Source organism: Taudactylus pleione, unplaced genomic scaffold, assembly GCF_031769625.1.
Source record: "Taudactylus pleione unplaced genomic scaffold, aTauple2 ptg000682l, whole genome shotgun sequence".
Classification (NCBI taxonomy): domain Eukaryota; kingdom Metazoa; phylum Chordata; class Amphibia; order Anura; family Myobatrachidae; genus Taudactylus; species Taudactylus pleione.
In genome coordinates this window covers 1,588,019-2,695,000 of record NW_028285084.1, presented here as the reverse complement: position 1 = coordinate 2,695,000, position 1,106,982 = coordinate 1,588,019, and the positions used below count along the sequence as shown (strand labels likewise).

The window sequence follows — 1,106,982 nt, the reverse complement described above, 5'->3', positions numbered from 1 at the left end:
ATCATTAATTTTCTGCAGCCAACACATCCCGGCAGGTTTGACAAGTAATCCTGCTGGCTCACCATACATAATGCACCGCCCCATGGTTCAGACACACTCTCTTTAATTATGCGATTTCTAATTTTGGCTACTGCCCAGATGTGTCTGTCTTTTGAAGCTGTAGGAGATCGTATGAGCCTACCAGCATTACCATCGTCCTTATTTTTTATTTTATTTTTTGCTTCAAGAATGTGTTTTTAAATTAAAAAAAAAATAAAATAAATAAAAAGCCTATTAATATAGTTAAAATGTAACATTATGCAGTGCTATAAAGTAAGCCATCTTAGACCAGTTACATATGACTGGTAAGGTTTTGAAAAGCTTTGCTCATAAAAGCGGACCGTATATGTTTACTTTTAACCCTTAGTTTACTTTTTAGCACTTAATTTACTTTTCTACTTCAGGATCCATAGAAGGTCCACAGGGTGACCTTGGGGTATAGGTGATGCAGATTCACCCGGGCATCTTACGCAATAAAATTCTCTCCCAGGATGTAACGGGTCTCCCCCTATACACCGCCCCTGGGCCAGAGGCTCCTCAGTTTCGTTGGGTGCCCGGCCGGAGTCGGGTCACTGAACACACAATGGGGCTGTTACAAACAGCCCCTGAAGTATGAAGATTAGAAGAATACTTTTCTACTAGTGCGGACAGTCCAGTGGAAATTCGCACTGCTGCGTCATCACCCCCCTGGCGCCGAGATGCCAGTACTGATCCTGGGATCTCGGCGGGCCTCTAGGGTCTTGGCTAGCAGGGACCCTGGAGGATCCCTAGATTGCGGCCGGACGCTGCGGGACAGCAGGTAAGCGACACGCACCGCAGTGGTGCGCACCGAATTGCAGTCTTTTTTTCCTCCAGGGCTGGGGACTCCCTGGGGTTGACACCATGTGGAGCTAGGCACTGAGTCCTGCGCTTCCGCAAAGCCGCGCGGGATCACTTTTGCGTCCTAGGGGTTAATCGCTGGCCAGGGGAGGCAGCCTTCCTTGTTTTACAGCCGGCTCCTCCCCGCTGCACAGCGCGCCTTTCCACCGCGGTCTTCCGGCTCCACCCCTGAGTTCTTCGTCCATCTCTCCTGGCTGCGTGTCGCAGATCTCGGCGGGCGGTGCAGAGTCCGGGTCCCCCTACATACCTCTCCTCCTGGCGGTGGTCAGTGTATGTAGCGCTTTGTCCTACTAGATGCTAAGTCTGTGTAGTTGACTAGTAAGTGCTGTTAACTGCAGGTATTGTTGTTCTGCATTGTCTGCGACTGTATGCTAGCACAGTCTGAGTTTCTTTCTGTACTGTCAGCCATTTTGCTATCCCTGTACCTATTCTGAGCCATAGCACTGGTATTGTGCAGGTGCAGCCTTGGTAAACAATGCAACACAACCTATGCGTTCCATGTCGTCCCTGAAGAATTCTACAGATGGGAAGGTAGAGGTCTGCCTTAAATCTGCTTATTCCATTCCGGGGGTGCGTGCAGACCAGCTATGGCCATTTGCTGGGTTGCTCGGGCCATGGAATGTTGGGCTAACAGCCTGGAAATATCCTTCGCCCCAAATGCTACCAAAGAACAGCTGTATCTTGTGGGAAACCTCCGAGATTCTGCTACCTACATAAATAAGGCAGCGTTGGATGTTAGCTTACTAAATGCCAGGATTTCCTTGGCGGCCATTGCGGCTCGCCGCTCTCTGTGGCTCCGTTCTTGGAGGACTGATGCGGAGTCCAAGAAGGGGTTGGAGTGTTTGCCTTATGACTGTAAAGTCTTGTTTGGCCCTAATTTGGACAAGATTAGGAATACCTTTTAGCAGCAGCTAAATCGGCTTGTCTGCCTTCTGCTCCAGCCGCTTCGGGGGCTTGAACTCCATCCTTTTGGACCTATCGGGCCCCAGGTAAGGCTAGAACTCAGCCCTTTCCCAGGCCATTCACTGCCAAGAAATCTGCCAGGCCTAAGAAGCCACCTTGGAGTACCAGACTTCCTGCTGCCAAGCATGATGACTAGCCCTCTGCTTGATTGGATGGGCCTCCTCCTGGGGGACCCCAGGGTGGGAGGCCGACTTCTTCAGTTCACCCAGTGCTGGTGTCAGACTAGCACGGATTCCTGGGTGAGGGAAGTGGTTTCTCTGGCCCCCCCCCCTCTTTCTGCAGAAGGCCTTTTGCACAGGACTTCTGAAAAGCACGGACAAGGCCTTGGCTATTCAAGAGGTGGTACAATCCATGCTGCAGGCAGAGGTCATTGTACCGGTCCCGATGTCCCAAAGGGGCATGGGTTATTATTCCAGCCTTTTTCTAGTCCAGAAACCAAACTGTTCTTACCGTCCTATCCTCAATCTCAAGTCCCTGAACAAATTCCTCAGGGTACCCAGGCTCAGGATGGAAACCCTACGCTCAATTATACTTGCTATGGAACTTGGGGATTTTATGGTGTCTCTGGATATTAAGGATGCATACCTGCATATTCTGATTGCTTCAACTCACCAACGTTTTCTCAGGTTTGCTGTGTCCCAACAACATTTCCAGTTTCGGACTCTGCCATTTGGTCTTTCAACTGCACCTCATGTGTTTACAAAGGTCATGGCGGTAATGGCAGCCTATCTGCGGCTGCAGGGGATCTGCCTGTTACCATACCTGGACGACCTCTTACTACTAGCAGGGTCCCCAGAGGTGCTTCACCACCACCTGCAGCTAACGATATCTGTACTCCAGGTACACGGGTGGTTGATCAATTGGAAGAAGTCCTTACTGATTCTGTCTCAAAGGTGGAGCTGTGTTGGATTCACAATGGCAAAGGATTTTTCTGACAGCAGAAAGGATCTCCACTTTGCAGACGCGTATACGCAGATGCCTTCGCAGTTGCCGAGTGTCAGTCCACTCAGCAATGCAGTTACTGGGATCTATGGTGTCGACGTTCGACATGATGGAGTATGCCTAGTTTCATTCCCGGCCTCTGCAGAAATCGACTCTCTCCAAGTGGGACGGATTACCCCATCATATACGGACTCAAACGATGGTGCTCTCTCGGGAGGTGCGTTTGTCTCTGGCTTGGTGGCTACAGACGGTCCACCTCGTCCCTTTTGGATCTCGGACTGGGTCCTTCTGACGACGGATGCGTGTCTTCGAGGTTGGGGCACAGTGACAGGTCCACACTCCTTTCAGGACTGGTGGACCGCAGAGGAATCTGCGCTACCAATCAACATATTGGAACTTTGGGCAGTTTTCAGGGCCCTGCAACACGCCAGGTTGCTACTTCACGGAAAGCCCATGCAAGTGCAGTCAGACAACGCTACGACGGTGGCTTACCTAAACCGTCAAGGAGGAACTCTGTCAGGCGGCAATGACAGAGGTGTCACGCATTCTGACATGGGCGGAAGGCCATCTACCAGCCATTCATGTTCATTCCAGGAGTGCTGAATTGGGAAGCGGACTTCCTCAGCCATCACGATGTACATCCCGGAGAATGGTCTCTTCACCAAGAAGTGTTTTCAACTCCTAGTGGACAAGTGGGGCCTTCCAGATGTGGACCTCTTGACTAAATCACAAGCTGCCACAGTACGGGTCCAGGATAAGAGAAGCCAGGGCTCTCTTGGTGGACGCTCTGTCAGTCAAGTGGATCTTCCAGTTTCTGTACCTGTTTCCTCCGTTCTCCCTTCGTCGCGTTCTTCAAAAGTTCAAGCAAGAGGGAGGCATGGTCCTGCTGGTGGCTCCAGCGTGGCCCCAACACCCCTGGTACTCAGATCTTCAGAGTCTCTCCATCGATACTCCATTGCTGTTGCCTCAACGTCCGGACCTATTGTCTCAAGGTCCTTGCCTCTACCCGGATCTGGATCGTCTGTCTTTGACGGCGTGGCTCTTGAGACATCCCTCTTAAGGGCCAAGGGTTTTTCCGGCTCTGTGGTTAACACCTTGCTCAAAGCACGAAAACCTGCTTCTGCTAGAATTTACCACAGGGTGTCTCATACCTATTTTGAATGGTGTCACCCAAGGGGTTTCGACCCCCAGGTGTTTAGACTATCCAGAGTTTTGGCTTTCCTGCAGGTGGGTTTGGACCTGGGTCCATTTTGCTTGCTTCACTGAAGGTCCATGTCGCAGAGCTTTCAGTGTGGTTCCAGTGAAGGATTGCTCCTCTTCCTGATATTCGCAATTTCTGTCAAGGGGTCCTTGGTATCCAGCCTCCCTTTGTCCCTCTTGTAGCGTCTTGGGATTTGGCTGTTGTCCTTAGGGCCCTCCATTTGAACCACTGGGCTCAGTGTACCTTAAATGACTTACTGCCAAGACTGTTTTCCTTCTGGCCATTGCTTCGGCCAGAAGGGTGACCGGTTTGGGGGCTCTCTCTCTCTCTTGTCGTTCCCCATTTCTAGTTTTTCATCAGGACAGGGCGGTGCTTCGGACTCATCCTGGTTTCCTTCCAAAGGTGGTCTCTAGTTTCCACATTAATGAGGAAATTATTGTGCCGGCCTTTAATTCTCCAGACCTCTCGGCAGGTGAGGCCTAGTTGGATGTGGTACGTGCCCTCAGGATTTATGTGGACCGTACTAGTTCCCTTCGGAAGTCACACTCCTTATTTGTACTTTGGCTAGATGGCTTCGTATGACGATCTCTGAGGCCTACACTCATGAGGGCCTTCCTGTGCCACCCTCGTCGTGGTGCCTCCGCTGTTCAGCTTTGTAAGGCGGACACATGGTCTTCTATCCAGACCTTTTTGAGGTATTACGTTTTTGATACCTTTGCCACTCAGGATGCTTCCTTCAGGCAACGGATTCTCCTTTCTGCACAGGAGCGTCCCCGCCCTTAAAGGTACTGCTTTGGGACATCCCCAAGGTCACCCTGTGGTCCTTCTATGGATCCTGAAGTAGAAAAGTAAATATATGGTAAGAACTTACCCTTGTTATCTTTTTGTGCGAGGTCCATACGGTCCACAAGGCACCCGCCCTGACTCACCTGTGCTTCAGTTGTTCTTCCCTCTGGTCACTGGTTTTCAGTCTCCTTCTGTGTGAGAGCGTGTGATTCCTGAGTATTCCGGACTTTCTTCTCTCTCTTTTATCCTCCTCTGGCCTTTGGCTTGCTACGTAACTGAGGAGCCTCTGGCCCAGGGGTGGGGTATAGGGGAGACCCATTGCATCCTGGGAGAGCATTTTACTGCGTAAGGTGCCCGGATGACTCTGCATCACCTATACTTCAAGGTCACCCTGTGGACCTTATGGAGCTCGTAGAAAAAGAGATAACTAACCATATCTCTACTTTTTAACCCTTACAGTAAAACATGCTGTACTTAAACGTTTTTCTTGCACTCACATACGTCATTGTATTTATACATAATGTGGCTCTCCCCCTTAATCCTTTATTAAATTGTTATATTTAGCATTTTTTGAGGCATTTACATTCATCATGATACTTACCTGTAAGTGACCCTTATTAATCTAAACAAAACCGTAAAGTGTTATTATTTGGTCTAGTTGAAAAAAATAGTAACTTAGGGCCCCATTTAATAGCAAATCTTAATACCAGCAGCATATTTCGTTTAGTATCACATGGATACTAACCTTTGGCCTCAATATTACTTAACTTGCCAGCGAGGTGCAGCAACATCTTCCCTCCTCGGCGGCATCCTCCGTCCAGCTGCTGGTAGTCTAACTGCCAGCGATGGGTTTTTGTGTCATGCACGATGGTCAAGTTTACTCATATGCATGACAGTTTCACCCGGCAGGGACTGGAAGGTTTTGCATAAGCCCGGCAGATGTAAGTATTTTAACTATCCCTATTCCGCTCCCCCTAACCCTCATCTAGTGGTCCCTAACCTAACCTTCCCGGGGGTTGCCTAACCCTAAGGTCCCGCCCTCAGCCGGGGCTGCCTAACCCTAACCTCAACCGGGGCTGCCTAGCCCCAACCAGACACACCCTCCCGCTGCTGTCTGCTCCCAACGCCCACCTTACCTTGGTTCGGTGTGCTGGGCGTCGGGATTTCGGCAGGTGGATAATGATAGGCATCGGGATTTCGACGCCTATCATTAGTCCCATGCTGGGATTTCACAGTTGGGAAGCCGGCGGTCGGCATTTCAACCACCAACTTCCTGACCGCATACCGTGACAAGCAGCGGTAAATTATGTTTACTACTACGTGTTGAATACTGAAAGGAGGACATAACCTCTTTTAGCGAGTGCTAAAGGGGGTTATATGTCGTTGTTATATGGGTCCCATAATTTTTAGTTTGGGATATTTTGTTCTCCACGTGTGTTGTTTTTTTTTTTTTGCAACTCTTTGTATTAAAAGTAATGTTGTAAACATTTTAGGATGGCAAGTATTTTTGTTTAACATAAACTGCTTACTTATATTTCTACTTCAGGTTCCATAGGGGGTCCACAGGGTTGCTCTTGGAGTATAGCTGGATCTGGATCCACGGGCACCATGCAGTTAAAGCTTTTGCTGCTCCCAGGATACACTGGGTCCATCCTCCTCTATACCCAGCCACAGGCACATCAGTTTTAGTTGGTGCCCGGCTGGAGTCGGGTCACCCTAGCGCAGCAGCCCCTAAGCTTATTTTTGGACATCCAAGCTGCTGCTCCTTCACCCCGCTGGCACCACGACGCCAGTACAGATCTGGGGATCGCGGCGGGACCCTAGAGTCTACTACCATGGGCTCTGGGCTCTCCCTCGACTGCTGCCGGAGCGCTTGGGATCAGGTAAGCCGCGGGTCACTGCTTGCGGTGACCCACGTGTACCAATGCAGTTGCATGCCTCCGGTCTCTGGGGACAGACTGGAGGCGCTAGCAAGTGGCGGCGGGCTCCCCCTCTCCGGAGGCATACCCCGTGGGACCACTGGACCACCAGGGTGTTATGCGGCAGCGGGAACCAGCAACCCTGGGGTTAATCGCTAGCCAGGGGAGGCAGCCTTCCCTATTTAGCGGCTCCTCCCCTCAGCTCAGCGCACCTTTCCGCTTAGGTCTGGCGACGCTGAGCTTTCTCCTGTGTCCACTCCTCCTCTGAGGTCTCCGGCGGCCATCTTTTCTCTGGTGGGCAGCGCAGATCTCGCAGGCAGTGTGCGGTCGGTCCCCCTGTGTACCTCTCCCCAGCTAAAGGTCAGTGTACACAGCGCTATAGCCCTCCCAGACACTGAATCTGGGCGGTTGATTGTAGTGAAAAGTTGCAGTGAGTATTGACTTTCTGCATTGTATGTGGCTTTTGCTAGTGCTGACTGTCTCTGCTTTTTCTCCTTACTGTCAGTCCATAAATATCCCTTTCCTTCTCCTACAGCCCTGGCAGGTGTGTGTGGGAAGGGCTTTTCAAGGATCTCACATATAAATTCATGTATTTGTGAGGAAGTCACATACTGTGGTGTGCTACACGGTGCCATATTTGTGGGCTTGTGTGCTGCATACTTGTGGGCGCGCCAGGAGTACTTTCTGGGCTTCCCTGTTGTATTGCTATATATATTTGGCTATATATATATTTTATCATGTCTGATGAGGAAGTTGAGCGCTCTACGATTCCCACTCTGCTTTCCTGCAGACGCTGCGCTGCAGGGGGGATTATGGAGGATTTATCACAGGATGGGGTGTGTATAAGGTGCCGTCAGTTACCTGGCCCCTCTAACCCCCCATCTTCGGGACAGGATCCCCCTTGGGCGGTGTTTTCTCAGGTGCTGGCGTCCATTGCGGACCGTCTGGCGGTCCAGACTGCTCTCCTCCATAGGGGGTTACCCCAACCAGCCATCCCCCCTTCTCTGGGTCTACCGCAATTATTCCAGTCTCCACTTAGGCCTCAGACTGTTCATCCATTTGTGGGGTTCTCTATGTATCTTCAGTCTCCTCAAATTAAGTAGCAGTCAGTCATTCCCTTCCAGGGTCTCCCACAAACTTGTCAACCACCTTGGGTGGATGTGTTCTCCAATTCAGTCCAAAGTTTGGCAGCCTCGTCTTCAGGTTTTCAAACCATGTTGCGTAGTGACAAGCCTCACAAGGCGTCAAAACGCATGGTTATGTCATCCCAGTCTGCGCAGCTATCAGACTCTGAGCTGTCCTCGGATGAGGGAGAATTGCATGAGGACTCTGATTCGGATTCCCCTGCCCTGGAAGTAGAGCCGTAATCTTCCATTAATGTGCCGGCATTGGTACGGGCGATGCGGTCCATTCTGGATATAGAGGATGATGCCCCGGCCCCTAAGTCCAAGTATCCAAATTTTAAACAGGCAAAAGTGACTTCGGCTGTTTTTCCTCTCTCTGCCCAGCTGACTGATCATATGGCGGAGGCCTATCAGTCGCCTAGTAAGAGGCCAGTCATTGGAAAAAGTGGGAAACCCTGCCTGCAGTGGATTCTCACATTACTCGTTTGATTAAAAGTGCCACCTTACCTATGCCGTCCATTTCATCCCTAAAGGATCCCACAGACAGGAAAGTGGAGATTTGTTTAAAATCCATTTACTCTCTCTCTGGGGCGGTGGCATGTCCGTCCATGCCCATCTCTTGGGTGGCTAAAGCCATTGAGAGCTGGGCCAATGTACTGGAGGATACTTTTCCTGACGACGCTCCGGAGGTTCACAAAGCGTTAGTTGGAGAGATGAGGGATGCCGCTTCCTATGTTGGGTAAGCGTCTTTGGATGCCAGTCTTCTGACTTCCCGGGTTTCTGCGGCAGCGGTCTCTGCTCGCCGGACTTTGTGGCATCGTTCTTGGAGAGCAGATGTGGATTCCAAGAAGGGCTTGGAGGCCTTACCCTTTAATGGGGAGATTTTGTTTGGTCCTGACCTGGACAAAATTGTTGATAACTTGGCAAAATCTAAGTCTGCGTTTCTGCTGTCAGCAGCTGCGCCTTCTAAGGCTAGGACCTCAGCCTTTCGGTCCTTTCTGACTCAGGGTAAGTCCAAGTGTCAGTCCTTCCCGAGGCAGTCATCAACCAAGGCTGCCCCTAAACCAAAGAAGCAGGCCTGGAGCAAAAGACGCCCTGCTTCCAAGCCAGACGATAAGCCGTCAACCTGATGGGACTGACCTCTCTCTGGGGGATCCCAGAGTGTGGGGGGCCGACTTCTTCAATTCGCCCAGGGTTGACCACTTCTCGTACCACCACGGATGCTTGGGTACGAGAAGTGGTCTCTCAGGGGTACACCCTGTCCTTCCGTCACAGACCCCCCCCCCCCCCCCCCCCCCAAAAAAAAAAGTTCTTCTGCACAAGTCTTTCTCAGGACAAGACCAAGGCCTTGCAGATTCAGGAAGCCATAGAGTCCTTGCTGAAAGCAGGGGTTGTTGTTCCCGTTCCGCTTTCCCAACGTGGGACGGGTTACTGCTCCTCTGTTTCTGGTTCCAAAACCCAATGGGTCTCATCAGCCTATTATCAACTGAAATCATTGAACAAGCTCCTCAGAGTGCCCACTTTTAGGATGGAAACTTTGCGTTCCATCATTCTGGCTATGGAACAGGGGGATTATATGGTCTCCCTGGACATCCAGGACGCCCTACCTCCATTTTCCTATAGCCCCTTCACATCAGCGGTATCTGAGGTTTGCTATACACCAGCTTCACTTTCAGTTTCAGGCTCTGCCCTTTGGTCTGTCCACGGCACCAAGGGTGTTCACCAAAGTTATGGCTGTCTTGGCTGCTCATCTGTGCAGCCAGGGAATATGGCTTCTGCCGTATCTAGACGACCTCCTTTTGCTGGCAGGCTCTCCGGAGGTACTTCTGCAACATCTGCGACTGACGATCACTTGTCTGCAAGCGCACGGGTGGCTAATAAACTGGAATAAGTCCTCCCTCATTCCGTCACAGAGGATGGTTAATTTGGGAGCCCTTCTGGATTCTCGTCAGCAAAGGATCTTTCCGACTGCGAAAAAGGTTTCCTTTCTACAACTACGAGTGAGCAGTTGTCTAAACAGTTCCCAGGTGTCGGTTCATGCGGCAGTGAGAGTTCTGGGGTCCATGGTGTAGACATTCGACATGGTGGAGTATGCCCAGTTTCATTGAAGGCCCCCTACAGGGGCAGATCTATCCAAATGGAACGGATTACCACACCGGATCAGGACTCAGATGCTGGTGTTGTCTCCGGAGGTGTGTCTGTCACGGGCTTGGTGGCTTCAGACATTTCATCTCGCCAAGGGCCGGCCCCTTTTGGATCCTGGACTGGGTTCTGCTCACGACAGATGCCAGTCTCCGGGGTTGGGAGGCAGTGTCGGGTCCACTTTCACTTCAGAGCCGTTGGACGGCGGAAGAAATGGTTCTTCCCATCAATATTCTGGAACTTTGGGCCTTGTACAGGGCCTTCCAGTTGTCCGGTCACGCTTTTCAAGGAAGGTCAGTGCAAGTTCAGTCCGACAACGCCACCATGGTGGCGTACATCAACCGTCAAGGGGGGGGACTCGCAGTCGAGCAGCAATGTCGGAAGTCTCACGCATTCTGTCTTGGGCGGAGTGCCATCTTCCGGCGATCTCGGCAGTCTTCATTCCAGGAGTCCTCAGTTGGGAGGCTGACTTCCTCAGCCATCACGACGTACATCCCGGGGAATGGTCCCTTCACCCAGAGGTATTTCAACTATTCGTGGACAGGTGGGGACTGCCGGTGGTGGACCTCATGGCCTCCCGTCACAATCACAAACTGCCTGTGTCCAGGACAAGAGACGCAGGTGCAAGCCTGGTGGACGCGCTGTCAGTGAAATGGACATTTCAGCTGGCGTATCTATTCCCTCTGATATCACTGCTGCCTCGGGTCCTTCGGAAATTCAAACAGGACGGCGGCACGCTTCTGCTGGTGGCTCCGGCTTGGCCCATGCGTCCCTGGTAGTCCGAACTTTGGGGCCTATCCATTGACGTTCCGTTTCTTCTGCCTCAACGTCGGGACTTGTTGTGTCAGGGGCGCTGCCTTTACCCGGATCTGGGTCGTCTGTCTTTGACTGCATGGCTCTTGAGACATCCGTCTTAAGGTCCCGGGGATTCTCCAGCTCAGTCATCAGCACAGTGCTACAGGCGCGGAAGCTTGCTTCCGCCAGAATTTACCACAGAGTGTGCATACTCATTTTCAAAGGTGTGAGTCCAGAAACTACGATCCTCAAGCGTTTTGTGTTTCTAGGATTTTGGTGTTCCTTCAGTCTGGATTGGACATAGGTTTACGCCTCGCTTCTTTGAAAGTTCATGTGTCTGCACTTTCTGTGTGGTTCCAGCGTAGGATCACTACTCTGCCTGATGTTCGCACCTTTTTCCATGGTGTTCTCAGGATTCAGCCTTCCGTTGTTCCACCAGTGGCTCCTTGGGATTTGGCAGTGGTGCTTCGGGCCCTGCAGGGTTCTCCATTTGAACCTCTTGAGTCAGTGTAACTCAAGTGGATGACAGTTAAGACTGTTTGTTTTTTTTCTCCTGGCGATTTCTTCCGGCAGAAGAGTGTCAGAATTGGGCGTGCTTTCTTGTCATTCTCCTTTTCTGATTTTTCACCAGGACAGGGCAGTGCATCGCACCCATCTGGGTTTTCTTCCTAAGGTGGTCTCTAAGGTCCACATTAATCAGGAAATAGTTGTGCCGGCATTTCAGTCACCTGATCTCTCAGCTGGTGGGGCTTCCTTAGATGTTGTCCGTGCTCTCAAAGTTTATGTGGACCGGACTAGTTCCATTCGCAAGTCTGATTCTTTGTTCGTCCTCTTTGGTTTTCACAAGAGGGCTGGCCTGCCAACAAACAAACTTTGGCCCGTTGGCTTCGTTTGGTTATTTGATTATTCACAGGAGGGTTTTCCTGTTCCGGCCTCTGTTAAGGCTCTTTCCACTCGGTCTGTGGGTCCCTCGTGGGTTGCTGGCTGTGGCACCTCGGCTGTTCAGCTGTGTAAGGCGGCCACCTGGTCTTCCATACAGACTTTTCTAAGGTTCTATGCGTTTGACACCTTCGCCTCTCCGGATGCATCCTTCCGGCGCCAGATTCTCCTTTCAGCGCAGGAGCGTCCACGCCCTTAGTTGTACTGCTTTGGGACATCCCCAAGGTCAACCCTGTGGACCCCCTATGGAACCTGAAGTAGAAAACAAAATATATGGTTAGAACTTACCTTTGCTATCTCTGTTTCTACGAGGTCCATAGGGTCCACAGGGCACACCTAGCCCTGACACACCTAGCTTCATATGGGCTATGTGGCTGGTCACCGGTTTTCCGTCTCCCTTTCTGTGAGTATGGTTCTTGTGTGTTCCAGTCTTCCTTCTCTCTGTTTTTTTTTCTTTTTTTCTCCTCCAGCCTTGGCTACTTACCAACTGATGTGCCTGTGGCTGGTAGAGGAGGAAGGACCCACTGCATCCTGGGAGCAGCAAAAGCTTCAACTGCATGGTGCCCGTGGATCCAGATCCAGCTATATACCCCAAGGTCAACCCTGTGGACCCTAAGTTCTTACCATATCTCTTGGTTTGTTTTTTTTTTGGTTTTTTTTAAATTGTAAAACAAAACAATCTGTAGGAAGTGATGATTTTGTTACGTTCTTCTTGCTGCATAACTGGGCACTCCAAATGAAGAACCCAATCACTCCAGAAAAATTTGGTGTTCTCTTTGCACTTTCTGAAAACAACTTTTTCTGCTCGCACACTCTGGCAGCTTTTGTAATGTGCTAAATAATGTTACCATTTGTGGAGAATTTTTTTTAACATCTTACAACACGGCAGTGTCTAAAGGGGTCCAGAGCAGGTGCCGACAATTTTTCCTTTAAAATATGAATCTTAGGAAATATTACACCTGCTCTGAAGGCGCTCATAAAAGAATCAAAACCCTGCACCCAATTGTATACCAAAAATGTCGCTCCTGTGGTATAAATCCACCAGGTGTGAGATTTTTGGTAATCTCGCACCTAATTGGATATGCCCCATTTCTACTTAAAAATACTGGTTATATGTTGTATGTTAAAAGTATGACATGTTTGATTTGGTGCTGCAGCTCCAGCTGAATAAAGTTGCTTTTCTGTGTTCTTTTCAGCCATTTGGGATCAACTTCTAGAGGGACGAATAAAACTTCAAAATATCTAATCAACTTCCACAGCATGACACCTTTGCATTGTTCAAGAAAGAAGGCGGTGAGGAGTTTATAATTCCCCTAATGAACAGTAAGTTTATTTACATTCTATGGTCACATACCACAAGTTTTTCAACCGATTATCTTTTCAAGAATAGTTTTGACCTACAAACTTACAAACTCGCCTAACTACCCCACAAACTGTTTCATAGAATCATGTATGACAATGTATTTACTTTGTAAGGGTGCTTAGTGTTTCCTTTTTTTTTTTTGCAGTCTCAATAGGCCCATACATTAGCGCTGCAATTCCTGATGTAGATTGAACTGCATGTTAAAATTTCCCGTTTACTTTTTGGTCAGGATTGGCAATTCAGGGAAATCCAACGTGTTTGATTTCCCAGATGACCCAAACCAGGCGTTGGCATCGGGAATTGCAGCAATCACACGCATATGTTATGGACCCCTTTAGTTCTAAAAGAATATTAAAGACCAACATAATTGATCAGCCTCAATTTAAAAATGTCCATTTTGGCTGGGTCCTTCAGCATGAGGTTATAAAATTATGTATTGCTTCAATTTATGGTGCAGTTGGATAACCTCCAAAGGAGTTGTTGGTGCTGGATTTCCATTGTTCAGCAAAAGAAATACAAAATTGTGCTCTATTTGTACATCGGTGACATAAGCTCATTTTTGGTATTTTCCATACATCTTATTTTGATGCTTATGAAGAGAGACTGAGCCTGTGATAAAGTATACCTGTTAGGGATACCTATGACAATTAGTGACTTTTTTTCATTCTATGTTGCTACTTGCCAGACGAATAATTTAATGTGCGTCCCTTTCTGCTGACGTTGTATTTGTTTTCTAATATGCTGACAAAATATGCTGTCCTGATAAACCTGTATAAAACATTACTTGGAAACACTAGAAAATGGATGGCTAAAGGAGATGTCGTAGCATAAAACTTATTTCTATATAAATAAAACCCTAATGGTGCATACACACGGTCAGATTTTTCTTCAGATCTGAACGATAACGATTTAAAAAATCGTTCATATCTGAAGGAAAATCTGACAAGTCTGAAAGATGCGCGTTCCCAATGGTCAGATAACGATATCTGACATCTGATGTGTTTGCAGTCAGACTTGGATGATTCCATTCATTTTAATGCAGTCAGAAATCGTTGATAAAATCTTTCAAATCCTTCATCTGACAAATCTGACCGTGTGTATGCACCATTAGACTTCTGGTTTATAATTGTCATATATCTTAAGCTGGCCATGCACTACCAACTTTTTCATCACATCAGACCAACTGAAAGACTGTCTGACCAAGCAAATGATCCTAAAGTTGGCTCCATATACTGACAGATTTATTATAAAATATGTCCAGTATTCTGTCTCCAGAGTGTATTTTTCAAAAAACTTTTTTGTCCCCAAATATTAATCAGATTATCATTTCAATCCTATCCAAATTTAAATAAGGGACTGGGTAGCAGGTGCCTGACAAATAGAAAGCTCCACCTCCTGTATGTAAAAACAAACAAAATAAAGAAAATAATTTAATAAAACATGTGGGGATCCCCTCCCCACTAATTCTTAACCAGCACTACCGATTTAGGCCAGGTTACCCCGAAATCAGTGGTCCTCACTTAATTTAGGTGTTGCCAGACTGGGTTGGTGGAACCATAGAGTGGAGTCCCACATGTAGGGGTTTCCCCACCATTGTGCAACTAGCCCCATTCCAGGTGGAACCCGGGGTGTGAGGCCAGCAAGAAAATTGTGTGTGCCCTTCACCCTCCTAGATGTATCTAGCTCTGGTGCAAATAACACCCGTTTAGCATTGGGTGCTAGATATTAATTGTAAAAAATTGGTTTAACACACTTTGAGGGGAATTCAATATGAAACGTAAACTTCGCTGTCGAAGTTTACATTTCATATCAGAGTTTTTACCTGCGTTAAAGTATCGCGCGCGCTTATACCCGTATTCAATATGAAATTAACGAAAATGGGAGCCTGCGAAGTTGGATTTGTGTAAAGTTACGAATTTTTCCTTAAAATAATTGTAGGACCCCCCTAAAGTTGTAAAAACATGGGGGATCACTATGGGTACCCCCGTTTTAGTCTTTAAATGAAAGTCGGGGTTTAAATAGCCGCAGCAGGTGTTTTTTCCCGACATTAAAGAAGTGATGCAGAAGAGCACTTGGGTTATTTTTTTTGTTTTTTTAAGTGGTCCCATCAAATTTGGGGTACATGAAAATGGGTACTAGCATATTTTTAAGTCCCTAAAGTAAGTTTTTAAAAATTCTGCAATTGTGCACCTGCCGCTATAAATCTATTCTAGAAAACATCTGCCGCATACTTGCAGAATAGCCCTGAACCTATTTCCCTATTTTTAAACAATTTCTTCCCATTTTTTTTTTTTTTTTTAATCCCAAATTTTAAATTAATTTTTTGGGGTGTCCCTATTTTTTTTTTAAAACTTTTTTTGACACAGTTCTTTTTTAAATGTCACTCCCAGGGGTATTTTTTTTTTAAGCCTGCACCCCTAAACCCCAATTCTGCACTTTTTTTCGACACCTGCGATAAGTCTTTGAAATTGAATACGGTGTAAAAGTCAAACCTGCGATAATGACGTCAAAAGTGCGATATTAACGCAAAAACGATGTTATCGCTCCCATATTGAATACCCCTATTTATCTTTGTTGCATGTGCCGAAACTTTATCTGCATGGCCAGGTTCCCAAAATGGTTGGCATGCCGGCACTTGGCTAACCCAGTCTGCCAGCTTGCATCTGTAGTGTGTCAGGAAAAATGTAAATAAAAGCAGACCGGTTTAAACAAAAATTTTAATAAAGCTTATCCGAGACTGCTCTTTTACCCTATTTTAATACAGTGCTCGCTTCCCAGGGATCCCTGGGAATAAATAATTATAAATTGTGACCCCCTTAAATATTGAAAATGGTAAAGACTGCAAACTACTGTCCTTTCCGTAATATGGGGCATTAACACAGTCACCTGAGGTCTGAATCATGGGAATATACCATAGTAAGTATAGGAAGATAGTTTTTTTTCACTTATTTTTATTATTTCGGAGGACTCTGGAGTCCAGTTGCGTGGGTTGTTTTTATTTATTTTTTTATTCCAATGCTGGATCAACCGATAAAGACATCTGGACCTGTGGAAATGTATTAAATAAAAAAAAACTGTTCCTTGAGTCTCCGCTTTCCCAATTTTAAGTGTATTTTTTGACTAAACTTGTCACTGTTTTTAATTGCATATTTCCCAGGCACACTACCTATCCCTATGCTTTTTATAACATAAACTATAAATGCCTATACTGCTGCTAGGTGGACATTTGACATGTCCAACTGCAATGGTGATATTTTTATAAGGTGAATAGTTTTTACAAAAATCTACATAGACTTGAACTATTGATATGATACATTCTGGTTAGAGGTTTGGCAAACGTTGGAAAACCAAACAACTGTTTTAGAGCTCTTGATCGATTATTGTTCGTCAATATGCAATAAACATTCAGAACAGTCTTTTGATCTGAAAGATTATCATTCAGTGTATGGACAGCTTTACATCTGCTTTCTTACCTTGCTTAGCTTTTCCTTATATAGTGCTGGGTAGATGCAGGCTTGCTTCAGCAGTATTTGACTGATCAGCAGCTGAATCTGCTTTACTCTGCATATAATGCACGATCCTACAAATAATGCACATATGTCACTGGCTGGGATTTGTGCCTATTTGTGTTGAACTACATCCTGATGAAGAATCTTATTAGCTAATTGCAGTGTTGTGTGCATTCGCAAAACTTTCCCCTTTTGTGACCTACTATTTATGCAATATAATACATTTTTTGGTTTTGGATCTGGATTAGTCTTCATGTTTTGGTTTTAAAAACCACCCTCATGTGTTTTGGATCTGTAAGAAATAAATACATTTTCAGAAAAAAAAAAACAGCTAAATTCCGTCATTTTGACCTGTTAGATTTAAAAAACAAACTCTGGTTTTGGAATGCATACTGAGTTCCGAACCGCAGGAAGATCCAAACCTGAACTCTGTTCGACTTTGTACCCAAAAGTGATTCCAAACTCTGACTTGGTTAGACTTGAAATCCCTAATTCGGTTGTTGTCTGTTCTCTGAGAACCGGACCCGCACCTCTCTAATGATCAATGGTTATCAGCTGGTTGCATCACTATTTTATGCATAACATTTCAATAACGCTTTACTAAAGAAGAAACCTATATCCACAGGATATTTATATTATTTTCTTAAGCTAGGTACACACTTATACTATGGTTGGGCAGTTCTTTCGATTCCTGACCTGTTCATGTGATATTTTAAGAATGTGTACTAACCTTTGAAAGTAAAATCGCATCGAAAGTGTGATCGTACAAGTGTGTACCTAGCTTAAGGTTCTAAGCTCGTTTTAGCAGAGCCATCTTATTGTCATTATCCTGTCATTGCATATATTGTGTATAAGATATGTAGTGTTTTGCAGAATGGAAGGCAGTCTCTTGATTAGGTTTGGCCTTGTCTTATCCTTGGCGCACACTTTGATTACGGATCGGTCAGTAGGCTGATAATTGTGTATAGCTGACCAATCGGTCGCTCCGATGTGTCTGGGCTGACATCACTGGGTGGGCATTTAAATTTGCCCGCCCAGTTGAAATGTCTGTGTCGACGGTCCCTGCAGCAAGTTTATCAGTGGTCAGTGGGTCGCCCCTACGCACAGCCAGATGCACCAATATATCTTTCAGATATGTCAGCATCAGCTGTGCTTCAGGGCCGACTTGATATCTGTGAACAACGTCGTTCAGACATATTGCGTGTACATATCCGCAGATGCGCTTGCAATACATTGCTTGTCGATACAACAAGTGATATATTGGCAAGTGTGGACCTAGCAGTAGATGACTGGAACTCTTGGTAAAAATCGATGTATACATATTTGTTTTTTTTTTTTCCGTAAAAGATCCTGGAATGCCATTCAGATCCAGCATTGTTTAGGTGTAGCCATAAAAGGTTTCCCCTGTCATGTTTCAAACTAGATATACCAAAGCAAGAATGTTTCCTAGTAAAATTTTCATAAAACGTGTTATTAAAATTAATTGGAAAAAATATATATATTTTAGGAAGATGGCTCATTTTGTTGCCATGACCTCCTTGCAGGAGAGGAGCTCTTGTTGTAGGCAGGTACGAAGTATTCAGATAAATGTCCCCCACTGCTATGGCAGAATTCTGCCAACCATCTCGAAGTTAAAAGTGGAAAATGCACTCCTAATCCTTATATTTTATCTGTAACTCATCAGGCATTTTATCCTTTTCTAAATCTTGTAACTTCCCTTCTGCTTTCACTTTTGGGCAACTGTTTTGTGTAACCTGATATCTTGCAGTTCATTGAATCGTGATTGGCTCTGAGAAATAGAAGATTAAACAAATTGATTCAAATTTCCTGTCAATTGTGAAGGCAGACATCACTTGAAAATCACACAAACAGCTGATGATTGGATTAACATGTTAACGAGGCTGGGATGGCAAACAACCCGAATGTCATCAATCATACTACAGAAGTGCCAGGGGGAGCGGCGGCACCTGATTAGCAGGTACCGTGGCTATGCAGGCAGTCTACTGACACAGCTGGGTTGACATGTTTTCAATTGCGGTACATTGGCTTGTGATATAGTAGCCCCAATATATGGGGGCTCCTCCACTTACACTTGCCCTCCCCTGTTACCTTAAATGCTGTGCAGGGATCAGTGATACACTCCATATAATATCATATAGGCCACTAATACTTTAGGTGAGCATAAAAGAGGGGATTTTTTTATTTTATTACTATTAACCGGTCTCATTTGTATGTTAGGTGTAAGGCATCAATATCTGTACTTCACATTATCACTTTCTTTCCAGTAGTAGAAACATTGGACAGATGGGATTTTTTTCTACAGTTCTGCTCTGTAATTGTTCTGAAAGAGGTGAGAGACACTGTGATGCAGGCACAGCATCACTGCTACTAGCGAGTGCTAATTATATATTAAGCAAGTAACTATGCTAGGACACTGCAAATTAACCCTAATTTGCGTTGGAGATATGAAAGGAAAGGTACACGCTGTGTCCATGCTGTGTTGAGTAATGAAAATGTGTATCCACTAATTATTACAAGACAGTGATCAGGTGGGCTAATATACGTTTTATATAATATTGGTGGGTGATAGTGGCTGTCATTGGTTATACAAATACGGCCTTTGACTGGTATGGATACTATTATAATGCTCAGAGTCTCATTATTTGTATTTCATGGACAAGTTTTTTAAGAAGTAAAAGCAGTTTTTATTTTTTTTTTTTTAGCTGCTAGTAATGATAAACAGGTGATAAGATCATGTGTACAAAGCACATTTAATGCATATCAGCAAAGCCTAGTAACCATGTTCTGATGCAATATTTACCGAAGGTAAGGCAAGCGAATGTGTCCATTCATACGTGCACAGCCTGCGATAAGTGCTCACTACAAATTTGACCTTTCACAACATGGAATTAATTGCTATGAGAGCGCGAATAATGGTATGCTATGCTGCTGGGAAACATGGCTGTCATGTGCAACTTTTATTTTGTTGTCTTGTAAAATTGTCCAAGAGTGGGTTCTAACTTGATGAAAGTGTATAGTGGGGTTTTTTTTTTTTTTTTTTATAAAGTAAACGTGTTTTATACGGTTGAGCAATAGCGAATATTCCCCCACAATAACTGAGTTTTTTACTCTTCTATTCTCTTTCCTATGTACTAATCCCCTCTGCCCTTACTGTCTACTCTCCATACATATGCTATAACCCCTCTGCCCCTACTGTCTGTTCTCCACCCATGTGCTACAACCCCTCTGCCCCTACTGTTTGCTCTCCAGCCATGTGCTATAACCCCTCTGCCCCTACTGTCCGCTCTCCACCCATGTGCTATATAATTAGGCTTACCATACCACACCAGCCACATAGCCTAAAACCTCGATGTTTAAACGTCAAAGCACCCTTAAGGCTGAATTCCTGCAATCGGATCAGCTCACTAGACCGTCTATGGCTGCGGCCTGGGTGGCTAAGGCTATCTAAGCATGGGCAGAGCCACTGGAAGAGAGCCTGCCATCATGCACTACCAGCTAACAACTGTCCTACATCTCCCACATTCAGGAACTGGCCTCTTATTTGGGAGAAGCTGTGTTGGATACTGGACACCTTGCCTCTAAGGCATCTATGACCTCGGTAGTAGCCCGCCGGGTCCTTTGGCTACAGTCCTGGAAGGCGGACATGGGATCCAAGAAGGCACTAGAATCCTTACCCTTCTCTGGAGACAAGCTGTTCGGCGCAGAGTTGGACAAAATTGTGGCAGCCTCAAAATTTGCCTTTCTGCCATCAGCAAGCTTAGGCTGTCCTCTTCTCAGTCCTTTCGCCTCCAGGGTAAGGCAAGAGGACAGTCCTTTCCCAGGCAGTCTAGTTCTCACAAAACCACCAAGCCACGATCCAAGTAGTCTTGGTCGGCCAGACGTCCAACTTCCAAGTTTGACAACAAACCCTCCGCCTGATGGGGTGGGCCTCTTCCTGGGAGATTCCAGAGTGGGAGGCCGACTTCTTAAATTTCCGACTCTTAGCGTCAAACAACAACAGATGCCTGGGTCCGAGAAGTGGTCTCTCAGGGGTACGCCATCACCTTCCTGAGGAGTCCTTCCCAGCTATTTTTTGTACAGGTCCCCCATCAGACCCTATCAAGGCCCTGGCCCTCCAGGAAGCCATTCACTCCCTGCTGCGTTCAGGTGTGATAATACCGGTTCCTTCCGGTCAGAGTGGAACTGGTTTTTATTCCACTCTCTCTTTGATTCGAATGTCTCATCGGCCTATTCTGAATCTCAAACTCCTCAAAAAATTTATTCGAGTGCCCAAGTTCCGCATGGAAACTCTACGATCAATTGTCCTGGCATTCGAGCCTGGGGATTTCATGGTTTCTTTGGACATTCAGGATGCATACCTGCTTGTGCCTATTACTCCAACCCACCAGCGGTTCTTACGGTTTGCTGTTCTGCAGCAGCATTACCAGTTTCAGGTGCGGCACTTTGGTCTGTCAACAGCCCCTCGGGTCTTTACCAAAATAATGGCAGTTATGGCGGCCCACCTTAGGCGCCAGGGAGTCAGAATACTTCCATGACCTCACCGGTTGTGTTGCAACGCCATCTCCAGCTGACAGTGGATTTCCTGCAAACACACAGCTGGCTCATCAATTGGAAAAATCCTCCCTATCTCCGACTCTCCTGGATTCTTCAATACAGAGGATCTTTCTGCCAGCAGACAAAATTTTGACACTACACTTGCGTGTGCGCAATTTGCTCCACAATCGGAGGGTAGTCATTCACTCAATGCAGGTCCTGGGGTCAATGGTATCCACCTTCGATATGGTGGAATACGCCCAGTTCCACTCCAGGCTCCTTCAACAACTGATTCTCTCCCGGTGGAACGGGCAGTATCATCTGAGCCAGTCCCAGACGATCCTCCTCTCTCTCCGGAGGTTCGGCTTTCCCTCTCATAGTGGTTACAGATGTCCCATCTGGACAAGGGTCATCCCTTCTTGATTCCAAATTGGGAACTTCTCTACAGATGCCAGCCTTTGTGGATGGGGCATGGTAATCTGTCGTCATACCTTTCTGGGGCCTTGGACAACCCAGGAAAGTTTCCTTCCCATAAACATTTTGCAGCTGTGAGCAGTGTACAAAGCGCTCACTCTGGCACAAGATCTCCGAGGTAGGCTGGTTAAAATTCAGTCCGACAACATCACTGTGGTATCCTACCTCAACCATCAGGGAGGCACGCAAAGTCGGGCAGCCATGTGGGAAGTAGCACACATCCTGGTCTGGGCCGAATATCTTCTCCCGGCAATCTCAGCAGTGTTCATCCCCGGTGTCCTTAACTGGGAAGCGGATTTCCTAAGCCATCAAGCCATACACGCCGGACAGTGGGCTCTCCACCTGGAAGGTTTTCAACTCCTGGTGGACAAATGGGGCCTACCAGACGATGGCCTTGAGTCACAACCACAAGGTCCCCCAGGTACGGGTCTAAGACCAGAGATCCCCAGCTGCCTTCGTGGTCACTTTGGCAGCGAGTTGGGACTGCAATCTCGCATAGCGTTTTCTTCTGATCTCCCTCCTCCCGAGGGTTCTCCAAAAGTTCAAGCAAGAGGGCGGCACAGTGATACTAATAGCCCCAGCCTGGCCCAGGAGACATTGGTTCACCGACCTACGGTGCCTCTCCATGGAAACTCCTTTTCCACTTCCTCTATGGCGGGATCTACTTGCACAGGGTCCTTGCCTGCACCTGGACCTATCTTATCTGTCTCTGACGGCATGGCTCTTGAGTCATCCCTCTTAAGAGCCAAGGGTTTCTCTCTCTCTGTGGTCCAGACGATGCTCAGGGCGCATAAGCCTTCCTCAGACCATATCTATTACAGAGTTTGGCACTCTTACTTTCAATGGTGCTCCTCCAGAGCCTATGACCCTACAGTTTTTAGGGTCTCCAGGGTGATTGCCTTTCTCCAGGCTGGGCTAGACCTCGGCCTCCGCCTGGCCTCCCTTACAGTTCAGGTTTCTGCTCTGTCAATCTGGTTCAAGTGAAGGATTCCTCCCCTGCCTGATGATAGAACATTCTTTCAAGGTGTTTTCCACCTTCAACCTGCTTTTTTCCCTGCCCCGGTGGCTCCGTGGGATTTGTCCTTGGTTCTTCGGGCACTACAGGCTCCTCCCTTTGAACCTCTGGATCAGTAGACCTCAAGTGGCTGACGGCGAAGACTTTTTCCTCACTATCTCCTCTGCCCGCAGAGTATCTGATTTGACAGCAGTCTCCTGTCGCTCCCCATTCTTGATCTTCATCCAGACAGAGCTGTCCTCCGTACCAGATTGTGGTTCTGGCCTTCCAGTCCTCAGATCTTTCTGCAGGTGAAGCCTCCTTGGATGTGGTTCGTACGCTTCGGATCTACGTGGATCGTACCAATTCCTTTAGGAAATCTGATTCTCTTTGTGTTGTACAGCTTTCACAAGCGAGGCTGGCCAGCTAACGCAGACTCTGGCTCGATGGCTACGCATGACACTCTCAGGCCTACACACAAGCTGATTTTTCTGTTCCAAACAGAGTTACAGCACATTCTACTGTCTGTGGGACCCTCGTGGTCTGTTCGACGCTGGGCTTCTGATGAACAATTGTGGCCACGTGGTCTTCCATCCACACCTTTCTCAGGTTCTAAGCCTTTGATACCTTTACCTCTCAGGATGTTTCCTTGGGGTGTCCGATTCTCCTTTCTGCTCAGGAGCATCCCCACATTTAGGGGAAACTGCTATGGGGACATCCCCCTGATATTCCTGTGGATCCACTATGGGCCCTGAAGAAGAAGAAGAGGAGTTATGGTTGACTTAGCTTTTGTTAACTTTTTTTTTTGAAGTCCATAGGATCCACAGGGCACCCGCCCTGACCCAGGTGCTGGCTTGGTATTTCCCTCTTGGTCACGGATTCCCTCATCTATTGTGAGCGTGTTTCTTCTGTACATTTTGTTCGTCTCCGCTCTCCTGCCTTGGGCTTATTTACAAAATTGGCTGGGGGCGGGATATATGTGGAGAAGGACAGGTGCATCCTGGGAGCTAAAGCTTTGAGTGTTTGATGCCCGGATCACTCCAACCACACACACACACACACACACACACCCCATGGTATCCCAGTGGATCCTATGGACTTCGGAGAAGTAGAGTTAACAAAGGTATGTCTACCATAACTTAATTACACCTGGTTTTAATCAGCCACAGAAACACTGTAAATCATAAGTGTCCAGGTTTAAAGGGAATAAACTGCCCCTACTGACTAGTCTCCATCCATGTGCTATATAACATCTCTGTCTGTATTGTCTGCTTTCACCCATGTGCTTGAACACACTGTCCGTACTGTGTGCTCTCCATCCATGTGCTTTAACCCTTCTGCCCCTACTGTCTGCTTTTCACCTAGGTGTTTTTGTGTTATCTCAGATTGGATATTTATCACAATATCATCACAATTAAATCCTTTAGCGAGGTCAGGCCAATGTCTTCCTCAGTAGCTTGATCCCAACTTCATTCTACAAAGTGCAGTAATTAATCCCCACCACAGTAGCCCATTAGTATGGGCACCGTAGACCATGTGTTTCACAGGCACTGAACCCAGCTCAAAAAAAGGCAATGTCCCATACCTTACCTTGTTTTGGAGTTCGGTGGAGGCATGTTGTCAAATGGCTGCCCTGGGTCTTCGCAGCCGCTTACACAGCTCCATGCAGAGGCAAGGCTATTGTGCAGAACACATGTGACCTACCATTCCTTCCTATTACTGCGGTAAATTTCAGTTGCTGCATCATGTAGTACAATGACTAGCCAAACACCTGGAGTCAATATTGGCTTTATGCCTTGATAGTAAACTACAAGAACTCTCTCTATTACTATGGGTAAAATATGTTTAAAGGGTCTAGCAGGGGTATTCAAAATGCATCCCTCCAGCTGCTGTGGAACTATACATCCCAGCATACTTTGAAACAGTTTTGCTATTAGGGCATTCTAAAACTGAAATTTACAATTAAGCTAGGACACCACTACCCAACACTAAGGGCCAAACGCAAACCACAAGTCCCGTAGCGGGATGTCGGGGGTTACATTCACACAGAATTTGAAGGTTATTTTTTACCTAACATGCTCCTGAGACCTGTGCAATTGATTTGTAAACGGCAATTCACGGGCACCGTAGCAATTTAGTGGTTAATTCTATAGTGCTTGACCTGGGCAAAGTATTGCATGAAAAAGTGGGGATATTGTCCTGAAGCCCAAAAAGTGTTAAAACCGTACAGAAGGCCATTAGTGGCCATATGCAAAGTAATGGAGACAGTTAAAGGGTGTCAAATGGTGTGTGTGTGTATGTATGTGTATATATATATATATATATATATATATATATTTATTATACACACTGCTCAAAAAAATACAGGGAACACTTAAACAACACAATGTAACTCCAGGTCATTCACACTTCTGTGAAATCAAACTGTCCACTCAGGAAGCAACATTGATTGACAATCAATTTCACATGCTGTTGTGCAAATGGAATAGACAACAGGTGGAAATTATAGGCAATTCGCATGACACCCCCAATAAAGGAGTGGTTCTGCAGGTGGTGACCACAGACCACTTCTCAGTTCCTATGCTTTTTGGCTGATGTTTTGGTCACTTGAATGCTGGCGGTGCTTTCATTCTAGTGGTAGCATGAGACGGAGTCTACAATCCACACAAGTGGCTCAGGTAGTGCAACTCATCCAGGATGGCACATCAATGGGAGCTGTGGCAAGAAGGTTTGCTGTGTCTGTCAGCGTAGTGTCCAGAGCATGGAGGCGCTACCAAGAGACAGGCCAGTACATCAGGAGACGTGGAGGAGGCAGTAGGAGGGCAACAACCCAGCAGCAGGACCGCTACCTCCGCCTTTGTGCAAGGAGTTCTGCCAGAGGAGCCAGGAGGAGCACTGCCAGATCCCTACAAAATGACCTCCAGCAGGCCACAAATGTGCATGTGTCTGCTCAAACAGTCAGAAACCGACTCCATGAGGGTGGTATGAGGGCCCGACGTCCACAGGTGGGCGTTGTGCTTACAGCCCAACACCGTGCAGGACGTTTGGCATTTGCCAGAGAACACCAAGATTGGCAAATTCGCCACTGGCGCCCTGTGCTCTTCACAGATGAAAGCAGGTTCACACTGAGCACATGTGACAGACGTGACAGAGTCTGGAGACGTCAAGGAGAACGTTCTGCTGCCTGCAACATCCTCCAGCATGACTGGTTTGGCAGTGGGTCAGTAATGGTGTGGGGTGGCATTTCTTTGGGGGGCCGCACAGCCCTCCATGTGCTCGCTAGAGGTACCCTGACTGCCATTAGGTACCGAGATGAGATCCTCAGACCCCTTGTGAGACCATATGCTGGTGCGGTTGGCCCTGGGTTCCTCCTACTGCAAGACAATGCTAGACCTCATGTGGCTCGAGTGTGTGAGCAGTTCCTGCAAGACGAAGGCATTGATGCTATGGACTGGCCCGCCTGTTCCCCAGACCTGAATCCAATTGAGCACATCTGGGACGTCATGTCTCGCTCCATCCACCAATGCCACGTTGCACCACAGACTGTCCAGGAGTTGGCAGATGCTTTAGTCCAGGTCTGTCAGGAGATCCCTCAGGAGTCCATCCACCACCTCATCAGGAGCATGCCCAGGCGTTGTAGGGAGGTCATACAGGCATGTGGAGGCCACACACACACTACTGAGCCTCAGTTTGACTTGTTTTATGGACATTACATCAAATTTGGAGCAGCCTGTAGTGTGTTTTTCCACTTTAATTTTGAGTGTGGCTCCAAAACCAGACCTCCATGGGTTAATAAATTTGATTTCCAATCATAATTTTTGTGTGATTTTATGTAAAGAACAAAGTATTTAATAAGAATATTTCATTCATTCAGATCTAGGATGTGTTATTTTAGTCTTCCCTTTATTTTTTTGAGCAGTGAATATTATATATTCAATCTCAAACAATGGAATCAAGTCAGGGCGCCCTAAAGTGCCATTTAGTGTAAAGTGATTATGTGCAAAAAGTTCAAAGTTCAAACTACGTCCTGTGTGGACAGTGTGTTGCTGGTGCCGGAAGTGCATATGCCGGAAGTCAGGCTGACGCAATTGCGGCTCACTCAGGGGAAGCATGGAGGTAAGCTTATTTAAATGTTTGGGTTTTGTTGTGTTGTTTATCCTGATGAAGGGGACTTGCTCCCCGAAACGTTGATGTCTCTACACTATGTTTGAATAAATCAATTTTCACGACTTTGGAAGTCTGAGTGCCGCCTGAAATTTTGCTATATATACATATATATATATATCACTCACTAGTCCTAGATTTGGGGTGCAACATGGTATGTGACAACAATGTTTAAATAGAAATTACAGGAGATCTGCACTCACCATAAACATATTAATCAGTGGGGTTTTGGTTCGTGAATTGATCAATGCATTTAAGCTTGCAGCCCTCATCATGGGACTGTCTCACATTTCAAAGCAAAGTTGCTGTGGGCTTTAAACCTTGATAGCATACCATGAGTTTACCACTAATGTGATAGCTATTCTGAGCAATAGAGTAGGGACTTGCAGTAAAGTGGGGTCCCGTGATGAGGGCTGCAAGCTTAAATGCATTGATCAAATCCAACCAAAAATCCCACTGTTTATTATGATCTAATATTGTTATTATGGTGAGTGCAGAGCTTGTGTGTGTATGTGTGTTTGTGTGTGTGTGTGTGTATATATATATGTATATATATATATATATATATATATATATTCTCCTTTTTCAATTACCAGAGTATGTATCTATCTGCACATGCATACATGCTGTGTGTGTGTGTGTGTGTATATATATATATATATATATATATATATATATATAATGTATTCCTGCACTGGCGTGTGTGTTATATATTACAATGCACTTGTAATAAGTGCAGGGGGCTAGAATGAACGTATGTATATATGTAAATATAATACACAATATAATGTAGAGAACATACATTAGTGTTCCAACCAGCAACATTAAAACATTAATATGGAAAGAATAGTGTGTATATATATATATATATATATATATATATATATATATAAATAAACTGTGCTAATTGTAATAAGACATAGTAGTATGTGAGATGGCAGAAAAAACTCACTAGAGCCAGTTAATATACACAATATTCAGGACTCGATCAAAGTTGCATAATAATATATAATTTGATCATATAGACACATGTACTAATAATGGTTATAAATAAGGCATACAAATTGATCACTTGAGAATTGCCTAAAAAAATATAAATTACAACACCAAGTTGAGTGATGGAATTAATTGTCTCTCAATTTGTTTAATAACAGTTTCCCTTTAATTTGAATGTCCTGGGGTATTCCATAAGTGTCGAAGGAATTAATCCAATATATGGTATACTTCACGATGTTAAATTCTGCTGATCAGCCAGGTAATTAACCTTCTCACAAATAGATGTTTGTTGTCTACACAGTTAAAGTTCCATTGGGGTACTTAGCAATGAACGGCCAGACATGTACCAGCAACTTGGAATATGCTCACCCCGCTGATGTGCTCAAAGTCCACAAGGCTTCCTGTCTCGCTCCGGCCGCAGGAGCTTTGGAAATAGTCACTGCACCAGTCTGCCAAAATTAAAGGGATACTGTTATTAAACAAATTGAGAGACAATTAATTCCATCACTCAACTTGGTGTTGCAATTTATATTTTTTTAGGCAATTCTCAAGTGATCAATTTTATATGTATATGATGTTTAACAATTATTAGTACATGTGTCTGTATGATTAAATTATATATTATTATGCAACTTTGATCGAGTCCTGAATAGTGTGTATATTAACTGGCTCTAGTGAGTCTTTCTACCATCTCACATACTGTGTCTTATTCCCATTAGCGCAGAGTTTTTATATATATATATATATATATATATATATCTATATATATATATATATCTATATATATATATAGATATCTATATATATATATATATAGATATCTATATATATATATATATAGATATCTAAAACATATACAGTCAGGTGCATAAATATTGGGACATTGACAGAATTTTCCTATTTTGGCCTATATTCACCACCACAATGGCTTTTAAATGAAACAAACAAGATGTACTTTAACTGCAAACTTTCAGATTTAATTTGAGGGTAATTACATCCAAATCAGGTGAACGGTGTAGGAATTACAACGGTTTCTATATGTGCCTCCCACTTTTTAAGGGGCCAAAAGTAATGGGACAAACTAAATCATCCTAAATCAAACTTTCACTTTTTAATACTTTGTGGCAAATCCTTTGCAGGCAATTACTGCCTGAAGTCTGGAACGCATAGACATCATCAGACACTGGGTTCATCCCTGGTGATGCTCTGCCAGGCCTCTACTGCAAATGTCTTCAGTTCCTGCTTGTTCTTGGGGCATTTTCCCTTCAGCTTTGTCTTCATCAAGTGAAATGCATGCTCAATCGGATTCAGGTCAGGATATTGACTTGCCCATTGCATAACATTCCACTTTTTAGCCTTAAAAAACTCTTTGGTTGCTTTTGCAGTATGCTTCGGGTCATTGTCCATCTGCACTGTGAAGCGCCGTCCAATGAGTTCTGAAGCATTTGACTGAATATGAGCATATAATATTGCCCGAAACACTTCAGAATTCATTCTGCTGCTTTTGTCAGCAGTCACATCATCAATAAATACAAGGGAACCAGTTCCATTGGCAGCCATACATGCCCACGCCATGACACTACCACCACCATGCTTCACTGATGAGGTGGTATGTTTTGGATCATGAGCAGTTCCTTTCCTTCTCCATACTCTTCTCTTCCCATCACTCTGGTACAAGTTGATCTTTGTCTCATCTGTCCATAGGATATTGTTCCAGAACTGTAATGGCTTTTTTAGATATTGTTTGGCAAACTCTAATCTGGTCTTCCTGTTTTTGAGGCTCACCAATGGTTTACATCTTGTGGTGAACTCTCTATATTCACTCTTGTGAAGTCTTCTCTTGATTGTTGACTTTGACACACATACACCTACCTCCTGGAGAGTGTTCTTGATTTGGTCAACTGTTGTGAAGGGGTTTTTCTTCACCAGGGAATTAATTCTTCTGTCATCCACCACAGTTGCTTTCCGTGGTCTTCCGGGTCTTTTGGTGTTGCTGAGCTCTCCGCCTAATGATGACTTGCTTCACTGATAGGGACAGCTCTTTGGATCTCATATTGAGAGTCGACAGCAACTGATTGCAAATGTCACACCTAGACTCAACTCCAGACCTTTTACCTGCTTAATTGATAATGAAATACCGAGGGAATAGCTCACACCTGTCCATGAAATAGCTTTCGAGTTGATAGTCCCATTACTTTTGGCCCCTTAAAAAGTGGGAGGCACATATAGAAACCGTTGTAATTCCTACACCGTTCACCTGATTTGGATGTAATTACCCTCAAATTAAATCTGAAAGTCTGCAGTTATAGCACATCTTGTTTGGTTCATTTCAAAGCCATTGTGGTGGTGAATAGAGGCCAAAATATGAAAATTCTGTAAATGTCCCAATATTTATGCACCTGACTATATATTATTTTCTTTTGTAGTTCTAAATAATTAGGGTGAGTTGTCACAGACTCATTCATTTCTCTGCAGCTGAGATTTTTATCAAATCTAACTAGATATCTATATAATTATTTCTGATAAGCGCCGGAGTAATTTTTCCTTGTTTAACATTAAAATGGAGCAAAGAAAAAAAACAAATAATCGTACAGGAAGTGGGAATAAAAATAGGCACGTGGGGTCACAAAACACGGGTAACTATTCTACACTCTAGCATTGAAAATACTGTAGTAGGTAATGCACTGTTGAAATTTAAGGCAGAATAATAACAATATAGAACCACAACAGCAGCAGTTCCAAAAGATATTAGAGTGGAGGGGACCCTCTTGTTAACGTAACTAAATTCTACCAGGTCGATACCTGACGGCTTGTCTAGTGAATTCCTAGGTGTGTTATGGTAAAGTGGCGAGATAAGGGAGTCATATAGCAAAGACCTTTTCCGCCCATGAGTCACTTAGTCAAGAGATAGGATTGCAGATGATCAGATGTTGTGTTCTAGAAATTAGCAGAGTATAAATAGGATGGGTGATGTGGGATTTGTAGTCCCAAATAAGTTATGCAACTTGCAGCGCACCTAAAGGGGAAATAAGTACTCCATCCCAGCTTGGCAGTATAATGAAGTGCTAGGGCTTCAGTTTTAGAGAGATGCATTTTTTAATAATGATGATAGCCAGCATGTGTATTTTAGCACATAATTGTCTAGAGCAGTGGCTCTCAAACTCTGTCCTCAGGACCCCACACAGGTCACATTTTCCAGGTCACCCAGCAGGTGCACAGGTTTATTCATTGCTCACTGACATTTAAAAGCTCCACTGGTCGATCTAATTATTTCACTTGTGAGTCTGTGAGAAGACCTGGAAAACATGCACTGTTTCAGGTCCTGAGGACCGAGTTTGAGAACCTGTGGTCTAGAGTATTTTGGGGCACATCTAAAATGTGTCACTAGTGATATTAAAGTGTGTGTGTATATACTGTACAAGTTTTCGGAATAACATTTATAACTCCTTTCTGCAAGTTAAAAAAACTATTTCCCATTCATACAACACCTGAACATATATGTCCTTCATATCATTTAACTCTTTTTTCTGCTTGTCAGAGGAAATGACTTAACTTGGAAAAACGACACATCTTTCTTGCCCATATTTTCCCATTAAATACATTATTATTCATTGGGAGGCGTGTCCTAGGGGGTACTGCAGTCCCTGAAATGTTTACCTTTAAAATAAGGATCTCTTCCTACTTTCAACTACCTTGGTGGTGGAATTAAAATCTGCGATTCCTTCAGTGATCCCCAAACTTTGCTCCATTCCTCCTTTTACCTTCCTTTCCATTTTCCTTCCCCATATTGCAAATGGCTTTCTTAATCATGCAGTTTGCACTTTAATAGTCTATGATGAGTATTTGTGCCTTTTTTTTTTTTTTTTTTTTTGTATTTTGCTGTAGTGATATTTTGCTTTTATTTAATTTTATTTTTCCTGCCCTTTCAGACTACCATACTTCTTGCCATGGTGTTTCTCTGTTTGCCTACACTCTGTCATGTACGAAAATTATAAATAAACTTTAAAATAAATAAAAAATAAATCTGCAGTTTCTCTCTCGAAATCAATGTTAACTTATTCCCCTTTCAGACAGAAATCCAAATTACCAGGTTAAACATTTCAACCCGGTAATTTGGTGATTTACACAGGACCTTTTTCTGTCTGAAAGGGTAATCCCGGGTCTAAATTCCCGGGACTTCGACCCAGGAATTTGCCAGGGTCAGAGACACGGGAATTAAGTCCCGGGTGGAGCCTTTCAGACAGAAGAAATACACGTGTAATGGTGCATACACACGGTCAGATTTTTCCTTCAGATATGAACGATAACGATTTAAAAATCGTTCAGTCGTTCATATCTGAAGGAAAATCGTTCATATCTGACATGCCTGAACGATGGACGATCAACGATGCGCGTTCCCGTTTGTCAGATAACGATATCTGACATCTGATGGGTTTGCAGTCAGACTTGGACGATTCCATTCATTTTAATGCAGTCAAAAATCGTTCAATCGTTCAAATCGTTCAAAACTTTGGTCAAATCGTTCAAATCGTTCAGTCGTTCATCTGACAAATCTGACCGTGTATGCTCCATAAATCAGCAAATTACCAGGTTTAATTTTTTGACCCAGTAATTTGCCCTACTGTCTGAACAGGGGTACAGACAGAATATAGCAAAACAACCCAGTACGCAAAAGTCTGGAAAAATCCGGGGGAGTTTTTGCCGTTTTCTGTCTGAAAGTGGTATAAGTGTGGATTTCTAATTGAATAGCAAAAGTTTCGTCAGCGAGTTTGTAACCCTCGTTAAGGAAATCTGCCCTCTCTCAGATATTTGAATTTGGCCCTAAATCTGTTAATTTGAAATCTGCCACACCTGTTTTGCTAAGTATCAAATTGGCTTGTTTTTCTCTTTACTCCCCAATATAGTCAATGCATTCTGCATCTTCACGCCACTTTAGTGGAGTTTTCTTTGACTGGAGTTTCAATAACCCAGCTCTTGCCCTGAAAGCCTGTACTGAAACTGTTTGCTGTGAGTGAGGCAAGCAATGCAGTAAGCAATTTACATGTACTTTAATAAGCATTCCAACCTTTTGTTTAACACTTTAACTGTGCGGCTTTTTCCTCTAGATTCCCCTTTCTATACACTGTAGAGGTATGTAGGGAAAAACAAATTGTCGCTCACCAAGGGTTGGCCCACAAACAGATCCTTTTGCTTCCATTATGTCCTCTCTGTTGCAATGGTTGCTTAGCAATAACAGTGTTGGGACTTTTGTGCTTGATTCAGCAAGTACCGCAATTGCAAAGCTGCAGACAGGCAGCTTTGCAATTGCGATCCTTGCAATTATGGTAATGCAGCAGGAGGCATCACGCCTCCTGCTGCATTTTGTATCCGAGCTGCATTGCCCAACGCAGTATCGGATACTCTGCGGTCCATCGGCCGGCTGAGTGACACATGGGGTCCCGAAGACTGCCGCCGCAGATTAGAGTAAGAGGCCAGAAAATCTGAGATTTTTTTTGTGCATCAAAAAAAGTTTGTGTACATACATGAAATTCATTTATGTTTCATATACACCTTATAAATACAGCCTGAAGTTTATTTTATACTTTATTTTTTATAATGTTGTGCCTTAAACAAAGTTTGTGTACATTGAACCATCAGAAAGCAAAGGTTTCACTATCTCAGTCATGCTAAAAATATTCCGTATTTTGGAATATTTGGATATGGGAGATTCAACCTGTATATAATTTGCCTTTTGATATGAAACTTTTTTCAATTTAATTGGGATATAACCAAAATGTTACATGACTTAGTACCTGGACATATTAGGTTTATTTGTAGGCATTTTAAAATATCAAAATCTTTTATAATTTTCCCATACAGAAAAACTGAGGAAAAGGTTGTTTGATGTCTTAAATCTACACTACTACCCTTACAAAATATCTTACTAATGTGACCCTTCCTCCCTATTGGAGTCCCCAAGGGCAGTAAAAAAAGAACTTATAAAAAAGTAGATAATTTGTGTTACCTGTCAGCGAGGGCCGAGTTAACTTGTTCGAAATGATTAACACACCACCAAAACAACTCCCATTAATAGGATGACCTTTTACCTTTGACTTAAGCTATTAATGTGTTTAATGGGTAAATACAGTAAATCACAACTAATTTTTGGATGCAGTGATTATTGCATATTCTAAAAGTGGTTGAAAATAATATTTGATATAAACAAAATATAGGTAAATATATGATTTTTTTCAGTCCTTCTCCCAGTTAATGTTAAGTATGCAATTATGTTTTTATTTTATTTTTTTTAGAGTAATTATTTGTATAATATATAAAGGAAATGTGATAGACTTTTAAAAAAAAATTTTTTTTTTTTTTCTAAATCTAGAACTAATTTTACAAATTTAGCCCATGGCATGAGCTGAATAAGCAGCCTCACTTAAACTCACAATAGGCTTCGTAATGTGGCCCTGAAAGAGGCATCTAGGAGCCTCCTAAATATTAATTTTCTCCTTGAGTGTGTCATTAATTGTTTCAATATCAAAATGCCAGCACAATACGCTCACAACCAGCCCGTGCATGTTTACTATAAAGCCTATTGTGTACACAGTACATTTGCATTACAACAGTTGCTAATATGCATATTTCATGTCCTACAGTTGTCATAGTTGCCCCCTCACAGATAGCAGTTTAGGCATATTTCACAACTGCCGGTTTTGCCCGGCCGGCAAAATACCAGGCAGAAGCTGGCCGTTTTTTTTCAGGCACTCTGTGCTTTACACATGGAATGGCTTTGAGCCGTTTTTAATGTGTTTTTTTTTTTTTTTTTACTTGCTGTACCAGCCGGCCAGTGTGTGTGAAAGGAAACATTGTTTCCTATACACCACTGGCTTGCAGGGATGGCACGGCAGCCGTCCTTCTCAGTGGATATGCCTGGCTGTAACACGGCGAACGTGCCCTGTGAAAGGATTCACCTGCTTCCATGTATAACTAAATTTCTCCTACATCAACTAGGGGACACTAGAGTCTCATAACAGTGGGGTATAGATGGGTGCTAACCGGGAGCTGGCACTTTAAATTTAGAGTGACTAGCTCCTCCTCCTCTATACCCCCCTACAAGCCAGTCTTGGGTAACTGTGCCCGAGGAGGTGAAGCAAGTACACAGAATGACAAACAAACATATAACATGTGTAAACAGGTTGCAACAAACAGTTGAACAAAGAAAACAACCAGTCATAACTTAAAATGACAATCAACCATGGAAGGAAGGAACAGCGCCAGGTGGGCGTCCAGTGTCCCCTGTGGAATTGGAGAAAGGGATTTATCGGTAAGTACCAAAATCCTGTATTCTCCTTCATCCACTAGGGGGCACTGAGTCTCATAACAGTGGGGATTTCCCAGAGCTCTCATCCCGGTCAGGAGAGCACTGAGAACCCTGCAGAACAGCACGGCCATACTGCGAAACAGAGGCCGCGAATGTATCAAAACTATAACATTTAACAAAGGTATGTCGGCCCGACCAAGTGGCCGCACGACAAAGTGGAGCCATGGAAACCCCGCGGGCAGCCGTCCACGAGGGACCCACCAAGCGTGTGGAAAGCGCCGTGATGGAAGCCGGAGGTTCCTTTTGAGGAGGCCACATAGGCTTGCCTGATGGTCAGACGGTTCCAGCGTGCAATAGTCTGCTTGGAAGCCACCCGCACTGTGCAGTCAGGGGTAACACCCATGCTCCGGAAGATGCAACCCCTCGTGCTGCTGCTCGCTCTGCTCCTACTGCTTGTGGATGCCATCCGAGTGGCAATGGAGTGCACAGCAACTGGGTGACTGCAGCACAGCATTCCCGAGCTTGTCAACGCAGCGTGACCGGGGTGCCACCAGCACCTGCGGCTCCTTCCTCCAGATGAGTACTGCGTGCAGACCAGGGTTACCTGCCCCACCTGCAGCATAACTCAGAGTACCTCACCTACTACAATAACCAGACGTACATCACCAGGTGAAAGAACCAGTCCATGCTGGCCGGGATTCAGTACCCGCACGTGGGTTAGTGCCAGCTCCTGTGCCCAGTGCACACACTCCCTCTCCTCTGCACTCTGGTGTGTGTTCATCAGGGTCTGCATTGCACTGTGTGGTTGCGGTGGTGCCTCAGGTCACTGGGGACACTTCCCTGTGCCTATACTGTGGGAATTATGATCTGCCCTTTGTATAGCATATGTTTGTGTGTCTCTGTTGTGATACCGCATAAAATATACACCTAGGGCCATATAGAAGTCAGTGTTTTCTGTTTTCCTTTTCATTAATTTACCTTGTAATTGTTGTATTACCTGTTATTCCCAGTAACAAATAATGGAAGTGGAAGGTGTATTTGCTCATGTAAGTGTTATGCACTGACTGTTATATTAATGGTAATAATAATGGAACATAGATTGTAGCCCAGTGTTATACAATCTGTGTACGGAGTGAATGCGATGATGTCTATGCCTGATGGCACTGGGCAACTCATTCTGTCCATGCTGTATGGCAGCTACTGTGATTCCTTCTGTGCTATATGGCAGCGACTGATCTGGTCTGTGCTGTGGGTGGTTACAGGAATTATGTTTGTGCTGTTTTACTGCTTCTCCAGCCAGTTCTGCTCCCCTCTGCACATGCATGACCTGGCTTTGCCGGCTCATTTATATGCACTGGGCTTCCAATTGCAGATTTAATGAAGAAGAAAAAAAATATTTTAATATATTCATTAAGGAAAACTGTGTTTTTGTTTTCATATTTTTTTTCTTACCCTGACCCCCGGCTAAGTGCAACCCCTTCTTTGGATGGACTGAATATGTAACCATATTTGCCCGTAGAGATTGTTTTCCAGACATTCTGGATAATTAATGTATTTGTATTTCATTTGCAATTTTTTATTTCTTCAGTTTGAGCCTTGCTTTGTATTTGCTAGACTCTTTTTTTTTTTTTTTTTAGTTTACATCCTCAGTAGACCCTAGAAATGTGTTGGTAAGGCTAAAACTATAAATACAATATGTTGTGCGGCTATTTGAATTGAAAATTTGTATTGAAAGGTACAGTGCACGAGGTGTAATTGGACGGTCACATTTTTTCACTTAACCTGTATTTATCCAGTGGGACTATTAGATTCGATATCCTATGTAGAAGATAGCCGCTGCATGGGAAAGCTATAGAAATTCTTTACCGCCAGCGATTAAACAAGCCCTGTTGCTGGAAAAACAATTTATCTAACAAAGGCTTTATCGATCTTTTATAAATCTGCACCTATATTCTTTCCTAAAACTACCTTTTAAGGATGTGCCAAGTGCTTGCCCAGCAGGGCTAACATTTGTCAGACAGCCCCTGGTCTTCATTCTCAGATGGAAGGGTGGGGGATGGGGGGTGTTATTTGTAATGTAGAGGTTTGGGGTTTGTCACAGCAGCTTAAAGGTGTGTGAGTGTTAGGACCACCAGACTACCAAGCATATTGAAACCAACAGCTTCCTCACAGGTCTAGTAGTAATGTTGTAATCCTACTTTGGGGTTAGTTCCAAACAGTTTATTTGGTGCTGCACACATGAGGCCACTTTTAGTTCTCAATGTGCCCGTGTGTGTGTGTGTATACCATTTCCAGCAATATGAAATATCCAGTAATTTATTAGTTGCATCCCACCAGTGTTATAAAATTGTCCGATGTCTCAGTCCCATTGTGGACCATTGTCAAGACTAGTAAGAACTCCCAACCACACAAGTGTACAGACTGTGTGTGTATGTATGTATGTGTGTGTGTGTGTGTGTGTGTGTGTGTATATATATATATATATATATATATATATATATATAATGTGTGTGTGTGTGTGTGTGTGTGTGTGTGTGTGTGTGTGTGTGTGTAGAAAGGGAAAGGCGGCACATGACTTTTATCAAGAGCACAATGAAAAAAACAAATACACATACCTTTATAGTGGAATGTCCAAGGTGATTGGTGCAGTGTAATGCTCCATGCTGCCGGGGGCCAGAGTCCGACATCATCACTGGCCCCCGGCAGCATGGAGCATTACACTGCACCAATCACCTTGGACATTCCACTATAAAGGTATGTGTATTTGTTTTTTTCATTGTGTTCTTGATAAAAGTCATGCGAGACTGAAACGTTGAACAGCAGACACAGTTGTTAAGTTTGATTCTTTCATTTCATCAGACCTGTGAGTGCCGCCTTTTCCTTTCTACATATGTAAGTGGGTGTTCAATTGAACTTCCAGGAAGGCACCAAGGCAAGCAATTTATTTTGCATTTATGTGGAGTGCCAGCCATTTGACTAATATATATATATATATATATATATATATATATATATATACACACACACACACACAGCGTCTTTATTAGCGCTTTTGTCAAGCCTATACACATGCACTTAACCCATTTATATATGCAACCACCATCATGACAGATGCCCGCCAGTTCCCGTGTCCGGCGCCCGCAGGCAGTCGCACTGGAGGTTGCGTCACCTGCTCCCTGGTAACCATAGTGATACATATAAACAAAGCAGCTAAAAACATTGACAATATAACAAGCTCAAAATTGCTTAAACCGTACATCAATCTATAGTAATAGCTAATAATGGCCTCTATCATCAGGGCAAAGGGAAAAAAAACATTCTAACAGTCATAGCCTTAGACATCAATTCAAAGGCTCTGTTACACGTCCTCCTGTTGTCATAATAACCAGATTAAAAACATAAAGAGCAGTGCTGCACAGTCCAACTAATACAATTAATAAATTGCACTTCAAAAGATAACACAATTTTGGGTACATGCAAGCAGAAGTTGTAACCCAATGGCAGATATTATTTGATGTAATGCCACCACAATAGATCTTTTGATTTTACACAATGAGTGGCAATAAACGTTACCAGATTAAATTGCATTATATACTATAAGAATCATATGGTCAGTACCTCTATCATGTACTTCATCGCTACTATAGCACAAATATCTTAGAATACCTCAAACATCACTTGTGGATAGCTATAGAATCATATAAAACCCTGAAGACCCAATGTCTCATTCAGACCACGTGGAGACAGTCTGTCTATTCTATTGATCCAGTTTGTGTCACACTGTAGTAATTTGCAAGCCCGATTTCCCATTTTATTTGCACATGTATCAAATCTTGTGCTGATTGACTAATCGTGATTAAATTACATCGGCCAGTTATTGATATTTTTATTTGTGACAGTGACATAAGTTGGAAAACCACAAGAGACTTCCAGGGTTTGTTCAGTGTTGACAAATGGTATTGCAGATATATTTGTACCATGTATTTGTGGCAGTAACCTACTGCAGATCAGACTCATTCCCCGGTCTCCATATAGTGAGGAGGCGTTCTCTATACTGGAACCTAATTTCATCAGAACTTTTGCCTTGCTCCATGTCAATTGACAACTTAGAAGACTATTTAGTCTGCTATACACAGAGATTCTGAAATACTGGCATTATAAAACTCGTAAATATTCTTGGTTCTGAAAAACCCGGGGACTCAGATGTTTAAAAATTGGATTTATCGTGACCTTTGAACGGGTTAATACGTTGTCTCTTTGTTGTGTTTTATCAATTTATTTGTGTCACATTGTATCACCTTATTCAGTCAACTATATTATGGGAATGTCGATACCATTGTTTCATAATGTTATTTTGGGCTTTTCATGTCTATCAGATATTAGGATCGAATGCTATATTATAACCATCTCATTAGCACACTGAAGTCATAGATTGGTTGTTTGGACATTATATATGTCACCTGTATTTCTGCTAGGATATTTTCATTATGTGTTTTAATTTTTATTACATACTGATTCATTTTTATAAACATTGAGACAGAGCTTCAGTGTTCTATGTCTTCTATACTGGTAGCCAGCTTTTTTTTTTTTTTAAAGATGGACCACCAGGTATCCACTCTGAGATGCATGTTGTTTGATTACATTCCTCATAAGAGGAAAGAGGAAGAGATAGACATCCGGTACTCTAAAAAGAGAGGCCACATGGATGCATGCACTGGACACAGCGGCCAGGGACACACTGATATGAATCATTTGGGAATGTGTTTGAGCTAGATCTGTGTAAAGATAACAACATATTCTTCAATGAATGTATTTTTAATATTTCCTACTTTGATGCTTGTGTAGTATGATGATGGCATCTAACTGAATGGTGGTGTTATGAATCTGGCACATTTGTGACTATTGAGTGTAATATGTGAGTAGAGTTGAGAGTAGGTATTTGTGTAGTAAATATGGCAACATTGACGTCATTATTGCAAGTATGCTTCAGGAGGTTGTAAGACTTGATTTTAATCTTTATAGTGTTTTCATGGAATCTTCTTGAACCTAATATTTTTATTTGCTATTATATATGTAATAAATATATTAATAACCTGCTATTCTATGGGTGATTCTGTTTAGTGCAAAGCGACTCCACAGGATATTGCAATACAGGTTGAGTCTCCCATATCCAAAATGCTTGGGACCAAGGGTATTTTGGATAACTGAATATTCCGTATTTTGGAATACTTGCATATCATAATGAAATATCTTGGGAATGGGACCCCAATATACACACAGAATGCTTTTATGTGTTATATACACCTTATACACACAGTCTGAAGGTAATTTTATACAATATTTTTAATAATTTGTGCCTTAGACAAAGTTTGTGTACATTGAACCATCAAAAATCAAGGTTTCATTAACTCCGTCATGCCAAAATTATTCCGTATTTCGGAATATTTGGATATGGCAGACTCAACCTGTACCTGGAAGTGGGCGTTTGCGGCTAACTGAATCTGTGCCATAAAGTCTGTTGCATTCCAGAGTACAGCACATCTATACATTGTGCTCCGATAACATGATTGGTTTAGCTCCACCATTTACATGTGTGTATATAAATGTGTTTGTTTTTTTTTTTATCCTAAATTAGTAGTTTTAAAAACCTACATGTTAAATACATTTAAAAAAAACGTAGCGTAACTGGGTAGAAATAAAAACTTTAAAAAAAAATATTGTTTTTTTTTTTAGAAGGTGTGGCATTCCTAATAAAACCCCTAATACACTTTAGCGTCTCTCTTAAATCAAAATGAACATGTAAAAAGTGATCTACAACTCTTGAAAGCTGACATTGCGTTAAAGGCACATCTCATTAATATTTTTTTTCCTCAACACCAGCCGTGACTTTACAAGGTTTGGCTGTCCTACGAAATCTGAGATCCCAAGTTCAGCTTGATGATTTACTGCAAAATTGCTTCTAAATTGAAGTAGAAAATGTTTTGCAGACCTGGCAGCTTTCAAGCCTTGCACCCATTTGTCACCCAGCATTTCCCTTTGTGTATGGAACAAGAATTAATTAGGCTGCTCGGCAGGAAAACTTTATGGCAATAATTTATATAGGAAAATATCTATTAAAGAGACAGTCTTGCTTTGTTTGAACCTTGACTTCACAAACACTAAGTATTACGTTATACATTTGTTTGCACATAAACACACTTACTGGATTTAAAACATTTAGGGGGAAATTCAGTCCTGCATGATGTGCCGCTGGACATCAGCGCAATGGCCGGTTATACACATTCTTGTCTATTATGGTACACAATCTTCACCATCATCAGTAATAGAAAATCTTTAATACTGATTGCCAAATGCCTTTATCTGACTGTTCCTCAGACACTTTGTGGCCATCACAATGAATGCATCTTTTCTGTAGTTTTTGTTTAATCAGAAAAGATTTTCAGTTAAACAAATCTGCAAGTCTCACAAACATCTCTAAGGGGTGACCTATTGCCATTGACCAGTTTCTTTTAGCCTTAAGAGAAAACAAGGAAATCGTTGCATAATATATTGTATACTTAAGAGCCCAAACACTGAGCTATTATAATACCACCTGTGTCCAACATATAATACCCTATAACCAATGCTTTACGAAATGATCACACCATTGTGACGTACAATTACTAATAAGCAGTCGGTTCCCTCATAAAAGATTTTTACACTGACCTGTGTCCCAAAAACAGTGTACAGCCACATATGCCCCATACTACGAACTAGCCTGCCCCAAAAAATTACACCAAAGAGATTTTATTTGCATAGTGCCTACACATGCCAACGCTTTTGTATTTTAAAGGACAATGGGTGCAGCATGGAAAAATCCATCCTTTGATTTGTCACACAGGCATTGTAGGAAGAAACAGGCCCAGTATGGGGAAGATGTGGGGGGCCATAAATTAGAATGACATAAAAAGTGAAAAAACATTGCTACATAGATCAATTGGTATAACATTTATTTTACATCTGCCCTTTCCTTTGTGTCACTGGATCCACTCCCCCATACCTCCTATGTCCCTGAATTAAAGTAAAAACAAGATAAACCACAAAATAAATACAGTTTGAATTTCAATTGTATGTTTTGTTTCAGAGGTACTTTGGGATTCTGTGGGGAAAAAAAACAACACAAGCCTATGTGCAGAACTGGACTAAGGGCCACATGGGCCTGGGGCCGAAAATGATTCTGAGCAGCAGAGGACTTGTAGCCAGTGCAAAGTGGGTGTGGCCAGTGCCATGTGGGCGTGTATACTCCCTACACTAGCAGCCCCAATGTCTCCCTAAATACGTGAAAGTATAATAGCAACATTTTGTGAGGAAAATAGAAATACAATTTTGATGTTTTTTTATGGTTCATCCTTTTTAGTGTCTGGACCCATGAACACATTTTTACTTGTTCATTACGATGCCTCCGTATGTGACACTTGACGCTTCAATAAAAATTTGTTTCAAAAAAATAATAATTTATGCCGACTGTTTGGCCAGCTTGTGGCTGGTCATGGTGATGGACCTATTTTTTATTTGGATAGAGAACAGGAGAGGTTTGTCAGGGTAGTTGCATAAATCAGTGGTTCCCAAACTTTCTTGAATCACGGTGCCCTAGAGAATCAGCATTTTTCTATGGCACCCATATATTTATAGGAAGACATTTTGAGAAATTCAGAAAAAATTATTAAATTAAGTAAATTGTGCTTACCTGTCATCCTAAGGTTCAGTTATGGAGTGGTGGACAGGGTTTTTCTTCTGTTTATACACACATTTTTTGATAGGCAAAACTAGTGCTTGTGGCTGCCATTCACACGGATCATAAATAAATTGATTTGGTCCCAGACCACCAACCCGAGGCACCCCTGCAAGTGCCCTGAGACACCCCAGGGTGCCATGGCACCCAGTTTGGAAACCACTGGCATAAATGACAAAGACAATATGATAACTGCAAATATCAGAATGCATTAACTGTCCAGGACCATTATACTGTAGGTGGTAGTCAGAACATGATCAAGCATTACATATAAGCAACAGCATGTCCATTAAGGGCTTGGTCAACAGACAGAGGAAGCAGGCTATCAACACAAGTAACTAATAACTCTTTTTAATTGGTCAATCATATTGTTTCTTTTTAATAGATTTCAGTAAAATTTAGCGATGCATTACCACCAAATTGATAGATTATTTAGTAGTACCTGACAAATGCAGAAATGTCGTATTTACATGCTGTTTTTGATCGCATCTTAGGAGATCTCCGTATGCCATGCACCTAACAGTCTCTGGATTAATAGTGAATAGTGTATAGGGCTACAATGTAAAGGTAGACACACTGATGGTTAACACATGATTTATTTCAACATTTTTAATCTTAGGGTTAGGTACTAGGGGGAGGGTTTGGCTTAGGTTTAAAATAAAAAAATTGTCAGCCATTTGTCCCCGTCACCCTTTTGTACCTGTCGATCTATTGCCTGTGGACCTTTTGGTGTCGACCTATGCATTGTCTACCTTTTTGTCCATCAATCAGGCAGTTTCCTTCTAGGGTGAACTATGGATTGCCACTGCAAGGGTTAAACAACGAAAGAATGTTTTCAAATCTGTTGACTTCTCTAATAACTTTCTCTTTGTGTAACTAAAATCTCAAACAATAAAGTGCAATATAAACCTCCTATTTCTCCACAAAGGCCAAATTATACCTTACCTTAGCAGCTCCAGCAACTGCTATGGTGCTCTGCAAGTAAATGGGCATTGTTTATCCAAGGTACAATATTTTGTCTGTTTTACATATTGGTTTTTCATTTTAAACTATTTAAATCACGTTACGAAGTGAAACGGCAATAAAGAAAGTAGAAGTAGAAAGTATATTTCCATTTTTCTTTTTATTTATTATGGGTTGACCATATTTAGTAGGTGTCTGAGATTTTCATTTTATCTGAAATGGTGAATGGCATCGATAGTCCTCTGTTTGGGAATCCGGCAAGTTGTTTAAGGCGAATAGCTGTCTGGTTGGTTCCTAATAAAATGTAATTCTTATTTCAGCCAAAATGGAATACTGTATTTTCATGTTGGAGTTATTCAACAAACATGGTATGCCCCTTAATCCTTTGCTGGAGTTGGCACATCAGTAGTATAACATAGGAGATATGTACACTACCGTTCAGAAGTTTGGGATCACCCAGACAATTTTGTGTTTTACATGAAAACTGACTTTTATTTATCAAATGAGTTGCAAAATGAATAGAACATATAGTCAAGACATTGGCAAGGTTAGAAGAAATAGTTTTTATTTGAAATAATTTTGTCCTTCAAACTTTGCTTTCATCAAAGAATGCGCCTTTTGCAGCAATTACAGCATTGCAGACCTTTGGCATCCTAGCTGTTAATTTGTTGAGGTAATCTGAAGAAATTTCACTCGACTCTTCCTGAAGCACCTCCCACAAGTTGGATTGGCTTGATGGGCATTTCTTGCGTACCATACGGTCAAGCTGCTCCCACAACAGCTCAATGGGGTTGAGATTTGGTGACTGCACTGGCCACTCCATTACAGACAGAATATCAGCTGCCTGGTTCTTCCCTAAATAGTTCTTGCATAATTTGGAGGTGTGCTTTGGGTCATTGTCCTGTTGGAGGTGGAAATCAGCTCCAATCAAGCGCTGTCCAAAGGGTATGGCATGGCGTTGCAAAATTTTTTACCTTGTACAAATCTCCCACTTTACCAGCACCAAAGCAGACCATCACATTACCTCCACCATGCTTGACAGATGGCGTCAGGCACTCTTCCAGCATCTTTTCACTTGTTCTGCGTCTCACAAATGTTGTTCTGTGTGATCCAAACACCGCAAACATCGATTCGTCTGTCCATAACACTTTTTTCCAATCTTCCTCTTTCCAATGTCTGTGTTCTTTTGCCCATATTAATCTTTTCCTTTTATTGGCCAGTCTCAGATATGGCTTTTTCTTTGCCACTCTGCCTAGAAGGCCAGCATCCCGGAGTCGCCTCTTCACTGTAGATGTTGACACTGGCGTTTTGCGGGTACCATTTAATGAAGCTGCCAGTTGAGGACTTGTGAGGTGTCTATTTCTCAAACTAGAGACTCTAATGTACTGGGGCCTGTTTGTGCTGTTCTCTGAAGGGAGTAGTACACGCCGTTGTAGGAAATGTTCAGTTTCTTGGCAATATCTCGAATGGAATAGTCTTCATTTCTAAGAACATGAATAGACTGTCGAGTTTCACATGAAAGTTCTCTTTTTCTGGCCATTTGGAGAGTCTAATCGAACCCACAAATGTGATGCTCCAGATACTCTAGCTCAAAAGAAGACCAGTTTTATAGCTTCTCTAATGAGCAAACCCGTTTTCAGCTGTGCTAACATAATTGCACAAGGGTTTTCAAGGGTTTTCTAATCATCCATTAGTCTTCTAACGCGCTTAGCAAACACAATGTACCATTAGAACACTAGAGTGATGGTTGCTGGAAATGGCCTCTATACACCTATGTAGATATTCCTTGAAAAACAGACGTTTGCAGCTAGTATAGTCATTTACCACATTAACAATGTATAGAATGTATTTCTGATTAATTTAATGTTATCTTCATTGAAAAAAACAGTGCTTTTATTTTCAAAAATAAGAATCTCTAAGTGACCCCAAACTTTTGAACGGTAGTGTAAGTAGAGGTGGTAAGTGTGAAATGCATTATAAATAGCGCTATATTGAATTTCTGCATGTATGAAAGCAGATAACAGATGTTTGCAGATACTGAAGAGAAAAGTGCTATGTTATCTGCTTTCATACATGCAGAAATTCAGTATTGCACTATTTATTTATAACCAGTTATTTTATATAGCGCAAAATATTCCGCAGTGCTTTACAGAAAATATTTGGTCATTCACATCAGTCCCTGCCCCAGTTGAGCCTACAATCTATGTTCCATACCACATGCTCACAAACATACATACTAGGGTTATATTTTGTTGGGAGCCAGTTAACCTACCAGTATATTTTTATAGTACTTTTCACACTTACCACCTCTACTTGCATAGAAAAATCATTCGGATATTAGTAATATGTTAGCGCACTCTTGTAGCGGTACGTGTTCTGTGCAGTGAGGACCCACCTGTGTGCGACATCTCGCACATGCATAGTGGTGCCAGCCAGGAGACCAGATGCAGCACATCCTCACTAGGCTGATGCTCTGAGTGCATAGATCGCTGGTTGGTTCTCTTGTCCATTTTATTGCATCCTGCATTGCCTCGATAAAAGGCAAAGCAGAAAGAGCTATAGTGGCACTATAAGTGCTACCGCTCAACATTGCTTATAGCCAATTCCAGTTATGGCTGACTTGGGTCCTCCCTTTATATAGCCTATGTGACATTAATCTTAGAGTTGGTAGCATGTCATTTAATGGTATTGTATTTGTAGGGGTTTTTTGTTATAAGCCTTGCAGTTAGGGTGCATATTTCCAAGTTCTTTTCTTTGTGCATTCTTTTCTAAAAATGAAGTTCCATCTTTGCTACCATAACAAGTTAATGTCAAGAATACTTTTTAACCTGTAGATGAACTATTTGCTACCCAGCATTTTTTTTTTTTTTTTAAACTCCTCTTAGTGAATGTAATGAGGGCAGGAAGGTGTAATAGTGCATACCTTTTGTGTACAGTTGCATGTAATGTTTTGTCCTGGAAGAAACATTTACAGACATTTTCCAGTAACATTTCTCCAGCTGTGGTGATTCATTTAAATTGAAGGAGGGTTTATTTGCTTTTTCTAACAATGGTCCAGAGATTACTTGCTTTCCGTTTTTCTTTTGTTTAGTGGTATAGGCAGTGCTTGTGTGTGTGTGTGTGTTTATAACGTGCATACTGTCTGAATATTGTTATCAAAATGTAGGTTAAGAGAATGAATTATAATTTAGATGTCCTTCAATGCACGCATGATTGAAGTCCCATGCTATTAGCAGCAAAAATTCTCCTTCCAATTGAAGCTTTGCTTCATTCACATTCAGCAGGAAATGTAAGGCATAGTTTGTGGTATAACCAGTGCTCGAAGTGTGCCGGTTTGAGATGGTGGGGAGATTTATTATAGCAGTACAGATGTAAGAACATCTTGTCTGCTGGAGTGGGGGGGTGAAAACTTCCCCCTCTGGAGATCCCTGCCAGAGCCCAAAGCGCATCCTAGTGCTGATGCGCTGTGTCTCACCTCCCGGCCGCCAGTAGAGCAGTGCTGTCACTGCTGTGGTGGGGCGACGACTGCTGCAGCTGTCGGAATGGTCAGTGCCACTGACTGTTCATACATGGCTTGCTGTCTTGTAGATAGCAATGCCGATAATGACAGGGGCACATAGTGACCCTTTCATTTAACACCCAAACCCACATTTATACATGGGAGAGAAGCGTTATCATGCACATAACATGCACAGATACCACTTAACCCCCATATCGCCCCTTCATACATCTCCCCCGGTATGACATGTCAGCACTGCTAAATTTGCACTGTCCCAGAAGTTACTCCCAGACAGGGCTTGACAAATTTTTCTAAAACCTAGGAGCCAGGATGAAAGTGTAGGAGCCAGACCCCCCCCCTTCCCCCGGGGCAGCATTACTGAGCACCTACGCCCCAGGTAACCAACCCCCATGGCCACACCACTAACTGGGTACCCCAGGTAAACCACCCTCCCACAGCAATATTATTGAGCAGCTAATCCGCCTCTCCAGGCAATCAACCCCCAGAAAGACCACCCTCCGCAGTCAAAAAACCCCTGGTAAGCAAAGCCACCACCGGCAGTGGCCGAATTAGAGAGTGGTGGGCCCAGATGCAAGAATATGCTTTGGGCACCCCTATGCAGTTCCCCCAGTAGTGGTCCCCCTATGCAATGCCCTCAGTAGTAGTCCTCCCCCCCCCCTCTGCAGTGCCACCAGTAGTAGTGCCCCCAGTAGTAGTCCCCACTATGCATTTCCCTTAGTAGCGCCCCCCTATACAGTGCCCTAGTAACAATCCCCCCGCTTACACAGTGCCCCAGTAGCGGCCACCCCCACTACGTAGTGGTCCCCCTATGTAGTGCCCCCAGTAGTAGTCCCCCATATACAGTGCCCCCAGTAGTGGCCCCCCATACAGTGCCCCCACGGTAGTGGCCACCCAAACTATACAGTGTCTCCAGTAGCGGCCACCCCCCCTATTCAGTGCCCCTTAAAGAAAAAAAAGATAACACAACTTACATGATCCACGCTCCTGCCAACGACCACCGCTGGCCGCTCTGCACTATGGGAGAGCCGTCATGATGTCTCTCCCAAGCTGCTGCGGGGTGAGCCGGAAGGCGGAGCTTATAAGTGAGCCCCAGCCGGCTCACTCCGTGGACGACGCAGCAGCCAATGAGAGTCTGACAGACTCTCATTGGCTGCTATAACAAACATACAGCCGCCAATGGCGGCTCTGTGTTTGTTACTCTGTAGTGTGGACCGCGCTTGCGGTCTGCAATACAGTGCCTGGGGGTTGCTGAAAATCTGGTCGCCATGGCGACCTGGCCCCCCGGGTTTTGTCGAGCCCTGCTCCCAGGTATGGATCCAGATCCCATCAAGGGGTTGATGAGCTGAGACCAGCCACAACATTACCTCTAGATTAACTGACTACAGGTTTACCCATTGACTGCAAGAAACTTACTAATAAACTAGCTTATTCATGAATCATAGCCGCCTTAAATAGCTTGTTATGTCATACACAATTAGGATTTGGGAGACAATACCATTTTTTTTAACTACAAAAATATTATTTTTTTGGTTTAGAATACTATACGCTAATCAACATTCAGTTAATCCTGTATGTCAACTAAACAGGCAGGTAGTAAAAACATTAGATAATTTATCAACATAATGGATAAGCGGCAAAATGATTTGCACGTATGCAAATGTGCACTACAGAGGGCCGTATTCAATTTGGCTGCGAAAAGTCGGAAGGCGTTCATTTTTGCATGTTTCAATTATCCGCGTATTCAATTACAAAGAGTTTTTGCCGGTGCAAAAAGTCTTTGAAAAAACGAGGATAACTTTTCACCATGTTTTACATGGCGAAAAAAAAGTGCAGAATTGGGGTTTAGGGGTGCAGGCTTAAAAAAAAATAGCCTGCACCCCTGGGAATGACCAATAAAAAAAGATCTGTGTAATTTTGGGGTGTAAAAAAAAATAAAATAGGGAACACATTCAAAATTGATTCCAGAGGGGTTCCCTTAAATGCGGCAGGTGTTTTCTTCATTGCAGGAGTAGCGGCAGGTGCATTTTTGCTGAATTTTTAAATATAATTTTAGGGACTTAAAAATATGCTTGCCCCCATTTTCATGAACCCCAAATTTGATATATATATATTTTTTTTTAAAATAACTATTCCTAAGTGCTATTCCTCACCACTTCTTCATATCCGCAAATATGCACCTGCCGCAGCAATTAGAAACCCTGACTTCCTTCAGCAGGTAAAAATGGGATTACCCGTAGTGATCCCCCATGTCTAGACATCTTTAGGGGGGGGTCCCTGGAATATTTCCCCCAAATTTCCGCTTTTGTGGCGATACCTTGTCGCTGGCTCCCGTTTTTGTTGATTTCTAATTGAATAAGGGGATAAAGTGGACATGCGCCCGATACTTTATCCCTGGAAAACCTCCGATGTGGAGTGAAAAGTCCAGCACGGACTTTTCGCTCCAAATTGAATATCCCCCCAGAGTGTTTGGACTGAAAATAAGAGGTGGCAGAACAACCATCTAATTAGTTTTAAGCACTCTTTTTCCATAGTAGTGCAATTTATAAGCTTGCTTGGATATTTATATATCTTTTTCTTCCTCTGGGATGTGCTGTGCTGTGGACAATCCCTGTCAACCTGTCAGGGATTGGCTGCGTACCCGGGAACTCTACCATTTTCTAAAAGTGAGTCCTCGGTCCTCAATATCTGGCAAAATACGCGCTATAGCATGTATTTGCGATTACTGCATAGGTCGAACCTATGCATATCTTACTATTAAGGTTTCTTTTATTTTCCATAAAGCAAAGTTAGAAATTTCTTTGTCTATATTGTAATGCACAGGGACATTGTAACAGTTAACAACATAGGTGGTTTCACATTTTATATAATCTAAGACATGGGTCGACCGATTTTTGTAAAATCTAGGAACCAGCTCAAAAATTTAGGAGAGAGGCCATCACCAATGACCAAAGTATATGAAACTTTGGATCAGCGCACATGTCCCTTCAGGGCCCCAGTGTCCGTCTTTGGTCTCCAGTTCATAGTTTGTCACATAGTAGCACCCCAAAATCTTATGCCTCACAGTTGTGCCCCCAATTCATATCATGCCACACGACTGATGGTGTGCCTTGGAGATTTTAGCAGGTTTCGCTGTCCCTAATGCTATGGTTATGTTAACGTTATTCATTCATAAGGTAGTCTTTTTCATGTGAGTCCACACCCCTTATTGTGAGACAATGCCCCCGTTCTGGGGCAAACTTGCTGTCTTAAGCTTTTTTGAGGGTGGGGGGCGCATTTTGGTTGTTCACATTGGGAGCTCCAGCCCTTAGAAACTGTCCTATATGGCACCGTAAAGCCACTGTAGAGCAGAGAGGCCAAAGGGGACAGTTCTGTAGATCCAGCGGAAGCACAATGTTAAACAGACAGTTCCAAGTCCTGAGAAAACACCATGACCATTATATGCCTTGGAAAGCAGGGTGAGGACTCGGACCAATGCACCAGAGCTCTGCAAGACACTGCACTGCAGCATGCACACCAGCCTCCACAGCCTACAAATGCCGGCGGCATACATCAGTGACCTCTGGGGCTACCCCAGGAACCGACTGCCCCTGCTCCATGGCAACAGGATTGGGTTTAGTAGAGCAGAGCTATGCAGTGTGAGATTTGAAATTGACAAGTATTAGCTGTTCAAGAGCACGCAAACCTCCTCCTCCACCAATCTCTAAATTGCGGTTGGTCTTCATTCAGCATGACTATTTCTACATTTCTACACTTGTTTGTTAAAATAAAAAAAGAAAGCAAAAACCTCATCACTGGATCAAACCCTAGACTTTCTCAGACGGTGATCACAGTGGTAAAATCTAGTTGTCATGGTGACCTTTCAACAGGTATCTTTAGGGCCCTGATCTAAAGTTTCTACATTTTTTCTTTGGGATGTGAAGATATCATGTCTTGTTTGCTATATATTTGCATATTGTACATCGTGATTTCTTACACCTAAATTCGGAGCCTAGTTCTGATTTGTACCAGTTTTTATGCATTGGTTTCAGAAAACTGTTTTTATATAGCTCTGTTGTCCTTGCCTCTTCTCCTCTCTATCAGAATCCTCCAAACCTCTTGTTACGGAAAAATGTTAAGACACGTGCTAGTTAGAAGTAATTTAATTCTGACCTTATTTATAGTGTTTATATTCTAAAACACTTTGTAAGACATCTCTGAAAATATTTTGACAGGTATTTTGAAAAGGGGGTGTTGCCTATGTCAGAAAATTTGTCATTGAAAATAAAAATCTTGCTTTATTTTGATAAATTTTATTAAATTGTTTTTCCATGTCTCATACATTCTACAGTGCATCCCCAACATTTTATATACAATTATATATTTTAAGTAATAAAGGGGTCTAAATGTTAAAAGCTTATTGTTATTCTGAGTTTATAATCTGTCGTGCTTTAATAATTTTTCCTTATGCCTGGGTAGGTCGCAAGTTGCACAATAATCACTCTCACAGCTTTGTAATCAATGCCCACAGTAATAGGATTCCTCTGGCCACTGGCAATTAATAAATTTGTGTCTTTTCTTTAAAAAAAAAAAGAAAAAAGGAAAAAAAACACTAGCAAGTCGGATCTGAAATACGACTGACTGGCTTTCCTCATTTGCATATTTATTGCAGTGGAAAAATTCTTACCGAATGATTGATGTCAGCCCTGCCTCTTGAATTCCAAGCAGCACATTATTATGAAATGAAAAATGCCGGCCCTAGAGTTGATTAAAGTTGAAGACGGTGGAATCTGTGTTTTTTAAGATTGTGGGAGAATTAAAGGCATATATTAATGGATGTTGACAAGAAGTGAGCCAACAAAAGCAAAGCAAAGGATTTGCTTGAAAAGATTTAATCAGATGTGTTTCTTGGGGGATTAATTGCTGGGGATGACCAATGCAGTTGGTAGTATTTGTGGATTTAAATGATAATTGTTCTTGAGGTAAGAAATGGAGGTAGGAACAGCAGCAAAATAGACACGTTTTATAACTGGTTTTGTTACATGTTGTGCCTGGAAGTGTTTCTCTCACTGCAATTGGGTTTTGTGTTTGGACTAGTTATTTTTTTTAATTTATTTTGTACTTTTGTTATCCTAACTAAATGTATTTTATTTGTTTTCACTACTGTAATTTGTGCTTTTTATTTTTCTAAAGTGTTTGTATTTAATTCATATTGTATGATTATTGCCCACAAGGTTGGCTTGTCAGATACCAAAACAAAATTTAATTGGTTTTTAATTTTACATTTGTGTTGAGTGTTTTAGAACAGTTTCACAGTTGTCTTAATTTATGTTGCTATGTTGAATTATTACTCATTTATAAAATTGATAACTTATTACACAGTGCTATACAATCAGGGCAAATTAAGTAGTGATATGACCCAGAACATAATGGTGGTCCTTCCCTAATGAGCTTACAACCTAAGAGACGTAGGATACGATTGACTAAAGGTAGTAAAATAACAGTTGTTACGGTTGGCAGGGACAGTGGGTAACTGTCAACTAGAAGCATTATCAACCACCAATATGTTTTACTGGAATGAGTGTTGAGGTTAAAGGCCTGAAATTGAATTGGACATTGTAAAAACCATAAGATAGTTGTTGGCGCTATGATTGTTCTTCATCATTTATGTTAGCCGACACCACGTATATGTACATCATATAACCAAGGTTATCCAACTTGGTATACAAGCTACCTGAAACACTTTTTTGTTCTGTTCTACTCGTTCTCTAGAGTAGTCACAGATGAGCATGGAAATCCACCTCCATTTATTGTTTTCCCGCATAGATCATATGCAATTGCATACATGGGTACATTCATTTTAAAGACCCCTGAGCTCAAACTACTTTATTTATATTTTTCCCTAGAGACCTGAATGCTGTGTTGGGGAGAACAATAACCCCAAAGTAAAAGGATAGTATGTTTTCCTCTTTCAGTCATGCAAACGGGGAAATTCAGTTAACTACGTGACTTACCACTGGGATTTAGCTCCTTGGTTAAGTGGCTGTAACTATATAATTACTGCCCGCTGTAAGCCAGTGACTAGCCCAACAGGTGCACTTAACGCAGACGACTTCTTACACCCTCCTGAGATATGAGCAAAAATCTACATTAACTAGTGCTTCTGGGGCTAGTCGTGGGCTTACCATGGGCGGTAATTGCTGAACTCTGGGCTGTTAACCCAAGAGCTATGGCTTGTAGCAGAAAATAATCAGATGGCTCCGGGCACTTAACCTGAGAGCTAAATCTCATCTGTAAGGTCCTGATTTTAATAATGAGTAATATGCTTGTTATCACTTGTAACAAATCTTAAATGGTGCTTCAACTAATTAGCTCCTAACTATCACTTTACAGGTTATGAGGGGTATTCAATATGAAACGTAAACTGCGCTGTCGAAGTTTACGTTTCATATCGGAGCTTTTACCTGCGTTAAAGTATCGGGTGCGCGCCCGCTTATCCCCGTATTCAATATGAAACTAACGAAAACGGGAGCCTGCGAAGTGGGATTTGCGTAAAGTTACAATATTTTCCTTAAAAAAATTGTAGGACCCCCTACAGTTGTAAAAACATGGGGGATCACTATGGGTACCCCCGTTTTAGCCTGTAATTGAAAGTCAGGGATTTAAATAGCCGCAGCAGGTGTTTTTTCCCGACATTGAAGAAGTGATGCAGAAGAGCACTTAGGTTATTTTTTTCGTGTTTTTAAGTGGTCCCATCAAATTTGGGGTACATGAAAATGGGTACTAGCATATTTTGATGTACCTAAAGTAAGTTTTTAAAAATTCTGCAATTGTGCACTGCCGCTATAAATCTATTCTAAAAAACATCTGCCGCATACTTGCAGAATAGCCCTGAACCTATTTCCCTACTGTTTAACAATTTTTTTCCCATTTTTTTTTTTTCACCCCAATTTTTAAATTCATTTTTTGGGGTGTCCCTATTTTTTTAAAAAACTTTTTTTGACACAGTTCTATTTTAAATGTCATTCCCAGGGGTGCAGGCTATTTTTTTAAGCCTGCACCCCTAAACCCCAATTCTGCACTTTTTTTCGACACCTATTCAATGGTGAAAAGTTATCCCCGTTTTTTATCAAAGACTTTTCGAACCTGCGAAAAGTCTTTGAAATTGAATACGGTGTAAAACTAAAACCTGCGATAATGACGTCATAGGTGCGATATTAACGCAAAAACGATGTTTTCGCTCCCATATTGAATACCCCTATATGTTTGAAAAATGACAGTTGTGAGCTGATTGGTTGAAGCATCATTTAAGATTAGCACTGACTGATAACAAGCATATCACTCATTATTAAATGGTACTCTGTCTCTACCTACAGTCGCTGTGAGAAACACTGCTAAAGCTCTTAATGAGGTGAGCAATGTTAAAGACAGTGGGATAGATATATTAAGCTTTGGAAAGTGATAAAGTGGAGAGTGATAAACGACCAGCCACTCATCTCCTAACTATCATGTTACAGGCTGTGTTTGAAAAATGACAGTTCGGAGCGAATTGGTTGGTCGTTTATCACTCTCCACTTTATCGCTTCCTAGTGACTGTGTACGTGTCTGATGTGTAGCCTATCCCATTCAAGTGAATGCAGGCCAAAGTGCCTCTCCACTGACCCCTTACCGGCCGTGCGCATGGTGCCACCCCTATCTCTTGCATTGATGAAGTCAATACATTTTGTTTGTTTCATCTCGATCCATCAAGTTAAAGCTCAGCAGTAACAAAGTGCAGGTTATTTCTAGGAGTTTCCACTTCAAAATTATGCAGTTTTCATGAAATTTGGTTCAGTAGTATTTTCACCAACTTAGAACAAACCGACAGACCGCATAAAACTGCTAAACCCATGTAATGTCCTGGTTAGGGCACCCAAACCACGGATTTATCACACAATTCTGCTTGCCACCTTAGGAGGGTGTGAGCAGAAATGTGTGCTCCCGTGGCTATAAAACCGTTTTATAGAAAGTGTGACTTTGTTTTAAATTCCTTATTTGAGTCTGTGTGTATGTATATATGTGTATGTATGTATGTATGTATGTATGTGTATGTATATATATATATATATATATATATATATTTATTTTGAAAGAAAGCAAAAAAGGAAAATGTACAACCAACGGCGCTGCAAAAGTAACAAGAATAAATTTGACCACACTGATAGAAGTGGCAATGGATGTCTCACGCTGCTGTCATGGGTCGCTAACCATAGAAAAAAAAGAAAGAAAACGACAGCGCTGTGAAACACCAAAACCCTGATTTGGTACAAGCAAATATCTGGTATGATAAAATTAAATAGAAATATATGTAGAAAATCAGCTATGTCAGTATTAATTCAACCCGTTTAATGGTATAAAAAATATGAATAAAACATATCAGACAAACAACATTGGCCAATGATAATATACATATAAATTACACATAAATATAATAGAAAATACAATGTAGCATGAAAATGACCAACTGTTGTCAATCACTAGATTTTAAATAAGAAACACCACATAAGAAAGGATAGCTAGCAGGTAATATCCTAATCTTCAAATCCCATATGTAGGGAAAAAGATGACACTGTGTTGCTATTGTGTCAATCGTAGTGAACGAAGTTCCACAGCAAAAATACACTTGTAGCAATTTAGAATAGGCTGATGATGGTATTCCTCACCCCTCTGAGGAAATTCCATACGGGAAGAAACACATCAGAGAAACTCTATGCTACAGGAATCACCACCAGAGAATACTTTAACCAGCTTTGCCACCACCAGCCCTGGGCATATCTACTTATCAGATCCAGTCCTCTCCTGTATATGAGAGACGGAGAGCTGCCCTACATCAGGTGAACCGGGTTGCCGCAGTTTGTCGCGGAGAGCGCCCGGGTTCTTGTGCCTGGACTGGGAGCTACACTGGTCAGCACGACGGGTCACCTCGCGGCAGGGCGGCTTCACCTCTGAGTGGGCGGCTCGTGGAGTCGGGTCCACGCGCCTTCCAGTTGCATAGGTTCCAGTGAGCTGGCCGCAGCATCACATTGCCCAGATTCTAAGGCTACTTTGGGCTATTTTTGGTTCAGCACGGCGGCAAGCCTTCAGTGATTGGATTACAATTCATGTGCCTGATATTAGGCTTTGACATTCTGGAGAACGCTGTTGAGTGATATATGATTACAATAACTTTTGGATTACTAGCAAGGCTTTTTGCCTATGTTTCCCTTATTGTGGGAGAATATACATACGAATAAGAATAAATCTGAGGAATACCATCATCAGCCTATTCTAAATTGCTACAAGTGTATTTTTGCTGTGGAACATGGTTCACTACGATTGACACAATAGCAACACAGTGTCATCTTTTTCCCTACATATGGGATTTGAAGATTAGGATATTACCTGCTAGCTATCCTTTCTTATATGATGTTTCTTATTTAAAATCTAGTGATTGACAACAGTTGGTCATTTTCATGCTACATTGTATTTTTTATTATTTATGTGTAATTTATATGTATATTATCATTGGCCAGTGTTGTTTGTCTGATATGTTATATTCATATTTTTTATACCATTAAATGGGTTGAATTAATACTGACATAGCTGATTTTCTACATATATTTATATTCATCACACAAGATATTTGTTTGCACCAAATCAGGGTTTTGGTGTTTCACAGCGCTGTCATTTTCTTTCTATTTTATGATTATATATATATATATATATATATATATATATATATATATATATAGATAGATATATAGAGATATAGATATAGATATATATATATATATATATATAGATATAGATATATATTTATTATGTTTGTCCAGGTACTCGGCACTAGTCCAAACTGAAGAAACCACTTATGTCTGTGCCCTCCTCCTCAATCAAATAGAACGCAGCAGTATGAGCGGCACTCAGACATTTGGTAAAAAAAAAAAAAAATGACACGGAGACCAGGCGGTCTAAGTCAACGTTTCAATTCCCTTACAGAACTTTCATCAGGATGTTGTTTCATTGTTGACTTAGACCGCCTGGTCTCCGTGTAATTTTTTTTTTTACCAAGTGTCTGAGTCCTGCTCATACTGCTGCGTTTTTTATATATATATATATATATATATTTATTTTATACACACAGCCATTATGGCCGGCACTCCAAAGAGCTAAAGATATGATGTGCACCTGGTGCCTTCCTAAATTACCTATCCCTGTGTTGGGAAGGAAAAAAAAAAATGCAGCAATGGACGACACTCCCGGCGACATCACAAAACACCCAAACGCTCGTGATATTAATATTAGTATGATACAAGCTATGGGGGTCATTCAGACCCGCTCGCGAGCGCAGGACGCTCGCAAGCGGGTCGATGGTGCCGAATTGCGCTTGCGTACGACGGAGAAAGCTCCGTCGTGCGCATGCGCGAGACCCGAATAACGACGGCCAAGCCCGATGGTCGCGATGGTCTTGACCATCGCGCCCATCATCATGGACGCTCGCATAAGCTGTGGGTGGTCACCCACAGCTATGCGAGCGTCCAGGAGGATGCTCCATTTTCATGTAGGAGGGCCCTGATTCAGAGCGAGCGCTCTGGTCAGAGCGTCCGGCTCTGAATCAGGCCCTATGTTTGGTGACTGTCTTGACTTTAAAAGCCATAAGTTAGTTGGCAGGTGAGCTTTAAACCAGTTAACATTTTTTCAGTTTAAACTCTGATAGCAGCTACCAGGTTTCCATAAGCTTGACAGATAGTGTAGGACCTGCAGAGAAATGGGGTCCCGTGATGTGGGCTGCAGGCTTAATTGCATTGATCAATCCATGATCCAAAACCCCATTATTTATTTACATATTATTGTGAGTGATTTAACAATGTTGAGTGCTGAGATTTCTGTTTTTATCTATGTAAGCAATGTGGTCACAAGCCACTTGCACCGCATGCCTGGGAATGGCGAGTGTAGGTGTGCACCCCAAATCTGGGAGTGGAGAGTGCAGTGGATTTTTGACATACATTATATATATATACATACATTATATATATATATATATATATGTGAGTGATGTTATTTCAACGGAGTGCCGCCATTGGAAGCTATATTTGTCAGTGATTTTTCAGATGTGGAAGGCACCCGGACCAGTTATAATTGGACTACCTCATGAGTGCCGGAACTTGGTGTATTTTTATATATATATATATATATATATATACATACATACACACACACACACACACACACACACACACACACACACACACACACACACACAGTCAGGTGCATAAATATTGGGACATTGACAGAGTTTTCATATTTTGGCCTCTATTCACCACCACAATGGCTTTGAAATGAAACAAACAAGATGTGCTTTAACTGCAGACTTTCAGATTTAATTTGAGGGTAATTACATCCAAATCAGGTGAACGGTGTAGGAATTACAATGGTTTCTATATGTGCCTCCCACTTTTTAAGGGGCCAAAAGTAATGGGACAAACTAAACAATCCTAAATCTAACTTTCACTTTTTAATACTTTGTTGCAAATCCTTTCCAGGCAATTACAGCCTGAAGTCTGAAATGCATAGACATCACCAGACACTGGGTTTCATCCCTGGTGATGCTCTGTCAGGCCTCTACTGCAAATGTCTTCAGTTCCTGTTTGTTCTTTGGGCATTTTCCCTTCAGTTTTGTCTTCATCAAGTGAAATGCATGCTCAATTGGATTCAGGTCAGGGGATTGACTTGGCCATTGCATAACATTCCACTTTTTAGCCTTAAAAAACTCTTTGGTTGCTTTTGCAGTATGTTTCGGGTCATTGTCCATCTGCACTGTGAAGCGCCGCCCAATGAGTCCTGAAGCATTTGACTGAATATGAGCATATAATATTGCCCAAAACACTTCAGAATTCATTCTGCTGCTTTTGTCAGCAGTCACATCATCAATAAATACAAGGGAACCCGTTCCATTGGCAGCCATACATGCCCACGCCATGCTTCACTGATGAGGTGGTATGTTTTGGATCATGAGCAGTTCCTTTCCTTCTCCATACTCTTCTCTTCCCATCACTCTGGTACAAGTTGATCTTTGTCTCATCTGTCCATAGGATGTTGTTCCAGAACTGTAATGGCTTTTTTAGATGTTTGGCAAACTCTAATTCTGGTCTTCCTGTTTTTGTGGCTCACCAATGGTTTACATCTTGTGGTGAACCCTCTATATTCACTCTTGTGAAGTCTTCTCTTGATTGTTGACTTTGACACATATACACCTACCTCCTGGAGAGTGTTCTTGATTTGGCCAACTGTTGTGAAGGAGTTTTTCTTCACCAGGGAAATAATTCTTCTGTCATCCACCACAGTTGTTTTCCGTGGTCTTCCGGGTCTTTTAGTGTTGCTGAGCTCTCTGGTGCGTTCTTTCTTTTTAAGAATGTTCCAAACAGTTGATTTGGCCACACCTAATGTTTTTACTATCTTTCTGATGGGTTTGTTTTGATTTTTCAGCCTAAAGATGGCTTGCTTCACTTATAGTGACAGCTCTTTGGATCTCATATTGAGAGTCGACAGCAACTGATTCCAAATGCAAATGTCACACCTAGGTCAACTCTAGACCTTTTACCTGCTTAATTGATAATGAAATAATGAGGGAATAGCCCACACCTGTCCATGAAATAGCTTTTGAGTTGATAGTCCCATTACTTTTGGCCCCTTAAAAAGTGGGAGGCACATATAGAAACCGTTGTAATTCCTTCACCGTTCACCTGATTTGGATGTAATACCCTCAAATTAAATCTGAAAGTCTGCAGTTAAAGCACATCTTGTTTCAATTCAAAGCCATTGTGGTGGTGAATAGAGGCCAAAATATGACAATTATGTCAATGTCCCAATATTTTTGCACCTGACTGTGTGTGTGTGTATGTATGTGTATATATATATATATATATATATATATATATATATATATATATATATATAGATATATAATCTCTGTAATGACTGAGTTTGTGAACCTCTGGGTTAATGGTTTATCTACCGACAATCAAAAACATATCCAATAATATATTTCTTAATCTCACCAATATTTTAATACTGTTCTGTCCAAAATTTGCTTTGTAGGCTATAAAGCTCTGAAGGAATTAATGAGGTCTCTTGTCCAGTTGCAAGACGAGCTACTATTCCAATTTCCAGAAACACAGCACCTAATAGATGGAAAGAAATGCAATGTAGACAGGTAAACATAACATATTTTTTCTGTCTCTATTGTAGCAAGCTTTCATTTGCTTCATTTTAAGATTTTGTAAAATAATATATGTTGAAAGCAATATAATGTTGCAAAGTAGGATTTTATATTATTTAAAAATTATTATTGGCAGTTGCATCACATTCATTATCACAGTTGATGGTCTTATTTGGAAGTTTTAAACACTAATAAATATAAAGAATATTCATGAAACAAAAATAAAACCTCAATCCAGTAGATTAGCCTGGATCATGTAAGTGATGAGACTAAATCATGTACTGCTAATTGGGATGGAACGAGAACATAGCTGGGCGCTGGATCCCTCAAGGTTAAAAGATTTTTTTTTTGTCCCCGAGGAATATCACACGTTCATCCTTGAAAAATGTTGGGAATTTCTCGTATCCTTACTTTGGTTGGGTATATTATTAATATTGGTACTCATTTTAGATATTATGACGGCTAATATGACAAGTTAATTTTAGGGTTGCAAAGCATTATGTTGAATGGGCCTGCCATTACTTGCTCCAGTGCTGGTTAGTTGACTGATCTAGAATTGCTACTAGCTACTATTAGAATTATACTTTTGTCATGTTCCTCAAAAAACGGCCGTCCAATGTCAAATATGGCAGACAGTGGGAATGCCCTGCTGTTTCTTCATATTTTCCGTGATACGTAGGGCATGATTCAGAATCACACGCAATGCGGCCACTTTCTATGAGACTCCGGTCCATAGAAAATAATTTCCATATTATGTCAGGCAGACCCTATTTACTAATATGAAGAAGAAATTGTAAATCTATATATATGTTTGTGTGTACACATAAGTATATAAAATGGTTTAGGTGTTCTTTCTGTGAACAGACCAAATCTCAGAGCTTAAACTACCAGTCTGCATTTTTATTATCCAAAACTTGGGTTCTGGATAAAAGAATAAATAAAAATAATTTGAATTTAGTGGTCCTTTAAGATAATTTGTCCAAAAGCCAGCAGTGAGCTTAAACAAAAAGACTGCTGGCATCTTAATTTTGAGAACCCTTTCTACTTTTATCAGTGGACCCACAATTTCTGTCTACTTTAACAAATCCTTATAGGTTTGACTGACTGGTTTCAGAATTCTAATTGATATTGTTAACCCATGAAGCAGGGCATATACAAGATGGATTTAAATATTTTGAATGAACAATCTCTCTAAAGGTGCGTACACACAGGACAATTAAAATGCACGATAACGATATCTATCATATCGTGCATTTTTTGATCCCCACCAACGGTGCGCGGGCATGTATGAACGATAACTATATCGTCCATCGCCCGTGCATGCAGGCCAACCTGGTCGAAAACGACCAGGTTACTATAGGGACCCGCCATCGTTGAGCGTGGGTCATTGGCTGTCGGTGGTGTGCTGGATGATCGATATCGATCATCCAGCGCTCCGGCTAGGTGCAGGGCGATCAGTAAGCGATATCGTATCGCTGACTGATCGTACCATGTGAATGCACCTTAAGCATTAATCAGTTAAGTGCTATAAAGCAACGGAATTGTCTCATGGATTGAATAAAAGTGTACATTTCCAGTACTACTATTAACTTATTTATAACTGAAATAAGGAGACCCATGTGCTTTGCATAAAACAAACTTGTACCGATAAGATTTAACTGGAATAACAAAATACATGCAAGACCTAAACAGAATAGCAGGACACTAGCTGCTGATGTGATAAGTAAACGCAGGGGCCGCATTAGAGCAAGAGACCCAAGTGTACTGAAATATAACATCATAAAGAATGTACTACATGGGTGCTTGCCACTGATAGGTTTGCCATTTACATCATATTCCTAACAACTGGACTAGGCACAGGAAATGCTAGTCACTTGAAATTTAAGCTTGAAAAAGACAACAGAGGTGGATGAAATATGTTGCTGCCCCAATAAACAGGCCATGATTGAAGCTAACAGCGCTGGAATAGTAAGCAAGGGTGCTGCGGGTCCATATACTAGAATACAGCCGTCTACTACCAAGCTACAGAATGGTTCACAGAGCTCCTGAATTTGAGAGCTCCCAGCATGCCCTGGAATATGCCTCAGCACTCTGCACTGCTGGTGTCCTATGGAAACTGATACATGTTGAAACCTCCTACTGCTTTAGGCACCGTTGGGGATATGGAGCTCTGATCTGCACCAGCTGCAGGAGTGCCAGTGTTGGCTGCACTCTGCAAAGTAAGCAGTTTTTAAAGTCTCACTTTAAAATGACTTGTGGTGGTGACGTAACAGTAACTAGTGCATAAAGTAGAATCATCACTCTACTTTTCTCAACGCAATTAATATACATGTGTTTTCGTAAACCGACTCAAAACTATAAATTAAGTTGCCCATACATGGTGGTTTTGATGGCCAATTTGGACATTTTATATCGAATTGGCCAGAAATTGCATCTTTTGTAGGCACAAAATGATCATGCAGTTGATCAACTAGGATTTTTATCAGGTCCACTGATATATCCTGTCCTCCCTTTATCCACTTGCATATGTGGTCATCTGAATGGCTGGATTTTTCAGTTTGCCCAATGGCTGGATCTTTCAGTTTGTCCATCCATATATGTGCTTACATTTACCATATACAATGTTGAGATGAATTGTGCATATTCCCATGTGCTCAGCCAAGTTTGCTGTTAGTGTTTCTCCAGTAACTGGTTACTTGATGGCACCCTCTTGTTTTGACGTGTATACCTACGGAATATGTTGTAGCATACGTGTTGTATGAGCATGCATACTGCATACGCACTGGGGAGGTTTCATTGTACTTCATTGTAGAATCAAGTGTCTTCGGTACTTCCCTTCTATACCCCAACTCTATTACAATTAGGGATGTGCAGGCTCGGATAGGTTCCTGGTCCAGGAATGATGATGTTCGTCCATGTAAGATGACGTTTTGCCTCTTTCTAAGTTCCGTTTTTTTGGAGGGAAAAATCCGAACTCAACGTGCAAACTCGAACCTATCCGAGCCTGCACATCCCTAATTACAATGTATCCCTGATGATTTTTTGGGAATACAGTTGCGGGAATTAGGGTGGTGAAGGCACTGCCGAGGTGGCTTTATTCAAATATCGGATTATGGCAGAAAGGATAATAAAGTGGCTTGAACCAGTTTTACAAATGCATAACCTAGTAGAATAGGGAAAGTCCTCCATGTATAGGATCTCTGTAACCAATTCATGAGATTTCCTGCTGTCTGTATAATCTTCCCTTTAAAGTCTCCCTAATGCTTCTTTACTCCTGCATTCCTCTGGCTCCATGTGTTACAGATACAGGTTGTGTCTCCCATAACCAAAATGCTGGGACCAGGGGTATTTTGGATATCTGAATATTCTGTATTTTGGAATAATTGCATACCATAATGAGATCTTGTGAATGGGACCCAAATCTAAGCACAGAATGCATTTGTGTTATATACACCTTATACACACAGCCTGCAGGTCATTTTATACAATATTTTCAATAATTTTCTGGCTCAAACAAAGTTTATGTACATACATGAAATGCATTTGTTTCATATACACAAAGCCTGAAGGTAATTTTCTATATTATTTTTAATTTTGCATTTTAAACAAAGTTTGTGCAAATTGAACCATCAAAAGCAAAGGTTTCACTCTGTCATACTCAAAAAATCCGTATTTCGGAAAATTCTGTGTTTTGGAATATTTGGATATGGGAGACACAATCTGTACATTCATCTTGCAGCCTACCATCATGCAGGGTAGATGATTTCAGGGATTGTGTAGAGATTAATGTATTGTTTGGTTGTAGTGTACAACTCAGGAAATAAATAAGTAATCCCTGCTAAATTAGAATGGACATTCCGCAAACCCTGTGTTGCACATTTCTCTTTTTCTCTCCTGGATATACACAAATGAAAGACAGAAAAACATCTGGATTCCTTTACTACTCCCCAACCACACACATTTTAATATATTTATGTTCTATGTGAAGATTCATTCGAAATTATATGTATATAAAATATATATCTGAGTTAAGGGGAGGGGGATTTTTATCGCATGATGAGCTTTACATAAAAGCACATGTCTATGATTGAAACTATTGTTTTTATACCATAGAGGATCACTGATATTTCACACACGTCATGCTCCTATTATTGCAGTGGTTGAGTTGCTCTCTAGCTGGCACTCTAAAATCTGTTGTACACAATTCTATTTTATATCCAGTGATGAAGAAATCCATAGTGATGATGAAATGGAGAAAGAAGAGGCTCAGATTCCAAAAAATAAAGGTTACCTTAAAAGGAAGTTACAAGTTAAAGAGTATCCAGACTTCATGGCAAAACGGTTTGCTGATATCAGATTATACAGAAATACCACTTTACAAAAGTGGCATGACAAGACCAAGCTTACTGGTAAAATAGGCAAGGTACTGTATGGGTTTTATCGCCCTGTCAAATTACAAGTGTAATTGAATAAATAGCCAGATCCTGTTCTCGTTAAATAGCTTATAATTGTAATATTTTAACATGTGTTTCTTCTTTTTCAGGGCCTTGGTAGCTCTGAGCACTCCATATTGCTACAAATAGAACAGATTATGAGTGACAAGGAGAGACTGCAGAGACGCACACAGACAAAACGGTCACTTTATAGCATCTTAGGAAAATCTCAGCACGAGTCTCCACCCATGTCAGTGCATACCACTGATGAGACAATGGTACTCATATTATTATAACTTTTGTAGCATAGTCCCTTTGTTTATTGCATGGCAGAGATGCGCTATTTAGTAATAGCACTCTAGTGTTATTGTAGGTTTTTGGATGAAAAAAAGCATAGGAGCGTGTAAATGCCTGGGAGGGAGAATACAGAAGCCCTTTTTTATGTGAAGACAAATACGTAAAATATTTGTTTAAGATATGTCTTTAATAATTGTGGATAGATATGTTGAATGTTGTATAATGGTTGTTGTATAAGCTGAACTGTTCATAAATGTATGGGTAAATATCCACTAAGTGCTCTGGTTGCTGATGACAAGTGCTACTCCAAAGCTCCTGTGATTCACTAGGTAAATGGGAAAGGGTGTTTCCACTTCACATTATTGCTCCATTCCTAAGCGCAATTTCCGTACTGTGCTTAATAATAAAGTGTTTTCACATATAGCTCATTATAGTGAAGCAGGGGAAGTCAGGGGCTCTGCCAATTCTTGGAATCTATTAAGTTTTTGCTATTGTAAGTCTGAAGCTGAGCTCTCTGCAGAGCATGCTACCTTTTAATGGTTAGTGCTGAAAAGTTCTATTAAATTGGGTATAAACGATCAAAACGCTATCCATATACTACAAGATGAAAAATATGCCAGATGTGGAAAAATCTATTAAATGATATCTAGATTGCACTTGCCTTCCAAGAGCTGGGTTTCTTATATACATTCCATACCTCCACTCATACCATAATAGCACTGAGAAGTCAGCTGCACTCATCAGCATCTATAATAGTGGTTATATTTGTATAAGAATGTTGAGATGTTCCAGTAGTAGAGGTTCTAGCCAGAAGAAGGGATTATTGAACGTTTTGTATTTTGTTTTTCTTCTATTTCTTTTAATGTAACTACACCATAAAACAGATGTGCACTATGTAACAAAATGGCATGTAACACAGAAAATGCTACAAAAATAGCATGTGCACAAACGTCATGTGGGTTATTTGCTGGATATTTACCCTATGATGAAGGCTTATCTCTGCTCATACTGACATTATATAATTTTTATATTTTGTTTAATATTTAACCGGGTAAGTCAGTCAGTTAGACGTGCCTGGAGAGTTTTCTCTCTGAACTCTTTTTTCATAGTGACATGCACAGGTGGTAAACACCAGCAAGTCCTGGAAAATCCGTCCTAGCAGCTCCATTACTGCAAGCTGTATATTGTCATTAAATAATAATAACAGTATCAATGCCATGAGTTTCAAGAATATGATCTACAGTTTACATTACACCCCACTGCTTGTTCTGTTTCTTTTTGCTAGTTTTGTCACTTTTTTTTTTTTTTTTTTTTTTTTTAACCTTTATGGCTGACATTAGAAATGAGCCCTTACAACCGGATAAGAGTGGACCTCATTTGTTCCTAACCTCTCTGGTGACTAAAATACAAAGCAGAGCCCATTCAGGTGACTAGTATGTAGAATGGCCACACGTGATGTCAGTGTGCATCAGAACTCACCTAGCCTTCCAAACAATATATATGTACTGTCTGCCAAGGTACTCTTCACCTTTATCTGAAACACTATTGCCAGGAGCAGTCACTAGCAGCTGGCTCCCAATTCTCCAATAATGCGTATAGTGATCATCTTGTACAGTTTCCTGCCTGACACTAGCTGACACTATTCACTAATCTTACCACAAGGAGGAATCTGACAGATGTTAATGATCGTTTCAGGAAGCTTTTTCCTCTAGCATTGCACTAGCCGCAGTGCAGGGGCCCAGAAATATAGCTCTTGGATGCGCATGTTTCCCAACACGGCTGCTCTTATACCCCCGAAGATGGCTTTGGTGATTCCGTTCATTTGGTGTTTTTGCAATGCCAATAATGGTCTTCTATGATTTACAGATAACTAAAACCTACAATTCATGCAGTAATTGGGGTTTTACAGTACAGAAAAGGGTAACATGTTAATTTATGAATTAATCTGATTTAACTGAACACTTGTTCACTCTTACAAAATCACATGACCTAACATTGCACTGCGATTTTTTTAGGAAGCCCAGACAGAAGGAAAATCGAACTCCCAGCTTAAAGAATTCGATGAAGAGACTTTTGATGATGATGATTTTTATCACCAGGTAAAGTTAAATCCTAAGCACTGTCTGTGTGTGTGTATGTATGTATGTATGTATGTGTATATATATATATATATATATATATATGTATGTGTGTGTATGTATGTATGTATATATATATATATATATATTTATAATATATAATATGTAATATCTGTGTGTGTGTTACCATCAGAACATGTATGTAAAGGCAAAAATATGCCTATGTGCAACTTGCAGTATTGAATAGTGTTTATGTGCAGTATATTATTTATAACATCACTGTACCAGGCTTGAAATGCAATTCCTAATACTGTATAACATTTTATTATTATTATACTTTATTTATATGGTGCCACAAGGGTTCCGCAGCGCCTTACAAAGTACAGAAACAAATGAGCACACAATACAACAGTTATTAACAGTACAGACAATGCAGGACAAGTACATGATTTATAAACAATGCTGCATAACACCTAAAAAGCAACAGGGTGTCAGTAACCAAATTTTAGGTGCCATTGTAAATGAAAGTAAAAGTAAGGCAAGAAGAAGCACATGAGGGAAGAGGGCCCTGCTCGCGCGAGCTTACATTCTAAAGGGGAGGGTCAGACAAACAGGGGTGACACAGATGGGCTAGATCGTGAGGAAGGAGCATAGAGTAGTGGGTTAGGATGAGTGCTGGAAAGCATTGAGGAGGAAATGGGTCTTGAGAGCCCATTTGAAGATTTAGAGCCAGGAAGCCAAGTGATGGAGGAATTTTGAACGAAGTCCAGGGGAACAAAAAAAAAAAAAAAGAGGGCAGCTACTTGTAGAATTTGGAAGAGGCAAATGTCATGAGTGTCGAATGGAAAGAATGAGATGGAGGGTTCAGAAGGTAAGACTTGGTAGGAGTGACCCAAGGATAGCATGACCCCAAGACCACCACTATGGAAACAGCCAGGCCAGGGTGTGTGAGAGAATGTGAGGCCCTCAAAGGAGATAGCTGCAGGAGCAGTGGTGTCAGATGGGTAAATCCAGGGTTTGGTGATGGCAAGGAGAATCAAGGCGTTGCAGGTGAAGTGCTCATGAACGGGGACCAGTTTATTATAGACAAAACTGGCTTTCCAGAGGGAACAGGAGAGAGGGACAGAGTTAAGAGGCGAGAGGAGAATGAGATTATTAGGGTTGATGTAGTGTGGAGGTGATATTGATCTAGAGCAGGAGGATAAGGAGTGTGGGGCTATGTGGCTGGCTTCTGAATGAGGAAGGGTGACAGCAGGTGGTGGGTAAGGTGGAGGTTTAGTGTGGTGGGGGGAAGAGGACAGGTAACTTGGAGAAAAGAGGGTACAGGGTTTAGTGGTAGTGCAGCAGGACCATGGTGGAAGAGAAGTGAATAATACTGGAGTTGTGGTAGATGCAGTGGAGAGACTTATATGTGATGAAGAGAGATAGAGGAGGGGAAGGAGGGGGAGAACATAGAGGGGACTATGGATGGAGAAAAGAGGTGAAAACTGGTGGTAGAGGAGAAAATAATGTAACAGCTGAGTGAGGGAGGAGTAGAAGAAAAGAGACATAGTGTAGATAGGGCAGTTGGGGAGGGGGGGGAGTCAGTAGTAGTAATGAGTGTGAGATGCAGGAGCAGTACAGTTCAAATGTCAAAATCAGAGAAAAGGAAGAACAGTACTGGAAGATGTAAAGGCACAACTACAAAAGTATATTATAAACAAAAAAAGGACTTTAGAGCTGTTTAAAGTTGCAAGACTTTAGAATTAGTATAAAGTATGATTATAAAAAAAAAAAAAGTATAGGTGTGAAACAATGGAAGATACTACAGTGGTATAAAGATAAATTGACAGTGGTACTGGAATGATTTAAACAGTGTAGAGAAGAAACGCAAACATACAAGAATTAAATGTTCAGCAAGCAGGTAGTTGCTTGCAATGCTGAAGCAGGGAGTTGGCAAAAGGTGTGTCCAGGTTATAATGAAAGCTGGTGGCTGAGTAGCAGGGTTTCCGGAAGCTTAGAAGATCCTTTGCAAATTTTTCCAAGTTCTAGAGAGTTCTTTTAAAATGTTGTCCTCCTGTCTTCCTCCTGTTTAATTCCTGACTAAGGAAGCATACACACACAATGATTTAGTAAATGAACGATTTTAGTAAACTATTTTTATTCATTTTTTCAAGGGAAAGTGAACGAAAATCGTTTACTAAAATCATTAATTTACTAAATGTAATGAACGATTTTTTTTTTTGAACTACAAACGATTTTTGATATTCCCTCAATGAAAATCGTTGAGTTGGTCAGTCTGACTAAACTACAAACGTGAACGCTCATGAACGATAATCGTTCATCGTTTTAACTCAGAAAGTGAATGATTTTTTCAACGATTGAACGATATCGTTAATTGTTCAAAAAATCGTGTGTATGCACCTTTACTCTTTAAGTTATGCTGTACATGTAGTCCCATTTAGAAAAAAAAAACACTTTGAAATAAAAAGCTATGCAGCCTTGTACAAGCCTTCAGCCTTGTAGCCTACTGAGTGTATAGTTAAGCATAACCTGTGTAGTCACTGATTGCACCCACCCCCAATAACCTCACCCACACCAGATACAAGTCATAAAATTATAATGCAAACAGACAGAGCCAAAACAGCATCCCATGAATCTAGGAGTTAATATTTAATTATATAATCATATCTAAAGTCGCTCTGGAGTTTACAGATATTAATTAAAGACAATATACCTAGAAAATCAGTGTATTCCAGACAGCATTGGTATTTCTATAATAGATGCCTGGTGCAAATAGATGTTTACCTGCAATGAAAGAATGGGAAAATCCGTCAAGTCATCATCCCTCACTGATCGCAGAGGATATAGCTAGTAAGAACTCCTGACTAACTCTTTAAGTTATGCTGTACATGTAGTCCCACTTAGAAAAAAAACCCACTTTGAAATTAAAAGCTATGCAGCCTTGAACAAGCCTGCAGCCTTGTAGCCTACTGTGTACAGTGTACAAAACTGAAGTGTCTGTGCACAGCAAATTAATAATAGACCTCAAAACATTTCGGATGGTCATAAATATATAAATACAATTTATTAAAAAGGCGGATTAAAAAAAAGTGACTAGGCATCCAAACACACAAAAAGGGTGTGGATTAACAGAAAGACAGTAAAAAGGTGGAGAGTGCCTAGATAGACACCAGATGTTAAACAGTCAATTGGTTGACTGGGACTAAAGGTCGACTGGGTCAAAAGGTTGACACAAAAATGGTCGACACAGGATTCTTTTTGTTTTTTAGCCTCAATCTTAACCCTAACCCTCACCTTGGTGCCTAACTGTCGGGGTAGGTGCCTGCCCCTAACCTTTCCCTCTAGTGCCTAACCCTCCCTCCTGGTGCATATCCCTAACCATCTGGTAACTTCCTAACCCTAAAAAAGAAAATGAAAATCACGTGTCGACCATTTTCGTGTCAGCTCTCTTACACGGCGAACTTTAGTGTGTCGACCTTTTGTCCTAGTCGACCTATTGACTGTCTAACATCTGGTGTCTATCTAGACATAGTGGACTTTTTTGCTGTCTGTCTATAGTCTGGAATCCCATAAAAAATTAACAGAGAATATAAAGACAATTTTTTCTTTTTTCATCCATTTTATGTGTTTGGATGCCTATACACAGTCTCCTGAGTGCCGCCTTGGAAATATATACGTGGGCTATACAAAATCCCAGGAGGGCACCGGAGCATTTGTCTGAAATATCACTAAGGAGTGCCGGATGATAGATGTCTATCTATCTATTCCAAAAGAAGGGGCACTCACCATGTTCACCATTCCACAAAAAACTATTTAATAGCCAACGATTGGGACACTTTCCAATATCCGCATCCAGACAATCATATCACAGTGGTATCTTGGTACAGGCATTTACGACAATAATAGCCATACTTATCAATTCCATCGACGTTTCGGTTCCATTACTAGCCATTATCAAGAAATTACATATCCATCTAGTTGTTACACCAGCCAAGAAAAAAGTGTATAAGTTGGGTTTAAGAAACGTTGAAGTAAACAACAGAATTGTCTTTAAATGTGCTTTTCTTGAGAGTGCCGCCGCCATTCTGTATATTTATTTATATACAGTGCCTTGCATAAAGTATTCACCCCCCCCCTTTGCATTTTTCATGTTTTGTTGCCTCACAACCTGGAATTAAAATGGATTGTTTGTAGGTGTGCATCATTTCATTCACAGAACATGCCTACAACTGTGAAGTTGTGTTTTGTTTTTTTTATATTGTGAATCAAACAACATTTAGGACAACATAACAGAAAACTTCAGCGTGCATAACTATTCACCCCACTAAAGTCAGTACTTTGTCAAGCCACCTTTTGCAGCATTTACAGCTGCAAGTCGCTTTGGATAAGTCTCTATGAGCTTGCCACATCTTGCCCCTGGGATTTTTGCCCCTTCCTCAAGGCAAAACTGCTCCAGCTCCTTCATGTTGGATGGTTTCCGCTTGTGAACAGCAATCTTCAAGTCTGATCACAGATTGTCAATTGGATTGAGATCTGGGCTTTGATTAGGCCATTCCAAGACATTTAAATGTTTCCCCTTAAACCACTCGAGTGTCCTTTAGCAGTATGCTTCGGGTCACTGTCCTGCTGGAAGGTGAACCTCTGTCCCATTCTCAAATCACAGGCAGACTGAAACAGGTTTTGTTCAAGAATATCTCTGTATTTAGCACCATCCATCTTTCCCTCGACTCAAATCAGTTTCCCAGTCCCTGCTGCTGAAAAACATCCCCACAGCATGATGCTACCACCAACATGTTTCACTGTGGAGATGGTGTTCTTGGGGTGATGGGATGTGCTGGGTTTGCGCCAGACATAACGTTTTCCTTGGTGCCCAGAAAGTTACATTTTAGTCTCATCTAACCAGAGCACCTTCCTCCATACATTTGGGGAGTCGCCCACATGTCTTTTGGCAAACTCAAATCATGTCGTCTTATTCTTATTTTTATCACTGAGTAATGGCTTTTTTTCTGGCCACTCTTCCATAAAGCCCAGCTCTATGGAGTGTATGGCTTATTGTGTTCACATGGACAGATACACCAGTCTCTGCTGTGGAACTCTGCAGCTCCTTCAGGGTTACCTTTGGTTTCTGTGCTGCCTCTCTGATTAATGCCCTCCTTGCCCGGTCTGTGAGTTTTGGTGGGCGGCCTTCTCTTGGCATGTTTGTTGTGGAACCATGTTCTTTCGATTTGATGATGATGGATTTGATGGTGCTCCGGGGGATCATTAAAGATTTGGATATTTTTTTTATAACCCAACCCAGAATTGTACTTCTCAACAAGTTTGTCCCTGACTTGTTTGTAGAGCTCCTTGGTCTTCATGGTGTGATGCCTCTTGCTTAGTGGTATTGCAGCATCTGGGGCCTTTCAGAAAAGGTGTGTTTATACTGACAGATCATGTGACACTTAGATTTCACACAGGTGGACCGCATTTCACAAATTATGTAACTTCTGAAGGTAATTGGTTGCACCAGAACTTTTGAGGGGCTTCATAGCAGGGGGTGATTACATATGCAGATGCCAATTTTCTGAATTTTATTTATAAAGATTCTTTTTTATATATATTTTTCTCATTTCACTTCACCAAATTAGACTATTTTGTGCAGATCCATCACATAAAATTCAGATAAAAAATAAAAATTACAGGTTGTAATGTAACAAAAAAGGTAAAAAGACAGGGGGGGTGAATACTTTTGCAAGGCACTGTGTATGTATGTGTGTATATATATATATGTATGTATAAATACGAAGTCTGTCAAAAACAGCAACAGGCAGCACTCCACGGACTTTATAAATGGAGAAAAATTACTTAATTTTTCTCCATTTATAAAGTCCGTGGAGCGCCGCCTGTTGCTGTTTTTGACAGACTTCGTACTTCTACATTACCTTAAGGAAGGCACCCCGGCATTATTGAATTGGAATTGCGAGTGCCCCTCTACATGTTCCGAACCCCTCCCGATCCGAGTCAGGCTCCACTCTCCCGCCTGACTCTGATCTGAAATCGAGGCAAAACGTCATCATCCCGCCTTCCGGATCTCGCGGGTTTTGGATTCTATAAAAGGTCCCCGCGTTGGCGCCATTTCTCACTCCGGCTGTGAAGAGGGAGGGTGGGAGCTAGGGCTGGCTGGGCTGTGTTGTGCTGCTGTTGTCCATAGGGGCTGTGACCACTCAGTCCATAAGGGCTGACTGGGCTGTGTTGTGCTGCTGTTTTCCATAGGGGCAGGCTGGGCTGTGTTGTGCTGCTGTCATAGGGGCTGGCTGGACTTTGTTGTGCAGTGTCCCATAAAGGCTATAGCCCTAGAGGGGTGCTGTAGTGTTGTCCAGGGGGTGATCTGTGCATCAGGGGTGCTCCCCCAAAGTGCACTCCAAAAAAATAATTTTTTTTTCCTGTGTTTGTGAATTGTGTACACTGTGGCTGCATGTGCATCAACAAAGGAGCAGCGCCAAGTGTGCGCCTGTGTCCCATAACTAAAGGGCCGGTTGGCTCGTCCGTTAAAGGGTGCTGTAACCCCCAAAGTGCACTCCAAAAAATATATTTTTTTTTTTCTGCGTTTGTGAATTGTCTGCACTGTACGTGCATCCTCAAAGCAGCAGCGCCAAGCGTGCGTCTCTGTTAAAGGGTGGTGCAACCCTCAAAGTGCGCTCCACAAAAAATAAAAAATTATTATTATTTTTTTTTCTTTGTGAATTGTGTGCACTGTAGCTGCACGTGCATCAACAAAGGAGCAGCGCCAAGCGTGCGCCTGTGTCCCATAAGTAAAGAGCCGGCTGGCTCATTTCTTAAAGGGTGGTGTAACCCACAAAGTGCACTAGTCTCCAACAAAAATAAAAATTTATTTTCTGTGTTTGTGTGTGCCTTAGCCGCATGTATATATCACTATAACAATAATATAACATTTATAACAATATAAATGGATGACCAAACTTTCTCCAATAAAAATAAAATAGGGAAAGATCAAGAACCACTTCCTCCTTGTGCTGAAGCTGCTGCCACTAGTCATGACATAGACGATAACATGCCATCAACTTCGTCTGTCATTTGGGATTGTATATGCCCTCTATGACATTGGGCATCGGCCTTGGCAAAGTTCAGGAAAATTATCTTAAAAAAAACATTTAAATCTTTTGAGGAGAAACGTCAACTTGCCAATATGCCATTTACGACACGGAGTGGCAAGGAAACGACTAAGGTCTTTCCTATGTTCATGACTAGTGGTGCAGCTTCACATGATGATGGAAGCCCTCATCCCGCTAAAAAATCAAACGAGTTAAGCTGGCAAAAGCACAGCGAAGAACTGTGCGTTCTAAGAAGATATCACAAATCCTCAAGGAGACTCCAAGTGTGGTGGCGGTTGCGATGCCTGACCTTCCCAGCACTGGATGGGAAGAGGTGGCTCTTTCCACCATTTGCATGCCCTCTGCAAGTGCTGAAAGGAGCACCCACAGTCCACTTGCTGATATGCAAATTGAAGATGTCACTGTTGAAGTACAACAGGATGAGGATACTGGTGTAGCTGGCGCTGAGGAGGATTCTGATGGTGATGTGGTTTGTTTAAATTAGGCTCCGAGGGAGACAGTTGTTGTCCGTGGGATGAAAAAGCCCATCACGGTCATGCCTGGGCAGAAGACCAAACATTCCACCTCTTTGGTCTGGCAATATTTCTATCCAAATCCGGACAACAACTGTCTTGCCATATGTACCATATGTAAAGGTGAAATAAGTAGGGGTAGGAACGTTAACCACCTAGGAACATCCTCCCTTATAAGTCACCTGCTGCGCGTTCATAAAAAGTTACTGTCAAGTTAAGATACTTTGGTTAAGACCGTAAGCAGTCCAGGGACACCTAAATCCCTTCGTCCTGTTGAATCCAAGCACCTGCAAACCACACTGTGAACTCCCTCCTCGTCAATTTCCTCCTTAGTCAGGATCGGAAGTAGTCCTGCAGGCCATGTCACTGGCATGACTGACTCTCCTATCCGGGATTCCTCCGGAGGATCCTGCATTGTTACACCTACTGCTGCTGCTGTTGCTGCTGGGAGTCATTCATCATCCCAGAGAGGAAGTAGGAACACCACTACTTTTACTAAACAACTGACCCTCCAACAGTCCTTAGCGAGGAGGTTGAAGTACGACAGCAGTCATCCTGAAGCAAAACTTATAACTGAGGCCTTGACTGCTATGTTGGTATTAGACGTGCGTCCGGTATCCGCCATTAGTGCAGTGGGATTTAGACAATTGATGGAGGTAGTGTGTCCCCGGTTCCAAATCCCATCTAGATTCCACTTCACTAGGCAGGCGATACCGAGACTGTACAGAAACGTCAGAAAAAGTGTCCTCAGAGTCCTTAAAAATGTGGTTGTACCCAATGTCCACTTAACCACGGACATGTGGACAAGTGGAACAGGGCAGACTAAGGACTATATGACTGTGACAGCCCACTGAGTAGATGTATCACCTTATGCAGCAACAACATCAGCGTCACCAGTAGCAGCATCTCAGAAACGCTAGCTCGTTCCAAGGCAGGCTACGCTGTGTATCACCGGTTTCAGTAAGAGGCACACCGCCGACAACCTATTAGAGAAACTGAGGGAAATCATCGCTCAGTGGCTTACCCCACTTAGACTCTCCTGGGGATTTGTGATATCTGACAACGCCACCAATATTGTGTGGGCATTACATCTGGGCAAATTCCAGCATGTCCCATGTTTTGCTCACAGAATAAATTTGATGGTGCAGAATTTTCTGAACAGCGACAGGGGCGTGCAGGAGACGCTTTGGGTGGCCCGAAAAATTTCTGGCCTCTTTCGCCATTCAGCGACTGCGTGCCGAAGACTGGAGCGACAGCAAACACTCTTGAACCTGCCCCGCCATCACCTGAAGCAAGAGGTTGTGACGCGGTGGAACTCAACCCTCTATATGTTTCAGAGGATGGAGGAGCAGCAAAAGGCCATTCAAGCCTATACATCCACCTATGACATAGGCAAAGGAGGGGGTATGCACCTGACTCAAGCGCAGTGGAGAATGATTTCCGTGTTGTGCAAGGTTCTCCAGCCCTTCGAACTTGCCACACGTGAAGTCAGTTCAGACACTGCCAGCTTGAGTCAGGTCATTCCCCTCATCAGGCTTTTGCAGAAGCAGCTGGAGAAAGTGAAGGAGGAGCTAAGACGGAGCGATTCCGCTCGGCATGTTGGACTTGTGGATGAAGCCCTTCATTCGCTTTGCCAGGATTCCAGGGTGGTCAATCTGTTGAAATCAGACCACTACATTTTGGCCACCATGCTCGATCCCAGGTTTAAAGCCTATGTGGTGTCTCTCTTTCCGGCCGACACAAGCCTGCAGAGGTGCAAAGACCTGCTGGTGAAAACACTGTCAGCTGAAGCAGAACGTGACATGTCAACAGCTCCTTCTTCATTTTCTCCCGCAACTGGGGCTGCCAGGATAAAACTTAGGTATCCTGAGCAACCCGCTGGCGGTGATGCAGGGCAGGCAGGACCAAGTTTGGACATCTGGTCCAGACTGAAGGACCTGGCAACAATTTCTGACATGTCTACTGTCACTGCATATGATACTGTCACCATTGACAGAATGGTGGTGGATTACATCGGTGACAGCATCCAAGTAGGCATGTCAGACAGTCCATACCTGTACTGGCAGGAAAAAGAGGCAATTTGGAGGCCCCTGTACAAACTGGTTCTATTTTACCTGAGTTGCCCCCCCTCCAGTGTGTACTCCGAAAGAGTGTTTAGTGCAGCCGGGAACCTTGTAAGCGAAAGGCGTAGGAGGTTGCTTCCACAAAATGTGAAGATGATGATGTTCATAAAAATGAATTATCAACTCTTCCAGGGAGACCAGCCTCCATAACATACAGAGGGACCTGTGGTGGTGGATTCCAGCGGGGACCAATTAATACTTTGTGTGGATGAGGATGTACACAACACTGAAGAGGGTGAGGAATCGGTGGATGAGGAGGATGAGGACGACATCTTGCCTCTGTAGAGCCAGTTTGTGCAGGGACAGATTAATTGCCAGCTTGTTTTGTGGGGGACCAAACGAACCAATAATTTCAGCCACAGTCGTGTGGCAGACACTGGCACTGAAATGATTGGTTTGTTAAAGTGAGCATGTCCTGTTTATACAACATAAGGGTGGGTGGGAGGGCCCAAGGACAATTCCATCTTGCACCTTTTTTTTTTCTTTGCATTATGTACTGTTTGCGGCCTAGTTTTTCAAACTGCCATCCTGTCTGCCACTGCAGTGTCACTCCTAGATGGGCCACGTGTTTGTGCCGCCCACTCGTGTCGCTTAGCATAGTCATCCAGCTACCTCGGTGCAACCTTTTTGACATAAAAACACTATTGTGAGGTGTTCAGAATAGACTGGAAATGAGTGGAAATTAAGGTTATTGAGGTTAATAACAGCATAAGAGCAGAAAAACCCACAAATTCTGTGATTTTAGCTGTTTTAATGATTTTTTTTTCAAAAAAATACAGATCCAAAACACAAAACCCATAACCCAAAACATGACAGGGTGGTTTTGGCAAAACCAATCCAGATCCAAAACACGAAGAAAGATCCAAAACATGAAAAGCGGCCAGTGCACACCCCTAATAAATATATATATATATGTATATATATATATATATATATATATATATGACACAATGTATAGACAATAGATTAAAATAAATACACACCCTTTCCTTATTGGCTGGCAATGGGCTGGAGAAGATGCATTTAATAATTTCTAACCTGTTACCGCTGTGAGTGATAACCAGTGAGCCCAGTGCCTCCGCTCCCAGCCTTAAACGCAGAAGCAAAACCATTCTCCCTGCCCTCTGCTGACACTCCTCCTGCACATTGCTTACATGCAGATGGAGGAAGGGGGAGTGGCTAAGGTGGCTTCTGTTACTCTTTTGGTTGTATATTGCTGCTTGTATTTGGTTACTGGTTGGTTAAGTAGTTTCTAGCAACAATATTCTAGCAGATTTCCTTATAAGAGAAAGTGGGCATAGCTACTAACTCCTCTGCACACTTATTACAGTGGTTCCCAAACTGGGTGCCGCGGGTTGGTGCTCCAGTTTCAAATTCAATTACTTGTGGTCAATGTGAAAATAAAATATGTGGACAAACAGAAGTACAACCCTTTCTGCCACCACATAACTGAAGCGAAGGATGATAGGTAAGCACAATCCACTTAATTTATTATTTTTTCTTCGTTTTCCCAATAAGAAGCTTTTGGCATAGGGGTGCCGTAGAAATCAAACCTGTTACTCTAGGGTGCCGTGACTCAAAAAAGGTTTGGGAACCACTGCCATATTATATAAATTATTATTAAAATGTCACAGATCACACACATCAAAAGTTGCCATTTATATTGGTTTAATAATTCAGTATGTTTCAATGTGATACCAAATGAAAAGTTTTTTTTGTCTAAGCCTAAACTGATATCATTATATTGACAAATATCTGTTAATCACAAGATTTTCTACACCTGGACAAAAACTCATGCACATTATGAGCAAAATTCTTGAAATTAGCACAGATGATCATTTGACATGTTTTTATGGGATATCGGAAAAATCCCGCTCATTAGTGGAACACAGTGTGCTCTGTTACACAGGCACACACGAGGCGCTCAGCATTACACTTGGCAACACCCCTAGAGCATGCTACAGTTTCTAAATTATCTGAGAAGCAGGCAATGACTCAACTCAGGCAATTGTCTGATTAAAAAAATGATAGCGCTAAAAATAAATCTTTTATTTGAAACATGCTAATTTTTTTTGTGTGTAATTTAATGTTACTCCACTGAAAGGATCACAATGTACACCCACTTTATTTTTCTGTATTTTCAATTTATAACTCTACACCACAGAGTTGGTATGGGGGAGGCATGGAGCGGACAAGCATGTGCTCAATACGGGCATGTACAGGCAACTGCCACATGGAGGCCTATCCTTTGCATTCAGATGCTGGGGTCTGGTGCAAAAATATGCAATGACGGAGCTTACTATTATCATTATCTAGCTACTTCTGATGGCCTGTGGATTATTCTCCAGCTCACAGTACTTAATTAGCATTGTGGCTATATTTTAATAATTAGTGGCCATGAATTTGCGTTACTGGTCATTTTCATTGGGGCTGCCACAGGAAAGACAGTTGTGCACAGAGTACTAATACATGCACCTATCATTTTTTTAGTAAATGCCGTTACACATATGAAAAGGTTTCTTTATATAGAATAATCCATATCCACAGATTCCAGGTCTCGCATGTACTTTGATTGAGAGCAACCATATTTAGATGAGAGGAAAACAGATTTTAGCATAAATTAAAAGGTAAAACAAAGCCTGGGTTGATTGTAAGAGAGATGATTGATTTATCAAGTATATTGGTTCATAATATTTATTTTTATAAAAAAGGCAATTCAGGCACAGTAGTTCCGTTGAACCTGGCATCTAGTGACGAAAGGAAAGAACTGATGGAGATGTTACTTCTATCAGTAACTGATTCAGCAGTAGACTGCAGCAGCAGTTTTCCAGTAGGGTTCTACTCTAGATAAATTATTTTACTAGATTTTGTAATCCTATAATTACAATAAGGATCAACTTGACAGAAAACATAAGGCCATTTATATATTTTGGTATGTGGAAGTTCTAAATATTATACTGATCTTTTTGCAAGTGGAATATTACTATACTCAGCTGTGGCGACATCTAAGTAGATTATATAAGTATCCATATACATCGCTCGAGTATTTGATGATCTATGATCCATGGTCCTAAAATCTCACTATTGGAACTTTCACCAGGTAACATTGATTTCTGTTTAATCAAAGTACATGGCATACTATTGGATTACATCTATATTATTCTAACAGTTTTTGTTGAACTATCTATTGTTTGAATTAACTGGTTGGGAGAGACAGAGGTTAGGGCTATTCCTAATAACATAATATGAGTCTTGTAATAAAATAAGAGTTATGTTATAACTCTCTTCGAGGTCCATAGGGTCCACAGGAATTACCTTGGGGTATGTGGTTGGAGTGATCCAGGCACCAAACAGTTACAATATTTAGCTCCCAGGATGCACTGGGTCCTCCTCCATGTATACTCCGCCCCTAGCTACGGGCAGAAGGAATGTACACCAGAAACACTCTAAGAAGAGGGAATCAGTGAAATACAAAGAAAAAAAAGATTACCCAATAACAACCAGGTGTATTAGGGTGGGTGCCCTGTGGACCCTTTGGACATCAAAGAAAAACTTAACAAAGGTATGTTATACCATTACTCTTATTTTTTTTTTTTTCTTCGGGTTCCATAGGGTCCACAGGAATTACCTTGGGGATGTCCCAAACCAGCTCCCTTAAGAGTGGGGTCGCTCCTTAGCAGAAAAGGAGAATCCGGTGCCCAAAGAAAGCATCCTGAGAGGCAAAAATATCCCAGGCGTAAAACCTGAGAAAAGTGTGGACGGAAGACCACGTGGCTGCCTTGCACAATTGTTCAGAAGAGGCACCACGTTGAAACGCCCACGATGGTCCCACAGACCGAGTAGAATGTGCTGTAACTGTGTTTGGAACAGTGAGATCAGTTTGTGTGTAAACCTGAGAAATCATCATACGAAGCCATCTAGCCAGAGTCTGTATGTTAGCTGGCCAGCCTTTCTTGTGAAAGCCATACAACGCAAAAAGAGCTCAATATCCTAAAAGAGTTTGTACTATCCACGTAGATATGTAAAGCACGTACAACATCCAGAGATGCTTCACCTACAGAGAGGTCTGGAACCACAATTTCTGAATTTACTTGAAAACTGATGCTACTTTAGGAAGGTAACCTAAAGCGCTTGGTACGAAGAATAGCTCTATCCTGGTGAAAAATCAAAAAGGGGGAGCGACAAGAAAGTGCTGCCAAATCAGAGATCCTGCGGAAAGAGGAGATAACAAGAAAAACTGCCTTTGCTGTCAACCACTTGAGGTCTACTGAGTTCAGGGGTTCAAATGGGGGAGTCTGTAGAGCCCTGAGAACAAAGACAAATCCCACAGAGCTACCGGAGGGACAAAGGAAGGATGAACCCTCAGAACACCCTGCAAAAATGTTCTAACATCCTGGCAGAGGGGCGATACTTTGCTGAAAACCAAACTGATAGTGGAGGTACCTGAACTCTGAGTGGCCAGACGAAGACCAAGGTCCAACCCAGCCTGGAGAAAAGCAAGCCCTCGGGAGACTCTAAAAACTGTAGGGCCATATTTTCTATGGGAATACCATTGAAAATAGGAGTGCCAAACTCTGTAATAGATGCGGGCAGAGGAAGGCTTTTGTGCCCTAAGCATCGTCTGAATTATAAAGCTAGTAAATTCCTTTGGCTCTTAAGATGGAAGACTCAAGAACCACGCCGTCCAAGACATATGAGGAAGGTCCGGATGCAGGCAGGGACCCTGAGCTAACGGGTCCGGCCCTAGAGGAAGAGGCCATGGAGTGTCTATGGAGAGATTCTGAAGGTTGGTGAACCAAAGGCGTCTGGGCCAAGCAGGAGCTACAGTATTACTGTGCCACCCTGTTGCTTGAATTTCCTGATGACCCTTAGGGGAAGGGAGATTAGAGGAAATAGATATGCCAGATTGAAGTCCCATCTTACTGCCAGAGCATCCATGAAGGTGGCTGAGGGGTCTCTGGTTCTTGATCCATACCTGGTGACCTTGTGATACTGATGGGAGACCATCAGGTTTAATTCTGGTAGTCCCCATTCGTAGACTAGGATCTGAAAGACATCCGGATGAAGAGCCTGACGATTTAGGAAGTCTGCTTCCCCGTTTAGGACTTAGGGGATGAATATTGCTGGGAGATAACTTTCTGCCCAAACCAGAATGTTTTCAACTTCCTTCATGGCTGACCGCCTTCGTGTGCCTCCCTGGTAATTGAGTTAGGCTACTGTGGTCGCATTGTTGGACTGGATTTGGACAGGCTATCCTGTGCTTGAGTGCTTTGTACACGGCTCGAAGTTCCAGGATGTTTATGTATAGTTGACTTTCCTGAGTAAGTCCATCTACCCTGAAAGGTATGATGGCATGTCACCGTGATCCAACCGCGAAGGCTGGCATCCGTGGTGAGGAGCCCCCACCTTGGAATCCAAAAGGGTGCGACCCTTGTTCAGATGAGACGTTTTCAGCCACCAGTATAGGGAAAACCGAACTTCCTGAAAAAGGAGGAACGTCTGGGACCATATCAGATGATACTGCCCGTTCCACCTGGAGAGAATCAGTCGTGGCAGAGGCCTGGAATGGACCTGGACATATTCACCATGTCAAAACTGGATACAACGGACCCCAGGACCTGCATTGCTGAGTGAATGGATACCCTCTGATTTTGGAGCAATTTGTGCACACGCAATTGTAGAGCCGAAATCTTGTCCACTGGTAGAAAAATCCTTTGTGCCAGGGAATCCAGTAGCACCCCCAGATGTACCATCTGCTGTATTGGAGAAAAGGAAGACTTTTTTTTTTATCCCCATTGATTATCCAACCCTGCTCCTGTAGACGGGCAAAAGTCAGCTGGAGAAGATGTTGTAAAACCTTCATTGACTGCCAATATCAGGAGGTCGTCCAAGTATGGCAGTATCCTGACTCCTGAGATGAGCAGTCATGACTGCCATTATCTTGGTAAACACCCGAGGAGCTGTGGATAGACCAAAGTGCAATGATAATGTTGCTGACAAACAGCAAAACTCAGAAAGCCTTGGTGGAATAGTGCAATAGGTACATGCAGATATGCATCCTGTATGTCCAGGGAGCCATGAAATCCCCAGGTTCCATTGCCAGCATAATTGACCGTAGGGTCTCCATATGAAACCTAGGCACATGAATGAACCTGTTAAGAGATTTCTGATTCAGAATAGATCTATGAGACCCATTTAGCTTCTGAATCAAAAGCCAATTTGAGTAATAACTCCTTCCTTGTTAGCTAAAGGAACCAGGATTTATTACCCCTCACCTTAGCAGGGCATGAATGGTCTACTAGAGGGCAAGGGCCTAGATTGAATCTGATGGGTAGTTGTGCAAACAACCTTCTGTGGAGTAACCCTTTAGGAAGGTGTCACATAAGAATCCCCAGTAGGGAAGTGGATTTCCCACCTAAATCACTCTCCCAGTGGAAGAGGGTAAAAAGACAAGTCTTTTTTTTTTTTTTTTTTGGAAACAGTTAGCTGGAGTGTTCCATGCTTTCCCAATAAGCTCAGTGAGCTGTTCATATTACGGTAAATGAGCCTAAATCACCTTCTGGTGACTGAACAACAGGTTTATTAGGCTTTAGGAGTAGGTACTTCATCTCCTATAATGAGGATTGAATTAACCGCACCTGCTAGAGAGGAACATCCACTGATAAATGACGCTCTTCCTCTCCCAGAGAGAGAAACCTGTGTATTCTCTGCCTCCTCAGATGATATATCAGAATATGAAAGCAGGGTGGACTGAGAGGATGGTGCAGTCCATTCATATGCTTAGATGGCTGATGCCTTATTCGCCTGTAACATCGCAGATGGGTAGATGTTCAAAGCCAGATTCTGAACTGAGTGGACATAACCCTCCATCCAGGAAGGATGTATGGGAAGAGAAAACTTAGCAGGCTGTAATCACTGAGGGAAACCCAAAGTGGGAGGCAGTGTTGGAGCTGATAAGAGGTCCCCTAACTCTGCCATAACCTGAAACCTAGGAGGACATTCAAGGCGACCCCTGAACAGGTGTTGGCGAGGTAGACAGTTGTGGTGTATAACAATCAACATATTTCATCCTGTATGAAATCCTTAGAGGCCTACCGCACAGGATTTACATGAAACCAGCACAGACACAACAGTCTCCGGGTTACCTTTGTCCTGAGACATGGGAAATATTTGCAAGTAACCTACAACAAGTGTAGGGTTAACAATGCAATTTGACCCCCTTCACAGATAAAAATAAACGTGAAGTACTCTCTAACCCCTATATAAAACTTATTTTTTTTAAACAGCAGAGATAGCATAAGTCACATAAAATGCATATAATATATTTGCAAAAGGGCATTAAAATCATTCACCTAAGCACATAAGTTTGGTAGGATCTACATGCATATAAATATATTTGCAAATAGGCACTAAATCACAGACACATTGGTAGGAAATAAGTGCAATGCATATAAATATACTTACAAATCGGCACTGAATCAACTTGTACAACAAACCAGTTGGTAGGATTCCAGTGCTATATACCTTGGTCCTAGGAGAAAGGTATACTCAGAGAGAGAGCCCCAATCTTCCCTCAGCAAAAAAACTCCATTGCAGTTGAGCGTCTGATTAATTAGGAGAGATGGGGATGGGCAATTCAGTCTTCACAAGCAAATGTGAAGTACAATTTAACCTGTACACACCTGTAGTTGAAGGTTAAATGAAGCAATAGCAGTGATGGTTATAACTGATAGTCATAAAACCTGCATGAACTCCTGCTTCCCTTTATGATTAGCATATATAAGTATAAAGGTAACAATGCAATGTGACCACCTTCACAAATATCTAGTAAATGTGAAGTACACAGAAAACCCCCATACTCTGTCAGAGAGATGACTAGAAATAGCAGTGATAGTTATAACTGACAGTCTCTCAGAAACAAAAAAAAAGGCAGTACAACCCACAGCAGAACTAGCGTAAGTCACATACAGTGCATTCCAGATATATATGTACAATAGGCTCTTAGTCAATTACAAACAGCACAAAGCTTAGTAGGATATTGAGCTCTCTATAACCTGGCCACCAAAGGAGAGGTATACAGGGAGACGCAGCTGCAGTAGAGCACTTGAAAGTGGTCTCTGGGTGTCTCATATACAAGGGAGGCATGGAGGAGCAACCCAGACACTCGAAAACCTCGACTTTGGATCAGCTGGTGGAGGGGCTGCCAGGGAGAGCTTACTTCGCCTAGGCTGTATCAATCCACCGGGTGCACTGGCCTTTACATGGCCGCCGCCATTGTCCCCAGCGCCAGATTTGTATGCCCCGGTTGCCTAGTGAGGCAAAGTTGTCCCCAGGTTTCCCACTACAGCAACCTCCGGCAGGTCTCCACTGCCGGAGGCACGGACTGCCATGTTGAACCACCTTACCTGCGTCCCCGTGTCTTCCGGTTGCAGTCCCGGGCCCAGCGTCATCACTAGCTGGCGCCCGTCGAAATCACCAGTTCCCTCACTGGTGTTGTGGTGCCGGCGGGGGTAGATGGAGCAGCAGCATTGGAGTCCATTAGGATGCCTAGCGCTGCATACTTGTCGAGAAAAAAAAACAACAAAGTACTGAGTGCCTGTAGCCAGGGGCGGGGTATATATGGAGGAGGACCCAGTGCATCCTGGGAGCTAAAGCTTGTAGCTGTTTTGGTACCTGGATCACTCCAACCACATACCCTAAGGTAATTCCTGTAGAACCCGAAGAAGAAAGACAGCTGCAATGTTTTGGAGATAAAGGGTAACTCTTATCTCAAGTCCGTGATATTTTTGAAGACCTAAAGCTGCATACACACGTAAAGATTTTCTGTCCAACCATCCAACTAGTTGATTGGTTGGAATGAAAATCTGGTAAGGTATGAAAGCAAATGACAATCAGCATTTTGCTCCCAAACGCTGGAAAATGGACAAAAACTGTTGTTTGTTAAATGTTTGATCTAAACAATTTGTTCAAACTTGTCTAACGGCCATTTTCATCTGTTTTCTGGCATGTAATAGCAAACTGCTGATCATAAGTTACTCCCATATGTTACCAGATTTTCATTCCAACCAATCAACTAGTGATTTTGGGTAATGACTTCTTTCATTCCAACCAATCTCCAGACTTTGGGTACAGATTCATCCATGTACCCAAATTCCGCATGGAAACTCTACGGCCAATTATACTGGCAATGGAGCCTGGAGATTTCATGGTTTCCCTAGACATACAGGATGCATATCTTCATGTACCTATTGCTCGATCTCACCAAAAGTTTGAAGTTTGCGGTGGGTCAGCAACATTACCAATTCCAGACTCTGCCCTTCAGTCTGTCTACAGCACCTTGGGTATTTACCAATATAATGGCAGTCATGGCGGCTCATCTCGGATGACAAGGAGGATACTACCATACTCGGACAACCTCCTAATATTGACACAAACTCCAGAAGTTTTACAGCACCATCTACAAATGACCATTGCCTGTCTGCAGGAGCACAGCTCAATTTGAAAAAAATCTTCTCTTTCTCCAGCTCAGCAGATGGTACATTTGGAGGTGCTGCTGGATTCGCTAAATCCAAAGGATTTTTTTACCAGTAGACAAGATTGCTGCCATACAAGTACGGGTACATAAACTGCTCCGCAAGCAGAAGGTATCTGTTCACTTACCAATGCAGGTACCTGGGGTCCATAGTATCCACCTTCGACATGGTGGCTTATGCCCAGTTCCATTCCAGGACCCTGCGACGATGAATTCTCTCATTGGGATGGTTGGTTCCATCTGATAGTCTCAAATGATCCGCATCTCGCCAGAAGTTCGCCTCTCCCTGGAGTGGTGGCTGCAGATGAGCCATTTAGACAAGGGGCGCCCATTATGGATTCCAGATTGGGTGCTCCTCACCACAGATGCAAGTCTGTGAGGATGGGGTGCGGTGACAGGTCATCACACCTTTCAGGGAAGTTGGACCGCTCAAGAAGGTACCCATAAATATTTAGGCGCTTCGTGCAGTGCACAGGGCGCTCGATCAGGCACAGGACCTTCTTCACGACAGGCCTGTCCAGATTCAGTCCAACAATGCAACTGCAGTGGCCTACCTCAATCATCAGTCCGGCAGCTATGAGGGAAGTGGTGAACATTCTAGTTTGGCGGTGAGGTGGGACGTCAGGTTGGCATAACTGTTTCCTCCGATCTCCCTCCTCCCGAGGGTTGTCAGAAAGGCGGCAGAATGATGCTAAAAGATCCTGCCTGGCCCAGGAGACATGGGTTCACCGATCTGCATGTCTATCCATAGACCATCCACTTCCACTCTCTACGGCTGGATTTGCTAGTGCAGGGTTAATTTTTCCGGATCTACCTCAGCTGGCTTTGATGGCATGGCTCTTGATTCTTTCGTCTGAAGTGCCAAAGGTTTTTCTACTTTTGTGATCCAGACGATGATTAGGGCAAGGAAGCCCGCATCTATCACAGGATTTGCCTTTCTTTTTTTCATTGGTGTTCCCACAGAAAATATGACCCTAAGGTTTTCAGGGTCTCCCGAGTTCTTACTATTCTTCAGGCTGGACTAGACTTAAGTCTTCGTCTGGCTACCTTGAGAGTTTAGGTTTCTACATTGTCAGTTTGGTTCCAGCACAGAATTGCCACTCTGCCAGATGTTAGAACATTTTTTCAGGGTGTTCTCCGTCTGCAACCTCGGTTTGTCCCTCAGGTGGCACCATGGAATTTATCTTTGGTGCTCAGGGCACTGCAGGCTCCCCCCTTTGAACCCTTAGATGCAGTGGACCTCAAATGGTTGACAGCTAAGATCCTTTTTCTCCTGTATGTCCTCAGCTCGCAGAGTTTCTGATTTGGCAGCACTTTTATGTCGCTCTCCATTTTTCATCAGAATAGAGCTGTCCTCCGTACAAGGGTGGGTTACCTTCCAAGGGTGGTATTCCGTTTGCATATAAATGAAGAAATTGTAGTCCCAGCCTTGGTCTTCTGGCCTTTCTGTAGGTGAAGCTTCACTGGATGTGTTTTTGAGCTCTTCATATCTACGTGGATCGTACCAGCTCCATCAGGAAATCAGATTAACGAGGCTGGCCAGCTACCAAGCAGACTCTGGCTCAGTGGCTGCGTATGACTATTTCTCATGTGTATACACAGGCTGATTTCCCTGTTAAAAACAAGGGGACAGCACATTCTACTCGATTTGTGGGACCATCGTGGGCGTTTAGACATGGTGCCTCTGCAGAACAACTGTGCAAGGTGGTAATTTGGTCTTCGGTACACACTTTCATCAAATTCTATGCATTTGATACTTTTGCCTCCCAGGATGCTTCCTTTGGACAGCGGATTCTCCTTTCTGCTCAGGAGCGTCCCCACACTTAAGGGAACTGCTTTAGGACATCCCCAAGGTAGTTCCTATGGACCCTGAAGATGAAAATAAGTGTTATGGTATAACATACCTTAATTAACTTTTTCTACGATGTCCATGGGGTCCACAGGTCACCCACCCTGACGCACCTGGCCTCAGTTGGGATCTGTTCTTTTCTATTTGTGTCACAGGTTCCCTCTTCGTTTTTAGAGTGTGTCTCTTGTGTACATTGTACTTCCTTCTCCACTTTCCGTCTCTTGCCGTTAGGCTTGTTTACAAACTGAATGCCTGTGGCTGGGAGCAGGGTATATAGGGAGGAGGCCCTATGCATGCTGGGAGCTTCAAAGCTGTAGCTGTTTGGTGCAATGGATTACTCCAACTACATACCCCAAGGTAGTTCCTGTGGACCCTATGGACTTCAAAGAAAAAGAGTTAACTACGTATGTTATAACATAACTCTTATTTTTTGCTACTAGGAAAACACTTGGTGTTCTAGGCTAATTTGCTTGTGCTGATTTTAAATCTGAAATTTAAATATATCACATCAGGATTTCATGTTATAGACGTTACCAACATTTAAATTGTACATGTTTTATATGGTATTTGCTTTTTACAGAAATAAAACTTAAGCAGCATTATTTTACTAAAACATTAAAAAATATCAAAAACACAGCTTGGGTTACATATGATATGTTTACTTATTAGATTAATATATTCAAAATGCTTTGGAGACTTAATCTTGTGCTTATGTGTTGTATTTGTTTCCCTGTACAGTAAAATTCACCTATCATATTGTGGTTAAAACGACCTTGGTATCTTGATTCCATTAAATAAATTTCTTGATTAAATCTTGTCTACTTGCTCAACATACGGATCAGGTCTGTTATTTCCAAGAAAGTTCTTCACCCCTAACACAAAGGCATCCCAAGCTGCCAACTCAAGTTAACTTTGATCTGAACTTTGTATCTTGAATCATTTCACAAATCTGTGGTCCAATAAATAATTCTGCTTTTATCGTGGCATCAGATAGCACTGCTCCAAATTTCTCCTTCAGATAAAGGAAAGCCACTTCCATTGTGATCCATAGCATTCACAAAGTTTTTCATCAATCCAAATTTTATGTGGAGTGGTGGAAGATAGACTCTGAGGATCTACTAGGGACTTGTGGAGAACATTGTGTATACCAATGATGTGTTCAGATCTTGCTGGCCAGTCTTTCACATCATAATGGTGTTTGTCATCACAACTGTCATTTGGTGTACCCTAACTACAGCCCTAAGAGGAAAGAAGTCACTGTAATAACTATTGTATGTTTCAAACCTAAAACAGTAGGATGCCCATAACTTTAATTCCTGACGTGATAGGCCAGTTCGGATTTGAAATCGGGACAGAAATTAGTCAAGAACACCTGGATTTTCCTCAGTAGCTGACCATAATAATTGTGGATTAGAGGTCCCAACTACATCTATATAAAATGGGTGTAAAACCAGAGAAAAACACTTGTGTAGTATTTAAGTGCATATATAGCTCAAAAGGGTAAATGACATACTTGGAATGCTTATCTGATTTAATGCTACAAATAGTGTTCCCCTGTTGGGTATATATTGTTTTGGTAAGTTTACTGGTCATCTACTAAGTGGTGTCCAGCTTTTTATAAAGAATCTAGAAATTAAATAATGTTAGAATAAACCATTAAAATGTAATAATACTTCTACTTTATTAATGCAAAGTGTTAAAAACTTGCACATGGATTTCAATAAAGAAAAGGTATCTGGATCTTATAGGTGAAGTGAGTACCTACCAAAAGTCGTCCAAGGAAGGATATCCGGTAAACCTGCAACTGGGTCATGGGCACCCAAGGCTCATTGATGTGCTTGGGGAGTGACAAAAGAGCTACTGTAGCACAAATTGCTGAAAATGTTAATGCTGTACTGTCAGAACACACAGTGCATCGCACTGGCTGCAGACCCCTGTCCACCGCCGAAATGGGCACGTGACATTCAGATCTGGACCATGGAGCAATGGAAGATGGTTGCCTGGTCTGATAAATCACGTCGTCTTTTACATCGTGTGGACGGATGCATGTGCATCGTTTACTTAGCGACACCAGGATGCACTATGGGAAGAAGGCAACATGGCAGAGGCAGTATGATGCTCTGAGCAATGTTCTGCTGGAAAATCGTTGGTCCTGGCATTCATGTGAATGTTAATATAAAATAGTGGCTGCTCAGATCAACTTAATGGTCTTTCACAGGTGCATGAAAAAGGAGAGGTTTAATCTAGACAAGAAAAAAAAAAAAAAAAAAGCTGTATACCCCAGCACACTGCGAAAAACCGGCAATAAGATTTGAATACTACATTATAATAGAAATCTAGAGAACTTTGTTTCATATATATGCAAAGATATGTTTAAGCCATCCAGGCTGCATTAAGGCATCTCTGTAACGGTGTTCCCGGACGTTGTATGATAGCACCCACTTTGGGTCATATAATTGCATACTGTTATGCCACATGATAATAGCACATACTTTAATATATCTAAGTTGAGTGCCAACTCATCTGGAGGTACCCCAAAATCCTCCAAATGGCACTACAGGAGCCAGCACACCCTCCAAATGATGATCCCATCCATGCCTCTCATGTGAATGTTACTTTGACACGTATCACCTGCTTAAGCATTGTTGTAGACCAAGTACACCCCTTTCTGGAAAATGTATTCCCTGATTGTAGTGGCCTCTTTCAGCAGGATAAAGCACCCTGTTACACTTCAAAAAATGTTCAGCACTGGTTTGTGGAACATGACAGAGTTCAAGGTGTTGACTTGGCCTCCAAATTCCCCAGATCGCAATCAGATTGAGATCTGTGGGATGTGCTGGAAAAATAAGTCCGGTGTTTGGAGGCCCCACCTCACAACTTACAGGACTTAAGCCGCGTATCCACATAGCAATTTAAACAAGCGATTGCATGATAACGACGTCGTTATCGTGCAATCGCTTGCAAATCGCGCATGCATCGGGCAGATTTTGATCAGAAACTGGCAGCGATGCACGCGCCCGCTGGTCGTTTCCGATATATCCATCATCGCCCGTACATGCTGGTCATCCTAACGATATCGTCAGGTTCAGCATGTATAGGGATGATGGATGTGCCTAAACTGATTGAGCATGATGGATGTGCCTAAACTGATTGAGAGAACGTTCAGTGTAGGCACATCAAAGACATGGAAACTACAGCACGATTACAATGTCATAATTGTGCTGTCGTTTCCATGTATTTTAGTGGGTACGCACCTTTAAAGGATCTGCTGTTAACCTCTTGATACTGGATACCACGGGACACCTTTACTGGTCTTGTGGAGTCCATACCTCAACAGGACATTGCTGTTTTGGAGGCACAAGGAGGACCTACACAATATTGGGCTGGTGGTTTTAATGTTATATATAATATATACATGTGTATGTATAAAATATATATATAAGCACACACACACACACACACACACACGTATCTTTGTGTCCGTTAGTGGTTGCACTCACGTTCAGTGTAGTTATATTGTAGGGGTGCTTCCAAAATCGCACAGCTTTCCAATACTGTGTGAACTTCATAAAATACAAAAGAAGGGGCACTCACCATGTTCACCTTTCCAAAAACCAATTTAATGGCCAACATTTAGAATATCCACATCCAGAAAATCATATCGCAGTGGTATCTCGGTAGAGACATTTACGGCAATAATAACTTTCAAATAGCTGTACTTATGAGGAATATATATATACAATGTGTGTGTGTATATATATATATATATATATATATATATATATATATATATATATATATATATATATTGATTGTGTGTGTTATATATATATATATATATATATATATATGTGTGTGTGTATATATGTATATATATATATATATATATATAGTGTGTATATGTAGATATCCATATTTTGCATAAAACACTTTAAGTTAATAACTGAAGAGCTTAGTCTGCTGTCACATATATATGGTTAATATATAACCTACTAAGAAGTAACTTGATTTTTTTTCTGCGTTTTTTTTTTTTTTTTTAACTTCTTCCTCCGTCATAGACAAATTTTATTTTTAATTCACCCTGAAGTGATCAGTTCAGAGACGGATAGCACCAAGTGACCAGTCTCTTATGCTGCTTCATAATTTTAACTCTGATAAATTCCAAATTCAGAGTTATGAGTAGTCACATCTTATCTTTTTTCCCAGTGACTGGTTAATTGGGGTGGCGGGGTTAATCTAAATTAAAACTTAAACTAATAGAGGTCAGTAAGGCAACAGAAACACCTGAGTAAAACAAATGAGGCTGCCAGCCGCAACTTTATCTTGGCTGGCTCCCAGGAGGCGATTGGCAGAGAATTAAAGTCGCTCTGGCGTTCTGTAAAGGTGAATAATAGGCGACACTTGTCAGCACACAGTGTCTCCACAAATGTTCCAGATTGCAGGACTTCCGTGCCAACTGCTGCCATCCGTGCAGAGTGTTTGAGAACAGAAGTAGTTGTCAACATCTGGCAGCACAGCAAGGAATGGGTGCAAGGCTGGGGAACCCTGCAGATTCTAAGTATGGTGCTTGAAGCTGTGGCGGCTTTAATCACTTACCGCTCCTTGGCAGCAGGCAACAACAGAATATCCCAGCCTCGTTCATCACATACAGACATCTGCTGAGCCGTAAGGCAGCTACACATTCATTTTCTATTCTTGCCTCCGATTCCCCCCCTCCCCCCACACACACACACTCACGACTTTCCCCTTTGACCAACTCCTCCCTCTGCTCCATTCCCCCACAACAGTATTTCTTGGGAGAGATGATCTGTAAAGATTACCACTTCAATGTGTGCTAGTAATTGTAGGGAGAAGGGGCCCCCTGACAGACACAGTATAGCACCTGTTCAGCTGACCGGGTTAATTTCTTCTGGTGAGTGGGATTAGGCAGAGATTCAAGTTGAAGCCAATTCAACAATAAGGATAAAGAAAATTGCTTTATGTTTTCTGTCACCACCTACATTAAATTGAATGCGTTTCCTTTCCTTTATTTGTCAAGACAGTAAACCTGAGATGAGCGTTACATTTAGATACATTCTACAGTATCACGGAGAAAAGCCTTGTTCTGGGAGACAAGAAGGATGGCTATCACTCGTCACATTATGTGAGAGGGGGGGGTTGTGGAAGCGGGGAACGGGTGTCATGTTTTTCAAGAGTGGGTTTTATTGTATTTTCTGTTTCTGTGCTCTTGACAGCTAAAGGAAGTGACAGGTATAATATACTCCATGCGTATGTGTTTTTCAAAATGCTAATTTTATTGTGATCATTTAGAAGCCGGAAGACCAAGGATTTGTTACACACTTATTAAATGATGCAAGTCTGTGTTCATTTAAAAAAAAGTCTTGAGAAGAGGAAGGTTATAACACACTAAGTATATGTAGTCAAGAGGAACTGCATAGTTTTTCAATCTGCACTGGCAATTCATGAGTTAAATCTGCTCCATTCATTGTTCGCGCATCAGAGCTTAATGCTCAGCATGATTTACTCACACTTCCTAGTTAATTATTAGACATAGGGAGACATCATATATCACTCTCAAAAGAATATATTGAGCTTTGACGAGAGAGATTTCTGTTTTGACTAATAAATTCAGAGCATAAAACAGGGTGATGAATGGAGAACTAGGTAAGAATAAAGGTGGTATTTTCCTTTTAATATTGGTTGTGCTACAATCCAATATAAGCCTCTTTTCAGATGCCTTCTTTGCATAAATATGCTTCATATTTGATTGTTTGGTACAAAGATTTGTAATATTGCAGTCTTGGAGAAATATGGCGGGTATAAGCACATAGTTTTTGTATTATTCCATAACTCATGATCATTCCCAGTTGCTGTTACCCGTTACCTAGCCCAACCCACTTCCTTGTTTCATGCTCATGTTGTTTATGCACTGTAGCATATAGAAGATTAGAATTGCAATCAGAGCGTTTACAATATATACCTACAGTTGCCCTGATATGTTGGCATACTTTTAACTATTTAGTCAAAAGCCATTTGCTGTTCATTTGTCACAAGCGATGGCCTAGAAATGAAATAACAATGAGGATCCTATGACACAGCAGTGTTTATGGATGTTTTTGTTTTTTCTTTCCCAATGCCATGTTGACATATCCTCAAATTTCTTCTTCAGGGTGCATAGGGATCCACAGGGATGCCATGGGGATAATGTGGTTGGAGTGATCCAAGCACCAAACAGTTAAGCTTTCAGCTCCCCAGATGCCTCTGGTCCTCCTCCATATATACCCCACCCCTGGACACAGGCATTCAGTTGTTCGTTTGGTGCGGCTGGATTCAGATGCACCTTTGTAGCAGGTGACTGCTTAGTACCAAGCTTTTATTTTAGGTTTTATTTCTATTTTCTATGTTTTTGAGTTAGCAGTGCTGAGCGTCTGTATTAAGATGCATGCACTGCGACTCAGTCTACCTCCGCCAGGCCGCAACACCAGTTACGTCCCTGGTGATTTCGGTGGGTCATAGCAGAGCTTGCTAGCAGCAATGCTCAGGACCAGACTGCAAATGGATGCACGGAGATGGCAGGTAAAGTGATTCCTGGCTTACGGGGAATCGTGCGCGCCAATCCTTCCTTCCGCTGCTGGAGACACATTGAGGGCCCGATGTGTCCGCTCCCTCACTAGACTTATCATATGACACCGGGGATCGGCAGCAGACGCTTCTGCCATAAGGCCATCATTCCCGGTCGGTTGATGCAGCTTAGGGGAGGTAGGATCTCCCCTGACCCAGACATGGGTCCATCAAAGGTTTTCGCGCATCGGGGTCGCTCCTCCTACCCTCCTCGTGTAAATGAGACGCTCACAGTCCACTATCTGTGCTTTGTTAAAGCGATTTGGTCTCCCAGGAGGTTTTTGGGTCAGTCTCCCTGTATGCCTTTCCCAGGGGAGAGGTATATGGTGCTCTATATCCTACCAAGCCTGGTGTTTGAGTAAGTTGATTCAGAGTCTATTGCAACTAAATTACATATGCATTGTATGCAACTGTTTGCTAGCTGCTGTGTTGATACTGCCTTTTATTTTTGACTGTCAGTTATAACTATCACTGTTTTCTCCTCATCCCTCTGGTACAGGTGGATGGGGATTTTTTTCTGTGTACTTCATATTTACTAGTATTTGTTAAAGCTGTCACATGACATTGCATTGTTACCTTTTATTATGGAATATGCAAAAGGCAACAGGAGGTTGAGGCCTCTGTGCTAGTTTCAGGTAAATCCTGTTTGGCAGGCTTGTCCCCTCAGGACTTTATACAGGATGGTTGGTGTGCGATCTGTTAAAAAGAACCACATCACCAGCCCAGTCTACCAGCCCCGGTATAGGAGTCATCTTGGGTGACTCCTTGTCCAAGGTGATGACTCAGCTAGTGGATCATTTGGCTACTCCTACACTGCCTCCTTTAATGGGATACTCACCGCATGCTATGTTTGTCCCTCCTATACATCCTTCCTGGTTGGATGTTTCTACCCACTCAGGTCAGAGTATGGCGACTGTTCTGCACAGACCGGTAAGCGCTTAAGCGGACGTTAGTTTTCTTTTATGTCTGCTCAGCATGTAGATACAGATTCATCATCGGAGGAATCAGATGATGCACCGGCTTCTTCTCCAGAGTCTAGCTCGGGAGAGGAGGACCATTTTTCTACAGTGGATGTCTTTTCTGGTGAGGGCGGTCAAAACCAATCCTAAGTATACAGGATGATGTGCCGGCTCCTAGAAAGAAGGCACCAGTGTTTAAACACCAGATGATGATAAAACCTGGTCTTCCTAAATCTGAGGGGTTGGGGGGGGGGGTGAGTGGGTGGGTCAGCTCCCTGAACTGATGGAAGAGGCATGGAGTAAAACGGAAAACGGAAAGATTAGCATATTTGTATCCTTTCCCAACTACTGAATGCAATAAGTGGGAAGTCCCTTCTACCGTGGATTCTCAGGTGGCACATGTAGTCAGGAACGCTACGTAGCTTATTCAGTCAGCATCTCCTCTAAAAGAACCTACAGATTAGGAAAATTGAAACATGTCTCAAAACAGTATTTTCATCATATAGAGCTGTTACGCGACCAGCTATGGCTTGGTTGCCCAAAGCTATTGAAGAATGGACGGGGGCATTGGAGGATACTCTACCAAATGCTACCAGAGAACAGCTGACGTATATCTCCCACATACGGGAATCGGCCCCTATTTGGGAGAAGCTGCAATAGATGCTGGGCTCCTAGCTTCTAAAGCATCGTCCACCTTGGTTGAGGCTCATAGAGCCTTTTTGATTAAGGTCCTGGAGAGCAGATACGGGGTGAAAGAAGACTCTGTAATCCTTACTTTGGAAATATACTTTTTGGAGCAGAATTACATAAGGTACTCTGGCAGCTTCAAATTCTGCAGGTCTGCCATTAAAAGCTACATTAAAGTCTAGGAATTCTTCGTAGGAATACCAAGCAATCTAAGAGGTCCAGCTTCTAAGACGGATGACCAACCCTCTGCCTGATGGGGCGGACCTCCTCCTGGGGGGGCCCAGGATGGGAGGCCTACTTCTTCAATTTGCGGACTACTGGCATCACATAACAGACGCCTGGGTCCGGGAAGTGGTTTTTCAGGGGTATGCTCACTTTTTGGAGACCTCCTCCCCAGAAGTTTTTTGCACTAATTCCTCCATCGGAGTCTATCATGAATTTGGCTTTACAGGAGACCATTTACTCCCTGCTAAAGGCAGAGGTGATAATCCCAGTTCCTGTGGTCAACAGGGAAATGATTATTATTCCAAGTTATCTTTGTTTCATACAGAATGGGACTCATTGCCCTATTCTAAATCTGAAAACCCTCAACAGGGTTATCCGTATACCCAAGTTCTGTACGGTAACTCTTCGATCAATGGAACTTGATGTTTTGTTTTTGTTGCCTCTCTGGACATTCAGGGTGCATAATCCATGTGCCGATTAAGCCGCCTCACCAGCAATTTCTATGGGTTGCTGTCCTGAAACAATATTACCAAGTTTAGGCACTGCACTTTGGGTTCTCGACGGTCCCGCGGGTCTTCTCTAGAATGGCAGCGATGGACTATTTTAGGCTTCACGGAATAGGAATACAGCCATACTTGGGCGGGTCTTCTGATAATGACATAGTCTCCAGCGATTCCTCAACACCATCTCCAACTGACATGGCCTGCCTACAGAAGCACATCTGGATAATCGATTGGAAGAAATCTTCTCTGTCTCCAATACAGCAGATTGTACATCTGGGGGCACTTCTGGATTCTCTGGCATAAAGGGTGTTTCTGCTAGAGGACAAGACTGTGGCCCTGTCATTGCGAGTACGCAAATTGCTCTGCAATCAAATGGTATCCATTCTATCAGTGATGAAGGTATTGGGGTAGATGGTATCCACCTTCGACATGGTGGAATATGCTCAATTCCACTCCAGGCCTTTGCAGTGATTCTCTCCAGATGGAACGGACAGTATAATCTAATACGGTACCAGAGGATCCTTCTCACTCCGGAGATTTGTCTCTCTTGTAGCTACATAAGGATCATCTGGATAAATGTCACCTATTCTGGATCCAAGATGAGGTGCTTTTCACAACGGACGCCAGTCTTCGTGGATGGGGAGAGGTGACAGGTCATCATACCTTTCAGGGAAAATGGACAAATCAGGAAAGTCATCGGCCCATAAACATTCTGGAGCTTCAAGCAGTATACAAAACACTCGTCATGGCACAGGACCTTCTCCAGGGCAGGTCGGTCCAGATCCAGTCGACAACACGACCACAGTAGTCTATTCCAATCGTCAGGGTGGCACGCAAAGTAATGCAGCCATGAGGGAAGTGAAAAACATTTATGATTTGGCCAGAACGTCATCTTCTGGCTATCTCTGCAACATTCATCCAGGGAGTCCTCAATTGGGAAGCGAACTTCCTAGGTCATCAGGACATACACGTAGGAGAGTTGGTTCTCCTGGGGGTTTTCCAACTCCTGGTGGACAAATGGGACCTACTAGATATAGACCTCATGGAATCACAAGACAACCACAAGGTCTCCAGGTATGGGTCCAGGACCAAAGACCCCTCAGCCGCCTTCAGGGATGCACTGGCAGTAAGATAGGACTTCAAGCTGGCATATCTCTTTCCTCCAATTTTCCCTCCCAAGGATTATCAGGAAATTCAAGCAGGAAGGTGGGACAGTAATAATGTGTTTTGTTTGGCCTAGGTTCACCAACATACGGAATCTATCCATAGATAGTCCGTTTTCTCTTCCTCTGTGGCCGGATCTGTTAGTGCAGGGTCCCTGCCTGCATCTGGACTTACCTAGTCTGTCCTTGACGGGGTGGCTCTTAAGGCTTCCATCTTAAGAGCCAAAGGTTTCACCAGCTCTGTGATTTAAACGATGCTTAGGGCACGAAAGCCTTCCTCTTCCCGCATCTATTACAGAGTTTGCCATTCTGTTGGGTGTTCCCACAAGAAAGTATGACCTTAAGGTTTTAGTTTTTACCGTGTGCTTATTTTTTCTAGGCTGGTTTAGACTTTGGTCTCTGCCTAGCCACCCTGGGAATGCAGGTTTCTGCTCTGTCTGGTTCCAGAAGAGAATTGCTTCTTTGCCGGATGTTAGAATTTTTCTTTTTCAGGGAGTTCTCAGAGTTGAGCCACCTTTTGTACCACTGTGGGATTTGTATTTGGTTCTCAAGGGGCTACAAGCTCCCCCAATAGAGCCTCTGGACTCTGACTTGGCAGCACTTTATTGTTGCTCCCCATTTTTTTTTTTTTTCACCAGGTTAGAGCTGTCCTCCATACAGGGGAGGGTTACCTTTCTAAGGTAGTGTTCTGTCTTCATATGAATGAAGAAATTGTGTTTCCGGCTTTTTCAGTCTTCAGATTTTTCTGTAGGTGAAATCTTTCTGGATATGGTTCGTGCTCTCTGTATCTATGTGGAGTGTACAAACTCTGTTAGAAAATCAGATGCTCTTTTTGTGTTATATGGTTTTCACAAACAAGGTTGGCCAGGAAACAAACAAACTCTGGCTTGATGGTTACGTATGACTATCTTCCAGGTGTACACTAAGGCTGATCTCCCTGTCCCAAACACGATGACAGCATATTCTACTGTGGAACCATCGTGGGCGTTTAATCGTGGTGCCTATGTTGAACATTTGTACAAAGCAACCATGTGGTCTTATGTCCACACTTTTCTTAGATTCTACGCCTTTGATATTTTGCCTCTCTGGATGCTTCCTTTTGGGCGATAAGTTTTCCTTTTTGCCCAGGAGAGTCCCCCCACCCTTAGGGGAACTGCTTTATTACATCCCCATGGTATCCCTGTGGATCCCTATAGACCCTGAAGAATGAAGAAAAAGTTATTAATGGTAAGTCTACCATAACTCTTATTTTAGAGTCCATAGGGTCCACAGGGCACCCACCCTGACGCAACTCCCTTCATTGGGTAATTTTTCTTTTTGGACACGGATTCCCTCATTTTCTGAGAGAGAGTCTGGTGTATGATTGTTCTTCCTTCTCCTGCCTTGGGCTTGTTTACAGACCTGAATGCCTGTGGCCAGGGGCGGGGTATATATGGAGGAGGATAAGAGGCGTCCTGGGAGCTGAAAGCTTAACTTGTGCCTGGTTTACTCCAACCACATTATCCCTGTGGACCCTATGAACTTCAAAGAAAGAGTTATCAATGGTAAGTCTACCATAACTCTTATTTTTACTTTTTTGTAGTAGCATTAAAAGGTTAGGGAACTCAATTAATACTGACTTGAATGACCTAATGATTTGCTTGAGACAATGTATAGTCCATCACAGGCTCATACTACTGTGGAACCTGCTCCTTTAATCTGTGGTATAATGCAATGCTTTTTGTGTACTGGGAATATGGAGGTTTGGTAGTGTACTTAAATATACAACAGTTTGGTCTGGAATACTTCTACCAGACATTGTGCAAAATGCTCTTTTTTATTACTGGATATATAAATGTAGATATTTTATGAAACTCGTATTTCCAAAAACAACATAAACAGTCCATTTTGCTTTTTATTATTATTTGTAGTTTACCTTATATACTATACATTCTGTACTATATCCATTAATTGATTTTTATATTTAAATTTTCATCCTAAAGATTAACTTACTTTTGCATCTAATGTATAGAGAGAGAATTGTACAATATTGGCTAGTGCTAAAAATGGGACAGGTGTAAATATTCGAACTCCTATGTTCACCTAGACTTGGAACAGCATAATAGAAGTCATTTATATTCATTCTTGGTCCCCGAGTTCCTACTGTTGTATAATGTACATTATGCTGACCGCCCCAGTATAACTTCATTTGTTTTGTATTAAAGATTTGCTTTCCCCTGCTCATTTCATGTATCCCATGTGACTGATCACAGGACTTTTATTAGTACAGGAGTAATATGGAATCCTCCCACCCTGACAGTATGTTGGCCGGCACTGTGTACATAATTGTCAGTATTCAAGCAATGTGGCATTCCTTTGTACTTGCTCCTGCCGCATCCAACCATGTCAGAGCGGACACGCAGTGTATGGAGTTTATTTTCATGATTTTTAAACATATTTTTAATACTAAAGTACAGATTTTGAATTCGCTACTTTCATATTTTTGGAAGACAAAGAGTTTGCTTAGCTTATGAAAGTCTACTTATGATAGCAAAAACAGTAAAAATAATATTGGAGACATTTTTTCCCCATCAAACTGTGACAATAAAACATTCCAACTTGAATGTTCAGTGCCAAAGCTGTGAATGTCCCGAGTTAGGACAGGTAAATGTGTTACATGTGTGACACATTTAAAAAGACCTTTTAGCAAAATTATTGGACTCTACGAAGAAATTCATAATCCCTATTTTTTATTTTTTTTTTGTCTTCCCCTTAACTTGTCTTTCGGACACTGTTTTCTATATAGCAGAACCCGAGCAGAGGCATTAACCTTTTGTGCGAATGTGCAATTTGCACTTGTCTAATTGACTGACTTCAACATGAAAGAGCATTCTGCATTAGTCATCACGTCATATAATCTACGGCACAGGTTCTCAAACTCTGTCCTCAGGACCCCAAACAGTGCATGTTTTCCAGGTCTCCTCTCAGAATCACAAGTGAAATAATTAGCTCCACCTGTGGATCTTTTAAAATGTGCTAGTGAGTAATTAATACACCTGTGTACCTGCTTGGGTGACCTGGAAAATGTGACCTGTGTGGGGTCCTGAGGACCGGGTTTGAGAACCACTGATCTATGGTATGGAAATGAGACTGGTGCCTTCTCGCATAAAGCTTGCACTGTTTCTGCAAACCATTGGTTGTAGTTTTCTTCTAATATTGATAACATTGATAACAAGAACATCTACATCTATCTTCATATTACATAGTTATTGAGGTTAGTATGTCACAAGTCATCAATTCACCGTCTTTTAAAATATTATGTTTATCAAGGGGAAAGAAAACAAAGGGAACTAGATGTCAATATATCCTCAGAAGGGAATTGTTAATTACCTAGATAATCATCCAAATTATTCTATTTTCTAATTACATCTGTAGTAATAAGGAAGGTATTCATCCCATTTGTAGCAGCAAAGGTTTGAGTTTGGCTAGTGCATGTTCTGCTGACCAGACTGGAATGCCCACCGATCTTCAGGCTCTTATACCAGAATGGCAGTAGGAAGCGCAGGCTCTCCCTCACTCCAGAATACCGTAAAGACAGCCAGACACTATGGTGTATATTTACTAAAGTGTGGAGATGTTGCCCATAACAACAATCAGATTCTAGCTATTATCTTCTAAAAGGTGCTAGATAAATGTTAAGTAGAATCTGATTGGTTGCTATGGGCAACAACTCCACTTGTAAAAACCTGCACTTTACTAAATTTACCTCTATGTTCAGATGTTTAACACATGACTGTAGAACTCCCATCAGTGTGTGCAAGAGCTGACTTGCTGATTGCAGTCCTTATGTTGCAATAGTGGAACACCATTTATCTGAAGCGGCTTTTCATAGAAGTGGAAAAGCAGAGTTGTCTATGATATTTGAGGGCTACAACTAGGGTTACTGGCTATTTAAATGTAATTAGAAATTTTTTAAGCACATTTATTTGTATTAAAAAATGGGGTCTAAACTTAAATTGTTTTATTTTCAAATAGTTTAAAATGTTTCAATCTGTTGCAGTTGCTGCGAGAATTAATAGAGAGGAAGACCACTTCTGTAGATCCTAATGACCAGGTGGCCATGGGCAGGTAAGTGTGATGCATTGACAATCTGTCCCTAAATATGTTGCCAGTAGCACTGTCTATTCACAGCATTGGAGAAAAAAAAAAAGCGAGAGCTCAGAGGTCAAGCACAATTATATGAGCCATAAAGACTGGATAAAACAATTCTTCTTGACATTAATCATAGCCAGTAATGTTTGCCGATGATGTCACAGCCATTACTTCTCAAGAGAAATTTAATTCGACCCCTATCTCAAGTCTACAATAACTTATTTCTGTGCCCCTCTTCACACCCTGTCACATGCTACATAAAACTCTTATTAACCATTTCATGACTTGTGGTAGTTTGCACTATAGTGACCATAACAATGTGCGTTATTGGCTTTGCCTATTATAATCATTTAAATATCGAAGTCATATATATATATAATATTTTTGTAACACGGGGTATAGAAATGAGGAAGCCACACAGGCAGGTACTTTGTAAAGCAGTGTCTTTTAATGGTAGCAGACACTGCACCTTGGCATATGTGAGCATAGGTCTGGATACACACGGGCACATAACAGAAAATAAGCAACTAAACATAAAAGTAAATGTCCTAGCACTCCTTGTGCACAAGTCAGCAGTCACAATATCTGTGGGCCTTCCAGGTCCTGGCACCCTAAAGCTAACCACCACCCCAGGCCTATCGCCTGGCCAATTGCTCCGGCATCAAGAGCAAGAAACATCAGGTGTGTGGGAGTTTTAAACCCTTCCTGTGCTCCAGTGATTATTCCAGCAGGGTCTGTGTACATGGAAAAACCTGGAATTCCACACCTCCACTGCTAATGCAGAACACACAGGTTTCATTCCAGCCTCCCCTGAAGGGAGCTGATCCCACAGGAATTTTTTTGCAGCATCTACGGGCATTCTATTTAGTGGTTACTTATATTCTTACTTCGGTGCCCTCCATGGGTAAAAACACTCACACAATGTCACAGGATGCAAAAATATCAAACTCTAATCCTGTTAACATGTTTTCAGTTTAAACTCTGTAACAGCAGTTACCAGGTTTTTAGAAGTACGACTGATATTGTAGGACCTGCAGAGAAATGGGGTCCCGTGATGTGGGCTGCAAGCTTAATTGCATGAACCAAAACCCCATTATTTCTGTACTATGGTGAGTGATTTTATGATGGCGGGTGCTGAGTTTTGTGTTTTTTAATTTTTTAAAGAAATGTGGTCACATGCCACTTTGCAGTGGATTTATGACTTTATATATATGTGTGTGTATGTATGTATATATATATATATATATATATATATACATATATATATATAGTGTTCACTCTAGCTCCGGCGTGAGGCAGGGCGCCGGAGCTATAGAGGGCATGTTCGTGCGAGCGCCCGAGAAGGGGGCGTGGTCATTGAAAAGGGGGGCGTGGCTATAAGACGCGCCCGGCGTCTATTCTCCGGCGGTGACCGGGTCACCGCATATTTCTTCATCCGCGGGACACTGCGACCCACGGGTGAAGACGGCTCCCGCAGGCTGTTAGGGAAGGGCGCTTTTTGCCCTCCTTCTGGAGGGCAGGGCGCTTTTTGCCTTCCAGAAGGAGGGCAGGGCGCCGCGCCCCGCTAAAACAGCCTAGCGGGAACGCTATATATATATGTATATGTATGTGTGTGTGTGTATATATATATATATATATATATATATATATATTATAATACGACAGTGGCTCAATAAGTAAGGTAACGTTCTCTATTTCAACGGAAATATGGTCAAACATTGAGGTACAAAGTGTTATCAGATTTCTGTATCTACAGGGCACATTAGCAGCTAAAATTTATCACCAACTTGTCCTAGGTTACTGCGTACAGGCATCGTATTGCTGCGAGATAACACCAGGCCACACTCAGCCAACCACATTCATGAGTTGTTACAGTGCTACCATTGGGAGGTTACTGGACCATCTTCTCTACAGCCCTGACCTGGCACCAAATGATTTCCATCTCTTTGAACAATTGAAGAAGCACCTAGGTGGAATCTGATTTGCAACAGGCCGGGTGTTGTTCAGCAAACAGTCATATCCTGGCTTCAGGCGCTTTACACTAATTTCTTCTATGCCGGCATAGATGCTGCCTTGGTGTACTGTTTAAACAAATGCTTAGACAAGTATGCGGACCATGCGAAAAAAATCTGTATCAAGGCCTGTCTTATATAAAATCAATTGGTCTGTTTGTCTGTCCGGTTATGCATTCTGACACCCCTGCACTGATTGGGATGAAACCAACCCCAGGTGGTCCACTTGGATCCTGGCAAGGTTTTAGGTTTCATGGTCGGACCTCTCGTTGGTTTGCACTGGGCAGAACTTTGACCTGGCAGCCTGTTCTGAGCATTCCACTGGGTGGATTTGGACAAAAACTTCACAGAGTGATAACATTGGATCCCAGAAAACACATATTAGGGATTGAGGTCCCGGTTGGACCACCTGTTTGTGTACGCCAGGCAGAACTTTGACTAGGGGACACTGGGCAGAACTTTGACCAAGGGAGCTTTTTCTGGGCCTTCCACTGGATGGATTTGGATGAAAACTTCACAGAGGCGTGGCAATTGGTCTGGGATGCCTAATGGAGTGGTTGGGGTCCCGGTCGGACCTCACTGCGGAGTGCGCCAGGCAGGACTTTGACCCAGGGAGCCTGTTCTGAGCCTTTCACTGGATGGATTTGGACGACATCACCACTTGGCACCCGAACCCAGCCGACTGCCATTAAGTAGGACTGCAGTCCATAAGAATCCAGACAATCACAGGGAGGTTCCTGCATGGACCCAGAGCTTCATATCACCTGTTAGTGTTGAAAATTCAAATGTGATTCCTAGGAGAATTTCTAGAACCTGGGACACATGAAATTAAAGGGATGATGACTGAAAGGTAACCTATAGAAGAACCCTTACAGAAAAGGTGATATCTGCTAGTAATAATTTCCAGGCTTTTGTGAAGGGGGACACATTTTTGTGTCAAATTAACTTTGTATAGTGTCTTTGTGTGTATTTCTTTATACATACTGAATAGAGCTCATTTGGTGATTCGTAAACGGAGCTAAAAAATTACTCAAATATAAACTTTACCTGCACTGTACTAGGGTGTACCCAACCTATTATAGCAAGACAAGGGCTTCCATTAACAAACTACAGTGGTTAATGCTATATAGTCCATGCACTAATAAATGTGCTATTTTCGGACATTAATCTTCTTAAAACGTGACATATTTAGGGATCAATCCAATTAGATGCAAGTTGTATCATCAGACTCGCATACACCCTGCGAACCTCGAGAAACGAGACATCCAGATAAAGGTAAATTTTGCTGAACTTACGGCAAAGTTACGCGACTTTACTGTAAAGCGCAACCTGGGAGAAGGGCATGAAAAAGTTAGTAAATCATTCTGTATCCCTAAAAAGTAGCAACTGAAGTAGCATGACCATATAGAATATATGGTCATGCTACTTCATTGACCATAAGGAAATTATTGACCATAAGCAAATTATTGCAGGTTCTATCAAATGGATGATTTTTACCTTTTTTAATGGTAGAAAAATTATTACAGCAAGTTTTTGTTTTTTTGTTTTTTTTACAGAAAATAATTTTTTTTTTTTATTTGTTCCCATCTACAAGTACAAAATCAAATTTCCCATAATTACAAGACCTCAACATACATTTTGTAGATCATTTAACCCAATTTTGAGATTTTTAGATACATTCACCTGAAAACTGAATTGTCTTTATTGGCCAAATTATACTATTTAAACTCCAAATGCATGATTATTAATTTTGAAGGGAAAACCAGAGGTTCTACACTGTCCTAACATTTTTACCTTTTAAGGTAAAGATTTTTTCTACCTTTTTCACCTGCAGAGGTAGGTACGCAAAAAGAAATGCAACTTTGCAGGGAAAATGGATTGTGGCTCGCACATGCCAGCTTGCACCTGATTGGATTGACCTTTTTAGTTTTATACTTTGTGTATGTTTTTCAATTCATAACTTAATTATTGCGTGATACTTTACTATTGTGAAAAAAAAAATTAACTGTACAGAATGGTGGGAAAAAAATAAAATATATTAAAATACTTTTATATTTTGATCCACTGTGCTAGAACGTTTAAAATATGTATTCGTAATAATGTTTGGTTCACATGTTGGAGTAGCTTTTAAAACCTCTTGCCCTCTCCAGGGCAGGTAGCAATACCCTTTATTGATTAAGCGTTGATCATCTCCGTAATTATTATTTAACTCTCTATCTTCAACTGTATAGCTGAATGTCCCTGGACGAATGTTAATTATTGCTGAAATAAAGATGGCATGATGATAGGAATCACACCACTTGTGTTTTTTAGAACTAGCTTTATTTTGTGTAATGCAATTTAGTGTATACATGATATATTCATGATATACATATATATATATATATATATATATTATAGTATAGTATACAAAGAAAACAGCGGCACTCCCAGGTTTTGCAAAAGTCAATGAGTCTCCCATATCCAAAATGCTTGGGACTGGGGGTATTTTGGATAACGGAATATTCCGTATTTTGGAATAATTGCATATCATAATGAAATATCTTGGGAATGGGACCCCAATATATACACAGAATGCATTTATGTGTTATATACAACTTATACACATAGCCTGCAGCTCTTTTTATACAATATTTTCAATACATGAAATAAATTTGTCTCATTTACACACTATACACACAGCCTGAAGGTAATTTTATACCGTATTTTTAATCATTTGTGCCTTAGACAAAGTTTGTGTACATTGAACCATCAAAAATCAAAGGTTTTATTATCTCAGTCATGCCAAAATTATTCCGGAATTCGGAATATTTGGATATGGGAGACTCAACCTGTGTGTGTGTGTGTCTATATATATATATATATATATATACATATATATATATATATATATATATATATATATATATATATATTTCTTATCTTATATACTAGAATATGTATGTGGAATAGCTTGCATGGTAATGCTCATTCACTGGCTGATTAACCTTAGGGTTTTTTGGGATGTTTTTTTTTTTTTTTTTTAAGGGAATGTGGTTATATATAGGTCTTGTGTAGGGAATAGTGAAATTATCTATATAAAATAAATTATTGTTATGCTGGTTGGAAATTTCTAACTGCACCTTTTTGTCTAGCTTCATGTTTCCTGAAGTTGAGACTGTGACTGACCAGTGTTTATTTACATATTGAGCTCAGGGTTTCATTGTAAAGACTAAAATCTTGCAAAAACACTGCTTTTTAAGAGGTTTTTTTTTTTTTTTTATTGGGAATTCTGATTTTATTCCAGGCAGTGGCTTGCAATTCAGAAGCTAAGGAGCAAAATCAAGAAGAAAGTGGATACCAAAGCAAGTAAAGGGAGAAAAGTGAGGTGAGTGCAGAATGTCATGGTTGAAGGTGGTTGTTCCCATTTATAAATGAGCTTTCCAAATAGTCATATTAGTAGATAAAATAGAGCAAACATTTTACTATACACAGCTCAAACACTGTACAATCAAAACATGACCATAGAGTATCCAAATATAAAGGATTTCCTATATATATTCCATGTATTGGGTTGTACTAAAACTGCCTGAAAAAGCGTAATGTATCCCTGTGGTGCCGTTACACTGTAAGGCTTGGTTTTACATACACAGCATGCTGCTTGCTCCGTGCTGATCAGCTTGGATTTCATTAATGTAATGTATGAGTACTCATATGTCCATAGGGAAAACACCTCTAAAAACAAAAACATTTTTCAAGTTAAACACAGAAAGTAGGAAAAAGCCCAAATATTACCACAACAGGGCAACAAATACGTGTTTAGTCTCCACAAATATTCCGATAGAATGAAGCCACCGGAATAACTCCCTGATATATTGCATTAGTAATTCTCTAGCACTCCTTTATTCAGATAATTGAAAGCATTCATTGTGTTTCCCTAAGTTACGAAGAACTCAAAAATAGGTTAGTTAGCAACACCTAGGGAAATGAGCGCCGGTACTGGGAAAGCTGTAAGATGCACAGATTTCATGCTCATGTGTTGTGCACTTTGTGCTAGATGACCATTTCCAGAACACACCACAAAAATGTGCCGCTAATTAAGACTTTCTAATACATTATATGGATTTTGTCTGCATTTTCTGCTTGCCAAGAGCTGGCATTCTAATGTTCTATATGTTTGTCTTATTAAGCACAGACAGTGTCTTAATATAATTAATAAAAGGGTTTATGGCACTGCTTTAACCGTGCCCCTTTTCATATAATGAAGAAAACACTGGTGCATCCACAGTGAAGAATGTACATTTCCTTTTTCTTTGTAAGTCTGTGTGCATGATATTTACTAGACACAGTGATCTCCCATTTGTATTTCCAAATTCAAACAAGCACAAAAATCATGGTCTACGTCCTCACTAAATATGTCCATTTTCTGTCATTTTAAGTTGAAATAAGTGAAAATTGATATTAGTCATCTCTCCACTAACATATTTGAACATCTTGTGTTGCTCCCAGACAGTCTTCAAGAACCACTAATCATGGAGATGTGTCTGTATGATAAAAATGATGGTAGGTAGTGTCAAAGTCTTTGCAGCTCATTCAAGCTGAGGCTTTTTAACAGCGCTTCATGGATAAGGTTTAGTCTGAGCAAGGATGGTTTTGACTCTTTTACGACGACGGCCACCATCACTAATAAATTCTCTCCGACATTGCCGCACTTCTATTGAACTCTGTGCAGTGCCACTGTTCTACTGCTTGACTCTGCTGTGTGTAACTAATGCACTGGTGTTCTGTAGTGACTAGTAGGTTTTGTGAATAAAGCACATGGTGTGCTTAACAAAGTATTTTCTATTAAAGGAAAAAGCTGTCCATTTATGCTCTGTTCATTTTCATATAACACATTTCCATGCCATTACTTATATGCTGTATAGTTCTGATTTGTAGTAAAAAGCCAGAATATGTACACGGCCATCCTTAGTTGCAAACACATCAGATCATGGAAGTCAGTCTGGGTCAGTTGTGGCATAGTAATTTTTAAGATTGATGTTCTAGGATAATTTATTAAAAGAGGAAAGAGCTGCTTTGTTGGCCTGAAAAGCCTGTAATTATTGGCTATCAATATTCTTTTCTGTCAGCATCACACATAATTGGATGTATTCATGATTCAGTCAAAAGCCACTGACAACATCACACAACTGAGTCACACTCTCAAAGCCTTTGAAATAATGCAGCCCATCTCTGTGTGTGCAAGACGGACTGTACTCGTTCACAGTGAGATCAAGGCCCGAGCATGGCAATCTTATTACCCAGCTCTAGATAACAATTGAACAGACCAGGCCAGATCGTCCGTAGCAGAGAGGCGAACAAAATGTTCAATTAGAATTTGAGCAAAACATCCATCCTCTGTGAAAAGTTTAAGCATGTTCTACTTTACATCCACAAAGATGAAAATAAATGATTTTATAAAGGGAACGTCATGGGTTTGCAGATTTAATTCAGTGGCCTTTTATACATGAAATTACTTTGTGCTGTTTATATCTGTGCACAATCACAAAATCTAAAATATACTTTGTTCCCCAAACATGACAACAACAAACATTACGAGTTGCTGTCTGCAAACTACAGGTGAATACGCCAAGGATTGCTCACTAGAACTTCGAGGTCATAACAGCATTAGTTAGCCAATTGCAGGCTGGGCATGGAACAGTGGTGTGGTGGCTGCTGTTTGGGAAATGGAGAGCTTCTTATTGTTAATCATGTAACCCCCCCCCCCTCCCTAACCTCTTTAAAGGGATACTAGTTTACAAATTAACTTGGTGTATATATGTACCCACCCTTATAGGGGTATTCAATATGAAACGTTAACTTCACTGCCGAGTTTTTTTTCTGCGTTAAGTCTGGTGCGCGCTCCCGCTTATCCCCGTATTCAATATAAAATTAACGAAAACGGGAAACTCCGAAGTTGAATTTGCGTAAAGTTATGAATTTTTCCTTAAAATAATTGTAAGACCCCCCTAAAGTTGTAAAAACATGGGGGATCACTATGGGTACCCCCGTTTTAGCCTTTAATTGAAAGTCGGGGATTTAAATAGCCGCAGCAGGTGCTTTTTTCCCGACATTGAAGAAGTGATGCAGAAGAGCACTTAGGTTATTTTTTTCGTTTTTTTAAGTGGTCCCATCAAATTTGGGGTACATGAAAATGGGTACTAGCCTATTTTGGTGTCCCTAAAGTAACTTTTTAAAAATTCTGCATTTGTGCACCTGCCGCTATAAATCTATTCTAGAAAACATCTGCCGCATACTTGCAGAATAGCCCTGAACCTATTTCCCCATTGTTTAACAATTTTTTCCCATTTTTTTTTTTTTTTTTGCACCCCAATTTTGAAATTAATTTTTTGGGGTGTCCCTATTTTTTTTTTAAACTCTTTTTGACAGTTCTTTTTTAAATGTCAATCTCAGGGGTGCAGGCTATTTTTTTTAAGCCTGCACCCCTAAACCCCAATTCTGCACTTTTTTTCGACACCTATTCAATGGTGAAAAGTTATCACCGTTTTTTATCAGACTTTTCAAAACTGCGAAAAGTCTTTGATATTGAATACAGTGTAAAACTAAAACAAGTGATATTAACGTAAAAACGATAAGTGCGATATTAACGCAAAAAACACCCATATTGAATACCCCTCTTAACCTCATGTTAAGTAGTGTATCTGTTTAGATCAGTGCCTCCACCCAAGTATTAGTGGTCAATCTGAGCCCATTTGGGAAAACCCAAAATATTAATAGGGATTAAGTAATATGGTGTAGACAACCCAGTATATAAAGTATAATAGTAGTCCTGTTCAAATCCTGTCCCTCTTAGGTTAGGTGTTCACCAATAAATCTCACCACTCCTCTAGGTAAGTAACACACTTAGATTGTAATATTGTTTTGTTATTTTTCTTTATATATGAATATATACTTGACAAATAACAGTAAGCATTTTACTACCTACAAAACTTTTCAGTATACAGTGGTGTACATACAATTGCACAGGTTAACTGAACATATCAATGTACTAAAAACTATGAAAGCAAAGCAGAAAATATCTGTCTAATTTTGATGATTCCTGACTACTGCTACAAACAATTAATATTTAATCCATTAAGAAGCATCACTGAATTTTATATACATGTTTCCACTTCTGCGACTGTTCAGTGTCAGTTCTCAGTAGTAGCTGTGTAGTTAAATTTGAGTTAGACAAGAGTCACATAAGCAATCTTCTTGCGCTTATAAGTTGTTTTTAGTCTCTGGTATAAATATAATCTCCCCCAGCTGTGGTCTCTAACAGAGATATATATGTATATATAAATATATACAGATAAGTTAATGTAAGCCATTTTTAGACCTACTGTATACTTTTTCAAACAGTAAGTCCTCCCAAGTTACTATTTCTCTTGCAGTTTGTTCCTCTGCCTGATGAGGGGGTCCCTTGCATTCCAAGGTTCACCTGCTGCTAGTTTCCTGACATAGAATCCCTGTACTCCAATTAATGGTTGTCTATTGTCTAAAGGTGTGTACACACTGGGCGATCAGGAAAGACAGTACGATTACGACATCGTAATCGTTTCGTCGTTCCTGATTACCTGTAGTGTCTGCACTGAACGATTAGTCGTTCAGTGCAGGCACAGTCCATCATTCCTGAACTTGCCAATCTGTCATCGGCAGATTACCAATCGCCTGAAATTGCATGCCAATGTCGGAAACGACCAGCGGGCGCGCACATCGCTGGTCGTTTCTGACATAAAAGTGCACGATTTGTACACGATTACGATGTCGTAATCATGCAATCACTCAGTAATATCACCCAGTGTGTACGCACCTTGACTATCAATGTGGGCTGCAGGTCAAATACTACGCCATTACTGGCCAATGCAGAGAAAGAGAAACCTGCTATGCAGTGGGCATACTGTATACTGTAGCCTGACTATTTCATAGTCTTTATAGTATTGCTGCCTGTATTTTCAGCGCCTCTTTCTTTAGCGCCTCTGTGAAGGTGTGATTGCTGAACTTCAGAGCTTCCTGCCGATCACCAAACTCCTGATCCCACTGCAGTTGCACAGCTAGGTGTGCTCCCCCGTCTCTCCTGTGAATATTGCCAATCACCACCTCTGATAGCACTCTAGGCCTTCTAGATCCCAGGTTGGGAGGGGGGGGGGATAGACCGCTGCTAACAGGTGGCATTACCGCTGATTGCTCCCACTACTTAAGCAGTCAAGCACACTTGTATAACACCTCTTTAGCGGTAACGTCCGGCCTCCTTAGCCAGAGGGATGCCTCCTGTCCACTTCCCTGTCTCCTTAGCGGGGACCTCCACTGGCAGCCAGCTCCACACTGTGACAGACTGCCCCTTCTGGGCACTTCCACCACCACCGCTGAACACTGCTGCTGCTGCAGGTAACCAGCTCTCTAGCAGAGTGAGTGCTGCTGTTCAGGCTCTCCAGCTTCACAGCTCCTGTTATGACAGCTTCCCTGTTCCCTTTCCAACTCCGCCTGACAGCCTGGCTGCTGCTCAGGACACGGGTGATCATTTAAGGAAGGTAATCTCCACACCAACTGTGTGTCTGCTGGCAGCACCTTTTTATACCTGTCTCTGTGCCTGCCCTTCTTTCCCTGACAGGAACCCAACCACTCCCAGCCATATCACTCCACCCATCCATCAAAAGTTCTGTTTGTTCATGCTTTCTTGCACCATAAAAGTCACATCTGCACTTGGGCCTTAATGCTTTGGGGCCCAGCTGTGATGGCTATAGATGGGCTATGCAGCTGTGGTCTTTTGCTTCTTTTTAGGCATAGCCTCCTTTTACCTAATGCTGTTTATTTTCAGCCTCCTTCTGTTACTTTTCTATTATCAGGTACAGTTTATTTCTATGACTTGGATATTATTGCAAATTTTGTTACATAACTAGATGTTGTGCCTGGCACTGCCTTTGTCTCTCTCATACATGTCACACCTAATGTGCATGTAGTACGCAGTGGGGCCTGCCTTCCACGTTAAGTGTGATGTGCGCTCATTCCACAGCCATGATTAGGTCATTATGCAAACATGATGGTCTACTTTTGGTTAGGGTCTGATGTTATAGTAATATATTATGTCCAATGCAGAGAGCGTTGCAGGCCTTGTTGTACCACATGGATATTAAATTAGAGTGCACTCTTTATTTTGTTCTACAGAGTTTGGGAACTTCAAATTACAGATGTGTTATCCTACACCTAGCCTCAATATGCCATGCAGCACGAGACTCCTAGTGCGAGTGAGCCACCAGGTCCCGGCTGACTCGGAACTTGGCGTGGAATAAAGTCCTGGCTGCTGCATAGTAGCACTTCATATACAGATTCAGGATTGGGCACACAAATGATATATATCAAGCATATCAAATAATCAGTGCCTTTTTGTGAAGCTGTTTGACGCATCCAACTGCAACAGATATTTGGGCGAAAAAACACGCTTGTTGCGCCCTGAGAAGGCCTGTTTAGCGCGACTGCAGCAATATGTTAAAAATAACAGTAGTAGTGTACAGTGGGTATAACCGAACGAGAACCACAGTAGTTCTAACTTTTGGAGCATATAACATCTTTTGGAAGAAATTTGGGCATATTTAATTGTTAGTAAATCTTTTATGAAATAGCACAATTAAAGTACGTTAGTTCAGTCCATGCAGGTCCCTTCACTTCTCTCCGGCCTTCATTTTCGCAATTGCTAATAACTATTCCGCTCATAGCACCCTTTTCTTCTTGATTCCAAACCCTTCATGGGCGTCTTCAAAATGTATTCGAAACAATTTAAAAAAAAATCGAGCTTATTTGCAAACTAAATTGATACATAGCATATTTTATATGCATTCCTTATTTTAAAAGGACAAAATAAAAGCAATCTAATGTGCAATGCCATCATCATAAAAAAAAACTGACATGGGAATACATTTAGATTAATACAATTGAATAGGTGACTATGATGCTTAATACAAAGAATGCAGCAGTGTTCATTTCACAGCAAATATCAGCATATTACCTCAAACTTGGTTCATCCTTGACAGTGAAGATTTATGCATGCTTCTAAACAGTAGGCATCACATTAATGTTCAGTGTGTTAAAGCTGCAAAGAACACCATGAAATTATGCATGCATCTTGCTAAGACTTGGAGCTAATAAAATTCTGCCCATATGCAAATCCATTATAAGGCTGCACAGAACTGTGCAAGTCCTACACCAGGTGGAGGATCGTTGCTGCCTCTCAACATGAAAATTCCTTTCTGAATAAACAGTTTTTCTTTTTTGCAGATGGAAAGCAATTGTATTTTATTAATTCTGGTTACGGATTAAATGGATGTTTACATTTTCTCACATGGTTCACCCTGCTGAAATAACCCGTGTTTGTGCACGGTGCTTGGGCATATCAATTTCTAGGTAATACCTACATATGGTAATTGGGTAGTAGGTACTATAGCAGGGTTCTGCTTATTCCCTAGTCTACAAGAAAGCAGCAATAGTTCTGCTTGCTGTAGATATCCACTTCTGTAATTTCAAATATCCATGTGTATAACCAAACCGTATAAGCAAGAGGTGGTCGTGATTTCATCTGGGAGGTTTGGATTTCTTTCTCCTCACAGCCTTTGTTTTGCTAGATCATTGAAATATACTCATTACTATAAATTAGGGGTTCTTAATGCCAACCCTCAAGTACCCTCAACAGGTCATGTTTTGTGGATTCCATTAATCATGCACAGGTGAGTTACTCTTGCTGGGTCAGTAATTATCCCACCTGCTTCCACAGACAGAAATCCTCAAAACATGATCTGTTGGGAGAACTTGAGAGCTGTGCTTGAGAACCACTGCTATAAATGAGGCAAAAAAGGAGTAGCCTCGAATTGCTAAATTTTTATTTTGCTCAGCCACATTAAACCTTCTCTGATTTACTAACTGACACCTACACCAAGTCTCCTCTTGCCTTTATCCTTGCCCTGGAGTGCGACCCAGCCATACTCTCTACATGTCTTTCCCCATTATCGTTCAGTTTTATCCCTGTGCATTAAATTTCCTCCCTCCTCCCCACAGTTCTTCGCTCTGCCCCACCCAAAGTAGAAGTGCATATTTCATGTTTTTACTTTATTCCTCTTCTCCATTACCTTGTATTGTATTACATATGCTTTTTATTGACATAACTGTAACTTTTGTATGTTCCAACTTACTGCGGTGTGACCTATTTTCTCCTTACTTGTCTCTCCTTGTTTGTAAACTTAAGCTTACCTTCTCATTTTCAGAATCCCGGACAGAGGGTGTGACATGGGCTCATCCTTTTATATGCCATTTGCTCCAAATGCACATTCTATGCCATCAGAGCACTTACATGTCCCTTTATATGTCCTTGAGCCCCTCTATATGTCTGATCCCTACTTTTAATATGACATCAGAGCCCTTTACATGCCAAAAGATCCACTATTGCCAGAGCCTCCTCATATGCCATTAATGCCTGAGACCCATCATGCCCCTTGTTATTTTTAAGAATAACAAATTAGCCCCTTTATATAAAATCCTCCTTATAGCATTACATAATATACAATTACAGTATATGTATATTCATATATACTGTATATTATATTATGTAATGTAATAGGAGGTATTTTAAACTAAAGGGGCTAATTAGTTAGCTTGTAACTGTCTGTTATGTTTTTAAACCTATGTTTAAAAATATAATTGGTTACCCTTACCTCCAGATTACTCATTTTATCCAGGCTCAATTTCAGTCTAGGTCTCTCCACCAACTAACTCAATTTGAACACCTTTGCTTATACTCTGTGGGGCGTAAAGGCACGATCTCTCTGTTATACCAATCAATTTTAGCCGCTGAACAACCCCCCAAGGAAAACTTTGAAGTAGCATGGAAACGCGATCTTGGGCTACAATTAGATGACGAGGGATGGGCCCGCATACGACTGCAAATCTCAAAAGCCTCTATTAGTGTTAGTATTAGAGAGAAAGCCTTCAAAGTTTATACTCGCTGGTACTTAACACCCGATAAACCACATCAAATGTACCCACACTCCACTAATCAATGTTGGCGTAACTGCGGTATGGAAGGTTTCCTATTTCCATATTTGGTGGGATTATCCCGTAATTCATCAGTTTTGGTCTATGGTGGTAACCTTAATGTCAGAAATAATCTCCTCCAATGTACCCTTGGATCCACTAATACTGTTGCTTCAGGTACACCTGCACTCGGTATCAAAGTCTGTGAATAAATTGATTGGGCATATTTGCAATGCCTCCAAACTTTTATTAGCCAAGCATTGGAAATCTCCTAATTCTCCTACCAAAACAGCTCTTATTAATAGGCTATGGTATATTTCTTTAATGGAATATATAACCTCCCTCCTACATAATTCAGTATCTACATACCAGCAGGTATGGAGCTCTTGGTTTACCTATCATAACCCCTCACTGCCAGGAACACCTTATTGTTAACTATGTCACAGAAAGGACCAGTATTACATCACTTTTCTCCTGTTTTTGTTACTTTTTTTTTTACCCTTATTTTCCCTTTCTTATAAATGTAATTGTACTGTACAGTATGTAAGAGTTATGCAAAGTAAAACGGTTACAGTATCAAGTTTGCGTTTCCTTCCTTTTCTTTATTCAGAATAAATAAAAATTATTACTTTTAAGTACATATAGCTCCTCGTTTAGTGACCAATTCGTTTAACAACCTAGTCGTAGGAACGGAACTCTGCTGTTAAGTGAGGAATGTCTGTATTTGTTTCTGATTTATTTCATATATGGAATTTTTTGAAGATTTGTAAAAAAAAAAAAAAAAAAAATTATAAAAAAAATTACACTACTTGTAATAACGTAGACAAACAGAATGTTACTTTAGTTTCTGTACCATTTTGTCTATTTTTGTTCCCTATATTTTGATAGTCATTTTTGATTATTTGTAATATATTTGTGTAATGTATTTAAAATAAAAGATTAAAATATATATTTATGTAATTGGTTAGGCAGCCACAAGTTGCCTATTTCTAAAGCTGCGTGCGTGCGTGCGTGCGTGCGTGCTCCCATGTTTCAGATTGTGCACTTAGACTTCCACAAATGGCAAGCAGAAACTACTGTTTATTTCTTCACTAGAACTGTATATTTAAATGGTGCTGGAAAGTTGGCACAGCAGCACCATACATACGTTTTATGTTCCTCTTGGCTACTCCTACTGGGCTGGAACGTGGGGAGAAAAGTAGTAGAAGTTCAGAGCAGGGCTGGTCACTGGTGTCGGAGGTGCTGCTGCTAGATGCAGAGCAGTGAGTACTCTGTTACAGTACTTTAAGTTTAGGTAACAGAAGAGGAGGGACTGAGGCACATAGGAGGTGGACAAGAGGCAGGTCAGAGCCACACAGGAGGTGGGCATGTGTAGCAGGGTAAGGCTCATTGCTTTCCGGAGACTGCTCTTCCAGGATTAGCCAGCCTCTGGACTCCAGACAAATTCCACAATTTCCGGACGTACCATGATACTGCCCTACACAATTTGCCTCAATGGTTGATTTTGTATGTTTAGGCCTTTCTTGCCCCATAGTATGTTTGAATAAGTATTGTATTACACACACACACTAAATTTCTATTTTCTGTTTAAATGATATCCCTCAGTTTGTAGTGTTCTGCAGTTGTACAGACTCCTAAAACCAAAATGTTCCTTAGCCGTGCACTGTTAGTGTTGGTTCTCTTCTGAATAAGCCTTGCAATGAGGACATACTGCGGCTTATGTAACAGGATGTAAGCTTGTGCCGCTGCGGTAATTCATGTGACTATTCTCGTATTTTTAAAGCTGCACTCATTTTAACCGCAAAACCAAGATGGTTTTGCTTTTAAAATGATTGGTGCTTTAAAAAGACGGGAATACTCGCATGAATTCCCACAGCGGCACAAGCTCACACCCTATTACATATGCCCCACTAACTTTTAAGAGACTTCAGTTATGGAAACAACAAATGTCTGGCGTTTTCACCATGAAATGAAACACGTTATAATTGTAATTTCCACAATTGTAAGTTGAAGCATAGATATGTAGGGTGTGTCGCTAATAAATACATTTGTTTTTTTGTTCTACGTTAGCTAGCTGGAACTATTTTCCAATCTTATATATAAAATTCATTGGTCTGTTTGTTTGTCTGTCCAGTTATGCATTCGGACACCCCTGCACCGATTGGGATGAAACCAATGCGAGGTGGTACACTTGGATCCTGGCCAGGTATTAGGGGGTTAGGGTCCCGGTCGGACCTCCTGTTGGTGTATGCTGGGAGCCTGTTCTGAGCCTTCCACTGGATGGATTTGGACAATAACTTCACAGAGTGGGAACATTGGATGCCAGAAGACATACTAGGGGATTGAGGTCCCGGTCGGACCTCCGATTAGTGTACGCTGGACAGAACTTTGAAAAGAAAACCTGTTCTGGGCGTTCCATGGGTACTTCAGCTAGTTTACTATGTATTTGATATGATTCGCAAATTTGATATTCTATGTGCAAACATATGGCTTGTTTAATTTTCTATATATAGTTTTGTGTGTTTGTATAAGTGTGTGTGTATGTATGTATGTATATATATATATATATATATATATATGTTTTAGGCAGGTGCGGAGAAAATGCTGCAAAGTAAGAATGCTTTAAAAATAGAAGTGTTACTACTTTATTTTTTTATCAAATCACAAAATGCAGAGTGAATGAACTTAAGTGAATTCTAAATCAAATCAATATTTGGTGTGACCACCCTTTGCCTTCAAAACAGCTTCAAGTCTTCTAGGTACACTTGCAGACAGTTTTTGAAGGAACTCCGTAGGGAGGGTATTCCAAACGTCTTGGAGAACTAACGACAGATCCTCTGTGGATGTAGGCTTGCTCAAATCCTTTCCTCTCTTCACGTAATCCCATACAGACTCGATGATGTTGAGATCAGGGCTCTGTGGGGGCCATATCATCACTTCCAGGACTCCTTGTTCTTCTTTATGCTGAAGATAGTTCTTAATGACATTGGCTGTCCTTCTTTTAAAACATGTTTCTGCATTTGCCAATGTAATTTTGGCATTGCTTAAAAATATTTCTTTGACCATGCAGAAACCTACAGCAGTTTTAAAATTTCAGCGAAAAAACAGGTGAAAAGATTGCTGCTGCTTAGTGAGAATATACACAGAGCGGGTAGTGGTGCGACTTCTCGTATGGTAACTGAGGAGGACAGCGAAACGATCTAATGGGGATTTGACTATATTGGAAATAATCTATTGCTTTGTATTGTCCTTTGTTATAAGTGTTTATAATGCCCATCAAATGGTTTATATGTTTCATATACAATATAGTACGTGATACTAGTTGGCATGATGATCACTAGTAACATAATTGTTTGTGTTTCCTTATGCAGGTATCATGTCCATAGCAAACTGGTCAGCTTCATGGCTCCTATAGGCAACAGCATAATGAATGATGAGGCCAGGTGAGTAATAGATTAATAATGTTTATCAAATGGCTCCATGACAGCATGATATCGACTTGTTCTTCAGCCTTTCGTCCTCTTTCTTATCAGTTAAGCATTTGTCACTACTGTCATGGGACATTCTCTGCACATCCAACCCTGGTAATCTAGCCCAATATACATTCTAAGTAATATTCACATGAGTCTGATAAACCTATAACCTGGAAGCATAAACAGGTAATACATTAATCCTACATATTAGCAATTATTCTTATATGTCCACAACATCTTCTATGCTGGAAGGTATGCTAGTGAGTAAATCAGTGTAATGGACCAGCACTAGCTGTGCTTCATACATCTGATCATCTGTATGAAAAGTCAACTTTTAGAAGAATATCCGATATACTCTGTAGTATGTACAAATTTAATATCTAAACCATACCATTTTACCTAGATATACGTATTTGTATGTGTGCAGGTATATACTTATGTTATATATTTATAATCTATCTATAATGCAATGATAGGATGGCACTCACATTTCCATGGTTTCCAACTCCTTGGGAGATACCACAGTGCTCCCCCACCAGGGAAATTAAGCAGCACATTTATAATAAAATAAAAATTGGAACACTCACCAGGTTTTCTGCCAAGACATAGAGGTCCATTTACTAAGCAATGTTAGGAGACACAGTGAAAAGTGATAAGGTGCCAGCCAATCGGCTCCCAATTGTCATTTTTCAAACACAGCCTGTGAGATGGCAGTTGGGAGCTGATTGGCTGGCACCATATCACTTTCTTATTACTTTTCACTCTGTCTCCTAACACTGCTTAGTAAATAGACCCCATAGACTTTATTACTTACATTGCAGATACAAACATGGTCGATGTTTCGGTCACACTAGGTGACCACCTTCAGGACCTAAAAACCCCAAACAGGACAAGACAACAACATATCCCTTAGTGCAATCCACCCTTCTTAAATACCCACACGGTCGGGTCACATGGGACGCCAACGGAAGTGATGTCACCGGGCAATCAAAAAACTTTAACCAGCTCTTAAAATGGTTATTGTAACCTATCCATCCCCCCTAAGACACTCAATTGCATATTAACATGTTAATATCTGCCACAGGGAAGCCTTCCAATATTAAATACCACCACTGCTTATTCTCAGTCAGCGCTTCAAAGAATACACAGACCGGTAGTGCCCATTGCCTAGCAACGAGTCCGGCCGTCACAACCCAGCTCCACAACTCTCCTACAGTGCCTGCTTACCTCCCCCAGTCATTCTGTGCCCTCAACAGGTCTATGGGGAGAGTAGGTGCCCCCTCCATTCTCCACTGCCAGAGAATGGAAAGCGGAAACCCCATTTTAATGATTTTAAGTTTATGAATGCAGTTTTGAAAACATGTTGCCACTGTGAAATCAGGACTGAAACAGCTATTATCAGATTCTTATTTTGTTTTTATTTTTTTTTATTAAATAGATAGTTTTCTTTAAATTAAGATGCAGCTTGGGTAGAAGAGTCTTGCCAATTTTACAATTCCTTTTCAAGTGCATATTTTCTGAGCCAAACTTTTCCTTTACTAGGATATCCTTTATTTTGAATGCTTAATTTCTCAAATATATGGTCTATTCACATGTTTTATAGCTGTTAGTTGGTTAGGCCAGCTCATGCTTTTGGATCTGTTTTTGCAATTTACCACAAATGGACGGATACGAATATATGCTTTGTCAGCATAACAGCCGAAATTCCACAGAACTGTAGAGAATAACTGGAGGTGCTAATGATCTCTGTTCTTTATAGCTGCATGCAGCCTTCTCACTCACCTGGAAGCTACAGTGATTATGCAATCAGTGAGACACGGCTCTCACTAGCGTGACAGTTCTCCGAAATGTATTGGAGATTGAAATTAAAAAAATAAAGATAAGGCTTACAAGAGGACATGTCATTTAGAAGGCTGACATTTAATATAGCCCTGTCTTGTGGCAGGTCTGCTTATTGCAGGAATAACAAGGCAGTAGGATATATATAGTAATTATAAAACAAACCATTCAATGCACTCACCTCTACTAGTACATATTATATACATGCTTTACTTTATCAAATGCTGGTTAATGATCATTGTAGATTAGTACATTAAATATTGTGATAAATATGTTAAAAATAAAAAAATAAAATGTCCCTATAGTTACAATATTCTTGCATACTTATTTTTAGTTATCTTGATTTGATCAGTGGTAGAGTATATTAATGTAATCACAAGTATTAGTCTATCTTTGTGTGAATAGGGTGTAAAAGAGTATGCGTTGTAGTGCTTTAGCATCACCCGTGGGGGATTTAAATACCCACTGGATTGGACATATCTTATAAAAAGTATCTGAAACCAAAATTAAGACTGGCAGGGTCTTAAAGAGCTTATATGAGTGCACTGCAATGCGACCGCCTAAATTTCTTTTCCTTCCTGTACGTGGGGTATCATTTGTGGGATGTAGACTGTGGCATCTCATGCAATAATTTAAAAAATATATAGAAAAGAGTAAAATTAAAATATTATATTTAGTTGCTAATATGTAACATTCACTATAGAGCTTTCTGGTGCAGATGGCATGTTGTTGCTCCTAAAGAGCTAGCCAGCTAAGAACATAATATATTAATTTCTCACATCATGAATGCGTAAACGTATTACATTTCATTGGCAGTATTTTTACACTTAAAAAAAAAAAAGTCAAGCGTTCAATTCCCAACCAATAGCCACCAGAGCCGTAACTAGACTTTTTGGTGCCCTGGGCCAAAAAACAGCATTAGCAACCCCACCCTATTTTTTTAAATAGGGACCAAAGATGCGTGCCCAAAAAAGGGGCATGGTCTCAATGGTAAGAGCCATGACAAATCTGATTTGCCTCACACAATGATGAAGGGGTACCGATCATTTTGGACCACTGTTATCCAGGTGTCACTGCCAAATACAGTGTGAATCCAATGGCTGCAGTGATGATGCACAATAATTACTGTATGCAGTATAACTCACCAGCTCTAGATGTAGGAGAGCACTGGTGAAGCTGCACTTGCTGCAGGATTTGTCCATTAGAACAACCATGCACAAGCCTGGAGCCAGTAGTGTAGATCCACAACTGAAGGTATAGATAGCGGGCTACTTGTAGTGTATGTGTATGCGTGTACGTACCCTGTGCCGGCAGCTGAACTCACCAGCGAGGCTACTCAAGGTGTGCTGTTAACACCTGGGTTGGGAATCGGTGGCTGTGTCCAAGGCTGCCATCAGAAAATTGTGGTGCAATTAGTTGTGTGTGTTAAATAAAAGAGGATGTGACTGAAGGTGCCTGGGGAGGTGGCCAGATGGACGGGGAGTCTGCCAGGGAGGAGATAGGGGCAGCCAGGAAATGCCAGGCATAAAAGAAGAGGAAGCTGCAAGTGAGAGTGTTTATAAACAAAAAATTGATAGGCTCAAACAGCGCCCCCTGCCCTGTGGTGCCCTGTACCGTGGCCCAGAACAAAACTATCTGTAAGGAGTTTCTTCCAGGTACTTCGGTTTCCTCCCACTCTCCGAAAACATACGTGTGTGTACATGTGATACGAAATATAGGTTGTACAAAATGTGTGCTTGTCCAACCATTAAATCAGTGTTTCAACTTTAAATATTGTCATGTTCCACCCATAGAATAATCATTGCAGCTCCCAATCACACAGGTCTGATATACAAGTGCTTTTATGGATGTATATTTTACATTATATTAGGTAGCTTTGGGCAGTAACCTCTTACAATTTAAAATGTTGCCATGGCAATATAGTTTTACACTATTGTACAGAATTTAGTGATTTCAAGACAACCTGTTAATAAACAAAAAACACCTCTAATGCTATGTTAAATATGTGCTATATATGGGCTATGTATTTTAATTGTAAAGGACACATTTGCTTAGATTTGTAAACATAAATGTTCATGATTGTGCTTTTATTTATTACAATATTTTAAAATAAATCCTGCGGCATCCCTGTTGGCAGATGTGTCACCACACCACAAACCTTGGGAACCACTGTCTATAGGTGTCCATGTGCTGCCTCTTTCTCCTTGTCAATACATTTAACTCTATTATACTGCAGTATGTCCTCCGCTCCCTCCATCAAGCCTCTAACTCCCTAAATGATTCCAATTTCCAGAGTCCTGTACGAATGCTTATTGCAGCTGTCAGCATTATCCAAGTTAATTTCTCTCTCTCTCCTTTGTTGTAATGTATTTGGATGCATCCCAAGTTGTATTTTTGGACCAAGATCAATACCTAAGGGAGCAGGAAGTTTTTATGAAATACCGTACAGCACTTTAGTCCAGTATTAAAGTAATTTATAACACAAGAACACCAGCCATGTGTAATTTTTTTATACTTTTGTTTTATGGTATTATTCTTCAGGCAGTATTTCTGGTGAGTGAGTTTTCTTTAAGTATTTGCTGAATTTAGTAGGGCTGCTTTTCATGAATTGTGTATACTTTGACAAGCTTCTAGATTATTTGCACTGATTTATTTGTATGATGATGCCTAACCTAAAACAATAATATACAAATTAATTAAAAAATAAAAGAAGTTCTTAAAATATAAGGCATGCAATTTTACTTAAACCGGAAATGTACCCGTGCTATATTAACGTTAATTAACTTTGCATACTGAATATGGGCTCTCAATCCATTTTATTTTTCTTCTCTAACTTTGCTTTTTAGACTTTCATTTATAATATTTTTTTATTTTAAGTCCGTTACCTTGTATGACTTCACAGAATGTTTATATTTACAAAAGATTGGCACAGGTTATCCACCAATTTTCTTACAATGGAGAAATCAGTGGAGAACATTGGGTCTGGTGCTGAGCTGAACTTAATCCAGTTTGCATAGCGTAAATTGCGCAAATTTGCATGTACGTATATGCAGCCTTAGGCATATCTCCCACTTGCATCTCCTTACGAATGTACAGGAATAACTGGAAGAGAAGGAGCATGCATACTTTAGATGAGCAATTATTCTACTTTTTATTTTGCATGCAGAATATATTTTGTATAATTGATTGACAATAATTGATTGACAATTTTCTCAAAATACTACACTCTGTGCCCTCTTGGGGTGTGTATGTTTGACACAGACATATTTATTCTGCTCTTATAAAATCTTGAAAATTGTATGAAATTAAAGCTCTTAGAAGTTTTAATATGTAAGGCAATTTGTAATTGAGGCATAGTGGTGCTTTAACTCCTTCCCCCCACTGCTCTTCTGGTATTAAATGGGTTCATTTGTTGAAGTTTAGTAGAGTGTTTATCTTTTCTGAAGTCACAGGTTGGTCTGACAGGTAGGACAAGACTGCAAATATGCAGCATTGATTTAATCGGTTAGAACAAGAGCCATATTTTAACTTGTGATACCTTTTAACAGCATCATTAAGGCTTCTCATTACTCTTTTATTAGAGACTTGCTCTGTTTCTTATCTGATTACAGACTGAACATAACTCATGGCACTGATTTTGATCTCTTGTTAAAGAGGATTACAGTCTTGCATTAACTGAAGCTGACATGGATTATAATCCGATTGTTGATACCCATCCTAGCAGTGTCACATGTTTGACCACCCTACACCTCCTCCCAGTTGAGCCACAGAAAAGGACAGCCATATATCATCATTAAAGATGCCATGTAGCACTCAGTCAGGAGGCATGAGAGGTTCTGTCTGCTGGAATTACAGAGGACAAAGACTGTCTTTTTTTTTTTTTTTTTTAAGATAGTGAAAAAAAACAAAGAAACGAATGCCAGGATCCCGTTCCCAACCCCTCTACCCCTATGTTACCGGGTCTGTTATTACCATCTCCGGATTTGGTAGCACCTTCATGTATAGTATGTAGAGGAAGACAGTAGATCTATTAGACATTCATTCATACATATTCAATTATACACAAGCAAAGGAAATGTTTACAAAATGTGTTAGAAACTATTTGTCCTTCACATAACTCATTTGTTGGTGGTTGTTCTCCCACATGCAACTTCAGCTAAATGCATTTTTTTCTTTCCCACCTAGTTCTTTGGTGGGGGCACTGCATAGGGGGGACCACTTCTGGGGCACTGCATAGGGGGGGACCACTCCTTGGGGCACTGCATAGGAGGAGACCACTCCTTGGGGCACTGCATAGTGGGGGCCACTACTGGGAGCACTGCATAGGGGGGACCACTACTGGGGGCGGTAGTTATTGGACATAATTGTTTGAGGATGGGGGTAACTGTCTGACCTAATTAATGGAGGAAGAGGGACAGTTATGGGGCATAATTATAACTGTGGGAGGAGGAGGGCTGTTCTGGGACCTCAGTGCTCAGCTGCATCTCACTCCAGAACTTACCCTAAATGGAGAAATTAAGTCTGCAAGTACATCTGAAGGTGGAAAGCATTATACAAGATTTTTTTGTAATGGTTAACTTCACGATGGGATTGATGCAGTGTTGAACAAAAGTTGTCTATAAATGCTCTTACTGTATGCTGGAACGAAGTTCATATATTTGTCCATATGCAGGCTCATACTGTAGCCTTCGTCATTATTTTTGTCCTATCCCTGGTGCAAGGGATCAGTCTGAAACTGGCATAATGGCACGTACACCCAACTCTGCATTGCTCACAATTCCGTCTACATCGCCCTCTCTGAACTCTGCCTTGGTGCTACACAGTTACGCCCCTTGAGGATACACAGTGCACAAACACTCAAGATACTATCGCAAACTGATTTACATTCAAGTTTGCATCAGCCCCTATGTGCTTTTTGCATAGGTAATGTTTTGATTATTTTAAGTATGGGATAGGGACGTTTATGCATTTTTTTTTCTAAACTGTCTGATTAAATGCATTTAATGTCAAGTAGCTAAAGCAAATTTACTGAAGGAGTTAAAAGCCACTTTGCAAGATGGCATTGTAAATTGTATAACAATCCCATTTATAGCCGTGGACAAGGATTACTACAAGAATGTTTGGATACGATTTCTACCATGATTAAAGCACATTTTTATTAATGAAATGGTGAAGGTAGTACAAGTTAGAGATGACTGGCAGGGGGAAATGTCCTCAGAGATTATAAATTCATCAGATAGCGATTGTGGCTACCCAGATGCATTGTTTTTTTTTTTTAAATAGTATTTGAATGTTTTGTTTTTGTCTGCAGCAAAGAAAACGGTTATTCCAGAAAAATGGCATTTAAGTGAGGTTGTGGTAAAGGATGATTAGCTCAAGCAGCATTTTTGTGGATCTGAAAATAGTCCAATGACATGCTGCAAGCAGATATCTTTACCAAGGCATTCAGTTCTTAAATATTTTTAGGCCAAAATGACAACACAGGTTTTACGAAAGACCGATCATTCCTAATCTGATTACTTTGTATGAAGAAGGATTTTGGTAGTGCAATAGGATATACAATCGGGAAACCGACTGCCTTAATACCGGCAGCCAGCTTCCCAACTGTCATATCCCGGCGAGGGTGAAATGCCGGTCATCTATATCTAGACGCCTGTCATTTCCCCGTCGCCGGGCGCCGCGAGCGAACAGCCGGGGGGGGGAGGGTTAGGTTTAGGGCACCCGGGCGGCACTTAGGGTTAGGCACCCCCCGGGGGACTTAGGTCTAGGCAGCGGGGAAGGGGAGGTTAGGGTTAGGCACCCCTATGGAGGGTTAGGGGTTAGGTTAGGTTAATTTATACTTACCTTAGGGATGATCGGGATTTCCAGCGCTGTCGAGCTTCCGCTGACGAGCTCTGCTGATCTGTCGGGCTGCCGCTGCTGGGAATCAAACTGCCGGCCATGCGGCAGCCGGGATTCCATACCGATTCCTGCAATAGATATGTTTGGATTTTACCAAATGTTCAATACCTTTTCCCTGAAATGTTTGTTACATAAGATGGGAGTACTACCTCTAGGAAAATAAAAGTATGTACATGGGTAAATACTGAAAGAATAATATGCGAAGGGTAATTCTAACCATAAATTGAGACTGAGTTGTTAGTGGTGTGCCACAGGGGTCAGTATTGGGTCTTGTTTTTTTTATTAATCTTGAGAGCAGTGATTCCCTACCAGGATTCTGTGAAACATTCTCAGAAGTTCCATCAAATGGGTTAGAATGATCTGCGGAAATTATGTGCCATGCACTGGGTGAGCTACAGGGAGGGCGTGCAAGCTGTGACTGCATCAAACCTATCCCCATACAACTCCTCAACTCTGATTTGGGGGGCTCTTTATTACTTTGTGTCACAGAGCCTGCATCCAGCTCAGCCAGATTGCTTGTGTTGCATTCTTGAGTCTATGGCTACTACCAGCACAGACTCATGAAGACATCCACAGTCGAACACTGAAGGATTTTTCCTGTCATGTTCCCAGCTGATCCGCCATTTGCTGCCCCCTATGGAGTTCTGGTATTCCAGAGACTGTCTGCCCACTCCCTGTAATCGGCACCTTCTGTACAGCTTCCTCTCAACAAGGTCTTCCTGGTTTATACCATCTGCGTGCCTTCCTAGAGCAGCTTGATACCAGGACCTTGTTTGTCTGGGCCATGGCCGAACCACTTCAGAGACTACATATCTACAACTGTACTCTCTGAGCCCCTGAATCTCACTCCCTTCAGTCTTCTGAATTATACATTACTGTGCCATGCTTATACCACCTATATGCCTCAATTATTCTCCACTTTCTGTCTTACCTTGTGGGAGCAATTTGCTACTGTGTAAATTCAGTATTGGAAACACTTCTGTAAGACCACACTCATTCCATGCATGCCAGTGCAACTACATTATTATTGACAAACTGGGGTATAAATTAGCAATGTAGTTTCATGTAGGTTTATGCACATAGGCAATACAGGGAAAACTGAAAAGGAAAAAGGACTTTGCAATGTTAGTGACAGAAAGCTGGTTAGCAGTTTGGTCCATTCAGCAGCTGCAAAGGTGCATTCTAGGATGCTGAACAGGGGGATAATTACCATTAACATTATACCAGTTCATAGTTAAATATGAGGTTATAGTGGTCACTTTGCAAGAATGTACTATTATTATTTTTATTATCAGGTGTTCATACCTGTCCGTTTCAAATAGCTATACAAGTGTTAGGGGCATTCAGCACATGAGAAAATGCAAATACAAATAAACAAATATTTCTGCTAACATACTAAACTAGACAAACTGACCCTGGAATAATCAAACTATACACCTGTTGCAGTTCAAATGGCGTTTGACTGAACTCATTGCAGTCAATAAAATAAAAAGGCAACTAGGCCACAAACATGTGCATCCTTGATTTAATATATTTTATTAAAGATTGTATTTCTGTCCTAAGGCAAGAGAAGTCTTCATTCAGATAGCCCTTGCATCCAAAACAAGTACCATTGCTGCGTAACATTTGGAAGCCTATTCTGTTGATGTCAGTGGATGCACATTTTCCCAGGCCTCTTAAAATATTCTACAGGCTTCTAGACTATACAGGCAAGACACATAATTATTTTATTAGTTATTTTGTTCACTCACAGAATATATATTGTGGTGTTTGTTTACAGTGTTGCATGTTTTGGAGATTGTTTTTTTTCCTTGTGTTTCATCCATGACAAAGAGCCACAAATTACGGTAGTGCCCTCCAGTCATGCATTTTAGTCATATGCAAATAGTCCCTTTGATCCTCTAAAAAAAACAACAACAACATTATTTTAATTAGGATTGATTTCTGGAATCATTTATTTTAAGTTTAGAGAAAAAAAAATCACTCCATGTTCCCCCCCCCTTTTTGCTAAGATATAGTAGTTATCAATTTTACTGAATAATGAATTTCTGTCATTCAAAGAATTAGTTAAAAAATAAAAAAGTCTTAATGGGACTCTTGTGAAGCGATTTAATTGTTTATTGGCTGGTTATAATGCTCAAAAGCATCGGGTTTAGCAGCGCAAAGCAGCTAAACCCATTTAAGGTACTGGTTTTGGTGACCAGAAACTTTTTGCACATTTCTGCTGGCCACCTCAGGAGACTGAGGAGAAAAGTTAGCACTGCGACACTCGCACCTGATCAGAGCAACAATTGAATCGCTCTGTAGGGTGCCCATGACTGAGCGATACGCAAAAAACAATTAAATCCCCCCCCCCCCCCCCACACACACTTCCTAAATAGTAGAAACAAGGAAACCTAAAAAAAAAGTACTACTTCCACTCCTCTTCATTTACACATCCTTTGATAGTAGTGGTATAGAATGAGCTGTACTCTGCTCACACTCTCCACTTCAGGTTTTCCGCTTTACATTTGCCCCATAAATAAAATACAGAAATGTTTCGGGAAATACTTCAGTTAAGCAAAAACTATAGTAGGTGTTTATTTTGTTTGTATATGTGGGTTTTGTTTTGTATTTTTAAATTACTGGATCTTTCTCATTAACTCGGTAGGGTTTCTACATGCAGTGCACATAGTGGAAACCCCATTGAATTCAAAGGCATATGAAACTCCTATTAAATGCTTATGGCACAGATGCAAATTTATAGGTGTTAGAAAAAATATATAATGCGGTTTGCTCATATTATGTTATGCAAACCTAACACCAGGGGTTAATACACCTTAGAGAATGTTATTTGAGCAGACCTTTGTACAACACGTTTTAGTAATGGGTTAACAAAAAAATACACTTAAATGGAATTTTATACACATTTTAGATTCTGAAGATTCCTCACTTGAGGACACAGCCTTGTCTGCTTAATAATACAGAAAACTAATTTTGTGCACATTTTTAAATCGTTCGGTTTATCCAACTAGTGCAATGAATATTTGGACATTGCTAAAATCTTAAGACTAGTGTTTCGCCATTGCTTTTTTTTTTAGCTGCCATCACTCTTTCAGCGTGTCCTGTTGTTTAGGCCAATACTGACCTCCTTAAATATTTATAAATCTTATAGCTGATCTCATGAGAGGCAAGGCACAGGTCACATGTCATCTTTTGTAATTTAAAGCCGCAGGGCTAAAAGCATTTGCACAGGCTTAAAGTACCCAATCCTGACCTGACCAAAAGAGAGGGAATTGAAACAGACCTTTCTGAATCTCTTCCAAGCGCTAGGATGATGGTGATGATGGCAGGCTTACTGTGTAATTTATGGCCTTTACTTGCAGACAGTTCTCTAACTCTGCTCGAAATGAATGTTAGAGTGCCACCTTGTGACCACCTGACTGAAAGAAATTGAGTTGTTTTTTTTCTTATTCTATACAGTGTACAGCTATTTGTTATCAAGTCTTCTGATATGGCAACATAATACTATTCAATTTAAAGTGAATATTTATCTAGTGCTTACTATTTATTTTTTTTGAAACGGGGGGGATAATTGGTGGTGGTGTATCATTGTGTGTAGGTTTGCATGAACCACTCTAACAAGATTGGATCAAGACTTTTATTCAAGATATGCTATGGATAACTTCTGAAGACTAATGCAGGTTACACACTTGGCTGGTGGATTGGCTGAAAGACCAATTTTGGTAAGCATACACACCAATTCGGCCGCGCGATGTGTCTGGCCAAAGGAACCTGCTGTGACCTCATTATCACTGGCCAGCTGGTCTGTCAGTCGGGTGTACACAGGAGCAGATGTGAACGACATATCTTCCAGATATCACATCTGCCATGCTGCACAGCTGGTGTAATATATTTGCGAAAGACATAGTTCAGAGACCTATTGTGTGCACACACGGCCAGATGCACTGAACAATAATATATTGTGCAGTGAGTACCAAGCATAAAGGACCTCATTCAGAGACGGTCATAAGCAGCCACTCAGTCATACGCATCCGATGTTTCCAAACCACGTATGTGCACGGTTAGTTGTGCGTACGAGGCTTTGCAATCCAAAATGCTGTCGATCGTACGGCTTACGAGCAGGAAGTGGCTTCCGAGAGTTGATTGACATGAAAGGCCGTTTGTGGGTGTTGATGGGGGTGGTGGTCTGAAAACGCAGGCATGCTTCAGCGTTTTGAGGGGCGTTTTAGGGGCGTACGTAAATTACTTGCTACGACCGACATAGAAGGCCAGAAGTAGTAAAACGTCACTCTTCGAGCAGGTTAGAGGGCTGGCTGATCGTACAGCTTAAGGTGTAGGGTAGGAGCTCCCGCAAGCCACACAGTACAATCAATAGTATCAAACGTAACTGATGTGAGGATTGATGTTTCTATTTTGAGTCACACAATGCAAGCAGCTAATAATCGATTGTTGAAGCTAATAACACTGCTAATTGGCTTGTAATTGATTCAGCTGCGTTTGCATTAGTGAATAATAAGAATAAATAAATTTCATGGTGATGGCTTTCTCTATGCGTTTTTTTTTTTTGTGGGCATCAACACAACACAAGCGGCCGCAACCATCAGAAGAAAATTAACATACAGCGACTGACAACGATTGACTAGATCACTAACTGCTATCACTTGTTGGCTAGAGGAGGTGCATTGTTCACGTATGGGCGTCACTTTGGTTGCGACCAACTGGCCATGCGATTGCTTCCTTTTTCAGTTTCTCGGTCGTTAGGCGTACGACCTCCTCTGAATGAGGTCCAAAGTGAGGGCTTTGACTATATAAAGACTGTGGGTCAGTAAGTATGTTTATGGCTAATAAAAAGGGCCTTCTATCCGTACTTCAGGGTGTTCTGCACACTCAACTGACATGAAGATCTATCAGCAAGGAGGGAATGGATTTATTAAACACTTGCCCCAAGCCACATTATGCAGAGTCTAATATAACTCCCTACACTCCAATAGGAGCAGGGGTTTAGCGTGGAGCCATGGTGCCCGGAGTATGCCTAAGCTACGGTGCCTTCCCCCATATTAAATTTTGCTAAATATTTTAATTACCTCAGGAAAGGGACCCAACAATATATGATGAAGATTCTGCAAGGCAGAATGACAGGCAGTAATTTCACTCAGTTTTGGCTGCCAGGTTCACCACGATGCATTGAGGGATGGCCATCAACCATTGATGTTTACAAAAAAAATCAGTGGTTAACAGTCGATGTCAGGTTGTTTTGCCATCGGTGGCAGAAAACCAATGGTTCTCCACCATTAATGGCAGGAAGCCCCCAATGTATTTTTTAACTTAATGCCACGACACTGAGCCTTGCTCTGCCTCCTGACACACACAAAGCCTCCTCTCTTGGTTCTGATTGACCGGCATCCCAGTATGTCATAGCGCAGGCAAGACCATCAATGGTTTCCCTTTGTATGGTTTTATACCATAGATCAGGGAGGGGAACCTGCAGCCCTCTAGCCGCTGTGGAACTGCACATCCCAGCATGCCCTGCCACAGTTTTCCTGTTAGGGAGGTAAAAACTGTGGCAGGCATGCTGGGATGTGTAGTTTCACAGCAGCTGGAGAGCCACAGGTTCCCCACCACTGCCATAGATATTTTCCACCGATGGCCCACCCCTAAGTCAGCGTATGTGGTCCCATCTAGCAGACAGCCTCTCTTCACTAGGACTCAACCCCGGCTCCACTAGTTGTGCATCACAGGCATAACGCTGGCAGAAGCAGTACCTCTGGAGCTACCAGTCTGTCAGCGATTAAGCAGCTGCCAATCTCCAGCCAGCGCCCTCTGACCTGTTTAGTGCCCTTCCTGCGCCCCTAAATAGGAGACACACATGGCCTCCAATCACTTGTAGCCCCTGCAGACAACTAATTGTACGGTTTATTCTACAGTAGAAAAGCAGCTAACTACTTAATCAGTTGTCTATCTTGCAATTAAGAAAAGTGTTGGAGTTTGTCATTAGTGTTTGTGTTTAATCAGTGGTAAGAACATCCATACAAATTTCACTATTCTGTGACCTAAGAAAATGAAAAAAAAAACCTGTGGGTACATGTATAACCATTGTTTTTCTCTTTCCCCTGAGTTTAGGCTGCTGCAGGGCCCTTTCCAGTTTAGCCCAATAGCTTTCTAAGTGGGTGATTAGAGGATTATTTGCAAAATGCAGTCACTACATTTTAGGTAGTTTTCTTGACTGTCATAAATTGTCACATTAGCTATGTGGGAATAATCAGTGTTCTTTATTGTCATGTTTTTGTTTCTGTCTCTAGTATTTTACATTTACAAAGTGACACTGGGCAGGGAATATGATGCTGTAAGAAAAATGGCAAAAATGTCTGCATTAATCACTTTTCGGGAACTACTAGATGATTTACATTAAAATGGGATTTGTTTCCATCTATACTCCATAAAGTGTCTCTATTCTTTGCAGGGGGGAATTTTGAACCACTGGCTCATACCATTACATGGAGGGGGAATGCCCAAAATTCTCTCAATATTGTCCAATATGATTGATCAGGTCACTACTATTTGCGTGCCTGTTGATTTAGCGTTACTCCTGAATAAGCCTGATGACGAATTTATTTGATAGAGTAAAGTAATGTAGCCTTATTTCAAATTGCTATATGGTACATATCTTCTGTGGGATATATGGCAAATATGCTATCAGACAATGCACCCTGTCCATAAAAGTTGACAGCTGTGGCATCACTACTGTTTTGCACCCCTTCCATGACAAAGTGAGACTGACAACCCACCTCTCCTGCCTTTCAACATGTCCCTGTTTACCTATGTAAGTTCCCACCCCCAGTTCTAGCCATTTACACCTTACAAAATAATCCATTTCAAAATATTTGCTTGTACTTAACCATCTATAACCTAGCAATGTGTCATAGTCATGCTTACTATTATATCTAGTGAGTAAGCACTTGATTCTCCCTCTTGTTTAGTATATTATTTTTTTATAAACAATATTTTATACTTTTTTTTTGCAGACTTACAGTAAAATGTGGTGACGTAAAATATGGGGTGAAACTTCTAAACTACTGGGCTCTGTTTAATATGACAAATTATGGAATTACAGTCCATCTATTGACTTTGGATGGACGTAATGCACATAGTAACAGATTAAAAAGATCATCTTGTTCACTCAAAAAACTAAACCTATAAAACAAGGACTTTTAACAGTTCTCTCCCCTCTTTGTTAATACTCTGATTGTATACAGCTGGTTGTCACTGAGTGCTGCAGGCAACCGCCTCCTGAAGGTTAACGCACTTCACCAAAATGTTCAATCAACTTTACGATTTATTACCCACTGGCCTAAATAACCCAAGTTGATGTCTCATCCTCTGAGCTGGTGTTGTACCAATACTACTATGAGTTTTTTGGGTTCCAGTTGCTGCATTTTATTACAAACACTGAATAATTTATATCTCATGCAACTTATTTTTCTTTGTAATATTTTCTAATCGTTTTTTTAGTCGCTTTCCCTTACTTAGAGCGAAATGAAAGTGTTCAAATGTAATTTTACAGTGGTGCATACTGTACATATGAAAATAAGTTTAAATATGTACTACCGCACTGAAATTGTGAAGCAGCTCGATGGGCTATAGTTGATAATCACAATAAAAAATGAGCGCTATATGTATAATATAGTGTGGCACCTGTAAAAAATATATAGGTTAATTTAGGGCATATGTTTATAGCTCCTTTATGACCATTTAGTATAAGGCTCCAAAACACAGTCACTGTGAGTCTGTGTTCCAGGTTTAGCGTTGTTTCAGGTGAAGAAGAAAAATGAATTGTCTGAGGCCGCACTGTGAAGCTCTGCGCTCTGTATTCTTTCAGTTCACAGTCCACTGACTTGGCACAATCACATTCTTTCCAAAGCACTTTGTCTGTCTTCCTAGAACAGACTGTTCCTGAAATTCAGAATCTATTGAGCTTGATATTTAGATAAACAGATTCTCACTTACAGGAGCAAACCGTGTTAGCAACATTAGGGTATTACATTTGAGCCATTTGGGTTGTGAAAATTAGTTTGGATCAAAATTCAGAAGCAAATAGGGTAAATATAGATCAGACTGTTGAATAAATGCATTAGCTGTTAATGTATATTGGGCAGATATAAAATAATTGAAAAACCATCCATTGTGTCGTATATATGGTGTGCAGTGTTACCGTAAGCAGAAAATGGCAGGTCTAATGGCAAAGAGCCCTGTTATACTGGTGCTGAGGAGTCCTAGTGCCCCTTGCGTATGATGGGTCAGGTGGTGGTTTTGTTTTTTTACAACAATGCTGGAGATTTATTTATCAAATATATTTTCATTCTGTTTTATAGATTTGATTACACACACAGTTTGCCATGCACTATAAGCACTGCTCCTCATACATGAGAACATGTCATTTAGGTATGTGGCTTTAGCCTATACCTCATAGTTATTGTATATAGCGGAGTAAGCAATATTGCTGGTTCAGCACAGCATTTACCTGTATCTTAATTGGTTTACCAGTAGCTTCTGTTTATTGCAGTATGATATTATGTGCAGTACTTTTTTTCTTGCACACCGATCCCCAAGGGAGATACAGGGGTCTGAATACAGCCAGCTTTTCAGGCTGGCTTGACATGAGAGAAACTGCATGTTCATCAGCATTGCCCACCTGTGTGTGAAATGATGCTCTGCGAAAACACTGGTTTCAGCCTTTCAGTGGCAGCTGCTGACATGTGAACCCTGCTGGGGACAGTAAGTGGTGCTTACTACCTAGAAATTATACCGGCATTGCCGTGCAAGGAGAACATTTGCTTGAAAGCAAGATTCACAGATTTCAAGTAGACATGGAAAATGGTCTGCCATATGAAATGACATGCCCCCTGACATCTAATTGTGTTTCTCTTTTCCATCATTTAATTACTGTTGAGGAGAAATGGGGAATTGGTGAAGCAATCTATCGGTTTATAGGAATATAGTAATATTATGCAGACTACCCCCCCTTCAAAAAAAAAATAAAACCCATAAGATACACTTCTATAAAAATCTGTGCCCGAACAGTCATTGACATGTAGCAGTTTTATTTAGAAACCCACTTCACTAAGATACAGTTTTGCCTGTCATTCTCTCCGATTGTCCCACGTTGCGTATTCATGTGGCTGAGAATCTCCCTTACAGCAGATGAGCCCAGGATGTGCTGTATATTCTCACTGCCCTTCAGTTTGACTTTTGTGTGTCACAGGATTTAAAGATAAATAACCGCTGGAATTTATAGGCAGAACAAGGAAATATATCACATTATACAAAAGGAGGTTATGGCTGTAATCAAATTCAGTATATGATATGCAGGTAATGAAATAAGCAAGTCAGTAAATGGCATTTTTAGGTGCATAAATATAAAATGAAAGAGTCAGTAGTGCTTTACTCCTATATGCATAATAAATTGAAAAATGAGGACTGATAGAAATGGTTAAATAGAGAAAAATAACACAACATAAATGGCTAGTATGAAATGCATTCATTTAATATTGGTATTAGCTATGTATATTACTAATTGCCAAACATTTAATATATTTTTGGTTTATAGAACACACCCAATTATGCAGTTCAGCATAGGGAATATTAACCAGACATTAACCTCTAGAGACTTGTTTTTTAAAATCACAAAACATTTCAATGTTTCTATCATACTGTCCTCTTGAGCTTTATCCCAATGTTGCTTTACTAGTGAATCACGGTAAACAATTTAATTTGTGTGATCTTGACCTTGTTGTAAATTGCGTACTGCTTGTACGCTATTTACAACTTCGTACTCAACATTACAGCTTTGTATTATTTTTGCCAAATTGCTCTATATTTAATTAACTTGCTTGATTGACAAGTTTGGTAAAATGTAAGGGTTTCTTTGGTATGTAATTATAATTTTTGGTATGCAGTTTAACTCTTTGAATGGATTTGATTGTGCTCATGGAATGTCTTATGTGCAGTAAGCATTCATAGCTATTTAGCCATATTTATCTCCAAATCTGCACACCTCATATCTAAGAAAATACGTATATATTTGTTACTATCCTCATTTCAGATGCCGTTTGGAAGTGTTAATATCGCCAAATTCGCAATGTGATATTTGAATACATCGCAATGATGTATCAAACGTCGCATGCAGGAACAGAGCTTCCAAGAAAGCTCTGTCCCTGCGAATCTTCCTCTCTCCACACTCCTCAGAGTATTTTTGCGAAAAATACCCTGAGGAATGTGATCGCACGTGCGCCACCTGCTACAAGCTCCCCACTCCCTCCTCAGCTAAACCTACCTACCCAGTGATCTGCTCCATGACTCCGGTCAGCTGAACGCCAGGCTCCTGCTCCGTGACCACAATCCGCTTCTCTGTGCTGTGAACCGGCATCTCAGTTTAAAGCACAGAGAAGCTGACTGGTGTCACGGACCAGAAGCCCAGTGATCAGCTGACCGGATTCACAGAGGAGCTCACCAATCATCAGCCCCTGGTACGGATAATATATATTTTTTTTCCTTCTATTTTTTTTTTTTTTGTAATTCGTCTGTTATCTATCAGACACACATGGCTGATCACAGAAGCCCACTCCAGGCTCTGTTGTCCCTGTCAGCAGGCAGGGCAGACTGAGCTAGAGTAGGGCAAACAAAGAAGAATCCTGCAAAACACCATCTCCAGATAGTAGTAGTAGTATTGCAGGGCTCCCTCCTGGTATGTATTTACAATTTATTTTAGTAAATTTGAAACAGATCGCATTTTCCATTACAAGTATGGGAAATGTAATCTGCTTACTAAAAGAATGCAAATATAGGGGCTTGGAGTAGTTTTTTACAAAAACTGTTCCAAAAGCCCTTTAATACATTTAAGTGATACTAAAATAATGTGAAAAGGATGTGATAACACTTCACATTATTTTAGTAAAAATAATATTGATAAATAAGCTCTCCCCCCACCCCCCTCCCCTCCCGGGTGCCTAAACCTCACTTCCCCGCACCCAGTACCTAACCCCACTGCTTACCTTTGAGATGCCGGCACCGGGTTTCTGACAGGTTTCGGGATTCCAACACTGGTATTCTAAGCACCGGCAGCCCATCTATAATACACAAGTGATGTTATGATATGTAATAACTATAAGTATATGTAATGACTATAAGTATAAATTATATCTGTAGAAATTATTAGTTCTGATGTAATCACCTTACTCTTCATTTGTGAAGTGATATCTTTACAGTAGTTTATATATGGATAATGTATTACTTCCAGAAGTCTATTATCCTAATTTACAGTAGGTAAAAAAAAAAAACTACCGGTCAAAAGGTTTAGAGCACCCCAATTCTTTTGTGAAATTTAAGCAAATCAAGTCCAGCTAATAACCTAAAATGGTACAAAAGTAAGCAGTAACCTGCTAGAGGTTAAAGAAAAAAAGTTAAGGTTAGCAAAAATTTCAGTAACAAATAACGGGTTAAATACATGTAGCTGTACTGCAGGAATAAAAACAAGGCTTGCCTGGGCCATGAAGCACTGCCAGTGAAGACTGGAAGAAGGTCCTATGGACCGATAAATACAAATATGAAATCTTTCCTAAACCGAAAGGCCTACCACAGCATTTTCCAGTGCCATGGAATACCCTCTGGTCTGCTCCTAGTTGGTCAAGATAATGACATGATATTGATCAATAATACCTCTAGGATATGTCAGAACTACCTTTTGAGGAAAAGAACAATATAGTAGGCTTCAAATCATGGAATGGCCACCATTCTCTAGACTTAAACCCAATTGACCTGGTTTGGGATTAACTGGAAATGCAACACATTTGTGGGAACTTCTACAACAGTGTTGGGAAAACTTCCTTGACAATATTTGATTTCCATTGTAGAAGCAATGCCACAAGTTTGTTTGGAGGTTATCTCTATATATAAAGTGGCAATTTTAGATAAAATTTTGTAAAACAAAATTATTCTATGATTTGGTTTTCCAATTGTTTATTGGAGATTAAAGTCTCAATTTAACTGTACATTTAAACAAAATTGGAAATTTTAGGTTTTTCAAACAAATGTATCTGATTTCATTGCTTCATATTTTTCGTAGGAATAATAACATCAGATGGTAAGCAAGAGAGTGATCAAATAAGTGTCACCCTCTTCTAGGCTTTAGGCATCTATGCATTCAGTCACAACATGTTCCCAAAATATACAGTGAATAATCATCCTCCATCCTGCTTACGCTCATCTAAGTTATTGAATACATATTTTTTTCCTTATGTATGCTTATGTGTTGATCAAATTATATTATTGTTTATTTATTGTAGTGACCCTATTATTAATTGTGCTTCTCTTTTTTTCCCCCCATAGAACTGAACTTTATCAGTCATTATTTGGAAATATGAACCCACTAGCAGCTGAAATCAAAATGTGATTACAGGATAAGGACAACTCTAAATTGGTTGTAGAAGCTGTCATTGGAAACCCTTCAGCACAAGCAGTGAACTTTTTATGCTTTTTATTTTGTTACAGTATTTTCAAGTCAATTAAAAAATAAGCTAAAATAAACCCTGGCATCATCATTTTGAGGGTCTTCTTTTCTATAGTTTCTACGTGTTCATATATTATATAGTGTCTTTTGTATGCCTACACAAATGTCTGTTTAGGGCTTCAAAGGCATCAAAAATTTGCAACCTGAGAAACTTTCTTGTTTAATTTTAATCATTTCCAGGATGTATGCATATTATTGTGTGTATGTGTATATATATGTATATAAAAAAAAATAAAAAAAAAAATTGAATTTCAGGTAAACTTAACTTCTCACTCAGAGAGATCAGAATGTATTGTTTCCACTTGCAAACAGCTATCCACGCTATTCCATAGTATGCAATATTGAACTAAAAGAAAGGAGGCTCCAAGTGAATTCCTTTGGTGAAAAGCTTTAGGGGTATATTTACTAAAGTTTTACAAAAGTGGAGATGATTCCCTTAGCAACCAATCAGATTCTAACTGTCATTTTCTAGAAGGTAATAGAAAAATTATAAGTTATTGTTATTAGTAAATATTCCCCTTGGTGTACTTTGATTACAATTACTGAAATAGGACTGGATACACACTGTTATTTCTGTAACCTAGTTTTCAGTTATACCTCAGAGCTAAAACCCGGGTTCTTGCAGGGTTAACCCAGGTAGCTCCGTGGTATAAAAGGGGGACAGGGTTGGTTTCCTGGGTCGAGTGACCCGGCAATCCAACCCAGGTAACTTGTAGGGTTTTACACGGGAATGACCCGCGAAACCCTGCAGTGTAAACTGCGTGATCCGGGACACTATGACCTGGAGCTCGCCGCATGCGGACCGATCGGCCGGCTTCGGTGGCGCTTGGAGATGTCATCTCCAAACATCCACTTCCACGCTGGAAGAGCCAGGTCACAGCAGACCTGGCTCCGATGTGAACGGCAACGACTCGGGAATATCCTGGGTCGACGCCGGCTAAATTCCGGGTCTGATCTGGTTTGGAACCCTGTTCCAACCTCTGGGTCAGACCCCCTCCGGGTTATGCCTACACTGAACGACTGCTCGTTCAGTGTAGGCACATCACAGACTGACAAACGACTGTACGATTACAATGTCGTAATGGTACAGTCTTTTGCCTGTCTTCCAGTGGATAGGCACCTTAAGTAATCCCCACTACGCAGTGGCAGAGAAGACAGAGATGCATACAGGTAAGAAATGCTTGTACTTATGAATGCAGTTTGCTAATATTCGCTAGGACTTCCGCATTCAAACTTGCATGTGACTGAGAATCAGGCCCTAGTGTTTAGAGTACATATGTTTTTCTACATATTTATTCAGTCTACATGTATAACTCTTTCTTTAGACTACATGGCTCTCGTTTCCCTATATTTCTCATGAATTTTGCCATCAACCACTTTTTGGCTACAAGTCTTTGAAGTTAGATCACACATCCACAAGTTTAAAAGCTGATCCCTTGCCAACTGATACATGGGGGCATATTCAATTGGGGGTGAGAAAAGCAAAAATCCTGTAACTGGGAGGTTTTCCTGCAGGTGTGGGATTTTTGCTATTCAAATGGGAGCAGATTTTTTCTTTTTTTGCTCGTCGGGAGGTTTTTATTCTCGCACCTACAGAGCAAGTGTGATGATTTTCTAAAATCGTTAACTTTAGGAAAAAATCGACAGGATTTGCTCTGGCACCCCAGCGGGACCCCCCTGAGGACTAATTAAGCAAATGGAAGTTTCCAATAAGCTTAATTAGCCTTTCATTACTTACCTTCTGCAGCGTTGTCTTCTGCATCCAGCGTCAGAAGCCGGCTATTCTGCAGCAGGGGGAGTATGTTAGTGTGTGTGTTAGTGTGTATGACTGAGTGTGTGTGTATGTGTGCCCCCCCGGAATGGGTGCTGGGAGAACTACATCTGCCCCTCCCACCAGCCCCTGGAGCCACGCAGCAGTCCCCTCGCCAGTGAGAAGATAGAGAGGAGGGTGCAGAGACCCCTGGGCAGGTAAGTGCAGAATATATATATTTTTTCTTTATGCGGCGCAGGGTTTTCAGAGCTGAAAACCCCGCAACCACTTTTTTTTTATATTGGATACTGGCGGTATAGGGAAAGCACATACCCGCGGTAATCCAAAATTGGGTACGAGGTTTTTTCCTTGCTAAACCTTGCTCCCAATTGAATATGCCCCATAAAGTGTAAGGATATTTTTGTCTCCAGCACACTGCAAAACAGCAAACTATACTTACATACAACTCTGAATCAGGTCCATAGACCTATTGGGGAAGGTCATTACCAGCACACCTAAGACTCAACTAATCACATAAACAGCTGGCTAGGAGACGCTATCATCAGAGCACTTCTACACATCTTTCAGTGGGGCCGTTTGTACGTACGTCTAGGAACACAGCTGATCCACACACACCTTAGATATCGTACCTCTAGGTCAGGGGTTCCCAACCACGGTCCTCAAAGCACACTAACAGTCTAGGTTTTAAGGCATGGAAAGCCAAGACACCAGCTGAAATTATCAGTAATTAGAAAGCAATCCTGTCCCTTGTCAGCGCAAATTAATATAAGATGGTTAAGTCCCAACTGATTAGCCAGGGGGTGGCTGCCCAAACGGAGGTGTTCCCGAGGGAACGCTTGCCGTTTGGGGGCGGCCACACTGACATCACGAGTGATGTCAGTGGAGAGCTTCTGGCTCTCTTAGAGCCAAAAGCTCTCTGGGACTTGCGATGAACGAGACCCTACCACAAGGGTCTCGTCGCAAGCCCGATGGTCTTGACCATCGCGACCATCATGGCCGCTCGCTATAGCTGTGGGTGGTCACCCACAGCTATGCGAGCTGCCAAGGGGCCGCTCCAAAAAAAAAAAAAAAAAGCCCGGCCCTGATTCAGAGCAAGCGGCTCTGAATCAGGCCCAGAGTTCAAAGAAGAGGCCCACGGAACCTTCAAGATTTGAAGACTGTGGAAGAATGGGCCAAAATCACATCTGAGCAATGCATGTGACTAGTTTCTCCATACAGGAGGCGTCTTGAAACTGCCATTAGTAACAAAGGTTTTTGTACGAAGTATTAATAACATTTCAGTAAGCCTGTTCAATACTTTTTCACTCATTACACACAACTTAATTTATGGACATCTATGGTTTGCTTTCTTTGCATGTGTGGATTGCGTGGGTTGTTGCTGACATTTGGTGAAAATTTCATTACAATAGCCCCATTACAAATATATTTACTTAAAACAATGTTGTGTTCAATACTTATTTTACCCACTGTATATTTGCAGATTGAGTGATCTGCAGATATCTGTAGATGATGGTTGTTCATATACACTGAACGACCATCATCTTCCAGTCAGCCGCGGGTCCCGCTGGCCAGGGGGTGGGTCCGTCCCCCTCCCCGCGGCTTCATGTGTACGGGCGATTGGCTGATCACCCGTATATACTTGCCGATGGACAGATATATCTGCCCTTCGGCATTGTAGCACAGCCGATGCAATATGTCTGTGAACAATGTCGCTCACAGACATATCGCTAGTACACACTGGCCAAGGGACACCAGATATATTGGACGATCAATTGATCGGCCAATATATCTTTCAGTGTGTACCCAGCTTTACAGGTGCTCAAGGTGTGGTGTAGTATGGGAGTTGTGGTATTGTGGGTGGGAGTGAGGTGGTGTACATAACAGACTGGGATTGGCTCAGTGAATAAATCTTTATTGGGGTGTACAATCTTGTTCTTGCACTGTGAAGAGGACCCACTGCAGGGTACATTCACTAGATAATGTTCCAAACGTGTATAAAAGTTCCACATGGTGTGGTTCAAGCAGTCTTTGGTATGCTTATGGGAGGAAGTCTCATGGAAGGGAGCACAGACTTGGTGGGGATGTAAGTAGACCCTTTTAGGGGGACCCTTTCCATGCAATTCCCAAGTTACCCCTTGCTGGATCTTTGCTCAACAGTCTTCGGGGCCAAGTAAATTGCAGGGATGTGCTTTGTGTTGTCCCCCTCTGTATTAGGGTGTGCTGTGGCATTCCACAGTAAATGTCAGTGTCCAGAGCCGACCTATCGGTAGGTGTGAGGTCCTTCGCCTCTTTAGTTGCAGTGCACTTAGTGAGGCGCTGGTGTGGTCCATGCAGCTGCCGGGGTGACTTGTGGATGTCTGCCAGGGTAAGCGTGACGACCGCGTGCTGCCTGTGTGTGCCGACCATGCGTGCTGGTGGGCACTGTGCGATGCCGCTTTTGTTTGGAGGCGCTGGTTTGGATACTTTCTGACCTGTCACCAGCATATGACTTTGTAGACTAATATAACCTAATGCAACAGAGTGTTCCCAGTTATTACCTACTTATCCTTTTCTTCCCAATCCCCTCCTTTTTATTTGATTTCTTTTTTTTGTTTTGTATGTATGGTTCTTTCCCCCGGTCATTCGTGATTTTGTACGTTAGACAGCTTTTAGGTTCACCTGCACTTTTATTTTCTCATGATCATGTTTCTTTAGAACTATCACTGTTAAGCCTTATGTTAACCGCTCATTGGCCCTCATTCAGAGCCGCTCGTTAGCGGCAGTACGCTCGTTCCGAGCGATGTTTGCACATCTGCGCATGCGTACGGTTTTTAGTACGCATGCGCGAACCAGTCAGTGCGGCCGAAAATCGTTGGTACGCAATATAGCGAGGGCCTGCTATTTTGAGTGACAGAATGAGGCGTATATGGGTGGTAACAGGGGAAGGAGCTTGAAAATGGGGAGTGGAGATCCGAACGCAGGCGTGCTTAAAGGTCAAAACGGGCGTTTTATGGGTGTGTATATTTAAAACAGCAGCGTCATTGACCACGTCACTGGGTTATTTTATAGCCAGAACTGCTCGCAAATTTGTGGTAGCAAACACCAACCACAAGAATAGCGAGCAGTTCATACGCTGGTCGATGTACTCGATTAATCTAATAAATAGCGGACATGACGTATGGTGCGAGCGGCCAGGGGGCGTTTTTAACAAATAAACGAGCGTATGTTTTGCTCGCTCGTTCAGACTTAGAGGTGTGAACAGACTGCAATGTGCGTACGGATCATTTGAATAGCCACCCCTTGTTTTCAAACGAACGACCACAAATAGCGAACGGATCTGAATCAGGCCCATTGTTCAAATATAGTGTATACCACTTCACTGACCTATTTAATTTTTTTAGGTTCAATAAATTGAGTGTTCACTATTTGTTCATTGCAGTCATCATTTCAGCACCTATTACCAATTTATAGGGACATTTAGCAGCATTTGACAGTTTCTATTTGCATTTACTTTGTTATGCACTGTGAATTCATATTAACGTGATTTGTCTCCACTAATTCATACTCTGTACGAGGTGTATCGCTGTGAAACCCGCCCTTTATACCTCTATTTTCCTGGATGGTTCTGATATCGCCTGATGTCATCTGCCAGCTTGTTGTCCTTTGCAGTTACAGGAAGTGCTTATATTGTTTATGATCTTTCTATCATGATGTCCTTGCTTTTGGTGCTCATTGTCTGTTTATGAATGCCATCCAGTTATTTGAAAAGGTCTTTAGATATTTTTGTTTTAGTTGAGATCCAAACGGTATGTATTACCCACCACACTGCTCTTCTTTCTGAAATATTCTCATGCAGTATATTTCTTTTTGCCTCTATACATAACATTGGTGTTCTGTTGAGCACAAATGTTTGGCTAAATCTGTCCTTAGCAGTCCATTCTGGTTCTCAAAGGGTAATCCCCTTTCTACTTCAGGGTCCATAGGGTATCCACAGGATACCTTGGGGTCTAGGTGTGACGTCAGTCGCAGGGCACCAAAGAGTTAAGCTTTCAGCCTCCCAGGATGCACTGGGTCCCCCTCCTATACCCCGCCCCCGAGCCAAGGCACCTCAGTCTAGGTTGGTGCCCGGCCGGAGTCGGGTGCACCTGTTGGAGTGGGGGCTAGAAGAGCCCCTGAAGCTTTTTCTTCATGCAGCTGTGGCTGCACATCTGGAGGAACAGCATGGACAGTCAGTCCTGACGTCCATGCTGTCTTCCCTACACCCCGCCGGTACCAGAACTCCGGTACTGATCCGGGGATGCTGGTGGGCATCTGGGGTCACAGCTAGCGGTGACCCCAGATGTTCCGGACCATGGCCGGATTCAAGGGGGACAGAGTTAGGCAGCGGGGTCCCGCGGTGGGTCCCCGCTGATCACATGGTCCTAAGTCCCCAGGCAGGGGGCTCCCTGGGGACTGGCTGCAGTGTGGAGCCAGGCGACCAACCTGCGCTTCCACTACCCCCTGGGACAGCGGACCGCAGCAGAGCGGTAGCGCTGCGGCGTCCCAGGGGTTAAATGCATGCAAGGGGAGCGCGCCTTCCCTGTCTCACAGCCGGCGCCTCCCCCGCTGCACACAGCCCTCTCTGCTCTGTGCTGACTGGCCCTGTGTCAGCGCTCCTCCCCCAGGCCAGCCTCCTCTCTGCTCCTCGGCGGCCATCTTCTCCAACGCATGGTGAACGCTGCTGGAAGCACTGGACGGAAGCATCGTGGTCTGGGTCCCCCCGCATACCTCTCCTCCGCTGTAGTCAGGTCTGTGTATGCAGCGCTGTGTCCTACCAGGCCCTGTGTCTGTGTAGTTGAGTGATCAGCGCTGTTAGTGCAGGAATTGATTTTCTTTGCATTGTATGTGACTGTGCTAGCGCTGCCTGTAACTTTTCTTCTCTAAACTGTCAGCTTTATTACTGTCCCTGTTCTTTCTGCTAAGCCCTTGCGGTGTGGTGCTGCAGGGTGGTCTCTCGCCTATTTAATATATAATTGGTGAGAGGGGTCACATACGTGGTGCCATCATGTCTGAAAGTGATTTTCCCCTCCGGCTACAGTGTACCACGTGTAAAGTACCGTTAGCGGAGGGGGAGGGTAGCGCGGAGGGCCTTTGCCGGCAGTGTTTGTCCATGGCGCGGCCTCTTACGGTTACAGCACCGGTACAGGAGCCGCCCTGGGCTTGTTTCGCTCAGGCGCTAACAGCTTTAGTGGGCCAGTTAGCTCCGCAGCCTGCGTTTACTCCGATGGGTTTGTCCCAGCAGTCTGTGGTGTCGTCACCCATGCAGAGTTTCCCACGACAATTGGTGGTACCCCACAGTCTCCCTATTTCCCCGCTCCCGGTATCTCAGGAGCCAGCGTGGGTTAACTCCCTGACGAGTTCTGTACAGCACTTGTCGGATGTATTGCAAGGGGAGTCTGTGATGCGGCCTCATAAACGGCCGGTGGCGTCTCTGTCCGCTCCTTATGAGGATGACGAAGGGACGTCTGATGATGGGGAGATTCTGGATCCTTACGATCAGGAACCTCTCCATACTAAGGACGCTGATGCTAAGTCCAAAGTATATATTCCTGGACTTATTCGGGCGGTCCGCACAGCCTTGGTGATTGAGGACGAAGTTCCCCCAGCGGCTAAGTCTAAATATGCCTTTTTCAAAGATGTGAAGGGCGATGCCACAGTCTTTCCTCTTTCGGGTCAGTTGGTGGACCATTTAGAGGAGGCGTGGAAACAGCCTGGCAAAAGATACCAGCCGCAGAGACGCCTGGCGGTGGCTTATCCGTTCGCGGATAATTATTTTGCTAAGTGGGAATCCCCTCCACAGGTGGATTCTCACGTGACCCGTCTTGTCCGTAGTGCCACATTGCCGATGCCATCCATGTCCTCCCTTAAGGATGCTACGGACGGCAAGGTGGAAATCTGCCTGAAGTCCGCTTATTCCCTTGCGGGGGGGGGCAGCACGGCCGGCTATGGGCATTTGCTGGGTTGCCAGAGCGATGGAGCGCTGGGCGGATTCATTAGAGGCTTCTTTTGATTCTGACTGTCCGGCTGAACAGGCGGAGTTGATTGGCAATCTCCGTGATTCGGCCACTTACATCAACGAGGCGGCTCTAGACATTAGTACTCTGGTGTCTAGAATTTCTTCAGCAGCGGTAGCTGTTCGTCGCACCTTGTGGCTGCGATCCTGGAAGGCGGACGCAGATTCCAAGAAGGGTCTGGAAGCCTTGCCGTTTACCGGAGAAGTTCTCTTCGGTCCGGATCTGGATAAGATTGTGGCGACGCTGGCGGCAACCAAATCGGCTTGTCTCCCGTCGGCCGCTGCTCCTTCTGGTTCTGGACCATCGTCCTTTCGGTCATCTAGGGCCCAGGGCAGGCCCAAACCACAGTCGTTTCCTCGTCAGGCTGGCCCTAGGAAATCGGTCAAGCCCCGGAAGCAGGCATGGAGTACCAGACGTCCGGCCCACAAGCAAGATGACAAGCCTGCGGCCTGATGGTCCGGGCCTCCCTTTGGGGGATCCCAGGGTGGGAGGCCGCCTGCTGCAGTTCGCCCAGTGTTGGTCGGTCACTACAACAGACACTTGGGTTCTGGAGGTGGTCTCCCACGGGTACGCCCTCTCCTTCCGGCACAGACCCCCGGCTCGATTCTTCACCACGGGTCTACCCTCAGACCGGAACAAGGCTACGGAGCTGCGGAAGGTATTGCACACTATGCTCCAGGCTGGAGTTATAGTGCCTGTTCCATTCTCCCAGAGGGGCCAGGGTTTCTATTCAAATCTTTTTTTTGGTACAGAAACCCAATGGGTCGTATCGTCCGATTCTCAACCTCAAAGCACTCAACAAGTCTTTGCGGGTACCGAAGTTTCAGATGGAGACCCTACGGTCCATCATTCTGGCGCTGGAACCGGGGGACTACATGGTGTCATTGGACATACAGGACGCTTACCTGCATGTCCCTATTCTTTTGCGCCATCAACAGTTCCTCAGGTTTGCAATCTGCAGCGACCACTTCCAGTTTCGGGCGTTACCTTTTGGCTTGGCGACAGCACCACGTGTCTTCACCAAGGTGATGGCGGTCATGGCGGCTTCTCTGCGGCTGCAGGGAGTCCGCATGTTGCCGTACTTGGACGACCTGTTATTGGTGGCGGGATCTCCAGAGCTCCTGTTACGCCACTTAGACCTGACCATTACCCTGCTGCAACGGCACGGCTGGCTAATCAACTGGCAGAAGTCCACTCTAATCCCGTCTCGGAGGATTCTGCATCTTGGAGCCTTATTGGACTCTGGACAGCAAAAGATCTTCGTGACGGAGGAAAAGATCTCTGCTTTGCAGTCAAAGGTGCGCAGTTGTCTGCACAGCTGCCAGGTGTCTCTACACTCGGCGATGAGGTTACTGGGCTCCATGGTGTCGGTGTTCGACATGGTGGAATATGCCCAGTTTCACTCCAGACCTCTGCAGCACCTGATCCTGTCAAAGTGGAACGGGCTGCCTCAGTCTCTGAAGTCCCAGACGATTGTGTTCACCCCGGAGGTTCGCCTGTCCCTTGCTTGGTGGTTACAGACGACCCACCTCAGCGAGGGACGTCCGTTCTGGATTCCAGATTGGGTCCTGTTGGCTACGGACGCCAGTCTTCGGGGCTGGGGAGCAGTTTCGGGTCCACATCTGTTCCAGGGCAGGTGGACTCCGACAGAAGCGGAGCTTCCAATCAATATCTTGGAACTCTGTGCGGTCTTCAATGCTCTCCAGCAGGCACATCGGTTTCTCCAGGGTCACCCGGTACAGGTCCAGTCGGACAACGCTACCACCGTGGCCTACATAAACAGGCAAGGAGGAACCCGAAGCCGGGCGGCTCTCGTAGAGGTGTCTCGGATCCTGGTTTGGGCGGAGCGCAATCTTCCGGCCATATCAGCGGTCTTCATCCCGGGAGTGCTCAATTGGGAGGCGGACTTTCTAAGTCGCCAGGACATTCATCCAGGGGAATGGTCCCTGCACCCGGACGTTTTTCAACTACTGGTGGACAGATGGGGTCTTCCAGAGATCGACCTCATGGCGTCCCGGCACAACAACAAGTTGCCGGTGTACGGGTCTCGCACAAGAGACACAGGGGCGTCTCTGGTGGATGCTCTGTCCGTCCGGTGGACGTTCCGGTTCGCATATCTGTTCCCTCCGGTCTCCCTTCTTCCACGGGTAATCCGGAAATTCAAACAGGAAGGAGGGACGCTCCTGTTGATAGCTCCCGCGTGGCCCAGACGGCACTGGTTCTCAGACCTTCAGGGTCTGTCCGTGGACAGTCCTCTGCGGTTGCCGCTACGACCGGACCTCTTGTCTCAGGGTCCTTGTCATCACCCGGACCTGACTCGGCTGTCTTTGACAGCGTGGCTGTTGAGACGGCCATGCTGAGGTCCCGGGGGTTTTCCAGCTCTGTGGTGCGTACCATGTTGCGAGCTCGGAAACCGTCTTCCGCGAGGATATACCATCGCGTGTGGCATACGTTCTTCCAGTGGTGTCGACCGAGAGGTTATGCACCGCGGGAGTTTCGTCTGTCTCGGATTCTCGCCTTCCTGCAAGCGGGACTAGATCATGGGCTTCGCCTTGCTTCTTTGAAGGTACAGGTTTCGGCCCTGTCTGTCTGGTTTCACCGTAGGATTGCTACAATCCCGGATGTGCGCACCTTTATGCAAGGTGTTGTCCGCATTCAGCCGCCCTTTGTTCCACCTGTGGCGCCTTGGGATTTAGCTGTGGTCCTGAGGGCTCTCCAAGGACCGCCGTTTGAACCACTGGGCTCAGTGGATCTTAAATGGCTAACAGCTAAGACTGTTTTCCTTCTGGCTATTGCTTCGGCCAGACGTGTTTCTGAGTTAGGGGCTCTTTCTTGTAGACCCCCTTTCTTGGTTTTTCATGGGAACAGGGCAGTGCTCCGCACTCGGCCCGAGTTTCTTCCCAAAGTTGTTTCCCAGTTTCATGTTAACGAGGAAATCGTTGTTCCGGCCTTTAACTCACCGGGTCTTTCCGTGGGTGAGGCCTCTTTGGATGTTGTGCGGGCCTTAAGGACTTATGTTGACCGCACTTCTTCGTTTAGGAAGTCGGACGCTTTGTTTGTCCTCTATGGCTTCCGTAAAAAGGGTTGGCCTGCTTCAAAGCAAACTTTGGCAGCCTGGATCCGTATGGCTATTTCTGAAGCTTATCTTCATGAAGGCCTGCTGGTTCCTCCTTCTGTGAAGGCTCATTCCACTAGGTCTGTGGGTCCTTCGTGGGCAGCTCGACGTGGTGCCTCTGCAGTCCAGATCTGCAAGGCTGCTACGTGGTCCTCTGTCCATACCTTCGTGAGGTATTACAGGTTTGACACCTTCGCCTCTCAGGATGCTTCCTTCGTGCGGCGGATTCTCCTTTCAGCACAGGAGCGTCCCCACCCTTAAAGGATACTGCTTTGGGACATCCCCAAGGTATCCTGTGGATACCCTATGGACCCTGAAGTAGAAAATATGAGATATGGTAAGAACTTACCCTTGTTATCTCTATTTCTACGAAGTCCATAGGGTTCCACAGGACTCCCGCCCGGTCGCACCTGTGCTGCAGATGGGCTTTGCTCTGGTCACCGGTTTTTCTGTCTCCCTCTGGTGAGAATGTGATTCTTGTGTGTGTCCAGATCTTTGTTCTCTCTCTTCCTTCTCCTCCTCCGGCCTATGGCTTGGTAACTAACTGAGGTGCCTTGGCTCGGGGGCGGGGTATAGGAGGGGGACCCAGTGCATCCTGGGAGGCTGAAAGCTTAACTCTTTGGTGCCCTGCGACTGACGTCACACCTATACCCCAAGGTATCCTGTGGAACCCTATGGACTTCGTAGAAATAGAGATAACAAGGGTAAGTTCTTACCATATCTCATATTTTCTCCTAATAACGGATATTGAGTCCAGTCAGTCTTAGAAGTTGTTAAAGAATTTCTGGATTGCAATCCCATTGTTTGAGTACTTCCAGTTGCAGTTGTATCATATGCCAACCTGACACAAATGTTTTCCTCTACTATAGGTATTCATCTAGTAAGAGTTTGAGACATTTATTTACTGATATCATCTGCCAAGACTGGATCTAATGAGTCCATTGTTGAATCTCTTAAAGTCTCTCTTGTCACACTGCTTTTGTCTGTTTTGGTGCTGTTGAAAAGGCATTTGACTTTTGCTGGAATTTATGATGTACCCATGTTCCTGGGAGAAAGGGGGGTACACTTTCTCTTTTCTTCTTCAGTTTCCATAGGGTCCACAGGAATTACAGTGGGATATATAGTTGGATGATGTCCATTGCACCAAACAGCAAAGCTTTGGAGCTCCCAGCATGCACTGGTCCTCCCTATATCCCCCGCTCCCAGCCACAGGCATTCAGTTTTTTTCATTTGGTGCGCGGCAAGACGCACCTGTTATACAGTGGGACTGCTAGGCAGTCCTAAGCTTTTTTTTTGTTTGTTTTCTTACCTTAAGTTATGAAACTTCATGAGTTTAGCTGTTCTGGCACCAGGAAAGATGCTCTACTGCGACTCCATCTCCCTCCTCCGACGGCCGATACACCAGATCGCTGTATTGCCCTGTGTGTTTTCAGTTGGCCTCAGCATGGCTTAGCTGGTGGCCGGAAGACACTGAGGTCCGGGACTGCAGTCGGGAAAACAGATGTCAGATAAGTATTCCCTTCGGGGAATCATGCGCGAGCAGACCCCAGCCTCGGTTGTTGAGCGACCGCTGCGTGTGAGAATTGTACTCATAAAACAGATGATTCCTCACTACGGCAGTGGGGGCCTTATTGTCTGTTGCCGGGGATGGGTGGCAGGACACACTAGTGCGCACCAGTCAGCGTTTTGCCACTTTGTAGTGCAGCGTCCCTGGCCGTCAATAGATGCAGTTTAGAGGAGATTGGCACTCTCCCGGCCACTCCTCACCCCAGAAAATAACTTCCAGCTAAAGGATTCCAGCGTCTGGTATAAATGACCTCTTGCATGGAAGCGCGCAGTTTAGAGTTTGCTCATCGGCTGCAGCAGAGTTCTCAGAGGTTTGGATCAGTCTCTCTGTATACCTCTCTTGGGTTTGGTATATAGAATACTCAATCAACTAAACCAACCCCCGGTGGGAGAAGGTAGGATATAGAGTACACATTGCGGACACAGTTGCGCATCTGTATGCATTGAATGTGACTGTGTGCTAGCTGCTCTATGTACACTGCCTATGTTTCACAAACTGTCAGGTACTACTATTCCTGTTTTTCCCCTTGTCCTTTTGAAGGTAGGGTGCATCACTGATAGTAAAAAGTCACATTACTTTGTTCTTTCAGTTTTGTCAGTTGATAAAGAACTATGCAATACAAAGTGCTCCAGTACTGGTGTTTTGTAAGTCCTGTGCTACAGGCTTATCAGAACAGGATGTGAATCTGGAAGGGTTCTGTAAAAATTGCAATTAACAGGTGCCTAGTGGGTCTGTTACTACTGCAAATCCTGTATCAACTACGGAACCTTCTTGAGTGGCTGTCACTCCAGAAGTACTGTCATTCCTAATAAGGTCGCAGAGGGTCGGACTCCAGCTATGGAGTTACCTCAGGCTGTGAGATTCCCACAGCGGGTTCTCGCTATGGGGATACCCCCTATGAATGTTGGTTGGCCTGGGATGGGCGGCCCCAGTCAAGGGGTTTGGTCCTCTCCTCAGGGGCCTAGGAAGAGTGGGCATAAGAGTCTTCATATGTCTCCTCCAGAGTCAGACCTAGTTGATTCATCAGAAGAGGAGTCTCAGATTTCTGAGTCAGGTTCATTAAACTGATGGACTGACTAAATGGACTGACTCCTCTACTCATCAGGAGGGCCACTGTCTTGATCTTGTATTCACCAGACTATGCTCAGTTTCTGATTTCACTAATGCTCCTTTCCCTCTCTCAGATCACAACCTTATCACCTGCACACTCTCCTCCATTACATCAACATCATAGAAATCAACCAAACCTAAACCTAAAACCCGTAGAAATATTAATGCCATTAACCTTCAACAACTATCTACCTCTCTACAACAACAACTTTCACCAATTTCTACATTCACTTCTCCTGAGACTGCTGCATCACACCTAAACCAAATTCTAGAAAAAGCCCTCGATGAAGTAGCTCCAGCTACCCATCACACATCACGTAGAGTTAGACGTCAACCGTGGCATTCTAGCGTAACATGGCATCTACAAAAACTCTCGCGTAAAGTTGAACGTCAGTGGCGAAAGTCTCATACTCAAAGTGACTTCCTCACATATAAGACTATCTACAACTCTTATCGTACTGCTCTGGACACTGCCAAACAAACACATTTCCAATCTCTGCTCAAGCTTCTAACCCCAAGCGACTTTTTAATACATTTAAACTGCTTCTTACCCCTCCATCACCCAAACCACCTGCTAATATCTGTGCACAAGATCTTGCTTCCTATTTTAGGGACAAGATTGATAAGATCCGAAATGAAATGGTAGACTCTTCCTCCGCTAGTGACCTGCTCAATTCCCTACCTGAACCCTCTGGCACATTCTCTTCATTTGATCTCACAAACGAAGATGAAGTATCTACACTCTTCTCATCCTCTAATTCTATTACCTCTCCTCTAGATCCTATACCCTCACAAATCAGTAAAGCTCTGTCTCCAGTGCTCATCCCAACCCTAACTAAAATCTCTCTCTACTGGCAACTTTCCATCACTGTTCAAGCACGCAGTGATTACTCCCATTCTGAAAAAACAAAATTCTGACCCTAATACTCTGTCAAATTACCATCCTATCTCCCAGCTCCCATGCCCCTCCAAGCTACTTGAGAGACTTGTCTACACCCACCTCACACACTTTCTTAACTCACACAACTTTTTGGACGCACTTCAATCCGGCTTACGTTCCCAACACTCCACAGAGACAGCACTGACTAAGGTAGTAAATGATCTTGTCACTGCCAAGGCTAAAGGCCATTACTCACTTCTTATTCTTCTAGATCCCTATGCTGCTTTTGACACTGTTGACCACTCTCTTCTCATACAAACACTGCAATCCCTAGGTCTTAAGGACACAGCTCTTTCTTCGTTTTCTTCCTACCTATCTGATCGCTCTTTTACTGTTAGTTTTTCTGATTCTGCCTCCTCTTCACTACCTCTATCAGTTGGAGTACCGCAAGGCTCTGTCTTAGGTCCTTTACTATTCTCAATCTATACCACCTCTCTTGACAAACTAATCCGCTCTTTTGGATTTCAGTACCATCTGTATGCGGATGATACTCAAATCTACCTATCCTCTCCAGATTTATCTCCATCTGTATTGGTCCGTGTCACTGAATGTCTTTCTGCCATTTCATCTTGGATGTCATCTCGCCACCTGAAACTTAATATTTCTAAAACAGAATTAATTATATTTCCACCGGCCAGTAACCGTTACCAACCTGATCTCTCTATCACTGTTGATACCTCAACCATCCACCCCGCCCCACAAGCTCGCTGCCTTGGTGTCATCCTTGACTCTGAACTGTCCTTTGTTCCCCATATTCAATCTGTCTCAAAATCATGTTACATACATTTCAAAAACATATCCAAAATTCGACCATATCTCACACAAGACACTGCAAAAACTCTAATCCATGCACTTATTATTTGCTGCATTGACTATTGCAATAGCCTCCTTACTGGTCTTCCCAAAAACAGGCGATCACCGTTACAATCCATTATGAATGCAGCTGCAAGGCTTATCTTCCTTGCGAAACGTTCTTCTGCTGCTGCCCCACTCTCAGTCCCTCCATTGGTTGCCGGTTTTCTACCATATTCAATACAAAATACTTTCACTTACACATAAGGCTATTAACCAAACCACACCAACATCCATCTCTTCACTCATCTCAAAATATCTCCCAACCCGACCTCTCCGCTCAGCACAAGATCTGCGTCTCTCGTCCCCATGCATTACTTGCTCCCATTCACGGTTACAGGACTTTCTTTGCGCTGCACCCACTCTATGGAATAACCTACCTCGCACAATAAGACTTTCCTCTAGTCTCCAATCCTTCAAGCATTCCCTGAAAACTCATCTCTTCAGGCAAGCTTATCAGATTCCAGAACCTCCCACATAACCTTCATAGCTTCCATATCTAATTACATCCCCTTTTACAGTCCACACACAATCTCACACATTGTCTTTCTCTCTCATCCTCATGACATTTGGTCAATATTCCTGTGTGACTGGATCATGCAGCCAACCAAGAAACTGTGCATTCTGGCTGGACCAAAATGTAATATATAGCACCTATCCTTGTGTATCAATGCCTATTTCCCTTAAGATTGTAAGCTTGCGAGCAGGGCCTTCCTACCTATATATCTGTTTGTTATTACCCAGTTTTGTTCTATTAATGTTCCAATTGTAAAGTGCAACGGAATTTGCTGCGCTATATAAGAAACTGTTAATAAATAATTAAACGCTAATTACCAATCCCTCGTGGATGTTCCTGCCTTGGTGAGGGCAGTGATGTCTGTCCTCCATATAGAGGAGGAGGAGGTAAACCGGCATCTAAAGAGGTGGTCTTTAGACATCACACTGTTGCGAAAGATTATTTTCCGCACTCAGGGCAGTTAACAAATCTTTTTTCTGAGGCATGGGAAACCCCTTGCAAATCTTTTTAGTCTACTAAAAAGATTGCTGCTAGGTATCCATTTGCGCCGGATGCGTGTAGCAAATTGAAGGTTTCCCCCACAATAGACTCTTATATTGCTAGAGTGGTAAGGAGTGCTACATTGCCTATCCCTACAGCATGATGGTGTGGATAGGAGGCTGGATAATTATCTGAAAACTATTTTTCCCTTGTCAGGGGCAATTACCAGACCAGCCACGGCGATAGCCTGGGTGGCTAAAGCAATGGAAGATTGGCTGCTAACTCAGTGGCAGCCCGTAGGACCATATGGTTGAAACCCTGGAGAGCGGATCCAGGGTTTAAGAAAGCGTTAGAATCCTTGCTATTTACAGGTAAGGTGCTCTTTGGTCCAGGATTAGATAAGATTATGACATCATTGGCTACACCAAGATCATTGTCCCGTGCCTTTTGGTCGCAAGAGACAAAGAAACAGTCCTCAGCTAAGAGACGGCAGTCTCAGAGAAAGAGACTGCCCAGAAAGTCCTGGGTAAGCAAGCGTCCAATGGGCTAAACCAGATGGTAAGCCTGCTGCTTGATTGGGTGGGCCTCCCACTGGAGGACGTCAGGGTTGGAGGCTGACTGCTACAGTTCTTCCAGGCCTGGCATTAGACGACCATGGATGCCTGGGCACGGGAGTTGGTAGTTCGCGGCTAAGCCATATTCAGAAGCCGCCCCCTCGGAGGTTCGTGGTTACAGATTTTCCAGGGGACCCAGTCAGAGTTCGGGCCTACCAGGATTTGGTGGAGGCCCTTCTGAAAGCAGGGGTAGTCCCAGTCCCTGTGACAGAACGGAATATTCAGGATGCATACCTGAATGGCCCAATCACAAAACCCCACCAGAGATTTCTCAGGTTTGCAGTAAACCAATGACATTATCAGTTCCTGGTTGGGCTGGCCACAGCTGAAAGGGTGTTTACGAAAGTAATGGCGGCCTGTCTCAGGTGTCAGGGAATCAGAATCCTGCCATACCTGGTTGACCTCATACTTGCTCAGTCGCAGGAGACATTACTGTGTCATCTACGGATGATGGTAGCTTGCCTACAGAAGCACGGGTGGGTGATCAACTGGAAGAAACCCTCTCTATCACCAACCCAGCGGATGATACACCTGGGGGCGATACTAGACTCTCAACAACAAAGGATCTTTCTGCTGGAGGACAAAATTGGGATGTTGCAGGCACAAGTACTCTGTCTATTGAGCAACCAGGTAGTATCTGTCTACCTGGCCATGAAGTTGCTGGGCTCTATAGTAGCCACGTTCTACATGGTGCCTTATGCGCAGCTCCACTGCAGAGTCCTACAACAGTGGATCTTGGCACAGTGGGATGGTCAGCATCATCAGATAAGACAACAGATGATTCTAATTGTGCCAGAGGTTAGTCTCTCCTTAGCCTGGTGGCTGGAGATGACTCATCTAAACAGGGGTCATCCGTTGTGGATCCCGAAATGGGTACTCCTCACCACAGATGCAAGTTTCAGAGGGTGGGGAGCAGTCATAGGTCAGCACACTTTCCAGGGAAGGTGGACAGACCTGGAAAGTCATCTGCCAATAAATGTATTAGAGCTCCGGGCAGTGCACAGGGCACTTCTTAAGGCGCAGAACCTTCTTCGGGGCAGACACGTCCAGATTCAGTCCGACAACGTGACGACAGTGGCCTATATAAACCATCAGGGAGGTACATGAAGCCCAGCGACGATGAGAGAGGTGGCAGGGATTCTGCGGTGGCCAGAGAGCCATCTTCCAGCAATAACAGTTGTGTTAATCCCAGGAGTGCTCAATTGGGGAGTAGACTTCCTAAGTCGCAGAATATACACGCCGGAGATTGGGCTCTTCATCCGGAGGTGTTTCACACCCTGGTGGACAAATGGGGTCTACTAGAGGTAAACCTGATGGTGTCACGTCACAGTTACAAGGTCCCCAGGTACAGGTCCAGGACAAGAGACCCCTCAGCAACCTTCGTGGATGCTCTATCAGTAAGATGGGACTTCAACCTGGCATACCTGTCTCCTCCGATCTCCCTCCTTGCAAGGGTGGTCAGGAAGTTCAAACAGGAAGGTGGCAGGGGGGTGCTAATATCTCCTGTCTGGCCCAGTAGGCATTGGTTTGCGGACCTGAAGCGGCTTGTCAGTAGACAGTCCATTTTCAAGACCTGCTAATCCAGGGTCCATGTCGTTACCAGAATTTACCCTGACTGGCTTTGACAGCTTGGCTTTTGAGTCTTCCGTGTTAAAAGCCAGGGGGTTTTCTTAGTCAGTGATGGAGACAATGCTCAGGGCACGGAAGCCGGCCTCTGCGTGCATATATCACAGGGTTTGGAGGTTGTTTTTCCTGTGGTGTCATAACAGGAAAAACGTCCCTAAAATATTTAAGGTGACTAGAGTGCTGGGGTCGGATTGGACTTGGGTCTCGGCCTGGCCACCTTGAGAGTTCAGGTGTCAACTTTGATGGTGTGGTTTCAGTGCAAAATTGCTTCTCTGCCGGATATCAGAACATTCATGCAGGGGGTACTGCAACTGCAACTTCCACCGGTAGCATCGTGGTATCGATGCCCATAAATCTATATACCCAAAATTTTGCTGTTTAGTGCTACAAATCGCATAAGAAATAATTGCTTTCCAGACTTAACAAAAGTTCTTATTACAATAAAAAGAAAGTTACACTCTTTGATCTAGCACAATTAGCGCAAAAGACAATTAAATACAAAGGTACAGCCGATACATACGCTGGCGCTCTGGATCCAGCTTTCCCGGCATCAAACGTGAAGCCTCCGTCACACAAAGAAAAAAGATGACCGGCTATGTGACCAAGAGCGCTAGTATATATATCATTCAAAGAGTAGACAATACAATAGAAATGAGATGACATAATTCCATTGGTTCTTGTTCTTGGTTCTTCTGGTACGATGCAGATCATAGGTCAGTTTGTACAGTGAAAGTTCAGCCCTCCACTGGCTCTTTGTGTATCTTTCCCGCCGAAGAACAGTTTTAAACTAGTATAGGACACTACATACAGATTTCACATTCTAACCACTAATTTCACACAATTCATAACTTGCAGACGTATGATGCAATCTCCTTGCTGATAGAACCAGAGATCTGCAAATAAACTGGTTCAGAATGGTAAAAAACATAACTTGTCTACCATGTACTAAATATTAGATATCCAAAACATTTACTTCACAACATAATTAATTACGGATAAAACCTCTTAATATTAAGCATAATGCATGGGAACCTTTTTATGAGAGATTGCATGTGTGAGAGTGAGATTATTGTGTAAAGTCGCTAGTAAGCATTGTGCGTTTGTGTTATGCTTATCTGTGCTTCGCTGTACAGCGCAACTGTGCGTTGTGCATCTTGTGTATTTATTATGTATGATTTAATGTGTGTATAGGTTATGGTAGGACTTTTAACTATATGCGGGATCAAAGCAGTCACACAACACTAATAATCTAATATAGCATCGTACTCAATGGCTTCGTGCTGATGATGCAAGATGGCATCGTCAGGGGCAACACAAGATGGCGTCGCCCAATATTAATTTAAGATCTGGTCTCAGCCAATCATCTGGCTTCGACAGTCCACCCTTTGATAGCAAACAATACACTATTACACTCTGATCTTAACCTTTTGTAGTCATACACCATAAAATATTATTCAATGTTATACTATGGGATGGCACAATTCGGTCTTTAAACCATCAATAATGCGCCCCTGTGAGGGATATAAAACTACCCTTATATACACACCGCGGATCTTGGAAGATCGTGAGATAGATGTGGGGATGCACCTAACCTATAAAGGAAGTCTTGAAGGGGATAGGGACTTGCATGAAATGTGTTATTAAATGTTACATTATTTAAGATGTTTTAAATATATGTCTAAATCTATTTATACATCATCTGATGGTACATTCTAGTTCAGTATTATAAAGCAGTTCTTCATTTACCTTGGTATTCATACTATTACTACTAACCACCATCATAATTTAATTCTCCTGGGTTACCTTAGCATTACTTTTTCCACACTTCAACACAGTAGGAACACATCTGACACACATGCCAATTACTAAGATGACAAACACTGAGGATCAAGAGCTTACCTACGTTAGCAATCATTTTCTGGACCCACTCTCCTAGACCGGAGATCCATTTTACAGGGTTCAACCATGTGAACCACTCTTCTACCATTTCCTCTACCTCAGTCAATGAGGCATTATGGTTCTTTCGAAATTCCCATTTCAGCTGCAGAATCTCATCCATCTTCCATTCTATCACCTCTTTTGGATCACTAGTAGTATTTGTGATGTAAGTGCAACACTTGACACCAATTTGGGTGGCTAGAGTCACACAGTATCCACCAGTGACAGCTGTTAAATAATTTAACACTAGTCTATGTTGCACAAGTTCTTTCTTATAGGCCTGTAGCTCTTTACCTTTACCTGTGTACCTGAACGTGTCATCATACATCTTGGTGATATTATCTATTAATTTAGCAAGGTCTTTAATATGTCTAAAATTTAAAGGACCCCGAGCGATCCTGGTGGGATCTAATGCTACCAAAATTTGGAAGCCAGTTGTTTCGCTAATCAACTGTGTGGCTGTATGTACATCACCAGGTATCATGTTTCTTTTGGCTCTGTGTAGGAAGATATAATGATGATATGTTTTTATGAATACCAAGCATTTCATCATGTGGTCATAACCTCTGGGAGTACCCTTCCCAGATAACATAAACCTTCAGAACTCGGAGTGAGCCACTTGTACGCTTTCCTTCCACATATAAAATACACATTGTCTGGGAGTACATAGGGTATAGAATGCATCATTACCATTAAACACATTTCTCTGACAAAGGGTTCTCCCATTTGGCTAAGACATGTCTCTGGTTGTATAATATCTGCACAGTACCCTACTGGTACTCTGCCAACCATCTCCTTGATGGGACTACATGTATACCTATACCAGAAATATCTCCCACTGTTAAAGTTGTACATGACATTACTATCATCTAGTGGTCCATTATCAGCTCTGAGTGAAAAGGTCATTGTCTGATTGTTCCCGGTCACATCCCAGTTTCCTGGGTTATTGGAATTGGTGATATTTAAACATAAGAGAGTTTTATCTACTTGGTACGGGTGAAGCTTAAAATTTGGAGGTTTGGACTTAATGAACTTCCCATCCAGCGTTTTCCCCTTATGTAATCCAAGAACCTCAGAGACATTTAACGGGAATGGTACTAAACCTACATTATGTTGTCCCTGAGGCACGAGTGCAAACCCAACACTCAGTCTGGTTTAAAACCTTACCCACTAAGAAATGGTAATCCTCTAAAGGATGCTCGCCGAAATACAGGTTACTCTTGGACTGGCATCGCTGGATGCATTTTTCATCAATCATGGATCCACAGTTTGCACACATACAGTATTCCTCAGACAATAGACCTTCACACTGACTCTGAGTTTCTAGGATGACAGATCTCTTAATTACTGTACTGAGTTTGGTCAGATACCGCCCTGATGAATGTATTGCTCCTTCTCCCGACTCCACTCCATCGGTATCACCATCAACCTCTCCATCATCTATCCACCGTTACAGAAACAAGACATCCCGAACCAAACAAGGATGATGAGAACTCTGGAAGAAAATAGGAATGCAACCCCAGCCTGCCACTCCATTGCTGGAATAGTGGGCTGCAAATTTTCCTAGCTCAGGTATCTCACTGCCGTCTTTAACTCTCCCGGAACAAGCTCGCAATTGACAGGTCTATGTTATCTGCCTCGACTCCGCCTTGTATCTCCACCGGTTGCCACTTTCAAGGATGTCGTAATTGTCAGCAACACCTGATACGGACCTTACCACTGATCTGTCAGACAACCTGAACGTAAAAAGTTCTGATCATAACAAATTCTCCAGGTTCAACATCATGACAGTTTGTTTCTGGCATATCAGGTGACAACAATTTCAGTTTCTGCTGCTGCTGTTTTCAACTGTTTACTCATTGTTATAAGATACTTCACACTACAGTAACCTCGTTGTTACTCTTCAAATCTTTCTGTGAACTTACAATCAGATGAGGTTGTCACCCAAACAGTATCTCGAAAGGGGACAAATTAAGAGGGGGTCTAGGAGTTGTCCTGATACTATGAAGGACTAGAAGTAAGGCTTCTGGCCATCCTAGTCCAGTTTCCACCATGATCTTACTCCGTTTATTCTTAATAGTACTGTTCACTCTCTCCACCTTCGCACTGGCCTGTGGTCGATATGGGGTGTGAAGTCTACTATTAATACCCATTAACTTACACATGTTCTGGAAGACGTCACCAGTGAAATGAGTACCCCTATCGCTTTCTATGATTCTAGGGATACCGTACCTGCATACAAATTCCTGAACAATCTTTTTAGCAGTAAACGCAGCAGTATTAGTGGCAGCTGGATATGCCTCAACCCAATTAGAAAACACATCTGTACAAACTAATACATACTTTAGATTCCTGCAGGGTGGTAATTGGATTAAATCAATTTGTATTACCTGAAAAGGTCCATCTGTCAGAGGGATGTGGGATGGCTCAGTCGGTATTGTCTTCCCGACATTCTTCCTCAAGCAGGTCAGGCAGGACATTGCCCTTATCTCAGCTTGAGAAGAAAAGCCTGGTGCACACCAATATGCTCTGACTAACCTGCACATACCTTGTTTATCTAGGTGAGTCAAACCATGCGCTGCCTCAGCCAAGCTTGGGTAGTATGCCTTGGGTGCCACCGGCTTACCTTGTCCATCTCTCCAGAGGACTATTGCCCACATCCCTTTGATCTCCAGACTGCCTTTTCCTGAATGGAACACAAATTTTGCATCTCAATTAATTTCTGCTTATCAATTGTCTGAAAAACCATAATTTCATTAACTGGTATGTTAACTCTTAACCCTGCTGCCCATTTGGCAGCTTCATCTGCCCTGCTATTGCCCAGTGACATCGGGTCATCTTCACATGTGTGGAATTTACATTTGATGAAGGCTACTTCTTTTGGTAGCCGAATTGCTGTCAACAGTCCGCTTATGTGGTGTGAGTGTGCAACTGGTGTGCCTGCTGCTGTCAGTAAATTTCTAAGATGCCATAGAGCCCCAAAATCATGTACTCCCCCGAACGCGTACCTAGAGTCAATGTAGATGTTAGCTGACTTACCTTCCGCCAGTTCACATGCTCTCCTTAGTGGCACCAGTTCAGCCACTTGTAGATGATGAGGATGTTGTAGAAGCTGAACCACTTGGTCCACCTCACTCAGCACAACAGCATAACCTGTGCATAATTCTCCTGTGTCAGTTTGTCTGACAACTCCCACCCTTGTAAAATGTCACATCTACATTTTCTAATGGTGTATCACGTATGTCAGGTCTTGTAGTAAAGGTCTGATTCAAATATTCCATACAATCATGTGCATCAATATAAAAGCAGAACTCACCTTCAACCAACGACTCACCTCTCTCCACCCTTTGTGCATGCTGAGGCACATATGGTAAATACGTTGCTGGGTTTAGCGTACTGCACTGCTTAATGGTGATATTTGCAGGTGTCATTAGAGCTAGTTCCCATTTCATGAACCTAGCTGAGGAAACATGTCTGGTTTTGGCAGAATTCAGCAAAGCAGATACAGCATGGGTTGTATAAACAATCATATCATAGCCTAATACTACATCCTCACTCTTACTAACCAAAAGAGCAGTTGCTGCCACACTTCTTAAGCACATTGGGAGTGATCTTGCCACAGTCCAATTGTGCACTGTAGTATGCTACAGGTCTACTAGCAACACCATGTTTTTGTGTGAGGACACCTGCTGTGCAGCCATCAGCCTCCATACAATATAAATCAAAAGGTTTTTCATAATCTGGTATTCCCAATGCAGGTGCTCTTGTCAGACTGTCCTTAAGGTTAAGGAAAGCCTGCTCTGTTTCCTCAGTGTGTGTGTGACACGGTCGGGTTTTGAGGATGACACCAATTCCTGCAAAGGTAAAGCCAAAATAGAAAACCTGGGATCCACGTTTTGCAGTATCCACACATGCCCAAGAAGGTATGGATTTGCTGTTGGTTCTGCGGCAGTATCATGGTTTGTATGGCCTGTATTCTGTCGGTTGTCAAATGTCGTAGCCCCTGGATTAGACAGTGTCCCAAGTATTTAACCTTAGTCTGGCATGGCTGTAATTTGTTCTTAGCAACCTTGTGTCCAGTCTGTGAGAGATGAAGTAACAACAGTTTAGTATCATTTAAACATGACATAAAAACAAATCAGAACACAACAATAAATCATCTACATATTGAATTAGAACAGATCCATTGCCTGATTGAAAAGATTGTAAACAGTCATGTAAGGCTTGAGAGAAAACACTGGGGCTATCTATGAAGCCCAGGGGCAATCGTGTCCATGTGTATTGTACTCCTCTGTATGTAAATGCAAATAGGTACTGACAGTCAAGGTGAAGAGGGACAGAGAAGCAGAATATAGGTCAATGACAGTAAAATGGGTTGCAGTTGGTGGAATTTGCATGAGGATGACAGCTGGATTGGGCACTATGGGGAATTGGCTCTCAACAACTTTGTTTACACCCCTAAGGTCCTGTACTAACCTATAGCCCCTCCCACCAGCCTTCTTTACTGGAAAAATGGGACTATTGGCTGGACTAGCTGTACGGACTAAAATCCCCTGTTGTAACAACCTCTCAATTCTGGGATAAACCCCTAACTCTACCTCTGGTTTTAACGTGTACTGAGGGATTTTTGGAGCTTGCCTACCACCTTTTAAATTTACCATTACAGGAGATACATTTGCCATCAACCCAGTCTCCTGTCCATCCTTGGTCCAAAGTGAACCCTGTATTTGAGATAACATCTCGTTTACTTGGGATGGGCTTTGTTCTAAACCTGTAGAGTGAAGCATTAACCTTTGTGGAGTGTCTATTATAGCCCTTACCTCATGTGCAACCTTTTCTGGGATATCTAGGAATATACGATCAGGGTTACAATAAATGACACATCCCATTTTACATAACAAATCCCTTCCCAGTAGGAGCCACTGCTGCCAGAAGAAAGGAATGCCTAGTTTGCAGCGGCCCAATAGTAACCTCTGCAGATTTGGTTAAAGGATAATGTAGCACTTTACCCGTTACCCCCATTGCTGGTACTGTCTTGTTGGTCACCTGTAAAGTTGATGGAGAATTTAACATGGATCTGGTCGCCCCTGTGTCTACAAGAAAAGAGTGTTTAGTACCGGCTATATCTGCTGTCATTGTAGGTTCTTCCCTAGTACTCTCAGTTAACCTGACTGGCTGTAGACTACAGGTATGACCTGACTCCTAGAACTGACTATCATTCTCCAGAAAAGCATTCACAGCCACTATGTGAGCTGCTGACTGCTGGAGATTTCCTACATTCTGCTGATACACTTTTGGTGTGAATTTATGTATTTTCTTATTATTTGTCCCCCAATTTCTCTCTTGACAGTGGCTACTTATGTGTCCTCTCTGGTTACATGTGTAACATCTTATGTTCGAATGTTAGCGCTGTGTGGGTTGTTGTGCATGGAGAGTTTGTGGTTGGGTGTGGTATGCGGTTTGTGGCTGGGTATGTTGATATGTGTTTTGTGGCTGTGTGTATATTCCTTCTAAAGCTTGAATGCTAACAGCCATTAGCTTCTCACTTTGCATTTCCTTTTTCCCAAGGATGTTTTTATCATGTTCTATAGCGGATTCCCTGAGGGCATCTACAGTAATTCCTCTCCAGTTAGGCTGAGAGGTTTGAACCCTCATCTTTAGAGTGTCTTTAAGACCATCCATAAGTACCGTGACAGCTACTTCCCTATGGTGTGTATTGTCTTTTATATTTTCTATGCATGTATATTGGGTGATTGTCAGCAGTGCTCGGGTGAAGTAATCTGCTGCAGACTCACTATCCTTTTGCCTGATGGTGAAAATTTTACTCCAGTTCACTACTACTGGAAAATATATGGCCAATTGGGTGACTATACGTGTGATGTTACCTTGGTTGTTCTCATCTCTTAAGGGACTATCTCCACTCAATACACAATCCGTGATAAACTTTTTCACGTCGGTATTGGATGGAAGACATGCCTGTAATACCACTCGCCAATCTTTGTTAGTTGGCTCATGACCATTACCTAAATCTTTTACAAATTTTTAGCACTTAGCTAATTCTTTCTAAGGTCAGGAAATTCTGTCATTATTGAATGTAGCTCTGCTCTTGTCCATGGACAGTGCATTGCTACATCCTTTGTGGGTACTACACCATTTGCCTCCGAATTCCCATTGGGAACAGTTATTGTCTGGACAGGATGGACACCTACCACTTTGTTATTTTTAGGGTTACTTATGGGAACTTTTACCTTAGTACCTTGGGGGTTCAATCTGTTACTACTATGCACTGTATTACCTTCATCAATTTGTACTGCTTGTATAACTGATGGGATCGGTTCTGTTGATACAGCAGGTTGGATCACTTCCCTTTCTAGGTTCAGTGCTGTCTCTAACAGATTTACTGCATATGCAATGGCTGACATTTCAACAGGTTCATCATCTACACAAACATTTTCCTTATGATTACTCAAGATAGGGTACAAATTACTTGTTAAATTTTTATAATTTTTGGTATCGGCTGTACCATCACCCTCAGCCGCACAAGGTGGCGGGAGTACGCATGCGCTAATACCTATACCCTTGGCACCGCTACCTGGCGGTGCGCACCCAACACTAGCAAGCACCGCGTGCGCATTCCCTTGAGGTGCGTGCGTAATGCTGCTTTGCGTCGCGTGCACACTCTTTTGCATAGTGCTCACGATGCTACTTAGTGGCATGAGCACGCCACTCAACCACGTGTTCCCCTCATGCTGACATAACTTCAAGCAATCATTATAATTTACACGTTTCTTTAGAGATTTCACCACACAGATGCCATCTCTAACATTATTCAACACCTCCGCATCAAAACTGCTAATTTTAGGAAAAGGTTTCACACATCCCTCAGTTGTCTTAGCCCATACATCACAGTACACAGTTGCATACGCACCATATTTTGTATACATTATATGCCTTGCCAAACCTGTCGGCCCTTCCAAAAGCAGCGCATCATCAACCATTCCTAGCATCTGCTTAGCACCCATCTGGAAAAACACTAAACAGCTGACTAGCGAATGTGGACCGGTGAACGATTCCAATAGAGCTACGTTCATGCACTCCTATCCCGTTGTGCACAACCGGCCCGCTAACCATTATGGACAGCGAGCACAACAAGGAACAGAATAAAGTCTCATACAATTATACTGTCTTTCCGGACACCTTTCAGCCCTTGTCCGGTAGCGCACCCTTTTTGAGTGATCTCTCCTGTTAGAATTAAATAACACTTACCCTTTCCAGTGATTTCCTCCACTACCCCAAGCCACAATCATGGTCTGCCCAACCGTGTGGTCCGGTCACAGTGTCCAAAGAACCTAACTGATCAATGGGCCCTGTGACTACAATTGGGGGCCGAATTTCAAATACCCCCTTGTTTTCTTCAAGGTACAAAATCCCTGTCCTTGCTGCAATACACCTGCTATGTGTACATACTCAGTAGCTTTCTGCTTCGTCAAACACCTACTGAGTCTTTCAGGCCCGACACACGGTACTTCATCTATAGGTTCCGAGACACAGTCCCTATCTTTCACTTTACAAGCACACGTTTGCTCACACACACTTAGTTTTCTGCACAGAAACTAAACTTTTCACTAATATGGCAGTATGACTTAGAAGTTTTATACAATGTAATCGCTATCAATACAACAATACTAATCAGAACGATTGTTTGAACACGTGGCAGCAATACAGGAAATACGTATACGCTATTGTGCGACTCACACTCTAGTGCTCATACAGACAAAGAAAGAAACAAACTTTTCTCTCCTGCCCCAGGTCCTAGTCAGCACTCCTTGAAATCACGTAACAACGGATATCTGTTTCACAACACCAGATGGTGCAGGTTTTCAAACACAGTGCATTCTTTCCTGCTTATGGTGCCTTCCACCCTTTGTTGCATAACCGAGATCCATACGCTATTTTGCAATCTTTCAGTAGCGATCTCCAAACTACGAGCCCCCAACTATCGATACCCCTAAATCTATATACCCAAACTGTTGCTGTTTAGCGCTACAAATCGCATAAGAAATTGTTGATTTCCAGACTTATTGTGGTTCCAAAGCACAAAAGTTCTTATTACAATAAAAAGAAAGTTACACGCTTTGATCTAGCACAATTAGCGCAAAAGACAATTAAATACAAAGGTACAGCCGATACATACGCTGGCGCTCTGGATCCAGATTTCCCTGCATCAAAGGTGAAGCCTCCATAACACAAAGAAAAAAGAAGATGACTGACTATGGGACCAAGAGCGCTAATATATATAATCATTCAAAGAGTAGACAATACAATAGAAATGAGATGGCATAATTCCATTGGTTTTTGTTCTTGGCTCTTCTGGTACGATGCAGATCATAGGTCAGTTTGTACAGTGAAAGTTCAGCCCTCCACTGGCTCTTTGTGTATCTTTCCCGCCGAAGAACAGTTTTTAACTAGTATAGGACACTACATACAGATTTTACATTCTAACCACTAATTTCATACAATTCATAACTTGCAGACATATGATGCGATCTCCTTGCTGATAGAACCAGAGATCTGCAAATAAACAGTGGTTCAGAATGGTCCCAAACATGACTTGTCTACCATGTAGTAAACCTTAGATATCCAATACATTTATTTCACAACATAATTGATTACGGATAAAACCTCTTAATATTAAGCTTAATGCATGGGAACCTTTTTATGAGAGATTGCATGTGTGAGAGTGAGATTATTGTGTAAAGTCGCTAGTATGCATTGTGCGTTTGTGTGTTATGCTTATCTGTGCTTCGATGTACAGCGCAACTGTGCATTGTGCATCTTGTATATTTTATATGTATGATTTAATGTGCGTATAGGTTATGGTAGGACTTTTAACTATATGCGGGAGCAAAGCAGTCGCACGATGCTAATAATGTAATATAGCATCATACTCGATGGTTTCATGCTGATGACGCAAGATGGTGTCGTCAGGGGAAACACAAGATGGCGTCACCCAATATTGAATTAAGATATGGTCTCAGCCAATCATATGGCTTCGACAGTGGGATTTGTCTCCGGTTCTCAGGGCGCTTCAGACACATCCCTTTGAATCTTTGGATAAAGTTGATTTGAGATGGCTGATGGTGAAAACACTGTTGGCCATCTCATCAGCTCGTAGGGTATCTGATCTGGCAGCTTTGTCATGTCGCTCCCCGTACTTGGTGTTTCATCCAAATAGAGCTGTCCTCCGTACCAAGGCGGGTTATCTCCCAATTGTGGTTCCGGCCTTCCAGACTTCAGGCCTGTGTACAGGCGAAGCTTTACTTGATGTGGTCCGAGCTCTCAAGATCTATGTGGACCGAACGAAGGCCATCAGGAGAACAGACTCATTGTTTGTGTTATATGGATTCCACAAGAGAGGCTGGCCAGCCAACAAGCAGACGTTGTCTCGCTGCCTTCGTATGACCATCTCACAGGTCTATATACAGACAGGTTTGCCTGTACCTAACAGGGTTACAGCCCATTCTACTCGGTCTGTAGGACCTTCATGGGCGGTAAAACAGGGCGTCTCTGCTGAACAACTGTGCAAGGCAGCCACCTGGTCTTCTGTGAGTACGTTTATAAAGTTCTACGCTTTTGATACGTACGCCTCCCAGGATGCTTCCTTTGGGCAGCGGATTCTCCTATCTTCTCAGGAGTGTCTCCACCCCTAAGGACTGCTTTAGGACATCCCAAGGTAATTCCTGTGGACCCTATGGAACCCGAAGAATAAATACAGAATTATGGTATAAACATACCTGTTGATCATTTTCTTTTCTTCAAGGTCCATAGGGTCCACAGGGCATCCTCCCTGATGCACCTGGCCTCAGAGGGACTTTATTCTTAAGACTATATATCATAAGATTCCCTCTCCGTATGTAGAGTGTTTCTGGTGAAATGTTTCTTCTATATCCATTCTCTGTCTCCTTCCTGCGAGGCTTAGTCACAAACTGAATGCCTGAGGCTGGGGGCGGGGGATATAGGGAGGATGACTAGTGCATGCTGGGAGCTCCAAAGCTTTGCTGTTTGGTACAATGGACGTCATCCAACTATATATCCCAAGGTAATTCCTGTGGACCCTATGGACCTCGAAGAAAAAACATTGTCAACAGGTATGTTCATACCATAATTCTGTATTTTTCTGTGCATTGATTTCTGAAGTTTCCTATTACTATAATATTGTCCCAGTAAGACTACACTGCAATCCCACCATCAGGATTTACATTACCTTTGGCCTCTCAACATCTCCCATGAGGCATACAAACACTGGTACGTAGACTGGAAATTATGCCACAGATGGATGAAACTGAGAAATGTTGTGATGCATTTGTTAAGATACAGTAGGCACTAATACGTTATATTGTTCCAGAGGTTGGACTGTTTCTTAGGGATACAGGGCCTGATTCAGAGCTGGACGCTCTGACAGAGCACTCGCTCTGAGTCAGGGGCTGAATCAGGGCAGTCCTTAGTTTTTATAGCGGCCTCCTGGCAACTCATATAGCTGTGGGTGACCACCCACAGCTATAGCGAGCAGCCAAAATGATGGTCGCGATGGTCGGCCAGCCACGCCCCCGGCACGCCCACCAAAGGGGGCGTGCTGTCACTCACCATCGACAGCACGCCCCCTTTGTAGCGAGACCCATAGCGACGGCTTGGCCGTCGCTATCCGGGTCTCGCGCATGCGCACGATGGAGCCGGATCCCTAATTTTCAATGTTTTCACAGGCTCAGTAAGAGTTACAAATTAAGTATATAGAAAAATAATAAACTAAAACTTGTTATCTATCTCTCACAAAAAAGGAGCTTACTCAGAATGAGTGTCCTTAGGCTTCATGTTGCTTCGCCATTCCACAGGCTGACGCGTCCTTTTCAACACGGGTCATGTGTCATTCCTATTTAAATAGTATTTTGGCATTCTATCTTTCAAGTAATTATACCCTTATATTTATCAGCATAGAGAGAGTACCAAAACTCTTGCAAACAAAAGTAAAGGTGCATTTAGTAACGTATCCAAGACAACTACAAGTTCTAGATAAAATGCTAAATTATTATCAATAAATGTTTCTTTTCTGTTTATTTACTAAAAATTGACAGCTCTACCAATCTATTGGTTTACACTGTTGTACTGAATAAGTGTTTTAATGAGAATGATGGCTGCAGAAATAAAAGATTTATGTTATTAATCCTCTTCTATTTATACCTAAAAGCCAGCATTTTTATTTCAAAGCTTCAGAATGCATTTTACTAATCGATTGTCTGTTTTTTTTGTTGTAATGGCCAATTTATTCCTTCTATTAATGTGATAGAATGATTAGAATTTTGATGACTTATGTGAGCCAAAAAGGCGGAAAGTAAAACCAAGGCCCTATGCTACAATGGTGGCAATATAAAATGCCATTTGAATACTGCAAATACACACCATTTAGTTTATTCAGAGTGTGGCTATTCAAGGTTCAACAAAAGGTGATTGATCCATGATGGACAGATACACTAAAGGAATAATACAAATTAAAATGACCAATTCATGTATATCAATGTAAACAGATCAATGTGTTATATTGTTAGAGCAATGTCTGCGTTTCTATCTTACCTTACATGTTTGAGCCTCAGCTTATGCAGTAAATGTTGTCCCATGTCAACATAGTGTCGGGATAATTCTTTAGAGGCTCCTTGTTTTCTTAGATCATTGTTCATAAAGATAATAGCATTGCTTGTAGGGACTTGAGGGATGCTAGCAAAATACTCATGGTCTTGACCTGTAGGATCTAGGGCTCTTACTGTTTGGGAAATGTCAAATGATCTGTGATAAATACACAATTGTTAGAATTATCAGTAATTTGTATTCTGCTTTTTGTTCAGGTAATCAATTCAAATAGAATGTATGTTCATATTTTCATGCAGTTCACACATTTCACATCAGGACATTACTTGAATGGTCTGATTTCTTTTGTGTCAGTAACACATCAAGCATCTGAGGCATACTTTTTGCAAAAGTTACTTTTGGAAATACCAAAATTATCTAATTTAGTTTTTGTGGTATTCAGATCACCTCCATTTATTTCTATGAATAATAGAGACCTTTTGGAGAGCTCTTTTTCTAAAGACTTATTTAAAATATTTATTTAGATTTTTATTAAATTGAATGTATTCTTAAAAGTAATGTATGCTTATATTTTGATACATTGTCATTTTAAATTTGCAGCCTGCATTCTAAAAAGGAAATGATAACAAATACAAATTAGTAGGCTTGATTATTTTGATCTACAAATAAAAAAAATCCAGGCACTGTGACATTTAGTAACTTTCTGCATGACTGCATCTGGTCAGTCACAGGGCAGGAAAATAAAAATCAATATTTCGATATAGGGCATTCAGAGATTGTTGTTTAGGTGAACAAGAGTGGCAGGAAAAGATATACATATTTGTATGAAGAAAGTCAATATTTAACCTTGAGCGCCAACAGCTATTGATATTTGCACCAAGCATGAAACACACCGTGTTTGACAAAAGGCTCTTCTCATGACTTTAAAACAATACAACATGTTTCTGTGTTTAAAGGAAAAAAAAAATGTAAGGATGGTTCATTTAGCTGTGTAATAGAAGACCTGAGGTTAAAGCTTTAAATGTACTTATTTCTGTCATAGTCCACAGTAAACCTAGGGTTATATTTACTAAGCTGCGAGCCAAGCTTTCCCCGTAGGATTTAAAATGGCAATAATACTGAATGCAAAACAGTCAGCAGATTTGAAAATCTGCCCCTTGGCAAGAGCCCCTTTAGGTTTATGCAAACTCTACTTTTAATAATTCTCACATATGTACTGGAGATTTCAGCTGATGCCAATCACTGAGGTGTGCACCTTGCCTTCCCCATTAAGTATAATAAATGTATTTATATAGCGCTTTTCCCCAAAATGATTCCACATAATACAGAGTTCAGGAAGCCAGTTTGTGGGCAGAATAATCCTTGGAATTTATGACCCAAAGATACTACATGAGGCATCCATCTTGGGTGCACTACATAGTTTAGCCTGGGACGAAAAGGCAATGCCATGAGAGTACCAGGTGATGCAGCCATCTTACATGCAATACATAGGTTACAGTGGGCAGGATGAGAAGTTTGTACTAGTGTAATATACAGTGAGGAATCACAGAACAGAAAGAGGGAAAAAAATACTTTTAAATCTATTTCATTCTACAATGTTACACCATGGCCTCTTCACATTATACCTTTCATAAATTCCAATATTGTTGATCCAAAAAAAAGGCAAAACAAAAGCCCTTGTGAAAAAAAAATCTTCTTGACACCAAAAAATGTGATAAACTCATCATTCAATTATTCCCTTCTGACAAGTATTCTTGTAAGAAAAACATCCTATCCAATTGTACATTCTTTTAGTGAATTTGCCATCACCACTTTGTGATAACTTCCACTGCTCTAATGGTGCATACACACGGTCAGACTTGCTAGATGAACGATTTCTGACAGTATCTAAATGAATGAAATAGTCCAAATATGACTGCAAACACAGTTGATGTCAGATATCGTTATACGACATGCGGGCACGAGCATCGTTGGTCGATGCATGCCCTACATGTCAAAGATATGAACGATTGAACTATTTTAACAATCGTTATCGTTCATATCTGATAAGAAATCTGACCGTGTGTATGCAGCATTACAGTAAAGAACTCTTTCTAAGTAAGTAACCTATTTCATGGTAAAATCATCCTAGCTCAGTTTGTAGTTGATGACCTTTTGTCTTCTATATAGTTCATTGATTCAAAACATGACCATGTACTGTATATATTTATGAATATTAAATCACCATTAATGTCCCTTTTCCCCCAAAGTCAACAAACCTTTTCCTCTAACCTCTTTACAATGTAACCCTTCCATTCCCTTTACAAATGTCTACCCATGATCTCTTCCAAATCCTTGCAGTGAGGTTCCCAGTAATATATTCCATATGGAGTCTAAACTAGGAACTATATAATGGTAGATGATGCTGGCACTCGGGGATCCCGGCGGTCAAAATCCCAATGCCAGCATCCCAACAGGGGTTATCCTCCCCTTCCCTGCACCCTACACCTAACCCTCCCCCCTTACTGACTAACACTCCCCCCCCAATGACAAACCCCTAACCCTGCTACTTACCATTGTGATGCTGGCGCTGGGATTCTGACAGGTGTCTGGGAGCCATTCTAAGCATTGGCATCCCAACTGTCAGGATTGTGACCGGATCCCAATGGTAGGGACTATGTTTACATGACATAAAGTGTTAGAGAATTCATGTCATATTCTAAAAGGAACCTGAGGTGAGCAAACAGATCTCAGAATTGTGAAAACATTGGATCATTTTAGTTTCAGAGAGAAGAACAAAATCCATTAATATAACAATCAAAATCTCCTGCAACAGCAATTCACTCATAAATGCCCAAGCTCAATGGTCCACTCTTTGTTGACAGAGATCGCTGCTTAACATTTGCAGAACGTAGACTGAAAGAAGCTGAGCAGTCAGTAAAGCTGGGTACACACTAAATGATTGTGTACCCAGTGATGCGACCCACGATCCCAGCGCTGATGGGATGACATATCGCGTTGCCTATGTTACTGGGCGATCCGGTGCACAATATGCCAGCCCCCGCACATAGCTCTGCATGGGATAGTCAGCCGCATTGCCTAAACTTTCTGCATGTACAAAAGATCAGGCGCTGATCCTGACTATCCCATGTGAGAGCGCACTGCATGATTTTGACGATTTGTGTCGCTCCAATGTGTTGAAATTGGCCACATCGTTGGCAATATCATGTAGTGTGTAGGGGCCTTAAGGAGCATGCATATTGCTCTGTGTATGTAAACTCTTCTAAATTGATCGCTGTGCTTTGTTGGAGTGTTGAACCTACTCCTGTATTTCTACTGGAACTGAACTTTTAGAACTCATGCGGATACAATGCCAAGTACAAATTTAAGTTGTCACTCATAGGGCGGAATTCAATTCTTTTCATCCCCTATCGCGCCCGACGGAGCTATTCTATTCTTGCTCCTGTCGGGCGCGATCAGCTGCCAAGCGCTACATTTCAGCTCGCAGCCCCTGGGGGATGAGAGCTGAAATGTGCGAAAAGTGACATATTTGGGCGCCCAAACATCACTTTTCGCGATCGCGCCCAGTACTTTGGTCGGGGTTAGCCATTTTACGCGGCTAAACCCGACCACTTTGGGTGCGATCAGCGTGAAACGCTGGCACAATTGAATAGCGGCCCGCGATCTCCTGTCACTTTAGACGGGAGATGCGGGCCGCGAAATCAATTGAATTCCGCCCATATTGTTACAACTCTAGCATTTTAGTAATTCTCTAAACAGTTCAGTGCACTCTCTCTCAGGCTGCTGTTAGCGCCCTCTACTGGAATCACCTCACAGGCTCCTACAGATCTGCTATACAGAGCTTTACTTTAGTAGAACAAATGCTTCTTAAAGCTATGCAAGGGGTCATAAGCTGCCAAAGTCAGTAGACTTCTAGATATGCAGGTCTTGCGTTACTCAGTCTACCAAAGTGTAGTGGTACTGTTCACAAAGACCAGACCCTATACAAGCCTATATACCAATATCCTTGCTAGACAAGTTTTTCTCCCCAATTATACTTATTTGGCAACACTGACTGGGACTGTTTACTATAAATGGGAAGTAAATCAGAGTCACCAGTTCCTGAGTTATTTGCTCTGCAGATATCTCTAACAATCTCCATTTGCACACCCCCTCCCCAGGGCTGCAGGGTTTTTCCCAGTCAGAAATAGGTATAGCTCAGTAGTTCATCTCGTTACAGCAAATAATGGACCTGCAGATCCTCAATATTCAGGCTACCACTCTTTAGTTTGTATATAAGTCTATCTCCGTAATTTCCTCTCTAGCATGGGACAATTGTCAATATAAGTTTGGTAAACAGGTAAAACCCTAGACCCAACCTAATAATGGCTTCTACAAAGGACAGATTGGACACTCCATAAGGAGCAGATAGCTCAGATGTTGACTTCTCGTCTCCTTCCTAACATGACCTTCCAGACGGAGGTGACTAACATGAAGTTGAGATTCAGACTCTTGGAGCGCTCTCAGTGCCAGATTAAGGTCCTCATGGGCCTGGAGCAGAAATCTATGAAGGGCCTATTGTGTACTGTCACAGGGTGTGTGACTACTGATATGGGTGTGCGGCTACGGATGTGAGGGTGTGGTCTGTGCCGGACCTTGGACATGTGTATGTATGTGTAAAATATATATATATATATATATATATATATATATATATATACACACACACACACATATATATACAGTGCATCCGGAAAGTATTCACAGAGCTTCACTTTTTCCACATTTTGTTATGTTACAGCCTTATTCCAAAATGGAATACATTAATTTGTGTCCTCAAAATTCTAAGAAATCACAGCCTTTGCCATGAAGCTCAAAATTGAGCTTAGGTGCATCCTGTTTCCACTGATCATCCTTGAGATGTTCCTACAGCTTAATTGGAGTCCACCTCTTGTAAATTCCGTTGATTTGTCATTTTGAAAGGCATACACCTGTCTCTATAAGGTCCCACACTTGACAGTGCATGTTAGAGCACAAATCAAGCATGAAGTCCAAGGATTTGTCTGTAGACCTCCGAGACAGGATTGTCTCGAGGCACAAATCTGGAGTAGGGTACAGAATATCTGCTGCTTTGAAGGTCCCAATGAGCACAGTGGTCTCCATCATCCGTAAATGGAAGAAGTTCAGATCCACCAGGACTCTTCCTAGAGTTGGCCGGCCGTCTAAACTGATCGGGGGAGAAGGGCTGTAGTCAGGGAGGTGACCAAGAATCCGATGGTCACTCTGTCAGAGCTACAGCATTCCTCTGTGGAGAGGAGAACCTTCCAGAAGGACAACCATCTCTGCAGCCATCCACCAATCAGGCTTGAATGGTAGAGTGGCCACTCCTTAGTAAAAAGCACATGGCAGCCTGTCTGGAGTTTGTCTCATCAGAGAATTTTGTTTCTCATGGTCTGAGAGTCCCTCTTTGGCAAAGATTGAACTCTTTTGCGTGAATGCCAGGTGTTCTGTTTGGAGAAAACCAGGCACCGCTCATCACCAGGCCAATATCATCCCTACAGTGAAGCATGTTGGTGGCAGCATCATGCTGTGGGGATGTTTTTCAGCGGCCGGAACTGGGAGGCTAGTCAGGATAGAGGGAAGGATGAATGCAGCAATGTATAGAGATATCCTGGATGAAAACCAGCTCCAGAGCGCTCTAGACCTCAGACTGGGGCGATGGTTCATCTTTCAGCAGGACAATGACCCTAAGCACACAGTCAAGATATCAAAAGAGTGGCTTCAGGACAACTCTGTGAATGTCCTTGAGTGGCCCAGACAGAGCCTAGACTTGAATCAAAATAAGATCTATGGAGAGATCTGAAAATGGCTGTTCACCGACGCTTCCACTGCCCAAAGATAGGTGTGCCAAGCTTGTGGCATAATATTCAAAAAGACTTGAGGCTGTACTTGCTGCCAAAGGTGCATCAACAAAGTATTGAGCAAAGGCTGTGAATAATTATGTACATGTGATCTTCTTTCTTTTTTTTTTTTTTTTTTAAATTAAATTAGCAAAAATCTCCAAAAAAAAATTTTTTACACTTTGTCATTATGGGGTATTGTGTGTCGAATTTTGAGGACAAAAATGAATTTATTCCATTTTGGAATAAAGCTGTAACATAACAAAATGTGGAAAAAAATGAAGCGCTGTGAATACTTTTCGGATGCAATATATATATATATATATAAATATATATATATATAATTTATTTAGACCATCAGACTGCTAGTAATATGTATTTAAACAGCTGTCTTCTCAACGAACTCTGTATAGGGTGCCTCTTCTTAATTACGACTACAGCCCTATGGTTAGTAGGTCCTACGATATCCCTTAAGCGTGTTAAGACTAAGTGCAATCTGGTTCTGTTATATGTTTCAGAAATTCCATTTTATTAGGTGCACTTGGCTTATTTAGTAGTCTGAATGTCTGTCTGTCTTGGTGTCCTGAACGTTCATCAGTTTGCAAGGTGGGAGTTCCCACTCTCGAGTCTCCGGACTGCAAACTACCTTCAGATTTCTCAGTATATTTCTGTCATCATTATTGATACAATGCTTGTATTCGCTGTTTTCAGAGCCAGGTCCGCCAGCCAATAAGAAGTCGCTCTAGAGTAAGCAGCTGTGAGTGGCCTGGCTGTCAATCAATGGCCACGCCGCTCATAGCCAATCATTGATATGTGCAGGCTGCATGTTCGGGTGTGTTTGGCTGCGGTCAGACACAGGGAACTTGGGGAGAAACACAAACGCATACACCATCGAAAAACATGATTCTTGGTAAATTTGAGTATTTTAGCTGGCAAACGTCTACCATGTTTCAGCGATGCTGTGTTTCAACTTGGACCAAACACGATTCTTCTAAATTTACCCCTCTATGTTTACAGAAGGAACATAGGGATGGCATGCTTTCTGACATATAATTCGTGATCATTCTGTGTGATCACATGCAGCTCAGAGGTCCTTATGATTTGAATCCTTGTTATCTACATACAGCGGGTAAAATACGTATTGAACACATCAACATGTGTATCTCAGTAAATATATTTGTAATGGGGCTATTATAATGACATTTTCACCAAATGTCAGCAACAACCCATGGAATCCACACATGCAAAGAAATTAAACCAAAGATGTCCATAAATTAAGTTATGTGTAATAATGTGGAATGACACAGGGAAAAAGTATTGAACGTGCTTACTGAAATTTATTTAATACTTCGTATAAAAGCCTTTGTTGGTAATGACCGCTTCAAGACGCATCCTGTATGGAGAAACTAGTCGCATGCATTGCTCAGGTGTGATTTTGGCCCATTCTTCCACACAAACAGTCTTCAATTCTTGAAGGTTCTGTGGGCCTCTTCTATGAACTCAGATCTTTAGTTTTTTCCATAGATTTTCAATTGGATCCATCAGGTGATTGGCTGGGCCATTCTAGCAGCTTTATTTTCTCTTTCTCTGAAACCAACTGAGAGTGTACTTGGCTGTGTGTTTGGGATCATTGTCTTGCTAAAATGTCCACCTTCGTTTCATCGTCGGCATCCTGGTAGATGGCAGCATTTTTTTTATCAAGAATGTCTTGGTACATTTTTCCATTCATCCTTCCTTCCGTCAATCACATGAAGTATGCCAGTACCGTATTCTGAAAAACAGCCCCACACCATGATGTTCCCACCTCCAAACTTCACTGTTTCTAGAACGATGTGCAGTGTCCTCCAAACATAGTGTGTATTATGGCATCCAAAGAGTTAAATTTTGGTCTCATCTGACCAGACTATATTCTCCCAGTATTTCACAGGCTTGTACAAACGTTGTGCAGCAAACTTTAAATGAGCTTCAACATGCTTTGTCTTCAGCAACGGAGTCTTGCGCGGTGAGCGTGCATATAGGCCATGGCGTTTAGTGCATTACTTTATAGAAATTCTTCTGTAACCAATGTCATCAGTATGTTTTGCAACAATAAGGTTGCAAAGGTCTTGGAGAGAGCTCTCTGATTTTAGCCATCATGAGATTTTTCTTGTGTGACACCTTGGAACCAGCTTATATTAATTTGCACTGACAAAAGACAGGATTGCTTTTTAATTACTGATAGATTTTAGCTGGGTCTTGGCTTTCCATGTCTTTTTGCACCTTCCTTTCTTCATGTGTTCAATACTTTTTCCCTGTATCATTACATGTAATTTATGGACATCTATGGTTTGATTTCTTTACATGTGTGGACTGCATGGGTTGTTGCTAACATGTGGTGAAAATTGAATTAGAATAGCCCCATTACAAATATATTTACAGAGAAAAATGTTGATGTGTTCAAAACTTATTTTACCTGCTGTATATAAGTAATATGGTCAGCAACTACCACCCAGGTTGGCATCTTTTTTGGCCAATGTAATAATCTTTCATATTCCTGACAGATGAAGTGGGAGGAACAGGCAAGAATGGGCGACAGTAGTTAATAAGTTCAGCAATAAAAGATATGAAGAAACCAAAACTCATTCTGTATACTATAATGTAGCAATCTAAGGACTGTTGGCAGAGGGCCTTGATCACTTTTTATTTATTTTATTTATTTTATCTTTATTCAATTGTTCAAGCCACTTCAGGGGAGACTGCGGTTAGGGCACAGTGTATGTGAATAATAAATCATTCAACATAGTTAGTATAAAAAAGAAAAACACTCATATTTAACATGCAACACTATCAGTGGCAGATCTAAGGGGGGGGGGGGAAGAGAGGGAGGGTGGGCATTACAGTCTGGCTATGTGTAGTGGGCACTATTGTGTGACATTGTGTAAAGAGAATAAGTGTGGCAAAATGTGTACAAAAGAGTACTACTCTGCGGCATAATGTACAAACTCTGGCAGCACCCTATTCACAAACTGCTACTTTTCCCAATGCCAGTCTCCCAGCAGCGGCCGCAGGAGAGAATGGAGCAGCAGCACATCCACTTTCTGCTGAGCATGCTCCCTAGAGCACAGGTTCTCAAACTCTGTCCTCAGGACTCCAAACAGTGCATGTTTCCAGGTCTCCTCACAGAATCACAAGTGAAATAATTAGCTCCAGCTGTGGATCTTTTAAAATGTGTCAGTGAGTAATGAATACACCTGTGCACCTGCTGGATGACCTGGAAAATGTCACCTGTGTGGGGTCCTGAGGACCGAGTTTGAGAACCACTGCCCTAGAGTGATGAACAGGGGGTGTGTCACAAAGCCACCACCCCCTTTGGCACACACAGAAGAAAGGCCTTTTTTTTTTTTTTTTTTGAGAGGGTTGCCAAAGGGAACATTCGCACTGAGCGCCACAAGTTCTACAACCGGCCCTGCAGACAATTAGTCTGACAAAGATTTAGGAGTCACAACTTTGATTATAGAAGGTATAATCCTAATTAGGTAGAACAGCAGCTCAGGGCTGAGTAACGCTTGAACCACTCACCCAGTGTTTAGACATGAGAGAGCACCATCAAGGTTCTCTATGCAACTGTGAAAGGGAAGATGACCTCTTATAGCGGATGCAGTGGTGGGGACTTTTTATAGGACATGAGATGAGAAAAGCTCTGGATAAATAGTAATGTAATGTGTTCTAGAAACAGAAATAACAGACAATGTTGATACTACATGAGCAAGTTTAATGTAATCTATCGTGTTATATAGTTGTAACATCTCAAGAGATATAAAATCAGTACTGGTACTTATGTCAACCATGTCCTAAAGTCAATACTGATGGGCATTAAAGGGAAAATTAATCCAACCGATGACCTCTGTGTTTAGCCAAATTAGTAATAATGTCCAATGTACCGAAGGTATATAATAAAACTCTATATCGATCTTTTGCTATGAAGATATAACTAACTGAACAAATGTAAAGCCCATTATCAGAGGCTTGACAAAGTTCCTCAACAACTGCAGCAGTCACCTATAAGTCTGGAAGCATAGTGGCCATGCCATGTCACATAGCTCTTAGTACCATAAAAGAGCCATCATAACATTTCTAAAAATGGGGAGACCCTGTTCCAATTAAGCAAGTAACAATGGGGCAAGCAGATCATAGTAAGCCACGTTTTGTTTAGATATTAGTTTGGAAGGGAGAATGAATGTGTGACTGCATAAGAATGAAGTCACCTCTTGCATGAGATGGAGCTGGCATTAACCCAAAGTGACTGGTGATAGATTAAAAACAGCCAGAAAGTTCGGGAGAACAGCCACATGATATTGAACCTTTCTAACAATCAATTGGAACTAGCCCAGCTATATATTGTCTGGTCTTTCTAAGCATCTAAGAAAAGAGGGAGTACAGACATTTTAAGTGGGTATATTGGAACATGTCACACAACAGGCTTAATTGTGCACTAACCAGGACTGAATTGTGCATTAAAAAAAAAGACAGGTGTGTCGGACCACTTAAACACTGTTTTCTGGGAGTCGATAAACTAGCCACTGCGTCCTTGCTCGCAGGAGAGGCCTCTCAGTGTTAGGGATGTGAGGAATCTATCTGATGAGGCCATCATGACATGGTAGGTGGGCATACATTTTTGGCCAAACAAGTGCTAAGAAACCTTATTTATACTCCATGAAAATGGTAGTTTATTATAATTGTTCTGACATATCGCCTGTACGCGCTGGCTGACGGCCAGCAGATTGGCTGATCAATTGATCTGCCAATATATCGGCCAGTGTGTACCCAGCATTACCTTGGGCTTATATTGTGACTACAGGGACATAAATGCTTTTTATATTACTAAGCTGAATTACTTCAGAGTAGACACATGATTATTGACATGTTACCTCAGCTACTGTATATCCTTTTTATATACCTCCCCCATGTGAGTTATAAGAAGCTTCCATAGCATTTATGGCTGTAGCATCCACATTTAAGTTTTTCTTTCATAGGGGGAGATGTATCAACCCTTCAAAGAAGGAAAGGTGGATAAGTTGTCAATTGCAAGCAGTGAGCTTCTAGCTTATACATTATCAAGTACAGTCTATAAAATGATAGGTAAAATCTGGCTGGTTGCTATAGGGATGTTCTCCACTATGTAGTTAGTACTATAAAAGGATTGGGAGCTTGAAGCTCCTTGGCAGAAGGACAGGAAAGACTGTAACCCCTCTAGATGATGACCGAATAAACAAAACAACGATTCAGTTGTTTTGCGCGCCCCCTGCTGGGCATCTATACGAAATACAAGCAATTTATTTGTTTCTCCATTCGGGTGCTCATTAGTATTTAACGTGCTAAAAAGCACTGGTTTTAGCCACACAAAGCGGCTAAACCCATCTAAAGAAGTGGTAAGGGCAGTGGTTCCCAAACTGTGCGCCGTGGCACCCTGGGGTGCCTAAGGACACTTGCTAGGGTGCCTCAGGTTGGTGGTCCAGCACCAAAACAAATTATTTATGATCAATGTAATGTAAATATGTGGACAAACAGAAGCTCAAACCTGTCCACAGAGGTGGATTGGGCCACCGGGACAGTGGGATATTTCCCGCTGGGCCAGTCCCATGCTCCCATCTGTGGGCCGACTTACAATGCCTGCTGGGCTGGATGGAGGCTACCGCAATCTGAGCTCTAATCTGACAGCGGTTCTATACTAAAAGTATAATGGCCGCGGTAGGGCTGCTGCACATGCCCAGTAGCAGCAGCACCCCCCATGGGCCTTAGCTGTTTGCGGCACGCTGAGCGCTCCGGTAGCATGTTGTTGTCCCCTCCGGCTCCCACCAACTCCTTCCTCATCAACTTGGGCCCTCCTCCTCTTCGCAGCCATGGTGACAGTTACAGGATCCCTCTCTGAGAGGCATGACATCGTGCACGGTCCCGGCTGTCCCTGGCTCAGTTCATCGATGCAGAGTGGTGCACCTGCCCTGGAACATCCTATGCTGGAGGAAACACACCATGCCACAGTCTGTCTGGTGAAAATTAAGTTAAAACAGTGCTTAAACTATATAAAGGGGGGGACGGGGACTGATGAGCAGAAAATATATTGGAGATGATGGGTATAAATTATATATAAGGGGGGGAGGTGATCACTGATGGGTGTAAAATATATAAGGAGTGGGGGAGGTGATGGGTATAAATGATATAAGGCTTGGGAGGTGATGGGTATAAAATATATAAGGAGTGGGGGAGGTGATGGGTATAAATGATATAAGGCTTGGGAGGTGATGGGTATAAAATATATAAGGAGTGGGGGAGGTGATGGGTATAAATGATATAAGGCTTGGGAGGTGATGGGTATAAAATATATAAGGAGTGGGGGAGGTGATGGGTATAAATTATATAAGGCTTGGGGAGGTGATGGGTATAAATTATATAAGGCCTGGGAGGTGATGGGTATAAATTATATATAAGTGGGGGAGGTGATCACTGATGGGTGTAAAATATAAAAGGAGTGGGGGAGGTAATGGGTATAAATGATATAAGGCTTGGGAGGTGATGGGTATAAAATATATAAGGAGTGGGGGAGGTGATGGGTATAAATGATATAAGGCTTGGGAGGTGATGGGTATAAAATATATAAGGAGTGGGGGAGGTGATGGGTATAAATGATATAAGGCTTGGGAGGTGATGGGTATAAAATATATAAGGAGTGGGGGAGGTGATGGGTATAAATTATATAAGGCTTGGGGAGGTGATGGGTATAAATTATATAAGGCCTGGGAGGTGATGGGTATAAATTATATATAAGTGGGGGAGGTGATCACTGATGGGTGTAAAATATAAAAGGAGTGGGGGAGGTAATGGGTATAAATTATATAAGGCCTGGGCGGTGATGGGTATAAATTATATAAGACCTGGGCGGTGATGGGTATAAAATATATAAGGAGTGGGAGGTGATGGGTATAAATTATATAAGGCCTGGGAGGTGATGGGTATAAATTATATAAGGCCTGGGAGGTGATGGGTATAAATTATATAAGGCCTGGGAGGTGATGGAAATAAAATAAGGAGTAGGGGAGATGATGGGTATAAACTCTATAAAAAGAGTGGAAGCCGAAGGTGATGGGTATAGGGAAAGAGCATATGGGGCATAAAATGACTAATGATTTTATGCCCCACCCCACATATACTATTTAAATATATATTTGGGAAGGAATGGGGGCATTTATTACATATATATGTGTAACAAACTAGGGTGTGCAACTGTAATAAAAGAAATAACATGATCAACACTCCGGTTTTAATAAAAAGTATATATTATATTATAAAAAGCTGACATCAAGCTTTTTATAATATATCTTCTTTAAAACAGGGATGTAGTCTGGAAACCGACGGTCTAAATGCCAACCGAGTGGCTTCCAGACTTTCTAATCCCGGCATGGTACTAATGACAGGCATCGAAAATTCAACGCCTGTCATTAACCATACGCCGGAAGACCGACGCCCGGCATACCGAACGAAGGTAAGCCGGGCGCCGGGCATGGACAGCCGCGCGGGGGGGAGGGTTAGGTTTAGGGCTCCCGGGGGGACTTAAGGTTAGGCACCCCCCCGGGAGGGTTAGGTTTAGGCTACGGGAGGGGGGGGTTAGGGTTAGGCACCCCCCCGGGGACTTATGTTTAGGCTGCGGGGAAGGGGGGTTAGGTTTAGGCACTTAGAGAGGGGATTAGGGTTAGGCACTCCTAAGGGAGGGTTAGGGGGGGAATTAGGTTAGTGATACTTACCTTAGGGACGATCGGGATCTTCACCCTTGTTGGGCTGCCGCTGTCAGGATACGGCTGGTGGTAATACCTACTACACCCTTAAAACAGTATATCTTTTTCGTGAAATCTGGAGTGCCGATCGTGTTTATTTCTGCAATTAAAGATGCACTCGCTTGGTTGCATTCCATCCTATGTGTCATTTTATTATGTGTTTTAATGTTTAAGACAGTTCATCCATTTGTTCATATGGTCACTACATTGCCTGTTTGTTCAGCACAATCTCCTATTGTACATTGTAATTGTCATTTAAGCTGGGTACACACTGAAACGATGTTGTCATGATTTAGCCAAATCGTAACGACACATTGTGCAGTGTGTGTATGCACATTATGCCCGTGGTATCGTGTCATCCGGTTTGATGTGCTGCATATCAAACCTGACAATATCGCTTGCAGCTCCATGCATGTTAATGAACGAGGGAACGTTCCATCGTTCATTACAGCACTCTAATGTGTACCTGTAGTACGATATGTCAGCCCGTTGGGCCGACACATTGTCTGGGTACACATCTTCAGTGTGTACCCACCTTTAGATAATATGGCATATTACTCCATTTTTTTATTTTATATTTACATTTTTTACCACACTTAAATGCCTCTCAGACCTACTCACGTGCCACTTTTTTGCCATCTGAACCCTCCACATGCCCCTTTATAAACTGATTCTGTCGAATAACATCCCCTGGTGTGTAATAATGTCCTAGTGTGGGCGACATCCTGAGCATTAGCGCACATATAAGATTTTTTTTCCCACACAGAAAGTATTTATCCTTCTATGCACCCCAGATTGAAGTCACCTTGGCAGAAAAAGCCATTTACCACCAGCTCTGTCTCAGCTCATATACTGTAGCTATTTTTTATATAGAGCCGGTGCGCTCTCTCGCCCAGGATGGTAAAATATGAAGCCACAGCTCTGCTGACAGGCTGACCGGGTGAGTGCAGCAAAGACTGCTGCTGGTAGTGGCGACTCTACGGGGAGAAGGGCAGAGCTACCAGGGACTTCCTCTAAACACACAACACACTCTGCTGCTGTCATTGGCACCTACAGACACAAGCATCACTGCCCGCAGACAGGAGGCAGGCAGAGAATGCTCCCCGGTAACAATTAGAGTGGCTGGCCAGCATTCTGTCTGCCCCTTGGCCCATAGCTATGTCCGGTCCACACTCCTCCATTCCTATTTATTTCTTTTTTTCCTTAAGATAGGGGTACAGAAAAAAAATAACTGTGCATTTTAAAATTCAGCCAAGTTTGCTTTTTTGTTTTGGTGCAGATGTCCTGCAGACCACAAAGGGACCTACAACCCTATTAGAGTAAATGTAACAAACTGTATCTATAAAGGAGCATCGGCTGTGCCTGTTCACATTGGAGGCCATACTCAGTTGGATGATCTGAGCTAGCATAGGGCTGGTGCAAGTTTTGATGGTGGCGTCGAAAGGTGGTATTGCAGCATCTCAGTCATTGCACATTCAGACGCATGGCTGTACGCAAGGCAAGGGGTTTGTAGTGGCCACGACTGTGTCCAACTCAGAATCAGGCCCTATAAGGAGGAAGTATCCCGTCCCCTCCACAGACCCCGCCTTCTCAACAGACTCTGCCCCCATTAGGGCTGCTTCCAAAATTTTCCCAGGCTGGTTTTCCATCCCATACCGCCACTGCCTGTCCACCACCACATAACTGGACCTAAGGAAGACAGGTAAGCGCAATTTAATTCACTTTTACTACTTTACTACATTTGTTTCTGAATTTCTCAATAACAAACGTTTGGCCTAGGGGTGCCGTGAAAACAATGCTGTTACTCTAGGGCACTCTGATTCAAAAAAGTTTGGGAACCTCTGGGTTAGGACACCCAAACAGCAGACTTTGCACACATTTCAAAGAAATGTGTCTGCCCCCCGCCACCCTTCGGCTTTAGGTGTCCGAACAGAGCAATAATTGAATTGCTAAGTCAGACGCCTAATCGCCTGGGCACCCAAAACAATTGATTCACCCCCCATAGTGTCTGACTTTTTTCTTTTTTTAATATCGCGATCTGTCCACTTGTTCTGGTTTGTAGATTTTAGGGGATTTCTCGACCTGGTACTTTCCATTTAAAGTGAGCCAATTAGCTTTCTGCACAGAATGTTTAAAACATGACTAAAGTCTGAGTTCTGCAGAAATACTGCCTCACATAGCCATGAGCCAAACAGGCACCTTAAAACACATATTAGAATATTTAAAAAAACAATTGTAAAAAATACATAACTACAAAAACTACATTAAAAGTTCATAACAATTCTAAGAAACGTAACTTAATGTTTGTTTATCACAACAGAATTGCATAATAACCCTCACCTTTGTGATTTGTTACCCACCTGTTAGGGATTCTTTAATAAAAATATCATAAAATACAAAAATATTTTTAGTAACAAATAACCACAGTGACAAAATTAAATTACTTCTCTGATTTCCTAGTAGAAAATTTCAACTTTCCAACAAACAACTTCATTTACAAGTATGTGTCTAATTAGTTGCAGAATTAGTAAAGCAGAGTTTCTGCCTCAATCCCCTCCTCCCATAGATGGGATAAAGCCTCAAGGGATAGTGGTAGAACAAGCGGAATCACATTTCCAATTATTTTGCTGAATTGCTAATTTAGTTATTGTGCCTGGTCTAATTGTGATGGGTATTGGGTGTGCAATTCAATTTGTTTTTAAATATTTGTTGGGAGATTGATCTGTTATGCAGCTGACCTATTTTGTGGCTCAAATTGAGAGAGTGCGGCAAAACACAAACAGCTACAAAGCTCCAGTTTGTTGCCATTTGTATTTTTTGATCTCTCATCCTTTTTGGACTGAAAATGTAACAAAAGGTTTAAATTAAAAGCAGCTACTTTGATCTTTAGCTTTTGAATTCTCAAAGCCTAATTCACCCTTCCTATAGCAAGCAGATAGAACAAAATGCATTTAACAGACTTTAAGCTGTTTAACGCCTTTAATTCAATTTTTTTAAGTATTTCCTGTTTTTAACCATTATGTTGCCAAATTAACATGTGTACTGACTCTTATTAATTTGTGCCATTTATTTCTGTTTTTAAACACTTTGTCAGAATTCCAAATGAACTAAGTACTGATAATTAGGCTTCTGTGCTCCCTAAGTGTTACTTTCAGCTTGTAATAATGGATCAGTGAGTGGGACTTGAAAACCATTGGAAATGGCTAAATTCATTATATACAGGAAGGGAGTAACCTCATGTAATTTCACTATGTAAAGGGCAGATTTGCTGCAAGTCCGTGCCACTCCGCGATTTCTCATGTTAATGGCAAATGGGACCATGTCACTGCTGGGGCTAATATTAGTGGGCAGGATGATTTTTGTGACCATTCCTGAATAAATCAGTATTCACTGTAATCTCATCATTACTGGAGCCACCATAAACTGTAAGTAGGTAAGGAAAGCTCATAGGGAAATGTAGATGGAGGTTAGCTGTGGCATTAAAAAAAAGGTAATTATAATGGGGATACAACAGAAATATTGGAACAGGAATGGAGCTTCATACCAAAACAGATCTAAGGGCCTAATTCAGAGATGGATGCAATGCAGATGTAACACAGGTGATTATCGGTGATCTGCGCATGTGTCTGTCGCACTGCGCATGGGTTAGATTCCTTACAGATAGTGCTTACAGAGAGGATTTATACACAAAGTGATTGTCAGACAGACTGTTTGTGGGTGGCAATGGAGGACGTGGCGGCTGAAATGCAGGTGTGTTGCAACCGTTTTCAGGGCGTCTCGGTCTGCGACTGCAGAGACAGTAAAAATGGCAGCGGCATCTGTTATAGTGGCCATTCTGCGCAGCAATAGGGTTATTCAGAAGACTGACTCATCCACTACCAATGCTGCATCTTTATACTGGTGAGTGTCACAATACAAATCCAGATGGTTGTAACATTTGCATATTTTCGCTCAGTCGCTCCATACAAATACATAGCTGCGGTGGCAATATAGTACATCTCTGATTCAGGCCCCAAGTCATGCTGCCCCAAGATTCAGGCTGCCATTTCAAAGCTCTGAAAATAACCATGTTGCCTCAGTTAGAGATGGTAGAACTTAAGGTCAGCTCTGATCTCTCCTTTCTACATAACCAACTGCCCAGCAATGTAAAATAGCTAAAGTAAGTGAAATGGAAATTACAGGGTAGCACCGTGGACTGGAGTCATCACAGCAAGGACCATCTTATTTAGTAGATCTACTACAGCAACTGCACCTATTGAGTGTAACGGTCATTGCTGCTGACATCTCTGTTCTTCCTTTGATGACCTCTGCATTTACTGAACATCATGTAGAACAAACATCATGGTTTGGTTTCCATCAGTGAAAAGGATCGTAAAGAAAAACACAAGGCACATAAATACAAGAATATATCTATATTTAAGGGGAGGCATGCAGTGATTACCATAGTAACTTTACAAACTCCTCCCATAGCATTTAACATCAGCGATTTACCTCACACTTCTGCATGATCTAGAACTTGATCACAAGATAACCTCTTTATTTGGTTACTTGTGGGGTTACCTGGACTGCTTTACTCCCAGCTCAGAATCAAGCCTTATATCTATAGTATTAGTTTTACTTTATTTCAGATATAAATAATGCAAACACAGTAAGTACATTGCCTTTTATTGTTTACAGAGGTAATTTAAAGGAGTACAATATTATACAGTATTTCAGTAACAGTATTTTCAAATATAACCGTTTTATTTTTATGTGATTCATTAAATATACAGTGTTCTCTGAGCGATGACCTGCAGATTTTCCTTACTGTAGTGTTGTAATTAAATATGTAAACATTTACTTAATAGAATATTCACAGGATATAAAAAGCTTGCTCTTTAGGCGAGAAATATCTTCAAGACATGACTGGCTCGTTTAAGTGCAGAAAGCTCCTTCATACTATGAATAACCTGAGCTACAGAAAGAGCACCAATTATCCAAAAGCAGTCTGGCCAATTTCAAATCAATTTAAAAATTACCATATCGGTATACCAGCAAACTAATACTCCTTTCAGATTAGCAATCCCGGGTCTGACCCGGCATATTGAACACAAGTCCAACTTGGATGTAACCCAAGTCAAGCCCTGTTAACATTGCACCTCCAACCCGAATTATTCCCGGGACGGTCCCTTTCACACTTTTCCCAGATCAGACCTGCAAAATCTATGGATCTCATCAAAAATGGCCTTTTTCAGGCTCACAAAGCTCCAAATCTGTGACATTTTGTGAGGCCCAGGTCGAAACCATTCACACTACACTATAACCTGGGTTGACCAGTGTCTATCCCTAGGTCGCTACCTGGGTTGGATTACCGGGTCAACCCAGGTTACTTTTCCTGACTCCTTTCAGACTAGCACCCCTTTCATAACAAAATCCCTGGGTCCGACCCAGGATTTTGAACATAGGTCAGTCCAGAATGAGACCAATGTTAGACCCTGTTTTAATACGGATTATTGCCAGGTCGGCTGATTTAGGCATGTCCCAGGGCGGACCATTAACACTGTGCCATGACCCAGGTCCTTCCCATGTCCAACTCTTGTCGCTTTTTCAGTGACCCTTTCACACTTGGCTGCAACCCAGGTCGACCTGGCAATAATCCGGGTTATTTCGGCAGTGTGAAAAGTGTATATGCAAAATTCCGGGTTTGCTGATAATCTGAAAGGGTATAACCAAGCCCAGATGTAACTATTTTGTTTAGTCTAACCTAATTTGTGATAATTATTGCTCCATCTGTACCTTCAACAACTAAATATGCAGTGCATTATTTGTCAGTCGTATTAATTTGCATTTTTGTTTCTTAAAATACATAAACAAATTGAAATAAAAAACTATTTTACAGCTTCTATTCAACATTATGATTGACTGCACATATTTGTTTGTACTGTAATTCTAGTTAATTTACATTAAGCTATGACCAAGTGACATGTAAAAGCACATAAATCTTAGATATTGTCTTGGTATCCTGGGCACATCTTAACTTTTATAGTGATGCCAGCTGACTGCTCAGTGTCATATGTTGACTCATCAATACATTAATTGTCACAACAGGATACCTGAAACACCTGTATTATTAAAAGTATTGTTGGATTAAAAGCAGAAATATCACTTCTAGAACAATCGATAAGTGGCATAGCAAAATCACTAAACAGTATAACGTTACTTTATTACCTCACCTCATTCAGTCAACTTTTTTTTTTTTTTTAATACACAAGAAAAAAAAGCTATACATTTTACTAGCACAAAATGCAAAGCTGTAGCATAAAGCTGCCAAAACCTATAGGGCGATTGTACAGTGACCTAAAACTACTGTATACTTGTCAATATTACTGCAAAACAACTCAGTACTAATTACATAAATTATGACACATCACTCTTATTATTAACCGGATCATGAGTAATAACCAGGTCATGATTAAACGCTAAAACACTATTCACTTGTGTGCCAAATACCCACTATTACACCATATACTAAGCTCAGGGTACTTATTTGTGACGGCTGATTTCGAGCACACAAATAACAAACTATGGCTTCTATCAGACAGTTACTGGGAGGCATCATGTCTGTTTCTATTCAAGCATCTGTATTCTGTGTGGTAAGTTCCTGTAACCTGGCCCTACAAAGCACCTTGGTACAGCATTATACAAATACATGATTATTGGTTACATTTTGTTTTTAAATCACATGCCCAGTCATTGTATAACATGTTGAATATTCCAATACACTAGTAATATTATCGTAACATCAGAGGCCATAGTACACCCTTCTTCTAGGTTGGTAAGACAACAAGCTCAGTGCTTTGAGAAAAACAAAGGTACTTGTGTACTTTACGGATTCATTGCAGAGAGAACCCAATGAATGTTTTAAATGGTACTTGTGTATTTTACGTACACAAGTACCGAAAGTTGTCCCCACCTAAAGAAGAACGTTGTCCCCTCGCCACAAGGTTATATTCCCCCTCTATGCCCACTTGGATGGTAGGGAATGACGCCGGACACTGGCTGATGACGTCAGGGTCCTCTCCATTATCATCAATCATGGCAATGTCTAAATCCCCTTCACGGAGAGGACCGTGACGTGTCCAGCGTCATTCCCTACCATCCAAGTGGGCATAGAGGGAGATTATAACCTTGTAGCGAGCCACCGAGCCAGAAGAGCAGCGAGCCCGCGAGGGGACAACTTTCTTCTTTAGGTGGGGACAACTTTCAGTACTTGTGTAATATAACTTTCATAAATTACAAAGATTTTTTTATAATAAATACATTCAACAAAGTTTTTAAACATGCGGAATGTTCAATTGTCAGATACGTTTTTTTGGGGGGGGTTTTATTATTTTTTTCTACAAATTGAGAATCAAGAAGCTGTCACAATATGTGCGTTTCTAGTGTTTGCTATTCCAGCTAATTTCATTGGCTTTCTGCCTCTAGAAACTGTGAAACAATTAAAATAACTGAGGGCCTGATTCAGAGATGGACGCTCTGAACGAGCGCTCGCTCTGAATCAGGGCATTTTTTTTTTTTAGTTCGGCCTCCTGGCCGCTCGCATAGCTGTGGGTGACCACCCACAGCTATAGCGAGCGGCCAGTGCTGGCTGAAACACATGGAGGTGATGTGTACAATGACGCTACATTGCTAATTATGCACGCCCTTTAAACAGCGTTTTGTTGGCCTGACACGCCTGCGTTCGCAACAACACTCCCCCGTTACAAGCACCTTCCCCTGTTACCCACCCACAAACGACACTATCTGTCACTCAAAGTAGCGGCCAGTCTGTGTGCTGTGAGTGCACAATTTCCCATCGCAGAGACTGGCTTGCGCACGCGCACTGTGAATTAGATGCATGCACATTGAGCAACAATTGCCCGGCAGCGAGTGATCGCTCCTTAGCGACCGGGTCTGAATCAGGCCCAGCACGGACATGGCAAGGGGGCAGAGGTGCAAATAGAGAGAGGCACACTTGAGTAAAGGACACAGATGGGATAGGAGCAGAGTAAAAATGGGAAGCGGGCAGAGGCAGAGATGGAGAGGGGGCAAAGGCACAGCTATGAGGGAACTGGGGCACAGATATGGACACATATGGGGAGAGTACAGAGATAGAAATTTGGGGAGGGGGGAGACAGAAGCAGGATTCATGAATATCACAGGGGACAGTGGGGCAGATTGTATAGGAGGGGGAGGGGGACAGAGCAGGATTCAGAAATGGTTAGGTCTAGACTATACAGGGCTGATGGCCCTGTGACGTCACACCCACGTGACTCGGCCTGAAAGGGGGAGGGCTCGCCACAGATATTTATTCCCCCTCTATGCCCTAGTGGATGGTAACGCAGGAGCGGTCCAGCCTCCTGCAGCGGTCACGTGGTGTCTACGTCAAAGAGGTCCTTTCTCCAACTTGGAAATAGCAGCAACCATTCAGAAATAGTACAGGGGATAGATTGTATAGGAGGGGGAGGGGAGGGCAGATAGGCATAGTACAGGGGACAATGGGGCAGATTGTATAGGAGGGAGGGATGGGGCAGAGGTACCTCTGTATGTGCACCGCAGTTGCTCTCTCACATTTCCTTCCTCAGTGCAGTGCACACAATATCTGGCCAATGAGAGCAGGGGGAGGAGAGGAGGAGAGCTGAGGGTGGAGCAACTATGGAGGCAGAGGTGATTGAAGTAACTAATTTGATAGGGTCCTGAGAGGGGACCTGTCTGTGAGGGGGCCACTGCTCCTACCTTTATTATATAAGCTGGTCCTCCTGCAGCTGCTCCTGATCACAGTAACAGAAGCAGGACACTGATCATGCAGCGCTGCCCGGAGAGTTCATTAATGAATGAGTCATCATACACTGCTGAGCAGTGAGTGATGACTCATTCATAGAACTCTCTGGCCAGCACTTAGCAGCCTCAGCTGTCCTGTATGAGGGTAATAAATTAGCAATTAACTCTGCTTGCCAGGCGTCCGGGCCCCTCAGCTGTCCGGGCCCGGTACAGGAGTACTGGATGTCCCACCCTGATGGCGGCCCTGCCTGTACACCACCTGTACCAGCCCCAATATCTCCCTAGATATGTAACAGTACAAACATTGCATAATAATGTGAGGAAAATAGAAATACAATAATTATGATTTATTGTTGACCGTGTGGCCTAGCTGGGCCATGCTGTCTTGATGATAGGCCTATTTTTATGTGGAGGCCTGGGTTTGTCGTCCCATCCGCCTGATTTGTTAATCTGGCCTTGCCTAAACTCATTGGGAATGCAGACCTATGGCTATAAAAGGAGAGAAGGAAAAGAAACAGGAAAAGAAACACAGGGACCCATTTATCATTAAATATTTGCTGCTTATTCCCCGAAACACCAGTTTAGGGCTGCAACCACAATTACAAAACACCAGTTTAGGGCTCCAAGCACAATTACAAAACACCAGTTTCGGGGTGTAACTGCCAGGGAGGGTTATGGCAGCCACGCATGTGCTCTCATTGCATATCGCAGGGTTGGGCTCCTTTCTGAGCCCATGTCCCTTCGGGTACCAGATGATGCATACTGGCGCTATGATCACATCTTGCAATGCGATCATGGGCATTAATATCATGCCCAGATCACATTGCAAATGCAATCATTAATAAATGGGCCCCACAGTGAGATAAGAAGGTGAAGTACTCAGATGAAAGAGCAGAAAAAAGAATAAGGAATCTGAGAAAATAATAAACCGTGTGATGGGGGTATATTTACCAAGCGTCAACTTTTCAAAACTGCAAATTGCTGTTGGGTCTGCCTGCTAGATTTTAATAGAGAATAATATAATATTATAAAGAAATAGATATATATATAAAGAAAAAACTCTATATATAAAACCTCTGCGTTAATAAAAATCAACTAAAAAGTGTGAATTGGCAGATAAGTCACAGCAACCTTTGCTTATGCAGAAATTCTTCAGGACTCGATCACTGAAACATACAATATATTTAATCATACACATAAATGAAAATGAACCTAAAAATTTACATATATCACATGATACCTCTAAAAAAATGCATACTGAGAGCTTAAAAGTTGATAGCAATTGCTTAAAGTCACTCTCGTGCAAAGTTCCTTATATAATAATGGTATTATCTCGATTTGTTAAATACCACTATCCCCTAATTAAAATGTCCTGCTGCCATCTGTGTTTAGGCATGTAAGGAAATATAAATATATCTATTTCTTTTTTGTTCTTTCTTTTAGGGTGAGTTTTTTCACAGACTCATCCAAACTCTCTGCAGCTGAGATTCATTTAAATTTAAGTTTATATATTTATTTCCTATTAAGCGCCGGAGTTATTTTCTTTGTTGTTAATAATATAATATTAAACAATACAGACTTGGTTTTGCATTTAATATTATAAAATCGCTCAGGCTGAACAGCTGAAAAGCCACTGCTTAGTGATTATACCCCATGGTCTTTAAAAACAAAGGGGCTTGATTCAGAGTTGGGAATAGAGTAAGATAGAGCAAGGGACGCTGGGTACACACTAGTCAATATGTCGTCCGATCTGGACGTATCGGGTACACCGTCTAGTGTGTACCCACTATGTCGGTGACTATGTGCGCTCCCACAAGTCGTTAGTGACATCCTCTGTCGGCCCTACTTGCAGAGCTGATGGGGGATGCAGTTAGCGAGGGCATCCTTTTGAATGCAGCATGACCCCCGCCTTCGCTCCACGCATCGGAAAGTGTGTATGCACTTGCAGACTCCGGCTCCTCAGCCGGATCCCGCCGCTGCTGAGGTTGGTCTGGGCACACATGGTCTAGTGTGTACCCAAAGTAACTGTGCACCTTGGTAATACCATGGCTGCACTGCAGGTGGGGCAGATGTAAAATGTGCAGAGTGTTAGATTTGGGAGCATACTTGCCGATATTCTGGCTGCCCCTTCCGGGAGGGAGGCAGCCAGGTCAGCTTAGCAGGGGGGCGGGGGGCGGCAAAAGGGGGTGTGATGGGGACGGCACATGCCATTTGGGGCGGGGCTGGGGGCGGAGTCACATACTTGCGTGATTTTGGCACTGCCCCCGCTACACAATGCCGTGATTTTCGGCATTGTGGAGCAGGGGGTGGGATCATGATGACGCGATTCAATGAGAATCGCGTCATCAGCCCCCCACTGCGGGTGTTTGCGGTGCTATTGCGGGGGGGACAGGAGAGGCCGGGAGGCATGTTTATTTTTCTGGGAGGTCGGGAGCGACACCTGACTTTCGGGAGGTTCCCGACCAAATCGGGAGAGTAAGCAAGTATGCTTGGGAGGGTTGTGTCCAAACTGACATCTAAATTGTAGAGTAAAAATAAAGTTGTCCAGTATTTGTGGGCTACATGCAAAAGCAGCCAGGATTTACCCCACATGCAAAAAAATTTATTTTGCACCCCCTGCATTGCAACATGGTTTGTCCAGGTGCACAATTACTTGCTATTCCTTATTTTATTCCCAAATCTGAATCAGACCCAGATGATCTAATGCAGAGTTACCAGCAAATGTTAAAAAATAAATAAATAAAAGCTGCAATTGCGCCATATGCAAAGCAGAAACAGTATAAAGATGTGTGGTAGTCAGAAACCGTAGCATGTGCGTCAGGTTTTATGCAAGGCACATGTCGCATAAGACTTTGCCATATATTTTATATGCAACAAATGCATTCCCTATAAGGCCTCAATACAAGTGCTAAATACTCTCACATACAGCAAAAACAACTTAAAGTCTAGTGTACAAAAAAAAATTAAATGTTTTTGCTAAAACATGCACACAAGAGACTAATGTATGCCTTAGTGACAAAGAAATCACAAACACACATCAGCGAAGCAGTTACACACAGCCAATAACAAGCATTTAGTGCTGGGGACAGTAATCCTCATCCATTATATGCACCTGCCCTGTATGACCCATATATAATATTCTCAGGGGCATCTGCATGTGTTTGAAATCATGTCTTTACCTGCCCCCCCTTAAATTGTCCATCTCTTTCTTGCCTATCCAGGTACATGCAGACATAAGTCGTAGAATCACAGATATGTATGGGTGCAAATTCCGCATATGCCTATGACCACTTTTGAGGGCACACACAGAGTGATTTCAGATAGCAAAGCTCACTTGGCATTAGGCTCAGAGAGAATGAAACATAATAAAGAGTTTAATCTCGATTATCAACTGAGTAAAAATAGTAAATAAAACAAAAATGTACAAAAATGAACAGTTAAAAAATTGTGCTAAAAATATAAAACATTTAAATATTAAAATACTGAAAACAAAGATTAATATTAATGAGCCACTGAAATGCATTTTTAAACTAATAGCCAGTAAGAATAATATGTTTCTGTATGTTTTTTAATGTTATAAATTTAATTGTTCCTCTATTTTGTACCAAAAAAACAAAACCAGCGCAACTCTAATCTTTCAAATGACAGCATGTGGCTATCCATTATTAAGTCCTTGCCAGCTAACAGTTATTTCCTGCCATGACTAACAGATCACTGTGTTACTCAATGCTATTTTTCTATGCTAATTCTGTGTTTAAGATTTAGCATGTAAATGATGATTACAGTATTGTATTTTCCGTGCCATTACAATTATGCTTTGCTCCACCTCTAACGTGTGTACAAAGTATAGAGGGCTTGTGACTTTTAGTCAAGAATTGCTATGCTATATTCTGTTGTACATACGAGGTAATACCAATGTGCCTTCCTCTCCAAACTACTAGATAGTAGATACATTTTTATTTTGCTGTTGCTGGGGCTACCAATACTTATGAGTGGCAATGAGAAACAGAAACCACTGATAAGAGATGCAGTCACCTGAGCAAATGAAAATAAATTGTGTTTAATACTCCATGGAGAGATGGATTTGATATATTTTAAACATTTGAAGTGTCCTTTAATTTAGTGCTGACATGGCACAGACAGGCACTGACACATTTCTCAGTATGTATTTGTATAATTTGATGTGGAGTGTTATTTCACAAAGGTCAATGAATATTACACAATTGTTATTTCTAGTAATGAGATGCTGTAATATGAGCTGCTCAGGGAGAAATATAGATTCTCCTAATTTAGATTGCAAACATGCTGTGTATGGCTTACCCTTTTATAGTGCTTTTTTTAATCTTACCCAATAAACAAAGGCCATGATCTGATGTCTACATAAGGTGATTGGCAAATTCAGATGGAGTTTCTATGTTCTCCCCATGTATGCATGGGTTTCATCTGGGTGTTCCGGATTCTTTTCCAGCTTATGCCAAAATGAACACTATTGTAATGTGTGTGAGATAGGGTATATAGATTGTAAGCTCCACAAGGGTTGGGACCATAGTTACCGACTTTGTTAATCTCCTCCCCAGGAGATGCCAGGAGAGGAGACAGCGCTGGACACTTCAGGGGGAGGGGCTGGGTTATCTCTCATTAGGCCCCACCTCCATCATGGCAAACTGCAGCAAATCGCGAGACTGCGAGGAGAGACCGGGCTAAATGCTGAAGCCACGATTCCCAGCAATTATCTCCTCATTCTGACCATTTCACTAGGAAGGAGGCAGGATACAGGAGATCCACATACTTTTACGAGGGTGCAGGGGGCTACCCAAAAATTCAGGAGCCTCTCACAACAGGTAAATATGGTTGGGACTGATGTGAATGACTAAATACGCTCTGTAAAGCACTGTGTATATGTAGATGTAAATAACTGTTTATAATAATCATGATAATAATAATTATTTAATTGTTAAACATGTGGTACAGATGAGAAAGTCTCTTAACCCCTTCAGGACCTCATAAATTTAAATTATTTTGTTTAATCCCCTAGCAAGAGAAAATGATATATTTATTTTAATAGCATGTTTCATTGGGCAATAATTTATATGTAAATACATCGTATGTATGGCAGTGTGTAGAGAGCATCTTTGGGTTTTACCAATCCCAGTTTCTATCCCTTCTCTATGATGACAGCATGGTTCTATAGAGAAGAGATAGAAACGTGTTATAGGAGTCTGAAGAGGGGACATCACTTTCCATGCAGAGTGATCCATATTGAACACTGAGCAGGTAAGAAAATGCACCAGGAACACTTATATGCTTGTCCCAGTGTAACAGATAACATTAACCATGTCAGGGAAAGCCCATGTTTTGTGTGGGAAGTGTTTGCACTAACACGTCTAACATTCAACAGGATGTACTGTGCTGCTTGGTGCATAAAGGGACTGCACAACATATGTACAGTTACATTCTACAGGCAGACACAATCACTCAGATAGCAGAAGCAGATCTTCCCTTTGACAGAATACACCTAAAAAACTAAATAATTATATAGCAACATAGTCAGTGGTATTAATTATTTTACATTTAAAATGGTACGATAACTTAGCATAACATATTAACAGGTATAAGAAATAAAAAGGTTACTACAATTGGTAAAGGCCTAAGTGCTATTGTGGACTAAAAAACGGAGAGGAGAATAGGAGAAAATGAGGCCTACAAACATTAAGCATTAAACCTAGTTACTTTTACATTATTTCTGAATAAACAATGAGGATTATAATCTCAAATCATTTGAGAACAGAGTCTGACATCCATAACTACACACTTCACACCAGTCCTGATGGGAAAATAGGGACCACATACAGTAGATCAGGGTTGCCTACCTTTAATATTCTCTTCCCGGGAGAAGCCCGGGTAAGAGAAGCAGCAGGGGGCCAACGGGGGCGGGGCTTGGCGATTCGCGTCATTAAGCCCCGCCCCCTCGCGGTTAAATTGCCGCGATTGGGCACAATTTACATAGGGGGCGGGGCCAAATGCTGTGATTCATGCAGAATCACAGCTTAAGCCCCGCCCCCTTCACGGAGACCCGCGATTGCCGCGGGTATTCTCCTAATTCTGCCCACTTCACAAGGAAGTGGGCAGAATGCAGGAGAAATGCCTACCCTTCCGGGGGTGCGGGGGGTTACCCGAAAAATCGGGAGACTCCCGCGAAAACCGGGAGGGTAGGCATGTATGCAGTTGATGTGTGATAGGTGGATTGAGATGTGATTTATGTCTATGAACCAAAGTTCATTTCTGTTCATCTACCAGAACTAAAGTACATTTCTGTTCATCTACCGGAGATTTGTTCTGGTTTTCCACAATTTATGTACCACAAGGTAAACAAATGTAAGAGTTCATATTATAATCCACAATGTGTTCCACTTCAGCATTTATCATTACAAAGACCTATTGGGTTCTGATTTTCCACAATCAGTCACATAAATAAGGTTGTAACATACAGTCTGTGCTCAGGCTCATCTCTGTTGACCTGAGCCGTGAGAGTAACAAGAGCTCTATGTAGATGTTGGGGAGTCCATGGTTGACAGAATTCGCACAATTTCAGCTCTCTGAGTGGGTGATATGTGTTGTGTCATGTGAACTATAGAATCCATAGCAACCTCTGGGTTTTCTTGCACCAAGCTGTAAGAGAACAAACGATTATAATATAACTGTCAGGAATTTCAGCAGCAAATGTGTAATGTTTTACCTCTGTTAGCAGGAGAAAGCTGTAACAGAAATGTTAGTAATAATACATTGAATCAACGGCACATGTGCATCACTGATAAATGGATTTCACAATTGTGTATTAATATTTGCAAAGAAAAATGATTTGCATGACATATTAGCCCTCTTGAGTTTCAATGATAAAACCGGTGAATCGTGCACTACACTATGGGGTCTATTTACTAAGCAGTGATAAGAGACAGAGTGAAAAGTGATAAGATGCCAGCCAATCAGCTCCCAACTGCCATCTCACAGGCTGTGTTTGAAAAATAACAGTTGGGAGCTGATTGGCTGGCACCTTATCACTTTTCACTCTGTCTCTTATCACTGCTTAGTGAATAGACCCCTATATTACAGCAAAGTCATTGCATTATGCTATACATTATATTACCTCCTCAGAGTCCCATAAACCACCACAAGATGCACGCATTCCATATTTACAAATTGTTTCATTCAGCTTAGCCCTGCTCCTATGTGGCAGGAATAAGTATCTCCAAGATAAAAGGTATATTATTAGTCTCAGTATACATCAGAGGTTCCCAAACTTTTCCAAATCATGGCACGCTAGAGTATCAGTATTGTTTACACGGCACCCCTGGGCCAAATGTTTGATATTGAGAAATTCAGAAAAAAAATGTAGTAAAGTAATAAAGTATTTTTATTAGGGATGTCCGCCGACCCCTGTGTTTTGGTTTTGGATCTGGATCTTCTTTGTGTTTTGGATCTGAATTTGGATTTGGCAAAAATATAGGACATCTATTAAACTGTTGCAACACAGCAGTGGCAGACAGGATGGCAGTTTCATAAACTATAAATTAAAAATGTCAGGCAGCAATGCCCCAAACAGCACATAATGCAAAGAAAAGAGGCGCAAGATGGAATTGTCCTTGGACTCTTCCACCAACCCTTATATTGTATATAGGACATGCACAGTTTAACAAACCAATCATTTCACCGACAGGCACTGCCAATTGTGGCTAAAGCGATTGGTTTGTTTGGACCCCCACAAAACAAGCTACAAACGGGCAGCTGATATTGCTGGCAATGATCTCTCCGAGCACAAACTGGCTTTGTTGTCACCATCATCATCCGATTCCTCACCATCATCAGTGGGTACATCTTCTTTACACAATATTAATTTGTCTCCGCTTGAATCCACCATTACAGCCTTAGGTGCCTCTGTAATTTTTGGATGTAATTTGTGGTAAAGGTCTTTCTCGTGAAATTTGTAGTTAATTTTGATGAACATCATCTTTTCCACATTTTGAGGAAGTAGCCTCCTACACAGAACACTGATAAGGTTCCCAGCTGTGCTGAAGACTCTTTCTGAGTACACACTGGAGGGTGGGCAGCTCAAGTAAAGCAAAGCCAGTTTGTGCAAGGGCTTCCAAATTGCCTTTTTTTCCTGCCAGTAGTGAAACAGACTGTCTGACATGCCTATTTGGACGCTATCATTAAAATAGTACTCAACCATTCTTTGAATGGTGACCGCATCCGATGGAGTCACGGTAGAGGTCTTATTAATTGTAGGCAATTCTTTTAGACCTGACCAGATGTCAAAATTTGGTTGTGTTACCAGTGGGTCTTGTTTAGGGAAATTTTACTTTTTGCCTGGCAGCCGCACTTGCTGGAGAAACTGGAGGAGTCATCGCTACATCACTTGCCGCTTGAGCTGAAAATTTGATGACTAACAGTTCTTTGCATCTCTTCAGATCTGTGTCCAATGGGAAGAAAAACACCATGTATGACTTAAACCTAGGATCGAGCAAAATGTATTGCTCTGTTTGGAAGGTTTTGACAACCCTTGGATCCTGGCGAATTGAATAAAGGACTTGATCTACAAGTCCAACATACTTAGTGGAATTGCTTCATTTCAGCTCCTTCTTCTGTTTCTCAAGCTGCTTTTCCAACACTCTAATGAGGGGAATTACCTGACTCAAGCTGGCAGTGTCTGAACTCACTTCACAGGTGACTACTTCAAAGAGTTTCAGCACTCTGCACAACACAGAAAGTATTTTCCACTGAGCTTGAATAAGGTACAGTCCCCCTCCTCTTCCTAAGTCATACTTTCTTGTGTAGCTTTGGATGGCTATTTGCTGTTACTCCATCCGCTCAAGCACATAAAGAGTGGAGTTCCACCTCACTTTAGCTGGTGACAGGGAAAATTCAACATTTCTTACAGGTGCTGCAATCTTCTACATGTACCTGCTAAATGGGGAAAATGCCCAGAAATTTTGTGGCCTATGGAAAGCATCTCCTGCACGGCCCTGCCATTTAAAAAAAAAAATTGCACCACCAAGCTTATAGTGTGAGCAAAACATGGGATGTGTTGGAATTCACCCAGCTGTAATGCTCTCGCAATATTGGTGGCATGGTCAGAAATCACAAATCCCAAGGAGAGTCCAATGCGGTAAGCCATTTTGCAATGACTTCCCTGAATTTTTCTAAGAGGTTGTCAGCAGTATGCCTCTTAGTGAAACCGGTTATACACAGGGTAGCCTGCCTCTGAATGAGCTGGCATTTGTTAGATGCTGCTACTGCTGTTGGTGCTGCTGAAGGCAATACACCCACCCAGTGGACTCTTACAGTCATGTAATCTTGCGTTTGCCCTGTTCCACTTGTCCACATATCTGTGGTTAAGTGGACAGTGGATACAACAGCATTTTAGAGGATACTAATTAAGTTTATTTTAGCGTCCCTGTACAGGCTGGGAATTGCTTTTCTAGTGAAGTGGAACCTAGATGGGATTTGGTAGCGGGGACAGTGGACCTCAAATGTCTAAAACCCACTGCACTAATGGTGGATATTGGATGCAGATCTAATACCAGCATAGATGTTATGGCATCAGTGATCTGCTGTGCAACTGGATGACTGCTGTCATAATTGCTCCGTCTTGCAAAGGATTAACAGTCAATTGTTTTTTATAACTGCTTCTAGTAGTCTTCCTGGTCCCTTTCTGGGATGAAGATCCACTACCAGCAGCAGGCATAGTGCTCAAGGATTTTTCTGAGGAATCCAGGTTAGGGGAGGACTGAGTTAGCCTTATCAAATTGGATGCAGGACTTCTTTTGATCATGGCTGAGGATATTGTTGATGAAGGTGTTGGTGGTGAAGATGCCAGGTGCTTGGATCTAGCAGAGAGAAGGGAGCTAGCTGACGCTGGACTGCTTGTTACTTTTTTAGCCAAAGTTTCTGAATTTTGCAAACACTTTTGATGGATGCGCTGTAGATGACGTAACAGGGAGGAGGTTCCTAGATGGTTAGGGTCCCTACCCCTACTTACTTTGGCACGACAACAGTTACATATAGCTTGACAATTGTTGTCCGGATTTGGGTAGAAATGATTCCACACATAAGTGGATTTTTTTGTTTTATGCCCAGACATGACAATGGGCTTTTCCTTATTATGGGCAACAACTGTTTCCACTGGGGCCTGATTTACACAAACAACATCATCATCATCAACATCCTTATTAGCGTCAGCTACACAAATAGAAATTGAGGATGCTTCTGTGAAAGTGCTCCAGGATGAGGAGGATATGTCAGCAATGTTGACTTGTGCTGCTCATCCCTACATTTGCAGAGGATGCACAAGTGGTGGAAGGAGGCTCCTTTTTGAGTACAGTATTGGAAAGGTCAGGCTCACACATGGCACCCGCCGACACATTTAGACTCTCCTCAGGGATTTAAAAGAACAAAAATTTTTATACTGCGTTAGGTATCTGCCTATATGTGGGCATTGTAATCATCTTAATAACTTTTAGGTTATACCCAATATCCTTTTGAGGAAAAACTCCTTTGATATAGTATCTAAATAAATTAAACATACAACTGCAGCAAGAAATAGTAACAATAATAACACTTTATCTTGTTCAATAGACAAATTCACATAAATACTAAACAAACATTTAAGTAGCCATAAAAGTAGAAACAAAGTGATAAAAAACACTTAATAGATGTTTTCAGAGATCAGTTATTGCAAGCCCCGGATAAGTAGGCATGACAGTTTTCTTATATCAAAAATTATTATTCATCCGGAGTGTAAAAGATGTAAGAACATTGAAGTTTTTATAACGTGAATATTAAGACCTTATACAGGTGGATCGAATAAACTGTGCTGGCGTCCCAGCCCAGATTTATACGGACTTTGTCCGACGTTTGTTTCCCCTTGGATAGTATTATACTCTTCAGCTCTCACACCCCCAGTCAGTGTGATTCACCGCTGCCCAGGTTCTTGAATCTGCGGCATGATGTAGCCTTGCTCCACTCACTGAACATGAGGAGATAGCCACTTGTTTTTGGTTCAGCCGATACTGAACAGGTCACAATAGTGCTGTGGATAGTCCGGCTGGATACATCGGTGATCACTGCTGGGTATTTCTGGGGAGAGTGCAGCAGGAATAAATTTGCTGCTCCAGATACTCCGGATAGTATTGTTGGGCACAAGATAGCTCTCTAAGATGTCAATGCATTCAGTCTCAATTCAAACAGACTTTTTCAAGACTGACAGCATATGGGGCTAAAGCAGTATTTAACTGCACAAAGGTCCACCTTTCTTGATTAATTTAATTGATAACGTCTGTTTCTTTAGTATAAGTTGTGAAACAACCGATCTGTTTTGTTTCATATGTGAATACACAACAAAAGTACAATTTCTTGCCTCTGCTAATCCTGACAAATATCTGATAGGAAACTATTATATTCCGGTGTCAACACTCCAGATAAATAATAATTTTTGATATAAGAGAACTGTTATGCCTACTTATTTGGGACTTGCAATAACCAATCTCTGAAAACATCTAAAAAGTGTTTTTATCACTTTGTTTCTACAAGGGCTTACATCATCATAAGAGGCAGAACCACCAGTCATAAATAAAGGCCAAGGCCTTTGCCTTTCCTTGCCACTTCATGTGGTGAAAGGCATATTGTCAATTTTATATGTCTTTCTGCAGCTAACTTTCCCTTTTGATGTTTTTTTCTTTACCACTGTAAAAGATTGGTTCTTTGATTTTAGATGCCCTGACTTAAGTCCTGTATGCCCTTGGGCATCGGCTTTAGTAGATGATGTAGACGGTCTAGTATCGTCATGACTGGTGGCACTGACAGCAGCTCCAGCACTAGCATGTGGTTCCTGCACTCCTCTCAACTGATCATTCTCCATATCAACAAACAAGAATGAAGTGAGGTACGACACACGTCAATTTGAACCAATTTTAAATATTACACTGCGGCATCAAAGACTTACAGTGTCTCAATATTTTTTATTAATAAGACAAGAATAACACACTGCGCTACCACTTAGTGTCAATATTTTTTTATGAAGAATAACCCACTGCGCTACCACTTACAGTGTCACAATATTTTTTATGAGTAAAACACTGTACTACCACTTAGTGTCACAATATTTTTTATGAATAAGACAAGAATAACACACTGCACTACCACTTAGTGTCACAAGATTTTTTGAGTAAAACACTCCGCTACCAGTGTAACAAGATTTTTTGAGTAAAACACTGCGCTACCACTTAGTGTCACAAGATTTTTAATGAAGAATAAGACAGAGCTACCACTGTCACAAGATTTTTTCTGAATAAGAAAAGAATAACACACTGCGCTACCTCTTAGTGTCACAAGATTTTTTATGAAGAAAACACTGTGCTACCACTTAGTGTCACAAGATTTTTTATGAAGAATAACACTGCGCTACCACTTAGTGTCACAATATTTTTTATGAATAACACACTGCGCTACCACTTAGTGTCAATATTTTTTTATGAAGAATAACCCACTGCGCTACCACTTAGTGTCACAATATTTTTTATGAGTAAAACACTGTACTACCATTTAGTGTCACAATATTTTTTATGAATAAGACAAGAAAACCACACTGCACTACCACTTAGTGTCACAATATTTTTTATGAATAAGAAAAGTACACACTGCACTACCACTTAGTGCCACAAGATTTTTTATGAATAAGAAAAGTATACTGCACTACCACTTAGTGCCACAAGATTTTTTATGAATAAGAAAAGTACACTGCGCTACCACTTAGTGCCACAAGATTTTTTTATGAATAAGAAAAGTACACTGCACTACCACTTAGTGTCACAAGATTTTTCGAGTAAAACACTGCGCTACCACTTAGTGTCACAAGATTTTTTATGAAGAAAAGAACACACTGCACTACCATTTCGTGTCACAAGATTTTTTATGAATAAGAATACACTGCGCTACGACTTACAGTGTCACAATACATGGATGATAAACTGCGGTCTAGCTGGCAGTGTCACCAAACAATAATAGTGTAGCTAGCGCACACAAGAAAAAAAATATATATATATATTTAACATTTTTTGTGGAATGCTAATTTTATTTATTTTTATGAGTTTAGCAGCAAGGCGTCTTATTAAGATGCCTGTGCTGCGACTACATCTACCTCGCCGGCGCCGCAACACCGCTAACCTGTGTGGTCTGGTGATTTCGGCAGGGTCGCGGCGGAGCTCGCTAGCCATGATGCTGCAGCCTGGACTGCAACTGGAAGTCACGGGGAAGTCAGGTAAGAGCGAGGCAGTCCTTACTTCCAACGGGGGGATATGTTGGAGGTTGCTGCAGTGAGGCTCCGGTTCTGTCCACTACCAAACTAAACCACTGGGGCATATCGCTTGGTGCCAGGGATGGGCTTCAGACGCATTCTGTTGCTAGGAGGCCAGCATTCCTGGTTGGTTGTGCAGCGTAGGAGAGGTAAGTTCTCACCTCAGCAGCCCTCCCCCGACTTCAGGCTATGGAAGTGTCGTGTGCCTGGGTCGCTTCGCCCACCTCTGTATATGAGACACTCACTGACATCTTTTCAGTGCTGTGTGAAAGCGGTTTGGTCTTAGAAGGTGTTGGAATCTCCCTGTATACCTCTCCCCCAGGGAGCCAGGCATATAGCGCTCTATATCCTACCAATCAACACTGTTAGGGTTCTGAGTAGCCGATTCAGAGCCCAGTTGCAACTCAAAGTTGTATCTGCATTGTATGTGACTTTGTGCTAGCATGCTTTTTATTTCTAAACTGTCACTTATAACTATCACTGCTATTTTTCCTCATCCCTCAGGCAGGGTACGGGGGTTTTCTATGTACTTTACATTTGTTACCTTTATACTTCTGTTTTCCTTTAGGCTTAGCATACATAAGTTTTTATTTATGACTGTCAGTTATAACTATCACTGCTATTGCTCAATTTAAATCCTCAACTACCAGGTGTGTAAGGGTTAAATTGTATTTCACACTTACTTGTGAAAACTGAGCTGCACATCCCTCTCTCTCCTAATTGATTGTAGATGCTCAGCTGCAATCGAGTGTTTGCTTAGGGGAGATTTGGTCTCTCTCTGTCTGAGTATACCTTTCTCTTAGGACCAAGGTATACAGCACTGGAGTCCTACCAACATTTTTTTTTGTATAAGTTGATTCAGTGCCAAAGTATATTTGTATGCATTGCACCTATATCCTACCAATGTGACTGTGATTTAGTGCCAATTTGCAAATATATTTATATGCATGTAGATCCTACCAAACTGATGTCTTTAGGTAGTTGATTTTAATGCCCTTTTGCAAAATATATTATATGCATTTTATGTGACTTATGCTAACTCTGCTGTGGACGGAAAAAAAAAAGTTTTTGTTTTCTTTTGTTTTTTCCTAACCCCCAACCACCTGGTGTATAGGGGTTAGAGAGTACTTCACATTTATTTTTATCTGTGAAGGGGGTCACATTGCATTGTTAACCCTACACTTGTTGTAGGTTACTCACAAATATTTCCCATGTCTCAGGACAAAGGGTAGACAGGAAACTTGTGTTTCTGTGCTGGTTTCATGCAAATCCTATGCAGTAGGCATCTCAGGATTTCATACAGGATGGACTGTATGTGGATTGTTATATGCCCTCCTGGTGTCAGGTTATGGTTCAGTTAGTGGACTGCCTCCCACTTTGGATTTTCCACAGTGGTTTACGGCCTGCTATGTTTCTCATTTCAGAAATCTGGCTTAGCATCTATCAGCGGATGTTACAGGTGAATAAGGCATCAGCTGTCTAAGCATATAAATGGACTGTACCATCCTCTCAATCCACCCTGCTTTGAGAATCTGATATAGCATCTGAGGAGGCAGAGGATACATGGGTTTCTCCCTCTGGTCCTAACTCAGAGAGGATGAGTGTCATTCATTAGTGAATGTTCCTCTCTAGCAGTCGCGGTTAATTCAATCCTCATTATAGAAGATGAAGTACCGTTTCCTGAAGCCCATCTAAACCTGGTGTTCAGACAACAGAAGGTAATTTAGGCTACATTACCTCAAACTGAACAGCTCACTGAGTTTATGGGTGAAACATGGAACCCTCCAGATAAACTGTTCCAGATTCCAAAAAGACTAGTGTCTTTTTACCTTCTCCCACAGGGAGAGTGCATTAGGGGGGAAATCCCCCTCCCTACTGGGAATTCTTACGTGACATCTTCCTAAGGGGTTAATGCCTAGAAGGCTGTTTGCACAACTCCTCCATGAGATTCTATCTAGACCCTTGCCCTCTAGTAGACCATTCATGCCCTGTTAACTTCGGGGGTAATAATCCAGGTTTCTTTGGCTAACAAGGAAGGAGTAATTACTCAGATTTGTTTTGGATTCAGAAGCTAAATGGGTCTCATCATTCTATTCTGAATCGGAAATCTTTCAACAGGTAAGTTCTGTATGGAGACCCTACGGTCAATTATGCTGGCATTTTGAACCGGGGGATTTCATGGTTCCCTGGACATAAAGGATGCATATCTGCATGTACCAATTGCCCAAGGGTTTCTGAATATTGCTGTTCGTCAGCAATATTACCATTGCCCTTTGGTCTGTCCACAGCCCTCAGGTGTTTACCAGGATAATGGCAGCCATGACTGCTTATCTCAGTCAGGATACTTCCATACTTGGACGACCTCCTGATATTGGCACAGTCTCAGGATGTTTCACATCATCTACAGCTGACAGGGGCCTGCCTAAAAGAGAACGGCTGGATTGTCAATTGGAAAAAGTCGTCACTTTTTCCAACTCAGCGTATGATACATCTGGTAGCGCTCCTGGATTCTCAAGCGCAGAGGATCTAGTAGAAAAGATTTCAGCTCTGCATTTGCAGGTGCGCAAAATGCTCTACGATCACAGCGTATCAGTCCACTCTGTAATGCAGGTTTCCACCTTCACATGGTGGAATATGCCCAGTTCCACTCCAGGCCCTTGCAGCTTTTGATTCGGTCTTGTTGGAGTGGTCAGTATCAGTGGATAAAGTCTCAGACGATCCTTTTCTCCTCAAAGGTTCAGCTCTCCCTGGCCTAGTGGCTTCAGACGGCTCATCTAAATGAAGGTCGCTCTCTGTGGAAGCCAAGGTGGGTACTCCTCACCACGGCTGCCTTTGTGGATGCACTGGCAGTGGGGTGGGATTTCAGGTTAGCTTACCTGTTTCCTCCAATCTCTCTTCTACCAAGAATTCTCAGAAAAAGAGGGCGATTAAAATAGCCCCGGCTTGGCCTAGGCGCCATTGGTTCACCGACCCGTTGTGTCTCCATAGATACTCCACACTTCATCTATTGCCAGATCTGCTAGTGCAGGGTTCCTGCTTACATCCGGACCTACCTATTCTATCTTTGATGGCTTGGCTCTTGAGTATTCCATCTTAAGAGCCAAAGGATTTACCAACTCTGTGTTTCATACGATGCTTGTGGCAAGAAAGCATTTCTCTACCTGCATCTATTACAGAATTTGGCATTCCTTTTTTCTATGGTGTTCCCATAGAAAAGTTGATCCTAACATTTTTAGGGACTCTCGGGTTCTCGCATTTCTCCAGGCAGGATTAGACATTGGTCTCCACCTGGCCACATTGAAGGTACATTTTTCTGTGCTATCTCAGTTTGGTTTCAGCGTAGAATTGCTCCCTTGCCAGATGTTAGAACACTTTTGCAGGGTGATCTCCATCTGCAGCCACCTTTTGTTCCTCCAGTGGCACCGTGGGTTTTGTCTTTGATTCTCAGGGCACTACAGGCTCCCCCCTTTGAACCTTTGAATACAGTGGACCTCAAGTGGTTGACAGCGAAGACACTTTTTCTCCTTGCTATCTCCTCAGCTCGCAGAGTCTCTGATTTGGCGACACTCTTGTGTGGGGCCCCATATTTGATTTTCCACCAGGATAAAGCTGTCCTTCCTACGCGGGCGGGCTACCTTCCAAAAGTGGTATCCAGTTTTCATATGAATGAAGAAATAGTTGTACTGGCTTTCAAGTCTTCAGGCCTTTCTGCTGGTGAAACTTCATTGGATGTGGTTCGAGCTCTCTGTATCTACGTGGATCGTACCAACTCCATCAAGAAATTAGATGCACTTTTTGTTTTGTATGGCTTCTACAAGCGGGGTTGGTCAGCTAACAAGCAGACTCTGGCTCGGTGGCTGTGTAAGACTATATCTCAAGTTTATACGCAGGCTGATCTCCCTGTTCCCAGCCGGCTGATAGCACATTCAACTCGGTCCATGGGACTTTCCTGGGCGGTTAGACATGGCGCCTCAGCTGAACAGCTGTGCAAGGCAGCCACTTGGTCATCCGTCAATTCCTTTATCAAAGTCTATGCATTTGATACTTTTGCTTCTCAGGATGGGCGGTGGATCCTCCTGTCAGCTCAGGAGCATCCCCACCTTTAAGGGAACTTCTTTAGGACATCCCCAAGGTAGTTCCTGTGGACCCTATGGAACCTGAAGAAAAAAAAATAAGAGTTATGGTATAACATACCTTTGATAACTATTTTTCTTCGAGGTCCATAGAGTCAACAGGGCACCCTCCACGCACCTGGCTTCAGAGGGATCTGCTCCTCCTTGTCACTGATTCCCTCTTCTTTGTGTATGAGTGTTTCTAGTGTAATGTGTACTTCCTTCTCCACTCTCCTTCTCCTGCCAATGGGCTTATTTACGAACTGAGGACCTATGGCCGGAGGCGGGGTATATATGGGGGAGGACCCAGTGCATCCTGGGACCGGAAAAGTTTGACTATTTGGTGCCTGGTTTCCTCCAAACCACATAACCCCAAAGTAGTTTCTGTGGACCTCAAAGAAAAAGAGTTATCAAAGGTATGTTATACCATAACTATTATTTTATTTTTGCACTGGGGAAGAGCACCCCTGGATTCAGAGCACCCCTGGACGACAGCACCCCTTTATGAACTGCAGCCCTAACCTCTCAATGGACAGGACAACAGTGACACAGCAGCACCCCCCACTTATGTACTGCAGCCCCAGCCCAACAATACTGCACCCTTGAACAACTACAACACTGCACCCTTGAACAACAGAGAAGAACAGAGCAGGTCTATTCTGTACACTCTCCACAGCCGGAGTGAAAATGGTGCCAATCACATGGATTAGAATCCAAAACCGGCGAAAATCCAACAGCGGGATGATGACATTTTGCCTCATTGTGGATTCAGAGTTAGGCGGGAAAATCTGAGCCGGACTCTGATCCTACTCGGATCCCCTATGTTCGGGTGGGTCCGATTCTCCAAGAACTGGACCCGCTCATCTCTAATTTTTATGGCAAAGACTATATATAGTATATGTGGCACCCTGGGGAAAATAACTATATTAGCTAAAAATGGATTAAAGATTGTATACTAAAGAAGCTGTGTACAGGTGTGCCAAGAGGAGGAGTCTTGGCCAGGTGAAAAGGACTGCACTGTTGCTACAGGTCGGTAATGACTGATCAGGAGGACCTTTTACCATTTTGACACAACCAAAGAACTCTACAATTATTTATACAAATCAACAAAGTTGATTTGCTAGTTACCCTAACATTCACATCCATTTAGAATCCTGATCACATTTCCCATATCTCTAATGAAATAACACTGTAATTACGATAAATAATAAATATGTCCCTCAATGTCAGATAATTGTAATTCTTAGCAGGTGTTCTGATTTTGGTAGTTATGATTATTAAATTGAGAGATAAATTATGATTTGCTTCCAAAACTTAATTAAAGGATAATGTAAATAATTATTATATTTAATTTAACCAATTGTATTCCACTTATGCAATCACTTACCATACCCAATAAAGTACTTTCATTCTTTTCCTATTAAAGTCACATTAAAATAAAGGATTCATTTAATATGTGCCCAATTATCAGAGTCTGGCTCTGATTGGGGAATATCACCTCTCTCTGCCTGATTCTGAATTGCACACAATGTAGATGTTCAGGAAAGTAGAGCGCTGTTTTTTTTGCTATTGCGCGTGTACTTTCCTAAATGTTTGTAATTTAGATGCATAGTGTGTAAAATGTAATAGAAAGTCATGGGCAATGACTGGGAGGTGGCTATGCAGATGCACGGAAATGTACCGTGTCAGGGGCATGTTGCAGAACTGGTTTCATAATGGCTCACAGTGGAAGCCATACCCTGATGGAGAATCTACACCGAGCATGGGGCTGGTGTAAGTTTTGATTGGTGCAATCGATAACTGCATGTATAAATGACCCAACTGGTATTTCATTAAGTGGGAGTCTTGCTCCTTGCACAGTCACATGCACAGCCGTACACCAGGGGAGGGTTTGTAGCGGTATTAGCTTGGAAATCCCTCTTGCGTGTTCACATAGACATGTTTCTAATTTTTTAGTACTGTATTAAACCATTTTCCTAATAAGAATCTTTGGAAAAGTTGGACTAATTTAGTTTCATCTTCCAAGGAAACCATATGATCATCAGAACAGATATTTAGCTTATTATGCCACCTGACATGAAATACAATGTTCACATGACAGGAATGTGGCGTGATGGCATGATCTCCATAAACATACTCATACTGAGAAAGGAAAATGGACATGCATATCAGCCCCAACCACAGTGGTCATCTCCTTTGTGGCAACCTGGGTCCCAACCTGTGAGGTCACTCCTTACATCTCTGCTCATGGCACTCATGGCTGGAACGATCACCATGAGGATTTGTAGATGATTAGTAGCTACAATAAGGAGAATAACTTACTGATATTCTTTAAAATATAACTAATTATGTATTTCAGATATTTTGCTTATTTACCAAGGCTTCAAAAAAGAAATTAAATAAAAATTCTCATGCACATACTCGTCCCTTTTATATTTCCTATCCTGGATTTCCTTAAGTACATAATATGCTCTATTTAATATGTGCATAATTTATGTATAGTAATTTGCAATAAATATAACTCTTTAATGTTACCTGCGGATTTGTTTGAGGATATAGTCTCTAGAAATGTACTTGATGTTTTCATCAACCACAGAGCGGGCTCCCTCCTCCTCAGTCAGCTGTTTCTCCAGCCATTCAACAACATCCTTATTGTTATCCCATAGGTATGCCTGAAAATACAAAATTAACATTATATTTAAACCTCCTTAATTTCTACTGGGAACATGTAAACACAAAACTGAAAGTTGCTGGTCACTAATGATATCCCTTCACATGCTGTTCCATATAATTCTCTATTTGTTCAGTGGCAAAATATTACAATCATTATACAGTGTGATACTTATGATTAATATGATACAGCAGTAGATGATGCTAGTAATGGGTCTGATGCAGGGGTGTACACAGTGGTGTAACTAGGGTATTTGGAGCCCAGGGCAAATTTGAAAAAGAAGCCCAGCCCCCCCCCCCCGATTTTCAAACTGAACATTCCTATCCATATGCACCTTAACCCCAGTAGTAGCCCTTATACAGTACCCCCAGTATGCAGTTGGGGTCCCTCTTATGCAGGCCCACAGTAGTGCCCCTTATACAGTATCCCCAGTAGTGGTCCCCCTTATACAGCCCCCAATTAGTTCCCCTTACTCAGTACCCCCAGTAGTGGCCCCCCCAAATGCAGTGCCCCATGTAGTGTTCCCCCTTATGCAGTGCCCCCAGTAGCAGTCCCCACAATGCAGTGCGCCCAGTAGCGGTATCCCCTTATGCAGTGCCCTTTATATGGTGCCCCCAGTAGTAGTCCCCCCCATGCAGTTTTCCCAGTAGTGGTCCCCTTATGCAGGCACCCTGTAGTGATCCCCCCTATCCAGTGCCCCCTGTAGTGGCCCTTCCTATTATTGTCCCCAGTAGTGGTCCCCCGAGTGCAGTGCCTCTAGTAGTAGTAGTAGGCCCTCTTTTATAATGCCCCCAGTGGTAGTTCCCCCCAAGTAGTAGTCCCCAGTAGAGGTTCCCCCTCCCGATTAAGTGCCCCCAGTAGTAGCCGCCCCCAGTAGAGGTCCTCCCAATAATGGCGCCCCGAGTAGTAGCCCCCTCCTCCAGTAGAGGTCCCCCCAGTAGTAGCCACCCCCCCCTGTTAAATAATAATATATATATATATAAAAATATACTTACCCGAATCCACGCTGCTGCTGCTCCTGTCCGCGACGTCGCTCCCGCCCGCCAGTCCGCCCGGGCTGGCGCGTTAACATTATGGGACAGACGTCATGACGTCAGTCCCATTACCCACTGCAGGAGCCGGACGGAAGTCCGGGTCTTGCAGTGGGTGCTGCAGCAGTCAATGAGAGTCTATCTGACTCTCATTGGCTACTGTTTAACACACGCATCGCCGCCAGCGCTGGCGGCGATGCGTGTGTTATGCACAGCCTGAGCCCGCCTCCTAGCGCTATTGGGCAAGCGCTCAGGGGGAGGGAACGGGCTCAGCTGTGAGGCACAGGACCGGCACTGGAAGCCTAGCGCCGGTCCTGTGTAAATGTGTAGCGCTGACCGCACTCATTGCGGTTGGCGCTACACTGGCTAACTAGGGCGGGCGGGCCGGTACCGTGGCTGGTGGCGCCCCCCGCGCCGCCGGTCCAACGGCGCCCAGGGCACGCACCCCGCTCGCCCTGCCCTAGTTACGCCACTGGGTGTACATGAAGCGTATATTATGTGTTTTGGCACTGCGTATGCTCCGGAACCAATCGCGCACCAGTGTAGGCGATGCAGCGACTTACAGATTGTGATTGCCTCTACACTTACAACTGAAGAAAAGTAACTGGGTGGAAATAGCTGAAATGGTGCTCTCTCATATAGTAATGGTCAGTGAGGTGGTGTATATGCAACCTGGGCATGATCATAAATACTCCTGTTTTGAAAAACATCTTTTGCCCCTTGTAAAAAGCTAGTGCAAGTGTGCATGATGATGATGATGATTATCCTTTATTTATATGGCACCACAAGTGTGCGGCAGCGCCTTACATAATACATAAATAAGTGAACAAAAACCAGTGACTTACAGTACAATACAATGCAGGACAAGGACTAGGTTTATATACATTACTGCATTAGTGATCATAACACTCAAGTAAGTAATAGAGAATAAGCAACCAAGTGAGAGGTGCCCAAGTGGGGAGAGAGGACTAGATGAAGGTATAAGTAAGGAGAAGCACAAGAGGGTAGGGGGCCCTGCTTGTGAGAGCTTACACTCTAGTGGATGATGAATAGGAAACCAAGTGTGCAGATAAGGGGGTGGCCGCACTGCAAGATGCGCACAGGTCAGCATATGGGGGTGAATACACACTTTTCTTTCTGTGCAAGCAGTTTGAACTCCTTCAGGTGCAGTGTGTTGGTGATGAAGGCAATTACATATTTCTGCTTTATTTTATGTCTTTATCCTAATGGATTATAAATAAAAGATGATGTAGTCAAAAGGTCAATAAAGATAATGTTGACACCACAATGCCGACAGTTATGATGTCGACATTGCTAAAATGTTAAGACAATGTTTTGAAGATTTTCTGAATTTCGACAGGTGAAATGTCAACATTGTCAAAATGTTAACATTAGGGTTAGACTGTGGGAGGAGGTTAGGCTGCGGATGGGGGGTGGTTAGGGTTAGGCACTAAAGGTAGAATTAGGGTTATGGGAGAAATACTGAAAGATCGGAGGCCTGACCCGGAAGTCACGGTCACATAACAGCGAGTGATCCAGATGACTCCACTACAGCTGTCGGGAGCAGGTACGTCACCGCTGGGCTACCTGGAATGCTTTGTAGACTGTCTGCATGATGAATGTCTACATGGTCAACATTGACTTTATGACCATTTTGACATACTCATTTCAACATGATCAGAGTCTACATATCATACAAAACCCAACAAAAGTGATGCTTATGTAAATTTGCTCATATTTAAAGTGATTGAAGAATGCAGTGTGTTTTGTGGTTTTCTTTAATTAATAATGGACAGGGATTTTATGTACCATTATTATAAAGGGATGTGTTGGTTTTTGGCCACACTATCTTAAGCAACCAACCAGCTTAACAAGATCATCACATTTATGGTGGTGGTGGCTCACCTTTGCAGGTTTCCATGCAATAATAATCCCAATAATAATTCCACTAGACTTGAAAATAGAGCTGGAGTCATTGTATATAAACTGAAAACCTTTCAAAATCATTTTGACCAAACTTTCAATACACAGATGTCACATATATTTAGGACAGTCCTGATGTAATACATTAAGTATTTTAAGAGAAAAACTGAAAATCTGGAATAAAAAGGAAGAAGTACAAAAGTGGAAATAGGTAGCTGTCTAGTGAATTGTGTAGATGTTTATATAGTGATCTTTTTATGGTTTTCCAGCGCACACAACTTTCCACAGTATCTGCAAACTCACAAATATATGTACTTCCCTTGTTCTGAAGCCAGGGTAGTGATCATGCAGCTTGGAATGGCCGAGGTGAACAAATGGTCACACTTGCTCAAAGTAGAAGTAGGTTCATTAATGATCCTTATTGGGTGATGTTTATCATCAATAATATGTAACTGCAATTAGTAAAACTTGTTGGAAAACAAATATCACAATTTAATAAGAGCCATACAAACTTTGTAGTTAGGATGTATCAAAAGGGGTTTTATGGCTATGGTCTATAACTCTGTAGCCAGTTGATCTTAAGTGTCGGTCTAGATATGGTCATTTTTAGTAGTATATTTCAGTCAATGGAATTTGTAAAATACAGACTGTATCAAACCCAATATATCATAATTTACTTTTAGCAAGATAAAGTTTCAGAACCCTTCAAAATGGAGAACTCTGAATGATCTTATATTTATATAGCACTAATCATATCACATGATCATAGTAAACATGCAATCATTCACATCAGTCCTGTCCCATTAGCACCTGTAATATAAATTCACTACAACAGACCAGGAGGTCAGAAACAAATGACCCAATCTGTTTTTGGACTGTGAGAAAAAAATAGAGTACTCAGAGGAAACCCACACACAGAGTGGGAGTACATACAAACTCCACACATGAAGGGCTGGGGGTCAGTGTTTACCCTTGATCCTGGCATGTGACACAGTAATGTTAGTTCTAAAAGCCAAATATTTCATTTCGATTTCTCTTCTTTCTTTGCATTTTTATTAATTGATAAAAATAAACTAATAACACTTCTATTTTTGAAAGCATTCTTAGTTTGCAGCATATTTTCCACACCTGCCTAAAACGTTTGCACAGTACTGTATATTTTATAATATAATTGTGAAACAGTTACAATGTATAAAATTAGGTTACATATAATACCTAGTTCAAAAAAACAGAGATCATTTAGATCTCCATACAAGGCATTTTGGGTAGTTATCCCTAGTTTCCAACTTTCCGTCTTGATGGATGGATGACCACATTATCATTTAGGAGTGTTTAAAACCTAATAGCTACTCTCACTCCTCATTTTCTTTACAAATCATTTAGAAATCAGTTTGTTTTGCCTACCACAAAGCCAAGTTACTACCATTAGTGCTCATTCATATTTATGCAATTTTGTTTGGGTAATTAAACACAGAGCCCATATTTTAAAGACACAATTCTTCTAGTATTGCTAAAACAAAGTCTTTAGAACAATGAGCTTGGTGCACAGTAGCTGTTCATATAAAGAAATTCCTTTTTTTTATAATAAATGTAAGCAATGATGATAGATAACATTTAGATTCAATTTGTATATTAATAAACATTGTGTTTTATTTGACTAAAATGTAATGCCAAATCTCTCTTTATTAAGAAAAGGGTGAGACTGCATTCCAGTATTGAAATCCTGACTGTTTAGCTGTGAAAAACTAACAATGTTTATCTCTGGAACCTTGTAGCTTAAACACACAGTAAAAACTGCCAATTCTTATGATAGCATATTTTTGTTATTTCCTATGGAAGTGCTGAGACTACAGCAATAAGCTCCCCAGTCTAATTCTAGGGTCCACTTGGAAGTGATGGGATATCTACCATATGAGTAACTAGCCTAATGCACTGGTGGAGATAAAAGAATGATAATTGTACATATTCAAAATAATAATAAACCCCTCCCACCTTGCTGATAATTATCCAGATAAACTCCTTACAATTAAAAATCCTGAAAACTTGAGTCAAAGTGAAAAAAACAAAACAAAAATGAGTTGAAGTTGTCAGCCTCAGGATCTGTTGATAACAGGATATTTATAGGGACTACAATCATTCTGATAAGTTACTAGCACTTTATAGCTTTGGCACAAAATACTTTAAATATTTACAATTTTGCAGTGACTTGATACATTAGCACAGGGGTTCCTAAACTCAGTCCTCTATGCACCCTAACAGTCCAGGTTTTTAGGATATCCATACTTAAGCACAGGTGACTTAATTAGCGACTTCAGACAAAAATGTTTGAGTCCGCTGGTACCGTAAGTGTCGCATACAGCTGTACTTACCATGAGTAATTCACTGTTAAATTGGATCAAGCCCATAGAATCATTTTGTTTAAAAAATCTTAATAAAATTTTTACTCTTCAAAGTAGCCACGTTTATCAGTCAAAACCTCAGAATAGACCTTTGGCATTTACAATGGAAATTAAATAGTGTTGCCAAAATTCCCTGAAATATGTTTCACTTATACGTTGCTTTGCTTTCGCCCTTCTGTCTAGTTCATCACAAACCAACTTGATGGGGTTTAAGTCTGGAGACTGTGCTGCTCATTGCATGAAATGAAGCTTACATTTTGTTCTTTTCCTCAAAAGGTAGAACTGACATAGCCTGGAGGTATGTTCTTTGTCATCTTCTTATTGTCGGATGAACCATTGACCAACTAGGCGTAAACCATAGTACTGCACGGCACTACATAATGTTGCCATAGCCCTTTTGATTCAGGGTGCCAGTCACTGTGTGTAAATTGCTGACTCTGGACCCAGCAAGAGAGTTTTAGATCATCATGCTGCTCCCTCCATGTGTGGCAGTTGATGTCCCAAATTAATTTACTAAGAGGTGGCTTGTAAAAGCCACAGCTTCATGGCGTGTTTATGCTTTAAGTTTTAGGTGGTCAATGCTTTTAACTGTAAAACATGCCATCCTTTCACCTAATCTATGGCCTAAAAAAGCCCTATGTGATGGTCAAATATTTCAAATTTTGATTCATCTGTCCATAAAATCATCTTCCATTCTTCAGTAGGCCACTGATGGTGCTTCAAGGCCCAGGCAAGTCTCTGTTTCATTACTGCAGACCAGCTGTATGATCTTAATGCATTACTTGTTCCCTGTTAAGGCATTTTATATAACTATGAAATTTACATTATTTTTCAGTCTTTGCAAACCTAATTCCAAAATTTTTTTTTTTTTTTTTTTTTACCTCTACCTGGTTATCTCTTACTTTCGTACCACTTTAGGTTATTCACTGGACTTCAACTGCTTATATTTAAATAAAAATGGGGGTGCGCTAAAATTTTTACCATACATGGAGAAAGTTGTGCGTGATAGTTAAAATAAGCACAACAACATATCTAGGCATTCTCTAAGATGAGCAAATTATTACGTTAACACATTTTACACTTTCAGGCCATGTTCCTTCTCCCCTTGTTTAATAGATTGATCTAATAACTGTATGAACAGCAGTCAACATAAGGATGGCAACCACTAATATGATTAAAAAATGTATACAGTAAATGAAAAAAGTTGCTGCCGACTAAGAACTTTCTGCAGATACTATTGTTTTACAGTATCTAGGCCACAGGCACCTATCATATCTTATTATAGTGTGTGTGTTTATAAACATGCACACACACTGATTTTTACTTTTTTAATATATACTCAATGGTATTTTGTTTGTATAATCTATAATTGTTATTACTAATTTCTGGAACAAAAATAAATCAGTAAAATCATTTCGTAAGTTCATAAAATAAAAATCTGAAAACCTGTCCAAAGTATGGTATAAACTAGTAACTGTAGGTGAATATATAAATGGTGCCCCATGATGCAATCATTAGTGTTTGCCCATCAACAATTAGCATTGCCCGTTAGCAATCAGACAGTAATGCCTCTGTAGATGCAAACACTAACCAACATATTAGACATTCACTTTATCACACAGTTATCATTGAGATTACTATTTTATCTCACTTATTTAGCCTCTTGATCACCTACTACCCATTGTTTTGTCTTTAAACATGTTGCTGTCTTTTTTGCTAGTTGCTATTTTAAAGCAAATCAATAAATGTTATTAAGTTTTGTTACATAACATAACAGTAAGTATACCATTCAGAAGGAACACCTTTCCTTATTTTTATTTTCTCAAATGTCTTACATTGATGGCATCTCTCTAACAATGGGCATTATACAGGGGGGCAGACTAATATATGTCAGGTCGGTTAGGGAAGAGATCATTAGATAACTTAACAGATCATGCATGTTGAAGAAATGTGGTATTCGTCCCCTATCAAACAACATCATTACAAGACATTACTTAAATGTAAAAATTCCACTCTGAAAAAAGTTCAATGTGTTTTTGAATAATATTATTGATCCTGATCACAATATCATGTATTTTTCTTCAGGATGCTATGCGAGTTAGGGTGTATATGCAGCTATACTGAAGTCTACTGGCTACATGGTGCCATGTGCGGCCACACTGAGGTATTTCCGTCATGTCGTGTTCATATGAGAACATATTCTGGTATGTTAGGTGGCAATACAAGGGGACATTTGGGTCTTAAGTGAACATTATGTATTAAAATGTATATATTAAACTAAAACAAAGTACATTAGTCTTACCGTAGTGCTGAAGTATTTGTTCTTTGTTGCAATAATTTAGACTATTCCATGTGCTATACATATATTGTTTTCTATAATGGCATATTAGCAAAGCATTGTGACAGGGCAGAACACATATATTACCTTCAATTAAATTCAGCACTGTATGGCTTATACCAGGGGTTGCCAACCCTGGTCCTCGAGAGCTATCAACAGTGCATGTTTTATAGGTCTCCTCACAGAATCACCAGTGAAATAATTAGCTCTACCTGTGGAACTTTTCAAATGAGTTAGTGAGTATTGAATACACCTGTGCAGCAGCTAGGTGGTCTGGAAAACGTGAACTGTTAGTAGTTTTCGAGGACCGAAGTTGGCAACCCCTGGCTTATACACAAAAGTGCCAAAAGGCATGGGATAGTTGCCTGGTATCGTGCAGACACCCTCTAACCCGGCAAAATACAGCAACTCGATGGAAGACCTTTGAAGAGATGTAGACCCATGCCGTCTGGATAGCTTCCTATAGCTTCCTGATATTTGTAGGTGCAGATTCTTGGGTATGAATGGATTTCTCCATCACATCCCATAAATGCTCGATTGTGTTAATGTCGGGCAAACGTGGTGGCCACACCATTAGTCAGAACTCTCCAGAATGCTCCTCAAACCAATTGTGGACAACTTGGGCCGATGATACGGTGCATCTACCAGTTGGAATATTGTATCGTTGTGGGGTTACATGAAGTCCACAAAGGGCTGAAAATGGTCATAAAGCAATTCAACAAAGCAGTTCCCGGTCAATGATGTATTTAGGCAAAGCAGCAGAACCAACCCATGCCACATGCACACCCCACACCATTATAGAACCACCACCAGCCTGCACGGTGCTTTACTGACAACTGGGGCCATGGCCTCCATGGGGTCTGCGCCACACCCGAACCCTACCATCAGCCCAAAACAACTGAAACCATGACTCATTAGACCACCATGGTCCAATTAGCAATGTCATGAGCCCAGATGAGTCGATGTGTCAAGTGTCAATGTTAACAGGGGCATTATGGTGGGTCTTCTGCTCTCATATCTCATGGAAGCTAAAGAACGCTGCACTGACCTGCTGGATATGCTCCTGAGGTCTGGTACCTCCTGAATTGAATGTGGGTGGGATTTGAGCCAGTGTCACTTGTCTGTTACCACAGACAATGCTGGCCAGACGCCGCTGGTCATAATCATTAAGATCCATGGTCGGCCACTGTGCTGTCCAGGGTGGGTGGTAATGCCTTCCATGAGGTATTCCCAGTACACACAAGACATCATTGATTGAAGAATGTTGCATGTCCGCACAACTTCGGAAATGGAATATCCCATCAGTCGGGCACACACTGTCATGCCCCGTTCCAACTCCGAGGCCTTGCCATGAGCAGTCTAGCCGATGTTCAGACTGACTCACAAGATGTCAAATTACAAATTATGCAGGTCTAGGCATTTGCCTCTACACTCTACATACTGCTATCCCATGACTTTTGACATTAGTGTACAATTATGGCAATCACAGTAAAAATAAAAAGTTGGCATGTGTAGATTAAATTTGGGGAGTAAAGGAAAACAGGGATTTTGTGTGAATTATGGTGTTTGGCCTCAACCACACCTATTATCTTTGTTCCATTATCTAGTATGCATATTTTATCTGTGTTCCTCTCACCCCATCTCACTTGTTCCCCTCAACTCCCCGTCTCCCTCTCTCACATCTCTATCCTCCCCCCCCCCCCTCATTCTTTATCCCTCATCTCTATTTCTGGGTTGTGCATTAAGACATTGCCTGGGCATCCAATGTGTGCCAATTTCCAAACTATCAAACCACATAGTAAAACTAGATATTCAACATCTGGTTTTACCTTTTTACATTTTGTAACAGCCCAGCCAACTAAACATCGTCCATAGTGGTCCAATACTGAAAGCACTATAAATGTCAGCATACACTTAGGGCCGGACTCAATTAGCCTTGTTAATTTACCGCACGTGGAAAAGGGTGATAGTCTCAGACTTTAAAGCAGCTTTTAGCTCCCCAGGTGCAGACAATTTTTTTTACCTGCAAACCCGGACCGTGGGCTAATGGAGAGGAACACTGGCAACTGACGAGAGCACTCTGGCTAGGTGCCTACTTATCTTGCTATGGGTCTTATACAGCCACTACTGGAGACATGTCAGTGCATCAAGTTTTGAAATTTCACTATACCTGCCTTCTGCAATTATACTTTATATGGCAATATATCAAACGACCGGACCGAACAATTTAACATTGCCAACCAAACCATTCAGAAGCAGCACTTTACACAGCCTATTACAATGACCTGAATAGAGCTAACAACTTGGCGAAAAATATCTAAAGGACTAGTCTCAGAAATATTATAGTTCCTACTTGCTACCTCAGTACATTCACAGACCTTTATAAACCATTTTTGGAGATTTTCACATATAGGGGTCTATTCTCAGGCGGACCCTGATAATTAACATTCCTAATCACGGTGAGCGCCGGATCAATTCATTACTGCTCCGGCGCAGAGACAGCTGATCCAAAATCAGCTGTCTCCTCCAACGATTTCACTGCTCCTTTCAGAGCAGTGAAACTTAGCACTGCCAAGTGTGACTCGGCAGTGCTACAACAGCCCCATTTCTTGTGGGTTTTGGAATAATTGTTTTATGCGTTATTCTTATAGAGATTAATAAATGTGATGTTTTATGTACTGTATAAATGAAAAAAACTTCTGGGAGTCTCTGTACAAATACATCTATACAAGCGCAGGCAATAAATTTATTTTACTTTTCTTTGTGAAGGTTTGCATGCCTTCTTTACATAGATAGCAACTTTGTATATATGTATGTCTGATGGAGTTTAAGCACCAGTGACAACTCTTTTCTATTACTCGGTCTCAGGGTTAAGTTAAACCAGTTTGTGTGTTCAATAACCCACACACATTTCATACACTGTGGCCAGCTGATTTTCACAGTGATGTTTATTCCTTGCTTTTTGTAATCACAAGTATGACCAGAGTGCCACACATACAAATAAAATAATGAGTGCTTGGTCTTCATTGTGAGATACCCAAAGGACATAGGGCCTGATTCAGCAAGGATCGCAATTGCAAAGCTGCATGCAGGCTATAGATATGATGTATGAATGCAGGCAGCTAATGCAGCAGGAGTTGTATGACACCCCCTGCTGCATTTGCGATGCCAGCACTGCGACGGAGGTTTGCAGGCTTTGATCACCACCGCGACCAGTGGCGGCTCCAGAGGTGGGGCTGCAGCGCAATCCAAAATTCAAATAGGGGAGGGACACAAACTACCAGTGACTCCTGGCCGGCGATGTTTGGCAGCGTCTGGAATGGCAGTTGTGTGCTCCCCTATTTGAATTTTGGACTGCGCTGCAGCCCCACCTCTGGAGCCTCCACTGATTGCGACTATCAGCTTACTCAGGCTGGCCGGTTTGCAAGCCCAGCAGACTGTGTACGTCCACTTAGTCCCTGGGCTGGCCACTCTCGGAAAACGGGACCACCCCCACCCACGCACCTTAAATACTTCTGCTGGTAAATCAGGCAGGGGCATTCAAGGGCTTGCAGCAGGACCATTCTGCACACTTGTGGAATGGGTCCTGCGCACATGCAGATTCCCGATAATCAGGGATCTGCATTCAGCAGTTCACATCAGGCTCATAGTCTGAACGCTACCCCAATAGGCAGCATCTGACAGTGCAATAACCATGAGGAACTCAGATAATCAAAAATGAAACAGACGCAGAGTATCAAATTGAGGTGGTCAAAAACAGATCAGGTCGGTAAAGGTTGGTCAGTCAGTAAACTTAGAGTAGGTACATACAAGGGAAGGAACAAAGCCTGGTAGCCAGATTAACTGCAATACATTAATGTGTAAATAGAGAAGGTACCAATTCAATCACTGCAATGTATACTGAGTATACATTTACATCCAACACATGCTGATATCAGAGTTGTGGGTAGGGATGGTTTGCAACCATCAATGGTCTATAGCCAAGGCAAGTGTTTTTTCCTTTAATGGTGGTACCCAGTGTGGAGAAAACATTGGCGGTGGTGGTTCGATGGTCGATGTCTGCACAGCACTCAGCCATAGATGGCTAACTGTCAATGGTTTAATCCCAATGGCTATAAATCATTGTTGATGGTATGGCCTTTGATGGCCATCACTAGTTGTGGGGGCAACTGTTACAGTATATGAAAAACACCCTAAATAAAATAACCGCCATGCTTTAAGAATGGTAATGGGGGGTATCCACTAAGCAATTTAAACAAGCGATTGCACAATAACGTCATTATCGTGCAATCGCTTGCAAATCGCGCATGCATCGTGGATGTTTTGGACGGAAGTGACCCACGATGCGCGTACCCGCGGGTCGCTTCCGACATCCGACATCGCCCGTACATGCAGGTCAACCTGACGATCTCGTCAGGTTCTGCATGTACGGGATGAGGTATGTCCCGGGACTGAACGAGTGAACGTTCAGTCTAGACACATCACTAGCTATACAAACGACAGCACGATTGCAATGTCGCAATCGTGTTGTCGTTTGTATATCGCTAAGTGGATTCCCCCCATAACTGTTGTGTTAATGTCATGAAAATCATTTAAAGGAGGTGGGGTAACCATCCACATAAACACACTTTAAATGGGGCAGAACAGTAAAAAACATTTTAAGAAGCTCGGCTATTGCTTGCAAAGTGTATTCATTTTATTAATACCAGAGGAATACACTGTTTATAACAGCTAGCAAATCCTCAACTAAAAAAATATTTGTGCCAAGATATGAATGTGATGCTTTACCATTCATATAGTACAATTCCATAGTGAGCAGCTATGATTAACTACATCATAAAGCTATTATAATGCAGAAAAGTGCAGCCTAGGGAGCTTTGCATACATTATAATATGTGATATAAAACAGGACACTGGTCCGCTGTACAAGAATCTACTTTACTCAACTCAGTAATCAAGCGATGAATATTGTGTTTTCCAGGCACACTATTTTTCTATATTTAATCTACAAAATAAACAATGAAGTCCATTATATGTAGGTATCTCATATGCAGACATTTAAAATTAGTCAGAAGGGAGATAACCTTTAGTGGGTAAAGTAAGGTGTGGTTAGCAAATAGGGATATATCAATTGGTTTCACTGTATCGTTTACACCCTGAAGGTATAACCAGTAGATCCTAGTCATTGGTGATCAGTTAAAATATATTGCCAGGGAGCATTACACAATCTAGTTGTCTAGGCTTTTTATTCCAGGACATGTGGTCAGGGGCGTGACCAAAACCGCAGTAGGGTAACAACCTTTATAATGTCAGATTTTGGCTGTTTTTTTACAACTCTATTAAAGACAGAAAAATTATTTTGTAATTGAATAGAAGAAAGTCAGGGCTTTCACCAATTTTCGCCAACGTGTAGCTAATTGAATCGGCCCCTAAACATCACCAATCAAAATAAATACACAATGTGCCTGGTGACAAGCTAAGTAAAGTAAACTTACTTGGAAAATGAGTGACAGCCTGAGAAAGGCATTGGCACAGAAACACACACACGTTTGCCATAAGACTGCAGAACTGCAGAATGCACAGCACATAGAGAATCTGACTGACTGGTGACTGCAGAGCACATTCACCAGAATCACCACCATACTGCGCAGGAATCTGCTGTAGCACAGGTTCAGGCTGACTGATGCACACAGAGCTGTAACTAGATATATCTGGGAGACAGTTAGCTAACTAGCAACCTGGATTGCCAGACCACATGTGAGAGGCTGATAAAAGGTGTGTCAGTTTCCAGTTTCTTGAGTCTCTCTCTCACTGTCTGGGGAGCAATTTGCGGCCTGGAGAGAGAGAGACTATTGTTTGTGATTGTAAGCGCCATACTAAAATTGATGTTTTGTTGTGAGTTTGTAGTCAGAACGGGACAGGCTAGAATTTATTTTTATCACATAATCTTAGCTCTGGCCCCTCCCTACAGACCGCAATTCCCGGTGATATTATCTCCCCCATCCTGCCCACTTCACTAGGAAGTGGGTGGGACGAGAGAGATCCTGCCACTGTTCCGGCAGTGTGAAGGACTGCCCGAAAAATCTGGAGCCTCTTGCACCTACTGGGAAATTAGGCAGTATGGATAAAAAAACACAGTATGTCATCTCTTTGGTACCAGATGATCAATAATATACCTTTAAATGTTAGAGGTGGTAATTGGAGGCCAGCATCTATTACACTGCGAGGCAACCTGGATAGACAGAAGAAGCAGTAAGCAATTTCTGCTAGTACAATTCACTGTTCGACACATGTTTACTTTCCAATATGAACCACTCTTAGTTACAGTCGTCTTTAATGTTCAGCTGTTTAAACAGCCTATTCTGAATGTTCAACTGTTTTATTCACTTACACTGTTATCCAGTTAAATGTTTATTCACTAAAAATAATTAAAATTGAACAGCCTATTCTGACATTTTTTGTAATCTCCTATTCTGTATCTGTTTCACCCTACTTCAAACTACTACTTTAGGACCCTCTTTATTCATTTAAAAAAAAGTTAAAGTATGTTTTTATCTTAAGACACTGCTGAGGTCTAGCCTCATTCATGGCATACACTAATCATGAGAAGTATTTGAAGTTGACCTAAGTGCACCTACATGCAGTAGTGTAACTTGAAGGTACAAAGTGTGTATAGGGATGCAACTGGATACCTGGGACAACAGAGATAGCCTTTTAGGGAGAAAAAGGCTGCGTACTCCCACACAAAGCAGGGTAAATCCCTGTTATTGTGCCCTGTCAACATTTATGTAATTTAAATAATTGAAGAACTAAAGGCAATATATATTATGCTTGAGGTGAGTTAAACCACAGGGCTGGGAACTGACCCTTGTGCTGATCACATGACTGGTTTAGCCTATAGAGGGGTTCGAGCAGTTTTACTTGGTTTATTTAGGTCTGTGGATCAAAGGCCAAACCGCATTGACTGGTGATGATTTCCAACCCTCACTCCCTCTTTCTTGGTGATTGGTTCTTTTATAAGGTTTGTTGGATATTTTGCCATGAAAGAGTAGCAGACTGGGTGGAAGTATATTTGTTTTGAGGTGTACTCATTTTCGTGACTGTCAAATTGTCTGCACCATCCTTATGGGAGCAGCAACACCTCCCCACTAGGATGGGTTGTCAAATTTAGAAGGGGGAGTTGAATACCCTAACTTTGTGTTGTTAGAGGCACCCTGGGCAGTCTCCATCTACAATGCATGTTATTGTTAGTTGTTAATTGCTGGGGTTTTGCTGAATTCTATCAGTTCTTTCTTCACCACCAAACAGTGTTTTTTACATTTGCATATAATAGCTGACAGTTATAATGCCAAATATATGTCTTTGTGTTTTTATTTTATAAGATGTTTAGTTTATATTATGTGACAGGCACATGGGACACCCTTTAGCTGATAAGAAGTTTTTCATCAACGATGCTTGTGCACCAATTCTGCATTTAGCAAATAACACCATTGATCCATACAACACTTTAAATCAGCAGTTGGAAATTGCCACACATACATGGATCCTTATAAGTAGAGATGTGTGCCAGACCATTTTTGCTGGTTTTGGTTGTAAATCATCATCGGTTTTTATTTTGACAAAACGCAGTGACTGGTTTTGGATTTTTTCCAAAAAATGTCAAAATAAACTTAAATCACATAATTTGAGCCTTTTTTGTTCCTAGAGTATTAATAACCTCAATAACATTCATTTCCACTCATTTCTAGTAAATTTTAACCACCTCACAGCTCACAATATTGTTTTAATCCAGCTTAGGCCAAAAGGTTGCACCTGGCTGGCAGGCTAGCTAAGCTAAGCGACAGCAGTGGGCAGGGCTGGATTGGCCATTGGGCACTTCTGGCAAATGCCAGAAGGGCAGATGGGCTGATGTGGCTGCCGCTGAGCGCAGGCTTACCCGGCCGGCACTGCAGTGATCAGCGTTTACCTTGTTTTTTTCCGCGGCTGCATCAGTGTGTAATGACAGCGTTACACGACCATCGGCCGTGCAGCTGGAGGTTATTTAGCCAGCTAATGCGCTGCCTGGTGTAAAGTGCGGCCGCGTCATGATGCGGCCGGGTTCTATGCGCGGTGGGGGCGGGACCTAGCCATTAGCTCCTGTGAGCTGACTGCAGGGGGGCTGACTGGTGCGCGACAGGCGCCGTGACAAAATGCTGAGATCCACTGGAGACTCTCCAGCGGAGTGTCACGTGCGGTCACCGGGAATCTCAGTGGACTGGACCGACGCCATCTTCAGACCACTTGAGCTGCTGCTGACAGCCTGACACAGACACCAGCTGAGATTGCAGGAAGACCTCAGACAAGCATGTGTGCAGTCACAGTGAGTGTGCACAATTTTTATTCCCCTTGGTGTGGTGGGTGGGCTACTCTGTGGGGACGACTACTACTGGGGCCACTGCATAGGGGGTACTACTACTGGGGGCACTGTATAGGGGGGGGGGGAGCTACTACTGGGTGGACTACTACCATGGGCAATGCATGGGGGGACCACATCTGGTGGCACTATATAAGGGGCAATACATAGGGGGACCACTACTGAGGGCACTGTATATGGGGACCACTACTGGGGGCACTGCATAGGTGGGGTGGCTGCTACTGGGGGCACTGTATAGGGGGGAGGCGCTACTAGGGCACTGTATAGGGGTGCCGCTACTAGGGGCAGTGCATAGTGGGGACTACCACTGGGGGCACTGTATAGGGGGGACTACTACTGGGGGCATTGCATAGGGGAGACCACTACTGGGGTCACTGCATTTCCCCCTATTCCTTCTTTCTCTTTCCCAGGTTCCCCTCTTTCTCCTATGTCTCTCCCGTCTTCCCCCTATTCCTTCTCTCTTTCCCAGCTTCCCCTCTTTCTCATATGTCTCTCCCTTCTCCCCCCTATTCCTCCTCCCTCTCCCCCAGGTTCCCCTCTTTCTCCTATGTCTCTCCCTTCTCCCCCTATTCCTACCCTCTATCTCCCAGCTTCCTCTCTTTCTCCTTTGTTTCTCCCATATCCCCCTATGCCTTCTCTTTCACTCCCAGCTTCCCCTATTCCTCCTCTCTCTCCCGTCTCCCCCTATTCCTTCTCTCTCTTTCCCAGGTTCCCCTCTTTCTCCTATATATCTCCTGGTCTCTCTCTCCCCCCCTATTCCTCCTCTCTCTCCCCCTATTCCTTCTCTCTTTCCCAAGTTCCCCTCTTTCTCCTATGTCTCTCCCGTCTCCCCCTATTCCTACCCTCTTTCTCATATGTCTCTCCTGGCTTCCCCTATTCCTTCTTTCTCTCTCCCTCCCATCTCCCCCTATTCCTCCTCTATCTTTCCCAGCTTCCCCTCTTTCTCCTCTCTCCTGTCTCCCCCTATTCCTCCTCTTTCTCCCATCTCCCCCTATTCCTCTTCTCTCTCCCCCTATTCCTCTTCTCTCTCCCAGGTTCCCCTCTTTCTCCTATGTCTCTCCCGGCTTCCCCTATTCCTTCTCTCTCTCCCAGCTCCCCCTATTTCTCCTATGTTTCTCTTCCCACTTCCCCTATTCCTCCTCTCTCTTGTCTTTCCCTATTCCTTCTCTCTTTCCTAGGTTCCTCTTTTTCTCCTATGTCTCTCCCATCTCCCCCTATTCCTCCTCTCTCTCCCAGCTTTCCCTCTTTCTCCTATGTTTCTCCCAGCTTCCCCTATTCCTTCTTTCTCTCAAGCTCACCCTATTTCTCCTATGTCTCTCTAGCTTCCCCAATTCCTCCTCGCTTTCTCTCGGCTCAACCTGTTCCTTCACTCTGTCGCGGCTCTCCCTATTTCTGCTCTCTCCCGGTTCAATCTATACCTTCTCTGTCTCCCCCTATTTCTTCTCTCTCTCTTCCCACTCCCCATATTTCTCCTATGTCTCACCTGGCTCCCCATATTCTCTCTCTACCCCAGTTCCTCCTATTACTCCTCTCTCTCTCCTGGCTGCCCCCTTTCCTCCTCTTTTTCCTGTCTCCCTCTATTCCTTTTAGTATGTTGCTATTTCAATCCTGCAGATCCATGTAGTATTAATATTAATTGTATACAATATATTGTTTATAATATTTATATTTTATAATATTTGTTATGTGCAAATACTCATGTTTGTGTATGTGATTAAGGGACACTATTGTGTGACATAACGTGAAAAAGGGACACTGACGTAATGTGAAAATGGGACACTACTGTGTGTTGTAACATGAAAAAGGGACACTACTGTCGGATAAAAGGTGAAAAAGGACACTACTGTGTGATGTAACATGAATAAGGGACACTACTGTGCAGTGTAGTGTGATGAAGGGACACTACCGTGTGGTGTAATGTGACTAAGGGACACTACTGTGTGATAACATGACTATGGAGTACTACTGTGTGACGTAATGTGAAAAAGGGTCACTACTGTGTGACGTAATGTGAAAAAGAGACACCACTGTGTGACGTAACGTGAAAAATTAGGTGGCTACGCCCCTTCCCAGCAAGCCCACACCTGAATTTTTTTCTTCCTGCTTCACCTATGGATGGCGGCACACATGATCTTTTGTCAAAATGTGTAGTTACAGCTCTGCTTTGCTGTGCACAGATGTGTCCTCTGCATTCAGCACCCCTTTCCTAAAAAAGTCCTACAGTGAATACTATCTAATCTTCTACAACTGCTACACCAGGGCGTGGGAAAATGCCTTCCCCTTTCGTTGTGTTGACCTACAACAGTGAAGTGCCAGCTTTACCTATAGATATCTGTCCAATCTGTCTGGTGGGAAAGAAAATCTGGTCCATTTTCCAGCATCTGGGAGCAAATTTCTATTGTAATTTGCTCCCATACATTCCCAGATTTTCTGTCCCACCACAGGAATTGGACAGATATATCTATAGGTGTGTACACAGCTTAACAGAACCAACACAATACCAAATGTTTGACTCTCCTGCAGGATGTGCTCTGTTGTATGTATTTTAATAGAGAATAATGTATACTTGTCTGTTGTTCTAAGATTAATTATATATGTAAGAGCATAGACTAAGAAGTGGGAGGGGTCAGGAATAATAAAGGGAGGAGCAGTGGCGTCACAAGGTGGGTGCGGGGGGTGCGGCCCGCACCCGGGTGTCACCCGCCGAGGGGTGACACCAAGGTGCAGGCTCCCCTTCAGTGACGGGAGCCGGGTGCTGCACTATAGCATTAAGTGCAGCGCTCGGCTCCTGTCAGTGAGGGAGCCGGCACTGTCCATGCCCGCACCTCCTGCACCCCCCACGCCATTGATACATAATGTATCATACATTTTTTTTTACCGCGGCCACGGCAGGGTAAGCGCCGTGAGGCCACGCCCCTCCCGAAGGTCCAATATGTGAGGCCACGCCCCCAACACACCCCCTCCTGAAGACCACGCCCCCATTTCGGCGATTGTGACGTGCAAGGTGTCCCTCCCCGCACCGGGTGTCACCGCGGGGAGGGACGCCACTGGGGAGGAGTCTATGCCAGCCAGATGCTGACACAAGGTGAGCCTGTGAGCTCTTTAAATGCCAGGGCCTATTTTTAGTCCCAGTCTGGCCCTGGCAGTGGGTGGCACAAACATGTAGCAGTTCAACTTCCAACATGGCTCATAAGGTAACAATTCTTTTCACTTATCAAGAGGCCTGAGGGAGATAGAGTATGTATGTAGTTGAAGGCAGGGAAAGGAAGGGTAATTCGTAGTAAATTTAATTACATTTTTTTATTCCAAAGCAAATTTATGAGGGAGGAAGGGAGAGCATGGGTGAACAACATGTCCCATGTTACTCCCACAAAATCAACTTGGTGCTTAAGAATATAGGGGCAAGCATGAGATGCTGTCTGTAGCCATAAACATTTCTGGACATTTTCAGCATTCAGCAACTGCATGTTGAACAATTCAGTGTCTGTGGCAGTTCAACTTCCAACATGGCACATCAGGTAACAAGTGTTTATTAATTAAGAGGCCTGAAGGCAGGGAAAGGAAGGGTTGATTCATAGTAAATTTAAATTAAGTCTTAGATTTCAAAAGCAAATTTATAGGAGAGGAGGGGAGGTATTTACATCAGTTCTTGCCCCAGTTGAGCTCTTTGGTGGTCCCGATTTTTTTATTTTATTTTTAAAATTAAAGGGGCATGCAGGGAATGCCGTTGGTGGCCATAAAATTTTCTGGACATTTTTGGCATATGTCAACTACATGTAGAAGTTTTCAGTGGCTGTGGCAGTTCAATTACCAACATGGCACATCTAGGAAAGAGAATGGCACTGCAGTGGCAGGCAGGATGGCAGTTTAATAAACTATAACAATAATGTTTGATGTCTACAGAAAAAGACAGTCAGCAATGTCCCAATCAGCGCATAATGCAAAGAAAAGAGGTGCAAGATGGAATTGTCCTTGGGCCTCCCACCGACGGGAGTAATGCCAGTGTCGCACCTGCCCATTTCGATTCTTGAATGGGTGGTAGAACTATTAATGTGGCAGCACACAAAATGGAAGCTCTGAACAAGAAGAGGCAGAGGAATTATTAAAGTCTGGTACTAAACATCTCTCATCATCATGCTTCTGGAATTATGTATGAGAAGGCTGGGAGGATAGGGGGGAGAACAGCTCCAGATACCATCAAAAAATAACCTTTCCATTTGGTGCTCGAGTTGCATCTGACCAAACAAATATGATCAAGGAAAGTCAAGCCCATCTGTTGTTACACACTGGAATGAAAGTTTAAGAAAAAAGGCAACCAGGTTGGTACAAAATCTACAAATCAAGATTGAAAAAGACATAAGAGTATTTTGCAAGTACATCTATTTGAGATTTTAGTTGAAATAAATACAGTATAAAACAAAAAAGAAAGAGTCAGAGCAGCGGCACAAACGCACGGCAGTTTAAAAAAAATAGGACATTATGAAACATTGCCACACAGCAGTGGCAGACAGGATGGCAGTTTAATAAACTATAAAAATGTCAGCAAAGAAAAGAGGTGCAAGATGGAATTGTCTTTGGGCCCTTCCACCCACCCTTCTGTTGTATAAATGAAACGTCCTGTTTAATATATACACAGTTTAACAAACCAAACACTTCAGCAAAATCAACTGTCACTTGTGTCTGAAGTGATTGATTTGTTTGGGCCCCCACAAAACAAGTGTCACGCTCCGGACTATTAAAACCACTTTCTTACTTCTCCAGTGCCTGTCCAGGATAGAACAGAGGTCCGCTCACGCTGCACATTGCTCCCAGCTGGTGTTGAGGTCTGTTGGTGCTGTTCCTGCCCCATCCGCTCAGTGTCCTGTTACTGAGCATGGCTCCCCGCAGCCTCTTCTCACAGCGTGTCTTCCCAGCATGATGGCACACAGGCTGCACACCAGAGTTCCCTCCTAAACAACAGCATGTGCGCAGCCATGTTGGACACCTGATGCTCTTCCTCCACTCACAGCGCTGCTCCCAGACCAGCTGATTGCAGCATTCAATTTCTGGGGATCCTCTCCTATAAATTCCACTTCCAGACTGGCCTCTGTTGCCAGTACAACATTGCTTCTTGGTGAAGTTTATAGCTCAATGCTGAGCTCCCAGGTATTCAGGTCCCATATATCCAGTTCCTATATCTGTTAAACAAGTCTCTTATACCATCTTGCACACCAGCCTGGTTTTTACCACTGAGCCTTTTTCTTACATCCACCATCGGTTCCAGCTGATGCGTCCAACCATCGGTCTCACCCGATGCTTCCAACATTGGACTCATATTAATTAAGATCTTCAATTCATCAACATCGGTCCCAACCGATCAAGTTAATAAATTCCTTAATATCAGCCTAAGGGCCTGATTCACTAGCGATCGCAACTGCGATTACCCACACAATCGGCCGATGGTTGCATTCTGCGCATTTAACGCAGTGCAGGCAGACTCCACTGTGATTGGGACTGCGATCGCAGTGACTACGTAGACTCATTGCAGAGTGATTGACAGGAAATACCATTTGGGGGTGATGACGAGGGGTTGGTCAGCAAAACGCAGGGTGCCAGTGCATTTGAATGCCATTACAGGGACATGCATAAATTAGCCACTGCAATGCCATACGCAGCTTGGGCTTTCACTGCGTGCAATGAGGTTAGCAATTCCTGAGTGAGGTCAGACCTTGTGCAAGTGTGCGTGAGGCTGCGATTGTACTGAATGTTACCAATGGTTTCAAGACTGCTAAGTATTATGAATGCATGTAAGGTAAAGGGGGCATCCTTATGTTAGGCTGCAATGACATTGTGATTGCAATCATTAGCTTATATTCGCAGTGAGACTGCATGCGTAATCGCTATTGCGATCCTTACTGAATCAGGCCCTCTTATCAATTAAGTTCTTCAATTCATCAACATTGGTCTCAAACCGATTAAGTTCATCAATTCTTCAACATCAGATTCAAATCCATCAAGTTCTTCAAATCAACATCGGTCTAACCGATCCAGCTCTCAGTCTAGCATCATCGGTCCCAATCCGATTCTGCTCATTCATTCAGTATTATCATCTCCAGTTATCATTCCAACCTGCTGTTTAATAAAGACATTCCATTCTTGTTCTCACCTTCGGGGCCAATCATCATCCTCTGCAGCTCTTCTGCCTCCTCACAGCAATACATGAGGAAGTCCTGATTCAAGACACCCAGGTTTATTCACACCTCCCCAAGTCTCCTCTTCAGCCTCCCACGTCTGTTCCAGCACTATATACTGCTGCAACTTTGTATAATGTTCACATCAACCCTCAGGTTCATATATGTATCTGTAAATCTGGCTCTGATACTAGCCAGTGCCTCCCCAGCCATTTATCTCACCGAACATCACTGATATAAGAGGTAGAATTCCACTTGGTTACCACCTCTTGCTTCAGTTGGTGGCAGGACAAATTCAACTGGTTTTTGCAGCTGCTGCAATCTCCTCCGTGATGTGGCTGTAATGCTGTCACAATATTGGTGACGTTGTCAGAAGACACAAATCTTGAGGAGAGCCCAAGTGGGGTAAAGCCATAGCAAAATGGGTAAGCCATTTTGCTAAGACATACCTTAGTTTTTCTAAGAGGTTGTCAGCAGTATGTCTCTTAGTGAAGCTGGTGAAACACAAAGTAGCCTGCCTCTGAATAAGCGGGAGTTGTTTGTTAGATACTGCTGCGGTTAAAGATGAGTCACCCACCCAATGGGCTATTACAGTCATGTAATCTTTAGTTTGCCCACTACCACTTGACCACATATCTGTGGTTAGGTGGACAGTGGGTACATTGGCATTTTGTAGACCAATAATTAGGTTTTATTAACTTCCTGGTACAGCCGAGGAATGGCTTTTCGGGTAAAATGGAACAGAGATGGAATTTGGTGCCGGAGACACAGGACCTAAATTAACTGTGTGAAACACATTAATGGTGGATATTGGACGCATATCTAATACTAGCATAGCCATGATGGCATCAGTGATCCACTGTGCCAAATGACTTAACAGGTTTGAAGTTCCAAGATGGTTAACGTTCCTACCTCTACTCACTGTGGTTTTAAAAATGCTACAGATGGCTTGACAATTGTTGTCAGGATTTGGGTAAAAATAATTCCACACATAAGAGGTGCATTTGTTGGTCCTATGTCCAGGCATGACAATGGCCTTCCTCTTATCATAGTCAAGAGCTGCTTCCACTGGTGCCTGCATCAGCTACACAAATACCTCATCCTCTTCATCGGTGGCATTCTCAATTTCTATGTCATCAGCTATATTTGTGCTGCTCATCCCCACATTTTCAGAGGGAGCAGAAATAGTGGAAGTCAGCTTCTCTGCAAGTACAACAGTATCAGAAAGGTCAGGCTCACACATAGCACTCGTGGAAACACTTAGATCTCCTCAGGGATTTGTTACATTTCTGTTTCTGAACGCACAGTTTGTTCTACTGACTTAGTGGTTTTCATTTTTTTACACCTCTTCTACACTCAAAAGGTCAAAAGGTATTGCATCGTCATGAGAGGCAGAGGAAGATGCCTTACTGACACTTGCAGAACCACCACTCATAAATAAAGGCCTCGGCATCAGTGTTTCCTTGCCTCTACCTGTGGTAAATAGCATTTTGCTAAATTTATATATTTTTCTGCACCACACTTTCCCTTTATTAAATGTGTTTTTTTTCTTTAGCACTGTATAGTTTTTTTTTCCTTTTTTTTAGAAGCCCTGACTTAGACCCTCTATGCCCTTTAGCATTGGCTTTAGTAGATGATGCTCAAGGACTAGCATCATCATCATGACTGGTGGCAGCAGCTGCAGTATTTGGTTGCTCTTCTTTAAACTGAACATTATCCATTTTTCAATTTGCAGATTACTGCATGGCTTATATATGCACGTGAACAAAGCACACTGGGGTAAAGCGCACCAAACAGTACAAACAATAAATTTAACTTAACTATATTTTTGTTTTTGTTTTTTTATGTCAAACTGCATGGAGCCACAGGGCTTACATATGCACGTGAACAAAGTGTGCACAAGGGTAAAGTGCACCAAACAGTACAAACAATATAGTTTCATTTATATATTATTTAAAAATATATATTTTTTTAATGTCACAGCTCAATTCAAACTGTGTGGAGCCACATGAACAAAGCGCATCCGAGTAAAGAACATCACAAACAGTACAAACAATAGAATGTCATTGTTTTTGAAATTTTGCTTTTTTGATGTCGCAGCTCATTTCAAACTGCGTGGAGTCACAGGGTTTATATATGCACGTGAACGTCTTTACTGTTGGACACCGCACAGCCTACATAGAGCAAAGTATAGCACAGCATAAGGCAGCGTGCACCCCTATACACATTGACTACGAGTAGCACAGCTACTTGTGAGCCTGCATACAGCACAGCAGAGTACAGCACAGCATACAGTAGTGTGCACCGCCTATACACATTGACTAAGCAGTACATCCTTTTGTGAGTCTGGACACAGCACAGCCTATACAGCAGAGTACTGCACAGCATACAGAAGCGTGACTGACAAGAAAATGGCACCGAGACCCGTCCACAGCACCTTATATAGAATCCAAAACCCACGAGACTGACGCCACAAGGATGACGTTTTATCTCAAAGTGGAATCTGAGTCAGACGGGAAGACCCGAGCCACCACTCTGATTTACTTGGATTCCTGATGTTCCGTCGGGTTCAGATTCCAAACAATCCGAACCGCTCATCTCTACTTATAAGGCTCAAACTACAGGCATCATGCTGGCTGTGCATTTCACCTCGGCATACACACTTCTGTATATAAACATACATCTGCGGTACTTCATATACAAATTGAAGAAGTTTATCTAGTTTACACATTTGGAGAAAATAAAACATTTTAAAATTATGGAGACAGATAAAAAAAATGATTATTATTGTATGTAGAATGAGAATTTTACTTGTAGCATAGTTCATTTGCTAAGCAATACTGTTGTTAAATTGCAGTTTCATCTTAAGGTACTGATAGAGAACCGCTACAGGCTGTCTGTTATGATATTCAGTTACAAAACAAGCTCAAAAATACAGAATTATATCTACAAATAGGATGTTATTATGAAACTCTTTTTTTTTCATTAGCTATTATTGTAAACTTAAAAATACACATTATCACTGACCAGTCATGAAAACAGGCATGTAAAACAGATAAATACTGCATAATGCATTACAAAAACTAGCACATCTTCCCTTATCAGTCTAGTGACAGACCATGCACTAATACATAAATATCATGAATTAAAATATGTTATGTAAAAGCAGTTAGAATGAACAGATTACAAAAGGGAAGAAAATAAATATCTGGATAAAAATTACATTTGCTGTAAAAACCATGCACAAACCAAGGAATCCCAAAGCTTTTAGTTTGGGTGAATATTTAATACTGTTATTAATCATTTTTAATCCGTTTGCTTTTAATTAAGAAACAGCATGATGCTTTCCTATCAACATATGCCAGGGAGCAGATTAATTGTAGCTTAAGATAACTTGCCTTGATTGGTGTAATGTATTAGCTAACAAGGCACGAGCTCCTAAACACATGCAAGCGGTGCCTGTACATGCTCATGCCCTCCCCCAGCAACCACGTTTTCCCCATCTCCTTAGCCACAACTTCTGTCTGGAATATCTGGAAATGCCGATCAGCTAAACGGAGATTGGCCACTGTGAAATGCTGAGGGAGTCTGGAAGCACTGAAAGATTATAGGGAAGCAGAGCAATTCTGAATGAAAGGACTCCGTGCTGCAGAGTCATTGTGGATGTTACATTGCAAATTTACATTTAACCACAACTTGGCTCATCTCTACTTTCTTGGAAAATGGTAAAGAATGTAAGATGAGTTACAAGTGAAGTCAAATAAATAGTTCTAGCATGAATTCTCTATACAGGTATTTAAAAAAAAAAAAATGCATTTCAAAATAACTCTGTTTTACAACGTTACATACTTTGTGGATAATTTTTAGAGGTTAAAATAATCCTTTTATAATACACATCAATAGTTATTGGCCATATATTTTATTTTTTAATTTGCTTTTATTGATTTCCCAAAAACAAACAATATAGTACAATGAACAAACGATACACAAACAATAAATCATGGAAGGAGGAGGTGCAACAGTCAATGAAATGAAGCACCCAGAGATTATAATTTGCATATACATACATGAAACAGTACCAGATGTATTTTGGAGAGTACACCACTTAGCTCCTTAGACCCTCATATATTTTAATTGCAATTTATTTTATTTATTTAAATATTTTCACTATACTACTTACTTACATAGGTTATGTTGTTGTCGTACTGTACTTGTCGTTGGCTGGGATATTGTTACTATTATAGCTATAGCAAACATTTGCCAACATTCCAGGTTTGGTATATTTAGGTCATGCTCAAACAGTCAGGCCAGGATCCACCCAAACCAGAGTCTTAAATTGTAATTTTCCACTTTTTTCAGCTACAGTAGTTGGGATTGCTGGTGGGTATGGCAATGTACATAACATTGAATTTATATATAATGCAGAAACAAATGAAGAAATTCTTACCTTGACAGTTCCTTCCACTTCAACAAACCATCGTCTCAGCATGGCCTGTATTTGCCCATCCGTTAACTCAGGATTTGCAGCATGGATTTTCTTTTTTGCTACATCTTCCAAAAGTAGCCTCCGTAGCCTCCAGTAAAAAAATGTCCTTGATGTCTTCCACTCCAAAACATCCTGCATTTAATAAACCATTGAGAACAATGATAAGATTAGCGATCATTCTTGGGTACCAAAGAAAAACTTTTTTCTTGGAAATAGTCCCATGTGTGAAACATTCAGCCTGATACTTACAGTTATAACTCCCTTTTCTTGCATTCTTCCTGGTGTATCATGCAGGTCAGCAAACTGCACAGCTACTTGGTGGTAAATAGGGATCAAAAATTCTTCTCGTTCTTTAAGCTTGTTCTCCAACTCCTTGCAGTCAGCAGGACTAAGCTCTGGAGTTCCTGAAATAATTGAATATATAAATAAAAGAAAGCAGCAGTTTCAACAGTTTATATAAGGAAGGAGAGGGCAAGAAAAAAGCACCACCAATATGCTACTCTGTTGGGTCTCTTCCCACAACAGACCAATACAATACACAGGGGATGACAATAAGTGGTCCTTCAGCTGGTGTGGGACTAGACATCCCAACATGTCCTGACACAATTTTGCTAACAGGGGATGCTAAAACTGTGTCAGGGCATGCTGGGATCTGTAGTTCAACAGCAGCTGCCCACCCCTGCAAAGGAACCTGTAGCATTCTATTGGCCATATCCAATTAAATGCGAAAAACATAAGTTTTCGATTGTGCAATCTTTTCGCATCCTTTGCCAGAATGTGCCACTTTTCACCACTATTACATGTGCCGGTTTTCGTGCAATTCTAAGACGCGAAGCAGCAGTCACCTGAAAAATTCTCAATGTGTTATATGCGAAAAGTGCAGGTGAAATTGGGGAAATCTGCCTGTACCCCCAAATAAGTCAAGCTAACATAGGGTAATAGTGTAGAAGTGTGTTAGTGGCCATAAGCAAAGGAAATGGGGATCTTAAATTGTGTCAAAAATATACTGGTAGGTTAATTGGGTCGTAAAAAATTAACTCTAGTGTGTATGTGTGTGAGCATGTCATAGGTAATTTAGATTGTAAGATCCACTGGGACAGGGACTGATGTGAATGGACAATATTCTCTGTAAAGCGCTGCGGAATATGTGTGCGCTATATAAATAACTGGTAATAAATAATAAATAAATGGCTGTTATATGCATTTTTCTCTAACAGTGGAAAAATTAAAGAAAGCAAGTTTTTTGGGACAAAATAAATACTGTAGATAAATTGGGGGTGCATTAACATGGGTGCAAGCATATTTTTGTGTCATAAAAGTGCACTTTTAAAAAAATATAAAAATACACCTGCTGCAGCCACCTGCAATGTTTAAAACACATGTCCCATCCATATAGCACCCCAAAATACCTGACCCACTACTTTAACCCATTTTCCATCACTTATATTTTTTTCAATACAAAATTCACAAATCATTATTGGCAAAATTAAGCTAACTAAAAAAATATATTTAGCTAATTTGTCATTAGGAGGGGTGTCTAAAGAGTTCTACACCAAGTCCCTATATTTTTAGCCCAAAATAGGGATTTTGTTAAAGTTTTCACCTGCTCTGAGATGGTGAAAACAGTTTGCCGATTTTTGTCTATGTAGATTTTGCAGGTACGAAACGTACAGCAATTGGATAGCGTGATACGCATTTTGCGTGAAAAGAAAGTGCATGTCATGTCTAATTGGATATGGCCCTATGTTTGATAAATCCAAGTATTATAGTATATTGTTAGACTGAAAAACACTCGCTCCATAAATTAAAGGTGCCGTTGTGGGAAGTTAGGAGTAAATGATAATATAAGTAAGGGAAGGAGAAGTATGTGAGCGAAGTGGTCCCCTACTCATGAGAGCTTAACATTCTAAAGGGGAGGGGCAGACAGACAGGGGTGACACAGATGGGGTAGATAGTGAGGAAGGAGCATGGAGCAGTGGGTTGGGATGAGAACTGGAAAGTTTTGATGAAGAATTGGGTTATTTATATATATATATATATATATATATATATATATATTATTTTTTTTTTTTTTTTCAACCAATGAAGGGCTATTTATTGGGATATAAATAAGGGACAGCTATCAAATATTTTCATAAGACAGTGTGCCATTAATTAGTCATTTCCACCGAAAAATAGAAATTGGTAACATTATTTTATGATGTGGGCAAAACCAATTACCATTTTGAGATCTTAATAAAATTAAACAATTTTGTAATATACTTAAATAAAACAAAGTATTAATCGTGTACTGAATCGAGAGCTAAGTATTTGGGTTGTATTTTCTTTTTATTTAAAAACTAAAAGGTACACAAATGAAATGCTTGAGTAAATATGTGAGTCTTGAGTGTTTTTGGATGTATCTAGATTCTAGTAGTCCCTTCATCTGCAAATTGCAGTAAGTGAGCGGGGCAGTAAGGAATCAGAAGCTGTTGAAGGTACCCTGGACCTTGGTTATGTAGGGTTTGGAAAGTCAATGTTATCTGCCTCCTTATAATAAAGCAATCAATTTGTATCGAATCAGTATATTGTGATTCCTCACCTTCTGATTGGCCAGAAAGATGCAGCGATTTATGGTGGTTTTGGTCAAAACCATATAAAAACCCACCACAAAACCATTGTAAAAATTATGTATATAGACGTAGTCTACAAAACCCCATCAAAACTGAAGAAAAGTAAATGAAGTGGTTTGGTGCTTCAATTTGTTGGGTTTCAAAATCCCCAGCAAAACCACTTAGTAAATTTACCCTCAAGTGTACAGATAAGGGCGGGCACATCACAAGACGTATACAACTGTGCATACGGTTGAAAATATGCATTTTACGTATGCCCAATTTCCTTCCAACTCTGCACCAGATCCAATATGTATAAAGAGAAACCCAGGGCATATTACTTTGTACTCCATTGAACATAAAACACAATAGATATACTGCATCTGCATTCCTGTACAACCCTGCAGTGAAGCAGCAATATTCTTTGAGCCCTCCTCTGATGATAACAAACTGCATGCATGTAAGTGTTCAAGACAATAATAAATAAAGCCCCTCCTGAATGAAAAAAAAACAATGCTTGTATGAGTCATGGGTTCCCATAACATATTCCCTTAAATATGACCGGCTTAACAATTTAATCCTTCAATTGCAAAAAGAAAATGAACCATTATTCTACACACCACTTAGTTAAAATCATGTGAAAGCTAATTAAAGTACCTAATTAAACATCCACCTTACAAGCAAAGCTTCATAAGCCAAACCATTTTTTCCCTTTTTAACTGACAAACTGTTAAAATGGTTTTTGCAGTATCCGACAGACTCTCAGCCCTGCTTTTATGTCTTGGATCACATTCACTGCAGTCTTTGCAGTTGGCTCCTATCACTACTGGGTTTGCAGTGGTGCCAATAGATAGACACAACCTTATACTATCCAATGACTGATGGAACCCCAACTGACATCATCAGAGAGATTTTCTTTCAGTCTTCAAGTCAGAGCACATACAGGTCTCAATCTGATTAGGTGCGAGTTTGTTTGATGATACTCATATACATCGCACAAATGTGCGCACCGAAGATAATAAAGATGCAATTTAAACACTTTTACCTCTCATCTGCAAGTTCAAAATCCCCTCTCCCTTCAATCCAACCCCTCCACATACCTGTCACACATAATTTACACCTCCACATGTCTATCCCACATCATTTACACCTCCACATATCTGTCCCACATCATTTACACCTCCACATACCTGTCCCACATCATTTACACCTCCATATACATGTCCCACATCATTTACACCTCCATATACATGTCCCACATCACTTACACATCCACATACCTGTCCCACATCATTTACACCTCCACATATCTGTCCCACATCATTTACACCTCCACATACCTGTCCCACATCATTTACACCTCCACATACCTGTCCCACATCACTTACACCTCCACATACCTGTCCCACATCACTTACACCTCCACATACAGTACCTGTGCCACATCACTTACACCTCCACATACAGTACCTGTGCCACATCACTTACACCGCCACATACCTGTCCCACATCATTTACATCTTCCCATACCTGTCCCACATCACTTACACCTCAACATACCTGTCCCACATCATGTACACCTCTATATACCGGTCCCACATTATTTACACCTCCACATATGAGGCAATCAGAGCTTGCAGCCCGGCAGCCAATCAGCAGTGGCGGCTCCTGATTGGCTGCCGGTCTGCGAGCTTCAATTGGCCCGCGACCGGTGCAAGATTCAAATTGCGCCAGCGCTGTCTGTCCATGTCAGCTGCTGCCTGCCGATGTGCCAGCTGTAACTAACTAGCGATGTGCAAAACCAAAACACGAAGATGAATTGAAATACAAAACATGAGGGTCCGCGCACATCTCTACTTCTAACCACTCCCTGTAAAGACTGATTGTAAACCTTTCTAAACAAATTCTCTCTATTCACCAAGCTCCCCAAAAAGATAAATTTGACACATTACATTGTGGTTGCACCAATCATGTAGAAATCCAGTTTAAGGGGCATATATGTTAACATTATTTTTTCTAAAATAATCTGTAAACGGGTGTTTTCACACTCTTTTCACATTATTTTAGTATCAGATGAATTTACTAAAGGGCAATTGGAGTAGAATTCACAAAATTCTAATCCAAACCCTAATTATCACAAATTTTAGTAAGCAGATCGTATTTCCCATACGTGTAATGGGAAATGTGATCTGCCCAGATTTACAAAAAATATGTTGTGAAAAAATACCGGGCGAAGCCCTGTGATAATAACATCACCTGGAGATGGCGTTATTAGGGCTTTCCCCCGGTTCCCCAACTCTTGCTCTGCTCTGACAGGCAGAGCCGGAAGCTGGGCCCCAGTAATCAGTTGTGTTGTCTGAATAGACCAAAGGCTGATGACTGCAAAAAAAACCCCCCAAAAAACAAAAAAACCCCAAAACACTTCTCTGCATTTAGGGATCGGTGATTGGTGCTCCGGTCAGCTGTCTCCGGAAATATCATACTACAACTGCATTTTAAATGCGGATTATAGTAAATAGGGGCAAAGGACTCTATACTAAACTATTCATCCTACTCTTGCTTTTGTTCATTGAGCTATGGAAATAGAGGCAAAATTGGTTTATATATTTCTTGTAGTAAAGCTTTCAAATTATTCTGCATTTTAAATGATTTCTGACATAACAGTCACCTGTATGTCCAAAGACCAATCTTTAGATCTGCGCCACAGAAGTGGAGGAAGGGCACAAACATGTCATTGGTCATGTCATTCCTGGTAGTAAGATGGTGATAGCTTTATCATGCACAAACATGTCATTGGTAATTCCTGGTAGTAAGATGGTGATAGCTTTATCATGCACAAACATGTCATTGGTAATTCCTGGTAGTAAGATGGTGATAGCTTTATCATGCACAAACATGTCATTGGTCATGTCATTCCTGGTAGTAAGATGGTGATAGCTTTATCATGCACAAACATGTCATTGGTAATTCCTGGTAGTAAGATGGTGATAGCTTTATCATGCACAAACATGTCATTGGTCATTCCTGGTAGTAAGATGGTGATAGCTTTATCATGCACAAACATGTCATTGGTCATTCCTGGTAGTAAGATGGTGATAGCTTTATCATGCACAAACATGTCATTGGTCATTCCTGGTAGTAAGATGGTGATAGCTTTATCATGCACAAACATGTCATTGGTCATTCCTGGTAGTAAGATGGTGATAGCTTTATCATGCACAAACATGTCATTGGTCATGTCATTTCTGGTAGTAAGATGGTGATAGATTTATCATGCACAAACATATAATTGGTAATTCCTGGTAGTAAGATGGTGATAGCTTTATCATGCACAAACATGTCATTGGTCATTCCTGGTAGTAAGATGGTGATAGCTTTATCATGCACAAACATGTCATTGGTCATTCCTGGTAGTAAGATGGTGATAGCTTTATCATGCACAAACATGTCATTGGTCATTCCTGGTAGTAAGATGGTGATAGCTTTATCATGCACAAACATGTCATTGGTCATTCCTGGTAGTAAGATGGTGATAGCTTTATCATGCACAAACATTTCATTGGTCATGTCATTCCTGGTAATAAGATGGTGATAGCTTTATCATGCACAAACATGTCATTGGTCATGTCATTCCTGATAGTAAGATGGTGATAGCTTTATCATGCACAAACATATAATTGGTAATTCCTGGTAGTAAGATGGTGATAGCTTTATCATGCACAAACATGTCATTGGTCATTCCTGGTAGTAAGATGGTGATAGCTTTATCATGCACAAACATGTCATTGGTCATTCCTGGTAGTAAGATGGTGATAGCTTTATCATGCACAAACATGTCATTGGTCATGTCATTCCTGATAGTAAGATGGTGATAGCTTTATCATGCACAAACATATAATTGGTCATTCCTGGTAGTAAGATGGTGATAGCTTTATGATGCACAAACATGTCATTGGTCATTCCTGGTAGTAAGATGGTGATAGATTTATCATGCACAAACATGTCATTGGTCATTCCTGGTAGTAAGATGGTGATAGCTTTATCATGCACAAACATGTCATTGGTCATTCCTGGTAGTAAGATGGTGATAGCTTTATCATGCACAAACATGTCATTGGTCATGTCATTCCTGGTAGTAAGATGGTGATAGCTTTATCATGCACAAACATGTCATTGGTCATGTCATTCCTGGTAGTAAGATGGTGATAGCTTTATCATGCACAAACATATCATTGGTCATTCCTGGTTGTAAGATAGTGATAGCTTTATCATGCACAAACAATATTTATAGACAACAGAGGGTTTTTTATTGTGACGCCTATCTCCTCCCTCTCCTTATTCTGTCTTATATAGCCTTCTCTTAATAATCACGTTAATCAATAAAGAACACTGAGAAATAAAAAGAGAGTTTTACAAAAAAAGGGGGGGCTAAAATAAAGGTGTACCATGAAATATTGGACAGTGAATAGTGTTCTCTTCTTTCATCAAGCTACTACAAATTTCATATAGCTAATAGTCTAATCCAATAATTGCTTAAAAAAAAATACACAGTCCATTGTGTAAAGCACACTACAGTCTGGTAATGTAGCATGCAGATAAGACAGTATGGGGAGGAAATTTGCTAAGAAGCGACTTGCCGTGTTTTGCTTTGAACAGTATTGCCATATTACCAGTGCTATTTTTCAGCAGGAACTCATTTGCTGAACCTGTCATTAACTATGACTCAATGTCCTGGGCCAAAATGTATGTTCTATAAGTTTTAAAGTCCCTTTGATTGCCTTATTTGTCTAAATAATATATATATATATATATATATATATATATATATTTATTTATTTAAGGCTGCATCTAAAAATCGGAAATCTCCATAGAGAATTCTGGAGGGGGAGGCAGGGTGTTTAAGGGGCTACACCTCAAAGGCTGTTGGAGGTAAGGAGCTGAACGGGTAGAACTGTCGCTCGGTGCTGCAGGCTAAATTTCAGGGCAAAAACATAAAAAATTAGGATTTGGGAAGAATCTAAAGGTCCAACTGTCACTGTTTTCTGACACTCAATTAGGACCACTTTCCTGCTGTTCTCTATGGGGAATTTTTGGGAAGGCATAACTCAGGGTAGGGGGCGAATTTAGACTTGGGGTTTGTTTTATTAGGTAGCTATTGTTCCAGGGTACGTACTTTTGGGGTTCAGGTAAATTAGAAAGTTACAGTTTTTAAATTATTACCTCAAGAATGTGCCATTGAATAGATAGGAAATTTCAACTTGTTGCACAGCCTCAGTAGGGGCCTCAAGCAGGTGTACTCACTGTTGCTTCACTTGGGTGAAGCAACAGTGAGTACGGCAGCGGCACCCATTTCAGAAATGGCGCCTCAGTGCCATTTAAGAAATTCAAAGATGGCCACTGCGAGCCAGTCATGGCTCGTGACGTCATCGCGCCACCCCCTCGACTGGCTTATATAAACCAGCGCAAGGAGGCAGCATGGCAGTCCGACGGCCGGGAGGGATCAGAGAAGAGCTCCTGAAGAAAGAAGACGCTGGAAGTCCTAGTGGGTGGCGGCAGACGTGCAAAAGTGCTAATTGGTTGCCAGCCCCCAGGCGAAGACGCCGAAGCCCTGACAGGTTGGCGCCCACCAGGCAAATATGCCGAAGCCCTTGCGGGTTGGCACCCGCCAGGCTAAGATGCTAGAAGTCCTAGTGGGCGGCAGCCATGCAAAGGAGCTGACACAGGCTGCCGCCCACTAGGCGAAGATGCCAAAGCTGTGGTGGGTAGGCGTCCGCCAGGCGAAGACACCGAAACCCTGGCAGGTTGGCACCCACCAGGCAAAGACAACAAAGCCCTGGGGTGGCGGCGGCCACGTAAAAGAGCTCAAAGGCCGCCGTCCCCCAGGTGAAGACCTGTAAAATAAAATATTACAATTTTAAAGTGTTTTGTGTTTATTTTAATATTTTTTTTTATAGGTAGACTACAGGTGGCAGTGGGCCCCAAATGCTTAGCATGCTGGTACTTTTGGTTCTCCAAATGCCAGCATTTAGGGGACGCTAGCTGGGATCTGTGGTTCACCTGCAAAGCAAAATAACAATACATTATACACAATCAACCGAGCACTCACCGCCCAGGAGTGCTGGCGATAGCCCCGGGCTGTCAGCCTGGGGTGCCCTGGAGAGGGGGACCCCTTTATTGAGGGGCTCCCCAGGGATCCCTGGCCTGGGCTGACTAGCGGTCAGGGGTGATGCTTTGGCTGGGGGGCCCGGTGAAAGGGATCCCCTGGCTGTGGCATCAGCCCCCCGCTAGAAAAAGTTTGGTGCTGGTTCAGGTATATACTGGGGGACCCTGCGCATTGTTTTTCCCCTGTATTTCCTGATCCAGGACTGTATCAGAGCCCAGTGCTGGTTGCACAAAGTACGAGGGACCCCTATGTCGTTTTTTCCCCCGTATTTGATAACCAGGGCTGGTTCTGACTAGCCCAGTGCTGGTTGTGTTTAAGTGCAGGGGACTCCTATGTTGTTTGTCCCCTGAATTTATGCACAACCAGGACTGGCTGTTAAAAGCCCGGGGCTGGTTGTGTTTCAGGGGAGGGGGTCACTTCACACAATCAACCCAATACCCACCGCCCAGGGGTGCTGGGGATAGCCACGGGCTATCAGCCTAGGCCTAGGGTGCCCAGGAGAGGGGAATCCCTTTATTGAGGGGGTTCCCCAGCTCCCCAGTGATCCCTGGCCTGGGTTGACTAATGGTCAGGGTTAATGTTTCGGCTGGGGGGCCCGTTGGAAGTGCTCCCCTGGCTGTGGCATTAGTCCCCAACTAGAAAAATCCCAGTGCTGGTTGTGCAAAATATGGGGGACCCCTATGTCGTTTGTCCCCCATATTTTGTCAACCAGGGCTGGTTCTGACTAGCCCGGTGCTGGTTGTGCTTAAGTACAGGGGACCCCTATGTCGTTTGTCCTCTGAATTTATGCACAACCTGGACTGGCTGCTAAAAGCCTGGTGCTAGTTGTGTTTTGGGGAGGGGGGCACCTTTTTTATTTTACACATTAAATTAACATAGATGCATAGATGAATCTCACTGCTGCGTCGTGCATCTGTGACTTATTGATTTTATATTCTCAGGTGCATGCGCAGTACCGGTGAGCCCCTTTGCACTGCACTGCTGCTCTGCACCACCGCTGCTGCCATTACCCAACATGCCTACAGCCCACCTCTGCAGCCATCTCTCACTCTGCACCTCCCAAACCACCTCCTGTGTGATGGCCCCGCTTCCACCTGCACTAGTGTACGATTTTCTCCCCTGCAGGTAGCCCGGTTTGCTCCTCCAAACTCTGATAGTTAATACATTTTAAAAAAAGCTATAAAATTCCATAGACAAAATACCTTACGGTTTCACATGTCCCATTAAGGCTTCTTACACATGATCTGAAATTTCACAAAACCTATTGAGTTTCTGCCACTCAAACTTCAAAAAGCAATGAAAATACATCATTAAGACTGACGCCTTAATGAACATGTTCCTTGTGTAATACAGATATGGTATGCCATGACACCATGTGGTTAACTGCAGATTCAGCACTCTCACAGAGTGAGATTGCTGTCACTCACAAAATGGTGGAGCTGCTAATTCACAGAATTGTGTGCTCATTGGAATACACACATGCAGTCAATGCAACTGAGGTCAAAGCAGATCATGAGCTGTGCAGATGGGATAAGAGTATGGTGGATGGGGGGAGAAGACAGAGCGGTGTGGATGGGGCAGACAGAAAGGCGTGGAGTGGGGAAGATTAAGCAGTACAGATGGGGGCGAGCCAAAGTGATGCAGACTGGTGGAAAACAGTGGTGCACATGGGGGGGGAGACAGAGTGTCACGGTTTAAGGGAACAGAGCGACATGAATGAGGGGTACAGAGGGCAGTGCAGATGGGTAAAGGCAGATTGGTGTGGATGAAGATTACAATCTAGCACAATGGGAGAACACACAACATTAGGGATTGGGGAAGACAAATTGGTGCGGATGGGGGGGGGGGAGACAGAGTGCCACTGTTGGGTGGAGGAGGGGGGGCAGAGTTGTGCAGATGGAGGAAGAAAAAGTGGCACAGATGAGAAAAAGACAGAGTGGTGTGGCTGGGAGGAAGGTGGTGGTGCAGATGGAAGGAAACAGAGTGGCACAGATGTAGAAAGACAGAGCGGCGTGGATGGGGAAAGACAGATTGGTGGGGATGAGGGAATAAAGAACTAGCACAGTTAGGAGACCACACAGCTGTAGGGATTAGGGAAGTTATAGCAGCATGGAGGTGAAGATAGTGTACATGCGAAGATAGTGTAATGGCATAGACTATATGAATGTGTATTCTGAATGAGATAGATGTATGGAGTGATAAGATGTTAGAACCCAGTGGGATTGTTGTGGTGAACAAATGGGAAGAATGTGGGCACTAAGTGGGATGTGGAAGCCACATAACTGCTCAGACCTCAGTTGCATAGACTGCATGTGTGTATTCCAATGAGCACACAATTCTGTGAATTAGCATTAAGGCGTCAGCCTAAATGATCGGAATTTCATTGCTTATTTAAGTTTGAGTGGCAAAAATTCAGTAGGTTTTGTGAAATTGCAGATCATGTCTAAGAAGCCTTAATGGGAAATGTAAAACTGTAAGGTTTTTTGTCTATGGAATACATATATATACACTGTATAATATTATATTTGTCTTTCCATAGCTGCACCCACAGTTCCTGAACCTATTTCTCCAGAAAATAGCCCTGTGTATTACAGTTCCAAACATGCCGAGAAGTACATATTGCCTCTTGATTCCATTACCCCTTATGTACACAGTAGAACTCTGCTACCTGGCATACAAAGTGCCCAATCAGATAAATATTATGCAAAGCAGAAGCAGATCTCCAATATGGTGGGTAGTGTATAACATGCAGACCTGCAAATATAGGACCTGATTTAGCAGCGATCACAACGGCGATTACACACAAAATCGTCCAATTGTTGCGTTCTGTGCATGCATCGCTGTGCGCGTACATGAACACTCCACTGCAGACAGGATTGTGGTTGCAGTGACTACCCAGACCCATTGCAGAGTGATTGACAGGAAGTACTGTTTGTAGGTGGTGACAGGGGGGTGGTCGGCGAAACGTAGGCATACCTGTGCGTTTGACCTAGAGATGAGCGGGTTCGGATTTACTCGGATCTCAAAACGGCATTTTATTGGCTATCGGCTATCACGTGTTTTGGATAGCCAATTAAATAAATCCGAACTTGTGGTAAAATGGCGATAAGAACCGAGTAAATCCGAACCCGCACATCTCTAGTTTGAACGCCATTTCAGGGGAGTGCATAAATTAGCCACTGCAAATGCCAAATGCAGCTTCGGCTTGCACTGCGTGCGATGAGGTTAGTCAGACCTTGTGCAAGTGTGTGTGAGGCTGCGATGGTGCTCGAAGTTACCGATGGTTTCGCAGTCTTGCTACGTATTACGGATGTGTGTAAGGTAAAGTAGGCGTCCTTATGCTGTGTATGGCATTGCAATTGCAATCATTAGCATATCTTCGCAGTGAGACTGCGTGCGTAATCGCTATTGTGATCTGTTCTGAATCAGGCCCATAGTGCCTAATCTACAAAGCAGTCCTCCATTCTAGTGGCTGGTATACAATTCAGATATTGTGTATAATGCAGATAAAGGAGGTAGTGCCACCGGTTGCGGTCATTACCATCTGGACTAAAACTCTCATGCAGACGGCAGAGACAGGTTTTTTTTTTTTTTAGAAAATATTAGTAAATATGAATCCTATTTAACTACCCCAGGGTAAAACATTAATTTTATAATTGTTCTTATATGAATGTAGAGAAGAATGTTTAATAGCAGTAGGGGAGAGCTTTCCACTTTCAGGGCTTTGTTTGATTACAGAACTGACATAACAGGCAAGTAGATTGCACAACTCAAGAATAGCTCAATACATACAAACAAGAATCACAACACTACAAAAGAAATCACCATCAGTCTCACATAGCACTCTAAATTTTGGTCCTTAAAACACTTTTGATTTCAAATTAAAATTAGTATTTTTTTTTGCAAAGAGGTTGGAGCCTATGGGTTTTTTTTTGTAAATAAAGCTTGTGGTGACTAGTCTACATCTTCCTGCAAGTATGGCACAGTGACGTGCATCTTAAGAATCAGGGGCGTTTCTAGAGAGGAGGGGGCCTGTGTGCAGTCTCCGTCACGGGCCCCCTCCTCTCCGTCTGGCGGCCGGCAGCGTGGTGTGCAGCCAGCGCCGCACTTATAGACTCTGGGCACTAGAGTGTGTCTAGAGTGTGACCTGCATCGGAAAAATGGCCACATCGGCCATTTTACAGCCTTTTTTTTTACAGCGCAGACACCGGCGCCGACGTGGGACTCCGGAGAGGTAAGTATAATATGGGTGCAGGGTCTGCGGTGCGGGCCCCCCCTGGACCCACACACCCTGCACCCAATACGCCCCTGTTAAGAATCATATAACAAAGCACATAAGTCTAAGTAAAATAATAGCATTTAACACAATATTATGCAGATGTTGATGCAATAAGAGTTAAACATTTTTTACATTAACAAAATAGATTAAATGTTAATAATATCAGGAATAATGTTAAATGTTAGAAACAGTTTTCACAATTCTCAATTATACTGTATATCATAACAATAACCGGCTTATTTAAGGATAGTATCGTTTATGCAACGATATGGGAGGACGTATTGCAATAAAACAAAGCTGACTAGATAACAAGTAGTACAATGTTGTGTCATTTCTAAGGCAATCTACCTCACATGTCAATAGTAATGATATATTATTTTGCCAAGTAACAGCACAGTAGCCTGGCTGTAATATAGAAATCAAATGTAATTTCACGTCAATGGATTAACTCTGTGCAGATTTTTATTTTTTACTATATAAATTGCAAATATTACTAAATGTTGAACATACTCATTCCACGAGAATTTTTTTTCTGTACAAGTAAATTTAGTATATTTAAACGTAAGTACATGAAAAAAATCTCACACTGACTTTCATGAAGATAATCTCCTAGGGTAATAGAGACTGAGGGGTTAAAGGAGGCAGTGAACCCCTGGTTAATGATAGAAATTCAGCAGGCAGTATATGATAAATGGAGCTCTCCCCATTTCTGCTGGAGTCAGCATGAACCACGACCCCACGGCTTGTTTGTGGCAAATGGAGTGCGCAAAATATCAAAGGGCAGTGATCCAGAAGAAGACCAACTTTGACAAATTTTAAATTGGCCAGAAAGAAAAATCTGAAAAAAAAAATGCATTACCCTGTATTCTACAATCTTTCCTCCATTCAACTGTACTGAATAAGTAGCCTAACAATATGAGAAAACAATAGAATTGGTAAGCAATTTTGGATATCGTATAGAAGATATTTCTCTAAGCACAAGGCTCGTTTAATCCTCTCTCCTATCAATCACAAGCAGATGCCTTTATCCTAATTGTTCTAAATCTCTGAATGCCTTTAGAGCCTGAAATATTAGTGAGGAGGACATAGAGACGAATGGTAAAATGTAAGGGAAATGTATAGGTGAGCAAGACAATGATGTAAGAAACGAAGAAGCAATGAGGAAACTGGTTAAATGAATGAAAATAAGCATCAATAGATAGAAAGAGAGAATATGTCAAGAAAGCAAAGCTAGGTATAAAAGGAAGCAAAAAACAGATTATGAAATGGAGATAGGAACCTGATACAAACTATATAGGTAGATGATAAATTAAGCCATCTACAAATCTGTTATTCAAGGCAAAATATAGATTTTTTTTTAAAAAATGTTAAGATTGTTTTTTTGCTACTGTATGAACTTGCTGGTTATAATCACAGATGGGGCGGACATATCAATTTGGCCAATTCTGCTCCAGATATTGCCTTACATAATGCTACATAAGCATGGCTGGTATCCTTAACTATTCTTGGCACTGGCCAGCTGTAAAATAAAGTCCCCGTGCAGTTACCACAACAACATGTACAGCTACTAGTTCTTTTTAAGTGAGTTGCTATTGGCAGTCAAGGCTCAACAAAAGAGAATTGTGACTGGGTCCCTTCTAATCCATGAGAAGGGAATATATATTTTGCTTATTAGGAACACCATTGCACTTTATTATATATAAAAATAAAAACAACAAGTGGAGTCCACAGCAGTGACCCAGGGAAGACCTGGCAGCGGAGGAAAAGACGGAAGTAGAGGTTATCTCAGCAGCTCTTACAGTGGATCTCAGTGGCTACAACTGTAGACACTGCAGAGCTGTATCTCAGGGTCTCACTACCAACCTCCTGGAGTGGAAGTCGGTTTGGAGGTGGCGCTAGTTCACGGACACAAAGTCCTGAAAGTGAGTTTGGGTGAGAGTATTAAAGATTAGGCAACTGATGCATAGTTGTTTGCAAATGTGTGCCAAATCATAGGCTTAATAAGAGATTATAATATAAAGCTGCACTTGTGTGCATTTGGAAAGTTGCAACTATCATAAGATGAGTGCGGGTCAGCAACAAGTAGCTTCTGCACCTTGTTTACAACAGGCAATGTGATGTACACATATGTCCCACTTGCTCCCCATGTTCTTAACCACTCATTTTATTTAATAATGGGAATCAATTAAACTGCTAAAACCCCTGCCGCATCCTGACCTAGGGAGCAACCATTGCGACCATCAGTTGCGATGGTGCTTGCTAGTGCAGCAAGGAGGTGACTGATACCTCCTTCTGCATTTGCATTAAGATGGATGCTTGTGTGCGGCTCTGCAATTTCCTCCATCTCTGAATAGAGAGCAAACAATGGGTGGTGAAGCAGTCTAAAACGTTATTACTAGGACTTATTAATTCTACTGCCTATATCTAGAAAGAAACACCCACCTAATCTCTCTGCCAGGTGAATGTAAACAGGATCCACTCTCCGCATCGTCTTTACCAAGTCCTTTCTCCTGAATTTTATTTCCACAGTCCCCTCTGCTTCTAAAACACCTCCCCTGCAAAATAAAGAGGTGATTACAAACTAATAATACAATAGCTTGACAGTATTGCATGAAATAGTCTCATTAAAATATAAATGCTATATACAATTAGGTATAATATTAATTGCATTAAAACAAAATTGTGTTAGATTTGTTTTATTATGACCTTTTAGACCAGTCTTACAGAATAGCTTACAAATTGTTGTAATGCTTGTTTGGGGATGTATTCATCAATTTTGTTTTTTTACTAAAATAATGTGAAAATGGGTGTTTTCACATCCTTTTCACATTATTTTAGTATCACTTAAAAGTATCAATGGACTTTTGGAGCAGTTATTGTAAAAAACAAATCCAAGGTCTTAAATTTGCATTCTTTTAGTAAGCAGATCACATTTCCCATACTTGTAATGGGAAATGCGATCTGTTTCAGCTTTATTAAAATAAATGTTAAAAAAAATACCTTGAGGGAGCCTTGCAATAATAACGCTATCTGGAGATGGCGTTATGCAGGGTTCCGCCCCTTCCTTCCCTTCCTGGCTACTAACAAGGACAGCAGAACCCACAGTAGGCTCCTGTGATCAGCCTGTGTGTCTGATAGATCATAGGCTGATCACAGTAAAAAAGAAAACACTTATCTCCATTCAGGTGATCAGTGACTCGGTCATCGGATTGCTGTGCCCTGGTCATCTGGTCGTAGAACTGAGATGCTGTGAAGTACCGGTGGCATCCAGAGATTACTGCAGTGATCAGATGACTTGGGTCATGCACAGCCATAAGATGAGTGGATCACCGAGGAGCTCACCAGACTACTGACCACCTGAACGAAGGTAAGTGTAAGCTGAAAGGGGAGCTGGTAGCGCATGCTCGGGCACAGTCTCAGGATATGTTTTGCAAAATATACCCTGGACGTGTGGGGAGAGGATTCTCATGGACAGAGCATTCTTGCAAACTCTGTTCAAGCATGCGATATTTGATGCACACTTGCAATCATATACCTTACAGTAGGCTAGTAGTAGCCATTATGAACAAACTGTGCAACAATTATACTTTCCTTATTAATAAATGGGAGATGACTTAGACCAAGAGCCAAGAATTCGCAGAGGAACAAATTTTGATATAAATCAATTACTTTTGCAAATGCTACAACTCCAGGGAATATATGTATGTTACCTGCTCTCTTTGTCAGCATACATCTCCATGTGTCTTGGATTGATTGTAGAATCTATTACTACCCATGATCCTCCTCTCAATTCAGCTTGAGGTGGTATATACACCAACACAGGCTGCTGGTATTCACGTAAGCCATCCACAATGTATGCTCCAAATTTCAGTACCTGATCATACATGTCTGTAGGCATACAAAGTCACATATTTCATTACTGGTGTCATACGTAGAAGAGTACAAACTACATGCAAAAAAAAGTACAATTAAAAAAACAAAAAACATTTTGCAAATACAATGCCAGAAGATCCATTTCACTGCAGCAGTGTTCAGTGTGATACTGATTTTAGCTGCATGCAATCAATGGACTATTTGCAACAATTTCAGAGACAAACAACAAAAACAATTATCAATCCTTCACTAAGATATCATACTGCACTAGTAATGCTGGGCATACACTATACAATTATCTGTCAGATGTCTGTCCCGTCTGGCTGGTTGGAATGAAAACCTGGTAATGTATGGTAACAAATGACATACATCATTTGCTCACAAACACTGGAAAACAGACAAAAATGGTAGTTCAGACAAATTTATTTAAAACACACGAATTTAACCAATTTGAACAATTGTTTTTTATCCGTTTTCCAGTGTTTAAGACCATATGATTGACTGTCATTTGCTCCCATACATTACCAGGTTTTCAATCCAACCAGCCAGATTGGACAGATATCTGACAGATAATTGTATAGTGTATGCCCAGCATAAGTATAGTAAAAGATAAAGGTAAAGTTGAGCAATACATAAATATCATCCTTACCGGGAATGTATGTAACCAGTTTATGCAGGTGTTTATGTACATTGATAGCAAAGTGAAAGAGAAAACTGACAAACATATGGCCTCAGATTTCATTAACACAGTTTTCTACTAGATGTTATTATTATTTTAGTGCAAGGTAATGTGAGAGAACCATTGCACTGCTTGTGCTAGCCCAAAATAGTACCATAAACCTCTGAATATTAGTGACCGTCAATACAGCCAATGGGAGTGTTTAGCAATTCTGAAGTGCTGGAGTGCCTCCCTGCCAGTGGCGGCTCTAGAGGTGGGGCTGCAGTGCAGTCCAAAACTCAAACAGGGGAACCACACAAACTGCCATTTCAAATGCTGCCAAACATAGATGGCTGGGACTCACTGTCAGTTGGTGTGGCTCGCTATTATAGTAGGGAGCCACACCAATAGTAGTATAAATACATACAGTATCCAATTTCAGTAATGGCAGTGACAATAACCAATGAAGTAAGCAAATCAGAATAGGTTGAGGCAGGGAAAGGGAGAAGGTGGGTTGCCACACAGTGAATTGGAGTGGAAAGTAGGCTATTAGAGGTGGAATGGGTATCTTAGAAGAAAAGACAGAGGACTTGGAAGAGAAGTGTAGAGTTGGGTACATATCTGGCCGACCCACTGGGCCGTATTATTTATAAGGCTGACTAGGCTGAACCCTAGGGGCCCCGCAGGGAGAAGCTGTTAAGCTGAGGTTTGTTTTGAGACAATGGACCAATAGCGCACTAGTGTGAGGGCTGAAACACCTCCATGAGAGGACATGTGACCACCGCCATCACAGCTGTTGTCCCGCCGCTACCTGGAGCAAGTTCTCTCTCCTCCAGACCTCAGCATACACAGGGACAGGAAATTCCACAGGACTTGCGGGGATTCTGGCCGCCCACTAGAGAATCATCACTGCGTGCAGATCAAGGGTACCCAAACAAATAAAAATGGAATTGTTTCACCTCCTATTTTCTTTTCTTTGATTTTTCCACTTTAATACCCCCACATAAATTACTAAGATAATTAACTGCTTCTTTATTGCAGTGAAACAAATTATCTGTTATATTAAAACAATTGTCCATAAATTATATACTTCAAATTATTACTATATTGAACAATTATTATTACACATGGACCCATCTGCATATAACAAATTTAGTACGCGTATCTCTTGTTTGTGGCTGATGCAACAATACACAGTGATGATGAGGACTATCAGTAGCACCATCTAGTTGCTTTTGATTGGCTGATTGATTATTGACCCCTCCAGCTGATAGTACTTCATTCTGTAATTTTGCGGCTCTTTTATGGAAGTCATGGTCTTCCATCCACACTACTTGTCATTTCCATTAAGGAAACTGCAGATAGGTAACTTCTCATTTAATTTTTAAAGGAGTAAAAACAGAGGTTTTTATTTACCGTATATACTCGAGTATAAGTCGACCCGAATATAAGCCGAGGTACCTACTTTTACCACAAAAAACTGGGAAAACTTATTGACTCGAGTATAAGCCTAGGGTGGGAAATGCAGCAGCTGGTAGTGCCCCCAGTAGTAATCCTCCCTGGTAGTGCCCCCAGAAGTAATTCCCCCATATAATGCCCCCAATTGTAAAACAGGAGAAGACGCGGATAGGCAAATGTTCCCCAAAGCGAAACTAACCAAAAGGACATTTTTTAGGGGGAAATCAGTCTGTACCCCATAAAAAGCTTCAATGACCCTGGGAATCAATATAGAATAGTAGTAGTAGCCCTAATAAAAGTATTTAGTGAACTTATTTTGAGGCAAATAGCTGTTATATGCATATTTGCATATGTGTGGAAAAATGATAGAAAGCAATGTTTTACTAGTAAAGTTTGATGTCTCTAAAATGAAGATTTAAAAAAAATCTCAAAAATACACCTGCTGCAGCCTCGTACAATCTCAAACACCTGTCCCAAACATATAGCCCCCAAAGTACTAGGCCCACCACTTTTTATCCCTTTTCCAACACTTTTTTTGCCCCAAAAATTACATGTCTTTTTTGGGGTGAATTAAGTTATTTTTTTGGCCCACTTAGTCATTAGGGGGGTATCCAAAGGGTTCTCAACCAAGTCCCCACACATTTGTACCCCAAAATATGGATTTTGTACTTTTTTTTTTTTCTGCCTTTTGCTGGAGAAACTTTTTTGACTGTTTTTGCCTATGGAGTAGGCGAAAACTCCGGGGAATTGAACCTGGAGAACATGGCGAAAAGTGCAAATCGGAGAAAACTTTTCTCCAAACTGCACTTTTCGTGGCTAATTGAATGCGGCCCATAATAATTTGTCTTGTGAATATTAGACTTCATTACATTATTATATTATGTATAAATAGGGTAATGTGACTTTAAATGTATTAACAACACTGTCAAGACACATTTATGATTTTGTTTGATGCAAGTTTACACACTTGTGATGCCTGACAGAAGATTGGAACTAGGCACTTCGTGATTCACTTCTGACTCGACATATGACTATAAACAAACTTACTACACATGCTCCTTTTACTGTATGTTTGGAGCTCAAATGTGTCTACTAATAAATAAGCACTATCTGTATCTTTCTGGTTCACGTAGAACCAGTTACCACACAGGAAGCAGATATTTGGGAGGCAAATAGCAGCTGCTTTGAATGTGCGCTGCTCACTGATATTACGGATTTAGTCTATAGTCAATCAATGAACTCAAACAGCCAATTAGAGTGCATTGTATAATATTAAACACAGCTCCTATAAAAAGTGGGTTGCAGTGGTGGTGAGGGCAAATGACAACAAAGGACTTGGGATTGGAATGAGATTGTATTGCGTCACATAACTACATCCAGTTGGGGATTGTATAGAGGATTTTTTGAGCATGCAATGGAAACCAAATCGATGCAGGGGATGTATGTAACCAATTTATGTAGGTGTTGAAGTACATTTATAGGAAAGTCGATATAAGGTGCATTAGGACATCTAGTTATATTCGTATATGCTAAATAATAGACCTAAAACAGCAGAAATCATTATGATTCATCTAATATTTAGCCACAATAAAATACATTAAAGTAGTATTAGCTTTAGTAAAACATGCTACGAAAAATACAATACAATGAATAAATACTGCATCTTAAAATGTATTTAATAGTATCGATGCTCTAGCTAAGGACACTATTTTGCAGATGAGAGCTCATCTGAAGTAGAAATCTAGCACGAAAATCAGGCCAGATTAACATAAGAGCGGATGAAGCCCCAGGCCCCTTCACAAATAGGACCAAGATAACATCAAACAGTTTTAAGACGAGAGGAAATAAGGTTATACCTCCTCAACAGGGTAAAAAAGCAATGCAAAATGGTCCTTTATCTTTAAAAATGTATATATTGATTTCTGATGAAGGAAATTATTATTTGTTTATAGGGAAAAGGGTATAATCAATGTGTGTGCAAGTCAGTATACATTACTCATGTACTACTTAAAAAGCAGCCAATTTTCATTGTTTTATCTCAGAAAGCGGAGAGTACTTATACATGCTAATAAATAATATGCAAAGACATGCAATTTTCTGTGCAGAAACAGTTATGCTATTTTTTATGTATTATTTGTATTAAAATAAAGTGAACATTAATCTTACCTATAAATGTGGCATTACTTCTGCTAAAAATCTGTATTTACCCATAATAAATATAGAGCAGCTAGAATCACATGTTCTTTTATACTAATTCACCTTAACCTAACTGCCTAAAATAATAAAATATATAAATAAAATATATTCATTATTAATCAGGCCTTTTTCAAACAGAGTCCTTGCATCAGAAATCAACTGTTATTTAAAGAAAGCCCCAATGCTTTTACTTCTAATAAAAGGTTTGAGGTATTTACTGTGCAAGTACAATATCTTCTCAGCTACATATAAAGCATGGTGAAAAACTACTGCCACAGCTAACAGTTCTCAAACTTCCTGAAACAATAACACAATTACCGTATATACTCAAGTATAAGCCGAGTTTTTCAGCACATTTTTTGTGCTGAAAAAGCACCCCCTCGGCTTATACTTGAGTTATGCCCGCATGGTACGCAGCTGAGTAGCGTACCATGCGGGCCGCGGTGCAGACTGTGTGTCTGTGACACAGCTGCACCGCATGTGAAGTGCTGACCGGATGGAGTTCGGTCAGCACTACACAGCGCCAAACACACAGCCGCCGGAGTCGGCAGCTGTGTGTTTGTTGTAATCAGCAGCCGATGAGAGTCTGTCAGACTCTCATCGGCTGCTGCTGCTCCCACTGCGGGAGCCGGAAGATGGGTAATGGGAGAGACATCGTCATGACGACGTCTCTCCCATAATGCAAAGCGGCCGGAGGAGCCAGTAGCAGCGCCGGGACCAGGAGCGGGGTTTCAGGTAAGTGTTTTTTTTATTTTTATTACATCTCTCTCTACTGGGAGGGCTACTACTGGGGGCAGTACTGGGGGGGGTAACTACTGGGGGCACTACCAGGGGGGATTAATACTGGGGGCACTACCAGGGGGGGATATTGCTACTGGGGGTACTACCAGGTGGGGGGGTATTACTACTGGGGGCACTACCAGGGGGGTATTACTACTGGGAGCACTACCAGCGGGGGAATGTTACTACTGGGGCACTACCAGGGGGGTATTACTACTGGGAGCACTACCAGAGGGGGAATATTACTACTGGGGCAGTACCAGGGGGGGATTACTACTGGGGGCACTACCAGGGGGGGATATTGCTACTGGGGGCACTACCAGGGAGGGATATTACTACTAGGGGCACTACCAGGGGGTGTATTACTACTGGGGGCACTGCCAGAGGGGGAATATTACTACTGGGGGCACTACCAGGGGGGTATTACTACCAGTAGCTGCTGCATTTCCCACCCTAGGCTTATACTCGAGTCAATAAGTTTTCCCAGTTTTTTGTGGTAAAATTAGGTACCTCGGCTTATATTCGAGTATATACGGTATATCAAATAGAAGCCTCGACATTACAGACACATATGCATGTTCACATTTGCCTGTCCTTATTTCAACCTCTAACAGTCATATTTTTAAATACAGGCACATTTCATTTTATTAAGTAAAGCTACATTAATTATCATAGTTAAATTAAGATAAATGATACCTTATTATTATGAATGTCGACATGACTGCCTGTCGACATTCATAATGTTGAAATGATCAACATGGGCATGTCAATATTTAGACCATGTTGTCATTCTGGTGTTGACATTCTGAATGACGACATAATGACTGCATACATATTTTTATCATTATTTGTTTTCTGATGTAAAATATAAATTTTGCAAGTCATCATGGAAGCTTTACACAAAAATGTGGGATTTAGGGATTTAAACTTTTTATTAACACTTTGTCTTTTTTATATATATATATGGACAACAGCAGCACAGTGCAGCACTGCACTACACTACACTACATAGCCCAGCCAGCCCTAACTCCCACCCTTCCTCTTCACTGTCCACAGCCGAGTGAAAAAATGGCGCCGACGCGGGTACCTTATATAGGATCCAAAACCCGCGAGACCCGGAAGGCGGGATGATGACGTTTTGCCTCGATTTCAGATCCGAGTCAGGAGGGAAAAGTCGAGCCTGACTCGGATCGGGGGGGGGCTCGGATTTCAGAGATCCGAACCCGCTCACCCCTTATATTTCTGACTTTGTTTATGCGGTTAATTTTTATTAACCTTTTGTGATCATAGCTTTCTCATGCACCCCATGTGCAAACTCGTTTATATTAACATGTGTCAGCTGTCTCTTTGGTACTGTGATAGAAGCTATGTCAGGTGACTGCCTTACCTTTAAAAGCCATTAGCTGGCAGGTGAGCTTTAAACCAGGTAACATTTTTTCAGTCTAAACTATGTGATAGCAGCTAGCAGGTTTCCATCAGTGTGACGGATAGTGTAGGACCTGCAGAAAGTGAGGTCCCGTGATGTGGGCTGCGGGCTTAAATGCATTGATCAATCCATGAACTAAATCCCCATTATTTATTTACTTATTTATACATCATTGTGAGTGTTTAAACATGGTGAGTGCTGGGTTTTCTGTTTTTATTTATTTAAGCAATGTGGTCACAGGCCACTTGCACCCCAGTCCTGGGAATGGCGAGTGCAGGTCTGCACCCCAAATCTAGGAGTGGCGAGTGCAGTGGATTTCTGACTTTGTTTATGCGGTTAATTTTTATTAACCTTTTGTGATCATAGCTTTCTCATGCACCCCATGTGCAAACTCGTTTATATTAACCTGTGTCAGCTGTCTTTTTGGTAGTGTGATAGAAGCTATGTCAGGTGACTGCCTTACCTTTAAAAGCCATTAGCTGGCAGGTGAGCTTTAAACCAGGTAACATTTTTTCAGTCTAAACTATGTGATAGCAGCTAACAGGTTTCCATCAGTGTGACGGATAGTGTAGGACCTGCAGAAAGTGGGGTCCCGTGATGTGGGCTGCGGGCTAAAATGCATTGATCAATCCATGAACTAAATCCCCATTATTTATTTACTTATTTATACATCATTGTGAGTGTTACTTTAAACATGGTGAGTGCTGGGTTTTCTGTTTTTATACACACACACACACACAATATATATATACATACACATATATATATATATATATATATATATATATATATATATATATATAGATAGAACTTGCAGACCAGATATTTCATGAGAAAATAAATAGCCAAACATATCACCATAACTTTACTAACCCAGTTAATGTTAAGTTTTTCTTTGTTCCTAAATTACTTTTAGCCTGGATGCACGAGCCATCTATTCAAACCAAGGGTGGGGAACCTTTTTTCTGCCGAGGGCCATTTTGATATATGTAACATTATTCGCGGGCCTGGTGCAGGCCATGCCCCCCGTGTGATGTCACACAGTGGCGGGGCCACAATCACCGGTGATTACAGCAAAGCCTGTTAGGGCAGTGGTGTGACTGTCAGAAGCGTCCTAAGGATGCTCCATGCGGCCCTGCTGCATAGATTTTGGCTGCAGGGTGCCATTCTAGGCACCCTGCTAGAAAATGAGGTTAGCATAAAAAAGCTCAGAGGGCCAGACCAAATGATTTCAGGGGCCTTATACGGTCCCTGGGCCTGAGGTTCCCCATCTCTGATTTAAACATATAAAACATTGGTGTATCATAACACTGTTTTTGCAAACTGACAGCTTTGAGCTTCTGCAAAAGTCCTCTCTTCCCCTATATCGTATTTTCTGAGCTTATTATCTTTGATTGTCTGAACTTCTGAATAATATTCTGGTTAACTAAAACTTTTCTGACAAACAAGAAAAAAGTAATTCTCCAGTTGTATGGTGTTTACATTTTTTAGATTTAGTTCCATAACAAAAACAGTTTTCAAAAAGTACTAATTAAATTTCATGTTGAAAAGAGGTTTAACATGTACAATCCTTGCTAATGGATCAAGACCTCAAAATAATTATGTCATAAAATATGAGAAACTGTAATAGAAGAGCTATACCTATCAAAAGTTTTAGAACACCCCATTTTTTCCAGTTATTATTGAAATGTACACAATGTAATGTCTTCATATACTCTGAAATGAAAGCATAGAACAATAAAACAACTGGATGTAAAAAAAGAAATCAGAATAATTGTAATAAAATTGTATCTAAATTTTTGACTCAGGTGGTAGATATTACTGCCGAAAATACTTATGGAATTCTTTTAACAATGGAAATCAAGTATAGTTATGGAAGTGTTGTAGTAGTTCCAGTGGTGCAGTTAGACCTTTGGGGGCCCCATAGCAAAATTTTTGCATCCCTCCCCTTCACTGAACCTCCCACCTGTGTTGCGGCCCCATCACCGCCACAGGGATTAATCTCCTTGGCCAGGCCTTTGGAGTCTGCGGTTCCTGACAGCTCCCCTACTCTGTGTGCATTGACGTAAAAGTGAAGGGGGTTCCCTTCACTGCCGGAAATGCTGCTGCTGTAACTTCTACCCTTTTGCTGTGTTTCTGGTACCTCCTAACAAGACCCTTTTTCTTCTGTGAAGTGTGCCCACTGTTTTCCTTTCCCTCCCAGCTGGCGGCAGTTGCGGCCGATGACTCCAACTATCACTCCTGCCGCGGCCTCTTCACTCAGGGGCTGCCATCAATTTCAAGTCAGTGCCAGGATTCAGGAAGAAGATCTAACCTGTGCTGGGGGTGTTGCCAGCCCCTGTTCCGCCTCCGGTCACGGCAGTGCGGCCTGACTGTAATACTATGTGGCCAGCTGGCAGTAGGTGCAGCATATGCTCTCCGCCTGCTAGTGCAGCATTAATCCACGAGTCCTACAGACCAAAAGTTGGTTGAAGGGGGGAGATGAGCACCAGAGGCACTGTGGGCCCCATAGCAATCACACACCCAGTAGCTACGCCCCTGAGAAGTTCTCACAGTTGTGCGGTACTTGTAGGTTGCTTTGCTTTCACTCTTCTGTCCAGTTCATTGAAAACCAGCTGAATGGGGTTTAAGTCTGGATACTGCTGGCCATTCCATGATTTAAAGCCTACTGATGTGTCCTCATACATCTAGCCTCAATAAGCCATACATTGCGAGACGCCTGGCGCAAGTGAGCTGGCAGGTGCTGGGGCAACTCTGCTAGCACCAGGTTTCTTTTTTGCCGAATATGCGTCTAGGTCGCAATGAGACTGCACTGATTAATTTGATATGCAACACTTGTATATCTGTGTGCGACTGAGTCTGTATACGAAGCACAATGGAACTTGGCGAGAAAAGCAGCAGCGGACGCTGCATCATAGCACTTTGTATTCAGTCGTACACAGTGTCACATATCAAATTAATCAGTGCAGTCTTCCTGGAGCGTCCTTGTCGCATCGTATTGCAACTAAGATGTATATTCAACAAAATAGATGCAAAAAAGATGCCTAGTGCTTGCAGAGTCGGCCGGGACCTGACATGCCAAGAGGGGCTGATTGGCGAGACTGCTGCAATGATGTATGAGGGCACAACTGGACAGTCTTGCTTTTTTACTCAAAAGGTAATTCTGGCATACTCTAGTTGTATTTTTTGGGTCATTATTTTGCTGTAAGCTGAAACCATAACCAACTAGGCAAACACCAGAGGGAATTGGATGGCACTGAAAGTGGTAGCCATTTTGGTTCATGATGCCAGTCACTCTGCAAGTCACCAAATCGGGATCCAGCAAAAGCGCCCCAGACGGTAACGCTTCCTACTCTGTTTGACTGTTGGCATCACAGTGATTTATCTACTAAGCAGCACCGTGTAGAATGCCACTTATCTGCGTGTCAACATTTAAAAGTGCAATGTTTTCTAGTGGAAAACATGGGGTATATTGCTATCAAAAGCATTGCCATTTTGAGGTTTGGGTTTAAACTAGAGATGTGCAGGCTCGGGTTAGTTCGGATTATTTCAGATTTTCCCCCAAATTTCGGGTCTCAGAAAGAGGCAAAACGTCATCTTTCATTGACAAACATCATCTTTCATGGACTTTTGTCCATAAAAGATGACATTTTGCCTCTTCCTGAAAACCAAAATTTGTCGGGAAAATTTGAATTTGTCAGAAAAATATAAACTAATCTGAGCCCACACATCTCTAGTTTAAACATGCTGGAAAGTGGTGGCTAGTAAATAAACCCCACACAGTGAAGAATCATCCTTTTGCCTGCTCAGTGGCATACATAAAGCCTGAATGATGAACGAAAGGTTTGATTCATTGGCTCACAAGACCTTGTTGTAGTCTTCAGTAGTCTGCTAGCAGTGCCTCATGGCCAAGACATGCCTCTTTCTCATTGTTACAGAACAGCTTTACCCATTACCCTAAAATGTACATTATTTTTTAGTTTTTGCAAAAAAAAAATCTTAGATTTAAAAATAAAAAAATTGAAAAAAAAAAAGAAAAGAAAAAAAATCAGCTAATGGACCCCTCCCCCAATGGCTCACGCCACAGCAATGAGACAGACCACTTGGAGGAAACCACCAGGAACAAGGTGGTAAAATTAAGGTATGGGTCCGGTCAGAATACACATGGAATACTGCTGTCAGAATCCTGACGCCGGCATCCCAACAGGGTTAGGATACCAACACTTTGTTGGTTGGTATCCTAACCCTCCCCATGTCCCTACCCTAACTATACCTCCCCGGTGCCTGAACCTAACCTTCCCCCAAGTGCCTAAACCTAACCTCCCCCTCCCCGCACCCTAAGCCACCCCCCTTAGTACCTAACAGTAACCCTCCCCCTATCCTCAGTACTTACCTTTGAGATCCCTGCGGTCAGAATGCCGGTGCTTGTTTTATGACTAGTGCCAGCATTCCGGCATCAGCACTCTGACCGCTGGAATCCCAGTGGTTGGGATATTGACCGCATCCTGATGGGATGCAGATATATTATAGGCAGATATTTCTGCAATCCGTGAATATGGCAGCATATTACAATTTTGCCGCAGATAACAAAATGTAATGCTATGACCACAAGTAACATCAACGTTTGAACAGTGCAACGTTCTGTTTTTTCTATGGGGCACAAGAGCAGACAGCTGACTCAGGTCACATTGCTGAACCCATGGAAGAAGGCTCTGTGCACTATACCTGGGCTCGGGAACACTGCCACTGGACCCAAGATGACTGGAAACATGTAGACTGGTTCGACGATGTTGAGGTATCAACTATTTCGGGAAGATGGACAGTTACGCATATGGAGAAAACCCCATGAAGCAAAGAGTGTCAGTGGCTGTTATGGTGTGGAGTGTTTCAACTGGCACATATTAGGACCCCTGATACATCTGCAGACATCACTGACCAACGGGCGCTGCATAACCATTTTTGCAGATCAAAGATGGCAATGCATTCACTCAGATAGGAGTGGGCTTCTTCAAAATAACAATGCTTCATTAGGTACAATACAGTAAATCAAAGCAGCATGCATTTTTATGGAAATGGACTAAAAAAGTTGTCAAAAGCATGGAAGGGTAAAGTTGGCCTTTGTCGGCTACATTTGTTTCATATCAGCTAGTGGTGAATCTGTGCACTGAATGGGCAGGCCACATTATTAAGTTAACTCAATCATTTTCCTGAAACCAATCCAGCTGCCAATAATTAATACGAATGGTCTGTAATGATGATCAGGTATCATGTGGCAATCAAATAATGCTCGGTTTATTTGAGGAAGCCTAATGTGTGCCAAGGAAATACACTCAATGCCATTACACTAGCACTACAGAGCAGCATTGTTTATACACAAAAGGATGGATTTATAGGCTTCATTGCATGCTTGTATTCACACTAGCAATGAACCTATTGTGACCAGTGTTTGCTTTTCTTAACCCAACTTTCCACTGCAGTTGGTTTTGGTGAAGGCCTGTTGTTAGTAAAGTGGTAAGGAGCCACTGAGAAATGTCTTAATACTAACTTTTGCACATTATTATTATTATTATTATTTAAAGATAGTCTATGCACAATTAGAACCAGATTAGTCCATTGCCTTCTGTGCAATTTTTTTATTTATAACATTGATGGCTAAATATCAGAGTGGACCATAGAACCAGGGTTACCCAGCACCATATAATGCCTCCAACTTCCTCCTTCTCCACCCACTTCCCATGCCCCTCTCCTTCTCCACCCACTTCCCATGCCCCTCTCCTTCTCCACCCACTTCCCATGCCCCTCTCCTTCTCCACCCACTTCCCATGCCCCCTCCTTCTCCACCCACTTCCCATGTCCCTCTCCTTCTCCACTCATTTCCCATGTCTTTTCCTTTCCATTACTTCAGTCCACTTTAAAACAGGTAGCTGCCTCCTTCAGCTTTTATCTACAGATAAGTGTGTTTGGGGAAGGAGTATTAATGTTATGTGTGGGTTTTTTAATAGATTTATTGATTATGTATAGGAAATTTTGTGTATGGGTTATGTTGAGAATATTGTGGGGAGATAATATTATAAGATTACTTTAATGCAATGTGGACCTATTAATACATAGCAGGGCCTGTTACTGTAACATAGAAAGCATATTCAATTAACATAGGTATATAGTAGGGAATATAGACCTATTTTTTATGTGAATTCTATTAAATTAATGCTGGTACTAAGGAGCCTTACGTATTAAATGTTATTTGTTAATACGTCAATGTCAAGGATGGTTCAGAAATTGACCCCCTTTGCACCATCCATCTTAGAGTGTGTGAGGAGTACTGCACAAACGTGCAACATATATTCCTCCGGAGAGGGAGTACTGCTGTACTCAGGACCATAACTAGGGTGGTGCGGCTGGTGCGCACACGCTCTGAGGGCGGAACCGGCTGCCCCCACCAGAGATCACCCCCTCTTGTCTGCCGCGGCCGCCTGCTGCGATGTATAATAGTAGCAGTGTGCCTGCCTCCTTCTCTTCCGGGCGCACCGCTGCTAATACACATAACAGAGGGCAGCACTGCAGCAGCTGCCTGCCCCATGTGATACATCCCTTACCCATCTGTTGTAGTGCAACACAGTGCAGGAAAAGAGCAGGGAGTCAGCAGTGATGCACGCCGCAGCGCACCATGCACAAGCACCGTCAGAAGCAGCACGGGGAGGGGTTCCTCCTCCTCCGAAGAGTCATGCCATACCCATTGTTCTGCTGCTCGGAGATCTGCTGCTGCTACTCTATTTTGGGGAAAAATTTGCCATGGACAGAGGTTAGCCAACTGTCCCTGGGGAGGGTTAGGATGAAAATCTAGTGATACCACCTTCCCAGCCTGGTTTAGAAGGGGCACTCTGAGGAGCACAGATTCAGCATCATGAGGAGTCAAAGAGACTGCACTGAAGTAGCGCTGACATGCTAGTATTGTGTGAATAATAGGCTGTAATGCTGCTGCCTATGGGGATTTAACAAATGTTTGTCATTTTATGCCAAAATGTAATAGAAGAGCCTTATATTGTGTCACTGAGATGAGGAGTAACCTGTGTGTTGTATAGTGCAGCAGTTATCCTTGACCCATAATCAGTAACTTTACTGACCTAAATATAGTTTGCTTCAGTCTATGTACAAGGTTCAACATGGCTAAACTATCCATAGAGATCGTGAAGACTAAACTGTTGCATACCAGTTGAAGCAAGTGCTGAGAATACTGCATTACACCGAAGGAATAACAAACTAAAAAGGTCCAAGGACAGATTGTCAGGATGCGGCCTGGGATCATCTGCTACTCGCCACTGCGCCGGCGTCCTTGAGCTTAGCTGTTCAGTCGCCGGGGGTGTAGGTGAGTGGTGGGCTGAGTATTCTCCCTGGGTCTGCTAGGGCTTCCTTGCATGCGTCCTGGTTCCCGTGGTGGTGGGCATGGGCGCAGCCATGTTGGTCCATGTCCACTGACTAGTCTCTCCCAATGGTAGTCCTGCGGTAACTCAGCTGATCTTCTGATCCAATGACCAACTACCATAAAGTTATTTAGTCTGACTCCAGGAACAGGAAGCAGCTGTTTAACTTCACTTTTCCAGTGACTGTTTACTAGCTGTTGCAGCTTTTCAAGTTCCACATTCTTTTCTAACAGTGTATCCTAGCGTTTGGATTCGCTCCTAGTTTTTATACTGTTTATTTCCAGTGACTCTTTCCCAGTGTTTGCCAGGAACAGACTTTAGACTCCTCCAGTGATTTCTTCAACACTTGTCTCTATGCTGAATCTCCAGCACTAAGCAATATCTAATTCTCCTGTGTATATGTCAGCACATGGCTCTGTACTTAAACTCCATTTTAACAATTTCTACACCAGTTCTGTGTCTGGATCTCCAGCGGGCGTACTCAGCACAGTAGCTGTGTACTGATTCCAAGTGTCATTCTCCTGTGCCTGTGTTTGAATCTCCAGCATGTATACTCAGTACAACATCTGTGTACTGACTCCCAGTGTCATTCTCCTGTGTCTGTGTCTGGATCTCCGGTATTTCCCAGTGCACCTCTGGGTCTACATTCCCAAGTTTCCCAGCACAAACCAGCATCTGAATCATTTCCAGTATTTCCAGTGGCACTCCATTTCCCAGTGCCATTTCAATTCTAGTTATTCTCAGTACTGACTCATCGCTAGTAATATCTATGTCTTCTGCCACTCCCAGGTACCTGTCCAGAGGGCCGCGACCTGCTCTCTTGGTGCGGCAAAACCCAAATCCCAATAGGAGGGGTCACTGGTGAAAACCATCAAGTGGGTTAGACTCTGCGCCTCTGGGCAGATCTAGCCAAACCTGGGTTTGGCCACAATAAGAAGACATTATAACTGTCACCACCATCAGTTGCTGCTCTACCACCCTAACCCCCCAGTTCTTGACCTATACAGAGGTATCCCTAGTGCCCGGTCGTGACACAGATGTTTCATATGTCACAAAGTTGGACACAAGGCCTCAGAATGCAAACCTAAAGATGCAAATGCCGCACAGCAAAAGAAGCATGACAAGAAGAAAAATTCAGCTCTAATTGTCGCAGACAGTTGCAAAAGAGACTGCTGGAACATAGACTTGGGAGCTACAAGGCACTTCAATTGTAACAAAGAGAGGTTTACCTCAATAACCACAGGTGATCCTAAAAAGATGAAAGGGATTGAAGTCAAGGTCCTTAAAGCCTTGAAAATCAGGGCAATCATGATTCACCTAAGAATAAGCGTGGGTACCGTAGTCACAGATATTCATGATGTGTTATTCATAAGTGTCCTAAAGCGGAAAGGATCCAAGGTCAAGTTCACAGAGGGCAAGTGTGTTGTGCAAAATAGAAGAGTCACTGTAATAGCAACAGCTACCCAATGCCAGCAACTGTATAACCTAACCATAGAAGAATGTTGTGTGATGACTGCCTCCGATTCAAATCAATGGCTAGGCCACTTGTGGTATGGTAACTTCTAGAAACTCCTTGATGAATAGTGACAATAATAACCATGAGTGACACTGACATCAACATGCAAGAGTTATTTAAAGGGTAAGCAAGCCGGACCGAGAGCTACCTGGTTGATCCTGCCAGTAGCATATGCTTGTCTCAAAGATTAAGCCATGCATGTGTAAGTACACACGGCCGGTACAGTGAAACCGCGAATGGCTCATCAGCAACCAGAGCATAGAAGCACCCCTAGAATTAGTGCATACAGACATGTGATCCCAATAGAAGTGAAATTGATAAGTGGATACAGGTACTTTTTAACAGTCAACGATGACTTCACAAGACACATTTACTTCATGAAAGCAAAGAACGAAGTAATAAATAATATTGTAGATTAGAGGAGATCAGTAGAAGCTCAAACTAGTCAGAAGATAAAAGTCTTGATATCTGACAATGGTGGACAATACAAAAATAGACATATAACACATTTTCTAAAGATATGGAGTTGAGAATCAACTAACAATTCCATACACACTAGAACTAAATAGTGTAAAGTGAGCATACCAACAACACAATTGTGGAAAGAGCAAGGTCTATGCTGCCTGATGCCAACCTAGAAAATGCTTTTGTGCAGAAGCAGTGTTTCATCAGGCTACCTACCTAGAGAATAATGAAGCCACAATTGCAGTACAAGGCAAAGCATCATTAGAAGTGTAGCATCAAACTAAGCCAAGCATCAATTACCTCAGAGTATTTGGATGCAAAGTATATTCTCAAATACCTAAAGAGAAAGAATATTTGGATGCAAAGTATATGCTCACATACCTAGAGAGAAAATATGTAAGCTGGGTCCCAGATCAGTGGAATGTATCATGCTTGGATAAAATCAAGAGGTTTTGTATTCCAGGAAACAGCATCATTAAAGTAAAACAGAAACAAGAACTGCAGAAAAAGTTTGTTACATTGGATATGCCAGCAACAGAAAGGGTATCTGAGTTAGAAGCTGACAATTTACTGATACCCACGCTCAACAACAAAGTAGAAATTCTATGGAGAAAAAAACAACCAAAAACTACCCAGGAGATATTCTGAAGAGTTTGCAAATATCACATTCTGTGAACTTCAAAATATCCAGGAAGCAGATTCTGGGATTGGGAAAAATGGAAATCAACAATAGACAAAAAGATGGCATCTCTGAATGGCAACAGTACATGGACTATAGTCAATAGGTAAAGCCACTACAAAACAGTCAATCATAAATGGATCTTTAAAAAGCGCAACACAGGCTGAACCATTGCCTGTTAAATCCCATATCATTATGAAGTGATATACACAGTACACACAATCTGGGAATTATAATGGCGAGATCTTCACTCCAGTGGCAAGGTACAGTACATTATGTTTAGTCATTGCCATATCTGCCGTGTATGATTTATTGCTATACCAATTAGACTTTCATTCGGCTTTCTTAAATGGAGAATTGCTAGAAGAGATATACATGAAACCTCCCGAACACTACTGTGAATTTATGTTCCAAAAAGGAGAAGTATGTTTATTAAAGAAAGCTTTGTATGGCTTAAAGCAAAGTGGTGGTTGCTGGATGCTGTACTACTTGAAATGGACTTTACACTTTCAAAGACTGATCATTGTCTCTACCACAAGTATAGAGCAGAAATTGTTCATCATTGTAGTATATGTGGAAGATCTGTTACTAGCAAGCCAAGAACAGCACTGTCACAAACTCTCGGACGGATTGTGGATGCTACCCGTATTCAGCGCTTCCTATTTTGATTTCCATGTCACTTTAAATCCCTCACTACTAAGGAAGCTGCGGCCACCTGCACACAGCTGCCAGGGAAGGAGAGGAACAGCTGACAGCGGGTGCTGGAGATCTCCCACCCCCTGTCCCACGCCAGCCAGGACTCCAGCTTCACCAGACTAGGTAAGAGAGACCTGGATTTGGCGGCACTGTGACATTACCCCCCCTTCTAGGGGTGGGCACCGAACACCCCACAAATGGTTTGCCAGGGAACTTTTGATGAAACTTCCGAAGGTGTTGAGGTGCATGAATATCTGAAGCTCTAACCCAACAATGCTCTTCAGTACCATATCCCTTCCAATCCACCAGAAATTGAACTGCACCTCTGGACATTCTGGAATCTAGAATCTGTTTGACTTTATACTGATCTTGGAGATATCCTTCGAATATCGATTAAGCACCAATGGTTTCAGGAGAGAGGTATGGAACATGTTGGGAACCCTAAGAGTACCAGGAAGTTTTAAATGAACAGCCACCAGATTGATGACCTGCAGAATCTGGAAGGGGCCAATGAATCTAGAAGCAAACTTCATGGTGGGAACCTTTAATGTTAAGTATTTAGTGGATAACCAGACTTTATTGCCAGGATTCAGTACAGGACCTCCTTTTCCTTTTCTTATCTGCCACCTGCTTATACCTGGAAGAAGCTTTACACAATTTTTTTTTCACCTCCCTCCAAATACTGAATAACTGATTCGCTGTGCCACCAACAGCCAGGAGAGACACTGACTGAACAGCAAGTACTTCTGGTATCACGGGATGTAGCCCATACTGAATGAAGAATGGAGAGTACCCCGATGACTCATGTTACAAATTATTGTTAGCGAATTCAACCCAAGGCAACCAGGAAAGCGTCTTGATTAGCTGAGACATATATCCGAATGAATTTCTCCAAATTCTGATTTACACGCTCTGTTTGACCATTGCTCTGAGGATGGTACACAGATGAGAAACTCAAGTTGATATTAAAGCATTTACATAACGCCCTCCAGAACCTGGAAGTATATTGTACCCCACAAATTGAAACAATGTCTTTGGGGAACCCATTTAGCTTGAAGATTTCCTTTATAAATGCCTCAGCCAACTTTGGAGCCAACGGCAACCCTTTTAATGGGACAAAGTGAGCGACCTTGGAGAACCTGTCCACCACTACCCAGATTGTATTGAACCCCTGGCAGGAGGGCAGGTCTGTTATAAAGTCCATGGATATATGGGACCAAGGACGATCAGGTATTAGAAGTGGACATAAAGACCCCAAAGGAAGTTAAGAAGGCACCTTATGCTGAGCACAGATAGTACAGGCTGCCACAAAGTCCTTGACATCACGTCATACAGTCGGCCACCAAAAACTCCTAAGGATCAGTTCCAAAGTTCTCCCCATTCCTGCATGACCTGAAAAACGAGAAGAATGGGCCCACTGGAGTAACTTAGACCGGAGTTTGGGTGCTACAAATGTTTTCCCTGGCGGGATCTTGACCTTTGTGACTGCAACAAAGCACCAAGGATTTAAAATTGGTTTGTCTTCCTTTACTTCATCCTCCTGGGCCAAATTGAATGCTCGAGACAGGGAGTCAGCTTTTACATTCTTGCAACCTGGATGACAGGTAATAGCTAGGTTAAAATGGTCAAAAAACAGGGACCACCTGGACTGGCGATAAATCAGGCAATGCGCGGTTTTGAGATAAGTGAGGTTCTTGTGATCTGTGTAGACTGTCACCGGAAATTTTGCCCCCTCCAGCAAATATCTCCACTCTTGCAACACCAGCTTAATAGCTAGTAATTCTTCATCCCAAACTGCATAATTTTTCTCTGGAGCAGAAAACTTACGGGAAAAGAACCCACAGGAGTACCACTTGCCCCACTCATCCTTCTGTGACAGTACTGCCCCAACTCCCACCGTGGAGGCGTCCACCTCCAAGAAGAAAGGCAGATCAGTCAAGTTGTCTTAGAATAGGAGCTGACATGAAGCACTGCTTTAAAAGAACAAAGGCCTCTTCAGCTGCGGGAGACTATCTCAGAATATCTTGTCCTTTTTTGGTGAGTGCAGTAATTGGAGCTGCTATGATTATGATGATGAGTAATTCTTGATGAACTGGCAATAGAAATTACAGAATCCCAGGAAGCATTATATTGCTTTCAAGCCAACAGGGTGAGGCAAGTTAGTAATGGCAGCTAGCTTTGCAGGATCCATCTAAAGGCAGGAACCAGAAATAATGTATCCCATAAACGTTAGCTCCTTTTGCTCAAAGGAACATTTTGCAAGTTTGCAAAACAGCTGGTTGGCCCGAAGTCATGTCAGCACTTCACATACATGCAGGCGATGACTTGTCACATCCTCTGAGAATATTAGGGTGTCATCTAGATACATCACAATGTATTTATAGAGCAAATCCCTGAAGATGTGATTCATATATTTTTGGAAAACAGCTGGAGCGTTGCTTAACCCAAAAGGCATGACTAGGTACTCGAAGTGACCATCACGAGTATTGAAGGCTGTCTTCCACTCATCTCCAGCCCAAATCCTGATCAAATTATAGGCCCCATGAAGATCTAGCTTGGTAAAAATGTTGGCTCCTTTAATTTGATCAAAAAGTTCGGATGTCAGAGGTAATGGAAACCGGTCTTTGATGGCAATAGCATTCAGGCCCCAGTAATCAATGCATGGTCTCAGGCCGCTGTCCTTCTCTTTGCCAAAGAATAGACCGGCACCCACAGGTGATTTGGACTCCCTGATGAACCCATATTCCAGATTCTCCGGAATATACTCAGTCACTGATTGGGACTTGGGAAGTGAAAGAGGAAAAGTTCTTCCCCGAGGTGGCTCTTTCCCAGGTAATAGATCAATAGCGTAATCCCAGTCACTATGAGCAGGAAGTGTCTCAGCGGCTTTCTTACTAAACACATCTCGGAAGGACCAGTATGAAGCTGGAAGCTGAACTTCTGTAGAGATGTCTGAACTCTGAATGGCTCGCTGAGGAGGTTTGATGGATGACAAACAGGAGCCATGGCATCGAGGACCCCACGCCAGAATTTGAGGTTCCTCCCAATCTAGCACAGGAGAATGTTTGCGAAGCCAAGGAAGACCCAGGATGACAGGACTCTCGGCTGATGGAAGTATGTAGAATGCTATTAATTCTTGATGGAGAGCCCCCCCTCGCATGATAATCTCTGTCGTCCGAGAATGGATGGTCGCTGTAGGAAGTTTATTCCCATCCACCCCGATGATACTGAGAGGTGTTTGAAGTGGCATAATAGGAATTCCCAGCTCTTGAACTTTCTTAGCTGTCGTCCAGGAAAGCCCTGATGACTTCAGAGAACTTTCCCAAAACCAGGGTCACATCAATGGAGAACTGAGGAACTACACGGATCTTTGGGGTGTGTTGAAATGTACCCATTCTGACCACGCCTCGATCAGTTAGGCCCTCTTGTTTCCCGGATGTTTGGACAGCCGGAAAGAAGATGACCTGGTTCACCACAATATAAACAAAGTCTGTTTTCAAACCTCCTTTCTCTCTCTGCGACAGGAAGGTGAGATTTCACAATCTGCATGGGTTCTTCTGGAGGTTCCACTGGTGCCGTGAAACGTGGAGCGAGCTTAAAGGTAAACCATGAGACTGTTCCTTTTCTCTTGTTCTCTCCCTGTGGCGAAGATCAACCCGGAAACACATGGAGATCAAGTCATCAAAAGAAGTTGGCAGTTCCCTGGATGCGAGTACATCTTTGATCTAATCGGACAAACCCCGCATTAATGCGGCAACTAAAGCTTCGTTGATCCATCCCAATACTGAAGCAAGGGTTTGGAACTGCACAGCATACTGTCCTGCAGATTGATTGCCTTGTCTCAGCTGTAGAATAGCCGATCCCGCAGAGGTTACTTGACCGGGCTCATCGAAGACCCTCCGGAAAACCTTCAGGAACTCTGCGCTATTGTTAACCAGAGGATCATTTCTCTCCCATAATGGAGAAGCCCAAGCCAAAGCCTGACCGGACAGCAGCGAGATCACGTAAGCCACTTTCGTCCTTTCTGACAGGAAATTTGCTGCTTGAACCTCAAATTGAACTGAGCACTCTTTCAGGAACCCTCGACAGTTCTTTGGGTCCCCATCATACTTCATGGGATTCGGAATGCGTAATGGTGCAGAAGCACTTGCAGCCTGCACAGTCACTGTAGGAGGTGGAACTGATTGTGCCGGTCCCGGCTGAACGGTTCTGACTTGTTGCATTAAGGTCTGCAGACACTGCATAATCTCAGCTTGATCTTGTTCTTGCTTCTTGACTCTAGTAAGTAGGTTCTCGAGTAAGTCTCAGGGCGATGGGTTACCAGCAGCATCCATGTTTCGGGCCAGAGTATTCTGTCACAAACTCTCGGATGGATTGTGGATGCTACCTGTAATCATGGAATTGGCTAGACCTAATCCTGAGGTGTGGAGTCTAGTGTGCCGGCAGTTTTCACAAGGGACACTCGCAAGAAGGTATGGACTTGGCTGCGTTCGACACACAGGTCGCGGCCCTCAGGTTAGGTTTCCCTATACAGGTGCTGGCAACTTGGTCGGTATGCAGGAGACTTGAGCGTAGTCGACTAGCCGGGTTAGAACCAAACAGACAAGATGGTACCAGGGAGCAGACGTAAATGGGTCACAGGGAATAGCCAAGGTCAGAACCAGATATCAACGTAGAACCAGGGGTCAGGCAGAATCAGAGTTACGAACACGCCAAGGTCAGAACCAATTATCAGGATATGCACAGGAACGCTGCAGTCTGGTAATGGAGCCTATACTCTGGTACTGGAGTGATCCCAGGAACTTCCATATATAGGTCAGAGTTCAAAACTAGCTCCAATCAGCGCTTCCTATTTTGAGTGCCTGTCACTTTAAATCCCTAGCAGAGAGGAGCGCGCACTCCTAATGAAGCAGCGGCCGCCTGCACACAGCTGCTGGGGAAGGAGAGGAACAGCTGAGAGCGGGTGCCGGGGATCTCCCGCCCATTGTCCCACGCCAGCCAGGACTCCAGCGTCGCCGGACCAGGTAAGAGAGACCTGGATTTGGCTGCGCCGTGACAAGCACAGAGCAAGTGTCAAGCAGCTGTTTAAAAGCTGAAAGATCTAGGACCTGCACAACACCTGCTAGGCCTAAGGATTTCACAAAGCTTAGAGACAGGAACAATCACTAATGATCAGAAGACATACGTTAAAAAAAAATAATTAAGAAGTATAGAATGTCATCTGTGTATTCATATTGACAAGAACAGTAAACTAACCAAAGCCATGTCACTCACAAGTGAGGCAGAAGTAGAGCACTTGAGAAATGTACCATATAAAAGCACTTTAGGATGTTTAAAGTATGCCAGTGTGGCAACTTGTCCAGACATTAAACATGCTGTGATCTGGGTGACCCAAATTGCTATTAACCCAGGGAAGAAACATTAGACAGCAGTTAAAAGAATCTTCAGATATTTGAAAGTTTCATCTTCCTTAAAGCTAGAATTTTTGAAATCTGGAAATTCCTCATTGACATCTTTCTGTGATGCCAACCGGGGATCAGATGAGGAGGACCGTTGTTCCTATGTGGGATATCCATTTGTATAAACAGTTGCCCTGTCCACCACTGAGGTAGAATACATGGCACTTACAGAAGTGACAAAGGAACCACTATTCTTAACAGAGACATTGTGAATTGGCTCTTTTAGATCAAGATGAGACTATCACTGTGAATGGAATGTGAAAACAAAGGTGCAATTGGACCTTTCCTACAGCACCAAGCACGACAGATAGTCCAAGAACATTGCGATTAGACACTACTTCATCTGTGAGCTAGTGGAAAGTTAAGATATTAGTGATACTTTTGTAGGAAGTGAAAATAATAATGCTGATATGTTCACAAAAGGACTAATGTCACAGTTACTAACCATGGCGGTGATTCAGAGTTGTACGCAAACCCGATGGTTTATGTAAAACTCTGATGTTTGGAGATCTGCGCATGTGCAGGATCTTTACTGGGTATGTGCAGATCTCCTTTTGCGAGTTCACTCACATTGCACAGATGCTGCTGGCTTTTGGCAGCAAAGTGGAGGGTTGGCTTAAGTTAATGTCCCAGAAAACAGGGGTGTCAGCTCCATTTTCTGGGTGTGCTAAAGCCAGTTGCTGCGTCCTTGTATGCAGCTTTACTGGCTTCAGGTGCGTGAAAACACCTGAAGGTCATTTTATACAATATTTTAAATAATTTTGTGGCTCAAACAAAGTTTGTGTACTATGGACCATCAGAAAGCAAAGATTTCACTATCTCAGTCATGCTAAAAAAAATCTGTATTTCGGAATATTCCGTATTTCTGAGTATTTGGATATGGGAGACTCAACCTGTAGTCCCTACTTTCTCAGGACAGTTCTGATTTGTGGATTTTAGCAATCTAATGGCATGACCATTATAATATACTACAATATACACTTGTACGATCCTGAACTTTATAGTTCTTTAGAATTTATATTTCATTAAAAAGTTGCATTAGAGATCTCAAGAACATTTCGATGGCCCATGTCCTGCATATTGCAGTCCAATTTGTATAGCATAACGGGGATTTTAGCTTGTGCTGTACTCAGTAGTAATCAGGTGTTTTCTTTTTCTCTTTCTACACTATACTATGGAACAGAGAGACGACGACCTGCCATGAGTTACCCAATATTTGTATCCGATGATAAAATGTTATTCATACAGTGCTGAACAATACAAAATTTTGCCTGCACTGTGAGTAGAACATATTATTACGAACAAAGATTTCAGGTATTTGGCTCCATTGCATGTCTATACCTTAAGTGTTCCATCCAATTCCCTGTCTACAAGCCTACCAGGAGGGGATGGGGGGGATTAAATAGTTTTTTTGTGCGTCTTAACTAATGGGAGTCTATTAGAGCAATTCAATTGTTTCTCCGATAGATGCCCATTAGTGTTTAACGCCCCCAGAAACACCGGGTTTAGCTGCGCAAAGTGTCTAAAACCGACTAAACTCCTGGTTTAGGCTTCTAAAGTCCTGTTTTGGGTGCCTAATGTTTGGGCGCACAAAGCACGGAGTTTGCACACATTTTTTCTCACACCTCAGGAGGCCACGGCTAATGGGCGTCTAATCGGGGCAAAAATGTACACCCATTACTTAAGACACCCAAAAAAACAATTGAATTCCCCCATATATATTATAATACATTTCCAAAAATCCCTGTGATTGCGAGAAATATTATCTGTTATATTACATATATTGTTTGCAACTGCATCAGTAATATTTCAATAAACTGATTATTATGAGATTTGCAGTATTATTAAACAACAGGCTTTTAAACAGCAGCAAGTGGGTTAATTTCACATGAATTTACATCCTTTCAGACAAGTCATGCAGAGTCTGGGGCCCCACTGCTAATTTGTAGTAAATTTCACGCTTGATGTCTTACTGTTGTGGGTCATTGGCACTTTGTCTAAATAAACTGCTTCCAAATGGTTCTTTCATCTAAAAATTCACTTGATTTTTATAATTTAATTTTACATTATATGTAATAGCCTTCTGGCCAGAGACAAGTCATTGAAGAAACTCTGAACACAATCTTGATATGTTTTCTTGTTCCTGCCTGAATTAGACCTCCCAGGACGAGTAGTAAAGAGGTTTTTTTTTTCTCTCCACTAATGTCAATTTTCAGCATAGTCAGAGCTTTCTTTAATCTTTTCCTACTCATTACACACAATTTTGGAGTAATTTTACCAACAGTGCAATTGGCTGCTCGTGGTGTGTTTGTGTGCTCTGAGAGGTGGTGTAATTGTTTATTTTGCCTTCCTGCATAATACCCTTCCAGCACTGAAACCAGAAACAGCCAAAGGGCTTCCAAGACTGACAAGACACACTTACACATGCTTCTATACACAGGATAATGGCAGGAGAACCATGTCCCGAAAACTAATGGGAATATTTTTCTCAAACCTTTAATTTGTTTTCTCTTTCAAACAGAAAACCCCAATATATGTGCCTTGGACTCCAGGTTCTGACCATTACAGAAACAACTGTATGTCTGTAGTTTGATTGAAAAATAAAAAATAAATAAATATGAATGCAACAGAATGTGAATGGCTGAAAGATCAATTGACCTGACACAGTGTTATGATATACATGTGATGTCCCAAGCATGGTTAAATACCTTTACTGGTGTTTTTCTTCTACTGGAACCGGTCGTTTACTACCACACCAATACATTATTTCTAACATTAATGATTAGAATTTATCATAAAATGGGCACTTAAGTCATAAAAAGTTTCCAACAAAGTTCCCTACATTCCAGGAATGTCCGGGAGACTCCTAAAATTGGGGACCTCTCCAAGATTACTTAGAGAGCAGACCAGTCTCCTTACACCGGCTGCTTATCAGAAGTTCAATGACATGATTTGTGATGAATCAATTCATTTTGGCACTGTAAGTGGGGTCTTGGCCATGATGATGCCATTAATGGTGCCATACTCCACATACCTCCTCCTGGTCATCTTCCCAGGGAGTCAAGTAAAAGGTTGGTAAGTTTGGTTTACAAAATGCAAAAACATCTATTTGTAATGTCAAATTGTCAAAAGCTCCTATAAAGGTGTAATCACATATTTGCTAACAATGTTTTTTTTTTTAAAAAAGCCCAATGCCATGCCTTAGAAATGTTTCTTTATAACTTCCCTTCCCTTCACATTACTAATCATTTGGACAAATCTTCTCCCTCTACTGATTTTTACAAATATAAAACAGCTTTCAGCCAATAGGATATTGTCAATTACTGAAATTTTTGCAATAATTCAGTTGCTTGATTTTCAATGTAGGTGTTATTCCAAAGTAAACATGAATGCAAATAAATCCTTTTTAAGAAACTGGAATGACAAAAAATAAATTGTGCAACATACAAAAAACAAGCTCAAAAAATACTTGTGACTGTTCAAGATATAGGCTAGTAAGGCTGCAGCCTAGAACACACAGCATTTGGGGGCTCCGCCGGCCTCTAGCAAGATTCTACCTGCTGTGTGTGAGATGTCAGCTGATGCAATGCTGAATTGGGAGGGGACAGGAGATTGATGCATCTTATTTCCTTAGAGAGGCCTTCGCCCTCCTTTAAAGAACATTATTTTTCAGTATTTTTGTTTTCGGTTTATGCTAGATCCAAGTTGGCTGAAGGACCTCTGATGTCACAACCATGTGACACACGACTGCAGAGGGAGGAGTAAGGATGGTGGGCTAACAGTTTTACTATCCACGTGGACATATCTCGGGAATAGTAACTGCCACCGTGCCCCAAGTGTGATGAGTAAAGTGAGCCTGCGTGGCTACACTTTGGGTCCCATCTACTGAACCTTGCCATTGTGGATCACATGGTTGTGACATCAGAGGTCCTTCAGTCCACTTCAGTAACCATAATGTGATTGCATTACTTCCTCCTTTACCCCTCTAACCTGCTCTACTATGTATGCACACACAGATATCGGTGCATGCGCCAGCCAATGTCACATGAGAGGGATCCTTCTGATCCCTCTACTGAAAAAAAACCCTGCAAAGGCAGCGCATAGGCTGCAATAGACTAACGGCATATGCAGAACATGCCTTCGCTCCTTCAGCCAGCTGAGCTCCCTGCACGCAGGAGGTGGGGAGGTGGACACGGCACGGGAGCTACAACAGTGATCCGGCCGGGGCTCCCATCAAAAGAAAGGAAGTAGCCACTACACCAAGTGCTGTCTACCCTTACCCCCTTCCCTACCTCCTCAGCTGCTATCCTGACCCCCTCCCTACCTCCAGGACTGCCCTCAGTATTGCCTGCCCCTAACCCCCTCCTTGCCCCCCAGTAATGCCATAGCTTTAGTTACCCTTACCCCCTCCCTACCCCCAGTACTACCTGCACCTACCAGGGGTGGGCAATAAGCAGCCATCCATCCGTTGTTGAACTACAAATCCCAGCATGCCTTGCAACAGTTTTATCATGTCCAAATAGTAAAACTGTTGCAGGGCACGCTGGGATGTGTAGTTCTGCAACATCTGGGGGGCTGCTTATTGCCCATCACTCTTCTTTGTCCCCAGTACTGCCTGCCACTAACCTCTTTCTTGCCCCCAGTACTGTCCTAGCTGTTATAATCAATCCTTGCCTCCTCCCTGTCTCCTATACTACCCCAGCCACTATTTACACTTGCCCCCTCTCTACCCCCAGGGGTCCCCCAGTTGCTATCCTGACCCCAGCACTGCCCCTAACCCACCTCCTAGCCCCCTCAGTACTGCCCTAGCTGCTATCTACCCTTGCCCCCTTCCTACACCCAGCACTGCCTGCTCCTAACCCTGTCCTTGCCCCCCAGTAGTGCAACAGCTGTTATCTACCATTTCCTCCTCCTTACCCCCAGTTCTGCCTTTCCCTAACCCCCGTGTCCCTAGGTACTGCGCCAGCTGCCATTGCCCCCTCCCTACCTTTAGCACTGCCTGCCCCTAGCCCCCTCCTTGCACACCAGCACTGTCGAAACAGCTGTCTGCACTTACCCCTCCCTACCCCCAGCTCTGTCTGCCCTTACTCCCCTCTAGCTCCAGCTCTAACCCAACTTCTCCCTGCCTTTACCCCCAGCTCTACCCCAACTGCTGCTTGTCCTTATCCCCCTCTACGCCAACTGCTACCTACCCCCAGCACTATCCCAACTGCTTCCTGCCTTCAACCCCTATAATTTGTGATGGAACTCAGTGGAGAAGGACCCACATTTTGTAGAGTGAGGGGACCCACACATTTTTTTGCTCAGCGCGATCACTGTGTACACTGCAATGTATTATCCCCAAACAATCAGTCATGTGTTTATTACCTAACTCCAAATCGCTCATTTATCAGGGCACAAATCGTGCATGCAAATGTCGTAAACGACCAGCGATGCGCATACCCGCTAGTAGTTTCCGACATCAATCATCGCCCGAACATGCTGGTCAATCTGCCGATAATGGAAGGTGCCTACACTGAACGACTGATCGTTCAGTGTAGGCACTGCAGGGTATGGGGAACGACGGTACGATTACGATGTCATAATCATACCGTCTTCCCTGGGTCGGGTAGTGGATGTGCAGCATTAGTGTCAATTTGAGGATGTTTAAACTTCTGGACTGGTAACTGAAAATTTTACATGCAAGACACATTCTTCTGGAGGAATTTGATATTGACTGAGATAATTGGCTATATTGTTGATTTTTGACTAGCGTGTGAAAGGCAGAAAGAAAATGTCGAATTGTCTTCAACCCAGGACATAATTGGCAACTTTATGGTCCTGTTTTTTAGCAACTTTGCCTGCAAAAGAAAGCAACTAGTCTGTTTTTTTTTTTTTTAGATGATCATGAGATGTTTGGGACTTAATACAGGTTGAAAGTGCTAAAAGGCATGCACTACCCTCATCTCCAGAATGTTTGTGCTCAGCCGCCTTTCACTCAGAAGCCATATGCCTTGCAACACTTCTGCAAGAAGCCAAGGTTACCAATCAAAGCTGGAAGCTATGATGAGCACAATCCATTCTTGTTCTGAATCGTTTAACCTAGGAACTTGCCACCAGCCAAGAGATTTCCAAGTGACCTGCATAGGGCTGATGAAGTGATCTAGAGCATACTTGCTGACAGAGGGAGCTGATTGTTGGCTAACAGCGAGGGGCGTGTCCGAATATCTGTGACACGTTGGGGGCAGAGTCAGGGGTGGGGCCACATGATCACGTCTTTGTGGCCCCGTACCCTCTTCACAATGCCGTTTTCGGCACTGTGAAGCAGGGGGCGGGGCCACGATGACGCGATTCACCATGTCACCGGCCCCCCGCTGTGGGGATTTCCAGTGTATTCTGGGGGGAGGTTGGGAGGGTTGGGGAATGTCGGGAGGCTTGCCTGCCTTTCCAGGGGGCCGGGAGCAGCACCCGAAAATCGGGAGGCTCCCGGCCAAATCAGGAGGGTAGGCAAGCCTGATCTAGAGTAGTTGAACTGAATAAGTAGATCCAGTTGAAAATTCTGCATATGCCAGCTTGCTAATGGGACAATGGCAATAGTGGAGAACATTCCCGGCAGACGAAGACTGCCCTATATCAAGATTAATTATGGAGACTGCAGTTGATATCCTTGATTTTGCATTTTGATAAGTCTTTCCTCTGATAATGACAGTACTCTATCATACTCCCAAGACTACAACTATTGAGAAGTCACTGAATACTGTATGTAATGACTAAACAATGTTCCTGTAGCATCAACACCATCAACTAAGCTTTGTCAGGAACCATGTGGGAAAAAGCCAGGGGGTTAGGGTGGCTAGGGAACAAGCAGGTGAGTAACAGTGATAGGTCTCCCTACTGCAGCCAAACCCAGGTTTGTCTAGACCTGCCCAGAGGCGTGGAGTCTAACTCACTTGGTGGTCTTCACCAGTGACCCTCCAGCTGGGATACGGGTTTCGCTGCACCAAGTGAGCAGGTCCTGGGAGTGGCAGGAAGACCAGAACTATATCATAATGAATACTTGAACACAGGAGATCAGCATGAACTGAATACTTGAGCACAGAGATCAGGGTATGAACTGAATACTTGAGCACAGGAGATCAGGGTATGAACTGAATACTTGAGCACAGGAGATCGGCAAATAAACTGAATACTTGAGCACAGGAGATCCAGGTGCTGACTTGCATAGTGAAATGTGGATACAGGCAAGTAAAGCGAATTACTAGAGATCCAGCTGAGAGCTAACTGATAATTAGCATGAAAGCTGACACCGCAGGAACACAAGGAGGCAGATAGAGAGCTGAGCAGCACACTAAAAGACAACACAGGGATTTACAAGAAACACTGGAGTTCTGTGATAGCTGAAATAACATGCTGGGAATTAGCATGATAGCTAATACAAGTAACACTGGTGGTAAGCGTGAGGACTGAAACAACACACTGTAGATACTTTGTGAAAAACACCATAGAACATAATCATCACTGGAACAGCAAAGTTAAACAGCAGTTTCCTGTTCCTGGAGTCAGACTTAAATACCCGTGGGTAGCTGGTCATTGGATCAGAGGATCAGCTGAGTGCCCACACGCCTACCATTGGGAGAGACTAGTCAGGTTATACAGACCAACATGGCTGCAGCCATGCCCGGCACCCCAGGAACCAGGACACACACACGGAAGCCCTAGCAGACCCCAGGGAGATTAGTCAGCCATAACTCATCACGACACCTGGCGTCTGAATGCCTCAGAGCCCAAGAACGCCAGTTCAGCGGCGAGTAAAGGTCGATCCCAGGCCGAATCCTGACAAGCTTAATTTAGTGACATGCTTCAACTGTCCTGTCACAAATATGTAATTTATAGAAGCATAAAGTGGCCATGAAAACCATCAGTATTTTGGTGAAAGTTTTTGGAAATCCAGAAAGGCCGAATGAGAGACAAGTAACTGGAAGTTATGTCCTCCTAGTACAAAAAAAAACGAAGAATTGATGTTGATAAGCTGTGCTAGATTGTGAAATTAAGCAACCTGTAATAGGGAGGTAAGAAAGTCTCCTTTCTCTATAGAAAGTTGAAAGGACTTTACTGATTTCATGCAGAACTGGCTAGTGTGAATACATTTATTGAGACAGCTCAAATCGAGGACTGTTCAGAAATGTCCTGATTAGTTTTTCCGATAGGGAAAAACATGGAATAGATGCTGATACTTCTCTGTGTCAAACAAAAAAACTGCAAACTGTTTCTTAATACTTAAATTAGGATTAACAGGTCCACCAGTGACTTAAAAAGCATGCGACTGTGCATAATGCATAAAATGTATAGTTTACATTTTTTTTTAAGTACATAAAATGCACAAGATACGCTAATAATTTGCATAGGATACGCTAATAACGTGTTACAATATAGTTTCTCTTACACTAGTGGTGTAGCTCAGACTGTGGGAAAACCCCACTGTAAAAATTAATGTGCTTTGTCACTTCTTAAGCTGGGTACACACTAGACGATGTGTGTACCCAGTGATGGCTGATGCGACGGCACAATATATCGGGTGGCCTGCACACAAGGCATGATCTGGTGTACTACCGCCCGATATATGGTTCCCCTGCCTCATCTAGAAGCATGGTGTCGACCGCTAGATCTTCAGATTCCAGGCAGATCTGAAGATCCGATGAACGATGCACAGGAATGTACAATAGTGCATGCGCACAGGACCATGTGGACGATTTTTCGTTCCAATTCGCCTCAAAATGACAAATCGCCCCATATATATCGTCTAGTGTGTACCCAGCTTTACTCATTCGCATCTGGGATCTGTAAGGAGCAAGATGATGCTGCAAATGGTTTTTAATTTTGCCAAGCCGTGGATGGCTACATGGATCGAGGTGGACACCCTGCCCCTCCACCCCACCCGGATGCTCAGATTTAGGTGAACAATAAACTGGATAAATAGAGTTGCTTACGGAAGTTTTTATTGCTAATAAAAAAATAAATAAATTGTATTTATGTATTTAAATCTGTGATTTTTTTTCAAACTTCATTTCTCCTTGGCAAACTACAGAATTCCATGGATGCAAGGGCATACTGCCACTTGTTTTTCCTGAAGTGCCAGGGCATCTGGTAGCCATGACTATGTAGTGCTACAAGTCTAACATACTGAACCATTTAAAAGCGGCCTAGAAATGCTGCAGTGCACCAGGGAAAATTTTATTTTATTTTTTTTCAAACATTAACCTACACCAAACAGACAGTATAGTTTGGAATAACGCACAGAAATCTCACAACTGTCCCCTTGGTTAAGGCTTTACAATGTAAACTTATAGCAGCACTCTAAGGAAGGGTGAAAAATTCACCTTACTAGGTTGTTATTCCTTGCAGACACAGATTCTGCTCTTTGCAGCCATTTTTTCTCGGAACACCATGGTTCAACTTGCACTCCTGACCTTAAACAGGGACTGTGTGATACTGCCAAAGGGGGTGAGCACAAGGATCAACAACAAACCTCAGTCATGAAGGCTGCAGCTTCTGATTGGTCCTCCCACTGACATAACTTTAATGCTAACAATTTAGGTTTGCTGTAAGGCAACTTTAATTCATGCTCTTCAAATTTCATTATACAGAGAGGATAATAATTTCTCCTGGTTCTTATTACATCTCTGTTAACACAAGAAACCATGAATTACTTTTGCAACCAAATTTAATGGATGATACCATACTGTGTCTTAAAATTCAAGTCAGTGACTTGCGTTGCATATGTACATTGTCTAACAGCGGTGTAACTCAAAACTACAGCAAACTCTTTTTCTACCTATCTAAAAGTTATTGTAGACAAATTTACAGTAATATAAAAAGTAATATGAAAAGTTCTCCTCTACATATAGACAGCATAATATTGACAGCTCTCAGAAAACAATTAGATCATCGTACAGTCCAGTGCATGCTTATAACATATAGCGTTTATATAGACAACAACCTTATCCATTTTATCTAGGACCAATGAGCCAGCTTTCAGATTTAGTTCACACTAACCTAGGTGCACTTAATAACTTGGTAAATGGTTTGTTTTATATGCATGAATGACTGAGCCCTTGTAAATGTTGTAAGAAAGTCAATGCTAGAATCAGGATCAGACAAATAAGTCCCAGATGAAATTGGTCAGGTTGACATGACAGTAGTAAACACTGGTATTCGTCCTTATGAAAGTAGTTAATCACAGTTACTCTTTCTAGGATAGCTTCTTCACACAGGGCACATGGAATACATATACTGCATGGTCACATTGGAATCAATTCTGCATTTGTGGTCATTCAGGCATGCAGCTAACTGCGATGCAGCCATGAGGTCCAAGTATTATAGAAGCATCTGGTTTCAAATGGCTGTCCTGACAACGAAGAGCTCTGTGCCAGGCAGGCATTTGGAAATAATAGTTAATTACAGAGTTATTAAATACGGGCAGGCTACTTTCCTTGCAAACAGGGACTTTCTTTTACTTAGATTTGTTCTTCCCCCAAGTAAAATCATATCCAATAGCTAAATGATTTTAGTTACAGATTCAAATTAGTTACATTCAGAATGCCTTCGTCCTTAAATTTAATTGAATCTTATTCCATGGTCTGTAAGTGAGCATCCTTATATCAAAGTGTAGCATAGTGTACGATGTGCTTCAGCACAATTACCTTTCATTCCACCAGAAAAACCTCTCCAGTTAGCAAACACCATAATTGGGAGCCCTTCCCTGTTGAAGTCTTTGATGGCTTGTGCAGTTTTGAAGGCAGAATCTGGAAACCACACCTGTCCTGCTTGTTGTATTATCTGCAGAATACAACATCGTCACTCACAAAAGGTAGGCATTTTTAATAAATAAAAATAAAATGTTAAATTTACAAAAAAAAACCCACAACATTCGTCACAAAAAAAAATAAATAAAAAAAAATAACACAATTTACTCTTGATATCCTCAGTGAATACGTGCCTAGATCAGGATATAAATGAATGGAAGACACGCCATAGGACTCTTTCCAAAGGGTACGCAAGGCTCTGCCGCTAATCATAATTTACTATAATATGAATGATTAATTAGGGGACAGTCATACCTGCAACAATCTTATTTCTACATCCTAATTTGTATCATGGAAAGGGGAGTGGTTGTTAACAAAAAGAGCATGGTTTGGGTGAATCAGCTGCATAATGTAAAGTTTAGTTAATGTTGTGACATGTATGGTCTGTATTAGTACTGCTACTTTATCATTGTTTAGAATTTGGCTTAACCACTTATCTTGCATGGTTGCATGGGATGCGACAGCAGCCAGCTGGACTTTTATGACTGTGCCGTTCCACTGCATCCCCCGTTTATGGAGAACAGATTTCCTCCTCTTGCCATGGTCACTCGAGAAATAGCACCCCAGAATACCACCATGGGGTGTATGCGCCAAATTATAAGTTCAAGGGGGGGGGGGGGATACAGTCCCCCGAGCATAATTATGCTGATCTCTGCATGTGCAAAGGTGCAGCAGGGGGGACTGATCATCTGTCCTTTCTGAAACATGCTCCGCTACGCTCTGCATTACTGCATTAGGTGTGAGGTAGGGGCAATGACATGGGGGAGATAATATTTTGATAAAATGGGGATGGGTGAGGAAAAAAATGTATTGACCCTTTGTGGAGGGGGGGGGATGGTTATTATACAGACATATATAGACACACATGGGTGGGGGTAATAAAACAATGGGGAGCTTATGGACACCTATTTTATATTTGTTTAGTTAAATATTTAAATATATTTTTTAAAAACGGATTTCATCAATAGTAAACATCATACATAAATATGACAACTGTAAGAGAATAATGTTGAAACTAAACAATAAAAACTACATACTAAATTGTAACAATATAAGAATATTTTAAGTAATACAGCACTTGTACAAAAGTTTAAATCAAAATCTGATCAAACCACCAACCTTAGCCTCAGAGTCCAGGTTAGCAGGATCAGCAGGTATGCTTAGCTCCACGGTCCTTGTTTCTACTGCAACCACTCCCACTGGTATACCTCCCAATCTGCATATATAGATAAAACACAATCAAGATAAGATTAGATAATTTGGTTATTTATAAAACAGTTTCTAAATGTGTTTTATAATGGTCTATGAGTGATTTTCATCCCTGACCCAAGATAAGTCTGAATTTAACATTTGCTACCACCCCCCACCCCTTCATATGGCTTCTCCTGTGGAAGACAATGTCAGATTAAGGTATTCTGGACCTTATTCAGAGGCGGCCGTACGGTCTACGGCCGCACGGCCGCCTCGATGTTTGGCCAGTGCGCATGCGCACGAGGGAGCCGGCTCCCTCGTGCGCATGCGTGAGACCCGCTACGACCGACAGTACCGGTCGTAGCGGGTCTCTTTCCAAAGGGGGCGAGCTGTCGATGTTGATTGACAGCTCGCCCCGTTTGGAAGGCGGGCCGGGGGGGTGGCAGCCCAAACGGAGGCCTACCGGAACGCCTACCGTTTGGGGGAGGCCCCACTGACATCACTTGTCAGAGCCAGAAGCTCTCCATGGCTTACGACAAGTGAGACCCTACCCTAGGGTCTCGTCGAAAGCCGCGATGGTCTCTGACCATCGCGACCATCACCCGAGCGGTCGTTAGAGCTGTGGGAGTAAACCCACAGCCTAACGACTGAAACAGCGGCGGGCGGTCAGGATGCAAGCGGCCGCCCAGTTTCTGAGCGACCGCTTGCATCCTCCGACCACCTCTGAATGAGGTCCTCTGTGTGCTAATTCTGTTCCTCCTCTGGTAGTAAATTCCATGGCTGCAGCTGCCACTAGAACGTTGATGAATATGGGGAGAAAGTGTCCTGGTGCACACAACTACTGTATAATCATATGAGGGCACATGCCCCACAAAAGCAAACATTTTCTCCAGAACTAGAAATGGAAGGAGGTTAATTTAAGATATCAACCTACTGTGATCAGACTAATTCATGTAACTTCCACTCTCTTCGTATTTCAACTGTACCATCAGAAGCTGCTCACAAATGCCATTCAATTAAGTATTTAATATTGGTGCTTGATAATTGTACGGTCTTAAACTTTTCACAGGAACTAATGTTATTTCACTACGTTGTTTATATAGTTACCCCACACCCATTTTACATTATAAGCCCATTTGGACAAGGGTCATCTTTATCTTTTGGTAGTGCTGCATAGTAGAATGGTGCTTAATTAATAAAGGATAAGTCACATATCAAGGGATTACATACACATTGATCTCTTCATATAGTCAATCTCTCTCTCTCTCTCTCTCTCATATATAAAATAAAGTTCTCGGTTCAGGGGTCTGTGTGTTAGTTCGGGCTAATCTCTTGAACCACTGGATGAATTTTGATGGGGTTTTCACTATTCTATACAGCATTGGTGGAGGAAAGTTTAGGTGTGTGAACTATTCATCTGTGACAAAAGGGAGCCGAGCAGTGACAATTTTAGTGAATTAGTCACATAAATAAATATTGCACCAAGGTTCTATATAGGAACTGCCGATGGTGCTGAAACAGTGTTGTGTGTGTGTAACTGACTACTGCATATGCTGCAGGTGTGAGGGCTGCACTCTGATTGGCTCTCTGAGACAGTGAGAGCCAGTCAGAGCTAGCAATATGCCATGTTGGTTAGCAGCAGACTAGATAGGAGTGGGAGTCAGGGACTTAGAAGGGTCACATCTGAGGCAGACAGTGAGAGACAGCCTCCAATGATGCAGACACAGTGGTCAGAAAGGAGCCAAAGGAGGCATGGCTATCAGGAAATAAAAAATAACCATCTAAACACCCTCAAATGATTTCCTTTCGAAGGTGGCAAACATCAGACCACCACCATCAAATGGTAAAACACTACTATAAGAACCAAACCATCGATGGTTAGTCACCATCTGATTCCGATGTCCATCCCTACGCTGAACCTGCAGACGGACCCTGGCCACCACTCCCCCACTGTGAAGTGCTCCCTCTCCAGCATGATGTTCCCGCTCAGCCACAGACCCTCGGTGAACAGGAGGCACCTCCCATGGAAGTCAGTGGTATTGTCAGACAGGGGTACCATGGCGAGGAACAAGAAGCCCAGGTATTACAGGGTACATTGTGAAAGAGCACATTGCTCATTGCCATGTTTGGCAGCCGGGGAGGGGTGCGCATGGAGGCTGTGGAAATATGTACAGGTGCCCCAGCCCCAGGAACATGCTGTTGATAATGCTCACGGTAGCTGCAATACAAATCTCTCATCCATGATCCTCCTGCCCTTCTCAGCAAATCCCAATGGCTGAGCCCCAGCCAGCTCCAGGGCTGGCTGGGGCACTGCTGAGATGTATGGCGCAGGAGTGAGGTGCAGAGGCCTGTGGTGTGATGCAGGGGGCTGTGGTAATATGAAGAGGGCAGTAGTGAGAAGCAGGAGGCTATTGTGAGGGGATGTAGTTATCAGACCGGTGGACGGCATGCCGCATGTTTGGATCTTGACGCCGAAAGTCTAGACTTAAGATCAAAATACCAACGCCTATCGTAATCCCGACACCGGAATCCAGAAGGCCACCAGTCTGAACGATGTAAGTCCGGGGCTTCTTTAGATGTTAGCCGGGGGGAGGGAGTGCTAGGTTTAGGCAGCATATCAGGGTTAGGTTTTTTTTGGGGGGGAGGTTAGGGTGAGGCGCCCCTAGGGGGGAGAGTTAGGCACCACTGGGGGGGGGGCGTTTAGGTTTAGGCACTAAGGGGGGAAGTTAGGTTTAGGCACCAACGGGGAGGGTTAGGGTGCGGGGTGGGGAGGATTATTGTGCAGGTTGGGGAGGATTAGGGTTAGTCTACAAAAAGGGAGGGTTAGGGGGAGAAGGGGAAGTATACTTAACCGACCCCTGTCGGGATACCAACCATCGGGATGCCGCTGTCGGTATTTTGACAGGAGGCACCTTGACAGCTGGCATTACATACCGATTCTCTTGTGAGATGCAGGAGGCAAGAGTAAAGAAGCAGTAGACTTATGAGATGCAGGAGGCTGTGGTGAGATTGGGAGATGCAGCCTGATTCATAATACCAGTATGTATTCTTACATACAGTAATATATACACATATACACACATACACACACACACAATAAATATCTATATATTAAGCGAGAAAGCGTGTCTGTCTGTCCTTTATGCATGGCCAGAGTTTTGGATCTAGCTCCACCAAACTTGGCATGGTGGTCTAGTTTGACCAGGATTAGGTTGTTGCCTAGGTTTGAACTTTGTCAGGGCCACACACTGTCACACACTCTTAAATTACACAGGTTCTGGGGCTGAGAAGCTGGCTTCGTACACACTCTGGCAGGCTCATGAGCAGCTCAGCACTCGATGCATTCCACTCGATCCATTCTGACTGTGGCAGCCAGCATAATCAATCCACAATCTTTGATCCTGGCAAAGCTTAGCATATGGAGATTACACACAGCAGGGGAGATTTACCGAAACCACACAGTGCCACTGCGGGCAGGCCTCCTACTGTCCGGGAACAGGACTCCAGTCCCGCCATGCCACCCATGATTGCAACCCTATTCAATGTTGGTCTGCAGAGTGATTTATGCTGTGGACGCAGTGACAGGGATCATGCAGATTGTTGATTATCGGGAATCTGTGCATGCGCCTGACCTGTACTGCACATGTACAGTTCGAGTAGACGATCCTTCATGCAGTCTGGCAACAGTCTGTCATGATTGACAGTCTGCTGCTGTTTCTGGGCTGGGAGTGGGTGATGACAGCTTCCCTTTCACTAAACGGAGGCGTGTCACCACCGCTTTGGGAATGGACTTGGAGTCGGCTGACGGAGATTTCCTGGCTTCTTTTACTTATCTGCGACTGCTAGCTTGTGTGACCCCATGGTCACTCAGCCAGCCAAAGGGATTGCAGATGATCCTTGGACGGAGCTCGGATCAGTAATGCATGCAGGAGACATAACGCCTCCTACTGCATTACCATATTACAGCTATCGCAGCTGCTAACATGTTAGCTGCTGCAATAGCATATCCGTCTGCAGCTGAATCAACCCCTTTGTTCTGCAGTGATTTCTGACTCAAGTGATTTTGGAAGCTACAGTATAGTGATTTCTGTTCTGTAGGTCAGTCTGCTCCTGATATACTCCATTCCAAACGGTATGAGAATACACTGCCTGCATTTTCATTTACTCCTAATTTGCATACTTATCCTGGTTATATGTGAAGACAATGTAAAAAATGAAGGCTGCAGTGTACTTCAGGGTCCAGGCTTCATCCCGGGCAACACAGGGTATCCAAACTAGTATAAATATACTGTATATACACATATATACATACAGGATGTAGTTATGTGCTGCCGGTCACAATCCCGACAGCAGAATGCCAGCTGGGGATTTATGATAGGCCTCAAAATACCGACGCCTACCATAATCCCGACGCTGGATTCCAGGATGACACGTGCCCGAACAAGGTAAGTCCAGAGCGCCAGTCCTGTTAGCCGCGGGGGCGGGGTGGGAGGGGGAGGGTTCGGATTAGGGCATTTAGCGGCATTAAGTTTTCGGTGGGTGGTTAGGCACCCCTAGGGGGGAGTATTAGGTTTAGGCACCCCCAGGGAGAGGTTAGGCACCCCCCTGGGAGGGTTAGGTTTAGGAAGCAGTAAGGGGGGTTAGGCACCCTGGGAGGGGGGGGGGAGGTTAGGGTTAAGCGCTAGGGGGGAGGTTAGGGGTGGACACCACTAAGGGAGGGTTAAGGGGGGGAGGGCAGGGGAGGTTAGCATACTTACCTGCCTCTGTTGGGATTTTCATCCTGTCGGGCAGCCGCTGAACAGCCGCCAGCATTTCAATGCCATTCCGTACATACACTGTTACACAGATAATGCTGACGTAGGTAACCTGAATCTGTATATGAACGGAAAGGCGAAAGTATGCAGAGACTAATGAGTAGTATCAGTTGTGAAATAAATGGTAAATATGACACAATCTGACAGACTGAGCATGGAATGATTGTTGGCTCTTGTAGCATTGGTGCAAACATTAGCAAAACAGCTGTACTGGTGACTTTTTGAGAGCAGCAGTTGTCTACACAGAATGGAACAATAAACAAAAGACTAGATATGAGAACAGGGATTGTGGTCATAAACGACTACTGGATGCTTGAGTGGGCAGACTTGTTCCGTCCCACAGATGAGCAACAGTGCATCAAATTACGGATACTCTAAATCAGGGACCAATTCTTTCACATGGCCTCTCAATGAACAGTACGCCACACATTACATCATAATTATGTTGGATGGACTACAGAAGCATAAGACCTGTCCATACGCCATTGCTATCTGCTGCAAACAAGTTGAAACACCTCGCGTTTGTTCAGAACACAGGAATTGGACAGTAAATTAATGGAAATGGGTCCTGTGGTCTAACAAAATATTGTATTTAATTACACAATACAGATGGTAGCGTGAGGATATGGAGTCAACAGCACAAAAGCATGGATCCTTCTAGAGTGTACTCTGAGTCTGGTGGAAGCAATGATATGGAAAAATAGTTAACTGAGGTATGTTATACCATAACTTTTTCTTCTTCAGGGTCCATAGGGTCCACAGGATTTACCTTGGGGATGTCCTAAAGCAGTTCCCTTAAGGGTGGGGACTGTCCTGAGCAGAGATGCCGCCCAAAAAAAGCATCCTTGGAGGCAAAAGTATCAAATGCATAAAATTTGATAAAGGTATGGATGGAAGACCAAGTGGCTGCCTTGCACAGCTGTTCAGCCGAGGCGCCATGTCTAACCGCCCACGATGGTCCCACAGACCGAGTAGAATGTGCTGTCACCTTGTTCGGGACAGGGAGATCAGCCTGTGTATAGACCTGTGAAATAGTCATATGCAATCAGCAAGCCAAAGTTTTTTTGTTAGCTGGCCAGCCTCGTTTGTGAAACTCATATTAACACAAAGAGCGCATATGACTTCCTGATGGAGTTGGTACGATCCACATAGATATGCAATGCTCGTAGCAAATCCAGGGAAGCTTCACACTTAGAAAGGTCTGAAGACTCAAAGGCCGGGACTACAATTTCCTTATTCTTATGCAAAAGGAATACCAGCTTTGGAAGGTAACCCGCTCTAGTATGGAGGACAGCTCTATTTTGCTGAAAAATAAATTATGGGGAGTGACATGACAGAGCTGCCAAATCAGAAACTCTGCGAGCTGAGGAAATAGCAAGGAGAAAAAGCATCCTCGCTGTCAACCATCTAAGGTCCACCTTATCCAAGGGCTCAAAAGGAGAAGCTTGCAGTGCCCTGAGAACCAAATATAAATCCCACGGTAGAGGGACAAACGGAGGTTGCAGATGGAGAACCCCCTGCAAAAATCTAACATCTGGCAGGGGAGCAAATTTGTGCTGGGACCACAATAATAATGCAGAAACCTGACCTCTCAAGGTCGCCAGATGAAGACCTAAGTCTAATTCAGCCTGAAGAAAAGCAAGCACTTGCGTAACCTTGAAAACTTTAGGGTCATATTTTTTGTGGGAACACCAAAGAAAAAAGAATCCTGTGATAGATGCGGGCCGAATCAGGCTTCCTTGCCCTCAGCATCATCTGGATCACAGAAGTAGAGAAAGCTTTGGCCTTTAAAACGGAAGCCTCAAGAGCCATGCCGTCATAGCCAGCCAAGGTAAATCCGGATATAGGCAGGGACCCTGCACTAGCAAATCCGGTCGTAGAGGCAGTGGAAGAGGACTGTCTATGGATAGACATGTCAGATTAGTGAACCAATGTCTCCTGGGCCAGGTAGGAGCTATTAGTTATATCCTGCCACATTCCTGCTTGAACTTTCTGAAAACCCTTGGAAGGAGGGAGATTGGAGGAAACAAGTATGCCAACCTGAAGTCCCACCTCATTGCCAGAGTGTCCATGAGGGCGGGTGAGGGGTCCCTTGTCCTGGACCTTTTCCTGGGGACCTTGTGGTTGTGGCGTGATGACATGAGGTCTCCCTGATGGTTGATGTAGGCCACTGCAGTCGCATTGTCAGACTGAATCTGGACAGGTCTGCCATGAAGGAGGTCCTGTGCCAGAATGAGCGCTATGTGCACTGCACGAAGCTCCAAAATATTTATCGGTAGGTGACTATCCTGAGCCGTCCACCTTCCCTGAAAGGTGTGATGACATGGCACCACTCCACATCCTCGCAAACTTGCATCCATGGTGAGGAGTACCCAATCTGGGACCCATAACGGGTGACCCTTGTCTAAATGAGTTGTCTGCAGCCACCAAGTGAGGGAAAGCTGAACCTCTGGCGAGATGCGAATCCTCTGAGACTTTATCCGATGATACTGCCCATCCCAATGAATCCATTGTAGCAGGGACCTGGAGTGGAACTGGGCATAAGCCACCATGTCGAATGTGGATACCATGGAGCCCAGCACCTGCATTGCCAAGTCAACTGACACTTCCTGCTTGCAGAGTAGACTGCACACACACGAGATAGTGCTGCAATCTTGTCCTCTGATAGAAGAATTCTTTACCTCAGAGAGTCCAGCAGCGCCCCCAAGTGCACCATCTGCTGAGTTGGAGAAAGAGAAGACTTTTTCCAATTGATTATCCAGCCGTGCTCTTGTCATCTGCAGATTACATTGTAACCTCTCCTGAGATTGTGCTAATATCAGGAGGTCGTCCAAATATGGCAATATTCTGACTCCTTGTCATCTGAGGTGAGCAGTAATGACTGCCATTATCTTGGTCGAAGGGTAGAGCCTGAAATTGGTAATGTTGCTGATCTACCGCCAAACTGAGAAATCCTTGGTGAGATCGTGCAATAGGAACATGTAGATACGCATCCTGTATATCCAGGGAGACCATGAAATCTCTAGGCTCCATCGCCAGCATAATTGACCCTAGGGTTTCCATACGGAACTTGGGCACATGGATGAATCTATTGAAAGATTTCAGATTCAGGATAGGGCGATGCGACCCATTTGGTTTCTGAATCAAAAACAAATTTTAGTAACCCCTTCGCTGTTGCGTCACAGGAACAGGGATTATGACTGTTGACTTCAGGAGGGCACCAATAGCCTCCCGGAAGGCCAAAGCCCTGACCGGATGTGAAGGAAGGGTTGTACCAACAAATCTATGAGGGAGATGTCTTAGGAACGTGATAGCATAACCATGAGAGACCACCTCCTCTCGAACCCAGGCATCCGTAGTCGTCTGATGCCAGGCATGAGAAAACTGTAGAAGTCGGCCTCCAACCCTGAGACCCCCTAGGGGGAGGCTCGCCCCATCAGGCAGTGGGCTTACCGTCCGCCTTGGAAGCAGGACTTCTGGTTGACCAAGATATCCTGGTCTGCGGTTTCTTGTGGGATTTATCCTCTCTAGAGGAAGACTGCCCCTTTCACCTACTCGGTGGGCAAAAGGACTGAGCTGATGACTGCCTATACTTAGGGATAGTCGTAGATGGTAACCCAGCAGATTTAGATTTTGCCAGAGAAGTCACTATGTCATCCAACTCTGGTCCAAACGGTACTTTCCCAACAAAAGGCAAAGACTTCAGGGGCTTCTTGGACCCTGTATCCACTTTCCAGGTTTTTAGTCACAGGGTTCTTCGAGCTGCAACCGAAGTTGCCGATACCCTTGAAGCCAAGATACCTGCATCAATTACCGCTTCCCACATATGCACAGCTGCTTCTTGCATCTGACAGATATAAGACAGCTGTTCTCTGGTAGCATCAGGTATGCTATCTTCCACAGACGTAGTCCATCATTCCATAGCTTTGGCTACCCAGGCTACAGCCATAGCTGGTCTAGTAATAGCCCCAGATAATGAAAACACTGATTTTAAATAGTTATCAAGTTTTCTATCTGTAGCCTCTTTTAATGAGGATGCTGCAGGAATAGGTAATGTAGAGCTCCTGATCAATCTCGTTACATGAGCATCTACCGTTGGAGGAACTTCCCATTTATTACATTCACCAAGTTCAAATGAGTATCGATAGATTAAATTCCTTGTAACATGGAAATGTTTATTTGGAGTTCACCATGCTTCTGACATGAGATTCGTCAGTTGCTCAGACTGAGGAAAATAATCGTTAGCCACCTTCTGATGCCTAAAGACCGGAGTCTTAGATTTCAGCGGAACCTCCTCTTCCTCTATACTGAGTGTAACATCCACAGAGGATTGATGGTTTTCTTCCACTGAGTAAGACCCAGAACTCTGAGCATCAGAGTGTGATGAGGAGGTTGAGTCAGAATCAGAATGAGGCAATGTCTGAAGAGAACCTCTCTTATGTCCCTGTTTTACCGCCACTGGTCTATTTGCCTGCATTACTTGCTGAGGGGCTATAGATGGCAGCATACTCTGACTAGAATGAGCAGAAGAATCAAACCAAAAGGGATTAATGGGGGACATACATAGAAGGATGCAAATGCTGTGGGTGCCCCATAGCAGGAGACAGTATCATAGCAGGAGCTCGTGACGCTGCGGCCCTGTCCACTAAATGTGACAAAACCTGAGACCAAAAGGCCACACAGGGTGACTCTTGTGCTGGTGCAGGAGTGCAAGATAGAAAAGGTGGCCATTTACAATAGACACTACACAACCCATCTTGCACAAAATCCTGCTCAGACAGGCCTGCCAAACAGGATTTATATGACTTCAGCACCGGCGGCTCATCCTTCTCTCCTTTACATTTAGACATGGCAATGTGTAACAGGTTTAAGGTGTAAAATATAAATGCAATGTGACCTTTTCACAAATGAAAGAACCTCACACACCTTTTCAGAGGGATGAGGAGAAACACAGTGATAGGTATATCTGACAGTTTTGAAAATAAAAGGCAGTATAATACAGCAGCTAGCACTACAATCACATACAAATGCATAAATACATTTAAATGCTAATGCAGATAAACTCTGAATCAACTGACCAGCCCCTCCGGGGTAAAGGTAGGATGTTAAAACCCGTGTGTCTGGATACTTGCCACGCACCAAACAAAAAAACAATGCCTGTGGCTGAGGTATATAGGGAGGAGGACCTGTGCATGCTGGAAGCTCCAAAGCTGTAAGCTGTTTGGTAAAATGGATCATTCCAACTACATACCCCCAAGGTGGATCCTGTGGACCCTGAAGAAGAAATATATAAATATATATACAAGACTGTGAATCAGCAACTCCACCATTGTGTGAGTGATAGCAATCTTACTCTGTGAGAGTGCTGAATCTGCAGTTAACCACAGGGTGTGATGGCATGCCATCTCTGCATTGCGCAAGGAACACATCCATTAAGGCATCAGCCTTAATGATGTGAATTTCATTGCTTTTTGTTTTACATAAGAACTATCGTTTTCCAATTTACTTCTTTGCGCTAATTGGGATACATAAAAAAGATGGCTAGCAATGAAATTATAAAATAATTTAATATCAGACAAACATTAGTGTAATATATCAATTTTTACCGGTCAAAAGTAAAACAGAATTAAATTGTTTATACACATATACAATAAAATATATAAAAATGGACATCAAAGTGTCATATACATTGCAAATACTATGAAAAATCACAGATCATAGCTGTATTAAATCTAGAGGAGGTGGATCCTAAAAAAGAACTGGTATATACCAGTATTCGGTAGTTGTAGTCCGCACCTGCAGTGAGACCAGAATGACAGGCAAATACTATTGTACTTGATGGTATGTCTCTATGTTTCATACATAGTGTTTGGATAGATAGATTTCCAGAACAAATCACATGAGATCATGCACTCAGGAGAAAAAAAATTGAACACTGTCACTTCTCCAATGGAAGCTATCCAGCAACAGAAATAGATGTTGCTAGTAGTAACAGCTTAAGCTGGACATAAATATGTTAGAGGGAGGCAATATCTCCAACAGGAGGGTCTGGGGCCGTGACTACCTTGCAAATGTAGGGTGTCCTGTAGATCGCGTCTGCCACCCCGCCTCAACCTCAATATGTTGTGAACGTCCAATAAAGTTGTGCGGCGTGTAACTCTCCGGATCTCCTCGGATAATGGCAGGTGACTGCAGGCAACAAATGTGGGTCCAGTGTCCCAGCCTTGACGCATTTTGCTCTGCTATTTGGGGGCTTTTTCAAAGAGTATTGTGCTCCTCCATATGGACCTTTTTTATATCCAAGTGAGTTCCTTCTTATTAGTGCCTTAATTACTTAATTAATTACACCTATTAGGATTCCACCTCATAAGCCACCTCCTTTAGACTTTTAATTAAATAGCATGTATCTAGTAAAAATATTCAACTTATATATAGAAATATATAATCCTTCTCCACCAAATAATCTATTCCATCAGACTTATTTCAACATTTAATAATGCATAAACATTATTTAAAAGATAATAATAAAATATATTAAAAATCTATAAATATACCAACTAGATTTAATGGGAATAGAAACGCTTTTGGATATCAGTCCGTTTCTCTACCTCTACTCTAACCTAATTAATGAGATATCCTCAGTAATGATCTATACATAAGATATTAAGTGAACACACAATAAACAAAATAAAATAAACCAACCAGATTATATGGGCATAGAACCCAGGACCTTTTGAATGTCAATCCGTTTCTCTACCTCTACTCTAACCCAATTCGCTTTGAACAATAGTATATATGGGAGGGACCATTTGGCGCAAACCTAGTTTACTATGGCCGATATATTGATGATTTATTTATTATTTGGGATGGGGAAGAGCACACAGCACTTCAATTTGTTTCACACCTTAATAATAATAATTTAAAATTTACACATACATTTGATCGTGTATCGGTCAATTTCTTGGATCTGACCATTTCCAGCTTAGAGCAAAATATTGTTACAAAAAATTATAAAAAAAAAAAAAAAACAGTTGACAAATAATTTTCTACATTATACAAGCAGTCATTATAGACCATGGCTCAAAAATGTTCCTTTGGGTCAATTTGGGAGGTTACGCAATAATTGTTCCTCTTTGGAAGATTTTAAGTTGCAAGCAAGTACTATGTTCCAAGATTTTAGAGGTTATCCTCAATCCCTATTATGGGCGGCTTATAACAAACTAGAGATGAGTGATAGGTCTGAATTGATCAAAATAAAACCAAAAGTCTTAAGAAGTAACAAAAATTATAAAGAACTAGGATCTACTCAAATGCAATTTATTTAAAAATGTAATAGCCAATCTATCACTATTAAAAATATATTGAAGGAGAATTTTAAGATTCTGCAACATGATCCAATTCTACAATCTGCCCTCACACCACAATTAAAAGTAACCTTTAAGAAAAATAAGAATTTAAAAAAGATATTAGCTCCCAGCATGTTGAGGAAAGTAAAAATAGATTCCAATAACAGTAAGATCCATATGTGGTTACCTAGTCCAAGTGTGGGATGCCATAGATGTGGGAAAACAAGATGTTTAACCTAAACGGTACAAAAAAATATCACCACAACAGCCTGCACTCCTAGACTGCAGCCCTAGTCCACTCTGAGGCGCACTACACCTTGATACATATAAACAACACAAATGAATGGTCCACAGGGCGCTGTCTTTCTCTTTTGGTTCCCGACGTACTATGGAATCTTCCTCTCAATAAAAAGAAGAGAAACAAAAACAAAGTCTGTGTATAAATCCCAAATATTATAGGTATGATCGAGATGAGCTAGTGAGTAACTCACCTATCCTAGGTGAGATGCATTCATCAAAAGTTATCTTTCATATCTCCTCCTCAATCTAAATTTAAGGGTATTACATGCGGGTATCCCCCTTTAGGGAACAAACTCACCTGAATTCAGGTTTAGATGTTCCACAAAAGGTATCTTTATATATCCCAGTGGGTCGTCTCAGCGGGTTTATCCCTCTGGGTATTCAATCAGCAATACCATACCAACATATTCCAGTAAACGTCAAGTTTATATAGCATCACTTCATAAAGTGCAGATGTTCAGAATTCTTGGTTAAAAATATTTTTATTCTCCAAACAAAGCAGCATAAAAATCAACATAAAAAAAGTAGTCCAATATAAACAGATGGGCCTTCCAAAGAGGTGTGGTTACATAAAAAATTGTAATCCCACTCACCCGGAATGAGTGAAACACCAACAATCAAAAAAAAAATATGTATAGGGATCATCCATGTGTGGGATTTTATACCTACCCTAACCTACCCAGTCGCGGATGTTTTTAAAATTAAAAGTATAATGGATGATTTTCAGTCTAGGGGATATGACCAGGAGCTATTGTTTAATGCCAGGAATAGAGCGTGTAGGACTCCGAGGGAACAACTATTGAAGTAAAAAACAACTTGGGCTTGCATTGTTTTATATAGGTGGACAGGCCTTAAGATCTGTGCCTGGAATTGTTCGTATAAGCAATAGGAATGTAATGCCTGTAACCACCCGACTGCAGGTTTGTGTCGAACACTGCTTTATTTTAGGTATGTGTTTAGATTCTTCAGTATGAATATAAATGTAAAGACTTTTATGTGCAGCATTTCTGGTAATTGACATAATTGGTATAATTCTTATTCTTATTTTTGACGCAATTGGTATATGCCTGTTATTCATTCATTAGTGTCATCCACTTTTATGTTACATCTATGCACTGCATTACTTGGTTGTATTTGTAGTATGACAACATTGCCTATATAAGTTTATATGTATGATTATTAAGTATTTATGGTGAGCTAGTACTTATATAACATATCGCCTTCCGTCTTTATGTTTTTTAGTGTTAAGGATCACCATGGCAACGGGCCGTGCATGATGACGTCATCTGTGGGCGTCCTCACTGACCGGAACCCGGAAGCTGTGGGGATGCACGCGGTGTATGGTGGAGGGGTATAAGTAAGTGTAACTTTGATGTGTTTTGTATCCTGATGACGATGTAAGAAATACATCGAAACGTTGATGATATCTGCGTTTGTGATTCTTTAAATACTGGAGTGCCGCTGACAGTGTAAATATTATATATATATATATATATATATACTAGGGGTGAGCGGGTTCGGATTTCTGAAATCCGAACCCCCCCGAGCCCCCCCGATCCGAGTCCGATCCGAATCAGGCTCGACTTTTCCCGCCTGACTCGGATCTGAAATCGAGGCAAAACGTCATCATCCCGCCTTCCGAGTCTCGCGGGTTTTGGATCCTATATAAGGTACCCACGTCGGCGCCATTTTCTCACTCGGCTGTGGACAGTGAAGAGGGAGGGTGGGAGTTAGGGCTGTGTAGTGTAGTGTAGTGTAGTGCTGCTGTTGTCCACTACTTCAAAGTCCATAGGGGCTGGCTGTGTTGTGCTGCTGTTGTTAATAGGGGCTGTGTCCACTACTTCAAAGTCCATAGGGGCTGGCTGGACTGTGTTGTGCAGTCAGTTCTCCATAGGGGCTGTGTCCACTCCAAAGTCCTGTGCAGTGTCCCAGTCCTAAAGGAGTGCTGTAGTGTTGTCCAGGGGGTGCTCTGTCCATCAGGGGTGCTCCCCCCAAGTGCTAAAAAAATAATATATTTTCTGTGTTTGTGAATTGTGTGCGCAGTAGCCGCACGTGCATCAACAAAGTAGTGCCAAGCGTGCGCCTGTGTCATAAGTAAAGGGCCGGCTGGCTTGACCGTTAAAGGGTGCTGTAACCCCCGAAAGTACACTCCAGTCCAAACCAAAAAAAAATTATTTTCTGTGTTTGTGAATTGTGTGCGCAGTAGCCGCACGTGCATCAACAAAGTAGTGCCAAGCGTGCACCTGTGTCATAAGTAAAGGGCCGGCTGGCTTGACCGTTAAGGGTGCTGTAACCCCCGAAAGTACACTCCAGTCCAAACCAAAAAAAAAATTATTTTCTGTGTTTGTGAATTGTGTGCGCAGTAGCCGCACGTGCATCAACAAAGTAGTGCCAAGCGTGCGCCTGTGTCATAAGTAAAGGGCCGGCTGGCTTGACCGTTAAGGGTGCTGTAACCCCCGAAAGTACACTCCAGTCCAAACCAAAAAAAAAATTATTTTCTGTGTTTGTGAATTGTGTGCGCAGTAGCCGCACGTGCATCAACAAAGTAGTGCCAAGCGTGCACCTGTGTCATAAGTAAAGGGCCGGCTGGCTTGACCGTTAAGGGTGCTGTAACCCCCGAAAGTACACTCCAGTCCAAACCAAAAAAAAAATTATTTTCTGTGTTTGTGAATTGTGTGCGCAGTAGCCGCATGTGCATCAACAAAGTAGTGCCAAGCGTGCACCTGTGTCATAAGTAAAGGGCCGGCTGGCTTGACCGTTAAGGGTGCTGTAACCCCCGAAAGTACACTCCAGTCCAAACCAAAAAAAAATTTTTTTTCTGTGTTTGTGAATTGTGTGCGCAGTAGCCGCACGTGCATCAACAAAGTAGTGCCAAGCGTGCACCTGTGTCATAAGTAAAGGGCCGGCTGGCTTGACCGTTAAAGGGTGCTGTAACCCCCGAAAGTACACTCCAGTCCAAACCAAAAAAAAATTATTTTCTGTGTTTGTGAATTGTGTGTGCAGTAGCCGCACGTGCATCAACAAAGTAGTGCCAAGCGTGCGCCTGTGTCATAAGTAAAGGGCCGGCTGGCTTGACCATTAAGGGTGCTGTAACCCCCGAAAGTACACTCCAGTCCAAACCAAAAAAAATTTATTTTCTGTGTTTGTGAATTGTGTGCGCAGTAGCCGCACGTGCATCAACAAAGTAGTGCCAAGAGTGCGCCTGTGTCATAAGTAAAGGGCCGGCTGGCTTGACCGTTAAAGGGTGCTGTAACCCACAAAGTACACTCCAGTCCAAACCAAAAAAAAAATTATTTTCTGTGTTTAGCCGCACGTATATATCAAATCGATATAACATAAATGGAGGACCAAACTTTCTCAGATAAAAATAAAATAGAGAAAGATCAAGAACCACTTCCTCCTAGTGCTGAAGCTGCTGCCACTAGTCATGACATAGACGATAACATGCCATCAACGTCGTCTGCCAAGGCCGATGCCCAATGTCATAGTAGAGGGCACATACAATCCCAAATGGCAAAGTTCAGGAAAATGACCTTGAAAAAGACATTTAAATCAGCTGAAGAGAAACGTAAACTTGCCAATATGCCATTTACGACACGGAGTGGCAAGGAACGGCTAAGGTCGATCCCTAGTATGTTCATGACTAGTGGTTCAGCTTCACATGACGATGGAAGCCCTCCTCCCACTAAAAAAATCAAAAGAGTTAAGCTGGCAAAAGCACAGCGAAGAACTGTGCTTTCTAAGAAGATATCACAAATCCCCAAGGAGAGTCCAAGTGTGGTGGTGGTTGCGATGCCTGACCTTCCCAGCACTGGACGGGAAGAGGTGGCTCTTTCCACCATTTGCACGCCCCCTGCAAGTGCTGAAAGGAGCACCCACAGTCCACTTGCTGATATGCAAATTGAAGATGTCACTGTTGAAGTACAACAGGATGAGGATACTGGTGTAGCTGGCGCTGAGGAGGAAGTTGGCGAGGAGGATTCTGATGGTGATGTGGTTTGTTTAAATCAGGCTCCGGGGGAGACAGTTGTTGTCCGTGGGATGAAAAAGCCCATCACGGTCATGCCTGGGCAGAAGACCAAACATTCCACCTCTTTGGTCTGGCAATATTTCTATCCAAATCCGGACAACAACTGTCTTGCCATATGTACCATATGTAAAGGTGAAATAAGTAGGGGTAGGGACGTCAACCACCTAGGAACATCCTCCCTTATACGGCACCTGCAGCGCGTTCATAAAAAGTTACTGTCAAGTTCAGAAACTTTGGCTAAGACCGTAAGCAGTCCAGGGACACCTAAATCCCGTTGTCCTGTTGTATCCAAGCGCCTGCAAACCACACCGTCAACTCCCTCCTCGTCAATTTCCTCCTTAGTCAGGATCGGAAGTAGTCCTGCAGGCCATGTCACTGGCATGACTGACTCTCCTATCCGGGATTCCTCTGGAGGATCCTGCATTGCTACGCCTACTGCTGCCGCTGCTGCTGTTGCTGCTGCTGGGAGTCGTTCATCATCCCAGAGAGGAAGTAGGAACACCACTACTTTTACTAAACAATTGACCCTCCAACAGTCCTTAGCGAGGAGGATGAAGTACGACAGCAGTCATCCTGAAGCAAAACGTATAACTGAGGCCTTGACTGCTATGTTGGTGTTAGACGTGCGTCCGGTATCCGCCATTAGTGCAGTGGGATTTAGACAATTGATGGAGGTAGTGTGTCCCCAGTTCCAAATCCCGTCTAGATTCCACTTCACTAGGCAGGCGATACCGAGACTGTACAGAAACGTCAGAAAAAGTGTCCTCAGTGTCCTGAAAAATGCCGTTGTACACAATGTCCACTTAACCACGGACATGTGGACAAGTGGAACAGGGCAGACTAAGGACTATATGACTGTGACAGCCCACTGGGTAGATGTATCACCTTACGCAGCAACAGCAGCAGCGTCACCAGTAGCAGCATCTCAGAAACGCCAGCTCGTTACAAGGCAGGCTACGCTGTGTATCACCGGTTTCAGTAAGAGGCACACCGCCGACAACCTCTTAGAGAAACTGAGGGAAATCATCGCCCAGTGGCTTACCCCACTTAGACTCTCCTGGGGATTTGTGATATCTGACAACGCCACCAATATTGTGCGGGCATTACATCTGGGCAAATTCCAGCACGTCCCATGTTTTGCTCACACAATAAACTTGGTGGTGCAGAATTTTCTGAAAAGCGACAGGGGCGTGCAGGAGACGCTTTGGGTGGCCCGAAAAATTTCTGGCCACTTTCGCCATTCAGCGACTGCGTGCCGAAGACTGGAGCGCCAGCAAACACTCTTGAACCTGCCCCGCCATCACCTGAAGCAAGAGGTTGTGACGCGGTGGAACTCAACCCTCTATATGCTTCAGAGGATGGAGGAGCAGCAAAAGGCCATACAAGCCTATACATCCACCTATGACATAGGCAAAGGAGGGGGTATGCACCTGACTCAAGCGCAGTGGAGAATGATTTCCGTGTTGTGCAAGGTTCTCCAGCCCTTCGAACTTGCCACACGTGAAGTCAGTTCAGACACAGCCAGCTTGAGTCAGGTCATTCCCCTCATCAGGCTTTTGCAGAAGCAGCTGGAGAAAGTGAAGGAGGAGCTAAGACGGAGCGATTCCGCTCGGCATGTGGGACTTGTGGATGAAGCCCTTCATTCGCTTTGCCAGGATTCCAGGGTGGTCAATCTGTTGAAATCAGACCACTACATTTTGGCCACCGTGCTTGATCCTAGGTTTAAAGCCTATGTGGTGTCTCTCTTTCCGGCCGACACAAGCCTGCAGAGGTGCAAAGACCTGCTGGTGAACACACTGTCAGCTGAAGCGGAACGTGACACGTCAACGGCTCCTTCTTCATTTTCTCCCGCAACTGGGGCTGCCAGGAAAAAACTTATTTATCCTAAGCAACCCGCTGGCGGTGATGCAGGGCAGGCAGGACCAAGTTTGGACATCTGGTCCGGACTGAAGGACCTGGCAACAATTTCTGACATGTCTACTGTCACTGCATATGATACTGTCACCATTGACAGAATGGTGGAGGATTACATCGGTGACAGCATCCAAGTAGGCATGTCAGACAGTCCATACCTGTTCTGGCAGGAAAAAGAGGCAATTTGGAGGCCCCTGTACAAGCTGGCTCTATTTTACCTGAGTTGCCCCCCCTCCAGTGTGTACTCCGAAAGAGTGTTTAGTGCAGCCGGGAACCTTGTCAGCGAAAGGCGTAGGAGGTTGCTTCCACAGAATGTGGAGAAGATGATGTTCATCAAAATGAATTATCAGCTCTTCCAGGGAGACCAGCCTCCAGAAGGTACAGAGGGACCTGTGGTGGTGGATTCAAGTGGGGACGAGTTAATACTTTGTGAGGATGAGGATGTACACACTGAAGAGGGTGAGGAATCGGTGGATGAGGAGGATGAGGATGACATCTTGCCTCCGTAGAGCCAGTTTGTGCAGGGACACATTAATTGCCAGCTTGTTTTGTGGGGGCCCAAACGAACCAATCATTTCAGCCACAGTTGTGTGGCAGACCCTGGCGCTGAAATGATTGATTTGTTAAAGTGTGCATGTCCTGTTTATACAACATAAGGGTGGGTGGGAGGGCCCAAGGACAATTCCATCTTGCACTTCTTTTTTTTCTTTGCATTATGTACAGTTTGGGGCCTAGTTTTTCTAACTGCCATCCTGTCTGCCACTGCAGTGTCACTCCTAGATGGGTCACGTGTTTGTGCCGCCCACTCGTGTCGCTTAGCATAGTCATCCAGCTACCTCGGTGCAACCTTTTGGACATGAAAACACTATTGTGAGGTGTGAGGTGTTCAGAATAGACTGGAAATGAGTGGAAATTAAGGTTATTGAGGTTAATAATAGCATAGGAGCAGAGAAACCAACAAATTCTGTGATTTTAGCTGTTTTTATGCTTTTTAAAAAAAAAATACAGATCCAAAACACAAAACCCAGAACCCAAAACACGGAAGGGTGGTTTTGGCAAAACCAATCCAGATCCAAAACACGAAGAAAGATCCAGATCCAAAACCAAAACACAAAACACGAAAAGTGGCCGGTGCACACCCCTAATATATACACACACACACATACAAAAACAGGAAGGTGCTCTTATTGTAGTAATTTGAACCATTGAAAGCTTGTGCAAAGGTAAGTAATATGCATAATAAATAAAGCTTATCTGGTGTCTGCAGGGGCACCGAGAGGGGGGGGCGGGTGCAAATTACCTGGGCTTGCTGGAGGGGCCCGGCGCCAGCCCCCCTCCCTCATACAACAATGCAGCCCAGCACACGCTGCTGTGTGCTGGGCTGCACTGGGAGACTGCTCGGCTGCTAAGTAGCAGCCACAGCAGTCTCCTATGCCTGTGGGGGGGAGGGGTTCGCAGCGCCCCCTCCCCAGCACCGCAAAAAAAAAATTCCCTCTTTTTTCTAAGGGGGCGTGGCCACACCTCCCACGATTAGGCCACGCTCCCTTCTTCACCTGGGCCCGAAGCGGCTCTCGCCGTCCCTGGGTGTCTGACACTTTAAATGTTTTCCTTCACTGTCATTCAAAAGATGAGCCAGATGATAAATGGACCATGTATGAATTTGTTTCATATATCCAAATCATGAAGGATGGAACCATCCATGACTAGCAAACAGAAGCTCCAAACCAGCGTGGGACTTCAGTATGTTGAAATCACATTGACAGCGTCCAGAAACTGTCCAATGCATTTAGTTGTTGCCAACTTCCTCAGGGATATAGAGATAAGTTGGTTGATACGGCCTACTTTTATAGATATAGCAAAATCCTTCACAAGCTTTGAATGGCTCAAATTACTACACTATTAGTGCCTTCCTGTTTTGTCTTTACATATATGATTATTAGATTCATTTGCTGGCAAGGATCATACACGGGGGAACAGCTAATAATAATAATAAATATATACCGATCAGCCATAACATTAAAACCACCAACCTAATATTGTGTAGGTCCCTCACGTGCTGCCAACACAGCTCTGATTTATTGAGGCATGAACTCTACAACATCTCTGACGGTGTCCTGTGGTATCTGACACCAAGATGTTATTAGCAGATCCTTTATGTCTTGTAAGTTGCAAAGTGGGGCCTCCGTGGCTCAGTCTTGTTTTTCCAGCACAGCCCACAGATGCTCAATCATATTGATATCTGGGGAATTTGGAGGCCCAAGACAATACCTTGAAGCTTTTTGTCATGTTCCTCAAACCATAACTGGACCATTTTTGTAATGTGGTAGGGCGCATAATCCTGCTTAAGGAGGTTACAGACATCAGGGAATACAATTGCCATGAAAGGGTGAACTTGGTCTGCAAAAATGTTTAAGTAGGAGCAACATGTCAAAGTAACATGCACATGAATGCCAGGACCCAAGGTTTTCCAGCAGAACATTACCCAGAGCATCACACTGCATCTGCTTGCTTGCCTTCTTCCCATAGTGCATGCTGGTGCCATCTCTTCCCCAGGTAAGATGATCCATCAGACCAGGACACCACCTTCTTTTGCTTCATGTCCTCTCTTGTCTCCATTGCAGGAAGTTTCAGCAGTAGACAGGTGTCAGCATGGGCACTTTGACTAGTTTGTGCCTACGCAGTAAGCAGTGATGCACTGTGTATTCTGACATCTTTCCATCATAGCCACCATTAACTTTTTCATCAATTTGTGCTACAGTAGCATTTCTGTGAAATAAGACCAGAAGGGGTAGCTTTCGCTCCCCACGTACATTAATGAGCCTTGGACGCCCGTGACCCAGTTGCTAGTTCATGCTAGTTCACTGGTTATCCTTCCTTTGATCACTTTTGGTAGGTACGAAACACCGCTGGGAAGAGACCTATGAGACCTATCGTTCTGACCCAGTCATCTAGCCATCTCAATTTGGCCCTTGTCAAAGTCACTCAGATTCTTTACGCTTGCCCATTTTCCTACATCCAACACATCAACTTCAAGAACAGACTGTTCACTTGCTGCCTAATATATCCTACCCCTTGTAATGAGATAATCAATGTTATTCACTTCATCTGTCAAAATAGATTATATATACTGTATACATATATATTACAGTATCTCTCTCTCTCTCTCTCTCTCTCTATATATATATATATATATATATATATATATATACACACACACACACACACACACACACACACACACACACACACACACTGTAAAAGAAACAGAAACAGTACTGGCAGCTGTGTAGCTTTCTTTGTGCTGCTTCATATACTGCACCCTATTTGTATTCTTTTCACTTTGGTTCTGAGCAAAGACATTTTTTTCTTAGTTATTACTGTGCAGCTCTTTTAGTTTTAGAATCCAGACTGCTTTGATTGCTCCGCTGAGAAGGGAATGCGAGACAAGGAATGATAGAGAAATAAAAAGTGCCTTTATATTTCCTTGTGCAAAGTCCATACATTTAGGCAGGAAGATGATACTCACATAGTGATGTAAAACACCAGTGACTCATGAGAGTCAGAGGCTGTGAAGTGAAATAATTCCCTCATGCACTCTATCGGAGTAATAGTCTATTTATTCTTCCTCTAGAGTTGGTTACATTTTTATTGGAACTTTTTCCTATTTAAATGTTGGTAATGAATTTACTAGAGATGAAAGGTGTGAAAGATGACTGTGCAAGCTCTATGCTTTTTCAATTTCAACTCTAACACATGACTATGTCTCTACCTTTTTCACAGATGGAGAGGATGGGAGATAGAAATTAAGGAGAGAAAATAATAGATGGAAAACACACTTGTTTGTGTAGAGATTTCTCTCCTGATGACGCCCAGCAAAGATATTACTTACTACGCAGTAACGTTATCACGTTCTAAAATGGAATACGTTCAATATCCGATTGCGGGGATTCCGGCGGTCACACTTATCAGAATACAGGCGCCGGCATCAGGGGGGGGACTGCAGGGACTCCAGTCCAGGGCCCGGAGAGAGAGGGGGCCCGGGTAACAGAGGTGTGGAACAGAGTGACGTGCGGTACCGCACGTCACTTGTGGAATGCAGTGTGCACCGGCAGCCAAAGAGGAGGAGAAGAGGAGTCTCGGGAGCATTTAAAACACTGAGCCGACTGTGAGCCAATCACAGCTCGTGGAACAGCAGCCAGCCAATCAGCAGCAGCCGCGAGCTGTGATTGGCTCACGGTCGGCTCAGTGTTTTAAATACTACTGAGACTCTTCTCCTCTCTAGCTGCCGGTGCACACTGCATTCCACAAGTGACGAGCGGTACCGCAGATAACTCTGCGCTGGCTGTCCTCTGAGCTCGGAACAGCAGGTGAAGAACAGGTGATGTCTGCTGCGCTCAGCAGTTTGGGATCTGAGGGGCTGCCTAATTTATGTATATATATTGTGACGTTCAGTCGGGTTAGGGGTCCCTCTCCTGGGGTAGATGGACTCCTTCCTTACACACACAGCAGCCTGGAAACAGCACACCAGTCTGGATGCAAGTACAAGCTGGTCGGTGCCAGTCTTTATTGTACAATATCAGAAATTACATAAAGAAAACAAACATAAACCCTAGCCCTGTCTGGGCATTAACTTTACAAGTGATTCCCTCACTACAAGAACCTGGCAGGACCTAATACCCTCACCAGCCACAAAACACAGGACTGCTAGGATTCCAAGTGTCTCTGAGCAAACTCCCTGGCTGCTCTCCAAGGTGAGACACTCAGCCCCAAACAAACCAAGCATATCTTGGCCACTCTCAGCTGGAAGCCCTAATGAGCCTGTTACCAGGCTGCAAGGCCCAAAACCTGGAGTGGCCATGGGTGGAGCCCACCCTCTCCTCACACCCACAACCCCCAGGTCCCAAACCGGCTTTTCTAAAAACAGACATTCTAGTCTGCTCACAACACAGACTTCTCCTGGTTTTTTTTAGAACACATAGGACAGGAATCTGGACAAATGTACCTGCCACAGACCACTTTACCAGTGATCCTATCACATATCCCCTCCCTTTGTTTTGACCTGTGCAGAACATACAGGTGGGGAAGCAAAATGCAGAACATACAGATGGGGAAGCACAATGCAGAACATACAGGTGGGGAAGCACAATGCAGAACATACAGGTGGGGAAGCACAATGCAGAACATACAGGTGGGGAAGCACAATGCAGAACATACAGGTGGGGAAGCACAATGCAGAACATACAGATGGGGAAGCACCATGCAGGACATATAGGCAAGGGGGTGTGGGAACACAAAACAGAACTTATAGCTGTGGGGGTTCATAATAGAGAACATATAGATGGGGGGGGGGACTTAGGGCCTGATTCAGAGCCGCACACAAAAAGCGTGCGCTCGCTCTGAATCAGGGCGGCCTAATATTTTTTTTAAATCCGGCCTCCTGGCCACTCACATAGCTGTGGGTGACCACCCACAGCATTTGCGAGCGGCCAGGTGATGGTCATGATGGTCGCGACCATCGGGCTTACGACGAGACCCTTGTGGTAGGGTCTCGTTCCCGCAAGCCCCAGTGAGCTTCTGGCTCTAATAGAGCCGGAAGCTTACCACTGACATCACTCGTGATGTCAGTGGGGCCACCCCCAAATGGCAGGCGTTCCTTCGGGAACGCCTCCTTTTGGCAAGCCACCCCCCCGACCCGCCTACCAAATGGGGCAAGCTGTCGATCAACATCGATAGCAGCCCCTTTTGGATGCGTGCGCCGGAGCAAGTGATTTCTCGCTCGCTCCGGGTCTCACGCGTGCACACTTCCTAACAATAGACCCGCTTGCGAGCGGGTCTGAATCAGGCTCTTAGTGCAAAACATACAGATAAGGTTGGGTGAAAAAAATACAGAACATGCAGACATTGAGCGGCACATGTGGAAGAAAAGAGATTTTATATATATATATATATATATATCCATCCTTTGCTTGGGTGCAACTAACAAGAGATATCCCAACTTCCACTGGGATCCCAATAATAGTATAAAAAATTGGCCGCACTCGCGATAGTGTTTACTCACTCACAGCATATCAACAGGGTACATGTGCAGGGACGACGTTTCGGTCCATAACAAGACCTTTTTCAAACCAATGCTCAGCTGTCAAAGTCACAAACCAGACTGACTATCCAAGTAGGACTATAAGTACCATACCATGAACACTCCCACTTAATTGATTAACAATTACCAGCCCAACACAATTAGTAACCTCATCAAGTGTGTGCATAGAAACAGCAGCAGTGAATCCATATAACAGTGCAGCATGTCATCATTAAAAAGAGGTGGTATAGGCAGCGTTGCTTACCACAGAATACCATGCTACAGACAACGTATGTCAGCATTCCACAGTAGCGGATCGCATACCCAGAAATACCAGTCAGCTGATCGCAGTAAGCCTTTGGCAGTGACATTAACATATAACATTATGCATCCGAATAGACTCCATTAACAGTGTCAGAGCATACGCCCAATGTTCAAAAACACGTTAAGCAGAGCGAAATGATCACCTATATCCGCACCACAGACTAAATCCCACACGCGTTTCATACTAGTGGAGTGCAAAGCCGGAAGTTTCAGTCCCGGGGTGCCGATCAGCCAATATTGAAGCAGCATTATCGAATCCAGCGCTATGCATTCATCTGTGTTCCAACCTACTGTACATGGAGTGCATAAACAACCACGTCCCCGATCACGTGATAGCAGTCAATATGTAAACAATAGTCTTAAAAGGCACACTAGGTCGGTACTAAATTAATCCAATCCAAATTGCGGTGCTGGTACCGAAGATAATAAACCATACCAAAATGTAATGTAGGTGTTCACGGTATCGCACCCATAGTCTCACCACATAGGTATCACAAAAGTGGAATATAATATTATACAAACAATTCATATACAAATACTCTGAAATATAAGCCAATCTTATTAAAAACTTAAAGAAAAATCTTTATTATATAGACTCAATTATTCAATGGATGAACCAACAGGTTAGAGCAGCCACCTTATCTCAATCAGAGACATATCAGAAAAAAAATCTCACGTCTCTTAAAGAAAAATACTAAAAGAGTTCTGTTCATGTTGTCCTTTGGGCAACAAGGTGTCCGAAAAGTGTATCCAGTAAGCCTCCCTTTTTAGGAGATGTGCACCACGATCAGGGATCCAGTCTATAATCATACATCTTTGATGTTTCATTTGTAAGAAATGAGGGCCTGATTCAGACCCGCTCGTGAGTGCTGATAAAGCCAAAAGCACTCAAGGGCTTGCGGCAGCGAGACCCTACCGAAAGGGTCTCGTTGCAAGCCAGATGGTCGCGATGGTCTTGACCATCGCGACCATCATTTTGGCCGCTCGCTATAGCTGTGGGTGGTCACCCACAGCTATGCGAGCGGCCAGGAGGCCGCTCCAAAAAGTAGGAGGAACGGCCCTGATTCAGAGCGAGCGCTCTGTCAGAGTGTCCGGCTCTGAATCAGGGCCTGAGTCTCTACAGGCTTGTCCATTTTATTACTAGCAAATGCCAAACGTATGGATGATCTAAGTTGATTCATCTTTTCTCTGAACAACCTCACCGTCTTACCGACATACATCAACATGGTCCAGCAAGCATGTTAGATGATGCCTCAAGGGGATCCTTATTGATGCCGTTATGGGGATGACAAAAGTATTTTCCCGTGATCAGCCACCTGCATGTAATGCAATAAGCATTTAAAGCAGCCATTATGCTTATGCAGCCATCCAGTGTCAGAAGCTGGGGTTGGTTTCATATCAGGTCTTAATAACTGGTCTTTGAGGTTGTGTCCTCTCTCTACCCTAAGCAATGGTGGTTTATCGCCCACCTTCTTGAATTTAGAATCAGTGCTGATCAAGCAATTTTTTCTCATTGATCTCTCAACACTGTTAAGATTCGCATTGCATCTAGTCTTGAGTATGATATGATCATAGATAGATATATATGCACTAATAATGATAGTGTATCGGCTGTCTATCCAAATCTCTAACCAATCTGAGAGAGAAGGTAAATTGGAGCTGTAGTCAGAATAGATAATCGACAATTGTTATTACTTGACCCCATCAACCTTCTTTATAATATGTCTTGAGCAGTTGCGGATTTTTCCAAGGCCTAAAGGGGTTTGTGTGGGGGGTGTTTTCTGCCCCTGGGATGGCCATTAACAGATGTGTTTCCAATGTGAAGCTGCTTTAGTTACTAGAACAGCAGCGTTACCTGGCTTCTAGGAGTACCTGTCTTCAGCCGATGTTTTGTACTGATGCACCTTCTACCGGACAGATTTTCTGAACATGGAGTCCAGGTGAGTGTGAGCTGCAGCCCTGGGCAGCCCTCCAGGTTGAAAATGGAAGGAACTGACACTGCTCTTGAGATTTACATATTTAGATAGATAGCCTATATACTGATATTACCATCACAATGATAATTTATATTCCATGTAAATGTGTTTGTATAAATATATATATATATATATATATATATATATATATATATATATACATACATACACAAAAGTTCCAACGGATGGCAGTCCAAATAAATATATTAAACAATCCCCGGTGCCCTCTGTTTAGGAACAACCCCCATATGAGGGTATATACACACACAGATACTGTATATTCATAAGCAACAGCATAGGCTCAGCACTCTTCCACCAGTAAGTATTCAGGGTGCCCTCCGCAATGGTGCAATAATAGACAATGGGGGGAACGGCAGCACTCCACAGAAAAACACGTATAAAACTAGGGGGGTCATTCAGACCCACTCGCGAGTGGCAGTACGCTCGCAAGTGGGTCGATGTTCCCCACTGCGCATGCGCACGACGGAGGGAGCTCCGTCGTGCGCATGCACGAGACCCGGCGAGCGAAGGACTTTCCATCGCTCCGGGTCTCGCACCAAAGGGGGCGTGCTGTCGATGTTGATTGACAGCACGTCCCCTTTGGTGGGCGTGCCGGGGGCGTGCCTGCCAGACGGAGGCGTTCCTATGGGAACGCCTACCGTCTGAAGCCGGCCCCACTGACATCACTAGTGATGTCAGTGGGAGTGATTTTGGCTCTGATAGAGCCAAAATCACTCCAGGGCTTGTGGTTGAGAAACCCGACCACAGGGTTTCACTCGCAAGTCCGATGGTCACGATGGTCAAGACCATCGTGACCATCTTGTTGGACGCTCGTATATGCTGTGGGTGGTGACCCACAGCTATACGAGCTTCCCGGAGGACGCTCCATTTTAATGGAGGTGGGCCCTGATTCAGAGCGAGCGCTCTGGTCAGAGCGTCCGGCTCTGGATCAGGGCCTAGGTCCGAAGACCAATAAAGTGCACTTCAACGTTTCAGTCTATGTCAGACTTTATGAAAGTCTGACATAGACTGAAACGCTGAAGTAAACTTTATTGGTCTTCGGACCTAGTTTTATATGTTTTTTTCTGTGGAGTGTCGCCGTTCCCCCCATTGTTAAAATATATATATATATATATATATATATATATATATATATATATAGATAGATACACACACACACACAAGGCAGCACTCCACGGATTTTCAAACAGGTAAAAGGAGCCGTTCCGGACTCAAGCTATAGTGTAGCATATATACACATTACACAAATACACACATTATATATATATATATAGAAATATATATATATATTGTCTGTGTGTATATATTTTGGATGGATATATATATTCAATCTCCTTATGTGTATGTATGTATATGTATATATATTAGGGGTGAGCGGGTTCGGATTTCTGAAATCCGAACCCCCCCGAGCCCCCCCGATCCGAGTCCGATCCGAGTCAGGCTCGACTTTTCCCGCCTGACTCGGATCTGAAATCGAGGCAAAACGTCATCTTCCCGCCTTCCGAGTCTCGCGGGTTTTGGATCCTATATAAGGTACCCACGTCGGCGCCATTTTCTCACTCGGCTGTGGACAGTGAAGAGGAAGGGTGGGAGTTAGGGCTGTGTAGTGTAGTGTAGTGTAGTGCTGCTGTTGTCCACTACTTCAAAGTCCATAGGGGCTGGCTGTGTTGTGCTGTGCTGCTGTTGTTAATAGGGGCTGTGTCCACTACTTCAAAGTCCATAGGGGCTGGCTGGACTGTGTTGTGCAGTCAGTTCTCCATAGGGGCTGTGTCCACTCCAAAGTCCTGTGCAGTGTCCCAGTCCTAAAGAGGTGCTGTAGTGTTGTCCAGGGGGTGCTCTGTCCATCAGGGGTGCTCCCCCCAAGTGCTAAAAAAATAATATATTTTCTGTGTTTGTGAATTGTGTGCGCAGTAGCCGCACGTGCATCAACAAAGTAGTGCCAAGCGTGCGCCTGTGTCATAAGTAAAGGGCCGGCTGGCTTGACCGTTAAAGGGTGCTGTAACCCCCGAAAGTACACTCCAGTCCAAACCAAAAAAAAATTATTTTCTGTGTTTGTGAATTGTGTGCGCAGTAGCCGCACGTGCATCAACAAAGTAGTGCCAAGCGTGCGCCTGTGTCATAAGTAAAGGGCCGGCTGGCTTGACCGTTAAGGGTGCTGTAACCCCCGAAAGTACACTCCAGTCCAAACCAAAAAAAAAATTATTTTCTGTGTTTGTGAATTGTGTGCGCAGTAGCCGCACGTGCATCAACAAAGTAGTGCCAAGCGTGCGCCTGTGTCATAAGTAAAGGGCCGGCTGGCTTGACCGTTAAGGGTGCTGTAACCCCCGAAAGTACACTCCAGTCCAAACCAAAAAAAAAATTATTTTCTGTGTTTGTGAATTGTGTGCGCAGTAGCCGCACGTGCATCAACAAAGTAGTGCCAAGCGTGCGCCTGTGTCATAAGTAAAGGGCCGGCTGGCTTGACCGTTAAGGGTGCTGTAACCCCCGAAAGTACACTCCAGTCCAAACCAAAAAAAAAATTATTTTCTGTGTTTGTGAATTGTGTGCGCAGTAGCCGCACGTGCATCAACAAAGTAGTGCCAAGCGTGCGCCTGTGTCATAAGTAAAGGGCCGGCTGGCTTGACCGTTAAAGGGTGCTGTAACCCCCAAAGTACACTCCAGTCCAAACCAAAAAAAAAATTATTTTCTGTGTTTGTGAATTGTGTGCGCAGTAGCCGCATGTGCATCAACAAAGTAGTGCCAAGCGTGCGCCTGTGTCATAAGTAAAGGGCCAGCTGGCTTGACCGTTAAAGGGTGCTGTAACCCCCAAAGTACACTCCAGTCCAAACCAAAAAAAAATTATTTTCTGTATTTGTGAATTGTGTGCGCAGTAGCCGCACGTGCATCAACAAAGTAGTGCCAAGCGTGCGCCTGTGTCATAAGTAAAGGGCCGGCTGGCTTGACCGTTAAAGGGTGCTGTAACCCCCAAAGTACACTCCAGTCCAAACCAAAAAAAAATTATTTTCTGTGTTTGTGAATTGTGTGCGCAGTAGCCGCACGTGCATCAACAAAGTAGTGCCAAGCGTGCGCCTGTGTCATAAGTAAAGGGCCGGCTGGCTTGACCGTTAAAGGGTGCTGTAACCCCCGAAAGTACACTCCAGTCCAAACCAAAAAAAAATTATTTTCTGTGTTTGTGAATTGTGTGCGCAGTAGCCGCACGTGCATCAACAAAGTAGTGCCAAGCGTGCGCCTGTGTCATAAGTAAAGGGCCGGCTGGCTTGACCGTTAAAGGGTGCTGTAACCCCCGAAAGTACACTCCAGTCCAAACCAAAAAAAAATTATTTTCTGTGTTTGTGAATTGTGTGCGCAGTAGCCGCACGTGCATCAACAAAGTAGTGCCAAGCGTGCGCCTGTGTCATAAGTAAAGGGCCGGCTGGCTTGACCGTTAAAGGGTGCTGTAACCCCCGAAAGTACACTCCAGTCCAAACCAAAAAATAATTATTTTCTGTGTTTGTGAATTGTGTGCGCAGTAGCCGCACGTGCATCAACAAAGTAGTGCCAAGAGTGCGCCTGTGTCATAAGTAAAGGGCCGGCTGTCTTGACCGTTAAAGGGTGCTGTAACCCACAAAGTACACTCCAGTCCAAACCAAAAAAAAAATTATTTTCTGTGTTTAGCCGCACGTATATATCAAATCGATATAACATAAATGGAGGACCAAACTTTCTCAGATAAAAATAAAATAGAGAAAGATCAAGAACCACTTCCTCCTAGTGCTGAAGCTGCTGCCACTAGTCATGACATAGACGATAACATGCCATCAACGTCGTCTGCCAAGGCCGATGCCCAATGTCATAGTAGAGGGCACATACAATCCCAAATGGCAAAGTTCAGGAAAATGACCTTGAAAAAGACATTTAAATCAGCTGAAGAGAAACGTAAACTTGCCAATATGCCATTTACGACACGGAGTGGCAAGGAACGGCTAAGGTCGATCCCTAGTATGTTCATGACTAGTGGTTCAGCTTCACATGACGATGGAAGCCCTCCTCCCACTTAAAAAATCAAAAGAGTTAAGCTGGCAAAAGCACAGCGAAGAACTGTGCTTTCTAAGAAGATATCACAAATCCCCAAGGAGAGTCCAAGTGTGGTGGTGGTTGCGATGCCTGACCTTCCCAGCACTGGACGGGAAGAGGTGGCTCTTTCCACCATTTGCACGCCCCCTGCAAGTGCTGAAAGGAGCACCCACAGTCCACTTGCTGATATGCAAATTGAAGATGTCACTGTTGAAGTACAACAGGATGAGGATACTGGTGTAGCTGGCGCTGAGGAGGAAGTTGGCGAGGAGGATTCTGATGGTGATGTGGTTTGTTTAAATCAGGCTCCGGGGGAGACAGTTGTTGTCCGTGGGATGAAGAAGCCCATCACGGTCATGCCTGGGCAGAAGACCAAACATTCCACCTCTTTGGTCTGGCAATATTTCTATCCAAATCCGGACAACAACTGTCTTGCCATATGTACCATATGTAAAGGTGAAATAAGTAGGGGTAGGGACGTCAACCACCTAGGAACATCCTCCCTTATACGGCACCTGCAGCGCGTTCATAAAAAGTTACTGTCAAGTTCAGAAACTTTGGCTAAGACCGTAAGCAGTCCAGGGACACCTAAATCCCATTGTCCTGTTGTATCCAAGCGCCTGCAAACCACACCGTCAACTCCCTCCTCGTCAATTTCCTCCTTAGTCAGGATCGGAAGTAGTCCTGCAGGCCATGTCACTGGCATGACTGACTCTCCTATCCGGGATTCCTCTGGAGGACCCTGCATTGCTACGCCTACTGCTGCCGCTGCTGCTGTTGCTGCTGCTGGGAGTCGTTCATCATCCCAGAGAGGAAGTAGGAACACCACTACTTTTACTAAACAATTGACCCTCCAACAGTCCTTAGCGAGGAGGATGAAGTACGACAGCAGTCATCCTGAAGCAAAACGTATAACTGAGGCCTTGACTGCTATGTTGGTGTTAGACGTGCGTCCGGTATCCGCCATTAGTGCAGTGGGATTTAGACAATTGATGGAGGTAGTGTGTCCCCGGTTCCAAATCCCGTCTAGATTCCACTTCACTAGGCAGGCGATACCGAGACTGTACAGAAACGTCAGAAAAAGTGTCCTCAGTGTCCTGAAAAATGCCGTTGTACACAATGTCCACTTAACCACGGACATGTGGACAAGTGGAACAGGGCAGACTAAGGACTATATGACTGTGACAGCCCACTGGGTAGATGTATCACCTTACGCAGCAACAGCAGCAGCGTCACCAGTAGCAGCATCTCAGAAACGCCAGCTCGTTACAAGGCAGGCTACGCTGTGTATCACCGGTTTCAGTAAGAGGCACACCGCCGACAACCTCTTAGAGAAACTGAGGGAAATCATCGCCCAGTGGCTTACCCCACTTAGACTCTCCTGGGGATTTGTGATATCTGACAACGCCACCAATATTGTGCGGGCATTACATCTGGGCAAATTCCAGCACGTCCCATGTTTTGCTCACACAATAAACTTGGTGGTGCAGAATTTTCTGAAAAGCGACAGGGGCGTGCAGGAGACGCTTTGGGTGGCCCGAAAAATTTCTGGCCACTTTCACCATTCAGCGACTGCGTGCCGAAGACTGGAGCGCCAGCAAACACTCTTGAACCTGCCCCGCCATCACCTGAAGCAAGAGGTTGTGACGCGGTGGAACTCAACCCTCTATATGCTTCAGAGGATGGAGGAGCAGCAAAAGGCCATACAAGCCTATACATCCACCTATGACATAGGCAAAGGAGGGGGTATGCACCTGACTCAAGCGCAGTGGAGAATGATTTCCGTGTTGTGCAAGGTTCTCCAGCCCTTCGAACTTGCCACACGTGAAGTCAGTTCAGACACTGCCAGCTTGAGTCAGGTCATTCCCCTCATCAGGCTTTTGCAGAAGCAGCTGGAGAAAGTGAAGGAGGAGCTAAGACGGAGCGATTCCGCTCGGCATGTGGGACTTGTGGATGAAGCCCTTCATTCGCTTTGCCAGGATTCCAGGGTGGTCAATCTGTTGAAATCAGACCACTACGTTTTGGCCACCGTGCTCGATCCTAGGTTTAAAGCCTATGTGGTGTCTCTCTTTCCGGCCGACACAAGCCTGCAGAGGTGCAAAGACCTGCTGGTGAACACACTGTCAGCTGAAGCGGAACGTGACACGTCAACGGCTCCTTCTTCATTTTCTCCTGCAACTGGGGCTGCCAGGAAAAAACTTAGGTATCCTAAGCAACCCGCTGGCGGTGATGCAGGGCAGGCAGGACCAAGTTTGGACATCTGGTCCGGACTGAAGGACCTGGCAACAATTTCTGACATGTCTACTGTCACTGCATATGATACTGTCACCATTGACAGAATGGTGGAGGATTTCATCGGTGACAGCATCCAAGTAGGCATGGCAGACAGTCCATACCTGTACTGGCAGGAAAAAGAGGCAATTTGGAGGCCCCTGTACAAACTGGCTCTATTTTACCTGAGTTGCCCCCCCTCCAGTGTGTACTCCGAAAGAGTGTTTAGTGCAGCCGGGAACCTTGTCAGCGAAAGGCGTAGGAGGTTGCTTCCACAGAATGTGGAGAAGATGATGTTCATCAAAATGAATTATCAGCTCTTCCAGGGAGACCAGCCTCCAGAAGGTACAGAGGGACCTGTGGTGGTGGATTCAAGTGGGGACGAGTTAATACTTTGTGAGGATGAGGATGTACACACTGAAGAGGGTGAGTAATCGGTGGATGAGGAGGATGAGGATGACATCTTGCCTCCATAGAGCCAGTTTGTGCAGGGACACATTAATTGCCAGCTTGTTTTGTGGGGGCCCAAACGAACCAATCATTTCAGCCACAGTTGTGTGGCAGACCCTGGCGCTGAAATGATTGGTTTGTTAAAGTGTGCATGTCCTGTTTATACAACATAAGGGTGGGTGGGAGGGCCCAAGGACAATTCCATCTTGCACCTCTTTTTTTTCTTTGCATTATGTACAGTTTGGGGCCTAGTTTTTCAAACTGCCATCCTGTCTGCCACTGCAGTTTCACGCCTAGATGGGTCACGTGTTTGTGCCGCCCACTCGTGTCGCTTAGCATAGTCATCCAGCTACCTCGGTGCAACGTTTTGGACATAAAAACACTATTGTGAGGTGTGAGGTGTTCAGAATAGACTGGAAATGAGTGGAAATTAAGGTTATTGAGGTTAATAATAGCATAGGAGCAGAAAAACCTACAAATTCTGTGATTTTAGCTGTTTTTATGCTTTTTTAAAAAAAAATACAGATCCAAAACACAAAACCCAGAACCCAAAACACGAAAGGGTGGTTTTGGCAAAACCAATCCAGATCCAAAACACGAAGAAAGATCCAGATCCAAAACCAAAACACGAAAAGTGGCCGGTGCACACCCCTAATATATATATATATATATATATATATATATATATTATATATATATATATATATATATATATATAATGTGTGTATTTGTGTATATATATATATATATATATATACACACATACACACACATACGCACAAGGAGATTGAATATATATATCCATCCAAAGTATATACACACAGACAATTTTTGCTTTTTGGAAATTTCTATAGAACTTCCTACCTCAGTTTTAGAATACAACATCAGCCTCAGACTGACAAGAGGCTTCGCTTGACAAGAGGCTTCTAACAATATAGAAAAAGAAAGTGATGAGTTACATTATAAGGTGCACCTGAAGATTTAAAAGCAATGAAGGTAGTCAGGGCCGGATTAAGGTCTGTGGGGGCCCTATCAATAAAAGTTGAAAATTATAATATATTTTATATATAAATAAAACAAGTCCCATTAGGTCGGCACTCCCTTAGATAGAGTTAAAAAGACTGTGGTGCCAGCAACTCAAATTCCAACCACACATATCCATTTGAATATATATATATATATATATATATATATATATATATATATAAATAATGCACACACACGCATATATATATATTTTAACACACATATCTATATATATATATTTTTTTATCACACATACTGTATATACCCAAATACTACCCTCATTCACCAATTACTTCCCTCCTCTGTCTATGCACTAACTACACCCCAGCAGAACCCAATCACCCTCTTACATTCACAGCACTCAGATATTCCTCCATACACTACCAACACCCAGACATTCTTCTCATACACTACCATCACCCAGGCACTCCGTCCTATACTACCAGCACTTAGGCACCCCTCCTACACTACCAACACCCAGGCACCCCCCTACTACACTACCAACACCCAGACACCCCCCTACTACACTAAAAACAAACAGACACCCCCCTACTACACTACCAGCACCCAGATACCCCCTCCTACACTAAAAACACACAGACACCCCCCTACTACACTACCAGCACCCAGACACCCCCCTCCTACACTAAAAACACAGACAGCCCCCCTACTACACTAAAACAGACACCCCCTCCCACACTAAAAACACACAGACACCCCCTCCTACACTAAAAACACAGACAGCCCATACTACACTACCAGCACCCAGACACCCCCTCCTACACTAAAAACACACAGACACCCCCCTACTACACTAAAAACACAGACACCTCCCCAAGTACACTAAAAACACACAGACACCCCCCTACTACACTAAAAACACAGACACCCCCCCAAGTACACTAAAAACACACAGACACCCCTCCTACATTACCAGCACCCAGGCACCCCCTACTACACTAAAAACAGACACCCCCTCCTACACTAAAAACACACAGACACCCCCCTACTACACTAAAAACACAGACACCTCCCCAAGTACACTAAAAACACACAGACACCCCCCTACTACACTAAAAACACAGACACCCCCCCAAGTACACTAAAAACACACAGACACCCCTCCTACACTACCAGCACCCAGGCACCCCCTACCTTCCAGCTGCAGTGTACTGCTTGTGCACTGCTCCATGGTGCTCACTGCGTCCACTGACAAAGCAGAGGAAGCAGATCCCGGGCCCCGGCCGCCTTGTGTGTGGGCGGAGAAGAAAGGACAGGAGTGGAGGAGCCGATAAAGGAGGTAGCCCGGTCAGTTTGAAAAGGGGGCGGAGCCAAATCACGGGAGGGGTGGGACCTAATTGCGGAGCTCGGCACCATTAAAAGATTTTTAAAAAAAAATTATTATGGGGATGTGGCCGGGGGCAGTGTGTGGGAGCCCTGGGACGAACGCCCCTGTCGCCCTGCCCTTAACCCGGCCCTGAAGGTAGTGGTTCAAAAGTGCTAGTAAGGTGGATTTACTCCATACTTGCCTACTTTTCAAAAAGCATTTCAGGAAGATTATGAAAGCAACACCTATGAACGTGGACTGCTACATCAGAGAGGCGTGACATAAAGTTACCTTACATGTAAATGTAAGAATTACTTGTTGATTAAACCACAGTGATACTTTTCTGAAAATGCATATAGCCATAGGGATCATTGTGGCAGATGTATGAAGCTCTGGAAAGTGATAACGTGCAGAGTGATAACTGTCCAGCCACTCAGCTCCCAACTGCCATGTTAAAGGCTGTGTTTGGAAAATGACAGTTGGGAGCTGATTGGCTGGACAGTTATCACTCTGCACTTTATCACTTTCCAGAGCTTCATACATCTGCCCCATTGTGTCTTATAACCAATGCAGGGAAATGGGACAGATTATACCATTTTAATGTATATATCTTTATTTTTTTTTTTCCCCCAAGTATATAACAACTATATAATGGGGATAAGCTGAAATCAAGGAGATTGCTACTATTTCATGGAGTCTCCTTGATTTGGCATGTATGATTTAGCCTTTCCCCATACACATGGCCACACAAATGCCCAAGCAGAGAAAGAACTTATAAAGGGACTGTTTATAAAACCCAGAATCTTTATGCATACTGAAATTAATTGTATCCCCAACCCCCTATTATTTTGAAAACAACTTTAATTTTCTTAATGTAAACAAAGAAACAATTTCTTATTATGCTATCACTTGGAAAGTATACAATTTTCCAAGGAGTCCTTATAGCATAGTGCATTTTGACGATTAAGCAATTCTCTTATTAACATTAATCAGTCTTTTAAAAAAAATTCTTCAAGGGGTAGTATAACCAACATCACTTTACATTGCACTAGTTAATAATACACCCATACTCTGATTAGTAGTTTGTTGCAAGCATTTATGACTAATATAAGTAACTGCGAGCTAATGATAAATGTCTTTATCAAAGAATTATTGTTATTTATGGAATGGGGAAAAATGACTCAAAACAACTTCTGCTTTCTATTATACTTCATATAAATTTTATCAGTCTCTGCACATGGAGGTGCTACATCTTGTTTTATGGCACATCCTCGAACTAGAAGCCAGAGTATAATAAAAGACAATTTACAGCCTAGAACACATATATTACAAATATACAGTACACACAAAAAGATGAGTTTTGGAGGCACTTACAGGAAACATTCCCAAAAGAATACAGTTATGTCTATTACTTCCTTTTCTTGTCAAAATGTCAGTGCTTTGAAAGAGACCAATTCCAGTTTTTATACATTTGCTGTACCATAGAGCTCAAAGTGAAAGGAAAGTAAAGTTAACTTAAACACAGGGAAGCCTAGCTAATAAGGAGTCTTTAATGCACATTTTACGCTAAACCACAACTGATGAATCCGCTTTATTTCAAGACATATGTAGATGGGATAAATCAAGCCCACTCCTCAGGGCCATAACTAGGGTGGTGCGACCAGGACAACGCAGGGCAGGGGGCGCTGTTTGGGCCTGTCAATTTTCCTGTTTATTATTATTCTCACTTGTAGCTTCCTCTTCTTTTATCCCCAGCATCTCCTGGCCTCCCCTATCTCTTCCTTGGCCCTTCCCCATGAGGCCATGGCCTTTTTTCAGGTGCACTATCTTATGACCCTTTTTAAAAAAATGGGGGGGGGGGGGGGGGCGCCAATGCTCTCTCTGGCACAGGGCACCAAAAAGTCTAGTTATGGCTCTGCCACCTCTTACGAATTACACCTTCAGTTATTTTTTGCCAACTCTCCCTGATTTTCAGGGAGACTCTCTTTAATAGTAGCAATCTGCCTGACTACCTGAAGAGTCCAGCAATCTCCCTGATTGCACATTACCTTCATTATGTAGCGTTGCATACTTGGAAAAACAAAATCAGAGATATAAACATTCAAATGTTATAATCAGTGCAATTTCCCTGCATTGGTTATAAGGCACAATGATCCCTATGGCTACATGCATTTTCATATAAGGTTTCTCATGGCCATTTATATGGAAGCCCTTGTAAAACACAATACATGAGCAAGTCTGAAAAGTATTAGTGTGTTTTCATCAACAAGTAGATGTTACTAACTGCTTTGGGGCTGGTTTGCATTTGGATGTAAGGCAATGTTATGACGCACCTCTCAGATTTATCAGTACACGCCCACTGTAACACGCGCTCATAGGTGGTGCTTTCACAATCTCCCTGAGATGCTTTTTCAAAAGTAGGCAAATGCAAGTGCAAAGGACTCGTCCTCAGCAATGCAGTGGTTCAAATGGGGGGAGGAACTTATCTAACAGTCGCCCCTTAATAGTTGATTTTGCTGGGAGTCAGGAGCGTATGGGGAATGATTACAGTACATAATGGTACAATTACATAATAAAGCTCTGCCCCTCCATGCACTACAATTTAGAAATATTGAAATGGCAGATAATGGAATAGATAGCATTAAGTGATCTCTCCCCTCCATTTTGGACATGAACAGACTCAGGAGTATCCTCATTTGAAAGACGGGAGTCTCCTCTGCCAATTGATGTGAGACCTGAAAAGTTAGTCTCTAGTGATCATGTGTAGTCACCGGAGAACCCACCTGCCCGTTTCATGGGCGTGCTTAAATTAGCCATTGCAATCTCCTTCACAGCACGGGAGCCTTCTGCGTGTCAGGAGGGCTGCAGTATTTGCAGCTGGTCAAACTTGACTTACATGGACTGCCCAATGTGAGTCAATGTTACCGATGTTTACGCTGCTGCACGTCGTCGGACAGATATGAGAAGGCAGCAGTGGGCGTCCCTATGTTCGGCTGTGCTTTGGAAAGGATTAGCATATTTTAGCAACTGTGATCCGTGAGAGATTGCCGTTGCGATTGCATTAGCGTAAATCTCTGAATCAGGTCCTATGTCTGTAGCTATACTTGTTTCTATTTTAGTATTTTAGGGAATGTGGAATCTGCAACACGTCCTTTTGAAAAGCATTGTCTATATATTTTAAGCCTCTGCCACCTTCATGTTCACAACAAGTAGCAAAGCTCAATATGCAACAACATTTTAAGTAAAGAGTCTGAAGGTAGGAATTACTTTTTTAAAATACTGTTTAGAAAAGATGCAATAAGGATTAATCAGCAACTTAAAAAATAAAAGTTGGGTTTATAAGTCATAATGCTGTTTTATGATTTAATGCTGTGGTTTTACACATATGGCTACATGGATGGTTAGGACAATAAGCAATTGTTAAAATAAAATACAGCATTTAACACCTGCAATTCACCATGCTAGTTAGAAAGGTCCCCAGCATGCTTACAGGAAATGACAGACATAAAAGGCTTTATTCACCTCCTAGTTTTGGTCTTCCACTGGATGGATTTTGATGAAAACTTCACAAAGAGGTGGTAATTGGTCTGGGATACCGAATGGAGTGGTTGGGGTCCCATTTGGACCTCACAGCAGAGTGTGCCAGGCAGAACCTTCTTCATGGGTGTATTGGAAGAGCTGCTAATTATTTTTAAAATGATGACAGTTACGTCCAAATCATTGATAACTTAATAACTTGAAGATTTAAACCCGGGCAAGACCGGGTACTTCAGTTAGTGTTAGATATATTTGTCAGCATTTATTTTAATCATAAATGATGTGTAGGTAAGGCTGGTGTCATACAGGTCTTCTAAAAAGCTGTACATTGGTATTACAGTTTCTCTTGTCACACAATAGGTTCTTTAAGTTTTAACAGCAAGCAACGCAACAAGTGGGCAGAAATTCTTACTTAGAAATAGTTTTCAAATGTCAGCCACTATGTATGTGTTGAGATTCTAATGGTTTCCTCATTGGAAAGTACATGGCTGGATTGCTCCATTTGACAAGCACAGAGCTAATCCTCCCTCATGTATAGGACAATTTTTGGCCAACTATTGGGCACTTTACATTTGTAATGCAAAATCAGTGCTAGAAATGCCCATGTAACAGCCCCAATATGACCCAATGGTCTTATTTTCTAGTGGCTGCCTGCTGGCCACACAAGCATCTTGTAGATGCAGCCATATAACATTGACAGGATAATAACATAATTCTTTCAGTACTCATATCTACAGTAAGTAAAGAGAATACACACAATAAAATACTTAAAACATGGTACTGCATTTATCTTACTTTTTTACAAACTGAATCATTAAAACAGTCAGTGGTTTATCTTAGAAGATTACTTCTATTTTATTATGTAAGCATAGTCTTTTGAAAAAAAAACTAAAATAATAATAAAACATAATAAGAAAACAAAACGTTTGTTGGGAAAAAAACTGTTACATTTAGGTTTTAACTCCTGTGTTTCTGTTCAAAATAGGTTTGTGGTAATATCCGTCAAAGAGTAAAATATTGCTCAACAAAAAAGCAGAAAAGAAATCAATATGTGAAATTGTTTCCTGCAACAAAACAGCCTCCCAGAGAAAGTATTTGTAAACGTCAGCAATACTTTATTGGCTATTATTGACTGCCACTGAACTGAACTGCATCCGTGGACAACATTTACAAAGGGTTATACCGGGAGATGTTCAAGTATCTTCTCTGAATATCGACCAATAGTTACCAGCAATTTGCAATATCCAAAGGAAGTTTTTAATTTTAATTCTTAATTCTCTTTAGCTTGCATGAAACAAATTGGATAACAACATGTTTGTTAAATAATTGCAATTATGTAAGCAATGAGCCTGATTCAGCAAGGATTGCAATTGCAAAGCTGCACGCAGGCAGCTTTGCAATTGCGATCCTTGCAATAATGTGATTGCAGCAGGAGGTGTATGACACCCCCCTGCAGCATTTGCAATCCCAGCTCTGCGATGGAGGTCGCAGGCTGGGATCCCCATCGCGACCATCGGTGGTTGACGGTCGCGATGGTGGACAGTACCAGCTTACTCAGGCTGGCCGACTTGCGAGCCCAGGACAATTGCGTTGATCAACACAGATCCTGGGCTGGCCACTCCCGGAAACCCGGGGCGGGCATACCCCCGTTTCATTTGAGGATGATACCCTCAAATGAAAAGTGCTACAAGTTCCGATGGAGAAAAACCACATTTAAGTTTTTGGAATGGATAGATATTGTTTCATCAGTCATTAATTCAACAACTATACATCCTTTGAAGTATCAAAAATACACGTAAGTTAAACTTATTTCACGTTCAATAAAAATAATTAATTTGCCTTTATCTCTAGTTCAAAGCACATTCCAAAGAACTAAAAGGAGATTTGATCTGTACACAGGAAGTGCCTTTCAGCTGTTTGTCATATCATTCAATACTTCCTGGAAAGTATTGTAACACCAAGTATAATATATATGTATTTCCCTGATTATACCACTAATGGATCAACATCCTAAACCAAGGGAGAGCCAATATTTGATTCCCTGTCAAGAGCTAGGATTGTATGGTACATAAAAGTGATGGCACCTCCTCTACAGGTGGAATAGATCCATACTGTATCCACTCTGAACGAGTTGTCTGGCCCTTGACAATTTAAAATGTGATTAAACAAAATGGAACACTTCCAAAAACTGGAATAAAGTTTGAGATAGGAAGAGACTGTTGTTCCTGACCTATGAAAATGAAATGAAATCATAGCAAATTTTATTTCAATGTGTTGGAATGGAGTCAGGTTGGCAGTTTACCACACTGCTGCAAATACATGATTTTGTCCTAATGGAAATAGCATTACAGAAAGTGAGAAAGGATGGGTGGACAGGCAGAGATTGTTGTTGATCCTGTGTGAGGGACCCAATGTAAGAACAACAGTTGGGATGGAGAGGTTGAAAGTGGCCTGAACTTGGCTCTCAGCCATGGAATATATTCCAGAGAGTTTTCACACACATGGGGCCAAATGTAATCGGGTGAGAGTTTAGAACATGTGAGAGTTTAGCAGTAATCGCTCACATTTGTTGAGTTTTATCTTCAAAATGGGAAAACATGTGGATGAGAGTTTAAATCATGAGAGTTTTTTGAGTCAAAAAACATGTCAGTTTGCATGGTCTCAGACTGTATTACATTGGCAGAGTTTAAAAAATGTGAGAGTTTACTGACAAACTCTCACATTTACTAAACTCTCACCCTACTACATTTGGCCCAAGGTCTCTAAGTCCACCTACTGTTTGGTATGCTGATGTGTTTGCCAGGATTGCAACTGACTCAGAAGACTCAGAAGGAATCAGTAGGTAATACAGACAGTCGGGATGCCTCCTGTCAAAATATCGACAGCACATCCCAATGGTCGGTATCCCAACATATTAACCCTCCCCCCTACTCCCCTTAACCCTAACCCTCCCTTCTAGTAACCTAACCCTAACCCTCCCCACACCCTAACCATCCCCGTTAGTGCCTTAACTTAAGTCTCCCCCTTCATGCCTAAACATAACCCTCTCCCTTAGTGCCTAACCCTAACCCCCCCAGTGGTGCCTACCCATCCCCCCCACATCCTAACCCTCCCTGTTAGTGTCTAAACTTAAGTCTCCCCCCTTCGTGCCTAAACCTAACCCTTCCACCTTAGTGCCTAACCCTAACCCCCTCCCCCCCAGTGGTGCCTACCCCTACCCCCTAGGGGTGCCTAACCCTAACCTCCCCACTAAAAACCTAACCCCGCTATGCTGCCTTGACCTAACACACACAGCCGCAGCTAATAGCTAAGACACCCCAAACTTACCTCGCTCGGGATGGCGTCCTTCTGGATTCTGGCATTGGGATTAAGATAGACATTGGTATTTTGACGCCTGTCGGGCTTCCCCGTCGGGATTTAGACCAGTGGCATCCCAGCCGCTGGTCTGCTAACTACATCCCACTCAGAAATGTGGTATAAATGTGATGGTTCAGCATCACTGAAAGAGTCCTCCTGCAACTGGAGTCATGGCCAGCTGAGCTTGCCTTGCCTTGCATTTTTCTGCCTTTACAAAAGAACTTATTATTGCTTTCTTGCAGGTTATGAATGACCTGATTTGGAATCTACACAAGTAAAGTCTAGAAGAGGTATACAAGTCTGGGAATGACCCTGATTTTTATTACATTTATTCAACCAATCCACAATATGAAATGTTTTAGACCAGTGTGCCAGGTTATGACCAATTTCATGAATCAGATGGGGATAATTGGCCATGCACACTCAGTTACAGGTCCAGTGATTTGAACAACCAGGTGAAGCCAACTTTCTATTTGAAGTCAATATTCAATTTCAATAGTTTTTTGTAGAGTTCTGCAAGGTAGAATGGCAGGGCTTTGTGGTTGTTTATTTTATAACCCGACAGAGAGCTGAAATCAGATAACTATTTAAACAAATCTTGGAACGTCGTGAGTGGGGACATCAGGGTCAGTAGCACATTGTCCATGAATAAAGCAATTTTATACTGATAGTTGTTAAGACTGCAGTCAGAGGTAACAGGTTTCTACCTAATCTTGGAGGACATATCTTTCTGGTGCCAGAAAGATGGGTCATAATATAGTATACAATATATATATATATATATATATATATATATATATATATATATATATATAAGTGTCGAAGCCGGATAATTGGCTGAGACAGGATCGGTTTAAAATTAAATCTGCACAACGCCATTTTGCGAATAGCAATGAGACACCATTTTGCGACTGGCCGCCCTGCGCCATTTTAGTGAATCTCGCCCATTATAAGTACATACGGCGATGCTATTATTTAGCGTCGTGCGATTCCCACGCAATAGAAAGAAGTTAAAAGTCCTCACCATATAAATACAGACAGTCACTAAAACATATAAAATGATTAACCCTGCAAAACACGTACCATGGTGTACTCCACAAACACGTAGTCGCACAACGCTAACTAGCGTCTTTTCTCAATTCCTCAATACTTACATACTGCACACTTACATAAAAGGTTCCCTAGTATTAAAGTGTAATATTCAAGGTTTATTCAGTAATATTAATGTTGTGAAATAAAGGTTAATTGATATCTAAGGTTTACTACATGGTAAGCAGACCGTGTTTGGTGTTGCACTGATCCACTGTGTCTCCACAGATTTCCGGTGTCATCGGTGAGAAGATCGCAACATGTGTCTGCAAGTTATGGAACTTAGAGAGTTAGGGATTGAAATGTTTCCTGTAATGCAGTCAGTCTAATTTATTATGCAGGGGGAAAAAGGACACAAAGGGCTGTTGGAGGCTGGTTTGTGTCCATATGAACTGACCTATGAACTATCCTGTATCAGAAGACCCATGAAGAAGAACTAATGGAATCATGCCAAACTGTTCTATTGTATTGCCTATCTCTGCTAGAGTACATATGAATGCTCTCTGAAGGCATGCCAGTCTGCTTGCTTTGCTGTTGACAGAGGTTTCTATTTTGATGCCGGGATCTGGGTCCAGAAGTGCGTGTGCGTATGTTGGGTCTGTATGATTTATTTGTTTCCTGGCCATCCCAGCACCTGCATGTCATTCTCCGTGAACCACTGTTTACATATCCGTGCAGTGTGGCAGGGAGCTGAATCCTGCTGGGAAAAAAATGGGGCATTATCTGGAAAAAGATCCCTGATAGAAGGTAGAAGTTTTGGTTGTAGGATGGTGTCAATGTACTTTCTGCCATTCAGTGTGCAGTCTATGACATAAAGGTGGCCTACAGCATCTGCTATCATACATGCCCAGATATAACACTTGTAGGATTCTTTGTTGTCACTTGAATGAAATATAAATGTACCTCTTCCCCGATGCGACGTCTCACATATTTTCTCCCATCACTACCAAATATCGATATCTTAATTTCGTCACTCCATATCACTTGTTTCCACTGACCTTCTATCCATGCAATGTGTTCTTTGTTTCTGCTGCTGCTTTTTATTCAGCAATGGCTTTTTTCGGGGACTCCTACCTTTTAGGCCAACCTCCGTTAGTCTTCTCCATACCGTTCTTGCACTGACAAAAACACCAGTTGCACTCAGTTCACTGCTAATGGCCGCAGATGACATCCATCTATCCCTGACGCAAATTTGTTTTATTCTCCTATCATCAACAGCTGTTGTGCACTTTTTCCGGCCTTTTCCTTCTTTGTTTTGTATAGATTGCGTTTCCTGATAGCGTAAAGAAAACTTTCGTACTCCTGATGTTGTCACATTCCCACCAACTTCTCTCGCAATTGCTGCATACGAAAGACCATTTTCACATAACACCACAATCCTGGATCTCTTCCTGGGTGACCAGTCACCACTTTGCCTGGACGACACTGTTGTATTTATTTTTTACACCGTCAATAGCACTAAACAGTACACACAAACATCCAACCGTAATTGCACTTCAGTAACCAACTTTATTCTGCAAAATGAAACAGCCAAACTGACCTTTCCCACTGACCTTGCACCTGCTCATAAACAAATAGCTGATTTGACCTCTGTTTATTGTGTTGAATTCAGCACTAAATTTCCTTTCATTTGATATATGAATCATTGCACTGCGTGAAGTGAAACAGTTTTTATAAGTATTCAAAGTTGAAAAACATTAAAATTTCAAAATGTGTCAGCAATTTTAGCCACCAGTGTATATCTATCATTGTGAGTATTTCTGTGTGTCAGACATCCAACAACGCAGAAAGTTCCAGTGGAGGTGAGGAACTCAGATACTGGTACAGGAACAAAATAAAGTGGCACCAGAAGTCAAAGGTTTAGAGACTATTTTAACTTTATATTGAGTCCCCTTCTGCTGACATTCTCCTACTGCATCATGGTTATACCAATGTATTAGGCTGTGGTTCCCAAACTAGGTGCTGTGGCAGACCAGAGTGCCACGGGGCACTTGCAGAGGTGCCTCATGTTGGTATTCCAGAACCAAATACAATTTATGATAAATGTGACTGAAAGCCATCAGCACTGGTTTTGTCTATAATAAAATATTTGAACAAAAAGAAGCACAAACCTGTCCACTACCACACAACTGGATAAGCACAATTTACTTAATTTAATAACCTTTGCTAATTTTTTCAATAAGAAATTATTGGCATATGGGTACCACGAAAACAAATTCTGATATTCTATGGTGCAATGATTCAAGAAGATTTGTGAACCACTGCATTAGGATATGGTACAATTATCTTGTCCTGGTGTAAAATGTTATAGCGGGTCTGGGACACTAGTGTTCAGTGTTTCAACCACTCTGCCAATGAATGCAGCTCCATAGTTTTATAAAACCGTTAGTCTTCTAATGACAGCAGGCTTGTACAAAAATTGTTGCCACGATTATACTTTGTTTGTTAAACTCATGTCTGGATGGGTTGGGTATAAGTGTTGTAACAGGTCGGCATTACGTCTTCAACCTTACACTGTCCTCTGACATAACATATATAGTGCCCCAGCTCTAGCCCACTTTGCATTACCCCCAAATACATATATATGTTATGTTAATGGAGGTAATATAATACCCCAGCTCTACCTCTCTGCTGCTTCTGACTGACCTGTATTACCGCCACTGAAATTACACACATATAATAGCACAGTTCTGCCCCCTCCCCACAGATTTTACACTGCCCATGTCATGTCATCATCTCTGTATAACCATCATTTATGTATAAGACACCACACAGTTTCCATAGCACCAAACAGGGAAATGAAATAAAACACAGGAGTAATAACAATAGCAGTTATGAATGGGAACACACTGGAAACAAGGATAGTGCAGAGTGAGAACCAAGAGGGTGTAGGGCCATGCCCTTAAGAGCTTACAGTCAGTTAAAACACAAAGACAGTGGGCAGAACATTATCCTGCCCACCTTAACACAAATTAGCAGCTTTAATAACTATCTTTAAAAACTTGATGCTCCCACAACTTGGGACCTAAAGAACCTTTACTGCATGCAATGCACAATATAAATCAATTCAGATAACAAAAATTAGTACAGCTTTGAAAACTATATCTGGCCCTCCATATTGCGATCCTCCCATTTGGACCCAAAGCTATGCAACAGAATCAAGGATGGCCAAACATGAGTCATCCAATTGGATGGAAACTACCAATTAAGAACTATGGAACCCTTCTGACATTACTTGGAACTGGAGCCGGAGGACACATGACCGATAGTCACCATACGATTTTTTTTGTAGAATCATTAACAGCTTTTGTGTTAGTTTGTAATAATGCAGTGAGTGTGTCCAGCATAGCCAACAAAGGAGATTTGCCTTACCTGGCTCTTCCAACCACTACAGTCTGTGCCCATGGCTTCATTATTTCCATGAAGGATCCATGGTCAAAGAATCCACTTAACCATTGTCCTTTCTGACCTACAGAAATGAAAGTGTAAAAAACTATATATTAACTAGGATTTAGGTATATTAATATATTAAATAAAATTAAAATAATGACTGCAACTACTGCAAACAGATGTGCAAAATAGTAAATTAAATGTATAGTCTTTATACCACCAGGTTTAATGTTTACTTCTCTACACAATCCTCTTTTGTATAGTTTTTATGGATTGATATAATTAGTACCCAAGAACAAAGAAAAAAATATATAAACCTTTAATCTAAACACAGAATTATCATCTGACAATGCGTTCAACCATTTAATGAGCTTGACAAACACAAGGCTTTCAAACTGATATGAAATCTTCCATTCTTCATAAATTTCTACTATACATGGCAAGCAGATTTCTTTTTCACTTAGATGTTACAAAAGATATGCTGAGTAGGAACAAATTTATCCAGTGCACAGATCTAAATCTTGTCACACGGTAAGATCTTGCTGCTCTGGCTGAGCACCAAGCAACATAAGAGTACAAAGCCCTCAGATTGGTCCTTAGGTGCTTGGAATGGACAGCCAATCCTCCGGCACCATTATGGCCTAATTATGTGGTTGCAAACACAGGCAGCAATAGTAAATGGACCGGTTTATTTTTTATCACAGGGTCTGTTTTCTGACAGTTTGCTGCAATATCATGATCAATCTGAACAAAGTTAAATTGCTGTATAGAAAATAAATAGTTGGGGGAATCTGATATATGCAGATGCCCCCTTACTTTTTTAATCATTGAAGACTTTTTTTTGTATATTGTGGCACATTTATTGGGTGTAGCTGCTTTGGACTATAGTTCTGGTCCTAATCAGTGGTTAGCAAGACTATTAAATTGAAAGGTAAGTAGTGTGCGCTATAATCCAGGCATAGCTTGCTGCATAGAGGAACTAGAAGCCATTTTCACTAGGCAAAATCACTTGATTTTTGGACCAGCTTTGAGCTGCCAGAGATATGGCTTAGTCCTATACATCTTATTGAGGTACACATTCTCTATGTAAAACAAAGCTTCAAACACAAAAAAGCCAATGTGATGAAGATGGAGTCAATGCGTAATTGTAAAAAGCAACAGAATATCCTGGCTCTCATTGTTAATTTAAGCATGGGTGTGAGCTCAGGGTACCCAAGATGGACTCAAGTAGGAAAATTCATCTTTTCTCCTACAATACATCCATCCTGGTAACTGCTAACATGGGGGAAGTTGCAAAGTTGCCCCTAAGGAATGGTATGTTCAGACAAGGCTGAACGCAAGGTTTCTCCCCAAACCAAGACTTCTTGGACATGAAAACATTAAACTGGTAAAATTTGATAAATGACTGGATAGAGGTCCATATGGCTGCTAGACAGCTGCTCTGCAGAGGCACCATGCTGAGTCACCCAGGAGGAATTCACTGGTCTGATAGAGCAAGATTATACGTTCCCCAGAACCAGAAAAGGTCTACAAAATGGTGGTCCTTATTCATCTGGAAATAGTCTGTTTTGATGATGGTCAACTTGTTATCAGAATATCATACAAACACAGATAAGTGTTTCTCTTATTAAGGTTACTTTTTAGTGACCGAACCACAACCAGCAGAGCCAGCTATCCTTGGAAGTTTGGACCCCATCCAAGAAGGAATGACTATCTCCTGATTAAAAACCGACACCACTTTAGGCTTTAATGACTGTGCCGTACCAAGACCACCCTGTCATCATGGTTAAGAATGAAGACATACAGGACAGGGTCCCCAATTCTAAAACCCATCTAGCTGAAAAGATGGCTAGAAGAAAGATCATTTACCAGGTCAAAAACTTTAACTCCAATATCTCAGATGTTCAAACAGGTTGTGCTGAAGAGCATAAAGGACCAGTTTAAGATTCAGTGGTGTCATTGGTGGGATATATGGAGTCTGGATTTGTAACATACCCTGCAAGAAAATCTGAACCTCATGAATTAAGGCCAACTTTGTAGGAAAGTATTCCAACAGTGCTGAAACCTAAACATTCAGAGAAGTAAGTTGAATGGCACTACCCATTGTTTCGAAGTAAAAAATAAATAAAAATATAATAAACTACTTTTCCAAAAGGAACCCCTGTCTAACTCCTTGAGCACTTAACTAAAACTGGATAGATATTGTTGGAGAGGGGAGGGACTGCAGCTCAGAATAAAAGTTAACCTTTAAGTTTCCAGCTCCTGCAAATTATACTACCCTGTTTCTACACTGAAAACTTGCATGTGGTATGGAAAAAAAACACTATTTCCACAATAATCAAAACTATTTACTTGCCTACAGATCCCTGGGTATTTCTTGAATATCAGAGATTCCTCCTGCCACGTCTCATTATATACTCACTCATACAGGGCTTAAAATGTTCCACTAATGAAAGCATTCCAAACATAATTTGTTCTTTTCCTGTAGTCTCCCACTTCCTCCCTTCATCCTACACTAGCTTCCAACACCACTATTGTCTATGTTAAAGATTCTTCTTTATCTATATGTTAATATTCAAAAGAAACTGGACAAATAAATCATGTTTTTTCTAAGTATATAGGGCCTGATTCAGAGCCGCTCGTAAGCGGCCGCTCGTTCGTTCCGAGCGATGTTTGCACAACTGCGCATGCGTACGGATCGTAATACGCATGCGCGAACCAGTCAGTGCGGGCCGAAAATCGTTTGTTCGCTAAATAGTGAATGCCTGAGTGACAGGAGGAGGCGTATGTGGGTGGTAAAAGGGTAAGGTGCTTGAAAACGGGGAGTGCAGATCCGAACGCAGGCGTGCTTAAAGGTCAAAACGGGCGTTTTATGGGTGTGCATAATTAATACAGCAGCGTCATTGACCACGTCACTGGGTTATTTTACAGTCAGAACTGCTCGCAAGATTGCGATAGGAAAAGCCAACCACAAGAATAGCGAGAAGTTCATACGCTGGTCGATGTACTCGATTAATCTAATAAATAGCGGACATGACGTAGGATGCGAGCGGCCAGGGGGCATAGTTTTCCAAAAAACGACCGCATGTTTGGTTCGCTCGTTCAGACCTAGAGGCGTGAACAGACCGCAAAGAGCGAACGGTTCATTTGAATAGCCACCCCTTTTTTCTGAACGAGCGAGCGCAAATAGCGTCCGGCTCTGAATGAGGTCCATTGTGCGGTTTTGTACAATATACGTAGAATATACAGTTTTCAAATATCTGGGTCTATAGGAGAATGGATTTTATAAGTGAAATTTGTTTCCCATAAGAAGCAGCAGGGCTCTGAGAAACACTGCCAGCTGAAGATAGCATTGGTTCTTGCAAGCTAACTAATCCAAATTTGCTGGATACTAAGTGGCCCTATTATAATGGCAAACGCAGAATTTCTAGAGGCGGGGTTCCAAATGCGTGATTTTAGAGTGAGTGTGGCCAGTCCATGAAGAGGGCATAATTACCACTTATTCAGCTTTAATATGCCTCACACAAAGTATATTGTGTGTCATAATTCCAGCATATAGAGGACCAGCAATCACAGTAACCCATTAGATGCGGCAGTATGGCCATCCTGCCTGAGCTGAATGTTTTATTTTAGATGTGGGCTCCGTTCCAGAGCATGGGAGCAAGTCCGGGAGGAGCAGAAAAAGAATGTTACACTGCCCTGGACATATATGGAAATATTGGGCTCTAAAGCAGTGCATACCTAACAGTGCATGTTTTCCAAATCCCCTAATTGGTGCATAGTTCTATTTATTACTGGCTGATACATGTTAAAAGATCCACAGGTGGTGCTATTTATTTAATTTATGGTACTGAGAAGAACATGCAGTGCTAGCAAAACTCCATTATATTACTATTTCTATTGTGGTCATGGTGTGAGCTGGGAGGGGGGGGGGGGGGTTCCAGGCAGAGTGAAACCCCCCTGCATTTGCCCATGCCCTATCAGGCCTCTAATAATGAATGGGACCGTTACTTAAAACATGTGGAAATTAGCCCTTAAGTGATAATAAATAGGACCCTTAGGTTTTTGTACAGTGCACCTCTTTAAATTTACTGGGTGAATTTGATAAATTATTTAACAATTGTAATTACTTTTGTGCTCTGCTTTATAGGAACATATGATATGTTTAACAAATTATTGAATTGTTGAATAATAAACCTACTGACATGGATATGGATAGATTTTACACTTTACTCCTGTCCAATAGCAATAGTTACCATACAGTCAAAGAGTTATCATCTCCTATTGATAACAAGTCAAAACCAATGTGTGCCTTGAAAATACAAGATATTGGCAGATGAGGAAATATTAGCCATATGTGATTACTAACATGCACAAATATCAAATTGAACACTTGTAATAAATTTCTATAGCAATGGACTTGGGGCCTTATTCAGCAGTGCACGCTGCGCAGGCACATAACCCATTCTACGCATGTGCAGAATGGGTCTGTGATCCTACAAGTAGGCTGGTAGCAGACTGCCTGTGATTGACAGCCTGCTGCCGTTTGTGGGCGGGGAGGGGGCGGTGATGGCCTTCGTTTCCCGAAACTGAGGTGTGTCGCTGCCGTAGGGGAGGGAGGGAAGAAGCTAGGATCTTCGTTGGCTGACGGAGATTTCCTGGCTTCTTCCTCTCATCTGTGGCGGCAGGCTGCGTAACCCTATGGGTCACCTTAGCCGCCGATGTTCCGCAGAGTATCCGATGCAGCTCGGATACGTAATGCAGCAGGAGGCATGATTGCTCCTGCTGCATTACCATTTCTGCACAGACGGAATTTCAAAGCTGTCCAATTTTGGTCGTAGCTGAATAAGGCCCTTATATCGATGCAAGTGTACTTTAACACAGTGCAGTACCGACTTTAAACCAGCAGGTGTCTCATTTGCAAATATACTCTACATAAAGTATAGGAAAACCTTGACAGTACTTTTTTGTTTTCTTTTTCATCTAAGTAGGATATGATATAGCATTACATTATTTATTTTGTGCTGAAGTTGTATTTTGTGAATCATGTAAAATAAAAAAATGGTATAGTATAAACTTTTAACTTAGGACATTAAGTTGTACTACATTTTATAAAGCTTCAATATTTTCATTACAAACAGTAAAAACAACACTAGGTATAGTTGCAAAATAAGAAACTTGTAGCTGTAAATCCTACACTGGGTTCCATAGATACATGAATCAGCATTTTCACACTTTAGCAACAAAATGGATCAGTCATTTCTATTCTCTATATAAGTTCTCCCTGATTTGGACACCTAAACATATGGCAAGCTGAAGCACTGCAATGAGTCTGAGCAGAAAACAGATTAATTTGAACCCCAACCTCTGAAATCATAAGCCCAAAACCAATTAAAAGAATGTCTCCTAGTGCTGTAACCTTTGCTGACTTAAAGTGGCAGGCAAGAGTGTTTTATCATGGCGAAAGAGCCTTGTAATTATGGTGTTCTACATTGCAGCCTTCCTGGCCCCTCTGTACAGTGTGAGCATCTATTCCAGACCTATCTTCCTATCAGGAGTTTGAGCTGCTGGTTTAGATTCTGGCCCAGTGTCTCGCGTCACTTTGAAGAATCTCATAGCACTATCTTCTCTAATAAATGGCTTTAACTTTTCACCTACCAGATATCTACTTTAACTTATCACCTAGAATCATCTGCTTTCCTTAACGCCTCTACTAAATTAAAATCTGAAAGCCACCTTATTTGGAGCCAGGCTGGGGCTAGCTTTTCAGACAGGAGGATAAATGGTTGCAGAGCGAATGTAAAAATATTATCCAAATAGAGCAAACTGAGCTAACCACAAACCCATTTAATGTCTCTCCAATCTTATTCACCTTTTCTTCAGCAAGCTTAAGGACATTTGCACATCTCGGAAGTGGGGTGTTATTGAACGTTTAGCCCATTGGACATATGAAAACAGCTACAGTAATTTTGATTTGAAATATCTGTCATTTTAGGTGCTTTCAAATTTTTCAAATGCAGTCAGTAAAAGAATAGGGAACTTCATAACAATAATAAAATCAAACAGCCCATAACAGTATACATAAAATTGTACATAAAACTGTCCAATTAAAACTGCTGTAGATCATCACAGTTGTTTAAACACTAGTGATAGTCCACAAAGTTTCTGGTGTCATTTGCATGAATAGTTGTTACAGTACAGAGGTAGAAATATTAATATAAATAAGTCTGCACAATATATGAGATAATGTACATATACCCTGCTGTAAATTACAAGACAATTAGAAGTCACCGAGAAGTTCTGTGATCAGAAAAAATACAAGGCCACAGTTCTTTTATACAGAAATTGGATTCTACTAATATCCTCGGAACTGATGTCCCTATGTACAATCCCCTATTAGAAGTCTTAGGGGTCAATCCAATTACAGATGTGTCCTCTTGCATCCTTGCCGCTCTCACGCTTCAAATGTGCGCATGCATCGCACCATGTGATTAGCCACGGCTGTGCGCGTCACGGTACGCCATGCATGCACCATGCGTTTGCACCATGAAATCCTATGGGATCGCGGGTGTGAACACAGCGTGCATACTTGTTCGCGGGCGCACTACTCGCACCATGCGTGGTGCAATTTGCAGCACAAACGACAAAGATGCAACTGGACATATCTGAAGGTGCAAGTTTGCGTAAGTGAAATTGCATCATCAAACTTGCTCAAAACGCACGCAACTGTGAAATGTGAGATCCAATTAGAAATTCCAATTTGCAGATTTCACAGTAAGGTTACACAACTTTACTACGAAATGCGACCAGGGAGAAAACATGAAAAAATAGGGAAATAATTTGGGACCCCAAAAAAGTAGCAACTGAGATAGCAGGACCATAAAGAAATCTGTTAATGGCCATAAGCAAAGTGTTGGAGGCAGGACCAGATTAAGGGCCACATGGGGCTGAAAATGTTCAAGGGCCTATACTGAGAAGGAGAGGAGCTGAAACCAGTGCTGTGTGTGTGTGACCAGAGCCAAGTGGGTGTGTGCACTAACTACACTATCAGCCCCACTGTCTCCCAAAATACATAAAACGAGAAATCATTTATGGCTGACTGTGTGACCAGCTAAGCAACGGGTCATCATCATGCTGATGATGAGCCTAATTGATGTGGAGGTCTGGAGGTGTAGCCATCTGCCCCATGTTAATCTGGCCCTGATTTGAGGCTCTTAAAAGGTTGATGACCCTGCCAAATTGGGACATGAAGATAGGCATCTTTGACAACCAAGTACACCAAAAATGCCATACTAACATGGAGCTAACAACAGAAAATAGGGACTCTTATCTTGAAGTGTGCTACCTCTATGTGAGGATTGAGCGGTTTTAAATTTAGAACAGGCCAGAATGAACCATTTTAGTAAAGGGATAAATTTACTAAAGTGAGAGTTTTTAGAAGTGAGTTTTAGAAGAGATGTTGCCCATAGCAACCAATCAGATTCTACTGAACATTTAACTAGCACCTTCTAGAAGATAATAGCTAGAATCTCATTGGTTGCTATGGGCAACATCTCTTCTAAAACTAACTTCTAAAACCTCTCACTTTAGTAAATTTACCCCTAACAGTGAAAGCACTGCTGCCCTCTCGACATACTGGGCCTTGAAGTAGAGGATTAGCAAAGAGTCGAAAGTGAAGTAAGAGCTCCCCTACCACTGGAGGGCGGGAGGGAGCCCATAAACCATCAGGTGGCCTGCTTGTCAGCAGGTTTTCTACTTGGACGTAGAGTGGTGGGGAAACCTCTGCCTCGAAAGGAGCTAAGATGTAAATAGGTAAGACTGATCCCTGAATGCATTAAATCTACCCCGCCCCGCCATGCAAAAAGAACGGAAATTAAGAAACTTACATTTTGGAGGTAAGACTGGTAAATACAAGCCCCCTCCCGTTGCTTGAGGAATAATTTTTTGTGAGTTTCGGACTATAAAGCATGTCTCCTTCAACTGGAACAGCTTCCAGAGTGTGCTTAGATTTAGGAATTACCTGCCAAGATCAGAGCCAGAGCGAACATCTTGACTGCCACAGCTTAAATTTTTGATTCTAACTACTGGGACCTGCTCCTACTGCCTGAGCCCTGTTGGTCACCTGGTGACCAAAAAGGCAAATCAAAAAAGTAAAATAAAGCTAAGGAGCTGGACACATAGTGACTCACTCCACAGGCACTAGGAGAGAACTGGGGCTTCAGGGAAGCGAGAGTGGTTATGTGGGGTATGGAGCCTAACAGATTCACTGTCTAGTGCCTACTACTGTGGCCCAGCCCACCTAACCCAGCATTAGCTGAGCAGTGTCCCCCATATTGGATGATGAGGAACATGATGAGACTTGTTTTCCATGATGTCATAACTGGTGATTCGTCATTCAATTTAATCAAAACAGTCCATACAATTCTATATTCCCCTTAGGGAGTATGTGATCAATATTTAGATCATGCTTATTAAAGAACACATGGTACTTCATCCAACGTTTCCTGTTAGAACCATAAAATCCATTACATTACACAAATGTTCATTGTACCACAAACCATTGCTTACAGTATAGAACAAATCTGGGTATATTTCAGAGGAGGCAGAGACTTGCCCCGAGCAGAAGGAAATTATTGCTTGCATTAAGTGTTGCGGCAAAAAAGACCGTTCTACAAGAATGGATACCCCCAACCCCTATTAATTCTCAGAAACTAAACTTTATTTTTCAAATGGACTGGGTGGAGACTATGGGCCTGATTCAGTAGAGATCGCGGCTGCAATTACGCACGCAGTCTATCTGCAATATGCTAATCCACTGCAATCGCTATGCTATCGCAGCACAAAATAAGGACGCCCACCTTACCTTACACACATCCATAATACTTAGCAACACTGTGAAACCATCGGTAACATCGAGTACCATCACATACTCACGCACACTTGCACAAGCTCTGACCTTACTTGCTAGCCTCGTCGCACGCAGTGAGTACACAAACTGCGTATGACATCGCAGTGGATAATTTATGCACACCCATGCAAAGGCGTTCATACACACTGGCACGCCTGTGTTTCGACCACCCCCATCACCACGCGCAAACGGTATTTCCTGTCAATTACTCTGCAATGGTTCTGCATAGGTACTGCGATCGCAGTCCCGATCGCAGTGGAGTGTTCACGTACTTCGATGCATACGCAGAACACAACAATCGGCTGATTGCATGTGTAATTCGCAGTTGCGATTCTTGCTGAATCAGGCCCTGAATTTAATAAAGGAATGCAGGCCTTCTTTTTTGATACATGGGATAGTTTTTATGTCACTTTACCAACTTAAACACAATCCCAGAATTATCATACCATGCGTCTGACACAGCGATCCTCCCATTACTGTGTCTCTCATTTATATTTATATCCTATTTGTATTTTACATGCGTCCTGGGCTATATGAAAGCCTATATATTGTTACGGCCCATAGAAATGTGCTGAATTATTTTTACAGTATATTATTTACCACTGCGTGTAATGTTTTTGTTTTTTTATGCTTGCTTTTTATGCCTGTTTTGCAAATTTGTCTATGGCGTTTTTGCTTCAATAAAAAAAATAAAAATAAAAAAAAAGTATAGAAAAAGATTAAATTATTTACCTACATATCGGTGATCTCCTACAGGCTAGTCTGTCAGACTCTGCCTGTCTGACATTTATGATAGCGTTAGGCCTGAGGAAGACACAGTAAGGAAGGTAGTCCCTATACTCCTCTCCCATAAAGAAAGACTTTAGAAAAACTCTGTTAGATAGTGTATTTTAGTAATACTAAATGCAAGAAAAGCAATTAGTTTATATAAATGGTATAATAATGAGATTTTGAAAACCTGCAGTTTAATACATTAGTCTGCAAAGGAAGGAGGAACAGTTAGATATAGGGTTGTGTAGATGAGAAATGTCAAACTTGATTCTGCAAGGTATTTGTTATCAGAAAATGACTGGCCCATAGGAGAAGCAGCTATGAAGTAACGAGGTGTTATGAATTACTATGCAGATTCCTTTGCTGTATGTTTCACATAAAGCTATTGTCTTTCTGAAAAACATGATTGTTGTAAATGTGACACCTGTCAGTGACTAGGAATGTTTGATGGGAAGAAACAAATAAGCAAGAACTGAAAAAAATACATACATTTTCCTGGTTAACGGAGATGTATTGACATTAAGGAAAAAGTTAAGACAGTACAGCCAAGTGTTTTTAAATACATGTACATACTTGGGTGAGGTCGACCAGCCAGCATCCATCTAGGATCATAAGGAGCTTTGGTAGGAGTAAAGTCAATGTGTCTGTCAATTGCATCCTTTGGAGTAATTATGGACACAGGACTGGACACACTCTAAAACAAATGAAGAAGAAAAAAATACAGACACTCAGACAAAGGACATCACGTGCTAGAAGAGCTGCCAGTCATCTGGTTACAGAATATAAAAGCTACCTGTGTCTCAGTTGCGGCTAAAAGCTGGCGTCAGACACCTGAGAGAGTCGTCAGTTTCAACGCTGCTAGGAGCAGCAAATTAGTTACATCTAAAAACAAAAATATGTGGTGACCCTTCCCCCTTCAAAACCATACCCAGACGTCTCCAGGGAGGGGGGAGTCTGGTCTGGTATGGGGACCCCACGCCATGTGTCTCCCCACTATAGTGTCTTCCCCTCGGCTAGTTCAACCCGATGCTGGTTATTGGAAATTCGGGGGATCTCCACGCCGTTTATTTACCTTGATTTTCCCAAATCAGCTCAGGCCTCTCAACCTGAACTTATATGGGAAAATCAAGGGAAATAAACCAGGACTGGCTATGGATTTGGGTGGAACCCCATACATTTTTTTTAATTTTTAATTATTTTGCTGCTTCTAGCGGTGTGTAAGCTGGCGGCTCTCTCTGGTGTCTCAGATACAGACGACTTTAGCGGCGGCTGTGTTGTTTTATTATTATGATTGCTGACATTTTGAGCGTGTCTTCATTTTGGTTGTCAACCTTTTGCTTGGTCTATATTTTATGTCAACATTTTTACTGTCTAAATTTTGACCATGTTGACATTCGAACCTGACTAAATATTAATGGTCTACATTATGTCCATGTTTAAATTATGTCCTTGTTGACATTTTGACTGTCTAAGTATTGACTGTCTACATATAAAGTCCATGTCGACATTTTGGTTCTCTAAGTAATGTACCCAACCCCTTATTAAGAATAACTGGAAATTTAGCTATAAAGCATTTATTTTTCATAACTTCTTATATAACTTCTATAAATTAATGTAATGGAATGTGACTCACAAAAATTGATTGAAGTAATCAACAATTTTATCCATAAAAGAGATCAATGATTTTTTAAGTTAACTAAACAAACATTTGATGAGTATTTGGTGAACAACGTTTCAACATCACCATGTTCCTTCAGGACATGTAACAACATACCACTCGCGTCAGTGTGTGCAGTGACTTGCTCGTATGTGCAGTTGTGCTAGTATGCATTGCCCATGTACTTCTCAATAAACATGTTTAGTCCTTGGTCATCCTTGCATACCCCTATAAGCATGCACCAGGCTTTATCAAGAACAATTTTCTGAACTTGTTCTTTTTCCTGTTCTGACCATCTAAATATCAGCTACATAATAAAATGTTTATCATCAATTTGTTGTGATAATTTGATCATTGGGAGAATTTTCAGGTTTCTGAGCAAGCAATATGAGTGCCCAAAACTAATAATATGAATAATGCAAAATAGTTTTTCACTATTAAACTATTTAAATCACATTTCAATAAAACATACCTTAGGCATGTAAGAAAGCCACTGCAAAATTGTGTACACTCCTTCAAAATCATCATATACTGTGGCATGTGTAACTCCGTTGTTGTGCATGATATGGATGCCACCAAGCTGGTTGTTAGATGTATAGACCTCCCGGCCAAGCACCTTCCAAAACATAAAAGTTAAAGAATTATTTGCAATTCGGTTACTAAATTTGTTACATTTGTGAGGGGCACCTGAAGATGGCTTGTTAGATTAATTATTTATTCTACGTGTACTATAACAGATTTATATGAGAAAGGTCGACAATATCTAGATAGACACCAGATGTTAGACAAACAAAATGTCGACACACTAAAGGCCGATATGGAAGGTCAACAGTCAAAAGGTCGATGATAAAATGGTTGACATGTTTTTCTTCACCCTAACCCTCCCCTTGGTGCCTAACCCTAACAAAAAAAAAATGTGTCAACCATTTGTTTGGCGACCATTTCATGTCAACCTTTTGACCATGTCGATCATTTTTACATGTTGCCCTTCTTTCATGGAGACCTTTAGTGTGTTGACCTTTTGTCCCTGAAGACCTATTGTCTGTCTGGTATGTAGTCAGGAAGCTTCCCGACTGTCAAATCTCGGCGTGGGACTAATGACAAGTGTCGAAAATCCTGATGCCTATCATTAGCCACCCACAGAAATCCCGACACCTGGCATACCGAAAGAAGGTAAGCTGGGCGTCAGGACCTCTTAGTCGCGGTAGGGGGGTTAGGTTTAGGGACTCCCGGGTGGATTTAGGGTTAGGCGCCCCCTGGGAGGGTTAGGCTAGGGGAAGGGGGGGTTACGGTTAGGCACCCCCGAGGAGAGGTTAGGGTTAGGCACCCCCTGGGAGGATTAGGTTTGGGTACGGGGAGGGGGGTTAGGTTTAGGCACCCCTGGGGAGAGGTTAGGGTTAGGCATTGAGAGGGGGGGTTAGGGTTAGGCACCCCTAAGGGAGGGTTAGGGTGAGGGGTTGGAAGGGTAAGGCTAGCCTACTTACCTCTGGTGTTGGGATCTTCACCTATCGGGCTGCCGGTATCAGGATTTCAACCGCCGGCCTTACGTCCGGCAGTCATGCATACCTTTTCCATCTGTCTAACATCCAGTGTCTATCTAGACATTGTTGACCTATTTCATGTAGATCTATAGTCTGGCATCCCTTTATTCGATTTACACCAAAACAGGCTTCCTTAAATAACAACCTAAACTCACCAAGTTTTTACTTATTTTCAACATATTTGCAGAATGATATCACGTATATAATTGAACATATTCTGTACTGACAGAAACAATAATTTCAAATTAAGAAGATAACTATTTGCACAATATATACATTACATTAATTAATGAAAAAAAAAAAAGCATTGGTTATGAAAATATACAAATACAGTATGTGTACACAATGCTTTGCAGCCAGCCTAGTTTCGGTAGTCAAAGGGTTTTTCTATGTGCAAACAATACTACTGCTTTCTCATTCTCCCGCTGTCTCTTCCCATTTGCCCTCTTGCTGACTGATACACTGATCTCTCGGTCACTCTGCTTTCTGCTTCACTGAGTCCATATTACTAATAACACCTCCGACACGGCCAGTTTACCTCATGAAAGCAGGAGCACATCATTACAAAATAAACTCATAACTTTGACACTCTAGCAAATACACATCATTTGTTATTTTTATGGCTCCAGGATTTTTTTTCAACAGCCAGAGAGGGCATTACCTACCACTTGCAACCTTCCCTCCACTTCCATTTATTTTTCATACAAGAAAAAGAAAAGAAACAAAACACAAGCTAGTAGAAATAATGACAGGGACTGGTGTCTCTGAAGGCTGTTCTATGTCCCTTGCAAATATAGAAATATTACAAAGGACATTATGGACAGTAAAAATAACATAAAATCTTGAGTGTAGTGAAAATTGCATGTTTGTGCCTGGACAGATGGTTCAGGGGTGGGCAAGTACAGCTTCTTTGCAGTAAGGTTTTGCATACGTGAGTGTGGTATGCCTATGTTGATGCATTCTATTTTACTTTACCATGAAACAAATACAGTGACGAGTTCAGTTAAGCTGGGCACCCACCTAACATACCTGCAGATGATGGTTGTTTATACACACTGAACAACCATCATCTGTCATCTGGCCGCGGCCTCTGATGCAAGTGTACAGGCAGTCGGCTGACTGCCCGTAGAACAGGAAGATACCCAAATATATCTGCAGATATATTGGGCATTGGCTGTGCAGCACAGCTGACACGATATGTCTGTGAATGACGTAGTTCACAGACATATCGCTGGTACACAGTGGCCCGCGGGCAGCAGATATATTGGCCAATCAATTGATTGGCCAATATATCTGCCAGTGTGTACCCAGCATTAGTCATATAACTGATGTCGATCAACTGCCAATACTTGTATGAAGGAGCCACGGCTACATGTAAATTTATATTAATTATTAAACTGCGAGCCTGATGTACAAATGCCATTTTTCCCTTCTGTTGTGTTTTCTTGAATAATGCTGTGATGACACCTGCCTATACAGATAAAAACATGGAGGAGGGGGAGTCGACCAGGGAGGTGATAGAGGCGTCCAGGAGATGCCGTGGATAAAAGAAAAGGTAGTTACAAGTGAGAATAATTATGAACAGAAAATTGACAGGCCCGAACAGTGCCCCCTGCCCTGTGATGCCCTGTGCCATGGCGCATGTCACACAACCCTAGTTACAGCCCTGTATTTGCATAACACAAATCACAGTGTAGATATTCAGTGCCTTTTCTCATGCCGTGTACCTTTGTGCTTCAACTGTGACTTTGTAGGTATTAAAAACTAATTCCTGTGCAGTTAAAAATCGCAGGCCAGCAACTCTAGTACACTGAGTATTGTTTTGTTGCATCTGCAATGCAAATAAGACACAACATTTAAAGAAAAAGATGGTTATTCGTCTTCGAGCGGCTTGGTTGATACGGATGTCTTGCACTTTATGGGATATAGACGCTGGGTGTATGAGAACACATCTGTACTGCCCATGTTTGTATGCTGACAGCAGTAATGATACCGGTTTGGATGGGATTTTTTAAATGGTATCTACAAAAAATATCCTTTGGAATTCATGTAACTTCCCTAATATGTAATTTCTGTTATTATGTAGTGCTTAACTGAAGAATGTATTTTTAATGCTTTACACTGCATGGTAAAATAAACTATCTAACCTTTGCTTGTCATAAAAGTTTGGTTTAGTTAAGAATGCTGGTAAATACCATCTTGTACGTTCAGGCACTATATATAATTATCTGGGTGTATGGTGACATAACCAATCATTTATGGACACAATATATTGCATATATTATCAATATTTTAATTAAATACTTTTTTTTTATAAATTCTTTAGTAATTTGTATACTTTCAAGTCTCTTAATATTTAGATAAATTGAACAATTCATTCAGCATAGTTTCCTGTGCTATTTTTTGTATAATGGTTTAGTCAAGAACCCTTTTGACAATATTTCACACTAAGGGGTCGATCCAATTAGGTGCGAATTGCAAGTTGCGACTTCACATGAATGGTATTCGCAGCAGCGGTTTGCGAATGAACTGCCGTATGTGATGTGAGAAAAGAACATGAAAAAGTGGGAAGACCATCCTGGACCCCCCCAAAATTGATAATTTAGTTAGCAGAACCATTTAGAAGGCTGTTTGTAGGCATAAGGAAAGTACTGATTGGATTTAAATGGTGTCAAATGGCTGACTTCGCTTATATTTTTTTTTGCAATTTTTAAAAAAATAAGCACTTTTTTTTATCATTTAAACTGAAACAAATTAAACGAAAAATGCAAAACAAGTAGTAAAAACAGGTGATTTTTAAGGTACTTTGAGAGCACTTTAAAAATTTTTTTTAAATAATCTAAAAAAAAATCAAATAAAAAAAATATTGTAATTAAATTTGCGGTGCCTAAACCAACGAAAAAATTCATTTAGGGGTAATGAGAGGCCATTTTTTTTAACAACAAAAAATGACATGTAATTATTGGACTAATTAAGCCATTGTAGTAAAAGAATAATTGAACACAAGTACATTTGGAGAGATCCAAATATATGCAATTGCGGACGATGCATAGTCATGCACATTTCCACTTGTGGCTGAGTATCTGTAACTGGGCTTTAACGGAGTGTTTTCACCTACGCAAAGCTTGACTGAACTGCAGGCTACTTGTACATAAAAATGCCTGTTTCCAGATGGATAAGGTCGGTCCAAGTGCGCACTGGTAATGATGACAGCTATAAAAGTCGGCATACTGGTGAATATACACATTGAGGGAGCAATTATGGTCGAATTTCCAGGAACTCTGCATCAGCCAAACAATGCACAACTACACCTATGATGCTGATATAAATTTCACAAAGCATTTGACTTTATGCACAAGGAGTCAGGCACCGCCTGAACTGAAACGTCTCAACAACTGTATCAGCATCCTTATCAGAATGCTAAGCTTGCTTCATCCTATACATCTGAAATATATGAGGGGGTTAAAGCAAATGGTGGTATTCCCACGTAGACGGACCCTACCTTTCTAATGACCTGAGGAAGGTTGAGTGGCATCTCTTAGGGAGACAACTACTTGGATGGAACACTCATTTAACAGAAGATCAGAATATGTGAAACAGAATATAGTATATTCCAATTATGGAAAAAATGGACATGAAGTTCTATAGATGATGTAATGGGTGTTTTAATTTAAGCAAACAAACATGAGGGCTGATTCAGCAGTGTTGAACGAAGATTCCCAATTGTCATTAATCTACGCACGTGCCGGACCCGTACCATGCATGTGCAGTAAGGGTTTGCGTAAGCGCACGCAGTTCGGCAGCAGACTGTCAGTGATTCTAGGGAGGAAGGGGGCGGCGATGGTCTCAGTTTCTCAAAACGAAGGTCGCTGCCTTGGGGGGGGTGGAAAGAGGCCAGGATCCCAATCGACTGACAGGGGCCTGGCCTCTTTTCCTTAACTGCGATGGCCAGCCTGCATGATCCCACGGTCACTCAGCCAGCCCGAGGATCACGCAGATGATCCGACGTTCTGTCCATGGACGCAGCTCAGATCATTAATGCATGCAGGAGGTATGACGCCTATTGCAGCATTAGCATAGTGGCAAGGACAGAATTGCAAAGCTGCTGGTGTGCAGAATTGCAATTCTGTCCTGTGTCGAATAGCTGCCTGCATCCCGAAAGAGTATCTGGCTCTTCTGCATCCCACCCACTTCCTTGATGGGGAGAATGGCTGGGAAACACTAAATAATTGCCAGGAATTATGGCTCCGTATGGAGGGGGTGTGGCTGACTTATGCGGGGAATGTTTCAATTTGGCCCCTCCCCCTCCTCGCGGTTCCGCAATTCGTGGCAGTTAGCTCCCCGAAGTATCCAGCAGTGTCTCCTTTCTGGGCATTTCCTGGAGGGGAGATAGTAAAAGTCGGCAAGTATGACTCATTGCAATTATAACTATCATCTGATATAGTGTTTTATTATTAGGAAACTCCTGCGTTTATCCCAAATAGTTTTTTTTAACTACTATTGTAAAAGTTTGCTCCATGTAGTACATTTCTGTCAATAAAATTTTTTTATTCAAAACTGACAATCCTCATGATTTGGATTTAATGCCAGCAATTTAGTGAGGGAGTTAAGTATTACAATTAACAGAGATAATGATATTTTTAATGTTTTCTAATTAATTTTGATGGCAGTATATATTTTCGTGACATGGTTTTGCAATGACTTCCTGATCAACTGGTGAGGCTGTGAAATATATCTATGAATGCTGAGATTGCTGTTGGAATGAAGTTTGTGGTGTAGTATGATGCCGAGTCTAATTCATACCTGCCTAAATTTGAAAAGTACAGTATTTCAGGGAGATTGTGAAAGCAACATTACAGTGGACATGGAGTGCTCCGCCTGATAGGCGTGTCATAGAATAGACTTATGAGCCCCAAAACTGCATATACCGATGTGCCCAGCTAGTTTGTTGCTCCATACAGCCATGTAGCGCACCATACAGAAGCCTTTAGTCTCGCCACACAGAATGTTTCTTAATGGAACATAGCGTAGCACTGGAAAAGAGTCATATCGTGTATTACAACTTTTTTGTCCACCAGATGTCACTTTTCCTAAACTACACAGCACATGCGTCAGAGTTCCAATGCATTTTCTGTATCACCGCCCGATGATTGACTGACAGAAGCTGTGATTGGGTACACTATAGTATAGCATTTTGGTCATGGAATCAGGGCTGTAGAAGAATGTGTAATAAAGTATTAGATAATAACAGTCCAGTATGTGTGTGAGTCCTGTACTGTTAAGGGGTCACAGGCATGCACAGTCTTCACTGAGACATGATGACTCGGTAGCGCGAGCATCTTTTATGCGACTTTTTACCTTCAAATGCATCTGAATCATACAGCGAATCAAATTGATAGCACACGCAGCTTCTGCTGATTAAAATTATATGCAGCATGCCTATATTCTGTGAGCCAGTCCGGGTGTATCTGCACGCGAAACATTAAGTTACACTAATAGAGACTGTAACTGTCACGACCAGGACCGCGGGTTCTCGAGTGGCGCGGACCTCACCTCTCAGGGCGCTCTGGCAGGGTCCTTCCTGCAGGTATCCTGGCTTCTGGAGGTGATCCTGGTCCTGGAGATCAGGTGTAGTGGCTGGCAGAACAGCAGGCTGTGCATTCCTGAGCAGTGCTAGTGACCACTGGGCGTCACCATCTTGGATCCAGGTCACATGTCTAAATTTGACCAATCAGCTTGCAGCTTGGGCTGGAGGGCTAGCAACCTATCCTGCACTACTTGAGGGTATTAAAGAGTTGTCAAGAGGCTCTTTAGTTGCCAGTGCAACATTTTACACAGCTTAGCTGTGTGCTAGTTCCTGAGCTCCCTTGCTTGTATTGCTGCAGTCTATTGTGGTGAGCCTGCTAACTCTCAGTCCGTGTTCCAGCTCGTTCTACCTCTGACTCCTGTCCGGATTGCATGCTCCAGTTGCCTGTCCCATAGAGGGTCCTGCCGCCCCTGAGGTTTGTGTCCTTGCACACCTCCAGCTCTGGCTCCAGTGTCCGACATACCTTGTCTCCCTCGCTTGCCACAGTTTATACCTCCTGCACCTGCCTCCATTCATGAAACACACCCCATTAAAGCCGGCATCTTTTCAATACCAGCAAATGGTCCCATGTATTACTCCTGTGTCCACTCCGGATCCAAACTCCAATCAAGTTCTGACAGTAACACTTAAACGTAGTAATTTGCTTGCAGATATACCCGTAGTGGCTCATAGAACATATGCAAGCTGCATATCATTTTAATCAGCAGAAGCGGCTTGTGCTAATAAGACACATTTTAGGGTAAAAAGACGCATAAAAGATGCATAAAAGACGCTCTGTGCTACCGAGTTACACAGCACTCCTGTGACCTTAGACACATTTCTTTCAACCCACTCCCTCCTTGACCCTTTTCAGTCTGGCTTCCGTTCTCTTTACTCTACTGAAACTGTCCTCACGAAAGTCAGCAACGACCTCTTTGCTGCCAAATCCAAAGGCCACTACTCCCTGCTCATTCTACTTGACCTCTCTGCTGCTTTTGACACTGTGGACCACCCTCTACTGCTGCATATCCTTTACTCCCTTGGTCTACGAGACACTGCTTTCTCCTGGCTGTCCTCCTACCTCTCTGACCGTTCCTTCTTTGTTTCCTCTCACAACTCCTCCTCCCCCCATAGCCTCTTACAGTAGGCGTTCCCCAAGGTTCTGTTCTTGGACCTCTCCTATTCTCTCTCTATAGGTAAACTCATCCGCTCTTTTGACCTCCATTATTATCTCTATGCTGGTGATACTCAGATCTACCTTTCCTCACCTGATTTTTCCCCCTCTCTACTGACTCGCATCTCCAACTGTCTCTCTACTATCTCTTCATGGATGCCCCAGCAATTTCTCAAACTTATATGTTTAAGACTGAGCTGATCATCTTCCCACCCTCCCACATAACATAATTTAATTTCCCACTATTTCTTTATCAATAGATGGCATAACTATCTCATCTAGTCCCAAAGTGCGTTGTCTTGGAGTCAATATGTACTCTTCCCTCTCCTTCAGACCACATATTCACAACCTCTTGCAGTCCTGTCGTTTCCATCTCAAGAATATTTCCAAGATCAGACCCTTTCTCAACCACAGCTACCATCTATTCCGGTGTTCGGTCTGTGTCCGGTCCTATCAAGAGTTATAAAGTAACAACCCAGTTCAGCCTGGTTAATCTACTGCAACACTCTTCTCAGCTACATACATCATAGCATCATCAACACCGATGTCTCTGGTGGTCTAGTGGATATGATGCAGCATTTCTCTGCTGAAACCTGGGTTCGATTCCCAGTCAGGGAAGCATCTACTCACATGTCAAGAGGTCTCCTCAAGCCTGCTAGCTTTGTTTGCAGACCTCCCATTTCTCAAACAGACATCAACCAGACCCTGGTTCCACAAACAAACACAAGCGTGACATAACATACAATACAATGAGATTGTCCATTCCCACCTGTCGAGCCATATATATCATTTGCAGATGTATATTTAGTGTGGACAAAAATAGTCCTCTCTCTTCCTTTGACCCTTCACCCACTTCTCAATATTGTCTTATAGTTGTGGCTAGGCGATTACTCCACTTTGTCCAGCCCATTTTTTCCAAATAATCTTTCTCTTGCCTCCAGTGTCTAACACAACATTAACCAATTTAATGTTCATGTGCTGCAGCTCTGTTAATAATCACTTCAGTTTAATACTATCAGTGTAGCTTTTATTCCATTTTGTTACCATCTTTGCTAATCACTCTAGTTATAACAATTGACCCACCTACTTATCCACCCATTGGTGGCCCCAGTGACTGACTCATGCACTGGTGCATAGATATCAGTCATCACTGACATTAACTGTGGTTATTGTGCCCAATGCCCTGCACGATTTGGTCTACCAGCTTAGCCCACACCAGTGTAAACTTTACAGAACCAGAGATTCACCTTTATAACATGTAAATCCTGCGCCATTTCCGCAGAATAATACAGGACACATCATCGCTGGGAAATTGTACTAGCTGAAATTCTGGAAACAGAGGGCCTGATTCACCATGGAACGCAATTCTGGTTATATGCACTTACCAAAGTTGCTTTAAATGTGTGCATTAACATTGCAAACGCAGCCAGACATAAAGACACACACTTCCCCTCACAAACATTCGTATACTAGGGCAACAGAGCGAAACCATCGGTAACATCAGACCCATAGACACAAGCCCTGACCTTACTCAGAAATTGCTAATATCCACACACGCTGTCAGTTCTATGGTTGCTTATGGCCACGCAGTGGATCATTTATGCACGCCCCTGCAACGGCGCTGAAATGCACTGGCACGCCTGCATTCGCCTGACCACCATGCCCCCCGTCACCACCCACAAACGGCACTTCCTGTCAATCACTCTGCTCTGGGTCTACGTAGCCTCTGTAATCGCAATTCTGTTTGCATTTGCTAGTTCGCGCAAGTGCACTGCCATGCATGCGCAGAACGCAACAATCGACCAATTGCGTGCGTTTTTGCAACTGTGTTCCTTGCTGAATCAGGCCCAGAGTTTAGAACAAGGACATTAGTCTGTATCAATTTCACTTTGAAAGGTAAAATCAGCTCCCTTAACAATTCACTTGCCTATCTAAAATATATTCCTAAAAAAGTTTAAATACATCAACACGATTCAGTCCATTGATCCCCAAAGCAGTGGCGTAACTAGGGTATTTGGAGCCCAGGGCAAGTAAAAAAAATGGAGCGCCCCTCCCCCCCACAAGTACAGTAGGAGCGTGCGCCAGAAAAGTGGGTGTGATCACATGCCTCAAGGGGAGTTACCACTGGAAAATGGGGGTGTGGCAACATGACACCACCGTTTCACATCACTCTGGGAACATTCCTTTCCATTTCATATGCACCTTAATGCCCCAAATAGTAGTGCCCCTCTTGCAATGCCCACTGTAGTAGTGTCCCTTATGCAGTGTCCCCAGTAGCAGTGCCCCTTACGCAGTGCCCCCTGTAGTAGTGCACCCTTATACAGTGCCCCCAGTAGTGCCTCTTATACAGTGCCCCCAGTAATGCCCCTTATACAGTGCCGCTAGTAGTGGTCCCCCTTTCAGTACTCCCAGTAGTGCCCCCAGTAGTGACTCCCCCCTATACAGTGCCCCAGTAGTAGTCCCCCCTATGCAGTGCCTCACAGTGTCCCCAGTAGTAGTCCTTTGTAGTGCCCCTTATATAGTACTCCCAGTCCCCCCTATATTGTGCCTCCAGTAGTAGTCCCCACTAAAGCAGTGCTCCCCTCTATGCAGTGCCCCTTATATAGTGCCCCCACTCAAGTAGTCCTCCTTATGCAGTGCCCCCAGTAGTGGCCCCCTCTATGCAGTGCCCCAAGTAGTAGTTCCCCCTATGCAGTGCCACCAGTAGTGCCCCCCATGCAGTACTCCTTATATAATGCCCCCAGTAGTAGTCCCTTCTATTCAGTACCCCTTATATATTGCCCCTAGTAGTAGCCTCCCCTATGCAGTGCTCCCCCAAGGAGGGTCAGACAAAGACACACAAAAAAAAATACTTACCTTAATCCCGGCTCCTGCGCCCACCGCCGGTCCTCCGTCCTCCCGGTCCTCTCTGCACTATTGGAGAGATGTCATGGCGTCATGACGTCTCTCCCGTCACCCACTGCAGAAGCCAGAAGATATGAGCTCCAGCCCGGCTCCGGCAGTGGGCGCAGCAGCCAAAGAGAGTCTGTCTGACTCTCATTGGCTGGCAAAACAAACAGTGCCACCGGGTAGTACGAGTGTACTACCCGGCGCCGGTGTTTGTTACTGTGTAGTGCAGACCAGTGCCCTGTGTAGTGCGGACCAGTTACTGTGTAGTGCGGACACTGACAAGTGCCCTGGACCGCAGCTCTGGACACCCCTCCCCGCGCTCTCTGGTGGTCCGATAGCGCCCAGGGCTCGAGCCCTGCTTGACCCCCCACCCCCCTAGTTACGCTGCTGCCACAGGGGCACACTTTATTTTGTGGGTACATTTTCCCAGATTACCTATCACCCCACTTGAGCTGTGACCATTTTGTAACTTTGAGGGAGGAAACCGCTTTTATGAACCGATAACATTTTGTTGTTTATCAACTGACAGTTGTAATGCTTGACATTTTTTGTGTTGTTTCTGCAGAATTTAAAGCGGAACTTTTTAAAGGCACAACAAGGTTTGCAATTATTCTATTGGAATAACCTCCGATCAGAGGTGGTAGAGGCTAAGACAGAGCAATTTTGACATGTTTGAGATAGGCATAAGAATATCCTTACAAATAACTGAGCATCACAGTGTTGAGGTTACCAAAAGGTAAAAAAGGGCAGACTAGATGGCCCAAGTGGTTCTTACCGGCCGTCATATTCTATGTTTCAAAGTATTCATTTGGCCAACAACTATATATGCTGATGAACTGCAAGGTAAAGCTTTATTGAAACATCAGTCAGGAGGAGCTGGCTTAGACAAATGATGTGGTTTTAGCTGTTTATATACTTTTTTGGAAACAATACAGAGGTCAGCGCACATCTCTAGTTAGAGCAGCTGCAATTCATGCTGAATATACACCTTTGCTACATGATTGTTTGCTGAACTAATTAATACAAATGTGAGCAAACAATTATCTACATCAATTTCCTGAATATTTACTGTATATATTAAACTTTGCCTTACTTACAATATACTGTACTAATTGACTCTGCCCTGCTTGAAAACTATTTACAAAAGGACATTGCACTCAGTAATAATGTTTTTCTAATATGGATTAATGCACATTTTTCACTGATTTGGCTGTGTCTGTTTTGGGACTTTTAGGTTTATACCATATTTAGGGTTATTCCATAGTTTATTTATAATGAACAGCTTTCTTTCTGCATCCTTTTTTCCATTTAACACGTCATTACATTTATATACATGGTACTTTTCTAATTGTAGTATTATTGCTGCAAGCATTGTTTAGCTTTGTTCCAAAATAATCATTTGTAAACACTCCTCTAAAAATCCTGCAGTCAAAATCTTCAGCGCAGTTTTTTTCCCCTATAATTCAATTTATGGATGCTCAATTAATAAAAGCATTTATGGGAAAAGAGATATTTGGCACTGGAAACGAAGCAAAAATTGTACATGAACTTTTTTTTTTTACCATAACGGGGAACTTCAGAAGCTATGATCCAGGATTTGCCTTAATAACTATAGTCCTTCAAGTTGATCAAATAAAATTATCTAACAATCTTCTCTTTTGAACTCTTCAAACACAAAATGTACCTGTTTACTTAAGAATTTCATTAATCCGCCTATACTTTCAAAAACCTAAATGCTTAGTTTTTTTTCTGAATTACAATAATCTGTACTATGTTTATTTTCTACTGTGCATTTATTCTGCAACTGATGACATTTTTTGAATTATATTGAGATAAATGCACTATATAAAAATACTATTACAGGTATTAACAAGTGAAATCTTGGAAACCAAGATTAATTTTACTTTAAATTCCTGTTGAGAATCAACTTTTAGGCATTTGGGGGATGTATTGGAGGAAAAGTAAAATGTTTAATAAAGAGTTCATTTTAACCAGAATGGTCAATTCATACAGGCCTATAATTTGAGGAGTTCAAGAGAAGCCACTTTGAGTTTCATAATGTAAGTGTAGAGCAATCTTTGATTTCCTTTAGAATGTAAACTCTTAAGAGCAGGGCCCTCTACCCGCTTGTGCTTCTCCTTACTTTACTTTCATCTACTTCTTACCCCCCACTAGGGCACCTAACACTTGGTTGCATATCTAGGTGTTATGGTCAGTAATGTAGCATTGTATATTATCCATGTCCTTGTCCTATATTCTATTGTATTGTTAGTCGCTGGTCTAATTATTTATGTACTTTGTTAGGTGCTGCGGAACACTTGTGGCGCCATATAAATAAAGGGTGATAATAATAATAAATAATTTCTTGAATGTAAAATAAGGCTAGCCAACAATGGCTATCCCCATATGTCATGTAAAGAAAAGATGCATTAAGTAGAGCATCTATAACTATAGAGAATATTTATTTCAGCAACTAGAAGGCAGACATCTCTTCAGGTGGCCAAATCTGAAAATATGGTAGTTAGTCCTTGACAAGTCCCAGGGAAATATTCTGTAGCTTATGGGCTACAGTCAGTTTCTTACGGCTGCCATTTTATCAGGATTGGTTTGAATGTTGGATTTAGACATGTTCCCTGGATTAGAAGAAAATACACATTTCTTCATTTTGGAAGAGCATCCATCCTCCTTAAAGCTGTTGGATAACAGTTTTGACATGGGAATGGTGTGAGAGAAGCTCTGAATAGATCAAATATCATCTAGGTATACAATAAGCAATTGACAAAGATGGTCCAGAAAAATGTCATCATGAAAATGTTGACAGGCTGCAGAGGTATTACATAGCCTACAGGGCATGACAAGGTTATTTGTAGTGGTCATCCCATGTATTAAATGCCATAATTTTTTTCTTTTATAAAGAGGACATTGTATGCATTCCATAAACTAAGCTTCAAATACCAGTAATAGAGGGTATTTGTTTTTTTTTGTGAGAAGATGAAGAAATCAATATCTCTTTCCTAAATTCTTAATGTAAGCACTAAAACAATCTCTGGGAGCATACATGTCACAATAAAAGGAGGGGTGCAGTTGAAATATCTCAGCCCTCTGTTTGCAAGAGAGATCACCAAATTTGGAATATTTAGACAGTAAAGAGTTTGAGAATATTATCCTTTATTTAGAAGACAAAACATTTAGCAGCCCTGTACTTTGAGGGCATCATGATACAAATAAATTATAGTAAACAAAACTGAAAAAAGACCCTGACCAAATGAACTGACAATCTAAGATTGAATAAAGATAGTGGAATGACAACTGTAACTGCTGGTGTAAGAAATGTGTATGGCTACACTAAGGCGAAGCATTATCAGACACTAATATTATTGCTGGAGATATGAGAATTGCAAAAATAATTGATGTACAATTTAACTTTAAAAAAAAAAAAAATACCTACAAAAACCATGAAGGACCCAAGCAAAGAGGTTAACTGGATTTTCAATTTATGACAGGAAGCAGTTATTGAAGACAAGGTTACAAGAACCATAAGTAAAGATTTTGGAATACCATTTTGAGATTAGTAATTATTTACAAAATATAGGTTATCTTAAAGTGACCAAGCAGCAACTATAATCCTACCAATAGTTGTAATGTAGAAACATTTCTTTAATCGGAACCTCTGGAAAACAGCAATTTTGAACCATGGTTAGTTCCATAAAATTACTGGCAATCCTGTAAGAAGGAAAGCTACAGTGAAGGATAAGTATAGAAGTGTTCTTTTAGGTTTTTCGTTTTTGATTGGTCTGTTAACATTGCCCAGCATGGCCTCTCCAGAATCACATACACTTTGCTGTTTCATAATTTCTAAGGACACAGACTGGCTTTTAGAGTCATTATAGAGACCTAGACCGAGGAATTATGTGGCATGATCCAATTCTAAAATATTACATCAGAGGTTCCCAAATGCGGTCCTCAAGGCTCCTCAACAGTTCAGGTTTTAGAGATATCCATGGCTGAGCACAGGTGACTGAGGCACTAAATAAGTCACCTTTGCTCAACCATAGATAACTCTAAAACCAGAACTGTTGAGGATCATTGAGGATCACGTTTGGCAACCTCTGTATTACACAGATTTACTTGTGTAGGTTCCACTGGGACAAAAAGTTTGGAGCCTCAAATAGAGAACATTTTCAGGCTCGAACATATATGCTTCCTAAATCTAACTAATCCATTGCAAAAGTAAAAAGTTCATCAAGAATTGCTGGCACGTCAGCTTGTCCACTCATTGTTTATTTGATCAGAAAGGCCTTGCCAAAAAGTAAAAAGTATTGACAAATTTTAATCCAGGGCCTTCCTTTACAAGGCATGTAGTCTTTGCAATCAATATATATTTAAATTACTGTTTGTGTTATGTTAAAGTTTGAAGAGAATATTCGTTCTTTTGGTTCGTAAGAGTGCAAGTGAATAATTCTATCTCTGGACATATCAGTGTCTTTAGTGTAGGTTTTGAGGGCACTATGTGCTTTACCTACAGTATGAGAAGTTTAGAATCTGAGTGTCCTGGAACTAAAAAAAGAAAAAGCCTCCTAAAGAATTAACTAAACACACCTTACTGTCACGTTTGAGTTAGGGAGTTATCTTACTGAGGAGCTGGAAGTCAAGATCCCGCATTGGGGAAAGAACCGGAGGCAAGGGGCCTGGATATATGTCCTCCTCATCCACATGTACCGGATGTTGGAGATACCTGACCAACAGAATCTAACTTGCTGGGAGATGTTCACCAGTGACCACTCCAATTGGAATTTGGGTTTAAGCTGCACCTAGCAAGCAGGTCGCATCCCTTTGGTCATGTACAAGTGGGAAATGGAGGAACACAGTCACAGGAGAGGCACAGGAGAATGTAACTTTTGGAGATAGCACTGGAAAGATATCCTGATGTCTCACTCTGAAGATATAGCACTGGCACAGCAGAAAAGCACTTTGAAGATAGTACTTAGGTAGCACACTGCAGACCCAGAGGCAACGTGGGCACAGGAGAATGTCACTTTAAAGTTGTACTCTGTCTCCAACTCTCAGCAGGGGAACGGCAAGACGTTTTCGATCTGCAAACTTTTTGTAGTTACTGGAAGCTTTTTTCAGATAATATTTTTCCATATATCTGAAAACAAACCTACCAGATTTGTGACAGCAGGAACTTACATGGAAGGTAATTATTGAAAATCTGGGACCCGTGGATGCTTACCATATACCGCAAAAAATGGAGTAGAGTTTGAAGAAGAATGGTATCTGAAGTTGTGGAAAAACTCTCCCCAATAAATCAATCCAGTCATCTTGAGACAAGGACATGAAGAGTCTGATAAACGTCTCCAGCTCCTGAGTCACCCTTTCAGTTTGGCCATTTGTTAAGGGTGATAGGCAGATGAAAATGTTAGTTTAATTCCACAAGAAGCACACATATCTCTCCAAAATGATGCCACAAATTGTACACCCCAATCAGACATTATCTCCTTGGGCAAACCATGAAGTCGGAAGATGTCATGGAGAAACATTTTGGCCAATTGTGGTGCAAAAGGGAGACCAACTAAGCAAATAAAGTGATCTTCAAAAATTGATATACTATCACCCAGATGGTACTGTATGTTCTTTAGAGGTTGGTAATTCGGAAATAAAATACATCGACAGATGGGTCCAAGGGGCATCAGGAATAGGCAGGTGATGCAAAGGGCTAACAATCTTAATGCGGGTGGTCTTAAGCTGGGCATTCCTGGTGCAAGACACAATGAAATTTAGAACATCTTCTTTCATAGTGGGCCACCAGTAGGATCACTGTAAAAACTTGAAGGTTTTGAGAATACCCGAGTGGTCAGCAAATAAAGAGAGACATGGGCCCTGGTCAATATATTTTTATGCAACTGAGGTACCACAAAGATCCTGCCAGAAGGAGGAGTCAGGTGGGAGCAAAGACAAGAGGATCCAGAACCGGGCGAACTTGAGATTGATCTTTCTCTTCCCGAGGTGGTAGAAAGGACCAAGAAAGAGCATCAGCTTTTTTGTTCTAGACTCCAGGACGAAACTGAAGCTTGCAGTCAAACCTGGAAAAGAAAAAGGGACCAGCGAGCTTGTCTGGCATTTAACCGATGAGCTGTTTTGAGATAGAGAAGGTTCTTATGGTCCGTGATGATTGCGATAGGAAATTTAGCACCTTCCAAAAGGTGTCTCCACTCCTCTAAACCAAACGCATAGCCAACAATTCTTGGTCCCCTATGGCATAATTCTTCTCAGCCGGAGAACATTTGAGAGAAAAGAACCCACAAGGATGACGGTCTTTAGCCACTTGAGATAGCGCAGCCCCCACTCCTACTGAAGAGACATTAACCTCTAAGGTAAAAGGTTTCTCAAGCTATGGTTGCCGAAGAATTGGAGCTGTGGAGAACTCTGCTTTAAGATCTTGAAAAGCGGCCACCGCTGCAGACGGCCAATGAGACGGGTTAGTACCTATTTTTGTGAGAGCCATGATGGGGCAACAAGGGCAACAAGAGTAGAAAAATTCAAAATAAATCTTCAATCTTCGATAATAATTGGAGAAGCCCAATCGTTGGATGGCTTTCAAAGAGTTCGGTTAGGGCCAGACCCGGATGGCACTTAGGGCCTGATTCAGACCCACTCGCGAGCGGCTGTCCGCTCGCAAGTGGGTCGATGGTCTGCACTGCGCATGCGCACGACGGAGGGAGCTCCATCGTGCGCATGCGCGAGACGCGCCGAGCGAAGGACTTTCCTTCGCTCAGAGTGTCTGATCAAAGGGGGCGTGCTGTCGATGTTGATTGACAGCACGCCCCCTTTGGTGGGCGTGCCGGGGGCGTGCCTCCCAGACAGAGGCGTTCCCAAGGGAACGCCTACCGTCAGAAGCCGGCCCCACTGACATCACTAGTGATGTCAGTGGGAGTGATTTTGGCTCTGATAAGAGCCAAAATCACTCAAGGCCTTGCGGTTGAGAAACTCAACCGCAGGCTTCTGCTCGCAGTGGCGACCATTACCCTGCACGCTCATATATGCTGTGGGTGGTGACCCACAGCTATACGAGCGTCCAGGAGGACGCTCCATATTTATGGAGGTGGGCCCTGATTCAGAGCGAGCGCTCTGGTCAGAGCGTCCGGCTCTGAATCAGGGCCTTAGTTTGTCCGGGTCCATCTGCAGGGAATTCCCCCGAAATGATGTGCACCAGGAATGGCACAGAGGACTGTTCAAAGATTTTCCCATACAGATGATGGCTACAAAGACGGGACAGAGCCTCTCTGACATGTAGTCGATGGGAATGTAAGTTCTCAGAAAAAATTAAAATGTCATCTAGGTAGACCACGACAAATTTGTAGAGGACATCTCAGAAGATTTCATTGACATAACTGTGAAACACGGCTGTCGCATTACATAAGCCAAACGGCATCACCAAGTACTCATAATGGCCATGCCGAGTCTTGAGTGCGGTTTTCCACTCATCCCCCGTTTTGATGCGGATCAAATTGTAGGCTCCACAGAGGTCCAATTTCGGAAAAAAGGATATCCCACGAACCATGTCAAAGAGTTCTGAGATAAGTGGCAAGGGGTATCTGTTTTTAACGGTGATTTGATTTAGTCCGCAATAATCTATACAGGGTCTTACTGTCTTTTTTTTTTTTTTTTTTACAAAGAAAAATCCGGCCCCTGCAGGAGAAGAAGATGGTCTTATAAAGCCCTTGGCAAGGTTCTCTTTAATGTAATTAGACATACAGCAGCAGCTGTTTCAGGAACCGAAAGAAGGTAGCTACAGCCATGAGGTGGCACCTTTTCAGGAATGAGATCGATGCCACAGTCCCAAGGGCGATGGGGAGGCAATTGGTCCACAGCTTGTTCGTTAAAGACATCAGCAAAATTTTGATATGGTTCCGGCAAACGGGAGTCTGGTTTAGCATTCAATTGATAAGATGTAATAGATTTAGGAGAGGATCCAGAAGAGACTTGATGGGTTCATACAGGAAGTACAAGGGGCAGACAATGATGAAAATAATTAGAACCCCAAGCCAGTACATGTATAGTAGACAAAGTCAACATGGGATTGTGTTTTTTAAGCCAAGGCGTACCCAGAAGTAGATCATAGGAAGTTTTAAGTAGAACTAAGAATTCTAACTCCTCTTGATGTAGACATCCTACTTGGAACATAACAGAATGAGTAAATGAAGAAATAGCATCTCCAAGGATGACATTGCCATCTACTCCAGAAAGAGCCAGCTTGCTTGGGAGAGAACTAACCGGTACTCCCAGTTCAAGTGTCAGGGACTCAGAAATAAAATTTCTGATGGCTCTGGAGTCCACCAAGGCTTTAAAATTTTTGGTTCTAGTCTTGTAATGAATAGTAGAAGACTATCCATCAAATGGGAAAGCTTGATTAACACCCCCAACCGGAAGCTCCCGGAACCAGTTAAGAGTTTCTCTGAAGTTTAAGTCAAATTTGATACACAAAGAGATTAGTACTGATGATGAGTCTGGAACGTCCCGAGAGGCTAACTAGGCTTTCATCCTTTCAGACAAACCATGAAGAAAGGCTGCCTTGAGAGCCTCTTCATTCAATTTTAACTCGGAAGCAATCGTTTGGAATTGGACTACATACTGCCCCATAGTATATGTCCCTTGTCGAACTAGAAGGAGATCAGAAGAGGCCGAAACAGTCCAGCATGGCTCATCAAAATACTTTTGAAGAAACAAATGAAATGTTCATAATTAGAAACTAGGGGATCTGCTTGCTCCCATAATGGAGAGACCCAATCCAAGGTGGTTCCAGACAGTAATGAAATGATGTATGTCACTTTCAACCTTGGTGTGGGGAAATTGAGGCAGACACCCAAATTGCATCTCACACTGATTGATAAAACCTCGGCAGCATCTAGGGTTTCCATCAAAATGCTCGGGTGAGGCCAACTGTAGACGAGACTTTTGGTTTACTGCTACTGGAGGATTGGCAGGAGAAGACACAGAAGGAGGAGGAAGGAGAGTGGCCAGGGTCGACTGTATGGAAATTAGTTCCTGGAGGTATTGAGCCACCTGATTTTGTGCTGCCTCCTGATTCTCCATGCGAGAGGCGAGATCTTGCAACGCCCCTGCACCCTGAGATCCTGTGGTTTCCATGGCGCCTGTACAAACTGTCACATTTCAGTTAGGGAGTTCTCCTATGAAGGAGCTGGAAGTCAAGGTCTCGGGTAGGAGTAAGAACCGGAGGCATGGGGCCTGAAAATATGTCCTTCTCATCCACATATACCGGATGTTGGTGAGACCTGACCAAAGGCACGGAGTCTAACTTGCTGGGAGGTGTTCACCAATGACTCCCTCACTTGGGATTTGGGTTTAAGCTGTACCTAGCAAGCAGGTCATGGCCCTTTGGTCAGGCATCCGGTACAAGTAGGAAATGGAAGAGCACAATAACAGGAGAATGTAACTTTTGGAGATAGCACTGGAAAGATATCTTGAATTCTCACTCTGAAGATATAGCACTGGCACAGCAGAAAAGCACTTCAAAGTCAGTACTTAGGTAGCATATTGAGTACGCACACTGCAGACCCAGAGGCAATGCAGGTGTCACGGACTGGGGAACTTGGAGTTATGTTACTACTGGGTTGAAAGGCAGAGACACCTGAACCAATAGGTAGATTGAAACTGGATGGTTTAATGTAGTTTCTGCTCATACAGTAATAGAGGAGACTGTGAAATAAGATGTATAATATAGTCCTCTGTGCAGAGAGAACGCAACTAGAAGATACTGAATAAAACTGTAAAACAAAAGTCTCTGAATAGTCACTGGACTTGGAAAAAGAATTGTAGGAAGAGACTGTAGACTTGGAACTGAATGAACTTGAGGAATTAGAATTTGACTCCGGACTGGAGCAACGAGGATTGAACTTGTAGAACTTGGAATTTGACTCCGGACTTTAGTAACAAGGATTGAACTTGTAGAACTTGGAATTTGACTCCGGACTTGAGTAACGAGGATTGAACTTGAAAAACTTGGAATATGACTCCGGGCTGGAGTAACGTGGAATGACCTTGAAGAACTTGGAATATGACTCCAGGTTGGAGTAACATGGAATGAACTTGAAGAACTTGGAATATGACTCTGGGCTGGAGTAACGGGGAATGAACTTGAAGAACTTGGAATAGGACTCCGGGCTGGAGTAATGTGGAATGAACTTGAAGAACCTTAAATATGACTCCGGGCTGGAGTAACATGGAACACAGGGAACTCAGGAACATAGGTAATATCAGAGAATCAGCCTTACTATGCTAGGAAGCATAGGTATAATAACGGGAGCTCAGGAGCAATGGACATTGTTGCACTGGCAACTAGCATGTGCTAAAGGAAGGTCTTTTATACCATCAGGCTAAAGCAACTTGAGACGGCTACTGACTGGATGCACGAGTATCATCTGACCTGGCCCAAGATGGCTGCGCCCATGTACTGGGAAACTTGTATACTGGCGCGCTGTGCACGCATGGATCTGCGGCAGAGGGACTCAGGCAACAGCGGGGATGCTGCAGATGATCCACAAGTGGAGGCCCCGCATCGGAGTTTACTGGAACAGCAGGCCGACGACTCAGTGGGCAGAGATGGCACAGACGTATGGGAAGATGCAGAGGTCTAGGATGGAGGTGTATAGCACGGTTTGTGACAGCAGGCACAGGAGAATGTAATTTTGGAGTTGTACTCAGATGGTGTATGGAGTACGCACGCTGTGGACCCAGATGCAGCACTGGCACTGGAGAATGGCACTACAGAGTTGTACTTTGATGGCGTATAGAGTACATACGTTGTGAAATAAACACAAGGAATAGCCCATAAAGGGAAAGGAGTATGGAACCTGGAACGCTGTAACAGCAAGTATACACTGAAAGTAACGATGCTGTACAGGCAACTTCCTGTTGTCCAGAGCCCAGCTAAATACCCTAAGGTAGCCGTTCATTGGAGGACAGTGTCAGCTGACAACAACCAAGCTACCATTGGGTAAAAGCCAGTCAGGTGATGAACACTGCCATGGCTGCACCCATGATGGCAACCGCAGGAACCAAGTCACGGAACAACGCATGGATGTCCAAGTGTTCCCTAGACATAATCCTTAGCGCATCACCCGCCGCCGCACCTGGCGTCTGACCACTCGAGAAGTCAGGGGAAACTGGCACTGGGGTGAGTAACGGCCGATCCTAGGCCGCAACCTGACACTTACTCTTTTTGGAACACTGCAGAGTCTGATGTTACCGCACTTTGGCCCTCATTCAGAGCCGTACGCTCTGAGCAGAGCGCACGCTCTGCATGAGGGCCGGGCTCCATTTTCATGGAGCGTCCTCCTGGACGCTCGTATAGCTGTGGGTCACCACCCACAGGCTATACGAGCGTGCATTTTGATGGCCGCGATGGTCGTGACCATCGCGACCATCGAAATTGCGAGCCGGAGCCTGCGGTTGAGGTTTTCAACCGCAAGCTCCGGAGTGATTTTGGCTCTATCAGAGCCAAAATCACTCCCACTGACATCACTAGTGATGTCAGTGGGCCGGCTTCTGACGGGAGGCGTTCCCGTGGGAACGCCCCCGTCAGGGAGGCACGCCCCCGGCACGCCCACCAAAGGGGGCGTGCTGTCAATCAACATTGACAGCACGCCCCCTTTGATCGGACACAACGAGCGAAGAAAAGTCCTTCGCTCGTCGTGTCTGGCGCATGCGCACGACGGAGCTCCCTCCGTCGTGCGCATGCTCAGTGCAGACCATCGACCCACTTGCGAGCGGACAGCCGCTCGCGAGTGGGTCTGAATCAGGCCCTTTGTTCCTTAAATATTTCCTCAAAATGCTTTGGAATGGTGTTTGGAACCTCACTCCTCATATTAGATAAGCTTTGATATGTCTCTTCTAATGTAGGTGCCAATAACTGTATTCTTTGTATAGATTAAATGATCACAGCAACAGTGACTTCATTTTTTAATTTGAGTATATAGACATTTCTAACATTTCAGCTTTTACTAAAATTACATGTGGTCCATACAGTTATGGTATGGAGATATCTTGAATTATGGTATTTGGATTTTGCTTTTTTGCACAGCATATAATATGTGTGCAGTCTGTCCTATGCGGGTCCCCCTGTACAGCACACCCTGCACCCATTATAGATACACCAATGTCAGTATTCCACTATATTGCCTTTCCTTTTTTATGGTCCATACCCAGCCATATATGAGATTTTGAATGACAGAAAGAACCAAGAAGAAAAATACCACAAATAAGCATTTGAATTTCACATTTACAGTACACACGTTAATTTATACACTTTAGAATTTATGATATGTATATTTTTTACACACACATACATACTGTGGCAAAGGGGGTACTTTCTGATGTCCAGAGTAGAACTAATTTCTCAAGGAAAGGAGCAGGCAGGGTTAAATATCCTGTTGTTACCTGCAGGAAGGGTTATATATATATATATACTTACTGACAAAGTCATAGCGATGAAACGCGTTTGGGGCGTGGTTTAGTGGCGTCACGACAACATGACGTCACCCAAGGTGCGTGCTGTGCATATGTGTGAAGATGAACAGCCGGGAGAAAAAGACTGGAGAGCGGGGTTTCCACAAGTATAGCACCTGTACTACCACTGCTGCTACACTCCAGAATGCTGCCGCTGATAGTGGAAGGCTTACTTGGCTGATTGATGTGACGCTGCTTACTACTTTCTATGATGTAAGTTACTATTGGTGCTGCAATTAAATTGTTTCGATTTTAAACTCACTACTGCGCACCTTCTACTTTTACATTATATACTGTATTTATAAATTTCCTTACAAGTGAATCACAGCGTGGAATGCCAACCTGACTCCATACAAATGCAATGCTGCTTATCTCTTCACAAGACTGACAGTTCAAACTCAACACAGCTGTCAGACAATGGATTACTTTAATATACTGTCAGTGTTTTTTTTTTCTTTTGCCTTTACTTTAAATCTTTCTGCAGAGATGAAGATAAATTCCTGCTTTCTTTTCTCAATGTTCTGCACATGTGTGAAGTTGCAGAACATTTTGAGAGATTCTGCAAATGAAATCCCTTTGAAACAGAGATAGAGTGTAGTACAGAACTGTCACACTTTACCATACATTTACATCACAATGATTTATGTCAGCCCTCTTTCGATTATTCCCTCCAAAGAATGCATGTGCATTAAGTAGAGATATGTATTTGACCACTTTGAACGATGTTATCACAATACGTTTGAAGGCCATCACTATTTATTTTATAGAAGCAAATACTTAAAATGTGATAGTGTGGATGATCATTTCTAGATATGATTGAATGTACCATTCATTTCAAACACAGAACCTCCCCCAATCATATCAATTAATGGGCATCTGGGTAACAAGAATCGGCTTACACATGGGAAAATGGGGTGCAAGAGAAAAAGTGACCAGAAAAACTTCCCAGGTTCTGCCTCTTTAGCAGACCTAAACCCATTATAAAGGTATAGTTTGTCTATAGAATCTGTGTGATTTCTGTTGGCAAATATTTTTAGGAGTCAGTGCAGCAGCTGGCCAAAAGGGAAGACTCTGACGTAGTTGGCTGGCTTTACACATTATTGCAGTATTTTGGAACAAACAAATGAAATACAGTTTAGGGAACAATTAGGTGAGTGCACTCACTTCATTTTCTACTTATTCTTCTGCATTTTTACCAAGGGACATCACTTCTACCTGAAAAAAAATGTTTTTGTCCCCTTACCCATCCTAATCTTTCCCTGTTCTCCCAAAGTCCAACTACTTCATTACATTAACACTTTCAAATTGTACACTTGTATTTATTTTCAGTTCGTCAATATGTAATCCTGGCAAGGCTGTGGCTATCGTTACAATAACAATATCTGTAATATTGTAATCTAATCCATATGTAGCATATTTCACATTACATATGAACCATTTCTCCATAACACTACCATGGCAGATTCTTCAAATGACAAACCTGACCATTATTTCAAGTGAACATGTTTTTATCTACAACAATGTATTGGGACTATTCACTTGGAAAACAATTTGTATTGAGAAAACAATAACGCTGACAAAATAAAAGATTGTAATCTATATGTTCCAAGATGATGAAAGTATTTTGAATCAAACAGTAAAATTATTATACTTATATATGAATGTTCGTGTTTAAAAAAAATAAAAAAAATTCAAGTAATATTTGGAACCACCACCTGCATTAATTTACCTTACGAGAGTATCTATCTCATAGGTCTCTTGCTTAGAGCACAATTGCAGGAAGGACAGCCTAGATACAATTGATTTTGTCTCTCTCTTCCTGCACATTTGCCTCAGGCAGCTTTCACAATTTAAGAATTGTGTGGGTGCAAGTCATTCACTACATTATTCCTGCGTGTAAACACGAAACACACATAACGTAATTCAGTCTGAGCTTTTCAGGATCTAGGACTGTAACTAGAACAAAATGTCATTTTGTAGGACTAGCATATCCATGCATTACATATTGCCTTGTGCAGCTATCATAAAGTAAGTCTTGAGACATGCTTATTTTGCCATCTTCCATGGTTTCCTCATAGATTAGGTTAATCCCACTATTATAAATATTATATTTTGTTCTTATCCTGTATAATTACTCATCTGTTCCATATAGAATAATGTTTTCACCAGATTCACATATAGCTTTTACTATTAATGGGTCTGATTCACTACCATATGCAACTGCGATTATGCACGCAATCGGCCGATTGTTGCGTATTGTGCATGCGTATGCATCACAGTGCGCGTGCACAAACTAGCCATTGCAATCGGGACTGCGATCACAATGACTACGCAAACCCATCGCAGAGTGATTGACAGGAAGTGTTGTTTGTTGGGGGTGACGGGGGGGTGGTCGGGCGAAAGACAGCATACCAGTGTGCTTCAACGCCGTTGCAGGGGCGTGCATATATTATTCACTGAGATGGCCAATGCAGTCTGAGGTATAATACTGTGCACTGAAGTTAGCGATTTCTGAGTAAGGTCAGGGCTTGTGCAAGTGTGTGTGAGGCTGCGATGGTACTCTATTGTACCGTTGCTTTCACAGTCTTGCTAAACATTACGGATGTGTAAGGTAAAGTGGGCGTCCTTGTGTAGTGCTGCGGGGGAATAGTGATCGCAATGTATTAGCATACTATCGCAGTTGAACTGCATGTGTAATCGCTATTGCATACACAGCTGCGTAGAGCAGGGAATCAGGACCAATGTTCACCTGCCTCTGCAATCTTTTTTTTTTTCTTCTTCATAAATTTGGGCAATAAGTGTCTTGTTCTATCACATCAATTAATAAAAAAATACTTATGACTTCTATGAGGGGAATATAACCCGTTCAGTGTAAAGGACTAAAGTGTACATCAAAAGTGCAGAGGAAGAGTCTCACTGAGTGAAACTACAGTATGCACTGAACTGTCCTATGTCCTATATAATCCGGAGCCATGTTACACAGTACACAATGAATCTCAGCGTTCCATTGGTCTCATCCTGAGACAGTTGGTACAAACAGTATCTGTTGGGAAAGGGGAATATTCTATTTTACTAGCATCACTAAATGGGATGGAGTTTACTAAGACATTCAGACAATGACAATAACTTCAATAGGTAAGAACATCTACAAAGGCAAATTTAAGGTTTGCTTGACATAGCAGTGTATATGAAAAACATATTTAAATAAAGGAGCAATTCATATTAATTAATTACTTGTGTTTTAAGATAGCTAATTTTTATTTCATGTCAAGAATTATGTTTTCATTTTCTACTAAAGTATTTCCACCAAAAAATCGAGAGAAATAACATCATGTGACACGTTTTATTCTGGTTTAAAATGATATGTACACAGATCAGTACAACTATATGGCTTTGATTGCCATGTGTGTTTCTTATGATTACATTTGATACAAAATGCGGGATAAACATAATAATATGTCTAACGCTCAATACTAGAGACAAGATTTCATTTTGAAGGGACAAGATATGCTAAGGTATTCCAGATATTCTTCAAGGTGAACTGCATATTTGGAAGTGTCCCTGATTTAGAAGGAATTCTCAGAGCAATTTTTGATGCAAAACTCACAGTTATTCACTACCTAGAATATGTGGAAAAAATCAGAACTTGCTCATTAGAGACAGGATTTACTCTGTCTATGAGCATTTTATAGAGGAACAATAATATAAGAAAATATACGAATATAAATAATGCAAAACTATAAAGCTACAGACTTCAAATAAGTGTGATTATCTAATAGTTTGAAGTTTTGGCCTTACATTTGTTCCTAAAATCTCACAAAAAACTGTTGCTAAGGTGATAATTAAAAAGCAGAAAGGAAATGTGCTTGTGTACATAGCAAAAACAAACACACAAATACACAACCTTTCGGACTTATTTTGTAAATCAGTACACGTGCCCCCCAGTGGTGACCGTTAAAGCCAACAGTCTGTGGCATACACTGCACCACTGTAGTCACTAATATACACATGCACACACTATATGACAAGCACTGATTTTAGAGAGACCATACTATCATTATCAGAGCTGTATCAAACATACACAGGAGGTCACTGTAAGCAACAAGGTTCCACTCTGTGTATAGGACACAGATAGGCCGGATTAAGGGGTCTATTCACTAAGACTTGGAAAAAGATAAAGTGGATAAAGATAAGTCCCAGCCAGTCAGCTCCTAACTGTCATTTTTCAAACACAGCCTGTAAACTGACAGTTAGTAGCTTTATTGGCTGGGACTTATCTTTCTCCATTTTATCTTTCCCCAAGGCTTAGTGAATAGACCATTAAGACCTTTAAAGTCCCTGAGCACTTAAAAGAATGTGGTGCACCCATATATATATTTTGCTCCCCCCAAAAAACATCAAAGAATAATTCTCCTCAAAATTCTCGCCAAGGCCTTTACTAAACTCCAAATTTGGAGAACCCACTCCCATCTGGCGATGTTGCACTCGCTCTCAGTGGAAGACTGAATTGGACAGCCAACATGACCATGACAAGAACGATCAGATTAGAGGAAAAAAACTCGGACAATGCTGGGCACATCAGCAAGATACCGAAATGACTGGTCCAAAATAGGTCTATAATCTAATGAGGGGTTTTATAATCTAATGTGTTCAGGCACAGTATTTGTGTATCCTGTGTATTTGTGTATACTGTGTATTTGTGAGGGTATAATGTAAAAATAGTAGCATTATCTAAGAAATTGAGATTGAGGTTTAGCACAACAAAAGGAAGTCTTAACAAAACAAGTCATATGACTTCTGTCTCAGATCCTAAACCTGCACTTTGTTAGGCAGATTGTACTCAATGCATCAGAGTTTTTCTTTTATGCATGTTTTTGAGTTTGAATAAGGCCTCAACTATTGTTAGATATGGTAAACACCAACAAGAGGCAGTCATCCTATGAGAACTATTCATTTCTCTAATGGGCTCACTTAGCAGAGCATACCAGGGGGTCTGTTAATCAAACATCTTGAAAATATTAAAATGAAGTGTCCAAAATCATATTAAGGTGAAATTTATTATGTACAGCAAAGTATAGCATAAATTACACAGTGGTAAATTAAATAGATTGGCAACAAAGCTCCTCAGAGTTCCAAATGAAAAGAAGAATTGCTTCTACTCACTCCAGTCTAGTTTAGCTTAAACAGCCCATGCAATTTGAAATTAAAGTGCATTACTGATCTCATGGTATGGAATGTATGCCTAGACTATATTATCATATGTGACAAAATAATGTTGCACCCTAAGTACTACATACATTTTAGCAATTGCTTTTTTTTTAGCTCATATGTGGGTCTTGTAAGGCTTCCATTGGCTGAATGCAGGAAAAGGTGCATTTCAAGGTTTAAAAGAAAAAATATCTGCATCAGCAAAAGTTTTCATTAGACACACCATCTCTGTGTCCTTCTATTTTAAAGCCTGAGGCCCCCATGCTATTTCTATGCAAATAACAACCTTGTGGTTTATATCTTATTATTTCCACTGGAGCTGCAGTGACATGACCTGAGATGTGTGTGAGGTGTAGCAAGAGAAGGCTAGAGAATAGAGAGAGCGAGAAAGAGAGAGAGACAGAGAGGGAGGAATAGAGCCAGTGCTCAGTGAGGTGTAAAAAATATTGTCAGGAATGAAAGAAAAAAAATGTGCAGGGATAATATGTTTATTTCAGCCCCTTCATTCCCTCTCCACCTCCTCCTCCCTTTCCATGCTAGACAGCACCTTTTAAAATTCATTGGACGTCAGGCGATCATGCACAATCCATATGCTTTCACTTTATCATTTGCATTTTATGCCTCCTGGCTCTTTATGTGCTGATACATTTGATGCCGAGTAGGGCATTATCATTATTTCTATTTTCAAGGGGATCACCAGGTTCATCAGAAAATAAGGGAATTAAAAGAGATGCAAAACAATATGTTAGATCGGTTCCCCAAGTTTATTGAGGTTGGAACTCAAAATAATAAACTGACTGCTCCCTTCTCCTCTGTCAGGCAGAAAGATACTGAACAAAAGAAATGCGACACATACTGACATAGTGCACAAAGCAATCAGATCTATTCCAGGGCAAGAGCACACTGCGATCTGAGAAATCACTGCAAACAATATGAGGCTGATACAGGGTAACGGGCAGCATGCATTGCAGATGGACTCATTTCTTTTTGCAAGATAAGGTCAAAATTACGAGACCTGCATGAGATGTTATAGAAAAAAAAAGACAATAAATGTGTTGTTAACATGCAAGCCAATCTGTTTTATTGCATATATTAAAATGTTGTTTTAAAATTTGTAATAGTAACTCTCCCTTACCAAATGATCACATCAGCTAGTTAGGGCATTAGTACCACCGTGGTGCCTGCCCTTTTCTCTGACATGGGCTAAATGCCACATTTTCATCCAAAACAGTCAAATATTGTCTACCTTTTTAGGTTTAAATTTTCATTAGAATGAATAGCACAATGCTTACATTAAGTTGTTATATATTTAGCTTTTTTTTTTTTCTATTGCTGCGCACACAGCCTAGGTGGATATAATGGCATGGAACCATAGGAAATTGCAGGCTGATGACTGAACTCAAATGACCTCAAAGGGTCAATTTGTTTGACTCATTCAGATGCAAACTACTCTGATTGGCTCATTAGTGTACCGATTTCTTTAATTTCTTCACATTGCAAGGAGCAAGTTGTTTCAGGTTTTTATTTTATTTTAATTATTCCAAATGGATTACTTCCGTACAGAGGAAAGAAAATTCCCTATTCATTTAGAAAAGTAATAAAGAAGGAAGTATTTATTTTAAATAAAACAAAATATTTAGGACTGGTGGGGTTTTACACTTCTATACGCTTTCAAGTGATAGCATCACTAGGCACCTTATAGATGCCAAGGCTTGCTAGGGGTCTGTAGTTCTTACAAAAGTATTTCATGTATTTTCACTGCTTCTACTACAGAATGGTCTCACATTCTGACAGGTAGACAGCACAGTGTGGGTTTGCCATTTCTGTAACAGGACCCAGCCTTGGTCTTTATAGATGTAATATGAGGGGTGTTGATGGATGCAATGGGGAGTATTGATGTGACGAGGGTTTTATAGGAGCTATTAAGATTGTTGGTGCTATTAATGCAACGTGCATTTCCATACTAAATGTGGGGGCTATTATTGTAAGTTCTGGGCCACTTTCAAAGGCTGTTAATTTAGTAACGGGGCAGGTTTGTGGGAACAAAGCTTATTTATAAAATGTGAATACTATTAATGAAGGCAAGTTGGGAGGATAGTGGCCGCATTTATTAAATTTGACTTCAATTACCTTAACGGCAGGGCTGTTTGGGGGCCTCTATTCTTATTTCTTAGATGTTCATGCTATTAATTTAATGTTGGAACTTTTAGAGGCGAAGGACATATAATTATTACACTTGGTTAATACCAGGGCTGGTTGGAGGGAGGCCTAGAGTATTCAGCCCTTGCTCGGCTTTCCAGGAGGTGACTATAGTAGTACATCTCTCTTTACCAATGAGAGCCCCATGATTCCATAGTGCAGTTTTACTATCCATTGGGCTCACAAAGCCACTAATGATCATCAACTTTAACCAATGTTTTAAAAACATCAATAGTAAATAATGCTAAACCACACTAATGTAGCTTTAATTACTATTGCCCTTTGAAATCTATTGGTGCTGATCATAGGTGGCTTTGCAAACCCAACAGATAGTAAATCTACTTGCAAGATCCAGACAAGCACCATATGAGAGCTAAATAAACCAGAAGTAGCAGCTGATCAAATCCGCAAGATTAAGTGCAAAAGAAGCTGTCAATTGTCCAATATAATTTGAAGTTGACCCATCTACAGAGACAGTTGGGAGTAACATAGCATTTCACAATGCTTTGCTTGCGAAGGGGGCCTAACAATGATAAGCAGAAATATCAATTTGTAGGCTAGGGCTTGAATGTTGCCCATACCCTCTTTGGTGGTACATATATAGTGGCATGTTTTGCCCTGCCCTCTTACAAATTGACTCCGCTTACAATAATAAGAGTTATGGTATAACATACCTTAGTTAACTCTTTTTCTTCGAGGTCCATAGGGTCCACAGGATCTAGCTTGGGGTATGTAGCTGGAGAGTTTCATTGAACCAAACAGCTACAGCTTTAAAGCTCCCAGGATGCACTAGTCCTCATCCCTATATAACCTGCCTCCAGCCACAGGCATTCAGTTTGTAAACAAGCCTAACGGCAAGAGACGGAGAGTGGAGAAGGACGTACAATGTACCCAAGAAACACTCTCAAAATACGAAGAGGGAATCATTGAAAAAAAAGCCAACAACAGATCCCAACTGAGGCCAGATGCATCAGGGTGGGTGCCCTGTGGACCTCAAAGAAAAAGAGTTAACTAAGGTATATTATACCATAACTCTTATTTTCTTATTCAGGGTCCATAGGGTCCACAGGATCTACCTTAGGGACATCCTAAAGCAGTTCCTTTAAGGGTGGGGATGCTCCTGAGCAGAGAGGAGAATCCACCGCCCAAAGACGGCAAAGTTTGTCTAACTGACTAGTGAACTGCTGGGACGCCAGTGTTCACGGATTGCAATTATACATAATTCAGCTGTTTTAACAGGCTTGCTGACTCACCTGTGAGGCTATTAAAGTGGAAACAAATTGATACAATCTATTAAACGGATACCCATTTATGAACCAAGTGATATTTAGAATCAAATGCTGTTTGAAATATAACATTCTAAGGACTATATGAACACTTCCTACATTTATATTCTCTTATATTTTAAAGGTCTTTGTGCATTGTTCACATTATAAGTAAATTGCATTAGGCTGATTAGATTTTATATATTACTATTGCTATTATTGTACATATAAATGTTATGTGTTGTGATTATGTTTTATAATTAAATATTTATTTGTGACAATCAATCAAGCCTTTTTGTATACTTAATAGAGAGCATTATTTATTTATTTATTTTTATGTAGGAATACTGTACATCTAGCTCAGTAATTTTTCTTTCACTTTCTGTATAGTAATATGTTTTGGGGTCCTAACTAGACCTCTATTACTTGCAACAGGTGTACAATGTATATCAAATCTAGCGCCAGGTATTGCAGTTATTTACTGCTTCGATTTTTGATCCACCACCCAAAGGAAGCATCATGGGAGTCAAAAGTATCAAATGCATAGAATTTGATAAAAGTATGGACGGAAGACCAAGTGGCTGCCTTGCAGAGCTGTTGAGCCGAGGCACCATATCTAACCGCTCACGACGGTCCGACAAACCGAGTAGAATGTGCTGTCACCTTGTTAGGAACAGGGAGATCTGCCTGTATATAGACCTGAGCAATAGTCGTACGCAGCCAGCGAGCCAAAGTCTGCTTGTTTGCTGGCCAGCCTCGTTTGTGAAACCCATATAACACAAAGAGTGAATCTGATTTCCTGATGGAGCTAGTATGATCCATGTAGATACGAAGGGCTCGAACCACATCCAGGGAAGCTTCACCTGTAGATTGTTTTGAAGACTGAAAAGCTGGTACTACAATTTCCTCATTCATATGGAAACGGGATACTACCTTTAGAAGGAAACCCGCCTTAGTACGAAGGACAGCTCTATTTTCATGAAAAATCAAATATGGAGAGCAGCATGAAAGTGCTGCCAAGTCAGAAACTCTCCGAGCTGAGGAGATAGCGAGGAGAAAAAGTGTCTTCGCTGACAGCCATCTTAAGTCCACCTTATCCAAGGGTTCAAAGGGGGGAGCTTGCAGCACCCTGAGAACCAAGGATAAATCCCATAGTGCTACCGGAGGGACAAACGGAGGTTGCAGTCGGAGAACCCCATGCATAACTGTTCTTACATTTGTCAGGGGCGCAATTCTGCACTGGAACAAAACTTACAATACAGAAACCTGAACCCTTAAGGTAGCCAGGCGCAGACCTAAGTCTAACCCAGCCTGCAGAAAAGCAAGTACTCTTGAAACCTTGAAAACCTTAGGGTCACATTTTGTTTGGGAACACCAACGAAAATATGAATGCCAAATCCTGTGATAGATGCGGGCTGAAGCAGGCTTTCTTGCCCTCATTATCGTCTGGCTCACAGAAGCAGAGAAACCTTTGGGATTTAAGACGGAGGCCTCAATAGCCATCCCGTCAAAGCCACCTGAGGTAAATCCAGATATAGGCAGGGACCCTGCACCAGCAAATCCAGTCAGAGGCAGGAGGCAGTGGAAGTGGTCTGTCTATGGATAGACATGTCAGATCGGTGAAAGAATGTTTCTTGGGCCAGGAAGGAGCTATTAGTATTAACCTGCCGCCTTCCTGCTTGAACTTTCTGACAACTCTTGGGAGAAGGGATTTCGGAGGAAACAGGTATGCCAACCTGAAGTTCCACCTCACTGCCAGAGCGTCCACGAGGGCGGCTGAGGGGTCCCTCGTTCTGGAGCCGTACCTGGGGACCTTGTGGTTGTGGCGTAATGCCATGAGGTCTACATCTAGTAGTCCCCACCTGTCCACCAGAAGTTGAAAAACGTCCGGATGAAGAGTCCATTCTCCGGCGTGTGTGTCCTGATGACTCAGGAAGTCCACTTCCCAGTTGAGGACTCCTGGGATGAATATTGCCGAGATTGCTGGAAGATGGCATTCTGCCCACAGCAGAATGTTCGCCACTTCCCTCATGGCTGCCAGACTTCGAGTGTCTCCCTGATGGTTGATGTAGGCCACTGTGGTCGCGTTGTCGGACTGAATCTGGACAGGCCTGCCATGAAGAAGGTCCTGCGACAGACTGAGCGCTCTGTGCACTGCACGAAGCTCCAAGATATTTATCCATAGGTGACTTTCCTGGGTCATCCACCTTCCCTGAAAGGTGTGACGCCCTGTCACCGCTCCTCGCAGACTTGCATCCGTGGTGAGGAGTACCCAATCTGGGACTCATAATGGATGACCCTTGTCTAAATGAGTCGTCTCCAGCCACCAAGCGAGGGAGAGCTGAACCTCTGGCAAGATGCAGATCATCTGAGAATTTATCCAATGATACTGACAATCCCACTGAGACAGAATCCATTGCTGCAGGGACCTGGAGTGGAACTGGGCATATGCCACCATATCGAATGTTGATACCATGGAGCCCAGCACCTGCATTGCCAGGTGAACTGACAAACTTTGTTTGCAAAGTAGACAGCACACACAAGACTGTAGTGCCATAATCTTGTCCATTGGTAGAAGAATCCTCTGGCCCAGAGAGTCCAGTAGCACCCCCAAGAGCACCATCCACTAACTTGGAGAAAGAGAGAACTTTTTCCAATTTATTATCCAGCCTGCTCTTGTAAGCAAACAATGGTAATCTGAAGAGGACATTGTAACAACACCTGCAATTGTGCGAATATCAGGAGGTCATCCAAATATGGCAGTATCCTGACCCCTTGTTATCTGAGATGAGCCGTCATCGCTGCCATTATCTTGGTAAATACCTGAGGGGCAGTGGCCAGCCCGAAGGGTAGAGCCTGAAATTGGTAATTTTGCTGGTCTACTGCCAATCTTAGAAATCTTTGGTGGGATCGTGCAATTGGAACATGCAGATATGCATCCTGTATGTCCACGGAGACCATAAAATCTCCAGGCTCCATTGCCAGTATAATTGACCATAGGGTTTCCATACTAATTTCGGCACATGGATGAATCTGTTGAGAGACTTCAGATTCAGGATAGGGCAATGTGACCTATTTGGTTTCTGAATCAAAAACAAATCTGATTAATAACCCCATCCCTGTTGCGTAACAGGAACAGGGATTATGACTTCTGACCTCAGGAGGGCCTCAATAGACTCCCGGAAGGCTGAGGATGTGACCGGGTCTAAGGCAGAGTTGTACCAACAGACCTTTGAGGGAAATGCCTCAGGAACATAATGGCGTAACCTTGAGAGACCACCTCTCGAACCCAGGCATCTGTCGTGGTCTGTTGACAGGCATGAGAAAATTGTAATAGTCGGCCTCCAACCCTGAAACAACCCAAGCGGAGGCTCGCCCCATCAGGCAGTGGGTTTACCATCCGACTTGGAAGCAGGATGCTTGGTTGACCAGGATTTCTTGGTCTGCCATCTCCTGTGGGAAATATCCTGCTTAGAGGAAGACTGGCCCTGATTCAGAGCCGGACGCTCTGAATCAGGGCCAGTCTTTTTTGTGTTTTAGAATGGCCTCCTGGCCGCTCGCATAGCTGTGGGTGACCACCCACAGCTATAGCGAGCGGCCAGGAAGATGATCGCGATGGTCTTGACCATCGGGCTTGCGATGAGACCCTTGTGGTAGGGTCTCGTTGCCGCAAGCTCCAGAGAGATTTCGGCTCTAACAGAGTAGGAAGCTCTCCACTGACATCACTCGTGATGTCAGTGGGGCCGCCCCCAAATGGAGGCATTCACATGGGAACGCCTCCATTTGGGCAGCCACTCCCCCGGCCTGCCCACCAAAGGGGGCGAGCTGTTACTCAACATCGACAGCTCGCCCCCTTTGGTGCGAGACCTGGAGCGATGGAGTGCCCATCACTATCTGGGTCTCGCGCATGTGCACGACGGAGCCGGCTCCGTCGTGCGCATGCGCACTGGCCCACAATCGACCCGGTTGCGAGTGCACAGCGCTTGCGACCGGGTCTGAATCAGGCCTACTGTCCATTTGCCCTACTCTGTAGGCGAAAGGACCGAGCTGATGACTGCCTATACTTAGGGGTAGTCGTAGATGGCAACCCCGCAGATTTAGATGTAGCCAAAGACGCTATGTCATCCAGCTCTGGTCCAAACAGTACCTTCACCACAAAAGGCAAGGTTTCCACGGCTTACTTAGAACCTGTATCCACCTTCCAGGTTTTTAGCCAAAGGGTTCTTCGAGCTGCAACTGAAGCTGATGATACCCTAGAAGCTAAGATACCTACATCAATGATCGCTTCCCGTATGTATATATATATATATATATATATATATTTGCTTCTCGCATCTGATAGAGGGAAGACAGCTGTTCTCCGGTAGCATTATGCATGCATCCTCCAGAGACTTCATCCATTCCTCCATAGCCTTGGCTACCCAGGCTACAGCCATAGCTGGCCTGGTAATAGCTCCAGATAATGAAGACACTGATTTTAAATAGTTATCATGTTTTCTATCTGTAACTTCCTTCAAAGAGGATGCTGCAGCAATGGGTAACGTAGAGCTCTTGATCGATCTAGTCACATGAGCATCTACTGATGAGGAACTTCCCATTTGCTACATTTACCTTGAGCAAATGGATATTGAGAGGTTAAATTCCTTGTAGCATGGAAATGCTTATTTGGAGTAGACCATGCTTCAGACATGAGATTAGTCAGTTGCTCAGACTGAGGAAAGTAATCTCTAGCCACCTTCTGATGCCTAAAGACCGGAGTCCTAGATTTCGGCGGCACCTCCTCTTCCTCTATACTGAGGACAGATCTAACCGCTCTCACCAGAGAGGGGACATCTCCAGAGGTTGATGGTCTTCTTCCACTGAGTAAGACCCAGAACTCTGAGAATCAGAGTGTGATGAGGCAATGTCTGAAGAGAACCTCTCTTATGCCCCTACTTCTTTAATGCCACTGGTCTATTCGCCTGTACCACCTGCTGAGGGGCTATAGACGGCAGCATACTTTGACTAGCGTGAGCAGAAGAATCAAACCAACAGGTATTCATAGGGGACATGTACATAGATGGATGCAACTGCTGTGGGTATCCCCACAGTAGGAGGCAATATCGTGGTAGGAACACGCGACATTGCGACCTTGTCCACCATATGCGACAAAACCTGCAACCAAGACGCCACCCAAGATGGCTCTTGTGTAGGTGCAGGTATACCAGATAGGAGGCTGTTTACAACAGGCACTACACAATCCATCTTGCACAAAATCCTGTTCAAACAGGCCTGCAAAACAGGATTTACATGACTTGAGCACCGGAGACTCACCCTTCTCACCTTTACCCTCAGACATGACAAATGTGTGATCGGTATAAGGTGCACAGTGTAAATGCAATATGACCCACTTCACATATGAAAAACCCCACACACCTTTTCAGAGGGATGAGGAGAAACACAGTGATAGATATAACTGACAGTTTGAAAACAAAAGTCAGTATATATACAGCAGCTAGCATGAAAGACACATACAACACATAAAAACAAACATTGCTATTGCAAATTGACTCTGAATCAACTGACCAGCCCCGCCAGGGTATTGGCAGGATATAGAGCGCTATATACCAGACCCAGAGGAGAGGAGAGGTATACAGGGAGACAGACCAGACCTCTGAGACAACCAGCGTGCAGCAGTACGCACCAGTGCGAACTGTGACCGTCTTACACATGATGTGGTCAGAAGTAGCAACCCAGAGGAGGGAATCCATAACTGGAAGTTGTTTCTGGATCGGGGGAGGAGCTGCTGGGGGAGGGCCTATCTCCCATAAACTGTGATTTTGATGGCACGGGTACGCTGGCCTCACAGTAGTAGACGCTATCTAGTGCACTCTAGTGCATCTACTACCCATCCCCGGTGACAGATGATATGGCCCCGGCTGCCTTAGTGAGTACACGTTACAGAAGGCCTTCACTCGCAGCCGCCTCTGGTGCGTCTCCTTCAACGGAGGCCTAGAGTGCGTCGTGCACGATTCCCCTCATGAGGAATCGCATACCTGCGATATCCGTGAATGTGGTCCCAGTCCGGACCCCAGCGACGCCGCTAGTTAAGCCTCGCTGAGGCCCGCCGAAATCCCCAGGGCTTATAGTGGTACTGGCGTTTCTGCACTGGCGGAGGTAGATGGAGTCGCAGTAGCTGTGTCCTATTCGGCGCTTAGTACCATTCAACTCAGAAGTAAAAAAAAAAACTAGGGTAAACCATAAAAGAAAGAGCCTGGGACAGCCTAGGCAGTCCCGCTGTTAAACAGGTGCGTCTGGATACTTGCTGCACACCAAACAAAAAAACTGAATGCCTGTGGCTGGAGGCGGGGTATATAGGGAGGAGGACCAGTGCATCCTGTGAGCTTTAAAGCTGTAGCTGTTTGGTGCAATGGATCTCTCCAACTACATACCCCAAGGTAGATCCTGTGGACCCTATGGACTCTGAAGAAGAAACAAACCTACGAATATATTTCAGGACAGTTTTAAAATTTCCAATAAGCCCTGGAAATGCCCAAATATATCAGGCCCTCTAGGTTTTGTCAAGGGCATACTTGCTGAACAGGAAATGTACAGATCCATTGAAATACCATCAACATTAGCTTGTAGAGTATTTCTAAGGATTATGTTAAAGATTTATCAAACTTGCTTTAAAAATCTGTCTAAATGGTGGAAAATGTTGGCTGACATTTAAACTGACAGAATACATATTTTATGTTCTTCCCCTGATTTATCAATGTGCAGTATATTTTGAGGGGGCAAGCAGTGGATTCAGTCTGCACATTTATTCAGAATATCATTCTTTAGTTACGGGAATGGCTGACTGGTAAACTATAAAGCAAACATTTCTGGAACTATTAATAAATAACTTTTATTATCCTCATTATTTGTATTTTTTATTTGTCTTATCTTCATAACTTCACATATTGTATAGCATACAATTTACAAATTTAATGAAGAAATTAAGAGTTTAATAAATCATAAAGGAATTGATCTGACTAGTAAAAAGATAGTAGTATTGTTGCCGGGGCATGCAGCACGAGAACACAGTTGTCTGATGTAATATTTTCCACCAGGAACTAACGAATTATTGTTTCACATTTACCCCCAAGCTCTATAGGTGGAAAAGGGTGCTTGATGTAGGGGGTTCACTCGAGTGTAGACATGATGCCATGGCTCTGCTGCGGTGGTACTTTGCCACAGGTCACAGACTTGCATCACTGGTGTTGTGTCTAATTACACGCCATCAAACTTCATGTGATGTTGAACAGCTTGACCTGCTGCAGAGAGTGAGCTTATATTGTAGACACTGAACTGTGTAGGTGGGCATTGGGACTGTACCCATAGTACCTGCTTCTTTTACCATATTTTGTGTGCCATGCATTTAGTGTTTGGCATCACAACATAATCAACCTAAGTACATCCTTATTTTTCATACCGCACATGTTTAGTGCCACAGCATTGTGCTCCATTTTATTAACGACATTGTAAGTGTTTGCCTCTTGTTTTTTTTGTCACAGCATGCTAGTCACTGCTAAGTTACTATGCTGTACACACACCAATACAATACACCAATAAAGTGTTTTTCATAACCATAGCTCCATACAAATCTGTCCTGTGGCAAATGAGAAACAGCCTCTCCAAGCTGTACTTGGCAAAATGCGTTGGGTCAAAATGTACACAGTGAACGACTAATAGTTTGAACTATTTTTTTAAATAAAATTGCAATGTAGTTTTTTTGGTGCAATCCAGTCTTTGATGGAACAGAGGTAGAAGGGGAAAAGGGGAGAGAGGAAGGTAGATTGAAAGATAGAGGGAATAGAATAAGTGACAGCAACTCACTCCCCAGTGGGTATTAAAACAGTAATTTAATAATCCGCAGTAAAAAAGAGTTGTTCTCATAAAAAACACTGTCCAGAAAAAAAGAAGTGGACCATATAAAAGTAACAAACTGTAGCTAAGATATCATATAAAAACTAATTAATCAATAAAGATATATATTATAAAACACATAAAATACCTTTATATTCATTATAGGCTAGTATAGCATACCTCCTGGTGTGACAGCCAAAAAGCGCTGTAGAACACTGGTTGTTCACACTGGCAGACAGAAATAATATGTATCATCTGATCGGTGTACAAAAAAGTCCAGAGATCTGTTAATCCTGCCTAAACTACTTAATATCCAATTCATAAATGTGATAAGTGTCAATGCACAGCAGCGGTAACTCCCCTTCTCCCCAACTCCTCTGTTCCATCAAAGATTGGATTGCACCGAAAACAACTACATTGCAATTTTATATAGTATTACTAGTAAAGGAAACTAGTCAGTTGTGTGGCTGCAACCCACGTTTATTGTTTTTAATATATAGAAAGTGCACAGATAGTTCTACATACCCTGTTTAGAGATTATATATTCTTTTATTACTTATAACAAATTTTTTCAGAATTTTGTTTTTTTGTTGTTACAACTTTTTTCTTATGTACAGAATTACATTACATTGTTGTTTAAACATCTAATCAGAATTTAAGTAACATATTTCATTAGTTCTTTCTTTCTATACCTCTTTTTTTTTCTCAATCACTATATCTAATTATTACTTTAACATTATGGTATTCACTCATACACTTTTACATATTGTCTAAATTATGGGAAAGCTGTCAAATAAAAGTCATACTGTATATTTAACATATTGCATTATTTATTTTCTATCATTTGCACTGACCTTATTTACTTTTACAATTTAAGTTTTACCCTTTAGTCTTATACAATTTTAATTGTTAACCAGCTCCCAAGCTATTTGCTAACCAAGGCTTGTTTTTCTCACTCCATCCATTTAAATTAATTATAGCCACTCATTTCATCTTACATTATTTAACCATATGATTTTGATTATTTATCCATTATGATAACCTTGTATGGTATAATTTCTTATTTCTATCTACAGTATACATCTCCTCTTTTCTATACACTAGTTGAATCACATTATTTTTCATCAACTATTATGAATATGACTACTAAAAAACAATTTAATCATGATATTAACAATTCCTACTTTTACCAACCTGCTCCTATATACATCCACCAGCTCCCAAAGATTGTGTTTTTGCCTCACCACTATGCAAACTGTGTTTAGGTTTCCAAGATCAGGTTCCTCAAAATATAAAGTTAAGTGACTCCATCCACAGAGTCCACCCAGGGATTCATGGTAATATTCTTCTACCTTCTACTTTCACCTGTTCATCTGTTATAGTTTTAGTGAGACTCCTGAATAAGTCACTTTATTGATAAAGTGTATGAACTAAGTTTTATCTCCATTCAAGCAGTTTCAATACAAAAAGCATAATCTGTATTTTTCTTCAATAATGCCCAACAAGCCTATGCTCAAAGACATTACACAGTCCCAGGTAGTAATACATCAGTGTGCAAGTACAGGTCAAGGAGGTGTGGTCTACAGACCCCTGTGGATATAAATACTACACTATAGTGAAGTCTTTATCTGTGAAGGAAAAGTACAGTACTCCAAGAACACTAATATTACAAGATCTATTTATATTTATAAAACAATCCAGAAATAGATTATTACATGAAAAATGGTGCTTACCTTGTTCAATGCTCCAGCTCCTGTCAATATAATATGCGAGTTCTCAACCTGAATTGTTCTTTGACCCAACCTCACCAAATATGCTCCAATACCAATTGCTCTGCAGGTTACCTGGAAAGACAAAAATAATAAAATTTTACAGCATGCCAATGTGACACTAACAAACCAAATCAGTTTGCTTTCATAATTAAAACAAGTGAAGAGATTGTGACATACAAAATGGCGAAATATAAATTCATATTCAGAATGATACAGGGGGCTGGGTACGGGATGCTGGCGCCGGGATTCTGACAGTTGTCGGGCTTCCGGGGCCGGTATTCTAAGCGCCGGCATCCCATGTGCCGGGATATTGACCGTATCCCGTATGGCAAACCTCCTTGCGGGGGTCCTTGGTGAAACCACTTATGAGTTAGGCTCCACATGTCTCTGGGTGCACAAATAGCTGATGGTTTAAGTATACAGGATTCTCTGTAATTGTGTGGCAGTATACTCTGCCAAAAGAGATTGGATTACACTTGTAATAAATTTTCTAAAGAAATTCTGCAGTATTAGGTGGCTTGGGTTGATAAACGAGAAAATGATTAAGTACAGGTTATGCACATTTTACAGATCCTTGATCAACACATTTATGCACTGCCTGTTACTGCTGCAGTCCCAGATTCTAATCCAGACCCAGGGAATCACGCGCTGGCTCTAAGAATTTCCTCTTAGTTGCAGATCTCCACTCCAGCAAAATGTGACAGATTCTAAAGCTTGCATGGGCTCTCTCAGTCACTGCTCTATACAATTTAAATTGATGCCAACCAATTTTCCCTGCAGAAAAAGCAGATACATAATCTATTACAAGACAGGCTTTGGCCTGGGCTTTTCCTCTATGCAAAAGAGATGACACGCTTCCAGCGCTTAAAGTGGTCCTAGAGAAGTGGTGGAGCTCACACTCCTCCTTGGCACTTTTCTAAAAAAAAGGGACAGTGCGCGCCGTAGTTGCTCGGCGAAAAAGGAGTGTGGTCTCAAAAGAAAGGGGTGTGGTGACAAAATAAATTGGCGTGGTGACACAATAGTATTCCCAATTCAAATTACACCACACAGTAGCACAATCTTGATGCACCCGATTCACATTACACCACATAGTAGTGTCCCTTATTCATGTATGACACACAGCAGTGCCCCTTTTAAACAATGCCCACATTTGTGCCCCTTATACAATGCCAAAAGTAGTAGTTCCCCTTATACAATGCCCACAGCAGTAGTGCCCCTTATGCAAATGCAATGCCCATTGTAGTGGTGCCCCTGATGCAGTGGCCCCAGTAGTGGTAGTGCCCCTAATGCAGTGGCCCCAGTAGAGGTAGTGCCCCTTATGCAGGGGCCCCAGTAGTGGCAGTGCCCCTTATGCAGTGGCCCCAAGTAGTGGTAGTGCCCTTTATGCAGTGGCCCCAAGTAGTGGTAGTGCCCCTTATGCAGTGGCCCAAGTAGTGGTAGTGCCCCGTATGCAGTGGCCCCAGTAGTGGTAGTGCCCCTTATGCAGTGCCATCAGTAGTGGTAGTGCCCCTTATGCAGTGCCCACAGTGATAGTGCCCCCAATAGTATGCCCCTTATGCAATGCCCCTATTAATGGTAGTGCCCCTTATGCAGTGCCCACAGTGGAAGTGTTCCTTATTCAGTGACCCCAATAGTGGTGTCCCTTATGCATTGCCCTGTATTCAGTGCCCCTAGTAGTGGTGCCCTTTATGCAGAGCCCACAGTAGTGGTAGTGCCCCTTATGCAGATCCCACAGTAGTGGTAGTGCCCCTTATGCAGAGCCCCCAGGAGTGGTGCTCCTTATGCAGTGCACCCAGGAGTTGTAGTGCTCCTTATGCAGTGCCCACAGAGTTAGTGCCCCTTATTCAATGCCCCTAATAGTGGTAGTGCCCCTTATGCAGTGCCCACAGTGGTAGTGTCCCTTATTCAGTGACCCCAGTAGTGGTGTTCCTTATGCAGAGCCCACAGTAGTGGAAATGCCCCTTATGCAGTGTCCCCAGGAGTGGTGCCCCTTATGCAGTTCCCCCAGGAGTGGTGCACCCCTTGTAGAAATGTCCCCAGTAGCAGTAGTGCCTCTTGTGTAATGCCTCCAGTAGTAATGCCCCCTGTCAGTATTAATGCCCCCTGTAGTAATACCCTCAGTAGTAATGCCCCCAGTAGTAGTGGCCCTGTGTAATGCCCCCAGTAGTAATGCCCCCTATAGTGCCGCTTACCAAAAAATCCCAAAAAACAATACTTACCTTAAGCCCCACTCCTGCGTGCCTCTGGTCTGCCTGACTGCTCCGAGTCCTCTGAACTATGGGAGAGATGTCATGACGTCTCTCCCATAGTGCCCGTTAGGGGAGCGGAGCCGGAAGCTCCCAACTGCTGGCACTGCGGGGAGTGAGCTCCCAGCTGCTGGCGCTGCGGGGAGGGAGTCGGGCGCCCGCTTGTAACAAAATGTCAGCGGGCACCCGGCAAATGGAGCCTCCCTGCGGCGCCGGGCTAAGGTGGATCTGGTTCCGTCTCCAAATAAAAGTGCCGGAACGCAGTTCTGCCCCATTCCGACCCACTTTAAAGCCTGCCCACTTCTATACAGTAGCACCTTTTTTTGTGGAATAATTTAAGAAAAATTTTGATGAAACTGGACATCTGCTGCTTCTGGAATGCTACATCTCAGACATTGCACCCAGTGGGAGGGCCAATAACCAATATGCTGTTCAGTTAAGAACATTGGTTTCTGAGCTTTGGGCCTGATTCAGACCCACTTGCGGTCGATGGCCGGGCAGTGCGCGAGCCCCGTAGCGAGTGAATTTTCACTCGCTGCAGGACTTACTACAAGACGGGCAGCTGTCGATTGTGATTGACAGCTTGCCCCGATTTGTAGGCGTGCAGTGGGGGTGGCTGGACAAACGGAGGCGTTCCAGAAGGAACGTTTGCCGTTTGTGGGCGGCCCTACTGACATCACCAGTGATGTCAGTAGTGAACTTCCTGCTCTAATAGAGCAGGAAGTTCACTGGGGCTTGCGGTGGACGAGACCCTACCCACAAGGGTCTCGTCGCAAGCCCGATGTTCGCGATAATCGCGACCATCGCTAGGCCGCCCGCTAAAGCTGTGGGTGGTCACCCACAGCTTAGTGAGCGGCCTGGAGGTGGGGGGGTAAAAAAAATGCCCTGATTCAGACCAAGCACTCACAAAGAGCATCCGGCTCTGAATCAGGGCCTTTGTTAGATTAAATCATATTTTATTTCTGCCTTCTAACAAGAACTCTCTGACTGAGTTGAGTTTGAAAAAGTCTCCAGAGGGCTGCAGACCTCACTGTAGCACTATGAATGAGCTCAAAAGAGGGAACATTGATCAACTATTAATTTGGCGCCACACTTTTCTATTCCATTTCAAACATGCAATTTGGTTGTTCCCACATTTCTCCAGAGGAACATGAGAATACCGTAAAAAATAAATTATGTTTATATTATGAGGATCCAGGTCATCTTCCTGTAACTGGTGTTAAGCATCCAATAAACAAGGAAACCTAAGCCTTGGGGAGGACCAAGCAGGGTACTATACAACACTCCTTAAATCCCCAAGCAACCAAACTGTCACGACCCTGTCTAGTTGTCACCTTTTTTGCCTTGAGACTTACCCCTGTCAGCTGTCCCATGGATCTGTGTGTGTAATTTGCCTGGAGGATTTGCTCTGATTATTGCACCTGGCCTCTCCTCTGTCTGTGAGCACTGCTAGCCCTGATTGGAATCGCAGGTGTGGTTCTGATTCTCAGAGCTGCAGAGATGAATACTCCCTCTGTATGTTGTGCCTTCCACCACTCAGAATGCTACTACCAGACCACCTGTCCGTATCCACCAATTGCTGCCAGACCCATGGTATATATATCCTCCCCTGATAGCATTCTGGGCCTGAACATCTCGTCTTCCCGTGGTGTATGGTTCATGCTGTTTCTGCATTCAAGTGTATCCCTGAAACCTGCTACAGCAACCCCTGGTGCAATCCAGAAAACCTGTTACAGCGATACCTGGCAATTCAGTAAACCTGCTAGCAGCAATGCCCGGTGCATCCAGAAAACCTGCTACAGCTAAACCTGGCAATCCAGTAAGCCTGCTGACAGCAACCCTTGGTGCATCCCGGAAACCGGCTACAGTAATACCTGGCATCCAGACGTCCTGTTACAGCAATACCTGGCCTGTGCTCTGCTGCTAGTCCTACTCCTGGTTGGTCCCTGGCACTCTGTAAACCTGCATCGTGTCACCCTGCCTTGCTTCCTGCTGTGGATCAACTCCTGCCCCTTTTACCTACCTACTCCCTCCCTGAACCTAAAATTCCCAAACCTACCCATTCCTTCCTGAAACCTGTTATTCCCAATTATCCAATCCAGCCTGCACCTGAGTTCCGGCCTTTGTCATAGAAATTCCAATTACCCTGTTTAGCCCTCGTCTCAGCATTACCTGACTTCCCTTCAGCCATTGTCACATTGTTCCAGTCCAGAGTCAAGTTCCAAGCTCATCAGTTCAGTCCACGTTGTTGCAGTCCAGAGTCAAGTTCTTAGTTCATCAGTTCAATTCAACAAGTCTTCCTGCCGGTCCCAGTCCGGTCCCTCCAGTTCCCGTCATTTATCATCAAAGGCAGTTTTCACTGCTACACAAGTCTTGTAAATAGAGCTATCTACATCATCTGTGGTTCCAGTCATGCAGGCCTCCGTTGAAACCCGATCACCACCTGAGACAGGTAACTCGCAGATACCAATTGTGACACAAACCATTCACTATTCAAATTTAAGTGTAGCAAACACAAACTGTAAATGTTTTCAGCTCTTCTTGATTTTGGAGCAGTAGTTTCAGAGCTTGGAGTAGTTCTTCTTACAATCCATCTTGTTCTCACTGCTACTGGCTACGCAAATTTCAGAATGTCACTTTTGGCTGATGATGGGGGCTCATCATGAAGAGTAATTGTTCTTCTTAATGATATATTATGCTACCCATCCATAGTGTTGGAATACCCTGACTTTACCAGCATTTTCCGGTTTTAAACTGGCACACAATTCATATATTAAATTGGGGTGCTTACTGTTATTATAATTATTTAATGAAAGTAAGGGCCTGATTCAGACCCGGTCGCAAGCGCTGTGCGCTCGCAACCGGGTCGATGGTGGGCCAGTGCGCATGGGCGAGACCCGGATAGCGACGGGCACTCCGTTGCTCCGGGTCTTGCAACAAAGGGGGCGAGCTGTCAATGTTGAGTGACAGCTCGCCCGATTTGGTGGGCGGGCCGGGGGGGGGTGGCTGCCCAAACGGAGGCGTTCCCATGTGAACACCTCTGTTTGGGGCCGGCCCCACTCTGTTAGAGCCGAAATCTCTCTGGGGCTTGCAGCAACGAGACCCTACCACAAGGGTCTCGTCGCAAGCCCGATGGTCACGATGGTCTTGACCATCGCGACCATCTTCCTGGCCGCTCGCTATAGCTGTGGGTGGTCACCCACGGCTATGCGAGCGGGCAGGAGGCCGTTCTAAAAAAAAAAAAAAACTAGCCCGGCCCTGATTCAGAGCGAGCGCTCTGTCAGAGCGTCCGGCTCTGAATCAGGGCCTAAGGCCAGCAAAATTGCTAACAATTTCTGTTACCTCACCAAATTTAACTGTACCATCTCCTTATGAATATATTTTCAATAAGCAAAGTGCAGAATGTCTTCCACTTCAGCTGAGTGGGGCTGACTTTTTGACATAATTCCAGACAAATACACCTTGAGTTAGCGTTTCTCCTCTTTCTCTGTCTAAGACCAAGGCAATGTCTGAGTATATCTGAAAAAAACCTGGAGTAGGGGTTCAACTGAAAATCCCATTCATGAACTGTATCCTTCTTAAAAAAAAATAGAATACATGGAAGTTTGAGTCCATGAGTTTCAAGGGTTGAACACTATCACCATATAGTATAGACATCATCTGCCTCCAATTCCAGTACTTTTCCAGAGACCAAAATAAGCTTTTATTTTCATTGAATTGGATTGAAGAGAAGCTTGCATCTTAATCAGAATAAAACAGATGTAGAAGAATGTTTTTAACATGAGAGATGGTCATTATGAAAAGCTGGCCATACCTTTTGGCTTAAGCAGTCCACCAAAAATGTATAAAATCAAATCTTCAAGGATATGCTTGACTGATTTGTATTTTCAAAAAATAAAAAAGGGACAGGGAAAAAGGGGCAATAATTCACCGCACAGATCCTCCACAGATTATCATAGGAAAGGAATGACAAAAGTGCTATAGCCACCTCAGAAATAAATTCCGGTATTATAATACCATTGGTAATACAGGGTGGTGGTGCTACCTAGAGTAGTACAAGTGTTACGAAAAACAAAAAGGTATTAGTCTAGAAAAACTTCAACCTAAGAAACTCTATAATGGTGCACTCCAATAGCTTCAAAACACATCTATTAAAACAGCTTTTATGAATATCATATAACCAATCAGAGTAAAAGGACTCACAACGATGTCAAAGGTTTGACAAAAGTAGTGAAAAGAGTGAATGAAGAAATCTTGGTTGTAATAACCCAGATAAGATAGGCGAAATATGGAAAATACATATAATAGACAATACAATTGTACTAGTAAAAAACATCAGGTTCAGATGATGTTAGTGGTATCCAATAAACTAATATCAGTACGATCTTAAATACTCTAAATTGGGTTTTAACAGAGAGATAGAAAAATAGAAAGATAAGGAGTATCAGATTCAAAACTAGGCTCTGCTGCTCCTTTCACATTTCACTGAGTGGAGGAAAAGGAGTGAGAGATCTCCTAGTAATGTAACCTCTAGGATAAATAGATAAATAGTCAACAGTGGTCCATCTTAGCACCAAATAACTACTTGCTGTCATTCCAAATGGTATGTGGAATAGATAAACATTTGTTGGATATATCACAGCCAATTAGCATTCAAATGCTCTAGTTACAAAATATAGTTGGTGAAGAAATGTAAGTTATCAGATAAGTGGGTGCTAAAGATTCTACAACCAGGCTCTGCTGCTCAGTCTCCTGCCCTTTGCAGAGGAGGAGGAGTGATCTGCTGGTGTAGTAGTCCCATGAAAATTAAGTTAGGAGAGGTCCCCGTCATCAACCCCGATTTCTGCTGTTGGTTGTCATACCCAATGGGCCTTGGACAACAAATGAGAGAATCATCAGGTTGGTATGAGAACCTCTCAGAAAATAAATAAATGTATCATATTAAGTGAAATATGATGTGAAAAGTGTCCAGAATAGTTGATCACATAAAGTAGTGTGAGAAAAAAACCTCTGATGGTGTCACCATCACAAATGAAGTATGTTGGTACAATTAGATAATAGAGAGAAAACCAATCTAAATCCTAAAAGCATAGGGATATATCTCAACAATAGATGTGATCTTGGCATCCAATCATATTAAGTTAGTACAAGAAACGTCTTTCTAAATTAATACATCAATATTGAATGATACGTTGGATAAAAGTCTCATTTTTAGACCTAATTGAAGGCGACCATCTGTCTATCACTGGTCTGAACAGAGTGAACCAGACAAGCAATTAACTGGTTTAAACAATAGAGGTTCAATACGACTCGCATCATAAATTGCTGACAATCAGTGAAAAGTTCTACTCATTTAATCTACTGAAAAAAAGGGGCGAGTGAATCAAAAATATCACACTACCAGTGCAGAGGGTCGTCTCCTGTGTACCACTGTGTCAGGTACTCAATGATGGGTATGTATCTCCTGCCTCTACCACATGGGAGATAATGTCCTAGATTCGTAAATGCAGTCAAGATACCATCCCCTAAATGTCTGCTAAGTGATATAGCCCTAATCTTCCTCTGTGGGTTTGTGTTCAATGGGATACCAATTCAAAGACATTAACCAGGTAGCAATGGGCTTTTAGATGATAATTAATGGCCAGGACATGGAGATGATATAGTGTAACAGGAGTACTAGAGATAAAGTGGTTTCTCCCTGTAATATCAACATGCCTATTTTTCCACAATAGCCCAAGCTTAAATGAATGCTGCATTTTAATTGGCCCCCAAAATATTATTAATTGTGGGATCTCCACATCTTTGGTGAAGGTTTTCTGCAAAAATACGCCTGATTTTGTCCATAAATAAAAGACACAAATTAATTTGGGAATTATATTCTAATGAGCTAGAAGGGGTGGAGACTGCACATATTTTAATGAATATACAATTCAGAGGCCGCCCAAAGAATATCTTTACTCGGACACATGTACATCAACACAGAGGTGGCGTGAACTGGTAAATAGCCGCTGCTATTAATCGGATTTCCTATTGCTAATTCTAGGAGCCGTATATACATAAAGTGCATTAACACGTGCAGTTAAACCAATACATCTGGAAACAAAAAAGGTGAATGTAACATTGTTACATACATGTACTTTTCAATCACAAATAAACAAAAAACCTACCACAATTAAATGCTAAAATGTACTGTGAAAATAGGAATACAGAATAAGGCTAGGCCCCTAAAGTGCTATTTTGTGAAACAGAAGTATTGAGTATTTATATATAAATGTTTTTGATATCTGTTCATAGCAAATATAACAGTAGTATCTCCAAGACTAAGTGCAGGTGGTTTTTTTTTTTGGTATTTTCTTTTTTGAATTATTGGTTGTTGAAGACCAGCAAACATTAAATCAGTGTCCCGAAAATATGCTTCTGTACACATTCCTGGTTGTTGTTCTTTAGAAGTTCAGTAATACAGTAGCGTTGTACTTTTATCACTAAAGATTTGTAAAACTGAAACATTGGAATATCTCTTTGCAAGATTTATTTACTTTTAAAATCCCTATCTGCCAACTTTTTAAAGTGATCTATCTAACACTATAAATCTATTACCATGCCAGGTTTACTAAATAGGCATGTAGTGTTAATTTAATTCTAGTGATTTAGCTATTCCTGTCCATTAGATGTCACTGTCTGTTTAGTTTTGTTAACTTTCTTTAATCTGATACAGTTTTACATCTGGTGTTCTTCAGCATTTACATTGTAAGCAGGGGCTGGCTGGCAACTTTTAGCCTGGGGGGCAAATGCATGCAGGCGGCCCTGGCAGAGGAGTAGCGTGTAGCCAGGGTGCCCGAAGACTGTGCTACGGCGCCCCCCCCCCCCCCCTCAAGTGTTCCAGGGAGGAGACGGGTCCATATGGGATTAATGTAAGGCGAAAATAAAGATTAGGGGCAGCCCCATGTCGTAGTGCCCATATGCAGTGCCCCCGTGTGCCACAGGAGAGAACACCCTTATGCAGGCCTCCAGTAGTGCCCCCAGTAGTGATCCCCCTATGCAGTGCCCCTTGTGCCCCCAGTAGTAAGCCCCTTATATAGTGCCCCCAGTAGTGGTCCCTCCTGTGCAGTGCCCCCAGTAGTAAGCCCCTTATACAGTGCCCCTAACAGTGGTACCCCCTATGCAGTGCCCCTTATATAGTGCCCCCAGTAGCAGTCCACCCCCCATGCAGTGCCCCCAATAGTGGTAACCTTTATGCAATACCCCTTAAATAGTGGCCCCAGTTGTAGTCTCCCCCCTATGCAGTACCCCCAGTATTGCCCTTTATATAGAGCCCCCAGCAGTGGTCCCTTGATGCAGTGCCCCTAGTAGTAGTCCCCTCCCCCCTATGCAGTGCCCCTAGTAGTAGTCCCCTCCCCCCTATGCAGTGCCCCTAGTAGTAGTCCCCTCCCCCCTATGCAGTGCCCCTAGTAGTAGTCCCCTCCCCCAAATGCAGTGCCCCTAATAGTAGTCCCCTCCCCTTGTAGTGCCCCTAGTAGTAGTAGCCCCCCCTTGTAGTGCCCCCAGTAGTAGTAGCCCCCCCTTGTAGTGCCCCCAGTAGTAGTAGTCCCCCCCCTTTGTAGTGCCCCCAGTAGTAGTAGTCCCCCCCCTTTGTAGTGCCCCCAGTAGTAGTAGTCCCCCCCCCTTTGTAGTACCCCTAGTAGTAGTAGTCCCCCCTTTGTAGTGCCCCCAGTAGTAGTAGTCCCCCCCATGTAGTCCCCCCCTTGTAGTATCCCCAATAGCAGTAGTCCCCAGTAGTGTAGTATCCCCAATAGCAGTAGTCCCCAGTAGTAGTAGTGCCCCCAGTAGTAGTAGTAGTAGTCCCCTTGTAGTGCCCCCAGTATTAGTAGTCCCCAGTAGTAGTAGTCCCCTCCCCCTTGTAGTGCCCCCAGTAGTAGTAGTCCCCACTTGTAGTGTCCCCCAGTAGTAGTAGTCCCCAGTAGTAGTAGTCCCCCATCCCCCTTGTAGTGCCAGACCCCTCCCCCCAGTAGACACACGTAATATAAAAAACAAAAAAAACCCTTACCTGAATCCCCGCTCCCGCCGTCGCCATCCGCTCCTCCGTCTGTCCTTCCCGGGCCGGGCCGCTCTGCATTATGGGAGAGACGTCATATGACGTCATGACGCCTCTCCCATTGCCCACTGCGGGAGCCGGAAGATGAAGCGGCTCCTGCAGTGGGCGCAGCAGCAGCTAATGAGAGTCTGACAGACTCTCATTGGCTGCTGATCAAACACACAGCTGCCGAAGCCGGCGGCTGTGTGTTTGTCACTTGTGTAGCGCTGATCAAACTCCGCCCGGTCAGCGCTACACACGCGGTGCAGTCTGTGTCGAGTGACCCGGCAATCCAACCCAGGTAACTTACAGGGTGTAAGACGAGAATAACCCGTGAAACTCTGCAGTGTAAACGGCGAGATCCAGGTCACGGTGACCTTGAGCGCGCTGCATCCTGGCTTCAGTGGTGCTTGGAGAAGACGTCATCTCCAAGCATCCATTTCCACGCCGGGAGAGCTGGGTCACTGCAGACTCGGCTCCGGTGTTAAAGGCGCCGCCTCTGGAATTTCCTGGGTCAGCGCCGGCTAAATTTCGGATCTGATCCGGTTTGGAACCCTGTTCCAACCTCCGGTCAGACCCCGAATTTAGGTATAAAAGCAGCATTACTAGTATCTTCTAGCATTCCATTTCAGTTGTTGGAATGCATTTTGTTCAATCCGCATACTGTACAATGCATTGTTGAAGTCTACAGTGAGATATAAACAATAATGACAACTAGAAGTATTTGTGCCCGACATGTTTTCATTAGTGTGAAAAAGAAAATATGTACAGTAATACAAATACAGTATCCAATTAAAATATCACATAGGGTCAAATCCAATTACACGCAGGGTCGGACTGCCCATCTGGCAGTTCTGGCAAATGCCAGAAGGGACGATGGCCATATGGGCCGGTCTGGCCAGTACCGTCAAGGAGGGCAGACTCCCCCTCCCTGCTACCCAGCTCCATGACTGTTCCTCCTCCATTTTCACCAGCGGCCCGCCCCTCCTGTCACTCACTTTGGGTGCGGCCTGCGTCCCGGCGTCATGCCGTTACCGCTGACTGAGTTCATTGATATTGTTGCAGTGAAGACGTAGAAGGAGAGTTGCTTCCCTTCTACGGTGGGGAAGGGGGGGATATAAGCTGCTGCTAGAGGGATGCGGGTGGAGATAAGCTGTTGCTAGAGGGACAAAGGGGGCATGCAAGATAGGGAGCTGCTGCTATAGGGACAGGGGGAGGATAAGCTGCAATTGGAAGAGAAGCCACAGGGGCAGGGAGCTGCTGCCAGAGGAACAGGGGGGAATATAAGCTGCTGGTGAGAGAGGAGACACAAGGGCAGGGAGCTGCTGCTAGAGGTACAGGGACAGGGGGAGATAAGCAGCTGGGAGGACAGGAGACACAGGGGCAGGGAACTGCTGCAAGAGGGATGGGGGGGTAAGCTTCTGGTGGGAGAGGAGACACACTTAATGTGTTTTAAGGGGCATTACAGTGTGGCATAATGTGTATTAAGCGTCATTACAGTGTGTGGCATAATGTGTTATAAGCGGCATTACAGTGTGTGGCATAATGTGTTTTAAGCAGCATTACTGTGTGTGGCATAATGTTTATAAGTAGGGAAGTGCACCGACCCCGTGATTAGCGTCAGATAGGACACAGATTTTCCCCTCATTCTCCTTTTGCACTTCCACCACACTATCATCCTGATTTTCTATTATTTCACCATCTAATACTAGCACAACCGCCATGGTGTTAGTGATCTGATGTGCATCTGGGTGACAGCTGTTATACTTACTTCCTCTATCAAAGGATTGTTTAAAAGTCAATTGTTTTTTTAAATTACTGTTAGTAGTAGTCTTCCTGGTCCCTTTCTGGGGTGAAGATCCACCCTCAGCAGCAGCAACAGGCATAGCACTCAAGCATCCTTCTGAGGAATCACGGTTAGAAGAGGAGTCAGTCATGCTTATGAAATTGGATGCAGCAGGACTACTCCCGATCACGCTTGAGGATGTTGATGATGCAGGTGTTGGTGGTGGAGATTGCAGGCGCTTGTTACGTTTTTAGCCAAAGTTTCTGAATTATGCAAACACTTTGGAATTTGATGAATGCGCTGCAAGTGACGTAACACCGAAGAAGGTTCTTATATGGTTAAGGTCCTAACGTCTACCCACTCTTGCTTGGCAAACTTTACAGATGGCTTGACAACTGTTGTCTGGATTTGGGTGGAAATAATTCCACACATGAGAAGTGGATTTTCTTGCCTTTTGTCCCGCCATGACAACAATGGGCTTTTTCATACCATGGGCAACAACTCTTGCCTGGTTTACACAAACAACATCCTCTACATCAACATCGTCATCATTGTTAGTGCCAACTACAGAAATATTCTTCTCATACTCCTGGTGCAATTCCACAGAAGCACCCTCAATTTCCCTAAGGGGAAGAGTCTATGGGCCTGATTCAGAGCCGCTCGCGAACGCTGAGCACTCGCAAGCGGGTCGATGTTGGCACGGTGCACATGCGCACGAGGGAGCCGGCTCCGTCGTGCGCATGCGCGAGACCCGGATAGCGACGGCCAAGCCGTCGCTATGGGTCTCGCTACAAAGGGGGCGTGCTGTCGATGGTGAGTGACAGCACGCCCCCTTTGGTGGGTGTGCCGGGGGCGTGGCTGCCCAGACGGAGGCGTTCCCATGTGCAGTGGGAAGTCCTGTGTTACATTAATGCACACTTCGCAGACTAATTTAATCAAATGTACTCCCTTATACCCACACAATTACATTATATACGGCAAGTTGTGGGCATCATGGCAATGTCACTGGGTAATTCTGCAGTATGCCACATATGTGAAAGAGTGGGAAGTTCATCCTGGACCCCAAAAAGTGGGTAATAAGATGTAGATGCTGTGTAGAAGGCTGCTAGTGGCCATAAGAAAAGTTTTGGGAGGCAGTTAAATGGTGTCAAATGGTTGATTTTTTCCAACTTAAACTTATAAATGATAAAAAAATTAGAGCCAGCAAGGGTATTTCAGCAAATAAATGTATCTAGAACATTTTGGGATACATTAAAATGTCTCTATAGCGATTTTTAAGTGAGTGTATATCCAGGTTTGTAATGACACCCATTGAAGTAAAAAGTTGTGTGTCCTAGTTTGTGGCTAATGATATTCGGCCCATAGAATACAATGGTGGCACATAGCCAGCCACATTGATAGTTTTTCCTTGTAACCCAGAGAGATGCACAGGAAAACTTAATGGGATGTTCAGCAGGACATCACCTCTATTTAGATTGGCCCCTAGGGGTCTGGAAAAAATAGACCACAAAAAGCTTTTCTAAGGATTGAATTAAATTCACATGAGCTAATGCCGATAAGTCAGTGTTCCTGTGTGGAACGTGTGGTACATCTCGTGGTAACATCCTCGTGCAAGTAGATTTGTTACTCAGGGACCAACAGTGACCACACAATAGATACCTACAGACCAACTACAAACATTATAAATGGGTCGGTTGGAGGCATTTTTTGCTCCCATCTGCCTAATATCTAATAAAGTGTTGAGTGTAATTACCAGATTAATGGTGATGACTTCATCATAAGCTAATGATGACTCTCCAGCAATCATGCCAGATCCCCGGAGGTTCTCCACTCCAAGTCCTTCTTCCTTACCAATTATGTCTGTTATCTTGTACCTGGTGAACACAAACATTCAAAGATTTTATTACCTGTTGTAAAGGAGTTAGAGTTTTAAATTTCTAATGATTTAAACATGTCGGCTTTTGGTCCATATAAAACATACATACTGTACATGGACAAAATAAAACCACCTAAGAACACTGCTATCACATTTTGAGCTCTCCCATATTTATTTGCAACTTCCTTTTTTGTCCTTGGAAAATACAGCTTTTTGGAGCTTCATTTATATATTACTGGATAATTTTCTACACTGGATTTTGTGTGCGTATTACACTTCCTCTATCATATACTCCTAGACGATGGTGGAAAAAGGTGACTATAATAAAGTTCTGACAATGGCAACAACTTCAAAAGGGTAGAAATGTTGTTGTTTTCATCATGTTTAAGTGATTTAATGACTATGTTCCACAATCTGATTGGTGTATTATGGTGCAGAATCAGACTTACAGTATAATAGCTATCCAATATTTGCATGGAATACCAAGATCTACCTGTCACGCATGTCTATTTTTGCTGATCTGTATCGAGACCCTTGGGTCTAGTTGAAGCTGAAAATGGATGCTTTAATAAGACTTCTGCTCAACTAAGAAACACCAGGACTGGAATAGCACTGGCAACATGGTAGGTCACTAGGCCTGGAACTGGACTGGAATACAGAACTGGAATCCAAAGTAAATACAATCTGGAACTGATCATGGAGAGGTCAATTCCAGAACCTGAACCCAGGAACTTGGAGCTGGGTCCCACTACTGGGGAACTCAGGAGCATACGGCTAATGGAAGCTCAGAACCGACACCAGCTAAAACTGGAGTCAAGAGCTCTAGACTGAGGACTGAAACCAGGAATAAGGAACTCAAGACTGTACACTGAACACAGGTGCACAGACCTAGAACCTGAACACTAATCGGCAGAGCTGGAATTGGACCCAGAAATTCAGCAAAAGCTCCAGCTACCAAATACCCAGAACTAGAGACCAGATACTTGTAACCATTGGTATGCTAGCAGGAATTCCAGAATCTTGTAGTTTATGGTAGAGAGGCAGTTGTTTGCAGAAAGCTTTGCTGGAGATAAGGTGCTGAGTGAAGCAGAGCGCATGCAGGAAATAATACACTTGCAGAGTCACCGTTGGAAAACAGGCACCAAGTGTAACAGAGCACTTGCAAAAGATCAGGGACTTAGTATAAAGGCACACATCCACTACCCGATTAAACGGAACGATAACGACATCATTATCGTTCAATTGTTTGTTAACTGGGCACAAATCGGGCAGCTTAATGTCAAAAACGACCAGCGATGCGCACTCCCGTTGGTCGTTTTTGACATCTATCATCGGCCGAACATGCTTGTCAATCTGCCGGTAACGACAGATTGGCCATGTTCGTATATGAGGGAGGGTGCCTACAGTGTAGGCACAGCACAGACTGTGAAACGACTGCACGATTACAATTACGTAATCGTGCAGTCGTTTCAGTCTGCTAGTGGATGTGCCCCATAACAGAGCGGAGCAGGAGATACAGGTACAGAGCAGGAGCAACTGGAATGTGGGAGTAATCCTCTTTCATAGAAGTGAGTTGCTCTGGCTATGAATAAATCACTGCAGCAGGTTTAAATAGGGTGTCGAATGGACTGGAGAGTTTACTTGACAGGAATCCAATATGACCACTCCCATGCAGCCGGACAGGATAAGTGGGTCTAAGACCCCGATGTGCGACACTGCTCAATCACTACTTTCCGGCCATTGTAATCCTTGTAATGCTCTATAAGCAGGCTCAAAAACACCAAAACATAACAGGTTGTCACAAGGAGGAAAAGCTGCATCTTCTCATTTATTCATCTTAAATGTTCCCCACTGTCTGTATTTCCTTCTACTGCTATGTCTCTTATCAGTGTATGTATTTTTCCTATAGTAATTTCTTAACTATATGAAGGTGTATGCATTAATATGGATTATCCTGTATTTTTTTTTATTCAAACTTGTGTATTATAAGGAATACTGTGCACCCTTTTAATCGTATTTATTTATCTTATCTAATCAGATTTTAGAGTCACCTATATATTATGATCTGATGTGCCCGTACCTTTTACTATCCTTATAATTTCAATACTTTGACACGCCATAGATTTGGAGCTACAAAACCACACACAACCTGAAGTAGTGTTATATGGAAATCAGGTATATGTGCTACAGTATTGTGTGCAAGGAAAAAAAAGGACATATTAATCACAACTTGCAGTGCCCACGTCCCATAACTAAGCCTCTTCAGTCATTAGTGTAGATGCCATTTGAATGCATACAGCTTTGCTCTGTACGCCCATACTGGCATGTGCACATGTGTAAGGGAAAACAAACTAGATAAGTTCCGCCAACATGCATATGTTCCATTCAGCATCTGCCCATAGTGTGCTGTCTAATCAACTGCTCTAAAAAGAAAGCACTGGTACAAGACACATGCTAAAGCAATCATAAATTATTACAAAAATCCTAGATATATACATACAGATCTGTAGAATTGTATTTACCTAGATTCTCCTTCGTCTTCCACATGTTCACAATGTACAGAGTTCAGAGCACTGACCTTCTTGTAGTCTTGTGGTGTTAAATATAAATATTTATACCCCTAAAACGAATGAAGAAATAGGTCATGGATAAAAGACATTTGATTGAAAATTCATTATAACCTTAAAATAAAACCTTATGTGTGGGTAGCAGTGGTGGATTTTACCTATGGGCTGCAGTCCCCCCCCCCCCCCCCCAGCAGTGGCCTCCTATTAGAAGAGATATCTGTTAATCACAGCCAAACAGTCAGCCCCTTTCTCCCCCTGGGACTGCCAGTCCTGACTGCAATTAGCAAAGAGTGCACTTTCAATGGGAAGCCACTCTTCTGCCTTTCCTTGAGCCCAAACCTGCTTCTAGAGGCTGAGGCTGCAGCTGATGCAGTCCATAGAATGCATTGTGCATGCGCCATACACCTAGCAAGTGCTGAAGAGAACAGGGGCCGAACCACTGCTTAGACTGCAGCACACGCACAACTTTCAAAACATTCTTGATTTCTAATTTTGAGATACTCTCAGTGGCGTAACTTGGGGGAGACGAGAATGGCTTGCGCTCTGGGCGCCATCAGACAGACGACGTGGGGGGGCACCGCCGGCCGCGGTCCAGGACACTGTGGTCAGTGTAGTGCTGACCGGACAGCTGACCTCCGGCTGTGTGTTTGTTTTAATTAGCAGCCAAAGAGAGTCAGACAAACTCTCATTGACTGCTGCGCACACTGCCAGAGCCGGGCTGGAGCTCACTCATGAGCTCCATCTTCCGGCTCCCGCAATGGGTGAATGATGGGAGAGACGGCCGGCCCGGGTGGACGGAGTAGCGAACGTCGGAGGGAACAGGAGCGGGGATTCAGTTAAGTGGTTTTTTTACGTGTGTCTGTCTTTGTGTCTGCACTGCATGGGGGGGGACTACTAGTGGGGGCACTGCATGGGGGGGAGACTACTACTGGGGGCACTGCATCAGGGGGACCACTACTGGGGGGGACTACTACTTGGGGCACTGCATCAGGGGCGGGAGGGAACTACTACTGGGGGCATTGCATCGGGGGGACCACTACTGGGGGCCTGAATGAGTGGGACCACTACCGGGGGCACTGTATAAGAGGCACTGCATAGGGGGATCACTACTGGAGGCCTGCATAAGGGGGACCACTACTGGGAACACTGTATAAGGGACACTACTACTTGGGGCACTGTATAAGGGGGATCACTACTGGGGGCACTGTATAAGGGGGACCACTTCTGCGGGCACTGCATATGGGGGGACTGTACAAGGGGCACTGCATTAAGGTGCATATGGAATGGAAAGGAATGTTCCCAGAGTGACGAGAAAGGAGTGTGTGTCATGTTGACACGCCCCATTTTTTCAGTGACCACGCCCATTTTTCGGCGCTCGCACATGGGGGGGGGGGGAAAGCACCATTTTTCAATCTGCCCTGGGCTCCAAATACCCTAGTAACGATACTGGATACTATGCAAAATACTAACAGCTAGCCATGTACAGAGACTGGTCTATACTGAAACTGAAACTTTGAATTACAAATTCATAGGACATACAGTTTGGCATTTACCTACAACAACATCCTGTATTTCCTATGTACCAGACTTTTGCTACATGCAAAAGTAGAGATTTGGAGAAGGTAAAAGGAAGACAATGAAAGAAGTAAGACAAAATGATGAAAATAATAGTATAGAAGGAATGGAGATTGTTAATGGATTGCAAAGGAAAGTGAGAACCAAGAAGGATTGTATTAAAATGTTGGAGCAGATAAATATGAGGAACATGATGGTGGTGTGTATGTAGAGAAAGATTTGGGTAAATGATAAAGAGGGGTAAGATGGAAACCGATCAATGAACACTAATAAATAGAGAAGGAAGGTGCAAAAAATATAGGCGGTGAAACAAGAGGTGGAGTACAATAATCCAAGAGGAGGTAAGAGAAAAATGACAGCGATTATGTTCAAAGAATAAGAGTGAGACTATAAAACAATGTAAGCCGGCAGCCAGGGTTGGACTGGCCCACAGGGGTACAGGGGAAATCCCCGGTGGGACCAACTGCCTGGGGGCCCCATCCCCCTCATCTAGGGGTCTTGTTCCAGACTGTGCACTGAATTGTACACTGTTACTCTATTGAGGGTCAGTTACTTTCTGGAGCAGGACCACTGGTAATGGTTTTCTTCTATATAAACTACACCAATATTTGCCTAATGGTAAGGCAAGCCTCTCTGGTGGATAAACCTCAAGCATGGGCCCCCACTACTACATTTCCCCACTGGGCCCTTTATGCCCCAATCCAACACTGCCGGCAGCTGTTTTAAGTAAAAAAAAAATAAATAAAAGAAGGTAAAAGGGAAGAAAAGAACATCTTTGAAATGTAAAGGTGTAAAACAATGAAAACCGGGAGAGTGGAGAGGAAAGGAGGATAAGAAGGCAGCACAAAGTATGATAAGTGGGAAACATTATTGAACTGAAAAGGTCTGGAAGTGAAAAGAAAGATTTTGTTAAAAGAGAAGAGTAGGAGGGAGTTGCGGTCCTGACTGAAGATCAGCATAAATGTGGGGATAGAGTAAAACAGCTTTTTTGCACTCAGCTCGGACATCACACACACACACACACACACACACACACACCAATTAACAGCTCTCCAAAACGTACTTTGTAGGGATCATCAACATCCTCCCAAGCAACGTGGAACATGTGCCGTATCTCTTCAGCCAGGCCTATTCTTGCACCACTGTTCGCTGCAACGTATATACGTGGGATCCCTTGTGACCTGGAGAGCTCTGAGGCTCTTAAGTACAGCAAATCTTCTTGAGGTCCAAAAGAGCCAATTCTGTATGTGATGTCATTTCCTATTACAATGATGTCTCTACCATCTGGGTACTCTGGAGTTTTTAGGGTAATTTTCCAAGCTACCATTCCAATCTGTTGGGAAAAAAACCTGAATATTGATATTGTTTTTTTACATTCCAATTAATTATATAACCATTGCACAGATTGTATAATCAAACTGAATCAGGTACTAATTAATCCACCTGTGCTCAAGCATGGATATCCTGAAAATCAGGACTGTTAGGATAATGATTACCTGTCCATTCTGTCTGTTTGCGACAAAATTCTGGTAATGTATGTTAGCAAATGACAATTGACCATTTTTCCCAAATACTGGAATACAGACAAAAATGTCATTCTGACAAACTGGTTAAATCCGATTTACAAAAATTTGTATGAACAACCATTTTTTGTACGTTCTCCTGCATTTGGGGGGTTCGGTACGGGATGTCAGCATTCAGGATCTTGGCGGATAGAAACCGGACTGGGGCACAATCCCGGCAGATGAAGGCAAGTATATTACCCTTTCTTTGCCCCTAAACCTAACACTCCCGCTGCAGTCTAACCGTACCTCCCCCCTAGTGTCTAACCCTCCCCTCTAACTCCAATACTTACTGTTGGGATGCTGGCACTGGGATTCTGACCTATGTCGGGATTCCGGTACCTGCATTCTGAGCGCCGGCATCCAGACAGCTGGGATAATAACTACATCCACATTAGGGAGCAGATGGTCGATTGTCATTTGCTCCCATAAATTACAAAATTTTTGTTCTAACCAGCCAAATTGGACAGGTAATCTTATAGTGTGCACCGGTCCTCTTCCCATATACCCCGCCCCCAGCCACAGGCAGACAGTTTTGTAAACAAGCCCAAGGCAGGAGCAGGAAAGAGGAGAAGGAAAAACAGTACACTCAAACACTTTCTCAGAAGATGCAGGAATCAGTGATCAAGAAAAAAATACACAATAAGGCCAGGTGCGTCAGGGTAGGCGCCCTGTGGATCATATGGACTTTGAAGAAATAGAGATAACAAAGGTAAGTCTTCCATAACCCTTAACTTCTAATTCAGGGTCCATAGGGGATCCACGGGGGTACCATGGGGATGTCCCAAAGCAGTTTTTCCTAAGGGTGGGGACGCTCCTGAGCAGAAAAGAGAATCTGACGCCCAAAAGAAGCATCCTGAGAGGCAAAGGTATCAAAGGCATAGAACCTGAGAAAGGTGTGGATGGAAGACCACGTGGCCGCATTGCACAATTGTTCAGCAGAAGCACGACTTCGAACCGCCAAGGGTCCCACAGACTGACTAGTATGTGCTGTAACCCTGTTTGGAACAGGAAGATCAGCTTGCGTGTAGGCCTGAGAGATTGTCATGTGGAGCCATCAAGGCAGAATCTGTTTGTTAGCTGGCCAACCTCGCTTGTAAAAGCCATACAACACAAAGAGAGAATCTAATTTCCTAAAGAAATTAGTACGATCCACATAGATCCGAAGAGCATGAACCACATCAAAGGATGCTTCACCTACAGAAAGATCTGAGGACTGGATGGCTGGAACCACAATCTCTTCATTCAAATGTAACTGGGATACCACTTTATGGAGGTACCCAGCCCGAGTACAGAGGACAGCTCTGTCCGGATGAAAGATTAAGAAGGGGGAGCAACAGGAGAGCGCTGCCAAATCAGAAACCATGAGGGTAGAGGAGATAGAGCATCCTTGTTGTCAGCCACTTGTGGTCTACTGAGTCCAGAAGTTCAAACTGAGGAGCCTGTTGAGCCCGGAGAACCAAGGATAAATCCCACGGCGCCACTGAAGGGACAAAGGGAGTTTGAAGGCAGAGAATGCCTTGAAAGAATGTTCTAACATCAGACAGGGGAGTAATTCTTCACTGGAACCAGATTGATAGTGCAGAAGCTTGAACTCTAAGGGAGGCGAGGTGGAGGCCGAGGTCTAACCCTGCCTGGAGAAAGGCAAGCAGACGGGGGACCATAAAAACTGTAGGGTCATAGCCTCTGGGGGAGCACCATTGAAAGTAAGAGTGCCAAACTCTGTAATGGATGTGGGCTAAGGAAGCCTTACGTTCTCTGAGCATCATCTGGACCACAGAGCGAGAGAAACCCTTGGCTTTTAAGAGGGATGAATCAACAGCCACGCTGTCAAAGACAGACGAGGAAGGTCTGGGTGCAGGCAAGGACCCTGTGCTAGTAGATCCTGCCATAGAGGAAGTGGAAAAGGAGAGACGTTTTAGGTCGGTGAACCAATGTTGCCTGGGCCTGGCTGGAGCTATTAGTATCACTGTGCCGCCCTCTTTCTTGAACTTTCTGAGAATCCTCGGGAGGAGATTGGAGGAAACGGGTATGCGAGATTGAAGTCCCACCTCACTGCCAGAGTGTCCACGAAGGCAGCTGAGGGGGTCCCTGGTCCTGGACCCGTACCTGGGGACCTTGTGGTTGTGGCGTGAGGCCATGAGGCCTATGTCTGGCAGGCCCTATTTGTCCACCAGGAGATGAAAGACATCCGGGTGGAGAGCCCACTCTCCGGCATGTATGTCCTGATGGCTTATAAAGTCTGCTTCCCAATTGAGGACTCCGGGAATAAACACTGCCGAGCTTGCCGGGAGATGACATTCAACCCAGACCAGCATGGATGACCGACTTCGCGTGCCTCCCTGATGGTTGAGGTAGGCTACCGCAGTCATGTTGCCAGACTGGATTTGGACCGGCCTGCCCCGGAGAAGGTCTTGCATCCGAGTGAGTGCTCTGTACACTGCTCGCAGCTCCAGAATGTTTATAAGCAGGCGACTTTCATGGGTTGTCCACTGACCATGAAAGGTATGATGACCGGTTACCGGGCCCCATCTGCAACGGCTGGCATATGTAGTGAGAGGTTCCCAATTTAGAATGAAGAAGGGGCGACCCTTGTCCAGATGGGACATGTGTAGCCATCATAAAAGGGAAAGCCAAACATCCGGAGAGAGGAGGATCGTCTGGGACCAGATCAGATTATACTGTCCGTTCCACCAGGAGAGAATCAGTTGTTGAAGGGGCCTGGAGTGGAACTGGGCGAATTCCACCATATCGAAGGTGGATACCATGGACCCCAGGACATGCATTGCTGAGTTATGGAAAAAGTGTAGTGCCAACATTTTGTCCACTGGCAGAAAGATCCTTTGTATTCTAGAATACAGGAGTGCCCCTAGATGTACCATCTGCTGTGCCAGAGATAGGGAGGCCTTTTTCCAATTGATGAGCCAGCCGTGTGTTTGAAGGCAATCCATGGTCAGCTGGAGATGGCGTTGTAACACAACCAGTGAATGTGCCAAGAATAACAGGTCTTCCAGGTATGGCAGGATTCTGACTCCCTGGTGCCTGCGGTAGGCCGCCATAACTGCCATTATTTTGGTAAAGACCCGAGGGGCTGTTGACAGACCAAAGGGCAGCGCCCCAAAACTGATAATGTTGCAGGACAGCAACTGTTGGTGGGTTGAAGTAATAGGCACATGCAGGTATGCATCCTGAATGTCCAGAGAAACCATGAAATCCCCAGGCTCCAATGATAGGACAACTGATTGTAGAAATTTCCATGCGGAATTTGGGCACTCGGATAAATTTGTTGAGAGATTTGAGATTAAGAATACGTCGATGAGACCCATTTGGCTTTTGAATCTAAAAGAGAGTGGAATAAAAATCAGTTCCTCGCTGAGCCGAAGGAACCAGTATTACCTGAATGTAGCAGGGAGTGAATGGCTTCCTTGAGGGCCAGGGTCTTGATGGGGTCTGATGGGGGACCTGTACAAAAAAAATTCTGGGGAAGGACGCCTCAGGAAGGTGAGGGCCTACCCCTGTGAGACCTCTTCTCGGACCCAGGCATCTGTTGCTGTTTGATGCCAAGAGTCGGAAAATTGAGAAGTCGGGTTTGTCGTCAGACTTGGAAGTTGGACGTCTGGTCGACCAAGACTGCTTGGATCGAGGCTTGGTGGTCTTGTGAGAACTAGACTGCCTGGGAAAGGACTGTCCTCTTGTCTTACCCTGGGGTCGAAAGGACCTAAAAGAGGATGGCCTAGGGGCAGCTGCTGGTGGCAGAAAGGCATATTTTGAGGCTACCATGCAAACTACAATATTATCGCTCTCTGCGTCTGATTGAGGGAATTCAGCCTTACCAACTTTTGATGTTTAAACATCGGGGTTTTAGGCTTAGGGTCCATTTCATCACCCTCTATATTCAGGATCAATTTAACCACCCTCACTAAAATAAGGGATACCCACTGTTGAATGACGGTTCTCCTCAACAGAGTGCAACACGGAGAAAGAACCTTGTGCATCATCTGCCTCATCAGATGATGCTTCAGAATCCGAAAGCTGGGTGGACTGAGAGGATGATACCTACCTATGTGCTTTGGTGGCCAACAGTCTTTCCGCCTGTAACATTTGCTAATGACACTAGATGTCCAGGCGCTTTATACCCATATCCCTCATGAGTTGGGGATACAAGCCACGGCCAGTTTTCTAGCCAAAGATCAAGAAATTTCACAGGGTATGAGACAATTTCTTTTGGATTCAATTAAATTTATTTTGACACATAATTATTTCACATTTGAGGAGACTTTTTATTTACAGGTGGTGGGAAGGGCCATGGGCACCAGGTTTGCTTTGAGCTTTGCCAATTTATATATGGGACTATTCAAACACATGTTTATATGGCAGGGCCCTTTCGGAGCAAACCTGGTGTACTATGGCCGTTATATAGATGATCTTTCTTTGATTTGGGATGGGGATGAATTATCAGCACTGAATTTTGTTGCACATTTAAATTCCAATTATTGGAATCTTAAGTTTTCACATTGTATAGATCACCAGTCTGTTAATTTTTTAGATCTTACCATATCGGCTGAAGCTCAAAAAATAAATACTATCAACTATAAAAAGAAGGTTGACACAAACAACTTCTTGCACTATTCTAGCAGTCATTATAGACCCTGGCTTAACAACATCCCCCAGAAACAATTTAATAGAATTAAACGCAATTGTTCAACGCGGGAGGGTTATGAAAGACAAGCACAAATTATGTTACAAGACTTCATGAATAGAGGATATCCAGCGTCACTTTTAGATGCAGCCTATCATAAGGCTCTGAATATGGATCGATCCCTAATGCTTATCCCCAAAAAACACCATAAGATAGATAGTAAACAGGATGGATATTCTATGAACACTGAGATCTGTTTTGTATCTAAATTTAATAATAGATCTCAACAAATAAAGAAAATATTGAATGCCAATTTCAACATTCTCAAACAAGATCAGGTCCTCAATGAGGTACTAGCAACCCAACCCAAAGTAGTTTTTAGAAAAAATAAAAATCTTAAAACACACTTGGCCCCAAGTAGTTTGAAGAAAATTTCTAAACAACATATGGTTAAATCAGAGGGTTGGTTGTCAAGTCCAGTACAAGGGTGCTTCAAATATGGCCGAAATAGATGTATCACATGCAGCTATATAATGAATAGAACAAAATCAGTCATGAGTAATATAAGTTTAGAAAAGTTTCCCATAACTGAATTTATCAATTGTGAGTCCACATTTTGTATATATGTCATCCAATGTCCATGTGGACTCCAATATGTGGGCCACACAATTAGGACTTTAAAAATGAGATGTAAAGAACAGAGTTTAAATATTATTAAAAAATATCAATTACATAGTGTTTCTAGGCATTTCAGTACTCATCACAATGGAAACCCTAAGGGTATGTCTTTTTTGGGGATTCAACATATCAAGCCAACTTATAGAGGAGGGGACAGATTCAAAAGGTTATGTTCCCAAGAGGCCTTTTGGATCTTTAGGTTACGGACCCTATTTCCAAATGGACTCAATGAAACCATTGATTTTGAGTCGTTTGCTTAATATCATATTATACATGGCCCACCACATTTAAGTCCCTTTGGGGTTCATGCAGTATAGTCGGCCATTATCGTTTAGTCCTTTTGGAGTGAAGTGGGCTAAGTATTTTGTATACTTGTAGAGGGGAATATTAGGGACAGGTCATTCTTATGACCAATATAGAATACATTATATTAGTAAACATGTATATTCTGTGGATTCATAGGATAAATACATCCGTGGTAATATTTATAAGTGATGATACTTTAATATTGGAGTTCTCAATTTAAGTTTCCATCAATTCGTCATAATTGTTGATAATTCAGACTTCTCTCTCTCATCTTTTAAAATATTTATGTAGTTTAGCTACAGTAGAATATGCATGTGTAGATTCATGTATAATGGTTACCAACAAATTTTATTCAAGTTTTAAGAAGAATAGACATAGAGTAGTGGTTAGGGCAATCACCCAAGGAACAGATGGTCAGGGGTTCAATCCTAAGATCATCCAGCACAAATGGTTATTTATTTATATTCTTATAATCGTATATTTGTTGCTAATTTGATCTGAAAACATCTTAAAAAAACATATGAGGATTTCTAGGTAATGAATACCATTATATCAAGAATTTTCAGCAGTTATTGCTATAGAGTAGTGGTTAGGTCACTTGCTTAAGGAGCAGATGGTCAGGAGTTCAATCCCAGGATCACACAATAGTAATAATAATAATAGTAACAAAATTATTTATTGCCTTATATATTGAAAATGTGTATTCATGTTTTATATATTTTATGTATTTATTACTTGTTTTGGTATTAACAACATATTGAAGTGTATTTGTAGGGAATTGTTCTATGGATGTGTATGTATATCTTTTGGTGAAAATTATAATGTGCATAAGCACTCGTTCATATGAATGTTACTATTTTTGATGTAAGCTGCTACAAGCTTGTTTGTGTGTATATATAGTTAGATCTAAGCACTGAAACAATTGCTAAACACAAAATAGGTGTGGAAGAAACACAGCTGATATCACACACCTGAAAATGACTTACTTAATTGAATGACCAATTAGATGTAAGTTCAACCACTTTAAAAGGATGGCTGGTGGAGGGGATCAACACTCTTTGAGAAAGTCCCCGCTGCATATAGGGGCAAAACGCATCACGGGATCCCCAGCCACAACGTTGTAGTCCAGGACATCCAGCAGCAATTGACCTGACCGCCCAGGATGCTGGTGTGCCATTCACGTGATAACGCCACTGCTACAGTGTATCTATACAGCGCGGCCGCTGCTACTTTGCAAGACATCTCCTCAGTGGAAGGCAGGCTGTCGCTGACACTGGATCCAAGGCTTGTTTTCTGCCGAAGCTCATACAGGAAGCCCTGTGGCTATTGAGCACACCAGCGGGGTGAGCATTAACTTTAGCTGCTTTTTAGAACTGGCCAGTTCACGAACTGAATATCCATACGGGACATTTGCAGTTTTCTACCCTTATGCACATATGAGGATAATTTATTACCTATTTCAATAGCAGGACAAATCCTCATTTATATTGCTTTATATGCCTAAACACGGATGGCAGCAGGACATTTCAATTAAAGGATAGTGTTATTCAATATATTTAGATAATACCATTATTAATATATAAGGTGCTTTGCACGAGAGTGACTTTAAGCAATTGCTATCAATTTTTATGCTATCTTAGTATGTATGTTATTAGATGTACTATGTGATATATGTTAAAATTCTTAGTTTTATTTTTCTATTTACTATGTGTATGATTAAATATATTTTGTTTTATTGATCGAGTCCTGAACAATTTCTGCACAAGCAATGGTTGCTGTGATTTATCTGCCAATTCACATCTTTATGGTTGATTTTTATTAGCGCAGAGGTTTTATATATTTATATATATATATATATATATATATATAGTTTTGTTTGTTTTTTCTCTCTCTCTCTCTTTCTATGCTAACTGTGATCGCAATCATTTGCATTTCACCGGTGATATTAGCAACTGCATAGCGTGCGCATTAGCAGCATAGCGATCCATGCTGAATCAGGCCTATAGTCAGCAGAAGAGTTAACTAAACCTAAATGTATGTGATTTTTTTTGAGTAAAACAAACAAAAACACAGCAGCTAAAAAATTATTTCTAACCACCTGTTTCTACCAGGTACACCTGCAATATATATTGCTTTAACGTCCCCATACACTAGCGACTGATTGACGCAATCCTGCAATCCAGAGATGCCGGGTTGGATTTCACTGATTTACATATCAAAATATGATCGATCATGATTTGCAAATCGATGATATTTAACATGTATAATTTCAACGATACTCCGGCGGATCGGAGAACATCGATGGCCGCCGGTCGGCATTTCCGACCAACGGATCAACGTTTCCCATCCAATCGCACAATAAGTCGGAAGATGTATGGGCCCCTTACATTCACAGTGAAAAAGTGCAGGGTGTTCTCACACATAATACACAGCATTATCAGGCTAACTGAAAATAAAAATCTTTAAAATTAAAAGTTCTGCTCTCATTAAGAGTGCAATATAAACAGCCTGTAAAGGACAAACAGTACTTCTCGGATAAATCTCTCAATCCCCCCTCCTCTCCACTTCCTTCCCATAACCACTCAAACCCATTCACCAGTCTGTGGTTGTCCGGGGCTGATGCACTTGTCCAGTGCAATGGCACCTCAGCATCCCATCCGACAAGAGACCGCCAAGGATGAACGGCTGAGCTTATCACCGCTGCCGACTGAGAATGCTGGATTGTGAAGAGGGAATACGTGGACACAGGGTCCACTCACAGGCGGCGTTACTAGGACTTCTATCAAGCCAGGCCTGGCGCTACGCACAGGTAGGCAGTGGCTGGCTTATCTGAGGAAGAACCCTGTCCCAAGCTTTCTTACGCACTAGATCCCTGAGCCTTCCGTGAGAGAACTGGTGATCTGTATGCAAAATTCATAGACATTAGCTGCATGTGAAAGCTGGGATAGAGCAGGTTTCCTACCATCTAAAAGGGATGTAGTTTCCATCCCGGCAGTCAGGATGCCGGAGCCCAGAATACCGGCCACCAGCATCCCAACGGTAAGTATTAGAGTTAGGAGGAGGGTTAGGGTTAGGCTGTGGGGGTGGGGGGGGGGGGAGGGTTTTGGGTAAGGCACTATAGGGAGGGTTAGTCTGCGGGAAGGAGAGCTAGGGTTAGGCTGTGGGGGGGAAGGTGGTTAGGGTGCAGAGGGAGGGTTAGGGGACACCTAATCGGCGGGATTCTGAATGTCCACATGCTGCAGCACAGTCTGTATTCTAACCACTGGCATCCCGACCGCCAGGATCCCATACCCAACCCCTTCTAACTACTGGGACCAGCTCTGTCTGCCTGAGCCCTGCAAACAGGAGCTGTGCCTGGTGCCCAAAAAGGCAAAAAAAAATAAAAAATTAATAAAAGCTAACTAAGGAGCTAGAAACATAGTGCCTCACTCCACAAGTAATAGGAAAGAACTGAGGTCTCATGGAAGCGGGGAGGGGGGGGGTTATGTGGGGGTAGAGCCAATCAACTCTCAAGAGCCTACTCCTGGGGCACAGCCCATCTAACACAGCGTCACCTCAGCAATGTCCCCCAGATCGGATGATGAGGAATAGCAGCCTTCCACAAGATCCATTTTGTCATGCAGCCCTGACACACACACTACAAAAACATTTTTGTGTATTTTTGAAGTAAAATAAGTGGGTTGGGCATCTTGAGTGTCTTTCATACATACAAAGAACTACCCAACATGCCATCTCAGGAATACCCACATGCTGCACACATCCTGTAACAATCTAAGGGCCTGATTCAGACCCGGTCGCTATCTGCGTACGCTCGCTAGATGCGTATGCAAATTTTTCAAAGTGACGCCATGGGAAGCGATCGCTCGCCAAGGCAAAATCACGCCCACCATGTCTTAGCGAGCGGTCACTTTTTGTGAGCGTACTCCCAATCGCAAAAGCAGAGCCTCCCACCAGCACACGTCATCTCCTGGAATTGTATTAAAACATTGGTACATCGAGCACCATCGTATGCTAACGCAGTGCTTGCGGGAGCTTTACCCTACCGCAAGCATTGCGAGGAAATCAGGGTAAAAAAATGGCAAGTGACGTGTACTATGACACTGCCTGTTAATTATGCACGCCTCTGAAAAAGGCGTTGACACACTCAGGCACGCCTGCGTTCGCATCTCCAACCTCCCGATATTTGTGTCCTGCCCCTGTTACCACCCACAAACGGCCTCTCCTGTCACTCATTACCCTGGGCTGCCTTTGCTGAGCGAGCGGGTTGCGAACGCAGTGTGTAGTTCGCGCATGTGCAGAATGGAGTGTGCGCATACGCAGAACATCGGGCCACTTGCGAGCGCATAGCGCGAGCAGGCGGCTCTGAATCAGGGCCTAAATCTGTAACTATCTTAATCCCACAAAAGTGATTTTAATTCAGGGTAGCAACCTTTGCAACAAAATTTTACGGTAGCATTTCTCTCAGGTTGGGAAAGTCACTGAGAATGAAACGACCAGGCAACACTTTGAAAATGCAATGCTCCCGAATTCTTCCAATATCTGGCTCTGTTCCATGTGTTGTCATAGTACCAAAACCACTAATATAACACACAAAAATAATGCCACTATGTGAGGCCTTACATCAGTTGAGCTCCTGAAGTCACAAAACACTGTACAAATTTAGAAACACCCCCCTTCCCCCCCTTTGAATCAGGCAGGACATTTGTTTATATATTTACTCACTGATTCATCAATACCCAGCCCAAACCACTAGACCTAGAAACATGAAATTCGGGAGTATATTCCTTCCATGACGTACGCACCCACTAAGGAGGGATTTTTTTAAATTCAACTCCTAGTAAAAAGGGCTAAAATGTTTCCTCCTCCTTCGCAATGTCCTGACTGACTGACTCATCATGGCTACAGCACAGTTCAATATTCAAATAGGGGAGCCACATCAACTGCCACTCCTAAATGCTGCCAAACATTACTGGCCATTGGTGTGGCTCCCCTATTTGAATTTTGAACTGTGCTGCAGCCACACCTCTGGAGCCGCCACTAGCTGTCCTGAAGTGGCTTATGAGGCAGACATCACTGCAAAGGGTAAAATATGTTTTCACGGATTCCTCAATAGCTCTTAGGCACAGGTGAGGGAGGGTAATGAGTTAGTACAGGTGTGAGGGAAAATTAGAGATATGGTAAGAAATTACCTTTGTTATTTCTCTTTCTACGAAGTCCATAGGGTCCACAGGGAGACCTTGGGGTATAGGTCATGATGGAGTCACCCGGGCAGCACGCAGTTAAAATTTTTCTCCCAGGATGCATTGGGTCTCCATCCTATACTCCGATGTCGGGCTAGAGGCGCCTCAGTTTCATAGCAAGCCAAAGGCCGGGGAGGAGAAAACGAGAGAGAAGAAAGTCTGGAACACTCAAGAATCGTATTGTCACACAAAAGGAGATGAAAAACCAGAGCAAAGCACAGGTGCATGAGGGTGGGTGCCCCGTGGACCCTACGGACTTTGTAGAAAGAGAGATAAAGGTAAGTTCTTACCATATCTCTCATTTTCTACTTCAGGGTCCATAGGCTCCACAGGGAGACCTTGGGGATGTCCCAAAGCAGTCCCTTTAAGGGTGAAAATGCTCCTGAGTAGAGAGGAGAATCTGCAGCCCAAAGAAAATATCCTGAGAGACAGAGTTATCAAATGCATAATACCTGAGAAAGGTCCGGACAAAAGACCACGTGGCCACCTTACAAAGCTGAACAGCCGAGGCACCACGGCGAGCTGCCCAAAGGACCCACAGACTGAGTAGAATGAGCAGTAACAGAGGGCGGCACTGGAAGGCCCTCACGAGTGTAAGCCTCAGAGATCAACATGCAAAGCCATCTAGCCAAAGTTTGTTTATTGGCTGGCCATCTCTTCTTGTGAAAGCCGTAGAGGACAAACAAGGAGTCCGACTTCCGAAGGGAACTGGTACGGGCCACAGAAATCCTGAGGGCACATACCACATCCAAAGAGGAATCACCTGCCGAGAGGTCTGGAGAATTAAAGGCCGGTACAATAATTTCCTCATTAATGTGGATACTAGAAACCACCTTAGGATGGAGCCCAGGGTGAGTCCGAAGCGCCGTCCTGCCCTGGTGAAAGACAAGAAATGGTGAACGGCAAGAGCGAGCCCCTAAGACTGACAATCTCGTGGCGGAAGGAATAGCCAAAAGAAAAACAAACAGTCTTAGCTGTAAGCCATTTGAGATCCACTGAGTCCAGGGGTTCAAATGGAGGGCCCTGGAGGGCCCTAAGGACAACAGCCAAATCCCAAGGCACCACAGGAGGGACAAAGGGAGGCTGAACGCAAAGGACACCCTGTATGAAAGCATGGATATCAGGAAGAGGAGCAATCCTTCGCTGGAACCACACCGGAAGAGCAGATACATGCACCTTCAGTGAGACAAGGCAGAGAACAAGATCCAAACCCACCTGTAGGAAAGCCAGAACACTGGATATCTGAAATACCTGGGGTTCATAACCTCTGGGATGACACCATTGAAAGCAGGTGTTCCACACCCTGTGGTAGATCCAGTCAAAGGCTGGTTTAAGCACTCTGAGAACGGTGTTAATCACAGAGCCAGAAAAAGCTTTGGCCCTTAGTCGGGATAACTCAAGAGCCACACCGTCAAAGACAGATGACCCAAGTCCGGGTAAAGGCAAGGACTTTGAGACAACAGATCTGGACGTTGAGGGAACAGCAACGGAGTGTCAATGGAGAGAAGAGATGAGTACCAGTGACGTCTGGGCCACGCTGGAGCCACCAGGAGGACAATACCTCATTCTTGTTTGAACTTCCAAAGTTCTCGAGAAAGGAGAGTAGAGGAAACAAGTACGCAAACTGGAAGGTCCACTAGACAGACAGAGCGACTACCAAGAGAGCCTTGGCGTCTTCTGCCCCGGACCTGTACACTGGCAGTTTGTGATTGTATTGGGAGGCCATGAGGTCCACATCTGGAAGGCCCCACTTGTCCACTAGGAGCTGAAACACTTCTTGGTGAAGAGACCATTCCCTGTGATGCACGTCATGACGGCTGAAGAAGTCTGCTTCCCAATTGAGAACTCCTGGAATGAACACTGCCGAAATGGCTGGGAGATGACCTTCCGCCCATGTGAGAATGCGTGACACCTCTGTCATTGCCGTCTGACTTCGATTTCCTCCTTGATGGTTGACATAAGCCAAGGCCGTGGCGTTTTCTGACTGAACTTGCATGGGCTGTCTGTGAAGTATGAGTCTGGCTTGTTGCAGGGCCCTGAAGACTGCCCGAAGTTCCAATATGTCGATTGGCAGGGCAGCCTCTTCTGCTGTCCACCGTCCCCGAAATGAGCATGGACCTGTCACTGCACCCCAACCCTGCATACTGGCTTCCGTTGTCAGAAGGACCTAGACTGGAATCCAATAGGGGTGCCCCCTGGCGAGGTGGCCTGTCTGCAGCCACCAAGCAAGAGACAGATGCATCTCCAGAGAGAGCACCATCGTTTGCTTTATCCAATAGGGCAAACCTGAGAAAACGCTGGTGAGCCGAAGCAATTGGAATATGCAGGCATGCAATCTGAATATCCAGAGACACCATAAAACCCCCAGGTTCCATAGCCAGTATTACTGAGCGTAGGGTTTCCAGCCTGAACGATAGTACCATGAGGAATTTGTTCAGGGACTTAAGACTGAGGATAGGCTGGGATCCGTTTGGATTTTAAACCATAAAGAGTTTGGAATAACAACCCGTTCCCCTCTGGGGCAACGGAACCAGTACTATGACTTCTGCTTGAAGTAAAGATCGTACGGCTTTCTGGATTTGTAAGGCCATGTCATACTGTGAGAGACTACTTCTCTTACCCATGTGTTTACGTTGGTCCGACACCAACACTGGGTGACCAGAAGAAGTCGGCCTCCCACCCTGGTAACCCCCAAAGGGAGGCCCATGCCTTTAGTGAATGTGCTAGTACACAAGTGAGGAAGGGTAATGTCTTACTATAGCAGTGAGGGAGAGGATGCATTACTATAGAGGTGAAAGATTAAGGTGTTATTAGAGTGGCGAGAAGGAAATGGAAACCGTAAATATCTAAGCTCTACTCGGGTGAAAACGGGCACATCAGCTAGTTTATTTATATGGGCTGGGAAATTACCACGGTAAGAATGAGAACTCTACCTTTACACATTACCAATAGTGGACCTGAGTTGCTCAATCTCAAAAAGTATCATCAGGCAGCATATTTTTCCTAGTGCATTCAATTGCATGATTCCCCAGATCCAGACTATGGGCTGTCACAGTATCAGTGGCGTCATGAGGGGAGTGACGCCAAAATGCCAGCTTCTCTGCAGTGACAAGAGCCGGGTGCTGCAGGGTGATATGAGCCAACAGTGCAGACTGCCCAGTCTCCAGGGGAAGCCCAGCATCTCCGGTGATGTTATAGGGATCGGAGTGAGGCCACGCCTCCTGTTTAGGCCACACCCCTTTTTGGATAGGCACGCTGTGGTTATCAAGAGTGCGCATCGGGTGTCACCAGAGCCGGTGACACCTCTGCACAGAGTTAAACATATTGCAAATTATAACTTGTGCCACCCAAATTCTATAAGACCGCCTCTGCTGGAGAACCTCTCTAAATTGTTTTTCTACTGTAATTTATAGAATCAGGCAACATCCTCACATCTATGAAATAGAAATATTTTAGCAATTGCACAGTAAACCAGGAATCTGCAGCAGCTATAATCACATAAAAGTAAACATCAATACTCTTACAATGGCAATACGTTATTATGAGTGATAATAAAATCGAACAAATAAAGGAATCATGTAGATCCAGAGATATAGAAACCAAATTAGCCAAAAAAGAAATGGAATGGATATACATTTTGAATAGTTTGATGCCTAGGGGCCTAAATTCGGATTTTGAGTTGAAATGGTTTTTAAATTAATATTCCTTTTTAAAATTTTTTAATGAATTTGAATTATGATTATTTGTTCATATTGTTTATTAACCACGTGTTTTATCTCTTTATCCTTCATGTACCATTGGATTTATTATCATTTCATGTGATCCATTTTTCCTGTGTGGGTAGGACTGTATGGGAATACAAAGTACTATACTAGTTTTATCGGAAAAATGGACAGAAATTCTTTTTTACTTCATTTGAAGCTACAATGTCTTCACTTTCTGTCTCTGGCATGCATAATCATCTCCACATAATGACCGAAGCGTCCAAGTGAACCGCAAGTGTCAAATACCCGGAAATACATCATACGCAATCACTTCCGGTCGACAATGGTGGAACGCATACTACCGTTTTCCGGACCTCACGGTGACCCGCAAACGGTGGGATTGGCAGCGAAACACGTGGAGAACTATTTCCGTTTCATTTACCTAAATAGCACTGTCTGCATTCACGGCTATCTGCACTTGAAAAAGGATTCTATCCGAAACGCGTTGTGCCTCATGCCATGCTGTGGAACCCTGGACTCCAAAGGACCCTTAACTTTTGGGCAAAGCTAGGTGGTGTGTCGCTGAATGACCTAAATTGAACCTTGTGGACTACTGATATTCACACACACCACCATTATTACATGGTATGATCCAGGAACACCATTTATTTACATTGTATATATAGTTATAATACAATGGTATGCACACTTGCACTTTCCAATTTTTTTGCACCTTCTACCTAATATGTTTACATAAAGTGATGCATTGTGACATTTTGTGTATTTTAATGGTTTTTAATAAATACAATTAATTTGATTAATCTTTACAGACATCAGCGCAATTTTATTATCACTCATAATAACATCCTCACATCAACTACTATCCAAACTGGGCATCCTGTGTCCTTCGTGGAATAATCCACTGTCTGCCTGGCTAGTTCGATTTATCAATGAAAATATCCTGCCTCTGCAGTTTCCCTGAGTTTGCAGACACAGGCTGCCTCTCGCCAATAAATATTTCATCAATACCTACAGAGATGACACTTACAGTATCAATCAAAATATATGTATGGCCACAGATAATCTTTATCTAATCCCTGGAAGCCCTAGTTCTCCTCCACTCACACACAAAGTGGCACATGTTCATAATTTGTAAGATACTGACAGAGCCACCAATCCTTGAGACATTCCCTCTTTAAATAAAATGGGAGCAAAAGATGGAGTTGATGCTCAGACATGATGGCTGGGTGGCAATATACTAAAACTCTTGAAATCTGCATAACGCATCCGAATTAAGAGAACAGATACAAATTATATTACAGGTGGTAACAGGTACCCTCCAGGATCCAAGTCTCCTCTGCTCCAGCTTCAGACAAATATTGATATCAGTACTTTTAGATTCAAACTTTTTCATCACATTGTGACCCTGCCCTCAGTTGTTGATGCTACGGAATTTTTTTTTAGATTTTATTGAAATCTTTATGGATATTAGCAGTGGAGGCTCCAGAGGTTGGGCTGCAGCGCAGTTCAAAATTATAATAGGGGAGCCATACCAACTGCCACCATAAACACTGCCAAACATTGCCAGTCAGGACTCACTGGCAGTTAGTGTGCCTGCCCTATTTGAGTTTTGAACTGTGCTGCAGCCTCACCTCAGGACCTGCCACTGGGTATTAGTGTCTGTCCCTCAACAGGATTGCTTTCTATTACCCTTGCTAATTCCAGAACCCATAAGCACTCTATTAAATATGGCAGATATATTTGCAGCACTATGACTACTCAAGTAGGCATGCCAAGGATCACTTATCCCAATAATATACAGTTTGGTGTACATCTAAAATGGAATGAATCATGTGTGATGAATAGCTCTTTGAAAACATTTGAGAAAGTGGCAGTTGTGGCCTTCATACAACAATGTGGGCATTGGCCTCGCTTATTTTAACAAACACATGCTCTTTATCATGCTTAGAATTAGTTATGAAGTCCCCTCCTACTCTCCCTTTTTTCTCCTATTCAAATATAGGGGTCAATACAATTAGGTGAAAGTTGGCTTGTGCAAGCCGTTTTCACGTAAAACTTGCAGTACGAAGTCGAGCTGCAATCCAATTCCAAATGTGTTTTTGATTTTCAGCAGAAACCCACCCTGAGGGTGTGAGGTGATAGGAACATTTTTTATATTAAGGTAAAAATTTTGGGGCACAGTGCAGAAACCCTTAGACAGCCTTAGTGACTAATTAGGCATTGTGAAGTTTTCAAATTACTTAATTTTTGGGTATTAACAAAAATGGCCTCTAATTACCCCCAAATCAATTTTCATTAATTTAAGCACCCCAAAATTTTAAAAGAAAATACAAAATTATGGTATTACATACCTTTAATAATTCCTTTTCTTCGAGGTCCACAGGATCTACCTTGGGGTATGTAGTTGGATCGCAACCAATGCACCAAACAGCAAAGCTTTGCACCTCTTGAGCATTCACTTTTCCTCCTCACTATATACCCCGCCCCCAGCCACAGGCATTCAGTTTGTAACGAAGCCTTACAGAAGGAGACGGAGAGTGGAGAAGGAAGAAAAATTGCACAAGAAACAACATGCGAAGAGGGAATCTGTGAAAAAAAAGGCTTAAAGAACAGATCCCAACTGAGGACAGATGCGTCAGGGTGGGTGCCCTGTGGACCTCGAAAAAAAATGAGTTAACTGAGGTATGCTATACCATAACTCTATTTTTCTTCTTCAGGGTCCATAGGGTCCACAGGATCTACCTTGGGGAAGTCCTAAAGCAGTTACCTTACGGGTGGTGATGCTCCTGCACAGAGAGGAGAATCCGCCGCCCAAAGGATGCATCCTGGGAGGCAAACATATCAAATGAGTAGAATTTGATAAATGTATTAATGGAAGACCAAGTGGCTGCCTTGCAAAGCTGTTCAGCTGAGGCGCCATATCCTACCGATGGTCCAACCGACCGAGTGGAATGTGCTGTCACCTTGTTTGGAACAGGGAGAGCAGCCTGTGTATAGACTTGAGAAATTGTCATAGCCAGCCAGCGAACCAATGTCTGCTTGTTTGCTGGCCAAACTCTCTTGTGAAATTCAAACACCACAAAGAGAGAATCTGATTTCCTGATGGAACTGGTCTGATCTACGTAAACACAAAGCGCTCAAACCACATCCAAAAAAGCTTCACCTGTAGACAGGTCTGAAGACTTGAAGGCTGGGACTACAATTTCCTCATTTATGTGAAAACGGGAAATCACCTTAGGGAGGTAGTCCGCTGGGATACGGAGGACAGCTCTATCTTGATGAAAAATCAGATTTGGTGAGCGACATGACAGTGCTGCCAAGTCAGAAACTCTATGAACTGAAGAGATGGCGAGGATAAAAAGCGTCTTCACTGTCAGCCATCTTAAGTCCACCTTATCCAAGGGTTCAAAGGGATGCGTCTGGAGAGCCCTGAGAACCAAAGACAAATCCCACAGTGCCACCGGTGGGAGAAAAGGAGGTTGCAGCCGAAGAACCCCCGAGTGTTCTAACATCCGGCAGAGGGGCAATCCTGCGCTGAAACCAAACTGTCAAAGCCGAAACTTGGACTCTCAAGGTAGCCAGGCGAAGACCCAAGTCTAATCCCGCCTGCAAAACAGCAAATACTCTTGCCACCTTGAACACTTTAGGGTCATATTTTCTGTGGGAACACCACAGAAAAAATTAATGCCAAATTCTGTGATAAAAGCGAGCAGAAGCCGGCTTCCTTGCTCTCAGCATCATCTGAATCACAGAAACAGAGAAACCCCTGGCCTTCAAGACGGATGACTCAAGAGCCATGCCATCAAAGCCAGCCGAGGTAAATCCTGGTAAAGACAAGGACCCTACATTAGCAGATCCTGCCATAGAGGCAGTGGATTTGGACTGTCTATAGATAGACGTATTAGATCGGAGAACCAATGCCTCACGGGCCAGGCAGGAGTTATTAGTATCATCCTGCCACCCTCCTGTTTGAACTTTCTGACGACTCTTGAAAGGAGGGAGATTGGAAGAAACAGGTACGCCAAGAAGTAGTTTCATCTCACTGTCAGAGCGTCCACGAAGGCGGTTGCGTGGTCTCTTATTCCGGACCCGTACATGGGGACCTTGTGGTTGTGATGTGACGCCATTAGGTCTACGTCTGGTAATCCCCACCTGTCCACCAGGAGTTGGAACACATACGGATGAAGAGCCCATTCTCCGGCGTGTATGTCCTGGCGACTTAGGAAGTCTGCTTCCCAGTCAAGAACCCCTAGGATGAAAATTGCAGATTGTTGGAAGAATGTCCTCTGCCTATAGCAGAATCTTTGCCACTTCCTTCATGGAAGTGCCGGACTTCGTGTGCCTCCTTGATGATTTATGTAGGCCACTGCTGTCGCATTGTTGGGCTGCACCTGGACAGGCCTGCCCTGAAGAAGGTCCTGCGCCAGAATAAGTGTTTTGTGCACTGCCCGAAGCTCCAATATATTTATTGGTAGGTGACTTTCCTGGTCTGTCCATCTTCCCTGAAAGGTGTGATGGCCTGTCACTGCTCCCCATCCTCGCAGACTTCTGTCCGTGGTGAGGAAGACCCATTCCGGGATCCATAATGGATGACCCTTGTCTAAATGAGTCGTCTCCACACCACCAAGCAAGGGAGAGCTGAACCTCTGGTGAGATATGAATCCTCTGATGCTTTATACAATGTCGCTGACCATCCCACTGGGCCAGTATCCACAGCTGTAGGGACCTGGAGTGGAACTGGGCATAAGCCACCATGTCGAATTTGGCTACCATGGAGCCCAGTACAGTATCTGCATAGCCAAGTGAACTGACATGGTTTGCTTGCAAAGTAGATCATGTACACGAGACTGTAGAGCTACAATCTTGTCCTCAGGTAGAAGAATCCTCTGTTCCAGAGAGTCCAGCAGTGCCCCCAAGTGCACCATCCGCTGAGCTGGAGAAAGAAAATATTTTTTCCAGTTGATCACCCAGCCATGCTCCTGTAGGCAGACAATGGTCATCCATAGATGACCTAGTAACATGTCCTGAGACTGTGCCAATATCAGGAGGTCATCTAGATATGGCAGTATCCTGACTCCCTGTCGCCTGAGACATGCCGTCATTATCTTGGTAAACACCCGAGGGGCTGTAGCCAGATCAAAAGGTAGAGCCTGGAACTGGTAGTGTTGCTGATCTACTGTGAACCTGAGAAAGGCCTGGTAGGATCTTGCAATCGGGACAAGCAGATATTCATCCAGTGAGACCATGAAGTCCCCAGGCTCCATCGCCAGCATAATTGACCACAGATTTCCTATATGAAATTTTGGCACGCTGATGAATCTGTTGAGAGATTTTAGATTCAGGATAGGACGGTGCGACCCATTGGATTTTAGAATCAAAACAAATTTGAGTAATAACTCTTTCTCTGTTGTGTCAAAGGGATGGGGACTATGACTCCTGACTCTAGGATGGCCCCAACAGACTCCTGGTAGGCCGAAACTCTGACCGGGTCTGCAGGAAGGCTTGTAAGCACAAACCTCTGAGGGGGATGCCTTAGGAATGTAATGGCATAACCCAGAGAGACCAGCTCTCGCACCCAGGCATATGTGGTTGTCCGCTGCCAGGCCTGGGAGAACTGTAACAGTCGTCCTCCAACCCTGACATCATCAGGGGGAGGCCCGTCCCATCAGACAGTAGGCTTACCGTCTGGCTTGGAAGCCGGGTGTTTGGTTGACCAAGATTTCTTGACCTGTTGTTTCCTGTGAGACTGACACTGTCTTACCGAGGACTTTGTCCCACTCTGTGGACTAAAAGACTGAGATGACATCTGCCTTCTAGAAGTAGACATAGATGGCAATTCAGCAGACCTTGGTGTTGCCAAAGAGGTCATGTTATCATCCAACCCTAGTCCAAACAGTACCTTCCCTGTGAAAGGCAAAGATTCCAGAGAACTTTTAGATCCTGGATCTGCTTTCCAGGTCTTTAGCCAAAGGGTTCTTTGAGCTGCCAAAGAGTTAGCCGAAACCCTAGAAGCCAGGATGCCCACGTCAATCCCCGCTTCCCCCAAAGACATAGCCGCCTCCTGCATCTGTCCGAGAAGAGACTGCTGCTCTTTTGTTGGATCCACTATAGTCTCCTCCAGAGACCTCATCCAATCCTCCATAGCCTTGGCCACCCAGGTTACAGCCGTAGCTGGTCTGGTAATAGCCCCAGGTAGTGAAACTATTGATTTCAAGTAATTATCAAGCTTCTATCCGTAACCTCTTTTAAAGAGGATGCTGCAAGAATAGGTAACATAGCACTCCTGATTAATCTTATCACGTGAGCATCTATCGTTTGGGGAACCTCGCATTTATTACACGTTCCTGGTGCAAATGGATACCAAGAGGTTACATTCCTTGTGGCATGAAAATGCTTACTAGGAGTATCCCATGCTTCAGACATGAGATTTGTTAACTCCCCCGACTGAGGGAAATAATCCTTAGTCACCGCCTGACGTCTAAAGATTACCTCCTTAGATGTCAGAGCAACCTCCCTCTTCCTCTATATTGAGGACAGATCTCATGACTCTTACTAGAGATGGAACATCCACAAGGAATTGATGGTCTTCTTTCACTGAGACCGTCCCAGAATGATGAGGACAATGAGTCAGACTCCTGAGGCAACACATGACGAGAACCTCTTTTGTGCCCCTGCTTCTTTACTACCATTGAAGACGGTAGTATACTCTGGCTACAGTGAGCAGCAGAATTAACCCAACAGGGATTCATGGGAGGCAAACACATGGGATGATGTACATGCTGTGAGTACTCCATAGCATGAGGCACTACAGCAGATGGAGCCCGTACCTCCGTGGCTTTGCCTATTAGGTGTGATGGCCATCCAAGATGACTCTGGTGCTGGTGCAGGTGTACCAGATATATTGGATAGCGGTTTGCAATAGTTATTATAGAATCCATTCTGGTTAACATCCTTGTCAGACAGGCCTGCGGAACAGGACTTACAGGATATAAACACTGGAGGGCTCCCATCCTCACCTTTACCTTCAGACATGAGAAAATGTATAAATGGTATAAGGTATACAGTATCAATGCAATGTGACTTTTGTATCAATGAAACACCCTACACACCTTCAGATGAATGAGGAGAAACACAGTGATAGTTGTACCTGACAGTTTTGAAAAAATAGGCAGTGTACACACAGCAGCAAGCATACAGTCACATACAATGCATAAATACGCACAATTCCTACAGCAATATGGACTCTGGATCAACTGACCAACCCCGAAGGGGTGATGGTAGGATATAGAGTGCGCTATATGCCAAACCCAAGGGAGAGGTATATAGAGAGACAGACCAAACCTCTGAGACCAACCACTTCAGCAGTGCACGGACAAACGCTAAACTGCGCACATCTCACACACGAGGTGGTCAATTATAGCAAGCCAGATGCGGGAATTCGTACCCAGAAGTTGCATCTGGGGGGAGGAGCAGCCGGGGGAGCGCCTATCTCCCCTAGGCCGCAATTTTGACGGCGGGTACGCTGACCTCACAGTAGTAAGACGTTGACTAGTGCGCTCTAGTGCATCTTACCACCCATCCTCTGCGACAGACGATATGGCCCCGGCCGCCTTAGTGAGGATACGTTAGACGAGGCCTTCACCCGCGGCATGCATCTCAACACCGGAGGCGGAGGACTGCTACACAGATTCCTGAGAGGAATCGCTTACCTGACATCTCCGTGACCTGACCGCAGTCCTGGACCTCAGCGTTAAGCCGCCAGCTAAGCCACGCTGAGGCGTGCCAAGAACCTCAGGGCATATAGCGGTGCTGATGTTTTGGCGTCGGCGGAGGCAGAAGTAGTCGCGGTGCCAGAGTCTTTTACGGCGCTTGGTACCGCTAAACTCTGAAGTTTCGAAAACAATGTAAAACATAAAAGAAAAAGCCTAGGACTGCCTAGCAGTCCCGCTATTATAACAGATGTGTCTTGCCACGTACCAAACAAAAAAACTGAATGTCTGTGGCTGGGGGCGGGGTATATAGTGAGGAGGATTATACACTGGGAGCTCCAAAGCTTTGTTGTTTGGTGCATTGGATGCGATCCAACTACATACCCCAAGGTAAACCCTATGGAACCCAAAGGAAAAAAAAATCATTGATTTTCAGCATTTATATTTTTGAAAAATGTTAAAAGATTTTATAGTGGCCTTAAAATTACCACTAAACCACATTTTTTCTGTTTATTTAATTCGTTTGACATTAAACTAAAAAAGTATATATCCACACAGTATATATTAATTTTTTTTTTTAATAAAAGCACAAATCAGCCATTTAGCAACATTTAAAAACATCAAGGACTTTCCTTATCAGCCTTCTGTATGATTCTGCTAACAAAATTGTCACTTTTTGGGGGTCCACGATGGTTTCGAGCATTCGTGCAAACTCTCACCTAATTGGATTGACCCGATATTGTTTTATTGCATATTTTGTGTTACCAAAAATTTCTGAATTCATTATAAGAAATACTATGTTACTGCTCTGTACATTTGCTATGTATTTACCGTTGTTTAATAAAATTGTATTTTTAGGCGGGTTGGCTATGCTAGGTTTATTATTATATTCCATTTGTTAGGCGCTGCAAGATGTACAAAGCACACATTACAGTAAACCATAAACAGGGGAAAGGTAAAGTAACACCTGTCAGAACCCTGGCTAGTTTTTACCTTTGCTTTGAGACTTACCTCTGCCAGCTGCTCCATGGATCTGTGTTTGTAATTCACCTGGGAGACTTGCTCTGAATCATGCTGGTTGTAACATTTCTGTGTGTGCAGACTGCTCTCCTTCCCACAGTGATTAGCCACCTGGACTCTCCTCTGTCTGTGAGCATTGATAGTCTTAATTGGAATCGCAGGTCTGGTCCTGATTCTCAAGGGCTGCAGAGATGATTACTCACTCTGCATGTTATGCCTTCCACCACTCAGAATACTACTGCCAGACCACCTGTCCGTATCCTCCAATTGCTGCCAGACCCAGGGTATATATATCCTCCCCTGATAGCATTCTGAGCCTGAACATCTTGTTATGTTCATAGTACAAGTGTATCCCAGGCTCCTGCTGGTTCCTAGACCAGTTCTATCTGAAAACCTGCTGTGTCCAGCAATCCTGCTGCCGCCATCTCCATTCGGCTTCCCAAGCCGCAACCAGTAGCTTCCAAGCTACCATCTATCAACTACGGCTCCCAAGCCGCAACAAGTAGCTTTCACGCTACCACCAATCATCTACGACTCCCAAGCCGCAACAAGTAGCTTCCACGCTACCATCTATCATCTACGGCTCCCAAGCCGCAACCAGTAGCTTCCACGCTACCATCTATCAACTATGGCTCCCAAGCCGCAACAAATAGCTTCCACGCTACCATCATCTACAGCTCCCAAGCCACAACCAATAGCTTCCACGCTATCATCTATCAACTACGGCTCCCAAGCCGCAACCAGTAGCTTCCAAGCTACCACCAACCATCTACGGCTCCCTAGCCGCGACAAGTAGCTTCCTCGCTACCGCCGTTCACCTCATGGCTCACTAGCCACACCAAGTAGCTCCCGAGCTACCACCGCTCACCTTACGACTCCCTAGCCACACCAAGTAGCTCCCGTGCAACTATTGCTCACCTCACGGCTCCCTAGCCTCTCCAAGTAGCTGCCGAGCTACCATCAGTCTCCTTATGGCTACCCAGCCACACCTAGTAGCTCCCGTGCTACCACCGTTCACCTCACGGCTCACTAGCCGCACCAAGTAGCTCCCGAGCTACCATCAGTCTCTACACGACTTCCCAGCCGCACCAAGTAGCTTACGTGCAACCATCCATCTGCAAGCCCATCTACTGGTAACCCATCCAGCTCAGTAAGCCTTCCTGCCGGTCCCAGTCCGGTTCCTCCAAGTTCCTTCTGGTCCCACTCCAACCTTTCAAGTTTCCAGTTCCAGTCATTCATCATCAAAGGCAGTTCTCACTGCTATCCAATTATTATGTTAAAAGAGCTATTCACGTTACCCATGGTTCCAGTCAAGTCGGTCTCCACTGAATCCGGTTCATCACCAGAGTCAGGTAACTCACAAATTACAATTGTGACAACACCACTGTAGCTAAATCCAGCAGGCAGTGGTGAGTACAGCGTTCTTGGGGTCATAAAATGTGGGGATCTGAGTCATCTTTTATGAATATAACGGGCCCGATTTTGAGTAGGGACAAATCTCTGTTCATGGGTGCAAACAGTGAGTTTTTTCATACAGCGCATATGAAAATTTATGCTTTTTTACATATATTCGTCCTATTCTGAATCAGACGGAACTTGTCCGGGTCGTTCTGTGAAGTAGGACATTTCAGGGCAGTGACAATGCAATAGCATGGAACTGTTCTGACTCGTGGAAGTGTTATGGGCGTGTATCTAAAGTTTTGTGAGATTCTGTGTTGTGCATATGGGCAAGAAAAGTCTGTTTCTGACGGCTCTCTTGCACCTAGCATATGGTAAGTGTACAGTAAGTTTAGCACAAAGAAGGATCCCTGTTCCATTCAAGCACTGTTGAAGCAAGAGCCAGGCACTCTCTCAGCTGTGTCCATCTTCTGCTCTGAGCTGCTGTAGTCTAGTGATACAAATGACAATTGTTGTGGTGGCGGCATGGTTCACAATTCCCCACATTAGTCCTATGGATTCTTCCATTGTCATAAGGTAGTAAAACCAGGTTTCCATGGGTGCCTGCAAATACATCCACTTTGCGTGCAGCTCAGAATCAGCCTCAATGTGATTATGGCGCTAGTGGCCCTAGCCAAGGATGGAATCCACTTTATAGCAGCTCCAAAAAAATACTATGAAAAGACGGCAGAGTTCTACTGCAAACAAATGGGAAATAGGACAGTGCCTGAGTTTGCCTTGCATCTGAAAGGGAAGTCTCTACAGCGATAGGGAATACAGTATTATGGCGGTCCTGATCTGTTTTTGCTTTTTATCTGAGGAGGAAAAATATGCATGTGGAAAAGCTTAATTAGACATCACAAGGTCTAGAGTTATGTGTTGACATTAATGTCGACCTAGCATATTTCGGCTTCTGCAGAATGCCAACAAATGCCGACATTCTGCACAGACTGGTTACGGAATGTTAGGGTTCGGCTCTGGAAGGGGAGCGTTAGTGTATGTGAGGTAAGGTACTAGGGGGAGGGTTGAAGGTTAGGAGTTACTGCCAGTAGTCACCCTGATTTTATTGCAGGATCCAGCTGGAGTCCCCGGGCCTGCTTTACCAGATAAGTCACAGCTAGACCACCAGGGACGTTTGGTCATCATTCTAATTAAGTCAACATTTCATCAGTGTCCAAATGATGAATGTCGATGTGGACAATGTCGACAAATGCCAAGCATGTCCTCATTACGGCTATGGTGACATTCTCATGTCAACATTATGTTGACAAAATATACCACACACCTCTAAAGAGAACAACATTTTAAAAAGAAATGAATGACAAGTATAAATAGGAAACAAGAACTAATTTAAAAACTACTTATTACAATGTAGCAAAAAGTGTCACTGGAATTACCTCATTTCCCCCTGGAAGTCTGTTCATATGTACTAACTGGCCCTGGTCATCTAGTACAAGTTCAGTATATATAAGGACATCTGAAGGTAAAGGACTCTTCGGAATATAAGCGCTGGCATCCATTGATTCCCACAACTTAATGAGAGCCTATGTAAAAAATAAATGAGAATAAATTTGAAATTATTATTATTTTAATTTTTTTTAGGGGAGAGTGAAAACAAACAACTTAATAGGATTTTGAAAACATAAAATTATTAAAGAAAGAAATAATAAAAAATACACATACCGTATGTGCATGATCTTGTTTGCTTAGCTACTACGTACTTACATACTGATTTCAAAGTAGGATTTTACAAGGAAAGCAAGAAATATGATAGCTCCCAATTATAGTTAAAAATAAAACAGAAAAGCATAGGCTCATTTTTTACAGAACATTTTTTTAATTAAAGTAAAAAATATCTATGCATGCATTTATACTTGAAATAATACTCCATGTATATAAAACAGAAGGAAAATTGTTGCCGGCATAATCACTAGTACTGCAATCCTGTATACAGTATATCTAGCAAATAAAAGTATGGGGATTTTGTTCATATTTTGATCAAAACATTTGTTATTATTATAACTTTTTTATTGTTATTATTATTATTATTCTACTCTGCGTGGAAGTTCAAGAGGAATTATTCCTAACTCATTAGCCAGACTAATTAAAGTATGTGTGGACAGACAATGGTAATAATAAGAGAAGCTTTCAGACTAGCATGTGACAGCTGAAGACTGATTTCTGCCACGTGACAAAATAATCTCTACAGATATTCCCTTAACTATAACATTACTGGTGTTTAGTAACGGCCACATGCGTGGCCGCAATATGTTTACATTTTATTAGCTTTGTAAGTTTCTAAACCAATATTTTTTTATTTTTTTCGCCATATTAAGTGCATGTGTTTCAGCAAACTTTTGTACAGACACCTCATCTTTGTACGGTACTAGATTTATATACATTTACACAGGAAAAAACATTGGCCAACTTGTTTGTTTTACAATAAAGGGTATTCTATACTGCTATGCATCCATCAGTCTTAATTAAATCCTTTGCATACTATTCTAATTGTAGGGCTAATTTACTAACTTGGCATTAAGGTGCATAATTTGCAATACATCATAGCAACAAATCACACACTTTCATTGTTTAACATTACACGTGACAGAAAAAGTTGGTTCAATGCACCTTTTGCACTGAACCAATGGCTTGATTCAGCACTCTGTGCAAGCATCGTAGTGCGCGTGCGCGAACCGGCACCTGTGATCATGCATAGTCTTCACAGAGTAATTGACATTAAGTGACCATTTGGAGGTGGAGAGGGGAGGTGGTGGAAGGAACGCAGGCATGCCTGTGCGTTTGAACGCCATTACAGGGGTGTGCATAATTAAGCCCCTGCGATTGTATACGCTGGCAGAGGTCTAGATGGCGACAGGAAGTTTAGCAGTTTGTGAGGAAGGCTCAGGTTAACCTCAACCGAATGGTTCTGATGTTACCGATGTTTTCGCTGACTTGCGGATGCATGTCATGGGAAGTGGGCAGGTTTTATACAGTGATGGGCATCTTGGTATAGTGCTGCGGTTGCCGTGCGATTGCATTCATTAGCATATTTTCGTAGCTAGAAGCTGCGTGCGATCCGTGCTGAATCAGGCACCAAATCCTTATTGAATGTTCATAAATGACCCCTTATAAGTTTGCAAGTTCTAGAAAAGTACTGGGAAACACAATCATGCTAGTGTCAAGAGTGATTGAAGGGGTAGTAAATGGAGGCACTAATTATTGTATAAAGCAGATTCACTACTTATTATAAAAGTAGAACATATGAAAATAAATATTGCAAACCTCCACATTAAAGAGCCTTACCTGACGAAACATTTCAGGAATATCGTATATATAGGTTGTTCCTAAGGACTGTGCTTGAAATCGTTTAGACTGTAGAAGATCTTTTGTGACATAGGGAGTATTTATAAGCATCCCATGAAGAGGTCCTTGTTTGTCTCCGTATGCCTGGAACATAATCTATGAAAAAAGAATAAAAAGCATTCTTTTCAACAAAAATGTACCTGCAGCTAGAGAAACATTTACACCCAGAAGAGGGACTACTACTCAGGGCCGGATTTACCGCTATCCATCCTAATCACTTGTCTAGCCCCTCCACCCCCCCGAAATCCAGCCTAAAGGCGCCATTACTAGCACTGGGCTCCGTTACTGAGCCTCTGCAAAACATCTCCCGAGTCCCAGCAGAGCACCACACAACGTCATGACGTCACGTGACTCCGCCCCATGTTCCGGCCGCACTCAACACTGACTGCAGTGCAGTCACTCAAACCCAGGATCTGATGTAAAAAATGACCCCCACCACACTAGTGATATAGAATAAGAAACTGTATACCAAGCGCAATATCCTATAGGGTACTTATATTGTCCACTAATACAGGGTCATCAAAAGTCCATATACATCACAAATCTTCCTTCCAATGGGAACGTATCTCTTCCACTTAGTTCCTCCAAAAAGAGAGAAAATTCAACCAATCAGTGGGTGTTTTATATATGAGTGGATTTATAGTATTCTTACTCACATATAAGCTTGAAATAAACGTCTCTCCACCAATTGTCCAATCAGATAAACTCTCCTGAGCAGAAATTCTATGTTGATTAGTGTTGTCCCTCAAAGAGAATATTAAAACAGGGAAAAACCCATAGGGGGTGTGTTTAAAGGTATTTAAAGTCAGTATTGTTTAGGAGTAGTCACACTTTGATAAAGGCATCCAGCCAAAACGTGTTAGTGTGACCACAGGAGTGTGACTGTAAGTACCATGGCCTATTTGGGGACCGGACGGGATTTGAGAGGTGTCATATGGACGTAGGCTTCTATCCGGATTAGAAGTGCTTGTTATATGTGAACATCACCTGCCTTGGTCTTAAGGCCCCCTCTGGTACGCGGCCATTTTTCATGTTTTAATTGTGTTAATAAAAATGTCAGAATTACGCTATGGGTTTTTCCCTGTTTTAATATTCTCTTTGAGGGACAACACTAATCAACATAGAATTTCTGCTCAGGAGAGATTATCTGATTGGAAAGTTGGTGGAGAGACGTTTATTTCAAGCTTATATGAGAGTAAGAATACTATAAATCCACTCATATATAAAACACCCACTGATTGGTTGAATTTTCTCTTTTTTTGGAGGCACTAAGTGGAAGAGATACGTTCCCATTGGAAGGAAGATTTGTGTTGTATATGGACTTTTGATGACCCTGTATTAGAGGACAATATAAGTACCTTATAGGATATTGCGCTTGGTATACCGTTTCTTATTCTAAGCCCAGGATCTTAGCCAGTCGGCCCCAGCCCAGACCAGACCCACAATAGTGACGAACGGAGGTACAGTAGAGGGACATGTTAAGGATGTAATTACTCATACAGTATGAGGGGCTCTAAATGTTAACAACCAGAATCTGAGTACACACACACACATATATTCAAGAAAGAAGTATGTGCGTGTATAATATATATATATATATATATATATATATATAGTTCGGATTTTCCCGCCAGAAATTGGGTCTCAAAAAGAGGCAAAACGTCATCTTTCATGGACAAACATCAGCATTCCTGGACAAAAGTCTATGAAATTTGGAATCAGAATAACATATAAAACATCCCATCAAATATCGTAAGGAGGTTCTACACTTTTATGTTCAAACTCTTACAGATTTACTTAATGTGAGTATCAATATTGACTAAAGAACAGAAGATCTGCTGCATTATATCTTATAAAATTCATTGGTCTGTTTGTTTGTCCGGTTATGCATTCTGACACCCCTGCACCGATTGGGGTGAAACTAACGCATAGTTGTCCAGTTGGATCCTGGCCAGGTTTTAGGAGGAGTTAGGGTACCAATCGGACCTCCTGTTGGTGTATGCTGGGCAGAACTTTAACCCATGGAGCCTGTTCTGTGCCTTCCACTGGACGGATTTGGACAAAAACTTCACAGAGTGGTAACATTGTATCCCAGAAGACATAATAATGGGTTGAGGTCCCGGATGGACCTCCCGTTTTTGTACACTGGGCAGAACTTTGACCTGAGAATACTGTGAAGAACTTTGACCCGGGGGCCTGTTCTGGGCCTTCCACAGGATGGATTTGGATGAAAACTTCATATAGGGGTGACAATTGGTCTGGGATGCTAAATAATAGCGGGTACTTCAGCTAGTAATAAAAAAAACAAAAAAAACATTGAAATGTACCAAATCACTGAAATAAAAATTACAATAAAATTGAATAAAAAGTAACCCTAACTGGATTGTGGTAAGGTACAGTTACCAAATGGCAGTGATCTTTCAACTTGTAAGATATAGTGGTCTATTCAACAAACCTACAAATATGTAAAAAGTGTTAATTAAGTTTCGAACTCATCATCCCTCTTGTACTTAAGTATCACTTCCGAAAAGTTGCTTATTTTGCAAAGCCAACTTTTCAGAAGTTAGAGAGTTTTCACCTGCGACCATCTTCCTCCAATGTTCTTCGCAGCAGGACAAGTGCTATGGGCATCACGTGCATGCGCTGTCTGCTGCCCGGGCACCAGAGGTCAAACTGTCATTTACACAGGGTCCACCCCCAGATCCAACGGTAATTACAACAGTCTGTCTTGATAATGGGAAGCCAGGTGCGAGGCTCGCTGACTGTCAGGGGCCGGCACAGGGGGACGGCAGCTCTGCAAGAAGATCGGACACAGGCAGAGGTGAGCGAGGGAGATCTGAAAAGATCCCTTCTGCTGCACAAGCTGCTGTGCAAACGGCAGCTTGTGCAGACTATCGGAGGCTGTACGCCATCTCAGAATGGCGTACAGTTTCAAGTACAAGTTCCGAACAAAATAATTTTTCAGAACTTGATGAATGGCACAATTCTCACATCCCCATACTAAAGTCTATCTCCTGCATTACAAGCAACTTGAATAGGACAATCTACTTAAATATGGAAAATAGGGAGTAAAAATTAAAATTAGAGGATGATGAATAGACCCCATAGTCTCTGAGTTCGAGGAAGTATATGACAAAATTATATAAGTCTTGGCTCCTGTTGGATGCTGAAGGCAAATTTCAAGCACAGCACAAGTGCACTTGTTGGGAGCTTCCAGTAGTCATTTTCAAGGATTGATATAGTCTCCATGGAATCCGGAGACTATATCTTGCAAGCCAAAACATCACTATCATCTGGTAGGGGATTGGGATATCGTACCACACAAAGATGAGGTCATTCTTTTTTTTTCTATTTTACTGTAAATTGTATCTGCATATTTTGGCACATTTCATTGTATCTGTTTTTATCAAATATATACTTTAAGGATAATGCATCAGATACTCATGTTCTTTTCATATTATATGGTACACCAGTACATTATGTGAATCAGTAAAAGTCTGAACATACAAGTGGATAATCTCCAGATGATACTTGAAGGGTATGGAATACACAAAATTCAATTAAGTGATTAGATTTAGGGATCCTTTCTCTCAATATCTTGCTTTTTGTTCTGATATCAAGTTTCAAGGGTGATGCACTCAATTGTTTTTGTCCTTTACCCTTTATGATCATCATCTGTATAAGGTTGTGATAGACAGTATAGCATAGTATCTTCCTAGCAGTAAAGATTTCTGGACCATACACCACTGGGGTCTGGAGGTTTCAAGTTCAACAACTACAACTTTTTCTGACTTTGGAATACATTGCTATTGGAATCTTTATCCATATACCATTATCAAGAAAGGACATGAGCATCATCTATTTGACTCATACCAATCATCTGGTCTCTGGCATCCTGGAACTTCAGATATTTAGAAGGTGCCTTTTAGTTCACTATACTCCTGTGGTCTGAATTACATCCTTAGTTTTATAATCTAAAGAGAAATATGCTGTATATTTTTAATCCAAAAAGGGATATGTTTTCGTATAATTGGAAGGGAAATGAGCCATATTTAATGTCTGCCATATTAAAAATGGCATGTTAAAATTTATTGTAATTTAAAGGGAAATTTATTTCTTGCAATCCCACAGGAAATACAAAAACCACAAGAACTGTTGTGAAGTCAGAGTAGTATTGCAGAATGAGAGAAGAATCTACTGACTGGAAGCATCTATAGCTGCTTAGCCAATCACATGCGACTTCCCACAGAAGCTGCAGCTTTACTGTCTGATGTTTGGATGGAGATGAGATGGTATTTTGCACTCACTTGCTTTTTGCTTGCAGAGAGTAAATGGAACTTTACTGATGTAGAAAAAATAACCTGGGCAGCTAAATTCATGTTAATGGGCTGAACAAATACATGGACTATAATCTCATTCTCGGAGTTCATCTGGAGGACACTTCTTGTCCATGGGGTATAGTGAGGGTTGAGGAGTGAACACTTAAGGAGTCAACTTTTTAGGATATAAATCTCCTCCCCCCCAACCCCTTCCTCAGTTTGAACTTAAAGACCCTAAGGAAAGGTTGAAGAGCCAAGTACAGAATTGCATCCTACTCATATGTGCAACCAACAAGAGAAGGATCGAAGTATCCCCCAGTTGAACTCCGAGAAAGAGATTTAATTGGCAATACCAAAAATCTTGTTTTCTCTTTCCTTTATCTGGGGGACACTTTTGACCATGGGGATGTACAAAGGCTGCACCTAGGGGAAGGTTAGTTCTGTTTTATCTGAACATAATACTTTACATCCAAAATTAACATCGCTGGACACAAAATCCTGAAATCTGTAAAATTTGGTATATCTATGTACTGAGGAACATGTAGCTGTTCTACAAAATTGCTCTGGGGACACACCATTGCCGCGCTGCCCACGAAGCCTCTACAGAATGAGTGGCATGTGCTGAAAACTGGTCTGGAACAGGCCTTTCAGACCCCCCATATACCTGCTTAATTGTGGTCATAATCCATCTGGATGTAATTTGCTTTGATGCTGGTCAACCTCTTTTCCTGGCAACATAAAGAATGAATAAACACTCTGTCTTCCACATACTGCCAGTCCTCCCCAGGTATATTTTTAATACTCTAAGTACATCCAACAGAGAAAATTGCCTGTGATCCACTGTCTTTCTAGATTTAGCAAAGAATGGAACTACTATTTCCTGATTAAGAAGAAAAGCTGACACATCTTATGTTGGAAAGAAGGGAGAGTAATACTGCCCTATCATCATGGATAACTAAAGACAGAGGTTTGCAAGATAAAGCTCCCAATTCTGACACCCTTCAAGCTGATGAAATGGCTAAAAGATATGCAAATTTACCAAGATACCCATTTACAGGTCTACCTCCTGTAAAGGCTCAAACTGTGGAAACTGGACCGCTATTAGTACAAGATTCAGGGCTCATGGTTTTATTGGATGCCTATAGGGTGATTGTAAACATTTACTTCTGGAATAAGGGCCAATCTGTTCTGAAAATGAATCAACAGAGCTGATACCTGTACCTTCAGGGACCCTAGCCTAACGCCCAACACTAGCCCTGTCTGTAGAAAATAAAGTCTAGGTAACAAGAAAGACGAATATGACACTTTCTCCTTCTTACAGCAAGTAATATAATTATTCCAGACTCTCTGAGAATTGCTTGAAAAAAACCTTAGTCCTAGCTTTCATCATAGTCTGGGCTTCAAGAGCCATGCCATTAACTTTAGCCTAAGAATGTCGTGACAGGGAATCTGACCGCCAGATACACTGTCATGTCTCTTATGTCTGAATACCACACACTTCTTGGCCAGTTTGGTTCTACTATCATCACTGGAATCTTTTCCTTTTTTATCTTCCTGAGAACTCACATAAGCATTGGTATTGGAGGAAATATGTAGGCAAGGCGAAACTTCCATGGAACGACCATTGCATCTATATGAAAGGCAAACAGGTCCCAGGTTCTGCAACAAAACCTGAGCATCTTGTTAATGAGCAGAGTGACAATAAATCTATTTCTGGTTGATCCTATTTCAAAAGCAGACTGTTGAACACTTCCAGGTGCAGGGACCATTCCCCTGTAAGAAATGATTGGAGACTTACAAAATCTGCCTTCCAATTTTCTATCCCCAGACTAAAAACCACTGATATAGCTGGAACTCTGATCTCTGTCCAGGATAGAGGGGGTCATTCAGACCCGGTCTCAAGCGCTGAGCACTCGCAACTGGGTCAATGTTTCCCCACTGGACATGCGCACATCGGAGCCGGCTCCGACGTTCGCATGCGCGAGATCCGGCTAGCGACGGGTGCTCCGTCGCTGTGGGTCTCGCACCACAGTGGGCGAGCTGTCGATAGTGAGTGACAGCTCACCCCATTTGGGAGGTGGGCAGGGGGTGTGGTCGGCCAAACTGAGGCGTTCCCGACTGAACGCTTGACGTTTGGGGGCAGCTCCACTGACATCAGCCATGATGTCAGTGGGGAGCTTCCTGCTCGATCAGAGCAGGAAGCTCCCTGGGGCTTGCGGTTGACGAGACCCAACCTTAGGGTCTCGTCGCAAGCCCCAGTGGTCGTGATGGTCTTGACCATCGCGACCATCACCCTGGTCGATCGCAAGATCGCTTGCAGCAAGCGATAGACTCTGAATGAGGTCCAGAATCCGAATGGTTTTTGTAAAGGAGCTCTTTGTCCCTCCCTGGTGATTTTTTTTTTTTTTCCACATCGGTCGAGAAAACATAACTGTTTGGTTTATATTATTGTGGTACTAAGTTACATTCTGCACTATTCCCTTTTGGGTCTCAGTCAGTCTTGTTTTTTCTTTTTCTCTTTGTATCTCAGTGGTATTGGGCATTATTTCGGAGAAACCAGACAAAGTTCCGAAAGGAAAGCCGGGTTCGGCTACATATTTACCTGTGCCAAATGTGATAAGAAAAATACCAAAGGGTTGTATAGAGCCAGGCTCACTATGTGCAGCATGCTCCGTGGTGTCAGTGGCTTCTCAGCCCGGGTGTTCTAAAGAACAGACCGGGTTGCCTGATTGGGCCAGGTAAATGGCAAACGACATTGCTGAGTTACATCAGTCTCAGGCTAATGTTATAACTGGTGCTCAGACGGTTTCTGATTATTCTGTAGAGCCACCCTGGGCCTTATATTCTGAGCAGGTGCCTTGCAGGGATTGCCAAGTCTTTAAATAGGATGGTGACGGCTGCAGAGGCCTCAGCCACTAAGAAATTAACTATTCAATCTCCTTTTGATTATTCTGAGGAAGATTCAGAATCTGTTGCATCATCCCAGGAAGTAGGGGAAATAGATACTGATTGAGAAAATAACTCTGCATTGGAGGGAAATTCCCAAATGAGTTCAGGACTAGCTCTTAAATTGATGCTGTCCATCAGATGTAACAACTAAAAAATTCTACTGTTCTTGAGATCAATTCAGCCTCTTTTTCAAGAGTAAGAAGGAACAGGTCTCTGTTTTTACAGCCTTTTCTTATTTTGGTTAGGCCTTGTTGGAGCCTGACTCAAGCCTGACACAAAGTTTCAGGTGCCAAGAAGGATGACACAAAGCCTTGGGATATCCCACCCAAGGTGGATGCTCCAATGACTAGGCTAGCTAGAGCAACGGTCATTCCTACTGTTCAGTCTGTTTCTCTTAAAAGATCCAGCAAATAGAGAAAAAATAGATTTTAAAACAGATTTGGGGTCATCCTCCAGCCTGTTATAGCCAGTGCCTGGATTATTAAAGTGGTGGAAGCTTGGATGGCTCACGTGGTTGAGAGATTCCAGACGGGGGATCCATCTGGAGCGATATCCTCAGCTGATCAAATTTTGGAGGCTCTGGCCTATGTGGGGGATTCATTATTAGATGCCATCCAGATAGAGTCTCGTATTTCAGCCTTGGTGGTTTCCGCAAAATGTTCTTTATGGCTTAGAACATGGAATGTGGATGCTGAATCCAAGCATACTTTGGAAGTAGTTCCATTTGAAGGCGATATCTTGTTCGGTTCAGAACTCACAAAGATTATTTCTCAGACTACGGCAGACTCTGGCCCTTACCTTCCAGTCTCAACCTCCAAATCCAAGTTTCCCAGGTTCCAGGCTTTACGGTCACAAGGGAGAGGACATTTTCAGGTCTTTAGAGGCTGTCCATGAGTTTCCCGTAGAGGAACTTTTAGAGAACAGGGGTACCCAAAGTACATACTGCGGTTAAGACATCAGAAAAACTTTCCGCATGACACTTTGGGGGCTTCGGTCCAAGTTCAGGTGGTGTGGGCCTGTTTACTCAATTTTCGGGAGGTCTGGATTCAATCCAGCCCAGACCACTGGATGAGCGGAATTGTATCCAGAGGTTATATCCTAGATCTGGAAGGTCCAGTCCCAGATCGTTTCTTCAATACCCCTCTTCCCATCAGTGCAGAAGAAGGGCCACCATTCAGGCGGTCTCCTCGCTTTTAGATTCTGGGGTAATTGTTCCGGTTCCTGCAGACCAGCAGAGTTTTGGGTTTTATTAAGGTCTTTTGTTGGTGGACAAGCCGGACAGATCCTTCCATCCAATTCTCAACCTGAAGTGCTTAAACCCTTACCGTCACCTGGAAAAGTTCAAGATGGAGTCAATATGATCAGTCATCAGCTACATGGAAGAGGGAGAATATTTGGTGTCTGTAGACATCAAGGATACCTATCTGCATATTCCCATATGGAAGGGACATCATCATTTACTGAGATTTGCCATAGGTCACTGGCACTATCAGTTCCAAGGGCCTGCTAACAGCACCAAGAGTCTTTACAAAGGTCTAGGCACATAGGATCTCTATGCACCGGCGGTTGGGTATCAATGTTATACCCTATCTGGACGATCTATTGATTAAGGCTCCATCAGTTATCCTCAGTTGATGTTGGATACACTCCAGAATTTTGGATGGATGGTGAACTTTCGCAAATCCAACCTAAGTTCTTCTAAAAGGATGGTGTTTCTGGGTCTCTTTTTCGATACTCAGTGTCAGACAGCATTTTCCTTACTGGCTGCAACGTCAGTGGTTCACCATTCTTCAGGGCATGTTGGCCGATTATCCACTCCACCTTCCTCTACGTCCAGATCATCTTCATCAAGGTCCGTGTCTGCACCCCGATTTGCATTGGTTGGCTTTGACGGATTGGTTCTTGAAACTGAAATCCTGACAACTAAAGTATTTTCCCGTCCTGTTGTTAAAACCACGATCCAGTCTGTTAAACCAGTCACTTCCCGGATTTATCATAGAGTGTGGAAGTTATATACAGTGTATCCGGAAACGCTTCACTTTTTCCACATTTTGTTATGTTACAGCCTTATTCCAAAATGGAATAAATTAATTTTTGTCCTCAAAATTCTACACACAATACCCCATAATGATAACGTGTAAAAAGTTTGAGATTTTTGCAAATTTAATAAAAAAAAAAACCCCACTAAGAAATCACATGTACATAAGTATTCACGGCCTTTGCCATGAAGCTCAAAATTGAGCTCAGGTGCATCCGGTTTCCACTGATCATCCTTGAGATGTTCCTACAGCTTAATTGCTGCAAAGAGGAATGGGTGAAACTGATAGGTGTGCCAAGCTTGTGGCATCATATTCAAAAATACTTGAGGCTGTAATTGCTGCCAAAGGTGCATCAACAAAGTATTGAGCAAAGGTTGTGAATACTTACGTATGTGTGATTTCTTAGTTTGGTTTTTTTGTTGTTTTTTTAATTAAATTTGCAAAAAAGGCAAAAAACACTTTTTACACATTGTCATTATGGGGTATTGTGTGTAGAATTTTGAGGACAAAAATGAATTAAGGGCCTGATTCAGAGCCGGACGCAATTTGTGGACGGTCGTTCAGGAAAAGGGGGTTGCTATTCAAATGAACCATTCGCTCTTTGCGGTCTGTTCACGCCTCTATGTCTGAACGAGCGAACAAAACTTGCGGTAATTTTTTGGATAACTACGCCCCCTGGCCGCTCGCATCCTACGTCATGTCCGCTATTTATTAGATTAATCGAGTACATCGACCAGCGTATGAACTGCTCGCTATTCTTGTGGTTGGTTTTTCCTACCACAATCTTGCGAGCAGTTCTGACTATAAAATAACCCAGTGACGTGGTCAGTGACACTGCTGTATTAATTATGCACACCCATAAAACGCCCATTTTGACCTTTAAGCACGCCTGTGTTCGGATCTCCCATCCCCGTTTTCAAGCACCTTCCCCCGTTACCACCCACATACGCCTCCTCCTGTCACTCATATTAGCAGGCATTCGCTATTTAGCGAACAAACGATTTTCGGCCGCACTGACTGGTTCGCGCATGCGTATTACGATCCGTACGCTTGTGCAGTTGGGCAAACATCGCTCGGAGCGAACGAGCGGCCGATTACGAGCGGCTCTGAATCAGGCCCTAATTCCATTTTGGAATAAGGCTGTAACATAACAAAATGTGGAAAAAGTGAAACGTTGTGAATACTTTCCGGATGCACTGTATATATCCTGGTGTGAGCTACAAAAATGGCAGCCAGAACTTTTTTGTGTCTCTCGCATTTTGTCTTTTCTCCAGGAAATATTGTCTAAGGGTCCTCACCTATCTTCTCTTGAGGGACAGATATTGTCCCTAATTATCCTTTTTCAAAGGAGGTTGGCTTAAATTCCAGAAGTCCAAACGTTCTTCCAGGGTATTCTTCGTATCTAACCACCTTATGTCCTGCCGGTCCTCCTTGGGACTTAAATTTAGTTGTGGAAGCCATTACAGAAGGCTCCTTTTAAGCCACTTGAATCTCTGGAATTTCGTTACCTCACTTTAAAGGTTGTGTTTCTTTTTGCTATTTCCTCCGCCAGAAGTGTTTCAGAGCTGGCAGCTCTCTCCTGTAAGCCTCAACTGTTCATATTTCATTTGGATAAAGTGGTCTTACACACAAAGCCATCTTTTCTTCCGAAGGTAGTGTCAAAATTTCATATGAACCAGGACAATGTGCTTCCAACATTTAGTCAGGCTTCGGCCTCTGATGATGGTTCATCCTCTGCATTTTTGGATGTGGTGCGTGCTTTACACCATTATATGGAATCTACAGCGGCTTTACGATGTACGGATTCTTTGTTGGTATTAATGGATGCAACATTAAATCATTAAACGTGAAAATTCTGTGGAAATGATTTTCCAACAGTATCTGAATATTCCTGGTTTTAAGGTTCTTTGAAATCTAAGAATTCTGGGCCCTATTCACTCCGGGTCGCTATAGCGATTGCATAGGCAGATGGACGATTGTTGCGTACTGCACATGCATCCCAGTGCGCACGCGCAGCCACAGAACTGTAATCGCACTGCGATCGCGCAGCTCACACAAAGCCATCACAGAGTGAGTGACGGGATGTCAGTGTATGGAGGTAATGATGGGGAAGTGGTCAGAGAAATGCAGGCATGCTTGTCTGTTTGAACGCCGTTATATGGGCTTGCATATAATATAAACTGCGACGGCATACACAGCTTGAGTACTCACTTTGTGCGACGAGGTTAGCAATTTCTGAGTAATGTCAGACCTGCTGTAACTGTGCATGAGGGGCCAAATTTACTCGATGTTCCCGATGTATACGCAGGATTGCAAGGTGTTACAGATGTGAGATAGCGATAGTGTGCGTCTCTATGCTGGCTGTGCGACGGTATTGCTATTGCATTAATTAGCATATTTTCACAGCAGATTTGCATGCGTAATCGCAGCCGCCATTGCAATAGCGATCCGTAGTGAATCAGACCCTGTGTCTGGTTTTATCATGCTTTTATGATACATTTAAACTAAATGAAAAAGCAAAAAACAAAAGCAAACAAACCATAAAACATAATGCAACCCAAGAGGTTTAATTTAAACAGAAGCCAATGAACCTACCAGTAATGACTGAGGAATAAAACCCATGCACACACAGTAAGATTATACAAACTCCACATAGTTAGTTGTTATGGTTGAAATTGGACCTATTACCCAATGCCATGCTTGTATGCATTGAAGGATTATTAATTGTATGTGTTTTATTAACCATTTAATTACTAAAGCATATATAATTTTTCACCTTAAAAGGAATAACATTTTCAGTTTTTAAACAGCGATATGATTTATGAAAGATGTATTTAATTATACACTTGATGCTTACTTTTTTTCTTATTGTTTTGATGTTTGAGATGGTCACACATTGTCCTTACCTGTCCAGTTCTGGAGTCTGTCACCTCTTTGTATAAGCTGATGTCTAAGTAGTAGCCAGATTCATTTGTCAAAAAAAGACGTATTGGAATTTGCTTTCCTGTTGGTGTTAAACGGATGTTTATTTTTAATTCAGCTTGTAGGACACGTAATTTCCATAGTCGACTTCCATAGCGCATGACCATGCTCCGCACAGATTCCTCGATCTTTAGACATATAAACATAACAAGAACATTTTAGTGTTACTTGAAGCTATCAACGTTACTAACTTATATAAGCCAACAATTAAATGGGAATCATTAACAAAATGATTGTAAATATAGATTATGCAAAATAAAGGCAGTGCATTTTAATAGCAAAAAATGCATGCAACCTCATTCATGATGCGCACAAATGTGGACTGCAAAGACACTGGTTATGGTTATACGCAGTGCACCTCAAATGGTACTGTATGCCCAAAGCACGCCTCCACTCCACACTCAGGAATGATTGACTACTTTTGAAAAAGCATTTCAGGGAGATTGTGAAAGCAACAGTATGTGAATCTACAGTAGCAGAATTATTGATTGACACATATAAGAATAAATGTATGTCTTTAAAAGTATGTTTTTTTTCTGTCATAAAAACGAACATCAGATAAACTTTAGCAAGATAACCGCTTTTGCAAGAAGGGGAAGTAAAAAAAACCATGTCTGGAACCGGTAGTTAAGCCAGAAGTTTCCTGTGACAACGAGCGTCATTGCTAAAGCAAATGCTTTATATGTATATCGTATTAGACACATAGAATATATCCAATCATTACAAGCCATATCATGCTTTAGAAATGTATTTGATTAGTCAAGAAATGTATGCCTATAAGCTTGTTGGTATAAATAAAGACAGACTGGGGTGTGATGCCCAGTTCTGACCGAGCAGACTTGAACCACGTATTGTGTCCATTTCTTCTCTCATCGGCTGGCTGCAAGAAGCAGTAGGCAGATTTTTCTATACCTTGGTACTTGGTTGTACCCCTACAGTTTTCTGGGGGCTTCGTCTGGGATCCCCAAACTCCTGCCCAGGACTGACCAGATGCCACTGAACCTTGAGAACAGCAGAATAAATCCGTACAGTGAGTAGTTTCAGTAAATGCATTTGCATACTGTCTGCTCTGCCTAAGTAGTATGTGGGGTTCAGTAGGGGTGGGTAACGGGGATTTCTGAATTTCTAGCAAATACTGCCTTTCCTATAAAGTAGAAGTTGTTGTCCATAGCGTATGTGTGTAAAAGAGTGTGAATGTAAATGTACAGTAAATGAGTTGTATATAAAGGAACAAGGTCTTTAAAAGTTTCAGTCAAAGACTCCACTTTCCACCTGCAACTAAAGGCTTGACCTGTCTTGTGGAAGCTGTGGCCCCTGGGCTGACTATTCATTGACCTCCTAGCTCTCAATTTCTGATTGTTTAAAGTGACATGGAGTGTCATACTCACAGTAAAAGAAGTGGATGCAGAAGAACCGTGCCCATTGAGTTGGGATAGGGGCACCCGTAATTCTCAGTTGTGACCCCTAGGGGCGCCCTGAGTCTGGTGATTGTCCAATTATTTGCACATTTTGTGACAGACACAAGTGAGACATCAGAGATAATAATTTTTATAGCATTGGTCATTTTAGTAATACTATAATGGCTAGTGGAACTATGGGACATTGTTAGAATTGAACTGGAGTTTGAATCACACACACATACAAGTGTGAAAGGTGTACATGTAAATACAAGGGGATATGATCGATATCTCTGAAGCTACAGTAATAGTGTGTGTAGTAGTGTTGGCAGTAATGGTAGTTCTATACTGTCTGTGGGAACTGAGAACAGTGATTCCAGGTATAAAATAAGTTTTACATTCATCAAATACCCCAGTTCAATTTGAAATGTAAAGATTGCACAGGGGTCCTGTTATTACAGAATGATGGGACATTCTTCCACCCAAAACAGACTGGGGTGTTGGCTGAAGAAACCCCAGTAGGACTATACTGGGAGGACAGACATAGTAAAACAGGGATAGGTGTCTGTATAGTTATAGGGACGAACATAAGTGATACAACGTATTTACGAGGGAGGGTGGGTGAAGACTGGAGGCAGTTAATATCCACATTACCCAGGAATCAAAGAAACAAGGGCCAGTAATCTGCCCTAAATTATCCATAAAGGATCCCCAGAGACCATTTGCTGCCAGACTTTGGCAACTGTTGTGCCAATTGCCAAGAGCAAGAAGGATATTACATGACACAGACACCCTTTAGATTACATTGTAATAACTGTACAGGAACTCTAGTATTACAGAACACTAGTTGGTGTCCATTCCCAGATTTGACAGGGGTACTCCATAAGTATACTCCTACAGGGGTCTTTATTGAAAACACATATTCTTGACCTCAGACAGCCTTTGTCATAATAGTGGGAACACATACCAAGAGTCCATTATACTTAGACACTTCTGGACCAAGATTGGAAAGTAGTTTGTGGGAAGATTCCTAGAAATGTTTGCTCAGAATCTGCACCATTAGTTTGGCCCAAGGTAAAGATACCAGTTCCAGATAAGGGTTTTAATGGAAGGATTTCCAAGATATTACAGAGGGACCCTAGTGGAGTAAAATAAGGAACCTTCAAGAATCTCTACCACTGACTAGGAGCCGGTAACACAAGTATGGGTGCTCAGGGCAGTAAAGGTATGACAGAATCAGAACTACGTAGTCCTGTGGAGCTAGTCCGAGATAAGGAAGGTAAAAGTGCACTTAAAGATATAAAGAAGATACTCCAGAAAGCTGGGATGCCCAAGTATGGATCTTTGGATCCAATAAGGTGGGAAACCTTTGCAAGAAAACAAAAGACATGGATCAAACATAAGGGATATAACCATCAAGTAAACACATCAATAAGGGTAACTAAACAGTTCCAGAAAAGTGAGGAGGCATTAAGTGAAAGAACAAGAGAATTTTTAGAAGACTGTGGACCTAATCCACCGTCTGCACCACCTCCTGTAGTAGAACCACATGTATCTCCCACACCCACAGTGCCTCCCATAATGCTCAATAGAAGTGGGGAACAGTGGTAGGTGAAGTCAACTCCATGCAGATCTTAATATCCCACAATTTCAGAAGTAATGGAAACATCCCCCAGGGCAGACAGGAAATGCTCAGCTTGTGGATTCTGTGTACCAACTGCCTATACTATATTCCCAAATTGTCAGAATCAAGCCCCAGAAGGAGGGGAACCATGTGATTCAGATTCCCCTCCAATGACATCTACAGTTCCATATAATACACCAACCACACCACAACCTCCATCTCTTCTTAACAGAATGATGGGGGCCCATTCCATGGGATTCTCTAGTAAGACCTTTAATGCCATATGTGGGCAACAGAGTATCCTATAGGCATAGGATATGTAAGAAGGCATCCACTAGAAATCCATCTGAACCATTTGAATGCCATTATTGCACAGGAACAAGTGTACATTTTGTACAACACACAGAACCACCTCCCTATCCTAGAGAACCACCAGAGATCTTTCCAGTCACTGTCCAGAGGGTCCTTGAACCTGACCCTGCCCATGAAGGCCAGCAAAGGTTAGTGAGAACACAGGTCCAATATAAGCCCTGGTCTTCTAGGGAACTGGATGATATTGTCACTAAGGCTACGGCGCCTAGAAAGAATCCCATGGCTTACCACAGATTTATGGAGAGAGTAGTGTGTGGGGAGCAGTGTGGGTAGTTTAGTGTAAGTATGCATAATGACTATAGGTACAGGCAGTTTGGCTGAAATACTGGCTTTACCAACTCAAGCCCCCCAAGTAGTAGAGCATCCTCAATAGGAGAATAAAAATAATCCAGAATCAGGACCCCTTTTTGTAAATAGAGTAATGGTATAGTGTCAGACACAGCAACAATGTATGCCTGCAGTACCAGAGACAAGACAGAGAGTAGGACAATCTGTTAAGGAGTATTATGATCAATCCCACCAATCACACCTAGAGAGGTGGTTTGAGGACGATAATGAAATGCACCAATCGATGTTGAGGACCTCCTTTTTAGGGGGATTGTTAGAAAATCTCAGAGTAGAACTATATCAGAAAAGGCCTGAAGCTGGTACTATGACATTACCAGCAGTGTTAGATGTCTTAATGGCAATTGAAGATCAAAATGAAGAAAAGAAAAGGAAAGCTAAAAATCAGCCGCAGAAGGTTACAGTACGTGTAGTACAGGAAGAAGGTTATAGACCCAAAAATCAGCCAAGGGTAAACAAGAAAGTTAGCCCAGAAGAAATAAAAAAGAAAGGATTGTGTTTCTTTTGTCAAAAAGCAGGACACATGAAGAGGGATTGTCAGAAGTATAAACAATGGCTAGAAAACAGGCCAACAAAATCAGACAATGACCAGGTGTATACTGCATAGGAAACAGACTATCCTGTGTCGCGCCCTCCATTGAATACTGTTAACATCCCTGGCCAAAAAGCAGTAGTAACTAACACTGCCAGAAGGTGAACAAATTTATTGTATAGTAGCCCTGTCTTGAGGGCAGCTGATGTCCCTAAAGGGTATCTAACAAAACAAACCATCCCAGGTACAGGACTTGGGGCCGTATTCAATTGCAGGTGAAATGCCGTTCTGGGCGAAGTGTTATCGTTGATGACATCATTTCGCCTGTTGGAAACTTTCCACCATATTCAATTGCAAACACTTTTTGCCGGTGCGAAAAGTTTGCACCTTGTAACCAACGGAAAAGATTCGGTAGGTAAATAAAAGGCTGGTGGTGGATGTTCCTATTGTCCCTAATCCATGCACCTTGCTAAATCAGATACCACCCACGGCCACATACTTTACAGTAACTGAATTGGCTAATGCCTTCTTCTCAGTACCATGAACACCAGAATGTCAGTTATACTTGGCATTTACCAGCATGGGTAAACAATATTGCTGGACCAGACTTCCACAGGGAGGGGCCACGTCTTCTTCGGAGTTCTCAGAAGCAATGTCTCTAGTGCTGCAAGGGTGGAGGCCCCAACAACCATCCACTCAATTATTGTAGTATGTAGATGATTTGCTACTGTGTGCAGACACAGAAGAAATTTGCCAGACTGAGACAGGAAATTCGACAATGAACAAACTTGTAGAGTGTCTAAGGACAAGTTACAGGCTGCTAAAACACAAGTTACCTTTTTGGGTCATTGCATCTCACAAGATACCAGACACCTCACACAAGACAGGTTATCTGCCATACAAAAAGTACCAGAACCCACCACTAACTGACAGTTAAGGGAATTTTTGGGATTAGTGGGGTACTGCAGAGAATGGATACCTAATGCATCTTGGCTAATACTGCCATTAGTTGATGCTCTGACAGATTCAAAAGAGAAAAAGGTTAGCCTCACTGTACAACAGAAACAGGCTTTCTAAGATATCAAGACACAAGTATCCCAGCAGCTTTGGATTTACCTAGGTATGATAGACCCTTTATGCTGTTCTGCCATCAAAAGAGGGGCTTGCACAAGGAGTATTAGTGCAGGAACATGGAGGTAAACACAGACCCCTTGCATTTTACTACTTGCAGCTAGATAGCATAATCAAAGGTGTCCCCTCTTGCATAAGAGCTGTGCAGCAGCTGCACTTATTAAGGATAAAGCTGCAGATTTAGTTCTGGATCATCATCTAATAGTACAGGTCTCATACTGTTACAGAAATTTTGAATCTGGCCAGAACTAAACATTTATCAGCAGCGAGACTGGCCAAATATGAAGAGGCTCTTTTGAGCCCCACAAATTTTAGCATAAAAATATGTACAGTGTTGAATCCTGCTCGGTTGCTTCCAACGTAGGATTCAAAAGAATCGAAGGAAGGGAGTACAAACATATCTGATGATCTGAGATACACTCACACAACAAAAATTTTCTCAACACAACTGTTTGGAATTAATGAAATCTGAAAAGCAGGAGCTTGATAATGTCACCGATGTGCCCCTGCAAACCCCAGATTGGGAGCTATTTGTTGATGGCTCCAGGTATTAGCACAATGGGTCCCCAAGGACAGGGTATGCTGTCACCACCTTGGAGGAGGTATTGATTCAGAAACCACTCTCACCTTCTTGTTCTGCATAAGAAGCAAAGTTGAGGGCACTCACTGAGGCATGTATAATGGCTTAACATCAAAAACACACAATGACTCCAGGAATGCTTTGGGTATGTCTCAAGATTTTGCAACTATTTGGAAGAGTAGGGATTTCATGGGGTCAGCTGGCAAGTCCATTAAACATTCTGACCTCATTGAATCATTGAAAAAAAGGGGGTTGGGCTGCACATCCTACTTTAAATACAATAAGGGTTGCTACCTTGCTGAGATGTGTAGTTCTACATCAGAAATAGAAGGGGGGGAAAGCAGATACACACTCTAAGCACTAAGAACACTGAATATCACAATATATATAATAAACTATCAATAAACATGGTTTAAAATTGCATTGCAGTACACACATGTAATGGGCGCTATTACAGGTAAGTCCTAGATAAATTTATACAATGTGTCAGTATTAGGGATGTTAGGGACCCACCCGATGAGGTTCACCTTGATGTGGTAGGTGGGCAAACATCTTTGTCTAAATATTTACTAAGAACCTCAATTTAAAACCATGTTTATTGATAGTTTATTATATATATTGTGGTGTTCAGTGTTCTTAGTACTTAGAGTGTGCATCTGCTTCCCCCCCTCATTAGACCATTGTTTGCAGCCTTGCAGCTTCCCACTAGAGTAGCCATTATCAGGGTGCAAGCAAATACAAAGGAGAAAACGGCTGAAGCCAGGGGAAATGCCAAAGCTGATGCTGCGGCTAAGCAAGCGGCCCTGATAGAAGTACCAGCCCTATACGGTATAGAAACTGATGCAGCAGATAGTACAAAAAGATATACAGACCCTGATACAGTTTCAGAAGCAAGCACCAGCAGGTGAAAGGGCTGGGGAAAAGAGGAAGCCACCTGTGAGGAAAAAATATGGAGGAAAAGAGACAGGTGGTGTCTCCGCAGGGCCTTATATCCCCTTATGACTCAGTTGGCACATGGTCCAGTGCAAAACTCGAAGGAGGCTATGGCAAACACAGTTTCCCAACATTGGATAGCACCAGGCTTTAATGCAGCAGCTGCTTATGTGGATGCCTGCTTGGTGTGTGGAAAACACAATCCAGGACAGACCGTTAAGACACCACAGAAACTTACACTCAGGCTATTGTACCCATTTCAGAGACTGCAGATTGACTACATACAGTTACCCAGGGTGGGGGTATACGAGTATGCCCTCGTTTGTACTGACCTCTTTAGTAATTGGGCAGAGGCGTGGCCTGTTGCCAAGGCTACCGCCAAAACAACAGCAAAGAAATTAATCTGTGAAGTGATCTGTAGGTATGGGATCCCAGAAACCACTGAATGATAGAGGATCACACTTCACTGGAGAGGTAATCCAACACATAATGAAAGATATGGGAAAAGAGCAAGCTTTCCACACCCCTTACAGACCACAGGCAAGTGGGTGTGTCGAGAGGGTTAACAGTACTCTAAAACTAAAAATTCAGAAAATGATGGCTAAAACAGGCAAAACAGGGGTTGACTGTCTACCACTGACATTATACTCAGTTAGGACAACACCCAGTAAGAAACAAACTGTCACCATATGATATATTGTTTCTCAGTTCACCCAGGACAGGGTGTTACTTTCCACATCAGCTTCATCATAACCATGCAGACCTAACTGACTACATAGCCACATTATGTAAACAAGTAGCTAAAACCCATCTCTAGTTTTCTCCTCCCTTCCAGATACAGACACAGTTCCAGGTTCACACTCTCTCGAACCAAGAGATTGAGTATATACCAAGAGACACGCGAGAAAACCTTTGGAACCAAGGTTCGAAGGTCCGTTCCAGGTTCTGTTGACCACACCTACCTCAGTGAAACTTGGATAACAGGCTATGTGGAGACACACATCTCATTGAAAGAAACTCGCAATCAAGTTCGAACCAGCAAAATGAATCCTTTTATATGGGTGTCAGTTTTTATGATTGTGATAATAATGAGTACTTGGTTCCAAACTAAAGGGAATCTCAAAAGAGATGTTAGAGAATACCACAAAATACTAAATGAACCTTGGTCCAATTCATTTGTCCAGATGCAGTAAACAGCAGCACAGCAACTCAATATAACTAACTGTTAGGTATGCACCCATTCCCCTCTTTCCTCAAAGACCATGAACTGGGTGACAGTACCCCTGACAATAGAAGAAGTTATAACTGTCAACTTCTTCTCCTCAATGCCAGTTACAAGAGCCAAATATGTAACTAATCCTGTACCCCTAATGGCTAGTCTGTTAGGGAAGAATGTAAGTTTTTGTTTTTCAGTACCCTGTCCCCTACCTACAAGAGACATATGGGTGGAAGAATGAGCTGAAATTAGGTGATGGTTCTGTGGTGAAGCAAGTAAGAAAGTCCCTTGGCCAAACTTGATGTAAAGAGGCAATACTCCAATTTAGGGACCTAGCTGGTAGATTTAGGTATCCAGCTTATATTGATTTGACTGATTCCTCCAGACCTCCCCTGGCAATTCATGGCTGCGTCAATGGATCTATTGATAGGGGCATGGGTGCAGGGCAAGATACCTGATTACTGGAATAGATCCACCTGTGAAGGAAGTCACACTAGATTGACCCCAAATAGGACAATGGTGAAACCTTTTCTCTTCTTCCTTACTCAAACTCTGGTAGGAATTTCTAGTACTCTCCCTGACAATATATACTGTATTATCTGTGTGGAAGGTATGCATATAAATGGTTACCGTATGGAGGCTTTGGAAATTGTACACTATGTTATTTATTGCCTCCCACCTATTATGTAGAACAATTACACTCCACACACTCTAAACAGTGGGATTTCAAGGAACATTCCATTATAAGAAGAGAAGTTCAGCCTGCCAGCAAGGCCAACCAAGATTTAATTAGATTACCATGGGTCAATAGGTGTTGTATAAAAAAGGCGTTCTATTATATCATGGATTTAGCTAACCTTATCGACAATATTACTACCTTATATGATGAAAATTTTAGACTGATGCTTAGGGAACTTCGAATGATTACCAAGGAGATACAAGCACATAGACTAGTGTCAGATTACCTAACTGCTCGAGAAGGAGGAATGTGCATGATAGTAAAAGAAGCTTGCTGTAACTACATAAATCAGACATATGAAATTGAGGAAGCCATAGAACAGCACCTGGACAAGGTTCAGGAACTGAAGAAACAGTTTGCTCAAGATCACACTGAGGAACCATGGTTCAGTACATCATAGTTCTCTTGGCTAAACCCAGCTAATTGTTCCAAGGAATAGGAGGATGGTTCATGGGAATAATTGAAGTTATAGGAAAGGTACTTCTGGCGTGACTTGCTCTGTACACCATGTATAGAATGACTAGTTGCTTATTTGAAAAATGTAAGAAAAAGTCTGTAGTAACAGCCTTGATGACGGTGGAAGAAGTGCCCATGCATGTAACAGTAGCTTGGTGTTCTAAGTGTAAAAGAAAGAACCCAATAACTGAAAACAACAGCTGCATTTATTGTAGTCACCAGTTGATTTCCTAATAAGCATTACAGAAAGTAACTGTCTAACATACAAAATTATAAAGTTTTCAGAAGACTTGAACCCCTCTAGGATAGACTTGAGATAGAGAGCAATGATTCAGGTATCGAATGATTCCTGATCTATCTACATGCGGTCCTTAAGATAGCGATCTATGGTAAAGTAGGTACCATCAACAAATTATTGTGACCTTATCACAAGTATAGGGACAAGTGTTAATAAAAAGAGGGGACTATATTATTGATTAACAACACGTATAAAAATAAATGTATGTCTTTAAAAGTATGTTTTTTTTCTGTAATAAAAATGAAAATCAGATAAACGTTAGCAAGAACAGGAAGTAAAAAACCCATGTCTGGAACCGGTGGTTAAGCCAGAAGTTTCCTGTGACAACGAGCGTCATTGCTAAAGCAAATGCTTATATGTATATCATATTAGACACATAGAATGTATCCAATCATTACAAGCCATATCATGCTTTAGAAATGTATTTGATTGGTTAAGAAATGTATGCCTATAAGCTTGTTGGTATAAATAACGACAGACTGGGGTGTGATGCCCAGTTCTGATTTAGCAGACTTGAACCACATATTGTGTCCATCTCTTCTCTCGCCAGCCTGCTGTAAGAACCAGAAGGCAGATTATACTAGACCTTGGTACTCGGTTTTACCCTGACAACAGCTATGAGTGCGGAGGTAGAGTGGACGTGTACTGCTACACCTGAGAGACGTGCCATAAAACTGACCATGTGTAAACAAGCAAAAAAGCAGTTGGTAAGATCTATTTTTTGATGAAAACACACTGATTACTTTACAGAAAATGCATATAGTCATAGGGATCATTGGGGCAGATTTATGAAGCTCTGGAAAGTGATAAAAAGCAGAGTGATAAACGACCAACCAATCAGATCCTAACTGTCATGGTACAAGCTGTGTTTGAAAAATGACAGTTTGGAGCGGATTGGTTGGTCGTTTATCACTCTCCACTTTATCACTTCCCAGAGCTTCATACATCCGCCCCATTGTGCCTTATAATAACCAATGCAGGGAAATGATACTAATGACCCTAGTTGAATGTAAATATATTTGTTTATTTTTATATATAACATATTCATAATGGGGGTAAGGTAGTATCAGGGAGATCGCTACTGTTTCAGGGAGTCTACCTGACAATCAGGGAGAGTTGGCAAGTATACACTCAGGAGCAGCATTAGCATACTTTATTTTATACAAGTGCATTTCCACTAGTGGTTATCTAGATTGCACTAAATACCAGGAAGTCCATAACTCTGGAAAAAGTGCTGTTCCCGAAGAAAAGTCCTTTATATGTAGTTTGCTTGTCATAGGGAATTGTATTGTTAGGGGTATTGATCTGAGAGCTGGTCATGAAATAAATAGAAAGCTTAGGCACAAGCTGGTAGCTAGTGTCAAAAGAGGCAGGAGGTGCAAGATACATATTATTGAAACTGTTATTCAAGGTAGAGAGCCTGATGTACCGGTTTGGTACTAATGTTCTATCTACCAATGATGTTACAACTTTGTAGACAGATGTTTGTCTGATAGGAAAGGAACTTGGGGCCTGATTCAGCAGCGTAAACAATAGCGATTACGCATGCAGTTGTCCGATTGTTTGCCATTGCGCATGTATACAAGCTGCACTGTGCTTGCGCAGGTATTGCATTGTGATTACGGATGCAAAAAGGAATCACAAAGTGAGTGACAGGCTGTCAACAATTGGGGGTGGTGACAGAGCAGTGGTCAGAAAAAAAGCAGATAGGTCGGTCCTTTTGAACGCTGTTTCATGGGAGTGCATAAATTAGCCACAGCAATTGCATTGTGCCCTCGGGTCCCAATGCCGGGGGGCGTGACCCGGCGGCCAGTGGGCGGGGATGGGTCCCACCCCCTCCTCGTGGCTGCTGCTGTGTGTGTACGGGCAGTCTCCCAACCGCCCGTACACACTTGCTGATGGACAGATTTGTCTGCAGACATATCTGTCCATCGGCTGTGCAGCACAGCCAATGCGATGTCAGTGAACGCCGACGTTCACTGACATATCGCGGATACACGCTGGCCCACGGGCAGCAGATATATTGGCCGATCAATTGATCGGCCAATGTATCTGTCAGTGTGTAACCAGCATTAGGTAAAAGGGGAATCATATCTATAGCAAAATCTTTCTTTTATAGAGACTGAGTCATAGGGCACAAAGCATTGAACTTAACACTTGTGCTTCTAGTAGCTTGAAGTATGCAATAGCGAATCTCAAAGCAGTGTCATTTCTTTGAGAATATTTTGAATTAAACATACCACCACACAGGGAGACCGAGTAATAAAACCTTTGGAGGCAATTCTGAACATTGATAAGATAATATATAGATGTAATGCTTATTGGACAGAACACAGTCATGCAAGCTAGATGTGATCTCAGAGACATCACAAACAGAGATATTATTGCTGGGACATGTTCTCAAGCATCCCACCATGGTAAAAGCAAACCGGCTGGCCTAAGAGATTGCTAGCTCCCTTCTGAGTGTAACAGAGAGCTCAGTCACCTACTGGCCACCGACCGGTAAGTTAATTCCATCTGTTATCCTATCAGTGCGGGACGGCGCCTCTGACTGTGACTTTACCACATCCAATCATATACACCACCTACGATCAACATCATAAGTCTGTTGACCACAGGTCCAGCAGTGGAAACGTGTTGGTCAAGAACAACACAGTAAAAGTTCTTCCTACCAGAATCTCCTGACCTCCCCCACCAGGACAACGCTCTTCAGGAGAACAGTTACCACTGTACTGGATAGAGGTTCCTATATATAGGAATAGTCCTCAAGGTGTCATCTCCGCCATCCGCAGAGAAGCACTATGACTACTCAAATAAACGGATTGGTGCCCACATTTGTCTCATCTCTTTATTCTACATCTGCTTTAGACATATATCAGTATCACACCACCATCACTAACACTAGTCCCTCCACTGACTCCAACTTTTCAAAAACACACACAAACCCACATCATACACCAACTCCCCCATCTTCTCCACTATACCCATCTTCCACACCAACTATACCATTTTCAGTCTAACATTCAGTAGGAATGGGTACTCCTACAGTATTGAGCCACATAACCTCCTTTCCCTCCCCTTACCACCTCCACCCCCCTTAAATACATTATACACACCACACTAGCTCAGTACACCACACCCAAGAAGCATGGTTCAACACCCACTATTGTAAATATGGTATGGTTTTGTTTTTCTTTTGCTAACATAGAATGTTCTTTCATTTCACACTGCTTTTCACAAAAGTTAGAAATCAGAAAAATACACTTCAAGATATACCTTTGAAGGATCCATGATAACAGTAGGTACAAAGTTTAAAAATATATGGTTGCAGTCAGTGCGCACATTGGTGTTGTTAAAGGCCACTTCCAGTTCATCCATAGCTTCTAACAGGAGGCGCTCCCCTTCATTCTGAAGGTACTCAAATGAAGCTTCCTGTCACAAAGACACAAAAGAGAAATGATAATGTTTATGCCAACTATATAGTGTGAAAACCTATCCTAAAACACAGTAAAGCCAGAGTGCCTCTGTTACACTGTCTCTTTATCACATATATTGGGACAGATTTGGACTTGGGAGTAAAGCAAAAAAGAAGTAACTTTGCACCTGGACAAACCATGTTGCAATGCAAGGGGTGCACATACATTTATTGTTTTTGCATGCAGGGCAAATACTGGATGCTTTTTCATGTATTCAGATGAGTTGATGGACCCCTGAACACTACTGCTATGTGTTCACACTTAAACTTGTTTCACTAAAGTGTAGGTATAAAATGGTATCTGATATGTAATGTTATAGTATCATTGTGTCGCAAACTGGAAAAAAAAAAGTGTTTTTAATTCACTTGGTTTTAGAGTGGATATGAATGAGTGCCTATCAGGTAAATCTAACAGATAATGGTGGAGATCAATCTGGAGAGCTAGGATATAGATTATATTATATATATATATATATATATATATATATATCTTCTTTGTATTATTTTATTCTAATCATATTTATAGTCAAAACTGGAGTAAAAAGTGTATGGCAGATGAGGCACCGTCTCCCCTGTCTACCTTTTCCACACGTCCCCGATCAAAACACACAGAATTTCCAGCACTATATGCTGCTGCACCTTTGTATAATGCCCACATGAACCCTCGGGTTCAACATATGTGTAAATCTGGCTCTAATACTATCCAGTGCCTCCCCAGCCATTTACCTCAACGCATGTCACTGTACTCCAATGTAGCATAATTATACAAATGTTATATACAGGACAGGGGGGTAAGATGGGGGAAGGTAGGGTTGAAACTTCCTGATAGGGTTACGGTCTTATGCATCGGTGTCCAGTTTAAAAGTTTAATTGCGTTACGTACCCGTTCTTCTTACAATTTGGTGTTGCAGAGTCCCAGATAGAGGTTCATGCGTTCCTTTGATTTTGAGTCCGCTCTGGTAAAGTTTGGGGTGGGTCTGACCCGTGACCCCTTCTGCAGTTGGAGCCCTCCAGGTGGCTACTGCGCCAAACACCTTACTCCAGGATCCACAGTGAGAGGCTGAGTTGGTCTCTGGGGTGGGTTCAAGTACAGTGCTGTCAGGGGCAGGACAGGTGGTCCTGTTGGGACTATGTGGTGTATTGTAATGATGAGTATGCCTCCACCTACTTCAGTCTTAGCACAGTGGTCAATAGTGGATGGCCAGGTTGTTATTGTGGGGGTGTTTGGCTACCCTTGATACTAGACCTTACTGGAGTGGCTGTTGAGGTTTGAGATGGTAGCCTGCTGGTCTGAGTGCACAATCAGGGGTCTGTATAGAGCTGCAACAGTTCACTCTCAACTGGCGCACACACACATGCAGGTGTGATGGTTAGGCAGGTGTTATGCAGTTTTTCAAAGGGGAGCAGTACAGATATAGTGTAATTAGTGGGTCCAACTAGATTCGGCCTCAGTGAGGCCTTTTTCAAGGAGCCAACAAAACCTGGACAAATCTAAATATCTTCCCCATCTGCAGTGCTACATGGTTTTGCCATGGTGCAAAGTTACTTGCTCTTTTTTGCTTTGCTCCCAACTCTGATTCTGCTCTTTGTACTTTAAGATTACTTTAAAAGGACAAATAGAAGAATATGACATTCATGGAGCATACACACGGTCAGATTTTTCTTCAGATCTGATCGATAACTATTTAAAAAATTGTTCAATCGTTCATATCTGAAGGAAAATCTGACATATCTGACAGATGAATGATTTGAACGATGCATGTTCCTGATGGTCAGATAACGATATCTGACATCAGCTGGGGAGGGGTGGGAATGGAGGCTGTGGAAATATGCACAGGTGCCCAAGCCATAGGGACATACTGCTGATAATGTTTACGGTAACTACAATACAAATCTTTCATCCATAATCCTCCAGCCTTTCCCAGCACATCCAAGTGTCCAGGCACCAGCCAGCTGCAGGGCAGCTGCAGTGGGGGTTGTGGTGACACTGGTGAGATGCAGGGGTACTGTGGTGACATGGCGAAAGTAGTTATGAGATGCAGCGGACTATAACGAGATGAAATTGCTCCCGTGCAAAGTTGGGGCAGGGTGCTAGTATATCTTTAACATACATTCCTTACTGGGTAAAAATTCTATGACTAATTGATGACATTTGCAGCATATATGCTCCAGATGTATTAGATTTAAGGCTGCAAGTATCTGAAGATGTATGCAAGTTAAAATATGGATAAGAAAACGGAAAATGTATATGCATGTTTGCACATATTCAAACAGGCTTTGATATTAACCATCATTAATTAATATGTATATTTAAAAAATACACTTACCTTAGTAACTAGGTCAGAATGTCTAATAATCGCACGGACAAAGAACCTATAATCTGTCACTTCAGTTCCCTCTTCTACTTTTGCAGCCCCCAAATACAGATGCATTTTATGGTTAGAACATGGGATTGCTGTTAAATCAAAGTTTCTCATGCGGTTCAGCTCTAACTGGAAGGCAAGAGCAGGTTCCAAATGTCTGTATATTCTGTCTTCTTCGAACTTTGGGAAAAACATACAGAATTGTAAGGAATGATTGCGGAAAAAATATATATACAGTATGTACAAAAAATTATGGATAATTTATAGCATATTGAACAAAATACAAATAGCATTTACTATAGAACAAGAATAAAATAGCTTTTAACATTGATTCAATCATTCCTCAATGTGGAGTCTATGATCCGGTGTATGTTAGCTGAAAGTACTCAGACCTAGGATTTTCTAGTTACCCATCATTAACTGTAATTTCAGGCAATTCAATATACCACTTTTTGAGCAGAGACAAATAGATAAATCAACAGATTGATATAGTTAAGAAGAAAATAATATATAGTTAGTTAGTTAGTTAGTAGAGATGTGCAAGCTCGGTTCGGTTTTTCCCTCCAAAAAAATCTGGTCTCAGAAAGAGGCAAAATGTCATCTTTGACAAAAGTCCATGAAAGATGATGTTTGTCCATGAAAGATGACATTTTAAAAGTGTTAGTGTATTTTTATCAATTAAAGTGCAAAGTGAATTAGCAGTAGATAAATCTAAATCAAATTAATATTTGGTGTGACCATCCTTTGCCTTCAAACAAGCATTATTATTCTAGGTACACTTGCAGTAAATCAGGGATTTTGTAGGATTATAGTCAGATGTATGATTGACCAATCATACCAAACAGGTGATAATGATCATCATTTTCATATGTAGGTGGAAACACAGTCATTAACTGAGATAAGAACAGCTGTGAGGTTGTGGAAGAATGTTTCATGTCACAGGTTATACACCATGGCAAAACTGAGCACAGCAACAAGACGCAAGGTAGTTATACTATATCAGCAAAATCTCTCCCAGTCAAAGATTTCAAAGCAGACTTGGGTTTCAAGATGCGCTGTTCAAGCTCTATTGAAGAAGCACAAAGAAATGGGCAACGTTGATGACCATAGACACAGTGGTCGGCCAAGAAAAAAAAGACAAATCATGCTTACTTCCCTTTGAAATTGGAAGATGTCCAGCATTGCCATCAGTTCAGAACTGCCAGAAATCAGTGGAACCCATCTAATGTTAGGAGAAGTCTGGCCAGAAGTGGTCTTCATGGAAGAATTGCGGCCAAAAAGCCATATCTTTGACGTGGAAACAGGGCCAAGCGACAGTGAAGCAAATTTGGGGCTGCATTTTAGCAAATGGAGTTGGAGATTTGGTCAGGATTAATGGTATCCTCAATGCTGAGAGATACAGGCAGGTACTTATCCATCATGCAATACTATCACAGTCCAATACCATCACAGTGCCTGATTGGCACCAAATGTATTCTGCAGAAGGACAACGAAACCAAACATACAGCCAATGTCATTAAGAACTATCTTCAGTGTAAAGAATAACAAGGAGGAAATGATGATACGAGCCCCACAGAGCCCTGATCTGAAGAAACAGAAGGATTTGAGCAAGTCTACATCCACAGAAGATCTGTGGTTACTTCTCCAAGATGTTTGGAACAACCTCCCTTAAGAGTTCCTTCAAAAAATGTTTGCAAGTGCACCTAGAAGAATTAATTGTTTTGAAGGCAAAGGGTGGTCTCCACCATTTTTTGAGTGACAGCACTCTCACTCTGTGAGAGTGCTGATTCTGCAGTTAACCACAGGGTTTGATGGCATACCATATCTGTATTGTGCAAGGAACACGTCCATTAAGGCGTCAGCCTTAATGATCGTAATTTCATTGCTTTTTTTAGTTTGAGTGGCACAAATTCAGTAGATTTTGTGAAATTTCAGATCATGTCTAAGAAGCCTTAATGGGATGTGAAACCGTAAGGTTTATTGTCTATGGAATTTTATTGCTTTTTGGCAGCAACAGGGCCATACACAGAAGCATCAGCGAGTGACAGAGGGACTCACTGGTGCTGGGCATGCACCTGAGAAAATCAAATCAATAATACACAGATGCATGGACGTATCAGTGAGATCTATCCATGCATTGTTTTAATAAATGAATATGTAATATTAAAAAAAATGACGTGCCCCCACAGCACAACCAGCATCGCACTTTGGAGCCCCAGTGCTGGTTGTGCTAAACACAGGGGACAAATGACGTAAGGGTTCCCTGTATAAAACACAACCAGCATCAGGCTAATCAGAGCCAGTCCTGGTTACAAAAGTACAGGGGACAAATGACGTAGGGGTCCCTCGAAAAATTGGAACAGAATTCTCCCATAGAGAAATCCCGAGGGAGGGCATGGTGTTTAAGGGGCTACACCTCAAAAGCTATTGCAGGTACGGAGCTGGTAGAACTGTCACTCGGTGCTGCATGCTAAATTTTAGGGCACAAACATTAGCGTTAGCTGCGGCCGGGACCCGGGGGCGTTAGCGGTGGCGATGGTGCAGACACCAGGACCTGGGGGAGGTAGCAGCAGACAGATGCAGGCTCAGATCTGACAGATCCGTGATACCTGCATCTGTTTATAAATAAACACAGAAGCACAGACGGGATCAGTGAGACAAGTCTGTGCTTCTGTTTAAAAAAAAATTAAAAATGGCGTGGTCCCGCCCCCCAAGACAACCAGTCCTGGGCTTTGGAGACTCAGTACTGGTTGTGCTAAATACAGGGGACAAACGACATAGCGGTCCCCTGTATTAAGCACAACCAGCACCAGGCGTTTCAGAACCAGTCCTGGTTGCCAAAATACGTGGGACAAATGACGTAGGGGTCCCGTATTAAGCACATCCAGCACCAGGCCTTTCAGAACCAGTCCTGGTTGCCAAAATACGGGGCACAGATGATGAAGGGGTCCCCTGTATTTAGCGCAATCAGCACTGGGCTCTGAGCCGGTCCTGGTTCTGGAAATACAGGGGGAAAAAAAATTGTGTGACTTTTTCTAGCAGGGGGGTGATGCCACAGCCAGGGGAGCCCTTTCACTGGGCCCCCCAGCCGAAGCATCACCCCTGACTGCTAGTCAACCCAGGCTGGGGATCCCTGGGGCCCCCTCAATAAAGGGGTCCCCCCTCTCCAGGGCTCCGCAGGCCCAGGCCGATAGCCCAGGGCTATCCCCAGCACCCTTGGGCGGTGAGTGCCGGGTTAATTGTCTAGTGTGGTGCATAAGAAAATATAAATATTGTCTTTTGTAGTAGTACTAGAGGTCCCAGCAGGCATCCCCGCAAAGTGGTACTTGGAGAACCACAAGTACCAGCAGGCGGGGTATTAAGGGCCCGCTGGAACCTATAGTACCCCTGCAAAAGAAATATTAAAATAAAACAAAGACAGTTTGTTTTGTGAAATTTCAGATCATGTCACAGCTTTTGCTGTGGAACTACAGGTACCAGCAGGCCCGCAATGCCCCACATGCTGATACTTGTGGTTCTCCAAGTACCAGCATGCGGGAGAGGCTTGCTGGGAACTGTAGTTCCACAGCAAAAGACAATATTTTAATTCTTTCTTTACACCACACTTTACATAATCAACGCAGCACCACCAGCCAGGGGTGGCGGGGATAGCCCCAGGCTATCAGCTTGGGGTGCCCTGGAGAGGGGAACTCTCTATTGGAGGGTTCCCCAGCTCCCCAGCCTGGACTAGTGGTCAGGGGTGATACTTCAGCTGGGGTGCCCGATGAAAGGGATCCCCTGGCTGTGGTATAACCCCCCCCCCCCCGCTAGAAATGGTCCGGTGCTGGTTCTGGTAAATACAGGGAGACCTATGCATTTTTTCTCCCTGTATTTCCAGAACCAGGACCGGCTCAGAGCCCAGTGCTGGTTGCGCTGAATATGGGGGGACCCCTACATTTGTCCCCCATATTTTGGCAAGCAGGACTGGTTCTGAAAAGCCTGGTGCTGGTTTTGCTTATGTCGTTTGTCCCCTGTATTTAGCACAACCAGTACTGGGTCTCCAAAGCCCAGTGCTGGTTGTTTTTTGGGTGGTAGGGCCCCACAATTTTTTGTTTTTAAACAAGTTTATTTTTAAACACAGATGCAGGCTCAGATCTAGAAGATCCGTGATACCTGATTCTGTGTGCTGCTACCTCCCCTGGGTCTTAATGCCTGCACCACCGCAGCCCGCACTGCCGCCGCTAAGGCCTGCTACCATCCCCGCGTCCCGACCACAACTAATGCCTGCTACCCCCGTGCCTTTCCCCCAGGTCCCGCTGCAGCTAATGGCCGCTTCCTTCCCCCAAGTCCACCACCGCTAAAGCCCGCAAACGACGGCCATCTTTGTGCACCCGAGTGAAGCGACAGTGAGTACACCTGCTGGAGGCTGTTACTGAGACTGCGCAACAAGTTGAAATTTCCTATCTATTCAATGGCGCATTCTTGAGGTAATAGTTTAAAAACTAACTTTCTAATTTACCTGAATCCCAAAAGCAAGTATCCTGGAACAATAGCTACCTAATAAAACAAACCCCAAGTCTAAATTTGCCCCCTACCCTGAGTTATGCCTTCCTAAAAAAAACCCATAGAGAACAGCAGAAAAGTGGTCCTAAAAGAGTGTTAGAAAAAACTGACAGTTGGAAATTTAGATTACTCCCAAATCCTCAATTTTTATGTTTTTGCCCTGAAAGGTGGCATGCAGCACCCAGCAACAGTTCTACCCGCCCATGCCAAATTTCAGCTCGGTACCTTGAATAGCTTTTGAGGTGTTGCCCCTTAAACACCATCCCCCCCCCTCCTTGTGGAATTCTCGATGGGAGAATTGAAGGTTTTTTTTAGATGCAGCCTTAATATAAGGGCACGACTGTGCCCTTATAAATAATCGTTAAATGTCATTGGAGGAGGCCACACCAGCAATTTTCCTCTAGCTTGGAGCTGCAGCAGACAGGGATTTATCCCAGTGGATAGAATGCTGCTGAAAAGCGCAGCTCTATTGAAATCAATACTATCAGACAATCCCCAGGCACACACTGCATATAAACTATTGAAGCTGGGTTGGTTTTTGTTGTTGTCAAATATATATATATATATATATATATATATATATACACATACATACATACATACACACACACACATATATACATACACAGAACTACTAAGACATATACTGGAAAAAAAAAAAAAGAATAAACTTTATAGGGCACTACACCAATTATTTATCAATGACACATACAGTATATGTCAAGTGCTCGGAAGATTATAATCCAAAGCAGAAATGCTTCTCCTTTGAGAGAAAACATTCTTCTCTTTAAACTGTAGCCGCAAGAAGCCTTTAAATCTTGAACATAACGCCAAGACTTCCACAGTCTCTGTCTTTCCCTTTCAGTTACAAAATCCTCATGAGCACAGTATTTCTGTAACAAGATAAACAAGGGGGCTCTTCCTGGTGTAATAAATTTTTATTTTAGTAGCTAAAGTCACACAGCATGCATACTAGATTAGATGAATAAACATGCTCATAACATACAAGCTCCAGTACTCAGTTGGATCTGAAAACGAAGATGCACAGGAGCTCAGAGATGTACTCTTGTCTGGGACTTGTAGTGTGTGAAGACACCTAAGCTTCACTGAGACATCATCAGATGGGTCACATACTGACATACTGTATTTTACACTAAAGCACCCCATTGTCTATCATGCTGAACGCACACTATATTATATATATATATATATATATATATATATATATTATAGTAGAATATGTCCGGCACTCGGGACGATAAATTTAAAACGGGTGCCATCCTAAGGTAAATGTATAGAGAAATCCTTCTGGCTTGGGTATGCACCCAGCACAATTTAAAGGAAAGCGGCACTCCTATGGATTAATAAAGTCAATTTGTATTTAGATATACGACATCATCATAACAAATCCATGTGTCGACATTTCAAGGCATATAGCCTTTTCATCAGGACATACATAAAAGAGTATGACTATGTATGTCCTAATGAAAAGGCTATATGCCTTGAAACGTCGACACATGAATTTGTTATGATGGTGTCGTATATCTAAATACAATTTGACTTTTTTCATCGATTGGAGTGCCGCCTTCCTTTATATTGTGCTGGGTGCATACCCAAGCCAGATGTATTTCTTTCTTTTTTTTTTTTTCTCTCTCTCTCTACACACACACACACACACTATATATATATTAGGGGTGAGCGGGTTCGGATTTCTGAAATCCGAACCCCCCCGATCCGAGTCAGGCTCGACTTTTCCCGCCTGACTCGGATCTGAAATCGAGGCAAAACGTCATCTTCCCGCCTTCCGAGTCTCGCGGGTTTTGGATCCTATATAAGGTACACACGTCGGCGCCATTTTCTCACTCGGCTGTGGACAGTGAAGAGGGAGGGTGGGAGTTAGGGCTGTGTAGTGTAGTGTAGTGTAGTGCTGCTGTTGTCCACTACTTCAAAGTCCATAGGGGCTGGCTGTGTTGTGCTGTGCTGCTGTTGTTAATAGGGGCTGTGTCCACTACTTCAAAGTCCATAGGGGCTGGCTGGACTGTGTTGTGCAGTCAGTTCTCCATAGGGGCTGTGTCCACTCCAAAGTCCTGTGCAGTGTCCCAGTCCTAAAGGGGTGCTGAAGTGTTGTCCAGGGGGTGCTCTGTCCATCAGGGGTGCTCCCCCCAAGTGCTAAAAAAATAATATATTTTCTGTGTTTGTGAATTGTGTGCGCAGTAGCCGCACGTGCATCAACAAAGTAGTGCCAAGCGTGCGCCTGTGTCATAAGTAAAGGGCCGGCTGGCTTGACCGTTAAGGGTGCTGTAACCCCCGAAAGTACACTCCAGTCCAAACCAAAAAAAAAATTATTTTCTGTGTTTGTGAATTGTGTGCGCAGTAGCCGCACGTGCATCAACAAAGTAGTGCCAAGCGTGCGCCTGTGTCATAAGTAAAGGGCCGGCTGGCTAGACCGTTAAAGGGTGCTGTATCCCCCGAAAGTACACTCCAGTCCAAACCAAAAAAAAAATTATTTTCTGTGTTTGTGAATTGTGTGCGCAGTAGCCGCACGTGCATCAACAAAGTAGTGCCAAGCGTGCGCCTGTGTCATAAGTAAAGGGCCGGCTGGCTAGACCGTTAAAGGGTGCTGTATCCCCCGAAAGTACACTCCAGTCCAAACCAAAAAAAAAATTATTTTCTGTGTTTGTGAATTGTGTGCGCAGTAGCCGCACGTGCATCAACAAAGTAGTGCCAAGCGTGCGCCTGTGTCATAAGTAAAGGGCCGGCTGGCTTGACCGTTAAGGGTGCTGTAACCCCCGAAAGTACACTCCAGTCCAAACCAAAAAAAAAATTATTTTCTGTGTTTGTGAATTGTGTGCACTGTGGCTGCACGTGCATCAACAAAGGAGCAGCGCCAAGCGTGCGCCTCTGTCCCATAAGTAAAGAGCCGGCTGGCTCATTTCTTAAAGGGTGGTGTAACCCACAAAGTGCACTACTCTCCAGCAAAAATAAAATAATATTTTCTGTGTTTGTGTGCACTTTAGCCGCACGTATATATATCAATATAACATAAATGGAGGACCAAACTTTCTCCGATAAAAATAAAATAGGGAAAGATCAAGAACCTCTTCCTCCTAGTGCTGTTGCTGGGAGTTGTTCATCATCCCAGAGAGGAAGTAGGAACATCACTACTTTTACTAAACAATTGACCCTCCAACAGTCCCTAGCGATGAGGATGAAGTACGACAGCAGTCATCCTGAAGCAAAACGTATAACTGAGGCCTTGACTGCTATGTTGGTGTTAGACGTGCGTCCGGTATCCGACATTAGTGCAGTGGGATTTAGACAATTGATGGAGGTAGTGTGTCCTCGGTTCCAAATCCCGTCTAGATTCCACCTGCATCCTCAAAGCAGCAGCGACAAGCGTGCGTCTGTCTGTTAAAGGGTGGTGACACCCTCAAAGTGTGCTACACAAACAATTAAAATATTGTTCTTTTTTCTGTCTTTGTGAATGGTGTGCGATGTAGCCGCACCTGCATCCTTAAAGCAGCAGCGACAAGCGTGCGTCTGTCTGTTAAAGGGTGGTGACACCCTCAAAGTGTGCTACACAAACAATAAAAATATTCTTCTTCTTTTTTCTGTCTATGTGAATTGTGTGGGCTGTAGCCGCACCTGCATCCTTAAAGCAGCAGCGACAAGCGTGCGTCTGTCTGTTAAAGGGTGGTGACACCCTCAAAGTGTTCTACACAAACAATTAAAATATTGTTCTTTTTTTTCGGTCTTTGTGAAATGTGTGGGCTGTAGCCGCACCTGCATCCTTAAAGCAGCAGCGACAAGCGTGCGTCTGTCTGTTAAAGGGTGGTGTAACTCTCAAAGTGTTCCAAAAAATAAAAAACTATTTTTTTAATGTGTTTGTGACTTGTGTGCGATGTAGCCACACTTGCATCCTCAAAGCAGCAGCGACAAGCGTGCGTCTGTCTGTTAAAGGGTGGTGACACCCTCAAAGTGTGCTACAGAAACAATTAAAATATTGTTCTTTTTTTTTCTGTCTATGTGAATTGTGTGGGCTGTAGCCGCACCTGCATCCTTAAAGCAGCAGCGACAAGCGTGCGTCTGTCTGTTAAAGGGTGGTGACACCTCAAAGTGTTCTACACAAACAATTAAAATATTGTTCTTTTTTTTTCGGTCTTTGTGAAATGTGTGGGCTGTAGCCGCACCTGCATCCTTAAAGCAGCAGCGACAAGCGTGCGTCTGTCTGTTAAAGGGTGGTGTAACCCTCAAAGTGTGCTCCACAAACAATAAAAATATTCTTTTTTTTTTTCTGTCTTTGTGAATTGTGTGGGCTGTAGCCGCACTTGAATCCTCAAAGCAGCAGCGACAAGCGTGCGTCTGTCTGTTAAAGGATTACATCGGTGACAGCATCCAAGTAGGCATGTCAGACAGTCCGTACCTGTACTGGCAGGAAAAAGAAGCAATTTGGAGGTCCCTGTACAAACTGGCTCTATTTTACCTGAGTTGCCCCCCCTCCAGTGTGTACTCCGAAAGAGTGTTTAGTGCAGCCGGGAACCTTGTCAGCGAAAGGCGTAGGAGGTTGCTTCCACAAAATGTGGAGAAGATGATGTTCATAAAATGAATTATCAACTCTTCCAGGGAGACCAGCCTCCAGAACGTACAGAGGGACCTGTGGTTCCAGCAGGGACGAATTAATACTCTGTGAGGATGAGGATGTACACACTGAAGAGGGTGAGGAATCGGTGGATGAGGATGACATCTTGCCTCCGTAGAGCCAGTTTGTGCAGGGACACATTAATTGCCAGCTTGTTTTGTGGGGGCCCAAACGAACCAATCATTTCAGCCACAGTTGTGTGGCAGACCCTGGCGCTGAAATGATTGATTTGTTAAAGTGTGCATGTCCTGTTTATACAACATAAGGGTGGGTGGGAGGGCCCAAGGACAATTCCATCTTGCACTTCTTTTTTTTCTTTGCATTATGTACAGTTTGGGGCCTAGTTTTTCTAACTGCCATCCTGTCTGCCACTGCAGTGTCACTCCTAGATGGGTCACGTGTTTGTGCCGCCCACTCGTGTCGCTTAGCATAGTCATCCAGCTACCTCGGTGCAACCTTTTGGACATGAAAACACTATTGTGAGGTGTGAGGTGTTCAGAATAGACTGGAAATGAGTGGAAATTAAGGTTATTGAGGTTAATAATAGCATAGGAGCAGAGAAACCAACAAATTCTGTGATTTTAGCTGTTTTTATGCTTTTTTAAAAAAAAATACAGATCCAAAACACAAAACCCAGAACCCAAAACACGGAAGGGTGGTTTTGGCAAAACCAATCCAGATCCAAAACACGAAGAAAGATCCAGATCCAAAACCAAAACACGAAAAGTGGCCGGTGCACACCCCTAATATATATATATATATATATATATATATATATATATATGTACGTACATGTATGAGAAAGACTAAAGGTGAGAATACAGCACCTCATAGTGTAATATTAAAATTATTTAGAGGTGAGATGTTAATTGAAATGTGTCCCAAATGGGTTATATAAATGAGCATATGACCAATCTGTCCTTTTTCCCTTATGGTACAGCAATTAGAACCGAGGATTCTTGTGCCGTTCATCCACCTTAGTTAAGGTTCTTTCATAGGTTCATGTACAATAAGGAAAAAAGCCAGACACACTAAGGACAGATTGGTTATATTCTCATTTATATAACCCATATGGTACGCATATCAATTAACATCTCACCTCTCAATAATTTTGATATTACTACACTATGAGGCGCTGTATTCTCACCTTTTGTCTTTCATAACTTTTTGTGACCACACAACAAAGGTCGATTTGGAGAATACTTAGCAATACCAGTGACTCTAGGAAGTGTATTTGGAGAAACATTTATGAAAATCTTGGACAATCTGTGAACGTAGAGTGTACCACTTTTACTAGTACTACTAAGTGAATATATATATATATATATATATATATATATATAGCATTTTACACAATTATCTAATACAAGAGTACATAATTCAAATTCAGTTGACCTTACCTTATTTCTTGCACGAAAAGTAAAAAACTTTGGGAATTCTCTCTATAAAATAAAATAGCAGTTATCATTTTCACAGAGGTGCACTACACTTTCAATAATATTAAGCAATAGAAAAATATATAATAGAAATACACAATTATAACCATTGTGTGCTACTACCAAATCCAAGCATGAGCTAATAAGAAGAAAAGAAACTTTCTATATTAAGATACCTACATGAGATCTGTACGCAGCACTTCCAACAAAACCAAAGCATTATTTTGAAATAATTTAGGTTTCAGAAAGAAATGATCCATAGACAGACAATGAGGATATTAAAAGTCACTCTGGTATGGCTTCTAGAAGTTTACACATCGTGTAATAAGTACGGTATACCGTAGATTATGAAGGCATATCTCATCAGGATAATTTATTATTATTATTATTATTATTATTTAGATGAAGACTCATTCCTTATTAGAAAGGTTTTCACCTTTATTAAAGTAATGAAAATAAATTTGTCTTCTATCAAGAGTGCATTATTGAAAAGAGAAACAATAATGAGATCTGTCTGGTGATAATCATCTGAATTATCAGTCACCCAGCTGCTGCTTGTCCTTTAATAGGATTTCTAGATTGAAAGGGTCTTATGAGGAGTTGGAGGGAAATAGAGAATGTGTTAATGCATTGCACTGTATATGGAAAAAAGTAATGTACAGTATACAGTATATTCATCTGAAAGTTGAAAGCATGTTCTGATGCACCCAACCCCCGTCCCTACGCTTGCTTTGCAGTTTATCATCATCAGTGCACTCTTGCTCTAAAGGTGCATACACACGGTCAGATTTGCCAGATGTGTCAGATGAACGATTTGATGATGAATGATTTAACCAAGAACTATGGCCCTCATTCAGAGCCGTACGCTCTGAGCAGAGCGCACGCTCTGAATGAGGGCCGGGCTCCATTTTCATGGAGCGTCCTCCTGGACGCTCGTATAGCTGTGGGTCACCACCCACAGGCTATACGAGCGTGCATTGTGATGGTCGCGATGGTCGAGACCATCGCGACCATCGAATTTGCGAGCCGGAGCCTGCGGTTGAGGTTTTCAACCGCAAGCTCCGGAGTGATTTTGGCTCTATCAGAGCCAAAATCACTCCCACTGACATCACTAGTGATGTCAGTGGGCCGGCTTCTGACGGGAGGCGTTCCCTTAGGAACGCCCCCGTCAGGGAGGCACGCCCCCGGCACGCCCACCAAAGGGGGCGTGCTGTCAATCAACATTGACAGCACGCCCCCTTTGATCGGACACAACGAGCGAAGGACTTTCCTTCGCTCGTCGCGTCTGGCGCATGCGCACGACGGAGCTCCCTCCGTCGTGCGCATGCTCAGTCCATAACATCGACCCACTTGCGAGCGGACAGCTGCTCGCGAGTGGGTCTGAATCAGGCCCTATGAACGATTTTTTACTGCATTAAAATGAATGGAATCGTCCAAATCTGACTGCAAACACATCAGATGTCAGATATCGTTATCTGACCATCGGCAACGCGCATCGTTCAAACATGTCAAATATGCCAGATTTTCCTTCAGATATGAACGATTTTTTAAATAGTTATCGTTCAGATCTGAAGAAATATCTGACCGTGTGTATGCACCATTACCCTATACAAGGTACAAAAGAAACGCCTCCAAACAGGATAATATTCTGCATAGCCCGTAGTTCTGTCAACACGCCCCCAGAGAACTTTGTCTACATGAGAATGCCTCTTGTAGTCGTAAGCATACATGACTCTGCATCACCCCTACTTACTTGCGCTCAGTTCTGTAGTATGCACAGTGCAAAGACACACAAGACATATTCCACCAACAGGTGTACATTCAACTCTGCCAAATGGAATTTCAACCAGTGCTCCCTTACTTGGGAAAGTGTCACTTGCTGCTGGTTTCCCATTTGTACTGTAAGCAGCGTTGACACATTTGCAGGGGAAACCAACATGCTCATGGTCTCCTGCGTTAGCAGTGACCTAGTCAAAACATAGTGCTGCTGGTAAGTATTTATATATTATTATTATTATTATTATTATTATAAAGCCAAACAAAAAGTATATATTGCAGCCTGCATTTGGACTGATGTTCAACTCTACATCGGGAGTCTGTATTATAATCTCAAAAAAAAAAATATACAAAAAGAAACTTGTATTTTCATTATTTTTGTTATAATATTAAAAGACACAAAAATAAAAAACAAATATGCTTAGATGTTACAAATATCACAAAGCTACCTATTGCCCCTCGTGCAAACAGATATTATGGGCCAAATATAATAGGGTGAGAGTTTAGAAAATGTGAGAGTTTAGCAGTAAACTCTCACATTGGTCGAGTTGTATCTTCAAAATGGGAAAACATCTGGATAAGAGTTTTTTGAGCCTGAAATACATGTGAGTTTGCATTTTGGGGTGAGCGGGTTCGGATTTCTGAAATCCGAACCCCCCCGAGCCCCCCCGATCCGAGTCCGATCCGAGTCAGGCTCGACTTTTCCCGCCTGACTCGGATCTGAAATCGAGGCAAAACGTCATCATCCCGCCTTCCGAGTCTCGCAGGTTTTGGATCCTATATAAGGTACCCGCGTCGGCGCCATTTTCTCACTCGGCTGTGGACAGTGAAGAGGGAGGGTGGGAGTTAGGGCTGTGTAGTGTAGTGTAGTGTAGTGTAGTGTAGTGCTGCTGTTGTCCACTACTTCAAAGTCCATAGGGGCTGGCTGTGTTATGCTGTGCTGCTGTTGTTAATAGGGGCTGTGTCCACTATTTCAAAGTCCATAGGGGCTGGCTGGACTGTGTTGTGCAGTCAGTTCTCCATAGGGGCTGTGTCCACTCCAAAGTCCTGTGCAGTGTCCCAGTCCTAAAGGGGTGCTGTAGTGTTGTCCAGGGGGTGCTCTGTCCATCAGGGGTGCTCCCCCCAAGTGCTAAAAAAATAATATATTTTCTGTGTTTGTGAATTGTGTGCGCAGTAGCCGCACGTGCATCAACAAAGTAGTGCCAAGCGTGCGCCTGTGTCATAAGTAAAGGGCTGGCTGGCTAGACCGTTAAAGGGTGCTGTAACCCCGGAAAGTACACTCCAGTCCAAACCAAAAAAAAAATTATTTTCTGTGTTTGTGAATTGTGTGCGCAGTAGCCGCACGTGCATCAACAAAGTAGTGCCAAGCGTGCGCCTGTGTCATAAGTAAAGGGCCGGCTGGCTTGACCGTTAAAGGGTGCTGTAACCCCCGAAAGTACACTCCAGTCCAAACCAAAAAAAAAATTATTTTCTGTGTTTGTGAATTGTGTGCGCAGTAGCCGCACGTGCATCAACAAAGTAGTGCCAAGCGTGCGCCTGTGTCATAAGTAAAGGGCTGGCTGGCTTGACCGTTAAAGGGTGCTGTAACCCCCGAAAGTACACTCCAGTCCAAACCAAAAAAAAAATTATTTTCTGTGTTTGTGAATTGTGTGCGCAGTAGCCGCACGTGCATCAACAAAGTAGTGCCAAGCGTGCGCCTGTGTCATAAGTAAAGGGCCGGCTGGCTTGACCGTTAAAGGGTGCTGTAACCCCCAAAGTACACTCCAGTCCAAACCAAAAAAAAAATTATTTTCTGTGTTTGTGAATTGTGTGCGCAGTAGCCGCACGTGCATCAACAAAGTAGTGCCAAGCGTGCGCCTGTGTCATAAGTAAAGGACCGGCTGGCTTGACCGTTAAAGGGTTCTGTAACCCCCAAAGTACACTCCAAACCAAAAAAATATATATTTTCTGTGTTTGTGACTTGTGTGCACTGTGGCTGCACGTGCATCAACAAAGGAGCAGCGCCAAGCGTGCGCCTGTGTCCCATAAGTAAAGAGCCGGCTGGCTCATTTCTTAAAGGGTAGTGTAACCCACAAAGTGCACTACTCTCCAGCAAAAATAAAAAAATATTTTCTGTGTTTGTGTGCGCTTTAGCCGCACGTATATATCAATATAACATAAATGGAGGACCAAACTTTCTCCGATAAAAATAAAATAGGGAAAGATCAAGAACCACTTCCTCCTAGTGCTGTTGCTGCTGCTGGGAGTTGTTCATCATCCCAGAGAGGAAGTAGGAACATCACTACTTTTACTAAACAATTGACCCTCCAACAGTCCCTAGCGATGAGGATGAAGTACGACAGCAGTCATCCTGAAGCAAAACGTATAACTGAGGCCTTGACTGCTATGTTGGTGTTAGACGTGCGTCCGGTATCCGCCATTAGTGCAGTGGGATTTAGACAATTGATGGAGGTAGTGTGTCCTCGGTTCCAAATCCCGTCTAGATTCCACCTGCATCCTCAAAGCAGCAGCGCCAAGCGTGCGTCTGTCTGTTAAAGGGTGGTGTAACTCTCAAAGTGCTCCAAAAAATAAAAAGCTATTTTTTTAATGTGTTTGTGACTTGTGTGCGATGTAGCCGCACTTGCATCCTCAAAGCAGCAGCGACAAGCGTGCGTCTGTCTGTTAAAGGGTGGTGACACCCTCAAAGTGTGCTACACAAACAATAAAAATATTGTTCTTTTTTTTTTGGTCTTTGTGAAATGTGTGGGCTGTAGCCGCACCTGCATCCTTAAAGCAGCAGCGACAAGCGTGCGTCTGTCTGTTAAAGGGTGGTGTAACTCTCAAAGTGTGCTACACAAACAATTAAAATATTGTTCTTTTTTTTTCGGTCTTTGTGAAATGTGTGGGCTGTAGCCGCACCTGCATCCTTAAAGCAGCAGCGACAAGCGTGCGTCTGTCTGTTAAAGGGTGGTGACACCCTCAAAGTGTGCTACACAAACAATAAAAATATTCTTCTTCTTTTTTCTGTCTTTGTGAATTGTGTGGGCTGTAGCCGCACTTGCATCCTCAAAGCAGCAGCGACAAGCGTGTGTCTGTCTGTTAAAGGGTGGTGTAACCCTCAAAGTGCGCTCCACAAACAATAAAAATATTCTTTTTTTTTTTCTGTCTTTGTGAATTGTGTGGGCTGTAGCCGCACTTGCATCCTCAAAGCAGCAGCAACAAGCGTGCGTCTGTCTGTTAAAGGATTACATCGGTGACAGCATCCAAGTAGGCATGTCAGACAGTCCGTACCTGTACTGGCAGGAAAAAGAAGCAATTTGGAGGTCCCTGTACAAACTGGCTCTATTTTACCTGAGTTGCCCCCCCTCCAGTGTGTACTCCGAAAGAGTGTTTAGTGCAGCCGGGAACCTTGTCAGCGAAAGGCGTAGGAGGTTGCTTCCACAAAATGTGGAGAAGATGATGTTCATAAAATGAATTATCAACTCTTCCAGGGAGACCAACCTCCAGAACGTACAGAGGGACCTGTGGTTCCAGCAGGGACGAATTAATACTCTGTGAGGATGAGGATGTACACACTGAAGAGGGTGAGGAATCGGTGGATGAGGAGGATGAGGATGACATCTTGCCTCCGTAGAGCCAGTTTGTGCAGGGACAGATTAATTGCCAGCTTGTTTTGTGGGGGCCCAAACGAACCAATCATTTCAGCCACAGTTGTGTGGCAGACCCTGGCGCTGAAATGTTTGGTTTGTTAAAGTGTGCATATCCTGTTTATACAACATAAGGGTGGGTGGGAGGGCCCAAGGACAATTCCATCTTGCACCTCTTTTTTTTCTTTGCATTATGTACAGTTTGGGGCCTAGTTTTTCAAATTGCCATCCTGTCTGCCACTGCAGTTTCACGCCTAGATGGGTCACGTGTTTGTGCCGCTCACTCGTGTCGCTTAGCATAGTCATCCAGCTACCTCGGTGCAACCTTTTGGACATAAAAACACTATTGTGAGGTGTGAGGTGTTCAGAATAGACTGGAAATGAGTGGAAATTAAGGTTATTGAGGTTAATAATAGCATAGGAGCAGAAAAACCTACAAATTCTGTGATTTTAGCTGTTTTTATGCTTTTTTTCAAAAAAATACAGATCCAAAACACAAAACCCAGAACCCAAAACACGGAAGGGTGGTTTTGGCAAAACCAATCCAGATCCAAAACACGAAGAAAGATCCAGATCCAAAACACGAAAAGTGGCCGGTGCACACCCCTAGTTTGCATGTTCTCTGACCCAATTACACTGGCTGAGTTTAAAAAGTGTGAGAAAACACTCACATTTTCTAAACTCTCACCCTATTAAATTTGGTCCTACACTTGAAATATGATCATGAACAAGTCCTAAATCACACAGCAGAATGGTCAAACGCTATACAGACACATTACTGCATGGTAACAACTTGAATTTCAATGCATCACCTGCTACACTAACACACCGCAATGTATTGTATCCCATACGAATGTGTCTTCATAAACCTATCTTTTTTGTGTCATATGGTTGAACCCAAGGGTAATGATTCCCTTGCTGTGTACTTTTTTCTTAATTTTGCATCATGGCGCCGGTCACTCGTATAGATCCTCTTTTTTGCATTTTTATAAACACTGCAATTTTGTGTCTTAACTTGCATATAGGGTGCTAGGTACTTAGGATTAGTATTTTTGTAGCAAAGGAATTGATATAAAGTCACAGATTAAACATAACTATGTATGGAGCAGGTCGCTTGTAAGTAAACTGTTTGCCTTATTATACTAGATTGTGTACATTTTCCTTAACTTTACCTCTTAGTTGTTATAGTGCACTAGGTAATTAGGAATAATGTTTACACACGGCTAAGTTGCAATGCCGTGGAGTTACTATTTGGCGTGATTTGGGGTTCGGTGTATGTGGACACATCTGTTGAATATTATAGTTCTATGCCTCACTATAATGTGATATAACATACAGGGGTCTATTTATAAAAGTAATAAATATATTTTCTATTCAATAAGGTATCCTTTTCAACATTAACGTGATTTGCTCAGCTAATCAATTAGAGACCAGCTGAGAAACTAACCCTGTGAACCAATTAGAATAAGACCTAAGGCTATATACAGGTAGAGCTGAAAACAATCTGGCTTCCTTGATAAAGTCCAGCACATGGATGAAACGCGTTGAGCCCATCACATAAACAATAGACAGATCCCAGTGCATATTTTACAAGCCAGTAGACCGCCGAAGAAAAAACTAAGTTGATCTGGAGCCCGCCGCAACCCACGCTTAGAAGACGGGATACAGTGCTATACTGTCTATCTATTGCAGAACACCAACGCCGGCAAGGGGGTTTAACAACCACTGACATTGGGAGGAGGACCAGGCAAACGACTCCAAGCCTAACATAACGAGGATCAGGGTAAGATAGGGAAAGTTACCCGCAGCATTGCACCACAGCAGCGGGCACCCAACTACCCAAAAAAGAGCTTAAATATTTCTGAATTGCTACTGTATTTTATACATTTCTACACATTTTGCTGCTACTCCATAAACAGTATTATTTTTATTTATATACTTAATTATTCTTATTTTTGTTTTACTATTTTAATTTCTTCTTATTTTGCCTTATTTTTATTTTATTTGGTTTTGTTTTATTTTTAATATTAGTCCTCCTTCTGTATATTCAAAGTGGTCGAGGTTTCAATTCCCATTTCTTATTGATACAAATATATTTGCATCATTATTGTGATCACTACATTTAGTGCCTATTATAACATTTACATACCACTGTAGTCTTTGCACAATTCACGTAATTTTTACATGAAGCGCTTCACAGATATTAAATATTTCCTACTTCCTATTGATAATAAGAAGCACGGAAGCAGCTCAAAAAAATTCAATGTGCGCTTATATTATTATTTTTTGCAGTTGGTGTGGTTCCCCTATTTGAATTCTGGAATACGCTGCAGCCCCACCCATATGTTTAATGTGTCCACAGTATTCTTTACTCAAACAATTTATGAACGAATTCAAAACAATATGGGTTCAGTACATTGGGCCTAATTCAGACCCGCTCGCAAGCGGGTCGATGGAGCCCAAGTGCGCATGTGCACAACGGAGGCGCCTCCGTCGTGCGCATGCACGAGACCCGAATAACGACGGCCAAGCCGTCATTAAGGGTCTCGCACCAAAGGGGGCGTGCTGTCGATGGTGATTGACAGCACGCCCCCTTTGGTGGGAGTGCCGGGGGCGTGGCTGCCCAGACGGAGGCGTTCCCATGGGAACGCCTACCGTCTGGGGCCGGCCCCACTGACATCACTAGTGATGTCAGTGGGAGTGCTTTTGGCTCTGATAGAGCCAAAAGCACTCCTGGGCTTGCGGCGGCAAGACCCTACCGCAGAGTCTCGTCCAAAGGGGGCGTGCTGTCGATGGTGATTGACAGCACGCCCCCTTTGGTGGGCGTACTGGGGGCGTGGCTGCCCAGACAGAGGTGTTCCCACGGGAACGCCTACCATCTGGGGCCGGCTACCACTGACATCACTAGTGACGTCAGTGGGAGTGCTTTTGGCTCTGATAGAGCCAAAAGCACTCCTGGGCTTGCCGTAGCAAGACCCTACAGCAGGGTCTCGTCGCAAGCCCGATGGTCGCAATGGTCTTGACCATCGCAACCATCATTTTGGCCGCTCACTATAGCTGTGGGTGGTCATCCACAGCTATGCGAGCGGCCAGGAGGCCTCTCCAAAAGGAGCAGGGACGGCCCTGATTCAGAGCGAGCGCTCTGTCAGAGCGTCCGGCTCTGAATCAAGGCCATAGTACTTATTAATTAACAGTTATTTACATAGTGCCAGGATATTCTGTTGTGCTTTACAATGGTATTTCACAATGCTTGGTTCTAGCTGATGAAAGAACAACTTTATCACCTCTTTTCTGTGAAAAAGATTCATATACAAATATACAGGTATGGGATCCTATATTATAAGAAAACCTGGTATGTAGGATTTATAGCCTCTGTACAAAATTTATAACACATAAAAAATATATACTCTGTGTGTGACATGTTCATGTTCCCAGGCAAAAGATCCCATACAGGTACATGTAATTGGTGATAAATTATCCTTTTTTTTTTTTTTACAATGTTATGTACAAGTAACTTTTTGAGGTACATTATATAAAAGCAGCACTTTGTACTGCATGTATATATTTAATGTTTATTATTAGACCATAAGCTACAGAGTTAGTTTCCATGCTGTATAGAAGGATACGCCCATTACATGCTACACACCACTGTATATAATATAAATGTGGGCTCTCGTTGTAGGGCCATCCTACTTTCAGAGTTTCTTGTAACTTTTCAGGACTTCGTTTTTGTGTATGTGTTAATTACAGTGAACATAATTAGTTCCCAGCATGTTTAGGTGGAAAAGCCTTGCTCCAGCTAACTTCCATTTTCTCATCTCATTAGGTTTTCAACATGATTATTAGTATAATAATCAGCGATGATGATTTGTGTTGCATGTTTTCACATTCTCTAATATGCAGGGTGTCTTGATTGGCTAATTTAGGCAAATTATTTTGATTGTCTTGACGATGGTTGGCTTATTTGATCGCAGCAGGGGCATAATTTGCATTTATAGGAAGCAAAGTTGTTGTTTTTTTCATGTTGAAAAGCAATGAGATGGTTTTGATTGTGATATCTGCCCCTAGTAGCAGCGTAATTTCTAGAAAATAACTTCATTAAAATGGAAACATGTGATGCTGCGGTAATGACTCATTGTAGCCTCGAGGAGAAGAATATCCATCCAGTAGATTTAACAGCTATGCTTATCAAGTTTTAAGTATTAAGGCCATACAGTATCTCTACTTCGATTTGCTTTATCAATTTATTTGAAATGAAACTGCATAATTTTAAGATCATTATCAAAAGATGTTACGGTCCTCTGCCTGGGCAAACCTGCAAGCCTTGCAAGTCTGTATGCAACTCCTTAAAACAAAACTAAAATGCATATTTTATTTTGTCGTAATTTCTCCCGTTTTGATGCTTGAAAATAAAAACTTTGCACCAGTTGGTTTAAAGGGTAAGGTCCTTCCTGGCATCACTACTGCCAGGTCTGCCATCTAAGTCTATCCTGTATTAACTGGAAGGAATACAACACATGGTCAGATTTTAATGCATTTCTTCATGCCTGATAGCATCATGAGCAGCAGTTATAATGTACAGATGTGCCCACATACATCTATCCTCCGTGTGCTACAAGTCATGTTACACAACGCGTGAGCAATGTGTAACTCGATAGCACAGAGCGTCTTTTCGAGCAACGGTTTCCATTTAAATGTGTCTTATTCATACAGCGATGCAAATAGGACATACAAGCAGCGTCTTCTGATTAAAATGATATGCAGCATATCTATATTCCGTGTGTGATTGCTGGTGTAATCTGCATGCAAAATGCTACAGTACAGTGTCAGCAGTTGTGACACTGTAACGTAGCATTTTGCATGCAGATACCCCTGTAGTCACACACAGAACATAGGCATGCTGCATATCAGTTTTATCAGCAGGAGCTGCATGTGCAGCCTATTCGCATCGCTGTACGAATAAGACGTACTTTAAGGGAAACAGTTACATGAAAAGACACCTGGGTGCAGAGCACGCAACTTGTGGCCCACCATTTGTTACAACCTCTGAGTGACTAACCATTGAAACAGACAAGCAAGCTACTCCTCACGACTTCAGTAAGTACAATATATATTTAATATGTATCTTAATCCCCACTCTCTTTATATAGAGATCAGTGTGTACCAGGAATATGAGGTCAGTGTGTTCTGTGTCTAGTGAACAGTGTGTCCCGGGTGTGATATCAGTGTTACCTCTGTATAGAAATCTACATGTACTATATGTGTGACCCGTGTATTAGTCCATGTCAGGTGTGTGATACTATAGCATTTACCAACTTCAAAAAGCGTGCTGTGTTTTAGTACAAAGGAAGTAGCTAGAGCCGGATTAAGGGAGATTCACACGTGCAGAGCATCGCCAGACCCCCTGCTCCCAGGGGAATCCTCCTGATGGAGCTGCTCCCAGTTGTTGTGCTGCTGCTGGGAAAGCTGCTGCTGGCGGCAGAGGCTGCAGACTATAAGAATTAGTCCCTTGCTTGCCAGAGAGGAGGCTCTGGGGTCTGCTCTCATACAGGAGTGCAGTTAGGACCTGCGTTGCTGCTACTGCCTCATGGAGGTGTGGGGGGAGGAGGCACACACACTGCAGGTACAGCGGAGGGGTGCTGCTGTCTTAGGTGCCCTGGGCCCCCCGAAGGCTTAACCTGGCCCTGTTGGTGGCTCTCTGGAATATATTTTTCTTTGTAATATTGAACATCTGGCATCTGCCTATCCCTGATCTAGATTTCAACACCAATATGGAACAGTTCATAATCTGTTGAGTGTCCTTTAGAACTTGAGCAGTGTTTGCCGGCCACATAGCTCCTCTACCTTCAACACAATGTATATGCATTGTGTTGAAGTGCCAAGTGAAGAGCAAATGTGCTGATGTTTCACATTAACCACCCCTTTCAAACCAAAATCCAAGGTCCATCCTGGGTTATTGTAAAAGGTTTCAAGCTAAAACAGTGTTCACATTGCAGTCTGGATCCGGGTTATAGCCGGGTCATCCTTCTTGAGACTGCACCCGTGTGCAGTCTGCCTACTCTGCCAACGCTTGGAGAACACATCATCTGCAAGCGCCGCTGCTCTGCCTGTCTGGTCCTTTTAGAGTGACCCGGGTTGTTGCAGTGTTCGACCCTAGTAGCTACCAGGCTCGTATTCCCGTGTAACACATTCCCGGGTTGTCCCTTTCATACCAGGCAATAACCAGAGTTAAATGCTGATGGTGTGAAAAGGGTATTATCTTGAACTACAATAAATGAACATGTCACATTATTCATTATTGATTTTTATTCTTTATTTAGTATACTCACATGAAAACGTTGGTCTACCTCACAGTTAATTTGTTTTCTGAAATCCTGAATTTAACATGTGGGAAACAAAAAAACACAACAAAATAAATGTGACAATATGCAAAAAGCTTACCACAGACATTACATTTATCACAAAAAAATTCAATGTGTTTCAAATATAGACCCCTCCTCGGGAGTGCTTAACAGGCATAGTTAACAGTTAATAATTCAAAAACATAACAAAGGACTATAATGTGTATCCATGGTCTGTTATTAGGGTCTTGAAAGGTCATTTCCCGAGCTGCAAAAAAATATTGCAGCCCAAGCACTCATTTGTGGTGCCTATAGGAGGAGTGTGCAGAGCGATATAGTTCCCTTCAGTGGTGGTGAAAACATATTTAATGGGTGTTCTTTGCATTGCTTGAGGGTACACAGATGTATCCTTCACATGACAGATCATGCACCGGGGTATTTAATATACAGCAGCTGTAGAACTAGACATCCCAGCATGCCCTACTACATTTCTGTTGGCATACTAAAACTGTGGCAGGGCATGCTGCAACATGAGACATGTAATAAGACGCAAGTTCTAATTTTCCTCTCATCTCCTGAATAATTTAAGACAAATGAGGCATAACCGAGCAGTATTTTATGAGAATACTGAAAATGGAACAAATTGGATGATCCTAAAGTTGTATTAAGTTGACTGCTCCGATTATTTCTACCCTATGAAGCATTCAACAGATTGATTTTGTTGGGTGTTTCCAAGCTCATGATGGGCATGAAGCTTAAAATACACCAGGCAGATAAGTAGACGCACCATCATACAGATTTTGTGGTTCACAAAAACACATGTTGCTCCATAAGGAGAGTTGAGTTGACTGTGGGAGAACACCTCATAACAAACCATTTACAAGCATTTACAGTAGAACAATTATCAGTTATAAATAATCAAGTTTACAAGGTTAGCAGCAAGACAGATAAAACAAACAAATGTACAGTATAATAGTAAATGGATGGCAGATCTACAGTTTTAACTTCTGACAAACATTTTTTATATGGAAAATTATACAACACTAACAAAAAGGTGTGTTTAATACATTTTTTTTAAAAAGATTAGTCGGTTATAAAATGATTGGCCTTTTTTAACACATTACAAAAAATCCTTTTAGACTCCGGGCACGATTTAGATTTGGTAATAGAGTAAGATAGAGCAAGTAACTGTGCACCTGGACAAACCATGTTGCAATGCAAGAGGTGTGAATATTATTATTTTATTATTTTTGAATGCAGAGTAAATACTGGTTGTTTTTGCATATAGCCCACAAATGCTGGACAGCTTTATTTTAAAGCTGGGTACACAACTTATGGCGGTGTGATGCTCCGATGTGAAGCAACGATACAGTGGGGCCACAGGGGAGATCCCCGGTAGGCCCCACTGCTTCGTAGCCATGCCCTCTATCCTGGTAGGGCGGGCCTAGGTCACCAGCAAGATTCACTTAAAAGGGTGTAGGGTGCAGTGCAGCTGCTTGCCAGGCAGTCATGTAGTGACTGACCCAGCCAACAGTTACACACAGAGGACCGGGACACACTTCAGTGCACCACTGGGTAATTTCCATTAAACTCTGCAGAGGGGTCAAAGGAGCATATACTGTGCTCTGATTGTAGGAGCCCATCACATGCTCCTCTGACGTTTGGAGATCAGCAGTAGTAATGGCTATTGATGGGGTGCCCACCGTTGGTCACCATAGATGGTTCAATCGGTGATTACCATCGATGTCACAAAAACCACCTATGGTGAACCCTTGATGGCCACCGCTGAAGGGGGCCTGGTGGGTTAATCAGAAATGGGGCAGGGCTTAGCAGCTGCCAGGGCCGAGGCAAAGCTCCATCCCATCAAAAAAAAAAAAAACATTGGGTCCCACTCGGCCATGGATCGTGGAGAGCCATTGGCAGTCGGCCATGGATAGTGGAGAGCCACTGGCTCTCTGGCATCATTGGCAGAACCACTGGCAGTTAACTATCGATGGTCATCCCTTATCAGCAGCAATGCAGCCTCATAGAAGTGACACATCTGAGACTGTTCCTGCTTTGCCTATGCCAGGCTTCTTGTGAGTACAGTTTTCCTCAACCTCCCAGCATCCCTTCTCCAAGTTGCTGTTAATGCCTCTCCCAGCACATATTCTCCCTGTCTATTATCTCTTCTCCTCTCAATGCCATCACCCCTGCCCCCAGTCCCAGCACCCTATCTCCTAGATTGCTGCTCCATTCCTTCATAGACCAAGCAACCCTGCTCCCAGTCTGCTGTTCCTCCCCTTTCCAGTCCAAGCATACATTCTCCCCGCCTATTTGCCCATTCTGCTCCCAGTCCCAGCCTCCTATGCCCGTCCACCTTGATCCCAACATTGCCTTTGTGCATAGACTGTTATGCATGCGCCATACACATTTTTAGAAGTGTATGGACTGCTCCAAGATTTTTCCGCCCATCATTGGTGTCCCTCACTCCAAAATTATGGAAGCACTAAAATTTTGTAAAAGTGTGTACGGACGACCAGGTAGCTGCTTTTCACAGCTGGTCAACTGAGGCACCATGCCGTACAGCTCAAGAAGCCCCGACAGCATGAGCAGAGTGGGCCCAAATTGAGGCCACATTTGAGGACAAATATTCCTGCCGAATGGCAGAAGTGACCCATCTAGCGATGGATCCTTTAGAGGCTGGCCAGCCTCTTTTTGGTGCATCAATCAACACCAACAGGGAATCCATACACCTCAAAGAAGCAGTACACTTCTAGTAAATGTGTAATGTATGTACCACATCCAAGAGTGCTAAAGAAGAAGCTTCACTAGTCACTGAATCCTGCTGAAAAGCTGGAAGGACAAAATCCTGGTTAATGTGGAAAGCCGATACCACATTCAGCAGAAAGGAGGGTTTAGTGCACAACATTACCCTATCCTCATGAAAAATGAGAAGAAGTGATTTACAAGAATAAGCCGCTAACTCAGATACCCTTCTGGCCGAGGCAATGGCCAAAACTAAAACAAACTTAAAAGTTAGATATCGTGATTCTACAGATTCCAAAGGCTCAAACGGTGCCTTTTGAAGTGCCTCCAAAACTAAATTCAAGTCCCAAGGAGGAACCCCCTTCAAGAAGGTTTGAACTTCAGGAATGGTGGCCAATTTCCTCTGAAACAGGATTGATAGGGCCAAAATTTGTCCCTTAAGAGAGGACAATCTAAGTCCCTTAACCAACACCTTTTGCAGAAAAGACAAGAGACTAGACTCTAAGAATCTTTCTGGTTTGAACTTGTTTAATTTACACAAAGAAATATATATCTTCCATAACCGATGATAAATCTGGTAAGTGACTGGTTTGCCAGCACTAATCGTGGTTTTCACAACAGATTCTGTAAACTCTTTGGCCCTCAAGATATTGGATTCAAGAACCATGCAGTCAAAGCCAAGCGAGGCAAATCAAAGCAATGACATGGACCCTGAAGTAACAGATCTGGACACAGAGGCAGACAATATGGAACATTTGTCAGCATGTGTCGAAGAACTGTGCACCAATGACGGCATGGCCAGTCTGGAGCCACCAGAATGACCGGCCGTGCTACTGATTGAATCCGCTGAATTGCTTTTGGAGGAAAGATGTATCCCAGCTGGAACACCCAAGGTGCTGTCATGGCATCCACCACAGATACCTGAGGATTCCGGGACCGAGATCCATACCTTGGAAAATTCTTGTTGAGACGAGAAGCAATTACATATATGTCTGGAGATCCCCATCAGGAAACTATTTCCGCAAACACCTCCTGATGTAATTCCCATTACCCTGGATGCACACTGTGGCGACTTAAGAAGTCCACCTCTCAGTTGTCCACCCCTGGAATGTAAATTGCCGAAATAGTTGGAACCCAATTTTCTGCCCAATGGAGGATGTGAGAAACCTCCCTCTTTGCTTACCAGCTGCGTGTGCCACACTGCTTGTTTATAGAAGTAACTTACGTGGCATTGTCTGAATGGATTCGCACTGGTAGGCTCCTTGGATGGAATTGAGCCTGAACCAATGCAAACCAAATCACCCATAATTCCAGTATATTTATGGAAAGAGAAGCTTGCTGGACGGACCAAAAGGCCCTGTAGGTGCCTGTCTAGAACCACCACCCCCAGCCTATTAGGCTGGCATCTGTGGTAACAATGGTCCACTTTATACAAGAAGAAAATAGTAGCGCTAATCAATTCAATGCCATGTAATTAAATGGAACACATATGCATTCTGAATGTTTATTGGTAAATAAATGAATACAAAATTTCACTTGACTTTATCAAAGAAAGGATGTATACAGTTATAGTGTGGCAAATAAAAACATGAGATCTCACCTACAACCTCAAAATTCATATTGAGCCTGTTCACATACAGCATCTGTATGGGGACGCAGGAGTGTCAAGTAGGTAAGTGAGAGAATTGTCCACTGGATTACAATCCTGGTTACCGCTAGAGGGATGTCCCTTTTGAAATGTGATGAAACAAATCAGATGGATGGGTCCTCAAACTGTGCGGTGTCCATAAGTGACGGATGTCCAAGTGTGACTATTGGTATATTGCTCCTCCTTAGCTAGGTCCTTATATTCCCAAAAGGCTGATTCAGGCAAAGATTTAGTCAAATATGGATAAGTCCAAAAGATGCAATTGGGTGTGGGTGGTGATCCCTGTGTGGGCTGACGCGTTCCACTGCATCCAGGTGCAGCTTTATCAAAGGTGTCTAATGGGTGTCCAAGATGGTGATTTTATACCCCTCTAGATATGGTTACTGATTAGCACCTGACCTCACTTAAAAATACCATATGCAAACAAGCTAGTAATTTCAAACATACATCAAAATAAATATGGATATACACACACACACACATTATATATATATATACATATATATATACATATATATATATATATATACATATATATATATATATATATATATATACACATATATATATACATATATATATATACATATATATATATATATATATATACATATATATATATATATATACATATATATATACATATATATATATACATATATATATATATACATATATATATATATATATACACCTGTATATATATATATATACAGTCAGGTCCATAAATATTGGGACATTGACAGAATTTTCAGATTTTGTCCTCTATTCACCACCACAATGGCTTTGAAATGAAACAAACAAGATGTGATTTAACTGCAGACTTTCAGATTTAATTTGAGGGTAATTACATCCAAATCAGGTGAACGGTGTAGGAATTACAACGGTTTCTATATGTGCCTCCCACTTTTTAAGGGGCCAAAAGTAATGGGACAAACTAAACAATCCTAAATCTAACTTTCACTTTTTAATACTTTGTTGCAAATCCTTTGCAGGCAATTACAGCCTGAAGTCTGGAACACAGACATCACCACACGCTGGGTTTCATCCCTGGTGATGCTCTGCCAGGCCTCTACTGCAAATGTCTACAGTTCTTGCTTGTTCTTGGGGCATTTTCCCTTCAGTTTTGTCTTCATCAAGTGAAATGCATGCTCAATCAGATTCAGGTCATGGGATTGACTTGGCCATTGCATAACATTCCACTTTTTAGCCTTAAAAAACTCTTTGGTTGCTTTTGCAGTATGCTTCGGGTCATTGTCAATATGCACTGTGAAGCGCTGTCCAATGAGTTCTGAAGCATTTGACTGAATATGAGCATATAATATTGCCCGAAACACTTCAGAATTCATTCTGCTGCTTTTGTCAGCAGTCACATCATCAATAAATACAAGGGAACCAGTTCCATTGGCAGCCACACATGCCCACGCCATGACACTACCACCACCATGCTTCACTGATGAGGTTGTATGTTTTGGATCATGAGCAGTTCCTTTCCTTCTCTTCTCTTCCCATCACTCTGGTACAAGTTGATCTTTGTCTCATCTGTCAATAGGATGTTGTTCCAGAACTGTAATGGCTTTTTTAGATGTTGTTTGGCAAACTCTAATCTGGTCTTCCTGTTTTTGTGGCTCACCAATGCTTTACATCTTGTGGTGAACCCTCTATATTCACTCTTGTGAAGTCTTCTCATGATTTTTGACTTTGACACATATACATCTACCTCCTGGAGAGTGTTCTTGATTTGGCCAACTTTTGTGAAGGGGTTTTTCTTCACCAGGGAAATAATTCTTTTGTCATCCACCACAGTTGTTTTCCGTGGTCTTCCGGGTCTTTTGGTGTTGCTGAGTTCTCCGGTGCATTCTTTCTTTTTAAGAATGTTCCAAACAGTTGATTTGGCCACACCTAATGTTTTTGCTATCTCTCTGATGGGTTTGTTTTTGATTTTTCAGCCTAATGATGGCTTGCTTCACTGATAGTGACAGCTCTTTGGATCTCATATTGAGAGTTGACAGCAACTGATTCCAATGCAAATGTCACACCTAGAATCAACTCCAGACCTTTTACCTGCTTAATTGATAATGAAATAACGAGGGAATAGCCCACACCTGTCCATGAAATCGCTTTAGAGTTGATAGTCCCATTACTTTTGGCCCTTTAAAAAGTGGGAGGCAAATATTGAAACTGTTGTAATTCCTACACCGTTCACCCGATTTAGATGTAATTACCCTCAAATTAAATCTAAAAGTCTGCAGTTAAAGCACATCTTCTTTGTTTCATATCAAAACCATTGTGGTGGTGAATAGAGGCCAAAATCTGAAAATTCTGTCAATGTCCCAATATTTAAGGACCTGACTGTATGTATATATATATATATATATATATATATATATGTATATATACACACATATACATACACACACATATGTGGGGTTAGGAGGCAGATCTATTTATATTTCTATATTTAGAAAGGGAGAAGAATTTATTATTTTGTTTATTACCTAGTTGTCGGGACTTCCGGTTTTCCGGTGTCCGGTCACGTGATGAAAATAAAAGTAAATTATTATAATATACCCTTCAAATTGCCGATCCAGTTTAGGTGTTACTCCAGAGGAGAAACGGGAAGAGACTATCGCATCTTATTTACCTTCCCCTATATGTTAATAAATTCTCGTCTTCACGATCGGTGATGATTACTGCTCCGATCACGTGTCTAAGTCACACGGACGGATGGTGACCAATCCGCAATCTGCAGTCATGTGGTTCACGATATGACCTATCCAGGGTAAGGTCAGCGGAGGTTACTGATCCGATCACGTGTCTGTGTCACGTGATCGGGTATGCGGTCATGTGACCCAAAGTATAGCCTATCTGTGGTGGAATAGTATCCCTAGAATTCTGGGATTTGTAGTGTATATATAATTCCATTAGGTAGAAAAATGGGCGTAACAGTAGCAGTCACATGACTCGAAATAGGTACCAAAAAAGCAGCCTGAGATTTAAATACAAGTTTAGAGGAAGAAGAGGTGGAAGAAAGTTGAATTTAAAAAGGAGGAGAAAAGAAGAATTAGAGAGAGAAAAAGAAAAGGGCACCAGTAATAGTAGTATTTTCAACTTATCATCAAAAAAACTAACTGAGGCTGAAATTTCTCTTCTCAGCAAAGGCCTAAATTTTCCCCTTCTACAGTACCAAATATTTTTGATTTATTTGTAGAGCTCAATAGATTTGTTAGGACCCTCTGCCGCAAACGTTTTTTTGCAAGACAAAATATACATAAAAGGCTAGGTAACGCCTAGGATGACGTCGGGCATCCTGAATGAAGCAGGATGCCAACGGCGTGCCCGGCCACAGCTCCCCCAGGTATTTGAGTAACAGCAGGCTCACCGGGGTTCAGAGCCATGCACAGGTGTTGAGTGCTGCTGGAGTTCTGCTTGGCTGAGACTCACTGCAATTTATAAGGGGATGGCTGTCTATTACAGATAAGCAGTTTAACTGGGATTATTACTTTTGGGTATTAACCTGGTGATATATTTTAGTCTTATAACATTGCCATGTATATATAAGCACTTTTTACTGCACTGTTTGTCAGGAGTCTAAGCAGTAACATACATGGTTATACTAAAGATTATTTGTTTGCCTTTGTTTTATTGCAAGTGAATATGGACTTCAAGGAGTCCGGGGTGTGTTTGCATTTAAACAGGTGATTTTGAGTCTTATTTAGCCTCTTAATTGTTCCTGATATTCAGAAGCAACGGTTGTTATTTTTAAAAAAAACCTTCTTTGTTTTTTGTATTCAGTGCTACACTTTTTTGAGAGCAACTTAGGTAGCCATCTGTATTGGTTAGATTGGTCTTTCTCTGTCAATATAGAGAAGCCAGACAAGGGTTCCAAAAAACAGGGATCAGTCACTTTTTTATACTTGTACAAAATGTGAGAAAAAAATGCCAAATGGTATGGACCCAGGGTCACTCTGTGCTGGTTATTCACAGGGGGATTCATTACCGGAATGTTCGGCTGTGTTGCCTGATTGGGCCAGGTCTATGGCTGAGGCCATAGGTGAATTACGTCACTCTCAGGCAAATTATATGTTACCCTGTGCTCAAGCTCCTACTTTGACTGATTTCTCGGTAGAGCCCAGATGGGCCCAGGATATGGGATGATGCCTCACTCGGATAGCAACGTCCCTGAATAAAAAATGGTAACGTCGACACAGGGGCCACAGCCGCTAAGAGATGTTCAGACTATTCCTCAGTGGATTTTCCTGGAGAAGAGGCTTCAGCTACCTCTTCCCAGGAATAAGGGGAATTGGATTATTACTGGGAGGGCACCTCAATCTGGGAGGGTGACTCCCATTCTGGTTCATGAGTTTCTATGTTGATAGTTTACGGTTAGGGAGACTTTGCATATACAAGAAACAGATATTCCAGTAGCTAGTTCAGTTTCCTTTTTTTTAAAACGTAAGAAGAAACATGTATATGTTTTCCCAACATTTTCACAGTTTGAGGAAATATTAAAAGAAGCCTGGTTAAAACCTGATTCCAAATTTCCTATTACAGAAAAATTTAAGCATCCCTTTTTGGAAGAGGATACCAAGCTTTGGGATATTCCACCCATGGTGGATATTCCTATTACTAGGTTGGTCAGGAATACTGTTATCCCCACAACACAGTCTGTAACTCCTAAAAATCCTATGGACAGAAAAAATGAGGTTGTACTTAAATCAATGTTCACTTTGTCAGGAGTCTCGCTGTGCCCAGTTTTGGCCAGAGCCTGGGTGATAAAGGCCATTAATTCATGGATGAACCAGATAATTACTGGGTCTTCAATCAGGGTATTTGACTAAAATGAATTCTTTAGCAGATCAGATTTCGGAAGCTGTAACCTATATAGGTGATGCGTTAATAAATACTATTTATGTACAGGCTCCTATTTCTGCTTTGGCCATTTCCGCCAGACGTTTTCTATGGCTTAAAACATGGAAGGCATACATAGAGTCCAAGCATGCTTTAGAGGCATTGCTTTTTGAAAGAGGTTTTCTGATTGGTCCAGAATTAATTAAATTTATTTCTAAGGTCACAGGAGGAAAAAGTCATTACAAGAAGGTAAGAACACCAAAACCTAAATCCCCTAGGTTTCATTCCTTTTGAACTCAAGGCAGGGGAAGCTTTTTTCAGCCCTTCTGGGGTATACCTAAGGGTCCCAGAAGAGGTGCCTTCAGGGGACATGCGGTCCGGCACTTGTTGACCTGCTGCTACGTCAGCAGGTCAATCCACATGACTGTCACAGTACTGGGACCCGTCCTCTGGTGGGAGGCCGCTTACTCAAATTCCGGGAAACATGGATTGAATCCAACCCAGATTTTTTTTTTATAAGTCAACTAGTAACCAGTGGCTACATTTTAGATTTTCAGGGTCCTTTTCCAGAAATATTCTTTTCCACTCCTCTGCCTGCGGATGGTTGCAGAAAGGCAGGCAATTTCTGCGCTTTCCAATTCCGGAGAAATGATTCCGGTTCCGGTGCTACAGCAAGGCCTTGAGTTCTACTGGAGTCTTTTCTTGGAAGACAAACCAGACGGGTCATTGCGTCCCTTTCTCAAATTCATGGGGTTAAATGCTTATCTCCACTTTGAAAAATTCAAGATGGAGTCCATAAGGTCAGTCATTTGTGCCATTGAAGAAGAGGAATTTCTGGCCTCCATAGATATCAAGGATGTCTACCTCCATATTCCTATATGGAAGGGTCATCAACATCTTCTGCGGTTTGCAGTACGGCACCGGCATTTTCAGTTCCAGGCTCTGCCATTCCATTTACCCACCGCTCCCAGAGTCCTTACAAAGGTTATGGCACACATGATCTCCATACTCAGGAGTGGGGGAGATCAATGTGTTGGCTCATCTGGATGATTTGTTGCTAAGATAAACCTCAATAGCCCTATTGCAACAACATCTTCAGACTACCTTAGACATGCTCCAGAGATTCGGCTGGCTCATCAAATTTCCCAAATCAAAATTAAATCCATCTCAGAGGATGGTATTTTTGGGTCTTCTCAGTGCCACAGAGTGTTTCTTCCGCAGGCGAAGATTCAGGATCTTCAATCCAAAATAAGGACCATTTTACAGATGTCTCATGCTCAGTCCTCAGGGCTATGCAGCTCCTGGGAATAATGGTGGCTTCATTCGAAGCCATTTCTTTAGCCAGATTTTATGCCTGACCAATGCAAAACCAATTGCTTCAACGATGGGTGAAGCCAGACCCTCGATTAAACAGGCAGATGTTCAGATTATGCAATAAATATTGTGCGAGAACACAATCTGGTGCTCACTAAATGAATAGTTAGCTGCCCAATTTGAAATCTTTTCTTTCACCCAAAGAAAACAAAGAATATATGATTTGGTTCAAATATTGGTGCTTACATAAACAAATGCAATTGCATTATCAAAAAAAACAACCAAATAAATATATAAAATAATACTTTCCTCTCCTTGTGATGTTTGTTCAATGACCGCGTCAAGCGTCTTTCTGCACACACATAAACCCAGGATTTTGCAGTCAGTGTATAAGGGGTACTATGTAACTCGACTCCACCAGTAATGCGTTTTGAGCAATGGCTCTTTTTCAAGGCTGTGTGCTTGAAGAAGAGTCATAGCTCGAAACGCGTTGGTGGTGGAGTGGAGTAAACTAAACTAAGTAATAGAGGAGCCTGTTCTAGTAGCCGGTGAAACTAAATGCTGAGTTGGTGAGGTTCCGGAGCCTTGATCCATATGCATCTATAACACTGCTTTCTGGTAAAAGCCCTTATTCTACACTATTTTTGGAATGTGACTATGTGTTGTATCATTTGTTAAATAAAAATTAGTTTGTATAAACTACATCACATGAGGTTGGGGATAATTTCTCCTTTATATTGTTTCATACAGTATATTGAAAAATTTGTGTGCAGAAAGACACTTGGTGCGGTCATTGAGCAAACATTACAAGGAGAGGAAAGTATTATTTTATAAATTTATTTGGTTGTTTTTTGATGATGGGATTGCATTTGTGGATGTAAGGGCCAATATTTGAACCAAATCATATATTTCAGATGTTCAGACTATCTCTGCAGATCTGTCAGTCACTTCTATTGTGGCTACAGGATGCAAATTTGAACAAGGGTTGCCAATTGTCAGTAATAAATTGGACCATGAAGAAAATATTATACCCAGGTGGGTATAAAACAGGCACTGGAATGAGTGGTTCTTACCAAGCAGCTACTGGTATAAGGGTTAGTCACTCCCTGTTTCCATCCAGAGATCATAGAGCTCTGATGTTACCGCAACTCATACTGATGACATCACAGATGGCGCGCATGCACATGCAACAGCGCCGCATCCTAGGGGCGTTCAACAAGCCTCTCTCCCCACAAAGCCTAAAGCATGTTGCTGCTCTGTAATTCCAGCCGGCGGCCCCTCCAGGAAAATCCGTCGGGGTTTGAAAGTGGTGGGTGCTGTGGAAGCCCGGGAGGTGTGAGGCATGCCAGCCCTACAACTGCAGCCACGTAAGTAATAACATACCCGGCTGCTCTGCTTAAAAGCGGCGTGCCATGAGGCAGTAAATACAGCAACAATGTCTTTTACATATAAAAATGTATAAAGCTTACCTTTTTGCCAGCAGCCCCCTCAATGTGTGTCTGGTATGGAGAGAGACCCAGGGACTATGTAGTTTGGTGAACTAAAATCTAGAACCTAGCTAGTGCCTTACTCCAAGGCACTAAAAAAAAAAGACTGAGGTTCTAGTTGAAGTGGTGGGGTTATATAGGGGGTGGGAGACAGTTTTAATTAGTTCATGCCCGACTCCACACCACACTAAGCATAACCCAGAAGTAATAGCATCCCCCAGATGGATGAAAAAGGAAAGATGTATTTTTTTCATAGTTTGCTAAGCTGGGCGCATCTCAAACTGCATCCATCTCTGTAACCACATATGTACCAGTTGCATGGATAGTATACAGCATGTGCCAGGTTGAAGCCAGAAGAAACAGTAGTACAGTTTACAGTATTTGCCTAGAACTGCAGGACCATCCACTAGGGCAGTGATAGCCAACCTGATACACTTTATGGCCACATTGGGAGGCTCTCTAACCTTTATAAGGGCCGCACATGAGGATATTGTCATAAAGATGATGCTCTGTCCTGCTAGCATGATGGGGATTAATGATAAATGTGAAACTGTTAATTATTTTACATTTAAATACTATACAATGGCACTACTGTAATGGACGGCCACACCCCTTAGTTTCCCCTGTGTCTGCATTACACTGGTGGGCCCCTCATGCCCCAGACTGACACTGTACACACTACATGATTCACCAGACAGCACACTGTATTGTTACATGCTGCATGTAACAGCACCGCGTCGGCTGTGGAATCGTCCCATCCGATGTGCAGGACAGCAGATGGGATGATTCAATGAATGACGGCCGGAACGACAGATTGGGCATGCACACTACACAACAGGGCTGTCATCAGAAATTGTGGGGACCGAGACTGACAAAACAGTCAACTCCCCATCCCTTTTAGCTTCTTCACCTGGTCTGGCTGGCGCTGCTCATCATGCACCGTGGCTCCCCTGACCTCCCTTTCAGCGGTGCAGTGTGACGTTATGACGTAAAAAAATTTAAAAAACGTTATTGAACCAGGGGGTGGGTGGGGGATCAACGGGATGGTCAAGGGAACAAGGGGGTGGGCGGGGGCAGCCCCGTCATTCAATCAGCGAAGGCTCAGGTAGTTAGTGCGGTGTGCTGGTTGAAGTGGGTCCTCCTTTCACTCAATGGGGTAGTTCGGCGGGTGGTAGAAGTGGAGTCCCCACCCGTTCTGCCAAGTATCCGGGCCCGGGATGTGTATGAAATATCTTTCTAATATGTATCGGAACGATGCATCGTATAGTTACACTGCAATTTGGATTTGAGTTTGGGCACTCCACTCTCAAATCAAATTCTCTCTGCACATTTTTCTTTTTGCTTTACTCCCAACTCTTAGGCCCTTATGGGGTCCACACATCACCAATCAATTGCGGCAATTCTGCGTTTTGTAGATGATTGTGTGAAACACTGGCAATGTATGGGGTTCATAGATTGCCGATACCAAACAAAAGTGATCGGAATAGGTGAATCGTCAACCAATCTGGGCTGCAGATTGCTAGATTATGGTATCGATCAACTATTTGTCAGACTGTTTCTAGTAAAAACGATGAGCCTTCATGATTGGCAGATCCATTCTCTGCTGAAAAATTATCTGCAATTGGCAATGGATGTTAGGGGGAGGGGGGGGGGCAGAATCAGTGAATTTTTTTTGTGATTGCTGACGTATGGGCCCCATCGGTATTCATAGAATCTCAAGAGTAAGAAAATTGTATATCTGATTAAGGATCACACAGATTAACAGTTTTCTCACGGTACTAAGTGGACTTGAGAAAAATAATGAAAAATCAAACAAAATTGTTAAATTGAGTATAAATTAAATTATTAATCAGTTTATAAATCCATTTACATATTGGCACTGTAAAATATTGAGTATAAAAGAACAAAATTGGCATCAAAACAAAATCAAGTGACCAAGATACTGCATTATTGTCACATGATATTTTTTCATCTTGTACAATATTGAAATACATTTATGTTGATACCAACAATCTAAGTCAAACATATATACTCAAGACATTTAAGACATTACAGGACTATGGTTAGACAAACAACATATCCATGATGACAATTTCAAAGGATTACCTTCTGTGCTACCAGAAATGTCAGTCTACGAATGCCATGATCCATCAGCACTGCTTTCTACAAAATGAAAAATAGATAACTTTTTTCTTTAAATAGCCAGAATTAACAAATACATATAAATGATAAAATGTTTTAAAGCCAAATAAATAATGCCTCATCACAAGTTTGAGAATATGGGTGGTAGTAACTCTCAATTTAATGCAAATAAGTATAGCATTATAATTATATGAAGTTGGTATTTGAATGAGTAATTGACTTAAAACCATATTCACGATTTTGAGAGAATTGTCATATTTTGAAATACAATGTGTAACTTTAGTTACTTCCAATATTACTGTAGGATTACTTTTTCTAATTTTGATTGTTGCAGCCATTACAAGATTGATGTAAAGGGTCAATTTGTTTGACAGGAGCACATTGGTCGCGCTACATGACGGCGCATCCACAGTTGGCGATTTCTTTTTACGGTGCAAGTGCAGTATGCAGGTGTCAGTGACATTTACCAAATTTCCTCAGAATCAGGCACAATGTGTATTATATGGTATCTTTGCATTACAGAGCGTGGGATGGAATGGAGTCTGCCATGGTAGTGTCATTTGGGTGTTAACTAGTGAAGTGCGGGTTTGGTTCCCCCAGAAGCAACGACTGAATTTAGGGGTTCCGAGCCCAACAGATTCCAAGTTCGGATCTTCCTGTGGTTTGGAACTCGGATTTAAATGAGTATGCCAGACACTTCTTCCTACTATCTTTTACCTTTACCAATTCCCATCATTGCTAAAAAACACGAAAAGCAACCTCAAAAGATCAGATAGCTGTTTATTAGAAAAACCAAAAACCTATTTATCACACTTCTATTCACAACAAATTCTGCTTTGTGTACAACATCGTAAAACCTCCTGGAAGGTTTCAGGCAAGTTTGGCGACCGTCCTTGCTCTCACTATTGAGTTTCTAAGGCCTATTAACGGTACAGCATAGCAAATCTGTTTTCTCCGATATCACTCTCCCTTTGAAGTACTTCTGTTGTCTTTGGAATCACTGAGCCGAATTCTGGATCACACACACTCAAGCGCAGTCAAATTCTTAGGAAGCTGGAAATGCATTACAGCAGACATAGCAACTTTGAGCCATTACGAGAGATTCTGAGAGAGATTCTAAACGCAATAGATCTTAAAATAATGCAACTGGACAGGGAACATAACATGACACTTTCAAGGAAGTTTCTTGCTCAGCTCTCCCAGAAACATGCCGAACTGCAAGCACTTATGGCCGAACGTGTTGAGAGGAGCCTTTGTTGGGTGAACCAAAAATTCTATGGTAAAAGTAATAAAACACACCCTATGTTGGCACGTAGACTTCGGTCTAAACAAGCATCACAAAGTATCTGGAAATGTATTCTATAACCCCAAACTTATTAATGACCAGTTCATTCACTATTACAAAGCTCTCTATGATCTGAAGGCCCCATCTGATATGACCTCCCATATCCAAATGATCCAGAAATACATGGACTCTTGTGCTCTTCCTACTACTGTATCCTCTGAAGCTACACCGCAGGCCTTGGGGTTGAACTCTATTACATTGGCAGAGTTTGAAAAGTGTGAGAAAACTCACATTTTCTAAACTCTTACCCTATTACATTTGGCTCCAAGTTCCTGTTGGAGACAATGTGGGGAGGAGGGTACTTTCCTTAATATATGTCCCATTATCAGTCTGTACAGGGACAGAGCTTGGAATTTGATTTCACAGAGAACAGGTCCGTCAGTACCACGTGAAGTTTCCATAGCAGGTTTAAGTGCCCCTGTACATCATGTTGATAAACATCTAGATAGACTAGTGGTCCATATCTGTAACACTGCCAAAACTCTGATAGCCAACAGCTTGAAGTCTCCTGTGGCACTTTTACTAGTGGTCTTCCAGGCCCAGGTTCATTTTGTGGCCTCAATGGAATACACTACAAGCTTTCAAAATAACTCTATGGCCAACCTTTCACAAGATTTAGTTCCAGTGGTATCAATCTCAATCCTTACCTCTCCTTGGTCTATGTTAACTTTCCCTCTTTCCCTCAGTCTCTTTCTTCCATTTGATTTGGTTTTGTCTCTTTTCACTCATTATTGCCCTTCTGATTATTCCCCATTTTCTTCAACCCTTCCTTTTTTTTTTTACAGTTTTAAATTTGACCTTAATTTTTGTTTTTTTACATGTTTATACCGATTAAACAGTCGATCCTAGGTTAACCATGTGGGCCACCTGCTATATATTTTTGAAATATGGGTTTCTTACTTTTTATGTTTGTGAGGGTACTATGTTTACCCATTGTATTATATTTCTGTTTATGGAAAAAAAAAATAAAAAAAAATATTGTCTTAAAAAAATCAAACAAACAGAAACTGTTTGAAGCTGATCTGATCTAATATGCTGCACATGTTCCATCGACTGCCAGCAGTGGTGCAGCAAACATAGACAAGCCGACACACGCCGCCAACATCTGCTACAGGAAGTTTAGCTACACTCACCATATTGATCCCTCACTGGGTCCCATGGCTTATACTGTATTCATTTTGGAATTTGCAAGTAAGTGCACCCCTTATTCCCATCTAGGAGCAACTCACTGCTCCTCACTATAAAGTGTTGGACATCATTGTGGACATTATTCCGAGGATTGAAGTCTCAAAACTGACTCCTGAACTTGTCCTAATACCAATTTTGCATTGTTAATTTATTTCAATAGATTGAGGATACACTTACTCTTTGAGGGGGCAATACAATTGTTTTGTGGGCAGCAATAATTAATTGGTTGCAAATCAATTGTTCTGGGTGCCCATTAATTATCACAGTCTTCACGCCCAATTAGACCGGGTTTAGCTGCGTAAAATGGCTAAACCCTTCTAATGTGGTAGTTAGGGTGCCCAAACTGCTGTTTGGATGCCCTAACAGCGGGTTTAGCGCAAAATTGCCAGCACCGGCGGCTATCGCGCCTGAATGGAACAGCATTTGAACTGCTCTGTCGGGTGCCTCCCAGAAAACAGCAACCTAAAAGAACAACTAAATTGGTACTATTGGTGTGTGACTACGGGCCAAATGTAATAGGGTGAGAGTTTAGAAAAGTGAGAGTTTCTGACACTTTTTAAACTTTGCCAATGTAATAGAGTCCAAAAACAAAGTAAGAGAGTGAACTTGCATGTTTTTTTAGACTTAAAAAACTCTCAAGATTTAAAATCTCATTCAGATGTTTTCCCATTTTGAAGATAAAACTCAACCAATGTGAGAGTTTACTGCTAAACTCTCACATTTTCTAAACTCTCACCCTATTACATTTGGCCCTACATGTTGATTGTATACTTCTATTTTTTATATATACATATTTTTTTATTTGTGTTTTATCAACATACAATACATGGCGGAGTCACTTATTAAAATTCATATTAGCGCTCCACATTCTTTTTTTATTACCGCTTAGTAGGTATCAGGACCTACTGTGGGAGCTGGCATTTAGAATAGCTGTTAGTTCGATTGGGCAGATAAGCACACCATTTTCCTTCTTTTGATAAATATACAAAAGAAGCCCCATGCAGCCTCATATATAAATAAAAGATATCTCCATCGCGAATGTAGGTTTAAAAATGGGAACATGTATTTCAACAATACATACAGCATACAAGATATAATTTACAGAATAGAATAGCTCATATGCAGGGTCGGATTAACAATGGGGCGGGTGGAACTACAGCTCCAGGCCTCCCCATGAAAATAGGCCCACAGGACCCATTTCAGTGCACAGTGTTGTCACCACCACAACATTCAGTGCGTCCATTCTATCTGCCACCACAAACATCACCGGGTAAACCCATTCAAACCCCGACCCCTTTGGCCGCCTGTCCGAAGCACCGCCTACCCTTGTGTTTGATTAAAGCCAGGCCGTCTGAAATTCTGTCCCTGCTTGTCTCACATTTCATCATAAGTCATGCTAAGTAAGCCCCGCCCCTTGAGTTGTCCAATGCCGTATACACAGGGCTGCCTGAGCCCCGCCCATTCACTCCTAATCCCACGGCAACTGTGCTGGCAAATGTAGCTAGAAACTGAAAGTGGGGCTGAAAGTGTGAGAAAATGAAGAGTAGTCAGCGCTGTGTGCGGAGCCCGCAGAGGCTGAGCTGCCTAACACAGGAGGGGGAGGCATCTGTTGTGACCGGCAGTGAATAGACACCAACAGCATGACCAGAGGTTAGCGTAATTCCCTGAAACCTCTGTGTATGTGTCTGTTGTATACTACATGTCTGTATATATGTACTGTATGTATAAGTATATATATATATATATATATATATATATATATACATACACACACATATACATATACACACACACACACACACACATATATATACATACAAACACACACACACAAGTCCAAAACTTCTTTCCCGATTCTTTTTTTTCCAGTCCGGAGTGCCGCCATTTGGACTTGTATATCTCAGCAGCTCGCATTGGTGGACTGACTGTGGATGGCACCCGGCACAGCTATTATATTTACCCAGCGAGTGCCAGATCGTGGACAGTGTGTGTATATAATATGTATATATATATATATATATATATATATATACTGTATCTATCTCATATGCAGGTATCTCTCGTATCTATCTATATGCCCCCATACACGGTGCAATATACCAGCCGACCCAACGGATTTAATCGATATTGCTGCTATATATCATACCGTGTGGGGGTATGATATTGGCCATTGCGCGGTCCAGTGGGGTTGTACTGCACATCGCACCCCCTGATCTTACTTCATGTTCACTTGTTTAGGGGGATCGATATACGATCCCATGCAGCGCTATGCTGGTGGGGGAGCCGGCATATCGGGTGGTCGGCCTCCCGATTGCTCAGTGTGTGGGGACCACCCGATATGTCGGACGTCGGATCGGCCGTTGCGTCGCAAGGTGCATATCGCACCGTGTAAGGAGGCCTTATCTATCTATATGTGTGAGTGTGTATGGGGGCTGCTTTGCGGTCGGAAATGGAGGGACCACAGCACAGATTGGAGGTTTTTGCCGCAATCATTCCTTAAATCCTACGTATGCATAATATTTCTGGGAATCTTCGTAAAATGGGTGTTATTCCACAAATATATTTTAATAATGATACCACTAAATGTGATGCTATGTTATGTATAAGCCAGTATAGAAAAAGTTTAGACCATACCACACTGGTCACACCCACATATCACTAGTTACACAACCACAGCGCTGGTCACACCCACTGCAGCAGCACACAATAGGCCCTTCGTAGATTTCAGCTCCAGGCCCATGTGGACATTAATCTGGCACTGCTCATATGTGATTCAATATATGAGGGCACTGGTGCAATCCAGTAGGATACCTAATTTTGATATGCAAAAGTGCAGTCCAAAAAAATCCATTTCCTGGATGAAGGTAAGTTAAACTCATGCAGATACGCTTTTGAGCAAGCGGATATTTGATATGCATATTATCATATGATTTTCAACCATTTAATTATTACTATCAGGTGCTTGTTCTGTCTCCATTTCATTATATATATATGTACATATACACTAGCATATTAATTCTTCTGACATTCAAATCATATGATTTGTTTAGCAATGGGTCTTGAACGGATTCCACAATTACAGCAGGACTGCAATCTTTAAAACCCATTTCTATACAAATGCCCAGTAGAGTTATATTAACAATAAGTAATCATGACCATCTTTGCCACTTATTGTATTTCTTAGTTTTCAAAAGAACAAGAGCCATACGCTCAATCCACTCACTGTTTCAGAAGGAAAAAAAAATGAGCAAAAATGGATTGCAATTAAGAAAGAAAAAAAAACACAAGAGCAAGCATTTGCAATAATATTACTGTCCGGGAGAGAAAATAACTCTAATACTCTGAGTTTTAATATCAAAATTGTTATTGCTTTTAAAATTCCACAAGTGGCATATAATGACAGCATAGCAACAGGATTCTGATTACATTGTAATAATGTGGGTTTCTCAGTCAGTCTACAGTTATAACCAGGCGATTAGGCAGCAGCACCTGGAGAAACTCCATTAACGCTGACTGCTTCCATCTCCTCTGCAAGTCATTTACAAGTATATGATCCTAATTTCTATAAACATGCTGGGGCTGAGATATTATTTGGACAATTGGGATTATTCTAGTAGATGTTTAAATGTTTTTTTCCCCTCCTACTGCCTCAGGCTTGATACAGATGAGAATCAAAACTATCTTTTTCTGTTAGTGTGTTGTTGTTTTTTTTTTTTTTTAAATAGTGATATTTTTCTTTCCCCAGCGGGAAAGGGAGGGTGTATGTACATGATCTCAGTACAAGTAGCAAGTAAGCCAGCATTAGAAAAATCCCAAGGCCAAAAAGCGAATAGCAATCAAATTGTTCCATGTAAAAAATCATCCTAGGACTATTTGTTGCTCTCTATATAAAAATACAAGACTAACAGAAAAGCTAGGTGTAATGTAATGTATTCATTTTGCTATTACATCCAGTATATTAAATGTAATAATATGGCATGGCATTTAAGTTATAAAAATTAAATCGGTTATAAAACTTACTAGTCATTGTTGTTGTTAAAAGAAATATATTGGGTAGATTATTATATAATTACCACATCAATTCTAGTCCCTGATCTTACAGTGATTTGCAAAATAAATATTAAAACAAAAGGAAAAACCTCAATTGACAGCCAAAATTATAATTCTATGTGTAGCGAAAGAATTGTGCACTAAATCCACATTTTTACTTTTGTTTCTCAGAGTGATGTTCATGTAGGAGTTGGACGCTAAGTCCAATAGGTGAGCACAAAATGTGTTTTTTTCATACTGTGCATGCACAACAAAATGAAGCATGAGGTGGATGAAGGAGGGAAAGGTATAGCCAGAGCGCGGTGTGAGCGTGATAAGCGGCTGCATATTTGCCATCCCCCCTTCCCCCTTGGTGGAAGACTTGTGTAGATGAAAATCATCATCATCAGCATAGAACTTCCATTACCTGTACCAAAAAAAAAAAAGACCCAGCAACCCCCCGAAATGAGAAACCATTATTAGCGCTGATAGCATACACAGCATTGCAAGATAGTGCTGATAGCATTAAAGCTATTACCACACAGCTGGATAGTGTGTGTCAGTTAGAGAATAAAATTTTCAATTAATAATTTTCCCTTGGCACACTACATGGCACAGTATGTAGCACCAGTGCAATTTTTCAGCAGGAATGTCCTGGGCCAAAATGTATTTGCCATAACTTAAGCTTTATTTTAAAGTCTTTTTTGAGTGCCATCTTTTCTATATACTATATTATTTTATTATATATATATATATATATATATATAATCTATAGATAGATAGATAGATAGACAGACAGACACACACACACACACACACACACACACACACACAGTATACATGAAATTGCAGACACCGGAGTATGTATGTTTGTATTATAAATAAAATCATCCCCAACTTAACCCTCAAGGGCTTGCCCCACTGCCAACAGCTAACAAGCAATATAAACCTTCGCAAGAACCAGTGACCAGGCATCTATTTCACAAGCCCAGTATGTACTAGTTAAATAAAATACTGATAGATGCCACATTATGTTGAAATTAAGAGTCTGAGGTTGTTGCCACACACGAAGCACACAGCATGGGTAGGGGTGGGGGGGATGAGACAGATGTGATGGACCAAGTTTGTTGGGTGCTACACTTACAGCTAGCCTATGCCTCCACCATGCTGTACTTATTTATTTCAGTTACTAATTTAAGGTTTTCTTAAACCTGAAAATTTCCTATACAAACAACCATATAGTATGCTGACCTACATGTCAAACCATAAGTAGTCTGTGATTGTTTTGGTTTTTTTTTTTTTTTATATGGGGGGGTGGAGCAATGCTTATAGACAATGTCCTTATCATGCAATGTTTTGTACTGTAAGTCACTAGTTTCTGCTCTTGTTCATTCTGTTTATGAACTTTGACACCTTGTGGCACCATATAAAAGGATAAAAATAATAATTTTAGAACTAAAAGTGGTTAACCATGCTTTTGGGGAAACTTATTTAGAAATAATTGTTTAAAAGTAAAATGTGTTTATTTATTTTGGTAAAACATGCAGAGTCCTTTATGATGGTGGGGAGAAAGCTAAACCATTTTCCTTCTCTTTTGGTGAAAGAAAAGGTGTTTAAAAAACCTGCCCAAAAATATTTCCAATACATAAGCATGGCAATAATGTGCATGATACTGGCTTTGTAATCTATAGCAAGACCCACTCATGTCTATTGATTAGCACTGTAGAATGTAAAGTAGCACTAGTCTGTAGCAAACACTGCTACTCAGTGGGTTCTGTTTAGAGATGTGTGCCGACCCTCGTGTTTTGGATTTGGATCTGGATCTCCACTGGTTTTGGATCTGAATCTGGTTTTGGATTTTTTTTTCCTTGGTGTTTTGTTTTTCGTTATGGTTTTGGATCTGGATTTTTTCTTAAAATATCATAAAAACAGCTAAAATCACATAAAATGGGCCTGTTTTTGTTCCTACAGTATTATTAACCTCAATAACATTTATTTCCAATCAATTTTGACCATCTCACAATATTTTTTTCATCTAGTTAAGGCCAAAAGGTTGCATCCAGCTAGCTGGCTGACTAAGCTAAGCAACACAGTGGGCGGCACTAACATATGGCAGTTCAGCTTCAAATTTCCAACACGTATACAGTGTGTTATACAGTGTGGGTTGGATACACCAATAGTGCACTTATCGTGACAGCAGTGTCGGCAGAGCGGGGTTGCTGACAAGTGTCCTCAGTACATGGAATGGCAGTGCTGCATACTGGCAGTGTCTTCAGTGCAGGTTTGCTGGCTGTGTCAGCAGTGCAGGGGTTGCTGACTGAGTCCTCAGTACATGTGATGGCAGTGCTGTGTTGCTTGCAGTGTCCTCAGTGAAAGGTACCGGTGATGTCAGCAGTGCCAGTGGTGTCTTCAGTGCAGGTTTGCTGGCTGTGTTGGCAGTGCGGGGGGTTGCTGATGGTGTCCTCAGTACATCGGATGGCAGTGCTCCTCAGTGAAGGGTACCGGCGGTGTCGGCAGTGTGGGGGTAGCTGACGGTGTCCTCAGTACATCGGATGGCAGTATCCTCAGTGAAGGGTACCGGCAGTGCCAGCAGAGCGGGGGGGCCAGCGGTGTCCTCAGTGCAGGTTTGCTGACTGTGTCGGCAGTACAAGGGTGTTCTCAATGCAGGGTGCCGGCAGTATGGGGGAGCCAGTGGTGTCAGCAGCAGGGTTGCCGGCAGTGACAGCAGTGGGGGTGCCGACAATTGGTGTGTCGGCTGCGGGGGTGCCGGCAGCAGGTGTGTCAGCAGTGGGGGGTGCCGGCCGCGGGAACCAGTATCATATTTTTTCCCTGCATTCAATGGGCTTAATGCTGATTGGCTGAGAGCCGTGACAGATTGCTCTGTCAGCCAATCAGCGTTTTCCCCTCTGAAGGCACAGGGACTTTTAAAAATGGCCGTTCCAGGCAAAACCTCGAGATCCGACAGAGGATAACAAGGTTTTGCCTCTATTAGGGTTCCGTGACAGGAGGAGAGATCAGAGGGGCGCCTCGGATCGCCCTGGATCCCCAAAGTTCGGGTGGGTCCGGTTCTCAGGGAACCGGACCCGCTCATCTCTAGTTCTGTTGCATTAGATTGACAAATACTGTGGTTGTTTTACTTTCCCATAACAGAGTTTTCATACTTACAGTTTTTTCTGTAAATTTATAAAGACTACATTAGCCTACAATGCTAAGTTGCAATTGCCAACTGCTGAAACACAGGGGAATCCTCTCAGCATCCACAAGACTTCTTTCACAGAGCTGATGAGAACATTGTACTTTACCAGACAGAAAAGCTCAGTGGTTTAAGCTGCCACAGTAATCCATAGCAATGAGCGAAAACTCTGCTTCCCTGTCATAAGGTAGGAACCAGCTGAACACTCACAGCTGTGTGTCACTACCAGCACTCCTGGACACTTCTGCACCTGGTAACGTATGGCATGCAAAAACACCTGCACACTTTATTTGTATTTTTAATGATGATGTTTTACTTCTAACAATATATTTACATTCAAGCGTTTGAGTTTCTGAATATATAGTAATTGATTGCCATGTTTCTCTGTATCTGTGTTACAGCTTGCATCTCATTTCCTTAACTGAGATAAAAAAATTCTCTTATTTCTTCCCAATAGTCCTCCACAGTAGGATGACCAATATCTTTTCCCATTCACTTTCATTATTGCTTTGAAAGTTTGTGGTAATATCAAGTAGTATGAGAGATCATACCTCTACATTAGGGGTATTGGAGGCATATTGTTTAAAAAGGGCAGGGACCAAGAGAAATCTCATGTGGAGTGAACACAAGAATTGCGGGCCTGATTTAGAGATGGACGGATTTGCAGAGCCGCACATAAGCGTTAAACACCTACTTGCTGCATTGCAGCCACAGACTGGGATCACCATCGCAACCATCGTAAATGATGGTCGCTCCTTTGGTCAGGCTTTGGGAGCTGAAGCTTTACTCAACCTGACTGGGTGCTGGTCACATAAGAGGCCAGGAATCTGCGTCCACAGACGCAGACCCTGAGCTTGTCCCTCCTGGAAAATGGGGGTGACAAGCCCCCGTTTCCGGGAACAATTTCCAGCCATGCCCCCGCTCCGCCCCACAAACACCGCAGCATGCCAATCATGTTGCGGCTTGGGTTGGTCTGAGAGTGCATTCGCAGTACTGGTTCTACACATGCACATGAAATATCGGAGATGGACGTTCATCATCGGATGAACGTACATCTCTGAATCAGACTTAGGGGTAAAATTTATTTATTTATTTTTTTAATCTCCAAATTTCATCGCCGAATCTCGGGTGATTTTCCCGTTTTTCATCTCACAAATTTACTAAGAAGTGAGTTTAGCTGAAAGTGAGTTTTCCGATGGTAAAGCAGATCGATATATCTCCCCCGAGTTGCAAGTTTAGATGAGATTACTCACCCGAGATTGCAGTGTTTTCTCTTTGCAAAACTCTCCCGAGCTAGCAGCCTGCACATATCAGTGAAATCCGTGAAGGCTGCTTGTGTCTTACACGTGTTAAAAAAAAAGGGTTAAATCTTTAAAAAAAATACAATAGTTTAATACTATTTTACACTTTATTACCCCGTACCCACAGCCCAGAGGAATAGCCCCAGGCTCCAGACTAAGCCTGGTATTTCGGGAGAGGGGGGACCCCTTTTTTGTGGGGGTCCTAACCTCTCCTGAGATCCCTGGCTTGGCCTAACAGGTTTGGGGTGAGAACGGTTTGGCCTTGGAGCCCCGGTAATAGGGTCTCCTGGCTGTGGCATTATACCCCGGTCGGTTTGGGTCTGGTGCTGGTTTTAAATATAGGGGGCCCCTATGCAATTTTTTTCCCCCTATACTGAAAACCAGCACTGGCCCTGCAGCCAGGTGCTGGTTCCTAAACTATGGGGGAACCCTACTCGTTTTGTTCCCTGTAATTTTTTTGCCTGATGGTGAGAAGTTTGCGATCTTCCCCGAGTTTTACGAGTTAGATTAAAGAAGTCTCTACCAAACTCACCAGAGTTTGTCTTTAGTACATTTGGGAGATGAAAAACATGCCTAAACTCACCCGAGAATGTCATCTCGAATCTTAGTAAATTTACCACTAAAAGTGCATACACACGTAACGATTTTTTGAACAATTTAACTATAACGATGTCGTTATTGTTCAATCATTGAAAAAATTGTTCAGTGTCTGAGTTATAACGATGAACGATTATCGTTCATGCGCGTTCCCGTTTGTAGTTCATTCTGACTGACCAACTGAACGATTTTCATTAAGGGAAGTTACAAAAATCGTTTGTAGTTCAAAAAATCATTCATTACACTTTAAAAAATCTGGCACATAATCTGACAGAAAATGTGTTCACAAAAACGTTGGTAACAAAATTGTTGTGTGTGTATGCAGCTTTAGAGTGTCTAATTTGTAAATATTCAAATAGTCCTGGAGTTAGAGCAGGGTATTTCTGTTTATATCACAGATGAGAAGCAGTGGGAACCATCTGCGAGATGAGCAATAGAATTAATTCCTGACTGGATCCAAGATCCAAATGGTTTAAAGTGAAGACCAGAAGGGCAGAACTGGTTATTCCAATTGGGAGTAATAAGGGAGTTAATGAACAAGAATTTATATGTGAGAGCACACAAGTTGCAAAGCTTTAAAGCAAACGTAAGCATTGGGAGAAGATTGATGTTGGTTTTGTCAGAGTGATTTAGGGAAATGCCAGATAGAGGAAAGGAATGTGAGAGCAAGAAGCTTAATCTCAATGTCCAACCAAGAGATTGTGTTGGTTGGGGCAAAAGTGGCTGGTAACTGTACCATATGTGCTGCCATATAATAACATTTAATATTTGGGAATACACAACTGCTGTTTTTGAGGACCTACTTAAATACAAACCTGCCTGACCCTTGAGGTTTTCGCTTTTATACAAATATGGAGAATGCTTATTGGACACCCATAAACTCTCATGCGTATAATTACTAGAGTGAGTTTTTAGAAGTGGAGATGTTGCCCATAGCAACCAATCAGATTCTACTTAATATGTAACTAGCACATTCTAGAAGATAATAGCTAGAATCTGAATGGTTGCTATGAGCAACATCTCCGCTTCTAAAAACGGTCACCTTAGTAAATTTACCCCCAAGTGTGGGATTTCCAGTGATAGAGTCTAAAAGTAATAGAATAATTTCAGAAGTAAATTCATTTTGAAAGCCATGAGCCTATCCAGCCACAAAAGATCATCAGAAATTACCAGGTATTTAGGTATTTTGTTTTTCTGAATAGGAGTGGGGAAAACTTTCTCCATAGTGAATATCACAAAAAGTAAAATGCCTATTTTATTCTTTTAAATGGTCATTAGAAATTAAATGCAGATATAAGATTTTCGTTTGGTAAAGGTTTTTATGTTTTTAACCAGAGACCTAACCATACCCTATGTCAAAGTCTATAATTTTATATGGGTTAGGGAGAATAATACATGGGTGCGTTAAGGTGAGGAGAACATTAGAAGCAAATAATGAGATTTTACACTTGGATTCCCAATTTAAGTAGATCTAATTGAAATTATTAGGCACTCAATCACCTGGACAAAAATTAGGAGAGAAAGGGGCAGCATCATTAGATACCATTTTGAATATGGATCAGTGCTCGAAGTGGGAATTTAGAAGTAGGGGTATGAAAATTTGAATCCTCCCAGGCGCTACCACCAGGTCCCTTCCCCTTCCCTCCTTGTTGCTATAGGATGTGGAAAGCAAGCAGAGCTCACACAACAATGTTTCACAAATGGAGGCACAGTCAGCATAATATATCAAAACTGCAGACATACCAATAGCAGCAGTTTGCAGGACAGGGGGAATCTATGGATCAGCAGTGAAAGGACTGTTAGTTTGTCAAAGTTAGACCAGCAGCTGATAAATCAGGTGGATCTTCTGGAAGAGCGGAGGGCAAGCCCATGCACTAAATTGAAAATCTGCAGGATTGTACAAGTGGTGGTAAAGGCCCTGGTCTACTCTGCACTATTCAAAGGGCCCGGCTGCAGCAATGTCCAGCATCGGGTTTTGGCGGCACTACTCTGCTCCCAGACTGATGGCTCACATTATACACTTCATATGAGGCATGGCCACAGACAGTGGCAGCCAGGGCGGACATTACATCAGGTACCAGGCATCACCTACAGCAGATGCGCAATAACCAATAATGTCCAGGGAAGGCACCGGGCACCAGCCAATCCCGGCTTGTGTACCGGCTGCTAATCAAAAGAAGGGGCGGCTTTTTAAATCCAGCACCCACGCGAGCCAATGAGAAGCTGCCACTTGGAAGCTTCTCATTGGTTAGACGGTCCTCGAGCCAGCCAGAGCTGGATTTAGAAAGCTGTGCCTTCTTTTCATAAGCAGCCGGCCCGCAAGCCGGGATTAGCTAGCGGGCGGTGCTAACTTTAAACTAGCAGCCGGGACCCGACGCTCCTGGCTGCGTCCCAATGCCACCGGCACCGATCGAAATGCGTGCCCAGCGGGACACATCTCCACACAATGCTGCAGCTGTTCCAGCGCTGGGACCACATATTTGATCCCAGCGCTGGTAATTTTTTGCCACAGCAGAAAATGTAAGTGGGGGCGGGAAGTGGCGGTATATCATACCTTCGTATACCGCCCCACTTCGAGCACTGATATGGATCACATATGAAGGAGCTCCATTGATCATTATTCTAGCTCCAGAGGTATATAAAGCCTTGTTGCCTTATATATATATATATATATATATATATATATATATATTAGGTGTGAGCGGGTTCGGTTTTACTCGGTTTTACTCGGTTCTTATCGCCACTTTACCGCAATTTCGGCTCGATTTCATTCGGTATCCAAAACACGTGTTCGGCGATAGCCAATAAAAAGATCAGAGTAAAACCGAACCCGCTCACCCCTAATATATATATATATACACATACATATACACACACACACACACATATATATATATATATATATTAGGGGTGAGCGGGTTCGGATTTCTGAAATCCGAACCCCCCCGAGCCCCCCCCGATCCGAGGCCGATCTGAGTCAGGCTCGACTTTTCCCGCCTGACTCGGATCTGAAATCGAAGCAAAACGTCATCATCCCGCCTTCCGGGTCTCGCAGGTTTTGGATCCTATATAAGGTACCCGCGTCGGCGCCATATTCTCACTCGGCTGTGGACAGTGAAGAGGGAGTTAGGGCTGGCTGGGCTGTGTAGTGTAGTGTAGTGCAGAGTAGTGTTGTGTTGTGCTGTGCTGTGCTGCTGTTGTCCACTACTTCAAAGTCCATAGGGGCTGGCTGTGTTGTGCTGTGCTGCTGTTGTTAATAGGGGCTGTGTCCACTACTTCAAAGTCCATAGGGGCTGGCTGGACTGTGTTGTGCAGTCAGTTCTCCATAGGGGCTGTGTCCACTCCAAAGTCCTGTGCAGTGTCCCAGTCCTAAAGGGGTGCTGTAGTGTTGTCCAGGGGGTGCTCCCCACAAGTGCTAAAAAAAATAATATTTTTTCTGTGTTTGTGAATTGTGTGCGCAGTAGCCGCACGTGCATCAACAAAGTAGTGCCAAGCGTGCGCCTGTGTCATAAGTAAAGGGCTGGCTGGCTTGACCATTAAAGGGTTCTGTAACCCCCAAAGTACACTCCAAACCAAATAACAAAATATTTTCTGTGTTTGTGAATTGTGTGCGTAGTAGCCGCACGTGCATCAACAATAAGTTGTGTCCCATAAGTAAAGGGCCGGCTGGATCATTTCTTAAAGGGTGGTGTAACCCCCAAAGTGCACTACTCTCCAGCAAAAATAAAAAAATATTTTCTGTGTTTGTGTGCGCCTTAGCCGCACGTATATATCAAATCGATATAACATAAATGGAGGACCAAACTTTCTCCGATAAAAATAAAATAGAGAAAGATCAAGAACCACTTCCTCCTAGTGCTGAAGCTGCTCCCACTAGTCATGACATAGACGATAACATGCCATCAACGTCGTCTGCCAAGGCCGATGCCCAATGTCATAGTAGAAGCCACATACAATCCCAAATGACAAAGTTCAGGAAAATGACCTTAAAAAAAACATTTAAATCATCTGAAGAGAAACGTAAACTTACCAATATGCCATTTATGACACGGAGTGGCAAGGAACGGCTAAGGTCTTTCCCTATGACTAGTGTGTGTCATACTAGTATGACTAGTATGTTCATGACTAGTGGTTCAGCTTCACATGACGATGGAAGCCCTCCTCCCGCTAAAAAAATCAAACGAGTTAAGCTGGCAAAAGCACAGCAAAGAACTGTGCGTTCTAAGAAGATATCACAAATCCCCAAGGAGAGTCCAAGTGTGGTGGCGGTTGCGATGCCTGACCTTCCCAGCACTGGACGGGAAGAGGTGGCTCTTTCCACCATTTGCACGCCCCCTGCAATTGCTGAAAGGAGCACCCACAGTCCAGTTGCTGATATGCAAATTGAAGATGTCACTGTTGAAGTACAACAGGATGAGGATACTGGTGTAGCTGGCGCTGAGGAGGAAGTTGGTGAGGAGGATTCTGATGGTGATGTGGTTTGTTTAAATCAGGCTCCGGGGGAGACAGTTGTTGTCCGTGTGATGAAAAAGCCCATCACGGTCATGCCTGGGCAGAAGACCAAACATTCCACCTCTTTGGTCTGGCAATATTTCTATCCAAATCCGGACAACTGTCTTGCCATATGTACCATATGTAAACGTGGAATAAGTAGGGGTAGGGACGTTAACCACCTAGGAACATCCTCCCTTATACGGCACCTGCAGCGCGTTCATAATAAGTTACTGTCAAGTTCAGAAACTTTGGCTAAGACTGTAAGCAGTCCAGGGACACCTAAATCCCGTTGTCCTGTTGTATCCAAGCGCCTGCAAACCTCACCGTCAACTCCCTCCTCGTCAATTTCCTCCTTAGTCAGGATCGGAAGTAGTCCTGCAGGCCATGTCACTGGCATGACTGACTCTCAAATCCGGGATTCCTCCGGAGGATCCTGCATTGCTACGCCTCCTGCTGCCGCTACTGCTGTTGCTGCTGCTGGGAGTCGTTCATCATCCCAGAGAGGAAGTAGGAACATCACTACTTTTACTAAACAATTGACCCTCCAACAGTCCTTTAAGTACGACAGCAGTCATCCTGAAGCAAAACGTATAACTGAGGCCTTGACTGCTATGTTGGTGTTAGACGTGCGTCCGGTATCCGCCATTAGTGCAGTGGGATTTAGACAATTGATGGAGGTAGTGTGTCCCCGGTTCCAAATCCCGTCTAGATTCCACTTCACTAGGCAGGCGATACCGAGACTGTACAGAAACGTCAACAAAAGTGTCCTCAGTGTCCTGAAAAATGCCATTGTACCCAATGTCCACTTAACCACGGACATGTGGACAAGTGGAACAGGGCAGACTAAGGACTATATGACTGTGACAGCCCACTGGGTAGATGTATCACCTTACGCAGCAACAGCAGCAGCGTCACCAGTAGCAGCATCTCAGAAACGCCAGCTCGTTCCAAGGCAGGCTACGCTGTGTATCACCGGTTTCAGTAAGAGGCACACCGCCGACAACCTCTTAGAGAAACTGAGGGAAATCATCGCCCAGTGGCTTACCCCACTTAGACTCTCCTGGGGATTTGTGATATCTGACAATGCCACCAATATTGTGCGGGCATTACATCTGGGCAAATTCCAGCACGTCCCATGTTTTGCTCACACAATAAACTTGGTGGTGCAGAATTTTCTGAAAAGCGACAGGGGCGTGCAGGAGACGCTGTGGGTTGCCCGAAAAATTTCTGCCCACTTTCGCCATTCAGCGACTGCGTGCCGAAGACTGGAGCGCCAGCAAACACTCTTGAACCTGCCCCGCCATCATCTGAAGCAAGAGGTTGTGACGTGGTGGAACTCAACCCTCTATATGCTTCAGAGGATGGAGGAGCAGCAAAAGGCCATTCAAGCCTATACATCCACCTATGACATAGGCAAAGGAGGGGGTATGCACCTGACTCAAGCACAGTGGAGAATGATTTCCGTATTGTGCAAGGTTCTCCAGCCCTTCGAACTTGCCACACGTGAAGTCAGTTCAGACACTGCCAGCTTGAGTCAGGTCATTCCCCTCATCAGGCTTTTGCAGAAGCAGCTGGAGAAAGTGAAGGAGGAGCTAAGACAGAGCGATTCCGCTCGGCATGTGGGACTTGTGGATGAAGCCCTTCTTTCGCTTTGCCAGGATTCCAGGGTGGTCAATCTATTGAAATCAGACCACTACATTTTGGCCACCGTGCTCGATCCTAGGTTTAAAGCCTATGTGGTGTCTCTCTTTCCGGCCGACACAAGCCTGCAGAGGTGCAAAGGCCTGCTGGTGAAAACACTGTCAGCTGAAGCGGAACGTGACACGTCAACAGCTCCTTCTTCATTTTCTCCCGCAACTGGGGCTGCCAGGAAAAAACTTATTTATCCTAAGCAACCCGCTGGCGGTGATGCAGGGCAGGCAGGACCAAGTTTGGACATCTGGTCCGGACTGAAGGACCTGGCAACAATTTCTGACATGTCTACTGTCACTGCATATGATACTGTCACCATTGACAGAATGGTGGTGGATTACATCGGTGACAGCATCCAAGTAGGCATGTCAGACAGTCCATACCTGTACTGGCAGGAAAAAGAGGCAATTTGGAGGCCCCTGTACAAACTGGCTCTATTTTACCTGAGTTGCCCCCCCTCCAGTGTGTACTCCGAAAGAGTGTTTAGTGCAGCCGGGAACCTTGTCAGCGAAAGGCGTAGGAGGTTGCTTCCACAAAATGTGGAGAAGATGATGTTCATAAAAATGAATTATCAACTCTTCCAGGGAGACCAGCCTCCAGAACGTACAGAGGGACCTGTGGTGGTGGATTCCAGCGGGGACGAGTTAATACTCTGTGAGGATGAGGATGTACACAACACTGAAGAGGGTGAGGAATCGGTGAATGAGGAGGATGAGGACGACATCTTGCCTCCGTAGAGCCAGTTTGTGCAGGGACAGATTAATTGCCAGCTTGTTTTGTGGGGGCCCAAACGAACCAATCATTTCAGCCACAGTCGTGTGGCAGACCCTGGCGCTGAAATGATTGGTTTGTTAAAGTGTGCATGTCCTGTTTATACAACATAAGGGTGGGTGGGAGGGCCCAAGGACAATTCCATCTTGCACCTCTTTTTTTTCTTTGAATTATATACTGTTTGGGGCCTAGTTTTTTCAAACTGCCATCCTGTCTGCCACTGCAGTGTCACTCCTAGATGGGCCACGTGTTTGTGCCGCCCACTCGTGTCGCTTAGCATAGTAATCCATCTACCTCGGTGCAACCTTTTGGACATAAAAACACTATTGTGAGGTGGGAGGTGTTCAGAATAGACTGGAAATGAGTGGAAATTAAGATTTTTGAGGTTAATAATAGCATAGGAGCAGAAAAATCAACACATTCTGTGATTTTAGCTGTTTTTATGCTTTTTAAAAAAAAAATACAGATCCAAAACACAAAACCCAGAACCCAAAACACCGAAGGGTGGTTTAGGCAAAACCAATCCAGATCCAAAACACGAAGAAAGATCCAGATCCAAAACCAAAACACGAAAAGTGGGCGGTGCACACCCCTAAAATATATATATATATATATATATATATATATTTGCACACACACACTGTATATGCCATTTTCTTGCTTTTATCTAACCAATAGTAGCAGTTTAGGCACTGAAAGCATATATTTGATTGGTTGAAAACAAAGATTCTCCTCTTCCCTTCCCCAATAATTTGCACATGTTTTATATTTCCTATGCCTGTTGCCTTGGTGTCACACTTTAATTATTCAGCCCTAACATTGGCTTTCATACCCAAGAAGAAACAAAAACCTCTTTTGCATGTTCACATTTCCCACTTTGACTACTACAACCCCCTAACACCTCCTCTTCATTCATCTTAACCCTCACTCCTAAATAGTTGAATTCACATGTTCTTTGATCTGTGACCTGCACATCACTCAAACTAGTACAACCTTACTTACAACTGTCCCTATCTAAACCGTAACCACACTCATTCATGTTGTTTCAGTTCTACCATTTTCCCAATGATGCAACAGGTATGAGAAGGGCCCTCTCTATCCTTTTTTTCACTACTGCCATAACAGGAACGAACATACCCTGGGTTGGCCAAACCATTGCCCTCCCACAAGTGATGTCATGGTCTCACAAAGAGGGGACTGGAAACAAGAAGCTGAGTGGTAGGCAAGTCATGTGGCAGCTATGCAAACCAAATACAGCTGCCACTTGGGCAGCGACGATGCGGCTTTCTCACCCTTGTGCAGTCTGCACTGCTCCCACACACCTAGTTACGGGCCTGTTTTTTACATCTACGTTTATTTTGTCTACTTTATTTGTCCCTGTTTTATATATGCTTTTTATTCCTCACTTTGCAGACGATTGTGGTGCCTTACAAGCTAATAACAAAAATAATAATACTGTATGCTACTTTTAAGGTTAGCATTTTAATACCATACTTAGCTGATAATCAAAGCATAGGTTTACATAGAAAGTATGGCATATAACTAAACAGGGAATATGGCTTACATGTCAACTATGCATAACTTATCTATTCATATATGAAAAAATGTTTTATATTTTTTGATAACACAAAAAGATAAACAATAACAAAATTGTATGACTTTACTTACTACGAAAATCAATCTAGTAAGTTTTACTGACTAAATATGTTTTATTTATTTCCTTTTTAGTCATGGATGTAACATGGTTACCTTTATATTACTTACTTTGTTTTGTGTGAACTCCCGGAACATGGCAGCCAATCCATCATCTTCAGTGTCACAGTCAGTTTTGATGGCAATGTTGAGGATGTGGATAGGATCATCCAGTATGCTCTACATAAGAGACATATTCGCTTATTCAGAAGAAATATTCTAAATATATAGTCATTGATTTCAAGTTGTCTTGTTGAAAGGTGGAAACATACACTGTATAAATTCAACATGAAATAGCAGATAAAATATAAAGCAAAAGAAAATGAATATGAATATCAGTTTTATGGTGTTCTAAAAATTAAAATGTGTTAGGACAAAGATAAATAAATAGGACAGGACATTTATGGCAACCAAGTACAGTGGCCAAATTTCTAGCTCTTTTCACTCCACACATGTATGAATGTCTACCATTTGCACACATTTGTCTGATCTCTAGATGGAGATTATATTGCAACCCATTTGGGAGACCTAACAGTATATACGATGAAAAGACTAATGTGATGCATATCAGTTTTCCTGTAGCTCAGCCTAGTCTGAGGACACTTGCTCAACAGCAAGTCACCATCACTTCACTACAAAAGCATGACAAAACTACTGCCTACTAACCTAATGCCTCCCACCAGATTTAGCGCACATCTTTACGTAGAACAAAGACCAACGAAACTGAATTGATTATATTCCAGTTTCTGAAGTACTGCCTCCATCAGTGAAGTATCTTTTCCACTATACTGCATACACTGAAGTTCCAAAAGTCATGGGATAGCAGTATGTAAAGGTAATGGTAGGTGGTGTCATCGTACTGTGACATCTTGGAAATGCCCAGACCAGCATCAGTTGTAATCGGACATCTCTTGAGTCAGTTTTGAACATCGGCTAGGCTGCACATAGCAAGGCGACGTGAATTATTGGAGTTCGAACGGGGCATGATAGTGGGTGCTTGATGAATGGGGCATTTAATATCTGTTTTGCGGACATTCAACATTCTTCGATCTACGGTGTCACGTGTGTACCTCATGGAAGGCATTACCACCAACTGTTGACAGCGCAGTAGCCGATCACGGGTGCCTAATGATCATGACCAGTGGCATCTGGCCAGAATTGTCTGTGGTTGCAGACAAGCAACACTGGCTTAAATCGCATTCAATGTATATCCAAGCAGGTCAGTGCAGAGTTCTTTAGCTTCCATGGAAAATGGGAGCAAAATACCAAAACACAAAGCCTAAAATGGGTTAGTGATGTCACTAACTTGACCCTGGAGGGCTGGCAACATGTGGCGTGATCCAATGAGTCATGGTTCCAGTTGTTTCGGGCTGATGTTGTGGTTCAGGTGTGGTGCAGACCCCATGAGTCCATGGACCCCAGTTGTCAACAAGACACCAAGCAGGTTGATGGTGGTAACCATAATGGTGTGGGGTGTATTCACGTGGCATGTGTTGGGTCTGCTGGTCTGCCTGAAAACATCATTGACAGGTAACAGCATTGCTTATAGAGCTTTTGCTGCCCTTCAGGGACTTCATGTAGCCCCACAACTACGGAATATTCCAGCATTATAATGCATTGTTTCATCAGTCGCAAGCTATCCAGAACTGGTTTGAGGAGCATTTTGGAGAGTTCCAACAAAGCAATGGGTGCCCGGAGAGGTTTCTACCGAAACTAGAAACCTCCCCTGCACAAGTTTGACATATAGCAAATCATCTTACCAAGCCTTATAACATTTCAGTATCAAAATATTTACATTACAGATTATATATACATGTAGATGTATATTTAGATTCCTGTGCCCTTCTATTATATGTGTAAAAACATTAGATATATATTCCATAGAGAACAAACCTACGGTTTCACATGTCCCATTAAGGCTTCTTAGACAAATTTCACAAAACCTATAGAATTTCTACCAAACTTAAAAAAGCAATAAAATTCCGATCATTAAGGCTGACGCCTTAATGGACGTGTTCCTTGCGCAATACAGGTATGGTATGCCATCACACCCTGTGGTTAACTGCAGATTCAGCGCAGAGTGAGATTGCTGTCACTCACAAAATGGTGGAGCTGCTAATTCACAGAATTGTATGCTCATTGGAATACACACATGCAGTCTAGGCAACTAGACTGAGCAGTTATGTGGCACATACATCCCACTCATTGCCCACAATCTTCCCATTCATTCAATACAACAATCCTACTGGGATCCAAAATCCTTCTCACTCCATCTCATTCAGAATACACATTCAGCTCCCTAATTTCTTAAACTATCATACTCGGTCTATGCATATACACTATCTTCACCTCCATGCTGCTATTACATCCCCAATCCTTACAGCTGTATGGTCTTCTAACTGTGCTAGTTCTTTATTCCCTCATCCGTACCAATCTGACTTTCCCCATCCACACCACCCTATCTTTCTGCATCCGTGTCACTCTGTTTTCTTCCATCTGCACCACCGCCTTCCCCCCAGCCACACCACTCTGTCTTCCCCACATCTGTGCCACTATTTCTTCCTCCATCTGCACCACTCTGAGCCCCCCCCCCCAAACGTGGCACTCTGTCTTTCCCCCCCCATCCACACCAATCTGTTTTCCCTAACCTCTACTGGTGTTTTCCCATTGTGCTAGTCTGTATTCCCTCATCCGTACCAATCTGTCTTTACTCATCTGCGCTGCTCTGTCTTCCCGCATCCATGCCACGCTTTACCTTTATCCACGTCGCTCTGTTCTCCCAAGCCGTGCCACTCTAACTCCCCTGTATCCGCACCACTGTTTTCCACCCATCTGCATCACTTTGTCCCCCCCATCTGCACCACTGTTTTCCACCCATCTGCATCACTTTGGCTCCTTCCCATCAGTGCTGCTTAATCTCCCCCCACTCTCCACGCCTATCTGTCTCCATCCACACCGCTCTGTCTCTTCCCACATCCACTCCATGTCAGGACTGCGACTATTTCAGTACATAAAGATAGACTACTTTTGGAGGGCTTTGTGTTCGTCATTGCAGGTTGGATTGCGGTTTTCTTCTGCATGTCATCCTCAGTCAAATGGACAAACTGAAAGAGTGAACCAGGAGTTGGAGACCTTCTTAAGAATGTGTATTTCTTCCTCCCAAGATGATTGGATGGATTTTTTGCCTTGGGATGAGTTTGCTCATAACTTTCATTATTCGTCTGCTACAGGTGTAAGTCATTTTTTTGCCAATACTGGCCGACATCCTCGAGTTCCTGAGCTTCAGTCAATTCCTACTGTGGACGTCCCAGCAGCTAAAGCTACCCTCCAACATTTTTCTGGAATTTGGACCCAGGTACATAAGTGTCTTAGGAAACCCTCTCACAATTATAAAACCTTTGCTGATAGAAAACGTTCGGCTGTTCCTGAGTATTCTGTTGGGGATCGTGTCTGGTTGTCTACTAGAAATCTTTGACTTAAAGTACCTACCACGAAGTTTGCTCCCCGGTATATTGGTCCTTTTCGTATTATAAAAATTATCAAGCCAGTGGCATGTAAATTACAGTTACCTTCAACTATGTATGTACCTAACTCCTTTCATGTCTCCTTGCTTAGACCATTGATTCTTAATCGATTTCATGACAGCTTGCCTAAAGTACCTCCCATAACAACTGCTCGAGGTTTGGAGTTTGAGATCGATAAGATTCTGGATTCACGTAAGCATCAAAATCAATTGCAATATCTTGTAGACTGGAAGGGTCATGGCCCGGAGGAGAGATCTTGGATTAAAGACTCTGATGTCCATGATAAGTAATTTTCATGCTAAATTCCCTTTAAAACCTGGTGGGTGTTCGGAGACCACCCAAAAAGGGGGGGGGATACTGGGCCTGATTCAGAGCCGCTCGTAAGCGGCCGCTCGTTCGCTCGGAGCGATGTTTGCCCAACTGCGCATGTGTACGGATCGTAATACGCATGCGCAAACCAGTCATTGCGGCCGAAAATCATTTGTTCGCTAAATAGCGAATGCCTGCTAATATGAGTGACAGGAGGAGGCGTATGTGGGTGGTAACAGGGGAAGGTGCTTGAAAACGGGGAGTGGAAATCAGAACGCAGGCGTGCTTAAAGGTCAAAACGGGCGTTTTAAGGGTGTGCATAATTAATACTGGAGCGTCATTGACCACGTCACTGGGTTATTTTATAGCCAGAACTGCTCGCAAATTTGTGGTAGCAAACACCAGCCACAAGAATAGCGAGCAGTTCATACGCTGTTCGATGTACTCGATTAATCTAATAAATAGCGGACATGACATATGGTGCGAGCGGCCAGGGGGCGTCTTTTTCAAAATTACAACCGCAAGTTTTGTTCGCTCGTTCAGACATAGAGGCGTCAAAAGACCGAAAAGAGCGAACGGTTCATTTGAATAGCCACCCCTTTTTGTTGAACAAACGACCGCAAATAGCGACCGGCTCTGAATCAGGCCCACTGTCAGGACTGCGACTATTTCAGTATATAAAGATAGACTACTTTTGCCAAAGTTCCATTGTGGCTGTTGGAGGAGCTATCCTGCTTGCTGGCATGCTTCTCATTCAGGGGATAGAGTGATCATCTGTTTCGGAGGTGTCGTCAGGTTGTGGGATTCCTGGATTGCTCATTATTTCTAACCTGATTCCATTTGGGTCACATGTTCTGAAACTTCCTATGGATCACAGACCTCTAGTATAAAGCCTGTTACTAACTGTGTCTCATTGTCTGTGCAACGTTGCTTTCAGGTCTTTTCTTGGACTCCTGCCAGATGCCCGCTGTACTTGTGGATTGCTGTGGACTTTGTTATATTCCAGATGAACTTCCGATGTCAGTCACCCACTGCACTACAGGGCCCAGCATTCCTATTGCCTAAGTATTGCTTATTGCTCCATCACTGCAGTTTCACCATTTTGCTGCACTATTTACTTTGCCTATTGTCTTTCCGTTCCTGTGGATATTGAACTCATCCTTATTACAGTTGTCAACTGCACCGTTACAGTGTCATCCTGAGGTGTTGGCCTCATTCTGGACTCGGGGTTCCGCTACCACGTTAGTTCTTATATGTTAAAGACTGCATATATATATTTGGGGATTCTCTCCTATACTTATTATTGCATATGTGAACCTCTGTGCTGTTTGAGACTTTATTTGAGACCTTGCTTATTATCATTCTTTTTTGAATAAATTCTATTTTACTTTTATCCTGTGCTACTGAGTTTTATGGAAAGGTCATTCCTAAGACCACCCCAGTTTATTGTGCCTAGTAGGCCTCCCTCCAGGAGTCTCAAGTGTTGGCAGCCGTGACACTCCACTTTTATCCAATCTGTGCAGCTCTATCTTCTGCTCAGACCTCAGTTGCATAGACAGCATGTGTGTATTACAATGAGAACACAATTCTGTGATTTACCAGCTCCACCAATATAGGGAGTGACAGCAATCTCACTCTGTGTGAGTGCTGAATCTGCAGTTAACCACAGTGTGATGGCATTTCATTGCTTTTTTAAGTTTGATTGGCAGAAATTCAATAGGTTTTGTGAAATTTCAGATCATGTCTAAAAAGCCTTAATGAGACATGTGAAACCGTAAGTTTTTTTGCCTATGGAATTTCATTGCTTTTGAAAAATGTATTAACTATCAGGGTTTGGAGGAGCAAACTGGGCCACCTGCAGGGGAGAAGGGCAACAAAATGGTACATTAGCGCGGGTGGAGGAAGGCCGGCACACAGTTGTTTTGGGGGTGTACAGGGAGAGACAGCTGCGGGCTGCAGGAGCGCGGGGCAGCGGCAGGGTAGCGGGGCAGTGCACTGGGGCATCAGCGGGCAACAGAGGGGCTCACAAGCGCTGGACATACATCTGAGAAAATAAAATCAATAAAACACATAGGCATGGATGTATCAGTGAGATCCATCTATTTTAAATATTGAATGTGTGTAAAAATATAAAAGGACATTTCCCCCTCCCCCCCCACCCCAGTACGTCAGCGTCTTCGCCTTGCGGGCACCAACTCGCCAGAGCTACGGCGTCTTCACCTGGGGAGTGGCGGCCTTTATTTTTTTTTGCGCGCCCGTTGCCACCCCAGGCTTTGCCGTCTTCACCTAGGGGGTGGCAGCCAGTTAGCTCTTTTGTGTGGCTGCCACCTGCCTAGAGCTTCTGGTGTCTTCTTCACCTAGTGGGCAGCAGCATGTGTCAGCTCTTTTACATGGCCGCCACCCACTAGGACTTCTGGCATCTTCTTTCTTCAGGAGCTCTTCATTGCTCCCTCTCCTCGGCCGGACTGCCATACCGCCTCCTCGCTCTGGCTTATATAAGCCAAGTGGGCGGGGTGATGATGTAGCGAGCAGTGATTGGCTTGCGGTGGCATTTTTTGATTTTCAAAAATGACGCTGAGACGCCATTTTTGAAATGGGCTCTGCTGCCGAACTCGGCAGAATGGCTGGTAGGGACTGGATCCTCTCGGATCCAGGCCCACTGCCAACACCCGCACACACGCCGGGTCCCTCCGCTGCTGCAGGGTCCCGCAGCCCACACTGCCACCACCCGTACCGAAGCCGCAATCGCCTGCTCCACTATCGCCAATGACACCCACTCCACCGCTACCAGTTCCCTGCCACCGGTTCTGTCAGCTGCCATTGCCGCAAATGGCAGCCATCTTGGTGCACCCAGGTGACGCTACAATGAGTACACTCGTTGAAGGCACCTACTCAGGCTGCACAATGAATTGAAGCTTCCTATCTCTATAAATGGTGCAATTGTGAGGTAATAGTTTGAAAACTGTAAATTTTTCAATTACCTAAACACCAAAAGGCCCTATCCTGGAACAATAGCTACCTAATAAAACAAACCCAAAGTCTAAATTCGCCCCCTACCCTGAGTAATGCCTTCCCAAAAATCCCCCATAAAGAACAGCAGAAAAGGGGTCCTAACTGAGAGTGTCAGAAAAACCTGACAGTTGGAACTTTAGATTAATCCCAAATCCTCATTATTTTTTTTTTTTACCCTGAAATTTGGCATACAGCACCGAGCAACAGTTCTTCTTGTCAATGCCAAATTTCAGCTCGGTACCTCCAATAGCTTTTGAGGTGTAGCCCCTTAAACACCATATCCCTCCCCCCCGGAAATTCTCTATGAAGAATTCAGTTATTTTCGATTCAGCCTTAATATAACCGTGCCCATATTATATATATATACACTTGCCCACAATATACTGTGTTAGGCCTTCAGTTTTTCATATGTATTTGCTTGGGCAGATTATAAGATTTACAGTGTTGGCTTCAAACGGGTCTTGGATTAAGGATAAAGATGGTACATACAGATTTAACACTAAAGTGCACAATAATATTATACAGATTATATATACAAACACACAAAATATAACATTTTAGAAATGCCTGCCTATATTTTACCATTGGTTAGATATACAATCTAACATTACATGCAGCTAAAGACTCTCCTGTTCAGTGGGAGAGGGACTGCAAGCTCTTTGTAGTAGAGATACCAAACCTGCTTATGTTATGGCCAGATGATGTGGCTGGATGGACATACCTAGTACACATTAAGAAATCTGCATGTTTTCCACAGCAAAAACAGCGGATTATTTTATTTTACATTTTGTAGGGCCTTCCTTTCCCCTTTATATATTACTAAAGTGTTCAATGATAATCCCATTTGTCTCAGAAGAAAAGAGCCCTAATTGCAAGTGCCCAACAAACAGTGGTGGAGGGGAATTCTCATGAGGTATGATGCTGCAAACAAGCAAACTGAAAACACACAAAAGACAACAACATAATGCTACCAAATATGAACCTTATTGTCATCTTCATCATAGAGGGAAGGATGGCCTGCTTCAGGAAAGATAGGACTTTGAGGAGGCGAGTCTGAGAAGCAGCTCATTACGTCATCAAACATTCTAAAACAGCAATACACAAGACATTAGTAGGACCAGCAATTTATGCAAATTCTGACCGTATACATTAAACATTAACTGAAATCTTAAATTTTAAGTAAAAATATAGCAAACAAAAATGGTTAAAGTGTTTGTAAAGTGCTACACTTTTGCAAATCCTGCTTAACATCACGTGAAATGTTTAAGTTAACATTAGTAAAGCCTTAGAGGCTGGCATGCAGAAAACTTGCATTAATCTAGTCAGCCTTTATTAGGCAAATAACAGAAAAGCTTATGACGTAAGCAATGAGAGCGGTGTAATCGCCTCCCTTCCCAGGGGTCGTGCATCTGCACACATGGAAAGACAGATGCCACAATCATTGATTCAAGAGAAGACCGTCCCTGCTGGGCCGTAGTCGACAGTTATGCTTAATTCTTCCTGACATTTCATTCCTTACTGTGCAAGCAGATTCCTATATTCCCTACTCCCAAAACAGGCACCAGCTCCCACAACCAAAATGAATGTAGTGAGTGATGCAGAAACAGATGAGAAGGAGGAACATTAGCAGCACCCATTGAAAAGCTTTAAAATATACTGTAGGCTTTAAAAACCGTGCAGCAGGAAATAAAGACAACAACGTATTTTAGAGTTCTCTTGTCGGTCACAACTATGCACAGCAATGGCATAAGAATTAATGTGCAAATATGTTCATTAAGTGCATCTTTATGCTGTTCAAATAACATACATCTGGCTGTAATAGTGCCACAAATACTACTCACTTTACTCAGCAGAGGGCTGTGCAATCAAGAGGTTATATTTTTAATAAATGAAATAAAACAAATATAACAATTAATTGCAGGTTGCTCAACTTCTATTTTATGCTCAAGTGAAGATCACATATGACGATTAGATGTGTGCCCCTCTCATTCCTGCAAAGTTTTCAAATTCACATTCCTGTAACTTGAAAAGATGTGAAAGAAAAATCTCTTCATAATGAGATTAACTATTATTATTATTTACAATGAATATGTTATTTGGACCAAAAATAAAAAAAAAAAGAGTGTTTTTTCATACACTTAGAATAACGCATTATTATTGGTGGCATAATTGTACACATGTAATATATATAAAGATAACACACTGGATAAGGCATTATATATCCCTCCCTTAAAGAATGTAAGCTCTTTCGAGCAGGGCCCTCTACCCTCTTGTGCTTCTCCCTACTGTAATTTAATTTATCTCTTACCAGCCACTAGGGCAACTAACACTTGGCTGCTTATGCGGGCGTTAATGTCACTAATATAGCACTGTTTATCCATGTCCTGTATTGTATTGTATTGTAAGTCAATGGTTACTTTTTTGTCTATGTACTTTGTAAGGCGCTGCGGAACACTTGTGGCGCCATATAAATAAATGATAATAATAATAATATATTATAAAATGCAGTCTGTCCCACCATTTGTTTTTAACCATTGTTAATTTTTTGAGCTAGTGTAAAGTTTGTTGTAGTGATGTAACAAGTGTCACTCAACTGTATGTTTGAATTACTTCAGTTGCAAAGAGGTTCCATGCATTGTGCAAGTAGAACATACCTGACAAAATCATCAAAAGTCCGAAAAGCAACCATGCCACCCATTCTTTGGCAAGGAGGAGTAAACGAAGTATCCAGGAGGACATCACTGACACTAGCGACGTGGACCATTCCATAATGGTTAAGATTAGAAGAAAATGACATTCTAGAAAAGAAGGAAATTGTGATATTGTTACAATATATGTCATCATATGTACTAAACTATTTGTAGTGGAATCTATTCAATATTATACAATGACTACAATAGGTTACTGTGACCATCAAAAGTGAATAAGGAAAATGTATTGCTATTTTGGACGTCTCCAATGGGACACAATCCTGGTGATGGCATTCAATGCCACGTCTAGAGTTTGTAATTCAACCACATATGGCACTAGTGGAGGATGTGTTGGTGCCCCAGCATTAATCTACATGCCAATCCCCACACTGTCACCACCTCTAGGAGGGTGGAATAAGCCAGTGGAGAGAGAAATCTCAAAGTAACCCAGTGTTTATATAAAGAAGCCAGGAGTAGTCTGAAACCCAGGAGAGTAAGATTTTGGGGTCATCTTGTGATACTGCAACTAAAACTAAATTAATTATTGTGTTTCATACATAACTTCCCTGTAAATCTTTAGTTTTAGGTTGCTACATTTCCAAATGTCCCTCTAATTTGCATTGTAAACTGGCTGAATTAATTCCAGTAAAGGAAGAAGAAAAGAAATCAAATTGGCAATATCAATTTGTATGACAGTTTTCATGCAGGCAAATTGAAATTCTATCACATTATGCAAAAAAAAAAAATGTTTGTTGGGGATTATTTTCCCAGCAAACAGATTATGTGATCATTGGTCTAGGAGTTGAGAAGAAGGCTCGGCCACTATTCTCTCTTAGGGCTCTAGTTATTAACATTATTTTTACTAAAAATAAAGTGAAAAAGGGTGTTTTCACACCCTTTTCATATTATTTTAGTTTCACCTACAGTTACTAAAGGGCAACTGGAGTAGAATTCGTAAAAATTCTACTCCAACCCCTAAGTATCACTTATTTTAAGTAATCAGATAATTGTAATGGAACATGTGATCCGACCAAAGGTACTAAAAATAAATTGTTAAAAAATACCGGGGAAAGCCCTGTGATAGTAATGCCTCCTGGAGGTGGCGTTATCCAGGGTCTCCCCCCGGTTACCGGACTCCTGCTCTGCTCTGACGGGGAGAGCAGAGCCCGCCCCAGTAATCAGCTGTGTGGTCTAAACAGACCACACGCTGATTCACTGTAAAAAAAAAAAAAATTCACATACCTGACTCCATGGACTGCTGGTCGGGGCTCCGGTGATGACTCCCCTCCGGGCAGCTGATCTCCCATGCTGCACTGCGGCCTGGTCATCAGCTGACCGGGTCATGGTGCAGGATGGGAGATCAGCTGACCGGAGGAGATGGAAGTTATCACCGGAGTCCGGATCATGAAGGTAAGTGTAATTAAGGGAGAGGGGAGGGAGAGTCTGTGATCGCGGGGTTTAGCGCCGGGGTTGGTAGCAGCAGCGGCCGGTCAGCGCATGCGCAGGGCACTGGTCACGGTATTTCTTTGCAAAAATACAGTGACTAGTGTGTGGAGGGGATTCGCAGGGACAGAGCTTTATCACAAGCTCTATCCCTGCAAGGGATTTGTAGTAAATCCCTGTGATATTACCTGAATTCGCAATGCGAATTCAGTCGGTAATATCGCACTACAATCTGCATTACTAATGCGGATTGTAGTAAATAGAGCCCTAAGTAGTGAGGACACAAACTGTATAAAAATAAAAAAGTAATTAAAAGTTCTAAGAGGAAATTGAATAGCCTGCGAGATGCAGACATAGCTGCAATTCTAAACAAGTCTGTCCAATGTTTTACATCCAACCAACCTAGTTTTGCCTTTTAAATGAATGCCAATTTAAAACATTGGGCAGACACGCCAGAATCACGCCGATGCCTGCAATTTGCAAGCTATCACATTTCCCCCCTAGGGTCTGATTTCCACTTACAAGCAAATCCAGCACATTTGCATCAGGAAAAAAAATTGTGCTGCATGGGAATGCACACCCTGATTTACAGTTGGGAAAGTGACTTGGCATCGCTAAACTCAATAATAAAATAAATAAAAAAAATGCAAGCACATCCAGAATTTATTTAGGTAAAAAAACTATGCAACATTGTTTGGGAAAATGACATTTTGCATGCGATTCTGAATCAGACTTATCTCAAAATACAAACTGAAAAGAATGTAAAAATGTATACCTGTTCAGCGTTGGGATGTTCCCCCTGTAATTAAACAGCCAAAGTTAAGTTATGTGCTGGTTAAAGAAAACAGTCACAACTAGACATCAAGATAGACACTTATCTATTTACAGACATGCCTAATGAGCTACTGTACATATGGAACATATTTATTGCATGTAAGTGCTTTGATCTAAATGCATGAAACATACAGTACATACAAGCAAAAAAAGAAACATCAGAAAGAATCATATTACCAAAAATGCACTTATATTCAATATTAGCTGGGATACCAGGCTTTGTTATCCGAGTTGAAGACTGGACCCAGAATTACACCTGCAGCCTTTATTGTTTACATTATCCTCGCCTATAACCCTATTCCATTGATCCTGAAAAGGATCCCACTGTTTGCGAATATGCATGCAAACAGTGGCGTAACTACAGTGTGTGCAAGGGGTGCGGCTGCTATGGTGCCCAAGCTGCCTCTGAAGCCTGCCGCTCCTTCTGCACCCAGCCATACACACAAGGTGGGCCGGTTCAGTCAGGGCCATTGAAGGGGTGGAGGCGTGGGTGTTAGCAGTGTTGATTTGGTGCCGGCACCCCCAGCTGACTACAGCTAGCACACCGACAGGCAGACATGGAGAGAGAGCACCACTGGTCGTGAGGCACATGTGTTAATAAAAATGGATATAATTTGCTGTATGCCCGGCGTAAACCGGGCCCATACTTAAGCACTTTACATATCCTCACAATTATTGCTTTTTCAATTAATACATTTTAAACTTACAATTTGGGGTGCAGCTCTGCATCTCCCACAAAATGTAGTGTGTCAAATATAATAAAGAAACAATCTGTATGATTATGTATAATGATAATTTATGTTATGTGCAGTTTAACAAATTTACATAGCTAAAGGCAACACAATATTATGAGTGGCTTCCTTTACATTTACTCATTTCTACAACATTCAGTAACACCTATTAACCAGCAAGCAAAAGCAAACCACATACATATGCAAAATAAATGCTGTAAGAGGATGATTACACTTCACTGTGCATTATATTACATTCATTTTTTTGCAGGAAAAGCAGAGACTAATGGGGTGTAGAGGTGATCAGAGAGAGAGGTACACCAATAGCACATCCACTTGCTGAGAAGTTAATGATGTAGACTCAGCTTTATGTATAAGTAAAGGTCTATGACATATTGAAGTATACAGGCTGAGAAATATACATAAAAGTTGCAGAGAAATCAATTGAAGATACTGAACTAATAGATGTGAAGCCACACTCAATAGAAAGCCTTACAATAAAAAACTATTTACAAGGCATTTATCAGCTGATGCAGAGCTGACTGCAAATCAGTTTTGTGGACTTATTTTGCATGTTTTTGCACTGTGCATGCTCGGGAGCCAAGCACGCACATCTCCAGGCGATGCTGAATTGTATGCAAATCAGTTGAGTCTCCACTTTTGGCTGAAGGGGCAGAAGTGGGTGGTAATGGAAGTGGGTGGCTGTGTCAATGGAATTGGTGCTATGCAGAGTTATGCACAGGGGAGTAGCGAGGGTGGCTCCAGTGGGGCGCCTGCTCTGGCCAGTGCCCTGGAGACCAGCCTTTCTGACAAAGGGCAGAGCACCTGCTGAGCTGAGCGTGAAACACATCAAGAGATCAGTGCTTCCAGAAAAGGGGCATGGTGTGGACGGTGCGACGCTTGTGGCTTCGCCCACACCACATCCCCAGCAAGGACGCACTGATCTCTGTATAAGGCAAAATGTGAATAAGGGGCACTACTATGGCATAATGTGAACTATGGACATTACTGTGGCATAATATGAAATGTGGGGACTACTGTTTAGCATGTGAAAAAATAGCCCAAACTGTGGCATAATGCAAATTAATAAGTACTAAAGTGTGGCATAACATGCACTGTGGCCATTATTTTGTAACATAATGTGAATAAAGGGCAGTACTGTGTGGTGTAATGTGAATAAGGGGCACTACTGTGTGGCATAACATGAATTGTGGGCACTATTGTGTGGTTTATTTTTAATTGGTGGAATTACTTTAGTGGGTTGGAATATATCTAGCCCTCCTTGTCCCAGTTTGATACTGCCCCTAATGTTTATTTCCCTTTAATTTGCCCCTACATGCTGGACACTACTTGGCACACTTGGGGGTAAGGGCGCGTTAGCAGACACATGTTCTGAGCGCCATGGCTAAACGCTACACCCCTGGTTATGCATATGTGTAATTTAAATGTTTCTATTGTACCAAGGATAGGGCTGGTGCAAGTTTGAAATTACAGGAAGCATAAGGATGGATACAGTCAAATATACATTCTTAAAGCACACTTAAGATTAGGCTTCAATAAGTCTGCTCGAATTTTTATAAAACAGCTAAAACAAATCCCTGTCTCAAAAAACAAAGTAATAAATAAATCAATTATAGCCAGGGGTGGTTTTGCAAATGGCCAAATCGGGATACGTTTAGGAAGCCGGCGGCCGCAATCCCGACCGCCGGCATCCCGAATCCTATATCCTGCCTAGGGATAAATGACTGGTATCTAAAATCTAGACGCCTGTCATTTTCCCGGCGCCGGGAGACAGGCGCCCGGCATCCCGATAGAAGGGATGCCGGCGCCGGGAGCGGACAGCCAAGGGGGGGGGGGTTAGGGGGAGGATTAGGGTTAGGCTAGGGGGAGGGAGGGTTAGGGTTAGGCACCCCCGGGGGGGACTTAGGATTAGGCACCCCCCCGGGGGACTTAGGTTTAGGCAGCGGGGAAGGGGGGGGTTAGGGTTGGGCACTTGGGGGGAGGTTAGAGTTAGGCACCTCTAAGGAGGGTTAGGGTTAGGGGTGTTGGTTAGGTTAGTAAGTACTTACCTTAGGGACGATCAGGATTTCCAGCGCTGTCGGGCTTCCCCTGCCGAGCTCTGCTGTTTTGTCGGGCTGCCGCAGCTAGGAATCGAACTGCCGTTCATGCGGCAGCCGGCTATTCATACCGAATGCGGCCAAATCACAAGCAGTTAGTGTGTTCGCAATTGCTTGACCATGACCTGTACTTTGCCTACGTCAGAACACCCATATCCACACTTACCAAGGTGCACACAGGCATCAAAATCACACAAATTTTCATGGACCCATAAGCATGCACTCAAAGTGCTGGGCATATGCAGAGCAATTTATGCTAAGGAAACAGGCAAAAATACTTGCTCTGCATCAGCCTCAACATCCCTAGGTTATGTATTTTAAACAGCAACACCATATATTGTTCTTCTAAAAACAGAAAGTTGTGTTAGGTGGCCATACGGTTTTACAAAGCTTTTCTGAAAAAAATGTCTCTTGGAATCAGTGTCTGTATCTGGCCGATACGGCGTCCTATCTGACGATTGGTAAGTGCATACACACTTACCAAACGTCGGACCGATGTTTCGTGTCTAATGTTGCAACTGGAGGGCATTTGCATGTGCCCGCCGAGTTGTGATGTCAGTCACTCATGGTCTCTGCAGCAAGTATATAGGCGGTGGGCTGACCGCTCGTAAACACAACATATATCGGCCATCGGCTGTGCTGCACAGCTGACGCAATATGTCAGAACGACGTTGTTCAGAGGCATATCATTGCTACACATACGTTGATGCGCCCACGATATATCACTTGTTTGATTGAACGGACGATATGTCAGCCAGTGTGTACCCAGCATAAGTAACAGCTACATTACAGTTACTGACAGTTGGTCTGAACTCTGGATCCTCCCTCCCGCTAGTGACCGTTCTGTCATTATCTGAGAGTTCTGATGACACATACTGAGGGATTTCGCCAATTGTGAAAGCTCAATGGGGTTGAGATCTGGTGACTGCGCTGGCCACTCAGACAGAATAACAGCTGCCTGCTTCTTCCCTAAATAGTTCTTGTATAATTTGGAGGTGTGCTTTGGGTCATTGTCCTGTTGGAGGAAGAAATTGGCTCCAATCAAGCGCTGTCCACAGGGTATGGCATGGCGTTGCAAAATGGAGTGATAGCCTTCCTTATTCAAAATCCCTTTTACCTTGTACAAATCTCCCACTTTACCAGCACCAAAGCAGCCCCAGACCATCACATTACCTCCACCATGCTTGACCGATGGTGTCAGGCACTCTTCCAGCATCTTTTCACTTGTTCTGTGTCTCACAAATGTTCTTCTGTGTGATCCAAACACCTCAAACTACAATTCATCTATCCATAACATTTTATTCCAATCTTCCTCTTTCCAATGTCTGTGTTCTTTTGCCCATATTAATCTTTTCCTTTTTTGGCCAGTCTCAGATATGGCTTTTTCTTTGCCACTCTGCCTAGAAGGCCAGCATCCCAGAGTCGCCTCTTCACTGTAGATGTTGATAATGGCGTTTTGCGGGTACCATTTAATGAAGCTGCCAGTGAGGGCTTGTGAGGCATCTATTTCTCAAACTAGAGACTCTAATGTACTTGTTTTCTGGCACAGTTGTGCACCGGGGCCTCCCACTTCTCTTTCTACTCTAGCTAGAGCCTGTTTGTGCTGTTCTCTTACGGGAATAGTACACACCGTTGTAGGAAATGTTCGGTTTCTTGGCAATTTCTCGCAAGGAATAGCCTTCATTTCTAAGAACACGAATAGACTGTTGAGTTTCACATGAAAGTTCTCTTTTTCTGGCCAGTTGGAGAGTCTAAACGAACCCACAAATGTGATGCTCCAGATACTCAACTAGCTCAAAGGAAGGCCAGTTTTATAGCTTCTCTAACGAGAAAACCCGTTTTCAGCTGTGCTAACATAATTGCACAAGGATTTTCTAATCACCTATTAGTCTTCTAACGCGCTTTATCAAACACAATGTGATGATTGCTGGAAATGGGCCTCTATACACCTATGTAGATATTCCTTTAAAAAACAGATGTTTGCAACTAGTTTAGACATTTACCACATTAACAATGTATAGAGTGTATTTCTGGTTAATTTAATGTTATCTGCATTGAAAAAAACTGTGCTTTTCTTTCAAAAATTAGGAAATTTCTAAGTGACCCCAAACTTTTGAACGGTAGTGTGTAACTTAAACACTTATAATAAAAACACGGAGAACAGTCTGGGGGGTATAAAAAATGTCAGATTTTATTGACATTTTCTTTCAATGGTCCCCCGAGAAATTCTTGGGATTTAATCCCTAAATGGTGTATCTTTTTGGAGTGCCCCCTTGTGACAGCCAATATCTCATAATTTCCACCAATATAATGGCCACGTTTCTCCTTTCTGGCGTCAGCTCTGAGAGTGCGGCGTATAAGAAACCCTTATATGCAGAACATTACGTCTGTAATACGTAAGTAGGGTATGCACTATTCTACTACCTTCATCTATGACGTGTGATTATAGGAGACTTGTTTGGAATCACTGAGTGGGCGGGAAATATAAAGAAACCTTTTTGGGAGTCCCACTATATGTTCTGATGTGAGTTGGGGTACGCACTGATTAGATTCAATCGACTGACGGAGTTATACCATTCTGCCCCTATGTTTGATGCACAATTATTATCTGGGACACTATATTAGACCATTAAGACAGTCTTTTCCGTTTTTGTATTTTTTTCTCTATATGTGCCAACTGGACCAATTCCTGGAGATTCTAAGGATTTCCCACAGAAAGTGATTTGTGCAAGGACCCTTTCATCTCCTGAAACAGATTAAGTATCCTTTCTTTCTTTTGCTCTACACTTGTTTGATCTAGGGATACTTTGAGGACACCTATATATATATATATATATATATATATATATATATATATACATACACACACACACACACACACACACACACACACTTTTCAACTAAAGAAATATTGTAATTAAAATTGGGATGCCTAAACTAACGAAAAAGATGATTTTGGGGTAATTTGAGGACATTTTTTTACCCCAAAAAATGACATGTAATTATTGGACTAACTAAGCTAATTGGAAACATCCAAAATGCCTAATTAGTTAGTTTTAACCTTAAAATAAAGATTTTCCTTTCCATCTCTCACCCTCAGGGAGGTGCAAGTGGAAAGTTGCGAATTCAGTCTGACTGATTCTGTGCGAGTTGCTAATTGGATTGCAAAATGAATTCGCTATGCGAATTAGAAGTGAAGATAGCAACTCGCACCTAAAAGGATTGACCCCTAAAAGTTTCTCTAAATTCTCTATGGGCTTTACAATGATTCTGATTCTAAAACAACTTAAATTGCATGCAATTATCCCAAAAATGTAAATCTACTGTATAACAACATACTAATCTATGATGGATACACAGTATAAACAAGGTTGATTCACAAGACACTTGAATTATCAACCTCCACAGCACAAATTGGCTGAAGACCTGGGCAAAAATGAGTCCTCTGATAAAAATACACTGTTTTTCTAGCATACGGTCTGACCTTTTTGCTTACAAAGACACATTTCAGCAACCATCAGCAAAACATGAAAAATAAATCCAGACTACGCTGGGAAGGGACAGCTGAACAATGGATGCCAGGCATTTACACTTCCTCTTATTCCTGGCAGTTGAAACCACAGCAGGGAGCAGATTTATGGGTCCTAAAGACTAGTCCTATAAACGAAAGGTGTATGAGTTTGAACTGTGCCTGCTCTCTAGTGAGGTAGGATTACAAAAAAGGCACTGGGTGGAATTTAGATTGATATATTTACACACACATATAGAGGAAATCAACCACATACGTCACAAGTACAAGCAGTGAGGGTTCAAAATTATAACCAATCATCAATGTTCAGGAACTTTACATAGAACTTACTATCAAAAAAGGAAATTAAAATAGTCCATGTTCAGCCTGCAACTCCAACAGTAAAGCATCCTGAGACCATTCATGTGGGGGTTGCTTCTCAGCCAAGGGAGTGGGCTCACTCACAATTTTACCATGAATAAAGAATGGTACCAAAACATCCTCCAAGAGCAACTTCTCCCAACCATCCAAGAACAGTTTGGTGATGAACAATGCCTTTTCCAGCATGATAGAGCACCTTGCCATAAGGCAAAAGTGATAACTAAGTGGCTCGGGGAACAAAACATCAAAATTTTGGGTCCATGGCCAGGAAGCTCCCCAGACCTTAATCCCATTGAGAACTTGTGTTCAATCTGTAAGAGGCGGATGTACAAACAAAAACCCACAAATTCTGACAAACTCCAAGCATTGATTAGGCAAGAATGGGCGGTCATCAGTCAGGATGTGGCCCAGAAGTTGATTGACAGCATGCCAGAGCGAATTGCAGAGGTCTTGAAAAAGAAGAGTCAACACTGCAAATATTGACTCTTTGCATAAACTTAATGTAATTGTCAATAAAAGCCTTTGACACTTATGAAATACTTGTAATATTACGTCAGTATACCATAGTAACATCTGACAAAAAGGTCTAAACACTGAAGCAGCAAACTTTGTGAAAACCAATACATGTGTCATTTTCAAAACTTTTAGACACAGCTGTAGATCTTGACTCACTTCATTGCGCAGCAATTGGCGAGGCCCAATGATGTGCATCGTATAATCATGGTCCCGACACCACTATGTTAAGAAATCATGCCCCTTGGACTTTCCAGCTGAGTTCTCTTAAAAAGGAACACTGAAAAGTAGTGGATACTGATCTGCAATTCTATGACAACTCATTTACACTTTTATCGGACATGTGCTGTGTCAGAGCTCAATTTTAGTATATGCCTACAGTGAAAAGGCGAGTGCCATCATCATTTCTACTGCCACCCTCCACCCGTGGTAGATTTGATTTTAGGTATTTAGGGGTCTATGTACTAAGCAGTGATAAGTGACAGAGTGAAAAGTGATGTCTGTGATAAGTGCCAGCCAATCAGCTCCCAACTGTAATTTTTCAAACACAGCCTGTGAGATGACAGTTGGGAGCTGATTGGCTGGCACTTATCACAGACTTATCACTTTTCACTCTTTCTCCTAACACTGCTTAGTAAATAGACCCCATGGTGTGGTGAATGCACTGCCACATATCAGTGTGCGCTGGTGGCTGTGTTATTCCCCATTATCTATCACTGTACTGTCCCATGTCACCTATAAAATAATAGTACCACATATCAGTATGCTAGGAGCTGTATTATTCCCCCTCATATATCACTGTACAGTCCCATCTCCCCTACATAATACCACAAATCAGTGTGCACTGTGAGTTGTGTCCCCCCCTCTCATATATCACTGTACAGTCCACTCTTCCCTATATATTAATAACAATACCACATATCAGTGTGTGCTGGTAGCGGTGTTATTTCCCCTCATATATCAGTGTACGGCCCCTCTCTCCTATATAATAATAATACCATATATCAGTGTGTGATGGGAGCTGTGTTATTCCCCCTCATATATCACTGTACAGTCCCCTCTCCCTATATAAAAATACCACATATCAGTGTGCACTGGGAGCTGTGTCCCCCCCCCCCCTCTCATATATCACTGTACAGTCCGCTCTTCCCTATAGATTAATAATACCACATATCAGTGTGTGCTGGGAGCTGTGTCCCCCCTCTCATATATCACTGTACAGTCCCCTCTTCCCTACATAATAATAATACCACATATCAGTGTGTGCTGGGAGCTGTGTCCCCCCCCTCTCATATATCACTGTACAGTCCCCTCTCCCCTATATAATAATAATACCACATATCAGTGTGTGCTGGGAGCTGTGTTATTCCCCCTCATATATCACTGTACAGTCCCCTCTCCCCTATATAATAATACTACATATCAGCGTGTGTTGTGGCTGTATTATTCCCCTTTTATGTCACTGTACTGTTCCCTCTCCCCTATATAATAGCAATGTCACATATGTGTATGTGTGTTGGCAGCTGTGTTCAGTTCCCCCCCCAGAGGGTCACTTACCTTACCAGCCTTTATCCAATCCTGGTCTCACTGCTCCACCAGCCGTGTTCAGATCGAAGAGCAGTTCAGCCAGTGACGATGCGCAAGCTGTGCTGTCTAATGAGGAGGCCACACTGGAGTGAGACACCTGGTGGTGAGGAGAGGTAACTGCAAGGCAGTGTTACTGGTAGCCCTGAGAGACTGTGCTGTCTGCACGGCCCAGCCGCCTGACATCTTCGGCTTCTCCACCGCCGCCGCTTCTAACATGTGCGGCCATAGCAGTGAAGGCCCTGACGGGGCTGCTAATGACAGAGATGTCCGGCCCAGCGGGAAGTACCCCGGTTTCCCGGCGGCCCAATCTGCCCCTGACTACATGCAAGCATTCACAGTGAACACAGGACAGAACTTTGTCAAAGTTGTTGCTATGAATATACTATTTGTAGTGGAACACAGGTTATAAATAGTAGACACCAGCAGAACCTAGATACATCAGACCGCTCAGGACTTAAACAGGAGTTTGGTTTATTGTAGTGTAGCAGTATGTTTGTACAGCCCTGCTCAGTTACATGCACACAGTATCCTGGATGAAGCAGAACTGTAGTGGAACATACAGAGAACCAGCCAGTCATGTATGAGAGTAGTGGTGTGGAAATACATCGGTATATGCAGGATATATTGCAGGGTCAACGGATCAAAGTGGAAAACGTCCTTGTCCCACTGTAGCACTCTAACAGTTAAGAAAGTGCTGCACATGCGCAGAAGACCAAATGGTCTTATGGAGCATTCATGGAGACAGTGCAGTAGCACACTCCATATTTCAACAAAAGTAGTCGGATGCAAAGTTTTTTTTTTGCATGATGCCGCGGGAGCAACACTTACTACCTTATGATAATGCAAATATTGATAGTGCTAATGCGAGAATCCCACAGTGGTTCCATCCTCAGTCACAACCATCATTAGTAAAGGTAATTGCATATGCCCTGTACGCACGACTCAGAATAGAATGGAGGACTAACTATACGGCCGGGCAGACTCCTAGACTCAGTTCTAGTTAAGCAATAGTCACCTAAAGGTAAACACAGATCAGATAACAGGTGCACCATGTGTATGGCTCCACATATAGAGCTGCACTATATGGCACCCACAATGACAGACTACTCTCTGAACACAAAGCAGGTGACATGAAACAAATTATATTATATTATTAAATGTAAAAAAAATTTTTGGATTCTTTACAATTCAGTACAAACCCCTGCATTCTATTTCTACTTTTATTACATTTGAATATTATGGCCTTTAAAATGCAGGCCACAAGGGGAACAAATATGCACACTTTAGATGTCATACAGCAGTGACATGTTTTACTGTTATTGGCCAACACTGTATTATTCCCCTTGTAGCAGCAACAAGAATAAAATCTATATTCAGTTTATACGGAATTTGATATTAACGTTAAATAAGAATTTTCTAGAACAGTTGAATCTGTAGTTTGTACTTCTTGCAAAACATTGAGCTCCATAAATGGACCTAGAAGAAAATGGAGGGATGGATAGTGAGCAGACCAAAATAGAGGGGAAAAAAAGATCATTATGAAGAAATTGCATTAAAATAGGACTGCATTATTTTAAAGTGTGCAAAGAGTAGGGAAAGCAGATGGACCCAGCTGTGTGTCCTATTCTGATTCTGATTACTTTCCTTGTGTGCGCAGCTTATTTATTCATGGCAAGCTTACCGCATCCTAAAAAAACACAGCACTAAAATTAATGGACTGCTGCTCAGCTAAGAAAACTCCAATAGTAGAGTAGGTTAGGCAAGAAAAATACAAGGAGCATTATAGGGAAAGCCAATACTGATGCAGAAAGAAAATTAGGAAAACTTTTAAACCAAGAAACAACAAACATATTACCGATTTCTTGCAAATTAATTTAAATAAGAATCGGAATAAGAAACAAGTTCTAACACTTAATATGATAAATATTATATTCAGTATGTCAGGTAGGTGACAGGAGGTAACCTCAGCCTTTCCTCCCCGCCTCCATGACTTCTACCACACTGCCCCAATCTATAGAACACACTCCCTCGCTCTGTCAGACTCTGCCCTATTAACCTTAGTTTACAGAGCTCTACCTTTGTAAACCCACTTGTATCAACTCAATTACCCACTCCTACTCTTTCCCTTTTAGAATATAGGCTCCAGCGACAGGGGGCCCTGCTCCTCTAGGGTATGCACTAAGAGATGCATGGACCAATGCTAAGTAGCATTAGCCCTCTCCTGGAACCCCTGGCTGGCGAGAACCAAAGTAACAAAAAAAAATGGAAACGTGGCTCCTATAGTTTATAATAATAGTGGTGGCACACATTTTATTACAAAAAATAGGAGTGAGCCCTCTTTGTCTTAATACCTAATATATATGTGTCCCCTTAAAAAGAATAAATCATTTCTGGGCCCGTTTATTTATCATAGCAAATATTTGTGCTGTTTTTGTAATAATTATTTGGCACCATGGTTTCTTTAGTTTAGTGGTTAATGCTACGATCCATCCTAGAGTTAAACATGAATAATAAAAAATTCCCAGTCTAAGCTCTATAGACAAGCAGCCAATCAGAAGTGTTCTCTCATTGTTCACAACTCATTGCTTGTACGTTTTTTTTTTATATCTCAATTTATAGGATTAGGCCAGATATAGTCAAGATGAGATGAAAAGTAGTATTAACCACTACATAACATAAAATACGGGGCCAAATAGTATTTAAAAAAAAAAGACAGCAGAAAGAATATAAAAAATATGAGGGCCACAAAAATTATTTATTCTTTGAAAGGTTTCACATATTTATCAATATGCTATGTCCGCTACCCCCACACCACCACCCCCCAGACCAGCAACAGTTTTCTATAAGCTGCATGCGGTTTGCCTTAACTTGATTTAATACAGTATGCAGTGATTTCAAAACAAGCATTTAATACATAAATCTGCATTACTTACATTGATCCCACATCCTCTTCCCATTTTCTAACTATCAAACTGTCCATCACTCTGTTCTTCCCCACATCATCAGATCTCTAAATATACTCCTGCAAAACATCTTTAACAAGCAATGATAGCCTTCTCCTCGCTTACAATCTCTTTGACTTCTATGCTGAACCCCGTATACAGAAATCTCTGCCTCACCTATGTGCAGTATTCCCAGCATGCATTGTATGCTCACTCAACTCTATAAAGAGGCTTCATCCATCTCTTTCTGAATGTTTTTAGAATATCATCTCTGGTTATGACTATAGGACCATATTCTTAAACCAATCCGGTCTCTCATACGCTTTCCTGCACTTTTACTGTAAGCTACAGTATATAAGGGAAGCACATTTGTAATATTTCTTATAGTTTACACATGTAATACTATTTCTATTCTCCCCAATAGAAAATATAGCTGTAATATCAAGTAAATAATTGTAACTATATTACCGCTAAAATAATAATAATAATAATAATAATAATAATAATAATAGCTTTAACCATTTAAATTGTGAAGGAGGTTCAACTAAACCCATCATCACTTTAGTTCTGCTAACCAAAATGTTTTTGTCATCTGCAATAATAAGGACTGGCACCAAATTATTAAAAACAATTGATAACTCATGACATTCAAGTTGTAAGCATAGCTAAACACTGCCATCTAGTGTAAATGCATGGTAAATGCATCCAGGAAGGTAATGAAAGAGAATCACATAACTGTAATTCAGAGTTATACAATTATGCATAAATGCATAATCTAACATAAAAGAATTAATAGAGGCGAAGGGAAGAAAGATAGGAAAATGCCACTATATGTAGTAGGTCTGTAATAGGAGCTAAAATATGGAGATGGATACATAAGTCACTTTCAGACCTTCTGTAGATCCTGGGATAAGTGCATATTACAGTATTAGCTTATTTGCTTTAAAAAACACTGTTGTTAAAGGACCCCCTCAGTTAAAAGAGAAAATCCAAGATAGAAGAATGACAAATACACTATTTTGTTGCCTCCCCTATATTCTTTGGGATGAGTACGGGTGGTCGGCACTTGGGATCCCGGCGGTCAGAATGCCAATGCCGGCATCCTGACAAGGTTAGGATACCGACACCTGTTGGTGAGTATCCCAACCCTCCCCCCTCTTCCTACCCCAACTCTCCCTCTCTGTGCGTAAACCTAACCTCTCCCCCTAGTGCCTAAATCTAACCTCTGCCTCCCCGCACCCTAAACCTAACCCTCCCTCTTAGTGCCTAATCCTCCTCTGAGTGCCTTCCCTAACCCTAATGCTAACCCTCCCCCTAAGCCCGCTACTTACCTTCAAGATTCCGGTGGTCGGGATGCCGGCGCCGGGATTCTGAGAGGTGCCGTTATTCTGGCGCTGGCGCCGGAATCCCCGTGGTCGGGATATTTACTGCATCCATTGCTATTCTTGGACCTCCTGTTCTCATCAAATGCAGATATGATGATGCAAAAGACAAAAAAAAAATTCCTGGCGCCAGACACTTTGACACTAAGAATACAATGAAGCAGCCTAACCTGAAAGAGGACTGCCAATCCTCTAAAGATAACCAAAAGGAATATTTGCACAGGTGGCACTTAATTGCACAAAAATAACATTAATACTATAAAAATATAATATTACACATTTATTACATTCAATCAATGAAATTGTAACTAGCGGACAATTGAGATCATTTGCTGATTTTGATATTCCACATAAATAATTTTTTATGTATTTACAAGTATGTCATTTTATTTCTTCCATACCACAATCAATGTCTGAGACGCAAACCCCTGACCAGATAGCAACATTACTCACGTTTCTATGCCAAAACATTTATCGCACTAAATACCTTTATAAATAACTTATTTATGTTAGTTAACTCTGAAAAACTGTGGGAGTTGACTACCCGAAGTTGGAAAATAGATGTGTCACAATGTTCCTCTTATTCAGATATTCTCTGTAATTTCGAGTCCACAATGAAATGGTTACAATCGGCGATGTTACAAGAGGTACATTTTAAAACAATTAGTAGAGCTTACAGTATATTTCCCAGCTGCAAAGAAAGCACATGGTTCCTATTGAAACAGGTCAATGTCCCAAATGCCGGTATCATTCTACTTCTTTTTACCACAATTTTTGGTAATGCACAAAAACATGCAGATTTTGGAACAAAATAGTAGTCTATATTAATTCTGTTAACTTTGTCTGTGCAACCTTAGCTCTTGGCATTACTAAGCGCTAATTTCAAAAATTGGGATTTGGGCCCAGACAAAAAATGTATTCTTTCATTACTTACAGTGATTGTAACTGTTGCAAAAAATAAAATAAAAAGACCATTACGAAAGTGGATTAAATCTGCCCCTACACTCATTGAGGTTAAGGCTGGATAATTGCAATTATTATATTTTGATCGTAGATCTGCTACGCTACATAGAGAGTAGGGAGTAAAAAAAATTCCACACAAAATCGGAAGTATACGTGGCCCAACTGGAACCTCAGATTCAAAAGCATATTCGTTGATTGGCCGAGAGACAGTCACTCTCAGCCAACCAGCAGCCTGTTACCATGGTAGCGGTCGCTGGCTGAATTAGACACTTCGGATCCAAAACACGGGAAATCCAACACCGCGAGGATGGTGTTTTACCCAGTTTTTGGATCCAGAGTGGGCGAGAAGATCCGAGCCGGGTCCCAGATCTACTCAGAACAGGTAGGTTGTTCGGGTGGGTTCGGTTCCCAGGAAACCGGACCTACTCATCTCTAGTTACAAATGATCCAACTACAGATGTGTCCACATACATCTATCCTCCATGTGCTACAAATCGGGCCACACAACGCAGGAGCTCCGTGTGCCTCGGTAGCGCCGAGCGTCTTTCGTGCAACTTTTTACCTTCAATGCATCTTATTCACACAGTAACGTGAATAAGCTGCTTCTGCTGATAAAAATGATATGCAGCATGCCCATGTTCTCTGTGTATCTGCAGGTGTATCTGCATGTGAAATGCTACGTTACAGTGTCAGTGGCTGTAACACTGTATCGTAGCGTTTCGAATGCAGATACACCCGCAGACGCACAGAGAACATAGGCATGATGCATATAATTTTAATCAGCAGAAGCAGTTTGTGCATTCTGTTCGCATCACTGTGTGAATAAGACGCATTTGAAGGTAAAAAGTCGCACAGAAGATGCTCTGTGCTACAGAGTCACACCACAGTATGGTGCGATTAGAAGGGCTGCTTAACGCACAAGGAGGATAGATGTAGGAGGACACATCAGTACTGTATAATGCAAACTGTGACAATTGCAAGAATCACAGTATGTATGAGATAATGTACTCTTGCATTTTCAGAAGGAACATCTAAATACCCTGGATAAAATATAGTAAGGAGTGTATTATCCCTTACAATAATTAGAGTTACGGTATAACAAACCTCAGTTAACTCTTTTTCGAGGTCCATAGGGTCCACAGGATCTACCTTGGGTTAAGTAGTGGAAACGATCCATTGCACCAAACAGATTCCCGCTTTGAAGCTCCCAGCATGCATCAGTCTTCCGCCCTACATAACCTGCCCCCAGCCAGATGCATTCAGTTTGTAAACAAGCCTAACGGCTAGAGGCAGAAAGTGGAGAAGGAAGTACATTGCACACAAGAAACACTCAACATACGAAGAGGGAATCAGTGATACAAAAAAAGCAAAAGAATAGATCCCAACTGAGGTCAGGTGCGTCAAGGAGGGTGCCTCGAAAAAAAATGAGTTAACTGAGGTATGTTATACCATAACTCTATTTTTCTTCTTCAGGGTCCATAGGGTCCACAGGATCTACCTTGGGGACGTCCTAAAGAAGTTCCCTTAAGAGGGTGGGGAAGCTCCTGCGCATAGAGGAGAATCCGCCCACAGGAAGCATCATGGGAGGCAAAAGTATCAAATGCATAGAATTTGATAAAAGTATTAACAGAAGACCAAGTGGCCGCCTTGCACAGCTGTTCAGCCAAGGCGCCATGTCTAACCGCTCACGATGCTCCCACAGATCGAGTAGAATGTGCAGTCACCTTGTTTGGGACAGGTAGACCAGCCTGTGTATAGACCTAAGAAATATTTGTACGCAGCCAGCAGGCTAAAGTCTGCTTGTTTGTTGCCCAGCCTCGTTTGTGAAACCCATATAACACAAAGAGCGAATCTGATTTCATGATCGAGCTGGTACGAGCCACAAATACGAAGGGCTTGAACCATATCCAGGGAAGACAGGTCTGAAGACTGAAAGGCCGGAACTACAAGCTAATAATTTATATGGAAACGGGAAACCACTTTTGGAAGGTAACCCGCCTTAGTACAGGACAGCTCTGTTTTGATGGAAAATCAAATATGGAGAGCGACATGACAGAGCTGCCAAGTCAGAAACTCTACAAGCCGAGGCGATAGCGAGGAGAAAAAGTGTCTTTGCTGTCAACCATCTTACGTCCACTGTATCCAAAGGTTCAAAGCAAGCCGTCTGCAATGTCCTGAGAACCAAAGTCAAATCCCATGGTGCCACCGGAGGGGCAAATGGAGGTTGTAGCCGGAGAACCCCCTGCAGGAATGTTCCAACATCCGGCAGAGGGGCAATTCTGTATTGGAACAAAACTGACAATGCAGATACCTGCACTCTCAAGGTAGCCAGTCGAAGACCTAAGACCTAATCCCGCCTGAAGAAAAGCAAGTATTCTTGCGACCTTGAAAATCCTAAGGGTCATATTTTCTGTGAGAACACCAAAGAAAAAATTAATGCCAAATTCTGTGATAGATGTGGGCGGAAGCAGGCTTCCTTGCCTGAATCACAGAGGCCGAGAAACCCTTTGCCTTGAGGACGACAGACTCAACAGCCATGCCGTCAAAACCAGCCGAGGTAAACCCGATATAGGCAGGGACCCTGCACTAGCAGATCCAGCCTTAGAGGTAGTGGAAGTGGAGTGTCTGTGGATAGACATCAGGTTTTAGAACCAATGCCTCCTGGGGACAGGCAGGGGCTATTAGTATTATCCTGCCGCCTTCCTGCTTGACTTTCGGATGACCCTTGGGAGGAGGGAGATTGGAGGAAACAGGTATGCTAACCTGAAAACCCATCTCACCGCCAGAGCGTCCACGAAGGCGGCTGAGGGGTCCCTCATTCTGGACCCGTAACTGGTTACTTTGCGCTTGTCACTTGACACCATGAGGTCTATGTCCGGTACTCCCCACCTGTCCACCAGGAGTTGAAAGGCATCCGGATGATGAGCCCATTCTTTGGCGTGATGTCCCTGCGACTAAGGAAGTCTGCTTCCCAGTTGAGAACACTTGGGATTATTATTGCCGAGATTGCCAGAAGATGGTATTCTGCCCACAGCAGAGTTTCCGCCACCTCCTTCATGGCTGCCAGACTTCGTGTGCCTCCCTGATGATATAGGCCACTGCTGTCATGTTGTAGGAGTGAACCTGGACAGGCCTTCCCTGTAGTAGGTCCTGCACCAGTATGAGCACTCTGTGTACTGCACAAAGCTCCAAGATATTTATTGGTAGGAGACTTTCCTGAACCATTTATCTTCCCTGAAAGGTGTGATGGCCTGTCATTGTTACCCATCCTCGCATGCTTGCATCTGTGGTAAGGGGTACCCAGGGACCCATAACAGATGACCCTTGTCTAAATGAGTCATCTCCAGCCACCAAGCAAGGCAGAGCCAAAACTTTATCCGATGATACGGACCATCCACATGAGCCAGAATCCAATCTGCAGGGACCTGGAGTGGATCTGGGCATAAGCCACCATGTCGAATGTGGATACCATGGAGCCCAGTACGTGCATTGAGTGTATTGATACTCTTTGCTTGCAGAGAAGACTGCGCACACAAGACTCTACTGCCACAATCTTGTCTTCTGGTAGAAGAACCCTCTATCCCAGAGAATCCAGCAGCTCCCCCAAGTGCACCATCTGCTGAGCTGGAGAAAGGGAGGACTTTTTCCAATGTATTATCCAGCCGTGCTCTTGTAGGCAAACAATGGTCATCTGGAGATGACATTGTAACATCTCCTGAGATTGTGCAAATATCAAGAGGTCGTCCAAATATGGCAGTATCCTGACTCCTTGTCGTCTGAGATGAGCCGTCATGACTGCCATTATCTTGGTAAATACCCAAGGGGCTGTGGCCAGACCGAAGGGTAGAACCTGAAATTGGTAATGTTGCTGATCTACCGCCAATCTCAGAAATCTTTGGTGGAATCGTGCAATTGGAACATACAGATTTGCATCCTTTATGTCCAGGGAGACCATGAAATCCCCAGACTCCATCTCCAGCATAATTGACCGTAGGGTTTCCGTACAGAAGTTTGGCACCTGGATGAATCTGTTTAGAGACTTCAGATTCAGGATAGGGCGGTGCGACCCATTTGGTTTTTGAATCAAAATAAATTTGAACAATAACCCATTCCCTGTTGTGTCACAGAAATGGGGACTATGACTCCTGACTTCAGGAGGGCCCCAACAGACTACCGGTAGACCAAAGCCCTGACCAGGTCTGAAGGAAGGTTTGTTTCCAAAAACCTCTGAGGGGGATGCCTCAGTAACTTGATGGCATAACCCTGAGAGACCAGCTCTCGAACCCAAGCATCCGTAGTTCTCCGATACCAGGCCTGGACGAACTGTAAAAGTTAGCCTCCAACCCTGAGACCCCCAGGGGGAGGCCTGCCCCATCAGACAGTAGACTTACTATCTGGCTTGAAGGCAGGACGTTTGCTTGACCAAGATTTATTGGGCTGATGTGTCCTGCGGGCATGACTCTGTATAGTAAGACCAAGAACTCTGATAGTCAGAATCTGAAGAGGAGTAAAAGTCATCATGAGGCAACCTGTTATGCCCCTGCTTTGCCGCCATCTGTCTATCTGGCTGTGGCAGCATATTCTGACTAGAGTGAGCAGTAGAATTAACTCAACAGGAATTCATGGGGGGCATAAATATATATATATATATATATATATATATATATATATAGATAGATAGATAGATAGATAGATAGATAGATAGTAGGATGCAACTGCTGTGAATACCCAATAGCTTGGGGAAATACCGCTGCCAGAGCCCGCACTTCTCCTTTTTTTCCCACTACATGCGACAAAACCTGATACCACCCAGGTGGTTCTAGCGCTGGAGCTCTAGATGTACTGGCGTGACATCCTACTCAGACAGGCCTGCCAAACAAGATACGCATGATCTTAGTACTGGCATATCATCCTTCTCAGCTACACCTTTAGACATGAAAAATGTATAAATGGTATAAGGTGTACAGTATAAATGCAATGTGACCGCTCATTAATGAAACCCCCAACACCTCTCAGAGGGATAAGGAGAAACACAGTGATAGGTATAGAAAGTATGGTGGTCGCTTACATCAGCTTAATGATATTGCTCAGGTGCTTGTAAAGGGTGGGGTTTATACTGAACCACAGAAAAAAGAAGAAGATTCCCTCCAGCACACTGCAGCAATATTAGCAAAAATACTTGAATCCTACATGATAATAGAAATTCAGTGGTATTGGTTGCATACATTTGCAAATAAATGTTTAAGCGCCGAGCCAGCGTCAAGGCTCCTCTATACCTTAATGTTCGGGACGCCGTATAGAGGAGCCTTGACGCTGGCCCGGCGCTTAATCATATATTTGCAAATGTATGCAACCAATACCTATGAATTTCTATTATCATGTAGGATTCAAGTATTTTTGCTAATATTGCTGCAGTGTGCTGGAGGGAATCTTCTTTTTTCTGTGGTACAGTGATAGGTATAACTGACAGTTTGGAAACAAAAAGGCAGTACAAATACAGCAGCTAGCATTTAAGTCACATACAATGCATAAAAACGCACAATTGCTATTGAAAAAGGACTCAATCAACTGACCAGACCCGCTGGAGTAATGGTAGGATATAGAGTGCTATATACCAGACTCAAAGGAGAGGTATACAGGGAGGCCGACCAACCTCTGAGACCAACAGCAACAGCAGTACACACACAAATGCGATCTGCGAGTGTCTCACCATGAGGTGGTCAAATATAGCAAACCAGACGCTGAAATCCGTACCGGAAGATGCTTCTGGGTTGGGGGAGGAGTGGTCGGGGGTGCGCCTTATCTCCCCTAAGCTGCAATTTTGACGGCACGGGTACGTTGCCCTCGTTGTAATAGATGCTAACTAGTGAGCTCTGGTGCGTCTACTACCTGCCCCGGCGATAGATAATAAGGACCCGGCCGACTTAGTGAGGACAGATCACACGAGGCCTTCCGCCGCAGCTGCACCCGATGCGTCTCCTACACCAGATGCCAGGACTGCTGCGCACTTACTGTATCTGTCATCTCCATGCCAGACTTGCAGTCTGGACCTCAGCACAGGCGCTAGCTAAGCCATACTGAGGCCCGCCGAGAACCTCACGGCATATAGTGATACTGGTGTTTCGATGTCGGCGGAGGTAGTAGGAGTCACAGTACCTGCATATTTAACGGCGCCTGGTACTACTAAACTCGATAGTTCAGAAACTAAGTAAATCATAAAAGAAAAAAGCCTGGGACTGCCTAGGCAGTCCCGCTATATAACAGGTGCATCTGGATTCTTGCCGCGCACCAAACAAAAAAACTGAATGCCTGTGGCTGGGGGCAGGGTATATGAGGAGGAGGACCGATGCATGCTGGGAGCTTCAAAGCTGGAAGCTGTTTGGTGCAATGGATTGTTTCCACTACATACCCCAAGGTAGATCCTGTGGACCCCATGGACCCTGCATAATGAACATTAAAAGTGACGACATCGCAGCTCTGCAGTTATAATTAAAAGAACTCCGTTTATATACAAACACTATTTACATGATTTTATGCATAGGCGCTGGAAGGGGGGGGGGTGTAAGGGCATGGCACGCCCACACCACCCCCAAAACATTTCAGAGGTGCCCGTCACTGTAGGACAGAGCCGGATTAATGGAAGGAAGAGCTGTATCTGTTCCGGGACATAGAGTGCAGGACTTCCTAGTACCGCCAGAAGTAAGGTGCTGGAGCTCTGCCTCCCACCTTCCAAGATCACGGCTGCCTGCACTGTCCTACAGCAGCAGTATGTCTGTCATCGGGAGGTCATCAGGAGGCTAGTGCGTGTCACAAAGAAGATGAGCCTAATGGGGCACTGTATGACATAATTATGGGGCACTGTGTGGCATAAATGTGGTGCACTGTATGGCATAATTCCTGTGGTGGTCAATGTGTGTTTGGTAGAGGAATGTAGCTGGACTGTGGTGCTGGTGGGGCACTCCAAAAAATCTGGGGCCGGCCCTGATTATTAGGAGGTATTTCATCAATTTGTCTGGTTTGATACAGTTAGGAAAGCAGCAGGCTTCGTGTTGCATGATGTTCTCATTAGTCCTAGAGCGAGGCACAGTGCATCATAGCGATAAACACCTAAGCCAGACTAGAACTCATGAGAGCATGCGGGTAATCATCCTCCATTCTCCTTTCCTGGATAACTTGTCTGTATAGGGATGCGCTACTGGCTGCATGTGATCCCGGAGCTACCCAGTAGCGCTGTGTCAGTGTTGTGTTTGAGAGAAGAGAGGGCCTGATTCAGAGCCGGACGCTATTTGCGGTCGTTCGTTCTGAAAAAAGGGGTGGCTATTCAAATGAACCGTTCGCTCTTTGCGGTCTGTTCATGCCTCTATGGCCCTGATTCAGAGCCGGACGCTCTGACCAGAGCGCTCGCTCTGAATCAGGGCCCACCTCCATAATTATGGAGTGTCCTCCTGGATGCTCATATAGCTGTGGGTCACCACCCACAGCATATACGAGAGTGCAGGATGATGGTCGCGATGGTCTTGACCATCGCCACTGCGAGCCGAAGCCTGCGGTTGAGTTTCTCAACCGCAAGGCCCGGAGTGATTTTGGCTCTATCAGAGCCAAAATCACTCCCACTGACATCACTAGTGATGTCAGTGGGGCCGGCTTCTGACGGTAGGCGTTCCCTTGGGAACGCCCCCGTCTGGGAGACACGCCCCCGGCACGCCCACCAAAGGGGGCGTGCTGTCAATCAACATCGACAGCACGCCCCCTTTGATCAGACACAACGAGCGAAGGAAAGTCCTTCGCTCGTCGCGTCTCGCGCATGCGCAAGACGGAGCTCCCTCCGTCGTGCGCATGCGCAGTGCAGACCATCGACCCACTTGCGAGCGGACAGCCGCTCGTGAGTGGGTCTGAATAAGGCCCTATGTCTGAACGAGCGAACAAAACTTGCGGTCGTTTTTTTGGAAACTACGCCCCCTGGCCGCTCGCATCCTACGTCATGTCCGCTATTTATTAGATTAATCGAGTACATCGACCAGCGTATGAACTGCTCGCTATTCTTGTGGTTGGTTTTTCCTACCGCAATCATGCGAGCAGTTCTGACTATAAAATAACCCAGTGACGTGGTCAATGACGCTGCTGTATTAATTATGCACACCCTTAAAACGCCCGTTTTGACCTTTAAGCACGCCTGCGTTCGGATCTCCACTCCCCGTTTTCAAGCACCTTCCCCCGTTACCACCCACATACGCCTCCTCCTGTCACTCAAAATAGCAGGCATTCGCTATTTAGCGAACAAATGATTTTTGGCCGCACTGACTGGTTCGCGCATGCGTATTACAATCCGTACGCATGCGCAGTTGTGCAAACATCGCTCGGAACGAACGAGCGGCCGCTTACGAGTGGCTCTGAATCAGGCCCAGAGTCCACATACACAGGCCAAATCAGCAAAAGCAAGGATCCCTCAGGCTTACATCTGTCATCTGGTAGATGGTGTGGTGGGTTAGGGGAGCCAAACTTTAATTATATCTTACCCCCCCAACCTACAATCGTTGTGACACCCCTGTGCATACGTAAACATGACTTGTGTATTATATTTATTTTATAGATTTAAATAGGTCACATTTTAATTTGATCTTAAAACATGTGTTAAATGCAAAATGTTTGTACTGCATTTCATCAGTGTATAAAACACAGGTGACCGCATGGTTACTTTTGCAACCCGAGTCAATTTTTGCCACTTTTAATGGAATCTGGGCTGATTGTGAAAGTTTTGGCAGTGAGTGTTCATAAACAATTACTGTACATGTTGGATACACTGGATCTTGGATGAATAACAATACAGCCTTAACAAAAATCTTGGTTTCAAAAAGGTCTACATTTTCCCTATTCATAAGAATGGCTTATTTTTACTCAGTCAGTAAACTACTATATATAGATATAATTTTGTGGGGATGTAGTTACCAGACCGGCAGATGTCATGCCGCCGGTCTGAATCCCGATGTTGAAAGTCCGAAATGGGACTTAAGATAAGCGTCGGTATTTTGAAACCTATCTTAATCCGGACGCCGGAATCCAGAAGGATGCCAGCCCGAATGAGGCAAGTCCGGGTGCCCTTAGCGTTAGCCGGTGGGGATGTTAAGTTTAGCCAGCATAGCGAGGTCAGGGTTAGGTTTTGGAGGGGCACCACTGGAGGGAGGGGAAGGGTTAGGCACTAAGGAGGGAGGGTTAGGTTTAGGCACGAAGGGGGGAGACTTAGGTTTAGGCACTAACAGGGAGTGTTAGGGTTATGCTGCGGGGTGGGGAGGGTTAGGCTACAAGAAGGGAGGGTTAGGGGAGAAGGGGGAAGGGTAAGTATACTTACCAAACCCCTGTCGGGATGCCGCTGATGGTATTTTGACATGAGGCATCCAGACAGCCACCATTACATACAGATTCCAGTTTGGGTATGATGATAATTAAGCAATTTTTCATTTTGATAGCTAAAGGGCATTATTTCAAATGCAGATAGGTCTTATGTAACAAACATGATGACCACAATTTAAGCTTCTTGACAAACACCATATACCAAAGTGCAGAAAAGTTCATTTTTCTGTAACTATATAAAGAGTAAAATACTAACCTGTTAGGATGGGATGTTGGTAACATGAACTGAAACTCAACTACACATGTGTTGTCCTTTAGCTGTCTGTGTTGCACACTGTTCAACTCATAAGCAATGTATGCTCGTCGCACATACACCTGAGAGAACATGAAAAGTCACGTGTCATAAATTTAACCTTTCTTAAATTATCCTGGCATCAGGAAAGGCGTTAGACATGTCACACCAGTACATCCTATTGCAGTTTATGCCCCTTTACAATACCAGTCCCTGGGTGGATGACTAGGTGGGGAAAGGAAAAGGGAGTGCATTATTAGGGGAGTTGGAAAGCTTTTACGAAAAAAAGGAGATTTATGTGCTTACTTGTTAAATCCTTTTCTTCGATTCCATAGGGGACACAAGATCTACGCTGGGTATAGGTGTGTTGGGATGGAGACTGGGCACTACACAGTTAACTTTGTCAGACACAGCCCAGACTCCTTTCTCCTCCTCCTATACCCCACCCCAAGCCACAGGCAACTCAGTTAAGTTAACAAGCCTAAGGCAAGGAGCAAGAATGAGGAGAAGGAAGACCGGCGCATACTCAGGTTCAAGCACACAAGAAATGTGAACAGAAGAGTCAAGAGCAGAGCAAAGCTCCACAAGCCAGGTGTATCAGGGTGGGAAGCCCTGTGTCCCCTATGGGATCGAAGAAAAGAATTTAACAGGTAAGCACATAAATCTCCTTTTCTTCTTCCTCCATAGAGTACACAGGCTCTACGCCGGTACATCCCAAAGCTGATCCCCTAAGAGAGGGGATCACTCCTGGGCTGCACTGAGGACGCTTTGCTCAAAAGCCGCATCGGAGGTGGCAAAGTTATCAAAGGGATAGAATGTCAGGAACGTAGTGGCAGAAGACCATGTGGCAGCACTACACAGCTGCTCTGCAGAAGCACCACGTCGCACACTGCCCACGAAGTGTCCACGGACAGGGTTGAATGATCCCTCACCACAAACAGTACAGGAAGATCCACCGCATCATAAGCGTGGCTAAAAGTTAAATGGATCCATCTGGCCAGCGACTGCTTAGTAGCCGGCCAGCCCCGTTTGCGTAAGTCATACGGGACAAAGAGAGAAAGAGAGCATCTGTTCTACGCAGGTCCTTTGTCCTATCTACAGACACATAAATCTGGAGGGCCCGCACGACATCCAAATAGGCCTCCTCTGGGGGAAGAATCCGGAACCTGGAAAGCAGAAACCACAATCTCTTAAATTATGTGAAATCTGGAAACAACCTTAGGAAGGTAACCTAGTCGCGTTCGAAAGGACAGCTCTGTCCTGGTGAAAGATTAGAAACGGAGAGCGACAAGACAACGCACTGAAGTTCGACACCCGTCGGGCTGAACCTATGGCAAGGAGGAAGACAGTCTTCCACGTAAGCCAAAAAATGTGTACAGTGTCCAAGGGCCCTAAGAACCAGAGACAAATTCCAAGGAGCCACCAGCGGTACAAACAGGGGTTCTATGTGGAGGATACCTTGAAGAAAGGTCAGAACATCAGGCAACAGTGTAATCTGCCTCCGAAACAGGCCCAAATCCAGCCCTGCCTGCAAAAAGGAGAGAACTCGGGAGAGTCGGAATGATTAACTAGATTAACAAAATTACTAGCCGAATACCAGTAAAAGTAAGTCATCCAAACCCATTGGTAATCCCTAGCTGAAGAGTGCTTATGGACATTAAGCATAGTGTCAATGACTGACCTGGAGAACCCCTTAGCTCTCAAGACAGATGTCTCAAGAGCTACCCTGTCAAAGCGAGACGAGCCAGATCCGGATGAAAGCACGGGCCCTGAAGATCTTACCGCAGTGGAAGATGCATAGGAGCAGACCTGTATATACACATACCAGACCCTCTGCCCCCTATCGGGAGCCACTAGCAGCACCGTGCCGCCCTCCAACTTCAATTTGCGGAGGACCTGCGGAATTAGAGAGATCGGAGGGAAGATGTACAGGAGCGGAAAGGTCCACTGAGCCTCCAGAGTATCCACCAGAAAGGCCGCCGGATCTCTGGTGCGAGAGCAGCACCTTGGAACATAGTGATTGTGCCGAGACACTATCATGTCAATGTCCAGCAAGCCCCAGTGAAGAGACGTAAGACGTCCGGATGTAGAGCGCATTCGCCCCTGGTGGCTTAGGAAGTCCGCTTCCCAATTTGGTACTCCAGGAATGTAAAAGCTGACAGGGACGGAAATGCCTCTCCGCCCATAGAAGAATATGTCTGGCTTCCCTCATGGCGGCACAACTGCAAGTACCGCCCTGATGGTTTATGTAGGCAACACCCAACGCGTTGTCGGAATGTACCTGGACAGGGCGACCCCCGAAGCAGAGGTAAAGCCCGACACAGGACCCTCTAAACTGCTCGGAGTTCCAGAATGTCAATCAGTATCTGGATCTCCCAAGCCGACCACTTACCCTGAAAAGTCTGCTGACAGGACACCACCCCCAAAGACTTGTGTCGGTGGTAAGGAAGACCCAGTCCTGAACCCAAAAGGGACAACTCTTGGTAAGATGGGACACCTGGAGCCACCACAAGAGGGAGTGACATACCTCCTGAGAGAGACCAATTATCTGAGACCTGAGTCATAGATGGAATTTGTCCCATCGGGCTAGAGTCTCCAATTAGAGAGGCCAGGAATGAAACTGGGCATACTCAACCATGTCGAAAGTGGAGACTAGAATCTGCATGCAAGAGTGAATTGACACCCAGTGGTGATGCAGAAACAAACAAATCTTGGACTGTAAGTCCCGAACCTGCCGGGAGGAACACCCGCTGAACCCTGGAGTCCGGCAAGGCTCCTAAAAGCACCAGTTTCTGAGAGGTAGTTAGAGAGAATTTATTTAAATTGATGACCCATCCGTGAGCCTGGAGAAGATCCACTGTGATTTGAAGGTGCTCCCTGAGAACCTCCTGAGACTGGGCCAGGAGAAGCAAGTTGTCCAGGTAGGGAAATATTCGGATTCCCCTGAAGATGAGCCGCCATGACTTTCGTGAAGATATGAGGAGAGGTGGAAAGTCCAAATAGCAAAGCCTGGAATTGGAAATGATCCTTCTGGACCGCAAACCTGAGGAATCAGTGATGACTGATATGGCTTGGGACATGTAAACTGGCATCCTGAATGTCTAAGGAGGCCACGAAGTCCCCCAAATCCATGGCCAGAATAATGGATCTAATCGATTCCATTCGGTACTTGGGAATCCTCAGGTTTAGAATTGGTGAGAATGGCCCCTTAGGCTTGGGAACCAAAAATTAAATAAAATTTAATTACAGAAAACAGCTTACACTGTGTGCCTGACCACAGGCACCAACAAAAAAAACTGAGTTGCATGTGGCTGGGGCGGGGTATAGGGAGTAAAGGGAGTCTGGGCTGTGTCTGACAAAGTTAACTGCATGGAACCCAGATTCCATCCCACCAACCTATACCCAGTGTAGAGCCTGTTTTCCCCATGGCAGAAGAAAAAAAAATTAGTTTTTAGGTTGCGTTTGAAGCTGTGGAAACTGGTGGATAGAGTACACATAGGCAGTGGTGAAGTCTAGGATTATAGGATTATTTATTTCATGGCACCGCTGGGCCAAAAGTTTCTTATTGAGAAATTCGGCAAAGTATTACATTATAGTGTGCTTTGCTGTCATCCTTAGGTTTTGTTGTGTGGTAGAGGACAGGTTGAGTTTCTGTTTGTCCATGAATTTTACGACTGACAGCCACCAGCACTGGTTTTGTCTATCTCAATGACCATAAATAATTTGACACAGTACTGGACCAGCACCCCTGCAAGTGTCCCGTAACACCTCAGGGTGCCACGGCGCCCAATTTGGAAACCACTGTCCTATAGATTTGGCAGTGAGAATGTTGTTTGCAACCTTGGTACAGTATGTGCATTTCCTGTAGATTAAGGGCCAGATTGAAGCAGTTCAAGCTGGGGAGGAAGGTGGTGTGGTGGTTTTAGACAAGCTTGGTAAACGGGTGAAGAAAAAGAAAGGAGACGTATCAAGCCTCAGGGGGGAGATTTATCAAGCCTTGTAGAGAGAAAAAGTGGAGAGAGATAAAGTACCAACCAATCAGCTTCTGACATTTTACCGGTTGTGTTTGAAAAATTATAGGAGCTGATTGGTTGGTATTTTATCTCCATCCACTTTCTTTATCTCCATGCTTTGATAAATAGCCCCTGTGTTTGAAAAAGACAGTTAAGAGCTGATTGGTTGGTACTTTCTATCTCTCCACGGCATAGTACATCTACACCTTGGAAAGATATGAGCTTCCAACTGTGATTTATTTAGCACAGTGTATGAAATGGCAGTTAGAAGCTGATTGGTTGCCTTGGGCAACTTCTCCACTTTGTTTTTTTTCAAAGCATGATACATCTCCCCTTATTTATTAAAATGCTATTCGCAGGAACTGGCGCAACCAACCTGGTTTTGTCTTATAAACTTGCCTCTTTAAATCTATGGGATAAATCAACGGTCTCACACTAGTTTAAGCAACTTGCAGGCAGAGTAGGGGCTGAGGGAGTGTTTTTTTGAAAATGGGCATGACAAGGGCATGCTTGAAAGAAGAGAGGACAGGTTGAAAAGGTGAGAGCCAGCATCAGCAGAAAGAGAGCAAAGGAGAAGCGAGAGGACAGGGTCAATGGAGAAACTGGAATGGGGAGAGAGTAGAGATGGGTAGGGACTTCATGCCCAGTAATGGGGAGTAGGAGAAAAGGGTAGGCCTTCTCAATAGGAAAGGAGATTACTTCCTATGGGAAGGAGATCTGGGGTAGCAAAGAGGGATCCGAGCAGATCACTTTATCGCCTCAGAACTGAGTGCCCTGTGGCTGTGCGCATGTGTGAACTTGGATAACGCATATGCAGTTGGCCAGCACATCACTGGTAAGCATTGTTTGGGATCACAGCTGCTTTTCTGAGCAGCTGTCCCCTCTCCAGAGCAACAATTAATTGCTCCAGTAATTAATTATGCACCACTGCAACTTACAGAACGTTAGATACCTAATTATCTGGGGTCAGTGGGAATGGGGAATTGGTGAAGTCAGAAGTCTATTAAAATCTTAAAAGTTTAGTCTATGGTCTCGGTGAGAAGTTTCATTTTTAAAAATTGCAACTTCTAATTTGCATGTCGCCAAAGCGGTCAATGGACACTGACACTTATTGTATTGAGGGGAGAGTTACAACAAGTAGGGGGTGAGACAGGCTTCCATCTCCATGTGTGCCCCCCAGCCATTGACCTCACCGCATGTCACTGGTCGAGAGTATTAAATGTCAGTATTTATTCCCGTATCTGCAACTATGTGGTTGTGATTTTGCTATTTCTGTTTCTGCATCAGTTTCTTTTTTGCTCCCAACTGTTACTATGTATTTTTGTTAATACGGTTACTAATTTTACCTGTTTTGCATTTTTGCTCTGTACAGTGCTGCGGAAATTTGTGGCGCCTTATACAGATGTTTCCACATACATCTTACTTCCTTGTGAATTAAACAGCCCTTCTAGTCGCGCCATGCAGTGCCAAGCGTCTTTTTGTGCGACTTTTTCACTTCAATTGCGTCTTATTCGCACAGCTTATGCGGAATTAAATTATATTTAAATGGTATGTGGCATGCCTGTATTTGTGTGCAACTACGGGTGTATGTGCATGGGAAATGCTACGTTACAGTGTCACAGCCATTGATACTAACGTAGCATTTCGCATGCAGATACACCTGCAGAAGATCCTATTCACAATGCTTTGTATTTAATAATATACATTTGAAGGTAAAAAGTTGCATGAAAAGACGCTCAGCGCTACAGAATCGCATGGCGCTCACACATTATGTTTAACGCGACTTGTAGCACACAGAAGTAAGATGTATGTGGACACATATGTAAATAAATAATAATAATCTCCCTTGCCTGTCACGACCACCTAATATTTTTCAGCAGGTTTGTGGCAGATTTGAAACCCCCACTTAGTAAATCTGGAGTTTCTATACATGTAACGGGAAACACATTGATGGTGCTCCAATGTCCTATTGTATTGCAAAGTTGGACTTCTCAGCGTGTTTCAATCTAGACAATAGACCACCAGAAAACTGCCAAAAAATGCAAAAAACTGACGGTTAGGGGTACATTTACTAAAGTGAGAGAGTTTTTAGAAGTGAGTATTAGAAGAGCTGTTGCCCATAGCAACCAATCAGATTCTAGCTATTATCTTCTGAAGGTGCTAGTTAAATGTTAAGTAGAATCTGACAGGTTGCTATGGGCAACATCTCTTCTAAAACTCACTTCTAAAACTCTCACTTTAGTAAATGTACCCCTTAGTAAATATACCCCACAAAATGGGTGCAATGGAGATTTCTTAGGAAAACTTTAATTATTTCTTCTTTTGCATAACCTTTATACAGTTTCCCTTGCCTGTTAATTTCACAATTAGATAGCTTAATACTATAAAAAAAATGTGACACATTAAAGGTCTCAGCTTTTAGCTTACAAGATGTAAATCATTTGTATTGAATCTTTTTCAGATACACTAGACTAAAAAGTATCAAACATGTTGCACTGATTATATTGTTGTTGTGGAAAACATTTGCATGAATTCACTTATGAAAGTTTTTATTACTTTAGGATTATTCATCTTAGATTTACAATCTGACAACAAGTGAGCAACAGAAATTAGGGCTGTATGAACAAGGCAAGCGTTGGAGATAATGTACAGATCTGGAAACTTCTCACACAATGGGCTTTTCAGATCTGAAACCTTTTGGTAGACCTCTTCCCACGTGTGGAAGTGCTGGGGAGGAAAATTAATTTACTGAAGGGAAATTAACAATTTTTGGGAGTTAATCACCAGTCAAATCAGCTTAATCACCAGTCAAATCAGCTTAATGCCAATAATTGGCCCATTCTCAGGTGCATAACCCAGTGGCCTCAACACAGAATAACGCCTTTACCTCTAATGCAGCCATCCTCACCACTTGGTTGCTGTGGTAGAAAAAGTTGGGGAGAACATCAAAGATGGAGGTTTCAGAAAGGATAAGTTTCTGAAAGAAAATAATGACTCATCAGTTATGGTTTGGTACATGAAGCTGGAACCAATATTTTCTCCTTTACAAAACACACACACAGCTTTTGTTTTGTTTTTTTCTTTACTTTTACGGGCCTATGTGTTAATGAGGCATTTTGAAGGAAAATATTCCAGCTATGTACTAAAGTTAACTTGCATTGATAGCGCTAGCGATAACCACTGTCCTTGCGAGTTACATCCCCAGCATTGCAGATGTGTATCACACATTTCTGAAAGACATCTCAGGGTAATTTGATGCTGTTCATGCGCACAGTGTCATATTTGGGAAACTGTCGCTTCGGCATAATTGTACGGATATCTGCCTTGATAAATAGGCAGCATAAGCTTGAAATTAGGTTACTGACATTTTTCTGTGTTCAGTTGTGGTAGTTTTAAAATGATCAGACTACAGCTTCACTGACTTCTCAGGGGCCTCACAGTCACATTAGGTTTTTAATGTATTTTAATCAACTATATTATTCACCAATTAGGTCTGTAATGTTGACAATTACTAGATTACATTTTACTATACCTAATATCATTGGGGTATTTTAAACTAGGCAAAAAGGAATGAGAGCAAAAAACATTCAATGGTGTGAATATATGCTGGAATAAAAGCATATATATTGCACATGCAATTTCTCTCTGTCGGCACCAGTGGGACGGTTTACTCAAATATATTGTACATTAAGCTCACATTAACACTGATCAGCAGGAGGCATTCTACACTTTTTGCATGTAGTGGAGTACTTATACACTATTTCTTATTAAAACTGTTTAATTTCAATATGGGCTTATAATCACTACATAAAACAGTGGTGTAGTATATACATTTTATTTTTTATGTAAGTAGAAAGCTTTTATTTATTTTTTCAGCAGCATGGGTCATGAAAGTGGCTTTAGGAGAAGCTACACGGAACAAAAATAAACGATCGCCAGGCAATATTCACAATTGTAGACCTAACTAGGATAAGCCAAAACATATTTCAGGTATGAACAAATGTTCCCATCGTTTTAGACCATCTGAGAAATAGCCGCTGCATTCTAATATTCTACATAATTAGGTCCAGTTAAGGACCCTTATAGAAAATTACAATGTACTGTCAGCATTTAAAAAAACAATGATGCTTTGCTTTATCTCAAATCCTGCATTACTCTATACTGTGCCTTGAAAGTAGCCAAATACTACACTGACTTCTGGTTTTTGTATCAATATATATCGCCAAGCTATAATGAGCTGGGAAGCATCCTACAGAATAATATGAACTGAGGCCACAGAGCTCTAATAAATAGCTATATGTTCTACAAGCCCTACACAGAGTTAAATGTGTCCCCTTATCTCATAAATAATATGAACATTGTTCGATTTACCTGAACAACAATTTATGCAAGTTCATTTGTTCATGAGTTGCAACAGTGATTTTAAAGTGGAAGTACTCCCATATACATTATTAAGTGAGAAATTACCTGAAGATTTTCAATGCAAAACTGATGCCCATACATATCAATGGCAGACAAAAAAATGGATTCCACTTGGTTATGTCGAAGTTCGTATGAAGGCAAATGTGAAGCAATAAGAACCTGACAACGAAAGGACACATGTAAAAAAATGTTTAAGTAAGTAAAACATAAAATGTGTTCTGAATTCTTTTGAAAAACTTTTTGAGAATTTTTGAAGAAGCTGCATACCTGTCGTGCCCGGAGAGCCACTTTTGCATTCGTTGTTTTACTTAGCTGGGTGAGCTCTACCAAAATGTTCAGTAATTCATCTGTTAAAGTAGGGTCACGGCCACACAACTGATCCTGAAAACAAAATTATATTTAGAACACTAAAAAGTCATGAAGACTGTCCCAGGGTTATCTACAATTAGTTGCTGGTAGAATTTCTGCATGTTCCATTATTTTCATACCAATGCCAGGTACTATACCATGTCTCCTATTTTGTTATGTCAGCAATAAAATGTAGAAATTCTATTCACGACCCCATCTCTTGCATCGTGGATCCTCTGGTTTTCCAATTCTACAGACTGGCAGCACTTTCTGTCCGTATTACTAATGTAGTATACATTCTCATAATTATGGAGAAATTACATAAGGACAGACACAGAATAGCTTCACCTTCTTTTACACATAATGGGGTTGATTCAGTTAGGGCCTAACTGGGCTTTGTAATTCAATTACTTAATGCAGCAAAACTGCCATTTTTGCGTGCACCTCCCTGAGCAGGCGAAAACAGTGGGGAAAGTCCTTATATTATGGTAAAAAAAAATGTCAGGACGAAGACCAGATCTCTGGAACACAATGAATATTAATGATTCATGCAAGTTCATTTTAAATCCAGTGTTAGTCCTTTTTAAAGTGACCATATATATTAGCCAGCCCGCTGTGTTTGCATGCAAGGGCATAACTAGAACTTTGGGGGCCACATAGCAAGATCTTAAAAGGGCGCCCACCCAGAGGTAAACCCCCCCCAAATAAACAAATATGTCCTCACACAGAGCTCATTAATGCTATGCCACAAAGAGCACATTCAGGTTATGCCACACAGTAGTAACCCTTATACACATTATGCCATGAAGTAGTAGTGCCCCATTTACATTATGCCACACAGTAATGCCCTTTACAGATTATGCCACATAGTAGTAGCGACCCATAGAACACATTATTCCACACAATAGTAGTGCCCCTTACACACTATGCCACACAGTAATGTCCCTTACACATTGTGCCCCTCCAACCAACTCACCTTGCCTTCTCCCTCCAGCAGCCTCTTGCCTCCCCCTGTGTGCCATCAGCAGCCAGCAGGTGTGGATTTAAGGCCAGGCCACCAGCTAATTACAGCTGGTGCACCGGCAGATAGGGACAGAGAGTGCTGCCGCAATCTGAATCTGGCACTGGTCGCGAAACAATTATGACTTGTGGACTGGCAGCCAATCAGGAGCCGCCGCTGCTGATTGGCTGCCGGCCCGCGAGCTCTGATTGCCTCGCGACCGGTGGAGCAGTCTCTCCATGGCTGCCTGCTGATGCTCCAGCTGTAATCAGCTGGCGGGCAGCACCAAATCAACACCGCTGACAGCCGTGGTCCCCTTGGTGGACCTGACTGGACTGACCCGTCTTGTGTGCATGACTGGATGCAGGGGGAGCGGCAGGCAACAGAGGCAGCCCGCTCACCATAGCAGCCGCACCCCATGTACCCACGGTAGTTATACCACTGTTTGCATGCTTGTTAGTAAACAGTGGGGTCCTTTTCAGAATCAATGGAATGGGGTTATAGGCAAGGACAATGTAAACAAATAAAGGCTGCAGGTGTACTTCAGGGTTCAGTCTTCATTCCGGGCAACACTGGGTATTCCAGCTAGTTAGCAATAAGTCAGTTGTTTTCAGAGTCAGTTGGTACTGGGATCAACCACAATTAAAGAATTATTGTATACGGCTGGCTATGGTCAAACGTTCTTTGAAAAATTACACCATCTGTTTTTCAGATACATTTATAATATTTAAATTTAAAGTGAAAGAATGACTTTAAAATAGGCGCATGATTTAATAATAAAATAAGATCCAACATTATTGTACTAACTCTATACTTGCATGCGCCCGGCATCTATTCACCACTTGCTCAGTGTGACGAAAATGGGGGCGTGGCTTGCGCGTATGGCATTTCCTGTGAAGCCACACCTGTTGCGTCAATGACATGTCCCCTGAACACCACATTCCCTGACTCTTAGGGGTATATTCATCATTACTTAATTTCTACAAAAGTAGTTGAAAATTAAAATTTTCTGCTATTTTTGTATAAATTAAGTGTCAGGGTAATTCATCATTCCAGTAACGCATGAGGTATCACTGATATCTCCTGGTTACAATTGTCCTCCCGATAATTTCCACATCTTCTCTCCTGCTGCTTCACGGTCTCTTTGCAGCCTGTCTTCAAGCTGTGCATGTGCAGCTACAAGACAGGCTGCATAGAGTCCAGGTAGCAGGAGAGAAGTCCCCTTTTTCTGAAAAACTGTCTCCGCAAAAAAGAGCAGCTTTTCGGAAGCGATATTAAGTATAGGAAGCATGATGAAGGCCTCGAATACTTGGATTGAACTCGCAGCGAGTTTATTCCTTGATTATCACGGATATTTTATTTTTCGTGAATAGACCTCTTAACCTTCTGCCTTTCTGTAAATCCATCAGTTCACTCCCCGACCACAAAAAAGCATGAAAGAATATGTATATTATAGTAATATAAGAGGCACTAAATCCAAACCCTTACCCCAACCTCTTTACACCTCCTGCTTTTAAACAACTGAAGCCACTCTGACTCCTTTACAAAATCCACATTATTTGCAGAAGGGATGCCCAGTGCTCTAGTCCTGAAGCTAGAAGATCCAAGCTTCACAGCAGAACCTGTTGTACTGGGGCTGAAATCATAATGAAACAGGGCTCTAGAATTTGGTGCTGGCACTCAGCTTTCCGCTAGCTTAAAATGTTGAAATGAAATATAAAAATAAAACATGTGGCCCCCATACACTAGCGACAGATTGTCACCATGCTGCGTTCCTGCGATGCAGAGTTTGAGGATCGGTGAAACCCAACATGTAAGACTTCACGGATTTGCCAATCACGATCAAAATATGATTGTAATTTTCAAAGTGGTGACATTTAATATGAATCAGTTTACCGATCCTCCGACAGATTGCGGAACATCGATGGCTGCCGGCGGATCAGCGTTTCTGATCCCATTGCAAAATCCAACTACTGTATGGGGGCCTTAACACTTACATCCAATAAACATTGATTACAAATTTCCCTTGCACATACCATGCATCATAAAATGGACACTAAGGGGTAAATTTACTAAAGTTAGAGTTTTTAGAAGTGGAGATGTTGCCCATAGCAACCAATCAGATTCTAGCTATTATCCTCTATAAGGTGCTAGATCAGTGTCGGCTAACCTTGACACTCCAGCTGTTGTGGAACTGTATATCCCAGCATGCCCTGCCACAGTTTTAGCATGCCCTAATAGCAAAACTGTAGCAGTGCATGCTGGGTTATGTAGTTCCATAACAGCTGGAGTGTCAAGGTTAGCCAACACTGTGCTAGATAAATGTTAAGTAACATCTGATTGGTTGCTATGGGCAACATCTCCACTTCCAAAAACTCTCACTTTAGTAAATGTCACTTATTTGTAGCTCTAGAGCTAGAGCTTGTGAAATGTACAGTAGTTGGATCAGTTTTGGAATTGGAGCAGGAGTTCACAGAATATCCTGGAGCTGAAGCGGAGTGCTGGTCTTGGTCTGCAACCAGGTAGCTGACAAACCTGGGGCTTACCCAACACTAACTGGCAGTCCCGATAATCTCTGACAGTGCAGAATATGTGGGCATATAAATTCTCGCTTAGTAGAATGATATGACCAATCATTTGGAGATTTATACAACTGTTTAAAAAAAAAGATAGTTCACACAGCTCAAATAAAAATTCACCACAATCTCAACAAGCAGAGCCCTTTAAATATACAAAAATATTACTCAATACAAAATAAGGCAGCTACAATACAATTTACTATATTTAATTTAAAACAAATACATCTAACTGAACATAGTTTCAATTGGCACTGCAAATGTGTGAGGGGAAAATTTATACTGCATTCTAAACCTTTACAGAAAACTGTAAAGCAGCATACATTAATAATTATACACGACACACACAAAATACAGGCACATTAATTGAATTTTTCTTGTCCTCACTCTCAGTCAGTGAGCAAAAGCCTGCAACCAGTTCCCTTACAAGGCCTGACGTTTCCCCGTCATCCCTGTGTAATTACACACTTGAATGGCTGGACACTGAAGGAAATTGAAGGCCTGAGCTAGGAACAGCTGCCATTTTCTCTCTCCATCACGCAGCTATGATTGCTTGAGAAATGAACAGGCCCAGCTCAAAGCTACTCCAAAATTCTCAGAGGAAATACGGTCCTGTGTTCGAATAATGAGATTCTTAAGGCAAGCGTTACTTGGAATCACACTACCTAACAGTGCACTCGCCCCTCTAACAAATTAAAACATATGAGATCTAAATCCAGGATCACAGCCTTCATCATTCCTGCATTGCTTACATTTTCACTGTTTCAATGGGTCAGCCTGGCATGCAAAATTAATAAGGGACATAATATATGGAAGTCATTCAGCCATTTACCTCTGAGGCTTTTATGTGGCGATTTTGCAATTTCTTTATATTCCTCATACATACATAGATTTGTCTCCCACTGTACAATTCTTAAATGCAGTAATCTCCAGGAAATACAGACAAGGACACAAGTACACGTTTGCTACTGCACTTAGCCATGACTCTACCATGTGAATGCATGGAACTAATCATTTTAGCAAAGATTTTCTAATCAGCATCACAGGTGAACTTGTTAGAACTGCCGGTTCACTGAGATAGTGCTCTCCTGAAACTAGAACCTGAAAACTGTATAATGTCCGTTGCAGAGATATTTGTAGACAGGTTGATGAGATTTAAAAGATATTGTATAAAGTGAAGAAAAATATAATTATTTTCTCCAGACGCTGGTCCTAAATTGATGAAGCTCTAATGAAAAAGGCAAACTGTCAGAAAGATTAATCAAACAACAATATATTGTAAATAGATATAGTTATTGTAAAATACAGCAAAATCCAATCTACAGGTATAGAAACTAAACAGCAATCTTATAGACTCTGTCAGGGGCGTAACTAGGTATTTGAGGGCCACATAGCAAAAGTTTGTAAGGGCCCCTATGTACCCCCAATGGTGAAAAATGTATATAATGTATAGAACTTTGACAAAAAAGATGGCCCCCCCATCAGCTCTGGGCCCTGTAGCAGCTGCACCCTTTGCACCTATGGTAGTTTCTCCCATGGACTCTGTGCAACTATTGCATACAGACTGTATAGAGGGCCCAGTGATGGGCAAAATGCAGCGCTCAATGGTAGGACATGCCGACCAGGCCCCTTTATGAACAATGTACATGATAGTTCAAATCTGTTGCTGATGTCTTCTCACCAGATTCATTAGCCACCCATAGGTTACTACTACTTGCTGCTATGAACTCATGGGGGTAAATGTATTATCCTGCAAGTTGCAAGCAGCCATGAGATTTCATCAATGTAGCCAACCTGGTTTTGCCATATAAATTATTGTGTTTTAAAACTAGAGGCTAAATCACCAACATCTTGCATGTGCTTAAAACTCGTAGGCTATTTCATGTACCCCATAGTGTGGAGATGCTTCACCTCTGAGGACATTTTATCAGAGTTTTGTGTCCCGGCTGACACCACACAAGATGTTTTTTCTTTTGGGGATATGTATTTACAGGTATCATTATGGACTAATTCAGGACAATGGGACCAGGCAAGTACAGATTAAAACAAGGCTGTTCCAGTTTTTATTTATTTTTCCTTAAACCGCATCAGTGTTTTTATTTCCATTTTTCTTTGGCTCACTACAGCTCACAACTGGCCCTGGTGCCTGGACAAGCTGGCATATGTGCTTTTCCAAGTGGTACCTTCACCCAGCAGCCATTTAGGACAACTGGAATGTACTGTAGGTGTTGGGTGCGCTCATGGAGGGGATCACAGGATGTGTGCGCAGAGGAGCAGCTGGGTGAATGAGGTCACCTTCCCCGCAATAACAAGACAGTTGAATTAGTACAACAGTCAGGGTTCACCTTTGTATGTTTGTTATATGTTGCCTATATTAATTATGCAACTAGAGATAAAATTGTTACTGTGTTGCATAAACTGTTTATTGCACCAATGCCTCAGGTTAGGTGTCAGTGACTGGGAACAATTTTCCGTTAATACAGATCAGGTGCTGCATGCAGGCGTGATGTTCGTCGGTTTGCAGGAAGGAAGTGGTTGAAAGTCTCGCCTACAGGCAGCTCCTAAGGCGGGTTAAATAATACACCTTGTTAACTAGTTGCCACAGTTATGGTTAGCAGCATACCACCTGCAGCCTCTCTAGTATCTATTATCCCCCCATTAGATGGCAAACTCTTCCTCGCTGGTGACCGATGTGTAAACACTGGAGCAGTTATGACTACCCTGCCGCTGCTCCATTTGTTCAAGCTGAGTCGCTGTGAGTGCGCCAGACTATCACTTTTGGACTCACTCTGGTGACCCACTCAGCCTTCCTGGGTCCCGGACACTGGAGGGCGACAACTGTAGAAATGTTCCCGTTGCTACTGCACAGGTGAGACAATTTCCCAACCACCATTTAAGGAGTAATCCGGTCCTGCCATTGGAACCTTGCTTTTATAAACTGCATATGGCAGTGGTTCCTAAACTAGGGCACGTGGCACCCTGGAATGCCACAGAGCACTTGCAGGGGTGCCACAAGTTGATGGTCTTGGGCCAAATCAACTTATTTATGATCAAAGTGATGGGCAAAACCAGTGCCGGTTGATGCCAATCATAAAATATGTGGACAAACAGAAGCACAACCATGTCCACCACCGCATAACTGGCCCTAAGGATGACAGGTAAGCACAATTTACTATTTGTTTCTGAATTTCTCAATAAGAAACTTTTGGCCTCTGGGTGGCGTGAAAAAATGTGGATACTGTAGAGCTCTGTAATTCAAGAAAGTTTGGGACCCACTGGCATTTGGTACCGAATCAGGAAAGACTACAATTATACCCCTTTTACACCAACCTGAAAATCCTGGGTTGACGCACGTGAAAGCGCAACAACTCGGGATTTTTGCCAGTGTAAACGGATCCACCCAGGTCCAGGGACCCGGGGATTCAACTCGGGTAGCTCGCAGGGTTGGCCATGGGTCGATCCCATGTCACACTGCAGTATAAACGTCGCGATCCTGGTCACGATGATCCGGGTCTCGTGCCACATGCTGCCTGATTGGCTGGCTTGAGTGTCGCTTGGAGATGACATCTCCAAGCGTACTCTGCAACGCCAGAAGGGCCAGGTCACTGCAGACCTGGCTCCGGTGTGGCCGGCTTCAGTGGCGCTTGGAGATGACAATGTCCAAGTGTCCACTGCAAAGCCGAAAGGGCTGGGCCACTGCAGATCGGCTCCAGTGTGAACGGTGCCCTGGTCAGTGCCGCAGTGTAAAAGGGGTCTGTTCCAGGTCTTATCCGGGTTGGAAAAGTGTTCCACTTTTAAACACCCTATTTTTAAACCACCCAGTTTTTTTCTTCTCTTTATTTATGTATGTATTGTTGTGTATTTGTCTTACTGCCCTAACCAGACTCATACTTCCCAGTCACTGACACCTAACATGAGGCATTGGTGCAATAAATATTTTATGCAACATAGTGACAATTGTATATCTTTGTGCCAATTTTAGTCTGTAGTTGTATTTAAGGCAACTGTTCCATGCTGAGACATTTACTTCAACAAATACAATGTTTTTTTTTTAAATTTGTTCCACTAGCCCAATTTGGCAAAGCTCAGGGCTGTTTGCCGTGATTTTAAGGCCAAACTTACATTAGTCTGTCAACTCATGTTACAGTGCTTGTAATCCTAAAGTTACACTGCAAATTACGTCACTAACCATGTCATTGTTGATGTCACATAAAACATTCCAGACATTATCTGTTATAGTAAATTACTGACCATTATCAGTAATACCGCCTTTAAGATTGATTGAAAAGACAGGAATCACAGAAATGGTCATGGGTATCAAGCTATTGTTAACACAGAGTTACAAATCATGATGCACTTCTGACAGCATCACCATTGTGCTGACTGTTTGACCATCTTTCATTGTCTGAAATAGACTAGATCTATTGCAGAGTTAGGAGTAGTGATCAGCCTGTTGGCGAGGCAGTGAAGTATAGCAGTTGGTGACAAGGGACAAAAGCGCCCAGTGCGTACCATAGACAGTGACTAATAGTTCAAATTTGGCAATATTTATCACTTGCAGTGACACCTGTGCCCTGAATCAATCATTAAGAAACTGCTGTGGAGTGCTAGGATACAAGGGGAGAGGAGACATGGGAAACGGAGAACGAAGATGACAGAAGACAGGCAAGGGCACAGGTGATTTGGGGGAAGTGTTAGACAACACATATGGGAAAAAAGAGGAGGGTGACATGGAATTCAATAGAAACCTAATTGGTAGGCAAGACAAAGGTGCAGAGAGTGAAGGGACAGGCAAACAAAAAACAAAGGAGACTGTCACACATGAGGTCAGGTAAAGGAAGAGACAGAGGGCCTGAATCAGACACGCTCGCGAGCGCATAGTGGTCGCAAGCAGTCGATGGTTATCCAGTGCGTTCGCACAGTGTGCGCGAGCCCCGGAGCAAGTGAGAATTTCACTTGCTCCAGGGCTCGCTACAAAACGGGGCGGCTGTCATCGACAGCTTGCCCCGTTTTGTAGGCGGGGAGGGGGGGTGGCTGGGCAAACGGAGGCATTCCCGAAGGAACGCCTGGCGTTTGTGGGCAGCCCTACTGACATCATTCGTGATGTCAGTAGTGAACTTCCTGCTCTATTAGAGCAGGAAGTTCACTTGGGCTTGTGGGAACCGAGATCCTATCACAAGGGTCTCGTCGCAAGCCTGGTGGTCGCGATAATCGCGACCATCGCCAGGCCACTCGCAAAAGCTGTGGGTGGTCACCCACAGCTATGCGAGCGGCCTGGAGGCGGATTTTGAACAAAAAAAAAATCCGCCCTGATTCAGAGCGAACACTCGCAATTAGGCCAGGAGACAGCAGACACTGGGACAGGCATGAGATAAGCAGGGATGGAAGTGGCATGGCAGCAGTGGGTGAGATGAATTATTGTATGGTGAAATCAACATGGCAGTCCTTGAGAAGAGGAGCCTAGGGAGATAAATGTGCAGAGGTAACAAGGGGCACAAAATATAAAAAGGGGCCAAAGCTATCAAAACAGACATACGTAAAAAGTGCAGGGGAGTCATGGAAAGAGCATGGCAAGGGCAGAGATGAAGTAGCAAACAGGAGATACAATGTAGAGACTAGAGAGCAGAGATGAGGCACAATGACAGATAAAACATAGGAAAGCAGGGGGTGGCAGATTAGGCACTTTGCAGGCAGCAACACAAGGCAATAGGAAAAATATGGCAGTATAAAGCGAAGCAGAGAACTGGAAGACAGCAGGGGAGATGCACTAAGCCTTGGAGAGTGATAAAGTACCAACCAACCAGCTCCTGTCCGTTTATAGACTGTTTGAAAAATGAGTTAGGCGCTGATTGGTTGGTACTTTAATCACTCTCCAAGGCTTAGTGCATCTCCCCCAGTGCCCTACCATTCTGGAAAAATGGCTGCACAGAAAAGCATTATGTACAATTTATAGATGTGTGTTTTATGAGTTGGACCGTGGCATCCCGGCAGTCAGAATCCTGACGCCCAAAGGTAAGTAGCCTAACCTTAAACCTCCCCCTAACCCACCTTTCCCACAGCCTAACCATAACCTTCCCTCCCTCCCCCGCAGCCTATCCCTAACTATGCCCCCCGCAGCCTACTTTTAAACCTCCAACCCCACAGCCTAACCCTAAACCTCCCACTAATCCTGATACTTAGTCGGCGGTCGGGATTCTGCACCAAGATTCCAACCGCTGTCAGGATTCCGGCACCAGTATAATGAGCACCGGCATCCTGATGTCCACTAAATCTCGTATTTCATATATGTGGTGGTTTTTCCTTAAGGTGGGCTTTGGAAATTGTGCTAGAGGTGTAGTAATTGGGATACCTGTGGTCACATTAGCAACCTTTCCCAGACAATCCTATTCTACTTCTGGTATCTCAAATAGTTATTCACATGCTGTTAATAACCTTATGGATAGGCTGCCAGCTCTGTCTCTCTTTCATTCATTCAGTGAAATTTACTAGCCAGTTGGAGTTCTACTGTATGAATGGGGAGCAAATAGAGTTCTATCAAAAGTATGGCAACACAGGCTACAATAATCTCCAGGCTGTCTGCATCAAGCATGTCCTGTGCCATCCAGCAAACGCATAGGGTGAGGATGAGCACAGTGAAATGGCTCATTAAATCAGTTCTGTTTCCAGGATATGGAGACTCTAGACCAGGGGTAGCCAACCCTGGTCCTCGTGAGCTACCAACAGTGCATATTTTCCAGGTCTCCTCAGAGAATCACAAATGAAATAATTAGTTTCACCTGTGGATCTTTTCAAATGCGTTAGTAATGAATACACCTGTACACCAGCTAGGTGATCTGGAAATCATGAGATGTGAACTGTTGGAAGCTCTCAAGAACCGAGGTTGACTACCCCTGCTCTAGACTATATACTGACAGCAAAGCATCTTTAGATGTAGCATGGTATTTTTACTGTACACTGGGGGAATTGTAGGTGTGCAGTGTACTTTGCATGGTAGCTGCATTTATAAATTGGAAGCTTTATTATAGGCTAAAAGCATGGCAGCCATACTAGTGTTGCAGCTGTAATATATACTGGAAGAGTAGGAGCTGTACAATGCTTTGGGAATATGAGAAAGTGCATAATACAGTTAATATAACCCCACTCCTGTAATAGTTGAATTGATATTATAGGGCTCACTCCTCTGTGTCCTATTCAAGGTATGTTTAGCAGCACAAAAACTTTACCAACAGATGGCTTAAGTGGCCGATATGGAAGTCCTTTGGCATCCAGCAGGTCCAAGATTAGGGCTGAAGCGCAATTCGCAAGGTATCATCCAAAACTGTAGTGGTAATCACAATGAGAAACAATGAGTCCAACAACAGTCCTCAAGTCCTACACCCTCCAGGCAGAAGCTAGAAGGCTCAAAGGGCGAAGACTGAAGGGCCCTAAGAACCAAAGACAAATTCCAAAGAGCCACCCGCGGTACAAATGGAGGCTGTACGTGGAGGACAACCTGCAGAAGAGTCCGAACATCAGGTAACAGCGCAATCAGTCTCTGAAATAGAACATAAAGGGCAGAAACCTGCATTTTCGGTGAAGCAAGATGGATGATCAAATCCAGCCCGCCTGCAAAAAGGAGAAAAAACTCGAGAGAGTCTGAAAGACCTGGGGTTAAGATTCCTAGTAGAACTCCAGTCAAAGTAAGTCCTCCAAACCCGATGGTAAATTCTAGCTGAAAAGGACTTACGTGCATTGAGTGTTAATGACTGACCTTGAGAACCCTTTCGCTCTCAAGATGGATGTCTCAATTGCCACCCCATCTAAGCGAGACAGGCCAGATCCGGATGAAAGTACCTGAGAGAGAAGATCTGGCCACAGTGGAAGACACTGAGGAGCATCAACGGAGAGGCCCTGTAGATTCGCGTACCAAGCCCTTCATGGCCAATCGGAAGCGGAATCAGAGAGATTGGACGGAAGATGTACAGGAGCAGAAAGGTCCAATGAACTGCCAAGGCGTCCACCAGAAAGGCCTCCGGATCTCTGGTGCGTGAGCAGTATCTTGGAACCTGGCGATTGTGTTGAGATTAAATGATGATTATGCGCTCCTGGATGTGGTTGTAATTAGCAGCTTTCTTATAAATGGTCAGACACCTAGCCAATTAACAGTACAATCAAATAAAAGAAGCGCTGTATAAACTAAAATAAAATAAAATAAAGTGAGATGGAATATAAAATGTGGTGGGATAATGTACCAGCAGAGGTGAGACAAACAAACAACACTCAATACATACAATGTCACAATAGATGTTTATAGCGCTTTCTGTGAAGGGTTAATAGTCCTGGAAATCAGTGGTACCCGTGACTGCGCGGCGGTAAAGACAGGGTGTAAGTACTGACCCTACCCTGTAAGCTTACAGACGGTCACAGGAATACTGCAGAAGGAGGCTGCCCCGACGCTTCGTGTACTTCACTAACGGTGAGTGGAGCAGACGAACAGCTGACTGAACAGCAGCAGCCCGGACCAAGCTAACCCCGCACGGAGGAGCATAGGGAAAGGTAGGGTCAGTACTTACACCCTGTCTATACCGCCGCGACGTGAAGAGCTTACTCTGCGCGCCTGCTAGATCCAGTTACAGCGAGGCAGCGGGAGTGGGAGCGCCGCTACCGATCATGTTCAGGTAAGTTCTGGGCTGGGACCAGTCTGGCGGCACTGCATATGGGGCCAGTTTGGGGGCACTGCATATGGGGAAAGTCTGGGGGCACTGCATATGCGGAAAGTCTGGGGGCACTGCATATGGGGCCAGTCTGGGAGCACTGCATATGGGGCCAGTCTGGGAGCACTGCATATGGGGCCAGTCTGGGGGCACTGCATATGGGGAAAGTCTGCGGGCACTGCATAAGGGGAAAGTCTGGGGGCACTGCATAAAGGGCCAGTCTGGGGGCACTGTTTAAATCATTATAGCAGGGTTTACAACAATTTATTATTGCGAAGGCCCCACCCGGGTACTTCTTGATACCACCCGGCTGGAAAAATTTTCTGGGGAGAACACTGTATACTTAAAAAAAAGTTTTGCCCCCTTTACCCACTGACTGTGCCATTTTCTCCTCAGCTTTTGCCTTTGCACATCTGATTACTTTCTTACCCTCCTTCTGTTTTACAAGATACACCTCTTTGTCTTCATTATCTTGCGTCTGCTTGTATTTCCTAAAGGCCATCTTTTTTGCTTTCACAATACTTGCTTCCTCTTTCCCAAACCACATTGGCTTCCTTTTCCTTGTGGTTTTCCTAACCCTTTTGATACAAAGGTCTGTTGCCTTTAATATTGTAATTTTTAAATTTCCCCACCTCTCCTGCACTCCTTTCAAGTTCCTCCACTCTGCCAAAGATTCACTTACACATCTTCCCATCCCTGCAAAATCAGCCTTCCTAAAATCTAACACCTTTGTTTTTGTATGGGGTGGGTCAGTATCTGTCTTTATTCTGAACCATACTGCTTGATGATCACTGGATCCCAAGTTTTCACCCACTTTTACATCAGATATTCGGTCTCCATTTGTAAGTATTAAGTCTAATATTGTGTCTTTCCGAGTTGGCTCCCTCACCAATTGCTGGAAGGAGGCTCCCTGCAATGAATTCCCTACTTCTAGTGGAACTTGCCACAGATCCCTCCTAGTATATATTGGGTAGATTAAAATCTCCCATGATTATAACCTCTCCATTTAATGCCACTTTAGTGATGTCCTGCAATAGTTTATTGTCCAGTTCATCTTCCTGACATGGTGGTCTGTAGATCACCCCAATAGGAAGAATCACTATATCCCCTGTTTCTATAGTCACCCAAAGGGACTCAGGGCCTGATTCAGACCCGCTCGCGAGCGCTCACAAGCGCTCACAAGCGGGTCGATGTTGCCCAAGTGCGCATGCGCACGACGGAGGCGGCTCCGTAGTGCGCATGCGCGAGACCCGAATAACAACGGCCAAGCCGTCGTTATGGGTCTCGCACCAAAGGGGGCGTGCTGTCGATGGTGATTGACAGCACGCCCCCTTTGGTGGGCATGCCGGGGGCGTGGCTGACCAGACGGAGGCGTTCCCATGGGAACGCCTACCGTCTGGGGCCGGCCCCACTGACATCACTAGTGATGTCAGTGGGAGTGCTTTTGGCTCTGAGCAGCGAGACCCTACCGCAAGGCCGCTCGCTATAGCTGTGGTCACCGCTATAGCTGTGGTCACCCACAGCTATGCGAGCGGCCAGGAGGGCGCTCCAAAAAGTAAGAGGGCCGGCCCTGATTCAGAGCGAGCGCTCTGTCAGAGCGTCCGGCTCTGAATCAGGCCCTCTGTTTTTTCTTCAATACTATATGTTAACGTAGTATTTATGCTTTCCTTCACATACATTGCCACTCCTCCTCCTATTCTTCCCATTCTGTCCTTCCTAAATAAAGTATATCCCCGTATACCTATGTCCCAGTCATGATTTTAATTGCACCATAACTCCGTAATAGCCACAATATCCAGTAGCGTTTTGTATGCAGATACACCCACACTCGCTCGCAGAACATAGACATGCTGCATATCATTTTAATCAGCAGAAGCTGCTTGTGCTATCTAGTCGCATAGTTGTGCAAATAAGATGCATTTGAAGGTAAACAGATGCACAAAAAGACGCTCAGACCTCAAAGAAAACACAGTAGCACAAGTCCTAGAATTACGGAGCACAGAAGCACCCACCTCCCTTGGAGCTTTACCCCTGGAAGACACAGGGCTTGATTCAGAGCCGGACGCTATTTGCGCACGCTTGTTCAGAAAAAGGGGCCGGCTATTTAAATTGAGCGCTCGCTCTTTGCGGTCTGTTGACGCCTCTATGTCTGAGCGACCAAACGAAACATGCGCTCGCTATTTTGTAAAGACACCCCCTTGCCGCTCGCATCCTACGTCATCTCCGCTATTTATTAGATTAATCGAGTACATCGAAAGGCGTCTGAACTGCTCGCAGTGCTTGTGGTAGGATTTTCTAAGAAACAACCAAGTGACGTGGTCGATGACGCTGCTTTGTTAATTATGCACACCCTTAAAACGCCCGTTTTGACCTTTTGGCACACCTGCGTTCGGATCTCCACTCCCCGTTTTCAAGCACCTTCCCCTGTTACCACCCACAAACGCCTCATTCTGTCACTCAAATTAGCAGGCATTCGCTATTTTGCGAGCACACAATTTCCGACCGCAATGACTTGTTCGCGCATGCGTATTACAACCCATACGCATGCGCAGTTGTGCGAACATCGCTCGGAGCGAACGAGCGGCCGCTTACGAGCGCCTCTGAATCAGGCTCATAGTACAGAAATCCAAGGGAGTTCCCCACACACCTGAGCCTGGAACTGTGATGTGCCAAAAAGAGTACAGCAATGTTAATGCACCACAAATAGAAAAATAGGTGGGGCTAATCAGAGACTGAGACTATGCAAAGTACATTAAACAGTCATACACACAGAAACATTCAATGCAGCAATAAACAAGGCAATAAGCGTTCAACAAACCAACCCCAAGAGTGGAGGAAGGAGCTATATGTATTACCTGACCGCTGAGGGCAAGGAACACAGGGAGACCAGGAGCCTGCACTCTCAGGAGACCAGCTGAACTAGCAGGCACTGTGAAAATGGCTGCCTAGTGTCTGTGAAGGAGGTGAGAGAGGAGGAGAAGTGACCCTGGCATGGAATGCCTCTTAGGGGGAAAGCGCCCAGGGGTGGGGGAGCAGCTAACGGGGAGAGCCTACCTCCCCCTTCTGGCATGGACTCCAGGGCAAGTGGCAGCTCACAGCTGCCCTGGTGGTCTAGTGGAGATGCGGAAAGGACCTAGGTCCCCACTGCCAGCACCGCCGGTGTCTCACCGACCAGCGGTGAGTAGCCATGACCTGTCTCCCTGGTGTGTCGGCTGTGGCTCCTTCCGCAGAGCACCGGCCAAAGATGCTGACCCAGTCGCCAGCGCTGTGGCCGCCGGTGTTGGTGCTGGGTGCTACAGGACACCCAGCGCTGCCCACTCTGTAAAAAAATAAAGATATAATTTAAAATAACAAGAAATCATTGAAGCTGTAGCAGAGCTTCACTCTGTGCCACAGCTGTGGGCACCAACAAAAAACTGAAGTGCCTGTGGCTGGGGGCAGGGTATAGGGGGGGGAGGAAGCCTGGGCTATGGAGAACAGTTATTAACTATGTGGTGCCCAGACTCCAACCTACCAACCTATACCCAGCGTAAAGCCTGTGTCCCCTATGGAGGAAGAAGAAATATATATTTTGTGCACGGGTGGGAGAGGGGTTGGCGGCGCGGAGTAGAGCAGAGTGCTGGGAGGAATATTTGCGTCGAGTGGGGGGACTGTCACTGTATAGTGACAGGCAATGAATTCTGAGACTGCCTGTTGCTGAATGGTGTCTTACAGAAGAGGAGATAAAGGGAGCAAGAGGAGACACATGGAGGGGGCAATAAGAGACAGAGGGGGCAACGGGAGAGAGACGGAGGGAGCAACGGGAGAGAGACGGAGGGAGCAACGGGAGAGAGACGGAGGGGGCAACGGGAGAGAGACGGAGGGGGCAACGGGAGAGAGACGGAGGGGGCAACGGGAGAGAGACGGAGGGGGCAACGGGAGAGAGACGGAGGGGGCAACGGGAGAGACGGAGGGAGCAACGGGAGAGAGACGGAGGGAGCAACGGGAGAGAGATGGAGGGGGCAACGGGAGAGAGACGGAGGGGGCAACGGGAGAGAGACGGAGGGGGCAACGGGAGAGAGACGGAGGGGGCAACGGGAGAGAGATGGAGGGGGCAACGGGAGAAAGACGGAGGGGGCAATGGGAGAAAGACGGAGGGGGCAACGGGTAAGAATAGCACAATTTTTATCTTTCTTTTTAAATACGTATTACGTTATTTTGACCCAACTACTTATAAAACAGGACTGCTCAGTAATTATTTTGACTTAGAGGTGCCTTGAAAAATTTAGAGAGACCCTAAGGGTGCCTCCAACTGAGAAAGTTTGGGAACCACTGTGTTATGGTTATATAAAAACAGCACAATGTGTAGGGTAGGGTCTATTGTTTTTATTACAAGCAGCAGTTAAAGGGACATCAATATAACGTTCTCCTGAAGTATGGTAATCCGGTCACACCATTCTGCTATTTAAGAGGGAGGGAGGGTTAAATTAAAATACATTTTTGTATGTATTATCCTTTTGAAGAACCAGACATTTCAAACACTGAAGTGAAACTAAATATTCAACATTTAATGGAATTCTCCATCCTACCAGAAAACTGACTTTTACACAAATAAAAAAAGGTATTAAATAAAAAACCAACAACTAATAATAAATAAAAAGCCTATAGCAAAGGAAAGGCTTGGTAAATGAGACAATCCCTAGTTGGATCTTTAAGATACAATGTAGTCAAAATAATCCAGCAGATTAGTGTGGTAGCAGCAATAGTACACTAACACAAGTGTACGCTTCAGTCTGTTGATTATTAAAAGAATGAGACGCTTGTCAGGACTGAGGTGATAATGAATAGAGCAAAGTTTAAACCCGTTTTGGTCCAGTAAAGAGGTTACAAAATAAATAAATAAATAAATTGAAAAGTCCACTTTCAGCAAGACAATGACCCAATCACAGAACACCTGCAACATTGTCATGAAGTATTATATACACAATATAAAAGTCATGAAGTATTATCTACACATTACAAAATTAGGCACGACTGTTTAAGAAGCTGCCACGTCAATTGGCATAGATAGGCGATGCTGATATTACCCTTTAAAGTACATGATGCAATCAGAGCTGGATTGAGGTTTTGGGGTGCAGTTAAGACTGGGGCCCTAAAGAGCTACATTTGGGATGCAGTGATTAGGTCCTTGTGCGCAAGCCCTCGGTGTGTACATGAAAAGGAGGGGTAGTCATACATCATGCCCCCATTTCATGTCATGCAAGGGGCATGCACATCCCTTCCCTGGCTCCTGGGCTTCTACCTGCCTCACGCACAAAGCAGGTGAGAGTCACACACATGTACATATTCAAACACATATACAGTACATACAGTCATGCACATACATATATACAGACACACAAATGCACATACAGTCACACAAATGCATGCACACATAGATACAGTCACGCGCACATATATACTCAAATACTTTTACACATAAATACAGACAGTCCCCACCCCCCTGCTTGGACTCCACCACCATCTTCTCTTCTCCAGCTTGCACTGCAGCTGTAATTAAAGGATGGGGGGCCACCTGAGAGACGGGGACCCGGGGAATGCAATAACACAGCAGATATCAGCAAGTAGGTCTCGCATGACACCGTTGCCAGATAATAATCCAATGAAAATAGATTGGAGCGTTATAAGACACAGATAAATATGGGTTGGGTAGCATGCTGTATGAAGGCATGCTGACTACATCCCAAAAAATAAACCTATTAGCATTTGTGCAGTCATCTAATAAACTGTACTGAAGTTTCTGGCCAGTGTAAAGAATGGCCAGATTCCAGAGGATTTCCAAAACTGCATAACATACAGTATGTGGCAAACGGTTTCCTGTTTAAACAAGATTTGAACAAGAGGACAATACTGTATGAACCTATGGACGCATATTTATACATATTAATTTAAACATGTTCAGTTTTGCAGATCCTTTATCAAATTCGCTTTTATAGCAATGTTCAAAACCTACTTCAGAATAAATACAACAGGAGACTTACAATTAGCATTGTAATTAAGAGGTTCTTCTTTGTGACCTGAGCATGGGAGAAGATGTAATTCAGGACCAATGTAAGGTCACTTTTATTCTCTTCCCGGAGGGTAAAGACACACTTGTCATAATGACCTGCAATATAAATATCACAGGCTCATGAATTGTAGCCAACTAACATGTCAATGACAATAATTGGAACAAAAGTACAATTACTTTACATAGCCAAAACATGGAAAATTGAGTGTACAAATATTATACTGTATTGTGACTGAATTTTTTTTTATTTTATACTACCTTCATAGTTTTTAATTTCAATAAGTTATGCTTAAGTGAAATAGACAGACAGAGAGACAGACAGAGAGACAGACAGAGAGACAGACAGACAGACAGACAGATAGATAGATAGATAGATAGATAGATAGATAGATAGATAGATAGATAGATAGATAGATAGATAGATAGATAAATTGGTGTTGGTGAATGTAGAAGTTCCTTTATCATCAATATTCGATAAGCTTATTTTAGGTTTTATATTGTTTGCACATTTATTACTAGTCTCAGTGTGTATATTATGGTACAATATGATTCTCTTTAGGATTCCTTTATGAATGGTGAACTGACATATTCCTATATTTTGGAGTTGAAGGAAATCACAGGTGAAAGTTTTGCATTTATTATATCGATTTTTATCACGGGTCCACATCAAAAACATTCATATATTTTTGTATGTCACATTGGTGGTTTTTCTAATAAAAGCTATTGCACTAGAAAGCCCACATACAGTATACACACAGACAGATGTGTCCTCATACATTCTTGGTGCAGTCGCGCCAAACAGCCCCTCATAGCGCATCAAGTCATGTACGACTCTGCTAGTGCCGGGTGTCTTTCTAGCTTCTTTTTTGCCCCAAAATTTGTATTATTCGCAATGTGATGCATCTAGGATGTACCAGGAGACTGTGCTGATAATTTGATATGTGACACTTGTATATCTATATGCAACTGAGTCTCTGAACCTGTATACAAAGAGCTACGATGCAGCAGCTGCAGCTTTTTTTCCACGCAGAGTTCCATTTTGGTTCAGACTCAGTCGCACACAGATATACAAGTGTTGCATATCAAATGAATCAGAATATTCTTCTAGTACATCACCATGTGACCAAGATGCATTTTCGGGCGAAAAAGACGCAAAAGAGATGCCAGGCACTAGCAGAGTCGCGTGGGACCTGGCGACTCACTCATGCCAGGCATCCCGCGCCACAGGGCATAATCAGGCTAGATGTATGTTGACACACCTGTAGAACATTACAGCAGTGTTACATGATGGGGCACCAGCAAAACATGTGGAATTAAAACTACAAAGCTGTATATTACTGGTCTCTCCCATGTGATGTACGTACAGTACAATAGGAGAGTTGAATATGTAAATTTTTGCACGGTATGAGATGAATACTTTATTAGTTACTACTTCGATAGGGCACAGTTTCATAGACAGACCTGCAAAGCAGAAGTTGCCTATACATGCTTCCTCACAGCGACACTGATATTTATAGAAGAGATTTCCTATTCTTGTAAATATTAAAAGGTATGAATTATTAAAAAATGTTTGACCTCTTTTTATTAAAAGGCATTATATAAATCTTATAAAAACCCCAATAAATTAGACCAAGCTGATTATCTGCCAAAAGCATACCCTGAGACTATGCACATTTTCTGGTACTCCACAAAACGTGCTTGTGTGCACACCTTAGCGAGATTCCAGGTAAAAGCCAGGGTGTCATGCTTGTTGGCTTTTTTCTTGCCACATATTCAGTATGATGGTGAAGATATAGTGAAAATAATTAAATACATTGTACACAGATTATGAATATTAGAAGCTATGTAATGTTAACGAAAGTATTAAAATACACACAGCTAATATCAATTTTCACCACAAGATGGCAACAGTGTATCATCTGATTCTAGAATCTTGTAGTGGTATAAATCTCACAAATAAAACTTGCGGCATACCACACAACACCAATCTGCTCTTATTGTGGAGAGAGCATCACTTTTCCTTAATGTATAGTTCAGTGTGGCTAAATGCCTCTGCTAGTCCCCAATAATGTTTTTGACCACCTCTCTTTAGGGAATTTGTGGAGTGTAGAGCCATGTATAGTATTACAAAAGTAATTACTCATTATGGCCACTTGTAAGAACCATTTTGCAACTTTTATCTATCTGTGTAGATATTTAGTAGAAAATGAATTGGAGAACCCCTGCAAAAGAAGACTTGGGGCCTTATTTAAAATATGGAAATTACAGCTAGTTATGGAGCTTTAAATATATGCATTTCCATACTGTGCAATGTGCATGTTACCAACATGCATCTCTACCTACATTCAGTGTATCTCAGACTTGTACCGGAGTTTTGGAAGAGGGCAATGCAAGTATAAGTTAGTACAGTATCGGCGTTCACATGTACTGTAAGTGTACCAGTGTCCCCAGGAGGTGCAATCTAATGAGAAATGCACCCGTTCCCAGGCCTGGTGCAAATATATTGGGGGATAATGATGATGGTAATGATGATTTCTCTCTTTTGTATGTAACACGTCATTATATTATATTGTGTACTATAGGGTGATGTGACTTTTCATTTATGAATAACACTGTAAAACCACATCTCTACACTATCAGCTGATGTACATGTACACACATGACATGGAGATCATGCTCTGTTTTGAGAGTTACATATCCTGAGATACAACATACATGGGCAGGCCAGCAATTTTCAGAGAATTTTCATGTGTCTATTAAATGCTAAACAAGGCCCTAAGACGACTTCATGTTCCTGTAAATTAATAAGACATACTGTACCATGTTGAAACTGTGTTTCCACTTTCAAATACTGCCGAAGCAAATCCATGACTACAGCTTTCATGTGACCTCGAATGCCACTCCGGTATCTGATGAAATTAGATTACATTTATATAAACAAGGAGTGTAAAAAAGTATAAAAGTGCTTCTGCTATTTAAAGTGGAAAAGAAGCCCTCTCAAAAACTTTTCTTATCGAGATGTCTGTTTGCCATTTTTACTTACGTATAGCTTATTAGGTTGATGTATCAAGCCGTGAAAAGTGTGGAGTAGTGGACCAGTAGAGAAGTTGCTCATATCAACCAATCAGCTTCAAGGAAGTATTTACCAAGTACGTTCCATAAAAAATAATAGGTAGATGCTTACTGGTTGCTATGGGCAACTTCTCCACTAGTCCACTTCTACATTCTTTTCACTGCTTGATATATTAAACACACAGTGCTTGATCCATGGACAATATTTACATTTTTATTGCAATATACCCACAAAGTTACAGTAAGCAGGCTAAGAAGTTTATTTTTTCCTAAATACTTTTTAAGGCTCCAGACACATTAATAAGTAAAAATAAAAAAACAAATACAGTATGTCGAAAAACAAGCTTCCAAGCTTTACAATAGTTCACTGCAACATTACATTTAGAGGAAGCAGCGCATAGCTCGATTTATAAACCGCTATAAAGGGGTTTATTTAGGTAGCGTCGGGTTGTGAAATCCTTAATATTTACAAAGGCAATGGTTTTACTAGCCCTTTTAAATATTGGGGATAAACACAATCAGCAACACCGGGTTTTACAACTTAACACTTCATAAATAAACCCCAAAATGTTCTAAGCAACCATATTACAAGGAGTTCTCCACCACAAATGAATGAGAACCCCTGACTCTGCACCCTGGAATTTATTTGGTGTGTTTCTAGTCCCATTTCTCCATGTGACTTTGCTGTCCTATTGAACTGTAATTTGCTGAATGTGATAGCATATTGTGTAGGTGAACCTAAAACGAACACTGTAGAGTCTGTAGTGTCTTCAGTGTCGTAAAGCTTGATCATTACTGAAGGTTAAGACAAATGATTAACATCATGAGTAGTTGAACACATTCTGAAATAACAAACACCTAATAGCAAATTAGCGAATTCCCCAACTCTTCCAGTCTGTAGTGAGATGGAACTGTCATATGTTCTGTACAAAATCCACTTATATTCAAATAAATAAAATGCTATTAGTGCATTTAACACACACTTCTACCACTGATATTATTAACATCTTTGCCTATAGCAAACAGTGAGCAACTTTGGTTAATTTTTGGGGTGTGGGTCCCCCTGTATTGCCTTTGTTGATCTGTTTCAGGGCACCGCATTATAACACATTTTTCTTTTATAACACATTTTAACCCTTCACTGTTTGTTTATTATATATGTACTTCACTTTTTATTTTCATTCTTTATATGCAGCAGTAGCTGCTCCTAACTATCGCTTTCACACTGCACTTTTCTTACTATGGCGGTGCCCTGGGGCGGCTTAGCTGGGCTAGTTTGGGGGGTCCTGCGCTCTGGATTTGAATCGTAGTATGTTAGGGACCTACCCTACAGAGGTTACCTGGATATGGTGGGTAGGCCCATAACCTTTTCCAAGATTAGTCTCATCAGGTAGCACCTCCCATTATATATATATATATATATATATATATATATATATATATATTATATATTCAGGGTGTTCAGTCCAGGAATCTTTCCCATAGTTTTACCTAAACAAGTTTCACCTTACTGTAACATGATCTTTGTGATGAGATAAACAGACAATAAAACATGACAACTCTAGGAAAAATGTCATGACTAATGCATACCACATACACACACACACATATACACACACACACACACACACACACATCTGAACACTTCCCCATTAAAATCTCAGAATTGATTCTACACATCCTAACAAGGCTTGGAGAGAGATAAAGTGGAGAGAGATAAAGAACCAACAGTAAGTTTAAATCAAATAACTTATGTTCTGCTGCATTAATCTATGTAATGTTGTCATTAAATTCCTAGCATATAGTAGAAACCGTATTGTTTCTGTGTTTATCTTGTAGTGGAGGATGGACACCGCATGCAAAAAGACGTGCTGCTTTTTGAATTTGGACCATTTATTGTTTTTTGTTTCAAATATTTTTTACATCTGTTGCTCAATGTTTTCTGTCTTTTACTTTCAGTTTTCACAGTGCCAACACGTAAAAAGAAGAGGAGAAAAATTGATGTTGCTACCAAAGCCATGACAAATATTCTTTGTGAACAACTACGCGACCTAGATTCGGAATGGCAGACACAAGATGATGCCAGACTGCAGCGGTTCATGGCCAATGAGAGAGAAATGCAGAGTAATTTGCTAAAGGAAATGATGGCTATGCAGGAAAGGCTTAGTCGCGATAACTGGAAATTTTTTACTCAAATCTTGAGCACAATCCACTACAAACCAAAACATGTTCCACCACCCACCTATTTTGGGCAACAAGCTAATTATCCAAACTCATTTGGGGAACCATGCCAGTATGTGCAGCAACCTCAGTCTCCCACCTCATTTGAGCATACATCACAGTATGGCCAGCACGCTAATTTCCCCACAGCATTTGGGCAAACTACATACAAGTATGCGAAACAAGTAAAGCCCCCCCAGCATTTGGGCACACATCCCTGTATGCGCAACAAGTAAAGTCCCCCCCCCAGCATTTGGCCAAACATCCCAGTATGCGCAACAAGTAAAGTCCCCCACAGCATTTGGCCAAACTACATCCCATATATCCAAGCATCCGCAAACACCTCAGTCATCCTCAACATTTACAGATAGTACAATAGATAATGTACTCGAAGGTCAATTTATAGATACTTTGCCAGCTAATACTCTGTCACAGGAACGTACTCCTGACAAAAACCCAGAGTTTACAGTTTACAGAAATATTTAACTGTGGTGATCAAATATATCTAGTGATGTTAACTAGACATATCCCATATGATGATGTTGAAAATGTTATGGTTACTGCTTTTGTCATAGGATACTGAGTTGGTGTAAACAAGGATCTACCAAAAAATTCTGGTCCTATTTGCTTTATTTTAAAGGCTTGTTTAATGCCTTCTAGCTATATACGCACTTAACAATGTTCTGAAGTAAATGTTCACTTTACTTTTATTTTTTTTTATACTATTGTTTGGTTTTGAATTGTGTGGTATTTTGTAAGAAATATGGAAGTAAGGCTTTCAAACTTCATATGCAAAACAAAGGCCTTTATTAAAATAAAAGATTTTTTGAACCTTTCAAATATTAAGTCTTTGTATTTATTACAATAACAATAACTCCCAGTCCCCTTATACCGCACCCCCACCTTTGCATGACCTCATTAATGTGTGCCAGCATAACGTCCACTTATAATGACAAAACTCTGTTTTTCTGTGTAAAACTCTGAAAAACCCTGCTCTTGTCTGAAATGGGTCTACCCGGGAATTTCCCGGGTATAAGCTGTAGTGTGAAAGGGGGGTCTTGACCAAATACCCGGGATTTTGCACTGGAGAAATTCCCGGGTCTGTGCAGGAAATTTATATCTGTAATGTTTTGAGTTTAATTAAGAAATAGAAAAAAAAAAAATGATCTTGTTTGCAGCCAAAAATACCACATAGATTATGGTTGAAGTCTAAAAAATTTGATTCCTCTGCTAGTAAAAATGCAACCACTTAAACTCCTTGAACCAAAACTCTTGCCATGGAAGACTGATTTTAGCACTCAGTTAACATCTCACCTTTGCACCAATTGCACAATGCTTTGTGTGTTCATGAAGAAAACCTCACGTTCGGATTTACGGTTCAATGTTGCTGCGTGACTGTCTAGTATATTTGCAATCTGAGCAAAAAATAGAGAAATAATGACTATTTTGGGAGCCCAGAACTCAGCCTAATGAAATGATACACATATACAATGTACTTGATGCCAAAGATCAACAGAGACAAGTAACCTCATTAGTAAGAAAGAGTGTAAATAACAGATATATTAAAAAACATCTTTATTTATTATGTAGTAAAACGCATATTAGTTGCCACCCACTTAATATGGATAAATATATTTAAGGTTAATATAAAGATTTTTGTAATTAATTTTTTTTTGCCAAGGGCTATACAGTGGAAAAAGGATCATCATTTGCAAATGGAAGAAATACAATTTCATCAACAGCACAGGAAAGGGGATCTTTACTTTGACAATAAATCTGTAAAATGATATACCCCGTGAGATGGTGCAGGCATATTAAATAACTGTACAGAAAACATGGTGTGGATGTCTTTGTCACAAGTAGAGCTGTATGCAGATCCCTGTGTTTTGGATCTGGAATCATCTTCATGTTTTGGTTTTGCAAAACCACCCTTAAGTCAGGGGCGTATCTATAATAGGTGTAGGGTGTGCGGGGAACACAGGCCCCTTGGTCCAGGGGGGCCCCGCACCGCAGACCCTGCACCCATAATATTACTTACCTCTCCGGAGTCCCACGTCGGCGCGGGGGTCCGGTGCTGTAAAACGACAGGAAAATGGCCGCGGCAGCCATTTTACCATAGTTTGAGCTTGCGCAGTACAGGGAAAATGGTCGCAGCGGCCATTTTCCCGGTGACCTGTGCATTCATTATAGACTCTGTGCACACTCTAGTGCCCAGAGTCTATAACTCTGGCGCCGGCCGCGCACAGCTCAGTGCGCTGCCGGCTGCCGGGTGGAGAGGAGAGGGCCCGTGTCGGAGACTGCACACGGGCCCCCTTCTCTCTAGAAACGCCCCTGCCTTAAGTGTTTTGATTTTAATTTTGGATTCAGATAAAAACCGATAAAAACAGCTAAAAATGTCCAAATCCAGTTCGGTTTTTAAATCCAGTTCATAACTGGCAACAGATCCGAACCAGGAGCCTGTTCGAACCGTGACACAAAGTGAATCCGAGCTGTGACCCGGTTTTACTCGGTACCCTCAAATTCGGGTGTTTTCAGATTTCAGAAATACAGACCTGAACATCTCTAGTCACAAGTAATGGTAAGTATAATTGATGGTGCAAGTAATGTTAGCCAGAATTAGTAGAGGGATTTCATATATGAATTGTCATGCTTAGGAAACTAAAAATGGGACCACGTCCCCTAACATGTGTCTACTTTAGCAACTACAGCACTGGGTGCAGAGGTCTGTTGCGCTTTTCTCTGGATTAACATGATCAGAAGTTAAGGATCATGGACTTATGTCCTTTTTCAACCTAATAACTATGTACCTATGTATTAAGACCAATGCTGGATGATGATGATAATAATAAAGAAAATAAAAAAACTGTAGTTTGGTTTATTCCTCTAATACAGTCCCGTAAGGTTGCAGAATTCATAAAATGCTATAACACGGTGGGCTTGATTCAGAGGCGCCTGCTATTGCTGCCGCGACTTTATGCTAATTCGGCAGCTGATGGGTTTTGAACAGAGATGCCCACCGGCACGAATATGCACTATTGTACATTGTACCAGCCCTATGGAGATACAGAATCTGTCTGAAAATGACTGCCAGAATCAATGCATCTGAGGTAAAAGACAAAGTCCATGACCGCAATACGCCCACGCCTGGTCAGCCACCCCCTACTCAGAAATGCCCCCTGACATGGTCACTCTGCTTCCAAATTTGTTCTGCAGATTTGGGCGGTAACCATCTGGACACAAGCGCAGCGCGACTCGGACGTATTGAAACATCAGCCACTAGAAAGTGGCATTTGGCATAGCGTGCACCTCTAAATAAGGCCAAGGATTTACAAGACACGAACACAGAAACAATACTGACATTTTAACCAACATTGCAAGAATTCTTTTATATACACAACTTTACCTGTTGGCTTGGAAACTGGCACAACACAGAAGTAATGTTGCTGGCATATTGTGCCATCTCTTTCTTGATTGATTTCTCCACATTTGGTGGAATGCGCCCTGATACACTTGTCATAATGTCCTGAAGCTCCAGCAGGGGGAGCGATGGATCTCGGAGGGTTTTCATCAGTCTTTCCACGTACTCTTTCAGCTGTCAAAAGTACAATTGTATTTTCTTTGTTATGTTTTCAAGGTATAAGAACTGCATAATGATCTAGAGACATTTGTTTGCATTTGTAACAGTTCACAGATAACAATCAAGTAATTTCCAATTTTACTTTCTTTCGAATATTCGCACACATGCCCAAAGGCTCTCAGTAACATGACTTTTGGTATTGGGAGTGTATAAAAGGCTGGTTACCTTGCTGCCGAAGTAAGGCTCCGGAAGACAATATCCATTCATAACATTTACCAGGTTATCTAGAACACAGTGAAAAACGCGATGCAGCTTCTCTCCTTGCAGGGCAGTGCTGTGTATCAGAGGCAAACATGCTGTGTGGAGTTCAGCCTTTAAACAGTTAACAGTGATACCATATTAGCACAAAATTACATTTAAGATAATTTAAATAAAATAGAACTGTATTCTAAAGCCAAAAAGTCATTGTTTATTTTGGTAAACTATTTCCGTGTGTGGGTTACATAAACAGCAGGTTATCCACCTGACCAGCACTAGTCACATTTTATTCTTTCATTTACAGAAATTGATTATATTGGAAAGGCTTTTTTCTCTCTAAACGCATTCATTTCCAAAAGATCCTAGCAAATATGAGAGTAATATTTTATTATTATTAGAATTAGTAAACTGCTGCTAGTGTTGTTTTCTAGAAATAATTACTGCATTGTACATAAGAAGGAAATGTTCTCAGAAGAAGGGTCCTCATAGCCTCATCGGCTGCTGTGAACAGTCTGAGACCAGCATGCACAGCAGTAGTTACTTGGCGATACAGGAGATTTTGTAGATGATTCACTAGAACCATAAGGGTTTTGTTTATGTCAGGCCTCATTACCATAATGCCTTACCTGCTGCACCCTGCTCGGATCATCTAGTTGAAGCTTAGCAATTATACAACCAGGCTCTAGAACAGCCCCCGGGCGCTTCACGTAGTGTATACATCCTGACTCCATGGCTGTTAGGGTCATCACCATCTTCATCACCTAAAAAATATTAAATTGTGATTATTTCTAGCAGAATGCAGCAAAGAACAGTACAGCTAATGCTCACATGTCTGCACTATAAGTAGTGCAGTGTACTGAACTGAAGAAGAGAGGAGCAATCAACTGTGTGTGCTCTACCAATTAGCTCCTGTCATTTCATAGCCTGTGTTTATAAAATGACAGGTAGAAGCGGATTGGTTGATACTTTCTCTCTCTCTCCACTTTCTCTCTCTACAAGGCATGATACATCACCCCGTGGATTGTGCTACCTCACATTCATGTCCCAGTTATGTAAAACATAGGCCAGGGCCGTAACTAGAGGTATGTGAGCGGTATCAGCGCACAGGTGCAGGGACCCTGGGGGCGGCACTGTCACTGCCCCATGGCATCTGCATGTGAACACTGCAGGCAGGCACCTGCAGACCTCTGAGCAGTGCTCTACTTCCTAGAGCCAGTGTCCTCATCCCCTGTAGTTTGGGGGGTGGGGATGGCACAGGGTGGTATAGAGCCCTGTTCCTGCCCTGATATAGGCTATGTTTTGTAAATACGTTATGGGGCTGATGCAGAGTTGGTCACAAGACGATAGTAAATTATTAAAAAAAAAAAAAAAGCGCTTGCATTTTCTGCCCATATGCAGAGCCCAAGATGCATTCTGGTTTACAATCAAAGCATATGTGCCTTGCTAATACCAGGGACACATAACAGACCTTTACAACCCATTTGAGCCTAAGTTGTAAAACAATTATTTTATGTGCAACAAATGCATATTATAGACATAATTAAACTACACATCCACAGCTATAGTGAGCGGCCAGGAAGATGGTCGCGATGGTCAAGACCATCGGGCTTGCGACGAGACCCTTGCGGTAGGGTCTCGTTGCCGCAAGCTCCAGAGAGCTTTCGGCTCTAACAGAGCCAAAAGCTCTCCCACTGACATCACTTGTGATGTCAGTGGGGCCGGCCTCAGACGGTAGGCGTTCCCATGGGAACGCCTCCGTCTGGGCAGCCACGCCCCCAGTCCGCCCACCAAAGGGGGCGTGCTGTCACTCAACATCGACAGCACGCCCCCTTTGGTACGAGACCCAGAGCGACGGTTTCCCCGTCGCTATCCGGGGTCTCGCGCATGCGCACTGGGCCACCATCGACCCGCTTGCGAGCGCATAGCGCTCGCGAGCGTGTCTGAATCAGGCCCACTGTTCCCTTATTCAATGTACGAGGTTGGTTCAATAAGTTCGGTAACAAGACCTCTCCTGTATAATGTTCTCTATTTCATTCTAAATTCCCACCAGGCCAGAGCAGGTAGACCACTGCTTCCCCTCACAGCCTTTAGCATGTGCCTCATATCAGTCATAATGTCCCAACATCAGTTGTAAGATGGTGAGGCTGGCGGAAACATGGCCAAACATTGAGGTTTATAGTGTGATCAAATTTCTACATCTAAAGGGCACATCAGCAGCTGAAACTCATCACTAGCTTGTCGAGGTGTACGGTGATAAGATCATGTCATGGGTCTGGTGCACTGCCTTTCAGGATAGACATTCAAGATGAGCAGCAATCTGGCCGCGTAAGCACATCCACCACAGAAGACAATTTGTGCAGCATTGACTTTCTAATCCAGGAGGACAGACACATTCAATTTAGTTATATTGCTGATGAACTGAACATCTCAGTGGGTACTGTACACAACATCGTTCATGAGCATCTGGGGTACAGGTAAAAATTGTTCACAATGGGTACAGAAGCAACTCACAGAAGTTCATATAACCAATAGGATGGCATTGTATCACGACGCAGTACCATGAGGAGGGAGTGCAGTTCCTGCAGCGAATTGTTACAGGCGATGAAATTGGGAGCATCATGTGACACCGGAGATGCTTCCATGACATGGAAACATGCATCATCCCCATCTTCAAAGAAATTCAAAACAACTCCATTAGCAAAGAAGGTCATGGCAACTGTGTTTTGGGACCACAAGAGTGTGCTTCTTGTTGATTTGCTCACCAAGGGAGATACGGTGAATGCTGTCTGCTACATATTAAGCTGTTTGCTGAGGGCAATTAGTCGAAAACAAACTGAATTGCTTCGTACAGGCATCGTTTTCTGCACAATAACGCCCGGCCATATTCTGCCAATCGCACCTGCGAGTTGTTACGGTGCTACCATTGGGAGGTACTGGACCATCCTCCATACAGCCCTGTCCTGGCACCAAGTGATTTTCATCTCTTTGGACTACTGAAGAACAACCTGGGAGGAAGGCAATTCACAACAGATGATGTTCAGCAAGCCGTCATGTCTTGGCTTCAGGCGCTTGACACAGATTTATTCTATGCCAGGATAGATGCCTTGGAACAAATGCTTAGACTAGTATGGGGACTATGTGGAGAAATAATCTGTACCAAGGCCATGCTATTGATAATACGTATATGTACGATTTCAAAAGACTTACGCAATGGGAGGTCTCGTTACCTTATTTATTGAACCACCCTAGTAAAAATAAGAGTTATGATATAACATACCTTTGTTAACTATTTTTCTTCGAGGTCCATAGGGTCCACAGGAAATACCTTGGAGTATGTGGTTGGGGTGATCCAGGCACCAAACAGTTAAAAGCTTTAGCTCCCAGGATGCACTGGGTCCTCCTCCATATATACCCCACCACTGGCTACAGGCACTTAGTTTTTTTGTTTGGTTTGTTACCAAGCCCAAGGCAGGAGATGGAAAAAGAAGAGAAGGAAGGACAACTGTACACCAGAAACACTGTAAGAAGAAGGAATCATTGAAATACAAAAGATAAAAAAAGATTACCCAATAATACCAGGTGCGTTAGGGTGGGTGCCCTGTGAACCCTATGGACCTCGAAGAAAAAGTTAACAAAGGTATGTTATACCATAACTCTTATTTTCTTCTTTGGGTTCCATAGGGTCCATAGGAATTTCCTCCAAAAAAAAAAAAAAGTGTTTTGTTTAAATTTCTATTCCATCAATCAAGAAATGGACTTTAAGGGAAGGTAATTTCAAAACCTTTCTCCCTTTTCAGCAAAAGAATTAGTTGTCACAATGAGTATTTTGTATTACAGTCTAAGCTATGCTGTTATACTATTCTACACGCCACAGTAAACAAAGCAGTTCCCTTAAGGGTGGGGGACGCTCTTGTATAGCAGAAAGGAGAATCCTGCGCCCAAAAGAAGCATCCTGAGAGTCAAAAGTATCAAAGGCGTAAAATTTGAGAAAAGTGTGGATGGAAGACCACATGGCTGCCTTGCACAATTGTTCAGCAGAGGCACGACAACGAAACGCCCACGATGGTCCCACAGATCACATAGAATGTGCCGTCACTGTGTTTGGAATAGAGAGATCAGCTAGTGTGTAAGCCTGAAAAATCGTCATATGAAGTAATCTAGCCAGAGTCTGTTTGTTAGCTGACCAGCCTCGCTTACGACAGCCATACAACACAAAAAGAGAATACGATTTCTTAAAGGAGTTGGTACGATAAACGTATATATGTAGGGCACCACATCCAGAGAAGCTTCACCTACAGAGAGATCTGAGGACTGGAAGGCTGGAACCACTATTTTTTCATTTACATGAAAGTGAGATACTACTTTAGGAAGGCAACCTGCCCTGGTATGAAGAACAGCTCTATCCTGATGAAAAATTAAAATGAGAGAGCGACAAGAAAGCGCTGCCAAATAAGAGAGACCCTGCGGGCAGAGGAGATAGCAAGAAGAAAAACTGTCTTTGCTGTCAACCACTTGAGGTCTACTGATTTCAGGAGATCAAACGGGTGAGCTTGTAGAGCCCTGAGAACCTCCAGACCACAGCTGTTGCAGTGGTCTGGAGTGGAAGTGAGTATATTCCACCATGTTGATGGTGGACACCATGGACCCCAGAACCTGCATAACCGAGTGGATAGACACTGTCTGATTGTGGAGAAATCTGTGTACCCGCAATTGAAGGGCCACAATCTTGTCTCCTGGCAGAAATAATCTTTGTGCCAGAGAATCCAGGAGTGCACCTAAATGCATCATCTGCTTTACTGGAGAAAGTGACAACTTTATCCAATTTATGATCCAGCAGTGTCTGTGTAGGCAGGCAATCATCAGTCTGAGATGATGTTGTAATACATCTGGGGACTGTACCAATATCAGAAGGTCATCCATGTATGGCAGTATTCTGACTTCCTGATGCCTGAGGTAGGCAGTAATCACTGCCATTATTTTGGTAAAAACCTGTGGGGCTGTTGATAAACCAAAAGGCAGCACCTGAAATTGGAAATGTTGCTGCAGAACCACAAACCGCAGAAACCTTTGGTCGGAAGGCTTAATTGGCACATGCAGATACGCATCCTGAATGTCCAAGGACACCATAAAATCCCCTGGTTCCATTGCCAGAACAATTGACAGAATAGTTTCCATACAGAACTTGGGCACCAGGATAAATCTGCTGAGACTTTTCAGATTCAGAATAGGCCGATGGGACCCATTGGGTTCCTGGATCAAAAATAGATTGGGATAACAACCCTTTCTTTGTTGATCCAAAGGAAGTGGGATGATCACCCCTGAACCCAGCAGAAAACGAATGACCTGCTGGAGAGCCTTGGCAGACTCAGAGGGAGGATTGTGCAAAAAAAAATCTTTGCGGGGGACTTTTCCAGAAAGTAAGGGCGACCACTTCCCGGACCCAGGCGTCTGTTGTTGTGTGATGCCAGGTATCTGAAAACTGAAGATGTCGGCCTCCTACCCTGGGATTCCCCAGAGTGAGGCCTGCCCCATCAGGCCGAGCGTTTATCGTCTGACTTGAAAGCTGGATGTCTGATTGCCCAAGATCTCTTAGTTTGCAGTCTCTTATGAGAACTGGGTTGTCTAAAGGAAGACTGACCTTTCGCTTTTCCTTGCGGACAAAAGGCTCGAAATGATGACTGCCTAGGTCTAGGGGTAGTTGTTGAAGGCAGACCAGCCCCCTTGGAAGCTGCCAAAGTAGCTACAATCTTATCCAATTCTGTGCCAAAGCCTTTTTGGACCCTGCATCTGTTTTCCAGTCCTTTAACCATAGAGCTCTGCGAGCAACAACTGAGGCAGCTGATGCTTTAGAAGCCAGAATACCGGCTGATCTAGGAGATGATCATCAGCTGCTCTATGGAAACCTCTGTGCCCCTGTCTATTCTTTAATGGCCTTAGATACCCAGGCCGCGGCCATGGCAGGGCAAGTAACAGCTCCTGACAGAGAAAAAAAACACCTTGAGACAGGTCTCAAGTCATCTATCTGTGGAATCCTTAAGGGAGGATGCAGATGGCAATGTGGTGCTCTTAACCAGATGTGCCACATGAGCATCCAGTTGGTGGAACTTCCCACCTAGCGCATTCGTCAGGTGGGAGGGGGTATAAAGATGTAACCTTCTTTGTAACATAGAATCGTCTATCAGGAGAACTCCATGCTTCCCCCATAAGTTCAGAGAGTTGCTCAGATTTGGGAAACTCAGCCTTAACGACCTTCCGGCACTTGAACACCGGGGCCTTCCTAGGTTTGCGGTTCTTCACTATCTATGTTTAAGATAGTTTTGACCACCCTAATTAAGGAGGGAACATCCACTGCTGCCAGATGGTCCTCCTCTCCTGAGAGGAGCCCTGTACCTCTTCAAAATCATCAGAAGATGCATCAGAATCTACAGGCTGGATGGACTGATAGGAAGAAGCCGACCACATTCTGGTTTTAGGTACTACCAGCCTGCCTGCTTGCAGTATTTGCTGAGACGCAGCAGGGGACGGAGCCATACTCTGGCTTGAGTGGGCATAAACATCCATCCAGGATGGATGCATAGGAGGCCTAAACATAGCAGGTTGTAGCTGCTGAGGGTACCCCATAGTAGGGGTCGGCATGGGTGTTGATAAACTGTTCACAACCTGCACCATAATCTGATAATAGGAAGCCCAAGGGTGTTCCTGCCCAGAAGCTGGTAGGCTGGAATGATGTGTTGGCTCCTTATAACAGTAAGCACACAATTCATCCTGTATGAAATCCTGATGGGACAAGCCCGTCTGACATGCCATACATGAAACCAGCACAGGGCTTTAGCCTCCTGTTTCTCCTTATCTTTAGACATAATACAATGTTATGCAAGATACAATGTGACAATGTTCACCCCAAAAATAACCCACACACCTGTAACAGAGGGTTATGAGGAGAAATAGCAGTGATAGTTATAAGTGACAGTTATTAAGGAATACAAAAAAGGCAGTATAACACACAGCAGAACTTACAGAAGTCACATACAATGCAATGATGTGCATATATATACATATATACATACATACATACACACACATACAGTCAGGTCCATAAATATTGGGACATTGACAGAATTTTCATATTTTGTCCTCTATTCACCACCACAATGGCTTTGAAATGAAACAAACTAGATGTGATTTAACTGCAGACTTTCAGATTTAATTTGAGGGTAATTACATTCAAATCAGGTGAACGGTGTAGGAATTACAACAGTTTCTATATGTGCCTCCCACTTTTTAAGGGGCCAAAAGTAATGGGACACACTAAACAATCCTAAATCTAACTTTCACTTTTTAATACTTTGTTGCAAATCCTTTGCAGGCAATTACAGCCTGAAGTCTGGAACGCATAGACATCACCACACGCTGGGTTTCATCCCTGGTGATGCTCTGCCAGGCCTCTACTGCAAATGTCTTCAGTTCCTGCTTGTTCTTGGGACATTTTCCCTTCAGTTTTGTCTTCATCAAGTGAAATGCATGCTCAATCAGATTCAGGTCAGGGGATTGACTTGGCCATTGCATAACATTCCACTTTTTAGCCTTAAAAAACTCTCTGGTTGCTTTTGCAGTATGCTTCGGGTCATTGTCCATCTGCACTGTGAAGCGCCGTCCAATGAGTTCTGAAGCATTTGACTGAATATGAGCATATAATATTGCCCGAAACACTTCAGAATTCATTCTGCTGCTTTTGTCAGCAGTCACATCATCAATAAATACAAGGGAACCAGTTCCATTGGCAGCCATACATGCCCACGCCACGACACAACCACCACCATGCTTCACTGATGAGGTGGTATGTTTTGGATCATGAGCAGTTCCTTTCCTTCTCTTCCCATCACTCTGGTACAAGTTGATCTTTGTCTCATCTGTCCATAGGATGTTGTTCCAGAACTGTAATGGCTTTTTTAGATGTTGTTTGGCAAACTCTAATCTGGTCTTCCTGTTTTTGTGGCTCACCAATGGTTTGCATCTTGTGGTAAACCCTCTATATTCACTCTTGTGAAGTCTTCTCTTGATTGTTGACTTTGACACATATACATCTACCTCCTGGAGAGTGTTCTTGATTTGGCCAACTGTTGTGAAGGGGTTTTTCTTCACCAGGGAAATAATTCTTCTGTCATCCACCACAGTTATTTTCCATGGTCTTCCGGGTCTTTTGGTGTTGCTGAGCTCTCCAGTCCGTTCTTTCTTTTTAAGAATGTTCCAAACAGTTGATTTGGCCACACCTAATGTTTTTCCTATCTCTCTGATGGGTTTGTTTTGATTTTTCAGCCTAATGATGACTTGCTTCACTGCTAGTGACAGCTCTTTGGATCTCATATTGAGAGTTGACAGCAATTGATTCCAAATGCAAATGTCACATCTAGAATCAACTCCAGACCTTTTACCTGCTTAATTGATAATGAAATAACGAGGGAATAGCCCACACCTGTCCATGAAATAGCTTTTGAGTTGATAGTCCCATTACTTTTGGCCCCTTAAAAAGTGGGAGGCACATATTGAAACTGTTGTAATTCCTACACCGTTCACCCGATTTGGATGTAATTACCCTCAAATTAAAACTGAAAGTCTGCAGTTAACGCACATCTTGTTTGTTTCATTTCAAAACCATTGTGGTGGTGAATAGAGGCCAAAATCTGAAAATTCTGTCAATGTCCCAATATTTATGGACCTGACTGTACATACATACATACATACATACATACATATATACATGTAATAGAGTCTTAGTCAATATGAAAAGCACAGAAGCTTAGTAGGATATTGGGCTCTGTATAACCTGGCCACCAAAGGAGAGGTATACAGGGAGACTGACCTAACCTCCTGAGTTTCACAGGAGCTGAGCACCTGAGCACCTGAAAGTGGTCTCTGGGCATCTCATATAGGGAGGAGTAACCCAGATGCGGTAAACTTCATCTCTGGATCAGCGTCCGGGTTGGGAGAGGGGCTGCCGGGGAGAGCCTACCTCTCCTAGGCTGTATCAATCCACCGGGCGTACTGGCTTCTTACATGGCCGCCGCCACTGTCACCGGCACCAGAATTATCTGCTCCGGTGCTCTAGTGGGAGAAGCAGTCATTCCTGGTTCCCCACAACAGCTGCCTCCGGCAGGTCTCCGCTGTCAGAGGTACGGCCCACCCTCTTCCCTGCATCCCCGTGCCTCCGGCTGCAGCCCTGGATCCAGCGTCTATTCAAACTCTGCTGGCGCCCACCAAAATCCCCAGTTCCCTCACTGGTGTTGCGGAGCCGGTGGGGGTAGATGGAGCAGAAGCATGGGCGCCTAGTGCTGCTTATTCAGAATTTAAAAAACAAACAAAAAAAACAAAGCTTGTTACAAGGTGCACTGATCCCGTGCACCAAACAAAAAATCTAAGTGCCTGTAGCCAGGGGTGCGGTATATATAGAGGAGGACCCAGTGCATCCTGGGAACTAAAGCTTTTAACTGTTTGGTGCCTGGATCACTCCAACCACATACCTCAAGGTAATTCCTGTGGACTCTATGGAACCTGAAGAAATATAGAATTTAATTTATTCCATGCAAGATTTTAGGTATTAACGGATTTATCACAAGTAGGTTTTACGGCTTATTGCCTTTTATAAATAGTATAAGACTTGGCTTATTTTTGTCAGTAGCATATTGATTGCAATGCAGCATAGTAGCAATGTCAAAGGCTAAGACTGAAGTATTATAATTTGGAAATTAGACTATTACATCCTATGACCACAAGGCTTATTGTTACTGAGTGATCCACAAGCTACTACAGGAGGGTTTTGCATTTAGTACATTATTTTTTATTTAGTAAATCATGGGATAAAATATGCATTTTTCTAGAATAAATGTGTCTGCTCCTATATTAGTGTCATCATTGCTGGGCTTTGTAGCTGTGTTTTGGTTCAAGGGAAAGTGAATCCTGGTTTCCATCAAGCTTCCCTTTGTTCTGAGCCATATGGCTATGCTGCTTACAGGATGCCTGTGTGTATACAACCTTATATTCTCCAAAAGTAATTCTAACACATATATCCTTTCCAAAATGGAAAACATAATACAGTAGATAGCAATAATCATTGCTCTGTCATACCTCTATTTCAGCGTAGCACTGTCCAGCAAAGACATGACCCCCGTCCTCCACTACATACTGTATCAGCTTCCCAGCAGAAGGGGAGCGCAAGATTGAGGGATCATTTTCCTTTTCAAACACACAGGTTTTATTTCCAATAGTGACACGGTACCTGTACAAAAATAAATGCATCAGAAGGATTGTGGGTCGACTCAGTTGCGATGAGTTAAATATGCCCTTACTGTACTTGGACTGCGTTTTACCTCTAAGTGGCCTATTCACTAGCCATTATGGGCCCATTATACATGTGGAAACACCAGTTTCCACATGTTTTTAGTAACGCCTAAAATTCAGCAAAATCTGAAAACTGAAAGTTTCCTTAGTTTGTTTGCAGGAATCAACGCAATCTTCAGGTTCTCAGAGCACCAGACCTTCCTATGGGAAGGAGGTCTGGGGTTGCAAACCGGCATGCGCACTGGACAGACCAGACAGTGTTAAGTATGCTACATTTGCAGTGTTAAGGATTGCAGTGACAGCTTCTTTTTCAGTTCAGCTGTGCCAGATTATAATCAGGGGCGCCAAGGGGGATGGGGGGTGCGGATACCCAGGCCTGCTGCAGGGGCCTGGCTAGGGAACTGTGGGCCCACTCGCTAAGCCGCGGACGCACGCAATGGGCGATATTGCATATGCATCAATATGTGCATGCGTGCTTCACTCACTGCGATCGGGAATCGTGCGCTCGTTGTGCACAGACTGGACGCTATTTTGAGTGACAGATAGTGCCGTTTTTGGGTGGTAACAGGGGAAGGTGCTTGTGAACGGGGGAGTGATGATGCAAACGCAGGCGTGTCTGGGTGTGCATAATTAGCAAAGGAGCGTCATTGTACACGTCACTTGGTTGTATTTCAGCCTGCTGTGATTGCAGTGCTTGCGGCAAGGTATAGTCAACCTCAAGCGCTGCGTTCGCTTCTGATGGTACCCGATGTACCGATGCATGCATACACTTCCTGGAGATGACGTACGCTAGTGGGCGTCTTAAGACAGGCTGGTGGGCGTATACATACACAAACCGATCGCACGCCAAGACATAGTGGGCGTGCTTATGCCTTGCTGTGCGATCGCCTGCCTTGACGTCACTTAGCTGAATTTGCATACGCTGGAAGTGAGCGTACGCATCTAGCGAGCGGGTCTGAATGGGCTCCTGTGTCCTAAGCCGCCCCCCTCCCTCTTACCTGTCAGCACCCCAGCACATGCTGCTGTGTGCTGGGCTGCAGTGGGAGACTGCAGCTGCCGCTGAGTAGCAGTCTCCTGTACTCTGCCTGTGGGAGGGGAGAGCGATCACTCTGACTGCGCCCCCCTCCCCGGATTTGCTCCGAGCTGAGGGGCTCCCAGCTCCACTCTCCCCAGCACGCAGCGCCGCAAATATGTTTTTAAAAAGATTTGTCAAAGGAGGCATGGCCACACCTTCCACGATTAGACCACGACCCCTCATCAGTAACGGGGCCCAGCTCTTAATGGCCCTGATGATGGATAGGCCCCCTAATCTCTCTTTTTCTCAGTCTGCCTCTTCAAGTTTAAGGAAGCGCAAGTATTAGCTCTGCATATGGTCATAGGTAGACACTTTTTGTCGTACAAAATTACATATTTCACATTAAACTAATGGGAATAGGCCCATCATTACACCCCAGAAAGTATTACCAAACCACTTAAAAATCCCGGTACGATATCTATGAACGATATGAACAATAACCTTCAACGATATACTGTATTGTTCATATCATTCATTTTTATGCAGTGAATGACCAACGATGCACGTTCCCACATGAACAATTACGATATCTATGATAGTGTGTACATGCAGGCCAATCTGGACAATATTGTCAACTTTGCCTGTTCAGAGATGTGGCAGGATGACTTCACTGAAAGATCTCTCTGAAAGATAGCTGTCAAGTCGTTGGTGGTAAAACCGTTTCGTGTGTACCCAGCATTAGACTGTCATTTGAAATGGGACAAATCACAAGTTCAAAAGCTGTTTAGAATTAAACTTGTTCCTATTTTTGGAGAAGTAAAATAAGATGAAGGTCAATGTGCAAACATAATTCTCCACACTGGAGGGTGCTGTTGGAGATGTTAAGAGGTCAAACTATTTTTTTACACAGAATATTGCAATGAGAAAAAAATAAATTTAAATTAACTTAAAGTACTCACTCCCCTACCCCAAAAAAATTTAATAACAGTTGCTATGTTATGGTCTCTCATAAGAGAAGAAGAATGAAGATATGTTGGTCCAATTTTTAATGCCAGCTACGTACAAATGTAAAGTAGTGGTGTAACTAAATGTTCTGTGGCTGGGTGCCAAAATTAGCGGGGCCAACCTAATAACCCCATCCAGTAGTAACATCCACCACACATATTTAGTTCATATATTCCTTGCCCATGCTGCCTGTCATTTAAGGGCTCAGGGCCTGTATCAAACCCACTCGCGAGTGCTATGCAGGTCGATGGTGGCCCAGTGAGCATGCGCACGACGGAGCCGGCTCCGTCATGCGCATGTGCGAGACCTGGATAGTGACGGGCAATCCGTCGCTCCGGGTCTCGTACCAAAGGGGACGTGCTGTCGATGTTGAGTGACAGCACGCCCCCTTTGGTGGGCGGGCCGGAGGCATGGCTGCCCAGACGGAGGCGTTCTCATGGGAACGACTACCGTCTGGGGCCGGCCCCACTGACATTACAAGTGATGTCAGTGGGAGTGCTTTCGGCTCTTTTAGAGCCGAAAGCACTGTGGGGCTTGCGGCAACGAGACCCTACCACAAAGGTCTCGTCGCTAGCCTGATGGCCGTGATGGTCTTGACCATCGCGACCATCTTCCTGGCCGCTTGCTATAGCTGTGGGTGGTCACCCACAGCTATGCGAGTGGCCAGGAGGAAGCTCTGAAAAACAAGATGGACGGCCCTGATTCAGAGCGAGTGCCCGGCTCTGAATCAGGCCCTCAGTTCAAATATTCCTTTGTTCTCTTTTCAGCTTTTATTTTCTGTTGCCCATCTACGCCTGCCCCCTCCCTAACATGAGCCAGCATACCATACAGCTGCACCACAGGGGCTCTTACAGCTAGTAGATAATGCTACTACTGCCATCTCGTTATGCCACGGTGGAAAAGTTGCAGTGTATACGAACGATGCAGATTATTTACAGACTGAAATTAGTGAATAGGGGATTTTAGAATAGAGTGCAGTCAGTGCGCGGATTACCAAATAGGCAGAGTAGGAACCAGCCTATGGGCCCCACGCCTTTTAGGGACCTCGTGACAACGGATCAAAATAATATTGATTTGATCTTGAAAGAAAATTACAATCAAGCTTCTTAAATTGTTTCCAAAAGATAGAAAAAATTAAATAACTCAAAGAAACAAAACTTAACATTAAAGACTCTATAGAGAAAATACTGCATCAATGTAATGTGCCCATTAACAATTTAAAGCACATAAACCATAGACATCAGATTCACATTACAGTGTGCCTCTTAAAAGCTTATCTTCCGTCAGCTGTCAGTTTGTAAAAATTTCGGTGCAACCTACGTTTGGGTAACGTACAGTAGTGATGGGGAGTTGGTATGATATCCCGGCTGCCGCATGGCCAGGAGTTCGAATCCCGGCAGCGGCAGCCCGACAAAACAGCAGAGCCTAGCAGCGGATGCCCGACAGCACTGGAAATCCCTATCGTGGTAAGGTAAGTAACTATCTACTAATCTAACCTAACCCTAACCCTCCTTAGGGGTGCCTAACCGTAACCTCCCCCCCTGTGACTAACCCTAATCCCCCCTCTAAGTGCCTAACCCTAACCCCCCCCCTTCCCCGCTGCCTAAACCTAAGTCCCCCGGGAGGGTGCCTAACCCTAAGTCCCCCCCGGGGGTGCCTAACCCTAACCCTCCTTCCCCCTAGCCTAACCCTAACCCTCCCGGGGGGGGTGCCTAACCCTAAGTCCCCCCCGGGTGCCCTAAACCTAGCCCCCCCCCGCGGCTGTCCTCTCGCAGCGCCCGGCATCCGCTCGATTGGGAAGCCGGGCGCCAGTCTCCCGGCGTCGGGGAAATGAGCGGCGTCTAGATATAGACACCAGTCATTTATACCACGGCGGCATAAAGCGGTCGGGAAGCCGGCTGCCGGGATTCCGGCAGACGGCTTCCCGATTGTATACCAGTGAAGGTCATCTACATCTAGCAGCCGAAGTGCGCACTATTTAGTTATCCCACTAGCAGAGTGCGAGCACGAGAAACTAAGCTTTGTGTGAGGTAGTGTGGCGCGATTTACCACCGACTCAAGATCACAGTAGAATATTCGCGAGTAGAAGCTTTGAGAGCACAGTATATCATTTGTGAGGGGAGCCCCGAGATTTTGATTGTCTAAAGGCCTCCACAGGGTTTAATCCGGCACTGAGTGCAGTTATCAACTTCTGAATAAAGTTCTGCTTTACCTGGAATCGCTCAGATATTCCAAGAAATAAGCAGTCTGGCTACCATGTCAGTGATCACAGCAACTGGCTGAACGCTTATGGCCTCCTGTACTATTGTTCACAACTGAAAGGATTTAAGCATAAACAGCACTGTGCCGATCAGCCTCACAAACTGTGGGGTCCCTGGCTTGCTAGTTAGGATGATGGTCAGTAGCATCGTTTAGGTGGAGTTACATAAGGGTGCTGAAATGTTGGTTACTTCTAGAATCAGTTTTACGTCAGTGTTGAATTATAGTATTGGTCTTAGTCATGAAGAAGGAGGAACAGATTGTTGGATGCCCAAAATAATTTATTTTAACCCTTTAAGAAAAAGTATTTTTTATCAAATAGAGTGGCCAGTCCATGAAGAGGGCATAATTAGCACTTAATCAGCTATAATATACATCATACGTATTATAGTGTATGTAGTAATCCTGACATATACAGGACCAGTGATCACAGTAAGATATTATATGTGGAAGTAGCGCCATCCTGTCTGAGCTAAATGTTTACTTCAGATGTGGACTCCATTCCAGGTCATTTGAGCAAGTTCAGGAGTCTGGGGGAGCAGAACCTTGCACTGCCCTGGACAGAATCGGTATGTAAATACCAACAGCGGCAGGCCGGCAAGTCGAAATCCCGACAGGTAGAGATAAGTACCCTAACCATCCCCTCTACCCCCATAACCCTCCTTTAGGGGTGCCTAACCCCCTCCCCGCACCTAAACCTAACCCTCCCAGGGGGTGCCTAACCCTAACCTCCCCCCCTAGTGCCTAACCCTAACCCCCCCTTCCCCTAGCCTAACCCTAACTTTCCCCGGGGGGTGCCTGAACCTATCCCACCATCCCCGGTCTAAGTGTTATACTTACCTGTCCGAGGACGATCGGGATGGCGGGGGTCGTTCTTCCTGTGTCGGGATTAAGATAGGCGTCGGCATTTCGACACCTATCAAGTCTCTTGTCGAGCAGGATGAGTCGGGATTTAGACCGGTCGCATCGCGTCCGCTGGTCTATTAACTACATCCCGCCCTGGACATATATGTAAAATTGGTCTCCTTAAGCAATGGAGAGTGTATTATTATACAGTATTAATAATTTACAGTATAGATGGTCTATATAGTGCACCCCTAACTGGGCATGTTTTCCAGATCTCCTAGTTGATGCACAAGTGTATTCATTACTGGCTCACACATTTTAAAAGATCAGCAGGTAGTGCTAATTATTTTATTTAAAATTTTTGAGGGGGATCTTAAAACAAGCAGCTTTAGTAATATATGCTATTTCTATTGTGGCCATCATGGTGTGGATTGGGGAAGGGGAGTTTCCAGGCAACTGGACCCCCCCCTGTGTTTGTCTATGCACACCACAAAGAGAACCATTGTGTTCTTCTTTAAGAATGAATCCACATTTCTGAAATTGTAAAACAACAATCTGCACTTGAAATAGTTATTTTGCTAATTTTTGAAATCTTGATTTAAATGCATGTGTATTAATTTTTTGGTAGCCCAACAAAATGGGCAGACCATTTGTGCCAAGTGGTTGTTATGTGCCGTCAAATTCTATGTTTCTAAGATCTACCATTTTTTTTAAACTAGAAGGCCTAAAGCATTAAATGACCCTATTTCATTGGCACAAAATGGGAGGGATCTGGGCTTTAGACTTTCCTCATCTGGTGAAATGTGTAATTTTTGTGTAGCAGCACATATCCTGTAAGTAGTGCTTGTTACATTGTGCATTGGAGGTGTAGTGTATCATGTCAATACAGCTCTCCCAAACGTCAAAGAACTATTGGAGTTTTCAGAAGCAGACTTTTTATAAGAGATTTTAAGCCAATCCAGAAATGATTGTTAAGGATGGAAGGCTGGTACGGATACAATGTTGCAGCATGCATTTCTTTGCAACAATAACTTGTAGTATATTTTAGCCTATTGTGGATCTAGAAAATGTGGTTGGGACACTCAGAATGGTCCACTCTGGTTGGAGGGGAAGGAAGTTCAGGAGTTTCTCCATGGCAAATGGCTTGACTGGCAATCAGAACTTCTTGGATGGGCAATCCTATACGCAGCGATATAAAGGCATATGCATATAAATGCAGCATGGCAGACATACTAAGGACAGGATGACATATACTGTATACCTTTCAGTTGACAACTAACAATAGAAGGGATAACCTAAATAATACACATGAAACTGCATGTCCAAAAATATAACAACCAAAAGGGTTTTATTAGTGTATAATAAAACATCAAAATAGACTTTTCTTGTAGATCTCATTGTGACGGCCATCCTAATGTAGTAGTCTTAAAACAGCATAAAGATAAGAAATAGCTGTTGGTAAAGCATAGATACATCAACTCAATAGTGATAAAGAAGTTAGTACAGCATGTATGTAATCTTGTGCTTGCACAAACATCGTACCATGAGTGTGATGGAAGGCAATTTAGAGCTAGCTGCAGAAAATGTGAGTTGTTTTCTTGAAAATATATCCACCAAGAATCTAATAGAACTAAAATTATATGTGGCGCATAACATGATGGGAAATGCAGTTAAGCCATGTTGGAATTGTACATATGCTCGCAGCAGTAAAATCAAAGATCGGTGACTTTTCAGTTTCCATTTATTCATAAGTGTAAGCTATACAGTTCAGGCAGACATCAAAAGGGACTTAACAAGGATGTCAAGTGGGATCTCTGCTTGATGCATATTTATATACACACACACACTGTTTATGGATCCAATCTTTTAGGCAACAACAGTATGCTGCCTGAGTAAAAAATTTTGTCAGGAAAATATATACCGCCCTGCGTCCCCGACCTTTGCAATATAACCAGACTGATTTGCAGTCTTTTGTGATTATAAATTAATTTGTGAAAAAGATTAAGTAACTTTCTTTCTATTATGGGTGCCTCTTAATGAATGGAAGCCAGGTAGGGAGACCTTCCCCCATCCCTGTACTCCATGATTTTTTTAGTAGTGTAGGGTTTTCCCTTATGATCACCAGACAATAGCTTCTATAGGAGTACATCGTTTGAAAGCAGAACTCCCCTCTTTCAGACGAGCATACCATCATCATTCTAAGTTGTACAGAGAGCTCATAACCTGTGGCGGATTTTACCTAGGGGCTGCGGGGGCTGCAGCAACCCCAGTAAAATCTGCTACTTCAGTGAGCCAGTTGCAGTCCGCACTGCTTCACTATGATTGGAGGTGGTTCCCATTGGTAGCGCCACCTGCCAGTCACGCAAAGGACAGGCAGCCCAAGGGGGAGGAGACAACACCCCCTGGGACTGCCAGTCCTGGGCTGCGAATAGCAGAGAGCGGCTTCCAGTGGAAGCCGCTGCTCTGCCTTTCGGGCAGCCCTACAGGGCTTCTCGAGGCTGTAACCAATGCAGTACCCAGAAGCCGGTGTTACGCGCATGCGTTGCCTGGGTGCCTGCCAGATTCATTGTGCACCCGGCCGGCCACGGCCAGACCAGCAGCAGTAGCAGCCCCCCTCAGGTAAGAGGGCAGGAGCTGCTGCTGCTTATCACAGTTTATATGCTTATATGCAGTTTCTGCCCTAGTAAATCTAGCCCCAAGCGTCATGTCATCAAAATTATTTTAGGATATTGACTGGCAAAGAGACCACAAGTTTCAAAATGCTGGGAGAGTAAGTAGGTTTTGGTTTAAGACAAAAGATGATTGTATTTGCACTCAAAATAATAGAGCGGAAGTGATGAGCCCCCGTAATCCAACTGAAAAACAGGTTCAAAGATGAAAAATATAAAGAGTTACCTGTCAATTTCTTCTTTAATATACGTAGTGTAGCTGCTGCCGTCATATGACAGAAGTAGGCCGCCATCACTCAGTCTGTGTACATCCACTTCCACATAGGAGCTGTTCATTATCACTACATAGGAATTCGGAGATTGTCGCGTGACCTGGATTTACAAAGAAAGAGCTCATGTGTATGATGACATTTTTTTCCTGCCTTTACCCTTCATAATGTCAAACATCCACTAACAATGTTCTACAAAATGAATCAGGTCACGACACCTTGATACTGGGAGTGGTGACAAATCTACTAACACAATAATATATAGCCAGCAAATTTTAACCATAATAATGTAATGTTCACAGATTATATATAAGTAATGAGGAGAAAAAAAAAGAAGAAAACATGCTTCTGCTCTTGACGCCTCTGAGCCATAAAAGGAAGGAGGGAGTTCCGGGGATGTGAAGAGGAATCTGAGTGGATCCCTCTGCCGCATCTTTCCAGCCTCCCAAGCGGCTCTGCGCATGAATGACCTCAGGTCATAGATGCGCAGAAGCCGGCCACAGGAGATTTAAGGAACGCTGCTACTTCTGTAGCAGTGTTACTAATCGTGGGGACAGCAGTGTTAAGTATCTGCTCCGGGGTTAAGTATCCCCCGCAGAGAGGTTACACTCCCCAATGATTAATAGGCACAAAAATGTCACAACTGATTCTACTGCTAGTGAATGGGAACACATCTGCCACCTCCTAAATAGGTTTATATGGGATTGCTAAGGGAACCTGGATACCATGATCACATATACTTGAGTTATACTTGCCTACTTATGAAAAACATTTCAGGGAGATTGTGAAAGCACCACCTATGAGCGCGGTGGTAAAGTGGACATGTGTTCTGCAATATGTGCAAAGGAGTATCATACAAATGATTTACATCCAAATGTAAGCGAGCCCCAAAGCAGTTAGTAAGATCTACTTGTTGATGGAACATACAGATACTTTTCAGGGATTACTCATCTGTGGTGTTTTACAAGTGGTTCCATACTGTATAAGTGGCCAAGAGAAACCTTCTATGAAAATGCATGTAGATATAGGGAACATTGGCCCTCATTCAGAGCCGTACGCTCTGAGCAGAGCGCACGCTCTGCATGAGGGCCGGGCTCCTTTTTCATGGAGCGTCCTCCTGGACGCTCGTATAGCTGTGGGTCACCACCCACAGGCTATACGAGCGTGCATTTTGATGGCCGCGATGGTCGTGACCATCGCGACCATCGAAATTGCGAGCCGGAGCCTGCGGTTGAGGTTTTCAACCGCAAGCTCCGGAGTGATTTTGGCTCTATCAGAGCCAAAATCACTCCCACTGACATCACTAGTGATGTCAGTGGGCCGGCTTCTGACGGGAGGCGTTCCCGTGGGAACGCCCCCGTCAGGGAGACACGCCCCCGGCACGCCCACCAAAGGGGGCGTGCTGTCAATCAACATTGACAGCACGCCCCCTTTGATCGGACACAACGAGCGAAGGAAAGTCCTTCGCTCGTCGTGTCTGGCGCATGCGCACGACGGAGCTCCCTCCGTCGTGCGCATGCTCAGTGCAGACCATCGACCCACTTGCGAGCGTACAGCCGCTCGCGAGTGGGTCTGAATCAGGCCCATTGTGTCTTATAACTGATGCATGGAAATGGCACTGATCATGCCATTTACATATTTTCACAAGTATATAACAGCTATACAATAGTGGTATAATATAATGGTATATTAGTGGTATAATCAGGGAGATTGCTACTATTTTAGGGAGTCTCCCTGACAGACAGGGAGAGTTGGCAAGTATAACTTGGGCAATGACAAATGTTACAAACAAACTTATTATTCAGAGAAATTCTCCCCTTTACAATAATACAATATCTCATAATTCCTAAATAGGCGTGGCAGGTGTTCTGTGATTAACACATCAACATATTGGAGTACGTATGCACTTGTGGTTACGGCTATCACTGAGAGATCAATTTTTTTGTTGTCCAGTGACATTTAATACTATGGTGGGTTTAATAATAATTCAACATAACAGAATGTGTGAATTATCAGGGATATTTTAGTGTTGGGTAAACAGCACATTTAACTTGCACTTATGCCAATGGCTGAATGTACTCAGGAGTTTGTCTGGGTAAAGGATGAGCTACTTACTTAGAAACTTCCAGGTAATGTACAGCTGTTACTTGGTCAGCTAGCTTTTTATTGTTAGATGTTATGCATTGTTATATGTTAATCATCTTGTAAATTAGTAGGGTTGTTTTAAAATGTCATGTTAATTTTTTTGTATTTAATGCAAAGATTGACTGTAAAGGGGCCCATCCATTAGGTGACCTGAAAAACTGAACGTCTAGTGTTCAGTCCTTCAGGTCGCCGGGTGCGGTGCCCTCGCTGAACGGCGTTCACTGAATGTCATTCAGTGCAAGAGACCGACCTCCTATCTGTGAACATGTGAACCTGACGCTCATCGTCAGGTTGATAAGCATGTTCGACAGATAGTTGGGGTCGGCAAGGACCCAGCGTGCACGCACATCGCTGGTCCTTGCCGGCTATCCATTAGACGACTTTCTAAACGTTCTGACCAATACCTCCTGGTTTTGGTCGGATTATTCAAAGAGTCATCTAATGGATAGGCCCCTTAACTTGCTTGGGTGTATCAGGACGTGGTAGACACTGAAGGAACAGGTCTGCGTATTTACAATGAGAGTTCAACTTTTAGTAGTCATGTTGAATGAACAGAATGGTTATTCATAAAATGTCACTTTGGGGGATTTTAATTAAAGTCTACTAACAAGAGAAACTGGAGGATTTGTTGCATAATTCAGCAAATCAAGGAGCGCAAGTAATACCCAGTCAATTAATACATTCTAAGTCATAAACCACTGACCTAAATTCAAATATTTATTGTACACAAATGATAATTAACATTCTAATATAATTATTTATACACAATAAAATTAATTGTAATGACATTCATACAGATTAGTTACACTGGACTGCAAAAAAGTAATTTAATTCCTCTCCACTTCAGTTGGTGAGAATACCACAATATTAAAATGGTGGTGTAAATGCTTGTCGTATATACGAAGGTGGTTCAATAAATAAGGCAACAAGACCTCTCATTGTGTAAATTTACTCAACTCGTACATAAACGTATAATCAAGAGTATGGCCTTGGTACAGATTATTTTTCCACAGTTCCCATACTTGTCTAAGCATTTGTTCCAACAGTACACCAAGGCATCTATCCTGTCATAGAAGAAATCAGTGTCAAGCGCCTGAAGCCAGGACATAACAACTTGCTGAAATTCATCATCAGTTGCGAATTGCCTTCCACCTAGGTGCTTCTTCAATGGTCCAAAGAGATGGTGCCAGGTCAGGGCTGTAGGGAGGATGGTCCAGTACCTCCCAATGGTAGCGCCATAACAGCTCATGCGTGCGGTTGGCGTTATTATGCAGCAATACGACGCCTGTTCAAAGCAAACAGGTAATTTTCAACAAATTGTCCTCCACAACCAGTTACTCATAAACTATGTTGTGCAAAGTGCCCACTGAGATGTTCAGTTCATCAGCAGTATCACTAACTCAAATGAGTGTCTTCCTTAATCAGAACTTCAATGTGGCACAAATTGTCATCTGTGGTGGACGTGCTTGGCTAGCCAGATCACTGCTCATCTTGAACGTCTGTCCTATCGTTATCAAAGGCAGTGCACCAAACTCAAACCTGATTCTGTGAAATGACATCATCACCGTACACCTCGACAAGCTGGTGAGGAAATTCAGCTGCTGATGTGCCCTATAGATGCAGAAATCTGATCACACTACGCATCTCAATGTTTGACTATGTTTCTGCCAGCCTCGCCACCTTATAACTGATCCTATAGATTGTAAGCTTGCAAGCAGGGCCCTCTTACCTCTATGTTTGTCTGTTATTATCCTGTTTGTTCTATAAAGGTATCCAATTGTAAAGCGCAACGGAATATTCTGTGCTATATAAGAAACTTAATAAAAAAAAATGTTGGGACAGTACGACTGATATGAGACGCAGTCTAATGGCTGTGAGGGGAAGCAGTGGTCTACCTGCTCTGGCCTGGCTGGAAATTAGAATGAAATAGAGAACATTACACGCGAGAGGTCTTGTTACCTTACTTATTGAACCACCCTCATAGCTTCTCTGATGATGCCAGCATTTACTACCAAAGACTCTGAGTGGCTTTGGCCCATCGGATCTGCTCTCCCACTGTAATGGCACTCAAGTTGTATGCCTCCTCCTAACCAACTAACTCTGTAATAATGTTGACCAGCCAAGTTCCTCAGTACTGTTGCCACTCATTGTATGTCTCACAGCACTGAAGGGGTTAATAGCAGTGTAGAGGGGCTATTTAAAAAAAGGTGGAAGTGGGAGGGTAATAAAAAAAAAAAAACACAAACGAAAAAATAAACAAGCTTCCATAACTTCCATCCACACCAGTTAAACTAGGAATAAATACAAAGTCTAGCAGATGAGCAGAGAGATAATATGGACCTGTGAGAGTCACAATGTCAAGGGATCAGATCATCACTGCCCCCAGGGTAACAGTAAATATGTATGTACTAGGAGAATAGGACTAACTCTACTTGGCAGCACAGACGGTGTAATGGTTAGCATTACTGCCTCACAGCACTGAGGTCGTGGGTTTGATTCCCACCATGGCCCTAACTGTGCAGAGTTTGTATATTCTCCCTGTGCTTGCGTGGGTTTCCTCCGGGTACTCGGGTTTCCTCCCACACTCCAAAAATATACTGGTAGGTTAATTGGCTCCTCCCAAAAAAATTAACCCTAGTTTGTATGTCTGTACATGTGGTAGGAAATATAGATTGTAAGCTCCACTGGGGCAGGGACTGATGTGAGTGGCCGAATATACTCTGTAAAGCGCTGGGGAATAAATGTGAGCTATATAAATAACTGGTAATAAATAAATAAATACTGTATGGTCTTGAGAATGTGTTTAATATTCCTAACCTCCTTAAAGCTGTACAAGGCTTTAAAACAGGTCTAATAATGAAAACCATTGAATACAGTTACACCATAACCACTTGTGATGTTACTCATTCATGAGCTTTGCAGTTTTCAAAACTTTAAAACCCGCTCCATTCACTTTAAGTAAACATACTGGATTGTAGTGTAGGAGACCTCTGATGACATTATGAATGCGAGTAAAAGTGTGTCATTTGTGTTTTACTGGTGATTGTGTTTACAAAATGTTGGGGCATAAGGTCTAGACCTGGGTTAGAGTACACTGCAGTTCATAGAGATGTTTGCTTTGCTTGTGTACTAGCAGTCTGTTACTGTTTCTGAGTACAGGCCCCCATACATCAGCAATCTGAAAACCACAATTGAACAATTTGAAGATTTATTGCCCGATCTTAGGATTTCCCAATCGAGCAATCTGCGCCCATACACTACAGATCTTTTTCAGTGATTTGCAGATCGATTGCAGCAAACACAGATCTGCCAATCTTGAAAGGCCCATCATTTTACTAGAAACGGTCTGCAAATCTGCTAATCATGTCCATACATTAGCAATCTACAGCCCCAATCGATCTGTGAAATCCAACATGTTGGACAATCTGATTAAACAATTCCAATCACTTTTTGGTTGCAATCTGCGATCTGTGAAGCCCATACATTGCAGATTTTTATTCACAATTGATTGCAAATTGCACGATTGCTGCAATCCATCTCTGATGTATGGGGGCCTTACCCCTTAGTAGTGGGTAGACCTACAGAAACCAAAATAAAAAAAGAAGTGTGGTTTGTACTTTCCATAGATCATGTTAGTTTAATCTATCATGGCCCCACCTCAAAATCCATACTCTAGAATAATTGTTTTCTTATGGCAGGTTGTAATCTCCGGAAAAGTAGGTAGAACCATGCCAAAGTTAGAGACCAGAGAAAGACAGTGGCCAGGAATACAAACCAGCAACTACAATTAGAAGTTGAAAGAGAATCAAAGACGGAAACATACTTTACCTTAAGCACATATTTCATCCCCTCATAGATAAGTTCAACATCAACTGTATTTAACAGTGTGTGTGCTGGTAACACTTGACCCCTGAAATGTAGGAAAAAAAAATGAGTAAAAATTCATATGTAAAACAGTTTTGAGCACCAGCTCAGAAATACCAACAATATGAAACTTACCATTACAGAAAAAAAACAAAAATTAAACTGTGAAATGTGTATTTGTTAAATAAATTTGGTTTGCTATGCCATGATACACACAACACATTGTGACTGCCGCCACCACCACCAGTAATTGGTCCTCTGATCAGTATAAAACAGCAAAAACTCAGAATGAAACATGCCCATGCAATGTCTTTCCTCTCCTGAAATAGGCATTATTTGTGTAACCAGTGTGGGGGTGGGTGTCGCGAATGGGGGGAGATGTTTGCAGCGGTGTGTGGGGAGAGTGTGTCCTGGAGAGGGAAACCGGTGTGGGGGAGATGGTGTGGGGGGGCAGTGAATATGAAGGGGGGTGAATATGGAAGGGGGGTGAATATGGGGGGGGGAGTTTAGAGCTGTGTGAGGGGAGAGAGACCAGGAGAGGGAAACAGGTGTGTGGGGGTGGTCGGGTGCTGCGGATGTGAGAGGAACCGAGAGTGGAGATGGGAGTAAAAGGAAGGAGAGGGATGGATCTGTAAGCAGGAGACTGCTCCATGAGGAGGGGCCAGCCAAATGAAACAAGCCACTCACTGTCAGGGCCAGTATGTAATAGGGCAGGTCCGGACACAGTGAGCCCTGGTGCCTAGACTGCCTCTGTCTATGAATAATTATGAAGGGGAAGAGGTCCTGCAGCTCTACTCCAGTGACTTTGCCCACGCTACACCCCTGCACGTCTGGAAATGGGGGGAGCCGGGCACATTGCTGGTTACAACACTGCAGCGAGTGCCGAGACAAAAGGAGGAGATTGCAGGGCAGCCGGTTATGGCTCAATCACAAATATAACTTCCTGTATTTCGTCAGACATGTAGGTTTGATGGCATTGCTTGGCAGGTAGTTGACTGTAGCATGTGCATTAAACTATACAAATTGGGTTAGCCTTATTCAGTGTCATTTATCAAGGGCCGACTTCTAAGTTGGGACTGTTGCAGTATAACAATATATAAACTAAGGGCCGAATTCAATTAGCCACGAAAAGTACCGTTTGGAGAAACGTTTTCGTGGATTTGAACTTTTCGCGCATTTTAAACTCATCTCCGTATTCAATTACAGGAGTTTTCGCCTACGCAGAAAAAAAAAACAGGAGAAAAGTTCTCTATGTATAGGCAGGCAAATTGGAAGTGCAAAATCACTATTTTGGTATGCAAATGTGAGGATTTGGTCCAGAACCCTTTGGACACCCCTCCTAATGACTAATCAGTCAAAATAAAAACTAAATTTTATTGCGAACACCCCAAAAATGACATGTAAATTTTGGGGCGAAAATGAAAAAAAGTGTTAGAAAATGGGTAAAAAGTGGGGGGCCTGGTACTTTGGGGGGCTATATGGATGGGACAGGTGTTTTTGGGATTGCAGGTGGTGTATTTTTGTGAGTTTTTAAATATTCACTTTGGAGACATCAAAATATACTAGTACCCATTTTCATGTACCCCAAATGTGACCTCAGTACATATAACAGCCAATTTTGATACTTACAAAACACATTTATTAGGGCTATTAGAACACTTCTATATTGATTTCTATGTTACTGCAGCTTTTTCAGGGGTACAGACCGATTTTCCCAAAATCTTAGGGACTTTTCACCAGTTTCGCCTGTTTGCGTCTTTTGAAATTAAATACGGAGATAAATGGGAGCGCACAGGGAAAAAGATTTGCCTCAAAACAGGCGAAGGCGGCGGAAACATCGCAGCTTGGCTTTTTGAATACGGGCCTAAGTGTGAATTGCTAATGTACACTGGAAGGACAGAATGTGATATTTTAAGTCTTAAGAAATATCACTTTTGTAGTTTCCACTTTGCATTCCAGAACTTTTTTGTGTAATCCTCCAAGTTATGTTATAAGTTTTACATGTACTGGTCACAGTAAGGTTTAACCCATAATATTTTCCTGCATTTTTAATGACTGAAAAATAAAACATTCTGCATCAAGTTTTGAGACTAGACCCACAGCACAAAAGAAGAATACAAGCAATATTCTTCTAGTGAAATCTGGACGGTGCATGTGAGTAATTCAACACTGTATTTCAAAGAGAGTAAAGAGAGAGAAAGAAAAAAAAAACGTTCGGTAGCTCAGAACTCAACTTAGAAATGTCCAAACTGAACAACAATTATCAGCTGTGGAAATTTAAGGCTCAGATGGTGCTCTACAGAGCTGACTTGTGAGAGGTTATCATTACAGACAGGCCAGAGGTTAATAAACCAACAATGGGGAAAGAATGTCAGACAGGCACAAGCACCCATAGGTTAAATAGGTAAAGGTAAAGAGAAAGATAGGGTAAAGTACCTTGCGCCCTCTAACTGCAGCTCAATATCAACTCAACAAGGACACCAAAACCTTTTAAACAGACAAATACAAAGATGGAGTGGTTCACAAGCGCTGTTAGATTCCGAATCTAACAGCGCTTGTGAACCACTCCATCTTTGTATTTGTCTGTTTAAATAGGTAAAGGTGACCAGCTAAGTCACATAAGATATAAGACTCCTCCATGTTATGTAATGAAGTTTACATGTAGTGCTCACGTTAAAAAGTTCAACCCTTGGGGGGGCATGGCCAAGACGGACATGGAGTAGCTAGCACCTTGCTGAGCTCTCCAGCCATGTTATCCGTTAATAATATCCTGCCCTCTGCCCAGCGGTGCCCACTACACCTGGCTCGTGGGGGAAGTTGTGCTGCCTCTTCGGGAGCAGTTTGTGTAGCCTCCCGTCTCCTCCTGTCCATCCACGCGGCTCTGCGGTGTGTGGTCTCCTGCCCTGACACGCGGCTCCATCTCCTGCTGTGGCCTCCTTCCTGTTGTTGGGCTCCCTGGATCATACACTTGGGGCGTCTGCTGCTGGAGGTCCCTGCTGCCGCCGGAGCTGTCTGCGGGACATGTGTTCTCTCCTCCTGCCCTTCTGTTGCCGGGTGCTTCCTGAGATTGCCGCGAGGTGGTCCTGGGTCCTGCAGCCTGCCGGAGCTGGTTGGGGAGCCTGCTGTGGGTGGGTGCCTGACACCCCTCTCCTCATCCCTGGATCTCCTGAATAGCGGTGCTGAGCTACCCTTTACATTGCTGCACAGCGCTGGTCTTCTCACTTCTCTGGAACTGTGAGGCTCTGTGCTGCTCAGTGCTGATATATGGGCCAGTGAAGCTGTATCCTGATTTCCTAGTAGCGGCCATCTTCTTTACTCTTCTTTGTTAACTCATTGACTCGCTGCCTCCAGTAGTTCTCTATATTGATAGTCTGTGTTGCCCTTCAGTCATGGGGAAAACAAACCACCCATCAGCTGCTGCTAAACTGGAGCGCTTTTCCCGTAACCCTGTGTCTAATACTACACAGAATATTACACAGAAGGAAGATCCTGTGGAAACGCCCGACCAATCACCTCCTTTAACTACAGCTCCTCCTGCTGCGCGGGCCCCGGAGATCACCTTGCAGCAGGTGTTGGATGCTGTAACTACCAGTGAGAAGCGCTTAGCTGACCAGATTGGCTCTGTACAGTCTGATCTGACTATTATTCATCAAGATTTACAGCGTGTTCGCGAGAGGGTTGGAGAGGCTGAGACACGTATTTCCACCTTGGAAGACTCGTTTTCCCCGCTTAAAGTACGAGTTAATACCCTGGATTCTCAAATGTCGGCCGTGCAACGCAAGTTGTCAGATATGGAGGGGCGATTACGTCGCAACATCGTTCGCTTCGTAGGATTGCCAGAAAAGGAGGAGGGGAACAATTTCTAGAATTTCTAGAAAAATGGCTCCTGGAAGTTTTTGGTCGCGATGCTTTTACTCCTCACTTTGCGGTGGAACGGGATCATCACGTCCCTACTGGTCACCCACAGCTATACGAGCGTCCAGGAGGACGCTCCATTTTAATGGAGGAGGGCCCTGATTCAGAGCGAGCGCTCTGGTCAGAGCTTCCGGCTCTGAATCAGGCCCTCTGTCTCAAAACTTCTGAAGACACAGGGCTTAGTTCCGGCTACTCCATTATGGTGCTCTCGAGCTTTGCCTGAACTTTTGGCGTTGCAGACCAGGGGGACTTGGGGCAGGTTGGGAGTGATTTCCTTGGGACAGCTATATAATGCAGGTGTACTTAAATCCTTTAGTCAGTTACAGGCTGAATTTGGCCTCCCACGGTCACATTTCTTTAGATACCTGCAACTTAGACATGCGCTAGCAACCCAATTCCTTGATGCTCCCCCAAACATTCAAGATTCCCCTGTCAAAATTCTTGTCTGAAGGCGGACCTCGTCGTTTTATTTCTCATGCCTACTCCCTTGTAATGCAGGCTCACCATCATAATGATCTGCCAGCTCTCAGAGCTAAATGGGAGGTTAATCTGGGTGCAATACAGGACGATTCATGGCGGGATGCATTGGGATGTCCACGATTAGCTACCACCTCAATTCGCTTCCAACAAATCCAGCTATTCCTATTGCACCGGGTTTATTTGACCCCTGATCGTCTGTTTAGGTTTGGTGGTCGGTCAGATTCAGATTGCCCTAAATGTAGTGCCCCATCGGCCAATTTTTGGCATTTGCTTTGGGATTGTCCTCAGATTATTTAATTCTGGGACAAAATACTCAGGGTAATCTCCTCTACCGGAGTTCCGCGGGCTGTTCTTACTCCTATTGTATGTACGCTAGGAATTATAGAAGACCACTTGCTTGATAGACACAATCGTCAGTATGTATTGAATGTTTGCATGTTGGCCAAAGTTTGCATTGCCCGCTCCTGGATGGCCTCCACAGGGCCGGAGTATTGGGATTGGTTATCATTAGTCTCTGCCACAATTGCATATGAAAAATATACCTACTTGGCTAGAAACACTGAATCTAAATTTGAACACATATGGGCCAAATGGCTTAATTCTGCTCATGCTCAGACCTCACATCACCAGCTCTCTGTTTCCAATTCTTCATTTAGTGCTGTTATGTATAGTACCAATGGGGGTAATAATGCTACACAATCACTTATTGGTACGTGCGAGAGGGGAAAGAATATGTATGTATATGTATATATATATATATATATGTGTTTATATATATATGTTTATATATACGTGTGTATGTATATGTATTTATGGACAATTGTTGTATATGGGTGTTATATGCTAGTCTGTTTGCTCATCGTGGTGTGACATCAATGATATGCTAATCTTACATCCTTGTATTTTGTATTATGTTTGTTTTATGTTTGTCTATTTGTTGCTGTTTTCTTTTTTTTGAAAACCAATAAAAAAAAGCACTTAATTAAAAAAAAAAAAAAGTTCAACCCTTAATCTTTCTGTGTACGTTTGACGCTTGAAGCATATTCTGCAACAGGACCATCAATGGCTGGATGGATTTTAGCTTTACAATTATGCCTATACATAGGGTAATATACATAACTATACATAGGGTAATATATTCAATATATAATTTACACTTACCTCTCTAATGAGTGTAAGAAATTGGAAACACTGTTTCTGAGGCTCATATCTGCAACATGCAATGCTCCACAAACAATTCCCAGCATAGTGTCTGGACGTTCAGCCTAGGAGACAGATACATTATTTGTTAAACAAAACCTACATAAAAAGTTTTAAACTTCTATATGTATTCAGATACATTTCATAAACGAACAATCATTTTTTTATAGTGGTAAAGAGTAATCATTCTGAACCCTACAGATCATTGATTATTAATAAAAAGGCGAGTCTTAAATTTTTAGAACACAGATTACACAATCCTACTATAAACTATGTTACAATTGGTATAAAGTGGACATTTGATAATGTAACCTTTCTAGTTTCACTTAAATGTATTGAAAGGTTTTGGAGCAGTCTTCGTATAAAATGACTCCAAGCCCTTAAATTCGCATTATATTAGTAAGCAGATTGCATTTCCCATACTTGTAATGGGAAATGTGATCCACTCAAATTTACTAAAATAAAATTGGAAACAAAATAATGGGGAAGCCCTGTGATAATGCCACAAGGAGATGGCGTTATTAGGGCTTTCTCCCATTTCACCGACTCGGCCGAGCAGAGCTGGGAGCTGATGCCTGTAATCAGCCTTGTGTGTCTAAATAAATCACAAGCTGATCACTTTAAGAAAAAAATATTTAAAGAACAAAAAAAAAATAAATAAATAAAAAAAACACTCACCTTAACCCAGGGACCGGTGATCTGGAGAGTATATTTTATATATACAGAGCCGTAACTAGACTATTTGGTGCCCTGTGCCAGAAAGAGCATTGGAGCCCCCCCTCATTTTTCAAAGGGACATAATGCACCCAAAAAAGGGCCATGGCTTCATGGGGAAGGGCCAGGGAAGAGATAGGGGAGGCCAGGAGATGTTGGGGATGAAATAAGAGGAAGCTACAAGCAAGAATGGTAATAAACAGAAATTAGACAGGCCCAAACAGCGCCCCCCTGACCTGTGGTGCCCTGTGCGATGGCACCGGCCGCAGTACCCAAGCTACGGCCCTATATATATATATATATATATATATATATGGAAGAGAAGGGGTACCTTTGGTGCTCTACAACTTTGAGTATTAATTGAACAGAAGAAATTTCCACCACTTAGGGGGATTTATTGCAATATTAGCTGTTGGTCAAACACAACCCTCTAGTTAGTCTTCAAATCACCATAAGTTTATGTTTTGGATATTGTTCATAAAATAAAAGCCCTATGATAGTCCTTAATTCTTATACCTGAATATTTTATTCTTGGTATATCAAGAGGTAAACATATAAACAATTTACAATACAAATAAATACATAAATCGCATAAAGCAACTTTTAGTAAACCTGCCCCAGTACAGAAGGATAGATGTTGTTATCTGCCACCTACACCTTTACAGGTGTGAGCTCTTAGGTGGACTTCTTATGTGGTAGGTGCAGGTTTTTCAAAGCGATGACCCTACGCATTTCGTCCACCTACGGGACTTCATCAGGGGTAAACACAAGTAGTTCTTATAAAGATTTTACTGGAACGATTAGATGGATGTTTCTCAACCAATAAATGTAACCAGATTCCTTAACAGCAATTTAAATATGAAGATGCATCATATACTCCCAGTGTGTAAAAATGATGAGACCCAGTGCCAAGCAAATGGTAAAACTCTATTCAGTCCAATGAAGTGTATGTCTCCCTCTGTTACTGCTAACAGAGGGAGACATACACTTCATTGGACTGAATAGAGTTTTGCCCTGCTTCAGTATGTTATAGCTACAACACCAAGCCAGTCAGCCAATCAGGAGCCAAACCAGCCAGAACATAAACAATGTCCGCACATGGCTAGAGCGCCGGGTCCATGTGAGAGCACAGACAACCAGTAGTACGGGAGAACAGCAGCCGGCGAAGGTCACCCCTATCCTGCCGGCAAAGGTCACCCCTATCCTGCTTCCGGCTCTGTGTTCAGGTAGTTTTCTTCACATTTTCATGTTAGCTATACTAAAGCATTTCTTATGGTTTTTGACAATTTTTTTTTTTTTAATCAAATTTTATATAGTTTTATTCCAAATACTGTAATTTATTGCTGAATGAAATCAGTCGCCAAAGAATCAAATTAATATTTTAATTAGACTTTGAGATATTTAAATTCAAAGAGTGTTCGGACAAGGTGAATTAGCAAAAAAAAAAAATATATACACTGTGGGCCTGATTCAGAGCCGGACGCTATTTGCGCTGGCTCATTTAGAAAAAGGGTCCGGCTACTTAAATTGAGCGCTCGCTCTTTGCGGTCTGTTGACGCCTCTATGTCTGTGCGAGCGAACGAACTATGTGCGAGCTATTTTGTAAAGACGCCCCCTGGCTGCTCGCATCCTACGTCATCTCCGCTATTTATTTGATTAATCGAGTACATCGAAAGGCGTCTGAACTGCTCGCAGTGCTTGTGGTTGGATTTTCCTACCGCAATCATGCGAACAGTTCAGGCTAAGAGACAACCAAGTGACGTGGTCGATGACACTGCTTTGTTAATTATGCACACCCTTAAAACGCCCGTTTTCACCATTTGGCATGCCTGCGTTCGGATCTCCACTCCCCGTTTTCAAGCACCTTCCCCCGTTACCACCCACAAACGCCTCATTCTGTCACTCAAATTAGCAGGCATTCGCTATTTTGCGAGCACACAATTTCCGACCGCAATGACTGGTTCACGCATGCGTATTACAACCCATACGCATGCGCAGTTGTGCGAACATCGCTCGGAGCGAACAAGCGGCCGCTTACGAGCAGCTCTGAATCAGGCCCTGTGTGCGTATATGTATATATATATATATATATATATATATATTTATTTAAAAAAAGGTGAGTCCTTTTATCTACAGTAGTTTGGATCTCACTGCCTAGGGAGCAGGTTGAGGCCTGCAGAGAGAGAACTTTGCTTTTGATTGTAAGTGCTATACTGAATACTTTTTGATGAGTTGGCCACTTGGGAATTGATTTTAATCGATTTAAAAGCTGTCAACATCAATGTTGTGTTTCTGTGGCTAAATTACACATTTACTAACAATTTTTTATGCATTAGAAAATGTGTGAACCCCAGAAACAAAACATCGATGTTGATCGATTATAAATCACTCAAAATCAATTAAAAATCGACCTATAGTAAATATACCCCTAGGTCCTTCCACCTTGAGAGAGGTAATTGTAGGTCAGTTAGAGCCAGACAGGTTAGGATTTATGTTTTGTGCTCTCAAATAAAACTAGCTGCAGATATTTGTACCAAGGACCTGTATACAGTGTGCTACTAACTGGCTGCTGCAAGCAAGGTACTGCTATTTTGCGAATATATTATACACACACAAATACATACATACACACACATGCACATTTATAAATAAGACAAATAGAACAAAGGTGATTTGCAGCACCAGTGAAAAATAAAAACAGAAAATAAAACTATATAGCAACTCTAAATACATCCTCTTTAGGTGACCTCATCAACTCTTTTGGCTTCCAATATAATCTCTATGCTGATGACACTCGGATTTACCTCTCCTCCCCTGAATTTTTCCCTTCTATCATCACTCGTATCTCCAACGGTCTGTGCTATTTCCTCTTGGATTTCCTAGCGCTTTCTTAAACTTAACACGTCTAAGACTGAACTGATCTTCCCACCCTCCAGAACAGTGATTCCCAACCTTGGTCCTCAAGGCACACTAACAGTCCTGATTTTAGTGATATCCATGCTTGTGCACAGATGGTTAAATCAATATAACTGAGGTACTAATTAAGTCACTTGTGCTCAAGTATGGCTATGCCTAAAACCTGGACTGTTAGTGTGCCTTGAGGACCGTGGTTGGGAACCCCTGCTCCAGAATAACCTCACCTTCCACAATTACACTATCTATTGATAGAACCACCACCATTTCTAGTCCGCATGTGCACGTCTTGGAGTTATTCTCGACTCCTCCTCCTGCAAAATACAGATTCAGTACCTTTCACAACCCTGCCGATTCCATCTCAGAAATATCTTCAGAATCAGACCCTCTCACGTTTGAGACAACTAAGACCCTTATAAACTCACTGGTCATCTCCCAACTGGACTACTGCAACCTCCTCTTATCTTGCCTCAGTGACTCCCACCTCTCTCCACTCCAATCTGTCCTCAATGCCGCTGCCAAGCTCATCCTCACTCTTACTTACAAAGCCCTGGCCAAACCATCTCCCATTTACATCTGACCTTATTTCCCTATATACTCCTGCCCGCCCTCACAACTGATTATTCACATACAACTGATTACTTCCTTCCACTCTCACCTCCAAGACTTTGCCTGTGCTGCTCCTTCCCTCTGGAACTCTCTCCCTCTCCCTATCAGACAATGCACTTCTCTACAAAACTTCAAACGAGCTCTCAAGACCTATTTATTATCAAACCCTCCCAGCTCTCATCCCAATCCACTGCTCCATGCTCTTTGCTCACTGTCTACCCCATCTGTGTCACCCATGTTTTCCCCCTCCCCTGTAGACTGTAAACTCTAACTCCTCAGGTGCTTTGCCTTCCCTCACTTATACTATCATCACCTTCCCACTGCCTACAAAGGCACCTTTTCCTTGGGTATTATGAGTGCTGATGCAGCAATGTTTATAAACCATGTCCTGCTATGTTCTGTATTGTAAGTAACTTTGTTCTTGTTTCGTTCATACTGTTTCTGTCTATATACCTTGTAAGACACAGTTGACCCCTTGTGGCACCATATAAATAAAGGATAATAATAACAAAAGGCACAATATTGATAACAATTTAAAAAATATTTGACAAAGGAATGTTATATTTGTGACACTTCTAAAAAAAATCCTTTGAAGTGTATTTTAAACATAAAAGAGATTGTTTATAAGAATAAAATAAAAAAAAGATAATCCAAGAACATACAGTACTGTAGGTGTGGTCTCTAATTACAGAATTTGAAGCATTGTTGGTATAGAATGCAAAACATATCCTTTAGGATTTTTAGTGCCAGCTCACTAGAAATACTATACTGAAATAAATGCTGGAAGCATTGGGACACATGACTTAAGAAGTTGAAGGCACTCGGTCTTTAAAAAACATACTTTTTAAAACATTTTATTCTTCCTTTGTTAGCATACACTATCCCTGGTATTTCGTGTATTTTTAAATTTTTATTATTATATGTGTTATTGGGTACAATATCAGCAGCAGTATCACAATTTTTCTGACCAACTTGCTGAATACTCATTTAATGGTCACCCTGAAAGGGTGTTTTGGGAGAGGAAACAGGAACGGCCTAGCACTTTGGAATCGCTAGGAACGCCCCTTACGTGAACCTGCAACATCCCCTTTCTGCTGCGTCCCCTTTATACATTTTCAGATAGTGGAAGTTATGCTATAAATGTAACATTTAGCTGTATCTTTGGAAGTATGTGGTTTGGTTGTTGTGAAAAAGCTGCTATTATGATAAATGTCAATTTTCAACAGTAGGAGTGCTTTCTGTTCTAGTGCTGTGAGAAAAGTATTATTGGATAGGCAAAAGTTGAGGTGACAAAATTAAGAATAATTAGAGAACGTGTTTCTGTTATACATGGAGACTTCTCTATAGCTAGCCAGTTTTTGGTATATTTAAATACTTTACACACACATTCAAACTGGTATTTTTCACAACAATCGCTCATGTAATAGAATGAAACCGTCAGCTGAGAAACACATAAGGGTCTCCCAAACATGCTACAAACTGGTTTTATACTCCATCATAAACAGCGTTCCAGCTAAAGAATGGATGTCCGTGTGTAGGATCACAACAGTAAGAAGGAAAGCTACAAGATCCTTTAGCGGTGATTGTGGAGCTCCGTCTGACTTACACAGACAGATTGATACATTCCTTCACTAATCGGCCGGCGGTAAGCTACTAACACCCTGATACTGTGTAAGAACTAAGCACTATTCCCTTATGTGTACACATGGACTCTGATATAAGCCATCAGGGCTGAAGTCTATACTGCTGGAACAATGTAATAACCTATCCAAATAGACTAGGTTGATTACCTGCTGCATATTTAATTGACAGGACTTGATACACGGACATTAAGTTACAGCCTAAAGTATAACACCAAACACCCCAGTGCACATGACTGTGAGCCTTCTAAGTATCAGTGGCATAATACTTGGAGCTTCCCATCATCAAGGAAAGGTCCAATATTTGACCTTATCGTCTATTTGTATGCCAGAACAGTTTTTTTTGGAGTCAGAGTTTTAGATGGCTGTATAATATGTACGTATATATGAGACACCTACTGCAGAGGTGAATCTCTTATTTTTTTATTTCATTCTATTACATGAGCCATTGTTGTGAAAAATACCAGTTTGTATTTTATGAATGTGTGTATAAAGTATTTATTTTAGAAAATAAAGGTTGCCTAAACATGAGTGAAATAAGAATCCTGGGGTTTTTGCTGATTGGCTTTCTTGACAGCCTTGTTACTAGGCAGATTAAGTGGTTTAAGGGGTCAGGTGGTTATTTAGCTGACCAATGCTTGGATTTGTGGGTGTGCCTGCAATGAGGGGTATAAAAGAGGTGAAGTGCATGTATCTGCCTCTTTGGTGATTTTGGAGTCTAGGATTAGGCTAAGTATCCCTGTTTTATTTGCCTTATCCCTGCACTTGCTTTCCACCCACTGCTATTATGCCTCATCCTAAGAGAGATGCTCCCCCTCCACGGAGCTTGGCCGAGTTTGCACGGCCCCTCAGGGCTGCCTCTGCCAGCCCCTCCTTGTGCCGCTTTCTCCCCACCTCAGGCCTGCCTCCCCCCCCCCCCCGCTCCCTGTTCCGCACCACTCACCTGCTCTCCTGGTTCCCCCGGCTTGTACTTCACAGAGGGCGCGAGCGCTCCCGCGTCTCCAGCTGTTTCCGCGGCTATGCCTCCACGTGTGGAGGCGGCCGCGGTTAGCCCCGTCCCTTCAGGCTCCGTCTCCCCCGTTCTTTCACCCGCTCCTGCTGGAGCCTCCCTGCCGGCTTTAGTGTGGCCGCGCGGCGGGCTCGGCGGCCATTTCACCTCCGGCGGCCATCTTGGGTCCCACTTCAGTGGTGGGACCCGGCCTCCCTGCTCCGCCCCAATTTGTCCCTGCACCCCTGCTGGCAGTCAGAACATCTGTGGTGGCTTCCACTAGGGCACACACGCCTATTTATAGCTCCTACCCCCAGCAGCATGTCCCATTGCTGGCAGGTACCTTGCCTGCCAGTTAATTTTACAATCTCCATTACCCCTCCCCCACCCCCTTTTCCTCCTGGCCCCAGCCTTCTTGGAGCTCTGGCCCTGCTCCCCCTATCTTTTCTGCTGTTTCCTCTGTCCCACCTTCATTATATCCTTCCTTCATGTCCTCCTCCTTGCCTTACGGTTTCCCTTATTGGCAGCCTTCCTCTTTTCCCGGCCCTTACCCATAGCACTCCTGTCCCCCTTCCGCTCCTTTCATACATCATCTTTCCACCTACTTTTTCAACCATGCTCCCCCTGCGGCTGTGCCCCCTAGTTGCTGCCCGCCTTGTTACTGCCATGTTTCCCACCCTCCCATTTTATTCTGACTCTGCGCCCCCTGTTACTTCTTCATCTGTTTCGGACCCCGTTGTTCTCCACCATCCTCCTCCTGCCCCCGCTCCCCCTTCCACAACCCCCCCAATCCTTCTGTCCGCTGATCGTCCAGTTCCTGTTTTGGCTCCTCACACGTCTGTTCCAGTTTCAGATTTATTGGTCCTGTCATTCCGGCTGTCGTGGTTCCTGCTCCTGTGCTCGTCGAGGTGGACCTGGAAATCTCTCCGGCGGACCCTCCGTGTGAAGCTTCCGGGGATTTGGTTCCTGTTCAGGGTGGTGGTGAGTATGATATGTCTTCATCTTCGTCCTCTCTTTCTGCCTCATCCTCATTCGTCTGGTTCCCGTGGAAGATTGCTAGATTGGATTAGCTAAAAAGACTGAGGGAAAGAAGAAAACAGGTGAGGCTTCTGGCCATATTGAACCGCCGCCGGGAGCCGATTCTGTACATTGCGCTAATACTGCTGTCCTGCGGGGTTTGTGCAAAAGCGTTAGGGAAAAGATCTGCAGTGGTAAGTTCATTGAATTTTTCACCCTCACGGATGATATGAAGAAGGGCTTAGCGCAAACTAAAAAGCCAGGAGGGCTCAGGGATGATGTTTTCTGCGGGTACAATTCCTGGCTAAAAGGGATGCTTATTTTTGCGACCTGTTATTTAGAGACGCAGCTGGAGGAGCATCAGAATGTTATGTACATTTACTTGGTGCATGATATGTTCGCTCGGTCGCGGGGCACATCGTGGAAGGATTATGATTGTCAGTTCAGGCGTAAGCATGAGGGTAGTCGCATAGTTCATTTCGCTGTTAAAGATGTCGAGGTTTGGCTCGAAGTTTCGCAGCAGCGGCGGCCTCCTTGGACGCGGTGCCCCCCCGCAAGGTTGCTTTACCTAGGTCTGGTGCATCGGGGGTGACGAAAGGGAGGTGGTTTGCTTTCAATGACTCGAGGTGTAACCGTGGCGCCTCTTGTAATTTTCCTCACTCCTGCCGCATTTGTAACGGGGAGCACCCGGCCAGGGATTGCAGTCGTGGTTCCGGAGCCACAATGTCTGGTAGGGGCGATAGCTCCAAGACAGCTAGTTAAGGTTAGGTCGCCTATTCGTTTGTCGGAGCTTTAAAAGTGGCTGACGCATTATCCTGATAGAGAGGCTGATGTCTTTCTTTTGAATGGCTTTACATTTGGTTTCAGTTTACCTATTTCCGGCCCGCTCCAAGTTAATGCACCCTGTAATTTGCGCTCCGTACAGGATTTCCCTCAAGTTTTGCAAGCTAAGGTGGACGCGGAGGTTTCGCTGTGCAGGATGGAGGGCCCCTTCCCTTGTCCTCCCCTGCCGAATCTTTGCGTCTCGCCTTTGGGGGGGGTCCCTAAGAAGGCGCCTGGGAAGTTTTGTCTGATTCAGCATTTATCCTACCCCCATGGTAATTCGATCAATGATGCTATACCTGATTCGGCTTGCAGTGTTACATATCAGTTCTTTGATAACGCTTTAGGCCTGGATTGTAGCCTTGGTCCGGGCGCTTTGCTGGCAAAGTTAGATGTTGAGTCCGCATTTCGCTTGTTACCTTTACACCCTGAAGCAATGCAATATATGGGTTTTAGACTCGGGGGGATTTCTTTGTGGATAAATGTCTGCCCATGGGTTGTGCGGTCTCCTGTGCCTATTTTGAGAAGTTCAGTTCGTTTTTACATTGATGCATAGTTGCGGGCACTGGCCATGACGGTTTTGCGCAATACCTTGAGGATTTTCTCTTTATAGGTTCAGGAGGGAGTGAGGTTTGTACGGATCTCCTTTTTTCCGCCACAGCTTTGTTTAGGGTGTTGGGAGTTACTGTTGCGCATGACAAAACCGAGGGCCCCTCATCCTGCCTTTCTTATTTGGGCATAGAGATAGACACGGTGGCGGGTTGTTGACGCTTGACACGCAATAAGGTCAGTAAGTTGCTCGATCATATTGCGATTTGTTTAGGAGCAGATAGCGTTAAATTGCACAAGGTTCAGTCTTTACTGGGGTCATTTAATTTTGCCTGGCGCATTGTCCCCATGGGACGGGTTTTTTGCAGGAAGTTGGAGAGGTCCACTGCCGGGGTGAGCCAGCCGCATCACTTCGTTCGTTTGTCTTGTGAGATTAAGGAGGATCTTCGAACTTGGTCCAGTTTTCTGGTTCGGTTCAATGGTGAGCGCATTTGGCCTTCGGCTCCTGTGGCGAATGCTACTTTGCAGCTTTTCACCGATGCGGCTGGCTCCTCGGGTTTTGGGGCCTTTTTTAAAGGAGAGTGGTGCATAGCGCCCTGGCCTCCTGAATGGCATTTGGAGGGACTTACTAGTAATTTGCTTTTGTTGGAACTTTTTCCTATTGTAGTAGCAGTCAAGCTTTGGAGGGTGTCCGCATGTAGTTTTCTGGTGCGACAATCTAGGGGTGGTTCAGGCCATTAACAATCAGCATTCTTGCTCTACCCCAGCTTTGCGTCTCCTTAGGCATTTGGTTTTGCGTTGCTTAGAGTTCAACATTCGGTTTCGCGCGCGCCACGTTCCTGAGGTGCATAATGCGATTGCTGATGCATTGTCACGATTCCAATTTTCCCGTTTCCTTTTGCTGGCGCCGGCGGCTTCTGCAGTTGGGTTACCTTGCCCTCCTTTTGTATGGCAGATTATCAGGCCAGAATAGAGGACCTGGCTCAGAGGTCGCTGGCTCCAGCAACTCGGAGGGCTTATTCTGTGGCGTGGCAGGATTGGCAGGCTTTCTGTTCGCAAAGCCCCCAGCCGGGTAAGTCTTCCTCGAAATTGATGTCTAGTCTCGTTTGGGGGCATTACCAGCATGGCGTTCCAAGGCTTCCACGGCCTCGGCCCTGGCGGGTATTTCCTTTTTCAGTAAATTAAAAGGTTTACCAGATTCCACCAAATCGTTCCTCCTTTCTAAAGCCCTTAAGGGTTGGGCCAAGGAGTTTACCGCCAGGGCTGACCCCCGCAGGCCTATCGATCTTCATCTCCTGGTCTGTTTGCTGGGTGTGATGGACAGTGTGGCTTTGGATTCTTTCGAGGCCTCGCTCTCCCGCTCTTCCGTTTAGCTTTTGCAGTCGCATTTTTTTGGGATTTTAGGGTCAGTGAGATTGTAGCTTCCAGCAAGTCCTCGGTGTCCACAGGGTTCATGATGGGAGACATCGTGTTCCAGGAGTCATCCGTTTTGTGCAAACTTTAGTTTTCCAAAACGGGTCAGTTAGGCCGGGGCAGGTGGGTCACCTTGCATAAACAGGGTGACGCCTCTGTTTGCCCAGTGCGTATTGCCGCGTTGTATATGGCTGGTCGCCCGGCACGTGGTGCAAAATGGTTTGTGCATTCAAATTTGTCCCCTCTTTCTAAATTTCAATTTGCTGCTGTTGTTCGGCATTAGGCTTAGATGGCGCCCACTCCTTCCGGATCGGTGCCGCTACTAGTGCAGCAATCGCGGGAGCATCTAGCAGTGATATTTAAAAGATTGGGAGGTGGAGGTCCTCTGCGTATAAAACATATGTTCGCTGCGACAAGCTGTAGGTGCGCTCCTGCGCCAACCCGAAAACGTTGTTTACCTGCCAGTTATTGAATGGTTAGCATTCGATAAGTGGGGGTGTGAAGGAATTTTTTAATTTTTCCTCCAATGGACCATTATCTGGCCCAACTTGGTTCACGGGGAAGGTTTTTTAGTTTTTCTTCTTCACTCAGGTTACCCGTTTTCCCCATTGCATCCCGGGTAGTTTAGTTGCTGTGTGTTTAATTTTGTTGTGTACAGTTTGGTTTTGGTGCGGTGGCTCACGGTTAGGGTGTTCTTTCCTTACAGTGGAAGACTTTGGAGAAGAGCAGGTTTGGCTGGTCGGCCATTCCTATATTTTCTGGGCTGAATGGCATGGTTTGGTTAGACGTGCCAGTGAATTGTTGGGTGGTAGGCATGTTCGCTGGATAGGTGTGCGTGGCCTGCTGTGTGCATCAGTGCGAGATTTGTTGGTGGAGTCTGCAGCGAAATGAGGAGTACCTGATTGGTTGGTCCTGCATGTTGGTGGGAATGATCTTTGTAAATTGAAAGGTTTGGAGTTGTCTTTTCAGCTGAGAGAGTTGGTTGATGCGGTTCGCTTGTTGTGGCCGAATGTGCGCATTGTATGGTCCGAGATAGTACTGCGACTGGTATGGCGTGGTGAGCGGGACCACAAGGCTTTGGATAGGGCAAGACAGAAGGTTAACAGAGCTTTGATTAAATATGTCCTTTGGTGGCTTGGTAGTCAGGCATAGCTTTTGGGGTTCAGATTTAGCTAGATTTTTTCATCCAGACAGTGTTCATTTTAATAATTTGGGTTTAGGTTTGTTTATTAAGGAGTTGCTTGCCTTTTTGGATTAGAGTTTTTTTCTATTGGTGGCGGGCCAGTCTCAATTTGAGGCTGGCTTTGGCTGGAGAACGCTGCATCTCAGTGGCTTTATTGTGGCACAAGAGAGCGTTGTGAGGGCGCTGGACCTCGATGTAACATGATGAGTTTGTCCTTCTCGTACAAGGGGACCCGAGCGCTTTTGTACGGAAGCACTCGGAGTAGACTGGCCCAGGAGGAAGGCGAGACCTTCACAGCGTAAGTGCGTCTTTAGGGTGAACATTTTAGTCGTTCCCCGTGTTTGTCAGCTTGAAAGCTAGAACTGAGTATGCAGCGTCTCCTGGCCACCGTGGTTAGGTGAATTAATTAATTAATTCGGAAATAAAAGCTGTGACCTTTTATCCAAGCTGTTATGGTGTCAGTCTCTTTAATTATTAGATAAGTTAAGTGCTAAGTTAAGGAAGGATGTTAAGGTATTTGATTAGCAATAAGCAAATGGAGATCTTATCTTGTTTTACATTGCGTAACTTATTATGTAATAAATTGTTACTATTTTTTAATTACCGGTAAGCGCTCTGTGTCTGGATAGTCAATATATAGTCACCACTGTTGGCAAATGAGGGCATTAAATTTGACAGTGTTTCCAGGCTACATATTTGATAGAGAAGGTGGGATTAACTGAATAATTCACAGTTAGGAGCAGCTCTTAAGGTATAAATACAATAAAGTAGCACAATAAATTTATTTGCACCTGAATTATATAAGTCACAATATATTTTTGTGCATTTGGTATACTTGGGAGATAGTAAAAAAGACTGGAATGACTAGGTTTGTGAATTCACAGAGATAACAAAATGGCAGTTAATAGGCCAGGAAGCAGCTTTCCAATGACTTTTTGTGGATCCATCACTATTTTTCCAGTACTATTTGGCCCACTCACATACAGATGCACTATTTCTGCAGTTACGCCAAACAGCTAATCTCCGCGCATCAGGTCCCATGTGACTCGGCTTGTGCCGCATCTATTTTGCATAGTTTATGCCCGAAAATGTGTCTTAGTCGTAAACAGTTGTGACAAGCCACTTCATGAGACTGCACTGTGTGTGCCTGAGACTCTATATGAAGTGTTACGATGCAGCGGCCGCAGATTTTCTGTTCTCATGTTCCGTTGTGCTTCACATACAGACTCAGATGTACACAGATATACAAGTGTCACATATAAAATTAATCAGTGCAGTGTCATGAACTTGTCACATCTGCTTGAGACGAATATGCATTTATGGGTAAAAAAAAGGCACAAAAAAAAAAAAGACACTTGACGCAAGCCGTGTCACACAATTTACTGCTAAACTCTCACATTTTCTAAACTCTCACCCTATTACATTTGTATAGTAATACAACTTATACAGTCTTTTTCATGTAAATTGTCTGGCGCAGCGAGTTAGTAGAGGAAGATTACTGAAAATATTACTTACACTGCACTGCAGTGCTCTACTATGATAAAACATTGAATCTCTAATAAGCAATAAATTAGTTTGACTGCTAATGTATCTTTTTTCTTTTTTTTAACATGTACAGTAACATGGGGGTGGGGGGGAGCTCTGAGTACCAACAAAAAAAACCTGACAGACGCGAGGGCAGGCACCATGTTGCTAAGCCCCGCTCCCACGTGGCAAAATGCCGAGTTGTGCTGTACAATGGGGAGGAAGCGGAACAAATATGACGCGATTACAATAGAATCTTATCATTTTGGGCCCTCTCAGTCGACCCACGAATTGCGGCATTTTGCGACTCTTGAAGCTTGCATTTCACCTAGTTATAAATCAGCCTTAGAACCATATATGAAGCTGTCAGTGTGTACACATCAGAATTTACCGCCCGAGTGGAAATCACTAAGCAGCCAGCCGCCAAGCCCGCAAGCAGGACCCAGAGGAGCATACAACATCTCTGTGCACGCCTGCTAGAGACCGGGACCCACTAAGCTGGAACAAGCACCGGGAGAAAATGTACGGACGGCACACTGACATAACAGCGCACACACCACTATGAAGCACACACCACTATGAAGCACACACCACTATGAAGCACACACCACTATGAAGCACACACCACTCTGAAGTGCACTGAACAGTAACGCTACCGCATTGGGAATAAACGGTGAGAAAGCTGGGGGCACGGCTCAAGGAAAGCACCATTTACAGTGAGCGCCCTTTGAGAGGACAAAATTCGGGGACAGACAACCCTGTAGTAGATCTTTAAAGCCCTCCAAAAGTACAGCTAAGGCTTGTCACTGATCAGAACACCACTTAAAAATAATCTTTAATGACATTCTAAAAGCAGGTACCTGACTTTGTGACATGAATGTGGATTTTTGATTTAAAGCGAATCATTTACTGAAAAGTACATATCTGTTTTTATATTGATATATTTTTTTTATGCATGTATTCTGAGTTTTATATTTAAAATATTTGTGAATATTGCATTATTTGTATCATTGGCCAATTATAATTAAATTGCACATAATTTTTATAAATCCTGAGTCTAGACACATTTATACGAGTAGAGGATACTACAGTATTACTATTTTTATTGCAGATTTGTACTACAGGAGGTTGTAGTATCACACACCCAATTGGCAGCGGTCCACACTTCCATACAATCTATTACAAACAGGGGAAGCACAAATTCCATTTTATACCTATAAACCAGTGACATACAGGAAGACTATTATTCTTCTTCTTACCTGCACTTTCTCTGAGATCAGTCTGTCCAGCCAGCCAGTGTCGATTCTATTTTGCTGGAAACTTTCGGTTTCAAGAAGTTTTATCAAATATTCCACTGTTGTTCGAAAATCTCCACGAATGGACAATTCCTTTAAAGCAACCACCATATTGCTAAGAAAAAAAAGTTTAAAGCCAAGTCAAATGTAAATAAATGATCTACTCTTATCATTTAACTTTTTATTTTTTTTTAAGCAAAAACTGTTTACACATTGGAATATGACATACAAAATACAAGCATAAACTTCAAACACCGGTTAGGGCAAAACAATAAATGGCATAAGTGCATTATTGCATTGTTACAGTAAAGAAAATACTCATACACAAACAATTAAAACATGTCCAACAAGAACAACAATTAAATGAGAAACTATTAGTGGAAAATTGCTCTCTGCAAGACATAAGCATATTGTGTATGCTCTATTACGCGTTCACATGCATTATTCATCGCGTCTTCACAACTGATGTGCTGCACGTCAGATGGGAAGATGTCATTAATGATGTGGTGCACAATGTGCAGTGAGTATGCTCCACCGAAAGGCCACAAGATATATTGGTCCAATCTTTCCTCTGAAGACATCAACTGAACTGCCAGTGATCTACACGACATACTTGCCGACATCTCGGCAGGGGAATCCGGGAGGGGGCTGGCAGGTCTGTCCAGCAGGGAGGATGGGGGCGGGTCAAAGAGGCGGAGCGGCGGCATGCCGACGCGATCGCGTCATAGTGGGCCCGCCCCCCCGCTTTATAATGCCAATATTACTGGCATTATAAGGCAGGGGGCGGGGCTACGATGACGCAATTCGCGCTGAATCGCGTCATCACACCCCCGCACCGCCCACTTTTGCGGCTGGCGCGGGGGTTAGCGGGGAGCCGGCATCTATTCCGGGGGACTTGCCCAGTCTTGCGGGGTGTCGGGAGCGGCACCCAATTTTCGGGAGGCTCCCGACAGTCCTGGGAGAGTAGGCAAGTATGCTACACGATGATTGCATAGTCATGTGTATAGGAGAAAAGATTAACTGGATACAATCCTCCAACATTATATATTGTGCCGGGATGAAGGGAAATTGGAACGACCATCACATCTTTTGGATGCCGTGCTGCTGTGTATACGGCCTAAGTGAGTACCAGGTGGTATGCTGGAAGGCGTTCAATATTTGATTAAGGAGGGAAGAGGTTAGAATAGAGCTATACCTCTTCCATATATCAAAAAAGGATCCCAACTTATCTTCCGTGTGAAATAAAGCTGATATCAATTCCATCTGGAAATTATATGAAATACAGGTTGAGTCTCCCATATTCAAAAAGCTTGGAATCAGAAGTATTTTGAATATCGGAATATTACATATTTTGGAATATATGTATACCATAATGAGATATCTTGGGAGATAGGAGAAAATTCTCATATAAACCTTATACACATGCGCTGGCTGGCAACTTTTAGCCTGGGGGCAAATGCAAGCAAGTGGCCCTAGATTTCCACAAGCACTTGGAAATGGAAGATGGCCATGAACCAGGCATTTGTAAATACAAGTGTTACAGAGGTGCATGCATTTCAAGCATATCTCCACTTATGACTGCAAAGGTGTAACTGGGCTGTAACAGGTAATGTCATATAGAGTAAGCTCAAGTGAGGGCATGCTAACAGAACTGCAGCCACAGAATTGGTTGTAAGTGTAACAATATGTCTATTACCAATACCATGCACATCTTTTGTATAGGCTGATGCACAATGTAGATGATTCGTAGCTAACCAAACTTATGGTTAAAGGTCATTGTACAACAGGATGTAGAAATCTGTGCCTAGGGGAGAATATTCAAGTTTGTCCCATACATGCAAAGCAGGAGCATATGTGCCCGAGTCCGCTTAACCCAGAGGGAGAAACTGGACGTCTCTTACAAACAATACTACCTAAATCTACATGCAAATGTGAGCGCTGGCACTGGTCACACAAGACACATCATAAACAGTATGATTAATGTATGTAGTTAATAAAATAAAACTAATTAATAAGTAAAAATAAACAAGAATGTTACGGACTTGACATTAAAAATAATTAAGACTATTACTGACTTGGCATTAAAACATATATTTATTTAACCCTCAGAACAAACAATCTAGCACAAATACACCAACAATTTCAGAAAAATAGTGACCAATTTATGTTGTTAAATTAAAAAAAATTATTTCCAATGTTTTTTTTTTTTTACATTTACAAGTAGACCCCATATCTGACCTTCCCCCTTCTTCATTAGAAAATGAGCTCCCAGATCTGACATGTCCCACCTTTCTTATTTAAAATCAGACCCCAGATCTGACAGCCCCCTTCCTTCCTCAAATATAATCATAACCCCAAACCTGACAACCCCCCTCCCTCAATTGCAAGCATAACCAAGACCTGACAATTTCACCCTCTTTCCTCAATTATTATCTATTTGAAACGTGATACCCCCCTCTTCCCTCAATTAAAGTCATGTCCCAAAACTGTATCCCCCCTGACCTGGCAAGTCACCCCACGCAGGGAGCAGAGGTAGTGAATTGTTGTCATATGAGAGCCATGGAGCCCAAACTTGAGAAAATATATGGCCTCTATCATGAAGATAATAGGTAATATTTTCCACTTCCGCTATATGTCATATTTGTGATTTTAGGGCAGAGAGAGTCGATGGAAGAGGGTTTTTCCAATTACGGGCAATCAAACTTCTAGCAGCAACTAGAATATGGGACAACAGCTTAACACAGCGGTTGTTGAGAGAGGGGTAACTTAAAAGGAAAGTCCATGGGTCTTTTGGGATCTGTTCTCCAAAGACCGTATTCAGGAGAGTATGAACAGAGGGCCTGATTCAGAGCCGGACGCTATTTGCACTCGCTCGTTGAGAAAAAGGGGCCGGCTCTTTGCGGTCTGTTGACGCCTCTATGTCTGAGCGAGCGAACGAAACATGCGCTCGCTATTTTGTAAAGGCGCCCCCTGGCCGTTCGCATCATACGTCATCTCCGCTATTTAGATTAATCGACTACATCGAAAGGCGTCTGAACTGCTCGCAGTGCTTGTGGTAGGATTTTCCTACCGCAATCATGCGAACAGTTCAGGCTAAGAGACAACCAAGTGACGTGGTCGATGACGCTGCTTTGTTAATTATGCACACCCTTAAAACTCCCGTTTTCACCGTTTGGCACGCCTGCGTTCGGATCTCCACTCCCCGTTTTCAAGACCTTCCCCTGTTACCACAAACGCACGCCTCATCCTGTCACTCAAATTAGCAGGCACTCGCAATTTTGCGAACAGACGATTTCCGACTGCACTGACTGGTTGGCGCATGCGCATTACGACCCCTTCCGCATGCGCAGTTGTGCGAACGTCGCTCGGAGTGAACGAGCAGCCGCTTACGAGCGGCTCTGAATCAGGCCCAGAGGTCCAGAAAGGTTCAAGAGCCGGGCAGGTCCACCAGATATGGATTAAGGAACCTCGGAGGCCACAGTTTCTAGAGCAGAGGGGTGAAGCAGAAGGGAACATATGGGATAGCCGTACTGAGGTATAGTACCAACGATAATACAATTTATAAAAAGTTTCTTTAAGACGGGTAGAGATAGAGGTTTTAGCAATTACCAGTCTCATTTTATACAATATTTTAATAATTTTGTGCACATTAAACCATCAAAAATTAAAAGGTGTCACTAGTTCAGTCGCGCATAAAAAATTCTAAATTTTGGAATATTTAATATTTTGGAATATTTAGATATGGGAGACTCCACCTGTACTTTGCGGTGCTATAATTGGATAGCTGGAGGCGCTGTCTGAATCTACTTCTGAAGGATTGTTGTTATTTTTTTACAAGCAGCACTGATAGCTACCATTAAGCTTCATGCCTCCCCTGGAAATTTGCTGGCCTTCCAGAAGCGTTCCCATAATAGCCCATTCCGAGGTGAAGGGGATGACGTAATCCAAATTGACTGCAAGACTAAAACCCTGAATTACTGGGCATTCTCGAAGACAATGAAACAAATCGCCAGTGTATGCTTGACATTTAGGACAAGCAGTGCTATATAATAAACCCATTGTGAATCTCTGATGAGTCAAAAACAGTGGTGACAAATATTAAGGAACAATTTCACATTTGAACTAGATTTGAAGGCTTTACAATTATCATTAAAAGCTTTGAGAATTACAGGGATGACAAAGAGGGAAAGTGAGGTAGCCATTTTGTCCCACCTGTTTAACTGTTTCATGGTCAATGTGAGCTTTTAAAAAAAAAACTCAGTGGGTAGAAGCAGTTTTAGTAGGTGTGAGAGAAGTCGCAAAAGCCTATTGAGGGAGTTGAACCAGTTGTTGATAACATCTTTATCAGAGAGCTCATATGGTATTGGGCTTGCATACATGCTGGAGGATAGGTTCTAATAACCAGAAACTAGTAGAGACTCTGTAAACGTGAGAAGTCTGCAATCCTTAACATTAATTAAATTTCTGATGGAGGACACATCACTCAGCCTCCAAAAATGTAAAGGATGCGACGCTATGTCGCCCTGAAAGTCAAAATAACCAGTTATGGCAAATAAATAAAATTTTATGTGCATTAAGTACAAATGTATGTTGCAAAAGATGCCACAACCGTGTAGTTGTCCACAGAAGTGGGTTGTCACTAATGGTCTCAGAGAGCTCCTGATTATTCTGGAGTAGAAAGAAAGTGATATTCATACCAGGTAAAAATTTTCTTTTGAGGTAGGAGTATAGGTCTCGCTACCCTGCAACCAATCTCATAGGTGACGTAATATGACAGAATAATTATAAGCTACAAATTCGGGAAAAACAATTCCTCTATTGGTTTTTGATAGATACAGTTTTCTCATGCTTTGAGGGCAACCTCTCTTCCAGAGAAATTAATGGAAAATGGCACTCATTTGTTGGGCATCTTTATGTGTTAGAAGTGGGAAGAATTGGAGCCTATATTATAGGAAATTAGACCATTCGTAAGAGACTAGTCCTTCCCAGATAATACATAAGCAGATAGTTCCAACCCCTTATTTCATCCTGCAGCTGCTTAATGGCAGCTCCACTACTCAATTTATATAATTCAGCCGGGTTCTTCAAGAGTTGGATGCCCAATTAAGACAGATATACTTTTATGCGTCCATTACAAAGAATGTACTAAGCCCCAATAGGGACAACAGTGATGCAAACCAAGGCACATAGCTACCGATTTGAGGAGTTTATGTGAAATCCTGAAATGTGGCTACAGTCATCAAAAAATTGTAGAATATGAGGGAGTTACATTAGTTACATTTTGACAATCAGAATTCCAACAAAGGAGGGGGAGTTCTGGAGGAGACGAAGGAGAAAATAGAGTGTCAAATTAAAGAGGAGAGCCATGATGCATACCTCACTGAAGGGCAAATCTATCACCTCTCATACCATTGATCACAAAATAATTAGTAGGAGAGCAATAAAAATAACAGACTAAAGCAATAAAGGAGGGGTTAAAGTCTAGCTTCCAAGAGTGCATACAAGTGTGTCCACAGAATGGAATCAAATGCATTTTGTGTATCAAGGCTGAGGAGGGCCTCAAAGCAAGGCTGAGCTGTGGATGTGATAGTGACTGCAATTTCAGTCCTAATCCCCAGCTCAAAATGGTGTTCTTTAACAAAGCCTAGTTGGTGTGAAGTGAGAAGCTTGGTAAGATTTTTTTAGAGTCTTGTGGCCATAATTCTGGTTAGTATCTTAAATCTACATTTAACAAAGTTATGAGGTGATAAGATTCCAAACATTGGGGGGTCCTTATTCTGTTTCGGGAAAAGTACAGTATAGTATGAGAATCGGTAAAGGTGGGAAATTTCGGGGAACATCATGTTGAATAGTTTGATAAAGTTCCAGGAGAGTCAGAACTAGGTTATGATGGAGAATAGTGTTGTAGTCTCTGGGAAGACCATCTGAGTTTTGGGGAGACAACCTAAAAGTTGAAGGGAAGATCAGGGTCTACTGGAGAATCACTATAACAATCACAATAGAACTTCTGAAACAATTTAAAGTGTGTCTTTGGAAGATGTATAGTGTGTTTCCTAAAATATTCTTGCATTTATGGATAGCTTTTGCCATTCTGGCAAGAAACCCCCAAGCTTGTTTCCCCAGAGGTAATATTTGTATTTGCTAATGGATAGTGAATTATGTGTCATGATAATAAGAAGTTTATTATAATGTGTAAGGTTATCAACCAAGGGGGTGATAGTGTAAGTATGAAAAGTCAATACCGTAATGAAATATAAACTCGTTCAGCCTCACGTTTTTTTTTACCTGAAACTTATATCCAATGATCAGACTATGTAAGACTACCTGAAAAATCTCCTAAAATAGGACTGGGTTGTCCCAGTTGTCTATCCTGTCATCTAAATATTCTGTCCAAGTAGCAATCAAAAATGTCTTAAAGTCGTTTAAGTCGGCCAAGTATGAGGGAAACAACCATTGACAAATTAACAATGTGCCAGGGCAAGATAGAGGGAGACAGATAGAGGGGCCTGATCAGATATCCTTATGTCATGGAATAGAACAAATCAATTGATCAAGGAGAAGGTTAGATAAAAGAAGGTAATCAATGCACAATAAGGAATGGTGCACTGCTGAGCAAAATGTGAAACAGTAGTCTGTAGGGTTGAGTAGGTGCTATGGACCTGTGAGATGATGGGTAGATCATATAGGAATATATTTCCAGTCATAGGAACCAAGGTCCTGCAGAGTGGGAGACTTCTCTAGTATTGGGTCGGCTGAAACATTAAAATATTTTCACCAGTGTGATGCCCTGGGGTGTTTTTTGCCTGGGCTGGTCTGGGGGCACCCTGCGCTCCATATGTGAACCCTAAAGTGTTAGGGACTTGCCCGACAAGAGGTGACCTGGACGGTGGTGGGCAGGCCCATATTTTTGCCCAAATATATGCTAACAACCTCTTATATGATATTCAATTGTAATATATATTAAATTTTAAGTAATAATGATTGCATAGTGTATCTGCATCAATTTCTTCAATGTGTAGTACTTTTTTAAAGTGTACAGTACTTTCCTTATGCCCACTTGCAGTCTTCTATATGATTATGCTAACAAAGTTGTCACTTTAGGGGGGGTCCAGGAAGGTCTCACCACTTTATGCTATTTCCCCTGTTCGCTTTTTGGACAGAATTTGCGCACTGTTGCTGCGAGTTGTGCGAATTGGCATTTCTAATTGAATTGTGTGCATCTGGGGTGCATGCATGAAGGTGAAGTGTGCAAATTTAAGGCTGAGTGTGTGAGTTTAACGCTTTTTGCAAACTCACACCTAAATGAATTCCTCCCCTAGTGTTACCGTCTTTCAAAAAAATTTAACTCTGCAGTACAGAGATTTAAGAAAGCCGCAGGTTGTCTCTCTTTGGCATGATATCCACTTTGAACAGTACAGACCACCAGGACAGAGAAAGGCACCAACCACGAAGACTCCTGGCTCTAAGTCAGCCAAAGGCCATTGGTCTTCAGGGCGAGATGGAGATACCAGTCAGCCAACCAGCCAAAAATGGTAGGTGAAGTCAAAGTACCTATTTACATGATGATCCAGAAATATAAATAGTGATGTTCAACACAGAAGGGACACCAGTCAGCATTCAGGAAACCAGTAAGATAGAGGGCAGGTGCCAGGACCAAACCGAGAGCGGTAGTTGGTTACTAGTGAGAGTAATGAAACACAGGAGTCCAGCAGTAGGGATACCCGCATTCTGCACATACCTGGAGGGCAGAATATGGTCTCAATTGGAACAAGTTCCAGACCAGAGTCAGTATCCCACAACTGATAATGCTCCCGAAGAACAAGAAATTAAGTAGATCTTGCAGGGGACCCTAAGGTTGGTATTGCAAATTTCAACTATTGGATTTAAGGAAGATTAGCAGCAAAATCACAGAGGCAGATTGATCTGAGGCAACATCGGAGTCCACTATCTGGCCACTTGTGTGTAGGAGTGGCCAGATATTGGACCAGTCTCCACCTGAGCAGAGACCCGCTATCCGGGGTTGAGGTAACCAAAAGGCTAATGATCCCAAGTGGGTGATTTTAAGCCATATGTTCTGACAATGATGTCCGAGCTACACCACACTGTGAAGGGCCAACTCCCGGGTCTATCAAGTGCTCCATCACCTGGACTGTAAGTCTCCTCTTATACAGTGGATACCCTAAAACTTGGAAGCAAGTTGGCGAGTACCAAGGGGCAAAATAGTGGCACAGATGTCTAAAGAACATGCCAAGGACAGAGTCAACTAAAACGCGGCTATGATTAATGCAGCGTTTACAGGAAGCCTTATTTTATTTTAAGCCATCATCTTTACATCAAGTTACCACTTTCAATATTATAAAGGTGTACGGTGTAATTTCCTTATATTTTTCAAGAACAATATACAAATGTGTCCTCCATTGTTGTTGTTTCAGTTGTAGCCGCATCTAGTCCTGTGCGAGTTAACTCATGCCGGGCATCTTTCGTGCATCTTTTTCACAAGCAGACTTTGCTGATTACAATGATATGCGGCATGTGTATGTTCTCTGTGTGACTGCCACTGTACAAAATGCTACGTTACAGTGGCAGTTAGCACACCATGTTCCTCTGTGATGATTTTACAGACTCGGCTGCGTCTTATTCACATCACATTGCGAATAAGACTCATTAGCGGCAAATAGACGCATGGTGCCGGCGGTTCACATGCGCCCTGTGTAACGCGATATATAACACACGGAGCATAGACAAGGATGAACAAATCTGCATTCAAAAATAGGACACTATGAATCAAGAAGCTGAAGAAATTGCCAGTTAGTATGCAGCAGATTTATCTTAGATACTTAGCACAATTTATTTGACAGCTGGGTAAAGGTTCTGTGTACCCCCTTATCACTTTTCTCTTTTGTACCCAATTTTAAATTTTAAATCTTAATAAATACAAATGATGTAAATAAATAAATAAATAAAAAAAAACTTTATGGGGAGTATTAGAGTAACCAAAAAATAAAATTACACCCCAGCAGAGTTTACTTTAAACACTACTGAAGGCATTTAACACAAAGGCATAAGATATATTGGGCCTGATCCAGAGGTGAACGCAGTCGTCAACGTGTCTTTTTGCAGAGCCGCATCTGCGAAAATATACAAATATTAGTTTCATCCTTCCCAGGCTTGCCGACAATCTGGCAGCCAGCTCAGCACAGCAGGAAGGGGGGGCGGTGACGCGATTTTACCGTTCGTAGCCCCGCCCCTGCTACACAATGCCACTATTGCCGGCATTGTGTAGCCAGGGGCGTGGCCACGATTACGCAATTCAGCGCAAATCGAATCATCAGTTCTCCCCAGCCACTTATGCAAGGTGGGAGTGGACGCTGCTGGCCGGGAGACTTGCCCACTCTTCCGAGGGGCCGGGAGCGACACACAATTTTCGCGCACCTCTGAATCAGACCCCTTATAAAAGGAAATCAATCAGCCAGACAGTTTAGAAAACCAGAATGCAATAGTGGAGTAAAAAAAGTGCTGCTGCTCAGTGATAGTATCCTACAGACAGACAGTTCTCAATGTTAGACCTGTAGCAATTATATGATTGATGTTCACAGCAAAGAAATACATTAAAAGAGTTAAGTTTGAAGTACCCAAGCGACTTACGATATGGCTTCTTCTCGGTTTTCTCCCCAGGAGAAACAGTGGCCAAACTGAGAATCAGCAAATTCATGGAGACCTCCTGCTGCAGCAACACTGAAGTAACCCCAGACATTCTTGCTGCTGCGGAAATTAAGTTCTTGGACTGTCCCAGAGCTTGGTTTAAAACCCTGAAAAACAAAATTATATTTATTTAGTACTTTTGGGCGTAAAGTATAAATTAATAGCATTTATATTTATGGATATTTAAGTCCTAAGGGTCATATCCAATTAGATGTAAAAAGACCCAATTCTGCGATAAGTTTTCGCATATGCGTACTATTTGCGCAAAATGCGTATCGCGCTATCCAATTGCTGTAGTTTTTGCACCTGCTAAATCTCCATAGATAAAAACAGGCAAACTGTTTCCACCATCTCAGAGCAGGTGAAACTTTAGCAAAATCCCTATATTTAGCTAAAAATGTGGGAACTTGGTGCACAAGCCTTTAGACAACCCCCTAGTGACAAATTAGGCAAAAAATATATTTTAATTAGCTTCCTTTGGCCAATATTTATGTGAACTTTTGGGTGAAAAAAAAAAGTGATGGAAAATGGGTTTAAAGTAGTGGGTCAGGTATTTTGTGGTGCTATATGGAAGGGACGTGTTTTAAACATTGCAGGTGGTTGCAGCACGTGAATTTTTAAAATTTTTAAAAAGTGTACTTTTATGACACAAACATACTTGCACCCAATTTAACTACAGTATTTATTTTTGCCCCCCCCAAAAAAACTTGCTTTCTATAATTTATCCACTGTTATAAAGAAAATAACTTATATCAGCCATTTGACACAATTTAAGATCCCCGATTCCTTTGCTTACACTTCTACCCTTTTACTCTCTCTTATGGTGCATACACATGGTCAGATTTGATGATCGTTGAACGATGAACGATTTCTGACAGTATTAAAATGAATGAAATCGTGAAAATCTCACTGCAAACACAGTCGATGTCAGAGATTGTTAATTGACATGCAGGAACGCGCATCGTTCATTGATGCATGCCCTACATGTCAAAGATATGAACGATTTTTACAATCGTTCATATCTGAAACAAAATCTGACCGTGTGTATGCAGCATAAGTTTGACTTATTTGGGGGTACAGGCAGATGTCCCCAATTTCACCTGCTCTTTTTTGTGTATAACACATTGAGAATTTTTGGGGCGTCTGCCGCTTCGAGTCTTTTGCAAAAGGATTGCGCGAAAACCGGCACATGCGATAGCGGTGAAAAATAGCACATTCGGGCGATGGATGCAAAAAGATCGCACATGCAAAGACTTAACGTTTTTGCGTCTAATTGGATACCGCCCATATACTTCTCAATTCCTTTAAGTTGTTTATTTCTTTGCATTATCAAACATTTTGGTATATTTTGTTCTCTCTCTCGTCAAAATTAACTCGATTACAGCGAAAGTAGAGAGCACTGCTGTACGTGGTTATATGTTATATTATATACATAAAATATATATTATAGTCACTCGCATGAATGACTGAGGCGGCACTCCAGGACTTGGAGTTTCAGTTTTATAAACACGGCAACAGAACTGGACGCCTTTTATCCAACTTTTTAAAGGGTCCACGACCATTGTCCCTTATTAAGAAACTTCGTACATCCTCTCGCCCTTCAACTTCTTCTAACAAACAAATAGTTAAAGAATTCCACTCTTTCTATGCTAAATTATACTCTGCATCTCCCCCTAACGAAACGAAACGAGATTCTTTTTGGTCCACAATCACTCCTCCTCAATTAACTTCCGACTTGGCTGCTTCCCTGACTGCCCCAATCCATGCATAAGATGTGCAAAGAATTATACAGGGTATGAATTCTGGTAAAGCCCCAGGCCCCGATGGGTATAGCGGGGAATTTTATAAGTTTCTCTCCCCCAAAATTGTAGACACATTAACATCTGTATACAATAGCATTTTGACTACTAAGTCCCTTCCATCCTATTTTAACTCAGCAATCCTAAAAGTCCTTCCCAACTTCCCAAACCAGGCAAAGACTTGGAATGCTCTAGCTCATGTAGACCCATGTCTCTCCTTAATAATGATTACAAAATTTGATTCAAAATAATAGCAGAGCGAATGAAAGTTTTACTTCCCAGGCTGATCCATGATGATCAGACTGGGTTTATATGGGGGCGACACTCGACGGCCAATATACGCAGGGTGTTGGCAGCATCCTACTGGGTACAGTCATTAAAAACTGCAGCTTTACATACCATCTTATCCTTTGATGCCGAAAAGGCCTTTGACCTAGTGTCCTGGGATCACTTATTTTGCACATTACGTAAATTTGGGTACCAATCTGACTATCATGCTTCTGACTTCACTATATGCTAACTCATCCTCACAAATTGTTTGTAATGGCTATATTTCTGAACCCTTCCCTATACATAAGGGCACCAGGCTTGCCATAGCATTGCGTGGTTCCACGGTATTTCGAGGAATCCGGGTTGGTGCAGTTGAACTTAAGGTGGCATTATTTGCCGATGACATGCTTTTATTTATGTCCGACCCGGCTTCCTCGGCCTCGGAAGTAATGCGTCTGATAGACCTCTTTGGATCCTTCGTGGGTTATAAGGTGAATGTAGCCAAGTCCGCAATACTTACCTCTCTCTCGTGCTCCTGATGATTTTCTTTCAATCCCCATCTTTTCATATCTTCGTTTGGCACGTCCTACCTTGAAATATTTGGGGATATATAAACCCTTTGATCTTGGGAAGCTATACTCAGTAAATTTCTCTCCATTACTCCGATCTATATCAAAATTACTGACAGATTGGTTATCCTTACCTCTGTCTTTGCTGGGTCGTATTGCCGTTTTGAAGAGTGTTATATTCCCCAAGATTTCATACCCCATGCAAATGTTACTGATCTCCCTTACCAAAGCAGATCTCCATGCGCTTCAAAAAATATTTACTAAATTTATTTGGAACCGTGGCAAACCGAGGATTGCTTTAGCTAAGCTTCGTTTGCCTCGTAAAGAGGGGGGATTGAATGTCCCTGATCTAAAAATGTTTTCTTATTTGGTTTCTTTTAGGTGTATTTAGACTGGTTGTTTAATCGCTCTATTTACACTTCCCTCGATGTGGACAAAGAATTATTTAAACCATACCCCTTTGGAGCTCTCCTTCATACCCCCAAAATTCAATTCCCCAACAAATTTTTCTGAAAGCCTTATTTAGTGACACTTATCTAGCTTGGATGGCGATGAACCGCAAGTTGAAGTGTGAATGACGTTATACCCCATTTATTTCTATTTGTGGTAACCCACTGTTCCCCCCTGCTATGACTGATAAGGGCTTTGCAGAATGGAAATGGAGGGGAATCCCAATTATCAATGATGTATTTGATCCTGGGGGTGAAATGCTATCATTTGCAACCAATAGCGATACCTTTAATATTTCAAATAAATGTTTTTATATGTATCTCCAATTACGACATTATATTTATAGCAGATAGGTCTGATTCTCTATCAGTGACAAAAGTGAGACCAAAGTCCCGTCCCTACCATACTAGAATGTTAAATGATGAGTTTACCAAGAATGATACTTACGACGTCTGGAAATCTCTACATGCTATTTGGTCTAGGGACACACCATCTTTCCAGAACCTGATGAGTTCCTCTTGCATTTTGATTCTACAATGAAGTACTTGCATAGAGCAATGCTCCAGGAAGTACATTATAAGGTCCTGAACAGAACATATATCTCACAACATCAGAGGAAATATATGGTCCCTAGTGAGACAAGTCAATGCCTTAAGTGTCACTATGTCTCAGCTTCTTTCTATCATAATTTTTGGGAGTGTGGGAAAATTTGTTGATTCTGGAATAAGATAATGGTTTTTATCAATACAATTTTCTCTTTACATTTAAGTCCAGATCCTTTAGCGATCTTATGTCTTAATTATGCTAATTGGGCCCGAATCACAGATCTATTATCCTATTACTTTCTATTATCTTAACTACAGCCAAAAAAGTCATTTTAACACAATGGACCAGTAAAACCCCATCTTTTCTTTCCACAGTTCAGCATTTATTACTTAAAAATTTGTATTTTGATAGGAGAGCTTCATTTCCAGACCTCGAGAAGGGAGTTGTGCGATTTTATAGGAAATGGGGGTCATACATTGAACATCTACAACCACAATCTCAGACCCAAATATTACAGGTGTTTGAAAATACGAATTGGTACTTACTGAAACAACTAATTTAGATATAACTAGTACAGTTTTTTTACTCTATTTTTAAGCTAACAATACACACACTACAATTGTGTCTGTGATGATATGAAAATATGGTCGACGGCTACAGAGAGTTAAGTTCCTCATTGCATTTACTATGAAGAGGTCATAGGGTTCAAATAACAATGCCCCTCGTTCCCTACCTCTTGTGTTCTCCTATTTGTATGTCCTGTTTACCCCCATTATTTGTAATTATTAGATTATTGTAAAAGTTTGGTATGGTGGAGATACTATTTTTGTATATGAGTAATGGATCTCCTTTCTTGCTAAACAAGTGGCACTAATTCAAAGCTGGTCTTTGAGTGTTGATTTTCATGTGTTTCAAGGTTGATACAGCAATAGTATACAATGGGATGCAGTAAGTGTCGCTAGTGTTGTGTAAGAATGTTGTTGATCTGCTAAATCCCCCACACCTTCTATGTTCTCTATTCATGCCAATCTCTATTTTCAATATCTGTATGTAATTATCAAAAAAATTTCAATATTTGTATGCAATTATTTCAAAATTTTCAATAAAAAGATTTAACAAAAAAAAAGTACAAGGAAGACACGGCTGGCAGTCAAAAAAGCCAATAATGGTAACCACCCTCATGATCATTCAACTAGTTAATTTTCAGTAACAATAGATGATACCTCATCTGGATTTTCACTAGTGATACGAGCAGCAATAACATGTCCTCTAGGGCACGGAGCATTCAGTGAGTTGTCAAAGTCAATTAGCGTGTCTCCCCAAGCTGGAACTCCATACAGCATTCGTATATCCTTAATTCTGTGAAGAGGAATTCCCATGGCAATCTATGGCACAATGGGGAATATAATTAAAGTGATCAAATAATGTAATTTACACAATTTCAATGTAAAAATATTTTTTAATCAATCAGTAGAAATTTTATGCCTAGAAAATTAATAATTCAGATTTTGGTGAGTCAAATCATAATTGGTGAGAAAGTGGCTAACCCAACACAATACATAAGATCATCTTAGTCCACTTACAGAATATGTTAAAGTACATAGGGGGAGATGTATGAAGGGGCGATATGGGTAACTGCTATCGGTGCACATTATGTGCGCTGATACAGTTTCTCCCCCATGTATTATTGTGGGGTTAGGTGTTAAATGACAGGGGTGCTATGCAGCACTGTCATTACCGGCGCTGCTATCCATAAGATAGCCATCCGATGTCATGGGCAATGTATGAATGGTAAGTTGCACTGGCCGTCCCGACAGCTGCAGCTGTCATTGCCTTAACACCACAGCAGAGACATCACTATCCCGGCGGCTGCTCGGCTCCAGACTACATGTGAGATCTCGCACATGCCCCAGTGGAGCAGGCCAGGAAAGGAGACACAGTGCATGAGCACTAGGCTGATGCGCTGTGTGCTCTGGTGGAGATCGCCGGAGGGAGGAGTTTTCACTCCCCCACTCCAGCAGATGAGTGAAGCAGGAAGAGTTATAGTGGCACGATACATCTCCCCCATAATTCTATATTATCTCCATGAAAGAAGTGCAGCTAAAACAAGACATAGTAAGTTTTAAGATGCCAATTCAAGCACATTTTCGAAATTCTTTACAACCCCCAGAAATAAGGTTTCCATTTTAGTAAACTAAGATACAGTACTTAATTGGTTAATTAAGAAATCACAGTACACCTGTTGTGGTATGGTATGAAAAGTCAAACAATTCAACATGCTTAAAATGTTGACATGTTCATAATGTTGACATTTAACCTTGCCCATTTTTCCCTTCTATAATTTGGCCTAAATACAGTGACAAGAATGATCTCTATCTCTCTCTCACCACGGCACATCTGCCTTCACAGATTTCCTTTTCCCTCCAAAACTCAATTCAAGTTTCTCATACTCACCTTCAAAGCCTTAGCCAGCTACTACCCTTCATACATACTGTATATGACCTTGTCAGGAGATACATTTCCTCTTGCCCTTTGTGATCTGCTTCTGACCTATTCCTCTCCTCCTCCCAGGGAAAGACTTCTCCCTCTCACATGCAGCTCCCCACTCTGCCAGATCAGAATTTCGTTCATTCTTTAACCTTTTTTTTTTTGAGAAAGCTCTCAACCACTATCTGTATGTCCTACCAGCTGCAGCCCCATGTGCACTCTGTGTAGCACAAGCTCCTATTGCCTCAGCAGTGTCCTCCTCCTCTGTGCTGTAAGCTCTAACAATCAGGATTTACCTTTCACTCTACATTTACACCTGTTTTGTAAATAACTTTTGTTGTGCCTGATGATGGATGATGATGACGATGATGAAGATTATTCCAAATTGGTTGGAGTTCAATAATATTGGACACTGCTTTTCTGTGATCAGGCATTACAACTAAGTAGTTACGGATTCTTCTGTCCTTAGTATATTCTAGTACCAGAAAGTATTCAGGAAAATCGCTCTTTGACATCAATGGTGGTGAGGCAGAGGATTCTGAATGCTACAAACTCATTTACGGGATCTGCTACGGACAGAAGAATCTGGAATTTCTTACTTACAGTAGAATACACTGCTCTCCCAGAGTGGTTCTGTTACGGTTCTATTACTTATGCATTGCATTTGTTTTAATAAATGAGCTTTACCTGAAGATATTCTTTGAACTGTGGGGATTTTTTTGTGCATGGAGGATAAGGAAAAGAATTGATTGAGACACAGTATAAGTTATTTATTTCTCCTTGTTTCAATTACTTTATGTAAGCACAATACTGAAGGGGTTTTTTAACAATTCCTAAGGGGTTTTAGCACACCAATTTGTTTTTTACTGTACCACTATGATTTCTGAATCCCGTTAATTTAGAGTATTACACTATTGTTGATCCTTGTTGTTTATGGTTTAAGAGTTGAAGACTTCAGCACCCTTCCTAACCCAGAGGGATTTGTTTTACATCATGTTCCACCATGCTGGAACCTCCACATCTAAGAATGTGCATACACTGCAAGCTGATGTCTAAACTGCTCTAAAACATACCACCTAAAGGGGAATACTCCCTGAAACCCCTATTATTACTTCTCCAAGATTTAGAATTATTACACCTTGGTGATCAGGCATAATTATAAAGTATCACACTATTGTTTGATTGTTTCTTTTTTGGATGACTGCTGGATCTGGTCACCCTGTGAATGTAGAGGGAAGTTTTGTTCTAATTCTCTTCTTGATTTTGTACATTTTGGGGATTTTGAATGCTGCGAGGGTTTCCACATTATTTCTGTTTAGCACATTCAGGTTGTTTTATTTGGGTACAACCAGCTATCACTCAGGCTGCTCTACACTCCCTATTAGTGCTATTACGTACCCCAAACCCTATTTTTCTTGAAGAATTAGATGTTATGAGCGAATGCACTGTTGTAAGAATGATCTCAGGAGTCTACCCTATCTAAGCAAAACGAACAATAAAACATTGAAAAACAACAAGAGTATGTCAATCACCTCTTCCCAAATTCACAAACCTATACAGAGCTGCTTCTATATTGCTTGCAAAGAACATTAACTATTTTTCAAAACAATAAAGCCACATTAATTAAGAAAAAAGATGCTATAGATAAATACTACATGACAGAGTTTATAGTCAAGACAAGATAAGTAGGCAGCTTTGCAGTACCTGAAGTTGTGCAGCTGGAAGATTAACATCGGCGACCATCTCAGTGCAGGGGTGCTCCACCTGTAGGCGGGGGTTCAGTTCTAGGTAGTAGAAGGTTCCATCTTGACTATACAGATACTCCACTGTCCCAGCACTTACATATCCAACCATTTTGGCAAGTTTTACTGCACACTGTTAAAAACAGAAAATGTTGTCCTGCATGAATGATCAAATGCTAGTGAAAAATGGAAAACCGTACATATATTTCCTAGCAAGAAGCCTTTCGAGAAACTGTTGTAGAAGTTGATTAGGAAAAACAAATACCAGTAGGTATTCACAACATTAAGACCAACCACTTTACAAAACTCCTGATCCTTGAAATTACTGTCTGCTGCATTATCATTTTACAACCGTTCCAGATAAGTGTATGTGGCATTACAGAAAGTAATGCTAAAGCTCAGTAATATCCTTAAAGGGCCTTTAAAGTAGATGCAGTATTTGGCTTTAGGAAAGGAAGATAGGTAATTATCCCCAGCAAAGTGCAAAGACTAAAATGTGCAAGAGAAGTTTTGTTATTAGTGGTGTTTATTATGCTCAATGTTTGGATAAAATTACTTTCAGGTTGTGTGTATAAGGTGTATATGAATCATAAACACATTCAGTATTTATTTTATTATTATTTTATTACCAGTTATTTATATAGCACACACATATTCCGCAGCGCTTTACAGTGAATATTTGGCCACTCACATCAGTCCCTGCCCCAGTCGAGCTTACAATCTATGTTCCCTATCACATGCTCACACACATACATACTAGGGTTCATTTTTTTTGTTGGGAGCCAATTAACCTACCAGTATATTTTTGGCGTGTGGGAGGAAACCGGAGTACCCGGAGGAAACCCACGCAAGTACAGGGAGAATATACAAACTCCACACAGGTAAGGCCATGGTGGGAATTGAACCCATGACCTCAGTGCTGTGAGGCAGTAATGCTAACCATTACACCATTTGTGCTGCCCCCTTACTCCCTCAGACATTTCAATATGGTATACAAATATTCCAAAATACGAAATATTCAGATATCCAAAATACCCTTGGTCCCAAGCATTTTGGATAAGATAGACTCAACATACTATATATATATATATACATATATATATATATATACATATATATATATATATATATATATATATATATATATATATTATATAAAATCTACATGGACATTTGTCTGAATACAGGCCCTGATTCAGGGCCGGACGCTCTGACAGTGCGCTCGCTCTGAATCAGGGTCGTCCCTCCTCGTTTTTGGAGCGGCCTCCTGGCCGCTCACATAACTATGGGTGACCACCCACAGCTATAGCGAGCGGCCAAAATGATGGTCACGATGGTCAAGACCATCGCGACCATCGGGCTTGCGACAAGACCCTTGCGGTAGGGTCTCGCTGCCACAAGCCCTGGAGTGCTTTTGGCTCTATCAGAGCCAAAAGTACTCCCACTGACATCACTAGTGATGTCAGTGGGGCCGGCCCCAGATGGTAGGCGTTCCCATGGGAGCGCCTCCGTCTGAGCAGCCACGCCCCCGGCACGCCCACCAAAGGGGGAGTGCTGTCAATCACCATCGACAGCACGCCCCCTTTGGTGCGAGACCCATAACGACGGCTTGGCCGTCGTTATTCGGGTCTCGCGCATGCACTCGACGGAGCTGCCTCCGTCGTGCGCATGCGCACTTGGGCAACATCGACCCGCTTGCCAGCGCTCGCAAGCGGAGCGGGTCTGAATCAGGTCAACAGTCCCTTTTCTCTTGGCTTTATTGTAATGAAGAATGTTCTGGACAAAATGACAGGAAAAAAAAAAAGTGAAACCAGTGTTTTTAAACCAGTAGTGCGTGGGAAGGTTATGCTGTTTTTTCAGGTTTACTAAAGGCAAGTGTCAGAGAGCGGGAACTGGCCTTTACTTTCATTGGGAAGTCTTTTCTACTGACGAGGAGTTCATTTTCATGAGCACAAATTCCAATGCAATAAAAACATTTGTATGTCCACTAGTGACACACAGTTTCAAGGTCCCCTTACACTGAACGCTTATTTCAGATATAAAATCAGGCACTAACAGTAGATAAGGAGAAAATAAAGAGTTGAAAATAATAAAGAGAACTGTGGAATTAAGGAAGGAACTGCCACCACGTACACTGCCACCTGAGACCACAGTCCCAGACTAATCCCAACATAGTGTATGTATAGAGTGACTTGAAACTGTGTAAGCCTTATCCACTTAACTGGTGAATACCGCTCAGAAAATTGACAGGTATTTTTTTCTTTATATGATTGAATTGGGTCAAGAACATCTGTTTAAAACTTATCCAACAATTTATTTTTTTTACAAAAAAAAAAAAAAAACACATTTCGGTGCTCTGAGCAGCTACCAAGTATACACTGGAGGACTGAGGACTGTTGGATTTACATTTCCCCGGCAGCCGCAAGTTAGGGGTTCCTGCTGTGCTGCCCGATCCCTGGGGGAGGGTGCAAGGATGCAGAGTGGCTGTGAGGTCCCTCTGCCATTAGCAGATGATGGAAGATTATCTGTTGGCAGCTGCCCAGTGTGCTTTTCTGACTGGTCGCATTCTTTGCGACCATCTCAGGTAACGCACAACCTGGCGTGGGGCATGCCAGTTTAAATAGTGGCATTTGCATGTCTAACTAGTCACTGGTTACTAAAATGTTTTTATTATTTGTATACTGCAATTGTATACCATACAAAACCGTTTTGCAGTTTTGTTTTGTTTTTTTAAATATTTTTCATGCCATACAGAAGCAAAAAAATTATAAAATCAGGTAACAGACCAGAAATAATTTGATATTTAATTTTGGTGATTAGATTTCTAAGTGATATAATTGTAATAACAAAAAATAAACACTAAAACACTAAATACTAAATATCCGGTCTAAAGATCTACAGTAAAAAGGTAGACAATGACTTGATAGACACCAGATGTTAAACAGACAATAGGTTGACAGGGACAAAAAGTCGACACGCAAGAAGGTCGTCACGTAAGAAGGTCGTCACGTAAGAAGGTCGACAGGGTCAAAAGGCCGACAACCAAATGATCGACACACAATTTTTTTGTTTTTGTTAGGTTTAGGCTCTTATCAGAGGGTTAGGGTTTGGCACTTACCCCAATGGTTAGGGTTAGGTACCAGGAGGGAGGGTTAGGGACCAAGGGGAGGGTTAGGGTGAAGACTAGGGATAGTAAAAAAAAAAAAAAAAAGTGTCGACCAATTTCATGTCGACCTTTTGACCCTGTCGACCTATTGTCCGTCTAACATCTCATGTCTATCTAGACATTGCCTACCTTTTTACTGTAGGTCTTCCAATCTATAACCAACAAACAGCAGCCGGTCGGTATACATAACAATCTGTAAAAAAAATTAACATAAAGAAACCCTCTATCGCATGGAGTTCAAAAACATCTACAGCAGTACAAAGACGGCCCTGCAACTTGTATAACCTTAAAAGGAAGGGGAGCCATTGGATGCAGTTTTATTTATTTTTTATTCATGCGTTTGCTTTCATGTATTTATACTTAAAATTGGCAACACTAGTGTGATATCCCAGAGTGACACACCATATATGTATATATATGCCCTACAACTTTCTGTGAAAGTGGGGCATGCTGTTTGGTTGAGGAAGAAGGCGCTCAGGAGAAAGTAATGGGTCACCCGACAACAAGAGAGTGTCAGTGATTACAGCCATCAATAAGGAGCAGCAAGGGGAGGTGGCTGAACTGTGAGACAGTACTGTAGAGAGAGAGACAGACATGAGCAGCTCCAGCTGTCCAGTTATTGGAGGTGCTGAACTTCGACTACAGTCAAAAGGAGTCTGAGTTGATCTGAACAGCACTCACTATTTCATCTCACCTAAAAGGTTAGGCTAAAACCTGAGTTATGGACTTAATAAACTACCCCTCCTGCTTCTTAGAAAAGATCATTCAGGACGTGAGGAACTCAGTGATAGAGAGTAAAATTAGCCACTTCAAGAACACCAAAATGACGCAGGGAAACAGATAGGACATCGGTACCATAAAAACCCCGCAGAATAACCCCTTGACAGACACCTCTATACCTGGCTCATAATAATAGTACTGAACCAGCCCGCTAGGTCTTTAAGGCAGAAATTGGGCAGCCAGTTTAAGCAGTTTATCTTACAGCTTGAGGAAAAGAGACAGTGACTACTATACAAACTCTAGCAGAAAGTAATACTCTCATCCTTGCATGATAAAAAAAAGTAGGCAAATATTAAATGTCCCCGCAACAATCTTATAGGAGGAAAACACAAGGAGTACATGTAGCTACCAACCTTTTCTCACTTTATTATTATTACCCTGATATGTGCACAGACACTGCCCTGGCCAGGAAGGACTTCCATGGTTAGCTTGGTAATAAGAATAATGATAGTTGCCATAGTTTAGTGTTAACTATAGAAAATTTTAACATAATTATTGTATTTTGTGGTACTATCAAATTATCATTTAAGTGTTGCATTATTTTGTTGTATTGATTGGGAATAAATTACTATTGTTGCCTTATGGACCCCAGAGCTTTCAAGAGTTACTGCCTAATAAAATATTTCACCCTTTGTGTAATTAATGTGTTGGGTGCTGGGAACTACTTGCCACTCTGCTTGGTACGGGGAAAGAAGTCATCACCGGAACAAATATTAATCCACACTGATAGATCCTAATAACAGTTCATGGTGTTGCACTAGTATTTAAGACATATCATTTGGAGCCTTTTCATCTACATTTAAGAAAAAAAGGCTTACCTGAAAATGTTGCTATTTTCCTCTTTGTGCAAGGAGTTCCGAAAAACACATTTACTACTTTTGATACATCTTTTTGTTGTTATTCCGATCTCTAACTGATTCATAAACTTACTTTTTGTTTTGTACTTCTAAATATTCCTTCACCTGAGTATTTAAAAAATTATTCTTATTCAAAGTTATTTAATCCTCTGTAACCTACATTTATTAGTCCTGCTTCATCTTTGCTGCGGAAGCGGCAAATCGCGGCAAGCATGGTGCTAGGCGTGCGCTAGTGAGCGGATACGCGCCCTGAGTTCACACTCGCAACTCCGTAGGATTGCATGGTGCAATCGCAGTGCACGTCATAGCGTACTGTAGCATATGCTGCTGCAGGTAATCAAATAGCGCAATGCGTGCGTACGTTTGTAAAGTGATCGTGCGTACGTTTGTAAAGTGATCGCCAAGGATCTAAGAGGACATAGCTGTATAGTAATTTCTTTTTGAACATACAGTAAATATTCAAATAGTGGGAATATGAGAAAATTTAGTTTCACCTGCTCCATCAGCTCAAACACTGCACTGGTAGCAATTGATGCAGGTGCTTCTTCAATAATCTTCTGGTGACGTCGTTGCACAGAACAATCCCGACCAAAGAGAGAAATTGCATTCCCGTACTGATCAGCAAGAATCTGTACCTCCAGATGACGTGATTGCTTCGCTAGTCTCATTACAAATATGGGAGACCCAGGAACTTCTGTCTGGACCTTCAATACAACAAGTGGTAAAGACTGGATTAATTCCTACATTTATTTAACATAAGGTCAGTTGAACCCAATAATGAACATAAAATGATTGCGAGAATTAAAGCTCAACAATTAATATGGAAATGTGAAAACAGGTCCTATATTATATATAGTTATATTTTTGAATCCACAAACACGGATTTCTGTCAAATAGGAGACTGCAAATCGGTCACTTTATTACTGGGGTCTATTTACTCACCTCAGACTGTGTGATGTCATTTCTGCTATTTGGCAGCTTGAGCATCAAACAGATCCACTATAGTGGAGGGCAAATGGACAGAACTGGCAGCTAAGAAAAGTTTATTTATAGCAGTAGCTTACTGAAAAATGTTATTTTTTTTTTATTGTTTTTATTTCTTAAAAGAATCTTTTGGTGCAAATTATTTGTGCATCTCTTATTTACAATAAATGTAATATTTATTACTGTTCTTTTTCAGACAATATTACCAAGCTTCATATATAACAACTTCAGTATTAAAAATAATTCTAAGGTTTCACTACCCAATTCAAGCCCTCAAGATTAATATATCCTCCCCAGGACCTGGTCAACTGCATTCATCTCAGGTCAGGCTTGCTCAATTTCTCTCAGGCTGGAGGCCTACAGTAGGTGTCCATAACCTCAAACCATACTTTTATGGAGCACATCTAGCACAATGTGTTGAGTGGTACTCAAACCCCGCCACAGGTCGATCTTAATCTGCCTCTCTCACAGCATCCTCTACATCTGCAATATTGTGGTCCCATGCACAGACTTGTCCTCTGAAGCTCACTGACATCGCATTATTAATTTGTCCCTTATAATTTGGTCTGGATTTATAGCCAAGCTCACTCTTCCTTAATTCTACTCTGGTATATTCCTGACTATTTATGCTCCAACGACTTTTCACACTGGTCTTGGTTTAATATAAAATATGTTAAAGACTTGATGCTAAGAGATACTCTCCAGACCTTCTCCATGTTTCAAGTGAAGCTCAGTTTCCCAACCTCTGTTTTTACCAATTCCTCCAAATACCAAATTTCCTCCAGATCAGTGAGTCTAGTAAAGCCCAGACTCTCTAAAAGGTAGCTACCCCTTTTTGAACAACTCTGTTTTCATAGAGTCCTCATTTCCCCTGTACCACTCAGTCCTCACTAAAACTAGGGGGTATATATATTTACTAAAGTGCAGGATTTTATAAGTGGAGTTGTTGCCCATAGAAACCAATCAGATTCTACTTATTATATATCTAGCACCTTCTAGAATATAATAGCTAGAATCTGATTGATTGCTCTGGGGAACAACTCAACTTCTAAAAATCTGCACTTTAGTAAATATACCCCTAGCTCTGCAAAGCCTATTCACACCCAGGATTAGAAGGCTGACAAAAGGTGAGAAGGTGAGGTTTCAAGAGCCATGCCAACAAATTTAAGTTTTGAATTTCCTGGCATAGAATTGGGCATTGTGACAGCAGATCCTGATGTGGAGAGAGCCTGACCCAGGGCCCCGCTGACATTCTCACTATGTCTGTGAACCAGACTCTTTTGGTGCCACTAGTATTACTGGAATACCTTCCTTTCTTAGGACCCTTAGAAACATTGGAATTAGTGGGAATATTTACGCCAGAGACCATTGCATCTATCTGAAATGCTAATGGGTCCCTGACTCTGAAACAAAACCTTGTTCTTGACTCGAGAAGTCATCAGATTTATCTATGGGACCCCCATATCCCCACCAGATTCCCAAACACCTGCAGATGCAGGCACCAATCTCCTGGATGGATTGTTTATTGACTCAAGAAGTCTGCCTCCCAATTCCCTATCCCTGGAATAAACACTGTTGATCTAGTTGGGACCCTGGTCTCTGCCCAAGACAGGATCTGAAAAGTTTCCCTCATGGCGAATTAACTTACTGGCCCTCCCTGGTGATTTATATATGCAAAAGTAGTAGCACTGTCCAATTGAATCCTTATAGGTTCCCCAGAAAGAGGTCTTCTGCCCTCCTTAATGTGTTCAGAATCGCTCTTAGGGCCTGATTCAGAGCCGGACGCAATTAGCGCTCGCTCGTCCAGAAAATAGGGGTGGCTATTCAAATGAACCGTTCGCTCTTTGCGGTCTGTTCACGCCTCTAGGTCTGAACGAGCGTACAAAACTTGCGGTCGTTTTTTGGGAAACTACGCCCCCTGGTCGCTCGCATCCTATCATGTCCGCTATTTATTAGATTAATCGAGTACATTGACAAGTGTATGAACTGCTCGCTATTCTTGTGGTTGGTTTTTGCTACCACAATTTTGCGAGCAGTTCTGGCTATAAAATAACCCAGTGACGTGGTCAATGACGCTGCTGTTTTAATTATACACACCCATAAACGCCCGTTTTGACCTTTAAGCACGCCTGCGTTCGGATCTCCACTCCCCGTTTTCAAGCACCTTCCCCTGTTACCACCCACATACGCCTCTGTCACTCAAATTATCAGGCATTCGCTATTTTGCGAGCACATGAATTTCGACCGCACTGACTGGTTCGCGCATGCGTATAACGATCCGTATGCATGCGCAGTTGGGCAAACATCGCTCGGAGCGAACGAGCGGCCGCTTACGAGCGGCTCTGAATCAGGCCCTTAGTTCCAACACATTTATGAGAAGCCTTGATTCTTTCTGAGACCATAGTCTAAAAAAAAGTGGAATTCCATGATCGCCCCCCAACCTCTGAGACTGGCATCTGTAGTGATTACTGTCCAGTCTAGGGAAATTAAACTTTTGCCACTGTTCAGGTTTTCCACCTTGTTCCACCACCTGAGAGACTGTCTTGTCTCTGGTGTCAGGGTAATAAACTGATTTGCTAAGTGATGATTGGATCTTGACTAACCCCTTAAGATGTTTAACTAAAACATTCTGGAATGGTTCCTTGAATATTAGATAGTTTTGAATGAAAATACCATCATCCCAAGATGTCTTCTGAGTGCTGAAATCCTGTTGACTAGCTTCTGCAGATATCCTCCACTGGTCTGTAAATGACATTAGGCGAGTACCTACCCGAGAAGTCTCTGGGTGTATGCCCTCCTTGTCAGACAGATTTGTTTTGGTCCTTTGACTTCTGTTTACCCTGGTCCTTACCAACTGGCCTGGGTTTACCTCAAATACTACTCCAGTTGAGGCGAAGTACCCTGATTATACTGTTGTTTAAAGGAAGGCCTGAAAGACCTAAACCTTGTATTACCCTCTTTTGTCTAACTCATGACCAAATAAAAATTTACACTCAATAGGCAAATTTTACAGAAATTTGTTTGTTTCTGTATCGGCCTCCAAAGCTTTCAACCACATAACATGTCTGGCTACCACCACAAGAATATATCTCCCGCTCCGGGGACAGTGGCAGGTGGGGAGTTTGACTGGGGCAGTACACCTGTCAAACCGTAACGCAGGGTCCTAAAGCGAGCTCAGGGAGGACAGAAACCTCCCGTGGAGCAGAAGGGCACTTAAAAGAGATGAGCAGATTTCAGGTCACATAGTGTTCAGTTTTACTTTTGTTTCGTTTTTTATTTAAAAATTATGGGACAGCTACGAATGCATGATTTTTGATGGACAACTGACTCCAGCAAAATATATGCCTACATATACACATAATAAAGGATTCAAGCTTACCTGGCGAAAAAGGTTGGGAAAATCTTCTGCATTATTCACTTTCCGAATACCTTTGCCTCCTCCTCCTTCAGATGCTTTGATCATTACAGGATATCCCACATGTTCTGCAGCCTAACAAGCACATTAGTAAAAAAAAAGAAAGAAGGTCAACTAAGCATAAGCACCATCATTGTGATTAGGTAGTTAAGTGTTTATTTCAGCAAAAATTGGAAATAAAATATTGGCGACATGTCTGCTCTTAGAATATATATTAGAATACATACGGTATAATTAAAGTGACAACATTATATTCTAAAATACAATTCTGTTCGATCAAGTACTAAAAACTGCGTTATGCAATGCACAAGTGAGGTGTAACGTTGGATCTACTGGACACCTGCCCATATGGCAACAGTGGAATTTTCTGTCCTTCTCAGATCATAAATATTGTATTAAATTTTACAGTGGTATCATGTGTAAAGGTTTAGGTTTTAGAATAGGATTTTCGGTCAACTTACCGTCGAATCCTTTTCTCTTAAGCACACTGGACAATGGGATTGTAGGTGGGGGCTGGAACTGGCACTTAAATTAAACTGTAGCTTTAAAAAGTAAGCTCCTCGCCCCTGCAATCCCACAATGCCAGTACTGCCTTAAAAGAGTCCGGAGAGGAGTAGCAGGATCTCCGTGAAACTGTTAGAACAACCAAACAAACCAGTAGGGAAAAATACAGTCAAGAATCAAAACCTCGCACAACTGAGCGTAAGGAAGGGATTGCAGTGTTCCCCAGCCTTCTTAAGAGAAAAAGATTCAATGGTAAGTTGACCAAAAATCCTGTTTTCTCTTGCAACAAGGCTGGGGAACACTGGACAATGGGAAATCCCTCAGGGGAGGGAATGCTTAGGCTGCCTGACCGGAGAACTGTACATCCAAAGTGGGTGCCGCCAGAGGCAAAAAACCTGAAAAACGTGAAAATGAGCAGATGTGCGGACAGGGGACCAGATAGCAGCAGGACGGACCTGGGCTGCTGAAGTCCCTTGTAGAACTGCCCATAAGATCGCCACCGCCCTAGCGGAAAGCGCAAACACCCGGTCTGGTTGCAGTCGTCCCACACCAGAACAGGCTTGAGTGATGATCAAGCGGATCCAGTGCGCAACGGTTTGTGTGGTAGCCAGCCAATCATGTTCATGCACATCATAAAGTACCTGCAGAGAACAGTGCGACGTACCAAAGATGACCTGTCCACAAAATCTGCAGAGCTCAAAGCAACTAACAAAGCCAGATAATCCCAGTTCCGGGAATTCGCCCAAGGCGGAAAAAATGGAAGGACAATACTTCATTGTAAGTAAAAAGCCAAAACAAGTGTCAGCTGGAACGTAAAATCTGTACAGAGAACCGCACAATCCTCATGGATGATTCCACGGCTCCACTTGCAGAAGAAACGGTAGCTAAATATGCAGCACACCTTGTAAAAATGGTTTGGAGCCTCAGAAGAAAAGTCAGACGCCGCTGGAAAGAAAAATGACAGGGCCTAAGCCTGTATGGTCACAAAACGAAAGCATCAAATGTGCTCCAAACCCTCCAGAAGGAAGACCAAGAAACGCGAGAGGCGAAAACGTCTAACGTTTACCTCACAGCAGGTAGAGTTCCAAGCCCGGAAGTAAGCACGAGATGGAAACAAGCCTGAACAAAAAGTCTCCACCCTGGAAAACTTTAGCATTGCCGCCACGCTCTTGTACCTGCCGGGAGACGTCCGACCGACTGCCGGTGAGGAAGGATAGGGCCCCCAATAAAGCCAGAACGATGGCTTGGTGCTTGAGCCCATCGAATAGCCAAGCCGTTGTGGATGGTGACCCAAGGCCCTGAAGCCGAAAACCAATGTCACGGCACCTCAACCCAGGAGACTCGCGGCAGTGGTCACAATGAGCCAATCCGGAAGTACCAAGGACTGGACCTGGAGGAGAAGAACTGAAACCCTCCACCAATGCAGAGTGACGGGTGCTGTCAGACAGAAGGGGAACTGATACAAGAGGGATGCTGAGCAACCCTGCCCAGTTTGGAGAATTACCCACTGGGACTCCTGTTAGTAGAACCTGGTCCACTGAATGGACTCCAAGTGGAGATCAACATGCCCAACAATGGAATGTTCCACAAGGTCGATGGACGAGGCACCGACCGAAGCTTTGACAAAGGTCGGTAGGGTCCGTTCACTGTCCGCCGCAACAAATATACCCTGGAGAGAGGTGTCGGAGGCCACCCCCAGATCTAAATGCGCAGACCTTGCAAAGTCAGGTTACAGCACTGATCCAAAAGTACTTGAAACAAGCAACCTAGGAAGGTCCATAATTGTGAAGCAGAGAAAACCTTCACAAGCAGAACCGACGAAGAGGTCCGAATTATGATACGTTCTGTGCGCACTATGTGCAGCAGCACCGACCATATTGTGTTGCAAACACACGGAGTCTGGGCTCCAATGACAGGTGGGGCCCGGAATAGACAGGGGACAGAATCTATTGCCCACTGAAGAAGCATAACGACCTGCCCAAAATGGAACTTGAAGACACGCGTTCCAGACGTCTAGCGAGGATTTGTTAGCCTCCACGCTCACCCCCCTGGTGCTCAAAGCATGAAGAGACAGAATGGCTCAAATGAGCTGTTCGGCATTAAAACTAGGAAGGAGATAGAACTCCAGTTTCCATACTTGCGACAGAACTGGAGCAAAAACATGCCGGCTGATAGGAGTGGAGATGGTAGCACTACTCAATGCACCCCAATCACCGCTTCCTGGGGAAGAGCGATGGGAAAAAATAATAAACAATGCCATGGTGGCGGACCTCTTAGGTCCAAAATGGAACCATGGCGAAAGATGCCAAGCACTCAGCTGTCTGAAGACGTCACTCAACGGTCACTGAACAAGAACAACCACCCTACCGCATGCAAGCGAACTGGGTAGAGAGAGACACTTCGTTAGGCCTTAGGCTTCCTTGGAGCAGTGTTCCCAAAATGAAGAGTGTTACTAAAACTGCCCCAGAAATCAAACCCCTGCCGGGGAAGAATCAGCTTGTGTCAGACTGACCTTCCAAGGACGCACCAACACCACGAAGAAGAAGCAAAAACTTGGAAACGCAGACCTTGCCATTAGGACGCCCACCAGCAGAAAAGTGCTTTCCAGACCAGTGGGGATTATCCAGTTTTGGCCAAAAGAGAATGTCCTTATCCAACAGATTACCAGAGTGTTCTTTACACTTTTATGAGTGTGTATGTGAAGCGCAGAGAGTCCTTCAAGCCAAAGGGTCCTTCAAGCCAAACCGGCCATAGCCGAAACCCGGAAGCAACCTATGCCCCGTCTTGCCTGGCCTCCACACAGAGCCTGCCATGAATGTCCTGCCAATTCAGCAGGGAATCCAAAGGGGAATCACTCTGAAGCCCTTAGATGAATTAGTCAGCAAAAGTGACCATAGCTCATGTAACCCATGTCGTGGCTCGACAAGGTAGGATAATGACCCTAGAAACTATCAAAACACACCAGAGACAACCTGCTAGGTCTAGCAAGCGGATCCCTACCAGATGCTGAGCCCTGCACAGGAGAGCGTGTGGTGATCTAAACGGCTAACGCAGCAACTAGCGTGGGAGTTGTTTCCACTTGGATGCTTAATTCGCTGGAAGCTAATGTGCGAGGAACGGAGCCCTCTGAATCTGCCGTCACCTATAAAACGTGCCCTGTTCCTTGAAGCACTTAAAGACGACTGGCATTGTGGGATTGCAGGGAGGAGCAGCTTACTTTTTAAAGCTACAGTTTATTTCAAGTGCCAGCTCCAGTCCCAACCTACAATCCCATTATCCAGTGTTCCCCAGCCTTGCTGCAAGAGAAAATTTTAATAACCCAACAAACACCACAAAATTATGTCTTATTTCTACATATATTCTTTGACAAAATATGTGTTTGTTTTACCATTTTAAACTTTGGAATAGGAGTTATGCATTGTGAACATGAACTATTGTGTATAAATACAGACTCCTAAAATTCAATGTTGAGTAAAGCTATCTCACGTATACAGGGAGTTAACGGTTAATAATAAACTAATAGATGTCTGCATCAGCATTAGAAATTGACCTACCTTTAATCCATCATCCACATCTTTCACATAGCCCTTCATATAAACCTCTTGTGGTACATTTAAAGTGCGCTTTTTTAGATCACTCTCCTGCCAATCCACTTTTAGACCTGCAGTGAAAAAAGTTTAATATGTAAGGTTGATTTCTTAGTGACTTTCTTCAGGATTAAAATAGCATCAAAGACCATGATAATTTTTAAACTGAAAATTTTTACTTGAAAACCACGAAAAAAGAAAAAAAAAAAATTTAAACAATTGCAGCAAAAAATCTTTCTCAACCCGATCATGACAACAGAATTTTATAGCACTGTAAAATAAAATACTAAGGGGTCTATTTACTAAGCAGTGTTAGGAGATAAGGTGCCAGACAATCAGCTCCCAACTGCTATCTGACAGGCTGTGTTTGAAAAATGACAGTTGGGAGCTGATTGGCTGGTACATTATCACTTTCTTATCACTTTTCACTCTGTCTCCTAACACTGCTTAGTAAATAGACCCCTAATACTTTTACTGCTTTCTGTGCCGTCTCTATGCGGAGAAATAGCCATTACCAATAAACCACTTTACTAAACCCAGACCAGGGAACACAACAGAGTAGCACAACTTTTCACATCCCAAAAGTGGTACAGACCACCCTATGCAAATTTCCATTATAATCAGCATCAATGTACTAAAACTAATGTGCACCAATAGCATCCAGCCATTAAAGTAGTACATATTTCATCATAAACATGGAGCAGCAAAATGCAAATAAAAAAACCTCAAACATTCATAAATATCTATAGGTTTTTACAATTCAGAATCGGTGTGAGGACCACTGCATTGAACAGAATAAAGACGTTTTCTCACCACTGCCGCTCCAGGGAAGAGTTGGGATTCCAGCTGTTTGGGCAACAATTGAGGAGGCAATTTTGTCTCCCAAAGCCCACATTGCTTGACTAGGTGGACCTGTAAAAAGATTGGAGCAAGAATGTAAGTAAATGTATTTTATAAACAGCATTTTTCATACTTGTGTTTTCTGGCTGCCTATTAATTAATGTCACTAACAGATATTTGAATTGTTGCTGTAGTATAGGATGCTACTGAAAATGGGATTACATATAACAGGCCAACAAAGGAAAAGACACACATTACATCCTTCCAAGGATTAAGATTTTTCAGCAAAGTCCTTCAATTTTACAACCACCAGTTATAAAATGTTTGTTCTTGTTCTTTGTTCTCACTCACACCAACTGGCCTCTGAAGACAGAGTGGGTAAAAATAAACACATACAGAATTAAAGTTTCTAAACTGTACTTTAAAAGCACTGATGAAAAGTGATTGTTGCTCTCCCACCTTACTAGACCTATACTAATTGTATTGCCTTCACAATTATCCATGACTATTGTTTAGGTGTGAACACAGAAAGCAGTGATCACACTTATGCGCTATAGCGTGTCCTTTATGCGCTATAAGCGATAAGGGACCCAATTATGAAAATGCCAATAGGATCTGACTGCGTGCACTGGTGAGGGAGACCTGTTGCTGTCTGGAATCCAGTCAGGTAAAAAGGGCGCTGGCAGACTGGAGAGAGTGGGGTACTATGGCCTCCTCCTGGGACACGTACAACGTATGTCCAGCCATGGGTAGGCTGAGGAAGTATCATTAGCTGGCAGCAGGCACTTGGTCAGTGCCATGACCTGGCTACTTTATCCGGGCAGGCGGGAGGATTATATTCCAGGTTAGACACACTGCTCTAGAAAATGTATATCTATCCATGTAGCAGTCATCATATATACATCCTGTAGCCAGTGCTAGATGCCAGTTTGCAACTGCTGCCCATTCTCACCTAGCCTGGTCTAGAGAGGGGTCTCCGGGCATCAGAAATTCAACAGAGACCCCTCTACACCTGAGGGTGCTGCCCACTTCCCCCCCATACACCTACCCTCATGTATACAGAGCGCCTCATGCACCTGAATTTTCCCCTTGTACATCGAGCTAACATACCACACATTGGTTTCACTGCTTCTGTGGAATTGACAGCTTCCTCTATTAAGCAACATATGTGGATGATGTATAAATCTGATCTATGCAATGAGCTATTGTGAACTTTAATTGCAGGTTATATTTTGTGCATAATAACTCTGATCTTCGTGGTGTTTTTTTTTTAATATGCATAATAAAATACTGCCATTTATACAGGAATGCTCTGTCTGGTATACTCTGGTGATTCCGCAATACACACAGAATAAGTAAAGGTTCTGTATTTCTGTTCACCTGCTGCTGATGGTTCCTTTATATAGAAGTAGTGTTCACTTGATATTACATGTAGAATTATGGAAGCATTAAACACATACTTACCTACATTGCTGGGCAGCTTTCCGGGAGCAGCAGGAGGGGACCTGCTGCTCTCCTCTTCGGGGGGCGGGGCCAGACGATAAACGGCATTAGGCCCCGCCCCCTTTACAGGAAACCCCCGTGATTCGCGGGTCCGTGAGGAGGGGGCGGGGCTAAATGACGCGATTTGCCTAATTTAGCCCCGCCCCTTCCCGACGGACCCGATAATTTCAGGCAAAATCTCCCCATCCTGCCCACTTCACTAGGAAGTGGGCGGGATGCGGGAGATATGCCTACTCTTCCGGGATCGCGGGGGGTTACCCGAAAAATCGGGAGCCTCCCACGATTCCCGGGAGAGTAGGCATGTATGATTAAACATGCATTTAAGGGTCATGTGGGGAGGTCTAATGCTATGTGGAAGTATAAGATGGGCTTTTAGGAGTATGTGGAGACGTGTAGTAACATGTGGGGAGGTCTGAGGGGCATATGGGAGCTCTAAAGCAAATTATGACGGGACTGAGGTAGGTAGGTCTCTTTAAAGTGAAAAGAAAACAAATATTAGGAGCGTTGTGGAACCAGTATGAATGTATTTAATGTCTAAAATACAAAATATCAATGTGAGCACAAAAATAAAAATCAAATCCTATAGGTACAATATAATAATAGTAAATGTGTGACCTAATGGACCTATGTGAACATGAGTAGCTGATAACCTTGGAATAACTAAATAAGTAAGCAACAATGTGGCCACATAAAAATAACCATAAAAAATAAATATTAAATAAAATATTAAAATTCAAAAATATATATGAAAAATAGTCCACACAGAACAGATGAGGATCGAGAATGTAGCTCCTTTAGTACAACAGCAAAAGTCACGTAATAAAGAGCACAGGTGAAATCCAATAGGAGTAATGATCCAGCAGTACAGGGATGGATAGATAATAGTACTTGTAACTTAGAGTACATTTTTAGTATGACAGATGAATGCATAGTAAATATACTGCAAGCGGGGAACAATTAGTAGGTAACACAATTAATAATCCAGATTGGTGGATGTGTACCCGTGATCTCCAAGTGTGTCCGTGTCTCAGAAATCTCTCTCTCTCTCTCTCTCTGTCAGTTAGTCTGTCTCTCTCTGTCAGTCAGTCAGTGACTCTCAGTCAGTCTGTCTCTCTCTCTCTCAGTCAGTTAGTCTGTCTCTCTCTGTCAGTCAGTCAGTCTGTGACTCTCAGTCAGTCTGTCTCTCTCTCTCAGTCAGTCAGTCAGTCAGTCTCTGTCAATCAGTCAGTCTCTCTGTCTGACAGTCTCTCTCTCTCTGGACCTCATTCAGAGTCTCTTGCTAGCGCTGTGCACTCGCAAGCGGCCCAATGGTTTGCGTACGCGCATGCTTCGTTCTGCACGTGCGCAAACTACTCTGTGCGATCGCAGGCCGCTCGCTCACCCAGCAAAGACAGCCCAGTGAAATGAGTGGCAGGAGAGGCAGTTTGTGGGTGGTAACAGGGGCAGGACACTAATAACGGGGGAGTGGAGGTGCGAACGCAGGCGTGCCTAAGTGTTTTAACGCCGTTTTAGAGGCGTGCATAATTAACACGCAGCGTCATAGTACACGTCACATGCCTGTTTTTTACACTGAAGTTCTCGCAGCGCTTGCGGTAGAGTAAGGCAACCACAAGCGCTGCGATCGCTTCCGTTTGTCCTCGATGTACCAATGTTTTAATACACTTCCTGGAGATGATGTGTGCTGGTGGGCGGCTCTGCCTGTGAGATTGGGCGTACGCTGGCCGCTTGCTAAGACATGGTGGGTGTGCTTATGCCTTGGCGAGCGATCGATTCCCGTGTCATCACTTTGACCAATAAGCATACACTGGGGGCGAGCGTTCGTATCTAGCAAGAGACTCTGAATGACTGGAATATGTCTAAGCCTTATTCTATTCAGTGTTTTTCAACTACTCGTGGCACGCGAACGGTTGTCAAGTGTGCCGCGGCAGTCAGCTCAGCGCACTTGTAGTGTAGTGTGTTTTATTCCTGTGGAGGCCAATGTAGTGTGTTTTATTCCTGTGGAGGCCAATGTAGTGTGTTTTATTCCTGTGGAGGCAAATGTAGTGTGTTTTATTCCTGTGGAGGCAAATATGTGCATATATTTTTATGTGGGAGCCAATGTTTATGTTTTTTCATTGGTCACGTCTTGGCAATTTTAAAATCTTGTGTAGTGTGCCTCAAGTCGAAAAGATTGAAAATCACTGTTCTATTTACTAAGCTGTTTTAGAAGATGAAGTGAATGATGATAAAGGTACATGCCATTTTTCAAACAGCCTGTATCATGACATTTAGTAGCTGATTGGCTAGTACCTTATCACTGTTCACTTTATCTCCCAACAAAGCTTAGTAATAGACCCCTGTGGCACTGAAGAAGTTCATTAATAGACACAAAAAATTTGATATAGCTAACAATATTCTTTGCAAGTTTAGAAGTAAACACCTGATTCTCCCCCATGCAGTTGAAATCCACTTATTTCAATATTCCTCATACCGCACAAACTATGCTTTTAGGATTTTTTAATAGATGATGCATCACTAAGACTTATGTTTTAATTATATGCCAACATGTTTGACAGTAACATCATCAAGTGGTTAAACAATAGATTCCTCCAGCATCATCCTCCAGCATCAAATAGTCTTACGGATACTGCTAATTTTCTGTAACTTACAGTATAATTATAAATATAGATAGATCTAAAGTGAAGAAATGCACTGGCACTTCTGGCTATTATGCTCTAAGCCTAATAAAAACATTAGCTGACGTGTCATCCCAACTGGCACCCAGCTACTACCTACCTGCAAAGCGCGGGTGGGGTGGGGGGGGGGGGGGGGGGTTGGGACAGAGAAAGAGACACATGTTATGCACACACCTTTTCCCCTTTGATTTACAGCATTATTACCATGAGAAGTATTGGGAAACCCACTTAGTAATAATATTGCAGAAACCACACATGCTACGGTTCTTGCCCTGAGTCAGACTGGTTCTATGCTCCAATATACCAAAAGCTCAAATGAGTGGAGATGTAAGAATTATTTGGAGGGTTTACAAGCATTGGCTGCAGCAAGGAATAGTTACAGCAAATGTACAGATATATATTGGCATTGTGTATTTCATTTGCTTAGAAGAGAATAATTAAAAAAAAAAAAAAAAAAAAACTCCAAACAGGGTTTCCTTACCCATGAAAGCAATGCCATTTTTGTGGAGAAGTTCAGGCAGTTTAGGATTCTCTGATGCATGACCCCATCCAGCCCACACAGCCTGTAAAAGAGAATAAAAATATCAATTATTAAATATTTCTGTAGTTTCGTTGTCATTAGAGCAATGAGCAAGGGCAAGTTTATAGGTCAGGTCTGCAATCTAGTCCTCCTGGCGTACTGGGAAATCTAAGCTGGGAAACGATACAAGTCAGCACAAGGAAAGCGCTACAACTTTTCTCAGTCATTATTATTAGCTTTGTTTTCATATTTAACAATAGAATGAAATATACCTGCATTCATTTATAGATCTACTTTCTGCTTCTACAACATTATCATTTTATTATGAAGGTATTCATTCTTTATTTATTAGGTTGTGGTTTTTAAGCTAAAGTTAAGTTTGTGATATAATCTCAAAGACATAAAAATGTATGTGCTATGGGTGCGCTGCTTGTGTTATAGCAACATATCATTTATCAATCTAACTAAAATGCTAAGATTTGTTACTGTATAAAACATTACAAACCAGCAAAATAAAAAACAAAGATAGAAAAGTTATGTTTGGAAAGTTCTGCATATTAAAATAGTTGCTAAGCTGCAATGTTTCTTCACACTGTAGTTCATTTTTGAAAAAGGAATATCATTGGGGAGCATGGCCACGTAGAGCATGGAGTAGCACGTGTTTTGGTGTGCTCTCCGGTTACAATATCCAATTTACATTTCCTGCCTGCTTCCCCGAGGCCACATTCCGGTATACCGTTGTGGGAAGGAGCAGTGATTACTGGGGGATGGTGAATCAGCGGCGCACTAACCTGTTATTGCAGCAGCGGGGCCTGTGACAGAGCCTGATCACATGGGACGCCAGCGCCATCTCTCTGCATTCCCGAGCAGTGGCACAGCAACAGGCGCTGCATACATATAGCAGCTGAACTACGGAGGCTGTGCTGAGCTCTTGGATATCCCTGCCCTCCTGCCTGCAAATCGGTGAGTCCACTCTGGTAACTTAAGGTGGAAGGTGAAGCTAACCTGTTTATTTCTCCTCTCTCCACTGCTATACTGGAATTCCATCACATAGCTGCATGAGAGGACTGGGTCCCACACTACACCTTTCTTTTTACACTGGTGTTATTGACTCTTCTCAGAGTGTTATATTCACTTCCATTGTACCTATACTGCAGGCACAAAGTACACTACCTCCTATACTCTACTGTTATTGCATATACCATTTGAGACTGTCATATATATTTAATGATGGTGAAGCATCACCATGCTGCTGTGGCAGCCAAGCTAGCAAAAATTTCCAGAGCACCAAGTACACAACAAGGTATCACCGGGCAAGGTAGCAATTCCCCCCCATGCATCCCTCTCAGAATCCTCAGCCGAAACCTCTGGTACTGCACTCCAGCGTGTTCTTGAAGCAGTGACAGCCTGCGAAAGTAGGCTTGCAGAAAAAATTGGTAAGGTGCACCTCTCCATTATACACCATGATGTACAATCTGTCCGGCTGAGGGTGGGAGAAGATAAAACGCGTATGTCCACTCTAGAGGATAAAATTCCACCCTTAGGTGTCAGAGTTAACTCCATTGACTCACAGCTGATTACTATACAAATTTCTGACATGGAAGGGAATCTCAGGCGAAACAATGTACCATTTGTTGGGCTGCCGGAAAAGGAAGAAGGTACAAACCCAGAGAAATTATTGGAAAAGTGTTTTGTTGGGTGCTTTTGGGGCAGATTCCTTTTCAACATTCTTTGCTGTGGAGAGAGCCCATCTTGTGCCATCCAGAGCCTTACGACCTTGAGCTCCACCGCATACTTTAATAGCAAAATTTCTCCACTACCGTGACCGAGACTCTGTCCTCAGATTAGCACGTAATAATGGCCCTCTACAGTGGAATGGGTCCCAGATCTCGGTATGTCCTGACTTAGCTAGAGAGATCCAGAAGGACAGGGCCCAATTCCTTCCAATTAAAAGCCTTTGTGAACTTAACATCTCATACGCCATGTTGTATCCATCTAAGCTTCGAGTAGTCGCATACGGAGAAACCAGATTCTTCCCGACTCCAAGAGAGGTGGCGCTTTGGCTGAATCGTCACAGATCGGCCAGGCTTGCTTAGGCCAACGACTGATACTCCAATCTTAATTCTGGTTTCTGCAAAGCACTACAAAGTAAATTTACAGAATGTATGCAGTTATTTACCGCTTATTTTATGTTATGTATATTGCTGTGCGTGCCGTCTTGCATGACTTGGGTGCCTATTTATATGGGTCAGCTTTAAAGTGTCTGTACCACTTAACAAATTCTAATAGGGTAACATATATGTATAGCTTTGTTATCTCTGTTATTTGGTACCGGGTATACACCAATTATCTCCGAATAACCTGTTAATTTGATCACTATGTTGTTTGCCTACTTATGGGTAGAATGTTGCATGGTACATTTCCTTGGTTGTACACCACACAATTTAAAATAATTTTCTCTTTCGTCTGGGCTGGGGACACTGGACCATGGGTTGTAGGTGGGAAGGCGTGGATTTGGCACTTACACTGAAATCTATAACTCCTCCCCTCTGCAATCCCTGACTTCAGTGTAAGTTTAGTGACTGTGGAGAGAGGCACGTTTTTTCAGGGCTGCCCTTGTTTAGCTTAGGGAGTTTTTCCTTTATTTGTAATGTTATGTTTATTTTTTACTATAGGTTCACAGCTGGAGTATTAAGCGGCGGTGAGAGCCGCATCTAAGGGGGGGGGATGGCTCTGAGCGCTTCCCCCGTTCCACACACTCTGGTCTCTGAAGAGACTGTCTGGGCCCGGGGATAGAGCGCTGCTGTTACCTGGTAGAGGTGCAGGCAGTCAGCGTGGTCCTGGATGGCGGGCGCCATCTTGCCGGGTTTCTTGTCGGCAGCTCGTGTGGGGAGAGCGCCGACTACAGACCGACCGCAGGTGAGACCTACAGCAACACCACACTGAACATGCTGTTCTTGGAAACTATGCAGTGTTGGGCCTGGTTAGTACTTGGATGGGAGACCACCTGGGAATACCAGGTGCTATAGAAAAATGCGGGTCAGTCCAAGTGCTTTCCCCACTGAGGGGAGTAACACTTGAAGGAAGGAGCAGTGAAGCTCACTTCAGTATGACAGGGAAGTAGTCATGGCTGCTGGTTCCCCCCGTACTCCGGTGGCAAAATGCAGGCTCACAGGAAGTCTGATCACAGATCAAGCTCCTTACCCTCTGCAGCATACAGCGAAGTAGTTTTCAGTACTACTGTAATCTGTTCTTGTGCCTGCTTGGAGTGTTTGCATATTCATTGCCACATTCTTCTGTATTTTGTTTTTTAAAAAAAAAAGCTTTTCCGGGCTGACTGCTGCGGCAGGGCAGTGCAGGAAGGGGGTGCTCTAATGACGGACAAAAAGTCCACAAAGGGCCAGAACCCCACTATGGCTATATTTTGTTACATGTGCCCAGTGTCAGGCTAAATTGCCATGTGGACAACTGGATGCAGAGGCTTTGTGTATGGACTGTCAGCTGGGTCCAACATGTGTGCAGCCACCTGGGGAGCTACTCCGCTTACGGAGGAGCCGGCCTGGGATCAGGCTATGAGCCGTTCACTTTCTGACCTGGTGACGTTGCTCCGCCGTACAGAGGAATTAGCTCAAGCAGCACCAGTTTTGCCCTCACCGCCTGCTGTTGGGAGTGGTTACCAGGGTCCTGATCCTCCTTGGGTCCGTACCATGGAGCACTCGGCGGTAGGGGTCGAGAAAGTATCGGCCTTTATGGAACGCTTCTTGGAGGAGTCTAAACTACGCACTACGCATTAGCGTCCTCCTCCATCTAGTGTCTTGTTGGAGTCAGATCCCGAGGGGGAGGAACTCCAAGAGGAGGTTCTGCCCGACAAGGAAGGATCAGACTCTGCATCAAGTCAGGGCGCAGAGGACTTTATTATGGCAGTACGACAGTCTTTGTACTGTCTGGACCTTGACGCCTCAGCTAAGGCGGAAGGGCAGTTTAAATGGAGGCATAAGAGGGTCGTTTGTTTCCCAGTGTCTCAGGATCTTTCAGATCTGGAAGAGAAAGCCTGGAAGACCCCAGATTAAAAGCATGCTACTCCTCGTAAGTTTGAAGCCCTTTATCCCTTAACACAGGAGCAGGTTGCTAAGTGAGAGCTGCCTCCAAGAGTGGATGTGGCTGTAGCTCGTTTAGCAAAGCACACGGCTCTGACAGTCCAAGAGATGGCCTCCTTTAAGAATTCGCTGGAAGTATGGGCGCCGGAGTAGTTATTCGCCCATTATTGGCATCTGCATGGGTCGCTCGAGCCATGGAGAAGTGGGCTGACAAATTAGTGGCAGGCCTTGCCGGTGACTCATCCAGAGAGGACTTACTGGTAGTGGCAGAACAGATATGCGCGGCTGCCGACTATGTGTGTGAGGCCGCACAAGACGGAGCGCAGATTTCCTCTAGAGTCTCAGCCACGGCAGTGGCGGCATGCAGAGCACTCTGGCTTCATGCCTGGGAGGTGGACGCCGAATCTAAAGGCGCTTTAGAGTCTCTGCCTTTTTGTGGAGGCATCCTGTTCGGCTCTGAGCTTGATACTATTATATCCCAAGCGAAAGGTGGAAAGAGCACTTTTCTGCCTGTGGTGCCCCAGAAGCTAAAGGGCTCACGCTCACGTTTCCGAGTCTTACGTTCTCTCTTTCGAGGAGGGGGAACGATTAGAGGTCAGGGTGCCTGGGGACATTCTTTTCCCAATAGGGGTTCTGCCCCCCAGGGCAGATTCTCTGCCACATTCAGGCGCCCGGGTGCTAGGGCATCTGAGAAGCAGAGTACCTGACAGGATCTCAGCCCATCCGGTCCCAGGGAAGGTAGGGGGCCGTCTCATTCTTTTCCGAGACAGGTGGGTAGCTTCAGGAGTAGATGCCTGGGTAAGGGGCATTGTCTCCCGAGGTTATGTGATCGACCTAAGGGGGCAGCCACCACAACATTTCTTCACTACAGCATTACACAGGGAGCCGGAGAAGAGACAGGCCTTAAACCAGGCTATCAGTTCCCTCTGTTCAGCAAGGGTTATAGTTCCTGTTCCACTGTCTCAACAGGAACAGGGGTTTTACTCCAACTTGTTCCTAGTCCAGAAACCCAACGGCACTTATCGGCTGATTTTGAATCTACGAGCCTTGAATGCCAGCCTGTGGGTGGATCGGTTTTGCATGGAGTCGCTCCGATCAGTGATCCAGGGTATGTCGGCAAACGAGTTTCTAGCATCTATCGACATCAGAGATGCATATCTCCACATACCGTTTTGGGCGGGGCATCGGTCTCTACTTAGGTTTGTGGTTGGAAGAGCCCATTACCAGTTCCAGGCTCTGTCGTTCGGTTTGGCTACAGCTCCGCAATGGCAAGCTTACTGCATTCCGAGGGTATAGCGGTGATTCCCTGTTTGGACGATTTGGTAGTAAAGGCGGATTCTGCTAGCCAAACTTCTGCTCCACCTGGATCACAAGGTGCAGGTGTTACAGCATCATGGGTGGATACTGAATCTCGAGAAGAGTCACCTCAGGCAGCGTCAACGTCGGACGTTTAGGGGGTAATCTTCGATACATCACTGGGAAGGGGTTTCTTGCCTGAGCCCTTCAGGACTTAGTCAGGAAAGTGCTGTCTGCCCCTCGGCCATCCGTTTGGCTGGGCATGAGGTTACTAGGCATGATGGTTTCTACCTTCGAGACCATCCAGTACGGCTGCTTCCATTCACAGATTCTCCAGTGGGAGGTTCTCCGGAATTGGACGGGCCGCTCAGACGACCTTTCTTCTCAGTTGCTGGTTCTGTCAGACAGCACTCGTCAGTCACTTCGCTGGTGGCTGACTACCGATCACCTTCTCCAGGGTTGGTCCCTGGTGACTCCCAACTGGATTATTGTCACCACAGACGCAAGTCTCAGAGGTTGGGGAGTGATGACAGATAACCTCTGTCTCCAGGGGACCTGGTCATCACCAGAGATAGGTTTCACAATAAATATGCTGGAGCTCCAGGCCATTTATCGGGCACTGTGCAGGCTCAGGCCCTCCTGGCGGGCCGACCAGTGAGGATATAATCAGACAATGCCACGGCAGTGGCATATGTAAACCAACAGGGTGGAACCAAAAGCGCACTTGCCAAGGCAAAGGCAAGTGTCAGTCTCTCTTGGGCGGAGACGTTCCTTCCAGCAATTTCAGCAGTCTTCATACCGGGGGTGGAGAATTGGGAGGCAGACTACCTCAGCAGGATTACGTTCCTGCCAGGGGAGTGGTCTCTCCACCCGGAGGTTTTCCAGCAGCTGGTCCAGAGATGGAGGCTGCCGGAGGTGGACCTGATGGCGCCTCGCCACAATTGCAAGGTCCCTCGATTTTGTGCAAGGTCCAGAGATCCTTTGGTATTTGCAGTGGATGCCATGACAGTTCCCTGGAACTTCCGTCTGGCCTACATTTTTCCTCCAATTCCCATGTTACCAAGAGTACTCCGTCGAGTCAGGGAGCAGCAGGTTTCAGTCATCCCAGTGGCTCCAAACTGGCTGTGCTGGTCGTGGTTCGCCACGGTTCTCAGGCTAGCCGCAGGACCGGGTTGGAATCTGCTTCTGCGTCCAGATCTTCTGCTACAGGAGTCATTCTGTCATGAGGGCCTACCTCAGTTGGCTTTAATGGCCTGGTTGTTGAGAACAGGCTCTTGAAGGCCAGAGGTTTTTCCCCTTCAGTCATCAGGACCATGCTCCGGGAGTGGAAGCAGGTTTTCGCGCAGAACTACCACAGGGTTTGGAAAACCTATATTGTATGGTGTGGGCAGCAGGGAGTACACACTGCCCAGTTCCGCCTGCCAAGGTCTTTTAGCATTTCTGCAGGGCAGTCTGGAGGCCAGCTTACGGCTTCAATCTTTGGAATCCACGGACCTTCAGTTCGTAACGTGGAAAGTGGTTTTTCTGATGCCCATTGCCTAGGCTCGGCAGGTCTGAGTTGGGGGCCTTGTACTGCAAACCACCTTTTCTTGTTTTCCACAACGATAGGGCTGTGCTCAGGACAGTTCTTCTTTTCAACCGAAAGTGGTTTCATCTTTCCACTTAAACCAGATTGTTTGTCCTGTTTTCTCATCTTCAGAGTACTCAGGGGACCAGGACGATCTATCACTGTTGGATGTTGTCCAGGCCCTACGCATTTATTTAGAAAGAACTTGGATCTTTCGTAAGACAGACTCTCTATGACGCCCACAAAAGGGTCTGGCCAGCCACAAAGCAGACCATTGCAAAATGGCTCCGCTCAGTGATTTCAAGGGCTTACTCAGAGGCGGGGCGCCCGGGACCAGCTAGGGTGTTGGCTCATTCCACTAGGGCCTCCTGGGTGGCACGTCACGGGCCCTCATCTGAACAGGTTTGTCGCGCAGCTACCTGGCCCTCAGTCCACACGTTTGTGCGGTTTCATGTTTTGCCTCCAGGAATGCCCATTTTGGGTGTACAGTTCTCCGGTCGGGCAATCTGAGCATTCCCTCCCATGGGGGCGGCTTCTGAACATCCCAAGGTCCAGTGTCCCCCAGCCCAGACGAAAGGGAAAATAGGATTTTTGGGTACTTACCGTTGAATCCTTTTCTCTGAGTCAGGCTGGGTGACACTGCGTTCTTGCCCTCACACTCAGCGCTATTGAGTATGAGTTATAATTTTGGTTAATAATGACCGTCAATTTCATTTTTATTTTTTGGAGTGACAGAGTCACTGAGTATTGTTTCTCCTTGCCAAATCCATGCCTTCCCACCCACAACCCATGGACCAGTGTCCCCCAGCCTGACTCAGAGAAAAAGATTCAACGGTAAGTACCCAAAACTCCTTTTTTCATTTTAGTAGTCAATTGGCCTTGGGGAGCAACTCCTTAGCCAGAGGACTTCCTGAGTCATGTTCTGTTGTCAAATACTATCAACACTTAGACAGTTCTAGATTAGTCTGTACTCAGCAAGAACTGCATAACTATTTGCGGAACATATCCCTTCCAACACTTTCTCCAGAAGCAAAGGAGTTTTTGGACTCCCCTTTAACACTAGAAGAAATTGAAATGGCCATAAATTCCTTCCCTAACGGGAAAGCCCTAGGGGTCGATTGGATTCCACTGGAGCTATATAAAAAGCATAACAATTTCTATGTGCCCCAATTACAGTACTTAAGCTCTTCAACCAACTTTGTGAGAATAACACCCTTCCGCGCTCCATGTCAGAGGCATTAATAATTGTTTTTCCAAAACCAGGCAAAGACCCTAAACAGACAGATTCATAATGGCCCATATCACTTCTCCCCACGGATGTTAAAATACTTGCAAAAGTACTGGCCTCCAGGATTAATCAGGTTATAACCCAGTTGATTCACTGCAACCAAACAGGCTTTATGCCGGGTAAATCCACTTCGGTTAATCTTTGTATTTTTTTACATAGTTACAGATCGCTCATGGGGATGCCCAGACCCCTATTATTGTGTAGCTAGACGCCACTATAGCATTTGATTTGGGCATTTCTGTGGTAGACTATGGACTGCTTTGGAGTAGGCTCTGGCTATATCAAATAGGTCAAGCTACTATATTCAGCTCCGGTGGAGAGTATCTGTGAATGGCTACATTTTGTCTTTTCGCTCTTTAAGGGTACATGACAGGGCTCCCTCCTCTCGCCTAGTTAGTTTGCTATGGCTATAGAACCCCTGGCGTGCCTGATTAGAGCCAGCCCTGCAATTCCAGGATTTTAGTTGGGTTTTAGAGTTGATAAAATTGTACTCTATGCTGACGATATACTACTCTTTATTACAAAATATGATACTTCTATACCGAATGTCCGGGATATCATTGCTTACTGATAAACTGGAAAAAATCTTGTATACTTCCCTCAGAGGAGTCTGCCCCAGTAATCCCCTTATAAAACTCTTCAGTTGAAATGGGTAGAATCCTTTAAATATTTGGGAGTTTGGATAACCAAAGATCCTCAAAGATGTAGACTCTCTCAGTTCCCGTATTGAAGTATGGTTTACATTACCTTCAACATTAACTGGTAGAGTTAATCTCGTCAAAATGGTAATACAGCCTAAGCTTTTATATGTGCTCCAGCACTCCCCATTGTATATTCCTCAGAAGATCTTGAAATAGATATTAACCCATCTATCTTCTCTAATCTAGGTCAATAAAAGAGTTAGACTTAAATTGGATACTCTAACTAGGTCCCGTAACTCTGGAGGTTTGGTGCTTCCCCTATTCAAATTCCATTATTATGCAGCACAATTAGCGAACTTATGGGAATGGATCTAGGATACTACAGTTGACTCCTTACCCGCCCTCTTATTGGCATAATCTTCATCGGGGCTCTCACCCCTACAGCGACTTTTAAGTGATAATGTGAAGGTGGTTGATGTCCCGCTGGTTAGACAGGCTATTCATATCTGGTGGCTAATCTCGCGTATTATGCAGGGGGAGGATTTGGATCCAGATACTCACCTTGCTCACACTTTTGGACTTAAGAAATTCTCCTCAATACAAGTTAGAGGGGTCTGGGGGAGATGAGGAGTGGTATCTCTTGGACAATTGTACCACACAGGGATTTTGAAGCCCTTCTAACAAATACAACAAGAAATTAAGTTTACCAAAAATGTTTTTTTTTATCATTATATCCAACTCCAATTTACAAATACTCCCTTACTGTTACAAGAGTCCCCCATTAAAGGTTTACTACAATCTGCTGGCTCTAGACACTATGGGCAAAATAGAATCGGGTGAGAGTTTAGAAAATGTGAGTTTAGCAGTAAACTCTCACACTAGTACATTGGTCGAGTATTATCTTTAAAATGGGAAAACACCTGGATGAGAGTTTAAATCGTGAGTTTTTGGAGTCTAAAAACATGAGAGTTTGCATGTTCTTGGACTCTATTACATTGGCCAAGTTTAAAAAGTGTGAGAGTTTACTGCTAAACTCTCGCAATTTCTAAACTCTCACTCTATTACATTTGACCCTTGATATCAGTGATTTATTCTGAGTTGCTGCATATGCATCATAATACTGAATTATTGCTTATTAAGCTGCAGTGGGAAGCTGATATTGGGGTAATAACAGAAGATGTATGGAAAAAAGCCTTAGGGAGTCCTCATCTAGCCACCACAACTGTTCAATATCAACAGATTCAATTATTTTTAATTCACAGGGTATATAGAACACCAGAACGATTGCTCAAAATTAGGGGTAGGACCGACTCAAACTGCCCTAAGTGTAATTCATCTGAAGGGACCTTTTGGCATCTGTTGTGGTCTTGCTCTATAGTTATCTCCTTTTGGAAGGTTGTACTTCATATTATTGTCTCCACGGGCATACCCCAAGACGCACTCACCCCTCTATTATGTATCCTAGCTATAATTGATGAAGAAGCTTTAGACAAATACACCAAATGTTACATCATGAATCTGTGCATGCTTGCTAAGGTATGTGTTGCCAGGGCATGGTTGGCAACAAATGGTCCAAACTTAGGGACTTGGCTCTCTTTTGTTAATGCAGTTGCGGCTCATGAGAAATACGTATATACGGCCAGAAAAGCAAAGAAAATTTATTTTGACATTTGGACAAGATGGCTAAAATCCTCAAAAGGGCGGGGGGGGGGAGGGGTCGGGTGTTATTGGATCAACATTGTCTATTGCTAATGGAGTAAGTTTAATATGAATACATATTTGCATTTGAATTATTACACATTCTTTCAAACTAAAATGTTTCCATTGTATACCGTACTTGAAAGCCACACTCTCTGTAATTATAAATATGTATGATCTATATTGTTCTAGGTTATAGTATGGCCTACACACTATTCGCTTGTGTAGTTAAGAATTAAGACCACACATGTATCATTGTATTTTTTACCATACTGTTTATTATATTTGTGCATTATGATTGAAAAATTAAAAAGAAAAAAAAACATTCTTCTTGTGGAATCTGTATGAAATACCGCGGGGTGCATGGCCGGCGGTTCAATTCCCGGCAGCGCCTGGCCGACAAAAGCAGATTTCCCGTCAGCGGAAGCCCGACAGCGCTGGAAATCCCGATCGTCGCTAAGGTAAGTATAAACTAACCTAACCCCCTAACCCTCTTTAGGGGTGCCCAACCCCAACCTCCCCCCAAAGTGCCTAACCCTAATCCCCCCTCTAAGTGCCTAAACCTAACCCCCCACTTCCCCGCTGCCTAAACCTAAGTCCCCCGGCGGGGGTGCCTAACCATAAGTCCCCCCCGGGTGCCCTAAACCTAACCCCCCCCCCCCCGGCTGTCTGCACGCAGCGCCCGGCGTCGGGGAAATGACAGGCATCTAGATATAGATGCCGGTCATTTATCCCACGTGAGGATAAAGCAGTCGGGAAGCCGGCAGTCGGGATTCCGGCAGCCGGCTTCCCAATCGTATACCCTTCTTGTATGCTAAAAGCATCAATAAATATTGTTGAATTAAAAAAAAAAAAAGAATATTATATCTGCCGAAGTCTATATTATTATACTATGGTGAACATATTTAGTGTATATTATTCTGCAGGGGGACTGCTCATAAGGGAGAAGACATACTAATCAGAAGAGTTGAAACAAAAAGAGCAAAAACAGTCATCACCAGTCATAATTACCCCAATTCTCTGGTTAAAGACATAACTAGATTTGCGTATACATACATAAAATAATGTTTATAATGCTTATATTGCATGTGCAAACTCAATCTTAGTTAAAGTTAGAGAGCAGTGGTAGTACAGTAAGTTTGCAGAACATAATTCAATAGGATTCAAAGTAATTGTATTCAATGTGATGGCTAAGAGAGCTGAATGGTGATTGGCTGTTCCGAGAAGTGATCTGTCTAGATCATGAGATACAGATATGTCCTCACTCGTCTATGCTGCAGTCGTGCCAAACAGCCTATTTTGGCACGCCTGGTCCCGTGAAACTGTGCTAGCGCCAAGCATCATTTATTGCATCTTTTTTGCTGAAAATGCGTCCAAGTCGCAATGTGATTCAACTAGAACGCACCAGGAGACTGTGCCAATTAATTTCATATGTAACACTTGTATATCTGTGTGTGCGACTGAGTCTCTCAATCAGCATACGAAGTGCTAAAATGCAGTGGCCGCAGCTTTTTAGTCTTAGTCACACAGAGATATACAAGTCTCAGAAATCACAAATAATCAGTACAGTCTCCTGGTGCATTCTAGTTGCATTGCATCGCGATTTAGATGCATTTGCGGCTTACTCCCGCCAGTCATATAGCGCTGCATGTACAATCCAAATACAGGTTGAGTCTAACACATCCAAAATGCTGGGACCAGGGATACTTTGGCTATTGGAATAATCCGTATTTTGGAATAATTGCATACCATAATGAGATATCTTGGGAATGGGACCCAAATCTAAGCACAGAATGCTTTTATGTTTTATATACACCTTATACACACAGCCTGGCTCAAACAAAGTTTGTGTACATACATGAAATTCATTTATGTTTCATATACACCTCATACACAAAGTCTGAAGGTAATTTTATACAACATTTTTAGTAAAGTTAATAAAGTAAAGCGCTGCGGAATATGTGTGCACTATATAAATAGCTGGTAATAAATAATAAAGTTGTGCCCTAAACAAAGTTTGCGTACATTGAGCCATCAAAAGCAAAGGTTTCACTATCTCAGGTATGCGAAAAAAAAATTCAGCATTTTGGTTATGGAAGACTCAACCTGTAAATACTTTTTTTCTTCTTTTTAGCTATGCAAAAGAGAGTAAGGAAACAGGTTCAGCAAGTATTTACGACATCTGCCAATTGTAGCAATGAAAAGATAATTATAAAAGTTTCTGCCTTTTAACGAAGTTTAGAATTACAGTGACACAGAAGGAATTTTTCTACAAAGCAATGGTGTTCAAACATTAGATCACTACTTATCAAACACTATCATTTAGAGTAATAAAAAAAAAAAAAAAAAAAACACACAACTGGTGCATCCCTATTACCTGTACTGGAATCCGTTTAGCAATATCAAGGATAAGCTCTACATTTGCATAATTATTGTTGTTTGGTCCTCCAGGCACAGGTACATAATGATCAGCCATCTTGATATACTCTATAAAAAAAGAGAAGTATTTAAAAGGTATTAACTTATTGATAAACAGACGTTGGTAAACTAACAAAAGAAACAACAAAACCTATATATACACACATTCCAAACTAAAATACTATCCTAAGTTAGTAGCCGTTTCTTTGTTAGTTAGCTCATTGAGCTTGATATTAGCCTAGTAGTATGTGCTGTTTGTTTTACTCAATGTATTGCTAGCCATATTAGTGGGAGGGTGCTGGGCTTGTTAGCAATCAGTAACTTCACATGGCAGGTCTCCTATGTATGGGTCATTAGTAGGCTGGAATAGCCTGGTTGGAAGTGACCTGTATCAGAAGTGCACAAATCAAAAGTGCAATTTAAGATTAATACTGGCATTAGACAGTGAAAAGGAAGGGAAACAACCTATCTACACTTCTAATAACCTGATCTAGATTTGAAGAAAATAACATCAGCAAAGGTGAATCCACATTCTCACTGCTACATGAGCCTGCTGACTGCATAGCCTGAACTTCCAACACTGGACTCTGGACCTGATTCAGACCCGGTCGCTCTGACCAGATCGCTCGCTCTGAATCAGGGCCCTCCTACCTAAAACTGGAGCGGCCTCCTGGCCGCTCGCATAGCTGTGGGTGACCACCCACAGCTTATGCGAACGGCAAAAAGATAGTCGCGATGGTCAAGACCATCGCGACCATCGGGCTTGCGACGAGACCCTGCGGTAGTGTCTCGCTGCCGCAAGCCCAGGAGTCCTTTTGGCTCTATCAGAGCCAAAAGCACTCCCACTGACATCACTAGTGATGTCAGCGGGGCCGGCCCCAGACGGTAGGCGTTCCCATGGGAATGCCTCCGTCTGGGCAGCAACGCCCCCGGCACGCTCACCAAAGGGGGTGTGCTGTCACTCACCATCGACAGCACGCCCGCTTTGGTGCGAGACCCATAGCGACAGCTTGGCTGTCGCTATGCGGGTCTCACGCATGCGCACGACGGAGCTCCCTCCGTCGTGCGCATGCGCACTAGGGCACCATCGAATCAGGCCTTCTGTTTGGTTGCTACAAAAACTTTGTGCATCACTTTCTTCTATTTGTGCTGCCTCTGTGCTTAACAGATGATATTAATGAACACTGTTAATGTCAGCTTACCTCTCTAATAATGTATTTTTACCTTGGCTCTTTTGCCTAGTCTTACATCATCTAGCTACTACCACTGTCTACTCTAATATTCAATTTCTGCTCCCATCAAATCTCCACTTTTTCTAAACTCTATAATATATTTTTGTTGCGCTGACACTGTACCTCATCCTTACCATGACCATGTTGTCTTCAACTCCTCCCTTCAGTCAGTTTCTAACTAATCTTTTGTTCTACCCTCTGATTACACCTCTATCCTTTTCTCCTGGGCTCCTCCACCTCCTCCTATCTCCCCTTCTCTCTCTGCCTTCCTCCCCCTTTTCCCCCATTACTCCATTTTCTTTATCTTATAACCCCCAAGGATCCTACTACCCCACTGCTAATCTCTCCTCCCTCACTTCTCTCCCTGTCACTTTACCCCATCTCCATCCACATCTCCTTAATTTCCCTCCCTGCCCACCTCCTACAGGTTTCCCCCTAGCACAGGAGCCCGAATGATCCCTACACTTTATTCACCTCGGTCTCCTAAAGTAATCTCCTCTCCACGCTTTAGCAACCCTGACAATCTCATTCACATTTCTCCTATCAACTCTGTCAATCTATCCTGTGCCCTCTGGAATGCCAGATCAGTCTGTAATAAACTGCCCCCACTCATGACCTTTTCATCTCCAACTCCCTGAATCTCCTTGCCATTACTGAAACCTGGATATTACCCTCTGACACCACTTCTCCTGCAGCTCTCTCCTATGGGGGCCTCACCTTCTCCCACACCCCCAGGCCTGGGGGTCACCATGGGGGTGGTGTTGGGGTCCTTTTATCCCCTGGTTACTCATACCAACTTATACCCTCAGAACAATCCCTTATATTCTCCACATTTGAAGTTCATGCTATACGCCTCTTCCAACCAGTACACCTCTGAGTGGCTGTCATCTACCTCCCCCCCCCCTCCAAGTTTCTTGACAACTTTGCTTCCTGGCTGACTCACTTTCTCTCCTCAGACCTTCCTTCTATTATCCCAGGTGACTTCAATATTCCAATTGATATCCCCACAGAATCCGCTGCCTCCAAACTACTCACCCTCATTTCCTCATTTGGCCTCTTTCAACTTTCACCCTCCCATGCGAGTGGGCATTTGCTTGATCTGGTATTCACTCACCGTTGTGATATTTCTGCCTACTCCAATTCCCCATTCCCCCTCTCCGACCATCACCTTCTCTCTTTTAACCTATCCCTCTCTCCTTCCCCTCCTCTACCTCCGAGAGCCACCATCACTAAGCGTAACATTGAAGCTATCGATACTGCTTTCTTTTCTTCCCTACTTGACTCACTTATCTCCCCTAACCCCTCTTTCTCCTGCGCTGAACAAGCTGCTTCCCTATACAATGTCTCCCTTACTTCTGCTCTTGACTCTGTTGCTCAAGAGCAGAAGTAAGGGAGACGTTGTATAGGGAAGCAGTCCTTAAATCCCCCAGCATCTCTTTTCCACCTTCAACTCCCTCCTCTGCCCACCCCCTCCTCGTCTCCCCTCCTTGCTGTCTGCCACTGACTTTGCTACCTATTTTACATCTAAAATTGATTCCATACATCAGGACATCATATCCAACCAGTCCGCCAGCTCTCCACCTCCTCCTTTCCTGGATCTTCCCTCCCCATCCATTTTACGGACTCTGACATCCTTCTCCCCTGTGACTGGAGAGGAAGGTTAAAGCTCTTATCCAGTCCTCCCCCCTTCCACCTCTCCCCTATCCCCTCCCACCTCCTCCGCTACCTCTCTTCTTCTGCCTGCTCCCATCTTGCCCTCCTCCTTAATCTCTCCCTCTCTTCTGGCACTGTTCCTTCTGCATTCAAGCATGCCCTTGTCTCCCCCATTCTTAAAAAACCTAACCTTGATCCGAACATACTCTCTAACTACCGACCAATCTCTCTCCTCCCTTTTGCCTCCAAACTCCTTGAACGTATTGTTTACAACCGCCTCACCACATTTCTTTCCCCCCACTCCATCCTTGACCCTTTTTAGTCTGGCTTCCATTCTCTCCACTCCACTGAAACTGCCCTCACAAAAGTCAGCAATGACCTCCTTGCTGCCAAATCCAAGGGCCACTACTCCCTGCTCATTCTCCTTGACCTCTCTGCTGCTTTTGACACTGTGGACCACCCTCTACTGCTGCATATCCTTCACTCCCTTGGTCAACGTGACACTGCTCTCTCCTGGCTGTCCTCTTACCTCTGTGACCGCTCCTTCTCTGCTTCCTCTCATGACAACTTCTCCCCAACACAGCCTCTTACAGTAGGTGTTCCCCAAGGTTCTGTTCTTGGACCTCCCCTATTCTCTCTCTATACATCCTCTCTAGGTAAACTCATCCGCTCTTTTGACCTCCATTATCATCTCTATGCTGATGATACTCAGATCTACCTTTCCTCACCTGATCTTTCCCCCTCTCTACTGACTCGTATCTCTAACTGTCTCTCTGCTATCTCTTCCTGGATGTCCCAGCGATTTCTCAAACTAAATATGTCTAAGACTGAGCTGTCTTCCCACCCTCCCACATAACATCATGTCCCACTATTTCTTTATCAATAGATGGCATAACTATCTCATCCTAAAGTGCGTTGTCTTGGAGTCATCCTGGACTCTTCCCTCTCCTTCAAACCACATATTCAGAACCTCTCGCAGTCCTGTCGTTTCCATCTCAAGAATATTTCCAAGATCAGACCCTTTCTCACCCAGGATGCCACCAAAACCCTCATACATTCACTGGTCATCTCCAGATTGGACTACTGTAACCTCCTCCTATCTGGCCTGCCCAAATCCCATCTCTCTCCTCTCCAGTCTGTGCTCAATGTTGCTTCTCGGCTCATCTTCCACTCCAAAGGCTCTACATCTGCCATCCCCTCTCTTACAACCCTCCACTGGCTCCCCTTCCATTTCAGAACACAATTCAAGGTTCTCAAACTCACTTACAAAGCCCTCACCCATTCCTCTCTCATTTACATCTCTGATCTCCTCTCCCTTCACTCTTCTGTCCACCCTCTTTGTTCACTTAATACACGCTGCCTTTCATGCCAATTGATTACTTCCTCCCACTCCCGCCTCCAAGATTTTGCCCGCGCTGCTCCCCACCTTTGGAACTCCCTCCCTCTCCCCATCAGACATTGCACCTCTCTACAATCTTTCAAATGAGCTCTTAAGACCCACTACTTCATTAAAGCCTTCCAGCTCTCATCCTAACTTGCTGCTACATCTTCCTTCCTCCCCGCCTACCCCATCTGTGTCACTCCTGTTAGTCTGCCCCTACCTTAAAAAATGTAAGCTATTTCGAGCAGGGTCCTCTACTCTCTTGTGCTTCTCCCTACTGTAATTTAATTTATCTCTTACTCCCCACTAGGGCAACCAACACTCAGCTGCTTATGTGGGCGTAAAGGTCGCTAATATAGCTATGTTTATTATACATGTCCATGTCCTGCTTTGTATTGTAAGTCACTGTTTACTTATTTATTTGTTCATGTACTTTTTAAGGCGCTGCGGAACACTTGTGGTGCCATACAAATGATGATGATGATAATAATAATATAAACCTGTTTTTCATGGAATGTGCTAAGATTGTCAAAATAACCAACAACTGATATATGGGTCTATTTAATCAAGCAATTTTTTTCATAATATATAAAATAAAAACTGCAGTTTCTGCATAAGTGCATGAATTGTTGCTATTTACCAATAGCACAATGCAGGAGATTTCACAGAACTCTCTGGCAGAGTGCTTATAAGCACTGAAAGCAGATTGCAGTCCCCATTATTATAAATGAGGCCACGATCCTAGTCCTACGTACCAAACATCTTCAGTTGGTGTAAACTGCTTTAAGCCTATAGAGGCTTACGAGCAGGTGAAAGATCTTCCCGATCTCTCTCTCCCACAGCCTCCAGTCGGTGGCGGCAGAAACTTACACTGCGCATGCGCAGAGTCAGCTTATCCCAGAGAGGTCTTTCAGACGTGAAAGACCTACAATATGCTGGGGATATAACTGATAGTAACCGCTTTCCCTGCAATTTTCTTTGTACAAAGATATTTTAATCAAAAATGAAAATATCCACCGTGAAACAGAACCTTAATAATTGCGGCAGTTCCGCGATTATTAATACATAGGACCCTTAATCAGGTTCAAACATTTCTTTACCATTGTGGGCCCACAGACTTAAAAGAAAAACAACCATGTCATCATGGCTTCATTTAGAACATCAAAAAGCCAACATTTAGAGTATGGGCCATATTCAATTAGGTGCGAAAAGCCGTATGCCTGTGTTTTCTTTCTTTTTTTTTTTTTTTAAAGTAATGTTTGCTAAAAGTAATACAGGTTTATGAATTTATAAACAGACAAGAACATATAACTCACCTGCATTTGCTTTTAGGTCCTCAGGGGTTACCATAACAACAAATCGAATTGCTCTTTCATTCCGAAACATCTCATAGGACCATCGTCTTATTGATCGCATGCATTTGACTGCTGCTATACCATTATTAGCAATAAGCACCTGTCGTACAATACACAAATTAAATATAGAAATATGTAAGCATGACTTTAAATAAGTAAAAACACAGCAGCACTGGCATTAAATTAAAATTTACATATGTTCACTTCAATGATGCAAGGTAGACATGAAAATTTAATTTCTAGGATAGCAAATTTTGAGCTACTGTACAGAGGGCCTGATTCACTACGGATCGCAATACTGCGTACGCACGCACGCACTTCAACTGAGATAACAAGTTAATCCACTGCGATCGCAATGCAAACTCAGCACAACATAAGCACGCCCACTTTACCTTACACACATCCGTAATGTTTAGAGTACCATCGCATGCATCACGCACACTTGCACAAGCCCTGACCTTACTCAGGAATTGCTAACAACCACGCACGCTATGAGACCTCATATACGCGTATGGCGTCGCAGTGGCTAAGTTATGCACGCCCCTGCAATGGGGTGCGAACGCACTGGGAGCACCTGCATTTCCCCGGACCACCCACCGTCACCACCCACAAACGGTGCTTCCTGTCAGTCACTCTGCGAAAGGTCTGCGTAGCTTCTGCAATCGCAGTCCCAATCGCTAGTTTGCGCACTGTGATGCATATGCATGCGTAGCACGCAACAATCGGCCGACTGCGTGCGTATTAGCAACTGCGATCCATACAGAGTCAGGCCCAGAGTGTATATCTATGTGTAGTACAGATGTGTCCACATACATCTATCCTCTGTGCGCTACAAGTCGCATTACACTTCATGCATGAGTGCCATGTGACTCGGTAGCGCCAATGGTCTTTTCGAGCTACTTTTTACCTTCAAATGCGTCTTATTCACACAGCGGTGCGAATAGAATGCACAAGCTCTGTGACACTGTAATGTAGCAATTTGCATGTAGATACATTCGCAGCTTCACAGAAAACAAAGGCATACCGCATTTTATTCAGCAGAAACTGCTTGTGCATTCCATTCGCACCTCTGTGCAAATAAGATGCATATGAAAATAAAAAGTCACATGAAAGATGATCGGCTCTACAGAGTCACGCCATGGCATGGCACGACTAGAAGGGCTGTTTAACGCACAAGGAGGCTAGATGTATGTGGATACATTTGTATACGAAAACCATCAGAACCAAATTAAGACATTTCACACCTTTCCTCTTTAATGTTACACCCAACATCCAGTTTTAATGGATTATTATCTTTTATTTATAAGGCGCCACAAAAATGTATGCAGCGCCTTATTGGGTAAACATGATTTTTAGTACTTACCGGTAAATCCATTTCTCAGTTTCCAAAGGGGACACTGGAGCTCAAGACACGGGGGTGTAGACGGTGGTAGAGTAGAGCCTGGCACTTTAAATAATTTAGAAGTGTGACGGCTCCTCCCTCTCTATGTCCCATCAGTCCCAGTTAAGAAACTGAGCCTGAGAGGAGACGGAGGACAACAGGAAGACGAGGGTAAGGAGAAGTCCACAAAACGGTACAAGACCGACTAAGGAGAACAGAGAAACCCCTCTGCAGGGAACACATGCAGTCACACAACCATATAATGCAGAAAATCGCAATAGAACCAAACAAAACGGCAGGTACATAGTGCTGGGTGGGCATCTAGTGTCCCCTGTGGAATAGGAGAAATGGATTTACCGATAAGTACCAAAATCCTGTTGTTTTTCCCTTCGTTCACTAGGGGACACTGGAGCTCAAAAAACACTGGGGATGTCCCAAAGCTAACCTCCCGGGTGGGAAGCTCTGAGAACTTGCAAACCCCGCGGCCAACCAAAACAGGAACTGCCAAGAACCGTAGGCCCAATTAAAGAGCTAAGGATCAAGCGTCCTAGAGCACAGGAGACAATCAGAACTCCATGCTGGACCATCACCAAAAATTCCACAACAAACAGCATAAGTCATATGAAACAGGAGAACGGCGACCCTAGCGGACAACAGCAGACAAGAATCGTCAGACATAGTAAGCTCAGCAGAAAACAGGCCAAACCGGACCATTTAGTAGCAGACAGCACCAACAAGCATCCGTAGGAAAAGGGGAGCATCATGAGAACAAACTCGAGAAAACCTTACCAGATTTTTAAAAATAGTAAGAAGCAACAGCTCATGACATTAGAATCCTAGCACAGCTGTGCATAAAAATATAAATCGAGATATATAAAATTATACATACATATATACATAGTCAGGTACATGAAGGCCAGAACCAAGTACAGAACAGTTGACCAAGACCATTCTTGAGGTCCATATAATAGGGGGGCTTTTAACCAGCAGAAAGGATAGACTGTAGAAGTCCCAACAAGTGGAGATCCCACAGATCAAGAGGCGGCAAGGATAGACCATAGAAGTCCCAACAAGTGGAGATCCCACAGGTCAAGAGGCAGCATTGAGACTACACCACCTTGGAGAGAATGAGATAGCAGGACAACCCATTCTGAAACAGATGGATAAGCCAGCAACTTGACCCCTTCAGCGGACCAAGGAGAAGTCTAGCTTTCACCTCACCTGGAAAAACAACCAACCTTGGTAACAGCGGAAAAGAAAAACCACAGCATAAACCCCAAACGATAGACGACTTCCAAACTTGATGGAAGTGTGTAGTCGATACCAGCTTTCTGGCCCGAACATCATATTAAAAGAATCAGGATACTTTAGCAGAAGAAGAGCTAGCCAACAGACATGAGCCATCTGCAAGAACTACCAATATAGGGAAGCACCCTACAAAGAGATCATCAGTATAATGCGTGGAAACATTGCTGTCTAAGAACCAAACTTGTGACTATATCACATTAATGCTGCAGAACATATGCACTAGTCCATTTAGGCATCTGAGTCCAGAATGTAGCATAATACCAACAGATTCTAGTATAATAGCATTGCATATCTCTAGTCCAGCTAAAGAGATTAATCAGGAGAGGTCTCCAAACAAGCGACAGCCAACGAGAAGCAGCACTGCGAGCTAACCTCACACTCTGAAGAGAGAGAACTGTCGTACTCCACCTAGTAGAAAGTGGAATTATATAACAATACCTGTCAGAGAATGACGGTCACCTCAAGTTGAGGATAAACGCTCCTAGAAGAATTTGTGACAAAGAGGTAAATGTCATTACAGAAGACCGGAACCACTGACTCCAATAAGTACCAGAGCCTCAACCAACAATGCTCACACCTATCTGTGACATCCTTGCTGGAAGATGGTAGAGAGATACGAACGACACCTGTGGAGACAGACAACGGATCTTTCCAGGAAGGAGGAATAAGCTGTGTTGGAACTATGGACACACAAGCTAGGTAAGCTTGAAAGTGGAGAGCCAACTGAAGCAAACGGTTAACATAATTGGGTGGGTGACTGCTGGGACAGCAGCTAGGGTGTGGGGTAAGTCTGCTTACCTGTGAGTGACCAGAAACCCCCTGGATGCTTTGTAGAATTTCACTGACCTTTCTCATCTCGCAGTCACCAGCCTCTTCCGGTATGAAGAGCAGCAATAACTTCCATACGTGGTATAAGACCCAAAGATTTACAGCTCAGACTTCAGCCTGGAGACGTGGCAGTAGAAAATGCTATACAAAATTTATAGAATTGTTAGTGGAGACATTTTGGTCATACAACTGGACCACACTATGGCCCTCATTCAGAGGCGGTCGCAAGAAGTGAGCGCTCTCTCTGAATGAGGGCGGCCGCTTCACGTTTCAAGTGCGGCCTCCTGGTGACTAGCTAAGCTGTGGGTTAACACCCACAGCTTTAGCGACCGACCAGGTTGATGGTCGCAATGGTCAAGACCATCGCGACCATCAGGGCTGCGATGAGACCCTAAGGTTGGGTCTCGGCAACCGTAAGCCCCAGGGAGCTTCCTGCTCTGATTGAGCAGGAAGCTCCCCACTGACATCACTGCTGATGTCAGTGCGGCCACCCACAAAACGACAACCCCCGCCCCGCCTACAAAACTGGGCGACAGCCGCCCCCTTTGTAGTGAGCTCCGGAGCGAGAGAATTTCTCCCTCACTCCGGGGCTTGCGCACGCGCAGTGGAGCCGCTGCGCGTGCGCAGGGCTAACATCGATGCGGTTGCGAGTGCTCAGTGCTTGCGACCGGGTCTAAATGAGACCCTATGACCTTGCCCGGCATGCTCCATTAGAATGTATGGAATATATATATAAATATATATATATATTTCCATAGACAAAAAACCTTGTGGTTTCACATGTCCCATTAAGGCTGCTTAGACATGATCTGAAATTTCACAAAACCTATTGATTTTCTGCCACACAAACTTAAAAAAATAATGAAATTACGATCATTAAGGCTGACGCCTTAATGGATGTGTTCCTTGCGCAATACAGATATGGTATGCCATCACACCCTGTGGTTAACTGCAGATTCAGCACTCTCACAGAATGAGATTGCCGTCACTCACAAAATGGTGGAGCTGCTAATTACCAGAATTGTGTGCTCATTGGAAAACACACATGCAGTTTATGCAACTGAGGTCAAAGCAGAAAATAGAGCTGTGCAGATGGAATAAAAGTGGTGTAGATGGGGGGAGGAGACACAGCAGCGTGGATAGGTGAGGCACAAAGGCGTGTAGAGGAGGGAAGGTTAAGTAGTACAGAGGAGGGGGGGTAGCCAAAGTAACGCAGATAGGTGGAAAACGGTGGTGCGGATGGGTGGAAACAGAGTGGCACGGTTTGGGGGGACAACGACGTGGAGGAGGGAAGAGAGTGGCATGGACATGGGAAGACAGAGCAGTGCAGATGGGTAAAGATAGATTGGTGTGGATAAGGGAATACAGACTAGCACAAATAGGAGAACACACAACAGTAGGAATTGGGGAAGACAGATTAATGTCATAATCACAATGTAAAGTTGTAGAGCCTAAGCCCAAGCGCATGGAGTAATCTATTGCTCACTATTTAAACCCAACTTCCAATGCCAATGCCAAAGTGTGCACACACATATGCCTGGGTGAAGTACTGCCTGGGAACGGTATGATTAACCGTCGGACCTACGTCCAGCGGTTCAAATCCCGGCAGCAATGAAGATCCCAACAGGTAAGTAAGAGAACTAAGCCAACACTCCCCCCCCCCCCAACCCTCTCTTAGGGGTGCCTAACCCCAACCTCCTCCCCCAGTGCCTAACCCCCCCTGTAGGTGCCTAACCCCAACCCCCCCTTCCTCTAGCCTAACCCTAAGTCCCCCCCTGGGAGCCCCTTACCAATGCTCCTGCACTGCATTGGGACTACCTTATTGAGAAGTGCCAGAAAGTAAACACATACAGTGTAGCAAAAATGCGGATTTTGCATCCGTATGGGCATAGCTGCGCAGGATATGTTATTGCCCTTTTTTTTTAATTTATATGTAATGTCCTTTGTGTGTGGATAGGTGACAAAACTCCTCTGAACTATTCCCCATTGAAGGTGGACAACAGGTTTTAAAGGAGTCTCTTTTCCTGCTTCAGCCATAATTATGTCAACTTGTATATAGCACATAAGAAGTATGTCCAGGGAAATTACCTGACAGCTGGCCAGATCCTTGATAGCCAGTCTGCACAAATTTCTTTTGCTGATGGCAGTGACTTGGTTTATTTAATCACGCGTGCTCAGGTAACCGGTATAAATCACTGGACGAGATTCTCAGATTGGCGTATCTCGAAGATTGGCCGGTAGTTCTGTGACATACAGTGTTCTGGTGGCAGCTAGCTATCCACTGCTGTACTGCACAACAATATGACAGGCAGGGATGCAGTGATATGAATATAAAGATGCACATGGGGAGCACTCCTCGCCTACAGGCTACGATATAGGCATAGCCGCTTAGTGTCTGTCAGAGCTGTGCTCTGTGGGCTTCCATGGGAGCAGCAGGACAACCTTCTTCTTTGACATAGAGGAGGGAAGAGCAGGCATCTAAGTGTGTAACAGGCATTATGCTGTCACACTGTGAGAGAGCCAGATTACTAAATGGCAACAATAGAGTGCAGGACGCGTCGATAATAAGCTCCGCCCCCTCTTGCTTTAACCAGGAATTAACCCCGGCTGTTAAACTGCCCCTATTAGCATTGTCCCCAGAAACCACGAGGAGGGGAAATCGGGGTCTCTCCTAATAGTGACAGCCACGGCATGTCACTGAGCCAAGCTATAAACATCCACTGCTCCTGCTAATCAGGAGCAGTGGATATACTTACAGGCTGCTGCGGCTGGGATGCTGGGCTGAGGGGAACCCGGACATGAGCCGTTGTCAGCTGTGGCAGGTCCTTGCAGGGTCAGATGGTTCCATCTGTGAGCCCCCTCCTCAGGGCCACCGGACAGAGACTGCAGCAGCTGTGGCGGTGCCGTTCCCGGCAGTTCCCCTGTAGCAAGAAAACTGCCACAGCTAGCAGTCTGCCTGTCCTCAATGCTTGTTTATAAAAACAAAAAGAAAGCTATATGAAAAGGCTGGACACAGCCTAAATGTGCTACCGGCTCTCTCAGGCACTTTTCTAAAACTGAGGCTGATATTGCATTGAGAGGGAGGAGCCAGTCACACTTCTAAATTATTGAAGTGCCAGGTTCTACTCTACCACTATCTATACCCCAGTGTATTGAGCTCCAGTGTCCCTTAGTGGATGAAGGAGAAAACTGTAACAAAGTTCCAGAGCAAGTTCAGCACATAATGGGAGACTATAGCATAAGTATTAAACATTATTATCACACCACAGTCGAGGTAGACCATAAGTTAAGATAGGGCAACACCCTGAAGCTAGCAGGAATTTGCAGTGGCAAATTGTGGATGGGAATCTATTCAGTACTCCATGATCCTGTACCCATTGTATTGGCAAACAAACAGTCAGTATCAATGAGGGAGAAAAGGATATGAACACTGGTGACATGGATAGTGGAAGGGAAAAATAAGAGGGTGAAGGGCCCTACCCATAAGAGCTTGCAAACTAAGGGGAAGGGATAAACAGTTAAAGGGTGGACTGGGAAGGATACATGGAGGATGGGTAGAAGAGAATAATAATATATTATCAGGAGGGCATGATGAAATGACAAAAATGTAAGTTTTAAGGGCAGGTTTATAGATTAAAAGACTAGTCGAGAGTCTGACTGGCGAGGGAGTGAGTTCCATAGGATGGGACTCCCCGAGCAAAACTTGGGAGGCAAGTGTTAGGAAGTGATCAGGGTGAAGGACATGGTCTAGAGGAGGAATAGAGAAGGAGGGAGTGAGTGTGGAGTAGAAGTGAGGTCGGAGATGGGCAGAGGGGAAGAGTGGTTTAAGGCTTTGTACTTTGAACTGGATTCTGAGAGGGACTGGGAGACAGTGAAGCAGGTTGCAGAGGTGGATGGCAGGAGCTGTATGGCGGGAGAGGAAAAGAAGACACACAACAGTGTTACAAAATGATTGAAGTGAGAATAAAGAGGGGTTACAGAGGAGGAGGTAACAGAAGTCTAAGCGGGAAAAGATAAGAGCATGCATGAGTTTTGGTGGCATCAGCGGTAAGGAAGGAAAAATTCTGGCGATGACCCAGAGCTGGAGATAACATTGAGAGATGGTTTGAATGTGGGGAATAAAGCAGTGAGCAGAGTCCAGGAAGATGCCAAGAAAGCAGACCTGGGGGAACACAAATAGAGGGGGATTTGAGAGAGAGGGCCAGAAACATACCCTCAAAGGGCAGGGGACAGATGGGCAATAAGTTTGGTCTTGGCCATGATAAGTAGTTGGAAATGCGCTAGAGGATGGAGGGAGACAGGTCAGAAGAGGAGAGGCAGATTTAAGCGTCATCAGCATAAAGATGATAATGATGGCTGAAGGAGCTAATGAGGATTCCAAAAAAGGAGGTATAGAGGGAGATGAGAACGGGGCCGAGAACAGACCCCTGGCAGATGCCAACAAGTAGAGGAAGTAAGGGGGACTACACGATTACTACTGTTAAAACTATGTTACATTTTTCAATAATAATAAAATATATATATATATATATATATATATATATATATATATATATATTTATATATTTAGATAGAACAGGGTAGAAAGGTGGCACTCAATAGGCATTGGACTAATAAAGGACATTTTTATTGCTGTACAACGTTTCGGGGTCTCCCCCTTCATCAGGGACAGCAACAATCTGTTGCTGTCCCTGACGAAGGGGGAGACCCCGAAACATTGGAATAATAAAGGACATTTTTATTGCTGTACAAAGCCTATTGAGTGCCACCTTTCTACCCTGTTCTATATGGAGTGTTTTTTACACTGGAGGAAGGCACCATAGCAAGCATATTTTGCGACCCAGGTGGTGAGTGCCGGGCTTTCGTGGCTATATTTGTTAGTCCATTGTTTAACAGTAAATATTGTTTTGGAAGAATGCAGAAATATTCCTGATATGTAAATATGTTGAGTAAAGTATACCTTTTCTATAACTTTATTCCCTCCAAAACGAGTGACAAATTCTGCTGGGGACGCCACAGTAAAATCTCTCTGCAAGTCTATTTTTTTTCGATCTCGACCTTGCTTGACCAAATGCAGCCCAGACATGCTAGGTCTGTAAAGAAGCATAAATGTAAACCTTACTGTGCACTGAAATCATAAAGACAATGAACTGTAAATTGTCCCCTGAATTGATAAAGCATTACTTCTCACTTGGTACAGGCAAATGGTTTTAAATTCTCCATGAAAAATAAAATTAAAGTACAGTATAGAACACACACACAAACACATACAAACACACACACACACACACACACACACACACACCTTAAACTTCTGAGGTGTGTTACCAATTTATTGTTCATATTTAGTCATTCAGGGTTTTTGTGTCTTAACTGTTTTTATAGAACTAATACCCCTTTCAGACATACAACCCGGGAAATTTCCTGCTCAGACCCGGGAATTTCTCCTGTGCAAATTCCCGGGTATTTGGTCGAGACCCCCCTTTCACACTACAGTGTCTACCCGGGAAATTCCCAGGTGGACCCCTTTCAGACAAGAGCAGGGTTTTTCTGCTTACCTGCCTCTTCTCTGCCGTCTGCTCCTCCTAGCCTATCCCCTCTCTGGCTGATGATGATGATGTCATCATTCAGCAGCCAAAAGCCGGCCAATCGTAATACAGTTTTTTTTTTAATATAATTTTTTTAAACATATATTTTAATTCCCTGGTGGTCCAGCGGGAGTGTGGGCGGCCCGCTGTGACACAGCCGGCCGATGCTGGGGGTGGTGAGCAGCAGCGCTGAGCGTCCTATAGGACGATCTGCGCTGTCAGCTCAAGGCAGCAGCGCTAAGCGTCCTATAGGACGCTCTGCGCTGTCAGCTCAAAGAAGCAGCGCTGAGCGTCCTATAGGACGCTCTGCGCTGTCAGCTCAAGGCAGCAGCGCTAAGCGTCCTATAGGACGCTCTGCGCTGTCAGCTCAAGGCAGCAGCGCTGAGCATCCTATTGGACGCTCTGCGCTGTCAGCTCATAGCAGCAGCGCTGGGCGTCCTATAGGACGCTCTGCGCTGTCAGCTCAAAGCAGCAGCGCAGAGCGTCTGCGCTGTCAGCTACATGCAAAAGCTGCTTGGTACTGCCGGGGAATAGTAAATTCCAGGGTAGCACCATTCAGACAGAAGCAGGGTAATTTCCCGGGACTTAAGTTCCGGGAAAAACCCTGGTCGATTGCAAGGGCGGCTACCCGGGAACATGTTCCCGGGTAGGTACCTTTCACACAGACATGAGACCCAGGAATTTTGGCCGAGGCAGGCCAAAATCCCGGGAATCTCAGTATGTCTGAAAGGGGTATAAGTAATATAAAGCATAGTTACAACCAGTCATGAAGTTACCTATAAGTAAGGTCCATTAAAAGGGATCTGGGACACAATGAAGAAACATTAATATCGTTCCAAAATAAAAGAGGACCAGCATTTCCAGTTTATAGGATTATAGTGATAATCCTGTCGAAAACTATACAACATATTCGGATGAAACAAAATATACAAATCAAATTATATAAACCTTGTAAACCCCAAACACCAGATCGAATGATCCACACCTTATAATGATCCCATGCCACTCTGCTTCCAAATCTTGGGCCCGATTCGGATGTGGATGCAATGCGGATATATTCACAGATTTAGCAATTGTTAGCCAAGGCGTATGCATGTAATCCGTATGCAGCAATTGTTAGCTAATGTGTATACGTGTAAGCCAGACTGCGAGCATGCAGCAATTTTTAGCCAATGCGGGTAAACCGGACTGCGAGCATGCAGCAATTGTTTGCCAATATGTATGCATGCAAGTCTGACTGCAAGCATGCAGCAATTGTTAGCCAATGTGTATACGTGTAAGCCGGACTGCGAGCATGCAGCAATTGTTAGCCAATGTGTATGCGTGTAAGCCAGACTGCGAGCATGCAGCAATTTTTAGCCAATGTGGGTAAACCGGACTGCGAGCATGCAGCAATTGTTTGCCAATATGTATGCATGCAAGCCTGACTGCAAGCATGCAGCAATTGCTAGCCAATGTGTATGCGTGTAAGCAGGACTGCGAGCATGCAGCAATTGTTAGCCAATGTGTATGCGTGTAAGCTGGACTGCAAGCATGCAGCAATTGTTAGCCAATTTGTATGCGTGTAAGCCGGACTGCGAGCATGCAGCAATTTTTATCCAATGCGTATAAACCGGACTGCGAGCATGCAATTGTTTGCCAATATGTATGCATGTAAGCCTGACTGCAAGCATGCAGCAATTGTTAGCCAATGTGTATGCGTGTAAGTCGGACTGCGAGCATGCAGCAATTTTTATCCAATAATAATGCGGGTAAACCCGGATTGCGAGCATGCAGCAGTTGTTAGTCAATATGTATGCATGCAAGCCTGACTGCAAGCATGTAGCAATTGTTAGCCAACGTGTATGCTTGTAAGCCGGACTGCGAGAATCCAGAAATTGTTAGCCAATGCTTATAAGCCGGACTGCGAGCATGCAGCAATTGTTAGTCAATGTGTATGCGTGTAAGCCGGACTGAGAGCATGCAGAAATTGTTAGCCAAGGTGTATGCGTATATGCTGGACTGCAAGCATGCAGCAATTGTTAGTCAATGTGTATGCGCGTAAGCCGGACTGTGAGCATGCAGAAATTGTTAACCAATGCGTATAAGCCAGACTGTGAGCATGCAGCAATTGTTAACCAATTCGTATGCGCGTAAGCCGGACTGTGAGCATGCAGAAATTGTTAGCCAATGCGTATAAGCCAGACTGTGAGCATGCAGCAATTGTTAACCAATTCGTATGCGTGTAAGCCGGACTGAGAGCATGCAGCAATTGTTAGCTTATGCGTGTAAGCTGGACTGCTAGCATGCAGCAATTGAATTGTGATTACACTCACACAGAGGATTCACTAGCAAAGTAAGTTAGTCAGCATTTGGGAGAGGGAATCTAGGGTAGCTAGAGAAACGCAGGTATATAGGACCATTTAAACACTTTTCAGGGCATCCATAAATTCTTGCTCTGAGCAAGAGAGCCCTCTGCATGTATGGAGGCTCCCGCTAGGTCTGGAAAAGCTGATGGCCGCCTGATTAGCATTCAATGTTTCCGGTTTTGTGCGTGAGTGGCAGATTAGAGACGTCAACTGAAACCATCGCAAACACTGGACGGTGAGTGAAACATTTCGCATTTACAATCTGTGAAAGATAGCAACTGCAATGGCATTTGCGTCCACATCTGAATCAGGCCCCTGCTTTTATATTAACATTAAACTAATTAATTGTGTCTATTTTCCTCAAGGAGCAGCTGCTCCTCAGCTCTACAACATATAATTATTCCTTCCAAACACAGGTCCGTTTAAAGCAAAGCACTGGACAATGATGTGGATCGTCACATGTAGGTAAAACATGGTGGGCTAGTATTGGGGGAAAAAAAATTATGTTAACTAACGGGCACCATAAAGAATATAACAGTTACTTCCACCAAACTACTTCTCAAATTAAAGTAGAATATGCTCAATATGATTAGATGCAGGTCTAGTGCGAAATTGTTTCATGAAACTCGCAGACATAGCATGAATGCGCGCTCCCAAGACTTGCAAGGTCCAATTAGAAATGGCAATTTGTGGTAGTCACAGTGTGTGTGACTTTTCTACAAATTGAGATGTAAGTAAAGTGCATGAAAAAGTGGGGAAACCATCCTGGACCCCAAAAAAAGAGAAAAATTAGATAACAGGATCATAAAGAAGGCTGTTAGTGGCCATAAGGAAACTCCTAGATGTTTTAAAAGGTGTCAAATGGCTGATTTACACTATGAGGCATATTCAATTCCAGGCTAAAGTCCTATACTTTTCGCATGCTGGACTTTTCACCTACATCTATGGTTTTCAATGCAGAAACGTATCGCGACCATGCCAGCTTTTCCCCGTATTCAATTAGAAATCTGCGAAAAACGAGAGCCAGCGAAAATGTAACATGCGAAAAGTACTGTCCAATTTTGGGAAATCAGCCTGACACCCCCCAAAAGATACACTGACATTGGGGATCACTCTAGATACCACCAAATAGCCCTGGTGAAGGTATTTGGGGTACTTAAATGCGCTCAACAGCTTCTATTTCGCGTCTTTGCATAAGTGGTGAAGAATAGCATACATAGTTTTTTTGCCTCAAAATAAGTAGTCCCAGCAAATGTGGGGTACCTGAAAATGGTGCTAGTATATTTTTAAGTTGCTAAAGTGTAGTTTAAAAAAAAAAAAAAAAAAAAAAAGATTGATAAAAAAAACTGCCTGCTGCAAGCACCTGCAAACTTAAAAACACCTGGGGCATACTTGGGGACCCCCCTGGAGTCTATTTCGCTAGTTTTTAAATTTGTCCCCCAACTTTGGACTTATTTGCCCCACAAAACGAAAGTACTTTTTTGGCGTGATCTAAAGACTTTAAACTTTGTTTAATGCAGTTTACCTTTAGGGAACTGTTCCAAGGGTGAAGGTGGGTTCCCGCAGCTTTGCACCCCAAAACCACAATTCTGCGCTTTTTTTCGACACCTACTGTATTCATAGGCAAATCTTTTTCGCAGGTCCCATTGCATTGAGTTTCCGCACCGGCGAAAAGTCTTTGGAATTGACTCGCGGTACTTTTCTGCAGAAACTGACTTATCGCGGCTAATTGAATAAGGCTATTAATTGTTGAAAAAAATATAGCAAGCATTTCTCATCAGGTTAAAGACTTTACCTAAATTTTTGGGTACATAAGACTGTGTAGTATTTTTTCTGTGTTTTTAAAAAGTTGGAATAAACACCTTTATATCTCATGTGCAAATTCAAAAACCCCTCTACCATCAATACATACCTGTCCCACATCATTTAAACCACCATTTAGCTTTTTAGAGAAATTCACTGGGAAACTGACATGTCTTTATTGGTCAAATTATGCTATTTATACCTCTCCAAGTGCATGATTATTCATTGGGAGGGCTGTACCAGAGGTTGTGCACTGTGCCTCGACAGTTACCTTAAAATAAAGATTTTTCCTACCTTTTCACCTGCTTATGAGGGTGCACACACAAATTTTCTCTGAAACTCAATAAGAGTTTGGTATTGGATTGCAAATGTCATTCGCATTGAGAGTTCGCTGTGAGAATGGCTTGCAGGACCCTACTCATATCTAATAATATTGAGCCCATAAAATCGTACAACACACTTAAAATGGTTGTATAGAATTATTCAGTACAAAAATTAGATATTTTTCTGATTCTTAATTGAAAAAAAAACAAAAAACATACCTCATTTGTAGTGCCAGGTTCTCTTGATAGTTTGATAATACCATGTCAGATACTGTGTCTGAAGATATAGAAGCTGGAGATGAAGACCTTTCTTTATCTTCTAGAATATCCACTCTAACTAAGGAGCTAAATTCATCCTCAGAGTTGTCCTCTGATACAGAACCAATAATAAAGCGAGAATGATTCAGGTCTAGCATCTTTGAGTTAGGCAGAGACTCTTCCATTTCTTCTTGCAGGGTGACTTAAAAAAACGTAACATTAGACAGACAAAGATTAGTAGTTGCATTCTGCCAGACACCTCCTTATGCAGAACTATTTATGGTATATTCAACACAAGCGTGTTTTTGCTCCTCTAGGCATCATGGTGCCTTCTATTCCAGTGAGTTGGGTCCACCCTCAGTTTTTATGCCCTTACATCATAACTATTTAGCAAGGACATTTAATGCTACCATTAAACAATTATAAACCTTACTATTAGTACATTTTAGTATAGCAGGGACATATTCTATACCAATATTATAAGAACGTTGTGTTTGTCAGTTTGCTCGAAGTTGGTGCAAAGACTGCTGAACCTTTTTTCCTGAAAACCACATTATATTGTAGTGAAAACTGCTAGAAATAACCAGCACTTTGTTTCATCTCGATCCATCAAGTTAAAGCTGAGCAATAACAAAAACATTATTTATTGACATTACCAATGCAAGATATAGGTGTGGCACCATAAGCACAGCCAGTAAGGGGTGGGGGTGCTTTGGGCCCATGTACACATTATAATCATCATCACCATTTATTTATATGGCGCCGCAAGTGTTCCGCAGTGCTTACAAAATATATAAACAACTACGTGACCAAAGACTTACAGTACAATACAACAGAATGCAGGACAAGGACATGGATAATATACATTGCTACATTAGCAACCCATAACACCCACATAAGCAGCAGAGCTTAAGCAACCAAGTGTTAGGTGCCTTAGTGGGGAGTAAGAAGTACTGTAGATGAAAGTAAGGTAGGGAGAAGCACAAGAGGATAGAGGGCCCTGCTCATAAGAGCTTACATTCTAAAGGGGAAGGGCAGACAAAGGTGAGACACAGATGGGGTACACTTGAATAAAATAGGGTACACAGCAGTCTCTGCACAGGGCAGATGGTGGCATTGGTGTGAGCAGGCACTGCCACCACCAATCTATATAGCGCTGCTGGTCACGTTGGCCACTCCCGTGACAGGGCAAAGCAATACAACTAGAACAACCCAAATTAAAAAAAAGTTGGTAGCAGCGATTTCATTGTGGGCGAAGTCACGGACAACATAACGTATAGAATAAATAGAGAAAAGACCAGAAAAAAAGACACAGAAATAATTAAAGAAGGTTAGCTATTAACTGGACATCTCTAATTCTGTAACTGTGGGTCTTCGGAAGATTAGCGTCATTTCTAGTTAAACTATACTGAATGTTTAGCATGAGGCACACACTAGCATTCTATTATTCATCAGGACACACAAATAAAGAAGCTAGTGCATAATGGATATTGAAATACAGATAATAAATCCATACTGTCAATACAAAGCCTATGGTAACTAAGGGTTGTTTTCAAAAGGAGAACATGAGGGCTTTTTTGCTACTTAATTCAACTATTTATAGGAAAACACGTAATTTTTTAAAGAGAAAGTTCCTGAAATTAACATGAGGTCATTGCGGGATTGCAGTATTTTGCATGTTCTGATAATATCCTGATTTTAATTACTGAAAAGGGGAGTATGTGGGTAAGTGGGTGAAGCTTCACTAGAATGTTGGGAATAGTCAGTACAAAACTGAACGTAACTTGGTAGATTGTGGCATGGATTGTGTGAATTGGGTAAATTAGTTTTATTGCTCTGGGGCAAGGCTTATTTTGTCTCAATTTTGCCCTAATAAATGTTAGGACGTATGGTTTAGCAGATTACTTTTTTTTTTTTTTTTACAATGTTTCTAGTTTGGTTTATGCTAAATAGAGTGAGTGTCACTGCCCCTTTTGTCAAAACTCACCAGGCAAATATATTTGAAGTCCTTAATAAGTATTATATATACTTATTACTAAATGAACGGCCAGCCAAGACTCGATGAGAGACCAGCCACTCAAGATTGACTGGTCATTTATTTAGTAGGTGTCCTCAGTACAAGTGATCAGTTCAGACTAATGACAGTTTTTTTTAAATTCCCAATGGTTATGGCCAGTACACACTAGATGATATGTCATCCGATCCAGCTGGATCGGACGACATGTTGGCAACATCTTATAGTGCGTACACGCAATGTCACTGAGGATGCGTGCTCCCACGCATCGCCAGTGACATCGCCCGTTGGACCAGCATGCAGGTTCAAAGGGTGACAGTCAGCGAGGGCCATGCTGCCGACTGCAGCATGGCTCCTGACATTGGCAAGTGGGTATGCACTTGCCGATGCCGGGGTCCCCGCACGACAGGTCGGCTGGGTACACATCGTTAAATCTGTACCCAGCTTAACTTCAGATCAAAAAGAGTATAGGCAAGCATATAAGGTAAAAATGTAATTACAGAAAATGTAAATTTATTCTTATGGCCACCAATTACAGCTACCAAATATTTTTCATTTATTTCGAGTACCAGATATTTTTAGTTCCTTGCAATCAGTAGAAATTTTTCATTTAATATTGGCATCATATATTTGATATTAACCTGGTACCAATGGCCTATGGATATCAGAATGCATACAATGCTGTTCAGTATTGGGATAATGATATCAAAGTACAGGGACCAAACAAACATTATCTTCTTACAGAACATTATATCCTTTTCAAAGCCATTCTGGATGATAAACAAGTATGGCTGTCACATGTTCACTGCTCTCAGCATGTCATGTGACGGGAGATGGAGGATGTTACAGTGCACAGAGCATACACCAAACCCACTGGGGGGAGATTAATCTAGTTGTGTGGTTTCATCAGAAATTTGCATGCCAATACACTGCAGGTGATTTGGTAAGGAAAACCTCACATTTTTGCTCACAATCAATGGACAGAAATGGCATATTTACAGTTACATCTAGTTTATTAGCCTCCTACTCTGTATATGAAAAAAACAAAAAAACAAACACATTACCTATGAAGCCTTTTGCATACCTCCCAACATTGACATTATAAATCTGAATCACAATAAGCTCTGTGACAGAATGTGGCCTGGAATCGGCCATTAATCACCTCCGCGCCGGCGTCCTTGGGCTTAGGTGTTCAGTCGCTGGGAGTGGAGGTGAGTGGTGGCTGAGTAATCTCCCCGGGGTCTGCTAGGGCTTCCGTGCATGCGTCCTGGTTCCCAAAGGCCGGGCATGGGCGCAGCCATGTTGGTCCATATCACCTGACTAGTCTCTCCCAATGGTAGTCCTGTGGTCACTCAGCTGATCCTCTGATCCAATGACCAGCTACCCAGGAGTACGTAATCTGACCTCAGGAACAGGAAATTGCTGTTCAACTTTGCTGTTCCAGTGATTGTGATACTCACCAATGTTTCTCCATGTAATATCATCAGTGTGTTGCTTCAGTCCTCTTGCTGTCCTCCAGTGGTATTTGTATCAGCTCCCATGCTGACTCCCGGTGTGTCACTTCAGTTCTCTCACTGAACTCCAGTTTTTTTCTGTAATAGCTCTTGTGTTGCTTATTATTGTGCTGTTCAGTTCCCCAGCTGCATCCCTGTGTTACGGTGTCAGCTTTCATGCTGATTACAAGTTAGTTTTCAGTGCATTCCTGTGTTACACTTTCCTATGTTCTTCAGAGCAAGCCTGCGATTGAATCCCTAAGAATTCTCTGTTCATTCCTGTGTCTACATTAACCTATTTTTCTCAGTGCAAGTCTGTGAGGATCTCTTACAATCCTCTGTACATTCCTGTGTCTACATTCCCAGTGCTCCTTGGAGCAAGTCTGAAGCTGGATTATCTCCAAGTGTTAATATATTTATAGGGTTCTCAGTGGTAACTCTCTTAAATATAGTTTCCAGTCTTCCTGCCACTCCCAGGTACCAGTCCAGAGGGCCATGACCTGCTCACTTTGTGCAGTGAAACCCAAATCCCAACTGGAGGGGTCCCTGGTGAAGACCACTAAGTGAGTTAGACTCCGCGTCTCTGGGCAGGTGTAGCCAAACCTGGATTTGGCCAAAATAGGGAGACCTAATCACTGTCACTCACCTAGGGTTCCCTGGCCACCCTAACCTAGCGTCCCCGCTAGGCTGTTTCAGTGGAGTGCTGCGCCATTACCCATTTCTGAAGGGCAGAGAACACCTTGCCTTACAGCGCAGCGCCCCGCTGAACCAGTCTGCGGGTTCTGTCCACCAGGCCGCAATGTCCTGTGGTAGGGGAAAACGGCAGAGCAGCGGTCACCACCGGCGAATATAATGCCGGGCGCATACGCCCGGCATCCATTCACAGTGACAGCGGGACTTGGGGACTGCCCAGCATGTCCGTAAGTGCTAGACACGCCCCCAAGAGTGACAAATAAGGGGACGCATCATAAAGACACGCCCCCTTTCATTGGCCATGACCCCTTTTTCGGACGCACGGCACGCAGAAGTACCCTAGCTCTAGGTCCGGAGCCCTGCCTGCCGCTGGACCTAGAGTGAACACTACTAACCCCCTGGCTTTTGTCCTCACCCGAGGAACCTCCTGTACGGATCGTAACACACACAAACTCCAATTCAATCCACCCACTTTGGAAAAATTCTTCACCTATTTTTTTGAGCTTTGTGAATCATGACACTTGGGAGGTATATTGACTATACTGTGTGATAGTATCAAGGCAGACATTCTGTAGCTGGCTTTTATGTGGTCCATGTCAGTCTATGATTTTTAATGAGCAACAATGACTTGTCTTTTAACTTATGTATGAAGTTTATTTTTTTAACTGAAAATGTAATGGTCTTATTTGGCACTTGTCTGTTACCGAATTAATTTTTTTTTCCTGCTATATTTAATACAGCAACCAGTTATAAGGCTAGTTTTGCCTTGTAACAGATGGCTACTTTAAATTTAGTGTTGAACGGACTGAAATCATGCTGGTTCCTTAATCTTAGGCCCTATTCCATAATCCCCTATGCCATCACATTCAGAAAACACATTCCTTCCAATTGTGCACAATTTTTTTTTTATTGAAAATGTTTGATAAGAATGCATGAGCTTTACCATTCATTGTTTCAATACTGCTGGCACAAGCATTGCTTTTAATTGCAATTAGCAAGCAATGTGAGGTGGTCTGAGCAATTTTGCCTTTTTCTGTCGACGCCGGATAAAGATTATTGCATTGTGATAAAGTTTCATCCTCATCTGACCACTTTTCAGCATGGCATGAGAAAGTAAACGTTCATCCTCATTTTCCTCAGTGGAGGACTGTTATATTGCAGTACTACTAATCTCACCATATGAAAACTGAGAATAGACAATAGCACCTAACTGTAATTTCAAATTAACTTTGTTTTTACCACTGCTAGGACATATAACCCACAAAAAAAAAAAAATGTCTACTTGATAAGGGATAGAGAATTTCACAATGTTCATCATCATTTGAATTTATTATATTTGCTAGTCAGTCCAGAATTTCAGAGAAAGAGTCACATACTGGAGTACAAACTTCAATTTAGGTACTACAAATAAAAGTAAACTTTACATACAGTATATTAATATACTAGCCGAGATACCAGACGTTGACCAGGTTGAAGAATGGACCTTGAAGCCTATCTGCAGCCTTAATTTTTTTCACATTGTCCTTGTCTATAACCCTATTCCATTGATCCTGAAATGGACCCCACTGTTTGCTAACATGGATTTAGCCCTGAAATGGACCTACCTATCCATTTATATAGAGTATTTAGACACTGTCACATCAACACTGAGGTATAAACAATGTTGTATAAGCAATGTTGCTGCAATACCGGAGGAGGCAACTGCAATTCCAATCTGTTTTTGGATACAAACTTTGGCCAAAATTAGATTAAGGAGGAATGTTTTTCCTGTTTTCCCTGGAGCACCTAGAAGACAATACCACCAGTTACCATAGCACTAATTTGATTATATGCAACTTTTTGATCTGACACCAGCCTGGGCTCATTTTCTGTCACAAATATCTGCAACTATGCAACATTATAGCTTGTTTCATGTAACATGTCTTTACTAAGACTGGAAGCAGGGCCGTTGCTAGGGTGTTCCGCGCCCCCCAGCAAACTATAAATGTGTACCCTCCTACCCATATTCTTTAAAGGGACAGCGTGCCCTGAAGAGGTGTGGTCTCACAAGGGGCTTGACAACACATAATGACCCCTAATTCAAATTACTCCACACAGTAGCTCAATCTAATTTACATTACACCGCACGTAGTGCCCAATTATACCACATAGTAGTGACCCTTATTCACATTACGACACACAGTAGTGCCCCTTATTCACATTACGACACACAGTAGTGCCCCTTATTCACATAATGCCAGAGTAGTAGAGCACTTTATACACATGCCACAATAGTAGTGCCCCTTGTGCACATGCCACAGTAGTACTGAGAGAAAAGCAGACTGCCCAGCTGCATCCAAATAATTGTAGAGGGCTCAGCGGTCAATAGGGCATCATCCTAGATCAAAATTTAAGGAAATCATGTGACATGCGCTTTCAGTCATGTGATCTATTACCGCATTGCAGCCTTTACTACCCTTTACATGTTTGTTGCCCATGGTGTCTAGATTATCAAACAAAAATACTTAGAATAATGTGTCAAAGCAATACAGAAGGACAATTATGTAACATCGGTAATAAAAATCTGGGAGCAGGATGTTTGGTGGTCAGTCTAGTAGTTTTTTACTGGGGCTCATAGACCTCCACTTACGAAATCAGTAATGGGGGGTGGATAGTCTCCATTTGGATCTTTAGTGTTCATTCTGGCACACTGCACTTGTCACAAACCGTGCAGTTCCTCTATCCTGCCTGGGGTGTCACTCTCTGTTCTGGGGCTTCTAGCACACTCAGCTAATGGAGCAAACTGCTGATATTCAGACCAGAGTGTGCTAGAAGCACCAGAGCAGAGAGCGACACCCCAGGCAGGAAAGAGGAAATGCACAAATTGTGACAGGTGCAGGGTGCTAGAATGAACACTAGATCTTCTATAAGAACATTACTTCCACCGACTTTGCACCTGGTGGGATGAATGCTACCTACAGTAACACAAACTACAAGGAACATTTGTATCAGTAACACATACAAAATATATAACATAATGACAGCTGCATTATTATTCCATCTACCAACATGGCAGAAACCATTTATCATTTTGCAGCAAATAAAGTAGCATTTTTAATGAAGTGACCGTCAGATAATACGGGGAATATCCCAGTGACCACCATATAATGCTGGGAACACCGCAATGACAGCCAGATAATGCAGGGAACATTGCAGTGACCGCCAGATAATAGTAGAGAGTGTAGCAATGACCACCAGATAATGCATAGAGCGTAACAGTGACCACCAGATAAAGTAGAGAGCGTAGCAGTGACTTCCAGATAATGCAGAGTCCATCATTGACCAACATATAACACAGGGCTTGACAATTGTTTTTTAAATCTAGGAGCCAGGATGAAAGTGGAGGAGCCACATCACTGTCAACCCAAAAAAATAACAGGAGTGATTGAGGACACAGCCCTGTGTGTTATGCAACTGTTATATACACTATACTAGTCCACAAAATGGGCACAGTTGAATGGATATAGCAACATGGAGGCCCCCTCACTGCACAGCTCCTCTGCTCCACCCCCAACCCTCCAGTAATAACAGACCACATTTCATATAAAACAATGGTGCCAGAAAGTACAACAGAACCCCCCTCTCCTCGTGGTCACACCAATATCCCTCTGAAGCTGCTCCACAATCCCTGGCCATGCATAGAACCTATTACCGGGGAGCTCTTTGCAGCCAGAGGGGATGCAATCGGGAAGCCGGCTGACATTTTACAGACAGCCGGCTTCCCGACTGTCATATCCCGGCGAGGGTGAAATGCCGGCGTCTAGATGTAGACGCCGCTCATTTCACTGACACCGGGAGACTGGCACCCGGCATCCCGATTGAAGGGATGCCAGGCGCCGCGAGCGGACAGCCACGGGGGGGAGGGTTAGGTTTAGGGCTCCCAGGGGGGACTTAGGGTTAGGCACCCCCTGGGAGGTTAGGGTTAGGCTAGGGGGAGGGAGGGTTAGGCACCCCTGGGGGGAGGTTATGGTTAGGCACCTCCCCGGGGGACTTAATTTTAGGCAGCGGGGAAGGGGGGGGATTAGGGTTAGGCACTTGGAGGGGAGGTTAGGGTTAGGCACCCCTAAGGGAGGGTTAGGGTTAGGGGGGTAGGTTAGTTAATACTTACATAGGGACGATCGGGATTTCCAGTGCTGCCGAGATCTGTTCCAGTGTCGGGCTGCCGCTGCGGCCGGCAGTATTTCATACCGATTCCCAGCCAGAGATAGGAGACAATAGACAGCCAGGACGTACAGGAGGATCAGCGTAGACGGAGACAGACAGCATGGGTCAGAGCAGGCCAGGATGGAAGAGTCATCGATGCAGGATGGGACGGACAGGAGGAGTCAGCGCAGGCCAGGATGGACACAGGCACAGCAGTCACTCAGCACATGCACTCCTATGCATGAAATGAACACCGCAATAATATAGGCTCGAATCTCCGCGGGAGCTGATGAGGAGCTGCCTCATCTCTCACATTAAAATCTGGTAACCATGACAACCTGGCCCCTGGGATTTGTCAAGCCCTGATATAACAGATAATATGAATATACCCCTCACACAAACAGAAACACAATAATTATACCCACGCACACAAATTAATACACCAGCCCCAGCAAAGACAGTATTAACCCCCCCACCCCAAGTAAAAAACAAATACACACCTCCACATTGAATAAGTATACCATCCTCCTAGATAACATTTAAACATTTTCACACCTCCACTAGCACATACCAGAAGGAGGAAGTGTCTGGTCCCTGCAGAGCTCCAGGCCTGGGAACAGGAAAATTCAGACTGAGACAGGACAGACTAGTAAAGGGGCGGAGACTCAGGGCAAGGGGGTGGCATACCTCCCAACATGACCCTCTCCAGGAGGGACACAATGCTCTGGTCCTGGACTTCCCTGGTAATTTATGATTGGTGGAGGCTCCAGAGGTGGGGCTGCAGTACAGTCCAAAATTCAAATAGGGGAGTCACACCAACTGCCAGTGAGTCCCAGCCAGTGATGTTTGGCAGCGTGTGAAATGACAGTTGGTGTGGCTCCGCTATTTGAATTTTGAACTGTGCTGCAGCCCAAACTCTTACCAGGGAAGTCCAGGACCAGAGCATTGTGTCCCTCCTGGAGAGGGTCATGTTGGGAGGTATGGGGTGGGGTCTTGGCAAGGGACAGGAAGGAGTAGATCTGAAGTCAAACAGGGTGTATGAGAGGACTGGGTCTCAGGAGATGGGCACAGTCTTAGCCAGGAGGGGGTAGATTAGAATATTCAGACAGATTAGATGAGGGGGCGGGGACAGGAGGTGAATAGATTGCACAGAATAGAGTCAAAGTGGTGACAGACAGGGTAGAGAGGATAGGAGGGGGCGGAGACTCCAGGTGAAGGGACAGGAGATTCAGTAGAATTCAGTCAGAGACCAGGGTAGTGATAGGGTAGAGGATAGGAGGGGAGGTCAGGCAGGGAGGGGATCACGCACTGGCAGCTGTACAGAGGACTCAGGAATTAAAAAGCAGTACGGTCATCCGGCCATTAGTCACAGCTCCTCGACCCTCACTGGAAGCATTGTACTGGCCTAGGAAGGGGGGGTGCCTGCCCACCGCCTTGCCCACGAGCAGCAAGGGGATGGGACTGTGTGAAGAGCTGGTCAGACTCAGCCGTCCTTCTACAGTAGGGTTCCGCTGCCTGTATGACAGGAGCAGCGGCAGCCGGCAGCAGCAAGAACTGACAGGGAGAGCACTTCTTCAGCCTGGCGCCTCCCTGCAGTGCAGGATCTGCTGAGCGGGTTGTGCCGGCCCTGATTGGAAGCGTTACTTCAGTCAGGAGTTGGAAGCCCTAACTGATGCAGACTCTTGTCTACCAACTGTTGAATTTTGTCCTCCAAGCAGATGAGAGCTTGCGTTGCTAATCTGTGTCTACCATCAACCCAGGATCCTGTAAAAAGCCTGTGAGTGTCCAGCAAGGGTATGTGAAAGAAACCCCTGCTGTTTTACCTGATGTGACACTCACCTTTACAGACTGGTACACCCTTTTCATTCGTTGCTTCATGGTTTAAGCTAATTGTTTGATGTTTATTGCTATATTATCAAAATAAGCCATTTGTACTATTCATACATGATATGGTACATTTTTATTTGTTTAATACATCTTTATAAATTTATATGGCATCGTTGTGAGGATTGTGTCCAGCGCCCAGGTCACTATAGGTGGGGAAAGGATTATTATCTCAATTTGGGGAAAGGAAACCCCTAATAGTGACCATAGGCAGCTGAATCACTTATATCTGCGCCCTCTGAGTCAACCACTATATTATTTCTGATGCAGACTCTTGCCTACCATCTGTTGAATTTTGTCCTCCAAGCAGATGAGAGCTTGATTGCATCAGTACATTGTAACCCAAGCTCTGGATTGGCTCGTCTTGCTTCATAATGAATGTCTTCCCTCATATTTTCTGTACAGTCAAACCCGGGTTGACTTAAGACCCCTACACACTAGACTATTTTGTTAATGATTTGGCCGATTCAGACGCATCGGGACGACAAACCGTTCAAATCGTCCAGTGTGCATGCACTACATCGTGCAGTGTGCACCTGATCTTTTGTCCATGCAGTCCAATCAGGTAATGCGGCCGACGATCCCATACAGCGTTATGCGGCGGGGGCCGAAATGTCGGCTCGTCAGCAGGGGGGGGTCGTGTGTCACATCACTGGGTACACACGTCCTGCAGTGTGCACCTGATCTTTTGTCCATGCAGTCCAATCAGGTAATGCGGCCGACGATCCCATACAGCGTTATGCGGCGGGGGCCGAAATGTCGGCTCGTCAGCAGGGGGGGGGTCGTGTGTCACATCACTGGGTACACACGTCCTGCAGTGTGCACCTGATCTTTTGTCCATGCAGTCCAATCAGGTAATGCGGCCGACGATCCCATACAGCGTTATGCGGCGGGGGCCGAAATGTCGGCTCGTCAGCAGGGGGGGGGTCGTGTGTCCCATCACTGGGTACACACGTCCTGCAGTGTGCACCTGATCTTTTGTCCATGCAGTCCAATCAGGTAATGCGGCCGACGATCCCATACAGCGTTATGCGGCGGGGGCCGAAATGTCGGCTCGTCAGCAGGGGGGGGGTCGTGTGTCACATCACTGGGTACACACGTCCTGTAGTGTGTAAACAGCTTTAGTAACTGTCAGTAAGGTGCAGTGTGACAGTTGATTCTCTGATTCACTACTCTTCCATTGGAGCTCTGCCTTCCCCCCACTGGTACATATCAGCCTGTGCCCTCAGATCACTGCAGTTTTAGGCACTGGAAGACATCCTGAGTGAACTTGCTTAAACAAAAAATTTAATTCTTAGACTCAACTGCCTACTTGGTGGGCACCATGTAGACCTCCATGGCCCTGATGAACTACAAACATAGCAAAAACACTAATCCTAGTCAAACTACACCACCATGCCAAATTTGGTGGAGCTAGGTACAAAACTAGCTGTGCATAAACCACAGACAGACATACACTTTCTCGCTTATTATATAGATTAATGACCAATGTATCAAAAATTTGAGCACACAATAAGCATTAAATAAAAATATGTATATAATTAAAAATATAAATTATATCAAAAGTTGTAAATAACCAAACAATGGGTCTTCACTGTAAACAAATCACAGTACTAGTCCTTAAGGAACTTTATTAATTTATAGTGACAATATCAGGTTGGTTCCTGTTAATATATACGTGACATTTTATTTGTATATTTAAAACTGGTACTTGTAAATACTCAAATTTACATGAATACACAATCTTTAAAACACAAATTTGACCCAAATATGGATTTAGGCTTTGGGGAGCCCTAAGCATTTAAGACTGGGGGGTCCCAAAAAAGCAACATTTGGGACACGGGGATTGACTTCTTATGTGCAAGCCATTGGCATGTACATGAAAATGGACCGTGGTCACTAGTGTGTTACTGCTACTTCATGAAGCGATGAGCAGTTCCTTTTTATTCTGTAATATTCAGATCTTAAAAATTGCATCATATTGGCCAGTGCCGTAACTAGACATTTTGGTGCCCTGTCCAAGAAGAAGCAACGGTGCCCGGTGCCCCCCCTCCCTATTTGCTATGTATATGCGCTATGTGCGATGGCACCAACCTAGTTACGGCCCTGATAGTGGCTATCCAGGTATCACGTGTTTTCGATAACCAATAAGATAAATTTGAACTTGAGCTAATTTGGTAAAAAGAATAAAGTAAAAAATGAACCTCTCATCTCTAATTTCATGTCATGCAGGGTGCATGTACATTGCTTGCCCAGCTGCTGTGCTGCCCCCTGCCACACGTGCACAGCAGGTGAGAGCATTCCCTCCCTACCTTTCCTCCCTGTGAGACAATGCAGCCCGCATATATTGAGAGGGGGGTAAGCAGGTACTAATAGTGTCGGCTTGTTGGAGGAGCCGGGGTCCACCGCTGGGTGCAGGGTGTGTGGGGCATACCCTGCACCCATATTTTAATACTTACCTCTCCGAAGTCCCACGTCGGAGCTATCAGCGCTGTATAAAATCACCTGGAAAATCGCCGCCGCATACATTTTCCTGGTGTTTTGCGCATGCGCTGTAGGGAAATTGCCGGGAAAATGGCTGCTGCGCCATTTTCCCTGTGACCTGTGCAGCAGACTCTGGGCACAAACGAGTCTATTGCTGCGACGCTGTGCTCAGTGTGCTGCCAGAGATAGAGGAGGGGGCCGCAGACTGAGACTGCACACGGACCTCTTCCTGTTATGCCACGGGGGTGACTCTGAGGGTGTAAACCGATTATCACCTTGAGGGCGGGGTAATTCTTGGCAGGATGCGGCCGTGCTTCAGCTGTGGGAGCTGGACGATGTCTTGGCAGGATGGGCCTAATGGCTGTGAAGATGAGGCAGCCTTTGGGCCATGCAGCAGCCATGAGGGCTGGTCAGCCTTGGCTAGTTGCGACCTGGGGGCTGGAGGTGAGATGCAGCCTTTGGGCTGTGGAAGCAACCTTGAGGGATGGTCGGTCTTGGCTAGTTGCGGCCTGAGGGCCGGAGGTGAGATGCAGCCTTTGGGCTGTGGAAGCAGCCTTGAGGGCTGGTAAGTTTCTGATGGTATGAATTCAAAGAGGTGACGTGTGGCCGGGTTGACACAGGCGCAGGCATGTTGAATTCCGCAACAAGGACACTGGAGTGAGGCCAATGTCGCCGGGTTGACACTGGTGTACAATACTGGATTGCGCCCTTGGGACGCTAAAGTGCGACCAATGTCGCCACATTGACTCTGGCGTTGGTATACTGAATAACGTTCTGAGGATACTGGAGTGCAGCCAATGTCGCCAGGTTGACACTGACGAGGATGTGCAGAATAGCACTCTGAGGAGGCTAAAGTGCGGCTAATGTCGCCGGGTTGACACAAGCCACCAGGCACTAAAATGCGCCCAGGGGTGCACTCTGTACCGCTAGGATGGCACACGCAGCTGAGCGCAGAGATGCACGCTGTGCTGCCTGGGTGACTCGCGCAGCACACAGCAGGTGGAATGCAGATCATGCCGCCTGGATGGAACACAGAGGCCGAGGTAATTTATCAAGACTGGAACAATAAAGAGGCTGGAACACTGGAACTCTACTGGCATACAGGAGATACAGTCACAAACCGAAACACAAAACTCTATCACAAGCATGAAGTGAAGGACTGGCTGGAATTTAACAGAAACAGGGCCCAACCAGAGCAAGTCTCCCTAATGACAGACCAGTGAGCACCTTGGCTGTGCAGAGGCAGGAGAATCAATCAGTGTGCACCTGATAGTGCACACAGACAGGCAGTAATTAGTGCAGAGGCTCAGCAGCAACCAAGACTGGAACTGCAAACAATATGCTGCTAACCACAAATCCAAACAGGAGGAAGGAGGAGACTTCAGCGAACACTTGTCCGGCGTTCGCCTCACATGGTATTCGCAGTGCGGCGGCTTGTGACACCTCCTCTCTTAATATGCCCATGCCGCCACTGCCTCTTAACTGTCAACACCCTCTCTCCTCAGACCAGCACATGCTGCTGTGTGCTGAGCTGCAGTAGGACCTGGGAGGCTGGTGCCGCTGTCTAGACCAGCTCTCTACAGGCCTGCATATATACACATAAATACTCACATAAACATACATACAGTGTCACACCTATACACTAACATACATACTGTAACACACCTACAGTATACACACATACTGTATATACAGTGACATATGCATACAACAGAATACGGAACAGTTTCCTATGATTGACGGTAATTGTGAATAAAAGAAGATCATCACTTTTTATTAGAATGTTTTAGAGCATTTCACAATGTTTACTATGTACTCACAAGGTATTCTACACTGCTACTAATTGTTTTGATGTGATTATACATTCTGAGGGATAAGAGAGAATAAGTTATTAGCAATCACAATGATCAATAAATGTTTTTCTATCTGTCTTTTTCTGAATGGGTAAATAAAATCAGGCATGCATTGATATAGAGCACAGATCTTGATCACAGTTAACTATATCTGATTTATTATTAATCTGAGATATAGGAATATGGCTCAGGAAATAAAGTGCTACAATCCCAGGTGATTAAACATACACATATTGTTTATTCTTGAGGCTAGTTGCAACATTTGTTGCGATAGTAGCAAGTCACTGGTGACAGAAGGATACAGAGTCTTTTTGAGACCAATTTATTTGTAATAGGACTATTTACCCCAATGAATATTATATGTAATAATCCTGCCACACATTTTAAGAATATTTTCTCACCCTACTTGCTTGAACATTATGCCATATATGTAGAGTTATATTGGTGTTAAGATTTTATAAATTATATTCATTTTCAAACAAGATAATAAAAGTTATATTTTAATTTGTTGTGACCTAGTGCACTATCAATCTATATCTTTTGTTGTTGCTAAATATATGTACTCACAAGGAACAGATTTTTGCTTATACAGTAACTATGATTTCCTGTATACCTACAGTATATGAATTTTATAGATTGTGCTTTTATTTTTTTGAAAGGCAAAAGGGATATACAGTAGGCCTAGACACACCACTGCTTATTTTTTTCCTTTGTGAATTAAGTTTTGAGAATTGAGAATGCATTGAGTTTAGGTCGGAATCTTCTTTTAAAAGACTGGTAAAGGAAGTTTCAATTTGTTTCACATTTTCATAAACAAACTATTTCATAAGTCAAACATAAAAATGTTGTTCCTAGGTGAAGGTATTTGATATAATAAGTATTGTGAGAGTAAGTTATTTATTTCAGATCTGTTTTGTTTGTTTTTTGCTTAAGTCATTTTGAAGTTCCACTAAAAGTCAATATTGTCGAAGCTGAATAATTGGCTGAGACAAGTTCAGTTTAAAATTTAATCACGGCGACGCCATCTTACGACTGGCCGCAAGACGCCATCTTGAAAATTAGATCGCAAGACGCCATTTTGCGAATGGTCGCCTAAGCGTCATTTTAGATAAGCTCACATTTTAGTACATGTGGCGATGATACTATGAGCACCATGCGATTGCATATTTCACCATTTCTCATACACACATTAATGCGCACAATTGCGCTGTTAACTAGTCGCATATTAGCGAATGCATAGGACTTTGTATGAAACCGCTGTTTTATTAGCTGTATGCGCACACTTCTGCCCCAAGTTAACTAGCGTCCTAATATCAAACCCTTAATACCCACACATTATATATTCACACATAAGGTTCAATAAGCTTTAAAGTGTATGATTTAAGTTGGTTCAGTTAGTTTAAATGCTGAGAAATAAAGAGATTTGATAACCAAGGTATTATACATGCTAAACAAGTCGTGTTTGGTCTTGTACTGATGCGTATTCTTTTTTCAGTATTCCGGTGTTATCGGTGGGAGGTTGCATCATGCAAACTCGAGTTATGGATCACAGAACCTACAAGCAACAAAATGTATATTTCAGGAACAACTGTTAGGATGTTGCAGGGGGCATGAAGAGACAGATCCCCAGCTGTTAGAGGCAGGGAGAGTCTATTTGAACCAGCCTGTTAAATGTTCTGTAACAGATGCTTCTCCCTTGGGAACCAATGACATCAGCAACAAACTTCCCTATTGTCCTGTTTATTCTGGGGGGGTAATAAATATCTGTGCACGAACGCTGGTTCTCAGTCTTCGTGCTGAACGCTGTATGACCAGGGGTCTCTTGCTTATGCCTATCTCCGGGTCCGGAAGCACTGCGTATGTATACTGTACTTGGGTCTGTATAATTTCCTTTTGCGCCTAAATTGTGTCTAGATCAATTGCGTGTAACTGTCTGAACTTTTACCTGAATAACACTTGTGCTTTGGAACCACAGATTCCACGTCTAAGTCTTTATTTATGGTATGACTGCGTACGCAAATTAGCGTCATCCTCAGAAGGTATAGGCAGGATATTAGAAGGTATAGGCAGGACATTAGAAGGTATAGGAAAGTGTGTATAGAGGTTCTGATCCAGTATCGTTAATATGTTTAGTCAAAATAACACTTTAGAGTTATGATAATTGCTAAATCCTCTTAAAATGTTATTCAGAAAGTACAATTATACAGTGTTAATGGAGCAGTTAAAAATTTAAAAATTAGTTATTCATTCTGAAAAATACCAGCTATGGGGTCCTATGTACTAATAATCGTGGAACTGCCGCGGTTAAGGATTGTATCACGGCGGATATTTTCATGCTTAATGATAATATACCCGCTATGTATAAAGGGGAACTCGCAGGGACAGCGGTTGTGGTAACCGCTGTCCCCGAGAGTTATATCCCCAGCACTTGGGAAACACTTCTCCAGGTGAAGCAGACACTGCACATGAGCATACTGTTAGTTTCTGACGCCAGCCGAAGGCTGTGGGAGAGAGAGCGGAAGATCTCTCTCCTGCTTGCAAGCCTCCATAAGCTTAAAGCAGTTCACACCATCTGAAGATGGTGTAAACTAATGGGGCCAAACTCCGAAAAGCTTAGCTTCGGAACTGCATTCTAAAGTGCCAGTTAGCACTCTGACAGAGATTTCTGTGCACTGTGCTATTTGTACATAGCGACAATTCATAAACTTTTATAGAAACTGCAGTAACTACATAATTCTATGGAAAGAAAAAAAAGCTTGTTCTTGCCAATATGGTAATGCCTCCTGCATGTATTAATGATCCAAGCTGCGTCCTTGGACTCAGCATCGGATCATCTGAGTGAACCTCTGCTGGCTGAATGACCATGGGGTCATGCAAGCCGACTGTCGCATATGAGGGAAAGAGGTCAGGAAATCTTCATCAGCCGACAGAAATCCTGGCCTCTTCCTTCCCCCTCAATGGCGAAGAAACGACTCCGGTTTGGGAAATGAAGGCTTTCTCCGCACCCTTTGTGCCCCGAAACGGCATCAGAATGTCAAACATTGACAGTCTGCTGCAGCACTGCATGCATGCATACCTGTACTGCACATGCACAGAACGGACCCTGCGCAGATTCCCAGCCATCAGGAATCTGCATGCACTGCTGAATCAGGCCCAGGGTCCTGATAACACGTGTTGAAGCAGCCTGGTGCTATTAGATTGCCACTGCAACTTGATGCTACAAAGATGTATTCATATTGGTAACAAGTCTAGTTTTAAAATACATTTACGATGGTCACAATTGCAATACATAAATGTAAGAACCCAAAAAGAACTTTTTTTCTGGGAATGTGAATTTACTGTAAAAAACCTGTTTTACAGTACATGGATTGCGCTGTTTGTTAAAATAACCAACAACTGATATAGGGGCTTATTTATCAAGCTTTTGGTTTTTCCATACAATTATGTAGTAACTGAATTTCTTCATGATTTTATGAACCATTGCTATGTACTAATTGCACAATGCAGGAGCTTTCACAGAACTCTGGCAAAGTGCTAATTAGCACTGCAGATTGCAGTCCCCAATATTACTGATTGACTTGGGCTTCCAGATCCATTTGTCATAGATATATAATTATTTTTCTATATTACACACACTTTTACAAGACTACAGCAAACGCATGGATGCGGCGCTATAATTCCTCTGTGAGGCTCCCGCACTGAGTGATGTGCTGTACCGGGAAACCCCGAGGTAGATGGGGAATAAACACATCACCATGTGCTCTCCTGTAACATCCTACCAGCCGTCACATGTACATATACATAAATAGCCACACATCCCTGTATCCTGTGTGCAGCACAGGTGACCTGCCCCAGTAACAGAGCGCACAAGTCCGCTCCATGCTAAAATCTACTACAGATACTCAGGCCACACACTGGGAGCTGTCAGCGCAGCGCACACAGATTACTCCCATTCATTCCCCGCAACATCCCCGATCTTTTCATCACCCACACAGGTGACACAGGGATACTCACCCGTCAGCGGCTACAGCTGGGATAAGGGTCACCGGCAGCCTCTCACTGGCCAATCACCGGCTTAGACGAGCACTGACTGAACACAAGATGCTAAATCCGCACAGCGGTGTCTCCTAACGCAGGTTACAATCCCCCTTCGTCCAGCCTCCATTCACCGAGAGCCCGCCCCTTGCCCGGCAGCCTCAGCCGAGGAGTGGTGTGACCGGGGTTACCTCAGTGCGTGCAGCTCGGAGACCCGCCCCGGGGGCAGGCCGCACTCCGGCTCTGACTGTGTGACAGGAACCAGTAGGATGTGTGGGGTGTGTGTAGGAGGGGCCGCGATAGATGGTCCGAGCAGAGAGGGCGGGGGCGCTGTCATTATGGTTGCTACAATGCCAAATATGTGTCCAAGCACAGCAGACAGACGTACCACCACTGTTTGCATCTGATGTAACCTGTCTGGCGGAAAGGTTACTATAGTGTGTATACTGCATGCATAGTATATCTCTATCTATCTATAGAGCTATATAATATCAATATAGATATATATCTATATATAGATAGAGCTATAGATATACTGTAGATATAGATAGATAGATAGATAGATAGATAGATAGATAGATAGATAGATAGTGTTAAACGCAGAATTTCTAGAGCGGTGTTTCCAAATGCTTGATTCCAAACGGGGGGGAGGCAGAAAAAGAACTGTGCAGTGCCCTGGACATAGATGTACAGATTGGTCTCCTTATGTACTGGATAGTGTATTACAGGGGCTGGCTGGCAACTTTTAGCCTGATGGGCAAATGCATGCAGGCGGCCCTGGCAGAGGAGTAGCGTGTGGCCAGGGTGCCCGAAGAACGTGCGTGCTACGGTCCCCCACCCCCTCAAGTGTTCCAGGGAGGAGGCGGGTCCATATGGGATTAATGTAAACTAAAAATAAAGATTAGGGGCAGCCCCGTTGTGGTGCCCATATGCAGTGCCCCCCTGTGCCCCAGGAGAGGACCCCCTTATGCAGGATTCCAGTAGTGCCCCCAGTAGTGATCCCCCCTATGCAGTGCCCCTTATACAGTGCCCCCAGTAGTGGTCCCCCCTGTGCAGTGCCCCTTGTGCCCCCAGTAGTAAGCCCCTTATATAGTGCCCCCAGTAGTGGTACCCCCTATGCAGTGCCCCTTATGTAGTGCCCCCAGTAGCAGGTCACCCCCATGTAGTGCCCCCAATAGTGGTAACCCTTATGCAGTGCCCCTTAAATAGTGGCCCCAACTGTAGTCTCCCTCCTATGCAGTACCCCCAGTATTGCCCTTTTTATAGAGCCCCCAGCAGTGGTCCCTCGAACCAGTGCCCCCAGTGGTAGTCCCCTCCCCCCTATGTAGTGCCCCTAGTAGTAGTCCCCTCCCCCCTATGCAGTGCCCCTAGTAGTTGTCCCCTCCCCTTGTAGTGCCCCTAGTAGTAGTAGTCCCCTCCCCTTGTAGTGCCCCTAGTAGTAGTAGTCCCCCCTTGTAGTGCCCCTAGTAGTAGTAGTCCCCCCCCTTGTAGTGCCCCCAGTAGTAGGTCCTCCTTGTAGTAGTAGTCCCCCCCTTGTAGTGCCCCCAGTAGTAGTCCTCCCAGTTGTAGTCCCCCCCTTGAAGTGCCCCCAGTAATAATCCCCAGTAGTGGTCTCCACCTTGCAGTGCCACCAGTAGTGGCCCCCCCTTGTAGTCCCCCCCTGTTGTTGCCCCCCCAGTAGTGATCTCCCCCTTGTAGTGCCCCCAGTAGTGGTCTCCCTCTTGTAGTGCCCCCAGTAGTAGTCCCTCCCTCTTGTAGTGCCCCCAGTAGTGGTTACCCCTTTGTAGTGCCCCCAGTAGTGGTAGTCCCCCCAGTAGTAGTAGTCCCCCCCTTATATTGCCCCCAGTAGTAGTAGTCCCCCCCTTGCAGTGCCTCCAGTAGTGGTTCCTCCCTTGTAGTGGCCCCAGTAGTAGTAGTCCCCCCCTTGTAGTGCCCCCAGTAGTAGTAGTCCCCCCTTATATTGCCCCCAGTAGTAGTAGTCCCCCCTTGCAGTGCCTCCAGTAGTGGTTCCCCCTTGTAGTGCCCCCAATAGTAGTAGTCCCCCCCTTGTAGTGCCCCCAGTAGTAGTAGTCCCCCCCTATATTGCCCCTAGTAGTAGTAGTCCCCCCCTTCCAGTGCCTCCAGTAGTGGTTCCCCCTTGTAGTGCCCCCAGTAGTAGTAGTGCCCCCAGTAGTAGTAGTCCCCCCCTTGCAGTGCCCCCAGTAGTGGTTCCCCCCTTGTAGTGCCCCCAGTAGTAGTAGTCCCCCCCTTGTAGTGCCCCCAGTAGTAGTAGTCCCCCCCCTTGTAGTGCCCACCCCTCCCCCAGTAGACGCACGTGATAAAAAAAAAAACAACACTTACCTCAATCCCCGCTCCTGCCGTTGCCATCTGCTCCTCCGTCTGTCCTTCTCGGGCCGGGCCGCTCTGCATTATGGGAGAGACGTCATGACATCATGACGCCTCTCCCATTACCCACTGCGGGAGCCGGAAGATGGAGCGGCTCCTGCAGTGGGCGCAGCAGCAGCTAATGAGAGTCTGACAGACTCTCATTAGCTGCTGATCGAAACAAACACACAGCTGCCGGTGCCGGCGGCTGTGTGTTTGTCACTTGTGTAGCGCTGACCGAACTCCGTCCGGTCAGCGCTACACACGCGGTGCAGTCTGTGTCACAGTGACACAGACTGCCCGCGGCCTGTGGCCCGCATGACGCTGCGGTCCGGGGTGCACATGGCACCCTGCCCCCTGGCCCAGCCCGCCACTGGTGTATTACTATACAGTATTAATAATTGACCCTATACAGTAAATGGTCTATATCAGTGTACCCCTAACAGTGCATGTTTTCCAGATCTCCTAGTTGGTGCACAAGTATATTCATTACTGGCTGGCACATTTTAAAAGATCAACAGGTAGTGAAAATTATTTCATTTGTGACAGGGGATTTTAAAAATATGCAACTTTACTATTATATGCTATTTATATTGTGGTCCTCATGCTGTGGGATAGGGAGGGGAGTTTCCAGGCAACCGGAATCCCCTTGCATTTGCCTATGTATATATAAAGATATATATATCTATATAGATGGATATATATAGCTATCTATATATAGATGGATATATTATTAGGGCACAGTTGTGTCCTTATATTAAGGCTGAATAAAAAAAACCTGAAATCTCAATAGAGAATTCCGGAGGGGGCGGCTTAGTGTTTAAGGGGCTACACCTCAAAAGCTATAGGAAGGACCAAGCTAAAATTTTTCATGAGCGGGACGAACTGTAGCTCGGTGCTGCATGCCAAATTTCAGGGCAAATGTTCTCTATGGGGGATTTTTGAGAAGGCTTAACTCAAGGTAGGGGGCAAATTTAGACTGGGGGTTTGTTTTATTAGGTAGCAGTTGTTCCAGAGTAGGGCCTTTTGGGGTTCAGGTAATTGAGAAAGTTACAGTTTTTAAACCATTACCTCACAAATGCGCCATTACATAGATAGGAAGATTCAATTCCTTGCGCAGCCTCAGTAGGAGCAGATGTACTCATTGTGACTTCACTTGGGTGCACCAAGTTGGCTGTCCTCTGTGGGCGGTATCGGGGGCCGGGACCGGGGCAAAGGAAGCCGGCGTTTGATGTGGCCAGGACCCGGGGGGACGTAGCGGGCATTAGCGGCGGCTGAGACCTGGGGGAGAAAGCAGGTGGTGGCGGTGTGGCCGTTAGCAGCCTAGGCGGGGCGAGCGGTGGGCAGTAGGACCCGGGGGAGGTGGCCAGCGTCAGCTGCAGATGCAAGGCTCGTGAAGCCTGCATCTGTGTGTAAACATTTTTTTACATGTGTAAAAAAAAACATTAGAAAGGGCATCCCCCCCCCCCCCCGAAAGAGCAACCAGCACCGGGCTTTTAGTGACCCAGTGCTGGTTGTGCAAAATACGGAGTAGTATTAAGCACAACCAGCACCAGGCTACTCAGAACGAGTCCTGGTTGCCAAAATATGGGGAACAAATGACGTAGGGGTCCCTCATATTCAGCGCAACCAGCACTGGGCTCTGATTCGGTCCTGGTCCTGGAATTCAGGGCAAATAAATGAGTAGGGTTCCCATGTATTTTCCAGAACCAGCACCAGACTTTTTCTAGTGGGAGGCTGATGCCACAGCCAGGGGAGCCCTTTCACCAGGCCCCCCAGCCAAAGCATTGAAAAGCTGCCGAAGAGAGAAGACACCGGGGAAGTCGTGGATGGGCAGCGCCCTCCAGGTGAAGTCGCCGTGGAAGTCCTAGTCCTATCAACCCAGCACCCACCGCCCCAGGGGTGCCGGGGATAGCCCCGGGCTATCAACCAAGGCCTGGGGTGCCCTGGAGAGGGATCCCTGGCCTGGACTGACTAGCTGTCAGGGTTAATGCTTCGCCTGGGGGCCCGGTGAAAGGGCTCCTTTGGCTGTGGCATAAGCCCCCCGCTAGAAAGAGTCTGGTGCTGGTTCTGGAAAATACAGGGGAGGCCTACTAATTTTTTCCTTTATATTTCCAGAACCAGGACTGGCTCAGAGCCCAATGCTGGATGTGCTGAATAAGAGGGTCCCCTACATTGTTTGTCCCCCATATTTTGGCAACCAAGACTGGTTCTGATTAGCCTGGTGCTGGTTGTGTTTAATACGGGGGACCCCTACGTAATTTGTCCTCCATATTTTCACAACCAGGCGGTGAAAGGCCCGAGGCTGGTTGTGTTTGGGGGGGAGCATGTCCCTTTTTTTAATTTTTATTTTACACAAATTGAAATTTTAACACAGATGCATAGATGAATCTCACTGATTTATCAATGCATCTGTGTCTTATTTTCTCAGATGCATGCCCAGTGCCAGTGAGCACCTGTGTCGCCCGCTGATACCCCTGTGCACTGCTTCAATGCTGCCAATGGTCCGCACCCCCCTGCTGCTGCTGCCCCACACTCCCGCAGCCCACCCCCACAGCCGTCTCTCCCTGTGCATCCCCAAAACACCTCCTGTGTGCCGGCCTTCCTCCACCTGTGCTAATGTACCATTTTGTTGCCCTTCTCCCCTGCAGGTGGCCCGGATTGTTCCTCCAAACCCTGATAGTTAATACCTTTTTAAAAAAACAATGAAATTCCACAGACGAAAAAACTTTATGGTTTCACATGTCCCATTAAGGCTTCTTAGACATGAGCCCAGGGCAACTTGAAGCACGGTGCCTCCCACACACACACACTCATATAGAGAATTCTATTTGCCCATCTAGGGTGCACAACAAAAATGGGCATGGTCACATGCCAAAGGGCGTGGCCACTAAAAGTGGGGTGTGCCAACATGACACCCACCCATTTCTCAAACATACCTTTGCATTCCATATGCACCTTACCTATATGGTGGCTTATCAACAGAACCTGCATCTTGCTCAAAGTCATGAAAATAAATATTGCAACAAAACAGCAGTTAAGTGGTCATTCAAACTGAGCGACAAAGTTATAGTACTGGTGCCTATTCAGGAAAGCAAGCTTTATGCCCACTGGCAAGGACCATATGAAGTGGTAGAAGCAGTTGGGCCCGTTAATTACAAAGTTGGACAGGGAGGGAGGCGGAAGCCAGAACAAATCTATCATATTAACCTGCTAAAACCCTGGAAAGGAGACATAGGCCAGATCTCTAACGTTGCCGTAAAAAGTCAAGGCTGTCCAGTCACTATAGATGAGACTCTGACTCCAACTCAACGGCAACAAGCCAAAGAGCTGGTAAGAAATAACCAGGATGTCTTCTCTCCTCTCCCAGGTAAGACACAGATAATACAGCATGACATCATAACTCCTCCGGGGGTTAAAGTGAAACTGCGACCCTATAAAATTCCCAAAGAGAGCAGCGGTATGTCAAGAAGTGCAAGAGATACTGTGGTTGGGGATTATTGAAGAATCTAGTAGTGATTGGAACAATCTGATCGTACTCATACTCAAATCATCAGACGCCCTGAGGTTTTGCAAAGATTTCCGTCAACTACATAAAGTCTCAAAATTTGATTCCTAACCCATGCCCCGAGTCGATATTAGTGGAACATGTCACCAGAAGTCATTATTTGGCAACGTTAGATCTAACAAAAGGGTATTGGCAAACTCTGCTAATGGAGCAGGCGAAAGCCAAGACAGCGTTCTCAACCCCTGATGGACTATTCCAGTATTGGATGTTGCCTTTTGGTCTTCATGGTGCCCCAGTCACCTTCCAGAGGGCTATGGATAAAGTCTTAAAGCTCCACCAAGGTTACGCAGTTGCATATCTTGACGATACTGTAATTGTCACTCAAAATTGGGAGAACCATCTTCCCAAACTAAATGTTGTCCTCGCTTCATCGCCAACCTGGAAAAGTGCGCTGTTGGTATGAGCGAGACCCGGTATATAGGGTACATAGTTGGCTGTGGTCAGGTGAAGCCACAGACTAATAAAGTGGAGGCAGTGCTTACCTGGCCTAAACCCACTTGTAAAAACAAACTATGCACCTTTTTAGGCTTGATAGGCTGTTATCGAAGGTTCATTCCTAATTTTGCGACCAGAGCCGCAGCTTTAACTGTGTCTGAAGAAGAACAGCCCAGACAAGGTTATCTGGACGCAAGAGGTAGAAACTGCTTGGAAGGACTTAAGAAGAGCCTTATGTTCAGCCCCAGTTCTACATGTGCCTGATTTCAGAAAGAAATTTGTGTTACAAACAGATGCTTCAGAAACAGGCCTGGGAGTTGTTTTGGCTCAAGATGCAAAGGGAGAGGAAAACCCCATCCTATATCTTAGCCGCAAGCTCTTACCCCGGAAAGGAAATATGCCACAGTAGAACCGGAGTGTCTGGCTATAAAATGGGCAGTGGAAACCAGTGGCAAACGCAGGATTTTGAAAGGGGGGTTTCCAATACTTGGTTACAAAACCAATGGCAAAAAATCTAAACACATACAGGCAGCACTCCTCCTTTTCTTCCTCAATAATCCAAGCTTGTTAAGCCATTACTGTGCAACCTTTCAGATGCCTTGACAAATTATGTAATAAATGCATCTGAAACGTGGCACAGAAATGGATTAATAAACTTGGATTATTGAGTACCCGAAGAGAGCGCTGCCTGCATCTGATTGTATGAGACTGAGCTATGCTTAGATTTTAGGATTAGCACCCAGTCTGTTGAATCTATATATATACAGTGGTCGAAGTGGAAATTTTGAAGTGGGGGTATGGAAATATCAGTGGGGCTTTGCTTAGGCAGGCCCAAATCTTGAACCCCCCTGATATTTCCTTACCCCCACTTCAAAATAAGGACAGTGACCTGGGCCTAATGCCCAGGTTCACTTACCAAGGGCATGGGCTGTTTTCCTGCTAAACAAGCACCAAAGGCCTGAGGACTGACTGGGCCCATGGGCCTAGTGTCCAACAACCCCGGTGGTCTAGGGAGTATTAAATAAGTTAAAGTGGGCGAAGCCGCTTACCATGGCGCTGGGAGAGGTTGCAGTGGGGAGATTCGTTTAGGTCTTTTCGTTTCCACCACTTCAGCACTCTCCGGTCCTCAGCTTCTTGATCCTCATCTTCTTGCTGCTGATCTGTCCAGGCCAGCGGCGCCTCCTATTCTTGGCCGGCTCTTCCTTCTTCTTTTCTTCTGGAAGTCTTATTTCCTCCCCATCTCTGCTCCTCTCCCTTTGCAGCTGCACACATTTCCTCACTGCAGCACACACCTCACCGCACTGCAACACGCATCTCTCCTCATGCTCACACCTCCCCTCCCCACAGCACTCACCTCTCCTCACACCTCATCTACCCACAGCACTCACCTCTCCTCACACCTCATCTACCCACAGCACTCACCTCGCCTCACACCTCACCTACCCGCAGCACTCACCTCTTCTCACACCTCCCCTCCCCATAGCACTCACCTCTCCTCACACCTCACCTACCCGCAGCACTCACCTCTTCTCACACCTCCCCTCCCCACAGCACTCACCTCACACCTCACCTACCCGCAGCACTCACCTCTTCTCACACCTCCCCTCCCCACAGCACTCACCTCAGCACTCACTTCTCCTCACACCTCACCTACCCACAGCACTCACCTGTCCTCACACAACCCCTCCCCACAGCACTCACCTGTCCTCAAAGCTCCCCTCCCCACAGCACTCACCTGTCCTCAAACCTCCCCTCCCCACAGCACTCACCTGTCCTCACACCTCCCCTCCCCACAGCACTCAGTACTGCAGTACTCACTTCTCCCCTCACCACTCACCTCACTGCAGCACTCACTTCCCCTTCCCTCACCACTCACCTCACGCCACCCCTCCCCTCAGCAATCTCCACAGCACCATGTACCCCTTATCTATACACACAGCCCCTCATGATCTGTAAACACAGCCCCCCACCATTACTACACACAGCCCCACACCATCTGCATACACAGTACACATAGCCCCACACCATCTGCATACACACAGTGCACACAGCCTCTGCATACACACAGCCCCTTCATCATCTGCATACACACAGTACACACAGCCTCTGCATACACACAGTACACACAGCCTCTGCATACACACAGTACACACAGCCTCTGCATACACACAGTAAACACAGCCCCTTCATTATCTGCATACACACTGCACACAGCCACCTTGCCGGCACTGAAGTGGAACTAGTCTTTACCTTACCGGCATCTCTGTACACAATCTTCTTAACATAGCCCCGCCTCCTCAGCACTCGTTAGCCACAGTGGTGTAATGCAGAGTACACTCTTCCCTTCAGGATCCCGGCCTGGTGGAATTTTAGATTAGAATAATACGCCGGCCACACGGACCGACAGCCAATTAGGAGCGGCCACATGCCGTTCATGATTGGCTGCCGGCCACGTGGACCAACAGCCAATTAGGAGCGGCAACGTAGCTGCTCCTGATTGGATGCTGGTCCGCGAGCCATGATTGGCTCGCGCGACCGGTGTTAGTGCCCAAATTTGCTGCTGGGTGCCTTATTAAGCTGCGTGGCAATGGATCGGCGGGCAGGGGGGGTTTCTAGGTACTCGGAAACCCCCCTTGCTTGCATGCCTGGAAACACTACAATATTACCTTCTGGGAAGAGAATTTCTTTGGATAATGGACCATTCTCCTTTGCAGTGGATGCATCGGAATAAAGAAATGATCGCAAGAGTCACTTGATGGTTTCTGGCTTTGCAACCCTACCATTTTTCAGTTCTACATCAACTAGGCAAAATGCATGCAAATGCAGACGCTCTCTCCAGACGGGACATTAAGGTTGTACAAACAAAAGAACATATGGTGAAGCTGGGGGGGGGGGGGGAGGCTGAAATTAGTTTTTCTACAAACTGTCGATAAGGTTAAAAGGAAAGAAGTTAAATGCGTAAATTTCCCTAAGATACAAGAAGCATCACCATATGGCAAGAAACTTAGGGGAAGGGTATGTCGCAGAGAGACTCAGGTGCCACAGTTCATGCAGCCAAAAGGTGCCCAGGGACCTGGGAGAACTCATTGTTTCAGGCTTACAATCTGGGTTTAGTCCGGAGTCTGGGTTTTCTTGGGAGCAGAGATGGGCTTTGCCTCAGCTGTTCCAGGAAGTGACTTCCGTATTTAGCTGGAGTAGGTATTGTTACCACTGCTCCTGACGCCAGCAAGTGGCCAGGCGATAGTTTTTGAAAACTAGTGTTAAGGAGCCCTGCCAAGCAGGATGAACAACAGGACCTGTAGCATCAGTGTATATGAAGATACCAACAACTTGCCTGTTGTAAACTGCTGTAAGAAAAATAAAGTCCACTCTACCTTCCAAGTCTGCCGGTGTTTGTGCTCTGTCCATCCAGAGTGTTTGACAATATTACAAGGGCACAGTCATGCCCTTATATTAAGGCTGCATCTACAAAAACGGATTTCTCCATAGAGAATTTTGAAGGGGGGGCACGGTGTGCAAGGGGCTACACCTCAAAAGCTATAGGAGGTACGGATCTGAAATTTGGCATGGCCAGGTAGAACTGTCGCTCGGTGCTGCATGCCAAATTTCAGGGCAAAAATATAAAAAATGAGGACATGGGAGTAATCTAAAGGCGCCAACTCTCGCTTTTTTCTGACATTGTCAATTAGGAACCTTTTTCTGCTGTAGCCTATGGGGGATTTTTGGGAAGGCAAAACTCAGGGTAGGTGGCGAATTTAGACTTGGGGTTTGTTTTATTAGGTAGCTATTGTGCCAGGGTACGTGCTTTTGGGGTTCAGGTAAATTAGAAAGTCACAGTTTTTAAGAATGCGCCATTATAAAGATAGAACTTTTCAACTTGTTGCGCAGCCGTAGTAGGAGCTTCCAGCAGGTGTAGTCATAGTGGCTTCACATGGGTGCAGCAAGATGGCTGTAGTTTGCGGGCGGTAGCGGGCAAAGCAGCGGCGGGGACACGGATGCGGTGGTGGGGACCTCAGCGGCGGTGGCGGGTCACAGTTGTCGGCGGGGAACGCGGCTGTCGGCAGGGGCACAGGTGTTGGCGATGGAGGGTCTGGTGGAGGGTCCGGCGATTCAGACCCCGCCAGCCATTATGCCAAATACGGCAGCGGCGCCCATTTCAAAAATGGCGACTCAGCGCTATTTTTGAAATTCAAAGATGGCCACCGCTAGCCAATCACAGCTCATGGTGGCCATCTTTTAATTTTAAAATGGGCCCAGTTGCCCTACTCGGCAGAATGGCTGGCGGGGACTAGATCCTCTCGGATCCAGGCCCGCCGACACCCAAACAGGCGCCGATCCCGCAGATGCCCCTGCCAATGGCCACTGCAAGCCAATCACGGTTCGTGATGTCATTGGAGGTAGCGGCACCTGCAGAGGACCATAGAAGCCCTGGGGAGGTGACAGCCACACCCAGGTGAAGACGCCAGAAACCCTGGCGGCTGGGCGCCCACCAGGCAAAGACGCCGAAGTTCTGGTGGTTTGGTGCCCGCCAGGCGAAGATGCCGAAGCCCTGGCAGGTTGGCAGCCACCAGGCGGAGACACCGGAAGTCCTAGTTGGTGGTGGCCATGCAAAATAGCTGACAGGCTGCCGTCCACTAGGGGAAGAAGCCAAAGCCCTGGCGGGTTGGCGCCCACCAGGCGAAAACACTAAAGCCCTGGCGGGTTGGTGCCCGCCGGGCGAAGACACTGGAAGTCCTAGTGGGTGGTGGCCATGCAAAAGAGCTGATGCATCTGCCGCCCACTAGGTGAAGACACCAGAAGCCCTGACGGGTTGGCGCCCACCAGACGAAGATGCCAAAGCCCTGGCGGGTTGGCACCCGAAGGCGAAGAGGCCAAAGCCCTGGCAGGTTGGCTCCCGCCGGGCGAAGATACGGGAAGTCCTAGTGGGTGGCGGCCATGCACAATAGCTGACACAGGCTGCCACCCACTAGGCGAAGACGCCAAAGCCCTCGCAGGCACCCACCAGGCAGAGACGCCGAATCCTTGGTGGGTTTGTCACCCGCCGGGCGAAGACACTGGAAGTCCTAGTGGGCGGTGGCCATGCAAAAGAGCTGACACAGGCTGCTGCCCACTAGTTGAAGTGGTCGAAGCCCTGGCGGGTTGCTGCCCACCAGGCAAGAACGCCGAAGCCCTGGCGGGTTGGCGTCCAATGGGCGAAGACACTGGAAGTCCTAGTGGGCGGCAGCCATGAAAAAGAGCTATCACAGGCTGCTGCCCATTAGGCGAAGACAGAAGCCCTGGTGGGTTGGCACCCACCAGGCAAGGACGCCGGAAGTCCTAGTGGGTGGCAGCCATGAAGAAGAGCTATCACAGGCTGCCGCCCACTAGGTGAAGACGTCGAAGCCCTGGCAGGTTGGCACCCGCCAGGTGAAGATGCAGAAGCCCTAGTGGGTTGGTGCCCACTAGGCAAAGACGCCATAAGTCCTAGTGGGTGGCAGCCATGAAAAAGAACTGACACAGGCTGTTGCCCACTAGGTGAAGACGTGGAAGCCCTGGCAGGTTGGTGCCTACCATGTGTAGATGCCAAAGTCCTGGCGGGTTGGCACCCACCAAGCGAAGACACCAGAAGTCCTAGTGGGAGGCAACCACGAAAAAGAGCTATCACAGGCTACTGCCCAGTAGGCGAAGACACCAAAGCCCTGGCGGGATGGTGCCCGCCAGGCAAGACACCGGAAGCCCTAGTGGGCGGCAGCCACGAAAAAGAGCTATCACAGGCTGCCACCCACTAGGTGAAGACGTGGAAGCCCTAGTGGGTTGCACCCACCAGGCAAGAACGCCGAAGCCCTGGCGGGTTGGTGCCCGCCGGGCAAAGACACTGGAAGTCCTAGTGGGTAGCAGCCATGAAAAAGAGCTATCACAGGCTGCCGCCCACTAGGCGAAGACACAGAAGCCCTGGTGAGTCGGAGCCCGCCAGGCAAATATGCTGGAAGTCCTAGTGGGAGGCAACCACGAAGAAGAGCTATCACAGGCTGCTGCCCACTAGGTGAAGACGTCAAAGCCCTGGCAGGTTGGCACCCGCCAGGCGAAGATGCCGAAGCCCTAGTGGGTTGGTGCCCACTAGGCAAAGATGCCATAAGTCCTAGTGGGTGGCAGCCATGAAAAAGAGCTGACACAGGCTGTCGCCCACTAGGTGAAGACGTGGAAGCCCTGGCGGGTTGGTGCCTACCATGTGTAGATGCCAAAGTCCTGGCGGGTTGGCGCCCACCAAGCGAAGACACCAGAAGTCCTAGTGAGAGGCAGCCACGAAAAAGAGCTATCACAGGCTGCTGCCCAGTAGGCGAAGACACCGAAGCCCTGGCGGGATGGCGCCCGCCAGGCGAAGACACCGGAAGTCCTAGTGGGCGGCAGCCACGAAGAAGAGCTATAACAGGCTGCCACCCACTAGGTGAAGATGTCGAAGCCCTGGCAGGTTGGTGCCCACTAGGCAAAGACGCCATAAGTCCTAGTGGGTGGCAGCCATGAAAAAGAGCTGACACAGGCTGTCGCCCACTAGGTGAAGACATGGAAGCCCTGGTGGGTTGGTGCCTACCTGGTGTAGATGCGGAAGTCCTGGCAGGTTGGCACCCACAAAGCGAAGACACCAGAAGTCCTAGTGGGAGGCAGCCACGAAAAAGAGCTATCAGGCTGCTGCCCAGTAGGTGAAGACACCGAAGCTCTGGCAGGATGGCGCCCGCCAGACAAAGACACCGGAAGTCCTAGTGGGCGGCAGCCATGAAAAAGCTATCACAGGTTGTTGCCAACTAGGTGAAGTCGTCGAAGCCCTAGCGGGTTGGTGCCCGCCATGCGAATACGCTAAAGCCCTGGTGGGTTGGCATCCGCCATGTGAAGACACCAAAGCCCTGGCAGGTTAGTGCCCACCATGCGAAAATGCTGAAGCCCTGGCGGGTTGGCGCCCACCAGGCAAAGATGCCTAAGTCCTGGGGTGGCGGCAGCCATGCAAAAGAGCTTAAAGGCCACCGTCCCCCAGTTGAAGACCTGTAAAATAAAATATTACAATATTAAAGTGTGTTGTGTTATTTTAATATTTTTTTTAGAGGTGGCAGTGGGCCCTAATGCCCAGCATACTGGTACTTGTGGTTTTCCAAGTACCAGCATGCAGGGAGGTGTGCTGGGACCTATAGTTCACCTGCAAAAGAAAATATTCTTTAAAATGCACTACATAACACAATCAACCCAACACCCACCATAAAGGGGTGCTGGGGATAGCCCTAGGCTATCAGTCTAGGCCTGGGGTGCCCTGAGGGGGACCCCTTTATTGGGGGGTCCTCAGCTCCTCAGGGATCCCTGGCCTGGACTGACTAGTGGTCAGGGTTGATGCTACGGCCGGGGGCCCAGTGAAAGGGCTCCCCTGGCTGTGGCATCAGCCCCCTGTTAGAAATAGTCCAGTGCTGGTCCTGGAGTATACTCATTTTTTCCCCGTATTTCCAGAACCAGGACCAGATCAGAGCCCAGTGCTGGTTACATAACTTACGGGGGACCCCAACGTCATTTGTCTCCCATAATATTTTGGCAACCCGGGCTGGTTCTGACAAGCCCAGTGATGGTTTTGCTTAAATATGGGGGAACCCTTTGTCATTCGTTCCCTTCATTTAAGCACAACCTCGATTGGCTACCTGTGTTTAAAAAAAATGGCGTGGCTCCACCCCCCAGAAAACAACCAGCCCGGGCTTTGGAGCCCCAGTACTGGTTGTGCTAAATACAGGGGACAAACGACGTAGGGGGTCCCCTGTATTAAGCACCACCAACACCAGGCTTTTGAGAACCTGTCCTGGTTGCCAAAATACGGGGGACAAATGATGTAGGGGTCCCCCGTATTTAGGGCAACCAGCACAGGGCTCTGAGCTTGTCCTGGTTCTTGAAATACAGGGGAATAAATGCATAGGGCTCCCCCTGTATTTCCCAGAACCAGCACCTGACTCCTTCTAGCAGAGGGTGATGCCACAGCCAGGGGAGCCCTTTCACCAGGCCCCCCAGCTGCAGCATCACCCCTGACCGCTAGTCAGCCCAGGCCAGGGATCCCTGGGGAGTTGGGGAGCCCAAAATAAAGGGGTCCCCCTCCTCAGGGCACCCCAGGCCCATTATACAAAACATCATACCGAAGGGTCTAAGGATAAAAAAGAAGTCCACACACAATAGGGATAATATTAAATTTACCGAACAGTGGGACAATATATTGCACGATTGTTCAATACTACTAATGAAACTGATTGTAACAGAGAGGGAATCTGAGTTGGAAGTCACAGGAAATGAGATTCGCACACTTGACACTGTTCTAGAACCATATAAAAAAGATAAAGAATATCAGACATTGGAACAAGTTGTCAAACAGAGATTAGACAGAGAGGAGGAACACATTATTAATACAAAAAAAAAAAAAATTCTAAGAGATAAGTTCGGTGTGAAAGGGACACAAAGGGGCTTTCCCGGAAATAGTTCCAAAAAAGAGACAATTAAAAAATCAAAAAAATCTCATGAAAAATTAGGTAAGAAACAACCAAGTACAGAATTAACATTAACACCTAATCAACATCTCAACTATAGAAAGAAAAAAAACCCTGGGACACCATTGTATAATAAATTAAATCTAACATTCCTGCAGTTTATGACACTTCTAACACCAAACCGTTAGAGATTGATCAAGATATTGATTTACTGAATCTTAGCACTTAAGGTGCATACACACACAACGATTTAGTTAATGAACGATTTTAGTAAACGATTTTCTACCTTGAAAAAATTAACTTAAATCGTTTACTAAAGTTGTTCATTTACTATGTTCATTTAAATGTAATGAACGATTTTTATGAACTACAAATGATTTTTGCATATTAACTTAATGAAAATCGTTGAGTTGACAAGTCTGGCTGAACTACAAACTACAAACTACAAACGTGAACGCGCATGAACAATAATCGTTCATCGTTTGACTCAGAAAGTGAACGATTTTTTCAAACGATTATCGTTAAACGATATCTATTAACGATAATCGTTAAAAAAATCGTTGTGTGTATGCACCTTTACAGTGGGGAAGTTTCAGACGAATTCTCTATTCACTCCATTAAAGATCCAAGTCCAGACATAGACGATTATACAAATATTGCAAGACAATCTTTTGAAAGAGGTTGGAGGGACTCTTTAGGCAATTTAGGAACATGTGTAGAAGACCCTAACCAGACAACTACCCCTCAATTGAACATTGACACGTTAGAATCACCAATTAGTGCAATAAAAGAAGATATATCTTCTGCAAAAAAAATGGGGGGACACTTTTTTAGAATTGGGGACACAAATACCCGTTCTAAAGAACAGAACGCAGACATCACAAAAAAGAAAATTAAACACGGTAGAAGAGGGTGTAGAGGAGGACAAAGCAAACCCCCAAAAAAACAAGACAGAAGACTTAATCATTCTGAAGACCAGCACTCAATAGGAATATTTAATTTGAGCACCAAGTTGTTAACAGAACCTCAAACTTCTTTATTGAGCAGAGGTTTGAAGTTTGCACCTGACAACAAATTAGACAAATTTTCCACATACTTGGATCTCAAGAATTTCATGAGAAAACTTAGTCTCAAGAAGTATTTAATGGACAAATCAATAGGGAATTCATAGATTCAAACGACAGACAATTACAAACACACGACATTGAGACCTCAGTCACAATTTAATCCCACTTTTATGAAGGGACACTACATTCACACTTTTGAAAAAACTGTGATGAATGATATAGAGAAAATTGAATCACAACCTATACATATCAAGCCTAATCTGACAAGAGCAGAACGCACAGCTCTTACTGATTTAAGGAATGACACCAATCTGGTTATCAAACCAGCTGATAAGGGGGGAGGGATTGTTCTACTTGACAAGGTAGACTACACAAAAGAAGCATTAAGGATTCTGGGGGACACTCATACCTATACCAGACTCAGAGGAGACCCTACCAAATAATATCATGAAGAATTGCGCACACTCCTCAGGGAGGGGTTTGATACCAGGATTTTAAGGAAACATGAATTAGATTTCCTTAATATAGTCCATCCCATAATTCCGGTGTTTTACTACCTCCCTAAATTACATAAGGATGCGGTGCACCCCCCAGGAAGGCCGATCACATCTGGGGTAAATTCCCTGACATCGGCTTTGTCTGAATACATAGATCACTATCTACAAATCTATGTGAAGAAACAAAGGTCCTGCCTGAGGGATACCACACAAGTGCTCAACACCCTACAGAACATCAATTAGACACAGAGTGCTGGTTAGCAACAAGCGATGTTACGTCATTGTATACCATCACTGACCACACTCAGGGTATACATAGCACCAAACACTTTCTGGATCAAGACCCAGATATGGGACACACACAAGCTGAGTTCATACTGCGTGGGATGGAGTTCATCCTCACCCACAATTATATGTGGTTTGGAGATGAGTTCTACCTGCAGCGGTGTAGTACAGCTATGGGAACCAAGTTTGCCCTGAGCTACGCGAATCTCTTTATGAGTTTTTGGGAGGACGAGAAGATCTGGTCCTCCAGCGAGTTCGGGGCAAACTTGGTTCTCTGGAGGCGTTATATAGATGAGCAAGGTGATGAATCATCACTGCAGAATTTTCTGACTTATATCAATGATAATGACCGCAATTTGGTATTCACAACACAATACAGCAGAGACTGGGTCCAGTTCTTGGACTTAGACATATTTATCTTGAACGAGATACACACAAAAACACACTACAAGAAAGTTGATGTAAACAGCTACATCAGGGCGGATAGTAACCATCATCCCAACTGGATTAACAGCTTACCATTGAGTCAGTTCACACGAGGCAGGAGAAATTGCTCCAATATAGAGGATTTTGTAGAACAGGGCACCAACCTAAAACAACTCTTTAAGGAGAAAAATTATGATATGGAAAGGGTCGAGAAGGCATTTAACAAAACGCTAACAAACCTACGAGGCCCTCTTTTAGAATATAAAGATAAGAAGACACAGGAGGAGACTAACAAGGTATATTTTGTTACCAATTACACAAAATCTGCCAATAAAATTAGAAACATCATTAAGAGGCACTGGTCCATACCCCATATGGATGAACAATTACAGACATTACTACCAACAGCACCAGACCTGGTTTTCAAAAAAGTGCCAGATTTGGGGAGGAAATTAGTGATTAATCACATTAGGGACAGTAAGAAACAGTAGATACAATCCACATTAGATGGACAAACAGTCAAACCAGGGTTTTATCACTGTGGGAGATGCAAGGCGTGCAGACTACTTAAATATAACAGTACCACATCCACTCGGGAACTATTTGCCTTGAGAACTGGGAGATCATATCAAATAAAGGATATAATCACATGTGATAGCCATAACATCATATACATTCTGGAATGTCCATGGCAACTTTAGTATATAGGTAGGACAATGAGACATTTGAAAGTGAGGATAAAGGAACATATTAAGAAGGAGTTCACAGGCCACAGCGTTTCAGATCATTTTAGTACACAGCACAATTGCCAACCAGATGGACTAAGATTCACTGGATTAGAGAAAGTGGAACCAAATTGGAGGGGGGGGGGCGATCATTACAAAAGAATTGACAAAGTTGAGAGTCGATGGATATTCGAGATGAAGACGCTCCAACCCGAGGGCCTGAATATAGACCCATAATAGACTGGGAAACATTACAGAGAGACATATCTTAGAACATCTTCCTGATTCAGGATACCACTAAGTAATATTTCAATAAAATTGTTTAATTACCAAATGGAAGGTGATATTATGTTGCAGTGATCAGAACAGTATATCCATTGAAAGCTCATCAGTATACAACATATGGCATAAGGATCATAACGCTCCCCCGCACATGGTGGTAAGATTACATCAGACAATTATAAATAATAATGATCCATAGCTATTTCACAAAATAGGACCACCATGGATTATACTAAATGTGTTTAGTATTAAATATATTTAATTCTTACATTATATAACACATATAGTTATTGTTCTCATAAATGAGCAGTTCAGGTAATCACCAATCGATAATGAATAACGATAAGTACAATTTTTGATGAACAGTTTTCCTAAACTTATAAAGATATTAACAGAAGAGTCATTATTGTAAAAAGCCATACCCAAAAAGGCCGCCCGCATAGTGGAGACCAATTCCTCCCATTCTCCTCATCCGGAGACCAAGCTACTGATAGCATCACAGGAGAACACGTGGACACACTGCACCAATGAATTAGGTCTGCGCGAAGCCCATAGAGCATGCGCAGTTGCTCACACACATGGGACACTAGAGCAGACTCTAGCGGCTGATCCAGAGCGTGCAAACGGAGCGTGACCACCCGAAGTAACGGGATTGGGCCAATTGTGATACATTCCACCAGGTATTTAAGTTCCTAAGCTTTGGTTAACCATTCACCTACCCTTGAAAAAGTCCCAATACGGGATGAAATGCATTGGGACACACTGGCACACCATCCATTTATCTATTACCATCCCGTCATTGATGTATTTTCCTTAACCTGTGGCACCTGCAATATAGCTGTGTACCAGTATTTTTGCTATCTGTTACCACAGTAGCCGAGCTAGGCATGTGGGCAGACAAATAAACGGAACCTTTTTATTCATCCAGCACTTAGTGTCATCTATATCTATTGGACCCAGAGTCCTCTGCCCGCTTCTTCCCCCACCCCCACCCCGCCCACACTCACACACATCACTCGAGCCAGAGGATGACGTCAGGTGGACCAGCAAGAATACATCGGACCCTGGGTAAGTCTGCATATCTTACCCACCGTTTCTGCACAATAGTGTCCATCATACCTGACACCTTGGTTTGTATTTTGTTTTCCTGTGTGAATTCTGAGGCAGAGTGGCAGCATTTTTGGCACAGTGACCAGCTGGAGAGGGGAGAAGTTTATCTGCAATACGCAACCACTAAAGATTACCATCCCCACTCATACGTGTTATACAGATGAAATTTACTGCCCCATGATGTTGCCGACCAGTGACCCACCACTAGCTGATTGACTATTATTGACTGCACTCTGATATTACATTTATAAGAACATCCACCCCACAGTTTACAACGGGCGGATTATACGAGACTTTTATAGACATAACTTTCAAACCTACCCATGTGAATAACAACTATAAACTATATATTATACTCTCATATGGTTGAACAGTACTGACATTGATAGTCCTCCAAGCGCTGACACTTTACTTTATTCCCACCCCAGGCCCAGGCTGATAGCCCGGGGCTATCCCCGGCACCCCCGGGCAGTGGGTGCCGGGTTGAATATGTTAAGTGTGGTGCATTTAAAAATATAAATATTGGCTTTTGCTGTGGAACAACTGTTCCCAGCAAGCCTCCCCCGCCTGCCGATACTTGGAGAACCACAAGTATCAGCATGCGGGGCATTACGGGCTTGCTGGTACCTTTAGTTCCACAGCAAAAGCAATATTGAAAAAAACACACACATCGTAGAAAAGTATAATTTTATTAAAACATACATGCACACACACCATCTCACATACTCACCTATGTATCCCTGAAGCCAATCTGTCCTGTTCTCCAGTAGACAATCCAATGGTTTACCTGTGAAAAAAAATTCCATACTCACCACCTCCTATGTGTGGATCAGGTCCTCTGCACACAATCCAGGGTCTTGGCAAAAAAAAAAAATGGAGATAACCGAAGCTGCCCGAATGACAGCTCCGCCCATGATTTCAGTACAGAAATCCTGATGCGGAGTGCTCATTGGCTGAGAGAGGCGAGCCTTCTGCCTCTCAGCCAATGAGCGATTCTCACCTTTGAATTCAATGGTGAGAACTGAGCTTGCCCTTTTCAAAAATGGCACCCCAGCACCAATTTTGAAATTCAAAGATGGCCGCTGCAAGCCAATCACAGCTCGCGATGTCATCACCCAACCCCCTCGGCTGGCTTAAAATCAGCCAGCAGCACGAGCTCCGTCCATTCAGTTGTCAGCCGGGGAGCTGGAGAGACCAGCTGAAGAATGAAGACGACGGGAAGCCCAGGATGTGCGGCGGCTGCACAAAAGAGCTTACTGGCCGCCGCGCTCCAGGTGAAGATGCCACAGAAGCCCTGGATGTGCGGTGGCCACGCAAATGAGCTTACTGGCCGCCGCGCTCCAGGTGAAAGTCCCGGTAAATAAAAGATTTAGAAGACTGTGTCTGTGTGTGTTATTTGAATATTTCTTTTGCAGGGGTACTATAGGTGCCAGCAAGCCCTTAATACCCCGCCTGCTGGTACTTGTGGTTCTCCAAGTACCAGCATGCTGGGGATGCCTGCTGGGACCTGTAGTACTATTGCAAAAGACAATATTTATATTTTCTTATGCACCACACTATACATAATCAACCTGGCACCCACTGCCCAGAGGTGTCGGGGAAAGGCCTGGGCTATCAGCCTGGGCCTGGGGTGCCCTGAGGAGGGGGACCCCTTTATTGGGGGGTCCCCAACTCCCCAGGTATCCCCGGCCTGGGCTTACTAGTGGTCTGCAGTGATGCTGCGGCTGGGGGGCCTGGTGAAAAGGCTCCCCTGGTTGTGGCATCACCCCCCCACTAGACGGAGTCCGGTGCTGGTTTTGGGAAATACAGGGGGAGCCCTATCCATTTTTTCCACCCTGTATCTCCAGAACCAGGACCGGCTCAGAGCCCTGTGCTGGTTGCACCAAATACGGGGGACCCTTACGTCATTTGTGCCCCATATTTTGGCAACCAGGACAGGTTCTCAAAAGCCTGGTGCTGGTTGTGCTTAATACAGGGGACTAAAAAAAAGGGGGGGGTGGAGCACTAAGTAATGACACTGGGCCTGATTCAGACCCACTCGCAAGCGGGCGAACGTACGTTAGGCGTACGTACAAAAATATTTAAATTCAAGGGCTCGCTCGTATTTTCGAACGCATCTAAAAATCCTCCCCAAACTCAGACGACCCCTCCTCTAACTAACGAGCGTGCGAAATAGCGAGCGTACATCCCCGAAATGGCTTGAAGGGAACGCACGCACAAGTATAAACCGGAAGTGGCCTTGTCAGATGTCGATTACCTGCTCCTTTATTCTGCCTACCTCCATCAATCGTATCATGCCAATCAATGTATCAATTAGCTTAATTTTTTTTTTTTTTTCAACACAATGCAAGAAACTTTACTCTTGTCCGTGTTTGTGTTTTCCCGCAGAATACGTACGGCTTAAACATTCGCTTTTATTGCTCAAAAAACATGTTACCCACAATTAAACAATTGTTCTATTGCTTTAGATCCCCGCATATTTCCCGGGGTTCATTTCTTTATTTAAATTTGCTTACGCATGTCACTGCATCAAGCCTATCATAACTCTCCAGAGATTTCTGGCCCTGTCGAACACATGACTCATACACTAACCAATAGAATTGCTCCTGTTAATTTCCAAAATACATTAGTCAATCAGTAATTTTTTGGCCACTTTATCAAAAATGATTTTTAAGAAAAACACCATTGCCATCATGAGAGCCTCCGCATTCACCAGGCACGAGCTGCTGGTGCTAACGGAGGTGATGGATAGGCGTATCACCAGCCAGCCTCCACCCATCACCAACCGGCAGAAGCGTTCCGCATATGCGGAGGCACGGGCCCGCCTGCCCTCCTTCGGCTCACGCCGCAACATCGGCCAGCTGGAGCGCAGGTGGTCGGACCTGCAACGGCGAACGCCCCGCTTGCTGGCATGCTTTCGCATGCAGATCTCAGAAAGTAAGTTTTATGTATTGTGGTTTTCATGTTTGTCTTTGTGGCCCAAACTGCGTGTGCATGTTTTCATGTCTGTCCTATTTATTCATTCTACTCATATCTGCATAGCCATGTTTTCCCTCTATTTCATAATTATTCATTCTACTCATATTTGCATGGCCATGTTTTCCCTCTATTTCATATTTATTCATTCTCCTCATATTTGCATGTTTTTTGTTGGTGGGGGGTGATTTTAATTAGTTTTTTGGCCAGGATTTGTGCTGAAACTAACCACAATTTGTTTTACATCTTTTAGGGGGACAGCCAAGACTACGCCGTCACCGTCCGGCCAGACGGCGGTCACGCCCACTCTCCCCAACCCCCAGCCAACACTCCACCCCCAATAATTCCCCTATTCCCCACTCCTCCCCAGCCTTCCAAGACCCTCTCCCGGAAATGTCGGGCCTCCTTCCCCTCCGTCCCACTTCCCCCTCTCCTCCAACCACCCCTCTTCCAATTACCCCCTCCCCGGAGTCCGTAATAACCCCGCCCCGATCTTTGGGGAATGGAGGCTCCTCCTCCGAGGACGATGGTGGGACTTCCGGAGCTGCCGTTTTGTCTACCGGTATGTTTTTCTTTAGCCTTTTTTTTAACCACAAACTGTATGTAATCATGTGTCGTTCCTTTATTCGGGGTTTTTGGGTAGACTTTTGGTGATTTAGCAGATTGCCTTTACCTGTTCCAGCTGATTTCAACATACACATATCACACCTGTGGGAATTTGTACATAGGCCTTGTATTTTTTGCAGCCCCCATTTCAGTGTTTTGTTTTGTTTTTTTATTTTTGGTTTTTATTTTTCAAAATAAATTGTTTTTTTCAAACATATGTTCTGGCTCATTAGTTTTTTCAAAACCAAAGATTGTTTACCCTGACATAAGTAGACTGTTCTTGCAAGGATTTCCATTTTTTTAAAGTAAGATTGTGTTTTGTATTTGTATGTAAAACAGCCACAAAAAACACATAACAGTCACAATGTCATTTCCCTTTTTGGGTGTAGTGTCAATTAGATATTTCTACATTTTACAGGTTCCTAGTTGGTGTGCAAGCTGCTTAGGCCAATCTTACAAAGCCAAATGATTGTACAGGCTTCCTTTTGGTGTGGGTTTGGAACCTGAAAACATATTTCATTTTAGCTCAACTGGCGTCAGTACTGGATTACCCCTTAGTCAAATGTAACGTGTGTGAACCTGGTTACACTTGCTGGTAACGTCCAAATAAAGGAAGAACATTTCACTCTACAAACATTTATTCACAACATAACTGATAAATCAAAGTGGTCACTCACAAAAAAAACACACAGTGATAATCTCAAATACAACACATACCAAACAAAAACAAACCAAAAACAACAAATCAAGAACTGGTTGACGAAGGACCATGCCAACATGATTCCACAAACATGGCATTGCGATATGGGTTCCAGAATATATTCCCAAAATGTCCAGATCCAGGTTTGGTAAGGGTAGCAGGAAGTAGTGAGCGTTGGAGTGCCAAAGATTATGTGAACAAACAGAAGATGGTGCAAAAAACAACAAAAAATTAGATGTTCGCAAACAAACCCAAACACATTAGGTATAAACACTGTTGTTTTGTGAAAACTTACCTAAAAAATCTGGCCACCACATCATCGCGTATGGCCCCCCCACATACTGACCTCCGACCAACCTCGGGGGGGCCATCCTCAGGTAAGGCATCCTCTGGCTGCATTGGGACACCACTCCTTATGGCGATGTTGTGAAATATCCCACACAGGACCACAATTTTTGACACCATATCCGGCAAATACATGAGCTCGCCACCAGAGCGGTGGAGGCATCGGAATCGGCCTTTTAAAAGGCCGATACAGCGCTCCACCACTTGCCTGGTGGCTGTAAGTGCGGAATTATACGCACTTTGTGGGCCTGGTGTGGGAGCCAAATAAGGAGTGAGCAGCCAGGACATGCAAGGACATCCACTGTCTCCTGTGAAAAAGAATAGACAACATCAGGAACACTGTGTATCAAGCTTAACATTGTTATGTACTAAAGGTCTCCACTTACCCAGAAGCCACGCATCACCAGCTTGTAGGTTGTTTAATTTGTGCCATATCCCTGATTGCCAGATGACGAAGGAGTCATGTGCACTTCCTGGTAATTTAGCATTCAGGGACAGGATCTGGAGGGAGGCATCACATACCACCATTACATTCAGGGAGTGATAGTGTTTCCTGTTTCGAAATATGGCCTCCAGCCGTGCTGGAGGCTGAAGTGGTATGTGAGTACCATCCACAACCCCTATGATGTGTGGGAAGCCAGCTATTTGGTAAAAATTGGCCTTGGCCACACTAAGGGCACCCATATCCAAAGGCATTTGAATAAAATGATGGAGGTGCTTGAAAAGTGCCTCCATCACTGCCCTCAGGATCCGGGTAAAGGAGGATTGGGAGATGCCCGCCACTATTCCCACCATTGTTTGAAACGATCCTGAGGCACAGAAATGTAACACCGCCATAAATTGCGTAAGTGGTGGTATTGCTGTTGGACTGTCAATTTGCCGCTCAAGATCACTTTCTATTAATGAGAGAGTGTCTATGATGATTTTGGGAGGTAGACGGTAGCATCTTAAAACCTCATCATCGGGCATTCCAAAAAGGGTGACACGTGTTCGAAATATCTGGGGCCTTGCATGCCTACGATGCCTACGTCTGGGACGAGATTGAGGTTGGTCGGCTTCCGGGAGCATGGCCAGAACAATCCGCCCCAGATCTACCTGAAATTCAAAGATTTCAATGTAAGGCTTTTGAGCCACCCCAAAAGTAAATTAAAACAACTTAGCTTGATGATACCATCCATTGCTGCTTACATGCCGGGGTATTGTCATGATACGTCCAAACTGAAATTAATCACAAAAATAATTTGACAAATTTCACTCTGTGCATTTTTGTTTCTAAATTTTGTGCTAGACCAAACTTAAAATATGCGAAACACACATTTGGCAAAACAGCAAAGCGACATTGCACACAGTACATCAAAATGGGTTGAAATGTTTGCACAAAAAACGAAAGGGCAACCTCAAAAAAGTTAAAATGATTAATAAGCATTTTAAAATGCGCTAATTAGTTCGCAAATACAAGTCACAATAGTAAGTAGTAAAAATGCGCTAATTAGTTCGCAAATACAAGTCACAATAATAAGTAGTAAAAATGCGCTAATTAGTTCGCAAATACAAGTCACAATAGTAAGTAGTAAAAATGCGCTAATTAGTTCGCAAATACAAGTCACAATAGTAAGTAGTAAAAATGCGCTAATTAGTTCGCAAATACAAGATAAAAAATGGACTTACCAAGAGCAAATATATAAGAGTCCAAATCAAAAGGTCTTTTGGTCAGAAATTAATCAATAACTAAAATAGATGAAATTATGGATCCAAAATTAAAAAAAAAGAAGAAACACAATGAAACAACAATTGATCAAAAGTTAGACTTCACAAAACTTACCAAATCAAGAAACGAGGTCAAAAAAATATAAACCAACAAAGAGAACGGAAAATAAAAACGCAAATCTACCAAACAAAATAATCTCCAACCGCCAACTCCTTTATACGCAATCAATAAACTCCAGCCAAGGTAACCTCCAACAATCCAAAAACGCCACCTCGACTCGAGACACACCAAGCCATAAATAGTGTTTCGTTTCCCGCACAAATTAAGGAGGGATCATAGGAACGCACAATCAATGATGCGGCCGCAAAATAAGGACGCATGTATAAATACGTCACGAAAACACATTAAAATTCTGGTGTATTTCTTGTTTGGACCTCAGACATGGCGACAGACCAGGGAAACAATGCCCAAGAGTCAGGCGGTAAGTCTTTCATGCATTTTGTATCAATGATTAATTTGAAACATAAGATTGGGCAAGTTGTGATTTTGTGAAATCTGAATATTTACACAAATAGGTGAGGAGGATGACATGGAAGAGGCTGCTGGGCCCAGTATTCCGGCCAAAGCGGCCAAAAAAAAAAGGCAGCCACATTTCACAAGAAAGGAGATGGAGGTTTTGATACAGAAGTGTGTGGACATCCTGCCACAGGCAGACAGGAATATGAGTCTAAGCCAGAAGGGGAAAATGTGGGAAGAGGTAGCCGTTGCTGTCAATAGGGTGGGTGATTATGTCCGTCTAGCCCGGGATGTCAAACGGCGGTAAGTAAACACTTGCCCCCCCTAAAAACAAACACCATTTTAAACCAAAGGATAATGGCTTCCATTTTTTCCCACAGATGGGGCGACTTCAAATATCGCCTAAAGCAAAAACTTGCGGACAGGGCTAGGCATGCAAGGGGGACAGGTGGGGGTCCCACCCCTGTGTCATTGGAGTTGACGGATTTAGAAGAGCTGGCACAGGGGTGTGTGCAGCCTGTGGAGGTGTTTGGCGTGTCCAACATGGATACGGACATGCCAGACTTTGCGGCTCCTCATGTTGTCCCAGGTAAATCTTTTGATGTCATCAACTCAGAAATGTTATTGTGCCAATATGTAGATTCTAATGTGAGTCTTTTCTCTTTTTTCCTAACAGAGACAAAGGCGGATGAGTCTGCTCCAGAGGGGAGCCTTGGCCGCCGAATTTCTGCTGGCTCGGCAGGGGAGGAACCAGTACATCCGGCTGAGGACCCTGCAGAAGCCAGTCCAGGGCAATCCCCCTCGCAGGCAGTGTCCCTCCTCACAGAACTCAATTTCAAATCGGATTTCCATACGGAGATTCTGCAGAGGATGGACGCCAGTCTGCTACGGGTGGCTGAGGCCCTGGAGCAAAATGCTGCGGCCAACGTGACCATTGGTCAGGCCCTGGCGGAAAATACCAGGGCCAACATCCGCATCGCCAATGCCCTGGAGCAGCTCGTTCACCAGCACATGGTGGAGCCGACCTCCCTTCCTGCCGGAACTTCAGGATCCTCCACCTCTGGCACAACATCAGCCAATCCTCCAAATGTGCCTAGCCCTGTGCCTAGTCCAGAGGCCACAACATCTGCCTCTGGACAGGCCAGCCCGATGACATCCCGGACCCGGTCTGGCGCCCTCCCTCCCCCATCCAAACGGGTGAAAAAACGGTGACAGCAATGGTGACTTTTCCCACAATCCTTCTGTGCTTGGCTCATATTCCTTTCTGGTCAAAACTTCCCTCTCCTTTCTTGTGAAATATTTTTATTTTTTTGTTGTATGTTTATGTCAACAGTTATGTTGGGCCAATTTGTTTGATTTTGGAACATATCTTTGGCCAAAAAAGATGTCCCCAATATTTTTTTTATTTTTTTTTTAGCAATAAATTGAAACAAAAAATCTGACATTGGATTGTGAAATTATTGTACAAATGGGTTACATTTAATCCTGGACCAAAAGGCAAAAACTGGCCCAAAAAAAAATAAAAAATGGGCTCTTTAAGGAACGTTTAAAAATTCATATAACGAGGCAAATTCAAGAGGCACAAATAAAATGGTGCGAAAATTAAAACATGATGACATTATTCTTACAATAGGCCCTAACCACCAAATTGAGGGCAAAATAAACCCCCACAAATGTACGCAAATTGATTGTGTCATCCTGACATTAGCAGCTCTGAGTTCCACCTGCGTACGGTTTTGTGCTATCCCAAAAAACTGATTTCAAAACACATACCAAGCCGGTTCTCAATCCAACACTAATTGCTTTTCTGCCCTCCCGCGATTAATCGCAACAACATCGTGGAGTCCCGGGACGGAGGAGAAGGCCATCGCCAATGTGGTCGAGTAATCCAGACCCTAAGCTGTGCGAGCATTTTGAAGTGAAAGAGGATCATCCAGTGACGTATGAGTCGGTCCGAACACATTTTAAGCTCGCATCTGCTAATGTATGTACGCCCCAAAAACGCCTCGCCACGCCTGCATTTTTCCATCTCCACCCCCGTCAACACCCTAAAACGCCCTGTTCTGTCAATCACATTTGACATGTCACTTCCTGTACGCTATTTTAGGAACGAGTCCAAAAAAGCTCGCAATCTGCCGTACGCACATGCGCAGTGTAACACCGACGCATGCGCGGTTAGTCAACATCGGAACGCAACGAGCGTACTGCTGTTAACGAGCAGCTCTGAATGAGGGCCACTGTAAGATGAGTCCAGTGTTGCGTTTAATTAATTCAAGGTTTTAATACACATATAAATGAATAAAAACAATATAAAATCAACAGTTGGAAATCAAAATATAAAACAGATAAAGGTAAGCTGATTATCTTCGGGCTGACACAATGTAATAAATGTCCAGTATAAAGTCTATGGATAATGTAAACTGAGTCACTGAAATGTGGATCCTTAGTAGTTACAAAGATGATACAATATATAGTCTTTTACCGCTTGTTGGCAATATCGTGTCACTGGTGATAGCCTTCTGATGAAACCGGGGGTTATATTACCCAGAGAAATGCATCAAGGACACCCGCTGCAAGGATATCTGCTCTTTATCTTCAGCTGCTGCATGCTACAATTCTCAGTGAACTGAGTTCACCGCCATCCAGTACTTCAATTATTCCCTGCATTGCTATCCCATCCCGCTGGCACATCCATTGCCGTTGACCACTGAGGACTTGAGGTCTGCTGTGACACGCCAACTACCAGTGAGTAGTGAACTTTTGGCTACATCTAAGGCTCCCGCTTTCCACGATCTCCTGCGGCTATCAGTACCACGACGCATTAGGAGACCACACACTTGGCTTCATTGTTTCACAGACATCTACTAATAAAGGATTTCCATTACCGCTATCAGACGGAGTGCATCTCTTGGAACCACACCTGCCGTGGAGACCAAACATTAATTTCTCTGGCAGATGGTAACATACATACGTGGAACCAACACTTTATGGAATCTATCACCAGTGACACGATATTGCCAACAAGCGGTAAGAGACTATGGGGGAGATGTATCATCGGCGACATCGCCGATGTGGTACATTCCCCCCGACTTCGCGTACATACCGCAGTTAATTACCGCGGTATGTACCAAGAATATCGCAAAGAACAGCTCTCTCGATGAGAGCTGTCCTTTGGGATGCTGCCGGGCAGAGGGACTTCCTGGTAACAAAAACTTTAAATTTCTATGGACGCAGCGGTATAGAGATAGGGTGACTTGTATATCTAATTGTCTGTACACCTAATGTATTACCCTTATCACCAATACAAGCAAAGTTGACACAGGACTTGTTGTTAATATGTTCCCATATAAAGATAATAAGAAGAAGAAAGAGGGGAGAACAAAACAAAATAAAACAAAACAAAATGTCTTGTAAACAGAAATACTGCAATACCAAGAAAAAGGTTTCTTCTTCTCATATAAGCACACACTTTTTAAAGATGTATCTTACATCCATAGCTATGTCAGTATTATTCAGATTTGCAACAACATCGTATCAATGTATCTCATATGTTGAAGTTAAGTAGTATAATGAGTTCAAACAAAAAACAAAATTGAATTGTATAGCAAGAAAAGAAAAGAAAGGCTATCCGTATATCAAAAATGAGATACAGTTTGAAACTTATCTTATATTGGTTCTCTGTTTGACACTGCATCCACTATAACATTCCAATCATCAATGTCTATGTGCATGGAGTATATAGATTCCGGAGGCCAGTGAGGCGTTTCACCTCAGTGAGAGATTTAACCACACGCTATAACCCAGACTACTCCGTTATAAGCAAGGTGTATTCAGGCATATGTATAAGTCACAGGCATCGGGGGACGCGGCATCGGCAGCGGGAATATCCCTCTACACTGCACACTAGGAAAATACCTTGCTGCTATCAGTCCTCTACCTGCTGTGTAGTCGGATCGGGGAACACGGCAGAGGCAGCGGGAATGATCCTCCACGCTGCGCTACAGGAAGATGCCTGGCCGCTTCCAAACTTCCGTCCCGTTGGTGGTCAGGTGTCGGATCGGGGAACACGGCAAAGGCAGCGGGAATGACCCTCCACGCTGCGTTACAGGAAGGTGCCTGGCTGCTTCCGACCATCCGACCCATTAGAGGTCAGGTGACGTACGTTTCGCCAAGGCTTGATCACACCTAAGTGAGGAACCTATAATAGGTTCTAATTAGCCGCTAATCATTGTCATCTGTTCTGATAAACATCATTGTTATATCAATAAAGACTTAATTTTAAAAGAAAAACTGAGGTCATATGTTATTTGATAAAGCTTCCTAATAAATAAGAATTTACAAAAAAGACAGAACAAGGTCATAGGGATCAACAGCAAAAATATAATAATTTTGAATAATAAAATAAATAGATTGAGACGAAGAGAAACTGGCATCTGAGAGCATTAATCATTTCATCATCTTGCAGGCAAGAGGATCCACTTATAATAGGTATTAACCCTTGCATATAAGTAAAATAGACCTGTAGCAGATATAAACAAATAAATATAGGTTGTCAGTTTATATAAACACAGGTTATATAATGTTATAAACCATACCATTAAGAATAAAATAATTACGTAACCATGAACAAGGTATATGACTTGACCATATCACTGCTGTACTCCAAAATATATATATATATGTATGTATAAAAAGGATTATAATATTCTAAATGAGAGGAAGTACGTATCAGAAGTCATTGCCATTCAGATTCATCACTTTTACAAAAATGCCTCAGTAGAACACAATATGAATTCAAGAAACATTGGCTACCACATGAGCACAAAATAAAAATACTACCATAAAGTCACTTATTATATCCAACATCGAACTAACTATAATTCCATAATAGATAACCAGACATAGTAAATAAAAAAAATTATAATAATAGATAAATACATAACTAATACAAATAGCAATAACAATTCAGAAGAAAAAGAAAAAATCAAGAAAAATCAAGAAAAATAAAGAAAAACATACATCATTCGTAGGCATCTTAGTGCCTGTGGTGTCCCTACTACTGAATAAAACAGATCTTCTGTGAATGTATCATTTAAATTAATCCAAGAAAAATTGAGATACATAGTAATTAAATCGTTGTCTCTGAATCGTCAGATCGTCACTAGGCAAAAGGACAAAACATGTACTAATAATGCAAGAGTATCAGTAAGGTGAATCTACTGCATAAGTTGTCGTTAAGCAATATATAAGCCAATGGCATTATTTGCCAAGTTTAAAACATATTATATAGCCTGTAGGTAGTTGATATAATTCAGATACCATATGACTAATATAATCCTATAGCGTGGCTTAGACGTACAGCTAATGCATCCCAAGTAGGAAAAGCAGTATTGCATTAATGAATAAAAAAATTAATAATGTAATATACGTCCTATATCCTCATACCATACGTGCCTCAAGTGTGTGTCTTATCCTTACAGCACCTGGTACTAACAGGTGGTCTCCCATCCAAGTATTAACCCGGTCCATCACTACATAGCTCCCAAAGAACCGACGAGATTGGGCATTACCAATGTGAACTGGCTGTATGTATGTCATGCATTTCCTAAATAGTGGTATGGTACCAAGTATGGGTATTGATACTCGTATAAACAGATATCAAGTAGATCAAATTAAGTGATATAAAAAATATTAGTTGTAAAGCAGCTTAGTTGCTATTTCTAGGATCAAAAAGAGAATGCTATCCATAATAATTTCATCAAAAATAAATACTGGCATAGAACATATCATAAAAAGGGACTGTAATTGATATATTCATTCAGCCTCCCCGGGTAGAGTGTTCCCAATCTGAAGGTCCAAAAACTCTCCAGTCTCAATAGTTCTTTTGTGATATCTCCTCCCCTTATCCCGAGCCGTACTTGTTCCAGACCAAAGGCTTTAAGATTTTTAAGGTCTCCTTTATGTTGGTAATAGAAATGTTTTGCTACCACAGTCAGTTGTTTAAATTTGGTAATGTCTGAGGCAGCATTCCTTACATTCCCAACATGCTCTAATATGCGTTCTTTAAGCATCCTCGTAGTCATGCCTACATATTTCATACCGCAATCACATGTTACGCAGTAGATCACACCCTTTGTTCTGCAATTGATGTAATCCATAATCTCCATGTTTGTTCCATATTTGTCTATCACTTCCTTCTTTTTAGTCATAAACAGACAAGCTTTGCACGAACCACACGGAAAAGAGCCCTTAAGTTTAGATGATCTTGGCATTATCCATCTGAAATGACTTTGCGTTAGTTGGTCTCGTAAATTTGGAGATCTTCTCAAGCTCACAGATACATTGTCCCCCACAACCTTTGTTAAGTCTTTATCTAGATGTAGGATGTGCCAATGTTTTTGAATAATGGCTTTAATTCCTCTCCACTCTTGACAAAAGTCTCCAACAAATCTTACGACCTCCTCCTTGTCTTTACTCTTAGTGGTAGTTTTGAAAATGAGGGATTCCCTATTGGTTGTAAGAATAGATGACTTGGCTTTTTTGATACATCTGTGGCTCTATCCACGTTGTTTCAGTCTTAATGCAAGTGCTCCACATTGTTGTTTAAAATTCTCTGAATCTGAACAATTGCATCATACTCGTAAAAATTCTCCTTTGGTAATATTCTCAATCGTTGGTGGGAAGTGAGAGCTAGTTTGGTAAAGTACACTATTCATGGCCGTAATTTTCCTGAATAAGTCTGTTTCAAGTATTCCTTCTGAGTTTCTGCAGAGCCTCAAGTCCAAAAAGGAGATTGAAGACTCACTGATCTCATGTGTAAGTCTTAAGTTGAAATTATTGTTATTCAATTTTTGGATAAAGTCCAATAAATGGGTCTTGTCGCCATCCCAGATCATTATGATGTCATCGATGTATCGATACCAAACGATCACATGTTGTGTGAAAATCTCATTCCCATCATAGAAGACATGCTCACGCTCCCACCAGCCCAGATGCTGATTGGCATAGATGGGAGCGCAAGCTGAACCCATAGTGGTTCCTCTGGTCTGAATAAAGAATTTGTCATCAAAAGTAAAAAAAATTATGATGCAATACAAAATATAATAGTTGTAAAATAAATTCACTAAATTCTTTTTCATGTCCCTCCATGTTGAGAAAGTATTCAACTGCTTGGATTCCTAGGGTATGGTCGATACTTGTATACATAGCCTCTATGTCCAGACTCACCAGTAGTTGTCCTTCTTCCAGTCTCACATCATGTAGCTTCCTTAATACATCAGATGTATCCCTTATATATGATGGGAGTGTTAAGACAAAATGCCTTAGATGTAAATCAATAAATTTGCTAGCTCCCTCTGATAAACTCCCTATGCCAGACACGATGGGTTGTCCAGGGGGGTTTACACTGTCCTTGTGTACTTTAGGTAACAGGTAAAATGTAGCCACTTTTGGGTATTCTGTCCATAAGTAATCATATTCAGTCTTTGTGATTATTCCTTAATTCCGTGCTTTATTAATTTATCTTTTCAGGATATGTTTAAAGACTTCCAAAGGGTTCAAAAGTATCTGTTGGTAACACAGTTCATTCAGTAATTGTTTATACGCTTCTCTGATGTATTGTTCTTTGGGCCAGATAACAATATTACCCCCCTTATCTGAGGGTTTAATAATCACATCCTGCCATGTCTTGATATTTCTCAAGGCTTCTCTCTCTTCCCTGGTCAGGTTGTCATTCCTCCTATGCGACCGTCTTTTCATGTGTAATTTATCTAAATCTCTAGAGACTAGGGACCTCATTCAGAGTCGGTCATTGTGGCCGCATGGTCATAAGGGAAAAGGGGCCGGATATGCAAATGATGCACTCGCAAGTTGCATCCTTAAGATCGGATCGTTAGCTGGCCGACCAAGGGGAGGATGCGGCCGTAAGACAAAAAATACGCCCCCTTCTCGTACGCATTACACGTCATCTCCGGGCATATAATGATTAATCGAGACCATCGGGAACCATCGGAACTGGTCGTAGAGCTTAAGGTTGACCATACCCTCTCTTAAGCTCTACGATCAAGTCAGTGTAAAAACCTCCCATGTCACGTGTGCTATGACACTACTTTGTTAATTATGCACTCCCATAAAACACCGTTTGCATAGTCAGGCACGCCTGCATTCGGATCTCCACTCACCTGTTCACAAGCACCTTCCCCTGTTACCACCCACAAATGCCTCATCCTGTTACTCAAACTAACGACCTGGCCAAGTTCAAGGAGAGAGATATTTCCGATCGTAACAGCTAGTTTGCGCAAGCGCATTGTGAATTTTACGCATGCGCAGTTTAGCAAGCATCGGTGGCATACGACCGTGCGGCTGCAACAACCGACTCTGAATGAGGTCCTAGGTTAGAGAAAATTTTAACCTCCGGGCAAATAGACTCTGATGGAAAAAAATGTGGCCTCTGATATGTTGTACTAGTCCCTGGTTCTGAGTCTGTTTGTAATTCCTCAAGCGCTTCCAATGCCAGTTGTTCCATTTCAGTTATATCAGTTTGTGTTGATGGTAATTCTTGATTAACTGAAAAATATTTCTTTAACAAAAGTTTCCGACTAAATAATTTCAGATCCTTTTACCAGCGAAAACGATTGAAGTTCATTGTTGGTGAAAAAGACAGGCCTTTGCTAAGAACATTATTCTCTGTTGTAGTAAGAGAGTGATTAGAAAGATTAATAATTCTAAGGCTATCAGTTATTGTTTCTGGTTGTGAGTTAGGTATCTGCTGGGGGATGGGGAATCCCATCTTACTTTTCTTCTTCCTAATTGACCTCCTTGTCTTCCTCTTGAGCTTCTCGGTCTTCCTCTGGATCCTCTGGTATCCCCTAAAAAAGGTTGGTATGTAGATGTTTCAGTATGGGTATATGGTGTAGGTTGGTGGCTCGTACTGTCTTCTTCTCCAGAAGATTTAAATTCAGAGGATGTGTAATTATCCGTTTGTCCTCCAATAGCCTCTCTCCTGTTAGTCTTTCTCCATCTAAAAACTCGCCCAGTTAAGAAATCCCTTTTATCTCTTGCAAATTTATTTTTCTTTCTTTCCACAATAATTTTCTCATAGGCCTCCAAATCCTTCTTCTTCTGTTCAAAATATTTTTGGAATGATGTATCGTTTTCCCATTTTTCTAATTGTTTCCCCAAATTTTGTATTTCCTTTTGGCATTCCTCCAGTACCAAGTTGTCATGTTTCAAAAGAATATTGATTAAGTCATGAGAGCACTTCAACAAGATGTTGTCCCACTCTTTTTGTAAGGATTCTGTAATTAGGGGAAATGCTGGAAACAAATTAGGTCTCAGACCTCTTGGGCAAATTTTATGTCTTTGATAGTTTTCTAACATTGTTAGATCCCAACTCGTTCTTAATTGTTTTTGGAGTACTTTTTTAAGTCTCGAAAAGTCTGTCTCCCAATTTGGGTTAGGTTCCTCAGGTAGTATCTCACTGGGGAAAATTTGATTAATATCCCCTAAAAGTTTTCTTCTTGTTGAGAGCTCATTCATAAGATTGAAGCTAGTCATAATCAAAATTCAATATTTAACAAAGAGCTAATTATAAACTGTACTATTCATACTATGTATCAGTTCTGTGCAAATTAATAATGATCTTTGTCCGTGCCGATTCTCTAGAAAACTGGAAATTAATCCGGGGACAGATATCATCAAATATGAAAACAAAGAAATGAGAATCGCACAGAACTGGTGTAATGATATCGGATCCGAAAACACGAGATTAAACAGATACAATATCAGCCTGTTGACAATTTGACAATTACCAACTTCAAATATTCATTGCTACAGAGTGGCCTATTCAATGTTTGTTGGTGGTGCTCCCCAGAGTCAGGGAAAAGCTCAAAATAAACCAAGAGACAAAAGAAGACTCTTTTTGGGGGCACTACTTAAGTAAGATACATGATCTAATTAAAAATTAACCTTTAATAGATAACACTTAAAAAATTGAGAACTAGACACACACACATAAAAGGTACAAAACATACATATATATACCTAATTCAATAAGAAGAATTTTATCCAGGATAGATCTATCCTATACAAGGTCCGATAACCTTGATGTATAAATAGTTAGTGATCAAACCATGCAAATATTTGATATTCAAAATAATATATTCAAGTATTCTAGTCCATAATCCAATTTGTCTATAATAATATAGTATAAAGGATATCTAATCATGAACTTACTTGCCTGAACATACACATTCGCACTAACTCTTGTTGGTAACAAAAACTTTCAATTTCTATGGACGCAGCGGTATAGAGATAGGGTGACTTGTATATCTAATTGTCTGTACACCTAATGTATTACCCTTATCACCAACACAAGCAAAGTTGACACAGGACTTGTTGTTAATATGTTCCCATATAAAGATAATAAGAAGAAGAAAGAGGGGAAAATAAAACAAAACAAAACAAAATTTCTTGTAAACAGAAATACTGCAATACCAAGAAAAAGTTTTCTTCTTCTCATATAAACACACACTTTTTAAAGATGTATCTTACATCCATAGCTATGTCAGTATTATTCAGATTTGCAACAACATCGTATCAATGTATCTCATATGTTGAAGTTAAGTAGTATAATGAGTTCAAACAAAAAACAAAATTGAATTGTATAGTAAGACAAGAAAAGAAAGGCTATCCGTATATCAAAAATGAGATACAGTTTGCAACTTATCTTATATTGGTTCTCTGTTTGACACTGCATCCACTATAACATTCCAATCGTCAATGTCTATGCGCATAGAGTATAAAGATTCCGGAGGCCAGTGAGGAGTTTCACCTCAGTGAAAGATTTAACCACACGCTATAACCCAGACTACTCCGTTATAAGCAAGGTGTATTCAGGCATATGTATAAGTCACAGGCATCGGGGGACGCGGCATCGGCAGTGGGAATATCCCTCTACACTGCACACTAGGAAAATACCTTGCCGCTATCAGTCCTCCACGCTGCGTTACAGGAAGGTGCCTGGCTGCTTCCAACCATCTGACCTGTTAGAGGTCAGGTGACGTACGTTTCGCCAAGGCTTGATCACACCTAAGTGAGGACCATCGTGAGGAACCTATAATAGGTTCTAATTAGCCGCTAATCACTGTCATCTGTTCTGATGAATATCGTTGTTATATCAATAAAGACTTAATTTTAAAAGAAAAACTGAGGTCATATGTTATTTGATAAAGCTTCCTAAAAAATAAGAATTTACAAAAAAGACAGAACAAGGTCATAGGGATCAACAGCAAAAACATAATCATTTTGAATAATAAAATAAATAGATTGAGATGAAGAGAAACTGGCATCTGAGAGCATTAATTATTTCATCATCTTGCAGGCAAGAGGATCCACTTATAATAGGTATTAACCCTTGCATATGAGTAAAATAGACCTGTAGCAGGCACCTTCCTGTAACGCAGCATGGAGGGTCATTCCCGCTGCCTTTGCCGTGTTCCCCGATCCGACACCTGACCACCAACGTTCCATTTTAGTTAGAACGCCAGGGTTTGAAATTGTACTACATACTGCCCGACGGACCCGGTCCCCTGACGGACACGAAGCAAATTTGAAGAAGCAGAGACAGATCTCCCGGGTTCATCGAAGATCCTTTTGAAAGCGGCCATGAAGTCTTCATATCTAGATATGAGTGGATCTGCTCGTTCCCACAAGGGGAGACCCAATCCAGAGCTTCCCCGGTTAGTAATGAAATTACATAGGCCACCTTAGACCGGGAGGTAGGGAAATTCTGGGGTAGGCATTCGAACTGGATCTCACACTGGTTTATGAAACCACGACATCATTGAGGCGTACCGTCGAACCTCTTGGGAGTAGACAAGTGCAAATGGGATTTTTGAGGAGCGACCCCCGAAGGTAATACAGGAGAAACCGTAGGAGCGACAGAAGGTGGAGCATGAGACATAGCTGCCAGAGTGTTCTGAATAGACAGGAGCTGACTAGATAATTCCTGTAGGTACTGGGCCACATGTTGCTGTGCCGCCTCTTGGTTATCCATGCGAGCCGTTAGCTCCTGGAGATTCCCAGTACCTGGGGAGCCTGTAGCTTCCATTGGGCCTGAACAAACTGTCAAGCTGGGAGGCAGTTTTCTGGAAGCTGAGGCCTGAGGCTGCGGGAGGAAACGGAGGCGAGGGGCCTGAATGTACGACCTCCGCATCCACGGGTCTTGCTCGTTGGTGAGACCTAGTCAAATGTGCGGAATCTAACCCACGAGCTGGTGTTCACCAGTGACCCCACCAATCGGGATATGGGCTTGAGCTGCACCTCATAAGCAGGTCGCGGTCCTTTGACTAGGTGACCAAAGCCTGCGGGAAAAAGGAGAGATGAACACTCATGACCCAAAGGGTTGGTGCCAGTAAGGGGTACGTAGGGACTCTGTACTTGAGGTACAAGGAAGTGTGCACTGCGGACACACTCTACTGGGTTGCCGGTCAGAAAGAGTGCACCACGATGCAATACTGTAACATGTAGGTAGGGACCTCAGAGTCCAGTAACGAGGTGGGTAGTGGCATTGGAGCCAGCCAGAGATTACAATGCTGGAGAGGTGGGTACGTATAACTACACTCAGGCTGTGATGGTAAAGCACTGGTGAAATGTATAGTATACTGCACACAGGTGGCGGTGGTAACGCACTGGTGGAATGGAGGTATACTGCACACAGGCGAGGTGGTAACGCACTGACGATATAGCTGCACACAGGCTGAGGTGGTAAAGCACTGGTGAGATGAATGATATAGCTGCACACAGGCTGAGGTGGTAAAGCACTGGTGAGATGAATGATATAGCTGCACACAGGCTGAGGTGGTAAAGCACTGGTGAGATGGATGATATAGCTGCACACAGGCTGAGGTGGTAAAGCACTGGTGAGATGGATGATATAGCTGCACACAGGCTGAGGTGGTAAAGCACTGGTGAGATGGACGATATAGCCGCACACAGGCTGAGGTGGTAAAGCACTGGTGAGGTAAACGATATAGCTGTACACAGGAATAGATCACTGGAAGCAAGGGAACCTGGAACGAGAGACCACTAGTAACACTAGCAGCGAAAATGGTTGTTCAGGCAACTACCTGATACACAGGAGCCGGAAATATACCCCTGGAAGCCCACTGATTGGTCCACAGTGTCAGCTGATCGGCCAGACTGTCAGGGGAGGAAGGACAGTCAGAGAGGGAAGTGTCATGGCGGCGCCCATGACAGGGACTCCGATCCCCGCGCACCAGGCTGCCCGGGACACAGCATCAGGGAGAATGCTCAGCACCCCCTATGTCGCCGCACGAGCCGCCCGACTGCCCGGGAAGTCAGAGGAAGCCGGCAGGATGGTAAGGGACAGCCGATCCCCGGCTGAACTCTGACAGTACCCCACCCTTTCAGGGTGGACACCGGACACCCACCAGGTTTACCAGGAAATCTAGTATGGAAGGCTCGAACCATTTGAGGCACGTGAATGTCTGTAGCTCTGATCCATGCCCTTTCTTATGGACCGTACCCTTTCCAGTCAATTAGATATTGGAGGTTGTTAGATTGGGTAAATCGAGAGTCCAAAATCCTCCCTACCTCGAACTCTGTACCTTGAGAAGTTTGCACTTGAGGTAACTTGGGAGCAGAAGTTTGAAATCGATTCAGCACTAGAGGACGCAGCAAAGAAATATGAAAGGTATTGGATATTCTTAGTTGAGGAGGGAGTTCCAACTTGTACGCTACTGGGTTGATGATCTTGAAAACACGGTAAGGACCAATGAAGCGCCGAGCTAGCTTCGTACAGGGTACTTTCAAACGGATGTTCCTGGAGGATACCCAGACTTTATCTCCAACTCTCAGCAGTGGGACAGCGACACGTTGTCTATCCGCAAATTTTTTGTGGTTCTTAGATGACTGCTTCAGAGAAGAATGAACCCTCTTCCAAATGGTCGTGAAGGACTCCACCAATTTAGAAACTGCAGGGACCTCTACAGTAGGTAAATTTTGAAAATCTGGGACTTGAGGATGTCTCCCAAACACCGTAAAAAAAGGAGTGGCTTTGGAGGAGGTGTGATATTTGAAGTTATGTGAAAATTCTGCCAAAGGTAATAGATCCAGCCAGTTATCTTGTGAGGAGGAAATGAAGAGTCTTATGAAAGTCTCCAGCTCTTGGTTAACTCTTTCGGTTTGCCCATTAGTTTGTGGATGGTAGGCTGAAGAAAATTTTAACTTGGTTCCACAAATGCTACATAAGGCTCTCCAAAATTTAGCTACGAATTGAACTCCGTGGTCGGAAATGATCTCTTTAGGAAGTCCATGCAACCTAAATATTTCCTTAATAAAGACTCTTGCAAACTGCGGAGCAGAAGGGAGACCCCTTAATGGAATAAAGTGTGCCATCTTGGAAAAGCAATCCACCACTATCCATATGGTATTGCATCCTTGGGAGCATGGTAGTTCAGAGATGAAATCCATGGATATATGGGTCCAAGGCGTATTAGGAATGGACAGGGGTCGCAGGAGACCTGCTGCCTTCTTGCGGGGAGTCTTATGCTGAGCGCATTTTACACATGAAAGAATAAATTCTCGAATATCCCCTTTCATTGTGGGCCACCAGTAGGAACGCTGAAGGAACTTGTAAGTTTTGAGGATGCCAGAATGGCCAGCAAACAGAGAACTATGAGCCCAAGTTAGTAATTTTCCCCGTAGTTCTGGGGTCACAAAAATTTTCCCGGGGGGAGGAGTCAAACTCTGAGTTGAGGCGAAGACTACAGGATCTAAAATTGGTCGGGAACGTTGATGATCCTCTTCCTGAGTGCTGGACAAGAAAGACCGTGAGAGGGCATCCGCTTTTCTGTTTAGACTGCCAGGACGAAATTGAAGTTTCAAATTAAATCTTGAAAAGAACAAGGACCAACGGGCCTGTCTAGCATTTAGACGGTGAGCCGTTTGGAGGTAGTTTAAGTTTTTATGATCCGTGATCACGGTAACTGGAAAGTTGGCTCCTTCCAACAAATGCCGCCATTCCATTAAAGCTAACCGCATAGCTAGTAGTTCCTGGTCACCAATTCCGTAGTTCTTTTCGGCAATGGAAAACTTACAAGAAAAATACCCACAGGGATGGTACTTTCCATTACTAGAGATTTGAGACAGTACTGCCCCTACCCCTACTGAAGAAGCATCTACCTCAACTGTGAATGGTTTGTTCAATTGGGGTTGGCACAGGATAGATGCAGTGGAGAAGGCTTCTTTTAATTTTTGGAAGGCTTGGATGGCAGTATCTGGCCAGCGAATTGGATTGGCACCCTTCTTTGTGAGATTTGTGATAGGTGACACCAGTGTGGAGAAATTTGGTATAAACCGCCGGTAATAATTAGAAAAACCCAAGAAGCGTTGAGTAGCCTTCAAGGATTTAGGTACCGGCCAGTCAGAAATGGCTTTTAACTTCTCCGGATCCATCCGGAGGGTCTTTCCAGAAATGATGTGCCCTAGGAAGGGTACCGCGGTTTGTTCGAAAAGGCACTTGGATATTTTTCCATAAAGGTGATGCTTCCGGAGGCAGGACAAGACTTCGCGGACATGCTGGCGATGATCTTGCAAATTTTTGGAAAAAATTAGAATATCATCCAAATAGACTATAACAAAACTGTAGAGGACATCCCGGAAAATCTCGTTCACGTAACCTTGAAATATCGCTGGGGCATTGCAGAGTCAGAAGGGCATTACGAGATATTCGAAGTGGCCGTCCCTGGTGTTAAAAGCGGTCTTCCACTCATCTCCAGCTTTAATACAAATTAAATTATACGCATCCCGCAGATCAAGTTTGGTGAACAAAGGGGCCCCGCAAACTTTATCAAAAAGCTCCAGAATCAGAGGCAGAGGATATCGATTCTTTACAGTAATCTGGTTGAGACCACGGTAGTCAATACAAGGCCGAAGCCTGCCATCTTTCTTGCTAACAAAAAAAAAACCCCTGCCCCTGTTGGAGAAGTTGAGGGCCGGATAAACCCCTTAGCTAGATTTTCTTTTATGTAAGCCGCCATAGCGGCTATTTCAGGAACTGATAATGGGTAGGTTCGACCCCGAGGAGGGTTCTTCCCTGGCAGGAGCTCAATACCACAGTCCCAGGAACGATGAGGTGGAAGTTTATCCGCAGCCTGTTCGCAAAATACATCGGCAAAATCTTGATAAGCTGCTGGTAGACCGGGAACAGAGTAACACTTGGGCTTGTCAGATGGGGGGAAGCTTATATTTCCACTGGAGGACACCGTGTTAGTGCGGACAGGGAGTACCTGGGCGAGACATCCATGGAAATAACTTGGACCCCATTATAAAATCTGCATACTGGACCACTCAAACGTAGGGTTTTGCTTTTGTAGCCAGGGGAGGCCTAAAACTAGTTCATAGGCTGAGTCGGGAAGAACAACAAATTCAATTGTCTCCAGGTGCAGACATCCAATCTGGAGGAACACTGGCAGGGTTTTAGAGGAAATAGATCTCCCTAGCAAGGTCTTGCCATCTACACCAGAGAGCAATAACCTGTTTGGCAATGGAACCACCGGAATGCCTAGGGTCTAGACCTGTGACTTAGAAATGAAACTGCCGGCAGCCCCAGAATCCACAAGGGCTTTAACCATCCTGGACCAGTAGGAAAGCGACACAGGCAATAAACTGTCATTTACTTGGGAGGAGTCAGAAATAACCCCCAATTGCATGCTCCCAACATCAATTAGGGTTTCGCGTTTCCTGCCAATATAGGACAATTCCTTAATATGTGCTCCGGAGCAGCACAATACAAGCACAATTTATTTTGAAAACGCCGGTTCCGTTCGGCGGTACTTAACCGGGATCTGTTAATTTGCATCGGCTCCTCACTGCTAGGGAAGTAAGGAGAGGCATTACCTCCCAAGGATGGGCGCTCTCGAGGACGATCTCCATGCCCCCTATTTCTCCACTGCTCTCTATGGCAAAGGTCAATTTTTATACAGAGGGATATGACATCCGAGAAGGTGGGAGGTAAATCCCTAGATGCCAATTCATCCTTCATCCTCTCAGATAAGCCATGTAGGAAGGCTGCCTTCAGTGCTTCCTCGTTCCATTTTAGTTCGGACGCCAGGGTTTGAAATTGTACTACATACTGCCCGACGGACCCGGTCCCCTGACGAACACGAAGCAAATCTGAAGAAGCAGAGACAGATCTCCCGGGTTCATCGAAGATCCTTTTGAAAGCGGCCATGAAGTCTTCATATCTAGATACGAGTGGATCTGATCATTCCCACAAGGGGGAGACCCAATCCAGAGCTTCCCCGGTTAGTAATGTAATTACATAGGCCACCTTAGACTGGGAGGTAGGGAAATTCTGGGGTAGGCATTCGAACTGGATCTCACACTGGCTTATGAAACCACGACATCATTGAGGCGTACTGTCGAACCTCTTGGGAGTAGCCAAGTGCAAACGGGATTTTTGAGGAGCGACCCCCGAAGGTAATACAGGAGAAACCGTAGGAGCAACAGAAGGTGGAGCATGAGACATAGCTGCCAGAGTGTTCTGAATAGATAGGCGCTGACTAGATAATTCCTGTAGGTACTGGGCCACATGTTGCTGTGCCGCCTCTTGGTAATCCATGCGAGCCGTTAGCTCCTGGAGATTCCTAGTACCTGGGGAGCCTGTAGCTTCCATTGGGCCTGAACAAACTGTCAAGCTGGGAGGCGGTTTTCTGGAAGCTGAGGCCTGAGGCTGCGGGAGGAAACGGAGGCGAGGGGCCTGAATGTACGACCTCCGCATCCACGGGTCTTGCTCGTTGGTGAGACCTAGTCAAAGGTGTGGAATCTAACCCACGAGATGGTGTTCGCCAGTGACCCCACCAATCGGGATATGGGCTTGAGCTGCACCTCGTAAGCAGGTCGCGGTCCTTTGACTAGGTAACCAAAGCCTGCGGGACAAAGGAGAGATGAACACTCGTGGCCCAAAGGGTCGGTGCCAGTAAGGGGCACATAGGGACACTGTACTTGAGGTACAAGGAAGTGTGCACTGCGGACACACTCTACCGGGTTGCCGGTCAGAAAGAGTGCACCACGATGCAATACTGTAACATGTAGGTAGGGACCTCAGAGTCCAGTAACGAGGTGGGTAGTTGCACTGGAGCCAGCCAGAGATTACAACGCTGGAGAGGTGGGTACATATAACTACAGGCTGTGATGGTAAAGCACTGGTGAAATGGATAGTATACTGCACACAGGTGGCGGTGGTAACGCACTCGTGGAATGGAGGTATACTGCACACAGGCGAGGTGGTAATGCACTGACGATATAGCTGCACACAGGCTGAGGTGGTAAAGCACTGGTGAGATGAATGATATAGCTGCACACAGGCTGAGGTGGTAAAGCACTGGTGAGATGAATGATATAGCTGCACACAGGCTGAGGTGGTAAAGCACTGGTGAGATGGACGATATAGCTGCACACAGGCTGAGGTGGTAAAGCACTGGTGAGATGGACGATATAGCTGCACACAGGCTGAGGTGGTAAAGCACTGGTGAGGTAAACGATATAGCTGTACACAGGAATAGATCACTGGAAGCAAGGGATCCTGGAACGAGAGACCACTAGTAACACTAGCAGCGACAATGGTTGTTCAGGCAACTTCCTGATACACAGGAGCCGGAAATATACCCCTGGAAGCCCACTGATTGGTCCACAGCATCAGCTGACCGGCCAGACTGTCAGGGGAGGAAGGACAGTCAGAGAGGGAAGTGTCATGGCGGCGCCTATGACAGGGACTCCGATCCCCGCGCACCAGGCTGCCTGGGACACAGCATCAGGGAGAATGCATAGCACCTCCCACGTCGCCGCACGAGCCGCCCGACTGCCCGGGAAGTCAGAGGAAGCCGGCGGGACGGTAAGGGACGGCCGATCCCCGGCTGAACTCTGACAAAGGGTTAATACCTATTATAAGTGGATCCTCTTGCCTGCAAGATGATGAAATAATTAATGCTCTCAGATGCCAGTTTCTCTTCGTCTCAATCTATTTGTTTTATTATTCAAAATGATTATATTTTTGCTTTTGATCCCTATGACCTTGTTCTGTCTTTTTTGTAAATTCTTATTTATTAGGAAGCTTTATCAAATAACATATGACCTCAGTTTTTCTTTTAAAATTAAGTCTTTATTGATATAACAACGATGTTCATCAGAACAGATGACAGTGATTAGCGGCTAATTAGAACCTATTATAGGTTCCTCACGATGGTCCTCACTTAGGTGTGATCAAGCCTTGGCGAAACTTACGTCACCTGACCTCTAATGGGTCGGATGGTCGGAAGCGGCCAGGCACCTTTCTGTAACGCAGTGCGGAGGGTCATTCCCGCTGCCTTTGCCGTGTTCCCCGATCCGACACCTGACCACCAACAGGACGGAAGTTTGGAAGCGGCCAGGCATCTTCCTGTAGCGCAGCGTGGAGGATCATTCCCGCTGCCTCTGCCGTGTTCCCCGATCCGACTACACAGCAGGTAGAGGACTGATAGCGGCAAGGTATTTTCCTAGTGTGCAGTGTAGAGGGATATTCCCGCTGCCGATGCCGCGTCCCCTGATGCCTGTGACTTATACATATGCCTGAATACACCTTGCTTATAACAGAGTAGTCTGGGTTATAGCGTGTGGTTAAATCTCTCACTGAGGTGAAACTCCTCACTGGCCTCCGAAATCTATATACTCTATGCACATAGACAATGACGATTGGAATGTTATAGTGGATGCAATGTCAAACAGAGAACCAATATAAGATAAGTTGCAAACTGTATCTCATTTATGATATACGGATAGCCTTTCTTTTCTTTTCTTACTATACAATTCAATTTTGTTTTTTGTTTGAACTCATTATACTACTTAACTTCAACATATGAGATACATTGATACGATGTTGTTGCAAATCTGAATAATACTGACTTAGCTATGGATGTAAGATACATCTTACACAGTGTGTGTTTATATGAGAAGAAAACTTTTTCTTAGTATTATTTTGTTTTTTTTTCCCCTCTTTCTTCTTCTTCTTATCTTTATATGGGAACATATTAACAACAAGTCCTGTATCAACTTTGCTTGTATTGGTGATAAGGGTAATACATTAGGTGTACAGACAATTAGATATACAAGTCACCCTATCTCTATACCGCTGCGTCCATAGAAATTTAAAGTTTTTGTCACCAACAAGAGTTAGTGCGAATGTGTATGTTCAGGCAAGTAAGTTCATGATTAGATATCCTTTATACTATATTATTATAGACAAATTGGATTATGGACTAGAATACTTGAATATATTATTTTGTATATCAAATATTTGCATGGTTTGATCACTAACTATTTATACATCAAGGTTATCGGACCTTATATAGGATAGATCTATCCTGGATAAAATTCTTCTTATTGAATTAGGTATATATATGTATGTTTTGTACCGTTTATGTGTGTGTGTCTAGTTCTCGATTTTTTAAGTGTTATCTATTAAAGGTTAATATTTAATTAGATCATGTATCTTACTTAAGTAGTGTCCCCAAAAAGAGTCTTCTTTTGTCTCTTGGTTTATTTAAAGGGGTGGATCTTTGTGGCTTCCCCTGCTTTCGTCACTTTTGGGGCGTGCCCAACACTCTCTGAGACGCTGGCCAGCCCCCAGGCTCTCCCTACGCAAGAGCACATGCGCACGGCATCTGTTCTCCTTCTGCACACCTGCTTGCTGTAAAAGGGGCGGAGCCTCGCAGCTTTCCCCATTTTCGTCACTTTGGGGGCGTGACCAGCTCTTTCCAAGACGCTGGGCAGCCCCCAGGCTCTCCCTACACAAGAGAACAGATGTGCACAGCATGTTCTCCTCCTGCACACCTGCTGCTCTGCTATGCTGGAGCTCTGCTACAGCAGCGGTTTGTGCTCCCCCCAATTCCCCCCCCACGGTGGGAGACTGCGGCCCGCAGGTGGGACAGTCCCAGAAAAACGTGACTGTCCCGCTTGGGAGGTATGCAAACAAAAAGCTTATGTGATTTATTTATTTTCTGTGGCAGGGGACTATGTTTGGTTTTTCCTTATGAGTGCCACTGTGTGTGCATCCAAACTGCTGTTTCGGCATCCAAACTTAGACTTTTCACATGACGCCCTTGTTTTGAGAGGCCACACCCCTATTGACACAGCCATGCCCCTGCAATTCATTGGCCACACACATTTTTTACTTGCATCTTTGGCGTACATATACACTGTATCCCCATACCCCCACTTCAAAATTCCCACTTCGACCACTGCTATGGAAGATATATATATGTACTGTATATATTTAGTAATGGGTATGTAATGTCGGCTGTCGGGATGCCTCCTGTCAGAATACCGACAGTGGCATCCCGATGGTTGGTATCCCGAGAGGGTCGGGTAAGTATACTTACCCTCCCCCCTACACCCCTAACCTTCTCTTCTTGTAGCCTAACCCTAACCCACCACACACTCTAACCCTCCCTGTTAGGCCTAAACCTAATTCCTGCAATTGTGCCTAACCCTAACCCTCCCCCCTAGGGGTCCCCAACCCTAACCTCCCCTCCCCCAAAACCTAACCCTAACCCTGCTTTGCTCCCTAAACCTAAGCCTCCCCTCCCCACGGTTAAGGGTGCACCAGACTTACTGCGTTTGGGCTGGCATACTGCAGTGTTCCAGCATTGGTATTAAGATAGGCATCAGTATTTTGACGCCTATCTTAAAGACCCTTGTCGGGATTTCCCTGTCAGTATTGAGACTGGCGGCATCACAGCCGCCGGTCTCATAACTACCTCCCACATATATATATATATTACACATATGCATGTGTGTGAGTAATAGATATACCATTCTCAGTTGTGTGGTCACGCTGTGATGTACGCACACTTTGGTGTGCATTGTGATGCATGAGGCCGAAGCCTGAGTGCGTTCAACCACCCATGGCGTGCATATATCAGAGTGCAACCGCACACCCAAGAGTGTTTGTGCAGGTGGGCTCTGCACTGGGATGAGGTTACAATACAGACGGAGGAGATTCAAACAGTCGGGTTTTGGTTCATGAATTGATTAATGCATTTAAGCTTGCAGCCCCCAACAAGGGACCCCATATTACTGCAAGTCCCTACTCTATTGCTCAAGGTATGCTATCTGGTTTAAAGCTTACAGCAACTTTGCTTTTAAATGTAAGACAGTCTCACAATGAGACACACAATGAGACATACACAGTAGCGCACGTGGGGGGGTACTGATGACCCAGAAACTCCCCTGACAGATTCGAGAGCAGGCACAATGTTAATAAGCACTGCCCGCTTGCAACAGTTTCTGTGGCTAATTAAAACCAGGTGAATTGCAGGCTTGAAGTCAGCCAACCACAGAACCTGTGTAATTCATGAGTTTTGAAAAACTACAAGGTGGAAGATATTTCAGAGATCTCAGTTGCATATATTTGCAAAGATATGGCTAAGCTTCCGGGCCGTGTCACGGCTTCTCTGATACCGGAGGTCCCTATCATTTGGTCAGAGTCCGGGGTGCAGAACCCCCAAAAAGCCGGCTTTAGAGAACACTAGAGGGAAACTAGATGGAAAACCACAACAAAATGGCCACCGCCAGTTATGCGCGGACCCCACCGGAGCTACACGCGGTGACTGGAGCTGATGGCATTGTGACCAATTCAGCTTATCTAGTGCGCCAGCGAGCTCTAAACGGGGGATACGCTTACACTGGGGCTGTATTTCAAGGGAACAGTAAAAAACTGAACCTTAAAAGCCATATCCGCAGTTGAAACGCACTTCCGAGTCAATTCCAGTTTATTGAAACGCAATTTGTAATTGCGGGGAGGCGGTACTCACGCCCATTAATTAAAGAGATTGTTTAGGGTATATATAGGTAATTATTATGACTGTTTGTTATCCTCCTGATGAAGTCCAGAGAAATTTAAATGGACGAAATGCGTTGAGGCTACATGTGGTGACTGACTTTATCCTCCACCAGTGGATGCTGTCATGTAACAACCTATGTTCACAGATAAGCTTTTAAATTTTTTTTATGATGTACAGGTATTTCACTTTGTCCTGATTGTTGATTAAAATAGTTGTATTTAAGTGTTACACTATGATCCTTTCTCCTCTTTTTTCTTTAATGTATTCATACTATGGCTGTTGCTATATGATATGAGATATCCAGCTGGATTGAGAGAGTGGAACCTGAGGACGTATATTGGTTGTTCATGCTGATAAAGTAGTGGTGAATTCCACATTATAAGGTACACCTCCACCACACAGAGAGTGATTTACCTGATTAAGGGTACCTCCAATATAGGAGGCGCTCTTTTTCCACTTTGTATTATATATATATATATATATATATTGTCGAAGCCAGATGATTGGCTGAGACCAGATCTTAAATTAATATCAGGCAACGCCATCTTGTGTTGCCCCTGATGACGCCATCTTGCATCGTCAGCACGAAAACCATTGGGTACAATGCTATATTAGACTATTAGCATCGTGCATGGATAAATTGAATGTGGTGCAACCTTGGGCGCCAAAAAAGACCAATCAGCAGCAAATCAATGATATGGTTATAGCCAATATTAACCTAACAAGAACAATATAAACAATTAAATAATCATCGACTTGCGCTAGTGAAATCAATATTCACAAAAAAAGGTATTTCCCTTTGTGAACTGTTTTCCTATCATAGGTCTTCCATATTCACTCCAGATGTATATTCCATATAAAACATAAAGCATAAGAAAGAACCATAGTGTAATATTATTAACACATTTATTGATTCTCAAATATTCAAATTTAGGGTAACTGCATCCAGGTAACAATGCTACAATACATAAAAAACTCCAAAAAAATCAGATGATATGGTGGGGAATTACCAGATATTCCTCCTCCAAAAGGGCCTGTAGTTGGTAAAATGATTGCAGGTCTCCGGAAACCTTACAACGTACCCCTTAGCCGAGGAATTCTTGGATCCTTCACCCAGGTCTTCAACCAGTCACTGTCACCAACGCGTTTCGAGAGTTATACCTCTCTTCCTCAAGGTAATGTGACTGTATTGCTAAAAGTGTTGATTCTTATACCCTGACTGTGAACTATTTCCGGGTCACAGGGTCAAACACAATCTTTTGTAAAAATGCTTTTTCTCCATCATGAAGCATCTTCTCTATATTTCTATAGATACTTCTACATTCCATTTAATTTATAAAAAGCACCACTTAAAAAAGGAAGACTTTTCGCCGATTTTAAAAAATTTTGCCGCACCGGAAGTGCCCTTCCGGCTACTTCCGGTCGGCGTTCATCCTCACAGCTTCCCCGGGCACATGGGCTCGTTCTCTATTAGGTCCCACCGTGATCTTCATTCCTGGTATGACTTCTAAATGCGCTGCTCCTTCCTATTATTGACGCGCCTCCTGGAACTCAGTCACTTCCGACTTCAGTCATTCCTGGAAGTGCTTCATTACTCCTTCCGGTCATATTATCCACTGTAGTCTGCCAATCATCACTTTTTCTTAGTCCCTTCCTCTATGATTCAAAAAAAGGGAATGAAATAGGCACTTTACATTAATATGTTTAACACAGCTATCATAACTGGAATGTATAGCCTCCATTCTAAAAGTCAATTTATTATAAATACCACTCTTAAAAAGTATATATGATATGTTTTATAAAATAGCCAGATATAATGATCTAATAAAACTACAAGTTAATAACACTATAAGTTAATGACACTTAAGAAGGGAAAGGCAATCGAATATATAATAAATATTGAAATAAATAATGCAACTAAAACATGGATATTATTCATAGATACATTAAAACTTTGTTAAAACTTTGTGCAAATTAATCCAAATCTATAAAATCCATTTTAATTCAAAGTCTAGATTTAGGCCTCTAGGGGCTAGCGTTTTTAACTTATAAATCCAATTAATTTCTTTTTTAGCTAGACGAGTTTCTAGGTCTCTATAGTTCCACGTGTTTCTTACATTTTCTATAGGCATGAAATACAAGATACCCTTAGTGGAACAATTATGCACCTCTTTAATACTCTCAGGTAATACAAATTGATTTCATCCAATTACTACCCTGCAGGAATCTCAAGTATGTGTTAGTTTGTACTCATGTGTTTTCTAATTGGGTAGAGGCATATCCAGCTGCCTCTAATACTGTTGTTTTTACTGCTAAAAAGATTGTTCTGGAATTTGTATGCAGGTACGGTATCCCTAGAATCATAGAAAGCGATAGGGGTACTCATTTCACTGGTGATGTTTTCCAGAACATGTGTAAGTTAATGGGTATTAATAGTAGACTTCATACCCCCTACCGACCGCAAGCCAGCGTGAAGGTGGAGAGAGTGAACAGTACTAAGAACAAACTTAGTAAGGTCATGGCTGAAACTGGATTAGGATGGCCGGAAGCATTACCGCTAGTCCTCCATAGCACCAGGACTACTCCTAGACCTCCTCTTAATCTGTCCCCCTTTGAGATACTGTTTGGGAAACAACCTAATTTGATTGTAAGTCCACAGGATGATCTGAAGTGTAATTATGAGGTTACTGTGAAATACCTTATAACAATGATTTAACAGTTGAAACAGCAACAGCAGAAATTTAAATTGTTACCACCTGACATGCCTGAGACAAACTGTCATGATGTTGAACCTGGGGAATATGTTATGATCCAAAATATCTTATGTTCAGGTTGTTTGACAGATCGGTGGGAAGGACCGTATCAAGTGTTGCTGACAAGTACGACATCGTTGAAAGTAGCAGAGAGAGATACCTGGGTCCATTCCACTCACTGCAGAAAGGTCAACTATCCGATGGAGATACAGGGCGGAGTCAAGACAGATAACGTGGACCTGTCAATTGTGAGCCTGTTCCAGGAGAGTTAGAGATTGCAGTGGAACACCTGAGCTAGGGAAATTTGCAGACCACTATTCCAGCAATGGAGTGGCGGGCTGGGGTTGTGTTTCCTTCTAGAGTTCTCATCCTATACAGTTGTTTCGTCATTTGCTATTTTCTGTGACGGAGGACAGGTGACGGAGAGGGTGGTTGATGGTAATATCGATGGAGTAGGAGTAGGAGAAGGAGCCATAAAACCATTAGGGCGGTATCTGACCAAACTCAGTACAGTAATTGCTAAGAGATCTGTCATCCTAGAAACTTGGAGTCAGTTTGAAGGTCTTTTGTCTGAGGAATACTGTATGTATGCAAACTGTGGATCCCTAATTGATGAAAATTGCATCCAGCGATGCCAGGCCAAGAGTAATCTGTATTTGGGCGGGCATCCTTTAGAGGATTACCATTCCTTAGTGGGTAAGGTCTTAAAGCAGACTGAGTGTTGGGTTTTCACTCATTTGCCTCAGGGACAAAATAATGTAGGTTTAGTACCATTCCCGTTAAATGTCTCTGAGGTTCTTGGATTACATAAGGGGAAAACACTGGACGGGAAGTTCGTTAAGTCCAAACCTCCAAATTTTAAGCTTCACCCATACCAAGTAGATAGAACTCTATTATGTTTTAATTTCACCAATTCCAATAAACCAGGAAGTTGGGAGGTGACCAGGAACAATCAGACAATGACCTTTTCACTCAGAGCTGATAATGGACCACTAGATGATCAACTTGTACATAACATTACTGACAGTGGGAGATACTTCCGGTATAGGTATACTCGTAGTCCCATCAAGGAGATGGTTGGCAGGGTACCAGTAGGGTACTGTGCAGATATTATACAACCAGATACATGTCTCAACCAAATGGGAGAACCTGGGATAGGATCCTTTGTCAGGGAAATGTGTTTAATAGTAATGATGAATTCTATTCCCTATGTACTTCCAGACGATGTGTATTATATATGTGGAAGGAAAGTGGCTCACTCTGAGTTCAGAAGGTTTATGTTATCTGGGAAGGGTACTCCCAGAGGTTATGACTCTTACACATGATGAAATGCTTGGTATTCATAAAAACACACCATCACCATATCTTCATACACAGTATGAACACAGAGACAAAAGAAACATGATACCTGGTGATGTACATACAGCCACACAGTTGACTAGTGAAACAACTGGATTCCAAATGTTGGTAGCATTAGATCCCACCAGGATCGCTCGGGGTACTTTAAATTTTAGATACATTCAAGACCTTGCTAAATTAATAGATAATATCACCGAGATGTATGATGACACATTCAGGTACACAGGTCAAGAGCTACAGGTCTATAAGAAAGAACTTGTGCAACATAGACTAGTGTTAAATTATTTAACAGCTGTCACTGGTGGATACTGTGTGACTCTAGCCACCCAAATTGGTGTCAAGTGTTGCACTTACATCACAAATACTACTAGTGATCCAAAAGAGGTGATAGATCAGAAGATGGATGAGATTCTGCAGCTGAAATGGGAATTTCGAAAGAACTATAATGCCTCATTAACTGAGGTAGAGGAAACGGTAGAAGAGTGGTTCAAGTGGTTGAACCCTGTAAAATGGTTCTCTGGTTTAGGAGAGTGGGTCCAGAAAATGATTGCTAACGTAGGTAAGCTCTTGATCCTCATAGTGTTTGTCATCTTAGTAATTGGCATATGTGTCAGCAGGGCCGGCGCTTCCACTAGGCAAGCTTAGGCAGCTTCCTAGGGGCGCCGGCCACTAGAGGGTGCCCGGCCCTCCAATCACCTCCACCCCCCCCCATTTGCTGGGTGCCCGCTGAGATTGTGTTACCAGCGGGCACCGGGCTCCTTCTCTACCCCCCGGCGGCACCCGGTTCCTCACCAACTCCCCATCGCGCCATCCGGAGGACGGACCTCACTCCTGAGCTCCATCTTCCGGGTCCCGCAGTGCACTATGGGAGTGACATCATGACGTCACTCCCATAGTACCGAGGAGCGGGCACCGGGGACGGACAGCAGCAGGCACTGGACTGGGTTTAAGGTAAGTGTTGTGTTTTTTTTATGTGTGTTTGTATGTACGTATGTGTGTGTGTGTATGTATGTGTGTGTGCGTGTGTGCGCGCATAGGGGGGCGCACTATTCTGGGCACTATATGGGTTGCACTACTGGGGGCACTACAGGGGCCGCACTACAGGGGGCATTACAGGGGCCGCACTACTGGGGGAACTAAAGGGGGCATTACAGGGGCTGCATTAAGGGGGCATTACAGGGGCTGCATTACTGGGGGCACTACAGGGGTCGCACTATTGGGGGCACTACAGGGGGCATTACAGGGGCTGCACTACTGGGGGCACTACAGGGGCCACACTACAGGGGGCAATATAGGGGCCGCTCTATTGGGGGCACTACAGGGGCAGCACTGCTGGGGGAATTACAGGGGCTGCACTGCTGGGGGCACTACAGGGGCCGCACTACAGGGGGCATTACAGGGGCTGCACTATTTGGGGCACTACAAGGGCCGCACTACTGGGGACACTACAGGGGCCGCATTACTGGGGGCACTAGAGGGTCCGCACTACTGGCGGCACTACAGGGGTGGCACTACAGGGGGCATTACAGGGGCTGCACTACTGGGGGCACTACAGGGGCTGCACTACAGGGGCATTACAGGGGCCACACTATTGGGGCACTACAGGGGCTGCACTACTGGGTCACTACAGGAGGCATTACAGGGGCCGCATTACTGGGAGCACTACAGGGGGCACTACAGGGGCCACACAATAGGGGGAACTACAGGGGCCGCATTACTGGGGAAACTACAGGGGGCATTACAGGGGCCGCATTACTGGGGGCACTACAGGGGGTACACTACTGGGGGCACTACTGGGGGCACTACAGGGGGCATTACAGGGGCCGCAGTACAGGGCCTTACTATTGGGAGCACTACAGGGGCCGCACTACTGGGAGCATCATATGGGGGCACTACAGGGGCCGCACTACAGGGGCCGCACTACTGGGGGCACTGCAGGGGGCATTACAACTGGGGGCACTACTACAGGGTGCATTACTTTTAGGGGCATTATTACTGCTGGGAGCACTGCATAAGGAGCACCATTACAGTGGGCATTTAGTGTTTTAGGGGAACTACTACTGTAGGCATTGTGTAAAACCTAAGTTAGGGGGGCCCTTAAAAATGTTGCTATGGGCCCCAAAAAGTTCTAGTTACACCCCTGATACTGTGTGTGTGTGTATATATATATATATATATATATATATATGTGTATGTGTGTATATAGACATCTGCCTGCGCCCCCCTCTTTGTACTCATTTAGCCCCTCAGGTGAAAATAACTTTGCACAGGTGAAGTGAAAAGTCTTTTTCACCTGAGGGGTTAAATAAGTCGGGGGGGGGAGGGCGGGCCACATGCAGAAATTTTGCCTAGTGTGCCTAGAAGGCTAGCACTGGCCTGTGTGTCAGATGTGTTCCTACTGTGTTGAAGTGTGAAAAAAGTAATGCTAAGGTAGCCCAAGAGAAAGAAATCATGATTTTGGTTAGTAGTAATAGTATGAATACCAAGGTAAATGAAGAACTGCATTATAATCCTGAACTAGAATGTACCATCAGATGATGTATAGATTTAGCCATGCATGAAATGTATTATTAAATGTTATATTTAAAACATCTTAAATAATGTAAGTCCCTATACCCTTCAATAGGTTAGGTGCATCCCCACATCTTTCCCATGATCTTCCAAGATCCACGGTGTGCGTATAAGGGTAGTTTTATGTCCCTCCCAGGGACGCATTATTGATGGTTTAAAGACCGAATTGTGCCATCCCATAATATAACATTAAATAATATTTTGTGGTGTATGACAAAAATAGATTAAAGACAGTAGGTGATAGCGTATTGTTTGCTATCAAAGGGTGGACCGTCGAAGCCGGATGATTGGCTGAGACCAGATCTTAAATTAATATCGGGTGACGCCATCTTGTGTTGCCCCTGACGACGCCATCTTGCATCGTCAGCATGAAAACCATTGAGTACACTGCTATATTAGACTATTAGCGTTGTGCGACTGCTTTGCTCCCGCATACTGTTGAAAGTCCTACCATAACCTATGCGCACATTAAATAATACATATAAAATATACAAGACGCACAACGCACAGTTGCGCTGTACATCAAAGCACAGATAAGCATAAAACACATAGATGCACAGCGCATACTAGCGACTTTACACAATAATCTCACTCTCACACATGCAATCTCTCATAAAAAGGTTCCCAAGCATTAAGCTTAATATTAGAAGTTTTACTCGTAATCGATTATGTTGTAAAATGAATGTATCGGATATCTAAGGTTTAGTACATGGTAGACAAGCCATGTTTGTACTATTCTGAATCACTGTTTATTTGCAGATCTCCGGTTCTATCAGCAAGGAGATCGCATCATACATCTGCAAGTTATGAATTGTATGAAATTAGTGGTTAGAATGTAAAATCTGTATGTAATGTCATATACTAGTTTAAACCAGTTCTTCAGCAGGAAAGAGACACAAAGAGCCGTTGGAGGGCTGAACTATCACTATACAAACTGACCTATGACCTGCATCGTAACAGAAGAACCAAGAAGAAGAACAAATGGAATTATGCCAGCTCATTTCTATTGTATTGTCTACTCTCTGAAAGATATATATACTAGCGCTCTCGGTCCTATAGCAAGTCATCTTATTCTTTCTTTCATTGACGGAGGCTTCACGTTTGATGCCGGGAAATCTAGATCCAGAGCGCTAGCGGATGTATCCGCTGTACCTTTGTATTTAATTGTCTTTTGCACTAATTGTGTTAGATCAAAGCGTGTAACTTTCTTTTTATTGCAATAAGAACTTTTGTGCTTTGGAACCACTATATAAGTCTGGAAAGCAATTATTTCTTATGCGACTTGTAGCGCTAAACAGCAACATTTTGGGTATATAGATTTAGGGGTATCAATAATATATATAATTGTGAGACTTCAGCACTATCCAGTGTTTAAGATCCAAAAGACCACATGGGCAAAATTTACTACGCGGCGGATTGCAAACCCCGGCGGTTTGGTGGCGGTTTGCCAGCAGTTTCTATTCTTTTCAGTTTTGCAACAGTTTCTAAATGACAGCCCTGTTCTATTCTATTCTAAAATGTGTTTGATGGCAGTTTTGCCACGGTTTTGCAGTGGTTTTTGCTTTAGTGAATCTGCAGATAACAAAACCGCCGCCAAACCGCAGTCAAAACACATTTTAAAATAGAGTACAACAGGGCTGTCATTTAGAAACCACTACAAAACCACCACTAAACCTCCGGGGTTTAGAACAGAATGGAACCTGCCGTCAAACCACCAAAAAAACGCTGGGGTTTAGAACCCGCCGCGTGGTAAATTTTGCCCCTTTTGCTTTATTCCAATTTCCTTTCAAGTAAGGCTCCAGAGAGATATTTTCACAGCCACAAGGGTAAAAAATATATAACAAAGTGCATTAGTTGTGTACCGTTTACATGAAATCTCTTTTTAAATATAATAAACCACCGCCTCTATAGGTGCAATTCAATATTCGTTTTGTACGAGAGTTTTTGCACCCCTCATAGAAGTTATATTAGTGCAGGGCCGGATTGAGGTGGGGGGCAACAGGGGCGGTCAATCCGAGGCCCCCACACACAGAGGGGCCCCCACCTCTAGAGCAGGCAGGGGGAGTTTCTGAGTAGAAACCCCCCTGATGGACCAATTCCCCCGGCTACCATGGCTGGAGGGGGCGGAGCCAATATGGCAAGTGCCACCCCCAAATGACCCGAGAATCGCGGCATTATGGCATGAGGGGCGGAGCCTAAGGATGTGAGCAGCAGCTGCTTAAAAGTAAGTGTGTATATGTACTTTTATTGTATATGTACTGTGTGTGTTAATGTTTATATACAGTATGTGTTAGTGTGTGTGTATACTGCTGTGTGCGTATGTGTTAGTGTGTATTTGTGTGTCTATACTGTATATGTGTGTATGTATGTGTTTATGTGTGTGTATATGTGTTAGTGTGTATGTTGTGTGTATACTGTATATGTGTTCGCGTGTATGTATGTGTTTGTGTGTGTATACTGTATATGTGTGTATTTTTTATATATTATATACATTTGCTACATATATATATATATGTGTGTGTGTGTGTTTAATACTCATGTGCATAAATAAATAATAATAATAAAAAATATATATTTTATAAGTACATACGGCGATGCTATTATTTACCATTGTGCGATTCCCACACAATAGAAACATGTTAAAAGTCCCCATTATATAAATACAGACAGTTACTAAAACATATATGATCAACCCTGCAAAACACGTACCACGGTGTACTCCACAAACACGTAGTCACACAACGCTAACTAGCGTCTTTTCTCAATACCCCAAACTTTCCTCTACTGCACACTTACTTAAAAAGTTCCCTAGCATTAAGGTTAATATTTAAGGTTTTATTCATTATCAGTAATGTTGTGAAATACATGTTATTTGATATCTAAAGTTTAGTGCATGATAAGCAGACCGTGTTTGGTGTCATTCGGTGAGGAGATCGCAACATGTGTCTACGAATTATGGATCATAGAGAGTTAGACATTAAAATGTATCCTGTAATGCAGCCAGTCTAGATTTATTATGCAGCGGGAAAATGGACACAAAGAGCTGTTAGAGGCTGGGTTGTGACCATACGAACTGACCTATGAACTGTATTGTAACAGAAGAACCAGGAAGAAGAACCAATGGAATCATGCCAACCTGTTCTATTGTATTGCATATCCCCATAGGAGTATATATATGCAGGCTCTCTGAAACTAGATGCTAGTCTTCTTGCTTTGCTGTTGACGGAGGTTTCATCTTTGATGCTGGGATCTGGATCCAGAGCGCGTGCGTATGTAACGACTGTACCATGTGTCTGCATAATTTGTTTGCGCTAATTGTATTTAGATCACAGCATGTAACCATCTGTTTTTATGTTGAATAATAACTTTTTGTGCTTTGGAACCACAATCAAAGTCTGAAAGCAATTATTTCTTGTGCGACTTATAACGCTAAACAGCGACAATTTTAGAGTGTATAGATAGGTAGGAATCGATAGTTGCTATAGGCAACATCACTTTTAAAACTCACTTCTAAAAACTCTCACTTTAGTAAATTTACCCCTAAATGTGTATTTTTTTGTGTAATATTTTTCTGTGTGTGTGTGCATGTTAGGCTTAACCACACAAGATCCAGCCAGCAACGCAAATTGCAACCTACTGTTGCCCAACTCCAATCATCATCAATCGGTGCTCCGGAGCTGAATTTTTTTTTTTTTTTTGTCTAATTGTCTGTGCGTGTTAGGCTTAGCGGCACAAGATCTAGCAAGTCGGCAATGCAACCTAGTGCTGCCCGACTCCAGTGGTCATCAATCTGTGCTTTGGGCCCAAGTCCTGGACCTGAGAAAAAAAATTGTCTTTCTTTTGTCTAATATTTGTCTGTGTGTCTGTGCATGTTAGGCTTAGCTGCACAACATCTAGCAAGTCGGCAACGCAACCTAGTGCTGCCTGACTCTAGTCGTCATCAATCTGTTCTGGACCCAAAAAGAACACAAAAAAATAGTGCCTTTTGTGTATTTATTTTCTGTGTGTGTGTGCATTAGGCTTAGCCACACAAGATACAGCAACGCAACCTAGTGCTGCCCAACTTTCTGTGTGCGCACAACTGCACGTGTGTGAATTTTGTAACCGCACCTTGGCTACACTATTGGTACTTGTGATACTGCTTCAAGACCGCAGAAAATATGCAGGACTGTCACATGACAGGAGAGCAAGGCCAAGAACCACATGTTGTAGCTGCCGCCAGTAGTCATCATGATAATGCAAGGCCGTCAACTTCCTTGTCCTCTATGAAGGCCCATGCCTTCAATCCTCAAGGGTATCCCAACCATCATCTTTGCACAGTCCTCAACTCTATTAATAATTATATCAATCAGTTTTGAGCCAACAAACTGGATGCAACCTTTTGGCCCTTTAACTAGATGAAAAAAAATCAATATTGTGAGCTGTGAGGTAACCAAAATTGATTGGAAATGAGTGGAAATAAATGTTATTGAGGTTATTAATACTGTAGGAACAAAAAAAGACCCATTTTATGTGATTTTAGTTTTTCTTTTTTTTTAAGATAAAATCCTGATCCAAAACACAGAGGTGAGGTTTTGGCAAAACCAATCCAGATCCAAAACCAGGGGAGATCCAGATCCAAAACCAAAACACGGGGGTCAGCGCACATCTCTAATTATAAGCATACTTGCCAACTCTCCCTGATTGTCAGGGAGACTCCCTGAAATAGTAGCAATCTCCCTGTCTCCCTGAACAGTCTAGCAATCTCCCTGATTGCACCTTACCCCCATTATGAAGCTGTTATATAAAAAAAACAGAGATACTGTATATACATTTAAATGGGATGATTAGCAGTGGCGGGCTGGGCCGGGGGGAGGGTGCCAAGGTCCCCCCGGGCCACAGTGCCATGTGGGCCACGGGCCGCGGGCAGTCTGTGTCTCTGTGACACAGGCTGCACCGCGTGTGTAGCGCTGACCGGACGGAGATCGGTCAGCGCTAAACTGACTAACACACAGCCGCCAGCTCCGGCAGCTGTGTGTTTGTTTTGATCAGCAGCCAATGAGAGTCTGACAGACTCTCATTAGCTGCTGCTGCGCCCACTGCAGGAGCCGCTCCATCTTCCGGCTCCCACAGTGGGTAATGGGAGAGGCGGCATGACGTCTCTCCCATAATGCAGAGCGGCCCGGCCCGGGAGGACAGGAGGAGCAGATGGTGGTGGCGGGAGCGCGGATTCAGGTAAGTGTTTTTTTTTTTTTTTATTATATGTGTTTACTGGGGGGGGGGCTGGCACTACAAGGGGTGGACCACTACTGTGGGCACTACAAAGGGGGGGACTACTACTACTGGAGGCATTACAAGGGGGGGACTACTACTGGGGACTACTACTACTGGGGGCACTACAAGGGGTGCCTACTACTATTGGAGGCACTACAAGGGGAGGCTACTACTACTGGGGGCACTACATGGGGGGGACTACTACTACTGGGGACTACTACTACTGGGGGCACTACAAGGGGGGACTACTACTACTGGCGGCACTACAAGGGGGGGACTACTACTACTGGGGGCACTACAAGGGGGGGACTACTACTAGGGGCACTACAAGGGGAGGAGACTACTACTAGGGGCACTGCATAGGGGGGAGGGGACTACTACTAGGGGCACTAAATAGGGGGGAGGTGACTACCACTGGGGGCACTGCATCGAGAGACCACTGCTTGGGGTTCTATATAAAGGGCAATAGTGGGGGTACTGCATAGGGGGGAGACTACAACTGGGGCCACTATTTAAGGGGCACTGCATAAGGGTTACCACTATTGGGGACACTGCATGGGGGGTGGACTGCTACTGGGGGCACTATATAAGGGGCACTGCATAGGGGGTACCACTATTGGGGGCACTATATAAGGGGCTCACTAGGGCTTACTACTGAGGGCACAAGGGGCACTGCACAGGGGGGACCACTACTGGAGGCACTATATAAGGGGCTTACTACTGGGGGCACAAGGGGCACTGCACAGGGGGGACCACTACGGGGGGCACTGTATAAGGGGCACTGCATAGGGGGATCACTACTGGGGGCACTACTGGAGGCCTGCATAAGGGGTCCTCTCCTGGGGCACAGGGGGCACTGCATATGAGCACTACGACAGGGGGCTGCCTCTAATCTTTATTTTTACTTTACATTAATCCCATATGGACCCGCCTCCTGCCTGGAACACTTGAGGGGGGGGGACGCCATAGCACGCACATTCTTCGGGCACCCTGGCTACACGCTACTCCTCTGCCAAGGCTCCCTGCATGCATTTGCCCCCCAGGCTAAAAGTTGCCAGCCAGCCCCTGATCATTAGTAGAATTTCCCTGCATTGGTTATAAGGCACAATGATCCTTATGGCTACATGTATTTTCTGAGAAGTATCAGTGTGTTCTCATCAACAAATAGATCTTACTAACTGCTTTGGGGCTCATTTACATTTGGATGTAAGTACATTTTATGATGCACATCTCAGGTGTAGCATTACACGCCATACTTGCCTACTTTTAAAAAAGCATTTCAGGGAGATTGTGAAAGCAGCACCTATAATTGCATGTTACAGTGGGCGTGTACTGATAAATCTGAGAGACGTGTCATAAACCTGACTTACATCTAAATGTAAACCAGCCCAAAAGCAGTTAGTAAGATCTGTTTGTTGATGAAAACACACTAATACTTTTCAGAAATTCATAGGAATCATTGTCTCTTATAGTAACCAATGCAAGGAAATGACATTAATGATCCCATTTGAATGTATATATCTCTGTTTTTTAATATAACAGCTTCATAATGGGGGTAAGGATGAAATGAGGGAGATTGCTAGACTCTTCAGGGAGACAGGGAGATTGCTACTATTTCAGGGAGTCTCCCTGACAATGAGGGAGAGTTGGCAAGTATGGTACAAGCCCACTTTAATGCACGCTCATAGGTTTTCTTTCACAATCTCCCTGAAATGCTTTTTCAAAAGTAGGCAAGTATGATTATAAGAGACATGCAAAGCACCAGAGCATGATAATGGTAAACTAGCTTCCCATATACCGTATCACTCCTGGTGCATATTTTTCATCTTTAAAGAACTGTAAAATATGCAACAAATATTTAAAATGTGTTAAATAGGGGAGCTTTTATGTAATGTATATTAGTCTACACACAGAAAATACAGCATGCTTCCACCTATGTAATATGTAGACACCCATAATGTATAGATCCTAGGTCTGTACACGTGTACATGTCATACTTGCCTACTCTCCCAGGACTGTCGGGAGCCTCCTGAAAATTGGGTGCTGCTACTGGCACCCCGCAGGAGTTGGCAAGACCCACGCATTGTGTGCCGCCCCTCCCCATGCCCGCACATTAGAGTGGGCGGTTCGGTGGGTGATGACGCGATTTGCGCTGAATCATGTCATCATAGCCCCACGCCCTCCTTTGTAATGCCTATAATGTCAGCATTATAAAGTGGAGGGCGGGGCTGTGATAACATGATCGCATGGACACCCCCTTGCTCTGCCCACTTCAGTCACCCTCAACCTCCCTGCTGCACTGTCCTGGCAACCCCCTCACGAAAATAATGTACATGTATTTGCACCATTTTAAAAATATAATGCATCTGTTTCTGTTTTGTAGATCTACAGTACCTGTGGAACATTTAGCTTACAATAGCTTTGGATGTGGCCGCAAATTACCTCATGTGCACCACAAAGGTGTGAGGCCCACTAATTTGACTTTAACCCCAGGCCCGTACATGTCCAAAATGCATTTGTCTACATAAATACACAACACTTGACAGATGCAAATCAACTAAAACAGATTGTTATACGTGAAATGAAAAGCTCACAGTAATAACAGGGTGTATTTAGCCAGACAAACATCTGAGCCAATAAAGTGGTCTACTTAACATGAAAAGGTAGCTGGAAGAAATATCTCCTGCTGTGTGGGCTTAAATTAAACTCCCAGAGTCTCACAACCAAAACTGAATCTCCACAGTCCAGTAATATGGGTCACTAAGGAGGAAAGCACCCAGATTAGAATGTAGTGTTGTACCTAAAAGGCACAATCTAGTTCTCATTTCTGGTTTCACCACTTTCCATCCTCTTTTGTACTGAAAACCTACATTTCTATTTTATATGAGATGCTATTTTCATTACTATACGATAAATACTACTTTCTAATCCAGGTGTTTTTCTTCGTTCTCATTATGTGAATTTACCTAAAAATATCCAGAGAGAGGATATGTAATACATACAAGAAAAAAGCTCAACATTGCATACAGTAGCAAGGGTAGGATTCCAAGTGCAAGATGTAGTTGAGTGGGAGCTGTAAGTGATAACACAGGACTTCAATGTTATGTTGAAAGTCTCACCCTAGATTTTATATCTGCATAACATACTGTGATAGAAGCACTGGAGCAGTTTTGAATGGCTTCTATGTCTGTCCCAGGTTCCTGTCCTATGTGTTTTAATACCCCCAGGAGAAGTCTGTTTGGAAAAACAGACTAGAAATGTCGGCTTTAGTGAAAAGCTGGAATGGGTCCTGCGGGTGTGGATGTGAGGAGAGGGAGGACTCCATCCACAGGGCAGTCCAGGTGTTGGGCCTTTCAGCCTGGTAGCAGGCTCGTTAGGGCTTGCACCTGAAATCAGCTCAGATAAGCTGGGTTTTGTTATAGCTGAGTGTCTCATAACTGGGAGGGCAGGCCCACAGGCTAGTTTGCTCTAAGACACTGTGCGATACCACCTGTAAGTACTGTGGATGTGAACTTGTTTAGTCTTCTGTTAGTGAGGAAACCTGCTGTCTAGTTAGAGCTCAAATGGGCTAGGATTATTGTTTGTGTTTTGTTTTATTTATGTGTCTAGTACAATAAAGACTGGCGCTGACCAGCATGCACGAGAACCCCAGAATTGAGTCCTGTTTCTCCAGCTGCTGTGTGTGTAAAGAGGGAGTCCATCTACCCAGGAGAGGGACCCCTATCCCAACTGTGTCACAATTGGTGGAGAATGCGGGCAAGCACACACTGAAATTGCAGCAAGGAAAAAATGTTACTTTAAAATTTAAATGAACAGACACGTAATTGTGGAATACATGAAGGTGGCATCAGCAGATGCTTAGAGAAGCCAGATTCAGCTTCCAACCTGCACCTAAAGATAACATGGAGGACATTGTAAATTTTTTGCTCCAAGCTACGGCAGCTCAGCAGGAAACGAACAAACTGCAGCAGGAAGTTACCAGAGCTCAGCAGGAATCCACCAATGTGCATCTGTTGGCCTTGGAGACAGCCCAGAGGCAATAACAAGTCACTATCGAGGAAACCTGCCAGGCCTTAAAAGAGGTAGTACAACACTTGGTAGCCCGGTCTGAAGATGCATCCACTGACCCTCCAACCCACACTCGCTCCATACGCACCAGTCATTTTTTACAAAAGATGCTTCCAAGTGATGATATGGAGGCGTATCTCACGGCATTTGAGAGAACTGCAGAAAGGGAGAGTTGGCCCAAGGAACAGTGGGCAAGTCTTGTGGCACCCTTCCTGTCTGGAGAACCACAAAAGCCTACTATGATTTGTGCCTGGCTGAGGCAAAGCACTATGAAAAGCTAAAACAGGAGATCCTAACTTGCTTGGGGGTCACCTCGTTTGTTCGTGCCCAACGAGTCCACCGCTGGGAATTCCAAATGGAAAAGCCTCCACGCTCACAGATGCATGACCTCGTCCATCTAACCACAAAATGGCTACAGCCAGAGACGCTGACAGGACCACAGATCGGCGAAAGAGTCGTGATGGACTGGTATCTGCAATCGCTACCTGCATCTCTGCACAAGTGGGTGAGCCATGCAGACCCTAAGTCCATAGACCAGTTAGTTGAACTGGTGGAGAGGTATGTGGCAGCTGAGGAGCTGTTGAGTCTGCCCCACCGAGCCCCAACGGCGCATCAGCGAACTCCTATCGACACGGGTAAGACTGTTCCAGGGGAGAAGGGTGCTGGCCGGTGGAATGTACTTAAGACTGAGGATGTGGAACCTGTAGATAGGCCAGCCAGGCCAGAAAGGTTCCTGCCCTGTAAAAGACTAGAAAATAATGTGACTCAGTGTTTCCAATGTGGTGGTTTCCCCATATTGTGGCTAATTGTTCACGTACCTCTGAACCTATGCAATGTGATACTGCTCATGTCAACCGCAGGGGGTCTTTCTTAGCACAGCCAGCCTGTACTGCTGACCGGCAGGCTGTGACAGATAAACACATGTGTGTACTCACTGTAGAAGGCAACCGAGTAGAGGCTCTGTTAGATTCTGGTAGCCTGGTTACGCTTATGAAAGCTGAACTGGTGAACCCCTTGAAGCATAACGGGAAAACTGTTGGTGTGACCTGTATACATGGGATACTCTGTATTATATTACTGCAGAAGTGAACATCGAGACATCATGTGGTTCCGCGATAGTCTCTGTGGGTTTGGTACATGGCTTAATGTATGATGCAATTTTGGGGAGAGACTTTGCTCACTTCTGGAAGTTGTGGGAAAGCCGATTTTGCACCCTGACCCTTTTGGCAGAGGGTTGATAAAGCCACAGCTTAATAAAATTGAGGCAATACAAAGCTGGCCACGACCCCTGAATAAGAAGCTGGTGAGAGCCTTCTTAGGGATTACTGGGTATTATAGGAGGTTTATACCCAATTTTGCCACCATTGCAGTCCCACTGACTGACCTTACCAAAGGCAAACAGAAAGTCATGGTGGAGTAAAGTCCTGAAGCAGAAAAAATCCTTTTCAGGAGTTGAAAATAGCGTTGTGTCCCAACCAGTTCTGATGACTCCTGATTTTGACAGGGAGTTTGTTGTGCAAACTGATGCATCAGAAGTAGGTATAGGAGCATTTCTGTCCCAGAGCAAGGAAGGTGAGGAACACCCTATTTATTACCTAAGCATGAAATTAAATGTACATAAGAGAAACTATGCTACAGTTGAGAAGGAAACAATATTAGGTACTATTTGGTGGGAAGGAAATTCAGGCTGATTACTGACCATGCCCCATTGAAGTGGATGTCAGAGAACAAGGAGACCAATGGGAGAATAACAATGTGGTTCTTGGCATTACAGAACTTAAAATTTTTGGTAGAATACAGGCCAAGAAGCCAGCTGGCCAATGCAGACACTTTGTCACGCATTCATTGCTTGGGGGCTGCAGTTCTTCCACCCCACAGGTCGAAACAAAGGGGGGGGGGGACATGTGATAGAAGCACTGGAGCAGTTTTGAATGGTTTCTTTGTCTTTCCCAGATTCCTGTCCTATGTGTTTTAAAACCCCCAGGAGAAGTAAGTTTGGAAAAACAGACTAGAAATGTCAGCTTTAGTGAAAAGCTGGAATGGGTCCTGGGGGTGTGGATGTGAGGAGAGGGAGTGCTCCATCCACAGGCCACTCCAGGTGTTGGACCTTTTAACCTGGTAGCAGGCTCATTAGGGCTTGCACCTGAAAGTGGCTCAGATAAGCTGGGTTTTCTTATAGCTGAGTGTCTCAAACCTGGGAGGGCAGGCCCACAGGCTAGTTTGCTCTAAGACACTGTGTGATACCACCTGTAAGTACTGTGGCTGTGAACTTGTTTAGTCTTCTGTTAGTGAGGGAACCTGCTGTCTAGTTAGAGCCCAGACGGGCTCAGATTTTTGTTTGTGTTTTGTTTTATTTATGTGTCCAGTACAATAAAGACTGGCTCCGACCAGCATGCATGAGAACCCCAGAATTGAGTCCTGTTTCTCCAGCTGCTGTGTGTGTAAAGAGGGAGTCCATCTACCCAGGAGAGGGACCCCTATCCTGACTGTGTCACAATATCTATAATATACACCATGTGCCCCTTAATTCTTACAAAGAGCTGCCCCCTTTATTTTGATTAATACTACATACTTGCATGCAAGCAATAGAACTTCACTGGGGTATAATGGGCCTGCAATTATTACTACAAGCCATTGGTACCAAGGATCTTTACTAGGGTGCTTGAGAACAGACACTTACTTCCACATTCCAATCTGGCATCAACATCATTGTTATTTAAGATGTTGTATCCTGAACAGTCATTTCCAATTCACATGTCTGCCATTTGGTCTGGCATCATCCCCAAGAACTTTCACAAAGGTCTTATCAGTACTAATAGCCTATTTACGAAGACACGGTCTGTCAATTTGGCCATTTCTAGACCACATCCTAATTTCAGGAAGAACAATACCTGAAATAAAGGACAATCGGGACAAATTCTTGAAAACCATGCAATTAAGTGGCTGGGTAGTAAATTGGAAGAAGAACAGATTGGTACCACTTCACCAACTACAGTTCCGGGGGGTACAGCAAAATACGTTTCGATACGAGATTACACTGTCAGAAGACAGATACAGAAACTTTCAAAAACTGGTGGCATTGGTTTTAAAATGCAGAAGAATACAATTACATACAGCTGTCTCTCTTCTAGGAATGATGTCTTCAACCATAGGAATCATACCATGGGCAAGAAGGTGAATGAGGGAACATCAGTGGAATATACTAAAGTTTACCCACAGATGATTACCTCTAAATCATTACATAATGCTGGAACAGCACACAAAGAAGTTCCTAATGTGGTGGAGGACTTTGAAGAGAGAGGAGAGATCAACATCGTTAGCACAGCCACAGTACCTGAGGCTAACTACAGATGCAAGCTCAAAAGGCTGGGGAGCACATCTGCTATACCTAATTGCGCAGGGACAGTGGTCTCCACAGGAGAGGCTACTATCATCAAATCTAAGAGAAATGAGTGCAGTCTGGAATGCAATGATGTTTTTCAAAGATCAGGTCAGAAGTTTCCATTTGAAGGTCCTGTCAGACAATATGACAGTAGTAGCTTACCTGAATCGACAGGGGGCACCAAAGCAGAAGTCTGATGGAAGAAGTAAAGAACATTATGTTTTGGGCACAGAGGTATCTTCAGTCCCTTTCAGTGATCCATGTTCCAGGGGTAGAAAATGTGACAGCCAATTTTCTGAGTCGCAAGGAGATCATAACAGGAGAATGGGAGCTGAATGTGGAAAACTTTCAAGAGATAATAAAGAGATTTGGGGTGCCCAAAATAGATCTAATGGCAACAAGTCTGAATGCAAAACTTACTAATTTTTTTTCCAGATATCAGATGGCGGGGAACAAGCAGTAGACACACTATCGATAGACTTGGATACATTTTTCCACCATTTCCCTTGATACCTCGAGTGCTGAAGAAAATAAGAGAGGAGCGAGTGGAGATAGTGGCAGTGTTATCATATTGGCCAAGAAGAGCATGGTTTCCAATAGCTTTGAAGATGTCAGTAGAAGAGCTGTGGACACATCCAGTCAGAAGGGATCATCTAAGTCAGGGACCTGTTTTTCATCCAGGAATAACAGAGCTCAATTTAATGATATGGAGATTGAGTGGCCATTATTAAAACAAAAATGGACTTTCAGATCAAGTTATTAAAATTCTTTTACAAGCAAGGAAAAAGTTTCCTCAGAAGTATATTATAAAATATGGTAGATATTTTTTGTCTGGAGAGGGTCAATAACTGACCCTTTGAACGTAGAAATTCCACAAGTCTTACAATTTTTGTGTGATAGTTTCATGAAGGGTATGGCAGTGGCAACTATTAAAATGCAAATGTCTGCTCTAAGTGTACTAATGGAAAGTAAGTTGTCAGAAGAGACCCTAATCAAGAGGTTTGTCAGGCCAAAAAGGAGATTCAACCACAAATAAGATCTTTCGTAGCACCTTGGGATTTTAATCTTATACTAAACGCAATGATCAAGGCGCCGTTTGAACCATTAGAAGAGGTGACCTTGAAATATGTGACATGGAAGATAGATTTTTTAATTGCAATTACATCTAGTGAGAGTTAGTGAACTACAGGCCTTATGGGCAGATGAACCTTTTCTTAACATTTTTTATGACAGAGTGGTCTTGAGAACTAATCCTGCTTTTCTTCCTAAAGTTGTTTCCTTTTTCATTTGAATCACGAAATTGTTTACCTATTTTTTTTCCTCCAGCCAGAAAATGAAGAAGAAAGGAACCTTCATTAATTGGATTTATGGAGAGCTCTTACTACAGTATATACTTGAAAAGAGTGAAGGATATTAGGAAAACAAAACATCTCTTAGTTATTCCTACCGGAGTAAGGAGTGGTTGTGTGCCAACCAAGCATACTATTTCCAGATGGATCAGAGAAGTAATTGTCTTCATATACAAAAAGGAAGGACACAAAGTTCCAGAAATTATAAAGCCACACTCTTCTAGGGCGATGTCAGGATCATGGGCAGGAAAAGCTCAGGCATCAGTAGCGGACATTTGCAAAACAGCAACTTGGTCCTCTATACATACATTTTCAAGATATTATGCTTTATATATTGCGGACCCTCACTTTGGAGGTCAAGGGACCTTCAATAAATATATTTGCATCAGATTGGAGTCTTGATTATATCTTTATATGAATATATATATATATATATATATAATCTGGCACACCCTATGTGTAAGCTTGGGTACATTCCACTGTTATGGCTGCCATGGAGACTGAAGAAGAAAATTACAAATTATAACTTGCCGATAATTCAGTTTTTTTGAAGGCTCCATGGCAGCCTTTAGATTGCTCTCCCATGATTGTGTTTTTTTCTACAGAGAAGGTGATGAAGAGACACTCAAAAGACACAGGGGAACAGGAGGAGCTAGCTTATATACACAAATTGGGAGGTCCCTGTAGAAATAACTTCCTGTCTGTCATTAGGGAGCTGGAGGACTAACCCACTGTTATGGCTACCATGGAGCCTTCGAAGAAACTGAATTATTGATAAGTTATAATTTGTAATATTTTGTGGTAAGACATAAATGAGTAAGGGTATAAATCAGTAGTATATATAAAAAGCATTTAATAAACAAGCACCTAACATACATCTAAGAGCAGGAAGTTGAGCTTACCTGGCTGGGGTCACCACATCACAGAGTCTGGACCAACAACACCCAGACCACCTCAATGCATTTCTTCAGTTAACCATATAGCATGACTTCTTCAAGAGGATATCTACAAGGCACCCAGAAGCCCCTGATATACCTGTGTTTATGACGATCGATCTCCATAATTGAACAAGATGGTGGTGTTACCATTCTCTCACACAGGAGAGAATGCAGGACTGCTGACCAGGGCAAGGTATGATGGAGGAGTGGCAGTCCTTACACTACTAGGGCTAGCTGGAGTGTGGTTGCAGTAAATGACACTACAAGAATAGATAGGGTACACTAGCAGCAACAAATAATGGTCTGGGTATGTCTTGGGACTAGGGCAGGAATGGCCAGGACTGTAGTGTGTATTGCATGATTACAAGGCAAGACTAGACTAGACTAGACAAGACAAGAATGGACTATGACAAGACTGACAGGAAAATAGACAAGTACTGGATGCAACAAAATAAACACAGGATAAACACAGGATACTAGATATGGCCTAGAGGCCGTGGTGTGGTTAGACAGCCGGGATGTGGCTTGGAGAGCCGGGTGATACTGGGCTGAGTAAGCAGCCTGCGGACTGAGGTGCAGCTGAGACAGCCGAGATGCGGCTTTGAGAGATGGGTATTTCTTGACAAGAAGCAGCCTGCAGGCTGAGGTGCGGCTGAGACAGCCGAGGTGCGGCTTTGAGAGCCGGGTGATACTGGGCTGAGTAAGCAGCCTGCGGACTGAGGTGAGGCTGAGACAAAGTCACTGGTGTTGGGGCACCGGTTAGCACACTAACGTCACTGGAGTGTGGCCTGTGCCGCGAGTTGACATAAGCAGCTGATGCTGTAGTGCGGCCTGTGCTGTTGGGTTGACACAAGCAGCTGACACTGTAGTGCGGCCTGTGCCGCCAGGTTGACATAAGCATCTGGTGCAGCAGTACAGCCTGTGCCACCAGGTTGACTCAAGCAGCTAAAGCTGTAATGTGTCCTGTACCGCAAGCAGCTGTGATGGTCTTGCAGGGTCCTAAACAGCAGACAGGTGGATTCAGCTGCTGCAGTAACACATACTGCAGGCAGCGAGGTGGAGAACACTGCAGGTAACAAGCTGAATGCAGACAGACAGGACTGTGGTATAATACTGCAGGGCTGAATGGTGACAGGATCCAGATTCAATAACAGAAGAACTTAGTAGACTGGCAAGCACTCAGGAAACTAAACACAGCAAACATACACTCGTAATGAGACAGTATAACTGGCATGGAGTGAAGGGCTGGCTGTAACTTAAAGGAAGCAAGGTCCAATCAGAACCAATTCCTGGAGAGAGCACTTCATAATCAAAGGCATGTGTGCACCTGCTCTGCACACAGACATCTAGTAAATTAGTGAGCACATGATACAAAACACACAGACAGACATGAATGACAGGCTATGATCTAAACACAGACAAGGAAAGATTTCCAGCTACCTGCAAAAGCTGAAACAAGGACATGACATAATGCAGTGTCCCAGTAGCAACTGTGACTGGGAACTGCCACCAAGATGATCTGCTAACCGCAGATCCTAATAGGTGGATCTGTCTCCCATGATGCATGTGTGAAACACATGCATCATGGGAAGAAGGTCAAAAAAACACACACACACACAGACACTCCTGTTTTAATGCTTACACTCGTGTCCTGTCTACAGGATCATAGGGAACTATGTCTCCCATCAGTGTGCAGCATCTATATCCGGCACGCAGCGGCACTTGGGAGCGATACCCACCATCCCAGTATAGCCATTACATCTAGCATAAAAATCACTACTCTGGTGCTAGTAGTTTTCACCCATAACTATTATGTCTTCAGTGGCGGCCATTTTGTTGAAGGCAATTATCAAAATAGTGGCGGCCATTTTGGTAGTGATAATTTAAAAGTGATGTTACCAATATCTTAGTGCAATTACTATGTGCATCTAAAAAGCACTGTCTCTTCACTAGAGATCTTATATACTGAGATATTAGGTCTCATATATTTTTAACTATATAAGCAGCATGATAGCGTCAGTTATAAAAAACCACGCTTATATTAAAAAAATGTATATATGGCAGCAGGATTTTAGTTTTTAAAAAGTGGTCATTTTTCTGAAAAATAAATATTAGCAGTCATTTTTTCAATGAACACTTTCTATATGTATATTAAATTAAAATGGATATATACTGGGCTTTGGTGACATCTAGTTACAATAACAAACAATTAGACATATATAATAATAAACACCTAAGCTAATACATTAAACTAGGGGTGTGCACCGGCCACTTTTCGTGTTTTGTGTTTTGGTTTTGGATCTGGATCTTTCTTCGTGTTTTGGATCTGGATTGGTTTTGCCAAAACCACCCTTCCGTGTTTTGGGTTCTGGGTTTTGTGTTTTGGATCTGTATTTTTTTGAAAAAAAGCATAAAAACAGCTAAAATCACAGAATTTGTGGGTTTTTCTGCTCCTATGCTATTATTAACCTCAATAACCTTAATTTCCACTCATTTCCATGTCTATTCTGAACACCTCACACCTCACAATAGTGTTTTTATATCCAAAAGGTTGCACCGAGGTAGCTGGATGACTATTCTAAGAGATACGAGTGGGCGGCACAAACACGTGGTCCATCTAGGAGTGGCACTGCAGTGGCAGACAGGATGGCAGTTTGAAAAACTAGGCCCCAAACTATACATAATGCAAAGAAAAAAAAGAGGTGCAAGATGGAATTGTCCTTGGGCCCTCCCACCCACCCTTATGTTGTATAAACAGGACATGCACACTTTAACAAACCAAACATTTCAGTGCCAGGGTCTGCCACACGACTGTGGCTGAAATGATTGGTTCGTTTGGGCCCCCACAAAACAAGCTGGCAATTAATCTGTCCCTGCACAAACTGGCTCTACGGAGGCAAGATGTCGTCCTCATCCTCCTCATCCACCGATTCCTCACCCTCTTCAGTGTTGTGTACATCCTCATCCTCATCCTCACAGAGTATTAATTCGTCCCCGCTGGAATCCACAACCACAGGTCCCTCTGTACATTCTGGAGGCTGGTCTCCCTGGAAGAGTTGATAATTAATTTTATGAACATCATCTTCTCCACATTTTGTGGAAGCAACCTCCTACGCCTTTCGCTGACAAGGTTCCTGGCTGCACTAAACACTCTTTCGGAGTACACACTGGAGGGGGGGCAACTCAGGTAAAATAGAGCCAGTTTGTACAGGGACCTCCAAATTGCTTCTTTTTCCTGCCAGTACAGGTACGGACTGTCTGACATGCCTACTTGGATGCTGTCACCGATGTAATCCTTTAACAGACAGACGCACGCTTGTCGCTGCTGCTTTGAGGATGCAAGTGCGGCTACAGCCCACACAATTCACAAAGACAGAAAAAAAAGAAGAATATTTTTATTGTTTGTGGAGCGCACTTTGAGGGTTACACCACCCTTTAACAGACAGACGCACGCTTGTCGCTGCTGCTTTGAGGATGCAAGTGCGGCTACAGCCCACACAATTCACAAAGACAGAAAAAAGAAGAAGAATATTTTTATTGTTTGTGTAGCACACTTTGAGGGTGTCACCACCCTTTAACATACAGACGCATGTTTGTCGCTGCTGCTTTGAGGATGCAGGTGGAATCTAGACGGGATTTGGAACCGGGGACACACTACCTCCATCAATTGTCTAAATCCCACTGCACTAATGGCGGATACCGGACGCACGTCTAACACCAACATAGCAGTCAAGGCCTCAGTTATACGTTTTGCTTCAGGATGACTGCTGTCGTACTTCATCCTCATCGCTAGGGACTGTTGGAGGGTCAATTGTTTAGTAAAAGTAGTGATGTTCCTTCTTCCTCTCTGGAATGATGAACAACTCCCAGCAGCAGCAACAGCACTTGGAGGAAGTGGTTCTTGATCTTTCCCTATTTTATTTTTATCGGAGAAAGTTTGGTCCTCCATTTATGTTATATTGATATATACGTGCGGCTAAAGCGCACACAAACACAGAAAATATTTTTTTATTTTTGCTGGAGAGTAGTGCACTTTGTGGGTTACACCACCCTTTAAGAAATGAGCCAGCCGGCTCTTTACTTATGGGACACAGGCGCACGCTTGGCGCTGCTCCTTTGTTGATGCACGTGCAGCCACAGTGCACACAAGTCACAAACACAGAAAATATAATTTTTTTTGGTTTGGACTGGAGTGTACTTTGGGGGTTATAGCACCCTTTAACGGTCAAGCCAGCCGGCCCTTTACTTATGACACAGGCGCACGCTTGGCACTACTTTGTTGATGCACGTGCGGCTACTGCGCACACAATTCACAAACACAGAAAATATATATTTTTTGGGTTTGGAGTGTACTTTGGGGGTTACAGCACCCTTTAACGATCAAGCCAGCCGGCCCTTTACTTATGACACAGGCGCACGCTTGGCACTACTTTTTTGATGCACGTTCAGCTACTGCAATTCACAAACACAGAAAATATTTTTTTTTTTGGTTTGGACTAGAGTGTACTTTGGGAGTTACAGCACCCTTTAACAGTCAAGCCAGCTGGCCCTTTACTTATGACACAGGCGCACGCTTGGCACTACTTTGTTGATGCACGTGTGGCTACTGCGCACACAATTCACAAACACAGAAAATAATTTTTTTTGGGGTTTGGACTGGAGTGTACTTTGGGGGTTACAGCACCCTTTAACGGTCAAGCCAGCCGGCCCTTTACTTATAACACAGGCGCACGCTTGGCACTACTTTGTTGATGCACGTGCGGCTACTGCGCACACAATTCACAAACACAGAAAATAATTTTTTTCTTGTTTGGACAGGAGTGTACTTTGGGGGTTACAGCACCCTTTAACGGTCAAGCCAGCCGGGCCTTTACTTATGACACAGGCGCACGCTTGGCACTACTTTGTTGATGCACGTGCGGCTACTGCGCACACAATTCACAAACACACAAAAAATATTATTTTTTTAGCACTTGGGGGGAGCACCCCTGATGGACAGAGCACCCCCTGGACAACACTACAGCACCCCTTTAGGACTGGGACACTGCACAGGACTTTGGAGTGGACACGCCGGTACCTTATATAGGATCCAAAACCCGCGAGACTCGGAAGGCGGGATGATGAAGTTTTGCCTCGATTTCAGATCCGAGTCAGGCGGGAAAAGTCGAGCCTGACTCGGATCTGCCTCGGATCGGGGGGGCTCGGGGGGGTTCGGATTTCAGAAATCCGAACCCGCTCACCCCTACATTAAATACACTATTAATGTTGAACATTCCCACTAAAGACACCTATCAATACAGTAAAACAATTATAATTTTCCATGTCATAAAAATGCAGCAATCTCATAGTTCTCATTGAAACCGTTGGGTATCAGAGTATCTAATTGGAATATCCAGAACATTTCCTTTCTTGATAATTTATTTTCTAAATCCCCTCCCCTATTACCTAGAGTTACATGTTCTATTGCACTGAATTTCAAGATACTTGGATCTGCCTTATGATATAGAAGAAAATGAATGGGCACTGCATGAAATCTTATTTGTTTTTAATACTTCTAACATGTTCTTGGATGCAGATTTTTAGTGGATGTTTGGCCTTGTCCACATATTTTTCCCACACCCACATACCAAAAGATATATAACATTATTGGTATTACAATTACTAAAATCTTTAAATTTGAAAGTTTTAGATCGATCAGAGTTAGAAAAAGTGCAAGGTGTGGGATGTGCAAATCTGCAAATGTTGCAGTGTCCACATTCATGGAAACCTCTTAATTTCGTACCCCAGATCCCCTCATTTCTTCTGGTCATAGATAACCCCAATAAAAATGTAGATGATGCATTTTGATAGTTAGAAAGTTACTTACTAAAGAAGTAAAACTTTGGTGGGATATAGTGAGTATAGAACAATACATTAACAATACATTAAAGTAAATAGAGTACCTAGGAGTTTAAGGATCCTAAAAACACTTTTTAAAAGAAAATGAGCAATTTCAGAAAGATTGGGATCTGATTCTTCATGATTGTTCTATTAAATTAATGCAATTAATTACACATGAAAGAAAAAGACAACTTGATCAATTAGAGAAACAAATCAAAATAAGGGATAGTGTATTGGAACCATCTAAGAACAGTGAGGATTTTAAGGCTAATGAGGTGGTACTATGTAAAAAAAAATAAAAAAATAGAAGATGAGATCAAATACATCAAGGAGAAAAAATGTCTCCGTGATAAATTAGATTACAATAATGATAAAGTGAAATAATGGAACAAAAATGGTACAAGATTTAACAATAGGAAAGAACAGTCCAAAACTAGGAAATACAATGAGTGGACAACTGTACCATTTAAACCAAAAAGACACCCTGATCAAAATGACACGACACCTAAGATTAGAACCTATAATAGATTTACAGCTCTGAATAGATTGGGATCAAATACTGATAGCAGTGGCGGACCCAGGGGGGGGGGCGATTGGAGCGATCGCCCCCTAGCACAGTCCGGATCATGCACTGAGCTGAGCAGGCTGCGTTTGTGTTCAGCCTGTGCTGTGATCGGAGCCTGTGTAATGCGCAGGCAGCGTATTACACAGGCTCCGATCACAGCACAGGCTGAACACAACCTGCTCAGCTCAGTGCATGATCTGGGGTGTGTGTCATTGTCACGCTGAGGAGGGAGAGAGCACAGCATGCTCCCCGCACCCTGCTGCTGCTGCAGGACTGAAGGGAGAGTCAGGGCCAGATTAAGGGGACGGTGACAGGGGTAGTCGTCCCGGGGCCTCCACTCACAGAGGGAACCCAGCCACTAGAGCATGCAGGGGGGGTTCCCCTGATAACCAATACCCCCTTCTACCTTTGCCAACATGACAAGCCTCACCATATGACCCGCGAATCACGGCAGTACAGCGTGAGGGGGCGGGGCCTAATGAAGTGAGAAGCAGCTGCATAAAATGTAAGTGTACTATATGTGTACTGTATATGTATGTGTTTATGTGTATATATATATATATATATATTATTGTATATACAGTACTGTATATGTTAGTGTGTGTATATATGTATATGTGTTATTGTGTATACAGTATGTGTTAGTGTGTATATACTGTGTATGTGTTAGTGTATAATTATGTGTTAATGTGTGTATATGTGCTAGTGTGTGTATACTGTGTATGAATGTGTTAGTGTGTATGTGTTTGTGTGTGTATACTGTATACAGTCAGGTCCATAAATATTGGGACATTGACAGAATTTTCATATTTTGTCCTCTATTCACCACCACAATGGCTTTGAAATGAAACAAACAAGATGTGAATTAACTGCAGACTTTCAGATTTAAATTGAGGGTAATTACATCCAAATCAGGTGAACGGTGTAGGAATTACAACGGTTTCTATATGTGCCTCACACTTTTTAAGGGGCCAAAAGTAATGGGACAAACTAAACAATCCTAAATCTAACTTTCACTTTTTAATACTTTGTTGCAAATCCTTTGCAGGCAATTACAGCCTGAAGTCTGGAACACATAGACATCACCAGATGCTGGGTTTCATCCCTGGTGATGCTCTGCCAGGCCTTTACTGCAAATGTCTTCAGTTCCTACTTGTTCTTAGGGCATTTTCCCTTCAGTTTTGTCTTCATCAAGTGAAATGCATGCTCAATCAGATTCAGGTCAGGGGATTGACTTGGCCATTGCATAACATTATACTTTTTAGCCTTAAAAAACTCTTTGGTTGCTTTTGCAGTTTGCTTCGGGTCATTGTCCATCTGCACTGTGAAGCGCCGTCCAATGAGTTCTGAAGCATTTGACTGAATATGAGCATATAATATTGCCCGAAACACTTCAGAATTCATTCTGCTGCTTTTGTCAGCAGTCACATCATCAATAAATACAAGGGAACCAGTTCCATTGGCAGCCATACATGCCCACGCCATGACACTACCACCACCATGCTTCACTTATGAGGTGGTATGTTTTGGATCATGAGCAATTCCTTTCCTTCTCTTCTCTTCCCATCACTCTGGTACAAGTTGATCTTTGTCTCATCTGTCCATAGGATGTTGTTCCAGAACTGTAATGGCTTTTTTAGATGTTGTTTGGCAAACTCTAATCTGTTTTTGTGGCTCACCAATGGTTTGCATCTTGTGGTGAACCCTCTATATTCACTCTTGTGAAGTCTTCTCTTGATTGTTGACTTTGACACATATACATTTACCTCCTGGAGAGTGTTCTTGATTTGGCCAACTGTTGTGAAGGGGTTTTTCTTCACCAGGGAAATAATTCTTCTGTCATCCACCACAGTTGTTTTCCGTGGTCTTCCGGGTCTTTTGGTGTTGCTGAGCTCTCCGGTGCGTTCTTTCTTTTTAAGAATGTTCCAAACAGTTGATTTGGCCACACCTAATGTTTTTCCTATCTCTCTGATGGGTTTGTTTTGATTTTTCAGCCTAATGATGGCTTGCTTCACTGATAGTGACAGCTCTTTGGATCTCATATTGAGAGTTGACAGCAACTGATTCCAAATGCAAATGTCACACCTAGGATCAACTCCAGACCTTTTACCTGCTTAATTGATAATGAAATAATGAGGGAATAGCCCACACCTGTCCATGAAATTGCCTTTGAGTTGATAGTCCCATTACTTTTGGCCCCTTAAAAAGTGGGAGGCACATATTGAAACTGTTGTAATTCCTACACCGTTCGCCCGATTTGGATGTAATTACCCTCAAATTAGATCTGAAAGTCTGCAGTTAAAGCACATCTTGTTTGTTTCATTTCGAAACCATTGTGGTGGTGAATAGAGGCCAAAATCTGAAAATTCTGTCAATGTCCCAATATTTATGGACATGTGGCTTGGTGGGGGCCCCCACAACTTAGTTGCCTCAGGGATCCCACAAGACATAGGCCCTCATTCAGACCCACTCGCGAGTGGCTGTCCGCTCGCAAGTGGGTCGATGGTCCCCACTGCGCATGCGCACAACGGAGGGAGCTCCGTCGTGTGCATGCGCGAGACCCGACGAGCGAAGGACTTTCCTTCGCTCGGAGTGTCTCATCAAAGGGGGCGTGCTGTCGAAGGTGACTGACAGCACCCCCCCTTTGGTGGGCATGCCGTGGGCGTGCCTACCAGACGTCTGAAGCCGGCCCCACTGACATCACTAGTGATGTCAGTGGGAGTGATTTTGGCTCTGATAGAGCCAAAATCACTCCTGGCCTTGCGGTTGAAAAACCCAACTGCAGGCTTTTGCTCGCAGTTTCGATGGTCGCGATGGTCAAGACCATCGCGACCATCATCCTGCACGCTCGTATATGCTGTGGGTGGTGACCCACAGCTATACGAGCGTCCTGGAGGACGCTCCATATTAATGGAGGTGGGCCCTGATTCAGAGCGAGCACTCTGGTCAGAGCGTCCGGCTCTGAATCAGGGCCATAGTCATGCCCTGCGGAGAGTTGACTGTCATCCCTGCACAGTGGCACTGCCTGTGCACTACTGACACTGTACAGGGAGACATTACAGCCTCCATCCTACACCGCTGCTATACTGCCCCCTGCACAGAGGGCAGGTGGGATTGCTTCTGCTGCCTTCAGGCAGAGGAAGAATGGAAGCAGGAAGATGGCTGGGGAAGGGGGGTGCACGGAGATGGTTGGGGGAGCATGGAGATGGCTGATTCTGCCCCTGCACAAAGGGGAGGATGTCTAGGACAGGAAGAGGGGTTGCAGGGAGATGATTGTGGGAGGGAGATGGCTGCTGGTACTAAAACTGTGTATTCACAGTCACATAGTGAATACATAAATAAATACATTGTTATAATCAATGTGGCCACAAAAATACTGTAAAGGGGAGGTGTTAGGACAAGAAATGGAGGTGCCAATAGAGGAAAGAGGAGGAGTCATAATTAATCATTAAATCCCCCCTAAAAAACAGTCTAGATCCGCCCCTGACTGATAGCAATGTTTTTCTCCAGTCACTCCCTTTGTAAGAAAAAAACAACACACCATACTAAGAGAGAATCAATACAGAGCCTCTTCTCTAAAAAGAGCTTATACAGAAGACGTGGAAACAGATGAGGGAAAAAGAGATTACAATACAAAAAGAAGAAGAAACAGGAGATATCAATAAAGGAAAATGATCTGAAAGAATATGGCATCTTTAATCTGTCTGATCAATCTTTATCAAAATCAGATATTTCTTTTTTGGAAAAAGGTTTATCTTATGCACCAACCATTATATAAATTTACATTTTTTATACATTTAAACAAATTTGTCCGTAAACTCACCTTAAAAAGAACATTTTTAAAGAAAGAAACAGCAATCCTAAAACATTACGAGAGTATCTCTAAATCTGGTCTTAAACCGGTATCTAAGTATTATCCACAAGAATCTAGAAGTTTACATTGACACATTTTATGAAGTCGTAAAAAAAGATCTATGTATGGATGATGTTAAGAAATTGAAAAAAAGCAATTTAAGTAATATTGAAAAAAACTCACTTAAAATATTAAAATACATTGAAAACCTTGTTTTAAACAGGCAGATAAAGGTGGAGGATTAGTTATCATTAACCGCACTGACTATGAAAAGAAAGATTTTAGATTGAGTGATGAAATTTGTACAAATTACTATCTAGAACCCCTACTAAAGAATTTTAGAAAAATACAACTTATCTTAAATAAAAGCCTTAAGGAAAAGATTATTACAAAAGATGAATATAAATTTTTAAATAAAACCAACCCCATTGTTCCAATTTTTTATTTCTTACCTAAGATCCACAAACAAATTACGAACCCACCGGGGAGGCTGATTATATCGAGCATTGACTCCCTTCAGAAAATATTTCCAAATATGTAGATGTGTTTTTAAGTAAATATGTTAAAGATCTTAGTTCATATATTAAGGATACAATTACAGTTTTACAAATTTTAAAGGGGTTGACTTGGAAAGAAAGCTTTTTTATGGGCCACTATCAATGTGCAATCATTATATACCTCAATTGTTTATGAGAAGGGTTTTTTATCTTGAAGAGGAGTTTTTAAATTCAGATCATACATTGAGTGAAGAACATAGAAATTTTATTTGTGACTTAATTGAATTCATTCTTAAATATAATTATTTAACATTTTTAGAGAATTTTTATTTACAGGTCTGTGGAACAGCCATGGGCATTGTTTTCACTTCCAGCTTCGACAATCTCCACTTGGGGAGCTGGGAGCGGAAATATATTTATGGAGATAACCCTTATAGAACTAACATTATTTTATATAAATGATATATCAATGATGTCCTGATAATTTGGACAAAAAGATAAAAAGAGTGTTCCAGAAACACTGGGGACTTTTACAGAATGACCCAATGCTTACAAGGATCTTGCCAGACAAACCTAAAATAGTCTATAGAAGGGCACGAAATTTAAAAGACATACTAGCCCCGAGCATGTTACCGTCTATGACCAGAAGAAACGAGTGGATCTGGGGCAATAAATTAAGAGGATTCTATGAATGTGGACACTGCAACATTTGCAGATTTGCACATCCCAGACCTTGCACTTTTCCTAACTCGGATCGACATAAACTTTTAAAATTAAAGATTTTAGTAATTCTAATACTAATAATGTTATATATCTTTTAGGAAGTGTGGGAAAAATATGTGGGCAAGACCAATCATCCACTAAAAATCCACATCCAAGAACATGCAGAAGTATTAAAAACAAACAAGATTTAATGCAGTGCCCAGACATTTTCTTCTATATCATAAGGCAGATCCAAGAAGCTTGAAATTCAGTGCAACAGAACATGTAACACTAGGTAATAGGGGAGGGGATTTAGAAAATAAATTATCAAGAAAGGAAATGTTCTGGATATTCTAATTAGATACTCTGATACCCAACGGCTTCAATGAGAACTATGAGATTGCTGCATTTTTATGACATGGAAAATTATAATTGTTTTATTGTATTGATAGGTGTCTTTAGTGGGAATGTTCAACATTAATAGTGTATTTTATGTATTAGCTTAGGTGTTTATTATTATATATGTCTAATTGTTTGTTATTGTAACTAGATGTCACCAAAGCCTATATATATATTTATTTTAATATACATATATAAAATGGTCATTGAAAAAATGACTGCTAATATTTATTTTTCAGAAAAATGGCTGCTTTTTCAAGACTGAAATCCTGCTGCCATATATACATTTTTTTGGATATAAGCTTGGTTTTTTATAACTGATGCTATCATGATGCTTATATAGTTAAAAATATCTGAGACCTAATATCTCAGTATACAAGATCTCTAATGAAGAGACAGTGATTTTTAGATGCACCTAGTAATCACACTAAGATATTGGTAACATCATTTTTAAATTATAACTAACAAAATGGCCACCGCTATTTTGATAGTTGCCTTCAACAAAATGGCCGCCACTGAAGACATAATAGCTATGGGTGAAAACTACTAGCACCAGAGTAGCAATTTTATGCTAGATGCAATGACTATACTGGGATGTCGGGCATCGCTCCCAAGTGCTGCTACGTGCCAGATATAGATGCTGCACTCTGACGGGAGACATAGTTCCCTATGATCCTGTAGACAAGACACGAATGCAAGCATTAAATCAGGATTGTGTGTGTGTGTCTTTTTGAACTTCTTCCCATGATGCATGAGTTTCACACATGCATCATGGGAGACAGATCCACCATCATGTTCAATTATGGAGATCCTCATTAACACAGGTATATAAGGGGCTTTTGGGTGACATGTAGATATCCTTCTGAAGAAGTCCTGCTATATGGTTAGCTGACGAAATGCGTTGAGGTGGTCCTGGTGTTATTGGTCCAGACTCTGTGATGTGGTGACCCCAGCCAGATAAGCTCAATTTCCTGCTCATAGATGTATGTTTTAGATGCGTGTTTATTAAATGTTTTTTTATATATACTACTTTTTTATACCCTTACTCATTTATGTCTTACCACAAAAATCTACATGAGTGACAGAGTGGACGTCAGGACATTGGCAAATTAGTCCGCTGGTACGAGCACTTGCACTTTATTATTTGTGGTTTTGGTCACATGGTCTGGAGACATATATGGTTGCAGAAAGCACTGTGCACTTTTGTTGCAGTGATTCTTTGGATTTTTTTGCACAAACACTGTGCACTTTAGTTTTTTTGCACCAATTTAACTTGTATGAGGGGTGCAAAAACTCTCGTACAAAACGAATATTGAATTGCACCTATAAAGGTAGTGATTTATTATACTTAAAAAAGAGATTTAATGTAAATGGTAAACAACTAATGCACTTTATTATATATTTTTTACCCTTGTGGCTGAGAAAATATCTCTCTGGAGCCTTAATTGAAAGGAAATTGGAAGAAAGCACAAGTGGTCTTTTGGTTCTTAAACACTAGATGACGCTGAAGTCTCACAAAATCTGAACAATCTTTATACTTGGACTTTTTGGAGTGTTAGTCCTCTTTGGAGACGTCTGAAGCTGCCACTCATATTGTGAGGAGTGTAAGTCTTCTGTAATTTTTGAGACAGTAACCAAGAGTTTGAAAAGTGTGGGAAAACAAACTTGTTGAATTGAGTGGTGCTCACCGTAATTGTTATATATATATATATATATATATATATATATATCAACAGATACAGGTGGCACTCCTCAGTTTTTACATACCAGTCACCAAATATGGATATATGTAGATGCTAGTGTCTCAAATGTTTAATACATTTTTAGGCAGGAATATATACACAATACAATCTTACCTCTTAAATAGCATAACAACAGGTGCACAGATTGTCTCGGGGTCCCGACCAGCCTCCACGCACGTGCTTCATGTCAAACAACGCATGACAGGAGTCAGGTGGTTCCCTGGGATAACCAAAGAAGTGACAACTATCACCATAGAGATCAAATATAACAGATTAAAATAGGAGTGGGATCCTTGTCTAGAAAATTCACTAAACATATCACAATTAAGCGTATTGAACATAACCAAATCATTTTACAAAGCATTTAATTATAATGAAAGAGAATAACTTTTAATTTACTGGGTATATTATATCAATGAACGGTGTGCAAAAAGACAAATAAACGTTTTATGTATGCATATGATGTATGCAATATCTATGACCCATAGGAAAACAGCTATATAGATCAACAAGCATTATATACTATAGCATATACACAGTCTTAAGGTGCCTACAAACTTGGCGATACTTTACATGATTTGTCTGATTCCGACGCATCGTGATGACAAATCGTGTAAAATGTGCCCAAATTGTGTGTCCTCTCATGATGCCGATGCACGTACCCGCAGGTTGTATATCGCATCTTCAGATCTGCTGTGCTGTACGGCAGATTTGTTGGTCTCGTGCACGATGTGGTCCAGATCGTGAGTACTTTTTACTCACGATCTATCACATGATCTATCGCATGTCCCGTAACTTGACTGACAGATCCCTGTACACGCCCAATCGCCATCTTGTGCAGCATCGTGGGTTGAAGGAGAAGGAAGGATGTGATTCAGCCTGCACACCTAAACTCTGGACTTTTGGGTTTTGGTGAGTGTAAAATGCTGCTGCACAGATGCACCAACCACTGTCCACCAATGTGAGCCACCCACTGTCCACCTATAAATGCATGACCCAGCCACTGCCCACCTATATGAGGTGGGCGGTGGCTGGGTCATGCATTATACACCTTGTCCACTAATGTGAGCAACCCAACACCCACCAATATCACCAACCCTCTGTCTCCCTAAAAGTATAAAGCTTTACCCAGCCACCGCCCACCTATATGAGGCGGGCGGTGGCTGGGTCATGCATTATACACCACCTACCCACTGTCCACCAATGTCACGGGCCACCTATTAATTACCTAGAAAATATTAAAACACCATAACAAACATATTAAAACACCATAAAAACATATTAAAATACCATAAACATATTACAACACCATGAGAAACATATTAAAACACCATAAGAAACATATTACAACACCATAAGAAACAAATTAAAACCCTGTAAAAACATATTAAAACATCATACCAAATATATTAAAACCCTGTCAAAAAAACATTAAAACACCATAACATGAACAAATACACTTAAAAATGTACCTAAAAATGTAAATATCAACATTAAAAATAACAACACTATTTACAATTATTATGTAAACTGTATATGTCCATTTTTTTCTCCTTCCTAGGAATGTCTATTGATAAGGAGAGAGAATTTGTCACTGGATTCCTGGAGATCCTGGAGTCCAAATAATGTCTATGGTAGATAAGCTGTAGAGAATACTTAATAAGTCCAAAAAATGGCAGCATTGGAGGAATTGTTTGAGTACACCAAGAAGTTTTGCTCTGATGCTACCTTAATAATGGTCCACACCAATATCCAGAATTTGCACACGGTTTATGTGAAGGAAAGGAAGAAAGTGGAGGAATCCAAATGTTCCGAAGCGGCCACCGACGATATCCATCAGCACACATTGTGGTACTACCACCTGATGTCCTTCATCAGCGATCAGTAATTCAATTACTGGTGTTGATGGCCAAGCGATAGGGAGAAGAGGAGGTGGCAGAAGTGAGTGGACCGTCTGAGGATGTTTTGGTTAGTAGAGACACAGTTCATACACCAAACCATTTTTTTTTTTTTAAGCAAAACATTTTAGAAATATCCGAAATGTCCACTTTAGTCAGTTATCTGAGACAGTCCTCCTGTCATGGCACCGCACCTGGTTCATTGAAATAGGCCATATACCCCACTCTCACTACTTTGGCACATGCTGTCGATGTTTGAATTGGTGGTGCAGACAATGATATAAACTGGGCAATCTCCTCTGGATGTCCTGCATCTTCTGGCCTAGCTGTGACTGGTCCCTGTTGTGTAGTCTTTCTTCACAAAAAGTTATGCAGCACGCCATCAGGACCCAGTCTATCTTGTCCACATGTAGGTTTATGGTGGTGTGGAAAATGTGTAACCGGTTACTCAGTATTCCAAAGCTATTTAATACAATGCACCATGCCCTCGACAGATGATAGTTGTAGATCCTCTTCTCTCTGGTCAGGCCCCTCTGTGAAAATAGCTTCATCACTTGTTCATGTAAAGCAAAAGCTTCATCTGCAACAAAAACATAATTTAGGCCGTGCTTTGTCTCGTCCAGTAACTGCAAGTTACTGCATAGTTGGCATTCACCACTGCCATGAGAACGATGCTGAAGAAGCCTTTATAGTTGTAGTAATATGATCCGGTGTTGGCAGACGGGTTGATGCATATATGTTTTCCATCGATGGCTCCTCCGCAGTTAGGGAAATTCCAACGTTGTTCAAACTCTTCAGCGATGGTCTTCCATTCATCCATGGTGTTTGGAAACTAGAAAAATAGTAAAAAATGGGTTAAAACATGACTATGATATTTTTTATCCATTTTTTTCCTGTACAGACTCCCACCCAAGACCCTGATTTGTCCACAACTCCAGACATCAGTCTGATCGGGGACAGCGAGGTGAATACATCATCCTCATGCCCAATGACCACTGAACCCCCCAAACTCTTCTGCACCTCCCCAAAGGAAAAAGAATGGCAGGGGAGAAAGCAGCAGCAACTGCAACCCACCGAGCCAAAGGACATATTCCTGCAGCAGGCAGAAGAAGTCCTCCAAAGAAAACCAGACCATATTGATGACTTTACGTCACATATAAATAGTGCAATGCGCCAAATGATAGGGCAAACACAGTAGGAGTTTCAGAGGCTGGTCTATGAGCTGCTGATTAGGGCTATAAATTCTAATCTGCATATTTTGACATATATAGCAGACACTCTTATGTGCTCACCTGCTCCAACTCTCTCCTCTCTGAGGCCCCCCCAGCCCAGTTGGAGGCTACTGCCCCACCCAGTACCCAATCCACAAGCCAGGCAATTTACACTGCCATGCTGGAGGCAGAAGATGATTTGCAAATTTTTTGAAGATGTAACGTATTATTTTTTTTTTATTATTGTTGCCTGTACTATCACCAAATTTTATCACTCCCAAAAGCTACTGTATGGTATACGGTGGTGATGATGCTGATTGGACAAGGTCTCTACACACATGGCGCAAGTACAGATTGATGGAAGCCGGGGCCACAATCTGTACTTGTGCCATGTGTGTATTGGCCTGTTCAATCTGGCATCTGACTCACCATATACCATACAGCAGCCTACCTATTGGGACTGATAAAATTTGGTGATAATGCTGTTTTCTACATTTTATATGCATACTTAAATTTTATATATAAAAAAACACCAACATGTTTTATTTATTACTGTGCAGTGTTGTTGGCACAGTTTTGTTAATGCGGCCTTATTGGCTGACAATATTTTTCTTTAAAGAGTGCAAGAAAAAAAAAGATAAAAAGTTTTTCTTTCACAAGAAACAAATGTGTAGTGTGTTTTTCTTCTTCTTACCTTGCAATACTGGTACTGCAGCACTTTAACAATAGCCTTGCAGGTCTCCGGGATGATGACACCCAAGGACTGAGGGGATATGAGGGTCCCAAGCATCAGGTCTTCCAGTGACCTTCCTGTAGCCAGGTACCTCAGGGTAGCCACCAGCCTCTCTTTAGCAGGGATTGCCCTCTGCAGCCTTGTGTCCTGCCTCAGGATGTGGGGGGGTCACCATACTCATCAACTCCTGGAAGGTGTCGTCATCCATGCGCAGGTAGTTGCAGTAGTCATCTGGGTCATTCTCCTTGATCTCCAGGGACAAGTGAGAGTGAGTATCCCTTTGCAGCAGCCACTCCTTGGTCCAGTATGCTCTCCTCCTTCGCTGGGCCCTCTCCTTCATCACCTTGACCCCAGCATAGGCGACCAACACTATATACCGATAGGGATCCATCAGCACAGAATTCAGGAACAGTATAGAATGCAGGTAGCACACACTTGCAGGTAAATCACTTTTTTTTAAAAGGCAAGCCAAATACAAAGCAGAGCACAGTAGCAATGTACAGTGTTTAGCAGGTATACACGTAGTCTCACTAGTAGCAGAGCAGAATGTGCACAGAGTTAAAATTCATTAAAATAAAACATGACAGGCTGACATTTTCATTTAAGTCCGTAGGGGCAACAGTATTAAATCTGAAAATCCGATGTGCTTCTCTTTGAAGAAGCATCTTCTTTCGATCACCTCCCCTACTTAAGCTGAGTACATGAACAATCATTTTATATTTTAGTGTGGCCAATGAATGCTGGGCATTTTTAAAAATGCCTGGCCACAGGTTGATCAATGTCCTTACCTTCAAATGCTAAGCGGATTACTGATCTATGCAGCGCAGCACGTTACTTAAAACTACAGACAGTCTTTCCAATATACAGTACGCTAATCTGCAAGGACATTTAATGATATATATCACATACTCACTATCACAGTTAAGCACATGCTTAATGGGAACCTTAGCCCCAGAATGTGGATGTGTAATTAATTAATACTGCTAGAATTGGATTGCTGGTCAGAATTCCATGTGTGTGTGTATATAAATAACTATATATATATATATATATATATATATATATATATATATATATATATATATATATATCAGTACTGAGCAAAAGTTTTAGGCAGGTGTGGAAAAATGCTGCAGAGTAAGAATTCTTTTGAAAACAGGATTTTGGTACTTACCGATGAATCCCTTTCTCTAATTCCATAGGGGACATTGGTGGATTCTAGACAGGGGGGTATAGACGGTGCTATCTGGGAGCTGGCACTTTAAATTTTAAGATGTATGACTAGCTCCTCCCCCTCTATACCCCCCCTACAAGCCCAGTCTTAGGAAACTGTCCCCATGTGATCTGAGAAAAAGACAAACAGAAGAGGAGGAGGCAAAGCAAGTACATAGAACATTTTAGAAAGTTTAAATAACAGTAACACAACAAGAGAAAAGACATCAAAACAGTTCTCTAACAGTCATAACATAAAATGACCACAACCCTGGCAGGAAGGAACAGCACAGGGTGGGTGTCCAGTGTCCCTTATGGAATCGGAGAAAAGGATTTATTGGTAAGTTCTCCTTCATCCACTAAGGGACACTGGAGGTTTCTAGACAGTGGGGATGTTCCAGAGCTCCCATCACGGGCGGGAAAGCACTGAGAACCCTGCAAAATAGACCGGGCATACTGTAGTGCAGAGGCCACAATGTTAAATCTATAAAAACGAATAAAGTTATGACGGCCAGACCAAAGAGCCACCTGGCAAAGTAACTTCATGGAAACCCCATGAGCAGCCACCCACGAGGAACCCACTGAGCAAGTGGAATGCATTGAGCGTAGGTTCCCTAGATGAGGCCATATTTGCCTGTCTGAAGATCAGACAAATCCAGTGGACCAGCGACTGTTTGGAAGCTGGCTAACCAGGACTAGCAGCATCATACAAAACAAATAGAGTATCTGTTTTATGTATGGCTGTAGTCCTCTCCACACAGAGATGAAGAGCCCTAACAACATCCAAGAATCTTGATGAAGGTGAATCCTGTGGAAGAACTGGTACCACATTAGGTTGCAAAACCACCTTAGGAAGAAAATTCATTCTTGTACGGAGTTCCTCTCTATCCTCATGAAATATCAAGTATGGTGGATGACCAGATAGAGCTCCTAGTTCCGACAACCTCCTGGCTGATGCCAGCACGAGAATAAGTGATACCTTCCATGAAAGGTTTTTAATTCCACAGACTCCAAAGGTTCGAACAGAGAAGACTGTAAGAAGGAAAGGATGAGATCCAAATCCCATGGAGCCATAGGAGGAACAAGGGGGGCTGTAACCGAATCACACCTTGCAGAAAAGTCTGCACCTCTGGTATCAAGGTCAGCATAATTTTGGTAGAAAACAACGGAGCTGAAATTTGAGCGATCAGAGAACCCAACCGTAGACCTGCTGAGAAATTTGCTTGCAGAAAACTTTCTAGGTTGAATATTGTAGGAGGAGCACCTCTACCTTCATACCATGAAACATATCCCTTCCATATACGGTGGTAATGTTTAGAAGCAACTTCCTACCGGATGGTAAGCATAGTGGGAATTACCATGGTTGGGATCCCTTTACGTTTTAAGATGGCCCTCTCAACAGCCACGCCATCAAACGTAGCCACTTTAAGTCTGGATAGACTAAAGGATCCTGTAGCAAGAGATCTTCTCTCAGAGGAAGGAGCCACTGATATTCAATCAGCAGAAGTTGAAGGCTGGAATACCAAACCCTGCAAGGCCAATTTGGAGCCACCAATAAAACCTTGGCTTTCCCCCTTTGATGCTTTGCAGAATTTGAGAGAGAAGAGGGAACGGAGAGAACAGATAGCCAAAGTGGAATTTCCACAGCATTGACAGTGTGTCCACTGCCACTGCCTCTGCCTCCAAGATCAATAGAGAGGCAGTTGATGATTTTGCCTGGATGCCATGAGGTCGACCTGTGGAAGACCCCACCTTTGGACAAGCTATCACAAACTTTTACTCCCAGGTTAGAATCCAGCTTACTTGTTTCATAGCTGCCCGACTACTGGTGCTGCCTTGTCTGTTTATGTATGCCACTGTCATGGCATTGTACGATTAGACCCTGACTGCTCGGCCCTGCAACAGGTGATCTGCTGACTGAATAGAGTAGATTACTGCCTTAATTCCAATAAGTTTAATGGCAGACTCACTTCCCATGATATCCAGTGGCCTTGGAAGTTATGTTCCTGAGCCTCTCAGACTCGTGTCTGTGGTTATAAGAGTCCAATCCCACACTCTGAATCTCTTTCCCTTCATTAGGTGTACCTAATTCAACCACCAGTGAAGGCATATCCGGGTTTTAGGAATTAACCTTACCTGTTGGTGAGAAAGAAAAAATGGGACCCTCTCATTGTGGGAAGAGGTCTAGCTAAATGTCCTGGAGTGAAAATGTCCATAAGGAATGGTCTCAAATGCCGCACCCATCTTCCCCAGGAGTCGAATGCAAAAGTGCACCGATACCTGATGACATCGAAGGACCGTCCTCACCATCTCCTGAATGGAAGTTGCCTTTTCCTGAGGGAGGAACACCCTCCATGATCATTCCCAGAAACTGTAGCCTCTGCATCGAGTGCAGTTGAAACTTTGCTTGGCTCTGAGACACTGTGGTGTTCTGCAGTAATTGGTTCCTGGAATAGGCCTTCAGCAGGAGATTGTCCAGGTAAGGGATAATAGTGATCCCTTGTTTCCTAAGGAAACGCATCAGCCATGACCTTTGTGAATACCCTGAGGGCTGATAATAAGCCAAAGGCTAAGGTCTGAAATTGGAAATGTGAGTTCCGAACTGTGAATCTCTGAAACGCCTGGTAAGGTGGCCAGGTGGGAATGTGAAGGCGTCCTTGATATCTAGAAATACCATGAAATCCACCTTCCTCTGGGCCCACAATCACCAACTGAAGGGACTCCATCTTAAACCTGAAAATCCTTATGTAGGGATTGAGATCCTTCAAGTTCAGGATAGGTTTGACCGAGCCGTCTGGCTTCGGAACCACCAAGAGACTGGAATAAGAAAACAAAAACCCTTACCGGTCTGATTTCTGGGAAGGTGGACCACCACTCTCGTGGACAGAAGCCTGTCTATTGCTTCTTGTAAAACAACACTACTGTCATTGGAAACTGGTAAACCTGGTGAAAAACCTAGGTGGGGGTTGAAACTGAAAGACGAGCTTGTATCCCCAAGTCACAACAGAATTTAGAAAGAAAGAAATCCTTCTAATGAGATAGCGCTGCTTAAACCATATTTAATCACATAGAAATGGGTATATAAATAGTTAAAACATTACAATATTAATGTGGATCCACTATATCAAACATTCAATAAAAGTAATATAGAATAAAAAAATGAAACATCAGAAAAAAGACAATCATCTATTTGGTCCCTTAATAACAGTCAGAAAAAATGCTCAATGGCTACGTTCTGGAATGTATTGATGTTATAAAGTATAGTCCATAAATCCAGCATATGTTAGTATTTTATAATAGAGAATGTCCTGTAGTAATTAGTAATTGTGATATTAGTAGTCTGTGTCAAGGTCTAATGTCCATTGAAAGACATGTTCCACTAGTTATTGGCAGGGGCGCCGAGAGGGGGGGAGCCGGTACAAATTACCCGGGCCTGGGCTTCCTGAGGAGCCCGGCGGGGGCCCGGGTCTGACGCTGCCCCCCCTCCCTCACAGCAGCCCAGCACACAGTGTGTGCTGAGCTGCAGTGGGAGACTGCAGCAACCACAGCAGTCTCCTATGCCTGTGGGGGGGAACGATCATGCCCCCTCTGGCTTTCCGCCAGGCTGAGGGGGCTCAGAGCACCCCCATCACCAGCATGCAGTGCCACTTCACGGCGCTGAAAACCTTTTTTTTTTTCTTTGAAGGGGGCGTGGCCACGCCTACCACGAGTAGGCCAAGCCCCCTCATTACCCGGGCCCGCCACAGCTCTTGGTGGGCCTGGTTATTGGTATTGTGGAAAACCTGTTAAATCCGGAGCAAATTTGAATCAATAACAACAAGTCTGTCGTAGTATTAGTAATGGGATTTCATCCAGAATGCTTGGTTAGTAAATGATTAGTTATATCATATGTATAAGGCTCATTTTAAAACATCCCCCTTCAGATCCGCTTAACATTTGTAGCAAGCAGCTATATTGTTATGTTAAAATGCTGCATTAAGGACACACAGTCCTAAGTGTGGCATACTTGCACTAACAGGTACCGGTACCTAATTAGAAATTTGCATTGACATGCAGTCAATTCACCACGATGGTCAGCGGGGATCACAAATGGATTACGCGTTTCTTAGTCTCCAATATCAGCCAGCGGCTTCCTCAGATAGTTCCCTATTTCTCAAGAGCCTTTATTTATACCTCCGGCACTTTTAATTAAGTATGGTACTGCGCATGTGCACTGAGCACTTCCGCATTCCGAGCCTCACTTTCATTATCCTCAATCGTCCTGCAGCCATCAGCCTGAGGGCTGATAATAAGCCAAAGGGTAAAGCCTGAAATTGAAATGTGAGTTCCGAACTGCGAATCTCTGAAATGCCTGGTAAGGTGGCCAGGTAGGAATGTGAAGGTAGGCGTCCTTGATATCTAGAAATACCATGAATCCACCTTCCTCTGGGCCCGTAATCATCAACTGAAGGGACTCCATCTTGAACCTGAAAATCTTTATGTAGGGATTGAGATCCTCAAAGTTCAGGATAGGTTTGACCGAGTCATCCGGCCTCAGAACCACAAAGGGACTGGAGTAAAAAAGACAAAAACCCTTACTGGTCTGATTTCTGGGAACATGGACCACCACTCTCGTGGATAGAAGCCTGTCTATTGTTTTTTGTAAAACAACACTCCTGTCATTGGAAACTGGTAAACCTGGTAGAAAACCTAGGTGGGGGTTGAAACTCCTAGACGAGCTTGTCTCCCTGAGTGATGAGTCCATACTTCTCTGAAGTCCAAAGATGCGCTCCCACTCTGGGGTCAACCAGGTGAGGGGGAGGCCCGTCATGCATGAGTCTTGGTAGTGGACCTGTTGAGCAGATGTTGTTGTGGCTTTGCTATGTCCTCTGGAACCGCGGAAAGTTGATAGTCCTCCTCTGAAGCGAATACGTGAACGTCCTGATGCACAAAAAGACCAAAACGAGGGTCCCGAGTAATCTCTTTTAGAAGGAGGAGCCACAGATAGAAGAAAAGTGTATTTACTCCCAGTAGCTTGAGAAATACATTTATTTGGTTCCCAAAAAATACACTTCCAGTGAATGAAAGTGCATTCGCAGCTTTCTTCTATCTATGCATTCGCCTGTTGTTTAAGCCACAGCTCCCTACATGTGGAAAACACCATCTGAAAATATAGTGAACATTTTTGGACATCGGAGTAAACTAACAAAGTAGCATGCTGTCCAAGACTGGCTTTCGATCCTGGGAGCTTTCTGCCACTGTGGTACTCGCCATATCAGGTGAGTCACTTCAGCTCCTCACCAGATTTTCTACTATCTGTAGGAAAAGAATAAAAGGATAATAACCGTGTGAACATCTGAATTTTTTTTTTAAATGGATATTCCCAAGCTGACATCAGAAGAGAATCCCACTCTGAATGTAAGAGCTTGTCTTTGCTTCTTTAGAAACAAAGACTGTGTAACTACAATACCTGGTTGATTGCAGAAAGTAGGGCCTCCATCCGGACACCAGCTCAAGCTCCTACTGGATTTTCTTAGCAAATTTGGATCATCTTTGCCCTTTGAAAAGCCAGCATATTCTCCTCCTCCGATTGAAGTACTGAGTGCATGTCAGGACTGCGACTATTTTAGTACATAAAGATAGATTACTTTTTCCAAAGTTCCTTTGTGGTCATTGGAGGAGCTATCCTGCTTGCTGGCATTCTTCACATAAAGGGAATAGAGAGTTAAAGTGATCATCTGTTTCCAAGATGTTGTCAGGTTGTGGGATTCCTAGATTGCTCATTATTTCAAACCTGATTCCATTTGGGTCACATGTTCTGAACTTCCTATGGATCACAGACCTCTAGTATAAAGCCTATTATTAACTGTGTCTCAGTGTCTGTGCAACGTTACTTTCAGGTCTTTCTTGGACTCCTGCCAGATCCCTGCTGTGCCTATGGGTTGCTGTGGACTTTGCTATATCTCCGTTCATGTTCCAGCTAAACTTCTGATGCCAGTTACCAGCTTCACTACAGAGCTCAGCATAGCCATTGCTTAAGTATTGCTTTTGCTCCACTGCTGTGGTTTCACCTTTTGCTGCACTATTTACTTTGCCTATTGCCTCTCACTCCTGTAGAAATTGAACCCATCTTTCTTACAGTTGTCACCTGCACCGTTACAGATATCATCACGGGGTTCAACCCTGTTCCGGATTCTAGTCACACCGCAGGCTCAACCGTGTTCCAGAACCACACCGCTTCACAGGGCTCAACCCTGCTTCAACCTTTATTGCATCGCAGGGCTCAACCCCGCTCTGGATTCTAGTTACACTGCAGAGCTCAACCCTGTTCCGGAATCACACCGCTTCACAGGGCTCAACCCTGCTTCAATCCCATCGCATCACAGGGCTCAACCCTGCTCCGACCTCACTGCATCACAGGGCTCAACCCTGCTCTGAACTCACTGCATCACAGGGCTCAACCCTGCTTCATCTTTCACCGCATCACAGGGCTCACTCTGCTCTGGATCTCCATCACTACAGGGTTCCACCCAGGTGAAGCTCCTCTATACCATCCTGAGGTGTTAGCCTCATACTGGACTCGGGGTTCCCTACCATATTAACTTTTCTGTGTTAAAGACTTTCTCCTATACTCATTATTGCTTATGTGAACCTCAGTGTTGTTGAGACTCTATGTAAGACATTGCTGTTATATTTCTCCTGTGAATAAATTCTTACTTTTATTCCGTGCTATCGAGATTTCATGAAAAGGTAATTCCTAAAGCCAACCCAATTTATTGTGCCTAGTAGGCCTGCCTCCTCCCAGGAGTCTCAAGTGTCAGCAGCCGTGATAGTGTAAGTCTCTTTGAGACCTGTGGAGAGGACCCAGTTGTGTACGGCCTAGAGCCACTGACCTGGAGGCCTCTCTTTCTTTCCAAGAAGCCTCCAGCTCAGCAGAGAGATGGGACATAAAATTACATTTTCTCCAGGGGAGTGAACTCACATGCACTCCACCATGTCATTCACTGTCATCACATTTGTGTTATCATCTTTAGAATGAAGAAAGCCCATAAGCGTCATGTCCAATCCTCCACATAGGAGTATTGACAGCCCATAAGGGTCATATCCAATCCCCCACATAGGAGTAATGACAGCCCAAAATGATCATGCCCCATTCCCTACCCACCACACTGGGGGGGTAATACTTCATGCTCAACAAATACTGTCTTGTTAGTACCACATGTGTAACCTGCGCTGTTCAAGATGGCGGATCTGACATCCCTGAAGATAGTTATTCAGGTGTCACACATTAGGGAGTTAGATGACTACCTCTGTAAAAAAAAATCTGCACTCTTTGCAGGTAAATAACCCTTGAGATGCCTTAGCACCTTCAGTCATGATACATATAGACCCCACACAAACAACAGTAAAGTGTAGTGAAAAAGGTCAAAAGGAGAAACTAGGATACAGATAGGCAGGAGAGAGCCACACCTGACCTAATAGCGCTCCTAGCAGTGCCAGAAAACGCTATACATAGAAGGAAGTAACCACTAATTATAAAGTAGTAACAAACTGCCTTAAATGCTCTCCTGACCAGCCTAAACCCATTGTTTACTAACAGTCCAGGTTCAGCTACCAGTTTCATGCAGCAGTGATGTAGTAATGCAGCAGACGCTGTTCTTCCCTGTAAAGGCTGGCAGCACACTTCCAGAGAAGCACTGAGGCTGCTGGGAGGAAGGAGCAGATCTCCAGAACTAAGCTCTGTCCCCCTGTTATGGCGCTTAAGTTAAACATAAGCACGCTTATTCACTTGGCTGCCTCGCTAATCTGAGCAGCCTGTTGCATTAAATACCTCCTATTCTAGTGTTAACCTGGCTAACCCGCTAGTCGGGGAGCCAGGTAGTACTCACGGAGCTGCCCGTTGCCCGCGGCGGTAATGACTGCTCGGGGACTGCTATGTGCACTGCATGCAGTGTCATGTGGAACCCCCTATGTGGACACGGAGGTCTCTGTAGTCGGGGAACCCAGGCAAAGTGCATACACATGCGAGCTGGTTCCCCTGGCAGCTTCCACGATGAAGCTACTGCCTCTGCCCTCAATGAATTTTCTTTCTTCAGCGCAGCAGCACCTTTTCTGAAATACTAAACCCTGAGGAGGAGTGTGAAACACAACCAGCTTAGCTTGTAGGGGGGTATAGAGGGGGAGGAGCTAGTCACACTTCTTAAAAATTTAAGTGCCAGCTCCCACTTACCACCATCTATACCCCCCTGTCTAGAATCCTCCAGTGTCCCCTAGTGGATGAAGGAGAAAATAGAAGTGTTACTAGTTTATATCAATTAGCAAAATGCAAAGTGAATGAACAGAAATGAAATCTAAATCAAATCAATATTTGGTGTGACCACCATTTGCCTTCAAAACAGCATTAATTATTCAATTCTTCTATGTACACTTGCACACAGTTTTTGAAGGAACTCGGCAGGGAAGTTGTTCCAGACATCTCGGAGAACTAACCACAGATCTTCTGTGATTGCAGGCTTGCTCAAATCCTTCGGTCTCTTTATGTAATCCAGGACAGACTCAATGTCATTGAGATCAGGGCTCTTTGGGGGCCATATCATCACTTCCAGGACTCCTTGTTCTTCTTTACGCTGAAGATAGTTCTTAATGACATTAGCCTTATGGTTGGGGGCAGACCCAAACTTGCAAGAAACCTCCACCATGCTTCACTGTTGCCTGCAGACACTCATTATTGTACTGCTCTCCAGTCCTTTGATGAACAAACTGCCTTCTGTTACAGCCAAATATTATCCCTCCTCAAACAAACTTCACAGTTGGCACGATGCAGTCAGGCAGGTAGCGTTCTCCTGGCATCTGCCAAACCCAGACTCACCCATCTGACTGCCAAAAAGGGAAGCATGATTTGTCACTCCACAGAACACATTTCCATTGCTCCACAGTCCAGTGTTGGTGTGCTTTACACCACTCCATCCGACGCTTGGCATTGGACTTCCTTGCACAGTTTTTGTGCTTACATTAATGCCAGTGGTATTTTGGAATTCTTCAGCTATGGAGTCAGCAGAGCGTTGGCAACTTTTATGCACCATGCACCTTAGCAGTCGTTGGCCCCGCTCTGTGATTTTATGTGATTTTCCACTTTGTGGCCGAGTTGCTGTTGTTCTTAAACACTTCCACTTCCTAATAATATCACTTACAGTTGATAGGAAAGATTTCTGGACTGCACACCCTGTAATATATATATATAATGGGAGGTGCTACCTGATGAGACCTATTGCAGGCACAAAAACAGACAAATCTCAGGTGCACAACTCCAAATTATTAATAATGTATAAATGTAATAGAATTTTGCAATTAATAGAGGTTTTTAGCATAATCTTGGCCAAGGTTATGGGCCTACCCACCACATCCAGGTAACCTCTTTAGGGTAGGTCCCTAACATACTAGGATTCAAATCCAGAGCGCAGGACACCCCCAAACTGGCCCAGCTAAGCCGCCCCAGGGCACCGCCATAGTAAGAAAAGTGCAGTGTAGAAGAGATAGTTAAGAGCAGCCACAGCTGCATATAAAGAATGAAACTAAAAAAGTGAGGTACATGTATAATAAACAAACAGTGAAGGGTTAAAATGTGTTATAAAAGAAAAATGTGTTATAATGTGGTGCCCTGAAACAGATCAACCAAGGCAATCCAGGGGGACCCATTCCCCAAAAATGAACCAAATTTGTGATTTATCTGATCATTTGTCCTTGTGGACTAAGCTACATTGGCAAGACAGAGAGGACTATAAGAGAACGGATGGCTATTCACCGCTCGGCTAGATCAGCCTTAGAGAATGGTTATAGCGACCAGCCTGTTGCCAGGCATTTTTTACATATGAAACATGGTCTTTCTACCTTAAGTTTTATATTGATAGATCATATTCCGGACTCTATACGTAGGGGCGATCGGTCTGGTAAGCTTCTGCGTTGCGAAGCCCAGTGGATCCATAGGTTGGGAACACTGTCACCTAGGGGCTTAAATGAAAGCCTAGGACTACACTGTTTTGTATAGATCACGCATGGTAGGATTGTATATTATTACCGTGTTTTACTATTATTAACAGATTTGATTTACGATGGATCAGAGCTGCCTATCTTCTGCAATATTTGATTAAGTATACTGTTTGGGTCTTATGATCATGTTTTCACTATATGTTGTTATTGCTACCTAGGCGACGGGTCTCCCGGACATGACGTCATTTGTATGCGCCTGTTGGGAGGTCCGGCGTCTGCGGTGCACACTTTCTCTCAGTGATGAGCTGCAGCTGGGCCTGTGCAACTGTGAAAACCTGGAGTTCCACACCTCCACTTCTACTGCAGAATGCAAAAATGCTTCACTTTAGCCTCCCTTGGAAGGAGCTGATCACACAGGAATGTGGGCAATTCAGGTGAGAGACAACCCCTCTCACTACACATTATCCCCTTTTGCTTTTCCCCAATATATGGGGAAGCGCATATATTCCTTGGTGACGGCTGACACTCTTCAAACTTTTTACTTCCTCTAGAGAATACGTCCATGTTTCTGTGTCGATTACCCGGCTGGTACTTCATTTCACCCTTCTCAGACATATATCCTTTATTTTCCTTGAAAGTACTACGTTCTAAAAAAGTGACAAATAGTCTTTGTTTCTTATGGATGCTGGGTTGTACTTTTCCCTGCCATTCTGTGAACATCTTATCCCTCAAAGAGCCAGTGTGACATCTGAGCAGTCTAGCGAGGAGTACAGGGTCTGGACTTTCTTCTTGCCTGGGTTTGAGCAAATTAACATGATAAACCTGCTCTGTGTTTCTCCTTCCTGGCTGACTAACTTGATAATTTACTGACCCCACAGGTTCCAACACTTCATAGGGCCTATGCCAGTTGGCAAAAATTTTCTTTCTTGTGTTGGCACTAGCACCAAAACTTTGACCCCTGGATGAAATTCTCGAACTTTAGCTGATGCATCATATGCTCATTTGTTTCTGATGATCTTGGGCCTTTACAAGATTTCCCCGGACAATAGGTCCTAATGTTCGGTTCCTCTATTCTCTGCTGTTCCCAGCCTTCCTTCAAAAGGTCTAGAATGCCTCTAGGCTGTCTTCTGAAGAGGAATTCAAAAGGGCTGATTCCAGTTGATGATTGGGGTACTTCATGTATGGCGAATATGAGATAAGGGAGTACTTCATCCCAGTCTTGTTTGCTATCTAGGACAGCTTGGCAGATTATAGACTTTAGGGTCCTGTTGAATCTCTCCACCAACCCATCCGTTTGTGGGTGGTATACCGAGGTATGCAGATGTACTATTCCCAACTTCTTACAGAGTTTTGCCATTACTTGGGACATAAATGGAGTCCCCTGATCCATAAGGATTTCTTTAGGGAACCCAAGTCGAGAAAAGGAGCATCATTTCCCTGGCAATAGTAGTCGTTTTGGTATTCCTTAAGAGTATCGCTTCTGGATAATAGGTAGCGTAAAATCACCAGGACATATTGGTTACCCCACTTTGATTTTTACAGTGGACTGACATATTTATTGCAATGCAATCAAATGGAGCTCCGACAATAGGCATTGGGACTAGTGGTGCCCTCCAATGAGGTCTCAGGCTGGTCTTCTGGCACACGGAACATCGTTGGCAGAACCTCTTGACTTTGACCATGATTCCTGGCCAAAAGAACCAGAGCAGGATATATTCTAGCATTTTCTTTTCTCTGAGATGACCTCCACAAAGGTGGGTATGAATGGCTCACAACACTAGTGGTATATGTACCCTGGGTACCAATAACTGCTCAAAATGTTTTTCTTGTTCAATCTTGACTCTATATAGTAGGTCTGACTTAAAGACAAAATATGGAGTGCTCTCCGTGGAGTAAGTGCTTTTTGCTATGCCATTGACTTCTATGTCACTAGACATGACAATCCAGAGGGCAGCAACATTCAAGCTTAGTAGATCTATGTCAGTTGGCTGCATATGCCAATCTGGAATAAGGGCATCCTTATCCAATAATGGTAACTCAGAGGTTCCCTCTCCAAAGAGGATTGGTTGTGCTCTTCCACTCTTCTCCACTTTAGGTAGAGCCTTTGAGAAGTTACACTTGCTTTGTCTCTGAGATTCCTTTAAAAGCTCAGCAAATCCTGGGAAACTGCATCCCAATATGAGTGGACAAGGGGGTTTGGGACCAACTGCGGCCACAACCTTATAAGTGCGCCCCTTTATGATGAGGCTCACTCGCACAAGGGAGAAGTTTTCTGTGGAACCATGTACATGGAGTACCTCAACTGCCACTTTTTCTACTGGTCTGGAGATCAGGGTTAGCTCACTCCTTGATTCTATAATAGCCGGTAATTCTCAGCCATTCAGTAAAACAGACTCCAACATTAATGGGGGTCTGGAATCTAGGAGTACCATAGTATAGAAAGCTGAACATATGCGCCTGTGCTGGCGATACCACACTCCATAGGCTCTGTTTTTTTTGGACAGTACTGCCTTACTGTCACAAGCTGTGGCAGTGGCTTGCTTCCCACTGGCTCTGGACCTAGAGTACACTGACTTACAATATTTGGAATCCAGTTCTGCTGGTTACCAAGTGCTGGGGATGCTGCAGAGAGTGATGTATACTCCCATATGCTGCTGATTGGCTGCCCCTTCTATTTGAAGCTTCCAGATTAATTCTGCCTCACCAGTTATAGAGTTTCCTCCTACTGCTCGGCTTGGCTGCTCCAGCTATTCTTCAGAATCGTCTGTAATCCAGCCGCTGCTTCCGTTCATCACTCTCCATCTTCCTCCATGCTGCCTTCTAGGCTTCAGCAGGTAGCTCTGTATTCAGACTATTTGTCCAGTGTCCTTTTGCTCTTGTCATTTTGGAGTTTCCATGGTTAATGACCCATAATCCCGTCATTGATTGTATTATAGGGGATATTATTAAATGGAGTCCAGCGTGTCTTAATTGCTGTTTATCTACACCCATTGAGACAGCTCTCTCTGCTGTCTCAGAGTCTCTTCCAGGTCTTCCTGCTCAATACCATATTTTTGTTAATGTCTAAGGCCAATTCTCTACCCCCTCATCGTCTGTGTGATTGCACCATATAGCTGTTACCAGGAGCCAAGTTACCCATGGGTCATCTCTATTCTCTTTCAATTCCTAAGAATAAGGCCATGGAAGAATATATTGTGGATGCCTTGGCAAAAGGATTCATCTGCCCTTCTAAATCTCCGGTTGGGGCGGGTTTTTTCTTCGTCCGGAAGAAGGATGTGTCATTATGTCCTTGTATTGACTTTAGAGCATTGAAGAAAATTACCATCAAAAACTCGTACCCTCTGCCCCTGATCTCGGTACTTTTTGATCAGCTCCGGCAAGCTTCCATTTTTTCCAAGATCGATCTTTGTGGAGCTTATAATTTGATCCAGATCAAGACCAGAGATGAATGGAAAGTGGTGTTCAATATGTATATGGGGCACTATAAAAATTTAGCATGCCGTTTAGATTGGCTAATGCTCCAGCAGTCTTTCAAGTCTTTATCAACAATGTCTTGGCATTTTCGTTGTCGAAGCTGGATTATTGGCTGAGACAAGATCAGTTTAAAATTGAATCGCAGCGACATAATCTTGCGACTGGCCGCAAGTCACCATTTTGCGAAATGGCCGCCTAAGCGCCATTTTAGATAAACTGACATTTTAGTACATGTGGAGATAATACCATTAGCATCATGCGAATGCATCTGTGACCATTATCATATGTTACGGTGATTTACTAAAAGCCTATTTCATTACTTTACGTATTATAAAGGATATATTCCAGAAATGGCTTTACAGTATTGCATTAAGCAAGTGGCCAGGTGACAATTGGCTTGTGTAGATAAGCTTCCTGCATAGTGTTTGTTCACTACAGGTGGTCTGGATAGAATAAATAAGCAAGCTTCCTGCCATGACATGATTTCAAGGGCTGGAGTGTCACCTTAGGTCTGTCTCTTGTAGTTGGGATATTTTGCATTTTCACACAAGAGACCGACAGAAGTATCTTTCCTTTGGACACAGGAAAGGTGGGAGGGCCTGCTGACAGGACATGTAGAACTATCTGGCCCAGCATGCTAAGATGTTAGAGTCAAGTGTACCGATTCCCATACACACATTAATATGTCTTTATATCAAACCCTGAATACCCACACATTTCATATTCACTCATAAGGTTCAATAAGCATCAAAATGTATGATTTAAGTTGGTTAAGTTAGTTTAAATGCTGAGAAATAAAGGTATTTGATAACTAAGGTATTATACATGATAAGCAAGTTGTGTTTGGTTTTGTTCTGATGCGTACACTTTTTACAGCATTCTGGTGTTATCGGTGGAGAGATCGCATCATGCAAACTCAAGTTATGGATCGCAGAACTTACAAGCAACAAAATGTTTAAATGTTACAGAGGGCGTTACTAGAAAGATTCCCCTGTTGTTAGAGGCAGGGAGAGTCTATTTGAACCAGCCTGTTAAATGTGCTGTAACATATGCTTCTCCTCTGGGAACCAACGACATCAGCAAGAAACTTCCCCATTGTGTTGTTTTAGTCTGGGGGGGATAAAAATCTGGGTAACGTGTATTTTTCTGCGCAGGAAAAAAGTGTGTAACAGTGAATATTTGTTGAACAAAGTTAAGGGTATCGTATGATCCTTAAGGGCTAGGTGCAAGGGTTAGCCTAGTCGCTCGGTAAGCAGCTTTACCGTTCTATACACAGTAGCAGGTGTACATGTTGTCTTTGTTGTATAGAGGTGCGTGAGAGTAGCCGACATATAAACTCTCATAGGTTTGGAAGTTACCTTACTAAATCTTATCCGGGTGTGGAAGTTGCCTTTTTCAAATCTTATCCAGGTGTGGAAGTTGCCTTACTAAATCTTATCCAGGTGTGTGGGCGCCGCCGACTTAAATCGTCCACAGGTAAGTGAAAGTGTCTTGATTGTCTTTCACCGGCTTAAATCTTTATTGAAAAGCGTAGGAGTTGTCTAAGGATGGGAGCCACGCAAACAGTAGAGATGTTAGGCAATGATGTGCTGCTAATGGAGGCTCCGATTGGATCGGCCCGTCGTATTATGCATACTAAGTATGGTACTTATGCAATAAGGTATTGTGATTTATGGTTTAATATGATGAGGAAGTATGTTAGACCATTTCCCAGAATTGGTAGTTTTGATAAAAATGTGTTAGACAATGTCCAGGATCACATCAGTATGGTGCGATCCCGAGAGAAAAAGATTAAGTATTTTGAATGTTTAAAACTATGGCAGCATGAAGGGGATGCTTGGCTTAAAAATGTGCAAACGACGCAAACTAGCGTTGCGAGCGCATTGCCAGAAAATACATCCGCGACTCTGAGTTGCAATACGGGCGAGCCGCAAATTGGCGTGCACGTGCGGCAAGGTAGCATCGTGGAGAGTATTGCCAGCAGTTCACGCTCACCTCCCCCACCTTATGTGGATGGAGGTGCAAGTACAGTTACCAAAAATACCCATAAAAATGTAACAAGCAATTTGTACCCTCTCTTAAGCAACCATAAAAAATATCACAAAGAAGAGAGAGACCCAGAGCGAAAAACTAATGGATGTCAGTATCCAAGCTCTGGAAGGAATGACAATAACATCACAGCCAACCGACACACCTGCACCCACACACACACCTGCACCTGAACAATTACACGTCCTCACCAATCCCACACCACAGCAAACACATCCTTACCCCACATATCATACACAACCACAGGTCCCATACTCATATCCCCCACAATATACTTACCCTCCCTATCCTTACCCATACCCACCACTTTAACCTCTTGCTCAAATCCCACAACAATCTTTTCATCCACCCCATTCAAAATTATGTTTTAACTGTCACCAAGTGGACACGTAAGTAAGAACTGCAAAATGAAGAACACCACACAGGAACACGAGTTTCCCATGGGTTCATAGGTAACCCCAGTATCTTCTCCCAGGCCTTATATGACTGTTTATAATCTTTTCAACCTATCAATGGATCTGTTCTAATGTAAAATGTGGCTGATTTATTGTTGTATTTTAGGTCATGTGTAAATGATATTAAACGGTTGTGCTTTATCTCCCACTCATAGGACACAAGGTTGCTGAGGATAAACGGCAGCCATGCCAGGCTGAGGTTGACTACTCGGAATACTATCCAAAACAGTGGCACAGGCATTATTTAGAACAGTAGCTATTAATAACAAGATTTAATTGCAGGAACCTGTATGCAGATACTATACCCCTAGAATTATTAAAAATGATAGGGGGACTTATTTTACAGGTGACGTTTCCAAGAACATGTGTAAGATGATGGGTAACAACACTTAGATTATCCCAGACTGTCTTTTCCTTTATTTTCCCCCCTTTGAGATACTGTTCAAACAGGCAGCCTCATGTGAAAATATGATAATGAGGTTACTGTGCAGGGTCTCACGAAGATGAATGAGAATAACTGAAATTGAAAGTGTTATTAACTAACATGTCTAATGCAAACTGTCATGATGTCAAAATCTGGAAGAATTTGTTATGATCCAAATTTTTTTAGCTCAGGTCGTTTGACTGATCGGTGGAAAGGTCCGTATTTGACGATACAGCATCCTCAAAGGGTGGCCGGGGAAGATACGTGGGTCCATTCCACTCACTATAGGGAGGTTAACCAACTGGTGGAGATACAAGGCAGAGACAAGGCCGATAACGTGGACCTGTCGATTGCGAGCTTGTGCCGGAAGAATTAAAAAGGTGACGTGAGATATCTGAGCTAAAGAAATGTGTAGATCAGTGCTTCCAGCAATGGAGTGGTCTGCTGTGGTCATCCTAGTTCTTTTTCTTTCCAGAGTTTTTGTCATGATGATCTGTTTGGGGATACTCAGTGTCTGTGATGGGGGACCGATAAAGGAGATGTGAGCTGATGGCGGAGCTGATGGAGTGGAGTCAGGAGGAGTGCAATGCCAATCAGGGGAGTTTCTGACCAATTTTAGTATTGTAATTGTTATGTTATTTGGAAAAAATACTTCCAGAAGTTATGACCCTCACACATGTTGAAATGCTGGGTATACATAAAAACACACCGTCACCCTATCTTCACACACAATATGAACACAGAGGCAAAAGAAATATGATGCATCCGGTGTGTTCCTATTGTGTTGAAGTGTGGAAAATGTAAAAATAGAGTAAAATGAAAGAATGAAATTATGATAGTGGCCAGTATGAATACCGAGGTAGACACAGAACTGCATTACAACCCTGAGCTAGGAAGTACCATCATTTAATGTATTATATTTAGACATGCATAGAATGTATTATTGAAATATTATTTATAGAACACCTCAGACAATGTAAAGTCTCAATTTCCCTTCAAGACTGCTATTATAAGACTGGTGCATTCCCACACCTTTCACATGATCTTCCAAGATCCGCGGTGTGCGTATAATAGTAGTTTTATGTCCCCTCCCAGAGACACATTATTGATGGAGTAAGAACCACCTTGTGCCATCCCATAATAACACTAAATAATATGTAAATGTAAGCCTAAATTAAATTTTAATAGCAGATTGTGATAGCATGTTGTTCGCTATCAAAGGGTGGACTGTCGAAGCTGGATTATTGGCTGAGACCAGATCAGTTTAAAATTGAATCGCAGCGACACCATCTTGCGACTGGCCGCAAGACGCCATTTTGCAAAATGGCCGCCTAAGCGCCATTTCAGATAAACTCACATTTTAGTACATGTGGCGATAATACCATTAGCATCATGCGAATGCATCTGTGACCATTATCGTATGTTACGGCGATTCACTAAAAGCCTATTTCATTACTTTACGTATTATAAAGGATATATTCCAGAAATGGCTTTACAGTATTGCATTAAGCACGTGGCCAGGTCACAACTGGCTTGTGTAGATAAGCTTCCTGCATAGTGTTTGTTCACTACAAGTGGTCTGGCTAGAATAAATAAGCAAGCTTCCTGCAATTACATGATTTCAAGGGCTGGAGTGTCACCTTAGGTCTGTCTCTTGTAGTTGGGATATTTTGCATTTTCACACAAGAGACCGACAGAAGTATCTTTCCTTTGGACACAGGAAAGGTGGGAGGGCCTGCTGACAGGACATGTAGAACTATCTGGCCCAGCATGCTAAGATGTTAGAGTCATGTGTACCGATTCCCATACACACATTAATATGTCTTTATATCAAACCCTGAATACCCACACATTTCATATTCACTCATAAGGTTCAATAAGCATCAAAATGTATGATTTAAGTTGGTTAAATTAGTTTAAATGCTGAGAAATAAAGGTATTTGATAACTAAGGTATTATACATGATAAGCAAGTTGTGTTTGGTTTTGTTCTGATGCGTACACTTTTTACAGCATTCTGGTGTTATCGGTGGAGAGATCGCATCATGCAAACTCTAGTTATGGATCGCAGAACTTACAAGCAACAAAATGTTTAAATGTTACAGAGGGCGTTACTAGAAAGATTCCCCTGTTGTTAGAGGCAGGGAGAGTCTATTTGAACCAGCCAGTTAAATTTTCTGTAACATATGCTTCTCCTCTGGGAACCAACGACATCAGCAAGAAACTTCCCCATTGTCCTGTTTTAGTCTGGGGGGGATAAATATGTGTGCCCGGATACTGGTTTTTTAGTCCATGCTGAATACAATATGATGCCTATCTCTGTGTCCGGAGGCGCAGCGTATGTATACTGTACTTGGGGTCTGTATAATTTCCTTTTGTGCCTAAAGTGTGCCTCTCTCTCTGTGCGTGTGCCTCTCTCTCTGTGTGTGTGTCTGCGTGTGCCTCTCTCTGTGCGTGTGCCTCTCTCTCTGTGCGTGTGCCTCTCTCTCTGTGCGTGTGTCTGCGTGTGCCTCTCTCTCTGTGCGTGTGCCTCTTTCTGTGTGTGTGTGCCTCTCTCTCTGTGTGTGTGCCTCTCTCTCTGTGTGTGTGTCTCTCTCTCTGTGTGTGTCTCTCACTCTGTGTGTGTGTGTCTCTCTCTCTGTGTGTGCCTCTCTCTCTGTGTGTGTGCCTCTCTCTCTGTGTGCATGCCTCTCTCTGTGTGTATGTGTCTCTCTCTCTCTGGGTGTTTCTCTTTGTCTCTCTCTCTGTCTCTCTCATTGTATTTATTTGCGCTTATTATACACAGATCATACCCTGTAACTGACTGTACTTTTACTTGAATAATACTTTGTGCTTCGGAACCACATGTTCTGAGTCTGGAGTCTCTATTTATTGTATGACTGCGTACGCAAATTAGTGTCATCCTTACAGGTTTATAGGAAGGATTTTAGAAGGTACAGGCAGGGGTATATAGAGGTTCATTTTATAATCAACATTGTGGTTGTTTATCTGGATGATATCCTCATTTACTCTCACTCCATACTTCAGCATGTCCAGCATGTCAGTCAGGTCATGTCTAAATTGAGAGGTAATTCATTATTTGCCAAGTTGGAGAAGTATGAGTTTTATGTGGAGCAAGTATATTATCTTGGATATATTATTTTTCACCTCGTTGCTTCTCCATGGATCCTGGAAAGGTGAAAGCAGTATTAGACTGGGTTTTGCCTACTACGTTGAAAGGCATTCAACGTTTCCTTGGTTTTTCCAATTACTATCGGAGATCTATTGGCTCTTTTTCCTCCGTTGTGGCCCTCATAGTAGAGTTAACCAGGAAAGGTGCGGATGTTACTAACTGGCCTAGTCAGGCAGTTTGTGCTTTTGAACATCTCAAGCTTGCTTTCACCAGCGCCCCAGTTCTCAAACATCCGGATCCAGATCAGACTTTTGTGGTTGAGGTGGACACCTCTGAGATTGGGGCTGGAGCTACAGTATTCTCTCTCAGAATAATCCGTTGGATGGCAAACTTCATCCACGTGCATTTTGTTCACGTACATTTTCTTCACCCGAGTGTAATTATGACGTGGGGAACAGGGAGCTGCTTGCCATCAAGTTGGCTTTCGAGGATTGGAGACATTGGCTTGATCTCCGTCCTCACCGACCACAAAAATTTGGCATACATTGAATCGGCCAAGAGGCTTAAATCCAGGCAAGCACAATCGGCAGTATTTTTTACCAGATTTAATTTTCTCATTTCTTTTCAACCTGGATCTACTAACATCAAGGCTGATGCATTGTCCAGAAGTTTAATTCCTGTCCAACAGGACACTTTGATCAAAGAATCCATCATTTCCAAATCTTGTATCCAGGTGGCTTTATTTTGAAATTTGGCTGAGGATCTGGCTGTTTCAAGTGTAGAATAGTAAAAATAACAGACAGATCTGCAATCATTAGGATAATCCACACAATGATTTCGATATATAGTATGCATATTTATTAATACAATGACAATAATAAAAATAATAAAATTGGGCAATAATGATCAAAAAGAAAGAAGAAAAAACAGTTATAGAGATTGAGCAGACATAATATACAATATTCCACTTGTTCCAACTAACAATAGATATAAACTACTCTCTTTAAAAGAAACACCATTAATATGGTACCATCAATTAGTAGCTATATGCTCCACACATGCAGAGACTGCACATTTAAAAATAACCACATATATTTTAAATAATCAGCATTTGCTGATCATGCTTTTTTTTGTGTGTAAGGCTGTAGGAAATTTCAAGGATAATGCTACCAATAGTGATCCTTTGTTTTATTATTATTATTATTACCAGTTATTTATATAGCGCACACATATTCCGCAGCGCTTTACAGAGAATATTTGCCCACTCACATCAGGCCCTGCCCCAGTGGAGCTTACAATCTATATTCCCTATCACATGCACACACACATAAACACTAGGGTTAATTTTTGTTGGGAGCCAATTAACCTACCAGTATATTTTTGAAGTGTGGGAGGTAACTGGAGTACCCGGAGGAAACCCACGCAAGCACAGGGAGAATATACAAATTCCACACAGTTGGGGATGTGGCGGGAATTGAACCCACGACCTCAGTTCTGTGAGGCAGTAATGCTACCATTACACCGTCTGTGCTGCCCGTATGTTTTCCCTATGATCCGTTTTTTTGGAAAATATAGAACGCAGATATAAATATCGAATTCCTCAAATGGTCAGCATAATAGATAATATCTCAGTCCTTTTTGTAATTTTAGAGAAAAACATACAGTCCAGCACTTGGATGGTTAGCACACTGATCTGCAAGTCTCAATAATTCAGTTATTCAAATGATCAGCATATTAAATAGACATACGCTCCAGCGCTTATATGGTTAACACACTGTGGTGCAAATCTCAGAATTTAATCCTCTTAGTAGTTTTTATAACACATATCCAGCACTGAGATGGTTATCACACTGAGGTACAAATCTCAATAGTCCAGTTACTTAAATGGTCAACATATTATGTAGAGGCATATAATCCAGCGCTTAGATGGTTAACACACTGTAGTGCAAATATCAGAGTTCAATCCTCTAAGAGGCTTTTTTAGCACATATCCATGTGATAATACTCACTGGGAACTTAGCAAAGGGATTTTGTAGTGATCCTTAACAGCCTCAGTGTGCTTTAAAGCTGAATAGTCCTTGCTTCATGCAACAGGTAATGTGGAGCATACACGTTGGTGGGTAAGATGTAATGCGTTTCCACGCCTCTCTTAGAGTCTCAGCGGCTTCCTCAGACAGAATACTCCCCATATTACAGATGTGGCTTTTATACCTCCTTAATCGTTTGCAAATTGCAGGATTCAATCCTGCTGTGTTTCTTCCTGTCAGTCGCGGGTCATATTACCGCTACTTCCAGTTTTGTGCGTTCCAACTGACGTCATATGCATTCCAGCGGCCATTTTAGATGACTATCTAGTTTGATCATGCATTCCAGAGAGTTTCCTTTGCGTTCCAGCGGCCATTTGCACTCCATATCTAATGGAGTTTGACATATTCTATTCCTCCCATGTCTTTAACTTATTTTTTATACATTTTGACGGCCATTTGTATCTCTCTTATTTATATACTTTAACTCATTTTAAGGGCCATTTCATTCATATTTTTTAACAACCTTTTACAAGTTATGTCAATTGGTTGATATGCCCATTTGTCAGCTATTATGTAACAACCCACACATATATCCATCACAATATTAAAAAACAATGTAATACATAGATAATCTAACAAAAAATTACTGATTAGTTAATATAAATTTACATAATGCATAAACCACCTAAAAAACTTCTATTCTCTAGGTACATTTTATATTCTCTAAACATTGATTTTGTCTATCCCAATTTAATGAATTATAATAATCTAAAAGCATACCCAGTGCAGAAAATAATACTTAATTCCTATTACAATCCCCCTAGACATTACATTATTAAGTTCAATTGAATCGTTTAGACCTCCTGGATATAGTGTTTTTAAACTATAGATCCAGAAGGCCTCTCTTCTGCATAACCTATTGTATCTATCCCCCCCTTTTTGTAATGTTCACCTGTTCTATTGCTTTTATCTTAATATTGGTCACATTACCCTTTTGACAATCTGTCATGTGTCTATACAGGAAATTCATTTTGGAGTTCATAAGCACATTCCTCTTATGTTCCATAAATCTTACATGCAATTGTCTGGAGAATCACTATTGGTAGCATTATCCTTGGAATTTCCTACAGCCTTACACAAAAAAAAGCATGATCAGCAAATGCTGATTATTTAAAATATATGTGGTTATTTTTAAATGTGCAGTCTCTGCATGTGTGGAGCAAATAGCTACTACGTGATGGTACCATATTAATGGTGTTTCTTTTAAAGAGAGTAGTTTATATCTATTGTTAATTGGAACAAGTGGAATATTGTATATTATGTCTGCTCAATCTCTATAACTGTTTTTTCTTTCTTTTTGATCATTATTGGCCAATTTTATTATTTTTATTATTGTCATTGTATTAATAAATATGTATACTATATATTGAAATCATTGTGTGGAGTATCCTATTGATTGCAGCACTGTCTGTTATTTTTACTATTTTACACTTGTATCTTATAAGAAGGGTTGTCAATTCCCTTATATACAACACATAGCTGCAGCAAACATATTGGTTGTATCCATAAGTGCTTGGTTGGCTAGGCACCAGGATTCCTTCCCTTTGTTTTTCAAGTGGTTTCGCCTCCTGGTAGACCGTCCAATCACCTTTTTGTTCCTGTTAATTTGAGAAAAGCGGTCCTACAGGACTTCCATGTGATATGGATTTTCGGACTTCCAGGCATCAGTAAAACCATTGAGTTAATGTCTCATGTGGTTTGGTGGCCGTCTTTGGCTTTGGACGCTAAGGAGTTTGTTTTGGCATGTGAGGTCTGTGCTCGTAACAAGGCTCCTTGTACCCCACTGTCAGGATTACTGCTTCCTCTTTCTACACCAAAAAGATCCTGAACACAAATTGCAATGGACTTCATTGTGGCCCTTCTTCGCTCTGCTCGTTGTTCAGTTATTTGTACTATCATGGACTGCTTAAGCAAAATTATGCACTTTGTTCCTCTGCTCAAATTGCCATCGGCCAAAGAACTTTCTGTCCTCTTCTTGGAGCATGGTCTTCCCTGTGACATTGTTTCCAACTGTGGTATGCAATTTGTTGCACGGTTCTGGAGATATTTCTGCACTGCACTGGGTATCAGTCTCAGCTTGTCTTCAGGATATCACCCACAGTCCAATGGGCAAACAGAACATGCTAATCAAACCCTTGAGCAATATTTGCAGTCTTACATCTCAAAATTCCAGAATATTTGGGTGTCTCATCTTCCCATGGCTGTATTTGCTTTTAACAATTCCTGTCGCTCAGCATCTTCAGTTTCTCCCTTCTATTGTGTGACTGGGCAACATCCTCAGGCCAATTCATTTGATTTCTCTTTCTCCAGGTCCTCTAATTCAGTGACTGTTTCCAGACTCTGTGGTATTTGCGCCAAGGTGCATTACAATCTCCTCAAGGTATCTCTCCATTCCAAGAAATTGGCAGATAGACATCAGATGCCTTGCACATTCAAGAGAGGGGACTTGGTGTGGCTGTCTACTAGAAATATCAATCTCCGGCAACCCACTCCCAAATTGGGTCCTCGGTTTATTGGTCCTTTCTGGATCATTTCCCAAGTTAACCCAGTAGCTTTCAAACTCCAATTGCCTAGTTCATTAAAGATTAACAACACTTTTCATGCCTCTTTATTAAAGCCAGTCCGTAAGTCGAATAGATTTGGGAATTGGAGTTCTTCCAAGCCTGCTCCAGTGGTGGTCCACGGTCAACAGGAGTTTGTGGTTGAGAAGGTGCTAGATTCTAGAGTTTCTAGAGGTCGGTTGCAGTTTCTGGTCCATTGGAAGGTCCGGAGGAACATTCCTTGATTCCAGAAGATGCCTTACATGCTCCCAGGTTGAAGAGGATGATTTTTCAGGAATTTTCCTTTAAACCAGGCTCTGGGGATTCTTCAACCCCACGTCAAGGGGGAGGGGGGTACTGTCACAAGCTGTGGCAGCGGCTTGCTTCCCACCAGCTCTGGACCTACACTGACTCACAATATTTGGAATCCAGTTCCACTGGTTACCAAGCACCGGGGATACTGCAGGGAGTGACGTATACTCCCATATGCTGCTGATTGGCTGCCCCTCCTTTTTGAGTCTTCCAGATTAAATCTGCCTCTCCGGTTATAGAGTTTCCTCCTACTGTTTGACTTGGCTGCTCCAGCGATTCCACAGAATCGTCTGCACTCCAGCCACTGCTTCTGTTCATCCCTCTCCATCTTCCTCCATGCTGCCTTCCAGGCTTCAGCAGGTAGCTCTGTATTCAGACTGTTGTTCCACTCTGCTTGCTCTTACCATCCACATGCTGCACACAGTGTATGCAGGCTCAAGCCTTTGGGTCTATGTTTCCTCTGTGTAAACAGCAGCTACATCTTTCTAAGCTGCACTGTGTGTAATCAAACTGTATCTTTGCATCTGGACTATTTCAGCCTGTTGTCTGTTATCCTGCCCTCCTGGCAGGCTTCTCATCTAGCCAAGTTATCCTGCCCTCCTGGCAGGCAACTCGTCTAGCCAAGTTATCCTGCCCTCCTGGCAGGCGTCTCATCAAGCCAAGTTATCCTGCCCTCTTGACAGGCAACTCATCTAGCCAAGTTATCCTGCTCTCCTGGCAGGCTTCTCATCAAGCCAAGTTATCCTGCCCTCCAGGCAGGCAACTCGTCTAGCCAAGTTATCCTGCCTTCCTGGCAGGCAACTCATCTAGCCAAGTTATCCTGCCCTTCTGGCAGGCTACTTATCTAGCCAAGTTATCCCGCCCTCCTGGCAGGCTACTCATCTAGCCAAGTTATCCTGCGCTCCTGGCAGGCAACTCATCTAGCCAAGTTATCCTGCCCTCCTGGTGGGCTTCTCATCTAGCCAAGTTATCCTGCCCACCTGGCAGGCTACTCTTCTATCCAAGTAATCATGCTCTCCTGGAAAGTTACTCTTCAAGCCAAGTTATCCTGCCTTTCTGGTGAGACACTTTTATACATTGAGACACTCTCACAACACTTACATGACCTGGCTCTCCGCATTCATAGCAGATGACCACTTCAGTTTTGTTTCCTTGAATAGGGATATTAGACAGAGTGAGGCAAGTGGGGTGTTAGACAGGGTCAGGCAAGTGGGGTGCCTTTTCTGGCATTTTTGCCATATTTTCTGTGGTCTCATACCTCTCCAACACTATAACTAACTCCTCTTTATTATGAGGATCGGTGCTGCATACTCCTTCCTAGGGTCTTTATGCACTGGTAACTACCATCTCCACAATCTGAGTAAAAGTGCAGACCTCCAGCTGGATCCAACTCTGCTTCCGAATCGGGACCCCTGGTAATAGGGCCCATTTGTGGAAGCGCTGAGCTTTTCCAGCAGGAGAGAGTCCTGACCGGGACAGAATGGCATTTTTGGCTAGGTCATATTTCTCCACATCAATAGAGAACAAATCCGCATAGGCTTTCTGAGCCTCACCAGTGAGATATGGGGCAAGTCTATCAGCGCAAGTCTCTGCTGGCCACTTTAAACACGGTGCCACCCTATCAAATATCAGCAAATGCGCCTCTGGGTCATCTGAGGCAGACATTTTCTTTAAATGCCATGCAGCTGTCATGCCCACTGACTGGGTCACCAGCTGCAACATTTGTTTTTCTGTCTTTTGATGAGAGGCCAACAAATTTACTATAGTGCAAAAAACATCCTCCATTTTATCTCCTGTAGGTTTATACACAAGTCTAGGTGCTTTAAAACTAGAAGCCAGTATTCCCCAAAAACAAATAGATCTCTTTCTTTTAGCAATGCAACAGTTATACAATTTGAACACAGAAAAAGTAAACACTGTTGTTGTTTTTTCCCCAGCAATGCAGTGGTTAAATAGAACTCAATTTGTGAGTCTGGCTCTGTTGAAACAGCAGGTGAACGTTAATTACAAAGCATGCAATCAACACCAGAAGAATATACTACCAGCATTTGACATATCTTAAGCACTATAGTAGGGAAATAAGGCCACTCTGGCTTACAGACAATATGCACAAGATCTGTGGACCTTCCAGGTCCTGGCACCCAAACACTAACCATCGCCTGGCCAGCTTGTCTAGCATCAGGAGCACTGTGCTCTGCTTCCAGCAAAGCCTTAAGCCCAGCTCACAGGTGGTGCTGATTGTTTGGTTGGGAACCCCAGCACACTGCAAAACCTGGACTGAACCTGACAACCAATCTTCACCCAGGTAACCAAGTGGTGAGTATTGCCTCTGTCTTGTGGCACCATGGCCTCCTTGCCACATACCTTCCCCCTAAGCTTCAACCCTCTTGGTGAAGCTGATAATTTCCCAAGCAAACTCACCTGTTTGCCCATCCCACTTTTGGCCTGTACTTGTGAACCTCTTCTCCTTTTTCTACTCTCCGCCTCCCTTAGCTTCACCATGGGCCTCTCTGGGATAATCTTAGGGGTGGTACTTTCAAGACCAGGCGTCAGCAATACCTCAACAGTTTTCCAGACCTATATTGTACTGTAAACTGAAATGGCTGTAATGCCAGAAACCGAGTCACCCTAGCATTTACCTCTTTGTTAATATGCATCCATTGAATAGGTGCATGATCTATTACCAACAGGAATACCCTGCTCAACAGGTAGTATTGCAGGAACTCGACAGCCCACTTGATGGCCCACTTAATTGCGAGACACTCCTGTTGTACTGTCGCATACCTCTTTTCTTGTGCTTAGGTACAGAATTAGTCTCTCCTCTCCTTCTATGTCCTGGGACAATACTGATCCTAACCCTGTTCCAGAGGCATCAACTTGAAGTCTGGAGTCTGCAGCATGAGAGCGGAAACCAAGGCTCCTTATCAAATCTTTCCACACGACTATAGCAGCATCAGTTCAGACTTTCTTATCTGGACTATTTTTCCCTCAAACAGCCGGTTAGTGGTGCTGCTCTGGTTGCAAAGTCACAAATAAATTTATGATAGTAGCCCACTAACCCCAAAAAGTTTATCAGCTGCGTTCTCCTTTCTGGTTTGGGCCATGAAGATGCAGCCTCCACTTTATTCATCTGAGGCTTTACCTGCCCATGGCCAACTACATACCCAAGGTACTTAGCCTCTGTCATACCAATGGCACATTTCCTGGTATTGGCAGTAAACCAATGAACCTGTAAGGAGTTAAGCACGGCTTCTACTTTTGAGAGGTGTGACTCCTAGTCTGGACTAAAGATCATGATATCATCCAAGTATGCAGCTACATACTCTTGATATCCTCTTAACAGCTTATTCATCACTCTTTGAAAGGAGACAGGGGCCCCATGTAAGCCAAAAGGTAGCACCCGATATTGGAATAATCCTTCTGGCATTGAAAATGCTGTTTCAGCCTTAGCTGACTCTGTTAAAGGAATTGTCAATAACCCTTTGTTAGGTCTAAAGTAGTCAGGTATTCGTTTTGGGCATATTCTCAACTAATTTATCGCATACATGCCTACTCTCCCGGGAATCGCGGGAGGCTCCCGATTTTTCGGGTAACCCCCCATGATCCCAGAAGAGTAGGCATATCTCCCACATCCCGCCCACTTCCTAGTGAAGTGGGCAGGATGGGGAGATTTTACCTGAAATTATCAGGTCCGTCGGGAAGGGGCGGGGCTAAATTAGGCAAATTGTGCCATTTAGCCCCGCCCCCTCCTCACGGACCCGCGAATCACGGGGGTTTTCTGTAAAGGGGCGGGGCCTAATGCCATCTATCGTCTGGCCCTGCCCCCGAAGAGGAGAGCAGCAGGTCCCCTCCTGCTGCTCCCGGAAAGCTGCCCAGCACAGTAGGTAAGTATGATTTATCGACTCATGACATGGGATAAAAATCAAATTTAGAAACTTTATTCAACTTTCTAAAATCATTGCAGAATCTCAAAGCCCTTGAGGGCATAGGCACTAATAAAATAGGATTCTTCCACTCACTATTGGACTCTTTTATTACTCCCAATTGGACCATTTGTTCTACCTTTCACTTTATAGCTAACTATCTGGCTTCAGTGATGCATTAAGGCCTTTGATTTACAATAACCCCAGATGGGGTGACAATGTCATGTTTTATGATTTGGGTTCTGCCTGGAATGGGGGAAAACACATCCTGATTTTGACCTACCATTTTTATAACCTGCTGTTGTTGGTCAGCATTTAACCTCTCTTTAATAGGTACTATACATTCCTGCTGTTTAATAGCAACACCTGAGGTTTGCGTAATACTCTCTAACCATGCGTTTTTGTCACTGTTGGGCTTGATCCATATGTTATTTAACTAAGGGACTTATGGCCTGATTCAGACTTGGGAATAGAGAGAGATATCTCTCTCAACTGATCATCTTGGTGAAACCATGCTGCACTGCAGGTGGGGCAGATTTAAAATGTGCAGAGAGATTTAGATTTGGGAGGAGTGTTTCCAATCTGACATCTAAATTGTAGAGTAATAATAATGCAGTGCAGTATTTGTGGGCTACATGCAAAAGCATCCAGTATTTACCCCACATGTAAATTTTTTTATGTATTTACACCCCTTGCATTGCAATATGGTTTGTTCAGGTTCACAGTTGAGAGAGATATCTCTCTCTATTCCCAACTCTGAATTAGGCCCTTAGTTGTCTTTACCGGCTGTACAGTTGTGACACAAACTGTACCACATTAGGCTCTTGAACGGGTTGTTGTTCCCACCCTTCCTTTGACAGGTATAGCACACCCCGGGAGTTGTCTCCAATGCAGGAATTCAAATGGGCTAAAACCTGTAGAAGCCTTTGGCACTTCCCGTATTGCAAACATCAAATAGGGCAACAGTAAATCTCGATCTCACTGTCTTGATTGACGATTCCTCTAATAATTTGTTTGAGAGTCTGTTTGAATCTCTCTACCAGACCATCGGTTTGGGGTGATAGACCGAAGTTGTTATTCTCTCTACCCCCAACAACCGACATTAATTTGGACATAAAAGGGGTTCCTTGGTCAGGTAGAAACTCCTTAGGTATGCCCACATGGGTATAAAGCATTACCATCTCTCAAGCAGTGGTACTGGATTTAATGTTGCTTAGAGGTATTGCTTTGGGATATCTAGTAGCGTAATCTAATATTACCAGTATGTACTGGTGACCCCAAGCTGATTTCTCAATTGGGCCAATCAAATCCATTCCAATCCATTCAAATGGAACAGAAATCAGCAGGGGTAGTGTCGAAGCTGAATAATTGGCCGAGACAAGTTCAGTTTAAAATTTAATCGCGACGACGCCATTTTGCGACTGGCCTCAAGACACCATCTTGTGAATGGCAGCAAGACTCCATTTTAGAAAAGAAAGCTTACACAAGCGCCATTTTGTCAAAAATACATAGTACACAATCCACAGCGCAAAATTGCTAAAAGTAGCAATTTTGCTACTCACAACGCAAAGTTGCTAAAAAGTAGCACGAACAGCTTTTTCACAATCTTCCCCAAACACCTACCGATGGTGTTTAACAGACATAAAATAACTTTCCAACACATTAAAATCATCACAGACTTATATATGAAAAGTAGCAAAGTTGCTAAAAAGTAGCATGAACAGCTTTTTCACAATCTTCCCCAATCACCTACCGACGGTGTTTAGCAGACATAAAATAACTTTGCAACACATTAAAATCACCACAAACATATTTGAGCAGTAGCAAAGTAGTGGTGTTTTCCCCTGCATTCACATTAACACATACGCGATGTAGCAAAAAGTAGCAAATTAGTGGTGTTTTCCCTGCACTTCATGTTAAACATAGGCCAATGCAAAATAGCTATTTAGACGCACAGCCAGCTTTTTAGTGATCTTTCCCAAACCCATACTGGCATGCTCACACACATACACAGAAGCCTTTCCAACTTAGTGCTGGTCGCTAAGTGCCCCACAGACCCTCAAACGCACAACACAATTTAATGTCATTTCTCCCCGCATACACATTTAAAAGCAATGGTCCCGCAGCACGAAAGGAATGATTATTATTTGGTTTAATCGCAATGTCAGCATATGAAGAAATGAATGTTTTCTGTAACTATGGTTTAGTAAATGGCAAATGGACCGTGATTGGTGCCGTACTGATCTACTCTTTTCCCACAGCGTTCCGGTGGCATCGGTGAAGAGATCAGAACATGCGGCTATGAAATATGAATGATAGAGAGAATAACTCCTTGAAATGTTGTATGCCATAGTTTAGACTAGATTTATTATGCAGCGGGAAAGTGGACACAATCAGGCTGTTAGAGGCTGGTTTGAGTCTTTGCACTGACCTATGAATTGTACCGTAACAGAAGAAGCAAGAAGAGGAACCAATGAGAACCTGCCAATGTATTCTATTGTATTGCTTATCCCAGTACGGGTATATATGTGAGTGCTCTGAAACGAGATGCCAGTCTGCGGTGGTCTTGTTATGCTGTTTCGACGAAGGTTTCATTACTGATGCCGGTATCTGATCCCAGAGCGCACGCGTATGTATTGACTGTACCTTATGACCTAATGTTTGTACAATTTAGTTTGTGCTCATTGTTAGATTATAGCGTGGTAACATCTGTACTTTTACCTGAATAATAATCTTTAGTGCGATGGACCGCTATTCCATTGTCTTAGAGTCTTATTAATGGTATATTTAAAACACAGTGCTAATTAGCGACACCTTATGGTTTTAGGAGGTATAGGCAGGTTTAGTCTTAGAGGTTCTAGGCAGGTGAATCTTAGAGGTTTATAGGCAGGAATGTACTAAAGGTTCATTTACACGATTCAACAGTTGGGGGCTCGTAGGTTTATCACGTTATCTGATACACGGTAACACTCAGTCAGCTTCCTCTCAGCAAAAGGGTGGAGGTGCCTTTTGAGAGACGCATTAGTCTTTCATTACCACAGTGTTGCTGAGAGCGTACTGCCGGTTATTGTGTAGAGGAAGCGCTGATCAGAATCCAGGGACAAGGAGAGAAAAGTTATTTTCTCTCGTTGATAAGAGTTAAGAGGGAGTAGCATAATAGCGTTAAGGTAATAACACGTGGGTCTGGTCGCATCACTGTGTATGTGACTAGTCACACAATTGTGTACACGTACTTCCGGTTGTGCTGCCACGTGTTTGAACAAAGCCATTGAGGTTTACATTTTTTTCTATTACCAATATCTGGGTTAAACGTGTATTTTTCTGTGCAGGAAAAAAGTGTGTAACAGTGAATATTTGTTGAACAAAGTTAAGGGTATCGTATGATCCTTAAGGGCTAGGTGCAAGGGTTAGCCTAGTCGCTCGGTAAGCAGCTTTACCGTTCTATACACAGTAGGAGGTGTACATGTTGTCTTTTGTTGTATAGAGGTGCATGAGAGTGGCCAACATATAAACTCTCATAGGCTTGGAAGTTGCCTTACTAAATCTTATCCGGGTGTGGAAGTTGCCTTTTTCAAATCTTATCCAGGTGTGGAAGTTGCCTTACTAAATCTTATCCAGGTGTGTGGGCGCCGCCGACTTAAATCGTCCGCAGGTAAGTGAAAGTATCTTGATTGTCTTTCACCAGTTTACATTTTTATTGGAAAGCATAGGAGTTGTCCCAGAATGGGAGCCATGCAAACAGTAGAAATGTTAGGCAATGATGTGCTGCTAATGGAGGCGCCGATCGGATCAGCCCGTCGTATCATGCATACCAAATACGGTACTTATGCAATAAGGTATTGTGATTTATGGTTTAATATGACGAGGAAGAGTGTCAGACCGTTTCCCAGAATTGGTAGTTTTGATAAAAATGTGTTAGATAATGTCCGGGATCATATCAGTTTGATGCAATCCCGAGAGAAAAAGATGAAATATTTTGAATGTTTAAAACTGTGGCAGCACGAGGGGGAAATGTGGCTGAAGGAGGAACCCGCGACGCAAGCAGACATCGTGGGCACAGTCTCGGGCAATGCGCCGGTGATGCTAAATAGCGCCGCAGACGCATCGCTTGATAGCGCGCACGCACTGCAAGGTAGCGTCGCAGAAGGTAGTACAGATGGTTCACACGCACCACCACCACCCTATGCGGATGGGGGTGTAGGTGCAGTCAATGAAAAAAAAAACCATAAAAACGTAACAAACAAATTGTACCCTCTCTTAAGCAACCTTAAAGAAAATGTTTATGATGTGGATGATGAGCCTATTGTAATGTCTGCCATTTCCCATGCTGTGCAAATGATAGATGCTGCATCACCACAATCACGGGTGGTGCCGCCATCTCCATCGGTGACAGCAAGGGAAGTGTTAACACACTCTGCACCCATAGAGGAAGTTGTTAATACCATACGTAGCAGCAGCAGATTAAACCCCCAGCCAGGTAACCAGGTCAAAGGTAGCAGCGCTACCGGTCTGCATCCCATTCGGACAATAACTGTTCCAAATGGAAATGCAGACGCAAACGGTATAGTGCCCACGAAGGAAGTAGTAATGCATTGTCCTTGGACAAGAGCAGAACTAAATTCCATCATAAATGATTTCCCCGATCCCAAAAAGAATTAGCCAAATGTCAAAGATTTGTGAGAAATTTGGGTAGTTCACATGAGCCCACTAATAAAGATTGGCATGTGGTGTTAAGGGCCTGTCTGCCACGCAATACCGACGTGACAAAATTTATCACGGATTGTGTATTGGATGGTGATGTCCCCTTAACAGATCAAGTAAACCAAGGTAACATTTCCCGCATAGTAACTCAATTGGGTATATATTTTCCAGTAGTAGTTAACTGGAACAAAATTTTCACAATTAAACAGAAAGAGAGTGAGACTGCAGAAGATTACTGCGATCGGGCTCTGCAGGCTATCACCCAGTACACTGGGATAGAGGATATTAAAGATAGCACTCACCACCGGGGAATGATAGTCACAGTACTTGTGGACGGTCTGAAAGAGAGTTTGAAAACTCGGGTACAGACCTCACAGCCTGGCTGGCGGGGACTTACAATAGATACCCTCATAGAAACCACCATTGAACATGATAAGAACATCTCCAAAAAGAGAGAAGCCCAGAGCGAGAAACTGATGGCTGTCAGTATACAAGCTCTGGAGGGAATGACGGTAACATCACAGCCAACAGACACGCTTGCACTTGCACACACACCCACTCTCACTAACCCCACTCAACAACAAACGCAACTCTAACCCACTAACCCGATGCAACCACAGGTCCCAGGCTATCCACCAACTTCTTATCCCCCACAATACCCTTACCCTCCTTATCCTTACCCATATCCACCACCATTACCCTCTGCGCAAACCTCACAACACCACATGTCTTCACCCGAAACACGAACATGTTTTAACTGTAAACAAACAGGACACTTAAGTAGAAACTGCACAGTAAAAGGAGTAGGAATCCCACATCAGGGAAAATTTAGATATCCCCATAAAGGATATGCACAAAGGCCAGCAAATGTTCAACAGGCACCAGCTCCAATTGTAGCCGTAAATGCTTTATTGGAGAACGGTAGCCAACGCTAGGGGTCAGGTCATACCTGTGGTCTACAGATAGTCAGGTTAACGGGAAGTACTAGGGAAGAACCGGTCATGATGGTTGATGTAGCTGGTACTGAATATCCTTTTCTTGTAGACACAGGGGCGACCAGGTCAGTGATGAAATCTCCCGTTCATTTACAGGTGACCAATGAGACAGTACCAACAATGGGTGTAACAGGTAAAGTGGAACGTTATCCTTTAACAAAGTCCACAGAGGTTACTATTGGGCCGTTGCATACCAGACATTCATTCCTTCTGGCTGCTGCGGCTCCTACTAACCTACTGGGCAGAGGCTTGTTATGTAAGATGGGATGTGTTATATATTGCACCCCTGATGGGATATATTTAGATATCCCAGAGAGAATGGTATACGAGGTGCGGGATATGTTAGACACTCCTCAAAGGATAATGTATCACTCTACAGTTGTAAATGAAACACATCACAAGTAGACGAAATGTTGTCCCTAATTCCAGATTCCCTTTGGACTAAGGATGGACAGGACACTGGATTAATGGCAAATGTAAGCCCTGTAATGGTAAACTTAAAAAACGGTAGGCAAGCTCCAAATATTCCCCAGTACCCACTAAAACAGGAGGTAAAATTAGGGGTGTTTCCAATAATTGAGCGATTGTTACAACAAGGAATTTTAGTCCGTACAGCTAGTGTAGCCAACAGTCCCATCTTTCCAGTGAAGAAGAGTGGTGGGAGGGGCTATAGGCTGGTACAAGACCTTAGAGGTGTTAATAAGGTAGTAGAGAGCCAATTCCCCGTAGTGCCAAATCCAGCTGTCATTTTGATGCAGATCCCACCAAATGCAACCCATTTCACTGTCATTGACCTCTGTTCTGCTTTCTTCTCTGTGCCTCTCCATCCTGACTGTCAGTATCTATTCGCATTTACATACAGATGTTTACAATACACATGGACACGATTACCCCAAGGTTTCATAGACAGCCCCAGTATCTTCTCCCAGGCATTGCACGACTGTTTACAATCTTTTCAACCTGCCAATGGATCTGTTCTAATTCAATATGTGGCCAATTTATTGCTATGTTCTGACTCGTTTATGTCATGTTTGAATGATACTGAACTTTTATTACTTCATCTCTCACAAACAGGACACAAGGTGGCTAAGGACAAACTACAGCCGTGCCAATCCAGAGTAAAATATTTGGGACACTGCCTAACCCAGGGGTTACGACACCTTACAACAGATAGAATACAAGCCATACAAAACATGACACTGCCACAGAATCAACAGCAAATTCGTACCTTCTTAGGAATGTGTGGATATTGCCGAATGTGGATCCCAGGTTTTTCTATTTTGGCCTTACCTTTACAGGAATTAGTCTCTTCCTCAAAACCCGATCGTGTCATACACACAGAGGAATCAGAACAGGCTTTCCTTAATCTTAAGGATAGTCTGACAAGAGCTCCTGCATTGGGAATACCTGATTATGAAAAACCTTTTGATTTGTATTGTACGGAAGCCGATGGTTGTGCTGCAGGTGTCCTTACACAAAAACATGGTGATGCCAGTAGGCCCGTAGCATACTACAGTGCCCAATTGGACACGGTAGCAAGATCACTCCCCACTTGTTTGAGAAGTGTAGCAGCTACCGCTCTATTGGTGAGTAAAAGTGAGGACGTAGTATTGGGCCATGATATGATTGTCTACACTCCCCATGCTGTATCTGCTCTGTTGAACTCAGCTCAAACCAGACACGTCTCCTCAGCTAGGTTCACCAAATGGGAACTAGCCCTAATCGCTCCTGCAAATATTACTGTTAAACGTTGCAGTACGCTGAATCCAGCAACATACCTACCATATGTACAACATGATGTACAAAGGGTGGAAGGAGAAGAGTTGCTGGCGGGAGGTGAGTTTGGCAGACATAATGATACGCACGATTGTATGACATATCTGAATCAGACCTTTACTGCTAGACCTGACATACATGACACACCTTTAGAGAATGTGGATGTAACTTTTTATATGGATGGGAGTTGTCATAGACAAACAGACACAGGTGAGTTATGTACAGGTTATGCTGTTGTAAATGACACAGACATCATGGAAGCTAAACCTCTCGGTCCTCCTCACTCGGCCCAGGTGGCAGAGTTAGTAGCACTGACTAGAGCATGTGAACTGGCAGCAGGCAAATCTGCTAACATTTACACTGATTCGAGGTACGCGTTTGGGGTAGTGCATGATTTTGGGGCTCTATGGCGTCTGAGAAATTTTATGACAGCAGCAGGCACACCAGTTGCACACTCCCGACACATAAAATATCTCTTAGAAGCAATCCGACTGCCCAAGGCAGTGGCAGTAATTAAATGTAAAGCCCACACATGTGAGGATGACCCGGTGTCACTGGCCAACAACAGCGCCGATTAAGCTGCAAAATGGGCAGCAGGATTAAAAATGTTTTCTCCAACTGAAACAATTATGTCATTCCAAACCGTTGACATGCTAAAATTAATTGAGATGCAAAATTTGTGTTCAATTCAGGAAAAATCCATTTGGAAGTCCAAGGGGTGTGGGCAAGAGTCCTCTGGGCTCTGGAGGGATGGACATGGTAAACCAGTAGCCCCCAAGGCATATTACCCCAGCATGGCTGAGGCAGCACACGGTCTGACTCACCTGGGTAAACAGGGTATGTGCAAGTTGGTGAGGGCATACTGGTGCGCACCAGGTTTTTCTTCACAAGCAGAGAAGATAGCAATGTCCTGTCTGACCTGCTTGAGAAAGAACATAGGGAAAGCGATCCCTACCGAACCGTCCCACATTCCACCAACTGATGGACCTTTCCAGGTGATACAAATTAATTTCATCCAATTACCACCCTGCAGGAACCTTAAGTATGTACTAGTGTGCACAGACGTATTTTCTAACTGGGTTGAGGCCTACCCAGCGGCCACTAATACTGCTGCATTTACTGCCAAGAAAATAGTTCAGGAATTTGTATGCAGGTATGGTATCCCTAGAATCATCGAGAGTGATAGGGGTACCCATTTCACAGGTGATGTTTTCCAAAATATGTGTAAGCTGATGGGTATTAATAGCCGACTTCACACCCCCTACCGACCGCAAGCCAGTGCCAAGGTAGAGAGGATGAACGGGACTATTAAAAATAAGCTAAGTAAAATCATGGCAGAGACTGGACTAGGATGGCCAGAAGCATCACCCTTGGTCCTACATAGCATAAGGACCACTCCTAGACCTTCTCTGAATCTGTCCCCATTTGAAATATTGTTCGGTAGACAACCTCATTTGATTATAAGTCCACAGGAAGATCTAAAGGGTAACAATGAGGTAACTGTAAAGTATCTTATATCAATGAGTAGGCAGTTAAAGCAACAGCAGCAGAAACTGAAATTGTTGTCTAATGATATGCCTGAAACTAACTGTCATGATGTTGAACCAGGAGAATATGTAATGATCAGAAATTTCTTGCGTTCAGGTTGTTTGACTGACCGGTGGGAAGGTCCATACCAGGTGCTGCTGATGAGTACTACATCTTTGAAGGTGGCCGAGAGAGATACCTGGGTCCATTCGACTCACTGCAAAAAGGTCAATCAACCGGTGGAGAAACAAGTTGGAGACAAGGCTGATAGTGTGGACCTGTCACTCGCGAGCTTGTTCCGGGAGGATTGAAAAGGTCGTAGTGAGATACCTGAACCGAGAGAAATTTTGCAGGACTTGTTGTTAAAATGGACAGGCCTGCTGTGTTCATTTTCATATTCTCTTTTAGAGTGTTCACCATTCTGGTCAGTCCAGGGATATCCAGTGTCTGTGATGGGGGACCGATTGAGGAAACGGGAGCTGATGGCAGTGCCAATGGAGTGGAGACAGGAGGAGTGCAATGCTAATCAGGGGAGTGTCTTTCCAATCTTAGTACTGTTATTGTTAAAAGAGCTATCATTCCGGATACTCGGGGAAGGTGTGGAGGGTTATCGTCTGAGAATTCCTGTATTTGTGAGCTTTGTGGGTCCCTAGTTGATGAGAACTGTATCCAACGGTGCCAACCAAAATATAATCCGTACTGGGGAGGGTATCCTTTAGAGGATTATCACAGCATGGTAGGCAAAGTGTTAAATCAAACCGATTGCTGGGTGTGTTCACATGTGCCACAGGGACAGCATAATGTAGGGTTGGTGCCATTTCCGCTGAATATCACGGAAATTTTAGAATTACAAAAGGGGAAAACATTGGATGGAAAATTCCTCTCATCCAAACCGCCTCATTTCAAACTCTATCAATTTCAAGTAGATAAATCACTTTTGTGTTTAAACATAACCAACCCCAATAAACCCGGAGGTTGGGAAGTGACGGGGAATAATCAGACGATGACCTTCTCACAAAGAGCTGATAATGAGTCCATAAACTATGATCTGCTACGCTCAATTAAATCCAGTGGGAAACATTTTAGGTACCGGTATACATTGAGTTCCACCAAAGAAATGATTGGTAAAGTACCAGATGGTTATTGTGCTAAAATAATACAACCAGAAACTTGCATATACCAGATGGAAGAGCCTGAGATAGGATTGTTTGCAAGAGAAATGTGTTTAATGATAATGATGCATACCATTCCTTATGTTCTCCCTGATAATGTATATTTTATATGTGGAAGAAAAGCGTATAAATGGCTCTCCCCGAGTTCCGATGGTTTGTGTTACCTGGGAAGAGTAGTCCCAGAAGTTATGACCCTCACAAATGTTGAAATGCTGAGTATACATAAAAACACACCGTCACCATATCTTCACACTCAATATGAACACAGAGGCAAGAGAAATATGATACCTGGTGATATGCATAAAGCCGCTCAGTTAATCAGTGAGACAACTGGCTTCCAAGTTTTAGTCGCCCTGGATCCCACCAGAATTGCGAGGGGTACATTAAATTTTAGATATATCCAAGAACTTGCTAAATTAATAGATAATATCACCGAGATGTACGATGACACATTCAGGTACACAGGGAGAGAATTGCTAAAGTGGGAATTTCGCAAGAACCATAACGCTTCAGTGGCTGAAGTAGGGGAAAAGATAGAAGGATGGGTGTCATGGCTGAACCCAGTGAAATGGTTCTCGGGTCTAGGGGAATGGGTCCAGGAAGTGATCGCCAGCATAGGCAAATTCTTGATCCTTATACTGATTGTCATCATAGTAATTGGCATATGCGTCCGGTGTGTTCCTATTGTGTTGAAGTGTGGAAAATGTAAAAACAGAGTGAAACGAAGGAATGAAACCATGATGGTGGTTAGAAATGATAATATGTATACCGAGGTAGATACAGTACTGCATTACAACCCTGAGCTAGGAAGTACCATCATTTAAATGTATAATATTTAGACATGCATAGAGGATATTATTGAAATGTTATTTATAGAACACCCAGACAATGTAAAGTCTCAAATTCCCCTTCAAGACTGCTGTTATAAGACTGGTGCATCCCCGCACCTGTCACATGATCTCCCAAGATCCGCGGTGTGCGTATAATAGTAGTTTTATGTCCCCACCCAGAGACACATTATTGATGGATTAAGAACCACCTTGTGCCATCCCATAATAACACTAAATAATATATAAATGTAAGCCTAAATTAAATCCTAATAGCAGATTGTGATAGCATGTTGTTTGCTATCAAAGGGTGGACTGTCGAAGCTGAATAATTGGCTGAGACAAGTTTAGTTTAAAATTTAATCGCGACGACGCCATTTTGCGACTGGCCTCAAGACACCATCTTGTGAATGGCAGCAAGACTCCATTTTAGAAAAGAAAGCTTACACAAGCGCCATTTTGTCAAAAATACATAGTACACAATCCACAGTGCAAAATTGCTAAATGTAGCAATTTTGCTACTCACAACGCAAAGTTGCTAAAAAGTAGCACGAACAGCTTTTTCACAATCTTCCCCAAACACCTACCGACGGTGTTTAGCAGACATAAAATAACTTTGCAACACATTAAAATCACCACAAACATATTTGAGCAGTAGCAAAGTAGTGGTGTTTTCCCCTGCATTCACATTAACAAATACGCGATGTAGCTAAAAGTAGCAAATTAGTGGTGTTTTCCCTGCACTTCATGTTAAACATAGGACAACGCAAAATAGCTATTTAGACGCACAGCCAGCTTTTTAGTGATCTTTCCCAAACCCATACTGGCATGCTCACACACATACACAGAAGCCTTTCCAACTTAGTGCTGGTCGCTAAGTGCCCCACAGACCCTCAAACGCACAACACAATTTAATGTCATTTCTCCCCGCATACACATTTAAAAGCAATGGTCCCGCAGCACGAAAGGAATGATTATTATTTGGTTTAATCGCAATGTCAGCATATGAAGAAATTAATGTTTTCTGTAACTATGGTTTAGTAAATGGCAAATGGACCGTGATTGGTGCCGTACTGATCTACTCTTTTCCCACAGCGTTCCGGTGGCATCAGTGAGGAGATCAGAACATGTGGCTATGAAATATGAATGATAGAGAGAATAACTCCTTGAAATGTTGTATGCCATAGTTTAGACTAGATTTATTATGCAGCGGGAAAGTGGACACAATCAGGCTGTTAGAGGCTGGTTTGAGTCTTTGCACTGACCTATGAATTGTACCGTAACAGAAGAAGCAAGAAGAGGAACCAATGAGAACCTGCCAACGTATTCTATTGTATTGCTTATCCCAGTACGGGTATATATGTGAGTGCTCTGAAACGAGATGCCAGTCTGCGGTGGTCCTGTTATGCTGTTTCGACGAAGGTTTCATTACTGATGCCGGTATCTGGTCCCAGAGCGCACGCGTATGTATTGACTGTACCTTATGACCTAATGTTTGTACAATTTAGTTTGCGCTCATTGTTAGATCATAGCGTGGTAACATCTGTACTTTTACCTGAATAATAATCTTTAGCGCGTTGGACCGCTATTCCATTCTCTTAGAGTCTTATTAATGGTATATTTAAAACACAGCGCTAATTAGCGACACCTTATGGTTTTAGGAGGTATAGGCAGGTTTTGTCTTAGAGGTTCTAGGCAGGTGAATCTTAGAGGTTTATAGGCAGGAATGTACTAAAGGTTCAGATACACAATTCAACAGTAGCAAGGGAGCTCTAAACTGAGGTTTAGGAGGTGTCCTCTGACAGACGGGATATTCCTGACAATAGTTCTTTACCGCAGGTTTTCTCCTCTCCTAAATGCCTTCCCCAGAGCTGTGTGTTGCCTTAAATACCAATTTGCCATGACTTTGTGGGTGTTTAGTGCTGGTTTGCAGGGGTTACCTATCCGGGCTTTGGTGGTGCCTTGGTGTGGCATGTGGGGTCCTCATGGATGGTGGGTGAGATGGCCGAGATCTCGGCCATGATGGCTTGCAGCACTAGCTGGTGTAATGGTGGCCGGGGATCTGGAGTAGTTTGGTGTGTGTTCCTGTGTATGGTGTTCTTGTGTGTCTGCAAGGTGGGTGCCGCACCTCAACTGCTACCCCCGATGTCTTGTTTCTAATTTATACTCCATACACCCAGTTAGTATATGAGGAGAAACTATATACTGTGTCCTCATTTACTCCCATTGGTAGAGAATCCCCCACTACTACCCTCACCTCGTCGGTGATAAAAACCCACCAAGATCTGACGCAATGAAACATGCACTCGGGGAACTAAGCCGCGGTGACAAACAGACTACAGTATCCGCTGATTCTGGGCTGGGATTTCCCATTGCTACAAGAGGTGCTTACATGGCATGATGATGGTAAATGGACAGTAGTTAAGGTGAGCCAGGAGCTGAGGACGATGGGTGACCAGAGCTTAATGACCACGAAAGCTTCCTTAGTCGGTGATCTACAGGAGGAAACAGAGACTGAGGCCCAGTGGTTCCCTGTTGGTGAGCAAGTGTCTTTAAAGGACTTTGGCAGAGACCAACAGAATGATAGACATCTGGTTAATGCATTTGAAAATGTGGTAGAAATTAATGGCAAAGTGGTTCCTGCTGTGCCACCCGAAGGTGTACCATACTTTATTTTGAAAAATGATTTTGTGTACCATGTAATCTCTTTGCAGGGTAAAAGGGTAGATCAGTTATTATTTCCCAGGAAACACTAGCAGTTGGTATTGGGGGTGGCACACATGCATCTGTGGGGTGGCCTTTTAGGGGAGGAGACAACTCTCCAGCACATACAACGGAATCGGTATGAAATACCACCGGCCGCACAGTTCGATTCCCGGCAGCGCCTGGCCGACAACAGCAGAGTTCCTGGCAGCGGAAGCCCAACAGTGCTGGAAATCCCGATCGCGGATAGGTAAGTACTAACTAACCTAACCTAACCCCTTAACCCTAACCCTCCAAGTGCCTAAACCGAACCCCCCTTCCCTGCTGCCTAAACCTAAGTCCCCCCGGGGGGTGCCTTACCCTAAGTCCCCCCCGGGTGCCCTAAACCTAACCCTCCCCCCCCGTGGCTGTCCGCTCACGGCGCCTGGCATCCCTTCGATCGGGATGCCGGGTGCCAGTCTCCCGGTATCGGGGAAATGTCAGGCATCTACATCTAGATGCCCAGCATTTCATCCCTCGCCGTGATATGACAGTTGGGAAGCCAGCTGCCGGTATTAAGGCAGCCGGCTTCCCGATTGTATACCCATACAACTAAGAGTCTTTTGGCTTGGTATTCATGCTGCAGTAAAGAAATTTTGTCAGGCATGCCCAGTATGTCAGAGGACAGCACCCCAGCCAGGGTTTAGGGCACCCCTGGTTCCCCTCCCAATCATTTCACCTTTTGAGAGAATTAGCATGGATCTGATAGGTCCAGTGGAAAAATATGCTTAAGGGCATCAATACATACTAGTAGTAGTGGTTTATGCCACCCGATAACCTGAGACCATACCACTACGAAATACGAAATCTAGTACCATTGCCCGGTGAGAGGTACACCAATCCGCTATGGGATTTGGTCCTTTCAAACTCCTCTATGGGAGGCAACCTAGAGGGATTTTAGATCTGTTGAAAGAGTTGTGGGAACACCAGTCATGTCAAGAACCTAACATCATTCAGTCCATGGCCCAATTGCTGTTTAAGGCAAATTGCACCACTCCTGAACGAGCACACGAGTAGAGCACAACAGCGGCAAAAACATCATTATGACGTGACCACGGTTAACCGGTCTTTAAAACCAGGAGATAGGGTACTGCTTCTGGTGCCCACCAGTGATAGAAAAATGTATGCCCAGTGGCGAGACCCTTATAAAATTATAGAGGCAGTGGGGCCTGTCAATTGTAGGGTTATACAAGAGGGTAAAAGGAGGGAGGTGTAAATCTACCATGTAAACCTGTTAAAACCCTGGAAATAGAGCGCTGGTCAGCTGTCTTCGGTTGCCAAGAAAACCCCGGAATGTCAGGGACCCATTGAAAATTCCCTTAATCTTAGCCAGAAACAGCAGGGGATGAATTTAGTAGCACAAAACCAAGATGTGTTCTCTGTCATTCTGGGGAAAACCCAAATTATCCAGCATGATATAGTTATTCCACCCGGGGTTGTAATAAAACAGCGGCCATACACAAGGCAAGGCATGCAGCGGTCAAACAGGAAGTAGAGGAGATGCTGTGCAGGAGGATCCGGTATATGCTTTAAAGAATTTTATGAATTATCGTTTTATCCAGCCGAGTGAGCCGGCTTATTTTAGGAATGACACGCTACGAATGAGAGCAAAATATATGATGTATATCGCAGATATACAGAAAAGTCTGCCGGGGATTGATTTTGAAAGTCTCCATATAATAAGAGCTAAGAGACCCTCCCTGTGAATCTGTTAGTCGGCCAGTGTAATCAAGCATGGGATAGCCGGGAACCCGACAAAGGAACGGTAGCTGTGGGGGGGCAAAAAGAACCCTTAAGAGTCATTGAGGTATATCAGCATGTGAATGTATGAGAAACACATCAACACAGCGTGTATCTGCCTCTGTGGGTCCGGTGAGCTCCCTGGTTAAAATACTTTTTTCTTTTTTGACTATTATTTGCACTCATTGTGTTTTTCTTAATAGACATTTACCTGATTCAGACCCGCTCGCTAGATGCGTACACTCGCATCCAGCGTATGCAAATATGGGTAGGCAGGCGATCGCACGGCAAGGCATAAGCTCGCCCACTATGTCTTGGCGTGTGATCGCTTTGTGTATGCAGATGCCCACCTGCCTGTCTTAAGTTGCTCACTTGCACACGTCATCTCCAGGAAGTGTATGCAACCATCGGTACATCGGTACCATCAGATGCGATCGCAGCGCTTGAGGCTGACTATATCCTACCGCAAGCACAGCAAGCAGTTCAGTGTAAAATACAACCATGAGACATATACTATGATGCTGCCTCTAAATTATGTAGGCCTCTGAAACGGCGTTGAGACGCTCAGGCATGCCTGCGTTTGCATCTCCTCTCTCCCATTCCTAGCAGCCAGCCCCTGTCACCACTGACAAATGGCTTCTCCTGTCACTCACTCTGCTGGGCAGTCTATGCGCAGTGAGCGAACGCTTCCCGATCTCTTGCACTGGTTCACACACACGCACTGTGGTGCGTAAGCATGCGCAGAATGCGAAATTGGCCAGCTACGAGCGAACACATCCTAGCGAGCGGGTCTGACTCAGATCCATTGTTTTTAACCACTTGCCTGGCATGGTCGTATCAGATATGACCATACCAGACTGGGCTTTCCCTGACATGGTTGTATCTGATACGACCAGTTAGGAAAGCTCTGTGGGCGGCTGCTGGAAAATAATTTTCTAGCAGCCACCAATCACAGAGGGACCTCCTGGTCCTTCTGCACACTGTCCCTCCCCGTGGGCCGGCCGATCACTGCTAGCAGTGATCGGACAGCCCAACGAAGGCGCACCCACCCCCGACAGCAGCCCAGTGGCTGCTGACTGGGCAGAGAAGGCAGCGCTGATAGCTCTGTCCTTCTCTCCCTTCCCCTTCTGGAGAGCAGCCACCAACAGGGCAGAGAAGGCAGCGCTGATAGCGCTGTCCTTCTCTCCCTCGCCCTCCGGAGCTAGCAGCGGCCCGGGGGCTGATGGCAGAGCAGCCGCCGGGCAGAGAAGGGCAGCTCTATCAGCACTGTCCTTCTCTCTCTCTCCACCCCACCGCCCTGTTAGCGGCTCCCCAGCGGCTGCAAATAGTAGAGGGAGCAGCCGCTGGCCAAGGAGCCAACCCCTTCTCTCCCTCCTCCATTTATGCAAGCCCCACCCCATATTTATATATAAACAGCAAAGCCCTAGATGTGTATATATATATACATATATATATATATATATACACATATATATATATATACATACATATACATATATACATATATATATATACACACACACATACCGTGTGTGTGTATATATATATATATATATATATATATATATACACATACATACATACACGCACTATATATATGTGTGTATATATATATATATATATACAGTATGTGTATATATATATATATATATATATATATATACGTGTATGTGCGCATATATATATATATATATATATATATATATATATACAGCCCCAACCGATGTCAAACAATCGATTGTTTCTATCGATGGTTGAATCTATCAGCCATCGATGGTACAGCTGTCAATGACCAGAACTACAGTATACCATAAAAATGACAATTTTTATGGTATATGGTGTTTAAAAAAAAATGCGTTGAAATAGTTTTAAAAAGATGCTCTTGACCTAATTCAATCATAAAAAAAACGACAATTTCGGAGCGGTTTTTGGAAAAAATTTTTTGTCAGTTAAGTGGTTAAGAGACATTGCGATTTTAAGGAACCTTTATGAAATATTAAAATAAAGCCCTGTTTTTCCTTGGATACAAGAACCCCTTTTATTGAGTTTCGTATTTGGGTTTAATTGTGGCTGGATTATTCCCATTTATAATCACGGCAAGGTTTTTTTATGCTGAAAAAAATTGATTGAATAACGTAATGCATGTACATTGGGATTGAGGAGAAGAGTCTCTTGGAAAAAGGGAGGACAGTTTTTTTCTTTCATTTTCTCAGTTTTTACCTTTTATTACAAAATGGAATTTGGTATCAATTTCTAGTGGAAACAGAAGATAATATTATTATCTTTTTTGAAATAGACTATGGCCCATATTCAATTAGAAGCAAAAGTCAGTTGCCAGACTTTTCACCGTCATCGCCGCTTTTGAGTGCGAAAAAGTATCGTACTCATCCCCGCGTATCCCCATATTCAATTCCAAATTGGCGAAAACGGGACCCGGGCAAAAACAAAGTGAGTGAAAAGTGCTGTCATATTTGGGTAAATCAGCCTGACACCCCTCTAAAGGTGCTGTGACATGGGGGTTCGCTATGGGTACCTCCGAATAGCCCTGCTGAAGGTATTTTGGGTCTTTAAATGGTCACAATAGGTGCTGTTTTGCGTGTTTGATGAAGAATAGTATTTAGCAAGTGTTTTTTTTTTTAAATTAGTAGTCTCAGCAAATTTGGGGTACCTGAAAATGGGTGCAAGCATATTTTAAAGTGGCTTATGTGAACTTTTAAAAAACATGAAAAATCCACCTGCCGCAACCACATGCAATAAACAAATACCAGGCGCATACTTGGGGACCCCCCTGAGTCTATTTCGCTAGTTTAGATGTTTGTCCCCCTACTTTTTTTTTGCCCCAAAATGAAAATACTTTTTTGGGGGTCCTGTGGTACTTTATACATTTTTTTGGACACATAATACCTTTGGGGGACTATCCAAGGGGTGCAGGGTGGTTATTGGAAGTTTGTACCCTAAAAACCCCAATTCTGCACTTTTTCTCGCCACCTATTCATAGGTGATACTTTTTCGCAGGGTTCTATTCATTGATCTATTCTACTCACTGGCAAAAACTCAGAAGAATTGAAGATGGGGATAAGTCCAGATTGGCGAAAATGACGTAATCAGCAAAAAATATTGCTGATAACGGCTTTTTGCCGGCAATTGAATATGGCCCTAAATCTCTGTTATTTGTGTATAGTTATTTAAAAGGAGCTATTCATCAACAGCACTCTCACATTACACATCGATATTGCGGGTTGATGGTAGTATTAAAGCACTTAGGTTGATTGCTTATTTTGATGTGTAAGGGAGCTACAGCTGAGAAGTGCATTTGAACAGAATCTTTTAATGAAGGAATATTTACATGGATTAACTGCTAATCCCGAGAAGAGTGCCATTGGAATGGTGGAGGTGAAATATATAGGATATGTTGTAGGCAGAGGGCAGGTAAAACCTCAGCCCAGTAAGGTGGAGGTGGTCCTCACATGGCCTAAACCCAAATGAAAATCCCAACTCAGAACTTTCCTTGGCTTAGTGGGTTACTACCGCAGATTCATTTGGGATTTTGCAACTAGGGCAGCACCATTTACTGAGTGTCTTAAAAAACAGTTTCCAGACAAAAGCCTGTCGTCTAGACCAGCTGAAGCTGCATGGCAGGATTTGAGGCATGCCTTGTGTGCAGAACCTAATTGTAGGCTTCTAATTTCAAGAAGCAATTTATATTGCAGACAGATGCCTCAGGTATGGGGTTGGGGGCAGTCCTTTCCCAAGTGGTAGAAGGAGAAGAGAAACCCGTCCTCTACCTTAGCCAGAAATTGCTGCCCAGGGAGCGCAAGTACTCAACTGTGGAGCAAGAGTGCTTGGCAATCAAGTGGACAGTAGACTCGTTAAAATATTATATTTTGGGGTGAGAATTTTTGTTGGTTACAGATCATACCCTATTACAGTGGATGCACATGAACAAAGAATTGAATGCTCGTGTAACCCACTGGTTTTTGTCTTGAGTTACAGCATCATCCGGGGAAACAGCACCTCAATGCTGATGCCCTTTCCAGAAAGTTTGTTAGGCCTAATTCTCCAAGCAACTCTATGATGAAGCTAGAGGAGGGGGAGAAAGAGGTTGAAGAGGGCGAACTTTGGGAAAAGGTAGAGAGCTGTGTGCTGTATGGTTGGCACAAATAGATGTGGGCGAGGCAGGTAGCTCACCTGAGAGTATCTTAGCTTCACCAGGGTGGTTGAAGCTAAGGGGGGAGGAGTGTGGCAGGGTCAGCAAAATTCTTCATGAAATGAATGTGGAATGTCCAGATATCTTAGGTTTGACAGAGCAAAAGTAGTAGGACTGAAGGGTCCAGTTCAGGTGTTGCCTCAATGAGTTGTCAACTACTGTAATTAATTAAACTGCACCTGTAATCAGCCTTTATGAATGTGTTCAGACTCCAAGCACAGAATGGGACTTCTGACGGTGACTAGCATACAGAAGGGGGTGTGGGATGTCAGGGCCACTGTTCCTGTGATTTGATCCAGTACTGCTATGCAGATATACTGACATTTTACTGTGCCACTATGAGCTCATATGAATCTGTATGGTTTAACATATGCGATTTGGAAAACTGCCTAATAACCTGAATTGCAAGTCTAGTGTATGAAGCTGTAACCTTGTAAACAACAAAGAAGAAAAAGGGTATGTCGTTGCTTGATGCACTTACAGTAAAATATAACCTTTATTGCGTATATATAAAAATTATCGATATTGGATAGTAAAACAGTGAGATATAAAAGATAGAATTGTGTGAATAAAGAAGAAAATAGTATAAATAAAATATCAATTCCGGCCGCTTAGAGCTCTTCTGATGATCTAAACTATGTTTTTTTTATTGATGTTAATTTATATATTGGACAGCACAGACGGTGTAATGGTTAGCATTACTGCCACACAGCACTGCGGTTGTGAGTTCATTTCCCACTACAACCCTAACTGTGTGGAGTTTGTATATTCTCCCTTTGCTTGCGTGGGTTTCCTCTCACACTCCAAAAATATACTGGTAGGTTTATTGGGTCCCAACAAAAATTAACCCTAGTGTGTGTGTATGTGAGCATGTGGTAGGGATTATAGAGTGTAAGTTCCACTGGGGCAGGGACTGATGTGAATGGACAAATATTCTCTATAACGAGCTGCAGAATATGTGCGCGCTATATATATAACTGGTAATAAATAAAATATATTATTACACAGGAATAAACATATCTTTTTTTCTCAAATGATCACGTGTGCATGTAGTTATTTTCAGAAATAAGTTATAAATACTGTTTACATATGCTTAATAAATCAGTGCTCCCGGGAAATAAATATTGCTCCCTCTGTAATATCATATGTGTTAGCAAACAAAGGGCCTGATTTAGAGCCGCTCGCGTATGGGTCGTAATGCGAATGCGCAAACCAGTCATTACGGTCGGAAATCGTGCGCTCGCAAAATAGCGAGGGGCTGCTAATTTGATTGACAGAATGTACCATTTGTGGGTGGTAACAGGGGAAGGTGCTTGAAATCGGGGGAGTGGAGATCCGAATGCAGGCGTGCCTAATGGTAAAAAGGGCGTTTAATGGGAGTGCATAATTAGTAAAGGAGCGTCATCGACCACGTCACTTGGTTGTCTTTTAGCCTGAACTGCTCGCAGTGATAGCGGTAGGAAAATCCTACCACAGGGACTGCGAGCAGTTCAGATGCTTTTCGATGTACCCGATTAATCAAATAAATACCGGAGATGACGTGTGATGCGAACGGCAAAGGGGCGTCTTTACAAAACAGCGAGCGCATATTTCGTTCGCTCGCTCAGACATAGAGGCGTCAACAAACCGCAAAGAGCGAGCGCTCAATTTAAATAGCCCGTCCCCTTTTTTGGAACGACCATCCGCAAATAGCGTCCGGCTCTGAATCAGGCCCAAAGTATCCAGTATATGAGGAAAAAACTATACTATGTGTCTCTTATTGAAGCCTATCAGGGAAATTGTTGCATTGCTTGTTATTGTTGCAATCAATCAGATAAACAGCTCCCTTATATCAGGCAAATAAATAAACTTATTTGAGAAAATGTGTGCTTCTTTGCTTTATTACCATCCTGTAGATTTAACAAGCGATTTGTGGGATTACTTGAAGTATTTTTTTAGAACCTTCCTAATCGAATTCTACTGCACTTATAGGTTTAGCTGCACATTTTATCTATTATAAAAATATATATGTACTCAAGAAGTTGCTACCTGTAGTTAATGCAAGTGTTCCATATTCAGGACGGGCATCCTGTAATACTGAGCTCCAACATAACTAAGACAATTTACAATATATATAGTGTAGAGATATATACATCTAGCTATTATATATACATCTAGCTATTATTATTATAGCACAGACATGATATTCTTAACAAGGGATTTTATATTTATCCTTTCTCTGTCCCTTATTCCTCCTAAGGTATAAATTATAAAGTGTTATGCAGTCTAAGTAATATCCTATTACTATGTGGCTTAATAATAGTGGTTCTTATATGGAATAGCCTGTGCTTGACCACTACCCCATATATTATTAGTACCCAGTGTTATAAATCAGACGGAGGAGATCGTCTGTCTTAAGCTGTTTCTCCATGTAACATGGTCACGGTGTTAGTCAGAGAGGGGATTCTCATATTTCAATACACTGTCAGTATGCAGGAAGCACCATTCACCAGGGACAGTCTATGTCTGGCTGTTCCCTGATCGCACTAATCATGCTCCTAATCACAAAAGGGTCTCTGTATATCAAACCATCATTGTACCACTCACATAGTATTCATGTCCCACTGATGGTAAGGTCATTAAATGTTTAACATATTATCATTTTACAAACATAGGTCTCAGCAGAGCTCTGTGCGGTCAGTATGAGCCGATGCACGTTTTGCTGAGTTAGCTTTTTAGTGTTTAGCAAATACCGGCTTTTATCCTGGGTGGTTTCAAAACACCCAATCCTCAATTGCCACGTCATACAATCATTTGTCCAATCCTCAAATCTATTAATTGTGACTTCAACTCAATATCCTCCTACACATGTCAGATAAAAATATAATATTTTTAAATAAAAGATGATTATCTATGTTTTTTTTAGTTTTCGATTCTGGTAGGTATAGAGGTATAGGTATTTTGGTTGGTACAGAGGTATATAGAAACTCCAGCTATACACTATGAATATTAAAGATGGCAAGGCTTACCACCTACTATAGCCAACCATGTATCCACAATTTATGCTAATCAATATATAGAGCTAAGGAAAAAATAAAATCATCTTGGTTGTATAAGAAAAACATATACACAAGTTAAAACAAAAAACTGAAAGAATAAGGGCATATTATTAAATGAAGCATGCTAAATGATTAGTCTCATTCAATCCATAAGGACTTTGGCATTAAAGAAGAAAATCCATTGTGCTTCAAGTTGTAATAAACTAATTGCTCTGTTGCTCCTTCTGATCTATTTAGGTACACAGTCCAAGATTTTATAGTGAATAGTGTTATATCCTGATTAAACCTTGGTACAATCCTGCCTATACCTTCTAAATCCTGCCTATACTTTCTAGAATTGTCGCAATTTAGCGTAATGAGTAAAATAAATGCCTTCAGACTTTGAATGTCTTTCCAAAGCACAAAAAGTTATTATTCAACATAAAAACAGGTGGTTACATGCTGTGATCTAAAGACAATTAGCGCAAATAAATCATACAGACCCAAGGTACAGTTGTTATATACGCACGCGCTCTGGCCCAGATACCGGCATCAGCAAGAAACCTCCGTCAACAGCATCAGCAAGAAGACTCAAGACTGGGGTCAGAGAGTGCACATATAACCCTTTGCAGGGATTGGAAATACAATAGATAGGTTTGGCATGATTCCGTTGGTTCTTCTTAAAGGTGTCTTGGTTACAGGATCGTTTATTGGACAATTTCAAATGGACACAACGGCCTCCAACCGCCCTTTGTATCCTTTTTCCCCCTGCATGCTAATCTAAGCTGCTAACATTACAGAGTACATTTTTAATGTTTTAACTCTCTATAGTCCATAGTTTGCAGATGCAGGTTCCGATCTTCTCACCGATGGTACCGGGAATCTGTGGAGACACAGTGGATCAGTACAACACCAGACACGGTCTGCTTACCATGTACTATATCTTAGATATCAAATAACCTTTATTACACAACATTAATAATCACTGAATAAACCTTGAATATTACACTTTAATACTAGGGAACCTTTCATGTAATTTGTGTATGTGTAAGTGTAAGAGAATATTGCATAAAATTGCTAATATGCGTGGTGCGTTTATTTGTAGAGTGAAACAGCGCAACTGTGCATAATGTGCGGTGTTTATGCATGTGAGTCTACGTGTGTGTGTGAGTTTTATGCATGTAAGTCTATTTATGATGGATTTAATATATGTATACATATATATATATATATATATATATATATTCCATCCCTTACTAACAGATTTTTAAATCTATAATGCAAGGTGTTACAAACAGCTTGGTTCACTTTCAAGCAGGGTGGGGACCCCCAGCTGATTGTCGTTGCCACTGCTTCTGGTAAGCAAAACCTCTGACCATTGTTAACTCAGACAAATTCAATTGTGCATATCACTGTCTGGGTTATATTTCAATTGCCACAGCCATACTTGTCTATATACAGGGCTTCCCAATTTATATGTAAAACACTCACAGTATCCTGGTGTATTGTTTTTCAATTACTTTTCTCAGACATGTATACAGAAGCTGTTTCTTGTTACTAGTTAAACCCTGCATGAATATTGTGTTTGTCAGTGTGAGAGTGTTGTATATTATTCACTATTTAGTGCTGTGTGAATGTGTGAATACGTGCACACACTGGGTGCGTACGCACGCAATGTTACATCGTGGATTGTACCAACATAAATCGGGCAGTGGACGACCAAATCGTCCGATAACAGTTGAATTACGGTCGCATGCAATCATTCTACTTCGACAGTACGCCCTTAGATAGCCAATCAACATGCTATCATACTCTGATTTTAAAATTAATTTAGGTTTACATTATGACATATCATTTTAATGTTATATTATGGGATGGCACAAGGTGGTTCTTAATCCATCAATGATGTGTCTCCAAGAGGGGACATAAAATTACCATTATATGCACACCGCGGATCTTGGGAGATCATGGGAAAGGTGTGGGGATGCACCTATTCTATAAAGGAAGTCTTGAGGGGGAATAGGGACTTACATTATTTGGAATGTTTTAAAATAACATTTTAACAATACATTTTATGCATGTCTAAATATAATACATTATACGATGGTATTTACTAGTTCAGGGTTGTAATGCAGCTCTACATTTACCTCAGTATTCATATTGTCACTACTGACCACCACCATAATTTCATTCTTCCGGTTTACCTTATCTTTGCATTTTCCACACTTCAACACAGTAGGAACACACCTGACACATAAGCCAATTACTATGACGACACCCAGTATGAGGATCAGAAGTTTACCTATACTCGCAATCATTTCCTGGACCCACTCTCCTAGACCTAAGAACCATTTCACTGGGTTCAACCATGAAACCCATTCCTCTACCTTTTCCTCTACTTCAGCCACTGAAGCATTATGGTTCTTTCAAAACTCCCATGTTAGCTGCAGAATTTCATCCATCTTGTGGTCTATTACCTCCTTAGGGTCGCTGGTATCGTTTGTAATATAAGTGTAACACTTTACTCCAAATTGGGTGGCCAAAGTTACGCAGTATCCTCCAGTGACAGCTGTTAAATAATTTAACACTAGTCTGTGTTGCACTAGTTCTTTCTTGTATGCTTGCAACTCACTACCTGTATACCTGAATGTGTCATCATACATCTCGGTGATATTATCTATTAATTTATCAAGATCTTGGATATATCTAAAATTTAGTGTACCCCGAGCGATCCTGGTGGGATCCAATGCTACTAACACTTGAAAGCCAGTTGTCTCACTAATAAACTGAGTGGCTTTATGCACATCACCAGGTATCATATTTCTTTTGTCTCTGTGTTCATACTGTGTGTGAAGATATGGTGATGGTGTGTTTTAATGAATACCAAGCATTTCAACATGTGTGAGGGTCATAATCTCTGGGAGTATTCTTCCCAAATAACATAAACAATTACTGTACTGAGTTTGGTCAGATACTCCCCTGATTGGCATAGCACTCCTCCTTTTGACTCTACTCCATCAATTCTGCCATCAGCTCCCATCTCCTCTATCGGTCCCCTGACACAGAAACCAGAAATCCCAGAACAAACCAGGATGATGGAAACTCTGGAAGAGAAGATAAAAATTAGCACAGCAGACCAGTCCATCGCCGCAGCAAGGACCTGCAAATTTCTTTAGCTCAGGTATCTCACTACAACCTTTTAATCCTCCAGCAACAAGCTCGCGATTGATAGGTCCACATTATCAACCTAGTCTCCACCTTGTTTCTCCACCGGTTGGTTGACCTTTTTGCAGTGAGTGGAATGGACCCAAGTATCTCTTTCGGGCCACCTTCAAAGATGTGGTACTCATCAGCAACACCTGACACGGACCCTCCCAATGATCAGTCAAACAACCTGAATGCAAGAAATTTCTGATCATAACATATTCTCCAGGTTCAACATCATGACAGTTTGTTTCAGGCATATCAAGGGACAACAATTTCAGTTTCTGCTGTTGCTGTTTTAACTGTTTACTCATTGATATAAAATACTTTACAGTTACCTCGTTGTTACCTTTCAAATCTTCCTGCGGACTTATAATCAAATGAGGTTGTCTACCAAACAGTATTTCAAAGGGGGACAGATTTAGAGGGGGTCTAGGAGTGGTCCTTATGCTATGTAGGACCAACGGTAATGCTTCTGGCCATCCTAGTCCAGTCTCTGCCATGGTTTTACTTAGTTTGTTGTTAATAGTTCCGTTCAACCTCTCCACCTTGGCACTGGCTTACGGTCGGTAGGGGGTGTGAAGTCGACTATTAATACCCATCAGCTTAAACATATTTTGAAAAACATCACCTGTGAAATGAGTACCCCTATCACTCTCGATAATTTTAGGGATACCGTATCTACACACAAACTCCTGAACAATTTTTTTGGCAGTGAATGCAGCAGTATTAGTGGCAGCTGGGTATGCCTCAACCCAATTGCAAAACACGTAAGTGCACACTAATACATACTTGAGATTCTTGCAGGGTGGCAATTGGATTAAATCAATTTGTATTACCTGGAATTGTCTGTCAATCGGAGGAATGTGAGATGGTTCAGTAGGGATCGTTTCCCAATGTTTTTCCTCAAGGAGGTCAGACAGGACATTGCTTTCTTTTCCGCTTGAGAAGAGAAACCCTGGGCACACCAGTATGCTCTCACCAATTTGCACATACCTTGCTTTCCCAGATGAGTCAGACCGTGCGCTGCCTCAGCCAGGCTGGGGTAGTATGTCTTGGGAGCCACTGGCTTACCTTGTCCATCCCTCAAGAGTCCAGAGGACTCTTGCTCACATCCCTTGGACCTCCAGACTGACTTTTCCTGGGTAGAACACAAATTTTGCATCTCAATTAATTTCAGCATATAAATTGTTTGGAAAGTCATGATTTTTTCAGTTGGTACATTCATTTTTAGCCCTGCTGCCCATTTTGCAGCTTTGTCTGCCCTGTTGTTGCCCAGTGACACCGGATCATCTTCACATGTATGGGCTTTACACTTAATTACTGCCACTGCATTTGGCAATTGGATTGCTGTTAATAGTCCTTTTATATGTTTGGAATGTGCTATTGGTGTGCCTGCAGCTGTCATAAATTTTCTCAGATGCCATAAGGCACCGAAATCATGTACTACTCTGAAGGTGTGCCTAGAGTCAGAATAGATATTAGCAGATTTACCTTTCGCTAATTCACAAACTCTCTTTAGTGCCACCAGTTCCGCCACTTGTACCAAGTGTGGTGGTCCTAAAGGTTCGGCTTCTATGATGTCTTCGTCATTTACAACAGCATAACCTGTACATACTTCTCCAGTGTCAGTCTGTCTATGACAACTCCCATCCGTGTAAAATGTCACATCTACATTTTCTAAAGGTGTATCCTGTATGTCAGATATTCCATACAATCATGTGCATCAATATACCTGCAGAACTCACCTGCTGTAAATGGCTCACCTCTCTCCACCCTTTGTGCATCGTGTTGCATATATGGTGAATACGTTGCTGGGTTTAAATTACTGCACCTTTTGATGGTGATGTTTGCAGGTGCTATTAAGGGTAGTTCCCATTTTGTGAACCTAGTTGAGGAGACATGTCTGGTTTGAGCTGAGTTTAAAAAAGCAGATAAAGCATGGGGAGTATAGACAATCATATCATGGCCTAGTACTACATCCTCACTCTTATTGACCAATTGAGTAGTTGCTGCTACACTTCTTAAACACGTTTCTGAGTGATCTTGCCACAGTGTCCAACTGTGCACTGTAGTATGCTACGGGCCTACTGGCATCACCATGTTTTTGTGTGAGGACACCTGCTGCACACCCATCAGCTTCCATACAATACAAATCAAAAGGTTTTTCATAATCAGGTATTCCCAATGCAGGTACTTTTGTCAGACTCTCCTTAAGATTAAGGAAAGCCTGCTCTGATTCCTATGTGTGTATGACATGATCAGGCTTTGAGGAGGAGACTAAGTCCTTTAATGGCAAGGCCAAAATAGAAAAAGCTGGGACCCACATTCTGCAGTATCCACACATTCCCTAGAAGGTACAAATCTGCTGTTGTTTTTGTGGCAGTGTCATGTTCTGTATGGCCTGGATTCTGTCATTTGTGAGATGTCGTAACCCCTCAGTTAGGCAGTGTCCCAAATATTTAACCCTGTACTGGCATGGCTGTAGTTTGTCCTTGGCAACCTTGTGTCCTGTTTACGAGAGATGAAGCAACAAAATTTTAGTATCATTTAAACATGACATAAATGAATCAGAACATAACAATAAATCGTCCATATATTGTATTAGAACAGATCCATTGGCAGGTTGAAAAGATTGTAAACAGTCCTGGGAAAACATACTGGGGCTGTCTATGAAACCTTGGGGAAATCGTGTCCATGTGTATTGTACACCCCTGTATGTGAAAGCAAATACGTACTGACAGCCAGGATGAAGAGGCACAGAGAAGAAAGCAGAACAGAGGTAAATGACAGTGAAATGGGTTGCATTTGGTGGGATCTGCATGAGAATGACAGCTGGATTTGGCACTACAAGAAATTGGCTCTCTATGACCTTATTAACCCCTCTAAGGTCTTGTACCAGCCTATAACCCCTCCCACCACTCTTCTTTACAGGAAAGATGGGACTGTTGGCTACACTAGCTGTACGAACTAAAATTCTACCTCCTGTTTTAATGGGTACGGAGGAATTTTTGGAGCTTGCCTACCGCTTTTTAAATTTACCATTACGGGACTTATGTTTGCCATTAATCCAGTGTCCTGTCCATCCTTGGTCCAAAGTGAATCTGCAATTTGGCACAACATTTGATCTACCTGAGATGGATTCTCACTTAAAATGGTAGAGTGATACATTATCCTTTGGGGAGTGTCCAGCATATCCCTCACCTCATGTGCAACTATCTCTGGGATATCTAAAAATACACCATCAGGGGTACAATATATGACACATCCCATCTTACATAACAAAACCCTTCCCAGTAGGTTAGTAGGAGCTGCTGCCAGGAGAAAATAATGTCTGGTATGCAATGGCCCGATAGTGTCCTGTGTGGATTTTGTTAAAGGATAATGTTGCACTTTACCCGTTACGCCCATTGCTGGTACTGTTTCATTGGTTACCTGTAAATTAATGGGAGATTTTATCACTGACCTGGTCGCCCCTGTGTCTACAAGAAAAGGATATTTAGTACCAGCTACATCAACCATCATTACTGGTTCTTCCCTAGTACTTCCCGTTAACCTGACTATCTATAGACTACAGGTATGACCTGACCCCTAGCATTGACTCACACTCTCCAATAAAGCATTAACGGCCACAATTGGAGCTGGTGCCTGTTGGACATTTGCTGGTTTCTGTGTATATCTCTTATGGGCATATCCAGGTACTCCCTGGTTCAGGGGTCCTACCCTCTTCACTGTACAGTTCCTACTTACATGTCCTGGCTGGTTGCAATTAAAGCACTTCCGTGAGTGGGGTGGATGAAAGGATTGTTGTGTGGATTGAGCATGAGGGAAAGGTGGTGGGTATGGGTAAGGATATTGAGGGAGATATGGGGGTTGTGGATAGTATGGGAGTTGTGGTTGTGTGTGATAAGTGGGGTAGGGCTGTTTACGTTGGTGTAGGATTAGTGAGGACGTGTAGCTGTTCAGGTGCAAGTGCAGGTATGTCTGCTGGCTGTGATGTTACCGTCATTCCTTCTATAGCTTGAATACTAACAGCCATTAGTTTCTCGCTCTGGATCTCTCTCTTTTTAGAGATGTTCTTGTCATGTTCAATTGCGGATTCTATGAGGGTGTCTACAGTGACTCCCCTCCAGCCAGGCTGCGAGGTCTGAACCCGGGTCTTTAGGTTCTCTTTAAGACCATCCATGAGTACTGTGCCAATCATTCCCCTGTGGTGAGTGCTATCTTTAATATCTTCTAACCCAGTGTACTGGGTGATAGCCTGCAGAGCCCGGTTACAATAATCTTCTGCAGATTCACTCTCTTTCTGTTTTATGGTGAAAATTTTGCTCCAGTTAACTACTACTGGAAAATATACACCCAATTGAGTTATAATACGGGAAATGTTACCTTGGTTAATTTCGTCTGTTAAGGGAACATCTCCATCCAATACACAATCCGTGATAAATTTTGTCACGTCAGTATTGCATGGAAGACAAGCCCTTAACACCACTCGCCAATCTTTGTTGGTTGGCTCGTGAGAACTACCCAAATTTTTCAAAAATCTTTGACATTTGGCTAATTCCTTTTTGGGATTGGGGAAATCATTCATTATGAAATTTAGCTCCGCTCTTGTCCAAGGACAATGCATTGCTACTTCCCTTGTGGGCACTACATCGTTCGCATCCGCATTCCCATTTGGAACAGTTATTGTCCGGATGGGATGCAGACCGTCCGCACTGCTACTTTTGACCTTATTACCTGGCTGGGGGTTTAGTCTGTTACTGCTACATATAGGGTTAACAACTTCCTCTACAGGTGCAGTGGATGTTAACACTTCCTGTACTATTACTGATGGAGATGGCGGCACCACTTATGCATGCCGTGGTGGAGCATCTAACATGTGCACAGCATGGGAAATGGCAGACATAACAATAGGCTCATCATCCACATCATAAACATTTTCCTTATGGTTACTTAAGAGAGGGTACAAATTACTTGTTACATTTTTATGGGTTTTTTCAACAACTGTACCTGCACCCCCATCAGCATAGGGCGGCGGTGGTGCGCGTGAACCACTGGCAATACCTTCCACAACGCTACCTTGTTACACGTGTGCGCCATCTCGCGGTTTGCACGCACTGCAATTTAGCGCTGTGGGTGTACTCTCTGGTAACGTGCTAGCGACGCTAGTTTGCATCGCTTGCACACCTTTAAGCCACAAATCTCCCTCATGCTGCCATAATTTTAAACATTCGTTATATTTTACCTTTTTCACCAGACTGATGTGATCTTGGACATTGTTCAATACATCCTTATCAAAGCTACCAATTCTGGGAAACGGTCTAACACTCTTCATCGTCATCTTAAACCATACATCACAGTACTTAATTGCATAAGCACCATACTTAGTATGCATACTACAGCGTGCCGACCAAAGCAGCCCCTCCATTAGCAGCACATTATTGTCTAACATCTCTACTGTTTGCGTGGCTCCCATCCTTGGACAACCCCTACATTTTTCAATAAAGATTTAAACCGGTGAAAGACACTTTCACTTACCTGTTGACGTCTTTGAAATAGGGCATATCCACAAACCCTATGGAAGACCTCTAGACGCCTCCACTCACCTATGGAAGAAAAGCTGCTTCCACGCAGAAATCCCTTTTTGACTACCTATCAACTGCTAGGGGGTAATACTTACCCTTTTTTTTCCAGTTGATTTCATCCACCCTCTCATCAGTTCACAACAGTGGCGTAACTAGGGTATTTGGAGCCCAGGGCAAATTTGAAAAGGGAGCTCCCGCCCCCCCGATGTGCGCGCCGATGGCGTGCGCGGCAAAAAAAATGGGCCTGGTCACTTAAAAATGGGGCGTGTCAACATGACACACCCCTTTATTTTCACACTGAACATTCCTATCCATATGCACCTTAACCCCAGTAGTACCCCTTATACAGTACCCCCAGTATGCAGTTGTGGTCCCTCTTATGCAGGCCCATAGTAGTGCCCCTTATACAGTATCCCCAGTAGTGGTCCCCCTTATACAGCCCCCAATTAGTTCCCCTTACTCGGTACCCCCAGAAGTGGTCCCCCAAATGCAGTGCCCCATGTAGTGTTCCCCCTTATGCAGTGCGCCCAGTAGCGGTATCCCCTTATGCAGTGCCCTTTATATAGTGCCCCCAGTAGTAGTCCCCCCATGCAGTGCCCTTTATATAGTGCCCCCAGCAGTAGTTCCCCCCATGCAGTTTTCCCAGTAGTGGTCCCCTTATGCAGGCACCCAGTAGTGATCCCCCCTATCCAGTGCCCCCTGTAGTGGCCCTTCCTATTATTGCCCCCAGTAGTGGTCCCCCCAGTGCAGTGCCTCTAGTAGTAGGCCCCTTTTATAATGCCCCCAGTGGTAGTTCCCCCCCCAAGTAGTAGTCCCCAATAGAGGTTCCCCCTCCCGCTTAAGTGCCCCCAGTAGTAGCCCCCCAGTAGAGGTCCTCCCAATAATGGTGCCCCCAGTAGTAGCCACCCCTCCCCCATTGTGCCCCCACCCCCAGTTGAAGTCCTCCCACTAGTAGCCACCCCCCTCCCCCGTTGTGCCCCCAGTAGTGCAGACAGGTTTAAAAAATATATATATAAAAATATACTTACCTGAATCCACGCTGCTGCTGCTCCGGTCCGCGACACCGCTCCTGCCTCCGCCGCCCGCCAGTCCTCCCGGGCTGGCGCGCTCAGCATAATGGGTCAGACGTCATGATGTCATGACGTCTGTCCCATTACCCACTGTAGGAGCCGGATGGCAGTCCGGCTCTTGCAGTGGGTGCTGCAGCAATTAATGAGAGTCTATCTGACTCTCATTGGCTGCTGTTTAACACACGCATCGCTTCCAGCGCTGGTGGCGATGCGTGTGTTATGCACAGCCTGAGCCCGCCTCCTAGTGCTTTTGGGCAAGCGCTCAGGGGGAGGGAACAGGCTCAGCTGTGCAGCACAGGACCGGCGCTGGAAGCCTAGCGCTGGTCCTGTGTAAATGTGTAGCGCTGACCGCACTCATTGCGGTCAGCGCTACACTGGCTAACTAGGGCAGGCGGCCAGTACCATGGCCGGCGGCGCCCCCCGCACCGCCGGTCCCACGGCGCCCAGGGCACGCACCCCGCTTGCCCTGCCCTAGTTACGCCACTGGTTCGCAATCATAATTTCGCCAAAATTGTGCGGTTCAATTACAGTGCTCAAATAAGCCTAACCGATTACTGAATACTGTAATCACACTGAGAGCCGAACCCTAACAAAAATAACAACCCATACACCCGCCTTGTGTATAGTAAATGGTAAGCTGCTACCGAGTCACTAGGCCACTCCTTACGCCTAGCACTTAAGGGTCCTACGATACCCTTAACATTTAGGAGCCGTGTTACACCCTAAACAAATACTCACTGTTACACACTTCTTTCCTGCGCAAAAAATACACGTTAACCCAGCTATTGGTAACACTTGAAAATCCAATTCAACGGCTTTGTTTAAAACATGTGGCAGCAAGACTGGAAATACGTATACGCTATTGTGCAACTAGTCGCATACACAATAATGCGACTACTACACAACACGTATTATGACTCTTACGCTATAATGCGACTTAGCCACATACACAATAATGCGACTTCTCCTTTTTAACACACAAAACAAAATACACAGAAAAACCTATCGATGAAGGATAACAAACTTTTTCTCCCTTGTCCCTGTATTCTAATCAGCACTCCTTTTACACAATAACCAGCAGTGGGCTCTCAGCAACAAAATGGTAACAGGCGACGGCTAAATGCATCTCCTGTCATGGCGCCTTCACCCTTTTGCTGAGAGACAACTGACCGAGTGTTAGCGTGTATCATATAGTGTGATTCACTCAGCAGAGCCCCCAACTGTTATATCCTGATTAAACCTTGGTACAATCCTGCCTATACCTTCTAAATCCTGCCTATACTTTCTAGAATTGTCGCAATTTAGCGTAATGAGTCGCACAGTAAAATAAATGCCTTCAGACTTTGAATGTGTTTCCAAAGCACAAAAAATTATTATTCAACATAAAATCAGATCGTTACATGCTGTGATCTAAAGACAATTTAGTGCAAATAAATCATACAGACCCAAGGTACAGTTGTTATATACGCACGCGCTCTGGCCCAGATACCGGCACCAGCAAGAAACCTCCGTCAACAGCATCAGCAAGAAGACTCCCGATTGGGGTCAGAGAGCGCACATATAACCCTTTGCAGGGATTGGAAATACAATAGATAAGTTTGGCATAATTCCATTGGTTCTTCTTAAAGGTGTCTTGGTTACAGGATCGTTTATTGGACAATTTCAAATGGACACAACGGCCTCCAACCGCCCTTTGTATCCTTTTTCCCCCTGCATGCAAATCTAAGCTGCTAACATTACTGAGTACATCTTTAATGTTTTAACTCTCTATAGTTCATAATTTGCAGACGCAGGTTCCGATCTTCTCACCGATGGTACCGGGAATCTGTGGAGACACAGTGGATCAGGACAACACCAGACACGGTCTGCTTACCATGTACTAAACCTTGGATATCAAATAGCCTTTATTACACAACATTAATAATCATTGAATAAACCTTGAATATTACACTTTAATACTAGGGAACCTTTCATGTAATTTGTGTATGTGTAGTGTAAGAGAATATCGTATAAAGTTGCTAATATGCGTGGTGAATTTATTTGTAGAGTGAAACAGCGCAACTGTGCGTAATGTGCGGTGTTTATGCCTGTGAGTCTATATGTGTGTGTTTTATGCATGTAAGTCTATTTATGATGGATTTAATATATGTATACATATATATATATATATATATATATATATATTCCATACCTTACTAACATATTTTTAAATCTATAATGCAAGGTGTTACAAACAGCTAGGTTCACTTTCAAGCAGGGTGGGGACCCCCAGCTGATTGTCATTGCCACTGTGTCTGGTAAGCAAAACCTCTGGTCATGTGCACCGGGCGCCTCACTGATGTCCACTCTGGTGCCACAAGTATCAGTAGCGGTGGGCCCGGCTCTTCCTCTGCTGTGCGCACTGCTACCATAACACATGGCAGCTTGCTGCTGTTGTTCCCCCACCCCTGTCTCCTGCAGTGTCTCTTGGGACTGGGAGAGATGTCATGACATCTCTCCCAGTCCATACTCACAGTGCCCTGTGCTGAGGATGGGCGCGGCGTTAGGCCCGTCCATCACGATTAAAGTGCCTCCAGTCCACACGGTGCTGCCGCCGCCTCCAGTCTGCTGCTGTGCAAGAGCCAGCAGGCAAGTATGCTGTTGCTGGTGGGGATATGAGAGGGGCTTTTCAGTGAGGGGGCTGTTTGGTGAGGGGGGCTGTTCAGTGAAGGAGCGCTGTGTGTAGTGAGGGGCTGTGTGTAGTGAGGCAGCGCTGTGTAGTGAGGGGCTGTGTGTAGTGAGGCAGCGCTGTGTAGTGAGGGGCTGTGTGTAGTGAGGCAGTGATGTGTAGTGAGGGGCTGTGTATAGTGAGGGGCTGTGTGTAGTGAGGCAGCACTGTGTAGTGAGGGGCTGTGGTGTGAGGGACCCTTGATAAGGACGGCTGTGAAGAGGGCTTTGCAGGGAGGGCTGTGTATAGTGAGGGGCTGTGTTTAGTGAGGGCCTTTGTGTAGTGAGGCAGCGCTGTGTAGTGAGGGGATGTGGTGTGAGGGACCCTTGATAAGTAGGGCTGTGAAGAGGGCTTTGCAGTGAGGGGCTGTGATGAGGAGGGCTGTGAGGTGAGAGGCTTTTTCTGTAAGTAAAATTATTGTAAAGAGAGGGTGTTTGGGGGGTGCAGAAAAACAATCAGTAATATCAAAACATGGAGGGGGGGCGTGGCCTGCGAGCTGGTCTGAGTGGACGTGCTGAATCACAGCTCCTCAGGCCGACTTTAAAAACAACTAAATTCGGCTGGACCCGGCGACGTTCGCTGGTCCCCTCGACTCAGGGAGGTCATCAGCGGCCTCAATTTTGGAGTGCTGCGGTGCAGGGCAGTAGCGGCTGCCGCTGGACAGAGCCACGATACCTTAGCACCCCCCGGTCCTACACAGACTGCCCGGACTCAGGGAGGGACCAGTCTGAGCCTCGGGGCCCCCCAGAGATCCCTGCTAACAGACCCATGAAATCGCAGGTAGACGCCATCTTACCTGCCGCTGTGGCTGTGGCGCTGCAAGTGGGACCTGCGACCCTTCAGCACCCTCTGGACCTGCATCCTCAGATGAAACACAGGTGCTGACAGGGGACCCAGATCCATACAGGAGCACTTATTTACCACCTGGTCCTCTGTAAAGCCAACTCACCTTGTGAAACCCACTGACCGGGGGCGAGACCTGGAGGCTTAGGGGTCCGGACGCACTGCGGGGTGACTCCTGTTCTAAGCTATCCTGTGCCCGGATAATTAAATAGCCCTTAACCCTGTCAACTGGTATGTCTTATCGTTCCAAGTGATTAACATTATTGTTACAATATGTTGGCTCATCTTCACTAATTCCAACCTGACCCTCCGTCGCCCGTTTATATATTGAGTAACAGTACAAGCTTCTGTATCCGATATCTAATACATAACAGCGGACCACCAGCTCTTCTGTGATGGCACCTAAACGCCCAAAGCCTTCGACTGTTCCACCAGTATCGTTCTTCAAGGCGTCTCCTTCCTCACAAAGCGATAAAGCAGGCCCATCGTCTAATAAAAGCAGTAAACACCCGTCTGCTTTGGGCGTCCCATCTGATGACCTCACACGAGCTGCCCCCAAACAACTGGAAGTTGCGGATGATGCCCCACTCACAATGGGCTCCATGAGGATGCTCCTAGCCTCTTTTAAGGACGATATTACTTCAGAATTTAAATCAGCCTTGCAATCCTGTCAACGATCGGTGGACGAGTTGGGGTCCCGCACAGACCATTTGGAGAACAAGTTAGAAGAGGTCGTAAATTGATTACTCTTCATGAAGAGTTACAATCAGAAGTCACATTCCTGAGGATTAAGGCCGCAGACCTGGAAGATAGGTCTAGGCGAAATAATCTCAAGCTTCGGGGGATTCCGGAGACAATTCCAAATTCAGAGTTGACAGCATATGTGACGGATTTATTTACGAAACTTCTACCAACTACACAGATATCGGACTTTCTACTGGATCGTGTGCATCGATTGCCTAAAGCCCGTAATGCTCCCACTGAGGCTCCTAGGGATGTTCTGATGCGAGTACATTTTTTCCACACTAAAGATGCAATCCTCCGTGCAGCAAGGTCAGCAGATGCTTCCACTATGGGAAAAATCCAGATCTTTGGAGACCTCTCTGCCGCAACGTTAGCGTCAAGAAGATCATTTCTGCCAGTCACTAGAGCCCTGCAAAAGGCATCCATCAATTATAGATGGGGCTTCCCCACTAAATTGATAATCAACAGGAATGGCTCTACCACAGTCATATCGGATCCAGCGGCCGGTATTCAGCTTCTAGTGTCGTGGAATCTAGAAGATATCTCACAGAAGTTACCGAGCAATCTGCTTATAAACCAGGAATGGTCTTAGCTGCAGTCAATATATCTGTATCCTTTCTCATAGCAAGGTGCCCACCCGGTGTTGCTATATCTAAATGACTATTTGTTGTGCGATGCTCCTTTTCTGTGACATGTTATTATTAGGGTGATTTGCGTACAGGTAGTAGTAATTCATTGAAAAGAACTGCTTTTTTAGTTTAAGCCACAGAATTGAGCGTCATGTTCATATACCGTCTACTTTACAGTTTTGAGCACTGGGTGCATTCCTCCTGGTTTTTGTTTTTTTTTTGTGTGTGTGTTTTATTTCCTTTTCTATATACGGCTGAGACCTTTTTCTGTGTTTTCTATTTAAGTGATAGATATAAGTAGCTCTATGTGTTTACTGCTTCTCTTATATAAAATACTCAAGTTTTATGCAACGTATACTGACCCCGGGCGATGGGGGTTAAATGTCCTATAGGCCACTCACCCCAATGTACCACCTAAGAAGGTGGTCCTTGATAGTTTCTTTATGGAACTATTCCTTTTTTCTTATTTCTTTGTTGTCTTATTTTTTGTCCTACCTCACCAATGTAACCAGTTTCCAGGTACTCTGCATAACCAGTAATCCGTTTATATCTCTAACACACTTAGGTTCAGAACAATTAATGCTAAGCAATGTTATCACATTTCCAAATGGTTAAGATAATGTCTATTAATGTTAAGGGACTCAACTCTCCCAATAAAAGACGACTCGCACTGCGTTATTTTGCTAAATGTAAGGCTCATATCATCGCTATTCAAGAGACCCATTTCCAACAATCCGACCCCCCTCAATTTTCTAATTTGAAATATCCCACTTGCTATTCCTCCAATGGCCCTAGCAAAAAAGCCGGAGTGGCAATTATATTCTCCAATACAAGTAATTTTATCTTAGAAAAACAAATAAATGATAAGAAGGGCCGATTATCTTATACTGGTAGGTAAATTAGATAATGTTCCAGTGACGCTCGCATCCATATATGCTCCAAACACGAAACAAATATCCTTTATTAGGAAATTTTGTACGGCTCTTCAAACATATAAAAAGGGGATCTTACTATTATTGGGAGATTTCAATATAGCTCCGGGTCCGTTATGGGACAAATCCTCCTCCAAATCAAAAATTAACCCGCAACCCTCTCTAAATCATTCTCAGAGCTTCAGACGAATCCTTAGTGAATACGAGTTGTATGACGTATGGAGGGCGGGGCATCCAGGTGAGAGAGACTACACCTATTATTCTCAGGTGCACAAATCCTACTCCCGCATTGATCTGGCCTTGGCAGATAAATGGTCTTTACCGTATATTAAACAATCCTCAATCCTACCAGTTGCCTGGTCAGATCATGCGGCAATGTCCATAGATTGGGATATCAATAGATTGAGGTCTCCCCCAGGCCCCTGGCGCTTGGGAGAATATCTTCTGACCCATACCGAATCTAAACAATTAATACTCAATCCCCTATCCTTGTTTCTGGAAACCAGCAAACCAGAGGATACTTCCTCGTTTACCTTATGGTGCTCGCTTAAAGCAGTGCTAAGGGGTTCAGCTATTCAGGCAGCGGCTCGCTTACATAAGGCGTCTATCCTCTAACAAGTTAATATCGAATGTCGACTGGCAGATTTAGATGCTAAACATAAACTTAATCCGAAGGACGACGCAATTTATAGGGAACTACTTAATGCCAGAACAGAATGGAACACCTTGGCCCTTAAAAAAGTCCATCAGACAATGTTTAAGCTACGTCAGAAGTTCTACGTTCTGGAGACAGGGCAGGCCGAATGCTAGCACGAAAGTTAAGGGGGAAAAGAGCAAAGGAAAGTATAAGAATGATTTCCAATATCAAAGGTACCAAAATTACAGATCCTTATGCCATAGCGGAATCCTTTGCGCTGTACTATTCCTCCCTTTACAATCTGAAAGACGACCCTATGACCCCCCAACCCTCACTAACCCAGATAGATGACTTTCTTAGTACAGTGAGCCTCCCATCCCTGGACGCTGACGCTTTGACTGCATTAGCGGATCCCTGGTCCGAGGAAGAAATTTTATCAGTCATCAAATCCCTTCCTCTGGATAAGGCGCCAGGACCAGATGGTTATATTAATAAATTTTTTAAATGCTTTCAAGATACTCTATCTCCCATCTTAGCACACATGTTTAACGATGTTTCATCAGGGGGCTCTTTCCCGAGAGAAATGCTAGAAGCAAGAATAGTGGCATTCCCCAAACCAGGTAAAAATTTGTCCTCCATGGCTAATTATAGGCCAATTGCACTTCTCAATACGGATATTAAAATATTCGCCAAACTCTTAGCAAACAGACTTAATTCATTCCTCCCGATTTTAATACATCAAGATCAGGTGGGATTTGTGACAGGGAGGCAGGGACCTGATAATACGAAAGGTGATCAATATTATTGAATCTTTCTCCAGTTTTGACCAACCTCTCCTACTACTATCATTAGACGAGAAAAAGCGTTTGATAGACTGAATTGGCATTATTTAAAAGCAGTTTTGGTTAAATTTGGAATACAGGGCAGCTTTCTCACGTCAATTCTTGCATTATATTCTTCCCCCTCGGCCAGAGTCTTTGTTAATGGCATACTTTCCACCCCATTTATGATTACAAACGGTACGAGACAAGGATGTCCCTTGTCCCCACTGGTGTTTGCCCTGGCGATCGAACCATTGGCAGAAGCCATCAGACAGGACCATAACATCGCAGGCCCAATCCTATTTGGCAAAATGTATAAAACAAGCCTGTTTGCTGACGACATCCTGCTGACACTTACAGATCCAATTAACTACCTAGCAGCCCTGCACAGTCTGTTGGGAGAATTCTCTGGGGTTTCTTACTATAAGCTAAATTGTTCTAAAACAGAGGCTCTCCCGATTAATTTCCCTCAACACTTATTGGCATCCCTTAAAGCGAATTACACATATGCTTGGCAAGATCATTCTATTAAATATTTAGGAATACATTTAACGCCCACTATTAGTAGTCTAATAGCAGCTAACTATCTACCATTGATACGACAACTGTCATTATTACTTAAGGATTGGATGATGTCCGATATTTCATGGATGGGCAGAATTTCTGCCTTAAAAATGGTGGTACTACCAAAGTTATAATATTTTTATCGTACATTGCCCATATTAATTCCTCAATATGTTCTCATTAAAATCCAAAGACTTTTTACTTCCTATATTTGGAAGGATAGGAAACCTAGGCAAGCAAGGAAAATGCTGTCCTTACCTAAGACGGAGGGAGGATTAGGACTCCCGGATCTTCGCAAGTACCAAATAGCATCCCTACTAGCACAAGTAAATCCTTGGTTTTCAAAGGGGAAATTGATGCCATGGGCCCAGTTGGAATGGGATTTGGCTACTTCATTCCCATCTCCATCCACTCCACTCACAGATTGTCTCTGGTTGCCATCTCATGTTAGGATTCCTTGGATCGAAAAATGTACGATATCCACAACCAGGAAAGCCTGGTTAGAAATGGTTCATGCGTTACCAGAAGTTGGCCTTCCTTCCACGGGTCTTTCACTGGAAGGACTGGCTGCTTTAATACCAAATTTAAGCTTTGAAACTAGGAAATCTCAGGGTATTTTCTCCCTTAAAGAAATAACTACACTTAGTACGCTTCAACCATTTACCCAAATTAATGCACAATTCCACACCTCTTTCAGAGAGTTTTATAAATATTTACAAATAAGACATTGGCTACAAAGTACAATTCCACCCCCATACATCATTAAAGATCTCCCTAAACTTTTAGCAAATCAACTAAGTAAAGTTAATAACAAAGGAGCCATTACATGGTGGTACTCTCAATTAACGACTCCCACAGAATTCAACAAACCTGTAACAATTGTGAAATGGGAAACAGATCTCTCTTGTGTCTTCTCTGAAGATGACTGCCGTCTAATTTATAAAACTAGTCATAAAGTTTCAAAATGTATGTCGCATATGGAACAATATTATAGGTTGCTTCACAGACAATATTTTACGCCTAAACTAATGCATACTATCTCACCATCCCACTCCAATTTATGTTGGCGGAACTGTGGCCATATCGGCTCTTTACTCCACATACTTTGGACTTGCCCTTTATCACTCCGCTTGGAAAGAGGTGTTTATTTTAATATCAAAAATTGTAAAGATTTTTTTCCCTCCACACCCGGTTATAGCTATCTTTCATATATTCAAAGACGATATGACCTCTAACGACCGTTATTTAATGGGACACGTCCTGATAGTCACTAAAATAATGTTGGCCCAAAATTGGAGATCTTCTATAATCCCCACTTTGGAAGATATAGAAAAAAAGGTCCAATCTCATTTTGAGTTTGAAACAGCTGGAGTAAGCTACTCCACAACACCATCCAATCCGCTAATTCAGTGGCTGAACGGTCAGAATACTGGTCCTCAAAACCCTAACCCAGAGACCCAAACTATTAAATTCTGGATAAATAACCAAGCTCCATGGATCATTGGAGGTTATGGGGAGAGTTGACGTGCCCCTCCTATGGCTGTGTCCATCTGGAAGACATTACTATAGCTGGTAGTCTATATCTCATCAGTTTAGTTGTTTGCAATGTGTGATTACTAGATCAAAATAACGTGATTATATGTTAATTGATGAAAACAGTTGCCTGTTCCGATTTGTGTCAAAATTTCCAGGCTATTTTTGTTAGTTCCTATGCAAATATTGTACCTATATACTCTTTGTATTTGTATTTTTCTGTTTCCCTGATCCCTTCCCTTTTTATTTCAGTATCCCAGATCCTACCATTATAAATTCGAAACAATAAAAATTTAATGTTTAAAAAAAAAAAAAACATGGAGTGGGGGCGTCAAATTACTGCCTTGACCCATGTGACTAAAATCCTAGTTTCGGCCCTGTCTATATACAGGGCTTCCCAATTTATATGTAAAACACTCACAGTATCCTGGTGTATTGTTTTTCAATTACTTTTCTCAGTCATGTATACAGAAGCTGTTTCTTGTTACTAACTAAACCCTGCAAGAATATTGTGTTTGTCAGTGTGAGAGTGTTGTATATTATTCACTATTTAGTGTTGTGTGAATGTGTGGATACGTGCACACACTGGGTGCGTGCGCACACAATGTTACATCGTGGATTGTACCAACATAAATCGGGCAGCGGACAACCAAATCGTTCGATAACAGTTGAATTGCGGTCGCATGCAATCATTCTACTTCGACAATAGTCACCAACGAATGTTTTTGATCCTTGAAATGTCGAGCAACGGGTTGATCTTGGTCCTTACCCTCCCAGGTCAGACAGATGGCTGACCTATGAAGGGCCATACACTCCTTAAACTGCCTTGTGGTCTTCCCTACATAGAGCAGACCACAAGGACAGCAAATGCAGTATACTACATATGTACTAGTACATGTTAATACATGTTTAATGGGTAATTGTATACCTGAATGGGGATGTGAAATATATGGTTCACTTTCCATGTAATGGCATTTCATGCATCCGGTACCAGTATAACACCCTGGTTTACATTATAGAAAATTGCTATAATGAACTGCATTCATGGAGAAAATATCATTGCGGACCAACAGATCCTTCAAATTTTTTGATCTTGCATAGCTCGGCATAAGCGTTTTACCTTGGAATGGTTTTACATCTCCATCTGAGGTAATTAGAGGCCAAATTTTCTTAGCACGTTGCATGTGTTGTGGGCTGGATGGATGAAACTGTTGTACAAAAGCTACTTTATCTCTTTGCAGTTTATCTTTATTTGAGGCTTGTAGGACTTGATCCCTATGGAGGGCTAGTACTTTATGTTTTTTTTATGACTAATTAATGCAAGTCATACCCTCTCCCGACAAATTGTTGGATCATTTCATCTATTTGTTTATACCTATTCTGTATATTGTCAGAGATTCTGTGTGCCCTCAAATATTGGGAATACGGTGGCTACGGATGGCAGCACACCTCTTGTGCGTGGCCCAGGACCTCATGACAGTATAGTGTGAAAGATTTACTTTAATTGGCTAAAGCCAGGGCTGGAGCAGATAAAATGTATTTCTTTAACTCGTAAAACATCTGATTCTGCTCATCTGTGAATTTAAGAGGACGTTGTTGCTTATCACCTTTTAGTGCATCATATAATATTTGAAGTTAGAAGATGCACCTGGGATCTAATCCCTACAAGATGTGATAAGCCCAAGAAAGGCCCTTAGCTGTTTCAGTGTCTGGGGTGTTTTTACATCTAGCATTATCTGTTCTCTCTCTTCCAGGATATGCTTAGCCTAGCGGGTTATACAATGGCCTAGGAATTGTACCTTGGGTTGTGCAACTTGTATTTTGTCTCTTGACACCTTACATTGTGCTTCATGTAGGAATTTCAATAATGACACTATCTCTTCTATGCACATTGATTCACTATTGGTACATAGCAACAAATCATCTACATACTGGATGAGTACTGTTTCTGGGTCTCCTGGTTGCCATTCTTTAAATACCAGTGTCTTAACTTCTGAGAAGGCACTAGGTGAAGTGGCTCCTCCTTGTGATAATCTTGTCCATGTGTATTGTTGATATTTCAGTGAAGGCTAACATTAATTGACTTTCTTCTATCAGAGGGACTGAGGAGAATGTGTTAGCCAGATTTATGACTGTAAAGTGTGCAGCAGAGAGAGGGATCTGGTTTAGCTGTGTATGTGGATTTGGCACAATAGGACTATCAGTTACCATGTGCTGGTTGACCTCCTTAAGATCATGAATGGGTCTTTAAGATACTGGTTCATTATCCTTAGATCGTTTCTTAATAGGATTTTGCTAAGTATTCCATGGGGATCTACAGGGTTTTAACACTCCTGCTTGTACATATTGTTGTATCTGTGTTTCTATTGCGTGTAACTGGCCTTCATTAAGGGGATACTGTTTCATTTTCACAGGCGTTGCTGTAGGTTTAATTTTGATTGTTACTGGATCTACTGGTAGGACCCCTACACCCATTTTTCCCTTTGCCCACACCAATGATGTTACCCTTGCCTCAATTACAGACAATAAGGGTTGCTCCTTTTGCTCAGAGGGTAAACATGTCATTAGGGCATGTGCAGTGTCATAAGCCATAGTTTGCAACAATCCTGCTGGTGTACTTAACATAACTTCCCCATTTCTGTATATTATGCTAGCATCCATGGCTGCCAGTAGATCTGCTCCTAATAAATTGACTGGTGAATCTTTTGGGATTAAAAACTTATTGAATCTATACAGGTTTGGTTTTGGGGAGTCTGGTGACTTAGCCCCTCACTACCAATACCTTAGTGGTTTCTGTCCCTATCAAGAGTTTATCCAATGATGTGTCCCTTAGACGCAGGCAGCCCCAGCGTCTACTAAGCACTTTATTTCATTGTTTCCTAATTTAATTGGGGCCAAAATTTGAGGTCCTATTGGGGCTGTAGTTATTAATGCTAAATTGGACTCTGGGGACCTGTATCCTATTGCTGGTTAAGATCCCCAAAAAAGTCTTGGGTCTGGAATTTCTTTAACTTGCGACAATTTCCCTTAATGTGTCCCTGCTCCATGCAATTGAAACAAGGGGCCTGATTCAGAGCCACTCGTAAGCGGCCGCTCGTTAGTTCCGAGCGATGTTTGCACAACTGCGCATGCGTACAGATCGTAATACGCATGTGCGAACCAGTCAGTGCGGCCGAAAATTGTTTGCTCGCTAAATAGCGAATGCCTGCTATTTTGAGTGACATGAGGAGGCGTATGTGGGTGGTAACAGGGGAAGGTGCTTGAAAACGGGGACTGGAGATCAGAACGCAGGCATGCTTAAAGGTCAAAACGGGCGTTTTATGGGTGTGCATAATTAATACAGCAGCGTCATTGACCACGTCACTGGGTTATTTTATAGTCAGAACTACTCGCATGATTGTGGTAGGAAAAACCAACCACAAGAATAGCGAGCAGTTCAGACGCCTTTCGATGTACTCGATTAATCTAATATGGGGGCTTTTTTTTCAAAACTACGTTTGCATGTTTTGTTCGCTCGTTCAGACATGGAGGCGTGAACAGACCGCAAAGAGCGAACGGTTCATTTAAATAGCCAGCCCCTTTTTCTGAACGAGCGAGCGCAAATAGCGTCCGGCTCTGAATCAAGCCCAAAGTCCTTTTTTCATTCATTCTTGATCTTTTAGATTGCGGACCACTTGGTCTGCCTGGTATTACCGCTTGAGTGGTCTATAGCCCTGTTCCTTGTTACCCTTCTGATTTGAATTAGGGTAAGTAAGAACATACATGGGCTTGGGCATGCCATTTTTCTTTTTATCATACTTTTCTTGCCTTTCCTTAGCATTATCTTCTATAGACCTAAGTATTTTGATTAAGTCAGTCAAAGGCATGGAGGAATATTCTGGCCTATAAACCTTTAACTGATGCATTAATTCAGGATTCATTCCTGCAAACAAAGTTAATTTTAGAATCCTTACATGACAAGGGTCTTGTGTGTTAAACCCCTGGTCTGTATGTCTCTTAAGGAGTTGCTCATAATTTTCCACCACAGATTGACCCTTAGTTTGGTTGTCTTCCATAGCGGGCATGTTAGCAGCCTCTCTCTGGGCTAAAACTCTGCAACTAGCTACCCATTGGGTCCCACTTTCTGCTGTTGTCTAACCTGCTATGTCTGGTGGGTTAAAATCATCATTCCCATTTTATGTCTGAGCTATTTTATTGGCTGCATTTATTTCTGATGCTGTTTCAGTGAGATCATGCATATCTAACCATGTGGCATTATGAACACTTCTAAGCCTTTCCATATACCTGTAGAAACCCATAGGATTGTTTTTAGGGTCTGGCAAATCTTTTATGAACCCCATTACTTCCAAAGGGGTCCAAGGCTTATAGGAGGAGGTGGTACATACTACATTACAGCATTGTCTCTTGACTGTGAGACTGAGACTGGAAATATTGGTGTAGTGTCATAAGGTGGTGGGGCTGTAGCCTCTTTAGGTTCTTTAGAGAAATGGTCTCGTCTATTACTTCTCAGAAACTTACAAGTAGTACATTGTTTATCTTAAAATCCAAAAGAAAGAGATTTCTCTGGCGCACGTCAGTACAGCAGCCGTTTAGGAGGAGTGTGCTAGTCTCCTCAATATATATATGAAAAAAGAAAGAAAATGAAAACAGCGCTGCGGATCTAATAAATTACTTAATAATAGCCTGTTGGCAAAATATCAATATGATAGATAAAAAAATAATAATATAATATAAAAATGTAATATAAAAATATGCGGCTAGGTTTCACATAAAATATATTTATTGATTAAAATCTGAGCTGAAACAATGGCTCTAATAGGCATGTGCTTAATGAACACAAAAAATAAAAAATCATCCGAATCAGACAGTTAGATGTATGATACCATACTGACCCAAGTAAGTTTTAGGGCCTGATTCAGAACCGGTCGCTATTTGCGCTCGCTCGTCCAGAAAATAGGGTTGGCTATTCAAATGAACCGTTCGCTGTTTGCGGTCTGTTCACGTCTCTAGGTCTGAACGAGCGAACAAAACTTGCGGACGTTTTTTGGGAAACTGCGCCCCCTGTCCGCTCGCATCCTACGTCATGTCCGCTATTTATTAGATTAATCGAGTACATCGAACAGGGTATGAGCTGCTCGCTATTCTTGTGGTTGGTTTTTGCTACCACAATTTTGCGAGCAGTTCTGGCTATAAAATAACCCAGTGACGTGGTCAATGACGCTGCTGTTTTAAATATGCACACCCATAAAACGCCCGTTTTGACCTTTAAGCACGCCTGCGATCGGATCTCCACTCCCTGTTTTCAAGCATCTTCCCCTGTTACCACCCACATACGCCTCATCCTGTCACTCAAATTAGCAGGCATTCGCTATTTTGCGAGCACATGAATTTCGGCCGCACTGACTGGTTCGCGCATGCGTATAACGATCCATACGCATGCGCAGTTGGGCAAACATCGCTCGGAGCGAACGAGCTGCCACTTACGAGTGGCTCTGAATCAGGCCCTTAGTCCATAAGTCTGAATAACGGAATGTCGTGGGAAGTGATTGATCCGGTGAATGTCCAGTGATGGAGGAGAGATGTTGTATTAGAGGAATCTGCAGACCATTAATTGAGAGGTCTGTGCAAGGAATGATCCCAGGTCCAAACAATCCTCAACTCCTGAACCGGTCCAGTGAGTAGTATGAAAACTCCAATTGGAATAATCCACAAGACAGCCGTTGTATTTTCCAAATAAATGCAAAGTGCAATGACAAATAGAACTTCCAAATGTGTGGGAATAGCAGGTACGGAGGCTCTACACATTTCTGTGTGGAAGACACCCACACCTTCCTCAGGAACAGGGGCGGATTAGGATGGAAAACCAGCCCGGAAATTTTTGGAAGCAGCCCTAATGGAACAGGCTCAGTTGAGAGGACGGGCTATGGTGAGGGGACAGGGTACTCCCTCATTATAGTACCTGATTCTAAATTGGATGCAGTCGCGTCTACTACTAACCCCTTGCATGATGCACAGCGGTAAATACAGCGAACCACCAATACAGATACAGTCAAGAGTGCCACAGCATTTTTAGGTTTAGGGGGAGGGTTAGGGCTAGGCACTAGGGGGAGGGTTAGGGGCTAGGCACTAGGGGGAGGGTTAGGGCCTAGACACTAGGGGGAGGGTTAGGGGCTAGGCACTAGGGGGAGGTTTAGGGGCTAGGCACCAGGGGGAGGGTTATTGTTAGGTACTGAGGGAAAAGAGTTAGGTTTAGGGCACTGGGAGGCGGAGGTTAGCTTTAGGAACCAGGAGCAGAGACGGGATTTTGTCTGCCAGGATCCCGAGTAGTGGCATTCCATATATATATCTATATACATATACACACACAAGTAATCACAAATGTGTGTATATATATATATATATATATATATATATATATAGCAAGTGGATGAGTGGCATTCTAAACGTAGCAATGTCCCCATAGTAATGCCCCTGTAGTAGTCCCCATATGGAAATTACCCCATAGTAATGCCCCTGCAGCGCCCATATGGTAATACCCCATTAGTAATGCCCCTGTAACACCCATGTGGTAAAACCCTATTAATAATGCCCCTGTAGTGCCCTTATAGTAATGCCCCCTGTAGTACCCTTTAGGGATGTGCGCCGGACCATTTTTGCCGGATTTGGATTTGGATTTGGTTCTAATTCGTCGTCCGGCTTTGGATTTGGATTTGCCAAACTGCGGTGACTGGCTTTGGATTTGGATTTGGATTTTTTTACAAAAATTGACAAAAAAAGCTAAAATCAAATTAAATTGGTCTTTTTTTTCTTCCTAGAGTATTATTAACCTCAATAACATTAATTTCCAGTCAATTTAGACCATATCACAGCTTATAATATTGTTTTCAACATTATTGGCCAAAGGTTGCAGTGAGCTGACTGGTTACTAAGCGACAAAGCAGCGGCACAACGACACAGACACCACAGTATAAAGCACATCTATGACACATTGCCACACAGCAGTGGCAGAAATGAAAAGTAGTGCACCCACCCAGTGGGGTACGGCCAGCAGAGACACAGTACTTGTTTACAAAGTGGGCTACGGCCCTAGGAGTCACAGTGCACAATCTTATTAGCATTACACCGCACATAGGGCCTGATTCACATTACACCATAAAGTAGTGTCTCTTATTTATGTTACGACACACAGTAGTGCCCCTTTTACACAATGCCCACAGTAGTGACCCTTTTACACAATGCCCACAGTAGCGGTGTCCCTTACACAATGTCCCCCAGCAGTGGTGCCCCCTATGCAGTCCCCTTAGTAGTAGGGTCCACTATGCAGTGCCCCCAGTAGAATGCCCCCCAGTAGTATGCCCCCCATTAGCAGGCCCCCCCAGTAGTATGCCCCCCATTAGCAGGCCCCCCCAGTAGTATGCCCCCCATTAGCATGCCACCCAGTAGTATGCCCCCCCAGTAGTATGGCTCCCCCAGTAGTAGGCTGCCCCAGTAGCAGGCCCCCCCAGTAGTAGGCTGCCCCAGTAGTAGCCCCACCTGTAGTATGGGCCCCCCCCGTAGTATGGCCCCCCCTGTAGTAGGCTGCCCCAGTAGCAGCCCCCCCCAGTAGTAGTAAGCCCCCCCAGTAGTATGGCCCCCCCAGTAGCAGGCCCCTCAGTAGTATGGCCCCCCCCAGTAGCAGACCCCCCCCAGTAGTATAGCCCCCCCAGTAGCAGGCCCCTCTGTAGTATGGCCCCCCCAGTAGTATAGCCCCGCCCAGTAGCAGACCCCCCCCAGTAGTGCAGACCCCCCCAGTAGTATAGCCCCCCCAGTAGCAGGCCCCTCTGTAGTATGGCCCCCAATAGTGCAGATCCCCCCCAGTAGTATGGCCCCCCCAGTAGCAGACCCCCCCCAGTAGTATAGCCCCCCCAGTAGCAGGCCCCTCTGTAGTATGGCCCCCCCAGTAGTATTGCCCCCCCCAGTAGCAGACCCCCCCCCAGTAGTGCAGACCCCCCCAGTAGTATAGCCCCCCCCAGTAGCAGGCCCCTCTGTAGTATGGCCCCCCCAGTAGTATAGCCCCCCCCAGTAGCAGACCCCCCCAGTAGTGCAGACCCCCCCCCCAGTAGCGCCCCCGGACCTTTGACAAGTAAAAAAAAAAAAAAAAAAAAAACTTACCTGATTCCCCGCTCCCGCGCCGTCCGCTCTGTCACACGCTGAGGAGGGAGCCGGAAGACGGAGCTCATGTGTGAGCTCCAGCCGGCTCCCTCCGTGCAGCAGCCAATGAGAGTCTGTGTGACTCTCATTGGCTGCTGTAACAAACACACAGCTGCCGCTGGCGGCTGTGTGTCTGTGTCTGTGTAGGGCAGAGCGCTATCACTGCGCTCTGCCCTACACGCGAGGAGACCTGATGTCGGATTCTCTAGTGAGAATCCGACATCAGGCGGCCGCCGTTCGGCCCCGAACGGGGATCCGAGTCAGGCGGTGAACACCCGAACAGGGTTCGGGTGGACTCGGATCCCCAATGTTCGGAGCGGTTCGGATTCCACAGAATCTGAACCGCTCATCTCTAGTACCCTTATAGTAATGCCCCTGTAGTGCCCATATGGTAATACCCTATTAATAATGCCCCTGTAGTGCCCTTATAGTAATGCCCCCTGTAGTGCCCTTATAGTAATGCCCCCTGTAGTGCCCTTATGGTAAAGCCCCCTGCAGTCCCCTTATTGTAATGCCCCCTGGAGTGCCCTTATAGTAATGCCCCTGTAGTGCCCTTATAGTGATGGCCCCTGGAGTGCCCTTATAGTAATGTCCCTGGAGTGACCATATAGTAATGCCTCCTGGAGTGCCCTTATAGTAATGTCCCTGGAGTGACCATATAGTAATGCCTCCTGGAGTGCCCTTATAGTGATGCCCCCTGGAGGGCCCTTATAGTAATGCCCCCTGGAGTGTCCTTATAGTAATGCCCCCTGGAGTACCCTTATAGTAATGCCCCCTGGAGTGCCATAATAGTGATGCCCCTGGAGTGCCCTTATAGTAATGCCCCCTGGAGTGCCCTTATAGTAAAGCCCCCTGTAGTCCCTATTGTAATGCCCCCTGGAGTGCCCTTATAGTGATGCCCCCTGGAGTGCCCTTATAGTAATGTCCCTGGAGTGCCCATATAGTAATGCCCCCTGGAGTGTCCTTATAGTAATGCCCCCTGGAGTGCCCTTATAATGATGCCCCCTGGAGTGCCCTTATAGTGATGCCCCCTGGAGTGCCCATATAGTAATGCTCCCTGGAGTGCCCTTATAGTAATGCCCCCTGGAGTGCCCTTATAGTAATGCCCCCTGGAGTGCCCTTATAGCCACTGACACACACACACAAAAAAAAACAACTTAAACCCGTTCCTGCGTCCTCCGTCCTCCGCCCTCTGGTCCGCCAGGCTGCTCCTCGGAACTATGGGAAAGATGTCATGATGACTCTCCCATAGTGCCTGTGGAGAGAGCCAAAAGCTGGAGCTCAGAGGAGAACTCCAGCCTCCAGATACCGCACAGTCCGCATCATGCACTGAGCTGAGCAGTGTGTGTTCAGCCAGTGCTGTGATCGGAGCCTGTGTAATGCGCTCTCCGCGCATTACACAGGCTCCGATCACGGCACAGGCTGAACACAGACTGCTCAACTCAGTGCACGATGCGGACTGTCTGTGCTAGGGGGCCAATTCGCCACTGCCCCTGGTGGCTATTTTACTTTAGATACAGTAAGCAGCCTGTAATGCTGCGCGACCTGAGCTGAGCCCCGTTCGCGGCAGCCGGGCTTCTGGGGTGAGGGAGGTGCGGCCGCCAGCCCCTAAAGGCAGTTAAGGGACCGGCCCAGTGGGAACCAGCTCGGCTTCCCGGCGGCTCAATCCGTCCCTGCTCAGGAGCATGAAACCTAGCCGCATATTTTTATATTACATTTTTATATTATATTTTTATTATTATTATTTTTTTATTTTTCATATTGATATTTTGCCAACAGGCTATTATTAAGTAATTTATTAGTTCCACAGCGCTGTTTTCATTTTCTTTCATCTTGCCAATAGTGGCAGACTCCACAGTCACGTCTCCAAGTATGTTTAGCTGGATTTCTGAAGTGATGCAGTATTAGTTCTGGAGTCAATGGGTTTCTGGGTCTTATCAATCAGTCCTAACCCACAGGTTGGACATTATTCAGTCCACAGGGCCTGGCAACATTTGCGTATTGTGTCCCCTGGGACATTAAAAAATCCACAACCAAGACATGACCAATTTGGATATTTTGTTGATATAATGCCATTTGGTGTGGGTCTGTTTGGAGTGGTTCTGTTGACCCCTGGTTAGTCAATTAGTGACAAATGTTCCATCTGTATTTCAAGTGTGTCATCTGAACTGTCTGTTCCTAATTTACTACATCTTTCAATCCCGTTATCTACCTCATCTTCTATACCCAGTTTCCTTATCTGTGATCTATGGCCCTCATTCAGAGCCGTTCGCTATTTGCGGTCGTTCGTTTAAAAACAAGGGGTGGCTATTCAAATGATCCGTACGCACATTGCAGTCTGTTCACACCTCTAAGTCTGAACGAACGAGCAAAACATACGCTCGTTTATTTGTTAAAAACGCCCCCTGGCCGCTCGCACCATACGTCATGTCCGCTATTTATTAGATTAATCGAGTACATCGACCAGCGTATGAACTGCTCGCTATTCTTGTGGTTGGTGTTTGCTACCACAAATTTGCGAGCAGTTCTGGCTATAAAATAACCCAGTGACGTGGACAATGACGCTGCTGTTTTAAATATACACACCCATAAAACGCCCGTTTTGACCTTTAAGCACGCCTGCGTTCGGATCTCCACTCCCCATTTTCAAGCGCCTTCCCCTGTTACCACCCACATACGCCTCATTCTGTCACTCAAAATAGCAGGCACTCGCAATATAGCGTACAAACGATTTTCGGCCGCACTGACTAGTTCGCGCATGCGTACTAAAAACCGTACGCATGCGCAGATGTGCAAACATCGCTCGGAACGAGCGTACTGCCGCTAACGAGCGGCTCTGAATGAGGGCCTATGTTTTCGAACACCATCACAAAACTGTTTTCCTTTGTATCTCCATATAGTTTCTTTATCACCTGCAGGGCAGTACCGAGTCACTGACTTACTGTCAGTATTTCCCACTGTTAGAACTGTCCCTTGTCTAACAAAGTTTATGGTCAATGTCCCTTTTGACTCAAATCTGTGAACTTTACTGGACTATAAATCTAATCTATGGACCGCCTTATTGTAAAGGGTCTTGCTGTGAACTGAATGATGCTCCCTTCTATTTTGACTGGTCACTAGTATTTTCCAGGGTCACCGTCTACCTCTCTGTTCTTCTGATAACCAGAAGTGACAATAGACTGTTCTAAACATTTTTGGTCCCTCTTGTCAATACCCAGTGGGTGTTGACTGCAGATCTAATGGACTTTCTTCAGGTATTTCTATATCATAAACAAACCACTCAGGTGCACTGAATGGACCTGTTAAATCTGTAGAATTTTTTTAAGTTTGAGTGTCAGAAATTCAGCAGGTTTTGTGAAATTTCAGATCATGTTGAAGAAGCCTTAATGAGACATGTGAAACCGTAAGGTTTTTTAGTCTATGGAATTTCATTGCTTTTTTATAATTTATTAACCATCAAGGTTTGAAGGAGCAAACTGGGCCACCTGCAGGGAAGAAGGGCAACAAAATGGTACACTAGTGCAGGTGGAGGAGGGGGCAGCACACAGGAGGTGTTTTGGGGGTACCGAGGTAGAGACATGTACGGGAGTGAGCTGCAAGTGTGCAGAGTAGTGGCAGCAGTGGTGGCATGTGGCAGTGAAGGGAGGCATTGGTGGGTGACAGAGGGCTTACTAGCGCTGGGCATGCACCTGAGAACATCATATCAATAAGACACAGATGTATGGACGTATCAGTGAGATCCATCCATGAATCTGTTCAAAGTTGAATATGTGTAAAATATATAAGATATATATATAAATAATATACCCCCAAAGCACAACTAGCCCCAGGCTTTTCACTGCCCATCCTGGTTGTATAAATACAGGGGACATATAACGAAGGGGTCCCTGTATTCAGCACAACAAGCAGTGAGCTCTGATCTAATGCTGGTTTTGGAAATTCAGGGGAAAAAAATTAATAGGGTTACCCTGTAAATTTCAGAACTAGCACCTCACCCTTTCTAGCAGGGGGTAATGCCACAGCCAGGGGAGCCCTTTGACTGGGTCCCTCAGCCAAAGCGCTACCCTTGACTGAAAGTCAGCCCAGGCTGGGGATCCCTGGGGAGCTGGAGACTACTGCAATAAAGGAGTCCCTCTATCCAGAGCACCCCAGGCCTAGGTTGATAGCCCGGCGCTATCCCTGGCACCCCTGGGTGATGGGTACCGGGTTGTGTAAGATGCCCCCCCAAAGCACAACCATCCCCGGGCTTTACACTTCCGGTCCTGATTGTGAAAATACAGGGGACAAACAACATAGGGGTTCCCTGTATTGAAGTACAAGCAGCACTGGGCTAGTCAGAACCAGCCATGATTTCCAAAATACAGGGGACAAATGACAGAGGAGTCCCCCATATTTTGCACAACAATCAATGGGCTCTGAGCCCGTCCTGGGTTATACAGGGGGATAAAAATTAGTAGGGTTCCTCTGTATTTACCATAACCAGCACCTGACTTTTTCTAGCGGAAAGCTAATTCTACAGCCAGGGCAGCCCTTTCACTGTGTCCCCCAGCTGAAGCATTAACCTTAACCACTAGTCAGCCCAGACCGGGAGCTGGGGATGCCCCAATAAAGTGGTCCCTCTCTGCAGGGCACCCAAGGCCTAGGCTGATAGCCCAGGGCAATCCTCAGCACCTCTGGGTGGGGCGGTGGGTGCTGGGTTGATTGTGTAAGATGCTCCCCCCAAAGCACAACCAGCCAGGTTGATTGTGTAGTGTAGCGAATTTGAAAGAATATTGTCTTTTGCAGGTAAACTACAGGCCCCAGCAAGCCCCCCCTGCATGCTTGTACTTGGAGAACCACAAGTACTAGCAAGCAGGGGATTAAGGGCCTACTAATACCTATAATACACTTGCAAAATAAATATTAAAATAAACACATTGCAATAATTTTTAAAAAAATAATTTATTTGGCTGTACCTTCACCTAGGGGGCGGTGGCCTTTAAGCTCTTTTAAATGGCCACCACCACCCCAGAACTTCAACATCTTTGCCTAGTGGGTGCCAACCCACCAGGGCTTCTGCATCTTCACCTAGGGGGTGGCAGCCAATGAGCTCTTTTGTTGCCACCTCCCTAGGGCTTTTGTATACTTTTCACCTAGTGGGCGGCAACAGTCAGCTCTTTCATATGGCCACCGCCCACTAGGACTTCCGGCCCGTGTCAGATCTTTTGCATGGCCGCTGCTCACTAGTACTTCCAGCGTCTTCACCTAGTGGGCGGCAGCCTGTGTCAGCTCTTTTGCATGGCCGCCGCCCACTAGGACTTCCAGTGTCTTCTTTCTTTATCAGCTCTTTACTGCTGCCTCCCCAGCATCAGACTGCCATGCCGCCTCCTTGCACTGGCTTTTATAAGCTAGTCAAGGGGGTGTGTGAAGACGTCACGAGCCAAGGCGGCCATCTCTGAATTTCAAAAATGGTGCTAAGGTGCCATTTTTTAAATGGGCATCGCTGTCGTACTTTGCAGAATGGCTGGCAAGGACTGAATCTTTTTGTATCCAGACCTGCCGCCAACACTCACACCGCTGCCCTGTTCCGCCGCACTACGACCACCACTGATTCCGGCACAACTGCCGGTCTCCACCTGGCTATCTGCCATACTTCGCTGTCTCTAAAGCCCGCTACAATTGCTGGGTTCCACTGCCATTAATGCTCGCCATCTTGGTGCGCCCAAGTAAAGCCAGATTACACCCCACTGCTGGAGACACCTACTGAGGTTGAGCAACAAGTTGAAGCTTCCTACCATTGTAATGGCGCATTTGTGAGGTAATAGTTTAAAAACTGTAACTATCTAATTTACTTGAACCCCAAAAGCACCTACCCTGGAACAATAGCTACCCAACAAATGAAAGTCTAAATTCGCTCCCCAAGCCTGACTTATGCCTTCTCAAAAATCCCCCATTGAGAACAGTAGAAAAGTGTTCCTAATAGAGTGTCAGAGAAAATTGACAGTTGGAACTTTAGATTACTCCCAAATCCTCATTTTTTTTGCCCTGAAATTTGACATGCAGCACCGAGTAACAGTTCTACCCATCCATGCCAACTTTCAGCACGGTACCTCCAATAGCCCCTTAAACACCATGCCCCCCCTTTAGAATCTCTATGGAGAATTCCATTTTTTTCGATTCAGCCTTAATATAAGGGCACGACTGTGCCCTTATAATATATATGTATGTGTGTGTGTGTCTATCTATATATGAAGAATGCATTAAATATAATGTGTCATGTAAGTGGAATATTACAAACAACAGAGAGAGACACTGTGATTGGTGTCCTGCCTCTGTCTTAGTCCCCGCCTCCATGCTCACACTGAAATCCTGTGCACTAAATGCTAACCCTGTGGCCTGGCTGTCTCCCAGGAGCTGCTGGGAAGCTGTGTGCTGGGTGTCTCCATGTAACATTACACAGTTCTTGCGCCTTTAACACCAGCAGGCAGCACCTGCAGAGGGTCAGGAGAGGAGGACAGAAGCTGGGCAGCACCAGGCCCGCTGCAGCACCAGGCCCGCTGAGAGCCACGGCAGGCCCGGGTAATAAGGGGCGTGGCCTAAACGTGGGAGGCATGGCCACGCCCCCTTCCCCCCCAAAAAGAAAAGATTTGCAGCGTCGCGCGCTGGGGAGGGGGGTGCTCTGGGCCCCCTCAGCCCTGCTTGAAGCCAGGGGGGGCGCGATCAGTGTGATCGCTCCCCCCCACAGGCATAGGAGACTGCTGTGGCTGCTGCTCAACAGCCACGAGCAGTCTCCACTGCAGCTCAGCACATGCTGTGTGCTGGGCTGCTGTGAGGGAGGGGGAGTGGCGCCGGACCCGGGTCCCCGCCAGGCTCCTCAGGAAGCCCTGGCCCCGGTAATCTGTACCCACTCTACCCCCTCTCAGCGCCCCTGGGCAGCACCACACACCTAGGAGGAGATCTGGGGGACTGGGGTAGACTCTTCCAAAAGCTAAGGAGATGTTGACTTAAAGTTGAAGCCAATGCAGGGAGAGGAGAAATTGGCATAGAGGAGGCAGGGGCAAAGAGGAGAGGCGGTGCAGGGGTATAATGCACCACCTGCTCTACTTCAATTGGACATTTTGTCTTACTTTTGAACCATTATGCCGCAATATTAAATGAACTAAAAAGAAAGCAATACATAAGGTGTCAATTTCACATTCATTGAATCACATGACTATTACTGTTGTAATGTGTTTTATGCCTTACTAAAGTTAATAGATGGAAAAAATATACAAAAACATAGGACTAAAACCTGGGACTGCTACCTTTTGTAGTTGTAGAACCTGTGCCCAAGCCCATTGAGCCACATGATCTACATATAAGTAGCCAAAAATGTTCATAGTTTTGAATCATTATACTGCAGTATTCAATTAACTAAAAATTAAAATATCCATGGGGTTTTAGTATCACGTTCATTGAATCACATGACTGTTACTGTTGTAAGGTGTATTATGCATTACAAAAGTGAAAAGATGTAAAAAATATAGCAGTCCAAAGACTCGAACCCAGGGCCAGATTAACAATGGGGCGGATGGAGCTCCAGCTCCAGGCCTCCACATAAAAATAGGCCTATCAACATGACAGCATGATTACCGGGTGCCTAACTTGCCCTTGAAACACTGGCCATAGTATTTAAATAGTTTTTCTAGTCACCCCAACAAAAATGTGACTCTGACCCCACCCACACAGCACTGGTTACAGCTCCTCCCCTTCTAGTTTTGAAGAATTATGCTGCAATATTCAATTAACTAAAAATGATAAAATATATGAGGTTTCGGTATCAATTCCATTGAAACACTTGACTACTACTGTTGGAAGGTGTTCTTTGCATTTCATAAGTAAAGATACACAAAACAATAAACATATCTGTCACAGGAACTGAACCGATGATTACCACATCCTTGCGTTACAGAACCCAAGAACTAACCCATTGACCCATCTGCTCTACTTAGATCAGTGGAGCATTTTGTCTTAGTTTTGATCTTTTATGCAGCAGTATTCAATAAACTAAAAAGGATGCAATCGATGAGGTTTGAGTATCACGTTCATTGAATAACACGGCTGTTACTGTTGTGAATAGGTGGAAAAAAATATGCAAAAATCATTGGCGTTCAAGGACTTGAACCTGAGATTGCTACCCTCATTAGTTAAAGAACCTGTTCACAAGACCATTGAGCCACATGATCTACTCAGAAACCGACAAAAATTTCTCATAGGTTTGAAGCACTATGCTTCAATATTCAATTAAATAAACATGAAAAAATCTATGAGGATTCAGTATCAATTCCATTGAAACACTTGACTAATACTGTGGTAAGGTGTTCTATGCATTGCACAAGTAAGGTATAAAAGACATGTCGGTCACAGGAATTGAACCTGTGAAAGCCACACCCTTGAGTTATAGAACCTGTGCACTAACCTATTGAGCCATCTGGTCTACTTAGCTCAATTGACCATTTTGTCTAAGTTTTGAACCATTATGCGGCAATATTCAATGAAATAAGAAGGACGAAATCCATGAGAATTCACTAACACGTTTATTGAATCACATGGCTGTTACTGTTGTAAAGTGTATTTTGCATTACAAAAGCGAATAGATGGGAAAAAAAATGCAAAAATCATAACAGTCCAAGGACTCAAACATGAAACTGCTACCCTCATTGGTTATAAAACCTGTGCCCAAGCCCACTGAGCCACATGATCTGCATCAAAATAGTTGAACATTTTTCATAGTTTTGAAACATTATTCTGCAATATTTAATTAACTAAAAATGAAAAACTCAATAAGATTTCAGTATCAATTCCATTGAAACACTTGACTACTACTGTTGTAATGTGTTGTAAAGATACACAAAACAAAATACATTTCAGTCACAGGAATTGAACCTGTGACTGCCACATTCTTGAGTTGTAGAACCTGAGCACTATCCCATTGCGCAACCTGCTCTACTCAGATCAACAGAGCATTTTGTCTTAGTTTTGATCTATTATGCAGCAATATTCAGTGAACTAAATTAACTAAAAAGGAAGCAATTGATGAGGTTTCAGTTTCACGTTAATTGAATAACGTGGCCATTACTGTTGTAAGGTGTACTATGCATTACAAAAAAGAATAGAAGGAAAAAAATATGCAAAAAACATGGGAGTCCAAGGATTTGAACCTGAAATTGCTCCCCTCATTAGCTCTAAGAGCTGTGCCCAATCCCATTAAGCCACATGACCTACATAGAAACAATTGAACAGTTTCATAGTTTTGAAGCATTATGCTGCGATATTCAATTTACTAAAAATGAAAAAAATGTATGAGATTTCAGTATTAATTCCATTGAAACACTTGACTATTACTGTTGTAAGGTGTTCTATGCATTACATAAGTAAAGATGCACAAAACAAAATACATATCGGATTGGAATTGAACCTGTGAATGCCACATTCTTGAGTAATAAAACCTGTAGACTAACCCATTGCGCCACCAGCTCTACTTACACCAGACGACATTTTGTTATATTTCTGATGCATTATGCAGCAATATTCAATGAACTAAAAAGGACGCAATCCATGAGGTTTCAGCATCACGTTTATTGAATCACATGGTTATTACTGTTGCAAGGTGTATTATGCATTACAAAAGTAAATAGAGGGAAAAATCATTCGAGTCCAAGGACTCAAACCTGGAATTGCTACCCTCATTGCCCTTAGCCCATTGAGCCACATGATCTACATAGAAATATTTGAACATTTCTCATAGGTTTGAAGCATTATGCTGCAATATTCATTTAACTAAAAATAAAAAAATCTATGAGGTTTCAGTATCAATTCCATTGAAACACTTATCTACTACTGTGGTAAGGTGTTCTATGCATTTCACAAGTAACGTACACAAAAAAAAATACATGTCGGTCACAGGAATTGAACCTGTGAACGCCACACCCTTGAATTATAGAACCCGTTCATTAACCCACTGAGTCATCTGCTCTACTTAGCTAAATTTGGAATTTTGTTAAAGTTCTGAACCATTATGCTGCAATATTCAATAAACTAAAAAGGACGCAATCCATGAGAATTCTGTATCACATTCATTGAATCACATGACTGTTACTGTTGTAAGGTGTAATATTGATTACAAAAGTGAATACATGGAAAAATCATAGCAGTCCAAAGATCAAACCTGGGATTATTACCCACGATAGCTGTAGAACCTGTGCCCAAGCCCATTGAGCCACACCATTTACATAGAAATAGTTGTACATTTCTTATAGTTTTGAAGAATTATGCTGCAATATTCAATTAACTAAAAATTATAAAATGTATGAGGTTTCAGTATTAATTCTACTAATACACTTGACTACTTCTGTTGTAAGGTGTTCTATGTATTTTATAAGTAAAGATACACAAAACAATAAACATGTCAGTCACAGGAACCGAACCTCAATCCATGAGAATTCAGTATCACGTTCATTGAATAACATGGCTGTTACTGTTGTAAGGTGTATTATGATTTACAAAAGTGAATAGATTTAAATAAATATGCAAAAATCATTGGAGCCCAAGGACTCAAACCTGGGACTGCTACTCTCTATTGGCTATATAAACTGTGCCTCAGCCCATTGAGCCATATGATCTGCATAGAAATAGTTGAACATTTTTCATAGTTTTGAAGCATTATGCTGCAATATTCACAACTAAAAATTTAAAAATCTATGAGATTTTAGTATCAATTCCATTAAAACAATTGACTACTACTGTTGTAAGATGTTCTATTCATTACATAAGCAAAGATACCCAAAACACATTTCAGCCACAGTAATTGAACATGTGAATGCCACATTCTTGAGTCATAGAACCTGTGAACTAACCCATTGCGCCACCTGCTCCACTTAGATAAATAGGACATTTTGTTAGAGTTTTGATCCATTATGCAGCAATATTCAATGAACTAAAAAGGATGCAATCCATGAGGTTTCAGTATCACATTCATTGAATCACATGGCTGTTACTGTTGTAATGTGTATTATGAATTACAAAATTGAATAGAAGGAAAAATAATATGCAAAAATCATTGGAGTCCAAGGACTCGAACCTGAAACTGCTATCATCAATAGTTGTAGAATCTGTGCCAAAGCCCAATGAGCCACATGATCTACATAGAAATAGTTGAACATTTCTCATAGTATTGAAGCATTATGCTTCAATTTTCAATTAACTAAAAATGAAAAAATCTATGAGGTTTGTCGAAGCCAGACAATTGGCTGAGACAGGATCGGTTTAAAATTAAATCTGCGCTACGCCATTTTGTGACTGGCCGCCCAGCGCCATTTTAGTGAATCTCGTCCATAATAAGTACATACGGCGATGCTATTATTTAGCGTTGTGCGATTCCCACGCAATAGAAAGAAGTTAAGAGTCCTCACCATATAAATACAGACAGTCACCAAAACATATAAAATGATTAACCCTGCAAAACACGTACCATGGTGTACTCCACAAACACGTAGTCGCACATCGCTAACTAACATCTTTTCCCAAAACCCCAATACTTACACACTGCACACTTACATAAAAGGCTCCCTAGCATTAAAATGTAATATTCAAGGTTTATTCAGTATTATTAATGTTGTGAAATAAATGTAATTTGATATCTAAGGTTTAGTACATGGTAAGCGGACCGTGTTTGGTGTTATACTGATCCACTGTGCCTTTGCAGATTTCCGGTACTATCGGTGAGAAGATCGCAACATGTGTCTGCAAACTATGGACTATAGAGAGTTAAACATTAAAATGTTCTCTGTAATGTTACCAGCTTAGATTTAGTATGCAGCGGGAAAAAGGACACAAAGGGCTGTTGGAGGCTGGTTTGTGTCCATTCAAATTGACCTATGAACTATACTGTAACAGAAGAACCAGGAAGAAGAACCAGGAAGAAGAACCAATGGAATCATGCCAAACTGTTCTATTGTATTACCTATCCCTGTAAGAGTATATATGTGGGCTCTCTAAACTTGGATGCCAGTCTTATTGCCTTGCTGATGACGGAGGTTTCTATATTGATACCGGTATCTGGGTCCAGAGAGCGTGCATATGTAACTACTGTACCTTGGGTCTGTATGATTTATTTGCGCTAATTGTATTTAGATCACAGCGTGTAACCATCTGTTTTTATATTGAATTGTGCTTTGGAACCCACTCAAAGTCTGAAAGCATTTATTTCTTGTGCGACTCATTACGCTAAATAGCGACAATTTAAGAAGGTATAGATAGGTAGGAATCCATAGGATTTAGAATCAATTCCATTGAAAAACTTGAATACTACTGTTGTAAGGTGTTCTAAGCATTACATAAGTAAAGATTCACAAAACAAAATACATGTTGGTCACAGGAACTGAACCTCTGACTGCCACATTCTTGAGTGGTAGAAACTGTAAACTAACCCACTGCACCAGCTGTTCTACTAAGATAAACAGGCCATTTAGTTCTAGTTTTAAACCATTATGCTGCAAAGGGAAGCAATCCATGAGGTTTCAATATCATGTTCATTAAATCACATGACTGGTATAGTAAGGTGAAATACGCATTACAAAAGTGAACAGATGGAAATAACTTAGCTGTCCAAGGACTCGAACCTAGGACCACTATCATCAGTTGTTGTAGAACCTGCACCTCAGCCCATTGAGCCACATGATATCCAAAAAAATAGTTGGACATTTTTCATAGTTTTGAATCAGTATGCTACAATAGTCAACTAAAAATGGAAAAAAAATTATGAGGTTTCAGAATGAATTCCATTGAAAAACTTGACTACTACTGTTGTAAGGTGTTTTAAGCATTACAAAAGTAAAGATACACAACACAAGTCTTTCACAGGAACTGAACATGTGACTGCCACACTTGAGTTGTAGAACCTATGCACTAACCCACTGTGCCACCTGATCTAGTTAGGTAAATAGGCCATTTAGTTTTAGTTTTAAACCTTTATGCTGCAATATTAAATGTATTATAAGAGAAGCAATCCATGAGGTTTCATTATCTTGTTCATTGAATCTTATGACTGTTACTGTTGTAAGGTGTATTATGCATTACAAAAGACAATAGAAAAATAAAAAAATATGAAACACAATAGCAGTCTAAGGACTCAAACCTACCATCAGTAGTTGTAGAACCTGTACCTCAGCACATTGAATCACATGGTCTTCGAAGAAACAGTCAGACATTGTTCATAGTTTGAAGCATTATGCTACAATAGTAAATTAACTACAAATTAAAAAATCTATGAGGTTTCAGAATGAATTCCATTGAAAAACTTGAGTACTACTGTTGTAAGTTGTTACATGCATTACATTAGTAAAGATACAGAAAACAAAACACATTTAGGTCATAGGAACTGAACCTCGGCCTCCCACACTCTTGAAGTGAAGAAATTGTGCACTAACCCACTGCACCACCTGCTCTACTTAGATAAACAGGCCATTTATTTTCAGTTTTAAACTATTATGCTGCAATATTCAATTAACTAAAAGGGAATATAAAGCACATGACTGTTACAAGGTGTATTACGCATTACATTAGTGATTAGATGGAAATAACATAGCTGTCTAAGGACTCTGCAAAATACCTGGAAATTCTTTTTTCATAGTTTTGAAGCATTATGCTGCATAGTCAGTTAACTAAAAAATTAAATAATCTATGAGGTTTTAGAATCAATTCCATTGAAGGTGACTACAACTGTTGTAAAGTGTTCTTAGCATTACATAAGTAAAGAAAGACAAAACAAAATACATGTTGGTCACAGGAACTGAATCTGTGACTGCCACACTCTTGAGTTGTAGAAATTGTGAACTAACCCACTGCACCAGCTGTTCTACTAAGATAAACAGGCCATTTAGTTCTAGTTTTAAACCATTATGCTGCAAACAGTACCAGATTAAGGTCCATATGGGCCTGGAGCTGAAATTTACGAAGGGCCTATTGTGCACTGCGCAGGAAGTGTACCCAGCGCAATAGGGGTGTGACTACTGATATGGGGGTGTGGTCTGCACAAGGGGTGTGGTCTGTGCTGTTCCAGGCAACCTGCTAGCCAGGTATAGGAGCTATGGGGCTGTGAGGATGCCGCCCACAAGGCCCTCCATCCTGTGTGACGGCACCAGTGACACAGACCTCCTTAAGGGGCTGGCTAGAATGTATATAAATTATTGTTAGTATAGTAGTTTAATTCTTTTTATTACACATATAAAACAAAAAAAGAATATACAATGGAACTCGATCCCAAATGTTTAAATAAATACAGTATATATATCTATATATCTATATATCTATATATATATATATATATGCCCAAATATATCTCCAATTCAATTACTGAGACAAAGACATTAGTTGAAAATAGAAAATCATAAAAAAACAAATGTGAACACACTTCCTTCTTTAAAAAGTGTGTCCGTCATCTTCAATAATCCTGGATCAAAATCTAGAAACAACAAAAGAGGACAACGGGGAAGATGTATGATGCCCAGAAGCGGTATCAGCACACGTTATGTGCGCTGATACAGCTTCTCCCCGATGTATGATCGGGGGTCTGGGCGGTAAATGACAGGGGTGCCCAGATAGCAGCGCCGATAGCCCGTGCCATGTACGAACGGTCATGTCGCCTGACCGTTTTTTTCCCGCTATAGCTGTCATTATCGACAGCTACAGCCTGGCGTTAGCCCAACTCCACAGCAGGGATAGCGCTGACCCTGCTGCGGCGGCTGCCGGCTCCAGGCTGCATGCGAGGATCTCGCAATACTTGACACACTAGGCTGATGCGCTGTGGTCTCTAGCAGGTAGCGCCGGAGTGGGGAGTTATCGCTCCCCCTCTCCGGCTGCTGAGACGTTCTTACATCTCATTGGTAGTGCTTCCTGCTTCACCTCGGTAAAGTGGTGAAGCGGGAAGCATTATAGCGGCAAGGTAAGTGACGTTATCATATATCTACCCCAATGTGCCAAATAGTGCAGTATGTAACTGACAATGCTAAAACCTTCCATACTAGTCCCCTTTTGTTATTTGTATATTCGTACTGCAACAAACAGAAGAGGAAAGCACACATAGGGGCTCATTTAGAGGTAGTCACAGCTGCATATTTCGGCAATTGCGTATTTGCGACTTTATGCAAATACCGCTACAAATCCCTTCCTTTGTGTACAAGTGTGTGTCCAAATGTGCAAGCACTGAAAAGCTCAGTCTCAGCATCTATAGACATAGGGCCTGATTCAGAGACCACAAGTGAGCTATAAACAAAGAATGTGGCAAGTATTGCCCGGTGTGGGTATTTAGCTCGGTATTATGTTTGTCCTCATAGCACTGTAGGCAATTTCCTAATTTCATGGTCTTTATTACATATATTTTTAGAATGTGAATACGACATATATATATATATATATATATATATACATATTTATATACAAATATATTGCATACCATATATACATACATATAAATTAGGGATGAGCGGGTTCGGATTTCTGAGATCTGAACTCCCCCGAGCCCCCCGATCCGAGTCGTATCCGAGTCAGGCTCGACTTTTCCCGCCTGACTGGGATCTGAAATCGAGGCAAAACGTCATTATCCCGCCTTCCGGATCTCGCGGGATTTGGATTCTATAAAAGGTCCCCACGTCGGCGCCATTTCTCACTCCGGCTGTGGACAGTGAAGAGGGAGGGTGGGAGCTAGGGCGGGCTGGGCTGTGTTGTGCTGCTGTTGTCCATAGGGGCTGTGTCCACTCCAAAGTCTATAGGGGCTGGCTGGACTGTGTTGTGCAGTGTCCCATAAAGGCTGTAGTACTAGAGGGATGCTGTAGTGTTGTCCAGGGGGTGATCTGTGCATCAGGGGTGCTCCCCCAAAGTGCACTCCAAAAAAAAATAATATTTTCTTCTGTGTTTGTGAATTGTGTGCGCAGTAGCCGTACGTGCATCAACAAAGTAGTGCCAAGCGTGCATCTGTGTCATAAATCAAGGGTCAGCTGGCTTCTCCGTTAAAGGGTGCTGTAACCACCAAAGTGCACTCCAAAAAAATTAAAAAAATGTTTTCTGTGTTTGTGAATTGTGTGCACTGTGGCTGCACGTGCATCAACATAGGAGCAGTGCCAAGCGTGCGCCTGTGTCCCATAAGTAAAGGGCCGGCTGGCTTGTCCATAAAAGGGTGCTGTAACCCCCAAAGGGCACTCCAAAAAAAATTAATCATTTTTTTTTTGTGTTTCTGAATTGTGTGCACAGTAGCCGCACGTGCATCAACAAAGTAGCGTCAAGCGTGCACCTTTGTCTTAAATAAAGGGCCGGCTGGCATGACCGCTAAAGGGTGCTGTAACCCCCAAAGTGCACTGCAAATAAAATTAAAAATTATTTTCTGTTTGTGAATTGTGTGCACTGTGCCCGCACGTGCATCAACAAAGTAGCACCAAGCGTGCGCCTGTGTCATAAGTAAAGGGCCGGCTGGCTTGTCTGTTAAAGGGTGCTGTAACCCCCAAAGTGCACTCCAAACAAAATAAAAAATTATTTTCTGTGTTTGTGAATTGTGGGCACTGTGGCTGCACGTGCATCAAAAAGGAGCAGCGCCAAGCGTGCGCCTGTGTCATAAGTAAAGGGCCGGCTGGCTTGACCGTTAAAGGGTGCCGTAACCCCCAAAGTGCACTCCAAACAAAATAAAAAATTATTTCCTGTGTTTGAGAATTGTGTGCACTGTGGCTGCATGTGCATCAACAAAGGAGCAGCGCCAAGCGTGCGCCTGTGTCCCATAAGTAAAGGGCCAGCTGGCTCATCTCTTAAAGGGTGATGTAAGCCCCCAAAGTGCACTCCAACAAAAATAAAAATTATTTTCTGTGTTTGTGAATTGTGTGCGCTGTAACCGCACGTCCATCAACAAAGGAGCAGCGCCAAGCGTGCGCCTGTGTCATAAGTAAAGGGCCGGTTGGCTCATCCATTAAAGGGTGCTGTAACCCCCAATGTGCACTCCAAAAAATATTTTTTTTCTGTGTTTGTGAATTGTGTGCACTGTACGTGCATCCTCAAAGCAGCAGCGCCAAGCGTGCGTCTGTCCGTTAAAGGGTGGTGTAACCCCCAAAGTGCACTCCAACAAAGATAAAACATTTTCTTCTGTGTTTCTGAATTGTCGGCACTGTACATGCATCCTCAAAGCAGCAGCGCCAAGCGTGCACCTGTCTGTGAACGGGTGGTGTAACCCCCGAAGTGCACTCCAACAAAAATAAAACATTTTCTTCTGTGTTTCTGAATTGTCTGCACTGTACGTGCATCCTCAAAGCAGCAGCGCCAAGCGTGTGTCTGTCTGTTAAAGGGTGGTGTAACCCCCAAAATGCACTCCACAAAAAATAAAAAATAAATTTTTTTCTGTCTTTGTGAATTGTGTGCACTGTAGCTGCACGTGCATCAACAAAGGGGCAGTGCCAAGCATGCGCCTGTGTCCCATAAGTAAAGAGCCAGATGGCTCATTTCTTAAAGGGTGGTGTAACCCACAAAGTGCACTAGTCTCCAACAAAAATAAAAAATTATTTTCTGTTTGTGTGCGCCTTAGCCGCATGTATATAGCAATATAACATAAATGGAGGACCAAACTTTCTCCGATAAAAATAAAATAGGGAAAGATCAAGAACCACTTCCTCCTAGTGCTTAAGCTGCTGCCACTAGTCATGACATAGACGATAACATGCCATCAACGTCGTCTGCCAAGGCCGATGCCCAATGTCATAGTAGAGGGCATATACAATCCCAAATGACAAAGTTCAGGAAAATGACCTTAAAAAATATGAGATATGGTAAGAACTTACCCTTGTTATCTCTATTTCTACGAAGTCCATAGGGTTCCACAGGATACCTTGGGGTATAAGTGTGATGTCAGTCATCGGACACCAAAGAGTTAAGCTTTCAGCCTCCCTGGATGCACTAGGTCCCCATCCTATACCCCGCCCCCGAGCCAAGGCACCTCAGTTAGTTACCAAGCCATAGGCCGGAGGAGGAGAAGGAAGAGAGAGAAAAAAGATCTGGACACACACAAGAATCACATTCTCACCAGAGGGAGACAGAAAACCGGTGACCAGAGCAAAGCCCATCTGCAGCACAGGTGCGACAGGGCGGGAGTCCTGTGGAACCCTATGGACTTCGTAGAAATAGAGATAACAAGGGTAAGTTCTTACCATATCTCATATTTTCTACTTCAGGGTCCATAGGGTATCCACAGGATACCTTGGGGATGTCCCAAAGCAGTATCCTTTAAGGGTGGGGACGCTCCTGTGCAGAAAGGAGAATCCGCTGCCCGAAGGAAGCATCCTGAGAGGTGAAGGTGTCAAACATGTAATACCTCACAAAGGTATGGACAGAGGACCACGTAGCAGCCTTGCAGATCTGGACTGCAGAGGCACCACGTCGAGCTGCCCACGAAGGACCCACAGACCTAGTGGAATGAGCCTTCAGAGAAGGAGGAACCGGTAGGCCTTCATGAAGATAAGCTTCAGAAATAGCCATACGGATCCAGGCTGCCAAAGTTTGCTTTGAGGCAGGCCAACCCTTTTTACGGAAGTCATAGAGGACAAACAAAGCGTCCGACTTCCTAAACGAAGAAGTGCGGTCAACATAAGTCCTTAAGGCCCGCACAACATCCAAAGAGGCCTCACCCACGGAAAGACCCGGTGAGTTAAAGGCCGGAACAACGATTTCCTCGTTAACATGAAACTGGGAAACAACTTTGGGAAGAAACTCGGGCCGAGTGCGGAGCACTGCCCTGTTCCCATGAAAAACCAAGAAAGGGGGTCTACAAGAAAGAGCCCCTAAATCAGAAACACGTCTGGCCGAAGCAATAGCCAGAAGGAAAACAGTCTTAGCTGTCAGCCATTTAAGATCCACTGAGCCCAGTGGTTCAAACGGCGGTCCTTGGAGAGCCCTCAGGACCACAGCCAAATCCCAAGGCGCCACAGGTGGAACAAAGGGCGGCTGAATGCAGAGAACACCTTGCATAAAGGTGCGCACATCCGGGATTGTAGCAATCCTATGGTGAAACCAGACAGACAGGGCCGAAACCTGTACCTTCAAAGAAGCAAGGCGAAGCCCATGATCTAGTCCCGCTTGTAGGAAGGCGAGAATCCGAGACAGACGAAACTCCCGCAGTGCATAACCTCTCGGTCGACACCACTGGAAGAACGTATGCCACACGCGATGGTATATCCTCGCGGAAGACGGTTTCCGAGCTCGCAACATGGTACGCACTACAGAGCTGGAAAACCCCCGGGACCTCAGCATGGCCGTCTCAACAGCCACGCTGTCAAAGACAGCCGAGTCAGGTCCGGGTGAAGGCAAGGACCCTGAGACAGAAGGTCTGGTCGTAGCGGCAACCGCAGAGGACTGTCCACGGACAGACCCTGAAGGTCTGAGAACCAGTGCCATCTGGGCCACGCGGGAGCTATCAACAGGAGCGTCCCTCCTTCCTGTTTGAATTTCCGGATTACCCGTGGAAGAAGGGAGACCGGAGGGAACAGGTATGCGAACCGGAACGTCCACCGGACGGACAGAGCAACCACCAGAGACGCCCCTTCGTCTCTTGTGCAAGACCCATACACCGGCAACTTGTTGTTGTGCCGGGATGCCATGAGGTCGGTCTCTGGACGACCCCATCTGTCCACCAGCAGTTGAAAAACGTCCGGGTGCAGGGACCATTCCCCCGGATGAATGTCCTGGCGACTTAGAAAGTCCGCCTCCCAATTTAGCACTCCCGGGATGAAGACCGCTGATATGGCCGGAAGATTGCGCTCCGCCCAAACCAGGATCTGAGAGACCTCCACGAGAGCCACCCGACTTCGGGTTCCTCCTTGCCTGTTTATGTAGGCCACGGTGGTAGCGTTGTCCGACTGGACCTGTACCGGGCGACCCTGGAGAACCCGATGTGCTTTCTGGAGAGCATTGAAGACCGCACGGAGTTCCAAGATATTGATTGGAAGCTCCGCTTCTGTCGGCGTCCACCTGCCCTGGAACAAGTGTGGACCCGAAACTGCTCCCCAGCCCCGAAGACTGGCGTCCGTTGTCAACAGGACCCAATTTGGAACCCAGAACGGACGTCCCCCACTGAGATGGGTCGTCTGTAACCACCAGGCAAGGGACAGGCGAACCTCCGGGGTGAGCACAATTGTCTGGGACTTCAGAGACTGCAGCAGCCCATTCCACTTGGACAGAATCAGGTGCTGCAGAGGTCTGGAGTGAAACTGGGCATATTCCACCATGTCGAACACCGACACCATGGAGCCCAGTAACCTCATCGCCGAGTGTAGAGACACCCGGCGACTGAGCAGACAACTGCGCACCCTCGTCTGTAAAGCAGAGATCTTTTCCTCCGTCACGAAGATCCTCTGCTGTTCCGAGTCCAATAAGGCTCCAAGGTGCAGAATCCTCCGAGACGGGATTAGAGTGGACTTCTGCCAGTTGATTATCCAGCCGTGCCGTTGCAGTAGTGCAATGGTCAGGCCCAAGTGGCGTAGAAGGAGCTCTGGAGATCCTGCCACCAATAAAAGGTCGTCCAAGTACGGCAACATGCGGACTCCCTGCAGCCGCAGAGAAGCCGCCATGACCGCCATCACCTTGGTGAACACACGTGGTGCTGTCGCCAGGCCAAAAGGTAACGCCCAAAACTGGAAGTGGTCGCTGCGGATTGCAAACCTGAGGAACTGTTGATGGCGCAAAAGAATAGGGACATGCAGGTAAGCGTCCTGTATGTCCAATGACACCATGTAGTCCCCAGGTTCCAGCGCCAGAATGATGGACCGTAGGGTCTCCATCCGAAACTTCGTTACCCGCAAAGACCTGTTGAGAGCTTTGAGGTTGAGAATCGGACGATACGACCCATTGGGTTTCTGTACCAAAAAAAGATTGGAATACAAACCCTGGCCCCTCTGGGAGAATGGAACAGGCACTATAACTCCAGCCTGGAGCATAGTGTGCAATACCTTCCACAGCTCCGTAGCCTTGTTCCGGTCTGATGGTAGACCCGTGGTGAAGAATCGAGCCGGGGGTCTGTGCCGGAAGGAGAGGGCGTACCCGTGGGAGACCACCTCGAGAACCCAAGTGTCTGTCGTAGTGACCGACCAACACTGGGCGAACTGCAGCAGGCGGCCTCCCACTTTGGGATCCCCCAAAGGGAGGCCCGGACCGTCAGGCCGCAGGCTTGTCATCTGGCTTGGGGGCCGGACGTCTGGTACTCCATGCCTGCTTCCGGGGCTTGGCCGATTTCTTAGGGCCAGCCTGTCGAGGAAAAGACTGTGGTTTGGGCCTGCCCTGGGCCCTAGATGACCGAAAGGACGATGGTCCAGAACCAGAAGGAGCAGCGGCTGACGGGAGACAAGCCGATTTGGCTGCCGCCAGCGTGGCCACAATCTTATCCAGATCCGGACCGAAGAGAACTTCTCCGGTAAATGGCAACGCCTCCAGACCCCTTTTGGAATCTGCGTCCGCCTTCCAGGATCGCAGCCACAAGGTGCGACGAGCAGCCACCGCTGCTGAAGAAATTCTAGACACCAGAGTACTAATGTCAAAGGCCGCCTTGTTGATATAAGTGGCCAAATCACGGAGATTACCAATCAACTCCGCCTGTTCGGCCAGACAGTCGGAATCAAAAGATGCCTCTAATGAATCCACCCAGTGCTCCATCGCTCTGGCAACCCAGCAAATGGCCATAGCCGCTCGTGCTGCCCCCCCCCCCCGCAAGGGAATGTGCGGACTTCAGGCAGATCTCCACCTTGCGGTCCGTAGCATCCTTAAGGGAGGACATGGATGGCATCGGCAATGTGGCACTACAGACAAGACAGGTCATGTGAGAATCCACCTGTGGAGGGGATTCCCACTTTGCAAAATAATTATCCGCCAACGGATAAGCCACCGCCAGGCGCCTCTGCGGCTGGTATCTTTTGCCAGGCTGTTTCCACGCCTCCTCTAAATGGTCCACTAACTGACCTGAAAGCGGAAAGACTGTGGCATCGCCCTTCACATCTTTAAAAAAGGCGTACTTAGATTTAGCTGCTGGGGGAACTTCGTGCTCAATCACCAAGGCTGTGCGGACTTCCCGAATAAGTCCAGGAATATACACCTTGGACTTAGCGTCAGCGTCCTTAGTATGGAGAGGTTCCTGATCGTAAGGATCCAGAATCTCCCCATCATCAGACGTCCCCTCGTCATCCTCATAAGGAGCCGACAGAGACGCCACCGGCCGGATCACAGACTCCCCTTGCAACACATCCGACAAGTGCTGTACAGAACTCGTCAGGGAGTTAACCCACGCCGGCTCCTGAGAAACCGGGAGCGGGGAAATAGGGAGACTGTGGGGTACCAAATTGTCGTGGGAAACCCTGCATGGGTGATGACACCACTGACTGCTGGGACAAACCCATCGGTGTAAACGCGGGTTTCGGAGCTAACTGGCCCACTAAGGTTGTAAGCGCCTGAGCGAAACAAGCCCAGGGCGGCTCCTGTACCGGTGCTGTAACCGTAAGAGGCCGCGCCATGGACAAACACTGCCGGCAGAGGCCCTCCGCGCTACCCTCCCCCTCCGCTAATGGTACTTTACACGTAGTACACTGTAGCCAGAGAGGAAAATCACTTTCAGACATGATGGCACCAAGTATGTGACCCCTCTCACCAATTATATATCAAATAGGCGAGAGACCACCCTGCAGCACCGCACCGCAAGGGCTTAGCAGAAAGAACAGGGATAGTAATAAAGCTGACAGTTTAGAAGAAAAGTTACAGGCAGCAGCGCTAGCACAGTCACATACAATGCAGAGAAATATCAATTCCTGCACTAACAGCGCTGATCAATCAACTACGCAGACACAGGGCCTGGTAGGACACAGCGCAGCATACACAGACCTGACCCAAATCGGAGGAGAGGTATGCGGGGGGACCCAGACCACGATGCTTCCATCCAGGCTTCCAGCAGCATTCACCATGTGTTCAGAGGAAGATGGTCGCCGAGGAGCAGAGAGGAGGCTGGCCTGGGGGAGGAGCGCTGCCACAGGACCAGTCGGCAGCATGCAGAGAGGGCTGTGTGCAGCGGGGGAGGCGCCGGCTGTGAGACAGGGAAGGCACGCTCCCCTGGCATGCATTTAACCCCTGGGACGCCGCAGCGCTACCGCTCTGCTGCGGTCCGCTGTCCCAGGGGGTAGTGGAAGCGCAAGTTGGTCGCCTGGCTCCACGCTGCAGCCAGTCCCCAGGGAGCCCCCTGCCTGGGGACTCAGGACCATGTGATCAGCGGGGACCCACCGCGGGACCCCGCTGCTTACCTTTGTCCCCCTTGAATCCGGCCATGGTCCGGAACATCTGGGGTCACCGCTAGCTGTGACCCCAGATGCTCACCAGCATCCCCGGATCGGTACCGGCGTTCTGGTACCGGCGGGGGTGTAGGGAAGACAGCATGGATGTCAGGACTGACTGTCCATGCTGTACATCCAGATGTGCAGCCACAGCTGCATAGAAGAAAGCTTCAGGGGCTCTTCTAGCCCCCACTCCGACAGGTGCACCCGACTCCGGCCGGGCACCAAACTAAACTGAGGTGCCTTGGCTCGGGGGCGGGGTATAGGAGGGGGACCTAGTGCATCCTGGGAGGCTGAAAGCTTAACTCTTTGGTGCCCGATGACTGACGTCACACCTATACCCCAAGGTATCCTGTGGATACCCTATGGACCCTGAAGTAGAAAAAACATTTAAATCATCTGAGGAGAAACGTAAACTTGCCAATATGCCATTTACGACACGGAGTGGCAAGGAACGGCTAAGGTCTTTCCCTATGTTCATGACTAGTGGTTCAGCTTCACATGATGATGGAAGCCCTCCTCCCGCTACAAAAATCAAACGAGTTAAGCTGGCAAAAGCACAGCGAGGAACTGCGCGTTCTAAGAAGATATCACAAATCCCCAAGGAGAGTCCAAGTGTGGTGACAGTTGCGATGCCTGACCTTCCCAGCACTGGATGGGAAGAGGTGGCTCTTTCCACCATTTGCACGCCCTCTGCAAGTGCTGAAAGGAGCACCCACAGTCCACTTGCTGATATGCAAATTGAAGATGTCACTGTTGAAGTACAACAGGATGAGGATACTGGTGTAGCTGGCGCTGAGGAGGAAGTTGGCGAGGAGGATTCTGATGGTGATGTGGTTTGTTTAAATCAGGCTCCGGGGGAGACAGTTGTTGTCCGTGGGATGGAAAAGCCCATCACGGTCATGCCTGGGCAGAAGACCAAACATTCCACCTCTTTGGTCTGGCAATGTTTCTATCCAAATCCGGACAACAACTGTCTTGCCATATGTACCATATGTAAAGGTGAAATAAGTAGGGCTAGGGACGTTAACCACCTAGGAACATCCTCCCTTATTCGTCACCTGCAGCGCATTCATTAAAAAGTTACTGTCAAGTTCAGAAACTTAAGCTAAGACCGTAAGCAGTCCAGGGACACCTAAATCCCTTCGTCCTGTTGTATCCAAGCGCCTGCAAACCACACCGTCAACTCCCTCCTCGTCAATTTCCTCCTTAGTCAGGATCGGAAGTAGTCCTGCAGGCCATGTCACTGGCATGACTGACTCTCCTATATGGGATTCCTCCGGAGGATCCTGCATTGCTACGCCTACTGCTGCCACTGCTGCTGTTGCTGCTGGGAGTCATTTATCATCCCAGAGAGGAAGTAGGAACACCACTACTTTTACTAAACAATTGACCCTCCAACAGTCCTTAGCGAGGAGGATGAAGTACGACAGAAGTCATCCTGAAGCAAAACGTATAACTGAGGCCTTGACTGCTATGTTGGTGTTAGATGTGCGTTCGGTATCCGCCATTAGTGCAGTGGGATTTAGACAACTGATGGAGGTAGTGTGTCCCCGGTTCCAAATCCCATCTAGATTCCACTTCACTAGGCAGGCGATACCGAGACTGTACAGAAACGTCAGAAAAAGTGTCCTCAGTGTCCTAAAAAATGCGGTTGTACCCAATGTCCACTTAACCACGGACATGTGGACAAGTGGAACAGGGCAGACAAAGGACTATATGACTGTGACAGCCCACTGGGTAGATCACCTTATGCAGTAACAACAGCAGTGTCACCAGTAGCAGCATCTCAGAAACGCCATCTCGTTCCAAGGCAGGCACATCGCCGACAACCTCTTAGAGAAACTGAGGGAAATCATCGCCCAGTGGCTTACCCCACTTAGACTCTCCTGGGGATTTGTGATATCTGACAATGCCACCAATATTGTGCGGGCATTACATCTGGGCAAATTCCAGCACGTCCAATGTTTTGCTCACACAATAAATTTGGTGGTGCAGAATTTTCTGAAAAGCGACAGCGGCGTGCAGGAGACGCTTTGGGTGGCCCGAAAAATTTCTGACCACTTTCGCCATTCAGCGACTGTGTGCCGAAGACTGGAGCACCAGCACTCTTGAACCTGCTCCGTCTTCACCTGAAGCAAGTGGTTGTGACGCGGTGGAACTCCACCCTCTATATGCTTCAGAGGATGGAGGAGCAGCAAAAGGCCATTCAAGCCTATACATCCACCTATGACATAGGCAAAGGAGGGGGTATGCACCTGACTCAAGCACAGTGGAGAATGATTTCCGTGTTGTGCAAGGTTCTCCAGCCCTTCAAACTTGCCATACGTGAAGTCAGTTTAGACACTGCCAGCTTGAGTCAGGTCATTCCCCTCATCAGGCTTTTGCAGAAGCAGCTGGAGAAAGTGAAGGAGGAGCTAAGATGGAGCGATTCCGCTCGGCATGTGGGACTTGTGGATGAAGCTCTTCATTCGCTTTGCCAGGATTCCAGGGTGGTCAATCTGTTGAAATCAGACGACTACATTTTGGCCACCGTGCTCGATCCTAGGTTTAAAGCATATGTGGTGTCTCTCTTTCCAGCCGACAGCTGAAGCGGAACGTGACACGTCAACAGCTCTTTCTTCATTTTCTCCCGCAACTGGGACATCTGGTCCAGACTGAAGGACCTGGCAACAATTTCTGACATGTCTACTGTCACTGCATATGATACTGTCACCATTGAGAGAATGGTGGAGGATTACATCGGTGACAGCATCCAAGTAGGCATGTCAGACAGTCCGTACCTGTACTGGCAGGAAAAAGAGGCAATTTGGAGGCCCCTGTACAAACTGGCTCTATTTTACCTGAGTTGCCACCCCTCCAGTGTGTACTCCGAAAGAGTGTTTAGTGCAGCCGGGAACCTTGTCAGCAAAAGACGTAGGAGGTTGCTTCCACAAAATGTGGAGAAGATGATGTTTATAAAAATGAATTATCAACTCCGGAACGTACAGAGGGACCTGTGGTGGTGGATTCCAGCGTGGACAAATTAATATCCTGTGAGGATGAGGATGTACACACTGAAGAGGGTGAGGAATCGGTGGATGAGGAGGATGAGGACGACATCTTGCCTCTGTAGAGCCAGTTTGTGCAGGGACAGATTAATTGCCAACTTGTTTTGTGGGGGCCCAAGCGAACCAATTATTTCAGCCACAGTCGTGTGGCAGACCCTGGCGCTGAAATGATTGGTTTGTTAAAGTGTACATATCCTGTTTATACAACATAAGGGTGGGTGGGAGGGCCCAAGGACAATTCCATCTTGCACCTCTTTTTTTTCTTTGCATTATGTACTGTTTGGGGCCTAGTTTTTCAAACTGCCATCCTGTCTGCCACTGCAGTGTCACTCCTAGATGGGCCACGTGTTTGTGCCGCCCACTCGTGTCGCTTAGCATAGTCATCCAGCTACCTCGGTGCAATCTTTTGGACATGAAAACACTATTGTGAGGTGTTCAGAATAGACTGGAAATGAGTGGAAATTAAGGTTATTGAGCATTAATTAATGCTATTAATAATAGCATAGGAGCAGAAAAACCCACAAATTCTGTGATTTTAGCTGTTTTTATGCTTTTTTTCAAAAATATACAGATCCAAAACACAAAACCCAGAACCCAAAACACGGAAGGGTGGTTTTGGCAAAACCAATCCAGATCCAAAACACAAAACACGAAAAGTGGCCGGTGCACACCCCTAATATAAATAGTTGAAAAATATATAAAATACACATGTGTATATAAAATATAATTAAGATTGTCCCTCAGCCTACCCTGCATATCACACAGCAGCAGCCTCACCTCAGTTTGGAGGTAGAGACAACAACCTGCAGGGCAACCTTCACGGAACTGGCCTTGTGACCGATGTGTGCTCTGTGCTCTACTGGTCCGGTTAGAACACTTTAGAGCACGGGGGAGTCCCAGAGTCATCACTATGTGTTTGCGGCGCAGGGACAGCTAGAGAGGCCATCCACTGGGCTGCCATAATGTGCAATCACCACTTGGCAGTGGCAATTTATGTTTTAATCCGCCGCGGCCGGGAGAGCTGAAGGAGCGGCCCGCAGCCAGGAGAGGGGGAGGTGAGGGAGCAGCCTGCGGCCGGGGGAGGTGAGGGAACAGCCTGTGGCCGGGGGAAGTGAGGGAGCAGCCTGCAGCCGGGGGAGGGGGATGAGGAGAAGCCGCCGGCAGAGGAGAGGTGGGTAGCGGCCCGCGGATGGGGGAACGGGATGCCTCAAATGGCCACTGCACTGACAGGCTGCTGTAGCAGGATTTTTTTCTAGTTTACAGTGCCAGCACCTGCTGTGGGCCTATTTTCAATGGAGGCTTGGAGCTGTAGCTCCATCCGCCCCATTGTTAATCCAGCCCTGGCTGCAAAGGGAAGCAATCCATGAGGTTCCAATATCATGTTCATTGAATCACATAACTGTTACTGTTATAAGGTGAATTACGCATAACAAAAGAGAATAGATGGAAATAACATAGCTGTCCGAGGACTTGAACCTGGAACCACTATCATCGTTGGCTGTAAAATCTGTGCCTCAGCCCATTGAGCCACATGATCTCTAGAGAAACAGCTGGAAATTTTTCACAGTTTTGAAGCATTATGCTACAATAGTCAATTAACTAAAAATGAAAAAAATCTATGAGGTTTCAGAATCAATTCCATTGAAGACTACTACTGTTGTAAGGTTTTCTAAGCATTACATAAGTAAAAATACACAAAACAAAATACATATTGGCCATAGGTACTACACAGGGCCGTAGCTAGGGTAGTGCGGCCAGTGCCATCGCACAGGGCACCACAGGTCAGGGGGCGCTGTTTGGGCCTGTCAAATTTCTGTTTATTTTAATTCTTGCTTGTAGCTTCCTCTTATTTCATCCCCAGCATTTCCTGGCCTCTCCTATCTCTTCCCTGGCCCTTCCCAATGTAGCCATGGCCCTTTTTTGGGTACATTATGTCCTTTGAAAAATGAGGGGGGCGCCAATGCTCTTTCTGGCACAGGGCACCAAAAAGTCTAGTTACAGCTCTGGTACTACACCTGTGACTGCCACACTTTTGAGTTGTAGAACCTATGCACTAACCCACTGCAACACCTGCTAAAGTTAGATAAATAGGTAATTTTGTTTTTGCTTTAAACCTTTATGCTACAATATTCAATGAACTAAAAAGGAAGCAATCCATGAGGTTTCATTTTCTTGTTCATTGAATCACATGACTGTTACTGTTGTAAGGTGTATTATGCATTACAAAAGTGAATAGATTGAAAAAAATATAGCATTCCTAAGACTTGACCCTGGGACTGCTACTATTGGGAGTTGCAGAATCTGTGCCTTAGCCCATTGAGCCACATGATCTTCATAGAAGCAGTTAAAAATTTTCATAGTTTTGTAGCATCATGCTCCAATAGTAAATTAACTAAAAATGAAAAAATCTATGAGGTTTCAGAATCCATTCCATTGGAAAACTTGAATACTACTGTTGTAAGGTGTTCTCAGCATTACATTAGTAAAGATACACAAAACAAAACACATGTTGGTCACAGGAACTGAACCTGTGACTCCCACACTCTTGCATTGTAAAACCCGTAGCACTAACCCACTGCACCACCTGCTCTACTTAGATAAACAGGCCATTTAGTTTTAGTTTTAAACCTTTATGCTTCAATATTCAATGTACTAAAAGGGAAGCAATCCATGAGGTTTCAATATCATGTTCATTAAATCACATGACTGTTACTGTTGAAAGGTGTATTACAAAACTGATTAGATGGAAAAAACATATCAGTCGAAGGACTCAAACCGCTATCATCAGTAGTTGTAGAACCTGTGCTTTAGCCCATTGAGCCACATGATCTCCAGATAAATAGTGGGACATTTTTCATAGTTTTGAAGCAGTATGCTACAATAGTCAACTAAAAATAAAAAAAAATTGCGGTTTCAGAATCAATTCCATTAAAAAACTTGACTACTACTGTAAGGTGGTCTAAGCATTACATAAGTAAAGATACAAGTCTTTCACAAGAAACAAACATGTGACTGCCACACTCTGAGTTGTATAACCCGTGCACTAACCCACTGCACCACCTACTCTAGGATAAATACTTAGATAAATAGGCCATTTAGTTTTAGTTTTAAACTGTTATGCTGCAATATTCAATGAACTAAAAGGGAAGCAATCCATGAGGTTTCAATATCATTAAATCACATGACTGTTACTGTTGTAAGGTGTATTAAGCATTACAAAAGTGATTAGATGGAAAAAAACATAGCTGTCCGAAGACTTGAACCTGGGACCGCTATCATTGTCAGATGTAGAACCTGTGCCTTATTCCTTTGAGCCACATGATCTCCAGATAAACAGATGGAAATTTTTCATAGTTTTGAAGCATTATGCTACAATAATCAACTAAAAATGAAAAAAAATCTATGAGGTTTCAGAATCAATTCCATTAAAAAACTTGACTACTACTGTTGTAAGGTGTTCTCTGCATTACATTAGTAAAGATACACAAAACAAAATACACATCGGTCACAGGAACCTGTGACTGCCACAATCCTGAGTTGTAGAACCTGCGCACTATCCCACTGCGCCACCTGCTCTAATTAGATAAATAGGCCATTTTGTTTTAGTTTTAAACCTTTATGCTTCAATATACTAAAAGGGAAGCAATCCATGAGGTTTCAATATCATGTTCATTAAATCACATGACTGTTACTGTTGTAAGGTGTATTACGCATGTCGAAGCCGGATGATTGGCTGAGACAGAATCTGTTAAAGTTAAAATCTGCACGACGCCATTTGGCGAATGGCAACAAGACGCCATTTTGTGAACGGCCACCCAACGCCATTTTAGCGAATCTCACGCAATATCAGTACATATGGCAATGTTATTATTTAGCGTTGTGCGATTCCCACACAATAGAACAATATTAAAAGTCCTCATTATATAAATATATACATTTACTAAAACATATAATATGAACAATCCTGCAAAACACGTACCACGGTGTACTCCACAAACACGTAGACGCACAGCACTAACTAGCGTCTTTTCTTAATATCTCTACACTTACACATTGCACACTTACATAGAAAGGTTCCCTAGCATTAAGGTTAATATTCAAGGTTATATTCATTATTAATTATGTTATGAATTGACTGTATTTAAGATCTAAGGTTTAGTACATGATAAGCAGACCGTGTTTGGGGCTATTCCGAACCACTGTTTATTTGCAGACTTCCGGTTCCATTGGCAAGGAAATCGCAACATGTGTCTGTGAATTATGGATCATAGAGAGATAGGCATTGAAATGTACTCTGTAATGTAATGTTTATTAGCCAGTTTAGACTTGCTCTTCGGTGGGAAAATGGACACAAAGAAGCTGTTGGAGGCTGAACTATTACAATACAAACTGACCTATGAACTGCATCGTAACAGAAGAACCAGGAAGAAGAACCAATGGGATTATGCCAACTTGTTCTATTGTAATGCCTATCTCTGTAAGGGTACAGGAGCAGGTACTCTGAATCTGATAGTTAGTCATCTTTTCCTGTTGACGGCGGTTTCATAGTTGATGCCGGGAAACCTGGATCCAGAGCGCATGCATATGTATTGACTGTACCTAGTGATTGTATAATTTGTGTGCGCTAATTGTATTTAGATCACAGCATGTAACTATATGCTTTTTGTTGAATAATATCTTTTTGTGCTTTGGAACCACAATCAAAGTCTGGAACAATATTTCTTGTGTGACTTATAACGCTAAATAGCGACATTTAGGGTGTATAGATCATTAGGTATTCATAGTTGGGGGCTCGTAGAGTGAGATCACACTGCCAATTTACATGCTTATACATGGTTATCGATCTCTCAGCAAAGGGTGGAGATGCCATACGCAGGAAAGAACGCATTGTGCCTTCGAAAACCTGCTACCACTTGATTCTGAGAGACCGCTATCCGTTATTGTGTGAGTTCAAGGAGCACTGATTAGAATCCAGGGACAAGGAAGGAAGAAGTTTGTTTTCCTTCATTGATAAAGGTTAGTGTTAAAAGGGGGAGTCGCACAATAGCGTACGCATATTTCCTGTATTGCTGCCACATGTTCAACGGTCAGTGTATGTATAGCGTGATTGCTTGTTAAAACCTCTGAATTACACTGCTATATTAAGGGAAAAAGGGTTTTATTTTCTGTGCAGAAAAGGTGTGTAATTGAAACGTGTGATTGTAAAGGCTACTGTCTTTTAAGCATAAATAGTGGAGGTTACTGTCTGTTAAACCTCAGTGTAAACTCGGTAGGCACCCAACGGGGCAGCACAAACTATTGGGCCAGAGTACAAAGCAGGTACATTGTGGTTTAGGTTATCGAGAAACTAAGGGGTTTCTTAGTCCGGCATCCATTAATCGCAAAGTCCATTGATCAGTTAGGTTCTTTGGGCAATGCGATCAGACCGCATGGTTATATAGATTGTGAAGTGAGTGTCATGGGAGTGAAACTGCTGGCAAGGTTAGGGGTTATTGGAACTTCTAGATGCTACCAGTGGGAGTAAACGCAAAGTAGGAAGCTAGTGGTGAAGCTCGGAGTTAAATTCACCACAAGTAAAATAATTTGTTAGGCGGTTACTTTACTCCTCGTGTATACACACGGATCATAACGTAGCGGTGAAGTGGGGTAAAGCGGGAAGGAGCGAGCGGCTGAAGCTTGGTTTAATACGGCCGCAAGTAGAATAATTTACAATAGGTGGTTAGTCTGCTCCTTATTGTGCAAGCCGACTTTAATGCCAGGCGGGTCTGCTGTGTATAACGGGAGGGAGTGAACGAAGCTCTTTGAGAATCGTTCACTAGTCAAAATTCTCTAGAAATTGCTAAGCATTTTCCCAGATGGGTGCAAGGCAATCTCTAGTAATGGTCGATGATGTGCTGCAGATGGAAGGGCCGTTAGGATCGGCCAGGTATGTTATGTTTAAAAAGTATGGTGTGTACGATACAGCGTACTGCGACATATGGGTCAAAATGACCAAGAATTGTAGAACACCTTTTCCTAAGATTGGCAGCTTTGATTCGGAGGTTCTGAATAATCTCAGAGACAGTATATGTTTAGTGAAGTCTCTGAAAAAAAGAGTAAAGTTTAACAATTGCTTGAAGTTGTGGCAGCACGAGAGGGATAAGTGGCTTAGCGGTGCGCACGCGACGCAAACTAGCGTCTCGTGCATGACGCAAGGGAGCGCGCACGCAAATAGCATTGCGTGCATGCTGCAAAGTAGCACGCACGCACAGCAAGGTAGCGTTGCGGAAGGTAATGTCAGTAGTGCACACGCACCACCACCGCCCTATGCGGATGGGGGTGTAGGTACAGTCGGTCTAAGAACTCATAAAAATGTAACAAATAACTTTTACCCTCTTCTAAGTAACTATAAGGAACATGTTTATGATGCAGATGATGAACCTGTTGTGATGTCCGCTCTTTCCCATGTTGCACAAATGTTAAATGTACCACCACAGCAAGCACAGGTAGCTGCCCCACTAGTACCAGAAATGGAAGTAGCCCCACCAGTACAGAAAGTATTAACACCCGCTTTAACAGTAGCGGAGATTACTAATACCATACGTAGTAGCAGTAAGCTGAACCCTCAACTAGGTAATCAGGCCAAAGGTAGCATTATGGCAGGCATCCATCACGTCCAGACAATAACTGTTCCCAATGGGAATCCAGATGTGCATGGTGTAGTGGCCACAAGAGATGTAGCGATGCATTGTCCATGGACAAGAGCAGAACTACGTTCTATAATGACAGATTTCCCTGACCCTAGGAAAGAACTAGCAAAGTGCCAGAGATTTGTAAAGGATTTAGGTAATGCTCATGAGCCAACCAATAAAGATTGGTGAGTTGTATTATGGGCATGTCTTCCACACAATACCGACGTGAAAAAGTTTATCACAGCTTGTGTATTGAATGGAGATAGTCCCATAACTGATACAGGTAATCAGGACAATATAACCCACATTGTCACCCAATTGGCTGTACTTTTCCCATTAATTTGTTAACTGGAGTAAAATCTTCACGATTAAGCAGAAAGAGAGTGAGTCTGCAGCAGATTATTTTACCAGAGCGCTGCAGACTATTACCCAATACACAGGTATAGAGGATATAAAAGACAACACCCATCACAGGGAAATGACAATCACAGTGCTTATGGATGGTCTTAAGGACACTCTAAAAGCCAGGGTTCAGACCTCACTTCCTGGGTGGAGGGGAGTTATAGTAGACACACTCAGGGAGTCTACAATTGAACATGATAAAAACATCTTTAGGAAGAGAGTAAAGCAGAGCGAGAAACTAATGGCTGTTAGTATCCAAGCTCTGGAAGGAATGCAAATAACACAGCAGCACTCTTACCACACTCAACCACAATATACCCATACCACACAACCTTCAAACCCTTATCCCTATACACAACCGCAATCTTTCCTCATTCCCCAAACCACACAACAACCACCTTTTACTACACGTCAACTACAAAAGTGTTATAGATGTAACCAGGAGGGCCACATAAGTAAATTCTGTAAGGCTAGGAAATGGGAAGCGCCAAACCTGGGAACACTGATATACCCACAGAAGGGGCACCCACAACAGAAAGGACAATTCCAGTCATCACCTGCTGACGTCACAGCAGTGAATGCTTTGAGAAGATAGTCAGCTCTAGGGGTCAGGTCACACCTGTAGTCTTCAGTCAGTCAGGTTAACTGGGGATGTTAGAGAATAATCTGTAATGTTAATTGATGTAGCTGGTATTAAACATTCTTTTCTTGTAGACACAGGGGCGACCAGATCAGTGATAAAATCTCCATCTAAATCTCCATCTAATTTACAGGTGACCAGCGAAACAGTACCAGCAATGGGTGTAACGGGTAAGGTGCAACATTATCCTTTAACCAAATCTGCAGAGGTTACTATCGGTCCATCGCATACCAGGCACGCCTTTCTCCTGGCAGCAGCGGCTCATACTAACCTACTGGGAAGGGATTTGTTATGTAAAATGGGATGTGTCATTTATTGTACCCCTGATGGTATATTTCTAGATATCCCAGAGAGAGTTGCGCACGAGGTGAGGGATATACTGGACACTCCCCAAAGGTTAATGTTTTACTCTACTGTTTCAGATAAAAATACATCTCAAGTAGAACAAATGTTATCTCAGATACCGGGATCCCTCTGGACCAAACATGGACAGGACACTGGATTGATGGCAAACGTAGCTCCCGTAATGGTAAATCTAAAAAGCTATAGGGAAGCTCCAAAAATTCCCCAGTACCCGTTAAAACAGGAGGTAGAGATAGGGGTTTATCACATAATTGAGCGGTTATAACAACAGGGAATTTTAGTCTGTACAGCGAGTGTAGCCAACAGTCCCATCTTTCCTGTGAAGAGTTGTGGGAGGGGTTATAGGCTGGTACAGGACCTTAGAGGGGTTAATAAGGTAGTAGAGAGCCAATTCCCCGTAGTGCCGAATCCAGCTGTCATTTTAATGCAGATCCCACCAAATGCAACCTATTTTACTGTCATTGACCTCTGTTCTGCCTTCTTCTCTGTACATACAGGGGGGTACAATACACATGGACACGATTTCCCCAGGGCTTCATGGACAGCCCCAGTATCTTCTCCCAGGCCTTACACGACAGTTCTAATACAATATGTGGATGATGTATTGTTGTGTTCTGATTCGTTTATGTCATGTTTAAAGAATACTAAACTTTTATTGCTTCATCTCTCGCAAACAGGACACAAAGTAGCTAAGGACAAACTACATCGATGCCAGTCCAGGGTTAAATACTTAGGACGCTGTCTAACACAGGGGTTAAGACATCTGACTACTGATCGAATCAAGGCCATACAGACCATGACACTGCCACATAACCAACAGCAAATCCGTACCTTCTTGGGAATGTGTGGATACTGCAGAATGTGGATCCCAGGGTTTTTTTTATATTTTCCATGGATGGGAGTTGTCATAGACAGACTGACACTGGAGAGTTATGTACAGGTTATGCTGTTGTAAATGACGAAGACATCATAGAAGCCGAACCTCTTGGTCCACCTCACTCGGCTGAAATGGCTGAGCTGGTGGCACTAAGAAGAACGTGTGAATTAGCAAAAGGCAAATCTGCTAATATCTACACTGACTCTAGGTATGCCTTCGGGGTAGTACATGATTTTGGTGCTCTATGGCATCTGAGAAATTTTATGACAGCAGCAAGCACACCAGTCGCACATTCCAGACTACTGACAGCGATCCAATTGCCTAAGGCAGTGGCCGTAAGTAAATGTAAAGCCCATACATGTGAGGACGATCCGGTGTCACTGAGCAATAACAGGGCAGACGAAGCTGCCAAATGGGCAGCAGGTTTAAGAATAAACATGCCAATTAACCAAATGTTTCAAACAATTGATATGCAGAAATTGAGATGCAAAATTTGTGTTCCATTCAGGAAAAGGCAGTCTGGCAGTCCAAGGGATGTGGGCAAGAGTCCTCTGGACTCTGAAGAGATGGACAAGGTAAGCCAGTGGCTCCCAAGGCGTACTACCCAAACCTGGCTGAGGCAGCGCACGGTCTTACTCACCTAGGAAAGCAAGGTATGTGCAAGTTGGTGAGAGCATACTGGTGTGCACTGGGTTTTTCTTCCCAAGTGGAAAAGAGAGCAATGTCCTGTTTGACCTGCTTGAGGAAAAACATTGGGAAAACAATCCCTACCGAGCCATCCCACAAGGACTGCTTCAGGTAATACAAATTGATTTCATCCAATTACCATCCTGCACATTAGTGTGCACTGATGTGTTTTCTAATTGGGTTGAGGCATACCCAGCTGCCACTAATACTGCTGTGTTTACTGCTAAGAAAATAGTTCAGGAGTTTGTATGCAGATACGGTACCACTAGAATTATTGAGAGTGATAGGGGTACTCATTTCACAGATGATGTCTTCCAAAACATGTGTAAGTTGATGGGTATTAATAGTATACTTCACAGCCCCCTACCGACCGCAAGCCAGTGCCAAGGTGGAGAGGATGAACGGTACTATTAAAAATAAATTAAATAAGATCATGGCAGAAACTGGACTAGGGTGGCCAGAAGCACTACCACTTGTCCTTCATAGTATCTGGAGAACTCCTGGACCCCCTCTGAAACTGTCCCCCTTTGAAATACTGTTTGGTAGACAACCTCATTTGATTATAAGTCCGCAGGAAGTTTTGAAAAGTAACGACGAGGTTACTGTAAGGTATCTTATAACAATGAGTAAACAGTTAAAGCAGCAACAGCAGAAACTGAAATTGTTGTCACATGATATGCCTGAAACAAACTGTCATGATTTTGAACCTGGAGAATTTGTTATGATCAGAAACTTCTTGCATTCAGGTTGTTTTACAGATCGGTGGGAAGGTCCGTATCAGGCATTGCTGACAAGTACAACTTCCTTGAAAGTGGTAGAGAGAGATACCTGGGTCCATTCCACTCACTGTAAGAAGGTCAACCAACCGGTGGAGAGACAAGATGGAATCGAGGCAGATAATGCAGACCTGTCAATTGCAAGTCTATTTCGGGAGGGTTAAGGTTACAGCGAGATACCTGAGCTAAAGAAATTTGTAGATCATTGTTTTCAGCAATGGAGTGGCCTGCTGTGGTTATCTTTGTGTTTTCTCCCAGAGTTCTCATCATCCTGGGTTGTTTCGGGATCTCTGGTTTATGTGACGGAGGACAGAAGACGGAGCTGGAAGCTGATGGTGATATTGATGGAGTGGAGTTGGGAGGAGCAATACAGTCACAAGGGCGGCATCTGACCAAACCCAGTACAGTAATTGTGAAGAGATCTGTTATTTTGGAAACTCAGAGACAGTGTGAAGGTCTATCCTCTGAGGATTATAGTATGTGTGAGTTTTGTGGGTCCCTAGTCGATGAGAGACACATCCAGCGGTGTCAACCTAAGTATAACCCGTATTGGGTTATTAGAGGATTATCATACCATGGTGGGCAAAGTTTTAAACTAAACTGACTGTTTGGTGTGCTCTCACGTGCCTCAAGGACAGCATAATGTAGGGTTAGTGCCATTCCCAATGAATGTCTCTGAACCTCACCAACTTCAATAAACCAGGAATTTGGGTGGTGACAGGGAATAACCAGACGATGACCTTCTCACTAAGAGCTGATAATGAACTTATAGATTTTGAACTTTTACGCACAATTAGAACAGGTGGAAGACACTTCATGTATAAATATACACTAAGTTACACCAAGGAAATGGTTGGTAGAGTACCAGAAGGGTTTACTATCCCTTATGTTCTCCCCAATTATGTATATGTTATATGTGGTAGACAAGTGTATAAGTGGCTCTCTCCGAGTTCTGAAGGTTTGTGTTACCTGGGAAGAGTAGTTCCAGAAGTTATGACCCTTACACATGGTGAAATGCTTGGTATTCATAAAAACACACCATCACCATACCTTCACACACAGTATGAACACCGTAACAAGAGAAACATGATACCTTGTGATGTACATAAAGCCACACAGTTAATTAGTGAAACCACTGGCTTTCAAGTTTTAGTAGCATTGGATGCCACCAGGATCGCTCGGGGTACTCTAAATTTCAGATATTATCTATTAATTAGCAAGATCTTGAATATATCACCTAGATGTATGATGACACGTTTAGGTATACAGGTAGGGAGTTACAAGCTTATAAGAAAGAACTTGTGCAACATAGGCTAGTGTTAAATTATTTAACAGCTGTCACTGGAGGGTATTGTGTAACTTTGGCCACCCAATTTGGTGTAAAGTGTTGCACATATATTACAAATAATACTAGTGACCCCAAGGAAGTGATAGACCGGAAGATGGACGAAATTCTGCAGCTGAAATGGGAATTTCGGAAGAACCATAATGCTTCAGTGACTGAAGTAGAAGAGAAGGTAGAAGAATGGGTTTCATGGATGAACCCAGTGAAATGGTTCTCCGGTCAAGGAGAGTGGGTCCAGGAAATGGTTGCTAGTATAGGTAAACTCCTGATCCTTATATTGGTTGTCATCTTAGTTATTGGATTATGTGTCAGGTGTGTTCCTACTGTGTTGAAATGTGGAAAATGTAAAACTAAAGTTAATCGAAGGAATGAAATTATAAAGGTGGTCAGTAGTAACAATACAAATACTGAGGTAAATGAAGGCCTGCATTACAATCCTCAACTAGAAAGTACCATCAGATGATATATAGATTTAGCCATGCATGAAATGTATTATGAAATATTATTTTAAACATCTTAAATAATGTAAGTCCCTATCCTCTTCAAGACTTTCTTTATAGGTTAGGTGCATCTCCACATCTTTCCCATGATCTCCCAAGATCCGCGGTGTGCATATAAGGGTAGTTTTATGTCCCCCTTAGAGACTCATTATTGATGGTGTAAGAACCACCTTGTGCCATCCCATAATATAACATTAAATAATATGTCCTAGTGTAAGCCTAAAATAAATTAAGACCAGAGTGTGATAGCGTATTGTTTGCTATCAAAGGGTGTACTGTCGAAGCCGGATGATTGGCTGAGAATCTGTTAAAATTAAAAACTGCACAACGCCATTTGGTGAATGGCAACAAGACGCCATTTTGCGAATGGCCGCCCAACAATATTTTAGCGAATCTCACACAATATCAGTACATACGCCGATATTATTTAGCGTCGTGCAATTCCCACACAATAGAACAATGTTAAAAGTCCTCATTATATAAATACATACATTTACTAAAACATAATATGAACAATCCTGCAAAACACATACCACGGTGTACTCCACAAACACGTAGACGCACAGCGCTAACTAGTGTCGTTTCTTAATATCCTTATCTTACACATTGCACACTTACATAGAAAGGTTCCCTAGCATTAAGGTTAATATTAAAGGTTATATTCATTATTAATTGTTATGAATTGATTGTATTGAAGATCCAAGGTTTAGTACATAAGCAGACAGTGTTTGGTGCTATTCTGAACCACTGTTTATTTGCAGACTTCCGGTTCCATTGGCAAGGAAATCACAACATGTGTCTGTGAGTTATGGATCATAGAGAGATAGGCATTGAAATGTACTCTGTAATGTAATGTTTATTAGCCAGTTTAGACTTGTTCTTCGACAGGAAAACAGACACAAAGAAGCTGTTGGAGGCTGAACTATTACAATACAAACTGACCTATAAACTGCATCGTAACAGAAGAACAGGAAGAAGAACCAATGGGATTATGCCAACGTGTTCTATTGTATTGCCTATCTCTGTAAGGGTACAGAAGCAGGTACTCTGAATCTGATAGTTAGTCATCTTTTCCTGTTGATGGCGGTTTCATAGTTGATGCCGGGAAATCTGGATCCAGAGCGCATACGTATGTATCGACTGTACCTAGTGATTGTATCATTTGTTTGCGCTAATTATATTTAGATCACAGGGTGTAACTATGTGCTTTTTGTTGGAAAGCAATTATTTCTTGTGTGACTTATAACTCTAAATAGCGACATTTAGGGTGTATAGATTATTTGGAATTCATACGCATTACAAAAGTGATTAGATGGAAAAAACATAGCTGTCCAATTACTCAAACATGGGACCACTATCATCAGTAGTTGTAGAATTTGTGCTTTAGCTTATTGAGCCACATGATCTCGATGCATGTTTGGGAGTTTTTCATAGTTTTGAAGCAGTATGCTACAATAGTTAACAAAAAAATTAAAAAATCAATGGTTTCAGAATCAATTCAATTAAAACACTTGACTACTACTGTTGTAAGGTGTTCTAAGCAGGCTACCATCAGAAAATGGGGGGCCCAGTACTGACAAAATATAGGCAGGGCCCCACCCCTGAGGTATGTGACAGAGGTTGGCGGAGCTGTGGATAATGTGGGTGGAGCTACTTTTAAGGGGTATTAACATTTGGGCTGTGGGCGAAGTTATTATAACTGGGGGGGAGCGCAGGGAAGGCTGGCTGTACTGGGCCAGGGTGCCTGGACTGGGGGAGGGCACAGGGAAGGCAGGCTGCCTGGACTAGAAGGCTGGCTGTATTGAGGCGGTGGGCAGGCTCACTGGCTGGACTAAGGGGGCACAGGGAACGCTGTGTGGACTGTGGGGGGGGGTACAGGGAAGGCAGGCTGGACTGGGGCAGAACAGGGAAGGCTGGCTGGCTGGACTGGGAGGCACGGGGAAGGCAGGCTGGCTATACTAGAATACTGGCTTTACTTAAGGGGGCAGGGAAAGCAGGCATCTATTCGGGGAGCACAGGGAACGCTAGATGGACTGGGGGTGGGAGGCAGGGAAGGCTGGCTGGACTGGAGGGGTCTCAGGGAAGGCTGGCTGGACTGGGTGGGGCCAAAGGGAATGCTGGGTGGACTGTGGGTGGGGAGCAGGGAAGACTGACTGGACTGGGGCAGGGAAGACAGGGTGGGTGGTTGGCTGGCTGGCCAGACTAGAGGGCTGGCTGAACTGGGGGGAAGGGAGTAAGGCAGGAGTAGCATACCTTGTTTAGAGAGAGAGGGGTCCTGGGTGGCAGTGGAGCAGAATACACTGGGCAGCAGGTAGTCAGAGCATCGGCGCCATGGCATTTGGAATATGGAGCCAGCAGCAAGTCCATCACAGCTCAGCTCACGGAACGGCAGCCAATCAGGAGCAGCCGCTCATGATTGGCTGCTGTTCCGTGAGCTATGATTGGCTAACGGATGGCTGAATATTTAATTCAATTGCAGCCTATGCTCTGTCTAATGTGACTGTCAGCTACCCAGTGCATTGCGCACCGATGCTACCCGGGCCTGGGACTGGATTCCCGGCAGTCCCCCCCTGATGGCGGCCCTGGTTCTAAGCATTACATAAGTAAAGATACACAAAACAAAATACAAGTCTTTCACAGGAACTGAACATGTGACTGCCACAGTCTTGAGTTGTAGAACCTGCACACTAACCCACTGCGCCACCTGCTCTAATAACAGGCATTTTTTATTTGGTTTTAAACCTTTATGCTTCACTATTCAATGTACTAAAAGGGAAGGAATCCATGAGTTTTCAATTTCATGTTCATTAAATCACATGACTATTACTGTTCTAAGGTGTATTACGCATTACAAAAGCGATTAGTTGGAAATAACATAGCTGTAAAAAGGACTCGAACCTGGGATCGCTATCATCAGTAGTTGTAGAACCTGTGCCTTGGCCCTTTGAGCCACATGATCTCCAGATAAACGGTTGGAATTTTTTCATAGTTTTAAAGCAGTTTGTTACAACAGTCAACTAAAAATGAAATAAATGTACAGTATGAGGTTTCAAAATCAATTCCATTAAAAAACTTGACTACTACTGTTGTAAGGTGTTCTATGCATTACATTAGTAAAGATACACAAAACAAAATACATGTCAGTCACAGGAACCTGTGACTGCCACACTCTTGAGTTGTAGGACCTGCGCACTATCCCACTGTACCACCTGTTCTAATTAGATAAATAGGCCAGTTTGTTTTAGTTTTAAACCTTTATGCTTCAATATTCAATGTACTAAAAGGAAGCAATCTATGAGGTTTCAATATCATGTTCATTAAATCACATGACTATTACTATTGTAAGGTGTATTACGCATTAGGGAGCTGGGTTATCAGCCTCTATATTTAGGATTGATTTGACCGCCCTCACCAAGGAAGGGACATACACTGTAGGTCGGTCGGTCGGTCCTCCTCTCCTGAGATAGACCATGGAGAAGTACCCGGCATATCTTCTGATTTCTCCGACAATGCGTCTGAATCTACATGCTGGGCTAACTGACAAAATGTTATCGTCCGCTTAGGGTATCCGGCCTAAAGATGTACAGTAAAAGGTCGACAATGTCTTAATAGACACCAGATGTTAGACAGGCAATAGGTCAACAAGGAAAAAGGTCGACACCAAATGTCGACATGTAAGGAGGTTGACAGGTACAAATAGTCAAAAGGGTAAAAAAATCAACATACAAATAGTCGACACACGATTTGTTTAAAAATTTTTTTTAGGGTTAGGCACTTACTGCAGTGTTAGACACTTGATGGGACGGTTAGGGTCAGGTACCAGAAGGGAGGATCAGGCACCAAGGGGAGGGTTAGGATGAAGATTAGTGATATTTTATATCGACCTTTTGACCCTGTCGACCATTTGTACCTGTCAACCTTCTTACGTGCCAACCTTTTGTCCCTGTCTACCTAGTGCCTGTCCAACATCTGGTGTCTATCTAGACATGGTCTACCTTTTTACTGTAGAGCTTTCACATCCACAACCCCGCTTAGGCGCTTTAATGGCTATTGGTCTGTTCGCCTGCAACATTTGTTGAAATGCAGCAGCTGACTGATCCGTACTCTGACTTAAGTAGGCAAACATTATCCACGAAGGACTTATGGGGGGGTCAAACATCGCAGGCTGGAAATGCTGTGGGTATCCCATTATGGGAGGCGTGGGAGAAGCCAAATGGTCCACTAGCTGCGTCATAACCTGAAACAAGTAGGACATCCAAGATGGCTCCTGTACAGGGGCTAGAAGACTGGACTGGTGAGGTGCTTTATAACATATAGCACACAAACCATCCTGTATAAAGTCCTGAGGGGACAAGCCCGCCAAACAGCTTTTACAGGAAACCAGCACTGGGGCCTCAGCTTCCGGTTTACCCTTATTCTTAGACATAAAAATATAAGAGAAAATGTGACTACCTTCACAAACAACAATAAATGTGAAGTACAATTTGAAAAAATATTCCCCACACACCTGTAGAAAACCTTGAGGAGAAATAGTAGTTATAGTAATAAAGAAAATAAGGCAACAACACAGCAGAGTTACCAAAAGTCACATACAATGCATAAACAATATATTTGTAATGGGCCCTGAATCAACTCTCAAAACACAAGGCTTGATAGGATTTTGAGCGCTGTATAACCGGGATCGGTATGAAATACTGGCAGGCGCGGTTCTAATCGCGACGCTGGAAGAGCAGCGGTTCTAATCGCGACAGGTAAGTATTTTCCTATTCACTAACCTAACCCCCCTCCCCTAAGCCTCCCTTTAAGGGTGCCTAACCTTAACCCCCCCCCTTCCCCGCAGCCTAAATCTCAGAGGGGTATTCTATATGAAACGTTAACTTCACTGTCGAAGTTAACATTTCATATCAGTTTTTACCTGCGTTAAAATATCGGGCACGCTCCCGCTTATCCCCGTATTCAATAGAAAATTAACAAAAACGGGAAACTCCGAAGTTGGATTTGCGTAAAGTTACGAATTTTTCCTTAAAAAAATTGTAAGCCCCCCCCTAAAGTAGTAAAAACATGGGGGAACACTATGGGTACCCAGTTTTAGCCTTTAATTGAAAGTCGGGGATTTAAGTAGTCGCAGCAGGTGTTTTTTTTTTCCAACATTGAAGAAGTGATGCAGAAGAGCACTTGTTATTTTTTTCGTTTTTTTAAGTGGTCCCATCACATTTGGGGTACATGAAAATGGGTACTAGCATATTTTGATGTCCCTAAAGTAAGTTTTTAAAAATTCTGCATTTGTGCACCTGCCGCTACAATTCTATTCTAGAAAACATCTGCCGCATACTTGCATAATAGCCCTGAACCTATTTCCCTATTGTTAAACAATTTTTTCCCTTTTTTTTTTTTTTTTTCCACCCCAATTTTTAAATTAATTTTTTGGGGTGTCCCTATTTTTTTTTTTACTTTTTTTGACACAGTTCTTTTTTAAATGTCAGGCTATTTTTTTTAAGCCTGCACCCCTAAACCCCAATTCTGCACTTTTTTTCGACACCTATTCAATGGTGAAAAGTTATCCCCGATTTTTATCAAAGACTTTTCAAAACTGCGATAAGTCTTTGAAATTGAATACGGTGTAAAAGTCAAACCTGCGATAATGACGTCAAAAGTGCGATATTAACGCAAAAACGATGTTATCGCTCCCATATTGAATACCCCTGTAAGTCTCCTGGGGGGGTGCCTAAACCTAACATCACCCCCGGGGGAGCCTAACCCCCCTTCCCCTAGCCTAACTCTAACCCTCCCGGGGGAGTGCCTAACCCTAAGTCCCCCCCACCATGGCTGTCCGCGCCTGGCTTACCTTTGATCGGGATGCCGGGCATTGGGCTCCCGGCATAGGTAAAATGACAGGCATCGGGATTTTGATGCCTGTCATTAGATTCTTGCCGGGATTAGACAGTCGAGATGCCAACAGTCTGCATCCTGACTGCATACCGTACAACCTGGCCTCTGGGGATAGGTATATAGTGAGACTAGACCAAAAACCTCCTGAGATCAGCAGAGGAATGATAGTGGTCGCTGGGCATCTCACATACAGAGGAGGGTAAAAGAAGCAACCCAGACATGGGAATACCAAAACTGTATCGGCGTCTGGGCTGCCGGGGACAGCCTACCACCCCTATGATGTATTAATCACGTGAGTGCGCTGGCCTTAAAACGTGGCTGCCGCCACTGCCCCTGATGCGACTGACTTGCCCCGGTGGTCTAGTGGGGGAGCGGACGCAGCAGTCGCCCCACTACAGCGACCTCCGGCAGGTCTCCAACTGCCAGTGGTATGGACTGCCACGTTGTTTCCCGTGTCCCCGTATCACCGCTAGCCAAGCTCTGCTGGTGCCCGTTAAAAACACCAGTCCGGTTACCGGTGTATCGTCGTCGGCGAAGTAGCAGCAAAGGCGTCCTTTTGGATGCCTAGTGCTGATTGCTCTGAAATAAAAATAAATAAAACAAAATAAAAAGCTTGGGACTGCCTGAGCAGTTCCAGTTATAAAAGTGCGTCTGAATCCTGCCACACCAAACTAAAAACTGAATGCCTGTAGCCAGGGTATATGTGGAGGAGGACCTGAGGATGTTGGGAGCTTAAAGCTTAACTGTTTGGTGCCTGGATCACTCCAACCACATTTCCCCATGGTATCCGTGGACTCCCTATGGACCCTGAAGAAAATAGGATTTTTACTCACCAGTAAAATCAATTCCTTAACGTCCATCTGGGAGATGCCATTACCTGTGGGTTATTCCTTAGGTTGGTTGGAGGCATGCACTAACTAGTTCAAGCTGACTCCCATCCCTTATATAACCCCTGCCCATAACCTGGATCCTCAGTTTAATGTTTAACCAAGCCTGGGGCAAAACTCACAAAATAACTGAGAACCTAACTAATAGAAATTAGTTTGAAGTCAAACAAGGGAGGGGATCTCCGCATCCCCCAGATGGACTTCAAGGAATTTATTTTACTGGTGAGTAAAAATCATGTTCCCTTTATCATCCATCTGGGGGATGCCATTACCTGTGGGATCAAACCAAAGCTGGATAAATTAAGGGGGGCTGGGGGAGAAGCATAGAAAACAACTGCTCTCAAACTTTTCTGTCCTACACTAGCCTCACTAGTGCCAAATGTATGGAAACTGTAAAACTTTTGTAAATGTATATATAAGGAAGGCCAGGTGGCTGCTATACAGAACTGTTCTACCGAGGCTCCATGTCGTACTGCCCAGGAAGCTCCGATTGCAGGAGTCGAATGGGCCCAAATTGAGTCTGGAACCAACACATCGGAGGACACATAAGTTTGCCTAATGGCAGCTGTAACCAATCTTGCAATGGAGCCTTTAGCGGGTGGCCAGCCTGTTTTTTGAAGCATCAATTAGGACTAACAGGGAATCTGAACATCGGAAAGATGCAGTGCATTCCACGTAAATGTGTAAGGCACGGACCATGTCCAACAAACTTAACGGCGAAGCTTCATTGGCTGAAGCCTGCCAAAAAGCTGGAAGGACTATGTCCTGGTTAATGTGAAACGCTGAAATCACCTTTGGAAGAAAACTAGATCTATGGTAATAACTTACCTTTGTTATCTCTTTTTCTATGAGGTCCATAGCAAACCTTGGGGTATATGTGATGGCGAAGACATCTGGGCACCACACAGTTAAATTTTTCTCCCAGGATGCAACGGTGCCTCCCTCTATACCCAGCTCCCAGGCCGAAGGATCCTCAGTTACATAGCAAGCCAAAGGCCGGAGGAGGATAAAAGAGAAGAAAGTTTGTCTCAAAGACAAGACTACCTAGATCCGGGTGGAGGCAAGGACCTTGAGACAACAGGTCCAGACGTTGAGCCAACAGCAACGGAGTCTCAATGGAGAGACTCTGAAGATCTGAGTACCAGGGGTGCCGGGGCCACGCTGGAGCCACCAGCAGGACCATGCCTACCTCTTGTTTGACAATTCAAAAGAACGTGCGGAAGAAGGGATAACGGGGGGAAAGGTACACAAACCGGAAGGACCACCTGACTGACAGAGCGTCCACCAGGAAAGCTTTGGCATCTTGTTCGGGACCCGTACAGTGGCAGTTTGTGATTTTGTCAAGAGGCCATGAGGTCCACGTCTGGAAGGCCCCACTTGTCCACTAGGAGCTGAAACACTTCTTGGTGAAGAGACCATTACCCAGGATGCACGTAGTGACGGCTGAGGAAGTCCGCTTCCCAATTCAGCACTCCTGGAACGAATACAGCCGATATGGCTGGTAGATAGCCTTCCGCCCATGTCAAGATGCGTGACACCTTTGTCATAGCCTTCTAACATCGAGTTCCCCCTTGACGCTTTAAGTAAGCCACTGTCGTGGCATTGTCTGACTGTACTTGCACGGGCCTTCCGTGAAGCAGCAGCCTGGCTTGATGCAGGGCCCTGAAAACTGCCCGCAGTTCCAATATATTGATTGGAAGCGCAGATTCCTCTGCAGTCCACCTTCCCTGAAAGGAGTGTGGACCAGTCACTGCGCCCCAACCCGGAAGACTGACATCCGTCGTCAGAAGGACCCAGTCCGAGATCCAATAGGGACGCCCCTTAGTGAGGTGGGCTGTATGTAGCCAGAGACAGGCGAACCTCTAGAGTACCATCATTTGAGTCCGTATATGATGGTGTAATCCGTCCCACTTGGAGAGGATCGATTTCTGCAGAGGCCGGGAATGAAACTGGGCATACTCCACCATGTCGAACACCGACACAATAGACCCCAGCAACTGCATCGATGAGTGGACTGATACTCGGCGACTGTAAAGGCAACCGCATACCCGCGTCTGCAAAGTGGAGATCTTTTCTGCTGTCAGAAAAATCCTTTGCTGTTGTGAATCCAACAGAGCTCCCAGATGGAGCATCCTTTGAGACGGAATCAGTGAGGACTTCTTCCAGTTGACCAACCACCAGTGTACCTGGAGCACAAATATCGTTAGCTGCAGGTGGTGGTGAAGGACCTCTGGAGACCTTGCTGGCAGTAACAGGTTATTCAGGTATGGTAAAAGGCGTATCCCCTGCAGCCGCAGATGGGCTGCCATTACCGCCATGACCTTTCTAACTACTTGAGCTGCAGTTGCAAGGCCAAACAGTAGAGCCTGAAACTGGCAATGGTATTGTGACACAGCAAACCTGAGAAAATGTTGGTGAGGTGAAAAAATTGGAATATGCAGGTATGCATCCTGGATATCCAGAGGCACCATAAAATCCCCAGGTTCCATAACCAGTATAACTGAGAGTAGGGTTTCCATCCTGAACCTGGGTACCCTGAGGAATTTGTTCAGTGACCCGAGACTGAGAATAGGATGGTAAGAACAGTTTGGTTTCTGGACTAGAATAAGGCTGGAATACTACCCCGTGCCCTTTTGGGACATCAGGACAGGTACATGGATTGTACCAACTGTTGAATAGCCAAAGTCCTGTGCAAAAGAATTGATGGGGAGGCCTTCTGCAGAAGGAGAGGGCGTACCCCAGAGAGACCACTTACCTCACCCAGGAATCCATGGTAGTCTGACACTAGCACTGGGCGTACTGAAGAAGTCGGCCTCTCACCCTGGGGTCCCCCAGTAGGAGGCCCGTCCCATCAAGCGGAAGGCTTGTCATCAGGTTTGGCAGCTGTATGTCTGGTACTCCAAGGCTGCTTTTTAGGTCTGGCAGATTTCTTGGCGGTGGATGGCCTAGGAAAGGACTAAGTTCTAGCCTGCCCTGGTGCCAGATAGGTCCGAAAGGACGGAGTCCGAGCCCCCGAAGAGGCTGGAGCCTAAGGCAGACAAGCCGACTTAGCTGCTGCTAAGGTATTTATGATCTTGTCCAAATCAGGACCAAACAAAACTTTACAGTCATGAGGCAAACATCCAACCCCTTCTTGGATTCCACATCAGCCCTCCAAGAAAGGAGCCACAGAGAGCGGTGAGCTGCAATTGCCGCATTAGAAATCCTGGAATTTAGTAAGCCAACATCCAATGCTGCCTCATTTATATAGGTAGCAGAATCTCTGAGGTTTCCCACAAGATTCAGCTGTTCTCTGGTAGCATTTGGGGCTAATGATGTTTCCAAAACAAGAAAAAAGCCGATGGCGCTGCAAAAAGGACACACGTGCAATCACAATTGAATTTAAATAAATAAATAAAAACTGGTGTGTCACGCTGCTGTTAGGGTTGCCAACCGTATACAGAATAAAACAAGAAGAAATAACAGCGCTGTGAGACACCTGTAACCAATGGATAAAATATAACCAGTTATGTCAAAAAGATAATTTAATATGCTCATAAATTAAAATAAATACATCATTGGCCAATGAGACATATACACAATGAAAAATAAAAATATGTAACACTGTGATGAACAATCACAATTTATAGAAACACCATATCTAAATGTATCAATTAGCAACAATCTGCTAATATTTAGAGAGCAGTGATGTTAACTCCAAATGACTCATTAATCATTCTCTTTACGTATGTGAGAGAAATTGAGTTCTTCGTATGCACAAGACTGCAAATCTATTATCTTGTTTTAAGACTCAAAAGTCCTGAGCAAAAAATTTACGGCCATGAAGTGAAAGTGGACCCAACACTGCACCCAACCCCGGAGACTGGCATCCGTCGTGAGCAGAACCCAGTCCAGAATCCAAAAAGGGGCGGCCCTTAGTGAGATGAGATGAGATGTCTGAAGCCACCAAACCGTCGATAGGCGCACCTCCAGGGACAACACAAGTATCTGAGTCCTGATTCGGTGTAGTAACCCGTTCCATTTCGATAGAATCAGCCCCTGCAGGGGCCTGGAATGAAACTGGGCATACTCCACCATGTCGAATGTCGACACCATGGACCCCAGAACTCTCATTGCCAAGTGAACCGACACTTGGGGAGTCTTTAGACAACTGCTCACTCGTAGTTGTAGGGAGGAAACCTTTTCCAGAGTCAGAAAGATCCTTTGCTGACGAGAGTCCAGACGGGCTCCCAAATGAACCATCCTCTGTGACAGAATGAGGGAGGACTTCTTCCAGTTTATCAGCCACCCGTGCGCTTGGGAGACAAGCTATCCTCAGGTGCAGATGTTGCAGAAGTACCTCCGGAGAGCCTGCCAGCAATAGGTGGTCGTCCAGATACGGCAGAAGCCATATACCCTGGTTGCGCAGATGGGCAGCCATAACTTTGGTGAACATCCTTGGAGCCGTGGAAAGACCAAAGGGCAGAGCCTGAAACTGGAAGTGAAGCAGTTGTATAGTAAACCTCAGATACCGCTGGTGTGAAGGGGCTATAGGAATATGGAGGTAGGCGTCCTGGATGTCCAGGGAGACCATATAGTCTCTTGATTCCATAGCCAGAATGATGGAACGCAAAGTTTCCACCCTGAAATTGGGCACTCTGAGGAACTTTTTCAACGATTTCAGGTTGAGAATGGGTTGATGAGAGCCATTGGGTTTCGGAAACCAGAAATAAAGAGTAGTAACCTGTCCCACGTTGAAAAGGCGTAACGGAAACAACAACCCCTGCTTTCAGCAAGGACTCTATAGCTTCCTGGATCTGCAAGGCCTTGGTCTTGTACTGGGAAAGACTCGTGCAAAAGAACTGTTGGGGGGGGAGTCTGTAACGGAAGGACAGGGCGTACCCCTGAGAGACCACTTCTCGTACCCAAGCATCCGTGTATTGCACCAGCCCTGGGCGAATTGAAGAAGTCAGCCCCCCACTCTGGGATCCTCCAGAGAGAGGCCCGTCCCATCAGGCTGCAGGCTTATCTTCGGGCTTGGAAGCAGGGCTTCTAGTGCTCCAGGCCTGCTTCTTTGGTTTAAGGGAAGTCTTGGTTGATGACTGCCTTCGGAAGGACTGACCCTTGGACTTACCCTGAGTCCGAAAGGACCGAAAGGCTGAGGTCCGAGCTTTAGAAGTTGCAGCTGCTGATGGCAAAAATGCCAATTTAGACTTTGCCAAGGTATCAACAATTTTGTCCAGGTCAGGGCCGAACTAAATCTCCCCATTAAAGGGTAAGACCTCCAAGGCCTTCCTTGGAATCCACTTCTGCTCTCCAAGAACGAAGCCACAAAGACCGGCGAGCAGAGACTGCTACCGCCGAAACTCTAGAAGTTAGAAGGCTGGCATCCAAAGACGCTTCCCCAATATAGGAAGCGGCATCCCTCATCTGACCAACCAAAGCTCTCTGAACCTCCGGAGCTTCTTCAGGAATCGTATCCTCCAGTACATTGGCCCAGCTCTCAATGGCTTTAGCCACCCAAGAGATGGCCATGGACGGACGGGCCACCACCCCAGAGAGAATAAATGGACTTTAAACAAGTCTCCACTTTCCTGTCCGTGGGATCCTTTAGGGATGAATGGACAGCATTTGCAAGGTAGCACTCTTGATCAGGCGAGTAACGTGAGAATCCACCGTTTCCCACTTCTTGCAATGACTAGCAGGAAACGGATAACTACTGCTTAAACGTTTCTGCAGCTGGAACCTCTTACTAGGCGACTGCCAGGCTTCCGCCATATGATCAGTCAGCTGGTCAGATAAAGGAAAAACAGCCGAAGTCACCTTTGCCTGTTTAAAATTTGGATATTTGGGCTGAGGGGCGGGGGCATCATCCTCTATATCAAGAATGGACCGCACAGCCCGCACCAATGCCGGCATATTAATGGTAGATTTCGTTTTCACTTCCGGAGCAGGGGAATCTGAATCAGAATCCTCATGCAATTCGTCCTCATCCGAGGACGCATCTGAGTCTGACAGCTGCGCGCAGACTGGGATGACGTAACAGTGCGTTTTGATGCCTTGTGAGGCATGTCATTACGGAACATGGTTTCAAAAGCCGAAGAAGAGGCTGCCAAACTCTGGACAGAATTGGAGAACACATCCACCCACGCTGTGTTAGCTTGCGGGAGACCCTGGAAGGGAATGACAGAGTGCTGCGTCATCGGAGACTGAACATACATAGGGAACCCCGCATATGTATGAACTGTCTGAGGCCCAGGGGGAGACTGCAATAATTGCAGTACACTCGGAGAAGGGGGGATGGCTGGTTGGGGTAACCCCCTATGGGGGAGCGCAGTCGGGACCGCTAGGCACACCTTCGAAAATACCACCCAAGGATGTTCCTGTCCCGAAGTTGGGGGGGTTAGAGGGACCAGGTAACTGATGACATCTCACACTCAACCCATCCTGCGATAAATCCTCCATATTTCCCACTGCAGCGCAGCATCTGCAGGCAAGCAGATTGGGAGCCGTAGAGCGCTCAACTTCCTCATCAGACATGCTAACAAATAGATATATATACCCAAATATATATAGCGATACAAAAGGGAAGCACTTGGCGCGCCCATAAGTATGCAGCACACAAGCCCACAAATATGGCACTGTGTAGCACACCACCGTATGTGACCGACCTCACAAATACATGAATTTATATAAGTGAGCCCTTCCCACACACACCTGCCAGTGCTGTAGGAGAAAAAAAAGGGATAGTTATAGAATGACATTAAAGAGAAAAAAAGCAGATACAGTCAGCACTAGCAAAAGTCACATACAATGCAGAAAGTTAATACTCACTGCACCTTGTCACTACAATCAACCGCCCAGATTTAGTGTCTGGGAGGGGCTATAGTGCTGTGTACACTGACCTTTCGCAGGGGAGAGGTACACAGGGGGGGATCCGACCACACACTGCCTCGAGAGATCTGCGCTGACCACCCAAGAAAAGATGGCCACAGGAAGAAGCAGCTCAGCGTCGCCAGCCCTAAGCGGAAAGGTGCGCTGAGCTGAGGAGCCGCTAAAGAGGGAAGGCTCTCTCCCCTGGCTAGCATTTAACCCCTGGGACGCTGGTTCCAGCAGCCGGCATTTAACTCCCTGGTGGTCCAGTGGTCCCGCGGGGTATGCCTCCGAAGAGGGGGAGCCTGCCACTAGCGAGCGCCTCCAGTCTATCCCCAGAGACCGGAGGCATGCGAGTGTATAAGGCACACACTCAGGTCACCGCAAGCAGTGACCCGCGGCTTACCTGATCCCCGGCGCTCCGGCAGCAGTCGAGGGAGAGCCCAGAGGCCGTGCTAGTACAGACTCTGGGGTCCCGCCGCGATCCCCATATCTGTACTGGCGTTGCGGGGTCAGCGGGGTGTAGGAGCGGCAGCTTAGACGTCCAATGGACAGTCTGAAGCTGCCGCTCTGAAGAGTCAAAATAAAAATAATAAAAGAACTCTGAAAATAAGCTTAGGGGCTGCCAAGCAGACCCCCTGTGCTAAGGTGACTCGACTCTGGCCAGGCACCAACTAAAACTGATGTGCCTGTGGCGGGGTATAGAGGAGGATGGACCCAGTGCATCCTGGGAGCACCAAAGCTTTAACTGCGTGGTGCCCGTGGATCCAGCTCCAGCTATACCCCAAGGTTAACCCTGTGGAACCCCTATGGAACCTGAAGTAGAAAGTGCTACATACCTCTCCTCTGGTTGGTGGTCAGTGTATGCAGGGGGCCGTGCACTCAGCATCGAGATCAGTGACACAAAGCCAGGAGAATGACCATCGAAGAACTCAAGTGGAGGTGGAGCCGGAAGAACCAAGCTGTCACAACCAAGCCAGACTGCAGTGGAAAAGGCGCGGTGAGTAGCGGGGAGGAGCCGGCTGTTAAACAGGGAAGGCTGCCTCCCCAGGCAACTCCTGGGACACTGGAGTGTTCCGCAGAACTCCAGTCCCAAGTGGCTTAGTGTGGACCCAGGACTCAGTGCCTGGCCACACTTACTGTCATCCCCAGGGTGTCCCCCAACCCTGGAGGAAAAACACTGCGACTTGGCACGCACGTCCAGGGTGCGTGTCGCTTACCTGCACCCCGTAGCGTCCGGCTGCAGTCTAGGGATCCTCTGGGGTCCCTACTAGCCAAAATCCCAGAGGCCCACTGAGAGGTACGGATCAGTACCGGCGTCTCAGTACCAGCGGGGTGATGATGCGGCCGCGCAAATTTCCACTGGACTGTTCGTGCTGACCGCGCTTAGAAAAAAAACCTCACATTTTCAGGGACTGTTGGTAAAATCCCCACTGCGATACAGTGACCCGACTCCGGCCAGGCACCAAACGAAACTGAGGAGCCTCCGGCCCAGGGGCAGGGGGGGTACAAAGGGAGAAAAATTTAACTGCGTGGTGCCCGGATATCTTTGCCATCACCTATACCCCAAGGTTTCTTGTGGACCTTCTATGGACCCTGAAGTAGAAAAGAAGGTTTAGTGCGCAACACAACCGTATCCTCATGAAAAATGAGGAGCGTAGTCTTACAGGAAAGGACCAATAACTCTGAAACTCTTCTTGCTGAAGCAATGGCCAGCAGAAAAGACACTTCCAAGGGAAGGTATCGCAATTCCACAGACTCCAAAGGGTGCTTTCTGAAGCACCTCTAAGACAAAGTTCAGGTTCCAAGGTGGAAAAGGCAGAACATATGGAGGCTGTATGCAAGTTACCCCCTGAAGCACATAACGGCCAATTTCCTTTGAAACGGGATAGACAGGGCTGATACCGGTCGTTTAAATGAGAATAACCTAAGCTACCCCAACCTGTAAAAAAGACAAAAGCCAGGATAAACGAAAGCTCTCAGGCTTAAAATTGTTCTGTTCGCACCAATAAATATACCGATTCCAGATGCAATTATATATTTTTGACGCGATTGGTTTACAAGCTTGGCCACAGATTTGAAAAAAACCTTTAGATCTCAGAATCTTGAATTTAATAACCATGACATCAAAGCCAATTGAGGCAAATCTGGGTGTCGGCAGGGACCCTGAATCAATAGATTTGGCTGTAGAGGTAACTGAAACTGAACCTCTGCCACCATGCTCTGAAGGGTTACAGACTAGTGTCAGCGTGGCCAATCCAGTGCTGCAAGAATGACCGGCCGAGCCACTGATTGAATCCTCCATAATACCCTTGGGATCATCACAAAAGGAGGAAATATGTACCCCAACTGGAACAACCAAGGTGCTGTCATGGCATCCACTAGAAATGCCTGAGGGTCCCGGGAGCGAGCTCCGTATCTTGGTAGTTTTTTGTTGAGACAAGAGGCTATCAGATCTATGTCTGGCTGTCCCAACATGGAAACTATATCCCTGAAAATCTCCTTGTGTAGTTCCCATTCTCCTGGGTGTACTGTACGGTGACTCAAAAAGTCTGCCTCCAAGTTGTCCACCCCTGAAATGAAAACTGCTGAGATTGCAGGAATCCATTTCTCTGCCCAATGAAGAATATGAGATACTTCCTTCATTGTGCGCCAGCTGCGAGTGCCATCCTGCTTGTGTACGTAAGCAACTGTTGTGGCATTGTCTGATTGGATGCACACAGGCTGGCCTTTTAACAGCGACTGGGCCTGGATCAGTGTGTTTCCAGCTGCTCTTAGCTTCAGGATATGGATAGGAAGCAAGACTTCCTGGCTGGACCAGAGACACTGAAAGTGTCTCCCCAGTACCACAACACCCCAGCCTGTTAGGTTGGCATCTGTGGTAACCACAATACAGTCCATTACCACCAGACTGCCACCCTTGTTCAGATTTCTCTGCTCCAGCTACCAACGAAGGGACTGACGCAGGGTTGTCTTAACAGCAGTGTGGGCCCTGTGCAAAGCAATGCACTGGGGCCCCTACTCACCCATTCACGGGAAAAAAATTTAAATGGTCAATTAAATTAAACTCTCCTGAATGCCCATCAGACCTCCCACACATGCAGAGAGTCTCTGTCTGACTGGTCTAAAGCCGGCGGATGAAGTGAAACTGGGACTGAGGTGAGTACTCGTCATCAGGGGGGATGGGGGTGGTGGAGGTTAGATCAGAATACAGTGCACCGGCAGACGGCTTATAAAAATATCACAAATTTACCAACTGGCAGCGGCTGCAGGGGAGACAGGTTGGCGGGCCCCTACAAGCTTTAGGCCCTTGGGCAACTGCCCAACAAGCCCGATGGAAGAGATGGCCCTGGACTGACATACTTGGAGAGATAATCTGAACATTTTTTTCAGATGAGGGTCTGACTTTACCCAGTGATGTAATAACTGGTTCTGCAAAGGATGAGCATGAAATCTGGCAAAAGGTACGGCTTTGTACGAAGCCCACCATTATTCCCAGTAACTGCATGGCCCTGAGGATTGAAATCCTTGGCAGTCCGAGGACCGTCCTTGTATTGGACTGGAGCTCCTGAACCTTCGCCTGAGCAAGAAACACCCTTTGACAGTGTCGAAGATGAGATCCAAAAAATCATCCTTTGAGATGGAACCAAATTTGAATTTGGCAAGTTTATGACCCAACCAAAAGTTTGCAGTTCTGTAGTGACCCGCAAATGTTCATGCAAAAAGCCTACTGCAAATGCCCTTATCAAAAGGTCATCTAGGTATGCTAACACATTCACTCCCCTCCCTGTTTTCTTAACAGAAGGATCATATATTAGCCATGATCTTTGTGAAAACTCTGGGAGCAGTAGAAAGACAGAGCCTGAAACTGAAAATTATGATCCTCTACCGCAAACCTCAGAAGACATCGATGAACCCTCTATATGGGAATATGAAGGTAGGCATCTTTTAGGTCTACTGATGCCAATAATTGGTCCTTTTCCATAGAACCAATTACTGTCCTTACTGACTCCATCTTGAATTATTTCAAATGGAGATAATGATTCAGCCATTTCCGATGGAGAATGGGTTCGGAATGAACCATCTGGTTTGTCCACCAGCAACAGTCTGGAGTAAAAACCCCGACCGCTTTCTGATTTTGGTACCGGAACAATTACTCCGGAACTTGACAAAGCCTGAACTACCTGAATGAGAGCCTTTTTCCTATTCACCTCTCTTGGAAGTGAGGTAACTAGAAATTTTTCTGGAACATGACTCTCTAGGTCCAGAACATATCCTCTTGTTACCAGACCGTTCACACAATGATCTGGATTGGAACAACTCCAAGTATCCTTGAACCTGAGTAACCGGGCCCCCACTCGAGGACAGGTTCCTGGCTCTAAATAGTCATGCCGATTGTCCTGTCTGCTTTGCCGCAGTATGGGTAGGGCCTGATCCAACACGCCCTCTGAAGGTACCTCTGCTAATGCCTCTAGGCATTTCTCAATAGGCTTGAAAGTTGCCCCTGCTGTGGGCGCGAAAGGAACCATACCTGGGTTTAGGTTTAGCACCAGGAAGGAAATAAGTTTTACCCCCAGTCACCTGGGAAATTATTTTTATCACTTCCGAGCGAAATAGGTAACCACATTCAAATGGCAGAGCCTCTAAAGCGTGCTTAGACTCCATATCTGCCTTCCACGATATCAGCCATAACAAGCGTCTGCCCGAAATGGCTAAAGTAGAAATCTGAGTCTGTAATTGTACCGTGTCTATTAAAGCCTCACTCACAAACGCCAAAGCTTCCGTGACCTAATGGTACTGGCTTCAGACAAATTTCCTGACTGAAACCTACCGTAGTGACCATTTCCGGCATTCAGGCATTAATAGCTTTGACTAGCAAGGCCATAAGCCAGAATAGGCCTGATGGAATTATCTGTCACAGAAAAATTGATTTTAGTAATGATTCAATCAGTTTATCCCAAGCCTCCTTCAGCATTACAGACTGTGCTGAGGGAAGGACCGTATTCCTTACTAACCCTGCAATGGGTGCATCCAGCATGGGTGGAATTTCCCAGGCCTTGGTGTCCTCTTCTGGAAATGGATAAAGGACTTTAAACCTCTTAGGGATTTCGATTTTTGTTATCAGTTTTCAACCAGGCCTTCTTTATGATTTCATCAAAATTAGTAAACCCAGAAAAAATAGACACCTGCTTCTTCTTGTGTTTAAAGAAAGAGCTGGAACTACTTTTTGTAATGTCTCTCGGACTGCATCAATAACCAGATACCCTTGAATGAATGGGACTCTTCCTGCCAAATGGAGGTGTCGTCCCATTCATCATCCAGTTGCCTTCTTCCTGAGAAGAGGCTGCTGAGGCCTCATCCAATCTGCCAACATTCATTTCTCTAGGGATGAAGCCATGGGGGTCAGACAACGTCCCATCTCTTGGCCCCAACGAGGTTCATTAGAGGACTCGGACACCCTAAGTGGCTGAGAACAGGGTAACTCTTGGGAGTGACGTAACTCACTTATAGCCTCTGTAACGGACCTGGCTCTGCTGTGAGGTCTATTCCCCCATAGGGACTAGCGACTCAACCCGAGAACAACTGGTACACAGAGACCCTGGTTCTGTACAGGATTTAAGCAATTTTTTCTCCCATTTCATGCAGGTAAAAACAGTCCCTGTTTTGGAACTCCTGTCTGACTTCTCCACGATAGAAAAGGGAGACAATACCAAATCACAGATTTAACTATACAGAAAAACATTATATTTGTACAGAAAATCATATGAATACACTGCATCAGTGATACTGCCTAACAAATAAAGTGCAGTAAAAAACGAATTGCCAAACAGCCAATACTCAACCACAATAAGTTATATAACCCATGGTAAAAATTTGTTGTTACTGCTTATTAGTTCTTTCAGCAATCCCCCAGTGCAAAAAAGTCCCAATCAGACAGCCAGCAGCTCGATCTCCCTCCAAACCACAGCTTGTTTGGGGAGTGAGTCGTTTATACTGATTGCCCAACTGTTGCTCGTTATCCTGAGTTAATAGGGCGTGGCCCAGGCTTGCTGTTACAGCATAAAAAATAAAAAAACCAGAGGACAGCTCACTGTAACCTAACACAAATGGATGCCGACACATGGGGAGGCTAATAGACGGCCTCTTTAACTATGCGGAAATAGCATGCTGTACTGCAGTATATCGAAAACAAGGTAATTACATTATAAAGCATTCTACTTCACCTTGTTTGTCTGCGGCCCCCTCAGATGTGTGTCTGGATAGGAAGAGTCCCAGTGACCTGCAGTGAAGTATAGTGACTCTCCAGACGCTATCTTTTTTACAGTGGGAAAGCTGGTTCACACAAACCTCCCCTCTGCTCTCACTCTGATAGGGCTAGCCCCTCTCAATCAGGGACTAAAGCACCCTATAGTAAAACCAAAAATAAATAAAAACCTAACTAAAAAGCTAGGACCTAGCTAGTGCCTTCTCCAAGGCATTAAAAACAAGACTGAGGATCCAGGTTATGGAGAGGAGTTATATATGGGGTGGGAGTCAGTTTTAACTAGTTAGTGCACGCCTTCAAAACCATCTAAGGCATAACCGACAGGTAATGGCATCCCCCAGATGGAATATAGTATATTACTTGCATTAATATGCATATGCTCCTACAAAGCTGTTTATGTTTATGATGTAGGGCTTATTAAATTCTGCGGTGCTTTACATATCTACGCTATTTTGTGGCTTCTATGTTGTCATGGTGATGGGGCAAGCACAACTGACTAATCGGATACGGTGACGTCACTTTACATGCGCCGGGTGAGTGGCCCCACTTCCGGGCAACGGCGTGCACTGGGTGATGGCCTATATAAGGTAAGATGTATTTTAGTTTTGTTATCCTGATGAAAGTGCCACATTATAAAGGGCACTGAAACTTTGATGTACAGTATGCCATTGTCGCTGTGATGTTCTTTATGCCTGAAGTGCTGCACATGTGTGGGCACCCAGCCAATATACATGGCTACAGGGATATCTGGACACTCCTGTGAAACAAGCTTCCTTTATCCATGCAATTAGTTCATGAAATTGTTCTGGAGAGGATTCTATTTTTTTCGACTTGTTCTCATTCTCTTTCTTCAATAAGTTCTGCAGAAGGACTTAAGAAATACACTGACAATTTGAAAACAGTTAGGGACTTACCTTGAGCTGGTGTCTTTCAGCTATTTGAGATAAGACTCAGGCATCATCTTACTTCCAAGACACTGTCTCTTCCATGCTTACAGAGAACAACTGCAGTATTTCAGGCTGCTTAGTGTTCTTGAATCTTTTTATAGCTACGCCAATGTCACGCAGTGCATATGAATGCTAAGAGCATGGTTTGAAAGTTTTCAGCCAGTTCAGATGTTGTGTTACGGAGAGAGATGAGAAGGTAGAAGAGTGCAGTTGCTGGGAAGTCAGCTTTAAATGTAATACTCTTCACAAATTAGCAATGTTTACTTTACATAGATTGTGATTTATTGCACGACAGACCAGGCAGAACAAGCAATCATGAGATAATGAACTAGTTTTCACAACAATGTATTTTTATTGAGAGGTGTTGATAATTCGCAATTCCAGATTTCCTTCATATTTATAACATGAAGTGACAACAAACACTTTTAGTCATTGGTTGAAACATTGAACTTGTTTACTCATAAGACATAATTGTTAACTATTTTCTACAGCTTGAATCACTTTATGCAAAACATTTTCTATTTCACATTAACAACTGGTGTTTATAACATCTGAGCTTCAGTTATACTGTAGGTTATCTGTGATATACTTCCATCTTTGAACTGCATCTGCCGTTACATGAATCCAAGTTCATACCTCCAACTTGTTGGAACATGTTCTTCCATTATTGAAAAAAACATGTAAACCATTAATTTGATAGGTATATTATACATAAATTATCACACAATATTAGGAAATCAGGATCATGTTCTAACAATACAGCTTTGGAGGCATTTTGCAGAGAAAATCCAAGATCCACTGCTGTAGGATTTCCCACTGAATGAGCTCTAGACAGAAATTGTACAGAATTCAGATCTACAGTACATCATTCTGACAAAAGTCCAAAAGCTTAAAGACACTACAGTGGTAGACAAAAGGATACTAAACAAGTGAAGTGGACTGTGAACGTACTCAAACACATCATCTACAATCAAGGTCACATTGCAACCAAACTGACATAGGAATAATCTGTTGACCAATAAAATAGATCTAACAGTATTTATGAAATGTCACTGCTGAAAATTGTATCATCACTAAGTTACGGCTGAGGTTTTGTGATAAATCCTTCTTGTAATAGGAAATCATAAATTTTACGTGTTTTGTTAACATCAATCTTTATAAGTGCTCGAGCTTGTGCCAGCCGTAAGCTTCCTTGTTTGTTGCACTCATTCATTAGTGCTGCTTTGTACTCCAGATAGGCTCCCGGGACCAATCTCACCACCTGACAAAGCTGCAAATCAATTTTTATTTTTACATTATTATGCGCCAAATTTCTTAAAATATTATAATTGAAGACATGAAAAAAAAAACATTTTAACATTCCATGTTTTATGTAATACAAATGTCAAAAAGTTTGTGCATCAAACTCTCAGAAGGATTTAAACATTTACTTCAAAGCAGCAATTTATAACTTCCTGTCTCAGTGTCAAGTATAGAATTTTAACTTTCCTTATATCAGAAGGTTGAAGACTTCCATTTTTGTGACACCATCATGCAACATATCCAGTGAAAAGAATGTAGAAAGCTTTTCTAACTTCCACATCCTCAATGTAATGTTTTATGGAGCTTTAGCAATTTCCTGAAGGTAGCCCCTAAAATCCTTTCCACAAAGCACTCACCATTCCTTACATCATTGGCAGTGCAAAAGGGTTAGGTACAGGATGCCAACAGTCAGGATCCCTACAGATTATCAGATTCTTTGATCAGTATTATAACCCTTACGCTAACCTACCTCTCCCGCAGTCTAACCCTACAGTCCTGCAGCCTAAACCTAACCCACCACTCGCACAGCCTAACCCTAACTCTCCCCCTGACCATTATACTTACCTAGGCAATCTGTCGAGATTCTGACAGTCGGGATGCTGCTGTCTGTATTGTGACTGTCAGCATCCTGACTGTCAGCATGCTGACTACATCCCATCCTAAATTTACAGCGTTCTTCCCTCAAGGACCTCAAATGTCTACTCTGTACCATGCAGTATATTTATAGATTATGATGAGAAGATCCATCTTATGGGAATGTCACGGGTGTTTTACTAAAGTATTTACGTACACAGACTCTGCTCAAATATTCACTTTGAAAGCCATACTCAAATGACCCATAGGTCTGGCGGAATTTTCAATGGTGTAATAGATGGTGGTGCCTAAGGGCACACCAGGCGGTATTACAGAAACTCCAGATGGCTAAAGTGGGCATATCACACCTTTTACATTGATACACACATCTAGGGCTATATAGCAGCATTTGCATAAAATTAGGATGCTCCGGACAGAGATGTAATAATTACTGGGGGTGCCAGCCCCGCCCCTTCTGCATGACATCATGCACTCAGAGGAAGGGGTGGGTGGCGTCGCTGGCATGGGGCACATTTCAGTCCTCGTAATAGATCAATTGTAAAAGATGTTTAATTTTATACAGTACCTCTTTCTCCTTATCATTCAACTTTTCTGTTCCAGGAAGTCCAGTTAAGTCTAAAGGCGGAGCACTTCGTCTACCTGTCATACACAAGGAACACAACATTAATGCAGCTGTTCTAAACTGGTTCTAGCAATCTAATGAAATGAATGTTCTGTAGTTAACTAAAATAACAAAGATAGGCTAGATTTTATTAGACACACAAATACACAGATCGAACATAAATAATACTTAGTTAAATTGCTTGCATTTGTGATATCAAAAATACTTTGATTATCATTAAAACAACCAAATATTCCTCCTTAAAAACATACTGACACACTGGAGTGTACTGAAAACACTATGTGGATTTCTACAGTCTGGCAAATAATGAGTTGCCTTTAACCATATACGAGGGCTGATTAAAAAGTAATGAGACTGTCTTGTGTTTTTCTGTCCCATAGGTAGACGTGGCAACACTATGCTGGTTATTGTGGACCTCATATATTGATGTGTCTGCACCTGTGGTTGGACTGCTGTAGTCTTCCTTGTTTGGTCAAAGCGAGTGGAGATCTTCGTACAGTTTGTCATGGCGGATGAGGAAGACGTGTATGTGAGATTACGTCAGAGATGTGTGATTGAATTTTGTGTAAAACTTGGAAAAAGCAGAAATTAAACTCATGAAATGTTATGGCAAGCATAAGGTGGAGAAACAATTAGCCGTGCTGCAGTATTTCAGTGGATGCACTTCAAAGAGGGTAATACGCGAGTGACTGGCGAAGCACGTTCTGGGACCGTCCACCGCAGTTACAGATGTCAACATTGCCAAAGCTGCGGAGATATTGCAAAATGACAGGAGGTTAACTTTACGTGAACTTGCGGATTCACTTGGCATCTCATTCGAATGGGTTCAGGATATCGTGACAAAGAAACTGAAAATGCATCACGTGTGTGCCAGGTGGGAACCCAGAAATCTCACAGAAGAGTAGATGCGACAACGAGTTGAAACTTGCAAGACGACCATTCAAATGTCGGAGAGAATACCAGATATCCTGACATCGATTGTGATGTGTGACGAATTGTGGATTCGTCATTATGATCCAGGATCCAAACAACCAGTGTATGGAAACACGTGAAATCCCCTCTGCCCAAAAAATTCTGTGCAATTCCTCCGGCATTTAAAGTCATGCTTCTGCCGTACTTTGATGCGCGCGGTATGATCCTACAGCACTGGGTTCACCGTGGACAGACAATTAATGGTGATATTATGCAAACGTCCTGAAAACCCATTTGAGGAAGAAAAAAACAATGCACGACTACATGTTGCTGCTGTTGCATTGGTAGCACTGACTGAAAATTAATGGGACTAAAATTAGCGGGACAGCACTGGAACACCATCCTTTCTTTTTGCTTTGCTGCAAACGAAGAATCAGCCCAACTAAGAATCGGAACCCTCTGTCCCGAAATATGCATTAAGAATTAGTTCTGGGAGATTTGCGCGACTGAGATGTACTTGCTACTCTGCAGTTTGATATTTTAAAGTTACCATGTATAATTTGCTCATTCCAAAAAGTATCAGGGTGGTGGACCCTACTGTACAGTATTTCAAAATGTTGATAATGAAGTGCTACAGACTCCAGAGAACTTTGATACGTTGCGCCACCCAGACCTAGGTATAGGTAAGGGGAACACAGGAAATAACAGCTTCAGGTAAATAAACACCTTGCTACGTTTGGGGATACACTCCAAATTACTTGAGGTCATAATAGCATGACAAAGTAACCTAACAAATATTTTACAAATTAAGCTAGGTCATACTGATGCCAGGATCAGTCACTCAAGCAGTCTAATGATAAAATGTAACAATAAATAAACAATCTAAAGCAAGGGCAAAAAGCACTGTACTATCCTCCTAGATGGGGCACTGGTTAAACTATTTTTCCGCGTATGTAAAAGCACTTTTAGTTTGTGGAGGCTTCCTGAATTGTCTAAGTTAAAATGTACCATGATGCAAGTAGGGCGGACCGTTTAGGCACACTGGTGATAACTATCTGCATATTAAAAAATCGAGTTAATGCAAAATGCTTGACTTTTTTGTGTCTAATTTTGTGCAAATACACCAAGATTTCCCCTGTGCATTCGAATGCAGAGCAAGACCATATTTCTGAGGAGCAGCAGTTTGCACAGATATTAGGGAGGAGATGGTTGGAATGAAGGAGTTTCTAATAAAATTACATACACCAGCATTACTAATTTGTGGATCAACAAACAAATGAGATTTAATTCTGTAGATAGAAATTACTGTAAGGAGGTAGGGGGACTGAGAGGTTGCATTTTTATCATACTATGCACACAGGAAATTAAACTACAGTAACAGGGAGTATGGTACTTGTATTATGTAGTGGATGTGTTAATTTCATTTTTTTTTCATATTACTCACAAAAGGTGTCAGTGTAAGATAAAAAGGCACTTTGTATGTACATTAAGTCGTTTTCTCTGAATTGATTTGGGGACACTAACAAAAGGGAAATAGAAAGTCCAGACAACACGTTGGCACTTTTAAATTTCCTTCACTAAAGTTATATTCAGTTTTGCTCCCACTTTAGATGTGCTTGAGTCTTACGAGTTTGTCCTGCAGCTAATAGTAGGGAGTACCAAAAGGATACGCCTCCTCTGCGAGAAGCTGAGGATACGCGGGAACATTAATGGTAAGCCCTACCAAGAGAGGGAAGGATTGTATCCAGTGTATTATTTGGAGAAACATATAAAAATCATTGGAGGGTAGAGAGAAGCGGGATTGCAACTGGGTAAAGTACATGAGAGTAGTATCCATAAATAAATAGTCTGGATACCCTTAGAGCAGTGGTTCTCAAACTCGGTCCTCAGGACCCCACACAGGTCATTTTTTCCAGGTCACCCAGCAGGTGCACAGGTGTAGTCATTACTCACTGATACATTTTAAAAGATCCACAGGTGGTTATAATTATTTCACTTTTGATTCTGTGAAGAGACCTGGAAAACATGCACTGTGTTGGGTCCTGAGGACCGAGTTTGAGAACCTGTGCCTTAGAGCACCAGGAGGACAAAGTTTGGGAATTCAATATGACAGACCTTGTATGGAAGGTTAGTTGATTGAAGGTAGAACTGTAATAGAGCAGAGAGGCCAACCCATGCTATTAAGGTTGCAAGAGTTACCCTGGACATAGATTTCTGGATGGTGCAGGTTTTCAAAGTGCAGGCTTTTTTAAGTGCAAAAACTGTAGCATTAGACCTACGTTAAACCGAGGTTAAACAGAAGGAGGAAACTCTAAGATCCAACAAACATCCAACCTCAACGGTCTAAAGATTCAGGACAGTTACAACTGGACTCCCTGCACAATCAAGGTAAGAACACAACACTTTGATTACTGTGAATACTGCTGGCCTTCTGATTCTCACATACATCTCGATGCTTATCATACTTGTCCCCATGTCAGTTTACGTTTTTCCTCTTTGAAACACTGTCCTTTATCTTAGCTCTCTTGCCTAGCCTCACATCCTCTATCTGCTTACGATCTGCGTTATTATTCAAAATCTGCACACATTAGATCCCCACTTTCAATCCTCTCAATAACAAACTTGTTATGCTGCATCCATATTTACCATCACTGTTCTTTCACTTGCACTCATATTTCAATTACATTTCCAAATTTCATTCCTCTTGTTTACTTATAAACACCATGACAAGGTTTTCTTCAACGCCCTCCTTCAATCAGTCTCTACCTGATCCTCTGTTCTGCCCCCTGCTTCCACCTTTATCCTTTCCCCCTTATCTCTTTCAGCTTCTCCTCTCCTTCTCCACCCTCCTCTGTCTGCCTACTCTTCCCTCCTCTCCCATTACTCCACTTTCTTCCTGTTCTACTCCCCTTCTGTCCTACTACCTCACCACCAAACCCTCCTCCTACACTCCTCTCCGTCACTTCACCCCACTGCCATCCATATCTCCCTCCCTGCCCACCTCCTACAGGTTCCCTTTCTAGCTCAGGTGCCCACACCATCACTAAACTATTCATATCTGTCCCCCAAGTTTACCTCCACGTTAAAGCAACCCAGATAATCTTATTCACATCTCCCCCACAAACGCGCTCTCTCTCTATCCTGTGCCCTCTGGAATGCCAGGTCAGTTTGTAATAAACTGGTCCCCCACTCATGACCTTTGCATCTCCAACTCCCTGAATCTCCTAGCCATTACTGAAACCTGGATCTCACCCTCTGACACCACTTCTCCTGCTGCCCTATCCTCTGGGGCATCACCTTCTCCCACACCCCCCGGCCTGGGGGTCGCCATGGTGGTGATGTTGGGGTCCTTTTATCCACCAGTTAGTTATTCCTACCAGCTAATAGCCTCTGAACCATCCCTTACATTCCCCACATTTGAGGTTCAAGCTACAACGCCTCTTTCCAACAAGTAAACATCAGAGTAGCTGTCATTTACCATCCCCCTGGCTCGCCCTCCAAATTCCTTGACAACTTTGCTTCCTGGCTTCCTTACTTTCTCTCCTCAGATCTTCCCTTGATTATCCTAGGTGATTTTAATATTCCTATTGACATTCCCACAGAATCCTCTGCAGCTAAACTACTTACAATCACCTCTTCATTTGGTCTTGCCCAATGGACCTCATCACCCTCCCATATGAGTGGGCACTCACTTGACCTGGTCTTTACTCACCGTTGTGATATTTCTGATTACTCCAATGTCCCATTCCCCCTCTCTGATCATTACCCTCTCTTTTAACCTATCCCTCTCTCCTTCCCCTCCTTTACCTCCTAAGGCTTTCATTACTAAGCGTAACATTGAGGCTATTGACACTGTTGCTTTTACCTCCCTGCTGGACTCTCTTCTCTCCCCTATCCTTTCTCTCTCCTGTCCTGAACAAGCTACTTCCCTGTACAATTCCTCCCTTACTACTGCTCTTGACTCTATTGCGCCGGCAATAACTACTCACCCTCGCAGATCCACACCACAACCCTGGCATTCCAAATGCACCAGGTACCTGCAAAAGTGTTCAAGAATTGCCGAGAGTCAGTGGAGAAAATCACGCTCTAAGGCTGACTTCCTCCATTTCAAATTTATTCTCTCATCCTACAGTGCTGCCCTGTCACTCTCCAAACAAACATATTTCAAGAACCTCATCTCCTCCCAGTCCTCAAACCCCCGGCGTCTCTTTGCCACTTTAACTCCCTCCTCTGACCTTGACTTTGCCACCTACTTTACATCTAAAATTGACACCATACGTGAGGACATCATATCCCATCAGACCCTCAGCACTCCTCCCCCTCCTTTCCCTGACCACCCCTCCCCTTCTGCCTCACCAACTTTGACATCCTTCTCCCCTGTTTCTGGAGAGGAAGTCATGGCCTCATCCGGTCTTCCCCTCCTTCCACCTCCCCTCTTGACCCTATCCCTTCTCGTCTCCTCTGTTACCTGTCTCCTTCTGCCTGTTCCCATCTTGCTCACCTCCTTAATCTCTCCCTAACATCTGGCACTGTTCCTTCTGCATTCAAACATGCCCCTGTCTCCCCCATTCTTAAAAAACCTACCCTGGATCCTAACATACTTTCCAATTACCGACCCATCTCTCTTCTCCCTTTTACTTCCAAACTCCTTGAGCGTATTGTTTACAACTGCCTTACCACCTTTCTTTCCTCCCACTCCCTCCTTGACTCATTTCAATCTGGCTTCCGTTCACTCCACTCCACTGAAACTGCCCTCACAAAAGTCAGTAATGACCTCCTTGCTGCCAAATCCAAGGGCCACTACTCTCTGCTCATTCTCCTTGACCTCTCTGCTGCATTTGACACTGTATACCACCCTCTCCTCCTGCAAATCCTTCACTCTCATAGTTTACGTAGCACTGCCCTCTCCTAGCTTTCCTCCTACCTCTCTGATCGTTCCTTCTCTGTGTCCTCTCATGACTCCTCTCCCCCCCCCCCCTCTTCCACTAAAAGTAGGAGTTCCCCAAGGTTCTGTTCTTGGACCACTCCTTTTCTCTCTATATACGTCCTCTTTAGGTGAACTCAAACTCCTTTGACCTCCAATATCATCTCTATGCTGATGATACTCAAATTGACCTTTCCACCTCGCTCCTTACCCGTATCTCCAACTGTCTCTCTGCTGTCTCTTCATGGATGTCCCAGCGCTTTCTTAAACTTAACATGTCTAAGACTGAGCTGATCATCTTTCCACCCTCTTCCACTACCTCACTTCCTACAATTTCATTATCTATTGATGGCACAACTATCACCTCTAGCCCCAAAGTGCGCTGTCTTGGAGTTATCCTAGACTCTTCCCTCTCATTTAAACCACACATGAAGCACCTCTCGTAGAGCTGCCGTTTCCACCTAAAAAATATCTCCAGGATTAGACCCTTCCTCACCCAGGATGCCACTAAAACCCTCATCCACTCACTGGTCATCTCCAGATTGGACTACTGTAACCTTCTCCTAGCTGGCCTCCCAGTCTCTCACCTCTCTCCACTACAATCAGTTCTCAATGCTGCTGCTCGGCTCATCTTCCTCTCCAGATGTTCTACATCTGCTTCCCCTCTCCTTCAAGCCCTACACTGGCTCCACTTCCCCTTCAGATGCCAATTCAAGGTTCTTACACTCGCCTACAAAGCCCCCACCAAATCCTCTTCCACATACATTTCTGACCTTCTCTCCCTTCACACTCCTGCCCATCCACTTCGCTCAACAAATGCATGCCGCCTCTCTTACCAACTGATTACTTCCTCCCACTCCCGCATCCAAGATTTTGCCAGTGCTGCTACCTACCTTTGGAATGCTCTCCCTCTCAGACTCTCCACAAATCTTCAAACGGGCTCTCAAGACCCACTACTTCATCAAGGCCTTCCAGCTCTCATCCTAACCCACTTCATGCTCTTTCCTCCCTATCTTCCCGCTTCCGTGTCACGCGCCTCTCTATTTGCCCCTCCCCTTTAGAATGTAAGCTCTCACGAGCAGGGACCTTTTCCCTCATGTGCTTCTCTTTACATTTTCTTCGACTCTTTACTCCCCATAAGGGCACCTAACACGTGACTTGCCAACTCCCTGCTGCTTATTGTGAGTGTTTAATCGCTATTGCAGCAATGTATATAAATCGTGTCCTTGTCCTGCACTGTAATCTACTGTAAGTTACTTGTTTCTTGTTCACTTATTAGTTCTATGTACTATGTAAGGCACTGCGGAGCACTTGTGGCGCCATATAAATAAAGGATAATAATAATAGATCTAGTGAGAGCTCTGGAGCTAGTCGGAATCCACGGCATGTCAAAAAAGGGGGAACTTGCCCAGCATATCTCCCTCCTGGGGACCACAGACCTATCACCGATATGGGTAACCAGGCAAGCAAGTTGATATAATTCTAACTTTGGATAAGTGAATCCCCCAGCTGCATGGGATATCATGAGGTCATTTTTTTTTAGCAAGTCTAGCTCTTATTGTTTCAAATAAGAAGACTTATGTTGCTTACCAGTTAAGTCTCTTTCTTCGACTCCATAGGTGGCACAAGGGATGACACGGAGTAAAGCCTGGAGAGAAGAGTCTGAGCACCAAACAGTTAATTAAAATTACCAACAAGCCTAGGCTCCTTTCCTCTAGACTCTGCCCCCAGCCACTGAACCTCAGTTTAGTTTGCAAGCCCACGGCAGGAGCGAGGCAGAGGAGAAGGAAGTCCAGCACACACACAGAACCATACAACCGTGGAACACACCCCGGAAGTCAGGTGCATCAGGGTGGGCGTCCTGTGCCCCCTATGGGGTCGAAGAAAGAGACTTAACAGGTAAGCAACAAATAATTTTCTTCTTCCTCCACTAGGAGGTACAGGGATGACACTGGGATGTCCCAAAGCTGTCCCCTATGGGCGGAGACACCCCTGTGCTGCAATGAGCACAGAACGCCCGAAGGCGGCATCCGAGGACGCAAAAGTATCAAGGCATAAAAACGGATGAAAGTATAAGCAGACTATCACATGGCAGCTTTACAAAGCTGTTCCGCAGAAGCCCCACAGCACGTTGCCCAAAAAGTCCCCACTGACCGAGTGGAATGAGCCGTCACCACGGCAGGGATAGGAAGGTTCGCAAAGGAGTAAGCCTGATGAATGGCGAAGCGGAGCTAGCGGGCCAAGTTGTGTTTAGTAGCCAACCAGCCCCTCTTATGAACATCATACAAGACGAACAGAGAATCCGACTTGCGAATATCTCTGGTCCTTTTGACATAAAGCCGGGGAGCCCTTACCACATGCAAGGAAGCCACTGGCTGAGAAGAATCCGTAGTCTGGAAAGCAGGTACCACAATTTCCTGATTTATGTAGAAACTGGATACTACCTTAGGAAGGTAGCCCAGGCGAGTCCGCAGCACAGCCCCGTCGGAATGGAAAATAAGGAGCGGGGAGAAACATGAGTGGGCGCTCAAATCCGGCACCCTACGGTCCGACACAATGGCTAGAAGAAAAACAGTTTTCCTTGTGAGCCAGCTCAAATCAGCCGTCTGTAACGGATCAAAGGGAGCCAAGTGGAGAGCTCTGAGAACCAGAGACAGGTACCAATGACCTACGCGAACATGGAGAACTCCCTGGAAAAAAGTTTGAACATCCGGGAGCAGTGCTATCTGCCTTTGGAAGAGAACAGACAAGGCCGAAACTTGGACCTTCAAGGAAGAGAGCCACAGGCCCAAATCCAGACCTGTCTGCAGAAAGCAACTGATGCGGGAAAGGTGGAAAGTCCTGGGGTTAAAACCCTAGTTGTATACCAAGAAAAATAGGTACGCCAAACCGGGTGATCGATACAAGCCGAAGAAGGCTTCCGAGCCTGGAGCATGGTCCAAACAACCCTCCTGAAGACAGAAGATCAAGCCGCAGAGGATGATGCAGTGGTTTGTCTATGGAGAGGCCCAGCAGATCTGCGTACCACATGCGCCTAGGCCAATCTGGCGCCATCAGTATCAATGAGCGTCCCTCCAGTTTGAACTTGCGGAGAACCCGCAAGCATCATTGAGATCGGAGGAAAAATGTAAATCAGAGGGAAGGTCCAAGGAACCACCAGGGCATCTACCAGAAGAGCTTCCAGATCCCTGGTGCAGAAGCAGTATCACGGTAGCGGATGATTGTGATGAGACACCACCATGTCTATGTCCAGCAGACCCCAATGGCGGACTAGTAGTAGTAGTTGGAAGACGTCTGGATGCAGAGCCCACTCGCCTGCATGAACGTCCTGACGACTTAGGAAGTACGCTTCCTAATTCTGATCTCCCGGGATTGAGACTGCTGTCAGCCAACAAAGAATTTGGCTGACTTCCTGCATGGCTCCTTGACGTCGAGTGCCACCCTGGTGGTTGATGTAAGCCACCTTGGAGATGCGGTGCTTGAAACAGAGTCCTGTACACGGCACAAAGTTCCGGGATGTTGATGGAAAGCTGGCTCTCCTAACGCATCCAATGACCCTGAAAAGGTCACCGCTCCCCCACCCCCAAAGACTTGCATCGGTGGTGAGTAAGACCAAGTCCTGGATCTAAAAGAGGATGTCCTTGTCCAGATGTGAGCGCTGGAGCCACCACAGTAGGGAGAGACATACCTTCTGGAGAAGAATAACAGTCTGTGCCTTGAGGTTCAGGTGAAACTTGATCCATCGCTTTAGAATGACCCGTTGAAGAGAGAGTGGCATTGACCGTACTCGAACATGTCAAACGTTGAGACCAAAGACCCCAGAATCTGCATGCACAAGTGTATGGACACCCGATGCTGGCTGAGAAAGGTGCGTATTCTGGCTTGTAAGGTCAATATCTTGTCCAGAGGGAGGAAGACTCTGAGCTCTGGAAGCCAACAAGGCTGCCAGGTGGAGCATCTCCTGAGACAGAGTTAGAGCGGATTTCTGCCAATTGATTATCCATCCCTGTGACTGTAGAAGCTCTACTGTCAAATGGATTTGATCCCTGAGAACTGTCATGGACTGGGCCAGAAGAAGCAAGTAGTCCAGGTAAGATAAGACTGACGCCCCTGTGGTGAAGATGTACCGCCATGACCTTCGTGAAGAGATGCGGGGCCATGGACAGACCAAAGGGTAACGCCTGAAACAGATAATGGCTGGTTTGTACTGCAAACCTGAGGAAATGTTGATAAATGGCTCTTCTAGGGATATGCAAATAGACATCCTGGATATCCAACGATGCCATAAAGTCACCCGATCCCAAAGCTAGAATGATGGACTAAAGTGACTCCATGCGGAATTTGAGAATCTAGAGAAACCTGTTCAGGTGCTTTAAATTGAGGATGGGTCGAAAGGAGCAGTCAAATTTCTGTACCAGAAACAGATTGGCATAAAAGCCTAACCCTCTCTGACGGGGGAACAAGAATAACGACCCCCTGAGGACAAGAGAAAGCAAATGGACTCATCGAGTGCTTCTGTCTTTTCTGGAAGTGTAGGAAGGCCAGTGGAAAAGAACCCTGAAGGCAGACGCTGAGTCGGCTATCCAGGTGCGCAACCAGAGCGCTCTTCTGGCTGCAATTGCCAAAGCCGATACCTCAGAAGTCAAAATACCTGAATCTATGGACGCTTCGGAGAAATAAGAAGCTGCCTCTCTAACATGCGCAACCAAGGACACCAGTCACCTCTGTGCATGCCCGAGGTGAGTACATCCTACAAAGAGTCTGCCCAGCAGCCGATTTTCTCGTCCAGCCCCTGCATTAGCATGGATGGCTAAAGCAGAGCACCCACAATAACATAAATGGATTTTATTAAATTTTCCAGCTTCCTATCCATAGGAACTTTAAGTGTTAGGGATAGGAAGGAGGAATAACCTAATAAGATGAGTAATATGGCCATCCACGGCAGGAGGAGACTCCCACTTAGCCCTATCCACTGCTGGGAGAGGGTGAAAGGTAGCAATGCACTTGGAAACTTGAAAACTCCTACTAGGGTGAGTCCACACCACTGCTAGAAGGTCTTCTAGCTGAGCTGAAAATGGAAATTCTGTAACAGTCTTCTTTTGCTTCTTAAAAACAGGTGCCTTGGATCTGGGGGCTGCTCCGATTCCTCCACTAGAAGAATAGACTTAAATGCTCTGATAAGAGCCTCTACATGTACAAGAGACATAGCCTCCTCTCTGATGGAAGACATCTCAACGTCAGAGGTAATGGAAGCACCGTCTGAAAACACTTCAGAGTCTGTTCCCTTCTGGTCTGCTGGTACTGGGATGACCACAACAGTCGTAATGTTTGATCAAGTCTCCAGGAAGGCCAACAAACCTCTGTATGGAGATGAAAGGATATACTATATCTCCAAACTATGATGCCTCTCACCCAGGAATCTGAAGGGGAACTGAACCTATGATCGTTGTAGAGAAGCAGGCAGGCTCCAAATACAGATTCCCCAGGTTGAACAAAGTGCCCATCATAGTGACTGTTTGGCAGAGCGAATGGAAGTATACAGTCTAACTGCCCACACATACTGTCCCACTCTGTCCTCCACGAGGGGCAGAGAAGACCAAAACTTTACCCTACACCTCAGATATATTGACTAGCAGAAAAAAAATTTTCCCGTCTTGGTCTGGCTAATGATCATAGCAGTTATGCACTAAAGACCTGTAATAAAAAAAGAGCAGTGACTTGTGATTTCTCATAGATTACGCATCCTACTCTCAAGCATTAAAACCAGAGGGTAAAAGATGCAAAACTACCTAGGCCAAAATTGTAAATACCTCCCAAACGTGTTTAACTAAGATTAGTTAAATAGAATTGGATTGCAAACGCTCAAGAAGCTGCAATGAGCTTTTTTTCCCACCACCTTGTTTACCCATGTGTGGAGGCTAAAGTAGGTCTAAAATAGACCCCAGCCACAACATATATCAACTTAACAACGGTCTTGAATTTCCTATCTGTTTTGAAAAAAAAAAAATCTGTTTTAAATTGAAATGAGTCATCAGCGGAGCCAAGTGCTTCAAAGGAAGACATTTGACGGATACCCTATAATCATGGACGACTTACCATCCAAGAGAGGGATAGTTGACAGAATCTGGTTTGTGCACACTCTGTGCTTCATTCAAGTAGTTGTGCTGGTGTTTCTCCTAAAATTTTAATCATTGAGATGGCTATTGCTTTGATCTTATGTCTTTTATGAGAGTGCATTATATTTTGATTATTACATTTATTCGCAATTAAAATAGTATCACACTAGATTCTAAGTAGTTTTTTGGGGTTAGATAACCCCTCATAAGTAAATATCTTATGAGGGGTTATTGAGCCCTCAAGTAAAATTTCCCTGGTCCTGGATTTATGTTGAAGGCGTTCAAGTCTAAATGATCTAATAAAGTAAGGGCACACTCATGAGAATTGTATCATCTGGTAAATCCATGGAATATAGAAGGAGCCAAAGTTACTTTTCCGCATCAAGTGCAAATAAGGGTGTTCTCAATCCGAATATATGTTGCTCAATTTCTGGTTCACTTGTTTATTTAGAAGTTGAAAATATCAGGACTGAATCACTAACATTCCTTGAGAAACGTACCATTCAAAACACTTTATAACTGTGTTCTTTGTGTAAAACCTTCTACTTATTGCTGTTATATACATGTTTAATAAAGAATGAGTGTTCTACCTTAGGTTTTGAATTTGAATGCAAATCAGTGTGATTAGATGTGCTTTATTTCTACCAACTTTTTAATTTTTATAATTTATTATCCCTGAGGTCAGTAATGCTATGCAGGTATTCACCTTGGGTAGGATTTCAAATTCACTCTAGTGAAAGGATAGATTCTGCAATTTGCATGACAGATGAAATCTGATTCTGCCTGTGCTTCACTAGAAAGTCTTCTAACAGCGGGAAAGGAAAGTAAATAAACAGTTTTTCCATCCTTTTAAACATCAAGGAGACAACGGTTCCTAACAATACGCTGTGAGGTTCTCTTTGCAATCTAAAGGGTCAATTCAATTCAAGCGAGGTGAATAAAGTCGGAAAGTGAGCAATTCAATTCACCCTGCAGTTTAGTCTGACTAAAACAACTTAAGTCAGGGAATCCCAGTTCTCACAACTTAACCTGGATATTTAGTCACGAGAACCGGCATTCTCCGACTAAAGTGCCGGCCAAGCAGCCTCGCGGCTGGCACTTTAATCAGATTTCTGCTCGCACTTGAGGAGGGTGCGAGAGTAAATACTTTAAGCGGCCCAGCAGCGCGCTGAATTGAATAGCTCCGGGAACTCCATCCAGTGCTATCAACCGCACGCCGAATTGAATCTGCCCCCTTCGTGAGTTCAGCATTAGACTATGACAGTGGTTCCCAAACTGTGTGCCGTGGCACCCTGGGGTACCTCAGGGTACTCGCAGGGGTGCCTCGGGTTGGTGGTCCGGCACCAAATAAAATATTATTTAGTCAGTGTGAGAGAGGCAAAATCAGTGCTAAAGATTGCCAATCAAAAAATATGTGGACAAAAAGAAGCGCATCCCTGTCACCCAGCACATACAGTGCATCCGGAAAGTATTCACAATGTTTCACTTTTTCCACATTTTGTTATGTTACAGTCTTATTGTAAAATGGAATAAATTCATTTTTGTCCTCAAAATTCTACACACAATACACCATAATGACAACGTGTAAAGTTTTTTGAGATTTCTGCAAATAAAAAAACCTCCATAGAAATCACATGTACATAAGTATTCACAGCCTTTGCTCAATACTTTGTTGATGCACCTTTGGCAGCAATTACAGCCTCAAGTCTTTTTGAATACGATGCCACAAGCTTGGCACATCTATCTTTGGGCAGTTTCGCCCATTTGTCTTTGCAGCACCTCTCAAGCTCCATCAGGTTGGATGGGAAGCGTCGGTGCACAGTCATTTTCAGATCTCTCCAGAAATGTTCAAATCGGATTCAAGTCTGGGCCACTCAAGGACATTCACAGAGTTGTCCTGAAGCCACTCCTTTGATATCTTGGCTGTGTGCTTACTGTGGTTGTCCTGCTGAAAGATGAACAGTCGCCCAAGTCTGAGGTCAAGAGCGCTCTGGAGCAGGTTTTCATCCAGGATGTCTCTGTACATTGCTGCATTAATCTTTCCCTCTTTCCTGACTAGTCTCCCAGTTCCTGCCGCTGAAAAACATCCCCACAGCATGATGCTGCCACCACCATACTTTACTGTAGGGATGGTATTGGCCTGGTTATGAGCGGTGCCTGGTTTCTTTCAAACATAACGCCTGGCATTGACATCAAAGAGTTAAATCTTTTGTTTCTCATGGTCTGAGAGTCCTTCAGGTGCATTTTGGCAAACTTCAGGTGGGCTGCCATGAGCTTTTTACTAAGAAGTGGCTTCGTTCTGGCCACTCTACCATTCAGGCCTGATTGGTGGACTGCTGCAGAGATGGTTGTCCTTCTGGAAGGTTCTCCCCTCTCCACTGAGGAATGCTGTAGCTCTGACAGAGTGACCATCAGGGTTCTTGGCCACCTCCCTGACTAGGGCCCTTCTCCCACGATCGCTCTGTTTAGACGGCTGGCCAACTCTAGGAAGAATCCTGGTGGTTCCGAACTTCTTCCATTTACGGATGATGGAGGCCACTGTGCTCATTGGAACCTTCAAAGTAGTAGATATTTTTCTGTACCCTTCTGCAGATTTGAGCCTTGAGACAATCTTGTCTCGGAGGTCTACAGACAATTCCTTGGACTTCATACATAACAAAATGTGGAAAAAGTGAAGAGCTGTGAATACTTTCCGGATGCACTGTAACTGATCCTAAGGGTGACATATAAGCACAATTTAATTCATTGCATTTTTTGGTGTGTTTCTCAATAAGAAGCTTTTGGCCCAGGGGTGCCGTGGGAAAGATGTTGATACTCTAGGGCGTCGTAGTCAATTTATATTTAAGCCTATCAGTGCACCAGACCAGGAAATGTTGCTTTTCCCTTCTCTCTCCCCCCTCCCTTCTTGTTAATATACATATAGATGCAACTTTCCAGATTTACCTGTAGAGTTAAACAGTCAACAGATAAAGATAAGACAAAAATTATAGCTGCAGTACACAAACACTGTAAAGTGATTCCAGCAAAGATATAATCCCAGAAAAAGTGAGGAGAAAGAACCCTAATTAGATACCTAAGTGGAGCAGGAGTTCTTAATGCCTGTAGCTGATTTTTGTGGGATATTCTCAGTGAGGAAAGGCTGACAGGACAATAAGTGTTAGGCTGTCTGGATTTAGTACTACCACCCAGTGGCGTAAATTCATCCGAGATGCCCGGAGGCAGGTTATAATTTGGTGCCCCCCCCCCGTCACAGCCGCTGACACTGTAATGTAGCAATTTGCATGCAGACAGGCAATAGATAGACGAAGGCAGCAGTTGATGGTCGGACATGGAGCTCTCCACTAGTATATGGTGGCTTCTCAGGTGCCAGGATGAGGTGCCATGTATTGGGCGGCCGTGACAGTACACTCCAGGTACATAGTTACAGCCCTAAGTGGAGTGAATATGTTGTGGACAATAGAGGAGGTGCCCCTTCAGTGCTGGTGCCCGGCGGCAGGCGCCTCCATTGTCTCCCATAGTTCTGCCCCTGCTACCACCCAGGGCGAAGCATTGAAAATGGCCACTGAACATGACCCCTATTGGTCAGTGCCTAGGGAGGGACAACCATCTAATGGGAGCTGACCGTAATTGTGAGGTTTTGTTCAATTCAATTACCTAAAGCCAGCCCTGAGATGTGAGATCCAGCGCATGAAGGCACAGTGCAGTGAGGGGATTCCCAGTGGTTCCTGCAAGTCATGGTCAGCTGTGATCAGACACACAAATGATGACATGCACTAATTTTCTTAATATTTGAAAGCCTGGAGAACACATCCATTTTTAAAATGGAGTATACACTATCTCTTCAATGCATTAGTTTTATGACCTAGAAAAATAATAAATGAAAAATACAAAATACCTGAACTTGAAACAACAGGCACAACCTGATGAAGTCCAGCATCACTAAAATGAGATTAAGAGAAAAAAAAAAAGTAATTTTTAATTCACATGCAAACCTAAGAACTTCAGAGCAACAATTGCAAATCATTTAAATTAAAATGCACCAAAACAAAAAAAGACCAGACCTTTTAATTTTTGGAATAATTTTATATTTAGTATAAAATAAAGTCCCTGGTAGGCATCTGTTTGTTTGTTTGGGCTAATCTCGAGAACCGAAGTAAAGTATATAATTCTTGAGATCTGTTTTATGATCTGATAGGATTTTGGGGACTTGTCTATAAGTATATCTTGCTGCCTTATTTGTGGCGCCCAGGTATAGTTCCATCTTTATACATTTCATAGTAATCTCGAGAACCACTGGATGGATTTTAATGCAGTTTTCACTATGCTATAAAGCATTTGTCAATGGAGGTTTAAGTGTATGAAACAGTAATGTATTACATATGGGAGCCGAGCAGGGATGATTTTAGTGAAGCAAGTCATTGATACATCTTTAACAGTTTAGGCAGTGTATCACAATGATGGACTTTATTTTATACCATATAGAGATTGATGTGTATTATCCGGTTTCTCCAGAAAAATTGATGTAAGCCCTGTGTACTAATACAGAATTTTTCCCTTTATTTTACCGTTCCTATTGTATTTTATGTGGAAAAATGATTCTCAAATTTCAAATGAGTCCAATTCCCGGCAAGAATATGCTTTGGTATGACAAAGCACAGGGACAGACACTTAACGTGGCTGGAGTTGATCCAAGTGGAGACTTTCACTTATGGACAACTCTACGTGGCTCTCTTGCGTGTTTTATCAAAACTAAATCTCTTCGTGTTAATGTTAGGAGGAAAAACGACTAAATGTCATCTACAAGGCAATCTTATAAAACCTTGGTCAAAAATTACTGTCGCCGTAAATTCAAAATTCTTACAAATGCGGTTTTACCAGAATTATAGTACTTAACTGTGGCCGGGTCCCAGTCCTGATGCTGGCTCCCGTTCCTATTTTACGTGGTTAATGGCAGCAACGGCACTGAAGGGGTTAACCCATGTGCTGCAGCGCCATATCTGACTATGTTACCAGCGCTGGGCGCCGTTTTAAAAGTGTACTTGGCGCTAGGCGCAGTGCGTTTTAAAAATTTATTTTAAAGTTGCTTGTTCTGCCATGGCCCGGAACCTCTGCCCTTTAACAGATTCCTTGAAGTATGTTTTGGAGGGAATTTTTTCATCCCAGAAATACCGGCAACTGGGCGTTGACCATTATTAGCTGAACTCAGGCACAGAGGAGTGACCACTCCCCACTGTCCATTAAGACACTTTTAAAGGTGAGCATGCCTTGGGCATGCAAAGTGCATGCACTTAATTTGATTGGGTAAAATCCACAGGGCGGACTTACCCCCTGTGGTAACGTGTATTGGAATAGGATATAAGAAGGCCTGCTATTCTGATTTGTGGGTATCTTTTTGAATATCAAGAAAAACTGTACTGCTGTGAACATCTGTATGCTGAACCCCCTAAGTCAATGTGAAGTCTTTTTGAAGACTATTTGAGCAATAAACATCTTAACTTTACTACGACTGCATCTGAAACCTGCGACAACAGAATTGCGCCAAAAGCTATTCCGTTCTCCGGCTGTTCTGGATTGAGCCCAGTGGCTCCAAGGTCAAACCCTTTGCCAGCTACCGTGCAGGGCCAGGTCCGTTGCGATGGATCAGTGAGTATCTGCCAACATCAATCAGGTGGTGTGGCCGCAGCTTGTATACGCATACACAGCAAAGGTGGCTCCAGGTGCTGGCTATAGGAGCCTGGGTGAAAATTAGAGGTTCCAAGTGCCGATGTAGGAGCTTGGTGGTGGCAGCGATGTTACACGCCCACGGCACAGTGGGTGGAGTCAGTAACTGGCAGTTACTTATGGTACGAGGGTATCCCTAATACCCCAAGATCCACTGGGATCAAAACAATCTGTGGCTGCTTGGCGGGAACAAGGTCATCTGGTCAAATTAACATTTTTACAAATAGCTATTGAAAACAATATGACAGGTTATGCTCAAAGCGAAGTCTCTCTAGCTTTATTTGCGATTGCACTGCATGTTAATAAACATGATACTTTTAGTATTTCAGTGTTACCTTGTTTAATTTTATCTCTGGGTTGGTTTTAAATAAAATACTGTGAACACTACAGTACGCTGCATTTTATTCCACGTTTCAAATAGTAGCTTTCCAATATTTTGGACTTGAACTGAATATTGAAACACTTTTTTGAAAAGATAAATATCTATCTGTATTGCTACCTCTCTAATAGTAGTAATCTTACATGGCTGCTTGTCGTTTGAGCCACTGTTGGCAGGCACTGCCATCTTGAATATACTGAAGAACTTCAGAAAGCATGGTTCGTTTCAATCGTTCCTCATCCCGAGACTTCTTTAAACGGTCATAGATCTTTGAACCTTGAGTAAACATGTAAACAGTATAGGGTCAAACACTTAAAAATAACATTTGTTTTGATGTAAAAGAAATAATAAAAAATACCGCAGAATAAAAATGTACAAAGTAAACCTACTTTCCTCTTCAATAATCCATGGCAGAATTAAAATGGGTACTTCTTTGTAAGTTAGGTTGAGACCAATAGATAAAGCACTGGATTGTATACAATGTGACTCCTCCTCTTGCACTGTGTCTGTCACAGTGGAAGCAAAGGTAGATCAGGTAGTGTTTGTTATTTGCTACAGTGCAGGAGCTTACTTTCTCATTTGTTCTAGTGGCACTCTGATGTTGCAAGCCGACGACAGAGCTAGCTACACAGAGAACACAAGTCTGCAATCTCCGGCAGATAGAATTCTAAAGTAAATTTTTACATTCCATGCTACAGGCATGAACACTGTGATCGATTATCTAGTAGAGGGCAATTTAATCCAAGAAAATGGTCTCATCAGGAAATAATCCAATCCTGCCCTCCTCCACCATATTTGAAAATGTATGTTTCCATAGCACAGGGAACACCAGACAATATCTACTAGAGGGACACATTTGACAGAGGGGACATCCTTTTATTTTATATGTGGGTGCCGCTGAATTAGTTATTTTTTGGTAATCACCAGCCAATTAAAACAGTACATAAAACAGGATGTAGTCAGCATTGCCGGCGGACAGAAACCAGACGGCTGCGATCTCAATGGTGAGTATTATGGTTAGGGCTAGGCACTAGAGGGCGTGTTAGGGTTAGGCTGCGGGAGGGGATGGTTAGGGCAAGCTGCAGGAGGAGACAGTTAGAGTTAGGCTACATTTAGGGTTAGGCTGCCGAAGGGGAAGGTTAGCTTTAGGCTGCGAGAGGAGTGGGTTGGGGGAAGGATTAGAATACTTATCTGCATGTGCCAGGAATTCCACCATGAGCATTGTCAGCCCCAAGGGTCGCATACTCAACCCCAGAAAGCTTTACATTTCTCACACAAGAAAAAAATCAAATGACCAAATCTCCCACCATCTTAAGTCAAATAAAAACAAACAGAGTTCCCATAATTTAAAATGGTACAGTAGCATTTCTAGTTTAAAATGGGCGACAATATTATTGTTAACCATTGCATGCCTTTAAAATCAATTCAGATGTGTTATGGAAACCTTCATATTGAATACTTCTTTTTGCTCTTCCAGAAAAGTGGATCAATGCTAAATCAAGAACACTGGTTTTTGAACATGGATTGGGAACGGGTCATAGCTCCTGCCCCCCTTTTTCAAACTACTGCTTTTACCCAGGTTATTCCCGGGTCGACCCCTTTCAGACTGCACCCGGGTCAGCCCTGCAAAATACTGAGCAATAAGAAATGGAATGCTTCTTTGGGCACACAAAGATGAAGTCATGAAAAGTGGGTGGTGACTGCTGATTGCATTGCATTAATCATGGCTGATGAGTTACTACTGGGTAGTCCAGAGTTCCTCAGTTGTTGCTGTTTTTTGCTGTGTTTCACACAGCAAATGAAAGCCTGATGCAGCTGCTTACACTGTGCTGCCTGGTACAGTGCTGTGTCAGGAAGAGAAGTGAGCAATATCTGACAGAGAAGGCTAATTATCGATGCCGGTATATGGCAGGAGGAGAGCCCTGATCTTGGGCAGCATTTCATCTATCCTAAAATGTACAAGTACGACATCTATCAATGTGGACAAGAGACCACAGACATGGAGAAGCTTTTATAGAGACAGTGGAAACTTTCAGCATGAGCAGTAGATAGCACACTTTAGGATGTTGTGTGGTACATTTAACTACCTGCTGGAACTTCTCACCCCAGCACCAACTACTGCAGAACCATTGAGCCAAGGAGGAGACTGGCGATTGTATTGTGGTGGTATGCAACCCCGAGAAAATACCGCACACTCTCCTGCTTATTTGGCGTTGGAACATCCATGGTTTGCGTTCTAGTCCATAAAGAGCTTGAAATCCTTTACCACCGCTTTATCTCCTTTCCGCAAGGTTAGCGTCTAAATTACACTACAAAAAGTTTCCTCCCACGTGGATATACCAGTGTGCTGGAGCCATAGATGGGACACACATTCCCCCTTATTGCCCCCAGAGACAACCCGGCGGATTACTATAACCGGAAAGGCTGGCTTTCTATTATCCTACAGGCTGTAGTGAACTACAAATATTGGCAAGCATAATGTTGTATTTTAATGTAAGATATATGCAGTGTCCATGAAATGTAATGCAAGACACAGTTAATACTTAAACTTTTCAGTTTCACTGATGTCTTCATCTGGTCATGCTCATGATTCCCGGGTACTAGCGAATTTGGACCTGTACCAGATTGCGGAGAACAAGTAAGATGGCTGGTTGTTCTATAGAGGTTAATATATATGGCTAATTTTGTGATGCTTTTCACAGCAACCTAATAGATTCAAGTATTAGATTGCAATTTGTGTACAGGGCCTGTCATGGTGTGTCCCATTTTTCCATAGTATTACTTGTAGTTGAAGAGTTTTGTTTGATCTAGGGGGCCTATGTATCAATAATGGAGGCACTGCTGCAATTATTAAGTATCCGTATCGCAGCCGATATTTTAATTTTTACTGTACAAAGGTGAACTCACAGTGACAGCGGTTGCGTTAACAGCTGTCCATTGTAGTTATATTCCCAGCATTTTGTGAGTTTGATACATAAGGATCAGATCGTAGTCTTCATTGATAATGGGGAATGTAATCTGCAGCCCTAATAAGCACTTTGGCAAAGATTTCTGTGAAATTTCTTGCATTGTGCTATTAGTACATAGCTACAATACATAAAATTATACAGAGACTGCCTTTTCTACATAATTATATGAAAAAAGCTAGATACATAGGAGCCCTAGTGTGTATATTGTGTTTGTCCATGTGGTAGGGGATATAGATTTTACGCTTCACTGGTGTTGTGACTGATGTCAGTGTCCAAAATATTCTCTGTACAGAGGTGCAGAATGTGTGTGCACTATAGAAAGAACTCAATGTTATAATTGAGCACAAAAATATTCTGCAGTGAATAATTTGTTTATACTTGTTAGGTAACATCTAATGCATGTTTTTTTTCCCTAAGTCTCTACTAGAAATATTTTATCCCTTCCATTTACTTTATTAAGGTTGCCACCACTGAACTCTCTCAAGCTACCATATGTCCTTCTTACAGTGGGGGTAATAAATCTGTACCCAATATTCAGGCTGTAGTAACTAGTGACTTGTACAGTGACAATAGTAGATTTGCATGTATTTATCCCCCTTTTTCATGCATCCATCGCGACACCTCTCGTTTCACAATATGTTAAATATTTCATGTCTTACTAGCATTGGGGATTATTTACTAAAAGCAATCTGCTTGATTTAGTCCAAAATAACCAAATGTCTGGTTGTAATGCAGAGCTAATTGGACTGGTTGAGAAGGGTTATTAGGCATTTGTAATTCTATCCCACCCCCACATTTAGGGTATGTTCTCATCAATCATATTTTATCCCTTAATCACAGGGAAACACTGGGGTATGGCAAGTGGTGTGAGGAGCCTGGCACTTTAAGAAACTGAAATAGTTTGTCAGGCTGCTGCATCTGACAACATTTTATACTATTTATATTTTTTCTAAAAAGCCCTGTGTGGCTCAATTAGACAAACCTCTGGGCAGTAGAACGGTAGCCCGTGCTACGGGGGTCTGTCTCCTCTAATTATCAAGTTAGGAGACTGACCACGGACCAGACGGCTGACGTAGCAGTTTCTGATGGAAAGCATTCTAATTAAAGATGGCGCTGACCCATCTGTGAGAGGTGTTAGACAAGTCATAGCTGCTGCTGGCACCTATCACTGTAGGGAGAAAGTCGCAGTGAAGTCATCTTAGGGAGGGCTGTCTTTACTTTCCTTGTTGTGGGAGAAGCTATGACCTGAACGCTCCCCAACATTTAAGGCACAATTTCCTGCTGGATCAGTCTGCTAGTTGCCCGCCTCAGACTCCTGACAGGATTCCCCTCGGATAAGACAGTCCTGTATACATTCAAATTGAGCAATTTTTCCTTGGTTCCTCTCTGCGCCATACATTAGGGGAAATTGTTTTTTGTTTTTTCTTTATTTATTTAAGATTATTGGTATTTGTATCATTCTCTCAAAAAAACGTTTTTTTGGGAATTTACCGTTAAATCCTTTTCTTTGACTTCCATGTGGGACACATTTAGTACTCAGGGGGTATAGGAGGTGGTTCAAGGAGCCTTGGGCACTTTAAAAAAAACTGCTGCAGCTCAGGCTCATCCCCCTCAATACCCAGCTTTGGCCAACGACAATGGCCTGTTGGAGACTGGCGTGTTTTTTTGCTGTGACTCATCCTTGTTTCAATATTTATTTTTTCAGTAGCCATGGGGAAACAAAAAAAAAAAAACAAACAAACACTGCAGTTCAGGCTACTCTTCTATATCCCCATTGGCCAACAGCAGCTCAGTTCTTAACTGGGCACTCTAAAGAAAAACAGGAACAGTAAAATTCAAACATCAAAACACAAAAGGAATAATTAACCAGAAGTGTGAGGGAGGGTGTCCATTGTCTCCCATAGAAATCAAAGAAAAGGATTTAACGGTAAATTTCAAAAATCTGGTTTTCATTTTCATTCCATGGGGAACACTGGAGAAATCTGGGGACGTCCCAAAGCTGTCCTCACGGGAGAAACATTCCTGAGCTATGCAAAGCACCCTACGTCCAAAGCTAGCAATCCTGGACACAAAAGTGTCTAATCAATAGAATTCAGTGAAGGTATGTACTGAAGACCAGGTAGCTAACACATAAAGCAGTTTAGTGGATGCCCTGTGTCTTACTGTCCGTGAAGCCCCCATGAACCAGAATGGTCTCTAATTCAATCAGGTACAGGTCTGCCTGCTGCAATATAGGCTCGATGGATTACAGCCGTAATCCATCGGGCAATGGTCTACTTATGGAAGTTGTAAATGACAAAAAGAATGCAATAGCTCCAAAAGTTCTTTTGTCCTCTGAATAGAACTTTGAAAAGCTCTCACAAAATCTAAGTTGCGTAGTAGTTCTGTGTTTGATTGAATTCCCTGTGATAATGCAGAAACTACTATTTCATGATTCATGTGAAAACGTGAAAGGACCTTAGGTTGGAATGACTGTTCTGTCTGCAGAACAGTATTATCCACATGGAAAACTAGGAAGGGAAAATACACTCAGCTCAGAAACCCTCCTGGCTGAATAGTTTGCTAAAAGGAAAACAGGGCCTGATTCAGAGCCGGCCCTCTGGTTTTTCAGAACGGCCTCCTGGCCGCTCGCATAGCTGTGGGTGACCACCCACAGCTATAGTGAGCAGCCATGATGATGTTCGCGATGGTCAAGACCATCGCGACCATCGGGCTTGCGACGAGACCCTTGTGGTAGGGTCTCGTTGCCGCAAGCCCAAGAGTGCTTTCAGCTCTAACAGAGCCGAAAGCACTCCCACTGACATCACTCGTGATGTCAGTGGGGCCGGCCCCAGACAGTAGGTGTTCCCATGAGAACGCCTCCATCTGGGCAGCCACGCTCCCGGCACCCCCACCAAAGGGGGCGTGCTGTCACTCAACATCGACAGCACTCCCCCTTTGGTACGAGACCCGGAGTGATGGTTTGCCCGTCGCTATCCGGGACTCGCGCATGCGCACGACGGAGCCGGCTCAGTCGTGCGCATGCACACTGGGCCACCATCGACCAGCTTGCGAGCGCATAGCGCTCACGAGCGGGTCTGAATCAGGCCCAGTCTTTGGTGATTGAAATTTTAGATCCACTGTTACTAATTAAAGGCCCCCATACACGGTGAGATTAGTAATCGTATCTGAAGTCACATACGATTTCCCTTGAATATTATTCCCTTCACATACAGGACGATTTGCATTTAAGATGCAACAATTCCACATAAGACCATACGATTTGATCTATCGTACACGATTTGAAATGGAGGCGAGGAGTGGCTAGGGATATCACAGATCCTACATCGGATCGCAGATGAGCAAAAGTACATACGATGTGTGTCACATCGTACACGATCGGTTGAGATATCTCTGCAAAACCATCTGATCTGCGATCCAACTAGACGACGGCGGGGACGCGCATCGGGGTCGCAGAACACACAAAATACACCTATTTTCACACGATTGGTCTGTCCAACCTGTCGTAACTGGCCATATCGTCTCAAAAATCGTTCCGTGTATGGGCACCTTTAGATTTAAGGACATGACAAGGTTTACTAATAAGTCAACTTTTTCCTGGGGAAGAAATACTTTATGGTATTTAGAGTAAACAAGTATGCAAACAAAGACCATCTTCTGGGATATGGCGAGATGACTTTGGATAGTTTACAACCCACCCGTGAGATTGAAGAACTTCTATTATGAGTGAAAAGCAGAAAGTCCACATTTACGAGAAGTCATCAACATAAGGAATAACTGACTCCTTTTGACCTTGGAATTTGGCCTTTTGTATTGCTAAAATCCTTGGTGCTGTGGATAGACCGAAGGATAGTGCCAGAAATTAGAAATCATAGGAGCGGACTATAAATTTTAGTAGGCTCTGATGAGCTTCCCAAATAGGGACAGAAGAAGGCGTCCTTTATAACTATTGATACTAACAACTCTCTCTCCTCGATACTACTTATGACAGCTCTTAATCATTCCAGCTTTAATCTGTCTGTGTAAATATAACAATATAGGGTTTTTAAGTTTAATATAGGGTATTAGTCTGGTTATTGGACTAGGAAAAGATTTGAATAATAAACCAAAACCTATCTGATCCTGAGGTACAGGGACTACTATATCAAAGATAAGAGGGTTAGTTTCACAGAGGTTTTTGTAGACAGTTTCAAGACTCTTGGGCCTAACTGCAGCAAAGGTGAAATGAGAGTCCAATTTGCTCATGAAAAGTACAGACAGCCAGGAAACATGAATGGTTTGGATGGAATCCTTTTGACCAGGAGCTGCGCCAGGATAGGGAAATGAAATCCTCAAATGTGAAAATCGAACTAAACCCCACAACATGACCCCAGGTACAGGGAGTTGGAACGAACTACTGTGAACTCAGGAAACTTTGCAGTGGAAACTCAGAATAATATATGTAGTACTGGGCCTTGAATCAGGAACTAGTTTGGAAACCAGAAATTACGAACTCAGAACTGCCAGATGACCACTGGATCATCTGACTAAATCCAAAATGGTCAAGTCCATATTGTCAGTCTTATGTTTACACCTGATGCTTTGGTGATGGGAAGAAGCAGGGAGAACATGATAAGTGGAGCTAAGCCTCCGATGTGTGACAGTAAGAATTGATTCCTTAGGTGTCCAACACTTTTGCTGGTTTACAAGACGACCAGTAGAAAAAAAAATCTTGGAGGATCTCTAAGATCCACAAGATATCCTCTGGTGAACATTCCTCTTGCCCACATGGCCAACATGGTGTTGAACCAACAGCAGCAGATCGGTTCCCACCGCAAGATCCCTTGAGTGGGAGGGAATGTCAACATGCTGAGGTTTTTTCCACAGGCTTAGGGGTCTGATGTCGGGAGACCCAAGATTGTTTACTTCTGGGTTTATTAGATTCAGTGAATTGGTTTCTAGCTGAGTGCTGGCTCCTAGATCTACCCTGGGGTGAAAGAAACAAAAAGGACAGATTGCAAACCTTTGGGGCGGATGATGGTAAAACACAGAATTTTGCTACTACTTTTCTCCAATTTCATCTAGGGGACACTAGACCATACGTTGCTCGAGGAGACCATAGTCGCTGGTACTTAGATTACTATAACTATAAGACAGTAGCTCCTCCCTTTTGCAACGCATGGTCTTCATTACAACTTCAAAAGTAGCCCTTAACCATGGGTGAACAAAATAGTGTAACTTACAAACCAGCAAGAAACAACAAAAAACTAAAAAATTAGCGTAAAAGGTGGTAACAGTGTCACCTCACAAACATACTCCATAGAACCTCAGAGTTGTTCTGCTAAATCCAGCAGATCCTCCTAGAAATATCAGTCTGAAGTCCAGTGAGAAGCTGGTCTGACCTAAGCTCCTTGTCTATAGCCACCCATTGTGTAGCCTGCATGGGCCAAATGGACACCCCTGCGCCCATAACAGTAGAGTAATCCTCCAGCTTCTTGTCTAACGGGTCCATAAATGATGCCGAACCTGGGACCAGAAGAGTGGTGGTCTTGGCTAAACACGCCACCAGAGCATCCACCTTAGGATACTGCTCCCAGTTAAGCATGTGATCAACAGGCAGCAGATTAAGTTAAGTAACCTTTTGGGGCATGGTGAATTTTTTATCTGGGCTTTCTAATCCTCCTAAATTAAATCAGAGATTTGAAAAGGACAGAAACGTTATCGGTCTCTTTCTCATGCTTAAAAAGGTCTGTACTCTTGACTGGAGAATCCCCATCCAAGCTGTCCAAAAACTGGCAGTCCGCTGTAATCAGATCCTCAGTCCCCTAACCAGATTGGGGCACCAAAATATCCTACAGATGAAAGTCACCCGTAAGCTCACCCTTCCACCAAAGGAATCAGGAGAGAAGGGAAGGGGGGAATGATGACATTTGTACAAGTACAGATAACATGGTTCCTCAAATAGTCTATTCAAGTATGAAGAGACCTTTACGAACCCAGAAGCCCAGCGCTTCATGGCATTAATCCAAGCAGGCTCCCCAACAGAGTAAGGGATAGACCCCACCAGCCCCTAGAGTCCTGCCCTTGTGCTGAGATGGTTCGTGCAGGAAGCGCCCTAGCCTTTTCCACCTGCTGGTGAGCCACCAGCTATGCCATGACCTGCCCAAATCCTGAAGCCACACTGGCTCCACCATGACAGGTATGGGGCTTCCTGTAAATGAGAAGTCACTGGGCCCCAAGTGACAGTCTGCACATAGGGTCCCCAACTGTCCCCAAGGCAATTTGACTATACATTGAGCTCAAGTAAAAATAATGGCCACTGCACCCACCAAAGACTTTGTGGACGTAGACTTTACTGCCATAATTAAGACAGTAAATAACCAGGGAGGCAGCTAGATTGCAAAATACACCACAAATCTAGCAAACAGCAATGTAACAAACAGAAGTAATATTACAGTGGTGTAAAAAAACAAAAATACATGGATCTAGCAAAATAGCCATGCAAAAACACAGCTGGAATGAAGAGAACACTGAAAAACAAACTGCACAACAAGACACAGACACTGTGGTACTTATCCTTTCAGAAAGATATCAAGAGAGACAAGAGCTGTAGAGGAGAGAAGCTAGGGTCCGGAGACGTGTCCTAAGAGGAAGGCTGCAACAGGAATGCAGAGGAATAGTGTCCTTCTTCCTGGAACTGCTCAGGCCTCCAGGGGAACTGCATGGTATAGCATGTTCCATGGCTGCCTAATATGTTCATAATCCTGAAAGGAAGGGAATAGCAGGGAAAACCACGCAAGATGGTCAGCGTGACCACTGCTACCTTCTAAAAAAGTAACAGCTACCTTCTAAAAAAGTAACAGCGCCAGCCACTCAGAATTCTAGGTAGTCTTCAGAATGGAGACCTGAGCAAGAGAAGCCAAAGGATTGAATAGAGTCCACTTCCCCGTCGGTAGCACTGCAATCCAACGACAGGGCTGACTTCAGAGCCACCGGATCTCCCAATTTGTGCTGTGGGTGCAGCACACATCACAGTCTATACTGAAAACATCATAAAGTTTACAAAGAAATAGCAAACATTAATCTAAAAGTACAGGGCTGCAGCGCAGTCTTAGTGAAAACAACCCAGCTTCCTTGGGCACTTAAAATACACTGAAGACCACAGGTTGCAGTAGGGAGCAGCTGTTTTAAAGTTATACTTGTCTATTTAAGCAACAGTTCCAACGTTCCCCTCAAGCGACCCATGGTTCACCGTCCCCCAGATAGGAAGAAAAAGAAAATACGTTTTTGCTACTATGGCCAATGCTATTATTTTCTTGAGGTTGGGTCTGAAAAGGACCTTCCCGCAAATGTAAACGAGTCTAAGGTCTTTTTTTATACTGAATCAGCCTGTAAGTAGTGGAGCCAAGATTTCCTAGAGCTTTGATAACAGAGGCCGCAATTCTGGCAGAAACTAAGCCTGAGTCAATGGCTGTTTCACCGAAATATGTGAAGGAGTCCCTAATATGGTGAAATAAAGTTAATAATTTGAATCTAGATTTCCCTGTGCGCAAGCCATCTTCTAAAAAACAAGCCCATCTTTCCACTGCCTTATTTACCCATGCTGATCCAAGCGAATGGCATTGAAAGCCCAACAGGTGAGATTCCGGCGAAGGAAGGTAAGTATCTTAACCCTTCCCTAACTCTCACTTGGTGGTGCCCAACCCCAAGTCCCCCCCGGGGGTGCCTATACTCAACCCCCTCTTCCCGCACCCCTGGTGCCCAACGCGGAACCCCCCCCCCTCTGCACCCCCCCTAACACTCACGGGTAAGTCCCCCCAGGATGTGCCTAAACCAAACCCTCCCCCCCCGCCGCGGCTCATACTTACCTGCCTCCGGTCTCTTACACTCGGGGTGCCGGCTGTCGGGATTCCAACGCCGATATCCTGATTCGTGCAGAGATAGCGGCGTCTGCATTTTGCCCATATATCGACCACCAGCATCTCCTCCACTGTGTTATTAACTACATCCCGCTCCAAGAGTGAGTAGGTTGAAGAAATGCACCAACTGCAGTGAAAATGGACTTTAAAATAGCGTCTATCTTTCTATCAGTCTATCCTTTAGTGCTGCATTGTGAAACAGAATGGTAGCCGTCTTAGAAAGGCAGGAAATTGTAGTGTCTACTGGAGAAGACTCCCACTCAGATCTGTCTTTAGTAGCAAGAGGAGAAAAAGCATTTAATCTTTTTGAAATCTGAAATTTCTTCATCGGCTCAGTGCACTTTTCTGTTAATAAGTTCTCTAATTGTAGAGAGGAGGGAAAAGTGACAATTTGCTTTTTTCTCTTAATAAGAGCTGTGTCAGGAGTTTTGGCCTGCTCGCTATCTGCAATATTAAGAACATTCTTGGACTGCATGTATTAATGCCTCAGCTCCAGTAGTGCTCATCGAGTCGTCCTCTGCTATAGAGGCTGGATCGATATCAGAGTCATAAGAAAAATAGTCCTCGCCATCAGACAATATGTCAGAAGCAGATTAATCTCAAAAATGTAAATCATCAAGGAGTTAGCGCTTCTGTGTCCTAGAAGTGGAAAGTGATTCTAACATATTATGTTGTGAAGACGACACGTTAACTAGACTTTCTATTGAATGGGATAAAACCATAAACTCAAATAGCATCATTGGTGGTAGGTGTTGGAAGGATCTGACCCGGATTGTCAGCCTCAGGTGAGGACAGGGCAACAGAAGGCTGAAGGGGAATGGACACAAGTCCCTTATTATCAGCAAGCTGCTTAGCAAGCTCTAACATGGCCTGGATAATAGAGTTAACCCAGGTCAGCTCTGCTAGGTTGCATGCAGCTGGTGTATGCACAGCCTGAACTCCCGCCTCCCAATAAAAAAATAAATATATAAATAAAATATTTTACAGCTACCTCATTTAAGACTGACATGCAGTCAATAATATTGCTTCTTCTTGTGGCCTAAGAATCTACACTTTACATAGAACAGTTTGAAAAAACAAAAATTTTCTTACTGTAAAATGTTTTGATTCCCGCATTTCTGTAGTCTTGTAATCGTTTGATTTCCCTGCGTAATTCAAATTCCACTGCCAGAAAAAAAGTATACAAATTAAGTATAGATTTAGAAAAATATTGGGGGACATATGTTATTAAATTTATTGGTTTCTTAATTAAGCTTCATTTAAACTACATGGTCCAAAATCAGGGTTGGCATACTTAACATACAGGAAATAGGAGGGAGAACCAAGCTCTTTATACACTAACCAGTGGTTCCCAAACCTTTTTGAATCATAGTGCCCTAGAGTATCAGCATTATTTTCACGGTACACCTAAGCCAAATGTTTGTTAATGAGAAATTCAGAAAAGAATGTAGTGAAGTAGTGAAGTGAAGTAAATTGAGCTTACCGGTCATCCTTAGGTTTAATTATGTAGTGGTAGACTGCGTTGCGTTTCTATTTGTCCACATATTTACATTACAGTGACTATAAAGAATTTGATTTGGTGCTGGATCACTAAACTGAGGCACCCCTGTAATTGTCCCGAGGCACCCCAGGGAGCCAGGCGCACAGTTTGGGAACCACTGCACTAAGCAATTAATAACTTTGAAATTAACAGATACAGGTCCAAAGCTGAGTGCATTTGGTGCACTTTTAAAGGGGATTTTTATATTTATTCAGCTTGTTAACTTTTGGTGTTACAGTATATGCTCATAAATAAATTACATATGTAAACTTTATTTAATTTTTGCTGGCCGTATTGGATTACAAAGTGGTCTCACTGACTGCAATAGTCCAATGTGCTTATACTTTCCAAACTGTTGCTGTTGGACAGATGGTATACAGAAATCTTGACATCGTAAAAAATAGGATTTCGGTACTTAACGATAAATCCTTTTCTCAGATTCCTGAGGGGACACTGGAGTATAGACAATGGGTAAAGATGGTGGTAGAGTAGAGCCTGGCACTTTAAATAATTTAGAAGTGTGACTGGCTCCTCCCCCTCTATACCCCATCAGCCCCAGTAAAGAAATGAGCCCGAGATGAGACGGAGGACAAACAGGAAGAAAGAGGGAAAGAGAATTCCCCAGAACGGTACAAGAACGACACAGCAGGAGTAACAGAGGAACCTACTGCAGGGAACACAGTCACACAACAGAAGAAAACAGACAAGACCGCAATAGAACATGATACAACCAAAAAACAAGAAGGCAGGGAAACAACGCTGGGTGGGCATCCAGAGTCCCCTGTGGAATCGGAGAAAAGGATATAATCGGTAGGTACCAAAATTCTATTTTCTCCTTCATCCAGTAGGGGACACTGGAGTATAGACAATGGGGACGTCCCAAAGCTAACTGCCCGACTGGGAGGCACTGAGAAACCCTACCAACCCTGGAATCATACCGAAACAGGAACAGCTAACAAACCGATGGCAGGCCAAGTCTTTAAACAAGAGCTGAGGACCAAAGCGTCAGCTAACCAAGGAGTGAAGACTAACTCCTCGCCTGGCAGCCTCAGAGAATCCCACCATAACCCAGCGTGAGCAGAATAGCTCGACAAAGCATCGTACAAAACAATGAAAAAGAGAAGCCCTGACTTTAGGGAGCAGAGAACACCAACAAAGATTTCGTTTACGAAGGGAATCAAAATGAGAACAAGCTCAAAAAAATCTAACCCTATCCGAAGACAGGGAAGATGCCACCGTAGCGGACAGAAGAAGCCAGAACCGAAGACAGGGAAGAAGCTGCTGCAGCTGACAATAGAAAACCAGCAACTGCCAGACATCAAAGAGTTATATAAACTCACAACTATTCCACTGTACAGAAAATTCTAGCAAAAGGCGAAGATGCATTCGACCTAAGAGAAAACAGAGTATATATTAAGGCAAGAGCCAACTACAGAAGAGGTATCCTGGATCACACTGAAGGTCCATGAAGTTGAGAAGCTGTAAACCAGCAGAAGGGTCTAAGCGTAGGGAGCCACCAACAGGTGAGCCACTGGGCTGGAGGTGGAACCGATGGTAACCGGAGTTGAACAAAACCTTTGCTGAAAAAAATAAATCAACTCTGATGGATAAGGCAACAACCGGTAATCTTCAAAGAGGCCAAGCGAAGACCAGCATCCACCTCGCCTGGAAGAAACAAGACCTGGGCAACTGTGGTTAATGAAACCACAACATGCACCCAAGCTACAGAAGGCTTCCAAATGTGATGGAAGTGTGCAGTCAAACTGGAACCCAAGCACTTCAGGATCACGGCTGCAACAGTCACACCGGAAGTGCGAGAACCCAAATGGCCCCTCAACATATTCATGAGGACAGTCAACAATACAAAAACTCTGCTTACTGAATGGAGCATTGGACCACTAGGCTAATATATCCGTATTGCTACCCCACAAGCAATGGCCACGGGCCTCTGCAAGAACTATCCATATGAAAGCAATCTAGTTAGTGCAGTTAGAAATTAGGAGGACGTCTGAAGATGCACTAGCTCAACACAGAGTCTGTGTCTAAAAAAAATAAATAAAAAAAAAATGGACCAATTAGAAAATACCAGCCTGGGCTGGTGTGGCTGGACTGCTTCATGGCATCATAATGTACACTTTTTCACTTCTTTAGTTTGTTTTTTGTATATGTAGAACTTTATACACTTTTTAGTATAACCTCCTACTTATGTAGGACTTAACACATAGTCTTTCATCTTTATCATTCTTTAACCCTCATTTTAAATCTCACACTAGTGTGATACCATTGGGCGGCTCTGCTGGGTTGGCCTGGATGCAATTTAGCAGTATTATTATTAGGCTCAGCATAGTTGGAGTGTGCACTTGCATTTGTCTCTTTCTGCTTGCAATTCCTTGGACTTCATGCTTGGTTTGCTCTCTGGCATGCACTGTCAAGAGTGGGACCTTATATAGATATGCCTTTCAATATAATGTCCAAACAACTGAATTTACCATAGGTAGACTCCAATTAAGCTGTAGGAACATCTCAAGGATGATCAGTGGAAACAGGATGCACCTGAGCTCAATTTTGAGACTCCTTGCAAAGGCTGTAAATACTTCTGTACATGTGATTTCTTAGTTTTTTTTTTTTTGTTTTGTTTTTTTTTTATTAAATTTGCAAAAATCTCAAAAAATGTGTTTACACGTCATCATTATGGGGTATTGAGTGTAGAATTTTGAGGTAAAAAATGAATTTATTCTATTTTGGAATAAGGCTGTAACATAACAAAATTTGGAAAAAGTGAAGCACTGTGAAAACTTTCTGGATGCACTGCAAATATAAATACATACATACATACATATATACACACACATGAATGAAGATCTGACAAACCGGAACTAAGCACTTTTCATTCAAATGAAAAGCCTGGGACACTTTTGGAAAGTAACCAACTGGGTACTGACGACAACCCTGTCTTAGATAAAAAAATTTTTTAAAAAGCAAGCACCCATAAACCACTAAAACCGTAGGCTCATAACATCTGGGTGAGCACCCTTAAAAATAAGAGTACTAAGCTCTGTGACAGATGCGGGTAGAGGAAGGCTTTCTCGCCCCAAGCAGCGTCCTGGTGATAACTAACTAAAGAGCCATGACGTCAAAGACAGATGAGGTAGGTCAGAGTGCAGACAAGTACCCTGTGCTAACAGGTCTGGCCGTAGAGGAAGTGGAAACGGTCTATGGAGAGATTCTGTAGATCGGTGAACCAGTGGCGCCTGGGCCAGGCTGGAGCTATCAGTATCACTGTGCCACCTTCCTGCTTGAATTTCCTGAGAACCCTTGGGGGATGGAAATCTCAAATTTTCTTCTTCAGGGTCCATAGGCTCCACTGAGAGACCTTGGGGATGTCCCAAAGCAGTCTTTTTAAGGGTGGGGACGTTCCTGCACTGAGAGGAGAATCCGGCGCCCAAAGGAAGCATCCTCTCAGGCAAAGGTATCTAACTCATAGAACCTTAGAAAGGTCTGGAAGGAAGACCACGTGGCCGCCTTGCAAGGCTGAACAGCAGAGGCGCCATGGCGAGCCACCCACAGACTGAGTAGAATAAGCATCAACAGAAGCTGAAACAGGAAGGCCTTTCTGTGTGTAGGGCCCCGAGGAAGGATGGCAGGCCATCCATTCTTGAGAAATCCATAGAGCACAAATAAGAAGTCAGATTTCCCTAAGGAACTGGTAAGGTCCATGTAAATCTTGAGATCACGGACCACAGCCAAAGAGGCCTCAGCTGCCGAGAAGACAGTTGACTAAAAGGCCGGTACCATAAGTCCCTGAATAAATCAGATTTCAGAATCCACCCTAAGAAGAAACACAGGGCGAGTGTAACTCACAGCCCTGTCTTGGTAAAATATCCAGAAGAGGGAGCTACAGGAGAGCGTCCCCATTCTGACACTCTCCAGGCAGGCGTAAGCGCCATAAGAAAGAGAATCTAAGTAATAAACCTTGAAAGGTTTACCAAAACCAGTGGTTCAAATGAGGGCCCCTAGAGGGTCCAAAAAACTATTGCCAAATCCCAAGGAGCCCCTAGGGGGGACAAAAGGAGGTAGAATGCAGAGAACACCCTTAAGGAATGTCTGGATACCCGGGAGTGGAGCAATTCTACGCTGGAACCATACTGACAATGTCGAGACCTGCATTTTCAGGGAAGCCAGGTGGAAGACCAAATCCAAACCAGCTAGAAGGAATGTCAGGACTCTGGAAATCCTTAACACTTGAGGTTCGAAGCTACTGGTACGATACCATTAAAAATAGGTATGCCACCCTCTGTGGCAGATCTCAGCAGAAGCTGGCTTACGTGCTCTAAGCATGATGATGACAAAGCCAGAGAGAGACGATGTAGATCCGGGGAAAGGCAACGACCCTGAGGCAGAATGAACAGAGTGTCGATGGAGAGACTCCGAAAAACTAAGTACCAGTTACGTCTGGGTCAAGCTCGAGCCACCAGCAGGACAGTACCTCCAACTTGATTGAACTTCCGAAAAACTCGAGGAAGAAGTGAGACCAGAGGGTACAGGTACGCACATTGGAAGGTCCACTTTACTGACAATGCATCTCCGAAGGTTGCTACGGCATCTCTAGATCCGGACCCGTACACCGGCAGTTTGTGATTGTGTCGGGAGACCAGGAGGGCCACCTCTGGGAGGCCCCATCTGCTCACTAGGAGTTGAAACACCTCTTGGTGAAGAGACCGGTCCCCAGGATGCACATCGTGACGGCTGAGGAAGACCGCTTTCCAATGGAGAACTCCCGGGAATGAACACTGCAGTGATGGATGGGAGGTGACCCTCGGCCCATGTCAGAATGTGTGACACTTATGTCATTGCTGCCCGACTTAGAGTGCCTCCTTGATGCAAGCCACTGTTTTGACATTGTCGGACTGAACCTGTGTACAGGTTTTCCGTGAAGTATGTGTTGGGCCAGTGTGAGGGCCCTAAGACAGCTCGAAGTTACAATATGTTTATTGACAGGGTTGAATCAACCGATGTCCGACGGCCCCAAAAGGAGTGCGGACCGGTCACTGGGCCCCAGCCCCAGAAACTGACGTCCGTTGTAAGGATTGCCCAGTCCGGGATCCAAACAGGGGTGACCCTTGGTTAGATGAGATGGCTATAGCCACCCAGATAGAGACAGACGCAACTCCGAAAGAGCATTATCGTCTGAACATTGATCCGATGGAGAAACCCATTCCACCTGGAGAGCATCCGTTTTTGCAAAGGCCTGGAATGAAACAGAGCATATTCCACCATATCGAAAGTGGACACCATGAGTTCCAGAACCAACATTACTGAGTGTATGGACACTCGTTGACTGTGGAGACATCTGCCCACTCGTAGTTAAAGAGTGGAGATCTTGTCTGACGACAGAAAGACTCTCTGATTCTGAGAATCCAGCAGGTCGTCTAGATACAGCAGCAGTCGGGTACCCTGTGCAGGTGGGCTGTCTTAAAAGCCGTAGTTCTGGTAAACCCCTGTGGGGCTGTGGACAGTCCAAAGGGCAGATCCTGAAAATTGGAAGTGTTGCTGTGGCATAGCAAACCGGAGATAACGCTGATGAGAGGGCGCTATAAGTGCCTGTAGGTAAGTGTCCTGAATATCCAGTGATACCATAAAGCCCCCTGGTAGCATAGCTTGGAAGATGGAGCGTAGGGTTTCCCTCCTGAACCTTGGTACCTTTAGAAATTTGTTCAGTGATTGGAGATTGAGGATAGGCTTCTGAACCAGAAAGAGTAGAATGATAACCAGTCCCTCGCTGAGATAGTGGGACTACCCTAATTATCCTGCTTGCAGCAAGGACTGTATAGCTTTCTGGATTTGTAAGGCCTTGTTCGGGTCTAAAGGAGGGCCTGTGTAAAAAAACAGGTGGGGAGGCCGTCTGAGAAATGAGAGGGCGCACACGTGAGAGACCCCATTTCTTACCCAAACATCCGTGGCGGTTTGACACCAGCACTGGGCGAAGTGAAGAAATCGGCCTCTCACTCTGGGATCCCCCAGATGAAGGCCTGTCCCGTCAGGCTGAGGGTTATCCTCAGGTTTAGATGCAGGGCGTCTGGTGATCCTGCTTGGTTCTGGGTATGGCGGCTCTCGTGGAGGCCAACTGCCTAGAAAAAGACTGGCCTTTAGGCTTTCCTTGAGGACAAAAGGACTTAACAGATGTAGTCCAAGGCTTTGAAGTGGAAGTAGCTGAAGGCAGAAAGGCCGTTTGTGATACTGCCAACATTGCTACAATCTTGTCAAGGTCAGGACCAAAAAAGATCATCCCATTATAGGGCACTCCTTTAAGGCCTATCCTGGAATCCACCTCTGCCTTCCATGAGTGCAGCCACAGGGTATGGCGGGTAGATACACCCTGGAGGTTAGGAAACGGACATCCAATTTTGCTACTGCAACATAGTAAACTGCATCTTGAATGTGAGCAACAATGACAACTGTTCCCATGAAGTTTCTGTGGGAAAAAAAAGTCTTCAAACGCATCAGCTCAGCTATGTATAGTGTTAGCCACCCATGCGATAGCCATGTTTGGATGGGTAACAGCCCCTGAAAGCAAGTATATTGATTTCAGGCAAAGCTTCCACCTTCCTATCCGTATGAATCCGTCAGGGAAGGGATGGGAGATGTAGTAGCGCTCTTTATGAAACGAGTAACAAGAGAATCCACCGCAGGAGGTGAGTATTATTACTCGCAATGACCCTAAGGGAATAGGTAACATGAGGCCAAACGCTTTTGTGATGCCTCTTATCTGGCGATTGCCAGACCTCCGCCATGTGATCCATCTACTGGTCAGAGGGGGGAAAAACAGCCGAAGACACTTTAATCTGCTTAAGCTGAGGGCGATTTTAATTAGGTGCAGGTTCGAGATCCTCTATAACCAAGATGGACCTGACCACCAGCACCAAAGCCGGGATTATCAATACTTGATTTAGGCTCCCTCCATGACGAAAGGAATAGATGTCAGACATTATCCATATCTCCCTCGTCTGACTATCTTAGACAGCAGTGCAGACTGGGAAGACACCACAGGGCAATTAGACGCCTTCTTGAAAGGTCGTAGCTTAGAAAAAACATCCACCCAGGGTTGCTGTCGTGGTAATCCCTTTAAAGGAAATGAGAGACTGTTGTAGTACCTGAGGGGATTCAATGTACTGTGAAAAACCCTGGAAGCAACAGTCTGTGTCACAGGGGTAGACTGCAAGAACTGCGAGATACCCCGAGAGGGAAGTATAGCATGTTGAGGTAACCCCAAGCAGGTTACAATTGTGGGGGCTGCCAGGTGATCCGAAATGGAGGCCAGGGTCTGAGAAAAAAACGCTCAAGGGAGGTCCTTTAAGGGGCCCGGTACCTGATGGCACCTTATACATAACCCTTCCTGAGACAAATCCTCCTTACTCACACCTGCAGCACATGACTTGCAGAATAGTAAAAATGGGTGCAGTATTATGCTCCATTTCCTGGTCAGACATATCTGGCTAACAATTATCGTGGAAATATCAAGCAGCGCTATACTGGTTTTGACTGGCGCTAGGATAAGCTGCAGGGACCCACTATCAGCGTATGCAACACACAGTTCCACCTAAAATATTCTCTCCCGTCTCGTGTCTGTCTTCAGTGCTGCTGCTCGGCTCATCTTCCTCTCAAAACCGTCTGCATCTGCCTCTCCTCTCCTACAAGCTCTCCACTGGCTCCCCTTCCCTTTCAGAACCCAATTTAAGGTCCTCACACTCATTTACAAAGCCCTCACCCATTCCTCTCCCCTTTACATCTCGGATCTCATCTCCCTTCACTCTCCTGTTCGCCCTCTTCGTTCAACAAATGCACGCCGCCTCTCATGCCAATTGATTACTTTCTCCCACTCCCGCCTCCAAGATTTTGTCCGCGCTGCTCCCCACCTTTGGAACGCTCTCCCTCTTCCCATCAGACTCTCCACCTCTTTACAATCCTTCAAACGGGCTCTCAAGACCCACTATTTCATCAAAGCCTTCCAGCTCTCATCTTAACTTGCTGCTACATACATCCCTGCCTACCCATCCGTGTCACACCTGTTTGTCTGTCCCTCCCCTTTAGAATGTAAGCCCTTATGAGCAGGGCCCTCTACCCTCTTGTGCTTCTCCTATCTCTACTTTCATCTACTTCTTACTCCCCACTAGGACTCCTAACACTTGGTTGCTTTGCTCTGTTGCTTATCTGGGTGTTATGGTCACGAATGTAGCAATGTATATTATCCATTTCCTGTAAGTCAACCTATTTGCCTATGTACTTTGTAAGGCGCTGCGGAACACTTGTGGTGCCATATAAATAAATGATTTTTTTTTATATTGTGTATATGTGTGTATATATATATATATATATATATACACACATACATACATATATACACATACATATATACACATACATATATATATATACACACACACACACATTACATACAATATACTGCAAATGGCACTACAATCAACTTCCCAGATTCAGTGTCTGGTGAGGCTATAGCGCTGTGTACACTGACCCAAAGGCAAGGTATGCAGGGGGATGGACCAAACACCGTCCTAGGAGACCTGCGATGCACCACAGAGATAAAATGGCCGCTGGAGACCTCAGAGGACAGTCTGTTGCTGCGCGCTCTAGATATAGTGTAAAAAAATAACAAATCATAAAATTAAAATGAACTAAAATAGCTTTAGGGGTTGCGATAACAGTGACTCGACTCCGGCCAGGCACCTACTCAAACTGAGGTGCCTCTGGCTCGGGGCTATAAGGAGACTGGAGCCAGTGCATCCTGGGAGCTGAAAGCTTTAACTGCGTGGTGCCCAGATTTGGTTCCCCAACCTATACCCCAAGGTCTCCCTGTGGAACCTATGGACCCTGAAGAAGAAAGTTGTGTTACACACTTCAGCTTTTCCAGCGCTTCAGTACGTTACGTTGCACCTTACTGCAGCATGCTGCAAAATGCAACTCCACTGCATGGCGCAACTATCATGGTGTTTCATGAATTGCGCATGGAGCAAATATGTAGCAGCACACATCTGTAAGTGTGTGACAGCCGCGTTGCGCCGCAACAACGCTTTTGCGGCCGGGATGCTGGGCTTAGGGGGCGTCAAGGAGACCCGGACATAAGCCGGTGTTAGCTGTGGCGGATCCTCACAGAGTCTCATGAGTGGGTCCCCTCCATAGGATCTCCGGACACAGGCTGCAGTAGCCGTGGCGGTGCCCTTCTCAGCCTGTCCTCAGTTGTAAAATGTAAATAAAATAAAATATATCATCAAATAAACATAATTTACAAAAAAGGGCTGGAGACAGCCCCATGTGCACCTACTAAATTCATGTCACACTTCTAAATTATTTCAAGTGCCAGGCTCTACACTACCACCATCTATACCCCATTGTCTATACTCCAGTGTCCCCAAGTGGCAGGCATGGTATTTCATGCATTATACAAAACAGATCAACCGTACCAATATTAAAAACATACAAATCTCTGACAAAACATAAAATTGAAAAAATAAATTGAAAAAACGGATTGTTTTTTGTTTTACCTGTTAAATCCCTTTTTCTGGATACTGGGACAGTGGGATACAGTGGAGTACAGGGACTGGGCACCAAGGAGTTAACATTGTTAAACTGCAGCACAGGCTCCTCCTCCACTATAGCCCACCTGTATCCCTGGGAGTAAAGGAGAAAAAAAACATCCAGAACACACACACACACACACAGAAAGAAGATAACCCCCAGCCAGCGAGGCGCGTGAGGGTAGGCGTCCAGTGTCAGCCATGGATTCAGAAAAAGGAATGTAAAAGGTAAGATGGAAAAATCCTGTTTTATCTTTCATTCTATAATGGACACTGGGACATCCCAAAACTGTCTCTTCAAGGGCAGGAATGCTCATGCGCTGCAGAAATGAGACTGCGCCCAAAAGCCGCATCGGCCTAGGCGAAGGTGTTGAAACTGTAAAATCTGATGAAAGTTAGAGCAGAGGACCATGTAGCTGCCCGACAGAGCTGCTCTGCAGAAGCCCCACGCCAGGCCACCCACGAGGCCCCCACCGCTCGAGTAGAGTGTGGCATAACTGAAAGCGGAACCGGCTGCCGACAGACCAGATAGGCTTGTCAGAAAGCTAGAGGCAGTCAGCGCGCTAACGTTTGTTTAGAGGCAGGTCAGCCTCTCTTACGGAATTCATATAACACAGAGGGAATCAGTCTTGCGGAACTCAGCAGTCCTGTGGACATAGATCTGAAGGCAGGTCGGCAGCAAGCTGATCAAGTCAGATTTTTAAGAGACCACACTATCAGCCTTTGTATAGAGACCAGCGGGCGGTGTGCACGCCGAGGGGAGTCAATAGAGCCGGAGCGTCAGACCTAGCAGACGAACTGCAGCGTTCAGCTTTAATATCAACTCAGGGACATGATGTCCTTGCTGCAGCACTTATCTGGTGTGTCATCAGAGGGAAGTCTGTATATGAAGGGGTCCGCACAGGTCTGGTGAGCTCCTTGATTTTTTTGATCTGATCAGCTGTCAAATAGGCTGTTTTAGTGAATGGTGAAGAATCAATATTTATATCCATATATATTTTTTAATAAAGATATTTTGGGGAATATGTATTATAGCGACACTTAACGTGCCGCTATAACGCTTCCTGCTTCGCCTCTTTACCGAGATGAAGCAGGAAGTACTAACGATGAAATGTATGAATATCTCATCAGCCGGAGAGGGGAAGCATTAACTCCCCCTACTGGCGATCCCTGCCTGAGGACACAGCGCATCAGCCTAGTGCCCAGGGGGAGGAGATAGCAGGTAGGAAACCCAGAGCAGGACCAGCCAAGGAGTTTGGGTGTTAGAGCCACAGGGCTATCTCCGCTCCAGCCTGGAAACCAACTAGAGATCCGCAGCCTAATGGCAGCTTCCCTGCGTGTTTGTGTCCCTGGTGGTCTAGCGGTGGCACAGAGAAGACTGTGCCCCAGATCCAGGACCAGCGGCAGCTGCCTCAGCCCTCCGTTGGCAAAGCCGGTACATCGCTATACGGTGCGCCGGGGACAAGGAGCAGCTTACCTGGTCCCTTATGCAGAGGAGATGGCTTGTGTCCCTGGCCATGAGATCAGCGTTCCAGCCGCCCGCTGGGGAACGTATCACTAACAGCCAAAAATGAAAAGTAAAAGAAAAAAAAAAAGTTAACATGGGCTTCCAACGTGCCCTATCCTGGAGGCACCACGGAAAAAGTGGTCTCCATGGATACAGGTGAGCTATAAGGGAGGAGGAGGAGTCTGGGCTGCAGTTCAACAATGCTAACTCCTTGGTACCCAGTCGTTGCACTCCACTGTATCCATCTGTCCCAGTGTCCACCATAGGATGAAAGATAAAACATTTTACGACTATTCAAACTGCAACTGTTCAGAATTATACACAGTGAAATAAATCTGAACAAGCGATCAACCACTATATTCCCCTTTGGGGTTGTACATTTTTTCATATCTAGTCATATCTAGCAAGGCCTGCTTAATGTATTCTCAGTTCCCCCATACTGTTGACATATCTGTAATGTAATGGTTTGTAAATGTAACAGCAGGCATTTATAACTGTACTGGTAACTAGCATTGCGTCCTATTACAATTTTCTCATAAACAATGTTTAGCACATCAATGTGTAAAAAAAAAATAAAAAAAATAAGAGATATGGTAAGACCTTACCTTTGTTATCTCTATTTCTACGAAGTCCATAGGGATCCACAGGAAACCTTGGGGTATAGGTGATGATGTCAGTCGCGGGCACCTCAATAGTTAAACTTGTGCTCCCAGGATGCACCGGGCCCCTCTCCTATACCCCGCCCCCAAGCCAAGGCACCTCAGTTTCGTAACAAGCCAATGGCCGGAGGAGGAGAAGAGAGAAGGAAGAATTTCTGGAACACACAAGTATCACACTCTCACATACAGAAGGAGACGGAAACCGGTGACCAGAACACAGACCAACTGCAGCACAGGTGCGACAGGGTGGGAGTCCTGTGGATCCCTATAGACTTCGTAGAAATAGAGATAACAAAGGTAAGGTCTTGGCATCTCTCTTATTTTCTACTACAGGGTCCATAGGGCTCCACAGGAGACCTTGGGGATGTCCCAAAGCAGTCTCCTTAAGGGTGGGGATGCTCCTGTGCAGAGAGGAGAATCCGCCGCCCGAAGGAGGCATCCTGAGAGGCAAAGGTATCAAATGCATAATACCGAAGGAATGTATGGACAGTAGACCAAGTGGCTGCCTTACACAGCTAAACAGCTGAGGCACCACGACGAGCTGCCCACGAGGGACACACAGACCGAGCAGAGTGAACTTTGACAGAGGACGGAACAGGAAGGCCCTCATGAATGTAAGCCTCTGATACTGCCAGGCGAATCCAGCCTGCCAACATCTGCTTAGTGGCAGGCCATCCTTTCTTTCGGAAACCAAAAAGGACAAACAACGAGTCCGACTTCCGAAATGAGTTGGTACGGTCCACATACGTCGTTAGAGCCCATACCACATCCAAGGAGGCCTCACCAGCTGAGAGGTCTGGGGAGTTAAAGGCTGGCACTACAATTTCCTCATTAATGTGGAAGCTGGATACCACCTTAGGCAGAAAACCAGGGCGAGTACGATGAACAGCCCTGTCCCTATGAAAAATCAGAAAGGGGGGATGACAAGAAAGAGCTCCCAAATCTGATACCCTTCTGGCCGAAGCAATGGCCAGAAGAAATACAGTTTTAATAATAAGCCATTTTAAATCCACTGAGCCCAGTGGTTCAAAATGGCGGTCCTTGTAGAGCCCTAAGGACCATAGTCAGATCCCACGGAGCCACCGGTGGGATAAAAGGAGGTTGGATGCGAAGCACCCCTTGCATAAAGGTATGTACATCCAGAAGGGTAGCAATCCTAAATTGAAACAGTACTGACAGGGCAGAAACCTGTACCTTCAGAGAAGCAAGGCGAAGACCATGATCTAAGCCTGCCTGTAGAAATGCTAAAATCCTGGATAATCCAAATGTTTGAGGATTATAACCTTTGGGGCGACACCATTCAAAGAATGTGTGCCCCACACTGTGATAAATTCTCGCAGAAGCAGGCTTGCGAGCGCTGAGCATGGTGTTGACCACCGAGCTAGAGAAACCCCTGGAACTCAAGAGGGCAGTCTCAAGAGCCACGCCGTCAAAGACATACGACTCAGGTCCGGGTAGAGGCAAGGACCTGCGGCAACAGCATCGGAGTGTCTATTGACAGACTCTGAAGATCTGCGTACCAGTGACGTCTGAGCCATGCTGGAACTACAAGCAGCATTAGACCTCCTTCCTGTTTGAACTTTCGGATTACCCAAGGTAGAATCTTCTTCAATACATGCTAAAACACAGGATACTATATCAGATATAATACGACACACTTCATGCCAGAAAGCACATATCTTTGGACATTGCCACATAAGATGCCAAAAAGTACCTCCTGGTAAATTACATTTAGGGCATTGTGTATTTTTCCTACCCCCAATTGCATGTAGTATAGTAGGCGTCATGTACACTCTGAAGTATAAACAGCTGTATTTGCTGAAATCGAGCAGATACTGTGGCATTACATGGACTAGCCAGGGCCTCGTTCCACTCCTCATCAGAGAGTACACCAACATCATTCAACCATTTTGTCTAATATGCACTAGAGCTGAATCATGATGCCCATCCAGCAGTTTACTATATATAATAGAAATCAGACGGCGGGAGCCTGCAGATGACAATTTTTTAAGCGATGAATCTTGGAGAAGCAAAAGAACCTCACTAAATTGAGCATTGAGTGCATGTCTTAGTTGAAGGAATCCATAAAAGTATTCCCCAGGGACTCTGAACTTGTCTTGGATTTGCTGGAATGATTTCAGATACCCTTCTTAGTATAATTGCCCAATAGAAATCACACCTCACCTTTTCCACACCTCCCCAACTTGTAACTCAGAGAGCTCAGTAAGTGCTTTTGCATAAACGAACGGGGTATCCTGGTCTAATCCCGCATCTTGTAGAGTCCGCGAGGTCAGCCTACAGATCATTACAGCTCGTTTAAACAGATAGTCAGATTATCGCTAAGGAGTAATTGTACCGGAGATAGGCCAGTGCCACTCCCAGCCATAATGAGATTAGGCAGTGAATCTACCTGCAACTCTTGGAACCATTCCCACAATTGTGCTAACTGTGAGGCATAATAGTATAGTCTAATTGAGGGCAATGCCAGACCGCCTGAATCTCTACTTCTAGACAGTGTATCGATTTTTATCCGAACTCTTCCGCTAGACCAGATTAAGGAGGAAAGTAAACCATCAATCTGTTTAAATATTCGCTGTGGAATATAGAATGGGGAGTTGTGTAGAACATATATTAATTTAGGTTGCAAAACCATTTTTATTAGGTTAACCAGGCCTGTCAAAGTTAATGGTAGTTTACCCCAGACAGAAATTGGAGTTTTAATATATTCCAGCTGCGGGATAATATTAAGAGGTATATATCGCGAGGGTATTTGAAGGCGTTTACCCATTGCAGCGAGGATTGTAAATTTGCATCAAAAGATCAAGCAGGCGGGGCAAATAGAAGGCTTTGTTTTTCTTTTCCAGTAGGAAAGGCGTTAATGGCCAGTTCAATCTCCTCTATTGTTATGGGAGAGTCTAAGAGGACATGACCTTCCTGACTAAGTTGCGGAAGAGATATATCCCCCAAATAGTTTCGAATTTCCTGTACCTCACCGTCCAAATGAAAACTATATAAGTGACGGTAATATTTAGCAAAATCTTTGGCAATATCCGGTACCTTGTCGTATACCACGCCATCGCAGTCAACAATCTGGGCTACATTTATGGAAGGTCTCTCACCTTTGGTTAAATTGGCCAAGTAAGACCCGGGCCTATCACCTGAAGCATATTGGAGGTGAGAAGAAAGTTTTTCCATGCCCTTTGCACCTCTACCCAATCCCTTCTATTAGCTTCCGAGTTGTCAGAAAGATAGGTCAACTCTAGTGCTCTACATCTAGTCTCCAACTCAAGTTCCTGTCGTTTATAGAATGATTTAAGGCTAGATACTCTCTGTATCAATGTACCTCTAAGGAAAGCCTTAAAAGTATCCCACAAATTGGGTTGAAAAAGCTTCCCACTATTAAGAGCAAAGAATTTCGACCTTACCGCCTCCAATTCAAGACCAGCACCCATTCATGTTAGCCAAAACGGGTTGAGTTTCCAAAAAGATTGACCTCTATGACCCCCCAAGTCAAGGGTCAGCGAAATAGGAGAGTGGTCGGATATACCCCTGGTATGATATTGGATCTTTTGTATACGGGGCATAATGTTTGGTGCCAGGTCAATTCGAGAATGATCTATGAGTAGATGAGAAACATGAATATTGGCGTTCACATGGGTGTCTAAACCTCTAGGCATCTACGAAACCCAAATCACTCACCATATCCGCAAACTCAGTCCCTCGATCTCTGCCAGTCTGACCTGTAGCAGCATGTCTGTCAAGTGACGTATTTAATAAGTTATTGAAATCACCAACACATATTACTGGTAATCCCGGGAGTGTGGCCATAAATTCAGCTGCTTTTTTAAGGACTTCATGCGAGTATGGAGGAGGGATGTACACCACCAGGAGCAATAATGATTGAGAGTGTATTCTACACTTTAAAAAAAATGTATCTACCCCCATATCAGTGTGTATCTGATCTAGCACAAAGGGAACTGACTTGCGTACTAATATCGAGACCCCCCTAGACATCGATGTGTAGGTAGAGTGGTACGCCCCAACCTATCCAAGGTTTTTTAAATGACAGCAATCATCCTCCAACTAAATGTGTCTCTAAGAACATCTGCCGCATATTGTTTAACCTGCCGAAAGACCAGAGAGCGCTTGACTTTGTCATTTAAGCCTCTAATGTTCCAAACAAGGAAATTTACATTTATTGACGCCATCCCAAGGTATTATAATATTTAGGAGTCCACACGTCCAGCCCTCAAATGATACAAAATTTGCCATTTTTGTTATAGGTCCAAAACAGCACATAAACCCCCAACAATTTGTGCTCTTCACCCACCCCCCACCCCGTATACCAACCCGAACTATGGCAAACCTCATCACAAAACAAGAAACCCGCCCTCTTCCCCCCTACGTCTTGTGCTTAAACCAACTAAGGAAAATTATACCCCTACCCCACTACCAGCGCAGTGTATATGAGGCAAAATATATAATGGCACTAAGGTATAACACAAGTGAGGTCCCCAGGTCTATAGGTGTGTACCCCGGGATTTTCGAGAAAAATTATCTCGCCTCCAAAATTATACTCAGTAACATTAACATATCTGCAACTGACATGTATCCCCAATATAAAAGTAGAATACTAAAATTTAAACCAACATGGTAAATGTTTTGACTATACAATCAACATTAGTCATATTTCAAACATTAGTCTACATATGAGCATTGATGACTGTAATGACTCAAAATTCTTACGAACATAGAAGAGATTTATATGGCTCAGTCCTGGGCTATCGGGAGTCTCGCTGGCCTGCGCCGGTCCAGCCACAAAGCCGCGTCTCGTAGGGATGTAAAATATGTTGTTTCTCCATCGGCAACCACCCTCAATTCAGACGGATAAATCATGGCATAAGGTATGTTGAGATCTCTTAGGCGCCGTTTTACAGCTGAGAATTGTTCCCTCTCTTTCTGTATCTCTATAGCAAAGTCGGGAAACATGGATATTCGAGATCCATTCCACTGTAAGGGGCCATTTGTACAGGCCAGGCGGAGGATAGCATCCCGATCTCTGTAATGAAGGAGCTTTGCAATGAACGTGCGGGGCGGAGCTCCGGGAGGCAAAGGCCGAACAAGGATCCGGTGGGCTCTTCCACCGAGAAATATGGTGAAAAAGAATCTTTACCATGAGTATCGATCAGCCATTTTTCAAAAAATTGTTCTGGCCTAGTGCCCTCCTCCTTCTTGGGCAGTCCCACGAACCTCACATTATTTCTTCTGAACTGCCCCTCCATGTCAGATAGCTTTTTCTGGACCGCTGACATCTGCACATCTAGGGATCCAACTCTGACACCTAAGGGTATTATCTGATCTTCTAAAGTAGACGTGCGGGTTTCAAGTTCCCCCACTCGTTCTCTGACAAATTGCAAATCATTATGTATTAATGATAGGTCCGATTGGACTTTGCCAATTTTTTCAGAGAGCCGGGTTTCACAGGCCGTAACTGCGTCAATGACCCGCTGCATAGCAACATCTGAAGGGGCATCTGAAGTTGAGGCCGCAGACTCACCGGGTGAAGGAGGGGATTCACTCCCATGATCAACAGCTTTAGATTCAGAGCCAGAACCTCTGGAGTACTGTACTAATTTTGCAGCCACAGCTGGTTGATGTTGATGCTTCACCACTTTTATATGCAGATAATACAGCCCACTCAATTATGTATTTATGGACAGAAATGGCACAGGGTATCTTGAGACAATTTATATAGAGCAGAGGGAAGACTATGGAGACATCACATGCATTAGCAGACGCTGACCTAGTTTAACAGGGTCGGCTTTTCTTGCCACACAGCCTCTCAGCAGGGCATTATATGATGCACAGCTTCTCAAGTGACACCAACAGACCTCACAGGATTTGCGACCAGAGATGAAAGCACTTCTGGACAGCTCACATGGCACCACTCTCAGCGGAGAGTGATGAGAGCGCTCTGCCCAGTCTTTAGGGAAAATGGCGCCGGGCTGCCACGTGACCAAGTGCTCCAGCAAACCCGCGTTGTCAAGCCGCCTCTCCCCTAGTCTCCGCACCACTCGTCAGCACAGCTGTTCCCTGCAGAGTCCTCCAGCAGACCCCCCCCCCCTACATCAATGGGCAAGTCCAGATGCCGGTCGGGTAGCGCAGGGAGCCAGGTGGAGATGCCGCCGGCGTGTCACTTGGCCGGACCTGGCAACAGGTCTCAAAAGAGAGGAGCCCCGGCAGCACCGATAGTGCAGCTCTGCAGCCCAGCCAGCATCAGGGACGCTCCCCTCTCCTTCTGCTGTCGGCAGGTAAGTGTTTGGGTCCTGGGGGTAAGCAGGAAATGTTTGTCGGATGATGGAGACCGGGAGAGCACTTCAACCTGCATGCTACTCCATGCGCTCCTACACCACGCCCCCCAAGGCCCCACTTGTTTACCAGAAGTTGAAATACTTCCTGATGAAGTGACCATTCCCCTGAGTGTACGTCGTGACGGCTTAGGAAGTCCGCTTTCCAGTTTAGGACTCCCAGAATAAACACTGCTGATATGGCTGGGAGATTCACCTCCACCCAAGTCAGGATGCGTGACACCTCTACTAGTGCCGCCTTATTTCGAGTGCCTCCTTGGCGGTTTATGTAGGCCACTGTGGTGGCGTTGTCTGACTGGACTTGCACGGGTTATACGTGAAGTATGAGCCGTGCTTGTTGAAGAGCCCTTAGAACCGCCCTTCGTTCCAATATATTTATTGGCAGCACGGACTCCTCCATTGTCCACCTTCCTTGGAAGAAGTGTGGACCTGTCACTGCACCCCAGCCCCGGGGACAGGCGTCCATCATCAGGAGGACCCACTCTGGTATCCAAAAGGGTCGGCCCTTGCTAAGGTGACTTGTATGAAGCCACCAAGTCAGAGACAGACGTACCTCCGGAGACAGTACCAACGTCTGCGTTCTTATCCGGCGTGGAGATCCATCCCATCTGGACAGGATCAGTATCTGTAGAGGCCTGGAATGGAATTGGCCATACTCCACCATGTCGAAGGTCGACACCATGGAGCACAGCAACTGCATTGCCGAGTGGACCGACACATGGCAGCTGCGAACCCGCTGCTGCAACATGGTTATCTTGTCCCTGGTTAAGAAAATCTTCTGTTGTTGGGAATCCAACAAAGCCCCGAGATGTAGCATCCTCTGTGAGGGAGTCACTGAGGACTTCTTCCAGTTGATCAACCAACCGTTTCTTTGTAGCACTGTCAATGTCAGTTGCAGATCGGAAGAAGCAATCCCAGAGACCTGGCCAGCAATAGCAAGTTGTCCAGGTAGGGAAATAGACGGATCCCCTGCAGCCGCAGTAGGGCCGCCATTACCGCCATAAGTTTGGTAAACACCCTGGGTGCCGTGGACAGTCCAAACGGCAGGGACTGAAACTGGAAGTGGTGATGTAACACTGCGAACCTGAGGTACTTCTGGTGAGCCGAAGCCATCGGGACATGCAGGTAGGCATCCTGTATGTCCAGAGGCACCATAAAATCCCCAGGTTCCATAGCCAGTATAATTGACCGCAGGGTTTCCATCTTGAACCGGGGTGTTCCGAGGAACTTGTTTAGGGACTTGAGATTCAGGATAAGCCTATTCCCCTCTGGGGAATAGGTACTAGAACTATAACTCCCTGTAGGAGCATAGATCAAACCACTCTCTGCAGTTTCAATGCCTTTTCCTGATCCATCTATTGTCCCGTAAGACAGAATTGATGTGGAGGTCTGTTTTGGAACGAAAAGGGCGTACCCTTGAGAGACCACTTCCCTTACCCAAGTGTCTGTTGTGGTATGACACCAACACTGGGCGAACTGAAGAAGTCGGCCTCCCACCTTGTGGTCCCCCAAAGAGAGGCCCGTCCCGTCAGGCTGAAGGTTTAGCTTCGGGCTTGGCAGCTGGACGCCTAGCATTCCAGGTCTGCTTTTTGGGCTTTGTGACTTTCTTAGTTCCAGACGGTCTGGGAAAGGACTGAGCCTTGGCCTTACTCTGAGGGCGGAAGGTCCGAAATGACTGAGTTCCAGAACTCGAGGGTAATGGGGCCGAAGGTAAACAGGCAGACTTGGCAGCCACCAAAGTGTCCACAATTTTGTCCAAATCTGGACCAAAAAGTACCTGGCCATTAAAGGTAAACCTTCTAACCCTTTCTTGGACTCAGCATCCGCCCTCCAAGATCGCAACCAGAGAGAGCGTCTAGCCGACACAGCAGCCTATGAAATGCGGGATGTTAGCATACTAACATCCAGAGCAGCCTCATTCACATATGTGGCTGAATCTCCGAGGAAACCTATCAGTTCCACTTGTTCACTGGTAGCTTCTACAGGCAAGGACGCCTCCAGGGCATTAGCCCAACGCTCCATTGCCTTGGCCACCCAGCATATAGCCATAGCTGGCCTAGCCACTCCCCCTGAAAGAGAATAAATAAACTTTAAGCATATTTCCACCTTCCTGTCCATGACATCCGATGACATGGATGGCATAGGGAGTGTCGCACTTTTGACAAGGCGCGTAATATGAGAATCCACCTGAGGTGGCGTTTCCCATTTAGAGAAATACTTCTCCTTGAACGGAAAAGTGGTCTACAAGCTCTTCTGTGGCTGAAATCTCCTGCTTGGAGTCTTCCATGCTTCTTCCAAGTGTTCAACCAGCTGATCAGACAGCGGAAAAGCTGTCGCTGAACTTTTAACTTCTTTAAAGCAAGCATGTTTGGATTTGGCTGCTGGGGTGTCCTCATCCCCAATATCCATGGCCACATGGACCGCACGGATGAGGGAGCTCAGATTCAGATAAGTCCTGTATTTCCCCATCATCAGTCGACACATCATCCTGATAGGAAAGAGTTACTGTCTTCCCAGTCTACATACTAACAGAACGTTGGAAAGGCTCCCCCTGTAACACCTCCGTCAGGTTTTGCACCGTATTGGAGAGTGTATTAACCCACACAGGTTCTGACTGTTTGGTAGGGAGTAGGTTGTAAAGGCATACTATGAGCCACAGCCAACTGTCTGGGGGTCCCCTGTGACACAGATGGCATAGCAAGCTGCGGAGTGTACCCCAATGGGGGGTCACTGGTGGTGCAGCAAGCCGACCAATCAGGGTATTTTGTGCTTATGCAAAGCAAGCCCATGGAGGCTCTTTAGAAGAGCTGGGCCCAGCAGGTAATCCTGCAATCCTGGTACACAGAGTACACAATCCTCCCACTATCTCCTCTCCCTCTCTTATTCCAGCGAAACATCTGTTGCAGGACTGTGTGAGGGGTAGATCAGTCTGACCAGACTCACTGCCAGACATTATAAATGCAGGGCTTGACAAATCCCAGGGCTACCAGATTTTGCAGTGAGAGAGGAAGCAGATTCTCATCAGCTCCCGCAGAGATTTGTGCCTATCGTATTGCGGCGTTCACTTCATGCACAGGAGTGCATGTGCCAAGTGTCGTCTGCGGTGACTGTGTCCATCCTGGCCTGCGCTGACTCCTCTTCATCCCAGCCTGTGCTGACTCCTCCTGTCCGTCCCATCCTGCGCTGACTCTTCCTCTCCATCCCAGCCTGCTCTGACCCATGCTGTCTGTCTCAGTCTATGCTGATCCTCATGTACACCCCGGCTGTTTACTACCTCCTATCTCTGGCTGCATAGAGCCCCCCGGTAATAGGGTCTATGCATGGGCAGGTATTGCAGAGCCGCTTCAGAGGGATAGTGGTGTGACCTCGAGAGGAGGGGCGGGTTCTGTTGTACTTTCTGGCACCATTGTTTTATATGAAATGTGGTCTATTATTACTGGAGGGTGGGGGGTGGAGCAGAGGAGCTGTGCAGAGCAGTGAGGGGGCCTCCATGTTACTATAAACATTCAACTATAACCATTTTGTGTACTAGTATAGTGTGTATAACAGTTGCATAACACACAGAGCTGTGCTCCTCAATCACTCCTGTAATTTTTTATTTTTTTTAGGGGGGGGGGCGGGGGAGACACACGCAGTGATCTGGCTCCTACACTTTCATCCTGGCTCCTAGATTTTGAGAAAATTTGTCAAGCCCTGTTATAAATGTATGTGTCAAACGCCTCAGTACAATAATCGTTTGAACTGTGAAGCAAATTAACCCCTGAGCAGCACTGTCACCGCAAGGGCTAGTGAAAGAGAAAGTATAGGGATATAATGGCTGACAGAGAAATACAGGCAGACAGTGCTAGCACAGACACACAAAATGTGTCTAGTAGGAATATTGCTACATACACTGACCTGCTTAGAGGAGAGGTATGTAGGGGGGCCCAGGCACCGCAACTCCTGATGAGACCAGCGCTTCAGCACATATAAAATGGCCGCTGGACTCATAGGGGGCGTGTCTGAGGGAGGAGAGCTACCTGCAACCGCCAGACCGCAGTGGAAAGGCTCGCAGTGCAGCAGGGGAGGGCCCGGCTGTGCAGTACAGGGAAGGCCCGTTCCCCTGGCATGCTATTTGCTACCAGGATGCCGACAACGTCCGCACACTGTGGCCCGCTATCCCTGATGGTATAGTGTCAGAGCAGGCGCAATGCCTGTCAACACGCGCAGCCGTTTCCACAGGACCCCCACCTGGGAAGCTTACAGGAATGTGATGTCAGCGGACGCCCGCTGCTTAACTTTAACGTCCCCCGTGAAGTCCAGCCACAGTCCTGGGCGTCTGGGGGTTTTTGTGGTGGCAGCATGGGCGTCCTCTGGACTGCCCCTGCTGGCCACTCTTGTAGTTTTTAAAAGATGTCTGGGGCTGTCAATGCAGCCCCTCTTGAAGTGACCTGACTCCGTACCGAGCACCTACGAAACTGAGGTGTCTTGGCGGCGGGGTACAGAAGAGGAGCCCGGTGCATCCTGGGAGCACAAGTTTAACTATTGATGTGCCCGAGACTGACGTCATCACCTATACCCCAAGGTCTCCTGAGGAGCCCTATGGACCCTGCAGTAGAAAAGGAGGTTTTCACATTACAATATATTTTATAATGTCACTTACATGCATGACTTTCAATAAACCGATCGTGTTTCATTGAACCTAAAATCCTGCCAAATCGCCTCATTGTTTCATACAGATCTTGAACATCTTTGGAATATCTTCTTTCCAGAACTAAACAAAATTAGAAAGGATTGTTATTAAATTAGTGTTTGTGAATAAAAGAAAAATTTTTTTAAAAACAAATATTGAATATCTTGTATTCCATCTTAAAAGTTGTCCTTATGTTTCCATTAACTGCATATACAATTTGCATTGAGCATATTTAAGCTAATATAACCAACAATTGCAGGGTCAATAATGGTATTATTCCATATTTTTGGTTGTATTAAACAAGATATTGCAAAACATAATGAGATAAGGAACAAAACCAATACACATGATATAAAGCCAAGCTTTGCAAATCAACACACAATTCACCAAAATCAAAACCAGGAAGCCTTCAAAACAGGAGATATGGTAAGAACTTACCTTTGTTATCTCTGTTTCTACGAAGTCCATAGGGTCCACAGGGTTGACCTTGGGGTATAGCTGGATCTGGATCCACGGGCACCACGCAGTTAAAGCTTTGCTGCTCCCAAGATGCACTTGGGTCCGTCCTCCTCTATACCCCGCCCCCGAGCCACAGGCACCTCAGTTGGTAAGCAGCCAAGGCCGGAGGAGGAGACTATACAGAGAGAAGGAAGACTGGAACACACAAGAAACCATACTCACAGAAATGGGAGACGGAAAACCGGTGACCAGCCACACAGCCCATATGAAGCCAGGTACGTCAGGGCGGGCGCCCTGTGGACCCTATGGACTTCGTAGAAACAGAGATAACAAAGGTAAGTTCTTACCATATCTCCTGTTTTCTACTTCAGGGTCCATAGGGGGTCCACAGGGTTGACCTTGGGGATGTCCCAAAGCAGTTCAACTAAGGGCGGGGACGCTCCTGTGCTGAAAGGAGCACCCGGCACCCGCAGGATGCATCCTGAGAGGCGAAGGTGTCAAACGCATAGAACCTCAAAAACGTTTGAATTGAAGACCAAGTGGCCGCCTTACACAGCTGAACAGCGGAGGCGCCACGTCTAGCAGCCCAAGAGGGACCCACAGAACGAGTGGAATGAGCCTTAACAGAGACTGGCACAGGTAAACCCTCCTGTGCATAAGCCTCACAAATAACTGAACGAAGCCAACGGGCTAACGTTTGCTTGTTGGCAGGCCAACCCCTCTTGTGAAAACCGAAGAGGACAAACAATGAATCCGACTTCCTAACCGAAGCAGTCCGGTCCACGTAGATTCTAAGTGCCCGGACTACATCTAAGGAAGCCTCACCAGCTGAAAGATCAGGTGACTGAAAAGCTGGCACGACAAGCTCCTGATTAATGTGGAACTTTGAGACCACTTAGGGCAAAAATTCAGGACGAGTGCGGAGCACCGCTCTGTCCTGGTGAAAAATCAGAAAAGGGGGGCGACAGGAAAGCGCCCCCAACTCGGACACCCTCCTGGCAGAAGCAATCGCCAGGAGAAAAACGGTCTTGAACGTCAGCCACTTGAGGTCCACCGACTCAAGAGGCTCAAAAGGAGGACCCTGCAAGACCCGTAGCACCACCGCCAAGTCCCAAGGAGCCACAGGAGGCACGAAGGGACGCTGGATCCTGAGAACACCCTGGAACAAGGTGTGAACATCCGGTAGTGTAGCAATCCGTCGCTGAAACCACACGGACAAAGCAGACACATGAACCTTCAGAGAGGCCAGGCGTAAGCCGAGGTCCAAACCCGATTGAAGGAACTCCAAGATTCTGGAAACCCGGAACACCTGAGGGTCAGTGTTTCTGGATTCACACCACTGAAAATAAGTGTGCCACACCCTGTGGTAAATCCGTGCGGCAGCAGGCTTGCGTGCCCTAAGCATGGTACCAATGACCGAACTGGAGAAACTCCTACACCTCAAGACGGCTGTCTCAAGAGCCACGCCGTCAAAGACAGCCCCAGATCCGGGTAAAGGCAGGGCCCCTGAGACAACAGGTCCCGACGCTGAGGGAGAAGGTACGAGCGTCGATGGAGAGGCACCTCAGATCGGAGTACCAAGGACGTCTGGGCTACACCGGAGCTACCAGCACGAGCGTGCCGCCGTCCTGCTTGAATTTCCGCAGAACCCGAGGAAGTAGGGATATTGGAGGAAACAGATACGCCAGGTGAAACATCCATTTCACCGACAGCGCGTCTACCAGACTGGCGCCTGCGTCTCTTGTCCTTGACCCGTAAACGGGCAACTTGTGATTGTGACGGGAGGCCATCAAATCCATCTCCGGCAGACCCCACCTGTCCACGAGTAGCTGAAACACCTCTGGGTGAAGCGACCATTCCTCGGGATGCACGTCGTAACGGCTGAGAAAGTTCGCCTCCCAATTGAGGACTCCAGGAATGAAGACTGCCGAGATCGCTGGAATGTGACTCTCCGCCCAAGCAAGGATGCGAGACACCTCCAACATCGCTGCCCGACTGCGAGTTCCTCCTTGGTGGTTGATATATTCCACCGTGGTGGCGTTGTCGGACTGCACCTGAACCGCCCTTCAGTAAAGAACGGGACCGGATGACTGCAGGGCCCTGTATACTGCCCGCAGTTCCAGAATGTTGATGGGAAGAAGAGCTTCTTCCGCAGACCAACGACCCTGAAGTGACAACGAGCCGGTCACTGCCCCCCAACCCCTAAGACTGGCATCCGTCGTGAGCAGGACCCAGTCCGGGATCCAGATGAGCGGTCTGAAGCTACCAAGCCAAAGACTGCCGAACCTCCGGGGACAACACCAGCAACTGAGAGCGGATCCGGTGAGGTAACCCGTTCCATTCCGATAGAATCAGCCCCTGCAGGGGCCGGGAATGGAACTGGGCAAATTCCACCATGTCGAATGTCGACACCATGGAGCCCAGAACTCTCATAGCTGAATGGACCGACAGGCGGCAACTGCTCAGGCAACTGTGTATCCGCAGCTGCAGGGAGGAGACCTTCTCCAGGGTCAGGAAGATCCTTTGCTGACGAGAATCCAGCAGGGCTCCCAAATGAACCATCCGCTGAGATGGAATCAGGGAGGACTTTTTCCAATTTATCAACCACCCGTGTGCTTGCAGGCAAGCGATCGTCAGATGGAGATGTTGAAGCAGTACCTCCGGGGAGCTCGCCAGCAACAGGAGGTCGTCCAGATACGGCAGCAGCCGTACATTCTGGTTCCAAAGATGTGCGGCCATGACTGCCATAATCTTCGTGAACACCAAAGGGTAGCGCCCGGAACTGATAGTGGTGTTGAAGGATAGCGAACCTCAGATACCTCTGGTGCGAAGGTGCTATCGGAACATGGAGGTAGGCGTCCTGGATATCCAGGGACACCATGTAATCCCCCGGTTCCATCGCCAGAATGATGGAACGTAACGTTTCCATCCTGAACTTGGGAACTCTGAGGAATTTGTTCAGAGACTTCAAGTTGAGGATAGGGCGATGAGAACCATTGGGTTTCTGCACCAGAAACAGAGAAGAATAGTACCCATCCCTCGTTGTAATTGAGGAACTGGAACAATGACCCCTGCTTTCAGCAAGGACTCTATAGCTACCTGAATCTGTAAGGACTTGGTCGTATCCTGAGAAGGACTCGTGCAGAAAAACTGGCGGGGCGGTCTGTGCCGAAAAGACAGGGCGTACCCCTGGGAGACCACTTCTTGAACCCAGGCATCCGTGGTGGTATCGTGCCAGCACTGGGCAAACAGAAGAAGTCGGCCTCCCACTCTGGGGTCCCCCAGAGGGAGGCCCGCCCCATCAGGCAGAGGGTTTATCCTCCTGCTTGGAAGAAGGGCGCCTGGCACTCCAGGCCTGCTTCTTGGGCTTAGAAGTGGCTTTGGTCGCCGACTGCCTCGGGAAGGACTGACCTTTTACCCTGAACCTGAAAGGACCGAAAGGCAGAGCTCCGTACCTTGGTAGGTGCAGAAGCCGAAGGGAGGAAGGCTGACTTGGACAAAATTGTGGATACGCTGGCTAAGTCTGAGTCTGGACCAAAAAGCAACTCCCCATTAAAAGGTAAGGCCACCAGGCCCTTTTTGGAGTCCGCTTCAGCTCTCCAAGACCTCAGCCACAAGGACCGACCCGCCGACACAGCTGCAGCTGACACCCGAGAGGTCAGCAGGCTCGCATCTAACGAAGCTTCCCCAATGTAGGAAGCCGCATCCCTCATTTGTCCTATCAACGCTCTCTGGATCTCCGGAGCATCTTCCGGAAAGGTATCCTCCAAACGTTGGCCCAGTTCTCGATGGCCTTAGCCACCCAAGAGATGGCCATGGACAGACGGGCCACCGCCCCCGAGAGAGAGTAGATAGACTTTAAACAAGTCTCCACTTTCCTGTCCGTGGGATCTTTCAGGGAGGAGATAGACGGTAAAGGCAGCGTAGCGCTTTTAATTAAGCGGGTAACGTGGGAATCCACCGCAGGCGGAGTTTCCAACTTCCTGCAATGAGCCTCAGGAAACGGATAGTTTGAAGCCAACCGTTTCTGCGGTTGGAATCTCTTGCTGGGCAACTGCCAGGCCCCTGCCATATGATCCGTTAACTGGTCAGACAGGGGAAAAACCTTCGAAGTTACCTTGGCCTTTTTAAAGTTAGGGTACTTTGACCTGGGAGCTGGCGTATCCTCCTCAATATGAAGGATGGCCCGCACCGCCCTAACCAATGCCGGCACATTAATGGAGGACTTAGCCTCCACCTCCTGGGCCCCGGCATCCGAGTCTTCATCGATCTCCTCATCATCCGAAGACACGTCCGTGTCCGTAAACTGAGCCGCCAGTGAAGCCGGAACGGGTCGCTTGGACGCCCGTGGGGGCAAATCACTGTGCAACATAGATTGAAAGGCCGATGACGAAGCCACCAGGCTCTGAACAGAGCTGGAGAGGACATCCACCCAGGGAGGGGGCACCGTTTGAGGATACCCCTGAAACTGCACCATCGACTGCTGCGGCACCGTGGGTGATTGCACAAATACAGGCAAACCCGCATAAGGACCCACAGTCTGAGACCTGGGAGGAGACTGCACCAGACGCGTCACACCTGGGGAACGGGGGATGGTAGGCTGGGGCAACGCCCTAGAAGGGGCTGCAGTCGGGACCGCAAGCCGGTCCGCGATCGACGCCAGCACTTGCGTAAACATCGCCCACGGAGGATCCTGCGCCACCGGGGGTTTAGAGGGACCAGGCACCAGCTGACACAAACTTTTTGCAATAAACGTGTATCACCGAAACGAGGTAAGGCGTATAACACCCACGCACTCCCAAGTATGCAACACAAACAGCCCACAATCTGGTACTGAGTAGCACACCGTAGTATGTGACGGACCTCACAAATACGTTGATCTATATAAGTGAGGTACACACCCCTCCCCCACGCACCTGCGGGCCGTAGGAGAAGGAAAGGGATAGGTATAAAGCTGACAGTAAGTAGAAAAAGCACAGACAGCAGCACTAGCAATAGTCACATACCATGCAGAGAAGTATACTCACTGCACCTTCAGCTACAATCAACCTCCCAGATTCAGTGTCTGGGAGGGCTACAGCGCTGCGAACACTGTCCTGATCAGGGGAGAGGTACGCAGGGGGACGGGTCCACTGGAAGCCTGCCTGGGAGCTCTGCGTTGCTGCCTGGGAAGATGGCCGCAGGAGAGCTCTGAGGAGGAGTGGCCGAGAGAGCACAGCCCAGCGACGCCAGCACGCTTGAGAGAAGGCGCGCTGGGCTGAGGGGAGGAGCCACTCAAGCAGGGAAGGCTGCCTCCCCTGCTAGTAATGGAACCCCAGGGACGCCTTGTCCCTGCCGGCCTTACACCCTGGTGGTCCAGCGTACACGAGGGGTATTCCACAGAGGGGGGATCCCGCCACCGCTACTAGCGCCGCCGGTCTGTCCCCAGAGACCGGCGGCATGAAGACTGCATAACTTCCCCCGCGCGCAGCGCGAAGCGCTGCACGCGGCTTACCTGGCCCCTTGTGTCCAGCAGCAGTCTGTGGGAGGTCCCGGAGCCACGCTAGCACTGACTCCGGGGTCCCGCTGCGAGCCCCGGATCAGTACCGGCGTCGCAGCGCCAGCGGGGCTGTAGGAGCGGCAGCGTGGACGTCCAGACGGACAGTCTGATGCTGCCGCTCTGAAGAGTAAAAAGTAAAATAATAAAATCTTCTATCTTCTTTAAAAATAAAGCTTATGCAGCCCCACCGCGCCAGGGTGACCCGACTCCGGCCGGGCACCAACTAAAAACTGAGGTGAAGGTGGCTCGGGGGCGGGGTATAGAGGAGGACGGACCCAAGTGCATCCTGGGAGCAACAAAGCTTTAACTGCGTGGTGCCCGTGGATCCAGATCCAGCTATACCCCAAGGTCAACCCTGTGGACCCCCTATGGACCCTGAAGTAGAAATATCAGTTTATTAATTTTTTTTTATATTAGGACTGATTTTCCATTGTGTTCTCCGCTGTTTACAATAAATAAAATTAGGCACTTTTTTAAAAGTATAACCTTAACATTATGGTGTGGATGCAAATTGACCGTACACCTGTTTGCGTAGTGTATCTTGTGTGAATTTGCATGCTTGGAAAATGGGCACATGCAATTATGGTTGATGCAAAGTCGTACACATTTCAATCACATCTACACCTTCTGGACGAAGGGGCTGAACTGGGGTGTAACGTGGTATTCTCAGGAGCAGGCTATGCAGAGATCTTTTGCATCTAGTAAAGGGTAGGTGCAAGTGCTCACTGGATGATGATTCGTATTAAATGTGTAGCTAATGCAGATGGAGCCATATTTTGATATGAGCAACTGCAACTTTTTATCTGGCCAAGCATATTCTGTGTCATATCACTATATCAGGCCCTATCACTAGAAATATAAATTACACTTCTCAATAACATGTGTGCTTATAGCTTCTAAAAGGGACTTAAATCTGCCATATGTGCAAACTGCTCACTAATTTTTTCTCTCTGATAAGAGTGCATTCTGAGGATGGCATTCTGCTGAGAAGGTGTTTCCCCATTTGGAGTTCTCCTTCCAATCATTTTTTTAACCATTTAACTGGCAGGGTCGCATGGGATGCGACCGCAGCCAGTTGTTCCTCAGATGACAAGGTTGTATCCCATGCGACCGTGCTACGCCGCTGCATCCCCTGTCTTTTGAAGAGGAGATCTGCACATGTGCAGAACGGATCTCCTCTGACTCTCCATCCCCTCAGGCAGTGATACGGCTGTCTGCAGCGTCAACATCACATCTGGAATAACGCCCTAGAATGCCCTGCGAACGGCATACTGAAGCACATGCACTGGGGACCAAAGTGCGAGGAGGGAAACTTAAGTTTTCCCCTGAGCACTATTTGGCTGATCTCTGCAAGTGCAGACACACGTTCCGATGTGCTCAAGGAAGGGGTGTGTAATAAAAAAAAATATGGGGGATGGAGAGACACTAGTCCGTGTGGGAGGAGGACGGGCATGTGGAAAAATGTGACCTAAAAAAACACTGAGTGTGGGGGGGGGGGGGGGATTACAGTAGGGGGGTAAATGCTAATGGAGAGCAACTGCAACAGGGGAGGGATCTATTGCCTATTAAGGGGGGCAAGTAATTTTACAATGGAACCGAGACAAAAAAAGGGGGCGAGACACCCCCTGGGCATATTTATTCATTAAAATAACTACATATATTTGTAAAAATAATTTCTTAACCTTTTTTTTTTAATAAAAAAAATAATAATTTCTGACCAGTTTTGGGGGAAATTTTTTTTCAGTTACGTGGTTAAGGACTCCACTTAATAAAAAAATAAATGCATATTTTTTACTTTGTGATATACTTCCAGGTGCACCATATCAATTTATTGGGAAAGAAAAACAATGCATACTTTGTACTTCTTATTTACATTAAGGTAAAAAAAACATCAATGCTAATGTAGGTCAGAAGCAAAAACTACTCACTTTGAAATTTCCTCAGATTTATAAGGCCATGTTCTCTTATAATTCTATGATAGATGACACAAATATGGTTACCGATAACAAATCATTATACAAAATAACGGCTACAGAATAGATTGTTGCGGTCTTAAAATATTTTACAATTAACATTAACTAGACATAAAAATACAAAGGAACAACTTGCAAGTGCACTTGATTAGCAGACACTATGCGCACTCATTCACGTCACTACTATTTAGAGAAAAAGCCCATATTGTTGCATTTTAACCCCTTCGTTGCAGGTTTTCTCACTCTAGTGCTGAGGCCATTTTCTGACATCGGAGCTCGTCACATCCCAATATCACAGATTTTTTTTTTTTTTTTTAATGTGGTGCACACACAAATTATACCTTGTTTTTCCCAGAAAATACCATTATGCCGCTTTCACATCACTGACCCGGCTCAGACACGGGATTTTCAACACTGGTCCGACCCGGGTCAGATCCCTTTCACACTGCACCTTCGACCCGGGTTATTACCAGGTAGGCCCCATTTACACTGAACCCGGGTCAGCCCATGTAAAACCCTATGGACTGGGGGACCTTTAGAGAGGAGGCAGCCCATGTGCATCCCCTGTCACGGGCCCCCTCCTCTCACTCCGGTGTCCGGCATCCGACTGACGCGGCTGGCCCGAAGGACACCGCAGAATCAATAGACTGGGCACTAGAGTGAGCCCAGGGTCAATAGCACATGCACAGATCGCCGGGGAAATGACGCGGCAGCAATTTTTCCAGCGATCTTCTCACTGCGCATGCGCAAAACACGGGAAAAATTGCCGCAGGATTTCAGAGAGGTAAGTATGACAAAGTATGGGTGTACCCATTATAGATACGCCCCTGTCTATGGATGTCAATAAATATTTACTTTTTCAGGCTCACAAAGATGAGGTCACAAAAGAGAGGGTCGGGACTGCCCACAGCATTGCAGCAATCATGGCTGATGGATTTCCACTGTATATAGCCCTGAGTTCATGAGTGTTTGTGCTTTACTGCTGTTTGATTCAGCAAGTGAGAGCATGATACAACTCTGACTGTGCAGCATATTGTACAGTTCACTTCTTCATCACTCCAATTAGCCATGACTGTAGTGGTACTAACCCCGTTCAGACTACTGGAATGCTGCCTCTGCTGTTGTCTGCAGTGTGCTGCTATGTGTCCTGACCTCCGGGCTGCTGACATCAAGTGATACCCAGGAAAATCCAATCAGTGGCGTTTGTCGAGTACCGGGTTGGATAACCCGGGTAGGACCCGTTCACACTGCACTATGACCCATGTTCAACCCTGGTTGATACCTGACAAGGGATATTTTTTGGTGGCATGTTCACACTGCACCTCGACCCAGGAAATAACCTGGGTTATTTGGTCTGTGTGAAAAGGGTATCAAGTCTTTTTACTCATTCTAATACGCCAAACAAATGCTGCCAAAATAAGTGTTTTTATTAAAATTTAAAGAAAAAGAACCAAAAGTAAATATATATATTTTTTTTAAATCTGCGTTTCTCTTGTTTTGTCAATAATCCACCGTTCCAAAATAGTAAAAAGCAGGGTGCAAATGCATTTTTTTTTTTATTAAAATTTTCACTGTCTCAATTTTAATACTTCCTGGGGGCAATCAATTGTTTTTGCCTTCGGCTGATAGTGCAGGACGCCCAACGAAGCATTTCAATTGCGGCTCTGTTAAGGTGTGAACAGCCACCTTCGCAAGCCTTCCCGCTTGCCCCCTCTTAAAGAGGCGAGCAGAAATGTGCAATAAGTCCTTGTTTTGGGCACCAAAATGTGTTACACAGCTAAACCCTGTCTATTTGACCGCAAAGAGCGCGATAATTAATGGATTTCCAGAACAATTGAATTGCAACATTTGTAGGAAAATGTATGTACAGGAAATACATTGTAGTCCTATTGCATTAAATGAGGGTCCACTTTTTTTTTTATTTGATATCTGTAGTTCTGGGAGAAGGTTTTAATTGGGGTCACTAATGCACTAAAAAGGTACAGTACTAAAATATGCACGATTCATGTAGGGATTACCTGGATAAATCAAACATACTTAATAAGGAAAATTGTTAATAGATATAGAGAAAGTTATGAGGTAGAATATATATCTACACTGTATTGATGATAAATTGTAGTAAACAAATTATATCATTAATCTATATAAAACAAGAATAGTGGCATATTTGGTCAAGAGTGCTGGGTGCATGCAACTGTATATGTATGAGGACTACACCTATAGTATTGATATGTAATTCTGGTACCAGTAAACACTTTATTGTATAATGTTAGTAAATGTCTAATTAATTATATTGCTTTACTTCGTTATTAGACATATTCGCGTTGTCAAAGCTGGATAATTGGCTGAGACAAGATCAGCTTAAAATTAGTTCGTAAAAACGCCATCTTGCGACTGGCCGCAAGACGCCATTTTGCGAATGGCCGCCCAAGCGCCATTTTAGCATTTTGATATAGTCAGTGTGAAGATCGCAACATGCATTCTCAAATTATGGACCGCAGAGACTTAAAGCACCGTACATTATATGACCAACTGTTAGGATGTGCATGAACAGGAAACCAGAGACAACCAGTTGTTAGAGGCTGGACTGTGTCTATTTGAATCAACCTGTTAGATGCTCTGCAACAGATGCATCCTCCTGGGAACCAATGGCATCAGCGACTAGCCTCTTTATTGTGTTGTCTGTTTCTGTGAGAGTATAAACGTGTGTGTTGTGACCCCAGTCTGAGTCTTCTTGCTGAATGCTGATAGACGGGGGTTTCTTGCTGAAGCCTACATCTGGTCCAGAAGCGCTGCGTATGTATAACTGTACTTAGGTCTGTATAATTCTTTGCGCTAAATTGTACTTAGATCATAGTGTGTAACTGACTGTACTTTTACTTGAAATATCACTTTGTGCTTTGGAACCACAGGTAAAAGGTCTGGAGTCTTTATTTACTAGATCACTGCGTACGCAAAATAGCGTCATCCTTAGAGGTTTATAGGCAGGATATTAGAAGGTATAGGCAGGATATTAGAAGGTATAGGCAGGAGTGTATAGAGGTTCTAATTCAATATCCTTAGTGTCCGGTTAGATTATTCTTATATGATAATAGGGGTTTATGGTCATTACATACAAGTAGTGTTATTTGGCGTAATCCGACGGGTTTCTTACGCAATTTGTTGGTGAAATCTGCCTTATGGTAGCGAACAAAATACTTACCATCGCATGAACCGTACCCAGAATATGGTGCAAGGGGTGACTAAGATATACTCATGGGCAGGTGTCATATAGCTGTCAAAGTATAATTACTATAACTCAGACATTGTAAGAGAGTTTTCCCAAGTAGGCCCACTACCACATACCAATACTTGGGGAGAGGCACTAACCTGAAAAGGTTTATTACTTAACGGGAGGTTGAGGGTGGGTACATTCTATACACCAAGGTAATTGGTATTTACTAAAGTGAGTGTTTCCAGAAGTGGGGGTGCTGCCCATAGCAATCAACAGATTCTACTTATCATTTATCTAGCACAGGGGTCAGGGAACTTTTTTACCTTTTACCCCCAAAATATATTTAGATACGCCGACGTTACCCCCTTGATTTGAAAGGAAGGAAATCATATAGTAGTGCCCCCATAGTTATGCCCCTGTAGTAGTGCCCCCATAGTTATGCCCCTGTAGTGCTGCTTGTACAAAAAAAAACCCACTTACCTTAATCCCCGCTCCTGCATCCGCTGCCATCCAGTCCGCCCCTCCTCGGAACTATGGGAGAGACGTCATGACATCTCTTCCATAGTGCGCATGGAGAGAGCCGGAAGCTGGAGTTCAGAAGAGAACTCCAGCCTCCAGCTAACGCGGCGCTGCAGGGAAGGAGCCGGGCGCCAGCCGGTAATAACATCTCAGCGGGCATCCGGCTTAGAGCCTCCCTGCGGCACAGCCGGGCATGCATATGAATCATTCTATGTTATAGAATGATTCATATGCATTCCCGGCTGTCCGTCCATTAGCACCAGGAATTTCATTTTTACCCCATGTGGGGTCATTTACGCCTGTTCCCTGATCTAGCACCTTCTAGAAGAGAATAGCTAGAATTTGAATGGTTGCTATGGGCAACACCTCGTCTTCTATAAATCCATAACTGGATACAGTTCTTCTTTATTTACAAACAAGGGCAGAAGGCTATAGGCATATTGGAGAACCATCTATAATAAATGTCTTCTTACCTTGGCTTTTTATGATGTTATATTATGTGAAAATATTTGATATGTACAGGTTTTATTTATTGCTTAAGTTTGTCTTTTATGAGGCAAAGTTTTTTTTATATATTTTTACCCATGCATGCACATTAAGAGATTGTTTTTTACATTGAACTAACACAATAAAAACCTGAATTTTTAATTTTAGTTTAATTTTTAGTAGATACAAAAAGGTGAGCTCCTTATAGGATATTATAACCTTGTATACCAGTGTGAATCACCGGGAGGAAGAAAAGAACTCCCACTTATCCCAGGCAGCTTCCTGAACACACATAGTACCCAAGGATAATATGAGCGCAACAATAGTAACCTTACACTCATCTTCTATAAACCCGCTCTTTAGAAAATATACCCCCTAGAGTCACTTTAGAGGTTAAAGAGGGGTTACATTCATCCAATCAATAAGATAATTTTACAACAAAGTGGCAAAATCTTAGTGTGTACGGTCTAAAATTACGACTGTCCTGAATGGATCTGACCAAGCAGTCAGTGGGAGGTGACACTTGGCACGCGCTACTATGGTAAAGCAAAGTTTCACTTATAGATTACTTGCCAAAAAACTATGATAGAATGTTTGATCCAACAATACATTACCTTTTTCTCCGCTGTCTTTCTTTCAATCGGGAATGATAGATATCTACAACTGCAATTTTCAAAGCTAAAAAACATAGCAAATAAACAGATTAATAAAAAGCCACAGCAATTTAGCAAGCATGAAATATATGAAAAACAAACTACATTTGAATGTAAAAAGACGCACGGTAGACGCTCAACACTACAAAGGCATACGGAGTATGGCGCGACTTGTAGCGCATGAAGGATAGATGTATGTGGACACATCTGTATACACACACACACACACACACACACACACACATTATAACCACAGGCCTAATATTGTGTAGGTTCATGCCGCCAAAACAGCCCTGACCAGTCAAGGTATGGACTCCACAAGACCTCTGAAGGTGCCCTGAGAAGGGAAACACTTCAACACTAAGTAAACAGACTAGGCTGAGAGCAGGGGCGGACTGGGCCGGGAGCAGGGTGCCATCTGCCCCCCGGGCCAGCACAATTTAAGCCCTAGGGAGCCACCAGCTGACTGCAGTCGTGCTGCATACAATACACACGACGGGCCGGCATAAGTGGCTGGAAAGAGGAATGGAAAGCAGAGCCACGCCCGCGGCTCCGCCCTCCCTCCTGCACGTTTGGACGTTACAGCAGCAGCTGCCCAGGGCATCCGAGGTCCCGCCACTCAAACCGCAGACCCTGAGTCCCACCACTTCCCCCACAGGGGGAATCCAGAATGGATTATGGGAAGTTAGGAGCTTAGGGTCCCCCTCTGGGGGTCACCAAGACATGTACCCCCCTGTCATTTTAGGGCAATTTTTTTTTTAATTGTAATCGCTGCCTGGCTTTTCAGCTGCTACTACAGGCAGCTGGATATATAGCAGGAGCTGCAGCAGCATGCACGAAGGCTGAGCCTGAGAAGCTCCGCTAGTATCTTCCCATGAATGCTTGTTGTGATGAGTTTACTTTGAGCTGGTAGACCAGCAGTCACATGGATCTGGTAAGTTTTTTGTTTTAAATAGTGCTGCTAAGGGGGGATGTTTGTAAATGCTGCTGGTGTTTGTAAGGGGGGAGGGGGGAGTGTGTAACTGGTGTTGGGGAGGGGGTGGGGGGGAGTGTGTAACTGGTGTTGGGGAGGAGTGTGTAACTGGTGTTGGGGAGGAGTGTGTAACTGGTGCTGGTAAGTGTGTGTGTGTGTGTGTGGGGGGGGGGGGGGCATTCCTCCTAACATGACCCTCTCCAGGAGGGACAAAATGCTCTGGTCCTGGACTTCCCTGGTAAGAGTTTGGGCTGCAGCACAGTTCACAATTCAAATGGCGAAGCCACACCAACTGTCATTTCACACGCTGCCAAACATCACTGACTGGGACTCACTGGCAGTTGGTGTGACTCCCCTATTTCAATTTTGGACTGTACTGCAGCCCCACCCCTGGAGCCTCCACCAATCATAAATTACCAGGGAAGTCCAGGACCAGAGCATAGTGTCCCTCCTGGAGAGGGTCATGTTGGGAGGTATGGGAGTGTGTAACTGATGCTGGGTGGTTGGTGAGGGAGAGTGTGTTACTGGTGCTGGGTTGTTGGTGAGGGGGGAGGGAGGGGGAGTGTGTAACTGATGCTAGGGTGTTGGTAAGGGGAAGTGTGTTACTGGTGCTGGGTTGTTGGTGAGGGGGGAGGGGGGGCTTGTATGTAACTGGTGCTGGGTTGTTGGTAAGCGGGGGGAGTGTGTAACTGGTGCTGGGTTGTTGGTGAGGAGGGAGTGTGTAACTTATGCTAGGGTGTTGGTAAGGGGGAGTGTGTTACTGGTGCTGGGTTGTTGGTGAGGGGGGCTTGTATGTAACTGGTGCTGGGTTGTTGGTAAGCGGGGGGAGTGTTTAACTGGTGCTGGGTTGTTGGTAAGCGGGGGGAGTGTGTAACTGGTGCTGGGTTGTTGGTGAGGTGGGAGTGTGTAACTGATGCTAGGGTGTTGGTAAGGGGGAGTGTGTTACTTGTGCTGGGTTGTTGGTGAGGGGGGAGGGGGCTTGTATGTAACTGGTGCTGGGTTGTTGGTAAGCGGGGGGAGTGTGTAACTGGTGCTGGGTTGTTGGTGAGGGGGGAGTGTGTAACTGATGCTAGGGTGTTGGTAAGGGGGAGTGTGTTACTGGTGCTGGGTTGTTGGTGAGGGGGGCTTGTATGTAACTGGTGCTGGGTTGTTGGTAAGCGGGGGGAGTGTGTAACTGGTGCTGGGTTGTTGGTAAGCGGGGGGAGGGGGCTTGTATGTAACTGGTGCTGGGTTGTTGGTGAGAGGGGAGTGTGTAACTGATGCTAGGGTGTTGGTAAGGGGGAGTGTGTAACTGGTGCTGGGTTGTTGTAAGTGTGGGGGGGTGGGGGGCTTGTGTGTAACTGGTGCTGGGTTGTTGGTGAGGGGGAAGTGTGTAACTGATGCTAGGGTGTTGGTAAGGGGGGAGTGTGTAATAATGCTGGGTTGTTGTAAGTGTGTGGGGGGGGCTTGTGTGTAACTGGTGCTGGGTTGTTGGTGAGGGGGGAGTGTGTAACTGATGCTAGGGTGTTGGTAAGGGGGAGTGTGTTACTGGTGCTGGGTTGTTGGTGAGGGGGGAGGGGGGCTTGTATGTAACTGGTGCTGGGTTGTTGGTAAGCGGGGGGAGTGTGTAACTGGTGCTGGGTTGTTGGTAAGTGAGGGGAGAGTGTGTAATTGATGCTAGGGTGTTGGTAAGGGGGAGTGTGTTACTGGTGCTGGGTTGTTGGTGAGGGGGGGGGAGGGGTGGAGTGTGTAACTGATGCTAGGGTGATGGTAAGGGGGAGTGTGTAACTGATGCTGGGGCGTTGGTAAGAGGGGTGAGTGTAACTGTTGCTGGTGTTAGGTAAGGGAGGGCGGGAGTGTGTAACTGCTGCTGGTATTGGTCAAGTTGGAGAGGGTAACTCTGGGTGCGCTTGGGGCAGTCTATTCCATTTGGACAGGATCAATTGCTGCAGAGGTCTGGAGTGAAACTGGGCATATTCCACCATGTCGAATACGGACACCATGGAGCCCAGTAACCTCATTGAAGAGACACCCGGCGACTCTGCAGACAACTGCGCACCCTCAACTGCAAGGCAGAGATCTTTTCCACAGTCATAAAGATCCGCTGCTGACTGGAGTCCAACAAGGCTCCGAGGTGCAGAATCCTCTGAGACGGGATCAGGGTGGACTTTTGCCAGTTTATCAACCAGCCGTGCCGTTGCAGTACTGCAATCGTCAGATCCAAGTGGCGCAGAAGGAGCTCCGGAGATCCTGCTACCAACAGTAGGTCGTCTAGGTACTGCAACATGCGGACTCCCTGCAGCCGCAGGGAAGCCGCCATGACCTTGGCGAACACACAAGGTGCTGTCGCCAGGCCAAAAGGTAACGCCCGGAACTGGAAGTGATCGTTGCGAATTGCAAACCTGAGGAACTGTTGATGGCGCGAAAGAATAGGGACATGCAGGTAGGCGTCCTGTATGTCCAACGACACCATGTAATCCCCAGGTTCCAGCGCCAGAATGATGGACCGTAGGGTCTCCATCCGAAACCTTGGCACCCGCAAGGACTTGTTGAGTGCTTTGAGGTTGAGGATCGGACGGTACGACCCATTGGGTTTCTGCACCAAAAACAGATTGGAATAGAAACCCAGGCCCCTCTTGGAGAAAGGAACAGGCACTATAACTCCAGCCTGGAGCATAGTGTGCAAAACCTTCCGCAGTTCCATGGCTTTGTTCCGGTCTGATGGAAGACACATGGTGAAGAATCGGGACGGGGGCCTGTGCCGGAAGGAGAGGGCATACCCGTGAGAAACCACCTCGTGAACCCAACTGTCTGTCGTGGTGACCGACCAACACTGGGCGAACCGTAGCAGGGGGCCTCCCACTTTGGGATCCCCCAAAGGGAGGACCGGACCGTCAGGCCGCAGGTTTGTCATCGGATTTAGGGGCCGGACGTCTGGCAATCCAGGCCTGCTTCCGGGGCGTGGCCGATTTCTTGGGGCCAGCCTGTCATGGAAAGGACTGAGCCTTCGGTCTACCCTGGGCCCTGTAAGGCCGAAAGGATGAGGTACCTGAACTGGAAGGAACTGCAGCAGACAGAAGACAAGCCGATTTGGCTGCCGCCAGCGTGGATACAATTTTGTCCAGATCCGGACCAAATAGGACTTCTCCATTAAAAGGCAATGCTTCCAAGCCCATTTTGGAATCAGCGCCTGCCTTCCAAGATCGCAACTATAAGGTGCGACGAGCCGCCACCGCTGCCGAAGAAATCCGAGAAGTCAGGGTACTGATATCCAAAGCCGCTTCGTTAATGTAAGTGGCCGAATCCCGGAGATTGCCTATCAACTCGGTCTGTTCAGCCGAACAGTCGGAATCGAAAGACGCCTCTAAACTATCTGCCCAGCGCTCCATAGCTCTGGCTACCCAACAAATGGCCATAGCCGGCCTGGCTGCTCCCCCCGCGAGGGAATAAATGGACTTTAGGCAGATTTCCACCTTACGGTCCGTGGCATCCTTTAAGGAGGACATGGAGGGCATGGGCAACGTGGCACTTCGGACCAGGCGTGTCACATGGGAATCCACCTGTGGCGGGGATTCTCACTTAGCAAAATAATTGCCCGCAAACGGATAAGCCACTGCTAAACGTCTTTGAGGCTGATACCGTTAGCCTGGATGTTTCCATGCCTCCTCTAAGTGGTCCACTAATTGACCCGAAAGAGGAAACACTGTGGCGTCACCCTTAACATCCTTGAAAAAGGCATATTTGGATTTTGATACCGGAGGCTCATCATCCTCAATAACTAAAGCTGTGCGGACTGCACGAATAAGGCCAGGAATATAAACCTTAGACTTAGTGTCTGACTCTTTAGTACGGGGAGGTTCTTGGTCAGAAAGATCCAGAATCTCCCCATCATCGGACATCCCGTCATCCTCATAAGGAGCAGACAGACGCCACCGGTCGCTCGTGAGGCCGCAAAACAGACTCCAATTGTAACACGTCCGACAAATGCTGTACAGAGCTTGTCAGCGAATTAACCCACGCAGGCTCATGAGAGACTTGAGGAGGGGAAATAGGGAGACTGTGGGGTACCATCAATTGTCTCGGGAAACTCTGCATGGGTGACGACTGCTGTGACAATCCCATCTGTGGGAAGGCAGGCAGGCTGCGGAGCTAACTGGCCCACAAGGGTTGTAAGCGCTTTGGCGAAACAAGCCCAGGGTGGCTCCTGTACCGGAGCCGTGACAGTAATTGGCCGCGCCAATAAATAACACTGCCGACATAGCCCCTCCGCATTACCCTCACCCCTCTGCTATTGGTACCTTACATGTAGTACACAAAAGCTGGAGAGGAAAGTCACTCTCAGACATGATGGTAAGTATGTGACCCCTCTCACTGATACTTGTAGTATAGTGGGAGAACCACCCTGCAATCACCGCACCGCAAGGGCTTTAGCAGAAGAAGAACAGGGACAGTGAAAAAGCTGACAGTAGAAAGTGAAAGTACAGGCAGCAGACGCTAGCAGAAGTCACATACAATGCAAAGAAATCAATTCCTGCACTATTAGCGCTGATTCTCAACTACGCAGACACAGAGCCTGGTTGTACACAGTGCTGCATACATAGACCTGAACCAATGGAGGAGAGGTATGCCGGGGGACCCAGACAGCGATGCCACCGATCTTCACCGTCCAGCATTGCTAGCCATGCTTCCAGCAAAAGATGGCCACCGAGGAGCGCTGCCACAGGGCCAGTCAGCAGAGCGGAGAGGGTTGTGTGCAGCGGGGGAGGCGCCGGCTGTGTTACACGGAAAACGCGCTCCCCTGGCATGCAATTAAGCCCTGGGAAGCCGCAGCGCTACCGCTCAGCCGCGGTCCCAGGGGGGTAGTGGAAGCGCAGGTTAGGTACCTGGCTCCTCGCTGCAGCCAGTCCCCAGGGAGCCCCTGCCTGGACCATGTTTCAGCGGGGACCCACCGCGGGACCCCGCTGCTTACCTGCTGCCCCCTTGAATCCGGCCATGGTCCCAAACATCTGGGGTCACTGCTAGCTGTGACCCCAGATGCCTACCAGCATCCCCGGATCAGTACCGGGTTCTGGTACCGGCGGGGGTGTAGGTAAGACAGCATGGACGTCAGTACTGACTGTCCATGCTGTACATCCAGATGAGCAGCCACAGCTGCTTGTAGAAAACTTCAGGGGCTAATCTAGCCCCCCTCTAAACAGGTGCATCCGACTCCGGCCGGGCACCAAACGAAACTGAGATGCCTTGGCTCGGGGGCGGGGTATAGGAGGGGGACCCTAGTGCATCCTGGGAGGCTGAAAGCTTAACTCTTTGGTGCCCGATGCCTGACGTCATCACCTATACACCAAGGTATCCTGTGGATACCCTATGGACCCTGAAGTAGAAACCCAGCGCTTGCATCCCTAAGGTAAGTAGCGGGTTAGTGGGATGGTTAAAGGTTATGGTTAGGGACTATGGGGTGGTTAGGCACTAAGGGGTGATGTTTAGGGTGCGGGAAGGGGAGGGAGAAGTTAGGTTTAGGCACTAGGGGGGAGGTTGGATTTATTCACCGAGGAGGGAGGGTTAAAGTTAGGGTAGGGAGAGGGGGAAGGTTGAGTGACAGCTCATCGGCTGGTGCGGCGTGCTTGCCCCCCTGGCTAAAATTCACCAGCCAGCCTCTGGTTGAGAGTAAGGGCAAGAGCACTGAACACAGACCACAAATAAATAAGTGGGCTAAGCACTGTTGTCTGTACACTATGCCCTAATTAATGTAGGTGATTTACTGCAGAATAAGCAGGAAAACACTAATTAATCTCTGCTGGGAAGCTACAGAATGATTCTATAAAGCACAATGCTTTATAAGTTGCTTAAACTACAGTATAGTCTCTAAGTAGGAAGTATACCTCCCTAAGGTACAGAGACAGAAAGAAAAATTACATGAATCTGTGCTCAGTTCACTGCTCAAACAATGTATATTATAACAGCTAAACACAAAACACACAGAAGTGAAGAAAAATGCACAGGCCCCAACAGTCAACACCTAGAGGTGGAGAAGGGGACAAATACAACCCGACACTAGGACAGTGAGGTATAGGGGATGCAGCAGACCACTCTCAATATGAACAAAATGGCTGCCAGACTCCAACTAGTAGGAGGGGAGAGGAGCCACTTGGCGGGGATCCCAGAGCCTGAGGTCAGAGTGACAGGGACCGCTTCACTCCCTCCTGGAAACATCTCAGAGACCTGTTAGCTAAAATGGTGGTACAGAGAAGACTGTGCCCCGCTGTCCTGGGCCGCCAGTGACTGCTCCCGCCCGTGGTATTGCCGCTATAACTCCCGATAGAGCCACTCAGCTGTCCCCCAACGTGGCCGCGGCTCTCCAGTGTGCAGAGAAGATGGTTGGTGTCCCTGGCCGGGAGTTCAGCGCACCAGCTGCCAGCGAGGGGTACGGAGCGGTCAGCGGTAACGAGCACCGCTGACCAAGCAAAGTGAAAGTTTAAAAGAAAAGTGGAAGCAGCCCTACTACTAAAACATGCCCTATCCTTGTAGGCACCAAGAAAAAAACTGATCACCAAGGTTCAGACGGGCAATAGGGGAGGCAGAGCCTGTGCTGCAGCTTTTTAAATTAACTACTCGTGCCCAGCCTCAGCGCTCCACTATAATCCACAGTCCCCAGTGGCCACCATGGCATGGGAAAAAAAAACAAAAAACGGACATTTAGGAGCTGGTTGGTACTTTAACTCCATCCAAGGCTTAGTAAGCAAAACCCTTAGACACTGCATTTTAAGTATGCATTGAAAAGAGTATCTGACACTACTATTAATGTACCGCTTTTCAGTCTGGTACATCACATTATCTCTCAAATTCCAGTAGTATTTTATCAGACACTGGGGGTGATTCAATTCAGTGCAAGGTTTAGCGAGGTTAAAGAAACCCTTGCGCTCAATATTTGATTACCGCGGGGATGCGCGCTCCCGATACCCGTGGTGTCCAATTTAAAGAAAGTGGTTGCGGAATAATATTATTTAATATATATATATATATACATATATATTATTATCATTTATTTATATGGCGCCACAAGTGTTCCGCAGCGCCTTACAAAGTACAAAAACAAATTGTATAAAAGTGACTTACAGAACAATACCATACAGGACATGGATAATATATATTGCTACATACATACATATATATATACATACATATATATATATATATACATACATACATACACACACATATATATACACCCATACACACACATATATATACACCCATACACACCACACACACACATATATATACACCCATACACACCACACACACACATATATATATACACCCATACACACCACACACACACATATATATACACCCATACACACCACACACACACATATATATACACCCATACACACCACACACACACATATATATACACCCATACACACCACACACACACATATATATACACCCATACACACCACACACACACATATATATACACCCATACACACCACACACACACATATATATACACCCATACACACCACACACACACATATATATACACCCATACACACCACACACACACATATATATACACCCATACACACCACACACACACATATATATACACCCATACACACCACACACACACATATATATACACCCATACACACCACACACACACATATATATACACCCATACACACCACACACACACATATATATACACCCATATATATATATATATATATATATATATATATACATACATACACACACACACACACACACACACACACACACACACACTTAACTGTCCGAGGGTCTCAGTAATTAAGGACTTAATTGAGCTAATTGGAGACTTCCAGTTGCTTAATTAGCCCTATGGGTGAGTGCCGCCGGGGTCCCAGAGCAAGTCTCGCTCTGGAAATGCGAGAAAAAAAGACGCAATGATTTCATTAGAAATGATGCTGTAATTTCTATAGAAATCACCATGTTCCATTTTCAGTCCCCTAATTGAACAGCAAAACTCTGCGGCTTTCAAGCTTAATACAAAAGCTGCGATTCAAATGTTAGACGCCCCCTGGGCGTCTATACTAATAGGCGTCCAACAAAGCAATTCAACTGTTTCTCCGTTCGGGCACCCATTAGTAGTTACAGTGGCCACAAGCACAGCGTTTAGCCGCGCACATAAACCAGTCTAAAGGAGTGGTCAGGGTGGACTTTAGACACATTTCTTCTTGCATCTCTGCAAGCTGCATGAAGAAATGTGTCCCCCAGCAGGTTTAGACGTCCGAACGGAGCAATAATTGAATTGCTCTGTCAGGCACTAATTTCATTTAGACACCCAGCAGGGGGCGTCTATAACAATTGAATCACCCCTATAAATTCTCCAAAGACATAAACCATTCCAAAAATTTGAAGGTAGAAGAAAAAGATTACAGTCATGGATGCTAACAAAGGCTTACCATGTAAAACTTCTGAATCATCTTCAACAAAATCAATATCTCTTAGGTCCCATTCTGCATAGTTGTCAAACTCCTATTGGATACAAATGATGTATTAATAGCGTACACAAAAACATTATGGAAATAAATAGCTTCCATCTTAATTAAAAGTCAGGACTTCAAACATCAGTATATGAATTTCCAGAACCCACAGTAACAATACGATATTGATAAACATTTTTTTTTTAAGGTTTCATAAGAATGGGTGTTGTATCTTAAGTTTCTCTTAACTATCTGCTGAAATAATGCTGCATTAAAAAGGTAATAGGACCAGTATTAAGGATGAATTTGTTCTGTACTTAACAGGGGATGTAGTCAGCATCCCGGCGTGCGGTATGCCGACGGTCAAAATACCGACGTCAGAATCCCGACTGAAGGCATCCCTAAGTTAAGTATCAGGGATTAGGGGGAGGGTTAGGAGTAAAAGTAAGGGTTAGTGGTAGGATACTTACCTAATGGTGTCGGGATTCTGACTGTCAGCATGCCGCTGTCGTTATTCTGACTGCCGAGATCCCATACCCAACACGATAACAGTAATACTGCAAAATTGGATTTTTGGTACTTACCACTAAATACCATGGGTGCAGAGAGCACTGTTCAAGGAGCAGGCACAAGAATAACCTAAACTTGGTTGTGGGCTGCCTAATTTTTTTTCTTACGGTCTAAGTTTATAACTCCTTTTAGTAGATGTGGTTTCAAGTCCTATACATAGTTCGTGAGGAGCAACCAATTTGGAATCCAGATGAGCTGTCTGCAGTCACCATGAGAGGTAGAGCTGAACTTCTGCCGAGATGAGGATGGTTTGAGACCTTACCAGATGATACTGACCGTCCCACAGAGACAGATTCCAACGCTGCAGGGTTCTGGAAAGGAACTGGACATATACCACGATGTTTGAAGGTGGATACCATGGACCCCAGGACCTGCATTGCTGAGTGAACTGAGACACACTGATTGCGGAGCAATTTGCGCACCCGCAATTGTAACGCAACAATCTTGTCCACCCATAGAAAGATCCTTGGTACCAGGGAATCCTAGTAGCGCCCCCAGATGTACCTTCTATTGTATGGGAGGGAGGGAGAGGGAGGGGGGAGAGAGAGAGGGGGGGGGAGAGAGAGGGGGGGGAGAGAGGGGGGGGGGGAGAGGGGGGGGGGAGAGAGGGGGGGGAGAGAGAGGGGGGGGAGAGAGGGGGGGAGAGAGAGGGGGGGGAGAGGGGGGGGAGAGGGGGGAGAGAGAGAGGGGGGAGAGAGAGAGGGGGGAGAGAGAGAGGGGGGAGAGAGAGAGAGGAGAGAGAGGGAGGAGAGAGAGGGGGAAGAGAGAGGGGGAAGAGAGAGGGGGAAGAGAGAGGGGGGGAGAGGGGGGGAGAGGGGGAAGAGAGGGGGAAGAGAGGGGAGAGAGAAGGAGACAAAATACCTTTTCCAATTTACTGTCCTGCCGTGCTCCTGTAGGCAGACAATGGTCAGCTGGAGACGACGTTGTAAAATCTCAAGAGACTGTGCCAATACCCGGAGGTCGCTAAGTATGGCAGTATCTTGAATCCTTCTAAGAGGAATAACCATGACTGCCATTATCTTGGTAAACCCCCGAGGGGCTTGTGGACAGACTAAAGGGCAATGGTAATGTTGCTTGCGAACAGCAAAACTCAGAAACCCCTGGCAATAGGTACATGCAGATATGCATCCTGTATGCCCAGGGCCATGAAATCCCTAGGTTACATTGCCAGCATAATTGACCATAGTGTGTACATACGGAACTTGGGCACTTGGACCAACCTGTTCAGAGATTCCCGATTCAGAGTAGAGCTTCTGAATCAAACATCAATCTGAGTAATAGCCTTCCTTGTTAACCAAAGGAACCGGGATTATCACCCCTGAATTTAGAAGTCTGAATGGTCTTCTAGAGAGCATAGGGGTGTTGTGTAAACAATTTTCTGGGAAGTAACCCTTTAGGAAGGTGTCACATAAAAATCCCCAGTAGGGAGGTGGATTTCCCACCTAATGCACTCTCACTGTGGGAGAGGGTAAACAGACACTAGTCTCCTTGGAATCTGAAACAGTTTAACTGGAATATTCCACCATAAACTCAGTGAGCTGTACAGACTGAAGTAATCCAGCATAAATCACCTTCTGGTGTCTAATTGGAGCACTTCTCATATAAAGGCAACAATGTAATGTGACCACCTTTACAAATATCTAGTAAATGTTATAACTGACAAATAAAAGGCAATATAACAGAGCAAAATTTAATGCATTTACTCAATATATTTGCAATCGGCTATTAAAAAGCAAAAACAGCATAGTAGGATATTGAGCTTCTGTATAACCTGGCCACCAAAGGAGAGGTATACAGGGCCATGATCTGTGAAAAAGAAGACCAAGGGGGTTCCTGCCCAGGAGCTGGTAGGCTGGATTAATGTGGTGACTCCTTTTAACAATGACCACATAATCTATTCTGTATGAAATTCTGAGGGGACAACTCGCCTGACCGGCCATACATGAAACCAGCACAGGGGCATTCGCAGCCCCCGCTTCTCGTTTTCTTCGGACATAATATCTTTAATGTTATGCAAAGTCATAATACAATGTGATAGTGTTTCATACCAAAAAGTAACCCACAACCCTGTATCAGAGTGCTTATGAGGAGAAACAGTAGTTATAATCGACAGTTATTCAGGAATACAAAAAGGCAGTATAACACACAGCAGATTTACACAAGTCACATACAATGCAAAAATATATTATATATATATATATATATATATATGCAACAAGCTCTTAGTCAACTACGAACAGCATGAGAGAAAAGAGAGCTATTACAGAAGACATGTTGAATAGAAATATATAAGTATGCTAAGTAGAAATGAGAAATAGAAGCAGCAAATAATACAAAATAAAATAAACACTCAGGAAAAAAACAAACCATAAATTAAAATAAAAAAATATATATGTATGAAAATAAAAATGTACAGCTCAAATATAGAACCTAATAAGGTTCTTACGGTCTAAGTTTATAACTCCTTTTGGTAGATGTGGTTTCAAGTCCTATACATAGAGGACTGCAGGGTTGAAAAAACTATCCGTATCTTACCCTACTGCCTTCCTAGGCACTTGTTCACCGGCTGCTGCTGTAGATGTTTCAGCTGTGCAGGGGTCCCGCGTCTGGTACTCCGTCCTGCACTGACGTCTGACAGCCGGCTTCCTAGTGCTTGCGGACTCAGCGGCACGGCAGATCTGAGCTGGTGGGGTCAGTCTGGATATCGGGCGTCCGTGATGTGAACTGAGCGTCTCTTCAGTACTGCACCACCTAAGTAACGTGTATAGTCTCCAACGCGTTTCAACAGATATTTTGTCTTCTTCAAGGAAGCAGATCCTTTGCCCGATTCCCTTAAATCACCGGGGCTCTCTTCTCATAGGTCACATATAAATTAATTGGGAAGTCTTTCACCATAACGATTTGTAAGGTTTAATTCCTTTATTAAATAAGCTAAACGTTCATAAATTACTCTGATTGCAGATAAAAATATATATGTACTCAAAAAACAGATAACAAAAGTAAACTAAAATTTAATGAAAAGAAGAAGAAAAATAAAAATAATAATAAAAAACATAATAAATAATAAAAAAATGCAAACAGGAATAAGATAAAAAATAATAAGAAAAGATAGAAAACCACAGCAATTTCCTACATATTGATTTGTTACAGAAAGGGTTTTAATTCAAAATCCACATTCAGGCCGGATGGTTGGAGAGTTTTCATTTTGTAAATCCACTCGATTTCTTTTTTTAGACATCTTTACCAAGTAGTTTCCACCTCTCCAATCCGGCACCACTTTTTGGATAGCATGGAACTTTAAGCCTGCTGGGTTTTTATTATGGTGGTTCAGAAAATATTCTGACACACTGTGTGTCTTTAATCCTTTTTGAATGTTTAAAATATGTTCATTAATTCTTGTTTTTAATTTTCTTTTTGTACACCCTATGTATTGCAACCTGCATGAGCAGTCATAAGATAAATCACTCCTTCTGAGTTACATGTAAAATGAGAATGGATTTTGAATTCTTTGTTTTTTGCAAAGGAATTGAAAGTTGTAATCTGTTTAGTTGATATGTCCCTTAAATTCTTACATCCTTTGCAGTTATTACAGTGATAGAATCCATTTTCATTGCTTGTCTCTTGTTCTTTAATTAACGGAATATAACTTGACGTGAGCATGTTGTTTAATGTCTTTGCTCTCTTGTAGACTATCCTCGGTCTAGATGAAATTAACTGCTCCACCAATGGATCAATTTTCAGAATGTCCCAGTATTTGTTCAGTATAGTTTCCAATTCTTTAGTACAACTGTTATATTGAGTGATGAAGAGGATATCTGATTTTTTTCTCTTTATTCATTGTTTTGTATTTAATTAGATATTCTCTCTTCTTCTGTCTTTGTGCAAGCTAGTTTCTAATGACTTTTTTTTATAGTGCCTTTTCCATGAATCTCTGTGTTTGAGTGAAAGGCATTGTGTTTCAAAAGTATCGTTCTTAGAACACACAGCAGATTTACACAAGTCACATGCAATGAAAAAATATATAATATAATAATATAAATATACACACACATAGATAGAGAGATATATATATACAGTCAGGTGCATAAATATTGGGACATAGAAAGAATTCTCATATTTTGGCCTCTATTCACCACCACAATGGCTTTGAAATGAAACAAACAAGATGTGCTTTAATAAAAAGGAGAAAAATGATTCTGCACAGAACTTATTAAGAGTTAATTAATAATGAACCAACCATTCAGCCATCACAGATAATTAATTATCTGTCATCAATAGTTGTTGGTGGTGCTCCCAAAGCCAAAAGATATGTATCAAACAACAAAAGAGAAAAAAGTGTGGCTATTGCCTGGGTCACTCTTTATAATTAATAATAATTAAATTAAAACATAACTTTTATTTCCAACAATAAAATATTAATCATGTACCATATTTTTTATTTTTCAAACATTCAGATGGTATAAATCCATCTTAAAGAGGCAGACTTCGTGAGTCATAACGAAGTCTGAAGGCGAATTGACAATCTATTACACACTCAGAGATTGGGTATATTATACAATTAATATCAAATTGATATTGCTTGTTCTAATGCAAAATCACTCCCAAAAGTGTATTTTAAACTACAGCACCTGGTATTCCCTGGGGGTCACCCTACCAGGTACTAACCAGGCCAAATACAGTTTAGCTTCCAAGATCAGACGAGTTTGGGCAATCACGTATTGTATGGCTGTAGTAATATTTAGGGAAAATTGCATAATTGTCAGGGCAAAGCAATATATGTAGGACTAATGTTGTTAATAGTCCATTTTATAGTGAATTGCAGCTTACAAAAAAGGAATGCACAAGCAAGCCTTGATTGTACCACATAAATCAATCAGAGGAAATTGCCGGACTTACGTTTCCCAGCATGCAACATAATGTTGATGCTTAGTCCGATCACGTGACCCAAAGGGGCGGAGCTACCCTTCTAGTAACCAGCCGGCTCCTCACTACTTCATGCTCAGTGGTTGTGTTTATGGGCTCTTGTATTTAAACAGTGAGTCGTAGATTGCCGATACGGAGGAGGTGAACAAGCCCTCTGCCGGGCGAAATGCGCGTCCTCATTGCTATTTCACACATCGTTGGACTTTCAGCCAGTGCACGGGCTGGATGTCTCAGAGACTGGGATGCAGTAGCGGTATTGTATATATTTACACGCAGTCACTACAGGACCTCCGTGTCCTTGAACCTGCTTCATTGCGGGGATCTGGATGCAGGATACTTATTTTATACACTTACACTGACACAGCAGGACCTGTGTGTCCTAGGATCTGTTTATATTGACCATTTATTGAACCATATGGGATCTTTCTATATATCTTTTGCTGATTACAGCGCTAATAATACCCATACATGTGTATACATATTTTAGAGATAATCTGCCAATTCTGACTAGACTCTTATGTTTTGTCAAAACTGTCTCTGTTATACTCACACGATCACATGTTAATTGATATATGTGATGACTGGTTATGATTCATTTTTACTGTCTCATGTGTATCTTACTTCTAAGCTAATTTATAGCTACACACTTTTTCAATTACCCCTCTCACCTTGGAGAGATAATATGTATTATTCATGATTATACTATTATTTTTTTCTCTCTATAAAAACCTCCACCCTTTTTTTCATTGTGGGGTTCAATTATGCTAATTGACCAATTGATATGTGCAATAGAATTCTTTGGTCCAGAATTTGATGTATATACGCTGTGAATTTTCACTAATGGGTTTATTTTTTATTTAATTATCAATTCATATGGACCTCTTATTATTAAGCACATAATAATTGTTACAGAGACAGTGATTTTGAACTTTTTTACATCCATTAATGGTCTGATTAGACATTGGTTGTGTCATTTTTCATTATACTAATTAGAAACATCAGGTTGTGACAAATGTATGCTTTTATTTGTTTTGCATATACAATACCGTCTCGACTGTGATTGATGATGTTATCACAGCTTACCACATGATATTAGAGTTTATTATAAGATATTCTGCCGGACCAACTTTTTCTGTTTTGCATATAGCCTCAATATATGCAGAAATGTTCATGATTACTTGAATGATGTGGATTTAGAAGCACATGATATTATTTGCAGATTAAGTCCGGCAATTTCCTCTGATTGATTTATGTGGTACAATCAAGGCTTGCTTGTGCATTCCTTTTTTTTTAAGCTGCAATTCACTATAAAATGGACTATTAACAACATTAGTCCTACATATATTGCTTTGACCTGACAATTATGCAATTTTCCCTAAATATTACTACAGCCATACAATACGTGATTGCCCAAACTCGTCTGATCTTGGAAGCTAAACTGTATTTGGCCTGGTTAGTACCTGGTAGGGTGACCCCCAGGGAATACCAGGTGCTGTAGTTTAAATACACTTTTGGGAGTGATTTTGCATTAGGACAAGCAATATCAATTTGATATTAATTGTATAATATACCCAATCTCTGAGTGTGTAATAAATTGTCAATTCGCCTTCAGAATTCGTTATGACTCACGAAGTCTGCCTCTTTAAGATGGATTTATACCATCTGAATGTTTGAAAAATAAAAAATATGGTACATGATTAATATTTTATTGTTGGAAATAAAAGTAATGTTTTAATTTAATTATTATTAATTATAAAGAGTGCCCCAGGCAATAGCCACACTTTTTTCTCTTTTGTTGTAAGATGTAATTCCTACACCGTTCACCTGATTTGGATGTAATTACCCCCAAATTAAATCTGAAATTCTGCAGTTAAAGCACAACGGTTTCTATATGTACCTCCCACTTTTTAAGGGGCCAAAAGTAATGGGACAAACTAAACAATCCTAAATCTAACTTTCACTTTTTAATACTTTGTTGCAAATCCTTTGCAGGCAATTACAGACTGAAGTCTGGAACGTATAGACATCACCAGACGCTGGGTTTCATCCCCGGTGATGCTCTGCCAGGCCTCTACTGCAAATGTCTTCAGTTCCTGTTTGTTCTTGGGGCATTTTCCCTTCAGTTTTGTCTTCATCAAGTGAAATGCATGCTCAGTTGGATTGAGGTCAGGGGATTGACTTGGCCATTGCATAACATTACACTTTTTAGCCTTAAAAAACTCTTTGGTTGCTTTTGCAGTATGCTTCGGGTCATTGTCCATCTGCACTGTGAAGCGCCGTCCAATGAGTTCTGAAGCATTTGACTGAATATGAGCATATAATATTGCCCGAAACACTTCAGAATTCATTCTGCTGCATTTGTCAGCAGTCACATCATCAATAAATACAAGGGAACCAGTTCCATTGGCAGCCATACATGCCCACGCCATGACACTACCACCACCATGCTTTACTGATGAGGTGGTATGTTTTGCATCATGAGCAGTTCCTTTCCTTCTCCATACTCTTCTCTTCCCATCACTCTGGTACAAGTTGATCTTTGTCTCATCTGTCCATAGGGTGTTGTTCCAGAACTGTAATGGCTTTTTTAGATGTTGTTTGGCAAACTCTAATCTGGTCTTCCTGTTTTTGTGGCTCACCAGTAGTTTACATCTCGTGGTGAACCCTCTATATTCACTCTTGTGAAGTCTTCTCTTGATTGTTGACTTTGACACATATACACCTACCTCCTGGAGAGTGTTCTTGATTTGGCCAACTGTTGTGAAGGGGGTTTTCTTCACCAGGGAAATAATTCTTCTGTCATCCACCACAGTTGTTTTCCGTGGTCTTCCGGGTCTTTTGGTGTTGCTGAGCTCTCCGATGCATTCTTTCTTTTTAAGAATGTTCCAAACAGTTGATTTGGCTACACCTAATGTTTTTCCTATCTCTCTGATGGGTTTGTTTTGATTTTTCAACCTAATGATGGCTTGCTTCACTGATAGTGACAGCTCTTTGGATCTCATATTGAGAGTCGACAGCAACTGAATCCAAATGCAAATGTCACACCTAGAATCAACTCCAGACCTTTTACTTGCTTAATTGATAATGAAATAATGAGGAAATAGCCCACACCTGTCCATGAAATGGCTTTTGAGTTGATAGTCCCATTACTTTTGGCCCCTTAAAAAGTGGGAGGCACATATAGAAAACGTTGTAATTCCTACACCGTTCACCTGATTTGGATGTAATTACTCTTAAATTAAATCTTAAAGTCTGCAGTTAAAGCACATCTTGTTTGTTTAATTTCAAAGCCATTGTGGTGGTGAATAGAGGCCAAAATATGATAATTGTGTCTGTCAATGTCCCACTATTTATGCACCTGACTGTATCTCTCTCTCTGTATCTCTCTCTCTCATATATATATATATACATACATACATATATACACACACACACATGCCTACTCATAAGAGAAAAAGAAAAAAACTTGCTTGACACTTCTGAGGCAGTCCCCTGTTCAGTACAGTGCACTCCTGCGCACAAAACTAACATGCTGTCAAAGCCAAATGAGCTAAGTCCTGATGGAAAACTGGGCCCTGACTGAGTAGATCCGGGCAGATAGGTAGTTGCCAAGGATGATTTATCACCATGCTAAGGATGTTGGTGTACAGCAACCGTTTTGGCAAGTTCGGAGCCACCAGGATGATGGGAACTCCCTGAGCATTTGCCTCTTTCAGCATGTGAGGAAGCGGCGGATATAGGGAGTTTGCTTTTATTATAAAGTCCACACAGATAAAAACAGAGATAACCACACGAGGTGTCTGAAGACTTTTCCAGAATGACATCCCGTTCCAGAACGTTGCAGACTAATACTATTCACTTTTGGAGAGGTGTCATGGAAGCTGCATAGAAGACAACACCTGGGTGAAAATACAATATATGTATGTCCGATAGTGGTTTTTTGGAGCGCCTGTGTGGGAGAAAACTATGCAGCTCACTTCAGCAATAAAGGAAAACAACTTTTTTTTTTAAGTTACAAAAGAAAGAAATACCAAAGTTGTAGCACTGGGTCTGTTTCCTAATTTTCTAATGGGCATATGGAAGTACAGATGTGTCCACATACATCTATCCTCTGTGCACTACAAGTCGCGCTACACAGCGTGAGCACCGCGTGGCGCGTCTTCTCGTTCAACTTTTTCCCTGCAAATGAGTCTGATTCACATGCAGATACACCCGCAGTTGCACACAGAACATAGGCATGCCACATATTTTAATTAGCAGAAGCTGCTTGTGCGTCCTATCAGCATCCTGTGTGAATAAGACGCATTTGAAGGGGAAAAAAGTTGCACGAAAAGACACTCAGCGCTACCAAGTCATGCCACGGCATGGAGTGAATAGAAGTGCTGTTTAACGCGCAAGGAGTCTAGATGTATGTGGACACATATGTATTTCTTTCTCAGTCTTTTTCAGATGTTTCTAAAACGTTTTATTAACTATTAACAATCACGTACATAATTTATCTCAGCAGCCAAATAAAGACACTTTCCTTTCATGATTGTTCCCATCTCTCTCAAGAATAAGGTGCATAACTGCACACCACTTTCAAATAAGAGGGCATGCCGCTGTTTGGAAACTTACACTCTTTAATCCATAAGAGGTTCAGAGCTGCACTAAAAGTTTCCAGCGTTTTAAAATAAAAAATTTCCTTATTTGGAAGTAATAAGAGATCCGGGTGAATAGAAGCCGTGCATATGCGCAAAGCATTTATTCACGGTGCGGTGAGAGCTTGGGGAAAGCCCAGCACCTCCGTAAGTGCTGAGCATGACCCCAAGAGAGATGAATGGAGGATATGTCACTAGGCCAAGCCCTCTCCCGTGCGGCCATGTCCCCTATTCTAGAGTACATTTGTCTTTGGAGCGAGCAGGGAAGCCAGCCTACACCTCAGTCCTGCCCCTGGTTTGGCGTGAATAGTAAATTACATATCACTTTAGCTAGTGCGCAAAAAATCTAAAATGTAGAGAGAATTATGACCAAAACTATTAAGGTAGCCAGTTTCGGACGCCACTGAAAAACAGAGAACTGCTAGAGGCCTAGGGCCTGTGTCCTCACATGCAAGAGACTAATGGCCAATAAGAGTGTTGTGACAGTTTCAATACTGAGGCCTGTGAAGCAGGAAACTTAACTGCCCATGTGGTATCCTTAGCATGTAAGTACCCCATACAAATACATAACATGGAGAGCCATGAGAATCAACCAGTAGCCAGTAGTCCACATAATGCTGAGCTATTATGGAGTAAGATATCACTCAGGGCATGAACATGGAGAATGCATTGTGACATTAGGTAGCAAGACAGTATTCAAACATAGTTAATAAAGTCTTGAGATGACCATATGAGGACGGGCGAAACGCGTAGGCCACACCCCCTGCACGGAACGCTACCCGGAAGAGGGAACCCGACGGTGATACAGACGTGCACGCACACCGCCAGCAGCAATCCCTCTACAGCGGCCGAAGACTCTCATCGTTCCGGCTGTTACACCACGGGACCCACACAGGACGGGTCTCCATCTCTGACAGGACCCGGGAAGCTACTGCACGGAGGCAAGACACAGCATACAAGTAAGGACGGTCATCACTGTTAATACCGGCACGGGGGTAGGAGGTGCATGCACCGACCGACGTTTTTAACAGACTTAGGGGAAATCAATTTTCCTATGTTTCCACTCAGTAAGGATACATGAGACATTAATCAGACTGTGACTTTAACATCTCAAACCTATCTATTCAAAAGGCACCCCAATTTTATATATGTTTGCTGAAACCAGCTACATTTATACTGCCTACTCATGAATATCACTGTATACAATGTACAATGAGCCATATTGAGATTGTTTCAATATCGTTATTGTAATCATTTACATTCTATGTTTTTATCCACTCACCAATCAAGGGTGTAATCACACCACTGACAATACAGGGATCTTGGCTTCTTGTTGGTTTAAACATAAAATCATATTTTATTTGAATGGCAACAATACAATTATGTCTAGTATTTCTAATTTTTAATTTGTAATGTTCTTATCAGTAGTTTCTTTTCCAACATTTATTCCTTTATCACCCTTTTACATACGACCTAAATAAAAATCTTCTATTCTATTTGCGCCCTGTACGGTCTACATTATCCATTTTAAACATAGTGGCATAGGAATGCCACAGGTATTTGAGGCAGCACTAGGATTCAGATTTAAACAGGTACAAAAGCACCTAATGAGAAACCATCCCACATACCAGCTTACAGTTTAAGAGCGCACCGGACTACATACATACCTTCTCTAACTTTACAATAGAGTATTGTAACCGTACACTAGCGCTAACAAGTTATTAGTAACCTATTAACATGGAGTGAGTAATGTGATAGAACATGAGAGCAGAAAAGTCAGTACTCAATTCAATAACATGGAGATAGTATTGTGAGTGAATAGGAGCGCTAAAAAAATCTGTATTCCATCTACTAATATGGAAAGTATCAAGACTGAAAATGAGCTAATAAATTAGTACTCTGTTTTCATGTTCACTTCCAATACTATCTCCATGTTAATAAATTAAGTCCGTACCATTAAAAACATCTATATATCCATCAAGTCAAACATATCTACAAATGTCTCCACATACATCTTACTTCCTTGTGCCTTAAACACCCTTCTAGTCGTGCTATGCCGTGGCGTGACTCGGTAGCACTGAGCATCTTTTTGTGTGACTTTTTACCTTCAAGTGTGTCTTATTCACAAATTGATGCGAATAGCACACAGGTCATTCCATGTCAAGTCAAGCCCCCACTTGACAATCTCCGATTTTGTATGAAGGTTGGTATATACTGTATGTAGTACTAACTTTAGTTAAGTTTCAGTTCACAGTATGCAATAGTAGTGGAGTTGTGGCCCTGGTAGTGGAGGTAGGTGAAACGGTCAACGACTCTGCGGTGCACAATCAGAAATGTTCACGTAATTGCTGTGGCAGATCTATCAAAGCAAAAGTCGTCATAGTGCACATGCTTATACACCTTTTGATACAGATTTCAAAAATCGCTGCCTCAAGGCTAACACAAGTACTTTTTGACAGTATAAGGCCACAGTAGGCCAAAAAAGCAGTCATGTAAAATTATTTCTGGAATTCAGCTGCCCATAACTCCAAAGGAAAAAATTATTTTAGTGTGACATTAGTATAGCTAACTATCCAAGTGGACACCATCACAATCATAAAACAACAGAATTTAAAGTTACTTTGTTCATGTGAAAATGTCATCTAAACTTGCTTTCACAAATCGAGCGTTAAGCTTTCCACCATCTTTGAACTCCAATAGCAAAAAAGAAGCATAACTGATTTTCTTGAAACAAAATTCATTAAAAAGAACAGACTTTAGACTACAACATATATTTTTTCTGGATAGGCATTTAGCCTCAGAAGGGAGAAAAAGGAGAGTTATGGTAAAAATTACTCTTGTTAACTCTCTTTTTTCGAAGCGCACAAGGAGACAATGGGGTGTAGGTGGTACTTGAAGGACCGGAGACCAAAAGCAAAGCTTTTTCCTGTCCCAGCATGCTCCGGTCCTTCCCCCTATACCCCGCCCATAACCTGAGGGCAGGTTTTGTTGACAAGCCCAAGGCAGGAGCAGAATAGGAGAGAAGAAAAACTGGTACACTGAAGAATCCCACTCTCACACAGAGAAGGAAACAAGCGACCAAGAGAAACCCATAGAAGCCAGGTGTGTCAGGGCGGGTGCCCTGTGGACTTCGAAGAAAGAGTTAACAAGGGTAAGTTTTACCATAACTCTCCTTTTCTTCTTCACAATGCGGCTCCACAATGGGGATATCACAAAGCAGTTGTTCAAGGTCGTGGATGCTCCTGAGCTGAGAGGAGAACCCGGCGCCCGAAGGAAGCATCGTGAGAGGCAATTGTATCAAAGGCATAGAACCTAGTGTGGACAGAAGACCACGTGGCCGCCTTGCATAGTTGTTCGGCAGACGCGCCACAGCGGGCTGCCTACGATGGATCCACAGAGCGAGTAGTATGAGCAGATACAGTAGCCGGCACAGGAAGGCCAGTCTGCGTGTAAGCCTATGAGATGGTCATGCAAAGCCATCTGGCCAGAGTCTGTTAGCTGTCCATCCCTTCTTGTAAAATCCATATATATGATAAAGAGGGAGTCCGAATTCCTTATGGAACTAGCATGGTCCACGTAGATCTTCAGAGCATGGACCACATCCAAAGAGCCCTCACCTGCCGAGAGGTCTGGTGATTAAAAGGCCAGAAACCACAATTTCCTGGAAACAAGAGACAACCTTGGGAAGGAAACCAGGGTGCGTTTGAAGAACAGCCCTGTACGTATGAAAGATTAGAAAAGGGGAGCGGCAGGAAAGTGCCCCTAAATCCAATACCCTACAGGCAGATGCCATAGCCAGAAGAAACAGGAGTCTTCGCAGTGAGCCATTTGACATCTACTTAATCCAGGGAGGTTCCTGAAGTGCGTGGAGAACCACTAACAAATCACACAGAGCCAAAGGAGGTACAAAAGGGAGGTTGTATATATAGAACAACTAGCAGGAAGGTGTTAACATCCAGTAGAGGAGCAATTCTGCGGCGGAACCAGATGGACAGAGGAGAGATGTGCACTTTAAAGTGCACATCTCTCCTCTGTCCATCTGGTTCCAGCGCAGAAGACTTTGAAGATCGGAGTACCAATGGAGTCAGGGGCAAGCCAGAGCTACCAACAGGACCGTGCCCCCTTCCTGCTTCAACTTCCGAAGAACTCAAGGCAGAAGGGAGACCGGAGGAAAGCGGCATGCCAAATGAAAGGCCCACTCCACAGATAATGCGTCCACGAAGGCTGCATCAAGGTCCCTTGTTCTGGCCCCATACACTGATACTTTGTGGTTGTGTCGTGAGGCCACGAGGTCCATGTCCGGAAGACCCCATTTGTCCACCAGGAGCTGAAAGACTTGTGGATCGAGAGACCACTCCCCTGCATGCATGTTGTAATGGCTCAGGATATCCGCCTCCCAATTGAGAATCCCTGGGATGAACACTGTGAAGATGGCTGGGAGACGGCGTACGGCAAAAGTGAATATGCGGGACACTGCTGCCATTGTTGACCGACTTCAAGTGCCTCCTTGGTGATTGAGGTAGGCCACTGTCGTGGTGTTGTCAGACTGTACTTGTACTTGCCCTGAAGAATATCCTGAGCCAGGGCTGAGTGAGGGCTTTGTAAATGGCTCAGAGTTCCAGGACGTTGATTGGTAAGATAACCTTGGCTGGAGTCCAGCGTCCTTGGAAGAAATGCTGGCCGGTCACTGGAAGATACTCTTCCAGAAGAGGCAACGTCCTATTTGGGAGAGGCAGCATTGGATGCTAGTATATTATCCTCTAAAGCATCAGCTGTCTCAGTTGTGGCTCGGAGAGCTCTTTGGTTAAAAGGGTGAAAAGCAGATGCAATATCTAAGAAAGCCCTGGAATCCCTTCTGTTCATGGGAGGCATTTTGTTTGGCACAGAATTAGACAAGATTGTTGCTATGGTGGCAGCCTCTGAAACGGCTGGTCTACCTTCAGCATCTACTACTTGACCTAAACAAACGTCCTTTCCACTGCAAGGAAAAGCAAAAGGTCAATCTTCCTCTAGACCCAGTTCTCGCAGGAAACCGCAGTCTAAGAAGTCCTCGCCAAACAGACGTCCGGCTTCCAGTTCTGAAGATAAACCTGCAGCTTGATGGAACGGGCCTCCCCCTGGAGTATCCCAGGGTAGGAGGCCAACAACTTCAGTTTTCAGACACCTGGCATCTCAACAACAGATGCTTGGGTTCTGGAGGTGGTCTCCTAGGGGTACACCCTTACTTTCTAGATAAGTCCTCCACAAAGGTTTTTCTGCACCTCCGGCAGCGGATTCTGCGAAAGCCTTGGCCATCCGGCAGGCTATACACTCCCTGCTGTTGTCAGGGGTAATAATCACGGTTCCAGTGAATCAACTAGGAAAGGAATATTATTCCAACCTCTTCTTGATTCAGAAACCCAATGGGTTTCACCGGCCTATTCTAAACCTGAAGGGACTCAACACATTGATCAAGCCATGCACGTGTAAGTACACATGGCCGGTACATTGAAACTGCGAATGGCTCATTAACTCAGCTATGGACTTGCAAGACACCAGAGTTTGAGCAGCAGGCTGCTTGTTATTCTTGCCGTTGCCAGACATAGCTGCAAGGATAATTGTAGCAAACAATCTGGCACAGTTCAGTGAGCAACCCATATATATGTACAATATGGCACAGTGTGGTGGGCAACACAGCTATACAGGTAGAAGTGAGGTACAATAAGGGACTGCTGGTAACAGAAGCCGTGACGTGGCCCAGCAGCCTCCCATGTATTTGCAAATGCATGCAACTAATATCTCTGAATTTCTATGACCATATAGACTTCATATATTGTTGCAGGTATTATTCAGTGTGCTGAGGTACAATAGGGGGTTAAATCCCCCTCCTTTTTCTACTTAGTGTGACCCCTCCCTTTCATGCACCTGATTAGTACTGCTGGATTGATTGAGCAGCTGCCATTTTTGTTTGAGGTACAATAAACCCCCTATACCTCAGATTACACCAGGGTTGTAATGAAAGAAAGGTAAAGGCATAAGCTGACAGTTGTGAAAAAAAATAGACAGCAGCGCTAGCACAAGTCACATGCAATGCAGAGCATACAATATAACTGCAGTGGGCACTAAATTCAACTACACAGACCACAGTGGCTGGTAGGAAATAGAGCTGTATGACCTGGCCCTTGGGAGTGGTATTCTGGGAGACCTAAATAAAAATATATTAATGGTGCGCTCTGGGTTATGTTAACTAGATGGTGTGTGGTGAAAAAAGTTCCTTAATGCCAGACTGTAGATGAAATGTTCCTTAGCAACCGATTAGCTACTAATGTCTCAGAAACCTTCTTTTCCCTAAACGGGAGATGTCTAATTATGTCCACAATGTTTTATCAAATCTCATGGGAATCCAACATGAGGGGTCTTGGAAGAATGTCTTAATAGATCTGTGGGATGTGTGTTCTTTATGGAGTAAAGTCTCACAATGAATGCTTTTTAAATTCTGTAGGATGGGTGTTCTGTTTAGGCGTACCCTCTTCTCTCTCCTCTCCACCTCAAATGCAATGCATAGGCACAGTATCAGGAACAGGGTATACACAATATTGCAGGTAGGTAAGTGATGGATGTACTTACCAAATTACTTTGTTCCTGCTGGTATCACTTGTCCCGGTGCTTAAAGAGGTCCACGATGGAGAGAGGGGTAGTGTAATAAGCAATATAAAGGAGGCTATGAACTCCAATGAAAAATAAGGTACTATTTATTCCAGGATAAAAATATAAAAACTCACAAGAGTCTAAATTAACAATAATGGGTTAAAGGCGAAGTCCCAAAATATACAAGGCATATACGTAATCCAAGTATTAGTATAAAAAGGGGGCGTGGCCCAACGCGTTTCATCCTGGTAAATGGACTTTTTCAAGGTGCCTACCTTTCCTTCTGTTCCCTCATAAATATGCTTCCCAAATGTTATGCCCACGTTGCCGCTGCCCGCGGCCTTGCAATGGGGACCAAGTTTGCACCGGGCTACGCAAAACTGTTCATGAGCCTTTGGGAGATCAGGAACATTTGGGGTAGGCGTGAGCTCGATGCAAACTTGGTCCTTTGGAGACTGTATATTGACGATGTGCTATTTATATGGCAGGGGGATGAAGTTTCTCTACAAGAGTTTACACATTACTTAAATCAAAATGATCAGAACTTAGTATTTACCAACAAATATGACAAAGAGAGGGTGGAATTCCTCGACTTAGAAATATATATACATAATTCAAGCATACAGACCAAAACACACTATAAAAAGGTTGATGTTAATAGTTATATCCTTGCAGAGAGCAATCATTACCCTAGTTGGATTAAGAGCATCCCACAGAGCCAGTTTACATGCATACGCAGGAACTGTTCAAAATTGGAAGACTATGATTTACAAAGAAAAAAATCTAATAAACCATTTCAAAGAAAAACATTACGATGAAATACAGGTAAAAAGAGCGTATGAAGAAATTAGAGTAAAACCGAGAGAACAACTACTCGTAAATAAAAATAAAAAGAAACAGGAGGAGAAGGGAAATAATAAGATTTATTTCATTACAAACTACACAGACTCAGCCCCCAAAGTAAAGAAAATTTTAAATAATCACTGGTCCACTCTACATCTGGACAACCAACTGAAGAATATCTTACCTGACAAACCAGATGTAGTTTACAAGAAAGCGCAAGACTTGAAACGTAAACTAGTCAAAAACCATATGAGTCAATACATCTGGGAAACAAACCACAATAGATGGGAAGAATAGCAGGACAGGTTTCTATCATTGTGGCCGATGCCAACAATGCATCAGTCTAGGCTATAGAAGTACCTCTCCTATAGAGAGCATTACCAGCAAACAAACTCAGCAAGAATACAAGATATGTCATACACTTACTTGTGATAGTAAACATGTAATTTATCTACTAGAATGTCCATGCAATTTACAGTACGTGGGACGTACCACTAGAAATTTGAAAAAAAGAATAGCAGAGCACATTCGAAATATTAAGAGAGGTTTCGAACAGCACAGTGTGTCACATCATTTCAGGAAAAAACATCACAGTGACCCCAAAGGTATGAGATTTCTAGCAATAGATCAAGTCATGTCATATTGGAGGGGAGGGGATCATATCGAAAGGATTGATAAAAGAGAGAGTAGATGGATATTTAATCTACAGACTCTGGTCCCAGAAGGATTAAATATAGACCTGTGATTTTGAAGCAGCAGAAATTATGATGTAGTATGCATATTGTCAATATGCATAATTTTTAATACAATCCCCTATATGACACTGGCTAACACTATGGCCATGTTTAACCCTTAATGAAAAACTGTATTATTAGTGGTTTTTATGCACAACAAGTGGGTATAACATATAATATGTGCTAAGAATGACAAGGATGGAACTACTCTGAAAGTATATAAAACGGAGTACAAGAAATGTACAAACATCTTAATATCTATCAATATAGATCACCATAAATCTCCTTTGTCTTAGAAGAATGTTAGGATGTTTAAGAATAAACAATTTAAAATATGGCCGCGCTTAGTGAGGAGACACATTCATGACCACATCCCCTATCTATCCAGCTACATCCCACCATTAAAATGGCCGCCGCAATATCCATACTCCCAAACACTAATAAAAATCTCACCAAAATGGCCGCCGTAGTCAGTGCAGTATCACACAAACCAGAGACTACAATACACACTGTAGTGCTGGTAGATTTACCATAAAGTACTTTAATCTAATAAGGATGGTAGGAGGTTTAAGGAAATATGGAATAATCTATATTATGACCACGCATAGTGAGGAGATGCAATCAGGCTCACATTCTTTACGATTTAGCTGTATCCCACCGGCAAAATGGCCGCCGCAATACCCATATGCTCGAATTGAGCTGCATTCCACCAACAAAATGGCCGCCGCAATACCCATATTTTCAAACAATAAAATATCTCCACCAAAATGGCCGCCGGAGTCCGCGCATGTGTATGACACAAAACGAAGACCACAGTACACACTCTAGTGATTGAAACTTAGGTCACTCGAGCCGGTGATGTCACAACCACAAACCCGGAAGTGCGGTGGGCGCGGGCAGCGGCAACGTGGGCATAACATTTGGGAAGCATATTTATGAGGGAACAGAAGGAAAGGTAGGCACCTTGAAAAAGTCCATTTACCTGGATGAAACGCGTTGGGCCACGCCCCCTTTTTATACTAATACCTGGATTACCTATATGCCTTGTATATTTTGAGACTTCACCTTTAACCCATTATTGTTAATTTAGACTCTTGTGAGTTTCTATATTTTTATCCTGGAATAAATAGTACCTTATTTTTCATTGGAGTTCATAGCCTCCTTTATATTGCTTATTACACTACCCCTCTCTCCATCGTGGACCTCTTTAACCTCTTTAAGCACCGGGACAAGTGATACCAGCAGGAACAAAGTAATTTGGTAAGTACATCCATCACTTACCTACCTGCAATATTGTGTATACCCTGTTCCTGATACTGTGCCTATGCATTGCATTTGAGGTGGAGAGGAGAGAGAAGAGGGTACGCCTAAACAGAACACCCATCCTACAGAATTTAAAAAGCATTCATTGTGAGACTTTACTCCATAAAGAACACACATCCCACAGATTTATTAAGACATTCTTCCAAGACCCCTCATGTTGGATTCCCATGAGATTTGATAAAACATTGTGGACATAATTAGACATCTCCCGTTTAGGGAAAAGAAGGTTTCTGAGACATTAGTAGCTAATCGGTTGCTAAGGAACATTTCATCTACAGTCTGGCACTAAGGAACTTTTTTCACCACACACCATCTAGTTAACATAACCCAGAGTGCACCATTAATATATTTTTATTTATGTCTATGTAGAGGTGGGATACCTCTTATTTAGTGGAGCTGCTAGGGTTATCACAATAGGCTGCCTGACAAGAGATCCAGAGCGCTGTTTATTCTTATCTTCATTCAGGGAGACCTGACCCAGCATTCCCAGAGACCTGCTGAATGCAGAAAATGGATGGCGTGAGTCTCGGAGGGAAAGGAGGTGAGGGAGAAACAGCTCAGGGGCTGCAAGACTACAGTGGAATGTCGCCCTGAGCCGGGGGAGGGGCCCCAGGGAGATGCCCTTCTCCCCTATGCCGACATCAACCACTGGGTCCCTGGCCATAATCTGTGCCCTGCGCCAGTATTTGTAACGCCCTAGTGGTGTCCACATCAGCATCTCCGGTCTGTCTCCATAGAAGCGGGGATCCGCCTTACCTGTCCCTTTGAGTCCCGGCTGCAGTCTGGAGTCCAGGCAGCCCTGCTAGCTAGGTTCTCCGAACGCTGCTGCTCTGTTAGCAAAGAATGAAAATAAATCATAAAAATAAAGCTTGGGTTGCTTAATAGCAGCCCCACTGTTCTAACAGTGGTCCAGCTCCTGCCGGACACCAACGACATTGACTTGCCCTCAGGCTGTGGGCGGGGTATAGGGGGAAGGACCGAAGCATCCTGGGACAGGAAAAAGCTTTGCTGTTGGTGTCCGGTCCTCTAAGTACCACCCAGACCCCATGGTCTCCCTGTGGAGACCTATGGACCCTGAGGAAGACACAGACTTTAAAGTTAGGTCACATTGCTTGTATTTATGATATCAGGTGGTGGACTGGGAACATTTGTGAAACTTCTGATGAGCATCATGATGCATTAGTCAGTTTCATGCACCCTCATGGTCCAGCTCAATCATGTTACTGGCTAATGAGAAAATTCCTGTTGGGTTGCAAATGAGCATATTATTGCTAATATTGCTGCACCTTCAGCAACGTCTATGGGACGACAATATAGACCAGGGGTTAGGGAACTTTTTTACCTTTTACCCCAAAATATATTTAGATATGCCGACGTTACCCCCTTGATTTGACAGGAAGGAAATCATATAGTAGTGTCCCAATATAATGCCCCTGTAGTTATGCCCCCTATAGTTATGCCCCTGTAGTAGTGCCCCCATATAATGCCCCTGTAGTAGTGCCCCCATAGTTATGCCCCTGTAGTAGTGCCCCCATAGTTATGCCCCTGTAGTAGTGCCCCCATATAATAACCCTGTAGTAGTGCCTCCATATAATACACCTGTAGTAGTTCCCCCTATATAATGACCCGGCTGCTCCTCGGAACTATGGGAGAGACGTCATGACGTCTCTCCCATAGTGCGCATGGAGAGAGGCGGAGGCTGGAGTTCAGAAGAAAACTCCAGCCTCCGGCTAAAGCGGCGCTGCAAGGAAGGAGCCGGGCGCCCGCTGGTAATAACATCTCAGCAGGCGTCCGGCTTAGAGCCTGCCTGTGGCACAGCCGAGCATGCATATGAACCATTCTATATTATACCATTCTTTATTATAGAATGATTCATATGCTGTCCATCCATTTCCCCCTGGAATTTAATTTTTACCCCATGTGGGGTAATTTAGCCCTGGTCCCTGACCACTGATATAGACTATTGCCAGAAACATTGTTGAGAATTGCTAAAAAAAAATCTGCTGCTATGAATTAATCATGCAATAAGCTCTGGCTTGTGAGCCATTAAGAACCCCAATTTCAGGCTTGGGATCCTGGGAAAGAGACTCACCCCGTCCCTAACATACTGGGGTTACCCCAATTTCAGGCTTGGGATCCTGGGAGAGAGACTCACCCGTCCCTAACATACTGGGGTTAAAGTCCAGGGCATTGGTGGGAGGGAGCAGCCCACAAAAAAGTTTAGTTTGTGCATGTGCGTGTTCCTTGAACAGTGCCCTCTACACCCCATGGTATTCAGTGTACCACAGATAGGATGCTAAATAAACAGTATATAATCATGTAACCAGAGAAAACAGTATTCATGGACAACGTAATCACTCATTAGTTTCCATTAAGAATGGAACTATAGGATCCAACATCAATAAAAGAAAACTACTTAGCTGATGTGAGTGGATTAAACTGAACACCAAAAAAGTACTTTGCTCAGATATACTGGAAGCTCTTTTTGCCATCTTCTCATTCTTTTTTCCTTTAACATTTGGGAATATAAACATGTGCACGATCTGTAGCACACATAGTTTTGCTGATCATGAAAGCTTCAAAACTTTTGTTAGCAAATACCGTCCACCACATACAGAATGAAAACATACTCAATTTGTTTGAAGTTCTATGCAATATGATGACAGAAACCTCCCATGGAGCAGAAGGACAATAAGAACTTTCCACTCGGAACAATCTCTAGAAACAAACACTCTAGAAATACTTAAAAACAAGTTTAAATACATCTATTCACCCCGGTACACTGCAGTAACTAATGTAACCACTTGTAAATTAGAAATCCTGTAGGAGGAGAGTAATAAATTAAGAATTCTATGCATATCGTTTTAGTAGTACATTCTAATTTCAATTAGCAACAGTTAAAAAAATAAAAGTCACCTCTATGAAGTCTGCTCTTGCTGGCATATATCCTGCCATATCTCTAGAAAGTAGAGAATCAAATGTAGGTCTTGGTGGGTCCTCAGCAGCTTGTTTAAATAAAAAAAAATAATTAAGAGGACTTAACATAACATTTTCAGCAAATCAATGTTTAAACATTTGCCCAACACAATTTAGTTTCATATTTATCTTGAACATTTTTGCATTGTTCCTACTTATTTAAATCCACAAGGGAATGTACTAGTCCATCGGTCGACAATTACAATGTCGACAGTTATGTCGTCAATATTGATAGTCAACCATAATGTCGACATTAGAGTTAACAAATCATACCACATATGTTTGAAGTAACACAAGGATTTCAAATTTTGGTTTAGTTAAAATATTGCAGTTAAAATATTGCAAATCCTATATTGTAAATAGAATATATATGTCAGTATTCTCCTTTGTGTTTACGAGCTGCAAGATGCACTTCAGGCCATCCCGTGGGAACTGCCAACGATAATTATAGGGTCAATGTAATGTATAGGAATGTAGTTCCAGTGGCTCCTGGCAGGACTATTACACTTTTCAGGTGACTATTAGATAGTCCAGCACAGTTTTATTTTTTTATTTTTTTTTTGGTGCTTGTGTACTTTACGGACTCATTGCAGATATAACCCATTATTATTATCAATCATGGCAATGTCTGAATTCCCTTCACGGAGAGGACCCTGACGTCATCTGCCAGAGTCCAGCATCATTCCCTACCATCAAAGTGGGCATAGAGGGGGAATACAACCTTGTGGAAAGCGTAGCGAGCCACCGAGCCTGAATCGTGGCAAGCGCAGCGTTTATTTAATAAGTGTCTTTCTTAAACAATCTGTATGTAAATGTATATTTCCCTTTTGAAAACTACAGGTCATGCTGGGATTTATAGTTAAAATATATATACAAGACCTACAAGAATGTCTTTAGTGTGGGAGGAAACTGTTCTACCCCATGTTTGAGTGGGTTTCTTCTGAGTGCTTCATACAAACTGTAAACATATAGTGCCTATTCAAAAGCAAACTCATGAAGCCACCACCGACACATAAAAATGAAAAAAAAAAAAAAAGTATGGTAGTACTGTACTGTACTATAAAATATTTGGAAATGCTTAATTTTCATTTATTAAAAAGTTGCATATAACCTATTACACATATAGGTCTGTGCCAACACTCAGTAATTTTGCCCACAGCAGTGTGCAATAGATGCAGTGCTGTAAACTGCTTCCCTTTATCTTATTTTTATGTACTATATAACCTTTAGACTAAAATGTGTGCATTTAAGAAAGTCTGCACTGTTCCAAAATGAGAACAAACACACAGAAATATCCACACTCTGGGAATGATGCACTGCATATACGCTGTAGACTAGTACAATCATCTCCAGGAGATGCATTATATGCAATTCATACCCCTATCAGACAGAAAACCAAATTACCGGGTCAAACATTTCTACCCGGTAATTTGCTGATTAACACGGGTCCTTTTTCTGTCTGTAAGGGTGAACCCAGGATGAAATTCCCGGGACTTCGACCCAGGAATTTACCAGGGTCGGGATCCCGGGAATTTCGACCCGGGTTGACCCTTTCAGACAGAAAAAATACACGTGTTAATCGGCAAATTACCAGGTTGAAATGTTTGATCCGGTAATTTGTTCTTCTGTCTGAACAAAATGACCGGCACTCAAATGCTGGCTAATAGACGGGTTTTTGGGGAAATTCTGTATGAAAGTGGTATTAGTTGCATCTGTACTTGTGATGGAAGTGGTGTAACTGGTTTGTAGAAGGGCATTCGCATGCAGGAAGAGCCGGATTAACACAGGGCTGCCAAGGCGGTCACCCAAAGTCCTCCACACATAGCTAAAATACCAGCATGAGGGTCACTGTAGCATGTGAGATCTGGGGTTTCTGTGTGGTATAATGTGAACTAGGGCAATACAGTGTGTTTAACATATTGTATTGCACATTATACTTATTGATTATAACACAATACTTATTCAGCCAGTACATCAAATTCAAAATTTTATTAGTATTATCTCCCACAAAATAGTTGCCCTGAGGCCCTTATAAATATTAATCCGGCCCTGGATGTAGGATAACTTTATGAGGGTGTTCCCTTGGCACAATGACAGAATTGTGTTCTATGCCAAGTTGTGCATATGCAGAAATCTGATTTCAGACAGACCTCTTGCACTAGGGATAAGGTTGGTGCAAGTGCACATTGATAATGATGACAGATAGGGGCAGTACAATTAAATAGATGCGTACCATGCGGTTGAATATCCATACATGCAATTTGGTTGTAAATATGACTAATCTGTGTACAACACTAAATCGGTCCCACTGTGTACTCACATGATGTGTTGACAAGTAGGCTTGTTTGCTTTTAGTTATCCCACCAACTGTAATTTCCTTTGTCTATACTACAATATCAGGTGATCCACAATAACCAATTTGAAGTACATAAAGTTCCAGGCATTCACTGCCTCTATGGACAGTTCTAATATCACCTGCATATTGTTGATGTGTGTACCATGAAACGCTGGCAAAAAAGCATTCAGCTTTGAGCACAGTGAACATTGTACTACCAATAAACACAAAAAAAAAAAAATTAAAAAAAAAGACGTCTTATATATTAGGTCTTTTTCTTTGACTCCATAGAGGGCACAAAGATGACTCTGGGTATAGCCCGGAGAGGAAAGTCTGGGCACCAAACTGTTAATGAAATTGACCCCCAAGACAAGACTCCTCTCATCTATACCCCACCCTCAGCCACTGGGCCTCAGTTTAGTTTGCAAGCTCACGGTAGGAGCGAGGCAGAGAAGATGGCATACATACAGAACCATACAAGCCATGAAAAGTACAGACAGCCCGATCACCAAGGAAAGGTGCGTCAAGGCGGGCACCCTGTGCCCCCTATGGAGTCGAAGAAAAAGACTTAACAGGTAAGACAAGTCTACTTTTCTTCTTCCTCCACTAGGGGGCACAGGGATGACTCTGGGATGTCCCAAAGCTGTCCCTTATCTGCGGGGACGCTCCTGAGCTGCAGAGAGCATAGAATGCCCGAAGCCAGCGTCCGAGGACGCAAAAGTATCAAATGCATAAAACCTGATGACGGTATGAGCAGATGACCATGTGGCAGCCTTAAAGAGCTGTTCAGCAAAACTCCACAGCGTGGCTTCCCACAAAGTCCCCACTGACCGGGTGGAATGGGCCGTCACCATGGCAAGGGTAGAAAGATTCGCCAAGAAGGAATCTTGGCGAATGGTAAGGCAAAGCCAGTGGGCCAAGGTATGCTTATTAGCCAGCCAGCCACTCATATGAACATCACATAAGACATACAGAGTCCGACTTGCGGATCTCTCTGGTCCTCTAGACTTAAAGCCGAAGAGCCCTTGCCACATCTAACGAAGCCTCCGGCTGAGTTGGATCCGTAGTCTGAAATGCAGAAACTACTAATTCTTGATTAATATGGAAGCGGAATACTATCTTAGAAATGTAGCCCAGGTGAGTCCTCAATACAGCCCTGTCCAAAGGGAACACAAGAAATGGGGAGCGACACAAGAGGGCGCTCAAAGCAGACACACTCCGGGCTCAAGCAATGGCTGGTAAAAACACAGCCAACGCAATACAAACAGTCTGTAACGGTTTAAATGGAGCCGGTATGAGAGCTAGGAAAACTAAAAGAAAGCTCTCAGGGAGCCACAGGAGAAACGAATGGTGGATGAACAAGGAGGACCCCCAGAAAATGTTCGCACTTCTCGTAGCAGAGCTATCTGGCTTTAAAAAAGGACAGACAAGCCGAAACCTGGACCTTCAAATGAAAGCCGAAGGCCCAAATCCAGACCTGACTGCAGAAAGGAAACGATATGTGAAAGGCGGAAATACCTGGGATTTAAACCCCTAATCGAACACCAAGCAAAATAGATATACGCCAAACCCTATTATAAATACGTGCTGATGAAGACTTCCTAGCCTGCAGCACGGTCCGAACAACACTCCTGGAGAGTCCTTCTGTTCTTAGGATGGACATCTCAAGGGGATGTAGTCTGCGTCCGGATCCCGGCACCAGTAGTTAGGGGAGGGGTTAGGCACTAAGGGGAGGGCTAGGTTTAGGGTGCGGGGGGGGGGGAGGTTAGGCTTAAGCACTAGGGGGTAGGTTAGGTTTAGGCATTGGAGAGGGAGGGTTAGGATAGGAGTTAGTGCTAGCATACTTACCTACGGTTGTCGGGATTCTAACTGTCGGTATTCTGACCAGCGGCATCCCGACTGCTGGCAATCCATACCCAACCAGTCTCAATGGCCACTCTGTCAAAGCGAGACAGGCTAGACCCGGATGGAAGCAGGGGCTTTGAGACAGAAGATCCGGCCATAGTGGAAGATGCAGAGGGGCATCTTTTGAAAAGCCCAGCAGGTCTGCATACAACACCCACTGTGGCCAATCCAGAGCCACCAGGATTCGAGTGCCTCCTTTCAGTTTGAAGAATTCTGTCAACTTATTGCATGGTTCCTTGACTGCGAGTGCCGCCCTCGTGATTTATGTAGGCCACCTCCAGGGGCAAATGCAGGATATTTGCAGGGGGTTGACACACACACACACATATATAATGTATGTAAGTATGTATGTATGTTACATACCTTATACCCTCACCTACTGTATGTCACACATACATTACACACACACTTACCTTGCAACAGCTGCGGGTTCCAATATGCAACAAGAGTGATGTATCTGCACATAAAAATTATTAATTCTACATTCCAAATGCCATGTATGAACCCCTTATTTATGTATCAGCTTATACTGTAGGGGAAGCAGCCTAGACAACCATCAAAAGCCAAGCAAAAAGAAAAGAAGAAAAAGGCGGTTGTGTCTTATAGGCGCACTGATAGACTTATTTAAAATATTAATTTTATTGATGTTTTTAAATAAAAGACTCAAACCTTGTTTCATAGTTTGTGTCGATGGTCAGTGAAATATATTGCTAAAAATATACAGTGAAAAAATGTGTGTGTTAGTGCTCAAACAAAAATTATATGAGTTTAAAAACCTGACTGTTATTTTTGTGTCTAATATATTGGCAATCTTTACGTGCACTGTACACAATTGAATTTGGTATTTCAAATAATACTCCCAGACTGATTGTTTATATAGTTGTACGCATGGTATCTTATGTGGGAACCTATTTGTACCAGGTAAACAAGACCCCTCCCCGGGTGCGCTAGTAACCACGATAGCGTTGTCTGACTATCTTCACCGGACGTCCCCAAAAGGAGGTGCTGTGCCTGACACAGAGCCCTGTTTATGGCACGAAGTTCCATGATGTTGATGGAAAGCAGGCTCTTTTGATGCGCTCAACAGCCCTGAAAGGTTGGCTTACAAGTTACAGCCCCACCCCCAAAGGCTTGCATTGATGGCGAGTAGGACCCAGTCCTGGATCCAAAAAAAAAGGGGGGGTCCCTTGTTCAGATGAAAATGCTGGAGCCACCATAGAAGCGAAAGGCATACCTCTTGGGGAAGAATTAGAGTCTCAGAATGATTCCCTGAAGAGGCCGGCAGTGAAACGGACCGTACTCCACCATGTCGAAACTAACGACCCCAGAATTTGCATTCATGAATAAATGGACACTCGCCTGAGAAAGGTGCAAATTCTAGCTTTCACAGGGAGGACGACTCAATGACCACTGGAATCTAACAAGGCACCAAAGTTGAGCATCTCCTGGGATGGAGTCAGCCTGGATTTTCTTCCAACTGAGTATCCATCCGTGTGAACAAAAAAGTTCTACCATCAGATGGATGTGATCTCTGAAAGCTGCTGGAGATTGTGCTAAGAGAAGTAGTCCAGGTAGAGTAAAATCCTGACGCCCTGGCGACGCAGATGTGCTGCCATGACCTTCGTGAACACACAAGGGGCTGTAGACAAACCAACGGGTAACGTTGAAATTTGTTTGTTGCTGGTTTGGATACCAAACCTGAGAAAACGCTGGTAATTGGCGTCGTATAGGGATATGCAAATAAGCAACCTGTATTACCAACGATGCCTTAAGGTCCGAAGGGATTCCATGCGGGAAGAAATTGGTTTCAAATTGAGAATGGGTCGAAAAGGAGCCGTCCGGCTTTTAAGCCACAAATAGACTGGCGTGAAAGCCTAATCCTCTCTGGAACGGAGGAATAGGAATAAAGACCCCTGAGGCCAAGTGAGCGCGAAGAGACGCCTCGAGAGCTTACGCCTTTTCTGGCTGTGTAGGAAGGCCGGAGGGAAAAAAAACCTGGAATGCGGACCCTGTCGAAAGGGGAGAGCGGTGAGACACGACACCTCTGACCCAAGCATCTCTTGTTCTCTGCATCCATACTGTCAGAAAGCGAAGAAGTCTGCCTCCCACTCTAAGGCCCCATCATGCGACAGGCTTGTCCACTGGCTTGACAGCCGGGTCTAGTGGACCAGGGTTGCTTACTTCTGTGCTTGGAACTTTTAGGGGCCAAACCCTGGCTTCTGTGAAAAGACTGACCTCCGGCTTTGCCTTGTGGACGAAAGGAACGAGAGACAGAAGTCCTAGTACTGATCCAATTCCAGGCCGAATAGGACGTCACCCAAATATAGAGAAGCACTTCCAGGGCGTGTTTGGATTCCATGTCCGCCATCCCGATGCGCAGCCAAAGTGCTCTTCCGGGAGTAATTGCAGAAGCCAAATTTTAGAAGTTAAAATTCCTGAATCTATGGCTGCTTTAGAGAGATAAGAAGCTGTCTCTCTAACATGCACAACCATGGAGGCTAGGACACCTCCGTGCATGACAGAGGTAGGACCTTCCTCAAAAGCCCAGCAGCCGACAGCTTTAGCCACTCAAGCTGATGCGAGGACTAGACGAGCCAGAGTACATGTATTGACAAAAATGTACTTCAAAAATGTTTTCAGTTTCCTATCCGTAGGATCTTTCTGAAATGCTGTGTTAGGGTTAGGCAGGAGGGACCTAATAAGAGGTAATATGGGCATTTACTGGGGGAGAAGACTCCCACTTTGCCCTATCTGCTGCTGGGAGCGGGTAAGCAATACGTTTGGAAACCGGAAAGCATCTACTAGGGTGAGTCCACGCCTCCAACAAGAGGTCTTGCAGCTGTGCTGAAGACGGAAATTCTGCAACCATCTTTTCTTTTTTTTCAAAACATGTGCCTTGTATCTAGGCTTCAAAGCTAGCATTCCAGACAGGAATTGAACCTGGTACTCAGCTCTCATTACTGCGGTGCCCCAGCTCACTAGGCTATTGGCCAAGATTCCAAGTCCTCCCTTAGTAGAATAGACTTTCCTGCTCTGATAAGGACCTCAACAACTACTGGGGACATAGCCTCCTTTGGGACAGAAGATGTCTCCACATCGGAGGCAATGGAGGCATTAGCATCGTCATCTCTGAATCCGAACCTCCGCCAGATAACGGAGTGGGAATTTTGCGTGGAGCCAACCTACGTCTAGGAGCCCTATCCTTATCTGGCATTTGCTGAAAGGATGGACACCTGAGCCTGGAACGGTGTAGCTCCGCCATGGGAAACTATGACACAGCAACAGGGACAGGTGGCACTGGAACTGACATGCGGTCTACAAACTGTAATATTACCTGAGTCAGCCAGTTCTTGGCTGGAATCTGTGGGGGAGGGAGGGGTGGAGGGGAGAGGGAGGTGGATAGATAAGGGGAGTTATGGTAAAACCTATCTTCGTTAACTCTCTTTCTTCGAAGTCCATAGAGTCCACAGAGAGAAATTGGGGTGTTGGTGGACCTGGAAGACCAGACACCAACAGCAAAGTTTTTCAATCCCAGGTTTCTCCGGTCATTCCCCCTATACCCCGCTCACAGCCTGAAGGCACTTCAGTTTTGATAACTAGCCCAAGGCAGGAGCAGAATAGAAGAGAAGGAAGACTGGTACACTGAGGAACGCTCCTGAGCTGAAAGGAGAACCCTACGCTCGAAGGAAGCATCCTGAGGGTCAAACGTATCAAGAAGCTAAGAAAGGTGTGGACAGAAGGCCAAATGGCCGCCTTGCATAGCTGTTCAGCTGAAGTGCCACGCCGGGATGCCCACAAGGAACCCACAGAGTGAGTAGAATGAGCAGATACTGAAGCCGGCACAGGAAGGCGTGTCTGCGTGTAAGCCTGTGAGAGTCATGCAAAGCCATCTGGCCAGAGTATGTGTTAGCTGGCCATTCCTTCTTGTGGAATCCATATAGGACAAAGAGGGAGTCCGATTTCCTGGTGGAAGTAGTGCGGTCCACGTAGATCTTCAGAGCACAGACCACATCCAAAGAGGCCTCACCTGTCGAGAGGTTTGGTAAATGAAATGCCGGAACCACAATTTCCTCACCCAGGTAAAAACGAGACCACCTTGGGAAGGAAGCTAGGAAGTGTACGAGGAACAGCCATGTCCTGATGAAATATTAAAAAAGGGGAGTGACATAAAAGCACCCCTAAATCCAATAGCCTACGGGCAGATGCTACAGCCAGAAGAAACAGTCTACGTAGTGAGCCAATTGACATCCACTGATTCCAGGGGTTCAAATGGAGGTTCCTGAAGTGTGTGGAGAACAACTGACAAATACCCTGGAGCGACATGAGGGACAAAGGAAGGTTGTATACGTAGAACACCTTGCATGAAGGTGTGAACATCTAGTAGAGGAGCAATTCTGCGCTGAAACCAGGTAGACAAAGCAGAGACCTGCACTTTCAGAGATGCTAGTCGGAGGCCTAGATCCAGTCCAGCCTGAACAAAGGCAAGAATTCGAGAAACCTTAAAGACTAGCGGGTCATAATTTCATGGAGCACACCATTGGAAATATGTATGCCATATTCTGTGGTAAATCCTGGCTGAGGCGTGCTCTGAGCATGGTCTGGTCCCCAGAGCTGGAGAATCCCTTAGTCGTTAGGAAGGATGTCTCAAGAGCCAAGCCATTAAAGACAGATGGGCTAGGTCAGGATGTACCCAACAGGTCTACTCATAGAGGAAGTTTAAGAGGAACATCTATGGAGAGCCTTTGAATATCGGAGTACCAATGATGTCTGGGCCAAAGCGGAGTTATGAACAGGACTGTGCCCCCCCTCCTGACTGAACTTTCAAAACACTCGAGGAAGTAGGGATATTGGAGGGAAGATATATGTCAAATGGAAGTTCCATTTTACCGACAATGCACCCATAAAGGCTGCTTCGGTGTCCTGTGTTCTGGCTCTATAAATTGGAAGCTTGCTGTTGTGTCTTGAGGCCATGAGACCCACTTCTGGAAGACCCCATTTGTCCACTAGAAGCTGAAAGACGTTTGGCTGTAGAGATCATTCTCCTGCATGCACGTTGTGACGGCTCAGGAAATCTTCTTCCCAATGGAAAATTGGGATGAACAATGCGGAGATGGCTGGGAGATTGTGTTCGGCCCATGTGAGAATGCGGGACACTTCTGTCATTGCTGACTGACTTCGAGTGCCCTCTTGGTGATTGAGGTAGGCCACAGCCATGGCGTTGTCGGACTGTACTTGTACTGGCCTGTTTTTCAGAATATTCTGAGCCAGAGTGAGAGCTCTGTAGATGGCTCGAAGTTCCAGGATGTTGATTGGCAACACTGCCTTGACTGGGGACCATCGGCGCTGGAAGGAGTTTTGGCCGGTTACTGCACCCCACCATCGGAGGCTTGCGTCCATAGTGAGGAGAGCCAAGTCCGGGATCCAAAAGGGACGACCCTTGTTCAAATGGGAAGTCTGTAGCCACCAGGCTAGAGACAGGTGAACATCTGGGGGCAGGCTCATCGCCTGGGATTTGAACTGATGGGGTAAGCTCGTTCCACCTTGAGAGGATCAGGTTTTGTAGGGGCCTGGAGTGAAACTGGATGAACTCCACCATGTCGAAGGTGGACACCATTGATCGCAAGGACTGCATTGCAGAGTGAATTGGCACTTGGCGATTGTGGAGCAGTCTGCGTAGACTGTGCTGGATTGCTGAAATTTTGTCCGCCGTTAGGAAGATTCTCTGCACTCGAGAGTCCAGGAGGACTACCAAATGTACCATCCTTTGAGAGGGTGTTAGGGAAGGTTTTCCCAGTTGATCAGCCAACTGTGCATTTGAAGAAAGGCAATGGTTACCTGTAGATGATGGTGAAGAGTCTCTGGGGAGCTGGACAACAGCAGGAGATTGTCCAATATGCGAGCAGTCTGATCCCTTGACGACAAAGAGAGGCAGCCATAACTGCCATGATCTTGATAAAGACCCTGGGGGCAATTGAAAGGCCGAACGGCAGAGCCTGAAATTGGTAATGTTGCTGTAGTATAGCAACCCAGAGATATTGTTGATGAGAAGGTGCTATAGGTACATGTAGGCAAGCGTCCTGAATGTCTAGAGATACCATAAAATCCCCAGGCTCCATAGCTAGGATAATGGAACGGAGGGTTTCCATATGAAATTGGGCACCCTGAAAGACTTTTTCAGAGATTTGATGTTGAGGATAGGCCAATGAAACCCATTGGGCTTCTGAAATAAGAAAAGGGTCGAATAATACCCCTTGCCCCGTTGTGAGGAGGGGACCCAAATTATTATTCCTGAATTCAGCAAAGGCTGAATGACTTTTTGGAGCAGCAGGGCCGTGGTTGGGTCCAAAGGAGGTCCTGTGCAAAAAAACTGCTGGGGGGGAGTCGCCTCAGGGGGAGACCACTTTCCTCACCCAGGCATCAGATGTGGTTTGATGCCACACCTGGGCGAATTGAATAAGTCAGGGAGAGGCCTGCCCCGGCAGGCTGTAGGCTTGTCCTCAGACTTGGCAGGTGGACGTCTAGTAGCCCAGCCCAGGCCTTTTTGGCCCTAGGCTTGAAAGGCCATGGTTGATGTCTGCTGCCGTGGAAAAGACTGACCCTTGGCTTCTCCTTGAGGGCGAAAAAAACAAAAGGATTACATCCGAGGCTTTGTATTATATGCAGAGGGCAGGAACGCCGTCTTGTTAGCTGCCAAAGTAGTCACAATTTTCTCCAATTTTGGACCAAATAGGATGTCTCCTGCATGAGGGAGAGACTCTAGAGCCCGTTTGGCTACGTTCCTGTAAAGCAGATTCAGAATCAAAAGAATACGGTGGGCCACTACCGAATTGGCAGATATCCCTGGAGGCCAGGAGAGCCATATCCATAGCTGCTTCACCTAAGTAGGAGGCTGCATCTCTAATGTGAGATATGTAGGACAGCTGTTCCCTCGAGGGGGAAAGGTCTCTTCTAGGGCCTCTGCCCAACTCTCAATGGCTTTAGCCACCCAGGCCGTAGCCCTAGCAAAACAAGTAATAGCTCCTGCAAGAGAGTATATAGAGTTATGACAAACTTCTATATGTCTATCCGTAGTCGCCTTCAAGGAGTTTGCAGTATGAATGGGTAAGGTGGCATTTTTAATCAGATGAGTTACATGAGAATCCACTGCTGGGGTAACTTCCCATTTAGTACAGTCAGTGGCTGGAATAGGGTAAAAGGAACTGAACCGTTTTGGAATTGTAAACCTTTTACCAGGCATATTCCAAACTTCACTCATGTGATCGAATAGCTGGTCAGAGTGAGAAAACTCTGGTAAAACAACCTTTTGTAGCGTAAAAAGTTCATGTTTTTTCTTAGGAGAGGGTTCATCCTCTTCCATTTGTAGAATATTTTTAACATCTCTCACAAGAGCAGGTACATTTAGTTTAGAGGGTGACTCCTGAGACGAAGTCAGAGTGAGAGAGATCTGCGTCTCCTGCCTCCCCAGATGATATCTCCAAATCAGATAACTGTGTGGACTGGGAAGATATAGTACGCTTAAGTAGGCTTAGTAGGTAAAGGCTTTTCTTCTGCAGCATTTGCTGAAAAACCATAGCGGTATTAGCCAAACTCTGTACTTAGGTAGACAGTACTTCTGCCCATGGAGGAGGTAAAGGATTTGCAGGGAAAACCTGCATTGGTCATCCCATAGGGTGAGCTACCATGGGGACTGCTACTTGATCCGCAAGTTTTGCCAGCATTTGTGAAAAGGCAGCCCATGGTGGGTCTGAAGGAGAGACACTGGGGCTGATGAGCCTGGGGCTGTGTAACAATTAATACAGAGACTATCCTGAAGGAGGTCCTCTGTAGCTAAGCCCGCAGAGCAGGACTTACAAGACACCAGAGTAGGAGGAGCAGCATCAGGCTGCTTGTTATTCTTTCCTCTGCCAGCCATAGTCACAAAATAACAACAAAACACACAATATGATAGAGTACAGTGAACACCCTGGATAATATGGCACAGTGTAGCGTGCAACCGCGTTATAAAGTATTTGATAACCCTCACAAGTATCAGGGAAATGTAAGATACAATGAACCCCCTATACCTTAGTATGTCAGGGTATAGTAGAATAAAGGGAAAGTTATAAACTGTACAGTATAGAAAGTAGAGATTAGCGCTAGCACAAGTCACATACAAACACAGAAAAACTATTACATGTTTACAATGGGCAGTGGCTGGTAGGATATAGCGCTGTACGACCTGGCCCTTGGGAGAGGTATACAGGGAGACTGAACCCAGCGTTCCTGTAGACCTGCTTGCAGAAAATGGCTCCCATGCGTCTCTGGGGGGGCGGTGAGGGTGAGGAATGAGCAGCCCAGGGAACACCAAGACCGTAGTGGAATGGCACCCTACACTGGGAAGGGGCTGCAGGGACAATCATAAAATAAAAGCTTGGGCTGCTTAATGCAGCCCCCTGTTCTAATTGTGGTTCAGCTCCTGCTGGCCACCAACGAAATTGAAGTGCTGTGGGCGGGGTATAAGGGGAAGGACCGGAGCATCCTCGGATTGAAAAGCTTTGCTTTTATGCTGCCCATTCACTAGATTATTTTGACAGGCGATTGCACAATAACGACGTCGTTATAGTGCAATCGCTTGCAAATAGTCCGCAAATCGGGCACTTTAAAGTCGGAAACAACCAGCGATGCGCGCACCCGCTGGTCATTTCCGACATCAATCATCGGGCAAACATGCTGGTCAACCTGACGATAACGTCAGGTTCATCATATTGCCAGATGATTGATGAGCCTGCACTGAACAACTGCTCGTTCAGTGTAGGCTAATCACAGATATAGAAACGACAGCACGATTACAATGTCGTAATCGTGCTGTCGTTTATATGGTCTGCTAGTGGATGGGCAGCATTAGAGTCTGGTCCTCCAGGTCCCACCTACACTCCAATATCTCCCTGTGGAGCACACACATATATACATAAAAATACAGATATGCCCAGCTACATCCTTGCCTGTACTACAGCGACTCACGCCGTAAGTCGTGCAAGATGGACTCACACGATCGGAGATGCTTATTCGCGTCTTTATAGTATTGCATGGAGACACACCATAACGCATCTTGGTGCATAGCGGGATGCGCGCGTACGTTTGTGGCGCGATCAGCCACATTGAACCTGGGTGCATATATATTATATGCTGTACTCACCCCTGCCAAGAATGTTCCCCCCAGTGACCTGTAACCACAGCAGGTACAGGGACACAGGCAAGGTACACTTACTTACAAACACACAGACCACTGAATAGAGAATATGGGCTAATGAAGCTCAACAAGCCAGCCACAATTAGAAGGAAGGAGCAATTTAACTAGCTAGGTGCTGGGAGCAGGTTATGAAAGGAGACTGGAGCCCACTTTCCTCTCCAGCGCTGAGGCAGGCAGGCATTGTGGTACTCTGCGTCTGAGAGGAGATCTGCCTGAGGCCTGCTTGCCACGAAGGGAGAGCACGCCCGAGGGTTGGGGAGGGGCTAGAGGGAACCGCCCATCTCCCCAAGGGAAATGGGCGCCACTGCTATTAAGCATCCCCTGCCCATGTAATATTCCCTGGTGGTCTAGTGGGCAGTGCGGTCAGACCGGGAGCCCCCACTGTCAGCACTGCCGGAGGTTTCCTGCTACGGCAGTGAAAGCCGTGAATCCGCGGCTCCCTGCATGCAGGGAGCTGCCTTACCTTCTCCCCAGTGAGCGCTAGCTGCGGCTTCGGGTGTGAAGGAGACCGCGGCTGAAGTCACTGACCCAGTTGGCAGTGCTGCGGCCACCGGCGCTGGGACAGTGGAGGAGTCCTATAGGACGCCTTCCACTGTGCACTCCTAAGTAGTAAAACACTACTAAAATAAAATACGGGGGACATCTAACACACACCCCCCCCCCCCCCTGAAAATGGTGCCCAGCTCCTGCGTGGCACCAAACTCAAAACTAAGTTCAAGTGGCTGGGGGGCGGGGTATAGAGGAGAGGAGCCTGGGCTTGTGGGTAAATTTCATTAACAGTTTGGTGCCCAGACTCTTCTCTCCAGGCTATACCCAGAGTCATCCCTGTGCCCCCTAGTGGAGTAAGAAGAATACAAGGTAATAATAATATTGGGGTGCTCAAGAACAAACCGCGCCCACAGAGGTGGCACCTATGACTATGGATCTCTCTCAAGAAGCTAATTTAGGATTTGCAGGTTTTAAGCAACTTGAGTTGGTGGGTGGAGGTAGCTAAATCCAGCAGATTCCCCAATTCCAATAAACATCAGCTACACCAGGGCTCGACAAATTTTTGTAAAGTCTAGGAGCCATCTTAAAAGTTTAGGAGCCAGACCATTGTCCATTTTCAAAATATATGAAAGCTTGTATAGACCACCACACATGCCCTTTCAGTGCCCTTCAACCTCCCCACATGCCATAAACTCACCACACATGCCTCTTTAATGGTCATCAGATACTCCAACATGCCCATACCAGCCCCTGTAATAGTGCCCCCAGTAGCAAGACCCCTGTAATAGTGCCCCCAGTAGCAAGACCCCTGTAATAGTGCCCCCAGTAGCAAGCCCCCTGCAATAGTATCCCCAGTGGTAATCCCCTTGTAATAGTGCCCCCAGTAGTAAGCCCCCTTGTATTAGTGCCCCCAGAAGTAAGCCTCCTTTAATAGTGACCAGAGTAGTAAAGCCCCTTTGTAATAGTGCCCCCAGAAGTAAGCCCCCTGTACTAGTTTCCCCGGTAGTAAGCCCCCTGTAATAGTTCCCCCAGTAGTAAGCCCCCTGTAATAGTTCCCCCAGTAGTAAGCCCCCTGTAATAGTTCCCCCAGTAGTAAGCCCCCTGTAATAGTGCCCCCCAGTATAAGCCTGTAATAATGTCCCCAGTAGTAAGCCCTCTGCAATAATGACCCCAGTAGTAAGCCCTCTGTAATAGTGCCCCCTGTAGTAAGCCCCCTGTAATAGTGCAGCGCGAAAACACACATAGAGCTCGTGGGGGGAGTCGGACCCCGGAGCTGAGGAGTGAGCTCCGGCTGCGCCCTGGTAAAATTTCAGCGGGCGCCCGGCAAATGGAACCTCCTTGCAGCGGCAGGGAGGCTTGGAAAACTCGGTTGCCAGGACAAAAATCTTAGTCGCGAATAGCGACCGGGATTTGTCGAGCCCTGAGCTACACCCTGCTTAAGTACAGTACAGCAAGTATTTCAAATACTGTAATCTGCTTCCCAGCAGCAACATAAGAAATATAGTACAATGTTGTCATTTACTACCTTGAAATGGAACAGCGGTGCTCACGTTCTTCTCCTCTTCTGCCTGTTTCATATTGAGTAAAGTGCTTGCAAAGAGTGGGTTATTAATAAAATGTTTCATGTAGTGGCTTTCACAGTCATCTTTTGTCTTTGTGCGCATTTGATTAGCTACTTCTTGCCTAGAAAAAAAAATATTCCAATAACATGTTGTGATTTGATGCGAGATTAACGATTTTTTAAACGTTTGTTGCTTTTGCTATATTACATGTGTCCACATATATGTTACTTCCTTGCGCGTTAAACAGTCCTTCTAGTCGCGCCATACTGTGATGTGACTCGGTAGCGTGGCCAACACTGTAACATAGCATTTTGCATGCAGATACATCCGGAATTGCACACAGAATATAGGCATGCCACATAGTTTAATCAGCAGAAGCTGCTTTTGCGTCATAGTCACATCGCATTTGATGCATTTGAAGGTAAAAAGTTGCATGAAAAAATATTCAGCGCTACCAAGTTGCACGACGCTCACGCATTATGTTTAATGCGACTTGTAGGGCACGGAAGATGTATGTGGACACATCTGTATATACAGTTGCTGGATACCTTCAGGTGCATCAACTCAGGACAAACTACTAACCCTAACAACAACTACTAACCCTAACAACCTCTGTGATTTGAGTTTACATATCAAATTGAAAATGGGACGAATATGTAATCTGATGTTTACTTGGGTCTTAAATTCCATTGTATAGTTTCTTTTAAGTCCCACATAGGCTTCAACAGTTATTGTGATCCTATCCTCATATGCCTTGTAAACATGGAAGCATCAGGAGTATGAATTAAGGGTACATAAGAAATTTCTAACTCTACACCCCATGGTTTAACCAACTGCTCTAAGCATGCAGGAAAACTTGTCACTTCCACTACATAATTCAAAAGTGACCTGGTGTTGAATCCTGTAGAATGCAGGAAACGCTCCAATTAAGACAAGGGAATGGTACTCTGGAGCTTAAATACACACACTCAAACACAAGATACTTACCAGTTTCCAAAACCACAATCCATTACAGCCTCTAGAAGAGCCATTTCCTCCTGTGCAGTCCAGCTGGGATCAAGGACAGGAAAATCAGAGGTCTACAAAAAAAAAAAACAACAGGAAAATAAAAGTGTTATGAAGTCAATGCTGTTAACAGGCTAAGCTTATAAAATATTAATTAGCATTTTCCTGAAGAGCACTAGAGCATTTGAAAAACATTGGAAAAAGCATCAGAGAACTTACTCCTGTTCTCATTACTTAATAGAACAGGAGAAAAGTTATAACCACACCTATGGCGCTGCACTCCAAACCAGCACAGATATTACAGAAATAAGTCACCAAACTTATATCAATATACATATGCAAAAAACGGTAACAATCTCACTTGCACTTCAGATTGTTCAACAATGGATGAAGAGGTTATTCTTTCTTTAGACCAATGAAACCGTCCATATATGTAAACGGAAACAAAAAACACTGCTATAGTGTAATTTTGCCTACAGTTCTACACTCCACACGTGCTTGCTTGAAAGAAAGTGAAAGCAATAGTCCCATCCAAAATGTCATGCTTCCTAGATTCCACACCAAGCACCCAAAATGTGAAGGATGATAGACAGTGTGGGTACTCTTACATGTATGCTTACTTCAACAAAGTTGATGCAAAGCACATAAAAGTTTCTTTAACACTCAATTTTCTGCTCATAAAAGACAGAGGGGCTGATTCAGATCCGCTCGCGAGCGCAGGACGCTCGCAAGCAGGTCGATGGTGCCAAATTGCGCATGCGCACGATGGAGGGAGCTCCGTCATGCGCATGCGCGAGACCCGAATAACGACGGCCCAAGCCGTCATTATGGGTCTCGCACCAAAGGGGGCGTGCTGTAGATGGTGAGTGACAGCACGCCCCCTTTGGTGGGCGTGGCTGCCAGACGGAGGCGTTCCCATGGGAACGCCTACCGTCTGAGTCCGGCCCCACTGACATCAGTAGTGATGTCAGTGGGAGTGATTTTGGCTTTGATAGAGCCAACTTAACTCCTGGGCTTACGGTCACCGAGACCCTACCGCAGGGTCTCATCGCAAGCCCGATGGTCGCAATGGTCTTGACCATCGCGACCATCATCATGGACGCTCGCTATAGCTGTGGGTGGTAACCCACAGCTATGCGAGCGTCCATGAGGCCGCTCCAAGTTGAGGGAGGAGGGCCCTGATTCAGAGCGAGCGCTCTGGTCAGAGCGTTCGGCTCTGAATCAGGCCCAGAGTTAGATAGCTCACATCCGTCTCAGAGTATAGAATAAAAAAAAAAACACACCAAATTGTAATTTAAAATATGAAATGCAAAATGTAATTTTAAAAACAAGGATTATAGGCAGCCATATAATCAGATGCAATAATTACTGAAGAAGATGGAAACCGGGTATTCTACTTCAGTAAAACATATGTACAGACTTCCGACCCTAAATTAAAAATACACTCCTTTTTCTACGCATTTCTGCGCACTGTGGCGCCTTTTTCAAGATGAGTGTCAGTGAGAATAAACTACAAATAAAATACATATATCAGAATAATGCCCATAAAGAAAAAAATTTGTATTTCCAATGCTAAATGATACATAGGCCTGTATTCAATGTGAGCCGACCCGCGTTAACTTAACACGGCCCGGACTTAACACCAACTTCGCCTGTTTTCCAGGCGTTAAAAGTATCGCGCGCGTGCCAGCTACTCCCCATATTCAATTTGAAAGTAGGCGAAAACGGGACCCGGCGATACTTGGATCGGCAGTAAAAAAAACTGGAATTTTCGGGAAATAATCCTAGGACCCCCCTAAAGATGTCCAGACATGGGGGATCACTATGGGTACCCCCGTTTTTGGTTGCGAAAGAAAGTCGGATTTTTAAATAGCCGCGGCAGGTATTTTCTTTTCACCGACTTTGAAGAAGTGATGCAGAAAACTATTGTTTTACAGTGGAACTACAAGTGCCAGCATGCCTGCCATTTTGCACTTGTGGAACAACAAGTGCCAGCAAAAAATATGAGATATGGTAAGAACTTACCCTTGTTATCTCTATTTCTACGAAGTCCATAGGGTTCCACAGGATACCTTGGGGTATAGGTGTGACGTCAGTCATCGGGCACCAAAGAGTTAAGCTTTCAGCCTCCCAGGATGCACTAGGTCCCCCTCCTATACCCCGCCCCCGAGCCAAGGCATCTCAGTTAGTTACCAAGCCATAGGCCGGAGGAGGAGAAGGAAGAGAGAGAACAAAGATCTGGACACATACAAGAATCACATTCTCACCAGAGGGAGACGGAAAACCGGTGACCAGAGCAAAGCCCATCTGCAGCACAGGTGCGACAGGGCGGGAGTCCTGTGGAACCCTATGGACTTCGTAGAAATAGAGATAACAAGGGTAAGTTCTTACCATATCTCATATTTTCTACTTCAGGGTCCATAGGGTATCCACAGGATACCTTGGGGATGTCCCAAAGCAGTATCCTTTAAGGGTGGGGACGCTCCTGTGCAGAAAGGAGAATCCGCCGCCCGAAGGAAGCATCCTGAGAGGCGAAGGTGTCAAACCTGTAATACCTCACGAAGGTATGGACAGAGGACCACGTAGCAGCCTTGCAGATCTGAACTGCAGAGGCACCACGTCGAGCTGCCCACGAAGGACCCACAGACCTAGTGGAATGAGCCTTCACAGAAGGAGGAACCGGCAGGCCTTCATGAAGATAAGCTTCAGAAATAGCCATACGGATCCAGGCTGCCAAAGTTTGCTTTGAAGCAGGCCAACCCTTTTTACGGAAGCCATAGAGCAGAAACAAAGCGTCCGACTTCCTAAACGAAGAAGTGCGGTCAACATAAGTCCTTAAGGCCCGCACAACATCCAAAGAGGCCTCACCCACGGAAAGACCCGGTGAGTTAAAGGCCGGAACAACGATTTCCTCGTTAACATGAAACTGGGAAACAACTTTGGGAAGAAACTCGGGCCGAGTGCGGAGCACTGCCCTTTTCCCATAAAAAAACCAAGAAAGGGGGTCTACAAGAAAGAGCCCCTAACTCAGAAACACGTCTGGCCGAAGCAATAGCCAGAAGGAAAACAGTCTTAGCTGTTAGCCATTTAAGATCCACTGAGCCCAGTGGTTCAAACGGCGGCCCTTGGAGAGCCCTCAGGACCACAGCCAAATCCCAAGGCGCCACAGGTGGAACAAAGGGCGGCTGAATGCGGACAACACCTTGCATAAAGGTGCGCACATCCGGGATTGTAGCAATCCTACGGTGAAACCAGACAGACAGGGCCGAAACCTGTACCTTCAAAGAAGCAAGGCGAAGCCCATGATCTAGTCCCGCTTGTAGGAAGGCGAGAATCCGAGACAGACGAAACTCCCACGGTGCATAACCTCTCGGTCGACACCACTGGAAGAACGTATGCCACACGCGATGGTATATCCTCGCGGAAGACGGTTTCCGAGCTCGCAACATGGTACGCACCACAGAGCTGGAAAACCCCTGGACCTCAGCATGGCCGTCTCAACAGCCATGCCGTCAAAGACAGCCGAGTCAGGTCCGGGTGAAGACAAGGACCCTGAGACAGAAGGTCCGGTCGTAGCGGCAACCGCAGAGGACTGACCACGGACAGACCCTGAAGGTCTGAGAACCAGTGCCGTCTGGGCCACGCGGGAGCTATCAACAGGAGCGTCCCTCCTTCCTGTTTGAATTTCCGGATTACCCGTGGAAGAAGGGAGACCGGAGGGAACAGGTATGCGAACAGGAACGTCCACCGGACGGACAGAGCATCCACCAGAGATGCCGCTTCGTCTCTTGTGCGAGACCCGTACACCGGCAACTTGTTGTTGTGCCGGGACGCCATGAGGTCGATCTCTGGAAGACCCCACCTGTCCAACAGTAGTAGAAAAACGTCCGGGTGCAGGGACCATTCCCCCGGATGAACGTCCTGGCGACTTAGAAAGTCCGCCTCCCAATTTAGCCCTCCCGGGATGAAGACCGCTGATATGGCCGGAAGATTGCGCTCAGCCAAAACCAGGATCCGAGAGACCTCTACAAGAGCCGCCCGACTTCGGGTTCCTCCTTGCCTGTTTATGTAGGCCACGGTGGTAGCGTTGTCCGACTGGACCTGTACCGGGTGACCCTGGAGAAACCGATGTGCCTGCTGGAGAGCATTGAAGACCGCACGGATTTCCAAGATATTTATGGGAAGCTCCGCTTCTGGCGGCGTCCACCTGCCCTGGAACAAGTGTGGACCCAAAACCGCTCCCCAGCCCCGAAGACTGGCGTCCGTTGTCAACAGGACCCAATTTGGAACCCAGAACGGACGTCCCTTGTTGAGGTGGGTCGTCTGTAACCACCAAGCAAGGGACAGGCGAACTTCCGGGGTGAGCACAATCGTCTGGGACTTCAGAGACTGAGGCAGCCCGTTCCACTTGGACAGGATCAGGTGCTGCAGAGGTCTGGAGTGAAACTGGGCGTATTCCACCATGTCAAACACCGACACCATGGAGCCCAGTAACCTCATCGCCGAGTGTAGGGACACCCGGCGGCTGTGCAGACAACTGCGCACCCTTGACTGTAAAGCAGAGATCTTGTCCTCCGTCACGAAGATCCTTTGCTGTCCCGAGTCCAATAAGGCTCCAAGATGCAGAATCCTCTGAGACGGGATTAGAGTGGACTTCTGCCAGTTGATTAGCCAGCCGTGCCGTTGCAGCAGTGCAATGGTCAGGTCCAAGTGGCGTAACAGGAGCTCTGGAGATCCTGCCACCAATAACAGGTCGTCCAAGTACGGCAACATGCGGACTCCCTGCAGCCGCAGAGAAGCCGCCATGACCGCCATCACCTTGGTGAAAACCCGTGGTGCTGTCGCCAGGCCAAAAGGTAACGCCCGAAACTGGAAGTGGTCGCTGCGGATTGCAAACCTGAGGAACTGTTGATGGCGCAAAAGAATAGGGACATGCAGGTAAGCGTCCTGTATGTCCAATGACACCATGTAGTACCCAGGTTCCAGCGCCAGAATGATGGACCGTAGGGTCTCCATCCGAAACATCGGTACCCGCAAAGACCTGTTGAGTGCTTTGAGGTTGAGAATCGGACGATACGACCCATTGGGTTTCTGTACCAAAAAAAGATTTGAATAGAAACCCTGGCCCCTCTGGGAGAATGGAACAGGCACTATAACTCCAGCCTGGAGCATAGTGTGCAATACCTTCCGCAGCTCCGTAGCCTTGTTCCGGTCTGATGGTAGACCCGTGGTGAAGAATCGAGCCGGGGGTCTGTGCCGGAAGGAGAGGGCGTACCCGTGGGAGACCACCTCCAGAACCCAAGTGTCTGTCGTAGTGGTCGACCAACACTGGGCGAACTGCAGCAGGCGGCCTCCCACCCTGGGATCCCCCAAAGGGAGGCCCGGACCGTCAGGCCGCAGGCTTGTCATCTGGCTTGGGGGCCGGACATCTGGTACTCCATGCCTGCCTCCGGGGCTTGGTCGATTTCTTAGGGCCAGCCTGTCGAGGAAAAGACTGTGGTTTGGGCCTGCCCTGGGCCCTAGATGACCGAAAGGACGATGGTCCAGAACCAGAAGGAGCAGCGGCCGACGGGAGACAAGCCGATTTGGCTGCCGCCAGCGTGGCCACAATCTTATCCAGATCCGGACCGAAGAGAACTTCTCCGGTAAACGGCAACGACTCCAGACCCTTTTTGGAATCTGCGTCCGCCTTCCAGGATCGCAGCCACAAGGTGCGACGAGCAGCTACCGCTGCTGAAGAAATCCTAGACACCAGAGTACTAATGTCTAGGGCCGCCTCGTTGATGTAGGTGGCCGAATCACGGAGATTGCCAATCAACTCTGCCTGTTCGGCCGGACAGTCGGAATCAAAAGAAGCCTCTAATGAATCCGCCCAGCGCTCCATCGCTCTGGCAACCCAGCAAATGGCCATAGCCGGCCGTGCTGCCCCCCCCCCACAAGGGAATAAGCGGACTTCAGGCAGATCTCCACCTTGCGGTCCGTAGCATCCTTAAGGGAGGACATGGATGGCATCGGCAATGTGGCACTACGGACAAGACGGGTCACGTGAGAATCCACCTGTGGAGGGGATTCCCACTTTGCAAAATAATTATCCGCGAACGGATAAGCCACTGCCAGGCGTCTCTGCGGCTGGTATCTTTTGCCAGGCTGTTTCCACGCCTCCTCTAAATGGTCCACCAACTGACCCGAAAGAGGAAAGACTGTGGCATCGCCCTTCACATCTTTGAAAAAGGCATACTTAGATTTAGCCGCTGGGGGAACTTCGTCCTCAATCACCAAGGCTGTGCGGACCGCCCGAATAAGTCCAGGAATATATACTTTGGACTTCGCATCAGCGTCCTTAGCATGGAGAGGTTCCTGATCGTAAGGATCCAGAATCTCCCCATCATCAGACGTCCCCTCGTCATCCCCATAAGGAGCCGACAGAGATGCCACCGGCCGTTTATGCGGCCGCATCACAGACTCCCCTTGCAACACATCCGACAAGTGCTGTACAGAACTCGTCAGGGAGTTAACCCACGCTGGTTCCTGAGAAACCGGGAGCTGGGAAATAGGGAGACTGTGGGGTACCACCAATTGTCGTGGGAAACCCTGCATGGGTGACGACACCACTGACTGCTGGGACAAACCCATCGGTGTAAACACGGGCTGCGGAGCTAACTGGCCCACTAAGGCTGTAAGCGCTTGAGCGAAACACGCCCAGGGCGGCTCCTGTACCGGTGCAGTAACCGTAAGAGGCCGCGCCATAGACAAACACTGCCGCTACCCTCCCCCTCCGCTAACGGTACTTTACACGTAGTACACTGTAGCCGGAGGGGAAAATCACTTTCAGACATGATGGCACCACGTATGTGACCCCTCTCACCAATTATATATTTAAGAGGCGAGAGACCACCCTGCAGCACCGCACCGCAAGGGTTTAGCAGAAAAAACAGGGACAGTATAAAGCTGACAGTTTAGAAAAAAAGTTACAGGCAGCAGCGCTAGCACAGTCACATACAATGCAGAGAAATAACAATTCCTGCACTAACAGCGCTGATCACTCAACTACACAGACACAGGGCCTGGTAGGACACAGCGCTGCATACACAGACCTGACCACAGCGGAGGAGAGGTATGCGGGGGGACCCAGACCACGATGCTTCCAATGCAGGCTTCCAGCAGCGTTCACCATGCTTCAGAAAAGATGGCCACCGAGGAGCAGAGAGAAGGCTGGCCTGGGGGAGGAGCGCTGACACACGGCCAGTCAGCACAGTGCAGAGAGGGCTGTGTGCAGCGGGGGAGGCGCCAGCTGTGAGACAGGGAAGGCGCGCTCCCCTGGCATGCATTTAACCCCTGGGACACCACAGCGCTACCGCTCTGCTGAGGTCCGCTGTCCCAGGGGGTAGTGGAAGCGCAGGTTGGTCGCCTGGCTCCACGCTGCAGCCAGTCCCCAGGGAGCCCCCTGCCTGGGGACTTAGGACCATGTGATCAGCGGGGACCCCCCGCGGGACCCCGCTGCTTACCTCTGTCCCCCTTGAATCCGGCCATGGTCCGGAACATCTGGGGTCACCGCTAGCTGTGTCCCCAGATGTCCACTAGCATCCCCGGATCAGTACCGGCGTTCTGGTACCGGTGGGGTGTAGGGAAGACAGCATGGACGTCAGGACTGACTGTCCATGCTGTTCATCCAGATGTGCAGCCACAGCTGCATGAAGAAAAAGCTTCAGGGGCTCTTCTAAGCCCCTCTCTAGCAGGTGCCTCCGACTACGGCCGGGCACCAAACGAAACTGAGATGCCTTGGCTCGGGGGCGGGGTATAGGAGGGGGACCTAGTGCATCCTGGGAGGCTGAAAGCTTAACTCTTTGGTGCCCGATGACTGACGTCACACATATACCCCAAGGTATCCTGTGGATACCTTATGGACCCTGAAGTAGAAAATGAGTTTACCCGATCCACGCAACAGCTATCACTATGTGTGTTGCCACAAATACTGATAGCTCCCGAATGCCAGCTGACGGAACATGCACGGAGCTGGCAGTCCCGAGAGCCAATCAGCGGCCGCGCTGACTGTAGAGCGGCCGCTGACTGGCTCCGGCTACTGACAGTTCTCATGTGGTGTGACTCACCCATGTGGGAACTGTCAGTAGCCAGAGCCAATCAGCGGCCGCTCTACAGTCAGCGCGGCCGCTGATGGCACTGCAAAGCCCCGTTCAGTCCCGGCAGCTGCCATTCGGAGCTATCAGTATGTGTGGCAACACACATACTGATAGCTGTTGCGTGGATCGGGTAAACTCGTTTTTTTTGTTTTGACAAGTCGCGGAGATGCTGCGGAGACCAGCGCCAGGATATAGGAGAGTATGAATTCTTCTTTGCAGTGCCATGTTTTAAGGATATTCTACTGGAGAAGGGGACAGATTCATCTGGTATAGGTAAGTATGTGTGAATGGCTAGGTGTGTGTAATAAAGTTATACTGTCACGGTGTGTGTGTTTTGTCTTTTTTTAGCTATTTATTATTGAGAGGTGCTGCAAAGAGGAATGGGTGAAACTGCCCAAAGATAGGTGTGCCAAGCTTGTGGCATCATATTCAAAAAGACTTGAGGCTGTAATTGCTGCCAAAGGTGCATCAACAAAGTATTGCGCAATGGCTGTGAATACTTATATACATGTGATTTCTTAGTGGGTTTTTTTATTAAATTTGCAAAAATCTCAAAAAACTTTTTACATGTTGTCATTATATTGTGTGTAGAATTTTGAGGACAAAAATGAATTAATTCCATTTTGGAATAAGGCTGTAACATAACAAAAAGTGAAGCGCTGTGAATACTTTCCGGATGCACTGAATGTTGTCGACCACGTCAATAATCATCATGTCAAAACTGATAAAATGTTAACATGATTATGTTGACAGAAAGTCCCTGGTGGTCTAGTGGTGACTTACCTGGTACAGCGGCTCCAACGGCAACATCAGGATGACTTCCAGCAGATACAGAGTGGCGTCTGGTGCAAGTATGATTAATCTTAAACCCTAACCCTCCTCTGTTGGTCTGTGCAAGTTGTCGACATTTCAGATGTCAACATTGTAATCATGTCAATATTCTGCTTGTCATTATGAACGTCGACATTATGACTACATCCCGGTCTAAATACTTTTTTCAGCAGAGCCCAGCACCTACTGATGACTGAGAATCAGGTATACCTGGGCACCAATATGATTATAAAGACCAAGAAAAGAGCACAACCTACCCATGCAGTCTAAAATTGAGAATACCTCCCTCTCCTTCAACATGAAATAGTGTTCAGAAAGGTAAAGAAGACTGGAAGATTCATCATAACATTCAAAGTCCTAAATCTTCACATTAGGAACAACCAAGACTTTCAGGAACAGTTACAGAACTTTCCTGATCCTTTGCTGGCTGACCCACCTTAGAACGTTTGAGACTTAGCCCCACCACTGCACCTCAGTGGCCATCCATCTTTTCCTCCAGAAAAGTTTACACACAAACAAAATTAAAAAACAGTGATCGCAAATACGCGCTGTAGTGTGTATTTTACTTGATTTTGTAGGACCAGGGACTCACTTTTCCTGCGGACGCGCTCCGCTGCAGCCAATCCCCGACTGTCAATTAACACTGTATCCTGGCTCGGCTGCAGGCTATAAAAAGCCTGGAGCCATGCAGCGGCACTACAGGCATAAGCGTAGCTCCTGCTCCGAGCCTTGACACTGTCAGAAGGTACTGCCAGGGAGATAAGTTGTTGGGGACTGTGCAGAATCGAGAAGAATGGATAGGGGCGCCGATGGGAGCGGCCCCGTTCACAACACATCTCAGACCAGCGGATCATTGTAGCCTCAATATTGCATGCACAGCCTTACAGCACAGTGTCATGAACTCGCCCATCTCACAGCAAAGCTTCTCTCTGCTTGGCATGCACCCTGTCAGAAGCTTCACTACTGTCTTGAGCCACGGACAGTCAGGTTGAGCAATCCATCCCCTTCCTGCTCCTCTTGTCTCTCTCGCTTTTCCCCCTACGGTATTACAAGTAGGCAGGAGCTACAGTATATTAATCAATGCTGACAAATGTGGGTAATCATAGCTTCCAGGACTTCCCTACACTGATGAGGTACCATTATGATAACTGTGATGCAGTTCATGGTCATCCTATTGCTGTGAAAGTAGCAGTTCCTGGCCAGTTTACTGAAAGCTCTGGCTGCTGTTGTCATTGACACCAGGGTTATGGCTATAAGGCTCTATGCTGGGGTGCATCGCTGACATGCACTGTACCTCAGCGCAAAGCTGATCTGCAGCTGTAATACACAATTGTAAGATTGAACCTTGGTTACTTTTACATTGCTCTCTCTTAATACTTCTATCTTAACGTACAGTGCCAAACTGGCATTATAGCAAAGTTTGTCTTATGAAAAAAAGAGGACACAGTAAAAACTACAGTAATCCATTTTGGGAGATAACCATAAGAGAATATGCCAGCATAAAGGGAGTGCTACTAAACTCATGGATGGGCATTGGTTGCTGTTTCAAGCTGTAGCTAACCACAGAGACAGTAGTCCCAGAGTTAGATAGGTAGATACTGTAGAAGGTAAGGGGATGTAGGACCCACCTGCTCCGGGTGCCATGCCTTCACGCTACTCCTCTGGCTACAAGGATATGATGCGGCTCCCTGACCCAGCGTGAAGACAGCCCCTGCACCCGATGTACTACAGTGTGAGGGAAGCTGCAAAAGATGGTGTTCTCTGGCGTGGCTGGACTAACAGAGGGATTCCAGTAGGTCACAGCGGGTAGTGGGTCGAGGTTTGGTGCTGCGGGTTTAGCGGGTGGCTGTCTGGTGCTTCCTCTTAACATTATCTACCTCAACTGCTACCTGCGCCCAACACTGTCCCAAACGCTGACTGCCCTCACCACCCATAATATGTGATGGGACCCCCCAAAAAATGAAGTAAGACACCAATTTTTTAAGGTGAGGGGTCCCTGGGACCCACCCACAAATTTTTTTTGTTCCGCACGATCAGTGAAAACACAGTAAATAATAAAGACTTTAAAGAAAACACAAGAAAGAGCAATACTGCGAGGCAATGCATTAAGAACAAGGAACAGAGATATCAAAAGTACACATTACAGGTACTGGATAAAAAGACAAATATATATAAATATTACAAAGCATCCCAAAGAACAACTGTAATAATAGTAAAACAAAATAAATTGCCTGAGCAAGCACAGGCACCCACGAGACATCCCCTAGACAGAGGAGCGCTCCCACTCCAGAGCATATTGAGAAGCTTGCCAAGAGGACTAAACCTTATCAAACACTAATGAACATTTACTCAGTAAACAAAGTGTTCATGAGTGCCCAGCCAAGCCATTATGGAAAGGTAGAAGCTTGAGAAGCCATCCACTCTAGCTATGCAAACTCTGGCCAAAACTAAAAGGTTGTAAACATACAATTCAGAGTATTTATTCAATACATCCTTAATTCAGAGACCAAATATACAAGTGCAGATGGGTTCGAATCCAAGTTGTACTCACACAGTGAACAACCTGAGACCAAAATGCAGTTATCACGGGTGAAGGCCACAAGCAGTGCCAGAAATTCACTTCTTATGCACCACATTTGGGACAAGAGGTAGAAGTCATATGGCCCAGCTTCACAAGGGTTAAATTTACTCTATGTACAATGTAAAAGCTGTATTTGGAAATATCCCCTTCCAGGGAGAGCTCAAAATAAAAGTCCAGTCATCGTCTAACAGGGGCCACAAACCAGCCTCCTAAGTTGGCCTTCAGTCCCCCACGACACTCATGTAGTAAAGAAGAGTAGAGTTGACAGGTGCATTTACAATAAGAGAGAAAGGTCAACAAAAGTACAATCAGGAGATACTGAAATATGAGGAGAACTTCCCTACCACTGTGCACAGAGACAATGACGGAGTTGCAAATACCTATAAAACATAGTATTGGGGAGGTGAAAATTAAGAGGTACGGTAGACTTACCTTTGTTAACTCTATTTCTTCGAAGTCCATAGGATCCAAGCACCAAACAGTTAAAGCTTTAGCTCCCAGGATGCCCCGGGCCAGCTCCACATATACCCTGCCCCCAACCATAAGCAGACATTTTGTAAACAAGCCCAAGGCAGGAGCAGGAAAGAGGAGAAGGAAGATCATTACTCTCAAGAAATACTCTTCCAGAAGATGATGGAATCAGTGATCAAGAGAAAAAATACCCAATGAGGCCAGGTGCGTCAGGGCGGGCGTCCTGGGGATCCTATGGACTTCGAAGTAATAGAGTTAACAAAGGTAAGTCTACCATAAATCTTAATTACTTCTTCCACAGAGCCACCTGAGGGACAAAATGAGGTTGAAGGCGAAGAACACCCTGCAAGAATGTTCTGACATCAGGCAGGGGAGCAATCCTTCGCTGGAATCAGACAGACAAAGCAGAAACCTGAACTCTAAAAGGGATGCCAGGCGGAGGCCGAGGTCTAACCCAGCTTAGAGAAAGGCAAGCACCTGGAAGACCCTAAAAACTGTAGGGTCATAGCCTCTGAGGAGAACCATTAGAAGGAAGAGTGCCAAACTCTGTAATAGATGAGGGCTGAGGCAGGCTTACGTGCCCTGAACATCATCTAGACCACAGAGCGAGAGAAACCATTGGCCTTTAAGGAGGGATGACTCAAGAGCCACACCATTAAAGACAGACGAGGTAGTTCCGGGTGCTGGCAAGGACCCTGTGCTAGTAGATAATGACGTAGAGGAAGTGGAAAAGGAGTGTCTATGGAGAGACTCCGTAGGTCTGTGAACCAATGTCGCCTGGGCAAGCTGGAGCTATTAGTATCACCCTACCACCTTCTTGCTTGAACTTTCGGAGAACCTTTGGAAGGAGGGAGATCAGAGAAAAGAGGTATGCGAGATTGAAGTCCCATCTGCCAGTGTCCACAATGGAGGCTGAGGGGTCTCTGATCCTTACCCCATACCTGGGGACCTTGTGGTTGCCTACAAAGAGTTGAAAGACATCTGGGTGGAGAGCCCACTCTCCGGCATGTATGTCCTGACGGCTTAGGAAGTCTGTCTCCCAGTTGAGGACACTGGGGATGAACACTGCCGAGAGATGACATTTGGTCCAGACCAGGATGTTTGCCACTGCCGGCATGGCTGCCTGACTTAGTGTGCCTCCCTGATGGTAGAGGTAGGCATCTGCAGTCGCATTGTCGGACTGGATCTTGTCGGGCCTGCCCCAGAGGAGGTCTTGTGCCAGAGTGAGTGCTCTGTACACTGCTCGAAGCTCCAGAGTGTTTATGGGCAGGCGACTTTCCTGGGTTGTCCACCGCCCCTGAAAGGCATGATGACCGATTACCGCGCCCCATCCGCGAAGGCTGCAATCTGTCGTGAGAAGTTTCCAATTTGGAATCCAGAAGGGGCAACCCTTGTCCAGATGGGACGTCTGTGGCTACCATGAGAGGGAAAGCCGAACCTCCGGAGAGAGGAGGAACATCGGATGATACTGCCCGTTCCACTGGGAGAGAATCAGTTGTTGAAGGGGCCTGGAGTGGAACTGGACGTATTCCACCATATCGAAGGTGGATACCATGGACCCCAGGACCTGCGTTACCGAGTGAATGGATACCCTCAGATTGTGGAGCAAACTGCGCACGCGCAAGTGTAGTGTCCAAATCTTGTCTGCTGGCAGAAAGCTCCTCTGTATTCGGGAATCTAGGAGTGCCCCCAGATGTATCATCCGCTGTGTTTGAGATAGGGAGGACGATTCTCAATTGATGATCCAGCCGTGTGTTTGCAGGCAGTCCACAGTCAGCTGGAGATGGAGGAACAAACACTTACAATATATCTTAATTTTAGATCCCACCTTAGGGATACTATTCTTTTAAAACACACTCAAGCACAGGGAGAATATGCAAACGTCACACAGTTAGAGCCATGGTGGAAATTGAACCCAAGACCGTTGTGTCACCATAGACATGCATTAGCCCACTATACTATAATAGGGGCTATTCGCTTACTGCTTTGAACAGGCATTATAAGGTAGCATAGTAGCTATCGCATGCATGTCATTCCAGTATTTGTAAAGTACAAGGTTACCGTAGTAGAGGTCCTATACTGTTATACAGTATGAGCAAAGCTGACTATTGAACAGTTCCCTTCTGAAAAATAAGCAGGAGGTTTTCAATAGGGTCAATTTATTGTCAGAATGGACCCAATATATATAGTAGGCAAACTACCCAAGATAACATATTACCTGCTACTTTAGATTGCACAAACAAGCATTCTCCATGGCAGCAAAACTGTGTTAAGCTAAAAAGGCTCCTGCATCCCTACACAATAACATGAGTACTGCTGCTGCATGCCTTTGAGTACAGGATTATGCTGATACAAATCTAAGCACATGGTAACGCTGCTGCATGCATTATATGTACTCAGACAGGAACCTGACTCAGCTCCCCACTACCTGAGAGAGGGGGGAGTAATTAGTCAGCAACCAGTAAGCCTGCAGATGCCCGGTACCTAAGGGCACGCAGTGCAGGAACCTGATGGTGTCCTAAACCAGCACCACCGGAGCAGGGGAGGCAGAGTCCAAGCCCCCGTGGGAGCTGTCAGAACGGCAGTTAGACTTGAGGGCATCCAGCAGCAGTGGAAAACAACCCCCCCCCTCTCCCGCAGTCATCGGAGCGGGAGTGCAATGTGGACATCGCATGGCCACTAAGCTTCGCCCCCAGTCCGGCACCCACAAATCTAGTTAATTGAGCAGCATGTTGAGATGCGGTATTACCAGCTCTTTAATGCCTGGTCTCTGTTACAATAGGGCCCTATAGTTTAGTGCCGAGTGCGCATCCTAACTGCTGGGGGCACTATGTCCTAGGTGCACTGTACCTTAGTGGGCTGGGGGCAACCGTGTCTTATAAGGCAAATAGTCATTCCCCTAGCTAATCAAGGGGAATGGGCATACCTACCGCTGCTTAGCCATCTGGTGCGCAGTAGGCACACAGCATCTGATAACAAGTGACCAGGGATACCGGTCACTAGCCGCAGGAAGCTGTGGCTGTCCCTCCAGGGGCTCAGATGGAGCAGGCAGACTGCCACAGCTTGCAGTTTGCCTGTTGAAGCCTTGAGAGCTCAAATAAAATGAAATAAAAAGTAAAAGGCTGGAGACAGCACTAATTAGCACTCGGCTTCCTCGGGCACTAATCTAAAACTGATGCTTGCGGGGTATAGAGGAGGAAAAGCAAACTACAATTCTAAAAGTGCCAGGCTCCACTCATCACGCATCTATACCCCAGTGGGATGAAGGAGAAAAGTGTAATGAACATGCTAAAAAGATGACTGAATTCATGTCAAGCTGAAGTCAAAGGTAGGTATTCAATAAGCAGCGGGGTTCGCCCCGCGACTAATTGCAGGCCAAAATCACCGTGGAGCTGGGAAAAGATATGAAATAAAATAGCCTTTTTCCCGCACCAAAAAATCAGCCCACACGCGCAGAAACACATATGTAAACTGCAGAATCAATAGGTTTTGGTGTTTTTTACCTCACACCTCCATGAGCTGTGAGGTAAAGTCCGACCGCAGGGACTCACGCGCTAGGAATAACCGCTAACTGAATATGCCCCAAAGTCTAAAGCTGGCCATACACCAGACCAGCTTTCCTCCAACTAGTTGGTTGGTTGGAATGAAAAACGGGTAATGCAATCAGGCACTTGCTGCCAAACACCGGAAAACGGACGAAAGCTGTTGTTCAGACAAGTTTTTTAAATCAAACAGATTTAACCAACTTGCCTGAATGATCTTTTTCATGTTTTCTGGTTTTACAGAGCAAAATGCTGATTGTCAATTGCTCCCATGCATTACCAGATTTTCATTCCAACCAACCAACTAGTTGGATGGTTGTAGGAAAAGCTGGTCTGGTGTATAGCCAGTTTTATACTCAACGGAAGAAATGCTTGTATGCATTTTGTTGTGGCATCAGTATTGTTGTCTGAACACTTATTACATTTTCAATAAACAACTGTAGGCTAAAAAAGTATAAAATAAAAAGGAGGGTGGATTTTTAGGACTGTCTTGTTTATAAAAAGAAAAAAAAAAAAAATATGAAGAAATGAATGGTAATAATTACCATGATCTCATAATTGTGATCACTCTGGTGTTTCTTATACTCAAATCCTCTTGAGAAACACTGAAAAAAAAAAAGAATAAAAATTGTCCGTTTACAATGTCATTGATAAAATACATAACATCAAAACAAGATCAGCTACAGAACAAGAGCGGTACAATAATAAGTGTCTGCAGGCATCAGTGGAGCATGGTGGAGGTTCCTTGCAAGTTTGGGGCTGCATTTTAGCAAATAGAGTTGGGGATTTAGTCAGGATTAGTGGTGTCCTCAATGCTGAGAAATACAGGTAGGTACTTTTCCATCATGCAATACCATCAAGGAGGCATCTGACTAGCTAGAAATTTATTCTGTAGCAGGACAACTACCCAAACATACAGCTAATGTCATTAAGAACTATCTTCAGCGTAAAGAAGAACAAGGAGTCCTGGAAGTGATGATATGGACCCCACAGAGCCCTAATCTCAACATCATCGAGTCTGACTGGGATTACGTGAAGAGACCGAAGGATTTGAGCTAGATGTTTGGAATACCCTTCCTGCTGAGTTCCTTAAAAAACTGTGCAAGAGTACCTAGAAGAACTGAAGAATTGATGCTGTTTTGAAGGCAAAGGGTGATCACACCAAATATTGATTTGATTTAGATTTCTCTACATTTATTTTGCATTTTGTTAATTGACTAAATATGAACACTTATATTTTCGAAAGCATTCTTACTTTGCAGCATTTTTTCCACACCTGCCAAAAACTGTTGCACAGTACTGCATAAAATAAAAAAATAAAAAATTATAAATATATATATTTTTTTTCACACATATACACACACACTATAGATAAAATAAAGATTTGCACACACCCAGTGACTCAATGATGGGTGCAAGTTTAAAACAATATTATAGACATCATCCTCGGGGTATCCACTCAAGGGTTCCAGATGAAGAAAGTAACCAGCACTCCAATATAATGCATTAAAAGTCCATTTAATGTGCCCTCAATAAAAAGCAAGCCATGATGCAATAATAAATCCAACACTTATCAGATGTTAACCCTGCGTCTGGAAGGATTAAATCATATTCCTGTGTATAGCCCCCCAAGTGCTATTCACAGGAATATGAACTAAAAACAACCTGGTCCTAGCAGATTCAAAGACAAACAAAAATTGTTTAGAAGTTTCACACACAATTAACCAAGTACTGTAAAATACATTTAAAGGGAAAAAATAGCTGATGTTCAATTAGTATTAAATATTTAATATACCTGTAAGCAAAGTAGAATTTCTGGAGGTCCACAATCTGCACATTTAATATATGGCTCCATTAGATAAGAAGAACAGCCCCGGCAAGGAGGTTTATCAAATGCATCACCTGTAGTGGGATGAAAAAAATAAACAAGATGTAGGAACATTTTTGTAAAATGCCTGATGTAAACCGGGCATCCTGCATATGTTCTTGAGGAAGAGCTGTTCACATCATGAGAGGTGTATGAATCATCATATGGGCATAAATACGCTATTTTAGCTTTAATTTTTTTTCTTAGCACAATTACATACATGTTACCAACACCACTGTATCTGCCATAAGTGCTTACCATCTACACCTAATAAGGTAAAATTACCTCACGATCAAGGTCGGACAGGCCCACATGTGCACAGGGTAAATTCCAGTTGGGGACCCTCTACGGTTGAGGTTCCAGACTGTGCATTCTAATTACGCATGGTTACTCTACTAGGGTTAGTGGGCAAAATTTACTAAGCTGCGGGTTCTAAACCCCAGCGGTTTGGTGGCGGTTTCACGGCAGATTTCTATATGACAGCTCTGTTCTATTGTAAAATATGTTTTGACGGCAGTTTTGGCCTTAAATCTGCAGATGGCAATCTGCCGTGGTTTAGAACCCACAGCTTAGTACATTTTGCCCAGTAATTTGTTGTTTGCAGGCTAAGTTCTCTGTAATAGTTGCCCTAGAAGTCCATCTGTGGTGGCTGGCCACATCTATTATGTTTGAGCACCTACCACTGCATTCCCTGGTGGGCTCTTCATGCACCAGTCTGAAACTGCTCACAATACTGACTATGGTCATTGGTTTCGCTGATGTCTCACAGGATAGTTGTGACATGTAGTGTTCATTCTCATTCTAGGTCTGGCGCAGGGCACCGGACCTAGAAAGGGGTGCTCCTGAGCGCACATGGAATGAGGGCGTGGCCATGAGAAAACTAGAGCTATGGTAAGAACTTACCTTTGTTATCTCTCTTTCTTCGAAGTCCATAGGGTCCACAGGGTTGACCTTGGGGTATAGCTGGATCTGGATCCACAGGCACCACGCAGTTAAAGCTTTAGCTCCCAGGATGCACTGGGTCCATCCTCCTCTATACCCCGAGCCACAGGCACCTCAGTTGGGAAGTAGCAGAGGCCGGAGGAGGAACAACAGAGAGAAGGAACACACAAGAACCACACTCACAGAAAAGGAGACGGAAAACCAATGACCAGCCACACAGCCCATATGAAGCCAGGTGCGTCAAGGCGGGCGCCCTGTGGACTTCGAAGAAAGAGAGATAACAAAGGAAAGTTCTTACCATATCTCTCATTTTCTTCTTCAGGGTCCATAGGGGGTCCACAGGGTTGACCTTGGGGATGTCCCAAAGCAGTCCAACTAAGAGTGGGGACGCTCCTGTCCCGAAAGAGGAATTCGGCGCCAAAAGGAAGCATCCTGAGAGGTGAAGGTGTTAAAGGCATAGAACCTTAGAAAAGGTCTGCACGGCCGCCTTACACAGCTGCACAGCCGAGGGGCTACGGTGAGCTGCCCACAGACCGAGTGGAATGAGCCTTAAGAGAGTCAAGAACAGGCAAACCCTCCTGTGTATAAACCTCACAAATAACTAAACGAAGCCAACGGGCCAAAGTTTGTTTGTTGGCAGGCCAACCCCTCTTGTGAAAAACAAAGATGATGAACAAGGAATCAGACTTCTGAACAGAACCAGTCCACAAAATTTCTGACAGAACAGACCACATCCAAGGAAGCCTCAGCAGCCGAAAGGTCAGGTGACTAAAAGGACGGCACAACAATTTCCTGATTAATATGAAACCACTTTAAGCAGAAAACCAGGACGAGTGCGAAGCACCGCCCTGTCCTGGTGAAATATCAGAAAGGGAGGACGACATGAAAGCGCCCACAATTCTGACACTTTCCTGGCTGAAGCAATAGCCAGGAGAAAAAGGGTCTTAGTAGGCAATCACTTGAGGTCCATGGACTCAAGAGGTTCAAACGGAGGCCCCTAATAACCACCGACAACTCCCAAGGAGCCAATGGGGGCACAAATCCTGAGAGCACCCAGGAAAAAAGGTGCAGACGTCTGGCAATGGAGCTATCCTTCTCTGGAACCACACAGATAGTGCGGAGACATGAACCTTAAAATAAGCCAGGCATAAGCCGAAGTCCATACCAGACAGTAGGAACGCCAAAATCCTAGAAACACGAAACATTTGAGGATCATAATTTGTTGTGTCACACCACTGAAAACAAGTATGCCACACTCTGTAGTAAATCCTGGCAGAAACAGGCTTATGCGCCCGAAGCATTGTGTCAATGACCGAGCTAGAGAAGACCTTGGACCTTAAGATGGATGTCTCAAGAGCCACGCCGACAAAGAGCGACAACCCAGGTCCAGATAAAGGCAGGGACCCTGAGACAACAGGTCCAGACGTTGAGGCAAAGGAACGGAGTGTCGATGGAGAAACTCCGAAGGTCTGAATACCAAGGACGTCTGGGCAGAGCTGGAGCCACCAGCAGAAGCTTGCTGCCGTCCTGCCTGAATTTCCTTAGAACCCGAGGAAGTAGGGATATTGAAGGGGATAGATACGCAAACTGCAAGGTCCATCTGACTGACAGAGCGTCCACTAAGCTAGCTTTGAGATCTCTTGTCCTGGATTTTGACGGCAGGCCTCATTTTTCCACAAGGGGCTAAAACACCTCTTGGTGAAGCGACCATTCCCCGGGATGCACGTCGTGATGGCTGAGGAAGTTCGCCTCCCAATTGAGGACTCCTGGAAAGAACACTGCCGAGATGGCTGGAAAGTGGCACTCCGCACAAAGCAAGATGCGTGACACCTCTGTCATCGCTGCTCGACTGCACCTTTGATGGATGACATACGCCACCGTGGTGGCGTTGTCAGACTGAACTTGCACGGCTCTTCCTTGAAGAACGTGACTTGACAACCGGAAGGCCCTGTATACGGCCCGAAGTTCCAGAATGTAGATCGGGAGAATTGCTTCTTCCGCTGTCCAACGGTCCTGAAGTGAGAGGGAACCGGTCACTGCCCCCCAACCCCGGAGACTGGCATCTGTTGTCAGAAGAACCCAGTCCGGGATCCAAAAGGGGCGACCTTCGGTGAGATGAGATGTCTGAAGCCACCAAGATAGAGACGCACCTCCGGAGACAACACCAGCATCTGAGTCCTGATCCGGTGTGGTAACCCGTTCCATTTGCATAGAATCAGCCCCTGCAGGGGCTGGAATGGAACTGGGCATATTCCAATATGTCGAATGCCGACACCATGGACCCCAGAACCCGCACTGCCGAATGAACAGACTCTCTGCAACTGTTCGGGCAACTGCGCACCCGCAGTTGCAAGGAGGATTTCTTTTCTGGAGTCAGAAAAATCCTCTGCTGCTGAGAATCCAGAAGTGCTCCCAAATGGACCATCCTTTGTGAGGGAATTAGGGAGGATTTTTTCCAATTTATCAGCCACCCGTGCGCTTGCAGACAAGCGATCGTTAGGTGTAGATGTTGTAGAAGTACCTCCGCTCGCCAGCAACAGGATGTCGTCGAGATACGGCAGAAGCCGTATACCCTTGCTCAGAAGATGGGCAGCCATGACTGATATTTATTTTGGTGAAAACCCTTGGGGCCGTGGAGAGACCAAAGGGTAGAGCCTGAAACTGGAAGTGGTGCTGCCGTATAGCAAACCGCAGAAACCGCTGGTGTGAAGGCGCTATGGAAACATGAAGGCATGCGTCCTGGATGTCCAGGGAAACCATGTAGTCCCCAGGTTCCATAGCCAGAATGATGGAACGCAAAGTTTCCATCCTGAATTTGGGCACTTTGAGGAACTTGTTCAAAGACTTCAGATTGAGAATAGGCCGATGAGACCCATTGGGTTTCTGAACCAGAAACAGAGTAGAGTAGTAGCCCAACCCGCGCTGAGAAAGCGGGACTGGAACAATAACCCCCGCTTTCAGCAATGACTATGACTTCCTGAATCTACAAGTCCTTGGCTTTGTCCAAAGGAGGACTTGTGCAGAAAAACTGGGAGGGGATCCTGGGACGAAAGGATAGGACGTACCCCTGAGAGACCACTTCTCGTACCCAAGCATCCGTGGTGGTATTGCACCAATACTGGGCGAATTGAAGAAGTCTGCCTCCCACTCTGGAATCCCCCAGAGGGAGACCCGTCCCACCAAGCAGAAGGTTGATCCTCCGGCTTGTAAGCAGGGCGCCTAGCACTCCAAGCTTGTTTCTTAGGCTTAGGGGCTGCCTTGGCGGCCGCTTGCCTGGTGAAGGACTGACCCTTCAATTCCCCTGAGTACGAAAGGACCGAAATGAGGCCCTCGTCTTGGAAGGCGCAGCTGCTTAAGGCAGAAAAAGCAGACTTAGACTTTAACAGGGTGTCAACAATTTTGTCAAAGTCTAGACCAAACAACAACTCTCCATTGAAGGGCAAGACCTCCAGGCCTTTCTTGGAATCAGCATCCGCCCTCGAAGAGCATAACCACAAAGAGCGGCAAGCAGACACAGCTGTGGCCGAGACTCTGGAAGTCAGCAGACTTGCATCCAAAGCCGCTTCGCCAATATAGGTAGCGGCATCTCTCCCACCAAAGCTTTCTGGACCTCCGGAGCTTCCTTAGAAAGGTTATCCTCAAGCACATTGGCCCAGCTCTCAATGGCCTTAGCTACCCAGGAGATAGCCTTAGACAGACGAGCCACAGCCCCCGAGGGAGAATAGATTAACTTCAAACAAGTCTCCACTTTCCTGTCCGTGGAGTCCTTTAGGGATGAGATGGAAGGTAAAGGCAACGTAGCACTCTTGATCAAGCGAGTAACATGAGAATCCACCACAGGTGGGGATTCCCACTTCTTGCAAAGAAACAGGTAACTAAACGCCAAAAATTTCTGCGGCTGGAACTTCTTACTAGGCGACTGCCAGGCTTCCGCCATGTGGTCAGTCAACTGGTCAGCTAGAGGAAAAACAGCTGAAATCACCTTTGCATGTTTGAAATTTGGGAATTTGGATTTAGGGGCCGAGGCGTCATCCACTATGTCAATGCTGGCACATTTATAGGAGACATGGTTTCCACCTCCCGGACAGGGGAATCTGAGTCTGAGAGCTGCGTACACTGGGATGACATCACAGGGTGCTTAGATGCCCTTTGGGGCTTATCACTCCTCAGCATAGATTGAAAAGCTGAAGTTGAAGCCGCCAAACTCTAGATTGAACTAGGAAATACATCCACACAGGGTGGCTGACAAGGGATGACCTACTGTTGAGTCACCGGAGGCTGCACATATAGTGGCAAACCCGGGTAGGTATTAACAGATTGAGGTCCAGGTGAAGACCGCAATAATTATGGGACACCTTGCGATGGGAGAATAGCAGCTTGGGGTAACCCGATATGGGGGAGAACTGCCGGGACCGCCAGGCGATCCACTATGGAGGCCAGTACCTGGGGCAAAAAAAAAAGCCCAAGGAGGTCCTGTCCCATCGTTGGGGAGTTTGAGGGGCCTGGGAACTGAAAGCACCTCACACACAGCCCATCCTGTGGTAAATCCTACTTAATCACCCCTGCAGTGCAGCGCTTGCAGGAGTTCAGAGTGGGAGCAACGGAGCGCTCAACGTTATTGTCAGACATTGGCCCAAAATATATATAAATATATTTATATACACACACAGATAATGAGGGAGTACAAAAAGCGGACCACTGGTAAACCCACAAGCTTTCAGCACACCGGTCCACAGATATGGCACCGTGTAGCAACCAACTGTATGTGATAAACCTCACAAATACTTGAATCTATAGAAATGAGGTTTCAGAGCAACCCTTCCCACACACACCTGTTAGGGCTGTAGGAGAGAGAAAGGGACAGGCAAAGACTAACAGCTATTAGGAAAAGACACAGACAGTCAGGGCTAGCAAAAGTCACATACAATGCAGAAGTAATACTCACTGCACCTTTACACTACAATCGACCTGCCCAGATTCAGTGTCTGGGAGGGCTATAGTTCTGTAAACACTGTCCTTTTGCAGGGGAGAGGTACACAGGGGGACCGGTCCACAATCAGCCTGGGAGTCAGCGCTGCTACTTCAGAGAAAAAGATGGCTGCCAGAGGCCTCAGAGGAGGAGTGGCCGTTGGAGAAAAGCTCAGCGACACCAGACCTGTGCGGAAAGGCGCGCTGAGCTGAGGGGAGGAGCCGCTAAACAGGGAAGGCTGTCGCCCCTGGCCGGCTATTAACCCCCAAGATCCCGGCTCCCACTTGCAGCAGTAATCCCTGGTGGTCTAGTGGACGCACGGGGTATGCCTCTGGAGGGGGGGCCCGCGGCCACTGCCAGCACCTCCGGTCTGTCCCCAGAGACAAAAGACAGCATGATACACACGCGAGCGATCCTTACCTGCTCCCCGTAGATCCGGCAGCAGCCTAGGGATCCCCCAGAGCCCGGGTAGCACAGACTCTGGGGTCCCGCCATGATCCCCAGATCTGTATTGGCGTTGCGGCACCGGAGGGGTGTAGGAGCGGCAACTTGGACGTCCGATGGACAGTCCGACACTGCCGCTCTGAAGAGTTCCAAAATAAAAAATAAATTTAGTACACTCAAATAAATAAAAGCTTAGGGGCTGTTAATCAGCACCCCTGCGCATAAAGGTGACCCGACTCAGACCGGGCACCAACTAAAACTGGTGTGCCTGTGGCTCAGGGGCGGGGTATAGAAGAGGATGGACCCAGTGCATCCTGGGAGCTAAAGCTTTAACTGCTTGGTACCCATGGATCCAGATCCAGCTATACCCCAAGGTCAACCCTGTGGACCCTGAAAAAAAAAGGGGGGTATGCGCACCCTTCCCTTCACTCTTGGGGGCGTGCCCAGCACTTACGGACATGCCTAGCTGCCCCCAAGTTCTCCTGCGTCAGTGAATAGATGCAGAGCGCATTTTCATCGGTGGTGACCACTGCATCGCTATTTTTCCCACCCACGGGACACTGTGGTCCGCGGATGAGGGCAGCACAGTTAGGGTTAAAAAAAAAAAATGTGTAGACCTTTTCTGTGTTTACCTTTTGATCATATCAACTATTTAGCAGACGACCATTTGACCCTGTCGACCTATTGACTATCTATACACTGTCAATCTTTCAATACACACCCAAAGTTTAAAAATACTATATTAAGCCTTAAATCAAGTCAGCAATGTAAGAAATAAAGAAGGGTGAGAGATTACCCAACTAAACACATTGATTACAAACACTAGGACAACGGATCGGCCTTCTGGCTCATTCGCCATCCTGACAATTGTTAAGTGCATACACACTTACCAATCGTTGGCCTGATGCGTCACACTTGACATCAAAACTGGGCAGACATTTACATGTGCCCACCCAGTTTTGATGTCAGTCACTGGCGGTCCCTGCAGCAAGTGTACAGTCAGCTGATTGCCCACACTCACAGCACGATAAGCTGACATAACGGCCAAATATCTGTGAACGACTTCATTCACAGACATATCGCCTGTACACACTGGCCGATGCACACACGATATATTGGCCGATATGTCAGCCAGCGTGTACCCAGCATTAGTATTCAAATGCTTAGGCATTCCAATTTCACTGTGCAATGTGCAGACAAAGCACGCCAACACTGATGCACGTATAAACGGAGAACCCGCTCAGTATGTGCACAATGGTGGCTGCCGTGGCGAGGCTGTGGTGTCTCCTGCACCCAGCACAGACACACAGACAAGAGGGAGCTATAGTACAGGGCAATGCTGGTAATTAGCTTTTCTACGGTGTGCAACACAATGTAAGAGACATCCAACATTCTAGTCATTTCCCCGAACACAAGGTACCCAGCTCCCAGCCCGCCCAGGCTACAGACTACTCATCTAATAAACGTCTGTTATATCTGTTCCCTCAATTGCCCCCCACCTCTATAGGGGGCCAGCCGGTCCATGCTGCACGGAGCTCGGTTCCTGCCACTGCCTCCACCCTATCGTCGCAGCAGCACAGCCAATGATCTTCTACACGGAGATCATCCCCTAGTAACCATGGGAAAGCCAGGCAAGGCTAGTAGATAGTCGAAAGAAAGCGTGAGAGGAGCGTCTGTGCACGTCACGCTGTGACTGGGGCTCCTTGGATTGTTTTGTGTTACATGTTACAGTCATACACTGAGAAACACCTTACCTTACATGTAATATACTGTATACCACAAAGTTTAATTAAGCAGGTTAGAATCAAACGCGGGGTTCCAGCTGATTTAGGAAAATAATGAAGCAGAGAGTAAGCTGTACATTACTGTAAAACACCCATGTTAATATAAAATTATTTTAACTTCTTTTCCAATTTGGCTTTTCTCATCCCGGTCTTCAGCCCATTTGGACTTTTTGGGCTGGTCATATTACAACATCATTTCTAAAAAAAAAGCGTATAAAGAATTTGTGGCGCTCCACTTAAGACACAATGCAGCTTACTTCACATCAAATGGCTCTATCCTAAAGATCCGGAGAATGGATACAGAAATGTATAAAAAATATGTGTATGATAGCCAGGGCCGCAACTAGGGGGGGCTGGAGGTGCACGTGCACCGGGAGCGCCGCTGTACCCGGTGCCAGTGACCTCCAGCCCGGCGCTGCAGGCTCCAAGTCGGACGTCCACTGGTAATATTTATAACCAGCGGGCGCCCGGCTCCTTCTCTGCAGCGACGCAGAGTAGTCGGAGCCGAAGGCTGGAGTTCTCTCCCGAACTCCAGCTTCCGGCTTTCCCCACGGGCACTATGGGACGTCATGACATCTCCCCCAGAGTTCCGGGGAGCAACCGGCGGACCGGACGCAACGCTGGATGCAGGAGCAGGGTTCAATGTAAGTATTTTTTTTAATAAGCTGCACTACAGGGGCATTATTATGGGGGCATGGGTATTATCACAGGGGCATTACTATGGGGACATGGGCATTACCACAGGAGCATTACTATGGGGGCATGGGCATTACCACAGGGGGATTACTATGGGGGCATGGGCATTACCACAGGGGCATTACTATGGGGGCATGGGCATTACCACAGGGGCATTATTATGGGGGCATGGGCATTACCACGGGGATTACTATGGGGGCATGGGCATTACCACAGGGGCATTACTATGGGGGCATGTGCATTACCACAGGGGCATTACTATGGGGGCATGGGCATTACCACAGGGGCATTATTATGGGGGCATGGGCATTACCACAGGGGCATTACTATGGGGGCATGGGCATTACCACAGGGGCATTATTATGGGGGCATGGGCAATAAGGGGTATTACTAATGGGGCATGAGCACTACAGAGGCATTATTATGGGGGCATGGGAATTACCACAGGGGCATTACTATGGGGGCATGGGCATTACCACAGGGGCATTACTATGGGGGCATGGGCACTACAGGGGCTTGAGCACTACAGGAGCATTACAATATGGGCATTGCTATGGGGGCATTATCATATGGGCACTACTACAGGGGCATTACTATATGGGCTCTACTACAGGGGCATTACCTCAGGGGACATTACTATAGGGGCACTGCTGCAGGGGGAATTACCAGGGGGGGCGCCAAATTACTGTCTTACCCCTGGTGACAAAAATCCTAATTTCGGCCCTGTGATAGCGCTTAGTACCTATGTCATCTGAATTTTTAAGAATCAGAGCCAAGAGATATATATTTAGCTTAGGTTGAAGATTTAGGTTCTTTTGTTTGTTGATATAATCATACTGGTACATGAAAATAAATGAACATGTATCAGAGAAAACCCTTATACTGTGCATAAAATTAGATGGTAAGTGATAAGGAACAGAGCGTACCCCCCACTCACTATTTAGTGAGGGGGATGACTCCTGTAAAGGTTTAAATCAATCTTTCTTTGATGTATATGGGTCCCTTTTGTGTATAATAATCCCACATTATAAGGCACAAAAGTAAAGGTATCGTACCTCACAGTGAAGCACAATGTTGTAATGGTATCTTTGTGTGAGTGGAATAACCGTGCGTACCAATACTCACAGACATGATCATGCATTGATTCCTATAAAGGTATCTTTGGTAGGTCCAAAGGGTCCCTGAGTTATGAAGTTTACCCGCCTTTGATGTACCAGCAGTGGATGCCACTCTACGGAACTTTGCTTCAAAACTATGAAAAATTTCTAACAACTTCCCTTGAGGTCATGTGGCTCAATCGGCTGAGACACACGTTCTATAGCCTCCGATGATAGCGGCCCCAAGTTCGAGTCAATGGGCAGCTAGGTCATTCCCATTTATTCACCTTTGTAATGCATAATACACCTTACAACAGTAACAGTCATGTGATTCAATTAACAAGATATTGAAACCTCATGAATTGCTTCCCTTTTAGTTCATTGAATATTGCAGCATAACGGTTTAAAACTAAAACTAAAGAACCTGTTTACCTAAGTAGAGCAGGTGGTGCAGTGGGTTAGTGCACACATTCTACAATTCAAGAGTGTGGCAGTCTTAGGTTCAGTTCCTGTGACCTACATGTGTTTTGTTTTGTGTATCTTTACTTATGTAATGCTAAGAAACCTTACAATAGTATTAGTCAAGTTTTTCAATGGAATTGATTCTGAAACCTCATAGATTTTTTAATTTTTAGTCAATTGACTATTGTAGCATAATGCTTCAAAATCAAAACTATGAAAAATTTCCAGCTACTTCTTTGAAGATTATGTTGCTCAATGGGCTGAGGCACAGATTCTTGCTCAGAAATTAAATCAGTCAGTATCTCCTGCTCCTCCTCAGTTAATATAGGGGAACCTGCCAACTTTAAAAATTCCATACCTAAAATCTGGTTATCTGGTGGTGCAGTGTATAAATTTCAAAAGTATTCCAAAAAGGAATTTGTTATATCAGAAGTGGAGGTAAGAACATGAGATTCCGAGATAATTTTTGAAATGTTAACCTGAGGACGCTGATTTCTAACCACATTGGCTAACAGTTTCCCTCCCCTGTTTCCCCACTTAAAGTAACGATGTTTCTGGTAATCTAAAGAACATTGGGCTTTTTCTGTACATAGTGTGTCATATACATTTTTAGTGTCAATATAAATCTGACGAGTTTCTGGGGTATTAAACCTTAATAAATTTGTATAAGATGTAGAAAGAGCTGTACTAATATCTTGAAATTTTTGAGAGAGTTTCTTACGTTTTCCGGCAACATAAGCTATGATCGAGCCACGCAAAACTGGCTTGGATGCTGCCCAAAATAAATTGATATCTTCAATATGTTGATTATTATCATTGACATAATTCCCATATTGTTGTTCCAAATATAGTTTGAAATCAGGGCAATTATATAAATAGGAGGGAAATCTCCAATTAAAGGAGGAAGGTTTTGGTGTAGGAAGGGATAAAGAGAACCATGTAGGAGCGTGGTCAGAGATAGCTATATTTTCTACTTTAGAATCATAAACTTTAGGAAGGAGACTTGTAGGAAGAAGCCAATAATCAATCCTGGAGGACGTGTGATGAGGGTGTGAGTAAAACGTATAATCGCGCTCCACGGGGTGTTGATACCTCCAGGGATCAGAAAGTTGGAGAGAAGATATAAGAAAATCTAAAGCTTTAGGTATAGTGCCCCTTCCCCCATCACCTGACCTGTCTAATAGTGGGTTGGGAGTAGTATTGAAATCCCCCCCTAAAATCATGGTCCCTTCGGCCCAATCCTGTATTTGAACATATAAATCTGTAAAAAAAAACACTGTTAGGACCAGTTAGCGCATATATGGTGACAATAGTATACAAACCCCCTTCCAACTGTATTTTAACAAATAGAAATCTACCCTCAGGATCACACAATTTATCAAGTATATTGTAGTTAAGGGACTTGCTTAGAAGAAGAACCACACCTCTTCGTTTGGATGTATATGAAGCTGCTATGTATTCATTTAACCAATTGCTCCTTAACGTATTTGGATCCCCCTCCCTCCAGTGCGTTTCCTGAAGCACAGCCACATCTGGTTTGAGCCTCTGTAGGTGTTGTAATACCTTCCGCCATTTGAGTGGTGTGTTAAGACCCTCTACATTCCAAGTGAGGAATTTTATACGATCTTTATAATTAACAGGTGTATTCAAGGAATTCAAGTTATCAACCAATGCCTTGTTTCATGAAGATACCAATTTGTTGAAATTCGTTAAACATAGCATTCCATGTCCCAGCGAGTAGGGACGCCATTGTTATTATAAACGCGCTGTCTCTCAATCCCATCATCACTACATTTAACCAATCATATATACACCAAAATTATACAGTTCTACCATTTTGTGTTTTTCTTTGAACCCAAACATAAGGCCATTGTGGCCAATAATAACCAGTAACTATATTCCAAATATGAGAAAAAAAAAAAAAAAATTCAAAATATAAAAATAAAAAAGAACAAATTAGGGGAAACAGAGTTTTCCAGAAAAATAGTAAGAAGTACACATAATATGCAAAAACAGATGAGAATTAATTTCTCATTAACAAATATTAATGACATAATGAGGCATATGTGAGTAATATAATACTTGCGATTTAAGCATTAACTCAATGTTCATTGACAGATGAGAGTACTTTAGATTCCGAAAGAGAAGTAACAAATGTCTTTGCCAGGGACACCGAATCAAAGAAATACTGTTTGCCATCATGTTGTACTCTAAGCTTAGCTGGGTAGAGGAGGGCAAATCTGATTCCAGCATCAAAAAGCGACTTGCATATCGGTGAAAATTCTCATCGTTTCATTGCCACTTGATAAGAAAAATCTTGAAAGAGAAGCAACCTGTCCCCTTTATAGGATAGATTTTGAGCTTTACGATAAGCTTCCATCAGTCTGACTTTATCCATATAATTAAGGAACCTGAGAATGACAGGTCTAGGTCTGCGGTGATCTGCTTGACGATCCGGACCAATTCTGTGTGCACGTTCGATCAGTATAGGACCTGATGTAGAGCTGCAACCCAACTCCTGAGGAAATCAGGTGGAAACTAAGTCCATAAGTTCCCGCTGTTTGACAGATTCAGGTAAGCCAATCAGACGTAAATTATTGCGGCGGTTGCGATTCTCCAAATCTTCCAGCTTTTCCTGCATAGTGACAATGGAAGCTTCCTGCGTTTCAATTACCGATTTGGCCGTAGTAAGATCGTCTTCAAGATTTGAAATGCGCTGTTCTGCCTCATCAAACCGCACACTATGCTCGCGAAGTTGTGTTACAGCCGAATCTATCGCCTCTTTCAGACCAGCCAACTTTTTATCAAGCAATGGCGAGAGAAGATACGAGATTTCCTGTGCTTTGGCCACAGACGCAGCACTGAATTTGGAAGGATCAGACACGCCATCCATAATATCATCCCCAGCCGGGGAAGTAGGAGGACTAGAGGTGGTAGATGCTGTGGTTCTTGTCTCTCTGTTTCTAACACCTGGACCTCCCTTACCACCCTTCTGTATTTTGGTCTCATGCTTATCCATATATAAATCTCAGATAATGGACTTTGCTAGGAAAATTGATTATATTTAATATGCCAAAAAAAAAAAAATGAATAATCCTGACCAGCAGGGGGAGCTGATATAGATATAGTACCTTTGGAGATCCAGAAAAACTCTCAGATATTTCTCTGTATAGAAATGTGTTGCAGGAACAGCAGCTAGAGCCCTGCCAATCCCAAGATGGTGGCCGTGGGCTAATACACTGCACTGCCCACACTACAGCACTTATCACCTGTGTCACAGGGGGCCAGTGAAGTCAGAGAGGCAGGAAGGTAAGTGGCTCCTCCGATAGTATACTTGAGGGGAAGAGGTGACAAGGGAGGCAGCTGCGCAATCCGTCCGGATCCAAAATGGCGGCCGCGATTAGTGGTGCTTTGTACTGCACCTAAACTCCGGCGGTATGGTGACGGTGGGGAGCCGGGAATAGTGTCCACTTACCCACCGCTATCTCCAGGTGTCGCGCTGATATCCGCGCGTCACTGCTCCCGGAGCTGCGGGTGTTTTATCCGCGCCAGTATGTGAAGGGAACGAGAGCTCTCTAAAATGCGGCCATCTGCAAGGTCCGCCCACCGGAAGTTTCTGAGGCACAGATTCTACAACTACCGATGATAGTGGTTCCAGGTTCGAGTACTTGGGCAGCTATGTTATTTAC

At 43.6% G+C, this 1,106,982-nt stretch overlaps 3 protein-coding genes and 2 pseudogenes across 5 annotated transcripts; 2 read left to right on the top strand and 3 right to left on the bottom strand.

Annotated features, from left to right (window-relative positions):
* Positions 1-1,532: 1,532 nt before the first annotated feature.
* Positions 1,533-140,800, top strand: AATF (apoptosis antagonizing transcription factor). Its single transcript, XM_088455959.1, is given in 11 exon segments — positions 1,533-1,758; positions 12,926-12,971; positions 12,973-13,052; positions 60,430-60,544; positions 64,772-64,973; positions 65,094-65,261; positions 67,296-67,379; positions 102,687-102,754; positions 108,077-108,157; positions 120,198-120,269; positions 140,424-140,800. Coding segments are annotated over 11 exon segments (1,206 nt in total). The 3' UTR covers positions 140,488-140,800.
* A 58,000-nt stretch (positions 140,801-198,800) lies between these two features.
* On the bottom strand, positions 198,801-731,048 carry ACACA (acetyl-CoA carboxylase alpha). Of its 2 annotated transcripts, XM_088455952.1 has the most exons (55): positions 730,887-731,048; positions 712,231-712,471; positions 706,910-707,042; positions 698,394-698,532; positions 692,771-692,880; positions 679,768-679,849; positions 675,082-675,180; positions 674,236-674,342; positions 670,142-670,252; positions 666,273-666,482; positions 660,938-661,108; positions 657,970-658,131; positions 653,056-653,219; positions 643,375-643,525; positions 628,705-628,808; positions 623,113-623,194; positions 617,097-617,242; positions 608,864-609,014; positions 599,368-599,502; positions 598,709-598,855; positions 598,310-598,498; positions 596,221-596,321; positions 592,435-592,523; positions 589,586-589,710; positions 571,216-571,329; positions 570,994-571,107; positions 569,414-569,503; positions 562,478-562,596; positions 538,691-538,714; positions 536,437-536,580; positions 534,765-534,867; positions 527,010-527,117; positions 506,600-506,656; positions 492,434-492,478; positions 480,667-480,708; positions 470,050-470,265; positions 467,524-467,679; positions 454,549-454,752; positions 442,276-442,431; positions 440,370-440,516; positions 413,720-413,989; positions 411,037-411,134; positions 408,392-408,512; positions 394,497-394,607; positions 352,979-353,122; positions 351,423-351,543; positions 341,153-341,249; positions 293,798-293,894; positions 292,517-292,652; positions 258,921-259,098; positions 257,653-257,765; positions 242,427-242,581; positions 242,139-242,309; positions 215,282-215,418; positions 198,801-201,955 (listed from the first exon to the last, which is right to left on the bottom strand). In XM_088455952.1, the coding sequence occupies exons 2-55, from the start codon at positions 712,452-712,454 to the stop codon at positions 201,829-201,831; spliced, it is 7,047 nt and encodes a 2,348-aa protein (XP_088312078.1). In that variant the 5' UTR covers positions 712,455-712,471; positions 730,887-731,048; the 3' UTR covers positions 198,801-201,828. The 2 variants fall into 2 exon arrangements, with proteins under 2 accessions (XP_088312078.1, XP_088312079.1); XM_088455953.1 differs by lacking the exons at positions 198,801-201,955; positions 215,282-215,418; positions 242,139-242,309; positions 242,427-242,581 and adding an exon at positions 256,006-256,048.
* Positions 731,049-958,595: 227,547 nt separating this feature from the next.
* Positions 958,596-1,100,925, bottom strand: TADA2A (transcriptional adaptor 2A). Of its 2 annotated transcripts, XM_088455960.1 has the most exons (15): positions 1,100,754-1,100,925; positions 1,092,828-1,092,934; positions 1,091,578-1,091,637; positions 1,075,452-1,075,543; positions 1,074,428-1,074,585; positions 1,058,885-1,058,973; positions 1,036,288-1,036,360; positions 1,026,844-1,026,907; positions 1,021,966-1,022,009; positions 1,014,010-1,014,120; positions 990,796-990,867; positions 978,980-979,112; positions 976,632-976,675; positions 960,728-960,801; positions 958,596-959,536 (listed from the first exon to the last, which is right to left on the bottom strand). In XM_088455960.1, exons 1-15 carry the CDS (start codon positions 1,100,776-1,100,778, stop codon positions 959,345-959,347), a joined length of 1,338 nt encoding a protein of 445 aa, XP_088312086.1. In that variant the 5' UTR covers positions 1,100,779-1,100,925; the 3' UTR covers positions 958,596-959,344. The 2 variants fall into 2 exon arrangements, with proteins under 2 accessions (XP_088312086.1, XP_088312087.1); XM_088455961.1 differs by lacking the exon at positions 990,796-990,867.
* LOC148477940 (5S ribosomal RNA) lies at positions 1,041,495-1,041,612 on the bottom strand (annotated as a pseudogene).
* Positions 1,043,185-1,043,302, top strand: LOC148477939 (5S ribosomal RNA; annotated as a pseudogene).
* Positions 1,100,926-1,106,982: the final 6,057 nt, after the last annotated feature.

What these genes read in the sequence shown, in the direction of transcription:
- TADA2A (XM_088455960.1), bottom strand. Translation starts at nt 1,100,778, where the DNA reads ATGGACCGGCTGGCCCCCTATAGAG. An exon ending in CACCGCTGTTCCATTTCAAG is followed by an intron (nt 1,058,974 to 1,074,427) that starts GTAGTAAATGAC and finishes TATTTAAACAAG; the next exon opens with CTGCTGAGGACCCACCAAGA. An exon ending in AAATCTGAGGAAATTTCAAA is followed by an intron (nt 1,014,121 to 1,021,965) that starts GTGAGTAGTTTT and finishes AATTTTGTTTAG; the next exon opens with TTCTGGAAAGAAGATATTCC.
- ACACA (XM_088455952.1), bottom strand. Translation starts at nt 712,454, where the DNA reads ATGGAAGAGTCTCTGCCTAACTCAAAGATGCTAGACCTGAATCATTCT. An exon ending in TTCCCAACCTTTTTCGCCAG is followed by an intron (nt 666,483 to 670,141) that starts GTAAGCTTGAAT and finishes GTTGTATTGAAG; the next exon opens with GTCCAGACAGAAGTTCCTGG. An exon ending in GGATGAAATATGTGCTTAAG is followed by an intron (nt 617,243 to 623,112) that starts GTAAAGTATGTT and finishes TTGTAAATCCAG; the next exon opens with GTCACGCGACAATCTCCGAA.